At 40.8% G+C, this 1,153,433-nt stretch overlaps 29 protein-coding genes and 2 pseudogenes across 39 annotated transcripts in view; 15 read left to right on the top strand and 16 right to left on the bottom strand.

Annotated features, from left to right (window-relative positions):
- Positions 1-17,209: 17,209 nt before the first annotated feature.
- On the top strand, positions 17,210-29,232 carry LOC135702568 (uncharacterized; annotated as a pseudogene).
- A 14,698-nt stretch (positions 29,233-43,930) lies between these two features.
- Positions 43,931-50,966, bottom strand: LOC135702413 (uncharacterized). The gene is made up of 9 exons (XM_065223451.1): positions 50,897-50,966; positions 47,960-48,243; positions 46,063-46,208; positions 45,904-45,994; positions 45,656-45,841; positions 44,741-44,902; positions 44,562-44,679; positions 44,377-44,495; positions 43,931-44,212 (listed from the first exon to the last, which is right to left on the bottom strand). The coding sequence occupies exons 1-9, from the start codon at positions 50,964-50,966 to the stop codon at positions 43,931-43,933; spliced, it is 1,458 nt and encodes a 485-aa protein (XP_065079523.1).
- A 3,621-nt stretch (positions 50,967-54,587) lies between these two features.
- On the bottom strand, positions 54,588-55,561 carry LOC135702550 (uncharacterized). The gene is made up of 2 exons (XM_065223622.1): positions 54,864-55,561; positions 54,588-54,797 (listed from the first exon to the last, which is right to left on the bottom strand). The coding sequence occupies exons 1-2, from the start codon at positions 55,559-55,561 to the stop codon at positions 54,590-54,592; spliced, it is 906 nt and encodes a 301-aa protein (XP_065079694.1). The 3' UTR covers positions 54,588-54,589.
- A 17,953-nt stretch (positions 55,562-73,514) lies between these two features.
- On the bottom strand, positions 73,515-75,782 carry LOC135702569 (uncharacterized). Its single transcript, XM_065223628.1, has one exon. It carries the CDS (start codon positions 75,780-75,782, stop codon positions 73,515-73,517), a length of 2,268 nt encoding a protein of 755 aa, XP_065079700.1.
- A 10,433-nt stretch (positions 75,783-86,215) lies between these two features.
- LOC135702570 (uncharacterized) lies at positions 86,216-92,302 on the bottom strand. The gene has a single exon (XM_065223629.1). The coding sequence runs from the start codon at positions 92,300-92,302 to the stop codon at positions 86,216-86,218; it is 6,087 nt and encodes a 2,028-aa protein (XP_065079701.1).
- Positions 92,303-100,220: 7,918 nt separating this feature from the next.
- On the bottom strand, positions 100,221-102,823 carry LOC135702414 (U3 small nucleolar RNA-associated protein 14 homolog A). Its single transcript, XM_065223452.1, has 2 exons — positions 101,473-102,823; positions 100,221-101,405 (listed from the first exon to the last, which is right to left on the bottom strand). Exons 1-2 carry the CDS (start codon positions 102,721-102,723, stop codon positions 100,305-100,307), a joined length of 2,352 nt encoding a protein of 783 aa, XP_065079524.1. The 5' UTR covers positions 102,724-102,823; the 3' UTR covers positions 100,221-100,304.
- Positions 102,824-103,778: 955 nt separating this feature from the next.
- On the bottom strand, positions 103,779-105,459 carry LOC135702572 (uncharacterized). The gene is made up of 2 exons (XM_065223631.1): positions 105,090-105,459; positions 103,779-105,028 (listed from the first exon to the last, which is right to left on the bottom strand). Exons 1-2 carry the CDS (start codon positions 105,457-105,459, stop codon positions 103,779-103,781), a joined length of 1,620 nt encoding a protein of 539 aa, XP_065079703.1.
- A 33,009-nt stretch (positions 105,460-138,468) lies between these two features.
- On the top strand, positions 138,469-153,118 carry Miox (Myo-inositol oxygenase). Its single transcript, XM_065223576.1, has 5 exons — positions 138,469-138,677; positions 149,681-149,852; positions 150,379-150,724; positions 150,796-151,026; positions 152,950-153,118. Exons 1-5 carry the CDS (start codon positions 138,657-138,659, stop codon positions 153,056-153,058), a joined length of 879 nt encoding a protein of 292 aa, XP_065079648.1. The 5' UTR covers positions 138,469-138,656; the 3' UTR covers positions 153,059-153,118.
- Positions 153,119-158,344: 5,226 nt separating this feature from the next.
- On the bottom strand, positions 158,345-163,057 carry su(w[a]) (suppressor of white-apricot). The gene is made up of 5 exons (XM_065223527.1): positions 162,423-163,057; positions 161,265-161,437; positions 160,485-160,874; positions 159,395-160,427; positions 158,345-159,303 (listed from the first exon to the last, which is right to left on the bottom strand). The coding sequence occupies exons 1-5, from the start codon at positions 162,749-162,751 to the stop codon at positions 158,409-158,411; spliced, it is 2,820 nt and encodes a 939-aa protein (XP_065079599.1). The 5' UTR covers positions 162,752-163,057; the 3' UTR covers positions 158,345-158,408.
- A 311-nt stretch (positions 163,058-163,368) lies between these two features.
- Positions 163,369-194,374, top strand: LOC135702477 (uncharacterized protein CG7065-like). Of its 3 annotated transcripts, XM_065223520.1 has the most exons (7): positions 163,369-163,437; positions 186,039-186,555; positions 186,949-187,210; positions 187,268-187,518; positions 187,580-188,007; positions 188,102-188,182; positions 191,404-194,374. In XM_065223520.1, exons 2-7 carry the CDS (start codon positions 186,496-186,498, stop codon positions 194,231-194,233), a joined length of 3,912 nt encoding a protein of 1,303 aa, XP_065079592.1. In that variant the 5' UTR covers positions 163,369-163,437; positions 186,039-186,495; the 3' UTR covers positions 194,234-194,374. The 3 variants fall into 3 exon arrangements, with proteins under 3 accessions (XP_065079592.1, XP_065079594.1, XP_065079593.1); XM_065223522.1 differs by lacking the exon at positions 188,102-188,182; XM_065223521.1 differs by lacking the exon at positions 163,369-163,437 and having other exon boundaries at positions 185,895-186,555.
- Positions 194,375-201,880: 7,506 nt separating this feature from the next.
- On the top strand, positions 201,881-720,875 carry LOC135702476 (uncharacterized). Of its 2 annotated transcripts, XM_065223519.1 has the most exons (9): positions 201,881-201,945; positions 213,741-214,811; positions 373,911-374,058; positions 478,880-479,147; positions 549,569-549,733; positions 549,808-550,947; positions 551,027-551,248; positions 551,313-552,637; positions 553,988-556,851. In XM_065223519.1, exons 5-9 carry the CDS (start codon positions 549,682-549,684, stop codon positions 555,845-555,847), a joined length of 4,599 nt encoding a protein of 1,532 aa, XP_065079591.1. In that variant the 5' UTR covers positions 201,881-201,945; positions 213,741-214,811; positions 373,911-374,058; positions 478,880-479,147; positions 549,569-549,681; the 3' UTR covers positions 555,848-556,851. The 2 variants fall into 2 exon arrangements, with proteins under 2 accessions (XP_065079591.1, XP_065079590.1); XM_065223518.1 differs by lacking the exons at positions 201,881-201,945; positions 213,741-214,811; positions 373,911-374,058; positions 478,880-479,147 and adding exons at positions 530,140-530,232; positions 720,863-720,875 and having other exon boundaries at positions 553,988-555,843.
- LOC135702573 (uncharacterized protein ZMO1243-like) lies at positions 311,698-332,040 on the bottom strand. Its single transcript, XM_065223632.1, has 2 exons — positions 331,830-332,040; positions 311,698-311,882 (listed from the first exon to the last, which is right to left on the bottom strand). The coding sequence occupies exons 1-2, from the start codon at positions 332,038-332,040 to the stop codon at positions 311,698-311,700; spliced, it is 396 nt and encodes a 131-aa protein (XP_065079704.1).
- On the bottom strand, positions 436,998-437,906 carry LOC135702574 (uncharacterized). Its single transcript, XM_065223633.1, has one exon. The coding sequence runs from the start codon at positions 437,904-437,906 to the stop codon at positions 436,998-437,000; it is 909 nt and encodes a 302-aa protein (XP_065079705.1).
- Positions 592,677-594,353, top strand: LOC135702415 (putative serine protease K12H4.7). The gene is made up of 2 exons (XM_065223453.1): positions 592,677-593,135; positions 593,209-594,353. Exons 1-2 carry the CDS (start codon positions 592,729-592,731, stop codon positions 594,293-594,295), a joined length of 1,494 nt encoding a protein of 497 aa, XP_065079525.1. The 5' UTR covers positions 592,677-592,728; the 3' UTR covers positions 594,296-594,353.
- LOC135702416 (putative serine protease K12H4.7) lies at positions 594,663-596,317 on the top strand. The gene is made up of 2 exons (XM_065223454.1): positions 594,663-595,110; positions 595,167-596,317. The coding sequence occupies exons 1-2, from the start codon at positions 594,704-594,706 to the stop codon at positions 596,260-596,262; spliced, it is 1,503 nt and encodes a 500-aa protein (XP_065079526.1). The 5' UTR covers positions 594,663-594,703; the 3' UTR covers positions 596,263-596,317.
- LOC135702418 (putative serine protease K12H4.7) lies at positions 631,749-633,358 on the top strand. Its single transcript, XM_065223455.1, has 2 exons — positions 631,749-632,132; positions 632,194-633,358. Exons 1-2 carry the CDS (start codon positions 631,825-631,827, stop codon positions 633,293-633,295), a joined length of 1,410 nt encoding a protein of 469 aa, XP_065079527.1. The 5' UTR covers positions 631,749-631,824; the 3' UTR covers positions 633,296-633,358.
- Positions 637,696-644,120, bottom strand: LOC135702497 (putative serine protease F56F10.1). Its single transcript, XM_065223567.1, has 4 exons — positions 644,025-644,120; positions 638,996-639,423; positions 638,467-638,937; positions 637,696-638,399 (listed from the first exon to the last, which is right to left on the bottom strand). The coding sequence occupies exons 2-4, from the start codon at positions 639,415-639,417 to the stop codon at positions 637,751-637,753; spliced, it is 1,542 nt and encodes a 513-aa protein (XP_065079639.1). The 5' UTR covers positions 639,418-639,423; positions 644,025-644,120; the 3' UTR covers positions 637,696-637,750.
- LOC135702419 (katanin p60 ATPase-containing subunit A-like 2) lies at positions 657,198-659,553 on the top strand. The gene is made up of 4 exons (XM_065223456.1): positions 657,198-657,262; positions 657,323-657,894; positions 657,958-658,685; positions 659,397-659,553. The coding sequence occupies exons 1-4, from the start codon at positions 657,251-657,253 to the stop codon at positions 659,543-659,545; spliced, it is 1,461 nt and encodes a 486-aa protein (XP_065079528.1). The 5' UTR covers positions 657,198-657,250; the 3' UTR covers positions 659,546-659,553.
- On the bottom strand, positions 659,599-660,839 carry Smn (survival motor neuron). Its single transcript, XM_065223457.1, has 2 exons — positions 660,701-660,839; positions 659,599-660,629 (listed from the first exon to the last, which is right to left on the bottom strand). Exons 1-2 carry the CDS (start codon positions 660,722-660,724, stop codon positions 659,802-659,804), a joined length of 852 nt encoding a protein of 283 aa, XP_065079529.1. The 5' UTR covers positions 660,725-660,839; the 3' UTR covers positions 659,599-659,801.
- On the top strand, positions 673,400-760,008 carry LOC135702475 (uncharacterized). The gene is made up of 5 exons (XM_065223517.1): positions 673,400-674,295; positions 753,986-755,792; positions 755,854-758,908; positions 759,081-759,226; positions 759,297-760,008. Exons 1-5 carry the CDS (start codon positions 674,270-674,272, stop codon positions 759,696-759,698), a joined length of 5,436 nt encoding a protein of 1,811 aa, XP_065079589.1. The 5' UTR covers positions 673,400-674,269; the 3' UTR covers positions 759,699-760,008.
- Positions 760,009-780,468: 20,460 nt separating this feature from the next.
- On the bottom strand, positions 780,469-781,609 carry LOC135702507 (uncharacterized). The gene is made up of 4 exons (XM_065223577.1): positions 781,397-781,609; positions 781,094-781,338; positions 780,923-781,033; positions 780,469-780,866 (listed from the first exon to the last, which is right to left on the bottom strand). The coding sequence occupies exons 1-4, from the start codon at positions 781,550-781,552 to the stop codon at positions 780,731-780,733; spliced, it is 648 nt and encodes a 215-aa protein (XP_065079649.1). The 5' UTR covers positions 781,553-781,609; the 3' UTR covers positions 780,469-780,730.
- An 8,850-nt stretch (positions 781,610-790,459) lies between these two features.
- LOC135702575 (uncharacterized) lies at positions 790,460-852,638 on the top strand. Its single transcript, XM_065223634.1, has 4 exons — positions 790,460-790,739; positions 790,809-790,954; positions 791,012-791,122; positions 852,344-852,638. The coding sequence occupies exons 1-4, from the start codon at positions 790,479-790,481 to the stop codon at positions 852,636-852,638; spliced, it is 813 nt and encodes a 270-aa protein (XP_065079706.1). The 5' UTR covers positions 790,460-790,478.
- LOC135702552 (uncharacterized) lies at positions 809,737-810,683 on the bottom strand (annotated as a pseudogene).
- On the top strand, positions 812,244-813,167 carry LOC135702553 (uncharacterized). Its single transcript, XM_065223623.1, has 2 exons — positions 812,244-812,893; positions 812,957-813,167. Exons 1-2 carry the CDS (start codon positions 812,244-812,246, stop codon positions 813,165-813,167), a joined length of 861 nt encoding a protein of 286 aa, XP_065079695.1.
- LOC135702500 (tubulin beta chain-like) lies at positions 835,913-837,342 on the top strand. The gene is made up of 2 exons (XM_065223571.1): positions 835,913-836,381; positions 836,440-837,342. The coding sequence occupies exons 1-2, from the start codon at positions 835,946-835,948 to the stop codon at positions 837,339-837,341; spliced, it is 1,338 nt and encodes a 445-aa protein (XP_065079643.1). The 5' UTR covers positions 835,913-835,945; the 3' UTR covers position 837,342.
- On the bottom strand, positions 850,224-850,992 carry LOC135702509 (uncharacterized). Its single transcript, XM_065223581.1, has 4 exons — positions 850,917-850,992; positions 850,615-850,853; positions 850,434-850,544; positions 850,224-850,365 (listed from the first exon to the last, which is right to left on the bottom strand). The coding sequence occupies exons 1-4, from the start codon at positions 850,986-850,988 to the stop codon at positions 850,224-850,226; spliced, it is 564 nt and encodes a 187-aa protein (XP_065079653.1). The 5' UTR covers positions 850,989-850,992.
- A 172-nt stretch (positions 852,639-852,810) lies between the features above and the next one.
- Positions 852,811-854,054, bottom strand: LOC135702421 (nanos homolog 2-like). The gene is made up of 3 exons (XM_065223459.1): positions 853,669-854,054; positions 853,500-853,604; positions 852,811-853,101 (listed from the first exon to the last, which is right to left on the bottom strand). Exons 1-3 carry the CDS (start codon positions 854,049-854,051, stop codon positions 853,032-853,034), a joined length of 558 nt encoding a protein of 185 aa, XP_065079531.1. The 5' UTR covers positions 854,052-854,054; the 3' UTR covers positions 852,811-853,031.
- A 6,245-nt stretch (positions 854,055-860,299) lies between these two features.
- On the bottom strand, positions 860,300-861,729 carry LOC135702422 (tubulin beta chain-like). The gene is made up of 2 exons (XM_065223460.1): positions 861,261-861,729; positions 860,300-861,202 (listed from the first exon to the last, which is right to left on the bottom strand). The coding sequence occupies exons 1-2, from the start codon at positions 861,694-861,696 to the stop codon at positions 860,301-860,303; spliced, it is 1,338 nt and encodes a 445-aa protein (XP_065079532.1). The 5' UTR covers positions 861,697-861,729; the 3' UTR covers position 860,300.
- Positions 861,730-865,948: 4,219 nt separating this feature from the next.
- LOC135702467 (heat shock protein 60A-like) lies at positions 865,949-871,728 on the top strand. The gene is made up of 3 exons (XM_065223500.1): positions 865,949-866,121; positions 869,386-869,551; positions 869,624-871,728. Exons 2-3 carry the CDS (start codon positions 869,387-869,389, stop codon positions 871,184-871,186), a joined length of 1,728 nt encoding a protein of 575 aa, XP_065079572.1. The 5' UTR covers positions 865,949-866,121; position 869,386; the 3' UTR covers positions 871,187-871,728.
- On the top strand, positions 866,140-867,200 carry Pdrg1 (Pdrg1 prefoldin-like subunit). The gene has a single exon (XM_065223501.1). It carries the CDS (start codon positions 866,673-866,675, stop codon positions 867,081-867,083), a length of 411 nt encoding a protein of 136 aa, XP_065079573.1. The 5' UTR covers positions 866,140-866,672; the 3' UTR covers positions 867,084-867,200.
- A 20,220-nt stretch (positions 871,729-891,948) lies between the features above and the next one.
- Positions 891,949-1,153,433, top strand: part of LOC135702474 (unconventional myosin-IXb-like) — a 286,641-nt gene continuing 25,156 nt past the window's right edge. The window contains exons 1-14 of one of the 8 annotated variants that reach the window (XM_065223513.1): positions 891,949-893,129; positions 945,462-946,586; positions 1,028,352-1,028,462; positions 1,036,991-1,037,112; positions 1,061,319-1,061,455; positions 1,061,538-1,061,773; positions 1,120,932-1,121,885; positions 1,121,956-1,122,098; positions 1,122,154-1,122,289; positions 1,122,353-1,122,618; positions 1,122,927-1,122,974; positions 1,134,360-1,134,821; positions 1,151,218-1,151,407; positions 1,151,474-1,151,557. In XM_065223513.1, the coding sequence (XP_065079585.1) occupies positions 946,539-946,586; positions 1,028,352-1,028,462; positions 1,036,991-1,037,112; positions 1,061,319-1,061,455; positions 1,061,538-1,061,773; positions 1,120,932-1,121,885; positions 1,121,956-1,122,098; positions 1,122,154-1,122,289; positions 1,122,353-1,122,618; positions 1,122,927-1,122,974; positions 1,134,360-1,134,821; positions 1,151,218-1,151,407; positions 1,151,474-1,151,557 (2,937 nt within the window). In that variant the 5' untranslated portion in view covers positions 891,949-893,129; positions 945,462-946,538. Of the gene's footprint in view, positions 893,130-945,461; positions 946,587-1,018,011; positions 1,018,360-1,028,351; positions 1,028,463-1,036,990; positions 1,037,113-1,061,318; positions 1,061,456-1,061,537; positions 1,061,774-1,120,931; positions 1,121,886-1,121,955; positions 1,122,099-1,122,153; positions 1,122,290-1,122,352; positions 1,122,619-1,122,926; positions 1,122,975-1,134,359; positions 1,134,822-1,151,217; positions 1,151,408-1,151,473; positions 1,151,558-1,153,433 lie in introns of those variants that run through there. The other 7 variants (XM_065223514.1, XM_065223508.1, XM_065223515.1 and 4 more) reach the window with 7 other exon arrangements.

Genomic DNA, 1,153,433 nt, shown 5'->3' on the forward strand with positions numbered 1-1,153,433 from the left:
AGAGTGAATTCCAAAATCAAAATAGGAGCAACATTCTACACACACACACCTTTAAAATGAGGGGTGTTCAGGTTTTTTAAATGCAAAATTGAAAAAAAAAAACGTCAGGTTTATATTGATTAAATTTTGACCGTATCACCCTTTATGCGATATGCGATAAGCTTGAAATGCGAAGAAGAAGAAGAAGAAGAAGAAGAAGAAAGTTTAGCAGTTTAGGAGAATTGCACGAGTATACAAGCGCAATGATGTGAAAAAAAAATTGAATTTCTGTCCACCAGCCAAAAGGCCTTGGCTCCCTGAACAACTTTGCCGAAGACAGTAACATTCTATTTGGTCAGGATCTCGTGATATTTTATATGTGAAAATTTCACGTGTATACTAGCGTAAATTCTTAACTATTGTTTTCCAAGCAATAGGCTTTGACCTCCTGAACAACTTTGTCCAAGGCAGTAACTTTCTATCTGGTCAGGATCTCACAACAAACCACGTGCGAGAATTGCACGTGTATTCTAGCGCTACGTAGTGAGGAAATTTTGAACTACTGTCCACTAGCGAAATCTACCTGATCAGAATCTCGAGATATTTTACATGCGAGAATTTCACGTGTATACTAACGCCACGTAGTGTGAAAATTCTGAACTGTTGTGCACCAAGCAATAGGCATTCACTTCATGAACAACTTTTTTCGAATACAGTAATTTTCTACCTGTTCAGAATCTCGACCTATAGCATGCGCGATAATTGTATACGTTTACTAGCGCCACGTGGTGAGAAAATTCTTGGCTACTGTCCACCAGCCAAAAACTCTTGACCCCCTGAACAAGTTTGCCGAAAACAGTAACTTTCTATCTGCTCAGGATCTCGAGCTATTGTATATGCGGGAATTGCATGTGTATACTAGCACCGAGTAGTGAGAAAATTATGACTTCCTGAACAACTTTGCCAAAGACATTTACTCTCTATCTGGTCAGGATCTAGTGATGTATTGTGACAATCGACTAGCTCAGGGCTACTATCCAGGGTCGGCTGCCACTTGCTAAGGGAGGACTCACAACTGATTCAATCGGACAACAAAGAAGACCAACAACAGGGAGAACAATGACGTTAATCATAAGAATAAAGTGGCACACGAACACACAGAAATAGCTTATCAATTGTTTTTTGACGTAGGACTACGTCTTTGATTTCTATATGGGGGTACACTTTGTGAAAACCTGAAAATGGAAAATGTAACAAATTAAGAAAGATTTTGAACGTTAATAACTCAGCTGCCCCTGGTCCAATTTCAATAATTTTATCACCAATCATAGCATATTTGTCCAAGTAGGCGGGACTTATAATATGAATCGGAAAGCATAAATAGAGGTACCGTCCGTTTTTTCAGAGCCAGGTATTTCAATCTGATATATGCGAAAGGAAATATACAAAAGACTGGGCGATTTATAGGATCCAGTAGAAATTTAAAGATGGTGTATGAAGGTTGCCCCTGGGCGAAAATTGGAACCCTTATGAAAATCGAGATCGATAATTCCCCCAAAATATTTTGCTCGAAAACCAGGGAAAAATGCTTATTTTGTTAAACAAATTTACTTTAGAACATTGAAGTTCTTCGCTGTATTTAATTAAACGAACAAAGGTTAACATAGTGATCTTAGCTTACCAATAACTTTTCCTCTTAACTGGTTTCAAGTGATCTAATCATTTATCAAAACATCGAACCCTCGGCGGAAGGCAAAAGTTTTGAAAAATATGTTTAGTAAGATATAAGGTCAAGTTTATCAAATTATGCAGTTCTCTTGAGTCAGGTCTACCTTAAATATAATTATTCCAAGAATAAAATTCTCAGAAATTTTCTAGAAGTACACTGCAAACAATAAGGATCCACCAAGTGGGTGACATATTATAGGGTCGTTATCCTACCATCGAGTAGATGTACAATTACGCAACTTTCTGGGCATAGTTGAAACGCATCCTTACCGAAGCGATATCACAACCTATTTTTTACTGTGATGGTCTAAAGTAGCGAATATTATCACGCCCGCTAGACAGTGAACGGACACAAATGGCTGGTACGACTATAATTAAATACAAATACTTGAACCTTGATGCTCTTGTTCAGTTTGCTACGCACTTTGGCAGTATCCGATAGTGGCTCCTCCATCACGTTGGGAGAACCACTTGTAATCAGTTGGCGCGTAATATTGTCCTATTGTCTCTGTCCGTGAACAAATGAGCCATTACGTAGAACACGCTTAAGGCCAGACATGGTATCTAATGAGGAATCTATTATCATTTCGGTCATAGGGTAAGGTATGCTAATTGTTTTGATTCGAGCTTTGTGTTGCATTATTTACTCGACTCAATGATGCAAACGATATCTATTGTGATCTAAATAAATCTAAATAATAACATAGCCGCAGAAAACCCTATTCTAAGCATAATCATACGACAAACGATGCATATCTACGTCTATGAAATAATAATGCGTATATGGCCCTGGGATAACACCATAAGAGCTCTCGAACAGACAATAACGTGCTAGTAGACAGAGAGTCTAGTTGGGGAACATGCGTGTGGTTGTTTTATTATAATAGGTGCAAGCAACAGGTAGCCACCCGAGCAAAGCTGGATATCAAAATGAAATCAAAATTTGCCGGTATGATGTAGCTTTTTTGATTATGTTTATGTCACTACTGTTGTTTGTGACGACATCAATCGGCAACTGCTTTCCGTTAGTTGCCAACAGGGGACAGTGCTGTCAACAATGCTATAAATCCCTTTCACCGACTACAAAATACAGTACCTGGCACAGCAAAATGTGTTGGTTCCCTTATTTATGCATTTAGAATAACATTTGAACTCCTCCTTGTTTGCGTACTCTGCACAAAACATACTTTTTAAGCCCCACCCCTAACATGATTTCCCACCGTATTCATGAATGGGGCGAGGGGCTTAGAAAGTATCTTTTATGCCGAATTGCCGAGTATGCAAAAAAGGAGGGAGTTCGGATATTAATGTAAGTGCGTAAATAAGGGTACCAACACATTTTTCCGTGCCAGTGTGTCTGTGAGAGGGAAATTACAAATCGTGTCATCAAAGTATATGGCATGTTGAGAGATTGAACTCGTGAGCATCATTCGCTGCCAGACTGTTGAGCAGTTCAGTCGATTTGAATTCTCTCTAGTTTCGTTCGTTCGTTCGCAAGTCGAATTAGCTCCGCGTTGTATAGTGACGCTCTCGCTGACCCAGCCATGGGTAAGAAATCGCGCGGTAACGCGAGTGCCGGTTTACCGGGAAAACAGACTCTCCCAGGAGACGGCGCGACCACCGAGCCAGCTAAGAAGAAGCAGAAGAAAACCCCATTGCCCGTCCCGACAGGCGTTGCGGACCCGCAGCCGGGGCCTCCCGGAACTAAACGACCCAGACCTGAAGACATCAGCGCCACCGCATCGGCAGCAAAAAAGCTGCTGAGCAACAATCCGTTCTCCGCCCTGCAGAACGGAGCCCAGCCGCAGTCGGACCCTGAGACGGTGCCTAAAAAAGTTAAGTTGCCACCCTTCTATGTGAAGGGCTTCCCTCCCGGGCTATGGGAGCAGCTGGATTTCTACATTAAGCAGGGCCTTCGCTGCATCATTCAACGGTGCACGGAAGGCTACAAACTGATGGTCTCGGCCGAAAATCACTACAACGCAGTCCAGGCCCTCTTGGACAGGATGAAGCTGGAGTACTTCTCCCACGACGTCGAGGCCACCAAGCCGCTGAAAGTGGTGCTGCGCGGGCTCCACGACATGGACACCACCACCTTAATGGACGAGATTAAGGCGAACGGCCTCAAGCCGGTCGAAATCCACAAGATGACCCGCAGCAAGGCCATCAAGTATCGTGACCAGCTCTACTTGGTCCATCTGCAGAAGAACTCCACAACCGTGAAGGATCTCCATACGACACGCACACTGTTCCACATCGTAGTGAAGTGGGAGCGGTATAAGCCAACCCACCGTGGCGTCACTCAGTGCTCGAACTGCCTATTGTTCGGGCACGGCACCAGGAACTGCCGCATGGCCAGCCGCTGCATCAAATGCGGCAAAAACCACAAGATCGACGACTGCGACAGCATCGAGGAAGCCGCTCCCACATGCGCCAACTGCGGTGCTGCCCACAAGGCCACGAGTAAGGCCTGTCCGAAGCGGGCCGAATACGCCGAGATCCGGAAGAAGGCCTCGTCCAACAACCAGCCCGGTCGCAAGAAGGTCCCGGAAAACAACGCGCAGAACTTTCCTCCGTTATCACCGGTCCAACCACGGCCAATTCCAGTGTTGGCGCCGCTCCCGCTCAACCAACAGTTGGCTGCTGCCCAGTCGGCTGCCGCTGCAGTACCCAGTCAAGCCTCCGGCCCATCGACGGATCCCCCTGCTCCGGGATTGGCCGGTACAACCGGTGAAGCTACAGACGATTCTCCGCTGTCAACGGATGAGATCGTCACACTGTTGGCCCAGGCCATCATCATCAAGCGCACCTGCGCAACAAGAACACAACAGCTCCAAGCTATCATCTCCTTCGTCGCTAATTATGGACCGTGAACCCATAAAGATCGCCAACTGGAACGCTCGCTCCGTAGGGGCGAAAAACATTGAGCTTGCAGACTTCCTCCGCAAGCACGACATCGACGTGGGCCTTCTCACCGAGACCCACCTCAAGACCGGTGACAGCTTCTGGCTGCCCGACCACAGCATTGTCCGGCTTGATCGCACCAGCTCCAGGGGGGGCGGTGTCGCGGTCATCATCAAGAAAGGCATCAAGTACTGCACCCTACCCCACTACCGCACTTCCATCATCGAGGCCGTCGGCGTTGAGGTGGAAACATCGACCGGAAACGTCCGGTTCATCGTTGTCTACTGCCCCCGGCAATGTACCGTTAGCAATGGTACAGCACAGCAGTTCAAGAACGACCTTGCCATCATAACCCGCACCAATGCCTGCTTCGTAATCGGAGGGGACCTGAACGCCCGGCACGAGGCCTGGCGGAACTACCAGCAGAACCAAAACGGCCGCCTGCTATTCGACCATTCCCAGCATGGTCTTTATTCCGTCTGGTTTCCGGACGAACCAACCTTCACATCACCGGCGGGCAACCCATCGACGCTGGACCTGTTCTTGGCAAACACCAGATTAGCCAAGCCGGTTGCCGTCAACGACCTGAGTTCGGACCACCAACCGGTGCTGACCGAGCTGGGCTACAACGTGGCCCCTGCACCGTGCCAGCGGAAGGACTACCATCGAGTCAACTGGGTCCAGTTTCGACGCGTGGTCGACCGCCACATCGACGACAACCCACCACTCGACACAGTGGAGGACATCGACCGGGCTCTGGAGGGTCTCCATCAAGCCATATCCGTGGCTGACGAAGAGTGCGTTCGACGAGTTCCTGTGAGGGGTAAGTTTCAAGCAATTGATTCCCACACCAAACTCTTGATTCGGCTCAGAAATGTTCGTAGACGCCAGTTTCAGCGGACTGGGGATCTGCAGCGTAAATACGAAATGGTCGATCTGAATCGGCAGATCGCTTCCAGAATGGTCTCAATCCGGAACGAGAGTTTCGGGCGGCTCGTTCAGAACCTGGACGACCGTTCCAGACCATTCTGGAAGGTTGCCAAGGTGCTGAAGTCTCACCCCAAGCCCATTCCACCACTTAGAGTCAATGACGAACGGCTTATCACCAACGAAGAGAAGGCCAATGCAATTGGGGAGCACATTGCCCAATCGCATTTGCTTGGCTCTACAATCCCAAGTCCACTCGAGAACCAGGTTGTGCAGTGCGTCCAGACGTTAGATACCTCCCCTTGTGCCGTCCCTCCAGAAGAACGGATTACAGAGGAACAAATTTGCTCAGCGCTGAAATATAGCAAAAACATGAAGGCTCCCGGGTTTGACGGAATATTCAACCTAGCGTTGAAAAATCTCAGCCCGAGGGTCCACTCGCTGCTGGCTGCCATCCTCAACAGATGCTTGGAGCTGCACTACTTTCCAAGCATCTGGAAGGTGGCAAAAATCATCCCGATCCGCAAACCTGGGAAAGACCCTTCACTACCGTCAAGCTACAGACCGATTAGCCTGCTCTCAGCGCTGAGCAAGCTGTTCGAAAAATTGATCCTCAGCCGACTAAACAAGTTTGTGGAGGAACATGACATTCTTCTTCCGGAACAGTTCGGGTTCCGCAAGGGGCATTCCACCAATCATCAGCTAGTGCGGGTGATGAATAACATCCGAAGTAACAAAGATGTATCCAAGTCCACAGCCATGGCCTTGTTAGACGTCGAAAAGGCGTTTGACAATGTCTGGCACGACGGACTTATATACAAGCTTTGTAACTCCAACTTTCCACCATACCTTGTGAAAATCACCCGTAACTATCTCCAGCAAAGGTCGTTCAGGGTGTCGTTGAATAGTTCCCTTTCGGGACAATTTCCGATCCCAGCAGGTGTTCCGCAAGGGAGTCTGCTGGGACCACTGCTTTACAGCATCTACACGTCGGACATCCCTCCTCTAGGAGACGGTTGCGTGTTCTTCCTGTTCGCAGATGACACCGCGATAGCCGTCAAGGGTAGGATGCCTCGTGAAATTACGAACAAGCTCCAACGATGCCTTGACACCTTTACTGATTATGCCACCACGTGGAAAATCAAAATCAACGCCTCGAAAACCCAAGCGATCATGTTCCTTCACAGACAATCACCAAAACTTAAACCGTCTCCCTCCTGTACCGTAATAATGGATGGTACAAGGGTCGAGTGGTCCACTGATGTTACTTATCTCGGGATGTTGTTCGATGAGAAGCTCCTGTTCCGCTCGCACATAGAGAAAACCCTAGTTAAGTGCTCCGCCTTGGTTAGGTGTTTGTATCCGCTCATTTGCCGCAGATCCCGCCTCTCAAGGCAAAACAAACTGGCTGTTTACAAACAGATCATAGCCCCCGCGATCTTCTATGCCGCCCCGGTGTGGGAATCGTGCGCTCAGACCCACAGGAACAAAATCCAGGTTGCACAGAATAGAGTGTTGAGGATGATCCTAGATCGTCCATTCGACACAAGAATAGCAGACCTCCATCAAGAGGCAGAAATTCCCAAAGTAGATTCCAAAATTGATGATATGACAACTAAATTTATTCAAAAATGCAATCTTTCTGAACATGCTTTAATAAGCAATTTGTACATAGTAGGTTAAGTGTATATAGTAGAGTAGGTTAGTTTTAAGCTGTAAATAGTAGTATTAAGTAGTTTCTCTTCAAATTCTAAAAACAAAACAAACCAATCCCACCAAGGTGGTCGACCGTGTACTAAGTCTAGGACTAATCCTGTAAAACAAATTTTAAATTTTGCCCATACCTAAAGATGAAGAAAGCAATTAAATCACTTAGTAAAAATTTATATGGTAATCGTCCAAGTTAAACTAAAATAAAGATCATTTAAACAACAGAACTCGTGAGCAGTCATGGATCGCTTCTTTGGATCGGTTTCCTTACTTTTTATTATTAGAATGGTAACATAAAATCCAGTTGAATTTTCAGTTAACCCATCGTAGAGCGCTCTCAAGTGTACTTTCAGTGAAAACACAGAGTGTTTCTCTGTGGTGTGGGAATTTTGATAGGGAGATAATTTAACTAGCACTAAACTATCTATTTTAGGTTGGGTTAACTTAAAATTCAGTTGGATTTAACTTAAGCATTCTATATTAAAAAGTAATGAACAAGTCCCAATGAATTTTCTCTCTCAAATTTGATTTTTTATTTTTTTGCTCTCTGGTGACAGGTAGTAAAGAGGGTAGAAAATGTACGAGAATTAACTTTTTTTTATTCTCTCTTGTTTAAGAATAATTACCAAGAAAAAAAAGGACGGCAAAGTCCATGAATGATTTCTTTAGGTTGTTTAGGTTAACGTTTTTTTGACCTGAATATACATCAAAAGTGTATTATTTCCAATATTACAAATATCTATATGGGGAGTTTTATTACTTACTACAAATGCGTGAAAATAGCCATGACTAAATGATTCATTGAAATCAACATGAATTTTCATTATGAGCGGAACATTAAAATTCAGTATCGATTTGATTTCATTTTGATAACCGCCTTTGGTCGGGCAATGACCACTTCTCCTGTAATCTAATGAAACGGTTATGGCCATTATAAGGGGCAAACATCCAGGAATAAGCTATTGGCTTCATTTGTTCTAACAGTTGCTACTTGCTACAGCAATGGATTGTAGCAGAATGGCACTAATTGATATTAAATACGGGTGATAGCAATTCTCACCTCGATGAACTTCAGAAATATCTGTTCGGCTGCATGAATGAGAAACTATTCAAGAAACATATGCATAATCGGTGCCTTCCGACAGACATTAGCGTAGATTGTAATAGATAGGAATAATAATGTATTCGTATCTGTTCACTTGGGAACTCATTAGGTAATGCTTTAACAAGTTTGGGGTTTAATAAGGGTGGGATTTGTCAAAGACTTTTAGTTTATTAATTTATTTGACAAGGCTCAATTGAATTCACTTAACCGAGCCGAAGATTCTTGTTCACTATGCAAAACATCTTAAAACTATTGGTTTGTATTCGGCCGTAAACACAACGACAATATAGGCGGAACGGTGGACTGGGAGTTACGGACAGCACAAGGTTCACCACCGGGTACCAACTCCAGTGCAGGGTAGGCAGGGATAATCCAAACAATTCACGTACTGCTGCTATTAACTACACCCAACCGGTGGATGTAAGATTCGCTTACAATTATGTGGGATTCATCATCAGAGGATGTAAGTGGAGACCGCATGAACCGAGGATGCGATATACCTAGCTGCGGTCCGATGTAAGAAAATTGGAGACCGAAAAATGTGGAGTGTATTAGTGAGTGAAATTAATTATGTCGAAAAAAATAGAAAAAAAGGTCGCCGACTGGACTCGAACCACGGACGTTGCGACTATCAGACCTGTGCTTTCTCCACTGCTCTCTCCATGCTTCTGAATATGGATTGCCTAAAAGCAAACATCAAGCGCTCATTTTCTCGCATGCTCGACTTCGTATGCTTTTTTCTGCTGGAGAGATTCGAGACAAGTGTGTGCGTCGTTCTACAATGTTCTACAATGTGCGTCGTTCTACAAGCTTACTGGTATAGTCGAAAGCGTAGATGGAACATGAAATAAAAAAAGACAAAAAACCATTACATCGCCTGCATGGTCAATTTCTAACATTCGTTGCGATGTTCATGAACAGAGGATGATAGGAACTGAAACTAACATTCATTGTAATAGATTTTTGGTTTGCGTGTAGTTATTATTTATTCTATTCTTTAATTCTTTGTTTTTCTCATGTTTGACTTCCAATTTTATTCTGAACATCCTCGGTTTAGGGGTCCCATATTTATACCAAGTTTGGCTTCCTTCGAGAACATTCGAAACAAGCCTGTTACTAACGACGTTGTTACTGTTGCTAACCTAACAATGTTGTTTGCTAGTTGTTGTTCCTAAAGACGTTGCTGACTTGGATCGCTTTAGGAAGTGTTAGTCTCTTACAACTATAGTCAAAAGGTACAACACAATAAACACTTTATTTTCCGCTATCCAAAAAGCCTCCTCCATCAGAACGTATGGCAGTATCGCCAACAGGAAGTAAAGTGCAGCAATGGACGCAAAACATGGTAAGCACTCACACACTCATCACTAAACGGTTGTTTTCCAAAGTCGACGACGCATCGACCGAAAGAACTGCTGATGAAGAACAACCCAAGTAACAATTGCATGTTTAAGTAACATATTTGTGGCAATGGAGTTCAGCTACTACTTGAATAACTGCTGTTTAATTTTCGTCCAGAACTTATGTTCATCTTTTATTCACCCAATTTTCGAGAATTTGTTCATCTTTAAACATCCCACTTAGATAATCTAAACAATTCATAAGCCTTAGTAGACATCTTCTTCGTAACATTTGTTCAATATATATAGTAACAGATCAACATTAACACATTGCAAGGACGATACATTTATTAATATTAAGTAGCAAGATTTGACCAGCACCATTGAATCCTCAGCCGCGTGTCTTTCCATCCTGTAATTGATTATATCACCCCCAAAAATCCTCTATATAAGCTAAATGCTCCATGTTGAATTATAGCAGGGTTGCTGCTTGAATACAGCAATATGTTGATTCTATTTATAGCATTGCTTATTAATAAGCAACATTATAGCTTAATAACACCTTCTAGATATTGTTATTCAGCTTATTTATTTATATGACTGAACATCAACAGGCGTTATTTGCCCCAATGATGTAACTTAAACTAAACATGAAAAGTACTAAAACAAAACATCAATAAGTACATAGATAGTCATCTCGTAAAAAAAAAAAAGGAACATTACTAAACAAACTAAACTGATCTAGAAAAAAACGAACTAAACCTCCGGCGAAGCAGGTGGCGAGTCAGGTCAAAATCAAACAGTGTGGAAACCCTGTTGAAGAGTCTCTGTAAACCACCGATTGCGCCGAACATGCTATAATTAGTTCGCTGTATGGGCAGGCGCAGCATTGAATTATTCCGTAGGGTTCGGGGTTGAACATTGATGTCAATTTGCTCAAGGAGGACAGGGCAATCGGTGCGTCCTTGCAAAATATCCGCAATTAGCATGTTACCGGTTCAATGCTCGGCACAATATTCATGTCCAAGGACAAGTTATACTTAAAAGATAAGGGACACAGTTTTGTTTATCACAGTAAATTTCCATTAGGAGTAATCAAATATTTAAAAATACTTAATTTATTTATTGTTCTTGCTCGGCTCGATATATTTCTTTCAAATGTACAGTAGTTTTAAGTTACTATTTCATGTGTTCTATTTCCTTCACGGGGTTTGTTTTCTATGTGTATTAAAAAAAACAGTCTGTTAAATTATATTATACAATTTGAAACACATATAAGGCAGACTTGAAAACATATATATACATTGCTGGACTCCCGTGGTCATAACCTGAAGAACCGGCTACACAACACATAATGAAATACCTAACCCTAAATTAAAAAAAACCATATAACTAGTCACCCAGCACTCCTTAATTGAATCATGTAAGTCTATGCATGTAGACAAAATAAGAACCAAAAACAAAAGATAAAAAAAAAGAACAATCTCGTAAACACACATAATAAAAGTGGTGTACGGTTTACTAGATTGCTATTACTGTAAATGATAAAAAAGACGGCAAAGACCGCACTAAACCATTTACCCTACAAAAAAGTACTAAAAACTATTGAATGCTGCTTCATGGGAATAAATGTTGAGACATCTCACATCTCACCATGGCAAACAATGCGTCTTCGTAGTTCCGGAGATATGTCAAAGGAGATGGAGGAGGAGAGAGAGGAAAGGACGAGGAGTGGAGCATCTAGGAGGTTGAGAGGAGATGAATTGTAGAGAACCGGACAGTTGAGCTTGGTCCGTCGAAACGAGCAGAAGTGCGCAAAAGAAAAACACTCTACCAGCTATCGGGTGTTCAAGTGACAGTGGTTGGTTGAAGGTCACGAGTCAACCTTGGTGAAGTAACCACGAAGTCAGTGAAGTGTGATACCGGGGTACTATTACGGCCCCTAGCCTGGAGGATACAGCGTGGAAGACTACGATCGTGTGACTGTACTGATCGGGGCGTAAACCTCGGCGTGTCCAGATCATTCGCTGCAAGTCCGGCGTGTTCGAACCCCTCTTCGGTGATTAGTGTGGGGAATATCCACGGAATTCCCCCCTGGAACGTCATCCGGAGGGTTACTGTTGGACATCATTCCAGGACGGACCACAAGTAAGCCCCTGCTCAACACCCTACGGTGCCGGTGGTCAACGAGCCCCAACCGCTACTTCGTTGGACCACACGCGACGTGGAAGCTAGAACGGACGTTTTGGAGGTTAGGGCCCATTAAGGTCCGGCGGGTCCGCCCCCGCTTATTGGGCTCCTGACCTATGAGTTCACTTCCCGTCGGCGGGCACACGACGAACCCTCTCAAGATCACCCCGGACAGAAGAAGCACCGGGCGTAGTCACAAGCGGTAACCAGAAACTGCCCGGAGACCACGTTTTGGCATGTAACCTGCATTCAACAAAGGTATGAGTTTTCCCTTCCTCCTCCTCCTCGCATGCAACGGACCAAAGGGCCCCATCGGATGCAGCAACGGCCGCAACGAGCTCACCCTCCAACCTATGTATCTTGTTGGAATAAAATTTAAGAATGTTTAAGTGAAATTTCTATTTGTAACTTTATTTCTATTTTCCGAGCCTAAGGATGACTTGTCTTTGTTCTGCTTTATTGTGTCTTTGTCTGCTTTGTTTCTGAGTCCTCCTTGAGCAAGCCAGCCGACCCTGAGTGGATAAACCACGGGCTAGACGTGAATTACAAGCAATGCCCTTGCTGTATCTCTTCGGACCGACAGGCGCTCCAGATGGATCAGTTGCAAACGACTTTCGTAGCTAGGCAATCGGAAGGGATCCGTCCACGGCAGTTTACGTAGCGCATATCTCAGGAACCGTCGCTGAACAGACTCAACTCTTTCGACACCGTTGTTGTAGTGAGGAGTCCAGACAACCGAGCAGTACTCTAATATGGAGCGAGACAAGGAGCAGTACAACGATTTAAGGCAGTAGATATCCGTGAAGTCTTTGGCAATCCTGAAGATAAACCCTAGAATTCTGGAAGCTTTGTCGATGGCGTGCGAGATGTGCTGCTTGAAAGAGAGTTTTGTATCCAGAATCACGCCTAGGTCCTTAATTTGGCTGACGCGCTCAATTTCAGTGCCTAACCAAACATACTTGAACATAATAGCAACCGGTGAACACTCGTGTTTATTTCAGTTACCATGGAGACGTAATTTGTGATTAGCCCCGGTCCCTTTCAAATTGTATCATTATTTATGAACGGCCTTATATTTGAAATGACGTTTCACATTCATCTAGTGATGTCCGATTTTCATTCGAATAATCGTTTAATCGATTAACGAACCGAAAAGTAAACTATTTATAATCGGTTGGATCATGCCGATATAAGCATTAACATCTCCACAGGATCATCACCGATCGTTTCAAACATGTGCTGCACTCTCATTCGTGGAAAAATGGCAGCACAGCGAACAAAAAATAATCGATTAGTTGTTAATCGAGTAATTAAAAAATGGGACATCTGTGATTTTGGTGTGATTGTTTTGATAAAAATGAGCGCAAAATTTCATCTATTCCGAGGGGGCAGCAAAACCACAAAATTACCTTGAATACGGGGGGTTCTCATTGGATGAAAGGGACCGTGAAAGAAGACACTAAAATAGAAAGGTTTTCTTCCGACAGTTTCATCTTAGTATTCATCTTTGATAATAGTCTCTTTCTTGCGCGAAAAAGAGATAACCGAGCATTTGGACGGGTTAACCTCCATACGATTCAGAATACACCAATCAGCAAAAGCATTCAGCTGACGTTGAAGGAAGCAACAGTCTTCAATTGAGTGAATTCGGAGGTAGAGTTTAAGGTCATCTGCGTAAGATAATCGTGGTCTCTCAATTACCAGATTCACGTCGTTGAAATAAATCAGGAAAATCAGCGGTCCCAGGTGACTACCCTGGGGTATGCCGGATGTGGCAGTGAACGTACGGGACTGGTGATCACCAATGACAGCAGTGAGATAGCGATCGGTGAGGTACGACTGAAACCATTGCAAAAGGCAGCTGTGGATACCAAGCCTGTCCAGTTTAGCGATTGATATGCGGTGATTCAATTTATGGAAGGCAGCAGATAAGTCTGTATAAATGACATCCGTCTGAGCACGATCTGACATACTGTTAGAGATGTAGGAAGTAAGGCACAGCAAGTTAGTGGCAGTGGAGCGACCAGCCATGAAACCATGTCGATACTAATATACGGCTTACAGTGAGCGAGTAACGGTTTAATAACAACGAGTTGGAACAATTTAGCAACAGCGCTAAGCGAAGTAATGCCACGGTAGTTGCCAACGTCCTGTTTGTTGTCTTTTTTATGTACTGGAAACATGTGCACTAGCTTCCAACAGGATGGGAAAACTCCGACGTCCACAGACCGTTGAAAAACGTGCAGCAGTGGAGACAACAAACTGTCCAAGCAAAGATGAATACTAAGATGAAACTGTCGGAAGAAAAACTTTCTATTTTAGTGTCCTCTTTCACGGTCCCTTTCATCCATTGAATACCCCTCGTATTCAAGGTAATTTTGTGGTTTTGCTGCCCCTCGGTAGAGAAGAAATTTTGCGTTCATTTTTATCAAAACAAACACACCAAAATCAGAGGTGTCCCATTTTTTAATTACTCGATTAACAAACTAATCGATTTCTTTTTGTTCGCTGTGCTACCATTTTTCCACCAATGAGAGTGCAACACATGTTTGAAACGATCGGTGATGATCCTCTGGAGAAGTTAATGCTTATATCGGCATGATATAACCGATTGCAAATATTTTACTTTTCGGTTCGTTAATCGATTAATCGATAATTCGAATGAAAATCGGCCATCACTAGATGAATGTGAAACGTCATTTCAAATATATGGACCGTATATAAATAATGATACAATTTGAAAGGGGCCGGGGCTCATCACAAATTACGTCCACACGGTAACTGAAATAAACACGAGTGTTCACCGGTTGGTTCAAGTGCGTTTTGAGGAACGCCGATGGAATTCCGTCAGGACCCGGATTGTACGACGACTTGAGTTTTGAGGAAGCCCTCAAAAACATCTTGGGATTGATGTCAATTCTGCTCACGGTTTGACCAGAGAGTGGTACGTAACTGGCAGCCAGTCGGGCATGGTCGTCACTCAGTTTCTCGTCCGTGAAGACACTAGCAATTTTTTCAGAGAACAGCTGACAGATATCTTGCGTAGATGAGGCCACGTTACCATTATGTGTCATAGACGACGGCAGACCAGCTTCATGGCGTTGTTCGTTGACAAACTTCCAAAACTGCTTGGGACGTGACTTAAGCTTTCTCTGCAATCCACGTCGATACTGAAGAAAGCACCGTTTCGCAACTCGTTTGTATGCGTGATTGATCCTGACATAGTCACGTTGAAAGGATAGTGTGCGGTGCTTGGTGAACTTCCTAAGAGCGGCTCTCTTTCTGGATTTCAGTCGACGAAATTCGCTCGTATGCCATGGTGGATGGGTCGTATGATGATGAATGTTTTTCGGAACGTGTCTGTCAATGATATATGCCAAGACATTGGAAATAGTTTGAGCGGCGGATTCAATGTCAACGGCATCCAATAAGTCGTCCCAATCTAAATTGGAGAGTAACTCGGCGATACTAGAGTCGGTGTATAATGAGTCACGCCAAGAGAAAAACAGTTGAACTCGCATCACGGTTTCCGAAGGATTCCCTTTCTTTTCACTTGGCAACAGAGGACTTCTACATAAACTTTAAATGACTTCTAGCGAGAACCAAAAATAACGGCTGTAGTGAATCATAATATCAGTGATTTTGTCAAATTATCTTATCAAAAAATAGTAGAAATTCTCATTACTGATCAAAACCAAACGTATCCCATGACCATTTAATGCTCGCTGCGTGTTTATGATGATTTCTTCAATTTTATTTTATATTTCACTGCAATACCTTTCGTAGACCTTTCATAGCATCGTAATGTTTATTTACTTTGCACGATAGGTAGCCGATTTGACAGTTCAATAGGTAGACTTGGCTTCACTCTTGGCGTGACTCATTATACACCGACTCTAGGCGATACTACCATGGTCGGCGTTGCGAAAATCGTAGGAAACGGTGGCAGGTGAAATATTAAAATCATGCATCAGCTTAGTACTTAACGTCACCAGTAGCGGCGGGTGGTGACGATCCAGTCTCACCAGAGGAGTGGGCGCCTCGCATAAGAAAGGAGCCATGTCCTGGGCGCTTACAAAACAAAGATCCAAACTGCGGTTGTTCTGGTTAATAACATGGTTGATTTGAGAAAGAGTGGCAGAGCTGTAATTGTCCAGAAGGAGCGAAGCGTAGGAATGGATGACAGAGTGATCCATGTCAGGATAGAGGAAGCCGTTGCGAGTTTTTTTTCATGAAATCCCCGGGAGATTGAAGTCACCAAACACAATAACTTCATCGGTTGCTTTGGCGGTATCCAGAACAGATAAAACCGATTGGCAATAGGTTTCGATGAGGTCACGCTCCCGTATACGGTCGGGAAGAAAGTAAACCGCACAGAGAAACAAGGTACGATCGCCCAAATTAATCGACGTCCACACCTGCTCTAAGCATGTCCAAGCATTATTTTCTAGTAACCTCGCTCTAAACCTAGAATTTATAGCCACTAAAACACCTCCACCTTTAACTTTCCGACTATTAGCAGCATTCCTATCGCAACGGAAAACTTCATAATCGTCGCCGAACACCTGACGAGAGAGCGTGCGTGAATCCAACCATGTCTCCGTGAGAATAATGATGTCGTAGCAAAGATCCGAGGTAGCTACGCGAAAATCGTCGACATCACAGTTGATACCACCGACGTTCTGATAATACAGCAGCAAGTCTGAAGGAGCAGGTATAGTTTCAATACGTCCTAGAGTCTGAGCAACTTGCGAAGGATGCCTTGATGGTACAGGCGAATATTGGCTGGAAGCAATGAGCGGATCAGGAGTCGTTGAATCGATAACAGAAGTTGACTTGCCTATGCTGTCGAGTTGGAAGACCCCTGCACTACTCCCACACGCAGGGCCGGGACGACTGCTGAACGCTGGCTGGAATGGCTCGACTATGGTGGGAGGTACAAGGGCTTCCATGAGGCCAACTTCGGTGCGTCCCAGTGTCCGGTTGAATTGTGATGGCTGATGAGGTAGGGCTGTCGGAAATTGGCTGCAAGCGATGAACGAATCAGGAATCATCGAGTACATTAAATTATCGTACTTGCCTTTGACGTTGAGTTGCAAGACCCCTGCACTACTCCCACACGCAGGGCCGGGACGACTGCTGAGTGCTGGCTGGAATGGCTCGACTGCGGTCGGAAGTACAAGGGCTTCCATGAGGCCAACTTCGGTGCGTCCCAGTGTACAGCTGCCTAACTGTGGCTGATAAGAAAAGCCAAATGAAATTTGCTGGACTGGCAAAGAGTTTGGATGAAGTTCGGTAGAGACAAGTGAAACATGTGTCAAAGAAGATGGCAATGACGACACCGGCCATTCAGGAACAGGTTGGTTGACGAGCTCTGTGCAGCGATGGGATTTGTCACTTATTATGTCATGGCGTTGTCTTGGTGATCCGGGTAATTGGGTGACTCCATGCTGGGGGATAAATTGGCATTTGGCATTCCAAAAATTTGTAACATTCCTGTTGTTCTTGAATCACGGAATAGTATTCCCTTTGGCCACGTTGCAGTCGAAAGAGCCTTTGCTTTCAGCTCAGGACTCATACCGAGTTTGAACAAAATGAATGACAGACTGCTGACATTCTTACCATTGGCGACTAGTCTGAATGTCTCAACGTCATTTATTCCTAACCTCTGCATCGCCAGTTCACGTACTTGCTCCACTGTGACGTCACGAGAAATACGCGAAAGGTAGAGCCAAAACTTCTGCCTTGGAGGTGGTACAGCAAAAGTGCCGATAGATGGAGATATTGAGCTTGCAGTTCCAAACATCAAATCCTGTTGACGGCGTTCAGCAGCTTCAGGTTTACGGAACAATCGTCAGCTTCGCAAAGACCCAGCGGTATTCGTATTACGAGTTGATGATTTTGGTGTAAGTGCACTGGAATTGATCAAAGCGGTGAAGTTCAGACGAAGTTCACTTTTGAGTTCATTCATGATTTCCGACTTAATTCTTTGAACGATCTCATTATGATCGTCAAGGACATGTTCTTGCCCAGCCTCATAAGCGCCTCGAATGGGATTACGGAAACGTATGTCATCCATTAATTTGGTACATCTCATCGTTAACAGCTGAAGTGATATTGACGCATTTGAGGTTAAATTCCACCTTGCAGAAGCCGCTGCATGAAATGGAATCGTCAATGACATCACTAGCACAGGAGTGGCAAGTAGAAGTCATTTTCAGGATTGAAGTAATTCTCAGGATTTGATGCGATTGCCAAAGCAGCCCTACTACACAGTTTAAAGTAATGCGCCTAGAGTAGTATGCAACAACAGAGCAGGTAAGCTTGACGGCGAAAGTGCAATACAACGGTAGAATCCAGGCGATAGCCATGCGCCAAAATGTTTGCAACAGTTTTACCTCGAGCTCAACAAAAGCTCGCAAGCTTCAAAATTTTGCTGGTAGATGGCGCTTCGGAAAAAAATCGCGTGGCGTTTACTTAGGAAAGTTAGAGTCGGTGTATAATGAGTCACGCCAAGAGTGAAGCCAAGTCTACCTATTGAACTGTCAAACCGGCTACCTATCGTGCAAAGTAAATAAACATTACGATGCTATGAAAGGTCCACGAAAGGTATTGCAATAAAATATAAAATATTATCAAAGAAATGAGCATAAACACGCAGTGAGCGTTAAATTGTAATGGGATACGCTCGGTATTGATTAGTAATGTGAATTTCTACAATTTTTTGTTAAGATAATTTGACAAAATCACTGATAGAATGATTTACTACAGCCGCAATATTTTTTCTCTCGCTAGAAGTCATTTGAAGTTGTTGTAGAAGTCCTCTGTTGCCAAGTGAAAAGAATGAGAATCGTTCGAAAACCGTGATGCGAGTTCAACTGTTTTTCTCTTGGCGTGACTCATTATACACCGACTCTAAGGAAAGTGTTTGTAAACAATGTTCAAAATGCTTCATGTATTATCAAGCCCAACAAAAACTGTACTGATATTTATTGGATTTTACTACGAGCACCAACGACATCATTCAAGGGCATGTTGAACAGAAGATGAATAAAAATTTTAACAATTTTTTTCAGTACTATCTGGTTGCACTGCACTGTTTTCTAATTTGACATTTCTAGATAGATCTGGAATTAGGGCGTAACAGCCTTTGTAAACAATAACTTCTATCGATGATTTCTAGGAACTCAAGACACGTCCACGCAAACCAACATAATCGTCGGGTAGGGGAAGTCTTCTCCTACCCGATGGTGTTGTTTTTTTTTATCCATTTCGTTTATTTGGAAGGCTCAATCGCGTTAGCTTTACGGAGCCGATAATTCATTGTTCACTGTTTGTAGCAAAATTCACTTAATTCTATGTCTAGTAGGAGTTGGGCCGATTACTCGCGGCTTACTCGAGGTTAGAGGGGTACGTTGTTGAAGGATAGGATCAGGGGAGGAGCTTGGGGTAGGGTTTCGTTGTCTCATCAGAGCGTTGTCGCCAGTATGAATAGTAGTGCTGTTCTAGCTTCGTCTGGAGTTCGACCGGCTATGGTGACCAGTGGGCGACGATGAGACTCATCGAGACGGGGGGACAAGACAAACAAAAACTAATAAAGAGAGACAAAAGACAAAGGAATTAAATTCTTATACTAGACATTTGAAGAAACACATAAACGGACTGCATATAGCAGACATCGCGAGTTGCCAACAAGTCTCTGATAGGAACATAGGGTTGTCTTCCTTGGGCCTCGAGGGTATTCAAAAGTCGCTCTCTGGCGGCGTCATTATCCGTACATTGCCAAACTGCGTGTTCGATGTCATCGTAACCGTTTCCACACTGACAGATGTTGCTGTCCACGAGGTTTATTCTATTGAGATGAGCATCTAGCGAGTAGTGGTTGGACATAAGTCTACTCATCACCCGAATGAAGTCACGACTTAAGCCCAAGCCTTTAAACCACGCTCTCGAAGAAACATTAGGAATAATTGAATGTAACCACCGTCCAAGATTTCCAGTGTCCCAATCGGTTTGCCAACTCGAAAGGGTACTCTGACGCACTAAATGGTAAAATTCATCGTGTGAAATTTGCCTGTCATATAATTCGCCTTCCTGCGCGCCCACCTTTGCGAGAGAGTCCGCCTTCTCATTGCCTGGGATTGAGCAATGTGAGGGGACCCATACAAAGGTAATCATATATGATCTTTCGACCAGTACACTCATCTGCTCCCTTACCTTTGAAAGGAAATAAGATGAGTGCCTACCTTGTTTCATCGACCGAATAGCCTCAATCGAACTGAGACTATCCGTGAAGATGAAGTAATGGTCTGTGGGCATATTGGAAATCATCCCCAATGCGAAGTTGATTGCTGCCAGCTCAGCAACAAAAACGGAACAAGGTTCCTGAAGTTTGCGGAAGACGCTAGAGTTTTCATTGAAGACACCGAAGCCAGTGGATCCATTGAGACGGGACCCGTCTGTAAAATATCTTTTCATGCAATTGACTTGTTGGTACTTTTCAGTAAAAATACGCGGAATAATAATAGGTCGAAGTTGATCGGGAATCCCATGAGTTGCTTGTTTCATGGTCAGATCATATTCAATTGAGGAACTGCGATTGGTGAAGTGAACACGGTCTGGAGTATAACAAGGAAGACACATATCCGACGATATGTAGTGGTGGTAGATTCTCATAAATCGAGATTGTGTGTTCAGCCCAAGAATTTCTTCAAAATTTGCAATTATAAGTGTGTTCGTCACTCCGCATTTGATTAGTATTCTGAGAGAGAGCTCCCAGAAACGGTTCTGGAGGGGTGTTACTCCTGCCAGAACCTCGAGACTCATGTTATGCGTTGAGTGCATACAGCCAAGGGCAATACGCACACAACGATATTGAATACGTTCCAATTTTATTAGGTGACTTTTTCTTGCCGAGAGAAAGCAGAAAGAGCCGTACTCTAGAACAGAGAGAATAGTTGTTTTATAAAGCGTTATGAGGTCTCCCGGATGAGCACCCCACCATGTGCCGCAAATTGAACGGAGAAAGTTGATCCTCTGCTGACATTTTTGCTTCAAATACGTAATATGGGTATTCCAAGTGCACTTTGAATCAAACCAGACCCCAAGGTACTTGAAAGACAATGATTGGGTAATGTTTCTGCCCAAAAGATTAAGCTGCATTTGGGCTGGGTACCGCTTTCGAGTAAACACTACCAGTTCAGTTTTCTGCGGCGAGAATTCGATCCCTAGATTCATAGCCCAAGAAGACAAGTTATCTAAGGAATTTTGCAATGGTCCTTGCAAGTCCACGGCATGTGGACCTCTTACGGAAACCACACCGTCATCTGCAAGTTGTCTTAGCGTGCATTGTTCTGCCAAACAGTTGTCGATATCTTTGACATAAAAGTTATAAAGAAGAGGGCTGAGACATGAGCCTTGGGGCAGACCCATGTAGCTAATTCTGGAAGTTGTCAGTTGTCCAAGGGAAAAGTTCATTTGCTTTTCTGACAACAAATTGTACAAGAAATTATTTAAAATTCCAGGAAGTCCACATCTGTGCAGATTGTCTGACAGAATTTCAATGGAAACTGAATCAAAAGCCCCCTTAATGTCCAAGAATACTGAAGCCAATTGCTCCTTGTGTGCAAAGGCCAGTTGAATATCTGTGGAAAGCAGCGCTAGACAATCGTTTGTTCCTTTGCTCTTGCGGAACCCAAACTGTGTATTTGATAGCAAGTTATTTGATTCGACCCAGTGATCGAGTCTCCGAAGGATCATTTTCTCCAACAATTTCCTAATGCACGAAAGCATAGCAATCGGACGGTATGAGTTATGGTCAGACGCTGATTTGCCAGGTTTTTTAATGGCTATTACTTTGACCTGTCTCCATTCAGGCGGTACAATGTTGTTTTCTAGCAAGGAATTGAATAAATCTAGCAAGCGTCTTTTAGCGATATCTGGGAGATTTTTCAGAAGATTGAATTTAATCATATCGCTTCCCGGTGAGGAGTTGTTCGATGAAAGAAGAGCCATAGAGAAATCCAGCATTGAGAATGGTCTATCCAGAGAGCCGCCGCTAGGAGACGCTTCTCGAAGAATATTTTGTGCTGGAACTGAGTCCGGACAGACCTTTTTAGCGAAATCGAATATCCATCGGTTGGAGTATTCTTCACTCTCATTGAAAGATGAGCGGTTACGCATGTTGCGAGCCACCCTCCACAAGGTGTTCATTGAGGTTTCTTGTGAGAGTCCCTCGACGAAATTGCGCCAATAACCGCGTTTTTTTGCTTTGATTAATTGTTTCAGCTTTGTCTCAAGCTTTGAATATTCCTCGAAGTAAGTGGAGGTTTTGTGTCTACGAAAAGCTTTGAAAGCATCAGATTTTTCTACATACAATTTTGTGCATTCTTCGTCCCAACCAGGTGTGGCTGGTCTCCTTTTAAAGGGTGCACTTGGAACTTTTCTTTTTTGTGCTTCCAGTGAGCTTTTGTAAATCAAATCGGCTAGGAATCGATATTCTTCCAATGGTGGAAGCGCATCTATTGATTCGACACCGATTGTCACCGCCGTTGCATATTTCTGCCAGTCGATGTTCCTTGTAAGATCAAATGGAACCCGAGATGGTTCTGCAGAGTGAGGGCCACACTTAATTGAAATGATGATTGGCAAATGATCGCTACCATGGGGATCATTGATAACCTTCCACTGACAATCCAATGATAGCGATCTTGAACACAAAGATAGGTCGAGTCGGCTTTCTCGAGCCGGAGGATTTGCTATACGTGTCGCTTCACCAGTGTTCAAAATAGTCAAATTGAAATCGTCACATAAATCGTAAAAAATAGCCGCTCTATTGTCGTCATATAGATCGCCCCACCCAGTACCATGGGAGTTCATATCACCCAGAATTAATACTGGGGATGGAAGAATCGAAACTAGATTCCAGAGTTGACTACGGCTAATGGAGGTTCTTGGTGGAACGTATACTGAAGCTATGCAAAGATCTTTGTTCTTCACATTTATTTGGCAAGCGACGATTTCGACGCCTGATAGAGCAGGAAGGGAAATTTTGTAGAAAGGGTAGCACTTTTTGATCCCTAAAAGTACTCCTCCATAAGAATCGTCTCTATCCAGGCGAATAATGTTAAAATCGTGGAAGTTGAGTTCTTTATCGGAAGAAAGCCATGTTTCACAGAGAGCAAATATATCACAATCAGAATTGTGAAGTAAAAATTTGAACGAGTCTAGTTTAGGCACTAGACTACGGCAGTTCCACTGTAGCACAGTGATCATATCTTCAACCTCGTTCGACGAATTATCCATCGAAAGATATGATTGATGCAAGGAGGGGCCATGAAACAGTCAATTGCTTAAGATATGATTCTAACGTTGGAAGCAAGGCAGAAACTAAGCTTCTTAGAGGGTCTTGTATGTTGAACATGTTTAATATGAATTCCACAATGTCCGAAAAAGCTAGCAAACCTCGTTCGGACTTGGATTTCTTTTGAGAAGTTTGAGGAGCAGCTTTTTTATTTCTTTTATCTTTGTTGGGCAATGGCGGAAAATTCTTGCTGCATCCAGGGATTGGATCAGCAGGAGCCTTCGGTTTTGTTTTTTCATCCCCATTACCCTGGGAATTTGGCAATCTTCTGGAGGTGATTTTAGTTTTCTTACGGCGCACTTTCGGGGAGGGGCATTTTCTTTTTGAGGATCCGTCCATTTTTGAAGGTGCGTGTACCACCGTAGAATCACCTTCATCGGATGAGTCAGAGTCCGATTCTTCAGAGGATAAAATCGAAAATTGGTTTGCATCTTGGACGGCTGATGCAGCCTTCACCATTTGAGCATAAGTCTGCTTGGAGCGTCCAGAGATTGAACGCTGCACTTTATCGGAGTGCTGCTTGTACATGGGGCACTCCTGCAAGGGGTGAGGATTCTCGCCACAGTAAGCGCATTTTACTGATTCTTTGTGGCAAGAATCCTCTTTGTGGTTTTCACCACATTTGCCACAACGAGTTTTGTTGCCGCAATGGCTGGCCGAGTGTCCCAGCCTTTTGCAGTTGGTACAATTATATACCCTCTGTACAAACAGCCGCACCGGAAAAAAAGCACCATCAATTTTAACAAAGTTTGGGAGAACTGAACCTGCGAAAGTCACCCGGAACGAGTCTGAATGTTTATAAACTTTTTTACCGTCTAGCAAAGATGCTGAATGCAGTTGCCTTACATCCAGTATCTTCACTAGCGCGGTAGCGAATGTCGAGTTTTTAAAAGTTCCCGAGGCATGTTTCAAGTCCTCGACAGTCAGACTCGCGTCGGAGACCACGCCTTCTATCTCCACATCTCGAGAAGGGATGTAGATGTTATACTCAACACTAAAAAGCTCGTGTTCAGCAATTTTATTTGCCACATCATAAGTCGGTGCTTCTACACGCAGTTTGTTGAATCTTTCTTTGTGTACCGAGATTCCCGGATACTTACGCAGCAAATCTCTCGTAATGTCGAGAGTTTTCAAAGGTTTATTTTTGGGCCGAAAAAAGACAACCCATGGTCCTTTCGAAGACGGTTCATAGTATCTGGTTCGCGTAACGTAGGCATCGGAAGATGCCATAAGTGTTGCGCAAAAGCGGTGCGCAACCACTTAAGAAGGAAAAAAAATTTAAAACCTTCACTAATTAATTAATTTTAATTACTAGTAATTAAATTTTTTGCCCGACGTACGAACAAATCAAAAAGAAAAAAAAATCGAAAAAAAAAAAAAAAAAAAAAACTTATATCTACTTGCAAAAAGTTGTCTCACTATGACCCATACTCCCCTACCAGGGGTGAGAGACAGAGTCACGCGCCACGAGGCAAAATTAAACTACAATAGGGAGGCAATGGACTTGCAAAATGTATTGTCTAATACTTATGCCGGTTGTAAACAACCTATCAGCCGGTGCAGCTAGATCGTCCGTTTGCTGCTGCTGGTGGTGATGGTTGGTGTTGGTGGGTCGGCACGATGATGATACGATGAAATGATGGGCTCGCCGTTACCTCCGGTTATGGATTACCGGGATGAGTTAAAGATGGATGGCAACTCCAAGGGGCTCGGCCCATGGAATTCCACTTCCTCTGTTGCACACTGGTCACTTGGGGCACCCAATGGGGGGTGAAAAAACCGCTCGGGCGGAAAAAAAACACCGAAAAAACTAGATGCCGCGCGACTGAGACCGGGACGTTGTTAACCGACTGAGTGCTCAACTAGGAATGATGGTGTTGTTGATTTACGTTGGCAAGCCTTAACTTTCTACAAATCATCAAAAGAAATCATTATTTACAAAAGCTGTTACGCCCTAATTCCAGCTCTATCTAGAATTTTCACTTTTCAGCATCACTTCAGAGACAGGTTTGCGCAAGATGTGTTCGCCTAAAAGCGCGTGAAAAATCGGAATGTTTTGTGTGGTGTAGAGAACTGCTGGCCAAAAAAAAAATGAACCAAAACGAAGGTAAATACTTTTAAAATAAACAAAAGACCCACTGTAATTAGTTATTCTAGGTGACTACTTTGTAGCCGTTCAAACAAAGAAAGCCGGAAAACCTGTCTTAACCGTTGTTCCACATCAGTGGGTGACTTACGGGTTCCTTATATGGCCGGGCAAACACGCAAATGTTCTCCGGAAGAAAGCCACTAGTCAACCACACAGTTCATGCAGCAAGATTCCATGCACTGTGAAAAGGCGTTATAAACCGACGTTTGCTGAAGCGGAACTAGAAGCAGCCGACCTTTCAGGCCAATCAACAGAAGCCTCCGATGCAGCACCCAGAACTAAACAGAAGAAAACTAATCAGTTGAAGCTGTCGAAAAATCGCTTTGATTTCAATTATTTGGTTGAAGGTAAATATTTGTTAGAATTTTATTTATTTCATGTGACTTACTCTACAATTTCATTTTTGGAAATGGTGGGTCTCGTAATGCTATCAATCGGTCTCCTCGACAACCTGCACCAGACGTACTGACAAATCAAATTATAGTTGACGTAGTACAATCCCAAGAAATGGTCTTTTGTCATCCGGATCTAAGCTTGGTGGTGCCAACATCGCAAAATCATGCGATTCATGATGCACAGCAGCTTCCGCAATTGTTATATCAAACGGTTGGCAATCCCTCTTCTGTCGACAACTTGAATTTTACTATTCAATCACCTCCAAAATCTCTTCAGGATATTGCTCCGATTACTGATGGCGTAGATTCATCAGCAAGAGACTACGTAATTATTCAGGACGTAAGCTTTAACGAATATTTTCTTGCTCTAAAAGAACAGTTACAAGAGCCACATGTGAAAAGGCCATACAAGCTTTTTGTAAACAAACCTTTGTAGGCCCTCTTCTCACCAACCGAGGGTCACCCACGCAAACTAACAACATCATCGGGAAGGAGAAACCTTCCCCTATCCGGCGATGTTAATGGTTTGCGTTGGTGTCATATGGGTGGCGAGAAAAGGGCATAAGAATGTTTGTTTACAAAAAGCTTTAAGGCCCTTTTCACATGTTGTTCTTGAGTTATGTAAATTTGTATGAAATAGTAATTTTTAGAGCTCTTTGTTGTTGACGGTTTATGAGCGAAGCATTAATTATGAACAAATTATTAGTAAATGATTTTTTATTTATTTTTTAGCCTGCTATTGATGGAAACAAGATTGTTGAATACATTTCGAAGATAATCGATAGTGCATGTGAAAAGGTGATCGAGACAGTAGTAACCTCAAAGGTCGGTTCAATGTTGGCAGGATTGAAAGGTGACATGGACGTGAAGTTAGCTGCAGCGCTGCGGATGCAAACTATAAGCCAGCACGTAGAAGACGACTTTACATTTTCTCCTGTATCCTCCATCCTGGGAATTCAAGCACTTAAGATGAAAACTTTGCGAGAAGATTGGTAAGTACTCTTAATAATGATATGAGTTATTTGTTTACTGAATCTAATATTGCCATGCTATTATTTTAGGCTCTTCATATGAAGAAGATCGTGGGCTACACCCGAGGCTACACCCCTGATAATTGCAACGGACTGAATGTGTGCTATTCATTGATCGATATTTTTTTTTTGATCGTGACCTTATGCTCCATTGCTCGTGGAGTGGAGGAAGTCGAGGTCCAGCACCCAAATTTGCCATGAAATCCTGTTCCACCATTCTGAACACATTCTTCGAGATAGTGTATAGTGTTAATATTACATTTTCTAGAAGCTTGATGGAGCATTTCTTCAAGCAAATTACTCGCAATTCAAAAAGTCGTTGCAAGACAAAAGGTTTGCGACAGCCAACAGTCCATCGTAGAGGAAAGAAAGTGGCTAGCAAAGTTCAAGGTATGTAACCAGTTGGTTACAATCAACCCGGGGGCAACTTAACAAGTCCAGTACATTTCCAGTGTACTCCGAAAATTTGGTGCTGGTGGTTCTGTCAAACTCACAAATTTCAGAAGTGTTATCTGAATAGGGCGAATGCAGATATGTAAATAAAGTAAATAAAATACTGAACATAAAAACAGATAGCCTCATCTGTTTCTTGAAACTTCAAGTTGGTGGGGAACAATGTTAATTAAACGGACGGGTGTAACAAAAGACAATCACTGAAATTTATTCGTTTTAGAAGCTCATTATGAATATCTTTTGTTGAGAGACGCTTATTTTAATTTATTTTATTTATTTCTTCATGTTTGAATGAATATACGAAATGTTAGTGTTCACACAGCAAACCTGCTACTCACCGCGAATAAGAATCAATTTTGTATTTTTTTTTTTCACCCCTCAATAGAAAGATGGGGAAGTAAACTGTTTTTAATAATACGGCTTTTTATTGCAAGTCTTCACCGCACAAGTATGCTCAGAAACATTATTCTCAAGACTGATAATATTCAAGAGCAAAATATAATAGAATCAACCAATGTGTTTTTATTTCTATTTGATTATATAAGTAAAACTTCCATCAATCGGTTCCAATTTGTTTGGATTTATTTCATTTCACCACGAAAATCATAAATCGCTCTTTTCACATGGCATTCTTGCTTGTTGCTTGACATCCACACATGGTGAAACAAAAAGTTGCCTTCCCATAGAGAAATACCATTGTCCCTTTGTTTACGTTGTGTGGCGACATCTACTATTTGCAAGTGGGTACGTGAAACTAAGATTATCTGTCACCTTGCCGGGGAGTTGGTTACAATCCGTGGATTTTCGTTTGTATGAGTTGTTGTTGTTTGGAACATTCACGTATTTTAATATCAACGACAGAAGGCAACACACAGCAGCGAGAGGGTTAGTACCGCTGCAAAAACACTCGAACGATACTAAAGGGAGGACAATCGTAGTCTTAAGCTAAAAATGGAGAATGATCAGCAAAAGGCATGCGAGTGGCCATGTTCTAAAAGAAATAACATTCTAATTGGCAGAAGTAATCCGGCGTCCGTGTAGACCGGTATCGTGAAGTGTAGTGCATATATAATACAACCCCCCCCCCCCCCCTTGTGGGGTTTGGGCTGGAAAGCCTACCTCCGTTCAGGACCTCTTGTGCTTTTGTACAACATGTACACCTCGTACCGTAAGCAAAACGGTTTTACACGGCTCGGCTCGGAAGTCAAGATGGCTTCCGAGCCTAATAGTAAATGATCCTCGATCGTCCGTCAGGGACGATTCCCTCAGGCCGGTGGCCTTAATTGCCAAGGAGGGTCCCGTCTCGGCTCGACCAAGGTGGCCATGCCACGGTCAGCCGATTTTGTCAACGACGGAAGACGCCTGCCAGCGAAACGAGCCAGCAACGCCTGCTGAGCCGTATGTGGCTGATGAACGCCACCAGATCCGCCATTCTCCCAAAGCGGCAACAACACTGTCTGTAGCCCGCGCCGCAAGTTTCCAGCCACACGGTAGTGCAGGAGCAGCCGTGTGGGCCAACGCCAGCGTCGCGACGCCGAAGGAGAATCTGCTGCAACAGTGAGTACCGTACCGTTTATAAACTCTCGCATACACGCCACATATATGTGAAAACCCACACCCACACGCCACAGAATAGGGCAAATAAATGTGTTATAAAATGTGAATATTCCTGTGTGTTTCATACTTTGTCCGCGTAGCCCCTCCGAATACCCAGTAACATGCCGGCCCTGCGACACAGTTCAGGGGTCTCATGCTACTAAGCTAGTTACCCGGGAGTGTCTGGTCATACCATAGTCACAGGTATGACACTATATTTTTAGTTTATAAAAAATACTTATAAGAGCCTATACTTCTACAATCTTTTTTCTAGCTAATGAAAACAACGGTCACCAGAACAGAGAAGAACGATCGGAGCCTTCAGCAGCTCTGAAACAGAACGTGAGGGAAGTGAAGATCTAGGTGAAGGCTACTCAGGGGAACAGCAGGAAAGTGAGAAATTTCTTGGATTTCCTTAGAGCTTTTCGGTTTCATGACGTTTTAGAACGCAGCATCGGTTGTTAAAAATGTTTATGTTTTTTTAAACACGTGTACTCATTTTTTTACTTTCTTTTCGAGTTTACCCAGTTTCTAACACCCCAATGGGTCTGGGTCCAATCCCAGCCGAGGTCGGTGGGATTTTTCTGAGCCAGCCGTTGGTCCCAGCCCATGTGTGTTGTTGAATGGGTGCGATATCCTACGCAGGTGTGGAAGCTGCCTTCCTGCACATTCGATTGCCGTCAATGGATGGCAATCGATGTCCGTCGGTGATTGGCACTAGATTGCGGAACAGAGACCGACGTTAAATAAAGGAAAGAAGAAGAGTTTAACCAAAGAGTAAATTTGATTGTAATTACTAAGGTTTTAACATCCTTTCGATTGATTTAATGGAGTGGTCTGTCAAGATCTGTCTGTAGTCTCTGTACAACTTTTTCTAGCATAATCAATGAATGCTGGTTACAATAATTTTTATTTGAATGATTCACTCGTCTATGCATGTTGATGTTTACTTAAATGTATGCAGCAATGGTACGAAAACAAAATATCCGTCTTTATAACTAATTACGACATACTTACAAACTATATCAGTTGAAAAGTACAGTTTTGGTTTTTTCAGCAAAGAGATATTTATTTTATAAATGTATAGATTTGGATCAAAATGTCATTTTTGTCATTGTATGATGCATTAACCAACATTACAATTTCATTCTGTTTGGCCAAGAACCATGAGTTTTCAAATGAATTATTAAGTATAAATCCATCATGAATTGTAACTTCGACATTCTTACCATGTCTGGATATAGCTGGGACTACATTCGTGGTTTCACTTGCTCCAAGCAGTTGTTTCCTTGTCGGACGTACCTTTTAACACAGACAAACAGACATAACGCTCGCAAGTTGTTCATCGAACAAGCATTTAACGGTCGATTTAAAAGTGTCTTAGTTGGTAGTACTGCCACCTGTGGCGCGCATAGTCAATTCCCTTGTGTTTGACGTTTACATACTACCTCCATCTGTTTAGCGTACTACCCACCGCAGTGTACTCAACAGATGGCGGCAACGATGTTTTACAATGAGAAATATTCAATCAGTTATGTATGTTTGTCTGTGCTTTTAAGTTGAGAAAGATAATTCTCAAATAGATATGCTGAAATAGAATAGAAGGACCCAAACCTACGGACATCATTAACGATGTGCTCCAAATTATGTATGTTACTGGTTATATACTCTTGACCATGAATCCAAAGTTACCATCTTTCCAATCAGTAAGGAGACGCTACATCAATCCAAGGTCTAACAGGTGAAGAGAGTCAGCAACCACAAAGTCTTGAATCATGTCTAGCTTAGGAATTCTTAACAGAGGGGATATTTGGTTAGTGTGATGTTGACCATATTTCTTTTGCCGAAACTTTTCATCTATGCTGAGAGGGTAACGCAGCGATGGAAACATGGTGCGTGAAACGTAGGAATATTCTCCGTGAAGCGTACACTTAAGACATCCGTTTTTCCCATTAAAATTCACCCTGAAAATATTCTAATTTAGTTAGGTAGATATGACGCATTACAAAAATACGGTGTATGAATAGTTTACCTTTTACAAATGCACGAGCAGGGGAGTCACTATCAGGCATCTCAATCTAATTTAATAGTGCGATAATTAATTATGCATCCCTTTTCCAAAAGAAAATCTGTGTTTTTGTTCAAAAAAATCTTTTCATTTTTGTTTTTGTCCAGAAAATCTGTGATGATGATATTGGGAGTCGAGTTTCGAACGCCTTTGGATACGGTTGTGTCTTAAGTTTCTTCTCTGTTTTGTGCGTGCATTATCTTTCATAGTTTTCGGCTGCATTTGCCGGATTAGCGCTGGCACTCTGCCTCCCGGACGGTTATACATGTGTGAGTGGTGGTTTTCTCGCTTTCCGAGAAGTTTTAGAATTGAGAAAGAAAACATGATTCATCATGTTTGCAAGCAACAGAAGATTTGACGCTATCTGCGTTGATTGATTTTTTCTCCCGGTCCAGAAATTTGTGGCATCGCGAGCGATAATTTTAATTTTATTTTATTTACGCGGTGATAATGTTGGTTCACTCGCAACTATTTTTGAAAAAAATTAAGTGTTTTCGAACGAAAGTGTACCAAAAGTGCTTCTGAACGTGTTTCGTAGTTAGGTGTGGTGAAATTCGTGCATTCCCGGTTGATTGTGGAAATCTGTATCACAAAATTGCCCACCGATTCCTTTTTTTTTGCCGTTCGACGACGACGGGTGTGCTTTCGCGAGAGTGATGTTTATTTGATCCGTTTCTTTGCACGGGTGTTTTTTTTTTTGTAACTAGCGTAAGTGTGCCTGCGATTTGCATTGAGTGTCGGAGATTGTAAGTACACTCAAGTCTTTTTTTACACGGGGGATACGTACCGCGTAAAAAAAAACCGTGTAAAAAAAAACCGCGTTGTTTCAAAAAACCGCGTAAAAAAAAACCGCGTTGTTTCAAAAAACCGTGTAAAAAAAAACCGCGTTGTTTCAAAAAACCGTGTAAAAAAAAACCGCGTTGTTTCAAAAAACCGTGTAAAAAAAAACCGCGTTGTTTCAAAAAACCGTGTAAAAAAAGACCATGTGTTTCACAAAACCGTGTGATAAACCCGTGTTATTTCAAAATTCATCATAACAAAAAAAACTGAGCAGTGTGCATGGAATTTTATTCGGTACTTGTAAGTCATGATCACCTAGAACATATTCGTTCATGATAAAGTTCTTCTGGAGGTAAAGACCTTCCGAATGCTTTGATCACACCATTACGGAATTTTCTCTCATTTGTAAATCCTAACCATCTTGAAAGCAGCTGGCTTCCACAAAGCCAGACAATGAACCAGGTTTGTGTTGGAATTCAGCCATTTCCACTCTTGCATGGTATAATCTAGACGTGTAGAGGCCGGTAATCGATGATTCATGCCATATTGAAATCCAAGATGGCGGCTTCCGGTTTTGTGAAAAACTGTCAAATAGCCAACGATATGGATATTTTCGGAACCGAGACGACATGCAGAGGCCGGAAATCGATGATTCATGCCATTTTGGAATCCAAGATGGCGGCTTCCGGTTTTGTGAAAAACTGTCAAATAGCCAACGATATGGATATTTTCGGAACGGGAACGACGTGTAGAGGCCGGAAATCGATGATTCACGCAATTTTGGAATCCAAAATGGTGGCTTCCGGTTTGTGAATGTTTCAAAAAAATGTTATGCAACAAATTTTAATTAATTTTTTTTTCGATGATCTGTAATTAATCTTCTTACATTTACAAGAACTTCATAAATTCAATGTTGAACAACATGTGATACCAGTGACTTGGTTGTGGAATACATGTAGCACTAGAGGTTGTACAGGTACAAGTGGTAATGGCCTGCCGAGATTTGCTCAGCCGAGTTCGGTAGAAAAAAAAACTAATTGTGTGGATAGTACTTAACATAACAGGAACTGGGGTTGAAGTTGTCGCTGACCGAATAGTCAAAGTTATGAAACACAGTGAACGAAGAATCCTTGTCACTGAAATCGATGTTTAGCCAATAAGACATCATGGACACTGCCACTACCAGTGCACGGTATGTACTGAAGTAGACCCTTTAAATTAAACTTCAATTTAAATTCCACTGTTTGACATGGTCAAAAAAAAATGTGGTATACATGTATGTTCTGCAAAACCATTTCATCCATTACTAATTGAAAGAGTCGGCTCAACATTATCAAGGCGCCCTATACACTGGAGTCGCTTTTTACGCGGGTGATACGTCCCGCGTAAAAAAAAAACCGCGTAAATTCCGGAATCCGCGTAAAAAAAACCGCGTAAATTCCGGAATCCGCGTAAAAAAAACCGCGTAAATTCCGAAATCCGCGTAAAAAAAAACCGGGTAAAAAAAAAGTGTAAGAAAAAACCGCGTAAAAAGCGATATACCGCGTCAATTCTGAAATCCGCGTAAAAAAAAAACCAAAATCCGCGTAAAAAAAACCGCGTAAATTCCGGAATCCGCGTAAATTCCGAAATCCGCGTAAAAAAAAACCGCGTAAAAAAAACCGTGTAAAAAAAAACCGCGTAAAAAGCGACTCCAGTGTAGTTTGACGGCAGTGGCATTTCAATAGCGATTTACGGGGTAACCTATTTCATCAAGCGGAATATTATTTGGCAGAATATCCCATTTCGCGTAATGTCCTATCTTGCAGAAATTTTATCCTTATACCGCAAAATAGGATTCTGCAAATCGGAATTGCGCCAAAGAGAACTTCGCGAAATAATTCTTTTCGCAAACATACGACTCCGAGTAAATTTTTCAATTTGTTGGTTTTTTTTCACACTATAGAGTTTTATAATTTGATTTATACTGATACATGTGCCCTGATTCATCTATTCTTTTTGCAAGCAATGAATAAATTATAAGTTTTTTTTTCAGAAATGAGCGCTGGTATCAGTGCACAGTGGTACAGAGTGCAGATTTAGGTGTAATGATATGTTTTGAGCCTGAAATTGAAACTTTAGACTAAAAGTCTCTTCTACAAAGTTGTTCCTTATAGTTAGGCCCTCATTTTTATGGCAATGAATTCTAGGGTGGTTCTTATTATCAATCAAATCAAAAATCTAACTTTTTTGTTTGAATAAATTAAGGTATACATTCTTCGGCAAAGTTATAGCTGAGCTAATTTTAAGCAACTTTGTTGGAAATAACTTTTTTGTATCTCTTAAATTGGCCGATATAGAGCTATTTTCTTGAATTGAGTTAGGGTGGCTCTTAAAAAAACAGTTTTTTGCTCTATTTATCTTATTTCGAATTTCTCAGCAAAGGAGTCTTGAGATAACTTTTAGATCTAAAAAAGGCGCAAATTTTTAATGCACAAAACTTGTCAATATCTTTCGCCGATCAAGAGTTATTGACGTTTGTATACTAAAAATATGCACTTTTCAAATGTTCATATCTTTGGTTGGGGCAAACAAAAAAAAAGTTTTTTTGCAGCATTTGAAAGGGCGTATGTTATTCTCAATAATATGAAAAAAATAAAGGTATGTTATTTTTTAAACTCGTATAAAATCAATTTGAATTTATACATATTTTTTACTATATTTGAGTATATCTTTTTTATTAGAAGAGATACAGGCAACAAATTAAGCTATAAAACATTTGTCTTAAAGAGTTTTAAAAGTCTCTAGAATATAATTTACATGAGAATTTTCAAATAAAAAAGTTATTGCTAAAAATCTATTTTTTCCAGGAACACCCTAAGTCAACTCCGAAAAATCACTCTGAAATGAGAACGTTAAGAGATAGAAAAAAAAATTTCTCGACAAAGTTGCTTGCAAGTAACTTAACTACAACTTTTTTGAACAACACATGTTTATATTTTGTAAAACAAAAAAGTTAGTTTTAAAAATTTCCTAATTTGAGGACCACCCTGACGTTTGCAAACACCAAAAGAAGGGAATTTTTAAGAACAAAAACTTCTTCCAAGACACTAAATGTTCAAATATTGAAATAAATGTATTAGCACATTTTATATAAATTTGTCATTAGAGTGGTCCTATGAAATCCATCTTTTTTATTTGAAATTTATCATGAAAGTCATCTTCTAGAGACTTTTGAAACTCTTTAAGACGAATGTTTTATAGCTGAATTTGTTGCCTGTATCTCTTCTAATAAAAAAGATATACTCAAATATAGTAAAAAATATGAATAAATTCAAATTGATTTTATACGAGTTTTAAAAATAACATACCTCCAATTTTTTTCATATTATTGAAAATAACATACGCTCTTTCAAATGCTGCAAAAAAACTTTTTTTTTTGTTTGCGCCCAACAGAGATATTAACATTTTAAAAGTGCATACTTTTAGTATAAAAACGTCAATAACTCTTGATCGGCGAAAGATATTGACAAGCTTTGCGCATTAAAAATTTGCGCCTTTTTAAGATCTAAAAGTTATCTGTAGGCATCTTTGCTGAGAAATTCGAAATAAGATAAATAGAGCAAAAAAACTGTATTTTTAAGAGCAACCCTAACTCAATTCAAGAAAATAGCTCTGAATCGGCCAATTTAAGAGATACAAAAAAGTTATTTTCTACAAAGTTGCTTGAAATTAGCTCAGCTATAACTTTGCCGAAGAATGTATACCTTAATTTATTCAAACAAAAAAGTTATATTTTTGATTTTAATGATAATAAGAACCACCCTAGAATTCATTGTCATAAAAATAAGGGCCTAACTTTAAAAAACAACTTTGTAGAAGAGACTTTTAGTCTAAAGTTCCAATTTCAGGCTCAAAACATATCATTACACCTAAATCTGCATTCTGGACCACTGTGCAGTGGACTAAAAATGCTTCGCACTAATGGCATGGTTCCTCTGTCGAAGAGCATTACCGCAATAATATACTGGTTAGCATTGACTGACGGGGTATGCTTTAATTTCATCATTTGCTTGTATTAAGTATCGATAAGTCTTAGTTATGTAAATAAGATTTAAGTCTGTCAGGTTTCCGACTAGAGTTACTTTGGCAGTGGCAGTGTCCATGATGTCTTATTGGCTAAACATCGATTTCAGTGACAAGGATTCTTCGTTCACTGTGTTTCATGACTTTGACTATTCGGTCAGCGACAACTTCAACCCCAGTTCCTGTTATGTTAAGTACTATCCACACACTAAGTTTTTTTTTCTACCGAGCTCGGCTGAGCAAATCTCGGCAGGCCATTACCACTTGTACCTGTATAACCTCTAGTGCTACATGCATTCCACAACCAAGTCACTGGTATCACATGTTGTTCAACATTTAATTTATGAAGTTCTTGTAAATGTAAGAAGATTAATTACAGATTATCGAAAAAAAAAGTTAATTAAAATTTGTTGCATAACATTTTTTTGAAACATTCACAAACCGGAAGCCACCATTTTGGATTCCAAAATTGCGTGAATCATACATTTCTGGCCTGTACACGTCGTTCCCGTTCCGAAAATATCCATATTGTTGGCTATTTGACAGTTTTTCACAAAACCGGAAGCCGCCATCTTGGATTCCAAAATGGCATGAATCATCGATTTCCGGCCTCTACGCGTCGTTCCCGTTCCAAAAATATCCATATTGTTGGCTATTTGACAGTTTTTCACAAAACCGGAAGCCGCCATCTTGGATTCCAAAATGGCATGAATCATCGATTTCCGGCCTCTACGCGTTGTTCCCGTTCCAAAAATATCCATATGGTTGGCTATTTGACAGTTTTTCACAAAACCGGAAGCCGCCATCTTGGATTCCAAAATGGCATGAATCATCGATTTCCGGCCTCTACGCGTCGTTCCCGTTCCGAAAATATCCATATCGTTGGCTATTTGACAGTTTTTCACAAAACCGGAAGCCGCCATCTTGAATTACAAAATGGCATGAATAATCCATTTCTGGCCTCTGCATGTCATCTCGGTTCCAAAAATATCCTTATTGTTGGCTATTTGACAGTTTTTCACAAAACCGGAAACCGCCATTTTGGATTCCAAAATGGCATGAATCATCGATTTCCAGCCTCTGGATGTCGTCTCGGTTCCTAAAATATCCATATTGTTGGTTATTTGACAGTTTTTCACAAAACCGGAAGCCGCCATCTTGTATTCCAAAATGGCATGAATCATCGATTTCCGGCCTCTACGCGTCGTTCCCGTTCCGAAAATATCCATATTGTTGGCTATTTGACAGTTTTTCACAAAACCGGAAGCCGCCATCTTGGATTCCAAAATGGCATGAATCATCGATTTCCGGCCTCTACGCGTCGTTCCCGTTCCAAAAATATCCATATTGTTGGCTATTTGACAGTTTTTCACAAAACCGGAAGCCGCCATCTTGGATTCCAAAATGGCATGAATCATCGATTTCCGGCCTCTACGCGTCGTTCCCGTTCCAAAAATATCCATATGGTTGGCTATTTGACAGTTTTTCACAAAACCGGAAGCCGCCATCTTGGATTCCAAAATGGCATGAATCATCGATTTCCGGCCTCTACGCGTCGTTCCCGTTCCAAAAATATCCATATTGTTGGCTATTTGACAGTTTTTCACAAAACCGGAAGCCGCCATCTTGGATTCCAAAATGGCATGAATCATCGATTTCCGGCCTCTACGCGTCGTTCCCGTTCCAAAAATATCCATATTGTTGGCTATTTGACAGTTTTTCACAAAACCGGAAGCCGCCATCTTGGATTCCAAAATGGCATGAATCATCGATTTCCGGCCTCTACGCGTCGTTCCCGTTCCAAAAATATCCATATTGTTGGCTATTTGACAGTTTTTCACAAAACCGGAAGCCGCCATCTTGGATTCCAAAATGGCATGAATCATCGATTTCCGGCCTCTACACGTCGTTCCCGTTCCGAAAATATGTATGTACTCATGTTGTCCGGTGAATCCACTCGATGTACACTTCCAAGTTTGTTTTTTTGGCTAAGTCCATTCCTCAGAAAACACTTAGAATGTTTTGGCTCTTTAACCGCGTTATTTCAAAAAACCGTGTAAAAAAAAACCGCGTTATTTCAAAAAACCGCGTAAAAAAAAACCGCGTTATTTCGAAAATCGTCGTAAAAAAAACCGTGTAAAAAAAAACCGCGTAAAAAAAAACCGTGTAAAAAAAGACTTCAGTGTAATCTGAAGGATGCCTCGCTGGATACGCCCGAGACTGGACGGGCAGTCCTAATAAAAAATAACCATAAACGAACGATAACCCAAATAATTGAACTTTTCCACTAATGGTTTGGAAGATACCCAGAACACGTCGTTAAGCAAAATAACCATAACAATTTTATTAGGGAGTAGCTGGTGGCCGTGAACGGTTCCTGGGGAAAGCACTAGATGCGACCGTCCTCCCAGATGAACATGGCAATACAGGAAGTATTGGTATTGGAAGGTAATTGCCGTCGTAGTCGTAGGCAGTACCGTTAGTATATTTAAAATTAACCACCAACCGCTGAAAATATGAATTATCGCGTATTTCTGTTGTTCATTACATACCAAGTAAAATTCGAGAACGTAATTTTATTTGAATAGCTTGTTTAACCAGGTCTTAAACAATCTTCACGTCGGTCATAGCTTGTTATGATTGCCTGAACCATGCGCAAAGAGAAAATCGAAACATTTAACGTCGCGTGAAAATAGATCTTAATGAAGGCCTCTTTCATAGCTTTTAGTTTTAGGATTTCAAAGATCGTCGGTTGCAGTGGCTTGCTCACTGAGCAGAAAAACGCGGTCCCAGATCCTTTCATATTAAAAAGGTATGCTTAGATCACTTGTTTATCGTGTATTTCGTAAAACTTTTCGTTGTCGTCGGTGCCGGGTCTGAATAGTCATAAAAACTTGAGTAACGCTATAATGTGATATGAGGGGCTCGGTGGCCTTAGCACAACCGGTTTTGCTTACTGAGCAGAACATCATGAGTCTAATCTCAAGCCATCCACATTGAAGATTCGTCAATCGTTTTATTTGTTAACATGACTACATGGTAATAACAGCAACTCGATGATTAAAAAGGAGCTCGTCTGCCTAGTGGCAATCGTTTTTGCTTACTGAGCAGAAGACCGTGGGTTCAATCCCAAGCTCCTTCGCGTTATATGATTGTTAGGACATCAATTCAGCTTATCGTTTACCAAAACGAACCCTGCTGCAAACCCATCCCTATTACCCAATATCCCAGTGATTCCTCGTGGAAGTGCAGAGGTGTTCTCGGCTTCCATCAAAGCGAGTGTCACGTCAACACATTCCTACCCCTTCCTTTCTTGACCTGTGTTCGGGCGCGGCCGGCGCTGGTATTGCCTAGTTTGAGATCATCAGTTTTTACACATTGAGGATGATTGCTAGTCCCAAGCATCGTCTATTGGTTCTCTGTGTAATTACAGCTGGTCTGGCAATAACAGAGTAGCAACCGTGGGCGGTCAATCATGCTCATGCTCATGCTCATCCCTTTTCCAAAATTGGTAAAAGTTCGTCTACAAATGGTGTTAAGAACTCATTCACACTCGACGGTTTACTTGATATTTTGAACTTTTGTATATTGGCAATCCATCTACATTGATTGTTTAAACTTATTGATATATTTTCATCCACGTTAGCAAACCATTTATCTAAGCAGGCTTTAAGACCATGATGCCAATATTTGCCTCCAGCCATGTCAATACACAGCTTACCAGTAGCTTGTGGAGTTTCAAGTACGGTCCTGGGATCGAGTGGCAAATGTACATCTTTGTATTCCAGTTTTAGTAGTTTCAACAAGCCTCTCAAAGCTTGATGGGTAATATTGTGCTGAACTGCCCATGTCTTTAGAGCATCTCGGAAATGGTCGTTCTGCTGTTCAAGTTCTGCATTATTTTCCAATCTATTTCAATGCCTGCTGCAAACGTAACATTCTGGCTGTTTAATTCGATGGAACTCATTTCGTCATCAGTAGATATTGAACCTTCAGAGCTTCCAGCATTGTGAGGTTCCATCTCGGAATCTTAAATAAATATATAGAATACTTCCATATATATGTAATAAACAACTATAATTGCAAGCTTGATTGAATTATTCATACTTGAATCTGTTGATTGAATGTCCTGTTCGTTTAATGGGACCACAGCAGATGTAGCTTTTCTTTTTACACTTGAGGAGAGTTCCTTGAAAAGTTGCTCATATTTTTCGCGTTTCTTTTTGGATGCGCAGTGAAACGATCCACTTTTCTTGTATTTTTTACATATTATGGACTATAATAATCCAAAACATTAGAATGCACTGAATTCGATTCAAGCAGTAACATTTATCCAGCATTGATTTATGTTGAAGTCGCATTATTGAGACAGTCAGTATATTTGGGAGATCATTATTCAGTGTTTGAATGACATTCGGTTTGGCTCACGATTTGTTTCGATGAGTAATGATGTAAGGCATAACTATTCTTCAATTCAACATCAGGTTTAGTTAGCAAAGCTTTATAAACGATGTCGCGTTACACTAATAAACTGTATTTCAGCTAAATGTTGAGCATTGTTGGAAAAGTTATATTTCTCGAAGTTCACCAAGGGAAAAGTTCGCGAGTCATAGTGAGTTTTCGCGAACTTTTCCATCACTGATGTTGAGCTAGTTAAATCTAGTTGAATAAAAGTACTCCGGACACATTTATACAGCATTTGAATTATTTTATTTAACTCACGGTTTTATTTGCTCAATAGTAATGTAAAGCATAGCTTTTATTCAATTCAGTATTAGGTTTAGTTAGTAAAGCTATATAAACGGTGTCGCAATAGATTAATAAACTGTTGTTCAACCTATTGTTGAGCTAATTAAATTTATTCAAATAAAAAGGTTGTAAATGCTTTTACTAAGCATGCAATTTACCAAATGGAAATGTTTGAATAAATGTGAAAATGTCAATTGATAATAAGGTTAGCTCAAAGTTATAACGGCGCCGGTGGTGTAGTGGTAAGCGTGATTACCTCTCACCCCAGCAGGCCTGGGTTCAATCCCAGTCGGCGCCGCCGGGATATTCTGAGGCATAACATCTCTGATCACGCCTTCCTTCGGATGGGAAGTAAAGCCGTTGGTCCCCGGTTCATGAGTTGATGGGTCGATAGGTAGGGTCCAGGTATGGGAGCTGCCTTCCTGGCACGTCGGTAGCATTGGTGCTCAGCACGGAAAACAAGATCGACGGAAAAAAACAAACCAAAGGAAGCTCAAAGTTCAGCAAGATTTCTTATTAAGCTATGAAAGCAGTATGTAATTCAGCTTTTATAAAGCATGTATGTTTATTTACAGCTTTGATTTGTCTGTTAGGAATGCTGCCAAGTAAACAGACGATCACGTGGCATACATCGAGAGTGGTCTGCTTCTGTCGACAGCCTAGCAATCACGCTTACCACTACACCACCGGAGCCGCTTTTTTTTATCAAAGGTGACTTCTAAATTTATTTACCTAATTTATTTACTACGTAGCATTACGTCAGATTGTTGAGGAAAAACGTCCTCTTTTAGTTTTCATTTACTCATTTATGTCAAAGAATCAGTTCAATTCAACCTTCGTACCAACGAAGTTATTGATGGCAACTGGTTCTTGGGCATTACAGTTGTACGTGGCATGAAGATGGGTAATTTTGGTGTTTTGTATCATTCTCCCAGTTCTAGTGACCAGCGTTTTGTTGAAGTTTTAGAGAACTGGCTTGAGACATTCCTTGATTCTAGTAAATTAAATATATTGGCTGGTGATATTAATATTAATTGGCGTGATAACCATAATTCGAATCATTTGAAGCGTTTAGCTAAGTTTTTTTTAAATTTAAAGCAAACGGTAAATGAGTATACGCGTATTTCCAGGCACAGTAGAACTTTAATTGACCACGTTTATTCCAATTTTGATTCCATTTGTTCAGTTACGGATACTGATTTGAAAATAACCGATCATGAGACCTCAGTGATTAATGTCTTAGACCATGTTAACGATAACGATAATTTTGTAAAATTGAAGTGCTGGAGGAAATATTCGAAACAAGCTGTTTCGAATCTTGTTGAGAGAAGCCTGGATTTTCCATTTGCGGCCGGTAACTTAGGTGAATCTACAGCTGTTCTTAATAACGCTTTGAAAACGTGTACCAATCAACTAGTTGAGCAAAAGTTTGTTTCTTTGAAAAACTCGAACAGCTGGTACAATTTGGATCTTTTGCGTCTTAAACGGAAAAGGGACAAAGGTACAAAAAGTTTTGTAGATCAAATAATGACAATCATTGGAATAGGTACACAATCGCGCGTAATAAGTATTCACAATCGATAAAGAAAACTCGTTGTGAATATGTACAAAGGAAGATTGATCAGCATCAAAACAACAGCAAAGAGTTATGGAAAATTTTGAAATCTTTATTAAAACCTAGTGATTGCAAACCGCGGTCCATAACTTTTAATGGCACATTAGAACAGTCAGAACAAGTAATTGCATCTAAGTTTAATGATTATTTTGTTGAAAGTGTTTCATTGATTAATCAATCCATTGAATTGGTCGATGAACCTGACGAAATAAAACAGCCAGTTAATAGTAGTTGTAGATTTGAAGTTTTTCACCCAATTACATTAGATGAACTTAGAGTTATTTGTTTTTCATTAGGAAAATCGGCTGGAGTAGATAATGTTAATGCTAGAGTTATTCAAGATTGCTTTCATGTCATTGGCCACATCTTGCTGGACCTTATTAATGAATCATTACAAACTGGACATGTGCCACAAATTTGGAAGGAATCCTTAGTGGTCCCTATTCAAAAAGTTGCTGGAACGATTAAAGCCGAAGAGTTTCGTCCCATCAACATGGCGCACACATTAGAGAAAATTTTAGAACTTGTTGTTAAAGGCCAGCTGTTGGAGTATTTGAATAGCAACTCTTCGTTGATACCAGAACAATCGGGATATCGGGAAGGTCATTCTTGTGAAACTGCGTTGAATTTGGTGTTAGCAAAGTATTTTTCAGATAAATCTTATTATTGCAGGTAACCTTTGGGGTCATTCAAACAATCGCATCGTTCAAGATTTTTATGAATTAAAATAAATTTAGCGAGGGTTCACTTTTACCCCTTACTCCCCTATAAAGTGTGCCCCGTATTCCCCTAATATCTCATGAAATGTTGTTTAAAGACATAGTTTTCTAAAACCATGCATAAAGTGCTTATGTTTTACGAAAAATAGAGCTGTGAAAAAACATTTCCTCCAAAAAGTAGGGGAAAATGGGGTAAATGGTCCAAAACACATACCTACAAGGCTCTCCGGTCTATGGGACCACGTGCAATCGATTCCCCGGACGATTTCATTTCGGAAAAGTCGTTTTTCATGGCCGGAATTCAGCGTGCTGTTGAGATATTGAATTTTTGGGTAATTTTGGACTGATTTTTGCCCCTAGTGCAGTGGGGGTTAGAGGGAATACAGACACACACATCAGTAATCATGTCGATTATTATTTTTTTTTTCTTTGGTTTGTTTTTTCCGTCGATCTTGTTTTCCGTGCTGAGCACCAATGCTACCGACGTGCCAGGAAGGCAGCTCTCACACCTGGACCCTACCTATCGACCCATCAACTCATGAACCGGGGACCAACGGCTTTACTTCCCATCCGAAGGAAGGCGTGATCAGAGATGTTATGCCTCAGAACATCCCGGCGGCGCCGACTGGGATTGAACCCGGCCTGCTGGGGTGAGAGGTAATCACGCTTACCACTACACACTTAGTTTATTTCACCGAGGCCGGCAAAATAAATTGCCGAGAATCCAACAGCCGAAATTTCGTTAAAAATTTCGGTAAAAGTATAGAATACCGAACGCTTGGTAATTATCAGTTTTATTCGACTGTCAAATTTTACCGAGAACATCGGTATTTGTATACCGAGCGTTCAGCTTTTTTTTACCGAAATACCTCAAAACAAGAATAAATCTTTTACCAATCCTTCGGCAAACCGTTCAAGGAAAGATTTAGCGTTTGCCGACTATCGTCGAAATTTCAACTTAAATTAATTTGATTATTCAGAATAGCATTAATAATAATACCAAATTAGTGGAAATTCTGTAAACAAGTTTTTATTCCAATTATTAGCGCAACAACACATTATTACTCACTCTTCGAGTGATCTAACAAATTTTTCACCAGTCGTAGAAATATTGTCTACAGAGAAAATAATTGCTCTGAAAAATATAAAAAACTGTTTATCACTCGGTGCACATGCCGTCCCGAATACGTCGAAAGCCTTGCAAAACACGCTGAATGCATGGACGATGTTACCACCTAGCGGTATATTGATACTGTTCCATGAAATAAAGCATTCTCCCTCGGTCATGGGACTTCCTCTTACAATTATAACAGGAACTTTGTAGTCGATGGGTAGTGGGTCATCCAACTGAAATACAAAAAATAAACATTATAATTGAGAAACCAACTTATTTTAATCAGGGGAATTGTTCAGGTCTGCAGATGCATAAAAGAAAAAGTGGGTCTATTGTGAAAAAAAGTAGGCGGGATGAATAGAAAGGCAGTTTCTTTTAATTGTCTATTGCTATTTACCTTAATCCAATTGAGTAGTCGCTTCAATGGGTTGTCCTTGGCAGAATCTTCGTCGCGCACACGTTTTGAGCCTCGAGTAGGGTTTTTAGCTCGGATAATAGCTAGCGCTCTCAAGAAATCTGTAGTACGAAATTATGTTAAATGAGATTTTATGAAAATTGGTACAATATTACCCTCGACATTACCGTTAGATATTTCCCTGAACATGTGTTGGTAGGTTTTAAGCACTTTTGCTTGCCAGACATTCCATTGTTCTGCAAAATCCACGGTTTGGTTTCGCATTCTTTTGAAATCATATTCAACCTATAACAAATATTGCTACTATTTATACTGACGTTTTAGTGCATTAAGTGGTCATACTTACTAATTCACCCTCGAATGCCGAACTAACGGGAAATTCTTCGAGAAAAGAGTGGAAGTCATGATTTTCACGATACTGTGACCGATACTCGAATGTAGATGTCCATAACTGGTTAATCCTGCTTCTGTTTTCGGAAATCGGGACAATAAATTTAAGTTCTTCCACCTGAAACAATCAAAATTACCGAATTTTAATGGTTAATATTACTAATATTTTTTTGTTTTCGAGCAGTGTAATACAGTAATCAAATCTACAAGTTCGAAAGTAAAAGGAGCATACAAGCTTTTTGTACACAAACCTTTGTAGGCCTTTTTCTCACCAACCGAAGGTTGCCCACGTAAACCAACATCATCGGTTCGGGGAAAATTTTCTCTACCCGTTGATGTTGATGGTTTGCGTGGGTTTCATGTGGGTGACGAGAATAGGGCATAAGAAGAATTGTTTACAAAAAGCTTGTATGCCCTTTTCACATGTTGTTCTTTAATACAAGCTTTTTGTAAACAAACCTTTACAGGTCCTTTTCTCGCCAACCGAAGGTCGCCCACGCATAGCATCAACATCAATGGGTGGGAAACTTTCCTCTTTTCATATATTTCTCTGAATTAGACCCTATTTCTAGCTCAATCTAGATTTTACTATCTAATCAAAGTCCTCGATTGAGCTGAAATAAGGGCGTAAATGTTTTTGTAAATATGTAATAGCTTCTCACGAAAATTTCTGAGAATTCAAAACTCAGCCACGCAGATCAGGTAGGGACGACTTCTCCTACACAATGGTTGTGTTGGTGTCCGTGGATGTGTTATGAATTCCCAGAAATCTTTGAAAGAAGTCATAGTTTACAAAGCCAGTTACGCCCTTCTTCCAGGTATATCTAGAACTTATCGTTGATAAAACTTATCAATAAAATAAATCATTTACCATAGCAAAAAGATCAATTTCTGGCACTTGAACAACTGGAAGTTTGACATGCATCCCTTCGTCGACTTTGGTTAACCTTCTGCGGAACACCCGCGCTTTAGCTCGCTTCGCTAGGTACTCCAAATGGTAGTGAATTTTACCAGCATGTTTTCCATCACCACGTCCGTTAATATAAAACCACAATGCCTAAAATAGTATTCAACGGTTTTAGTTGCCTCTTCAAAATTATAGTAACTCTTAAAAATTACATGTGGTACGTCCGAAACTGACGAAGCCAAAATGGGATACGATTGAACCAATGACTTTGCAACAATATTCTTGTAAAATGTAGAGGCACGCCTAGAACGAAAATTAAAAATCGATTGAAATGTTCCATGCGATGATAATTGTTATTATGATGTACTTACACTTCGTAGTTAGACTTCAAAAATCCGCAAAGTAGGTGTGTTATTCGTTTTATTGTTTTGTCATTGGGTTTTTTGTTCTCTTGGAGAAGTTGCATCAAAGCTCTTCCTTCGGCTGACCTCTCCAAAATAATGTTAATATCAATTTCCTAGGAAAATAACGAAACGTATGAAGAACTGATTTTGAAAACTTTCATTTTATAATATAAACAATATAATTTTTGACGTCTTTCATTTGCTCACGTTCATGGAGATCAATTAAAAATTGAGTAAGATTTCATTTATTTTTCCAACAATAATGGAGATTTTCAAAAATGAATTTTAATTTTACTCGAAAATTGGGTGTGCTTGATTCAAAAACATCATAAGTACCCAATGTTGTGCACCGTGTACACATTTTTGAGTAGTCTTTTAACAAAAACGAGATAATTTCTGCTTAATTTTAAATTAATTCGGACGACTGTTTATACGCTTCAATATTTCAATTTAGATGACATGATACACATTTATGAGTACTGTGTAATTTCAGTGTTGCTTTCAGAAAACAAATCACGCGGAACACGCGAAAATGGCCTGTCAGTGTTGATAGATTTTCTTCATCGATTTTTTCTTTCACGAATAACGCTACTACAAAATTTGTTCTGACATCGGTTTGTTTACAAAATCAGATAGGACCTTTTGAAATGTTCGTCTAGAGGCTACTTAGCAATGTTTTCATTGTTTTCGTTACTAACACAAAGAAGAACCACGTTGACCTAAAGCCCTACAGTAAAAGTATGGACGACTGACACCACAAAACTGAAAAAAGCTGTTCCAATCGAGCAAAGCGGTGCATTTTGACGGTTCGATTGGAACAACTTTTGACAGACGTCCATACTTTTACTGTAGGGCTTTACGTTGACCTGGAGCTCGAAGTGGGACGTGGTAAAACCTTAAAGCACTCTACTAGACGGCTTTAGGTAAAACTAAAGCACTCTAGTAAAAGTGTGGACGACTGTCACCACAAAACTGAAAAAAAGTTGTTCCAATCGAGCAAAGCAGTGCATTTTGACGGTTCGATTGGAACAACTTTTGACAGTCGTCTATACTTTTACTAGAGGGCTTTAGGTGAAACTGGTAAACCAAGAAGAAAGTCGACGAAGAGAATCGATAAACGAAGATTGGATCATTTCTAGCGTTTAGAATTATAAGGGCCTAACTGCGATGATCGATTCTCTTCATCGATTTTCTCTTCGCATTACCACAGTTAAGTGAACAATTTTTACGAAATTATTATAATACAGTGAAGTGAAGAGATGTATTAGCAAGCAAAAGCAACATAAAACGCACCGAGAAATGTTACTCCAGTCTATTTATTAATCAAAGAGAAAATCGATTAGAAAATCGATCATCGCAGTTTGGCCCTTATGATTCTGAACGCCAGATTTAAAATGTTACGTGAGAAATGTCCGTTTTTCAAAAACAAAAATGTAAATATTGTTGGCCTATGCATCAAAGAATCAAAATGGCATTGTAATCGATAAAGTGATTTAATTTGTATCGGTTGTTTTTCCCTCAAGAGGTCCGAAATAATCTCACAGGTTGATTTTGTGTGGACCGGCACGGCAAGTACGGCTGATTGCTCGTCGGTCTGATGAAAACATTTTCATCAGATTTTACGATACCTTCGATGTCCTTATGGAAAACGACACCCTCGACTGTGCTTATTCAGGTAAAGTTTTAGATTAGTAAAGATTCATATATTGTGTGAACTATATCACTTAAGTGCAGTGTGCTATTTTTTTTTAATGAAATGTTTTAATAAACAGTGAAATTATCTGATGATGGCTTTGATTAGGAAAGCACACAAGACAATGCTTTTTACTGTGAATATACGAAATGAAAGGATATGTGATCATACCTGCTCCATGGTGATTCCAGTGTAAGGGTTTGTTTCGCTGTTAGATCCTTGAGGTGCATTATCTCCATTATTTCCATCGGAATCAGACTCTATTGGCTCTTCAGTGGTGTTAACTGTATCTTCTTCGGTGTGCTCCAAGTACTCTTCTTCTATTATGTGTTCAGTCGAAGTGGATTTTTGAATTTTAAGGATGATTTTGATGAGCTTCGTAGACAACTTTAGACGTATGAAGTCTGTATCGTCCAAGGACATGAACAATTCAGGTTCGTTAATTTCTTCGTCGTCTGGAATGAAAATGATGAATAAATTTAAAGTAAGAGCAGCTATTTCTGTGAAGCAATATTACTCAGATATACTCAGTAATCCTGACAATAGAAACGACGGGATATAAATTTGGTTTGGCTATTATACGGTGTCCAGAAAGCAAACGTGGTGTGTTGATGAATTTCTGTATTTTGAAGCAGTCTATCTTCCTCCAAAAGCTCCACTTCATATGCTTCGTAGAAATCATTGTACCCAGTTGTTTCACAAATTTTCATCAGAAAATTAATGCAATTGTTCACAATAACTATTTCGCGAATGACAGCAAATATCGGATACAACATGTTGTTGTGATTTTTTATAGAGACAATCAAATTTGATCGAAATTCGATTCCATTGATCGATACAATCTTCGGTGTGAAAACGAACTCCTCTTGACTTTCATGTAGAAAAAGGCTGCTGAGAGTTTCATTGCGATGTATTAACTTGCCAGTTGTGTAATGAATTTTATCTGTAAAAGGATTGTCAATAATGTCCAATACCATGCTAAATCCTTGACGCTTTGCCAAACTTTTGCAAATATTCTTAAAATTCCGGCATGTAGCAGACTGACTTTTGCATGGCTTATTTTTTTGTTCAAATGGAAAGCAATTGAACTGCTTCATGCTGCCGCTCTTTCGAATGCAGTACGGATAATGTTCTAGATGATGACTTTTTTTGATTCGTTGATCAAATTTCGTGTAAAATGAATGTTGAAATGAGCTTATATGATCTTCTAGTTCAGCGAGCAAATAATCCGACACGACTGGGGAGCTCAGAATCCTTACAATATTAATCATCCGTCCGATTAAGGACATATACTGGCAATCCGCTGGAACCAAGTGCCCGAAAAGGAACGGAAATGATCGAAGATGTAGAAGATTTTGAGTAGCCGTCTGTTTCAGTTTACAGGCTTTTGGTCTGTTCAGCATTTCCTCCGTGAAGTTTGCTGAGGGTTTGTTTTTCTTGTCAACATATCCATAAGCATATGTATTAATGCGGTAATTAATGTAAGATACATCGATTTTAATGTCTTTGCTTTTGAAGTAAAAACTCAAAACTAATTGTATCGTCAAGGGTACAATTCCTTCCGCAATGTCGTGCATCACGTCCAGTGCATAATTTTCACAGACATGAAAATTTTCCAATTCATTCAGTATGCATCCTTGGGGATGCAGGCCGCAATCTGATGTTGAAATTTCCCCGTTTTCCAACTGCGTTATCTTAGTATCGTACCATTGCTTTGTACGGATGGGATGCTGGAAATGAGGATCTTCTTTGAATAAAGGCCGTGAAATCGTACAAATTCTACAAAAAAAGTTGGCCCCCGGTCCAAGCAAATTGAAGACTTCGTGAACAGCTAACGTGTCACCACAAAACACCGCCAAGGTAGCTCTGAGGACAAACTTTTCTGAATTGTAGTATACCGTAACCCCTTTTTCAAGCTTTTTTAAGTCGGAAATTAATGGTTGTAATATTTTGTTGTACCCGTGCTTCTTCGCATCTACTGATGTACAGTAGAGCGTTGGGAAGATGCTTTTTGGAGAGCTATTATACTTGTCCGGAAAGTTTTGAACTTTGAACGCAAAACAGGACACTTTGTTGATGCCTGCTCTGCTACTCAACGCGTTTCCTACTTCTAAATCGTCCTGATAAATACTCAGTCTGATTGAGTTTGGATGTTCTTGAAAATAGGCACTCGTTTTATATAATTCGCCAGTACAATAAGATCCATATTCTTTTATTCCGCCAATAGTTCGCTGCTCATTTTCAGATTCCTCTAACAATTTACGGTTTGCTGGGTTTCTGAAGATTAACTCCAAAGTTTTGATAATAGGAATATACGAAAAAGTTTCATTCACTCTAACTTTTTTGTGCACTCCTTGGACATGGCGCACATCTTCGCGATAAGCAAGCATTTTCTCTTCGGGCTGCGGAATGCTAACAACTGTTCTCTCCAAAAATTGTATCCGTTTCGGATGAGTTGTTACGTCAATTACGTCAGTAAATTGAAATTCGTTGAGAAAATCTACAGCAATTTTCTCCTTCATATGTACATTCTTTTTCTTTAAAAAAGAAACAGTAATATTCCTCAGACGTTCCGTTGCCATTGCGATCAAACTTTCGCACAATTTTATGACTTCTGAAACTTTTGTCTGAGGTAAGGCAACATCGCCGGCAAGTCGACAAATTCCTAAACCAGCAGTTCTCTTTATTTGCTCCATAGTTATATCGTCTTCGATGAAAATTTCACTATCTTCTTCATGGGCCTTATTTGCTGAGGAATTCTCTGCGGGTGGATTTGGCTGTGATTCTAACCTAGCTTTTTTTAAAGGAAGATTGAACTCAATATTGAGGGGGGGGCGTTCAGGGGAGCAATGATTTCATCTGGTATCGCTGGATGTTCTTGAATAATGTGCCGTTTGAGAGATGTGAAGGGAGCATATCTCATGTTACACTTTGAAAAAGTGCAGTCATATGAAATCATGTCTGCATTAAAATGATTTTCTTTGAGGTGAAAATTTATATGGCGGTGTAGCCCATCAGCGTGCCCCGGAACTAGTTGCTTGCAAAAAAAGCAGCGTAAGCCATTTCCTATCTGTATAATCGAAAAAAAAATAAAGATTTAGTACTTACAGAATAGTTGACGCAGTTTTTCGCTTACAGCTTCTCCTTCACCATGGATTTGCCGCAATATTTCCTGCATTTCTCACTTTATTTAATTACACGCACTATAAGCAAGCCTATAAGCACGCACCAGACGACTTACTCTCTGACAAAATGGCTGACAATGAATGTGCACCACTGACAGATATTTACTCTTATTTTCAATTGCCGAGGTTCGTCACTTTATATTACCGAAGTCGGTGAAGCAAGATTTTAACGAAATTCATGGTAAACAACATTACCGAACTTCAGTAAATACTTTCATATAACCAAAATTCGTTAACTGTATATACCGATATTCAGTAAAAACATGTTTTCTAACGAGAAATCAGCAAAAATCGTGTTTTACCGATTTAGTTCAGCAATCTGTTTTACCGAGATAAAAATATAAGATTAAGTGTGTACACCACCGGCGCCGTAATGTCGATTATTGATTTCAGTGAAAATTCTATTTTAGGAGCAGTAATGCTACCCAACTAAAAATCATAAAATTTTCGTTACACACTTCATCTAGCTCGGTAAAATCTCCAAAAGCCGATTTCCTCGGCATTTACTTTTGCTGATATCTACGCAAAATATCTGTTTGTTAGCTGAGATTTCAGCAAAATGTTATTTGATAGCTGAGTCTCGGCAATTGTTTTACTGAGTCTCAGCAATATAAATTGCAGAACTACTCGGCTGTTGGAATCTCGGCGAAAAAATTTAAGTGTGTAGAATTATGTTGGCTGGACATGCGTTTATAGGTACATACTGTGTCCCTTATTCACAGAAAAAAATCTGAATTTTAACTATCGCGTAAAATTTCCTTCGTTTAATTTTGAGATTGCACAGCATCAGCAAGAAGACTCGCTGAGGAAAAGGTAGCCCGGGAGTATAAGGAATATCTGGACAACAAGCATACACTCTAAAAAATCTTCACATCCGATTTACGTGAATTTCACGTACCTGATCTGTATTCAGAAAATCTCAAATGTTACGTGATTTTAGTAACTTTGACCTGCATTGCATGTCATGTCCACTAAAAATGGTGGTAAAATCGACCGCATATTCACGTAAACAGATTTCGTGTATTTGTGTTTGTGTGTTTGGGACTTCGATATTTCCGAAAAACGGGATTTACGTGATTTTCAGGTACACAAACAAAATCAATATGGCGTCACCGAGCGTGGTGCATTTTTTTGCATTTTTTTACTGATATCTCAGCAAAATTTATGTTTGTTAGCCGAGATTTCGGCCAAATTCCCGTTTGTTAACTGAATCTCGGCAAATTTTTCACTGAGATCCAGCAAAATAGATTGCCGAGCTGCTCGGTGGTGCCCATCTCGGCAAAAAAATCTAAGTGTGTGGAAGAGCACTTCAATGATTCAAAATTTTCCAGCAGCTTGCTGCAAATATTGGACGGTAATTTTTTTGATTTATAATTGTATGCCGCATTTTTCTAGTTTTATAATTTCAGACGGTGGCATCAGCATTTTGAGTCTGCAAACCTCGCTGCAAACAGTTGTTAAAATTTTGTCAGAAATAAAAAAGACTCATACACGTTTCTACCACAACAATCAATTAGTCATTAATTTACAATTTTATGAGTAGTTATAAGCATTAATTTCAACACGTGGATTTTATATCCGCCCGATAAAATTGCATAATATTGACTGCTTTTATATATACGTTCCATTATTATCATTCAAAATTCACGTACAAATTACGTGAAAAGCATTTTAAACAAAACGGAATGTCACGTAAAAGTTACCAGTTGTCCAGTAGTTTTCACCCCGATTTCACGTACGCAGTATGTGGAAATCAGGTCTTATTTACCTGACTAATCACGTAGATAATCGAAGCTGGATTTTGATCGGCTACGTGTAATTCCGGTAAAAGTTACGTGAAAAATAGGGAGGACGAAAACCACCTATGTTTTCACGTAAATCGGACGTGAAGATTTTTCAGAGTGTAAGAGTCTGAAGAACCCGTGTGAGCGAAAAAAGGATCAAGCTGGAGCTCTAACTTCTCTCGTTGTCGGATTGAAGAATGGGCGCAAACAACAATCTCTATACCCTTAGAGATAGCTCAGGAACAAGCCCGTGAACAAGACGGTTTGCAAGAACTACAACGGCAAGAACAGTGGCGTCAAGAGCAGCTTCTGCAACAACAACAGCAGGAAAAGCAAATATTTAGAGCCGGAGATGAACCAGCGTCAGAATATTTAGATCCACACCGCAAGAGAGCACGATGCGGACTGTCATTGGAACTTTTGTCGTAGATTCACCACAACTAGTGGAGGACGAGTCATCGAAAAATGTACATAATTTAATCACCATGTAATATTTTGCTAACAAAATCTAGGTTGAAAGCGATAGATTGATGGATACAAATTATAAGCATATCGGTTATTTATTTGTTATTGAATAAATTGTATTAGGCCGACCCACCCTTTTTCCATCAAAATATGTTTCGATGTTCTTGTTGCTGATTGTGTTTTCCATTATCCTCCAATCAGTCGAATAAAAACCGAAAGAGCAGATTTCGTTATCGGCACACATCAGATAAAAATTCTATACCATTTGAAATACATGTGCATTCCTTTTTAGACAATTAGGGTTATTGCAACAGTTCCATGAAATTCCATGCTCCACGAATGAACTTCCTTCAAAACAACAACCCTAGCTCAACAATAAATAATAAACTTAAAACCCCCCCATTTCAGCAGCGAAGTTGAACGTTCACATTTGTACACACCCGTGTACCCGATCTGCTGTATGGATGATTCACCGGCTGAGTAGATTTACCGATAAACTGCGCGTTGCTTATCTAAGATATGCACGACGATGACGACAACGAGCGACATACAGGTAGATATTTACCTGCAGTACAGAACACAGTCAATCGGGTTTGCCGCGCTTCATTAGTCTCCAATCGCGACACTTTGGCCGGAATTGCGGCACACGAACCACGAACATCCATCTCCCGGTGTTGAAGCGTGATATTGTTGTGAAACATATATACTCTGGAGAATGACACTTTGCGGTCGGTGACAAAACTCGAAAGATAGTGTAGTGATAGTGGTTCGTGCGACTGGGATTAGGCTCGTGCTGGTGTACTGCTGGTTTTTGGCGATTGTATTGAATTGGAAGTCTCGTACCGCTGTTCACTCAGAAATCAAGATGGGATGTTGCTGTAGCAGTTGTAAGTATCGGTGATTTTCTACGATAGGGGGGATTAGCAATGTATCCAAAATTTTCCGCATGATATCAGCTGACACAGGTTGGCGAAATCATTGATAAGTGAGGGTTGGAATCAATCGATGGCACTGGCGATAAGAAGCCATTGCTGGGACCAGTCGAAAACAAAATTAGAAGTCATGATTATGAAGCGTGACCCAACTTCAAAGGCATTTTCCTCTGTGCTGTGTAATCTGAGACTGCGAATAGTTTCCAATGAAGTCGAGTTAAATGCGTCATCCGTGAGAAGAACTCGTTTTGTGAGCAGAGTTGTAACCCTAATGGGATGCTTCGATTTGTAAAATTACAAAGTGATTCATCATACTAAATCTCATCTGGGTTGTGAAAATTCTTTAAAAAACCGTCATCATCGCAGTGTCAGCTTATTACTACTATATGCTCATCAGAGTAATTGAAACAAATGAAAACAAACCCTTGCACGATTCTATTTCATAAACGATCTCATCACTTTATCGTGGGCCACCGTCAGGGTGTTCGTCACTGGATCATGCACACCGGTAAACACATCTAGGATCGAATTCCGGCACTCGTGAAACACCACGTGGCACGGGGCACCTTCCCTGCCTAGCTCCTCTGCTCGATAATACTCGTTATCACTATGCTCCGAAAGTGGATCCTCGGTGGTTGTTGGCCTAAAACAAAAATGTTTCAAACTGATTATTCACCCGATATCGCCACAATCACTCAAGCATTCTCACGTGAACATTATGTGCAAAAGCTCCGCAAATACCCCGCCCGTGTGGGTAAACTGCGCGCTCGCTGCCTCGCAAATACTCCGGAGAACGCATTCCCGTCCTCCGGAACCGTAGACTTCGCCCATTTTCTCCAACGCCTTGTACGTGGTCCAGCGCGAACTGTCCGCATTGTACCCCTCGGTCGGGGGATCCATACTAATCGGTAAATTCATCTTATTCATTTCCCGGTATATCTTCTCCTCATCCTCGTCCAGCCAGTAGTTATCGTCTCCGTCTTCGAAGTAGTCATCTTCATCACTTGCCTGATCCCCGGTTGGCAGCGATTCAGTGTCGATTCGTACATCCTTTGCCTCGTAGGCCTCGTAGTGATCCAGCGAAGTCGTGGTGACGGCCTCCCGTTTTTCGAAAGACCTTCTAGTGTCGTTCCACCCTTCGATGTTCACAGGCTGCAGTTGAGCTACCGTTGTCGGAAGAAAGTAATATGCTTTCAAAACCCATCCCGTGGTAACGGAGTTGGGAGTTCCCAGCGGGATACCGATGCCGCTGACAAACTGATGGCGAGTGGGCGACGTTTTCGGGACGACCAAAAATGGTTTCCCGTGGAACATAAACCGTCCTTCTTCCTTTCCACCGTCTTCACTTGCGAGAACAACTGCCAACAGAAGAAGCCCAACTAGGCGGAATTTACTGTTCCAAAGCATGCTTTAGCGCTTGGGACGACGGATGCTGCGACACTGATTAAGATGTTTCAGTTTAGTGATCTGAATTAATCTGTCCGGGGGAAAAGGTGCTAACGAAGTTAGCATTAATTAAACAGACTACGATGCATGTCGATAGCTGCTGTAGGCATCAGAGAACATTGCTAGCGTTCAGATTCATTAGGGCCTAACTGAAACGATTGATTCCCTCCTTTATCGGTACCAAATTGGTACTGTTCTTCTTCTTCTTGTTCGCATTTCAAGCTTATTGCTTAGCGCATATTAGCTTATTGCGTGCTCTGGGAATCGAACCCGCCGCCTCCGGCTTGGTAATACCGTGCCTTAATTGACTAGGCTATGAGGCCCCTAACTTGGTACTGTTAGCTGTAGTAATTCAGAGAAAAAAAATCGGTCATCTCAGATAGGTCCTTTTGATTCTGAACGCTGGAAATATTGCTTAGATCAGACTTTCGCCAACCTAGATTTAGATTTTTGGAACAATCTCAGCAGGTCAATAACTGTGTCAAATTTGTTCTAATTGATTGTGCGTTTCGTGTTATAACCCATCGGGAACCGTAAGATTCTCCAGGACTGACTGGTTAGAGTGGTTCAACTTATCGATTTTGCTCTACCAAGCTTAATCGATTTCAAATCAAATCCTGGTAACTCTCGCAAAATTTGAGCTCATTTGGATTCGAACCCATACTGCAGTGGCTCTTTGATTTTTATAGCATGAGCATGAGCATGAATGACCGCTTACGGTTGCTACTCTGTTATTGCCAGATCATCTGTAATTACACAGAGAACCAATAGACGATGCTTGGGACTAGCAATCATCCTCAATGTGTTAAACATGGTGATCTCAAACTAGGCAATACCATCGCTGGCCGCACCCGAACACAGGTCAAGAAAGGAATGGGAAGGATTGTGTTGACATGATACTCGCTTTGATGGAAGCCGAGAACACCTCTGCACTTCCACGAGGAATCACTGGGATGTTGGATAAGAGGGTTGGGTTTGCAGCAGGGTTCGTTTTGGTAAACGATAAGCTGAATTGATGTCCTAACGATCATATAACGCGAAGGAGCTTGGGACTAAACCCACGGTATTCTGCTCAGTAAGCAAAAACGTGTGCCACTAGGCAGACGAGCACCTTTTTAATCACCGAGTTGCTGTTATTACCATGTAGTCATATTAACAAATAAAACGATTGACGAATCTTGAATGTGGATGGGCCTGAGATTAGACTCATGATGTTCTGCTCAGTAAGCAAAAACGGTTGCTCTAAGGCCACCGAGCCCCTCATATCACATAATACCGTTGCTCAAATTTGTGTATCCATTCAAACCCGGAGCCAACGACAACAAAGAGTTTCGCAAAATACACGATACACAAGCGATTTTACCATAAATCTCTTTGATATGTAAGGACCTGGGACCGCGTTTTTCTGCTCAGTAAGCAGGCCACTGTAGCCGACGATCTTTCAAATCCGAAAACTAAAAACTACGAAAAAGTACTTAGGCCTAGACTTAGGCCTTCATTAAGTTCCACTTTCACGCGACGTTCAATGACAGGGTCCTATCCAGGATTACATCTGAAAAATCCAAATCTGGCCAACGCCCACCTCAAACTTAAACCTGTTCTAATCCACCTGAAATGACTAACGAATGGAAGACTGTGACTACCCAGCCTTCAGTGATGGAAAAGTTCGCAAAAAATCACTATGACTCGCGAACTTTTCCCTTGGAGAACTTCGTGAAATATCGCGAACCTTTCCAACACTGCCAGCCATGCAATAGTCTCATTCCGTGCCTTATGGCATATTGATGATTCTATTGCGCTCATCTTTTGGCACCACCCAGGGGAGACTTGGTTCTGTACCCAATGCTTAACTTATCTCCATTCCACTCAGCTACTCCCAATTTCTTGTGATATAGTGGGCGGAATATTATTATATGAGACAATTTAATGCAGACGTCTTTCCAAATTTGGCAGATCGACAGGTAATCGGTGAGTTACCACGATAGTTGCTATTCAACAACTCGAAAACGTCCCATCGTCAACGCCTGCTATGAGAATTTCCCATTGCAGACGCCAACGAAATGACGTCATCGAGCTATCGATCAACTACCCTGGTTATCGCCTGGTACCTTATAGCACGATGCTAGGAAGCGAACCGGAAGAATCGGAGGGGTTCCTCTCCCCCTGATATTTTTTACACTACATTCTAATCCTAAAAACATGCCTACACGAATAAAATCTACTAAGAAAATAACAAATTTAAATATTTACAAATAAAGCAGTGGTGAGTATGTTGCCGAGCATGCGACCAAAACAAAAACAAATCATAACAGAAAATGCACACGCTCGTTGCAAACACGTTAAAAGGGTGGGTTATTAATTGTCACCCTAGACGAGGGTTACACTGCAAATCGATCATGTCCGGCTGCAGTGATAAGTTTTTTTTTAAAATAAACTGGAATAACTTCCGAAGAGAACTCTTGCACTGTTCTCCAAAAGCTTCTGATTTCCAGAGGATATAATTCGCTGCACTTGATGTTGCAGGACATTTTCAACAGTTTTGTACATATTCAATTATTTCGAAGTGTCGATGTGCCACGATGCGATTTTAGGATCAGTTTGCGTTATTGTTCGTCGAGCAGTTCAAAGCCTAAGAGGAAGAGGATACAATACGGGGACGAAAACGAACTACTTTTCTGTCAAACGCGAACCAGCTCGTGATTGGCCGATTTGAAGTGCGTATGAAAGAGATAGAGATAGAGGTAAAAGAGTAAGAAGCCAGTTGTCTCCTCTTCCTCTTAGTTCAAAACGTATAATATGGCGCCAATCGCCACCGTGGTCACCACTACACAAATTAAAACGTACCACGTGTACTTTTTCATGCAATGCATTATCAGCATTCACACACTTTCGAGCATTTTTCAACGCATTAGGTTTCGAAGTGCATTTTCAACGCATTAGTTTTGAAAGTACATTTTCAAACGCATTGAGAAGCATTTTTATCAATACGCATTTTGGATTCAGTAAATTTCATAGTGATCTGCCCCTCGATTGAACCATAAAATTGATTCTTAAATTTTTCAAAATTGTCTGCGAAGGCTGATTTAAGTGAGCCTGGCTCGAGAAAGTGCCGATTTTCCAAAGGTTACCCAGTTTAATGTCCTCAGGGTTCGGGTTGATTAATTTATGAATTAAAAATGACTCACCCACATAGCAATCCCCTGTCAAGGACTGCTCGGTAAAGTGGTTCCCACGTCATGGCAAATGTCCGAATTAAAAAAAACCAACCTTTTCGGCACCTTTCCTTGGCATTTATGTCTTTGCGCTCTGATTGTGACTGATTGGCTCGGGAGCGTTCGAAGAGGGTAGACAACAATCACTCACTGAAATTGTGTGAAGGACTTGAAAAGCCATTGAAAGCATTCCATTTGATTTAATTATCAATCCTGACAGCAGTGCTCGGGAATTGATCCGATAGCACGGATATTTTTATGTTTCATGATTGCAGTCGTAGGAAAAAAAACTGCATTCGACAATTATTTCCACATGAGCTGTTGCCAACGAGCGGATGCATTAATCGTCGGTTTCATGCAACACTGGCACAAATCAAATTTAAAATAGACGCATTAATATTTTTCTGGAGACGTCATGCCTGGATTGAAATGTTGTGTCAATCCACCGCTAGAGGAATGTACGGCTTTTGAAAATAAAAAAGTTTGTGGTTAGAGTTTAAGGTGATAAAAAATTAAATTATATGGATAAAACGAAAAAATGCGGAAATGGATGTAATGTCGGCCTAAATGCCCCTAATTTGGGCCCATACATAAATTCAGCAATCGACGCGTTCATCTAGTTAAAATTGATAGATAGTAGATTTTCAGCGATGGGCCCAATCTTAGATCCATAGGCCAGCATTAGAGCAATTTCCCCCATATTTTGAGTTGTGCCAGTGTCGCATGAAACCGGCGTCGAAAAATGTATGCGCGTTGGTTGAATGCGTGCGCCCATCAATTTAAAACAATGGACATTGAATTGGCATTGGAAGGATAAATCCAGCAAAATCCCAATGCCTTTTTTTTGCGTATGGAGTAATATATTTCACGCATTTCTATAAATATTACACTGGGCAACAGAAGAGTTTGATTTTAAATAATGCTGGAGGCTTAAACATTTAGTTTGTTCATGGAAAGTCTTGCGGCTGGGAGACGACTTTGGATTTTCTCAATATTGATTTTGCAAAATCGAACAGAGTTGTACTGTAATTTGTTTGTTTGTGTAGTTTTTTTATTTGGGTGTGCGAGATGAATGCTTTCTCGCTTCTGGGTTTCCATAAAATAATAAACCATTTGTTCCCTGAATTACTAAGCATTACAATGCAGATTTTCACAGTATGCAACTTTAATATTGATTGAAATTATTGTAGTAAAAAATGTTGGTTTTGGTTGTGATTTGTATTTGCGGGAGACTTTTAAAGTACACACAAAAAATAATCATTTCTAAAATTAAAAAAACCATTGGTCAAATTAAAAGTTTTCGTTGGTTCTTTTTGGTAGAAAGTCCGAAGCATTCAGAATAAAAATGTGTAGCCTGTCAAATCAAAAGTTAAGCCCCTCGTTAATTTTAAAAGTTGAAGCTTTCGAATCAAAATGTAGAACTGTCAAATGAAAAACCAATGCTTTTAAAATAAAGTACAAAATGTTTCAAATAAAAAAGGTTTTTTTTTATCATGACAATATATGGTTTATCTCAAATTTGAAATATTATCAGGTTAATAGTTTTCAAGATTAAAGACAAATACCCTTACTCATATTTGTACCATTTATAAAAATTGTCTTTATTCATATACTTTGTATAGAAAATGAAAATACATCATTGTTTTTGGAACCAGTGCAGATTTCGTCCGAGTCCTAGGATTCAAATGCCATCAACACCGATGAAAGAACACCACCTGCCACTGGAAACGACCACCACCCGAACTAGATCACTAACGGTCCAGGATAATTCATACATCATTGTGTTGTTGTTCAGCCGCTCTACATCCACATACCATCGGCTGTCAGATTCCGGAATGATGGGTTTGGTGCAATGTTACGGGGTTTTTTGCGCGGATTGTATTTTCTTCCAAGAGAGACGCTTTACACTGTTACGGGATTTGTTGGCCGATGATGACAGTGATGTATACGGTGACAAGCAGGAACCACCCGACGGAAACGCTTGTTTGCCAATAGTTAGCGGGCTGATCAATGTAGCTACAATGTTAAAATAAATTTAATCGATCCTAAGAAAAACAAAAATCCAACTCACCTATCATTCGCTGTTGTAGCGGTGGAATCACAATCAAGTACCACCACCGGAGGTATCTATCAAATAGTGATTCCACGCATTTGATTTCCGTAGAACGATTTGTTTTCCTCGTCTCGTCAACTCAAATTTGGCGGTAAATTAAGTGGAGTTCAGTGCTGCCAAAAACTTTACTATGAAGAGGTATTTTTGATAGCTGAACAACTTTTATTTAAAAAAATGTACTTTTAAAATTACAAGTCAGAAATGAAAGAAACACTTTCAAACCAAAGATATAACTTTCATTTTGAAAATTTTCACAGTTAAAACTACGAAATTTAGAAAACTTTTATTTTGAAATTGCATTATTTTTATAGCAACAATTTTAGTTATTTGTGTGTAAGTATGGTAAATGTGTATAATATGGTGCAGCCACAAGGTTGTATGGTTGTGGTTTTAGCCAAGCAACAATACATACATACGTATATGAGATCAACGAGCTTGCGCTTGGGATGCTCCGCTAACTGCTGTCCACAAAAAACATCAAATATCTTCAAAAGGAAACAAGACACGAACTGGGTATCCAAAACAAAGTTGGGAGGGGGGGGGGGGGGGTGTAAAGTTGGGTTTGTTGCGTGGCATTCTACGACCTCTTTGGTTGTTTGTGTGCTTGCTAGCTGTACTGGGGTTTCACGAGGGTTCCCCGTGGGCAGCGTTGCCAGTATTCCAGATTTATCTGGATTTTCCAGATTTTTAGTCGTCTTGCCAGATACACAGGCAGACCACGTATATTTCCAGTTTTTTTTAAATATTTTCCACATTTTCCCAGATTTTTTAAACTTGTTGCTTTAAAAATATCACTGCAATTCATCTACCCTCTAATAAAAAAATAAAAAGCCAAACTTGTTACTTTAATTATTAAAGGTCATCAACGTTGGACATTATTGGAATTTTAAGGTAATTCTGAAAATAGTTCACAGTTAAGTGTGAGGCGAATCCGTTGTGAAATCAAAGGAGAATTTCAAGCTACTTCTGAGTAGAATTACAACCATCTTTGTGGGCTTCGGGGTAGTGCCATAGAGGTAACTCTAAGACCACTGGGTCCCGAAGAAAATCATTATTATTTTTGGCTCACTCAGTACCAGAACAACGGTCCCAAGCAGTCCCAAGCTATTTCACTCACCCCTGCATGTTCTGCATGAATCCACACACCCCTGATGTTATCTGTCAAACTTTCATAGCGAATCAAAACAAATTCCCTAAATCGAACGATCATTGGATAATGAAATTGTTGAGTGTACTTGTAATAGAGATTAGTGACGTTTAACGCACGCACACTAGCGGGAGCAACGCCGTGTAAAGTTGTTTATTATTTTCCTCTGGCTAACCTAAAAAAAATATGAAAGTAGATCTGTCAAAATGCGTTTGACATCGATTTGTTATGTATTTTCCTCGGATATTCACTAACTCACTGTCACATATCACACCAATACAACCGGACGTGAAAATCTCTATTCTACCGTCTATCCGAGAGTCGGCGCTTAAATGTAGCGGCAGAAGCGTTGAAGTCGAACAGTAAATACATCTGGTTGAAGCTAGCTGACATGAAATGGATGGCACCATGCTGACCATATAAAGCATTGCGGGACTCGAGCAGTGGATCGTCTTTTTTCTAGAGTTTCAAAACCCAGCAGTCTGCAGCGGTCCTCGTACTGTGGCAGATTGAGCGGATCTCGCCATGGAAGATCACGAAGGGCGTACCTTACAAATTTCCTTTGGATCGCTTCGATCCTAGAAATCCACGCTGATTGATACGGGCACCAAACTACAGCATTTGATTCCAGTATCGACCGTACCAGAGCACAATATAACGAACGAAGGCGTTGTAATGTAAACGGAAGGTTAGCGCAGAATCAAGGATAACTCCTAAATCCCGTACTTGATAAACACGCTCAAGAGGCTGCTGGGCGATGTTGTAGTCATGTATGATTGGCTTCTGTTTTCTGTGGAACGAGATAACGTTGCATTTGTGAATGCTTAGCGTAAGCCTATTTCTGGAGCACCACTCAGCGAAACGGTATATTAATTGCTGTAATGCGACACAGTCCTGAAGACATTTCACCACCATGTAAATTTTGACGTCATGTAAGTTGCGGCTTCCCTGCCAGCCTATAGCTGGCAGGGGTACTTCCCCCAAGGACGTTCGGATTTGGGTGAAACAAAACATCAAAAAGAAATGCAATTTTAGACGTCTATTCGCTACTTATCTTCTCCTCGCTGTTGCTGCTGCTGTTCGGTGGGGCCCTTCGACGACGGTATGGCGGCGGTTCTGCTGCTACAAAGCACGGACTGTGCTGAGCGGTTTGCTTCTAGCAGCTGTCCTTGACACTTAGCGAGGGGGATGAGCGGGGCTCGTCTGTTGGAACCCCCCCGGCGACGTTGGTGACGAATCACCGGATTGCCTACTCGCCGCAGGCAACCCCGGCAGACACCGCAGTGTTTTCTGCCCAGGCGAACTCACCTCTGGGACTGCCTGCTTCGTCCTGCCTGACGGTTAACTGCGGTGGCGAGACTGGCTCTATTGGCTGAGCCACCGCAGTCAGGACGGTGGGTGTTTACCGGATCCTTTTTGGTTAGCCAAGGAAGCGAATAGTTCCTGCTTCCCACAATGGCGATCCGGCACCCTTTTCACTACACTATTTTTCGCAGCCACGAGGCCGGCTTTCACTCGCGGTACACAAAAGTGGTCGTACTTGAACTCGCGACGCAATTGGAAAAACTTCCCAATAGGAGATGAGCTAGCTCGGGACCCAAATCTCTGGAAAATCGTCTCCGAACAAGAAAACACACGCTCACTCCACCATGGCTCGAATTGTTCTCTTTGGTTCTTTCACAACGTCACAAAACAAAAACAAAACCGCTATGTTGCTTTTTTATGATTTCTCCTTCTTTGCAGTGGGAGGAGCTTTTGGGACCTAACTTTATTTTGGACGCGATACAATCTAAAACAATATTTTTTTCCCTATCTAGCTAAACTAACAACATAAAAAACCGATTAAAATAACGTGCAAAATTTACAAATTAAAAGGAATAGTGGTGAATATATCGCCGGCCGTGCAATGTAAACAAAAACAAAGCATAACAAACACGGCACACGCTCGTGTGAAACACGACTAAATTACACTCGGTGGCAAAACTACACAAAACGGGATAAATTGTAACACGCAGGTTACAGTCATCAGCATAGAATAAGCGGCAGCCAGGGGGCAGTGCTTTACATAACTCATTGATGAAAATTGAGAACAGCAGGGGACCCAGGTTGCTCCTCTGTGGCACACCTGATATGTTGGTGAACGGTGCAGAACATTCTAGTCCAATCTTCACAATGAATCTCCGGTCCGTAAGATATGATCTAAACCAGCAGGTCAAGTTTTAAGAAACACCAAGTCATTCAAGTCGTTCAAGCAAAATCTCATGATCAACTCGGTCAAAAGCAAATTTTAGGTCGGTATACACTGCATCAACTTGTGTGCCAAGATCCATTTTACGCAAGCAAAATGAAGTGAACTGGACGAGGTTCGTAGATGCCGATCTCTTGGGATAGAATCCGTGTTGATCTGAAGAAATATAATTCCTGCAGGAGGTGAACAGCATGTCGTTGATTATGATCTCAAAAATCTTCGAGCAAGCGCACAGTTCTCAATGTTACGCTTATAGCTCTTTTTGTGAACTGGAAACATAATGGAAGTTTTCCAGCTGGAGGGAAATTTACGCTCACGCAAGGAAATGTTGATCAGTTGAGTCAGAGGGTTAATCATATTTAGCATCACAACATCTCTTCAAGATACATGACGAAATACCATCATGGCCAGGTGATGTGAAGTATTTCAATTTATCGATGGCAGATTTAACCTGTTGGAGAGAAATCTGAAAATTTCCCAATGAACAGACGTTGCGTGGCTTGTCTTTGCAAGCATTTTCGACTTGAGCTGGAGATGATGTAGAACCATTGAAGGCACCCTTTAAGTGATTAGCGAATTGCTCGCACTCATCAGATGAGGTACTGGTGAAATGATTGCCCAAAACATTTCAACAGGTAATCCATTATCCTTCCGCTTGGAGTTGACGAATTTCCAAAAATTCCTTGGGTTTCTCCTAAGATTGTCTTACATACGTAGAGTGTAGCCTTTGTTTAAGAAGCAATTGTATGTCCGATATCTGTTACTAGCTCGATTGAATACCTGCTTAGCGAATGGGCAACGAGATCTGCAGTATTTCCGAAGTGCTCTCGATCTCAGCTGCTTCTAATGTCGCAGATGTGCATTTCCCCAAGCTGGCTTCGGGCTAGAGCTTTTTGACGTTTAATCGGCGCACACTACTGCACCATTTAAATCGAACGAGTGCGAGCAAGACGAAAACAGATTAGTGGGAAAACAAACCGTCCATTTATTCATGTGTGCTAGATAGAGAAAAACGACTAAAAGTCAAAAAGGTCAAGGCCTACGCAAAGGAACATGATCAGCAATGATGTTATGCATAATCCGAGTGAAGCGATCAATTGTCTGTTGTTTAGTGTGAAATATTCAGTCTGTGCAACCTCTGGTTGAAGACGGTGTCAATTGTCTTGTCAACTCTGATAACAATTCGCCTCGACACCAGTCCCGAAGCGACGTTTCTTCACACACATTTTGACAGTTCCTTATGGGGTTTTGCGTTGGAGTGAGAGAATAAGAAAAAGTCCACCATGTTTCACACATAGACTGACAGTTACATATGAGATTTCTCCATAGGAGTAAAGAGTTACAGAGCTCTCGTCAACGCCAATTGCATGGAGATTTTGTCAATAAAGGAAATACAATCCGGAAGAGAAATCATAGAAAATTCTTATGATGAAACTTAAGGAGTATGCTGGTACGAATCGTGAGACTTATTTCAATGGAATTCTGTTCAATGTTTCTATGGAGAAAAATTTTAATAAAATTTTAAGCGCAAATTTCTGGGACTCTTTCAAAACCATTTTGGCAAAGTACTTGAGTACTTAGGTAATACTGAAAATGATTTCAAAACCATTCTGACCTTACCTACAAAGCAATTCAAAGGGAATTATCGGAGAAGAGTGTGACGGTCTTTCTGAAGAGTGTACCAAGGAAATAGCTAAGAATATTTTAAGAATTTCATAGAGACATAAAATTGAGCCAATTCTTTTTGAATTATTACCAATTTGAGGGAGTTGTGGAATTGAAGAGTGATTTATAAGAGATTTCAAGGGGTAATGTCTAAGACTAGATGGTCCCGAAATAACGTGTTCAACTTGGCTCAGCTCTGGTACTCTCTTCGGTCCCAAGCTAATCGATTCACCCCTCGAAACATAGGAAAAACCAATAACCCCTCAATTTATCTGTCAAACTTTCTTAGCGAATCAAAACAAACATTGCGTAGTGCTAGAATTTTGACTAGAATGGGATACGTTAATCGTTTGCTTGGGACCAATAGGCTAGTCAAGTGGTGAGCCAATTTAAAATCGTTAGTTTCGTATTGATTGTTGGTAATGCTAAAGTGAACCCTACACGATTGCTTTTATTGACAATAATCGTATTGTCAATACATGCTATATTGACGTCAATATATCGAGATTGACAATATTTATGAATTCACATCATCAATATTATTGTCAATAATTCCCCTTCGCGTCAATATATTGATGCGTGTGGGGTTTGCTTAAGGCTGTGTTCCATTTGGTGAATTTTCACTTAAATTTGACAGATGGAAAATTTTCAAATAGACCTGCTATTCGAGCAGATTTATTTCTGACGGATCAGGATTCAATTTTGACCAACACCGGGTCTATTTTTTTTGCCATCGGAAGCCACCAATCCAAACACCATAACGCTAGCAGGTTGCTTGGTCAGATACACGTTCTTGTGCTCGTCTGCCACGTCTTTTACCGGAAGAGAGCTAACATACCGGTCGGTTCTGGAATTTGATGCGGGATCGACGGTAAACATGCTCTCGTCGGTGAACAGGATTACTGGATATTTTTTTTCGCTTAAGGAAGTTCAAGATTTTCTTGCATCGTTCGACTCGTAGCTCCCGGATGCGGTTGGTAATCATGTGAGTTTTTTTCCGTGCCCTCGACTTCGCCCCGCAATCTTCCTTGACGATCTTCCGTGCCGTAAAGTCACTGATCCCGTGTTCCTTTGCCATTTTCCTTATTGAACGCACTGGATTCACCCGAATCTTCCTTTTGATATCAGGGATAACCCTCGGAACCCGAGCTGACCTCGGACGACCTGTGGTCACCTTCGCGGATAGTTGTCCTTTCTTTTCTCGGTCTAAACCCCATTTGACGGTCCACCGGGACACTTCCACGGCGATTGAAATGTCTTTTTGCGACATTTGCGCGTGGGGCAAATCACGAATACGCGGCCACTTCGTCATGGTGCAACTGTCAAACTTAGTAAATCATTTTCTTTTAAACACAGCCTACTACGGTATGAGGTTACGTGCATGCAAAGAAAACCAAGGCATTGTATGCACAGGTGAAACGGGAACCTTAATTGTACGATGGTGCAAATATTATCACGCATACGGTAACTCAATTTTTGAAATCCTGCGTAATGGGCACACCCTGTCAATAGTTTTCAACTTTTGGATCATTTTAGCAATGCTAACAAGTTATTTGCTTTGTATAATTCATTTAAACATTCTAGTACTGTTAATAAATTCCAGATGATCATACTGACCTATTTTTACGGGAGATTGGCACATCACTTTGGCATTATGTTAAAAAGAGGATTTTTCGGAGCCTTCCAGATTTTTCCAGATTTTATATTTTACCTGCTCCAGATTTTTCTGAAAATTACCTGGCAACGGTGCCCGTGGGTGACTGGAGCCCGTTCTGCAGCATGTACGCTTCTAGTTGAGCCTTCATTTCCATCAATGACATTCGCAGAACCGTGTTGTTTATCTGTGACATAAAGGTCTTTTTCGTTTAATTCTACTTTAATGTAATATAAATTTTTAATTTCTGATCTAATCAGAAACAGAAAATGAAGCTCCCACATCAGGGGGGTACTGCCGCTCATTATATTCAATCAAAATCGTGCAATTATTGAATTATAGCTAGCGAGCTTTAATCTATTTATTTTTAGGTGATAGGTGTCTAGATATTCCGAGCGATGTTAAATTTTACCTATTTGAGTACAGCAGGACATAAAACGAACATAATTTGCGCATCGGCTTAAAGTGAATACATTAAGGGGGTATTCCCGATCTTTTTTTTTCAAAAAATCAAATTTTTTTTTTCACGTTTTTTTGTACTTTAGACTATATACTTTCATCCCCCCAAGCCGTTTTCCGATCAGCGAATTCGGTGTCCAGGCATAGCTGACTAATGGTAAGAACCCCCAAATGGTTTCAACTAAAGTCAAAACTTTAAACGCGTTTTTCTCGAAACCACATTTTTTTTATCGGGCGTAGATTTTCTCAGAAACTATAAGAGATATTGACTTGAATCTTTGCGCATTTTGTTCCTCATTAAATTCTTTGGAGCTTCTCCCACTTTCAGCCAAAAATATTAACATTTAACATTGTTTGAAGCACCTTAAAGCTGCAAAAAAGCGGGCTAAAAATCGCCTGTTTTTTCATATGGCCGCCATTTTAATAATTTGCAAGATTTTTTGCTGCCAACGGGAGAAGCTCCAGAGAATCTTATGCAGATTATTAATTTCATCACGAAATCTGTTTCAGATGAAGCCGTTCCAGAGAAAAGTCTTCGCCCGTCCAGGCGTTTGCGGCGAACAGGGGTCTGTTTGCCGCCATTTTGTGACGTCAATAATGTCTTTTTTTATGTCGAAAAAAATTTATTTGTAAACTTTAATGTTCAATAAACAAGAATCCCAAAGAGTTAGGCGCATTACTATTCATTTTCCTTGAAAAAAATTAATTGAAAAACAGGCCGAAAAAAGGCAAAAGATTGGGAATACCCCCTTAAATTAAATTTTTATTGCATTTTGTTTGAATCGGAGTCGGAGCTGGAGCTGGACGCGGAGTCGATGTAGATCCGCCTCCACAGTCATGGAACATTTCGGATGGATGAATTGCATCGAGATGGTGCATGCGGTGAACATTGCAATGATATGCAAAAATGCTTCAATATAAAAGGAGGGACAACTGCTTCCCCTTGCCCCCCCCCCCCCCACCCCGTATTCACGCTAGTGATTGCATGAAGGAATAATGGATTGCGTTGTATTTTTAAGCATATTGGAAACACAAAAAATCATTGAGAATATCCAAGTAGGCTTTTACCACCGACGAATTTGCCCCCGGAGCGTTGCAATTTATTTCACTGAAATAGAGTTTGTAGAATCGATTATTTAATGTAGTCCAGTAAAATTGATCCACCAAAAATTACGCTTCCCCGAAAATAATCACTTGTCTGGTACATTGCGATTGCGATTAGATTCTTACGGCACTCTTGAACGCATAATTAATTTGATCGAAAATCTCTCCATCTTTTCCATTACAGCTGACTCGCAGGATATTACACCGGTGCCACCGAGGCCTGGACAGCCGGAGGATTCCCCATCCGGTGTGCCGTACGGGCTGAATGACGGCGGTGGAAGCGATCAAAGCGCAACCGGTTACAGCGTGAACGGATGATAATTGCGGGTGGCGGGTGCCGCGTGGACGCGCGGTTTGCATTTGCTCGGAACGGTTGGATGGAATTTTCATTTACTTTTACAATACATCGTTTGCAATAACGTGACATCAGTTTGTGACAGTTTCGCAGGAAAATGCTGAGCATGCTGACGTTCGTTGAAAGAAAGCCTTATGGGAAAAAAGTTGACGGGTACGGAGAAGTTGGTACAAATCTATACGACAGAGTTAAAGACGTTAAAGTTGTATGGACGATTTACAGAATTTGTAACGAATCACCGCAAATGCAAATTCACGCGTTAGATTTATGAGTTCCACACCGAGTGAGGAAAATTCCATTTTCAGTCCGAAACATTGTGTAGATCCCGGCACCTAGTCAAGGAGCAGCAGATTTAGATGGAAACGAAAGATAAGGACATTTTCCCAGCAATCCAAGTTTGCATCACTAATATACAAATTGGAGCCAGCGAAGAGCATCGTAGTTGGTCGATTGTTACAGGAGCGTGAAAACATAACATTGTAGGGGTCGGTTCCGAACTTAGGACATATGCATATAAATTGGAAAACACGATATGAAGCGGACGCAAAGAGGATGATTCTCCTCATGAACGCATACAAGGACAAACGATGGAAAGTTTCGCTTCCACATGATTTACCGATCTTCACTGCCGATAGATGTCGACAGGCAGGCTTCCGGATTAATCAGTGTAAGAGTGAGGGATAAACATTGAAAAGACGGCAGTTTCCACCATAGTAGGTAGATTCCATGCAAATTTGCTACGGAACATTTGCATTTAGCAGAGTGAAGCCAGCCGACCGACACCGGGCAAATTGGCTTCTTCAGTTGCAAAGTTTGAATGAGATTTCTCCAGGGGTATCAATCTGGAAATTTGTTTAATTCTTGATGGGAATCGTTATTACTTCGGTGCTCGAACTCAATGTTGGCGGCTTTCGGGCTTGATTCTCGGCTTATACCTTTACTTTGCGGGGGATTCTAATGAAAATCGTTGAGGAACTCTCTGTGTAATGGTTATGCTGAAAGTGTCTGACCAAAAAGAGAATTCATATTTCAATCTGCCATTTTTAAAAACCTTTACGCTCGTTTGGCAAGTTGAGATCATAAAAAGTGATGTCCACAAAGAATATTCCCAGAGATGACGCTGTTTACTTGGTGGGAATTGTTGAAATCCTCGTTGAAATCAGTATGGAAGAAGAGAAAAAATCAATTATTTCCAATAATTACAACCAGTAACACTGGCGTGCACAGGGTGGGGCAAGGTGGGGCAATTGCCCTTCCTTTTATAAATAAGATTACTATTTCTAGATTTATAAAATTATGATTTAAAATAACTTGATTTTTTGATAACTTGATTTGAAGGTAAAATAACTTCATTTCATAATAAAAGGGCACTGAAAACTTTTTATTGCGTCAATTCCTTTGAGATGGTGCCTGAAAATTGCTCAACAAAAGTGCATGAAGGGACAAATTTAACTCAAATTTTTTGGTCAAAAAATTGCACCACAGTGGTGCATACAAAAATTCCTGGTGTATTTTTTTTTTCAAGCTGGTTCATGGAGGGTTTAAAGAAAAAGCTAAATTTAAGGTTGAAAAAATTTATCTTCGCCATGGTAAATCGAAGAAAAAGCTTTTTATTTAATATTTCTGGTGTAAAAATATCTTCAAGGTGGTGCATGGAGGGACTAAACAAAATGAAAATTGGAAAATTGAATAACGCTAAAAATTTGGAGGTGTACATTTAACTGAAAATCTCTGATGGAAAGTTCGCTACACTGTAGTTGTGGCGATTGCAACGAAGGAGACAATTTTTCCGATTTTCTGAACGTTGTATTTCTAGTGATAACGTTAAAAAATTCCTAACGAATGAAAATTTAAATGTACAGTAGTATAAGTTTTTGTTTCTGTTGTACATAGTAATTTTAGATTATTCTTAGACGATAATTAGGTAAGTTTACAGGTTTGTGTATAAAGAGACTTACGTTTAGTGTCCCTTTTTGTGTTTAGTTGTTCGATCGGTGATGGGATCACTGTAAATTAGATTCCTAGGTTAGGTTATGAATAACAAATTTTCAACAAATTTAGGTTACAATTATGAAATTTTACCTGCTTTCAATTTGCTTTGTGTCTGTTTTAAATATGCGTGAAAGTCCCGTAGATTCCCGAGTAGCAGCTATATAATAAGTGATTCTAGGTTTAGTTTAGTTTTATAAATAAATTTTCTTCATCATCACTGCATAAACTAACCTACGCTTACAACCGTACTATTTTACCGTACTATTAGTTCTAGTTCACTTTTATTACCAAATGCATTATATTCACTAATTTAAATAGGATAAGCAAATTTTAATTAATTTTCACTAGCAATAAGTAGGAATTATATCGAATTTAAATAAATACATTTTCTTCGATTACGGCCTTTCTTTTGATCTGTGCCTGTCTGTCTGTCTGTCTGCCTGGCGTTTTGTCACAGTGACTCACCGATAGTGGGGTACGTCAGAGCGGACAATGTATTAACATTTTAAGGTACGTACCATCGCTGCAGTTGGATGTGTGGTGCGGCGCAACGAGTTGTTGCGACACTCCCCCCAGTACTTCGACGTCATTGGTCCGACGTACTTACGGTTGCACCGACGTCCAACACTGCGATTTTCACGGCTGGTCTCTCTAGAACTCCAGTCGCTGTCTGCACCAGAGCACGACGGACCTGTCCATCCTTGGACCGGATTGCATGGACCACCCGACCTTTCGGCCAGCAGTTCCTCGGCAGCGTTTCGTCCACGACGACGACAATGTCTTCCTCCCCGACTGGTTTGACGCGATGATACCACTTCGTCCTACGCGTGAGGGTTGGCAGATATTCAGTGACCCAGCGTCGCCAAAATCTGTTTGCGTAGACCTGCGACATCTTCCAGGTGTGCTTCAGCGTGTAGTTACAGTCATCGAATGCGATCGGGGGCTTTGAACCGTCTGATGACCCGAGTAAGAAATGATTCGGGGTAAGCGGTGAAGACAGCTCATCGTCTAGCGGTAATTCAGTTAACGGCCGAGAATTGACGATTAGTTCGATTTCGGCTAACATGTTCTTTAGTAGCTCATCAGTTGGTGTGCGTGTGAGTTGGAGGTGCTTCAGGGCCTTCTTTACAGATTGTACGAGGCGTTCCCAGGCTCCGCCGAAGTGTGGAGAAGCAGGTGGGTTGAATGACCATTTGGTGTCAGTGGTAACAAAATGTTCCATCAGCTTGTCCTGGTTAACTTGCTGCAGCGTTTCCTTTAGTTCTCGACTGGCTCCGATGAAGTAGGTGCCGCGATCGCTAACTATTTCCAGAGGGGTACCTCTCCTGGCGATGAAGTTTCGGATGGCGAGGATGCACGAATCTGTTGTGAGGCTGTGGGCAACCTCGAGATGTATTGCTCGCACAGTGAGGCAGGTGATCAATACACCCCATCTTTTTTCGGTTCTCCGACCGATGACTACGGACATTGGACCGAAATAGTCGATACCGACATAGGAGAAGGGACGACAGAATGCTTTCAGACGCGTGGGGGGTAGAACGGCTATTTCTGGGGCTATTGGTTTTGCCTGGCGATTCTTACAGTGCTGACATTGTAATCGCACACGATTGTATGTCGATCGTAGCTGAGGTACGTAGAATCTACGTCTGATTTGGTTGAGCGTAGTCTGGTGGTTCATGTGACAGAACTGCTGGTGAATACTGGCTATAATAAGGTCTGTAACTGGATGACGCTTTGGCAACAGTATCGGGCGCTTCGTACACTCGTCCACACTTTCGCAAGCGTCTATGCGGCCCTTCATTCGTAGCAGTCCACTTTCATCCAGAAACGGACCCAGTCCATACAGTGGACTACTTCTAGATAATGCGTTCTTCCATGGCTCTGGATTTGGTTTCATCAACAGGGCTATTTCCGCGGTGAACTCAGCATTTTGCACTGACTTCAGAATCAACAGTTCCGCCACTCTCAGCTCCTCTGAGTTAGCGGACCGGTGACAATAGGCTCCTTCGATAGTCTTTTGCGTAGATTCGATGGATATCGCTTTACGAAGGCCACATGGCGCAGCAAACGTTTCCATCTGGAAAAGTCTTCCCACCTGAACAGTGCACGTTCGACGGAGTGGTGTAGTACATGCGGACGCTTTTCTTCCGCGGTGCTATCGAATCTCGACATAGCAACTGGCCATTGCTCTCTCAATCCCCAGAGGAATTCAGGACCACGGTACCAACGACTTGCAGGTGAAAGATCCGGTAGCCTCTGCCATTTCGTGGCATCGTCAGCAACATTCAGCTTTGATGGGATCCAGTTCCATTCTTTTGGTTCTGTCAATTCCAACATCTCGCTTATTCGCACCGCTACGAATTGGCTATATTTGCGGTGATCTGAGTTCAGCCAGCAAAGAACGTCGCGTGAATCTGACCAAAAGAAACGTTCTGTAGGTTTCAGCTTTTGTGACTCTAGAATGTCGTTCGCCAAGCGGGCTCCGATTACGGCTGCCTGAAGTTCTAGTCTGGGAATTGACTCGAATCGCAATGGAGCTACCCGTGTCTTCGCGCCGACGAGCGCACATTCCACTACGCCATCTTCTTCAAATCGCAGGTAGGCAACTGCAGCAAACCCGTTTTCAGATGCATCCACGAGCACATGGAGCTGAATCACATTCCGTTCGCCTGTGCTCGTCTTCATCCGGTAACATCTAGGCACGCTGACAGTCTCCACTTGCGGAAGAACTCGTAACCACGTCTGCCATTTCTCCCACTGCTCGTTCTTGATAGGATCGTCCCAATTAACACCGCTACGCCAAATTTCCTGAAGTAGTATTTTCAGGAACATTAGGAAGTGCGCCAGTAGTCCCAGAGGGTCGTAGATCATCATCAGTGTACTTAGGATCTGCCTTTTTGTTGGTACGATGAGACCCTGAAGTAACTCGGCGTTAATCCTTGACGATAATTTGAAGGCAAACGTATCGGTAGCAGTGCACCACCACAAGCCAAGGACTTTTTCCGTTCCCATCTCGCTCGGCATACTAAGGCTTTTCTCTCCTGGCATTGCTTCTAGTTCTCGCAGCACTCGACTTGAGTTCGACAACCAATTCCGTATTTCGAACCCTGCCTGTGCGTGAACAAACTGGACATCTTTCGCTAGCTTTATCGCCTCTTGTTCCGTCTCGACACTAGAGAGCATATCATCAACGTAATGTTGTTTCACTATCGCTTCAGCTGCCCTTGGAAACTGATCCTGGAACCGTTGCGCATTGTGGTTCTTTACATACTGCGCACAGCTTGGTGAACACGTTGCTCCGAATGCCATTACTTTCATCACATAAACATCTGGACTACGGTTTAGTTCTCCGTTCCGCCATAGGAATCTTAGGCATTGTTGATCGAGCCAGTTCATCAACACCTGAAGGAACATTTCTCGAATGTCACCCGTAATGGCAATTCGGTATTCCCGGAAACGGTGAAGGACGGATACAAGACAAGTGAGTAGATCCGGTCCAGTAAGCAGGTATGAATTCAGCGATACTCCCGCTACCTTTGCGGTGGCGTCCCAAACAATACGCATCTTCCCCGGTTTATTTGGGTTAACCACAGGAAATATTGGGAGGTACCAGACGCGTGTGAATTTCTCGGCGAGTTGGCTATCTGTCAGCTTCTCGATGTACCCGATTCGCTCGTAATCCCGTATTTTCTCCTTCAATGCTTCAGCTAGTTTAGGGTCACGTTGCATTCTCTTTTCTAAGCAAATCAGACGTCTCATCGCCATCGGCTTGCTGTCCGGCAGTCGAACATCATCGTACCGCCAAAGTAATCCTGTTTCATACCGCCTTTCCTTCACTTGGGTCATGGACTTCAGCAACTGTTCCGCTCGTTCATCGTCTTTCGATAAAAGTGGTTTCACAGGGCTCGTTACTCCAATACTGTCCAGTGAAAAGTAAGCTTTAACCGCATTATGGAACTCTGCGTCACTCCGCTCGCAACATGGGCACACGTGGAAGCTGTGATGTGCTGTGAAGTTCGTCGCTGGTTGGGATCCTAAAGAGCAAGGTCCGAACACTATCCAGCCCAAGCGTGATCTTGTAGCGATCGGTTCCTCCTTAGGTCCTTCCCTGCTGTCCAGCGCATGACCCAAGCGGTAGTTATCCATTCCAATGAGCATCAGCGGTCGGACGTTGCGATAGGCATCAACCGGCAGGCCTTCCAAATAGTGATAGTTCCGCGCTAATTCTTCCATCGCAAGTGTTTGCCACGGTAGAGCTAAATCATCCACGGTGTGAACTTTTGGAATCCAGTGCGTATTCGCATCATGCACTCCAGAAATCTCTAACGCAAGCATCACGGAGTCCATTTCCTGGCGTTGATGATCTGCTGTCCAGCTCAGGGATACGATTCACCTTCAAGATCCAGTCCCCTAAGCAAACTGTGTTCCATCAACGTCACCAATGAACCGTCGTCCAAAAAGGCAAATACGCGTACAGACTTTCCTCGTCCGTGAAGGAGCACTGGATCGTATCGGAAGAGAACCTTGTTAATATTGCTGTTACAGGTTTCGGTCGTTGTTTCTGCACCGGTCTGTGGAATCGGCGTTCGAGGATTCTCCGTTCGCTGGTATCTGGAATCATCGTGCAGCAGCCGATTATACATGTATGCACAACCATTCCTTCCGCAAGCTTGCTTTACCACACACGCTCCGAAATGCTTCGTCAAACACTTCCGGCACAATTTGTTCTGCTTCAGCGCTTCCCATCGTGCTCCGACGTCCAGTTCTTGAAACTTCTTACACGATCCTACACTGCTGCATCTTCCCTGGCAGATAATGCACTGCTTGTTGACTGGCTTTGGAGTAGCCCTCTGAAGATCCACTGAGCTTGATGATGCTGGACTGTAGCTAGATGCTGAACTATGGCTTGACTCGACATGCACATGTACTTCCTCCTTTCGACCACGCTTCTCAGGTTTACCAATGTACGTGCCGATCGTCGACGGAACCGTTACAACGCATGCTGCTTCCACGAGCGTACCCAACCATGTACTGAAGTCCGATAATGTGACCGCTGTCAGTGTTTGACGATGCCTTGCCCAGTCGAGCTTCACAGTTGGTGGCAGTCTCTCAACAAGTTCTTGCAGGAGTGCCACGTTACATAGATGCTCGTTCAATCCACAGGCTACGATCGTCGCGCACATATTCTGGACTGCAACACCAAAATCGATCAGAGTTCCTAACTTCTCCGTCTTCGGTGCTGGCATTTCCCGAATCTTGCAGACTAGCGAGTGGACGATTACTTCTGGCCGGCCAAACAACGTACGTAGCGTGTTGATAACGCCTTCGAGCCCTGCTGGATACAACAAACGACTCCGCACTGCTTCAAGAGCTTTCCCCCTCAAGCTACGCTGGAGGCGAAGTAGGTTTTCCTCCTCACTGAAACCGCACATTCTGGTGGTACTCTCATAAGTGGCGATGAATAAAGGCCACTCTTCCGGGTGGCCCGAGAAAGTGGGTAGTTCCTTAGCCACTGCGTGCCGCGCGGCGAGTTGACTCCTGCTGAGTTCATGAGTCTCGTTAAAGTCATCATTCCTTGTTCGGACCGGCTCTCTTACGCTGGTTTCCATCACCCTCAAACGTTCTGCAAGCCGCTTCGTTTCGATGTCCTGCTTTCTTGCCAGCTCTTCAAGCTGCCTTTCCATCCGCTCGAACGCTTTGCACATGTCACCAGCTGCAAGATGTTCACCTCCCAGCGTTGTTGAATTTGCATTCGGTACAGGAACACCGGTTGGAACATTCAACTCATCTCGAATTTGCTGTTCTCTTTTCTCCAAACGATGCTGGAATTGGTACTGCAAATCTTCAATCGTATGCTGCATCTCGCGATCCTTTTCTTGAAGTAATTTCTCGTACGCCTGCTGCTGATTATAGAACCTAACCCGCATCTGATCCATTCTTTTTTGGAACTCCTTGAGTTGATCGCTCTGCTTTTGTTTGCTCTCCGACGTTTGATCCTCTCCACTCGATACAGGTTCCGTGATGATGATCGATGGGTTCTGGACTGCACTTTTAGCTTCACATGCTGAACAGCTCCAATCCTTCTCCACGATTCCTTCATCAACTCCCACGCACTTGAAGTGGTACCATAGACCACAGTCGTCACAGCAGACCATCCGGCTATTGTCCGCATCTTCACACACTACACAACTCACACCCGGCTTGGGACCTTTTCTCCGATGCACTCTCGGCATATTTCAAACAGCTTCCCCGATCGCAATTAAACGAACTTTTTAAGAATGTGGCGATTGCAACGAAGGAGACAATTTTTCCGATTTTCTGAACGTTGTATTTCTAGTGATAACGTTAAAAAATTCCTAACGAATGAAAATTTAAATGTACAGTAGTATAAGTTTTTGTTTCTGTTGTACATAGTAATTTTAGATTATTCTTAGACGATAATTAGGTAAGTTTACTGGTTTGTGTATAAAGAGACTTACGTTTAGTGTCCCTTTATGTCCAAAATTGATGATATGACAACTAAATTTATTCAAAAATGCAATCTTTCTGAACATGCTTTAATAAGCAATTTGTACATAGTAGGTTAAGTGTATATAGTAGAGTAGGTTAGTTTTAAGCTGTAAATAGTAGTATTAAGTAGTTTCTCTTCAAATTCTAAAAACAAAACAAACCAATCCCACCAAGGTGGTCGACCGTGTACTAAGTCTAGGACTAATTCTGTAAAACAAATTTTGAATTTTGCCCATACCTAAAGATGAAGAAAGCAATTAAATCACTTAGTAAAAAAAATTTATATGGTAATCGTCCAAGTTAAACTGAAATAAAGATCATTTAAACTGTCCCTTTATGTGTTTAGTTGTTCGATCGGTGATGGGATCACTGTAAATTAGATTCCTAGGTTAGGTTATGAATAACAAATTTTCAACAAATTTAGGTTACAATTATGAAATTTTACCTGCTTTCAATTTGCTTTGTGTCTGTTTTAAATATGCGTGAAAGTCCCGTAGATTCCCGAGTAGCAGCTATATAATAAGTGATTCTAGGTTTAGTTTAGTTTTATAAATAAATTTTCTGCATCATCACTGCATAAACTAACCTACGCTTACAACCGTACTATTTCACCGTACTATTAGTTCTAGTTCACTTTTATTACCAAATGCATTATATTCACTAATTTAAATAGGATAAGCAAATTTTAATTAATTTTCACTAGCAATAAGTAGGAATTATATCGAATTTAAATAAATACATTTTCTTCGATTACGGCCTTTCTTTTGATCTGTGCCTGTCTGTCTGTCTGTCTGCCTGGCGTTTTGTCACAGTGACTCACCGATAGTGGGGTACGTCAGAGCGGATAATGTATTAACATTTTAAGGTACGTACCATCGCTGCAGTTGGATGTGTGGTGCGGCGCAACGAGGTGCTTGCGACAGTAGTGAATGTAGAAGCTAGATTTATTCATTTTTCTGGAGCATAATTTGCATCGTTCTGATGAATGCAAGCTTAATTAAAAATTAATGGTGGAAAATTTGCAGCATTCTGGAGCATGAAGAGGCTAAACCTGAAAATTGCACCACAAAGATACATGGTGAAACAAACTTCACTGTCAATTTTTGGTGCACCGTTCTGGTGAATGGAGGAACATGCTTTATTGGAAATTTCTGGTGCAAAATTTTCATCGCTCTGGTAAACAAAATGAACGAAATCTGGTGGCAATCTAAAGGCACAAGCTTTATTTAAAATTAAGCTATATTGAAAATTTCTGGTGGAAAATCTGCACCGTTCTGGTGAACGGAAGGGCAAGCTTTTTGGAAAAATGTTGGTCTTAAATTTGCATCCTTATGCTGAATAGATAAACAAGGTGTAAAGTTTGCACCATTCTGATGATTGGACGGAAGCTGCTTTACTAAAAATTTATGATGAAAAATCTGAAAATAGGGGCAAGCTTTACTTGGTGAAAAACCTGAAACACTCTGATGACAGGATAAGCAAGCTAAATTGAAAATGTCTGGTGGAAAATGGAAAAAGGAAATCTCCACTAATCAGAAGATTGGAGAAGCGATTTGTATTGAACATTACCGGTTAAAAATTTGCATCGTTCTGATCAATTTAAATTTTCTGGTGTAAAATTTTATGGGAGCAAGTTTGTATTGAAAATTTCTGGTGTAAGATTTGCAACAATCTGCTGCATGGAGAGGCAAGCTGAATTGAAAATTCCTGATGTAAAAATTGCACAGTTCTGGTGAATGGAGGGGCAAGCTTTATTGAATATTTCTGGTAGAAAAACTACAGCGTTTTGGTGAATGGGCGGGCAACTTAAACTTGACTTACGAGGAGAACCTCAAGGGTATAGAATTCTGTTGACAGTTCTAAAAGAAAAGATTTCTGGGGATAATTCCATGAAAATTCTGCGAATAATTTATATTGAATCCTGCAGATAGTTCCAAGATAATTTCGAAAATAATACCGAGAGAGTCAAATTTTGAATGAAATTCCAAAGGGATGTTGAGAAAAATTTCAAGGGAATTCCGAGGATCATTTCAAACTCATTCTGGGAAGAAATTCTGGAAGATGCAGAGAAAATTCTTATAAAACTTTATGGGAATGTCAGTTCCAAGGTGTTATGAGAAAAAAAATCTAAAATGTTCCGAGAAGAACCTCAAGGATGTTGAATTCTTATGACAGTTCCAAAATATGTGTAGGGAAAATTCAAAAAAAAATCTGCGGATAATTTCTAGTACATCTTGCAGATAGTTCCAAGATAATTTTGAAAAGAATACCGAGAAAATCAAATTCTGAGGGAAATTCCAAAGGGTTTTTTAGCAAAATTTCAAGTTGGAGGATAATTAATAGATCATTCAGTTCTAAGGTTTTGTTAGGAAAAATCATGAAGAGTTCTAAATATAAGAGAGAGAGAGAGAGAGAGAGAGAGAGAGAGAGAGAGAGAGAGAGAGAGAGAGAGAGAGAGAGAGAGAGAGAGAGAGAGAGAGAGAGAGAGAGAGAGAGAGAGAGAGAGAGAGAGAGAGAGAGAGAGAGAGAGAGAGAGAGAGAGAGAGAGAGAGAGAGAGAGAGAGAGAGAGAGAGAGAGAGAGAGAGAGAGAGAGAGAGAGAGAGAGAGAGAGAGAGAGAGAGAGAGAGAGAGAGAGAGAGAGAGAGAGAGAGAGAGAGAGAGAAGAGAGAGAGAGTACATTTTGATTTCGCAACCATCGTCCGAAGCGAAACAAAACAGTCATCCCACGAGCAGTCTTTGTGCGAAAATGTTCTGTCGCTGGCAGTTCAGAAATATCACAACATGTTTGCGCAGGGTGTCGACTCAATGAAGAAAACCAAATTCCCTGATATTCCCTGATTTTCCAGTAATTTAAAAAGAAAATCCAGGTACGATGTCTCAATGGTTAAGTCAACACGACCTCATCAGTTATTACTTTCCTCAGATATGTACTACCCAACAAACAATTCTAGCTGCAGACTAGCCTATACAGGCACACAATTTTTGGCTGTTGGGTGTGCTTTCTGGACATTTTTTATGAAATACCACATGGACCTCTAACCCATGAAGACTGGTCCAGTACAATCTCAAATTGAATAAAACGTTCGATACATTTTATAGGATGCAAAAAAGACAGTAATCGCGTATTGCCAAAAATGCATTTTTCTAAATTAATAAATTGTAAGCGCCAGATTCAATTCATGATTAATAGTGATGTGTGGAGGAACCAGCAACCATCTCGATATCAATCTACAAACAAGGCTTCCTGCAGCAAATTTGCTCGATTAACTTCATGATATGAGAAGAGGTCCTTGGCATGGCGATTTTCTCACCCTTAGAAGCAGTTTTGAAAATATTCACCATCAATTTTTCGTGAAATATCGTGAACTTTTTCAATCAACGCTAGGGGCAAAAATTTACACAGTTCTCCTACATCTTGCATATGAAACACTTGTCTTTAATCCCTTTGTAATGTTCTCCCTTGAGTAAAATTTGAGACCCAGCTGCAATACGCTTAGCAATACGCTAATTCACGAGCAGATTCCTATGGTGGGAAATCGTAAAAACAACGGCTTTCACCTCTAAAATTCAGTAGCTTAATTTCATCGCAATTGAAATACCACATCAAGCATTGAGCAGCCTCAAACTCGCAACTATCCTCAAACTACACCGAGTAATTAATTTGTTTGAACTAGCAAAGTTTGTCAAACTTCTGTGATTAAGAAATTTCAATTAAATTCCCTGAGATTCCCTGATTTTCCAGGTCCAAAAATGAATTCCCTGATATTCCCTGATTTTCCAGGTTTTCCAGGTAGTCGACACCATGTTGCGGCTAGCCAGTTTGTTTTTGTGTGTCTTCACTATGGTCATTACAAAAAGTATCAAATGTTAGGGAAACAATTAAAAAAAAAGTAAGAGATTTGACGTAGGATAACGTGCTCGGTATCAATATTTGGCGACTGTGTTAGGGAAACCACTTTTGCAGGCAATCAGAGATAATTTTGATCACCATTGCAATAGTTGGAAATTTGTGTAATTTTCAGTAGTGACCTATTGAAAATTGATAAAGTATTCGTTTTAGCACTTTGTAGAAAACTTTCAAATCGATTGGCTTACTTAGAATTAAAATCCACCCGCTATTGACAGAGTTATAAGTGGTCCAAATCTGACCACTATTCGTAACGCGGTCGATTTTGGTTTTTTTTTTAGTTTCACCCCCAATATGTTGCCAAAAGACGTATTCCTACGTCAAAACCAGTACTCGTGCTACCTTTGTTTTCCTCTGTTCGGGACCTAACACTACTGCGACCAGTAAATTGATCTATTGTAGTTTATCCCGTGTCCTTAGTTTAGTGCATGTCGTATTACTCCATCACTATTGAGAAATGATGAAGTATTATTCGATTTTTTTACAGTTGCCACTCTTGCATTTATTGCAAGGATCCGACTCTAATTGAAAGGTCCCGCTATTTATACCCTTCGGAATGTTGAAACACCCTCCAAAGGCGCGCCCCTTTGTCAGTCAAAATTGGATTCCTTAGCAACAAAATTAAGGTATGATACCGATAATGACCATGCATCAGAACCCTAGTCTTAACCACTTCAAACTAGGGAACAATGATTAGAAGATTAGGAATCACATAGATGAAGACAACTAACTCATTTTTTTTCCTTGTTTCAAGATCATCCTCGGTAGACAAAGCCGAGTCTTGTCACTATCAACAAGGCATAAAAAGTAACAAGGACTAAGATGTGTTCCTTGGATTACTGAAAAATCCTGTTCCCTTAGTTTGAAGTAGTCAGGACTAGGAATCGGTGGTAGATCTTACATCCCGTAACGTACCACGAAAAGGTGATCTACCCACGTTACGGGGCTAGTGCTACCATTGTACCTGACACTGCAAAACATGTCTGATACCTTTATAAATGCATTTAGATTAACATTCGAAGTCCCTCAACAATTATTTTCTAAGCCTTCTCCCTCCATTCACAAAAATGGCGTAAATCCTGTTAGGGACGGGGCCTAGAAAGTATTGTTTGTGCAGAATATTCAAACAAGGAGGGGCTTCGGATGTTAATCTAAATGAGATACCAGACATGTTTTGCAGTGTTAGATTCTCTGCCGCAGATTAGATTCTCTGTTGAGCAGTAAAGTCGACGTTTTTCTCTCGCTCGTTGTGTTCGTTCGATTGCGTTATTTCTCGATAACTTTTTCAAAGGGACGTATCAGCTTTTGTAAACAATGCATTTGATCGTCGATTTGGCGTAACTGGTAGCTCGCACACGCTTACTAACACCACTATCAGGTAGGGGAAATATTCCCCTATCAGATGGTAGTGTTCAGTGTTAGCATGCGTGGGCGAGCTACCAGTTACGCCAAATCGACGATCAAATGCATTGTTTACAAAAGCTGATACGTCCCTTTGAAAAAGTTATCGAGATTTAGCTTATTCTCGAATTGAGTAGTGACGCTCTCGCTGACCCAGCCATGGGTAAAAAATCTCGCGAAAGCTGAAAATCCCGGGAAACATTCTAGGCCTGAAGACAATAGTGACAGTGCGACAGCTGCGAATAAGCTGTTTGACAACAATCGGTTCTCCGTTCTGAAGGACGGTTCAGAGCCGGTGACGGAAACAACAGGGCCGCCGAAGAAGCACAGAATGCCACCCTTCTACGCGAAAGGCTTCCGTCGTGGGCTGTGGGAAAAAAATAAAATTCTACATCACGAAGGGCATCCGGTACACCATCCAGCTGTGCACGGAAGGGATTCAAACTGATGGTTCCGGCGTTGAACCATTACAAAGTGGTTCAGACCATGCTAGACAACGCACAGGTGGAGTACTTCTCCCACGACACCGGGCCTGTTAACTCGCTCAAGTTGGTCCTGCGAGGAGTAAACGACATGGACACAGGCGTCCCCTTGGAAGAGCTGGTGGCAAGTACCGCGACCAGCTATACCTGATCCACCTTGAGAAGATTTCAACAAGTTTGAAGGACCCCCAGGGCATCCGGCTTCCGGAAGAAAGTATCGACGAGAAACCAGCCCGGCCACGAGAAGGTGCCGGAAATGAATGACCAGAACATCCCACCGGTTCCACGACGACCGATTACAGTGCTGCCACCGCTGCCACTCAATCAACGATTGGCTGCTGCTAGTGCCGCTGCTACTGCTGCGGCGTCCGCCACCGCTCAAGTTCAAACTGTCGGAGCTCCTGCAAACTCTGGTCAACAGGCGACTGCTGCTTCACAGCCACTGGATCCCCCCACATCCCCTGGGTTAAACTGGCGTCAGGATGGACCGTCCCTATCACACCATCAAGAACAAATCCGACCAGCTCCAAGCTGTGGCTATCTTCGTGCTCAGTTATGGACAGTGAGCTCATCAAAATCGCAAACAGGAATGCTTGTTCGCTCAAGAGCAAAATTATCGAGTTCGTTGACTTCCTCAAGGAACATATCCAGCTTTCCATGCTCGGTAATGGCGGCCTGTTTGTATGAATAAATGTATCCTTCACTGCGCTTTTTGATACTAACTGGAGGGAGTATGTTGTTCCATTTTCTTCTGTTCCTGGGAGAGGGAAAGGGAAGGGGTTGAAATTCGAACATCCAGATAGTGTCAAAAAGCACAGTGAAGGATACATTTATTCATACAAACAGGCCGCCATTACCGAGCATGGAAAGCTGGATAGCATCGCCATCATCACCGAAACTCACCAAAAACGGAGATGAACGCATTTCTTCCTGGAATCGGGCTCGTGAGACTGGATCGGACAAGCTCTGGGGGCGGTGAAGTGGCCATCGCTATCAGGAACAACATCTGCTGCCCGCTGCTACCCAGTTTCCAGCTGAAAATTGGGAAGTCTTCACACCTGTCGGCGCCGTCGTCATCATTGTGGCTACTACCATAGAGGTAACTCTAAGACCAGAAGGTCCCGAAGAAACGAGCTCAACTTTTTGGCTCAGCTCTGGTACTATCTTCGGTCCCAAGCTAATCGATTCACCCCTCGAAACATAGGAAAATCCACTAACCCCTCATTTTATCTGTCAAATTTTCATAGCGAATCAAAACAAACATTGTGCACGCAGAAAAAAATATTTATACGTAATAATAAGAATTTCATTTTGTTTTGGCTGCAACATGAAATCATTATTATTTCAACAATCCAGTATCTTTGTTTTTAAAAACCCATGGATTGTTAAATCAAAAAGAAAATCTTTTCGAATTTACAAGAGCTTTCATGGTTTTGACGTAAGCTGTCAAATTTGGCAGCTGGGTCAACAAAAAATATTGTTGGTAACAGCCGAAATGAATCAAATTCTATAAACTTTATTCACCAACCAATGTATTTCAGCGAATGAAAGTTATAAAATTCCTGTGGAATACTCAGTTAAGTTAGGCTAATTTAGGATAATTTTCATGTAATGCTTACATTTAGTGATTCTCGCTGTATGGCAATATAATCGCTTGAGAGATCCAACAACTCTCGTAGGTTTAGGAAATCTGTAGGTTTAAGTTTAGTTTACTAATGTGTGCCTTGGCTCTAGATATAAAGTCTCACCTATCAACGGTAACAGAGCAGCCGAATTTGCTGGTAGTTATAAGTAATCGTTTAGCCGTAGGTACCTAGTTAGATGTTTGTGTTTAGGATCATGTTTTAGGTTTAAATTCTTTTTACCTCACCTTTTTCCGGGCCACATATAACTTATTCAGAAGGCAAGTAGAAGTTCTAGTGGTTCATCGATACCTTAATAATAGCACATAATAGGTTAAGAATCTTCCTGTCATACTATTTCATATTCTCACCTCTAGATTAAGAATCAATAATTTGCAACTAATATTTAGCACTCAAGTTCACTAGGTTTAGTTCACTAGGTTTAGTTCACTAGGTTTAAGCAGTAGATTTAGTGTATATAATAAGTATATATATAAGTAGTTTTAATTTTCGCAATTGGCAGGGCAATTTCACTTTTGTTTTGTCTTCTTTCCATAGTTTGATTTGTTTACATCCTGACCACTTTTTCCTCTCACCGCGTGACAATCCCTCGTATAGCGATGGGTGTGGTTGCACTCACTCGTCAGTGGCGTAGATCAGCGGTGGGAGTACACACATCTGGAGCGGGCGTAACCAACACTCCCCCCGGAATACGCGAAGACTCCTCCTAAAGCGTATTCGTCTCAAACGCCTACGTCGAGTACAGCCAAAGACACCGCTGGTCGTTCGTAGATACCCCCCGATGCGGTTTGCACGGTAGCCCACCTTACCTGACCATCTGGAGCCGGACACGTGGCAATCACTCGGCCTTTTGGCCAGCAGTTTCGTGGTAGCTTCGGATCCACAATGATTACCAGATCTCCAACTGTGATCGGCTTCACCGGTGTGAACCACTTAGTCCTACGGGTAATTGTAGGCAGGTAGTCCTGAACCCACTGCTTCCAGAACGCGTCCACTATCACCTGCGGCTGCTTCCAGCTGTTCCTAAGCAGGATAGGGCTATCGTCCAGAGGAGCCCACGATCTCAGGCCGTTGGTGGATCCCAAGAGAAAGTGATTGGGCGTCAAAACCGGGAAATTGTCACCATCGCTTGGTACGTTGGTCAGAGGACGGGAGTTGACAATATTCTCGATCTCCACCAACGTGTTCTCCAGTACTTCGGGAGTCGGGATTCTGCTCGTTTGCATTCGTCCGAGGTTCTGCTTGACACTCCGAATCAAACGCTCCCATGCTCCACCCATGTGAGGCGTGACGGGAGGGTTGAAAGACCACTCAGTGTGGCTGGAGGTGAACTCCTTCGCTAGCGCATCATGGTCGAGTTTTTCTGTAGCACTCTGTAACTCCTTACTTGCAGCTCGGAAATTGGTCCCACGGTCGCTATAGATCGCAGCAGGTATACCCCTTCTAGCCATGATGTTCCGAATGGCCATTACACAGGAATCGGTGGTCAGTGAGTGAGCGATCTGCAGATGGATGGCGCGAGTGGTTAAGCAAGTGGCGAGAACCCCCCACCGTTTCTCGGTACGTCTTCCAACCGATACCATCATCGGACCGAAGTAGTCCACTCCCGTGTGAGTGAAGGGACGAGTGAAGGCGGCCAGGCGAGCTGGAGGAAGGTCAGCCATTGCTGGTGGCTGCGGCTTGGCGCGGAGGATTTTACATTGTTGACAGTCTTTCCGGATCTGATGGTACGCTGCTTTCAGGCGAGGAATACGGTAGCGTTGCAGTATCTCGTTCACCACCGTCTCGTGGTTTTGATGATTGAATCTATCGTGTACTGCAGAGATGATGAGGCGAGTAACAGGATGATCCCGGGGAAGAATCACCGGTTCGGCTGCATCTCGATCGATAAATATACAGGCCTTCGTTCGACCTTTGACACGCAGCACATCATTTTCATCCAGAAAGGCACACCACTGGTAGAGCAGGCTTGATCTGGGAACCGTTTTTGCTGGATCCTTCAACAGACGGTTCTTCATGAGGATAGCTGCCTCTTCTGCGAAAGTGGTAGATTGAGCCTGGCGAAACAGATGATTTTCTGCATCGATAAAGTCCTGTCTTTTCAGCGGTCCCGACACTCGCGGTCGGCCGTAGCAGCAACGTTTCAGGTTGTTGATATAACGCAGTACGTAGGCCGTTACGCGTAGCAGGTCGGTCCACCTCGAGAAATCCGGTGGATGAATTGCTGGATCACTAGATTGAGTGTGCAGAAGCAGATGCGGTCGTAAATCCTCCTCGGTAGTTCTTCCAGGAAACGGATTCACAGGCCAATCTTCTTCTTTGAGGAGAAGGAACTCCGGTCCACGGAACCAGTGGCTGTCACTTGACAAGTTGGGGGCTCTTTTCCATTTCGTTCCTTCGTCAGCAACGTTGTGTTTCGTCGGCACCCATCGCCACTCGATGATATCCGTAGTCTCGAGGATTTCGCTGACACGGAATGCCACGAACTGGCTGTACCGCCTGTGATCTGAACGCAGCCAACAGAGTACATCCTTGGAGTCTGTCCAGAACGTTCGCTGGCTGACGTTGATAGAGAGTGATTTCGAAATGGTATCCGCAAAACGCACACCGATGATTGCCGCTTGCAGTTCGGAACGAGGAATCGACAGAAACTTGAGCGGCGCAACTCTTGTTTTGGCACCAACTAGTGCGCATTCGACGGTATCGCCGTTGTCGAATCGTAGGTACACCGTCGCAGCAAACCCGTTCTCGCTTGCATCAACAAATGTATGCATTTGCACTACGGTACTTGATCCACCAGGTGTTTGCACTCGATAGCAGCGTGGTATTTCAACGTTTGCTATCTGCGGAAAGATCGCTAACCATGCCAACCACTTGTCGTGCTGCGAATCCTCGATCGGGTCATCCCAACCAACCGGCGTTCGCCAGATCTCCTGGAGCAACGTCTTCAAGAACATTAACACGTGCGCGATGAGTCCCAATGGATCGAATACCATCATTAGAGTGCGTAGAACTTCCCTTTTGGTTGGCCGACGGTTTCCTGATATGAGCTCCTCATCGTATCGCGCGGAGACCTTGTAGGTGAAGCAGTCCTTTGAGGTATCCCACCACATGCCAAGAACTTTCTCGGTGATGCTTTCTTCGCCGATGTCGAGGTTTTTCTCCTTCGTCGTTTCCTCACTCACCGCCGCCAAGACGCTACGCGAGTTCGATATCCAGTTCCGCATCTCAAAACCGGCCGATGCGTGAATCCTTTTCACGTCCTGTACAAGCTGAATTGCTTCCTCTGCGGACTCCACGCTCACAAGCATATCATCCACATAGTGCCGTTTGACAATTGCATTGACAGCTTCCGGATGATCCCGCTCGAACTGCATAGCGTTACTATTTTTCACATATTGTGCAGTACTTGGTGAGCAACAAGCACCGAAAGTCATCACCTGCACTACGTAGACACTCGGCTCCGTCGCTTGGTCGTCGTCCTTCCAGAAGAAACGTAGGCAATGCTGGTCATTTTCTCGCATCTTCACCTGGTGAAACATCTCACGAATGTCACCAGAAACTGCCACCCGAAACTCTCGGAATTGTACCAGCACGGAAAGAAGAGACGTCAGCTGGTCAGGGCCCTTGAGCAGGACAGAATTGAGCGATACTCCATGGACGGTGGCTGCTGCATCCCACACAAGTCTCATCTTGCTCGGCTTATTCGGGTTAACGACCGGGAAAATTGGGAGGTACCACACTTGGGATCGTGGTGTTTGCAGCTCTTCCACTGTCAACTTCCTTACGTAGCCTTTCCTTACGTGGTCGTCGATCTTCGCCTTCAGCGCCTCGGCTAGCACGGGATCTTTCGTCATACGATTATCCAAGCATCTCCACCGCTTCAGCGCCATTGGTTGACTGTCCGGAAGTCGGACATTATCGTACTTCCAAAGGAGGCCGGATTCGTAACGATCAGCTGTACGACGAGTGAGAGTTTCTAGAAGCATTTGTGCCCGTTGATCCTGATGCGAGACTAGCAACTTGTCCGGTTTTACGACTCCAAGGCTGTCGAGCGAGAAATGAGATTTCACAATTTTATGTAGGTCCTCGTCCGGATCTCGGTTGCACTCGCACGTTTGCACGCTATGGTAGTTCACATACCGCGTAGCTTCCTCCTTGCCGGCACAATTTCCAAAGACCATCCACCCTAGGCGCGTCTTCACTGCTATGGGCTCGTGGTCCTTACCTTCCCGACTCTTGATGGCATGGCCAAGTCTAGCGTGGTCCAGACCGATGAGAATACGAGGACTGACGTTGTGGTACGACTCGAGTGGCAACCCTGCCAAATACGGGTACTTCCTCTGGATCTCCGCAAGCAGCAACGTTTGCGGACGAATTTGCAGAGAGGACATCGTGTAGACACCTGACAGCTCGTACTTCTTCGAACTGTACACGCCGGAAATTTGCAGGTTGATCTGCTGCGACTGGTTCTCCATCTTCTGCGTTCCGCCGGTCCACTTCAAGCACAGGGATTTCGTCGGTCCCTGCACACCCAACTCATCGGACAGGCTCTGTTCTATTAGTGTGAGCTCAGACCCATCATCTACAAACGCGTAGGTGCGTATCGTCTTCGTTGGCCCATACAGCATAACCGGAACGATTCTAAACAAGATCTCCGATTGACCTTGGTGAACGTTGCAGCTATGATCCGTCCTTCTCGTCTCTGGTTGGGTGCTGTTGGGTGTTGCTGCCATCGGCGTTGGCGATCTCGGAGCTTCGTGTTTCTGCGTGTTATGAAGCAGAGGATGATGAAGAAACTCGCATCCGTTCTTTCCACACGGTTTGGACTGCTTACATGATCCGTTATGCTTTCGCAGGCATTTCCGGCATAGCTTACACTCCTTCACGGTTGCCCACTTGGAATCGTAGCTGAACTCCTCGAACCTCTTGCACTTCGCTACGGACGGACACGTTCCTTTGCACACTGCACACTGCTCCTTGGATGCAGCACCGGAAGGTTTCGTCTTGGTCGATGGTTCGGCAAGATCTGCTCTCGTGGATTCCGACTCGGAATGGAAATTCAGAAAGCCATCCTTTTTGTTTTCTCGACCTCGCTTCTCGCTGCTACTGTTGCTGATCATAACTGCACTGGCATCCTCCGCCGTCGTGTACAGCCACGCACTGAAATCGATTAAGGTTGGATTCGGCCTTCCACGAGAGTATTTGGCCCAGTCCATCTTGAGAGTTGACGGAAGCCTCTCCACTAGCTCGTACCTTAGCGATGAGTTATACACGAAATCGCTAACTTCACACACCTGGATCGTGGCGACAAGATTCTCCACCATAAGCGCGAAGTTTACGACTGTCTCCAGCTTCTCCATGTTTGGTAGTGGTAGTGCACGAACCTTTCGGATTATTGCGTGAACAATGGCCTCCGGTCTTCCGTAGAGCATTTTCAACGTCGACATCACTCCTACTACGTTTGATGGATGGAGCAGTCGACACCTCACTGCCTCCAGTGCCTTTCCCTTCAAGCACTTTCGCAATCGAAGCATGTTCTCTTCGTTTGAGAACCCACACATTTGGGTCGAGGAGTTGAATATAGAAAAGAAAAGTGGCCAGTCTTCTGAACTTCCGTTGAACTCTGGTAAATCCTTGGAAACTGCTTGGCGTGCCGCGAGTTGACTTCGATTCAGGATACACACCGTCTCGTCGTTGAAGGTCACCGCAGGTTGCGCTGCAGGAGGTGGTCGACGAACTGGAGTTGAACGCTGTCCAGGAAAAAACTCGTTGCCGTCTGCCAATGTGCCTGGATTCATCGAAGGGATGTTTGATGACCGAAATACGGTGGAATTGGGATGATGTGTATATGTACGCTGCAATGGCTGACCTGGTTGGTCCGGACGAATCGATGGTTGGTAATTGTGCTGAGCGAGAATCGGAATTTGGTTTTCCTGTGGCCTCCTCGAGATGTTCGATGCATGACCGTTAATCTCCTCTTCTACTAAACCGGAATCGTTCTCCACACCATGGCGTTCGGTTTCATCTACCCATTCCTGGATCTTCGACATCCTTTCCAAGTCGCTGGCGATCGTTGACGTTTCGCTACCGTAATCCTTCAGGATCTCGAACCTTCTCTCCAGAAACTTCTTCTCCAGCTCGAACTGTTCATTGAGCTTTTGCAACTCTAACTCCCTTATCCTTCTTGCTTCACTCCTAGCTGAACTTGCCTTACTCTTCGTTCGAATTGCACCAGTATCATTTTTTGTCTCGACTGGCCATTGCTGCTGCTCATTCGACGTGTTGGAAACCATCTGGTTTGTGGTGGTACTGGTGGGGGGATTAATCGCTGTTGGTGTTGAATCCTTTGCGGTATTGCATAGGGGACAGATCCAACTAACGTTCGCGATGTCATCCGTAACTTCCACACATTCGTAGTGGAACCACTGCTTGCAACCATCACCATCACACTGCACCATATGATCACTATCACGCTCACTACACAAGTGACAATGGAAACCTTGTTTCCTTCGAACAACGCGCATCGGATTTCGTCTCGCGTCGGACACGGTCGGAATTGACATTGGCATTTTACCGGCAGCATCGAACTTCTGCGTTTTTTGATTCGCTCCGGTACTACGAGATGGATGTACCGATTGAGCATTAACTAGGCTAGAGGTTACCTGCGTTTTACTGGGAAGGGATACTACACCATCGAGGACGGTCGTGGCTACCACTGCTACGCCACTAGCGATACCTGCTGCTACATCGTCCGCCGTCGGTACTACGGTGATTACCCGTTCAGATTCGGTGGATTTCTTCGACATCTCGGGATCGATATTATAAATGAATTTTATAAAATGTTGGTAACAGCCGAAATGAATCAAATTCTATAAACTTTATTCACCAACCAATGTATTTCAGCGAATGAAAGTTATAAAATTCCTGTGGAATACTCAGTTAAGTTAGGCTAATTTAGGATAATTTTCATGTAATGCTTACATTTAGTGATTCTCGCTGTATGGCAATATAATCGCTTGAGAGATCCAACAACTCTCGTAGGTTTAGGAAATCTGTAGGTTTAAGTTTAGTTTACTAATGTGTGCCTTGGCTCTAGATATAAAGTCTCACCTATCAACGGTAACAGAGCAGCCGAATTTGCTGGTAGTTATAAGTAATCGTTTAGCCGTAGGTACCTAGTTAGATGTTTGTGTTTAGGATCATGTTTTAGGTTTAAATTCTTTTTACCTCACCTTTTTCCGGGCCACATATAACTTATTCAGAAGGCAAGTAGAAGTTCTAGTGGTTCATCGATACCTTAATAATAGCACATAATAGGTTAAGAATCTTCCTGTCATACTATTTCATATTCTCACCTCTAGATTAAGAATCAATAATTTGCAACTAATATTTAGCACTCAAGTTCACTAGGTTTAGTTCACTAGGTTTAGTTCACTAGGTTTAAGCAGTAGATTTAGTGTATATAATAAGTATATATATAAGTAGTTTTAATTTTCGCAATTGGCAGGGCAATTTCACTTTTGTTTTGTCTTCTTTCCATAGTTTGATTTGTTTACATCCTGACCACTTTTTCCTCTCACCGCGTGACAATCCCTCGTATAGCGATGGGTGTGGTTGCACTCACTCGTCAGTGGCGTAGATCAGCGGTGGGAGTACACACATCTGGAGCGGGCGTAACCAACAAATATGTTTGTTTTTAAAAGAGATTTCTTGTTGATTCAACCATATTTATTTTATTAAGCCTAAAATTATACGCAGTAGAAATAAAAATATGTTTTTTGATTCAATTTTTAATAATTTGCGATTATTTTTATGTTTTGTTTTCGATTTGTTACCAACAGAATTACAATTGAATAAAAATAAAACTTTTTCTGAGGCATAAAATCTCTCTGGTTCATGAGTTGATGGGTCGATAGGTAGGGTCCAGGTATGGGAGCGGCCTTCCTGGCGTCGGGAGCATTGGTACTCAGTACTGAAAATAAGATCGACGGAAAAAATCAAGGAAAAAAAGAAAAACTGTTTATATTTTGCAACTGCAGCATACTTACTTACCTCTAGAGCTGAATCAAACGAGAAATGTTTTGTTATTGTTTACATTTTTTTTCCGGGTTTTCACGAGGGAATGGTTGGTAGTTATTTTTGCATTCATGGCCCGGGGAATAGACACAACAAATAAATGTTAATTTTTTTTTTATCTAGTTCGTTTATTTGTAAGGCTCAATCGCGTTAGCTTTACGGAGCCGATAATTCATTGTTCTTTGTTTGTAACAAAATTCACTTAATTCTATGTCTAGTAGGAGTTGGGCCGGATACTCGCGGCTTAATCGAGGTTAGAGGGGTACATTGTCGAAGGATAGGAAAAGGGGGGGGGAGCTTGGGAGTAGGGTATCGTTGCCTCATCAGAGCGTTGTCGCCAGTGTGAACGGTAGTGTGGTTCTAGATTCGTCTGGAGTTCGACCGGCTATGGTGACCAGTGGGCGACGATGAGGCTCATCGAGACGGGGGACAAGACAAACAAAAACTAATAAAGAGATACAAAAGACAAACGAATTAAATTCTTATACTAGACATTTGCAGAAACAAAATGTTAAATTAAAATTAACTATTGTTGGCTTGATAAAAGAATATTATTATTATTTATCTTTATTAGGGAGGCTTTCAGCCTTGGGCTGGTTCGCATCCATAAAAGAATATTGTTATTTTTACAATAGTTGCAGTTGAAGAGTGGCTTATGAAAACAAAAAGAATCTTATTTTGAATTTATTTGAATGAATATTATCGAAACAATAAAATGCAATATAATTTCAACCGGAATTGTTTGTTTAAATACAAATAAAGTTTTTTTTTGGTTCAATGCAAACAATTTTCTGTCCGTGTGTAGTACTAGAATTTCGACTAGAATGGGGTACGTTAATCGATTTGCTTGGAAAGTAACAAAAGTCCTCAAAACCTAAACCGAGGCCAATTGCACCGCTGGTTCCACTGAATTGTCCCGACGGTTCATTGATTCACCTGATAACACCTGAAGGGAGAGAAGGCTGTCGCGATAGGTCAACATTTCGTCAGCTCCCACAATCACGGACAAAACATCACAAGCCCTCACGAAGCTGAGGTTGCTCAAATTGTAACCAATCTCCACCATGTTCCTAACATCTTTCCCGAGGAATCCGAGATCATGGCTGATGAACTATTGTATTATAACAAAACTTCCAAACACAGGCTCAGGTTTCGACAACATTAGGTTAAGCAACTAGGTTAAGTAGGGAATTTCTAGGATTGTTGACTGCAAAGTCCTCTGTTAACAACTAACGGAAAGCAGTTTATTTGTAATTTCCGTCAGATGTCGCCACAAGCAAGACAGTGCAATAATTATGCCTTTTTTGACAGAAAGCACTCTTGTGCGTGTGCCTCTAGAGAAATGTCGGTGGATAAAAATAACACAAACATGTCTTGCATAAACTCAGCATATCACGTGTGGGAAGACGGTTAAACTTGACACGCAATAATGTGCTAGGAAACCTCCCGCATAAACGCGAACCATAACTTGACCTTACCGATAGTAATTATAAATTGTTTATAATCCCTCCTAAACTTTAACTGAAATGATTATGGAACTTTACATGAACGTTTGTGTGATAAAGTTTTAACCTTATGTATTATTGTTTTTTGAAAGCGGACCTCACAAATAATGGGTTGTTAGAAACCATTACCATTCAAAATTCTTGTTTTCTCCATACATTTTCGAAAAGAGAACTATATTAGAACGTTTTTACTTATGGTTTGAGAACATTAATGGTTATGGTTATGATAGTCAGTAAGGTCCATTAATGGTTTTGTATTATCGCTCAAATTTACGTGGAATATATCGTGAATTGGTAATCAGTAATTTACAGGCAACCAATTCGCGATATATTCCACATAAAGTTGATCGATGTTACAAAACTATTCATGGACCTTACTGACTACCATAACCATAACCATTAATGTTCTCAAACCATAAGTTAAAAGGTTCTAATATAGTCCTCCTCCCGAAAATATATGGAGGAAACAAGAATTTTGAATGGTAATGGTTCTTAACAACTCATTATTTGTAAGGTCCGCTTCCAAAAAACCATAATACATAAGGTTAAAACTTTATCATTAAACGTTCTTCTAAAGTTCCATAACAATTTCAGTTGAAGTTTAGCAGGGATGATAAACAATTTTTAACCATTTTTGGTAAGGTCAATTTATGGTTCGCGTTTATGCGGGTTGCTCCTTGATGCGCAGGAATCGCCAATGGAAACTTTTACCAACTTGGTATCAATTCTTGTGACTGTATCAGACCTTTAAGGTGATACTCTAAGGAAGCCTTAGCGTGAAACTTTAAAGGCACAAATGTCAGCTTCCACAAAACATACAAATTTGAAATTGCTACTCCTTGTTTGCTATGCTACTACAAACAAAGAGTAGCAATTTCAAATTTGTATGTTTTGTGGAAGCTGACATTTGTGCTTTAGAAGTTTCACGCTAAGGCTTCCTTAGAGTATCAACTTAAGAACATTATTTATTATCTTCATGCTTTGCATGATTGGCTCTTCACGTGGTAGCAAAAGTTTGGCACGGAATATGCTTTCGTTTAGTTGACTGAGCTTCTTATAACTATTTAACGTGTTCCGAAGCATTACGTCCGTATCTACGAATTTCTTTGTGTGTGTCCCCGACAATAGCATCAGTCAGGAGAATCATTGGGGAGGATCAATTACTGCTGTTGCTTTCTGAAGAAAAAAACTCCCACGTGAAGACGGCAGACAAACGACGGATGACCTGTGCTATTTTCGTATCATTGAATAGCACAGGATAATTCGAACCAGACTAGGGTAAGTAAACATGCACACATGACGTAGGATATGAGGGGGTTAGGGTGCCGGGGTGTTTTTGAAGTCGCTATCGGCTATGTATTAAGCATATGCACGTTATCTTTTTTTTTTTAATTTCTGAAGGATTGAATGGTGACAGGAAATGGTTGATATTGTCTTATTTCCCTTCAAACTGCAATAACAAGAAATCAAACGCAAGCATTTTCAGTAAAACTTCGTGCCGAGCTGCGGTACGTCAAACGGGGTACCATCAACCGGTGGAAACCTGGGTATTGCGAACTCTGTCGATTTTATTTTTCAAGTGAGCAAGAAAACATCTTGAAAATCTTTCGAAGCTTCAAATTGTTTTGCTGAAACAGCTCACAAAATCGTATATACATGCTGTCAAATGAACTCTTGGCTCCTTCTTCTCTGCTCCACAAATAACGTATTCATGGTGTTGGGAGTGCACCTGCCACAAAGCTCACATGACTCTTATAAAGTTTGATTAAATTCTTGTTTCAGCAATTTGTAACCCAGTTTTGGCATTATTATAAATATCAAATAAAAACACTTTTATTCGAGCATCACGTTCGATGATTTACATTATCCGCCTACTAAGGTTGATGTTTCGACAGTTTCATAATTATAATTATTAATTTGTTTTCAGTAGCTGGCAATACCTTTACTTGTGGTTCAAACAGTAACTACCTACATGACTTCTGAGCTCTTTTGAATGTTTGGCTCCCGTTTGACAGTTCGACTTGGCTCCCAGATTACAAGCATTTTGAGTTAGTTCGCAGTACTCAGGTGGAAACTAACGATTTTAAATTGGCTCAACATTGGTCCCAAGCAAATCGATTAACGTACCCCATTATAGTCGAAATTCTAGTACTACACTATGTTTGTTTTGATTCGCTATGAAGGTTTGACAGATAAAATGAGAGGTTCGTGGATTTTCCTATGTTTCGAGGGGTGTATCGATTAACTTGGAACCGAAGATAGTACCAGAGCTGAGCCAAAAAGTTGAGCACGTTTCTTCGGGACCTACTTGTCTTAGAGTTACCTCTATGGTATTACCATAGAGGTAACTCTAAGACCACTGGGTCCCGAAGAAAATCATTATTATTTTTGGCTCACTCAGTACCAGAACAACGGTCCCAAGCAGTCCCAAGCTATTTCACTCACCCCTGCATGTTCTGCATGAATCCACACACCCCTGATGTTATCTGTCAAACTTTCATAGCGAATCAAAACAAACATAGTGTAGTAATAGAATTTCAACTAGAATGGGGTACGCCATAGAAGCAACAAAAAAACTAACGATTTTAAATTGGCTCACCACTTTAGTAGCCTATTGGTCCCAAGCAAACGATTAACGTACCCTATTCTAGTTGAAATTCTATTACTACACTATGTTTGTTTTGATTCGCTATGAAAGTTTGACAGATAACATCAGGGGTGTGTGGATTCATGCAGAACATGCAGGGGTAAGTGAAATAGCTTGGGACTGCTTGGGACCGTTGTTCTGGTACTGAGTGAGCCAAAAATAATAATGATTTTCTTCGGGACCCAGTGGTCTTAGAGTTACCTCTATGATAGAAGTACTTGGGACCAATAGGCTACTCAAGCAGTGAATCAATTTAAAATCGTTAGTTTCCACCCCCTGGTATTACCATAGAGGTAACTCTAAGACCAGAAGGTCCCGAAGAAACGAGCTCAACTTTTTGGCTCAGCTCTGGTACTATCTTCGGTCCCAAGCTAATCGATGCACCCCTCGAAACATAGGAAAATCCACGAACCCCTAATTTTATCTGTCAAACTTTCACAGCGAATCAAAACAAACATAGTGTAGTACTAGAATTTCGACTAGAATGGGATGCGTTAATCGATTTACTTGGGACCAATAGACTAGTCAAATAGTGAGCCAATTTAAAATTGTTAGTTTCCACCGGTTGGTATTACCAACAATCAATACGAAACTAACGATTTTAAATTGGCTCACCACTTTAGTAGCCTATTGGTCCCAAGCAAACGATTAACGTACCCTATTCTAGTTGAAATTATATTACTACACTATGTTTGTTTTGATTCGCTATGAAAGTATGACAGATAACATCAGGGGTGTGTGGATTCATGGAGAACATGCAGGGGTGAGTGAAATAGCTTGGGACTGCTTGGGACCGTTGTTCTGGTACTGAGTGAGCCAAAAATAATAATGATTTTCTTCGGGACCCAGTGGTCTTAGAGTTACCTCTATGGTATTACCATAGAGGTAACTTGGTATTACCATAGAGGTAACTCTAAGACCACTGGGTCCCGAAGAAAATCATTATTATTTTTGGCTCACTCAGTACCAGAACAACGGTCCCAAGCAGTCCCAAGCTATTTCACTCACCCCTGCATGTTCTGCATGAATCCACACACCCCTGATGTTATCTGTCAAACTTTCATAGCGAATCAAAACAAACATAGTGTCTGTGCCATAAAAAGGGAGAAAAACATAGTGTAGTAATAGAATTTCAACTAGAATAGGGTACCCCAACTAACAATTTTAGCTGCAGATTAGCTTATACAGCCAAAAATTGGCTTATACAGCTAATATTTGCCTGTATAAGCTAGTCTGCAGCTAAAATTGTTTGTTGGGACGTTAATCGTTTGCTTGGGACCAATAGGCTACTAAAGTGGTGAGCCAATTTAAAATCGTTAGTTTCGTATTGATATTGCATAAATTTTACCGAACAGTTCAGCTGTTCAGATTTCGGTAAAAATTACCGACGCCGGCGATAATTTCTAAGAGTGAAAGTCAAAATGCACTGCTTTGCTCGATTGGGACAACTTTTTTTTCAGTTTTGTGGTGACAGTCGTCCATACTTTTACCACCGACAAACCGACATGAATGACCATAGCAAAAACAATAAATTTTCTAACCAAAGCACACTACTGACATAGAGGTAACTCTAAGACTAGTAGGTCCCGAAGAAACGTGCTCAACTTTTTGGCTCAGCTCTGGTACTATCTTCGGTCCCAAGCTAATCGATTCACCCCTCGAAACATAGGAAAAACCAATAACCCCTCATTTTATCTGTCAAACTTTCATAGCGAATCAAAACAAACATTGCGTAGTACTAGAATTTCGACTAGAATGGGATACGTTAATCGTTTGCTTGGGACCAATAGGCTATTCAAGTAGTGAGCCAATTTAAAATCGTTAGTTTCGTATTGATTGTTGCTACTGACATGTGGCTCCGTGTTCGCGGGAAATATTTAGCTAAGCCATAAACCCGCATGCACAAGTTATGAATTGGTTCGTGTCTGATCTAATCTGGACAAATTATTTTGATCTAGATCAAAAAATCCTATGGTTTTGACAGTTCGGATCACTGCACATTTAAATCGGTCGTTTATGATTTTCGGGCATAAGTCAGAATTAAGTGTCATGTCGGTTTGTCGGTGCTTTTACTAAATTGCTTTTTAGGTCAGTCAACTACACAGCCTTCTGTGATCGCTGAATTCATTCATGCTACAAGCACAGAACAGAAAGAGAAGTGCAAACAAATCGGTGAATCAAAAAGTGGTTCGTTTTTCTGCTCAACAAGCGATGTGTTGTGGTAGCATTCCACACGGGCTTTCTACGTGCACTCACACTATCATAGCATGCTGCCTATCCTAACTGCAGGCAGAAGATGCCTTCTACCGCTAGGTGCGCTAGTGTTCGCAAATGACAAGTGGAGCCACTTTCTGATCCGAAGTTCCACTACTGTGCTACAAGCCACAATGCGCCTCCATTTGGAAAAATTAAAAATTAAAATGCATGCTTCTTGCTGAAGGAGCAGCTTGGTACCTACTTCAAGGCAAGCTTCTGTGCAATGACATTGTACATACCTAAGTTAATTATTTTTTAAGAACTTTATTACTCCATGTATCATAATAAAACGTAAATGAAAATAGACTTTCAACAACACAGGCACTACTTTTGCTCCTGTTGGCTCAGCTCATTCTGCTCCAGGAATTCCTCGTACTTCTTCACGGCTTTGTTGTACTGCTTGCCTCCAACTTGGAAGCTCTTATTCACGTCCTGCAGCAAAATGTCCTTCTTCATCGGTTCGATAATGGCTCCCATCTTGGTCACCACCCGCGGCTCAACCAACGTCAAATGGGCCGTTTCCGGAAGGAACGTCCTACCCAGGGGTGCCCTCATCGAGGCTTCGTAATCCTTCACGCTCACAAACGGGAACGGCAGTTCGTTGACCAAATGCGAGGTAAGCTTCTTGCTCACAGCGTCCTCGTTGAGGATGACCCGGTCCTGGTTGTCGTCCCGCCGCGGGAACACCGGCGGTGCCTTGAACATCTTCCGGCGAGTTTTCTGCGCTTTTCGCTCGTTGATTCCGGAACCGCCCCATGAACCCCAACCCGGCAGGAAAAGGACCAACTCTTTGGGTTTGGTTCGATCGCGTTCGTCTTGCTTTTCCCGCTCGAAATCGGCAACGATGTCGTCGTCCTCGAACGCTTCCGCTATGGTGAGCTTTTGACTGTGCTCAGGATCTTCGTCATCTGACAATTCGCCACCGGTGGTTAAATCCGGAATGGCATTCAACATGTGCTTCGGCTTCATCTGAACGAACTGCTTCGGATTGATGGTGATTTCCGACGATGATGTAGCAGTAGCGGAATCTTGTAGCTTGTCTTCTGTGAAGAATTTCGCCATGTGCGGAATTCTACTGTCGTCTTTTTGATTTCCGGCAGTCTCATCCAGTGCAATGTCTGCATCGGCAAGGGTAACCTTCTTTTTGAATGCTAGATTGGATTTGCCTTTATCCTCGGCTTTCCGTTTGTTCTGGCTATTTTTTGGGCGCCTTAATACAATCTTCTGAGCTGCGGACAATTTTTGAACATTTGCCAGTTTTTGCTGCACCTTTTGCTGAAGAAGTTCCTGGGCATCATCAAAAATTTCCTCTAGGTTCAGTTCCTGGCGATTACTTTTCTTCTTCTTTTTCGATGGCTTCTCTTCGGAAACGCACTGGTCTTCCTCTTCCCAAGCAGAAGTTGAAATTGCCTTCGATTTTATGACCTGAAAGTGTGCAAAATTCAAACAAGTTAAGAAAAAAATGTAACCGCAACCTGCTTTTGTAAAGTACCTTTTTCTTGAACATTTCCAGCTGGCGTTCGTCTTCAGAATCCTCTCCTTCCTCTGCTTCTCTTTCGTCGTGCTCTGACCGCACTTCTATTTCCTCATCCTGAATTTGTTTTTTAATCTCCTCCACCTTATTTCTCTGCTCCCAGTACTTGCGATAGCCACTGGTAAACTCTCGATTCCCTTCCTCCTCGTGATCTCCCTTCTTCCTGACCCAAGGGTTATCCTCATCATCATCATCCGGTTCCACCACTTCTTCCTCCCCAGACTCGGAAGACTCGTCTTCTGCCAACCGCTTCGCCATCAGTTCCTTCCCTATCGACAACTGTTCTTCAATTTCCTGCCTCACATTCATGTCGTACTTTGCCCTAATCTGCATATTCTTCGCCCACGATCCGGTATTCTTATGTCTCAATGAGGCTCTCTCTTGATATCTCTGCTTCTCGATCAACTCCAACTGCTTCAACGCCGCCTCCGGATCCGTCTTCTGCAGCTCCTCAAACTGTTTGATCTGATTCCGAATCTTCTCTCGCTTCATCAGTTTGTGAAACTTTTTGCTCTTGATCTTATTCATCCTTCTACCTTTCGAAATCTTGTACGCCTCCCTCATCTTCTGCCGGGCAGCTTCCTTCCGCTTCTGCCTCAACTCCTCCAGCGTCAGTGCGTACTGATCTTGCTCCACTTCCTCCACCTCCTCTTTCTGGTACTTGCTATCCAGCTCTTCCATCGCCTTCATTAGATCCGATTTGACCCGGTATTGAGACAGCTTCTGCGGTGCTTCATTTGCCAGATCAACCTTTCCGTACTGCAACGGAAAAACCGTTTGGGGTGCAGCATCGCCTGCCGTCACCACCGGTTCCCACAGATCCAAGTTTTTCTGCGTTTTCCCGTACAGAGTATCCCGCTCAATTCGATCCGCCACCGGTTTCTCCAGCGGCTTTCGTAATGTTTTCTTCTTGTCTTTAACCTGAACTAACTCCTTCCCTAGGGTCGTTTTCTTACCGGATTTCTTCAGAATTCCCAGCAGATCGTCCAACTTGACTGCCGCTTTCGGTTTGGCACTGTCATTCTCGCTGAACTGCGCCTTGACCAGGTGGAACTCCGACTTCCTATTGATCGGCTCGGTGCGGGACACCTTCTGGACATCTTGCGTCCGAACGATGCTATTGATTCCGGCCAGCAGTTTCTGATGGGCTATCGGATCCACGCGATCGGATTCGTCGTCGGACATTGTGTGATCGACGGTGGCTACCATTTTTTGGTGGCACAATAACAGATTTTCACGAAAATATTACGATTTCAACAGCACAGCACGTGCAACGCGTGCCAGACGAATGGAAAACAACATGCACGATTATTTACAACTTTTGACAGTTCGCTTTGATTGGTCGGAAAGTGAACATATACGCACACACGTGTGTTTTGTTTACAAGTTTTTTTTTGCTTCTTTTGAACCGGTTCATATGAACCAGGTGGCATTTTTAAGTCTAAAAACAGTCGAGGCACAAAACGAAAACCCCTTCTTTGAATAAGCTGCGTTCGAGGCTGTGTAGGGTAAATGACCCAATAGTGGAGGAGCTAAGCACAACAAAGTCATATATTTTGTTTTTTTGACAAAATGAAATGAATATTGTTGATGTTTTCTATCATTTTCTATTCAAATGGATACTCTTTTATCATTTTTCAACATAAAACATGATTATTGAAAGATTTTGGGGATGTAATTGTCAATAAAATATTGGATGTTTTTGTTCCTATAGTTGCGATAGTGTACCTATAGTTGCGCATGGGTGTTCCTATAGTTGCGGTAAATAATAAAGTGTTAAAATTATGGTACTTTCAGATATTGATCAAAAAGTTTAATTCCGTGTTAATGCTAGCACAGGATAAGAATCGTTGTCTTAAACAATGTCTTAAAGGGAATGTTTAAATATTACGTAATACTCTAAGGGAGGGGGAGGAGGTCTGCCAAAATGTTACGGTCCATACACAAATTTAAGGCTTCCCATACACAATTTGTTACGAAGGGGGGGGGTGTAAACAATTTACAATTTAGCGTTATATAATATTTGAAGGAACCCTTTGTAAATCGTTGGAACATTGCACTAAACTGGACTAAACGAATTAAGATATAGTTATCGGTACATAATTCCAGAGCTGTGGTCCAGAGCTCGTTGTTGGAAGTTGGTTCTGGTTCGAATGGGAAAGAATCGTTTTGTTGAACCTCAAATGATTTCTCAAGAGGATTTTGAAGACCAACTGTAAATAGTAAACAAAAATATATCACAATTAGATTTTAATAAAGATATATCAAACAGTACCTGGCTGATCTTGGATTTGCTCCTGCGTGGAAGTAGATTGGTTAACATCAGCATACTCGAAAAGGTGATTTGAGGACTTAGCTTCCGATAAGGTGAATGATAGAGAGGAGTGATACGGTTTAATGAGTTTCTCGTAAAGGTTTCTGATAACAACCTCGTCATCACTCAGTTCTTCGCAGCTCGTTATCTTATTCAGACGTTTTTCTCCAATGTCCTCCAAGGCGAGCTCAATGGTCTTGAATAGAATGACGTATGAGTCCATAATATACGAAGAAAGTGTGCTGTTATTCTCGACAATTTGTAATTCTTCGTGCTCGGGGGATGTTACATTAGGAGGGTTCAGCTCCTGAGATACATTCGGATTAGGTGCAGGCGTAGTGGACTTTGCAATGCACTTGCTGTAGTCAATGCTGTCGGGATCAAACGGCTGTAGTCCACAAGCTTTGAATCCATTTATAATGCTGTTTGCCACGATTCCACGCTTCATAGCCTCCTGGAGAACCACCGCGAAGTGGTTTAATGTGAACATTTCTCCGTTGTTCCTGTCCTGCCACTCGGAAACTGCTGCCTTCCAAGCGTTTTTTAATGGTTTGAAAATTGCCACATCAGCAGGTTGTGTAATTCTTGTGGAATTAGGATATAATACTATAAGTATTATTCCTAAATCAAGACACAAATCAGCCACATCTGCTGCCATGTGTGACGAATGTCCGTCAACAAAATATATAACCGGAAAAGTTACTCCTTTCTTCAAAAGAAAAGGATAAAAAACCTTCCGAACGTACAATTCAAAATTGGAGGCATCCATCCATCCCTTAGCGCTTTTTCCAATGCCCCAGTCCGGTGGAAAAGTCCGCAACAAGTCTGCACGAATTCTTTGCATTGGCAAGATGATATTAGGTGGCACAATAGAGCCGTCCGCACCAAAACTGAACATCACGGTTATGTTCGTGTGACTACTGGCGTGTTCGACTTCGTAAACATTGTGGCTCCCACGAGCAGCCAGCACTGCTTTGGTTTTGGGGTGCAGGAAGAAAGAAGTCTCGTCACCGTTGTAAACCCTCGATCCATCCTGAAGGATTTCCAAAAGACCTCGTTCTTCCAGATATGACGTCACTTGAGCAAACCAGCCACGAATGTCGGACTCGGAAACCTTAGCGCTAGCTGCGGAAACTGCTTCTGGTGTTCGCAACGTGACGGTTTTGTGTCTCTTGAGGAAACTGTTGAACCATTTACGACCTTAAATTGCAATTACATACTTGTTAAACTGGAACAACATCACGAATACAACACAACTTACCGGGAGCATTATTCCGAAAGGGATTTGGCCGCGAGGTAGAATCAAAGAAGGATTTGATTTTCGAATACAATGTATTTTTCACGACAGGAAAACCTTTTCGTTGCATGTCTTTAATCCAGTCCACAAGCTTTGCCTCCTCCTCTTCCGACAGCACTGTTTGAGGGCCTTTTCGTGTCTTCTTGCTCCATTTATCACTGAGCCGGAACCGGATGGTGGATTCAGGAATGCCAAAAGATAGCGAAGCGCCGTAAATAGTTTCTTTCCCGTTTTTAATGCTGAGAATGCATTGCCTCACAGCGTTCTCGTCGTACTTCCGACGCTTCCGGATCGTTTTTTTCTTTTCCGGTTCACGCTTCTCATCAGATGCCATTCTGAAAAGATATAGATATTTCAGTACCTATACACAATAATTACAATAAAATCACTCACTTTCACAACTTAGATAACTCAGAACTGCAAAAATATAATAATTGATACGCACCGCAAATGAATGGAAGGTAAACAAACGCTGAAGAAGTGACGAGCAACTTTGACACTTATTCAACGTTGCACTGCAATATCATGAAGAACAGGTACGGCAATGCTAATCAATCGTCTCCTTCATTCTCCCGCTGTTCTTACGTAAGGATGAGTGTGACGTCAAACTCGTCGTTACGTTAGAACAGTGGGAGCAAGAAAGTGATGAAACATTTGGATGTTGAGACCTGTTTTCTATTACATTGCAGCCGGAGGCGCAGAAAATAACACAACTACAGGAACGCAGAGTATTTGGTGTTCCAATAGTGGAGGCATACATTTTTAGATAATATTATCAATAATGTGCATATTTCACGGTTTTATTTAATTCCTACGATAGTTTATCATGTGAATGGACATAGTTCTTGCAAATATGTGGAATAGTTTTATAATAATGGCTTAAAATGTTGTGAGAAAATGTAGCGAATACATTAGTGAACAGTTTGGCTATGGCATATCAAAATAGTATTTTTTAAATAACGTGTGTTTTTTTTTTGTAATCCGGTAATTGTAGCAACATACGTAAATATGTTTGATTTATGTTTTATTCATTATTAAGTTAGAGTAATTCAATTTTAGGTAATCAAATTAATTGATTTTTATGCGGTATCGCAACTATTGGTACTACCGCAACTATAGGAGCATTTACCCTAGTAGGAGTAAGAGGGAGGCACCTCGGGGGGCACTGAAGCACTGACGATCCGAATTCCTGTAAAAATATGAACAAAACCGTGTTACGGTTACCGTTTTATATTGTATTTGTTTATTTGTTATGGTTGCATCAACAGACTAGAAATAGTCCCAATGATGTGTTGTAAAAAAAGTACAGATTATACAGACGACATACATATACTACAGTTACAAACGAAAATAACTAGGAAAGCATTGTCAAGTTACTAAAAATTTATAAGTCTTAAATTTTACACTTCTTAGTACATGGAGAACAAATTCGTTAAGTTCAGATAACAATCCTAACATGGAGAACAAATTCGTTAAGTTCAGATAACAATCCTAATAGTTACTTTCACATGGAAAAATATTGTTGTTTGAAAGAAACCTATAGTTATTCCAACATTAATTTGACCGTCAACTCAATCATATCTACCTAAAAGATTCAACTGTTCATCTTATACTCAATTCAACTATAACTTTTATCAATCATAACAACCGTCAAATGTAATTTATTCATATAATTTGGTTTCAAGTGATCATCATAAATCCACATACTTTTAACTTGTGATGCGTAGAGCAGGCGAAAAGATAGCTGGCTCTCACGCAGATGAACACGGTTCAAATCTAAGTTGAATGTTCTTGTTCACTTTTTTATGATTTTGCAGTTGTGTTTTTGAGATCGACTTTATTTAATATGTCGATAATGAAGAGCAGTTCGTTTAATAAACATTGTAAAATTTTGCTTTTCTATCAATAGTTTTCTTGAATCAACTAAAGCATTGTTGTATTTTGAAGTTTGACGTTTGTTCATCTACTGAAAAATATAGTTGAGCCAACCGAGGAGCCAACTATGGACTATAGTTGTTGCCCTCTATATATAGTCAAATCAACTATAGTTTCGGGTTATCTCTAAAACAATTGAACAATATAGTTTTTTTGACCGGAAAAATAATTGCGTCTGCTATAATTTGTTCTCCGTGTAACGGCGACGTTCCCATTAATTTTTACACAAGTTTCTGGTGGAAGTTGGACGTCTGTTCTCTGTTTTAGCACAGCCTCTAAAAAAAGTGATAACTGCTCAAAGATCGATGTTTCGAATTAAATGCCAACACCGAGGCTAGCTTCAACCGGTGAACACTCGTGTTTGTTTCAGTTACCGTGGGGACGTAATTTGTGATAAGCCTCGGTCCTTTTCAAATTGTATCATTATTTATGTACGGTCCTTTTATTTGAAATGGCGTTTCACATTCATCTAGTGATGGCCGATTTTCATTTGAATAATCGATTAATCGATAAACGAACCGAAAAGTGAAATATTTGTAATCGGTTATGTCATGCCGATATAAGCATTAACTTCTCCAAAGGATCATCACCGATCGTTTCAAACATGTGCTGCACTCTTATTGGTGGAAAAATGACAGCACAGCGAACAAAAAATAATCGATTAGTTGTTAATCGAGTAATTGAAAAAATGGGACATCTCTGATTTTGGTGTGATTGTTTTGATAAAAAAGAGCGCAAAATTTCATCTCTACCAAGGGGGCAGCATAACCACAAAATTACCTTGCATTCGTTGGATGAAAGGGACTGTGAAAGAGGACACTAATAGCAACAATAACGATTTTAAATTGGCTCACTACTTGACTAGCCTATTGGTCCCAAGCAAATCGATTACGTACCCCATTCTAGTCAAAATTCTAGTACTGCACTATGTTTGTTTTGATTCGCTATGAAAGTTTGACAGATAAAATGAGGGGTTAGTGGAATTTCCTATGTTTCGAGGGGTGAATCGATTTGCTTGGGACCGAAGATAGTACCAGAGCTGAGCCAAAAAGTTGAGCACGTTTCTTCGGGACCTACTAGCATAGAGGTAACTCTAAGACCACTGGGTCCCGAAGAAAATCATTATTATTTTTGGCTCACTCAGTACCAGAACAACGGTCCCAAGCAGTCCCAAGCTATTTCACTCACCCCTGCATGTTCTGCATGAATCCACACACCCCTGATGTTATCTGTCAAACTTTCATAGCGAATCAAAACAAACATAGTGTAGTAATAGAATTTCAACTAGAATAGGGTACGTTAATCGTTTGCTTGGGACCAATAGGCTACTAAAGTGGTGAGCCAATTTAAAATCGTTAGTTTCGTATTGATTGTTGCTACTAGTCTTAGAGTTACCTCTATGCTAATAGCGAATTTGTTTATTATTCAGTTCCAACCTGGATCGGGTATCAAGATCGACTCTGCTTGCTTCCTGACAAACGTCAATTTGATCGTTTGTTTTTAAAACCTTCCTCAGGTTAAGGTTCGCACTGACAAAAAGTTCGGTTTTGCACTGGGTTGGAACTGGTTCCAACCCCGATAATAAACAAATTCGCTATAAAATAGAAAGTTTTTCTTCCGAATGTTTCATCTTAGTATTCTTCTTTGGTTTCATCTTACTATTCTTCTTTGCTAACACTGTCGGTGTACTAATGAAAGTCAAATTTCAAACTGAAATAATCTCGGAATCGATTATCTTATCGATTTGATATGTTCAGATGAATTATTTGAAAAAATCAATGCGCAGTTGGTGAGAAGGGAGGGAGGCTTATTACACCCCCTCACTTATATCACAGAGAACAGACGTCCAAGTTCGGTCAGAAACTTGTGTAAAGTTAAGTTTCCTCTATAAATTTATCACTTTCGACCAATTTGGCGCTAGTATCGATAAATTATTTGTTGAAAATTGCCACTTGGCGCTACCCGCACTAAGTGTCTAGTGTAAGTTTTGCAACGCCAACGCCATCATGTTGTCAAAGAGGGTTTTTAAGTGGGGAATTCGCCGTTAGTGGCGCTTAAGTTGAATAGGAATCTTTACACAAGTTTTTAGAGGAATTTTGTTCGAGTCTCAATTTATGTTAAAGTTAAATTTATGAATCATGTTTTGATACGACAGTGTTAACAGCATTCTTCTTTGGGTTAACTGCTGTAAGTACCCAGACAAAAACAACCTTAATTTTTTTAATTAAATCGACATTGAGCATTTTAAGGGCCTAACTGCGATTCTCTTAATCGATATTCTCTTTAAAACGCTACAGCTAAGCACAGAGAACAGACGTCCAACTTTCACCAGAAACTTGTGTAAAGATAAGTGGGAACGTCGCCGGTACGTAGCGCTAGCATCTCCTGATTTCTTCTATAAATTTTCCACTTTCGACCATTTTGGCGCTAGTATCGATAAATTTTCGGTTGAAAATTACCACTCCGCGCTACCGACACTTAGTGTCTAGTGTAAGTTATGCAACGCCAGCGCCATCATGTTGTCAAAGAGGGTTTTTAAGTAGGGAAGTCGGCGTTGGCGGCGCTTAAGTCGAATAGCAATCTTTACACAAGTTTTTACAAAAAAATAGTTCGAGTCTCAACGTCTGTTCTCTGTGATCTAAGGGAAACAATTTTCTTAAATGTGTCCAAGACAGGTGCTGTAACAGGTTGTATTGGCTATCAAAAGCAGCAGTAAACGCACCGATAAATGTTAATCCAAGCAACTTATTAACCAAAGAGTAATTTGGGGAAGAAAATCGATCACTCTTACGCATGCTCACTGTCGATGAACAATAAAATACAATACATTCTATTTTAGACAAGTAGGATCTCTAGGGGTATTGAAGTAAATGCATATCTGTAATCGGCATGTCAAATGGGCCCTCCCTTAGCTCAGTCGGTAAAGACGCAACTACAAAGCAAGGCCATGCTGGCCAGGAGGTCTAGGAATTTCTCTGGTTGGAAAGTTTCTCGACCTTCCTGGGCATTGAGTAAGATCATATAGAGGTAACTCTAAGACCAGAAGGTCCCGAAGAAACGTGCCCAACTTTTTGGCTCAGCTCTGGTAGTCTCTTCGGTCCCAAGCTAATCGATGTACCCCTCGAAACATTGGAAAATACACGCACCCCCCAGTTTATCAGTCAAACTTTTAGCGAATCAAAACAAACATTGTGTAGTACTAGAATTTTGACTAGAATGGGGTACGTTAATCGATTTGCTTGGGACCAACAGGCTAGTCAAGTAGTGAGCCAAATTAAAATTGTTAGTTTCCACCGGTTGGTAATACCGTTCCTTTACTGACTACACTGAACGAATTTGACATATTCCTGTTATGTGGAAGTCTAATAAATTTGCGCTATAAGATAATCCATTGAAAATGATATGATTGAAAATGTGTCAGGTAAATTCTATATGAATATCTGATACATTTACAATGCTGATAATTTGGTAACTTTTATATGATCGTCATATGATAAATGAAAATCGATCAAATTATAATAATTAACTGAAATGGATTTGAAACCCATAAGCATAAGCTATACTTTTCACCACAATATAATATATGTGTCATAAATCAATCGAAGTAAAGTTTATGTGAAAATAACATGAAATTTACTTCTTCTTTTGACACATATATTTAATCGATTTCTAAAAATAAATTCGAAAAATAAACATCAGGCAGTGGGAGCTTTCAAAGTTGTGCCTTTTTTTTATTGTAGCTGATTTGGGATTTGATCAAGATCTGTTGAGGTGTGATGCTTTCGGTGTCTGTGCTCGATTCCACTGGGCCACGGCTGACTTCAAGATTGAGCTCGTTCAAATAGCATGAAGTAAGAACAGCTCTCCCGACATGGAATGTAGTGCAACTTTATGCTCGTTTTGCTAGAGTGAAGACAAATAGCACTGACAAATTTATGTTCCGTTTCGGTGGTGTGGTTTGTTCAAATCTTTCTTAATGCACCTGTGTGCAATAAATCAACGACTAAATTTTATGATTTGATAGAACTGGCTCATGAAGTTCGAATACTACTTAGGGCTGGAATCTGAATTAGCCGTGTAGAAGGCTTACAATTAGAATCATAGCAAAGTAAATATTACAGTAGAATCATTTTTTTTTTTCAATCTCAATACATTCTTTTCTGGAACCAATTATCATATGAAACAATAACAAACAAAGATTATTCAATACAGTATCATTGTTGTTAGTATTATTTAGTTCAACTAATCATTTTAATGAGTGTACGTTAACATCGTTGAAAATTGTTTCAATAATTTATAAAGAACAATCATGTAAGTATTTTATTGGGAGCGATATTCATCCCAGAAAAAACATGCAAAAACAAATGCTTGCTGTTGGATTTCTTAAAAGGCATTTCTATATGACTAGATCTGTTTACAATCTTTAAACGTCAAAAATCAAAGCAAGCTATTACAATGAGATATACATGTTTTCCTATATTGCAAAGTTAAATGACAGTCCAATAGTTTCTACATGTCTATTTACACGCGACATATCAACAAACGTCAAAAATCAGTAAAAGCAACTCCAATAAAATATACATGATTATCTTATAAGATATATATTTAAGTGAGCAATATTCATCATGAAAACAGGTATATTTTACTGAATTTTCTCATAGTGCAAACTTATATGATTTTCCATTAGTTTCTAGATGTCTGTTCCCACCCATGACATATCAACAGTTTTTCACCATGAAATATATCAGACAATATTCATATACTTCTTACCTTCGCTAACCACGTTCGAAGCAAAGTATTATCAAGTACTAAGTATGTGAAATTACGATAGAAATCATTCCATATCGCAGTCATAGTTTTTAAGTGATAATCCAATGGAATCTATCAATCATCACATAGAATGAATAAATCTGCTGACATTGCTATGTTATAGGATGGATCCAATAAACGGTACATGTCGATTTGTTTCAGTGTAGGCTATGGGCCCCTACGGACAGTATGGAGGCATCTCTAATGATATGTGATCGGCCCCTAGAGCCTTGTTGGATGTCATGCTTCGGATAACTGCTTTTATACACGACCCAAATAACGATTTTGATTTTGAGGAGGTTTCCCAACAAACAATTTTAGCTGCAGCTTAGCTTATACAGGCAAAAATTAGCTGCAAAAGGCATATTTTGGCTGTATAAGCAAATCTGCAGCTAAAATTGTTTGTTGGGTTTATAAAGTAATTAATTAATTAATTTATCTTTATTAGGGAGGCTTTCAGTCTGGGGCTGGTTCGCCTCCATATATTGGTTTATAAAGTATAGAATGGATATGAAGACCATAATAAAACCAGAAATTATGCGGGGAGTGATAGTTTGGTTGCCGAAACTTGAAGAAGTCGGTCGAAGTACTCAAACAAGCTGAAGTCGTTAAGCAACTGTCTACTCGCATTCAACCTTACTTCACTCAGACGTCGTGGAGTACCAGTTGACGATTGTTTTTAAAATTTCGGAAGAGCAATCACGATTTGCAAATCGTTAAATAGGAGAAATGGATGTAATGTCGGAAATGGATGTAAGTGCCCCAAATTTGGGCCCATACATAAATTCAGCAATCGACTGAATTTTCAATATCTACCAAAAATATCCATAAGTACCGTCCAATGACGCGTTCATCTAGATATAATTGATAAATAGCATATTTTTAGCGATGGGCCGAATCTTAGATCCATAGGCCAACATTAGAGCCATTTCCCTTGATTAGTTTCCTTAGCTAGCCGCAGACACCAAAAATACAGACCAATTCTGACTCGGAAGCAGTATTCTTCAACCAGAACAATCTTGCTCGAACTCAACTGATTGATAGTAGACGCAGTCACTGGTGGAGAAGCAGCTAGCGATCATAGCCCGAGACGATCTCGTGCGCAAATGATTTTGGATTTTCACGTGCCAGACATTAGGGTGATCCGAAAGATTCTAATTCTACTGCTGGCGTCTTACGATTTTCAACACAATACCACCGACAAACCGACATTAAACTTAAACCTAACTTTTTTTTGTTCAAAAATCTACAACAGCTGGATTAAAATGTGCAGCGATCCCATTTGTCAAAACCATAAAAAAAATTGTCTAGATAACAATAAAAAAATTCCTTGATTTGTTTTCCGTAATGAGTACCAATGCTACCGACACCACGAAGGCAGCTCCGATACCTGGATCCTACCTATCGACCTGTGGACCGGGGACCAACGGCTTTACTTCCTTTGCGAAGGATCAGAGATTTTATGCCTCAGAAAATCCCGGCGGCGCCGATTGGGATTAAGCCCAGGCCCTTTGAGGTGAGAGGCAATCACGCTTACCACCGGCGTCGCTTAGATAAAAATAACTTATCTCATTAAACGTAAACGTATTCCGCGAACACAGAGACAGATGTGCTTTTGAGCATGGTAATTTTCATGGTCATTCATGTCAGTTTGTCGGTGCCAATACCGCCCTAATCCAGTGCTGCGGGCATTTGCTACAGTGTCCGGTACTGCGCAGGTCATTGCATAAATCAAACGCCGCCGGCTATAATAGCTCATTATCATGCTCACATTCTCGAGTGATTGTAACGAGCGGTTGGACACTTTAGCGAGAGAGTCCCTCGAGCTGATATCAGTACATGGTGATGTGAAAGTTATGTACATTGAAATTCAGTGGGCAGCGATTGCGATCGTGGGGTGTGCGCGCGGAAGATCGCGACGCAAGGATCATGACCCAAAGACGTACTTATATACGGACGGGATTACGGGATGAGTCAGCTCATCCCGGGGTTCAGCTTTAATCTCCCGAACTTTTCGCTTTATTGGTGTTGGCGATAATGTAATGAGACTTTAATTGTTTCATAATTGGATCGTTAGTGACGGTTGAATTTTTTCTGCTCATGTTCATGTAGGTATGTTTACTATTTTGTGGTTAGCGTCACAGCCAGTGACGTGAATGTAGTCTAGAATCGCATGTGTTGCGTTGACGTTAATTCGACAGATAATCCATGGGTTCCTGGATGAAAAAATACCATAAGTCAAGAGCAAATTTTCATTACATCGAAAGTAACATTCGCACCGATCCGAGAAAAATAAAGTTTGGTTTTGATGACCGAAAAGTTATTCCTATTTCCAATTGAACACATATAATCTCATAGTGATAGATATGTTTAACATATTAAGCAGGGCTTTAATCATGCAAAGCAGATATTAGTTTTTGAGTCAAAAGTTATTATACGTCGTGTGGTGGCCCCTTAATGTTGCTTATTGCTGGAGGTGAGGTTCACATTTCTTGTTATGGTAAATTTATCTTAATAAGAGTTAAAAAAAATTCAACATTTGAATTTAAAATTAAAAAGATTTAGAATTTCAACATTTAAAATTCACATTTGAAATTTCATAATTAAAAAATAGGAGGAGGGGGGGGGGGCGGTATTGTGAAATTGGGGCCAAATTTGCGTAACATAATTAATGGACCTTCCCTTAGTGTCTAGTGTTGTTGTGCACCGCCAGCGCCATCAGGTTGTCAAAGAGGGTTTTTAGGTGGGGAAGTCGCCGTTTGGCTGGCAAATGACTGGGATAATGCGTACCACCGGTACTTCGCGTCTTGAAGGTTTTAAAATAGACCCGTCACGCAAGTGAAAGTGGTCCTTAGCCTCTTGCCCAGTAACTCCTATCCCTTCCTCCCCGCGGCGCCGGCTAGGGTACGAGTAACCTTAGGGAAGATCGGGTAACCAACCCCAGTGGGAACTTTGGTCGTATGCTGACAGGGAAGGGGGAGCTGCATTCCCGAGCGTCTGTTCTCCATGTACGAAATGCTTCTACCCGAAAGCTATACCCAAGATGGCAGTCCTATCACGGCGGATAGGAGACCTTAGGCCATCCACTTACTGTCTCCGAAACCTTCAAATTGTTACAGAAACCCATAGTGAAAGATTACGAACTGATTTTATGGCGCTAAACAACGGACAAGAATTGGAACATGGAATGTACTGAAGCTTGCCCAACAGGGTAAACTGGCACAACTCGCCAGTGAGGCCCGCCGTATGAAGCTAGAAATCCTGGGATTTAGTGAAGTCCGCTAGCCGAACTTTGAAGAATCCAAGCTGCCTTCGGGACATGTACTTTTACATTCTGGTATGCGAGGTGAAAACGCTCCGCGACATCGTGGAGTTGGCTTTCTACTTAGCGCCCAAGCACAGGCTGCGCTCATCAAGCGGGAACCTATCAATGAGAAAATAATCGTTGCCAGATTCAGAACACGGGTCCGAAACCATACCATAATCCAATGTTATGTCCCAACCGATGCTGCCGAATTGCAGGACAAAGAGAACTTTTACAGTCAACTGAATGCTGTCGGGGATAAGACTCCAAGAGGTGATATCAAGATCTACACAGGCGACTCCAATGCGAAGATCGGCTCCGACAACACGGACTATGAGCGCATTATGGGACGCCATGGTCTTGGAGATATGAGCGAGAACGGCGAGCTGCTTGCAGAGTTTTGTGGCAACCAGAGCTGGTAAATATCACGGCCGTCATGTGAGAATGAGAAAACAGGTCCTCTCACTATCACGAGACAAAACTACCTATCATTAGCTTTCTTGTCATTTCCCAATGATCAAGCACTCATGAGAATAATTATATTGCGGTTTTTAACATCTACATTGCTAACTGATTTAGATTAATGCAAGCAAGTAACCGTATGTAATCGGTAGAGTGAATATATTATTACGATTATCTCGGTACAAGCAACAATCAATACGAAACTAACGATTTTAAATTGGCTCACCACTTTAGTAGCCTATTGGTCCCAAGCAAACGATTAACGTACCCTATTCTAGTTGAAATTCTATTACTACACTATGTTTGTTTTGATTCGCTATGAAAGTTTGACAGATAACATCAGGGGTGTGTGGATTCATGCAGAACATGCAGGGGTGAGTGAAATAGCTTGGGACTGCTTGGGACCGTTGTTCTGGTACTGAGTGAGCCAAAAATAATAATGATTTTCTTCGGGACCCAGTGGTCTTAGAGTTACCTCTATGGTACAAGTAACTTTAAAAGCAATAAATGAGCTACCCAAGTAACAATTTCCAGTTGAAGAAACGCTTTCGTTTTGATTTTGTTCAGCTGCAAGTTGAATAATAATTGCACAATGTGTTAACCACAACTTTTATAAAACCCTTGTTTACACTGGTTTGGAGAACCTATACAACTGCAACACAAAGGTGTTGTCTAACGTATTCAGTAAAACGTTTATCCAAAATCAATTTCTTGTTGAAGAAACGCTTCCATTGTGATTTTATTCAACTGCATGCTGAATAATAACTGTACAATTTGTTTATTACAACTTCTGTAAAACTCTTGTTTACACTGGTTTGGAGAACCTGTTCAACTACAGCATTATATGTATACGCGGTATAGGAATAGAAGCAACTTTTATACAACGTTTATAGATACATATTAAACTCAAGCTTTATTATTTTGGTGAAAGCTCTTATACAACGTTTGTAGACACTTCTTGACAGCTGCTTTGAAATTTAGTAGAGAGTAAACCTGAGAGGCGTTTGTTGCACTCTTTTATGACTCCTAAATAATCATTGTACAGCAAGCGGTGAAAAGCGTTTATAGCACTTTTCAATGACTCCTTAACAACCGGATAGAAGCAACTTTTATACAACGTTTATAGATACATATTAAACTCAAGCTTTATTATTTTGGTGAAAGCTCATATACAACGTTTGTAGACACTTCTTGACAGCTGCTTTGAAATTTAGTAGAGAGTAAACCTGAGAGGCGTTTGTTGCACTCTTTTATGACTCCTAAATAATCATTGTACAGCAAGCGGTGAAAAGCGTTTATAGCACTTTTCAATGACTCCTTAACAACCGGATAGAAGCAACTTTTATACAACGTTTATAGATACAAATTTAAACTCAAGCTTTATTGTTTTGGTGAAAGTTCTAATACAACGTTTGTAGACACCTCCTAACAGCTGCTTCGAAATGTATTAGAGATTGAACCTGAGAGGCGTTTGTTACACTCTTTTATGACTCCTAAATAATTGCTATACAGCAAGCGGTGAAAAGCGTTTATAGCACTTTTTAATGACTCCTTAATAACCGTTGTGTAAGTACTCACAATATTAACAGATTAAAATTAGTTTAACAATTGTCGTGGTACGCCAAAATAATTGCTTGTACAGTTTTTATTAATTTAATTTATTTGTGCACATTGAAAAAATATGTAATTATGCCATAATTCACATTCTGTGATCATGGAGGAAGTAGTAACAAGCATCTGTTTAATCTTTGATTGATATTCTTTCAATTAATCTCTCTAATCATTAATTGAGAGAATTTATCTAGAAATGTTATCGTTGATTATATGATATATGTCTTAAATTAATGTTTGCATTTATTAATAACACCTATATATAATTTACCTCTACTCCACCAAAGGTTTCTCGAAGCAAGATTCGAACTCATGATCCCGGATTGCCAGCCGCTTCTGTTTCCATCTGCTCTATTCTTGAATACATATTTTGATCATATGAGAGAAGTATATCAAGCTCATCTTGAGTAACTTCTCTTGCAGTCGAATAATCATTGCCTTATGGTTATATAAACATGCCTATCACTTGTGCTATTTTTAGCAACAAAATTGTGGTTGGTCGAACGTAAACAATAATTTAAGAGTGCTCCAAGCAGTTTTTGAAGCTTTTAACCAAATGGCAATACAACTACATTCTTGTACAACTCTGGAAGCTATTATTCAACGTTTGATCAACTCAGGTGTTGTATAAGAGCTCCCAATGGTTTGTTTTGATGCGTTTATTTCACGTTCTATATAGCTCTTGTCAATCAGTTTAACAAAGGTGCTATAAAAGTTATCGTAGGTCTTATAAAGCATATAGTTAAACCGAACGTAAACAATCATTTAAGAGTGCTCCAAGCAGCTTTTGAAGCGTTTAACCAAAAAGGCAATACAACTACATTCTTGTACAACTCTGGAAGCTATAATTCAACCTTTGATCAACTCAGGTGTTTTATAAGAGCTCCCAATGGTTTGTTTTGATGCGTTTATTCCACATCCTATATGGCTCCTGTCAAACAGTTTAACCGAACGTAAACAATCATTTAAGAGTGCTCCAAGCAGCTTTTGAAGCGTTTAACCAAAAAGGCAATACAACTACATTCTTGTTCAACTCTGGAAGCTATTATTCAACGTTTGATCAACTCAGGTGTTTTATAAGAGCTCTCAATTGTTTGTTGGGTAGTAATTACGACGATCACAACACTGTCACGTTTTGTCATGACGAAAAGTTCGATGAGATTTTGAAGTAAATCTCTATCATCGTTTTCTCATCCGATGATAGTGACAGAAGTATCTCTGTAAATATCGCGTGAGATCTTTCATTGAAAATGACATTTGCCAGCCCTGGTGGCAACACCGACATGGTGATCGGGGCCCAACAAACAATTTAAGTTGATGAATAGTTGAATAAGCCAATTTTTAGCTGAATAAGCTTATTTTTGCCTGAATAAGCTCTTATACAACATTCAATGTTTGTTGGGGGGTTCGCTTTTCCCCCATCGCCCAGTGCATAAAGTCACATGGGTCTCCCGTGATTGATTCACAGAGAACCGAATCGACCACATCTGCCTCAGCCGAAAATGGAGACAGAGCCTTCTTGATGTTCGGAATAAACGCAGCGCTGACATCGCGTCTGACCATCATCTCCTGGTCGGTGAGATCCGCCTACGCATTACGCGGGTTCAACGGCGGGAGGAGAGATTCGGGTGGCGATTCAACACACGCCGACTGGAAGACCCAGCAGTGAAAAGATCGTTCGTCGAAGAACTCGAGGCTCGCGCAGCCAATATTCCGGAAGGCGGCAGCGTAGAAGAACAGTGGACGAGCATCAAGAATGCCTTAATTGAATCAAGCGAGAACAACCTGGGTGAGCTGCGCACTCAGAGGAAGGAGTGGATCACCGATGAAACCTGGAGAAAGATCGAGGAGCGGAGAGAAGCAAAAGCCACGATAGAGCGAACAAGGACCCGAGGAGCCAAGAACGAGGCCCGTCAGCGGTATTCGGCTCTAGAGAGGAAAGTTAACCGTCCCTGTATACGGGACAAGCGAGCGTGGGTGGACTCCCTGGCTGATGAAGGGGAGAAAGCCGCAGCAACTGGCGATATCCGCCTCCTCTATGATGTTTCATGACGCCTGCGCGGGGCAAGGATGAACCCAAGGATGCCTGTGAAAGACGCGACTGGACAGTTGCTCACCGACCCCACTGACCAGTTGAAACGTTGGTTTGAGCACTTTGAACAACTTCTCGAAGTTTCAACGGTCAACCAACCATCAACATCCTGGCATGATCCGCCAAGGGTGAGCCACGTTACTCGCGTCAACACTGAAGCTCCATCATTGCAGGAGATAGAAGCAGCCATCCGAAGTATGAAGTCCAACAAAGCCCCGGGGGTCGATCGCATATCAGCAGAGATGCTCAAAGCTGACCCCATGCTATCCTCACAAATGTTGCATCAACTATTCGTCAATATCTGGGACACCGCGACTTTTCCGGCCGACTGGATGCAGGGCGTCTTGGTAAAAGTCCCCAAGAAGGGGGATCCAACTGTATGCGACAACTGGCGAGGCATCATGTTACATGATGTTACTGTATATTGTTCTCAAAGTTCTGTGTAAAGTTATCCTCAATCGGATACAGGAGAAGATCGACGCGACTCTCCGACGACAGCAGGCAGGATTCCGTGCTGGAAGATCCATATTGTCACGCTCCGCATCATCTTGGAGGAGATCAATGAGTTCCAAGAGTCTCGTACTTCACGCAGAAAAAACTATCGTAGAAACAAAAATATTTGAGGTAAATTTAAACGTAAACTCAGTTTGTTCTGGCCAAAAAAATAAATTAGGTTGATTTCAAACGTATTCCATGTTTGAAGTCATGTGAAACCAATGTTTAAAATAAAAATAATGTTATGTTTATTTTAAAAATATTCGTGTTGAAAACAAATGTTTTTGTTTTTGTTTGGTTTGACAGCTATGCGAACAAAAATAAATATTTTTATTTTAAACATGCTTCATATGTTTAAAATAAACATACATCTTTTGAAATTATTTTAATAGTTGAGTGCAGGGTAAAGCAAGATAAAACGGATTGCAAAGAGAAAAAAAAAACAAGATCTTCGGGCAGGGCATCTAAATTCCTGCTCTTTCACCCTTCGATTAAGGGTAACCTGTGGGTATTGGGGTCCTGGGCCGGGATGCGGGGACACGTCGGAGTGGGTATCCGGGGGTTTCCAGTTCAGTGGAACCGGTAAAAATTTATTATATTAGCGTCGTTTTGTTGTTCTGCCACTAGTCCTCATATCGGTTTTTTTTATACATTCGGTGTCGGAGGAGGATCCGGATTTTCGTTGTTCTTTCGAAGTTACGTGTGGAGGATTCTGTGGGGTTCCGCCGGTTTTGTCGAGCTGGTTTCCGGATCCATCTTCGGTTTTGCTACTTTCGGGCCGTTTTTTGTTGTGTTGAGCAAAGGTGGGGCAACTTTTCCGAATGTTACAAGAAGTAAATAAAAAGGCATGACAGGTATTCATTCACTACACACAAAGAATTATCGTTGATACAATCAAAAAACACAATAATTAAAAGTTTACGTTGGATCTTTTTGGTAGAGTCTTTTGCATTCAAAACAAAAGTCAGCCAACTGTCAATTCAAAAGTTAGAAGCACCCTATTTTTAAAAGTAGAAACTTTCAAACCGAATTGTACTACTGTCAGTTTTTAATTTAAAAGCAGTTTGTTTCTAATCTACTACATACTTTTGGCAGGAAAGTGTTATATAGTTAAAAAGATATGGTCTATTTTGCATCTACATCAAAAATGTTTTTAACATGAAAACTTTTACTTTTAGATGAAATACTTCGACAGTGAGCATGCATAAGGGCCTATACGCGATGATCGATTCTCTTCGTCGATTTTCTCTTTTGTTAATAACTCGCTAGATTTAACGTTTCTCGGTGCGTTTGCTGTTGCTTTTGATAGCCAATACAACCTGTTACTACTCTGCATTGATCAAATTCTTGTAAATTGTTTCGCTTAGCTGTAGCAATGCAAAGAGAAAATCGATGAAGAGAATCGATCATCGCGTATTCGCCCTTATGAATGCTCACTGTCGACTTAAATCTTTTAAATAGAAAGGTTATGTATATTCAAAATAAATGTTTATAATATCAAGCAAAAAGTATAGCAGTATGAAAATGAAAAGTTTTCTCAAATATCACTTTTAAAATGAATGTTTTTTAAATCTTTCATTTTAAAAATGGGATATTATTGATATCACTATTCTTGTTTTCAAAATAAATGTTTATTGATCTTAAAAAGTTTAGCTGAGCCCAGGACGTGAATAAGAATATACAAGCCAAATATCCAGTCCAATCCTGAACAGTTCTTTTTTATCCTTACACGACCCTCACAAGCTTTTTTTTTTGCATGATCGTTTTCATAGTGATAGAAAAGCAATGTTTGGATTTGGACTGGATGATTGATTTGTATAATCTTAGAGTTACACCTCTTGTCCTATTTGCTGTATCTAACATAACTTTTTTGTGTATCAAAACACACGTATGCAAATCAGCATTGTTGAGAATTAAAGAAATATCTTACAATAAGGGACCATTCTGTTGGTTTGCATGTGTTTAAAGACTCAAGAATTTTGCTAGTCATTGTTGATAAAGGCAAATAGGAAATAATGTGAGAATACCTGATTTATTAAACGGATAGTATGGAAAATACAATGCAGGTTTTGTACCTAGTTTGAAACAATGCCTTCATTTTGAATCAAGTTTGAATGATATATTAATGACTGTAATAATAAGCCTGAAAAATGCGTTTCAATGCTGTGGCCCAGCGCGACTGGCTCATTTCCGAAAACGAGCTTGTTCGCAGCACCAACACCCATTTTGCAGGCTAAGTATGCAGGCTTTTTACAATGAACTCAAAATGGAAGCACGGTTTCAAAATGGGTACAGAGTCCTTAATGATAATTAATTGTCAAACATGGTTTATTTGAAGATATTCAAGATTTATTACATTCATATTCTGTACTAATGATGGTAACACTAAATGGAAATATTTTTTCAACCTAACGTAGCATTTCCCTTTATTCAGAAAATATAAATGTATCTGAGGGCCATCAAAACAGTCAGGCTCCAGAACTACGTAATGATCTGTTTTTTTTCTATTTCATATGATACATAGTGTCTATCGTACCCTATAACCTCATATTCAATCCCAATTACATGAATTTTTTCTTTGCCAAATATAAGGTCATGAATTTCGTACAGTTTAACATTCTGCTTATTCGTAATGCTTAAAAAGTATTCGCGTTTGTACAGCCCGGTGGCAGGCTCGTAGGCAACATTGTATACGGTGACAGCGGGCCCAGTACAGAAAAACAAACGATTTGGGCCCCGGACATGCTGCCTACTGTCAAACATACAATGATTTTCTGTTCATTAAGATTTAGATTAAGTTTTTTAGAGTAATGAAGATCGGACCAGTGAACTTCCATAAGACAACAATATTCAAGGTGTGGCTTAAAAAACTGATTATTATACAAATTATTGGAAAATATCAACGAAGCTTTAACAGCGATTGTATGTAAGATATTTCTCCTAGTTTTTACGCTTCGTGCAACAGTTTTGTGTTGCTGGTGCTCTTCCTCGAATTTAAAACGGGGGAGGTAGCTCATCGATTCTTCCGGTTCGCCTCCTAGCATCGTGCTATAAGGTACCAGGCGATAACCAGGGTAGTTGATCGATAGCTCGATGACGACATTTCGTTGGCGTCTGCAATGGGAAATTCTCATAGCAGGCGTTGACGATGGGACGTTGTCGAGTTGTGGAATAGCAACTGGTAACTCACCGATTACCTGTCGATCTGTCAAATTTGGAAAGACGTCTGCATTGAATTGTCTCATATAATAATATTCCGCCCACTATATCACAAGAAATTGCGAGTAGCTGAGTGGAATGGAGATAAGTTAAGCATTGAGTACAGGACCAAGTCTCCCCTGGGTGGTGCCAGAAGATGAGCGCAATAGAATCATCAAGTTGCCATAAGGCACGGAATGAGACTATTGCATGGCTGGGTAGTCAAAGTCTTCCATTCGTTAGTCATTTCAGGTGGATTAGAACAGGTTTAGGTTTAGGGTGGGCGTTGGTCAGATTTGGATTTTTCAGATATAATCCTAAATAGGACCTAGATTATTTAATACACTAGTAACCTCAACTTCTGCCACAATGTTTCATTGTGACTAATCAACACTCAATGGGTAAAATATCAAATTTGCGGTAAAAAAAAAAAAGGGAACTTGGAGTGTAGAGCGCACTGCCCACTGAACGATTCTGAAGCCTGACCAAGTGAGTGGGTTACGGGTTTATTTGATTGTACGTCATTTCCAAGTTATATATAGATACATTCATACCATTGGCATTTTGTATTTGAGATAAGACAGAGACAGGATGCGGAGGGCCCGCTTAGGGGGAGCGTAACCCATGTTATGGCTTCCATTTATTAAATAGTTCAGATAGGCTGGAAATGATAGGTTCAGGGTGAGAAAATGTACCATAGGGTACCCGTTCACTGATCAAAATTAGATTCAAATCGTCAGGCCCTGCCCTGGAATAATGGGATTGACGATGATTGGTCAAGTTTCATTTTGCATTTGCATATAATTGTATGTTTAGGTTTGCTTTTGTAATTGTAAGATAGATAGTTTGGCTCAATTAAAACATTGAGTTGTATAAACTTGACGAATCATACCTCTAAAATAGTAGTAGTTACAGTGCCGCATTATCTAACAACCACTGCCTGCAACTAATGTTGGAGGGGTCAGCAGGGCTGATTACAGATCAAAACTAACATAACTCTAACACTGAAATGATCCCGAAACTAACGCTCATTCATTGCACTTTGAGTCATCAAGTAGTTTTATTTATTTTCCTACTAATCTATCTACACACTTAGTTTTTTCTACCGAGCTCGGCTGTGCGGGTCTCGGCGGGGAGGGTTCCGCTGAGATCTCGGCGGGAGTGACATTTGATTGAGGTCTCGGATAATGCCTTTTCTAATAATCTGCCTACGTTTCTTTTCTTAGTTATCTACTTTATCCCCTTTTTTGTCTGAAAGTCACTCTAATAAAGAAAAAATAAATAAATGTATCCCCTTTTTATTTTTCTGCTCTTCTTTCCTCTTCTCTTCTTTTGTTTTGTTTGTTTACATATAACTAATACTAATATCTCCTTGTTTTCTCTCTAATTTGTCTACTATGTCCCACCATCACGATGAGAGATGAGCTACCGTACATGGTACACGCTCATATACACTCCCAAAATAGTATGCCGCAAGTAAGTATATCACAGGGGTAACTACAGATCCAGAAACAAAAACCGATAACGCTGAATATAATGAGCTGTGGTGATTTATATGACTATATAATATTATTTATTTATACTAACCTAAACACAACGTGGGGTGACCCAAATCCAAACGATCACTAACCAAAATAATAGACTTATCTTTTTTTCAGCAGGTGTAATTTCGTATAGTTCTGTTTCTCTCTTTTCAGCAAAACAACAACACAAAAACCTCTATAACTCTTCTCCATTCTTTTAATCTCCTACTATCCCCTATAAATGTATCGGAAACTAGTGGGACTGTCTGTGCAAACAGAAACAGGCCTGCTAGTGGAAGAAGGTCGTTATGCTATACGGTCTAGCATAGGCCTACGGCCAGGTTTCAGTAGGTACACACTCGCTTAACGGCAGATTAGTTTACAGTGGTCGACCACGGTGTGTGCTGATAAATTACAAAATTACAATTACATCATTATTTCATACATCAGCTTGAATTACGTTGATCAATATTACATTTTTTTTGCTGTGCACTACACCACCGGAGCCAGCAAAGATCAACAATCCATCGTTGCTTATGCCTTTGTTGTCGTTTGGAACCAGTTTTGCGAGGTAGGCGACGATTGTGCGTATTTCTCGCGTAACTTTTGAAAAGGGCCTATTTATAGCCTGAACAATACGTAAAGAGCAAATTGAAACATTGAACGTCGCGTGAAAGTGGAACTTAATGAAGACCTAAGTACTTTTTCGTAGTTTTTAGTTTTCGGATTTGAAAGATCGTCGGTTACAGTGGCCTGCTTACTGAGCAGAAAAATGCGGTCCCAGGTCCTTACATATCAAAGAAATTTATGGTAAAATCGCTTGTGTATCGTGTATTTTGCGAAACTCGTTGTTGTCGTTGATTCCGGGTTTGAATGAATACAAAAATTTGAGCAACGGTATTATGTGATATGAGGGGCTCGGTGGCCTTAGAGCAACCGTTTTTGCTTACTGAGCAGAACATCATGAGTCTAATCTCAGGCCCATCCACATTCAAGATTCGTTAATCGTTTTATTTGTTAATATGACTACATGGTAATAACAGCAACTCGGTGATTAAAAAGGTGCTCGTCTGCCTAGTGGCAAACGTTTTTGCTTACTGAGCAGAAGACCGTGGGTTAGTCCCAAGCTCCTTCGCGTTATATGATCGTTAGGACATCAATTCAGCTTATCGTTTACCAAAACGAACCCTGCTGCAAACCCAACCCTCTTATCCAACATCACAGTGATTCCTCGTGGAAGTGCAGAGGTGTTCTCGGCTTCCATCAAAGCGAGTGTCATGTCAACACAATCCTTCCCATTCCTTTCTTGACCTGTGTTCGGGCGCGGCCGGCGCTGGTATTGCCTAATTTAAGATCACCAGTTTTTACACATTGAGGATGATTGCTAGTCCCAAGCATCGTCTATTGGTTCTCTGTGTAATTACAGCTGATCTGGCAACCGTGGGCGGTCAATCAAGCTCAAGCAAGCTCAAGCTCAAGCTGGTGCTCTTCCTCGAATTTAAAACACTTCATAAATCGAACAGGACCACTCTTTCTAATAACATCGTGACAATGCAAAAGTAAATGAAACTTTGGTTTTAGCTTAGATTCTGGAAACAGTTCTAAGTAATTACTGTGATGATCTTTAATTTCGTTTTGTAGCGTTGCGAGAGAATCGTTATCAAAACTTGGCAAGAGAACTAAATCAACTATTTTAACAAGGGAACACAAAAAGTCCCATACGGGGTTGTTTGCTGGTATCACGTCTCCAATAATTAACGGACAAAAATGTATGAAGCTCATCATTTGTCTAGAAGACATCTTGAAATTGCATTATTTTATGTTATTCATGGTAATTGGTTATGAAAGGTACTTCAGCTCTGTTTCACCTAACTTAAACATTTGTTTTCTGTAGTTTATCGTTTCAAGGCTTATATTTAGCGTGTTGATCTAATGTCCGAAAACTTTGACTAAATCGTATTTGAAAACACCTGATGAAAACAAATCATGCATGAGATCAACTCCTGCATTCTGCGTTACATGGAAATGTCTTAAAATATGGAAAACAGATTCACGCTTAGTTCAAACTTCTTGAGCATCCTTCTTGAGGTGGTTGATATTGTGTGGACTCCGACCAGCAGCGCAGTTTTGATCGAAATCGAATTTTTTCTCCAGTCCTGCTGGGACTAAATACGTCAACCACGTCGTCCTTCGAGAGTAATTTAAGAACCTCGTATGTCAAGCCTCTTTCTGAAAAAAAAAGTAACAAAAAATATATAAACTACTGGGAAAATTATGACATGGATCTTTTTGCTATTTGCTGAAGGAAGTGTTACCTAAAGCTACAACAAATTTAAACAGCACTTTTCAGTGCTCAATATACCTGTAAATTATCTACCTTTTTCGAATCTTATTTCCATTCAAAGTGTTTTTATGTTACTTCATACGCGTAGTTAGCGATTTTCAGAGTGTGTGTGTGTGTGAGTACAATCCATCGCCCTCTGTACCGGCAGAGTTTTTATGGAAGAAACTTATCTGCATTTTCTGTATGTCGAATGTGCAAATATTTTTAGCCCTGGAGATGGAAGGTGACAGCTCTATCGTACATCAAACGACCCATTTCAAGAATGCCTGTTTCTGCACGTACATTCTGAGGTCATTTTCTGATACAATAAGCCCCGCAAAAATACACAAGTGTATTCTCACTTCCAGAAGAAAAAAAACTTTTTATTCTGGCACGTATTTAGTTATAATATGATTGGGATATATGTGTAGAATAAAATAAAAAGCAAGTTTACTTATCTGGTTGTTCCAATGTGATGAGTGAGTCTCCATCGTACCTTGATGTTCACGTCTCCTTTCCCGTTTCCTTGCTATAAATGTAAATTTGTTTTATGCATCTAAATTACCTTTGTTGTGATACATCCTTCAACGAAAACAAATTTTATTGTATTCCCCTGCTTTTCTGGGAGGACATTCGCGTCCCATGTCACTGGTCATCTTTAGCTCACCCAGCACTTGGAATGTGCACTCCGTCGGTGTTATATGCAAATTGCAAAAGAAAGAAAGAAAGAAATACATACAACCGGGATTAGTTTCAAGAAGTGATTATTTTCATCGGATTCCCCAACTAACCATATTATCGCAAAGTGAGTATATACAAAGCTTTATTGCGACTATATGGTTACTTGGGTACCCATAGGCCATCAGAATGGTTCATCGGTTGCAAATTCAGGCATTTTTTTTTTAAATTATGCGTTATGTTTCTTAATGTTTTGAGTGTATCCTATTTTAGTTCAAAATTATACCTTCACTACCCAAACAGCATTGTACACCTTATGAAAGTTTCAAAACCTTCTTTAAGTTTAAATACTGGTGTAAACAACTCTTACAAAGTCAAAGTTGCTGCTTGGGTATTGCAACTACGGGTAATCATTGAAAGTACTTGCATTTTGCTCAGGCACTTTTGAGCAAACTGTAACCACCTTCTCATACTCGAAATGTGCCTCGACCAATCTGGCACAACGATGCCCTATACGCTCTCTGACCAAAGCGCAGGGCAGTTAGCGATTTTCAGAGTTGGTTGGAAATGCTAACATGAAGCTTTAGTGTGATAATTTATTAGCTAGAGAATGATCTTTTAGAAGAGGGTAGGTGGATAGTTCCGTTAGAGTACGGCAGTATGAAAATTGAATAGAAGTTGAAAATGAGCGAAGGGCCATTAATGCGACAGTTTTTAAAGATAGACGCACATATTTTGCCTAACCCGTACGATGTACGCGGAGACTTGAAGTATGTCTCCAAGTCTACAGGCAAAAAATGTGCGTCCCTCTTTTGCTCATAAACTGACTGCGGCTGTGGAATAGAACTATCCACCTACCCTCTTCTAAAAGATCATTCTCTAGCTAATAAATTATCACACTAAAGCTTCATGTTAGCATTTCCAACCAACTCTGAAAATCGCTAACTTCGCGTATGAAGTAACATAAAAACACTTTGAATGTAACAACTCTAGGCGGAAGTAACCGTCAACAATGCTGATGATGGTACAGCACGCAACAACCACCCTACTGCCTTCTCTCTGAGATGACCAAGTTGGTCATGACGAGAGGAGCAACACAATAGTTGGGTAAAGAAGAATTGCATTATAACACACCATTGACTGGAAATGCTCTCGCAACGTGGGGCTTTAGGTAGTGATAAAAACGTCGCTAGAACTATTCCACAGCCGCAGTCAGTTTATGAGCAAAAGAGGGACGCACATTTTTTGCCTGTAGACTTGGAGACATACTTTAAGTCTCCGCGTACATCGTGCGGGTTAGGCAAAAGATGTGCGTCTATCTTTAAAAACTGTCGCATTAATGGCCCTTCGCTCATTTTCAACTTCTATTCAATTTTCATACTGCCGTACTCTAACGGAACTATCCACCAACCCTCTTCTAAAAGATCATTCTCTATCTAATAAATTATCACACTAAAGCTTCATGTTAGCATTTCCAACCAACTCTGAATCTTATTTATTATTTTATTTAGTGTAAAATAGCAAAAATAATAGAATAACGCGAGTTTGTTTGTTTGTTTGTTTATTAAGGACATTTTACATCTCCGCGATGCATTCATGTCCGTTCGATTTGATGTTTGGTGTATTGTGTATGGTGTGCAAGTGTTTTTGTTAGTGTAAGTGCTACAATTCAGTTGCTTCTCTCTTCTTTTCTTCTTTGCTTCCAACAATTACTTTTCTCCTTCGCTTCACTTCATACTACTCTCCTACTTCGCTTTTCTTCACGAATTTCTTCATCTTTCTACCATCTTTACCTGTGTAATTTGTTATTCTACAGTTCTTTTAATTTGTTATTCTAGTCTTCTACTTCGTGTTGCTTAATATTTCTTTCACCTGTGCAATTTGTTATTCTAAAGTTCTTGTAATTTGTTATTCTAGAGTTTTTTGTACAAATCCGTTTCATGTAGGAAATTAAGCATTCGTGTTGTTCTTTCTTCCGTGTTGTCCAGAGCTTCACGTAGACTGGTGCTGATGTCATTTTTCCTTCTCTCTTCGTCGTATTTCCTGCACTCAAGAATGATGTGCTTTACATCCAACACCGTGCCACAACATTCACACACCGGTGGGGCTTCCTTCTTCAGAAGAAACGTGTGGGTTAGTCGCGTATGGCCGATTCTCAGACGTGTAAGCATACGCTGGTCGGCTGAACTTCCTCGTTCTGTCCATCTGTGCGTGTCGAATTTCACCTCCCTCAGCTTCGATTCTGTTGTGCTAAACCACTGCCTATTCCTTTGACCACGTATCGCATGTTTCACCGCTTTTATCGCATCCTCGCTTGGAATCGGTACGTCGATGGCTGGTTGTCTTCTAGCCTCATTGGCTAGTCGGTCAGCTTCAGAGTTTCCCCTGATGCTGGCGTGTCCAGGGATCCAGCAGAAACGGATGATTTTGCTTTGCACGATTCTCTCTACTTCCTGCACCCAAGGGTGCCGGGAAGTTCCAGCCTCCAAAGCCAGTAGGAAGCTTGCGGAGTCCGTGAGAATAACCAACTCATTTTGAACATTAGGGATGGTGGCGGCCTTTTTAATAGCGTAGGCCTCCGCAGAGAAAACACTACATTCGTTCGGAAGACTGTAGGTCCTAGATAGCCCTTTGTAGAAGAATGCAGCTCCTACCGTGTCTTCACACTTGGAGCCGTCCGTGTAGACGATGGTTGAACTATGGAAGCGAGTCTCCAGTAATTGTCGAAGAACTGGACGAACTTTCTCCGGTGGGTCTCCAGCGCGTATGCTTCTTTTCACATCCCACACTATCGTCGGTTTTCGTGCGTGCCACAAGCGATTGCTCTGCCTCACGAGTGAACCGACAGCAGGAAGCGTTGAACCGGTTAATTCTTGGAGGCGATTTGAAGCGCGTGTAATCAGAGGTAGGGTGCTGCTGTTTGGATTCTTTGTGAGCATTCGGATGGCAATGTGTACTGTGGTCTGTGCTGCTAGCAGTTCGAAGGGTAGAGTCCCAGCTTCGGCCATCACCGAGTTAATCGGGCTCGTCACGAATGCTCCGGAAGCGAAGCGAACCATTTTGTTGTAGGCAGGAGCGAGAGTCTGCAAGGTTGCTGGCCCTCCTCGACTAACAAGTCCAATCCCGTAGAGCAGCTTCGCAGTAACTATGGCTGACCCAACTTGCAGCAGAGAGGTCTGATTACCACGTGGAAGTTTTGCACCGATCATCTGTAACCGAGATTCGCATGCTTTCTTAACCATATTGCAGTGAGGTTTGAAGGATAACGTTCGGTCCATGGTTACACCTAAAATCCTCAGCCGGTTGGTCTTTGGCACGGGAGTTCCCTCGATAGAGATATCTCGCACGGGATCCCGTCGTGCGTTCGGACTGCAGTAGAAGACATGGGACTTTGTTGCCGACACAGTGAAACCAACGCTTTTCGTCCATTTGTTGATGGCTTTGACGGCAGCCTGTAATTTTCGGTGTAAGCCTTCAGTTTTAGCACCTCGCACTGCTAAGAGGATATCTTCCGCGTACAAAAGAATGAAGACTCCGTTGGGCACTACTCGGAAGATGGGCTGCATCGCGATGAGGAACAGCGTCACTGACAGGACAGAGCCCTGCGGAACTCCGTTTTCCAACGGATACTGGCGAGACATATGCCCCCCAATGGATACCTGGATCGTTCGCTCCGAGAGGAAACTTTTCATCATGTTCAGCATCCGACCACGTATTCTCCATGACCTCAGAGTGCGGATTATGCCGCGCCGCCAGGTGGTGTCGTAAGCCTTCGACAGGTCCAGGGATGCTATCAGACAGTGCTCGTCTGTGCTTGGAAGCGTTCGCTCGAGCTCGGAAAAGTACGTGTCGGTGCCTCGCCCGGCACGGAAAGCGTGCTGTCGTTTGTCGAGTCGCCCGCTCGACTCTAGCTCGGTGATCAGTCGTCGATTTATGATGCGTTCAAGCAGCTTCGCCATGCAGCTGGTGAGCGAGATTGGACGGAACGCAGCGGGTCCGGTATCGAGGCAGTTTGGCTTCGGAATGGGCACCACGATTGCATTTCGCCAGCTGGTGGGAAACTCTCCATTACGCCAGATCCGGTTGAGCAGCTCTAGCAGTGTCATCTTCACGGACAAAGGTAGACGTCGAAGCATTGGGTACCCTATCATGCAATCAGAAATGATGCGTCGAAAAAAACGTATTTGAATTTATGGAAATGTATCAAGATCTTCAACCGTTTTCGAATTTTAGTTACAATATCTTTCTGTGCTTCGCAACAAGTACTCCACCCCACCTCTCCTAATGACCCAATTTTATCAAAGGAGTGGCGAAGTGGCACGTAACCCTTTACCGATATAGTAAAAAGCATTTAATTTTTCATAATATGGTGCCACGCCATCTCTTCAGAGCCCATTTCATCCATACCGTGGGCACAGCTAAAGAAATATAAAAAAAATCAATGTTTTTTTAATCACTTCTTGATTAAACTTTTAAAAAAGCTGCGTGTCACTATTTGACATATCAAAGAAAAGGAACAAAAAATGTAAGAATGGTCAAGTCGAATTTATTAAAAAAAAAATAATGGAAAAAATAGCTTTTGATATTTTTTATGCACTATTGTTCTTAATGTGACGCAAAATGTTCCCAATTCAAATGTTATGAAAAATGTACATAACATTATAATATTTAATTAATGAGTTGGGTCGGAACATATTTGAACCAATTCGTAGACATCCATCAATCAATCAAGTCTTGCCATGTTCAACTTGCATTCTGGTTTTTCGAGAATATGTGAGAAGGTTTGCATTGTCCATGAAAGAACTATTTAATCATATCAATTCATGCCCCGTAACGTGGGTAGATCACCTTTTCGTGGTACGTTACGGGATGTAAGATCTACCACCGATTCCTAGTCCTGACTACTTCAAACTAAGGGAACAGGATTTTTCAGTAATCCAAGGAACACATCTTAGTCCTTGTTACTTTTTATGCCTTGTTGATAGTGACAAGACTCGGCTTTGTCTACCGAGGATGATCTTGAAACAAGGAAAAAAATGAGTTAGTTGTCTTCATCTATGTGATTCCTAATCTTCTAATCGTTGTTCCCTAGTTTGAAGTGGTTAAGACTAGGGTTCTGATGCATGGTCATTATCGGTGTCATACCTTAATTTTGTTGCTAAGGAATCCAATTTTGACTGACAAAGGGGCGCTCCTTTGGAGGGTGTTTCAACACTCTGAAGGGTATAAATAGCGGGACCTTTCAATTAGAGTCGGATCCTTGCGATAAATGCAAAAGTGGCAACAGTAAAAAAAATCGAATACTTCATCATTTCTCAATAGTGATGGAGTAATACGACATGCACTAAACTAAGGACACGGGATATACTACAATAGATCAATTTACTGGTCGCAGTAGTGTTAGGTCCCGAACAGAGGAAAAAAAAATAAATATCAATTCATACTACTATTGAATCTTAAAAATAGTAATGTGTTGTCAAGAAGATTAAAAACAGTTTTTCGTGACGAATGTAAGAGTTTAGTGTTAATGAATAAGTGTGAATGACACTGATGAAGACTGCACATTGTAGTCGAAATACGTATTTATCATGGATACCAAAATGAATTAAGTGGAATTAAATGCAAAATAACCTTTTTTTATGCTGTTTTATTTAAGCATTTCGCTAACATCCCAATTTAATTACTTCTTCTTCTTCTTCTTCTTCTTCTTTTCCTTTATTTAACGTCGATCTCTGTTCCGCATTCTAGTGCCAATCACCGACGGACATCGATTGCCATCCATTGACGGGCAACCGAATGTGCAGGAAAGCAGCTTCCACACTTGCGTAGGATATCGCACCCATTCACAACACACATGGGCCGGGACCAACGGCTTTACTTCCCTTCCGAAGGAAGACGTGACCAGAGATTTTTATGCCTCAGAAAAATCCCACCGACCTAGGCTGGGATTGAACCCAGACCTATTGGGGTGTTAGAAAGTAGTCACGCTTACCACTACACCACCGGCGCCGGCAATTTCATTACTTCAAAATAAGTACCGGTTATTGGGATTCCCTAATAAAAATAACCATAAAAAAGAGCTTAACGACGTGTTCGGCGTATCATCCAAACCATTTGTGGGAAAGTTTACCCATCCGGGATACAATTCGTTTATGATGTTTATTTATTAGGGTTGTTGGGAGTAATTTCGTGAAACACTTGTCTGTGTGCGAGCATAATACAGAAGTGAGTCAAGTTTGTAATTGCGTCTACTATGGTGCATCCACGGCATGAATTAATAAAGTTGAAAACAGCTTTAGATATTAATTTGCCATCAAATTCTAAAAGGTACATTATGTGCTAAACCCTATATTGCAATACAAAAATGTAAATACAACAAACAATACAGGCATAGAAATTGACTGTTCCCCTATGTAATACGTGTTTTAAGGACATTGATATAAGTGAAAAAAAGATAGATTACCTTTCAACAATACGTTTATACTAGGAGCCAGTTTCCATTCAATCGCCAAGATCTGTTTTAGAGGAGAACCAGTAGATGGATCCGTTGACATCTCAGACGTTCTGGGATAGAAGTTACTCGGAACGGTTCCTGGAGCTACAGAACTGATTAATGTTGCCACAGCCTCATGCGGCCCCGATCGGTGAAATGACTCAGGAGCTGCCACGGCCGTTTCAGTGTCCGGTGTGGATACGTTTTGTTCAGCTGTAGAAGATAAAATAACAACATTTAAAACAATATACAAAGAGAAATAGAAATCTATCCAAATTTCTAGAAGAGGTGTTGCAAAGTTTAATATGTCTTGATCGGTTTTTATTTTGGATTTTTGGCTTACCACGGATATGCAAAACAAACATTCAAGCGTAACTATTCAAATCGACGTAACTGATTTTGTAAACAATCACTTCAATCGACGATTTGTCTTAACTGCTAACTCACCCACGTAAACACCATCATCAGGTGGGGGAATCTCTCTCCTACTATCTGGTGTTGTTAGTTTCTGTGAGTGAGCTGGCAGTTGCCACAAATCGTCGATTGAAGTGATTGTTTACGAAATCAGATACGTTGATTTGCATAGTTATTCTTGAATATCAATAGAAATTGGATTTTTTTTTCATCATGTTTTAACTTTATGTAAATACTCGGCCAATGAGATCAACTCAAATTTGAGTTTTGTGCACTCAAATTCGCCAATATGCCGTTAACTCATAGACTGAGATAGTTTTCCGGTATTTTCCTCAAAAATCTGCTCAAATGTGAGAAAAATCGTTGAAAATTTTACAGTCTAGGTGTACAAAAATAACTTGCTACTTACCTTTCGGTATGGGCTCGGACCCTATTTGAGTTTGTTGTTTGATAATAACAGGATCTGATGGTCGGAGTCCGGATGGCGTGTCATCTACTGTGAAGTAAAAAAAATAATAAGAAAAAAAATGAGGTTATGCCTTTTTTGTCAATGGCTGCTTTGTCTTAAAGGTTATGTCAGTTATTCTTTTTATGTTCTAAGTTCAAAATTATTTATTAATATTACTCACCAACTAATGTATCGAAGCTTGGATCATCCTCCTTAAGGGGTTCCTCTTCGTCCCCGAAATCTTCAGAGATATCGGAATCATCTAGAGATTCCAAAATTTCATCCTCTTCCTCCTCACCTACATCTTCTTCTTCTTCCGCTTCCTCTTAATACATCTCAACGTCCAGAAATTCTGGCTGAGGTATCATGTTTATTTTCACTTCTACTCTTAATCTAGCACTGAATGTATATTTACTATGAGTCACCAAACGAACAGCGGCAACATTTAAAACATCCGAAACGCGAAAACATCCGAAAAGCGAAAACATCCAGTTTTAATATCGACGGGCACGAAATACAACCACTACACAGGACAGGCGACTTGTGAATGTGAGCCAACGGAGACCAAAACGACTTGCTTGTATTGTTACAGCACTGGGCACTGTGAGTTGTTTGTCCCTTTTATTCCTATGCTGTTCTTATGAGCCAGCTAATGTGATGTCATACACTGCATATCAAATAAGAATCAGAGGAACGAAAGAGACAACGAATTCCATACGGTCAAACCCGAAATATGTGATATTGAGGTTGTGTTGTACGATTTGACAGTTCTACAATTTTCACGTTAAAAGAAAACACTTTTAAATCGACAAAAGAACCGATGAAAAAACACTGTTAAATCAAACAAATCACTTTCATACTAAAAATTTTCACTTTTATTTCAATAAAAACAAACCACTTCTAAAAACAAAAGTGTAAAATAGAACAATTTTTATATTTTGTTTGAAAGAAAAATCAAGAATAAAATTAAAAAAGGCATCGGTGAAATTAAAAGTTAGAAAGCGGTTAGCTTTTAAATCGAAAGTTTGTCAACTGTCAGTTTAAAAGTTGCCCGCTCATGACTTTTAAAAGTTTAAACTTTCAAAATAAATTGTTCTACTGTCAAATTAAAAGCGTGGCATGGTTGAACTTAAAAGCGTATTATTCTTAATTCAAAACAAACTTTTGACCTGAATGTACGGTATACTTTAAATGACAATAATTGTTATTTTTAATCCAAAATTAAATATTTTTATTTCAAAAGTAGTATATATTCAATAAAGTAACATCCTTTTAATTAAAAATTACAAATTCATTTATTTCTCTATTTTTTATTCAAAATTTGATATCATTGTCTGGTTCCACACTGCATATTCGTCGGATTGGATAGGCAGTTTTTTTTAGACAGCAGGCTGGTATGGATCGACATGTTTCACTTGAGATCCTTGTAGTACTGATTGAGGGCACTTCTCTCGGCGTCCGTCAGCTAAACCTGCTAGGGCCTTCTCTAACATCTTGCACCACTGTAGGCAACGAAATGTCTCCGATAGACAGTGCATGATTGATGCTCGTGGCCTACTGCCGATTCGCCACTGCCTGAGGATGCCATTTTCCGTAAATTCCTGGTGCAAGCGTGTTTCTCATCCTACAATTTCAAAAGCAATCAATCAATAAATATTATTTGTTCCACGGAATAGAATTTCAAATTACCGGATTGATTCGCCCGGAAAAGGATCAACGTTCGCCGGATTCCCTTTGTGAGTATTAACGACTAAATTCTCGGCTAAATTAATGATACCTGCGTATAAGCAATCATCATGGGTCAGTGGTTCAATAATGCAAATTATCTGATCTCCAAAATTACTTACGGTGTATTAAATTTTTTATTGCTCTCCCAAACTACAATGTCAAGCAACTGCAACTGAAATGAAAAAAATCTCTTTTCCGGCCGTATGGCACACTCCGCCAGAGCAGAAGTACATGGGTTCTAATTTGCAATCAGTTACAGAGTTACAGACCAAATCAAGACACTTTCTAGGACAAGTTAAAAAAAAACTGAAGTTTATGTAGCTCCCGTTTTGCACGTTTTTCTTTTTGTTTGCTCACGCTATCCTAAAACTACCCAGAAATGGGTAGAAATCAACACATGAAAAGTAATTTTGACAGTTAAACAATTTTCAATTTGAAAATACGCTTTTAAAACTACAAGTTAAAATTAAAACAATCACTTTTGGATTAAAAACAACCTTGTTGTATCAAACATTTTCGTAGTTAGAATAACGATATTTTTGATACTTTTAAATTGAAAGCTTAATATTGTTACCGATACAGTTTTTGTTTTTTGTGTGCAGTTGCGTGCTTGTTGATTTTTGTCTACGAAAATCAAGCATGATCTTGAGTGTTAGTGAGATTTGATTTTTTTTATATTTTCCCAGCACTGGCAGTATCTAAAAATTCTCCATTGTACGTTACGTAGTATTAAAACGATCCCATTATAATATTTATGTTAGGGTTACGGGATGTAACCTAGGCCTAGCCCCTTTACTCGGCCTATCAAGCAAAAAATTATTTGTTCAGCAATTAATCCAAATGTTGATGAAACAAAAAGTTCACTGCTCATTTAAAATGGTCATCTGCAAACGAATCATTAAATGATTTAAATTCAACAAAAAGCGTTCTAAAACCCGAAAAACTTGAAACTTGAAATGATGCGCAATTTGTGCTTCGTTCAGTTTTTGCCTGTGCTTTGCAACGCCATCTTCTCTCGCTGTAAAAACATCAACAAGTTTTTCGGGTTTTAGAACGCTTTTCGTTGAATTTACTTAGTGAAATTACTATTCAGGAACTATTTTTGAGGGGCCTAACATGGGGACATCGAGATCAAAGTCCATTGTGCTCAGAAAGCAAAGCTCTTTCAGATGATGTATAATGATCGATATATTTTTCAAAATTAAAGAACTCAATTGGTGCAGAAATAATAATTATTTGTTGACATATGATTAAAATCGTAATTGATGGCTACCCTATATTGTATAATTTATTTCATTCATGGACCAATCACGAAGTCACCAATCAGTAGATTAGGCAGTCATTTCTTATCAGGTTGATCAATGCAATCTGATTTACATCTCTATTTTTGTCTTAATTCTTCCTGCTCAGTAGCGTTTGGGCTGGGCACGTTGATAGGAAACGTGAACAAATAAACAATCTAGCTCGGAGGGACGGCAAATTTCGCTCGTCGCACTACTCCACATATTCAGATTACATTATGATTACCACGAGACTCCTCATTATCAACCGCTGCCACCACGTGGCTTCGGATGATGCAGAACTATCATGTTATATAGAAGCGTCCACCGTTACAACCGTACACCTCCGTACACCAATTCAAACCGAGATAAGAGGAAAGGAGCGAGAGAAAGGAAGACCAATACAATGCTTCCTTTTGCGAGGATTTGATTACGCTCGGACTCTCTTTATCACTCATCACTCATTTTTTTCATTTTTTGAACGCGCGCTCGCTCATAAATCAAGTCGAGCGCGCACGCGTTTCTTATAAAAGCAAGGATGAGACGGGCTCCAACGAACATAGCTAGTCGTGATTTTGAATTCGAAGGAGTAGCAAGTGCAGCAAGTTGACCTTTCCATTTTTGTTTTTGTCTGCTCGGAGTGATTGACGTGAAATAGGCCAAAGTTATCAGGATTCATTGACCGATTTTTGTTGTTATTGATAAAAGTGAGAGTTTCCAAGTACGAAGGAGATCAACATGAGGATTATTGTGGAAGAGGTTGGTTGAGAATAGATGTAGTGAAAGACTAATCGTGATAGCAAAGAAATGTGAACTGAACAGAAGTTTTCTAATATACAAAAGTGGTAAATGTAACTCATTTTGTTATAAAAAAAACTGGGTACTTCTGAGTACCGTAAACCCATGGTAATCTGAATCGTGCATATTAACGGGATTCACTTTCAATTTGAACTTCTAGTAACGCTATGACCATAAAAAAGCGAGTTTCTGGTAGCCTTATTTGCTGTTTTATTTTGATTCTGCGTTTCGTTTCGAATCGTCCCATTTCACTTTACTTCATTCCATGTGCTAAATGACGTTTGAACATTTGTTTAGTTTGCACGCCGTACAAATTAGCGGGGTTCAAACTTAAGTGTGCAGATTGAGAACGGTCAGATTACCGGAGGCCCACGGTAGATATATTTTATTTTGCAAGCCAATAGAAAACTGCTTGAAAATTTTCTCAAGTTTTGCTCTTTCTTGAATCATGGAATCTATGCTGGCTTTTATACTTTCATCACTTTTTGTTTGGTTATTGTCTTTGAGATTAAAATTAAGAATTTATTAACTGCATTTGTTGCTTCTGAATGTTTGGCTCCCGCTTGACAGTTCACACAGGCTCCCAAGTGACAAGCACATTGAGTCCGCAGTACCCAGATCAAAATGCATACCGTGGACCCCCGGTAATCTGAACGACACTTCGTGCATATTAACGGGATTCAATTTTAATTTGAGCTTCTAGTATCGCTATGACCATAAAAAAAGCGAGTTACTGGTAACCTTATTTGCTGTTTATTTTGATTCTGCGTTCCGTTTGGCATCGTTCTATTTCACTTAACGCCTTTCCAAGTGATAAATGACGTTTGAGCAACTTTTGTTTTGGCCGGCGCGTACAGATTATCGGAGTTCAAACCGAGGTTCAAACTAAAGTGTGGTCAGAGTAAAAACGGTCAAATTACCGGGGGTCCACGGTAGATTTGATTGAGATTTCTACCGTTTGTCTGTCGCTATTCTGTTAACTAAAAAGAGGCAGGGTCAAGAACAGGGTATTGAATCTCAGTAGCTACGCACCCGGATACAGGAATCGACTTATTAATCACATAGTCGAGGTGTTTTGGGACGACTTTTTACCAAAAATGTTGGAAAAATTCGGCTATCTCCCCTATTTTGTGAGTCCTTATGTCACCAAAGGCCGGCGCACAATAGATACTTTTTCGGGGTTTTTTACAGATGACTGTCAAAAAACCTGAAAACGTATCTATTGTGGGCCGGCCTTAAGGCTGTTTCCCGTTTGGTGAATTTTCACTTAAATTTGACAGATGGAAAATTTTCAAATAAACCTGCTATTCCAGCAGACTTATTTCTGACAGCCCAGGAATCATTTTTTTTAAAAATCTTCTCGAAAATCGGTCGATCAATAAAAGAGGGATTTTCGAACACCTTAATTTATTTTCGAAATGTCAAATTTAAGTGAAAATTTACCAAATGGAACACAGACTAAGGCTGTTTTCCATTTGGTGAATTTTCGCTTCAATTTGACATTTCGAAAATAAATTATAATGTTGGAAAATCCCTCTGTTGTTGATCGTTCGATTTTCAAAAAGGTGTTTGTCAAAATTGATTCCTGGTGTGTCCGAAATAAATCTGGCACAATAGACCTTTTTGACGTTTAATCGTCTCTCTCTATCTAGCACACATGGATGAATGCACGGTTTGTTTTCCCACTAATCTGTTTCCCTCTTGCTCGCACTCGTTCGATTTAAATCGTGCAGTAGTGTGCACCGATTAAACGTCAAAAAGCTCTATAGCAGGTTTATTTGAAAATTTCCCATCTGTCAAATGTATGGCTGTGCGTTACATTTGGTGAATTTTCACGCTAATTTGACGCTTCAAAAATAAATTGAGATGTTCGAAAATCCGTCTTTTGTTGATCGGCCGATTTTGAAGAAGACTAAATATTGATTCCTTGTCTATAGAAATAAGTCTGCTGGAATAACACACGGCCAATGAGATCAACCCAAACTCGAGTTAAGTTTACTCATAAATCGCGATTTTCCTGAGTTTAACCAGGACAAAAATCCCGAATATGACGAAAGTCAAGATTGGATTCTCTCTGTCTATTGGTGCTACCCCTAATAAAAATTGTATGGTTAATTTGCTTAACGACGTGTTCTGGGTATTATTGGTATTATCCAAACCATTTGTGGAATAGTTCAATGATTTGGGTTATCGTTCGTTTATGGTTATTTTTTATTAGGGACTCCTATACTGAGTAAAATTTTCGTCAATTTTCCTCATTTTCCGCATCCTTGTGCCACTTTTTCTCGAGTGAGTGATCTCAAATCGATCCGTGCACTCGTCTGGATCAAAGAAATGGTACTACATTGGGAAGATCCAGCATAGGAAACACGATAAAGCTGGCTAATTACAGATCATTTGGGTGGGACCCTTCCTTTTTCTTTGTTTACATTATAGTTCAATCAGTATTTATAAAACCTTCACCAAATAAGGTCCTAAAAATTAAATTGAGGAGCTCGGTTAGCTTGATGGCTGCTGCTTTTGCTTACTGAGTAGAAGATCAAGGGTTTACTCCCAAGCTTCTCCAAAACTAAACAATTACTACAGCCGCAGTGCCTGCTACCATCCAACTCCGTAGCATCTATAGGGGCTTCGGTGAGTCGCTGACCTCCCGTTAAGGCTCTGAACCATTTGGCGATTTTTTTAAACTTTTGGTTTAAAGTTTAACCAAAAGTTAAAATAATCCACCAAATGGTTCAGAGCCTAAGTAGATGTTACATAAACAATATCCTTCATTTTCTCGTAACGGACAAGATTGGTGTGGCCGGCAATGGTAAGTGTCATGTTTTTCCTCTTATATACTTTGATTGGAGAGCTATCCAGCTTTCCATGCTCGGTAATGGCGGCCTGTTTGTATGAATAAATGTATCCTTCACTGTGCTTTTTGACACTATCTGGATGTTCGGGTTTTAACCCTCCCTTTCCCTCTCCCAGGAACAGAAGAAAATGAAACAACATACGCCCTCCAGTTAGTGTCAAAAAGCACAGCGAAGGATACATATATGCATACAAACAGGCCGCTATTACCGAGCTTGGAAAGCTGGATTCACTTCCAAATAGTTTTCCTTAAGCAATCAGAATAAGAACATTGAAGTAGATACATGACAATTTCCAGTATACAATCTACGAATAACTCCATTGCAAACGCAACGCAACGCTTTCAAAATGCTTAAACAATGTTTCATCTATAAACATTGCTTATGCTTGATACTCTTTCGACTAGTGCTTCCATTTTCTCGTCGTTTTTGGCTATCGCGAAACAGCTGATGGCTTATCCTGGTAATTTCAGGGAATCGGGAAATACTCTTAGCCAGTGACCAAAATAATAATAATTTTTCAACTTCCTGAAGTTTATTTAATTTTTCCTTGGAAGATTTTTTAGGATTCCTCCCATCCGCCTTCTCCCGCCAGTTTTTTGCAACTTCCTCCGGAGTATTGTACTCAGGGCTTGAAAGGGGATCGCATATCGACTGTGACTGCGTGATCGCGTACGTTTTCTGCATTCAATGTGCAAAGCAAGCACGTTGGTTTGACTGGCAAAATGGCGCAGTCGTTCTGCCTTTTGTCGATTGCTTGTGTGCTGTTTGCTGCAGCAGCTCGGTGGAAGCCGATTTTTCAATTCATTCATTCTCCCGCGTATCGTGCATGTTGAAAGTTGAAGCTGCAGAATGACCGGGAGTATGCTGCGTATTTTGTTTTCATTTCTCTTTTCCAATGGTGAGCTATGCTGTACGAGTCTCTCGATAGACGCGGTAGGAAATATTTTATATTCACCGCTATAACTCGGCTGTTTTCAAACAAATCGATCTAATTTTTAATATTTAAAGTCTCTGGTTGCTATTACGGCCAAATTTGACCGATTTTGAATCTTTTGGCACCATAGGATTCAGAAATTTGTGTTCTTTCTGGACATTGCCAACAATGTCCATTTGGAATAGTCTGGTTCTAAGAAATCCGGATTGTTTCAGAACTAAGCATTTTCTTGCCTTTTGCTAGAATTTTGAAGGAATCGATATCAAAGTAGAATCTCCTTCAAGAAACAATTTCAGCTTACTTGAGGACCAGTTTAAGGTTTCTCCCCGGAACGGCCATTCCGGCGCAGGTTCCCGTAGGGCCTCTAGTGGCCATAGAAGTGTTTGGGAAGAAACCGCTACAATATGGGTATCAAAATTCATGAATTTACAGCAGGAGACTGTTTATCATAATTTTGTGATCATCCGATGGATTGTCCCGGAGTTGGTGCCCGTAGGGCCTCTAGTGGCCATAGAAGTGTTTGGAAAGAAACCCCTGCAATGATTTTGCAGATTTTGCTGCACCTCCACCAAAGCAGGTCCGTCAAGATTATTCTTTTGCGTTTGAGTTTGACCTGACTGGTTTGTAATTTCATACTACAATAGCTCTTCGAGGTTTATATGGCAATTACAAGGAAAAAAAAAAGATTTTGATTTATTTTCTTCGTTTTAGCCTTTTTCCAAAATGATATACGGGTATGCCTACTATCTTTTCTTATGTAAAATTTGGAGACTACTTTTTGATAGAACTTTCTCAAATTTTCTCGTAATAATTTCCTTATAAAAATTAAAGAGCAGTATGAGATCGCAACCAAATGGGTTCAAATTTCTGAAGAATACTCAAAAATTGTAATCAATTGAGCAGGGTAGAGCAAAATCTATATTTTTAAACACCCTTGTATGGTTAGTCGTGGATTTGCTAAATATAATTTATGAACATTTTCTGTCTGTTGTTTAGGCAAACCAGCAATCTCTAGCGTAAAAAATGTATCGAATTTGAGGGAAAAAACGGTAAAGAATTCGAACTGGGGTCATTTCTTTATTATCTTACAGGTTTGTGCTAATAAAGGGTGGTTAGTGAAATGTTACGTTTATTTCCTTTGCGAGTGGGCTAAAGGGTATCAGAGTATCAAAATTTAATAAAATGTTGCCCTTGGGTAGAGTTTATATTAGATGGAAGGAAAAAATAGAGTTTATCTCAGCGAATTTCAGTTCAACTTTTCGAGGTTTTCAGAACATCACATGCTATAAGAGTACATAGCTTGAGAACGAATGATCTTAGAAACAAGGTTGTAGGGTGAAGCACTACTTCGGAATATTGGAAAAATTTCTGTTATACGCATCACAAGTTTAATTAAAAAAGCTGAAGTGAGGTATGCTGCAATGGAACCGCACCTTATATTTATAATTAAGAGTGATACTATCTGCTCACCGCTTTTTCTGCGCTTTCCTTCAATCAATTGGAAAACAGCGGAGACAGGAAAAACAGCGATGAAATAGTGGTGACCACTAGCACAACACCATCCAATTTGTTGAGGGACTACGGTTGAACAAAAATATATTTCTTACCAAGGGTTCTTATGACGATTTGGTCTTCATTCTCAAATTGCACGTTAATCCCCAAAATATGACGAGCATGTCGCGATGCAGAGTCGATCTTCAGTGAAATTAACTTTCCTCTCATCTCTGAATTCTATCAGCATCGATGTTAATGTATTTCTTGGTTTTCCCCGATGAAAAACTGGTACCTAACGCACTAGCTAGCGCGTCAAGAATCGCACGCATTTTGGGCCAGTCAATCGAAGACAAAGGCATATTCCTCACAGCCACAAGCTTCACGCACGAATCGACAATGATTTGTTCATTAATAGCCACGGACGTTTTTTTTTTCATTTTCTTCGATTTTGCTTCCACTTCCTCACCCTCCTTAAAAAAAACTCTTTCCTTGGCCTACGCGAAATGTGTACTGCGAAAATTACGCACAAAATTTCCCGCATCAAAATTCTTCTGGAAATATTTACAACTTTCATCACCACTCAACCTACACCACACACCCACGTAATTTTGCACAACGAAATCCTTCGCCAAATCACGAAACTTCCTCTTGCCTGCGATTTTCTTTCCAATTTCAACCAGTTTCTTATTAAAAACCACACTGCTAAGTTTGCAAATAACGGCGCCGGTGGTGTAGTGGTAAGCGTAATTACCTCTCACCCCAGCAGGCCTGGGTTCAATCCTATGGTGTGAACAGACCCTTCTTACTTATTCAAGTTTATTTATTTTATTGTCATTATCAGTGACCAAGCCCCCCACCCCCGTGTCATCCAGTGACGCTACGCCACTGCCTGGGGGTACCCGGAATATATCCGGGTGTAGTCTATTTGGTGAGGCTACCAATCACCTTATCAATTCATATTCAAGCAACTTCCCCGGGGTACCCGGAACATGTCCAAGTGTGTCCAATGTGGTCTGGAACACTTAACACGACTTGCATTGATCTTATTTTTGAATTCTGTAGTAATTTGATGTGTCGCATGATGGTTTTAATACGTTTTCCGTTAAATCCAGCGTGAAGGCCCATATTCACCGGATCTTATTCCGGCCATATCTCCGGAACCGGTCCACCGATTCCAAAACCGTTCAATAGGACCCCAAGACCTATCATTTGACGCCGAGTTTGTCCAAATCGGTTGAGCGATTGCTGAGAAACGTGAGCGCATTCATTTCGTTACATACACACACACATACACACATACACACATACACACGTACACACACACACACAGACATGTTCCGATCTCGTCGAGCTGAGTCGAATGGTATATGACACTCGGCCCTCCGGGCCTCGGATCGATAGTCGGTTTTTCAAGTGATATCTATACCCTTTTTGTAAGAAGGGTAAAAAAAAAGTTTGCAAACACTACCTGCGGTAGAGGTGACTGCCGTAGAACTGATTTTTTTTGCAGTCATTCACTACAGCAAACGACAAAGGGAACTTGACCGAAATGAAAATGTGGAAAAAAATCAAAACGAAACAGAGTGACTAAACGAGAGAGGATTTTTTACGAGAGGGAGCAAATACTGATTTTTCTACCTATTCGTTACGCTGTGCATTTGGAATTATGAATGCGAAAAGTAGCGTGGAGCAACGGATGGTATACGAAGTACCGCACACAAAGGACAGCTTGAAATTGAATGAATGGTTATGTTGACTGCTCATGAAAAAAAGGACAGACAGAAGCCCTGATTGTACTAACTTTCCATAGAAGATTCTTCCGATTTCCAGCGAAAATTTCATTTGACATCCCCCAGAAATCTCTTGCTTCTGGAATTCATTTCCCACATTCTACTAGAAGTTTCTTTCGAATGTTCCATAAACCCTCTGGCTTTTGCTGGAAGACGCTTCCGACCTTCTCCAGAAGTTTCATCCAAGCTACCTTAGGAAGTTTCTTCCGTCTTCTCCAAGGAGTTGTTTTAAAACTTCTACCGGACGTAGCAATCGATTTATCCAAGAAGTTTCTTTCGTCTTCCTCTGGAAGTTTCTCCATAAGCTTCCTCCGATGTTTTTTTTTTATTGACTTGTATTGGAAGGTTTTATCGAGCTTCTTCAAGCCTCCCATGGAAATTACTACTCCTGGAATTTCATTCGGTTTCTGAACTCCAGAAATCCTCTGGATGTTTCATTTCATTTTTTTTTTCCGAAAGCTTCTTTAAGTTTTCCCCAGAAGTTTCCCAATATTGTCTTGGAAGTCATCCGGATGTTTACCGACTTTTCTTTGAATTTTCCTCAAATTTCCTCCAGAACTAGGGAGACGACACATCTTATTCTCAATCCTATGCTACACGTAAATCTCACGGTAGCTAATCAATCTAAGAGAAACTTTTTTTTCATTTCACGCATCTAAATCAATGTCCTTCCATCGCATTCCATCATCTGCTGGAAATCTACAGAATCTTCATCAATCTTCTTACCATCTACTCATCGCGAGCGCATCTAACGACAGCAAAACAAAATCTTCCCTGCATTTTCGATAGAGTCGTCCACTTCGCTCCAGTAAAGCTGTTTTCTTCTTTATCTGGAAGACTTTTTGGCTTCCTTCATAAGCCAATTCAAACATTCCCCGAAAATTTCTTCCTGAAACGTAAATTTTCCGTTCTTAGTTCAAAAGTTTAGTTTAGTAGCCCATCCTCCAGCAGGCATAAAACCTCAACATCTTTTATTAAATTACAAAAAAAGTTCAACGATATTTTCACATGACACGAGACATCTCCAGTGAGTTTGCACTCTTTTAAGGATATGAGGTTATGAAAGCTTTTTCTAATATTTATACAGATAGGCAGTAAGGTATTTTCTAAGGACGATTGTCGGTGTACAGTTCAACAGATGAAGGGGACAGTTGCTAGTGAACGGAACGTGGACTGCGATGAATCGGCCAGACGTCGAAGGTATATGATGCCAAGCTAAGGATGTCGTAGTGAAGCAGGGCCGGTGGGAGCGTCGAATCAGCTAGACATTGGAAGCTTAGGATATCATGCTGACAGAGAGTTGGTGATCAATCAGACCGAAGGGCAGATGATGGCCGCTGGGAGCGTTGGAACAGCTAAACGTCAGGAACGAAGGATGCCAAGCTAACATTGCGGATCTGGAACCATTTGTTGTACAAACAATTAGGGGCGCAGTATCACTGACGGCTTCCGCCAAACATATACCAGTCAAAATTACCTGATAGAGAACTGGTGATCAACCAGACCGAAGATGATGGCCGCTTGGAGTGTCGACTCAGTTACATGGATTCCATGCTATCAATGTTGCCAAAAGAGGTTGATATTCAAACCGATCGAAGGACAGATGAGGGCTGGTGGGAGTGTCGACTCCACTGACAGAGAACTGGCGTGCAACCAGACCCAATATGATGGCCGCTAGGAGCATCGAATCAGTCGGGGGGCGTAGAATGCCATGCTATCAATGATGCTGACAGAGAGCTGATGTTCAAACCGATCGAACGGCAGATGAGGGCCGGTGGGAGCGTCGACTCCACGAGACGTCGAAATCGTAGGATGCCATAGATGCCAAGTTAGCGATGTCACCGAGAAGCAGATATTGCGAATCTGGAACTATTTGTTTCACGAACCATTAGGGGCGTTGTATCACCAACCGGTGGAAACTAACGATTTTAAATTGGCTCACTACTTGACTAACCTATTGGTCCCAAGCAAATCGATTAACGTACCCCATTCTAGTTGAAATTCTAGTACTACACTGTTTGTTTTGATTCGCTATGAAAGTTTGACAGATGAAATGAGGGGTTCGTGAATTTTCCTATGTTTCGAGAGGTGCATCGATTAGCTTGAGACCGAAGAGGGTACCAGAGCTGAGCCAAAATGTTGAGCACGTTTCTTCGGGACCTTCTGGTCTTAGAGTTACCTCTATGGTATCACTGGCGGCTTCAGCCAAACATATACCAGTCTAAGTTACCTGTCAGAGACCTGGTGATCAACCAGACCGAAGATGATGGCCGCTTGGAGTGTCGACTCAGTTACATGTCGGGGCGTAGGATGCCATGCTATCAATGTTGCTGACAGAGAGCTGATGTTCAACCCGATCGAAGGACAGATGAGGGCCGGTGGGAGCATCGACTCCACTAGACGTCGAAATCCTAGGATACCTTGGATCCCAAGCTGACAGAGATCTGGTGTTGAACCAGACCAAAGGACAGATGAAGGCAGCTGGGAGCGTTGACTCAGATAGACATCGGAAGCGTAGGATCATAGAGGTAACTCTTAGACTAGAAGGTCCCGAAACAACGTGCTCAACTTTTTGGCTCAGCTCTGGTACTATCTTCGGTCCCAAGCTATTCGATTCACCCCTCGAAACATAGGAAAACCCAATAACCCCTCATTTTATCTGTCAATTTTTCATAGCGAATCAAAACAAACATAACGTAGTACTAGAATTTCGACTAGAATGGGGTACGTCGTTTGTTTGGGACCAATAGGCTAGTCAAGTAGTGAGCCAATTTAAAATCGTTAATTTCGTCACAGGCAAACAGACGTAACACTTCATTGTGTATCTTCGTTCACGCATTTAACGGTTGATTTGAATATTATCAGTTCCGCGAACTACTCGCTGCAGCGCTGGCATCGGATCACTTTGACGTTTCTATACATTCTATAGAACTTTTATGCAATATTGTTTGCGAGTTAGCGAGCAATCTTGTTTTCCGCGATAAGCCAGAGAGATGTCGTTACTGAGGTCCTATGTTTTAAGATACTATGTTTTCAAGAAAAACTTTTTCAAAGTGTTACGTCTGTTTGTCTGTGGTCTCGTATTGATTGTTGGTAGGACGCCAAACCATCAATCGTGTGGATCTGGAACCATTTGTTGGACAAACCATTAGGGGCGCAGTATCACTGGCGGCTTTGGCCAGACATATACCAGTTTTAGTTAACTGGCAGAGAACTGATGTTCAACCAGGCCGAAGGCAAGATATGACCGCTGGCAATTTACGTCAACGTAGATAGTGGGAGATACGAAGCTTTAGATGTCGTTTGATGTTCGCCTTGAACAAATCGATGGATTACTGTTGGGATCTCGTTGTACCGTATACAAACATGGTAACCAAACCGTTTTTTTCCGAGTTCTGAATGCTACCGTTGAATCTACTGGATCTTTCTGAGAGGTTCATTGTGGCTGTCATGTTGTGATGTGTAGCTGGATTAGGTTACAATGTTATGCATGTGTGTTATTGTCTGCAACACTTGAAGTCCTCGAATGGGTAAAAGCGAATTCTGCAGATCATTGTACAGCTGTTCCGTTGGGTAAAGGTGCGGTTTTTTAAAGATGACTTTCAAGCAACGGTTTTGTAGTACCTGAAGTTCTCGTAGCATGGACATGCTTGCGGTTCCCCATAAACCCTCTAAATATTGTAGTAGAAGTAGATTCCCAACACACAATTTTTGCTGCAGAACAGTTTATACAATTGGCTTATACAGCTAATTGTTGCTTGAAAAAGATGTTTTGCTCCTAAAATTGCTTGAAGGGTTAAGCTGTCACATGCACCATGACTCCTCAAAAGCCACTCAAATCAACGCCGAGCGACCAAACCTAAACCCAGTATAACTCCTTCTTTCAAGCATCCCAACGTTTTGGACGTTTCCGAACTGCTCCGACCGGAGAAGACCTTCGCCGACAAGGATGTGTCCAAGTTCCGCGACTACACGGTGGACGACAATGATCCGCTCAAAGAGCGCGTTCGCAGGACCTACAAGCTGATGCATACCCATCAAACGGTCGACTTCGTCAAAGGTAAGTACCTATCTAGTAAGTGCGCAAGTGTGTCGTAAATCCGACACTCCGAGCTGATAGCTTCCCATCGTAAATCAATCAGAAATTTCCATTAGATTGCAAATTATTCGTGTAAACGGCTCTCGAACAACTTAATGACGCTCTTTACGACCCCCGTGGAGGATTGTTTGAAAAGTCGCGCTCAGAGGTTATCAGTCAATCGCCGATCCGTCCAAGCCCATCGAATCGAGTCAATAACGGCACGTACGGTGGTTCTGTTGTTCGACCTGTTATCGAAGGCTGTAATTCAGCATCACATCTCTTCGACAAAGTAGAAATTCCAATATAGATCCACGTGATAACGGTTGCAGTTTTTTTTCAAACTACGCGCAATTTCAAACTCAAAACAAAATAACATTCTGCGTAGATAACGCATAAGTACACACCTTCATCGTTGGAGCTTATCGCTTCGATAAGATTCCAACGTGAAATAGGTCACAAAACTAAAACAAAAACACGCTCAACCTTCCATATCACATTATTCTAGGTCGTCATGAAGAGTGGCTGAAGTTCGATCACCTCAAGGTCAACATCCGGGATGCGCTGGAAAAGTTGAACGACCTGGTCGACGAATCCGATCCGGACACGGACCTGCCGAACATTGTGCATGCCTTCCAGACGGCGGAACGTGCCCGAGAAGAGTACCCGGAATGGGACTGGTTGCACCTGACGGGTCTGATTCACGACCTCGGCAAGGTTATGGCATTCTACGGCGAACCACAGTGGGCCGTCGTGGGAGATACCTTTCCGGTGGGGTGCGAATGGGGGCCGAGCATTGTTTACCGGGAGGACAGCTTCGTCGATAATGTCGATGGAACGAACCCAAAGTACAAGTAAGATCTACGAGTGTTCATTACGGCTGGGTAGAATTTAATAAGCCTTTTCTTTTTCGCAAAAATTCCAGTACCAAGTGCGGAATGTACAAGCCAAAGTGTGGACTGGAAAACCTGACCATGTCGTGGGGCCACGACGAGTACCTCTACCGGGTGCTGAAGCACAACAAGAGCACGCTGCCGAAACAGGCACTGTACATGATCCGTTATCACTCTTTCTATCCTTGGCATTCGGGTGGAGATTATGGCCACCTCACCCTGGAGAAGGACGAGAAAATCAAGAACTGGGTGCTGTTGTTCAAGTGAGTATAGTTAATGAATTCCGGAACCAATCAAACGATTGTAATTGTAATTGTAATTGTTCAGTGCATAGGCTGTGCCTTCCGCTAAGAAGGCTTATCTAGGGACCAACCCCCTAGTCTATACACCTACTGTCCTTCCCGTTGCACTCGTCAGCTCGTGCGATACTCTAGACACACATGGGTGGTCGTATCCGGGTCCTCCCCTGGGTAGGCTCGTGTCCGTCCAGGTTCTGGTACATTAACTTATCTATATGCATGGTAATTATACTTTTAAAACTCACCTTTTGATTATAATGTCGAAAATGCTGAAACTAAATAAAGGTTAGCGATCCATATAAGGTGTGTGCTGCGACGGAGTAGTAATTGAAGGAAATGAGGTTCTGATGTGAAGTATAGGTAATTCTAAAATAGGTAAATCAATTAATCATTAGCTGCAAACAGTTACTAATAAATGGGTACGATAAATCACTCATCAATGAGTATTGCCACTCCCACTGACAAATGGGCATAACCTTAATCATAAATGGATATTCGATTCCTACCGTGTATTTAAAGTAAAGTTAGGATCTTATCAAGCAAGCACACACCTTTTACGATTCTTATCCTACTTACGGTTTCCTGCACATACAACTTTTCCTGGATACAAGCTTCGTCCAGTATACATTGGCTGTCTCCAACCGGCATGATCCTTTCTGTCTGCTTCCTCTTGCCGGTGCAAGTTTAATTCTTCTTTTCTTGTTCGTTTCTGGTTTCTGGTCGTGTTCCCATTTGTCCTCAGGCAGTTAATATTAGTACATGATAGGAAGAAAGAAAGAAATAGAACAAGTTAAGTGTGAGCCGCATGCATTGGTTACTTATTTGGGTCATGGTGTTGTCTTCCCTATTTATTTGCCCTAGTCGCTCTCATATCGAACGTTTAACTCTGGATCAACAATAGAAAAGGGCCCATCAGCATTTGTAAACAAACCGCTCCAAAGCCCCCCACTCACAAAGCGAAGGCCACCCACGCAAACCAACACCATCATCGGATAGGGAAAACTTCCACCTACACGAAGACGGTGTTGGTCTGCGTGAGCAGCCCCCGATCTGTGAGGAATGGGCTTTGGACGGTTTGCCCACAAAAACCGATGGGCCCCCTTCCATTGTTGATCCAGAACTCACCCCCTTCCCTCACACTATTATGGTCGGAAAAGAGAACCCATATTTAGGAATCTATCGCGAACTGCGATGCAGAAGATATTAATAGCAAACTAATCTGGAACTGGTCTAAGACATATGACCCAGTGAGCATTGACACCTCACACTGTTGTGAATGAGCACGGACGCGAGATTTACTAGAGTATTAAATGCAAAACGCAAATTCAAAATAAAACTTGACAAGACATCGTCAATCCCCTTATTCTTGGGCAGGGTCTGACGATGTGAATCTGATTTTGATCAGTGAACGGGCCCCATATGGTACATTTTCTCACTATGAACCTGTCATTTCCAGCCTATCTGAACTATTTAATAAATGGAAACCATAACATGGGTTACGCTTCCCCTAAGCGGGCCCTCCGCATCCTATCTCTGTCTTATCTCAAATGCCAATGGTTTGAATGTATCAATATATACATTGGAAATGACGTTCAATCAAATAAACCCATACCCCACTCACTTGGCCAGGCTTCAGAATCGTCCAGTGGGCAGTGCGCTCTACACTCCAAGTTCCCTTTATTTCAAATTCACCCTAAATTTGATATTTTACCCCTTTGAGTGTTGATTAATCACAATGAAACATTGTGACAGAGCACGGACTTGAGGTTACTAGAGTATTAAATAATCTAGGTCCTATTTAGGATTATATCTGAAAAATCCAAATTTGGCCAACGCCCACCAATTCCGGAACCAATCAAACGATGTTTAAAAATAACTATTTTGCAGCCGGTATGATTTGTATACCAAGAGTACGACGAAGCCGGATATTGATGCCCTGTGGCCCTACTATCAAGGATTGATCGATAAGTATTGTCCGGGAGAACTGGAGTGGTGAGAAGTGTTTGGAAAGATGCATCTTATTGATTATTGTTATTGGAAACCGATCTGTACTCAATTAGCGTAAGTGTACGGTTATTATCTTGTTATATTGATAAATTAGACTCTAAGTTGACAGTCCTACATTTAAGATAACACGGAAGAATTTTTATTTGAACAAAAAAAACATTGCTGTGAACGGCTTATTATGTATCTACTTACTATGGTATCAAAAAATATATGAGCAAAATACTACATCCCAACTATCCGTTCTGAAGAATTCCTTTCCCCTTCACCGTCAACCTTCCTTTCTAGATTGACCAATGTTTCTCAATCGACTTGAACTGGGAACAATGGGGTGGGTTGAGATCTGTTGGAACAAATTAGGCCCCGTTGAAGCTTATAAATTTGATCTGGCCAGAACATGACGGTGCCCTTGTGAGAACGGGTGAATGTTAATAAACGCTACTGGAGACATTCCTTTTCGTAAATTCCGTGATGAACCCTTCATTCTTCTGACCTCAAACGAAGTGTGTGGTTTTACATTTCAATTGGTTAGCCTTTGGCTCTTCAACTTTGTTCTAGTTAATTGGTTATTCTAATGTGATGATTGCATTTAGCGTTAATTTACAGGATACCCTTTTAAGGGCTTGTTTCCGTTTGAATTTAAAAATTTGATAACCTACCTACTTGAGCACAGAAACATACCAAGCTAGATAGGTTTGATCGCAGACAGGCGACTCTGAACCTTTCCAGCGTGGACGTCTTTCGCTCCTCGAGTGTTTGAAGACCGGCCAGGCTCAGAATTACGAGTTCGTGGTGAACTGTTAAGGATCTTTCTGAGGATCTTGTTTTGGATGCTCTGAAGCTTTAGGTAGTGGCACTTAGCACAACTCTCCCAGATTGGCATACCATACTCAATGCATACCAGCAGAATGATTTGCTTGTGGACAGCAAGCTTGTTTTTGAGGGACAGGGTGGACTCTGTTTATCAGAGGGTAGAGCGACCTGATCAAGATGTTACACTTGGTGGATGTCTTGTCCACATGGGATCGAAATAGCAATTTGCTATCGAGGGTGAGACCAAGGTAGACTTCTTCACTCGACCATTCAATGGGAGTGCTATCAAGGTGGATCTTGACGTTAGCAGGCGGAACAAGCCGAGGTGGAAACAGAATGGTTTGTGTTTTAGCTGCATTGATACAAATCTTCCAGCTCTTAAAATAGTCGGACAAAACATCCAGGCCTGATTGTAGTTTACTCGCCTGAGCATAGATCACTCAACCCTTATAGATGATGGAGGCACAGACAAACAGACATAACTCTCGCTAGTTGTTCATCGAACAAGCATTTAAAGGTCAATTTAAAAGTGTCGTAATTGGTAGTACCTGTGGCGCGCATAGTCATTTCCCTTGAGTTTGACGTTTACACACTACCGCCATCTGTTCAGCGTACTACCCACCACAGTGTACTCAACAGATGGCGGCAATGTTTCAGCGACGATGTTTTACAGTAAGAAATATTCAATTAGTTATGTCTGTTTGTCTGTGATGGAGGTGTCATCTGCGAACATTGACTGACATGAAAATGTTGAATAGGATAGGCCCAAGCAGGTTACCCTGAGGGACCCCTGAATCAACGTTGAACGTATTAGAGGGGACATTGTTCGTAGACCTGGAATGATCTGCCCGACAAGTAGTTTTTGATGATCTTCACGAGGTAGATCGGAAAGTTGTATCGATGCAGCTTGTACACTAGACCATCATGCCAGACATTGTCGAACGCCTTCTCGACGTCCAACAATGCCATGGCAGATGTATTGGAAACGGACTTGTTCCGCTTGATGATGTTAGTAGCGCGTGCGAGTTGGTGGATGGTAGAGTGGCCTTTCCTAAACGCGAATAGCTTCGAGATGGAGGACAAGAGGCTGATGGGGCGATAATTTTTTGGCACTGGTGGGATCTTTGCCAGGCTTGTGTATTGGAATCACTTTGGCTAACTTCCAGCATGCAGGGAAAAAGCCAAGCTCCAAACATTTGTTGAAGATAACGGTAAGATGGTTGAAGAAGTCAATACTCAAGTTTTTCAACTCTATGTTGACTACACCATCCCTACCCGCGGCCTTCATGTTTTTAGTGCATCCAATAGCTGCTATCACCTCATCAGCCGATATTCTACTAACATCATGCACTACTACGGGGGTGTCAGCGACGATAGACATTGCCTCCAGTACGGCAGGCTCATGGGGGCTCACCATAGTTTGACCAAGATTATGTGAAAACACAAAATGTTGGCCAAGAGCAATGGCCTTTTCAACTGGGGTTATGAGTAGTTTCTGGTCAACAGAGGAAAGCGGAGGGATCGGTCTGGACTTATTTTTCAAAATTTTGGTCATCTTCCAAAATGGTTTTGCACAATCTGAGAGAGAGAGAGCAAAGTCGTTATTTCTGAGTTCCACCATCCTGGCCTGGATAATTTTGGTTAGCCTTTTGACATTGGTCTTCAAATGGGGCAGCCCGGAGCGCTGGAACTGCCTACGAATGGTGTTACGGAGCCTGATAAGATCTTTGGTTGGCACGGGATATCGCCTCTTCGATGGCTTGCAGACACTGATCGACTTCTTCGAACGACTCCGGTAGGACGTCGTAATCGATTGCTCACACAGCGCTGATACTGCTGCCAGTTGACACGATGGTAATTTCGCCGGGAAACTTGAAACCTATTGGCCGAGGAACCTACTTCGGTCACCACCGAATAGTGGTCCAAGCTCAGTTCCTGATAGGCGATAGGTTGATAGATGTTATCGCCGATGTTGCTGGTGAAGATGTCGATGGTGGCATGAGCGCCGGATCGACTCAACCGGGTGGGAGTGTCCGGACACAGAATGTTGTAGTGGGCTTCCTGCAGATCGTTGTACAAGATTGTGCCGTTCTGGTTTCGCCGACTATTGCCCCAGGCTTGATGCTTGGCGTTCACGTCACCAGCGATGATGAAATTTTGCCGCCGTCGTGTTAGCTTGATGATGTCTCTTCGGAGGTCTACGGCCGAGCCGTCCCTAATGTTGGTTTGCTTGGGGGCAGTAGACCGCGATGATGGTGATTGGACCAAGCGATGTGCTCACCTCAACCCCAATGGCTTCGAAGGTTTTCAGCTGGAAGCTTGGTAGTAGCTGGCAGCTGATGTTCCGTCTCGCAGCGGTGGCCACTGCCCCTCCCCCGGAGCTGGTGCGGTCAAGCCTTACGAGCCGAAAGTCGGGAAGTAAGACGTTCAGCTCGGGCTTCAAGTGAGTCTCGGTGTTGACGGCTATGTCGATGTGCCGTTCGTTGAGAAAATCAACAAACTCGATGGTTTTGCTCTTCAAGGAGAAGGCATTCCAATTTACGATCTTGATGGCTTCACGGTCCATACTTAGTGACAAGGGACAGGGCATCATGTAGCTGTTCAGATCGAGTCTTGCAGGTGCGCATGATGATGATGACCTCGGCCACGAGCGTCACAAGTTCCTCCGAGGTTAACGGAGAATCATCGCCAGGCTCACATGAGACAACACCAGCGTATGATAAACCAGGTACGGTGGATGAACCTGGAATTTGCTGGGCCGCAGCAGCAGCGAGACTGTTGGGAACCATTTGTATACTCGCAGGATTGGCTTGTTGGTTGTTGAGTGGAAGCGGGGCTAGGTTCGGAACATGTCGACGGGGCTGGATAGCTGGGTACTGGACTTCCGTGAGTACAGGAGGCGAACGATGATTACGGAGGCGACCGAGCTGGTTGTTGATTGTAGCCTTCCGACGGATATTAATGAACTCCACTCGCTTGGGACATCCGCGATTGGAGGCTTGGTGGTTTCCACCGCAGTTGACACACGTTGGCTCGATGTCATCATCTTGCTCACAGGACGTAGTTGAGTGACTTCCAGCACACTTGCCGCAGTTTGTCTTCATATGGCAGTTTTTGGTGCCATGGCTATAGAAGAGGCAGTTCATACACTGCGTTACATCACGATGTTGAGGTTTGTATTGCTTCCAATTGATGATGACCTGAAACAGGTCCCGGATTTCAGATCTCAGAGCCGCAAGACTGGTGGATTCCTTCGTGAAGGTCACCAGGAACAACTGGTCACGGAAGCTGGTGTTGTGGTTGAAACGCCGGTTCATGGGGTACACTGCCTCAGGCTTGAGCCCAAGCCGAACGCAACGCTCGATGGCAACGTTGTTGTCCTTCAGGAAACATCCTATTTGTTTGTACTCCTCCAGGCTGGAGCACATGATTTTGGTACCGATGCTGCAAAGCTTGAAGCGAGGCAGCAGCTTGTGTTTTGCCAGTTCGGCACCCAGCTTGGCAACATCCTTCACCGGGGTGAAAAGCGGGGGAATCCACTATCTTCTTGCAATGGGAACGGCGTCACCACCGGGAGTACTGCATATTGGTTGGCTTGCCGTACCCGTTTTCCGGCGTCATTCTGCGACACGCTGGGCTTGATTAGCACCATCTTTGAAGGGCTCACTGCTGTCTCATTGGCACGTTTACGCACCATTTGTTTCGTGTTTGCAAGTTCAAGTAAACTTGCCAGGACGCGAGGAGGTGGCGACACTTCCATGGCCCAACGCGACCGCACAAAACGAAACAAAATCGAAACGATAACTCGAGCGAAAATACAGACTGAACAGCTCAACAGTCGAGCAAAGAATCTCTACCTGTATTTAGCTGATGAAGGTGAATGAATAGAAAAAAAGCTACACCGTGAACATCTGCAGCAAACAATGTCGAGGTCGACACGTCCAACGTGCAACGCTGAATGATTATGCGGCTTTGGCTTGTGTTGTTAGGGGCCAACTTTCTGATGACTGTGTTAGGGGTGTGACACATTGCGGTCGAAGAAAATGTATGAGAAATTTTATGATTCTATATTTCTTAATTTTTAGCTATTTAAATATTTAACATTTATAATGTGTGACATACCACACACATGTTTATAAAACTGCCTAATCGATCGAGATACAAATCATCAAAATCCATTGATTATTGGACAAGTTATTAATATTTAAAGTCTAACCAATTTTCGTTGCATTACCCCGGATTGGCACCCTTCCCGAAAGACGTAGTCGTACGTCATAAACTGATTCTTTTAGATGTTTGATTTCCAATGTTTTTAGAAAAATCAAACGTTTTTTTATTCGGAGCAGCTTACCGCTCCCGTAAGTACAAATAGAAATACACTTTTACAACCTACCTTAAAACCGGTAGATCGGCGACCAGTCAACCAACAACGGAGATGTGATATGAAATAATTCCCCATCCATGGACTTAAATTTATACGTTTACTATTAACATTATTCACACTAGCCAAAAAAAAAAACAAACTATTTTTAGTCAGATTCCCACTCACTCTTCTCCCTGTGCTCCTTCCGGTGGTGCCTCGAGGAAATCGAGGATGATCGCGACGATTTGCTGCGTTTGTGGCTCTTCTTTTTGCTCTTCTTCTTCTTCATTTTTTTCGTATCCTTCTCCACCGGGGACCTACTTCTCGACCTCCTCAGGCTTTTCGATCTACTTCTGCTGCGCTTGCGTTTCGACTTCGACCGACTTTTACTGGGCGTTCTGCTGCGACTTCTGCTGTCAGACTTTTTCTTCTTGGATTTCTTACTTTTGCTCTTATGTTTATGCTTTCGCTTCTTCTGTTTGCTGCTGCTCGAAACCGATTTGGATCTGGTTCGCGATCGGGATGGTCTATCTCCGCCGTTATCTTCCGCCACGAAAACCACATCGTCATCGGCACTGCTAGGTGCCGCACTGTCGCTACCGGATGGAACCGAATGTACCGACAGGTCCGAACTATCGTTGCTGCCATCTTCTTCGGCTGCTTCTTCGTCGCCGTCGTCGTTGTCGGAGAATTGGGTTTTCAACTGCTCAAGACCGTTCTTAGCAGCGGCGGTGGAGGCGGAGGCGGTTGATGGTGGCAGTTCCGGTGTTGGCGGTGTGGCTTCCCGCGCTTCCTTCTTGGCCGGAGGGGGCTCGTCGCAAGCGCTATCCGGCCTGGAAGGTTCGTTTTTGGTGATCAAACTGAGGAACATGCTGGCTTTCTTCTTTCGCTCTAACTGCAGTTGCTTTTCCTTCGCGATCGACGCCAACCTTTCCCGAGCCGCAACTGCCAGCTTGTCTTTGATCCGATCCTCCAGACGTTTCTGATCCTTGGAACCAGCGTCGACGGCGCCGTCTGGGCTGGTGCTGACAGGTTTGCAGTCTTCCAAGGGCGGAGTGGTACTGTTAGGGAAAGAAGCGTGATAAAGGTTTTAGGTTGCTACCGAGTGCCAGTCGACAATGATAAGCACAACAGTTTTTGGTATGGACTTACCTTTTCAATTCCTCAACCGGTTGCACCAGCACTGGCGAAGCGGTAGGTGGAGTAGTAGTGTCTTCCTCCACTGGGGTCATCTCCTTCTCCACCGATTTCTCCTTAATCTGAGGAGGATCTTCGCTGGCATGTACTGGCGATTTGCTTTTCTCCTTCTCCTGTTCCTTCACCACCGGCTCTGCCTCTTCCTCATCCCCACCCAGTTCTTGCATCACGTTCGATTTCAACGCAACACTGGCGTCATCTTTGCTCTTGATCGAAAAACACACCGCTCCACCCGGTTTGTTGGCCTGGATCTGCGACTGCGGTGCCGGCACCGGAACCGGCGCCGTGTTAACAGTCTTAATTCCGATGCTAGGCGTTTCCACCACCGTTCCGTTCTCTATTTCTCTGGTTATGGTAACCTTTTCCGGACTCTTGGGTACCTCTTCGAACGGGTTGATTAGATACCGCACCCGAAAAGCGTAGAAAGGATAGAACTCGTGATCTTTCCGAAGGAACAGGAACCGAGGATCATTTTTCGTTCGCAAAGCTTCCTCGAAACTGTACCCGTTCTTGGCCACATACGTGGCGGTCTTTTCGATGACGTGTTGGAAAATTTCCGGCGGAAGAGCACCACCAAAGGTGATTTCCCTCTTCTCTATTTCCGGTTCCGGTTTTTTGTCTTTCTTCTCCTCTTCGTCGCTTCCACTCTCCTCGCTGTCAGAATCGTATTGCACAAGCCCCGCCAGGCCGGTGGAAACCTTCTTCACTTCGACGGTTTTTCCCTCCTGAACTATCTCGACCTCGGTCTTCGACGACGTCATCTGGGTGGGATTCAGTGGAACGGTAGGAGATTCTGGACTCGATGCACCGGAAGAATCTTTCGTCGGAATCGGAGCACCAGTGATTTTACTGATCAGCTGCGTATAGGCGCAATCGATCGACGGCTTGTACTTGATGGCTGGAACGATCACTTTCGGTTTCTCTGGGGAAGCTTCGGCGGCCGTCAAAGAAGCTTCCGCAGCTTCAGCTCCCTCGGTGCCGTTTGCATCTGTGAAAAAAATCAATATTAGAAATTTGTTCCTTCGCAAGTTTAGTCAACACAAACCTTCTTCCGGGACATCCTCCGGGTACTGGTTGGTCTTGATTGCCATCAGCACGTGCCGATAGTACCGATACAGCCGCCCTCCGGGACATAGGAAATCGAACTGCGGATTGGCGGCCTGTTTGGCCCGGAGCAGGATCTCCATTTGCGAGTCCTGCGAGGCGATAAATCTGGCAGTCTTTTCAATGATGGCATGCTCCTTCATCGTTTCCGGTCGGTCCAGATCGGTCGGGATTTCAAAGTTGACCGGCGCGACGAACGGTGGATCGGAACTGTTTTCGTCGTCGGGTGCTGCGGGTTCCGGACCGACGATGGTTGCCCCCGCCGATGGTGGGGCATCGTAGTCGAAAGCGATTTCGGCACCGCTGGCAGCTTGCCGTTTGGCTGCTTCCTCTGGATTATGGAGAAACAAAATGGAAATGGTTGCGGGTCAGAGGGAAGTTTCACTAGGAGGAGTCGGTATGATTTTTATAAAGTTTTGAATGCCTAATAGACATGAATGAACGGGAACGTTTCGCAGATTCAGACACCCTAATTATCATTTAAAAAAGCAACATCCTGCTAGATCCTTGCACGATTTCAGCAATTATCGTAATTTTTGTTTGTGGATCTTCCGAGATCACGTACTTTAAATTCGAAGCATAAATGTTGCACTAGAAACAGAAATCTAAATCCGAATCATCGGTACCATCGTTTTTGTTGAACGCAGGATCAATGTAAAATCACACGACTTCTTCGACATGGGTGATGTGCTTTGTTTTCGATCCTACTAATTAAACTCACCCTGTTCGATCTCCTCCTCGACCTCGTTGATGTAGAGGCTGTGGTAGCGTTCCTCTTCGCATAGCTGCTCGGCACGTTGCTCGGCCGGCGAAAGGCAATCCAGCCGGTTCCCGTAGCCTCCGAGCGGGGGTTCGTGCTGCGACAGGTCATGCAGTGCTCCCCGGGCGTCGTATCTACGCCGGTGACGGATGGCAAGAGAACGGACAAAGAGAGAGAAGAAAGGAAAAAGAAAACAAAGCAAAGATTAGACCGGTCGATAGAAGCGAACGGGCTGCGCGTTTGGTGGTTCAGCGTGCTTGGGGGCGAGCTGAAAGAAAGACTACTCCGGCTGGATGATGGGGTTGGCCCCGGAGTGTTGAGTTTTGAGCATCAATAGCGCGCGAAAAAAGTGGAGGCACCCCTTCATCCAGCCGGGTTTTTCTCTGGTCGAAAACGAAAAATTATAAACATGTTGTAAAAATAGTAAATCTAATTACCACTTATACATACCACAGCCGCGCTGGAGTCGGAACGGTTTATAGTGAGAATATCTGAGCTAAAAAAAGAGAGGCCCTGCTTTTTGGTTTGCTTCTTTGGTTTGAAATGCTTCGTTTATCTGTATCGGGTTTTGGTTTGATTTTTTTTTAGATAAACAACTGAGTTAGTTGCATTTGTGTGGATGACGAGTGCTTCCAAGTGCACCTTTTTGGGTCGGTCACTTGCACTCCGAGCTGTTTTCGCTTATCTAAATAGCAGAAGAAAAGCTACTCTTGTACTGTTATCAAGCGTGATCCGCGGCTGGAGAGCTAAATACAGAGAAACGTACAACGCATAACGATTTGTCCCGCCCAATCTAGGACGGATTTCGGATAAACGATTGCTACTGGAAGGGGCTCGAATGTTTGCTTTCAATCTAAACGGAGTTAAATTTTGCCAGACTTCTGACGCAAAGCTTTTAGACAAAATATAGATTAGGACATTCGAGCCTCGTTCTCTCTGCAACCTGTAGACTACAAATGCTACGTCTCTCAATCTCTCTCAGTTGCGCTAAAAACAATGATTACATAAATTGCTGCTAGGTAGGAAGGCTTAATAATCGTTCAATTAAGTGGCATTGGAAAGTTTTTTTTTGTTTGTTTGTTTGTTTTTGATTTGGCGGAAAGAAAAGAAATTATTAACCTGTCAATCTTCAACTGATTGTCGCCCATCCACGGGATCAGATGCCGGCCCTGATCGATGAAGCGAGCCTTCTCGTCGTCTCGGAAAACCTTGCACGAATAGCCAAACACCAGCAGGTCGGCAAAGTTGTCATGGTGCTGGTAAGAGGGATGATGCGGGTTGAAGTGTGCTCCGACCATCCCGCCCGGTTTGCGCAGGATCCCCGACTCGCCGTTGATCATTCCTCCGGTGCCGCTGCTTCCGGAACTCATGCCGGCAGCGCCACTCTGTTCTCTAGCTCCCAAGCCACTTCTCAAAGCAATGTTCGCTGACCACCGGTTATCGTTCATGGTTCATGGTAGTAGTTCCAAAAGTTCAGTTCCAGCTGAACGCTCGCTCTCTCGTCCGTACCACCTAACACCAAAACACAGCCTCCAGACAAAAAATTCTCGTTTTGGAGGTTAGCTTTCTGCTCTTAAACTATTGCACGAAAATCGCACCGGAATTCACTGCCCCAGGAAAACCTTTACTTTCTTCTGCGGAAGCACAACTTGCTTCGCCAGATGGAACCACTTTTGCACGAAAAACTATCAATTTTACCCAGAAAAAATAGATTTTCCTTCCGATTTGCAAGGAATTTTCACTTTTTTCGCACTTTGATGCCTTTTTTTTTATTGGATATAAGAAAAAATGGCAGAAGCCAAAGTTTGAAAGGTCCAATAAGAACCGATTCGGCGTTGAATTGCACCACCTGGGGCCATACTTGAACCGTTTCGAGAGTGCGGGGGTGTTTTTGTTTTTCGTTGGTTTTTTTGTTGTGTTTCTCATTCGCCGGTTTGATGCGTTTTGTTTTATGATTGACATTCGCGAGACCATCACGCGAGTTCGACCCTGTGCTGACATGACGCTCATGATACAGAACTGTCACAAGGTGAAAGCTGTCAAATTTTTGCACTTCGCGTTGGTTTCTGTTTGAAGGTGATTCGCTGATTGCAGTTTTAAGTGAAATTTTACCGAATAAATCGCTCTGAATCAGGTAATTTATTGCTTATTTTGGAGATTAGTGGTTATTTTTTAGAATAAGTGTGGAATTAGCGTTTAATTCGTGGATTTTCCGACGGAAACGGTCGATTGAAAGTACGTCCTCACGAGAGGTGATTTTCTGTAATGGCGGTCTTTGTGTTTTTGTGGCACAACAAAAAGATAGCACTAGCGCTATGCACGTTGGTGCTGCTGTGAAGCCTTGAGGAACAAGGAAATCAGAGCAAGACCAAAGTTTTCAGCAAGCTGAACAATAACTTATTGTAATTTATTTTGGCAAACGAAATCCTGGTGGATGAACTTTTTCTTAGGACAAGGAATGTTATTGTTTGTGAAAATATTCGAGAGGGCTTGGATAGTAAATACGTTCACTGCATTTTTATGCCATGTTAAGTTCAAGTCGTTCTCAACCTGAATTGGTTCTAGGATAACAAAGTTGTTTTTGCTATATTATCAAGTAATAATGTTGACGAGTCTGCAAGTTGTATTCCCGGAATTTATCAAGGATTGATTGACCCTCGCGAAAACCAGCCGTGCCCTTCATCCATTTGTCGTAAGCACTTACAAATCACCCACATTTCTTGTATTTATCTAAATGTCTGGAACTGCATCATTTCGATCTTCTCAACAATACTGGCTAAACATTTAAACCTTCTCTTCCACAATCAATAAAACCGAACAGTGGATTAGGTCCTAAGTAACATTGACAGATTATCTTCGTCGATTTTCTCTTTGGGAGGATGCATAAATGACGTAACATTTTAGGGTGACCAGCCATGTAGAAAAAACACGATACAAGCCGGCTGTGCCTTTTTTGGTGTTGAAGCGTTGAGGAACCTTCAGCTCGTCCGCGAGATCATAGACCAGTTTCGAAAACTCCTCCTTGGTAAGTGGCATACGTCTATTCGACAAATCCGTGACGTGATGCGCAAGCTGCTCCTCGTATTCAGTTGAAAACGTCTTCTTGAATCCACCGGCTTTGTGATCCAGAACGATATCCTTACCGGTTCTGAGCTAGCTGCTTGCGGGAACTGATGACCTTGACCAATGTCCAAATAATACTCTTTAACAAATTTTTGATGACCCTGAAAAGGACCGTTTTGTAGTGATGGTTGAGTAATTCTGAGCTGGGTGTTCAACACGGATGAGGCTGTCGAGCTGTATGTCGTTTGAAGCGAGGGTGACACGCTTGGCATAGATGACCCGCAGCGACTCACGAAGAGCTACTGATTCCGATCCATAGCATAGCGGTGCAGCTTCTTCCTCCTTTGATGGTTGCTTATGTGGGCTCTGCAGCTCGCTGCTTGCGGGCAGCCTTTCGTTGTTTCTGGAGAACAATTTTCAACGCCACACGCCGAAAGCACTGCTACTGCTGCAACTAATTTCGACGACCCAACACCACCACACAGTAGTGTGGTCGTTGGGAGCGTGTTGTTCTGAGTATGGCGATGAGTGTGTAAAATATTACGCAACTCCATCCTCCCTATTCGCACTCGCCCGAGGATCGAAGGCGAATGCCACTTCAACTTGTTTCGTCTACTTACTACTCTCTGACGACTGTGCTGGGGAAGCAGCATATGCATGTAGATAATTGTTGGATTTGTTAGTTAGTTCGACGCTTTTGGACAATGTTGGAAAGTTGCCAGTTTTTAATAGTTTTTTTTGTTGAAAATCAACATTCTGAAGCATTGTTATCGATGCGTAGCCATATTTTTGATCGATTGGTGATAAAATTATTGAAATTGGACCAGGGGCAGCTGAGTTATTAACGTTCAAAATCTTTCTTAATTTGTTACATGTTCCATTTTCGGTTTTCACAAAGTGTACCCCCACATAGAAATCAAAGACGTAGTCCTACGTCAAAAACTTAAATTCTGTATTATATCTAGAAACACTGGAATAAGAGACCAGCGGAGAAAAAAAACATGAATTTGGCAACAAGAAAAACATCAAAGCAATGGCATCACTTGCATTTGTAACTGCTTGCTAGTGACTTCGCAAATGAACCGACGAGCGAGTTCATGAGTGATTGTTAAACGATTTAATTGAAGCAAACCATTTGTAAACATTGCAGATTGGAACCGCTTTTGACAGTTCGATTGGAATCATAACAGTGTCTCCGCTGGTCTCTTATTCCAGTGTTTCTAATGTTGACAACTTTATTGTCCGAGCATAGAGGACAGTATGGTGTCCGGCCATGGAGGACACACAATAGTACATGTACAGAAATATTGCACCTTTAAATTTAGGAAATATTCGCGAGTAAACTTCCGCGAAATTTTCTCGTTTCTTTTTTCTTTAAAGGCTAAAACTTTTGACAGCTCTCATTTGTTTACCTTTGCTGACCGTGACGTCATAATTTGTACACGTAAAAACATACAGCTTACTATTGTTTCATCATGTCCAAATCTTATTATCACTCTTTGTTTATGGAATATCACTAGTGTCCGGCCATAGAGGCACTCCTCTGCCAAGAAGGAGGGTTGCTGAAGTCACCACCATTGGTGATGTCAGAACTGTATACTACAGTTTTTATGCTATGTTTATATTTGCATTGACGACACGTATGCGTTAAAAAATCTTATGTGAATAATCATTAATGAAATTTGAATTTTTCATGATGAGCTTGCCTAATTTACAAATTAATATAATACATATTTCATTCCTACATGTACGCGCTTGTTGAAAATTTATCACGATTATTTAGCCACGCAACAAATCATACATATATGTGGACGGAGCATAATTTCGCAATGTTTGCATCAGCTGTCTTAGATTGACAGATAATCGAGCCAAAGAACCAACAACTTTGGCTTCAAGCAAAATACTGGTTAGAGTTATTTCCCACGCCAGTTTGAAAAACCCCGTTTCGAGATAAACGCGTTTAAAGATAAAATTGGTCTCTCAGCGCGCCGGTACATGTTTTAGGCAATCGCTTCGTAAAGCGGTATATTCTGGCGGACTTGGAGTCTTTTCTAAATTAAAGTTCATTTTAAGCCAAAAAAAAAATACATTTTTTTGAAAAATCAAAGTGTACTCTCCCCTTAACGTACAGTATGTAGTCAATTATTTTAAAATTTGGTAAAATAATAATGTACACATTTTGGAAATGCGAATACGGGAAGTGCATCAGCGCATCATTATTGAAATTTGCTTCAGTTAAGTCGACAGACAGACATGGGACAGAGATCGATTAGGATCACAGCGGGAGTTCCACAAGGCTCCATACTTGGTCTAACGCTCTGGAACGGGATGTACAACGGCGTGCTAACACTGAAGCTGCCCAAATGAGTGGAGATCGTTGAATTTGCGGACGACGTCGTCTTGACGGTAACAGGCGAGACGCTGGAAGAGGTGGAAGTGTTGGCGACTGAGGTGATCGACATGATTAGCTACTGGATGCAAGAAGCGAAGCTGCAGATAGCCCACCACAAAACGGAAGTGCTATTGGCCAGTAACTGTAAAGTGGTACAACGGGCAGATATCACCGTCAGGGGCACGCCATAACCTCAAAGCGTGTGTTGAAATACCTGGGAGTGATGATCGATGACCGGCTAAACTTAAACAGCCACGTCGAATATGCCTGTGAGAAGGCTGTATACGTTGATGTTTTCACTCACTCACGTAAAGTTCTGCCGGAATCTTTGGAGAAACAATAACACCTTTATGCTGCCATCTTTCTCACGGAAGTGAGTGTATAAACAGACAAACAGTGAACAGTCAACTCTCTCACTCTCTCGTGCTGTGTCTAACAATCTCTCCAGTGGTGCCAGGATAAATCTCCGAGGAGACAAGCAGATATTCACCCCAGAGAATGATATCTCTCGCACCCGAGTGATTCTCCCCAGAGAATTTTCAACCCTGGCCATGAGTACATACCGCTGTCTTCGAGTTGCGCTAACAGGGGCTCCTTCCAATCCCACTGGAATCGACGCTTTGTCATCCAAGAAAAAAAAAAACAGAGTATTCGGAGAAGCGTCCTGAAAACCAACCAATTTAATATCTGGAATGTGTCATGTAACTTCAAAACTTACCAGCCATATCTTTCATAAACTGAAACTGTTTAGCTCCATAGTGCTGGTCCACATGGTCCAAACTTCACGTCAAATCGTCCGTAATAGCGTTTTGAAACTCGCGAATGACTGTTTCTCGGATCGAATTGCAGACGAAAATATTCGTAAGATGGAATACAATTGGACCTCGATTCAGGGAACATTTCTCCCATTTTCGTCTCGCATTTGGACATTAAATCACGCATTGATACGCATAGTGGTGAGATCCATGTCGTTTCACCGTATAGTCGTTATTAGCAAGGACCTCCGATACAGCAGCCCAGAAGTTCGAAAACTTTTCCGATTTTGCTGCCTGCGCGTGTTGCTCGAGATGTACCGCTTCCGAAACCGGAAACCCTTTCCGCAGTAGAAAATTCGAATCCATTCCTACTGTCCTGTATATCCTCCTGAGGGAGCTCTTCATCATCTGTAAAGAAAGTTTAAAAATGAAGTCTCGCAAGTTGTAAATGATCCTCTTAAGACCTACCTGTTATAGCAGTTATGATTTCGCTGACTTTACCATGTGTCCAATGGACAACGTCTCCGTATGTATGTGCCAATCGATTAGTTTTGTCAGACAAAACTCGCTCGGTAATGTCCCGTTCGACTCGAGCTATGATAGAAGCTGAAGCTGATTCGTTGTCATCCTGAGTAGTTCTTCACACAAATGTTGCATTTGGTTTGAAATACCTGTAAACTTGAACAGGAAAACCGAAAACCAGCCGAATTTCCTCTGAACAGACTCGATCCTCGCTATCCAAACTGTTTCATATGGACACCATACTACTACACCAAATTCCAAGACCGATCGCACTAGAAAACAATATAGAGCTGTCAGGCAGGTAGGATCTCGAAAGTCATCAGAGATCTTAAAGATGAATCCGAGTTGCCTGTTGGCTTTGGCTATGATATCCGTGTAATGTAGCTTAAATGTCAAAGCAGAATCAAGTGTAATTCCTAGATCACGAACGTTGTCCACACGCTGCAGAGGTTGGTTATCGATCGTATAATTGAATGCAATAGGTTTTAGCTTGCGATGGAAAGTGATGATATTGCATTTTTGAACACTCAACGTGAGAAAATTCCTAGAGCACCACTCTTCGAAACTATCGAGCAGGTGCTGCAACCGCAGGCAGTCAGTGAAGCATCGCACAACCACGTACATCTTGACATCGTCTGCATAGAATGACCGGCAGCCAGTTGGAAGTATCAAACCGATTTCGTTAATGAATATGGAGAATAGCAGCGGTCCTAAATTGCTGCCTTGAGGAACGCCTGAGTTGTTTGTAAAATATTCCGATTGATCAGACCCGATTTTCACACAAAGCTCTCGATTGGTAAGATACGATTCAAACCAACGAGTGAGTCCATGAGAAACACCAAGCTTCTCGAGTTTGGCATTTAGAATGACATGATCAACCCGGTCGAAAGCAGCCTTGAGATCCGTGTATACGACGTCCACCTGTGTCCCTGCCTCCATATTCCGTAGGCATAGGGAAATGAAAGGTGCAAGGTTTGATGAGACCGAATGTTTGGGGTGGAAACCATGTTGGTCAGGAGAAATGTAGTTTCTACAGCTGGCAAATAAAGCGTCGTTGATGATTATCTCGAATACTTTCGAGCAGGCACAAAGCGAAGTAATTCCTCGGTAATTCTCCACATTTTGTTTGTCTCCTTTCTTGAAAATCGGGAACATGAACGAAGATTTCCAACGAGAGGGAAATACACCTTGTTGTAACGAAATATTGAACAGCTTTGAAAGCGGAGAGGAAAGCTCTGTTGAGCATCTTTTGAGTATGGACGATGGAATGCCGTCAGGCTCAACAGCGTTCGAGAATTTCAGCTTCTGGATGGCAGAGTCGACGAGGTCCAATGTGACCGTGAAAATATCAAAGCTGAACGCGGGGAGTATGGGAGTATCTCTGATCCCTTCAGCAACTTAGCTTAACGATGCCGTTGAATCGTTGAAAACACTCTGGAAATGCTCAGCCAGGAGGTTACATTTCTCTAAAGAAGTGTTGGCTCTTTTATCGCTTAGATGAATCTCAACCGGTAGCCCATCCTCTTTCCTTTTTGTCTTCACAAACGTCCAGAATAGCTTAGGATTACGCCGGAGATTGGTCTGCATACGTCTTGAGTACTTCTTGTATAGAAAACGGTTGTACATTCGGTAGCAATTACTTGCTAACGAAAATAATCGCTTGGTGAATGGATTACGGGACTGGCTGTATTTTCGCTTCAAGTGTTTTAATCGAGCATTGGACCATGCAGGTTTTGGAGCAGGTCTCCTCAGAGGCACACAATCCATTATTAATCGGCTAACAACTTCGTCGAAATAGTTAACGGCTTCATCAATGGACGAACACAAGTCAAGCGACTACCAATCTGCCTGGGCCAGTGAGTGATTCAATGCGACGTAGTCAGTTCTACGAAAGTCCAGGCTTTGTACATCAACGATGTTCTCATAGAGAACAGGAACTGATCGATTGATGAATGCTTCCAACGCTGGATGATCGGCGTCTAGATGTATCAGAGGCTCGGATGCCTCAGCGACACTGCACTCTAGTGCGGCGGCTTCGTTCACCAACACAAGATCAAGCAGCTGAGAATTTCGTTTGGTACAGAATTAATTTGCATTAAACCATGCAGGCTAAAACCAAAGATGAATACTAAGATGAAACTGTCGGAAGAAAAACTTTCTATGTTAGTGTTCTTTTTCACGGTCCCTTTCATCCATTGAATACCCCTCGTATTCAAGGTAATTTTGTGGTTTTGCTGCCCCCTCGGTAGAGATGAAATTTTGCGCTCATTTTTATCAAAACAAACACACCAAAATCAGAGGTGTCCCATTTTTTAATTACTCGATTAACAACTAATCGTTTTTTTTTTTGTTCGCTGTGCTGCCATTTTTCCACTAATGAGAGTGCAGTACATGTTTGAAACGATCGGTGATGATCCTCTGGAAAAGTTAATGCTTATATCGGCATGATATAACCGATTGCAAATATTTTACTTTTCGGTTCGTTAATCGATTAAACGATAATTCGAATGAAAATCGGCCATCACTAGATGAATGTGAAACGTCATTTCAAATATATGGACCGTACATAAATAATGATACAATTTGAAAGGGACCGGGGCTCATCACAAATTACGTCCACACGGTAACTGAAATAAACACGAGTGTTCACCGGTTGCTAAAACCACCCAAAAGAGCACAGCAGGAAGCAGGCATGTACGACCGAAGAAAGTCAATGGTTGGATGATCATTCGCGGAAATATTCCAAACAAGCCCAGACTGGTTATAGTCGCCAAATAGCAGAGCTAGATCGTTGTGATGTAATCGGGACAATACAGCACCAATGGAACTGATATGGTTCTCAACGCAGCTCAAATTAGATTTACGGTCAGGAGGAAGGGGAGGAAGGTACATAACGCCGATGCTTATCATGTTGTGTGACGTCGTAATCTTCACCCATAACTGCTCAAGAGAAGTACTAACCGTTAGTTGGTTAATCGAGTAATTAAAAAATGGGACATCTCTGATTTTGGTGTGATTGTTATGATAAAAAAAAGTGCGCAAAATTTCATCTCAATCGAGGGGGCACCAAAACCACAAAATTACCTTGCATACGGGGGGTATTCATTGGATGAAAGAGACCGTGAAAGAGGACACTAAAATAGAAAGTTTTTCTTCTGACAGTTCTGGTTGTGAACGATTTAGGTAGTATTTTTAGGTGACTATTTAGCTTTTAGCACAACTTTGCTTCTACGAATCCACAAAAGAAATTGAATTGGAGGCGGATTCTGGTTCGGAATTACAGGCTGCTATTTTGAGGAACCTATCGTCATAAAGTTAAAAATTACATTTAGGTATTAGTCAACAGATGTGGATAGTAAGTTTTGAGTAAGTTAAACAGGGTACACGACGTTAGGCATACGGTCGTTAGGCATAATGTACGATAGGCATAATGGACGTTAGGCATAATCCACCCGATGAATTCCAGACGGACGATAATGGGGACCGTCTATTGATTGCTGACATCGGTGACAATAATGAAAGAGCCTTAAAACTTGCGACGTCTTGGACAGGCAAAGTAATGGGTTACAGATGGTACATTTGCCACAGTTTCTTGTTTGTTTCGGCATCTCGTCACTATTCATGGAAGTATCGCTCCCCACCTCAGCAGACGGTTCCGCTAGTTTTCATTCCAATGACAACAAAAACAGAATCGTTGTATCGAAAAGTATGGCAGGAAATCCTGGAAGCAGCAGGTATGTTTTTTTGGTATTGAATGAATAACCACAGAATTCACCATTCTTCATTTCATGAGCTGCTCTTTGGGGAAAATCTTTTCTTCTTTGACAATTGCAATATGTGTGTAAGAATATATTACAACAAATGTGTGATTTTTTTTTATTTCTAGATGCGATTGATTTCAAGATATAGTTCAAAATTATGTTGAGTTTTCATTTCCAGATTACTTAACCGCTATCGCTACTAATCCTGGATCTTATTAAATATGTAGCTACGATATGATAAATACGGATTCCAAACTGTGCTTAGTAAATAAACTATGTTTGTTCAACTTACATAAGCATTGTTTATCATGCTCGAAACAGGTTTCTAGAGTTGCACAGCAGCAAGGTATTTTATGCCTAACGTATATTATGCGTAATGACTTTATGCCTAACGTCCGTATGCCTAATGGGGTACACTCAGTTAAACATGTTATCACAGACAAACAGACATAACACTCGCAATCGAATTCTTCGCAAATAAGGTTCCAGTTCGGAATGTGCTCGCATTTGTCATTGTGGCGCAACTGAAGCGTTAAGCAAGTCAACACATTTTGATACAGTTACACACTTTATCTAGCTCGGTTAAATACAGATATAAATTCCCTCAACACTTTTCAGTTGCTTCACAGCGACATAAATGTGAAAAAGCTTCGGCGCACACTGCTTTGTTCACTCTTTTGTCCACCTCAAATATTGACAAGCGTTCCCAGCGGTCAAGAGTTCATGAATAATCAACAAAGTATTATAATACACTAGCAACCAACAATCTGATGCTATCGTAATTTTCAGCAACGTCAGGAATCCATTGAATATTAGATTCGAAAAGCTGCACGTTGGTCGTTCCGCTTAAAGTGTAATATTACGATGTACACGGAATTTGACAACAAATCATTTTAATGAGTGTAATATTGTATCCACTTTTATACCATCAATGAGTTCAATACATCATCATGAATAATATTGATTGATACATATTGTATTTGCTTGCAGTGTACATATTAAAGTGATGGGCGGTGGAAGAAAGGTTCCAGCAAAATAAAAATCACGCAAAACAAACAAAACAAATCCCTTAAAAATAGACTGAGCTTCTGACCTACGGGTCATTTCTGCTTAATTCAATCAATACTGAACTCTTCGTAGAACCGGCATCACTGACTTGCATTTGTTTTGTTTTTATTCAACAAATCTAACCCGTTGACAAAACGAGGGAAAAGCAATGCTTTGGAATGTGCAAGATAGAGGGTGCTAGTGTGCATACAAAATACGCTTGACGATATTTTGTGAAGCATTTTCTTCTAAGAGTTACGTCTGTTTGTCTGTGATGTTATGGTATGAACTTTTGCTACTTATTTTTTTTTTAGTTAATTATTCTTGAACGCAGGAGATGAGGAGGAGATTAGGAAGAAATATAATCATTAGGTAAAAACACGCATAAACACTAACACACGCAGTGAAAAATACTTCCACGGATACTTTCAATCAGGGCGTCACAATATCAGCTTCAATCGAGCAAATCGATGCGACGAAGATACTGCTGGCTTTCTTTTTCTGTTAAAGTCGAACAGCTCCGCAGAATTCTAGAACCTCAGTCGGCGTGCACAAACAAATGTTCAATCGCTTGTCTCTCTTTCTCCCGTCGCTCCATTGGTCTTCCTTTCAAGCTTCTGTGAAACGGATGAGCGAAAGAGCGCTCGACTTTGATAGTTTTCTCTTTCATGAAACAAATCAACAGAGGTTTCATGACGTATGTGACGGAAAATGAAATTACATATTTAAAGTATTTCTCACGTGAAAACACTTGAAGATGACGCGTAATATGTTTAATTTATCTTCCATCCACATATTTATCTAAAAAAAAATAACGAAAACGGGACATAACGCATTTTAAACAAATTGAAAGAGCGGTGATAGAGTGTTCGTGAAAGGGGATTGAAAGCCATAATGAGGTTTCGTTTAACTAGAAAATCGACGTTACTTACATTGAAAGCGATGAGCAAAGCAACGACGAGAAAATCCACAGCTCGCGTTTCCTTCTAAGCGTGCTTCTTTTTCATTATCATTTCTTGCTGATAGTCTAGCTAGGCGTTATAGAAATAAAGCGTTGAACACGTTTGTATGAGAGAAACAAAACTCAAGTTCACTTTAGAGCTTCGAAAATGTAGAGCCCTGCTTTCAATACTGTCATTGACAAGAACATATACATTGAGAAAACACCTATAATGACAATGGCAACTGACAAACGTAAAGACATCAACAAAGACAATGGCACTGACTGACACTGATTCTCAAAAAACTTCAAGAAGATCATGATTAAGAAGGTATTGCAAAACATGGTCCTCGTTACTGTCCAACTTTTACTACTTGAAACACTATTCCTCCCTATCCGGCATCTTAAGCAGGATTCACTTGATCCCTGTGATTATTATTCTGTGGTGCCAAATCTACCTTTGTGCTGTATGGACAGTGATGTTTCACTGGAGCACTGGCCCTATGATCCCCTTCTGTGCTTGAAAATAAAAATGAAAATAAACTATCCTCAGAATACAATTTTCTTGGAATTTTCTTTGGAATTACCTTAAAAAACTCTTTTGAAATACACCTAAGAAGAATTAGGTGCAGTATAATTTTTCATAAAAACGAAAACCAGAAATTAAATTTATTGCATGGTAATTCGTTCTATGCACCCTATTTTTTATTGGGATTTGGATGTTAATCATCTTCAAGTTGATTTGCACTTAAAATTAAAATGCATAAATGTTTTAAAATAATTTTCCCGAAAAGCTATGCAGCTTTTATTTATTAGAACCTCATCTTGCGTTTTATTATGTTCACTAAATAGTCAGAATGTATACTACCAAGAGAACATTAATAAACTGAAGATGATACATTTTTATTTGCTTAATTATTTCTTCAAAATGTTCCAACGATACTCCCTTAGTTCAGTCGGTAAAGGTGCTGCTACGAAGCAAGGGGTTCTATTTCCGTCCGGTCCAATTATTTATCGACTTCCTTGGGTATAAAGGGTGTCCACGATGAAATTGCCACACACAAAATTGATTCGCAAAATTCGAGTTTTCATCCGATTGCCATCAAATTTTCAGGGATTGAGAAATAACTATTAAACTTCATTTTACCATTTTACTCGTATTTTATTTACAGTCCATACGCAAATGCCCGCACCTTGGCCTTAACCCCGGCCATAAGATTCTGCACAACCTGTGAATCAACCGTTTTTTGCATGTAAACCCATACTTTCTTCAGTTCCTCGACTGTCTTCACTACCTTAGGTCGTTTAAGAAGGTGCTGCTTCATAATCGCCCAGTACTTCTCGATGGGGCGGAGCTCCGCAGTGTTGGGAGGGTTGAACATTTTCGGCACGAAATTGACCTTATTGTCCGCATACCACTTCAGCACGTCCTTGGAGTAGTGGCATGAGGCCAAATCCGGCCAGAAGATTGTTGGGACGTTGTGGGCCTTCAGGAGAGGAAGCAGCCGCTTCTGGAGGCACTCTTTTATGTACACCTGTCCGTTCATCGTGTCCTGGGCAGGGCTTCTGTCTGTCCTTTTTTTCATGCGCAGTCAACATAACCATTCATTCAATTTCATGTAGTCTTTTGTGTGCGGTACTTCGTATACCATCCGTTGCTCCACGCTACTTTTCGCATTCATACTTCCAAATGCACAGCTTTACGAATAGGTAGAAAAATCAGTTCTTGCTCCCTCTCGTAAAAAATCCTCTCTCGTTTAGTCACTCTGCTTCGTTTTGATTTTTTTTTCACATTTTCATTTCGGTCAAGTTCCCTTTGTCGTTTGCTGTAGTGAATGACTGCAAAAAAAATCAGTTCTACGGCAGTCACCTCTAGCGCAGATAGTGTTATATGTTATATTTGCAAACTTAGCAGTGTTGTTTTTAATAAGAAACTGGTTGAAATTGGAAAGAAAAATCGCAGGCAAGAGGAAGTTTCGTGATTAGGCGAAGGATTTCGTAGTGCAAAATTACGTGGGTGTGTGGTGTAGGTTGAGTGGTGATGAAAGTTGTAAATATTTCCAGAAGAATTTTGATGCGGGAAATTTTGTGCGTAATTTTCGCAGTACACATTTTGCGTTGGCCAAGGAAAGGGTTTATTTTTAAGGAAGGTGAGGAAGTGGAAGCAAAATCGAAGAAAATGAATAACGTCCGTGGCTATTGTCGATTCATTGAGGAATATGCCTTTGTCTTCGATTGACTGGCCCGAAATGCGTGCGATTCTTGACACGCTAGCTAGTGCGTTAGGTACCAGTTTTTCATCGGGGAAAACCAAGAAATACATTAACATCGATGCTGAGAAAATTCAGAAAAACATTCCACATGAGATGAGAGGACAATTAATTTCACTGAAGATCGACTCTGCATCGCGACATGGTCGTCATATTTTGGGGATTAACGTGCAATTTGAGAATGAAGACCAAATCGTCATAAGAACCCTTGATAAGATATATATTTTTGTTCAACCGTAGTGCCTCAACAAATTGGATGGTGTTGTGCTAGTGGTCACCACTATTTCATCGCTGTTTTTCAATTGATTGAAGGAAAGCGAAGAAAAAGCGGTGAGCAGATAGTATCACTCTTAATTTATTCATCATTTAAATCTAAGGTGCGGTTCCATTGCAGCATACCTCACTTCACTTCGGCAAACCCCCAAAAATCAGTCTTCCGACAGCGCCATACACACAGCTTTTTTAATTAAACTTCTGAGCAAATCATTTCTTACATTTATATATTTTGGATATCGCTGTTTGTCTTCATTATTTTTGACGAGTATAACGGAAACTTTTACAATATTCCGAAGTAGTGCTTCACTCTACAACCTTGTTTCTAAGAGCATTCGTTCTTAAGCTATGTACTCTTATAGCAAGTGATGTTCTGAAAACCTCGAAAAGTTGAACTGTAATTCGCTGAGATAAACTCTATTTTTTCCTTCCATCTAATATAAACTCTACCCAAGGGCAACATTTTATTAAATTTTGATACTCTGATACCCTTTAGCCCACTCGCAAATAAAATAAACGTAACATTTCCCTAACCACCCTTTATTAGGACAAACCTGTAAGATAATAAAGAAATGACCCCAGTTCGAATGCTTTACCGTTTTTTCCCTCAAATTCGATACATTTTTTACGCTAGAGATTGCTAGGTTGCTAAAACAACAGGCTGAAAATGTTCATAAATTATCTTTAGCATATCCATGACTTACCTCTATACAAGGGTGTTAAAAAATATAGATTTTGCTCTACCCTGCTCAATCGATTATAATTTCTGACTATTCTCCAGAAATTTGGACCCATTTGGTTGCGATCTTATACTTCTCTTTGATTTTTATAAGGAAATTATTACGAGAAAATTTGAGAAAGTTCTTTCAAAAAGTGGTCTCCAAATTTTACATAAGAAAAGATAGTATGCATACCCGTATATCATTTTGGAAAAAGGCTAAAACGAAGAAAATAAAACAAAATATTTTTTTTCCCTTGTAATTGCCATTTAAACCTCGAAAGGCTATTGTGGTATGAAATAACAAGCAAATTACAACTCAAACGCAAAAGAATAATCTGGACGGACCTACTTTGGCGGAGGTGGAGCAAAATCTGAAAAATCATTGCAGGGGTTTCTTTCCAAACACTTCTATGGCCACTAGAGGCCCTACGGGAACCAACTCCGGGACAATCCATCGGATGATCACAAAATTATGATAAACAGTCTCCTGCTGTAAATTCATGAATTTTGATACCCATATTGTAGGGGTTTCTTCCAAAACTCTTCCATGGCCACTAGAGGCCCTACGGGAACCTGCGCCGGAATGGCCGTTCCGGGGAGAAACCTTAAACTGGTCCTCAAGTAAGCTGAAATTGTTTCTTGAAGGAGATTCTACTTTGATATCGATTCCTTCAATATTCTAGCGAGAGGCAAGAAAATGCTTAGTTATGGAACATTATACAAGAAATCCGGATTTCTGGGAACCAGACTATTCCGAATGGACATTGTTGGCAATGTCCAGAAAGAAGACAAGTTTCTGAATCCTATGGTGCCAAAAGATTCAAAATCGATCAAATTTGGCCGTAGTAGCAAGTATTTCAATTTGTGGAAGTACCTTGTCGAGCTCCTAAAGGTGTTTTTTTTTGTCGATCACATAACGGTTAATTACTTGGCTACAAAACCGTTGCTGATAATACCTTCTTTTATCAAACTGTGATTTGAAAATAGCTGGAAATTAATATTTATGGCCATGCAAAGATAAAATCGACAAAGAGAATCTGTCAATGTTACAAAGGATCTGATTCATTGTTCGGCTCGGTAGGAAGAAAGAAGTCGATTTCATTTTTGTACGTAAAAAGTATTAACCAGAGACTTCAAATATTAAAAATTAGATCGATTGGTTTGAAAACAGCCGAGTTATAGCGGTGAATATAACATATTTCCTACCGCGTTTATCGGGAGACTCGTACAGCATAGCTCACCATTGGAAAAGAGAAATGAAAACAAAATACGCAGAGTACTCCCGGTCATTCTGCAGCTTCAACTTTCAACATGCACGATAAGCGGGAGAATGAATGAATTGAAAAATCGGCTTCCACCGAGTTGCTGCGGCAAACACCACACAAGCAATCGACAAAAGGCAGAACGACTGCACCATTTTGCCAGTCAAACCGCCGTGCTTGCTTCGCACATTGAATGCAGAAAACGTACGCGATCACGCAGTCACAGTCGATATGCGATCCCCTTTCAAGCCCTGGTCCTGGGTCACGAAAGGTGCACTCCGCTTCCCGCACGTGCAGATGGCTTGCCAAACCAGGAATTTCTTCGCAAATTTGGACATCTTCTGAGTGCGGACATGCTCCGGAACGCTGAACTTATCCTTGGCCGTGAAAAACAGGTTGCCGGGGATCTGTTTGAAGTCGGCCTTCACATATGTTTCGTCGTCCATGATGCAGCATTCAACTTTCGTCAGCATGTTGAGGTACAACTTCCTGGCACGGGTTTTGGCGGAATTGTTCTGCTTCTCGTCGCGATTAGGGGCCTTTTGTACCTTGAACGTTCGAAGCCCAGCCTTAGTTTTGGCCTTCTGGACAAAACTTCGGCTTAGGTGCAGCTTCTTAGCCACATCCCTAACGGAGGCGTTCGGATTTCGGTTGAAGGCCCCAACTACGCGGTTGTGATTTTTGGTGTTGTACGGAATACTTTTTCCTTCACTTCTGGGCTTCCGATCGGTGGTCAACCGTTCCTCGAACCGCTTAATCACTCGCGACACCGTGGAATTCGCGATTCCCAACGTTTTAGCGATGGAACGATGCGAGAGATCCTTGTTCTCGTGATGAATGCGCAAGATTTTATCACGCACGAGCTGTTCTTTCGACTCCATTTCCGCGAGTTTTGATCACAGGACTCGGATAATCTCACTGTTTGGTCATACCTCCGGAACCGAATCGACATTGAATTCGATAGAGTTCTATGGGAGTAAGAATATAAATTAAATTGGATCAAATCGGTTCAGCTAGTTTCCAAATCAAACTGGTCAGTGCGAAAAACAGTCAGGTTCAATGAGTCATTTTCATATGAATATGAACTGCCATCTGCCTCATCATTCACTGCCTCGTGAGAGTCTGAATGATTGGGAAGTAAACGAGTCACTGACAGCAGAGCACTCGGTCAGTAGCTCAGTCAGCACGCTTATAGAAATTTTCACGCCTGATTGTATTGGTGCGCTGTGTGAAACTGTGATAGTGAAAATCCGAGGAAAATACTTAACAAACCGCTGTCAATCTCATTAGGACTGATCGAAAAACATACATTTTCAGGTTATCCCGAGGAACATAATAAACAACTTTACACGGCGATAGACCCCCGTTAGTGTGCGTGCGTTAAACGTCGCTAGTCTCTATTCTTCCTTGATGGTACCCAATCTTTGTTTTGAATGACTGAACGTACATGAGTGACTGAATATTTTCGTTGGCTCTTTCATTGCCTCGTCTTTTACTGCTTTGTGCAAACGATCTGGACAGAGCAATGAATTGAATAGTGCAGTGCTTTCACACCCAGCCTAAGAGCACCCGCACCGGTGCGTTGCTATTCGGGCTACTAGTTTGACAACTTTAGCCGTTGCTATTTTAGTAAGCAACTAGTTTCCGCACCGGTCGTTCGACTTTCGCACCGGTAGTTGATAAACTTTTTGTCGAACTTTGAGCTAAAATTGATCACAGAGCTTCGTGATTGTTTTTTTTCGACAATATTGATATACCTAACAACAAAGACTGAAGATTGAAGGTTGAGATCCAATTACAGATTCAGGCACTCAATAACCGGTCCTCCGGAAGATCCGAAACATCCAGGGCAATTTAATAGATTTCAGGAAAATTTACTTCAGTGAAGATCAAGAGCTTCAGGGCAGGTTCCATTAAATTCAAGAATATTACAATAAATTTACTGTAGTTACCAACACATCAGTTAAGCTTAAAGTCCTTTGGACAGTGCTGCAAAATCTCGACAATACACGGCGATTTTGACAATTCTGCTTTGGTCATTCTTTTGAGCTAACAGTCATAGTCAAGGCAAACCATGTCAATTGTCAATGAAAATGCTGTCAGTGACGAACATGTTTAGATTTTTATATTAACTAAATTTGTAACGAAATTAAATGACTTGAGCAACACAATGGGGGTTATTCTGAGAGTCGAAGTGACTTTTGTCACTAGTGAAGTGAGAAAAGTCACGTCGTGGTGACGTGACTCTCTGTGCAAATCAAATGGAGAGTCACGTCACCACGACGTGACTTTTCTCACTTCACTAGTGACAAAAGTCACTTCGACTCTCGGAATAACCCCCAATTACATGGAGCCGTTAATGTGAACAAGCATCTGCGGCCTGAACTACTTGGATAACAATAATGTGACACAGGATGTACGAAATTACGCTTTTTGTTACCAGGTGAATCTTTGTCATTGACGAAAAAATGAATGAGATTTTGACGAAGGTTATTTTGAGGATCAAGTCTGTCAGTGACTATGTGACGAACAATTTTGTCAATATCGCGCGGAAGACTGTCAATGACAATGACAAATCTCAACACTGCCTATGGGTAAGTTACGTGAACTCCGGGTAAGTTCTGAAAATTGTAGGACAGTTCCATGTATATCCAAACTGTGAGAGCTTCACCCAAGTAACAATTCTGGTTTTATGAGGGTTCTGTAGTGTATTTAGACTTGTAGAATGCTATAAAACCTGAATAAAACTTGCAATGTTGCTTGGGCAGGGACGTTCCTTGAGCTTCAGGTTAGTTTCGAGAACTTTATGGCAGTTCCATTTATTTCAGTAAAATAGAGGGAACTATCAAGACAATTTAAGGGTAGTCCAAAAACTTCAGGGAATGAATTTAAAAAAATTAAAAAAGCTACGCAGAAGTTCCAAGTTTAAAGGGAAGATCCTCTGGGCAGTTCCACTAATTTCTGGATAATTCCAGGAAGATCATCAGGAGCATAGCGAGAACATTAGGCAAGTTCCGGAAGGAAACATTAGAGATCTTCACGAGAGTCTGAGGAATGAAAGGAAATACTGAGAATTTCAGGGAAGCGTTAGGAATTTCAAAGTGGATCCAATAGCTTCAGGAAACATCAGGAACTTTTATGAAAATCTATCAAATTCAGGGATATCCAGACAACTTTAGGAAAACCAAAAGAATTTCATATATGTGGAAATGTGGAGATAACTTGAAGAAAATTGACATTCCAAGTACCGTAAAACGGGGTAACATTGATAGTTTTTTAAAGTATATTCTAAATAATATTTACAGCAATGAATGTTCTTTTCAAATTTTATATTTTTAAAACAAGTACTGAGGATCCAAGAGTCAGTTCGTCAGTAATATGTTTAAAGAAAATTAAAGCATTTGTACTATTTTTTTAGTTTTGTGACCGAACTTCAGTTTTTTTATTTGGGGTTATTTTGATAATGCTCGATGAATATAGAAAAATATGGTTGAGGCTCAAACAATTTAGTTCTTTGAATATGAAACTTTGAATGAGTATATAATCAGAAAACATCATAAGCCATAAGAATATCACATTGAATTTGTGATGGATATATCGGAAATACATTTCATAAGTGATGGTTTGAGTGCTTTTTCAAACAGGCGAAAAACACGAAAATTGTTTTTTAATATGTTTGTAAAATATGTCACACATACAATATCAACGGAAATACTCTAAGCTACAATATGGAACCAACGTTTCTAATTTGGAAAAAAAAGCGCAACGAGTAAATTTAATCTTTACATTATACTATCAAAGTTACCCGCATTATCAAAGATACCCCGTTTTACGGTATCTCAAAGAAGTGAGACTATAGAGTTTTAGAGAATTTCAGAGATATTAACGGTACTTCCAATAACTTCATAACTTCGAGAAATTCAAGAATGTTCAAACATTGAGGGAAGTTAAAGGTTTGTAAGGGTATGTTCCTATGAATTCCGGTCAATTCGATAAACTTCGAGAATGTTTTTAAGAAGATTCGAAAATTTTAAGGAAGTTCAGAAAACGTAATAAAACTTCTGAAATATTTCGGGAACTTCAATGAACATTAAAGGTTTTAAAGACAGTTCTATTTAGTTCAGGGTAGTACCAAGAACTTCAATAGAATTGAGAGAACTTCAGGAATGCTTCGAGAGCATTAGACAGATCCAGAGAAACTAAGGGCAGTTCAACTAATTTCAAGAAAGTTGAAGCAATGTTTAAGAAGTAGGATGTAAATAATGCACTATGAACTAAATCCACCCAAATTTTCATTAAATTCTACCCAACGGTTAAAAAGTTAGAGCAATTTCATAGTGTGGCAATTTCATCGTGGACACCCTTTAGGATTGTACAGGCATAGCAAAGCAAACATCTGATATGCTATAAGCAATAAGCTTGAAATGCCATGTAGTAGTAGGGACGTTGCGATACTGCTGATATCAGTAAAGTATCGATACTTTTATTTCGATACAAAGTAATTAAGTATCGATACTTGACAATCGATACTTCTCCAATATCGATACTTTTATCGTGGTATCGCGGTATCGGTATCGAATCGGATGGAAAAACAAGTAACTTGATTTCGGTATATGCGTAAGTTGTGATAAGCGTGTAGACGCATATTTTTTACACTGGGGCTATTAAATGACTGACAGTTCAAAGAAACGCTGGCAACACCAGAAATGCGTTGACGTTGACGGCACCGTTGCTTCTCGCGCGTATTGACAGTTCTTTTAGGAGGACATGAAGTCAGCGCTGTATCAGCAGGCTAGGATACATATGGTCAGCATGGCAACTTCTGTTCCATGCGAGCGACTCTTTTCAAAGGCTGGATCTATAATTACTGAGACCAGAAACCGATTGTCAGCAAAATATTTACAGAAACTAATATTTCTAGCAAGCGTCGATGATACTGAATGGTTCAATTAGTTGGTTTAAATGCTTTTGTTTTTAATAAAATGATACAAACTGTTCGTTATTGATCTTAAACATGGACTTTCAATTTAAATTCAATCACATTGCTTTTTTATCAAATGATTCGATACTTAAAAGTATCGATACTTTGTTTCGATAGTATCGCAAATATCAGTATCAGTTATTCGATACTAGTATCGAATCAAGTATCGATACTTTTAAGTATCGCAACGTCCCTATGTAGTAGTAATACAAATTGTATTTATAGCAATGAAAACAGTTTTTTTTCTGACGTGAATTAGTATTTGAAGTCGCGGATTTGTTTTGAGAAATCGCGTAACAGCCCTGCCAATGAGATCAACACAAATTTGAGTTCAATTAACTCAAACTGCAAAAAGTGCAGGAACTTAGCGATGAGTTACTTTGCCTGGTTTTTCAGGGAAAAATCCCGAATATGAGTATTGGGATTCTCTCAGTCTATTGGTAGGGTTAACTACCCCATTTCCGGCCTATTAAGCACAACCCGCACTTTGTCTTTCTTAATCTAGCGTAGTTTAGCACTAAACGGAATGTTATTATTACTGATGGCTTCCAAATTTATTTACCTTTCCGTACGTATCGTAAGATTTGCTAAAGAGAAACCAATCGTTGAGATATCGTCAAAAGTCTAACACTGCTTCTTGACGCCAAACTCGGCCTACGGATTCTAAACTCGGCCTAACGCATTGAAACGCCATCGAAACGCCAGTGAATTCACTTCGACCTATCGGAGAAAGATAAAAAATTGATTCGGTCGGAGCGCTTCTTTTGTTTTTGGGAATAATGGGTGCAAACCTTCATACAACGCGTTCTCATTGACTTCGTTCGGTAGTTTATTAACTAAAGTATCGTACCAAACGCATAATTGACTTGTTAACCCTGAAATCATGGATTTATTTGAAGTTTTCTGCTCGATAGACCCAAAATGGGCGATTAGGCCGAAGTAGTTCTCTACCCTACTACTCCTAGACAGAGTAAAATTTTCGTCAATTTTTCTCATTTTTTTTTCAGGGAAACATAAAGCAAATTTACACATCGCTGAGTTCCTGTACTTTTTGCGATTATGAGTAAACTGAACTCATAGTGTTAAGTACTCTATTCTGAAGTCTGTGAAAGGGAATGTAGATGCCGTAGAAGAAAACTGCCAATGTAACACTCATCATTTATAGCATTAAGAAAAATCATCCAATGTAACATATCCGAAGTACAACTTTACTAGTCAAAACATTTTATGTGATTTTTTTTATATTGTAGCACGTAATTCAAAATGAAAGTGCGATTTTACCATTCTAAGGTAAGCTCATATGTTCAGACTACGGAGTTATAACACCGACGAAGTTATAATATGTTACAAGGCTACCGTGATGACGTTTTCCTTTTCGATAATTATTATAGCACCATTGTAACATCAGTGCTAACATTTGAAAACGGCACAAAAGCCATTTGTAAACAAATGGTTTGTGGGCCCTTTACTCACTACTTGAAGTACACCCACGCGACACAACAGCAACATCGGGTAGGGGAAATTTTCCCCTTCATGACGATGCTGTTGGTTTGCGTGGGCGTTCTTCGGGTAGCGAGTAAAGGGCCCACAAACCATTTGTTTACAAATGGCTTTTGCGCCGTTTTCAAATGTTAGCACTGACATGTTACAGCTCTGTAGTCTGAACAAGGCATTAGAGTGTGAAAGAGTATTCAGATCACTCATAATAGAGCTTTTTGACGTTTAACCGGCGCACACTACTGCACAATTGAAATCGAACGAGTGCGAGCAAGAGAGAAACAGATTAGTGGGAAAACAAACCGTTCATTCATCCATGTGTGCTAGATAGAGGAAGACGTTTAAACGTCAAAAAGGTCTATAGAGTGAAACACGTCTTTAGCAGTTCATCAGGTACAACGCGAAATGTAGACAAAGTTAGAATTTCATGAACAACGAAAGAACACCATCGACTGAAAGTTAAGTCACGCTACTTGCTAATCACTGTCGAAACATCTAATCACCAGAGAAACACTACATTATCAAATTCTGCGCCCATGGTTTAGTTAGCAGGTAACATTTTTTGTATCACCATACAGCGGGCGTTATTTTGATCAAGATATGTATACACAGGTGATGCAGCTTCGACCGAGTGAGGGGATTGTAGGTAGAGTGGGAAGGAAAAGTGCAGTCAATGACTTAAATATGTGTAAACATGCACGAGTTCTGATTGTTTCGTGTCTGCTGACGAATCTCGCTAAAGTTTTATAAGAAAACTGTGGAATTGTAGTCAAAAAGCACAATCAAAGCTTATAGTGGAAGTTGTTCAAAATCAAACTCATTCGAGAGGAGTTCAAAACCCCAACATGGCAGCATCACACCTATCGAAACACACTTTGGTTCTGATTTACAATTTAAATATCATCTAAATCCAAAATATCCTTTAAATTTAAGTTATATAACTTCTGTCTTTTATATGAAATCCATGTTCGTCTATGTAAGTTTGATTGCATATTTAAGTGTACTCCGAAATTTCTGATGTGCCTACCTCATTGAATGAATTCACGTTTGCTCCGTCAGTTGAGGTGAGTTAAGTAGTTTCCTAGCTATAGGGTGTTTTGCTGAGCTATGGTAAGTATGCATACAGTCGGTGGGAGCCTTTGAACAGCCTGTTAAACCTTAACAAGTGTACAATTTAATATCTACAATAAAGCAAACAAACTATTCCACCTTATAACAGTTTACCATTCTTTTTACTTCTATTCCCTACAGATAATTTGAAAAAAACAATATCTGAAAATCCACCCGTGTACGCTCATTGATTGATTGAACAACCATTATAAACAATACAAAAAACATTCCAAAACTAACAGTCAAACGTCGCAGTCTCGCACTCAAGTCTCAAGATCCAGTGCGCCTGTGTGAAAAGTGTGTGTGTGTGTTATTCGCCGGTGGGGTACCTTTGGTCGTTGCTAAACTATCGGTTCAGAACCCGACTGCTATCCGGTTCTGGTCCGCACTAGAGTTAGCACAGTTTGCGTATCCCCCCGCTGCCATCCCTCCGCTGCTCAGTATAACGAGAAGTGAGTTTCGAAAGTGAAGTGCCAAGGAACAGTGTTCTGGTGCCGCCGCATGTGAAGGACCAATACAAGAGGAACGCACCCCTTCAAATTGGTTGACGGTAGGAGATACAAGCAGTGCTGCCATCTGGTGTTGCTGGTGAGGAATAATGGATGAGGATTGCAATCCCTTTGATATCAACGATGGAAAAAATCAAGCGAGAAGCAAGGTAATTATCGTTCAAATAACTGAGTTTTGATCACATCGATCACGCATTTTCTTTCTTTTGTTTGCATATTTTGAGAAACGGAAGCCGGCGGCTGACGGTGGATGGTAAGTCCCCGAGTCGGGGAGGTGCGGATGGCGCTCATCTTAATGTGGAAAAAAAATAAGAATAGTGACGGTTTATTTTTTGTTGCGTTCATAGGTGAAAATGTTCGGTGGTTCTCTGTTACCTTTGTCAACGAAAATTCTGCAGTGAGTTCGAAGCGTGATAAGTGGAACAGTGCAGTGAAAAGAAGTGATTAGATAGATATGTCTGCAATTGTGACGGGATTATTTGGTGCAGTGTAGGAAGCTATTTCTAACCAGAACTTCTTTCTTCTTCCGTTCCTTTTCGCAGACTGAGCTTGATGTCGAGAAGCATCTACTCGGTACAACGGTCAAGCTTTCCGATGGCACGAACGGGCGGGTCTTCAGCCGTAATGGACGAAACAAGGAAAACCTTCTCATCTACTCATGCCACCTCTGTGGGGTGGCCAATCTGTCGGGAGAGCGCATCCTGCAGACGCATATCGCTGGTAGGAAGCATCAAACCCGATTGAACATGCCGATGATTGATGCCGATCAGTTCCGTAGCGCATCGACCCCGAAGGTCGCCAAGGGTAAGCTCCCATTTTTGTCTGGTTGAAGCGTCTAATTTATCAGTCTGTTTGTGTTAGTTCAAATGCATATTGCACCTGGTGAGCCGGTTCCACCCGGTATGGAGAATGAAGTGAAACCCGTGGCGGAACTTCAGGCCACTATCGATCGATTCAAGGATGGACCGATGGTGGGGCTGGAGTACATCATGGAGCTTAGCACCCCAGGGTCGAAGGAACCAAGCTACCACTGCGTGCTGTGCGATAAGAAAGGTGACCCGCGAACCATTGTGGTTCATATCACTAGCTATATTCATCGTATGAAGTTTTTGGTAGGTTGCAATTGTTAGTCTTTTGTCGGAATTAGATTGATCAGGGTTCTTTTACCCGTAGGAAAAACATTACCCAACCGTGATCAACGAGCTGGCACCGTACCGTGGACAACGAGGTGGCACCAAGGAGATCATCAATCGCGCAATCCAAACCGTTTGCGAAGCGATCGAAGACCATCACGGTCGGTTGACGCCGAACGTGCACGATAGTGCGGATTATGCTCGTAACAAGATGAAGTACCTGCAGGAGGTACTCTTCGACAAGCACTTTGACGAACGTACGGGACCGAAGTTTGTCGAAGTGATCGACAAGAAGATGCTGCAGGAACAGATGGCCGTAGCGAATGGCACCTTGGTAGCTGAATTGACACGGGATCCCTCGCCGCCGGTTGTCCAAGCTCCGCAGAAGAAGACACGCCCAGCACGAGCCGACCGCAAGAGCCTGGACTCGATATCCAGCATGGACTCGGTGCAGAGCATTTCGTCCGAGTGAGTATTGGTGTTCAATAGTTTGAAAACCTGTTCCGGACTTGCTGGACGTTTACGATTTGCTTACAATGGACATGCTTTACCCTTGTTCCAGACATGACGGAACCTCTTTTTCGACTCGCCGGAAGCACGCTCCGGCCTCGTTGGAAGCTCGTTCCGGATCAACTAGAATGTTGTATGTATACTGAAATATTGTTCCGGACTTGTCCGGAACTTGTGCTGGATTTAATTTTTGTTCTGTACTCGATAAAACCTCGCTTTCAACTTGTCGGAATTTCATTTTTGCCCGTTCACAATCTTACCATGCGTTACATTTGTTTGAAATTTGTTCTAGATTTATCAGAAGCTTATTCCGGGCTTACTGATATCTTGAACATAGAAATACTGCTCTAGGCATGGTCAGGCCGATGCATCAATTTGGACTTCCAGACTTGCCGAGGCCATGTTCTGAACTTGCCGAAGCTTCATTCTAGGCTTGTTCGAAACAATACGGGTCGGACTTTCCGGAACCTCATTCCAGAGTTCGGAGTTTCGTTCCAAAATTGATATTTCAGACAGTGCGGAATGTCGTTTCGCTCTTTCCAGAATGTATCTGTTTCTAGTTCCGGACATACTGGAATGCCGTTCCGGAATTAACAAAACCACTTTCTGGATCTGACGAGATCTCGTTCTGGACTTGCTGGAATTTTGTTGTGGGCTTACCAGAACGTTTTTTCCGGAACATGGATTTGAAGATACCTCGTGCCGTATTTGTCTGAATCTGGTTTCGGACTTGAAGAAGGATCCACCGGCTTGTCCCGGACTTGCTAAAACCGTATTTCAGATTTGGATTAATCATTTTTTTTATCAAGTTCGTTTATTTGGAAGGCTCAATCGCGTTACCTTTACGGAGCCGATAATTCAATGTTGATTGTTTAAACAAAATTCACTTCTTTGGTTTATTCTTATTTTGAACTGAACGGAACCTGTCCTAATCCTACCTACTAATATGCAGGAAGTACGTTTTAGACTTTTAAAACATGTGGGCACTTGTAAGCTTAAATGGAAGGGAAAGGAAGTTATAGTTTAACCCATCCTCTACTCCAGCCCAGAAACTTGAGGCAAATATAAAAATGTCTTTTTTATACAAAATGTGGGTAAGTACAGAATGCAATTAAATTGGAGCGATGTTTGCTATGCACCACTTTTCGTTCAATCCTATTGTATAAAAATTATCGATGAAAAATTCGTGAAATCGTGAAGATTTTGGAATGACGATTTTCTGTATTTAAATCATTGTAACAAGCACGTCGTGGAATTATGTAAGTCGAATAAATTTCGATTATGAACTTCGGTAAATCTAAAAAAAAATATCCATAAAGTCTTAACTAGATTTACCAATTCCCTCCAAAAGTTTCTTCCGATTTCTCCGGAAGTTTTTTTTTTCAACTTATTCAAGAAATATTTCACCCAGCTGCTCCAGGAAGTATCACTCGACTTCTCCAGATTTTTTTCCAACTGTCTCCGATTTCTTCTGACTTCTGTCACGAGTTTCTTCTATCAACATCCAAAAGTTTCTTCTGATTCCCGTTAAAAGGTTCTCCAGACAACCTCCGGATTTTTTTTGACTTACTCCGGAAGATTCTTTCAACTTATCCTGATTTTTTTTGTATTCCTCTGAAAGTATCATAAAACTTGTCCCGAAATTTTGTACTGAGGTGCCTTGGAATTTTCCTCTCAACTAACTCCCATCTTTCCGCGGGAGCTTGTTCCAGTTTTATTAGGATGTTGTTATATGACTTCCACTGGAAGGTTCTTTTTACTTCGTTTGTAAGATTCTTCTGACTTCCACCGGAAGATTCTTGTTTATTCTGGTATTGTTTTCCAGACTTGCTCTGAAAGTTTCTTCTGGCTGACATCGGACAATTCTAACGGTTTCTCCTGGAAGTTCCTTCCGAGTTCTCCCAGAAGTCCTGCTGAAGTTTCTTCCGACTTTCCCCGGAAATTTCTTCCGTTTTGGATGGTTGAATGAATTCTCTGGAAGTTCTTAGCTACCTCGCCAAAAAGCTTCCGTCAGCTTCCACTGGAAATTTCCTTAAATTTATTGGTAATTCTTCACAGAGTAAAATTCCCAGGAATAGTATTATTCCGACAAAAATATATTTGGTTTTTGGTGAAATTTCCGGAAATTGATTCCCAGGATAGTATTTCAATAAAACAAAGATTTTTTTTAACTCGGCATCCGACTGGGATTTATCATCAAACATTTCGGAACTTGAAAAATACCTTTTGCATGTACCGGAAACCACAACTTTATTTCAAATAAGCCGAATCGTTCTACACTTGTTAGATAATCGTTCCGGACTTGAACAAGCCTCATTCTGGATCTTCCGGATTGCGGTCACCTCGTTTCGAACTTACCGGAAGCTCATTTCGATTTCACATTTTTTGGAACCTCATTCAGGACTTGCCGGAATCTAGTAGCAGGTTTGCTGGAACCTTGTTCCGAAACTTCTACTTGTTGCAGACAGTGGCGTCGCCTTAACCTCAATCTACCTGTGCACCAACTCTCAAAACATAAACAATTATCAAAATATTGCTTGCAATGGATAGATATCGAGTTAATTAGAAGATTAAGTGTATTTTTCAACCGATTCGACTATGAATATGGCATTAAATCTGTTTTTGAAAGTTGGTGCACAGGTAAAAAGTGAGGTTACGCGACGCCACTGGTTGCAGATTTACCGTAGCCTAATCCCGAAAGTTGGAATCTCACCCCACACTCGTCATAGCGTTCCTGATTTGTCGAAAACGCATTCCCTTTTGATTGAATCTTGAAGGAACTTGCTCTAAACTAGCCAACTTCGTTCCAGACTTGCGGAAACTTCATTCCAGACCCGCGACCGGAACTTTGTTTTTGACTTAGCGGAACCTCGTTCCAGACTTACCGGAACCACGTTCTGGACTTGATGAATCCTTGTTGTTCCGAACTTACCAGAACTATGTTTCGGACTTTTCCCATATTTGCCCGAATATTATTTTGGAGTTGTCACCTCGAATTAAAACAAAAATCTGCCGCCTATGTTTACCGAAACTCATGTCCACGACTTCTTCGAACCTCAGTTTGCTTGTATGAAAGCAGTCGTTTCGACTTGGTCCCACTTTAAAAACCCTATCCCTCATATCGAATTCCTGTTCAGATCTTAACGAAATTTAGCGGAAGCTTCATTCCGGTTTACCGGGCCCTCGTTTTGAACTTTTCGGGATCTGCTAGACCCTTTTGCATACTCAATGGAATCTACTTCTCTTTCCGGACAGCTGGAACCTTAATTCCAACGATCCAAACCTTCATCCCGCTTCAAAGTTGACTCAATATCACTAATGAAATCACCGTTGCATTTTTTTTCCACCCCACAGCGACACGAATGGAAACGCCCGCTCCGGAGTTCCACGTACTCTTTCCAACCGACCTTCCGGCCCGGGAGGTAGCACCGCAAACCCTCGCTCTCGTCCGGCGCATTACTCACCGCCGCGGGATCGTCGCCCCGCTAGAAGTCCCGAATGGCGCCGAAGTCCGGCCCGTCGAAGCCCGAACCGGCGCCGTGCTCCGGTGCCATTCCGACGCAGTCCGGATCGTGGACGTTTCGGTCGTCACAGCCGCAGTCCACCACCGCGACGCCGATCCCGTAGTCCTCCGGCACGGAAGCGTGGATCGCGTAGCCCGGTGAGACGTCGCAGCCCCATAGGTCGGCATGATCGATCTCCGATGCGGTTCGGTGGCGACAGGAAGTCCCGGTCGCCGGAACCGGAGAAACGCAAAGCCCTGCCGACGCCGAAACAGCTGGCATTGCAAGCTTCGGAGATTGCTCACGAGCGCTACAAGTGGGAAAAGTATCGCTGCTCGTTGGAGATTGCCGTTGCCCAGCTGGAAAAAGCCTTCAAAGAGCATGAAAAAAATCCGGAGAAACATCCAATGTACCCGGAAGAGTGGAAAAAGTTCTGGAACCGACGGTACAAGGAACTTCAAGCGGAAAAGAAGGATCCATCGAAGCATGACTTCAAACCGGAGTGGATCGGCTTTTGGACGAAGCGGATGAAGGAGCTGCATGATGAGGATATTGACAAGAAAAAAGCGGAAATCAAGAAAAAGCTAAACCTGCCCGACGAGGAATCCGAGAAAATCAAGGAACTGAGGGAGCAGTATACCGTGAAGGTGAGCAAGAAGAAGCGTTCGGTAGAGCCGATCGAGTCGAGTGATGATGATAAAATTAGTGTGAAGTCAAAGACATCAGCTAGGCCGAAGAATGTCCGTGTCAAAAGATCGAGGAGTCCGATCAGTGCGGATGATTTTGAAGAGAGATCACGTCATAGCAGCAGCAGACATTACAGTAGAGACCGTGATCGCGAACGGGAGAGGGCTCATTACAAAATGGCTTCTTATTTGCAAGAACAACAAGATTACGACGAATGGGCTAGAAGCTATTATGGTCCGAATAAGACTGTCTTTGTACGTACCGAGTTCGACGCAGAAGACACCAGTCCACTCAATTTCGTTGCTGTTTGTCGCCTGTTGACTGCCTTGGAGGAATACCTAGGTAGTTTAGGTCCTAAGGTGATCGATCTGCTTTCGAAGGCACTGGCTCTAGAGAAAGTTAAAGCCAATTCGGCAGATGAGTTGCTGCTAAACGAAGATAATTGTATGTTCCTGGAAACGGTGAAAGAGAAGCTCAAAGGTCATTTGATGGCGGATATGGTAGAACCGCAAAAGATCCCTCCGGTTAAGAAAGCGATCAAGAACATTGCCAGCTTAATTCACGAAGCGTCCAAGAAGGAAAAGAAAGAACCGGAGTCAGACCGCACGTCATGTTCCGTGGCGGTTGCGACGGCAGCGGCTGGTGGAATTGACAAAGCTGCCATTGCACAGAAGTTGGCCGCTGCTTTGGTGGCGCAAGGCAAGACCGACTTTACCAGCGAAGAACTGGAGGAGTTGATCAATGTGTACGTTGCCATGGCGGAAGCTTCCAAGGAAAAGGATAAGCCCGTAACGACTAGCAGCTTCCTCAACGAAGTCATTCCAGCCAAGAGTGAGCCTGAGAAAAGACCGGAAAGCTCGTCTCGTCGTTCAGAAGAAGCTCCAGACGATGGAAACGCATTAGAAGGCTTGACGGATTCGGATTTGCAGACTTTGCTCCAGAACTTCAAAGATCTCTCCAACGAGGAACAATTGCATTTAATTTCCCATCTCAAGAAGCTTGAGAAAACCGATCCAGTGCGGGTGGAGAAATTGAGGAGGTACGTCAACTTAGATGACAAACCATCGAGTAGTCGGGCACGGGATGAGTACTACGATGATGAGGGAGATCGAAACTACGGTGACGACAATCAGCATTACAATGATGATGATGGTGGTGGTGGTGACAATTTCGATGACGATAGGCAGGACTACAACAATGGAGCAAATCAGACTAGCAAACCGGGCAACCCAATCAAGCCGCTAGTGTCTGGAAGCTATGGCGGAGACTCGCCGGATCCGTACGCTAAAAAGAAGCTGATCGATTCGGAAGATGAAGACGACTACAGCTACGATGATGTGGTTCGAGCCGCTTCCAAGAATGTAATCGTTCCGCCAACGAACAGCAACAGCAACAGCATGCAAGGGCCAACCCATCGGGCTGACTTCACCAGCGATAACTACGATGGTAATTCCAACTTTTCTCGGGCAAGTAACGAGCACGGTACCCAAATGGATACTCAAAACATCATCGCAAACTTGATGGGTTCCCTGCCTGGGAAGTCCTCCTCTGCGCAGAGTCAAGGCAACTACAGCAATCCTATCTCTACTATTGGTCAATCGGAAAACCCACGTCCGAATCCAAACTTCTACGACAGCTCGAATCCTTCGTACGGCAGCAATCCGTACACTGGAGGAGGAGGTGGCGGTCCGAACCAACCGCCCGGTGGTCCCCCCGGTGGACCTTACATGAACCAGCAAAACCGCCCGCAATTCGCTCCAATCCAGACGGCCAACACCAGCGTCAACAGTATGCCCTACTACTACCAACAGCAGATGCGTGCTCAGCAACCACAGATGAATCCACGGATGCCCCAACAACAGATGAATAATTTCGCTGGAGGCCCACCGCCACCTCGACCGCCGATGCAGAACACTTTCCCCTGGCAGCAGAATTCCGGCCAACGACAACCGAGCGCAGCTGAACCGTACCAGTACGGAAACAACTACTACTAGGGGAAAGACAAGGATTCCGGTGACTTTACATTGAATTGTATGTAGAATTAGGCACTATATCGCTTGAAGGTAAATATTTTAAGATGAACAGATTATGTTCCAGCTGAAATGAGAACTAAAGGACATCCTCCCTCACTATTATTATAGTTGTATGGAAAAGAGTTTTGGGTTTACTGAGATATCACACTCCCTCTTATATTATCAGGATATTGGATTTGGGCTTCACCATCACTGTTCGAACGAAAATCTTCCTCGTCAACAGGAAACAGAAAGCATTCAGTAAGGTAAGTGTCTCTTGTTGTGCAATTGGTGAAGTGAAAATCATTTTTTTTTATAAGCGATTGTACAATCTTGGACTACAGTTTGGATGCAGATATCCAGTGATGGAAAAGTTCATCAAATTCCCTATGACTCGCGAACTTTTCCCTTGGTGAACTTCGTGAAATATCGCGAACTTTTCCAACACTGCAGATATCAATCTGGCAATTCAGTGTGAAATAGTTGGGGTTGGAAGTAATAACGGTTTCAGTAGATGGTTAAAGTGAGAGTTTAATACATATATCGTAATATCGCAATAGAAACGATGCACGTCACCCATGTTAATAGTAAAATTTAAAAAAAAATCCAAACACCTCCTTACTATCTCGGACCTTATGCATAAGGCCAACGGAGTACAGTGGCATCTATAAATAGCTTTTCAGGCTTCCATACCTTATGTGTTCAGCACGAACTTCAACCACGCAACTTCGAAGTCGTAGCACTGCAGGAACTTTCCTGGACGGGACAAAAGGTATGGAAAAGCGGGCATCGAGCGGCTCCTTTCTATCAGAGCTGTGACACCAACGAGCTGGGAACCGACTTTGTAGTGCTGGGTAAGATGCGCCAACGCGTGATTGGTTTACAGCCGATCAACGCGAGGATGTGCAAGTTGAGGTTTAAAGGCCGTTTCTTCAACTACAACATCATCAACGTGCACTGCCCACACGAAGGGAGACCCGACGACGAGAAAGAAGCGTTCTATGCGCAGCTGGAGCAGGTGTACGATGGCTGTTCGCAACGGGACGTCAAAATCGTCATTGGCGACGTGAATGTTCAGGTAGGACGGAAGGCAATGTATATACCGGCAATAGGACCAAACAGCCTGCATGTCGTATCGAACGACAACGGCCAACGATCCGTAAACTTTGCAGCCTCTCGGGGAATGGTAGTTCGAAGTACCTTTTTCCCCGCAAGGATATCCACAAAGCCACCTGGAGATCACCTGACCAACACACAGAAAACCAAATCGATCACGTTCTAATCGACGGGAAATTCTTCTCCGACAATATCACGTACCGCAGTGCGAATATAGATTCGGGCCACTACCTAGTTGCAGTATGCATGCGCTCAAAACTCTCGACGGTGCATAACATCCGTCGAAGTCGAACGCCGCGACCCAACATTGAGCAACTACGGGACGCCGGAGTTGCCCAGGACTACGCGCAGCAGCTGTAAGTTGCACTACCCACGGAAGAGCAGCTTGGCGCAGCTTCTCTTGAAGATGACTGGAGGGACATCCGCTCCGCCATAGGTAGTACTGCTGCAGCGGCACTAGGTACTGCAGTCCCGGACCGAAGAAATGACTGGTTTGACGGCGAATGCAAACTGTTAGTAGAGGAGAAGAACGCAGCACGGGGGAGAATGCTGCAACACCGCACGAAATTGAATGTGGAGCGATATAGACAAGCGCGGAACAGACAAAACTCGGTTTTCCGAAGGAAGAAGCGTCAGCTGGAAGACCGAGATCGCGAGGTGATGGAAAACCTGTACCGCGTAAACGACACACGGAAGTTCTACGAGAACCTAAATAGTTCGCGCAAAGGCTACGTGCCGCAAGCCGATATGTGCAAGGACTTGGACGGTAATCTTCTCACGAACGAGTGTGAGGTGATTGAGAGGTGGAAGCAGTACTATCAACAATCAATACGAAACTAACGATTTTAAATTGGCTCACTTCTTGACTAGCCTATTGGTCCCAAGCAAATCGACTGACGTACCCCATTCTAGTATGAATTCCAGTACTACACTATGTTTGTTTTGATTCGCTATCAAAGTTTGACAGATAAAATGAGGGGTTAGTGGATTTTCCTATGTTTCGAGGGGTGAATCGACTAGCTTGGGACCGAAGATAGTATCAGAACTGAGTCAAAAAGTTGAGCTCGTTTCTTCGGGACCTTCTGGTCTTAGAGTTACCTCTATGGTACTATGACGAGCACCTCAACGGTGAAGCAGCAGAAAAACGAAGGTGGCACGGCTACATACCTTGGAGCACACGCAGAAGACGATAGGCTACCGGCCCCTGATCTTCAAGAAGTTGAGGAGGAGATCGGTCGGCTGAAGAGCAACAAAGCAACTGGTGTAGATCAACTGCCAAGTGAGCTATTAAAATATGGTGGTGAAGCACTGGCTAGAGCGCTGCACTGGGTAATTGCTAAGATTTGGGAGGAGGAGATATTACCGGAGGAGTGGATGGAAGGTGTCGTATGCCCAATCTACAAAAAGGGCGACAAGTTGGATTGCTGCAACTACCACGCGATCCCAAATTCTATGCCGCCGCCTGTCACCATTTGCAAGAGAGTTCGTGGGGCAATACCAGGTGGGGTTCATGGGTGCCCGCGCTACCACGGACCAAATTTTCGCGATTCGGCAGGTTCTGCAGAAATGCCGCGAATACAACGTGCCCACACATCATTTGTTCATCGATTTCAAATCCGCATACGACACAATCGGTCGAAATCAGATATGGTAGATTATGCATGAGTACGGATTTACGGATAAACTGACACGATTCGTGCGTTGCGAATGATGTGCGTTGTTGGAGTATCGGGGAAACTCTCGAGTCCCTTTGAATCTCGACGGGGGTTACGGCAAGGTGATGGACTTTCGTGTCTGCTATTCAACATCGCGTTAGAAGGTGTGATCAGAAGAGCAGGGATAGACACGAGTGGCACGATCTTCAGGAAGTCCATCCAGATTCTTGGTTTCGCCGATTACATCGACATCATGGCATGGAACTTTGAGACGATGGCAAAAACGTACATCAGACTGAAGCTAGGCGGTTTGGACTTTCCATCAACGCATCAAAGACAAAATACATGAAAGGAAGAGGTTCTAGGGAAGACAATGTTAGCCTCCCATCCCGAGTTCAGATTGACGGTGACGAAATCGAGGTGGTCGATGAGTTCGTGTATTTAGGCTCACTGGTGACCGCCGAAAATGATACCAGCAGAGAAATTCAAAGACGCATTATGGCAGGGAATCGTGCCTACTTTGGACTCCGGAGGACGCTCCGGTAGAATAAAATTCGCCGCCGCACGAAGTTGACTGTCTACAAGACGCCGTGGTCCTCTACGGCCACGAAACCTGGACTATGCTCGTGGAGGACCAACGCGCCCGCCCTTGGTGTTTTCGAACGCATGGTATTGCATACCATCTACGGTGGAGTGCAGATGAATGACGGAACGTGCATGAGGCGAATGAACCACGAATTGCACCAGCTGCCATCCATCAATGCAAAAATTGAGTGACTACGATGGGCTGGGCACGTCGTAAGAATGCCACACGACGACCCAGTGAAAATGGTTCTCGAAAGCGACCCAACAGGAACAAGAAGAGGCGCGCAGCGGGCAAGGTGGATCGACCAAGTGGAAGGCAACCTGCGGACCCTTCGCAGACTACGAGGCTGGCGAAGTTTGGCCATGGATCGAGTAGAGTGGAGACGACTTCTTCGGACAGCAGAGGACAACAAGGCCTTAGCCTGATTGGTGAGGTAAGTATGGTATTTGTAGTTAAGATACTTAAACAAAATCTCTGATATGATGATTTACTGTAGCCGCTAATTTGTTTTCTTACTAAAAGTAATTTGAAGTTGATGTAGAAGTCCTGTGTTGCCAAATAAAAGGGAAGTAAATCTTTCGAAAACTGTGATGCGAGTTCTACTATTTTTATCTTGATGTGACTTATACACAGACTCTAGCTAAGAGAAGAGGTGACAATACGGGGGCGAAAATGAACCACTTTTCTGTCAAACGTGAACCAGCTCCTGATTGGTCGGTTTCATGTGTGTAAGATAAAGATAGAGATAGAGATAGAAATAAAAGAAGAAGAAGCCAATTGTCACCTCTTCCTCTTAGGACTCTAGTATTTTGAAACTAATATTCTGCCCCACAACAACTAAGCAGCACGAGACTCCTTGAACTGAGTCTCAGAGTCGGCGCACTACTGGGAAAACTGGAGGGGCTACGAGGACTAAAAGGTACTCAAGCTTTCAAATGAACTGAAACACAGCGCGGATCAACTTAAACGCTGTATTTTTTTTTCAGTTAAGGATAGTGTGGATTGTGTGGTGTTGTGATCGATTTTCTGGCACATATCCTTGACGACGATGGTGACTACGACGACTGCAGTCCAGCGCGCGCCCCCTGCGGTTCCAGAATGATTCTGTCGATGGCGGACGATGAAAGGCCGATCTTGTCGGCAAGATGGTGGTACCACCGCTCGATGAAACTCCGGTAATGGCGGGGCTGGTATAGCGGTTTGTGGAGATGCACAGGCACTTCCTTCAGACGAAGCCGGTCAACGACGACCGAGAAGGCAAATCCTCCTTGGCGTTCAGGGCCTTCAGCCCGAGAACGACGTCCTTTACGTTTAGGTAAAGGTAACTAAATTCCACCTAGACCGTAGCGTGCAATGACGGTCCTTGACTCGCCAACCAGATAGCGATTTGAATGGTTGAAAAAAGTCCTAGCGAGGAGGTTACATCCATTAGTGCCGTTCTTAGACCAATTTCGAGGAAGTCTTAGACTTTACCTGAATCAGCTGAATTGGTGATTTATACTTCACCTTGATTCACTACTTGCTCTTAGTATTCTGTTAAAATATACTCCACATGCACAGCAAAAAAAAATGTAATATCGATCAATGTAATTCAAGCTGATGTATGAAATAATGATGTAATAGCAAAAAGCAGATATAATATTACATCAATGGATGTAATTTTGTTCGCAAAATCGATGTACATCGTACAACGTTATATTTCACAACCGATGGATTGACCTGGTTGCAGCAGTTTGGATGTAATATTCAACAACTTTTTTTTTGTGCAGACACTTCTGGTCTACACGCTCGCCTGATATAAAGTGAACGATGGCCGTGCCGTTCTTTAAGCATCGCAGAACCCTTCAGCTCATCACCCGTGACTCCGTGTCACCATTTTGCCGCGGCCATGCACGCCTTATTCAGCGTGGCTGTATCGTCTGCCTAGTGGGTGTGGGCGCAAGTGTTATACAACTTTAGTTGAATGTGGTTGAATGCTCGATCACATGGTGCATATTTAAAACATTGTATTGGACCTTTGTAACAGAACGGTTACAATTTTCTAGAAATCCTAAGTGATGAGTGGAGAGATATTAACATTTTGAGCCTAATGAATTGTCAAAATCCGAGCTTCCTATTTCCTAATTCCTATTAGAATTTTCGAATGGTTTCTTATCCCTACTAGATTATATTTGAGAGTATTGTAATCAAATAGAAATTCAATCACATTTATTTTTCGTGTGCTTCTCAAATTCAACCCGAGATTCTAACTCTATTGATTAATTGTTGGTTAATTAATGGCACCAAGAAATGTGTAACATATTGCGATGCTCTCAATTATTATTTAGCCCGTAAATCGAATCGAAAAGAAAGTCACATGAAATGCTAGCTTTTAGCAAGGGTTGCAAGATAATTCTAGATAGAGCTGGAATTAGGGCGTAACAGCTTCTGTAAACAATGATTTCTCTCGATGATTTCTAGAAAGTCAAGGCTCGTCCACGCAAATCAACATCACCGTCGGATAGGAGAAGACTTCCCCTATCTGATGGTTATGTTGGTTTGCGTGGGCGTGCCGTGAATTCCTAGAAATCATCGAGCGAAGTCATTGTTTACAGAAGCTGTTACGCCTAATTCCAGCTCTATCTAGAATTAACATACAAAAAACCCTGCAGCCGAATTGTATTTTGATTTCTCTACTCATCGCTCCCTTTGAGTATTTTTAGTATTTACTACTCGAATTGTGGTAAACTAGAACATTACTCGAATTGTAGTAAACTAGAACTTTGCTCGAATTGTAGTAAACTAGAACGAGCGAAGCCCCCAGCATAGCATATTGAATATTATCCCTTGAACATTTTTATTCGCCCACAATTGATATATTTACCCCTTTATTTCGAACGCTTCAAGCTCCGTTCCGACTAGGCGGGCACTTCGGTACTGTTGCGCAAAACTCACCCACACCATTACGGATTCTGGCGAGCTTTCGCATCGTTTTGCACACGCACTTCTCGAACTTCGATCGACCGACGACCAACCGTGCACCGTAAACTTCGGCCGAGACTTCGGATCGGTCACCTGCGGGCTTCGATTGTGTTGGTAAATCATTGATGTGTAGCTGTTGTTTGCGTACGTGTGTAGCGAGCGGTCGTTCAGCACACTTCGTGTCGATTCTTTCGGGTCTCTTCTACTTGTCTCCAGTGATGCCACATAACAGATTTCATTTCATTATTCAGATTTTTCTCATTATTTTGATCGAATCGATCATCGCAGTTAGGCTCTTATGATTTAGAACGCAAGAAATATTACGGTATTATCATCGATAATCTTGAATGGACTTCACTCAAAAAATTTATCACATATCTAATGGATGAAATACATGTGAATTTCACATAGCTTTCCTACACGGATAGAAATCTCCTTATACTTTTTGGCAAATTTCTATTGCTGATTATTCATAAAATATATAAGTCAACTAATAAGCTGACGCCTTGCACAAAGTTAATGAAGATCATGTGTCAAATGAAATGTATAAGCGGTCACACATACCTTTTATGCATTCTTATAGGACCTATGTGGTTTGTCTTATGGAATGCATAAGGCTGATGTTTTGGCAAAAATGTATAAGTGAAACACTTAGATAAAATAATTGATTTTCGTTTCGTGTATGATCACATAGCAGCAAATCCCGCCACAAAATCACATGAATATTACGGGGCCGATGAAATTCATGTGAAAAATCACCTAAAGTTAATGTGATCGCATAAATTTTATGTGAAATTCAGATGAATTCCATTGAATTTGATTATGGATGAAAATCATGTGCGTTTCCAATGGAAGCTACATGAAAACTATTTTCGGTGTTATGTTGTTCTGACTTGTACGATGGTTAATTCAAGATTTTTTTTTCGGTGAAAATACATGTTTGAAATTAGCAAAAAATATATTCGGCAACACTGCTTGTCTTGTGCTGTGTAGAGCGAGCTGCAGTAAAAGCTCTATCCAAAGTTTTTCATTCAGTTTTCTTTCAACCGTCGTCGTTCGAGGTTATTGCGATTCGGAGTCTGTTTTGAATTCGTGGAACCCGTGCGTCCGATTGTTTTTGTGCCGATTTTGGGTTCTTGTTGTTCCTGGAAGTTTGGACATTTCTGCGATTGGACGATAAGACCATTGTTGTGAATCCCGTAGTGACATTGTAATTTTTCCGAACAATTTTCGTCAGTGCGTGCTCGTCTGGATTGGAAAATTTCTTCGTGAGAAAGTTGCTTGTATCGAATCTAGACAAAAAAAAAACACTGTTTGGTGTTGTGTTGAAAATTCATGTGTACTAGGTTGAACTAAAGCCGAGTTTGTTTACGCAGGTGAATATCAATTTTAGAAGAAAAAAATGTTTTCAGTGAAATAAAAAAACGTTGCATGTTTAAAACAATACAAGTTTGACAGTGAATCCGATGTGAATGACAGCTGATGTTTTGGATTTCGCTTGACAAACGCAAGGTGGTTGACATACATAAGAACGGACTGGAGATGATGATGACGATCATCATCATTCGCATGCATATTAAAAGCGTATTATTGTGCTTATGCCTCTGAATGAATAGGTTGCGCATGTTTGGATTTGGTTGCGAGAGGCTTGCTTGAATACATGCATTATGAGTGAATAGAGTTGTGACAAAACATCGATCAAGTGAATGCCTGTGCAATGGAAATTACCTATAATAGAAATTTTCTAAGAATATGTAATAAAAGAGCGGTAACTGTGATGAGGGCAGTGTTTTAAAAATGAACGCTATTGCAGAAGACTATTTTGATTGTTAGGTGATTTGAAATATAGCCTGGGTTTGGGTTTCAGATAGGTGAGACGGGAGACGGTCGGTTCGTTTCCCGATCCGGTATAGAAAATCTCTCGTGTTGGAAAATGTGTCGTCTTCCTGGCCATCGAGTATGATCCAGCTTGCCACACAATATACAAATTCAGGCATTGACTGGCATAGAAATCTTTCAAATAATAACTGTGAAAGGGCTTCACAAAACACTAAAGCTACGATTTCTACATTTTCTTTGAATGTGACAGACTTTTTAAGCATTTCTGTATGGTGTTTTCACAGTTAAGGGCAGAGAAAACTCGGTAGGCCGTGATCACATTGACACATCTGCTAATTTGACAGATTGATGGTTTACAGTGAACGGAAGAGCGATTAAAGTTTATAGAATTTGTTTCCAATTTAAGTCATAGAATATCGGTAAGTGTAATGTTCGATAATTACGCTTGGCAGTTTTTGGCTCACTTTTGTTCTTACAACCAAATGCTTTCTGATCCAAATCGAACACTGAAAATAAAAACGTAAACAAACTGCCGAATGCTAAAATATATGCGACGGGGCAAATTCTGCAGAACAGTTGCCGAAACAGACAAATTTGTCTGTATAGTCACCAGGAATTTGTCAACAGACCATAAACACACTGTTCCAGATAATCTGTACGCTTTGGCTGTACACAGTTCAACAGTCGCAGATATTTTGACTGTCTGCAAACAACTGTTGATCGATTACATTTGAAGCCAGATAAACTGTGCCGATTTGTAAAAAGAAACTGGCTAATCAGATGACTGGTTTGAAATCGCCAGGTAGTAATGTTGTTTTTAATGTTCATATAAAAAACAACAACAACAGTAACACAATTATACGGAAAGTCGTGACCCTATAGCTTGGTAATAAGCAGATCAGCAGAGAATACTAAAGAAGACTAATGATTTGGTATGCATTGGGCAGCATTTTAAGTATACTTTCAACTGTAATCAATCTGGTGTGCCCAATTTTGCCCAACTTCGAGCTATTGACCTTGGAAATAGTGCTAACTTTGGATCAAAACCTGGAATATCTTAAGAAATATTGAAGATAGGGACTTGCTTCCCAAGAAAAAAATGGCGGATTCTAAAAAAAAAACAAACATTTGTTGTGTAGAAGATTGACAGATAAAATGAGGGATTCGTGGATTTTCCTATGTTTCGAGGGGTGCATCGATTAGCTTGGGACCGAAGATAGTACCAGAGCTGAGCTCGTTTCTTCGGGACCTTCTGGTCTTAGAGTTACCTCTATGGTAAAATCCCTAAGGTGTTGGAGAACAAGTTGGCTTTGAAGAAACAGTGGATAAAAGTATCAAAAGAAGTCGGCCCGAAACCTTATGAGTAGTGTCAATTTCCTTGAATTCCTGCAAATTTCCTATTAATTGTCTTTAAATTTTGCAACGATTTTTTGAAAAATATTACGAATTAGATTCCTTCCATATTTCCTTGCAGCTCTCCTCAAAATTTCTCTCTGATCAATTAAGGAGAGGCTCTCATTGAAAATTTAAAAAAAATAATCGATTTTTGTTATTGAATTTTTAGAAAGGTAATATTGTGTTGAAAGGGTTTTTCGATCCGCGCACAAGAAAAGTTTCTACAGGCCATTGTTCGAAGCGGCGTCCCGGTCGGCATGGGACTGTTGTTAAAACTTTAAACGCGTTTATCTCGAAACATGATTTTTCAAAACTGCGTACAATCTCATTTGAAAACGGTTCAACTTAACGACTTCTACGATCCTGAGGTACCAGGCTGTACGCAGTTCGACAATTCCAAGCGTACACTACCTTACTCAAAACGTGACCACGGTCGCCAAATTTGGAAATAAAGACGAAGTTCAAAGCTTTTTGAATTTCAAAACCGCGTCCTTCTATGTTTGTTCATTGGCCCACAAAATAGCAAATCGATTTAAAAAAATTATACCCGATAAAATAATGGGTTGGGACATTTTTTTTTGCGAAAAAAATTTCAGACTCCTAAAACCCCTTCAAATCTTAATTAGAGCCGTATTTACGGAAATAAATCGATTTAAAGATTTGACACCTAAAAACTCTAAAAATCTTGATTAAAGCCGTATTTACGGAGATAAATCGATTTAAAGATTTTTATACCCGCCAGCCTGAAAATGATGGGTTGGGACATTTTTTCGTGGAAAAAATTTCTGACTCCTAGAAACCTTCCAAATCTCGATTAGAGCCGTATTTACGGAGATAAATCGATTTAAAGATTTTTGACACCTAAAAACCCTCCAAATCTCGATTAGAGCCGTATTTATGGTGATAAATCGATTTAAAGATTTTTATATCCGCTAGGCTGAAAATAATGGGTTGGGACATTTTTTTACGAAAAACAATTTCTGACACCTAAAAACCCTCCAAATCTCGATTAGAGCCGTATTTACGGAGATAAATCGATTTAAAGATTTTTATACCCGCCAGTCTGAAAATGATGGGTTGGGACATTTTTTTTGCGGAAAAAATTCAGACTCCTAAAATCCCTCCCGACGGCCTGACATTTTTTTTTTTTGAAAATCGAAATACTTGTTTGTTGGCCATTTGAATGAGAACCTCCCCTTAATCGATCTACATTTTATAAATTTTTAGCCGCAGGTTTCGAGATTGTAGTAATTTCATTATTAACAGTCATAATACCGATCCTGCAAAATGCGTGGCGATGATGTGAACAAACTTGCTTTTCGACAACGGGACAATCTTGATGTCACAGTATCGACACGCATCTAGCAAGTTCGGTATTATGACAGTTAAGTTTGCCTTACGATTAATTCACTTTGAATTGAATCCTCTTAATGCTTGAAATTCCTTCCGATTTGCTTTACAGCTCCCCAGAGTTCTACTCATAATTCCTAACATCTCTACAGAACTACCTTAGAAATCACCTCTAGTTCTACTTACTATTTACTTTAAATATTTTTCAAAATTACCTGAAATTTCTAGCCAAATTCCATTGAAAATTCCCACAGAAATCCAACTCATTTGGCATTCTCATCTTAATTCTCTAGCCAATACGTTGAAGTTTCAGAATCCTAAAATGTTGTCGTAGTCCAAGAGCTCTTTCTTTTTGACGTAGGACTACGTCTATAATTTCTTTAAAAAATATCCCAATCACGGACGTAACGACAAAGCGCAAATCGAACACATGAGCGAGCTCAATATTGGGTTGACCGCTCACCATTTCACCAATCAAAGGAAGGGAGGAGAAAAGCAGCGGTAATAAAAATGCTTGCCAAATCGTTTTCTTCGTCATTTACTTTCGAGAAACGGACGGATAAAGGTACGATTTGTTGGTCTGATTCGAGCGGACTGCTCGATAATTTTGTCGGATGTAATGTTCGGATGCGTTTACACGTTTTCGACATGATGATAAGATTTGACGTTTGATTTGTCGAACGAAGCTGGTTTGTGTTTAATTTTCATTAGACTCATTCAGCAAAATAGCCGTAAGAGAGGTGAAAATATTAATTTTTTGGCGTAGGACTACGTCTGTGATTTCTATATGGGGGTACACTTTGTGAAACCGAAAATGGAACATGTAACAAAATTATGAAAGATTTTGAACGCTAATACTCAGCTGCCTCATGACTAATTTAAATAATTTTATCACCAATCGATCAGATATATTTCGACGCATCTTTAAGACTATCGTTTTTTCAAAATGTCACTGTTGAAAATTTTCCCGAATGGGCAACTGTTCCTTTGATATTTAAAATTATTACCGATTGTCTGCGAAAAGCGATTTCCCTAACACAGAATTCAAAGTTGAATTCCATCCGGTGTCAACAAACGGTGTTTATTTAATCACCACGTGGTGAGGGGTGGTGTTCTCCAGTACACAACGAAAGGCTGCATGCAAGCAGCGAGCTGTAGCCCACATGAGCATCCATAGAAGGAGGAAGAGCACCGCTATTGATCGGATTCAGTAGCTCTTCGTGAGTTGCTGTGGGCCATCTATGTCTAGCACGTCATACTAAAGAGCTACATAAAGCTCCTGCTGCAGTTAACAAATAAAATTTATTATATAAGACCATGTAGTCCTACGTCACCATTGCGTACAATTCCATAGGGCTGTCCCTTGTAGTTTTTTTTTTCTAAAATTTCACGGATTTGAACGGCTAAAGAATGCTTGATTTGTGTTTTGAAGATATTCGGCATGATGACAGTAAACCGATTTCCTAGCTGATTTCACTATTTAATATTGTCCTGTGTTGATTTGACTGATTTTTATTTTCCAGTGTGATTGACAGAAAGATGTCGTAATGGCTTTGATCATGGCATGGTCAACAAAACAGTGTTTATATAATACGTAGCATGTATTATATAAGAATAAGTATGCCAAACAGAAGGCTGAGAGCCTACTAAGAATGTTTTAGAGCTTCAGAGAGGTTCGGAGATCTACGGAGACATTTTTTGAGCTTCAGGATAGTTCGTAGATCTTGAGAACAGAACTACAAAACTTCCGAAAACTCTACAGAAATTAAATGAAATTGTCGGAAATTCAGAAAAATTCACAATGTAGATCTTCATAAAGAAAGAAATTTTCAAAACTTCAAGCAAGCTAAAATATTTTCAGATCAATTTGTAAAACTATAAGGGGCATTTTGCAAATCTTCAGGGAAATTCGCAGAACTTCAGACAAGTCCAAGATTCTACAAAGAAATGCAAAGAATTTCACAGAAGTTTGGAGATCTACTGAAAAATTATTGAACATCATAAAAGTTCGTACATCTTCAAAACAAAGCTACAGAGCTTTAAAAAAAATTAAAGAACTTCTGAAATAATAACAAGAATGGTCATAGATCTTCAGATAAATTTGAAGACCTTCAAGAAAGTGTGCAGATTTACTAATACATTTTTAGAATCTCAGAAATTTTAATGGATCTTCAGTGATATTTGCAGAACTTCAGGGAAGTTCGGCGATTTTAAATAAAATATTTATACGATTTCAGGGAAATCTGTAGATCTTGAGAGAAACATTTAAAACTTCAAAGCTCGACTATTTCCTATTTTGGAGAACTTTAGGCAATTTAGAAGAACTTCAGGGAAATTTTCATATGTCCAGGGTAGCCCGAGAGCCTACAGAGGAATTTACAAAACTTCAGACAAGTTTGCAGATCTACTGAGAAATTTATTGAGCCTCAAGGTAGTAGGTAGATCTTGAGATTAAAACTTCGGAGCTTCAGACACCTTTACAGAACTTAAACGTGTGTCGAAATTAAAATCGAGTAGATTTTTCATTATGGCGGCGATTTTGAATCAGGTAGTCTAAACGGACCTTAAGCGTCGGACATGACGTACATATGAGTGGAACAGCACGTATTGCACCAATACGAAGACGACGACGAATGCACCCACATCGACCGGAGAAAAGCTTTCACTCAATAGGCAGCATTACTGGGCCGCCGTCATCCGGTTGGCATCGACTTGCACTGGTGTGAAAGAGCCAAGTAGCGCTAGTTGTTCTTTCACAACTATCCAATTCAATGCTGGTCGGAGCACGTCTTGGTCTGGTGTGAATGCTGCCATATACTTGCAACCAGGAACGCTCCAGTCCGTAGTATGTGTCATGAGATCCACCGCTGTGGGCCATCATCGTTAAGTGCGTTGTGCGTTACAGCGTCACCATCATCGGCGTCGTGACGCAATGTCATCTATGTACCAGGTCCGGGCGAGTGGATTTTGGTTTTCAGGGCCACCAATTCAAATACGGAAGGAGTTAGGATAATAGATCTTCGAATAATTAAAAGAACTGAGAGCAAACACGTTTGTTCCGACCACTCACGGATTTTGCGCTACATATTCCAGACCATCCTTACTGATATATGTTAGTAGAAATATCAACAATCAATACGAAACTAACGATTTTAAATTTGCTGACTACTTGACTAGCCTATTGGTCCCAAGCAAACGATTAACGTACCCCATTCTAGTCGAAATTCTAGTACTACGCAATGTTTGTTTTGATTCGCTATGAAAGTTTGACAGATAAAATGAGGGATTATTGGTTTTTCCTATGTTTCGAGGGGTGAATCGATTAGCTTGGGACCGAAGAGAGTACCAGAGCTGAGCCAAAAAGTTGAGTACGTTATTTCGGGACCTTCTAGTCTTAGAGTTACCTCTATGAATGTACCATCAGTGAAAACCATCAAATGTTCCCCCACTTCATATCTGTCATATCTCGGAATTGACAACCAACGGGTGGAAACTAACGATTTTAAATTGGCTCACTACTTGACTAGCCTATTGGTCCCAAGCAAACGATTAACGTACCCAGTTCTAGTCGAAATTCTAGTACTACACTATATTTGTTTTGATTCGCTATGAAAGTTTGACAGATAAAATGAGGGGTTCGTGGATTTTCCTATGTTTCGAGGGGTGAATCGATTAGCTTGGGACCGAAGATAGTACCAGAGCTGAGCCAAAAAGTTGAGCACGTTTCTTCGGGAACTACTAGTCTTAGAGTTACCTCTATGGTAATATCATCAGTCAGAATTAAATGACACAAAGAAACTTTTAAAATTACAGGTATCAATAATCACTATGTTTTCATCAGCTGCACGGTAGCCGTCCCTAAACGATCAAAAGGACACCAGAAAAAAAAAACTACAAGGGACAGCGCGGTGATTGAATGAACACCGGTTGGTGAGACCGGATGCATTTCAACTTTGAAATCTGTGTTAGGGAAATCACTTATCGCAGGCAATCGGTGATAATATTAACTATCATAGCAACAGTTGCACATTCGTGCATTTTTCAATAGCAACATTTTTAAAAATGATAAAGTCTTAAATTGCGTAGGAATATGAGATGATGCGTAGGAATATTTCTGATCGATTGGTGATAAAATTATTGAGATTGGTTTAGGGGCAGCTGAGTTATTAACGTTCAAAATCTTTCATAATTTTGTTACATGTTCCATTTTTGGTTTTCACAAAGTGTATCCCTATATAAAGAAATCACAGACGTAGTCCTACGTCAAAAAAATAACGGCTCATCCCACCATTTGAAAAACAATTGGCCGTTTTCACGGCCAACAATTTAAAAATGGAAGAGATAAGATAATAGATTATCGATCAATTAAAAAACCTAAATGCTCAACATATTTGTTCCGTCCACTAGCGGTCCTACGTCAAGCTTCCGTTCGTGCCCCTAGGCACAGACCGTTCTACTTTTATCTGAGATCTTTAAAAAAAATAGGCCATATTTGATGTCAAAGTTGAAGAATGTAAAATACTGGCCTTGCTTCAAAATACTTCAAATTTTCTTAGTGAAAATATTGACAAAAAAAAAACCATAGTCAGAGAATTCAAATTTTACTCTGTGAATTACGTAGTTTCTAAATAGAATTTGGCGGGGAGTTCCTCCGGTTTTCAGCATTTAAACTACTGAATTGCATCAATTCCTGAAACCAATCATAGCTTTGATATTCACCCATATTCTTGTTTTCGTTCGAACCGTATTTTCCATACAAAAAAACTTTTTTTTTGTAGGGATAATACGGTTCGAACAAAAACGAGAATATGGGTGTTTATCTTTTTACCATATTTAGCTGTTTTTATAAAACCGCAGTGGCGTCGCCTCCACATGTGCAACCTGTGCACGACACAGGTGTAAATGATTTAAAGAAAAGCGCTTAGATTTGTATAGATTTCATGGTCACATTATAGCTATACTTCTTTACTCCAGACCACAAGTGACCATGAATACACTATTTTATAATGTGGCTCAATTAAATCTTCGACCTTGGTTTGCTTCACAAAGGATTGAATTCAGTTCGGATAGTCTGCCTAATCCCTAATGCATTGATTTCTTAGCATGTCGATATCACTCCCATGACAAAACTCGTTAAATATTGCACCTAAAAGCGAGGTTTTTTGGGAGGCGGTGGTAAGTTTGTGAATGGTCAAATGCCTGATGTAAGCCAAGCAGACCTTCTATCACTGCTTGAAACATACCACAAATTTTCCGCAATACATGGCGGTTTGCACCACTAGTTGTAATTAAAACTTTCAGCAGTCACGCGTCAAACGGGAGCAACACGGAAACAGCAGTCTGGTACGCTTTGGACTAGAGGTGGGCAAAATAGCTCGTCTGGCTGAGCGGATCAGACCCGTCCAGCTGATTAAAGGGAGTCGATTATTTTGAACAGCTCTTCAGTTCACCTTTAAATTATAGAAATTTTTACACACATTTCAAACGCGATGATATGATCGACATCGTGTTACACGATGTTACGCCTTTTCTCTAGCTATGTAATCCAGTCAGATTTTATTTCTGATGTTAATTCTTCAGCAGATTTGCTCTCACTATTCTCGGCTTCAGCTCCAGATCATTAGCTCAGATCTGGAGATGGGCTCCCAAGCTGTTCTTTAAACCCGATTCATTCAAGTCAACTGATGACCCGTGGTTCGTTTTTTGGAACCACAGCTCATCAGCTCACTGATATCATAAGTCTAATAGTGTATTCAGATCTGAGCGTGCATTAGCAGAGCGGAGCAGAATTTGTGTTGGAATGAGAGAGACAACTAGTACTTCTCTCCCTCTCGTACATTCGCAAAATCTCGCCCCGCGCGTGAAATATCGCTTAGGACGGAATCCACCTTGATTCTCCAGCACAATTGCTTCCACTATTCTCGGCCTCAGCTCAGATCTAGAGATGGACTCCCGAGGTGTTCTATAGACCCAGCTCACTAAAGTCAGCTGATGATCCGCGGTTCATTTTTAGGAACCGCAGCTCATCAGCTCACTGATATCATAAGTCTAATGGTGTATTCAGATCAGAGCGTGCATTAGCGAAGCGGAGCTCTCTCTATTCTCGGCTTCAGCTCTAGATCATCAGCTCAGATCCGGATGCGGAGCTGAATCGTGAAGAATCGAGAGAGAAAAAGATCCGAAGCGCTGGACGGGTCCGACAGCTGTTCCTAAAAAAAGTGAACCGCGGATCATCAGCTCACTTTAGTGAATCGGCTCATTAGAACAGCTCGGGAGTGGATCGCCCATCTCTACTTTAGACGTTATCATAAAGGGTGATACGGTCAAAATTTGGTCAATATCAACTTGACGTATTTCTTTCAATTTTGCATTTAAAAAACCTGAACACCCCTCATTTTGAAGGTGTGTGTGTGTAGAATGTTGCTCCTATTTTGATTTTGGAATTCACTCTTCAGTTGTCAAAATGCCGTCCAAGCAAGAAGAGCAGCGTATCAAAATTTTGCTCGCGCATCGCGAAAATCCGAGCTACTCGCACGCAAAGTTGGCAAAATCGCTAAAAGTTGCCAAATCAACCGTTACAAATGTAATTAAAGTGTTTGGGGAACGTTTGTCGACAGCCAGGAAGTCTGGATCGGGGGGAAATCGAAAACCGGAAGCCGCTGAGACGACAAAGAGAGTTGCCGGTAGTTTCAAGCGAAACCTTAACCTCTCTCTCCGAGATGCCGCAAATAAGCTGGGTGTATCGTCTACAACCGTGCATCGAGCCAAAAAACGAGCCGAACTATCGACTTACAAGAAGGTAGTGACTCCAAATCGCGATGATAAACAAAATACGACGGCCAAAGCGCGATCCCGGAGGCTGTACACGACGATGCTGACGAAGTTTGACTGCGTGGTAATGGACGACGAAACCTACGTCAAAGCCGACTACAAGCAGCTTCCGGGACAGGAGTTTTATACGGCAAAAGGAAGGGGAAAGGTAGCAGATGTTTTCAAGCACATGAAACTGTCAAAGTTCGCAAAGAAATATCTGGTTTGGCAAGCCATCTGTACCTGTGGCTTGAAAAGCAGCATTTTCATAGCTTCCGAGACTGTCAACCAAGAAATTTACGTGAAAGAGTGTTTGAATAAACGTCTGCTGCCTTTCCTGAAGAAACACGGTTGTTCCGTACTGTTTTGGCCGGATTTGGCATCTTGCCATTACGGTAAAAAGGCCATGGAGTGGTACGCCGCCAACAACGTGCAGATGGTTCCCAAGGACAAGAACCCTCCCAACACGCCAGAGCTCCGCCCAATTGAGAAATACTGGGCTATTGTCAAGAGGAACCTAAAGAAGACCAAAAAAACTGCTAAGGGCGAGCAGCAGTTCAAGACAAACTGGCTTTCTGCGGCGAAGAAGGTGGACAAGGTGGCTGTACAAAATCTGATGGCAGGGGTCAAGCGTAAGGCCCGGCAATTCGGATTTGGAAAAGCGGAAGCCTAACTGAATATTTTTCCTGAATTTTATACTAATTGAACTTAAAAAAGAAATTTAATTTGATTTTTTAAATAAACGATTTCACCGATTTACACGCGTTTTCCCTTGACCAAATTTTGACCGTATCACCCTTTACTTGCAGACCAGTTTGAATGTGTGAGTTTAAATTAGAAGAAAATTTGTGATGTATGGGCGTGCATTTCTGGCTGTGCACTTGGATATCTGATTGCAGCAAAGAGTAAATCTCTCAATTACCGATGGTTGCGTCGAAACTTATGAGCTTCCCCTGTTTTTTAATTCTGATAGTGTTGTTCTGATGAATAAAGAGTTGATTAATTCAAGTTTGCTACTCAGGGGACTCCATGAAATTTCTCTAGATTTTGACACTGTTTTGTATCAAAAAACGTTTTCGGAAGTGTTTGAGGGATATTCTTCATTACACTTCAGTCGAAAGAGTTAGCCTTGTATGATAAAAACGAGAATTAGTTAAGTTTTGCAATTCCTCCTACTTCGGTTAGCGTGAAAAGGGCCATACAAGTTTTGTTTACACAAGATAATAGGCCCTTCAAATGTTACGCTAGGTAATGAATAATATAATAATTGAGAATATGTCCCTCGAATTCATGGAGCATTGAAAAATAAAACAAAAACTAATATGTGGTGGTAAGCTATAACGAACAAAGTTTGGTGCACAAGTAAACAAATGAGGCACGCGACGCCTCTGTAAAACCGGGGAAAATATGCTCGGCACCGGGCATTTTATTTCTTAAATTCAGTGGCCACCCTGGTAAAGGTATTGCCGATGCCATCATTTCAACCAACCACAGAAAGTGCTGAATTCTGGAATGAAATCTGAGGAAATTCTGGTTTAGTTCTAAGAAAAATTTTGAGAAATTTCCTAAGAAATTAAGCGAAAAGTTTCAATTAAATTCAAATGTAATTCAGCATAAGAAACATGCGAGAAATTCAAGATTCCGGATTTGGAAATCTTGGGAAGAATTTTGAGACTGATTCTCCTTCACCTTCATTATACTACATTTCAACTTCAATATGCAATACTCCCTATCAACTGCAGGCGCTAATCCAATTATTTCCTCTCACCTTCCGCAGATCCCCGAACGATCCTGTTAATCACTTTGATCCGTTTTCACCACCGCGAGCGCCAGTCTCTGCAAGTGAGCGAGCAAAACTGGTCAAAAGTGAGTCCAAGCGAAGACGACGTCGCCGAAATTAAACAGAGTTAAATTTTCGAAACGATACTTAAAAATCCAGTTCCAGTGCGGCGAAGAAGGTGGTTGCGTGCCGGTAGTGTCAGTGTGTTATGCGAAGTCCCTGCAGCAAATCACCTCTGCTTTATAATAAAAAATATATAGTTGAGAGACCGAAATTCGCCGCCACCGAGGAAGAAGAAAGATAGCAACATTAACAAAGAAAATAAAAAAGAGTTTATTATTATTGCCAGCAATAATTTCCAAAGCCAGATCTACGTCTTGTTCTTGCTGAGAGAGTGTGCTGTTTGATTTCTCGCCCGGCCGAACAGGGGAAGAGTGATTAAAAAGTAATCTCCATCGTCGGATTGGAACAGGGAAGATCGAGTTTGCGAAAATCAAAAAAATCAGTGCTTTGGTTGATGTTCCTGGTGCCGGAAGCGAAGCGGGCGCAGGGGTTGTCCCAAAACGGTTCCAAAATAGCATTATAATATTGGAGAGGAAAAAAAGTTTAATAATAGAGTGTGAGTGTTTGTTGGAGATTTGAAGTCGCGGTCAGGAGAAAGAAGGAACCGCAAGTGGATCAAGTCTATACCTTACATACCAACCATACGTACGTACATAAATGGAGTGTTGTTTGTGATTTTTTTTTTCGGTGTGTGTTTTAGTAGCGAAGGTTGAATTTCGACGTTTCTGCTGTTTCTTCAAGTTTGACAGAGTTTGTGATTTTGGAGACTGTGGAAAGTGGAAACTGCTGCTGCTGCTGCTGCTGGTGGAACGAGTTTTCGTGTCGTGGTTTGGATTTTAGTGTTTTTTTTTATGATTCGGTACTGTGCCTGAATTTGGCGCTCCTGGAACAAACAACACACTTGAGAGTTGATGCGTTTGTACTGAAGGTGCAACTGCCGAAGGGGATTGTGGTTGCTGCTGTTGGAGAAAGACGTTTTTCGCGGAACAGAAGTCGTTGCTACAGGTGAGTGCGGGTTTTTTTTACGGTTGGAATCACGATGAAGGGCATTCAGCCCGGGGGAACCTGTTTTGGGAAAAGTGGGATACTAATAATTACCAGAAAGTTGGAAATTGTACGGCGTAGCAATTCTACTGAATCCATATATTTTAAAATTAGTTCAACTTTTGTCTCGCAGCGATGGATATCGTTAAAAATTGCCTCAGCAGATTTCATCGAATAATGATATGGAATGACAGGAATTAAGTCGGTTCAAATCGAACAGTTATCGAGAGATGTCTGTCAAACTTAAATCTGCTTCACTCTGCTTGAAACTCTGAACAGAATAATGCTTTGAAATAGTTTCGTTCCTTCGTACTTCTTTTGGTGATCGATGAGTTCAAAATAGAAAAAAGATGATTGGATGAGAGATCTAGAATAACCGTAACAGAGATATCAGTTTACGCAAAAATGTGTAATATTTCAACCTCTAAAAGTAAGCGGAAGATAATTTAAAAGTTTGAGCCGTAAAACTAAAATTTTCTGGCATACCTTACTGCCACTCTTCTCATGTCCTTCCCATAGCGAAAATCAGCAAGCCGAGAAAATCGCGTTTTAACATTAAGTTTGCTTCGTACCATTGCTTCTTATGTGATGAGATAATCAATTTGACTGTCTTTCCTAAAACGAAATTCAGAACCAAGTTGTTGAATTTATACAGTGTTCGCTTTTGTTGTGGGTAGTCGCAGGTAGTCGATGACTACTTAGCTCCAAACCGAAAAAAAGTTTACAAAATACGTAAACTTATATTTCGGTAAAATTTTACAGAAATCTGTAAAATAGTCTTAGTGTGTAGCAAAACGATATAGTGGTTCTCAGAAATTCGTAACAATTGGCAGTTTTGTTCCTTATCAAAAAATATTAGACCCGTATTTTTTTTTATTTTCTCATTAGGGTGACCATTTTCCTGTTAGGGTGGTCCAAAAAATCGATTTTTTCTATTTTTTCCAAAAATGGAATTTTTTTTAAAAATCATAACTTTTGAAACATTGAAGCGATTTTAATGATCAAAATATCAAATGAAAGGTTATTAAAAATACTTTTCAAAAGAAATATATATTTGAAATTGGTGTTTTGTATAGAAGAACTTTGATTGTATTTGTTTCTTATGGTTTTCATGGTTTGTAGACAATGGGCGTAACATGTTTTTATATATTTTTTTGAAAGTTTAGGCTTTTCTACACAACATATCAAAAAATCAGCGATGTATTTTTCTTCGTTTTTGAGTTATGATTTTTTTGAAATTATCATGTTTAGAAATTTTGCTCCAATACGACTAGATTACCCTGCGTCTGCATTGGTACATAGCTGACATAGTCACATAATCCATATTTTCTGCTTCTGCTTTTATAGGCTTGTTTATTCAAAGTGAATACTTCACCAAGTAAATAGCTACCTATACAGAGCACATGCTAAAATCATACGGAAAACTTGGTAGGTAAGGTTCGTAGGTACAATGCATGGTGGTATATTTAAGGATAAACTTAGAAGTGAAATAATCAGTAAGGAAACAAAAGCTCTGTTAATCCAAAGATATTATGTACAGCCAGTGTTTTATAAACGATGAATTTTAAGTGTTTTTGTTGTTGTTGTGCTTTAAAGATAAATCTTACCCAAGCTCTTCAAGTTCATGCGGTGAAGAAAAAAGTGAAATTAGATGGCAGTTCCTTCATATGCAGAAATTGCTGCCTCAAACTGTATAAACCCGCACCGGAAGAGCCCACCGCTGGACCATCCGGAGTTCCTGCTGTCAACAGCCAAGGTGAATATTGTATTTTAAAAATGTATTTACATTGGTAGCCATGAGTCAAACGAGCATGACGTCACATTATAGCATTCTGTGCAACTTTGTAACGTCAGGCTCGAATGTAGTATAGTGTTTACAGTAATGTCAAATATGTTTTTTTAACTTCATTTTCAGAGTCACTAGAAGCACCCAGTTTACAATCGATCAGAAGTACTGACAGTGTACCTACTACTAACGATGATGAAATCATTCAGCAACTCAAGGAAAAGTTTCTAGAAACTCATGATAATAATGAGAAGTATCGCATTCTCACGACTTTGCCTAGAAGCTGGTCAGCATATAAAATAACGAAGGAATTCGGTGTTTCTCAATATATGGCGGATCGGACCAAAACACTACAGGAGGACAAGGGGATAATGACGACACCAGGAAGAAAGCTGAGCAGGGCGTCTTTAGCAGAAAAAACTTTATCACTCATGTGTGATTTCTATACCAGTGACGAAATAATCCGAGCCTGTCCAGGAAAACGCGACATGTCTAAAGTAACTTGAAAGTAACGGAATGTATAATAATATGTGATTTTTCTGAAAACTTTTCATTTGTTGTACAAGACGCTGTACAAGGATTTCATTGGGCAAACGCACAGTGCCTTATACATCCATTTGCTATTTATTATAGAGATGATCATACTAAAGATTTAATGTTTACTAGTTTCACTGCAATCGCGGAGTTTACCAAGCACAACCATGTTTCAGTTCGATTATTCGTAGTTAATTGTGTAAATTTCATCAAGAGTAAGATACCCAGCCTTAAGAAAATTCACTTTTTCTCAGATGGATCAGGCAGTCAGTACAAAAATAAGATGACAACTTTTAATTTGTGCCACATGAAAAAGGATTTTGGTATAGATGCGGAGTGGAACTTGTTCGGCACATGCCACGGTAAAGTTCCATGTGATGCTTTGGGAGGAGTCTTGAAACGAAATGCTGCTAAAGCAAGTTTGCAGGGGCATCTCATTACAACTGCTAAAGAGCTTTATACATTTTTCAGCCGCAGATCATAAAGCGATGGAAAGAAAACTTAAAACCCGTTATAATCGTGTCAAACAAATTTCCGGAACACAGTCATATCATAGTTTTAGGCCAGAAAATGAAAATTATATTATTGTGAAACGATTCTCGTTCTCAGAAGAAGAACATTCTGTGAAACTTTGAAAGTATCTTTAAGCATGTTTTATGTCTACAATAAAAAAAAAAATAAAAAAAATAATGAATTTTATTTCAAACCAGCCATGTGCATAGTTGGAAACCATAAAATTGTCTTATCAAAGCATTGATTCTAGTCCAAATATACGTTTTTTAAGACATGGCAGTCAGTTTTAAAGAATCAGCTTTACAATCAAATCCATTGAATGTTGCAGTTTAACACTTACTTAATTTCTCACTTTAATAATTTGACTTTAATTTGAGGAATGAAAGGAAATGCTGGGAATTTCCGTGAAGCTCCATAAATAAACTGTGGGAACATAAGGGAAGTTGAAACGCTGACAATATGGGGAACTTACTGGAAGCTTTAAGAACCTCACAGCTGTTCTTTCAGCATCCAAACATTTTCAGGAAGTTTTATGAAGTTCCTAGAATGTCAGAGAACTTCACAAGTGTCAAGCGAACCTGAAAAATATAGGTATTGTGCAAATTTTTGAGAAGTTATAAGCACCTTAGAAAAGCTAGATCTAGAGATCTTTGGGGAATTTCAGAACTTAAGAGCAGTTAACGTAACTTTAGTCCAGACTTTTGGAGCAGTTTAAAGATGTATAATCGTAAATTTAGAACAATTCAGGATAGTTCCATAATGTGCTGAAGAAAAAAAATCGCGAACACTTAAGATGTTCCGAGAATTTTCGGGAAGTACAGAGACCTTCAGAGAATTTATGAAAACTTCAGAAATATTTCAAGAACTTCACAGAAGTCCAGAGAATTTCAGGGAAATTTAAAGGTGTTTACGGGAATTAATTTTTTTTTGACGATCAGAACCGAGATCTTCAATATAATTGAGAGCTTTAGGGGAGCTTCGAGAACATCAAGAAAGATCAGAAAATCAAAGGGCAGTTCAAATAATTTCAAGGAAATTGTAAAAACCGTAAAAAGTTTCGAGAAACCCAGGGAATTTTCGGAAACTTCAGCAAAGCTCCGAGAGAATTTCTGGAACGTGATAATAATTATATGAATATCCGGAAAACGTGAGAGTTTTTTAAGGGTGTTACATCATGGAGATTGCAAGAACTTAAAAAAATTGCGAAAATTTAGCTAAGATGATAAGAGAACATCAACAAAGTTCAGTGGCGTCGCCTTTACCTCAATCTACCTGTGCACCAACTCTCAAAACATAAACAATTATCAACATATTGCTTGCAATGGATAGATATCGAGTTAACTAGAAGATTAAGTGTGTTTTTCAACCGATTCGAGTATGAATATGGCATTAAATCTGTTTTTGAAAGTTTGTGCACAGGTAAAAAGTGAGGTTACGCGACGCCATTGACAAAGTTCCATTAATTAATGCAAAATGTGAGAATTTTAGCAAGCAGCGATATCTTCAAGAAATTCCAGAGAACTTCTAATTTATTTCGTTATTTTGAGATAGTTTCATGATATTCAGCGAAGTTCCGAGTGCCTCGAGGACGATCAGATAGCTTCAGAATAATTCCATTAACTTAAGAAAATTTGCAGCGACTTACAGGGAGTTCCGTGGAATTATGGGGTATTCCAAGAATTCTACGATTGATCCGAAAACGTCAGAAGCGTCAGGGAATATATATCAGAAAATTTGCCGGATTATTAATCAAATTTAAAGAACTTCAGGTGGGCATAGATAAGTTCAGGAAAAATCAGTGAGCGTTTATAATGGTTATAATACTTAAGGAAAATTGTCGAAACTTCAAGGCACATCCATTTATTTCAGTAAAGTCGCTGGTTCTTAAAAACTACTGATAAATTCAGGGCAGACTAGAGAACTTCAAAGAAATTCATTAATCGTTTTTGCAATACAGTCTAGACTATTGAAGAAGTTTTAAATTAGTGTCGATAATTTAAGGGCTGTTCCATGAACTTCAGAAAAATCTTGAGAACTTCAGTGAAAATCATAGAACTATATTAACTATTTCGTTCTAATTCCATGAACATTTCGGGAGCACAAAAGTTCAAAAAATTCAGAAAAACTTCGAATACTTTACAGAAAGACAGTGGTCTTCAGAAACATTTCGAGAACTTATTAGAAATCTATGGAGCTTAAGAGGCCTCATAGCCTAGTAAGTAAAGGCACGGTATAACCAAGCCGGAGGCGGCGGGTTCGATTCACGGTCCGGTCGAGGGAATCTTTCGGGGTGGAAATTTTCTCGACTTCCCTGGGCATATAGAGTATCATTGTGCTTGCCACACAATATACGAATTCATGCATTGGTATTGGCATCGAAAGCTCTCAGTTAATAACTGTGGAAGTGCATTTAGAACACTAAGTTGAGAGCACGCAATAAGCTAATATGCGCTAAGCAATAAGCTTGAAATGCGAATAAGAAGAAGAAGAAGAGCTTAAGAGGAGATCCGCGAACTTTTTTTATGAACATCTCAGTTAAAAGGGCAATTGAGGCATACGTTCAGAAGTTCACTGAAGCTTAAACATTTTTAGGACCGTTCAATTAGATTCAGCGCAGTACAACAAGGTGCATGAAAACTGCAAAAACTTTAGAATTTTCCTCGGAATTATCTTGAAGTTCTCCACAATATGAACCCTTTGGAAAGATTCTCCGAATATTCATTGAAATTCTTTCTTCAAATCTACAGGAAATACTTCAAGTCTCCTCATCCATTAATGTATAAGTTAGGTAAAAAAGTGTGCATTTGACTAGTACACTGGAGTCGCTTTTTACGCGGTTTTTTTTTTACACGGTTTTTTTTTACGCGGTTTTTTTTTACGCGGATTTCGGAATTTACGCGGTTTTTTTTTACGCGGATTCCGGAATTTACGCGGTTTTTTTTTACGCGGATTTTGGTTTTTTTTTACGCGGATTTCAGAATTTACGCGGTATATCGCTTTTTACGCGGTTTTTTCTTCCACGGTTTTTTTTTACTCGGTTTTTTTTTACGCGGATTTCGGAATTTACGCGGTTTTTTTTACGCGGATTCCGGAATTTACGCGGTTTTTTTTTACGCGGGACGTATCACCCGCGTAAAAAGCGACTCCAGTGTACTGTCGCATTAATGGCCTTTCGCTCATTTTCAACTACTATTCCATTTTCATACTTCCATACTCTAGCGGAACTATCAACCTACCCTGTTCAGACCTTTCTCTAGCTAATAAATTATCATACTAAAGCTTCATGTTAGATATCATTTCCAGGCAATTCTGAAAATCGTAAACTTCACGTATGATAAAACATAAATACACGTTGATTGTTCAATGGAGGGTTTTTTGAATTTCGCGCCAGTCGAGATTGTCCAAAATCCCAGTCAAAATACTCCGTAATCCGTGTTGAAATTGCCCAGAACCCCAGTTACCATGGCCTGGATGTACAGTCGGGATTGTTCAGTATCCCTGCCGAGATTTTCCGAAATACTTATCGTAATTCTTCGAAATCTCTTCACGAGTGTCTGAAGTTCCAGTTGGAATTGTCTGAGATCCTCAGTCAGGATGTTCTGGCATGCCGACCGGTACTGTTCCAGGACTTATCAGTGGGGCCTTTGCTGATCAATTTGCCAAGGTGTCGGCAAACAGCAATCACAGTGATGAGTTCCTGCGTGTAAAGTCATTGGCTGAGGGGGAGTACCGCTACTCCCGGGACAGGCAGTGTAGTCTTGTTAAAGACTACAACAGGGTATTCGAACTTGAAGAGCTCAACTGGGCCCTGCGCTGCGGCATTGGTAAGGCTGCGGGCCCTGACGACATTAGGTATCCCTTGCTTAGGAGATTACCTCTTGTCGGCATGCTGCATGGGAAAAGCACTCGAGCGGATGGTTAACCGTCGTCTGTCAACTGAGCTGGAGAGGCAAGGACGACTCCACCCACAGCAACACGCATTTCGATGCGGCTATGGATCGGAGACGTTCTTCTCTGAGCTCGGTCATTCGCCAGTCGAGATTGTCCAAAATCCCAGTCAAAATACTCCGTAATCCGTGTTGAAATTGTCCAGAACCCCAGTTACCATGGCCTGAATGTACAGTCGGGATTTTTCAGTATGCCGAGATTCCCCGGAATCCCAGTCATAATTTTCCGAAATACTTATCGTAATTCTTCGAAATCTCTTCACGAGTGTCTGAAGTTCCAGTTGGAATTGTCTGATATCCTCAGTCAGGATGTTCTGGCATGCCGACCGGTACTGTTTCAGTCGATATTCCTCGAAATACCTGTTGAGATTCTCTGGAGAACCCCGGTTCAAACTCGAAGAACCCAAACTGCGATCCAAAAAATCGCAGTTAGAATGCGGAGAATCCCATTATTGGGATCTGAAGAAATCTGATTGATAGAGATATGCACTCTGTAATGCCTCTCGGGATTGATATATGAAAACTGTTAAGAAGCTGTAGCAGTTAGACTTCTGTTTTGAAGGGCTTTGTATCGAGCTATTCGGCTTTAAATCAAAACACCAACCAATCTATATGCAATTTAAAAAAAAAAATGCACATATTAAAACGACGATAGAGTCTTTGAAAGCCTTTGTTTCAATCTCGTTTGTATTCGTTCATAAAGGAAGTGGGTAGCCGATTGGTAGTGACTCTAAGAAACGGACGAAAAGAAACCCAAACCAAAGCCAACAGCAGACGGAAATAATACTATAATGGATAAATAAATCTCGCTAAATGAACCTACCAATTGCGTTCGTTCGTTCGCATAGTGCCTGATCGAGCGGACAGTGTTGCCAGCGCCACATGATCCCTTGTCCCTTGTCCGTACGCGAACGTATGAGATCATCACGAGGACTACAATAGACCGGCGCGCGCGGGGTCATAAAAGTGACGAAGATGACTGCATGCTAATTCGTTGATTACAATCTTGAGCCGGGCGATCGAACAGGTTTCTCGATGATAGATACAAAAAATAACAACACAACACACCTGTGTTTGGCAATTCATCGCAGGTGCGGATGAGCTTTCGTCATTTGCGAGAAAAGAGACTGTCTTAAATTGAAATCAGAACGATTCAAAAACCGTTAGCAATCGAACCGATGCCAATTGGTGAGTTACTTTTATTTGGCTGTCGCCTCTATCCGCAGCACCACTACCCTTAAGTGACAGTTTGATGAATTTCAAATTTTTCAAAACGTTACGAAATCTGGACCTACCTTAAAGCTAATTAGAGTTTGTTTTTTTTTTTTTCACAATGAGCCCTCAAATTAGCTTTCCCACTCTAACTGCAGAAAACGAACGTGGCACGCCGCTCCGGTCGCTACCGTCTTGGAGAAGTAAGAGGAGGTGGATCAGTGTCGTAAATTATGCAAATTTCTGCATAAATCACCTGACTTGAATTCCCACTCTAGGAGCCGCAGCCAACAACACTTTAGCAGCCAGCCAAACACGAGATTGGAATCTTTAACATTTTTGTTTATTTCACTTCACGCGAAACGTCCTCCATCACCAATCTTTGTCGCCACTAATGCAAATTACCAAACCCACCGGCGATCTGGTTGCTCGGTTGGATGATGATCCCACTCGATCTTGCCCGACGACGACGCCGGATGAAGGAATTTGGAGCGAGAAAATCATCAGCATCATCTCGGTGGGAACACCGGAGACAACAATGCCCGGTTCAGTTACACAATGTTACAGATTTTTGTAAACAATCCAAATTAGCTGTGCGCTGATAAGAGAGTGTCGCTTTCACCGGTTTTGAATAGAAGGTAATTATGATCGCGATTGCTTGGACAGATTTTAGTTCATAAAGTCCGTCGTCGTCGTTGCGCAAGTTTTGAAAGTGCACTCATGGAATGACATAACCTCCAAAAAAGCTCGGTCGTGTGCTATGGGACAGAATTATGAATGAGTGGCAAATGAATCGTGCGTCGTCGGATGCGATCAGCGCGATTTATGCAACTTCCCTGATGATGTTGAAGGACGATGCCCACCAGAAGCTGGCCGGATCGTGATCGCGTGACTAAAAGGCTTACTGCAAGTGGTTGTTGCTAATTGTGGTATTGCTGAGGGGATTAGATCATATCCTTGCATTGCCTCGAGATCTCTTTGTTAGTAAGTAGAACTCTGCATTTGTCGGAATCTTGCTGTTTATAGAATCGTTCAGCCATTCTCCATAGTAAAACGATATAGTGGATCTCTGTAAAAATTGGTAGTTTTTGTTCCTTATCGCAAAATATTAGACCCGTATTTTTTTAATTGTGTCATTAGGGTGACCATTTCCATGGTAGGGTGATCCAAAACATAGATTTTTTCAAAAATGACTTTTTTTTTATTCATAACTAGCTGAGTGTACCCGGCCTCGCTTGGGATTCAATATTAGCTTGAGTTTATGCGCCAATTAAAAAAAGCATGCATTACTGTATGTAGCCCCCCACCCCCTCTTATCCAAGGGGCTACCTCCTATGACTTCCACATGCCAAATTTGAATCCATTTGATTGATTAGTCCTCTGTTTCATTTGTATGGGAGCTCCCCTGCGTAGGTTGCAGCTTGATGATCCTTCTAGGGCCGATAGATTGAGGGAGTTTCAGCTTGCTCGATCTAAATCTAGAAGCGGGATAGATGGTCTGCTTTCACCGCGGACATATCGGAAACCACTAGCTTTGGTGAGCTATGGCGAAAGGTAAAGTCTGTCGGTGGTAAGATCAGACATGTTGAGAGGGTGATCAAGTTGAATGGTGATTACACGAAAGACCCAGGACTTATCAGTGGGGCCTTTGCTGATCAATTTGCCAAGGTGTCGGCAAACAGCAATCACAGTGATGAGTTCCTGCGTGTAAAGTCATTGGCTGAGGGGGAGTACCGCTACTCCCGTGACAGGCAGTGTAGTCTTGTTAAAGACTACAACAGGGTATTCGAACTTGAATAGCTCAACTGGGCCCTGCGCCGCGGCATTGGTAAGGCTGCGGGCCCTGACAACATTGGGTATCCCTTGCTTAGGAGATTACCTCTTGTCGGCCGATTGGCTCTTCTTGGACACTATGAACGAAGTCTGGCTTTCTGGCCAGATACCGGACGAGTGGAAAGAAGGGTTGGTTATTCCTATTCCCAAACCTGGGAAGGATAAAACCCTAACAGATGGTTATCGACCGATAACCTTGCTGAGCTGCATGGGAAAAACACTCGAGCGGATGGTTAACCGTCGTCTGTCAACTGAGCTGGAGAGGCAAGCACGAATCCACCCACAGAAACACACATTTCCATGCTGCTATTACTGCTTTTAACTACGTAGAAAACTTTCTACAGAACCGTAGGTTCCGAGTATTGAACGCTGGTGCAACCTCTTCCTCGAGGTTGCTGGAGAATGGCATCCCGCAAGGGTCTGTCCTCTCGGTTACACTGTTTCTCATTGCGGTGAACTCAGTGTTTGAACGCATTCCCAAGGAAGTATACATTATTGTATACGCCGATGATATTACCCTTATCGTGTTAGGTAAATACGATAGGGTGGTTAGGCACAAGATGCAGGATGTAGTGCGGTCTGTCGTTGACTGGGCAGATGGTGTTGGGTTTATGATTTCCCACGAGAAGTCCAAACTGCTGCACGTCTGATTTGGTCATCATCACAGACCGAACCTGCCATATGTTAGTATCGGTGAGCATGCGGTCAAGGCCGTACGCGAGATGAAACTGCTTGGTCCTATTTGTTAAGCACGCCAAGTTGGTGAAGGATAACGTCAACAACAAGTTGAATATCCTTCGGACCCTAAATGGTCGCTTCTCTGAAGCCTCTCGTAGTACATTGACCAAGGTTGCTAGGGCTCTGGTTGTCCCTAGTATCCTTTACGGGGCCGAACTGTGGAGCAGGGGTGGTGTCTCCCTGCTCAAGATTCTGGAACCTCAGTACAATGAGGCGTACAGAATTTGTAGCGGAGCGCTGAGGTCTTTACCGATAGCTTCTCTGTTGGTGGAGAAGGGAAAGGTTCCTTTGGTGAATGTTGTCACCGAAGACATGGCCACCAAGGCGCTGAGGCTCCTAGAAAGGGATCCCATTCTCAATGACAGGCCCACGGTTGCAAGGGCGAGAGAATGGTGGAGCAACTTGACGGGAGTAGATTTTCCCACGTTAGCCCAGCGAGCTAGGCTATGGCAACGGGCATGGGACGCTACTGCCCCGAAAATTGATTGGAGCTCTGATGTGGCGAAAGCTGCATTTAGAGAGGTCGCTGCCTCATACGAGGGAAGGCCAAAGCTATTTACGGACGGTTCATTAATCCAAGAGGAAGTTGGTTATGGGGTGTCTGGGGAGGACGTAAGCCGCTGCGGCCGGTTACCCAGTCTCTGTGGTATCTTCTCAGCTTAGGCCTATGCTCTCCTGCAAGCTTGTAGGCTAGCAAATGGGTCTCAGGCCGTTGTATTTTCTGACTCTGCGAGTTGTCTCTCTGCCCATAGGCAGGTTGGACACCCGTGGCTGTTAGAGGTGCAGCGGTACGCTAACATAACCTTTGTATGGGAACCTGGGCACGCAGGTATACCAGGGAATGAGGCTGCTGATAAATAAGCTAACCAGGGTCGTCTTGCTCAGCTAGAGGCCACTCCGGTGCCCTATAGTGACGCTAACCGGTGAAGAAGACCTCGCGATACGCATGGAATATGTCTTGGCATAACAACCGTGATGCATTCCTGCGTAGAATCAAGAATACTACACAACAGTGGAAGGATGCACCTAATTCTTGAGATCAGAAAGTTCTGACTCGGCTGAGGATTGGCTCACTCATGGACTTCGTTTTAGCGGCAGTGAAGCCTACTGCCAGGGATGCGGTGCGGTTTTAGATGTAAATCATCTATTGGTGGAGTGCCCGGCAAGAGCACAATTGAGGGAAGACATGGGTGTCGTTGGTTCAATCCGAGAGGTATTGTTCAACGACAGGAGTACAGAACAATCTGTACTCAACTTTCTGCGGGCGGTTGACTTATACGATATGATATAAGCATGAGTTAGTTGAAGTGGCATTGGAAAGAAAATGACTGGTATAGTCATGCCACTTCATTCGACAAAAGGCAGTCTTTAAGGTCCTAAAGACCATGGTGTGTGAGGGAGGACGACCGACCTAATGGGGGACGATGATGAAACAGCTGCAGTTTGAAACCCGTCTCGAATGAACTAAATTCTCCTCTTGCAGGGGAACAGTTTAAAGAGACGTTAATAAACTTAGCCTTAGCCCCCCTTAAAGAGAGGGGAGGGGTCTCGAACCATCATAGGAAACTTTCCTGGCCCCAAAAACCCCAGCATACAAATTTTCACGCCGATCGGTTCAGTAGTTTCCGAGTCTATAAGGGTCAGACATACAGACAGACAGAAATTAATTTATATATATATATATATATAGATTTTTGAACCGGGTAAGTTTTCCTTGATTTGTTTTCCGTGCTGAGCACCAATGCTACCGCCGCCAGGAAGGCCAGGCAGCTCCTACACCTGGACCCTACTTATCGACCCTTCAACTCATGAACCGGGGACTAACGGCTTTACTTCCCTTCCGAAGGAAGGCGTGATCAGAGATGTTATGCCTCAGAACATCCAGGCGGCGCCGACTGGGATTAAACCCAGGCCTGCTGGGGTGAGAGGTAATCACGCATACCACTACACCACCGGCGCCGCTTCATTGTAGTTTCATGGACTTGGGGAAAATTTTGTGAACTTGGAATATCAGAAAACTTTCGGTAAGTTCAGAGAGCTTATGAAAATTTCTGATAACTTCAGGGCAGTTCCATCCGGAAAATAGTGGAAATTTGAGAGATGACCCAAACATTTCGGGAAAATTTTGAGAACTTAAGGGGAAGTTCACCGCTCTGGAAAAATAATTACGTTTTTATATTTCTAAGGAAAATTCATGTGCAAAAACATTTTTTTATAAGTTATCATGGCATAAAGTTGGACTCAATAAACCAGAAAACATCGACCTTTCGATTTTGTTTAGGGTCCAATTTTGTTTCCTGGTGAAATGGAAAAAATATTTTTACAGTTAAATTTTCTCAGAAATCTAAGAAAAAGACTGATTATCATGGGTTTTTGATAATTTTCCCCAATATTTTTAGAAAATAAAAACGCGCAGATTTTTTTTTTGTCGGTAACTTCCCCTCAGGAAAAAGTTTGGAAACTTCAGGTCCGTTTGATCTATTTCAGAAATAGGTGATCTAAGAACAAAGTCTACAACATTTTTAAAAAAGGTTTTAAGTTTCTCCCCCCGTCAGGAAAATTTGGGGTAAAGTTTTAAGAACCTGTGGAAATTTTTTTAAAGCTCCATGAACTTTCGAAGAAGTTCTGAGAATTTTATAAAAAATCATTGAATTTAAAGGATGTTCCGAAAACTTCAGGGTAGTTAATTCCAAAGATTTCAGGAAAACTTCGAGAACTTCAGCAGAAATCAAAAAGGTTCATGGCAGTGGCATTCAGCAAAATTGAAGGAACTTTACTGAATTTACCAAAACTGCAGTTGAGATTGAAGATCACGAGGGAAGTTACATAACTTTGAGCAATTGTGAGACCTCAGGGAATTTCCATGGCTATCAGAAAAAAATGTGGAAGCTTCAGAGCGATTCCAGACGAATTCGCAAATCCATTAATTTTCGTATTTTTTTATTGGGCTGAAAATTTTCAAAAACGTTCGTCATGATTAAAAATGCATTATCAGATCGCCATTTCAAAACGAGCCTTATTTTTGAAAAGCGTCTATTAAAAAAATGTTGAGCTTATCATCAAAAAAAATGTTACTCGAAAACTGTTTGTCCAATCGGGTTGGTACCTTCGGCAATGTTGCAGGCCACATCTGGAACAATTTAAAAAAAATTGCACTCTAAACCAAATTTCACTATTTTTTTAAAATTTAAATAAAACATTTAAAAAATGTTTTTTTCTCAAAAATTGATTGTAGGGGAAATGGCTCTAATGTTGGCCTATGGATCTTAGATTGGGTATATCGCTAAAAATCCGCTATTTATACATTTTATCCAGATGAACGTGTCATTGGGACGGTACTAATGGATATTTTTGGTCGCTATTGAAAATTTATTCGATTTCTGAATTTATGTATGGGCCCAATTTAGGGACATAAAGACCAACATAACATCCATTCTATGTATTTCTTTATTTTTTATATGTTTTAGGAGACAATGAATGCCCTAATGCACTGCCTGAGGCTAAAAATCTCTTTAATAAAGAATAAAAAAAAAAAACTTCAGAATAGAATGAAGAAATGAAGGACAAACAAGTTATAATTTTAAAAAAACTTATGTTTTTGAAAAAATAACCAAATTTAGTTCAATTATTTTTTGTTTATTGAAAGGACATCAAATTTACAATGAAAAATAGCTTGCATAAATTTTGCTAAATGCACCGTTTTCGAGATATAGCGGTTTGAACGTAGTTTTTTTTTAAATTTAGGTATTTTCCGGCCATTTGCGAATGTATTTTGCGGTTCTCCAGTTCCAACAATATTTGTTTTCGTAGCAGCTCATAAATTGTGATTTTTTTGAGTGGTGACCGATGTTGCTTGTTCAGTAGAAAATTATGGGTTCAATCTCAAGCTCCTTCACATAATAGAGCTTTAATGTGAATCGGATTTATACTCTATATGAGATAAAGCGTATTGAAATACGGTTGGAGGAACGAGTGCGTAAAGGAAATAATATTCGAGTTTGAGGAAAGACGTGTTGATTGGAAATCTATAACAAACCCTTCTCAAGAGTGTTAACGTAGTAAGAACAAGTTGAACAGGAACTTGGTCGTAATTGTTAGTGAAATAAGGAGCTCGGTTACCTTGTGGTGACCGATTTTGCTTGCTGAGCAGAAAATCATGGATTCAATCTCAAGCTCCTTCATATTATAGAGTTATACTTTATATCGGCTTTCTTTTATAATATGATGTAAAGCGTAAAGAAATTCGGTTGAAGTAATATTGGAGTTTTAGGAAAGACATGTAGATCGGAAAAAAAATCCAATTCTTCTCAAGAGCAGTTGTTGTTGTCGTCGGTGAGGTCACCGCCGTTATAAAAAGTTGAACTGGAACTTGATCGTAATTGTTTTGTGAAATAAGAAGCTAGGTGGCCTAGTTAGGGGCGACCGATTTTGCCTACTGAACAGAAAACCGTGGGTTCAAACCCAAGCTCATTCGCGCTATGGAATCGTTAAGACATCAATTAAGCATATCGTTTACCAAAACGAATCATGCTGCAATCCCAACCCTTTTTTCCAACATCCCCGTGATTTATCGTGGAAGTGCAGAGGTGTTCTCGGCTTTCATTAAAGCGAGTATTACGTCAACATATTCCTACCCAATCCTTTCTTGACCAACATTCGGACGTGACCAGCGCTGGTATTGCCTAGTTTTAGATCACCAGTATTTACACATTGAGGATGATTGCTAGTCCGAAGCAACGTCTATTTGTTCTCTATGTAATTTCAGCTGATCTTGCAATAACGGAGCTGCATCCATGGGTGGTCAATCATGCTCATGCTAAGTTAAAGAACGTGAAAAATTTGCCGAGCCCCAAAATTTTCATACAAATGGTGTCAAAACGAATTGGTTTCATTGCATTATTAGGAAAGGCATTCGGTGTTGTCACCAATCTCTTCGCAGCTTCACACGAAATTTCGTAAATGCTTCATTTCTTGGATGAGATGTCTAAATAAGCGATTTAAATGAATTGTTGAAATAAATTTCCGGGAAATTTGAAAGGCACTTCCAGAGCAAGTTGGACACTATGCGACACTACACTTTACCAAAATTTCACCAAAGATGACTGGGTAAAGTGTAGTGTCGTATAGTGTCCCATGTTAAAATCAAACTCAATGAACCATACAGGAAGCTGCTTCAAGCTTATCGTGACAAACGGTAGACTGTTTAACCCTTGAAAAAGGCCACAATAAACGGCCGAAACGTCGGGAAATGCAAAACTAACTGTTTGGATTACCCTAGACTGAGAAAGCCGTCGGAAGTATCTCCCGATCAAAAGTGATGAAACTTCCAGGAACGTTGGAACAAAACTGTCGAAAGAAGTCTTAATAAATTACCAGGGGTATTTTGAAGAATCTTACGGGGAAAGCCGACTTATTAAAATTAAGTGGTTACAACAATTTACTGCTTCACCAAAAGCTGTTAGGAGAACATGCTGATGAAGACCTATCAAAAGCTGGTCACTGGATAAAAGTGTTACAGTCGTCGTCACCGTCACTAAATCGATGATGCCATAACACGACCAAGGTTAGTGGTTTTTTGTGATATGAGGGGTTCGGTGGCCTAATGTCGACCGTTTTTGCTTACTGAGCAGAAGATCGTGAGTTAAATCATGGTGACCAGCAAATAACGAGTAACAATTTTTCGATTTACTCTTTTGTTTGTGTGTTATACATTTAAATTAGGCATTCAACCGAATGCAATTGAGCCATAACGAGTCACAAAGTTAAATGGGTTATTTATTTCATAGAACTTGAGTTTGTTTCAAAGTCCAAAATCCAAAATTTACCTCTTAACTACTTCGTTGCTATTCAAATTCCTCTAAAACGAGTTTAAGGTTCTTTCTAATATTCCCTTGAAAATTTATGACAGTCTCAAGGTGTCGACTACCTAGAAAAACCTTGAAAATCAGGGAATCCCCATGTCCTGGAAACTGAGGGAATCGCAGGGAACTTTCCTTAAATACAGGAAAATATTTCTCAGTCCTTTCAATAGCTGCTGTACAAACTTTACTGGTCTCAATAATCCTGTAAGAAAGTGATTTATTTATATTTTTAATATTCTAAAAAGATTTACAATGATTCGTGCTCATGAATTTTTTTTTTATAATTTTATATTAAGTTAAAACCAAGTTGATCGGATCTTGGACTTGGGAACAGCCTAATTAAGATCGTTTACATTTATAAAGAATCATCCAAATTTAAGAGGGTTCAATATATTGCAGTGGTTTGACAAACTTAACTCTCAGAGTAACAAGGCTGAAAACTGCTGGTCGATGCTGTGACTTAAGACGATTGTCCTGTGTTACCGAGAAGCGAGTTTGATCACAACATCTGAGAGTCAATAGACCAGCGTTGTTTATAAAATCGTTGAAATTTGTCTGATTTTAAAATCATGTTATGATCAAAGTTGTGCTTCAAAAAGATCCAAGGCTTAATCGCACAGAATTTCAATTGTTTAAAAATTTCGGAAAATTTAAACGAATTTGCAAACAAACTGTTCCCTTGTAGAGTAATTTTAAGAAAGTTAAACTCAAGATTAGTGTGGTTTATAGATCTGTAAATTACAGACTGGTTTCAGCTACGTGCATTGACAAAAAACCTTAATATTTTGGCTTGTATTATGCTTATAAAAAACTTTAATTATTTTCTAAAAACACTATTCGTAAAAGCGGGAATTTTTTTGAATTATTGACAAGGAAATCCGGAAAAGAAACTGCAATTTTAAATGGAAATTCACTTGGCCACCCTGTATAAGAGTAACGAGCTACAGAGTCGTCGTCAACGCGAAAAGCTTTATGTTACCAGCCTTGAAGGATCGTCTGTCGTAATGGATTGTTGTGATGTAAGGAGCTTGGTGACCTAGTAGTTACTGTTTTTGCTTACTGGGAAGAATGTAGTGAGTTCAATCGTAGGTTCCTTCGCATAGAAGTCTGAACATCGTAGTAAATGAACACTGATAGACCTCGGTCGCGTTTAAATATGACGTATGCTTTTTCTGGGTTCAAAAACAGTTGGTCACCGTAGTGTGTTGTGATTTAAGGGGCTTGTTGTCCTGCTGGAGACTGTTTTTGCTTACTGAGCTGAAGATCGTGGGTTATATTTCAGGCCGCTTTACATTAGTGAATTTCATCACTTTCCAAAAGAAGATTCAGATCTAATTGACTCTTCCCACTAACAACCATTAATTTGGATCCAAGTGCAATTCTTGTCAATCACTACGGAGTAGCAACTAGAGAATGTACGGTCATCTAAGCCCAAGCATAGCCAGATTCGATTTTTTCAAAACCTCGCATTGAAATCGCACTGATGTCTCGTTCAAAAGTTCGAAACCGGAAAACAGTCTTGCTGAAGAAATGTTGAACCTTGGACATTCGTCGAGACACTTGCTGGATTCGTTGATATTAAATGGTTAGATTTTCCTTTTGCGATTGCTGAATAAATAGGCTCAAGCTTATTTATCAGATTACCTTCGTTTTGTTTCAATTTGAGCTCTGCAGAAGCCTCACACGTTGCGTTTCAAGGTTCACTCGAAATACGTTGGGTTTTCGCAAAAACTCATTATAGATGGTTTATGAGTTCGTTGATTTCCTGCTGTGTTGATTTCTAGCCCAGAAGACGTGGCTCAAAAGAAACCCAGCTTAACATTCCAGTATGACTCACTTCAATAAAAAATAAAACCAACACATCCGTTGGTATTCCGTCAAATCCGCTGCATATATGAATTTTCACGAATTATGAATCAAACCGGACCGCATCCTTCTCGGAAAGCAACCGTTATTCTTCACCGGCAACAAATCACACCGTCAGAGATTTGACCTTGTACCGGCGACCGGAACTGCATCGTCGCCATTCAACATTTATCAATTCACATTATCACTTAACTACTTAGCACTCTCGACGTCGTCACCGTCGTCAGCATCGTCATCATCACCCTCTCTATCTGTTGCTTAGTCATTCCCCATGCTTCGGATGTCCAGTGTAACCTGTGACAGCCCCGTTCAATCCTCATCTACATATGCAACCTGTTGCAAGCCAATTGCTCATCATTGCTGCCCGGTAGAGTCAGTGGCACCACCGCAGTGTAATACGTCTGGTTGCATAACGAAGCACCACCCGGGCTTGGCAGGGGCAGTAATTTGACATGAGCGATAAAAAAAACCAAAACCGCAAACGACGACGACTCTACGTTGCGACTACAAAACAGAGTCTTGAACGTTGTGTCGATCGTGGGGCTGATGCTAACGATACTGATGCTGAAGGCGGGCGGCCAGATTTGCAACACGCATGTCCAAGTAGCATTAGCATTGCGAAAGCACTACATCTGCAGTGTTTCGGTAACTGTTGCTACTTACGCAGTCTACCGTCGCACTTCCAACGGCCTGACCCCCCCACCTTGTCGTTGTCGATTTTTCGGCTGCGCTTCAAATTGGAATTTCAGATGAGATTTCCGGTTGACGGAAGATAGCATAACGCTGTCGTCACGCGTCGAGGAGAAAAACGACACGTCTTCTGATTTAATCCACAGCTAATTTCTTGGACTCGGACAAGGTGTTGACCTTCGCTTTCCGGTTTGCCGAGCACCGACGATCGAGGATTCGAAAAAGAAAAAAAAACATCCTCACGGTGGTAAGGTGGATGGAACTTCTGCGCTTCTGGTGCATAAAGATGTGCCAGGTGATGTACCGGGTGACCTTGGCATTCGTGGCTTCGCTTCAGGGTTGGTCTTGAAAATTGTGCACCGTAGCTAATCACTAATCCGCTGTATCGGTGATGGGCTTGCAGCGGGGTGTTGGGGGTCGAGAAGGTGGGTTTGAAAACTAACTAACCGGCAGTCTCGGTTTTGAAAGTCTAAATCGAAATTTGGGATGCTTAAGAATTGTACAGCTACAACATATACCCAAGTATTCCATAAGCATTAAATTAACATCTAACATGATTGTGGGCATTTGATTAGCATTTATTCTTCCATTTCCTAACTATCTACATTCGCACTGGTAGGGTGCCAATGAATGTATGGGAAAAAGTGACCATCGAATTTTACAAACGCACGAATTACAAAATGTTGATTGGCTCGAAAAAAGACGCTATGCTAAAGTTTAGGCTCAATCGGACAACATTTACGGTGCCGTAGACTGGTCAAAGTTTGAACTTTTTCATCTGAAAAATCTCAATCTCAATGTTACACTTTTCATAAATTTATAGTCCCACAGTTTTCTTATTGGAATATTTATAACATCTGGATTAACTTAACCATTTCTTCGGAATTTTTCTCTGAATATCTTTGAAATTTTCTCTACGGTTTCCTAAGGATCATTCCAAAATGTCTTCAGAGTGACTTTCAGAATTACCCTCCATAATCTTATGATTCACTCCGATATTCTCCAGCAATTCTCGGTTACTTTTTCGAAGGGACGTATCAGCTTTTGTAAGCAATGCATTTGATCGTCGATTTGGCGTATCTAGTAGCTCGCCCACGCATACTAACACTAGATAGTAATCGAAAAAGTAATCGAGAATTATTTCCATAACAGATTCAGAATTCTGGGCAGAACACTTTAGGAAATCCCTTTAGCACACTCTTAAAATTCTCTTTACAATTAACTCTCGTCAGAATTTACTTCAATTCATCTCCTTAATTTTCGTTGAAATTCATGTGGAATATTCTTCCGAAATTTATGGGTTTGTCGTTTTGATTTTAGAACGCATTCTTCCAGAATTTCCTAGGAATTTACTTCAGAATGTAAAGGGTACTTTCTTGTGTGAATTTCTCTGAAATTCTTCTCAAATTACCGTAATAGAACATCCACAAATAACGTAGCATTTGATGGGGGGAGGGAGGGGAGTTGTACCAGAAGTTGTGAACGGCCATGTGGGTGTTCAAAATTGGTCCAAAAAATACTACGTCATTTATGGATGGTCCCTTACGTGAATCTCTTGGCATTTTCTTGCAATTCATTTGAAAGTTTCCTTTGAATTTTCTTGGAAATTTCTTTGGAAATAAGCTCAAAATTATCTGAAAATTCACTTATTTGAAACCCTCTAGGATATTCTCTTTAAAATTTTATGAATTCTCTTAGAAATACCTTGAAACTAGCTTTAAATTCGGCAAATATATAGCTTTATTCAGAATAAGATTCCTTTTGAATTATTATTGATGTTGGAGAGTTCCTCAGAATTATTCTCTTTTAAATCTTCGATTGATCGAGTTAATGATTAACATTTAAAATATTTTCAACCGCAGGTGATCATTTTAAGGCTTGGTGTCAAGATGGTAGCCATATCATCATTAAGTTTATCGTAGGTTTAATTCACTTAGAATTATTCTCTTAGAATGCTGTCATTCCTTCTCATTTGCTGTAGAATACCCTGCATTCAAAACTGTCTTGAAATTCTGGATTTCGCCTTAAGTTCTCCTTTAAATTTGTTTGAAATGTTTCTCAAAATTACCTGGAACTTCTAGTCAAATGCCTTTGGAAATATCCCCAGAATTACTTTTAAGGAAACATCCATAAATGACGTAGCATTTGAAGGAGAAGAGGGTATCAGAAGTTGTGATCGGCCATGTATAATGTATAGCATAATACTCTACGAGGGGAGAGAGGGGTGGTCTAAAATTGGTCAAACATATGCTATGTCATTTATGGATGGTCCCTTAAAATTATTCTTCTACAATTCTCCTCAAACCTCATTTGACATTCTCCATTCTCTATGCAATGCTTCAAGGTGTTAAGATCCTAAAATGTTTTTCAAATCCAAGAGAAAAGATTGTTTTAAATTAGAGATCTTGAAAATTTCGCCGTATTTGAAATTTTTCATTTTCCAAAGTCTAATATTTTGAAAAGTTCAATTACTAATGACCTATTCGGATCAGTGTTTAGTTTGGTCCAACACAAATTAAACCTCTGAAAATGGGTTGAAGCGTTTTTGTGTAAATGCAAGAACGGCAAAAAGTTAAGAGATATATTTCTGAATACTTGTAGGTCTAGTTCCTTATTGTGTGCTTTAGAGCCGGATAAATTCAGACATTAAGCTATCCAATGAAAATCTAGAATTCCAGGGCTGGTAGCGAATCACGTTTTAGTGTCCGGGTCATTTTTTTCAAGCCGGTCACTAAAAACTCTCTTTTTTTAAGGCCAAGTCATTAAAGTCACTTTTTCTTGTAATCAGTCACTATGTTCAACTTTTTTTAGAGTGAATTTATATCAAGATTGATCATTCTTTGCTTTGTGACGTTTAATCGTCTTTCTCTATCTACAGGGTGTCTATTCATTTTTCTAAATAAAACTACCTGAGTTTTCCAGGTTTTTTCAAGAACTTTAATGGATAAATTCCAGGCTTATAATAAGAAAGTTATTTTGAAAATGCGTTCAAAATATGCTTTTTTGGAAGATCAAAAAGAATAGTTATTAACCCAAACGTTTTTGAGACATGGCAATCAGTTTTAAAAGCACAGCTTTACAATCAAATCCATTGAATGTTTAAGTTTAGCACTTACTTAATTTCTCACTTTAATAAAGTAAAAAAAAAAACGTACTTAATTTGAGTAAGTGCCTGAATTAAGGAAAACAAATAAATGATTTATTTCAAGCTCGTAATTAACTTTATGAAAGATTAGAGATCTTCATTGCAGTCCCATTAACTTCACAAGAATTGTAGGAACTTTGAAGAAGTTCTGAGGAATGAAAGATAATGCTAAGATTTGCAGTGCTCCATAAACAATCTGCGGGAACATAAGGGAAGTTAACAAACTGAAATTATGGGGAACATTGCTTCAAAGTGTTAAAATCCTGAAATGTCTAATATCTTGAAAAGTTCAATTACTAATGACCCATTCGGCTCAGCAGCGGCTTTTTTAAAATATTTAACCCTTTATATGAAACCGCAAAAAATATGATGGGCACCCGGTAAAAACCGGGGATAATACTTCTTAAATTCAATGGGAATCCTACAACTAGGGACAATGAACCAAGTTTGTGCTGGAATTCGGCCATTTTGACTCATGCCTAATTTTCCAACATGACGTATTCGATATTTTTCAATAAATCATAGCACGAAAACGGCTAATCTAATCGAAATGACGACTGAGACAAAGTTGTAGGAAACTGAATTCCCTTGTCAGAAAAAATACAGACGAAAAAAAGTCTTCAATGTTTGTTGATAAAAAATAAAACTGTTAAATGCTTCAATAACAAAAAAAAAAACTGTATCATTAAGATTTTTAAACTAATGTTTATTTCAAAGTTTATCATAAATGCTAACTGTTTTTTCACAATATGAGTCCAATATTTGAATTTTCCCGTAAATCCAGATCATAACCAAATTCACTCAAATTTTGCCCAGTCGTTGGGGACCTCAATGCACATCGAAAGAGCAGTGGGGAAGCATAGGGTTGCGATCCACCATATTAACTTGACCGTGCACCCTAATGAAAAATATGGTCGCTTAGCAAATGCTAGTAACGGTTTCATATGATATACAAGAAGATTGGAGTAAATTGTGAACATTGTTTTAAACCAACTTATCAATATTCCATAACCCGGATCCGACTCACGAAAAAAATCTAAATCCCAGAAAGTCGATCTTTGTACCCTGCCCTTGGCTAGTTTTTTTAACCTGGACGTTGGTGGGCGGGCCTAATCTTATGCTTCATATTGGAGCGTTGGAGACGGTTGGTTTAGGTCCGGTATCGTTGGCTCATGCCGTGACAGAATAGTGTCATGAGCATGCGATGAGGATTACTGAGCTTCCCCTCTCTGATGAACCATTGCATAAGAGAACCAAAGTTCTAGCCTGAAGTGATAGTATCACACTTGTTACTCCTTTAGTTGAAAGACGCGTTGTAGTACGCTTACGTATAGGCACTGATGTTGGGTGCGATACTTGTTTTGCCGCAAATCACTCTTATTTTATTTATTTTTACGCAGATAGATTTATTTGGGTTTGCAAGGGAATTATACTATTGAAATATTTCAGAAAGTGCCCAACAGTGCTCCTTCTACTTGCGTGACAAGCTTTCGTTGTTGTTTTCATTGAGATATTACTCAGGGAACAATGTTAAACACCATTTTTGTACATGGTATTGCAACTAACCTTATATGTGCTTCATTTGGATTTGGGATAAGTGTTTGAACTATGGCTCGGGATTTCCACTGTGGCGTTCTTCTATTGTGACATACTCATACGTATTTTTGTGGTGCGACATAGTGGAAGCGTGTGAGCATAGTTGGAGCATATACCCTATGTAATTTAAAAATCAGCTAGGTAACTGACTTCAAAATGAAGCATTTTAGTCACATGAAGGTGTTACCTGGGACGAACTAATATATATTAAATATAGGTCAAAGTCAAAAACAACTTGAAACACGTTAAATTTTAGATTACATTCACAAGTGCAGGTACTTAAGCGGAAGCTCACCGGCCCAAAAATAAAAAAATATTTTCGGTACGTTTTTATTTTTCTAAAAATATTGGGAAAAATTATCAAAAATCCAAGAAAATCAGTTTCTTCCTTAGATTTTTGTCAAAAATTACATGCAAAAAAAATTTTTCTATCCCATCATGAAAAAAAATTAGACTCTCAGAAAAACCGAAAAGTTGATGTTTTGTGGTTTTTTGAGTCCAACTTTATGCCATAATGACTTATAAAACATGTTTTTGCACGTGATTTTTCTTTAAAAAAATTAGAAAAAATGTGATTTTTTTAGATTTTTGATACTTTTTTTCAATATTTTTAGAAAAATCAAAACGTAATTTTTTTTTTCGGAGCGGTCTGCTTCCCATTAATAAAGCATGGTAGGTAGATTAGAGAATTCAATTATTTATTAAATTAGACTAGAGATATCATAATCATCAAACGAACTTACATAAGAAAATTTAGACAGCCTAGTAGCATTAAGTGGATTAACAGAAGAGTTAGGATGCGGAGGGTCCGCTTAGGGAGGCAACTAGCCTTTAAAGCAACTGGCAATTAGCCTTTTCATGTATTGTCTGTTTATTTTGATTATTGCTTTAAAATATCAATTTGGTATATATGTGAAAGGATGAATCAGTGGGAGATAGATTTTCGGTTTTTTTACATTTAGCATCACTATGTGTTTGGAGGCGAACCAATGTTTAGTTTGGTCTAACAAAAATTTAACCTCTGAAAATGGGTTGAAGCGTTTTTGTGTAAATGCAAGAACGGCAAATAGTTAAGAGATATATTTCTGAATACTTGTAGTTCTAGTTCCTTATTGTGTGCTTAAGAGCCGGATAAATTCAGACATTAAGCTATCCAACGAAAATTAGGATCCTACTTGGATGGACGAATTTTTTATTGCTTGAAGTAGCAGATTATGATTAAATATTGAACTCAGAGGCATATGGATCAAAAAAATTTATTTTGTGGAAGCACAACTCTGAATATCAAAATTTCGATTATGCTGATGCAAAGAAAGGGGGGAGGCAATCCCAAGTATTTAACAAGCCTGCTTAATATAAATCCGACTAATAATGTGCCAAAGCCCTGTAATAGTCGTATGTTGTTAGCTTTATACAGCAAAATCAATCCTAATTAGCGGGCTTATAGGTTACCTCCCAAGGAACAATCTGGGTTTTGTGAGGGTTTTGTAGGCCATGATTTTGACTTGTAAAGTGCTTGAAAACCTCAATAAAACTTTCAATGTTACTTGGACTAGGATACGTGCTTGTGGACGATTTCCCACCGGAGGTATCCCGTTGCGATCAAGCGTTTGGTTAAACGTGTCATCCATAACAAATGTTCAACGGAGATGGGGAATATATTTTATAACGGGAGATTAAAGACAAGTGTTTCATATGCGAAAATATCCCTAACCTATCCAGAAACAATCAGGAAAATAACATGTCAAGGAGAGGAAATGGAGTAAATTGAGGAAATAACGGGGATCATGAACTTGTTGAACACTTTCTGGCGATCAAGCTAGTGAGGAAAATGCATATTGTTGGGATTAAACCGATCGCTTTATGATAACTTTATCTTTAAGTTCTTGCAGATTAAAATAAAGCAAGCTGATTGATATAAAAACGATTGCAGTTTCATCCACACATCATTATCACTCAAAGTAACACCCCGGCTAGTGCTTTAACTGATTATCTGGCTCATAACATGTTTTGAACTTGTAAATGTACACAGATAAAAATTCTGAATTTTCATAGTGATGTAAACATTCATTAACGTAAATTTGTATTTCATTTCACCCAACCGAGCAACTTGTAAACAATGTTGTTTACAACAGTGGGCTTTTGTAAACAATATTTGCTACATTGCATGAAATGTCTCAGAACTTTACATGATATATAATGTAAAATTATATGATATGTGACGCTCCATTTATGTGCATCATACTAAACAGAAATTTACACTACTTTTTCGAACTGTGTAGAAAAATGTTAATGATTTTCTATATCTGGAATTGCCCTGAAAACGACTCTAAAATCAAGGAATATCAGGGAATTTAGTTTTCTTCGTTGCAATACTCTAAACTTCTACAACTTTGGAAGAATTTCTAAGAAGTTCTTTGCACTTAAAAAAAACTCAGCGCTATTAAGTTTTGCAATGTTTCTCGAAATACTCGCAGCGTTGACAGAATTCTATTCCTAGAATTATTCCTGTTCGCTTCGCTGCACTCCTGCAAAATTCTCTGAACTTTTTAAGGTTTTCAATTTCTGTGAAATTTTTTGAAGTTCTAGTTTCCTGAATTTTCACGAAATTTCCTGATCTATTTTTAGTTCATTAAACTAAATAATTAATGAAGTTTTGCGAATTAACACTCCGAACACGATGCTTCCGGTAAAATGTGTATCGGCAAACTTGCAACGTTTGGAAAATCGTAGCTCAGACGTTTTTTGACGAATTTCTATTGGCGCCATTACTACAGACTTTGAAGATGTTTCCGGTCTCAATAGATTTAAAATCTATCATTTGCAAACATTACCAATTTGCCGTTACAGATTTTACCGGAGTGTTAAACAGAATTCCCTTATCTTCAACAAGGTTTCACAAACTTTTATGAGGATCTCAATTCATAGACCTACAAGAAGCATCGTAGAACTTATGAAAACTGCGTTGAAGTTCTGAAAACATTTCTATATGTAGCAATTTAGAAAATTTAGCTATGTTTATAAATGCTCAGCAAACTTTGTAGAAGTTCATTAAACTTCATAGAATTTCAGCGAAATTCAGTTGAACCTGAATCTTCAGATAATTTTGAAGAACTTAGCAAGTTTTGAAGAAGTTCAGCACAAATTGTAGAACTGCGTCAAATATTGTGAAAAATTTGCGAACTTTAAAGAAATTCAGCGAATTTAGTAGAAAATCACTATGCTGAAGATCAATGAGTTTTCTTTTAGGGACTGTTAAGTTAATATAAAGGACAGCACAACATGTCTATAGATTTTTCATTGTATTCGTATTGTTTTATCGGGCCCTAAATTTTTCTATGCGATCCTCTTTAAGGTGAAGCATACCGCTCCGAAAAAAAAATTAAATTCCGATTTTTCTAAAATTATTGGGAAAAGATAATATAAATATAAATATAACATTTTTTCGTATTTTTTAAAGAAAATTCACGTGCAAAAATATGTTTTGTAATTTATCATGGCATAAAGTTGGACTCAAAAAACCACAAAACATCAACTTTTTGGTTTTGCTGAGAGTCCAATATTTTTTTCATGATGAGATAGAAAAACTATATTTACATGTAAGAATCTAAGGAAGAAACTGATTTTCTTAGATTTTTGATATTGATATTTTCGTGCCGAAAATATTTTTTTTATTTTCGGGGCGGTAGTCTTCCCCTTAAACATTAACGTAGAACCCTTAAGGTAAAAAATCTTGTATTTTACACTTGTCAGATCACTTTATTAGAACCAGCGACAGCGGCGCCGGTGGTGTAGTGGTAAGCGTGATTGCATCTCACCTCAGCAGGCCTGGGTTCAATCCCAGTCGGCGCCGCCGGGATGTTCTGAGGTATAACATCTCTGATCACGCCTTCCTTCGGAAGGGAAGTAAAGCCGTTGGTCCCCGGTTCATGAGTTGATGGGTCGATAGGGTTCAGGTGTGGGAGCTGCCTCCCTGGCATCGGTAGCATTGGTGCTCAGCACGGAAAACAAGGTCGACGGAAAACAAAAAAGAACCAGCGAATCCAAACACATAAAGCAACCAACGATACAGACAAAGCGGTTGCTACGAATACCATGACAAACTCGCTCTGTAGCATAGCTCGATCGGAGTGGTAGAAGGATAATGATATATTCCTTGCCTGCTTTGTTGCAATATACACGGATGAGGAGGACAAAGCTTGATCTGAATCGAGTAAAAACATAACAAAACAATTCCCATTAACACACGTGTATCATCTTCGGCTTTACTTCGTGTAGCAGTTTGCCAACAATTTGCTCGTTTCCTACTACCACCCCGGGTGAGCTGTGTCGCACGGGCTGCTTGTCATGAAAAAAAGGAAGAAGATTATATCCAGAGATGCAAAATATCATGACACTCACTCGACACTCGTTAACGCATCAACCGACTATCGCTGACAGAACGTTTTGTCAAGCAGTGAGAGGTAGAGCCATGGCAAACAACAATCACGAGTAATGATCGCTGCTCACAAGCAAAACGTAACACTCGCTGCTGATGATGTAAAGCATAACGAAAACATTGAAGACTTCTGCAGTACGATGATGAGAAAAAGGGAATCGACAGAAGAAAATGAAAACAATGCCTACGCATTCCAAGTTCGACTTGGCACGCGTGACTGTGTGAGTTACAAACAAAGCTGGCAAAATTAAACGGAAGCAGTTGGTCTCACTCACCAACACACTCACATAAGCATGCAAAGCAGCAACTGCTTCAAAACGAGCACAAATGATGTGTCCTGATTGTCGGGAATGACCAGATCGGTGAAGGATCAACACCGAAGAAGACATTCATCAGTTGCTTTTTACTTCTTTCGTCAACTTGATGGATGGTCATGGAGAGTGCTTAGACAAGCACATTGATAGGAATGTACCAAGCGTTACTACCATCAGCTGTTTGACGATCGTGATTGTGATAGGTCGCAACTCTGATTATAGGGTTACGGTATGTAATGTGGGTCTAGTCCTTTCATTCGGCCTATCACGCAAATAAATAATTAATTAAGGAATATTACACAAAAAATAAGGAAAATATTGATCACTGATGGTTGATAAATGTGTACCACACACAAATCAATTTATATCACAACATTTCAATACATTTTCAGCTCTCGTAAGTAATAAAACTGGTTGAGAATATCACAATGTTCGGAGTTTTTAGCCGCCATGACTTATAAGGTTAAGATGGGAAGGTTGACTGACGATCATCAAATGGCCTGATTATGGCATTTATTGATTGGAATTACCTGATAATACACACTAGACGTAAAACTTACAGTTGCTGTTTGAATATTTTATGTTTATTTTAATTGTTTAACAACGTTTTCACAAGTAAAACATGGACCCAACTTTAGGGACACATTTCTTTTCTATGTTCCTAACTATGGCCCATGAAATTCATTTGACAGCATATAGCAATAAGAGTAACGTCAACAATGTTGTTTTGCATTTGGATGATAAGGAACGAACAGGAAGGGAGATTTTTTCTGCCAAACCTGTATAATGAACATCACAATGTTCTGATTTAGATATTCTGCGGTCAAAAGACGATAAGCGAAATTTTTAATTTTTAAATTGAGTGATTTAATGTAGTTTTCGTAAAATTTTCTCTAAGAAATGTTTTGAGGAATGAAGAGCATTAAGTTAACAGTGATAGTGATAAAAAAAAATACATCAGAAAACGTTACCAAGAGCGTTTTTTTGAGGATCAAACAAGATAGGACGAAGTTGCATCCATAAATAGACCCAATTTGGGGACAATAGACCCATATTACATACATTTCCCTCGTGAGTTATTGTCTTAAAAAAAGTAAGTTTTTCAACTTTTCGTGGTTTCTGATAGCAAACGACATGATAAGCATATCTAAGCATACCATTTAGCAGTAGAATATCGTTTGCAGGTAAATTCATTGATGAGTTATGATTAAAAACGTAATCGATGGCTGCATATTAGACCGAGGTTAGGGACGTATACCCTATCATTATTGCTTTTCACTTCTGAAATAGCGTTTTCATTCGGTTCGTTGATCGCTTGTCATTTTGTCATTTGGAAATATTTTTGATTCCTTGATTAGAACACAGTATGATAAAAAGTGTAATAACAGATTTAATAGTCAGAACTTAATTTATTTTAAGTATTTCAAATGTGTATATTCAATTAAATTAAACATAATAGCTTCGACTCACCGTATTAGGAAGAATCACAATTTTTGTTAATTTCTGAAGTTGTAAACGTTGAAACAAAAAATCTCACGTCACCTTTAAAATAGACCAATCTACATTGATCGAATCTCTTCATCGACTCTCTCTTTCGTTAATAACTCGGCTCCAAAAACACGGTCAGCTGTTCTTATTGTCCAATACGCTTGATAATACATTCCTTTAACTTGCTATATAGAAAAACTAGCACGCAATATGAATGCAGCAAAGTTATTAACGAAAGAGTTATGTTATGTTATGTTATCACAACACTTTTGTAACAGGTGTAGTGTAGGGTATTGAACCTATTCCCGAAGAGCATATGTGAATTTACACCAGGCATAGCTCATATGTGAATTTACTCCAGGCATAGCTGATGGACAGCCCCAAAGGAATCTCTCACCTTTCCATCGTTCTAAAGAAGAAAAAAAAAGTTGATGCATTGCACATGCCACATTATTCGAGTTTTATAGATATCATTTGCGAAATCAAAACCGGCGCAAAGCTTCCGAAATCAAGCGAATAACCGATTCTCGACCGATTGCCCACCCATTAGCGTTCCCGAAAGTTCAGACGAGTTCAAGTTCCTGCGAACCATTTCGCGCACCAACTACGGCGGCGGCGGCAGCTCCGGTCCACGATGATGGTGGAAAACGTAAGACAGAAAAAAAAACAAAGATGGTAGGTGGGTTGGTGGTGAAGAAGAGCTAAAACTTGAGTTGCAAGCAAGCAGTGAACTTTGGAACTCCTTCAAGTGGCAAAAACTTGTTGGAACGAAGCGCATATAGGAGCAGAAATCCAGCGAAGCAAACATACGAAAAATCCGACTCACGGTAAGCGACGAACCCGTCGTCGTTAAGTACTTCGTTGAGCGTTGACCTTCGGAAGGACATGCAAATCCACCAACATCTCAGCTTCGGTGGTATTTCGGGTCATGTGAAATTTTGGGTACCGACCGAAAATCGGTGTCACACGACGACGTCAATCATGATAATTTCCCGTGGCACATTTCTGATGATCATACGGACAACAAGAGATGCTAATTTCTTCTCGCAGATGCGTCCGATGAAGTAAATGGCTGTTGTTTGATCTGCTGGAATGTGGCAAACCGAAAAATCGCTGGAAAGGTTATTTTTAATATTAACACGTTGTTGGTTGTGCTCCGAGTTGCTGCGAATAAATAAGCAACAGTTATCGTCGTGGCCGCAGTCGTCTTCATATATCGCGGGATAGCTTAATTGAACAAGTTCCTTGAAAGTAAATGTCGTAAACAGACGGTTTATTTATACTACATGCACGCAAAAACAGCAAACAGGTTGCTGATAAATGCTAAAAACCTTTTACTTCGCGGTGCAGTCTTGTGAGAACTTGGGGTTCGTCGGATGGCGATCATCGTGGTCTGAGCGGAAACGAAAGCTATTTGACTAGGTCACGATTTGTTGACACCATCGACCGCTACAGGGAATATTCGGGAAAGGGGCTCACAATCTTTGATCTTCGATTGACACCACCACCACCACCACGATCACCGGGTTACCGTTATGATGGGCGTTGGATTTTTCTTTTGTATATTCGATTTGTCATCGCGTCGCGTTCAAAGTGAGCAACGACATCGTCGGGTGCTTAACGGGAATTTCGGATGATTGGGAGAATGATTGAGTATGGAGTGGTACGAAGGGGTTTTTCGAGGTTTATCTGTTAAAATTTTCGAATGGTCTGCGATCGATTGAATGTTTAGAACGCGTAACACACGAGGAAAGAGGCTCCTTCTATGTGGGAAACAAGAATACCACAGCGAAGAGGGGAAACATCCACCCTTCTATCTACGAAATGGTATACAGACAGCTGACTAACGTGCTAGCTATTCAAATTGCTTCAATGCAGCTCCCCGAACTGAATCAGAGTTAATGAACACATCCAAAGTCAGCTGATCAGCCCTGAAACTGGCAGATCCTCGTCAAAGATCAAAGATCTGCGAAGTTCACGGAATATATCTGCAGTTCAGAACTTCTTTGTAGTTCGTGGGAATTCCAGCAAATTCTAAAGGAATTCAGTGAAATTCATAGAAGCTCAGAAAAGTTAATTGTAGTTTGCTCATTCCCAAACGGAGCTGTTTTGCAAATTATGATAGTAGTATTGATACGTCTGAGATACGAGTGTCGATTCAGGTGCGTGATTTACCATCGGATCTTGATCTGTGAATAACTCAGAAGAAATATGGCAAACTTAAAAGGACATCATACGGAGAGATTCCAAGTGGAGACGAACCTCTGCTTGTATACAAATGTGCCGAAGCGAAAGAGAAAGAGTATATCTCCACCAGAAGCATCTGTGCAAGATCGAATAATCGAATCTCGTAGAAGACTAGGTGAAATAGAATTCTCATAAATTCCGTTCATAGATACCTTGAGTACCTGAAAGATCACAACGACACGGCTTTTGAACACACTCAATGTGCCAGACGATAACCTACACTACACAATGGATAATTATCCCCTGAAAGTACCTACCCGATTCCAACATCACTCTACTTGCATTAGCGAACACACCCAAGGGGGGCGAACCGAAATCAATACCCGGAATCGATTTCCTAATCCTCGCTACCGTCAATCGGGGTCACCCTCCTCCTTGTAATCGATCCAAGGCGGCATCATTAGCTCAACTATGTGTCCCTCTCCCTTATGTCTCTCTTCCTCCATTTGTAATCCGATCGCAGCCTAAAACGCATCCAATTAAGCTGCATTCACCGAGTTTTCGGAATAGAAAATAATACACACAAGGAAACACCAACAACCACGACGACGATGATGACCTATAGCCGTAGGGCATAGCACTCGAAGCACAACAAAGTATAAAGTGGAAGCACTTTCGCGACTCGGCTGCAACTATGTAAGATCTGTGGAACCCGTTGATGGTGTATACGAAGGGCCGACCATGAATGGAGAGAATATCTTATCGAGTCGAGAAGTCTGCGATCATCATCATCATCATCATAACGATCGTATAGGATCTAACTTACTGATATCTATAGGTAGGTACAGCATGATTGAAGAAAGTGGCGCTGGAATAGGACAGCGAAGTGCAATTTTTCTGTAGAAGAATGCGAAACCGAGCGTGAGTTCCGGATTAGGGACTCCAATGCAGTGAGGCCCTCCGATACGACAACGACGACCGTCATCTAGATTTGTTGCATGCATGAGGATCGAAATAGTTTTGCTCCCGGTAGAGAAGGTGAAATCGGCCAGAAATTCCACTCTCACATGCTTTTGCGAGCTGAGGGAACCGTACCGTGGGGTTGGCTTTGATCGTTCAGTCGGCGAGCCTGGTCGACTTCCCAAACTATCTTCGCTTCACGGTAGAACAAGCTTTTGAACCGCGCAGGCGAATGGAAGCTGCACGATCCACGGGGCCGTGTTCTCATTACGACGACGATGACGGTGCTGGCGCGGTATAGGGACAGGTTTGCCTCTTTTCTCTTGGAGAAGGGAACTCGAACAGCCAAAGCCGACAACGGCACGGAGGGACATTCAGCAGCTTTAGCAAGTGAATTTTTGCTTTCGCGCTCTGCCGCGGTGATACCTTTTAAGATTGTCCGATATCTCTCTGGTGCGGGGGACGGCGGAGAGGTGCCTTCATTGAGATGAAACGAGCTGAAGGAGGCATCGGGACAACTTTATGGGCTTTGCTTGCTGTAAATGGATACATGTGGTGCCTCCGCTGACTGGCTGGGTCGCGTGAATCTGTGACGGAGCAGGTTTTGTAGGTCTGGTTGCGTTGTGATGAGATTTTTTGAAGGTTGTACCGGGAAGGCTGGAATGGCAACTTTCAGTTTTTTCTTCCTCTGTATTTATTTAATTTCGTTATAGTTTCTGCTTTGCGGCTGGCTAGTTTTTTTTTTTTTTTAATTTCTTGTTAAAAGGTGTGTTTTTTTTAGTTTGAAAAGCACAATCATGAGACACCTGTTTACAGATATTGGAGAAACTTCATGGTGAATTTCTAAATAGCAGTTCTGTGAAGCGTTCCAAGTCCTTGAAGAAGTCTAATTTTCTAGAAGCTTTGCTGATCATTCGGAAGCAATTTTAAAGTGTTAGAATTTCTCGAAAATCGGCAGTATGCCTCAAATAAAAAGGTTTTTCGATGATTTTGGGCCTTCAGCTCCCACTGCGTGTTGGCTAGACTGGCCCACATTTATATGGGGAACCCCTAGATTTGTGCCATTAGGTGAAAAAACCACTCTCTGAAAATTTTAGCTCATTCCGATGTAACATGAGCTGGTGCTTTTGATTTCAAATTTATATGGAGATATTGGTTGAAATGTATGGAGAAATAATATTTCTTCACTCTTTCGTGCATAGAACTGGTTCAGCAAACTTGATTAGGCTCAGAATTTCAGCACATGTAGCTCAAACTATAAGGAACAACTTTGCTCAAGACAGCATCACGTTTCAATTTAGTATTATGGAGATATTAAGTAATTATGCACATTCTGCTCGTATATTGCAACGTATCAACTAGATTACCACTAAAAATAAAAGTTCATAGTTTCCACAGGCCAACATCCAGCCTCGTGTCTTTAGATGCGATAACCACTCTCTGAATGTTTCAGCTTTTTTTACGCTACACGGGCTGGCGCTTTTGGTTTAATGTTCATATAGGAGATTTGGTTGAAATTTTCATATTCAAAATGCTCATATACATTCAAAAGCGAATACCTTAATAAAACTAACTGGATTTATGATGCAATCTTCGGCAAAGTTGTTACTTATGAACTGAAATACAAGTTTCGAAAATCTAAATCAAATCGAGAATAATGAAACTTTTTTATGATCGATAGGAGTGCCCTTTCTTCATGTATTTTATCCAAATTCCCCATACAAAACTCAAACTAAAAGCGCCAGCTCATCCTACAACAAAATCTAGAACTTTTATTTTTGTGGGCCAGTCTAGTGTTGGCACAGTAACTGAGATCCTGAAGGTTGATAAAAATTCATGTCCTCCTACGCTAAACGTTGTTGTTAGTTGTAGCAAAATTTAACCTACAAATGAGTATGTGTGTCGTCCCTTAATAGATGTTAAACCGAATTGCGTCTGACGTATATTGTTTCATTTGCTTGATCCATAGGGTGTCTACTACCTTGATAACCTGGAAATACCTGGAAAACCTGCAATTTTCAGAAATTTTAGATATTCTCAATTGTTAAAAATTACAGTAGCATATATTAAAGTACACCAAGGATCCTTCTCAAGCTTTTCAAAACATTTTACCTTCCTCGTATACACTTTTGATTTGTTGATTTGATCTCTGTCAATTTGTTATTTGATAAAAACTAGCATCTTCAACAGAGTAAAATCTTTGGTTTTTTAATTAAGTAGGTTCCGATTCTACACATTGTAGTTTCATTTTCATACCTGCGATCTTGACATTTTTATCTAGGGGATGAGTACTTAAGGGGGTTAGGTTTTGATAAGTTCTTTAGTGGAAATGGCACTGATGAAGACTGCTCATTGTAGTCGATACCAAAATTAATTAAGTGGAATTAAATGGAATATAACCCTCTTTTGCTGTTTTATTTAAATCATTCCGCTAACAACCCAATCTCATTACTTAACTTCAGCAAATTTTAAACTGAGACAAATTATTAAAACCATGGTGCTAATAAAATCAGATTTGGAGAAATTTTCAAGAATCCGGAACGCAAATAAAAATATTAAAGACGTCGAGAATTGAATGTTTTCCAAGAAGCCAGGTGAAAAACGGGCCTCGCAAAAGTTTCTCAGTTTATGAATGTTAATTAATTACTTTTATGAGACTTTCGAAGAAACTCTAGGAATAATTTCCCGTCTTATTGTTTTTAAAATTTAACCACTCAACAATATTTCAAATTGATTTTTGTCGATTCAATTTCAGATGTAAAGTTCATGGACCTAAAGTCACTTTTTCTTGTAATCAGTCACTATTTTCAACTTTTTTAGCGTGAATTTATTTCAAGATTTAGCATTCTTTGCTTTGTGACGTTTAATCGTCACTCTCTATCCACAGGATGACTACTCATTTTTCGAAATCAAATTCCAGGTTTTTCCAGACCTTTAACGGATAAATTCAAGGCATATAATAAGAAAGCTATTTTTAATATGCGTTCAAAATATACTTTTTTGTGGAAGATCAAAAACAAAAGTAACTAACCAAAACGTTTCTAAGATATGGCAATCAGTTTTAAAGAAACAACTTTATAATCAAATCCATTGAATGTTGAACTTAGCCCTTACTTAATTTCTCACTTTAATAAAGTAAAAAAAAAAACCTACTTAATTTTAGTACGTCCAAGATCTAAAAAATTCAATGTCTTGAAGTTTCGTATTCCATGTAAAAGTTCAAGATATTTGAAATTTTCAAAGTGCCTGAAATAAGGAAAACAAATAAATGATTTATTTCAAGTTCATAATTAACTTTATGAAAGATTAGAGACCTTCATGGCAGTCCCATTAACTTCACAAAAATTGTAGGAACTTTGAAGAAGTTCTGAGGAATGAAAGGAAATGCTGAGAATTTTAGTAAAGCTTCATACACAAACTACGATAACATAAAGGAAGTTAGCACACTGAAATTATGTGGAGCTTTAAGATCCTCAAATCGGTTCTTTTAACATCCGAAAATTTTCAGGAACTTTTATGAAGCTCATAGAATTCCAGAGCACATCACAGGTGTTAAGCGAACTTGAGAAATATAGAAACCTTGATGAGTATTGTGCAATTTTTTAAGAAATTCTAAGCACCTCAGAAAAGCTAGATCTAGAGATCTTTGGGGAATTTCAGATCTTAAGAGCAGTTTCCATGACTTTAGTTCAGACTTTTTGGAGCAGTTTAAATATCTATAATCGTAAATTTAGAAAATTTGAGAACCCTTCCGAGAATTTCTGGGATGTACAGAGACCATCAAAGAATTTTTGAAAACTTCAGAAATATTTCAGGAACTTCACAGAAGTCCAAAGAATTTCAGGGAAATTTATCTTCAATAGAATTGAGAGCTTTAGGGCAGCTTCGAGAACATCAATACAGATCAGAGAATCAAAGGGCAGTTCAAATAATTTCAAGAAAATTGTAGAAACCTTAAGGAAGTTCCGGAAACTTCAGCAAAGCTCCGAAAGAACTTCTGGAACGTGATAAAAATTAAATGAACATCCGGAAAACGTGAGAGTATTTTAAGGGTGTTATATCATGGAGATATCAAGAACTCTAAAAAATGCAAAAATTTTGCTAAGTTGATTAGAGAATATCAACAAAGTTCCATTAATCTAAAAAATGCGAGAACTTTTAGCAAGCAGCGATAAATATCTTCAAGAAAGTCCAGAGAACTTAGAATTTAGATAGTTTCATTCAGATTCAGCAAACTTCCGAGTACTTCGAGATCGATCAGATAGCTTCAGAAAAATCCCATTAACTTAAGCAAATTTGCAGCGACAAACATGGAATTCCGTGGAATTATGGGGTATTCCAACGTTTGGGAATTTTTAATATATATATACACAGCAATTCCATAGAAAAAAGTTATAGTGAGTCTCAGAATTTCATGAAAATTGGTATAGTTCTTCCTTATCAAAAAATATTTGACACGTATTTTTTTTATTCCGCCATTAGGGTGACCATTTCCGTGTTAGGGTGGTCCGAAAAATCTATTTTTTTCAAACATGCCTTTTTTCAAAAATTTATAACATCTGAACCTTTAACCAATTAATTTTAGTAAAATTGCAGGTTCTTAATATACTGATCAATTCAGGGCTATCTAGAGAACTTAAAAGAAATTCAATAATCGTTTAGGTAGTTTTAATAACACCAGGAAAGTTTAGACTATTTAAGAAGTTTAAGTTAGTGTCGAGAAGTTTCATGAACTTCAGGAAAATCATGATTCTAATTCCATAAAAACTGCGGGAGCAGAAAAGTTCCAGAAATTTTGAAAAGCTTTTAAAACTTGGTCTTGGACAGTGGTCTTCAGAAATATTTCGAGAACTTCATATAAATGTATGGAGCTTAAGAGGAGATCCGCAAGCTTCAGGAATTTTTATGAACACATTTTGTTAGTGTTCATTAAAATTCCTGAAGTTTGCGGATCTCCTCTTAAGCTCCATAAATTTATATGAAGTTCTCGAAATGTTTCTAAAGACCACTGTCCAAGACCAAGTTTTCAAAGTTTGAAATAAGTTTAGTAAGCTCCGAAAATTAAAGGATTTTCAGGGAGAAGTCGGCCATTACTTCAAGAAAATTAGTGGAAAATTTAAAGCAGTTCCCAGATTTTCATATAACTCCAGAGACGTTAAAAATTTAATTGAGGTCTTCGCATAAGTTCAGACGTTCACTGAAGCTTAAACATTTTAAGCACGGTACAATTAAATTCAACGCAGTACAACAAGCTTCCTGAGAACTGCAAAAACATTAGAGCAGTTGGGAGAATTTCAGAAAAGAACAGAGAATCTTAGAGCAGTTCCGTTAACATAAAGTTTAAAGAATTTAGAGAACTCCAGCGAATTGATAAACATTTAGAAGAGATTCTTGATCGTTAGAAAAATTAGGGAAACTTTAGGAACTTCTATAAAGTTCAGGGAAGTTTAAGAATTTGATGAGTAGTCTTGTGAGCATCAGGCTAGTTTCTCAAACTACAAAAGAACTTCAAGGCAGATTCATTAACGTCAGGAAAAAATTGGGAAGTTCTCAGAATAGTCCGTTCCCTATTCCATTCCATATTCAATGGAAATTTCGATGAGGGTTTCTTCCGAATTCAATTTTCTTTTAGTTTTCCTCGAAATTACCTTGAAATTCTCCACAATAAGACACCATTTGGAAAAATTAACAGAATATTCATTGAATTCATTTCAGATTTCCTTTTGAATCTCACTGTTTCCATTGGAATTCTACTCACGTTGAAAGTCTCCTAAGAATTCATTGCCATTTCTACTCACAAATTCTTTAGATTTCTTCTCATAATTTGTGTGACAAACTCTCCTCAATTTATTTTCCAAATTCCTTTGCTACGAATTGGTTTTCTCCGACAAACTTTATGAAATTATCCTCAGAATGCCCTTGGAATTTTCCTTTGAAGTTCACAGGAGTTGTGCTCGTCAGAAATTCCTAAGAGTTTTCAATAAAATTTTCTTTTAATTCAATTCAGGGTCACTTTTTGTCACTATTTTCACAAATATAAGTCACTATTTAGTCACTGTTTTCATCAACATGGTCACTAAAATCACTATTTTTGACAGTGATGGCTACCAACCCTGCTCTTGGAGTAGTTAAAAGAATTTCTTTCTAATTTTTTTACAATTGATTTTGATGGAGCTCTGTGATGAATCTTTCGCACTAGGGTTGAAATTTTCCCAAGAACGCTCCTGTTTCTTGTTGAATTCTCATCATAATTCTCTTGAAATTCTTTTTAAAATTAATCTGTCATTTTCCTCACATTCCTCATACAAATCTCTTCAGAATCACGTAGGAATTGTCCTTAAAGCTTAAGAACTTGCATTCTATTCCACAGAAATCCCTCCAAATTTATCTAACAATTTCTAAGAACTTCATGTTAGAATATTTCTGCAATTCTGCTCAGAACTTCCTTCGAAAATTATGTTAGATTCCTCCTCAATATTTATTTGAATTCAACACTTTAAATTTTACTAATAATTCCAGGGTTTTTCCACAAGATTCTATAGATTGTTATGTAATTTTTGTATAACCCTTAAAATGCTTCCCAGTCTCAGAACCTTGACAATTATGACTCCACGACGCATAAGTATGATATTTTTTTCAAATCTGCGATCTTGAAAATTTTGCATAACTACTGTAATTATTTTTTCTCCAGATCTTGCATCACAAAGGTTGTTATTAATCAAAAATTTTGAAGAAAAGTTCTAGTTTTATACACACAAATGTCAAAACCCCAGAATCTTCGGAATCTTCTTAAAACATTGTTTGACGTTGTCTACGTGTTAAAGGGAAGGTACTGGGGGTAAATTGAAAATCTAAAATTACGACCGCAGGTAGCAGCAGTAGGATGGCAGCGGTTCCTGTCAAGCGCGCAGCGTTCGAGTTTTACACCTAGAACCTTGCGCGTTGTTCCCGTCGAGATCACTGGCTGCTGGCAGCGCCGTTGCCTTGATGGCGCAAGCGCTCCGAAGTGAATCAACCTCCTTGTCTGAGTGATAGCGATCCCGCGTTCTACAAATCCCGTTTACATTTTCGAAATGCCTTCAGCTTTTAAACAACGCATTTTATCGTAGGTTTGGCGTAGCTGATAGCTCGCCCACACATATTAACACCACTATATCAGGTAGGGGAAAATTTCCCCTATCTGATGGTAGCATGCGTTGGTGGGTGAGCTACCAGTTACGCCAAATCGACGATCAAATGCGTTTACAAAAGCTGATACGTCCCTCCGAAAATTGATCGGCTTTCAAACAGAACTCAGCTACGGTTGCTAAAATTTAACTTCTAGTCGGTCATAAATAACCACGCTCGGATAGCAGGGTTATTCGATAGCTCATCTGTCACTTTTAATCACGATTTAAATTTAACTCGCCAATTGGGCCACAGCCTTGGAAGTAAAATAGGGCAGCATCCATAAACAACGTAGAATTTTTTTGACCAATCAATCAAATAAATAAAAAAATGATTTCCCTACACAGATTACAGATTTCTGTACCAAGCACTGAAATTATCAGACGTTTATGCTTTTAGATTAGCTATGTACGTCCATGTAAAATTATGCTATAGAACGTTTTATAAAATCCCTATTTTTTTGCTAATGGGGGCGAGACATAGCAAACCGTTCGATTGTATAATTCCAAATAGACCAATGTAACATATCCAGCATTTTGAGAAAATCGAATTTGAAGTACGACAGATTACTATTTTAACTGTTAAGAAACAATACATTTTGAAATACTATTTTTTAATGTAGTCATAATAATAACGTTGAAAATTCAGTAGAAACGGTGAAATCACAATTTTACTTTGAATTTCATGCTACAATATAGAAAAAAAATAGCACATAGGACGTTTTGACTAGTCAAGTTGTACATCGGACATGTTACATTAGACGATTTTTTTCAATGACAAAATCAATGAGTGCTACATTGGACGTTTTGTTCCACATGATTCTAGATTCCCTTTCACAGATTTCAGAGTAGAGTACCTAACTTTAGATTGGCGTCGCCATTAGAGAATGAGCACCAATCATGTTAAGTAGTCCAAATGACGGAAGTAACAATCGTGTACCCATAATTTCAAACTGTACATTGGACAATTTTTGACCTATGATTATCTTAAATAAATGAAAGTAAATTTGGATGGGTATTTTTGTGTCACATACAATGATAGAAGAAAAATAGTTTGCATTGCTTAACTCGATTTGTTTACAGGACGTAAGACCTGTGACGCGAGAATTCTCCAAGTAGGAGGAAGTTACAATGCTATTCTCTTAGCATAAATAGAGGTACCATCGATATGATCGATTTTCTCTTTGCATTGCTACAGCTAATCGAAACAATTCAAGCTGAACATTGCATTATGCCCTAAGTAACATTGACCGATTCTCTTCGTCGACTTTCTCCTTGTATCCCCTCGGCCATGTAAAGACATTCCCAGGTATTTTCAGTCAGGGGACCTCATAGCCTAGTCAGTAAAGGCACGGTATTACCAAGCCAGAGGCGGCGGGTTCAATTCCCGGTATGGTCGAGGGAATTATTCGGGTTGTAAATTTTCTCGACCTCCCTGGGCATAGAGTATCAGTGTGCTTCACACAATATACAAATTCATGCATTGGTATTGGCATCGAAAGCTCTCAATTAATAACTGTGGAAGTGAATTTAGAACACTAAGTTGAGAGCACGCAATAAGCTAATATGCACTAAGCAATACAAAAGCTCTATACATCAATTTGTGGAATGCTGTTGATGAAAAAATGTAGAGGAAAATGAATGCATGAAATGAATGTTAATGATTTTCCATGCCTGGTTACATCAACAATATCCTTCCTTTCCCCGTAACGGTGAAGATGGGCATGGCTGGCAATGGTAATTGTGATCAGTGCTGAGATTTGTCATTGTCCTTGACAGGCTTTCGCGCGATATTGACAAAATTGTTCGTCACATAGTCACTGACAGACTTCGTTAAAATCTCATTAATTTTTTCGTCAATGACAAAGATTCACCTGGTAAGAAAAAGTGTAATTTCGTACATTATGTGTCACATTATTGTTATCCAAGCAGTTCAGAACGTAGATGATTGTTCACATTAACGGCTCCGTGTAATTGTGATGCTCAAGTCATTTAATTTCGGTACAAATTTTGTTAATATAAAAATCTACACATGTTCGTCACTGACATTGACAAATGACATGGTTTGCCTTGACTGCGACTGTTGTGATGCTTTTCCTGTGCTGAATTCTAATTGGAGAGCTATTTATTCCTAAATAGTTTTCCTTAAGCAATTAGAATATGAAAGTTAAAGTAGATACATGACAGTTGCCAGTATGCAACCTACGAATACTACTGACTCCTATAGTTTCATATCAAATTATCACCCACCGTTCTCAGTTGTAACAAAACAACACCTATCGTGCAACGAGTTTCATTTGAAATGTACTGACCCCCCATAGAAAGCTATTGAATAAATTTCAGATTCACTGATTCGTCCTTGAGAAATCGAGGAAAATGTCACCGCAGTTATTTACATCCCCGTCTCTTCCCATTTTAAGAATCACTGAACCACCTTCAACCTGCGGTAGCAGCTTGATGTTTTGACACTTTATTCTTTTACGACTCATTTATGGTCACCGCTTCAGCTAGCTTGATACCCTTGAGCAGACACTCTGATAAGCAGGTCCAATTTTAAACCGACGATATAATTACGTCCCACTGTGCGACATAAGTGCCACATTACTAATTTATTGCCCTATCACTCTCCAATCTATTCCAGGTAAGCAAATCAACCTCAACCGCTCAAACGGTACATCGATTTCCGGGGCAACTAGTCGCTGCATTAGAACCTGACGCCCACGCGTCTCTGGTGCAAACCTCCGGTACCATGTGCTCGAGAAGTTTGTTTTGTGTCAACCGCAGTTCAACTTTCTCGCCGCGCACACAGCTGCATCAACCTACAGCACACGTTCTATCTACAGGCATCCGCCAGACGACAACCTGAAACCAAGCCATATCTGCTGAGCTAGGCCTGCATCAACAACGACGGCAGCCTTCTGTTTGTGCACGGCCAGCATTCTGGCTACGCTGTTGGCGCGCAGTCAGGTCAGCAAAACAAGTGCAGCAAACCGTCTGACCAGAACCGGACCGAACCAAGGTTGATTCGAATCGCTGACTCGCCAAGTCGAGCTGCTGGGAGTCGCGTTAAAAGTCAGAACAAAGAAACTGCCAATGCAAATCGGATGCAGTGCGAATGGACTTCTGCTTTCTTGGTTCGAAGATATTGATTAGATGTTGCCTGAATATCGGATGACGCCAAGTAAGGTGCGTGATAATATCGTACAAACACGAAATTATGCAACGCACGTGTCGCGCACTCCTGCACAGACACACGTTGACCGGGTTGCGTGCGTATAACATTACAAAGTAGTCAAAGTACTAAGTTTCTCAGCTCCGTAACTACCTGTAGCCTGTAGGTATCGTAAACAGAGCTCTGTGAAGTTACGTGTCCATCCATACCCCTCGGATAGAAGGGAGGTATTGAATTTCCCTAGATCGACACAATTCCAACGGTTCCATACCCCGATCAACCCCTCTGATATCGTTTATGGATAAATGTGCAGATAGACAGGTTCGAGATTCGAAACTCAGTCGTGTAACGCCAACGCAACTGGCATGCCATCGGGCAGCGGCGGGTGGTATCAAATTTGCTATGCCCTCTGTGCTCTGTGCTTTATTATAATACGGACTGGGACGGTATTTCTTCAAATCGTGACGGAATCAGGCGATGATGATGTTGATGACGGTCGATCGGCGGGTGTGTGTTGAAAGTGCGCGCACGCTCTGTGTGTGATCGATCGTGATTCGGAGCTTTATAGGCATTGCTAGGGGTTCGGAGGCATGAACGGCAGAAATACTGTGCGAATGAGCGTTTTCGGTTTGTCGAAGGGTCCCTCTGCCTGATGCTGATGATGATGGTCTGCTGCTGCTGCTGCTGCTGCTGAGGTAACACGACAAGTGTGATAGAATGTAAATTGAAACCGGTCGTGGTGCGAGGCGATGGGGGCCTTACTCGGGTGGAAATCGGACGGAGAATGGTGGATCAAATTTGAAAGTGATTATGGGTTTGGAATTTAGATTTGAAGCTGGAAATTCGAATTGAATGTTTTGATTTGGTTTTTCGTGGATATCGAATGCATGTTTTTCAAGAACAGTCAGGGAATGTAGACCTGTCGATTGCTTTTTTTTTATTTGATCAAAAAGATCACGTCATCTCTAGACGGTCGGGTATGGCGAATGTTGTTGGTTGAAAATGAAAAATCGGCACTTAACATTAGGAACATTGAACCTTTTTCTGAAATTCGAATTCTTACAGGAAATAATATGCCTGCCAGTAATTAAAATATTTAGTTATTTTCTCTCTCTTTAATAAGGAAAGCTAAGATAAGATAAGTTATTTTTTCTTTCATCGGATTCAACGTGAACTGTTGAAATCCATGATCCTGAAAACTGTAGGGTTAACTTCTGGACATTGATTTAAAAAAAATCTGAATTCTGAAATTCCACGGCAAAACGGAAATTTACGTTGCTTCAGCATACTTTCCTGGAGACGTGGGAGATGTACCGCCACCAGAGGTTGCACATTTCCAGAACAACATGTGAAAAGGGCATACAAGCTTTTTGTAAACAAACCTTCTTATGCCCTTTTCTCGCCACCAATATGACACCAACGCAAACCTTTAACATCACCGGGTAGGGGACACTTTCCCCTTCCCGATGATATTGCTGGTTTGCGTGGGCGACCCTCGGTTGGTGAGAAAAGGGCCTACAAATGTTTGTTTACAAAAAGCTTGTATGCCCTTTTCACATGTTGTTCTGGATTTTGTGTCTTACTGCAAGAAACAAAATAAAGCATTCATAGCTGGATGGGACGCAAATGCCCATCATACAGTGTGGTCCAGTTCAGACATCAACAGCAGAGGTGAGTGCCTTTTAGACTTTATCTCAAAACATGAAATAGATATATGTAATAAGGGGGATGATCCAACTTATACAATTAGGCAAGAAGTTCTTGACTTAACACTATGTAGTCCAACGATTTCTGACAAAATCAAGAATTGGCACGTATCGGATGAAGTATCTTTGTCCGATCATAAACAAATTACGTTTGATTATGAAGTTAATAAACAAATCATTGAAACTATAAGAGATCCCAGGAAAACTAACTGGGAGCAATACAACTCAAAGCTTATAGTTGGAGTCAATAACTTGAGAGGATGTTCAAAAACATGCAAGGAACTTGAGAAAAATTCTCATCAGCTTTCAAGCTTAATCCAGCAAGTTTATTACGACAGCTGTCCTGCAAAGGTGGAATAAAACCTTAGAGAAACTTCGGACGAAAACCCGGAAGCTATTTAACCGGGCGAAAATAACAAGACAATGGGATCAATACAGGGAAGCCCTCACATGTTATAATAAGGAAATCCGAAGATCAAAAAGGAAGGACTGGAGGCATACATGTGAAAACATTGAAAATACTCCAGTTGCTGCCAGATTGCAAAAAGTCCTTTCAAAAGATCATTCAAATGGCTTAGGAACTCTTAAAAATGAAGATGGCACTTTAACTAAGTCTGTGGAAGAAACACTAGAAACAATGATGAAAACACACTTTCCATGTTCAATTACCAACATAAATGAAGACCAAAATACACGTGCAGCGCAAACTGGCTCTGAAAAAATCAGGACGGAAGTTCAGACACCAATGAATGAATCGACTGGGTTAGAGATTGCCAGGAAAGACGCTCGTAATCTGGCCAATAGAATTTTTACAGAAAAACGAGTCGAATGGGCGATTGATTCTTTTGCTCCTTTCAAAGCACCAGGTAGGGACGGAATTTTTCCAGTACTACTTCAGAAAGGAAAAGAAACTTTGACACCCATTCTAACAGGCTTGTTTAGAGCAAGCTTAAGATTAAGTTATATTCCGATAACTTGGCGTCAAGTAAAGGTTATATTTATTCCGAAGGCTAATAAAAAGGATAAAACTTCTTCTAAATCCTTCAGGCCGATCAGTGCTAAAAATAATGGAGAAAATAATAGATCAGCATATAAAATCAACGTACTTGATTACAATTCCTTTGAGTAAATATCAGTTTGCATATCAGGCTGGTAAATCAACACGCTTGTTACAAAACTAGAAAAATCTTTTGAATCAAAAGAAATGTCACTAGCAGCATTCATTGATATTGAAGGAGCATTTGATAATGCATCTTATAACTCCATGAAAAACAATATGTTGAAGCGTGGATTCGACAAAAGCATCGTTAAGTGGATTAATGAGATGCTTTCTAAAAGAGAAATCTCAGCAAATCTTGGAAGCTCATCCATAACAGTTAGAGCTGTAAAAGGGTGTCCTCAAGGAGGTGTGCTTTCACCTCTTTTATGGTCTTTAATTGTTGACGAACTTCTCAAAAACTTAGAAGCAAAGGGCTTCGAGATAATTGGCTTTGCTGATGACATAGTCATAATAGTACGAGGAAAATTTGATAATATCATTTCAAATAGAATGCAAACTGCTTTAAATTATGTTTCGTCGTGGTGCGCTAAAGAAGGGTTGAATATAAACCCTTCTCAGACCACTATTGTACCGTTCACACGGAAAAGGAAATTTTCTATAAATAACTTAAAATTGAAAGAAACCTATTTAGAACTTTCACGAACAGTCAAGTATCTGGGAGTCATTCTTGACAGTAAACTTAACTGGAATTCACATATAGAGCAGGTTGTTAATAATTATTGCCTTATCCTTGCTCTTTGGATAAGTAAAAAAACATTTGGTAGGAAATGGGGCCTAAAACCAAAAATGATCCACTGGATTTATTTGACGATTGTAAGACCCAGAATATCCTACGCATCATTAGTTTGGTGGCCGGAAAATAATGAAAAATAGGCTCAGAAGAAGCTGGGGAGACTGCAAAGAAGATTGAACAACCGTGTGGGAGCAGGGGTAACTGGTCCAGGGATTGATATCTCAATATCCATGGGTTACTGGCCAACCGTGTTCCAAGCAGAAATTCAAGCAATTCTTGAATGCTCTGTAATATGCTTGCGCAGGAATTATAAACATTCGAATATCTGCATTATGTCTGATAGTCAAGCAGCACTAAATGCTTTAAAATCAGCAACATGCAATTCCAAACTCGTATGGGAATGTGCAATGTCACTTCAGAAATTGGCTTGTCAAAACCAAGTAAACTTATATTGGGTTCCTGGCCACTGTGGAATTGAAGGGAATGAAAAAGCCGATACGTTAGCCAGTGGAGTTTCTACTTGTTCTCTTAAAATGGAGATCCAGAAATGGAAAAAAAAATGAAAGTGGAGACCAATTGGAACAACACTTCCATTGCAAGGCAGTCGAAACGGTTCATAATTCCGAACATTTCAATGACTAGCTAAATTCTTGAATTATCAAAGAAAGATCTCAGTGTCTATACTGGTTTGATAACAGGACATTGTCCATGTAAATATCATTTGAAGCTAATAGGAAAACTTCAAGAGGATATGTGTCGATTCTGTGGTATAGAAAAGGAAGACTCTGAACACCTGCTATGCTCTTGTGCAGCAATCTTCAATAAAAGGCGTATTTTTCTGGGTAAGGGGCTGGCAGAATCCTTTGATATTTGGAATGCATTCGAAATGTAATACCTGGCTGGGAAAATGCTTTTGGTCAGTCTATGTCGATCGCTTCACAAAATAGTGATACAACATAACTGATAAAGCAGTATAAAAACGGGGAATATCACAATAGATCAAAGTACCCAACATGAAAAAAAAGGGTTAACTACCCCATTTGCGGCTTATTAGGCAAAACTCGCACTTAGTATTACTTAATCTAGCGTAGTTTAGCACCAAACGGAATGTTATTATTACTGATGGCTTCCCAATTTATTTACCTTTCCGTACATACCGTAAGATTTGAAAAAGAGAAACAAATTGTTGAGATACTGTTAAAAGTCTAACACTGCTCCTTGACGCCAAACTCGGCCTACGAATTCTAAACTCGGCCTAACGCATTGAAACGGCAGTGAATTCACTTCGGCCATTTGTATTTGAGAATATTGGGTGCAAACATTCATATCTCGCCTCATTGACTTCGTTCGGTAGCAAGTATCGTACCAAACGCATAATTTATGGAAATCATGGAATTATTTGATGTCTTCTGCTTGATAGGCCCAACATGGGCGCTTAGGCCGAAGTAGTTCTCTACCCTATCTTGAAAAAAAAAAAAACATTCATTTGAATCTAGAATATTTCTTCAAGTCAAGTCAAGAGAGTTAAATTTTCCTTGATCGCGGGCATTTTTTTTCCCCTAAAGCTGAGATCTCAAAATAGTTGGAATGTTACAGAGTTTTCAAAAATTGATGAAATCCAAGATCGTAATAATGTTCGAAAGTACCAGAATCAAATTTAAGTCTGAGACAAAATAAATTCTCTTCAGAAAACTTCTGAAATTTGCTCATAAGTTTTCATTGAATTCTTAACTATTTGCCCTAGAACTAGCTTGATCTTCTCTACATAATTCTTTTGAAAATTCTGATGTAGTATTCCTCAGAGTCCCACCACATATCGTTTAGAATACATAAGTCTAGAATTATCATCAGAATTTCCTTGAAATCAGAATTCGAAGTCTGCTTCTCCTGAAAACTTCCTTGAAATTCTCCACAAAACTCCCTTGAATCACTCCTAGAAAGTAACCGATGTTTTTTTTTAAATTTGGGCCTTATTACGAGTGTCACTTCTCGGTGAAAACGGTGAAGTGATTGCCGTGTAAATCAAAAGGGAATCACTTCACCGTGAGTGATAATTTGTCACTTCACCGTGAAGTGACATCGGTAATATGGGCCTTTGTTTAGCTTTTATTTTTAATTCCCTTGAAACCCTCATTGCGGATGTCACTTTACGGTGAAAACGGAAGTGATTCCCATTTGATTTGTACGGCAATCTTATTCTGAATATCACTTCCTTATCACCGTGTAATGACATCCGTAATACGGCTCATTATTCCCTCAATTTTGACCTCAGAATTCCCGTGGAATTCGACAGAATTCCCATAGACTTCGTATCCCTTGGAATTCTTCTCGCTATCCGCTTGGAATTTTCCTCAACTCTAGTTTCAATTCTTCTTGAATTTCCTTTAGAATACTCTTTAAAATCTCCACAGAATTCAGTTTCTTTCGATTTTTACTCGGAATTCCCAAAGATCTCTTCTCAAGATTCTCTTGAAATTTTCTTCAGCATTTCTTTGTAACCAGGCTTTGAATTTTATTAAAAATTCCTCAAAACTTCCTTGAGTATTCCAAGGGGTGAGACAGCTTTACTCTGAGTTCCGTTTTTGCTGCGAGTAGCTCGCGAGTAACTCAATGTACTTCAAAATTAAATCGACGGTCATCGATTTACTGTCTGTTTACTCTTCGGCTTACTCCGATTACCGTCTTCACATCGACAGTGAGAATGCATAAGGGCGTATACGAGATGATCGATTCTCTTCATCGATTTTCCCTTTGCATTGCTTTGCAGCTAACCGAAACGATTTTCTAGAATTTGTTCAGTGCAGAGTTGTAACAGGTTGTATTGGCTATCAATAGCAACAGCAAACGTTAATTATCTTTTTTTTCTTTTTTGGTTTGTTTTTTCCGTCGATCTTGTTTTCCGTGCTGAGCACCAATGCTACCGACGTGCCAGGGAGGCAGCTCCCACACCTGGACCCTACCTATCGACCCATCAACTCATGAACCGGGGACCAACGGCTTTACTTCCCATCCGAAGGAAGGCGTGATCAGAGATGTTATGCCTCAGAACATCCCGGCGGCGCCGACTGGGATTGAACCCAGGCCTGCTGGGGTGAGAGGTAATCACGCTTACCACTACACCACCGGCGCCGTTAAAACGTTAATTATGGCGAGTTATTAACAAAAGCGAAAATCGACGAAGAGAATCGTTTATCGAGTTTACGCCCTTATGCATGCTCACTGTCGATATATTAGGCGTCAGTCTTGTTTGTAAACAAAATAAAATTCTCGCGTCACTTTTCAATAGGTCCTTTCTGCATTGATCGATTCTCTTCATCGACTTTATCGGCCGTGTTAAGATATTTCCGGATATTTTGGACACCCAGATCGATGGGAAGACGCAACAATCTAGCATCTAATACGACAAAGACGACAGGAAATGTTTTTGTAGCCGAGTTATTTACGAAAGAGAGATTCGATGAAGAGAATTGAGAATTGAGAGAATGTAGATTGGTCTATTTGAAATCGAAGTAGGTAACCTGACACGACGAGATCGGGATGGTCAGCATCTAGACTGATCAGTGGCCGGTAATGCGAAATCATTTGCCAGGACAAGATCTAGCGAACGTCCGTTTCGGTTGGGAAAAGTGTTTACTTGACTAAACCCGTGTAAGTTAAATCTGCAATAGCAGTAGGTCGGTAAAGCGCTTGGTTGTAGTGCGGGAGATCGGGGACTCAATCGAGACCTAACGATCATGCTCACGGATGATCGTGCATTCGGCAGGTAGACAGCGCCAATGCTGTGAATGTTTTGTGGAAATTCCACGACAATCCAGATCTGTTTTAGCAGACTGGAAATGGGCGAGGTACGTAGGTAGCTGGTTAGTCTAGTTGAGACAGCCGTCAGAACGCCTCCACCGCGCGATTTTTGACTGTGCACTGTGACTTTCGGTCACTTGAAGACGGAATAAAGTGATCCGAAGTTGCGATGAATTGATCCGGTAATTCAGTCTCGTTTCCGTCAGTATGATTAAATCATATTCAACCTCCGCAACAGCTAAGAAAAACGAGTAGATGTTAGTCCTCAGCCCACGCACATTTTGATTTTTTTTTAATTCGTAGGGCATTCGAGGAGCGATCCCGGGAGCTGGAAACCGAAGCAACTCTGAAATGGCTCATGATTAGGAGCTGTCTTGCCCCTTGGAGTATTCCATAGAAATCCATTGGATTTATCATCAACATTTTCTTGAAATTGTCCTTAGAATTCCCTAGGATTTAACTTATAAAATATTCTCAAAATTATACTACCTTGAAATTCTTCTCGCAATTTTCTTGAAGTTATCTTCGGAATGCTCTGAAGAATCTTACCAGAACTTGTGCAGATTTTACCTTCGAATTTCTTCGGATTCACCCTCAAAACTCCTTTGAAAATAAACTCAGACTTCGATCCCTTTGGAATTCCCATGAAAACTCCATTTGAATTTTTTTCGGATGTTACTTGGAGTATTTCCTTGAAAACATCCTTATAATTCCCTCAATTTTGACCTCAGAACTCCCTACGATTGACTGAAAACTCCGTTGAAATTCTCCCCAGAATTCCCTTGAATTACTCCTAGAAAATAATGGATGATGGATATTTTTGGTCAGAATCTCCTTGAAACTCTTCTCATTGTTCCCTTAAATTTGACCTCAGAATTCCCGTAGATTCATCCTTCCTTTCAGAATTCCTTTGATATTCTCAGGTTTCGATTCCCTTGGAATTCTGATCGCAATCCGCTTGGAATTTTCCTCAGAACTCAAGAGATGCACCGGTAGAACTCAACATCGCTTGACCAGCCACTTCCAATTAATCATTTTTTCAAGCTTCTGCATTCATGTTCCATCAGATGTCACTACTGTTGTTTGCGGTAACATATATTGGAAACTACACACAATCTGTTTTCCGTTAATTGTTCACAGAGGACACTGCAGTGCAAAACATGTCTGGTACCTCTATATATGCATTAAGATTAATATTCGAAGTCCCTCCCTTTTTACACATTCTGCACACAAAATAGCCGATTTTTATGAATGGGGCGGAGCTTAAAGTATCTTTTGCGCAGAATGTTTGAAAAAGGAAGGACTTCAAATGTTAATCTAAATGCATATATAGAGGTACCAGACATGTTTTGTAGTGACAGGCACTTCATTTTGTAATCTATGAAAGGGAAATCACAAATCGAGTGTTATCAAAATACATGGCATGTTGAGAGATCGAGTTCGTGAGAGCAAATTTTCTCTCTCAAATTTGAAGTTGTTGGCTCTCTGGGGACTGGTAGTAAAACCGGTAAAACTGTATGGGGAAAAATCGTTTTTATTTAATTGTAGCTTGATTAACAATAATTTCCGGGAAAAAAGTGAACGACAAAATCAATCTTAAGATTGCCGTTCACTTTTTTGAAAAAAAAAAACAAAAGCGAATTATTCCCACTTCAATCAATTTCTATGTGGGGATTTTCATCACTTCTACCAGCGGAACAGCGCCATCTCTGTGGAAAATGGTCGAACGAAATGATTAATTGCGCTAGCTTGAACAGATCGTTTTCAATAATGCCAGTTGCTACAAGCTTGCCTTCTGCGTTGAAAATCTCACTGCTGCTTGATTGGAACGCCATCTTGAAGCCTTTCTTGACAGTCTGGACTACCGACAGCAGGTTTGTCGATAGATTCGGTAGGAACTGCACGTCGTGAACAGGAATTCCATCTCCATGCTTCTGGCACACATATGCTTCGATTTTCATCGTTTGACAGCTACAACTATCCCATTTAACTTACGTATGTCCTTGAGGAGCTCCAGATCCCTTCTCCCTTACCGGGTTGCTCCTTGTTTCTTGACCTTGAATCATCGACAGTACTGTACAAAACGCATCGGCTTTCTTGTTGCCTTGATTTTCCGGACAAAACTTCGCTATGAGGCAAATTTACTGTACTTCCGACACTTTGGACCCTTTGACTGTGATCGGATTCATCTCTTGTTTCCAGTTGCTAGGGGGAACTTCCGTTTCTTCTCTAAACTTACCCTACGCAACGAATGCTGTTTTTTCACTTGGCAACGACTCTTCCTGCAGCAAAATGGTCTTCATCGAATCACCCGTTATAGCCATCCTAGAATTCTTGAGAGCCATGACCATTGGATGATACCTCTCCAGGAGTTCGGCCAGTAGAAGGATACCAACAAACCGCTCCGCTATTAGACATCCAATCTTGTTCAACTGGTGACACATCTAAATCATCCTGCTGGCATAAGCTTCCATAGTTCCGCACGATTTCAGGTCGGTCCTTATCAGCTTGTAAAGCAAACCAACTTCCCGCGTCAAGCCTCGAACGTTTGGTGAGCTTCATCCAAGCCTCTCGAGCTGTAGTTGCGTCACAAACATGGTAGTACTTCACCGGTTCCAAGAACCTTCCTGTCCTTAACGGGTTCCAACGTTCCGTCTTGTTTTCTCTTGGGCCCGATTGTTTACCATAAGTCTTCGAGATAGGTTTGGACGGCAAATTTCCAAGTGGTCCCGAGATTCGTACCATTCGCCATTTAAACCGATTTTTCTGGACCTATAACCTCTTTTAGAAAGTGCTTCAGATACCTTGTGCCTCAACCTACACTGAGGCAAAAGAACGTGAGAATCCCATAAGAACCACTTATGAATTTTATCCACAAGAAATGCGTATGAATTTAATTGATTTGCCTTATGTTGACAATACAATAATTAGACGGAGCAGACTGGAACCGAACCATGAACGTTGAGATTACAGTAGGCCCGTATGCTGACCAGTCGTCTGTCAACGCTTGGTATGGTGAAAAGTGAAGAAGAAGGCTTTGAAAAGCTGACAAGCGCTTGTGGAAGATCAAAAGCTGGCATTCCCAAATTAGCTCCCAAGCTGTAAATACCACATTTGGAACCTAATAAACGTTAGTTGTGGTTGCTTTATGTGATGAACTAGCCTACGGCTAAAAATCACAAAAATAAAGAAAAAAGAAAGAAGAGTTGTGGTTGCTGCGACTGTGTCTTTGCCTGGTTACAATAGGTTATGCCGATCGGTCCGAATTATGAAGATGGATGCATTAGAAGTATCTTCTGTACTGACGGGAGAAGCTCCAGCTGATACTGAAGCTCGCTCGAAATTGGATCAAACGGACATGAAGGTCAAGTCTATACTTGTGGGATTTGTTGCGGATGAAATCCTTGAAGTTGTCCGACAAAAATGTGTCTGAAATGTGGAAAGCTCTGGAAGAAAACTTTGCGAAGCGATCTGTTTTAACAGCTGATAGTAGTAACGCTTGGTACATTCTTATCAATGTGCTCGTCGAAGCTCTCTCCATGACCATCAAGTTGACTAAAGAAGTAAAAAGCAACTGGTGAATGTCGTCTTCGGTTGTGATCCATCACCAATCTGGTCATTCCCGACAATCACGACACTCATCTGTGCTCGTTTTGAAGCAGTTGCTGCTTTGCTTGCTTATGTGAGCGTGTTGGTGAGTGAGCCCAACAGCTTCCGCTTAATGTTGCCTGCTTTGTTTGTAACTCACACAGTCGTTTCGCTTTTTCTCATGATCGTACTGCACAAGTCTTCACTGTTTTCGTTGTGCTTTTCATCATCAGCAGCGAGTGTAACATTTTGCTTGTGAGCAGCGACCATTAGTGGTGATTGTTGTTTGCCATGGCTCTACCTCTCACTGCGTGACAAAACGTTCTGTCAGCGATATTCGGTTGATGTGTAGACGAGTGTCACGTGAGAGTCATGATATTTTGCAACACTGGTTTTAAGTCAAGCGTTGCTCAGAAAGCAATTGACGCGGCTACGCAAGAAGAAAGGAATATCCATGTGAGCTCATTTCAATACGTTCGATGACCTTGTCCGGCAACTGAAGTCCGCTGGAGCTAAAATGGAAGAAGGTGGTTTGGTAGCGCAATTATTCTTAACTTTACCCGATAGTTACGATCCCTTGCTAACGGCACTCGAGAATCTGGCCTGCTGCAAACGTCGTTATATGGTCTCAAGCAAGCCATCCTAATGCTAGAACGAGAAGTTAAATCATATATTGTTAACGCTTGGAATTGAGAGATCGCAGCATGACTATTGATCATGGGAGTGCAAATGAAGACGGTCGAAAAAGTGAAGAGACAGTTATCGCAGTTCTTCAAGATGACGGATCGTGGCGAATTACAACATTTTCTCGGAATGAAAATCGTATACGAGAGAATATCGGGAAAAATGCACTTATCGCAAGAAGCGAGAATTGAGAAGGTCTTGAAGAAACTCAATATGAATTATTGCAACCCAACAAAAACAGTGAGCCAGGAATCGTTGATGAACCATACAGTGAAGGTCTGGACAGCCTAATGTATATTATAATGTCGACCCGACCGGACATTTGTTTACCGGTAGGATATCTCGGAGGATTTCAGCAGCAACCAGAACAACCACATTGGACTGCTTTGAAACGAGTGGTGAGGCACATAAAAGGCAAAAGAATATGTTTTTGGAATATTTGGAACCATTAGTTGGAATTTGAGTGGATTCTTATTCCAGGAAACACAGTCTCGTGGTCAAGCAAGAAGCAAACGACGGTGGCCACCTCATCCAGTGAAGTTGAATACATAGCATTGAGCGTTGGTGTGGCAGAATAAATTTGGCCTGGGTGTGAAGATATCAAAATCTGTGACTATCTATGAAGACAACCGTGGCTGTATAGGGATGGCCCAAAACCTGGAGTGCAAACGAGCAAAACACATGACCACATTGTAGCGGGACGTGGAGAATGCCTTTATTGAAACAAGCGAGAACAACCTGGGTGAGCTGCGCACTCAGTGGAAGGAGTGGATCATCGATGAAACCTGGAGGAAGATCGAGGAGCGGAGAGAAGCAAAAGCCGCGATAGAGCGAGCAAGGACCCGAGGAGCCAAGAACGAGGCCCATCAGCGGTATTCGGCTCTAGAGAGGGAAGTTAAGCGCTGCTGTATACGGGACAAGCGAGCGTGGGTGGACACCCTGGCACCGCGACTTTTCCGGCCGACTGGATCTTGGTAAAAGTCCCCAAGAAGGGGGATCCAACTGTATGCGACAACTGGCGAGGCATCATGTTTCTGTGTATTGTTCTCAAAGTTCTGTGTAAAGTTATCCTCAATCGGATATAGGAGAAGATCGATGCGACTCTCCGACGACAGCAGGCAGGATTCCGTGTTGGAAGATCCTGTGTGGACCATATTGTCACGCTCCGCATCATCTTGGAGCAGGTCAATGAGTTCCAAGAGTCCCTGTACTTGGTATTCATTGACAACGAAAAAGCTTTCGACCGACTAAACCACGAAAACTTGTGGGGCGCTCTGAGACGCAAGGGAGTCCCTGATAAGATCGTCAACCTCATCGAAGCGCAGTACAAGGCTTTCTCATGCAGAGTGTTGCACAACGGAGCTTTGTCTGACCCGATTCGGGTAATCGCGGGTGTGAGGCAAGGATGTATATTATCACCGCTACTGTTTCTCATCGTAATCGACGAGATTATGGTTGGAGCCGTTGACCGTGTACCGAACCGTGGGTTGCTGTGGCAGCCTATTACCATGGAGCATCTCAACGACTTCGCTTTGGCTAATGATGTTGCGTTATTAGCACAAAGGCGCTCTGACATGCAGAGTAAGCTCGACGACCTTGTTGAACGCTCCTCTGAAGCAGGTCTAACCATCAACGTCAACAAGACCAAATCGTTGGGTGTCAAACGGAAAACCGTTCCAAGTTCACGGTAGCTGGGCAGGCAGTGGAGAAAGTCGAAAGCTTCCAATATCTTGGCAGCCAGATAGCGACATAGGTGCACGGATTAAGAAGGCGCAGGCTCCTTTTGCCAGTTTGCGAAATGTATGGAGAGCGAATCAGATCAGTTGACGCACCAAAATCCGAATTTTTAACTCGAACGTGAAGTCTGTGCTGTTATACGCCAGTGAAACATGGTGTGTATCAGCGGAGAACACTCAGAAGCTGCAGGTGTTTATCAACCGATGCCTGCGGTACATAATTCGTGCCTGGTGGCCCCACCATTGGATCTCAAATTCCGAGCTTCATCGTTTGTGCCATCAGAAGCGGATAGAGACAAAAATTCGTGAACGGAAGTGGAGGTGGGTCGGCCACACACTACGACGGAGCGGAAACGAAATCTGCAAGCAAGCACTGGACTGGAATCCAGAAGGACATCGCAGCAGAGGCAGACCCAGAGACTCGTGGCGGCGGAGCCTAAACAGTGAAATTAAGAACGTTGACCGAAATTTGACTTGGGCACAGATCAAGGCCAAAGCTAGTAATCGCTCAGGATGGACATCTTTCACAAAGGCCCTTTGCACCCCTGGAGGTGCGCAGGATCGGTAAGAAAAGTGTACGGGTGGAACTTGTTAGGACAGACGAACAATTGGCAGCTATTTTCACGAAAGCTTTGGACGTTGGAAGATTCGAAAATCTACGCCGGACTATTGGACTCCACAATCGAGAGGGGTTGAAGCAGTAGGCTTTGAAAAGCGGACAAGCGCTTGTGGAAGATCAAACGTTGGCATTTCCAAGCTGTAACGACCTCATTTAGAACCTAAGAAACGTTAGTTGTAGTTGTTACGACTGTGTCTTTGCCAGTCTGCCCATCCACCTAGTCCAATGAAAAGGTTAAAGGCGTATTAGAGCTACCTCATGTTAGACGATAGTCAGTCATAAGTCACGCTTATTAAATTTATATGTGTCGTTCATAAGCCGAGCCTTATACAATTCTTAAGTTCATTTGCCTCAGTGTAGTTTGAACTTCGGGAAAATTTTAAAATACAGATACAGATAAACTACAGAGATCTAATAGGTCAGTTCCAGAGATCCTGAAGAGGTCGGTTATGACCAGTCTAGTAGACTTGTGAGACATATCCAGAAGTCTTATGGTTTTCAGAGAAGTCAAGTTTAAAAGGTTTCTTGTAACACCCGTTCCATGAAGTCTTTGTAACATCCAAAGTAATGATCGTTTTTTTAAATGCTCAAAGGTTCGTTGATCGAAAAAAACCTGCTCGTAAATGAGTGGGTAGTGCAACAATACAGCAAACAATTACAACCAAACTGACGTTTGTATGAGAGATGCATAGTGGTACACAGGATTCCCGTTCGTCACTCTTTGTTGCTCTCTGTATGTTGTAAGTCATCGTTTGTTTGGAGAAGTTTTGGCCCATCATCGTGTGTGAAGAAGTGCGGCTGCCTCTTGGCTTGCATTACGTAGGCATGTAGCAATTCAGATGCGGAAAGAAGCACACTGGCAGATGAGGCGATCCCATCCATCACCCTGCGCTGGTCAGTGCACGGTGGGGCTAAGCCGGTCGTAATTGATTTTTTTTCATGAGTTATTATTTTTATAATATTTTTTTCAGATTCGCAGATAGACTTTCAGCCTCAAATGCAATATTTCAAGATAATCCTTCAAGAATTTAATTTTGAGCATAGCGGTAAAGATGGAAATTCGTTGAATCACACATCGATCTTCCAAGAAATTCAATAAATATGACAAGTTAATGTCAGTGGCATCATTGTTTCTCATCCTTAACGATGAAAACTAACATTCTATTTAATAACACTATCTAAAATTAGTTATAAGCTTTGTTGACCTAAGTTGTTATATTGCCCCGTAACGTGGGTAGATCGCCTTTTCGTGGTACGTTACGGGATGTAAGATCTACCACCGATTCCTAGTCTTGACTACTTTAAACTAGGGGAACAGGATTTTTCAGTAATCCAAGGAACACATCTTAGTCCTTGTTACTTTTTATTCCTTGTTGATAGTGATAAGACTCGGCTTTGACCACCGAGGATGATCTTGAAACAAGGAAAAATTAGTTAGTTAGTCTTCACCTATGTGATTCCTAAGCTTCTATTCGTTGTTCCCTGGTTTGAAGTGATTAAGACTAGGGTTTTGATGCATGGTCATTACCGGTGTCAGTTCTTAATTTTGTTGCTAAGGAATCCAATTTTGACTGACAAAGGGCGCGCCCCTTGTAGGGTGCTCTCACTCTTCAATGGGTATAGCGGGACCTTTCAATTAGAGTCGGATCCTTGCGATAAATGCAAGACTGACAACTGTAAAAAAATCGAATACTTCATCATTTCTCAATAGTGATGGAGTAATACGACATGCACTAAACTAAGAACTACAATAGATCAAATTACTGGTCGCAGTGGTGTAATGTCCCGAACAGAGAAAAAAAAGTTGTACTATTACTAAATCACAATTTTACAAAACCTTTCTAAATATCTGGACCACATTTTGCTCAAGTTTGTGCTTGATTATTTTCATAAAGATTGATTTTTTCGGTTATGTTTAGAAGCCACCCTAGGCTATAGATTTTGTCTTTACCCAAAAATATTTAAATAATTAAAAGAAAAACTGGGTTTTCCCGGGTCATTGTCTACCCAGAAAAAGATGCCTTTATTGTTTATGACGTAACAACACGATATTTTCAATAAATTCCTTATGATTATTAAATTTTTAAGAACCACCCCAGAACGTTAAATTGTTCGATACATTATTTTGAATGCAAACTGTGGATTCAGGAGCCTTAAATTTCTTAAAAAGTCTGTAGGTTAAGACTTTAAACAAAATTTGTTGCTACGACAGGTTTTTGTATGGAGTCACCCCACTGTGCAGTGGCATTTTTGCATTCATTTAGCCCTTCTGTGATGGGCAGGTTGCCGTAAAACATTTTGTCGCAGAAGTAGGTTCCGACCTAGTTTGTGCAGATATCTATAAATTGGATATCGATTGAACAAAAGCTTTGATCTACCCTAAAAGTGAAAATCTCTACTCGGAAAGTATTTCGCCGACGACCTTCTCACGGTTGGTTCGAGTTCACTGAGTGGAATGACCTTTCCGGACCAGCGTTTTACGACTAAATAGCTACACTGCCCGGTACTGTTACTACACATCAAGGCAACGCAACGAACGGTCCGCGGGAGTGGAATACGTTACGTTTTTTTTTCTCCTCTTCCACACCCCTGGGCTGCTCTTCGACAACCGAAACGAATTAACTTGTGCTGAACAAATGTATAATTTACTCCAAATCCGATTACGCTCGGCGATTAGCGTGAAATGGACAAAATGCGTCTCTGGTCCGTCGGCCGCCCGGCGTCCATCGCTCACCACCGGAATTGCATAGTAGGAAAAGGTAAACAACAAACATTAGGCTGGTTTTAAGTAGTTGGAGCCATTTCTCGCGGCTTGAGTTCATTATACAACCGGCTTCAGGAATTTACGATCTTCCAGAACTTTTGATTTCAAACTACCCCTGTGCTGCCATTCCCCATACAAATAAAATGCTAAATTTATTCATCACATAAAGCGTTCAAATCGTGTGTTCCTCCGCAAATCCCGCGGGTCGTAAATTTGAAATTCCATTCAGCTGTGTTCCCAGCTCGGGGTTGGAACTCGGGGTCCGGCCTGGTCCACAACCCACAGTGCCTCGATCGATGAAGATATTTTGCATTCGTCTGACTGTGTGCATGCATATGCAAATATGGCAATCAACGTAGCACAATCGAGTTTTGTGCCAACGATCAACTGGAGAGTGTAGGAAGGAATGCTGCGAACATCCAGAGGCAAGAAATGGCGACAACGACTCGCTGTCCTTGGCAAGGACGCACACGCTATTGCGCACTTGTTCCTTCGGGCCCGAGGGAAGATCGGAATCAGCTACTTTTTTTTATGTAGGTGCAGCCTAGCGCTCTGGTTCTGGACAAGGAAGGCAGCAGCAAGATCGGAAGCTTGCGGCTTTTGTTTTCTCTAGGTTGTTTATTTACTTACTGACATGTATTGATGGGTTTCAGTTTCGTTACTGCATTGGTAAAAGATAGTTTCTTGTTTGTTCAAATGATTATTTCTTGCAGTTTGCTGTTTTTATAACTATTGTACGGGCCTAGTTGTTATTGGCATTTTAATTAGCATCTATAAAAATGGAATGCCAATGGCGCATAAGTTTGATGTAGTTAATGGCTTTTTTTTGCATGCCCCATGTTTGAAAGCGTTCGCAATAACATTCAGCAAATCATTCTTGATGTGCTGCTTCCTGATGTGAAACTATTTCGCGTTGTAAACAATTTGTTTCCGTATTTCATCAATGCCTGCCCTGGAGTTCCTGAAGAACGGTTTCCTTTCACACCTTGACAAAAGGAATAACAACCATCACTCACACCCTTTATGAAACCTCTCCAAGCACCACGTTCAAGAATGGCAAGTAGAGTGATGCAAAATTTGAAATTTTCGCTCCACAGCACTTAAACGATTCCAAATCGGATCTGACTAACCTCTCAAAATTTGAACCCATTTGGTGAGAAACTGAGATGGCACAAACCATTTGAAGTTTGTATGGGAATTCCTATTGTAAAACCAAGATTTTTGTTCATGTCTATCTAATAATTCACCATATCGGTCTGCTTCAAAAACTTTCAACTGTACTTGCAGGAATTTTTCCCAGCTACAACTTTGCTGCAGACCACATTTTGATTAAATGCAAGGATCGAAAGTTATCAATGGTTCAATGCGCTGATGTCTTATGATCATGCTCAATCAACTGCTCAGCAGGCAACATTGGTGTTTCTGAGGCGTTGAATAGGACACAAAAATTATGGCTACTATGTCACACTGCAAAATACAGTGTTGCCTACAGAGCAGCTGCTTGATCATGTCATAAGTTTACCAATCTCTTAACTAATTAATAACTTTTTCCTGTCTCGTTTTACAAAGAAACGATCTTGAGCAAAGTTGAAGCTGAGAAAATTTTCTATAAGAATGGCTATCGAACTGTTTCGCAGCTCAATATGGAAAAAGACTAGAAGGCAATGAACAAAAAGTTGAGATTTCCCATAGTAATTTACATTTAAACTTCAAATGGTTTGTGCGAAGTCTGTTTTTAACCAAATGAGTTGTAACTTTGGGAGGCTAATCAGGACCCGATTTGAAACCATTTAAGCACTGTGGAGCGAAAAAGTCAAATTTTGCATCAGTCTAATGGCCAGTGGTGGCGGGTTAGAGGTCACATCTCACCAATTTACTTAAACCAAAATTTTAAGACAATTTTGATGCAATTCACATCAAAATTGTCTTAAAATTTTGGTTTAAGTAAATTGTAAAGAGAATTCAAGTGATTCAAAATAATGGCAGTGTCTGTTTTTATCATTTACAATCACATGCAAGGAGTAGTGCTTCAACCCAGTGCAGATGAATTCCGTTAATTTTGAATATCTTCGCTGTCACGTAGGAGCGGAACGAACAAGTGAGTTCATTACCCATACATCAACGAATGCGCGTTTGTTTATTATTCACCAGTACTTGATTATCCATCCCAAAATTGTCAAAATAATCAATTTCATTTTGGGCAAAATGATTATTTTGAATATTGTCGACCCCAGAGCCTAAAACCTCGATACTATCATCAATTCAGCATGAAGCAACAATTTTCCATCGATCTGTGTGTAGAAACCAACACAACACGTTTTACAGCGCTATCTTTATGTAAAATGAAAATAATCATTTTGTAATTGATCCCTAAAATCATCCCCACCAAGATGAAGACGAATATTAATATTGACAACAACACAGACAATAATGAAGATCCAGCCACGTGTGGACAAAAACAAATTCAAGAACAACATGTGAAAAGGGCATACAAGCTTTTTGTAAACAACCTTCGTATGCCCTTTTCTCACCACCCATATGACACCAACGCAAACCATCAACATCACCGGGAAGGGGAAACTTTCCCCTTTCCGATGATGTTGTTGGTTTGCGTAGGCGACCCTCGGTTGGCGAGAAAAGGGCTTACAAAGGTTTGTTTACAAAAAGCTTGTATGCCCTTTTCACATGCGGCTCTTGAAATGTTAATTTCGATACTCAGAGGTTGCCTTGATCAAGAGAATCTTTTGACGTAGGACTACGCCTTTAATTTCTATAGAGTTCTCTACCACCGCTAGTATTAGTGAAAGTTTCACTAATACATGCATTTACTGGTTGAAAATAAAAAAATAAAACAAACCGCTGTCAAGTCGAACACTTTGACAGCTGATTTCGTGGTTGAAAATAATAAACAAATCTTTTTTACACGGCTACGCTAGCTAGGTTGTATTAGTGAGATCTTGCGTCGAGAAGTCAATACAGGGGGTCACATTAAGGTGGAAGCCAGGCTGAAAAATTCCACTACATACAAGCTTAATTTTTGCGAGTGTCTGTGTGTTTGAGAATCACTACTGTAATCACCCCATTTTGCAACGATTCCGACTCTCAGTGAAAGTTGGAAATACCATAAACAAAATCATAAAACACTTACCTTGTCATACAGCTCACATGAATCTAGGTTTTTACATTATTATAATAAAAAAAAACTGCCCGTTGCAATTCAGGTGCACTGTCATTTTGTTTTGCGTTCCCTACACACACTGTCTCAAAGCACTGCACAAACACACTAAAAAAATGCAATGTTAAGTTTCATTGCCTACTTTATTATGCTTCCCAACACTTTCTAACCTTATACACTGCTTTACGAGCTGGCTCTATGGCCCAACTATCAATAAATCGCGAGAAAATCCGCGGCTACGAGCAAAAAAATCGCGGAAAACTACGTCAAACGAACAACGGGAAAACACGGGAACGTCAATTGTTTCCCCTGGCGCCGTACTATTATTTTCCTGATGTGGTATTTATTCTCACATTCTTGAACGATGCAACATGTTGACGTCATCATCATTGTCAAACAATGGTGATAATGGTGGAAAGACACACACTACCAGTCCTGTTTTGTTGGCACAGTCTCAGAGGGTGTGTTTGTGTTTAATTTCAGTTGGGCTAATTCACAAGGTTGCTAGCATAATTTTAAACATCACTACAAAAATGAATGTAGCATAAGAACCTCGTCAAAATTGCAACAAATATGGTTTATAATGCATAAATAACGTAAAATTACAATTGAGTATTTTGACAATCTTTTGTAATTTTTGAAGATGACACTTTTATTAAATGCTAAAATACGAATGTTCAAAGTTTATTATTAAGCATTCTTATGTATATTTTTTATCATACAATCATGTTTTCAAAGCGGGGTAAATGCGTGTTTGATGGTCTCTGTATTGATAGTTGTTTATTTATTTGGGTCGATAGAAAACTTTCTGAACACATTTTATGGACGGATTAGCTGCAATCTCACAAATTTTCAAAACAAAGAGCTAATATTACCTGAAATTCAAATACTCAACAAACTTAATGCTAGTTATTTTCTTTTATTCTATAATAATACATATCAAAGTCGTCGAAAGACGTTTATTAAAATTGCAGGTTCTTCCGGACTTCGGATCCACAACTTCTAGATGTGGCAGCTGAAAACATTAAACACCAGGTTATGCTATGGTGTTCGATGTATCTTTACTAGTATTAATATGCTTATTTCTATTATTACAAGAAATTTCAACTCCCTGATTTTTTTCTAACAAATCCGAGAAATAAGAAAACAAATCCGAAAAATAAGAAAATCCTAGAGTATCCTCCCCCATAAACCCTTACGTAATAAGTGAACGACCTCTTACATGTGTCAGCTTGTCTTGAATCTGAACATATGGCATGCCATATGAATTCTGGGGCGATTTCTGAGGCTGATTCCAAGAGAATCCTAAAGAATTCGAAAGAAATTACAAGAAGAATTCCAATAGATATGCGGATACAAGCGCTCAAAGGAATTGTGAGAAGAGTTTCAAGGGTATTATGGGATGGATTTTTGGTTCAAGAATTCTGAGGAAACACCATGGGAACTCTAAAGAGAATACAATTTTGGGTTCAAGATCATTCAGAGCAGAAATTTAAGACATTTCTGAGGTGAATTGCTTGCGAATTCTAAGGAGAATTCAAATAGATGAGTGATCCTAAAAAAGTTGTTTAGAACATTGCGGATGATCTATTTAACCCTATGACCTAATTTAATCCTATTTTACCTAGTAGCTTCATTGGCTTATACATTAGTTTACATGTATGTCGCACAACCAGTAAAATTTACAAAACTCCAGGAAAATATGGAAAATTTAAAATTGATGGTTTTTTATTCATCATGTAAAATGTAAAAAAATATTCAAATCGATTTAGGGGAAATGGATGTAATGTTGGCCTAAATGCCCCTAATTTGGGCCCATACATAAATTCAGCAATCGACTAAACTTTCAATAGCGACCAAAAATATCCATAAGTACCGTCCCAATGACGCGTTCATCTAGATAAAATTGATAAATAGCAGATTTTTAGCGATGGGCCCAATCTTAGATCCATAGGCCACCATTAGAGCCATTTCCCCTATTTAGAGGAATTTATGAAATGTAATTTTAGGTTTCATGACAAAAAATAGAGTTTTTTTCAATATCAACCCGTATTTGAAATTCTGAGTAACCATATTTATTATTTATAACTCACTAAAGGGTGTCCACGATGAAATTACCACACACAAAATTGATTCGCAAAATTCGAGTTTTCATCCGATTGCCATCAAATTTTCAGGGATTAAGAAATAACTATTAAACTTCATTTTACCATTTTATTCGTATTTTATTTACAGTCCATACGCAAATGCCCGCACCTTGGCCTTAACCCCGATGCCGTCAATTACTTCAGGCAAACTATTTGCGATATCATGGCTGAATTTGTTCCTCTTTCACGACCTGCGCCGAAGCCCGCATGGTCTAATGGTCACCTGCGTCGATTGAAACGGTACAGGGCCAAAGCGTTACGAAGATACTGCCGAAATCGTTCATACATCACGAAGCAAGAGTTCAACCGTAGCAGTAATAATTATAGGAAATACAACCGATACTTGTACCGCCGATATGTGCTCCGTACACAGGCATCCCTTCGCAGGAACCCAAAGCGTTTCTGGTCGTTTGTTAACTCAAAAAAGAACGAAGTCGGTTTGCCTTTATCAGTTCATCTCGGTGAACAATCCGCCAGCTCTGAAACAGAAAAGTGTCGTCTCTTCGCTCAACATTTCATGAGTTCTTTTAATGATATGTCGGCATCACCTAACCTAGTTGGAATAGCAACCCGCGATACTCCAAGAGATGCGTTTGATTTTCGTTCATTCCAAATCGATGAGCATACTGTTGAATTGGCTATTCAAAGGTTGAAACTCTCGTATGCTGTTGGTTCGGATGGGATTCCCTCGTCCGTCCTAAAGCTGTGCTCTGAATCGCTACTCACTCCCTTGGCAAAGTTGTTCAACTTGTCTTTGCAGGAGTGCAAATTTCCTGAGGCATGGAAATTTTCGTACATGTTCCCAGTGCACAAAAAAGGTGACAAAAGGAATGTCCAGAACTACAGAGGGATCACATCGTTATGCTGCTGTTCCAAAGTGTTCGAGATTATCATCAACGAGGCACTTTTCAGTTCCTGCAAAAACTACATTTCCACGGCTCAGCATGGATTCTATCCAAAGCGGTCAGTTACGACAAACTTGACTGAATTCGTGTCACTTTGCGTTCGGACCATGGATTCTGGTGGACAAGTCGACGCCGTTTACACTGATCTGAAGGCTGCATTTGATCGAGTTGACCACTGCATATTACTGGGCAAACTTGAAAAACTTGGCGTTTCTGACTCCATGATTTCATGGTTCACGTCTTATCTCACAGACCGCTCGCTCTGCGTTAAGATTGGCGCCTCGCAATCTGAAGTATTCACGAACATCTCCGGTGTTCCACAAGGAAGTAATCTGGGACCGCTTTTGTTTTCGTTGTTTATCAATGAGCTTTCTCGTCTACTGCCACCTGGATGCCGACTATTCTACGCCGACGACGTTAAAATGTACATGATCATCAATAGCATCGCTGATTGTGAGGATTTGCAACAGATTGTGGATCGTATGCAAAGCTGGTGCTCCCGTAACTACTTGACGCTTAGCATCAATAAGTGCAATGTGATATCCTTCTACCGTAAGAAGAAACCGATCAGATTTGATTATTCCATCTCCGGCCAGATTTTGGAGAGAGTTAGTCAAGTCAGAGACTTAGGAGTTACTCTTGACTGTGCATTGACGTTCAAGCCCCATTACAATGACGTCCTGAACAAAGCCAACAGACAGCTTGGTTTTATATTCAAAATCTCCGAAGACTTTCGTGACCCGCTGTGCCTGCGGGCATTGTATTGTTCATTGGTCCGCTCTATTTTGGAGTTCAGTGCTGTCGTTTGGTGCCCTTATCAGGCCTGCTGGATTGCAAGGTTTGAGAGTGTACAAAGGAAGTTTGTTCGTTACGCGCTACGTCATCTACCCTGGCGTGATGCATCTAACTTGCCTTCATACGGGGACCGCTGCCGCCTGCTTGGGATTGATACCCTGGAAACAAGACGACGTAATGCTCAAGCTGTCTTTGCCGCTAAGATTATTATCGGTGAAATTGACTCCCCACAACTACTTCGGCAGCTCTACTTCTACGCACCTGAGAGAGTAATGAGACAACGTAACTTCGTTCATCTTGCGACTCGTAACCGACAGTATGGGATGAATGAGCCTATCCGCGCCGTGGCTAATGCGTTTAATGATGCTTATGCTTGCTTCGATTTTAATGTACCGTTAACTGTTTTTATCAGAAGAATGTCCTGAATGTATAGATTGACTAAGCATCCTTTTAAACTTAGATTATTCATTAAGACAACCAAAAGTCAGATGAATTAAGATTATAATAAATAAATAAATAAGATTCTGCACAACCTGTGAATCAACCGTTTTTTGTATGTAAACCCATACTTTCTTCAGTTCCTCGACTGTCTTCACTACCTTAGGTCGTTTAAGAAGGTGCTGCTTCATAATCGCCCAGTACTTCTCAATGGGGCGGAGCTCCGGAGTGTTGGGAGGGTTGAACATTTTCGGCACGAAATTGACCTTATTGTCCGCATACCACTTCAGCACGTCCTTGGAGTAGTGGCATGAGGCCAAATCCGGCCAGAAGATTGTTGGGACGTTGTGGGCCTTCAGGAGAGGAAGCATCTGGAGGCACTCTTTTATGTACACCTGTCCGTTCATCGTGTTCTGGGTCACGAAAGGTGCACTCCGCTTCCCGCACGTGCAGATGGCTTGCCAAACCAGGAATTTCTTCGCAAATTTGGACATCTTCTGAGTGCGGACATGCTCCGGAACGCTGAACTTATCCTTGGCCGTGAAAAACAGGTTGCCGGGGATCTGTTTGAAGTCGGCCTTCACATATGTTTCGTCGTCCATGATGCAGCATTCAACTTTCGTCAGCATGTTGAGGTACAACTTCCTGGCACGGGTTTTGGCGGACTTGTTCTGCTTCTCGTCGCGATTAGGGGCCTTTTGTACCTTGAACGTTCGAAGCCCAGCCTTAGTTTTGGCCTTCTGGACAAAACTTCGGCTTAGGTGCAGCTTCTTAGCCACATCCCTAACGGAGGCGTTCGGATTTCGGTTGAAGGCCCCAACTACGCGGTTGTGATTTTTGGTGTTGTACGGAATACTTTTTCCTTCACTTCTGGGCTTCCGATCGGTGGTCAACCGTTCCTCGAACCGCTTAATCACTCGCGACACCGTGGAATTCGCGATTCCCAACGTTTTAGCGATGGAACGATGCGAGAGATCCTTGTTCTCGTGATGAATGCGCAAGATTTTATCACGCACGAGCTGTTCTTTCGACTCCATTTCCGCGAGTTTTGATCACAGGACTTTAAAACTTGCAGGATGTAAATAATGCACTATGAACTAAATCCACCCAAATTTTCATTAAATTCTACCCAACGGTTAAAAAGTTAGAGCAATTTCATGGTGTGGCAATTTCATCGTGGACGCCCTTTATTTGGTCACTATTTCCGTAATTTTAGTCACTAAAGTCACTTTAGTATAGTATACTATAGTATACTATTATATCGCATCAGAACTACCAGCCCTGCAATCAGTATTGTCACCGTGAAATTCTTTTTAATCTGTTGCTGACTGACAAAAATCTGTAAAATAATGTTAATTAATTCTGTAATATGATCTTATTGCGGATCATCGAAAATATACTTTGAGTTCATTTGAAGTTCAGAAATTGTTTGTTCATAGTTTAGAATCTTTAAGAATGACTTATGTTTGCTTTCTAAAGAATTAATATATTTAAAAGACCTCGAAATCCTTAGTCTTGATTTTTTTTTTGAGTGACAATACAAAAAGTCAAGTCCCAACAGTGAGAGACAAACTTTAAAAAAATTTAATGAATAAACTATCACATTTTCGTAAAACATTAATTTTTTAAATCTGAGATTTCGAAAATCTTTGTCAGGTAATTTGTTTTTTTTTGCTCAACAATTTTAGAAAATGAAAAATAAGCATTTTTTTTCTTTTTCTCAAATTCTTATAATCACAACAAATTTCAATTTTATCCAATTATTTGGCACATTAAAAGGATTTTAAATCCGCTAGCTGTTGCTTGAACCTATATACCTAAGTGTACTCAGTATTTTCGCTTTTGATTATTGTTTAAATTATCAGAGACGCAAAATTCAGCTCCGAAACAATTTAGGAAATAATTCCAATATAATTTAAAGTGCATTTTAACGAGAGTTCTGAGAAGAATTCTATGATGATTGGATGAGGATTCTAGGTCCAATTCGAATAAGAACTCAAAATTAGTTCTGATATTTTTCTTAAGGAACTCTGATTAAAATTGATGATGGTCTCTGCGGATAGTTCTAAAAGAATTCTGGGGTAAATCAAGATACTTCTAAGAGAATTCTGAAGAGTTCGAAATAAATTCCGAGAAGAATTCCAGTGGAATCGAATTTTGAGGGTTCAATCTAAAAGTAATTCTAAGAAGAGTTTCAAAGTTATTTTTGAGAAGGATTTATGTTTTGAGAATTCTGAGGAAATACTATGAGAATTCTAAGGAGAATACGAATTGAATTTTCAATTGAATGCAGGGGATTATTCTGGGCAGAAATTTATTAAATTTCTGAGGTTAATCGCATGGAAATTCTAAGGAATTTCTAAGTGAATTTAACGATGAGATGCTTAACGTCAAATATCAGACTTAAAGTGGAGATTTTATACGATAAATGAGGAGATTAAATTATAGAGCTGATAGTACGGCAGTGTGAAAACTGTATATAGAAAGTAGAAAGCGAGCAAAGGACAATTTTGAGGAAGTTACGAATCGGGTAGTTGTTTACGTCAGATGGCGACTTGAGTGTGAAACAATCGATAGAACTGTTTCCGCACATTGGCGGTACATGAGCAAATCGGCGATCATCCCTTTTGCGAGTGGTGACAGGGGGAAACACCCCTCACAATCCCTCATAAACGGATGAGCTTGGCAAAAGAGACGCTCTACCTGATTCGTACCTTCCTCAAAATTGTCCTTTGTTCGCTTTCTACTTTCTATATACACATTTCACACTGCCATACTATAACGGAACTATCAACTCTTTACTTCCATCTCCTTATCTATCGTATAAAATGTCCACTTAAATTCTGAGATTTCCAACTACGAAAATAATCTAGTTCCAAGAATGCAATATTATTTTTGTAAAAGTTTGCCTCTAAATTTAAGAGAAGGGGAATTATTCTAAAAAAGTGTTTGAGATCATTCTGAAGAAATTCTGTGAAAATTTCTTAGCGAATTATCAAAGGTATCTACCTAAATATATCAATATAGGGTATACGTCCCTAACCTCGGTCTAATATGCAGCCCCTGATTACGTTTTTAATCATAACTCATCAATGAATTTACCTGCAAACGATATTCTACTGCTAAATGGTATGCTTAGATATGCTTATCATGTCGTTTGCTATCAGAAACCACGAAAAGTTGAAAAACTTACTTTTTTTAAGACAATAACTCACGAGGGAAATGTATGTAATATGGGTCTATTGTCCCCAAATTGGGTCTATTTATGGATGCAACTTCGTCCTATCTTGTTTGATCCTCAAAAAAACGCTCTTGGTAACGTTTTCTGATGTATTTTTTTTTATCACTATCACTGTTAACTTAATGCTCTTCATTCCTCAAAACATTTCTTAGAGAAAATTTTACGAAAACTACATTAAATCACTCAATTTAAAAATTAAAAATTAAAAATTTCGCTTATCGTCTTTTGACCGCAGAATATCTAAATCAGAACATTGTGATGTTCATTATACAGGTTTGGCAGAAAAAATCTCCCTTCCTGTTCGTTCCTTATCATCCAAATGCAAAACAACATTGTTGACGTTACTCTTATTGCTATATGCTGTCAAATGAATTTCATGGGCCATAGTTAGGAACATAGAAAAGAAATGTGTCCCTAAAGTTGGGTCCATGTTTTACTTGTGAAAACGTTGTTAAACAATTAAAATAAACATAAAATATTCAAACAGCAACTGTAAGTTTTACGTCTAGTGTGTATTATCAGGTAATTCCAATCAATAAATGCCATAATCAGGCCATTTGATGATCGTCAGTCAACCTTCCCATCTTAACCTTATAAGTCATGGCGGCTAAAAACTCCGAACATTGTGATATTCTCAACCAGTTTTATTACTTACGAGAGCTGAAAATGTATTGAAATGTTGTGATATAAATTGATTTGTGTGTGGTACACATTTATCAACCATCAGTGATCAATATTTTCCTTATTTTTTGTGTAATATTCCTTAATTAATTATTTATTTGCGTGATAGGCCGAATGAAAGGACTAGACCCACATTACATACCGTAACCCTATACTATATATATTATGGAATATATTGACAGTGAGCATGCATAAGGGCGTAAACGCGATGATCGATTCTCTTCGTCGATTTTCTCGCTTACCGCTACACCATCAGTACGGAAAACAAGATCGATGGAAAACAAATCAAGAAAAAAAAAGAGCTTAGACAATTGTATTCCAAAGTTAAATTTAAAATATCTAAAACCCTCAGGTCTCAAATGAAAGGTAAATTGTTTGGTAAATTCGTATTACCGAGACAACCCATTACAGGGAAACAGTGACAACATCTATGAGTTCATCTGGTAGTAAATTTATGCTTAGGGTAGAGGAGGAAATTGTTTACAGGAGAGTTCTGATGAGATAATTCTGAGAAGAATTCCAAGATGACAGAGTTCCATGGTTAGTTGGAAAGCTATATGAGGGAATTCTGAGGGATATCGTAAGAGATCTGTGAAGAGAATAATGGAGCAAAATTTACGCGAGTCCCTGCGGGAATGATTGAGAATTGGAGGAGAATTGTAATCAGAGTTGCGACCAATCACAATCACGATCGTCAAACAGCTAATGGTAGTAATGCTTGGTACATTCCTATCAATGTGCTTGTCGAAGCACTCTCCATGATCATCCATCAAGTTGCCGAAAGAAGTAAAAAACAACTGGTGTATGTCGTCTTCGGTGGTGATCCATCACTGATCTGGTCATTCTCGACAATCACGGCACTCATCCGTGCTGCTTTGCTTGCTTATGTGAGTGTGTTGGTGAGTGAGCCCAATAGCTTCCATTTAATTTTTCCAGCTTTGTTTGTAACTCACACAGCGACCATTACTGGTGATTGTTGTTTGCCATGGCTCTACCTCTCACTGCGTGACAAAACGTTCTGTCAGCGATAGTCGGTTGATGCGTTGACGAGTGTCGCTTGAGTGTCATGATATTTTGCATCACTGATTGTAATTAACAAGAACATAAAAAATGGGATGGTTCAGAGGGAATTATTAAGAAAGCTCCAAGAAAACATGTGAAGAGTGATACAATGAAATTACCTTTAAGATAATTCAGCAAAAATCAATAAAATAAAAATAAAAAATCTCTATAACTTTGGCGCTTTAAATACTTGTTTTTCGACACTCTGAGATTGAGACTTCTGAGATTGCAAACTAAAAAGTTTTTGCGAGAATGAGAAAAACAAATTTCAAGATTCTGAGACAAACAAAAAAATAATCAATTTCAAATATTTTTTTAAAGATTGCGAACTAAAAAAGAGGATAAGCGATCTGGAAAATTAGAATTCTAACCGTAAATTGAGAATTTATAACCTTGCCACTTGTTTTCATCAATTAGGCAAAGGGCGTTGGTCAAACACAGCAAACACTCAGTAAGCGAATAAAATGTCCAACCCGAAAGATTTGCTAGACCGGAACAGGAATCGAACCAGTTACCGTGACTTAACTGACTAGACTACCTGAGACCTCTCATGATTCATCATACATTTTGTTGTGCAGCCTATAACAAATTTGAGTCAACCAATCTCTCAACTATGCTTTTAATCTCATCCAACCTTCTTCTCATTTGCTGATCAAAACAAACATCTAACCAGTCCCTATAGAAGCATATCAGTTTATAATTTCCATATTTTCAAAGTCAACCCCACCAGCAATCAGCAGCACCGGTGAACCTGTTTGTCAAGTGATAAAGCACTACAGTTAATGTACAGGTGAGAGTTTCCGAAGAACACTTAACCGCATTTTAGGATTTCCTATTCCCAGCTTCCAGAAAAGCGCCGTCGCGATATCACTTCGTCATCGGATGGAGGAAGGTCGTAAAACATGGAATATTAATACTCGGCTCCGCTTAATCGATGGGAGTGGATGAGCTTTCCTTTCATTCACTTTACACACACACACACCCGCCCTACAAGTGGCACATAGTCACCGAAGATTGCCAGTTCAATTTGCATATGTAAGTAGGTACGACCAACGGGCATGCATGTTTATGAAAATAAAAGACTTCACGACTCCGCTCAGGGAGCAACACGGTGGAACTGCCGAGTTGACACATTTCTTATTCCTGTTACCTGAAATTTCTCTCCCGTTTTCACTCTCGTTGCTTCGGATCGGGTGGCCATTACCGGGGAACTTCATGATCATGTTGTTGCTGATTTCGCTTCCCGAGCGAGTTTTGGAGTTGAAGTTGGTTTCCAATGGGAATAGAGCAGGTTTCCCGCTTTGGGTGACTTGGTCTATGGTCCACCCATGTCCCGACTGCTGACGATAAAAATGAAAGTCAAACGGAATGATGTTGGCAGGTTGCGATGATTGAGGCAGTTATGGAATAGCATTCGGTCAGCGGGTAAAGAAATCGAAAGGGGAGTCCCTGTTGTCGAGATTTTCAGTTCTGATGGTTTTTGGGTTTCTTTGGAATCCTTCGGGGATGCTCTTGAACATTTCCTGGCCGAATTGTGAAAATTGTTAAAACCTTCATAAGATTCATGATTCATAATTAAAGGCAGAAGTATTTCTAATTAGGTTCGATAAATTTTACAAAACTATTTTAAAAATCTTCCCACGACCACAGTTTGGAATCAGGTACCTTCTTCAACACAATTTTATTTATTTTTTCAAAATAAAAGCATAGATTTTCCTCATACTTTACAGAAAACAAAACTAGATTAGATTTCTGATCGATGGAAACATGTTTTTTGAGAATTTAGAATTGATGAAATGGTATCAAAACCAGTTGTTTTTTCATCTCCAGAGACCTTGATGATTCTACCCAAAGCCTTGGACGCCTATGTCTATTATGTCTTACGAGTTGAGATTGAAGGTATTATTAGTCATCTTCAGACACCTTAGGGCTAGCAGCCCGGGGCTGAAAGTCTCCTTCATAAAGATATATAAAAAAAACCTTAGGGTTAATTTCAGAGATCTTCTCTTTACCATGGAATTTTTCATGGTATAATCATGTAATTTTATATCTATTTATAAATCTATTTGAATTCTCGTTCTGTTGGAATTATTCTTAAAATTCACAAGCTATTCACCTCACGATCCCCATAGAATTGCACTGTCACGTAGCGAGTTGTTTCACAACCTTTATGAAATTATTCTAAGAATTATTTAAGCGTTTATTTCAAAACATTCGTTCGTATTCCCACCAGCTGTTTGGAATTCAACTGCTTAGGACATTCTGTGAATTATCTTGGAATCCTAGTCAAATTTCCGGTAGGATGTTTATCAGAATTTTTTAACTATTCTTCTCAGCATATTTCTTGGACTAACACTTTAGTTCCATTTCAATGCTCTTTAAAAATTCAATAAGTTTTCTCCTCAGAATTCTAAAGAATTTCTTTCTAAATTGCTGGATCCCTGAACATTCTTCCGAACTGCAGAGCGTTGAAAATTTCCCTGTCCAAAATAATGATTTTTTTTTAATCTGGGTTCTTGTAAATTTTTAAAAATCCCCTATTTTAAATAAATTGATTTTTCTTTTCTTAATCTAAGATCTTGAAATCTAGGTTAACAAATAAAAAAAATGTCTAACTCTCGGAGTCTTGGAAATTTATTTTAATAAAGCTTTCAACACTTCTGACAATCCCTTCGAATTCTGAATTCCATAGGACTTATTTTTAGATTTTTTATTTTTTTTTTTAATCAAAACTCCGTTGAATTGGTTTTCAAGATTTTCTCTGAATTTGTAAGAAATAATTCTGCATTTCGTTGGAATTTTCAAAAATAACAAAACATTCATCAAATTATTAGAACCCTAAACATTTGTCAAGGCCTTACATGGCCTTAGCCAGGCACCATACTATTTTTTGGTTCAAATCTGGGATATTGTATTTTTTTTTTTCAAAATCTCACATTTCAAGTCACAAATCTCGAAATAAATGTCATATTCTAAGACCACGTCATAGTCTCAGAATCTAGGAAATGTTCTTACATTATATTTTGTCACGACTTCTGGTAATACACATCACGATGTGTTGAAAGTTTGCCTTGCTTCGAAATCTTTGAATCACGTTCCCGATTTTTGAAACAATGCATTAATTTAAAGTTTCTTTTTTATGCATTTTCGAAAAATTCAAAAGCAGTTTAAGATTGCAAAAAGCTCGTTTCATTCAATTTCTTTTGCTATCATCCAAGTTCCAAGAACGTCAAAAAAGATCCGAAAACTTCATAGTAGTTCCAATAATGTCAAGATCGTCTGGAGAGTTTCAGGGAAGTTAAATGATTTCAGAAAAATGTCTAGAATTTCTGTGGAGATTAGAGACATTCAAGGTAAATCCACTGAGCTTACGAAAATTGGAGGAACTTTTTAAGGCGTTTCCAAAACATCAAGGAAGCTTAAAGAGCTTTAGGCAAGTTATCTGAAATTCTGGTTAATTCTGAGGAAACTTCTGGGAAACACCTGAGCGACTATTTCTGGGAAGTACCAAAAACTGCAAAAAAGTTACTTCAAAGAAGTTTAGACTTCTTAAGGAAAGATACCTGAACATCGAAGAAGTTCTGAGAGCTTCAGGGCAGTTCCATGACCATCAAAAACATTGAGGAAGTTTCGCGAAGGGAAATTATTGGAAACAATTAAGATGTTTTGAGTGTTTAATAAAAAGATCCAAGAACGTCAAAGAAGATCCGAAAACTTCAGAGTAGTTCCAATAATTTCAAGATTGTCTGGAGAGGTAGATAAAGAGTAAGTTCCACAGATTTCAGAAAAATGTCTAGAATTTATGAAGAAGATAAGAGACCTTCAAGGCAGTTTCACTGAGTTTACGAAAATTGCAGGAACTTTCCAAAGTTTCCATAACATCAAGGAAACGTTAAGATCTTTAGGCAAGTTACGTGAACTTCTGGATGATTCTGAAAACTTCAGTACAGTTCCGTGAGTATCAGACAACTTGTAGAAACTTCTGGGAAATATCTTAGCGAGAACTTGTGGGAAGTTCCAAAAACTGCAAAAAAGTTTAGATATCTTAAGGAAAGTTACGTGATCATCGTGGCAATTCTGAGTGCTTCAGGGCAGTTCCAGTGAGTTTACGAAAATTTCAGGAACATTACAGAAGTTTCCAAAACATCAAGGAAGCTTAAAGATATTAAGGCAAGCTACGTGAACTTCAGGATAATTCTGACAACTTCAGTACAGTTCTGTGAATATCAGAAAACTTGTGGAAACTTCTGGGAAATAGCTGAGCGAGAACTTGTGGGAAGTTCCAAAAACTGCAAACATGTTACTTAACTTCAAAAAAGTTTTGATATCTTAAGAAAAGTTACGTGATCATCGAGGCAATTCTGAGAGCTTCAGGGCAGTTCCATGACCATCATAAACATTGGAGAAGTTTCGAGTACTTTATGATAGTTCTATTTAATTCATCGTAATTATCGGGAACAATTAAGAAGTTTTGAGTGTTCAATAAAAGATCCAAGATCGTCAAAGAAGATCCGAAAACTTCAGAGTAGTTCCAATAATTTCAAGATTGTCTGGAGAGTTTCAGAGAAGATAAACGATCTTAAAGGGTAAGTTCCATAGATTTCAGAAAATGTCTAGAATTTATGTGATGATTAGAGACCTTCAAGGCAGTTTCACTGAGTTTACGAGAATTGCAAGAACTTTTTAAGGCGTTTCCAAAACATCAAGGAAGCTTAAAGATCTTTAGGCAAGTTACGTGAACTTCTGGATAATTCTGAGATCTTCAGTACAGTTACATGATTATAAGACATTTTGTGGAAACTTCTGGGAAACATCTGAGCGACTACTTCTGGGAAGTAATTAATTAATTAATTTATCTTTATTAGGGAGGCTTTCAGCCTTGGGCTGGTTCGCCTCCACCATTCTGGGAAGTACCAAAAACTGCAAAAAAGTTACTTCAAAGAAGTTTAGACTTCTTAAGGAAAGATACCTGAACATCGAGGCAGTTCTGAGAGCTTCAGGGCAGTTCCATGACCGTCAAATACATTGAGGATGTTTCGCGAAGGGAAATTATTGGAAACAATTAAGAAGTTTTGAGCGTTTAATAAAAAGATCCAAGAACGTCAAAGAAGATCCGAAAACTTCAGAGTAGTTCCAATAATTTCAAGATTGTCTGAAGAGTTTCAGAGAAGATTAAAGATCTTAAAGGGTAAGTTCCATAGATTTCAGAAAAATGTCTAGAATTTATGAAGAAGATAAGAGACCTTCCAGTTAGTTTCACTGAGTTTACGAAAATTGCAGGAACTTTTCAAAAGTTTCCATAACATCAACGAAACTTAAAGATCTTTAGGCAAGTTACGTGAACTTCTGGATAATTCTGAAATCTTCAATACAGTTCCGTGAGTATCAGAAAACTTGTAGAAACTTCTGTGAAATATCTTAGCGAGAACTTGTGGGAAGTTCCAAAAACTGCAATAAAGTTTAGATATCTTAAGGAAAGTTACGTGATCATCGTGGCAATTCTGAGAGCTTCAGGGCAGTTTCACTGAGTTTACGACATCAAGGAAGCTTAAAGATATTGAGGCAGGATATTTCTGAGTACAGTTATGTGAATATCAGAAAACTGCAAACATGTTACTTAACTTCAAAGAAATTAAGATATCTTAAGGTAAGTTACGTGCAGATCGAGGCAGTTCTGAAAGCTTCAGGGCAGATCCATGACCATCCTAAACATTGGGGAATTTCGAGAACTAGTCATAATTAATTCAGTAAAAATATAGAGAACAATTAAGAAGTTTTGAGTGTTTAATCAAAGATCCAAGTACGTCAAAGAACATCCGAAAACTTCGGAGTAGTTCTTAGAAGTTCAAGATCATCTGGAGAGTTTCAGAAAAAAGTTAAATGACCTTAAAGGGTAAGTTCCATAGCTTTCAGAAAAATGTCCAGAATTTCTGTAATGATTAGAGACCTCCAAGGCAGTGAGTTTATGAAAATTGCAGGATCTTTACAGAAGTTTGCAAAACATCGAGGAAGCTCAAAGATTTTTAGCCAAGTTACGTGAACTTCTGGATAATTCTGAGAGCTTCAGTACAGTTTCGCGAACATCAGAAAAAAAAATTTAGAAACTTAAGCGAGTAATTCTGGTAAGTTCCTTAAACGGCAAAACAGATTAGAGAACTGCAGGGCAGTCAAACTAACTTCACGAAAATTTAAGGAACTATAAAAAAAAACTTCCAAAAAATGAAAGGAAGTTCCGAGAATTTCTGAGATGTTTCTTGAACAGAATGCGGGAACATAAAGAAAGTTCTCAGAACATTTGGAAAGGTTTTGGGCTCTTCTTGGAAGCTTCAAGAACTTCATGGTAGTTACATTAGCTTCAAGAAATTTGCAGAAAAGGGACATTGGTAGAACTTTCAGGATGTCACTAAAAATTCAGAGTCGTCCAGAGAACTTGAGGAGTATTTTCGGAAAATCCAGACTTTTTTAAGTTTAATAATCTGTAATGGCATGTTTCGAAAAAATATCTGGTAAGTTCTAAGCATTTCAGGAAAATTTCGATGAGGGCAGTTTTCCGATAATTTTCATTTATTTAAGAGCTTCAGAGAATTTGTGAGAACTTCAGAAAATCTCCAAGAAAAACAGAGAAGATCAGCAAACCTCAGGGTAGTTCAATGGAAATACAGAACCTCCAAAGAAGTGCTAAGTAACTCAGGAAATTTCCTAAAACTTTAGCAATGTTTCGAGAGTTCAAAATTGCGGAATATTCGGGTGAGTTTCATAAACATCAGGAAAATGCTCATACTTTTTAAGGGAAGTTCCGATAACTTCATGGCAGTTTTGAGAACTTCAGAAAAATTGTGGGAATTTCCGAGAAGATCAGAGAACTTTAAGACAGTCCCATAAATTTTAGATAAAAAAAAATCGAGCATAATTTTTAAGATTTCCTACGATCTTGAGGAAAGTCCAAAAAACTTCAGAGAAGTTTAGGTATTTTTAGACATTTTCTTTTTCTTCAGGAAAGGTCCGTATACTTCGAGCATGATCGAAATATTCCAGAGCTCGCCAATTCCTACGGTTTTCGGGTCAATATGACCCAAATCGCACTTTCTAAGCTTCATCACTTTCAACGGTTACCATTTATGGCTCTCAAATTTTGTGACTTTTAATCTTTTATCGAAAATCAAATTTCTCCGTTTTGGCCATAATTTTTGGACGTTTCTGAAGGACTCTAAAAAAAGTTTTAAAGGTGTTCGGCTCATATTGACCCGGATTTGACCCACGATTTTGGAGGCATTTTCTTACCAAATTTCAAATGTTTTACACCCAAACTAATCTTTAGGGCTTAAATTTTGTGATGAATGATCAAGGTTTGAGCCACGGGTGTGTTTTTCAAAAGGCTCAATAATTTGTAACTTGCAATCAGAATGTACACCACTGCTCATGTGTACTGCCCAGGAAAACTCAGGCTATCCGGTGACTACGGTTTATGATCCGATGGATCCGGAACGGGTTCCCGAGGCACCGTAAATGTGGTCAATTTGTAACTTTCATAGAACCAATTCGTGCGACACTTCAAAATTCGCAGAATTTCATGGAGAATTTATCAGAGACTATGTTTAATGTCTAATTTAGCATTGACCACCTGTTGGTCCCGGAACAGGTTCCGGAGGCACCGTAGATGTGGCCAGTTTATCATTTTCATAGATCCAATTCGTGCGACACGTCAAAATGCGCAGAATTTCAAGAAGAATTCATCAGTGGTCATGTCAACATGTCCGGGGTAACATTGGCCATTCAGTGGTCTCGGAACAGATTCCGGGAGCCCTAGAAAGGTGGCTAATTTTTAATTTTCATAGGACCAAGTCGTGCGACACCTAAAAATTTGCAGAACTTCATGGAGAATTCATCAGAGACTATCAACCATCTAAAGTAGCGGCGCCGATGCTGTAGTGGTAAGCGTAATTACCTCTCACCCCAGCAGGCCTGGTTTCAATCCCAGTAGGCGCCGCCGGGATGTTCTGAGACATAACATCTCTGATCATGCCTTCCTTCTGAAAGGAAGTAAAGCCGTTGGTCCCCCGTTCATGAGTTGATGGATAGATAGCCCAAGCAACAATTTTTGTTTTATTTAAGTTTTATAGCAGTTGATATAACCAAATTGTAAAACCTTCACTGACGACCACATTGCTTTAACAATCTCCTGAGAACCGCAATACAGCCATGTCATGGCCAATTGGCCCAGTTTTAATGCAGTCATTAAAACTTGATTTGCGAACTACTTTAGGAGCATAGGATTTATGTCAGTTTTATCACACTCTAGACGTGATTGTTAAAAATGAAAACATAAAACCTCCTCCAGGTCAGAAAGTTTTAACAGCCTTCTAATGACTACCATAAAACTATATTACAACCGCATAAATCGCTCCTGAAGAAGTTGATAAAACATGATACGCAAAACATTTTGACAACTTTGAAGGTTTTAAGTTGGGGTTTTTGGAAGATAGTTAATATTGAGAAATATTTTATTGTGGTTTTATTCTTTCGATGTTTGATGAGAAATCATGATCCTTGTCAGTTGGTAATAATGGCTGATATTATTGTACATTGAAAATAAGACGACTTTATTATAATTTTAAACCAATCTGTATATGCTTCACAGCATGCCGTGCAATATTTATGGTGATTATTATACCAAATAGGAGCATAAATTTAGTGCGCCATATGAATACTAAAATATAGGGATATTTTTAATTTGTCTGCATTAGCACCATGCATTAAAGAGTCATTCAAAGATTATCTATTTAGTACAAAACTGTTACTACTGTTGAGCAATAACCAGTCACATATTATTTAATTATACATAGATGTATGAAAGTGTTTTATTGCCTATCAATTAAAGCGTAATTATTCATACTGTGTGAAATTTGTTCATACGGCGACATTTTTTTTCGTTATAACTTGCTACTCCTTAAAAATACCTCAATATAACATATTCTCCTAGATTGGAATTCTATAGCATAACATAAACCTAATGGTTGTATCTTAGCATTTCGTAGTCCAAATTGAGAGCGTTAAGTTATATTTAAGCTATATAACTAGCTTGCTGGTTTTATTCGGTACAGCGAATCAAAACAAAACAAAAACCATGACCACCTGTCAAAAAGTCAACATTCCAAGCGATCCTCCTATTTTCGCTTGTAATCAAAATGTAAGAAATGCTTATTGGATCCACTAAAAGCTTTTTCAATACAAGGTTTAAAGTCGTGATGTCAATACTGGCCATCTCCAAACGGATTTAGTGAAACTGTCGGCGTTGCTTTAAGAAGGGTTCGTGGATCTTTCGGAAGTGTATCGGAAAGCCGCTTGTTCAATATTTTTAAGAGCTCCTTCACCGCACTGTGCCTTATGTAGGGATCGTATAACTGTAGTTCCTCCAGGAGTTTCATATTGTCGATCGTGTCATCTTCATCGTGTTCAGAAGCACTGAAGGAGTTTTCATTTCATATATCTGAATAGATTTGTTTTTTATAATGACAAAAAATTTCAGAGTATTTTTTGTTGTAGCAGTATATTTCTTATCTGTGAATCTTAGGCCTCTGATAAAGATGATAGTTGTAATGAAGCTTTAATGAAGGTCTAAGACTGCTTCAAGTTTTATATCGGTCATAAAAAGTGTACCATAAAACATAATTGTATGTTTTGTTTTGGTTTTATTCTTCAGTTATAAGTAGTGATGCAGAACCACCTTACAGCTACCGTTAAAACTATGAAGTCTGAGTTTTAATTTAGTAGTCATAAAACAGTTTTATAGACGACTTGACGGCCTGATTTTATGACAAGCACACAAAATCGTAATACAACCACAGGCTGGAAGGGATGCTATGATAAAACAATGATAAAATAAGAATAAATCTTCCAAGCATTTAGATTGTTACTTGGGAGGTAGGATCCAGGTGTGGGAGCTGCCTCCCTGGCGTCGGTAGCATTGGTGCTCAACACGGAAAACAAGGTCGACGAAAAACAAATCAAGGAAAAGAAAAAAAAAACTATCTTAAGTAACATTGGCCATCCAGGGGTCTCGGAGCAGGTTCCGGGAACCCTGGAAAGGCTGCCAATTTATAATTTTCATAGGACCAAAATGCTGCCAAATTTCAGAATTTTGTATTGCTTAGGAAATCAGTAAATAAATATTGCTGAAAACATTGTTGATTTTCATTAAAATATTGTCATTATTTTGCTGGAACGTTTGCTGATCTTTAAAGTCTAAAATCAGCAAAATTTGTAGGCCACTTGCCACAATTTTATGCAAAGATTTAAATATTGTGTGTGAACTACGTCAACTGTCTTAAACAGTCGCACGAATTGGTTCTATGCAAATTATAAACTGGTCACATTTACGGTGCCTCCGGAAGCTTATTCTTCCTTTTGGAATGCAATGCAGATGAATTTTACGACACCTATTGTGAAAAACAACAATATCCAAACCTTAATCATTCCGATACCGATTCTGAGTGGTCAATTCCTCCTAGATCCTAGATGTTCTAGATGTATGGCCGGATTCACAAAATTCAAAGCTCTAAAGATTAGATTGGGTGCAAAGCATTAGAAATTTGGTAAGAAAATGCCTCCGAAATCGTTGGGTCAAATCCGGGTCATCCCGAACTTCTTAAATGTATCTTTTTGACGTAGGATTACATATTTCGGCATCATATTGGGGGTGTAGAAAATAAAATAAAACAAAATCGACCACGTTACGAAAAGTGGTCAGGTTTTGACCACTTATAACTCTGTCAATAGCGGATGGCTTTTAATTCTAAACTAGCCAATCGATTCGAAATTTGTCTAAAAATCTGCTAAAAAGAATCCTTTATCAGTTTCCAATAGGTCACTCTTGAAAATTACTTAAATATCCAATTGTTGCAATGGTGATCAAAATTATCACCAATGCCTGCGAAAAGCGCTTTCCCTAACACAGATTTCATAATCAAATTCCATCCGGTCTCGCCGAACGGTGCTTATTCAATCACCGCGTGTGGTGGTATCCGGTCGGTCGTCATCATCAGCAGCAGCAGCAGCAGTGCTTTCGGTGCGTGGCGTTGTACATTTTTCTCCAGTACACAACGAAAGGCTCCCCGCAAGCTGCTAACTATCAAGGCTGCCCTCAAAAGCCCTCGATTCACCGAAGAAGGAGGAACAAGCCACACCGCTACTGATCGGATTCAGTTGCTCGACGTGAGTCTTTGCCAAGCGCGTCACCTCCGTTCTAAACAACATGCAGCTCGCCAGCCTCATCCGTGTTGAACACCCTAATAGCTCAGCATTACTCAACCATCACGACAAAACGGTTCTTTTCATGACCATCATAAATTATTGTTTTTATTGAACTTTCGTTCGCATTGCTGCCAGCCACATCACCCCCAAAGCTCGTTGTTAATGTACCTAGCAACTAAACGTTTGTGGTTAAGCAAACCCCACACGTATCAATATATTGACGCGAAGGGGAATTATTGACAATGATATTGATGATGTGAATACAGAAATATTGTCAATACCGATGTATTGACGTCAATATAGAATGTATTGACAATAAGATTATTGTCAATAAAAGTAACTGTGTAGGGTCCACTTTAAATGCGAAACAGTATTGATGAAGCGGTACATAAAAATTCTCGCAATGACCAAATACCACATGACCTTGTCAATTAATCAAAAACACTTCGAATTAAGGTAAGGTTTTCTCCATGACGCTAGAAAAAGCAAAAAAAAATCGTATTTATATGATTGATCGCGAATGAAAAATTTTAGCAAGAAATTCCTCCAAACAATTTTTGCTTTTTTATTATCTATTGAATAAACCAAAAATTCCGTGCGTTTTGTGCGCAAAAATTCGTAACTTTGTCATCAGAAAACGAGGCGTTTCCGTGATGGGATAAGGGGTTTCCCTAACACAGTCGCCGAATATTGATACCGAGTACGTAATCCTACGTCAAATCTATGGTCGTGGCTTGGATACAATCTTTTACTTTTTTGAATACCGTTAACTTCAGGAAAGTTGCAAAAAGATATCAAGATGTATCAAGAAATCATGACAAATACCGAAAATGCGAGGAAAATAGCAGGATCATTGGGGAAATTCCATTAATATCAGGGAAATTTCCAAAAAATTAAGGAAGTTCCGAGAACTTCTTGTCAATTTAGGAAACTTCAGGGAAGGTCTTGGAACCCAACAAACAATTCAAGCTTCAGATACAACTAAAAATACTTGTTTGTTAGGAAGATGAGGGAAGTTTAAAAATTCCAAAAGATGTTCCGTGAGAGATGAACCTGCAGTTCAATAAACATCAGAACTTTTTAAATGTTCTGATAAATTCAACGAAGCATCTAGTCTTTTGTTAGACTCTAATTCTGATAAATACAAAAATCTTAACCAATCGAAAACTTCAGTGGAAATCTTAAAATTGTATTAATTACTTCAGGAGTTAGGAAAACAACAGTAACCTTAAAAAAATTCTGGAATTTTTTGGGTAGTACATAGAACTCTAAGTGAAATTTATAAAATTTTAACCAGCTGCGCAAGCAAGGTGCTGGAACGCATGGTCAATCGTCGACTTCGCGCTGCATTGGAGGAAAATGGATACCTTGATCACCGGCAGCACGCCTTCCGGGCAGGAAAGGGAACCTCCACGTATTTCGCTTCGCTGGGAGAACTGTTAAAGGGCCACCACGCGTCTCCTTGGATATCTCCAAGGCCTTTAACAGAACATGGACGCCGTTAGTACTTCAAGAGCTCATCACCTGAGGATTCAAGGGAAATATCCTTTCTTTTATCCGAGGCTGTCTGGCAAGACGGTCGTTTAAAGTCACCGTGGGGAACACCTAGTCTTCTTCTTTCCCGGAGGAAACAGGGGTGCCTCAAGGCTCGGTTATCGCGGTGACGATTTTCCTGATAGCGATGAACCGGATCTTTAATCGTTTGCCACTCAACATACACACTCTCGTCTATGTGGATGACGTGCTAATTGTGGCCACCGGCCGCACCATCGCAAGGACCCGCATCCAAGCACAAGCAGCTGTATCGGCAGTTGCCAAATAGGCGGCCTCAGCCGGGTTCCAACTCTCAGCAGCAAAGAGTATCCGCTGTCACGTCTGCGCTTCCGGTCACCGAGTCGGCGGTGCTTCTATCAAGATCGGGGATCAACCGATCCCCCTGAAAAAACGATACGCATCTTGGGCGTTCTAGTTGATCGACACTTAACCCTCACGCAACACTTCCAGAGCGTTAAGGATAGCTGCAAGACCCGCATAAACCTGATCAAAACAATCTCCATGCCATGCATGTAGCCAAGGCAGTTATTTACAGCCGTCTACTCTACGGTCTGGAGCTCACCGCAATGGCCAAGGACAAACTGTTGCAAGTCCTTACACCGGCTTACAACGGCTACATCCAGGTAGCTTCAGGTCTCCTGCCCTCGACGCCGGTCGACACAGCCTGCGCTGAAGTCGGGGTACTTCCTTTCCGGGTTCGAATCGAAAGCGGCTGCCTACTTGGCAAAAACATCGGGAAACGAATGGATCTATCTCCTCAAGGAGGGGAATAGAATCCTCCGTACAGCAGCCAATACTGACTTCCCCCCAATAGCCAAGAGCCACTGGCTGGGAGGAAAAAGTTGGCAATCGAGACCGTTAAACATCGAAAGCCGATTTAAGGACCAGTTTAGGGCAGGAGACAACTCGGCGGCGCTCAGACATTCCGTCTCGGCGATGCTAAACTCCGGGTATCAGAGAAGTTTAGAAAACTTTAGAAAAATTTCAGGAGACAGCTGCAGTACCAAAATCATCAGGAGAAGTTTAGAGCTTCAGGAGCAGAAGTTTCGCAATACTTCAGGAAGTTCCAAGAATTTCACAAAAAATACGGAAACTTCTGGCAATATCCCAGCAAACAATTGGAAAATTGAGGAAATTTCAAGGAAGTTTAAAGATTTTAAAGGAAGCTCTGTGAGCATCAAACTTTCGAAAACATCTGGAACATTGCAGGAGCATCTAGGAAGATCAAAGATCATCAAGGCAGTTCCATTAACTTTAGGGAAACTGTGGAAACTTTTAAGAAATACTGAAGAGATCAGAGAAGACTGGAGAATTTAAGGGAAGTCCAGAGACCTTCAGGAATTTCCAAAGTCTAAAGAAATTGACGGAAGAGTAGGAACCCTAATGAAAGCTACGTGAAGTTCAAGGCATTTTCGATAACTTCAGGAAAATTAAGGGATCTTACGTGTATACATGTAGTTATACATTATTTTATTACAATTATGGGTGCTTTTGATTGGGATCACTAAGATTTGTGGTAGGCAGGGGGCGGAATTCATGAAAAATTAGTAAGTAACTAGCTCTAAATATACCATGACTGCACTCTCTCAGACATTTCTTCGGACTTATCCACTGCTTCCACTGGAAATTTCTCTTAACTTATTAAAGGTTCTACACACAGTAAATTTCCCGCGGATGTAGAGTTGTAGAAACAATACCTTTGTCTTGTAACGGTTGCAAGACTTTGAAACCCTAAAGACCAAAACAAAGGCGGTTTTGAAAACGTTTCATTAGTTCTCCATTCGTCGTCGTCGGCTGCAACCTGGAACCACAATCAAAAAAAAAAAAATAGAGGAGGCGCTTTTCGGCATTTACCGGTTGATTGAATAATAATGAGGCACATTACCGGCGCGTTGGAGAGCTGATCGTTGTCGATTTTCGTCCCATTCAATCTTACCACATTGTCGGTATTCACTGCGGTAAGATTGAATGGGACCGATCGGACAGTAACTAATTGTTTAATTTCAAGTGTAACCTTGTGCCGGCGGTGTGAAAAGAGAACAAGGGAAACCCAGACACACATCACATGAGTGTCTTTCGTTGACAGGTTTTTACCGGCGGAAACATTAGCGCCACTCTGCCTGTCGAGAGACAGGTGAGCAAAGTTTCATGGCTGAGATGTTGCAAGGTTTTCGAATGGGTGGGAGGAACATAGGGACATTACTTTCCCATGCAGCTTATTATCTTAGAAATTTCTGGTTCTCACTAGAATAGAGCGGAAAATCCCAGTAAGGCACAACGCTAATATAAATTAGACCAAATAATGTAATTGTATTGAACTACAAATCCATCGTTTATTGCGCAACCTGACTGCTTTATCACCATGTATCGGAGTTACGCAATTGCACCCAACTAACCGGGGCCCAACCGTTACCTGAAGTCAGTTACACCGAATCCGTTCAAACGTAGCCCGCAGCTGAAACTCAAAGCTGACAGAAACCTAGAATGTTCTCATTAATCTCCCTTCGAGTTTCTAGCCATGCAGTGCTTCTATCCATTGCCCGGAGTCAGTCCGGCTACAACCAGACTGTAGCAACAAAAACTAAACCAACTACACGTACGTACCTACCGCTTCGGGGAATGGATAAACTGACAGTAATCCGATCAGTGACTTTTCGCAAATGTCTAATTGATTCGTTCCCTTGGTGGGTTTTGCTCCCAATGAGCAAAACTTCCAAACAGGTTCTCCCGGCCACTGCAACCTTCGTGCTAGGAAAATCTGCAATCCTCGAACATCATCCCCCCATGTAGGAGATCGAGAGAACATGTAATTTTCACACGCGATCCCCATCAATAATAGCCGGTAAACAACTTGTTAGCAACCTGCAATAAATACTGCGGCCATTTTTCGCAACTTCAGCGCGAAAATGGTTGGCGATCTAACAACAAATACCTGTTTTCGATCTCCTCCAGTCTGCTCCTGCGGCGATCCGGCTGCAAATAGCCCGCTCGAACCGGTCCCACCGTTTGCCGACCGGCTTGGCGATCAGTAGTGGTTCAATAAATTCGCACCCGTTGAACATCTTCGATCGATTGAAATTTGTAATGAACCATTTAGATTTCTGCTCCGATCAACCAACCCACCAGGAGATCAGAGGTTTTACTTTCATGCTGAAAAACGAACCGGCCGTCAATTGGTCACATGCACCCACGGGCTCTGCAAGTTAGTACCTAACTAGTAGAAGAAATTCTTCCATGGAAATTATGCAATCTCCGTCGGTCTTAAATCGCGACCCATGATGACTGCCTTACATGCGATCGTCTCAAATGCATACGACGACGTGCGGCCAAATCTTCGCTAGATCGCTGCTGCATTGCCTTGGTCTGTCTATGATCCACATCCACACCGGAGCAGGCACCTAATGGCTCTCTGCTCTGCTGCTGTTGCTTGCTGCAGTAGTGAAGGGTTAACGACTTTTGCTGCTGGCTGGTGCCACCGATGGATATGCTGTAGCGATCAGTGTGGCAGATATTTAAGGTAATTTGATCGTCGCCGTCGTCGTTCGGTTGATCGTTCGCTGCTGTCATTCCGCTAGAAGCATTTCCAGGTCATTTAGCAAAAAATAAAAATTAAGTTTTAGACTCGACCTTCTCCGATTTGCATGGAACTTTGAATAATTGTTTGTTATGGTCAGTCATACACATTTGAGCTAGAATTCGGCCATTTTGAATCGCGCAAAAATCTTCAATATGACGTATTCAATATTTTCAAACAAATCATAACTCGAAAACGTTACTTCCAATCAAAGTGACTTTCTGATACAAAGTTGTAAGAACAAATATTTGCTTTAAAGGGAAAATACACACGGTAATTTTTTTTTAATAACTTTGGGTAAAAGCTTCATAAAAGTGTTCGAAAATTAAATAACAAAAAAATGACCCACCTCAATATTTTTTGAATATTTTTAATTTATAAGCTTATAAAAAATGCTATATTTTTTGTCGAAATGCCACCTAAATCAAAGTTGTAGGAAAAAATATTTTCAGCAACAATATACACGGTAAAATAAATTAAGTAATTTTGGGCAAAAATTAAAAAAAAAGTTTAAAATTAAATAACACAAAATGAGCGTCTTCAATAATGTTTGAGTATTACATAGCAAAACTTATTGTGATGTTTTCAAATTAAACACTTAAAACTAAAAAACAAATTTCATAGAACAACAGCTTTTGGTAAATTTTTTAAACTGTTGACGTAGGACTACGTCTTTAATTTTTATATGGGGGTACACTTTGTGAAAACCGATAATGGAACATGTAACTAATTATGAAAGAACGTTAATAACTCAGCTGCCCGTGGACCAATTTCAATAATTTTATCACTAATCGATTAGTAATATTTCTACACATCTGTTAAATCTAAGACTTTATCATTTTTCAAAATGTCACTATTGAAAATTGCAAGCATGTGCAACTGTTGCTTTGAGAATTAAAATTATCACCGTTTGCCTGCAAAAGGCGATTTCCCTAACACAGATTTCAAAGTTGAATTCCATACGGTTTCACAAAACGGTGTTTATTCAATCACCGCGTAGTGAGTGGTGGTGTTGTCCAGTACACAACGAAAGGCTCCCCGCAAGCAGCTAGCTACCGAGGCTGGCCTCAATCGCTGATCAGATTCAGTTCCAATCACCGTGTGCGGTGGTGTCCGGTCGTCGGCATCAGCAGCAGCAGTGTTATCGGCGCGTGGTGTTGAACATTGTTCTCCAATACACAACGAAAGGCTGCCTGCAAGCAGTGAGCTGCAGCCCACATGAGCATCCATAGAAGGAGGAAGAAGCCACACCGCTACTGATAGGAATCAGTAGCTCTTCGTGAGTCACTGTGGGCCATCTATGCCAAGCGCGTCACGCTCATTCCAAACAACATACAGCTCACCAGCCTCATCTGTGTTTAACACCCTAATAGCTCAGCGTTACTAAACCATAACCACCATCAATTTGTAAAAGAGTATTTTTGGACATTTGTCAAGGTCATCAATCGGATGTCAGTTCTCATATCCAGATAGAGCTGGAGTTAGGGCGTAACAGCTTTTGTAAACAATGACTTCTTTCGATGATGTCTTGAAATTTAAGGCTTGTCTACGCAAATCAACATCACCATTATGTAGGGTAATACTTCCTCCACCCGACGGTAATGTTAGTTTGCGTGGGCTTGTCTTGAATTCCTAAAAATCATCGAGAGAAGTCATTGTTTGCAAAAGCTGTTACGCATAATTCCAGCTCTATCTAGATATGTTTAAATCTAACATACCATGTACTTTAAGCAACATCAATCATTTTTCAAAATGTCACTATAGAAAATTTAATGGATGTGGAACTGTTGCTATGATAATTAAAATTATCACCGATTGCATGCGAAAAGCGATTTCCCTAACACAGATTTCATTGTTGAATTCCAACCGGTCTCACCAAACGGTGTTTATTCAATCACCGCGTGGTTAGTGATGGTGTTCTCCAGTACACAACGAAAGGCTGCCTGCAAGCAGCGAGTTGCAGCCCACATGAGCATCCATAGAAAGAGGAAGAAGTCGCACCGCTATTGATAGGAATCAGTAGCTCTTCGTGAGTCGCTGTGGGCCATCTATGCCAAGCGCGTCATACTAAAGAGTATAAACAGAGAGAACCCCGCGCAAGTTCCAATTCCTACACAAAATACAAGCTCCTGCTGCAGTTAACGAATAAGATTGATTATATAAGACCACGTAGACCTACGTCACCATTGCGTACAACCCCATAGGGTTGTCCCTTGTAGTTTTTTGTTTATAATTTGTTTGTGTGAATTTTTCCACAGAAATCGATTTTGGAAGTCTTAAAAATGGTTTTCAGTGCAAAATTTCACAAAAAAAGAGTCATAGGGGAAATGGCTCTAATGTTGGCCTATGGATCTAACATTGGGCCCATCGCTAAAAATCTGCTATTGATCAATTTTATCTAGATGGATATTTTTGGTTGCTATTGAAAATTTAGTCGATTGCTGAATTTATGTATGGGCCCAAATTAGGGACACTTAGGCCGACATAACATACATTTCTCCTATCAATATATTTAAAAAATTGTCCAAAAGTCAACGATTTTGGTTAATGTCAGGGTGGCCAGCAAACCGGGAAAACCAGGAATACCGGGAAATATCCGGGAATTTAAAAAGCAACCGGGAAAATCAGGAAAAACCCGGGAATTCGGCAAGAGAACCGGGAAAAATAAATTAACCATAATTTAACAAATTTTTACACCAGAATTTCGGAATAAACCATTAAAACAGAGTGATTTTCTTCTGAGGCATAAAAATCTCTGGTCACGTCTTCCTTCGGAAGGGAAGTAAAGCCGTTGGTCCCGGCCCATGTGTGTTGTGAATGGGTGCGATATCCTACGCAGGTGTGGAAGCTGCCTTCCTGCACATTCGGTTGCCGTCAATGGATGGCAATCGATACTAGATTGCGGAACAGAGACCGACGTTAAATAAGTGATATTTTACCAAATGAATGTCTTGCTCTATTTGCTGCATAAATTTTTCAGTTTCCCGTTTTATTGTTTTAGAATTTAATCACTCAGCAATATTGAAAATTGGTTTTTGTCGTTTCAATTTCAGATGTAAAGTGCATGGTCCTTAAAAGAATATATTGAAGATGCTGGACTTTGGAAACAAATATTTGCAAAAACCAAAACTGAATTATTCTTTTCCGGGGTTTTAATTTTTCGTTGTTCAGAAGAATTAACTTGTAATTCTACTCTGAATTATCTTGAAATTATTCTGAAAAAAAAACAGAAAACACTCCGCGGAATAATTACCGTTGAATTCTTTTTGGAATTTCCTTGCAACCCCTTCTAAAAATTTAATTGAAATCTTTCTTAGAATTCCCTTGAGTCTATCCGGAGGCTTTGATTCCTTTGAAAATCTATTAAAAAAATTATTTTAACTATGTTCAAAATAGCAGAAATCTTTCGCAATTTTATTTAGAAACCCCTTGGAGTATTTTAAAGAATTTTTTGTTGGAGTTCTGTGATGAATCTTTCGTACTAGGGTTGAAATTATTGCCAGACCACTCTTAGAAATCTGTTTACTATTCTAATACAAATGTCGTCAAAATCACATAGGAATTTTCCGCAAAGTTTTGTTTTTCACAACTCCTTTTTAAATCTTCTAAAATTACCTAACAATTTAATTTAGAACTTGCGTTCTTCTCCAGGCCTTAGCCTGATTGGTGAGGTAAGTAAGTTCTTCTCCAAATTAATCGATCAATTTCTAAGAATTTCATATCAGAATAATTCTGGAATTCTGCTCAGAACTTCTCCTTCGAAAACTGTGTGGGAATCCTTCGCAATATTTGTTTGAAATCAGCACTTTGAATTCTTTTAAATTTTACTAGAAACTCCAGGGTTTGTCCACTAGAGTCTACAGATTGTTCTGTAATTTGTTATAACCCTTAAAATGCTTCCAAGTCTCAGAGCGTGACAATTATGACTCCACGACTAATAAGTATGGAGCTGTCCATAAACTACGTAGACAGTTTAGGGGGGGGGGGGGGTTGGAAACGTAGTTAATGAACAGCCCCTATGATATTTTTGTTAATCAAATCTGTGTTCTTGAATTTTTTTCAAAATCTCACATTGTAATTATTTTTTCTACAAATCGTGCATCACGAAGATTGTTATTTATCAAAAATTTCTTTAAATCTAATTTCAGACTCTACACAAATTTTAAAGCTCCAGAATCTTGGGAATCTTCTTAAGTCAAATTTTTTTTCTCTTCAGTAAATTCTTTTCAGCACGTTCTTAAAAATGCGTTCAATTTCATTTTCAATTTTCAATCGGGAATTTCTTAAGATTTGAACCGGGAAAAAACCGGGAATTTCAAAATAAAAATTCACTGGCCACCCGTAATGTGTATGTGTCCAGCTTGAAAATATTCAAAAAATATTCTAGAGCGTAATTTTATGTTATTTAAGTTTTAAACAGTTTTTTTTTAAGATTTTCTACCCAAAACTGCTTGAAATATTTTACCGTATATATTTTTGCTGAAGAGGAATTATTTGTTCCTACAACTTTGTATCAGTCGTCATTGCGACTGGAGGTGATGTTTTCAAGCTATGATTTGTTGCAAAATATTAAATACGCCATTTTGAAGTTTTGTGCGAGATTCAAAATGGATGCATTTTTTGTTATGTTTTTATTTTATTTCCATGAAAATTTGCAAAAACGTTCCTTTTGTCCAAAAGTGCCATTTTCCATCTTCAAATCGCTATTTGGAATCAAGCCTTATTTTTGAAAAGGGCCTTTAGAAACTTTTAAGCTAATCTTCAGAAAACTGTTAATCGAAAATGGTTTATCCGATCGGTTTGGTGCCTTGGGCAATGTTGTAGGTAATGACTGGGACTATTTGGAAAAATATGTAGACTCAAAATCAAAAATGCACCATATAAAAATAAAAGTTTAAAATTATTTTTTATTAATTTCAAATAGAGTTGCGAACTTGTGGTTGCTTAAAATTTGAAATGTCAGTAAAGTCCTGTTCGAGCAACAAAGACCTGCTTTTAACGAATTCAACCTAATTGGAGATGGGAATGCATCCATTTACGCCGTATGCGTTAAAAGCAATTAATAAAAAGATAAATTACGATTACATGACAAATTAGATCGACTCAAAGTTGAGATTAGTTCACTCATATTCTTGAAAATAGAGTTAACTCATAGGTTGAGTAAAACTTTCCGATAGTTCACAGGAATTTGTTTTCTAATATGAGCAACACCTCGATGTACATATGAAATTAATATACCTCTAGAATGAGTAAATTTTTCGTCGATTTTTGTCATATTTGAAAAGATTTATGAGGCTCGGACAATTTTACTCAGTCTACAAGTAAACTACGTTTTCTAGAGTTTGAGTTATTTAAACTAAAATTTGAGTCGATCTTATATGCCATGTAGTGTGGAAATTCGTTAGTTAGTTTGTACTGGTCCTTTTGCACGCCAGCAGCGCGGGAAAGAGCACATCTTATTGAGAGATTCAACTCTCCACCACCTAAATATGGAGAAATCGGCAATCAAAATAGCAATTTTTAAGCTTATTAATACGATTCTAAACACTTCATGCTCAAAAAGTGTTGATGAATCAGGATCAGAGTTGCTAAAACGATTCAGAGGGGAAGGAATATCGAAATAAAGATCATCGAGAAATTGAGAGTACTGTACTGCACGAAGAATTGGCGTTAAACACTAACTTTGTTGTAACGATTTTACAAATACAGTTTTAAAATAAGATACATCAAGCAACATATTCATTACATTTTGCAAAATAATTACACGCCTGGGGGAGAAAAACTTGGCTAAATATAACACAATTTGCTGATACCAACCATTTTGCCTTTCTCGTACACCACAGGTGTACCGAAAGGCTATGATATCACTTGAAAAACACAATTTCGTTCCAAGGATAAACGAATGGCGGCATATACCAATAGACTCATCTCAACGGGATTGGAAAATGTGTCGGAATTATGGCTCCGAAGATATGAACAAAAATGTGAATTCCAGATTCCACTGAGGAATTCGCAAAAGATTGGCATATCAAAAACTCATCATGCGACATCTCAAAACACATTAGAATTTTACTATAAGTTCAATGGTGGACATATTCAGACCCAATGATCACAATGGCCTCTTTCAGATGTACCGTATCCCCAGGAAGTGGACATATTCTGACATGCGCCGAAATGCGTCGTGCGATACCTCAAACCACACGGAACTCAACATAATGATATTATATTGATTTTCCTTAACCTACCTTAGCTTACCTGATCCTTTGGAAAAGTTCGTTATGGGATTTCCTCTCGGGTTCCCTTTGATTTTTCTTGATTTTTCCCACATTTTTACGACTCTTATTCAGGTACAAAACGGCGAAAATGGCTGCTTTGTTCCGCACTAAAACTGCATCCGGGTGAAGACAACAAGTCAAGAAGACTGGCAACACTTCCATTTCCGCCGCACAAAGGTAAATGTTTTGAACGAATTCGATAGCAAAGATTACATTCTCAGAAGAAAGGTTTGTGTATTTGCTCTTTTTTCTATGCGTTGCTTCTACCTTCACTCAAGCGCAGTGCTATTGTATCTGTCGCTTGGATTCTGGCAAAGCTGCCAGTCTTCTTGATATGATGTCTTCGATCCGGGGATGGGTGTTCTCGAATAAAAAGATGAAATAGAATGGAAACACACGGTCCGTTTCATTCACTTTTCCAGTGACAGTGACTATAGACAGTCAAGTTATAGACCGGCCAACGTGAGTTGACGTATCCAAATAAATCGTATTGAAAATGTTCGTTTTGGATACAACATGACAGTACATTGACACACGGTAAGAAAACAGTACCGAACGGCCAGTTCACTTTTACTTTTGACTAGTTTGTCTTTTTATCTTCTTATGATGTTGTCAAAAACGGAGGAGCAAAACCACCCAGTAAAGTGTGGAAACTCAACGTTGAGTATAATCATATTTACCTACTTATAAATATCTGTGAAAAAACAAAAAAGTCTGTAAATGTCTGTTACGAAAAAAATGTCAGTGAAAAAAATAAAAGTAGGGGAAACAGCCCTATTGTTGCGGTATGTTAGCAGCGTTAGAAGCCTATTGTTGTGTATGGAGGTCTCCATACACAAGAGATGAACTAGCCTATGGCTAAAAATCTCTCAAATAAAGGAAAAAAAAGGTCTCCATACACAACAATAGGCTTCTAAAGCTGCTAACGTACCGCAACAATAAGGCTGTTTCCCGTATGTAAATTTACAGACATGTCTGTAAATCTGGCATTTCTGGTTGGCACATTCCTGAGTTGAACTGAAATCCTGAGGGTTGATAAAAATCCATTTCCGTAAAGCAAAATATTACCACCAAATAGGTATGTGCGTTTCTTGATAGCTGTTACATCTAATTGTGCCTGACAAAATGTAACCTTCGAGTAGATTGGTGCTTCTGCTCGACCCAGCTGTGTCCAACAAAAACCAATCCTTTGAGTGCATTGGAGCGCCTTTGAGTAAATGCAAGCAGGGTGCCTTCCATTCATTTTGACTAAAAAAATGTTTTATGAAATTATAGAATAATAGGATATCATGATGATGTTTTGTATGTGTAAGTAATAAGAAAAGATTGTAAAGTTTGTGTTTCACACATCAAACCTGCAAATTTAGCTTTTACAGAGTCACAATGAGCGTTTTTCTGATCGCCTCTTCGCAAAGAGTGAAGAGCGAAGAGTGGGTGAGATAAATTACAAAATCGCTTATTGCGACTCTCATGTAGCAAAATTGGCTGGTATTATGTGTATTACACAAACTTAACAATCTTTTCTTGTTGTTTACATAATCAAAATATTTTCATTATGTCTTATTATTCCATAATTTCTTAAAACATTTTTTTAGTCAAAATGGATTACGTCTGGATTACGAATGTCGCAGCTTCCTGGCGGTCGAAAGACGCTCCCCGAACACTTTTAAAACGTTTGTCACGGTCGATTTGGCCGCATCCTGCAATTTTGCCACCTTGGCGTGTGAGAACGTCGGATTCTCTTGCTGCGCGAGCAAAATTTTGACAAGCTGCTCCTCTTGCTTGGACGTCATTTTGAAAACTGGAGAGCAAACGGTGAAAACTCATCATATCAACCATTGTATAATCACTCAACTTCCAAAATGCAGCATTTCAGGTATTTTTTATGCATTTTTAACAGAAAAACACCAATTTGAAGTTGACCAGTTTGTGCGCGTTCCAGACTTTAAATCGAGGTAACAAACGGATCATTAACTTGCTGAAACTTTAAGCAATTAAACAAGCCTTTTATCGATTTATATCGAGATGCTTGCAGTTTCCTTCACACCACGTTTAAAATTTGTGAATTTAGAAAAATGCGGTACCTTCCCATTTTTGGCAACACGCAATTTCTATATTTTTTGCAATCTATAAAATGTATCGAACTCAACTTGAGACCACTCTTCACGAGTTAGAGGTCCACAGGGTATTTCATGAATAAATATCCAGAAAGCACTAGTCCATATCTGAGTAAAGTAATAGATGATGAGGTCGTGTTGCTTTCATCATTGATTGCCACCCTGATACACCTAGGTTGGATAATTTTGATCATATCATTATCAAAAGGATATTATTAACAATCAATACGAAACTAACGATTTTAAATTTGCTCACTACTTGACTAGCCTATTGGTCCCAAGCAAACGATTAACGTACCTCATTCTAGTCAAAATTCTAGTACTACACAATGTTTGTTTTGATTCGCTATGAAAGTTTGACAGATAAAATTAGGGCTTAGTAGATTTTCCTATGTTTCGAGGGGTGAATCGTTTAGCTTGGGACCGAAGACAGTACCAGCGCTGAGCCAAAAAGTTGAGCACGTATCTTCGGGACCTTCTAGTCTTAGAGTTACCTCTATGATATTTTCATTTAAAAAATTCGGATTTTTCGGAAAAAAAAATTCTTGGAACTGGACAATCGAAAAATCATAACTTTTTTGTCCATCATTTTTCCATCATGACCTATAGTGCAATATATGACATTTTTTATCCCCTAAAACCTATCAAAATATTTAAAAAATAAAAATAAACTGTATTGGAGAAAAATTACTTTTAAGGTTTCATTTTCATATCGTGCTATTTTTTTAGAGTGTACATATTTGTTTCAAATAGCCTCTGCTATTACCTACAACATTGCCCAAGACGCCAAACCGATCGGAGAAACCATTTTCGAGCAACAGTTTCCCGAAGATAAGCCCAATGTTTTCTATAGGCCCTTTTTAATAAATAAGACTTGATTCAAAATTGCGATTTTAAGATGGAAAATGGCATTGTTGGGCAAAACAAACGTTTCTGCAAATTTTCATCCAAATAAAAAAAATATACAAGAATAAATGGATTTGCGAATTAGCTCGTTAACCAAATCGGAGAAGGTCGCATCGGTTCGATTCGTCATTTGGTGTGGAACTGCTCCTAGAGTCCTAAAGTGTTGCTGATTTGCCACCTCAAAGCTTTTTTTAATGGGAACAAACCGCACACGCATTCCGCATCGAACGTTCGACTGTTTCGGTCTAGTGTTGCCTGCACTCCGTTATCAGTACTAGTTTTTTTTCCCTATTGAGGTTTTTTTTTCAATCCGCTTTCACACTGAGTGGTGTTATAGTATACACAAGTGTAGTGAGCATCGCGGAATTGCATTTGCCGCACAACCGTTCGAGAAAGGAAGCATTCATTTCCGGCCGAGTCCGGCAGATGAGCTGTTCATCTTTAGCCAACAAATTTCATCGCATCACGCCACTGCAACATCAAGGTCATCGAGTTCACCAGCCGGCGAGCCAGCCGGTGCTTTGTTGAAAACACTCGAGGGCAACAATAGAACGATCATCACCATCCTCACATCAGTAGATCATCGTCATCAGCCACACTCCGTGCGCTTGTGTGGAGAGTTAAGTAACAAACGGTTATCTCCCGTTCTCCGCAACCTGATTAATCTCCATACAGCGTTGATTAACTTTTCTGACACCTTTTTGTTTTTTCCTGAAAAAGTTTTCCTTTTTTTCTTTTTCACTTTGGTTTTTTTTTTGCTATTAATTTTTGCTGATTAATCTCCTTATAGTGTTGATTAACTTTTCTGACACCTTTTTGGTTTTCCTGAAAAAGTTTTCATTTTTTTTTTCTTTTTTTTTCACTTACTGTTTTTTTTTGCAGTCTGATTAATCGCCCTATAGTGTTGATTAACTTTCCTGGCACATTTTTTTTTGCTTTGTTGGATTAAGTATTATTTTTACCGTATATTTCTAGATAAGTTTTTTTCTTATATATATATATATATATATTTTTTTTTATTATTATTTTTTTTTATTTATTTTTTTTTTGTTTTCCTTACGCATATTTTTTTTTTCTTGTTTATGTCGAAATCTGTTGCGGAGGTACGTAAGACCCCGCAATGGATGAAACAAATGATGGCGGGGGTATTTCGCTAGCAGATATCTCCGATGATGAGTCTGTTGAATCTCCATCATTCGAAAATCTGCTTCTCACTGAAGAGAAAATGGATACCTCAGGGGACTCTACTTCGGACCCCAAAACGAGCACTGGAGCTTACCCAAAGGTGATGTCTAAACAACAGCCTCCTGCACCCCCTGCCCCCCCTTCTCCACCATCGCCCCCTCGTCCACCTGTTCCCCCTACTCCAACCGATCCCTTAAAAATTTCTGCGACCCCCCGCCATAAAGCTTACCCAAGTGGCTCAAAAGGTCCGTGGGTTGTTTTTTTCCGGCCCAAACAAAAACCTTTGAATATTTCTCGGATTTCGAAGGATCTGACAAAACATTTTTCGGCCGTAACCGATATATTTAAGGTGACGCCAAACAAACTGCGCGTTACCGTTGATGACCTGAAACAGGCAAACCGGATTGTTGCCTATGAGCTTTTTACGATGGAATATCGAGTCTACATCCCCAGTTGCGACGTAGAAATCGAAGGAGTGGTCACCGAAGCGAGTCTAACTCGCGAAGATTTCCTTCATGCCGAATCCTTCGGTATTTTTAAAAACCGTGCCCTTCCGAAAGTGAAGATTCTGGATTGCATCCAAATGCAATCAGTGTCTCTCATTGGCACGAAAAAAACGTACTCTCTGTCAGACTCGTTCCGTGTGACCTTTTCAGGATCGGCGCTACCTGACTACGTCGTAATTGGGAAGGTTCGACTGCCTGTACGCTTGTTTGTACCGCGGGTAATGAACTGCTCAAAATGCAAGCAACTTGGTCACACCGCTGACTTCTGCTCCAACAAACCGAGCTGCGATCAATGCGGCGAGCTGCATGCAGATGGTCCTTGCCGGGCTACCCCAAAATGTGTTTACTGCAAGGATACTCTGCATGCTTTGGTTGATTGCCCGAAGTACAAACAGCAGGGAGAAAAACTTAAGCGGTCTTTGCAAGCTCGCTCCAAGAGGTCACTTGCAGAACTCTTAAAAAACACCGCTTCATCTTCCCAAACCACCCCAAAAACCAAAAACACATACTCCATTTTGCCAGATGATGATCAGGGCTCTGACTCAGAGGTTGGTGAAGGTAGTCCCTTTGTGTTTAAAGGCAACACGAGAAAGCGATTAAAAAAAAACGTCACTCAAAATCCGCGTAAGACCTCTCGTATGGACTACCAACCTACCTTGACAAATTTAAGAGGTAGCGGAAATGTACCGAAACCCCCACCACCGGGATTTAAATCTTGTAATTTTAACAAGGACTTTCCGCCACTTCCGGGATCATCTAAAACCCCAGATATCCCAGTTTTTCAGTCAGAAAAACAGCTGAATAATCAGCAAGAACATGATGCCATGTTCACGTTTTCTGGAATTGTGGAGAGCATCTTCGATATATTCAACGTCTCTGACTCAACTCGGAACATTATTAATTTAGTGCTTCCATTCGTGAAAACTCTTTTGAAGCAACTAGCTTCTAGGTGGTCCTTCCTTGCATCGATCATATCCTTTGATGGATAATTTTCCGAATGAGGTCGGGGATATGATCTCTGTTCTTCAGTGGAACTGTAGAAGTCTTATACCGAAACTTGACACATTCAAATTTTTAGTTCACAACTCACTTTGTGATGCATTTGCTCTTTGTGAAACATGGCTTTCTTCAGACACCGATCTCCCTTTCCACGATTTTAACATTATTCGCCTTGATCGAGCAGATTCGTATGGAGGGGTGCTTCTCGGGATTAATAAGCTCCATTCCTTTCATAGAATCGATCTGCCTTCCGTGACAGGCATTGAAGTTGTCGCATGTCAGGTAAATATTCGAGGTAAAAGCCTCAGTATTGCCTCAGTATATCTTCCTCCAAGAACTGCGATTTTTCGCCAAGGTCTCTCAGATATCTGCTCAGCTTTATCTGAGCCTCGGTTGATATTAGGAGATTTTAACTCCCACGGTACAGGCTGGGGGGAACTGTACGATGACAACCGCTCAACCCTGATATACGACCTTTGCGATAACTTCAATATGACAATTCTAAACACTGGGGAAGTAACACGAGTGGCCAAACCTCCAGCAAGAGAAAGTAGATTAGACCTCTCCCTCAGTTCGAGTTCACTATCGTTGGATTGCTCGTGGAAAGTAATTCAAGATCCCTACGGTAGTGACCACTTGCCAATCAAAATTTCTATTACCAATGGTTCATCTTCCACTCGCTCGGTTGACATCGCGTACGACCTCACGAAAAACATCGACTGGCAAAAATTTGCGTCCGCGGTTCTCGGTGGTACTGATTCGGTTGAGATACTCCCTCCGCTGGATGAGTACTCCTTTTTATCGCGACTTATCGTTGACTGCGCTCTTCAAGCACAGACGAAACGCGTTCCGGGTGTTTTCGTTCGCAAACGACCTCTCACTCCGTGGTGGGATAAGGATTGCACCGACGCGAACAGCGAGAAGTCCGCCGCGTTTAAACGCTTCCGCAAACACGGTAAGGTCGAGGATTTCGAGCGGTACACCGACCTCGAGAAAACTTTTAAGAGCTTGATTAAAGCCAAAAAACGCGGTTACTGGCGTCGGTTCGTCGATGGTTTGTCGAGAGAGACTTCCATGAGAACACTCTGGAATGTCGGCAGGAGAATGCGCAACGCGTCATCACCGGTCAACGAAGACAAGGAGTACTCAGACAGTTGGATATTCAGCTTCGCGCAGAAAGTTTGCCCGGATTCGGTGTCGGTTCAAACCAACGTTCGTGATAGTCCGTCGGGTAGTAACGAAATAGATTCTCCGTTTTCGATGGTGGAATTCTCACTTGCTCTCCTCTCATGTAACAACTCAGCTCCAGGAATGGATAGAATCAAGTTCAACTTGCTCAAAAATCTCCCAGACGTCGCGAAGAGACGCTTGTTGAACTTATTCAATCAATTTCTGGAGCACAACATTGTTCCGGATGACTGGAGGCAAGTAAGAGTTATCGCCATTCGAAAACCCGGTAAACCCGCGTCGGATTATAACTCGTACCGTCCCATCGCGATGCTGTCCTGTATACGGAAATTGTTGGAGAAAATGATTCTTTTTCGTCTAGACCAATGGGTCGAGTCGAATGGTTTACTTTCAGATACGCAATTTGGATTTCGGAGAGGCAAAGGAACGAGCGACTGTCTTGCGTTGCTTTCAACTGAAATTCAACTGGCCTATGCGCAAAAACAGCAAATGGGTTCAGTTTTCTTGGACATTAAGGGGGCTTTTGATTCTGTTTGTATCGATGTCCTTTCGGATAAACTCCACGATAGTGGGCTTTCACCAATTATGAACAACTATTTGAGCAACTTGTTGTCTGAGAAATATATGAGCTTTTCTCATGGAAACTCGACAACTTCACGAATTAGTTACATGGGTCTCCCCCAGGGCTCATGTTTAAGCCCCCTTCTTTATAATTTTTACGTTAAAGACATTGATGGTTGTCTTGATGAAAATTGCTCGCTAAGGCAGCTTGCAGATGACGGCGTTGTGTCCGTTATAGGGCCAAGTGCACCGGACCTGCAAGGACCATTGCAAGATACCTTAGACAATTTGTCTACTTGGGCTATGAAGCTGGGTATCGAATTCTCTCCGGAGAAAACTGAGTTGGTTGTTTTTTCTAGGAAGCATCATCCTGCACAGTTACAGCTTCAACTAAAGGGTAGAACAATCACTCAAAGTATATCTTTCAAGTATTTAGGTGTCTGGTTCGATTCCAAATGCACATGGGGAAAACATATTGCGTATCTAAAACAAAAATGCCAACAAAGAATCAATTTTCTTCGTACAATTACCGGAACTTGGTGGGGAGCACACCCGGAAGATCTTATCAGGTTGTATCGAACAACCATCTTGTCGGTTCTAGAGTACGGAAGCTTCTGCTTTCAATCCGCGGCAAAAACACACATTCTGAAGCTACCACGGGTTCAATACCGTTGCCTCCGAATCGCGCTTGGCTGTATGCACTCGACGCATACGATGAGCCTCGAAATACTCGCGGGTGTTCTCCCACTGACAGATCGTTTCGCTGAGCTGTCTTTCCGGTTCCTCATCCGTTGTGAAGTATTGAATCCTTTGGTAATAGAACACTTTGAGAAGCTGCTCGACCAAAATCCTCAAACAAGATTCATGAGTTTGTACTATGAGTACATGACGCTGGAGGTTGGTCCTTCTTCATTAATCTCCAATCGTGATTGCTTCCAAGCCTTCTATAGTTCCTCTGTAAATTTTGATCTGACCATGATGCAAGAAATCCATGGAATACCAGATCACCATCGGTCGATGGTTGTTCCCTCAATTTTTGCAATCAAGTACCACCATGTAAGTAACGATAAAAGATTTTTCACAGATGGGTCAACCATAAATGCTTCCACTGGATTTGGTGTATTTAATCAATTTCATAGCGCCTCCTATAAACTGCAGAAACCATGCTCCGTATACGTTGCGGAACTCGCAGCTATATTTTACGCAGTAGAGCGAATTGCCTCACTACCTTCTGACCATTATTTCATTTTTACGGATAGTCTTAGCTCATTGGAGGCTATTCGTTCAATGAGGCCGATGAAGCACTCCTCGTATTTCCTGCCTGAAATACGATCTAAACTGAGTGCTTTATCTAACTGCTCCTATACTATCACCTTAGCTTGGGTCCCATCTCATTGCTCAATTCCGGGTAATGAGAAAGCGGACTCATTGGCTAAGGTGGGCGCTATGGAAGGCGATATTTTTGAGCGACAAATCGCCTTCAACGAATTTTTCTCCATTGCTCGCCAGCAAGTCCTCATCAGTTGGCAACAAAAATGGAATGATGGTGAATTGGGAAGATGGTTACATTCTATTCTCCCACAGGTGTCGAACAAACCATGGTTCAAAGGGTTGGACATGAGCCGCGACTTTATACGCGTTATATCAAGGCTTATGTCCAATCACTGCTCGTTAGACTCGCACTTCTATCGAATTGGGCTCTCAGGCAGCAATTTATGTGCGTGTGGCAGTGGTTATCACGATATCGAGCATGTTGTTTGGCCGTGTACCTTACACCGTGTTGCCAGATCTGAGTTATCCACATCCCTCAGGGCCCGAGGAAAACAACCCGCGATACCCGTTAGAGATGTCTTGGCGAGCCGAGACCTTGACTATTTGAATTTAATTTATGTGTTTTTAAAACGGATAGATTTGAGGATTTAGAAGTTAGTGTCATCTTGTGTTCTCCCAAGTTGTTAGCTACCCATCGGTGTACCCCCATGTTTGTCTTTTTCATCAGAGTGTCGCCTAGTTCGAGATCAAGAGCACATTGCTCTCCAAACCTTGTGTTCACAATCCCTACCCTGCCATCCATTTGTTACAATTTGTTACCCCTAACCTCGAGATAGCCGCGAGTAATCGGCCCCCGCTTTACTAACGTTAGTTTTAAGTAATTTTGTTATCTAAACAATGAATATCGGCTCCGCAAAGCTACAGCAAATGAGCCTGGAAAAATAAACGAATTATTAAAAAAAAAAAAAAAAAACCGCACACGCGCGATGTAATTTTTTTTCGTCTTTCGAATGGGTTATAGTTCAAGGTCGTTGAGCGGCGGGAGAGCGCCTCAGGCTTACTAGAGGTGGTTACTCAACAGCGGTTTGCATACGTTCTAATTGATCTAGCTGTGAGATATGTATCGTAAAATTTTATGGGGCTTTGTTGCACCATATTCGATGTCACTTGAAAGTGAGTCGTGATGTGTCGGGATGCAGTTGGAATTTGAGGTATTTACTGACAGGCCTGCACCGTTGTAAAATATAGCTAAAAATGATAAACTTCACCGATGTCGATGAAAAGGCCGAATGGACAAATGCAGCGATTGCTCTATTTGAAAACGGCAGTCTAATAAACGTTCACGAAAAGAAGGGAAAACTCCCATAACATAATGCGAGATTACCAATAAATGTACTGGCTCAGGAGCAATAAACTATTTAAAATGAGCAACAGACCAGTAGAAAGTAGCAATTGAAAATTAAAAAGCTGCTATAGAAAATATTTGATAATCTTATGTTTTAGCAATCAAAATTTTTTAATTGAATAAGGGGGAGAGGTAGCTCATCGATTCTTCCGGTTCGCCTCCTTTCATCGTGCTATACCAGGTACCAGACCATAACCAGGGTAGTTGATCGATAGCTCGATGACGTCATTTCGTTGACGTCAGCAATGGGAAATTCTCATAGCAGGCGTTGACGATGGGAAGTTGTCGAGTTGTTGAATAGCAACTATCGTGGTAACTCACCGATTACCTGTCGATCTGCCAAATTTGGAAAGACGTCTGCATTGAATTGTCTCATATAATAATATTCCGCCCACTATATCACAAGAAATTGCGAGTAGCTGAGTGGAATGGAGATAAGTTAAGCATTGGGTACAGGACCAAGTCTCCCCTGGGTGGTGCCAAAAGATGAGCGCAATAGAATCATCAAGTTGCCATAAGGCACGGAATGAGACTATTGCATGGCTGGGTAGTAAAAGTCTTCCATTCGTTAGTCATTTCAGGTGAATTAGAACAGGTTTAGGTGGGCATTGGCCAGATTTGGATTTTTCAGATGTAATCCTGGATAGGACCCTGTCATTGAACGTCGCGTGAAAGTGGAACTTAATGAAGGCCTAAGTACTTTTTCGTAGTTTTTAGTTTTCGGATTTGAAAGATCGTCGGTTATAGTGGCCTGCTTACTGAGCAGAGAAACGCGGTTCCAGGTCCTTACATATCAAAGAGATTTATGGTAAAATCGCTTGTGTATCGTGTATTTTGCGAAACTCGTTGTTGTCGTTGGTTCCGGGTTTGAATGGATACACAAATTTGAGCAACGGTATTATGTGATATGAGGGGCTCGGTGGCCTTAGAGCAACCGTTTTTGCTTACTGAGCAGAACATCATGAGTCTAATCTCAGGCCCATCCACATTCAAGATTCGTCAATCGTTTTATTTGTTAATATGACTACATGGTAATAACAGCAACTCGGTGATTAAAAAGGTGCTCGTCTGCCTAGTGGCAAACTTTTTGCTTACTGAGCAGAAGACCGTGGGTTTAGTCCCAAACTCCTTCGCGTTATATGATCGTTAGGACATCAATTCAGCTTATCGTTTACCAAAACGAACCCTGCTGCAAACCCAACCCTCTTATCCAACATCCCAGTGATTCCTCGTGGAAGTGCAGAGGTGTTCTCGGCTTCCATAAAAGCGAGTGTCATGTCAACACAATCCTTCCCATTCCTTTCTTGACCTGTGTTCGGGCGCGGCTGGTGCTGGTATTGCCTAATTTAAGATCACCAGTTTTTACACATTGAGGATGATTGCTAGTCCCAAGCATCGTCTATTGGTTCTATGTGTAATTACAGCTAATCTGGCAGTAACAGAGTAGCAACCGTGGGCGGTCAATCAAGCTCAAGCTCAAAATTTTTTAATTGAATAAATAATTGAAGAAATTCTAATTAAAAATCTAAAACTAAAAAAATTAAAACCTTAATCTAATCTATGGTTGCTTCCACTCACTTACTATAAAAATATGTTTTTCGGAATTTTTGAATGATTAGATGTTATAATGATATTTTGTATTTGTTAGTTACAGGAAGAGGTTAAAAGGCAAGTGTTTGACACATAAAACCAATCAAATTCGCTTTCAGATAGTCACAATCTACGATTTTTCGACTCGCGAGCAGTCACTCTGAGTGAACGCTCACGAATCATTTTGCTGATTGTGACACTCTGAAAGCAAAATTGACTGCTTTTATGTGTCAAACACATACTTTACAGCCTCTACTTTCAACTTTGAAGTTCAAAATATCATTAAAAAAATTTATTGCTAGAGAGTGGAAGCCACCCTGATCTAATCCAAAAATAAAAAATAAAATTAAATGAGCACTAAGAAGATTTCGTGCTAGAATTTATTGACGAATAGCATTGACGCCATTTTGAAAAAAAACTACAACATCCAAAATGGCAGAAGTTTGAGTTTTTTTTTAATTCGTCATTTGGCGTGGAACTTTTTTTTTTTTTTTTTTTTGTCTTTATTTTAGAGATTTTTAGCCTGAGGCTAGTTCATCTCTTCGGCGTGGAACTGCTCGTGCCTCTAAAATGCAATGTTCGAACTAGAAAGTTGTAACGTATTATTAGCTGTTAAAAGGATATAACATTGTTCTTAGCGGCGCCGGTGGTGTAGTGGTAAGCGTGATTACCTCTCACCCCAGCAGGCCTGGGTTCAATCCCAGTCGGCGCCGCCGGAATGTTCTGAGGCATAACATCTCTGATCACGCCTTCCTTCGGAAGGGAAGTAAAGCCGTTGGTCCCCGGTTCATTGATAGGTTGATGGGTCGATAGGTAGGCGGTAGGGTCCAGGTGTGGGAGCTGCCTCCCTGGCGTCGGTAGCATTGGTGCTCAGCACGGAAAACAAGATCGACGGAAAACAAATCAAGGGAAAAAAAAACATTGTTCTGTATCACGAAATTCGCTAATAAAACATCATAGCTCTTTATACTAAACATTACATCAAATTCAACTAGTTTTCATAATGCATTTGGAGGTTTACGTTTATTGGTGTTCTGCTCTTATTTGTATTAGAAATTCCGGACGTTTGTTCTTAGAGCCAAATTCATCACCAGCGCTTAAGCCTTAAGCCAGGTTTCCCAACCAGTGGTCCGCGGCCGACAGGGGGGCCGTGAGGTTTTTTCAAGGGACCGCGAGGGTCTTGGTTTGCTTGGTCTAAAAAAATATGCCAAAAGTGACAATATCTTGGCTAAAATCAAAACATTTTTTGAATCGGGTGGCTTACAGTGGGAAAAAGTAAGTGGAGTTAATATCGATGGCGCTCTAGCAATGCTTGGTAACAAATCAAGATTTCAGAAAGAGATTATAGAGCTTGCTCCATACACCACAGGTTTCCGATATGCCCTCGTCAGCAAGAGCAAGACTCTGCTGGAACTAATGTGAAAAGTACTTGATTCTGTCATCAAAATTGTTAATTACGTCAAATCTGGAGCTCTGAACACTCGTTTATTCAAAGAACTCTGCAAGCAAATTAATTCAGATCACGTGGTTCTTCTTTTCTACACTGTTGCTCGCTGGTTGTCCAAAGGCAATGTTTTAAACCGTGCTTTTGAATTTAAGGAAGAAATCAAAATGTTCTTGGAAGTTCAAGGCAAAAATGATTTCATTGCTAATTTTAGTGTGGAAAGTTGGCATAAGCGTCTCGCTTGTTCAATAAATTTTTAGGCATCAAAATTCGCTGGACTTGAAAATACGGGGCCAGTAAACTTTTTTTTACGTAGGACTACGTCTGTGATTTCTATATGACGGTACACTTTGTGAAAATCAAAAATGTAACATGTAACAAAATTGTGAAAGATTTTGAACGTTAATAACTCAGCTGCCCCTGGACCAATTTCAATAATTGTATCACCAATCGATCAGAAATATTGATATCACCAATTACCTGTGAAAAGCGATTTCCCTAACACAGATTTCAAAGTTGAATTCCATCCGGTCTCACAATCACCGCGTGGTGAGTGGGTGTTCTCGAGTACACAACGAAAGGCTCCCGGCAAGCAGGTAGCTATCAAGGTTGGCCTCAACCGCTGGTCGGATTCAGTTCCAATCACCGTGTGTGGTGGTGTCTGGTCGTCGGCATCAGCAGCAGCGCTTTCGACGCGTGGCGTTGAACATTGTTCTCCAGTACACAACGAAAGACTGCCTGCAAGCAGCGAGCTGCAGCCCACATGGCCATCCATAGAAGGAGGAAGAATTGCTATTGATCGGAATCAGTCGCTCTACGTGAGTTGCTGTGGGCCATCTATGCCAAGCGCGTCATACTAAAGGGTATAAACAGAGAGAACCGCGCTCAAATTCCTATTCCTAAACAAAACAGAAGCTCCTGCTGCAGTTAACAAATAAGATTTATCATATAAGACCACGTAGTCCTACGTCACCATTGCGTAAAACCCCATAGGGCTGTCCCTAGTAGTTTTTTAATACTTTATTAATGAGATTTTTAGCCGATGGGTAGTTCATCTCATTCACTCCCAAGACGATCTTCAAGCAGTCAAGCAAAACTGGTCCCGAAGGGTTAGTATTGGAAATGTTGCCGTGTTCCATAGACTCTGATGTATGACTGACAAAAGAGCGAACGAGCTAAAATCGGATCTTTAATCAGAAATTATTGCTCATTTTCACTCACTGGATTATCAATGTGAGCTGAGTTTCCCTGAGCTGATACAAGAAGTCCGCAATCCGTTTTCTTCCTCAATGGATGTGGAAGTCTTGATGAAGCACAGGATGAAAATTTGGACCTGAGAAATGATTCCTTATCTCATGGTTTTTTCCGTGAAAAATATTTGAACCAGTGGTTCTGGCATGCCATGTCGTATATCAAAGTCTCCAAGCAGACATTGAAGATCCTTGTCCCATTTGCATCTTTATAACGAGAGTACGAGAGCAGATTTTCAAACAGATTGAACGTTGACGAAGATATGAGATTGGCATTATCACAAACGCAGCATTGTAACTAGATTTGAGATCTACAACATCGAGTTGTTGGCTGTTGTTAACATAGTATTTTGAAATGAAACGAATAACTTACAGATCAAATGAATGGTTTTTATTCGTCTCAGCGTAATTTATACAAGGTACTTTTCAGTGGGCCGCGGAACATCCAATTGTTCACAAAGGGGGTCGCCGAGCTGAAAAGGTTGCGAACCACTGAAATAAGAAATTGACCCTTACACTCTTAGACTACGACATTTTTTCGAGGATCGTGATTCCTAGATTATGAAAATAAAAGGGATTTAATGTCGGCCTAAACTCCCCTAATTTGGGCCCAATTAATTAGCAATCGACTAAATTTCCAATAGCGATCCAAAATATCCATTAGTACCGTCCTAATGACGCGTTCATCTAGATAAAATTGATAAATAGAAGATTTTTAGTGGATCTTAGATCCATAGGCCAACATTAGAGCCATTTCCCCTTCTGTCAGCAAAGTAGGGGATGAAGGGGTATAACGATCATAAGCACCACCGGTTTAAGCACCTCTTTGGGTGCTCATTTTTTTTCCATTAATTTATTTGATAAGGCTCAACCGCATTAACTTTACTGAGCCGAGGATTCTTGGTCGCTATACAATACATCTTAAAAATATAGTCAAAAGGTATAACACAATAAACACTTTATCTTCCGCTATCCAAAAAGCCTCCTCCATCAGAACTGGAGCCGCTTCCAGTGGTTTCATTGTATGGCAGTTACGCCATCGTGGGGCAAAGCGCTTTCATTGCATCAATGGACGCAAAACGTGGTCACAAACTTATCACGAAACGGTGGCTTCCCAAAGTCGACGACGCCTCGACCGAAAGAACTGCTGATGAAAAACAATGAGGAGGACCACACAATGGTTGCTGCCGAGAAAACAGACGATCGCGTGGCACACATCGAGAGTGGCCTGCTTTTGTCGACAGCCAAGTGAACACTGGGTGCTCATTATGTCCCTTATTATCCTATCTATAGAAAACTGTAACTTTTCTCAAATCGAATCAAAATTCAGTTATTGAATTTCAAATGTTAAATGTTTTGATAGTGTTAAAAATTAATGTGAATTTCCTACCTCGAGTTGAAGAACTTTCTCCAGCGTCCAAACGCAAATACCTTTGGCTTCTTTTATGTTGGTCCGATAACATTGAGCTCTCTCTCTCTCTGCAGCTGTCTTGGGTATCTTCTTATTTTCCAGTTGCTTTTGGATTTTTTCGTTGTTCCGCCAGAACAGCTCGTAAATAAAACGTTCTCACACGGCCCGCGTAGCCTCTCCGAATACCCAGTGACATGCCGGCCCTACGACACAGTTCAGGGGTCTCATGCTACTGAGCTAGTTACCCGGGAGTGTTTGGTCATGCCATAGTCACAATATCGATCTGCGTATTCGTAACTGTTGATCAACCGGTTCCGAATGTTTTCAAGATTCTGGAATTAACATGAGAGAAACCGGACTAATCCCGGAGTTCTGAAATTTGGAAAAATCTCAAGGCGATAATGAATCTGGGCAGTGCGTTGGGAAAATATCAAAAATTCAAATCTCACCAATGCCCAAGATCACAACAGCTGCGGTTGATTTTGCAAGCTGTGATATCGCAGCTCGGAATATCAAGCTAGCAAAACTCACCAGCTGCAAATCTCAACTAACTGTGATGAGATTGAGTTTCATGATTTTTGCTTTACTTCCGAATGCAACCGAAACTTCCACATCGGCTGGCAGCAGTCACTTCGTGTCTGCCATCGGTGAAGAGTAAAAAGAGCTAGCAAACTATACTTTCTCTTTCTAAGAAAACGATGTGTAACGTAATCATTTCTGTGTCGAGTCAAGTCTCCACTTGAATTTTGCACGTTGTGAATAGTCTCGCAATATCAAAGGAGCTTGTAAAATCAATATCAATATCGTATGAGAGCGGAAAAATATCATTTGATTGATGATTTTGCCAACACTGAATCTGGACCAGTGTTCGGAAAATCATTCTCAAATCTCATTTATTGAGCCTCCCTGCGAGAATAAACTCACGTGTGAATGCGGCAAACAAAATTCACGCTTGAAATTCTCATGCATATTCACGCACTCACACTCACAACGCCGAAAAATCATTCCAGCTTTAAACGCATAAAAACCACTCAAACGTCAATTGATATCATGCCTATGCATGTTGTGTAAGTTTTCCAACTCCTGATGCACAAGCAATAGTAATAACAATGAATAACGCCAAAATATAAAGCAATGAATTTTTTAAACTGAAAACTCATCGGTGATTTTTGCGACGTTGAATTTTGCAAGGCAAAACTCATAGGCGCATAAACTCATGCATGAGATTTGAGTTTTTAAGTTTTTCCGAACACTGCGGGCATTGGTTTTTTTTTATCATTTAAGTTCCAGGATCTGAAATAGTTTTGAAAGAATTTTGGATCCGAATTTTTTTCCACAACTTTGGGATTTTTTCTTTTTAAATCTAAGGCTTAGAGCAATTCCTGAAATCACGTTCTCAGATATTTTTGCAAGACAAGAAAATCATCAAAATTCTTCAATTTTTGGGAATTTTGGAAAATCTATGATTTTAAAATAGATCAAAATCATTTAAACTTAGCTGCTTTTTTCAAAACTCTCTTTATCTCAGCAATCTATATAAAATATAGTCTGAAAAATGTTGTCCACGAAAAGCTTCACGGTGTAGGAAAATCGCAAGGAAATTCAGGAAAAAACCATAGTAATCACAATTTTGGCAATGACTTTTTCAAAAGTCTGCATTAGCCATAATTTTTTACACAGGGACATTTTTTGGTATTTAAATGTTAATCACTTTTTTGGATTTATTTTTATCATTGTGCTAGCGGCGCCGGAGGTGTAGTGGTAAGCGTGATTGCCTCTCACTTCGAAAGGCCTGGTTTCAAGCCCAGTCGGCGCCGCTGGGTTTTTCTGAGGTATAAAATCTCTGATCACGCGTTCCTTCGGAAGGAAAGTAAAGCCGTTGGTCCCTGTTCCATGAGTTGATGGGTCGATAGGTAGGGTCCATGTGTGGGAGCTACCTCCCTGACGTCAGTAGCATTGGTACTCAATACGGAAAACAAATTAAGGAATAAATAAATTGTATTGTGCTGGTTGCTTTGAAAATTTGATATTTAAAACTCATCAACAGTAAGGACAATATATCTTGAGCATCAGAAGATTGGCTAAAATAAATGAAAATAATTTCCCGATGAAATTTTTTACCTAAAATAAATGGTTTAGGCACCTAAACTCGCCTTTTGGACCATTGTGTGCATTGCGTTTCAATTTCGCTCCGTGATTTTAATGTGGTAACCTGTAGTTGCCCTGAGGCAAATAAACTTAAGAATTTCATAAGGCTCGACTTTCAGCGTGACTTATGAATGGTTTTCGTCTTACGCCATTTTATTTTCCTAATCGTTGAAAGAAGAGTGGTCAACACACAGGCCTCGTAATCTCAACGTCCATTGTTCGGTTCTAGTCTGCTGCGTTTTATTATTTTTTGTCAACATTATATTTCATAAGGCAAGGTGGATTTTTTTATCTATAATCGGTTGCTGATCTGGCCATTTTCATTCCAGTAATCAAAGGATTACATGTTAGTGCTTGTTACTTTTTATGACTTGATAATAGTGACAATATTCGGGTAGTGACCACCGCCGTTATGCATTTATATAGGTAGGATATTGTATATTTCAAATCAAAAATATTTTTATGTTCATAGAGTTTACATAATCCTTTTCCCTTTGTCCCCTTTGTCCTTCTCCTTTTCCTTTCCCTCTTCTCTTTTCAGAAAGGCTAGGACAAGAGTTAGTGCTCATGTCCCAACCGTCAGAAGAAAATGGAGCATCACTTAACCTTGTAACGAGGTTACAAAAGTATCCCACCTATCCTTTATATAATCTGGCATCACTTATTTTAAAAAACCGTTCTTGGTCACTGAGTTCAGTTGCGGTTGGTAACTCACGGCAGATCTGTCAAACAGATTAAAAATGGGAGTTTGTTTAGCCCACCGGAAAAATACGTCCGAGTCCGAGCCGAACCAACGAATGCCCGGGTATTGTAGCTCCCTAGAGGGTAGAGCCATGATTGTTCCAGATGTGTTCTTGAAAAGCTTTCCAACCACGAGACAGTGAACAAGGTGAACATAGGACATAGTAGATCAATAGTAAGGTGGCAAGTAGGGAAGGTATAAGTTAACGAATAAAATTAACGGTCAGACAGTGAGACATACCAGGCAGTTAAAGTGACGTAAAAAGCATACACGGAGGTTTGTAACATTTAATGTGAAGTTAGACAAGGACAGTAACAGTGATATTAATTACAGAGCGATATATATACATATAACTTCAGGAATACTAGCACCTTCGTTGTTTAGTGTACCACCATACTCCAGGTAATAACAGTCAGTAAAAAACACATAATATGTAACACTAACACGCTAAAATTCGCTTGAAGGAAAATCCTTCAAACGAAGGTCCTACCCTTAGGCCGTAAAACCCTACCGTCTACCCTCGGTGGACAGTTGGGTGTTGCACGTGTCGACTTCCGACGTGCAACCCCGCTCGACAGCGCTCTGTCGGCATAGCTGGTCGAATCCCGTCGTGCACGAGCCTAAAACCCTGCCACCTCGTTGTCACCGCGCCAAGTCGGCATATTTAGAAAAAAAAAAGCTCCCCGCTGCGAGCCATCCATCGACTAACATCAGTCTCGCCATCTTGTGCTATCCCACAAATAATAGCAAGTTGAAAAGGTATTTGCTACACCTACCTGTCACCATCATCGCAGACACCAACCAACATGCAACAACGCGCGCAACGAACATCACCCAGCAACATTGAACAGTGCCATATCCAGTAAGTGAAGCCCACTAACCCTAGCTAGGAAGCAATAAATAAATGTTGAAACGAATTCGTTAATTTAAACTGCATGTCCTTAGTAAACCGCGGAATCTGTGTAGTGCGAGGCTGGATTTGAGACACATTTGGAACAAATAGTTTTTTTTCCGTTAGTAGATCCCTGTAGGTAATGTGGGGAAAACCATCATAGGAAACCCCGCTTGCCGATGATTTTGTCTTCTCCCTGTAGGTAATTTATTCGTTTGTTGGGTTCAGTGCAATTCTTGCCGCCATTTGTAGGATTTTTGATAAACCTGCCCTGAGGTCTCTAGCCGGAACGGGATTCGGTTTCTGAGAACTTGCCCCTTCACGGTAACCTAGTGTTACCTGGCGCTTAAGTGAAGGCCGTGATTTTCCTCTTTCGCTAAAACACTCCCGACCCGTTACATTTTGGCGCCCAACTAACGGTATTTTTGATCGAATGGAGTTGAAGTTATTGAAAATTTTAAATTTTGTACAGTAGTTTCTTGAATTAATTTCTAGGTGTAAGTTTGCTGTAGATTTAAGTCTGAATTATGAAAATTGAATTGAATTAGTTAAGTTGAATTGAATTGATTTTGTTGTGAATTTTGATTGAGTTGGTTAGCCTCAGTGCCTAAATTTCGTTCTTAAATTTAAAAACTATTCTATATACATTTATTTGATAAAGAATATTACTAGAATTGTAGCAAGTCGAAGCTTCTTAAAGAATTTTGAACTTAGCAATCTAAAATTTGTTCACATTACATACGTATCGTAGAACGTTGAGCAGCAGTAGTTACCTAAAACGAAATAGAATATTAAAATTAAAATGAGCAATCAATCATCAAACATATTCATGTACTTCGTAAACCCTAGTGACTTACTGAATGACGAAGTCGAATATGAACTAAAATTACGATGTTTACCAGTCGACGGATCTTTACAAGGAAAAAGGCAGAGATTGAAAAAAGCGATGTTAGATGAAATTAAAAGACCAAAAGTATTAGTATCAAAAAAATCTATCCACCAAGAGTACCCAGTCAGTGTTCACTCGGCTGTCGACAAAAGCAGGCCACTCTCGATGTGTGCTACGCGATCGTCTGTTTACTCGGCAGCAACCATTGTGTGGTCCTCCTCATTGTTCTTCATCAGCAGTTCTTTCGGTCGATGCGTCGTCGACTTTGGAAAGCAACCGTTTCGTGATGAGTGTGTGAGTGCTGACCACATTTTGCGTCCATTGCTGCAATGGACGCGCTCTGACCCTCGTTGGCGTACAACAATTTGCCATACAATGAAACTACTGGAAGCGGCTCCAGTTTTGATGGAGAAGGCTTTTTGGATAGCGGAAGATAAAGTGTTTATTGTGTTGTACCTTTTGACTATAGCTTTAAGATGTATTGTATAGTGACCAAGAATCCTCGGCTCTGTTAAGTTAATTCGGTTGAGCCTTATCAAATAAATTAATAAACATAAAGAGTACCCAGTCGTATCACAAAAAGTGCAAGATTTAAGACATATTTTAGAAACCTGTTGTCCGGAACCGAAACACATTTCAAGGTTACGTCATTGTAGAGCCAGAATTATTAGGACCAACGTAATAACAAGAGAACAACAGCGGGTAAGAAACGAACTGATTGCGGAAATAGAGGGTTTATTAGATCGATATGGAAATCCAGACGACAGAAGAAGCAGCCTCCCTCCAACCAGCTTGAGACTTAGTTGCTCACAGGGTGGGGTACAAGGATTGGAGGAAAGAGTAGATCGTGACCCGAACCTGAATTTCCCAGAACCATTTCCAAGCTTTTCTGAACAAGAATGGTTGGAAACCGCTACGGGACCAATACCACGTCACTCAGAAAACGCTGATGAATGGCCGAGAATTCAAAATTCTCGAAGGGAGGACTACCCATTACTTCAGCGTCGTAATTCGCAGACGAATTGGAACGAGCAGGCGCAAGTGGTAGATCAGTGGAAAACAGAAATAAATCGCTACATCCAAGAAACACTATCGTCCCAGATGACCATGATGATGGAACAACTAAGACAGTTTTCAGTTCAACATCTGCAACAAACTCAACCACCGGGTCCCGCATCCAGCCCTAAACAACCACCTGTACCAGCGACGCCACCAACACCAGGGCGTACACCGAGACCCTTACCTTCTCCGAGACCAATACCTTCACCGAGACCAGCACCACTACCCTCACCACCAATACCGCCACCGTCACCACCATTGCCACCACCGTCACCACCACTACCACCACCACCACCGCTTACTCCACCACCCCCACATCCAGGTCCCAACCTAAGACTACAGCGTGGCCCATACGCCAATTCTGTAGCATCGCACGTGTCATCCATTGACAACATGTTCATGCCACGTCCTTCGAGGCAAAGTACGGAATATCGCTATAGACACACCGTGCCCATAAGTAAATGGAGAATCAACTTCGGAGGAGATACAAGAGGACCAACGGTGACCCAATTCATAAACCGTGTTGAAATTTTGGCTAGGAACAACAACGTGACAGACGAAGAACTACTAAGCCAAGCAAACTTCTTGTTTAGGGAAAATTCAGAAGCAGAAGAATGGTACTATACATTCTGCCATAAGTTCACTAACTGGACCAATTTTAAGTACCAGCTCCGTTTAAGATTTGAACAACCAAACAAGGATGGAGTAATAGAGAGGCAAATTTTGGATCGTAGGCAATTTCCAAATGAAACCTTCAATGCATTTGTGGGAACTATAGAGAAATTAGCCCAACAACTGACAAAACCGATGACTGAAAGCAGAAAACTGGAAATTCTCATGGCGAATATGAGAACCGCGTATAAACCGTTCCTAACGTTCTATAGAATTCAAAGGATTGACGATTTAATAATGGTGTGCCATGGACTGGACAAGTCAATGTACCAGAATTACACGAGCGGAAACCGAAATCGTCATCACCAAGTTAACTACTTAGAAGACACTGAGGGGGATGAAGTGGATGAATCTGAAGAGCAAGAGGCAGAACTGAATGCCATCAATCGAAACGTACCTAGGAAACCCCAGGAGAAACCAAAGGAGACCTCATCCCAACGGAATACAGGAGCTATACCTAAAGAAAACAGGGACGATGAGAGCAATATTCTTTGCTGGAATTGCCGCCAATTCGGCCACTTTTGGAGGAACTGTGAGAGACCGAAGAAAGTATTCTGCCACTTTTGTGGATACATGAATACGATTACTTCTAACTGCCCAAATAATCACATGTTCGCCAACCAGCAGCAAAAAAACGATTCAGCAGAGAGATCGTAGGAAGCAATCTTTCTGGAAATCCAGCAAAGCCTTCCAATCAAGGAGAATCAGAACCTCCGATCCAAACAGAAACGCCTACTTTGCATCACATTAACATTCGACCTAATAGATGTCCGCAAATTAAAGTTAACGTTCTAGGAACAACTATAACTGCCTTGTTAGATTCAGGAGCGAGCGCTACAATTATAAATTCGAGAGAGATTGTCCAAAAACATAAATTTAGGGTACACCCGATAAAAATCAGCATAAAAACAGCAGATGAAACTGCATACGCCTGTGAGGGTATCGTAATGATTCCTTACACGTTTCAGGGGAATACAAACGTAGTACCTACGTTATTAGTTCCTCAAATTTCTAGGACTCTAATACTCGGGATTGATTTTTGGAAGGCATTTAATATAACTCCAGCAATAGTTAGTACAGAATCAGTAAGAAGATTGGAATTTGATGAGTCAGCTCAGAGTGATCAATTAAACGTAATAGAAACCTATTTTGAAGAGCAGGAAGACATTGTATTCACCATAGAATCAGTAGAACCCCGAATAATTCAGGAACTGAATCCAGACGAAGACACTAGCCTTGAACTTCCGTCTATCGAACCACCCGTGAATGAAGATCTCAGTAACATCACTACCGAGCACGAACTATCTGGAAAAGAGAGGACAACATTAGAAAAAATATTAGAGGTGCTCAAAAATACAGATGGAAAATTAGGACGAACGAATTTAATGGTGCATAAAATCGAAATAGTACCAGGAGCTCAACCAAAAAAACCACCACAATATCGATGCTCCCCACACATACAAAAGGAGATGGATAAGGAGATTCACAGAATGATAGAATTGGACGTCATCGAGGAATCTGAGTCAGAATGGTGCAACCCTTTACTACCTGTGAAAAAGCATCTGGCGAGTGGCGTATTTGTCTTGACTGTAGACGAGTCAACGAAGTAACGAAAAACGAGGCATACCCATTTCCGGACATGATGGGAATTCTAGGTCGAATTGAAAAATCTAATTATTTCTCAGTCATAGATCTATCGAAAGCCTACTGGCAAATACCACTCCACCAAGACAGCAGAGATTATACTTCGTTTAGGGCCGGTAAAAACCTATACAGGTTTAAAGTTATGCCTTTTGGACTGAAAGGTGCACCGATTACACAAACAAAGCTGATGAATAGAGTTTTAGGGTTTGATCTCGAACCGTACGTTTACGTCTATTTAGACGACATAATCATAACGTCTAAAACTCTTGAAGAGCACTTTAGGCTGCTCAAAATAGTTGCAGAGAGACTTAGAAAAGCGGGGTTAACTATAAGCCTAGAAAAATCAAAGTTCTGTCAGAAACAAATAAGTTACCTTGGCTATACTTTGTCAAACCAAGGACTCGCGATCGACAGCACTAAAATTCAACCCATTCTAGACTATGCGACTCCCAAGACCCCTAAGGACATCAGAAGGTTTATTGGAATGGTCAGTTTCTACAAACAATTTGTGGAAAAGTTCAGCGATTTGACTGCACCTATTACTGACCTTTTAAAAAAAGGAAAAGGAAAACTAATATGGACACAACAGGCAGAAGAAGCATTTCTAAGAATTAAATCTACACTTACCTCGTCGAAAGTACTAGCGAATCCGGATTTCACGCTTCCGTTCATTATTGAGTCCGACGCGTCGGACGTAGCTGTTGGAGCTGTTTTGGTGCAAATCCAGGAAGGGATTCGTCGCCCGATTGCCTTTTTCTCCAGGAAATTATCGACCTCACAGAAGAAATATGCGCCCACGGAAAAAGAGTGCCTGGGTGTCCTCATGGCCATAGAGAAATTTCGACACTTCGTGGAGGGCTCCAAGTTTACGGTCATCACGGACGCGCAAAGTCTCATCTGGCTCAGTAGAATCAGTGCCGAGGGTGGGTCAGCGAAGCTCATACGATGGGCCCTAAAATTACAGCAGTACGACTTTAATTTGCAGTACCGGAAGGGTTCACTGAATATAACTGCGGATGCATTATCCAGATCGATTGACAACATCACAATCAAAGACATTGACTATGACGATCTAAAAGATAGCATCTTGAAAAACAGTATCAAATTCAAGGAATTTAAGGTTGTTAACGGAAAAATCTACAAATACGTCTCTTCAAAACTAGGTGATTCCAATTATGAATGGAAGTACATACCTCAGGTTCAGGAACGAATCCATTTGCTTCAGGAAGCTCATGATACAGCACATTTTGGTCAGTTTAAGACACTGAGAAAGCTACAGGAGCGATATTACTGGCCTCAAATGCAGGATGACGTCCGGAAGTACTGCCTCGGGTGTGACGTCTGCAAGCGCATCAAATACCCAAATTCGAATCGGCAACCACTGATGGGACGGCAAAAGTTGGCATCATTGCCTTGGCAGGTTGTTTCCGTGGATTTTGTTGGTCCTTTTCCTCGATCCATAAACGGAAACACCATGTTGCTAGTTGTTACGGACTGGTTTTCGAAGTTTGTGATTATTCAACCTCTGAGGGAAGCCAAAACTACTCCGATGGTTGCTTTCCTAGAAAATATGATATTTTTATTATTTGGTGTACCAGAGGTAATAATATCGGATAATGGGGTTCAGTTCAAGTCAAAGGAGTTCGAACGACTCCTAAAAAAGTACCATGTAAACCATTGGAGGAACGCGAATTATCATCCAGCGAATAACCCAACTGAAAGGGTAAATAGGGTGATAGTAGCAACAATTCGAGCCCACTTGAACGGAGATCACCGAGAGTGGGATAAGGAAATTCAAAAAGTTGCGATGTCCATCCGAACAGCTGTGCACGAATCGACGAATTTCACCCCATATTTTGTGAACTATGGTAGAAATTACATAAGCTCTGGCGAAGAATACCGCAAAATACGCGAAGCAGGAAACGATGACGAATACGAGCCAGCCGCAATCAATGAAAATCTAAAACAGGTGTTCGAAACGGTAAAAGAAAATCTAAAAAAAGCATACACCAGGTACGCAAAACATTATAATCTACGGTCTAACAAAGATGCACCACTATACGATGTTGGGGAAATTGTAATGAAGAAAAATTTCTTCCTTTCAAATAAACTTAAGAAATTCTCGGCTAAGCTGGCAGATACTTATGCCCCTGCTAGAGTGATAGGAAGAATAGGAAATTCATGTTATGATTTAGAGGATCTAAATGGAAATAAGTTGGGAGTGTTTCATTCATCTGATCTTCAGAAGAAGTGAAAACACGTAAATAATGTTTTCTCAAGCTATGTCGGTTGTCTTAGTACACCGTAACTACGGATTCGTTCCACGAAAATACAAACTATTGGATTCGGTAATACCACTGGGTGAAATTGTCTCTAATAACGATCTAACTACGAGCAATTGGCACTTTGAGTGAATATTTATCCTCCAAAACACCCAGATTGATAACCTAATTTGTGTACAGCTAAGGAATATATTCGGTGAAGATATTTTCCGCCTTTTGCATCTCAGCCCGCTTAACTACCCTGGCCCGGAGCTTGCGTAGTCAAGCTAAGAAGGGAATGTACGACAGAAATCAGTGGGAGTCTGCGGAGGTACAGACATCAGGTTGAGATGTTGAAAACATCTTCACAAGAAATATGTAACAAGGTTGATAAACACGAAAACACCCCGCACTGGTCAATGGTTCACTAGAATATTTCGCATGTTAACCCAACAGCCATGATCTGAGTTTTTATGTTGGAGCATACTTGTAGATAATGTAAATAGTAGGTTAAATCTCATCCTCGGCCATACTTTGTCAGGAATTTCATTGTAAAATTTGAGTAAAAGGAACAGTATGGCATATATTGTAGATAGTAGGTTAAGGAATTTAGTTTTCACATGGTTTTCTTGGAATTTCGTTGCACTCAGAACACCATATCTGAAGAGGAAAACTCATTGAGGCAGTACATTTTCCTACCTTTTTGTAAGATTTTTCCACTAATTTTCACGGAAAAACTCGCGTTTGACTTCCAATTTCCCGACGTGAATGCAAATAGTGTAAGAGTCAGACAACGGAAATAGGTGAAGATTGTTATGACAGTGAGAAATGTCACCGCAGAGCTTTTTAGATTTAAAGTAGAGTCCGTTTACTGGGTCCACCTATTTGACAGTCAATCGATAAGAGTCGACCAATAGATGTCGACCGATTGTCGGTACAACTGAATACACACAAGAAAATAATTAATTGAATTTTGGCCAATTTTAAGAAGAATTTCAATGGAATTCTGAAGAGAGCTGCATGGGAGTTCCGACAAGAATTCACAGAGCGCTATGAGGATAATTCTGATTTCTATTAATTGAAAGTACTCCAAGTTTGTTGTACGGATAATTCCAAAGTAGTTCGGAGTAGATATCCAGGTTAATTCTGTGGACAACTCGATGAAAATTTTGAGGATAGTTCCAAAAGAATTCCAAAGAGTATTACATGAAAACGTGGAAGTGTTCCAAGGAATTTAAAGGATAGGTTCAAATTAATTGAAAAAAATCAAATAGATTTTTTTTATAATGCGTTTATTTTTCCAGGCTCATTTGCTGTAGCTTTGTGGAGCCGATATTCATTGTTTAGATCACAAAATTCTTAAAACTAAGGTTAGTAAAGCGGAGGCCGATAACTGACGGCTATCTCGAGGTTAGGGGTAACAAATGGATGGCAGGGTAGGGATTGAGAAAATTGGATTCGGAAACAATTTCTCGGGTAGTTCTGAGAAACGTTCCAAAGAGCCTATTTTTATTCCACTCACTGTAAATAATAACGTTGTCTTTTAAATTGACTATCAAATTCCTAACTAGTCTTCCTTTTTTTCTCCTTACAGGTATGACACTAACACATTCGATTGCGGATAGAATTCTTTGGATTTGTGCAAAACATTCACTTCCCAGTTTACACATACGTAGAGCATTATTGGACCATGGTATGCAAGAAAATCACCCTTATAACACAATCACCCATAAAACCCCAAAGGATTTACAACTCGTAGGAATTATGTAAAACAGCAACAATGACCAAACGCAGCTCGCAGTAACACAACTTGGTGCTGCTCTCGAGCCACGATCAGCAGCCATACCGATGAAAAGTGATCCATTTCGAACAGTGAAGCATAACATACCGAATGCACCACCCTGACTGGGAACCCACCACACAACTACGCGGAACGCACAATTACCCCCTCGTCCGTCCGTCTGTGCCTAACAAAAAAAAAGAAGCATTTTTCGCCTATATAGGTACTATTCAAAACAAGTGTAAACTGTCGATTTTCCGGCTTGTTTTCTGGCTGCTTTCCAATTATGTACTCAAACAACCGTACACAGAGTAGAGTTACAACTCGCGTCTTGTGGTGGACATGCGGATGTCTACTTCGCCTACAGTCGCGGATTCAAATTATGCTTTATTTTCCCGAGAAATTAATGATCTTCGTGTGTGCTGGTGGTGACCGTTTCTGGACTTTTACTTTTTGGGATTTTCGCGCTCTTTGTCTAGGTATTTTTTTTTTTCGGCAAACACGAAACAATTGACCAGTGGCGGCGACGGCGGCAGCGGCGATTAAGCCTAATCGTCGTTGAATATGAAACTGTACGCAGCTGTTGTTTGTTGTTGGCGAAGAAAATTTGGTCCAAAAGCACGCGATTATATCAGACGAGCAAATTAGGCGAATTTTCACACGTGCTATGCGCCGAGCACCCAGCGGCGGTAAGTTATGCAATGTAGGGAAATGGCAATTTTTTTTTGGTCAAAATGATTCGATGATGCATGTTTCGGCATTAGCTCATTAAAGTCGATGAAAGACGTGCCGCGCCTGCCGTGCCGTTTGATTTGCGATTAATACCTACGGAGGCGATTAGATTGATTGCGGTTCGTTATGGGGCGCGATGCAAATTTGTTTTGTGGGTTGCAATACGGTTGGATTTTTGCCTCGTGAATGCTGAACTCCATCGTTGATGTCATCGGAAGTTGATATGTGTAGAATGTGGGTCGGCCAGAGGTGGAAATGGAACCCGACAGGACATCGCAGCAAAGGCAGACACTGGAAAAATCGAATTTATTTTCTAAATATCTCGAAAATGGCTGCATTTAGAAAGATAATAATCTTGGGCATTTCAAGCTGAACATTGCATTAGGTCCCAAGTAACATTGACCGATTCTCTTCGTCGACATTCTCTTTGCATCCCCACGGCCATGTAAAGACATTCCTAGGTATTTTCAGCACACAGATCGATAAAAGAAGCTTTTATCTAGCATCTAATACGACAAACACATCAAGAAACGGTTCTATGCTCAAGTTATTAACGAAAGAGAAAGTCGACGAAGAGAGTCGATCAATGTTACTTAGGACCTAATGCAATGTTCAGCTTGGTTTTTGTTCGAAATTACACCACAAATCGTTATAAGTGGCTAAAATTGATACTTTACATGTGAAAGCACAGACAAAATCCATGAAAAGTTAAGAGAAACTTAACAATTAATAAATTTTGGCACCATCTCAGAATTGATATTTCAATTTTTTCAATAATTTAGATTGATGTTTTTATGAATTAAAAAGAAACTATATTTTTTTCAAAGTATATTTTTTCACGTTTTAAAAACAATTCTCTATAACGCGTCCTTAGACACCATTGCGATACAATCAATTGTTTTTTAGATGCGTTTTTTCAAACATAGTGCTCATGAAAATACATACGCCCTTTTTAAATATGAAGCTTAATTCGAAATTGTCTAAATATCTATGAAAGATTCTTATTCCCCCGTCGTAAACAGGTTGTTTTCAATTGTTGGACGAGACTGAGATTGCATAGAAATTCTACGGGGAATTTATGTGAATTCTTAGAAAATGATTAGTATTCGAATTGATTCTAAGGACGGATTTCGTGAATTTTTTAAGTGTTCTGCTGAGAATTTCTAGACTGTTATCAAGAAATTTTCCATGGACAGAGAAAATTTCAAATTTTAGAAGAATTCTGAACAATCAAATAAAATCCAGTAATGTGCCGCAGTCAGAGGCTGTAAATGCCACCGAAATTATATGGGGAAAAATGTCACGACATTTTCCACGTCAAATGACAAATCGGAAGAACTGGAACTTCTCCGATTTGCATGATACGTTGCATAATTATTTGTTATGGGCAATGATCCCCATAATGCAGGGTGTCGACTACCTGAAAAAAACTGGACAATCAAGGATTCTCATGGAATTTCTTAATAAATCAGGAAAATGTTTCTTAATCCTCTCTGAAAAGTATTACTGATCTCGCTAGTCTCGTGTATCTAATATAATATCTAATCTAATACAAACGCAACCAGTAAGAGAAAGCATTCTGGGAAATGATTAAGTTAGCTAACACCTAATCATTTTACTTGGCAACATTGATGTTTGCAGCATCAAAACGGCCAGGCCTACTGCGTTGCATAATTGCCTCAAAGATGATTCTGTGAAATGCAACCCTCACAAAGTCAGAATTGCTGCTTGGGTATTGCAACTACGGCTAATCATCGAAAGTAATTGCATTTTGCTCAGGCACTTTTGAGCAAACTGCAATCACTCTCTCATACTCGCAATGTGTCACGACCAATGTGACACAACGACGCCCTTACGCTATCTGATTAAAGCTAGTCTCATGTAATTTAATGACTCGTGTAGTTTGAGGTTGTTTGTAAATTAATCAAATATAAATATAATAGAATTGTGAGCTTGTGGGTGCTCAAATAAATTATTTTAATTTTATTACTATAAGAACTGTCAGAATCCTAAGAATTTACACGCTGTATTAGTATTCGTGAGATTCTGCTTGGAGAACTTAATTTAGATGATTTTGGGTCTAGATGATCACTAAAAATCCAACTCTAGGTTGGCACGTACCTGAGTAGAAGAATCCACTTACATCATTATATAGAGTTATAAATTGTTGGTTGTGACAAAATTTATCCTCCAAGTGGATTAGTATTTGTTGGGCTCATCAAAAATTAAACCTCTGAATGGGTTGGAACGTCTTTGTATAAATGCTAGAATGGTAAAGAGTTAACAGTTAAGGGTTATATTTCTGAATGCTTCCTCATTGTGCGCTTAATAGTCGGATAGGTTCAAACATTAAGCTATCCAATGAAAGTGTGTTTGTGTATTATAATCGCCCTACCAAAAAACGATCCCTGCGTGTGCGTGCAACCTTTCCCCACCCACATCCAACATCCCAGTGATTTCTCGTGGAAGCGCAGAGGATTTCTCGGTTTCCTTCACAGCGAGTACCACGTCAACACATTCCTTCCCATTCCCTAGTTGACCTGCATTCGGACACGGCTGGCGCTGGTATTGCTAAATATTAGATCTCCAGTTCTTACACATTGAGGATGAATGTTAGTCTAGGGTTACCATATGGTATCCTAAAGGAGGACATGTCCTCCTTTTTCAATAATTTTTCTACATCCTCCTTTTGCCCGAAAATGTCCTCTTTTTAAATAATTGCATTTTTTCCCGTTACATATTTATAAATTATTTTCAAGAGCGTTGTTTGCTGAGAATATTTGTTTAATTATGTCGCAACCTCAGCTTGTATAGCAAATGCCATTCAATAGTGGGATCAGGAATATACTACAGCTGTCAACCCCCCTACATTTAGGCTGTGGTTCATTTGGTGAATTTTCACTTAAATTTGACACATGAAATTTTATTAAATAAACCTGCTATTCTACCAGACTTATTTCTGACAGATCAGTGATAAATTTTGACCAACAATTCCTCGAAATTCGGATGATCAACAACAGAGAGAATTTCTAACATTATAATTTAGTTTCGAAGTAACAAATTTAAGTGAAAATTCACCAAATTTCGATTAGGTTTTCGAAGGGACGTATCAGCTTTTGTAAACAATGCATTTGATCGTCGATTTGGCGTAACTGGTAGTTCGCCTACGGATACTAACACTACCATCAAATAGGGAAAAAATTCATCTACTTGATAGTGGTGTTAGAGCCTTAGACTGTGTTACAATTTAGGAATTTTCATGTAATGTTGAAATTTCGAAAATATGTAATAATGTTCAAAAATTCCTCTCGTGTTTTTGGCCGATTTTCGAGCAGTTTTTTGTCAAAATGGATTGCTTGTCTGTCAAAAATAAGTCTGATGAAATACCAGGGTTATTTGAAAATTTCGCATCTTTAAAAATTTAAGTGAAAATTCACCAAATGAAACACAGCAATCCAACATGTGCTTGATTTTGAAGGCTCAAACGCAATGTGGGCGGAAGAGGAACGGAAACGGAAAGTTTGACAGTTGTCACAAATGCCTTTAAGATGCCTAACCGAAGTCGATTCGATTCTAACTAGTTTTCATTCCGACAAGACAAGTAGGCTTACTCAGATCGGGCTTTTCCGCTGCCGCTGCCGTTCCGCTTCCGCTGTCATTGCGCTTGGGCCTTGACGCTCTGGTTCTAGGGGATTTCAGGTATTGGTTTAGAGTTTTATGCTGAATCAATGGTAAAATTGACAGGTTGCTTAGATGTTCTTTTTCATGTTGGTTCCAATCAGCGATGGCATGTATCCTGATTTTTGAACATCTTAAAAGTTGGGACGGTTTAAGGCTGTAAAGCTGTAGTTTTCATGCAGAATAGCTGGATTAGATCATTTTCTAGTATTAAAAATAAATTATGAAGGCTATTTTGATGCATTTTTCAGATGAATTGAATTGATAACGACTACAAGTTATGAACAATCTCAATTGATAAAAATTAATTGTCCTCCTTAAATGTCGAGAAAAGGAAACATTGTCCTCCTTTACCTCTAAACCTAAAACGAAATGTCCTCCTTTTCAAGTTTTTGATATGGTATCCCTATGTTAGTCCCAAACATCATCTGTTGGTTCTCTGTGTAATTGCAGCTGATCTTGGTAATAACAGAGCAGCAACCGTGGGCGGTCAATCTGATTTTTTTTTATTAAATTTGGTGGGTAATTAAAGTATTTGTTGAAATTAATAGTGTATTTAAAGTATTTAATAGAGTAATGGCAGGATTTTAAATATTTGATCAGCAGGCTGTGTGATATTGACAGACTAGTGCGTGCCCCTCGCTTTACGATTTTATTTTTGATTCCAAAAGATTAAAAGCTGGTCCATGAGCTCGAAATGATTGATTGTTTGGTATTTTTCTGTATTGAAAAACATTTGGTCGATTTTTTGGCGTTTTTATGAAACTTGATGGAACATAGAAAAATTGTTAAAATTCTGAATTAATTTTTCTTTAGATTCATGTGCTAGAATGTTTAAGAAATTACAGTCTAAGAAAGAGCTTACATTTGAATTCGAAGAATATATGCTAACAATCTGTATCAAAGATATTTATTTTGTTATTACAAAATCTTGAAAACATATGGGTATGAGATCTGAAAACTATTTTCGTTTTAACAGAATTTTAAGAATTGTTTATTGACATATATTATGAACTACAGCCAGATTTTTAAAAATTATAAGTCCTTGAACTTAATTTTGGTACCTATGTCAGTGATTTAATTGATGATTGAATATAGAAGATCTGAAAAAAAATCTAGTTACAAAATTCATGGAATTATATAACTCGCAGGATTATCTAACATGAGAATTTTCTTAAGTTTGATATCCTTAAAATCATTATTAGATTATGAGATTAGAGTAAGCCTTGCCTTAATAGGTCATATTATTTGACGAAGTGGAAATGTATCCAACAGGATAATTAAATAACAAATAGCCTTGACGTATTATGATTGAATAGCAGTACCGGAAGCGAACCAGCCCCAGGCTGAAAGCCTCCTTAATAAAGAAAACTGAACTGAACTGAATAGCAGTTCAAGAGTTTATATTTAACCGTATAACCGATTTCTTGCAATCACAGTAAGTAATACCACCATCGGACAGAGAAGACAATCTCCAATCTATTGGTAATGTTGAATGGAATGATTGAGCTTTTGTTTGCGAGAAATCTACGATCAAAAAGAGAAGGGTCGACTGCGGATAATCGAGTCCTAGAAGTTATCTTAAGAAAACTCTTGAAATTTGCTCTGCAATTCTTCTCGAATTTCTAATAATTATAGCATAATCACTCTGATTCTTTTGGAATTTTCCGCAGCATTTTATTATTATTCCTACACAACGTCGATGGAATTATTCCTTAATTTTATTTGAAATCTGCTCAGAAATTCCTCAAAATATGCTTCAGAACCTTCATGGAATTCCACTTTTTGTTTCCATGAAATTCTCATACGAATTGCATTAGAATATTACATGAAATTCTTCCTAAAAGTTCTCTTGGAAATCTCATCAGAATACACCTTAAACTTAATATGGATTTATTCTCAGAACTTCCATAGAATTCTTCTCATAATTCTTCAGAGATTACAGCTAGAACTAACGTGGAATTTTCTTCAGGATTCTTTTAAAATTCTCCCAAAAATTCGCCTGTAACTCTCTTCACAACTTCTAGCAATTATTTCTAGGCATTCAATTAGTTTTATCGTTTTCTCTGGTGGAATCTTCGATCTCTCGTTGAATTTCTCCTCAGAAATCAATTGGAATGCTCTCATAATTCGCTTGAAATTATTCTCACATTTGCTTAGTAATTATGTTTAAATAAACATTAGAATTTTGTTCTCACTTTGGAATTCTACTAAAAAATTAAATCGCATTTGAATTCTTCTCAGGATTACATAGGAATTATTCTCCCTCAAAAGGTCCTCGGAATTACCTTGAAAGCATCAAGCATTCCATTGAAGTTCTCCTTAAAACTCAAGTGTAATTCCAGTCAGAACTTTCTTAGAATACTCCATAGAATTCCCTTAAAATTCACAATGTCACGAAATTTCAGAATCATGAATATTTTCATCAAGCCCGTGAATCATGAAAATTTTCTAAGATCAATTATATTTGTAAACATATGGGATCTTGGAAAACATTTCATCATACAAAATCTGAATCTTCATTCCAGAATCTTGAAAATTTCTTCCAGCTTGGATTAGGCAGAGATTGAACATTTTCTGCAGCCCTTTAAAACTTCCTTTTTTTAGAATCTGAGGAATCTGACTCATGTTTTAAATATAACCGTTTTGAAGATTCTTCAAACAATCAAGTATTCAAAATTTGAATCGGATCTCAATTAATTATTTTTCAAAATGTCTAAAACAATTTCAAACTTTATTCCTTCTGTTTTCAAAATTTGTGTTCATGGCGTATCGTTAACGCACATAAAAAATGTAGATTCTAGAAGGTACCTAAAATAATTAAATGTTTCAAGATTCTTGAACTTCCGAAATTAAAAAAAAAAATCTGGAAATTTATGACTGTAGCATTCTCTCGGCATGCCTCTTTTCTGATATGATATGATATCAATATAAAAAATACACATATATTGAAAGCCCGCTCTCCACACTCCCACTTGATCAGAAGCGGTGAGTACTCAAGTTTGATTTGCTTTAGGATTGATTTTGGTGTGAGTTAAGGTTCAATTTACTTTGATGCTTTTTGGAAAATTTCAAAAGCAGTTTTTTCCGACGCATTATTTTAGATTGCAAAAAGCTCGCACTATTCGATTCCATTTGATATTTTACACAAAATGACGTGAGCTTTTTTGCAATCTAAAATAATGCGTTGAAAAAAACTGCTTTTGAATTTTTGAAAAATGCATCAAAGTAAATTGAACCTTAAAGGTACAGATCCTTTTTCCCAACGACACCAGAAAAATGTTCTGATGTGAAGGATGGATTCTGGGTATTCAATATGGCCGCCAGTTATCATGGTTTTGAAGCTTCTTAGATTTTAAAATCAAAATCACAGAATGCAGAAGCACCTCTGCCTTTGACATATCGAGTTATAGAATAAAAATAACACTACATAGAACGTTCACCAAGGGAGGCATCGTTGCCCCGTAACGTGGGTAGATCACCTTTTCGTGGTACGTTACGGGATGTAAGAGCTACTACCGATTCCTAGTCCCGACTACTTCAAACTAGGGGAGCAGGATTTTTCAGTAATCAAAGAAACACATCTTAGTCCTTGTTACTTTTTATGCCTTGTTGATAGTGACAAAACTCGGCTTTGTCCACCGAGGATGATCATGAAACGAGGAAAAATGAGTTAGTTAGTCTTCATCTATGTGATTCCTAATCTTCTATTCGTTGATCTCTAGTTTGAAGTGGTTAAGACTAGGGTTCTGATGCATGGTCATTATCGGTGTCATTCCATAATTTTGTTGCTAAGGAATCCAATGTTGACTGCCAAAGGGGCGCGCCTTTGGAAGGTATTCCAACACTCCGAAGAGTATAAATAGCGGGACCTTTCAATTAGAGTCGGATCCTTGCGATAAATGCAAGAATGACAACTGTAAAAAAAATCGAATACTTCATCATTTCTCAATAGTGATGGAGTAATACGACATGCACTAAACTAAGGACAAATTACTGGTCGCAGTGGTGTTAGGTCCCGAACAGAGGAAAACAAAAGGGAGGCATCGACTTGTGAAACTGTCGATTGATGGAGCGTACGATGCATGTAAAAATAAAGGGACCACCGAATCCATCGAGTTATAGAAAATATCGAGTTATGGAATATTGAGTTGTGGAGAGTTTACTGTATCTCAAAATGTTTTCGACTGATTTATGATTTTTTTTTCACATAAAAAGCTTATACAAAATGCAAACTTTTGGAATGCTTAAAACCATGGGTACTTGTTTTCTGAGTAGGAATTACAAAAATGCACGTTTTAACAAAAAAATATTTCAGTTCTTAAAATTAAAAAAAATAATTTACTTGAAATTACTGCAAACATTTTTTTTATATTTTCCCAAAAAAACATTATTAATCTCTATAACTTTGTCTGCCATAATTTGACACAATAAAAAATTACCGAATTTCAGCAAAAATGTGGTCGAGTTTTTCCGAATCGTCATTTGGTGTGAAACTACTCTATTTTTTCACTTACAGTCTTCTACAATATTTATAGTTCTGTAATTTATCTTCAAAAACCCATTTCTAATCCAAATTTAGAATCTTAGTTTACAGCCTGCTAGTTACGTAAATTTTACCTGACCACTTCCAATTGTGTAAAACTACCAGAATAACAAATATGCCCGAACGACCTCTTTAACAAATTCCAGTCCCCATAGCATGTCCGATGGAATAAAAAAGAAATTAATCATACTTAAAATTCACTTCAGATCTGCCACCACCGGGCGAAATTGCATCCAAATGTGCACAAATTATCCTCCTGTGATCGGAGCGGGTACTTGCACACCGTCGCGCTTGTTTGGTATGCACACACCAGCCAGTGGGTGCTTGCGACTGGTGCGCAGTTTCATAAAATTTATTACCCGTTAAACTATTTCTAAATTGAATGCAGTCCAGCTACCAACAACAACAACAAAAAAAAAGTGCATTAACATGGTGCACATTCCGAGGTTTGGATTTCAAAGTTGGCCGTTTTTGCGCTTGGATGGTGAATTTGGTCGCCGCCGATTGTGCATAATCACCGCATACACACACAAATACATAGTTTGAGGTTAGGGTTGAGACTTAAAAAAAAAAAGAAGGAACACGATGCAGGTGTTGAATCGCGCACACCGGGCGCATTATTGTCGCGTTCCAATTAAGTTGGCTTTTCGCGCGTTCCAGCTGATTTGACGGAAATTCATAACTGGCTCTGATTAGCCCAGCACGGCAGGCATAATAATGCGGTAAGCGTCGCGTAATCGCTCGTGAAAGTTATGCGCGCTCCCAGAAGTGGTTGTACCGATCGATCGCACGGATTGGTTTGTCATTATGCGGCATATTGTTGCTTTTTGTTTTCGTCTAGCAAATAGAGGAGGAAATTATGCAAATCCGTTTTAGACAAAAACAGACTTTTGCCGCAAGCGAACGCTCCACGGCCGGCCTTCGGGTAAATCAATTAGCCGACCAAGGTTCTGTGAACAATTGGTGCCAGCGCACAAGATTCGAATGCAGATAGGCTGCTACCCGATCGGTGGCTTAGAATGTGTACTACCGCTGTGGTTCAGTACGCTAACGAACTTCCAATCAATTACGAACTAGGTCTCCGTGCAAGCGGAACATGTTCTAGTATCAGAAGCATTCCGACGAAGAATGCAAAGCCAGCAGACTGGTTTAGTTGGGGGACAAGTTCTTCCAGTTCACCTGTAGGCTTCCTAGGGGGGTTACAGAAACGAACTATTTTTCTTAGAGTTAGGAGTATTAGGGCAATTGAAAATGATAAATTATCAAACTCGTAAAATGTTGTTATGTCTGGACAGTTGATGGTCAGCTTCGAGGTTCGTCGCTTGAGATGGAATCTTTCGATTTCAGATTTCTAAGACTTAGTTGCCTACTACATTTTTTAGTAATGGTTCAATGCAGTAGATCAACATTTTGCAATCTGTGGGTCGCAACCTACAGGGGAGGGTCGCGTGCTGCCTATAGACGTTGATCAGACGTTTTAAAATGTTTTATGATAATTGATCTGAATTTAAAATTATGATGGGATAATCAAAATCGATACTGGCTGTGTTGGTGTTAGATTAGATTAGATTAGATTAGATTAGATTAGATTAGATGATGATGGGATAATCAAAATCGAGCTAGCTTACATGGTGACCAGCAAATGCCGATTAGCAAACTCCCAGGTTTTTCCCGTTTTATTCCCGGAATTTTAGCAAATGTTTCCGGTATGTATGTAAAGATCGAAGTAGGCCGCGCTGCGAAAATGACGTGTTTTTGTTTTGCTTTTTTAAAAGTGTTAATTTGAAAGTACAGAAGTGATGTTGAAAAGTGCATTAAGTGAAAATTTTCATATTATTATCCGTTGCATGTGGTGCCGACTGTTCTAACCTAAGCGTAGTTTTTCTCAGCTAAGTTTATTTACCTTTTCGTTCCTCTTTCCTCGATAGGAAATATCCATCTAATTCAAGACGATCATTTCTAAACTTACTAAACACGCGTCAATCAAGTATTGCACTACTGCTTGATTGAAAGTTTCATTACATTATCAATGGTGTATATTTGCATCGATAATGTATTAGAGCGGGGCTTATCCTGTTTGAAAATAGCTTCGGAATGCTTGCGTTCTTGAAATGGGATATTGTAGCTGCGGTGAGCTGTCGCCTTCTAACTTACGGCTTCAAGATTCTTGCATTCATAAAAAATGATTGCAGGCATATTTTATCCATTATGCCACTGCCAGACAGTGGGAGTTAGGCCAAGGGCGAATCTAAAATTCCACTTACTATTAATAACCTTTTACACATGAGAACCGCCTATCGATCAGAATGAATTGTGCATATGTTTAGGATCAACAAACATTTTCAGGCGCAAAGGAGCAACAGGATCGAGCTGATAACGTTTCTTAATTCCAAAATCTGAAGACTGTTTTGAAAAATATGTGTACGTAATGGGCAGCAACAACGGACATATAAACTACTTACAGCTTCTATTTATTAAATGCTTGATATAGCGATTGCCAGCAACGCCGGCTGGGCGTATTCTATGGCTTACCTTCCCTACTAACAAAAATCCACCCTTCCCGTGACACTTATGAGGGGTCGTAGAGTTCTCTGCATCACTATTAAGTAAGTGTCGGACTAACATTCCTCCCCTTTCCCCACCAGATGCAAAGACGTGGCCAGGACAGCTCTGGTCTGTTGGAGGGAGACCCATCCTTTATATAAGAGGTAGTAATTAATCACAAATTACTATCTAACAGCAACTGATGAAGGTGGGTCTCCTTATTAACAACAGTTTGGAGCTCATACCACCTACGACATTTAAGAGATGAACTAGCCTCAGGCTAAAAATCTCTATAATAAAGAAAAAAAAAAAAAAAAAAAAAAAAAAAAAAACCTACGACATTGTGCAACCTGGTTTATGCTATGCTATGCTATGTTTCCGGTATGTATGTAGAAACATTTAAATTACCCATAAATCTGAATGCTATTGAGTAGAAGAGGCCACCAGTGCTGGCATGCATGAGCTTGAGCATGAATGACCGCCCACCGTTGCTACTCTGTTATTACCAGATCAGTTGTAATTACACAGAGAACCAATAGACGATGATTGGGTGATCTCAACCTGGGCAATACCACCGCCGGCCGCGCCCGAACGCAGGTCAAGAAAGGAATGAGTAGGAATGTGTTGACGTGACACTCGCTTTGATGGAAGCCGAGAAATCCTCTGCACTTCCACTAGGAATCACTGGGATGTTGCGTAAAAGGGTAGGGTTTGCAGCAGGGTTCGTTTTGGTAAACGATAAGCTGAATTGATTCTCTAACGATATGGAGAGGTTACTGTATAAATAATTAAAAAGGAATGATCTCACCCAAATAACCAAGTGGAGCTGCACCAACAGCAACAGGCCTCCTCCTAGACATTCTTCGGCCCATCACAGGTATCTCCTTATGTGTTAATTATAATTGTAGACGGTCTGCTTGACATCAACACGAACCTGTCAGAGCTTTGGTAGAAGCTGCATGAAATATGACCATGAGCATGAATGACCGCCCGCGTCCGCTACTCCGTTACTGTCAGATCAGCTGTAATTATACAGAGAACCAACAGATGATGCTTGGGACTAGCATTCATTCTCAATGTGTAAAAACTGGTGACCCCATACTTTTAAACAGCAATACTAGCGCCGGCCGCGTCCGAATGCAGGTCAATTAAGGAATGGGTAGGAATATGTTGACGTGAAAACTCGTGTTGTACGAAACCGAAGAATAGGGTTTTTGATCTAATTTCCGTCCTACTAAGGACATCCCGTCCTACTAAGGACATCCCGCAAACAGCGCAGATAGCGACATAGCTTCTGATGCTTGCAAACATCACGTTTTCTTTCTCGATTCTAAAACTTCCCGGAAAGCGAGAAAACCACCAATCACACACGTATAACCGTTCGGGAGGCAGACTGCCAGCGCTGATCAGGCAAATGCAGCCGAAAACTATGAAAGCGAACGCACGCACAAAACAGAGAGCAAACTTAAAACACAACCGTTCCCGAAGGGGTTCGAAACAGCACTCAGAAGAGGCCACCAGTGCTGTCGTGGTAAATTAAGAGCTGGTTACTGATTCATATGTGCACCCGACCATCTCTATTCCATGCGCTCCCTTTAAGAAGCGACTATAATGTAATTTGGGAATTTAGCTCTCTCTAAATAAAACTAGGGTACGGGTAAAATTTGTCTGCAATCAGCTCGCCATAAAAAGCGGTGCCGGTGGTGTAGTGGTATGCGTGATTTCCCCTCACCCCAAAGGGCCTGGGTTCAATCCCAGGCGGCGCCGCCGGGATTTTCTGAGGTATAAAATTACTGATCACGCCTTCCTTCGGAGGGGAAGTAACGCCGTTGGTCCCCGGTCTATATGAGTTTCATGGGTCGATAGGTAGGGTCCAGGTGTGGGTGCTGCCTCCCTGGCGTCGGTAGCATTGGTACTCAGTACGGAAAACAAATCAAAGAAAAAAACAGCTATGAAACTAAAAACTACCAATTTAAAATCTGCGATGCTTTATGTCAGACGTTTCACTCTTAAGAATTGGCCTTTCTCAGGGGAGATAAAGTTATGCCGTTCCAGGTCAAATAGAATAAAACATAAAATTTTTGACTCGACCTTCTCCGATTTGCATGAAACTTTGCATAATTGTGTATTATGGGCAATCATTCACATTTTTGCCATTTTGGATCTTGTATTTTTTTTTGACATTGCCATTTTTCAATAAGTTAAATGTTGAACCATCAAGTTATGGAGGATATCGAGTTACGGTAAATTTGAAAGGGAAATGTGGTTTGAGTACACTGAATTTCCACCGAGTTCAAGAGAATATCCTGTTAGTGAGAAGGAGAGTTGACTGTATTTGAAATGTGATCTGATTTTAGCGTAAAGCATTCATTGATTCATACAATTTACTGCTCCCGAATACTTATGATCAATTGTTCTTTCAGCAAGGTTATTATCTTCGTATCGACTTATATTACTATTGTAATCTTTAAATCTTAGTGTCTGATGCAAATCTTCAGGAGATGTCCAGTTTTGATGAGCTCAAACTTTTGAATTTGGTAGCAGCAACTGTCGTCACACACGTGATATCTAACCCTTTGTCTGTGTCTAACCCCAGACAATTTTTAAAAACTTGATTATTAATTAAAACGTTTTTTTTTTCTTTATCAGTTTTGCATGTCTTCTTCATGTGCTGCCTTTTAGAAATATTTCGAATTTTATTTAATACACGTTTTGAAGGGTTTTCAAAATGAACTAAGCTTCATTTTTTAGGTGCAGACAAAAAGTTAAGAGAAGTGCTAATTGGTCTTGCCATTATCAATGAGTATTTTCACGATATGCGACGGCAGAAGCTTCAAAACTTGGAGATTGGTAATCAGAAAGTGGTGAACCAGGTGATGAGCACACCTTAATATCGTGCACAGTGTTGGAAAAATATCAAAAAAATCAAATCTCATCAATGCCCAAGATCACGCTTGATTTTCGTCGACAAAAATCAACAAGCAAACCGCAGTTGATTTTGCAAGTTGTGATATCGCAGCTGCGAATATCAAGCTAACAAAACTCACCAGCTGCTGCAAATCTCACCAAACTGTGGTGACATTGAGTTTCATGATTTTTGCTTTACACCCGAATACAACCGAAGCTTCCATAACGGCTGGCAGCAGTCCCTTCGTGTCTTCCATCGGTGGAGAGTAAAAAGAGATAGCAAACTATACTTTCTCTTTCTAAGAAAACGATGTGAAACGGAAACATTTTTGTGTCGAGTCAGCTCTCAGCTTGATTTTTGCACGTCGTGAATAGTCTAGCAATATCACAGGAGCTTGTAAAATCAATATCAATCATGATATTTTGTTCCAATATCACGCGTGATATTGAGAGCGTATGAGAGCGGAAAAATATTATTTGATTGATGATTTTGCGCCACTGATCGTACATGTGAGCTGAGATTTTTGTGATATGTTACTTGGTACACGGCTTTTCTAGTGTTGTTGAATTGTCCTGTGTCATAGATTCTATAATCATGAAACCATCAAAACAGATATTTAATTTGGACGACGTATACGACCATGCTGAAAGAGACATCAGACTCGGTGGAATCTCAGGCTATTTTGACCACATTACTATAGTTACCAATGTAACTCGGTATCCACCCTAACATGTTGAACATTGATTTGTCGATTTAGAGAGAGTTCACTGTAATAAGATTTATATGTTTACTCCTCTTTCAGTATCTCTCGTTATCTCTCTTTATCTATCATTCTCTCTCATTCTCATACACAAGCTGCATCTAGCACTGAAAGGATGCTGATTATAATATGTAGATCAATATGTAAGCGTTAGGCCATTTGTGCGCTCATCGTTATGCCATATACCTCAAGAACTAGTGAAGATATCGCAAAACGGACAAAATTTTCATTCTTTCAGGTCACAAAATCATACTTATAGATGCATATGCTTCATTTGAAAAAGTTCATCGTTCGATATTTTGGACATAAACCTCTTAAACCTATAAGTTAAAAGTTAACGAAAAAAGTTCAATTTTTCATATGTTGCTTAAACAGCCCCAATCATCATTTTCCACATGGGAAAACATGTCCCCGAACGATTTTTAAAAATAAGCTCCACCCTAATGGTAAAGGCATAGAAAGCTCCCAGTTAAAATGTGGGAGTTCTTCAAGGAACACTAGGCTGAGAGCAGGCAAAAACCTACTATGCTACACCCAAGTAACATTTCTCGTTTTATAAGGGTTCTGTAGACCATGATTTAGACTGGTAGAATGCTATAAAACCTCGATAAAACTTGCAATGCTGCAATTAGCTTGAAATGTTATGTAGTAGTAATACATATTTGAAGCGGCGGATTTCTTTTGAGAAAATTTTGAAAACAGCCCTGCATTTTAGAGCAAACGTGATATAACACATGCTACATGCTACTTCAAATGTATTGGTCAAACAAATAGAGCTTCATACTTCCCGAAGAAAGTATCCAGCTAAGTAGACAAACAAAAAAGTTGTGACCTAAAGTGGGTGTCCGTTTGATGAAGTGAACAGTCCTTAAAATAATCCCAAGAATTCCTCTACGATTCTCCTCAATATATTTGGTATTCTGATAAAAAAAATCAATGCTTCAACGTGTCAGAAGCCTAAAATGTCCAAGAGCCATGAATCATGATTTTTATAAAATCTGCGATCTTTAAAATATGCCATATTTCAAGTAAGAAAAGTTAAAAAAAATGTTGCGAACTGGCCTAGCCTCAAAATTTTCAAAGTTTTCTCATGTCATCTTCAAACAATTTCTTAGTCCGAAAATTCAAATGTTATTATGTAGGTCTCATTGTTTTTTGAAAGAGTTTCTATGCTCAAGCTTTCAATTTGGCCTAGTGCCCTTTGAATAATGTACATGTAATTTAGATAAATTTTAAAATTTTGAAATTTTTTAAAACATCTCAACTTTTGGGCTTCAAATATTGGATTCAGAACGGCCATCCCGTTGTGGTTACATCACATCATTGCTAATAATGTATATATCTAAATCTTTTCCGGTAAGGTTTTGATCTAATTTCCGTACTACTAAGCACAACCCACGCTTTACCTCTCTTTCGAGAACGGGTTTTAACAAAAAATTAAATGTTTCTATCATAGACGACTTCTAAATTTATTCTTTCCATAAGTATCGTTTAATTTGATAAAGAGCAACACATTGTTGAGATATTGTTCAAAATGTAACATTGCTTCTAGATTCCAAATTCGTCCTACGAGTTTAAATTTCGTCCAAACGCATTTAAACGCCATTGGAAGGTAGCAAAAGCGAGTTCACTAGGAGCGCTTCTTTTGTTTTGAGAACAATGAGTGTAAATATTCACACAATACGCTCTGATAGGCTTTGTGATGTAGCTACTAACTAATGAACTAATGCACCGCACAGTGGAGATTTTGGCAGCAAAAAGGCTTGAAATTGTCTGCTGCTCAAACCACACATTGTAAGATATGACTTCCTTTGGGAAAAATGTCAAGAATTTTATTCTGCATATTTTCAATCGGCGCACACGGTGATAAGTGCATGTGTGGAGCCTATTTTGCCTAAAAATCCCGTATTTTCTGTAGGTCTGTCCCATTATGATGCTTCACTGATTCAAATAGTCAGTACCTTTTATCAGAAATAGCCAATTTGTCTTCTAGTAGTCAGCTTGTGCCTTTTAAAAACTATTGATAACATTTATAGGAGAGCATGGGGTCAAATAAGTCAAATTTTGTAATAAAATATAATAGTTTTCCGAATTTAAACTCAATACATAAAAAAAAGAGATGCTCAGAAAGTGATGCTCAGATGCTCAGATAGTCTAAAGGACAAAACTGATTCAAATGCATGTTTTGAGCGTATTTTGCCCCGGTATCTCATATCAAAACAATTAACTTTTTTTGAAAGATTTCTGATGACTGACCAGTTTCTGCCGCTGAAATGCTAACACGAGATTTAGGTTTTCTTGAGGTTAAAAGGAATCCAAGCATCAAATGTGCTTGTTTTCATACTGTGTACGGACAAATTAATACATCTAGATAAACATTTCAAAAGGTCCTATCTACGTTGATCGATTCTCTTCATCGACTTTCTCTTTCGTCAATAACTCCGCTGCAAAACCTTTCCCTGTTGTATTTGATGTTTTGGATGCTAGATAAGAACCTCCTTTATCAAACTATGTGGTAGAATTAGCGCGAAATCTGTTTGCATAGTAGTGGTTATGCAAAGAGAAAGTCGATGAAGAGAATCGATCAAAGCAGATAGGACCATTTGAAATGTTCATCGAGACATGTTTAGCGCCTGATTTACCCCAAAATCCTCTATCAGTTGAGTGAATTTAAACTGGTTTATTGGTTTAATTAGACAATAAATTTCTTTGGAAAATTCCAAATATACCATTTAGAGTCCAGTAAGTGAGCTTTGATTAACTAATGGAAACATTTATAGGAGAATGTGGGGGTCAAATAAGCCATGTGTCAAATACACAAGTTTGCTCATTTTGAATGGCATATTAAAAAGTAAATATGTACGCTGTACAAAATACTCAGTAAATTGGTTGCAATAGTCTAAAAGACCAAAATTAGGCATGTTTAAGTATAATCCTTGTTTTGCACCGGTCCCCTTGTTACTCGATTTATTCATTAAATTACTTAAATTGTAAGCCTTTTTTTAATGACGACCATTCTTTTTAATTTGGTTCGAAAATTTAACAAGTCAACATTACGGCCGTTTTACTAGTGCAGACACCAGCCATTTTATATGTTTACAGGTCTACTGATTTTGGTTGTGGTTTGTGTAGGTATGAGACCGACAACTAGTACTTTTCAGTCTCTTTTTCTTAACAACGCAAATCTAGCCCGCGAACGCCAAGCACTCTCAAGTCTGTACAGTTTTAATCGTGCATAGGGGTAAGCGGGGCATAATGAGCATCTCGCACTCCAGTTCCGAACTTCTAATTGTTCAAATTAAATTAATTGGTAGTAGGTTCAATATCATCATTGCAATGATTATTGAGCAATGAATTTGATTCAAACCATAAGAAAACTAAGGCTAAAGCACAGGAAGCTCACTATGCCCCACCTGTTCACTATGCCCTTCCTTCCCCTACACGTATGCTCAAATAGATGTGTCAGCTATGCTTCAAATTATAAAAGTGTATGTGATGTCAGCATTGTTTACATCTATGCCGCTGAAAATTTACAAACTTCTGTTAATGTTAATGATTTATTAGCGAGATTTTTAGCCTTTGGCTGGTTCATCTCGAATAATCATGAAGTGATTTATATGCTCTGCCAATCAAAAATGGTTGTCACTGAGCTGTGATAACCATCTTTGGTTGGCAGTCTAAACATATTGCTAAACATAGTACTAATTTGATTGACTATTGCAATCAATTTACTGAGTATTTTGTATTTTGTTTGACCCCACATTCTCCTTTAAATGTTTCCAATAGTTAATCAAAGCTCACTTACTGGCTTCTAAATGGTATATTTGGAAATTTCCAATGAAATTTATTGTCTATTCAAGCCAATAAACCAGTTTAAATTCTTTCAATTGATAGAGGATTTTGGGGTAAATCAGGCGCTAAACATGTATTAATTTGTCCGTACACAGTATGAAAACAAGCACATTTGATGCTTGGATTCCTTTTAACCTCAAGAAAACCTAAATCTCGTGTTAGCATTTCAGCGGCAGAAACTGGTCAGTCATCAAAAATCTTTCAAAAAAATTTAATTGTTTTGATATGAGATACCGGGGCAAAATACGCTCAAAACATGCATTTTAATCAGTTTTGTCCTTAGACTATTGTAATACACTTTCTGGGCATCTCTTTTTTTATTTTTTAGTATTGAGTTTAAATTCGGAAAACTTTTATATTTTATAACAAAATCTGGCTTATTTGACCCCATGCTCTCCTATAAATGTTATCACTAGTTTTTAAAAGGCACAAACTGACTACTAGAAGACAAATTGGCTATTTCTGATAAAAGCTACTGACTATTTGAATCAGTGAAGTATCATAATGGGACAGACCTACAGAAAATACGGGATTTTGAGGCAAAATAGGCTCCACACATGCACTTATTACCGCGTGCGCCGATTGAAAATATGCAGAATAAAATTCTTGACATTTTTCTCAAAGGAAGTCATATGTTACAATGTGTGGTTTGAGCGGCAGACATTTTCAAGCCTTTTTGCTACCAAAATCCCCACTGTGCACCGGTACAAACGTATTACTGGTTTGTGCACGGTGAAATCATTGATTATACTGATGTTTTCTGATCGATAGAACGGAAATGGACGATAACGATGAAGTAGCGCTCTACCCTACCATGGAGTCAACAAAGTAAATGTGAAAGAAGAGCTGCAAAATGGAGCACACGTGATACGACAATGGAGTGATGCTGAAAATACCCAAAGATGGGCACTGCCTATTTTCCGCACTAGTGTAACGGTTTTATAAGACGCAACTAGGAACTCAAGATCATCATATAGATACAAAGCAATGCTGGAATTGGGAGGGACCATCAGGGTGAAGCGATTTGGACGGGGAGAGTGGGAATGTTAACACCCTGTTGATAACATTTCGTGGATAAAGGGCGGGCTTCTCCCCACTCATTGGGGTTTGTGTGATCATGTTGCTGGAAGGAGATTCTTTACTGTCCCGTAGATGCGTATAGGTGACTCATATAGCTACATGTTGAGGGCAATCAGAGGTTATTAAGCTTGATCAAGACAAACAGAGAACAGAGCCCGCTGCTACCGGACTTAGTTTCCGTGCTACAATGGGTGGTAGACCACTTTCATGCATTATAATCATCATTACAGTAATTGGATTATGGATCATATTTAAAAAAAAATCAAAATTCTGATGATGGGGAAGGAGTTTCTTTGCGGTTTGCATTTACCATTTATTTTGTATCCACGTATTTAGCTAATACAAATCATGCTGGTATTCCTTTTCTTACCATATTTTGCTATTGATATGACACCAGGAAAAATATGTTGGACACCTGGGAAAACAATGGGAATTTAATTTCTCAAATTCAGTGACCACCCTGACATTGTTTAAAGCAAATCCCAGCGTTTAAAGTTCTGTGACTTGATGTGGTATTTCTTAAGGATGTTTCGGATCTTCCGAAAAGCTAATAGGGCTCGTCATAATATATAATATAATATTGGTCGTCTTGAGTTCGGATATAGTAAATAATTTTCATTGAACTAATTTTTATTTGTTCATATTGATAAAAACAAATATAATTAAACTATTTCGTGTTTAGATTTTACCTATGATTTGATTTTACGCTCATTTCAGAAACGAAAATTTGCGTATAATCGAGGTATTCCTGTATTGGGGACGCATTGGCTGGCATTAGAATCATCCAACCTATTTGCAAATCCTAGAAATGAACTTCAAATAATAATATATTAAATCATGAGCAAGCGTTAGCATATCGTATCTCTGAAAACAGCCCAAAACTGTAATGAAACTCTTATCCACAGAGCAACAAAGCGCTGGTTTTGATCAAATTGAAACTGAATATTCACCATCCAGAACTGAGTTTCTGAATCCGACAGTCTCTTTCTTGCTCGAAAAAGAGATACACAGCTAAAAAAAAGTAGTGTAAATTTCCGTTACTATGATGCACATAAATGGAGCGTCATATATCATACAAGTTTAGATTATAGATCGTGTAAATTTATAAGACATGTCATGCAATATTCCATATATTGTATGCAACTGTCCACTTTTGTTTGCAGCATTTCTTGGAAGCTGCTAGTTTACGTGAAAAAGGAAGTTTACATGTATGAATGTTTGCATGCATGGATGTTTACATCGCCAGTAAAATTCAGAATTTTTTGGTGTGTACACTCTTCCCCGAAGAGCGCGAGTAATACGTACCGCGTGAATCGAATTCGCGTAAATGGAGTACACGTAGCATATGGGATTTGACCTAATAGGGACCAGCATGGAATATCTCGCAATCCTTGACATATACAAGGTTACTATCTTCGGCAAAGTTGTTCACTGGATCAAGGTCTAAAGGTTGGTGGACAGAAGTTCGCAATTTTCTCACAACGCGGCGCTAGTGTGCATGAATGTGACGCCCTTGTTTTTGTGATATCTTGAATTTGTGATATCGCTGTTTGTACGAAATTTAAAAATGAAGATCTTGGTCCACTGAACAACTTTGCCGAAGAAAGCAACTTCCTAGATGGCAAGGATTTCAAGATATCACAAAAACAATGAAATCCTTAATTCATGCAAACTAGCGCCGCGTAGTTTTTTTTTATCTCGTTCGTTTACTTTTAAGGCTCAATCGCGTTAGCTTTACGGAGCCAATAATGCATTGTTCTTTGTTTGTAACAAAATTCACTTAATTCTATGTCTAGTAGGAGCTGGGCCGAATACTCGCGGCTTACTCGAGGTTAGAGGGGTACATTGTCGAAGGATAGGAAAAGGAGAGGAGCTTGTGTAGGGTTTCGTTGTCTCATTAGAACGATGTCGCCAGTATGAACGGTAGTGTGGTTCTAGATTCGTCTGGATAGCGCCGCGTAGTGAGCTTGAGAAATCCTACTCTTTTTTGTAAGAACGGCTGCTTTACGTACTGGAGCTAAAACGGTTTTATATATAGTCTTCCCCACTTCCCAACTCTAATGAAACTGTTTACGAAAATCTCTTACCATTATGCTAGTTTTGAAGGCATTGCTACATTTTTCTTTATTTATTTATTTTCTATTCAGTACTGCTGTTGTACATACTCCTAAGTATTTAATGCGGTCACTAAGCTTAAATGTTTTTTTTTTTCCATTTAATGTAATTATTTCTGGTTGTTTTACTTTATTGTTGAGAGGGCTCGTCATAATATATAATATAATATTGGTCGTCTTGAGTTCGGATATAGTAAATAATTTTCATTGAACTAATTTTTATTTGTTCATATTGATAAAAACAAATATAATTAAACTATTTCGTGTTTAGATTTTACCTATGATTTGATTTTACGCTCATTTCAGAAACGAAAATTTGCGTATAATCGAGGTATTCCTGTATTGGGGACGCATTGGCTGGCATTAGAATCATCCAACCTATTTGCAAATCCTAGAAATGAACTTCAAATAATAATATATTAAATCATGAGCAAGCGTTAGCAAATCGTATCTCTGAAAACAGCCCAAAACTGTAATGAAACTCTTATCCACAGAGCAACAAAGCGCTGGTTTTGATCAAATTGAAACTGAATATTCACCATCCAGAACTGAGTTTCTGAATCCGGTTTCAGAATCACCAACATGACGAATCCGACAAAGTCACAACTTGTTTGACATCGTGATAAGATTCCGCACCGGACCGAAATAGACAAGGTTGCCTTAAGACACATGTTTCAAGTTTTTTTTTTTTTTTTTTTTCCTTTATTATAGAGATTTTTAGCCTGAGGCTAGTTCATCTCTTAACACATGTTTCAAGGTTACAATGCTAGTTGACCAAATTCAGAAGATTACAAATCGATATTGGACACAATTCCGTATTTCAATCCTTTCATGGCACTATAACGATCAGTATCAATGGCACCCATGTGCTAAGTTTTCAATAGTCGACCGAAGGCACTGGAAAAAGATCCAGGTAATAATTACATAAAAACGAAATAACAAACCTTTAATTACATAGCAAAACCCTCAACATAAACAACAATAATCGTAGAAATTGGGCTTCTTCAACCATCGATCGAAACCGCGCACTCCTCTCCGCTTGAGTGATCACTTCGAGGGCTTGCCTGTTTTCAAGTTCGGCTCGATGAAACTGGGTCAACCCTGTCAATTTTGAACGTTTTTCCTAATTCGTTCAGTACCTTATTTCTTTTCAATGCTGCTGCTGCTGCTGCTGCACAGGTGTCACGGAGCGTTTCTTACGTTGACGATTATGCACAGAACACGGGTGCCGCTTTCAACTTCTCGTTGGAACTGATGGCTCGCAATGCTAAGGCCCTCGACGCCTCCCGTCCAATTGGGCTGCGAAGTCACTTACCACTCTGCTACGGTACCCAAATTGATTGATTCTGTTTTTTTTTTTGTGGACGAAATTTCAATAGAAACCAGTTTCTGTTGTTGCACTTGACCTCTAATCCATCGCTGTTTGGGCGATGACGGCGACGGCGGCGGTGCGAAGTACGTTTTGAAATAATTTGCTGATTGGCAGTTGATGACCGTTGTTCAGCTTGTTGCGAGAAGGGGGCAATTTGCTGGCTTATTGTTTCGAGAGAATCATCCAATCAATCCGGGTTAATTGAAGGGTGTTGGGGTTGCTGATTAAAATCAATAATCAATTCCTAGGTGGTACCGCAGGAAGTGGAATGTAACTAAATTTTCTCAAGAGAGTAAACAATTCATAAAATTAATCCTCGACAATGCGCATCGTTGGAGCTACTAATCTATCTAGAGAGACTGGAAGCTACGATTCCCCGAACCTCTGGGTGATGATCGATCCCATGAAGGTGAGATGAGAACCAGATTATATTTACGGCACCGCAAGATCCACCGAACTGTAAAGAGTTCCGTGATCTTTGGCGTTTGTTTTTGTTTGTCTTTCAAGCGCTTTTTCTTCATCTGCTTCGAGGGAAGCGCGCGCCATCCTCTAATTATGTGCTTCCCGATTTCCGAGATCGTACATCAAACCACACTCGGATCTAGATTAATTGCCGCCGCCTGCGTGGCATTTCCCTCTTCTGAAGTTGAAAGACCGGTGCCCAACCAGTTGAATCGTTTGTCACCAAAAAGCCAAGACAAACGACTTCGGAAAACAATCGCTACCCTGTCTAACCACCACGTAATTGTGCGATCCCTGCTGATTGTCTCACTAGTATTTCTAATGAGAGCTCCCAACCAAATCGGGCCCGCAGCGCAGATTGAAATCTCAATTGCTAGGTAAGACGTCGCCGGCAACGGCAATGTTCTGTTTTTAGCTTCTTCTCCCCGGCGCTGACACATTCTCTATAGATGGTTGTCTTTAGCCATCAATCCATCCTCGTTGTCGAGATACCGGCCGGTTGCAATTACTGTTACTGCCTGCTAGCCGCGGTCGTTCTTCTTCTTCTTTTCCAGTGCATTCAAATGGGACAGTGACGTCTATTAGCGTGAATTATACGTTTTCCTAGTCGATCTCGGCTCGAACTGTTACGGAATGGAAGAGTGGTCGAAAAATGGTGCCACTTCGAGGTTAGAAACCCTGTCAATAACAGTCTTTCATATGGTTTAACTGTGACTTATAAAACAATAAATTGGAACGGAAGGATCTAATTTATCATGATATGGAACTACCACTCATTTTAGCAAGACACCTGTCAGTAGCTGTGGGCTGTCCTCGCTGTTCGACTTGATCAAGCTTAAAAATTCTAATTGTACTCAATATGCCATTGTATGAAGGGCCAAAATCGGATTGGGTGAATCCGTTGGCCACGTTCGCCCACGTGCATCTACGGGATGATTGAGAATCTCCTTCCAACAGTAGAATCATACAACGGATCGAAAAATAAGCCATCCAACAGGAGAATGCCCCTATGAGTGGGGCGAAGAGCCAGCCCTCTATTAACGAAATGTTAAAGACAGGGAGTTGGCATTCCTACTCTCCCCATCCATTTTGCTTCAATTGGGTGGGACAACCCAAAGGGAGGGACATCCCCTTCCCAGCATTTATTGGTTCATATAAGTATATACGGTAACTTGCCTTTGATGATTAAGTAACTTACCTAACTGATAACCATCTGTTTTTTTTTTGTAATTTATTTATTTGTTAAGTACATAGAACTATTTGGGAAATGCACACTCTCAAACAAGCTTTTTAAAAAGTGTAACATTATGTGTTTTAGCAGCAATCAAAAAATGATAATCGTACAAAAATATTTCGAGTATGCATCTCACCATTTGAGTTTCCCTAAAGTACATTACTATTCCTTTCACCAGCTCCTCAAGTTTGTATTACTTTTTTTTTAATTTCCGAAGATGAAGCTTATTCCATTTATTTCAATTTTAATTTTTTTATGACTAAACATCAACAGACGTCATTACGATGTAACCTAAACTAAACATGAAAAGTACTAAAACTAAATACCAATAAGTCAATAGTCATCTCGTAAATAAAGGAACATTGCTAGACAATCTAAACTGATCTAGAAAAAATCGAAATAAACCTCCGGCGAAGCAGCTGGCGAGTCAGGTCAAAGTCAAATAGTGCGGAGACCCTATTGAAGATTCTCTGTAAACCACCGATTGCGCTGAACATGCTATAATTAGTTCGCTATATGGGCAGGCGCAACATTGAATTATAAATTATTCCGTAGGGCTTTGGGTTGAACATTGATGTCAATTTGCTCAAGGAGAACAGGGCAATCGGTGCGTCCTTGCAAAATATCCGGAATTAGCAATGCCCTTGCTGTATCTCTTCGGACCAGATAGATCAGTTGCAAACGACTAGGCAATCGAAAGAGATCCCGCCACGGCAGTTTACGTAGCGCATATCTCAGGAACCTTCGCTGAACAGACTCAACTCTTTTGACACCGTTGTAGTGAGGAATCCAAACAACCGAGCAGTATTCTAATATGAAGCGAGACAAGAAGCAGTACAACGATTCAAGGCAGTAGATATCCGTGAAGTCTTTGGAAATCCTGAAGATAAACCGTACACAGATAAATATTCTGAACTTTAATTGTGATGTAAACATTCATTCACGTAGGCTTGTATTTCATTTCACGCAACCAAGCAACTTGCAAACAATGTTGTTTACAAAGAAGGGCTTTTGTATGCAATATTTGCTACATTGCATGAAATGTGTCAGAACTTTACATGATATATAATGTAAACGTATATGATATGTGACGCTCCATGCACATATCATATTTAACAGAAATTTGCACTACTTTTTCGAACTGTGTAGAATTCTGGAAGCTTTGTCGACGGCATACGAGATGTGCTGCTTGAAAGAGAAAATCATACCTAGGGAAGAGTCCAGAATCATACCTAGGTCCTTAATTTGGCTGACGCGCTCAATTTCAGTGCAGGACAAAACATACGTGAACATAATAGTCTCTTTCTTGCTCGAAAAAGAGATACACAGCTAAAAAAAAGTAGTGTAAATTTCTGTTACTATGATGCACATAAATGGAGCGTCATATATCATACAAGTTTAGATTATAGATCGTGTAAATTTATAAGACATGTCATGCAATATTCCATATATTGTATGCAACTGTCCACTTTTGTTTGCAGCATTTCTTGGAAGCTGCTAGTTTACGTGAAAAAGGAAGTTTACATGTATGAATGTTTGCATGCATGGATGTTTACATCGCCAGTAAAATTCAGAATTTTTGGTGTGTACACTCTTCCCCCGAAGAGCGCGAGTAATACGTACCGCGTGAATCGAATTCGCGTAAATGGAGTACACGTAGCATATGGGATTTGACCTAATAGGGACCAGCATGGAATATCTCGCAATCCTTGACATATACAAGGTTACTATCTTCGGCAAAGTTGTTCACTGGATCAAGACCTAAAGGTTGTTGGATAGAAGTTCGCAATTTTCTCACAACGCGGCGCTAGTGTGCATGAATGTGACGCCCTTGTTTTTGTGATATCTTGAAATCTTTGTCATCTAGAAAGTTGGTTTTTTGGGCGAAGTTGTTCAGTGGATCAAAACCTTATGAATTTGTGATATCGCTGTTTGTACGAAATTTAAAAATGAAGATCTTGGTCCACTGAACAACTTTGCCCAAGAAAGCAACTTCCTAGATGGCAAGGATTTCAAGATATCACAAAAACAATGAAATCCTTAATTCATGCAAACTAGCGCCGCGTAGTTTTTTTTTATCTCGTTCGTTTACTTTTAAGGCTCAATCGCGTTAGCTTTACGGAGCCAATAATGCATTGTTCTTTGTTTGTAACAAAATTCACTTAATTCTATGTCTAGTAGGAGCTGGGCCGAATACTCGCGGCTTACTCGAGGTTAGAGGGGTACATTGTCGAAGGATAGGAAAAGGAGAGGAGCTTGGGGATAGGGTTTCGTTGTCTCATCAGAGCGATGTCGCCAGTATGAACGGTAGTGTGGTTCTAGATTCGTCTGGATAGCGCCGCGTAGTGAGCTTGAGAAATCCTACTCTTTTTTTTGTAAGAACGGCTGCTTTACGTACTGGAGCTAAAACTGTTTTATATATAGTCTTCCCCAATTCCCAACTCTGATGAAACTGTTTACGAAAATCTCTTACCATTAGGCTAGTTTTCAAGGCATTGCCACATTTTTCTTTATTTATTAATTATCTATTCAGTACTGCTGTTGTACATACTCCTAAGTATTTAATGCGGTCACTAAGCTTAAATGTTTTTTTTCCATTTAATGTAATTATTTCTGGTTGTTTTACTTTATTGTTGAGATATCTAAACACAATCTTGCTTTTATCATAATGTATGCAATCCTTCTTCCTGCAACTCTTGTGTGAGGATTTTCAATACTGCCTCCATCTCTCTTAAGATCCTAGCAATAATCAATAAGTCATCAGCAACCGTCAGAATCAGAGGAAGCACTAAACAGTCAAAGTCTAAAAGTTTTGATTCACGAATTTCTTTCGAAACATTGGTTCAAAACTTCCTGCATCAAATAATTACATAACAGTAGTGAAAGAAGGCATTGCAATTCTCAAAATACCCTAGTCATTTCGCCTTTAACGCACATAAGAATTCTATCCACTAATCTTGAGGGAACATCTAAGCCTAGAAGAATATCCTTAAGAGTCTGAACCTTAACTGTATCGAAGTCTTTTCTTATATCTAGTGCTAAGACTATCAGGTCGTAACCGCTATTCCAAAGCTCTTCCATTAGACCACCCGCACCAAATGCGTAGCTAAAGCCTTTTTAGCAACCTCCACCATAACGCAGCAACCGCACCGGGGGTTGCTATTGAAGTGCGGGAAATAACAATCTGCCTCTCGGTGAACAGTGGGTTATCAAATTTGGTAACGCGATAGCGACCAACTCAAGCGTTACTATTTATGAAATGTCATTATTTTTCATTTGAAAATTGTTAAAAATAACTTGCAATGAGGATATATGAATAAGTTTGAATCACGGACTAGGGCCAGCGAAGCGGTAAAACTAGTCAATTTGTAAAAAAGAATCTATAGCTCCGTGATTTTTTAATTTGGATTTGCAACCAGGATGTGCACTCTGGTGACTCCTCGAGTGTCATTAGAATTAGAACTGCCTTAGGAGTTCTTTTTTGATAACTCCAAACGAAGGTCTTTGGATTCCCTCCATTAAGCCCGACCTTGTTTTATCAGAATTAACCATTTAGTTAAGCTTCTACATTCTACATTGTTTGCGGTGACATCTATCGGAAATTACGCATAATCTGTGCAAAACATGTCTGGTACCTCTATATATGCATTTGGATTAACATCAAAAGTCCTTCCTTTTTTACAAATTCTGCACAAAAAATACTTTGTAAGCCTCGCCCCTAACAGCATTTCCCGTCGTTTTATGAATGGAGTGGAGCTAAGAAAGTATATTTTGTTCAGAATATGTAAAAAGGGCGGGACTTCCGATGTTACTTAATCTAAATGAATATATAGAGGCATCAGACATGTTTTGCAGTATCAGGTACGGTATTTTGTAGTATGTGATAGGGAAATCACAATTCGAGTGTCGTCAAAATACATGGCATGTTGAGAGATTGAGGTCAGGATAGAGAATTTTCTTTCTCAAATTAAATGTTTTTGGTTCTCTGGGGACTGATAGTAAAGTGGGTACAAAATGTACGAGGAAAACTGGGTATTGCGAACTCTGTCGATTTAATTTTTCAAGGAGCATGAAAACATCTTGAAAATCTTTCGAAGATTCAAATTGTTTTGCTGAAACAGCTCACGAAATCGTATATACATGCTGTCAAATGAACTCTTGGCTCCTCCTTCTCTGCTCCACAAATAACGTATACATGGTGTTAGGAGTGGACCTGCCCACAAAGCTCACATGACTCTTATAAAGTTTGATTAAATTCTTGTTTCAGCAATTCGTAACCCAGTTTTGGCATTATTATAAATATCGAATAAAAACACTTATTCGAGCAGCACGTTCGATGATTTACATTATCCGCCTACTAAGGTTGATGTTTGGACAGTTTCATAATTATAATTATTAATTTGTTTTCAGTAGGTGGCAATACCTTTATTTGTGGTTCAAACAGTAACTATCCACATAACTTCTGAGCTCTTTTGAATGTTTGGCTCCCGTTTGACAGTTCGGCTCGGCTTCCAGATGACATGCATTTTGAGTTAGTTCGCAGTACTCAGTGGGAAAAGCGTTTTTTATTTCATTGTAGCTTGTTTAACAAAAAAGTAGTAGCTTGTTCCAGAACAAAAAGCTTAACGACAAAGTCAGTGAATGATTTCTTTTGGTTGTTGTCAACTTTTTTGACCTTATTATGCATCAAATGCGTATTATTTCCACTTTTCCAAATTTGCATGTGGGAATTTTATTGCCTACTACCAATGGAACAGCGCCATCTGTTAGAAAAAAAACTAGACTAAATGGTTCATTAAGACAATCCTATTCAGAGTTACATTTTCCTCGTGTGTGCAAAAAGGTGCTGCCGAGACTCTCAACAAACCGTCTCCCGTCGCAACGAAAACAACATGTGACGAGCGAGAAAGAGACACGCGAGAATAAGATACGAGCGAGAAACAAATGCGACACCCAAAAATCCTGGCGTGCGCGAGGCTCGCGCTGATCTCATGTGCCTCATCTCATGTGCTATGATTAATGCTAGAACTGCAGAGCTCGAAGTTCTGGAAGGTGTAGGTAAGCGAAATACAGGCTGTTGAAACTTGGTTGCTTTGACCGACATTTCATTTGCGTTTGCACAAACCATTCCTATTTTAGAGGAAAGGTAGCATATATTTGCAGTGCTTAAATTCTTGAAATCCTCTAATAGCAAAAGCCATTAATTTGCCGGTCAATTAGAATATTCGTTGTTTATTTTTTCCGGTTCAACACTTAACTGCACTTGCATGACTAACATCTTTTGACACGTTATTTTCAAAATATAGAATGGACAAAACTTCTACAAAAAGTGTATCGGTATTGATTAGTACGGGGATTTGACCGTTGCAAGACGTTCACACATTTTCAACGTAACACAACTGGTATACATTGTTAGATGGGATGTTACGTATTTTGAATAGATTATATCGGAATACTACGAATGCAGCAATGTTATGATAATTCAATGGGTGGAAGAATTTTTTGCAGAACTTTTTTTTTCTTGCACACTTAGAAAAATTCATGTAAATTTAGGTGCTCTGAGACTGACATATACGAGCGTCAATTTTGACATAAAATTAAGTCATATTGGAAGCAAAATTCAGCTCAATCAAACTTACTTTTCGTCGGGTAACAAACTTTCAGTCTCGGAGCACTTAAATTTACACGACATGTTTGTTTACGTCTCATCCTTTATGTCAAAGATAGATTCCGTCATGTGTAAAATTAGGTATTTCTAAGTGTGTGGCGTATTACCTTTACGCTTTCACTTGTACTTTTTTACCATTACTTTAAAAATGTTCAGATTTTTTTAATGTGCCTCATGTGATCGAGCATTCAGATAAATTCTATAACAGAAGCGGTGACCCACTGGGTGATGGCGCGGTCTATGCTAAATAGCTGCAGCAAAATAGTGACATGAGCGGGCATCGTTGGCTTTAACTCAGATAAGCGTGTAAAAATGCTGATCTTTTAAAACTTCCTGGCTACCTAGGGAGCATAAAGGGCGAACACGAAATTATTGCGACACATTCAACAGGGCATAACTTTTTTACCATTGGGTAAAAATCAACCAAATTTTGCACACTTTCTCATTGATGTGTATTGTGTACATGCTGTCAATCTCGAAGTCGTGTTTTTCGATTCAACGAAAATGGAGGTGAACCAACGCGAGTTGAGAGAACAAATTCTTTCCAAACACCTGGAATTTCCTGACCTGTCGCACCGGCAGTTGGGAAAAATGTTGAACATTCACCATTCAACCGTCTCCAGAGTGTTGAAGCGGTTCCAGGAGCGGTTGACGTTGGACCACGGCAAAGGAGCTGGAAGAAAACCGGGACCGGAGAACAAAAAGACGGAGGGAAAGGTGAAGCGGATGATTAAAGCAAATCCCAACGTCTCAAGCCGTGATTTGGCTAAAAAGATCGGCATGTCGCAGAGCTACGTCCAGAATGCAAAGAAGAGAGCTGGACTACATACATACAAGGTACAGAACTTCCCAAACCGCGATGAGCGGCAACAATCGACGGCTAAAACTCGGGCACGGAAGCTCTACGAGAAGATGCTGACAAAATATGGCTGCTGTGTGATGGACGACGAAACGTATATAAAAGCTGATTTTAAGCAAATTCCGGGGTTGGAGTTTTTCACCGGCAAGAGCAAGTTCGATGTGGACGACAAATTTAAGAAGAAGAAAATGTCGAAGTTCGCCTCCAAATATCTCATTTGACAGGCCATCTGCTCTTGCGGACTGAGGAGTGAGCCTTTCGTGACAAAGGGCACAGTAAATGGCGAGATCTACAAATCTGAGTGCCTCGAGAAGCGCCTTTTGCCGTTCTTGCAGCAGCACGACGAAGCTCCGCTATTTTGGCCAGATTTGACATCATGCCACTATTCTAAAAGTGTCCTGGAGTGGTATGAGGCCAATTCTGTCCATTTTGTTCCAAAGGACATGAATCCGCCAAACTGTCCGGAGCTGCGCCCGGTGGAGCAGTACTGGGCAATAATGAAGCGGGAACTTCGGAAGAGCAAGAAGACAGTCAAAGACGAGAAGGACATATTAGGAAAATGGAAAAAAAAACTGAGAAACTGGTACCGGATGACACTGTAAAGACTTTGATGGAGGGCATCAAGCGAAAATGCGTTCAATTTTACACTCAAGGCTCCATCGATTAACTTTTCTTTTGATTTTTTAAGTAAATATATGTATAAAACTACCCTAAAATTTTGGTTTGATTCTAAACATTATAAGAAAATTGGCATGACATTTTCGGTGTCGCAATAGTTTCGTGTTCGCCCTTTATTTGAAAGAATATCCTGTTACTTATGCAACGTTTCCTGAACATACTGTACTTCTATGAAGTTATACGCAGTTCCTCGAATTATTATGCACTCCACAAAACTTCATCAAAACTTGCTTCACGTCTACGTTTCTCGTTGAATTTCCGCAAAGTTCGACGCACGAAATTTCCTGAATTTGTGCGGAATTCTCTGAACTATTTCAAGTCCATGAGGTTTCATCAAAGCGCTGAAGTTATAAAAAAGGTCCCTGAATAATAAAGAGGTTACCTGCCAATAAAACAATAAACTTCTACGAAGATACCTAAACTTGTATAAAGTTCCGACTTCTACGAAGTTTTCTGAACTTTTCCATGATCTCAGAACTTCAAATAATTTCACTAAATTTAGCTCATGATTCATCTGACATATGTTGGTCTTAATGCATAAAACAAAATATAATAATAATACCAAAGAAACATTCAAAATCAGGACAGTGTCACAAAGACAAAGAAACATTCAAATCAGGACAGTTAAAGGCACATTAGAGTCAAACGAAGCATAAGTGTTACTAATCACATTAGCGACAGTATGAATAGCCTCATTCAGCCCATACAGTCAATTACGAGCTGCGAGGTGTATGAAGTGTCGTTGTCTTATAACTTTTTCAGGTACATAGAAGAAGTGAGTTACCGAAGCAGCTCGATGAAACTCTACGAATTTCACTGAAGTTTGGTGAGCTTCTACAAAGTTAGCTGAACTTTAAAGAAAAATCTGCACTTCAAGAAAGTTTCCTGAACTTTCAAAAAGTTCCCTGAAGTACCACGAAGTTTCTTGAAGAACTACAAAATTCCTTGCAGCTCGGATAGCAGTTCGTACCCTGGTGTAGTGGCTGTAGGTGCATTGTCAGACAGCACCAGCAAATCAACAGAGGAAGTGGTAGAGGTGCTGCATGAAGAGGTGGTGATAATGGACGTGCCCTCAGGAGGCCGATAAAGCATGCAAAAACGAACGTCAACATCCTCGGCAGAAAGGGTTTGCGGGTCTGTCGAGATTCGATGCGTTGTAAGCACAAAAAAAAATATAGGAAATCGATTTAGATCTCCATTGTAATATTTGTTTAGTCCTTCGGCTCCGCAGAGCTTTCAAAGATATTGAGCCTACTAAATAAACATTTTGGAAAACATGGTTTTCGATTCAGATACTGACCGTTGAGTGTGACAAATATGTCGGATTCATCCCAAAGTTTACAATCCAGTTTTCTTATTTCTCATGCTTTTTGTCTAAATATATTTGAACAGTTCTCAAATTTAAGTACATGTTTGAATTAACTAGTGATGTCGGATACAGCTTGAAAGGCTGAAAATACTGATGGATGAAGTCACACGAATCAATTTCAACAACGAAGTTTTTTTAAAGGGCCCTCCGAACTATTGGTTCTCTGCCAGCTGCAAAATACCTATCAATTTGATCCACCAAGATCAATCCAATCCAAATTAAGCTGATCAATATCCCAAAATTTAAGCTAATTTGGTGGCGAACTGATTCTGCACTGGCTCTTTGAAGTTTATATGGGAATTATTATAAGAAAAGTGTATGTTTTGTCCTCATCGTTCTAGCCCTGCACCAAAATGATTTACGGAAAAGTTGTCCATCAGAGCCCCCCCCCCCCCCACAGCTACAACTTTGTTCAAAACCACTTTTTAATTGAATGTCAAGAAAATTAGTTATTAATTAATTTCCAAGTTAATAACTTGCTGGTAGGATTAATCGGCTGTTTTCAGGGCAACACTGCATCTTGCCCTTATGACATAATAGCCCCGATTTTTTGTCCTATTATTCCAATGTTGTCTGCTGAGTTATTAATTATCCTAACGTTCAATTTTCCAATTCCCACATAAACTTCAAAGGGCCAAGTGCAGTATGAGTTCGCATCTTAATGAGAACAAATTTTGTGAGAATGATCAGGAGCTGATTTGAAATCGTTTGAACTTGGTGGAGCTAAATCAATATTTTAATATTTTGAACCATGAAAATTCCATGCGCATGGATCGGTAACAAATAACCCCGCTGGTAATTGGTTCTTAATCGTTTAACTCATCTTCCGCTTGAAATACTTCGATAAAACCACAATCTCTCAACCCTCAAAAACTGAATACCAACTGATTGAAATCAATCAGTTGTACCAGCAACACGAGAATGTGAGAGGACTACAACAGTTCTCTGCTGTTTTTTTTTATCACCAACCAGCCACTTTTAGCATGCACGCAGGACGTAGGTACGCTGCCGATCTCCCTAGAGCTCGCCGAGCTTAGCTCATAAGACACAGCGCATGTGACACGAATGAGGCACGTAGGAACAAAAAAGAAACGCGAAATAATACGTCTTGAAATGTACCAGGTACCTACGATCTTATAGAAAGCGTATCTCTATCACGCGGGATGGATGCACGTGTACATTAACTCTGATCCTATTTTATAATTCTGCAATCCTTTTCCCTAGTCTAAAAATAGTTCCTTTATCAGATAATTGTTTTGAGCTCATCGTACCACGCCATTCAAGATCAATGGCCTTACATAAGGATCGTCCGAATTCATCCAACATATTTCCTTACGTCACTGCATCAACACAACGCCCCTTCAGCCTTTCATTGCACTTCGTCAACATAATTCAGATGCTCCTCAGTTCAGATCCCAACAACAGAAAACAAACATTTCAATAATTTCTGCATCAGCTCCAAATAGCAGTGGTTGTACCTTTGCACAACACCCACTTTGAATTCAATAAAATTTGGTGCAATAAAATTAAAAAAACTCTTAGGAGTATGTTGAAAATCAATAAAATGTAACACACACATACACGCACACCTCTTCTTGTGCTGTCTCACCACTGCACAAGTGCACGTCAAACGAATCAAGCCAAATGGGTGGAAACATGTCGAAAACGAGCTGTGAAGCACACATTCATCATTGTGTTTCTGGTGATTTATTGCTGGTTTGTAACCTTTTTGTTATGTTTAGTGCTCGCATACATCTACTTTGGACTACGCCTCCTCAATTGTGGTTTGATGATCTGCAGAAAATGCTCGAAATAAAGATATATCATTTTGAAATTTGCTACCCATTTCCAGATCTCTCGGAGAAGGTGCAAAACAGTACGCAATTCAGGAAGTCGTTGGTGCCCGTTAGATTTCCATTATAATTGTTCGTAACCACCCCCCGACCCCCCTATAAGTTGTAAGACAGTGCGCAACCTTTCAGCATAATTTCTATCCATGTAGATCCCAATAAAACTCATTCCACTCTTCTTTCTATGTTTGTTTTATTGCAGCTCGTTTCGTGAATCCCTAAATGGATTAACGCCGTTATTAGTCGGGGGCGCAATAACCGCTGCCATCATCATCATCATCATCAACAACAACATCAACATCAATACCGTCAACATTGCCGGGCGGTCACTTCGAGAAGGTGTGAAAGAGGTGAGTTGTTTGGGTCCGCGCTGTACCGGTCGGGGTAGCAAATTTGGCGTATATTTTGATCTAGCTACCCGGAGAAAAATATTCCAAAATGCCGTTAAGTTGGGAAATAATTTCTTGTTTTTAAGAATTTCTAATTGAAATCTATTTTACCAAAGGAATGAAAGTGAAAGACTTTTCAAATTTAAATACCGGCAACTCTCCACAACTCGATGGTAAACATTAATTTCATGGCTACTGCGATGATGATTTCGCATGGGATTGTTGTTCTTTAACTCATTTTTTTTCTAATTTTGATCTTGAGTAATTATAAATGAATCCCATTTATTTTCAATGTATCATCTTATTTTCGTTGAAGTTGCAAAAACAAATTCAAATAAACATCGTCGGTGTCATGCTATACTGTCACAAGTCGAAATTTTTCATTTTTGGAATTTTGTTGGTAAATGACGGCAAATTGTGAGAAGTTTCATTCCACAGAAATCCATTTTGAAATTTATGAAAAATCAAAAGCTATAGGTGCTTTGCTACTTTTGCAAAAAGCCAAACAAAATATATCATCAAAGGCACATTTCGAGTTGTGCCCATGTTGCTCATATAAATATGCATTTTTGTTATCCTTTAGCATATTTTCTTCATGCTCACAACTTGAACAAAATAAACCCCTTTTTGCATGATAAAGGGGCACAACTCAAAATATTTTCAATAATAGTAGTAAACATCGTTGGATTGTTGGTTTTTTGATAGAATTATTAAAATGAATAAAACACACCGGCAACTTGAAAGTTATCATGAAAATGCACCAGGCTTGTTGTAGCCAAATGTTCAAATACTGATTGTGAAAATTCGCAGATTTTGAGCTGTGCCAGTATTGCACGAAACCGACGATAAATGTTTTTGTTCGGGTTGCAGGCCCTGTATGGAACGTGCCACAACTCCTTTGTTCCAAATAGAACCGCCTGAATGCAAACACTTCTTCAGAATTTCCATCTACACCTGGGCCTGGCTGACGTAATCGCACACACAACGGATTAACGAATTCCATGCCCGAACGGAGTTCTAAATATGAACATCACTTCCTGCCATTGAATTGCTAGAACACAGTGCAGTGGCTCCAATAGTTTTGTTTTCTTCTTCTCACTCAATTTAGAGACCCCCTTTCTCGCGTAGCATATGAAAAGGGCTGACTAAGACCACTATCGGATATGGTATTGATGGTTTGCGTGGGCGTACTTCGATTCGCGGGAAACGAACCTTACGAATTTTGTTTTTCAAAAGCTGATAGTCCCTTTTCAAATGTTACGTTTTGTTATTATACCTGTGCGGGCAACAACCGCACCGTCGGGATCTGATAGCTTTGTTTCCGATAATTTCATTTTGGTCACACATCACCGATTAAACTCCGTCCTTCCTTCGATCCATTCTGATTCACGATTCAAATCCACATAGCAGCGATTGAGAGTCGTACCACAGCTGATTGTAGTGCCTAGTGGTGGTTCGATTTGCGGTTCCCTTCTTCTAACATGGAGACAACATAACTGTATTGTATGTGGTTGCGAGCGCATTCACGCGATAATATTTCATTAAATCGAAACGGTTTGTTTGGTTTTTCAATTTTCCGTTGACCCAGCTCCCGTCCGTCTAGTCGGTCGTCATTGGACGAAGAGAGTGGATTATGAAAACAGTATATGCTAAAACAATAGCAAATGTTTGCAGTTTTCATTCCCCTTGGCATAAAATCTCTTGGAATGGAAAATATTTGCCAGAAAATCAAAAGGTGGCTCTGAACTGCCTGATATTGCACCGTACTGTCAGTTTTGCCTTTTCCTAGCGAAAGGTAAAGAGGAAAGTGAATTTGCTTAGCGTGCCGCTTTCTGTGACAGTAGTGCTTTGCGTAAATATTGGACAATCGCGACACGTGGAGCGGGGTTTTCAATTGAACAAACAGGGTTGTTTATTGCAAAGCGGATGCTCTGTAGGGATTGCTATTATTTTCTGCAATACAAACATCTACTTGAACTAAATTAACTAGATATATTACAGACTGGAATGCGGGACAGCAGCCATGAGTGAAGCTTTGGGAAATGTTCATAAGGAGGCATGACTTCCAGTTTTGACGTAGAACTACGTCTGTGATTTCTATATGGGTTTCTTTGTGAAAACCTAAAATGGAATATGTAACGAAATTATGAAAGATTTTGATCGTTAATAACTCAGCTGCCCCTGAACCAATTTCAATAATTTTACCTCCAATCGATCAGAAATATGTTTACGCATCCATAGAAATGTTTTCAATTGTTGATTTTCAACAAAAAAAAAAAAGTGGTAAATGCCAAGCTTTGTCCAAAAGCGTCGAAATAACTAACAAATCCACCAATTACGTACATGCACATGCTGCTTCCCCAACACATTCACCAGCTAATCGTTTCTGGACGAAACAGAAATAACATCACCCCTCTGCTTCTAAGCCCCTTAATTCAGTCGTCGTCATAGCAATGAAAACTTGCATCGCACCGCTTTTGGTTCTTGGGTTTCACTTGTTGGTTGCAATTCTGTTGTTCAAAATTACACTTTTTTCTAGGAATGCCTAAAAGTCCAATTATTCGATTAACGATTAATCGTAAAGATTTTTCTAGTTATTCGATTAAATATTTATCAAATTTTCAATTATTCCATCGCGTAACCGACATCCCTTTTTTTCTACTCGTTTGATTAAGCGCAGTAAAATAGTAGTAGTAGTAGTAGTAAAATTATGTTTATTTCTGTTGATTATGATAGTACATTAGACTGATGCAAAATTTGAAATTTTCGCTCCACAGTGTTCAAACGGTTTCAAATCGGGTCCTGATTAGCCTCCGAAAGTTTAAACTCATTTGATAAGAAACTGACTTGGCACAAACCATTTGAAGTTTATATGGAAATCACTATGGGAAAACAAAACTTTTTTTTCATTGCCTTCTACTCTTTTTACATATTGTGCTGTTAACAAAATCCATTGCTATTCTTATGGGAAATTTTATCAGCTACAACTTTGCAGAAAATCACTTTTCAGCCAAACGTCAAATTAAATAGTTATTAATTGTTTAAGAGATTGATAATCTTATGGCAAGATTAAGCAACTGTATTGTGGGCAACACGGGGGACTGTTTAGGACCATCCCAAGGATTTTTTTCTGGATCCTTTGGAGTTTAAGGTGATGGCATTTGGCGCAACTCTCCCAGATTGGCATCCCGTATTCTATTACGGGAAGGATGATTTGTTTGTAGACAGCAAGCTTATTTTTTTAGAGATAAAGAAGACCTCTTGTTGATGAGTGGATACAGTGATCTTATCAAGATGTTACACTTGGTTTTGGTTTTGTCAACGTGCTCCCTGAAAATCAGCTTGCTGTCTAGTGTTAAGCCGAGGTAGACTAACTCTTTCGACCATTCCACCACTGTGCCGTTCAGGCAGATCTTATTATTCACCGAAGGAACAAGTCTGGGAGATTTAGAGTGTGGAAATATGATGACCTAGGTCTTTGCCGCGTTGATATGGATCTTCCAGCTGTTGAAATATTCAGACAGGACGTCCAGGCCTCTCTGAAGTTTGGCAGTCAGAGCTCCGATGACCCTACCTTTGTAGACAATGGATGTGTCATCTGCGGACAGAGACAACGATCCACCATCAGGAAGAGCCGGCATATCGGAGGTGAACAGGTTGAATAGGATGGGGCCAAGGATGCTTCCTTGTGGAATCCCGGCACCGATGTTGAAAGCATCCGATGTGATGCTATTCATGGAGACTCGGAACGTCCTGTTCGATAGGTAGTTGTTAATTATCTTCACTAGGAAGATTGGAAGACCGTACTGCTGCAATTTGAACACAAGGTCATCATGCCATACATTGTCAAATGCTTTTTCAACGTCCAACAACGCCATGGCAGATGTTTTCGAAACAGCGGCCACGCTGGTGGACGGTCGAACGACCTTTCCGAAAACCAAACTGTTCCTCGAGTAAGATGTTGTTTTGTTCGGCAGATGTTAGGAACCGGTGGTAGACTGCTCTTTCGAACAGTTTTGATAACCCTGAGAGAAGGCTGATTGGTCGATAACTTGAAGGAGAGGACGGATCCTTCCCAGGGTTCCAGATGGGTATGACTTTAGCTGACTTCCAACACGAGGGGAAGTAACCAAGTCTGAGGCACTGATTAAAAATCAGTGCCAGATGGTTGTAGAATCTGGAACTCAAGAGTTTGAGTTCCAGATTCAGGATGTTGTCGAAACCTGGGGCCTTTATGTTTTTAGATGATTTGATAAAGGCCAACAGTTCGTCAGCCGTAATCTCAGATTCCTCTGGAGAAATGTTAGGAATCTGATGAAGATTGGTTGCATTTTCAGCAACCTCAGCTTCGTGAGGGTTGACGATGTTTTGTCCGAGATTATGTGAGCTGACGAAGTGTTGACCTATCGCGGCAGCCTTCTCTTCAGGAGTTATCAGATGAACCACTGGGTCACCGGGACTATCCAGTGGGGTCAGTGGTGGAATGGGTCTTCGCTTATTTTTAAAGATTTTCGTTAGTTTCCAGAAGGGCTTTGCACAATCTGGGAGAGAGCGGATCTTGTTAGCAAAATCTTGATTTCTGAGGTCCACCATCCTGGCTTGGATGGTTTTTGTAAGACGATTGCAATGGGTCTTCAAGACACGTAAACCAGAACGCTGGTATTGCCTTCGGATGGAGTTACGGAGTCTTATAAGGTCTTTGGTAGATCTGTCAAGGTTCAGAGTATTGCTCATCTGCCTGGATACTGGCACGTGTTGTTCCCTGGCCCGGGATATCGCCTCCTCGATGGAACGCAGACACCAGTCAACGTCTTCGGGCGTCTCCGGAAGGACACCGTAGTCGACAGTGGAGTCGACACAGTGTTGGAACTGCTCCCAGCTGAAACGACGGTAGTTGCGTCGGGAAGCTTGGAATCGGTTGACGGATGAGCCTACTTCGGCCACCACCGGATAGTGGTCCGAACTCAGCTCCTGATGGGTCACAGGTAGCGAGATGTTGTCTCCCATGTTGCTGATGAAGATGTCTATCGTGGAGTGAACGCCAGACCGGCTCAACCGGGTGGGACAGTCCGGCGCTTGTATGGTGTAGCGAGCCTCTTGCAGGTAGTCGTTCAGGATGGTGCCGTTTTGGTTGCGTCGACTGTTGCCCCAAGCGTCGAGTGATGTCTTTCCGCAGGTCTGCTGCCGACCCGTCCCTGATGGTGACTTGCTTGGGACAGTAGGCCGCAATGATGGTAATAGGGCCGACAGGAGTGGAGACTTTCACACCCACCGTTTCGATCATCTTCAGCTGGAAACTCGGTAGCAGTCGACAGCCAATATTTCTCCCTAATGCGATAGCCACTCCTCCTCCGCAGGAGCTGGTCCGGTCTAGCCGTACGAGCCGAAAATCGGGGAGGGGAACATTTATCTCCGGCTTCAGGTGTGTTTCGGTGATGACAGCGATGTGTATGCTATGTTCATTGAGGAAATCAACGAACTCAATGATTTTGCTCTTGAGCGAGCAAGCGTTCCAGTTGGCTATTTTGATGGCTTCACGGTACATACTTTTGCATGAGGGTCATAACTGCACGAAGCTGTTCAGGTAGTGTCTTTGTGGTGCGCATGATTATGATCACCTCAGTCACGAGGATCACTAGTTCGTTGCTTGTGAGTGGAGAATTTTCTTCTGACTCACCTGGCACAGCACGGGCGTACGATAATCCCGGGGCAGTAGAGCCAGGAGTGAGGCGATGCTGAACTGAACGGTGGCTGTGACCCGGTTGATCTGATGTTAGATTCGCAACGGGGGGGGGGATGGAGGTTCTGGTTTAGTGGAAGCGGTGCTAGGTTCGGCACCATACGACGAGCCGGAAGTGCAGGAAACGTGTCCTTGTTGACAATAGGAGCACACGATTATTGCGGTGGCGACCAGGTTGGTTCCTCGTGGAAGCCTGTTGTCGGATCTGGATGAAGGTCGCTCGCTTGGGACATCTTTTATCGCTACCCAGATGGTTGGAATCACAGTTCACGAACTTAGGTTCAGCTTCTTCTTCCTTCTTGCAGGCGGTAGTATTGTGAGCCCCAGCACATTTGCCACAACGAGCCTTCATGTGACAATTCTTCGTACCGTGCCCAAATACCAGACTTATTAGTGCGATACTGCTCCCACTGAATCACGATGTTGAACAGCGCGCGAATCTGCCGCAGAGAAGCCACACTGGTGGAGTCCTTTTCGAAGTGCACCAGGTACAACTGGTCCCGGAATGCACTGGTTTCATCACGTCTCGCAATGGGAAAAATGTTGATTGGTTGCAGATGAAGGTGCTCCAATTCCGCTTGAATCTCCGCAACAGAGAGATTTGGAAGACCACGGATCACCATTTTCAGTGGTTTTCTTCCAGGGATGTCGTGAGTGTAGAACTCAAACCGTTTCAGCTGAAGAAAAGTGCCAACAGCGTTGTAGTCCGCCAGCGTCGAGCACAAGATTTTGATCCCCGTGCTGCACAGCTTGAACAGCGGATGAATTTGATTTTTAGCCAACTCGAGTTCCTTCGTCGAGGTGAACAGTGGGGGCACTTTTTCCCGTTTCTCAACTGGATCTATATCTGCTTCTTCGGGGAGTGCCGAGAACGGATTACTCTCAAGCAACCTTTCCGTGTGGTTACTGGCACCAGCTTGCTTGCGAGGCCTCTTCGGGGCATCTTGATCGAATGCTTTTGTTTTTTTTTTCAACAGGTGAGTGGAGGCATTTAATTGTTGCTCCACTACCGCCGATTTAGCGACTGCCACAAGAGAGGCAAGAACTGACGACACGTTGCTAGCCAAAGTGAAAACTCTCGACGGGTACCACGACCAAGCGACCGACTTAAAACACCGAACTACTCGAGAGAGCGAGCGAAAAGAGAGCCGGACTGTACAGCTTGATGGTCAAGCAGAGAAAATAAATAAAAGTACTAATTTATCTGAACAGGCATAGAGAAGAACCATGACGTGAAACAGGATCATAAATTCGCCGAAAAAAGTGTTAAGCGACTTTCTGCTAAAGGCTAAGATTTACCAACTAAAGGAGTTTAACGAGAAAAACTAAAAAGGGGAGGAGCTTTAGCAGGGGTGGATACTGATATTCTGCGGCCTTCCAACCTATCGCAGACACCAGTTCAACCCCTGTCCAGCAGCAGACGGACCGAGACTCTTGCGAGTGCCCAATCATTGAACCGAAGAATATGGGATCTTCCATAGACTTTAAGCCTGCACTACCATCAGCCCTTTTCAGGCCACCAAGATTTTCCAAACAGCGGCGCCGGTGGTGTAGGGGTAAGCGTGATTACCTCTCACCTCAGCAGGCCTGGGTTCAATCCCAGTCGGCGCCGCCGGGATGTTCTGAGGCATAACATCTCTGATGTTAGAGTTAAATTGCTGAACGTGTCCCAACTAAAATTCTTATCAAAAAGTTTTTTTCAGGGCAATCATAGTCATACTAAGAGGGTATAAACAGAGAGAACCCCGCTCAAATTCCTATTCCTACACAAAATACAAGCTCTTGCTGCAGTTAAAAAATTACATTTATTATATAAGACCACGTAGTCCTACGTCACCATTGCGTACAACCCCATAGGGCTGTTCCTTGTAGTTTATTTTAAAAAAACCATTCGCGTTACGGCATTTTCATAATCTTAAAAATATTTATAAGTTCTAACGGTTTCATTGGTTCAAAGATGGGCAAAATTATGTCTGCCACCTCCGACCCCTAGACAATATACTGCGATGACCCGATTTTGCCACCCCCTTTCTAAAAATCTGTTTCTAATGTTCTACGGAACCCATGCGCTTTTTCAGTGGTCGTATTGCTCCAAAGTAGAAGAAACCTTGTTTATTTGATTGTTCTGGGCAATCATTCACATTTGCGCTGAAATTCGCTGGTTCGACTACAATGTGCAGTCTTCATCAGTGTAATTCCCACTAAAGGCTTATCAAAACCTAACCCCCTTAAGTACTCATCCCCTAGGTATGGTCATCCTCTAGGTGAAAATGAAACTACAACATGTAGAATCGGAACCTACCTAACTAATAACTTAAGATTACTGCTAACAACTCAATTTCATTACTACATTATCATGGCTATCAAGCCTTTGCGCAGCATTGTTGACGGCTACTCCCGCCTTGAGTTGTTATGTATGCTATTACAAAGTGTTTTTTAAGTGTGCAAATGTTCACCATAATGATTTCTTTTGTTATAATTAACAGTAAGCAACACGTTTTTTGCCTTCATATATGTACAAGTACATACTTGGAAAAATCTTCATGAAAACAGCAAAACGTAACAAAACATTGAGGTACATTTTTTGAAAATTTATTAAGCATCCCCTTGGATCCCCCTATGAATTGTATATGAAACAGTAAGGTATAAGTTGCTGAATGAAATGATGTTGTCATTAGCTGCTAATACCTGCTAACCTGAAAGGTACACCCCCTTAAAGATAGTGTAAACAAATTGTAAAAACTGGCGTAAATCCTTTAAACAAAGAGATAGCGATTTACTGTCTTCTGCAACTTTGTAGAATATTTAATAAACGAGAAAATTCAAAGAAAAAAGTTAAGATGAAAAAACGTTTTTTAAGGGGGTACTACCGTTTGTAGTCCATTTTCACCCTATAACTTCGTCCACTTGAGAGATAGAAAGTTTAAACCTTGGACAAAGTTTCTTAAAAAGACACCATCTTCAATGTTTCCAAAGGTGTTCATCAAATTTAACTAGACATAAAAAAGTTATTTTTTTTTATCTGAGTGTATACCCTCTTTAACCAAAAATTTTCACTACTTAAATAAAGTACTTAAAAAATAAAGAAACATTCTACAAGACAACAAAAAGCTATACTCAATAGTTTCGTCGCAAATAGCCATGTCCCACTTTTTTAGAATTCGTCCCACTGTGGGTCGGTGGGATTTTTCTGAGGCATAAAAATCTCTGGTCACGTCTTCCTTCGGAAGGGAAGTAAAGTCGTTGGTCCCGGCCCATGTGTGTTGAATTTGAATGGGTGCGATATCCTACGCAGGTGTGGAAGCTGCCTTCCTGCACATCCGATTGCCGTCAATGGATGAACAGAGACCGACGTTAAATAAAGGAATGACCCAGAGATTTGACCTTTGGCCCATTCCAACCTTTTAAGCATTCGACCTTTTGTCCATTTTGGGCCTTTTAATTTCATCCGAACTTCGGTCCCTTCGAAAATTACGTACGTTTCGACCGATTGTTCCTTTGAATTTTATTCGGTCTTTTGTCCATTCGACCTTTTGTCTTTCAACCTTTTGTCCTACAACCTTTAAACGTCAATTTGTCGAAACTCTTAGGTCGCCCACGCAAACTAACTCCACCATCATGTTGGGGAAACTTTATTTAATATACCTGATGGTGGTGTTAGTTTACGTTCGCAAGGTAAGAGTCTTGACAAATTGATGTTTGGATCTTTGTTTACAAAACCAGATACAACCTCTTGAAAAATCATTCTTCAATTTATCTTAAAACTTTTCCATTTAAGTGTCAAAACTATCGACATCTAAAGGGTGTCCACGATGAAATTGCCACACTATGAAATTGCTCTAACTTTTTAACCATTGGGTAGAATTTAATGAAAATTTGGGTGGATTTAGTTCATAGTGCATTATTTACATCCTGCAAGTTTTAAAGTCCTGTGATCAAAACTCGCGGAAATGGAGTCGAAAGAACAGCTCGTGCGTGATAAAATCTTGCGCATTCATCACGAGAACAAGGATCTCTCGCATCGTTCCATCGCTAAAACGTTGGAAATCGCGAATTCCACGGTGTCGCGAGTGATTAAGCGGTTCGAGGAACGGTTGACCACCGATCGGAAGCCCAGAAGTGAAGGAAAAAGTATTCCGTACAACACCAAAAATCACAACCGTGTAGTTGGGGCCTTCAACCGAAATCCGAACGCCTCCGTTAGGGATGTGGCTAAGAAGCTGCACCTAAAGCCGAAGTTTTGTCCAGAAGGCCAAAACTAAGGCTGGGCTTCGAACGTTCAAGGTACAAAAGGCCCCTAATCGCGACGAGAAGCAGAACAAGTCCGCCAAAACCCGTGCCAGGAAGTTGTACCTCAACATGCTGACGAAAGTTGAATGCTGCATCATGGACGACGAAACATATGTGAAGGCCGACTTCAAACAGATCCCCGGCAACCTGTTTTTCACGGCCAAGGATAAGTTCAGCGTTCCGGAGCATGTCCGCACTCAGAAGATGTCCAAATTTGCGAAGAAATTAAAAGAGTGCCTCCAGAAGCGGCTGCTTCCTCTCCTGAAGGCCCACAACGTCCCAACAATCTTCTGGCCGGATTTGGCCTCATGCCACTACTCCAAGGACGTGCTGAAGTGGTATGCGGACAATAAGGTCAATTTCGTGCCGAAAATGTTCAACCCTCCCAACACTCCGGAGCTCCGCCCCATCGAGAAGTACTGGGCGATTATAAAGCAGCACCTTCTTAAACGACCTAAGGTAGTGATGACAGTCGAGGAACTGAAGAAAGTATGGGTTTACATGCAAAAAACGGTTGATTCACAGGTTGTGCAGAATCTTATGGCCGGGGTTAAGGCCAAGGTGCGGGCATTTGCGTATGGACTGTAAATAAAATACGAGTAAAATGGTAAAATGAAGTTTAATAGTTATTTCTCAATCCCTGAAAATTTGATGGCAATCGGATGGAAACTCGAATTTTGCGAATCAATTTTGTGTGTGGCAATTTCATCGTGGACACCCTTTATTAGGGAAGATCCAGAAATGGCCAGGGTGACCAGTCATGTAGAAAAATACGCTACAAGTTGGTACTTCATCAAACGTAAACAAACGTTAAACGTTTGTTTACGTTTCAGGAAGCACCAATTTTGGTTCCCCTTCCCTTTGTAGCGTATTTTTCTACATGGCTGTTCACCCTAAGATACTACGTCATATCTGGACCTTCCTTTACTAAATTCAACCGGTTCCGTTTTACCATAGATAGGTTTTTTTATTAACCCGGGAAAAAAGTGCTGGGAAGAACCGGGAATAACGGAGACTTGCAAGTGAGATGTAAATGGGTTATTTTGAGTTGCTATACATTTCGAATATTTAAATCGCATTTGAAATGAAATTTGTCACGATTTCAAATATATGCTTGCCTGAAATGTTGCTGAATGTAGAGTCGTTTATTTTTTTTTTTCAAAATAACCTTTCCCAATTGGAGGTAATTTCGTTTTTACTGAATCAATTTGGCCTTTTAAGGCGGCAATCATATTACCATACACCAAGCCGATGTTCTGTCCACAATTAAACGGATAATTATTTCACACATCACGAACGGTTGCGTCTCCTCCCATTTGCGCTTCACGTGACTTACTATTGACGCATACCATCATGCGAATAAATTTCGACTGTCATTTGTCTGAATTTGGTCAATCATCATTATCATAATGGCGCCAATCAATTTGCATGCTCAGTTTCGACCAGTTTGACATGGAGTGAAAAAAACAAAACTAGAGTGAGTATAATTTCGCACGAATTTCAAATTAGAAAATTTCGTGACGAAAAAACCGGTTGCAAGAGTAAAGTAGCCTGTTGTTAAAAAAACGACTACAGCAACTGGACTTAAGTGTGAGACGCTCTACTACGGTCGAAAGACAGCGGTAACTAACTGACTAAACCATTTGAGCAATTAAGATCCACTTTTTTAGCGTTTAACGTGGACGACACCCAGAGCGCCATTATACGCGGCTGACGATGTGTACAAAAGCTAATAGGCATCATCTTCATCCTCATCATCATCATAATAAAAATCATCGACATCGTAAAAGACCCAGCAGTGGACTTCGTCTTTCTGGTTACTCCTTTGAATAAAATCACGATGTAATTTTTTTTAGCGGGTGCTTTTCACAAACAATAGACCTAACCAACTAGTTGGTTCTTGCTTAAGAACGGGTTCTCCTATTAGACAAGAGAGTAATTGCTCCACTTACAACAAAATGGTTGTCATTGAATTTCAAACTACATCATTTAATTCTCGTCAAACCGTCAAGACACCCGAGACCAGGTCGATGCTCTCAAAAAAAAAAAAAAAAAGAAGACCCGCCAAGCTCTCATCAATTGGGAAACCGCTGGTAAACGCCCCTCTAACGAGTAGGTCAACATTTGGCATGCATAAGCGCCAAAGTGGAAAATTGCACGGCGGCGATCGCAGCAATTCGATTAGCCGAAAAATGCAACACCGGTCGTCGTCGGTCCGGCAACTGCGAGATGATTTTATATCTACCTATCTATCGGTCAATGAATCGATGCAGTCAGACACGAATCGCTCGCTTGATCAATCATAAAATGAAGCGATTGGCGGTGGGCACATGCGCGCGGCGGCCAGGTGAAATCAAGCTGAATGCAGTTTTACGTCACTCGGAGGCAATCCGAGCTGACGGCGGCGTCCGTTGATTGGTTGGATGATTTTAATAGATTACGACCGCTGTTGATGTTGGTGCTGCAGTTGTGGGTGCATTATTTGCAAAAAAGTGATTACGACATCCGAATGCTGATTGCGGAAAATGAAGGGGTACTGCGGTTTGAAATTGTCCTTATGAACTTGCTGATCTCAGTGTGATGAAGTTCAATGAAGGAGAAATTGGTGTTTAACATCTGCCGCTGGTAGGTTGTGTCTTTAAATTCGCAGCGATAGGCAGTTCTTCTAATTAACAGTTGCAATTTTGCGCCGCAGCTGAGCTAGTGATCTTGAAGCACTACCCCGGTTGTTGATTGAGAGCTTGTCCTGTGCCTGTGGGAAAGGAATTTGCAGTCCCCGGCACTGTATGCTAAGCCTCTTCTGACTAGGCAAACGGAAGGCCCCTTTTCGATTAGTGGGCAACCCTGAATCTAAGGATTATGAAGTTCAGCACGGTTCGGCTTAGCTAAAGAAAGTTTTTCAGCTATTGAACTAGCAAGATTTTGCTGAATTTTTGGCATACAATAAAGAAAGTTCATAAGATATGCAAAGTCTTGAAAAGTTTGCATGAATTGCTCTGGAAGCTCAAAGAACTATTGGTTAAATTTCACGCAATAAACTTTTAAGTGAACCTTCTAGGAAAACATATGGAGCTTCAAAAAATATCTACAGGACATTTCAAAAATCTAATGAACTTCTGTAACAAGATAACAACCATGCAACAGAACTTCGATGGCAAATAAGACTTTCACAGCTCTCTCTTAGCTTTCGAGAACACGTAGCTGTGTGTTTTTCAGTGTGGATCACGCGATATTCTGTTATTCGATAGCAACTATTGTTGCGGTGGTTGCTCATTGTCTGAAGTTCGTTCGCTTTTGCCGTTGGAAGCAAGCAACTGGATACGTCCGTTGAAATAAAGCTGATGATTAGATTCAGCTTCGCACATGGCAGTGTGAAACCATCAACCGCCTGCGGGGGTCACCGTTCAATACGTGAGAGTGATGTGGAGTGCGACGTTCCTGTGTATTTGGGACTCAGCATGTACACAGGTGTACGGGGTGTATTTATAGATGTAAAAAGAAGATTCCAAGTCGCTGTATTTCCTCACTCGAAAGGGAAACATATTCAATAAAGGAAACACAAATGTGTGTTTTCTTTGTAGGCGGAGGGGAATCGAATGAATTCCTGTACCAAGCGGAAGGATCGGAAGCAGTCAATACAACACCAAACGAAAGAAGGAAATCAACAACGGATTGAAGAAGAAGAAGAAGGCAATACCAGTATTTACTCTGGTGTAGAGAATGGACGCCAAATGTGGAAGGGTTGAGGTTCTGGAGGAAGAGGTGGTGCTGATGGATGTGACGTCCCCATCCGCCGATAAGAACAGTTGATGCTCTGAAACAACAGAATGATGCAAATTTCTTCCAAAAATTCGGTATAGTGGACTATACAGAGAAGGAGTGGATAAAGGAAGAAGAGCAGGCCAAGTGGTGGATTTGAGGGAAAAACAATTGGATCAAGCATGGCAGAAAGCGGACGCTAAGCTCCTGCCAGGAAGAGATAGACTGTCGCTACAGGAAGTTGTAAAGAAGACAACGAAAGACTGTGCAGTCATTTTGGTGCAGACTACACAAGACTAGAACACGACACTGAGGCAAATAGACTTAAGAATTTCATAAGACTCAACTTATGAACGACAAATATGAATTTCATAAGTGCGACTTATGAAAGATTTTCGTCTAACACAACGTAGCCCTGATACGCCTTTAGCCATTCCAGATTCTTAAGCGTTGATAGACGAGTGGTCATCACACGAGCTCCGTAATCTCAACGTCCATGGTTCGATTCCAGTCTGCTCCAATTTATTATTTTTTTGTCAACATTATTTTTATAAGGCTAATCAATGAAATTCACACTGATTTCTTGTGGCTAAAATTCATAAGTATTTCTTATGGAATTCTTACGTTCTTTTGCCTGCGTGGACGATTCGAGCACGAAAATAAATTGAGACTGACACTTTTATGAGCAGATTTAGACCTTTTTATACCGCTGAAAACAATCTTAGCTATGAACATGATATACCACAGGTACCCTTAAGTCTTCTAGGTACCTTCTATCATTATGTACGTATGATATTTAAGATTTTACCCGAAATAATTACTAGATACAGTGCTAGTTTTATCCCGGACCACTGCTCCGAATTTTTTGGAAATAATGTTCAAAATTTTCACTAAGGACTCCGTTCAAAATTCCTTGAAACTAGCTTCAAATTCTGCAAACATTTTATTTAATTATATTCAGAATTAAGTTCACTATCGACTGATTCACTTCTAAGAGATTTTCAGCCATAGGTGATCATTATGGGTAGGCTCAGAATTGTATCCGTATCATTATTAAGTTTATGGAAGTTCCGTAAGTGACCTCAGAATTTCTGAAGAGAGTGAATTGTAGAGGAGTTCATTTGGCATTCTCATCAAAATCTCCAGATTCTGCAATAGGTCAAATCCCAAAAAAATTTATCTCTGTTCAAGATTTACGTTTTTTGTTCAATGTGATATCTTGGAAAAAACGCCATATTTAAAACATTTTTTTTAAGTCTGAAAGCTCGAAAAGTTCTCAAGAATGTGCCTTCACATTTTCTCATGTAACTCGGCTTAAATTTTTTAATAGAGCGTCAATGATTCCGATACTTTGTTGTTGAGATAAGATGGAGCCATCCGTTTCTTGTATGCAGATCTTGAATCACGAACCTTTTACGTCGGTGAAGATTGTGATCGGGATTGAACTGTTTTCTGTAAGGTTCACGTTCGGAGAATTTTCAAACTAAGCGTGCGTTTTTTCTAATGCACTATGGCTAGAAAGTCATCTCATTTGTTTTGAAGAAATTGAGTTCTGCAAACTAATTATTGGCATATGGAATGAATTCAAGTAGTACTGCAAGCTTGATATTTCGGATATTGGTTTTCCCAAATATCGAAATAATTCTCAGGATTTTATTGCAATGATGAATGACCACCAACTGCTAAATATAGTTAAAAATGCGTGAAATTGCTAAATTGTTCAGAAGGCCAAGAGCGTCTGAAAGAGAGTCAATTTTGTTCGAAATTCAGCCGCTGCATGACGGTAGTGTGCATTTAGCATTTTTGGATTTGTTTTATCCCATAATCCCGACCACCTAGAAAGTTCTAGTCTTCACCAAAGTAGTTCAGAAAACCAAAGGAAGGTGAACCTTGGTTCGGGTTTCTGTCACTACGTTGTGCTAGTGTGCATATACAATTGATTGCGAACTTTCTGAAATGATTAAAACTTTTCTGAAGTGATTCAGAGCTTGCGGAAGTGATTTCAATCTTATATCAGTACTTCCGGAGCATTTCCAAACTTTTCTGAAACTATTCACTACTATCTGAAGTGATTTCAAACTTTTCTAAATGATTCAGTTCTTTCCGAAATGATTCAGTACTTGCGGAAGTGATAACAAACTTTTTTTTTGAATAATTCAATTCTTTCCCAAGTGATTCCAAAATTTCTAAAGCAATTCCGAAGTGATTCCGAACTTTTATGAAGTGATTCAGTACTTTTTAAGTGATTCCAAACTTGTGTGAAGCGATTCACTACTTTTCTGATATTATTTCGAATTTTTCTGAAATGATTCAGCACTTTCTGAGGTGATTTAGTAATTGCAGAAGTGATTCAGTACTTGCAGAAGTCATTTCAAACTTTTATGATCTGATTAAGTACTTTCCGGAGTAATTACGAAATTGTATGAAGTGATTCAGTACCTTCCGAAGTGATTTCGAACTTTTATGAGGTGATTTAGAACTTTCCGAAGTGATTCCAAACTTGTATGAAGCGATTTAGTACTTTTCGAAGTGTTTCCTAAGTGAATTGATTGACTGAAGTGATTCAGTAATTGTAGTTATTCAGTTCTTTCTGAAGTCATTCCAAACTCTTCTTAAATTATTCAGTGCTTTCCAAAGTTAATCAGTACTTGCGGAAGTGATAACAAACTTTTTTTTTCCAAATAATTCAATTCTTTCCAAAGTGATTCCAAAATTTCTAAAGTAATTCAGTACTTTCCGAAGTGATTTCGAACTTTTATGAGGTGATTTAGAACTTTCCGAAGTGATTCCAAACTTGTGTGAAGCGATTTAGTACTTTTCGAGAGTGTTTCCGAAGTGAATTGATTGACTGAAGTGATTCAGTAATTGCAGAAGTGATTCAGTGCTTGCAGAAGTGATTTAAATCTTACAATAATTGAGTCAGTACTTCTGGAGCATTTCCAAACTTTTCTGAAACTATTCAGTACTATCTGAAGTGATTCCAAACTTGTCTTAAATGATTCAGTTTTTTTTCCGAAATGATTCAGTATTTGCGGAAGTGATAACAAACTTTTTTGGAATAATTCAATTTTTTCCCAAGTGATTCCAAAATTTATAAAGTAATCTGGTGCTTTCCGAAGTGATTCCGAACTTTTATGAAGTGATTCAGTACTTTTTAAGTGATTCCAAACTTGTGTGAAGCGATTCACTTCTTTTCAAAGTGTTTACGATTTTTTTCTGAAGAGATGAAGGACTTTCTGAAATGATTTCGAATTTTTCTGAGGTGATTCAGTAATTGCAGAAGTGATTTCAAACTTTTATGATCTGATTAAGTACTTTCCGGAGTAATTACGAAATTGTATGAAGTGATTCAGTACCTTCCGAAGTGATTCCGAACTTTTCTGTAGTTATTCAGTTCTTTCTGAAGTCATTCCAAACTCTTCTTAAATTATTCAGTGCTTTCCAAAGTTAATCAGTACTTGCGGAAGTGATAACAAACTTTTTTTTCCAAATAATTCAATTCTTTCCAAAGTGATTCCAAAATTTCTAAAGTAATTCAGTACTTTCCGAAGTGATTCCGAACTTGTATGAAGTGATTTAGAACTTTTTAAAGTGATTCCAAACTTGTGTGAAGCGATTCACTACTTTTCAAAGTGTTTCCATTTTTTTTCTGAAGAGATTAAGGACTTTCTGAAATGATTTCGAATTTTTCTGAAATAATTCAGTACTTTCTGACGTGATTCAGTGCTTGCAGAAGAGATTTCAAACTTTTATGATCTGATTAAGTACTTTCCGGAGTAATTACGATTTTGAACTTTTCTGAAGTTATTCAGTACTTTTTGAAGTCATAGCAAACTCTTCTTAAATTATTCCAAAGTTCAGCAGTACTTGCGGAAGTGATAACAAACTTTTTTTTTAAATAATACAATTCTTTCAAAAGTGATTCCAAAATTCTAAAGGAATTCAGTACTTGTGTGAAGCGATTTAGAACTTTTCAAATTTTTCAGAAGAGATTAAGAACTTTCTGAAATAATTTCGAATTTTTCTAAAATGATTCAGTACTTTCTGAAGTGATTCAGTAATTGCAGAAGTGGTTAAGTGCTTGCAGAAGTTATTTCAAAATTTTATGATCTGATTAAGTACTTTCCGGAGTGATTACGAAATTGTATGAAGTGATTCAGTACCTTTCTAAGTGATTCCGAACTTTTCTGAAGTTATTCAGTTCTTTCTGAAGCCATTCCAAACTCTTCTTAAACTATTCAGTGCTTTTCAAAGTTAGGCAGTACTTGCGGAAGTGATAATAAACTCTTTTTTTTCAAATAATTCAATTCTTTCCAAAGTAATTCCATAATTTATAAAGAAATTCAGTACTTTCCGAAGTGATTTCGAACTGTTCTGAAGCTATTCAGATCTTTTTGGAGTGATTCCAAACTTTTATTAAGTGATGCATTTCTATTCGAAGTGAATCAGTATTTGCGGAAGTGATTTCAAGCTCTGCAGACAATTCTGAAATAAATCCAATCTTTTCCGACGTAGTTCAATACTTTCCAAAGTGGCTCCGAACATTAACACAGAGATTCAGTACATACTTTCAGAAGTGATTCTAAATTTTGCTGAATCGAAACTGAGTCAGAACTCTTTTGAAGTGAAGCAGTGCTTTCCGAAATGATTGAAATCTTTTCTAAAGTGATGCAGTACTTTATGAAGTTATTCCAAACTATCAAAAAGTGATGCAGTACTTTCCTGAAGTGATTCAGTTCTTTGCTGCAATACTTTTCTAAGCGATTCCATACTTATGACTAGTAGTGTTTTCAAGTGATTCCTAACTTTTCAAGTCTGGTTCTCTTCATATTCAAGTGATTCCAAACTGTTCAGTTAGAATTCACTTCATATTCAAATGATTCCAAGCTTTTCAGGTGTGATTCACTTAATATTCAAATTTTTCAGTTTGAATTTACTTCATTTTAAAGTGATTCCAAATGTTCCAGGTTTAATCCACTTCACATTTCCAGTGGATCTAAACTGTTCAGATCTGGCTCACTTCATATTCAAGTGATTCCAAGCTTTTCAGGTCTGATTTGCTTCATATTCAAGTGATTTCAAACTTTTGAGTTTGAATTCACATCATATTCAAGTGAAGTTTTCAGTTTGAATTCACTTAATTTTCAAGTCATTCCAAATGTTTCAGGTCTGATCCATTTCACATTTCAAGTGGATCTAAACTGTTCAGATCTGGTTCACTTCATATTCAAGTGATTCCAAGCTTTTCAGGTCTGCTTTACTTCATATTCAAGTGAATTAAAACTTTTCAGGCCTGATGCACTTAATTTTCAAGTGATTCCAAAATTTTCAGGTCTGATGCACTTTATTTTCAAGTGATTCAAAAATGTTCTGGACTGATTCTCTTCATATTCAAGTGATTAAAAACTTCTCAGTTCCGATATATTTCACATTTTTGCAAGCACACTAGCGCCACTTAGTGACATAATTCAGAAACGAACTAAGCATTACCCGCTCAGCCATGACCTTCTGAGCAATTTTGCTGAAAACTCAAACTTTCTAGGTCGTCGCGATCACGAGATAAAATAAATCCAAAAATGCTCAATTCGACATGCACACTAACGCCTAGTGCCACGTAGTGTCGTAATGCCGAACCAAACTTTCCACCTTCCGGACGCCCTAGGTCTTCTGAATAACTTTGCTCAAGGCAGTACCTTTGCAGATAATCAAGATTTCGAGAAATAGGTTATGCTGTACTTTTTAGGAGGTGATGCAATATTCAAATGAGTGGTGCAATACTTTTCCAAGAGATTCCACACTTATGACTGGTAGTGTACCTATTGTTATTTCATGTGTGCTAGCATTTGAAAATTGATGTCAAATCATAAGTGCACCCCACACGACAGAAGTCTCGTCAATATTAACTCGCGCAACACGAAAAATCAAGCTGAACATTGCATTAGGTCCTAAGTAACATTGATCGATTCTCTTTGTCGACTTTCTCTTTCGTTAATAACTTGAGCACATAACCGTTTCTTGTTGTGTTTGTCGAATTAGATGCTAGATAAAACCTTCTTGTATCGATCTGTGTACTGAAAATACCTGGGAATGTCTTTACATGGCCATGGGGATACAAAGAGAAAGTCGATGAAATGGACCTATCCTCGCTGATCGATTCTCTTCATCGACTTTCTTTTTGGTTTACCACGGCAACATAAACGAATTTCTCGCTAAGCTCGCAGCACAGTTCGACAGAAGATGATGTTAGCTTGCGCCTGAATCAAAAATGGGAAATTCATTTGCAGTCGGCTTATTCGCGAAAGACCAAATCGATGAAGAGAATCGATCAACAATGATAGGCCCATTTCCTGAACATTGCATTAAGTCCTAAGTAAATTGACAGATTCTCTTCATCGACTTTCTCTTCGTATCCCCATGGCCATGTAAAGACATTCCCAGTTATTTTCAGTACACAGATCGATAAAAGAAGGTTTTATCTAGCATCTAATTCGACAAACACAACAAGAAACGGTTATGTGCTCAAGTTATTAACGAAAGAGAAAGTCGACGAAGAGAATCGATCAATGTTACTTAGGACCTAATGCAATGTTCAGCTTGATTTCTCGTGTTGCGCGAGATTTCCTTCATTGTGTTCATGTCAATATTATCAACAATATGTTTGGGGGGTCATCAATACAGAGTCGCTCCTCAGTAACATTGTTGTAGCTGCTGGTATATTCCGAGTCAAATCACAACCACATTGACAAAAGGTGCCTAAGAACAGGCTGTTGTTGTCAAATAGAAGGGGGAAACCAGGGAAAATATTGGATCATGAAATCAAACTGTTTTGATTTTCCATCAATTTACTCATCAATATATTCGTCGTCAATATTTGCATCAATTTGATTGTCTATTATTTTGAGTATTCAAGCTGAACATTGCATTAGGTCCTAAGTAAAATTGACAGATTCTCTTCGTCGATTTTCTCTTTGTATTCCCACGGCAATGTAAATATATTCTCAGGTATTTTCGGCACACAGATCGACAAAAGAAACTTTTATCTAGCATCTAATACGACAAACACAACAAGAAACAGTTATGTGCTCAAGCTATTAACGAAAGAGATAGTCGACGAAGAGAATCGATCAATGTTACTTAGGACCTAATGCAATGTTTAGCTTGTATTGACAATATTTTTGCCCGTTTGGTGATTGCATCATTGGCCCCAAGGATGGTTAAGGCGGCCCTGAGTGGCACCCTGCACTTTGAAGTTTTTTGGCTAGATTCAAAATGGCTGAATTTTAGCTCAAATCTTGATAACATTTCAAAAGGTTCTATCTTTATTGATTGCTTCTCTTCGTATACTTTTTCTTTTTCTTAGCTGCTGAGTTATAAAGCTAAACCTTTCCCTGTTGTATTTGACGTTTTGGACGCTAGATACGAACCTCATCTATCAAAATATGTGGTAAAAATAGCGTGAAATATGTTTGCATAGCAGTGACTATCAAAAGAGAAAGTCGACGAAGAGAATCGATCAAAGCAGATAGGATGTTTTGAAATGTTCATCAAGAAATGAGAATGACTGACCATAACAAATATTTGGTCGTGGATTTAATTTAGCATCTGGCATTCGTGCCACTACGGTATCGTAGAAGCTTATTTCACGATAAAGAAATATCCCGTTACGCAAACTTCTAAATGACCTAACCGTCACATTTTTCACATGGTCCCAAATGTGTCATCACTAGTTACTCACGCATTAGTTGCGAACCGATTAACCGAAAGGCAGCTCAAAACACTCAACTTATCTCGCCGAGCTGATGACGCAGTGGTGTCCATTTCCGGTTTCCGGTGTCCGACAAAATGTACCCCCCCAGGGCATCGACAATGTTGGGTTGGGGTACCCACCCAGCAGCCGCACGAAGGCCGCAACTAACCGGTGATGATGGCTCTTTTTCCCAATGCACATCTATATTACAGGCTCAACCAAAGATAGACACCGAAAAAGAGAGCGAGATAACCGACTCAACACGAGATCACTTCTTGTTAATTCCGACCGCCGTGGCCTAATGATCCGTTGTTGCCGGAAGAATTGAAACCGCAAAAAAAAAAAAATAGATGAAAAAAATACAGATCGTGATGTAGTATGGGTGATGCTGCGATTACGAAATCTTTCGATAACCATAACTTCCCTGGTGTATCATTGTGCAAGTGGAACAGATGATGTATTGAGAGTGCCCCGAGCGGCTGCGAATTGAACTGAGCAAAACCGATAGAAAAATATGACGTTATGAGTCCTAACAAAATTAAAAGTTTGAGCCAGCCTGCCAGAGGATGTCACAAGTGTTACATTTGTGTCTGGAGGCTTCACGGAGGTCTAGGCAAAGGCCGAAATATATGAGCAACGTAAAATTTCATGACGGTTGTCTCCTTCCCTTCGGGCGCTTTGGTGTGTCTGTGTAGCGATAAAAGAGGCCTGAGAAACTCCGGTGTGTCATTTCCGTACCTACTCGAGACCGAATTGGATTCACTTTCCATCGAGAGCGTGTGTTCGGTTCGGTCATCGCTGGAATGATGAATGATAGCTGTGATTTTCGGACGACGGCCTTTCACCGATATTTCGTTTCCAATCGAACATATGTTACTCAACACCCAAATCTAAGGCATCGTAGGTGGTTTGGGCACCGATGTCCATATGCCAAAAACATATGCCTTTAACAGTTATTTCACCCGGGGTACCGAACCGAGCGATGAAAGCTTCATCTTAATCGTTTTGTTGTTTTGATGTGTGTGCTTTTATCTCCCGGCTCTCGAACCTAGGTGAACCCCTCCAACACAGCAATACGAATACAATTATCCATGTTCGGAGATTTGTGTACTTGAACTTGGCAAACCTTCTCGCTCACTCGGTGGTGCGCCCCCCGTCAGCACCCAGCCTACGAGAGATGCAGCCGGCAATTACCGTTTTCGCACGACCTAGGCCGCTGCTAGATCATGTTCAGCGCCATGATCGCAGCACATTGTAGATCGTGTATTTGAGTTGCACGCTGCACTGTGGGTGGTTTTACGGCGAGCGGAGGTTTAAATTGAATGGCTCTGAATTCGGCGTTCTGTTTCCGAGATACTGCAAAATTAAGTTTAGGATTTGTGTGTCACATGAAAGGGGTATACATTTTTTTTTACTCTGGTGAATTCAGAGATGGGTGTCTGACAAAAATCTTTGTTTTGAAAAAATTAGTATCGTTGAAACACTTACCAAAACTAAAGCTTAGGTTCTATGTGGCATAGGGTCCTTGTTTTTTTTGCCTAAATCAGGTCCAAATAATATAAAAATAGCCCACAAATTAATAGAAAAATTACCTTCGATAGAACTTTTTGGAACTATTTAGCCTAAAATGAAATAGGAGCACCTACGTTACCGTCGTGTTTTCCAGGAAATTTCTGATATAAGAACTTGTGAGAACTTCAACCATTTATTTTGAAGCATAGCGTAAATGACGGTTTCGGCATCCATTGACTGTTTGTGGCAACCAAAATTTAAACGTTAATTTTACTGTATTTACTCGCACTTCGCTAAAAACGAATTTTGCCAGGTTTTTCTTGAAATAAAACATGCGCACTACAAAATGTGGCACAAATTTATCTGGTTTATCGATACTTCTATATTTCTTTAAAATCATTTGGATTTTTTGCTATCGGAAACAAAAGTCGATCGATGATCATGAATTCAGTCGATTTTTGGTATGTTTGAAATCGATTAAAACAAAATCCATTATTCGAACCAAAAGAATCGATCTTTCCAGAATCAATTCAAACTCTATACTAGTCCTGACAGCCAGAGGAAAATCTAGCATCACTTGAAGTTTTCATACTAGAGCTCCCAACAACCTGCCCGATGTTCCTAAATTATCTTGTCCCTTAAATGCCGTTTTGAAACATATAGCCCGATTTTGTCAACTCTCTTTTTGAAAATCCATTCTAATGTTCTACGAAACCCATGCGCTGTTTCAGTGATCTTATTGCACCAAAGTATACCTTAAATATCCATCTTGCGTCTCGCATCTGCGTTTTGAGGATTCGTGGCAAATTCTTCAACTACAGCCTGATCAACATCTACGCACCGACTAACGATAAATCCGATGACGTGAAGGACGCGTTTTATGAAAGCCTGGATAAAACCTATGATGAGTGCCCTAAACACGACGTGAAGATTGTCATCGGAAATGCAAACGCGCAGGTCGGAAGAGAGGAATTCTTTCGCCCAATCATTGGAACAGAGAGCCTTCACTCTGCAACGAATGATAATGGCCTGAAGCTGATAAACTTCGCTGCTGCCTGTGATATGGCCATCAATAGCACCCACTTTGCACGCAAGGATATCCGAAAGCACACCTGGAGACACCCTTATGGCGAAACTTGCTCCCAGATCGACCACGTGTTGGTGGATGGTGGGCATTTCTCGGATGTTGCAGATGTCAGGACCTTCTCCTAATATCGACTCGGATCACTACCTCGTTGTCGCGAAAATTCGAGCGCGTCTATCGACCGTTACGAGTTCGAGAAACCGGAGATCGATGCGTTTCAACATCCAGCGTTTGACAGTAGATGGTGTTGCTACAGAGTACCACCAGAAGCTGAATGAGCGGATAGCGGAAATCAACGTGAACGAGAATCTCAACAATCTGTGGGAAGCTGTCCACGGAGCGGTGAGCACAACAACACGAGAGGTGATAGGTACAGCTCAGAGGCGCCCCCGGAACGGGTGGTTTGACAAGGAGTGCCAGCGAGTGACAAAGGAGAAGAACGTCGCCAGAAGCCGGATGTTGGTGTCTGGTACCCGCCAGAACAGAGAGCGGTACAGGGTAGCAAGGTCAGCCGAGAAACGAACCCATCGCAGGAAAAAAAGGCAGTACGAGGAACGCGTTATTGCTGAGGCGCAAGAAAGTATGAAGCAGAATGATATGCGAAGGTTTTACGCAACTGTCAATGGCGTGAGAAGTAAGACAGCGCCGTCTCCCGCCATGTGCTATGACCGTGAAGGTAATCTGCTGACAGATAAAACGAAGGTGGCTGCCAGGTGGAAGGACTACTTCGAGACGTTGCTGAACGGAGAGAACGAGAGAGCATCTACAAACAGAACACACATCGACGACGATGGTCAAGCTGTGGAACCACCAACGCTGCGGGGAAGGACGAGCTCCCGGCCGAACTTCTCAAACACGGAAGTGAGCAGCTGCACCAGATGATCCACCATATACTGCTCAAGATATGGGAGGAGGAAGAATTGCCCGCTAGTTGGTTGGATGGTCTCGTTTGTCCCCTCTACAAAAAGGGACACAGACTGGAGTGCGCCAATTACAAAGGAATCACGCCTCTGAATTCGGCGTACAAAATATTATCACGTGTTCTGTTCAACTGATTGAGACCGCTTGAAGAATCCTTCGTCGGCGAATACCAGGCTGGTTTTCGTGAGGGTCGATCAACGGCGGATCAAATGTTTACCCTGCGTCAAACCCTTGAGAAGTACCGGGAATACAACTTGCAGACTCATCATCTGTTCATAGATTTCAAGGCAGCGTACGATTCAGTAAAGAGAAACGAGCTATGGCAGATAATGCAAGAAAACGGTTTTCCGACGAAACTAATTAGGCTGATTCGTGCAACGCTGGATGGTTCGAAATCATGTGTACGGGTTGCAGACGAGATTTCGGCCTCGTTCGTGACCTTAGATGGGTTGAAGCAGGGAGATGCTCTTTCGTACTTGCTATTCAACATCGCCCTCGAAGGAGCGATTAGGAGAGCTGGCGTGCAGAGGAACGGTACCATCATCACAAAGTCGCACATGCTCCTTGGTTTTGCAGACGACATCGACATCATCGGAATCGACCGTAGAGCAGTGGAAGAGGCGTTGTTACCCGCGAGGTGAAAAGGCGTATTGCAGCCGCGAACAGGGCTTTCTACGGGTTGCGTAGCCAGCTGAAGTTCCGCAGCTTGCGTACGAAAACGAAATTCGCGCTGTACAAGACGTTGATTCTGCCGGTAGCCCTTTATGGCCACGAATCGTGGGCATTGAAAGAGGCCGATCGGAGAGCTTTCGGTGTCTTCGAGCGTAAAGTGCTGCGAACAATACTCGGCGGTAAACTGGAAAATGGCATCTGGCGGCGTCGCATGAATCACGAGTTGTACCAAGTATATAACGGCATGGATATTGTGAAGCTTATAAAACACGGCAGGCTACAGTGGGCTGGGCATGTGGCACGAATGTCGGAAGAGTGTCAAGTTTATCATAGTTTTACAGCCTATTCACACTGTTTATATAACAAGCACGGCATAGCGTAAGTGGCGCTTGTTCGTCGCGAATTTTGGCATCCAAATACTTCTCGCGTAACATTTGAAAAAGGCCTATAAACTTTTGCATACAGAACTTGAAGTCACAGAAAATTTGCAGAACTTTCCACACAATTGCTGAACTTTCCTGGAGTTCTTAAAAAAAATTTGTAAGTTTCAGAACTTTCCAGAAGTTCGCTAAAAATTACTGAAATTCGCAGTATATGATTACTTTTGTTCTGTAAATTTGGAAGAATTTATTCAAGTTTAAAAAGTTTTGTAAATGCAGGTGAATTTGTGGGAACTCTGTTGACATTTTGGTAACACTTTTTGAGTCCTCGTTGCTCCAATGAAGCTTTCGAAATGTCCCTAAAATTCCGGGGATTTTAGAAGTTTTAAATTTTTTCCTAAAATTATTGAAGCTTACGGCATGAAGTTTTCTGAAGTTAATGGAAGAACTGAGATGAACTTTCCTCAAGTTCTGGGAAGAACTACCCGCAAGTTCTAGGGAGAAATTCGCTCAAATTCTGCGAGGAACTTCCCTCATGTTCTGGGAAGAACATTCTTAAAATTTTGGGAAGCATTTTTCCTATGTGTGGAGCTTTTCTGAAGTTCTGCGATGAACAGCACACTTGATGTAAAACGGTTGAAGCAACTTGTATGTGACTTATTTTAGTCACAATCAAGTTACTGCAAGATCCTACCACAGCTTTGTGCTGCTTCGATTTCTGAAGCTCTGAGAAGAACGTCTCTATAGTTTTGAGCAGAACCTCCCTCAAGTTTTGAGAAGAAATTCCCTCAAGTTCTGGCATGAGCTACCCTTAAGTACTGGGATGAACTTTCCTAAAGTTCTGGGAAGAACACCCCTCTGAAGTCGTGGGAATTGTTTTCTAAAGTTCTACGGGGATTTTAGAAGTATTATAATTTCTCCTAAAATTATTGAAACTTTCCTAAAACTCTGGGAAAAACTTCCCTAAACTCGGAAGTTCATGAAAGAATTTTCGTAGAGCTCGTGGATGAACTTGCCAGAAATTCAGAAAAGTTCATCCTTCAGTATTGGGAAAAAGTTTTTTTGGAGTTCTGAGATGAACTTCCCTCAAGTTTTGGGAAGAAGACGAACCAGCCCAGGGCTTAAAGTCTCCTTAATAAAGATAAAGATAAAAAAAAGTTTTGGGAAGAAATTCCTTCACGTTCTGCGAGGAACTCCCAATCTCAATTTCTGGGCAGAACATTCTTAAAATTTTGGGAAGAATTTTTCCGAAGTTTTGTGAGGAACCGTTCTGCGAAGAAGTTTCCCTAGCAGCACACTTGGTGTAAAACGGTTGAAGCAACTTGTATGTCTTATTTTAGTCACACTCAAGTTGCAGCAAGATCCTACCACAGCTTTGTGCTGCTTGGGTTTCTGAAGTTCTGAGAAGAATCTCTCTCAAGCTTTGAGAAGAAATTCCATCAAGCTCTGGGATGAGCTTCCCTTATTATCTCTGAAGTCATGGGATTTTTTTCCTAAACTTCTAGGAAGTACTTCCTAAACTTTCTCTGAAGAATCATCTTAAGTTCTGGGTAAAACTTCCATAAAATTCTGAAAAGAATATCCCTCAAATCGCTTGAATTTTTTTTTAAACTTCCCTGGAAGAACTTTACGGAAGTTCATGGAAGAATTTTTCTAGAGTTCGTGGATGAACTTGTCAAAATTTCAGAAAAGTTCAATCCTGAAGTATTAGGAAGAAATTCCCTGGAGTTCTTAGATAAACTTTCCTCAAGTTCGAGGAAGAACTTCCCTCAAGTTCTGGGAAGAAATTCCCTGCAGTTCCGAAATGAACTCCTCTCAAGTTCGGGGAAGAGCTCAGCTTAAGTTCTGGGAAGATGTCTCCCCTGGGAAGAACATTTTTAAATGTGGGAAGAATTTTTCCGATCTTTTGTAAAAACTTTTCTAAAGTTCTACGAAGAAGTTTCCCTAGCAGCACACTTGGTGTAAAAAGATTGAGGCAACTTGTATGTGACTTATTTTAGTCACAATCAAGTTGCTGCAAGATCCAACCACAGCTTTGTGCTGTTTGGTCTTCTTAAGTTCTGAAAAGATTATCCCTCAACTTTTCGGAAGTTCATGGAAGGATTTTTTCTAGAGTTCGTGAATGAACTTGCCAGAACTTCAGAAAAAGTCAAACTCAGATGTATTGGGAAGTAGTTCCCTGGAGTTCTTAGATGAACTTTCCTCAAGTTCGAGGAAGAACTTCCCTCAAGTTTTGAGAAGAAATTCCTTCAAGTTCAGGGATGAACTTCCCTTATGTTCTGGTAAGAACATCACTGAAGTCATGGGATTTTTTTTCCAAAGTTCTAGGAAGTACTTCCTAAAAGTTCTCTGAAGAATTCCCTTAAGTTCTGGGTAAAACTTCCCTAAAGTTCTGAAAAGAACATCCCTGAAGTCGTGTGATTTTTTGTTTTGAAAGTTCTACGGGGATTTTAGAAGTTTTAGAATTGATCCTAAAATTATTGGAACTTTCCTAAAGTTCTAGGAAGAACTTCCCTGAAGTTATTGGAAGAACTTTTTGGAAGTTCATGAAATAATTTTTCTAGAGTTCGTAGATGAACTTGCCAGAACTTCAGAAAAGTTCAATCCTGAAGTATTGGGAAGAAGTTCCCTGGATTTCTTAGATGAACTTCCCTTGGTAAACAAATTCCGATCTTTTGTAAAGAACTTTTCTTAAGTTCTACGAAGAAGTTTCCCGAGCAGCACACTTGGTATAAAACGATTGAGGCAACTTGTATGTGACTTATTTTAGTCACAATAAAGTTGCTGCAAGATCATACCACAGCTTTGCGCTGTTTAGGTTTGTGAAGTTCTAAGAGTTTTGAGAATACCTTCCCGCAAGTTTTGAGAAGAAATTCCCTTAAGTTCTAGGATGAGCTTCCCTCAAGTTCTGAGAAGAACATCCCTGAAGTCGTGGGATATTTTGGTGGGAAGTGCTTCCTTAAAGTTCTCTGAAGAATTTCTTTAAAGTTCTGGGAAGAACTCTTTCTCAAGTTCTGGATAGAACTTCCCTGGAATTGTGGGAAGTAGTTCCCAAAACATGTAGGAACTTCCCTAAATCACTGAGCTAAACATCCCTTAAGTTCAAGGATGAAATTCCCTAAAGTTCTGGAAAGAAGTTCCATGAAGTTTAAAGAAAAATTTCCCTTAAGTTCTGGTAGTATTTAACTGGAGATCGAAGTAAAACTTGTCTGAAATTCCATTAAGAACTTCCCTGTAGGTCTGGGTAGAACTTCGCTAAAGTTCTGGGAAGAACTTCCTTAAATAAATTAGACGATTTTTTTTTAAGTTCTGGGCAAACTTCCCTAAAGCTCTTCGGAGAACTTTTCTATAATTTTGAAAAGAATGTTCCTAAAGTTCATGGATTATTTTTGGCGAACTTTGCTGCAGTTCCGGACAGAACTTTCCTGGAGCTCTGGAAAGAGCATTTATGATTTTTGGGGAGGAACTTCCCTTAAGTTTTGGAAAGATCATCTCTTAAGTTCTGGATAAAACTTTCCTCAAGCTTTTGCAAGAACTTTCCTATAGTTTTGGAAAGATTATCCCTAAAGTTCATGAAAAATTTTCCCTGAAGTTTTTTTTTGTAAACTTTACTGCCGAAATAACATCCCTCAAGTTTTGGGAAGAACATCTCTGAAGTTCTGGATAGAACTTACCTAAAGTTATGGGAAGAACATCTCTGAAGTTCTGGGTAAAACTTCCCTTGGAGGTCTGGAAAGAACTTTTCTGTAGTTCTGAGAAGTATTTTTCTAAAGTTTTGGAAGGACATCCCTTATCTTCTGGGAAGAACTTCTTTGAATTTTTGGGAAGAGCTTTCCTGAAATTTTGTGAAGAACTTCTTTGAATTTTTGGGAAGAGCTTTCCTGAAGTTTTGTGAAGAATTTCTTTGATATTCAAAGAAGAACATCGCTGGAGTTCTGGGAAGAATTTTCCTTGAGTTCTGGGAAAATCTTTTCTGAAATTTTGGGAACAACTTGCCTCAAGTTGTGGATAGAACTTTAATAGTGTTCTGGGAAGAGTTTTCCCGAAGTTTATTGCAGGATATAGTTTTTAGGTTAGGTTTTATTCTGAAGATCTCCAACTGTTCAGGAATTCAAAAAGCGTCTCTCAGATAATCACCCATGATAGCAGTATAATCAAAAATTATTTCAAAAAGCTGCAGATGAAATCCTCGGGATATTTTTTCAAGTTTTCAGGTTTATCATGGCTATCAGGTTTATCATTAATTCGGAAGATCTTCAACTATTCAATTATTAAAAACAAGTCTCTCTGATTTTCACTCATGATATTAGGATTATCAGAAATTATTTGAAAATACCTCCCTCCCTACCTACCTGAAGTCCTCAGGTTTTTTTTCGTGCGGTATTATTGTAGACATTTTTTTTAAGTTCGCAGACTTTCCTGTTATTTGCAGAGATTTCCATAAGTTTGCAGAATTTTCCCTCGTGGAAGCAAACTTTACTAAAGTTCTAAGAATTTTCATGAAGTTCGCCGCCTTTACTGAAGTTGGCACAATATTTTTGAAATTCGCTGAATTTTCCAGGAATTTACACAGACTTTCATGAATCATGTTAAAAAAAAAATCCTGAAATGTGCAGAATTTTTGTAAAGTTTGCAGAACTGTATAAAATTTGCTGAACTTTAATGAAATTCGCAGAATTTTCCTGGATTTCTTGTAAATTTTCTCAACTTTTCAAAATTTGTTGAAATTTTCTGAAGTTCGCAGAATTTTCCTGAAGCTCACCAACTTCACTGAAATTGACAGAATACTTTTGAAGTTAGCAGAATTTCCCATAAATTCGCAGACTTCGTATAGGTTCGCAAATTTCCGTGAAGCTCGCAGGCATCTATAATTTAGTTCAATTTTCCAAAGTTTTATAAGGTTTGCTGATTTCCTTGTAGTTTCCAGACTTCCATGAGGTTCGCAGATTTTTCCTGAAATTCACTGAATAATACGCAGTTCAAATGGAAAGGTTCCTAAGGAAAAGAGGCCCACAGTAATCAAATTCACGTGAGAAGTGTGGTGCGTTGTAAAAACGTTTTCAAACATTCAAAATGTTTTTATGTTACTTCATACGTGAAGTTTGCGATTTTCAGAGTTGGACGGAAATGCTATCTAACGTGAAGCATTAGTGTGATAATTTATTAGTTTGAGAATGGTCTTAGAAGAGGGAACTATCTACCTACCCCCTTCTAAGACCATTATCTAGCTAATAAATTATCACACTAAAGCTTCATGTCAGATAGCATTTCCAACCAACTCTGAGAGTTTTCAAACAGTTTTGGACAATTTTAGCGATACTAAAAAATATATTCGAACCAATCAGCTCCCCTCACACAGCACCGACAAGCTGCACGATAGTTAGGTATGACTAATTTTTATTCCATAACACTCTTATTTTTGTTAAGTTAGCACGCTGGCCATTCCCTCCAATCAGCCCAAAAGTCAAGCTCAAGCACTGTTTGATCGAACGTGTTTGTTTTATCTATTATTTTAAGAGCACACCACCATCGCGATAGCAAAAGCTTGACTTACCACTCCACCTGAACTGTACTGTACATCACAAGCGGTCGAGGTCATACCGGAAAACAACATTGAATTTGAGAGCAGTACACAGAGCACAATTGTAAGCTTCGATCACCGTTACACAAAAACCTAACCGAAAAACTCTATAATTATAATCAAATTATCACACGCCAGGCCTGGAGCTAGCACAAAACGCGACCGTACCGATTGGCTCCTCACACCTTCCTCCATAATTTGGGTGCTTCATTTGGATAAAAATAAAGTTGTTGCATAACCGCCCGTCAGTTTGATCCACAAACACACAATCACAAATATGAGCTAGTGTAAAAATAGATAAAGGTTTTGATGTCGTTCAAATGGCTTGAAATTTGTATGGAGATTATTTCGAATTACTCCGGTAGATTTTTGAATTTCACTACTATCGCTCTATCTTTGATTCAAGTTGCCAGAATGCTGTCAATAATTTATGTGTGGCTGCGCGGACCAAGCCTGGCGATATTATGAGCCTAATTATGTAAGTCGAGTCGAGCGTCACTTCCTCCGTCATTTCTGACTTGATCCATAGTGGACGAATCTTACTTTCCATCACCTCCATAAATGCTGCCAAAATATTCTAAACCGTAGGCAAATCCATCTGCAATTTATCGTTTTCGGTAATTGCAGTCAGCTTTGGTCCGGGAGTTAGAAGGTGATAGCTATATTGCAGATCCAGCAACCCATTTCAGAATGACTGAAGAGTCACGCCCATTCCGAGGTAACTTTCACTCACAATAAGCCCCGCATGTATGCATCATCGTTATGAAATGGATATTGGTATTAAATACATACATACTTGAAATGTTTAATTTGTAAAGAATAATTGGACAGGTTTCACCATATTCCGCAGTTCCGCCACCGTTGATTTTTCTTTAATCCCTTGTACTCTTTCTCTCTAACGTTTTATATTTCTCCAGTCAGAATTACTACTAGTGTCCCAAAAGTCTCCAATGTTATTGCTGATGTGTTCCACGACACTTCGACGCAAGTCCATTATCTTGAGTTCCTAGATTCTTATAAAACTGTAACACCAGCGCGGAGAATAGATCAGTTATCGCTCAGCTTCTGAGACGTGCAGACGTTTTTCTCGATTGCGCTTATCACTAGTGAAGCATTTACGTTTTGGATACCCTTCTATCCGCTGCGCCGCGTCGCGTGCAAAAGTGTTTCGCGATGAGGCGAGAAAACACTTTTAAGACTGACTATTCGCAGTTCTCCGTCAAGCCGTCGGTCGAAAAACTCTATGATTTTTGTCGTTCGGTTCTCGGTCTAAATAGAGAAGACATTAAAAGACTTCAGTGTCACAGAGCTGGAGCATGTGCCTTCGTTAAAGTCAGTGACTTGACGCTGGCACAAAAAGTCGTTGACGAACATGACGGGAAGCATGAAGTGGAGTGTGAGGGGAAGAAACACAAGCTTCGGATCACGTTGGAAGATGGTAGTGTTGAAGTGCGGGTTTACGACCTTCCCGAATATGTGTCTGAAGAGAAAGTCTTAACGGCGCCGGTGGTGTAGTGGTAAGCGTGATTATCTCTCACCCCAGCAGGCCTGGGTTCAATCCCAGTCGGCGCCGCCGGGATGTTCTGAGGCATAACATCTCTGATCACGCCTTCCTTCGGATGGGAAGTAAAGCCGTTGGTCCCCGGTTCATGAGTTGATGGGTCGATAGGTAGGGTCCAGGTGTGGGAGCTGCCTTCCTGGCACGTCGGTAGCATTGGTGCTCAGCACGGAAAACAAGATCAACGGAAAAAAAACCAAAGGTAAGAGAAAGTCTTTAGTTTCCTAAGTGCGTTCGGGGAAGTGATCTCAGTTCACGAGGTATCGTGGGGTGAGAGCAAAGAATGTGAAGGCATACCGCTCGGCATATGGTCTGCTCGTATGCTAGTGAAGCGAAAAATTGACTCGTGGGTCACCGTCGATGGGGAGCAAGCGTTCGTTGTTTACGGCGATTTCAATTGCGTGCTTCGAACAAATGATTCTAGCAGCCCAAACACTAGTCCCGCCCTCAAAACAGCCGTCCAGCAACTGCAGCTCTACGACGTATGGGAAAAACTGTGTCCGCGTGATCCAGGTTTCACGTACGTCTGCCGTAACGCACAGTCGCGACTCGATCGCATTTACGTCAGCAGTGGTTTGCGCGATCACCTGCGAGCAGCACATGCACACGTCTGCTCATTTACCGACCACAAAGCGCTGGTACTCCGACTTTGCCTCCCCCATCTTGGTCAAGAGCATGGCCGTGGGTTTTGGTCCCTTCGGCCCTATCTTCTGAGTGACGAGAACGTTGCCGAGTTCCAATACATGTGGCAATATTGGACCCGGCAGCGCGGAAACTATGGCTCCTGGATCGAATGGTGGATTTTGTTCGCTAAGCCCAAGATCAAAAGCTTTTTCAAGTGGAAATCTCGAGCCGTCTTCGATGAATTCCACAGTGAACATCAGTATCTCTACCAGCGAGCTTCGGCTAACCTACGACGGGTACTACCAGCACCCTGAAATGATAACCAACCGGTTGAAAGGTGAAATGCTAGCGCTTCAACGGAGATTTTCCAGGGAGAACCCATGTCAATATTCCAATAAGGGGAGAGGCGAAGGAAGAGAACCGTCATCACGCAGCTGCAGACAAAGCAAAACGAAACGGTAGCAGAGCCACGAGCGATCGAGACGCACATGATGGACTACTTCTCGACGCTGTACTCGGAGGAGGAAACAGAAGAGAATGATAACAGTTTCTTCTGCGAGAGTGTTATCCCACCCAACGACCCATCGAATGAAGCCTGCACGGACGATATTACGACGGCAGAAATCTGGTCTGCAATAACAGCGAGCGCCCCACGAAAATCTCCCGGGTGCGATGGTATTCCGAGAGAGTTCTACCACCGCATGTTCGACGTCATCCACCGAGAGTTGAATCTGTTGCTGAATGAGGCACTCAGCGGTAATCTTCCTCCAGCGTTTGTCGATGGCTTTGATCTCGATCACGCTTTCGATCGGGTCCGGCACTCTTTTCTCTTCGAAACCATGCGCTCGCTCGGTTTCAACCAGGATCTCATCGCTCTACTCTCGCGAATCGCCAGCCGGTCCACCTCTCGGCTGTTGATCAACGCTCTGTACGGCAAGGAGAGTGTGCGGGAATGATCTGCTGGTGGCGTATGCGGACGACATCAGTGTGATCGTCACATCGACCAGGCAAATCGATGAGATAAATACGCTGTTCACTCGTTTCGAGAGAGCTGCTGGCGCAAAATTAAATTTGCGGAAAACTGTTGCCGTCGATGTTGGCCTTTGCGAAGGCAACATAATCAACACTCAGTGGCTACAAACAGTCAATGTAGTTAAAATTCTGGGTGTTGTTTTCGCAAATTCAATACGACTAATGACAACGATGCCGGCGCCGGTGGTGTAGTGGTAAGCGTGACTGCTTTCTAACACCCCGATGGGTCTGGGTTCAATCCCCAGCCGAGGTCGGTGGGATTTTTCTGAGGCATAAAAATCTCTGGTCACGTCTTCCTTCGGAAGGGAAGTAAAGCCGTTGGTCCCGGCCCATGTGTGTGTTGAATTGAATGGGTGCGATATCCTACGCAGGTGTGGAAGCTGCCTTCCTTGCACATTCGATTGCCGTCAATGATTGGCACTAGATTGCGGAACAGAGACCGACGTTAAATAAAGGAAAGAAGAAGATAATGACAACGATGAACTGGAATGCGCTAGTGGGGAAGTTCGCGCAACAAATGTGGCTGCATTCTCTGCGCACGCTGACGCTGCACCAAAGGGTCATCATGCTCAACACGTTCGAAACGTCCAGGATATGGTACCTCGCGTCCATACTACCGCCGTTGGGAGTGCATACGGCAAAAATAACATCAGCAATGGGTACGTTCCTCTGGAGAGGGACTGTCGCCCGTGTCTCAATGATGCAGCTGGCACGCAGCAGAGAGAATGGAGGCCTGAAGCTGCAATTACCAGCTCTGAAATTTAAGTCACTCGCAATCAACCGACACCTGCAAGAGATCGAATCCCTTCCTTTTTATAGATCCCTTCTTTTCCACGATAATCCCCGCCCAGCCATCTCAATAGATCTTCCCGACCTTAGACAAATCCTATCAAACTTATCCCAAATTCCCCACCAAATCCAACAGAACCCCTCCACCGATCAAATTCACCAGCACTTCGTCCAGCAAACTGAGCTACCAAGGGTGAGACGTAACAGTCCGCAAGTGACTGGTCACGCTCATGGCGAAACATTGCATCGAGGCAACTTACTTCAGCGCAGAAGACGAAGCTTTACTTGTTGGTGAACGAGAAGATAGAGCATCGCAAACTGCTATTCGTGATGCGGCGAGTAGATGACGAAAACTGTACGCATTGTGGCAACCGTACAGCAGAAACTCTCTCCCACAAATTTTGCGCTTGTGCTCGCGTCGGCCCGGCTTGGACGGTTCTTCAACAGAGAATAGCAGTCATCTTGGGTGGATGGAGGCGACTCGAGGTCGAAGACTTGCTAAGACTAAGACCTGCCCTATTAGGAATAAACGGCAGACATAGAGTGGCAATTCTGAATTTGTTTATTACATATATCTGCTTCGTTAACGATTGTAACGGTAGAATTGATATAGCTGGTTTGAACTTTCATCTTGATGTAGCAAATTGTCGGTAAAACAAAAAAACTTTGTATGCTAAACTGACAAATAAAACTTCACTTTTACAAAAAAAAATAGACAGTGTCCATATCCGGCTATTTTCTTAACGAGCATTACTCCATTGTCGTATCGCATGTGCTCCATTTTGCTGCTCTCCTTTCAGTTTTATTTGGTTGACTCGTTGGTACCGGAAAAGAGATAGATTTATACATTATTATCAATGCTGTGATATAACCACAACGAGATGGCCGTTCAGAAAACAGTACCAATATTTCGTCATATCGTATCTTCAATTGATCTTCGCAAGCACCACATTTAATTCAGGCTCTTTGGAACTACATGTGGTGTAATATAAAACGCACCTATTAAAGTGAATTGCACATAACAATGTCCAGTGCTATCACTTACTCACACATGAAATCTGCCTCGACTAACCTGGTAGAACGCGCCCTAACGCTCACTGAACTGGAGGGCAGGGTTGAGGTTTTAAAGCATTCTACAAAGCCTAAATCATAATCTACAAACCCTCTTAAAACCAAAGTGGTTTAATGGGATGGACGATACTATAGGACCATCATAAAATTTACGTGCTATTTTGAGCATGGTAAGCAATAATAATTAACTTTTACGGGTGTCCGAAATGGTACAGATTTCGTTGCTTTACGGTACCGCATTTAGAAAAAAAAAAGTAATTTAAATTTATATCTCATACGTAATTTCGAGCTTATACAAATTTATAAGATCTTGGACGTAGACGAAAGTGAAATATCCCGATCCTGAGATGCAAAGCACTACACTTCCATCGAAATAAGTTGATTGTGGCTGGAATAAGTTGCACACAAGTAACCACAATTGTCCAGTGACAAGTGTGCTGGTAGGGATAAATTTTGAATATTGTGGACTTCACTCGAATATAGATCATATATTATAAATCAGAATCTCAGACGTGAACGAATTTTTGAAATCTTTGTTTTTGAAAATTTAGCATGATCCCGATTTTGGAAACTTTTATTAAAATTTTGGACAACACTTCCTTAATCATGCGTGGATAAATTTTTGGTTCACGGGCTCTTTCATCCAAAATCATTCTTCATACATTTCTCCCACTATGCTCTCACTAAACGGCGGCATTCAGCGCTCTATAGGGGGATCGGTGGCGGTCGTTTGAAAGATACAACCGATATGCAAAAAATACAACCAACTTGTAGAAAAATGTTTCAATGCTCTCTATTTCAGCTATTCCTTCTCCGACCTCCCATCCAAAGTCAAGCAATTTACCTTCTCCCTCACAATGTCTACAACCTCCACCGAATCGATTGTTTATGTTGTGGCGACCGTGTCCCGTTCCCCACCACTGCTGCTGCTGCCTGCAACCCCCTTTTCCCAGTGCTGCCATTATGCGACCATAATAAAATGCAGAATATTTTAGCTCTCATTTTTTCCAATTGAAAGACGGTGCTTTTACCGACCACCACAATTCCCTCCACGACCTCGCATCGTAGTTATCCGCACAAATTCTGTTGCACATGTGCAAAATGCTCTTTCCCTCACTCCCCCTGTTTTTTTTTGCTTCCATCAATGGTATGTTTTCCACCCCCGCATGGTTCCCAGCAGCTGCGTCGACCGTGGAGCTCTTTCAATCGGAGATCATAGCCGCAAGATTGGTCGCAAATTACGAATCGCGCGTTCGACCAGAGTTCAGTGGCTTCTTCCACATATCGATGAATGCATTTTCCGAATCCTCCCCCCTCCCCAGACTGCGTACGCGTGTCTGTCTTTATGTGAACCATGTGAGAGGCACACGCAAAATCGCAATTTTCGCTATTCTGCGCGGTTGCAATCGAGCTCGATATAAGGAGAGATCAATTTGAGGAGCGACGTTGAAGCTCCTTTTTTTACTGCCCCGCTGAATGCCAGCTGATTGCTTCTCACGAGCCCCTTCAATACCTCATCCCCGCGTGGTGTGCCCTGTTCAGTTGAGCCATGTACCTATAGGCGCGCTTTGCCTTTAAATAAGGCAACGGATGGGCGCGCGAGAAGCAGCTCAACAGCAGAGCACCCTCCAGAGATAAAGTTCATTATCTCATAACGAAAGTGAAACGGGCAAAACTATTTTCGGTAGGCCCGTGCACCGTCGGGTAATGAATGAATGAATGATTCGATTCCACAAACGTGGATTGCGCGAACAAGTTGGGAGCAATTTGATGAACGGGGTTTTGGAAGGAAATCGAATTTGAATACCGTTTTCGGCGAGGTTGCCTTTTGTGTCCGTTCAAGTTGGATGGAGTGAAGCCTTTGTGATTGGCAAAATGGATAAAACTTTAAGCGTTTTGAATGATGTTGAACTTCATTATGTTTGATTGTCTGCTGAGCTTTATTGATTTGATGGTCTCATCTAGCCAAAAATGATTGTTTATCTGTGTCTTTTGTGTATGCAACATTGTCTTTGATATACTTAGTATTTAGTACCTGATTGGCGAGTAGGCATGGAAACTACTAAGATTGATTGGATACATCTGCCTTTACTTACTTCGGTATCCTGAGCACCTTTAGTGGTGCATTTGGCCAACGTGAAAGACCTCTATCCTGAGCGGCTGCTTGCTTTTGCTTTGAGAGATGACCATGAATCCACATTTTGCATTCAAAATAATGTATTAAAAACACCAATATTTTTATTATGGTTTTTTATTGCAAATATCATGTAAAGCTCAGGGCTGGTAGCGAGTCACTTTTTAGTGACTTGGTCACTTTTTTTCAAGCCAGTCACTAAAAAGCCTCTTTTTTAAAGGCCAAGTCACTAAAGTCACTTTTTTTTTAAAGTGAGTTGTTGACAGTTGTTGTTATTCACATCGTCGTGATTGTGCGCTGCTAAATTTGTCGATTTTTTATCACACGGGCTATCGTTATTCGTTTTTTTCCGTTCGGTATACCTGTAATATTGTACTGGTTGTTAGTGGAAAGTGCAGTTCGTTGCGATAATCGTCTAATTAGAGCATATTTTGTGTTGTGAAAACAGTGAAAAAATTATCCAATCAGACATATTGTAGTGTATACTGTCTAGCATTGGGCGATCTTGAGAAGCCAATTCCTCTTTGCGTATTAGAGCATCTCCACCGCTGTTTCTAAATCACTTTTGGAAACTGAGTCAGCATGACTTCCGCCTGTGACCAATGCGCTAAACCAGTTAAAGGCGATGAAGAATCCGTCTCCTGCATGGCTTTTTTGCGACAGGATGATTCACCTAAAGTGCGGGTGCAGTTTCGAACGCCTTTGGATACGGTTGTGTTTTAAGTTTGTTCTCTGTTTTGTGCGTGCGTTCGCTCTCATAGTTTTCGGCTGCAATTGCCGGATTATCGTTGGCGCTCTGCCTCCCGGACGTTTATACGTGTGTGATTGGTAGTTTCTCGCTTTCCGGGAAGTTTTAGAATAGAGAAAGAAAACGTGGTTCAACATGTTTGCAAGCATCAGAAGACATGTCGCGATCTGCGTTATTTGATTTTCTCCCGGACCAGAAATTAGTGTCATCGCGAGTGATAATTTTTAATTTCAGTTTATTTACGCGCTGCAAGGTGCGTGAAAGAGCTCGGCACAATCGGTGTTGATGTTGGAAAATGTACCAAAAGTGCTTCTGAACGTGTTTCGAAGTTGGGTGTGGTGAAATTCGTGAATTCGCGGTTTATGTTCAGTGAAAATTCCGTGTCACAAAATTGCTCACCGAGTTTCCTTTTTTTTGCCGTTCGACGACGACGGGTTTGCGAGAGAAAAATAAGCATCGGGAATTTGCTCCCGGATGTATTGATTTGGTGAGTACGTTCCAGTTGAAAATTGTTCTTATGCATATCTCGATTGCATTTTCGAGGGGACGTTCGGAGAGCTTTAAGATTTAGGCGTCGTTGCATTTGCGGGCAGATGAGTTGGTCGCCGGTAAGGGCCAGTAAGTGCTGCCAGCAGATGAATCAAGAGGTATTTGAAACAAAATTGATAAGAAATGTCCATTCAAATCGATTTAATACAGTTGAACAAATTTCAAAACTATATACGTGCCAGATTTGAAAGTAATATTTTTTTAATCTGGAAGTGTGTTTATGATACCATTATCCATTTGATAAAGGTAGAGTGAACATGCGGGGCTTATTGTAAGTAAAAGTGACCTCGGAGTGGTCGTGAATTTCCAACCTGCTTAAATTTAAGGGTAATAAAAAGCAGTTTTCTTTCATAATAACACTGCCGGACAGTGGGTGTTAGATTGTACACACACACACACACACAAGTCACTAAAGTCACTTTTTCTTGTAATCAATTTCCAACTTTTTTAGCGCTAATTTATTTCAATATTGATCATTCTTTGCTTTGTGACGTTTAATCGTCTTTCTCTATCTACAGGGTGTCTACTCATATTTCTAAATAAAATTACCTGAGTTTTCTAGAACTCTAACGGATAAATTCCAGGCTTATAATAAGAAAGCAGTTTTTTCTAAATGCGTTAAAAATATGCTTTTGACGTAGGACTACGTCTGTGATTTCTATATGGGGATACACTTTGTGAAAACCGGAAATCGAACATGTAACAAAATTATGAAAGATTTTGAACGTCAATAACTCAGCTGCCCCTGGATCAATTTCAATAAATTAATCACCAATCGATTAGAAATATTTCTACGCATCTGTTGAATTTAATATTTATCATTCTTCAAAATGTCACTACTGAAAACTGCACGAATGTACAACTGTTGCTATGATAGTTAAAATTATCACCGATTGCCTGCGAAAATCGATTTCCCTAACACAGATTTCAAAGTTGAGTTCCATTCGGTCTCACCAAATGGTGTTTATTCAATCATCCCGTGGTAAGTGGTGGTGTTCTCCAGTATACAACGAAAGGCTCCCCGCAAGCAGCTAGCTACCGCTGATCGGATTCACTTCCAATCACCGTGTGTGGTGGTGTCCGGTCGTCGGCATCAGCAGCAGCAGTGCTTTCGGCGCGTGGCGTTGAACATTGTTCTCCAGTACACAACGAAAGGCTGCCTGCAAGCAGCGAGCTGCAGCCCACATGAGCATCCATAGAAGGAGGAAGAAGCCGCACCGCTATTGATCGGAATCAGTAGCTCTTCGTGAGTCGCTGTGGGCCATCTATGTCAAGCGCGTCATACTAAATAGTATAAACAGAGAGAACCCCGCTCAAATTCCTATTCCTACACCAAACACAAGCTCCTGCTGCAGTTAACAAATAAGATTTATTATATAAGACCACGTAGTCCTACGTTACCATTGCGTACAACCCCATAGGGCTGTCCCTTGTAGTTTATTTTTTGTAGATCAAAAACAACAGCAATTTACCTAAACGTTTTTAAGACATGGCAATCAGTTTTAAAGAAACAGCTTTAGAATCAAATCCATTGAATGATGAAGTTTAACATTGACTTCATTTTTCACTTTATAAAGTTAAAAAAAAAACTTACTGAATTTGAGTAAGTACACGATCTAAAATTATTCAATATCTTGAAGTTTTGCATTCCATGTGCAAGTTCAAGATATTGAAAATTTTCAATGTGCCAGAATCAAGGAAAAAAATAAATGATTTATTTCAAGTTCGTAATTGATTTTAGATTAGAGATCTTCAATGCAGTCCCATTAACATCACAACAATTGTAGAACCTTGGGAGAAGTTCTGAGTAATGATAAGAAATGCTGAGAATTTCAGTGAGCTCTATAAACAAACTACAGGAACATAAGGGAAGTTAACATGCAGAAAATATGGAGAACTTACTGGAAGCTGTAAGAACCTCAAAGCGGATCTTTTAGCATCCGAAAATTTTTAGGAACTTTTATGAAGTTCCTTGAATTTCAGAGAACTTCACAGGTGTCACGCGAACTTGAGAAATATAGAGAACATGAGGGGTATTGTGCAAATTTTTGAGAAGTTCTAAGTACCTCAGAAAAGCTAGATCTAGAGATCTTTGGGGAATTTCAGTTTCCGTAGACTTTTCGAGCAGTTTAAAGTCCTTTAATCGTAAATTTAGAAAAATTTAGGATAGTTCCATGATGCGCTGAAAAAAATTGAGAAGCCTTAAGATGTTCCGATTCAGGGGTGTACAAAGACCTTCAGAGAATTATGCAAACTTCAGAAATATTTCAGGAACTTCACAGAAGTCCACAGAATTTCAGGGAAATTTAAAGGTGTTTACGGGAATTGCATTTATTTTCGAGCAGAACTGAGATCCTCAATATACTTTAGAGCTTTAGGAAAATTTGGAGAACATCAAGACATCTAAGAATCAAAGGGCAGTTTAAATAATTTCAAGGAAATTGTAGAAACCTAAAAGTAGTTTCGAGGAATTCAGGGAATTTCCGGAAACTTCAGCAAAGCTCCGAAAAAATTTCTGGAACGTAGTATTCTAAGGGTGTTATATCATGGAGATTTCAAGAACTTAAAAAAATGCGAAAATTTAGCTTATTTGATTAGAAAACGTCAACTAAGTTCCATTAATTAAAAAAAAAATGCGAGAACTTTTAGCAAGCTTCAAGGAAATCCAGAGAACTTTTAATACATTTAGATATTTTTAGATGGTTTCATGATATTCAGCGAATTTCCGTGTACTTCGAGGATGATCAGATAGCTTCAGAATAATTCCATTAACTTAAGCAAATTTGAAGCGACTGACCTTCTGAAAGCAAAATTGACAAATTTTATATGTCACACACAAACTTTACCTCCTCTTCTTGCATCTTACAAATAAAAGTTATCATACTAGTATCTCGTTGTTTCATAAATGCGAAAAATAGCATTTGAGCTGTAATGAGCAATTGCAAGCCTGCAGCAAAGTCTGGACTATTGAAAAAGTTTTAAATTAGTACCAATTATTTAAGGAAAGTTTCATGAAATTCTGAAAATTCTTGAGAACTTCAGTGAAAATCATAGAACTATATTAATTATTTCGTTCTAATTCCATGAAAATTGCGGGAGCACAAAAGTTTCAGAAATTTAGCAACACTTCGAAATCTTCACAGAAGGATAGTGATCTTCAGAAACATTTCGAGAACTTCATAGAAATCTATGGAGCTTAAGAGGAGATCCGCGAACTTCAGGAATTTGTATGAACATTCGCGGGAGCATTTGGAAGAAGTTTAGTAAGCTTCGAATTTCAGAAGGAGGTCAGTTCCATTAGTTTCAGAAAATTAGTGAAAATTTCCCTTGAGTTTAGAAGTTCAGTGAAGCTTAAACATTTTTTAGGAAGGTTCAATTCAATTTAGCACAGTACAACAAGCTTCATGAAAACTGCAAAAACCTTAGCGAAGTTTTGAGAATTTCAGAATGGAACAGAGAACCTCAGAGCAGTTCCGTTAACATGAGAGAAGTCACATAAATGTTAAAGAAGTTTAGAGGACTTCAGCGAATTGTTAACCTTTTGAAGAGATCAATGACCGTTAAAAATTGAAGAAACTTTAGGAAGTCCTATAAAGTTCAGGGAAGTTTAAGAATTTAATGAGTAGTATTGTGAGCATCAGGTTAGTTTCTCAAACAGAAAAGAACTGCAAAGCAGTTTCATTAACTTCTGGAAAAAATTTAGGAACTTTCAAGTAGTTCTGAAGACCTCAGAATCAGAAAATATCAAAAAATCAAATCTCACCAACCCCCAAGATCACGCTTGATTTTCGTAGACAAAAATCAACAAACAAACAACTGCGGTTGATTTCGCAAGCTGCGATTTCGCAGTTCGGAATATCAAGCTAACAAAACTCACCAATTGCAAATCTCACCAAACTGTGGTGAGATTGAGTTTCATGATTTTTGCTTTACACCCGAATGCAACCGAAACTTCCATAACGGCTTGCAGCAGACCCTTCGCGTCTGCCATCGGTGAAGATTAAATAGAGATAGCAAACTATGCTTTCTCTTTCTAAGAAAACGATGTGCAACGGAATCATTTTTGTGTCGAGTCAACTCCCAGCTTGATGTTTGCACATTGTGAATAGTCTCGCAAAGTCAAAGGAGCTTGTAAAATCAATATCAAGCATGATATTTTGTTCCAATATCACGTGTGATATTGCGAGCCCATGAGAGCGGAAAAATATCAGTGGATTTCTGATTTTGCCAACACTGCTCAGAATAGTCCATTCTGATTTCAACAATTTTAAACATTAGGGATACGTTTCATAAGCGCCTGTATTTTGTTGCAATATACGAACAAAATGCATACACTGTTCCCCCGAAGATCGTGAGTAATACGTACCGCGTTAATCGAATTCGCGTAAATGGAGTACACGTAGCATATGGGATTTGACCTAATAGGGACCAACATGGAATATCTCGCGATCCAGGACATATAGAAGGTTACTGTCTTCGGCAAAGTTGTTCAGTGGATCAAGACCTAAAGGTGGACAGAAGTTCGGAATTCGCTAACTACGTGGCGCTAGTGAACTTGAATTTGTGATTTCCTATAACTTGAAATCCTTGCCATCTAGAAAGTTGCTGTCTTGGGGAAGTTGTTCAGTGGATCAAGACTTATTGGTTGGTGGACAGAAGTTCTGAATTTTCTCACTACGTGGCGATAGGATTTCAAGATATAACATAAACTAGGGAATCAAAAATTAAAGCACACCATCACCGCGTAGTGAGAAAATTACGGACTTTTTTCCTCCAATCATTAGTTCTTGATCCAATCATCAACTTCGCCAAAAGCAGCAACTTTCTAGATGGCAAGGATTTCAAGTTCGCCGAAGACAGAAATATTCTAGATGGCAAGGATTTGAAGATATCACATAAAAAAGGAAATCACAAATTCAAGCACACTAGTGCCGCGTAGTGAGAAAATTCCAAACATATGTACATCAATCATTAAATCTTGATCCACTGAACAACTTCGCTAAAGACAGCAACATTCTAGGTGGCAAGGATTTAAAGATACAACACGAACTAGGAAATCACAAATTCAAGCACACTAGCGCCTCATAGTGAGAAAATTTAAAACTTCTGTCCACAAATAATTAGGTCTTGATTCACTGAACAACTTCACCGATGACAACAACTTTCTAGATGGCAAGGATTTCAAGATATGACATAAAAAAGGAAATTACTAATACATGCAAACTACCGTCGCGTAGTGAAAAAATTCAGAACTTCTGTCCACGAACCTTTAGGTCGTGATCCACTGAACAACTTTGCCGAAGACAGTAACCTTCTATATGTCCTGGATTGCGAGATATTTCATGTTGGTCCCTATTAGGTCAAATCCCATAAGCTACGTGTACTCCATTTACGCGATTCCCTCGCGTAAAAGGAATCATTCGAGACCAACGTAATTGGAATTCGTGTAGACCGAGTTCGCGTTTTTCGGGGGGAGAGTGAATATAAATTTAAAAATTATTATATCCATAATACCATCTTGAATCGTGATGCTGTCTTCAGCAAAGTTGTTCCTTATAGTTTAAGCTACGTGTGCTGAAATTCTGAGCTTAATCGAGTTTGCTGAACCAGTTCTATGTACGAAAGAGTGTAGGAATGTTATTTCTCCATACATTTCAACCAATAAATTTTTATTCATAAGCGCCAGCTCGTGTTACAACCGACTGAGCTGAAAATTTCAGAGAGTGGTTTTCTCACCTAATGACACAAATCTGGGGGATGGGCCCGTTTAAAAAAATATAGAAAAATCTCCCCGAATTGCTCTCGCAACGTGGGGCTTTAGGTAGTGATGAAAACGTCGCTAGAACTATTCCACAGCCGCAGTCAGTTTATGACCAAAAGAGGGACGCGTACATCGTACGGGTTAGGCAAAAGATGTGCGTCTATCTTCAAAAATTGTCGCATTAACGGCCCTTCGCTCATTTTCAACTTCTATTCAATTTTCATACTGCCGTACTCTAACGGAACTATCCACCTACTCTCTTCTAAAAGATCATTCTCTAGCTAATAAATTATCACACTAAAGCTTCATGTTAGCATTTCCAACCAACTCTGAAAATCGCTAACTTCGCGTATGAAGTAACATAAAAACACTTTGAATGTCTCTATGAGAGTTTTTACTAGAACTCCCAAGAGTGAAGAACATTTCAGGATTCGTGAAAAACACCAAGGGATGCTAATTTTGAGGGTACAAATCTAAAATAATTCTGCGAAAATCTATAAGGAAATTGCTAGGATAAATAAAAGCGCATTTCGAACGGAATTTCTTGAGAATTTTAATGAGAATTCCATGCAATTTCCAGAAGAATTTAGAGTCCAAGAACTCCAAGATAATTTTGACCAAAATTTGAAGACAATTATCGGTCATTTTAGAATACAAGATTTCGATTGACTTCCCGAACTTCGTTTCTATAATGCAAGATCTTTTTAGGTTAACCTTCATATCTGACACATTAAGTCAATCGAACAAAACTCCATATCTCCAATAACTCCGCAAGGTTTCATTCGAATGAAAGACAGTGAAAACAAAAGTCTTGAGATTTCGGCTGGAAGCCCTCACGTGAACAAAACGAAAAATAAAAGCCATCAACAACTTTCTTCCGCGTGACATTCGACTATCACCACTCTGCAGCTGGTGAGAGTCGAAAATCACCATATTCTACAGAGCCCTTCCCCTACATAATATGCGGGTAGTACCTTTCGAACGCACACGCACGTGTAGGCGAATATTAATTATGGAAAATTGATGTAAACACCATGTTTCAACCCGTCGAGCTACAACACAAGCAAATACCAACAACTGGTAGCCCAGATCGCAAAAAAAAGAAGAGTCAATTACACTTGCCCCTGCCTCCGTGGGTTCCCTTTACTTTCCTTAGCCCACCAGATCAACTGCGAAAATGCCTCAACAACAACACATATTCGACTGATAATAATGTATGCTTCAGAGCGGCCGGCATCTCGCTCCAGGTCACACACGGTCATTGAATCTAACTCAGATTTGAGTTCCGTTCTCTCAAATTTACAAAAACGTGTCACTCATAAACTGAGTTAATTTTTACTCAAATTTGAGTAAAATTTTACTAAGTCGTTTTTGAGAATTTGAGTGAACGCACTACTCAAATATGAGTTAGATTCAATGGCCGTGCAGTTGATAAGGGAAAACAGGAAACGAGAAAAGGTAAAAGTCGTCCCCAAGCCCTGACTCATGTGTGCTGGCATGATGGCATGATGGCATGAAGAGTCGTGCCACGACTCATCTATATTCATAATCATAATTGGATTTTTACTTTTGTTCGAACACCAACGAACGATCAAGCCTAGTACCTTTACCTACTGTTCGCCGTTGACCTAGTCAGTGAAGCAAGTTTCTCAGTCTTCTCAGTCAAAGCTCCCTCGCCTCGGCGATGATTCGTTGTTTTGCTTCGTTCGACGAGCACACGATGCAAGATCGTCCGTGATCAACACTCAGCTGAGGCGATCGGTTCGGCTCGGGTGGGCGCACGGCGGAAGAAAATTGCGTATGTTCGCTGGAAACACTTACTACTACCTACAGCAGGTTCCGACGATCGGCTAATTTGCGAACTGATAGCAAAAGTGCATCCCGCAACATGACTACTTACATCCCCCCAGCCCGCGGAAAGCACACACGGCGTGCTAGGCATAGCTGCTAATTATTTTTTATTAACTGGATTTAGGTTACGGAAAATTGTTCTCAGTCGACGCCGCTGCTGTCTCACACGGTCGCCGTCGGTTGGGTGTTTTTAGGTTGGCGTCGCCGTAGAGCTGGCAGCTACACGTCGCGATTGGGTGTTTGGAATTTGCGCGGACTGTTTTCACGGCTGATCGCGCACCTTCAGGGGGTGGTGCCGATCGGTGCGGGGGAAGCAGGTATTATTAGCAGTGGAGTTAAACATCGGATGCGTTCGCAGTACCTACCTATTTGTTAGACATCAATTTGGCCGGGAAATTGACTGTGGGGAGTGGGCCAACTTCAACAACGGTTATGATTTTAATGTAGGTACCTACATATACGCAGGTGTGCATGCTGTGTTAAGTTCACAATACTCTGATACTGATGGTTGTTTGAATGCAAAAATCGATTAGTGTTTCATGGTGATGGAAGGTACAGCGAATGGAATGGTATCGAGTTAATTTTAAACCGTAGTTAGGTTGTGATCGGCTCATCGAAATATCATTATGGGTTACTTGCAATGAAGGCTTTATCTCCATTGCTTTGCATTCACGGAAACAGTTCAAACGTGGATAGCAGTGTTAGTAGCTAATGCATTTTTTACTAGGATAATACAAACATGGTTTGCGTTTGAATGCTGAGAAACATATGTTTAGATTTTTGTAGTAACCAAATCTAGGACTAACTAGGAAATCGGATTGTGTGCTGGTACCAGAGCTGGCAAATATCGTGGCTGTCATGTGAGAGTGAGAAAACAGATCATCTCCATGTCACAAGATAAAACTAGCTATCATGAGCTTTTGTGTCACTCTTCAATGAACAAGTTCTCGGGAAATTAATTCTTATATATTATTAAAAACAACATTTCTAACTGATTATAGCTTAATTTAGACAAGCAACAGTATGTAATCGATAAAATGAATATATTTTTTTGATTTCCACCGTTTAAAGTCTGGTTCACTTAGAATCCAGACACTTTATTTATTCTATAGCAGCGCCTAAAATGGCTGAATTTCAGCTAAAATGGCGGAATTTCAGTTAAAATGTGAATCATTGCCCATAACAAACAATTATGCATAGTTTTATGCAAATCTAGCAATTTTAAAATATGCTCCATCAAAGCAGGGAATTGATCAATACAACCTGAATTTACCCACCTATGGTAAGATCTGACTCTTTCTACTAAATAAAATGTTGAGCCACTTCTTAGGTAGTATCCTAAACAAGCCCAAGTGTTGGCCAATGTGGTCCTGTGATCTTAATATGACGAACAATGTGTTAGAGTGTCGCATGATGGTTTTTTGTCGTAGTTAGGAACTGGGCACTTCCTCGGGGGTACTTGAAACACATCCGAATGCGGCCAATGTGGTCCTGGAGTCCAGGGCTGGCAAATGTCATTTTCAATGAAAGATCTCGCGCGATATTTACCGAGATACTTCTGTCACTATCATTGGATGAGAAAACGATGAAAGAGATTTTCTTCAAAATCTCATCGAATTTTTTGTCATGATAGAACGTGACAGTGTTGTGATCATCGTAATTACTAGCTCATTTCGCCGTACGATGTACGGGCTAGGCAAAAATGTGCGTCTATCTTGTAAACTGTCGCTTTAATGGCCCTTCGCTCATTTTCAACTTCTATTCAATTTTCATACTGCCGTACTCTAACGGAACTATCCACCTACACTCTTCTAAAGATCGTTCTCTAGCTAATAAATCATCACACTAAAGCTTCATGTTAGCATTTCCAACCAACTCTTCCGTTGTTTGTTTAAATTCATCTAAATCAGTTAGAAATGTTGATGTCAAAACCGCATAAGAATTATTTTCATGAGTGCTTGATTATTGAAAAATGACAAGAAAGCTAATGGTAGGTAGTTTCGTCTCGTGATAGTTAGAGGACCTGTTTTCTCATCGTCACATGACGGCCGTGATATTTACCAGTTCTAATATAATATGCAACGCATCAAATATGGGTTTTGGTTCTAGTCAGTGCGCAAAACAGTCAGGTTCATTGAGTCATTTTGATATGAATATGAGCTGCCATCTGCCTCATCATTCACTGCCTCGTGAGAGTCTGAATGATTGAGAGGTAAACGAGTCACTGACAGCCGAGCACTCAGTCAGTAGCTCAGTCAACACGTTTATTCTGCCGTGATGGTACTCAATATTTGTTTTGAATGACTGAGCGTACATTTTCTATGGAAAAATTACTCAATTACATGCTGTGTGAGTGAAGGCAAGCGGTGTGCGTCGCCTGCTCGTGAGTGACTGAATGTTTTTGTTGGCTCTTTCATTGCCTCGTCCTTTACCGTTTGGTACAAACGGTCTGCACAGAGCAATGGATTAAATAACGCAGTGCTTTCACATGTGTGATCAATGTGGTCTTGGGTACTAGTTGATAGCCACAATGAACTTATTTTTGATTTCTCATGTGATTTGAGGTGCTGCATGATGGGGTTTGGCCAAGTCAGAAACTGGCCTCTTATCAGGAGGGTACCCGGAACAAAGCCGGATGATCACCAATGAACTTTTTGTTTATTTCTCATGTGATTTGAGGTGTCGCATCATGGGTTCATGGGAATCATGAGAATGTTTTAATAACAGTATTCTTTTCAGAATTCCTTCAAAACATATGTGTGGATCTCTCTGGGGTTGCTTTGAAATTTTCTTAATAACAATCCAGAAATTCTATGCAGAACACTCCTGACAAAAATCATGTAATTCATCCTAAGATTTTTTAATGATTTTTCCAATAATTCACTAAGCTTCCTTTCATAATTCTATTTCAAATTCGCTTGAATTCCCATGTAATTCTTCGGTGCATGGGTCAATAATATTGACATTATTTGACAAGTCTCGACGTTTGATTATCAAAAACAAAATGCATGGAGAAAAGAGACCAACTGCTGTCATGATTACCTGAGATTTTCCAAATAATTTAAACATTATTGTTCTATGAACCGAAGAATTCAGCTCAGAAAAGTCCTAAAACTCTGGTCAGACTAGTGAGGGACTAGGATGGGAGATAAGCGGGCTAACTGATTTTGAGTCAAACGAACTGTCACAGCCAAAGTCAATCGAGCAGAGCGCCTTTTCAGTTTCCATTGGCAGTGTTAGCAGAAACCACTTAGGCGTAGGCTGCCGAGGAAGTTTGTTTTGAATTCGCTCCTTTCTTATTCTAGACTCCCAGTAGTTCAGACTTATATATATTCTGGTTGAAATGCCCTTATAATTATCCTCGGAATTCCCTTTTATTTACCCTTGTACCACATGAAACTATTTTTAGAATTTCTTTGAAATTTGCCCTATAATGATTTGGAACTATCCTCAGCATTCAATACCTTCGGAATTTCCGTGAAATTGACATCAGCATTCTCTAGAAATTCTTCTCCGATCTTATTTGGAATATGCATTAAAAATTGACCAGGAATCCTTTTCACAATCGTCATGCAACTTCTTCAGAACAACCAAAAAATCCACTCTGAACTCTCTCCTTAAAATCTATTTAGAACTCTTCTTACAACTCTTGAAACTCTACCTACAATTGACTTTGGGTTTCCTGTTCTAGTAAATTCTCTTGGAGTTTTTTTTTAGACTACAAGGGATTGTACCACATGGCGTTGTACGCAATGGTGACGTAGGGCTATGTAGTCTTATATAATAAATGTTATTTGTTAACTGCAGCAGGAGCTTGTGTTTTGTGTAGGAATAGGAATTTAAGCGGGGTTCTCTCTGTTTATACTCTTTAGTATGACGCGCTTGGCATAGATGGCCCACAGTGACTCACAAAGAACTACTGATTCCGATCAATAGCGGTGCGGCTTCTTCCTCCTTCTAAGGATGCTCATGTGGGCTGAAGCTTGCTGCTTGCAGGCAGCCTTTCGTTGTGTACTGAAGAACACCACCACTCTCCACGCGGTGCTTGAATAAACAACGTTTGGTGAGACCGGATGAAATTCAACTTTGAAATCTGTGTTAGGGAAATCGCTTTTCGCAGGCAATCGGTGATAATTTTAACTATCATAGCAACAGTTGCACATTCGTACAATTTTCAATAGTGACATTTTGAAAAATGATAAAGTCTTAAATTCAACAGATGCGTAGACATATTTCTAATCGGTTGGTGATAAAATTATTGGAATTGGTCCAGGAGCAGCTGAGTTATTAACGTTCAAAATCTTTCATAATTTTGTTACATGTTCCATTTTCGGTTTTCACAAAGTGTACCCCATATAGAAATCACAGACGTAGTCCTACGTCAAAACTCCCTTGGAATTTTCTTCGAAATACTTTGGTGTTATCCCTAATTGTATGTGTATTCCCTCTAACCCCCACTGGCCGGCAGTGTTAAAATGGAAGAACTATCTCTACAATGTCGCATTTATGGTCATTGTAGACAGCTTTAGTCCGGCTCTTCTTCGCATTCATTGGGGCTCGATTTCTGACCAATTGACTGATCAAGTTGTTGGAAGGAGATTCTTATGAGTAGACCACTATCATCTTCATCATCATCATCATCATCATTGTAGACAGCTTTAGTCCGGGAGTTAGACGGTGATAGCTCTATTGCAGATCCAGCAACCCATTTCAGAATGTCTGAAATGTCACGCCCATTCCGAGGTTACTTTCATTTACAATAAGTCCCGCATGTATGTATTACCTGTATCAATTGGATATAAGTATTACACACACACATACTTCCAGTTTCAAAATGTTCTTTTGAATCCTGGCACGTAATTAGTTTATGTTTTTTTTCAGTTGTTAAAAGTATTTGGACTAGTCTCACCATGTTAAGTTCATCCTCCAATCCATGGGCTCCGTAGTTTTGATTTTCTCTATGTTTTGCATTTCATTTCGTGATTCACCTTTCTCGTAATACTTCCTTCAACGAACACAAATTGTCTTGCATTGCCATGGTCATCTGGGAGAAGGTTCATATCTAGTGCTTTCCCCAGGAACCGTTCGTGGCCACCAGATACCAGCCGTCCAGTCTTGGGCGTATCCAGCGAGGCATCTTTCAGATTGCTCACAATCTCCGACACCGGCGAGAGACCAGTAGTCGAGCACTTTTGCAAGCGGAAAACTTGCTGATTCATGGCTACGTCGGCCACCGAATCACCACCAAGACTCGCGATAGACATATTATCAGCTCATTCCCGAACTAATTCACCAACTGGACCGGTTTCAAACTCGTCCACGGTGACGAATCTCTTAATAGAACTACACGCCGAAAGTGTGACATTCGAACTCGGAGAACCGGGGTCCCGGGAGGCAATGAAAACCTACAGGGTGCGTGACGAATTTTTGCAGTAAATTTCAAATAGTAATTTCTCATGCTTGTGCATCATGATTTAGATATATTTGGCAGCACTGGATAGCTTATACTGTTAGGTGTAAGATTTAAACAAACAATGTAGAGTAAACGTAAAGATGTCGAAACAAGAGAGCAATCTATCAGCCGTTGTCGCTTTGTTGCGCGCCGGAGTATGCATGAAAGAAATAATTCGGTCGGTAAATGTGTCTGAAAGAACAGTGTATAATATTAAAAAAGGCTTGGGAAAGTGATAAAACGGAGCACCTGCTCATACTGCTAATAAAGCACAGAAATGGCTTACGGAAAATATTTCGTAAATTTGGGAGGAAGAAATTTGGCCCCCAAGCAATCCCGATTTCAATCCGTTGGATACCAATAGAACCCCTCACACCACACTTAAGTCGCTAAAAGCTAAAATCAAGGCAGTGATGACATCTATGGATCGAAACATTTTAAAACGTGCATACTGCAGTTTCCGGAAGCGTCTAACTACAGTCGTCGAAAGGGAAGGCAATTTTTTTGAATAAATTTACTTACAACTTCCATTTGTTGCGAAAGAAAATAAATCGCACAAAATTCATTGCTTGAATAACTAACTGGTGTATTTTTTCTCAAATATGCCATTTACTGCAAAAATTCGTCACGCACCCTGTACACCAAACAATGGAACTGAAACTGCGTCGTAGATTTTGGAGGTTAGATTTAAGGTCAACCGAGTCACTCAAGGCAAACACAGAAAAAACACACATAGTATCACTAAAAGCAAAAAATGTTTAATTCACTGACGAAAAATACGCAGCAAAAGAAAAACTCGTCAATTTTCAAGTGCGGCCTACTACGATCTCTTCACTTTGGTGTTATCCCTAATTTTCATCAAAATTCTCTGAATAATTCCTCAAAGTGACTATATTCTAAACATCTAGCCAAGTTCAATCAAAGTGTTTTGTTACTTCATTCGTGAAGTTTACGAATTTTTACGAGAGTTGTGAGAAAGTGCTATACTAATATCAACATGAAGCTATAGTACGATAAGGGGCTGCTCATAAACTACGTAGACTCTTTAGGGGGGGAATTGACAAATTTCTTCGGACGATTGTCTACGCGGGAGGAGGGGGGGGGGGTCTGAAACCTCTTAAAATCGGTCTACGTAGTTAATGAACAGCCCAAGGTGTAAGTCACTCAGCACATTATGCCGAAATTAGATTCGGCACAGCTTGGGCACATTCATCGGCACACCTTCAGTACAATGTCGTATGCACTGGTTTAAATAAAATTAGAGCTTTGCTGGACAACACTGTCATTGAAGTTGTTCACATCATTACGTACTGTTTGACTGTATATTCAGGAACATCCTCTAATTGAATATACCAGAGGAACTCAGACCAGCAGTTCACTTATAGATCTAAATACGAAATGTAGGTTCTAGAGTGGGTTCAAGAGAAAGAGTCAATTAATCAGACCCCATTAGTAGCCTTAACTCAAATAATGCTGCAACTCACACAAAACAAACCACAGACGTCATATTCTTCATCCTATGATCACAAAACATCAAAATTTTGCCACCCGCCACACATTCAAGGTGTCAGAAATACCGGGTTGCCGGGATGGGTATTTTACAAACAATCGCAACTTGCTCTATGACTGGCATAATCGGCACACCTGCGGCACACTGACAAAAAAGATGACCCAAGATTGGTGTGTGAAGTGACAGCCTTGGAACATCCCCTAACTTACTAGCTGGAAAAAAGTTCTCAAGAGGATAAATTTTGCCTGTGGATTTGGGGACATACCTCAAAACCTCTCACCCATCAAGTGTGAGCTAGGTAAAGGAGTGGCGCAGTATTGCCGCATTAATGGCCCTTCGCTCAATTTAAACTTCTGTTCAATTTTCACACTGTCGTATTCTAACTTTCTCTAGCTAATAAATTATCGCACTTCATGTTGATATTAGTAGAGGTTTTTCTCCCAATGTTGCCAAGTCTAAAGGGTCTTTATTTTTTTTTTCAGTATCCAGTATATTTTTTTTTCTTTAGAGAGGATGAAGTTTATTTTTTCCCAAATTGTCTTGGAAATTTTCGGACATATACCGGTTTTCCCCTGAGATTTCTGATTCTCGACTTTTTTCACTGAGTTTCCCTATTTCCCGGTTCACTGATCAGTCTTAATTTGTAAATAAATACAGCAAATTTATTTAGTTTTTTAGAACCTTGAGTTTCAGTTTATCAATTATTTTGATCATGATTTTTTGACTTAGGACTACGTCTGTGATTTCTATATGGCGGTACACTTTGTGAAAACCGAAAATTGAAAATGTCACGAAATTATGAAAGATGTTGAACGTTAATAACTCAGCTGCCCCTGGCCCAATTTCAATAATTTTGTCACCAATCGATCAGAAATATTTCTACGCATCGATAGCTTCGAACCGTTGATTTTCAACATGAATCTATTGAAAAAGTGGTAAATGTCAAGCATTGTCCAAAAGCGTCGAAATAACTAAAAAATCCACCAATTACGTACAGTGTATCTCAAAATTGATCGTACAGCTGTATTTAAATTTTGGCAGCTGACTCAGCATACATTTATTAATTATTGTCTCAGTGTTAGGAATATTTGGTTGATTGTACAAAAAGTTAGAGCAATTTAAGGAAAACGCAATTTTTCTTGAAAACCCTTATTTTTTTAAATAAAATGATCATAACTTCTTTGAAATTTTGCTCATTTTTAGTCGAATCGAAGCATTTACTAAAATAAATCTTACTTCATACAGGCTCTTCCAATAAAGACCAAAACTATAGCAATACATCAATAAACATCCTTTCAACCACCAGCCACAATTTAAAAAAAAATATATCTATTCACCATGTTTCAAAAAATTATCCTCTAGGGTGTACGATCAATTTTGAGATACACTGTACATGCATATGCAGACCGGTTCGATTTGCTGATCCAGCTGCCTACACGTCATCATCATCTTCCAAAGGCTTTAAGCCTGTACTATCATCGGCCCTTTTCACTGCCACCAAGATTTTGCAAAAGAGTTAAACTCCTGAACATGTCCCAACTAAAATTCATATCAAAAGGTTCTTTTCAGGGCAATCATAGTCATACTTAAGAGTGTAAAGCCAAAAAAAAAACCTTTTCGAATTACAAACCCGGTTCAACCTTCACGTATGGATTCAGCAAGGTCCATTCTAAAACATACAAGCCTATTTTTCAAAGATATGGCATCAATTTGGCAGAACCGAAAAACCAAATTTCTATGAAAATACGTATGGATTCAGCAATTCGGTAAAATCCACTCCTATTTTTCAAAGGAAGGAGCCGAAATTTAACTTGGCTAAACAAGAAACCCAAATTTCTATAAAATTACGTACTTTTGAGAATTCAAACCCAGTTTGCTAAAAAATTGTGCATGCTTTAAAAAATTTACCATCACGTATTGATTCAGCAAAGTTCATTCTATAAAATTCAGGCCTATTTTTCAAAGATAGAAGCCAAAATTCAGTTCGGAAAAACAGAAAATTAATTTTCTGTGAAAATACCTTCTTTTGTGAATATTAACCAGGTTCGTCCTTCCGGTATTCAGCAAGTTCCATTTTATAAAATCCAAGCACAAATTTCAAAAGATTGAACCGAAATCCAACCTGGCTTCAAAAAAATCTACCATCACGTATGAACTCACAAAGGTCTATTCTAAAACATCCAAGCCTGTTTTTCAAAGGACGGAACCAAAATCCAACATGGCTGATCAAGAAATCCAAATTTCTATAAAAATACGTACTTTCTGTGGATATAAACCCAGTTTTCTCAACAATTGTGCTTACTTAAAAAAAATCAACCATCAGGTATGAACACACGAAAGTCCATTCTTTAAAATCTCAGCCTAATTTTCAAAGGATGTGAATCTCACAAGAACGAGGAAGGGATCTAAGGGAGCGGAATCTACGTTAAAAGTTAGGTAAATCACTTCAGGAAAGCTCAGACTAACATTCAATATAATTCAATCACTCAACAGAAAAGTTTGGACTCCCTAAGGAAGGTTTTGAACCACTTCAGAAAAGGTTGGACACCATTTGGAAAATTTAAGCTAAAAAAATTGTCGGTTCACTTCGGAAAACTTTCTACACTTTCACTAAGCAAGATTGTGTCCTTGCCAAATGCCAAAGCAGTTAACAAAAATCTGGAGCTCACTTAGGAAAATGTCAACCCCGCTCTGACAAGTTTGGTTTCAGTTTGGAAAAAGTTGAATCAATGCAGGAAACCTTGGATTCATTTAGGAAAAGGATTAATCAGCTAATGTTGCATCACTTCAGAAAAAGCGAAACTAATTATTTAAAGCTTGGATTCGGTATATGTTGAATCACTTCAGGAAAGCTTTGACAACTTAAAAAAGGATTGAATAACATAACAGAAAAGTTTAGACTCAGTTTGAAAAATATTAATGACTTATTCGAAAGTTTGAACTCTCTTAAAAAAAAGTTCAGCCTCAGTTTTGAATCTGCTTTGAAAAGTGTCACCTCAGTTAGGAATTCCCTGAATCGTTTCTGATTTGGTCTCACTTCTAAAAATTTTGAACCAATTTTGAAAAGATTGGATTTAGCTCGGAATTTGTTGAATCACTGTAGAAAAGAAGTAAATCATTAACTATCATTGCAGAAGGTTTGTAAGTTAAGAAATTTAGATCGAATGCAAAAATCTGGCGACTACGGTGGGCTGGGCACATCGTAATAATGTCGGATAACGACCCACTGAAAATGGTTCTTGGTAGTGATCCGACTGGAACAAGACGAAGATGTGCGCAACGAACAAGAGGGATCGACCTAGTGAGTTGCCAAACAAGATTAGGAATGATGTTTGATGAAATCCGTTTTCAACAACTGACACCGGCTGATCCGATTTCAAGGACCTGTCATGCCGTGCTGGTCAAGTACCAATTTATGTGAAAATTCTTTAAAAGAACAAGGTGATACAACAACAACAACAACAATATAATAAAATCTAGCAAAGTGAGTATCCATACCCAAATGAATTTGCGTAAAATAAATATACACTGAAGGTTTTATTTTATTTTCTCCTTGGTGATATTCCAAAATTTTTTAGGGGGGGGGGGGGGGGGGGGTGTCAAAAGAAAAACTTGATATTTGTTCCGGCCTTAGTTAAACAGTGTTATGTTACGGTTTTTGTGTGTGTATAAAATATCTTATGTTTGTTATTTTCTTTTCATTTCAGGTACATCCTATGTTGCTAAGTTAACGGTAAATATTCTAAGGAACAACATTTCATTATACGGATAAATGTCAGAATTGTTAAAATTAAAAAAAAATCAGTTCTATACTAGGTTTAAACTTAACTTGTAGGGTGAATTTTGAAATATCCGTATCGACTTTTCTTAACAAATATTCAAACTTCAATTTGTCGAAACTCTTAGCTCGCTCATGCAATCTAACACCACCATAATGTTCGGGAAACTTTACCCTACATGATGGTGGTGTTGGTTTGCGTTGGCGAGCTAAGAGTTTCCACAAGTTTACTTTTGAAAATTTACTCTAGACTTAACACGTTTTGGCTTTGATATGGAGAAAATGGTTATTTAGTAGCAGATAAACGTCAAATTGTCACGCAAAAGCTGTTGCAATTATTGGCACTAATTCTATTACTAAGCTAAAAAAAACGGCATGCTCATGAGTCTTCTACTTGTAGTTTCTATGCTACCGTTTTGCACTCGGTAGCGATTTTTTTTCAAATTCTTTCAGTTTATCGCCTGTTTCGTAGGACTGCTGTCAGTTCCAGAGTCTGCGTGCAGAGCCACTTTTGTTTTCATCGATTTGTTTTCCGTCGATCTTGTTTTCGGTACTGAGTACCAATGCTACCAACGCCAGGGAGGCAGCTCTCACAGCTGGACCCTACCTATCGACCCACGAACTCATGGACCGAGGACCAACAACTTTACTGCCCTTCCTAAGGAAGGCGTGATCAAAGATTTCATGCCTCAGAAAATCCCAACGGTGCCGACTGGGATTGAACCCAGGCCCTTCGGAGTGAAGCAGAGTCACTTGTTTGGAAGAATTTGCAATCTTTCAGAAATCTGTTAGCAACTTACGGAGAGCTATTTTGTATCTGTGGAACTCGTTGAAAAACAAATCTTTAGTTTAGACTGTCATGCAAATAAGAATTTCTATCATGTCGAATCAGAATTTATTTACATTATTTTGAAGATTAGCTTCTGAACCCTAGCTATTGTGAGATTAGAATTGACAGCACACGGTAATCCATTCATTATGTTTAGCTTAATTCATATCATTTTAGAGCTATTTATTACCACCTACATCTTACCAATCAAGCTATTTAACCGTTTATCTTCCACAAAGCCCTCAAATATTTCATTCGCCAAATCGTCTTGCGCAATCGCTTGAATATGCGACGCAAATCGTTCAGGTAAACTACCGGAGCAAATTCCCCCTTCCTTATCCATGTATTGCGCTCTCAGTCCACCCTCGCCCGGGTGCGTCGACACAATCGCACTCCCTCGATCGCACCGTGCACAGATCGTGTCGTGATCGGCCAGTAACAGCACTTAACCGGGGCACGGCTCGACCACCGAGCTGTTAAATGTGCGTGCCTAATTCGATTACACGATCATTGTTCCGCTTTTGGGTGAGTGTGCGATACTTATCTCGGGTGGGTGGGTTGCGCGGGTGCAATAAAGTCTCACAGCGCGTTGACAATTCGCATTTCTCTCTGTATTGAGCCGTTGAACAGGTTTCATGGATTAAAATGATTTGATTTTTTTCCTTCGCGATTATCGCTACAATACCGATCGGTCGGTCACCTGTACCGGTGACGATGCCGATGGAAACGGAATTAATTCATTCCACTTTAAGGCGCACGGATTTTCCCCTGACGGTTGTTGGGTCTTTTCAACTTCTTTCATTTTCCTAAAGGAGGTGGAGAATGTCGTTCCCACACACGTGACGTGAGATAGGGCCGGTGCCGAAGAAAATCTTTTCTTTTTTTTTACTTTTTCGATTGTCTGCACTGCGCTATTGTCCGATTGAATGGGCTGGAGATTAATATATAAGGCATTGAAAGACATAAAAGTAATTTACCGACAGACAAAGCATACCATTCCATAGAGCATTATTACGTTTGGTTACCTGACGAAAATGGTGAAAAAGTTGCGGTTTTGGCACTATTGATTGAAGGTTGTTGCACGAGAATTTTCAGTTGCTTGTTCTGAGCTTACAAAATATTTCAAAATCAAAACAGATTAGTCAACGCACGTACCTGGAGTATACGGTGTACCAGGAGCTTTGTAAATTGCAAAATGTCTTTTAAAACGCCAAAATAACCAAAATGTAAAATTCTAAAACAGCCCAGAAATTTAGGAAAATTAACACTGAAAAATGATAAATGGTTAAAACATAAATATTCTAGGATTATGAATTAAAATAAGAAATGGAAATGAAACTACGCATACGCAAGCCAATCCAAAAGCGCTCTTCTTAAACGATTACATTATGAGGTATGATATATGACCTATTAGATGGAAATTAAACCATCACTCATTTAAAATACGGGAAATGGATGTCGGCCTAAATCCCCTAATTTGGGCCCATGCATAAATTTAGCAATCGACTAAATTTTTAATAGCTACCAAAAAATATCCATTAGTACCGTCCCATCTAGATAAAATTTAGTACCGTCCCATCTAGATAAAATTTAGTACCGTCCCATCTAGATAAATCTTTATAAAATCTTAAAAACAGTATTTTTAACCTTGTTTGTATATCGGTACCATTTTCGAAAATCGGTATATCTAGCAAAACGGGTCGTGACCCATGTAGTGAGAAAAGCCGTTTCCGTTGACACGTGTGACATGACTCGGCGCGCCATCCCAATAACCCAATAACTGAGAGGTCTCTTGTTTTACCAACCGAAACAAATTCCACACTCACGTTGCTTCTAATATCTGCTAGTCAGTGTAGTGTGCTACCGTGAAAAATTACCCGCTAAACGTCCCGCTCCAGATTGTCAATAAGCGTGTCGAACCTGTTGCTGTGGCAGTCAGTTGTTGATCCCCAGGCAAGCGACCGAGTGAAAGAAAAAAAAAAGTCAGGTCGTGACGTTCCGATCAACAGCCACCTGTTGGTACGTACATACTTAAGAGCATGCGAGACAGTAGCCGTGGAGCTGACACAATCGTCGCGCTAATAATTATATGCTTTCCCATCCGGAGAAACGGATCGAAAGTCAAAAGTAAAGCGGCTGAAAACGAGGCAGCAAAAGCAGATCAATAATCAGCTGGAGGTTGATCCGAGAATAAAAACACCTGATGACAAATGACGCCTCAAACTCTTACTTCTTGACGCTTTCTCGGACGGACATTGACTGAAATACGATCTCTGGCGGACGAAGTGATGTGCAAATTTCGCTTGCTCCAAATTGCTCCCCAATAATGGATTCCAGCAGCGCGCAGAGGTGTGATGGCAAATTTAGAGAAACCTCCCTCCTAAATCCTAAATCGACTACGACTGGAAGAGAAAGAGATCATGATTATTATTAAGTTCAGCACAGTCAGAATTGAAATAACGGTTTGTGACGTGATCTCTCTAGGCGCGGCGGCGATGGTGTCAAAATATTGAAAAGAATTCCTGGAAGCAATCGCCTGCTCGTGCCATCGATCCCCATCTTCGTCGATCGGGTTGACCTTGATTGGCTTCTTCGATGCAAAACACCAGGAGAAGGAGGAGCAGGTCGTTTATCACCTACTAAACTCTTCGCATCTTCGATGTGACCGCCGAGAGAGAGAGAGCCAGTAGGCCATCGTGACCCTTCTTTACGGGAATATCACCGTTGTTGGTTGGCTTGGCAGTTTACGAAACGAACGAATGGCGTTCCAAAGGGTTCCTCGAGGACAGGCGAACGAAAGAGATCGATTTAAGAAACATGCGGTTCAAAAGAAACGACCCTCGCTGGAATGTTCGTCGGCGAAAAACCGGTTCGCGTTGAACTCCTTTTACCCGGGGGTTGCTGTTTTTTTCTTCTGTAGCTCGCTTCGTCGTCGTACTTTGGACCTTTACCAATTGGGAATGAACTTCTTGGAGCCCGTGAGGTCAGGGCACTTGTTGCGAGATTTAGCTTCGAAAGAAAAATTGCCTTCAATGATGTGGATGGAGTTAATCGGGTCAAATGATGCCAAATTCTTGAAAAGTAGACCATCTGATAGTTACGTTGAGATACGTTGCATAAGTAATCGGTCAGTTTTGCTCTAAATTGGTCAAATTTTAGGGTCTTTTTCTGACTATTGTGTATAACTTCATCGATGTATTTATTTTTACACTCATTGAAATTAAGGTGAAATTCCTTTTTTTAACGTTCCGTTGCAGAAACTGGATAATTCTTGTGACCTGGCAATATCGGACAATGATCACCAATACCATTCTGTGACGGAAAATGTTCTGAAGATGGAACGATTTCACAAGAATAATCCTTTTTTCTCGGGAATGAATAGAGAGAAATCTTGAATAAATAAAGACTGGACTCGGAAAAAATGAGAAACACAAAAATGATCACCAAAAATTTCATTTTAAATCGGATAGTTCTCAAATGTTCAGGGATTAAATAACTATATATTAGCTATGTTTTGGCATAATTTATTTATTGAATTTCCTCCCCCAAGCTGAATGCTCGTACACTTCTCTTAACACTGCTCATGAGATCTTGGGCGAGGCTTTGCCCATCTTCCTTACACAATTTCTCCCAGTTTTTCTTCAAAGCTTCATCGGTTTTGAATGTTTTTCCGCTTTTCTTCAACTTCTTCTTCATTATCGCCCAAAACTTTTCGATCGGACGAAGTTCTGGAGTATTTGGCGGGTTCACCTCCTTCGGGACCACATTAACGCCCTTCGCTTCGTACCAATCCATTACAGGCTTGGCGTAATGGCACGAAGCGAGATCCGGCCAGAACAGCGTGGGACCACGGTGAGAGCGGAGGAAGGGCAGCAAGCGCTTCTGCAAGCATTCCTCTCGATAAATCTGCCCGTTTATGGTGCCGGTTGTAACGAACGGCTTGCTGTACCGTCCGCACTCGCAGATCGCCTGCCACAACAGGTACTTCTTCGCGAATTTGTCAATCTTTCTCTTCCGGAACTTTTCCGGAACCTCCATGCGGGATGAACCGACAAAAAACTCGAGGCCGGGGATTTGTTTGGTGTCCGCCTTGATGTATATCTCGTCGTCCATGACGAGACAGCCTGGCTTGACCAGCCACTCACGGTACAGATTCCTCGCACGCAATTTGGCCACCGTGTTTTGCTTGTCAGTCCGGTTTGGCGCCTTCCTGATCTTAAAAACACGTAGCCCAGCCCGCTTCATGGTCTGCTGGACGAACCACTTCGGCGAATTGACCTTTTTGGCCACGTCTCGGGTGGAAAGGTTCGGGTTATTCTTAAAGTACTGCCTTATCTTCCGCGCCTTCTCTGGGTATTCCGTTTTTGGTTTTCGGCCGCTTCCAGCGCGCCGCTCGATGGTCTTCGTCTCATGGAACATCTTCACAACGCGGGACATGGTGGAATGGTGGATTCCAAGCCTTTTGCCAATCCATCTGTGCGACTGACCAGGATTATCGATCACCGCGCCCAAGATTTGCTGGTGTAGCTCTTCTTGTTTCGAATGCATCTTGAAAACTACTTGAAAATTTTGCACACATATACATAACACTCTAAACTAGTATTACCTAAAATTTCATTAATTTTTACAAACGCGATAAAAAGTTACACCCAAAACAAACGCATTTTTTCCGAGTCCAGTCTTTAGTCAAATCGACGTATGTACACTTGTAAACAATGGCTTCAAACGTCAACTGATAGCTCGGCAACGTGAAATTTTCCCCTTCCTGAAGGTGGGGATATATAGGGGCGTGTTCCCTTCACTTGCACTGAAATACTGCGATACTGGAATCCGTACACCCATAAAACGACTTGGAAACCGTCCAAACTGTATAAAATGTAAATATTCTGCATTTGGCAACATGACCTCGAGATATTCCCCAGGTAAACAGATTCAAGTCCCACACGATACCCACGGACAAACTGACATCTATAATCATCATTCCTCACACATAAAAAAAAACCAGCCAATTCTAACAGCTGCTCAATTATTATGATTAAATTTTCTTCCATCTCATTTCCTGATGTTTTAATAACCACTCTTGATCATTAATGTCAATCAGTCATTTTCCGAGTAAAGCACTGCACTATCTATCGTGATCGCGATATCTTTTTTTAAGAATACCTCTTTCCCAGGCACCCTGAGCTGCAAGGAGAATTACTCCCTGCACTGCGTACTGTTGATCTCATTCACATTTGCATAGGATTATATACCGCGAAACGAACCCCTCCCCCCTCCTGCATGACTGGTAATTTCACTACTCTCGTTCGCGATCACGACATCTATTCTATCCAAAAATACACAACCAATCAAAATATCACGTGTGATCGAGGTCATACCGGACATCAAAAGGGAATGCGAAAGCACACATCTCTCTTGTTACCAAGCATACCTATCACTGCAGAAAGGGGTGGCACACTTGTTCTTAGATCTCCTTTTCAGTGTCTCTTTGAATAGAAGGAGACTCCAAGCCAATCAGCTGACATCGATGAAATGACAAGACTGTTTCAACGCCATTGTTATAACTTGACAACTATTATCAACTACGCATGACATGCGCTGCTTGTGGAGAGTTGCGAATCAAGATTTACTCCCAGATGATAAACAATTCAAGCTTTTGGAATATTTAATTTGTCAATATGCATTGGTTGTCTGTCAGAAATAAGTCTGACTTATTGAAAATTTACCGATCTTTAAAATGAAAGTGAAGATTCTGCAATGGAACACAGCCAAATTGAATCCAACATGTGTTCGATTTTGACGTTCTATTCAGGTTCTATGGGATTTTAGGTTTTGGTTTAGAGTCCTATGCTGAATCAATGGTAAAATTAACAAGTAGCTTAGATATTCCATTATCATGCTGGTTCCAATCAGCGATGACATGTATCCTGATTTATGTACATGATAAAAGTTGGGATGGTTTTGAGGCTGTAAAGCTGTAGTTTTCATGCAAAACAGCTAGACTAGATCATTTCCAAGTATCAACAATGAATGATGAAGGCTACTATGTTGCATATTTCAGAAGTATAACGAGAAGATGAATTGAATAACGACTACAAGTTATGAACAATCTCACATGAATCTTTGAAAATCATGAATTTTGTGATAGGGGAAATGGATGTAAGGTCGGCCTGAATGCCCCTAATTTGGGCCCATACATAAATTCAGCAATCGACTAAACTTTCAATAGTGACCAAAAATATCCATTAGTACCGTCCCAATGACGCGTTCATCTAGATAAAATTGATAAATAGCAGATTTTTAGCGATGTGCCCAATCTTAGATTCATAGGCCAACATTAGAGCCATTTCCCCTAGCGCACATATTATTAAAAAGTTTCATAAAAACTCATTGTTCTCCTTTAATGTTAAGAAAAGCAAACATTGTCCTCCTTTATCTCCAAACCTCAAATGAAATGTTCTTCAAGCCAAGCGAAGATGGAAAGTCAACAACAAATGAAGTCAGAGCAAGAAAGCGATAAATCTCCATTTCCAACCTAAATCATTTGCATTCTAGAGCGTGAGTATTACGAAATTGTTGCTGTATTCAATAATAATGTATTATTCAGATAAATTCTATTACAAAACATTGCCAAATTTATCAAATTTATTGCTAAATGTCTCGTCTTGCTTCTAGTACAAGCCTTGCAATGTTGTTCAATAAACTTTAAAGACTTCATAATTTTCCAAAATTTCACTGTTGAAATTGCACGAATGTGCAATTGATGCTATGATAATTAAAATTATCACCGATTGCCTGCGAAAAGCGATTTCCCTAACACAGATTTCAAAGTTGATTACATCCGGTCTCACCAAACGGTGTTTATTCAATCACCGCGTTGAGAGTGGTGGTGTTCTCTAGTACACAACGAAAAGCTCCCCGCAAGCAGCTAGCTATCAAGGCTGTCCTCAACCGCTGATCGGATTCAGTCCAATCACCGTGTGTGGTGGTGTTCGGTCGTCGGCACCAGCAGCGGCAGTGCTTTCGGCGAACATTGTTCTCCAGCACACAACGAAAGCTTGCCTGCAAGCAGTGAGCTTCAGCCCACATCTATGCCAAGCGCGTCACACTCATTCTATCGGAGACCTGTCCGACCGATTTGGTTTCGACCTCCACACGACCTTCACCAGAAAACGTACCTCCTTCTTGAACGAATCGTCCTTTGCTTCCTTGATCCTTATCCTTCCTGTCCTTATCCTTCCTGTATCCTTGTCATCGGCAGATCCTTCTTCACATGCAGCAATCAAACACACTCTTCACACAATACACGAATTTATTTAAGCTTAACAAACGACACTACATTATTTATTCACTCGTACATTTATTCTTAAGGCTAACAGTAAACAATTAAAAAAACGATAACAAGGGTTTGCCCCTTGTCACTGATCGCGACGACGGATCTATTTCTACTAACTATTCTCCCAGTTTTCTACACTCTCCTACCGATGACCATCAGACTGCCCGCATAGTAGTGGTAGAATTCCGGGAGCCCGTGTGAACCGGTGCACTACCACAACCGTAGCTACCACAGTAGTACACAACCGTTAAAATCGCTCGTGGAGTCCCTGAAATGCGGTGAGTGTGCTTGTTGCTGGCTGCATCCGTTGATTTGGTAATTATGTAACTCTCAGACATCCTTACCCACCCTGAAGTGTCCGGGAGACTTCTGAAAATAAAGAAAAAAAAAAAAACAACCTCTCTCGATGCACTGGATGGAATCTATCGAATTTGTCCCTATTCTTCCTCGTCTCTCATTGGTAATAAACATAACTTTGCTACTGGTCGCTTCAATGAACCGGTTGACGTTCGCACTGTAACGACTCTAGTGACTCCATCCACACCTGGGTGCAGCTCCTGGATACGGCCCATCTTCCATTGTATAGGTGGTTGATTAGGATCCACGATGACAACAAGTTTGCCGATCTTAATTTCTACTGCTGGCTTCCAATGTTTTGAGCTTGAAGTTGTGCGAGGTATTCATGACGCCATCGTTTCCAAAAATCCTGGAGTTGTCGCTGCACAAGCTGGAATTGAGTTAGTCTATTCAACTTGATGTTACCGAGATCTGGTTCTGGTAGGGCTTGAAGTGGTCCACCAACTATGAAGTGTGCTGGCGTTAGTGGCTCTACATCCATAGGATCATCGGAGAGAGCCATCAATGGCCTCGAATTGAGGCATCCTTCCACCTGAGTCAACAAAGTGATGAAGTCTTCGTGTACCACTGGATTACCACCGAGAACTCTTAATAGGTGAAACTTTGCTGACCGCACCGCTGCCTCCCACAGCCCGCCGAAGTGTGGTGCACTTGGAGGGTTGAAATGCCAATATATTCCATCATTAGCGCATTCCTTGGAAACCGTCTCACGGTGTGTTTTATTTTTCAGCAACGCAAACAACTCCTGAATCTGGTTTCGCGCTCCTATGAAATTGGTACCGTTGTCCGAATAAACGTCTGTGCAACGCCCTCGACGCGCAAAGAATCTTCGTAAGGCTTGCATGAACCGTTCCGTCGACATATCCGACACCAGCTCCATATGGACGGCTTTCGTGGCCATACACACGAAAAGTGCAACGTATGCCTTGGTTGGTTTTCGTCCTCGACCGGCTCGCAGGTATATAGGGCCGAAATAATCGACGCCGGTCTTCGAAAACGGCCTCGAAACGTTGACTCGAGCAGCTGGTAGCTCCCCCATTTGCTGCTGAATGATCGAAGGTTTTGCCCGAAAGCACCGCTGGCATTGATGGACGATCTTCCTCGCTAGATTTCTGCCTCCAAGTGGCCAGTATCGTTGTCGAACGGTACCTAAGAGTAATTGCACCCCAGCGTGAAGGTATTGCTGATGATAGTGGCAAATTACCAGCTCCGTGAACTTGTGCCTAGCTGGAAGAACAATCAGGTGCTTTGTTTGCTGCGATTCCTCGGAGTGAGCCAGTCTTCCACCGACCCGTAGGATGCCGTTTTCATCAATTTGTGGGTTGAACCACCGCAACGGAGAATTACGACCCACTGATACACCAGACGACAGCTTTCGGATCTCGTCCGAGAACGATTCCGCTTGAACTGACAGAATGATCGACCGTTCCGCGTGATGCAACTCGTTTGTTGTTAGACATCCTGATAGTTTTTCTGTTTCAGGGCACCGCAAGTTGTTCAGGAAGCGCAACCAGTATGCGGTCATCCGAATCAATTTCGTAAATGTGGAAAATTTTGATAAATAATCCGAAATGAACCCAGATTTCTTCGACGAAACACAAACCATCGCATTGCGTCGTCTCTCCAAATCCTTCTCAGTTGGGTTTTCTGCCGCCTTCGGCCATTCTTCCGGCGAATCCTTCAACCAGGTAGGCCCATGCCACCACAGATCGTTTTCTAGAATGTTGTTGGGCAAAATTCCACGGGATATTAGATCAGCAGGGTTCGTAGTTCCCGGAACATGCCTCCATTGTCTCCGTTCAGTCAGTCCTTGAATTTTCGCAACTCTATTGGCAACGAAAGTTGTCCATGTTCCTGCTGGTGACCTGATCCAGTGGAGTACGCAAGTTGAATCTGTCCAGAAATGAGCGCTACCTTCTACCTTCAGCGATTCTGCTACCTTTTCCCAGAGTTGGGCTGCCAGGAGTGCGCCACACAGCTCCAACCGTGGTAGAGATTGAACCTTGAGCGGTGCTACCTTTGATTTCGAAGTCAAAAGGTGCACCGAAACCGTACCATTTTGTTCTTGACTCCGAACATAGATTGTCACACCATAAGCGACAATAGAGGCATCCGAAAAGCAGTGGAATTCTACGGATACCGAACCTGGAGCAACCACACACCTTGGAATCCGTACATCGTTGAGCGAAGGGATTTGCTCGTGGAATGTTCGCCATTCCTTACCCACCGTCTCGGGCAGTGGGTCATCCCATTGTAGATTGTGGCCTTGTTCGTTCTTTAAGCACCAGAGCCGCTGCATGAAGATCTTTGCCGCTGTGATCGTTGCACCAAGCAGGCCCAGCGGGTCGAAAAGTCTTGCGATGAAAGCCAACACTTGTCGCTTCGTGAGGATTTGGAATGGCGTGAGTGGCGGAATGGTAAATTTGAACCGGAAGCAGTCTACGTTAGGAAGCCAAGTTAAACCTAATGCGTCTATTTGTCTCCTCAATTCGATCGCCGCTTCAACGTTGTCTGCTCCAGATATAACATCGTCCATGTAAACGTCTTCTTCGACCGTAAGTGCCGCTAATGGAAACTGCTTTCGTTCGTCGTTCGCTAGTTGTTGCAACGCACGAGTGGCCAGATACGGCGCGGACTTCGTACCATATGTCACCGTTAGTAACTCGTACGCCACTATCTTTTCATCAGGTGCTGTCCAGAGTATGCATTGAAGCGGTGTGTCATCCAGACTCGTCCAGAACTGTCGATACATCTTTTCGACGTCTGCTACGACCATCACCTGACGAACTCGACTACGCAGAACGATTGACCTTAAGTCTTGTTGAACTATTGGTCCAGCATACAGCGCATCGTTTAGGGATATTCCTGAAGATGTTTTGCAAGATGCGTCGAATACCACCCTCACCTTGGTCGTGGTACTAGACTCTTTGATAACGGGGTGATGTGGCAGAAAACACCGTTTAACTGTATGCTCTTCGCTGTCGTCCAATCTTCGCATGTGACCGAGCTCGAGGTATTCGGCCATGAAATCACAATACTGCTTCTGTAGACTTGGATCCCTTGCCAATCTTCGTTCCACAGCTCGCAACCGTCTTAATGCGATGTCTCGGGATTCACCCAGTTCCACCAAAACTTCGTTGTTCTTGGGGAGGGCTACTGTGTATCGCCCGTCGGATTCCCGCCTAACTGTACGCTGGAACTGCTCCTCACAGTGAGCTTCTTCAGGAGAGTATTTGTTGACGGCTCCTACTTCCTCGCAGGACCAAAACCGTGCCATTATCTCCTCGAGATTATCCGATACTGCCATGTTACAGACGTACTTAGTACCTTGGCTGGATGAAGTGACTTCGCCTGACACTATCCACCCAAAAACCGATTCTGTTAGTACTGGTAGGTCCTTGCCCAGCTGTATCTCCCTTCCAGACGGGAAGTAGCTGAAGAAGGCTTGGATGCCCAGAACCAAGTCAATCTTCCTTGACCGGAAGAACTCCGGATCCGCCAGTTCGATTTCTACCGGTATGTTCCATCCATTTGCCTGAACTGTAGATGTTGGCAGACAAGCTGTAACCTTCGGTAGGACGACAAATTCCATCGATCGAGAGTACGATGAAATCCGAGATCTGACGACAGCCTTGACTTTTCGAGTTGCCTTCGTGTTCGACTGTCCGATACCAAGAATCGATATGTTGGCCTTCTGACTGGAGACATTCATCAAATGGCACAGTTTTTCAGAGATGAAGTTACACTCGGACCCTGAGTCCAACAGTGCACGTGCTAGATAGCGAGAACCTTGATCGTCCTCGATCGCAACGACAGCTGTAGCCAGAAGAACCTGCGATAAGAGACACTGTGCCGCGTTTGAAGAAGTAGATTCAACCGCTGAGGCATTCGCTGCCTTGGAGTTTGCAACACTGTCGTCCTGCTTAGCGCCTTCACCCGGTTTCGTTCTTCCGGATGATCCTTGGTTGCTGGAACTTACTTCTCCCTTGTAGCATAGCAACGAATGGTGCCGACCCTTACAATGCCGACAGGAAAACTTTGATGAACACTCTCGAGCAAGATGACCACGTTTGAGGCAATTACGGCAGAGCGATTGCGTACGTATGAGGGATTCCTTACTGGTCAGTGACATCTTCAAGAAGGCTGGACAAGTATGCAGTCCATGAATCTCCGCGCAAGAAGGACACTTAGCGTTGTTTCCTTGTACGGCATTATGGCTGACCCTTGTAGAGAACGGCTTTCTTTTTAGTTGTTGGAACTGTTCAACCTTCGCTTCCACCTTCGCAGGTAAGGCTTCAAGAATCTGCATTCTGCGTTGAAGAAACTCCTGCAGATCCTTTAGGGTGTCTTGCTGCTTCGTAGACGAATGTTCTTCCCACCCTCGTCGTGTGGCAGGATCGAGGCGAGTGCTCAGCAGCTCTACCAGCAACAAATCTTTATAATCGGCTGGTTCGATGATTTGGTCTAACGTCCGAATCACACGGTCGAAACCATCCACCAATTTATGGAGATCCGTGATAGATTCCTTGCTAAGCGAAGGCAGCTTGATGAGCGCTTGAACTTGCTTCTTCTTCAAAAGTTTGTTGTTGTTGTAACGTTTTAGCAACGTGTCCCAAGCAACTTGATAATTGTCTTTCGTGATCCTTAGCGGATCAATCAGTGCCTTAGCCTCGCCTGCTAAGCACCCTTTGAGGTAATGAAGTTTCTCTACATCAGGTAGATCGGGTTTTTCGTGAATCAGAGATGTGTAGAGGTCTCTAAAACTCAACCAATCGTCGATACTACCATCAAAGGATTGCAACTGGATTTGAGGTAGACGAACATGATCCATTACGCCATGTAGAGTGGCATCTGCAGTCCGCACTGTTTGGTTTGACGAAGACCCTTCCTGCAATCCGTCAACCTTTTCAACCAGAAACGATTTCGCATCGTAGTAACGATTTTCAATCTCCAACTGCTCCCTTTGACTACCATCTTGCTCTGCATATTCCTCATGCGCTTGGATGTCCCAGATTGTTTCGCTAATTTGCACCCACAGTATATCTAACCGCTCAATACGAACATTAATTTGATTGGCAGAGGTTCCCTCTTTGAAATTCTTAACATACTGACAAATATTGCTTAATGATAATTTGAGCCCTTTGAGTTTGGATGTTAAAACCTTCAGGGATTCGGCATTCCTGGTTACTGGTTTTGTTGCCATATTTGCTGTCGTCACAGTACAGGAACTCGACCGAATGTCAGTTGATGAACAGGTTACTCCACTGTGTGAAGAAACAGTGGCACCTCCGAAGCCAAACAGCAAATCCAAATCGACACACCTCCAACGTTCGATCAGTAACCTCAGATTCAGATTCAAACCAATGAAATGCGAGGGGGTGAAGAAGCGAATGTAGTATACAAAATTGAAACTTCGGCTAGACATATACTGCTCAGCTCACCTATGAAACAGTAGCATGTAGCCGCAGCCGAGCTCAAAAGGCATCAAAATCGTCTCTTATGTTTGTATGCAGCGAGTAGTACAGTACGAAATCGTCTCGAAAGTTCAAATCCAGTACAGCGGAGAAAAAATGACCAATGTAGTTTCACAAATAAGCCTGCCCCGGTAGGACATATACTTTGCCTCACCTAGAGCACTAAAGATGGTGCTGACGAATTAGCTTCAGTCCGAAAACCACAGTGAAACCTCAGGGATTGCGTCCATAAATGAGTTGACTCGAAACAGTCCAATGTGCATCGAAAGGGTAATAATTTATTGGTGTGGTATCCAAATCCAGCTTCGGCTGGGCATATACTTATAAGAGTAATTATTCTATTTACCTGACCGCAAATGGCCGCTGCAATGCCCGAGCTCGAAGCAATCGTGGTGTCCTCCGTCGTCGCAAATGAATCGTAGTTGTGTCGTCGTTGCAGGTCCAACCGAATCGCATTGGATTGCATGCACCATGCACCGATCGAAGGAAGCGTTGTGAATCGATTCTTCGCAAACCGATTCACCAATGCCAATGTAGTGTCCGTCGATAGTAGGTCCTGGAATGGTAGTAGAAAACGCTCTGGTTATTCTACAATCCTGATGAACAACCGATGTAGCCTTCGAAGTCCGTTTTCCCACTCGCTGATGAAGGTTGATGTAGCTGATGTCTTCACAGAAGAGGACGATGGCGGATAGATTGGGCGCGATTCAAAAGGACTATTGATGAGCAAGACGATGGCTGCTGACTCCTTTTCATGCAATCGGAATGGCCACAGGATCTATTCATGCACCGATGAGATGGCGACTGTTCCATTCAGGGCACTATGGAATGGCGCGAATGCTTTGTCCCAGGTTGGCCTTTTGATGGACGTTTATTGGCGCCGAGATCGTCGAGATTCAGTCCGCAGGTAGTGGAGATCCGGTTCGAAGGACCAGCTTATATCGGAGACCTGTCCGACCGATTTGGTTTCGACCTCCACACGACCTTCACCAGAAAACGTACCTCCTTCTTGAACGAATCGTCCTTTGCTTCCTTGATCCTTATCCTTCCTGTCCTTATCCTTCCTGTATCCTTGTCATCGGCAGATCCTTCTTCACATGCAGCAATCAAACACACTCTTCACACAATACACGAATTTATTTAAGCTTAACAAACGACACTACATTATTTATTCACTCGTACATTTATTCTTAAGGCTAACAGTAAACAATTAAAAAAACGATAACAAGGGTTTGCCCCTTGTCACTGATCGCGACGACGGATCTATTTCTACTAACTATTCTCCCAGTTTTCTACACTCTCCTACCGATGACCATCAGACTGCCCGCATAGTAGTGGTAGAATTCCGGGAGCCCGTGTGAACCGGTGCACTACCACAACCGTAGTTACCACAGTAGTACACAACCGTTAAAATCGCTCGTGGAGTCCCTGAAATGCGGTGAGTGTGCTTGTTGCTGGCTGCATCCGTTGATTTGGTAATTATGTAACTCTCAGACACATTCCAATCAACATGTACCTCACCAGCCTCATATGTGTTTAACACCCTAATGGCTCAGCATTACTCAACCGTCACGGATGTCAGTTCCCATATCAAGATAGAGCTGGAATTAGGAAAGAAGTCATTGTTTACAAAAGCTATTACGCCTAATTCCAGCTCTATCAAGATATGTTTGAATCTAACATACCATGTTCTTGAAGGCAATATTGGGGTGCAATTTTAAATTCCAAAGTCGGTCGCGGCATGAAAGTGGTCTTATTTTGATCCAGAGATGATGGATTTTAATTCTTAATACGCCAATCGATACGAATTTTTCTACGATTCTATTAAAATTAAGACTTTATGATTTTTCAAAATGTCACTATTGAAAATTGCACGAATGTGTAACTGTTGCTATTAAAATTAAAATTATCACCGATTGCCTGCGAAAAGCGATTTCTCTAACACAGATTTCAAAGTTGATTTCCATTCCGTCTCACCTAACGGTGTTTATTCAATCACCGCGTGGTGAGTGGTGTTCTCCAGTACACAACGAAAGGCTGCTTGCAAGCAGCAAGCTGAAGCTCACATGAGCATCTATAGAAGGAGGAAGAAGCCGCACCGCTATTGATCGGAATCAGTAGCTCTTCGTGAGTTGCTGTGGACCATGTATGTCAAGCGCGTCATACTAAAGAGTATAAACAGAGCACCCCGCTCAAATTCCTATTCCTACATAAATCACGAATGATTCAAGAGTGTTAAGTGCTATAATTAAAAAATAAATATCTGATCTCTAGAAATTTTGGAAAACCTAATAAACCAAACCAAATATATTATGGGGCTTTTCGAAGTTTTACTCATTCTATCATCAAGTCCAATCATAAACACTATTAATAATTTTAAGTCTCCGTGAAGTACAACATGCTTAAAAATTCTGAGTAGACGTCGTACAAGGTTTCGATTTACCTGTAAGATATCTCCAGGATAATTTGGAGAATAATAAATATTTTGATAACACATCGTCGTATTCTACAAAACGTGATTTGGCTTATAGAACTTCAAGACCTTATCTCCAAGAAGATTTGAAGAATGTTTAATAATGCATTTCTCCTGCTCAGGCCTTTTGTATTGATCCATGCTTTTCCAACATAACAAGACAAAATTAAGGATCATTTTTTTTCAGTGAGACTCTTGGATTTTATACAAACTCATGATTCCATGAGATTTTGGAGACCTAGATCATCAACATGTTAATGTAAATCTCATCTTAATTTTTTTGCTAGAAAGTCAGGGCTGTTTGCAGTTCACTTTTTAGGGGATTTTACCGATCAAACTTATAATGAGGTTCAACTCGTGCTGTGTCACTGAAAATTTCCCGTTTAAAGAGTTTTCGTAGACCGGGATCTTAATTATTTAGTAAGCATTAAACCTTAAGAACTGTTCGAAGTCTCAGAATTTTAAAAGCGATATGCCCAATCTTGAACGGAGCCTGAGCATATTTTCAGTCCTTGAATTACCTATAAATATAATTTATACATTTCTTTTCTTGATTTGATATCTTTGGAATTTTTATTGAGAATTTCTTTAGAATCATCCCAAATTGTCTGCAAAAATGCTTTCACCTTGATTACACTGAATAATTTTATTATTCTCAGGCATTCAATTTTTGTACCTAAGAATTATCAAATTTCTCTGTATACCACTTGTTGGATTACCTGAACCGCGGATAGCTCTGGAGAGGGAATGACGGTGAATCAATCCTTTCGTCCGACCATTTTCCACAGAGATGGCGCTGTTCCGATTCAGGTCGAAAAAAGTAAACGACAACCTAAAGAAATTAGTCAGGGACTTTGTCGTTCAGTTTTTTCTCGGAAACTACTGTTAAACAAGCTACAATTGAATAAAAACGATTTTCCCCAAACAGTTTTACATGCTTTACTACCAGTCTCCAGAGAGCAAAACAAATCAAATTTGAGAGAGAAAATTTGCTCACACTACTTCAATTTCTCAACATGACATGTATTTTGATGACACTCTATTTGGGATTTCCCTCTCACAGACTACAAAATAGAGTACTTGACACTGCAAAACATGTCTGGTACCTCTATATATGTATTTTGATTAACATCCGAAGTTCCTCTTGGAATTCCGTAAAGATTCTTTTAAGATTATTTCAAAAATCCTCAATTGGAATTTCTTTGCATTTCTCTTTTTAATTCCGATTCTCAATTGGGAATAGCTTCTTTTGACTTTACTACATATTAAATACGGTATTCTTTAGGGTCAAAAGTTCAGCGAAATAATAATCTAAGCTTCAAGTAAGGATTTGGGTTTTATCATGCGATAAAACTTGTGATGGTACTTTACCATATTTAGCTGTTTCAATTAAACCTGGAAAACTAGGTTAGACATCCGGAAAAAAAAGGTATTTAAATTCGTAAAGAGAGTGACCAAAGTGCAAAAAAATATATGATACAATTTAATTTTTTTCATTGTTTACGATCAAGAGATATCACCAATTTTCTGAGGGCTGAAAAAAATAAACTCTAGTTATGATATATAGGTTTTTGTTTTATTTAGTCATCTTGAAAGTTTTCCAAGCCTAAGATATTACAAAAAGGTGTAGGAAACTTTCCGAATGCTAGAGATTTTTTCAAAGACTTGAATTTTGATGAATCTTTGCAGTAGAACTCCATCAAATTGTATTTTCTACAAGTCTGGAATCAACAAATTTCCAAGCCCAGATTTTAGAAAAATCTTATGTCTCAAATCATAAAATATTTTCTACATTTTATAAACATTAAAATTTTTCTAGGAATGTGAACTTACATTTTTTATATCGTAAATTATTTTAGACTTTCTTAATTTGTTTGTATTATAGATCGCGAATTACTAAGTCCCGGCATTAAACAAAAAAATGTCCAATATCTCTAAAATGTATACCAGAATCTTACAACTTTTTTCAAGATCGAGATTTATCAAAAATCCAAACTCACGTGAAATTTCCTTTCTCTTTCCAGAATAATGATAACTATTCTTAAACTACGATCTGTTTATTTTTTTAAGTTTTATAGTAGTTTCTATAGTCGAGTTCTTTAAAATTACTTGTCTTGAAATTGGAAATTTTTTCTAGACTTTGAACATTTTTCCCTGCGCCTCAATTTTTCTCAATTTCAAGATTTCATTTTAAACTTCTATGTTCAATCTTTCTCATAACCAATACGCGATCTGAATCTAAATTCAACTTATTAAATGGTTGGTTTCCAAAAAATAGAGGCAGCAAAATGAGTACTGTGTAAGGAAATGGAGGTTAGAAATTAACCTATAGATTGATTATCCAATTAATACTGATTTTACGATGACAAATTTATGGGAAACTTCAACCATTTGTTTAAAGAAGCTTGAAAAATGCTCATGGTGGTTTATGTATAAACCTATAATATTTCTCAAAGCAGGTCGCATTCAACGCATCCATATCTTTCATATCTTTCCGATCAATAAATGGAAAAACCGAGAATTGAAAAATTGGATTTGAATGGACACCCTGGAGAAGGTCGAGTTAAAATTTTTATTTTTTTTATCCTATTTGGAATTGAACTGGTCTCATGCAGGCATGGAAAATCATTTACATTTATTTCATGCATTCATTTACATTCATTTGCCTCTAACTTTTTCCATCAACAGTATTTCACAAAATGATGAATAGAGCTTTTGTAGGTTTTGTTATTAGCTACAACTTTTGTCCATAACTCAAATCTGTATCTCTTATGCATCACGAACTAGAGCGAGCAGAACTTGTTACTGTTCTATTTTACATTCACTGAAAAACAGTAGTGGCTTCTGTTCGCTCTGGTTCGTCATGCATAAGAGTTACGGATTTGAGTTGTTAACAAAAGTTGTAGTTAATAACAAAGCCCACAAAAACTCAATACAGTATTTTGCGGAATTCTGTTGTTGAAAAAAAAGTTAGGGACAAATGAATGTAAATGAATGCACGAAATGAATGCAAATGATTTTCCATGCCTGGTCTCATGCAACATTTCAATAATTATTGCATGATATTGCCCGTTGGGGTTGTTCAAAATTGTATACCGGGTCACACATTTTAGCTCCCCTTTTTCCATCAACATTATAGACCCCCCCCCCTATTCATAATAACGGCGGGAAATCCTGTTACAGGCGAGGCTTAGAAAGTATTTTTTGTGTATGAAAAAAGGAGGGACTTCGGATGTTAATCTAAATGCATCAAGACATGCTTTGCAGTGTCAGGTACTACTCTATTTTGTAGTCTGTGAAAGGGATTTGCAGGATTTTTGACTGCACTGTCCTCTGTGAAGAACTAACGGGAAACAGTTTATGCTATAGTGAAAGATCAGCAACCTCTAGCTACTCTCCATCGTTGTTTTTTCCTCTGTTCGAGACATAACACCAATGTGACCAGTAATTTGATCTATTGTAGTATATTCCGTGTCCTTAGTTTAGTGCATGTCGTATTACTCCATCACTATTGAGAAATAATGAAGTATTCAGCTTTGATACAGTTGTCGTTCTTGCCTTCATCGCAAGGAATCGATTCTAATTGAAAGGTGATGGTTAAGACATCAGCCGAACGAGAATCCAAACACCGACATCGACCGACGATGTCTACAACATCGATATCACCCTTAAAGAACTCCTGTGGGCCCTTGACAAAGGACGAGGTGCCTCGACAGATCCCGACTTAATTAGGTATCCGTTACTCCAACGTTTGCCACTGCCGGCATCCCTATCCTAAAACCGCACTGCCACGACTCCGGACCTGATGCCTTCCGTGCAATCTCGCTCACCATTTGCATTTGGGGTAGCTGTTTGAGTGGATTCGCAATCGTCGATTGACCACCGAACTAGAGTCGAGTGGACTCTAGGACTACAGGCCGCGGCAATGATACATATTGTGCCGAGTTGGAATCATCGCTGCCAACCCACGATGAACACTGCCTGATAGCCTCCTTGGACCTGTCGAAGGCATACTGTACCACCTGGCGATACACAGCAAAAAAAATAATTTTGATATCACATCAAAGTGGATGCACTACAATCATGTCGAAAATTTCATGTAATTTTTATGACCACATAAATAAACAAATGCAGTAAAAGCAGCGTAATGTCAGTTCATGCATTGTATTAATGATAATTTTGTCCTTTTTAGCAAGTAATATTACACCATATTTTCGACATGATTGTAGTGCATCCACTTTGACGTGATATCAAAATTATTTTTTTTGCTGTGTACGAAGTTCTGCGCACACTGAAATCATGGCAATTACGTGGTCGAATGATGAACATGCTGCAAAGTTTTATTTCGGAAAGGACGTTCCAGGAGTCTCACATCGAAGAAAATAGAGTACCACAGGGTTCTGTCCTATTAGTGACGCTATTTCTCGTCGCGATGCAGCCTATCTTCCGGATAATACCGAGAGGAGTACGCGGATGACATCGGCAAAACATGAAGGGCTACATCGTTAACTACAGGCCGCCGTCAAAGCTGTCGACAAGTGGGCGAAAAGCGTTGGATTCACAATATCAGCTACAAAGTCGTACAGCTTTTATTGCAGTCCGAATGCACGTCGAGAACCTCCGCGTAACATCGTAATAGACCAAGTCTCCATCCCGAAGACAAACCGTTTAAGAGTCCTGGGTATAACCTTTGACCGAACTCTGAGCTTCAAACCTCACTGTCAAATGGTGAAGAAATCGTGCGAACCTCGGTTAGGAATCCTTCAGTTGATTCAGTGGCGTCGCGTCCACATGTGCAACCTGTGCACGACACAGGTGTAAATAATTTAAAAAAATGCGTTTAGATTTTTATAGATTTTAATGGTCACAATATAGCTGTACTTCTTTACTCCAGACCACAAGTGACCATGAATACACTACACAGGGTTAAATTCAGTTCGGATGGTCTGCCTAATCCCTAATGCATTGGTTTCTAAGCGTGTCAATAACACTACCATGACAAAACTCGTTAAATAGTGCACCTAAAAGCGACCTTTTTTGGGTGGCGAGTGGCAAGTTTGTGAATGGTCAAATGCCTGATGTAAGCCAAGCAGACCTTCTATCACCTCTTGAAACATACCACAAAGTTTCCACAATACATGGCGGTTTGCACCACTGGTTGTAATTGAAGCTTTCAGCAGTTACGAGTCAAACGGGAGCAACACGGAAACAGCAGTTTGGTACGCTTTGGACGTGTATCATACTTGCAGACCGGTTTGAATGTGTGAGTTTAAATTAGAAGAACATTTGTGATGTATGGGTGCCCAAAGTGTGCATTTCTCGCTGTGCACTTGGATATCTGATTGCAGACAAAGAGAGTAATGGAGAAAGAGAGCGCAAAAGCCGCTCTCACTCTCTTGTCAGTTGTGAATCTCTCAATTACCAATAGTTGCGCCGGTGCGCCTGTCAAAACTTATGAGCTTCCCCTGGTTTATTCTGATAGTGTTGTTCTGATGAATAAAGAGTTGATTAATTCAAGTTTGATACCCAGGGGACTGTGAATTTTCTCTAGATTTTGACACTGTTTTGTATCAAAAAATGTTTTCGGAACTGTTTGACGGATATTCTTTATTACACTTCAGTCGAAAAGTTAGCATTGTGATAAAAACGAGAATTCAAGCTGAACATTGTATTAGGTCCTAAGTAACATTGACAGATTATCTCCGTCGACTTTCTCTTTGTATATCCACGGCCATGTAAAGACATTCCCAGGTAGTTTCAGCACACCAATCGATAAAAGAAGCTTTTATCTAGCATCTAATACGACAAACACAACAAGAAATGGTTATGTGCTCAAGTTATTAACGAAATAGAAAGTCGACGAAGAGAATCGATCAATATTACTTAGAACCTAATGCAATGTTCAGCTGGAATTAGTTAAGTTTTGCAATTCCTCCTATTTCGGTTAGCGCGAAAAGGACCATACATGTTTTGTTTATACATGATGATAGGCCCTTAAAATGTTACGTTAGGTAGTGATTACCCAAGTAACAGTGCAAGCTTTAAAGAGGTTTTATAGCATTCTACGAACCTAAATCGTAGTCTACAGAACCCTCATAAAACCAAAATTGTTACTTGGGTAATATAGTAATGGAGAATATGTCCCTTGAATTCATGGAGCATTGACAAATAAAACAAAAACTAATATGTGGTGGAATACTATAACGAACAAAGCTTGGTGCACAGGTAAACAAATGAGGCACGCGACGCCTCTGAAATGATTGGTGCCAAACTTCCTCATGGCGATCGAAAATTGCTATTGCAGCGATCGCCCGTGGCACACACGAAAACCATCGATCCTGTGGGACGTCAAAAAACGTATACAAGCCGGCGAGAAAGTCCGCCCGGTAGTGCAACAACTACTGTCGACCCGCTTTCACCGATCAACCGTCGTCTAACGGACGAATCAGTAATTCTTACGGACTCTGCAAGCTGTCTCCGGGCCTTAGAAGCGGGAACATCAAAGCACCCGCGGATTCAGGAAGTGGAGTATACAGCACAAAACGAATCCGTCCGTTTCTGCTGGATATCTGGATACACCGGCATCCACGGAAACAACGAAGCTGATCGGTTAGCAAATATGGTGAACACACAACCTCCCATTGGTGTACCAATCCCAGGCGATGATGCGGTGAGAATGGGAATGGTGATGCAAAGACTACGGCAACGATGGAACGCCCAATGGTTCGCGTCCAGAGACTTCAAGCTGAGAGAGGTCAAAGGCGACAGATAACGGGGCAAGGAAGAAAGGAATAATGTGAAGAAGAAAAAGATGTAACATGATGAAGATCAAAGAAGGTGAACTAAGCTGGAGAATATTGATACGGTCATGTAAAGAAGGTGAAGCTAATGAAGAACACAAAGCGGATAGTGAATGGAAGAATAAGGAGAAGCAACGTGAATTGTGCAGAAGTAGAAAAGAAGATGAAGCGAATAATTTGGATGAAGGTGGAACGAAAACGAAGCGGAAGACGACGAAGAAGATCAGATAGCAGAAGAAGTAAAGAAGATATAAGAAGATGACGCAGCCAATTCAGCAAAACTTTGAGATGAAGAAGACCCGTCAACAGGATGTCAAGATAAGCGAATTGAAAAAAATAGTGATCACAATGCATGCGTGTAAATGTCAATAATAATAATAAAAGTTTATGCGTAATTTCCGATAGATGTTACCACAAATAACAGCAGTGACATCTGATGAAAAATTAATGTTACGTTACGTTTATTTTAAAATGAAATATATTCATGGTTAAGAATTGTACATGTAGGCAAAATAGAAAAGTTTCCGTGTCAAACGAAAAATGCCCCCGGCGCTGAATAAAAACTGCCACGTCGGCTTCCGCTGAATCCGACAAAGTAAACAAAGGAAAAAGTTCTCAAAGGAGCAGATAGTTTTAGTGCACCGACAAGCTCGCGTGCGTTCGCTAGTCCGTGCGATAGATAGCAGACCATACTGTAAAAAAGTAGCTGCCAGGACGGAAAAGTGCGAAAAGTAGTTAATCGGTCTGGGTGAAAACGAAAAGCTTCCTGCGCGGTGTCACAGCGGATCTGACCGGCTCCAGATTGGCATTGCAGCTGCAGATACGGCTGATACCAGCAGATCGTGGTGCTAACGGAGAACTCACTCAAGCAGCTGGATTTGATCCTGCATAGACGCACACGAGAAAATCACACGGTGCGGAAGAGATCGAGCGGAGTGAATTCACGGTGCAGCATCCAAGGACACGAAACGCACTGCCGAGGTGCTGAAGTAAATCGTTCCAGTTTCGAACGAACCCCATACCAAGAAAGGCCTTCGAAAGAATGCTTCGGAGGACAGTTGGCTCTAGCTGAGGGTAGGATACGGAGGCGGTTACGAACGACTACCGACGTGGTCGAGACGGTGCTCTCTGGTGGAATCGAGACGGGGTGCGGATAGAAGCCGGCTACATATTGGAACGAGCGTCGACGTATAACGTCGTGGTGAAGTTCCGCACGTCCGTTGTTCGGACGACAATCGCGTGGTGGTGTGCGAAGACACAGCGGATCACACGAGAGAACCAGTGCGTGTCCAAACGTCGTGACCGTGACCGCAGGTGCACCCCAATGACGTTTATATAAGGTCTGGGCCAAAGGGCTTATTGGTGTTTGTGAAATGTGCAAATGTTTAGTGGTGTTCGTATTTTATTGCAATGTTTATCTTTTTACACGAAACAGCTGTTGGAAGTGACGTATTTCTATCTGTTCTCAGTATGTTGGCAGTGACGTATTTCTATCTGTTCGCAGATGTTCAGCAATGTTTACAACATTTTTCTTCTAACACCAGCAAGCTGCCTGTTGGTCCAGACCATATATAAATGTCATTGGGTGCACCCATCAGCGACAGCAGCAGCAGAAGGTGAATGATGGGCCCATCATGAGTACAGATTATTGTTAATTAGAAGAGGAAGAGAAAAGGTAGAGATATTATGTCGTCGGAGACGAGCCAGCCAACGGCTGAAAGTCTCCTTAAAAAAGATATATAAAAAAAGAGATATTATGAGGAATTAGGAGGCATGGATGGGTTTTGTTGCTCGTAAATAAACAATTTGTTATGAACTACTAAATTTTGGTCTAATTGTCAATTCTGCTGGGTTAGTCGGTCTAACTGAGGTTTTTCACTTCCCTATAAGTTCGAGATATTACAAACAGCAGTGACATCTGATGCAAAATTAATGCAAAAGCTTGACTAAATGGTTGATTTGTACTGAAGCTACCAACAACTATGCGCAATTTGAAAGTTTGGTTGTGGTCTGGATTTGCACTAAAATTGCAAAGTTCGGACAATTTTCATTTGCTTGCCAAAAATAGTATTTATTTGGTAGGCTCAATGTCTCTTGGAACTAAACGGAGTCGACAACCATTGTTTTTATTATAATCATTGAGTTCTTGATTTTTCTTCTCCAAATTTCTCCTTCTTTGGCATCGCTTCGTATGCCGCTAGATCCGCCTTATGTTTCTGTGGTTGCTGCCACTACGTAGAATACTTATCTGATAACTAAATGGCACCATAAATTTAATAACTTTGTGTACATAACTTTAATCAGTATGCGGTATTTGATACAGTTAATCATCAAGAACAATCATCTTTGCCAACAATAGGCCATAGACAAGGTAATCAGCTCTGCACACTGTGCCCAAACATATCACGGCACGCTAGGGCTCAAATTGACAAGAATCACACAGAATATATTATAAACCGGTTTCACTGTTTTTGCTGACGACAGTCGCTGATCTTCGCTTCAGGATGAATTTAATAAATCTATCGGACTAGACGATCGTATCCCGGGATTAGAAGTCAAACCTATAGGACTTTGCACGGATCTCTCCTGCAGCCAGTACTTCGTCTAATTCTCTGCAAGAGTTGTTAAAGTGTGGTGATAAATAGCAGCACCGAGATCATAACCAGCAATAGCAATAACTTGATCACCCTCAGGGTCACCAACTTTTGCAACCATCGTGATTGCAACAATTGCCTGCCATTTCCGGTAGCAACAATATCGAAAATCACGGATTACATGGGTCAGTTCCTCGGGTGAGCGTTCTTCATAGCCACTTGTAGCTCACCCTGTTTAAGTAATCGGGGTTCGTTTAATAAATATTATGATATTGTGCAGTTTTCGACACGATAGGCTTTCTTTAAACATTGTTTCATGTTTTATTCGCCTAACAATACAGGTATACCTCAATATAAAGTAACTGTTACTTTTGACTTTCATCGTCGATATCTCACAAATAACAATTAAATTATTCAAATTATCATGAAATGGAGGATTGTCTCATATTTTCGATGGTGTTATTACATTGCTTGATTTAATGATTGTTAGCTAGAAATCTGCGATGGAAGTCAAAAATGACAGTTACGTTACATCAAGGTATACCTGAATACATTTCAACAACCTAAACCCGATCCTTAGCACCTTCGAACCTTCCCCTTGGCATATCACAGAATCACATTCGACACCTCGAGGAAATCGATAAACCTTTTTTTTTCAAAATCCCCACTAATCTTAATGTAGCCGTTCTCCACTTGCAGCCGATTGAACAATTCCACCTCCACCTCGCAGTTGTTATCGTTGTTGTACGGTTCCATAGTCAAAGCCACGGATGAAGAACCACATCCAGCTTTCCGGAATCCGTCCGACGGGGTATAGCTAAGGAACCGGCATGCACCAGCGCTACGATCAGTCTTCTTGGAACAGATTTGGTTTGGTTTGCATATTCTGGTGAAATCGTCCTGCAGCAGTGATGTTAGGCTGCATGCATAAATTTATTTTTATCACGCTTCGTTTTCTTGCACAATCACAAATAAACAATCACAAAAGTCATTTAATCTTCAAGGTTGCCAAACTCATGTGATACTAGATTGACACGCTTTGGCACAGCGTTTGGCATAGCTTTCGACACAGCGAAAACTATCGGCACAGATTGAGGTGTGCAGAGTTGATTCCCCCTTGGCCATAGAAGTGAGTTGCAGTTGGGATCTAAAGTGACGAGCAGTTGAACTTTAAGTAACTTGAATGTAAAACTTATATTTATATTATACTAAAATTAAATCTATCTACCTTAAATCTAGATCTTAGCCTAAGTGTTGATATTTGTAATTTGTTGTCTAGAATCGTACTATTTCGGAGATAAATGCTTTGGGGATACCGAATTTGCCACAACAGTTCTACATAATTTTTCCAATGTTAATCTCAAGTGTGGGTCCCGTTGTTCACGTTTCACGTGAAATTTTCCTAAATCCTGGAGCAAACACAGATTTCTACCAAATCCCTTCAAATTCGGCATTGGTTTTGGGGGAGAATACAAATCGAAAGCCCTTCGATTCGAAAAAAAAACCCTTTTTTTTGTAAGACTAACTACTAACTGACATGTCTGGTAGTTTGAGCTTGATATTCCAACTAACGTGATCAAAATTCTCCAACTCCAACTCAATGACTCCAATGATTCAAGAAAAAGCCAAACACAACACAATTATGTAGGCTAACGACCATTTCCCCCTCTATTCGACGACCGTATCCTCCTGCGCATTCATCCAAGAGAGCACATTCCAGCGGCAGCCTCTTGGAATACATCCAACCAACATTCCAATGTCAAACACTCTCCAGCCAGCGAAAAACGAGAGGAAACAAGCAACAACACCATCCAGCAGCGCAGCATAAATGCGATTATGATCGATCGTTTCTTCCCGCCTTTCTGCCCCTCGCTATCGCGCATAGGTAGGCAAAGTGGGACCGATGAAAGTGGTCGCGTCGCATAGCGGCCAGTCCTAGCATAGTTCCGCCGAGTGGGCAAAAACGCCGGCAAGGTGTGTCCAATTGGGAAGTCTTGAAGCATTCGAACTCGTTCACCTCTCTTTCTCTTGGGAAGGAGGAGTACCGAAAGAGAAATGACGGATGTCCCTTTTTTGCCCACCTTCCTCAATTGTGGTGGGCTGAATCAGTGATCCGTGAGCAGGCGAGGGGCAGGTTTCCAGTAATTACTGATTTTTCAATAGGTCATCCAGCTGCTGTTAGGATGGAAGTACTTGTTCATCAGTTGCAGTCGACTTGCGCTGCGGAAATGACCGGCGATCATATGTGCTATGTACAGTGTGCACTTTGCATAATAAATTGGGTTAACAAGGTTGTTATGCGAAACCTCCGCTGGGAAGTCGATGCTGCTGCCGGTCTTGTTCCTCCTATGCCTTTCAACTGGTGCTTGCTGGCTGCTTGAAAGCAAAGTCAATAAGCGACAATTTGCAGCAGCAGCAGCAGCTTCCCAGCCTTTAGGGGGAGGGTCCAAAACGAGCGTGCTGCGGTGGACAACGACATGGTCACGATTTCCGAAGTGGAGAATCGATTAGACCCGTGAGCAAAAGGGGGCTTAATAAATAAATTGGATACTGGCACTCGGCAGCGGAACCACGCGCTCGCGGGTCTTGATGTGGTAAAGTGTTCTGAAGTCGGTGCAGACAGAGCCGGGCATGTGAGGATTAGTGCACTTAGAAGACTACCTCCATCGAGTCGAATCTACGGCATACAGATGGTCAATAGTTCTGCAGTATTAGGAAAGAAGAAAAATACCTTGTGCAACTTGTGCTCCGGCTATTGCCATAATTTTTGTTATGACTTCTTCGGACAGCTTATGCCGATTTCTTAGGTTTCAAACAAACGCTGCTGATGGAGGGCAGCCTTTATGCGGACTGTACCCCTTCAATAAACTTCATTAGTGCAATCGAATGTTATTAAATGCAAGCTTTTTTTTTGCTGTTCAATTTCATACTCCATGCCAATCAGAGGAAAATGCATGCTAACCTATGTTGCCGTCCGACCATCAGTGTTGTGCTAGATAGCTGAGAGGTTTTCATTTTCTTCTGCATGGCGCGGTGATAATCTTGCAACTTTGTAGCTAATAGCAGTCGTGAACTCAATGTACGGGTTCGCTTGCAAAAGATGAACCTGGGAATGTTGTGCAAATAGTAGAGATTAGTGTAAGGGTCTTGTGCTTGTGGTGGATGGAGGGATCATCTCAGTATTGGTAGAACTTGTCTTTGTCAACTGTTCTAATGAACCTATCAAGTTTGATTTAGGAAATAATTTCCTACGATGGACCCTCTAGCTATTATCATGGCCGGATTGCTGTTCAGAAACTGAACCAGAAAAATCGGAAAAAGAGTTAAGGGTTCTCTTCAAAGCACGACCGCATTGTTGACGTAGAACTATGAGATTATTTGTACTGCTTCATTCAATAATATAAATATATTATTAATTTATAACAAAGTAACTGGTTTAGAAATTTAATTACAAAATTAACAATGCATTTTTTTTAATTAGTCGGTTGATAACATAAATCCTAAAATTAAGATTCAATTTTTAAAATTCCAAAATCAGTTCCTTTATTATTCATAATTATGTTCCAAACATGTTCACTCAACTTTCTGAAACTTACTAATGTTAGTCATGGCAAAACAACTTTAGAAATCAAAGTGCACCTGACATCACAAATCTTTGTGTTGCAGAACTATGGCTCTCAACTAAAACTTATTTAAGTTAACTTAAACTTGATTCTTAAATTCAGTGCTCAATAAAAAATCTATAAAATAGCGAACGTTGTTATTGAATAAATGGAATGACAATTTGATTGTTTCATCGAAGCATATTAAATACCCAATAGAATGGATGAAACCCCATATAGACAACATATAGTTCTAGTTCATAACTTTCATTATTCTGTGTTCTCTTTTCTTTCGAGAAAGATTGCTATTCACCCATATTCTTGTTTTCGTTTGGACCATAAAAATGTGTTTATATGGTTGAAACGAACACAATTGACAAAAAATATTGTACTTTGTGTTGCTGAAGACAGATGCAAAATTCCAGTTGAAACGTAATGATAAAATTTGGATTGGTTGTATTCATCTCAAAAACTTTTTCAAAGACGGTAACATTCTATGTAGCAGGTAGTCAAGTTAAACCAAGCAATCTTAGTACATAACTGCCAACGTATATGAGAATTCTGATCTGAGCTGTCCAGTATACAATAGGTCTTATTCATCTGAATAACTTTACTAAAGACAGCACCCTGTCAGGGAGTCACTTTTACTCATTCGTATGGAGAAATTTCTAAAATCAAAGGTTATTCACTCTCTGGGTTAGTGCCGTAATCAGTGTACAACGCTACTTCTTTACAGCTCACGGCAGTCAAACAATGACTGCAGTCAAATTTTCTACGTTTCCTTTTCTTAGGCATTTAGATCAGCATTATAAGCCCCACCTTTTTTCTGTATTTTGCTGATGTAGGTCAATGAATAGAAGAAAGCAAAGAAAAAAAAATGACATTGATTATTGAGTGGTACCGGCTCATCTCTCGATAGTCATAGCAAGCGAGCAGGTTGATTGCAGCTAAAAGCTTTGATCAATTTTCAATATTTAACCATTGATATAACTATACTTAAGATTATTAACTATAATCTTTATTCCAAAAAATCTTACATTCAATCTGAATAAAATGGTGTAACTAAAATTGAATTTCATTCATAAATCACAATGAAACCTGACACTATTCTGGCACATAATTTTTTTGATGTACACCCTAGTATAGTCCACAATCAACGGAATTGAACTTTTGTTTTACTTAATTGAAGGTTGTTTAACAATACTTTCCAGGAAAAACTGAGCGTCAAAGTCCATATTTTTTTTAACTTGTCCTTATAGAGGGGTGGGCGTTTCGTAATTTGAAATAATGTTCAGCACGACGGCAGAGAGAGAGGGAGAAAATCACCTCTTGCTCCTGCTTGCCACGCCGTCTGAAGCGGAAATGAGCAGAAGCACGATGCTGTTTTATAACTTTTCAGGTTCAAGCAGAACGGTGTGCAACCAAGTGGTACTCGATTATGATGACTGGGTTTGAAGAAAACGTTTAGTTCATGAAAACAGTGATAAAATTAACATTTGTACTTTTTTCAAAAGTTTTGTATGGACAATTGGAGTAGTATTTAGAGTAATTGGTCGTAGAGTAATTTCCTATCGATTGGTGTATTTGGATTATAATTTCATTTATAAATGAGAAAGTTACAAGCGCTCAAAACCTAACACTATTTCACCATACACATTTTTTTGATTTGCACCCCAGTATAGTCCACAAAGACGTAGTTATACGTAAAAAATCTTGCGAATTCAGTTAATGGTACATGGGTAGTGTGCGAGCAGGCGATCAGATTGGTCGCATTTTTTATTAATCCAAAACTCCGTGCGCATTCATTTAATTGAATTTGTTTTGCTCTCGAGTTGATGGTGCAGAGGTATGCTTGGTAAGAAAGGAAATGGGTTTGCATTCCTCCCTTAGCCTCCCTTGGCTCAGTCGGTAAAGGCGCAGCTATAAAGCAAGACCATGCTGGAGGTGGTTGGGTTCGATACCCAGTCCGGTCTTGTATTTTTTTTCGGTATGATTGTACTTGTTATACAATTATTCTAATGCGAAAATGGTACAGGCATCGAAAGCTTTCAATTAATAATTGTGGAAGTAATTCAAGAACACTAAATTGAGAGCACGGAATAAGCTAATATGCGATATGCAATAAGCTTGAAATGCGAAGAAGAAAGGTATTTGACTTAATAACTGTAACTGTCTTTAAAAAGTTGTTCTTGGTTGGATTTCAATGGCCTAGTAGCGACTGTTTTTACTAACTGAGCAGAAGACCGCGGGTTAAATCCCAGGCTTCTACCTATTATATTTTTTTGTATAAGAGGACTTGGTCAGAACTGTGCTGTAAAAAGTGGTATTCTGCACTATTAATACACTTTTAAACCAACTGATAAGTGAGCTTAAGATGTACAATAGATCGAGTGTGGACTTGGATACAGCCTTGTTACTTCGGATGTTATTCATCACCCGTATTAGCTGATGATTTGTGGAGTGCCTCTTCCTGAACCCGAACTGTTCCGGTAGGAGAATGTTGTGTTCCTCGACAAACTTGGGCAAACGATTGAGAATAAGTTTCTCGAACAATTTGCTCAGCGCTGAAAGAAGGCTGATTGGTCTGTAGCTTGAAGGCAATGTTGGACCCCTTCCGGGTTTGCGGATTGGTATGATTTTTGTTACCTTCCAAATGCTTGGAAAGTAGTGCAGTTCCAAGCATCTGTTGAAGATAGCGGGTAGAAGAGACTGCACTTTCATGCTAAGTCTCTTCAAGATCAAGTTGAATATTCCGTCGAACCCGGGGCCTTCATGTTTTTAGTGCATTTCAGCGCTGAGCAAATCTGTTCCACTGTGATTCTATCCTCCGGAGGGATAGCACAAGGGGAGGAATCAAGGTTGAGTACGCATTGCTCAACCTGAACTTCGAGCGGACTTTGGATGTTGGAGCCAAGCAAGTGCGATTTGGCAATATTCTCACCAATTGCATTTGCTTTCTCCTGACGGGTGATTATGAGCCGATCGTCATCATATTCATCTTTGAGTGGTGGAATGGGTTTTTGGTTAGGACCTTGGCAACTTTCCAGAATTGTCTGGAGCGGTCGTCCAGATTCTGGACGAGCCGCCCGAAACTTTCGTTCCGGAGTGAGACCATTCTGGAAGCAATCTCCTTATTCAGATCGGCCATTTCACGCTTCCTCGCTAGATCTCCGGTTCTTTGGAACTGGCGTCTACGAACATTTCTCAGTCGAATCAAAAGTTGGGTGTGGGAATCAATGGCAATAAACTTACCCCTCACAGGAACTCGTCGGACGCACTCCTCGTAAGCCACGGTTATGGCTTGGTGGAGTCCCTCAAACGCTCGGTGGATATCCTCCACGGTGTCAAGCGGCGGGTTGTCGATGATGTGTCTGTCTACCGCACGTCCAAACTGGGCCCAGTTTACGCGGTGGTAGTCCTTGTGCAGACTTGGAGCAGGGGCCACGTTGTAGCCCAGTTCAGCCACCATCGCACCGGTTGGTGGTCGGAGCTTAAATCGTTGATTGCCACCGGCTTGGATAGCCCGAAGTTCGTCAAGAAGAAATCCAGCGTGGAAGGGCTTCCCGCAGGAGAGATGAATGTCCGTTCATCCGGAAATTGCACTGTATACAGTCCATGCTGCGAGTGGTTGAATAGTAGGCTACCGTTCTGGTTCCGTTGGTAGTTGCGCCATGCTTCGTGACGAGCATTCATATCGCCCCCAACAATGAATCCGGAGCTCGTGCGAGTCATAGCGGTGAGGTCGTTCTTGAATTTCATCCCTAAACCGTTTCTGGCAGCACACTGGCGAGGACAATACACGGCTATGAACCGGACATTTCCGGTTGGCAATTCCACCTCCACACTAAAGGCCTCGATGATAGAAGTGCGGATGCGGGGCAGGGTGTGAAACAAGATCCCCTTCTTGATGATGACCGCAACACCACCCCCTGGAGTCGGTGCGATCAAGTTGGATAATGTTGTTATCAGGCAACCAAAAGCTGTCGCCGGATTTGAGATGGGTCTTTGTTAGGAGGCCCACGTCGGTATTGTGCTTGCGGAGGAAGTCAGCGAGGTTGAACTTTTTAGCTCGTACAGTGACGATAGTTAATGGTTTAGACGCCATACTGAATGATAAACTTACCGAGCACTTGGATCTGTTTGGGCTTGTTGCGGCACTGACGAAGTGCGCTGGTAATGTCGATGAAAATCTTCATCAGCTCATCCGCAGACAAGAGCTCGGGATTGTCGTTTTGTGCTAGTGGTCGTTTGCAGAATCCAGGGGGATGGAGAGCTTTGTCCAGCTGAGGGACCAGACGTTTCTTTACAGGGGCCGGATTGCACCCGTGGATTTGCTTGACCGTGCTGCGTAGCATGAAGAGGCGGGAAGTCCTCCACCCTGAATGCCGGAGAGTTTTCCTTCTTTTGTCCCGGTTGATTTCTTGTGGACACCTTGAAATCCTCGCGTTTGGGGCACTTTTTTTTCGATGATTGCCACCACAGTTGGCGCATTTAATCTCTTCCGCCTCATCGACGACACACTCAGAGGTAACGTGGTTTTGTGTGCATTTGCCACACCGCGACTTGATGTGACAGTTTCGGGTGCCGTGCCCGAAATTCAGGCAACGCTGGCTCTGGGTGACGTCGTGACGGCCACTACAGTACGGCTCCCTTCCCACAATGATGGAGTTGATGGAGCGGATAGCCTTCAACGCATTCAGCGTCACTGTTCCCTTCTGAAAGTGTACCAGGAAAAGACAATCCGGGTATTTTTTCGTGTTCTCGTTCCTTCGCGTAATCCGGTAGACGGCAGTTGGGACCAGCTTGTACTGGTCCTTGATTTGATCCAAGATGAACTTTGGATCGTAGCTCGGTAGACCTCGGATGACCACCTTGAAGGGCTTCTCACCGGGTATATCGTGGGTGATGAATTTCGCCTTGGAATCCTTCAGATGATTTACGGCCAGGTTGTATTCCGCTCTTGTGTGGAGCATCACCTTGGTGCCAATTCAACAGAGTTTGTACTCAGCTTTGACGCCCCATCGACGTGAAGCTAGCGATGAGCGTGTTGAGGGATGCATTTTATACCACCAGCGGTGGTAGCTTCACTTTTGTAGCACTCTGGGTGGAATTTTCGCCTTCATTGGCGACACCGAATTCACCGATGTCACTGACGTTCGTCGCGGTAATATCATCGTGACTCGCACCATCGGACTGGCGGTTACTCCTCCTCCTCTTACTTTGCTTGTTCGTTGCCGCTGGCTGGGCGTTTGTTCCATCGGTAGGTAGAGTGGCGAACCTATTTAAAATAGGTACACCACCCGAGCTTCCTTCACCGGGATCTTCAATCCGTTGTTTCTCGATTTCGTCCCATGGTGGGACACACTCTCACACACACATACACACACGAGATGACCGGACAACTTCCGACGTGAAAACTTGGAAAACGTTTAAAAGAAAACTGTTCGTATCTTTAACTAATGGTCTCTACTCGATTCTCAGATGGAACCATGAATATGTGCTCAGCTGAGATCGATTAGCGAGGCACCACGTCAGATGACGAATTACCGAATTGATTGTATATGGATGTATACGGGGGATTATTTTCTGTGTATAAGGTAAGGAATATGAATTCGAAATTTTGAAACCGAAGCCTGCGAGTGATGGTTAAATACGCAGTATTTACATCCATCCATTCATTCTTGGAATTAAATCGTTAATCGATCCGTCACCAACACGACCAAATGTGCATTTCCCATTATCAGTCTCACATTAATGCTCCAATTATCACATTCCAATAGCCGGCCGTCACACTGCAAACACCCATCCACTCCTACACACTCGCTCAATGGCTCATCGGCGCACTGCTTGAAGCTCAAGTGCGTGACACACTTGCTGAATCGTTTTTTTTTGCCATCACCATCAAACAAACACACTCATCAATGCAGTGAAATCGTCGATGATCGATCACATTCAAAACGAGACTTCGCATGTCAACAGCGATGAGCACAATCGAATCCAACTGGCTCCAACCCATTCGGTATGACTTACACCCCTCACCCTCACCTCGGTGGCAGACAGAATCCATTCAAGACGTCATATTTGCTGTCACAATTGCCACCCAGCTTGATCAGGTAAGCCGACTGTTGGTGTGAATTTGCATATTTGGCTCATAATCATTGAACTAGATAGGCATCAGTGCGTCGTGCTCTTGAGTCGATTGCAATTCCAAAATTTACCAACACAGTCTAGATCGTCAACAAATGGATCCGTTTGTTGATTTAATATGGTAATCTCAAGTACTTGATATTCCTATCGGTCGATGGGGGTGCATGGGTCGTTGAAATCCTGAGGGGTAACCAACGTGCCCATAGCAATAGGCAGTTAAGACCTCTGGGTGTGGGCTCCAAGATTCAGCTTCAGAACACCTCGTACAGGTGGCCTACGCACATCTCGTATGTGCTCCGACATTCGCCTTCTCCAAGGTCAATTAAGTCTAACTGAACATTACGGCAAGAATGTCATAAATAAATCATAACCTCAAAGCAAATGGTTACCCTGCACTGCTCCCGTATCCCCATCGCACACATCATGGTCGGGGTATGGTAGCTGAAATTAAAGCATAACGAAGCTCAATGTGCGACGACGCTCGTCAAGATAAAAGCAGCTCGACGCAGAAAATTTCAATCTGAAGCACGTGCTTGCCGGTGCATGGAAGCGTGGTTTTATTTATGGACGGCCAGATTGGAGATAGATCAGCGGCGTGATACAGCGGCAATTCGACAGATGAAACCAAACAAGCGAACGTTTTGTTTTGGACGATGGTCTTCTGGACGACCAACAGCATTGGAAAGAAATATGGCGCCAACTCTCCTCCTAATCAGATCGTAATGGACACGCGGTTTCTGCAATAAACATGGACAGAAATTGGATTGCGTGTACGTGTATGGAGATCTAACGTGACAGATTGGAGGAGGTTTTGTTTGACCCAGTTGCTGATCTTGGCCGAACGATTAGTGAAACGGTCAAGTTTGCGGTTGGAAGACGATTCGAGGACAGCGATTTGAGTGGCAAACTCGAATGATCTCTGGATTCTTAGTCCTCGCCAAGATTGCAAGACAATAGATAATCTGTTCATCTTTATGAATAGAGAGAGGCTGTCGATCGAAATTCTCAGGTGCAAGCACGGATTGGTTCCTCATTGTGGCTGGCACTACACCAATTCATCACGATCTTTTTTCCGAAATATTTATCAGCAACTTAGCATTGTTCGGTGTCCACTTATGCAGATCAAATACGCCGCCTTCCAGTAGATCTAGCCACTGCGATTGAGCTTGAGCAGCATCGCTCAAACCGTCGAACCCGGCTAACGCATTATCTATACAAAAACTATTCTTCACTAATGTCAGCCGACAGAGGGTACTTGTCACCTTCGTCGATTGCTAATTGCAGAAGTGCCCGCTGATCATAAACACATAATGTTTAATTATAGAATTTTTCATTGAACAGTTTAGAGATCCAAGAAAATCTAATTGGGATAGTTACTACTCCAAACTGTTGAACGATGATTTCATGCTGGTGGATAGTATTTCTTCCACTGAGCAGCTCGAGTTTACTTCGTTGATATTTATAGCTAACATTACAACAGCTTTTGAAAAAAGTTGTTCACTGAAGTGGAAAACCCAAGCAACACACAAGATCTTTAACAGTTTATATAACCTTTGTATTACTAGCCCAAGTAACAATCCAGTAACCATTTAGCATCCACTCTGATTTATGATGGTTTTATAACGACAATGAACAATCCAATTAGTTTAAATATAGCATTTCAAAGTGTAAAACATTCCTGCTTAGTAATTCAGCTTTTTAATGTTGTAAAAACCTTTTATAGTCTTGCAAGAAAGTCAAAAACTGTCTTGTTTTAAAAATAAATTTAAAACAGTTATCAATCCCTCCTTAAAACTTTTCTGTAATTCAAGCATAAACGTCATTAGCAATTGTTTATTAATGTCTTGATAAAATACTTTATAAACGTGTTCTATCATTATAAAAGCAACCATAAAATCATTTGGTTTTGCATTAGAGCAAAAAGCATTTATTGTTGCTTTTTAGGCTTTTTAAAGTGCATCATTAACTCCCCAATTACTCTGTTTACAAATTGAGCTTAAAAGATGGTTCCTCATAATTAATAAATGCCAATTTTATGACAAGGAAATCTCATAGAATAGACGAAGTAGGATGAAAAATTCAAGTCGATTTCAGAAAAATTTACTTCCTTAGAAGAATCAGCACACCATCAACGACAGACCATCTGGCGGAGAAGAGTAAACTGAGCGGTGCCATAAAACATTGTCGAAAGTTAAAACACATACCAGCCTTCTCCAGATCTTGCGAAGTATCAACCGACAGCAAACCACTGAAACTGTTCGTGAGCGGAGATTAGCTGGTTTCCGATCCATAGCAGCGATTTTAGAATCAAATCTTTGAAAATTTCATTCAAACGTACATCCCTGCATCGTTGGATGGTGCACTTCTGTAACCATCCGGAAGAAGGGGATCTTTTTCGGGAACGATTGCACTTCCAGCTGTTCGACATGCGAAATGTTGTAAAACAGTATCGCAAACTATCTGAGTAACTGCTTCCAATCCATCGGGAGAAAACCGCCTGGAAGAATCCTGGATCTCACAGCGCAACTATCGAAAGATAAACAAACTTTGACGTTTAACTTTTTGCAGGCAACTTTGCCTCCATAAATGCTGCCATAAATCGGAACGGGTTAGGATCAAGCAAAATGGCTTTAGATAAATACAATTCAGCCTGCAAGTTTTCTTCATAAAAGCCATTTTAAACCCTTATTAATTTGTCAAGGAATTCTTGAAAGCAAAACAACTTTTTCACAAATGACCCATGAAAATCAACTTTTATGCCACCGCCATGTTACAATTAGATTGCTTGTTTTTTACAATCTTCGATTTTCAATCAATATTTTCTTAGATAAAACTATATTTTGGTAAATTTAGCAATCAGCAAACATTTAAATGCGAAAATAATAAAAAGAAAGTCTCGGCCAAGCTCGATCTGAAGAATATATTTATTTTTTTCTATGTTAAATAATTAGTCAAATCGACGTTTTACGAGGGTGGACTTAATTTTTTCGATGTTTTCACGTACATTTCACATAAAATTTAATACGGCACTTAAAACTAGGCCACTTAATGAGAACTATTGTAATAAATTTGGATATTCAACAAGATTTTTATACCATCAGTTTCTATTTTCATTATTTTGATAAGATCGGATTCATAAATCCTTTTCTATCTTGATTTATGCTTTCCTAGTGGATTCAGCATGCGGCTAGGGGAAATGGCTCGGAAAGGGTTTTTATTGTTGCTAAATAGCTTTTATTGTAGCTTTCAAATGGTTATCAATGCGTTCGTCATACAACCTTTTGCAGTAGATCAATCTTGAAGAGCTTCGAGAATACACCCTTCAGAACCTTCTCCAGGGTGGGCCAACTAGACATATTCTAGTCTTAATGAGGTTTTGGTGGATGCATTAATGACAAAATAGCCTTGACCAGGGTTTTATGAATGTTGTTTTATAGTTGCTTTGTAGTATTTCATAAAACTTAAAATGTTACTGGGGAGTTTTGGTTGTAATGAAGTTTACTAAGCATAACGCCATGAATATGTGAATACAATTGAATAAAACATTACATTTTTCACCCACTTTATACTACTAGTTCCCAGAGAGCCAACAAATTCAAATTTGAGAGAGAAAATTCTCTCCCACGAGCTCAATCTCTCAGCATGCCATGTATTTTGATGACACACGATTTATGATTTCCCACGCACAGACTTCGGAATAGAGTACCTGGCACTGCAAGAGTTGTTGGTACCCTTATTTATGCACTTAGATTAACATTCGAAGTCCCCTCTTTTCTGCATAAAGTTACTTTCTAAGCCCCGACCCATTCATAAAAATGGCGCGAAATCCTGTTAGGGGCGGAGCAAAGAAAGTATTTTTTGTGCTAAGTTTGCAAAAAGGAGGGTCTGAGGTTGCTGACACATTTTGCAATGTCTTACTTACTTAACCAATCAGGGTAAGGCTTTCTTGTCATCTGCTGTCCGAAGAAGTCGTCTCCACTCTACTCGATCCATGGCCACACTTCGCCAGCCTAGCAGTCTGCGAAGGGTCCGCAGGTCGCCTTCTACTTGATCGATCCACCTTGCCCGCTGCGCGCCTCTTCTTCTTGTTCCTGTTGGGTCGCTCGAGAACCATTTTTACTGGGTCGTCGTCCGGCACCCTTACGACGTGCCCAGCCCACCGTAGTCGCCCAATTTTTGCAATGTGGACGATGGACGGATTTCGGTTGTTGGGTGAGTTGCAGGGAATCGGTTGAAATTGAAGTGATTCTGGGCTGGTGGTTAAGTGGAGGTGGCCACGGACAGCTGTGGAGCGTGGGGGTTTCTCGGTGGTGCTGATTGGGGATGGCATAGTGTGGCGGGGGTTAGTGGAATGGGGGTCGAAAAAAAGGGTTTTTCTTTTACGCATGCCGTAGCAGTGTGAAACGTGATAGGACAAGTTTTGGGATGTCAAAGCATTGAACCTGAAGAGTGAGTGAGAAGTTAATTTGGAAAGAACGAAAAAAGACAACAGCTAAGCATCACAATTATCATCTGCAGTGTCAGTATAACAGTGGTTTCTGGTTCGGCGCTGGGACGGGACTTGACAATCGGGTAGCGATCAGGGGCGGGATGTGCTACCAAATCGGCCTTCTGAAAATCCATCAATGAGATGGAACTATGTAAGGTTCAGTGAATTTCTCATCTCTTTCGTTCTCCCGCTGTTTAAACGGTTAAAGGAGTGTGACGTCAAACTCCGTCATCCATTTAATCAGCCGGAGAACGAAAGAGACGATAAATTTACTGGGCCTAACCTGTTTACGCTCATTGATGGTACGCTCATAAACAAACCATCGTTGCTTACGGCTTTGTTGTCGTTTGGGAACCAGTTATGCGAGGTAGGCGACGATTGTTTGTATTTGACAGTCATCTCCCCCAGGCAGGGTTACCAAAACTTCAGATAATTCTGTATTTCTACAGATTTTTCAGAGTTTTTAAAACCAAGAATCTGTATTCACAGATTACAGATTTTTAGGATTTAAACAGATTACACAGATTTTTAAAATATGATCAAATATAAAAAAAAATCAAACTTGAGATGTTAAAAAAAAAACATTTTTTTCACTCATTTTACCAACACCAACTTGTACATCTAAGCATGCTTTTTTTTGCGGAAATAAAAAGGAGAATGAGCACTGTCAGAGGTACTCTTTTTTACCAAACCATAATCAATTTATGATACATATATTGTTATCAGAAAAATGGCTCAATCCCTTTTCAAAGGAAATTTTTAAATTCACAGATCACAGATATCATCACAGATTTTCTGGACAAAAACTCAGATGAAAAGATTTTTTGGGCGAAAACACAGATTTACTTTTGGCAACCCCAGGTGGCTCGATATGAGCCACTTTGCTGTCAAATCCGAGCCAGTTTCTGATTGGTCGATTTGACAGTAGCAATCGTGGAATAAAAAGGACAGAGGGATCGCATAAATCTGGCTGGCAGTGATGCCGGAATCAATGTTGACGTCAATGGTGTTGTTAATTGTTTATATTTCCGAAAGGAAAGTTTAAAAATCGAGTGCACTGCGTGTCTTAAGCGATGGATATTGTGGTTTGTTTATGATTGTTTTTATTGTGTTGAGCAAAAATGATGTACAAACTGCTAGACTGCGGTAGAAACTCCGAATAAAATCCAAATTAAAATAGAAACAAATATTTTAAATTCCTGACATCATTGGTCAACTCCGTCAAACACCATGCACAACTTTCCGAAGGGCATTCTGGAAGAACATTAAGAAGAGTGAGAAGCTCGATTGTCAAGTCCCGTCCCGGGTTCGGCGTAGCACCGCGTTTTGTTTTTGGTTTCGTTTCGGTTCGGTTCGGTTAGTCAAGTGTTGATTGAATTTGGTGGTGTTGGTGGGCACGGTAGATTCTAGAAATCGGAGATCAATCGAAGGTTACTGAAGGTTGAATGATTTGGCTTGTGTGTGTGTGTGTGTGAGAGAGGGGGAAGTTGATTAGAACCAAGAACGTGAAGAGTTCGCGAGAAGTGAGTGGAAGCGGATCAAAGGAAGCGTTGGGTTTCAGTAGTGCTGTCATCGTCCTTATTGTCAGTGGAACGGTGGTTCTTGATTCGGTGCGATGCAGTGTTTTTGTGTCGATTGCGGATAGAGATAGTAATATAAAAAATCAAGTTGTCGTCATCATTCGTTGGTACAGGTGACATTACTGTAAATCATATATTTTAAATCTTTATATTATATCCTGAGTGGAGGGAGGGGTAGCCTAAGGGAATCAAAGGATTTGTTGACTGGATGGGGGTTCGTGGATTTGCCAGTCCCTTGTCACGTGATTACAGATGCCCATCTGGCCGTTTTGTCTTCCAAAGGTCTTCAATGAAGCAGATTCACCCTGCTGCAACAAACCATCAGATAGAACTTTACAACCGGTAAAGTATCTGCAAACATCCCATCACGTTCCAGTTGAAGATTGTTCTTATACGTTTTTCGTTTTCATTTTCGAGGGGACGTGTCTGCTTTTGCGGACAGTGCGTTTGATAGTCGGTTTGGTGTGGCTGGAGGATTTATTTTCATCGTTTCTAATTTGCCAGACGGATGACCTCGATCGCGTGAGGCATATTGCTCGGTTGTTATGGTTAGGTGCCTATGAATAATGCATTATGATTTTTTTTTCATAATGAGAGAGAGAAGGATTAGTAATTTCCATTTAATTCCACTACCTTATTTGCTTATCCTTGACAGATACGCGTATTTCGTCTACAATGTGCAGACTTCTTAAGTGTCTTGTACTAATACTCGACTGAAGAAAAACATGGCATTTACCGAATATATATTAACACAAGTAAAAGTGCCTTGCTTTTAAGTGAAAAATGTACTTGTGTGTGTGTTAATATATATTGGATAAATGCGATGTTTTTCTTCAGTCGAGTATTTGTACAAGACACTGAAGAAGTCTGCTTATTGTAGACGAAATACTCATATCTGTCAAGGATAAGCAAATATCCTCCCTTTGGCTAGTTTTTAACCTGGAAGTTGGTGGGCGGGCCTAATCTTATGCTTCATAGTGGAGCGTTGGAGACGGTTGGTTTAAGTCCGGCATCGTTGGCTCATGCCGTGACAGAATAGCGTCATGAGTATGCGATGAGGATTACTGAGCTTCCCCTCTCTGATGAACCATTGCATGAGAGAACCAAAGTTCTAGCCTGAAGTGATAGTATCACACTTGTTACTCCTTTGTTTGAAAGCCGCGTTGTAGTACGCTTACGTATAGGCACTGACGTTGGGTGCGATACTGGCGGGTTTTTCCGCAAATCACTCCTATTTTATTTGTCTGTTTATTGTCTGTTTATTTTGATGGTTGCTTTAAAATATCAATTTGGTATATATGTGAAAGGATGAATCAGTGGGAGATGGATTTTCGGTTTCTTTACATTTTACATCACAAATCTAGTACTATGTGTCATTTCCTCAAAACCCTCGAATAACCGACCTTTTCAATCCCTTCCTTTTCCCACGGCGTTCAAGTGGTCCGCATAGACTATTCAGCCGTTACCCTTCCTTTATCCTCGGCTTTGGATTGACTTGCGCTCCCATTGCCCCACCAAACGCTGCAAAATGAAAATGAAAATGAAATCTGTCAAGGGTAAGCAAATAAGGTAGTGGAATTAAATGGAAATTACTAATCCTTCTCTCTCTCATTATTCAGGTATTCCACTAAGACGCCCACATTCATCAGGATTTTTTTCATGTTGAAGCATGATTCGTTAAGAAAATAAATGTCACGATCGAATATGCAAGCTTGGCACTTGACCGCCCTAATAAAAAATACCATACCTGAACGATAACCCAAATGATTGAACTATTACACAAATAACCATACAAATTTTACCACAAACAAACCATGCACAAAATAACCATACAAATTTTACCACAAACAAACCATGCACAAAATAACCATACAAATTTTATTAGGGCGATTAGTTTTTGATGTGTTATTAGGTGTGTCCTTAACACGATCATGAGGGCCTGACGGTAGTCACGGCGGGTTGTGTTTGCTTATGTGGTTTGGTGGTTTTGATGCGGTAGTTTGACGCATAATCGGGGTGGTCCGGTGAAATATGAAGAAGATGGGCCTCATTACGGGTGTCACTACACGGTGATAAGGAAGTGATACTCAAAATAAGAGCCGTGAGTGCCGTACAAATAAAAAATCACTTCACTGTGACGACAAGTGACAAGTTTTCACCGTGAAGTGACATCCGTAATAAATCCCGATAACAGTCGTTTTAAAATGCAATAGAGTTCGGTTGAGACAGCTTAAAAGATGTGCCATATTTGTACGCTGGTAAAATCATCGTGTCAGTCGTAGTTTACTTTGTGAAGTAAGGGGTACGGTAGACAAAAAAAAATTGTGAAAGGTTTATGGATTCTGTTCTATCTTACGTAAGGACCAAATCGAAACGACGAACGTAAAAGTAGAATTCAATGAAGGCATAAGCGCTTTTTTGTCTCCAGGTTTAAAAGATCATCGTTCGTAGAGACTTATTCTTACGTAAAGGGCACCGCCGTCGGGTTTGATTTTAAATAAATCCCAAGTCCGGTCATATTAGGGAGACTAATAGTAACATCGCTTAATTATCGTATGCTTGGATGATGTGAAATGAGAAGCTTGGTGGCCTTAGAGCGACCATTTTTGCTTACTGAGTAGAACATCATGAGTTTAAGCTCAAGCCTCTCTACATTCAAGATTCGTTAATCGCTTTATTTGTTAATGTGTATACATTGGAATAACCACAAATCGATCATTGGTGTGTTGTAATAAAAGGAGCTCGTTTGCCTAGTGGCAAACGTTTTTACTTACTGAGCAGAATATAGTGGGTTGAATTCCAAGCTCTTTTGCGTTATATGATCGTTAGGATATCAATTCAGTTTATCGTTTACCACTGGGCTGCAATCCCAACCTTCTTACCCAATATCCCAGTGATTCCTCGTGGAAGTGCAGAGGTGTTCTCGGCTTCCATCAAAGCGAGTGTTGCGTCAACACATTCCTATCCATTCATTTCTTGACCTGCGTTCGGGCGCTGCCAGCGCTGGTATTGCCTGGTTTTAGATCATCAGTTTTTACATATTGAGGATGATTGTTACACTCTTATCTTATCTTCAGCCGAGTGGTTCTGAAATTTATTTTGCTGAGACTCAGTAAAAGAATTCCCGAGACTCAGCTAACAAACAGATATTTTGCAGAGATATCAGGAAAAGTAAATGCCGAGGTAATCGGCTGTTGGAGATTTTACCGAGCTGGATTAAGTGTGTAGTCCCAAGCATCGTTTATTGGTTATATGTGCAATCACAGAATTTTGCCAGTTATTTTTGAAAAACTGTTGGCAACTCTGGCTATACCTCTTGCTGCCCCTCAGCGGTAGACGGATTTATCCAGCATCTCCTTCTCCCTGGCAGCTATCTTCTCTGCCGATTGATGCAGAATAGAATTATCGGTTCTGTTGACATCTTTGAAAGAACCGCCCAAGTAATCAAAAGTTCTGATAAAAGGCTATTTGTGGCTTAAGCAGCTTGGTTGAAGGTGGTCTATAGAATTCTAAGTAGCCTCATTTTTAAGTCGTTATAAGAGCTTGGAAGTTCCGGTACTATAATTGAAGAGCATTCTAAGCAGCTTCTGGCGCAACTTGAACGGCATTTTTAGAAAATAAGTTAAAAAAGGTTTTTGTCCTTTATATTTAGTTGGCACTTTTAAGAAAGTCAGGTCTTTTTGAAAGCTGATTAAGTCTAGTTCTTCGGCATGCGAGCCCCAGCACGAACCGCTACGTCATCTGGGATATATTAAAGTGCACTGTTGTCCCGTCTACGGTTGGAGTTTTCAGTGCCAGCTGACTGACTTAAATGCGAAACACAACACCTTGATGAATTTTAAATTGGTGTTTGCCCGGTTGGTATTCCAACATACTTGTGGAGCAGTGGTTCGTAGATCGCATGTCGAATACGCGGGATCGAATCTAAGAAATTGCTCTTTATTTTTATTTTATGTTTGGATGGAATATTGTTGCACTGCATAAATATAAGAATTATAATTTATTTGAGCCACTGATCACTTCACATTTACGTACATTAATTTTTGATCCTAAGACTTGTACGGATTGCTTCATGTGGGCTATGACGGACCTTTTTAGAAACTTTGAAATTGCTAGAAGTTCCGTAGGGAACTTTTAAGATACTTTAAAGTTGCTGAGAAGTTCAGCTGTAGTAACTTTATTCGAACTTTATTGAACTTGAAGGTTCTGTCGGAACTTGATTTGAACTTTATAGAACTTTAAAGTGAGTTTTATCGTTGGCGGAACTTTTGGTTATTTGGGCGGATGATCCTTTTCTGGTGAATGAAGCGTTCATAGACATAGACTCAGCACATTTTGACTGTTATTATTTTTAGTTTAGCTTTGATAATTCTGTTGTTATTATTTGGTTATTAAATCAACCGGACGTTTGCTTTCTTTGTCGATACACAGATTAAAATTCACCACAAAATTAATGCATTTTTTTACCCATGAAAATTTGCAATACTGCTCGAATAATCTCATTAAATATTAATTTTACCCCGATTCAAACCAGATTTTTCCTTTTTTTTCCTTCCAGAACATTAACCATCATTTCCCACGGAACGATGAACATTGGTACGCCGGCAGACAAATTTGTGCGATAGTCCCTGCCTGTTGATAGCAAGTCTTAAAATCTACCAAAATAAAAATTCGACACCGTGAATCAACGAACCGACGAATGGTATAAAGCTAAGGTGATTCCGCTGGACGGAGACAACCATCATCATCATCATCGTCGTCGTCGTTGAAGTTTTTAATGAATCGAGTTACCACCAACCGAGCGAGTGACCCATCTTCCACACTTGGTAAGCAAACATTCCTCCTCAAAAGCATACACTTGTCGGACGATTGTTGTTGTTGCTGTTGGGGCTTGACCGTAGCGTGTAGAGTTTATCACAGGATGGAGTACCACCTCTCGTAATTTGTAATTGTTTTGCTAAGATTTCGTTTTACGAGCGATTATGAGTCTTTTTTTATAGCCTCGGAGTTGATGCAATCTGATGACTCTGTTGTAAATTTTAAATTTGCTGGGGTAATACACCTAGCGGTGTGGCTGAGGATCATCCAATTTGTAGTCGATGTCAATACTTTTCTAAAAAAAAACAATCAAATGATATTCCCCTTGAACCAAGCAGCTGATTAATGCAACTTGAAACACGGCGAAGCTTCTGAGTTACCTACCAGGCTACTTGAACGACTCGTAAAGAAACGGAGCTAAGGTCAGCATCGCCCTCCACTTGTTCTCGTTATAAAGATGTCTCCTCGACCGTTCGTTGACAACGGAACAAAGAACTCCGATCGCGATGTCATCCGAGCAATAATTTAAAAATAAAAAATAAAACAGCACCATAAATTAATCCGGCTACAACGATCGAGTAATCTGCAGCGAAACGACCTTTGGGTTGGGTTGATTATTGTTGTAAGTATTTTTATGGATTCCACCTGATTTAAAATGCGCAGTCGGCTCACAGAAAGTGGTTACCCACCTACCAACCACCTTGCGTGTGATTGATTAAGGTGGATTCGAAGAAGTAGAGGATGTTTGCGTGAGTGTAGTTTGTGGTGGGTAATTACAATTTGGTTTACAATGCCAAGTTCACGTGATGCGTCACCGACTGCGTCGGATTGAAACGGCAACTCGGGTGAGCTTTACAGGGTCTGATGGATACCTACTCCGGAATGTTTGCTGCAATTCGATTGCAGGGAACGGTCTGAACATGGGTTGAAAATGAAGTTCACTTGTGGATCGCAAATTAGAATGCGTAAGTCACGAACGAGTGTTCTAACGTGTAACACGATGTTTTTACAACTTTGTTGACTTAATTTGGGTCATCAACACTTCAAAGTTTTATAGAATAGATAAGCTGGTTATTTGCAATAGAAGCAAGCTCATCGTTTCACCCCTAGTTGTAAATTGACGTATTTTTCATATCCGAGTAGTTCCACGCCAACTGACGGATCGATTATATTTTCCTCTCTCCAAATTCCATTAAACTTCGCATAATTGTTCACTACGAGCAATGAACCAAATTGATGCCGGTGTTCAGCCATTTTGACTCACGCTAATGTTTCAAAATGGCGTATTCGATACTTTTAAATAAATCATAGCAAGAAAATGGCTCTCTAATAGATTTGACGTGTGAGACAAACTTGTACACGGCCAATGAGATCAACTCAAATTTAAGTTCAGTTTACTTATAATCGCAAAAGTGCGATGAGTAAATTTGCCTCATGTTGAAATTCTAAAAAATCTGCTGAAAAATGAGTCAAATTGCTAAAAGCTTCATAGCAATTCCATGCATATAAGGAAAATTTCGGAATCTTCAGGAACCTTCAATAAATTCCAATAATTTAGGGAAAGTCCAAAATCTTCACGGAAAAAAAAGGAAAAACAATCTAAACTTCAAAGAACATCCTTGAATTTCGCGGAAGTCCATAGAACTTTAGGGGATTTTTGTGATTTTTATGTCAGTTTCAACAATTACCGGGCAATCCCAGGAACATGAGCAGGAGAATAACGAGAACTTCAGATAATTTCCGTGAATACCATGAATGATAAGTGACCTTCGGGGAAGTCTCATAAACTTCACAAACATTGTAGGAAGTTCTGAGGAATGGAAGGAAGTTCTGAGAATTTTAGGGTTTCATGAACAAACTGCGGGAACATCAGGGATATTCTGAAAACTTTTCGAACATTTTGGGATGTTCAGAGAAGCTTCATGAACTTCATGGCAATTCCATGAACTTCAGGAAAACTGCAGGAGCTTTAAAAAAGCTTTAAGACTATCAAGCATATCCAGAGCATTTTAGGGAAGTCAAGAAAACTTCATAAAAGTATTTTAAAGAAGTTCCAAATAGTTTAGAGAACCTTGGTCTAGGGAGCTTAAGGGATTGTCAGAGATCATAAGGGTGTACGTTCACACACGTCCAAAAAATGAAAGATCCAATACATTCAAGACAGATTCATTAACGTCTGGAAAATTTCAATAATCCTTAAGAGGTTCCGTGAATTTCAGGAATGTCCAGAAAATTCCAGAAAACATCAGTAATATTTCGGGTACTTCACAGGAGTTCAGAGCACTTCAGGAAAGTCTAAAGGTACCATACGACGAACTTTAGGAGCATTCTGAGAACTTCAGGGAAGGTACATCTGGACAGATCAGTGAACCTAATTTCAAGGGAATTGCTGCAAGTTTGAAGGAGTTCCGGAAATTGTGTAAACCTCCGCAAAGTTCCGAGGGCGTCAGGGAAATTTCGGAAACGATTGAGAAGTTATCAGAACATTTTACGGGATGCTCCGAGATTTCCATGGCAATTTCGAGACATTGAAAAAAATGGGAGCTTCAGCGAAGATGACAGTTCCACTAATTTCAAGAAAATTACGAGAACTTTCAAAAATGTTGCCAAATCTTCACGAAAGCTTAGAGAACCTCAAAGAATATTAGAGATTTTAAGGTAGTTTCATTATGTTTGAGGAAGTTTAGAGTATTTCGAGGATGCACCGAGAACTACAGAGCAGTCCCATTAAGTTCAGAAAAAAAAATGTAGGACATTTCAAGAATTTTTAAGCAATTATTATATGCCGAGAATTTCAGAAATCTTCCGGAAACTTCAGGAACATTGTATGGTCGTCAAGATAATTGTGTGAATATCAGGAAAATTGTCGGAACATTAGAACACATAGGCAACTTTAAAGAAGTACCAAAAACTTCAGATAAGTCAAAAAAAGAGACATACTCTTATTTTGCCGTTAGATTTTCTAACAGGCACCAACGGGTTTGTCCAGTCACTTTAGCATTCCTCAATGACATCCATGTCCTTGAATCTCTGGATTTCCGCGTCGATCTCTTCCTGAATCCCAGGTGCACATCGATACATCACTTGGTTTTTTGGTTTTCGCCTCTTCTTTGAGCACGACTTCATGCTGGATTAAATGCGTCCGGCCAAGCTTCTTGCTGCTGGTTAACTCAAAATTTTTCATCACCTGTACCAAGTCCTGTCGTTCCTCGTCCGTCAAATTGTGCTTGACTTCAACAGTATCCACCGTAGGCTCCTGTGTTTCCTCCGGGATGTCGAAGGTTGGAACGTCCAGCATCGTATCGTTCCCTGATGACGGAATTTTGGGAAGTTCTCCTATCGGTTCCAGGGTGAAAGCTATGAACTCGTCCGTGTCATTAAATTGACCTATCTGATCTGGTCTGTTACCTAGGTCTGCCATCGATGTAATACCAAAATTACATCCTAGAATAGGTTTCGAGATCTTTGATCTCACACGTGTCCCTATCGTCTTGTCTGAATTTTAATGGTATGAATGCGGTCGATAGGGCCAAAATGTGGTGTTGTTTCGGAATCTTTGTTGTCTTCTGGAATGTTCGGGTTCCCTGACGTACATCCCCTTAATTGTTTCCCTGGTTCTGCCTACCTCGTCCGAAGGTCCGTTCCGCGCATTTCTGACATGAACGGATTGTTTGTCCTACTTTGCCGCAACCGTAGCAGAAGATTACTCGTGGCTCCTTACAATCCCACCAGTTGTGACCAACCTTCCTGCAGTTCCAGCATACGTTCCCTTGCAAATGTCCAGTTTGTTTTTGATTCGTCGTTGTTTGTATTCCTCCTCATCATCGGTTGGTTTCGTTGGCTTGCTCTCTGACCTCCCACGTTCGGAAGATGTACTTTCTACCTGATGAATATTCCGTTGATTTCGAGGCTCCGTATTCCTTATCTCTGGGTATGGCTGGAAGCTGGTATCAGCCGCCTCAATCCGGTGATTAAGTTTGATTAGATGTTCCAAGTCTCGTATTAGAATAATGGAGGTTTTTGAGCGATAATGGGGGCGCATATTGTCCCAGACAACTTCGAACTTCCGTCGTTTCGAAAGCGGTTTTGAGAGCATTTTGTTAAGCCGTTCTATTTCCGATACAAATGCACTTAAAGATTCACCTCTGTGTTGTTTCCGCTCGTGTATCCGTTGTCGAATTCCTTGATCCTGATTTGGTTTCCCGAACCGAAACCTGATTTTCTCCTCGAAGTCATCCCAATCCTCTAATTCGTCCACGTATGTAAAGAATCAGTCCGAAGCCTGACCTTCCAGAATTCAAGTGTATGTCTCGAAGTAAACTCCGCTGAGAAACTACTTCTCGTTCTGCTATCTTCTTCAACTTGGATGGATTGCTATCTTCTTCAATTTTCTATGGATTCTGTTCTGTTGTCCCCGGAAAAGGAGAGCTTCCAGTGCTCAATCCTTCGAAACTGTCGAAAATCTCTGCTGTTCCTTCCACGGTATCTGTCCGATCCGCTGGTTCTATCGTTACTGGGACTCCTACCCTCGTTGCTTCGTCGATCGTTGGCCTGCCTTCTGTTACGATGCCAGTCACGCTGCCGATCGTCGATCCCACGGTCGGATTCGTCTGAGTACGATCTAGGTCCCTTATTGACTTTACTACTTCTTCCTTGTCCTTTGCCACTATGCCTCCCTCTATCCGAGTCACTGCTGTCGGAATCTGTGGTTTGTGACTTTTCTTTAGCTGATAGTCTGTTGGCTGGTTTCGTTCGTTCTGTCATCCCACGATCCTTACACGTGTTCTTTTGGTCGTCCTTGGCTCTAAGATTCCCCAATCGCTGCAGTGTGTGTGGTTGGCTGTTTGTCTTTCCCCTTCGATTCCTTCTTGTTGTGGATTGGTCGTGTAGGTGGTAGTTTAGGTTTTGCTCCAGTCTTACTTGAGTCCTTGGGGAAAGTAAAACTTGTCTGAATTCAGCTCGCCATAAAACTACCTGAGACGTAGTTCTCGGAACTGTGCTGAAGTTCACGTAACTACCCTAAAAATCCGTAAATATTTGAGAATTTCTCTAGACTTGCTCGAAGTGCTAATAATTCCCTTACATTCTCTGGACTTCCATGTAGTTCACTGGAAGTTTAAAAGCAGTGATGCAAAATATCATGACACTCACGTGACACTCGTCTACGCGTTAACCGACTTTCGCTGACAGAACGGTTTGTCACGCAGTGAGAGGTAGAGCCATGGCAAACAACAATGACCAGTAATGGTCGCTGCTCATAAGCAAAACGTTACACTCGCTGCTGATGATGAAAAACACAACGAAAACAGTGTTCTTCGTCATATGCCCTAATCTGCTGTATTCCTCCATGAACTGATGGTACTGTTCTCGCACACCAACATCCCTCGCCAATCTACGTTCTGTGCCTTGAAGCCGCCGGAATGAGATGTCCCGTGACTCGCCCAACCTGGAAATTGCGTCTTCATCTTTCGGCAACGAAACGGAGTATCGACCCATCGGATTCCCTGCGAACCGACTTTCGGAAAATGTCCTCACATTTACTTTCCTCCAACGAAAGAACCTTGGAACTGCCAATCTTTTCACTAGCCAAGACCGTGCGACTAGCTCCTCTAATCCTTGTGTAGTTGCCGTACTACAAGTGATGCCTAAGCCTTGACTTGGACTTGTGAGACCTCCGCAGACCACCCAACCGAAGACTGATTCGTTAAGTGTCGGCAATTGATCTCCGAGGGGAATTCTTCGACCAGTTTCGAAGAAATCGAAAAAGGATTCGATGCCCAACACCATGTCCACTAGAGTGATGCAAAATTTGAAATTTTCGCTCCACAATACTTAAACGATTGCAAATCGGATCCTGAATAACTTCTCAAAATTTGAACCCATTTGGTGAGAAACTGAGATGACACAAACCATTTGAAGTTTGTATGGGAATTACTATGGTAAAACCAAGATTTTTGTTCATGTCTATCTAATAATTCACCATATCGGTCTGCTTCTAAATCTTTCAACTGTACTTGTAGGAAATTTTCCCAGCTACAACTTTGCTGAAGACCACTTTTTGATTAAATGAAAGGATCGTTCAATGGTTCAATGCGCTGATGTCTTATGATCATGCTCAATCAACTGCTCAGCAGGCAACATTGGTGTTTTTGGGGCGTTGAATAGGACTCAAAAATCAGGGCTACTATGTCACACTGCAAAATACAGTGTTGCCTACAGAGCAGCTGCTTGATCTTGTCATAAGTTTACCAATCTCTTAAATAATTAATAACTTTTTCCTGTCTCGTTTTACATAGAAACGATCTTCAGCAAAGTTGTAGCTGAGAAAATTTTCTATAAGAATGGCTGTCGAACTGTTTCGCAGCTCAATATGGAAAAAGACTAGAAGGCAATGAACAAAAAGTTGAGATTTCCCATAGTAATTTACATGTAAACTTCAAATGGCTTGTGAGAAGTCTGTTTCTAACCAAATGAGTTGTAACTTTGGGAGGCTAGTCAGGACCCGATTTGAAACCATTTAAGCACTGTGGAGCGAAAAAGTCAAATTTTGCATCAGTCTAATGTCTACTGAGCTTGGATTGAAAAAGGTGGGATCCGCCAGGATGATCCCGTTAGGCACCGTCCAGCCATGTGTATTCACCTTCGCCGTAGGTATGTTCTGCGAGAAAGCCGTAGCTCGCGAACGAACCATCGCGGTTATCTGGTACTTAACTTTTGTAGCCGCGTGACCAATACCGTGCTCCGAGATATCTACTTTCTCTCGATGTGTCCTGAGCCGTTGACTCAACCGTTCAGCGATGAAGTTACTCTCAGAGCCGGAATCCAATAGAGCACGAACCGGGCACTGACTACACTCATCATCTTCCACGATAACGACCGCAGTAGCCAGCAAAACCTTGGAGGAGAACTGTTGAGTGGACCCAGAGACTGTTATTTCGGTGGCTGCCATGTTGACCACCTGGGAGGATGTAGAAGTGGATGATTCACCAGATTCCGTTTGAGGAGAATGATTGTGGTTTCCAGCAACAGCAGCGACCTTCGGCGATCCATCCTTCTGCGGTTTGAAGCATACCTGTAAGATGACGACCAGTGCTGTAAATTCTCAAAATCATTTGAACATTTTTGATGAAAATGAGAAAAGTAGCTATTCGCTATCAAAGGGGACCTCCTCCGAATGGGTGATATCAGTTGCTTAGTCATTTGACGAAGGCATGGATCATTCTCATTTGAGAAACGCTATATATCATTCGATTGAGTGTAACCTACACACAAACGGAGCTCTGGTCGACATTCCGGCGAAAAAGCTAAGCCAACCCGACACCAACCTGACTTCTATCAAACCCCAACCCGATGTTGACCCGACATTGACCCGACATAAACCCAAAATTGACCCGACATTAACACGACATTGGGTCGACATCGACCTTAAATTAGCCTTACATTGATCCGACATCGGGTCGACTTGTCTGTTCGGGACAATTTTCCTGGATTTCTTCCATACTCCACTGTCGTATATCAAATGATACTGAGTGACTCAATTGACAGTGACAATGAGCTTCGAATGAGAAAGGGGCTCTTCAAATTATGGTCATGTGAGAATTCGTTTACACAGAATTGATTGAATGGTTGTAGTGGTTCATCTTCAATCGAATGATATGAAAATTTACAGCACTGATGACGACCCTTGCGACTACGACAGAAGTATTTTGACGGACAATCTCTTGCCAGATGGCCCGATCTGAAGCAGTTTCTGCATAGGGAGTTCTCTTTCTCGCACCGACAACCGTTGGAAGACCCAAACGATTGTACAGAACCGTAGCTGGCCTTCACAAACAGACGATTTCTGTCTCAACAGTTGTTGTACTTGATAAGAAGTCTTGGAATCCGAAGCCTTTGTTGGTAATGACTCCAGAATCCGGATGTACGAAATCCGGGAGATCTTCTAACGTGTCTTGATCCTTGGTCGAGGAATGTTCCTCCCAACCTCGGTGAGTTCCCGGATCCAGCCGGTTTGTGAGCAGATTTACGAGCAACAGGTCCTTGTAATCCTCAGGCTTGATCACCTCGTCCAAATTCTGCACGACTCTCTCGATACCATCAGTCAGAGTATGCAGATTCGTTACCGATTCCTTGGATAATGTTGTCAAATTGAATAAAGCTTGTACCTGTCGCTTTTTCAATTACTTGCTGTTGTCATAACGCTTCAACAGCATGTCCCACGCAATTTGGTATTTTTTCTTCGTAATCTTCAAGGAATCAATCAGGCTCTTTGATTCTCCCTGAAGGCATCCCTTGAGATAGTGGAACTTTTCCACTTTCGGCAAGTCCGTCTTCCGATGTACAAGTGAAGTGAAAACTTGTAGCTTGATTTGAGGCAAACGCACATGATCAAGGGTACCATGACCGTGTGTCAACGACTCATTTGTTCGTATGGATTGTTCAACTTCCTCCGGACCTTGCAGTTCCTTGGCCCTATCCATCAAGAACGCCTTACAATAGTAGTTCTTATCACTATACGCTAACCTAGCCTTATCGAACGCCTGATCCTCATCCTCAAAGTCACCATGAGCTTGAACATCGATTAGAATCTCGCCATACCTTCCCCACAACTCATCAATCCTATTCAAGCGAACGTTGACCTGACTTGCAGTAGTTGTCGACCGGTAACCATCCACGAATCTCCAGATGTCGTCCAAAGATGTCTGGATGTTCTTAAGCTGGACCATCAACAGCTTGAGAGCTGGCGGCTTCTTGTCACGGGTCGGCATTGTTGATATGTGTCACTCAAACCGGCAAATAGAAGAATTGGGTGGTGTAGTAGAGATCCGATAGCCCAAGGCTTCGGCTGGCATACACTGTTGAAGCCTACCTGAGAGAACAGAACGATATCCTGCGACCTGCTACACCTGAGGAAAGAGGAGGAAAGAATCAACTGTAGTATCCCAAACCTGGCTTCGGCGGACATATACTGTTGTAGCTCACCTATGAGAACAAACAGCAACTGCTAACTCGATTCCAAACAGCTCGCTGTGTCCGATTTCCAAAGCGAAAGTCCACACGTTCAACTTGTCAGCAAAACAGTTCAGATTGGGATCCAAAGAAGAGGGAGGAATGCATGTAGTATCCAAAGTAAAGCTTCGGTAGAACATATACTGTTCAAACTAACCTGTGGACCCAGTAACGGCACCAATTAAATCCCAAAACGACCAGAAAAAAAAACGTCCAAAAGCGTCCAAAATTCGCAGCAGAATGAGTCCATTGTTCTGATAACGAACAGTTTTTTGCTCAGGGATTGCGTTGTAAATGATTTGAAGGGGATTCGAAATTCATTTAAAATGCGTATATTATCTGAGGTCCCGCTTCCGAGACATATACATTCTTGTCTCTCACCACAGAAAATGAATCGAAGATGGCCGCGCTCGAGTGACCGTGATTCTCTTCAACAAATGGAATTAGGATGGCGTTTGTCTTCGTGGTTCTACCAATTCCAGCTCCAGGAATGTCGGTCGGGATGACAAACCAACAACTCGTCTTCAAACAGCGTCTTTCCGTATCGGTAGATATTATAGGGTGGATGCAAATAAATACGTCGAAATGTGGGCGTTAGTATCGCGTAGACACTAGCAAACGCTGGACATATACTGATCTATATATTTACCTGGAGAAGTAAATCCGGTGCTGGATCAGTTGTCCAAACCTACGAACGATCCATACGTCGAGACCGATTACCGATGTCCAACACTCCTGGCATACGCATGCAAATCCTGTGGGAACAATCCAACCAATGGATGTCCAAAACGAAGCCACTATGTCCTCTTGAATAGTGAGGGTAGAGAATGGATCACTTATCCTTGGATGTCCTTTGTGCCGTAATGTAGTGATGGCGCGGTGTTAATTATTCGCGCGTATGGTGGCCGTACCTCCAAATGTTCGCGGGGTGGAAATGGCGAATAACCTATCAATATCTTTAATAATCTTCGCACTCGGTGGTTGGATTGCCTTTTTTTTAACTGTGCGAGACAGGTCATCATACAACCGTGATCGCTCCCTTGCGATGTTCTTCTTCGGTCCCACTCTCGATTAATCTGCACATCTGCTAGCTGCTGATCGTGTGGAACAATGACGATGGAAGAATCAGTTTCTGCAGCCTATTGTAGCGGACCTACAGCTGATACAGGGTTATAGTTCGATGGGATGGGATTGATTATACTCGTAAACACGATAGTTTACAGAGTAAATTTTCAAAATTTCTTTCGGTGTTAACATAAAAAGAAAAAGATCCGAACTCCAGGCGTTTTGGAAAACCAAATAAACCAAACCACGAAGGTTTACCCATTCTATCATTAAGTCGAATCATCGTATACTTGGTTGAGTCTGCAGAACTTCAAGATCAGATATCCGGGATGATTTGGATTATCGAACAATTTTTAACACATACTAATATGTTCGAAAATTATGAGTGGACATCGACCAAGATTTCGATTAATCTGTATAATATCTCCAGGACATAATATCCCAAGTAACCACCAAGCCCGCTAACTACCCGATAATCGCCCTTTTTCCGATATAAGGTAAATATAGGGTTTTCAAACTTTATATCAATCGTATAGCAGCCTTATATACCAAAAAGGGCGATTTTCGGGCTTGTTGGTTACTTGGGATGTTCGTAACACATCTCTGTATTCCACAAAATGTTATTTGGCTTATAGAACTGCACGATCTAAACTCCAGGAAGAATTGATGAACTTTTAATACTGCGTTTCCGACATACCAAAACAAGATTTAGGCTCATTTTTGCAGTGAGATTCTTTGATTTTTTACGAATTCATGATACCATTATATTTTGGAGATCTAGATCATCATAATATTAATGTAAATCTCAACTCATATTTTGTTCTACAAAGTAGACGTATTGTAGATCAATTCTGTTCAAAAAATTAAATGATTATCTCTAAACGGTTTAACGGTTTAAGGTAAGGGTGATGTTTGAGTGATTAATTATTAAATAACCGGGAAAACCGAAATTGGATTTCAATGGACGGACACCCTGAGTACTGTTAAATTATATCCCTGAATGCAATCCAAGTTCAGCTCATTTCAGAACACGCAACAACCTCTAAAGCACGCAGCCCACTACAATCGTGCAAGTCTGAGTGTGATATCGAATGTTTTGCGATCTTGATTCGTGTAGAACTTCGAGAACACTCGCATCAAACGGAAGTAACATTACTGAAACATCAGCCGTCAAGGCCTACCAACCCGTCAGAGATAACAAGATTGCACCACCTGAAATGAGCTTCGCAGATTGTAGCTCATCAAAAGCTACATAAACAAACAAACGAAAAAAAAACATCTTACAGGTCACACACACACACTTACGTGTACCGTTGTTTTTGTTTTTCATTTTTTTTTTTGCGAGCCTACTGACATGTTGTCGACGTATGAACATAACGTTGAATGTTGTGCAAATAGCTTCTTCAACAGGTTTTCTCGCTCACTCTCAATATTCATTCATTTTGCAGCTCATTTTCCTTTAAGTGAACGATGCTGCTACACAACACAGCACAGTCAACCCGTTTATAAACGTAAAAGATAAAGAGATCTGATGTTAATGAAGATATGCAAGAGCATCTCCGACGCGGAGCAACACCAGCTGGGCATGGTCTGCTCCACCGTTCGAGTACCGACCTATCATCGTTGGGATGCAATTAAAACAACAGTAAAAATTTGCATCTTCGTTCGTACGCAGAAGTGCCTAATGAGAGCCAGACCCCGTTTGTGGTCCCTCGCTTTACGTGAAGATAAGCCCTTAATGGTTATCTCGTTGGGAAAGGGTTAGAGATAGCCCTGCGAATGGTACGGCGGCCAGTTCAAGAACGAAGCTCTGGCCCCCTGACACGCATTGAAATTGGTTCTTACCGTTCGGTTCTCATGAGATGCAGTCGGGGAGAAAATTAAGGTATATGCACAACTACTCCGAGCGCGACTCGGTAAACAACGCTGAACAACGAGGACAGACGACGACGACGACAACCGACTCTGTTAGGCAAATATGTAATTTGCCTCTGTTTCAACAACTACCATTCAGTCCAACCTGGCGATAACGGTTGTTTGGTGTTTGTTTCGGTTTTTGCAACGACCTGAATTCGCCATAGTCGTTGACTTTATTAAAAAATTCTTAATCTCCCAAGGCACGTAAAATTGGCCCTTCCGCGACAAAACAGAGAAAAAATTTGGCCTACCGATTGCATCACCCCTTTTGGGTAGCCTTTGAACATTATTATCTCACACTTCTTTATGGACAACACAACACATTACAGTCCGTCGGTCAGTCGGTGTGCGCGGTGTCCGAAAATTCCTTGGGAATCGCCTGATTTGGCTCACTTGTCACGCGCTGCGCTCTGTTATGAACCAATTAAAATTCCGCCAGTGTTTACAAAAGCAACAGCAACCACAACCAAGAACGGCCATTGCCAATCGCTGATCAACACGCGTGGTGATGATTGGGTGCGGGTGGGCAGCTAACCCCCCCCCCCCAGAAACGTCAATAGCCTTTGAACGCCCCAGCTGTGTGTTTGTGTGTTGTTGCATTATCTTTGCGGGAGCCGGTTGGAGCAGCCAGCCAGTGCTCTCATCACCATGCATCTCACTACAGTTTAGTTATTTAGTAGTGCGGTGAGAGCGTGCGGTAATTGAAAGTAAAACTAATTCATTTCGGATTCACATTGTTACAGACAGAGAGGAAAACAGTGTAAAAACGCACCGGTAATGCTCGCGTTAGGTTGATTCCCAAGAAGCACTTATCGATGGGAAAGAGCAGTCAGTGTACTCGTGTACTTGGTGGTTGCTTGGAAATTGTGAGTACACATCGGTGTGTGTAAATGAAAACATGTGGTTGTTGTTTGTGATTGCCTTTACAAGATGAATTACATTGTTTTTTTTTAATTTGACGTAAATTTGGAAAACTAAAGCTATATCGACCCATGACATCCCAATCATCAGAAATTGGTCGGAATGTAGCGGACATATTCTACGTGACGTTACAACAGGTTTTTGCCTGTTTTTTGACAGTGTTTGTACTGTAATTGAAAATAAATGATATGTAAATTTCTTATAAGAATTGATCGAGAATCTTAAGTACCTCAAAACGTTATGGTGAATAGTCGTTGAGTAGTGTAGTTGAGAAGTGTGAAACGTTGTTACGTCACGTAACATAGTCGTTCACCATATCGTTGTAAGCTACTCAAATCATAAACTATTGATCATTTCTTATAGGAAAGTTATCACATTATCAAAATCAGCAATAATTTTTGGGGGTTAGCTTTCATTTAGTTCAGTTACAGTACAAAAACTGTCATTAAATGATTGAAAAAATATTGCGTGTGAACAGAATAAATTTTTTTTTAACTCTTTATTTGTTTCAAATTCAAAATAAATTACATTTCATTTTAACCTAAGTGCTCCAGTTACTACAGTAACTTACCAGCCTTAATTGTTACGATATACATCTAAGTATTTTTACATTGTTCCTGTCTTGGCAATTCACATTTTTTGTATAGACCTTAATTTTTTTTTTGTATGGCTCGTCACAGTTTTCCAAACCCCCTTCCCCCCTCCCCCTAAATGTGTGACATAATTAATGGACGACCCCTAACAATTGATATCGAAAAACTAAAAACTAAAACTAAATCTTATCTAAGTATAAAGAGAATTAATCGTTGCAATTAAGGATTGCAACGATTTTTGCCTGAAATTATTAATTATTTTGTTGGACATTTGTTCTTAAGTCTCAACATTCAAAATTCTACGTACCTCAGTAGTACTGTACCAGGGAGGCAACTTCAAAATCATCTTCAGAACTTTGTTCTGAATCCTTTGAAGTGCTTTTTTCCTGGTAGTGCAACAACAAGACCATATTGGCACAGCGTAAAGCATGGCCGGTCTAAGAACTTGTTTAAATATTAGAAGTTTATTCGTCAGGCAAAGTTTGGATTTCCTGTTTATAAGAGGATACAAACATTTTATATATTTGTTACATTTGGCTTGAATGCCCTCAATGTGATCTTTAAACGTTAATTTTTGGTCAAGTATTAATCCAAGATATTTCACTTGGTTTGACCAGGAAATTGGAACTCCGTTCATAGTGACCATGTGACTACTACTAGGTTTCAAAAAGGAAGCTCTAGGCTTATGTGGAAATATTATAAGTTGAGTTTTGGAAGCGTTGGGAGAAATCTTCCATTTTTGTAAATAAGAAGAGAAAATATCTAAACTTTTCTGCAGTCTGCTGCAAATAACACGAAGACTTCTTCCTTTAGCGGAAATGCCTGTGTCGTCAGCAATCAAAGATTTGTGGCAACCCTGAGGCAAATCAGGGAGGTCCGAAGTGAAAATGTTATACAATATAGGCCCAAGAATGCTACCCTGAGGAACTCCTGCACTAACAGGTAGTCTATTGGATTTGGAATTTCTGTTAGTTAAATAATTCTGAACTAATTTCATAATATAAAGTGGAAAATTAAGCTTTTTCAATTTAGCAATCAAACCTTCATGCCAAACACTGTCGAATGCTTTTTCTATGTCTAGAAGAGCAACTCCAGTTGAGTGGCCTTCAGATTTGTTTGAACGAATTGAATTGGTAACTCTTAAGAGTTGATGAGTAGTTGAATGCCCATGGCGAAATCCAAACTGCTCATCTTCAAAAATTGAGTTCGTATTGATGTGAAGCATCATTCTATTTAAAATTATCTTTTCAAAAAGTTTACTTATTGAAGAAAGCAAACTTATTGGGCGGTAGCTAGAAGCTTCAGCTGGATTTTTATCCGGCTTCAAAATTGGAACAACTTTTGCATTTTTCCATTTATCAGGAAAGTATGCCAAATGGAAACATCTGTTAAATAATTTTACCAAGGTAGACAAGGTACTCCCTGGGAGTTTTTTGATGAGGATATAGAAAATTCCATCATCACCTGGAGCTTTCATATTTTGAAACTTTTTAGTTATAGACCTTACTTCGTCCAAATCAGTCCCCCAGGAATCATCAAAAATATTTTCCCGGGAGAAAATATTCAGATAATCCCGAGCAACCTGATTCTCAATAGGACTAGCAAGACCCAAACTGAAATTATGGGAACTCTCGAATTGCTTAGCAAGTTTCTGAGCTTTTTCCAAATTTGTGATCAAAATTTTACCACCTTCTTTAAGCGCTGGAATATGCTTTTGAGGTTTTTCAAATTTTCTGTGAGTGTCCAGGTTTTGGAACTCGGGTCTAATTTAGAAATATTATTTTCAAAAGTTTTGTTCCTCAGGGCGGAGAGTCGTTTTTAAATTTGTTTTTGCAAATCCCGCCAGATAACTTTCATGGCAAGATCGCGTGTTCTTTGATATTGTCTCCTACGGACATTTTTAAGACGGATCAAGAGCTGAAGATCGTCGTCTATTATAATTGAATCGAATTTAACCTCGCATTTTGGTACTGAGGCAGCTCTTGCTTCAACTATAGAAGTAGTCAGAGATTCAAGAGCATAATTAATTTCATCTTTGGTTTGCAAAGGAATGTTTGGATCGAAGTTATATTCCATAAATGTTCGATATTGCTCCCAATCAGCTCTATGGTAATTGAGAGTAGAGCTGTTGGGATTACAAATTATTTCTTGGGATATTTCAAAAGTTACTGGAAGGTGATCCAGAACCGAAGTCAGCATGGGTAACCAATTGGCTACAAAGTTGACATGAATCAATTAAGACCAAATCAATAGTGGAGGGATTTCTTGCAGCAAAACATCATGTTGGGCTGTTTGGATATTGAATAGTGTAATAACCTGCAGAACAATCATCATCAAACAGAATATTACCATTGGAATTGCTTTGAGCATTATTCCATGAGGTATATTTAGGTTTTTTCTATAGAAAAAAAATGGTTACATACCGAAGTATGGAACATCGAGATATGGAGAGTTGACTGTATTTCAAGAATATCATAGAAATTCAATCCAGAACTTAATTTCTTCTCCCTAGAAATCCCGTGGAATTGATCTCAGAAATTCTTAGAACTTCATCTCAGAATTATATTGGAATTCTACTCTGAACTCTTTACAATTTTTCCAAGTTTTTGTAGATATTCTCCTGAGCATTTTATAATCAACACTAAAATTCTATATTTTCCTTAAATTGAATTCACGTCAGAATTCTATGGAATAATTTTTAACCTGTTTGAAACCTGTTAATTCTTCCAAGTCCCGGAGCCTTGGCCTACGCATTGGAATGGCAAATAGACAGCTATAAACGTAAGTTGTCCAAATTTTGTTTCAACAGAAACTCCCAAAGTTTCAAAAACTTTGGTTTCAAATGAAGAAAGAATTTTATGTTTGATTCATCTATGAACAATGATGGCAACGCCACCACAGGGTCCATCAAGACGATCATTTCTATAAATTAAATAATTTGAGTCCTTTTTAACCTTATGGTCAGGTTTAAGGAACGTTTCAGTAAAAACGGCAATATGCACTTTATGAACTCTTAAAAAGTTAAATAGCTCGTCTTCATTATCTTTAAGATATAGAGCATTCCAATTGAAAATATTTAATGCTTTAAAATCCATTACTGAATTTTAAAGTCATGACAATATTATTAGCAAATTTTACTCCAGTTTGAATAGCATCAAAAATAGCATATCAGAAATCATGTCAATTAATGAATTCTGTAAAAATTCCATTTTAGGGGCAGTAATGCTTCCTAAGTCAAAATTGTCAAAATTTCCGTTAGAACGTTGGTTAGTATATTGATTTCTACCCGGTGCAATAGCAGCATAGGTAGCTCCATTAACTCGCTGAACATTGTTAGCAGCAAGGGGAGTAGGTACAGATGAAAAATTTGAAGCAGGGGTGATATTTGTACCTACGGGTACGAATGTAGAATTTGTTCCTCACTGACCGTTGTTAACAGCAGAGGAATTTGTACCTAGCGTTTCCGACCTGTCACTTTGAACGAGATTGTAGGATCGCTGTGCGAGTCTTACATTCCCAAAAATTGGATTTGTGGTTTTCACCACAATTTGAACATTTAAATTTCTAAGGATCTTCCTTCACAGGACAGTCGTTCTTTGCGTGAGAGGAATCACCACAATTAATGCATTTAGCTGGCATGTAGCAATTTTTAGCTCCGTGACCCCATCCCTGGCACTTACGGCACTGAGTGAGGTTTTGGATATTTCCTCCAGTCTTCCTGAAGTGTTCCCACTTCACTCGGACATGGAGCATAAGGCTAGCTTTTTCTAAGGCCTTAAGGTTGTTTAGTTCACTAGACTTGAAGTGAACTAAATAAAAATCATTAGAAATCCCGTTGCGCGAAACGCCAGGACGGGATTTCATTTGCATTTTGATTACTTGGAGTGGCAGAACTCCAAGTAATTTTGCCAGTTCATCTTTGATCTGATCCAGGGATTCACCACTGGGCAGTCCTTTCATGACAACCTTGAACACACGTTCAGTTTTGGTGTCGTAAGTAAAAAATTTGTGCTGCTTCTCAGTAAGATACTTGAGAAGACATTTAAATCCATCCAAGGTTTCAGCCAATACACGGCATTCACCCCGACGTCCAATTTGTAGAGAAAACTTAACTTTCACGAAATTCAAAAGTTTCATGCGAAGAGCATGGAAATCGGAAGTGGTTATCACAATAGGGGTAATCTTTTCCTTTTGGCATTAAGCCTGGAAAGTTTACTAGAATTTTTCTTGTATGATGGATCATTCTCATCATCCGTGAGCAAATCAAATTGATTACTCAAATTAATTTCATCATAAGGGGGGTCAAGAGTTTGCCCCTTTCTTATGCGTTTAGGCGCAATTTACTATAAGATTACTATAAGAATCTGAAGAATCGAAGAGGAATTTTCCAAATCGATATCCAAGAAGGATTACCTCGGGTAGGGTCCAAACAAGGATCGAAGAGGAATAAGAGTTGAACAAGGTAGAAATTTTTTACAGGTTGAGCACTGAAAAGTGCTGTTTAAATTTGTTGTAGTTTTAGGTAGTACTAACGATCCTTCAAATAAAAAGCAAATAGATCCGCACGGCAAGAGAGCACGATGCGGGCTGAACAGAATAAATATGATTTGTTGGTTCTGGTGGCAATATTTTTGCCAATATGGGTTACAGTAAAATATTGAAGATGCCGGCACAACTGAAAATTTCCCGGGATTTAATTCCTTCACGTTTTTAAATCAAAATTACCATGCAATTCTTCTCAGGACTCGCATGGCATTAATCCCAGAATTATCGTGGGGTTCTGCTCAGAATAATAATGGCATTTTTGAAAACTACCAGAAAGCTCTTCTCGTAATACCTTGGAATTACCTTTGAAATTCTTTTGAAACTATCCAAGAATTTCCACAGAATCTCCTGAAAATATTTCAAAACTCTCCTGAAAATTCGATCCCTTTGAAATTTTTCCTAAAATTTTCTTTGAACTCTAGTCAAAACTCTCCTCAGAAATCCTTCGAACTGCTGTTCAGAAATCCTTACGAAATCTCTTCATAAATCCCATGGAATTATCCCTTTGAATTTTCATGGAAACTCCCCAAAATATTGTTTTTAATTTTCCTCCAATTTTTTGTTTTGGATAAACCTCAAAATACGATGCTTTTGGTATTTTTCTAGGATTTCACTCGAATTCTGTTCCCATAAATTATGTTTATAATTCTCTTGGGGTTCACCTAGGAATTATTCTTGAGTTTCTCCTCACAACTCCCTTGGAACTACAGTCAAGTTTCCATACCTCGATATTGAAGGGACCAACGAGATATGGAAAGATCGAGATACAGAGCAAGATTAACCTACTAGACCGTTTACAAAGACCGTTGGAAAAAGTAGTGTAAATTTCTGTTTAACTGACATAATCCCAAGCCATCGAAACTTCCTCAAAGTACCAAGCCTGCAAAATGCGTATCGATTCATAGTTGACATGGCTGGTTCTCAGCAATGCGATGACCCATGGTTATGATTCAGCCACCAATCGAAAGATATGGCTATTTTATTTTATTTTGAATAGATAGAAACCCAATTGGACCTGTAGTTGGCCAGCCGGAACGGAAAAAAAACCCGGAAAAGTCCCGAGCAAAATGCGTGTCGATTCATGTTGACATGACTGGTTCTCGGCAATTTGGTTACCACATCTTAAGATTGAGCCACTACTTGAAAGGTATGACTATCTACTTTCAAACGGAACAGACAAGGAACCGATTGGAGTTGTGGGTGACCAATCGGAACGATAAAACCCGTGAAAGGTGGCTCTGTGGAAATTCGGATTCACCGGGAAAATTGTCATTTCCTGAGAGCAGACCTAGAGATCCGCGATTTTTTTTTCCTAAATTGCATACAATCATGAGCATAGAAGAAATATACCATCACCACATCTATTTTGCAACCAAGTGGCCAGAAAACGGTCCTCTGAATATCCGGAATCACCGGGAAATTAGTCAATTCCAGAAAGTAGACCTAGAGATCCGCGATTTTTTTTAACTTGCATCATTTGCATAGAGGAAATACGACATCAACATATCGATTCTGCTATCGGGTGGCCAGAATACGGTCCTCTGGATATCCGGAATCACCGGGAAAAGAGTCAATTCTTAAAAGTAGACCTGGAGATCCGTGCTTTTTTAGAAAATGTGAAGAAACCTTAGTTGAGAATATACATCTCAGTGACATATTGATTTGGTCCCCCGGTGGCCATTAAAAGCCTTTCTGGATATCCGGATTCACAGGGAAAACGGTAAATTCTTAAAAGCAGTCCTAGAGATCCGCGATTTTTTCATAAATTGCATACAACCATGAACATAGAGGAAATATACCATCACCACATCTATTTTGTAACCAAGTGGCCAGAAAACGGTCCTCTGGATATCCGGAATCACCGGGAAATTAGTCAATTCCAGAAAGTAGACCTAGAGATCCGCGATTTTTTGTAACTTGCGTATAATCATTAGCATAGAGGAAATACGACATCTACATATCGATTCTGCTACCGAGTGGCCAGAATACGGTCCTCTGGATATCCGGAATCACCGGGAAAAGAGTCAATTCTTAAAAGTAGACCTGGAGATCCGTGCTTTTTTAGAAAATTTGAAGAAACCTTAGTTGAGAATATACATCTCAGTGACATATTGATTTGGTCCCCCGGCGGCCATTAAAAGCCTTTCTGGATATCCGGATTCACCAGGAAAACGGTCAATTCTTAAAAGTAGTCCTAGAGCTGCGCGATTTTTTCTAATTTGCATACAATCATGAGAATAGAGAAAATATACCATCACAATATCAATTCTATAACCAAGTGGTCAGAAAACCGGTGCTCTGGATATCCGGAATCACCGAGAAAATCGTCACTTCCAGAAAGTAGACCTAGAGATCCGCGATGTTTTCTAAGTTGCATACAATCATTAGCTATGAGGAGATATACCATCACCATATCGATTTTGCAAACAAATGACCAGAAAACGGTCCTCTGAATATCCGGAATCACCGGGAAAATAGTCAAATCCTGAAAGTAGACCTAGAGATCCGCGATTTTTTCTAACTTGCATATAATCATTAGCATAGAGGAAATACGACATCAACATATCGATTCTGCTATCGGGTGGTTAGAATACGGTCCTCTGGATATCAGAAATCACCTTGAAAATGGTCAGTTCTTAAAAGTAGACCTAGAGATCCGTGATTTCTTAGAAAATGTGAAGAATCCATAGTTGAGAAGATATATCTCAGTGCCATATTAATTTGGTCCCCCGGTGGCCATTAAACGCCCTTCTGGGTATCCAGATTCACCAGGAAAATTGTCTATTCTTAAAAGAAGTCTTAGAGATTCGCGAGTTTTTCTAAATTGCATACAATCTTGAGCATAGATGAAATATGCTTTCACCATATCGATTCTGTCACCGAGGGGTCTCTGGATATCCGGAATATCTGAGAAAACGGTCAATTTCTGAAAGTAGACCTAGATATTCGCGATTTTTTTTTTCTAAATTGCATACAATCATGAGCAAAGAGAATATATGCCATATCCATATCTATTCTGCTAATGGATAGCTAGAAGCAGATTGGCAAGTGAACCAGGAAAACCGGGAAAAAGTCGGGAATTTATGTTCACCAGGAAAAACCGGGAAAAAACCAGGAATTTCATAAGTCCACCAGGAAAATAATCTTGTTTGTATAATTTAAATAGGTTTTAAATTTTATGTATGTCAAAGTTTCTTTTTAAAATCAGATCAAAACTAACCATTTTGTTCAAGCTAAATCTTTCACACAAGTAAACATTTATGAACAAAATTTACCCTGAGAATTTAGTAAATATGTTTTGTATTTATTTTAAATTTAATTTTTTTCTCGGATCAATTGCATGTATGATTTGTGCTTAATTGATAGCAGACTTAAGCAGTGCCGACACGTAACTACTTTGTAGTACCTGTTCAACATGTTCAATAAAAAAGTTCTATTTCTAAAAACTTCAGATAAGGTCTTCGAACTTTATGCAAGTTCTACAAAATTCGGGAAAGTCTTACAAGTTTCAGGAAAATCCTGTGAACTACTGTGATGACCTACGACGGTCAGAAAATCTCTCTGAACCTCCAGAGAAGTTCTACAAATTTCAGATAAGTCTTACGAACTTCAGGGAAGTCCTTAAATCTTTGGGGAATAACTACGAATTTTACAGAATTTTCTACAGATTTAATATAACTTCTACGACAATTAGGCATTGCTTAAAACTTAAGGATAATCCTATGACACTTATGGATTTTTTCCGAGCTTCAGAGAAGTCTTCAATACTCTTGGGAAGTCCTCTGAACTTAACATAGTTCTCCAAGCTCAAAGAAGTTCTTAGAACTTCCGATAAGTCGATTGAACTACAGGTAGTCCTACGAAATTCATGGGGGCTCTCCAAACTTCAGGGAATTTCCATGAAATTAAACTTTTGGAAAACCCTTCGATATTTGAATTTTAAAAACTCTGAACTTCAGGGAAGTCTTAAGATCTTAAAAAAAAGTCCTTCGAACTTCGGGGAAGTCCCATGAAATTCAGGCAATACAAACTTCACTGAACCCTTCAGGAAAGACCTTAACGCTTCAGGGAAGTTCTAAGAAGTTTAGGGAGTTTCTATAAACTTCTGCAATCAGTCTTTTTAATAATAAGAGTTATTAAACCAGCGTTTTTGCGGCACACGACAATCATAAACCTTCGGACGTCTTTTTAGCAAACCCAGTTTGTTTTGTAGGAATATGCTTTAAGCTGTAAATTTAATTTTAATTAGTTTTAAGTGTAAAGTAGAATATATAGAAATCTTACATTGTTTAGTCCAATTTTAATTTGTTTATCGTGTTGCAACTTCTTGTGTATATCCTCGATTATTGTCTATTAATTTAATACAATATTTAGTTCCATGTATGTAATTCAATTTCGTATACTTACAATTGTGTGTACTTCAAATGTTAGTTTAATGTAATTTGTTCTATTAATCACTGACTACAAATTTTTCCAATAATATGCTTCTTTTTCATCTTTCTTTTAACCTACCATCTACCAATGACATTCCAACGCTGTCAACTTGACGTTTAATAGCTTCCCCATGGAAACTGTAGTGAACGTTTGCAGACAGTTCAGACGGACAGCTTTCCAAGGTTGTTATGATTCGCGAGGTGTTCAAGCGTTGTTTATGAAATCTTTTAATCATATGATTTTGAAATCATGTTGTAATCAAAATTCCGCTAAATAAGATCCTTAATCGTTGGCAATTTGCGGAAAATTTAAACAAACTAGAAATCCGTAAAATTGTTAGAAGCAAAGGTTTGTTTAAAGAGTCCTCATTCATATCACACTTCGCAATTTCACCTTGAGATAAACTAGCCCGTTGGCTAAAAATCTCAATAATAAAGTTAAAAAAATCGCTGTTTCAAATACAGAAATCTCAAGATTTAGGGGTTTATAGATCTCTAATTTTCAGACATTAGATAGGGCTCTGCGCTAGTCCGTCGTATCTCAGCTTTTCTTCGTCAAACACCCCTAACATCGTTCTTTTTACGGGTTATCGCAAATGTTTCAGTGTCAATCGTAATGAATCTTATAAGCAAAGATGTTTTTGCAAAAACATGAGTGAAAACGCTTTGCTATTATAGTTTTAGCACATAGAACAGAAATAGTCGCCATGATACGACAAAGTGGTGTGGCTCCCTACTAGCTTCTTTACAGCTAACAATCACGTGCATTCACAAGAACCTTAATACCTATTTTGGTTTGTGAAATGTTTTGCAAAAAACGTGAATTTTGAAAAATCTTTGAAGCTCGCTAGTTTTAGTATTTGTTCAAAAAATGAGAAACATCGTTGAGTTTTTGGTAGGATTAATTCACTCTGGCTTATCCTCCGAATACCCTTAGAATGCTGAAACTCCTTCTCACTTTCTTTCAAATTCCCTGAATTTAAAACTACCATGGAAATCACGATTTCGCCTTAAGTTCTCCTTAAAATTGTCTTGAAATTCTTATCAGATTTTGAGATAATCCTCCGAATCTCTTAAGCATTATTCTTCTAAAATTCTCCTCAAACTTCGCTTGACATTTTCTTCAAAATTCAAAGTGTATGCATTCAAAAATGTTGTCCAAATTCAAGAGTAAAGAGTTTTGACGCAGGACTACGTCTGTGATTTCTATATGGGGGTACACTTTGTGAAAACCGAAAATTGAACATGTTGCGAAATCATGATAGATTTTGAACGTTAATAATTTTATCACCAATCGATCAGAAATATTTCTACACACTGATAGCAATGCTTCAAAAAAAGTGAAAAAGCGGTAAATGTCAAGTATTGTACAAAAGCGAATAACTAACAAATCCACCAATTACGTACATGCATATACTGCTTCCCCAACACAGTCATCAGAGAATCGTTTCTAGACATGTCGATGTAGCATTGCTGCTTCCCCAACACTGTTATCAGAGAGTCGTTAGTTGACGAAACAAGTCGAAGTGACATTCGCCTCCGATCTTCGGGCGTGTGCGGATGCAATTGCGTAACATTTTGCACACTCATCGTCATATTCAGAACCACACGCCCCCCAACCACCACACAGAATGCTCTCCAGAGTTGTAATCTTGTAACCAAACTTGGAAGCAGGGGTGCAAGTGATTTTGATCGATTCTTTTCATCGACTATCTGTTTCGTTAATAACTCGACGGCAAACATATTCATTGATACGTTTGTTGTTCTGGATGATAGAAAAGCTTTCACCCCTCTGCTTCTAAGTCGCTTCATTCAGTCGTCATCATAGCAATGAAAACTAGCATCGCACCGTTTTTGGTTCTTGGGTTACACTTGCTGGTTGCAATTCTGCTGTTCGACATTTTCGAAGGACCGCCAAAAACATGAAATTACACTATTTTCTAGGGATGCTTAAATTTTACAATTATTCGATAAACGATTAATCGTTAAGATTTCTCCAGTTATTCGATTAAATATTTATCAAATTTTCAATGATTCGAGCACGTAACTGACATCCCTTCTTATTTCTAAAGTACTAATTTATCTGAACAGACATGACGTGAAACAGGATCATAAATTCGCCGAAAAAAGTGTTAAGCGTCTTTCTGCTAAAGGCTAAGATTTACCAACTTGTTGATAGAAGGAGTTTAACGAGAAAAACTAAAAAGGGAAGCAGGTTTAGCAGGGTGGACACTGATATTCTGCGGCGTACCAACCTGTCGCAGACCCCAGTTCAACCCCTGTTCAGCAGCAGAATGGCGAGTGCCCAATCATTGAACCGAAGAATATGGGATGGTCTGGTCCGATTTGCTGATCCAGCTGCCTACCCGTTATCATCATCTTCCAAAGGCCGTAGAATATCAGTGTCCACCCAGCTAAACCTCCTTCCCTTTTTAGTTTTTCTCGTTAAACTCCTGCACTACCATCGACTCTCTTCAGGGCCACCAAGATTTTCAAAAAGAGTTACATTTATGAACATGTCCCAACTAAAAATCATATCAAAAGGTTCTTTTCAGGGCAATCAGTAAAGAGTATAAACCGAGCGAACCCCGCTCAAATGCCTATTCCTACACAAAACACAAGCTCCTGCTCGAGTTAAAAAATAATATTTATTATATAAGACCACGTAGTCCTACGTCACCATTGCGTACAACCCCATAAGGGCTGTCCCTTGTAGTTTTTATACCAGAGATCTTGAAAATTACGCAAACTTAATGGCAGTTTTTCAGTTTCAGTTACAAATAAAACAAGAAGAGGAGAACCTAGAGATTGATTCAAATCCACCTCCAGCCAACTCAAGCAACGACTATCGCAAATAAGCAAGATATGCAGTTTCGTTTTTCAAGGTTTAATTCAAGTGGCATCCGCCTTCTCGGCTCGGCACTACACACAATGCAAGTCAATTATTAAATTCAATCACATCTACACCTTGAATGGAACCTCCATAGCTACCTACCGACTAGTGCGGATCCTCGTAATCATCACCGTCGTTATTCAATTGTTTGCACGAATTTCCTATTTGCACGGGAAATAATTTAGCTCTAGATCTGTTGAAAGCGCTCAGCCAAATCCGAGTGCATCTAGGAGCTTGTGGAATTGGATTATGGTTAGCAGAGCTGATTGTTTCATTGTATGCGTTTCATAACTGCTACATTTTGAACGAATTGACTACTGATTGACAGACAAACAGCATTCCATCACACGTCGGCGTCGCCGTCGTCATAATCATATCTCTGTGATCGATTAGCAGGGGCGAGGGCTTTACAACAATATTATCAATTCTCCAAGCGGGTTGATGGCCAATTGGAATCGATTGCACGTTTCTCCCTGATTGAGTATTCCAAATAGTACGTGAAAACATTCGTCGAGATTTTTGTCAATTTCCCCAAGCCCATTCAGGAGACACCATGTACTCATACTGAATGGAGCTGCAATCTGTCGTTGAATGTCGAAAGTAATAATTTATCGTTAATTGTCAAGCCCGTAATTGGACGGGGTAGGATTTTAATTAAACCACCCCGCTGCGATGAGAAATGGCTCCCCTTTCATACACGTACCCAGCATCCAACGGTTTCAGTAGGTCTGAGAAAAAGTCAAATTACAGTCATCGGACCGTACTGAGCCGTAATTACCTTTAGAAGGGTGGACACGAGAGCACCACCAGCTGTGAGAAATTATGTCATCCTAATGAATTGAATTAACAGCTCCGTTGGTGCATTATTCGCTACATAGCGAACGTTTCGCGACAATTGTCAGCGCTGTGCCATTTTGCTAAATCGTGGAAAACAATTTATCATTCGTAATTGATTTTCGGTTTTGCTTTGTTGGACCGTTAACCAGACAATCATGTGGCTCATAATTCGGTTACTCCTTTTGTTAGTCCATCAACTTCATTGTTGGAACTTGACTTTTCGACCGTTTTTCCTTTATCTTCCTGCTTGCCGAAGTGTGTAAGGAGGATTGGCAAAATGTGTAAATATTTATCTACTTTTAAGTGCGCCAAATTTGAAGCCAAATATTCCGCGCCCATCGACGCGGATATTGTGCTTTGCTCGAGGCGTTCATGCCGGTTCCAGTTTTGGAGCGGCTGGTCATTGACAAGTTGACTTTGGCTTCGGACGGAGGACGTTGGTGTCGTGCTCGTCGTGGTCTTTTAAGTCGCAGGAACGCCCACTCTGGCGAGTGGAAGCATTGACTGTAGACATGGATGGCGGACGGAGGTGCGTTCCGCTCTATTGAAAATCGTATTTGTTTACAAACAGTGCGGAGTGAAGTTCAAGTTCAGCTGTTGGATAATTGAAGCTTGGAACAATGTCCAACCCCTGCACTAGATGCATTTGACACCAATATGCAAGTATGGTTGAGAAATTTGGTAGGAAATTCAAAAACTTAATCATTCTATCATGAAGAATAATTGTTGCAGAAATGGATTTCTTTTTTTTCAGAAAACCTCGATGAAAGGGATCGAGCCCTGTTCCCGCTTGTTTGGCTGCCAAATTCCATTTCCGCTTGAAATCCTTCAGGCCAGTTGCAGTTCCATCCAGTATTCCTCAATTGGCCTTATTTTCGGATTATTGGCCGGATTCTTCACCTTGGGAACAACTGTGATGCCATTTTCGCTGTACCAGTGTTGGGTGAAATTTGAGTCGTGGCAGCTTACCAAGTCCTACCGGAATAGGTAATCCACCTCATGCTGCTCCAGAAAAGGCAGTAGGCTCTTCCGTGGGCACTCCTCCTGGTAAATTTGCAGGTTCATGGTCCCAGAAGTAACGAAAGTTTCGCTTTTCAGCCCACAACTGTAGATTGCTTGCCAGACAAGGAACTTTTTGGGGAATTTGGACTTCTTTTCACTCTTCCGGTCTGGCACTCTTCCGCTCAACCGATGTCAATGGGTCAGTCAATGAACTTATCTTAACAACCGATGGCTACTGTGATTCTATACACTCTATAGCTTGATTCAGTGAAATTTTGAAGCAACTCTTTGAAAAAAACAATACTTGAAGAACTCGGTATTCCATTTGAAACGAAGTTCTCTAGATTTATAATTGAATAGCACTGAATTTGAACTTAAAGTTTCTACTTAGTCCGCCGTATTCGAGACGAAGTTGACCACCTCAAGCATGCTTCCAAACCAAGCCTCGAAGTTCTCAAAAAAATAAATAATAATGACTGGCTGAAAGATTTATTGACAAACAGAATGAATTTAAGGAACATGCGTGCAGGGGGTGATAGGGATATGAATAAATATCTTCAGTATGAAAACATTTGAAGAATTGGAAAACAATGTTTCAGGGTCAGTATTAAAAAGTTAATCCGAGTAAGAGTTAACCGCCATTAAATAATCTTAGTAAGTGAGTTTCCCCATTTAGGGGAAAGGGATGTAATGCCCCTAATTTGGACCCACTCATAAATTCAGCAATCGACTAAATTTTCAATCGCAACCAACAATATCCATTAGTACCGTCCCAATGACGCGTTCATCTAGATAAGATTGATAAATAGCAGATTTTTAGCGATGGGTTCAATCTAAGATCCATAGGCCAACATTAGAGCCATTTCTCCTTTTTAAAAAAGAGACGCAAGAAAAAGAAAAAAAAATATGTTTTTTTACTTTTGTTTATTTAAAATGAAACATCTGAGGAACTACGTAACTTACTTTTTGTCGTTCAGTATTTCTTACGTAAAAAAGGATGGAAAGCACCATCCAAAATTAGAATACATTCATTTGGAGAAAAATGTATTTAAAGCTTTTAAAACGTGAATTAAAAATATTTGGCAACACTGTACAAACATAATAACTTCAGATTTAAGCAGCTAATGCTATCTATAGCTTCAATCGTTCCAGAGATATTAGCAAAAGAAAGTAGTGTTTACGTGAAAATAACGAAACATAGAAAATGCTCCCTTGAACCAAGGAGTGCTTCGATCGGCTCAATAAATTTCAAGTTGGTCCAAAATAAGTGTCTCCTCCAAATTTGGTCCATATCGGAAGAGGCCAATTTCAGTTGCCTCGGACACTGGGCGCGGAAGGACCAGTTCAAACGACAATGTTTTGATCCAGTGGCATCGCCCTAACCTCAATCTACCTGTTCATACTTACCTTACCAATCAGGCTAAGGCCTTGTTGTCCTCTGCTGTCCGAAGAAGTCGTCTCCATTCTTCTCGATCTATGGTCACACTCCGCCAGCCTTGTAGTCTGCGAAGGGTCCGCAGGTTGCCTTCCACTTGGTCGATCCACCTTGCCCGCTGCGCGCCTCTTCTTGTTCCTGTTGGGTCGCTTTCGAGAACCATTTTGACTGGGTCGTCGTGTGGCATTCTTACGACGTGCCCAGCCCATCGTAGTCACCCAATTTTTGCATTGATCGATGGTTCTCCCAGCAGCTGGTGCAATACGTGGTTCATTCGCCTCCTCCACGTTCCGTCATTCATCTGCACTCCACCGTAGATGGTACGCAACACGTTCCGTTCGAAAACACCAATGGCGGGCGCGTTGGTCCTCCACGAGCATTGTCCAGGTCTCGTGGCCGTAGAGGACCACCGGTCCAATCAGCGTCTTGTAGATAATCAAATTCGTGCGGCGGTGAAGTTTATTGGACCGGAGCGTCCTCTGGAGTCCAAAGTAGGCACGATTCCCTGCCATAATGCGTCTTTGAATTTCTCTGCTGGTATCATTTTCAGCGGTCACCAGTGAGCCCAAATACACGAACTCGTCAACCACCTCGATTTCGTCACCGTCAATCTGAACTCGGGGTGGGAGGCTAACATTATCTTCTCTAGAACCTCTTCCTCTCATGTATTTTATCTTCGATGGCAAGTTCAATCCGCCTAGCTTCAGCCTTCAGTCTGATGTACGTTTCCGCCATCGTCTCAAAGTTCCGTTCCATGATGTCGATATCATCGGCGAAGCCAAGAAGCTGGATGAACTTCCTGAAGATCGTGCCACTCGTGTCTATCCCAGCTCTTCTGATCACACCTTCCAACGCGATGTTGGATAGCAGACACGAAAGTCCATCACCTTGCCGTAACCCCCTACGAGATTCAAAGGGACTCGAGAGTGTCCCCGATATTCGAACAACGTACATCACTCGATCCATCGTCGCCTTGACCAATCGCGTCAGTTTATCGGGAAATCCGTACAATAATCTGCCATAGCTGATATCGATCGATTGTGTCGTATGCGGATTTGAAATCGATGAACAAATGATGTGTGGGCACGTTATATTCGCGGAACCTGCCGAATCGCGAAAATTTGGTCCGTGGTAGCGCGGGCACCCATGAATCCCGCCTGGTATTGCCCCACGAACTCTCTAGCAAATGGTAACACGCGGCGGCATAGAATTTGCGAGAGTACCTTGTAGGCGGCGCTCAGCAGTGTGATCGCGCGGTAGTTGCAGCAATCCAACTTTTGTAGATTGGACATACGACACTAAATCCACACGGCAAATCTTGGCAAATCTTGGCAATTACCCAGTGCAGTGCTCTAGCCAGTGCTTCATCACGGTATTTTAATAGCTCACTTGGTAGTTGATCTACACCAGTGTTGCTTTGTTGTTCTTCAGTCGACCGATCTACTCCTCAACTTCTTGAAGATCATCTTCTGCGCGTGCTCCAAGGTCTGTTGCCGTGCCACCTTCGTTTTCTACTACATCACCGTTGAGGTGCTCGTCATTCCACCTCTCAATCACATCATACTCCTTCGTGAGAAGGTTACCGTCCAAGTCCTTGCACATATCGGCCTTTGCGCGAACCATTTAGCTTCTCGCAGAACTTCCGTGAGTCGTTTGCGCGGTACAGATTTTCCATCGCCTCGCGATCTCGGTCTTCCAGCTAACGCTTCTTCCTTTGGAAAACTGAATTTAGTCTATTTCACGCTTGTCTGTATCGCTCCACAGTAAATCTCGTGCGGTGTTGCAGCATTCTCGTGCTGGATTCTTCTCCTCTACTAACAATTTGCATTCGCCATCAAACCAGTCATTTCTTCGGTCCGGGATCGCAGTACCTAGTGCCGCTGCAGCAGTACTACCTATGGCGGAACGGATGTCCCTCCAGTCATCTTCAAGAGTAGCTGCGCCAAGCTGCTCTTCCTTGGGTAGTACAACTTCCAGCTGCTGCGCGTAATCCAGGGCAACTCTGGCGTCCCGTAATTGCTCAATGTTGGGTCGCGGCGTTCGACTTCGACGGGTGTTATGCACCGTCGAGAATTTTGAGCGAATGCCTACTGCAACTAGGTAGTGGTCCGAATCTATGATAATGTCGGAGAAGAATTTCCCATCGACTAGAACGTGATCGATTTGGTTTTCTGTGTGTTGGTCAGGTGATCTCCAGGTGGCTTTGTGGATATCCTTGCGGGGGAAAAAGGTACTTCGAACTACCATACCCCGAGAGACTGCAAAGTTCACGCATCGTTTTCCGTTGTCGTTCGATACGGCATGTAGGCTGTTTGGCCCGATTGCTGGTCTGTAAATTGCCACCTTGAGCGTTCATGTCGCACGCTATGTCTGAAGGTACTTTTTTTGCAACATTCATGTACCTCAGATTTTCCTTGACAGGATGTTAGTATTGATCCTAACAATCAAGTCTGTGATGGTTTTAAAATATTTCATCTTGGGTTTTTTGAAGTTTACAAAGCCGATTATGAAGGCATATATGGACTATTGACGATACAAAACTATTACGAATTGAACAAATGCAGTTAAACAAGGTTCAAATGATGATTGCATTAATCTAAATGGCATTAAAGAGCTCTCTTTGACTCTCAAGTAAGATCCGTATTGATTATGTCGACTTTGACCAAAATCAATTAATATTTTTGGCTAGAACAACTTCTTTTTTAATTTCTCTTCCCTCATAAGAGCAAAAGGGATAGAAACGAGCAGGACAGCCTGAGGCAGCCACGTAATCGTAGTAGGCATTGATTATCGTCCTGTTTCGAGTGTTTTTGTTTTTATTTGAGGTATCGTGTAGAAAATCTGGAAAAAATTAAAAAAAAAACTGCATGAAGAAAATAGAGAGTTCGCTTGTTGTGCTTCGAAAAAGCGACTCTGTAAAAAAAAATCAAGCCGCTTTAGTAGCGACGATCGTTGAAAGATTTTTACTGGAGTTCAATAAAGGAGATAGTAGGTATCCGAACGTTTTGTGTCCCGTACTCAGCAGGTGGTGAAGTTAAATTTGCTTGGATTTAAAAATATATATATATATATATATATGTTTGACTTAATGAGGAATGAAACTCACATGAAGTTTGCCCAGTGAGTTTAGGTAGTCCTAACCTTGAATTACTACAGAATTGCTAGAGCTTCATTGCAATTCCTATATTTTAAATAAGGAAACATTCAGGAAGGTTCAGCGACTTTCTAGGAAATTCTGCGATCTATAGGGAACTTAAGTGAATTTTAGGAAAGTTCGGCAAACTTTAAATAAGTTTCTCCAAAGAAGCAGAGAAATTCAACAACTTTCAGAGAAGTTCATTGAACTTCAGGAAAGACTTCAGGAAAATTCTTCAAACTTTAAAGGTGTGCGTCGCTCTCCAGATCTGCCAAGTTCAGGGACATTTTGTGAGCTTCAGAGGAGTTGAATGTCCTCCTGGTAAGTTCTACGAACTTCAAGAGAGTTCTGTGAACTATAGAAACATTATATGAATTTCAATGATGTTCTGCAAACAGTTCTTTAAACGTGAGGAAATTTTTGCAAACTTTAGGATGGTCTGTGAACCACAGGGAAAATTTAATAACATTAGGAAGTAGTACTATGAATTTTAAAAAATATCTGAGAATTTCAGGGAAAAAAATCAAGAACATCAAAGAAAATCATGAAAGTTTGAAGAATATCATCGAAGTTCAACGAAATCATGGAAAAACTTATGAACAGGGATTTGAATTTGAATGTAACTTCTATAAGCTGTATCATCGGGTCGTTGGTGGAACAACTCCCACTCCATGTCTTAGAAAACTGGTAAAATAGTGAGAATTTGTTGCGATATCTCTTTCTCTTTTACGCTTCCTTTATGAAATGTGATCGAGGGCATGAGCAGGGTGGAAGGGCGTAAAAATGAGAGTTTATCACCTAAAAAATTCGTAAGTACGGCTCACGCATGTTACATTGCCGTTTCCGGTATAAAAAAGGAGCAGTTTATGAAAATTGAGGTTCACAAATATCCAGAAGAAAGATGTTAACAATAAGTTCAAACCAAACTCGACAGTCAAAGTTGTGCGGGTGTGTAGATATTTGTAAGAAAAAAACACCACAGAAAAAAAGGAATTCATAAAAAATTACAAATTACGTCAGACGCAGGTTTCTCCTGAGAAACGTCATGCATATAGTGAACACCGAAAACTTCAGAATCTCTCCAAATTGGCAGATGAAAGTAAGCATCACTGCATTAGATAGTTAGCCGGCAAAAAACTAGCCTAGGTTAGTTTTTCAAACGTAAACAGGAAGACCAATGGGTTTAAATTTGAAACAGTCAGGAAAAAAATCTAAGATTTCTCACGAAGATTTACTCAGCTTTAAGAAAGATCTTAATCTGAGTGTTAATAAGGTTAGTATGTAACAGTTATCTTTATAACTTCATATTTTACATGACTTTAAACTATACTTTTGTTATATTTCAGACGCTAAAATTGGCTAAATGTATGAGACATACCGGCCGTCAAACTATCCAGCCCGGCCTCAAATCAGCTATGAGGAAAGACAACACGACCAAGAATGATCCCAATAACGCTACCGCAAATGCGACTCAGCATACGGAATTTGGATTCGCTGGTCGCCATTGTAGGTGCTTGATAAACGCCATTGCCCGATTGATAATCGTGCAGTTTTTGAAGGATAAAATTTTAATCATCAGCTAATGAAAAACAACACATCACTGATTTTTCGATATGTTGTGTAAAAAAGCCTAAATTTTTTAAGAAAAATATCAAAACACCCTCTATCTACAAACCATGAAAACCATAATAAACGAATACAATCAATGTTTTCAAATATAAAATCCCTATTTTTTAATATCATTATAACTCATCATTACAAGAACTTTTAATAACCTTTCATTTGATATTTTGATCTTTTTTGGCCCAGTTGTTCAAAAGTTATAAATTTTATGAAAAAAGTCATTTTTCAAAAAAATAAAAAATAAACGATTTTTTGGACTACCCTAACGTTGAAATAGTCACCCTAATGACAAAATAAAAAAAAAATTGCGATAATCGCAAAACTATATCGTTTTGCAATGGAATGGCTCAATAATAGTAAATTTAGAGACTAAACCATTGTTTAATTATTTTATTGATTTAAACATTCTGACATTGTTACGATATCTGACGGTACCGAAGAGCGAATCTTACTGTAGCATTGAAACTTAGTGTTTTGACAACTTTAATCCCCTTTTGAATCATTTTCAGCTGAATTTGTTTCGATCCGTAACAGTTTTGTATAATCAATAGTCCGTATACGCCTTTGTTAACAGCTAAGTAAACTTCAAAACACTTTTTCTCAAAAAACCCAAGATGAAATATTTTAAAACCTTCGCAGATTTGATTGTTAGGATCAATACTAACTTCCTGTGAAGATAAAACTGAGGTACACGAATGTTGCAAAAAAAGGGCCTTCAGATATAGCGTGTGTCGCCGATGACGATTTTGACATCCTGTTGCGAACAGCCGTCGTACACCTGCTCCAGCTGCGCATAGAACGCTTCTTTCTCGCCGTCAGGTCTCCCTTCGTGTGGGCTGTGCACGTTGATGATGCTGTAGTTCAAGCGTTGGTGTATCTTACCCAACACTACAAAGCCGGTTCCCAGCTCGTTGGTGGTGCCACAGCTCTGGTAGAAAGTAGCCGCTCGATGCCCGCTTTTCCATACCTTTTGTCCTGTCCAGCAAAGTTCCTGCAGTGCTACGACTTCGAAGTTGCGTGGTTGAAGTTCGGCATAGATTAACCAATCGCAGCCCGGGAAGCCGAGCGATTTGCAGTTCCATGTTCCGAGTTTCCAACCGCAGTCCTTATTTCCCGGCGTAGGTCTGTGCCGATTGTTCCGATTCGTATTTCTTTGTTCGGCTAGAAGCAACGCATAGCAAAATAAGCAAATACGCAAATCTCTTTTCTGAGGTTGGAATCGATGCTACCAAATTCGTTTGAAGAATTTACTTTTAAGCGGTAAATGACGCGATCGTTGCGGTCGATTGAGAAAACGGAATAGTAATAGTGGGAGATTCGTGGAACTAATAGTATTTAAATTGAACGTTAAATTCGGGTACGACGATTGAGGAGCAAGAGTTGCGTCTATTCGTCTGTGCAAAAAGTAAACGTTATTATCGAGCCATTTCGAAAAATCCAATTCACTTTTCTTTAAGCTCCGAATCTAATATTTTCGAAATTATATTGAAATATTTATTAAATGCTGGGGCGAATTTAAAAGAAATTAAAGTGTATATTCCAAAGAAATTCTGAGGAGGATATCAAACAAAATCAGGGAAAACATTCTAAGAGAGTTCTGATCAGAATTCCACGATAGTTTTGAGATAAAGTCAGAAATTCTGAAATGAATTCCAAGGAATCCTGTGGAGAAAATTTGGATGTTCTGAATAGTAGTCCCAGGTGATTCAGTGGAGAATTTATGGGAATCTTGAGGCAGAATTGTGATCAGAGTTCAAAAACAATTATAATCAGAATTTAAAGGGTGTTCTGAGGGCAATTTTAAAGGAACACTGGGAAAGATTCAGAAAAGAACTTCATGGGAATTCCGAGAAAAACATCAAGGGAATCGTACTCTGAGGATAATTCCAAAAAAATGGAGGAGAAAAAGTGAATGGAAAATTCAGAAAAGAATTAAAAGGGATTTCTGAGGAAAGTTTTGAGTTCAAAGACAATTTTCAGAAGATTTTTTTCTCATAAAAAAAGGATTCCAAGGAAATACTTATCAGTGTTTCAAAGGAATTTCAAGGTACTAAGATAGTTTTTTCAGAGAATTTTCTGGTAAGCTTAAGGAGAATTTCGTAATAATTCTGAATGAAGCCTGGTTAAAAGAAATCTGGACGCAGGTTTCAATGGGTCGTCACGTCCCTAGTGATCCAACATTTTGTTTACTATACTGGTAAAATTTCACAACTTTCAATAAGAAAATAAATTCTGCACAAATACCAGGAGAATCCCTCTCCTTTTTTATCAATTTATTTGATAAGGCTCAACCGAATTAACTTTACAGAGCCGAGGATTCTTGTTCACTATACAATATATTTTAAAACGATAGTCAAAAGGTACAACCAGGCATGGAAAATCATTTACATTCATTTTGTGCATTCATTTACATTCATTTGCCCCTAACTTTTTGCATCAACCGGATTCCGCAAAATGATGTAAGGAGTTTTTGTAGGTTTTGTTATTAGCTACAACTTAGTCAACAACTCAAATTCGTGTCTCTTATGCATGACGAACCAGAGCGAACAGAATCCACTACTGTTTTTCAGTGAATGTATTTTACATTCACTGAAAAACAGTAACAAGTTCTGCTCGCTCTAATTCGTGATGCATAAGAGATACAGATTTTAGTTACGGGCAAAAGTTGTAGCTAATAACAAAACCTACTAAAGCTCTAAACATCGTTTAGCGGAATGCTGTTGATGAAAACAGTCAGAGGCAAATGAATGTAAATGAATGAATGAAATGAATGTAAATGATTTTCCATGCCTGGGTACAACACAATAAACATTTTATCTTCCGCTATCCAATAAGCCTCCTCCACCAGAACGGGAGCCGCTTCCAGTGGTTTCATTGTATGGCAGATTCGCCAACGAGGGTCAGAGCGCTTCCATTGCAGCAATGGATGCAACACGTGGGCAGCACTCACACATTCATCACGAAACGGTTGCTGTTGATGAGGAACAATGAGGAGGACGACATAATGGTTGCTGCCGAGTAGACAGACGATCGCGTGACACACGTTGAGAGCGGTCTGCTTCTGTCGACAGCCGAGTGAACACTCAAATCCCTCTACTTACGATTTAAAAGTTGTGTATTTGGATCACTAGGGGCACGATGGTGCATTAAAACCTGCGTCCAGATTTACTTTCAACCAGGCTTTAGGCAATATTGAATTTTTTTAGTTGTCTCTTCGCAATGTAGAATGAATGTCAAACAAAGTAAAACAAATGTTCTTGTACGCTAAACATTCGCTAACTGAAATGGACTATGAATATTTTGAAAATATCAAGTTACCGTGGCCAAATGTCGACCACTCTCAACAACATTTGAACCTGCGACTTAGTTTTGACAATTATCAAAAAAGGGCTCCGATTTTTAGTGTATACACTTTTCCTTTAATTGCAAATGCTGTTTCACAAATGATAGCGAATTCTAGAGTTTAATTTGGAAATGGGTCTAATGGTGGCTTATGGATCAAAAGATTGGGTCCATCGATAAAAATTTCCTGTCCTATATTTTTTTCTAAGAACAATGCGTCATCCGAACAATACAAATGGACATTTTTATTTGCTATTGAAAAATTGTCAAAAATTACTTTCCTTAGAAATGAATGTATGGGACCAATATTAGGGACACTTAGGTCGATATTAGAGACGATTCTCCCATCTAATTCTCGGGTTTTTCCCGGCTATTTTCCGATTTTCGCAATTTGCTGGCCACCCCGAATTCTATACTAAAGCTTATGATTAAATGTTTGACTATATTTGAATTGCAACTGAATTTATATTTTGAATTTCCAGGTTTTTTTTTAAATCGGTTACTTAACTAATTTTCCTAAAGTTTTTGGAACTTCTCAAGAGTTCTCAAAATGTTCCAGATGTTATCAATCAGACTTAAAGATTCTGACTTAATATTTCTGAAATTCTCGGAACTTCCCCGAACTTTACGTAACTTATGTAAAAATATTTAAGCATTTCTGAATTTCTGTTGACTTTTAGATGCTCTCTAGATTTCCCAGAAATTCATTCCTGAAGTTCTCCTAGACATTTTCTGGACTTTTTATGTGATATATTATTTATTTAGGCCTTGCAATACATAACATTTTCAAGATATTTAAAAAATATCAATCTTCTTGACTCAAAATTAAATCCAGCTCGCCTACATCGATTCTATTATTAATATTCACATTAACAAAGTAAATGAACGTTTTAAAAATATAATTTCTTATCGCTGTTGTCATGTTACCCACAAGCCGTACAATCGTCGAAGCTCAGCCTCTGCCAGCCGCCGAGCGTCGTCGTCAATTTTCGCTGGATGTGTGCCCAACCTGCAGCAACTCGAGGGCACTCGCAAAACTTATGTTGCAAAGTCTCGATTCCTACCGCACAGTGCTGACAGTTTGGGTCGTTTGCATGGCCGATGACGTTTATCAGTCTACGGTGCTCCGTCTTCTCGTTCACTAGCAGGTAGAGATCAGTCCGCTGGCTCGTCGATAGCCTGCTCGACGATATGTTAATCCAAATCTTTTTCCAATTGATGCCTGATCGGATGGTATGCTCTTGCTGTCCCATCCCCACCTCGCTTTTTAACCAACACAATAGTGCCATCGGCGAATTCAAATGGGAGTTCATTCGTCATAGCTTAATTAATAACGAAGTAGAGCTCTCGATAGATGGCGTCGAAGGTTCGTAGGTAGAACTCTACCGGCAAACCATCGATCCCTGGTGATTTACGTTTTTGCGACGTTCGGATGGAGTTTTTCAACTCGTCAATGCTGATCTCTGCCATTAGAGCTGCGTTGGCTTCGTCGTTCTCGGGTGCGGCTCTCTCAGTTCCGAACATTTCTTCCCCCCACCTGCCTCGTCTCTTCCGCCGCATACAGGTCCCTGAAGTATCGAAACATGTGTTGCTCGATCTCCAGAGAGCCTTGTACTTTCATAAAATCCCTGGAACTGTCTTGATGTTCTGTGATCTCCCCTTCAATGCTAACGGAATTTCCCATAAAGCATGAGCATGATTGACCGCCCACGGTTGCTACTCTGTTATTGCCAGACCAGCTGTAATTACACAGAGAACCAATAGACGATGCTTGGGACTAGCAATCATCCTCAATGTGTAAACACTGGTAATCTCAAAGGTAGGAATGTGTTGACGTGACACTCGCTTTGATGGAAGCCGAGAACGCCTCTGCACTTCCACGAGGAATCATTGGGATATTGGGTAATATGGTTGGGTTTGCAGCAGGGTTCGGTTTGGTAAACGATAAGCTGAATTGATGTCCTAATAATCATATAACGCGGAGGAGCTTGGGATTGAACCCACGGTCTTCTGCAAAAACGTTTGCCACTAGGCAGACGAATTCCCTTTTAATCATCGAGTTGCTGTTATTACCATGTAGTCATGTTAGCAAATAAAACGATTGACGAATCTTGAATGTGGATGGGCTTGATATTAGACTCATGATGTTCTGCTCAGTAAGCAAAACCGGTTGTTCTAAGGCCACCGAGCCCCTCATATCGCATTATAGCGTTACTCAAGTTTTTATAACTATTCAAACCCTGCACCGACGACAACGAAAAGTTTTACAAAATACACGATAAACACGCGATCTTACCATACATTTTTAATATGAAAGGACCTGGGACCGCGTTTTTCTGCTCAGTAAGCAAGCCACTGCAACCAACGATCTTTGAAATCCTTAAACTAAAAGCTACGAAAGAGGTCTTCATTAAGATCCACTTTCACGCGACGTTAAATGTTTCGATGGTTCAGGCAATCATAACAAGCTATGACCGACGTGACGATTGTTTAAGACCTGGTTGAGCAAGCTATTCAAATGAAATTACGTTCTCGAATTTCACTTGGCATGTAATGAACAACAGAAATACGCGATAATTCATATTTTCAGCGGTTGGTGGTTAATTTTAAATATACTAACGGTACTGCCTACGACTACGACGGCGATTACGACAACGACAACAGCAAATTTGTAACTTGCTATTTGTCTAGGATAAACACCTTTGCCTGGCATCTCCACTGGTTCCTCATGTCCGCTATCTGCCACTGCTTGCAAAATATCTAATAGCAATTACCTTTGTTGTAATACTTCCTGTATTGCCATGGTCATCTGGGAGGAGGGTCGCATCTAGTGCTTTCCCCAGGAACCGTTCACGGCCACCAGATACTGCCCGTCCATTCTTGGGCGTATCCAGCGAGGCATCCTTCAGATTACTTACAATCTCCGACACTCAATGCAAATCGCAGGCACACTTACGATAGTTAAAAAAAACACACACCCCGTGCAAAGAAACGGATCAAATAAACGTCATTCTCGCGAAAGCACACCCGTCGTCCTGCTAACGAAATTTCCCATAAAATCTTCAAACTTTTTTGAAATACCGTAGATTTTCCTGAAGTTTCCAAAATTTACTATATGTTCTCGGAACTTCTCATGAGTTCCTGAGATTTTCCTAGTATTCATGAATCTCTGATATTCTCTGTTTCTGGAATTATCGGAACTTATTTGAAGTTCTCTGGACTTCGGTGACGTTTTCTAATCTTTTCTGAAGCTTTCTTAACTTCTTTGGCGTTCTTTTTTGGACATCCCTGATCTCAGAACTTCTCTAAGGTTGATGTTGCTGAAATTCTAAATCAAAATAATGTATGCGGTTCCAAGATTGTAACACTTTATTGAAATTCATGGAGCTGCCCCGAATTTTTCGGAACTAATTCTGCAAGATCTTTAAGCTACCCTCAAAGAATAGATATAGACGTTCCTCTCTTCTTTCTTCAACATCTCTAAACTTTCCTAAACTTTATTGGAACTGGTTTAATGTCCCAGAAATCATCCTGAAATTTATGGACCCTTCAAAACTTCAAATCCTATTTAATACTTTTTGTAGACTTTCCGGATAACTGTGAAGCGTTGGACGAGATCAGATAATCAAATTTTCAATTATTAAAATTGTTGGAAAGCTTAAAAGTCAAAAATTGTGTGTTACCATAATCTGACCCTCACTGTACCATGAAACAAAAGTCTGACAGTATGTAATTTTCAAAAATTACAAACTGATGTTTTTCAACTTTTAGTGTTACCAAATCATTATTTATTTATTAAATATACCAGACCTGCTGTTCGATTGCGTCAAAATGGCACTGCAATATCAGACTCAGTTATCATCCTATACGTCAAGAGTGAAGATGAGATCATCTCCGTCAACCGACAGCCCTCCAATCAGTAACTGTTGCTGCTGTTGAACGAACCGTGACCTTCGCGTTGTTGCTTTATGCTTTGTCGGAAAGATCTCTGTTATCATACCTGTTGTCGGACCTACAGCTTATACTTCCTTGAATTTATCACAGTTTTGTCTTTTCCTTTGTTTATACCGTGTGCCCCCCCAGTTCGGAACGGAACAAAAACACCTGATGAGTATGATCATCTGTTGTTATGCTCCCTTCCCCATCCCTTCCACCTGAGAGGTTCCAACCGTTTGAATCAGAGATCACGAACCACGATGACGTTGATCAGCTGAGGTATCCACACAATTATCTTGCATATGCCTTGCACGGTGTGCAATTTTCTACCTCCTGCCTACGGTTGTTCGTTCTCTATAGAAGAATTTGCCCCAGGAAAGCGGGTAGAAGTTTTGCATGACGTATGCTCGTGTGGTTGTTGTTCAGTCATTTAACCGAAAAGTCCACCGCAAATAAATAAGCTGCTGCTGTTGATGCATGCCCACGGGGTCTAGTCTGAAGCAGCCCGTTTTTACCCACGCTGTGCAGTCGAGCATGTGTTGGGGGAGATGAAAAAAAAAGGTTTACATGCTTGAATTATAAAGAGATGCACTACATGAGATGAGGTTGGGTTTTGTTTTGATTTGAGTGTTGCGAAACATTCGCAGGTCAAGATTTTAAACATTCGTACTGATCACCTGTCACACACCCAACAAGACGCTGGGTATGGAGAACGTAACTATTCTAGTTTCTTACGTATATGTGTGGAGGGATGATTGAGCAAGCAAATTGCAATGAGATGGGATCTGCTTCCTGGTATTGTGTTGGTCAGCATCCGGAGAATACATACGAAAACCAAACCCAACGGCCAGCACATCAAGTGTTGTTGTTACGAGAAGTATAATGATTGTAAACGACAGACTTGTAGAGCGCAAGTAACTTTTCCCAGAATCTACATTTTCGTACAGAAACCTTACAAGATGATTAAAATACTTTTTTGAAGTCTTTCGATGATCATGGCACAGAATCTGTATATGCGGTGATTGATTATAGGTTTGTAAAAAGAGATGCACTTAAATAATATACAAAACATTAAAGGGAATCTTGTATGCTTCGGTTGGGTGCAGACATTTGGTTAGCTGCTTCACAACCGTGCCAGATTAGTTTCATGGATTATTTCTGTAAAGAAAGACATGCAAACAAACTCTCGAAGGAAATTGCATAAATTTTCCCACGAATGTGTTACTCACACCTACCTGGAGTAAGAGTGTTTGTAAATAAAAGGTAGCCTCGATAAAAATAAAAACAAAATAATGACCTACACAACGACAAGTTCCGTGACGCTATCGGGATGTTTTTATTTCCTAAGAACAAGAAGTAAAGATAAGCTTCCTTGAGACGCAATTTCTACGAGACGTTTTCTGCGCGTTGCTCAATGCAACGAAATGATTTGCGCTACATTATTTCATCATTATTGCGATTTTTTTTGTAAATCATAACTAAGACCCGGATTTAGTTTACACAATATTATTGTTTTAAATGTGTTTGAAGATAAAATAAAAATTTGTTAATGACTATGCCATCACTGTTTGCTACAAACAGATGCAATCATCCAAACAGCAAGCAGCCCGTAAAAAAAGAACCGTAGAGGTACAATGAAATGTATTGTAACCGTACAATAGAGTTTATGGTATTTACAATAAATCGTATTCTCCGCAACGATAAAATAACAATAGAATGTATTGTTTCTACAATATAATCAATGGTAAATGGGGGACTATACAATAGATTAAGGGGGTCGTTATGTATCTTAACCATACGAAAAATCACTATTTCCCGAACAAACTTGAACCATTTACCATTAATTGTATTGTTGTTCTATTGTTGAAAACTCTTACTATATGGGACGTATTATACATCTATTGTAATAACAATATGTTAAAACTTCGTGTACTATATACACACAATAAGATCGATTGTTGGCAATAGATTTACTTGTAACTGTATTTTATTTTATGGTAATTGTATGGTTATTTTTTTCCGGGAGAGACAAGAAAACTATTTGAGCTGAAATTTTCATAGCTCGCATTAGCTTCTACTTGTAGAAAAAATATCATGTCAATCTGACGTTTGTTGTTAGGGATAGAGCGATTTCCCCGTTTTACTTAACAACGATCCTTTCGAGCGGTTTTGCACGATGCATTGTTGTTTATTAATTTGTTTGATAAGGCTCACACGAATAAACTTTACAGAGCCGAGGATTCTTGGTAGCTATACAATACATCTTAAAACCAGTGCTGTGCATTATCATAACGGTTATTGTACCTTGACGGTCATCCTCCTATAACCGTCACATATAAAAAATGATGGTCAACTAGCATATCACTTGGAAATACCTTTACCTCACTAGACCGTCTTTATCAAAGCCATCCATGACAGTTAGATTAAATGACAAGGAGAGAGTAGCAAAATCATTCACTCACTGATCATCTCTGTTGAACATTTATAAGTGGGAAGTGAGAATAATGCTACCTCATTTTCCTGTTCTTGCTAAAAGTTGTTAAGTTAAGAACATACGAAACATTTTGAAGAAAACGGTTCAAATATGTGGGTCCTGTTACGTTACAATGTAGAAAAATATCCGTTTATCTTCAAAAAAAATTTTACTTGCCACTACCACTTTTTTATGTTCCATCGGCAATATCAATTCTCTCATACGTACGCGTCATTGTGTACGATGCTTAATAAATCTCAAAACTGACACAACTCACAATTAACAAGCTCACGAGAATTAAATAATGTCAAAACAAATAACTTTTCAACATGGTTACGTTTCGTGCGAAAAGTGAAGCGAAAAATCTAAGATTTTTTAATTGCTCCGAAAATATGCAAGGACCATCATGGAACTGGAGCTGGACCTTTGACAAAATCAGTGCGAAACCGAACTTTTTGTCAGTGCGAAACTCAACCTGAGCTGGGTTTTAAAAGCAAACGAACAAACTGACGTTTGTCAGAAAATAGGCAGATCCAATCTTGATACCCGATCCAGGTTGCAACTGAATAATAAACGAATTTGCTATTAATTTTAGCGATGATTTATTGAAATACACTGCGTTTCCTTACGGAATTCAGAAGTAACGATTTGAAGATTTCTTTGTTGATGGATACCAATGGTTGCTTTGATTGTTGAAACCTCAAGTGAAGAAAATGTGTATTTATAATGCACCGTGCAATAATTCAATACCAACAATTGCAAAGGCCTCAACTCCATTTTGTAAACAAACCTTGCAAAGCCATTTTGTCGCGAACCGAAGTCCGCCAACGCAAACGAACAAAATTAACAGGTAGGTAGAATTCTCCTCTTCTCGATTGTGATTAAGGTTTGTGAATGTAGGTTTCGTTTCGCGAGAAAATGGCGTTACAAGGTCTGTTTACAAAATGGAGTTGAGGCTTTTTCAATTGTTGGTCTTGAATTGTGTAAGCATTAAAGAGGGATGGGGTGCTTGCAATTTTCTAACGATATCTTTACTAAAAAGGGACATATCTTAAGGATAAGGAAATCAAATGCAAAATCCTGTAGGATATTAATAAGAGTGGAGGAGCAATTGATTTAGGATAAGATATTAATAAGAGTGGAGGAGCGAAATGATTTTACAAAGTCTTACATTGGGAGAGGGCGAGTTGAAATATTCCGAAAAACTGCTAACGTTATTGTATGACCCTTGAATTTGATGCTTGTCAACTTTTTTTCTGAAATAATCCTGAACTGTGGTAAACCAAGCAAATATTGTATTGAGATATACAATGACTTGTTCAACAGTTCATCGTTTGATTACTCAGCAATAGCACCTCTAGCTACAATTCATATTTAACGGGGAATTGCTATTTACGCAAGGCTTTTTTTTTACGGATCCCTTGATACTTGGGCCTGGTAATGTGGATACGGTATGCGGTCAGCATCCTTATTATTCGAGCTCAAGCGTCACGGTATCCGGAAAAATAAATAGCTGCAAAATCTCTATCCATGAATCAGCATTCTTGACTGCAGGTAGTACGTGTTCATGCAGAAATGAATTCTCGCAATAATAATTTCTGGTAAGACTTTTTCCTTGATACATCCCAACTATCGCCTTATCTGTATTTTTCCTCGGTGATATGATGGTACCACATGATAGATGTTAGTGATATTGCGAATGAGTGAGAAAAGCAAAAACCGTTATCTCACGGTTGTTGTATCATAATGGTGAGTAGTTTTACGGAGAGAGGGTTCTCAGTTGTGTTGATTATTAACCGTAGGAATCTCTTTTGTCAATCTAAAGGCTGTCAGTACCGTGATGCAACTCAGCACTGCTTAAAACTATAGTCAAAAGGTACAACACAATAAACACTTTATCGTCCTCTATCCAAAAAGCCTCCTCCATCAGAACTGGAGCCGCTTCCAGTGGTTTCATTGTATGGCAGTTACGCCAACGGGGGTCAGAGCGCTTCCAAAACGTGGTCAGCACTCACACACTCATCACTAAATGGATGCTTTCCAAAGTCGACGACGCATCGACCGAAAGAACTGCTGATGACGAACAATGAGGAGGTTGGTTGCGGTTGCGGCCGAGAAAACAGACGATCGCGTGGCACACATCGAGCGTGGCCTGCTTTTGTCGACAGCCGAGTGAACACTCATTGCACGATGCATAAACAGTCAAATTTGAATTGAAACCACAAAGTTGTGAGCTTTGAATAGCAAATAAGAAGCATAGAGTTTTGTTCTCCTATCTTTTGGACATTCAATGCAACAATTAAAACTTAATTTTGGTTAATTTTGAAAATCGACTTTTGGGCCAGTTAGATTAGAAGAAATACCCCTCTGTACGACGTTTGCAAATAGAATATATTTTTTTTAATTAAGAAAAAGAGGGATGCGTGCCTGTTCAGATCTTAATTTGACCTAAAAGTAGTATGTTTCAATTATTGTGGTTAAAATAGCAGAAGGTCGATTGCACGTGCAGTGATCACTTGGCGCGTAATGACCCATATTCTTTAATTAAAAAGCAAGAGGTTGTATCCAAGACACGACCGTAGATTTGACTTAGGATTACGAAAGGTAGTTTTGATGTCACAGCAAAAGTATAGTAAATATTAAATTGATTTCTTAACTCGTTATCAGTGAAGTAAGTAAGTTGAAATTCGGAAGCAATTTGAGAGTTCTGTTTTTGAGGTGCTCTGTCGATGTCCATGTAAAGGGTGTCCACGATGAAATTGAAACACTATGAAATTGCTCTAACTTTTTAACCGTTGGGTAGAATTTAATGAAAATTTGGGTGGATTTAGTTCATAGTGCATTATTTACATCCTGCATGTTTTAAAGTCCTGTGATCAAAACTCGCGGAAATGGAGTCGAAAGAACAGCTCGTGCGTGATAAAATCTTGCGCATTCATCACGAGAACAAGGATCTCTCGCATCGTTCCATCGCTAAAACGTTGGGAATCGCGAATTCCACGGTGTCGCGAGTGATTAAGCGGTTCGAGGAACGGTTGACCACCGATCGGAAGCCCAGAAGTGAAGGAAAAAGTATTCCGTACAACACCAAAAATCACAACCGCGTAGTTGGGGCCTTCAACCGAAATCCGAACGCCTCCGTTAGGGATGTGGCTAAGAAGCTGCACCTAAGCCGAAGTTTTGTCCAGAAGGCCAAAACTAAGGCTGGGCTTCGAACGTTCAAGGTACAAAAGGCCCCTAATCGCGACGAGAAGCAGAACAAGTCCGCCAAAACCCGTGCCAGGAAGTTGTACCTCAACATGCTGACGAAAGTTGAATGCTGCATCATGGACGACGAAACATATGTGAAGGCCGACTTCAAACAGATCCCCGGCAACCTGTTTTTCACGGCCAAGGATAAGTTCAGCGTTCCGGAGCATGTCCGCACTCAGAAGATGTCCAAATTTGCGAAGAAATTCCTGGTTTGGCAAGCCATCTGCACGTGCGGGAAGCGGAGTGCACCTTTCGTGACCCAGGACACGATGAACGGACAGGTGTACATAAAAGAGTGCCTCCAGAAGCGGCTGCTTCCTCTCCTGAAGGCCCACAACGTCCCAACAATCTTCTGGCCGGATTTGTCCTCATGCCACTACTCCAAGGACGTGCTGAAGTGGTATGCGGACAATAAGGTCAATTTCGTGCCGAAAATGTTCAACCCTCCCAACACTCCGGAGCTCCGCTCCATCGAGAAGTGCTGGGCGATTATGAAGCAGCACCTTCTTAAACGACCTAAGGTAGTGAAGACAGTCGAGGAACTGAAGAAAGTATGGGTTTACATGCAAAAACCGGTTGATTCACAGGTTGTGCAGAATCTTATGGCCGGGGTTAAGGCCAAGGTGCGGGCATTTGCGTATGGACTGTAAATAAAATACGAGTAAAATGGTTAAATGAAGTTTAATAGTTATTTCTCAATCCCTGAAAATTTGATGGCAATCGGATGAAAACTCGAATTTTGCGAATCAATTTTGTGTGTGGCAATTTCATCGTGGACACCCTTTAGTACAAGCCAATCCTGGACGATATGTCTTGGATACAAGCTCTTACTCTTTAGTTAACTCTTTTATCAGTCATTTGTGGTCGTGAAAAGGACCGATGGGTTGGAAGCTTGGAAGCCAGTTCAGAACAATGCTGTGGAATTTTTTCCATCAATCGCAGAATCTGAGCATACCGGACGGTACTTACGTTTATGCTTTCTATTAAAAGAATATTTTTTTGCAACAATTCTCTTAATAGGAGGGGCTTAAACTTTGCATCAAAAGGCATATCGATAGGTACCGTCCGGCTTGCTCAGTGCTTGGCATCAATATTCGGCGACTGTGTTAGGGAAACCACTTTTCCCATCACGGAAACGCCTCGTTTTCTGATGACAAAATTACGCATTTTCGCGCACAAAACACACGTAATTTTTATAAAAATTATACATAATACATAATAAAAAAAAGCGTAATTTCTTGCTAAATTGTTTTCAATCGCGAGATATTCGTGTTTTTTTTTGCTTTTTCTAGCGTTCTGGAGAAACGTTACGTGTTTCTGGTTAATTGACATGGTCATGTGGTATTCGGTCGTGGCGAGATTTTCTATGTACCACTTCAATACTTGACGCATTTGACCACAAAACTTTGGTTGCTGGGTATATTATCAAAGAGGGGTGAAAAAATAATTATTTATGGTGGTCCTGAAAAGAATCGTTTTGTCGTGATGGTTTAGTAATGCTGAGCTATTAGGGTATTCAACACGGATTAGGCTGACGAGCTGTATGTTGGGTGACGCGCTCGGCATAGATGGCCAACAGCGCCTCACGACGAGCAACTGATCAGTAGCGGTGTAACTTCTTCTTCCTTCTTCAGAGATTGGATCACTCAGTGGGCTGCAGTTCGAACGTCCGAGCAGCCTTTCGTCGTGTGGAGAACAATCTACAGCCACGTGCCATCGTTCGGTGAGACCGAAGTGAATTCGTTTTGAAAACTGTGTTAGAGAAAGCGCTTTTCGCAGTCAATCGGTGATAATTTTCATTTTTATAGCAACAGTTGCACATTTGTGCACTTTTCAATAGCGACCTTTTGAAAATTGATGAATTGTTGATTTTAGCAGATTCGTAGATGACATTCCAATCGATTGGCTTGTAAATAATTAATATCCATCTGCTATGGACAGAGCTATAAGTGGTCGAATCCTGACCCCTTTTCGTAACGCAGTCGATTTTGGTTGTTTGAAATTGCACACCCAATATGTTGCCGAAAGACGTAATCCTACGTCAAAAATTGTTAAACTTATATGATTTTAAAGGATTCAGTATTTTTACCGCGTTTTAGAATAAGCTGAAAAAGTTGGTAAAAATTCAAATGACCTTTATCCGTAAGGAATCACCAATTTCTATCATCAAATGTGGTTAATCGAACTAAGTCTATTTCACCAACAGTTCCGTAATTTTAAAACCCAGTAAAATGTTACTGACTGGATTAATGTGGAATCATAAGCTTTAAAATCAAATGTTATTCTTCTTATTCTTCTTCTTCTTCTTCTTCGCATTTCCAGCTTATTGCTTATCGCAATATTAGCTCATTGCGTGCTCTCTACTTAGTGTTCTTGATACACTTTCACAGAGCTTTCGATGCCTATACCATTTTTGCATTATTATACTTGTGTGACAAGTGAAATCATACTCTATACTACTTCCCAGGGAAGTCTAGAAATTTTTCAACCCGAAAAATTCTTGGATCGGACCGGGAATCGAACTCAGCCACCTAGCAGCGCCTTTACCGACTGACCTAAGGGAGTATTGAATGTATCATTCTTAATTCTTCTTCTTTTTCAATTGGACTTCTCTTTGGACCGATCGTGGTTAGTCCACCAAATCCAAGGAAGCCACAAGTCAAATGAAACCAAACAGCAGGCAATCAAGGAGCAGTTCATCAAAATCAATCGTAAGAAAATCTCTTTTACGACAACCCGCACTGCTCCTAAATTGCCATCCTTTGGTGGGTGCGGCGTGTGAATTTGATTTGAATTGCGCACGCTAACCGGATGAGTGATTTCTGATCACAGCCCATACTGCTAGCCCGGCTACCGTTCGTTGGCCAAAATCACCGTGTAATCATGGTCAGGCTACTCCTAACTATAGCTCCGAAATAAAGATACCTACTCTTCCACCTCGTCACCGCCGCCATCAAAAAGCCTTTTTCCACCCACCAGCATCGGGCGGCTTCCATCCAATAGGCGAAATCCGAATCAAGCAAAAATGCACTACCGGCCCAAGATTTGATTTATCGTTTGATTGTTAGTTTTCAATTTAATATCTCTATTATATCGACGATCGCTTTCTCTCTTTGTTGTGGCAGCAGCAGGGGGTTGTTGTCGAAAAATGGGCAAACTGCTGCCCTGCCGGCTGCGAACAGCATAAGATGATGCACTTGTTTTGTTCATTGCTTCTCTTGGCACCTTTAAATCATAGACATACACCCAGACGAATCGCACTGTTCCGTCCGGCGATTATGATAATCCACAGCGGCAAATAATTGTTAAATGAAGAGAACAGAGAAGAGAGAGAAAAAACTTTCTCAACGCCGTCTTGGAGAGATGCATCTCCGCGTGCGGAGATTGCGCAACGTTTGACGATTAAAATTTGGTCATCTGCAAACAATACAACACGTTTGACCGCACCAGACAAATATGGGTGAGATTGTGTAAGTCGCGCGATGCATTGTATGCTTACTCGGAAGCTGCAGTTTTGAATAGTCCCACGAAGGGCAGAATGTCGCCTTAATAATAAGGAAACACTTCAATGCGCATTAACACGTTTTGCGCTGGCTGCTGATACACAACAGTTATTAGCAGATCGCAGGTGATGTCAATTGGTACCATCTTCGAAGGATAGCTAGTTGATACTTAACTACCAATATCTAGTAGTACAGTCAATTCTCCATATGTCGATGTTCTATATCTTGATATGTGACCACTTTCTTCTTTATGTCGATGGTTATCTCTGTCCCTTCAAATGGTCTAGTAGGCTTTTCTTGTTCTATATCTCGATCTCTCCATATCTCGATGGTCCCTTCAATGTCGAGATATAGAGAGTTGGCTGTACTACGTTAATAAAGCGGTTTGGTATTGGACACAGTCCCTAATATTGTTTCGGGATAGCGGAGATCCAGCCAGACCCACCTACATCCACGAAAAAAATTCTATATGCGCCTAAGCATATGTATACAATCAAGTAATTGTTCCAGCATGTAAACAACCACACCAAGCCATAAATACATTAGGCGTTAGTATCTTTCATTGTTTTGTCTGTAAATATGTGGTTCTAACGAGAAATTAAATTGTAGTTCTTACAACAAACTGTACAAGCGACTTTTTAAAGAATCAACTTAATTTGCACGATGAACTATCAGCAAATTCATACACAGAATCTGTGTATACATCACAGAATCTTACATTACAGAATCTGTACCTACGGTGATGGATTGCACATTTCGCTCATTTTTTCTTTTAAAAAGCTTTTCCCGAATCACGTTCGAACGATTCCGCTCGCACGACAACCGCCGGCTCTACCCTAATTACTCCCGCGCACTGATGTGGCTCGGGGCTGTCTGTGTTTACCTTCACAAGTCGATTCTGAGACAGTTGTGTCTATAGGAGCACGGTGGTGCCTCTTCTAACACTCTACCGACTACCCTTGTATCATTATTATCAGCCACGCAAACACGACTTTTGTTTTAGTTCGCTTTTATCGCTCCGCCAGTTGATAGTAGGTCCGACGTAAGTTCTACAGCAACCTGCCTGTGTCCAGCGAATTAACGCCAATAAATCGCCGGTGTGGGCGGACACGTTCTTTTGGGCCTCAAGCTCAAGGTTTCCAATCCGTCTCCGGCTACTTTATTCCGATTCTAATCACGTAGGTGCGTGCGTGTGTGTGTGCAACCAACCCTGACTGTGAACTGAACTTTATTTTTGTTATGTCAAAGTGACATTGAAACCTGGGTTGCATATAAGCAGTGCCTGATTTGTGCTCTATCACGTGTTCCTGTGATTGCCATCATCGTTGAAAAGATAATACGCGTTTTCGAGTGTTCTACGGTGTTCGTGTGAAATTTTCCTCGGATTTCCCATTCTTATCAAGTGCAATGTTGTATTCACCCAAGTGAGGGCAGCTTCGATGAGATGGGGTTAAAGTCGTCGTCGTCGATCGAGCGATAGTCCTAGTATGCCGTGGAATGGAATTTAATCTAAATTACCAGAGTAGGCCGTTGTTAAGGAGGTTGGCGGTGGGGAATGGTAGTGCTGGTATTTGTTTTCGTTATCGTAAAGCTCGTTTCTTGCGTTCAAGTGTTTGTGTCAGTGGCGCAGTGCGAGTCGATAAACAACTGAAAATTGTGGAAGAAATATGTGCTGATAAGATTACGCTACCTCGAAAACAGGTGACCCGATGGAAGGGGTGAAATGTTCATACTGATGCATTCTATAAGAAAAATCTTATGTGCATTAGTCATTGACGATTTGCAACTCTGTTGGTGACGTTACGAAAGTGAAGAAGAATTTGGATAATCACTTCAGATAAGGATAACATCATCAGTTAAATTTGGTGACGGAGAAATGAATCATAAAAATTAAATGTTTTCCTAAAAGCGTTAATCAGCTGTTCTTTGCGTGCGTGGTGGAACTATCTTGCAAGTCAACAGATCAAAATATTTATGGTTGTATCTTACTACTCATTTCAGTATAAACTGCTATCAGGAAACAAAACCCGAGCTAAGGCGGATATCAACATATTATCAAAATGATAACAAATTATGTTTTTGAAATCATGTGGATAACATATTTTGATATTCTTTTTTTAAATTTAGGTTGAATTCATAGTTTGGTTTTATTTTCATATTTCTTAAAAATATCATTGAAAACAAAATTTGATATTTGATAAAAAAGAGCATGTAGATTTATCACTGAAACCTATTTTTAAATGTTTTACTTTTTTTTAAGTCAAAATAAACTTGTTATCTAATAAACACTAGTCGTTACAAAATAATGCAGTGCAGTGACGATATAAAACAAGCAGCTTGCTGCTCTTTAGTAAACAACACAAAGATAATTTTGATTTTTATAGTTCTTTTAAACATTTATTTATTATTGTTGATATTAATCTACCTGCGAATTGAATCGATAAAAAATTGACTTCGTCCTGTTCCTCTTTAATTCTTATACTGATACATTGTCGTATATTGTTATTTAACTTTCGTAGGCTTAGTAGATTTCTTAGCTCATATTTAAACATGTTGGCTTAAATCTTATCAAATATTAGTTCTCTCCCAACAAAATAAATATCGTCCTTCATGTCTGTTTAAATATCTTCGATGCGTAGGAATTGAATACCGTAGCAATTTTGAATATCGCAAATTTAATAGAAATATTTAAATAGTAACACATGTTGTTGTTGTTTTTTTTCTGTCATAGTAATAATAACAAATTGATTATGCATCAAGGGGTATTCAACTCTGCACACCTTAATTTGTACCGAGTGATTAAGCTGTACATGTACCGAGCGTGTCTATCAGGGTCAATCAAAGCATGACTATCAAGGTGTCAATATTCCATGAGTTTGGCAACCCTGAAAGTTATGACTTGTGATTGTGTTTACATGCTCAATTTCTCAGATGGATCATGGCAAGCATTATCATTGAAACGTTAGCGGAATGGGAGGTGGAGGAGTAACTGGAAGGTGTTCAAGCAAATTCAACGCATCAATAAAATTCTGTCTCGATTATCCTTTAAACTGTTGATTCCTTGCAGGTTTACAGGAGCTAAGGAGAAACCCGATCGATGATGAATGAAATTTCTGTTTATTAAATCCTCCCCGTCCAAGAACTCAGAACTCGAACGGGCGAGAGTTCAATCCAACCATAGGAGTATCTTCGTCAAATCAGTTTTAAACCATCTGATCGACTCAGAAGTGCGGCATATCGTATCGCTGATTATGATGCCTTCTACAACCTCCTAATTACACACCACCAACCGTTCAAGTCTACTTAGCAGTTGTGGTTCCTACTGCAATGTACCACCGATTAAAACTATCAAACCACTGGTGGCGGTACTACCAACTACGATACTTTTAAATTTACCGTTAAATGCTTGTTCGATGACCAACTTTCCAGAGTTATGTCTGTTTGTCTGTGGTTTACTCATCAAGCGTCTAAAGCTTATCAATAATGTTTCTTAAGTTTCTTAAGTAGAACTCTGAAATTAACCCAGACTTAGCCCTTAAGGTCTCTTCAAGTGACTCTGAAGACCCCTATACTTATCCCGTAAGGCTTTTCAGCTCAATCCATACGACCTCTGGAGTTGACTGCTAAGGTATTTGCAGCTAACCCATAAGACCTATGAAGTTAATCTAAGAAATATCTGGAGTTAACTTTTAAGGTATCTATTTAGAACTCATAGGACCTCTAGGCTTGCCTTAAACAACCTTAGGCATATGAAACATTTAATTTAGTATATCCCAGATTTAAAATCGAGCAACTCGAGAAAATCGCGTACAACAGAATCCACTGTTACTAATTAAAATCCTGTCCCCTTGATATGACCATGGTCGATTTAGAGCCGGCAAACACATCTTTTCTAATGCAGTAAAACAATTAAATCTAAAAAAAAAAAAAATTTCAAAGTCTCAGACAGTGATGGCATAATCCTCTTTTTTCGCTCTCAAGGGCTCCCAATATCACGCGTGATATTGAAATAAAATATCAAGCATGACATTGATTTTACAACCTCCTTTGATATTGCCAGACTATTCGCAACATGTACAACATGTAGCTACGAGTTGACGCTACACAAAAATGATTCCGTTGCACATCGTTTACTTACCGTATGCGTGATAATGTTTGCACTAGAGATGGGCGATCAGATCCAGATCCGTTCAAAAGATCCGGATCAGCGCGGAGAATGAATGATCCACCGTTTTGTTTTTTATGAGAACCGACTCAGCGGTTCAGTAGAGTTCACTACTCTTTTTCTCTATGTTCTTGGATAGGAAGGATTGAAAACGAGCAGTCAAACATGATTCGGATCTCTCTCTCACTCGCTCTTACATGTTGCTTTGCTTCTATTCGTCTTCCCACATTTGACAACTCTCGTCAGGTAACCCAGCGGAAACCCGCTGTTGTACCCAATGGTTTTTGATGATACGTTTGAGACGAAGAATATTTTTTAACAAACACTTTTTACAATTTAGATAAAAAATTAATATAAATCGAATATTGGTGTATGTTTTCTAACAGTATTTTTTTTCGTTGAACGGATTTCAAATAATTTGGATTTTAGATGTGGAGGCAAATATAGCATTCTTCACATTATTTGAAATCTGATGATGCCGGTGTTACAACGAAATCCAAACGTTTATTATAACGCCCGCTGGGGTTGCAGAAGTTCATTTGCTGTTTTGCTGATTACTGCTGTCAAAATTTTGTTGTTGTGAGTGTGGGCTTTAAGCAAAACAAAATCCTCCAGCTGGAAGACAAAATTACGTCTATTTTCGTAATCTGTGAGTAACTAATTTGAATCATTGGTCATCAATTAAATCTTTACAAACAATTATGTATTCTAGGAACTAATTGCATAATGTCTGCTCAAGGAAAAGCTTCGAGTGAAATTTGGTATCATTTCACGAAGGAGGAGGGCAAAGGTAAATGCCGGCACTATTCTGCTTTGATAGCAACAGCCGGTGGTTCGACCGGAAACCTAAAAAGGCATCTTAGAGGCAAACATCCGACGATTCAGTTTTCGAGTGCAGATAGTCCTGAACCACCAGCAACATATGAAGAGATTTCAAATCCTGCAGCTGTAAGTACAGGCAAACCCAAGGATGATTTGGATCAATCTCCGGAATCAAGTTCGGCTCCAGTTTCCGCTCGATCTACCTCTCAAACAACAATGTCGAAATTTGTTGACATCGTCAAGCCAATGTCGGTGCAAAAAAGCAGGATTTTCGACACACAACTGATGAAAATGATATGTAAGGAATACCACCCGTTTTCAATAGTCGAAGATGATGAGTTTCGTAAATTTGTGAAAATGTTGTGCCCATCATACAAGTTGCCAAGCAGAAAGGCGTTAACAAACAGCTTACTCCCAACCGTTTACGATGAACTGTTGGCTAAAGTTATGAATGATCTGTCGGCTGCTTCGGCTGTTTGTCTAACTTGCGATGGATGGACCAACTCAAACAATGTCGGATTTTATGCTTTAACCGCTCATTTTTTTGGTCAGAATTCACGGCTCCAATCTTACTTGTTGGAGTGTTCCGAGTTCAGTGATAGACATGCTGGAGAAAACATTTCTGTTTGGATCACGAATGTCTTGAAAAAGTTTTCAATTCGGAACAAAATTATTGCTTTGGTTACTGATAATGCCGCTAATATGAAGACAGCTGCATCAAAATTGAACATTATTCATCTGTCATGTTTTGCTCACTCCCTCAATTTTATTGTTCAACTCAGCATTGCAAACTCCATCCAGCTGGTGGTAGATAAATGCAAGTACATCGTACAGTATTTCAAAAAAAGCAGTTCTGCGCTGGCTAAGCTTCACGAGATGCAAGGAAAACTTGGCATGAAAGAGCTGAAACTAAAGCAAGACGTTGCCACTAGATGGAACTCCACTTACGATATGTTGCAACGGCTTCTTATTAACAAAGAAGCTGTTGTATCAACCTTGGCATTGCTGGAATCGAAGCTTCGTTTGGAAACACGTGAGTGGGATTTAATTGAAAGAGCTGTCAAGATTTTGGAGATTTTTATGCCGTTACGGAGGAAATTTCAGCTGACAAAAATGTTTCACTGTCGAAAACTGCAGTCCTAGTCCGAATCATGAGCCAACAAGTTAAACAAAATTTGGAAAAAGAGTCATCATCACCAGGGATAGTGCGGAAGTTGGGACAGGAACTTCTTGATGGATTAGCCAAGCGGTTTTGTGGCAGGGAAACCAACGAGTTGGTGGGCCTGGCAGTTTTATTGGACCCCAGATTCAAGAAGCAAGTATTCAGCGAAGATTCGAACTATAATGAGGCGTATCAATCATTAATTGAGAAGATTGGACAAGCTGATCCTGGCAATTCAGATCAGCAGCACGAGCATATTGAAGGATACAACGAGAAACTATGTCGATCCATAGTTTGGGAGGAATTTGATGCAAAAGTCAATGAATTACAAAGCACCAAGGATCCGTCTGCATCGGCAATCGCCGAAATCGACAAATATTTGGTAGAACCAAGGATCCCCTGGAGGGGTGGGAGGCAAAAAAAATTGCTTTATCCAAGGCTGTAAAGGGTGATACGGTCAAAATTTGGTCAAGGGAAAACGCGTGTAAATCGGTGAAATCGTTTATTTAAAAAATCAAATTAAATTTCTTTTTCAAGTTCAATTAGTATAAAATTCAGGAAAAATATTCAGTTAGGCTTCCGCTTTTCCAAATCCGAATTGCCGGGCCTTACGCTTGACCCCTGCCATCAGATTTTGTACAGCCACCTTGTCCTCCTTCTTCGCCGCAGAAAGCCAGTTTGCCTTGAACTGCTGCTCGCCCTTAGCAGTTTTTTTGGTCTTCTTTAGGTTCCGCTTGACAATAGCCCAGTATTTCTCAATTGGGCGGAGCTCTGGCGTGTTGGGAGGGTTCTTGTCCTTGGGAACCACCTGCACGTTGTTGGCGGCGTACCACTCCATGGCCTTTTTACCGTAATGGCAAGATGCCAAATCCGGCCAAAACAGTACGGAACAACCGTGTTTCTTCAGGAAAGGCAGCAGACGTTTATTCAAACACTCTTTCATGTAAATTTCTTGGTTGACAGTCCCGGAAGCTATGAAAATGCTGCTTTTCAAGCCACAGGTACAGATGGCTTGCCAAACCAGATATTTCTTTGCGAACTTTGACAGTTTCATGTGCTTGAAAACATCTGCTACCTTTCCCCTTCCTTTTGCCGTATAAAACTCCTGTCCCGGAAGCTGCTTGTAGTCGGCTTTGACGTAGGTTTCGTCGTCCATTACCACGCAGTCAAACTTCGTCAGCATCGTCGTGTACAGCCTCCGGGATCGCGCTTTGGCCGTCGTATTTTGTTTATCATCGCGATGCACAGTGGCCGGAGGCCGGACGAAACCCAAATTTTTTTTTTTGTTATTTTGAGTATTTTATAATTTTCCAAGCTTTCTTACACTTTGAATAACGTTGTCGCAAAGTTTCATGACTATTGGATGTTATTTTGAATTTTGACAGCACTTTGAAGGCTGCGGTGTCAACAAATTTTAATGATTTTTGGTTCAAAAACTACATTTTTAAGGCTCACTTCAAATGGCTGTTACTCTTCCAATTTTAAACCGATTTGAGCACAACAAGTTTCATTTTGAAGTTTGATGGATAAACTTATTGTTCCATTCAAACCCATCCGTTTAGATTACTCTAAACTATGGAAAATGTTGATAATGTATGGTTAGTGGTATGATGAAACCTTATTTTTTTTGCAAATTCGTACTGTACAATCTTCTGAAACAGTCCGAAAAGGTCACATGATATACATTCTATAGGAAATTTCCTCAACTTTTTGAATTTATGCATCCCGACTTGCCCCTAGTTGCCCCAAGGGGTTAAAAACATATTTTAACCCTGTAACACCCAAGCCTGCTTTTTGGCAAGGTACGCTTAAACTGCTGGGACCAAACATATTGAATTTTCTACCAAATGGTGTGCACATGGTTAGAAAGATACATTGTTTATCTATCATTTCCATAAACATTTCAAGATAATCCGATGCAAAACCTTTCTGCTAAGTTATGATGAAAACAAATATTCGATGATTTTCTGAAAAATTATTATTTTTCAGATTTTGTCTGTAAAAAGTAAATTTTAATTTACCAGAATTCGCTCATTAATTCTAGACGCAACTGGCAAAATTTGGTGAAAACCTGTGCTATAGTATGCAAGAAATTAAAAAAAAACAAATCTTTTTTTACGAAAACTGCTCTAGACCAGCCGAATTGATCTAGATCAAAAAAAATATGTCAATTGTTCATATTTTCATGAAGGCCTATCGAAAGAAATTATATAGAATCAAATAAAAAATTTGGACATACGAGAGTTAATATAAAATGACCGGTATGGAGGACCATGGTGATTAGAAATTCAGAAGTAAATAGACATGTTACAAAAGGATTGGGAAGGGTATCCATTCAGTTTATATGTTTTTTATCGATTTTTTTTTCAAAAGTGGTTCATTTTGGTTTCAGTTAAGCTAATTTTATTAAGAAAAATAATGGTGTCTTAAAAATACTACTTTCACTCTTAGTCTTTTATAACACTAGCATTATCCTTACTACTTAATCGTCATCTTCATCAAAGATCAACAAATCTTGCACTTCCTTTGGGAAATCACTTTTCGGTTTCGGCTTGTTGTGTCGGAAACTGGATACAACTGGATCTGATGCAACCAACAATCCATGAAAGATGTCAATTATTGTCCGTTCACGGGATCCTTTCCAAGAATGGCTTTCACGCATTCGACGAATCTCCTTGTTCATGCTTTCTTGGGCCTCTTCAGAGAGCATACCGATTGGAATTGAAGATTGGTCGATAATTTCACTTCCATGAATCAGTAATTTATGAACTGTTGTTGGCATGTGATACCAACTATACAGTTTTACGTAGTGGTGAGCTGTTTCCGTCGCGTATGACTTGAATTTTGAAACATCAATGCTCTCACCACTAGAAATCGCTGTTAGTAAAGTCCGAAATCGCAGTATCAAATCCAAATCAATTCCTGTAATCTCCGAAGATACTTGTGCATTGGCGAAGAATCGTCTAGCCGTATTACCATTGTTGCTGGTGCCAAATCCTGAACGCGGTTTGTCGATGTGTAAACCCAGTCTATTGAAGAATTCATCTTGTATGCGCTTTTTGGCACGGTTGAATTGTTCGATATGAGAAGTTTTCACCCATTTGCAGAAACTGAGCCGATAAGCGATATGCAACAGGCACTCAAAACATCTTATCCAGCAATGTAGACTGCTTAGACCCAGATCTAAGAATTGAGTAACAGGCTTTTTCAACATTTTGTCAATTTCGTTGAATTCCGCTGACGTTGATTTACACAAGTAGCATCTTTGGGCGGATGTTGTGTGTGTTACGGCATTGATGGTTTTACCATCTACCATACTCATGATAAGCTCGAATGTGACACTGAATTCTGTGTCGTTAATTGTTAAAACAAACGGGTGCAACTTTGCGATTTCGGTATTCATCCGATCATATTCTTGACGGGTTGTGTCACTAGTTTCCTTAGCTAATTGTATTGAAACTGGTCGACAGTATCGGGTTGACGATGGATAACAGTTTTCCCAAATTACATTTACCCCTTCAACCAATTTCAATGGAACAAGAGATGTCAAGATAACATTAGCGTCTGAGCTACCAGCTTTTTCAAATTTTTGATTGTACTCAGTTAAAGTTGTACCATCCATTCCCCATTTTAGGATAAGACGTAAATCTTTATGACTCCAATTCATATAGTCTGACTCTACAAGATTGATTAATCTTGATGTAGTGTGGTTCAGAAGCTCTTGCAATTCAATTTCGCAATGTACTTCTGAAGAATTGAAATATTGGTTCGAAGGATAACACTTCTTTTTAGCGGCAGTGATTTTGTCATACGATGGGTAGATGTTTTTCGCTGGTTCTCTCACGATATTATAGCTACGCTTTGATAACTTTGCATCGATAAAAATAGCTAATGCTTGTTCATCAGACAACGTTTGTGAAGTGACACCAGTCTTCAGAATATTTGCAATGTCCCTCTGACCTTCAGACCGCAAAACGACTTCCGTAGCAAACCGCAACTCACCTATGAAAAGTATGAAATAGATATCTTCAAATATTAATATAATGATGGTGGAGTAAAATGAACCTACTAGAGCTACATGTTCGCCGCAAATCTTCAGTTTTGCGACGCTTGACTCGGTTGCAGTTATCGTCAAACTCCTTTGAAGGACGACCACCTTTATTTCTACCTTCCTCTGATGTTGATGAGCTAGGTCCAGAAAGCACAAGAAAATCTTCGAGCCATTCAGCGTTTGCTTTTAAGAAGCGTTCCTTCATCCGTTTTGCGTTGTTCCATCGACGCAAGAACTCTCGATAGAAGATTGAAATATGTTCCTTACATTCTTCATCAATATTTCCAGCATATGTTGCAATGTAGTTAGTAATTGCAGTACGCTTTTCTTCCGAATCCGGTATAGCATAGACCGCTTCCAGTATGTTTTTTCTTTTTAAGAACATTTCTAATTTAATAAAAAACAATCATTAAATGTAAATAATACATTTTTTCAATATAAGATCAATTACCTTTTGGTTTAGAACACATTTTACGACTGCTTGTTTTACTATTTTTTTTTTCAATTCCTGCCGGATAAAGTTCACCGGAAACTTCCAGTATCAAAGTCAACACATTTAAACTTTTTAAACTACTCTGGTATTCGGTTGACGTTTGAACAAGCTTCTAGGAACATCCGCATTTTACATAAGAGCAGCACAGTACTTTCTTATGAAATATTTCAGTGTCATACTGAATACCCGAGTAAAACATCTGAAAGAATGTAAATTTTAGTTTATATTGAATATGGAAACAAAGTCCAAATATCGTGTAACGCGAAACATTTAATTTGGTATGGGACGATCCACAAATGACGTAGCATTTTAGAGGGGAGGGGGTTTCAGAAGTTGTGACCAGCCGTGTATTAGGTATGGAAAAATACGCTACGAGGGGGGAGGGGGGACCTAAAATTGATCAAAAATATGCAACGTCATTTGTGTATCTTCCCTATGGAAACTGAAATGTTTCGCTTTACGTAATGTTTAAACGGCCCCTATATTTGATTATTTAAATTATTACCGGATTCGATGACAAGATTAAATGAACTTAAAAATATCATGTGTTGAAATAACTCAATAAATTATCAGTCATTAAATTTATTCTGATCCGAAAGATTATTTCGCACTTTAGGGGGATTAGTTTGCATTTTTATTGGTTGTTGACTTCAAAAATGAACTCAGCACCCAAAAATTAACATAATATGTCATTTTCAGCCAGTTTCATTGACATTTTAGGTTTCGTCCGACTTTTGTTCGCAGTGCCGCCACTGTGCGATGTGGAGTCACAACCTTCTTGTAAGTCGATAGTCCGGCTCGTTTTTTGGCTCGATGCACGGTTGTAGACGATACACCCAGCTTATTTGCGGCATCTTGGAGAGAGAGGTTGGGTTTCGCTTGAAACTACCGGCAACTCTCTTTGTCGTCTCAGCGGCTTCCGGTTTTCGATTTCCCCCCGATCCAGACTTCCTGGCTGTCGACAAACGTTCCCCAAACACTTTAATTACATTTGTAACGGTTGATTTGGCAACTTTTAGCGATTTTGCCAACTTTGCGTGCGAGTAGCTCGGATTTTCGCGATGCGCGAGCAAAATTTTGATACGCTGCTCTTCTTGCTTGGACGGCTTTTTGACAACTGAAGAGTGAATTCCAAAATCAAAATAGGAGCAACATTCTACACACACACACACCTTCAAAATGAGGGGTGTTCAGGTTTTTTAAATGCAAAATTAAAAGAAATACGTCAAGTTGATATTGACCAAATTTTGACCGTATCACCCTTTATGGTGTAATGCAAGAGCGGCTTTGTATTCCGGCGACGTCTGTTCCTTGCGAACGAATTTTCTCAAAAGCTGGACAGATTTGTTCCGACAGAACAAGCCGGCTTTCTCCGAAGAACATTTCCAAAATTTTGTTCATGAACCATAATTACTAACGGAAGCGTTTGTAGATGCGAATCATTAGAGAAATAATAAAAGGATAATTGATGACAATAAGTTGTAAATGAATTTTCTGTGCTCAAGGTAGAATCTTCGAATTTAAAATGCACTAGGTGTAAGTGATCCGATGATCCGATCAACTGATCCGGATCACCTTTGTGAATGATCTGGTTCTGAACCGTTCACCTAATTGATCCGGTTTGCCCATCTCTAATTTGCACCATCGTACAAATAAGGTTCATGTTTCACCTGTGCATACAATACCTTGGTTTTCTTTGCATGCACGTAACCTATAGCTCATACCGTAGTAGGCTGTGTATAGAAGAAAATGATTTACTTAGTTTGACAGTTGCACCATGACGAAGTGGCAGCGTATTCGTGATTTGTCCCACGCGCAAATGTCACAAAAAGACATTTCAATCGCCGTGGGAGTGTCCCGGTGGACCGTCAAAAGGGTTTTAGACCGAGAAAAGAAAGGACAACTATCTGCGAAGGTGGCCACAGGTCGTCCGAGGTCAGCTCGGGTTCCGAGGGTTATGTGGGCGAAGGACATGTGGCCGCCATCCAGCCCGGATCTTAATCCGCTGGATTACTCAATATGGCGTGTCATGAAGGCCAAGGCCTGTTCTAAACGCCACCCGTGTACAGCAAGCCTCAGACAAACATTGACCCGAACCTGGAGAGAAATGGATCCAGACTACATTATTAGAACCTGCCGTGCATTCCGGAAGCGTGTGGAGGCCATAATTGCAGCAAGTGGAAACTCGATAGATGATTAACATAGTTTAAGACTCTGAGAAACATCCCCCCTTTGAATAAATAAAAAAACTCAAAAACGAATTTTTGAGAATTTTTTTAATTTTGACATTGCTCAATGGTGCAAACATTATCACGCATACGGTAGAAAGAGAAAGCATAGTTTGCTATCTCTATTTACTATTCACAGATGGCAGACCCGAAGCTACTGCTACCAGCAGTGACGGAAGATTCGGTTTCGTGTTCGGGTGTACAGCAAAATCTTGAAGCTCAAGCTCACCACACTTCGATGAGAATTGTAGCTGGTGAGTTTTGTTAGCATGATATCAGAGCTACCATATCACAGCTTGTTAAAATCATCCGCTGTTCTTTGCATGTTGATTATTGTTTACGATGCTCAAATGAGATTATGCTCATTGGTGAGATTTGATCTTTTGTTATTTTCCCAACACTGGGTCCAGAATTCAGATATTTTTAAGGCCGAAATCACAAAAGGTTTTCAAGATTGCAGAATTGTTTTAGATTTTCAGAAGAATCGTGATAACTATTGGGTTCAGCGGCGCCGGTGGTGTAGTCGTAAGCGTGATTACCTCTCACAGTTCAAACCCAGTCGGCGCCGCCGGGATGTTCTGAGGCATAACATCTCTGATCACACCTTCCTTCGGATGGGGAGTATAGCCATTGGTCCCCGGTTCATGAGTTGATGGGTAGGGTCCAGGTGTGGGAGCTGCCTCCCTGGCATCGGTAGCATTGGTACTCAGCACAGAAAACAAGATCGACGGAAAACATTGGGTTCAGTGATGGAAAAATCATTTGCAAAATTATAATATTTTGCTCTCATACGCTCTTAATATCACGCATGATTCTGAAAGAAAATACCACGCTTGATATTAATTTTAAAAACAACTCTTCACATGTTAAATTGCAGCTGATAGTTAACTCGATGATAAAAAAAAACATTCCGTTGCACATAGTTTTGTTTAGAAAGAGATAGCATAGTTTGCTACCTCTCTTTACTGTTCACCCATCCGACACGAAGTTACTACTGCCAGCGGTGATGAAAGTTTCGGGTCACGTTCGGGTGTAAAGCAAAAACCTTGAAACTCAAACCCACCACACAGTTTGGTGCCAATCGTAGCTGGTGAGTTTTGTTCGCTTGATTGATTTGAGATCTTGATTTTTTTTTTTTATATATTTTCTCAACACTGATGAATGCGAAGAGTTCCAGTGATATCGAACTCTGTGGATAGTTCTTAAAGAACTCTGAAACAAATTTCAAAGGAATGGAAATCTGAAAAAAAAAGTTTAGCACGTTTCTTGGGAACCTTCTGGTCTTAGAGTTACCTCTATGCACTATTGTTGCTGCTACTGATTACGACCGACCGGAAACCACCACACACGGAGATTGAATAAACACCGTTCGGCGAGACCGGATGGAATTCGATTTTGAAATCTTTGTTAGGGAAAGCACTTTTTGCAGGCAATCACCATTGCAACAGTTGGACATTTGTGTAATTTTCAATAGTGACCTATTGAAAATTAATAAAGTGTAGAAACATTTCCAATCGATTGGCTTGTTTAGAATTAACATCCATCCGCTATTGACAGAGTTCTAAGAGGTCAAAGTCGGACCACTTTTCGTAACGGGGTCGATTTTTTTTTTGAAATTGCACTCCCAATATGTTACCGAAAGACGTAATGCTACGTCAAAATGTAAGAGTCTCTACGGCTTTTTTAAATATGGTCACCTTCGGGTTATTCGTAAATTGTTCGGGGATTGCGATTCGAGCTCGTGACTTTGGCCATTTCGCTGAGGTCGTCCTCTTCATGGGATTTCTGGCAGCGTTTCGAGGGAATTCTAATGAGAATCCGAAGGGAATCCTTATTACAATTCACACTGAACAGATGTCCACAGCCATTTAAAGGAGAGTTCTAAGAACATTTGTCCTTGACACTCGCGGGAAATGGACTGTAACGAAAGAGTTTCGGTTTCAGTGGAATAGAATTTCTTCGGACCGAATCAAAAGAACGCGTGTTAATGATTCAACAGACAATTTTACTCTGAACTAATAATCGGTTACATGTGTGGCTGTGTATAAGAAAAAAATGTATGATGGTTTCTGTATTCTTCGTAGGTTGTCTTAATGCCAGAGGAGCGTTTAAGTACCAACATCCTCCGGGGCGTTGAAATTGGCAATTTCAATACATCAGCTACACAGGATTTTCGTCCTCTTCGTTGTCTAGTGGCAATAGACAGACCTTCTTAACGGCTCTCCTAGTGGTGCCGTGCCCGGTTCGCAAACTCGCCACGCGTGTGTGCCCATCCTTGCCCGGATGCAATTCGATTATGCGGGCGAGAGCCCACTTCAGCGGCGGTGCGTTTTCATCAACGATAACGACCATCGCTCCAACGTTGAATTCGGTGACTTTCATATCTCGCTGGCGTTTCTGTAGTTCGGGTAGGTAATCGTTCATCCATATGGTATGGCTTGGAATTCCCTCCCTATTATGAAGTGAGCCGGTGTGATAGCAGTCAGATCATTCGGATCATCAGAAGCAGGTGTGAGAGGGCGGAAGTTCAAAATAGCTTCTACCTGGGTAAGGACGGTAGACAGCGCCTCGAACGTCAATCGATTTTCAGCGAGAATCAACTTCAAGTGCGATTTCACTGATTTAACTCCCGCCTCCCAGATCCCACCGAAATGTGGGCTACGTGGAAGAATGAACGACCATTCGATGTCCCTTGGTACACAGTATTCATTCACAGCACGCGTGTGCTGCTCACTGCGGAATAATTCGGCTAGGCGATTCATTTCATTTTTAGCGCCTTCGAAATTAGTCGCGTTATCGGAGTATAATTTCTGTACGAGGCCACGACGACTAACAAAGCGCTGGAGCGCAGCCATGAAGGATTCCGAACTTAGGTCCTAAACCGCTTCAAGATGGAGAGCCCGAGTTGCCATGCAAACAAATAAACAAACGTAACCCTTAGTGGTCGTCGGGTTCCTTGCAGTTGCACTTAATCGAAGGTTGAATGGGGCCCGCAAAATCCAATCCCGTGTGTGAGAACACTGGAGAAGGCTGGACGCGGTAATCCGGAAGCTCTCCCATCAGTTGAGTTGATTTCTTTGGCCTCATCCGAAAGCATGGTATGCAGTGGTGTACCACCTGCCGGATGACGTTCTTCGCCTTGAGTGGTCAATACCAGTGATGGAAAAGTTCATCAAAGTTCCCTATGACTCGCGAACTTTTCCCTTGGTGAACTTCGTGAAATATCGTGAACTTTTCCAACACTGGTCAATACTGTTGCCGGACGACCCCAAGAAGACTGCACTGACCGAGATGCATATTGGCGCGATGTAGATGACGTATCAGCGTGACGGTGAGCGGATGTTTCTCGGGAAATAGTGCTGGATGTCGGTGTTCGTACGGTACAATCAACAATCAATACGAAACTAACGATTTTAAATTGGCTCACTACTTGACTAGCCTATTGGTCCCAAGAAAACGATTAACGTATCCCATTCTAGTCGAAATTCTAGTACTACGCAATGTTTATTTTGATTCGCTATGAAAGTTTGACAGGTAAAATGAGGGGTTATTGGTTTTTCCTATGTTTCGAGGGGTGAATCGATTAGCTTGGGACCGAAGATAGTACAAGAGCTGAGCCAAAAAGTTGAGCACATTTCTTCGGGACCTTCTGGTCTTAGAGTTACCTCTATGGTACAATTGCGTTCCTTAAGCGTCATCCAACACGCAGTACTCCGTCGTTCGCATCGATGAATGGATTCAAATTTTGAAACGTAATTCTGCATTCTTTATTACCTTTAATCGCTTGTAGCTCCTCTTGAAAAGCTTCGATTTGAACCATTCGGATGATCAAAACTGCTGCTCGATGCATTTCCGAAACTGTGGGCAATCCTCTAGTAATCTGCTTTCGACCGAATCACATATGCCATCGACCGTTGAATTATAGTATACCGACTGATTCTGTCGAATGTCGGTAGCCTGGACGGCCCGCGTGTCGTTACAAGTACTGTTCTCCGAAGTTCTGGTATTTCATCTTGCGATAGCGGTAGTGGTTGCTCGAGATACAGTTGTGCGCTATGGACCCTAGGCGGTCCATGCCACCAAAGCTTGCATCCTGGAAGATCCGATGGCGACACGCCACGAGATATCAGATCAGCAGGATTTTCCTTCGAAGGTATGTACTGCCAAATAAAACCTTCAGTCAGCTGCTGGATTTGCCTGACTCGGTTTCCAACAAATACAGTCAGTGAGTCCGAAGATTTCTGTAGCCAACAAAGGACTATCTGTGAATCCGACCATAATGCGACAGAACTGAAAACAGCTTCACAGTGACTTGAGACAGCAACAGGGCTGCTAGTAGTTCTGCTTTGGGCGTTGTAATTTCTTTCTGTTTGTTCTTCTTTCTTGGGAGAATCCGTGACTTGCTGCACACTATATTCATCATCACTGTTCCATCGTTTCGTACCGTGCGAGCATACAGACTGGCGCCGTATGCCAAGTCTGATGCATCCGCAAACCCGCAAAGTTCGTAACTACAGGCTTCGTCGCAATGAATCCATCTTGCAATCTTCACGTTGTTCAAGCTGGATAGTTGTTCACGATAGTCCGTCCACAACTTCGCAAATGCATGCGGAACCGGTTGGTCCCACTCCATGTTTAAAGCCTCAACGGGTCGAAGATTTTAGCGATCTGACTGAGAATGTGTCTGACTCAGGGTAGACCGCAAAACAAAATGTGAAACTGTCTTCTTTAGGGTTCCAGGAAATACCCGTTATGTCCACACAGCTCTCTAGCTGCTCCTCGGAAACAGTAGCCAGCAGTATCTCTGAATTCGAACCGAATGTATGCACTTCGAAGCCTCCTCGCCCTAGCAAGCCGATAATTTGATTCTTGAGTTCCATCGCCTCCGCCAACATATTGGCACCTGTAAGTACGTCGTCAATGTAGAAGGATTTTCTGACCGCCTTGGCAGCGATCGGGTACTCTTCCCTCTCGTCTTCAGCGAGCTGGCGAAGCGCCATTGTTGCCAAGAACGGTGATGAAGCAAGTCCGTACGTAATGGTTCGTAGATTGTAGACACGAATCGTCTCGCTTGGATCTTCGCGCCAGAACATACTTTGGTAACGGATGTCGTCGTCGTGCATTCTCACCTGCCGATACATTCTCGAGGCGTCTGCAGTGAAGACGAATTTGTACGAACGAAAGTCCAGCAAAATCGAAATTATATCATTCTGCACCGTTGGACCCACCATTTGGGTCTGGTTGATGCTAATTCCAGTGTCGGTCGGTGCTGAACCATCGAACACTACGCGAAGTCGAGTGGTTGTACTGTTTGGTTTCAAAACGTAATGATGAGGCAAATAGTACACAGATTGAGGATCGACGGTGTCACCAGCTTCGTCCACTGACATGCATCTCGTATTCTCTCAGGAAGGAAATGTACTGCGCCTTTACATCCGGTTTGCTGTCCAATCGCTTCTCCAGAGCGAGGAATCGTTTTTCTGCCATGGTCCTGGAATCGCCCAACTGGTCTTTCAACTCGTTGAATGGTAGTCGGACGACGTACCTTCCATCGTCGGTACGCTTGTGTGTGTCCATACAAAGTTCGTCAGATGCCGTGGTCTTCTCATCCATGTCACCACACGATTCAATCTGCCAGAATCTTCGCACTATTTCGTTGAGATTTTCTTCAGCAGTAACGAAGAACGATTGCAGTTTCTCTGGAACCTTGCTTGGGATCGGACCGCTCAACACCCAGCCGAATTGGGTATCTTGAAGAACTGCAATAGTGTGAGGAATCTTCATGCGATCTGTCTTCAACATTTCGAAAAATACTTCTGCTCCCAGCAGCATGTCCACTCGATCAGGGATACTGAAATTCGGGTATCATACCGATCAGACAGGCTCGCCTTCTTGAAGCTTTCACATTTCCACAGTTCGTGACTCGCAGAACAATGCGGACATGCATCGGCTGTGATGACTAAGGAACTTGCACGTACACGTAATTGTAGAATTCCACGGATATTCTGCGGAGAATGCCAATTCAAGGTAAATTTTGGGGATGATTTAAAGGGATTTGAATTCTGATGATAATTCCAAAGAATTCTAAGGAAAATTCCTAGAAAATTCTGAGCAGGTGGAATTCCTAATATTTGTGAGGAATATTTCAAGAAATTTTTGGAAGAATTCCAAGGAAATTTTGCGGACCATGCCAATTCAAGATACATTTTGGGGCTGATTTTTACGGTAATCTTATAATATTTCCAATACCATTTAAAAGAGAGTTCCAAGTGAAATTTTAGGAATTTTGGGAGCATTAAGGAACTTTGGAACGGTATTTTTAAGAGAATGCAAAAGCAATCCTGAGGACAGTTCCAAGGATAATCCAAGCAGAATGTCAAAGGAATCGATTTTTAAGGATAATTAAAACTCAGAGAAAAATTATAATAGAATTCTGAGGATAAGTTCAACAGATTCTCTCTGAGGTATGTTACAAGAAATTTTCCAAGCAAATACTGAGCAGAATTCTATACTAATTTTCAAGAGAATACTGAGGATATTTCCAAAGAAAGTCTGGGGGATTTCTGATAAGATTTCTTAGGGGATTTCAACATGAATCCTGAGAGTATAGTTTTGGGGAGAATTCCAATGGAAATTTTACGAAGAGTCTTAAGGGAATTCCGAGAAAAAATCCAAGCGAATTGCGAAATCAATCCCTAGAGAATTTCAAAAGAAATCTGTGGTCAGATCCGAGGGAACTCCGCAAGACGAAGCCATTTGTAAACCTACGTGCAAAGTAATAATTGAGCGCATCATCATGTTTTGCACAACTCTTGGGCCCGTTAATCAACCAGCAAAAATAAATAAATCGACAGAGTTGGGATATAACTTTCGATTCCAAAAATTAGTTGGATTTAAGAACCACACTAGTGGTTCTGTCTGGTCGTGATCAGCAGCAGCAGTGCTTTCGGTGCTTGGCTTTGTACACAACGGTACACAACGAAAGGTTCCCCGCAAACAGCTAGATATCAAGGTTGACCTCAAAAGCCCTCGATTCACCGAAGAAGGAGGAAGAAGCCGCACCGCTACTGATAGGATTCAGTTGCTCGTCGTGAGCCGCTGTGGGCCATCTATGTTAAGCGCGTCACCCTCGTTACAAACAACATACAGCTCGCCAGCCTCAAAAGGGTTCTTTTCAGGACCACCATAAATTATTGTTATTTAAGAGTAAATTTTCATTGAACGTTCGCTCGCCTTGCTGCTCGTTGATAATGTACCCAGCAACCAAACGTTTCATACCCACGGAAGAAATTTCGATCGCAAATATGTTTCATACCCAAGTAAGAAATTTTGGGCTTATGAGAGTTCTGTAGACCATGGTTTAGACTTGTAGCATGCTTTAAAACCACTACAAAACATGCAATGTTACTTCCCAAGCAACAATTTTAGTTTTAAGATGGTTTGTAGACCATGATTTAGGCTTGTAGTTGGGGGCGAACCCGGCGTAGAGGTTAAGATCATCCAGTAAACATTCATGAAATGTGAACTAATCAGATGTAACTAGCTACGAAGTTTGATAATGTCTAATTGCGTCCTGTTTTTATCTCCTTCCAGAATTCCACTAAGCGACAAAACTATGTAAACAAAGGAAGACAACCAACGGATAAATCCCCAAGTAATCAGCATCCTTACCCTGCTGCATATGCTCTGAATCACTACACACCAAAATGAATGGCTTATCCACATTGAACCGGTTGCTCGGCAAACGGAATAAAGATGGTAAGAAAATCACTCCTTCTGCTCCTGTGTCGTTGGAAATCGCTACTAATTCAATTTTTCACCCACACCCACAGTATCCAAATCCACTTCGAACCTCAGCCGGTCGACAACCAACCTGGACAGCTCTAGTCAGTACAACAAGATTGTCCCGCTGGCCGCCATGACCAATGCCCCGTTCGAACAGACCTTCCGTATCACGGTCCTGCTTCCGCGGGAGCAACTATACGTGACCCGAATCGGCGCCAAGACGCGCCTGTCCGTCCTTATGGACATGGTGTGCAGCGATAAGCAGCTGGATGTGCAAAAGTACCTCTTCCGGCATCCGGCAGACTTTCATCAAGGTTTCGATCTGGATCTGACCATCGGCGAAGTAGGCCTCAATGAAATCCGGTTGATATCGAAGAAAGAACTGGAAAACCTGCAGAACAATGAGTACCGGTTGAGCACTAGCGACATCTTCCGGTTACATCAGAAGAACATCCGAGAAAATTCGGTTTCTTCGTCGGATCTGAGTCGAACGTCTCGGATTGCGCTCAAGACTACTAGTCCGTACAGTTCAACGAATTCTCTCAATTCGATGGACTCTTCCGGGTTGAGTTCCAGCTCCCGGGGTGGTTTGAATGGTAATAACCACCACCCACCGGTGGCTCCAACACGAAAAAAACGAATGGCTCCGCGGCCACCCAGTCAGAACTCCATCCCGGAAAAAGCTCCACTGGAAATCAACAAAGATGATCACATCTTCAAAGAACCTCAGCTTCCGCCTTACTCGCGGAAGAACTTTCACGTGTCTTCTCCTAATCTCTACAACGGGGACCTAAAGCCGGCGGATACTGCAATCAACAACAACAACAACAATGATTACAACGGCCCGTCCGAAACGAACGGTAATGGCCATCATGTAGAAACGGTCGAAGAAATGAACAATCTGATCAACACCAAAACGTCGTACAGCACGCTGAAGAATCGTCCCACGTCAATGTACATCATTCGGGAACCGGCCGACGTGGAGGACCATAATGACGACCAACACCACCACCAGAACAATGATGATAACCTACAGCGTGCGTCGCTTCATGACACCGGTAGCAGTATGCAAGAGATCGTAAACCACTCCCGCACCTCGTCCAATTCATCCGAGGTCAAAGATCCTCGTGATTTTCAGGAAGGTCCGCAAATCATCCCCACCCCTCGGAAGCGGCTCAATTCGAACGGTTCGAATTGAATGTGGCTCTGTCCGGGCGAGATCGGTCAGGAGTTTTGCTAACTTTTTCCCTTATCTCTTTTCCACAGCTAAGAAATCGAAAGCTCCGGCACCGGCTCCGCCTCCACGGGGTGTATCGCTGGGATCGAAACGGGACGTTTCGGAACCGACGATTGTGCCGACACCATCGCCGAGGGCACCGGTTCGTGCCGCAGCTGGCGACGGCGTCCCAGTCCGGGATGGGGAGACGATCATTTCCGAATCGGATTCCAACTTTAGTGAGACGGATTCCGAGATGCAGAAGAATAGAGGTCCTTCATCGCACCTTCACTTTCAAAGAATCATTAACCTTATCACGAATTTCCCCTCTTACAGAAACTGTCAACCAAATGAACGCAGTCAACAGCACCCACCAGCCGGCGGCAGGCACCACCACCAGCACCAGCCCCCCGGCCGTTACTCCACCGCTCCAATCACAACAGAACGTATCGAAAGTTATGCTCAATGTGGATCAACCATCTTCGCTGAGCTCAACCGAGCCGCCGCAGTCGCTTTCCCCGGAAGCCGAACGCAAACCCTCGAGCGGAGCCTCCTCCGTATCGATCAAAATCGTCAATGACAGTTCTTCCCTCCCGAATGGCCATTCGAAACCTTCCACCCCGATCATTTCCAAAGTGCACATCGTCCCGGGCACGCAAAGTGAGGAAACCACGGATCGACGTCATTCCAACGGAGACAACAGCTCCGACGAGGACATTAAGATCTACAACATCGAGTCCGGAAAGGAGATGCGAATTCCGGACAAGAAGGAGATTCGATCGCCCAGTCCGGAAGAGGAGGAACAGTGGACCTATACGCTTCCGGCGCCACCCAAGTTTGCCGATTCATCGATCAAATCGGGAGAATACGACGAGAAGCAGAGGTACTTTGAGCTGCAGTCGACGTTCGTCGACAATACGACGATCGTGACGGATCGGATGACGATCCGTTCGGATGAGACGGAGCAGATCCGACCGATTATCAGGGAAAAGGTTCTGATGGATGAAAGTCTAGAGGAGAAGTGTTCGTCGCCGACGGAGACGTTGGTGGAGAGTGAAGGCGGCAACAGTAGTGTGACTACGGGAGAGATTATGATCAATTCGGATATTGAGGATGGATATCGCGGCGGCAGTGAGCTGCGGCAATCGATGATCCAGACGCTGGAGAAACGGAGGGAGAAACTGAAGGAAAGTGAGCTGCAGGATCTGAAGGAATCGATCGAAGGGGTGGTTGTCGAACGGAGGAAGGAACAGGTGGAGGAGCTGGAGGTGGTGAACGAGAGTGATATTATGAAATGTGCCAAATTGAATGAGGAAACGGTGGTTGATGATTACACGATGGTTGTCAAGAGGAGCAGCGTGGTTAGTGTCACGCGGTCCCAGTCGGTGATTGAGGGTAGGAGACTGTCGGTGGAGAGATTGCCGACCGAGAGCAGAAAGAACGAGGTGATCAGCGAGCTTAGTCAGGTTATAAAGGAGGAGCACGGTTTGAGAGGTGTGCTGAATGGGAAGAGGCTGCAGGAGGAAGAGGAGGAGATTCCCGGAGCGAATAAGAACAGTTTGAGCAACTTTAAGATATCCAGCTACAGCGGCGGCACCGGGGAGAACAAGGAGAATTGGCACGACAAGCAAGGAGAAATGGTTAACGGACAGGACGAGAAGGTAGGTGTTATGTTGCTGACGATGGTAACTTCCTATTTCGATGGTTTACACTAGTGGCTATAATCGACGACAACGAGACTGGAAACTTTACCAAAATTCAAGTTGGCATCCCTAGAAAATTTTACAATTCATACAAACTTTCCATCATTTCGATGTTTTCTGCTCAGTAAGCAAAAATGGTCACCTTATTGGTCACTGAGCTCCTTACTTTAAAAAACATTAACATCAGTAAACCTCCGTTGTTGATGTGGTCGTTCAAGTCTTTTGTAATTACAGAGGAGCTTGGGAATGAACCCATGATGTTCTGTCCAGTAAATGAATGTGATCATTCAACTCTTTTCCAATTACAATGTATCTAGAAGGCCTCTGCGCTTATCCTATCAGTTTCCTGGTTTAGTATTTGAAGGACTGTGGCTGTCCATACGTGGTCAGTTTAAGGTGCAGAGGGGAATGTGTCCACGATCCATACCTTTTATTTTAATAATTTGTATACATGATTGTAGGCCATCTAAACAGGCCTCAATTCCTGAAGGCCTGCTCATGATGGCATTGGCGTATAACCGCAGGTCAGTCCCATCTGTAAAAAACTCAAAAAGGAGACAACGGCATTCAAAGATATTACAAGTTTTCTCATTTTACACTTACTTTGGAGGGTTAATTTGGAAAATAAACGTGCAATGTGATACAATGCATCTATGTTTAGTAAAAAACGTTGGATAAAACATCGTGAAATTTTTATTTTATGACCAAAATCTAAGTGGGAATGAGATAACCGCAAGTCAGTCACAATGCCAATGGAGATACCATGGTCCCATAGAATGACATTGAATGTTTTTTGGAATCGTTCCGCTGGTTCCGGAAATATGGCCGGAACATATTCCGGCGAGTAAGGGTCCAAACCCACCATGCGATAAATCAATTCACATTAGAATTCGGAAGTAAGATCAATAAGAGTCATAATGAATAATCAGCACCATGTTGGCCTCACCCGGACATGTTCCGGGAACTCCCGGGGACGCGGTAAAACCCTTTAAAATCAAAATCCATCATGCGACACATCAAATCGCATGAGAATTCAGAGCCATAACCATTGGATGTCATATTGAGGATCGTAAGAACTATATTGGCCACATCCGGACATGTTTCGGATATCCTAGGAGAAGTGGACAGAATCTGTCTTGAGTCAAATCTCATTATGCGATATGTTGGCTATCATTCTTAATTCAATAGAAGCAAGCCTAAAAACATAGCTGTGACGTTGTTTTATAGATTACTAGCTGAGTGTGCCCAGCCTTGCTTGGGATTCAATATTAGTCAAACAACCTAACCCCGTCTCTTCCCCAATTTCAGCCCGAATCGGCCCCTGCATCGCCGCAAAAGTCCGACAGCGAGGAGGAAAGCAACGTCATTGTGCGGCGCAAAATCTCCGCCGATTCGATCCTGCGCGGCAGCAAGTTGAGCAGCGATGAGGACGAATCGTGCTCGGCCCGGTTCGGCAACAAAAACCACCAAGGTCCGGTCAAGCGACGCAGCCTTACTGTGCTGAACAAATCGCCGAAGAACATCAACCGCTCGGATAGCTTCCACTCGACCCGTTCCGATTACATCCAGTCGCTACAGTCCGGCGCCAACGGGCTGAGGATGACTCCACGCAGTACGTCCTACATTTCGCTGATCGGGGCGCAGAAGTTTGAGAACCGGTTTGCCCAGAGCAACCGGAGGAAATCGACCAGCGAGATGAGCATCTGCGATTCGCCGTCACTGCAGAGCTTGGAAGTTATAAAGAACATTTTGAACAGTTCCCGGAATAATTTGTCGACGGAGAAGAAGGAGCTGCAGGAGGAGCTGCCGATGGCGGCGATCAAGCGTAATAGTTTCACCGACATTTCTACGTTGGTTCAGTACAAGACCGAAGTAGTCAGGAGCAACAATCTGGTCAGACGGGAGAGTATGGTTGAGAAGAAGATTGAGGAGGTTGAGAGCAAGAATTCGTTCGAAGAAGAGAAGGAGCAGAAACCGGCGATGGAGAAGATCGAGACGGTGATCGCCAGCAAGATGGAAGATTCGGTAAGTATGAAGATTACCGATAGTGCGAAGGTCATGAACGATAGATTGGTTGATGTATCAAATGAGTCAAAGAGCGATGATGAGAAGCTGCAGAATAGACAACTGTCCGCAGCGGTTGCTAAGCAACCGCAAACTACAGTGGTGAACATTACCACCACAAGCACGACAGTCGCCAATAGTGGTGTGAGCGTTACTGTAAACGCTGAACAGAGCGACACTGCTGCTGGCAAACGCTGGACGTATCAAGGTCCTCCAACGATCAACTTCACAACCTGGAGTGAACGTCCGAAGATTGACGTTTCGATCAAATCCGACCGCGATTACCGATTCGGCGGAAGCTCCACCCTCCCTCGAGGCTATAGGAATGTAAATAATACCACCAAAATCAGCCTTAATTCCACACCAGCGCCATCTGTGGAGACAGAGAACGGTATCGATCAACCCGATTCCCGTGAACACGTGCCATTGAACAACGGTGAACCGCAATCGCTTCCGGAGGTCGATACGAACCCACAGGAGCCGGTTTCGATCTCCAGTTCCGATCGTCTACCAATCGTTCGAGCTGTCGAGTACAAGAAGAATGTTGTTCCACCTCCGGTAGCTCAGAAACCCCTGGAGAAGCCGTACTTCTACGACACCTACTCACGGAATCCGGCCACCATAAATCGACTTAGCTTTGGCTACAACAAATTCCAACCCGTTGTCCGAGGTTTCAAGCCCATGAATGTGACAGATTCCCCCTCGAAGCCACGCCCCGTTTCGATGATCGAGTCCTCCAATATCTCGACCGCCATTTTGAAAACCACTCCCACCAGAGTAGAGAAACCGGTCGCCGAAGCCCCGTCGCTCCCATTTGGTCAGAACACCCTTCGTCGAACGGGGCTTAAGGACAAAATTCTTGCTCAATCCATCCCGGAACTGTCAAAACCGATCGCTGCGGAACCAACGGTTGCGGCTATCAAAGTGGCTAGCGTGACGGCACCTACACCACCGCCACCTCCGGTGGCCCCGAAACTTACCACTCCGGTCGTGCGGGGTGCCATCGTCAAGAAACCGCTTACGGCACCCGAAGTGGACCCCCGCACTGCCCTGCTGGACGCCATCCGGAACTTCAGCAAGGATAAACTGCGCGTCGAGCAGTAATCGCGGAGTGAGCTTACCTTGCACTAATTTCCTTTCTTCGCTACGCTGGCGCCTACGTTGTCGTCGGCGTCGCTTGCTTTGTAGTTAGTCGTTATTAATTTATTACTTTGTTATATTCTTTTTTAACTCTATCCCTTCTTTTTACCCCTTTCTTTATGTATCAAAACTGTTGTTTTACTGATGCTTTATCATCCTTTAATAAAATTACCCCATTTTAATTTGTTTTATCCAAACAAAAATCGTTTAACCACAAATGCACACGCAACACTGCGAGTTAGAGCTAAAATACAAGCAAACGAGTTAATTAATACGGGACCAAAGGTTACATGGTGTTTTGATTTAAGCAACAACAACAAAAAAAAAATAAGCAATTTTAGCAAAAGGATTCACGTAAACAACAAGCACAATATGGAAAGGAAGCAACATGGTAAGATTTTAGTTTTCGTTTTAATTTTCCTTCGGTAGGAACTACCGTTGAGGGTAGACTTAACCCGCCATCTGTCTAACAGATGTTTAACGTTAAAAACTATAAACTGAAATAACGTGCACGTTCCAATGATTACACAGAAACGCAGATGAAAAGAAAAACAAACACACATACACACACACAACCACATATTCACACTCGGGTATTAATCATTAATTCTGTTAACATTTTCTATTGATTGTTTACTGGTAAGCTTAGATTTCCCTTTCGTACTACATATCCGAATAAGCGGGTTTACATTAGATATGAGGGTCATCACAATCAAGACAGCAAGAAAGAAAGTAAAAGCGGATCATTCCATTTGAGCAATCCTATGTGAAATGAAAAGTAATCATCAGTCATTAACAGTTAGGTTGTATAATTCTGATATAATATATTACATACTGATAGTGTTTAACTATAATGTTCTACTCGATAGTAACATGAAGAAGCAGGCAGCCTTAATCCGGATGTTGAAGCAAATGTGTAAATTTTTTAACGATAGAAATATTTGGAATAAATTGATATTATACTAATATTCGGTGGTGTGTTGGCCAATCATCATTCGGAAGTATGTAGAGAAATGTCCGGTTATCAGCATTCGCAAACTGTTTGATCTCTGTAGCGTAAACGGTAGCTAAATTACTTCTCTAACGTAGCCGGCTATAGACTTCCTGTTCTCAGTGAAGGTGTGTGTGTGTCGATCAGCTACCGAACAATTTGTTTCAGTGTGATGTTCCGTATCATTTGAAGAGTTCTGCGACCTCTCATCAATCAACAAAGGTCAAACACAAGTGATGGTACTGAATTTTTGTTTGATAATAACTAACCACAGCGGACAGGTTATGCAGCGGAGAACTACTGACGGAAGAACCAAGGAATCGACCGGAAAGACTTTTTCGGTAACCGCGTAATAAATGGTTAAAAGCGAACGATACGTTTACTAACCTTATTCACGGACGTTTTACAATGGAATGAAAATATATTGCTTTACTCTCTTGCTCTCGCCTCTCTTGCTGCCGCCCATAGATATGGGGACAGATGTAGTACTTTCTACACTCCTCCTCGACATCTTCAGCGGCTGCTGCTTCCGGTCAAACCAATTGTTGGGCGGTAAAAACGAATCTTTTGAATCCGTGAATTTTATTCCGGCAGATTGATCGAAATGGAAAAAAAAAATACAAATTCCTGAGAACATTGGACAATGTTATGTTTCGTGCACAAATATAAATATTGCATTACACTTACTTTTGGTGATTCGTTCCGCAGTAATTAGTTTGCATAGAGCAAGATATTATGGTTATAAGTTAAGGTTTTCTTCAGCTGTAGGTAGCTATTAGATGTATATATAGATATGTTTAGTTATAAGTTCACTAATTTTCCAGCTAGTTCTCACCTTAGATAAGTTCAAAGTATTATAAGTTAATCAAGATACTGTAGTCTAGTTCAATCGACACGTTAGATAGTGATAGTATTTAAGTTTAACAGTATAAATTAGGTAGATTAAGGTAACACCACTTGCGAGTAGAATTAATTTTACTTTTTACTTCCTCGATTCAGCTATTGTTCTGGCTTGTTTACATATTTTACCCGTCGACCGCTTGACTTTCATACGATCGACGATCCTCTGACCAACGCACGGGTGTGGTCGCGTTGAGGTGTATGCGTCCGTCACAGTGGTAGCGGTGGGGCTGCTGGGGCTCGTCGGGCCATTGGACGTGGCGGGATTAACACTCCCTCCCGGAATGCGCCGGATGGTCGTCCTGAGGCGTATCCTTGCAGACGCCTACATCTAGCACGGCGAGCTTCACGGCTGGACGCTCATAGATACCACTAATGGTCCGGACGGTTGCGCACCTCACTTGGCCGTCGGCTCCTGGCTTCGTTGCTATTACGCGTCCCTTTAACCAGCAGTTTCGCTGAAAGTTCGGGTCCACGATGACGACGATGTCGCAAGCTCGTCGACGTATTCGCAACTCTGGGCGAGGCGATAGAGAAAGTTCTCGGCCCTGTATAATTCCTGTTGCGTCAACGGTCCACCGGTTCGCTGTTTCGTCTTGACCATCTGCTTTGAGTTGCATATGTACCGGAACACGTACGCTGTACTCCGTAGTATCGTTGTCCACTTGGAGAAGTTTTGTGCTTCAACAATTGATTCGGCCGTGGAGACGTGCGTTAATAAGTGCGCACGCAGTTCCACATCCGTCATTCCACATCGCAGGCCAGACGGCCATTCTGCTTTAGACTGCCTCAGGAATTCCGGTCCTTGAAACCAGCGGCTGGAGGCGGTGAGATCAGGATGGCGGGTCCATTTGGTTCCTTCGTCGGCCACGTTCAGCTTCGTGGGAACCCATCGCCACTCCTTCACATCATTCGTTTCCAGTAGGTCCCCGCATACCGCGACTCGAAACTCCCGGAACTGAATCAAGACTAACAGTAGAGACATCAATTGATCGGGTCCTTTCAGTAAAACCGAGTTCAAGGAGATTCCTTGGACGGTAGCTGCTGCATCCCAAACCAACCTCAATTTTCCTGGTTTGTTGGGATTATAGACCGGAAACACTGGCAGATACCACTCACGCGGTTGACGATGCCTCAGTTCATCTCCGCTCAGTTTCCGGACATACCCTTTCTGGACGTACTCGGCCATTTTTGCACGTAGTGCCTCCGCCAATCCTTCGTCCTTCTTCATCCGCCGCTCTAAACACTCCCATCTCCTGAGAGCCATAGCTTTACTATCGGGAAGCCGCACTGCGTCATACTTCCAAAGAAGGCCTGATTCATAGCGGCCGTCCTTGGGTAGTGTCACCACTTCCAGAATGTCCATAGCACGCTGGTCGTCTACGGAGAGCGGTAACTTGTCAGGCTTAGAGATGCCCATGCTATCGAGAGTGAAGTAGTTTTTCATTGCTGCATGGAGACTTTCGTCAGAACCTTCGTTGCACTCGCACGCTTGTACAGCGTGGTAGTTTACATGATTTCCGAGATGATTGGACGAACAGCTCCCGTACACGATCCATCCTAGACGGGTTTTGACGGAAATCGGTTCGGATGGTTTTCCTTCGCGACTCTTGAACGCATGCCCAAGTTGCGCGTTATCCAGTCCAATCAGGATTCGCGGACTTACTTCAGTGTAGGAATCGAAGGGGATCCCAGTGAGATGACTATACTGACTCTGTATTTCCGAAGCTATCAGGGTTTGTGGCCGGAGTTTCAGCTCATGTATAGTCCGAACATCCACCAGTTTGTACTTTTGGGATGTATTTCTCACAGAAGAGATGACCACCTCTACCTTTTGAGATTCGTTCTCCATTCTTCTGCTACCACCTGTCCATTTCAAACAGAGTGCTTTGTTTGGTCCTTGTAACCCAAGCTCCTGTGCAAGAGAATGCTCCATGAGGGTTAGCTCGGACCCATCATCGATGAAAGCGTACGTCTGCATCATCTTCGATGGACCGTGGAGCACAACTGGAACAATCCGGAATAGCACGTCGTTTGAGTGCGCTTGATGAACGTTACAACTGGTGTTCGTAGCAGCTTCCACCCGGGAGCCGTTTCTGGAGGCTTCGGTTCTCTCGGAGTGAAGCAAAGGGTGGTGCAGGTAGGTACATTCTCTAACGCCACATTTGCTTTGCTGTCTGCAGGTGCCGTTGTGTTTGCGAAGACTCGTAGCTCAGCTCGACGAACCTTTTGCACTTAGCAAGTGACGGACAAGAACCTTTGCATACAAGGCATTCCTTTGGAGAATCTCTCGATTGGGTACGCGTATCTTTAGCTGGAGCTGCAGAGAATCCGGATCGATCGTTGCTAGTTTCGGTGTGAACGTTGATGAATCCATCTTTCTTGTTGACTCGACTTCGTGGAGCGTTGATGGACGTCTGCATGACTGTGCTTGCATCCTCCGCCATGGAGTATAACCAGGTACTGAAGTCCACGAGATTTGTGGCTGGATTGCCTCTAGTGTATTTCGCCCAGTCCAGCTTCAGCATCGACGGTAATCGATCTACCAACTCGAGCTTGAGTGAGGCGTTGTACACGAAGTCCTGTACCCCACAGGCTTCTATCGTTGCTACTAAATTTTCGACAGTGAGCGCAAAGTTGACCAGACTCTCTAGACGATCGATCTCCGGGGGTGGTACTGAACGAATTTTCCTTATCGCTGCTTGAACGATCGCTTCTGGCCTGCCGTAGAGCATCTTCAGTGTTGTAAGGACACCATACACGTTGGAAGGATGTAGCAACCGACATCTTACAGCATCCAGTGCCTTTCCTTTTAGGCACTTACGTAGACGAAGCATGTTCTCTTCATTGGAAAAGCCACACATCTGTGTTGATGAGGTGTACATCGAGAAGAAAAGTGGCCAGTCCTCGGGGTTTCCATAGAATTCAGGCAAGTCCTTAGATACTGCTTGTCTGGCGGCCATCTGGCTTCGGTTGAGGATACATATGGTCTCCTCGACAGGAATTGGTTCAGGTTCCATTGCCGTGAGCGTTGGACCGGTCACTGATGGTCGAGGGGGAAACTGCGGTCTTAACATGGATGCCGGGAACGTAGAGTAACGCTGAGAGGTAGGATCCGTTGGACGAAGCCGCGTCTGTGGCGTAGAACGTTGTTCGGGAGCGAAATCTGGTATGGTGTTACGCCGCCCTCCTTGCGAACGATGTTGCTGTCCTACTTGTCGTTGGTCGACCACCACTGACTGATCGGCGAGTCCAGGTGGAAACCTCGGTTCTTCCGAAAGATTCTCTTCTTCGACTCCAGAGTCTTGAACTACTCCGCCGCGTTCCGTATCTTTGATCCATTGCGAAACTTTAGACATTTTCTCGAGATCCTCGTTGTCCAAATCCGTCTCACTGTCATCTTCCACCTCTTCCAAAATTCTGTACTTTTCTTCCAGGAACTTTTGTTCCAGCTTCCTCTGCTCCTCGAGTTTCTGCAGCTTCAAGTCAATTTTCCGCTGTTCACTCCGTTTGCTGCTTTTCTTTCCGCTTGATTTCGCATCGCCAGAGTCCTTTGGGGTTGGATTAGCAGCCTGCACTACTGCTTGGACGTCTTCCGCTGGGGTTGATTGTTGGACTTCGCTCTGCCCTACTGGACACACTGGGCAGTTCCAACTAACTTCTGCTATTCCTTCAGTAACTTCCACGCAGCAGAAGTGGAACCATCTCTCGCAACCATCACACTGCACCATTCTACTAATATCACTTTCTGCACACAACTCACAGCTATTGAACCGATATGCCCGCGCATGACGTACCGGATTGCGTCTGACAACGTCCTTTCCGTGTAGATTGGAAAGGACAGATTTAACTTTAGGGTTGACAGTCGAAGCCGATTGCTTCGGAACTGCTCCTTTCTTCATGGCATACACTTTATTTGCAACAACGTCATCATTTACCTCCCTGGGCTTTGGCAAAACCTTGAGGTAGTTTAATTAGGCTACCAGGTCCCAGGGCTGATCTGGATCTTTACCACATTGGAAAGATGCACACTAGTGTTGCCAGATCAGTGTTGATGCTTACCAAAAGTGCATTTGAACCCGCTTATAAAAGTATATTAATAGATTAATCATCACCGTACATTGTTTATTGCTCTGATTAAGCACAGCATTTGATATTTTAGTAGGAATGCCGGATTTAATCGCAATGGAAATCAATCCTTTATTGAATTGGATTTATTTCTATGGATATGCACGTTTGGAAAGTATCATCACAAAGATTCTGCATTCGGTCTACTGCTTGTGGACGGGAAGCGTTGTGTTTGTTTTTTTGTTTTTTTTTTTATTTATTTATAGAGTCAATTCTTAGAAATACGAAGCGAAAGACAAATCAAGCATTAAGCACAAGACCTTCAAGAAAACTAACAACACGAAGTCTGGAAATGGCAATGTTTCATTCAAAACGTCAAGTATTTCAAGAATATCGGGTGAGACCAATCTAATTATTTAATCTTATTTTTGTGTAGTAGGATATTCAATAGAACCGCACCGGGTTATTATGAAGTCCTCCCCTTGGCTAGTTTTTAACCTGGACGTTGGTGGGCGGGCCTAATATAATGCTTCATAGTGGAGCGTTGGAGATGGTTGGTTTAGGTCCGGCATCGTTGGCTCATGCCGTGGCGGAGTGGCGTCATGAGCATGCGATGAGGATTACTGAGCTTCCCCTCTCTGATGAACCATTGCACGAGAGAACGAAAGTTCTAGTCTGAAGCGATATTATAACACCTGTACTCCTTTTTTTAAGAGCTGCGTCGTGCTACGCTTACGTATAGGCACTGACGTTGGGTGTGATACTGGCTGGTTTTTTCCGCATATCACCCTTATTTTATTTATTTTTATACAGATGGGTTTGTACGGGAGTTGTACTATTGAGGTATTTTAGAGGGTGTCCAACGGTGCTCCTTCTACTTGCGTGACAAGCTTTCATTGTTGTTTTCATTGAAGTATTACTCAGAAAACAATGTTAAACATCATTTTTGTACATGGTATTGTAACTAATCTTATATGTGCTTCATTTTGATTTGGGATAAGTGTTTGAACTGTGGTTCGGGATTTCCACTGTGGCGTACTTCTATTGTGACATACCCATACGTATTTTTGTGGTGCGACATAGTGGAAACGTGTGAGCGTAGTTGGAGCATATACCCTATGTAAGTTAAAAATCAGCTAGGAAACTAACTTCAGAGTGAAGAATTTTAGTCACTTGGGACGAACTGATATATAATAAGTATAGGTCAAAGTCAAAAACAACTTGAAACACGTTAAATTTTGGATAGTATGCACAAGTGCAGGTACTTAATAAAGCATGGGTTATGGTTGATTGGGTGGATTAGAGATTTAAATTATTTATTAAATTAGGCTAATGAGATATCATAATCATCAAACGAAAATTTAGACAGCCTAATGGCATTAAGTAGATTGAAAAAGGAGTTAGGATGCGAGGGTCCGCTTAGGGAGGCAACTAGGCTTTTCATATATTGTCTGTTTATTTTGATGGTTGCTTTAAAATATCAATTTGGTATATATGTGAAAGGATGAATCAGTGGGAGATGGATTTTCGGTTTCTTTACATTTTGCAGCACAAATCTAGTACTAGGTGTCATTTCCTCAAAACACCCAATTACCGACCTCTTCAATCCCTTCCTTTTCCCATGGCGTTCAAGTGGTCCGCATAGACTATTCAGCCATTACCCTTCCTTTATCCTTGGCTTTGGATTGACTTGCGCTCCCATTGCCCCACCAAACGCTGCAAAATGAAAATGAAAACAACGTCATCATTTACCTGGGGGGTAGGAGGGGGATTTCCTGTCCTTACCGGATCAGCCGAGACTACTGCTGCAGTGCGCAATGCGCTGGCTACCTGGTTCGTCAAACCCACTGCATCGCACGTCGCGACCGCTGCAGCATTCGGTGCACTCGCATGGGGCTGTTGATAGGAGCAACTGCAGTTGTGTTGACTAAAGGGTGTCCACGATGAAATTGCCACACACAAAATTGATTCGCAAAATTCGAGTTTTCATCCGATTGCCATCAAATTTTCAGGGATTGAGAAATAACTATTAAACTTCATTTTACCATTTTACTCGTATTTTATTTACAGTCCATACGCAAATGCTCGCACCTTGGCCTTAACCCCGGCCATAAGATTCTGCACAACCTGTGAATCAACCGTTTTTTGCATGTAAACCCATACTTTCTTCAGTTCCTCGACTGTCTTCACTACCTTAGGTCGTTTAAGAAGGTGCTGCTTCATAATCGCCCAGTACTTCTCGATGGGGCGGAGCTCCGGAGTGTTGGGAGGGTTGAACATTTTCGGCACGAAATTGACCTTATTGTCCGCATACCACTTCAGCACGTCCTTGGAGTAGTGGCATGAGGCCAAATCCGGCCAGAAGATTGTTGGGACGTTGTGGGCCTTCAGGAGAGGAAGCAGCCGCTTCTGGAGGCACTCTTTTATGTACACCTGTCCGTTCATCGTGTCCTGGGTCACGAAAGGTGCACTCCGCTTCCCGCACGTGCAGATGGCTTGCCAAACCAGGAATTTCTTCGCAAATTTGGACATCTTCTGAGTGCGGACATGCTCCGGAACGCTGAACTTATCCTTGGCCGTGAAAAACAGGTTGCCGGGGATCTGTTTGAAGTCGGCCTTCACATATGTTTCGTCGTCCATGATGCAGCATTCAACTTTCGTCAGCATGTTGAGGTACAACTTCCTGGCACGGGTTTTGGCGGACTTGTTCTGCTTCTCGTCGCGATTAGGGGCCTTTTGTACCTTGAACGTTCGAAGCCCAGCCTTAGTTTTGGCCTTCTGGACAAAACTTCGGCTTAGGTGCAGCTTCTTAGCCACATCCCTAACGGAGGCGTTCGGATTTCGGTTGAAGGCCCCAACTACGCGGTTGTGATTTTTGGTGTTGTACGGAATACTTTTTCCTTCACTTCTGGGCTTCCGATCGGTGGTCAACCGTTCCTCGAACCGCTTAACCACTCGCGACACCGTGGAATTCGCGATTCCCAACGTTTTAGCGATGGAACGATGCGAGAGATCCTTGTTCTCGTGATGAATGCGCAAGATTTTATCACGCACGAGCTGTTCTTTCGACTCCATTTCCGCGAGTTTTGATCACAGGACTTTAAAACTTGCAGGATGTAAATAATGCACTATGAACTAAATCCACCCAAATTTTCATTAAATTCTACCCAACGGTTAAAAAGTTAGAGCAATTTCATAGTGTGGCAATTTCATCGTGGACACCCTTTATTGGGTCGGCTATGCCAGACGAGGTCCTCGCTGACGAATAAATCGCGCTCGCTCCGTCTTCCCGACGATCAGTGAGCGTAATTCTAGCGAGGTCGCCTTTGGCCGATCCAGACTTCGATCCCTTGCCAGACATCGTAAAGTTTGCCACAAAAGAATTTGTAAGATGTTGGGCGGTAAAAACGAATCTTTTGAATCCGTGAATTTTATTCCGGCAGATTGATCGAAATGAAAAAAAAATACAAATTCCTGAGAACATTGGACAATGTTATGTTTCGTGCACAAATATAAATATTGCATTACACTTACTTTTGGTGATTCGTTCCGCAGTAATTAGTTTGCATAGAGCAAGATATTATGGTTATAAGTTAAGGTTTTCTTCAGCTGTAGGTAGCTATTAGATGTATATATAGATATGTTTAGTTATAAGTTCACTAATTTTCCAGCTAGTTCTCACCTTAGATAAGTTCAAAGTATTATAAGTTAATCAAGATACTGTAGTCTAGTTCAATCGACACGTTAGATAGTGATAGTATTTAAGTTTAACAGTATAAATTAGGTAGATTAAGGTAACACCACTTGCGAGTAGAATTAATTTTACTTTTTACTTCCTCGATTCAGCTATTGTTCTGGCTGGTTTACATATTTTACCCGTCGACCGCTTGACTTTCATACGATCGACGATCCTCTGACCAACACACGGGTGTGGTCGCGTTGAGGTGTATGCGTCCGTCACAGTGGTAGCGGTGGGGCTGCTGGGGCTCGTCGGGCCATTGGACGTGGCGGGATTAACACCAATCATCGCTGAGAATTGCTGCTGCTTCACGTATCCCAAGGGCTTGGTTAAGATATCGGCGACCATAGATTCGGATGGACAATAACGAATGGCCACCAAACCTTTCTCCGACAAATCTTTCGCGAAGAACATCCGCGTATCGATATGCTTTGAGCGCCTTAATGTACGGTCTATCGATACAAATTCGATGCAGCTGACGTTGTCCTCGAACACGACGGTAGGATCATCCTGCTTCATCCCGAAATCTTCGAGTAGTTTTCGAAGCCACAGTAGTTCTTTGCAGGCCTCAGATAAGGCGATGTATTCGGCTTCCATACTGGACAATGACACGCTAGTTTGCTTGCGGCTTGCCCAGCAAATAGTTGCACTGCCGAGTTGGAACACATAACTGGTATTGGATTTACGGTCTGCTGTGTCACTACTCCAGTCAGCGTCACTGTATCCAACTAGCTTGAAGGGTTCATCGATGTTGCATGACAGCTTGAGCTTATAGTCGATCGTTTTCACGAGGTATCGGACCACCCTCTTTAACTCCAACCAATCCACTTCAGTCGGTTCGCTTATTCTTCGACTAAGAATCGACACGCTGGCCGACACATCTGGGCGAGTGTTGACGACCACGTAAAGCAACGCTCCAATCAAGCAATGGTAGTGTTTATTGTCGGGTAATGCTTTGCTTCCTTCACGGCTTCGGTAATACCCCACATCTAACGGAATTTTTGATCCTTTCGCACGATCCAACCCAAAACGACAGGCAATTTTCGAAATATAACTTTGCTGGTCCAGCGCAAAGAACCCTTCATCATCTCGGCTCACACGAATTCCCAGAAAGTAGCTGATCTCTCCAAGCGACGACAATTTCACTTTCTTCTTCAGGTCACGCTCGACATGATCGATCTCCTCCTCAATTTCACTCGCAACGATTATATCATCGACGTAGATCAACAGGTAAATCAGCTTTCCGGAAACATATTTAGTGAACAGACAAGGATCAGCCCGTGATTGCTTGAATCCGATTTCTCCAAGAATGGCACAAATTGTTTCGTTCCACACCTTTGCACCTTGCTTCAATCAGTACAAGCTCCTTTGTAGTCGGCAAACCAGCCTTTGGGTTGCTGCATGTACAGCTCCTCCTTCAGTTGGTCATGCAAATATGCACATTTGACGTCAAGATGGCGAACTTTCATCTGTTTCTTGCCAGCAACTGTCAACAGGGTTTTCAGTGTGGTTTGAGTAGCGAGCAGTGGGAGCAAATACGGCATCGTAGTCAACACCAAATTGCTGAGAGAAACCCTGTGCGACTAGTCGGGCTTTGAACTTGCTGATGTTCCCAGTGCTATCTTCCTTCTTCTTGAACACCCATTTGCTGCCTATAGCCCTACACCCGGCCGGTAATTCAACTAGAGTCCACGTTTCATTTTGCGCCAAGGAATCATACTCTTCTTGCATGGCTGCTTGCCACAAATCGCTTTCCGAACCTTTAACCGCTTCTTCATAGGACGACGGGTCTCCTTCGATGACCATCGCCACATCGACGATGTAATCCTTGAGCCGCTGCGGACGTACACCTCTGGTTGACCGCTTTTCACGACGCTGCATCCCATCACTAGCTTCATCCACTAATTCTTCATCCTCCCATAGAACTCGTCTTCAGATTCATCGCGGTGTTCAGACTCTTGTTGCTCCTTGTGTTCGCTAGGTTGTTGCTGAGGTAGCTCCTCGTGCCCAGTTGACTCCTGAGATGAACTTCCGTTGATTGCTATATCCGTCCATCTAAAGTCCCCATAGCTCACCGTTGATTCGCCTTCTTCCGGTTCTAATCCTCGGGAACCATTTCGCTGCTCGATGAATTGAGCATCACGGCTTATTGTGATTCTATCTGTCTCAGGATCCAAGAACCGATATGCTTTTCGGTCTTCGCAATAGCCAACGAAAATTAGCTGTCGTGCCTTGGAGTCAAAGTTGGTCCTTTTGACGTCTGAGATGTGGACGTACGCAGGACTACCGAATATGCGGAAATGGCTTAGCACAGGTAGTTTCCTAAACCATCTCTCGTACGGTGTGCTGTTGACGGCACGCGAAGGGAGCCAATACTTTTTCGGAAGATTAGCGTCGAGTAGCATGCACGTTTCCATCTCCTGCAGCGTGCGATTCTTGCACTCCGCAACGCCATTCTGCTGCGGGGAATATACTGCGGTATACTGTACCTGTATGCCCTCTTTCTCGTAGAACGTTCGAAGCTCGTTGTTGACGTATTCGCCTCCTCCATCTGATCTGATGACGCAAGGAATCCGCCCGAACCGAGTTTTGACGTGGGCTACACAGCAAAAAAATAATTTTGATATCACATCAAAGTGGATGCACTACAATCATGTCGAAAATTTCATGTAATTTTTATGACCACATAAATAAACAAATGCAGTAAAAGCAGCGTAATGTCAGTTCATGTATTGTATTAATGATAATTTTGTCCTTTTTAGCAAGTAATATTACACCATATTTTCGACATGATTGTAGTGCATCCACTTTGACGTGATATCAAAATTATTTTTTTGCTGTGTACATACCGCTTAATGCAACTAGCCACATCCGACTTCTGTTGTAATAGGCAAACCACGGTGTAACGGCTGAAGTCATCGATCAACGTCATCAGGTACCGACATCCTCCTGGAGTGACATACGACATTGGTCCACAGACATCAGTATGAACCAGGTCAAGGATTCGGCTTGCTCTGCTATTAGAAATATTGGGGAATGGGCAACGAGGAAGCTTACCTTCTAAACAGTGTTCGCAAACCTGTCTCAATCCACAGTCCTGCAACTTGAATCCTTCTCCATAGCCGCCCGTTTTCAGGCAATCAAGTACCGCCGGATCCCTGTGACCGAACCGCCTATGGCAAATATGTTGGCAGTTTTTCTGATGATTGACCTCCTTACTCAGCTTCGCGAACTCTACTGTCTTCAGCACAAATAAGCTGCTATAAATTTCGCCGAACGCCAACTTCGCACCAGTTTCACTCACTATCGAACAGCTAGATCCCACGAAATTCACCGAAAATCCCTGTTGGGTCAGTTTTCGCACGGATATCAATCCACTGTCCAAAACTGGTATGTAAAGTACTTCCGTGAGCTTCACTTCCACAACGTTTCCATCTCCATCTACACATTTCACTAGGCCTTCACCCATTCCATGGGACTTTGACACTGAACCGTCTGCTAACACCTCTTCAATACACTTGCTTTCGTCCAGTTCCGTAAAGAAAGCACGATTGTTTGTCATATGACACGAACAGCCGCTATCAATGTACCAACAGTCCTTCCGACGGCCGCTACCGATCGTAAAACATATCGGATTGTTCTTTTCAGCAGCCTGTTTTGCGTTCACGTCATCTTTCTTCACTTTCACCTTGTCTGCCTTTCCACTTCTAGATTCGTATTCATTTTTCTTCTGCTACAAAGCAAGACAATCTTTTCGGAAGTGGCCAGGTTTCTGGCAGTAAAAACATACTTTTTTGCTCCTGCTGTCCCTTCGATTGAAGTTTCATGACCTTTTCACTAGAATCCGCAAAGCGTTCCGACCGCCGTTGGTATTCATCTAGTACCTTTTGCTTCACGAGTGCCATTGTCAAATCCTTCTCAGGTCAGCTTTCAAGTGCCGTCACTAGACCACTATACGACTCCGGAAAGCTTCTAAGCAACATAGCAATTTTCAACGAATCTTCTAGTGCTTGACCCACACACGCTAGGCGGTCAAACAACTCTTCAAGGACAAACAAATGCTTTTCAGCATCTGCACCTTCCGCCAAATTTAAACTACAAATTTTCTTTAACAAAGACACACGCGAGGTCATGGTTGTTTTCTCGTGGTAACTTTTCAACTGATTCCACACTTTTGATCACTTTTCGTCCACGCTTCCGTACCTGGATTCGTCGGTGTACCGATAATCACATTCCACAGTTCTTCTCTTTTCAGCAACATTTTGATTCGGGTCTTCCATACCGAGTAATTTTGGTTGTTCAAACGGGGAAACATATCAAGAGCAAATTTTCATTACGTCGAATGTAACAAAGGTAAACAAAGTCGAGCTATCAGTGTCAATCGATTCTCCTGCTATTACACTATATACTGTCCGAATATAGGATCAAATCCCATTTTTAAATTTATTTACCAGTCAAATTGCTTTTTGACGTAATCACCTTCCGATCAAAATAGTTTTCGATGTTACTTAAGTCACCCGATTTCTATGGAGATGCCGTTTGACTTAAGTAACAGCGCTGAGAAACCCGTGAAAAGTGTACTTTCGTCGTTTCGCTTTCTCTTTATTAAAGTGAATAAATCGAACTGTTTGTTGCTAAGATGATTTCGGTGGTCCTAAAATGATGAATGGGCTGCACGTAAGGAGACGTAACTGATAATTCTCCCGAATATCCTGGTAAATACACATTGACTTAAGTAACAATAGGGGCCACCAAACGACAAATAATAACTTTTGACTCAAAAACCAGTGTTTTATAGCATGAAAGCTAGCGATTTGCATTTGTATGATTAAAACCCTGCTAAATATGTTAAACATTGCTATCACTATGAGATTATATGTGTTTACTTGGAAATAGGAATAACTTTTCGGTCATCAAAACAAAACTTTATTTTTCTCGGATTGGTGCGAATGTTACTTACGACATAATGAAAATTTGCTCTTGATATATGTATTTTTCAGTCATATTTCTCAGCTCTTCTCGTTGCTATTCGAAACAGATCACAACGCGAAACCACAGACAAACAGACGTAACTCTTTGAAAAACTTGTTCTTGAAAACATAGTATCTCAAAACCTCAGTAACGACATCTCTCTGGCTTCTCGCGGAAAACAAGCTTGCTCGCTAACTCGTAAACTTTTTTTGTTTTTTTTTTTTTTTTTTTTTTTTTAACACTCTTGGGTTATTCGTGACTTGTCCGGGGGTGAGATTTGAACTCGTGACTTTGGCGTGAGAGGTATGGATGCTAACCACTACGCCGGGGTCGCCCCCAAACTCGTAAACAATATTGCATAAAAGTTCTATAGAATGTATAGAAACGTCAAAGTGATCCGATGCCAGCGCTGCGGCGAGTAGTTCGCGGAACTGATAATATTCAAATCAACCGTTAAATGCATGAACGAAGATACACAATGAAGAGTTACGTCTGTTTGTCTGTGGCGAAACGATATTACTTTCAACAAAACAAAACAACAACACTGTTTGTTTACACCGTCTACCGAACCGTTCAACACACCCGGTTTTGGTTTTTGTTTTGATTCCGCACCGAATAGATACTTCTCACAACAACACACAAGCTTCTTGAGCAAAAATCGTATTTTTCGAGCAGTTATGCTCCCGGTGAGTGATCTACACAACACTCATACACCAGAGATCAGAAACATAGAATCATACCAACAATCAATACAAAACTAACGATTTTAAATTGGCTCACTACTTGACTAGCCTATTGGTCCCAAGCAAACGATTAACGTATCCCATTCTAGTCGAAATTCTAGTACTACGCAATGTTTGTTTTGATTTGCTATGAAAGTTTGACAGATAAAATGAGGGTTTATTGGTTTTTCCTATGTTTCGAGGGGTGAATCGATTAGCTTGGGACCGAAGATAGTACCAGAGCTGAGCCAAAAAGTTGAGCACGTTATTTCGGGACCTTCTGGTCTTAGAGTTACCTCTATGATCATACTGAGCTACGATACGAATGTGACACTACTACGCAAACAACCTCGCCCTGGCTCTCGCCTCTCTTGCTGCCGCCCATAGATATGGGGACAGATGTAGTACCATCCATCAGAACCTTGATCCGAACCTTTTCTTATTTCCAAGCTCAGTCAGGCCTGTGATGTGAGGTGACGCTCTGTCACTGTCACTAGGTAACACCAACAATCAATACGAAACTAACGATTTCAAATTGGCTCACTACTTGACTAGCCTATTGGTCCCAAGCAAACGATTAACGTACCCCATTCTAGTCGAAATTCTAGTACTACGCAATGTTTGTTTTGATTAGCTATGAAAGTTTGACAGATAAAATGAGGGGGTATTGGTTTTTCTTATGTTTCGAGGGGTGAATCGATTAGCTTGGGACCGAAGAGAGTACCAGAGCTGAGCCAAAAAGTTGAGCACGTTATTTCGGGACCTTCTGGTCTTAGAGTTACCTCTATGGTAACACCGTTGAACCAACAATCAATACGAAACTAACGATTTTAAATTGGCTCACCACTTTAGTAGCCTATTGGTCCCAAGCAAACGATTAACGTACCCTACTCTAGTTGAAATTCTATTACTACACTATGTTTGTTTTGATTCGCCATGAAAGTTTGACAGATAACATCAGGGGTGTGTGGATTCATGCAGAACATGCAGGGGTGAGTGAAATAGCTTGGGACTGCTTGGGACCGTTGTTCTGGTACTGAGTGAGCCAAAAATATAATGATTTTCTTCGGGACCCAGTGGTCTTAGAGTTACCTCTATGGTTGAACCAACCGGTGGAAACTAACGACTTTAAATTGGTTCACTACTTGACTAGCCTATTGGTCCCAAGCAAATCATTAACGTACCCCATTCCAGTCGAAATTCTAGTACTACACTATGTTTGTTTTGATTCGCAATGAAAGTTTGACAGATAAAATGATGGGTTCGTGGATTTTCCTTTGTTTCGAGGGGTGCATCAATCAGCTTGGGACCGAAGAGAGTACTAGAGCTGAGCCAAAAATTTGAACACGTTTCTTCGGGACCTTTCAGCATAGAGGAAACTCTAAGACTAGAAGGTCCCGAAGAAACGTGCTCAACTTTTTGGCTCAGCTCTGGTACTAGCTAATCGATTCACCCCTCGAAACATAGGAAAATCCACTAACCCCTCATTTTATCTGTCAAACTTTCATAGCTAATCAAAACAAACATTGTGTAGTACTAGAATTTCGACTAGTATGGGGTACGTTAATCGTTTGCTTGGGACCAATAGGCTAGCCAATTTAAAATCGTTAGTTTCGTATTGATTGTTGCTTCTAGTCTTAGAGTTACCTCTATGCTAGTACTGTTAAATTCGTAATCAATTCACCTAGCGAATATTTTCTGCAGCAGTTTAATCAATATCGATTGTAGTTAGAACCGTTTCATCTACATGAATTATTCAAGACGTATGCTGCCGGTGGACGCATAAATGTCCCATGATCTATAGGGTTTCATATGCACATCGGACAATTATGCTTCCAGCGGCAGCAACGCAAGACAATCTACGGTGCAACCCAAAACTATTCTAGTCGTTTGTTAAGACAAAAATAAATGAGGAAGGGCTAACGGTTGAAATTCAACAAGACGACAGAAATCCCAGCACTTCTCTAGAGAAATGCAATCTTCTGGCTGAGCATTTCAGTAATGCTTTCAACGGTTCTATAACATTCCCCAGAAAACCATTCCCCAGAATTCCATTCCCCAGAAAAACATTCCCTAGAATGTACCATTCCCCAGAATGTACCATTCCCCAGAAAAGATGATGAAGTTAGTAATTTTCACTTTTCTTTTTTTTTACTATTGATAATACACTATGTTTACTTTTATGGAACTATGTATTTATCAATTCCAAACCATTTTTATCTCTTTATAGAATGACAACCTTCAAGTTTTCGAGCACTTCGTTCATCATTTAATAAGTCAAAGGGTCTGTGGGATACAATCTAACGCATAGAGATTGCTGACGTTTATCGTACGTAGTGTGCGTCACGTATACGTATACGCAAAATGTTTTCATCGGGAAAAAAAAACTTCATAGCGGAAAATTTTCCAGATGAAAACAAATCACTTACACAATCATACCATAGAGGTAACTCTAAGACCACTGGGTCCCGAAGAAAATCATTATTATTTTTGGCTCACTCAGTACCAGAACAACGGTCCCAAGCAGTCCCAAGCTATTTCACTCACCCCTGCATGTTCTGCATGAATCCACACACCCCTGATGTTATCTGTCAAACTTTCATAGCGAATCAAAACAAACATAGTGTAGTAATAGAATTTCAACTAGAATAGGGTACGTTAATCGTTTGCTTGGGACCAATAGGCTACTAAAGTGGTGAGCCAATTTAAAATCGTTAGTTTCGTATTGATTGTTGATCATACTTTAGCAATCTCTATTGCAGCTATAATCCGTTCTCCTACCCCTCGTTGTTATGTCAAACGTATGAATGAACAGAAGTATGCACTTAGCAACGGAACGTGATTGTCATCATCGCCCGTAAAAAAAAGTACCCTAGAGGTACAATGAAATGTATTGTAACCATACAATAGAATTTATTGTATTCACAATAAATCGTACTGTCTACAACAATAAAATAACCATAGAATTTATTATTTCCACAATAGAATCTATGGTAAATGGGGAAATCTACAATAGAACAAGGGGGTTGTTATGTATCTTAACCATACGAAAAATCCCTTTTTTCAGAACAAACTTGAGCCATTTACCGTAAATTGTAATGTTGTTCTATTGTTGAAAATCCTTACAATATGGGACGTATTTTACATCTATTGTAATAACTATATGTTAAAATTTATTGTACAATATACGTAAAATAAGATAGATTGTTGATAATAGATTTCGTTGTAACTGTATTTTATTTTATGGTAATTGTATGGTTATTTTTTTCCGGGCGGCGGGTAAAATACACGACTGGCAGAAACCAGAGGACTCTCCCCTTTTCCGCTGCTAGCCGTCGTTCGTGTAGGTCGTGCCTCCTGCGCTGAGTGATTCTCGTGGAGACTGGAATTCGGAATTCCACAGTGGCGATCCTGCCAGTGATTTTATTCATATCGTATTGCAATTTTGCAGAAAAGAACCTGAGAAAAAAACAATATCGAGAATCACCTAACTCAGCAGGAACAAAAGAAAACTTATCGAAGTGAAAGTGAGAAGAAAGTGTAAAACTAGTGCGTAGTTAAGTGAAAAGTCAGCGAGTAGCCGATCATCGCACAGAGGGAGGCCATCTTTTTTCTTTATCCTGAACAACTGCTGATTTTTTGTTATTGGAGGTAAGAAAAAAAAAACGTACAAAAAAAAGAACACGAAACATGGAAACAATCATCAGAGAAGGGCATTTTGGATTCCTTTTCCGATCGCTCAATAAGAATGATCCGGAACGGACATCTTACTATTCCGGATGGTAGATTAAAGATGATCCGGGACGGACATCTCACTTTACTCTGAAGCGAGAGTAAAGATGCTCCGTAAAGATGTTTCATGACGAACATTTTACGATGCCGGAGCGTGTGCAAAGATGATTCGAACGAATATCTTTTAGGTAATTGTGGATTTCCACCTGGACGGCAAAATAATTTTTAATATTTGACACGAAGACTTGGTAGCAATTTACGTTGGTCAGATCGGGTCTCAACTTAGCTGCTCTCACGATACCCTGCAGTTCATTTCCGATGGAAAAGAATAGTAATTGCGATCTTTGAACGGGATTGTTTGCGTTGCTAAGCGTTGCTGCAATCTCAAAATTTTCAATGTAGCTGTTCCACTCTTCCCACAACTTGTTGGCTGGAACTCCACTGGGGAAAGGCTTCATGTTGTCCCAGCGAATGCTTGTTGAAGCGCCGCCCAATGGACTAGCAAGCCCAACGGATGTGTTCCAAGTTTGGTCGGTGTCATGGAAAGAGGGTGTGCTTGTGCGAGTGTTTGTGTGAAAAAAATTTATTGTTTGCGAGAGGTCGGCAAGTACTTTCTCCATCTTTTGAAGACGTTCACTCGTGTCAAGACTGTCCACACCGTTGCAAGGGTTCGCAGTGTCGGTAGGCGTGTTAGCGTTGTTTTGCATGGATGTGGTCCTGCGGTTTTCTTGTATAGAATTTACCATATCGGTTGTCGGGTCATCGGGTTCACTGGTGGAGCTAAACTCAAAACTCTCCTTGCTGCACTCATCATTGCCTTCACTGTCGGAAACATCGGTGTCGGTTGTCTCGTCAGCTTCAGTGGTATCGTTCGGATGTTCTTGTACGCTTTCCTCGCTTGCTTCATCACTTGCCTCATCGTCACTGGAATGTCGTACATTTTTATCTCCGTTCTCCATTTCCGCAATGTTTCCCACGCAGAATGCTTTCCGTGAAATATCTAAAACAAACAAACCACCATCAGATGAAATGAAAGTAACGTCACAACTGATTTTTATAATGACTGTGGGGCGTACAAATTCCTTCAATAAAAGGACACTTCGTCTCGCGTGCGGACACTTCGTCTCGCTATTTACGTGATAAGATAATATAACTTTTGCGGACATCCCGTCTCGCTCAAAGTCTTCGTCGTTCTAATTTTGATTTTTTTTTCATGCGGACATCCCGTCTCGCTATAGCCAACTTGAGCCTCTTCACAAACTATCTTTTGCGGACATCCCGTCTCGCTGTCGGCATTTCAAAAGCGGACATCCTGTCTCGCTGCCGGTATTTCAAAGGCGGACATCCCGTCTCGCTTCCGGTAAGTCAAAGGCGGACATCCCGTCTCGCTGTCACCGTTTCTGTAGCCTAGGGCTACTTTATGCTCTTTCAGAGCATGCCGTCTTGCTCTACAACGAAGCCTTGGTGGCACGTTACCTCAAACTACTTTTCTCACATACGTTTTCCTGGGGGATTCCCTTTCTTTTTTTAATATCCGAACGTTCCGAAATTTAAAGAATAAAATTTAAAATCTTAACCTTTTTAATTAAAAACTCTCCTGGCAGGATTGCCAATGTGGATTTCCACCTGGTTCAAAGGAGAATCCCCCAACGCTGTAGCTTGCAGCTAAATTGTTACTTACCTCTTCGAGCTCCTGGGAAAGAAAGGCCACGAGTTCTGGGTTTTCAAATATACGAAGCATAGCCTACTTAGATTAAATCGACATAGAGTGTTCGTCGACTTTAGCTCCGTATACATTTCTACCGAATCATTAATACAGCTCATTTCACACTTTCTTAAGCTCATGACTGTATACCGCACAGTAATGATGATCCGGGGCGGACATCTTACCATTTCGGGAAGTGGATTAGAAGTGATCCGGGACGGAAATCTTGATTTACTTTGAAGCACGAGTAACGATGTTCCGGGACGGATATACCATAGAGGTAACTCTAAGACCACTGGGTCCCGAAGAAAATCATTATTATTTTTGGCTCACTCAGTACCAGAACAACGGTCCCAAGCAGTCCCAAGCTATTTCACTCACCCCTGCATGTTCTGCATGAATCCACACACCCCTGATGTTATCTGTCAAACTTTCATAGCGAATCAAAACAAACATAGTGTAGTAATAGAATTTCAACTAGAATAGGGTACGTTAATCGTTTGCTTGGGACCAATAGGCTACTAAAGTGGTGAGCCAATTTAAAATCGTTAGTTTCGTATTGATTGTTGGATATACTAAGTTTGCCGAACGTGGATTCAAGATGGTCCGGGACGGGCATATTAGATCACGGAATATTGATGATCCGGGACGGACATCTTACATGATCCGGGACGGACATCTTACCATTTCGGGAAGTGGATTAGAGATGATCCGGGACGGAAATCTTGATTTACTATGAAGCACGAGTAACGATGTTCCGGGACGGACATACTAGGTTTGCCGAACGTGGATTCAAGATGGTCCGGGACGGGCATATTGGATCACGGAATAATGATGATCCGGGATGGACATCTTACTTTCTGGTTCGATAATCAAAGATAAGGTAAGGTAAGGAAATTCACACTATTTGAAATGGTCTCTAGACTCGACTTTGGATCTTTAAATGGATGTAAGCTAAGCGATCACTCGAAAAATTGAGAAATCGAAATAATCCCAGTTTACCTAAGAGATAAAACGTACACTGACCATACAACGGAGTTAATTCCCAATAGCCGAACTTATAGTGACTTTTTTTTTTGCTTTTGAAAACAAAAAACAACACTAACGAAGAAAAATAGCAATGTGCTAACTAAAGCTATGCTAGTTTGTGCCAAATATTTGCATCTTAGTTTTGAAGATTATTAAACATCATCCGCTGCTGAAGAGAGACTCACAGTATTGGAGAGGACAATAGCAGACCTAGCGCAAGCGATCTTGAGAAAATCAGGGGAAAAGTCGACAGGTGAGTCATCGTCTGCTAAGGACTCAACCCTCACAGAATCTTGGGGCGGGTTAAGTGGTCTGACGCCAGCAACCGAAGCTTCGTCGACACTCCGTCTCGAAAGTATCCCGGCTTTTCCGACGGACATTCCTGCAAGCGGAATGTGGGAGACATTCAGTCGCTTCATTGAAAAGTTCGAGATTGCCATCTCTCTAAATAACATCACGGAGCCTGCCCGACAAGCTAAGCTGCTCTGCCTCGCAATCGGGGACGATCTACAGTCCATCGTTCGTGCAGCAGTACTTCGACCAAGTCTTCAAGAAGAAGATTGCTATCGTAGAATGGTTGCCAATATCTCCGGGTACTTCCGTTCTATGACGGACACGGCTGCCGAACACGAACAATTTTCGAATATGAAGCAAGAACCAGGTGAATCCAGGTACAGTGTCGAAGATCAAACCCGGTTCGTAAGATCCCAGCTACTCAAGGGTATGGTCAATCGTGAACTTGCAAAAACCGCACGTACCTTTGGCCACGATGCGGCATGCGAAGCGTTCGATGCCGAAATGAAAGTTGAAACACCTGGAGCCCAGCCACGCAATCACCGCCGGTTCGACAGCCAATGGAAAAGGAAACCAGACAGGAACAAGAACACCAACATCCGAGCATTCAAGAGGCCTAAAGATGCAGAGAAGCGTACGCTAAGCAAGCGTGAGCGATGCTCGCGCTGCGATCGACTTGCACATCGCGGAGGAGAATGTCCAGCCAACCAGCCATCAATAAAGATTGTCGACGGTGTGGACGTCGGAGCTATTTCGCGATTACTTGCCGTTCGAAGGAAGTAAATCAGACGGAGGAACAAAACCAGCCCAAGGTGGAGGCTGACGATGCACAGGTATGAACCATTGCTTTGCTTATATTACTTACATACAGAGAAAAGAAGAATCCACTATAAATACTCTTTTGATTCCCATGACCATTGAAAATGATTTTGTTTATTTTCTTTCAAGCAAGCGTTCATCATAAATCCATATTAAATTTTCTTGTATAGGGTAGAAATCTACTTCAGCATATCTTCGCTTTTTTTCGAACAGAAAACATTAAATATATAATGTATGATTTTGCCGTGAGCGTTTGGTACGAAACTTTAATTCAAAAGCTACAATACGAAGTCTATAACAATTCATTGTATGAACATTGGAAATCATCGTAGTGAACCTTATTTGAACGTTTATATAAAACATACATTTGACACACAAACATCAGTTAACTTTGCAATAACACTCGGTAGGTTCACAAGTATCATATTCCAAATAGAATCGAATTTATTGATTTTAGTTTTAATGGTTTAAAGGAAAAGACAGGAAATTAATATTCGCTTTGTCCTGGTTACAACTCATTCACAGCATATTCATTCTCTAATATTGGAAGACGTACTGGTCATGTGCAGATTAAATTCATCTAATCCAATAGAATTCCTCATCGATTCGGGAGCAGACGATAACGTAATCGGCGGGCAAGACTGGGACCAACTGCAACAGGAGGGTAAAATGGGATTAATAAATATCACAACAACCGCGACTTTAAAAGCTTACGCTTCAAATCTGCCCATGGACATCAATTGTAAATTCAATTCAAATATAGTTGTAGTGGGAAGTGATCAATCACCTTTCCTAGCAGAATTCGTAGTAGTCGCAAATCGTCGCCGTTCATTACTAGGTCGGGTGACGTCAAGCGACATGGGTCTACTGAAAATCGGATCATCGATAAACTTTTGTGAAAAAACGTGAGAACTTGCCACCTTTCCAAAAATGCCGGGTGTTAAGGCCAGGTTCAGTGGTATTTACATTTTAGTCTTGGTAGAATATCGATCCTGGTTCTTGATCGCGTGCTCGGTTAAATCAATCAGTTTTGAAAACACGCGTAGAGTATTGGAAGAGGTATTCAATAGAGAAGGGTTCCCGGTCAATATCAGAACAGGAAACGGTCCACCATTTAACGGAGATGATTTTAAGGTATACTGTACTGAGCGCGGTATCAACAATATATTTTCTACTCCCCTGTTTCCGCAACAAAACGGACTTGTTGAAAACTATATGAAGTTGATAAATAAAGCGATGGCTACTGCTGTATCCTTTGGAACCAACTATGACGTAGAACTGCAGGCAGCTGTAGAGCACAAATTCAGTAACCAAAGTGCCACCTGAAGAAATGATGTCCGGAAGGAAAATAAGGCGGGCGCTACCCCTCATCAATCCTGGAAAGGCGGACCACAATGACGAATTAATTAATGCGAGAGATCGGAAAGCCAAATTAAGCGCCGTGGTGCGTGGGAGTGCCAAGTCATGCCAGAGGACACAGTGATCGTGGAACGACAAATTCGTTTGAAAGGTGATAGTCGGTTCGACTCAAAAAGATATACTGTTATGGAACAAAAGAAGGGAGCTCTCGTGCTCACGAGCGAGGATGGCCAACTTTTGAAGCGCCATGTGTCTCAGACCCGGAAGGATCATCAATGGCGAACCTCAGACTCAAGCATGAATCTAAATAATGGCAAAGAAGAAGCTCAGCCCCGTCCTTCCAGCGACAAGAAAGTACCGGCGTATCTAAGGGATTACGTGCGCCTAGTCGAGGAAGAGAAAGAGACCTATACGGAGTAGTTCAAGTAGAGCTTCCAACAAATACAACCCTTTACCATACTAGCATCTAGCTTGAGAGCAACTCCTTTTGCCTGTTTCCTGAGTGTGCAAGGGGCCTTTTTTACTGTTTGTATTTTGATCTAACTTGTCAAAAACTGTCGAAAATAAAACGTTCTAGTAATTTTTATAGCTTACTATTATGTCATTATTGCCAATTGGACCGGAAAAACGTTTTTTGATAATATTTTCAATCATCCATTTGAGAGGATACATTTTTTTTTAGAGAAGGAGTGGGATGTGGGATACACCCTAACGCATTGCAGCTATAATCCGTTCTCCTACCCCTCGTTGTTATGTCAAACGTATGAATGAACAGAAGGATGCACTTAGCAACGGAACGTGATTGTCATCATCGGCGGGTAAAATACACGACTGGCAGAAACTAAAGAGCCTGAATTTATAAAGAGACGACATCTTATCCATTTGACAGGTCTTCTGCTCGATTGGAATGACTTTTACTATGACTTTGACAGATAATCGATTGTTCCAATTTTGACATGTCGCCTCTTTATAAATTCAGACTCTTTAGCAGAAACCAGAGGACTCTCCCCTTTTCCGCTGCTAGCCGTCGTTCGTGTAGGTCGTGCCTCCTGCGCTGAGTGATTCTCGTGGAAACTGGAATTCGGAATTCCAAAGGGTCTATTATGCAATCCAATTCAACCAGTCGGAAACTGTTTAACCTTATCGAAGAATTGTTCGACCAATCGAAGAATTTCTCGTAATGGATTAAAAAATCGGTGCATGGAACGTTGAACTACCGATTACAAATTTATAACATTATTCCACTCGTTATTATCCCAAATGATCATTACCCCGAATTCCTTGCGAAAAGCTATTGATTATATATTTTCCTTATATATTAAAAGAAGGGAATATTCCCTTCTTTATCATACATCAAAAGAATTAATTATTTTCCCTTTTATATATTCAAAGAAGGGAATATTCCCTTCTTTATCGTTTATCTAAAGAATTAATTGTTTCCTTTTCTTATATTTTTGAAGAAGGGAATATTCTCTTCTTTATCAATTTAACGAATTAATGATGTTCTCTTCTATATATTCAAATAAGGGAATATTCCCTTCTTTATCGTATATCCAAATAATTAATTCTTTCATTTTGTTATATTTTCAAAGAAGGGAATATTCCCTTCTTTTTCATATTATTTACATATTTAAAGTAGGGAATATTTCATTCTTTATCGTATATCCAAAGAATTAATGATTTCTTTTTCTTAAATTTTCAAAGAACAGAATATTCCCATCTTCATCATATATATATTTTTTTTTATTATAGTCACTTTAACACTCTTGGGTCATTCGTGACTTGTCCGGGGGTGAGATTTGAACTCGTGACTTTGGCGTGAGAGGTATGGATGTTAACCACTACGCCGGGGTCGCCCCCATCTTTATTATATATTTAACGAATTAACCATGTTCTCTTTCATATATTAAAATATGGGAATATTCCCATCTTTATCGTTTATCCAAAGAATTAATTATTTCCTTTTCTTATATTTTCAAAGAAGGGAACATGCCCTTCTTTATCATATATTTAACGAATTAATTATGTTCTCTTTCATATATTAAAAGAAGAGCATATTCCCATCTTTATCGTTTATTCAAATAATTAATTATTTCCTTTTCTTATACAGTCAGCGCTCAACTTCCGAGCTGAACAGATGTATTTTTGCTACAGTTCTGTGGAAGTCGAACACAAGCTAATTACCAGTGCCAACTGTGTTTTTTTTTTTCGCTTTCTGCGCATCGCTGAGCCGTTACGTGTCGCTGCGCGTCCAAACGACTTCGCGATGGGCCGTCGAGAAAACACCTTTCGCATAGATTTTGCGAACGTGCCGAAGAAACCGGACAATGCCAAAGTTCACAAATTCTGTGCGACCATATTGGGTCTGAAGCAAGGTGAAGTGCTACGGATTCAGAACAGCAGAACCCTCGGAGTTTCTTTCGTGAAAGTCGTCGACCTAGCGTTGGCGCAACGAATCTGTGAGGAACACGACAACAAACACGAAATTACGGTCGACGGGAAAAAAATATCCGTTGAAAATCACACTGGAGGAGGGAGCAGTGGAGGTGAGGCTCTACGATTTATCCGAGGACGTGTCGGATCAAAAAATCACTGATTTTCTAGGAAGATACGGTGACGTAATCGCAATACGAGAACAACGATGCGGAACCGATATCGATTTTCCTGGCATTTCGACCGGCGTTCGTGTAGCAAAAATGACGGTGAAACGAAACATCGAGTCGTGGGTCACGATCGACGGCGAAGTGACGAATGTATCGTATTTCGGGCAGCTACAAACATGCCGACACTGCCGCGAATACATGCACATCGGGGCTACTTGCGTGCAAAATAAAAAACTGCTCGTACAAAAATCATACGCCGATGCCGCAAAGCAGACGCCGTCGCAAAAAACGAGTCCAGTCGACTATAGTGCGAACCAAAGCAACACAAACTCAAACCAAACCGCTCCCAATGCGAACCTAACTAAAATGACCTCGAACCAAGCTTCCCGGCCTCGGTTCGAACCTATCTCGGCCAAAGCTGTTACCATGCCACCACCGAAACAAATTCCCCAACGTCAACAACAGAAGCTGTTACCACCAGTTCTGACCGAACAGAATTTCCCCACGTTAGCCCCTACCTCGGCTTCGATTCCCCCATCGGACAGCGGGTCGTTGACTCCTTATACAAGTCAACAACCCCCCGCTAGCGGCGGAGTGGATCGCAAAACTGCTAGTGGTAAGTCCGATGGAAACGAAACAGATTCGTCTGTAGGGTCATCCAGCTCCAGAAGACACCTCCGCACTCGACCACCAGGCAAGAAGCCCCGCGTGGATGACGACTGCGACGACAAGCGAGATGGGAGTAACCAACCGTCCTAATGGCTGAGTTCTCCAGTTACAACCTCGCCACCATCAACATCAACAATATTACGAACGCAACGAAGATTGACGCTCTTCGAACCTTTGTACGAACACTGGAGCTGGATATCGTTTTCCTCCAGGAGGTGGAGAATGAGCAACTCTCTATCCCTGGCTTCAACGTTATCTGCAATGTGGACCAAGCAAGGCGGGGAACGGCAATCGCGCTGAAAGACCACATACAATTCTCGCATGTGGAGAAGAGCCTGGATGGTCGTCTCATCGCTTTGAGGGTGCAAAACACGACGCTCTGCAACGTATATGCGCCATCGGGGACAGTTGTTCGTGCGGAAAGAGAAAGATTTTTCAACGGCACGATCGCGTACTACCTTCGATACAACACTCAAAACGTCATCCTCGCTGGAGAATTTAACCATAGAGGTAACTCTAAGACCACTGGGTCCCGAAGAAAATCATTATATTTTTGGCTCACTCAGTACCAGAACAACGGTCCCAAGCAGTCCCAAGCTATTTCACTCACCCCTGCATGTTCTGCATGAATCCACACACCCCTGATGTTATCTGTCAAACTTTCATAGCGAATCAAAACAAGCATAGTGTAGTAATAGAATTTCAACTAGAATAGGGTACGTTAATCGTTTGCTTGGGACCAATAGGCTACTAAAGTGGTGAGCCAATTTAAAATCGTTAGTTTCGTATTGATTGTTGTTTTAACTGCGTGCTACGTCCGAGTGACTCAACGAGTTCCAACACAAGCCCGGCTCTCCAAGCGACCGTACGGCAGCTACAGCTTCACGATCTGTGGCTGAAATTGTACCCCACAACCCCCGCACCCACGTAAAGTGTGATACGGTCAAAATTTGGTCAATATCAACTTGACGTATTTGTTTCAATTTTGCATTTAAAAAACCTGAACACCCCTCATTTTGAAGGTGTGTGTGTGTAGAATGTTGCTCCTATTTTGATTTTGGAATTCACTCTTCAGTTGTCAAAATGCCGTCCAAGCAAGAAGAGCAGCGTATCAAAATTTTGCTCGCGCATCGCGAAAATCCGAGCTACTCGCACGCAAAGTTGGCAAAATCGCTAAAAGTTGCCAAATCAACCGTTACAAATGTAATTAAAGTGTTTGGGGAACGTTTGTCGACAGCCAGGAAGTCTGGATCGGGGGGAAATCGAAAACCGGAAGCCGCTGAGACGACAAAGAGAGTTGCCGGTAGTTTCAAGCGAAACCCTAACCTCTCTCTCCGAGATGCCGCAAATAAGCTGGGTGTATCGTCTACAACCGTGCATCGAGCCAAAAAACGAGCCGGACTATCGACTTACAAGAAGGTAGTGACTCCAAATCGCGATGATAAACAAAATACGACGGCCAAAGCGCGATCCCGGAGGCTGTACACGACGATGCTGACGAAGTTTGACTGCGTGGTAATGGACGACGAAACCTACGTCAAAGCCGACTACAAGCAGCTTCCGGGACAGGAGTTTTATACGGCAAAAGGAAGGGGAAAGGTAGCAGATGTTTTCAAGCACATGAAACTGTCAAAGTTCGCAAAGAAATATCTGGTTTGGCAAGCCATCTGTACCTGTGGCTTGAAAAGCAGCATTTTCATAGCTTCCGGGACTGTCAACCAAGAAATGTACGTGAAAGAGTGTTTGAATAAACGTCTGCTGCCTTTCCTGAAGAAACACGGTTGTTCCGTATTGTTTTGGCCGGATTTGGCATCTTGCCATTACGGTAAAAAGGCCATGGAGTGGTACGCTGCCAACAACGTGCAGGTGGTTCCCAAGGACAAGAACCCTCCCAACACGCCAGAGCTCCGCCCAATTGAGAAATACTGGGCTATTGTCAAGCGGAACCTAAAGAAGACCAAAAAAACTGCTAAGGGCGAGCAGCAGTTCAAGGCAAACTGGCTTTCTGCGGCGAAGAAGGTGGACAAGGTGGCTGTACAAAATCTGATGGCAGGGGTCAAGCGTAAGGCCTGGCACTCGGATTTGGAAAAGCGGAAGCCTAACTGAATATTTTTCCTGAATTTTATACTAATTGAACTTGAAAAAGAAATTTAATTTGATTTTTTAATCAAACGATTTCACCGATTTACACGCGTTTTCCCTTGACCAAATTTTGACCGTATCACCCTTTACATCACACACAATGCGGCATCCAGGCTCGACCGCATGTATGTCAGCGCTGGGCTTTGCGAGCATCTGCGGAGTGCTGCCACGCACGTATGATTATTCACGGATCACAAAGCGCTAACAGCGCGCATTTGCCTTCCCCACCTTGGCCGCGAACAAGGACGCGGTTACTGGTCCCTCCGCCCTCACCTCTTAACCGCCGAAAACTTAGAGGAATTCCAAGTGCGATGGCAGTTTTGGACCCGCCAACGGAGAAATTTCCCCAGCTGGTTGACATGGTGGCTCTCATGCGCGAAGCCAAAAATAAAATCCTTTTTCCAATGGAAGTCAAGTGAAGTTTTCAGGACTTTCAACGCAGAACAACAACGGCTCTACGAGCAATTACGACTAGCATATGATGGCTATTACCAGAATCCCACCATGCTGGTGACCATCAACCGCGTAAAAGCACAAATGCTCACGTTGCAGCGGCAGTTTGCGCAAAACTTCATCCGCATCAACGAGACGTTTATAGCCGGCGAGAGCATATCCACTTTCCAAGTTGGGTGATAGACGACGTAAAAAAACAACCATAACAGGACTGCAGAACGAACGAGGAGAGCAAATACAAGGCACTCTGGAGATCGAGCAACACATGTTTCGATACTTCAGGGACCTGTATGCGGCGGAAGAGACGAGGCAGTTGGGGGAAGAAATCTCGCCTAACTTTTCAAAAGGTCCTAAGTAACAAATGTAAACAAATCGAGTTTATAAATGTACATTGTAACATTTGTACCTAAGAACATTATGCACACACACACATTCAGATTAATGTCAATTGAATTGAGAAAATTCTAAATTAGCAAAACGTCTGAAGTCCAACTTTGCATTAACGATGATTCACTGTTACATAAGACGTTTGACTATGTTCATCAAGACAAACGTCTGAAGTATCAGAAAAACCAAAACAGTGCAGATCTGTACTTCGGTCCTTTGTGTTTATACGAGTAAAACGTCTAAAATATTCAAACAAACCAAAACAATGTGATTTTGCACATCGGAATTTTCATGTCAAGCATTTTTCTACTATTTCCGCGTGGGGGGGGGGGGGTTGACAATTATCCACGGGCCATACAAATTTACCGAAAAGCAGTCTACGTAGTTAATGAACAGCCCCTAAAATAACACTGTTATCAAATAAAAAGCAGCTCACGCGACTACCAACGATCGACCAAAACAATCTGTGGGCAGTATTGCGATATACCGTTAAAAAAAAAAGTTGATGCATTGTCCAATACTCATATTGTTCGTTTAACTCGTAGAACTTAAATTATGCACTCATAATGCTTAAAAACAAAAAAATAGTGTTGAAAACATAAATGACCTATGTAACTGTGATTATAACAAAACGTCCTATATAACATGTCCAATGTACACCTGACAAGAGCAAAATGTCCTATGTAACATTTTTTCACGTTTTCATAGAAAAAAATGTATGAAACGGGTAGATTATGATTTCAATTTCAATTTTACTATCGCATTTTACTATTAAAGGTCTTAAAAATGTCAAAACTTGATTTGGTTTAGAATAGTATCAAAAAAGATTTTGTCAATCTTCAACCTCGTTTTTCTCGAAAAGAGTGAAATGTTAGATAGGACCTTTTGAAAAGTTAGGCGAGAAATGTTCAAAACTGAGAGAGCCGTACCCGAGAACGACGAAGCCAACGCAACTCTAATGGCAGAGATCAGCATTGACGAGTTGAAAAACTCCATCCGAACGTCGCAAAAACGTAAATCACCGGGGATCGATGGTTTGCCGGTAGAGTTCTACCTACGAACTTTCGACGTCATCTATCGAGAGCTCTACTTCGTTATTAATGAAGCTATGACGAATGAGCTCCCATCTGAATTCGCCGATGGCACTATTGTGTTGGTTAAAAAGCGAGGTGGGGATGGGACAGCAAGAGCATACCGTCCGATCAGCCTGCTCAACGTCGATTTTAAAATCCTCTCCCGCGTGATGAAGGCCCGCCTGGAACGAGTACTGCGGATCCATCGAGTCCTGAGCGACTCTCAAAAATGCGCAAATACCGACCGTTCTATTTTCCAAGCTACACTCTCGCTCAAATATCGTATTGCGCAGCTAATCGCGAGGAAGCAGAAGGGGAAGTTGATCCACGCGTTCGATCGGGTCTCTCATGAGTTACTGAATCGGACCTTGCTCTCTCTGGGCTTCGACCAGGGTTTCGTCTGTTGGCTCTCTCGAGTCGCTGCTGCCTCTTTATCACGGCTGCTAGTGAATGGGTGCCTCTCAGAGCCGTTCCGTATAGAACGGTCCGTACATCAAGGATACCCGATGTCGATGCTGCTGTTCGTGCTCTATCTTCATCCCTTCCTCACACGGGTGGAGCGTGTATGCGCTGGTGACCTTTGTGTTGCGTATGCTGATGACATCACGGTGATTGCCACCTCAAAACACACGATCGACCGTATTTATCAGCTGTTTGGTAGCTTCGAGATCGTATCCGGGGCAAAGCTAAATCGACTGAAAACAGTGGCGATCGATGTTGGTTTTATCAATGGAGATCCACTGACGATACCAGGGCTGCAGACAAAGGAGAATGTCAAGGTACTGGGCGTTATTTTCACCAACTCAGTGCGACTGATGGTTAAACTAAATTGGGACTCTTTAGTATCGAGGATCTCGCAACTCATATGGTTGCATAACATGCGCTCCCTTTCCCTGCAGCAGAAAGTGCTACTGCTGAACATCTTCATTACAGCGAAGGTGTGGTACCTCTCGTCTGTTATTCCACCGCAATGTGCTCACACGGCGAAGCTGACATCAACGATGGGGATTTTCCTTTTTTCGTGGGCTACCCGCACGAGTCCCAATGCAGCAGTTGGCGCGCAGCAGAGAGCAGGGTGGATTGAAACTGCAACTGCCAGCGATCAAATGCAAAGCACTTCTAGTCAATCGTCACCTGCAGGAGATCGTTTCCCTTCCCTATTATCAGTCCCTTCTCGCCCAAAATATTCCTCCCCCCGCCGATCTTCCTTGCCTAAAACTTCTCTCACAGCAAATTCCCTTATTTCCACACCACATCCAACAAAACCCCTCCAGCGATCAAATCCATCGTTTCTACTTGGAACAAACTGAGCTACCCAGAGTGGAACGAAACCATCCAGGCATCAATTGGAAAAAGATCTGGATGAACATATCATCGAGAAGGCTATCGTCGAGGCAGCGTACTGATCTCTACCTGCTAGTGAACGAGAAGACGGAGCACCGTAGACTGATGAACGTCATCGGCCGTGCAAACGACCCAAACTGTCAGCACTGTGCGGTAGGAATCGAGACTTTACAACATAAGTTTTGCGAATGCCCTCGAGTTGCTGCAGCTTGGGCACACATCCAGCGAAAATTGACGACGACGCTCGGCGGCTGGCAGAGGCTGAGCTTCGACGATCTTGTACGGCCAATCTTGGGTAACATGACAACAGCGAGAAGAAATTATATTTTAAAAACGTTCATTAAGTACATCAACTTTGTCAATGTGAATATTAATAATAGAATCGATGTAGACGAGCTTGATTTCATTTTGACTCTAGAAGATTGATATATTTTTTAAATATCTTGAATATATTATTTATTGCAAGACCTAAATAAACAATATTTTACAAAAAAAAAGAAAAAAAAACGCCATTAAGAAGTTTTTCTATTCTTTTTATATACGCGAAAGAAGATTCCAGGAGTGACTATAATAAACAAAAATAGTTAATCTAATACATGGCATACTTTTCTGGGGAATGTTCATTCTGAGGAATGGTTCATTCTGGGGAATGAGATTCTGGGGAATGGTTTTCTGGGGAATGTTATAGAACCCTTTCAACGATTCAACGGTAGCATTAGTCCAAGTTGGCGAAGGAGTCATCTGCCAACCAGAAGGTACTCTGCAGAGCTTTCCACCGTTATCGAAGCGGTTCAATATTCCGTTACGGCAGGGTGAATCTCCAACGCATTGGGAAATCTTCGTACATGCTCCCGATCTCCAAGATAGACGACCAGAGTGAAAGGTGGACAATTTCCGTGGGATTACAGTACATTGTGCCTGCTCTAAAGTATTCAAGATCATCATCATCAAATATTAAGCTTCATTCTCATTGGAATAAAAGCGGATTGGGCAGTGGAAGAGGGACTGAACCTATACGACCCGCCCACAAGAAACGGACGGTGGATGAAATTTTCACCAGCTGCCAGTAAAATGCTCCCCGACAAAATCAAACCCAGAACTCGAACGGCCGAAATTTCCCTTCCACCCTAGAAACAACATACTCGAAACAGTTCTGATCGACTCAGAACTATGCAACTTCGATGACATCACCCAAGCCTATCGTATCGCAGATTGTGATGTCTTCTACCATCACCCAATTACACACGTTCAAGACTATCAATTTCACGATCCTTTGCAGATGTTATACCTTCCACATGGTACCTCAAATCAAAACCAACGGTTAATGTACCACCAGTGAATACCATCAAATGACCCCCCACTTCATATCTGTCATATCTCGGGAATGGTGCACGATCCAGAAAAACTTCGCATCTGCAGTTCAACCATAGAGGTAACCCTAAGACCAGCAGGTCCCGAAGAAACGTGCTCAACTTTTTGGCTCAGCTCTGGTACTCTCTTCGGTCCCAAGCTAATCGATTCACCCCTCGAAACATAGGAAAAACCAATAACCCCTCATTTTATCTGTCAAACTTTCATAGCTAATCAAAACAAACATTGCGTAGTACTAGAATTTCGACTAGAATGGGATACGTTAATCGTTTGCTTGGGACCAATAGGTTAGTCAAGTAGTGAGCCAATTTAAAATCGTTAGTTTCGTATTGATTGTTGTTATAACTGATTGATTGGCAGGCCACCCATCGCATCGCACCGGATCCTTTTGAGACGAACTAGTGCAACAGAAGAGTGCAGATTGGATCGTTGATGATGGGGTGTACTCACGGAATAGAATGTAATTGCATTTTTGATTGCATTGATCTGTTCCTATAAATCCTATACTGTTTTGCTAAGGCAATCTTCCAGACCTGACGAAATATTTGTGGTTAATGCGTATCGACATCCCCCAATAAGTACTGAGACTTGTATGGACGTCCCTGTAAAATCCTGTGGATTTCCCATCGAAATCCATACCAATTGAAACCAATGACTGGCAAGGATACCTAAGGTAAAACGTAGGAGAAACGATACAATTTTCAACCCCGAATACCCTTGGCAAGACTGGGATTTAAACTTGGCCGAAATACAAAACCCATCACCCACACCCCCTATGATCGAGGGGGTGACTCCATCTACGAATCAGGAAAGATTGTGTTTTGATGTGGCTAGCTGCATGCACGCTGAGTAGATATAAAGAATATTGATGACGATTCTGAAGATAACCTGCAAAAAGATGATGCTCGATGCAAGTAGATGATTTTTTGAGCCTCTAGAATTGAGATTTAGATGTGTCGCTCCCCTCGCTTATGATGTGGTTTTTTTTTTCTTTATCGTTCGTTCTGCATAACAACCTTGTAAAACAAAACAAACATCCTTCGCAGCTCGCACAAAATTGTCGTCATTCAGAGCATTTTTGTCCATTCAGTTCGCCGATCGCATTCCGCACCGTACCGTCGTATTGGACGATCTTACAGGCATTTGACCAACCATTGCTGGAGGGAACCCATTTTGACCATCTTGACTGTCGTATCGACAATCTCGACCGACCATAGTATGGAAGAACTCTGTTGACGTGAAGCTATTCTGGACGAAACCTCGAGCCGCTGGTATTTTCACTACGAATCGGATGTGATAAACTTAGTTTCATGGAACAAACAGACAGGTGCAGGAAATACTCACAGCATTTTTCCTTGGAATCCAAACCCGATGTGAAGTCCAATGGAGTAAACAAAGAAAAACGTCAACTCTCGACAATAATGCCATTTTATATTATGTTGATTGTATCCTACTTGCCAACGTTTGTCCTAAAGAGCCGAATAGTGTGCCATGCTGTGTTTCGGCACAGTGTGCAGAGTTGATTACCCCTTGGTTTAGCGTGCACTTTCAACAATAACAAACGTCGATTTTCGAAGGTGTGTGTCTACGAAATCTTTCTCCATTTTTGGTTTTGGAATTTTGCATTCTGTTTTTAAGATGGCTACCAAACAAAAGAACCAGCATTTTAAAATTCTGCACGTGCATTCGTTAAATTAAAATCTTTCTTTGTGAACGCTGATTTCAACAGCTTTCTGGCGAAGAATTTTATACTGCAACTGGAAGAGATTTAAACACCATGCTTCAGAATCCATTAAATGGATGAAACGTGGAAATCTCTTACCGTACGTTTCCTAGTTTGAAGTTGTCAGGACTTGGGTTCGGTGGTAGACCTTATACCAGTTACGCACCACGAAAAGGTGATCTACCAGCGTTACTGGTTACACTGTGATTCCTTTGGAGGCTTTTTCAAAAACTTGAAAGTCTTCCGAAGGCTCTTGAAGTACCCAATAAGTTCGAAATTCTCGATCTCGAAGTCCGACGCAAATGATATCTATCAGCTCTGCTCAACGTAAACAGTGGTAATTCGGTGCTTCTTCCGACCGAATGGAATCACATGAAGGTCATTCAGGAAAGTCCACTATTAATATGGCAAAATAATTGCATCACTGGAAACACGCTATTAAACGTTATCAACCAGTAGCCTGCTTGCGCGGATCGATCCAGCCTAATCTTGGTCAGTAGGTAGCTTATCTCAAGCGTACTGTGGCCAAGCAGGAACCTTGTAAAGTCATTCCACCAAATATGCCACTCGATCCGATAACGGCAACTGCTTGTTGTTCCCAGATGTAGACTGGCTGATTAGAAACTCACTGTTTATGATCCATTGAATTCCTCTGATTTATCGTAAAGCGATGCTATTTCCTGTCGGGTAACCGAATTGAGCCAAATTAGTTTTCGACGAACCGTCGAAGTTGGAAGATACGTTCTCAATCATGGCGAACAAACTGGTGCTGGTGGCCCTGTTGGCGCTGGCCGCTGTGGCCGTTGCCCAAAGGAAGCCCATCAATGTCGATCCCGTCGTAGAGAAGATGCTGGATGTGTTCCCAATGCCAGATATCCCCGAAGGATACAAATCGTCCAATGCACGCACGATTGGCTATAAGTTCCGCACCCGTCTGGATCACTTCAATCCTCAAAACCGCGCCACTTTCGAGTTTGAATACTACTCCAACGATGCGCACTACAGTCCTGGAGGCCCTATCTTCATCGTCGTCGGTGGAAGCTTCCCCCTGAATTCGTACTTCATTGAACATGGACACTTCCACGACATTGCCAGTTACGAGCATGCGTGGTTGTTCTCCAATGAGCACCGATTCTATGGACACAGCATCCCTACTCCGTAAGTTTATTTTGAATTTAGATTTTAGGACAGATTGGGTTCTAACACTTGGGATGTGATTTTTTGTCTCTAGTGATCTCGAGGTCGAGAATCTCCGTTACCTGACTGTCGAACAGGCAATGGTTGACTTGGCCGAATGGGTTCATCACCTGCGTCATAATGTGGTTCGCGATGATAATGCTCGAGTCATTTTGCTGGGATGGGGCTATTCTGGAGCGATTGCCACGTGGATGCGTCAACGGTATCCTCATCTGGTTGATGGTGCCTGGATTTCCAGCGGACAAGTCGAGGCCCGCTTCAACTTCAAAGAGTACGCAATGGAAATCGGTGAACTGATCCGCGAGCACGGATCGAATGAATGCTACAGCCAAATCTGGAGGGCTTTCCGCACGGCGGAGAATCTCTTGGATGTTGGATTGAATACTACGGTCACGGAGCTATTCAACACCTGCGAACCAATCGATACGGATACTATGCTGGATGTTGAGACTTTCTTCTTCCACGTCAAGACTGCCTTGCAATCGGCAATCCTAGACGACCTGGACACAGAATCAACCACAAAACTGTGCGAGAAATTGTACAACAGTACGGAAACCACCGATCTTCACATAATTGGCGCTTGGGTTCAGGAGCACTACGACTACCTAAATTGCATGCCATTTGACTTTGATGCTGCCGTAAGAACCCTGAAATACACCGATAACGAGTACCCGGAAAATTCCGTCTATGGTCTACGCGCACGCACCTATCAACTTTGCACGGAGTTTGGTTGGTTCCTGACTGCGGATTCCCCGGATCAGCCTTTCGGCTATCGCGTCACCCAGTACTTCTTCTTGAACATCTGCAAAGCCGTGTTCGGCGAATGGCTCACCAGTGAAGTGGTTGTCGATGGAGTCCACTTGACCAACATGCACTTCGGTGGTCAAAACCCCCGGATCTCCAATGTACTGTTTACCAACGGAGGTTACGATCCCTCTCGCGATGTTTCGATCACTGAGTATTACCAGGCAGGGTCCAGCGCCATGGTTATTCCGGGTTACTTTCACACTGAGGATCTGTACTCGATCAGTGGCTACGACTCACCCGCCATGCTCGAAGCCAAACACTATGTACAGCTGTTCATCGAGAGCTGGCTTTTTGAACCGATTGTTCCAGTTTAAGCAAATCATTAGAACAGAGTTATCTTGACATGGTCACTAGTTAGTTGTAATTTGGTAATACAAGACACAAATACAAAGATAATTATTAAAGTATCACCCTGTTTGCTTCCAATACTTCGAAACCTTTTGAAAAATTCCTGGTAAATCCCACAAACCTCCGTTATCTACAGTCTCGATTACGGCGCTATTACGCAATCAAAAAAAAACGGTAAATCATTCAACAATCCTATTATCAGTACAGCTGTCAGACTGGTTCGATACGATCCCCCGATTAGATCATATTTACGACCCCAGAAATCCCTGAAACTCTACGCCATCTGTAACCCTAGCTAACCTTATGACTTCAACCAATCCATTGTGCCAGTCTTTGACGAATCGTCGAAGGAATCGCACTCCTTTCTAAAAAAGATGGCGAACCGACTTATTCTGGTCACCTTGTTGGCATTGGCCGCGATGGCCCTTGCTGAGAAGAAACCTCTCCGAGTTTCTCCAATCGTGGAGAAGATGTTGGAGTCATATCCGATTCCACACGTTCCCGAGGGATACAAATCGACCAACCCTCACACCATCGGATACAAGTTCCGCACCCGCGTCGATCATTTCAACCCGCAGAATCGCGATACCTTCGAATTTGAGTATTATTCCAACGATGAGTTCTACAAACCGGGAGGCCCAATCTTCATCTTCGTCGGTGGAAACTGGCCGCTGGAGCAATACTACATCGAACACGGACACTTCCACGACATTGCCAGCTACGAAAATGCTTGGATGATTACCAACGAGCACCGATACTACGGACACAGCTTCCCCGTTTCGTAAGATTTTAAACTTCATCCTCCATACATCACTGCTAACTTCCTTTTCTACACAGCGATCTCTCGGTCGAAAATCTCCAGTTCCTGACTGTAGAACAGGCAATGGTTGATTTAGCCGAATTGATCTATCACGTGCGTCACAACGTCGTACGTGACGACAACGCTCGCGTCATCCTGCTCGGAACTGGCTATGCTGGAGCCATTGCCACGTGGATGCGTCAACGCTACCCGCATCTGGTTGAAGGTGCTTGGGTTTCCAGTGGACAGGTTGAAGCTCGCTTCAACTTCAAAGAGTACGCCAAGGAGATCGGTGAGGTGATTCGTGACTTCGGCTCGAATGAATGCTACAGCCAAATCTGGCGCGCTTTCCGCACGGCCGAAAACCTGATGGATGCTGGCTTGACAACCACCGTTACCGACATGTTCAACACCTGCGAACCGGTCGATACAGATACCATGCTCGACGTGGAAACCTTCTTCTACAATATCAAGGAAGCTATCCAACGCGCCATCCTGTCCGAACAGAACACAGAATCAACGAAATATCTCTGCGAACAGTTGAACAACAGCACCGAAGTAACTGACTTGCAAACGATCGCCAACTGGATAGAAGACTTCTACTCGTACCTGGACTGCATGCCATTCGATTTCGATACTACCGTCGCAGCTCACAAGTTCGAAAACATCGGCTATCCAGAAAACGCCATCTTGGGAATTCGTCAGCGTGTTTATCAGTTCTGTACCGAGTTCGGATGGTTCCTGACCGCGGACTCTGCTGACCAACCCTTCGGCTATCGTGTTACCATGTACTTCTACCTGAACTTCTGCAAGTCCGTGTTCGGCGATTGGGTTACTAGCGAGGTGGTTGCCGACGGTGTCCACCTGACCAATATGCACTTTGGTGGACAGAATCCCCGTATCTCCAACGTTCTGTTTACCAATGGTGGACTGGATCCGGTGCGGGATGTCAGTATCACCGAGTACTACCAGCCGGCTTCTGGTGCCATCGTTATTCCGGGATACTTCAACAGCCCGGATCTGAACTCGATCAGCGGTTACAATTCACCCGAACTGCTCGAGGCTAAGCATCAGATCCAAAAGTACATCGAACTGTGGGTCTGGCAGAGGATGGTTCCATATAAGGGACAGTAAATTTAAACTGTTGGATGTTAAAGAATTTATAATACACGTGCTAATGGAGCTGGTCGAGGTTATGAAGGTGTTTTCTTATATATAAAAAAAGGGAATTTCTTATCAAGAATTGATCTTTCAGGGGACCAGGTCAACATTTCTGTCCGGCATCGCTGTACTCTAGAGTTATTTCGACGCATACTGTAATTGAAACTCTCAGGGGGAACGACGCATCCTCCTCCATTCTCATCCCATCATTACTGATGGCTCCTTGAAGGTTTTCACGTCACGAGCAGCTGCAAACATACCGAACAGCAGTGCTTCTGTGTTCCGATGAGTGCCTACTCATTATCGCATCGCTTTCCCTCTCCGGGTAGCTTCTCTCATAAGGGCCCATGCATTAATTATGTCACGCTAAATCGAGCAAAAAATTACCCCCTCCCCCCCCCCCCCCATATCGTGACGTTTTTCCTATACCTAATGCATTGCTTGTCACAAAATTTTAGATCCCTCCTCCCCCTTAGAGCGTGACATAATATATGCATCAACCCTAAGGCAAGACTTCGGTAAGGTTCGGTGAGCTTCGGAGACGATTTCTCGCGAATAAAAGCTTGCATTGTTAATTTGGAGCGGTAGGCCTTTATTTGCGAGAAATCGACGGATAAAGCCATTGATTACAAATGCAATTACGCCCTATTGAAATGTTGGCACTGAGTTAGTGTTCCTTTCCAACTTTCTCACTCGTTTCCAACGAATATCCTGGCAAATACTCTGAGTGCTAGTCGATCCGTATCCAGCCTATTCTAGTGAGTACAGTATGACCCATAAAAAAATGCGACATGGGACATTTTTTCCAATTAAATGTGATTCCTTCTAAACTGCTGATTGAAACAAATATATTTTTGCTTTTTTTTTTTTTTTTATCTAGTTCGTTTATTTGGGAGGCTCAATCGCGTTAGCTTTACGGAGCCGATAATTCATTGTTCACTGTGTGTAACAAAATTCACTTAATTCTATGTCTAGTAGGAGTTGGGCCGATTACTCGCGGCTTACTCGAGGTTAGAAGGGTACATTTTCGAAGGATAGGATCAGGGGAGGAGCTTGGGGTAGGGTTTCGTTGTCTCATCAGAGCGTTGTCGCCAGTATGAACGGTAGTGCTGTTCTAGCTTCGTCCGGAGTTCGACCGGCTATGGTGGGTGACCAGTGGGCGACGATGAGACTCATCGAGACGGGGGGACAAGACAAACAAAAACTAATAAAGAGAGACAAAAGACAAAAGGAATTAAATTCTTATACTAGACATTTGAAGAAAAACATAAACGGACTGCATATAGCAGAGATCACGGGTTGCCAACACGTCTCTGATAGGAACATAGGGTTGTCTTCCTTGGGCCTCGAGGGTATTCAAAAGTCGCTCTCTGGCGGCGTCATTATCCGTACATTGCCAAACTGCGTGTTCGATGTCATCGTAACCGTTTCCACACCGACAGATGTTGCTGTCCACGAGGTTTATTCTATTGAGATGAGCATCTAGCGAGTAGTGGTTGGACATAAGTCTACTCATCACGCGAATGAAGTCACGACTTAAGCCCAAGCCTTTAAACCACGCTCTCGAAGAAACATTAGGAATAATTGAATGTAACCACCGTCCAAGATTTCCAGTGTCCCAATCGGTTTGCCAACTCGAAAAGGTACTCTGACGCACTAAATGGTAAAATTCATCGTGTGAAATTTGCCTGTCATACAATTCGTCTTCCTGCGCGCCCACCTTTGCGAGAGAGTCCGCCTTCTCATTGCCTGGGATTGAGCAATGTGAGGGGACCCATACAAAGGTAATCATATATGATCTTTCGACCAGCACACACATCTGCTTCCTTACCTTTGAAAGGAAATAAGATGAGTGCCTACCTTGTTTCATCGACCGAATAGCCTCAATCGAACTGAGACTATCCGAGAAGATGAAGTAATGGTCTGTGGGCATATTGGAAATCATCCCCAATGCGAAGTTGATTGCTGCCAGCTCAGCAACAAAAACGGAACAAGGTTCCTGAAGTTTGCGGAAGGCGCTAGAGTTTTCATTGAAGACACCGAAGCCAGTGGATCCATTGAGACGGAACCCGTCTGTAAAATATCTTTTCATGCAATTGACTTGTTGGTACTTTTCAGTAAAAATACGTGGGATAATAATAGGTCGAAGTTGATCGGGAATCCCATGAGTTGCTTGTTTCATGGTCAGATCATATTCAATTGAGGAACTGCGATTGGTGAAGTGAACACGGTCTGGAGTATAACAAGGAAGACACATATCTGATGATATGTAGTGGTGGTAGATTCTCATAAATCGAGATTGTGTGTTCAACCCAAGAATTTCTTCAAAATTAGCAATTATAAGTGTGTTTGTCACTCCGCATTTGATTAGTATTCTGAGAGAGAGCTCCCAGAAACGGTTCTGGAGGGGTGTTACTCCTGCCAGAACCTCGAGACTCATGTTATGCGTTGAGTGCATACAGCCTAGAGCAATACGCAGACAACGATATTGAATTCGTTCCAATTTTATTAGGTGACTTTTTCTTGCCGAGAGAAAGCAGAAAGAGCCGTACTCTAGAACAGAGAGAATTGTTGTTTTATAAAGCGTTATGAGGTCTCCCGGATGAGCACCCCACCATGTGCCGCAAATTGAACGGAGAAAGTTGATCCTCTGCTGACATTTTTGCTTCAAATACGTAATATGGGCATTCCAAGTGCACTTTGAATCAAACCAGACCCCAAGGTACTTGAAAGACAATGATTGAGTAATGTTTCTGCCCAAAAGATTAAGATGCATTTGGGCTGGGTACCGCTTTCGAGTAAACACTACCAGTTCAGTTTTCTGCGGCGAGAATTCGATCCCTAGATTCATAGCCCAAGAAGACAAGTTATCTAAGGAATTTTGCAATGGTCCTTGCAAGTCCACGGCATGTGGACCTCTTACGGAAACCACACCGTCATCTGCAAGTTGTCTTAGCGTGCATTGTTCTGCCAAACAGTTGTCGATATCTTTGACGTAAAAGTTATAAAGAAGAGGGCTGAGACATGAGCCTTGGGGCAGGCCCATGTAGCTAATTCTGGAAGTTGTCAGTTGTCCAAGGGAAAAGTTCATTTGCTTTTCTGACAACAAATTGTACAAGAAATTATTTAAAATTCCAGAAAGTCCACATCTGTGCAGATTGTCTGACAGAATTTCAATGGAAACTGAATCAAAAGCCCCCTTAATGTCCAAGAATACTGAAGCCAATTGCTCCTTGTGTGCAAAGGCCAGTTGAATATCTGTGGAAAGCAGCGCTAGACAATCGTTTGTTCCTTTGCTCTTGCGGAACCCAAATTGTGTATTTGATAGCAAGTTATTTGATTCGACCCAGTGATCGAGTCTCCGAAGGATCATTTTCTCCAACAATTTCCTAATGCACGAAAGCATAGCAATCGGACGGTATGAGTTATGGTCAGACGCTGATTTGCCAGGTTTTTTAATGGCTATTACTTTGACCTGTCTCCATTCAGGCGGTACAATGTTGTTTTCTAGCAAGGAATTGAATAAATCTAGCAAGCGTCTTTTAGCGATATCTGGGAGATTTTTCAGAAGATTGAATTTAATCATATCGCTTCCCGGTGAGGAGTTGTTCGATGAAAGAAGAGCCATAGAGAAATCCAGCATTGAGAATGGTCTATCCAGAGAGCCGCCGCTAGGAGACGCTTCTCGAAGAATATTTTGTGCTGGAACTGAGTCCGGACAGACCTTTTTAGCGAAATCGAATATCCATCGGTTGGAGTATTCTTCACTCTCATTGAAAGATGAGCGGTTACGCATGTTGCGAGCCACCCTCCACAAGGTGTTCATTGAGGTTTCTCGTGAGAGTCCCTCGACGAAATTGCGCCAATAACCGCGTTTTTTTGCTTTGATTAATTGTTTCAGCTTTGTCTCAAGCTTTGAATATTCCTCGAAGTAAGTGGAGGTTTTGTGTCTACGAAAAGCTTTGAAAGCATCAGATTTTTCTACATACAATTTTGTGCATTCTTCGTCCCAACCAGGTGTGGCTGGTCTCCTTTTAAAGGGTGCACTTGGAACTTTTCTTTTTTGTGCTTCCAGTGAGCTTTTGTAAATCAAATCGGCTAGGAATCGATATTCTTCCAATGGTGGAAGCGCATCTATTGATTCGACACCGATTGTCACCGCCGTTGCATATTTCTGCCAGTCGATGTTCCTTGTAAGATCAAATGGAACCCGAGATGGTTCTGCAGAGTGAGGGCCACACTTTATTGAAATGATAATTGGCAAATGATCGCTACCATGGGGATCATTGATAACCTTCCACTGACAATCCAATGATAGCGATCTTGAACACAAAGATAGGTCGAGTCGGCTTTCTCGAGCCGGAGGTTTTGCTATACGTGTCGCTTCACCAGTGTTCAAAATAGTCAAATTGAAATCGTCACATAAATCGTAAAAAATAGCCGCTCTATTGTCGTCATATAGATCGCCCCACCCAGTACCATGGGAGTTCATATCACCCAGAATTAATACTGGGGATGGAAGAATCGAAACTAGATTCCAGAGTTGACTACGACTAATGGAGGTTCTTGGTGGAACGTATACTGAAGCTATGCAAAGATCTTTGTTCTTCACATTTATTTGGCAAGCAACGATTTCGACGCCGGATAGAGCAGGAAGGGAAATTTTGTAGAAAGGGTAGCACTTTTTGATCCCTAAAAGTACTCCTCCATAAGAATCGTCTCTATCCAGGCGTATAATGTTAAAATCGTGGAAGTTGAGTTCTTTATCGGAAGAAAGCCATGTTTCACAGAGAGCAAATATATCACAATCAGAATTGTGAAGTAAAAATTTGAACGAGTCTAGTTTAGGCACTAGACTACGGCAGTTCCACTGTAGCACAGTGATCATATCTTCAACCTCGTTCGACGAATTATCCATCGAAAGATATGATTGATGCAAGGAGGGGCCATGAAACAGTCAATTGCTTAAGATATGATTCTAACGTTGGAAGCAAGGCAGAAACTAAGCTTCTTAGAGGGTCTTGTATGTTGAACATGTTTAATATGAATTCCACAATGTCCGAAAAAGCTAGCAAACCTCGTTCGGACTTGGATTTCTTTTGAGAAGTTTGAGGAGCAGCTTTTTTATTTTTTTTATCTTTGTTGGGCAATGGCGGAAAATTCTTGCTGCATCCAGGGATTGGATCAACAGGAGCCTTCGGTTTTGTTTTTTCATCCCCATTACCCTGGGAATTTGGCAATCGTCTGGAGGTGACTTTAGTTTTCTTACGGCGCACTTTCGGGGAGGGGCATTTTCTTTTTGAGGAACCGTCTATTTTTGAAGGTGCGTGTACCACCGTAGAATCACCTTCATCGGATGAGTCAGAGTCCGATTCTTCAACTGACAAAACCGAAAATTGGTTTGCATCTTGGACGGCTGATGCAGCCTTCAACATTTGAGCATATGTCTGCTTGGAGCGTCCAGAGATTGAACGCTGCACTTTATCGGAGTGCTGTTTGTACATCGGGCACTCCTGCAAGGGGTGAGGATTCTCGCCACAGTAAGCGCATTTTACTGATTCTTTGTGGCAAGAATCCTCTTTGTGGTTTTCACCACATTTGCCACAACGAGTTTTGTTGCCGCAATGGCTGGCCGAGTGTCCCAGCCTTTTGCAGTTGGTACAATTATATACCCTCTGTACAAACAACCGCACCGGAAAAAAAGCACCATCAATTTTAACAAAGTTTGGGAGAACTGAACCTGCGAAAGTCACCCGGAACGAGTCTGAATGTTTATAAACTTTTTTACCGTCTAGCAAAGATGCTGAATGCAGTTGCCTTACATCCAGTATCTTCACTAGCGCGGTAGCGAATGTCGAGTTTTTAAAAGTTCCCGAGGCATGTTTCAAGTCCTCGACAGTCAGACTCGCGTCGGAGACCACGCCTTCTATCTCCACATCTCGAGAAGGGATGTAGATGTTGTACTCAACACTAAACAACTCGTGATCAGCAATTTTATTTGCCACATCATAAGTCGGTGCTTCTACACGCAGTTTGTTGAATCTTTCTTTGTGTACCAAGATTCCCGGATACTTACGCAGCAAATCTCTCGTTATGTCGAGAGTTTTCAAAGGTTTATTTTTGGGCCGAAAAAAGACAACCCATGGTCCTTTCGAAGACGGTTCATAGTATCTGGTTCGCGTAACGTAGGCATCGGAAGATGCCATAAGTGTTGCGCAAAAGCGGTGCGCAACCACTTAAGAAGGAAAAAAAATAAAACCTTCACTAATTAATTAATTTTAATTACTAGTAATTAAATTTTTTGCCCGACGTACGAACAAATCAAAAAGAAAAAAAAAAAATCGAAACAAAAAAAAAACTTATATCTACTTGCAAAAAGTTGTCTCACTATGACCCATACTCCCCTACCAGGGGTGAGAGACAGAGTCACGCGCCACGAGGCAAAATTAAACTACAATAGGGAGGCAATGGACTTGCAAAATGTATTGTCTAATACTTATGCCGGTTGTAAACAACCTATCAGCCGTTGCAGCTAGATGGTCCGTTTGCTGCTGCTGGTGGTGATGATTGGTGTTGGTGGGTCGGCACGATGATGAAAAAATGGCTTGACGACCGGATGGATTACCGGGGTGGATTAAAGCTGGATGGCAACTCCAAGGGGCTCGGCCCATGGAATTCCACTTCCTCTGTTGCACACTGGTCACTTGGGGCACCCAATGGGGGGGTGAAAAAACCGCTCGGGCGGAAAAAACACCGAAAAAAATTAGATGCCGCGCGACTGAGACCGGGACGTTGTTAACCGACTGAGTGTTCAACTAGGAATGTGTATATTTTTGCTCTCCCATGTTTATTTGACATGTTTTGAATACATTTATTCAATGTGTCCTCCCTGGTTCTTGATCACCTGCTCCAGGCGGGGTCGAAATCTGGAACACACGGTCGTAATATATGACGCTGGCATCGAGTTCCATGCCTTGCGAATGGATGACTTGAGCGAATCCACACTGGGATGGGGGGTTTCACAGGCCTTAGCCTGAACATAGGCCCATATTGAATTATCCAATGGATTCAAGTCCGGGCTGCTGGGGGGCCAAAGCTCCTTCGACCAAAAATTCAGGTTCTCGGTGAGCCAAGCTTGGGTCCTGTTAGAAGTATGGCAGGGCGCTCCATCCTGCTGGAAAACGACTAATTGGTCTTCTCCAAACTTGACCTTAATCCATGGCATCAGATGGTCCTTCAAAATGCCGATGTAGACCTCCGTATTCACTTTTAGACCCTCTTTGATGAATACCGGAGGCATTTTCAAGCCGTTGGACGCGACTGCTCCGAAAACCATAACTCCTGCAGGATTCTTGGTGGTAAACTTAAATTTTATGTTCTCAGGAACCTCCTCGATCTTCTTCGGCGAAATAAACCGGTCAGTGCGCGTGTTGGACACCGGATCGATGTTGAAAAGTTTTTCGTCAGAGAACACGATTATTGGTTTTTTCTTCTTCAAGATGGAGAGAAGCCGCTTAGATCTCTCAAGCCGCAGTCCCTTAATCCGGTTCGTTATCAGGTGGCGCTTCACTCTAGCCCTAGACGAAGCCTTCAAGTCATCTTTGACCAACCGTTGCATCGAGGTGTTGGAGAGATTGGCTTGTTTTGCCAATTTCCGGATCGATCTTACCGGATTCACCGTTATTTTTCTTTTGACCGATCTGATGACCCCTGGAGTGCGTGCCGATCGCGGACGTCCACTTCCTGGCTTCCGTGGATGTGGTCCAGCAAGGAGAGAACGTTTAATTCGATGAACAGTGGACCGGTGGCATCCTACGATCTTTGTTATCTCTTTCACTGACTTTTGGGCGAGAAGCAAACTGGTAACAATTTCTTTTGCGTACATTGCATTAAATTGTGCCTCTCATGATCTTACTTATGTAGTTTGAGGTAGCCTGTTTAATAATAATAGCTAGTTTTAGGCAACAGTTTACTCGTAATTCACATTAATTTTAGTTTCTTACCGAATACGAAATTGGCCAGGAGATCCTAGGGAGATCCTTCGCTATTCTAACCTACGCCGTAGTTGGTAGATTTCCCTGTTAACGTAATGTAATTATGTTAAGCTCTAGCTGTAAGTGTATGTTGAATTTAGTACATTCCATATTATAAACCATGGCTCACTTAGTAATGGAACAAACTCTTTTGCTTATTACAACGCTCCTAGTGGACGTTTTCAGAAGCTTTTGACGTTCATTTGTTGGGAACAACAATAACAATAACAGTGTATTTTTTCAGTTCATAAAACGCTCTTGTTTTGGAGACAGTGACCATGCAAGAGGAGCGTAGAAAAAAAAAATCGTGCGCAGTCACCTGGAAAATCCATTGTGGTCCGCTTCCAAGCTGACTAAAGTGTAGAATTTTCATAGAAACACCATACGAAGCGTGCCTAAAACGTACAGGGGAACCTTGACCGTCGAATCGGAAGCCCCAAAGTAGGCAACCAAATCGATCACTCAAGCAGAATACCGTAGCTAGAACCCGTGCTCAAAAGCTGAATGACAACCTGCAGACCAAGTCCGGTGGGTATATACGTAGGAATCCCCTTTTTAGCGTAAGCGTTAGCGTTAGCGTTGTTATGATATACTTCGTAGATTGGATACTAGCGACACTCACGTCTCTTCTGAAATTCTCAGTTAGACTACTTTCAGGAATAATGCTGGGGAGTAAACATTGGTTCCAAGAGTAACAGAAGCATGAATGTCGCTATTCCTGTCCACGCCCATCTTTACCATAACTAGGGATAAGGAAGGAAATGTTGATGTAGTACTTACTTAACGTCAACTTACCACCGACTTAGCGACACCCTCGTAAGTGCTACGGAGTTGGAGGGTTGGGAAGGGTATTCGATTAGGATTCACCTCAAGTTGGCGATGCAACCAAAAGTATGTATTGTTTATTTGTTGTTTATTTAATCTCTCGATAACCGGCTATCGAAAGAACATATTCATTTTGTTTAGTGATCATGAATTTTAAGAGTCATGACGGAGCGGAGAGCTTGGGATTAAACCCATGATTGTCTGCTCAGTAAGCAAAAACGCTCCCTCCAGGGTCATCGAGTATCTCATAATCCACAGCGCTTCGCGTCAAAGTACGAATATATGGATGAACTATCTATTATTGAATAACTATTATTTGTAGGAGGGTGCAATCAGCAACTCTTACGAACTACCCTATGCGGAGAGAGCGGTGAGTGAGTGAAAGATCTGGCATCATCGGGCAACACTTTTTCGCTTGCTGCCTAACCCCACCGACTGCAGAGTAAAAGTTCTTTATCACTATATTTTTCATTCCTGTATCGACCGTGCTAAAGTGAAGTTCATTAAACGATACTTTTGTTTGTAAACGCGCTTTGTGTTCTTTTTATCCGAAGAAACGTGTTTTTCCACTGTTATCCACCCTTTCCCACAGGTTATGGGCCCAGTGGATGATTGGAAAATCGAGAAAGTTCCTCATGAAACGCAGATCATTCGGTACGGTTTTGCACGGTTTAGTGTTCCGGTCGGTATTTGCTGTGAACCGTTGGTGATTGCAAGATGGCAGACATGTCGAAGCTCGCTTTTATACGGCTGAATAACGGTAACTGGCAGTCGTGGAATTTCCGATGATGCTAATTCGGGACGAACTTTGGTATGTGATCACCAAACCGAAACCGGAGGAGCCAGACGAAGACTGAGAGCGTGATGATCAGCGTGCTATTGCGACAATTGGTTTGTGTTTAGAAGAGTCGCAATACAGTCTCGTCAAGAAGAAGGACAGTGCTAAAGATGTGTGGGACTCGCTTAAAGCGTACCACGAAAAACCGAACATGTCGTCGCGAGTGTCGCTTTTAAAAAGATTGTGTTCGATTAACTTAATCGACGGCGGTGACATGGAGCTGCATCTAGTCGCTCTAGATGAGCTGTTCGAACGTCTCGAAAACGTCGGGCAGAAGCTTGACGAATTGCTGAAAGTGGCAATGATTTTACGTAGCTTGCCCGATTCGTTTGATAGCCTTGTGATGGCTTTAGAAAGCCGAGTGGATGCGGACATTACACTCGATCTCGTAAAATCGAAACTGTTGGACGCGCATCAACGGCATGTAGATCGGTCAAACGGTAAAAGTGCGGGCGAGAAGGCTATGAAATCGAACACAAAGTGCGACGACGAGAAAAAGTGTTTCTTTTGCAAGAAACCAGAACATTTCAAAAAGAACTGCCGGAAGTTTTTGGAATGGCAAAAGAACAATGGAATTGTTTTTAAGTCGGACGGTAAATCTGCCCCCCAGAAAGCGAAACAAGTTCAAAAATCTAGGGAACCGTTATGTTTTATCGCGGGGCATACAGTGAAGAATGCCTGGATTATGGACAGCGGCGCGTCATGTCACATGACCAGTGATAGGAGTTTTTTCACCTCTTTGACGGAACGTGTTGGAACAGATGTTGTGCTTGCTGACGGCAACAAAACCAAATCGGCTGATTCGGGTGACGGAGTGATTCGCGGTATCGATGGTGATGGAAAACCGGTCGAAATTCGCATTACCGATGTGCTTTTCGTTCCGGGATTAGACGGGAGTTTGCTATCGGTAGGAAAGATGGCAAGTAAAGGTTTCGAAGTGCGTTTCACAAATGACGGTTGTAATGTTGTGAACAGTTCGGATGTTGTTGCGGTGGGTGACTTTTTCGGAAATTTGTACAAATTTAAAGTACTGGAACGCGCGATGCAGTCAGTAAGTGTCTGCCATAGTGAGAAGTGTCGGCATTTGTGGCATTGGCGGTTTGGCCACCGGGACATAGACGCTGTGAATAAAATGAACAAAGAGAACCTCGGAAGTGGCATTAATGTGACGGAATGTGGAAGAGAAGAGGTATGTGAAACGTGCCATGAAGGGAAACTCACCCGGAAGCCTTTCCCTAGTGTTGTGGATAGAAAATCGAAGAAAATCTTGGATCTAGTCCACACCGACCTGTGCGGGCCTTTCAACAACATCACACCGAGCGGTAATGGGTATTTTATGAGTCTGATAGACGATCATAGCCGATTTACCGTCCTCTACTTGCTGAGGGAGAAAACGGAAGCCAAGGGGAAGGTAAAAGACTACGTTCGGTTCTGCCAGAACTACTTCGGTAGGAAACCGAAGATCATCCGATCAGACGGCGGCGGTGAGTACATAAACAAAGATTTGCAACATTTCTATTCCTTGGAGGGCATTATCAGTCAATGCACCACCGCATACTCGCCTCAGTCTAATGAAGTGGCGGAGCGAAAGAACCGCTTGCTCCAAGAGATGGCTTCCTGCATGCTTTTGGACGCTGGCATGGAGAAAAGGTACTGGGGCGAAGCAGTTCGTACGGCAGCTTATTTACAGAACAGGCTTCCCTCCCGAGTTATCGACGGTACACCATATGAAAGGTGGTACGGCCAGAAGCCAGTGTTGGATCATCTGCGTGTTTTCGGAAGCGATGCTTACGTCCATGTACCACAAGTGAAGCGAGGCAAGCTGGACCCCAGGGCCAGAAAGCTGACTCTTGTCGGGTACGCTGAGGATCGGAAGGGGTACCGATTCCTGGATCGTGCCACAGATACGATCACACTAAGTAGAGATGCAAGCTTCATAGAATGCAGCAACGGTTCGTCGCAAGTGGAACTAATCGAGAATCAGAAGAAGCCCGGACGTAGCAAGGATGAATCGACAGAATCGACGCCGACATCGAGTGACGACGAGTGGTCCGATGCGAGTGAGAATGGGAAAATCAAAAGGTTCGATGGAGCTGAAGTGATTCAGGAGGAGCAGAATACCGAGGAATCGAAGAAACAGTTGCCGTACAGGAAGACACGAGGTACAATGCCTACTAAACTAACGGACTATGTGGTTGGCGTTGCCATGTGTTCGGTGCAAGAACTTGCTACATTCCGTGAAGCCATGGAGTCACCAGAGAAGCAGTTTTGGATGCATGCTATGGACGATGAGATGAAGTCACACGGCAAGAACGGCACGTGAGAACTTGTGGAAGCGCCACCGAATCGGAAGATTATCGGAAGTCGGTGGGTCTTCAAGGTTAAGCAGAACGAGAGAGGTGACATTGTAAAGTATAAGGCGCAAGTTGTAGCCCAAGGCTATGCTCAGAAATCCGGTGTCGACTACGATCAGATCTACGCTCCTGTGGTTAGTCACACAACTATGCGGACGCTGCTTGCCGTGGCGGGTAAGAACAAGTTCGTTCTGAGGTACTTTGATATCAAAACTGCATACTTGTACGGAAATATAGAGGAGGAAGTCTACATGAGGCAACCGCCTGGTTTTGAAGCGCGAGGCAAGGAAAATCTCATATGCAGACTGAGAAGGAGTATCTACGGATTAAAGCAGTCCGCTCGCTGCTGGAGTGAGAAGCTCTCGGAGGTACTAACGAAGCTAGGATTCTAGCGAACCTAAACTTACCAGTGCCTGTTCTACAAGGTGATGCCAGGAGGCAAGACAATTTACATGCTAGTATATGTTGACGACTTACTGGTTGCGGCGTCAGATCAGTCAATGATTGACGAAGTCTACCGTGGATTGCAGCAATTTTTCGATATCTCTGATCTCGGGAAAGCTCGTCATTTTCTGGGGATGGAGATAGATCAAGAAGATGGTTTCTATTCGATCAGTCTGTGCAGTTACATCGAGAAAATGATTTCAAAATTTGGAATGACAGATGCGAAAACGTGTTGGATACCCTCAAGATACGGAAACCAGTGAACCATTGCAGGATGGACATAAGTACCGAAGCTTAGTAGGTGCTATATTGTACGTCGCTGTTACTGCTCGTCCCGACATAGCCAACACGGTTGGGATTCTCGGCAGGAAAGTAAGCTGTCCCACCGAATTAGCCTGGACTGCAGCTAAGAGGATTTTGAGGTTCCTGAAGGCAACGCGAAAATGGAAGCTTGTGTTGGGTCCGTCTCTGACAGCTGGAGGTGCTGACTCGGGCCTTGTAGCATACTCTGATGCTGACTGGGCCGGTGACGTGTCCACTAGGAAGTCAACAACTGGCTGTGTGATCTTCTTCAACGGCGGTGCAGTTAACTGGATCAGTAGAAAGCAGAACTCGGCGACCCTGTCCTCAATGGAGGCGGAATACTGTGCATTAAGCGAAACTTGCCAAGAACTTCTGTGGATACGCAGGCTACTGAAAGACTTCAACGAAGAACAGGATCATCCAACAACTGTTTTCGAGGATAATCAGAGCTGCTTGAGCTTTGTCAGCTCAGACCGATTGAGTAAGCGATCCAAACAACCGGCAAACCCCAAACCCCTTGGTGCAAACAAGCATCTTATGTTTTCGGAAATGCTGGGACTCATGGATTGAAGAGTTGAAGATTGAGGAGGAGTGTAGGAGTGTGCAATCAGCAACTCTTACGAACTACCCTATGCGGAGAGAGCGGTGAGTGAGTGAAAGATCTGGCATCATCGGGCAACACTTTTTCGCTTGCTGCCTAACCCCACCGACTGCAGAGTAAAAGTTCTTTTGTATCACTATATTTTTCATTCCTATATCGACCGTGCTAAAGTGAAGTTCATTAAACGATACTTTTGTTTGTAACCGCGCTTTGTGTTCTTTTTATCCGAAGAAACGTGTTTTCCCACTGTTATCCACCCTCTCCCACATTATTTACGTAATTACATGAAAGAAATAAAATATAAACTACAAACAAAACGTGACTACTAAAATCTCAAAAAGATATTCTCACAAATATATTTCACGCAACCAGGAATCTCAAAACCATTAGACCCTATAATGATACTCTGCACATGTTAGACACAAGAAGAGGCCAAAAGCAAGCGTCCGACTCACAAAACCAGCCAAATCCACTTGCAGTCACAATCAACGGTTCTACGAATCGCGAGCGCTCATGAATCATAAAACCACAGACAAACAGACATAACACATTGAATATTTCTCACTGTAAAACATCGTCGCTAAAACATTACCGCCATCTGTTGAGTACACTGTGGTGGGTAGTACGCTGAACAGATGGCAGTAGTGTGTAAACGTCAAACGCAAGGGAACTAACTACGCGCGAAACAGGTGGTGGTACTACCAACTACGATTCTTTTAAATTTACCGTTAAATGCTTGTTCGATGAACAACTTGCGAGTGTTACGTCTGTTTGTCTGTGATAAAACCGTTGACTGCGACACTCTGAAAGCGAAATTGACAGGCTCTATGCGTCGAACACCCGCCCTCCAATCTCCTCCCGCATCCAACAACACAAATTTCCACTACAACATCTAACGAATAAAACTCCAGGGCTGTAACAAGATTTTCTAAATTTGATACGTGAAATTCTTAAAAGAGATCCGCGACTTCAAACACTAAACCGCGACAAAAAAAAATGTTTTCATTGCCTAAAAATAGTATTTTTATGCTACTACATGACATTTCAAGCTGCTCTCAACTTAGTGTTCTTTGAAGTACCTTCACATTTTAATTGAGAGCTTTCTATGCCTGTACCATCCTATGCCCAAAGAAGTAGAGAAATTTTCCAACCCGAAAAATTAATAGACGAACTCATTCGCCTCCAGCATGCACACTAAGATTATTTTACCGATATCTCAACAGCTGAACGTTCGGTGATTTTTCACAGATTTTCTGTGATTTTTCGCAGATATTCGTTGAAAAATTACAGGAAAACTGTAAAAAATCACCGAACTGTTTACCGAACGTTCAGCTGTTGAGATTTCGGTAAAATTTCATAGATTTCGGTAAAATAATCTTAGCGTGTGAACTTGCTTTGTAGCTGCGCCTTTACCGACTGAGCTAAAGGAGTATCGTTTGTAACATTTGAAAAAAAAAATTAAAAATAACAACTTATCATCTTCAGCTATTCATGTATAGCTTGAGCTTGAGCTTGATTGACCGCCCACGGTTGCTACTCTGTTATTGCCAGATCAGCTGTAATTACACAGAGAACCAATAGACGATGCTTGGGACTAGCAATCATCCTCAATGTGTAAAAACTGGTGATCTTAAATTAGGCAATACCAGCGCCGGCCGCGCCCGAACACAGGTCAAGAAAGGAATGGGAAGGATTGTGTTGACATGACACTCGCTTTGATGGAAGCCGAGAACACCTCTGCACTTCCACGAGGAATCACTGGGATGTTGGATAAGAGGATTGGGTTTGCAGCAGGGTTCGTTTTGGTAAACGATAAGCTGAATTGATTTCCTAACGATCATATAACGCGAAGGAGCTTGGGACTAAACCCACGGTCTTCTGCTCAGTAAGCAAAAACGTTTGCCACTAGGCAGACGAGCACCTTTTTAATCACCGAGTTGCTGTTATTACCATGTAGTCATATTAACGAATAAAACGATTGACGAATCTTGAATGTGGATGGGCCTGAGATTAGACTCATGATGTTCTGCTCAGTAAGCAAAAACGGTTGCTCTAAGGCCACCGAGCCCCTCATATCACATAATACCGTTGCTCAAATTTTTGTATCCATTCAAACCCGGAACCAACGACAACAACGAGTTTCGCAAAATACACGATACACAAGCGATTTTACCATAAATCTCTTTGATATGTAAGGACCTGGGACCGCGTTTTTCTGCTCAGTAAGCAGGCCACTGTAACCGACGATCTTTCAAATCCGAAAACTAAAAACTATGAAAAAGTACTTAGGCCTTCATTAAATTCCACTTTCACGCGACGTTCAATGTTTCAATTTGCTCTTTACGTATTGTTCAGGCTATAAATAGGTCCTTCTCAAAAGTTACGCGAGAAATACGCACAATCGTCGCCTACCTCGCAAAACTGGTTCCAAACGACAACAAAGGCATAAGCAACGATGGATTGTTGAACTTTGCTGGCTCCGGTGGTGTAGTGCACAGCAAAAAAAATGTAATATCGATCAACGTAAAGGGCGAACACGAAATTATTGCGACACATTCAACAGGGCATAACTTTTTTACCATTGGGTAAAAATCAACCAAATTTTGCACACTTTCTCATTGATGTGTATTGTGTACATGCTGTCAAACTCGAAGTCGTGTTTTTCGATTCAACGAAAATGGAGGTGAACCAACGCGAGTTGAGAGAACAAATTCTTTCCAAACACCTGGAATTTCCTGACCTGTCGCACCGGCAGTTGGGAAAAATGTTGAACATTCACCATTCAACCGTCTCCAGAGTGTTGAAGCGGTTCCAGGAGCGGTTGACGTTGGACCACGGCAAAGGAGTTGGAAGAAAACCGGGACCGGAGAACAAAAAGACGGAGGGAAAGGTGAAGCGGATGATTAAAGCAAATCCCAACGTCTCAAGCCGTGATTTGGCTAAAAAGATCGGCATGTCGCAGAGCTACGTCCAGAATGCAAAGAACAGAGCTGGACTACATACATACAAGGTACAGCCTCAAACCGCGATGAGCGGCAACAATCGACGGCTAAAACTCGGGCACGGAAGCTCTACGAGAAGATGCTGACAAAATATGGCTGCTGTGTGATGGACGACGAAACGTATATAAAAGCCGATTTTAAGCAAATTCCGGGGTTGGAGTTTTTCACCGGCAAGAGCAAGTTCGATGTGGACGACAAATTTAAGAAGAAGAAAATGTCGAAGTTCGCCTCCAAATATCTCATTTGACAGGCCATCTGCTCTTGCGGACTGAGGAGTGAGCCTTTCGTGACAAAGGGCACAGTAAATGGCGAGATCTACAAATCTGAGTGCCTCGAGAAGCGCCTTTTGCCGTTCTTGCAGCAGCACGACGAAGCTCCGCTATTTTGGCCAGATTTGGCATCATGCCACTATTCTAAAAGTGTCCTGGAGTGGTATGAGGCCAATTCTGTCCATTTTGTTCCAAAGGACATGAATCCGCCAAACTGTCCGGAGCTGCGCCCGGTGGAGCAGTACTGGGCAATAATGAAGCGGGAACTTCGGAAGAGCAAGAAGACATGTTAAGAAAATGGAAAAAAAAACTGAGAAACTGGTACCGGATGACACTGTAAAGACTTTGATGGAGGGCATCAAGCGAAAATGCGTTCAATTTTACACTCAAGGCTCCACCGATTAACTTTTCTTTTGATTTTTGAAGTAAATATATGTATAAAACTACCCTAAAATTTTGGTTTGATTCTAAACATTATAAGAAAATTGGCATGACATTTTCGGTGTCGCAATAATTTCGTGTTCGCCCTTTATTAAATAATCTAGGTCTTATTTAGGATTATATCTGAAAAATCCAAACCTCTTCTAATCCACCTGAAATGACTAACGAATGGAAGACTTTGACTACCCAGCCATGCAATAGTCTCATTCCGTGCCTTATGGCAACTTGATGATTCTATTGCGCTCATCTTCTGGCACCACCCAGGGGAGACTTGGTCCTGTACCCAATGCTTAAGTTATCTCCATTCCACTCAGCTACTCGCAATTTCTTGTGATATAGTGGGCGGAATATCATTATATGAGACAATTCAATGCAGACGTCTTTCCAAATTTGGCAGATCGACAGGTAATCGGTGAGTTACCACGATAGTTGCTATTCAACAACTCGCAACGTCCCATCGTCAACGCCTGCTATGAGAATTTCCCATTGCAGACGCCAACGAAATGATGTCATCGATAATTTTTACACTATATTCTAATCTTAAAAACATGCCTACAGGAATAAAATCTACGATGAAAATAACAAATTTAAATATTTACAAATAAAGCAGTGGTGAGTATGTTGCCGAGCGTGCGACCAAAACAAAAACAAATCATAACAGACAAGGCACACGCTCATGGCAAACACGTTAAAAGGGTGGGTTATTAATTGTCACCCTAGACGAGGGTTACATATCTGTAGTATCGAAATATCGATATGGAAATCCTAGAACATTTGGCATATACGAAATTAGGTTGGCATGATCCACATAGGCACTGCACATTTGTTTGGACATATTTTGATACTTCAGATATTGAATTAGTCTTGGGTGATCTAGTAGAAAAATAATCTGATCTCCAGAATGATTTCAGAACCTATAACATCTTGTATACGTAGCAAAAGGTTCTCAAAAGAATTAATCGTTTGAGGCATACTGAAGCATTAAGAAGGTGATATGTGTCACTATAGGAAATCATCATCGTTGAAAATATAAAGAAATTAAACATAACCCTTTGCTTCAGTACCGTCAACCTCCATGTCCATGGGGAGAGTATACGTAGGAATCCCCTTTTTAGACCCAAAAATAGCGAGTAGCGGCTTATGGTCTGTCTCGAGGATGAATTTTCGACCGAATAACATTCGATGAAAACGGGTTACAGCGAATACGATAGCCAATCCTTCCTTCTCGATCTGACTGTAGTTAGTTTCGGCTGTCGTTAGACTACGGGACACGTGATAAATGGCTTTAATAGTCCAGTCGGGAAGCTGGTGAGCGATTCGTGCTCCCAGTCCAAATGCAGATGCGTCCGCCGAAACAATGATACCCAACATGGGATTGTAGTGGGTCAGCAGTAACGGTGACTGAAGAATCTCTTGAAAACGCTCGAACGATGCTTGACACGCTGGTGACCATTTAAATTTTACTCCAGCCTTCAGCAGCTGATCCATTGGATGTCGTAGAGTGCGCATCTCTTTGCCGTATTTGCCGTAATAGTTTACGGCACCCAAGTAGGAGCGAAGCGTCGAAACATCGTGTGGTGGAGGCATGCTGACGATCGAAGCAATTTTCTCGGGATCCGGCCTGATTCCGTTGCCATCCAGGATTTGTCAAAGGATACTTGACCTGCTGCATGCCAAAGCTACACTTTTCGATGCGTACGGTGAACCCATACCAAAGATGAATACTAAGATGAAACTGTCGGAAGAAAAACTTTCAATTTTAGTGACGGTGCTGGGAATTATCCCTCCAGCGGACACACGCCACGAAAACAGCACTCCAACTTCTCGTTTTCACTTAAAGGACGGGGCAAAAAACGCGTCGATTTCCTACCGTGGCTCGTAACTTTCTTCCTCCTGTACTAGCTGACAATCACGGACAATACAACAACCGCCATCGTTCTCCTGCAACCGCGCTCGAATGTTGTGCTGCTTATGTTTTTCGCCTTATTTTGCAGCGGGAGGAGAAACGGGACCTAACTTTATTCTACACGCGAGACAATTTTAAACGATAATTTTTACACTATATTCTAATCTTAAAAACATGCCTACAGGAATAAAATCTACGATGAAAATAACAAATTTAAATATTTACAAATAAAGCAGTGGTGAGTATGTTGCCGAGCGTGCGACCAAAACAAAAACAAATCATAACAGACAAGGCACACGCTCATGGCAAACACGTTAAAAGGGTGGGTTATTAATTGTCACCCTAGACGAGGGTTACATATCTGTAGTATCGAAATATCGATATGGAAATCCTAGAACATTTGGCATATACGAAATTAGGTTGGCATGATCCACATAGGCACTGCACATTTGTTTGGACATATTTTGATACTTCAGATATTGAATTAGTCTTGGGTGATCTAGTAGAAAAATAATCTGATCTCCAGAATGATTTCAGAACCTATAACATCTTGTATACGTAGCAAAAGGTTCTCAAAAGAATTAATCGTTTGAGGCATACTGAAGCATTAAGAAGGTGATATGTGTCACTATAGGAAATCATCATCGTTGAAAATATAAAGAAATTAAACATAACCCTTTGCTTCAGTACCGTCAACCTCCATGTCCATGGGGAGAGTATACGTAGGAATCCCCTTTTTAGACCCAAAAATAGCGAGTAGCGGCTTATGGTCTGTCTCGAGGATGAATTTTCGACCGAATAACATTCGATGAAAACGGGTTACAGCGAATACGATAGCCAATCCTTCCTTCTCGATCTGACTGTAGTTAGTTTCGGCTGTCGTTAGACTACGGGACACGTGATAAATGGCTTTAATAGTCCAGTCGGGAAGCTGGTGAGCGATTCGTGCTCCCAGTCCAAATGCAGATGCGTCCGCCGAAACAATGATACCCAACATGGGATTGTAGTGGGTCAGCAGTAACGGTGACTGAAGAATCTCTTGAAAACGCTCGAACGATGCTTGACACGCTGGTGACCATTTAAATTTTACTCCAGCCTTCAGCAGCTGATCCATTGGATGTCGTAGAGTGCGCATCTCTTTGCCGTATTTGCCGTAATAGTTTACGGCACCCAAGTAGGAGCGAAGCGTCGAAACATCGTGTGGTGGAGGCATGCTGACGATCGAAGCAATTTTCTCGGGATCCGGCCTGATTCCGTTGCCATCCAGGATTTGTCAAAGGATACTTGACCTGCTGCATGCCAAAGCTACACTTTTCGATGCGTACGGTGAACCCATACCAAAGATGAATACTAAGATGAAACTGTCGGAAGAAAAACTTTCAATTTTAGTGTCCTCTTTCACGGTCCCTTTCATCCAATGAATACCCCCAGTATACAAGGTAATTTAGTGGTTTTGCTGCTCCCTCGGCAGAGATGAAATTTTGCGCGCTTTTTTTATCAAAACAATCACACCAAAATTAGAGGTGTCCCATTTTTTAATTACTCGATTAACAACTAAGTGCAAAACTTGTTTGAAACGATCGGTAATGATCCTCTGAAGAAGTTAATGCTTATATCGGCATTATATAACCGATTACAAATATTATACTGTTCGGTTCGTTAATCGATTAATCGATTATTCGAATGAAAATCGGCCATCACTAGATGAATGTGAAACGTCATTTCAAATATAAGGACCGTACATAAATAATGAAACAATTTGAAAGGGACCGGGGCTAATCACAAATTACGTCCCCACCAGAGCTGGTAAATATCACGGCCATCATGTGACGATGAGAAAACAGGTTCTCTCACTATCACGAGACGAAACTACCTATCATTAACTTTCTTGTCATTTTTCAATGATCAAGCACTCATGAGCAGGCATGGAAAATCATTTGCATTCATTTCGTGCATTCATGTACATTCATTTGCCCCTAATTTTTTTCATCAACAGAATTCCGCAAAATGATGTATGGAGCTTTTGTAGGTTTTATTATTAGCTACAACTTTTGGAAAAAACTCAAAACCGTATCTGTTATGCATGATGAACCACAGCAAACAGAATCCACTACTGTTTTTCAGTGAATGTATTTTACATTCACTGAAAAATAGTAACGAGTTCTGCCCGCTCTTATTCGTGATGCATAAGAGATACAGATTTGAGTTACTGCCAAAAGTTGTAGTTAATAATAAAACCTACAAAAGCTCGATACATCATTTTGCGGAATTCTGTTGATGAAAAAAGTTAGGGGCAAATGAATGTAAATGAATGCATGAAATGAATGTAAATGATTTTCCATGCCTGCTCATGAGAATAATTCTTATGCGGTTTTGACATCTACATTTCTAACTAATTTAGATGAATTTAAGCAAACTACCGTATGTAATCGGTAGAGTGGATATATTATTAAGATTTCCTCGGTACAAGTAACTTTAATAGTATTAAATGAGCTAGTAATTACGATGATCACAACACTGTCACGTTCTGTCATGACGAAAAATTCGATGAGATTTTGAAGAAAATCTCTAGAATTGTTTTCTCATCCAATGATAGTGACAGAAGTATCTCTGTAAATATCGCGTGAGATCTTTCATTTCCAGCCCTGGTCCCCACGGTAACTGAAATAAACACGAGTGTTCACCGGTTGCCCATACTCCTTGAGCCGCGCAAGAGTTAGCTGCAGATTGATTGTGCTGATGCTTTTCTTCATTACGGCCCCCGACCAATATGTCCATCAGCTGTTGAAAGGCACCCGGCGCTGACTTGATACCGGGTGACAAGCGCGTAAATTGAAAGAGGCCTTTGTGGGTGTTTATGGTTAGTAGCGGTTGGCTGGCTTGATCCACCTTTACCTGCAGGTACGCGTCGGACAAGTCAATGTGACTGAAAATCCGACAGTTGGCCATCTTCGCAAAAATATCCTCGGGCAAAGGCAATGGATACTGGTTTGGCTCCAGAACGCTATTTAGACCAGTCGAAAAGTCGGCGCAGATAAGAACGGTTCCATTTGGCTTCCGCACCGCGACAATCGGTGCCGCCCAGTCGCTGAAATCCACTTTCATCTGGATGCCAAGGTTTCTCCTCCTCCACAACATGCTTCATGAAGTAAGCCACCGGTCGTTTTGGTCTGAACACCGGCTTGGGGTTACCTTTGAGGACCTGTTCGACGGTAGTCTTGTTGCACAGACCTATCTCACTGGAGAACACCTCAGGAAACTGCGCTTGAAGGGTCGCTACACGTTGATTTGCTTGTGTAGTCACTTGATTCCAGTACGACGCTATCGGGTGGGCCCACAATCCGAACAAGTCCATCCAGTCTATGCCTAGAATGTCGAGATGAACGTTAGGAGATGCAACGAAAAACTTACCTTCCCGTATGATGCCGTTGAGGGTAATATTGCACTCCAATTCCGCGACCAGTTCAAGCGGTTCCCTTGATGCTGTTTTAGCGCTGCAAATTGCTGGTTTTACTTTTGGCCGACCGATTCTAGTCCACGATCGGTGCGAAATTATTAAGATGTCGGAACCTGTGTCCAACTGAAGACGAAGCGGAACGTTGTTGAGTTGGATTTCGACGAATTTCCGCCGCTGACCGATGCTTCGGACGGTTACTATCTTCGACAACGGCTGTCGCTTTTTCTTCTTGTTATCCGAGCGATTGACAGCGTTCACGGATAGAAATCTCCTTATACCTTTTGGCAAATTTCTATTGCTGATTATTCATAAAATGTATAAGTCAACTAATAAGCAGACGCCTTGCAAAAAATTAATGAAGCTCATGTGTCAAATGAAATGTATAAGCAGTCACACATACCTCACGGTGCCCGTACTTTCCACATTTGTTGCGCCTGGGATCTCGGAACCGGCAATCCTTATTGTAGTGCATGCCCCCTAGACTGCCAATGAATGTATAGAAAAATTTGACCATCAAATTTCGCTAACAAACCATATACAAAATGTTTATTGCCTCGAAAAATGACCCTATGCAAAATTTGAGCTCAATCGGACATGATTTAGGGGTGGCGCAAACGCGTCAAAGTTTGACTTTTTTCACTCTCGAAAATCTCCCAAGGGGGGGGGGGGGTACATGAAATTTCGGAAATCAAAAAAAAAAAAAAATTTGCCAAATGTCTTAAAAATGCATGAAACCTCGATATTTAGTGTTATCTCGAAATTTTTTTTTTTTTCAAAAATCGACTTTTTGGGAATTTTTTTCATGAGTTCTATATGGAATATAGAAGATTGATGAGTCGGCTTCTAAAACTGTTCACAATTGTCTCCAACCTGCTTATATATCGAATTAAACCACCATTTAGGATCTAATACGAAATAATTCACTAGGGTGGTCCAATTATTCTTCATTAGGGTGGTCCAAAAATCAAAATAGGTATGTAAAAACCATTACTTTTTACCATAAAGTATCTGAAAATATCATCATGTTGTGTTTTGGAATTTTAAAGAATCCAAACTTCAAAACATTTGATGATATTACTATTTAGTATCTGAGACCACGTAAAATAGTTTAGTTTACAGTACAATCTGACGAAAGTACAATGACTTTTTAACATATCCACCTAATACGGGACAACCCTTTATATGTGTTTCTTTTAAATTCCTACCCTATAGAGGTGCCAAAAAAGTACCCGCATAAAGCATATTGTTTATCTGGCTTCCTTTTGGGTATTAATTAAAAACCACACACTAACAGTGTTCTCCTACAGGCAAGCAACGGTCTCAAGTACTTATTTCTACGTAAACTTTTCGACAGTGAGCATGCATAAGGGCGTAAACGCGATGATCGATTCTCTTCGTCGATTTTCTCTTTTGTTAATAACTCGAAATATTTAACGTTTCTCGGTGCGTTTGCTGTTGCTTTTGATAGCCAATACAACCTGTTACTACTCTGCATTGAATAAATTCTAGAAAATTGTTTCGCTTAGCTGTAGCAATGCAAAGAGAAAATCGATGAAGAGAATCGATCATCGCGTATTCGCCCTTATGCATGCTCACTGTCGTTTTCTACTTTGGCTTTTTCTACCTATGCTTTAGTATAAAAAAGGATGCGATCTGAGGATGTATGATCAATCAGTAGTGCGTTTGAAGAAGTCAACAAGCAGAGAACTGATAGAGAATAGTACGACAGTTTGTTAAAAATGGTTGACATTTGGCTAGTTGGAGAATATCTCCCGTCGTTCGGCCATTCTGTTAACTTGCCGACGTATAGTGGAGTTTTTCGTAAATATATGTGCTATTTTTCACAGGTATTGAAGCCTTATTAAAATGCAAACTTAGAATGGCTAAGAAAGACGTCGAAAAAAGGAACACATTTCATGGATCATTGCGGAGTTTGTTTGATATCGGGAAGAATTTTAAGGCAAAAACCCGTGAAGAAAAGCAGGCGATGCAATATTTGCAAAAACAGCGGGAACAAGCTCATCTTGAAGAAGAAACTGAGGTTCTCCCTACCAATGAAACCATTTCGTGTAGCGATTTTGAGGAAGAAGGGTCAAGCCAAAGACCGGATCAAATTTGTAGTGCAACCTCAATTGAAACATCATCACAAAACGACAGCCAGGCTGGGTCAGTGTACTCGCCTAGTACACCCGAAAGAGCTTCTCCAAAAACAGGTAAGTTGTGATGTTTTACTAATGTTTTTTTTTTTCTTTTAGATTATACACCTATTACCATCCATATTAATATATTTTGAACGTTCTAGGTTCTCCAAAACCAGATTTGACACGTAAATCGCAACTGATACGAGTTGTTACAGTTAAAGTAGCTGCTGCATTGGACCGCTGTAAAGTGAGTGATCGAAATGCTGTGTTTCTAATATCATCGATCGCTAAAGCTTTAGGGCACGATGTTTCATCATTATTGTTGAACAAGGAATCTGTCAGAATCGCCAGAGCAGGAATTCGCTTACAAATGCAACATGGTTTAAAAGCGTCGTTTAAGCCAGATATAAATTTAACAGTACATTGGGATTCTAAGCTGCTACCTAACATATTACCATCCAAAGCTCTACCAAAAACCGAGCGCTTGGCCATAGTTGTATCAGGCGAAGGCATTAGCAAATTATTATCTGTTCCACCCATCGAAAACTCTACGGGGGCACAACAAGCAGAAGAGGTGTACAATGCAGTCGTCGAATGGGGGCTTGCGGACAGGTATGATCTTAAATCTTGTATGTTCACCTCAGAATTCTGACTATTTTATCGTTTGTTTTCAGAATTATGTTTACATCTTTTGATACTACTGCATCAAACACCGGTAGAAAAAAAGGTGCGTGTCAGTTTGTTTAAGAGTCAGCTTATAGGCCTCCCTTGTAGACACCACATATATGAACTGCTATTTGGCAAAGCTTTTAAAATTCTGAAATTTGAAACGTCAAAGTCTCCAAATGCTGAGATTTTTAAGGAATTCCAATCAAAATGGCACATTTTGGAAAAGACTTCATACCACTCAGGTATGGATCATGATTTTTTTTTAAATAGCTATTTCGGAAATAGAAAGATTGGCGTTATTGGAGTTTTATGAAAAACAAATTAGAGAGCAACACCACCGTGGTGATTACCGAGAGGTTCTACAACTTGCCATTTTATATTTGGGTGGAAAAATCGATGAAAAATTACAAATAAGAGCTCCTGGTGCGTTCCACAATGCAAGGTGGATGGCCAAAATCAATTTGAAAATGTTTATTCTTTGGCATGAATTTGCTTTACCAGATAACTTTCAACTAGATTTTGTGTGTTCATTGTAAAAATTTATTTGAAAAGTTGGTTTCTTTCTCCGTGTGCTGCGATGGCACCCAACAACGATCTGAACCTGTTAAAATATTGAAGGAATATAAAACTGTTGATGAAGACGTTGCGAAAGCAGTACATAAAGGAATTTTAACTCACTTGCAATATTTGGACAACATCAGATAAGGCTATCGGACTATGTCTGTTCGACGAAAATGTAGACCTCCAGGTTAAGAAAAAGGTCATCGAAGCCTTACTTCTATCAGGTAAATGCTTTAAGTGATACATTTGCATTTAATTTTCTAATGATTTTTTTATTACAGATACTCATAAAAACATTACAGCCAGATCCATTGTTGAATCCAACGATATTTCAACGATTGAACTACACTCGTTTGTACAAGGCAGCAGTGGTATTGAAAACTTATTCAAAGCTCTCCAAATTCCAAAGTCGTTGCTGAATGTCGATATGGAGCAGTGGAGTAGTTCCATCGAGTTTAAAAATGCCAAAAGACGGGTTCAATGTTTGGAAGTAGTTAATGATAATGCAGAGCATGGTATAGCATTGATTAAAACATACAATTCAAAACTATCAACGGATGAAGATCAAAAGCAGTGCATTTTACAATTAGTTGAAGATCATCGAAAAAATTATAAGAGTACCAGGAAATTTGATTTGGTGTAGCTAATAAGGAAATATATAGCAAAGTATAAAACAAGTATTTTTTCATCTTTTCAGGTAAATGTTCCTCTTGTGTAAAACTCATGATTCCCAAAAAGAAAACAGATTAACGCAATTCAAGATATTTTTACAATTGATTTTAGGAATTTCTGATGAAAAGTTGTGGTTTTTCATATATTTTTGAATTTTTGGACCACCCTAATGAAGAATAATTGGACCACCCTAGTGGATTATGTCGTATTAGATCCTAAATGGTGGTTTAATTCGATATATAAGCAGGTTGGAGACAATTGTGAACAGTTTTAGAAGCCGACTCACCAATCTTCTATATTCCATATACAGGGTGCGTGACGAATTTTTGCAGTAAATGGCATATTTGAGAAAAAATACACCAGTTAGTTATTCTAGCAATGAATTTTGTGCGATTTATTTTCTTTCGCAACATATGGAAGTTGTAAGTAAATTTATTCAAAAAAATTGCCTTCCCTTTCGACGACTGTAGTTAGACGCTTCCGAAAACTGCAGTATGCACGTTTTAAAATGTTTCGATCCATAGATGTCATCACTGCCTTGCTTTTAGGTTTTAGCGACTTAAGTGTGGTGTGAGGGGTTCTATTGGTATCCCGTTGGACGACGCCCTATACAAAATAATCCAACGGATTATTATGGGGACTGCTTGGGGGCCAAATTTCTTCCTCCCAAATTTACGAAATATTTTCCGTAAGCCATTTCTGTGCTTTATTAGCAGTATGAGCAGGTGCTCCGTCTTATCACTTTCCCAAGCCTTTTTTAATATTATACACTGTTCTTTCAGACACATTTACCGACCGAATTATTTCTTTCATGCATACTCCGGCGCGCAACAAAGCGACGACGGCTGACAGATTGCTCTCTTGTTTCGACATCTTTACGTTTACTCAACATTGTTTGTTTAAATCTTACACCTAACAGTATAAGCTATCCAGTGCTGCCAAATATATCTAAATCTTGATGCACAAGCATGAGAAATTACTATTTGAAATTTACTGCAAAAATTCGTCACGCACCCTGTAGAACTCATGAAAAAAATTCTAAATTCTAGAAAGTCGATTTTTGAAAAAAAATTTTTTTTCGAGATAACACCAAATCTCGACGTTTCATGCATTTTTAAGACATTTGGCATCAAAAATTTTTTTTTTGATTTCCAAAATTTCATGTACCCAAACACCCCCCCCCCCTTTGAAGATTTTCGAGAGTGAAAAAAGTCAAACTTTGACGTGTTGCGCCACCCCTAAATCATGTCCGATTGAGCTCAAATTTTGCATAGGGTCATTTTTCGAGGCAATAAACATTTTGTATATGGTTTGTTAGCGAAATTAAAAATTACCATTTTCGCTGGCAGTCATGCCCCCGCATGACCAGCAGGGTGTCTTGGGTTGTTCCCGGTTGTTGCTGCAATCCGAAGGCGACTGACGCTTCGACGTTGTTCGTTTGGGGTACGCGTCAGCTTTCACCGTTGAAGAACAACTTTCAACCATCACTGTGTCCTGCTTCAGGTTGACCAAGCTGTTACACTGTTCCACAATCTGCTGCAGGGTCAGGTCCGCCGATTCATTGATGTTGTTGATGAGGCGCATCCGAATCTCCGCCTCTTGCTTGAATTTAGGGCCACACACGTAAATGAGGCACTTACACTGTTCCTCTGTCAACTCCGATAATTTGTAGAGGCGCAGGTTTTGTTTACCTTGCAGGAGTAGGCCAGTGTAGGGTTCTTGGTGAAATACATTCATAATTTTAAGCAAGCACACCTTATACATTAATCTTGTGAGAGTCTTGAAATCGCTAGACCTGCGAATACGGATCCTTGGTGATGGAGGGCTGATTGGATGGGAGGGTGAAGAAGACTGCGAGGGAGAAAGGAGTTGGAAATTATCTGGGAAAGAAAGGATTAGTTTTGTCTGCGGAATCGAGAAGTTTGAGAAGGCAAAACCCTATATTCTGGCGACGAGGATTAAGCGGATGATTGAAAGTAAGTATAACTAAAAAAAAAGTAATTCAAATACTTCTATTTTGCGAAATTTTGAGTATGGAAAGAGGGCTGAGGCTGGATCGCATGCGGAAAGTTGTTCTTTGAAAAAAGATGGTGGACACGTGCATTAGAACGACTGTTTCAAGTAGAAAAAAAAAAAACAAATTTTTTCTGCGTTCATCTGGCATGAGAAGAGGATTTGATTGTGGCGGGTTGCCGGTCGATGGCCAGAGCCAGAATGGCTTGATGTGTTTGACCGTGGCGGGTTGCCGGTCGAGGTTAAATGTGCTTTGACCGTGGCGGGTGGCCGGTCGAAGACCTGATTGGCTAAATGTGTTATGACCGTGGCGGGTTGCCGGTTGATGGCCTTAATGGCTGGATGTGATTTGACTGTGGCGGGTTTTCCGACCAAAGTGTGAGTAGTTATGGTAAATGTTCATGGGAAGCGGGAATGATGATGAAACTTCGAGTAGAGATACAGTAGACGTTTTTTTTAATATTTGCAGATGGATGAAAGTCGTGCTTTACCCATGTTCAAATGCGAGCAGATCGAGAGTGGAAGGCTAGCTAAGGAATGACAAGAGTGGAAAGGCGCTTTAGAATGCTATTTTGATTCATACCAAATCACAGATCAAAAGTTAATGCGTGCTAAAATGCTTCATTTGGGTGGACCTCAGTTGCAGAAAGTTTTCAGGAGTCTCGAAGGAACTGAAGATTTTCCTGTCGTCTTGTGCATAAAACCGTGGTACAGTAAAGCAGTGGAACGACTGGATGCGTTTTTTAAGCCGCGTAGACAGGACGTTCTAGAGAGACATAAACTCCGAAACATGAAGCAGGGCATTAACGAACGATTCTCACAGTTCATCCTACGCTTACGTCAGCAGCTCGCCGATTGTGGACTGGAGAAGTTTTCTCAAGAAGTACGTGCAGCAGTTGAAGAGATGATGTTAACTGATGTCATCGTGGAAGGGTGTTTGTCGCAAGAGCTTCGACGTAGAATCTTGCAGAAGGATCAGTCTCTCGCCGACATCGAAGCCTTGGGAGCATCGCTGGAGAGTGTTCGGTCTCAAGAGAAGGAAATAAGTGCCGGATCATCGCGCCTGGAACCAGGATCATTTGAAGTACGTAAAATTCAGAAATTTGACTCAAACAAACTGGCTGGAAACAAGGAACGGATTCTCGGTAGATTCCACGACAACGCGATTTTTAAAGGAGGTAATTCAACGATCTGTTTTTCCTGTGGCCAGCGGGGACACATATCGAAGGACTTGTCTTGCCCGGCAAAAGGGAAAATGTGTCGCCGCTGTGAGCGGCCTGGTCATTTTGAGAAAGTGTGCCGGAAACGTCCAAGAGAGTACAGATCTTCAAATCATACTGGTAAAGTCCAAACAATTGACTCAGTCCCGGAGGGAGAAAGTATTGCTGTCAATAAAACTGAACCGTCATCGGAGACACAGGATAAGAAGGTGTACTATACGTTTCATCTCGGAAACAGTTGCAACGTGATTGACTGTGCTATCGGTGGCGTAGAAATGAAAATGTTCGTCGATTCTGGGTCCGACGCTAATCTGATCACTGCAGATTCCTGGAAAATGTTGAAATCCAAAAATGTTGTCGTGCAACATAGCCAGAAGGGCAGTAGTAAAATATTGAAGGCTTATGGCAGCCAAAATCCATTGAAAATCCTGGGAATCTTCATTGCCATCATTGTCGTTGGTGGACGAAAGGTTCAGGCCGAATTTTTCGTTGTTGTTAACGGCCAACGAAACCTTCTTGGAGACACAACGTCGAAAGAACTTGGTGTCCTCAAAGTCGGGTTGGACATTAACCGTATTGCTTATGAAAACCACCTGAATTTTGTAGTTTTCCCAAAGATTAAGGACGTTCTGATTCATATTCAGATGGATCCGGAAGCTGTTCCGATTTTCCAACCACTTCGTCGTATTCCTATTCCACTTGAGGATGCCGTGAATAAGAAATTGGATGATCTATTAGAAAAAGACATCATTGAGAAGAAGACCGGGCCGGCAACTTGGGTTTCCCCCTTGGTCGTGGCGAACAAGGCTAATGGTGAAATCAGGCTATGTGTTGACCTCCGTCGGGTAAATCAAGCAGTAATCCGCGAGCGACATCCGATGCCAGTAATAGAAGACATATTGACTAAAGTTGGCAGAGGTAGTATATGGAGTACTCTTGACGTCAAAGATGCTTTTTTCTTATTGGAATTGGATGAAGCCTCCAGAGACATCGTGCGAACAAGGTATAAATTTTTCGATGATTTCTTTATTTTATTTTTTTTATTGAATTTAAATAAATTTTCTACGATACTAAGGTTTAAACATGTTATTTTTTGTGTTTTGTTTTTTTTTATAATTTGTAATATTGTAGATACTTCAACGGTTCGAAGACAGAGGCGTCTTATTAAATTGGAACAAGTGCAAATTTCGAGTAACTGAGTTCGATTTTCTGGGATACAGAATATCTCATAGAGGAATTCAACCTTCTGTTGCAAAGATGGATGCGCTTTCAAATTTTCGCCGACCCGTTAATGATAGCGAAGTAAGAAGCTTCTTAGGTCTTGCTAACTACATGGGGAAGTTTATACCCAACTTGGCTACCTTGGACGAACCACTTCGAAATTTAACTCAGAAGGGTATCAAGTTTCAATAGGGTGAGAAAGAAGAGAAAGCGTTCGAAGAGATTAAAATGCATCTCTCCAAAGCAGGCAGTCTGGGATTTTATAAGCCTGAAGAAGATACATCCGTTGTTGCAGATGCCAGCCCATACGCACTGGGAGCGGTTCTTATACAAACAAACAAACTTGGAGAGTCCCGGGTTATTTGTTTCGCCTCGAAATCGCTAACAGATACCGAGCGCAGATATTGCCAAACGGAAAAAGAGGCATTAGCGCTTGTTTGGAGTGTTGAACGTTTTCAAACCTACTTGATCGGAAGGGAGTTCAATTTACTAACTGACTGTAAGGCGCTGACGTTCCTGTTCTCGCATACCTCACGTCCTTGTGCCCGTATCGAACGATGGGTGCTGCGCTTGCAGGGTTTTCGGTATACCGTGATGTTCATCTCTGGTAAAGAGAATCTTGCCGATGTTGTCTCCCGACTTTCCACAGAAGTGGCAAGACCATTTGATGAGGCGGAAGAGTTAACAATCAGTGAGATCGCTATCGCTACTGTTACGATAGCAGCTCTAAAATGGGACGAGATTGCGGAAGCTAGTAGGCTGGATCCAGAAATCCAGCAAGTGGTTGACTCTCTGGAGTCTGGAATAGTTGACGAACTTCCGTTATCTTTCCGAATGATTCACAATGAGCTCTGCCAGGTGAATAATGTCCTGTTGAGAATTGACCGCATTATTGTGCCTCAAAATCTCCAGAGACGAATTCTTGAACTTGCACATGAAGGACATCCAGGAGTAAGGATAATGAAAGGACATTTGAGATCATGCGTATGGTGGCCTAAGATCGACCAACATGTGGAGAAATTTGTACGAAATTGTCGCGGGTGCTCGTTGGTAGCGGCTCCGAATCCCCCAGAACCAATGACTAGAAAGGAACTTCCATCACGGCCATGGGAGCAAATTGCTATTGATTTTCTAGGCCCTCTGCCGGAAGGTGAAAATCTGTTAGTTTGTGTAGACTACTACAACAGATACGTGGAGGTCGTCGAGATGACAGATATTTCAACCAAAGCAACCATCGATGAACTTCTGATCGTTTTCTCCCGGTATGGAGTACCGCTATCATTGCGCGCAGATAACGGTCCACAACTGTGTTCGGATGAATTTAAAATGTTCTGCGATGAATATGGAATCCAGCTGGTAAACACAATCCCGTATTGGCCTCAAATGAACGGGGAAGTTGAACGACAAAACCGGTCAATATTGAAACGACTGAAAATAGCGCAGGAGCTTGGTCAAGATTGGCGCAAAGAATTACGTCAGTACCTGCTTATGTATCATGCCGCTAACCACACAACTACTGGGAAGCCACCATCCGAGTTGATGTTTGGGCGTCGCCTACGAACAAAGCTTCCTAGTGTACCATCAGTGGAAATTGAAGACGGAGAGATAAGGGATCGGGACAGAGTCGAGAAAGAGAAGGGAAAGCAATATGCTGACATCAGAAGGAAAGCAAAACCAAGTGAAATTCAAGTTGGTGATCAGGTTTTAGTTAAGCAGGCTAGAAAGAAAAACAAACTCAGTACTGATTTTTCACCAGAGCAGTTTGAGGTAGTCCAGAAAAAAGGAACAGACGTTAGATTGCTGTCATCTTCCAGTGGAAAACAAATCAGAAGAAGCGCAGCACATCTTAAAGTCATTCCAAGTGATCTTGTTTTACATTCTGATGCAGATGAAGATTCAGCCCCATCAATTGAAGAAACTGTACCTATTAAGGAGAAGGAAACCCATTGTGAAGATGTAAGTACTGATGAAACGGAAGGACCTACAAGATCTAAGAGAGCTAGAACAAAATCGAAGCTCTTAAAGGACTATGTAACTTATTGATAAGGATGTTTTATGCGATTCTATTTAAAGAAAGGGTGGGGTGTAGGGTTCTTGGTGAAATACATTCATAATTTTAAGCAAGCACACCTTATACATTAATCTTGTGAGAGTCTTGAAATCGCTAGACCTGCGAATACGGATCCTTGGTGATGGAGGGCTGATTGGATGGGAGGGTGAAGAAGACTGCGAGGGAGAAAGGAGTTGGAAATTATCTGGGAAAGAAAGGATTAGTTTTGTCTGCGGAATCGAGAAGTTTGAGAAGGCAAAACCCTATAGCCAGGTAATCATCGCTGTCCTCCTTGGTGGTCTGCAAGCAGTTGTATCAACAATCAATACGAAACTAACGATTTTAAATTGGCTCACTACTTGACTAGCCTATTGGTCCCAAGCAAACGATTAACGTACCCCATTCTAGTCTAAATTCTAGTACTACGCAATGTTTGTTTGACAGATAAAATGAGGGGTTATTGGTTTTTCCTATGTTTCGAGGGGTGAATCCATTAGCTTGGGACCGAAGAGAGTACCAGAGCTGAGCCAAAAAGTTGAGCACGTTATTTCGGGACCTTCTAGTCTTAGAGTTACCTCTATGGTTGTATCGCCACCGGAACGTTGACACTGTGGCACCGAACAACGACTTTAATTTTTCCACCGTAGCAGCAAAGGTAAACTCTCGAGCGAGCTTCGGAAGAATGAAGCTGTTGTACCGCTCATGATCGGGTGGGCTTAATTTCCGCAGGAGTAGTCGCACTTTTGCAGCGTCATCCAGCTTGCCGGCATCTTTTTCAAAGAGGTCGACGTAGCGGGAAAACCATGCATCAAATGTGTGCCCATCGTCTTTGTCGTAGATGAACTCCGCCATGTTGCTAGAGAGGGAGTCCAGCACCGATTCGTCGCGGGATAGGTTGTTCACGGCGAGCTGAGTAGTGGCCAACTGCTGGGAGATTTGCCGCATCAATGCCTGCTGATTGTTCAGGATCTGCACCACGGCCTCTGTAATGTTGGTCGGCTGTGGCTCCACCATCGCTACCAAACTTTATCCCCGGTCTTCTAATCCGCGAAAACACCGGTCAAACGCGCAATTTTCCGCACGAAAACTCCTACACCTCGTCGCCACTGTTGCGATATAGGTTTGTATTGAGTGTACGCGCGCAATTCACGAACACTTAGGACCAAATGTAATGTTCAGCTTGATTTGAGCTAACAGTCATCGTCAAGGCAAGCCATGTCAGTGACAATGCTGTCAGTGACGGACATGTGCAGATTTTTTAGGACCTAAATTTGTAACGAAATTAAATTATTTGAGCAAAATAATTACAGGGAGCCGTTTAACAAGCATCTACGACCTGAACTGCTTGGATAACAATAATGTGACACAGAATACACGAAATTAAACGTCTTGTTACCAGGTGAAGCTTTGTCACTGACGAAAAAATGAATGAGATTTCTTTGAGTATCAAGTTTATCAGTGACTAAGTGATGAACAATTTTGTCAATATCGCGCGAAAGTCTGTCAATGACAATGACAAATCTCAACACTGATAAGCAGACGCCTGCAAAAAAAAAATTAAAAAAATCACACGCTAGCGAATCAATCTACGCAACATCTTTTTTCATTTCTCACATCTACTTGCATCGTGCCAATCTTCTTTCTATCTACTAAGCGTGCGCGCAGCTAACCACAGCAAGACAAAATCTTTCCTGCATCTTAGATAGTCACCTCCCTCGGTTATGGGTTATGTTTGCTAAAATTCAGCCATTTTGGATCTTGTAAAATTTTCTAAATGGCAGCCTCGACATTTTCCAAAAAACCGTAGCAACGTACCAAAAAACGGCATTGTTGTTCGAAATGACGTTTGAGATCAAGTTGTAGATTTATCTGGGTCTTTCTGGGAAAAATAAACAAAAACTGTTTGCCAAACTTGTCAAAGTTGGATGGTGAGCAGCATGAACGAAGCATACATTTTGTTGTTGCACTAATGGAAGTGAAGTCCACGTATAGTAATATTCCTAAAAATTCATCTCGTATCCGATAAGCACGTGCTGACCACTGCTGATAGCCAAACGTACGTATTTGTCAAAGTCCCCTACCAAGTGATTATCTTGGCAAGATTAGGACCACAAAACAGGTGTTGATTTATGTAATAATCCTGAGAATGTTGCTATACATCTATAGTGACATAATGTTGATTTCTTGCATAGCCCATTTGAATAGTACGATTGGGCACTACTGAAATTCTGCGTAACGATTCTTTTTCTTTAGGATGTAACAATTCTAATCATCCAACAATTGAGTGCTGTACGTATATTTATAGCAGCAGATAAATTAAGTCATCTACACCTAATCTCAACGGTTTGTTAGATATTGAACCCAGAGGGTCCCCTGATACCCCCGTATCAGGATGAGATTACTGCCAGCGCGCACGCTGAAGCTATAAAAGCATGTCACCTTGCTCGGGTCACCATTTCGTGCGGTTCTGGTAATCGTACTGTCACACCAAGAGTAGTCGAAAGTTCAGTTCATCATGATCACGAGGGCAGTTGTCTTACTGGCCGGCTTACTAGCCGTGGCCAGTGGAATGGTTCGCGAAGCATGGTTCGAGACCAGCGTCGACCACTTCAACCCACGCAATCAGGATAAGTTCGACATGCGGTACTATTCCAACGATGAACACGCCTACGCCAAAGGACCGATCTTCGTTATCGTTGGATCGAACGGACCCATTGAAACCCGTTATCTGAGCGAGGGTCTGTTCTACGACATCGCCTACCTGGAAGGAGCTTACATCTTCGCCAACGAGCACCGTTACTTCGGCCACAGTTTGCCAGTTGCGTAAGTATTCGAGATTGTGTGTGGAGTTTATGAAAGACTAATTCATGGACTGACTTTACAGTGATGCCACTTCGGAGAAAATGGATTTCCTGACCGTCGATCAGGCTCTGGCTGATTTGGCTGCCTGGATCCACCACCTGAAACATGATGTCGTTGGCAACCCCGATGCCAAAGTCATTCTGATGGGCTACGGTTATGGTGGTAGCTTGGCCACTTGGTTCCATCAACAGTTCCCGCATTTGACCAACGGTGTTTGGGCATCCAGTGGCCCCATGGAAGCTGAATTTGACCTGGCCGGTTACATGGAATCTCTGGGAGAGACCATTGGCGAATTTGGTGGACGTGACTGCTATGGTACCATCTTCTCCGGTTTCCGCGTTGTTCAGAACATGATCACTTTGGATCGCACCGATCTGCTGACCGAGCTGTTTGACCTGTGTTCGGCTGTAGACACTGACAATCGCCTAGATACTACTGCCTTCCTGTTGGGACTTCAACGCGACATCGAAGATGAAATAATGCACCTTCGCCACACGCAATCGACTACCGAGATGTGCGAAGTTATCGAAAATACTGACGATGATATCGAAAACAGTCTTCTTGCCCTGAGCAATTGGTTCCTACGTGAGCACCAATTTGAGGAATGCGTCGATCTTGGCTTCAATCACTTCATGGCTCCCTACTTGGAAACTGATTTCGATGCAGACTATCTGCAGAAAGGATACCGCCAGCGTCTGTATCTGCAGTGCACCGCAACTGGATTCTTTGCCACTACCGAATCGTTCTACCAACCCTTCGGCGATCAGATCGATAATGACTTCTACGTAGAAGTGTGCCGTCACGCTTTCGGAGACTGGATCAACGAAGAAATCATCCGCAATCAGGTCGATCGTACGAATGTTCGCTTCGGTGGTAAGCAACCGGAGGTCGTCAATGTCCACTTTACCCACGGAGACATCGATCCGATGATGGTGACCGGAATCGTGGAAGATTTGAACAAAGAAGCAGTGGCCACCGTGGTGCCGAATGCGTTCCACGCTCCGGATCTGGAGTCGATCGACTATATGTACGACTCGCCCGAGCTTATCGCTGCCAAGGAAACCACTCGTAATCTGATCGATTCGTGGATCTTCTTGGATTTCGATCCAATCCATGAGGTTTAGTTTTTTTAAGATTATAATGTTTGGTCATTCGTTAAATAAACGTGTGTTTAAGATTTCTTAATGGGACTGTTATATGTATAATAACCCGGTTTTACGAATATAATGCAACGGATTTTTGTGAAATGCTCCAAGGAGATTCTTTAGAACTGATGATTTGAAAGTTTAGACGGAAAATGTGCACTGTTCTCAACAGGTGGCGAAGGTTTAAATGAAATCCTGAGGTGCACTCCTTGAACATCTACAAAGTTCCATTATCCTTGCTTCATAACTTCCACGAAGTTTCATCAACTTCTTCCAAGTTCCATAATTATTGTTTTGCCGTTCTCTTAATTCGACCAAGATCTCAGGACATGCATGACCTTCTTCAAATTTCAGGAAAGCTTGTGAATCTGGGTGAAATTCTCTGAACTTCTACGAAAATCGCTGAGCTTCAAGCTTCTCAGAATTCCTATGAAGTTTACTGCACTTCTTCAAAGTTCCCTAAACTTTTTAGAATTTCGTTGATTGTTAAAAAAGTTAAAAAAGTCTAAGTTTAAAAAATCCCTGAACTTCAACGAAGTTACATGAATTTCTACAAAAATCGCTAAATTTCTCGCTAATTTTTATCAATGTTAAATGCAGTTCTACAATGTCCTCTGATTTTCCTCGAAACTCGCCAAAGATTTACAAAATTGTCTAATGTTCTATGAAGTTCATTGAGCTTCTATGAAGTTCATTGAGCTTCTATAAAGTTTACAAAGTTAGCTGAACATCTATAAAATTTTCTGCACTTCTAGAAAGTTCCCAGTTCATTGAAATGTTAACGAAGTTTTCAAAAGTTCTACGATATTTCTTGAAGATCTATGAAGTTGCTTGAAATTCTATAACGTTTCCTTTGCTTTTAATAAGTTCTCCGAGCTTCTACAAAGTTCTCTGAAGTTAAATGATGATCTCTTAACTTTTACGAATTGTCCTTATTGAAAGGTCTCTGAACTTTTGGGAAGACCCAGCTTTATAAATCCGAAATATTGAACACCTTCCGTGGGATTTCCACAGCAACTTCAAGGAACTTCCTTAGGAGAAGTTTGAGGAGCTCCCAGAAGAAGTTTGAGGAGCTCCCAGAAGAAGTTTGAGATGCTTCCAGAGGAAGTTTGAGAAGCTTCTGGAGGAAATTTTCGAGAAAGTTTGAGAAACTTTCTGAGAAATGGTCGTGAAACTTCTGGAAGATGTTCGAGGTACTTCGGGGGTAAGTTCAAGGAACTTCCAACAAAAGTTCAACAAACCTCCAGTAGAAGTTCAATGAACTTCCATCAGAAGTTTAATTAGCAGAAGCTTGAACTTCCAGAACAGGTACGTGGAATTACCAGGGAAACTTCAAAGAACTTCTCCGGGAGATTGTTGCTTAAATCTCCCGGAGAAGTTCCAGAAGAAGTTTCAGGAATTTCCAGAGGAAGTTTGAGAAGCTTCCCCGAGAGATTCTACGAACTTTCAGAGGAAGATTGAGGGACTTCTGGCAGTAGTTGGAAGAGCTTCCAGAGGAAGTTTGAGAAGCTTCTAGAAGAACTTCCCTCAGAAGTTTAAGAAACCTCTAGCAGAAACTTGAACTTTCAGAGCAACTTCAAGGGACAGGAGATTGGAGGAACTTCCAGCAGACGTTTGAGGAATTTCCAAAAGAAGTTTGTGAAGCTTCCAGAGGAAGTCCGAAAATCTACCAGAGAAAGTTAGAGGAGCTTTCAGGGAGATTTTAATAACTTTCCGAGGAAGTTTTAGGGGCTTCAAGCAGAAATTTTAGGAGCTCCCAGAGGAAGTTTGAAGAGCTGCTAGAGAAACTTTTCGAGAAAGTTTGAATAACTTCCCGAAAAATGTTCGAGAAACTTCTGGCAAGTAAGTTCAAGGAACTTCCAGCAGACGTTCAACGAACCTCCAGTAGAAGTTCAATGAACTTCACAATTGACATTCAATCAATCTTCAGTAGAAGATTAATCAATCTCCTGTATAAGTTCAATGAACTTCAATGAGAAGTTCAGGAACCCTTTAGGAATTGCTCGAACTTCCAGAGGATGACCGGGGAGTTTCCAGGGCAACTTCAAGGAACTTCCCCGGGAGATTCGAGGAACATCATGGAAGAATTTCCAGAGGAAGGTTGAGAAGCATCAAGAGGAGTTTCGAGAATCTTCCAAAGAAAGATTGAGGAACTTCCTGCAGAAGGTTGAAGAGCTTCCAGAGGAACTGTCCGAGAATGTTTGAGGAACTTCTCGAGAAAGTTCGAAAAACTTTTTGAAGAAGTTCAGGTACTTGCAGCATAAGCTCAAGGAACTTCCAACAGACGTTCAACAAACTTCCAGTAGAAGTTCATTGAAGTTCAAGAAACCTTAAGCAGAAGCTCGAACATTCAGAGGAGGATCGTGGAATTTCCAGGGCAACTTCAAGGAATTTTTCTGAGAGTTTTGAGGAACTTCCAGCAGAAGTTTGAGGAATTTCTAGAAGAAGTTTGAGAAGCTTCCAGAGGATGTGCGAGAAGCTTCTAGGCGATCTTTTCGAGAAAGTTTGAGAAGCTTCTGGAAGATGTACAAGGTACTTCGGGGGTAAGTTCAAGTAACTTCCACATTCGTAGTCTTTTTTTTTTGCCGTGATTGGCACCACCGACTAGCTCGGCATTTTATTTTACTGGATCTCAGTGAAAAACTTGCCGAGATTCAGCTAAAAACCGGGAGTTTTGCTGAGATCTCAGCGGTCTACTGTGCCAATCTCGGCAAAAAATCTAAGCGTGGCAGCTTCCAACAGACGTTCACGAACGTCCAGAAAATCAAGACACCTCTAGCAGAAGCTCGAACTTCAGAGAGGAGGATCGTGGAATTTACTTCAAGGAACTTCCAGAGGTAGTTTGAGGGACTTCCAGCAGAAATTTGAGTAGCTTCCAGAGTAAGGTTGAGAAGCTTCTTGAGGAGCTTTTCGAGAAAGATTGAGGAACTTCCCGATACAGTTCGAGAAACTTCTGGAAGAAGTTCGAGGTACTTCGTAAACGACACCAGGAGTTCAAGAAACCTCTAGCAGAAGCTAGAACATTCAGAGGAGGATTGTGAAATTTCCAGAGCAACTTCTAGGAACTTCCCCGGAAGATTCGAGGAACCCAGAGGAAGTTTGAGAAACGTCCAGAGGAGGTTCGAGGATCTTGCAGAGAAAGTTCAAAGAGATTTCCCGGAAGTTCTAGAAGCTTCCAGAGAAGGTTCGAGGGACTTGCATCAGAAGTTTGAGGAGCTTCTTCAGTAAATTCGAGGATCTTTCAGTGAAAGTTCGAGGAACCTGCAGAGAAAGTTCAAAGAACTTTCCGATGAAGTATGAGGAGCATCCAGAGGAATTTTGAAGAACTTCCCGAGAATGATCGAGGAATTCCTCTAGAAAGTTCGAGGTAACTCGGGGGTAAGGTCAAGGACCTTCAATCAAGTTCAACGATCTTTCAACTAACATTCAAAGAACTTCCAGCTGTAGTTCAAGAAACCTTTAGCGGAAGCTCGAACTTCAAGAAGAGCTTCCATAGCAACTTTGAAGAGCTTCCTGAGAAAGTTTGAGGAACTTGCAGAGAATTTTTGAGGAACTTCAAGCGGAAGCTCGAGGTACTTCGGGAGTAAGTACAATTAGTAAGTCAGTAAGGTAGTTCGATGATCTTCCAGCATAAGTTTAAGGAACTTCCAAATGAAGTTAAATTAAATTTTAGCAGAAGTTCAATGTACACAGAAAAAAAAATATCAATTTGAATCATCGCGTAAAGGCTCTCCTCGTTTAATTTTGAACTATAGTTAGTATAAACAACGAAATTTGTTAGCAAGCTTGTATACAACAATCCCGATTTATGCTATATTGCGAATACATTTTAATGAAATATAGTGTACATTTACGCCAAATCTAGCATTAATTACGTGTGCACAACATATCGCTGAAATTAACATGAATATGTCAAACGGTGTACTTCAAGCAAAAATGCAGAAATGCAAGATATATTTAGAAGGGGTTTGAGAAACTTCCAGTGGGATTCGAGGTACTTCAGAGGGTCATTCGAGGACCTTCCAGCATAAGTTCAAGTTATTCCCAATGAAGTCACAGTACGAAGTTTATAATATCTTTAGCAGAAGCTGGATGAATTTCCAGGGGAGCTTTAGGGAATTTCCTGAGGAAGTTTGACGACCATCCTCGGCAAATGCGAGGAGCTTCCAGCGGAATTTTTAAGGGAACTTCCGGCAGAAGTTCGAAAAAATTTCCGGATGAAGTTTGAGGAGTTTCCAGGGGGCTCAGAGGGGTCTCGTGGATTTTTCCAGGGAATATTGTCATATCTGGAACTTTCCCTGCTCAAGAAACTATTCTTAAAATGGTTTCTGAAAAATCATCAGAAGGGATCAATTCTCAATCCACAAATAAAATAAATATCAATATCGTAATCGTGCCTTATTTATTATCTCTCGACGTAACACACATTCTCAATTAATTCTCCGCAACGAGCTCCTCCGACTTGGCCATCTTCCTCGGGTTGCCCGGGTACAGATAGGTGGCCATGAGACCCTTCACACGAAGCTTAACTTGCCTCAGTTCTTCGGAATCATTCTCCGAAATGGCCGGCAAATCTGAACCGCTGAGCTCCCTGGGGATCACATCAGCCAAAGCGAACGCATTCCGATCCTGGGTGATGCTGATCTTACGCCACGGATCCGCGGCACCGTTGGTGAAGTGTACTTCCGTGATTCTGGGGCTGTTGCCGCCGAAACGATTGTTGGCGCGCTGCGTAGCATAGTAGATCGATTCAAAGCTAATCCAATCGCCGAAGATCATACGGCACATTTCCGAGTACAGTTCCAAGTTGACACGGTTACCGAATGGCTGGTTGTCCGAATCCGTTGTGAAGAACCATCCAAATTCATTGCACTCTTGGTACATCCACTGGCGAGCACCCATCAGGACGAGCGAACTATTCCAGTCCGTCTCGCTGAATAATTCCACTGCCGTGTCGACGTCCGTCACAACGCAGCCAATATCCTCGGCAAATTTCGTGTTGAACCAGTTGGCAAAGGCGTCCAAGGCAGTTGGCATATCTCCTACGGTGATGTCTTCGCAGACTTCAGCAAAAGCAGCAATACTAGAAATAATGAAAAAAGGACCTTGCTCATAACCTCACTTCGCAAAGAAACAAATTACCAACTCACTCTCTGTTGCGCAGAGTGTACATCTCGATGGAAGTCATCAAAATGGAGAAGAAGTACTGAACTTGCAAACGGTTTTCCACATCGATTGGCGTACAGATGTTGAGCTTCTCGTACAGCAGATCTCCCAAGCCAGAATCCAGCAAGTTCTGCATAACGTGGAATGCAACGAAGATGTCGTTGTAGCACTCCTGGCTTCCGTAGGTGATCAGTGATTGTCCCCATGCTTCGGAGAATTCCTGGAAGTCCATAACGGCATTGGTCCATGCACTGGAAGACCAAGCCGCATCGGCCAAATGTGGATAACGGACGCGGAACCAGGTGGCTAATGAACCTCCGAACTCGGAACCAGAAACCATCACACGGGCGTTCTCATTCTTGAGAACTTCTTGCTTCAGATAACGAACGAACTCGGCAAGATCGGCCAGGATCTGATCAGTGTTCAAAAAGCGTAGGTTTTCCGTGCTCGAGTCCCTAGAAACATCATCAATCAATCAATTAGCCTCTCTAACCACCAAAACAGTAATCTTACTCCGTAACCCAGCTTTGGCCGTAGAACCGAGATTCAAAAGCGTAGACGGCACCGTTCATCTCCCGTCCCATGTCGTAGATCAAGGACGATTCGTCCACCATCGAGGTCCGGATTGGTTGATTTCCGCCGAGGAAAATCAGAATCGGCCCCCCTGGAAGGTAGTAATCGGTGACCGCAAAGTACCGCAACGTCCACTCGGCTGTGTTCTGCGAGTTGAAGTGATCGACACGGGTCGTGAAGAAGTTCTCGATCACGATCCGTTTGTTCGGCTCGGCGGCAGTTTCAACAGATGGGGCGGGTGCTGAACGCTTCGTTAAGACCTGCTGCATGAGCATACGGCTCAGTTCCTTGTTGGGAGTCCGGGGAACACCGGCGGAGGCCATGGCCACCAGGGCCAGTGAAACGAGAACGATCGCCTGCATGTTGGGCTGTTTTGGGATGGGATGACGACGATATTGGTCAATTTCGCGGTAATCGGATTTTTAGAAGTGATAAAGGTAATCATGGGTGGAAGCATGTTTATGGCTGATTATTTTCGTTATTGCTACATTACGTGGGCAATTCGGTGATGGAGTGAATTGGTGCCCATGTGATAAGAGGTTTATTTGAGGAGATTACCGAGTTAATCTCACAAGTGTTATGAAAGAGCTTCCTGTTGAGAGGTTTTCTTGGACGTTCGGGAATGAGCATTTGTTTGCAATGCGTGATCTAATCTGGGACAAGTGTGAATCAACAGTGAAGATAAAAGCAAAACAGTCGGTTCCATCGTGCATGTTCTAAGGGATCATGCTTAAATGGGGTAGGCTTTTATGGTGGGACTACAAGGGGAGGGAACGGGGCTAAATTGGTCACATGCTAGGTCATTTAAGTATTGAATCTTGAATATTTGATCGTTCAGCAGCCATGATTTCTGTCAAGAGTTTATCAATAAATTTCCCGTACAAAAAGCTTTTTTAATGGGACATTCGAAAAAAAAAGTACGGTAGTTGATACACTGATAAGAAAAATCGTATACTCTTGACTGGACCAAAAAATAATGTGGTTCGCTTGCATACAGACTGTCCGGGATAAAAATAGACAAATTGGTAAACTGTTGAAGGGGTTGTTCATAAACTACGTAGACCTGAAAGGATTTAGACCTCCCTCCGCCTTTTTCCGACATTTTTTGGAGTTTGTATGGACTGTAGACAATCAAAAATCTCCCTCCCGCTATGGTTTATGAACATCGCCTAACTGAATAATACCAAAATTGGATCAGTACTAAAGTCCACAGTACACTTTTAGTTAGTGTCACCACTGTGTTATGAGTTTAACCAATCCGTATCTCGTAAAAGTTAACCAGTTCACTTATCCAGCTTTTTACGCTCGCCATAATGTTGCTGAGGGGTGATTCATCTTTGACATTAGACACTTACCATTTTTTATGGCACAGTTGTAGAAAGCTATGATTTATTGAATTGTTTTAAAATGTGACAGGTTAAAAATGAACAATTCAACATTTCAGACCAAGGAAAAAGTCCTACGGGATCAGGACCAATCCAGGAATATCAGGACTACCAGAAGAAGCTCGAACTACACAAGGAATATCCCATGTTTTTCAGAAGGATGATTTGGAGAATTGATTCGAAGCTTACAACGCATGGAAGTTGAGTCAGATTTGGGAAGCACAAAGCTGGACGAGGCCATTGCCCGCCAGAAGCGAACACTTGGACCAACAATCAATACGAAACTAACGATTTTAAATTGGCTCACTACTTGACTAGCCTATTGGTCCCAAGCAAAACGATTAACGTACCCCATTCTAGTCGAAATTCTAGTACTACACAATGTTTGTTTTGATTTGCTATGAAAGTTTGACAGATAAAATGAGGGGTTGTTGGATTTTCCTATGTTTCGAGGGGTGAATCGATTAGCTTGGGACCGAAGAGAGTACCAGAGCTGAGTCAAAAAGTTGAGCACATTTCTTCGAGACCTACTAGCAACAATCAATACGAAACTAACGATTTTAAATTGGCTCACCACTTTAGTAGCCTATTGGTCCCAAGCAAACGATTAACGTACCCTATTCTAGTTGAAATTCTATTACTACACTATGTTTGTTTTGATTCGCTATGAAAGTTTGACAGATAACATCAGGGGTGTGTGGATTCATGCAGAACATGCAGGGGTGAGTGAAATAGCTTGGGACTGCTTGGGACCGTTGTTCTGGTACTGAGTGAGCCAAAAATAATAATGATTTTCTTCGGGACCCAGTGGTCTTAGAGTTACCTCTATGCCTACTAGTCTTAGAGTTACCTCTATGCTTCTAGTCTTAGAGTTACCTCTATGGTCAAAGTGCAAAAAATTTTCTTCAATCATGGCCATCTTGATCTTAACTATGATGGTAATCTTCATAACATAATATGTCACATAATCAAAACTCATATTACTCATAAACTGAATAAAACTTTCCTCGCTTTTCCTCAAAGATCAGTTCTAATATGAGGAAAATCGACGCAAATGTAGTATACTAACAGACTGAGTGACCATTCCCGATTTTCCTCATATTCGTTAAGTTTTTACTAAATTTTAAATTTTACACATATTTAAAAAAAAGTTTCAGTGTACCAAAATTGATAAAAGTTTGGATTTCGGTTCCATTTTCAATGCAGATTACGAATATGCTTTTACTTCAATACCCTTAATCAACCCAGGCTCTTTAGGGGTATTGAGGTGATTACATATTCGTAATCTGTATTTCAAATGGAATCAAAATCCAAAATTTCATCAATTTTGGAGCACTGGAACTATTATAACCATAGAGGTAACTCTAAGACCAGAAGGTCCTGAAGAAACGAGCTCAACTTTTTGGATCAGCTCTGGTACTATCTTCGGTCCCAAGCTAATCGATTCACCCCTTGAAACATAGGAAAATCCATTAACCCCTCATATTATCTGCCAAACTTGCATAGCGAATCAAAACAAACATAGTGTAGTACTGGAATTTATACTAGAATGGGATACGTTAATCGTTTTGCTTGGGACCAATAGGCTAGTCAAGTAGTGAGCCAATTTAAAATCGTTAGTTTCGTATTGATTGTTGTTATAACTAAGTGTGACTACATTAGCGAAAATCACCATCTTAGCGCCCCTCGGTGGGCGTTTGTATGGAAGCAAGCACTCAATTTGTTAGTTTTGTGTCAAACAGTGCAATGGTTATATCAACAATCAATACGAAACTAACGATTTTAAATTGGCTCACCACTTTAGTAGCCTATTGGTCCCAAGCAAACGATTAACGTACCCTATTCTAGTTGAAATTCTATTACTACACTATGTTTGTTTTGATTCGCTATGAAAGTTTGACAGATAACATCAGGGGTGTGTGGATTCATGCAGAACATGCAGGGGTGAGTGAAATAGCTTGGGACTGCTTGGGACCGTTGTTCTGGTACTGAGTGAGCCAAAAATAATAATGATTTTCTTCGGGACCCAGTGGTCTTAGAGTTACCTCTATGGTTATATTTTGCTTTAAATCTTGATTTAAATATCGAGATGGAAGTAAACGAGATCGAAAAAAAAATATCGTTTCAAAATTAATGAACCCAATTGACATGATTTGCCTAGCTTGAGTGGATGATGAAAGCTGTTTTGTCAATATCGCCGTGTATGGTCGATATTTTGCAGCACTGCTTGGGAGGCCTGGAGTCGGAGGATGCTTGCCTTTATTTTAAACATTTTTTTTTTTCAGTATGGACCGAGGGGAGCGACACATCTAAATCTCAAGTTTAGATGGTCAACAAATCTCACACTAGCGAATCAATCTTCGAACAATCTTCTTTCATTTGTCGCATCTACTTGCATCGCTCATCAATTTTTTGCAGGAAATCTTCAGAATCGTCATCAATCTTCTTTCTATCTACTCAGCGTGCGTGCAGCTAGCCACAGCAAAATACAATCTTTTTTGCATCGTAGATAGAGTCGTCCCCCTCGGTATGGACCCCCTTAAATGTCGACTGAAATCGATATCGGACATCATTTTGGAAACCAAGATGATGATTTCGATTCACAGAAAATCGTCAGATATCTTACAATACAAGCATTTTGAAACAACTAGGAACACGAGTATAGATCAAAAATCGATACCTCTGGTCATTTTGGAATACAACCAACCGGTGGAAACTAACGATTTTAAATTGGCTCACTACTTGATTAGCCTATTGGTCCCAAGCAAACGATTAACGTACCCCATTCTAGTCGAAATTCTAGTACTACACAATATTTGTTTTGTTTCGCTATGAAAGTTTGACAGATAAAATGAGGGGTTAGTGGATTTTCCTATGCTTCGAGGGGTGAATCAATTAGCTGGGGAGCGAAGAGAGTACCAGAGCTGAGACAAAAAGTTGAGCACGTTTCTTTGGGACCTTCTGGTCTTAGAGTTACCTCCATGATACAACCATAGAGGTAAATCTAAGACCAGAAGGTCCCTTAAGAAACGTGCTCAACTTTTTGGCTCAACTCTGGTACTATCTCCGGTCCCAAGCTAATCGATGCACCCCTCGAAACATAGGAAAATCCACGAACCCCTCATTTTATCTGTCAAACTTTCATAGCGAATCAAAACAAATATAGTGTAGTACTGGAATATATACTAGAATGGGGTAGGTTAATCGATTTGCTTGGGACCAATAGGCTAGTCAAGTAGTGAGCCAATCTAAAATCGTTAGTTTCGAATTGATTGTTGGTATTACAACTATAAATTACAGAACATTTGGTGATACACCGCCAGTTTGATATTTGTGGGTCTCTTGAAATCAAACATTTCCCACTATTGCACTCGCGTGGTGTCCTTTAATTTGTTTAAAAGAGTTCCAATCAATCCGACATATTTGCGCAAATAATCGATAACTTCAGGAATGCTGGCCGGTGTTTAGGGATGCAAAGGTCTTCACAAACACTACTCGCAGCAAACTGCCACAACAAGATAGTTTTAAATCGATTAAAATCTGCTTACACTTCACTATTAACTGACTCACTGTAATAACCCTACCTGTCGTACACTAATGGTAATCCTAGAATAAGTCCACTACCGAGCAAATCGGTATAATAACTCAGCTATGCACGTTCCTTTCAGTTCCGTTTTATACGAGTCCATCCGAAATCGTACTTATCTTCCTGAAAATATACAATCAGTCCAATTCCGATTTATAACTATCTGGGGCATCAATTTGAGTAGATTAGAAGTAGGAAGAAGAAGCCCAGGGTTTGCAGCGGACAGCATGACCGATGAAACTGTCTAAATATGTCCGAGAGCTTATCGGAAATACAATTCCTAATATTTATTTGGCTATTTCGGGGTAATATAATGACCGGTTGATTGGACTATATGGTCAAACGGCGACGGCTCTTCAAATAAGAGCATAACAGACAACCCGCTCGGTTATGCAGTTTCATGTGGGCAATCAGCTGATGATAGGCATTCATTTGAACCTGAAGGAAATCAATATCAGTGCTGCAAAATATCAATATCGATACCTACAAAATGCTGAATTTTACTACCGAAGTAACAATTTAAGTTTTATGAAATGTTACAAAGCAACTGTAAAAAAACATTAATAAAACCCTGGTCAAGGCTATTTTGTCATTAATGCATCCACCAAAACCTCATTAAGACTAGAATATGTCTAGTCTCCCTGGAGAAGGTTCTGAGGGGTGCACAGTGGTGCAAAAGGCCAAATCCATGAACTTTTCTCATTAGCATCTTTCACAGAGGTGTTTTCAAAAGGGTGTTTTAGAAGAGTTTTTTTTTATAAATGTGAATGAATGAAGTTAAGTTTTAGTTCGGAACTTCACCGCAGGTGGCGCTGCAGAGTCTAAATTTTTAGTTTGACTATATAGAGATAAGAAGACTTCGAGGGGGGCGACTCTATCTTCGATGCAGAAACGATTTTGTTTTGCTGTGCTTAGCTGCACGTACGATGAGTAGATTTTAAGAAGATTGATGAAGATCTTGAAGATTTCCTGCAAAAAGATGGAAGTCGATGCGAGTAGATGGATTTAGATGCTTAAAATGGCAAGAAGATTTTTCGTAGATTTATTCGCTGGCGTGAGATTTTTTGAGCATCTATGATTGAGATTTAGATGTGTCGCTCCCCTCGGAAGACTTGAGCTAAGTTGTCGGTTGCTTCATAACTAAAAACTTTGTAGACGACGCCATGTCTCTATCTGCTTGCGATTTTGAGTTATGAAGCGTTTTTTATAGAAGGGCCTCACAAATCCGTTTTTTGTAAATATTTCCGAAATTATTTGTTTTAGATGACTATAATGTTGTGCAACTTTTTAATAGTCACGAAAATACACAACTTTACTGAAGACAAAAAGGTTCTATCTGCAAAACAGAACATGTTATAGGCAATATCAGCTCAAAAATAGCCAAATTTCAAGCATCCACAAACTTAAAAGAAGCAAAAAGGGGCAGACGACTCATCAATATGATGAAACTATAGTGAAAATACTATCATTTCATCCAGGGGGAATGACACTCATTTGGATGTATTTTTTCAGTCTAGTAATTCCTTGGGATTTTCGGGGAAAAATATAATTGATGGGATTTTTTTGAGTGTGTCGTGATGACGAAAATACCCAAGCAACAATTTTTGTTTTATTTAAGTTTTATAGCAGTTGATATAACCAAATTATAAAACCTTCACTGACGACCACATTGCTTTAACAATCTCCTGAGAACCGCAATACAGCCATGTCATGGCCAATTGGCCCAGTTTTAATGCAGTAATTAAAACTTGATATGCGAACTACTTTAGGAGCATAGGATTTATGTCAGTTTTATCACACTCTAGACGTGATTGTTAAAAATGAAAACATAAAACCTCCTCCAGGTCAGAAAGTTTTAACAGCCTTCTAATGACTACCATAAAACTATATTACAACCACATAAATCGCTCCTGAAGAAGTTGATAAAACATGATACGCAAAACATTTTGACAACTTTGAAGGTTTTAAATTGGGGTTTTTGGATGATAGTTAATATTGAGAAATATTTTATTGTGGTTTTATTGTTTCGATGTTTGATGTGAAATCATGATCCTTGTCAGTTGGTAATAATGGCTGATATTATTGTACATTGAAAATAAGACGACTTTATTATAATTTTAAACCAATCTGTATATGCTTCACAGCATGCCGTGCAATATTTATCGTGATTATTATACCAAATAGGAGCATAAATTTAGTGCGCCATATGAATACTAAAATATAGGGATATTTTTAATTTGTCTGCATTAGCACCATGCATTAAAGAGTCATTCAAAGATTATCTATTTAGTACAAAACTGTTACTACTGTTGAGCAATAACCAGTCACATATTATTTAATTATACATAGATGTATGAAAGTGTTTTATTGCCTATCAATTAAAGCGTAATTATTCATACTGTGTGAAATTTGTTCATACGGCGACATTTTTTTTTCGTTATAACTTGCTACTCCTTAAAAATACCTTAATATAACATATTCTCCTAGATTGGAATTCTATAGCATAACATAAACCTAATGGTTGTATCTTAGCATTTCGTAGTCCAAATTGAGAGCGTTAAGTTATATTTAAGCTATATAACTAGCTTGCTGGTTTTATTCGGTACAGCGAATCAAAACAAAACAAAAACCATGACCACCTGTCAAAAAGTCAACATTCCAAGCGATCCTCCTATTTTCGCTTGTAATCAAGATGTAAGAAATGCTTATTGGATCCACTAAAAGCTTTTTCAATACAAGGTTTAAAGCCGTGATGTCAATACTGGCCATCTCCAAACGGATTTAGTGAAACTGTCGGCGTTGCTTTAAGAAGGGTTCGTGGATCTTTCGGAAGTGTATCGGAAAGCCGCTTGTTCAATATTTTTAAGAGCTCCTTCACTGCACTGTGCCTTATGTAGGGATCGTATAACTGTAGTTCCTCCAGGAGTTTCATATTGTCGATCGTCTCATCTTCATCGTGTTCAGAAGCACTGAAGGGGTTTTCATTTCATATATCTGAATAGATTTGTTTTTTATAATGACAAAAAATTTCAGAGTATTTTTTGTTGTAGCAGTATATTTCTTATCTGTGAATCTTAGGCCTCTGATAAAGATGATAGTTGTAATGAAGCTTTAATGAAGGTCTAAGACTGCTTCAAGTTTTATATCGGTCATAAAAAGTGTACCATAAACCATAATTGTATGTTTTGTTTTGGTTTTATTCTTCAGTTATAAGTAGTGATGCAGAACCACCTTACAGCTACCGTTAAAACTATGAAGTCTGAGTTTTAATTTAGTAGTCATAAAACAGTTTTATAATAATACAACCACAGGCTGGAAGGGATGCTATTATAAAACAATGATAAAATAAGAATAAATCTTCCAAGCATTTAGATTGTTACTTGGGTAGAGCAGGGATAGAAAAAATTAATGGGAATAGATCAGGCAATTAATGTGATGTGAGGGGTGTTAAAAATTTCAGAGGGATACGAGTCTGAACGCGAAGAGGATAGGTGTAAAAAGAAGAAAAATTTGCTGCAATGAAGCGTTCATGAATTACGTAACGCTTATAGGGGGAGAGGGTGTCACCTATATCGTTACGAATTATACATAGAGGAGGAATAGTAAAGCTTTGCGTTACGTAACAAAGAGAACATTTTGTTTTTTTTTTCGTTTCTTGATGTAAAGTTTGAAAATACAGATCTTTTTTGACGTTTTTGGTACAACAACGAAGGCTGTCATCACTAAATCTTGCTTTGCAAAATGGATCTGTTTTAATTTTATAAATTGTGATTTTTGCTATCCTTTAACTTTTGAAAAGCAGGTACTCGATGGTACGCTGATTCTTTGTTTTTGTTTTGAATATTAATAATATAATTAATTACCTAAAAATAAAAAAAAAATACAAAACGAAATCAAAAATTAATTAAATGGAAAGGCGGGGGGGGGGGGATTATAGAGCGTTACGTAATAAATAGAGAGGGGTCATTTTCAGTGTATCGTTTTGTTCCAAACGGGGGGGGGTCAAAAATAGTGATTTTTAGCAAAACGGAATTAATGGACACCGCTCGGGACACCGCCCAACTATAATAACCAAAGCTCACAGCTCAAGTGCAGAAAACGGTTCCACACCGAATAGGTCGAAACTGCAAACTAGGAGGAACGGGTGATGGCGTTTGATTACAAGGTTCCGGTTAATATTCCCAGCTGTATTTGGACGGGAACTTGATTCGCAATATTCTCGCACAGAAATACATCAGCCGGTGGGTGTCTTACTTCACCATTAGCTATTTCTTATCCGAACCCTTGACCAGCAGCAGAGACGATTAAAACTTTGGCCGAGTGGAAAAAATGACCTGAATTCCTTTTCCACCTGCTTGTCGTAGGGGGTTTCATTGGTAAGGCTTTTCCCGGGGCTAGAATCAGCAGTTCGACCGAAATCAACAGTTGCTTCGCGCCTGTTCGGCAACTTCCATGCTACAACACACAGAGACCCGGGCTCTTATCCGTCGAATTCGATCGGTTTGAGTCCGGGATGCTAGAGATGAACTAGCCTAAGGCTAAAAATCTCTTTAATAAAGCTTTAAAAAAAAATCCTCCGTGATGCACTTGATGTTTTTTGCCCCCGAAACCGATTATAGACGAGTGGTCCGTCATCTTTTTTTTTGTTTTCGCACCGATTTTTTACCGGCATGGCCAGCTGACATACGTGGTGTTTGTTGTGGAGAGTGTTGTAAACTGACAGTGAGTATGGCAGATTGCTTCGCGGTCGACCTGAAAACTTCGAGAAACTCCACGGCTTGCTTGACAATTTGTGTGCATGCAGAAGGGATAAGTTGGGAATAGAAAGAATAGATAGGATGGATTGAAATTTTGTGCACGTTGAAAATTATATGAGAGGTTTGGGTAAAAATGGGATAATCCTGAAGTGTCGTTCCCCAGGGGGGACGACACTCATTCAGATGAATTTTATTTTACCATGCTTGCCTGTAAAAGTAATGTAATTGAAGAGAGTTTTTTGAGTTTGTCGTCTTAACGAAAATAGAGTAAGAATAAAAAAAAATACATGAGATTCCTAATGGGATTGCATTGGATGCGAGCGTGCTTTAAATTGTCATGGGGATGCGTGCAACTGAAATGAAACAGTACGATAGAAAAACATCGAAGTAGCCACTTTAGTCAATGCTAAGTGAAAAATAATGTTTGGATGGTGACAGCTGGACTACAAAAGCCCTCAACTGATAGAATGTATCGATTCCACGACGAAACTGCAAAAACCTTTAATTCTAAACACGCAAACGAAATTTGTGAAAACCAGCAGAAGCGGCAGCATCGCGGATTCGTGTAGCCGTTACCGAGGCTGGAAACCTCGGTCCCGTCACGACACTGTGATAAAAATTCTACCCTGAATTTGAACTCATAAAAGTGACTTGGAGTGACAGTCTAAAATCTCTTAGAGCGCTTTTTAAAACTACCTTTAATACCATCTGAAATAACTTGTTATCCCTGACATTCATTCTAAAATCTACTCAAAATTCCAAAAAAGTTTAGTCTGGTTCAAAAATTTTAAAACTTTTCAAAGCCCCAATTTTTTTTTCTGTAAAATAAATTAAGTAATTTTTTCCCGATTTGTCATTGAAATTCCCGGCTTTTTCCCAATTTCCCGGTTCACTGGTCATCCTGCTCATCCCACAACTGTCCAATAATATTCGATCGACTCTCCACAAATGAGAGAGCGAGATGTATCGTCGGATTCGTGCAATACTGGCACCACTCAAAATCTGTGAAGTTTCACATTCAACGTTTGAAAATTTGGGGTTCAGTTTCAATTTTTGATTCTTTTGATTTCCATTGGGCTGAATAGAGTGTGTTTCATTAATTCTTTCAAATTCAGATTAAAAAATAAACAGTTTAACGATTTTCACTGCTTCTTATTTCAGATGTTCTCATTTGTCATTTTTTTTATCTCCTCTATGACGCGCTTGATGTATTTGCGAACCAGCCTAAGGCTGAAAGCCTCCTAAATAAAGCTAAATTAATTAATTGATGTATTTGCGCCCGCGACGAGTGGTCCGTCATCTATTTTAATTTAAGCTCCCACGGGAATCCAATCAAGAAATCACTTCATCCTTGGAATTCAGCATAGATATACGTGGTGGTTACCTTCGTACTATTCATTCCTTCACGTTTCAACCGGTGAACACTCGTGTTTATTTCAATTACCATGGAGACGTAATTTGTGATTAGCCCCGGTCCCTTTCAAATTGTATCATTATTTATGAACGGCCTTATATTTGAAATGACGTTTCACATTCATCTAGTGATGTCCGATTTTCATTCGAATAATCGTTTAATCGATTAACGAACCGAAAAGTAAACTATTTATAATCGGTTAGATCATGCCGATATAAGCATTAACATCTCCACAGGATCATCACCGATCGTTTCAAACATGTGCTGCACTCTCATTGGTGGAAAAATGGCAGCACAGCGAACAAAAAATAATCGATTAGTTGTTAATCGAGTAATTAAAAAATGGGACATCTCTGATTTTGGTGAGATAGTTTTGATAAAAATGAGCGCAAAATTTCATCTCTTCCGAGGGGGCAGCAAAACCACAAAATTACCTTGAATACGGGGGGTTCTCATTGGATGAAAGGGACCGTGAAAGAAGACACTAAAATAGAAAGTTTTTCTTCCGACAGTTTCATCTTAGTATTCATCATTGTTTCAACTTTGATCATTTCCACCAGCTTCGCCAGGACAATCGCCGCCTTGAACGACTCAACGCATATCAAATTTTTTTAACACCATGTTTATTATGGAGATCGTTGAAAACTGACAGTGCTTAGCGATCGACCTGAAAACTGCTGACGTGCTGTCAAATCAGCGTACTGATTAAATTTAACTCAGCAAATGGTTCACAGCCTAAGTTGGGAATAGAAAGAATAGATAGGATGGATTGAAATTTTGTGCACGTTGAAAATGTTAGGAGTTATTTGGGTAAAAATGAGATAATCCTGAAGTGCCGTCCCCCCTGTACATTGGTCTATTTTTTATTTAATTTTAGTAAAATGAGACATCAATTTCAATCAACGATTTCCATGACAGTCGTAAATATATCATGGATGAATATATTCACATGCTTAACTCTTTGTCTGTACCTTGGGATCAATTTGACCCCAGGCCACTTTGATAGGCTGTAACTTTTTTATTTGTCGATGGATTTTTCTAATTCTTTCGCGACTAGGCGCGTCCTTCGAAGCTCTGTAATACTTGATTACTTAAAGAAACTTGAAAAAATATTTGTTGGAAAACATTTATTGAAATACTTACGTTGTCTGTACCTTGGGGTCAATTTGGCCCCAAATTCAAATTGCCGTATCTTAACGCATTTTCAATTTCAATTTTAAATGTTTTGCATAGGTAATTTAGTGGACTTCCCGTTACAATTATCAAATTTTTTTTAGGGCTGGATATGTCGGGGGGAGGGGTCACTGCAAAAATATACCCATGAAATGGCATATTTGCAAGTTGTCCAGATGGACAAGACCTATCGTCAGGAAAAGAGTTTAGTTCAGAATTCACTCACTAGGCATCGCTAGAGTGACACTCATTGGCATTGATTGCCTTAACTTAATATATGGACTAGATAGAAGGCTTCCGTCTTAGGTAAAGTTGTTTTGATGGACTAGACCTATCTTCAGGACTAGAGTTTAGTTCAGAATTCACTCACCAGGCAGCGCTAGTGTGAAATCAATTATGTATTGTTTACCTTAACTTAACACACGGCCTAGATAGAAAGTAATTCAGATGGAAAAGATCTCTCCTAAGGTAAAAAGTTTAGTTCAAATGCACTCACCAGGCAGCGCTAGTGCGTGACAGTCATTTTAAATTGTTTGCCCTAACTTAACGATTAGACAAGATAGAATGTTCCCGTCTTCGGCAAAGTTGTTCATATGGACAAGACCTATCTTATGGTAAATAATTCAGATCAAAGTTAACTCACCAGCGCCGCCGCCAGTGTGGCATTATTTTTTTCATTTTTGCCCTAACTTAACATATGGATTAGATAGAAGGTTCCCGTCTTCGGTAAAGTTGTTCAGATGAACTGGACCTATCTTCAGAATTAGAGTTTAGTTCAGAAAACACTAACCAAGTTGCACCAGTGTGATATTAATTTCAAACTGTTTTCCTAACCTAACACATGGACTAAATAGATGGTTTCCGTATTCAGGAAATTTGTTCAGATGAACAAGACCTATTTTGTGGTAAAAAATTTCGGCACAGGATTCACTCACCAGGTGGTGTTCGTGTGACATTAATTTAGAATGTTTTGCCCTAACTTAAGATCTTAACTAGATTGAAAGCTCCCAACTTAGGCAAAGTTGTTCAGATAGACTAAACATATTCTATGGTAAACAGTTTAGCTAAGAATTTACTCATCAGTTTTCACTGTTGCTTCACATTGTTTCGAGTTTTTTGGTTTCACTGGACAGCTTGCCTAGATGAAAGTTATTTGATTTCGACCAAGTTTTTAAGATGAACTAAAACAATTATATGGTAATCCTCATAGTTTGGAATTCATTTCCCAGGGATCACTAAAGCGTCATTTTGTTTAGATTTTTTGCATTAATTTTATATTAAAGTAATAAGAATATCGCTCTCTTCAGCAATTTTGGTAAGATGAAAAAAATAATATATTAGTTGCCAACTCTGTACAGAGGAGTCCTGACATCCAAATTTAGAAATAAATATGCAATTCAATTTAAGCTTTTGTTTATTTGAAAATATATTCTTTAAAATAAGACAGATATGTACCAGTCACTATTGTTCATCAACTAATCATCACTCTCTTCACTTGGCTTTTCAATGCAGGCTTGGCAAATCGAATACATATGATCATTACAAACATATTTGTGACATGCCGTACATTGCGTGGAAACTTTCTTGTCGCTGGACCGTGGACATATTAAACATCGGGAACGTTTACAGGTACTCTCTTCTTCTTCTGTTGGTGATACACTCACTAGGGTATATCCCATTTGACGAATAGCATCTGCTACATCACCGAAAATTTTTGAAGACTTCGCTATTGCTCTTCAATTAAAGGATGAACCAACTCCTTTCCCAATTTCTTACGTTTTGTAGAATAATTATCAGCATTCGGAAATTTAAAAAAAAGTAAAGAATATAAGCAGCAATACATGCTACGTCCATCATATTGAAGAACGCAGTCATGGACCATCTATTTGATTTTCTCCGACAGGTGTACGTTGAAACAAGTTTGTCCATATTGTCTACTCCACCTTTAGTCTTGTTGTAGTCCAATATTATTGTCGGCTTGTTTATCTGTGTCACATCCGTTTCATTTGTGTGATGCATTGTGGACAGTAAAATCACGTTAAGTAAAATTGAGAAAAAAAAATACCCCCCCCCCTCTTCCTTCTTTCGTCACGTTTTCCCTATACCTAATGCATTGCTTGTTACAAAATCATACCCCCCCCCTCTCCCTTAGAGCGTGACATAATATATGCATCCCCGCTTATCTTGGAGTTCAATAAAAAGCTGGTCATCAGGAAAGGAGTAGCTGATTGTATTTCACATAAGAATATATAGCAAGCTTACCCGTAAATCATTATTGAACAATGCTAGGACTATGAGAACTAAAAGATCACTTTTCCCATAGTAATTCCCATATAAACTTCCAAGGGACAGTGCAGTATGAGATGGGGAGATGTAACACTAGCCGGCAGTGTTGTTATGGAAGAACTCTCTCTACAATGTCGCATTTATGGTCATTGTAGACAGCTTTAGTCCGGGAGTTAGAAAGTGATAGCTCTATTGCAGATCCAGCAACCCATTTCAGAATGTCTGGAGAGTCACGCCCATTCTGAGGTTACTTTCACTGACAATAAGCCCCGCATGTATGTATTACCTCTATCAATAGGATATTAGTATTACACACACACTTCCAGTTTCAACATGTTCTATTGAACATGGCACGTATTTAGTTTATTTATATTTTTTAATTGTGAAAGGTATTTGGAATGGTCTCACCATATTAATTTGATTCTCCAATCCATGGGTTCCGTAATTTTGATTTTCTTCAAGCTTTGCATCTCATTTCGTGATGCACCTTTGTCGTACTACTTCCTTTAACGAATACTAATTTTCTTGCATTGTCATGGTCATCTGGGAGGAGGTTCGCGTGTAGTGCTTTCCCCAGGAACAGTTCGCGGCCATCAACTGCCACCCAGGCATCTTTCATATTGCTCGCAATCAACGACACCGGCGAGAGACCAGCAGCCGTGCACTTTTGCAAGCGGAAAACTTGCTGATTCCCGGCAACGTCGGCCTCCGAATCACCACCAAAACTCACGACGGACACCTTATCAACACGTTCCCGGGCTAATTCACCAACTAGACCGATCTCTCAATAGAACTACACGCCGAAAGTGTAGCATCCGAACTCTGAGAACCGGGCTCCTGGGAGGCAATGAAAATCGACATCGAACAATGGAACTGAATCTGCGTTGTTATATTTTGAAGGTTAGATTCAAGGATCCAACCGAGCCACTCAAGGCAAACACAGGCAAAACACGATATATCACTAAATGATAACTTTATGAACAGTTGAAACTAAATTTCAGCACACAAATTAACAAATGTAATGCCAAAATTTGTTTTTCTTGAGGCAACGCACTATGGGCAAAAATGGGTCCAAAATTACCCAAAATTCAATATCTCAACAGCACGCTGAATTCCGGCCATGAAAAACAATTTTTCCGAAGGGAAATTGTTAGATGAATCGATTGCACGTGGTCCCATAGACCGGAGAGCCTTGTAGGTATGTGTTTTGGACCATTTTACCCCATTTTCCCCTACTTTTTGGAGGAAATGTTTTTTTCACAGCTCTATTTTTCGTAAAACATAAGCACTTTATGCATGGTTTTAGAATACTATGTCTTTAAACAACAATTCATGAGATATTAGGGGAATACGGGGTACACTTTATAGGGGAGTAAGGGGTAAAAGTGAACCCTCGCTAAATTTATTTTAATTCATAAAAATGTTGAACGATGCGATTGTTTGAATGAACCCAAAGGTTGCCTGCAATAATAAGATTTTTTTTTTAAATTTTAAGGTTAATTGGGGTTAAATAAGTTTAAATTTACTGCTATCTGTTTTAAAAGAGTTTTCACTTTTTTTGTCTGTATGCAGCAAAACGATATAGTGGTTCTCAGAATTTTGTAAAAATTGGTAGTTTTGTTCCTAATCGCTACATATTAGACCCTTATTTTTTATTTTGTCATAAGGGTGACTATTTATATATTAGAGCGGTAAAAAAAAAAAAAAAATTCGATTTTTTTCAAAAATTTATAACTTTTGAACTGTTTGGCCGATGGCGGAACTCAAAATACCTAATGAAAGTTAATTAGAAGTATTTTTAAGAAAAAAATATTAAGATATTAAAATAAAAGGATTTTGTATTAAAAAACATTGATTGTTTTTTTCTCACTTTTACCCCTTACTCCCCTATAAAGTGTACCCCGTATTCCCCTAATATATCATGAACTGTTGTTTAATGACATAGTATTCTAAAACCATGCATAAAGTGCTTATGTTTTACGAAAAATAGAGCTGTGAAAAAACATTTCCTCCAAAAAGTAGGGGAAAATGGGGTAAAATGGTCCAAAACACATACCTACAAGGCTCTCCGGTCTATGGGACTACGTGCAATCGATTCCCCGGACGATTTCTCTTCGGAAAAGTCGTTTTTCATGGCCGGAATTCAGCGTGCTGTTGAGATATTGAATTTTGGGTAATTTTGGACCCATTTTTGCCCATAGTGCAACGATTGACACAGTTGGAGCAAAAACCAAGAGCAAATTTTCATTATGTCGTAAGTAACATTCGCACCAATCCGAGAAAAATAAAGTTTTGTTTTGATGACCGAAAAGTTATTCCTATTTTCAATTAAACTCGTATAATCTCATAGTGATAGCAATGTTTAACATATATAGCAGGGTTCTAATCATACAAATGCAATTCGCTAGCTTTCATGTTAAAAAATACTGGTTTTTAAGTCAAAAGCTATTATACGTCGTTTGGTGGCCCCTATTGTTACTTAAGTCAAAGTGTATTTACCAGGATATTCGGGAGAATTATCAATTACGTCTCCTTACGTGCAGCCCATTCATCATTTTAGGACCACCGAAATCATCTTAGCAACAAACAGTTCGATTTATTCACTTTAATAATGAGAAAGCGAAACGACGAACGTACACTTTTCACGGGTTTCTCAGCGCTGCTACTTGAGTCAAACGGCATCTCCATAGAAATCGGGTGACTTAAGTAACATCGAAAACTATTTTGATCGGAAGGTGATTACGTCAAAAAGCAATTTGACTGGTAAATAAATTTAAAAATGGGATGTGATCCTATATTCGGACAGAATATAGTGTAATAGCAGGAGCATCGATTGACACTGATAGCTCGACTTTGTTTACCTTTGTTACTTTCGACGTAATGAAAATTTGCTCTTGAAACGATATTTTGAACCACCCTAATAAACGGAGAAGAATATCGGCAACCGACTTACCACCCTTAACTAACTACCCTTAGGCCGTTCGCAATGCTGAGTTTCAAAATTGTTTTAAACTACTCGTCAATTCTATAATTTGAAACTGTCAAAAATAAAACTGCAACACGATCAGCGCAACGCACAGTTCTAAAAGATGTTTGTAATCATCAAGTTCCATAAACTTTACTGTTTTCTATGAAGTTCATAGAGTTGTTTGTGAAGCTCTTCGAAACATCTTTAAATACATACAAAGAAATTTGAAACAGACTTCCATTCGTGTTTCAAACTCGCTCAGAAATAAAACAGAATAGTCGAGCAGTTGCAAATCTGGTGCAAAATAGTGCTCGAATAATGAAACTGCAACTCAGCATTGCGAGAGGTGCGTTTCTGTTCTAGTTTCAAATTGAAACAATCCTTATAAAATACAACAGCATTGCGAACGGCCTTAAAATGCCACGTTGCCAGTAAACAAAGTTGACCGTTGCTATACGCGGTATCCATGTCTACGGCCATGCGAAGCACGTGCTTCCTTTATAGGTACTCTTTGGAAGGGGACATGCAAACAAGCAATTTCGTTCAAAGTTTGTTTATGTCGTACCAAGAAGGCCAGTTTCAGAGGAAGGTTCCTTTGATTGGTTGTCATTTATTTTTAGGAAATCATGTCTTTTGAGGTAAAATTCAATTGGAAATAATTCACTTTACATGCATAAACATTTCCTAAATAATTCCAGCAAGACAAACGTTCCCTGTACGAGCGCCGCCGTAACATTCTCTACCTTGTTTCGCACTATTTTTCCATCATGGGTCTCAACCAATCCCGCCAAGCACTGCTGGACGAAACACACCTAACGGAAGAATTCGAAGTCTGCGACAACATCGATCTGGACACAATCTACCAGGAGTACTGCAGCTACTATTCGCTCAAATTTGGCAAGCAGCCCCGAATTATCAAGAAAAACGAAGCTTACTCGCTGCAACCGCCTCCCGCCTTACCCCAACGCAAGCAATCAGCCTATAAGAAACGAGTACATCCAACGGTGAAACCACAACCACTGTCCCCACGTGGCGAACCGGAACCGGAATGTGAGGTTAAAAATCTAGGCAACAACCTTACGGTGTCCCAATTGGTCAATCCCAATCTAGCCTCTCCTAGTAAGACTAAAAATAATTCCGGGGCCACGGCCAAACTCCATGAAAATGACACATCCAATTCCGCAGTACTGGTTCCCAATCTGAGACCGTTCATTAGATTGCATGAAAACTTCACCAGCGAATGGAAGGAGCTGGCTGATGCGGTTTGCAGGTAACGTCCTTAAAAACAACCACACACCCATTTCAGATTTCACATTCGTTTTTTTTTGGTCAGGGACCTCATCAAGAAAGACCTCCAGCAGCGTTGGCATCAAGTGAAAGGCCTGGACCTGCCGATCAAACTGCTAAAGGAAAGTGTCATCACCCCACTGCAATTCCCAGATCTCTTCGTAGGCCTTACCAAACCGTGGCGTTGCATCTTGCTTCACGGCCCACCCGGAACCGGAAAAACCATGCTAGCTCGTACACTGTGTTCGGAAAGCCTCGATTCCATCACGTTCTTCAATGCTACTGCCAGTACGTTGATTTCGAAATGGCGCGGCGAATCCGAGAAGCTCATTCGAGTGCTGTACGATGTGGCACGGTTCTACGCTCCATCGATCATATTCATCGACGAGTTCGATGGCCTAGCGTCCCGGAGGGACTCGATCGGAGAGCATGAAGCTTCCAAACGGTTCAAAAATGAATTCCTAGCGCTGATTGATGGGTTGGATAGTGGGTCGGACGAGGAGCGCGTGTTTCTGCTGGGGAGTACCAATATTCCGTGGGACATTGATCCGGCATTTCTGAGACGATTCGAGAAGAAGATACTGATCGATGTTCCCGACGGGGAAGGAAGGAAGGCGATAATACACGATCTGCTGCCGGTAGCGACCGGTTGGGATCAGAAGCAGATGGGTGAGTTGGTTGCTCGGACGGAGAACTTCACCGGAGATGAAATTCGGATCGCGTGCAAGGAGGCTTCCATGATGATGATACGGGACAGGATCGAGAAAAATAGTGGTGAGTTGTGAGGCATTGCGTAATCCTACGTTATTATAAGATTACTCAAATTGATGCAGACGCATAATTGATTTCCACGATGGAAATAAAGGGTCTGTCCATATATCACGTTGAGGGTTTAGGTGGGGAGAATGGGTTGCCGAGTGCACATGGATCATATAAATTTGTGTAGATACCATGAAGGCACATTTGACGCAGGTCCAAACTGAACGCACTTTTGGACTATACACGACAAGTGTTTCAAATAATTAACCAGTGAATTGCAGTGAACTCTCCACAACTTGATATTTCTTTACTTCTTTATTTTGAGGGAAAAGCCCATCATTTCAGTATCAACAGATATTCCTGCAGTGTATCCGCGGAATAATTCTTGCACCGGGAGTCCGCCTTAGAGCGTGACATAATATATGCATCACCCCTAATTATTGTTATTTGCAACATAAACTGGACTAGCAAACCCCAAAAGAGCCAATACCATGATAAAAGTGCACCTTTAGTTCGAATCGCCTTGATGTCTTTACCGTTCTTATTTCTTGGTTCATTAGGCTGGAATAAGTGCGCCGATGGTAGCGGAGACTATTCGACGCAAACGCGTATTTAAAAATTCACTCTACCAAAAACAACCAAACAGTGAACAATGCGTCCTCTGAGTTCAGTTCCATCCCGAAGCGAAAGTTTTCAAACATTTTCGGAAATTTAATTTCATTCCAGGGCCCAATGGAAAGTCGTGCTCTAAACCGTTTCCCGAAGAAGTTCAACACCATCAGCTTTTGACTGCTCTGCAACAGATTCAACCTGCCTCGCTTCCGCTGATTGAAAAACACCGCGACTGGAACCGGAAGTATGGAAATCAAGCGTAATGGTGAAAAGAAAAACATTAATGAAGTAATGGAATTGAATAAACATCACATTTTCCTGCATTTATATATATTCGTCTCCTCTACTTTTGAAACAAAAGACTGGCTTTACTTCCAAAAAAACAGATCTCTTATTCATAAAAGAAAAAAAAAATTCACTTCCAGTTCAACTCCTTACAGAAAATCCCTACGATGCTAGGTCATTTAAATCAAAAAAGCATAGAGAAACTTATGAGATAGATAATCAAAGCAATACTTCCTAGGACGGCCGCGCTCGCTTCTGAGACATTTTCTGCCCGTGGTAGAGTCCCGTGTAGTAACCGCTCATGTACCAGGACATGAGCATGGCGGACAAATTTTCCGACTCCAGATCGTCATCGTCTTCCAGCATTGGTGGCATCGGTGGCGGAGGTGGAACCATGAACGAAGCCCCCATTCCGGCATGGAAACCCGAAGAAGCCGCCTTCGATGGACCCGCTTTCGGCACCCGGAAGTTGGGATCGAAATTGATCCGGATTTTGTTGGCTTTATCCGTTAGCTTATGTTCGTCGTCGCTTATGTCCATTCGGTGTGTGTCCTCTTCTGCTGCAAGCTCGGCAGCATCTTCACGCTGCTTGCGGCGTGCTTTGCGTCCCCACGACGGTACCAGATCCTCCATGGTGACAGTCTGTTCATTGTTGTAGCCAACGTACCGAATCAGAGCATCGCCGGATTTGTCGACCGCCAAGATTTTGGCCTCATAATCGACGCCGTCGTCATACGTGGCGCGGCAGTAATCTGCGACCTGATACGAAGGTTTATTTCCCGTTTCACACGCACCCTTTTCTGCCGAGGAATTTTCAACCCCGGATGACTCTCCTTCCGCTTCTTGCTTTACTTGATCCGATGTGGACGCTTGTGACTGCTGCTGCTGATCCTGTGACCCCGCCTTAGACGCTTTAGCCATCATCTTTTTGTTGGTCTTCATGGCCAGCCTTTTGGCGACTTCCTCTCTTACCATAGCGAGCGACTCATCGTAATTCCGAATAATAAGTGTATCGTCCCAAATATCATCGGTCGATTGTTCGCCTTCCGAGCTGCTGGATGACTGTAGGCGACGAAGAAAAAAAAAAGGTGGAAAATCTGAAAAATAAGCAAATTAAACAAACAGCCACTTACCGCCTTACTGCGAGAAGGATTCATACTGTGGCAGCTTGAGGTGTGATTTTCGAGGGCAGGATGTTGAATTCACCGGAAAATGTCGGAGAAAACGTTTCGAATTTTTCCGCACAACGAACAATCCTGCTACTTTAGCTGACAGAGAGTGCAAACAATACACTCGTCAGTCGCATAGCATCAGGGGTGCCAGATCTTTTTCCGAAAAAAATATCGAGAGCTTCACAATGTGATCATAAATAATTCTCGTCAAAATAAATAACTAATTCAAGTCTATTGGCAAATCAAAGTCGGTACTCGTGGAGAATAGATGAACTATGATAGTGATGATGGTTTCAAAATTTTACGCTGTGAGGTATACGAGTTCAATCTTATAATGTTTACATTTTGCAAATGGAGCATTTTATTCAAATCTGGTTAATGCTACGCTAGTACACAGCAAAAAAAAAATTAATATCGATCAATGTAATTCAAGCTGATGTATGAAATAATGATATAATAGCAGATGTACACAGAAAAAAAAGTTGTTGAATATTACATCGAAACTGCTGCAACCAGGTCAATCCATCGGTTGAGTAATATCACATTGTACGATGTCCATCGATTTTGCGAACAAAATTACATCCATTGATGTAATATTGCATCTGCTTTTTGCTATTACATCATTATTTCATACATCAGCTTGAATTACGTTGATCGATATTACATTTTTTTTGCTGTGTAGCAGATACAATGAAAAAAGCAGATACAATATTACATCAATGGATGTAATTTTGTTCGCAAAATCGATGTACATCGTACAACGTTATATCACACAACCGATGGATTGACCTGGTTGCAGCAGTTTGGATGTAATAATCAACAACTTTTTTTTTCTGTGTAGAAAACTTAAGGACTTTTCTTAATATACATAAAATATAGAAAAAATAATTTCTTTTCAGATTTTTATGTGTAGACATAGATAGAATCGAGGATATTGTTGTTTATTGTTGTTTTACATCAACAGGCTGGATGAAGCCCCAATGATTTTAACCTAACCGAGGATAGAACATAGACCGAATCTAGTAAACATAAACACTAAAAAGATAGAATACACTTATAGCTGATTTCCAATGCATTAATGCATAAAAATACACTTTTATTTTTCTAATACACAGAAAATTACATATATTCAAAAAGTGCAAAATAATACATTATTACGCAAAATACACGTTTATTCGATAAAAAATAATTCAATACGTTCGTCTGAACTGAAAATACACAATTGAATCGCCCCTTGGTTTACACCTCCGGTGAAGTGAAAATCTGACAGATACGCTCTTTCTCGAAACTTCAACTTTTCGCTTAAGGCCTGTATAGAGATCGAAGCAAAGTGAAAATCTTATACAAAATCGAGGGGGGCGTCACATCTAAATCTCAATTATGGATGCTCGAGAAAATCTCACAATAGCAAACCAATCTACTAAAAATCTTCTTTCATTTCTCGCATCTACTTTCATCGTGCATCATCTTTTTGTAGGAAATCTTCAGAATCGTCATAAATATTCTTTCTATCTACTCAGTGTGCGCGCACCCTAATAAAAAATAACCATAAACGAACGACAACCCAAATCATTGAACTATTCCACAAATGGTTTGGATGATACCCAGAACACGTCGTTAAGCAAATTAACCATACAATTTTTATTAGGGCAGCTAACCACAATAAAACAAAATCGTTTCCACATCGTAGATAGAGTCATCCCCCTCGTACAAAATACTAAATTTTTCACCAGCGTGAAAAACGCAATTGGCAAATTTTTCACTTCGCTTTGAACTGTAAACAGATACGATCCTGCGAAATATAATGTTGTGGATCGCATCTTTTTCGCTTACGTTTATTTTTTTTTCACGCATGCAGCGCTCACGAAAAGCGCAGCAAAGAAGCAAAAAGTTGACGTTTCGAGAGAGAGTATCTGTCAGATTTTCACTTCACCGGAGGTCTAAACTGATCGATTTCGTTTCACATGAACTGTAAACTGCGAAAAAAGGAAACTGAAAAATGTTCCACAAACACTTTTTCACAACCTTTCTCGCTAGCGAAATTTCATTAGTTTTCGCGTGCTTCAAATTTCGTTTCGCTTCGATCTGTATACTAGGCTGTATCTGTTCACAGTTCAAAGCGAAGCGAAATATTTGCCAATTGCGTTTTTCACGCAGGTGAAAAATGTAGTAGTTTGTATGAGATTTTCGCTTCACTTCGATCTCTATACAGGCCTTTACAGTTCAAAGCGAAGTGAAGAATTTGCCAATAGCGTTTTTCACGCAGTTGAAAAATTAAGTATTTTGTATGAGGTTTTCGCTTCGCTTCGATCTATATACAGGCCTTAATAAACAAATACCATAAACGAACTGTATCCTGGATGGGTAAACTTTCCCACAAACGGTTTGGATTATACCCCGAACAAGTCGCTAATCTTTTTTTTTATGTTTTTTTTTATTAGGGTTGTAAATTAAACAAAATCTGAAATTTTAATCCACCAGATAAAATTAAAAATAGTACCGCAATGCCTGATTTAACTGGACATACTGGCAACGCTGCCACACACGCATCCATCAGGAACAGCACTGAAAAAGCAAAACAGAATGGGGTGCGTTCGCAGAGACCACAGTGCCACAGTGGCCAAAGTATGGTGAGGTACAACTTGAAATGTAATCAACATTTCGACTCAATTGAGTTGTTGTGAGTTACTGATAATGAAAACTAAAATTTGGTGTGTGCTCTATATACACACACACACCAAATTTTAGTATTCATTATCAGTAACCGGATTATAATCAGCAACAAAAAAGCTTTGCTGAAAAACAGCAAACGATATTTTTACCAAAAAATTCAGCTAACATAAACGGTTTGCTGGACACCCAGTAAAGAGCTGTCAATCTGTTAGCGTCACAGTCGCAAGTATTTGCATTCGTACGATTCGTACAAACCACCGAAGAGGAGGAGATAAACAAAACTACAAACATATACACGGTGTTTCGCGAAAACCCATTAATGGGTATAAAAACACCCATTTTCGCTAAAAGTGCCCCTCCTCATTTAATGGGTAAACTATGGTTTACTCATTAATGGGTAAATGAGGGATCTGTCAATAAATGGGTGTTTTTTTACCCATCTTCTTGAATTGTGTTTTTCGTAAAATGGGTAAAAAAATACCCATTTCTTCAAATGGAGGATGCTGGTCCTCGTTGATATAAAAAAAAACTTTCTAATATTTACATTGAGAATAAATGCATTTGTAGCGAAAAAAAATATAACACGAGATATTATAATACCACATTGGATAAAACTGTATAGACTTATCCGTAAGTCTCTCCAATGTTTCGGAATCTAACCTTTTCCAGAGATCGTTCATTTTTGCTAAAAAAAGCGGACAGAAACTTTTTGCATTCCCAATGGTCGGTGACGGAATGAGACGATAAAATTTCCAAGTGTTTTTTCACCCATTAGTGGGTAGAAAATATACCCATTATGCAATCGTGAACTGATTCTTTAAATGGGTATTTTTTCACCCATTTTATGATTTCCAAATTCCCCCATTTTTTGACAGCTGCATACATGGTTTGAAAATGGGTATTTTTTTACCCATAAATGGGTTTTCACGAAACACCGTGTAGACTTCTCTGACGCTTGTGAATTGCACAAGTATTACTGCAGAACTTTGGGTAAATTCAAAGGTTTTCTTGCACTAATACTTATAATTTACCCCGAGTTCCGCACTAATAATTGTGCATTTTACAAACGTCAGAGAAGTCTATACAATTATGTTGGTAATACCATAGAGGTAATTCTAAGACCAGAAGGTCCCGCAGAAACGAGCTCAACTTTTTGGCTCAGCTCTGGTACTATCTTTGGTCCCAAGCGAGGGGGACGACACATCTAAGGCCACGGCCAGGGTAGACGCGACGCGACGCGACCAATTCAAAATAATTTTATTATTTATTATTATTCCTTGCGTGAGTCGCATCGCGTCGCGTGTCGCGTCTACCTTGGCCGCGGCCTAAATCTCAATTCTAGGTGCTCAACAAATCTCACACTAGCTAATCAATATTCGAAAAATCTTCTTTAATTTCTCGTATCTACTTGCATCGTGCATCATCTTTTTGCAAGAAATCTTCAGAATCGTCATAAATCTTCTTACTATCTACTCAGCGTGCGCGCAGCTAACCACAGCAAAAAACAGTTTTTCCTTCATCGTAGATAGAGTCGCCCCCCTCGGTCCCAAGCTAATCGATGCACGTGAAATACACTACACGTTGATTTCTAGTGTTTCAAACATTCAAATTAATAGAGAAAGATTATCGACATTTAAGTGTACAGCACATTGAATCACACTTCAGACGGATTTGAAGTGTTTTGCATTTCAATGCGATGTGGATTGCTTGTTGTGCAAGGTAAAAACCGTGGCCCAGTGAGATCGAACGAAGACAACGGCAGCAGCACACCCCAACAGTCCAGGATCAATTCCCAATTCAGGCCCATAAAAAGACATGTGTAAGCTCTGCCTTCTGGCAGCTTTGTTTATATATTTGTCGATTCAATTTTGGGGTCGGTATAGTAGAATATTGTACAATATGATTTGCAAAGCTATTGTGACTCCAAGTGCGGATAGACAATTCGAAAAAAAAATAGTGTTGAGGCATGGTTCAAAGCATAAGATTCACACAGGAAATGGATGTGTTTCACAATAAGTGCTCAATTAAGTGTGAAACACATGATGATGACGTGTGGAATTTAACGGTTAGAAAAAAAATACCCAAAATTGAGTTCCTTTCACTCTACACGTGGCTTCCGTGGGGCTAGGAAAAATTAAGTTAAAGAATAAAACTCAATTTTGAGTAATCCTGATCAAGAATCCATTGAGTGAAAATTACCTAACGATCAATCAAAAGGAATTGTAAAAATTTAGAATAATTGTCCTTTATTTAGAAAGAACATCAATGATGGCATCAAATCAAATATGGCAAAAAAAGTAGAAGCAACAATCAATACGAAACTAACGATTCTAAATTGGCTCACTACTTGACTAGCCTATTGGTCCCAAGCAAACCATTAACGTACCCCATTCTAGTCGAAATTATAGTACTACGCAATGTTTGTTTTGATTCGCTATGAAAGTTTGACAGATAAAATGAGGGGTTATTGATTTTTCCTATGTTTCGAGGGGTGAATCGATTAGCTTGGGACCGAAGAGAGTACCAGAGCTGAGCCAAAAAGTTGAGCACGTTATTTCGGCACCTTCTAGTCTTAGAGTTACCTCTATGGTAGAAGGGTCTGTGCCTAGGGGCACGAACGGAAGCTTGACGTAGGACCGCTAGTGGACGGAATAAATGTGAAGAGCATTTAGTTCTTTTAATTGATCAATTATCCATTATCTCAACTCTTTCCGTTTTTGAATTGTAGGCGTACCAAATTTGTAGTATTTTTTTTTTCAAAGGGAAAGTTGATTAAGAGAATCAATCAAAATCACTTGCACCCCTGCTTCCAAGTTTGGTTACAAGATTACAACTCTGGAGAGCATTGTGTGGTCGTTGGGGGCTTGTGGTTCTGAATATGGACAAACAAGCACAGATAAATTCTATTCCAACTCTTTACTGAAGCTTGATGGCCTCGAAAAGGGCCGTTTTATTGAAGAGGACATCCATGGCCACTTACACTTGGCGTGTTTAGTGTAGGTGACAGCATCAAGGACCTCATTTTCCAGGAACACCTTCAGCACACCTCGTAGATCAGACCGGAGATACGTTTGACACCACCACGGCGAGCCAGAAGACCGATGGCGGTTATCTCGAAGAACTTTGCGATGACGCTTGGCGCCTCCTTTACCAGACCTTTTCTTCCTTTGCCACGACCAGTCAATTGTTGCTTGTTAGGTGTGAAGGAGTGGACTAGCCACCACTTTCCTACTGCCGCTGCTGTTCTCCACGCCGTCCGAAGCGAAAATGAGCTAATGCTTTAGTTTAAATGATCTTTATTTCAGTTCAACTTGGATGATTACCATATACATTTGTCTAAGTGATTTAATTGCTTTCTTCATCTTTAGGTATGGGCAAAATTCAAAATTTGTTTTACAGAATTAGTCCTAGACTTAGTACACAGTCGACCACCTTGGTGGGATTGGTTCGTTTTGTTTTTAGAATTTGAAGAGAAACGACTTAATACCAACAATCAATACGAAACTAACGATTTTAAATTGGCTCACCACTTTAGTAGCCTATTGGTCCCAAGCAAACGATTAACGTACCCTATTCTAGTCGATATTCTACTACTACGCAATGTTTGTTTTGATTCGCTATGAAAGTTTGACAGATAAAATGAGGGGTTATTGGTTTTTCCTATGTTTCGAGGGGTGATTCGACAAGCTTGGGACCGAAGATAGTACCAGAGGTGAGCCAAAAAGTTGAGCACGTTTCTTCGGGACCTACTTGTCTTAGAGTTACCTCTATGTTAATACTACCATAGAGGTAACTCTAAGACCACTGGGTCCCGAAGAAAATCATTATTATTTTTGGCTCACTCAGTACCAGAACAACGGTCCCAAGCAGTCCCAAGCTATTTCACTCACCCCTGCATGTTCTGCATGAATCCACACACCCCTGATGTTATCTGTCAAACTTTCATAGCGAATCAAAACAAACATAGTGTAGTAATAGAATTTCAACTAGAATAGGGTACGTTAATCGTTTGCTTGGGACCAATAGGCTACTAAAGTGGTGAGCCAATTTAAAATCGTTAGTTTCGTATTGATTGTTGATACTACTATTTACAGCTTAAAACTAACCTACTCTACTATATACACTTAACCTACTATGTACAAATTGCTTATTAAAGCATGTTCAGAAAGATTGCATTTTTGGATAAATTTGGTTGTCATATCCTCAATTTTGGAATCTACTTTGGGAATTTCTGCCTCTAGGATCATCCTCAACACTCACATCCTCGCGCACGATTCCCACACCGGGCGGCATAGAAGATCGCGGGGGCTATGATCTGTTTGTAGACAGCCAGTTTGTTTTGCCTTGAGAGGCGGGATCTATGGCAAATGAGCGGATACAAACACCTAACCAAGGCGGAGCACTTAACTCTATGTGCGAGCGGAACAGGAGCTTCTCATCGAACAACATCCCGAGATAAGTAACATCAGCGGACCACTCGACCCTTGTACCACAGACAAACAGACGTAACTCTTTGAAGAAGTTTTTCTTGAAAAAATAGTATCTCAAAATATAGGACCTCAGTAGCGACATCTTTCAGGCTTCTCGCGGAAAACAAGCTTGCTCGCTAACTCGCAAACAATATTGCATAAAAGTTCTATAGAATGTATAGAAACGTCAAAGTGATCCGATGCCAGCGCTGCGGCGAGTAGTTCGCGGAACTGATAATATTCAAATCAACCGTTAAATGCGTGAACGAAGATACACAATGAAGAGTTACGTCTGTTTGTCTGTGCTTGTACCATCCATTATTACGGTACAGGAGGGAGACGGTTTAAGTTTTGGCGATTGTCTGTGAAGGAACATGATCGCTTGGGTTTTCGAGGCGTTGATTTTGATTTTCCACGTGGTGGCATAATCAGTAAAGGTGTCAAGGCATCGTTGGAGCTTGTTCGTAATTTCACGAGGCATCCTACCCTTGACGGCTATCGCGGTGTCATCTGCGAACAGGAAGAACACGCAACCGTCTCCTAGAGGAGGGATGTCCGACGTGTAGATGCTGTAAAGCAGTGCTCCCAGCAGACTCCCTTGCGGAACATCTGCTGGGATCGGAAATTGTCCCGAAAGGGAACTATTCAACGACACCCTGAACGACCTTTGCTGGAGGTAGTTACGGGTGATTTTCACAAGGTATGGTGGAAAGTTAGAGTTACAAAGCTTGTATATAAGTCCGTCGTGCCAGACATTGTCAAACGCCTTTTCGACGTCTAACAAAGCCATGGCTGTGGACTTGGATACAGCTTTGTTACTTCGGATGTTATTCATCACCCGCACTAGCTGATGATTGGTGGAATGCCCCTTGCGGAACCCGAACTGTTCCGGAAGAAGAATGTCATGTTCCTCCACAAACTTGTTTAGTCGGCTGAGGATCAATTTTTCGAACAGCTTGCTCAGCGCTGAGTGCAGGCTAATCGGTCTGTAGCTTGACGGTAGTGAAGGGTCTTTCCCAGGTTTGCGGATCGGGATGATTTTTGCCACCTTCCAGATGCTTGGAAAGTAGTGCAGCTCCAGGCACCTGTTGAGGATGGCAGCCAGCAGCGAGTGCACCCTCGCGCTGAGATTTTTCAACTCTAGGTTGAATATTCCGTCAAACCCGGGAGCCTTCATGTTCTTACTGTGTTTCAGCGCTGAGCAAATTTGTTCCTCTGTAATCCGTTCTTCTGGAGGGACGGCACAAGGGGAGGCATCTAACGTCTGGACGCACTGCGCAACCTGGTTCTCGAGTGGACTTGGGATTTTGGATCCAAGCAAATGCGACTGGGCAAGGTGCTCCCCAATCGCATTGGCTTTCTCTTCGTTGGTAATACGCCGTTCGTCATTGACTCTAAGAGGTGGAATGGGCTTGGGGTGAGACTTCAGCACCTTGGCAACCTTCCAGAATGGTCTGGAACGGTCGTCCAGGTTCTGAACGAGCCGCCCGAAACTCTCGTTCCGGATTGAGACCATTCTGGAAGCGATCTGCCGATTCAGATCGACCATTTCGTATTTACGCTGCAGATCCCCAGTCCGCTGGAACTGGCGTCTACGAACATTTCTGAGCCGAATCAAGAGTTTGGTGTGGGAATCAATTGCTTGAAACTTACCCCTCACAGTAACTCGTCGAACGCACTCTTTGTCAGCCACGGATATGGCTTGATGGAGACCCTCCAGGACCCGGTCGATGTCCTCCACTGTGTCGAGCGGTGGGTTGTCGACGATGTGGCGGTCGACCACGCGCCGAAACTGGACCCAGTTGACTCGATGGTAGTCCTTCCACAGGCACTGTGCAGGGGCCACGTTGCAGCCCAGCTCGGTCAGCACCGGTTGGTGGTCCGAACTCAGGTCGTTGACGGCAACCGGCTTGGCTAATCCAGTGTTTGCCAAGAACAGGTCCAGCGTCGATAGGTTGCCCGCCGGTGATGTGAAGGTTGGTTCGTCCGGAAACCAGACGGAATAGAGACCATGCTGGGAATGGTCGAATAGCAGGCGGCCGTTCTGGTTCTGCTGGTAGTTTCGCCAGGCCTCGTGCCGGGCGTTCAGGTCCCCTCCGATTACGAAGCGGGCATTGGTGCGGGTTATGATGGCAAGGTCGTTCTTGAACTGATGTGCTGTACCATTGCTAACGGTATATTGCCGGGGGCAGTAGGCGGCGATGAACCGGTCTTTTCCGGTCGATGTTTCCACCTCTACGCCGACGGCCTCGATGATGGAAGTGCGGTAGTGGGGTAGGGTGCAGTACTTGATGCCTTTCTTGATGATGACCGCGACACCGCCCCCCTGGAGCTGGTGCGATCAAGCCGGACAATGCTGTGGTCGGGCAGCCAGAGGCTGTCACCGGTCTTGAGGTGGGTCTCGGTGAGAAGGCCCACGTCGATGTCGTGCTTGCGGAGGAAGTCTGCAAGCTCAATGTTTTTCGCCCCTACGGAGCGAGCGTTCCAGTTGGCGATCTTTATGGCTTCACGGTCCATAATTAGCGACGAAGGAGATGATAGCTTGGAGCTGTTGTGTTCTTGTAGCGCAGGTGCCTGGGGATGGCCTGGGCCAGCAGTGTGACGATCTCATCCGTTGACAGCGGAGAATCGTCGGATGCTTCGCCGGTTGTACCGGCCAATCCCGGAGCAGGGGGATCCATCGATGGGCTGGAGGCTTGACCGGGTACTGCAGCGGCAGCCGACTGCGCAGCAGCCAACTGTTGGTTGAGCGGGAGCGGCGCCAACACTGGAATTGGCCGTGGTTGGACCGGTGATAACGGAGGAAAGTTCTGCGCGTTGTTTTCCGGAACCATCTTGCGACCGGGCTGGTTGTTGGACGAGGCCTTCTTCCGGATCTCGGCGTATTCGGCCCGCTTCGGACAGGCCTTACTCGTGGCCTTGTGGGCTGCACCGCAGTTGGCGCATGTGGGAGCGGCTTCCTCGATGCTGTCGCAGTCGTCGATCTTGTGGTTTTTGCCGCATTTGATGCAGCGGCTGGCCATGCGGCAGTTCCTGGTGCCGTGCCCGAACAATAGGCAGTTCGAGCACTAAGTGACGCCACGGTGGGTCGGCTTATACCACTCCCACTTCACTACGATGTGGAACAGTGTGCGTGTCATCTGGAGATCCTTCACGGTTGTGGAGTTCTTCTGCAGATGGACCAGGTAGAGCTGGTCACGATACTTGATGGCCTTGCTGCGGGTCATCTTGTGGATTTTGACCGGCTTGAGGCCGTTCGCCTTAATTTCGTCCATTAAGGTGGTGGTGTCCATGTCGTGGAGCCCGCGCAGCACCACTTTCAGCGGCTTGGTGGCCTCGACGTCGTGGGAGAAGTACTCCAGCTTCATCCTGCCCAAGAGGGCCTGGACTGCGTTGTAGTGATTTTCGGCCGAGACCATCAGTTTGTAGCCTTCCGTGCACCGTTGAATGGTGCAACGAAGGCCCTCCTTAATGTAGTAATCCAGCTTTTCCCATAGCCCGGGAGGGAAGCCCTTCACATAGAAGGGTGGCAACTTCACTTTTTTCGGCACCGTCTCAGGGTCCGACTGCGGCTGGGCTCCGTTCTGCAGGGCGGAGAACGGATTGTTGTTCAGCAGCTTTTTTGCTGCCGATGCGGTGGCACTGCTGTCTTCAGTTCTGGGTCGTTTAGTTCCGGGAGGCCCCGGCTGCGGGTCCGCAACGCCCGTCGGGACGGGCAATGGTGTTTTCTTCTGCTTCTTCTGGGCAGGCTCGGTGGTCGCGCCGTCTCCTGGGAGAGGCTGTTTTCCCGGTAAACCGGCACTCGCGTTACCGCGCGATTTCTTACCCATGGCTGGGTCAGCGAGAGCGTCACTACACAACGCGGAGCTAATTCGATTTGCGAACGAACGAACGAACGAAACGAGAGAGAATAAAAATCGACTGAACTGTGAGCTAATGCCATACAGCAGCGCTCTTTTATATCTTTTCAGGTTAAAGCAGAATGATGTGCAACCAAGTGGTATAAAAGCTACAAAGACTCCTCCCATTATGAGTAGTTTGCTATCAAGTAGCGACACTGGCTCTTTTCCTTTTGCGTACACGGCGAGTGTGCAAAATATTACGCAATTCCATCCTCCCTATTCGCACGCGCCCGAGCATCGAAGGCGAATGCCACTTCGACTTGTTTCGTCTACTTACTACTCTCTGGCGACTGTGCTGGGGAAGCAGCATATGCATGTAGGTAATTGGTGGATTTGTTAGTTAATTCGACGCTATTGGACAATGCTGGACATTTATCAATTTTTCAATAGTTTCTTGTTGAAAATCAACATTCGAAAGCATTGTTATCGATACGTAGTCAAATTTCTGATCGATTGGTGATAAAATTATTTAAATTGAACCAGGGGCAGCTGAGTTATTAACGTTCAAAATCTTTCTTAATTTGTTACATGTTCCATTTTCGGTTTAAACAAAGTGTGCCCCCATATAGAAATCAAAAACGTAGTCCTACGTCAAAAAATCAAAATGCATGCACAGATTTCTTAAAGACACACATCATGAAAGATCGTCACCTATTTCTCTACTACGATTATCTTAAAATAAGTGCCACACCGTAAGTACATACAGTGAACTCTCTACAACTCGATATTTAAGGGACCATCGAGTTATAGATTTATCGAGTTATAAAACAACAATCCCATACAAAATAACGATCCCATTAGCCATGAAATTAATTTTTACTATTATTCTATAACTCAATATCGAGTTAGTGGACATCGAGTTGTGGAGAGAGGACTGTATTTCCTTATTTTTTAAAAACCTGTTCAAATCGACTGTAATTCTTTCCAACCTTCATTGTTCTCGTTTCCGTCTCTACATATCTCGTAAGCTTGCTTCCACTTCCACTCGCTGGTTATTCCCCCATTTAGACCACGTTTCGGCTACCTAACTGTCTCATTAAACGTGAACAATTCATAGAATGAGGATAATAAGACATAAATACTACCTAACTAAACCTAACTATTCGAAACGCTCGCTGCATGCGTGCGTGAGGAAGAGGACAGCATCTCATGCATCCGACTGGGTCATATTGAAAAAGAGAGCAAGAACTCCCCAAAGCCGGTGGGAAAAATGGATGTAATTAAATATTTCAAATTTCCGAAATATTTAACTCTACATCGCTGACCTTTCTTTCTCTCGCTGTACACATCAACGATGCCATGTAACCAAAACGACCATCACGATGTAAGTGAGTACGGTGAGAGTCAAAATAAACCTCGGAAAGAATGGACCGATAGGTAGGCAAGGTAGGTTGGATGATGGATGGAAAGAATAATAGAAAACCCCGCGCGCAGGTGGAACAAACGGCGGACGCGACTCTTCTCAGTTCGACTACGTCGGTTAGGCAGGCAGCAGGAGCAGCGGATTCAGTGCAACAAAACAACACCGAACCGAACCACCATTCGCGTTTTGACAGCTGACGGTTACGGACGTCTGTTGCTGCGCCGTCGCCGACGAAGACGACGCTTGTGTAAAACGCTGCAGAAACCATAACAACGACGCAAGTTGCGAAAACACGTGCTTCACCAGCGGCACCACCGCGATTGCCGTGCCGCCGTAAACAAAAGTGTTCATTATTGGTGATTGTAAAACGAAGTTTTGAAAGCTGTTAGTTTTGTGTGAACAATGGAACTTGAATCGTGAAGAATACTATTGTCTCTACACATTATTGGTTGAGTGCAGTGAGAGTGACTCTTAAATCAGTCGCGATTGATTCCCCAATCCCACAAACGGATGATTAATTTAATGCCGTTTTGATAGAGCGAGTCAAGGCATATCTGGCATACCTACAATTTGCTATCATTATCCGATCATCAGTTACACGATCGCGTTGTACTGAGCTTCAAAAGGGGTAGTGTGGTTGGATATTATTACTTTCGATGGAAGAGTGCTTGCCGTGTGATATATAAATTCGGAAGACGAGTGTGAGTGATTTGCTAAAAAAATAAATAAATATAAAGCTATTTTCGATATAGTGACGAAATAGCATCATATGAAGTGATAAAAAAAACGGATAGTGAAAAGATGGAATCGGTGGTTGCAATCCCTTGATTATGTCGATTTTTACGGTGATTTGTTGATTATTTTTCGGGGAGTATGGAGAAGCAAAAACTCGCTGAAATTGACGACGGACAACTTGGGCATTGTGTTAGGCTAGCGGTAGCATAGTGCAGCAGAAGAAGTGTGAAATTGTTGTAAGCCTCTGGTCGGTAGCAAACAACAGGTGATTTATTGTTATTGTTGCGGTAATCCATCGGCATCTGGGCCGGATTGTGTGTTGCTAACGGATATTGGTGGGTTTGAGGCAGTAGCAGCAGCAGCAGCAGCAGCAACAGCAACCACCACCATGGGACTCTTCGGATGGATCAAAAAGTAAGTGCAGAATGTTTATGTTATTCGCATTGTTCTATGGTATAGGTATCTACAGTTGGTTGATTTACGTGCTTTGAGGATGGTTTTATTCTACCTATGGGGGTAGAAAATTGAACAGAATTTATGCCCGGTTTACATTAGTGCTGGTTCATAATGCTGATTGGCCATATTTGATGTAAATCAGCCACGTTTGTGACAGAAATTGATGCGCCAATGTCAATCAGCTGCGAAAAGCTGGTTATATCACGCTGATAACCATTATTGCGAGCGACAAGCCCAGCAGCAGTATTTAATCAGCACAAGTGTAAACCGGGCTTTAACAATTTTTTGGTGAAATTCTGATGGGTATTTCCCATCCGAACACATGTTTTGTCGATGTTTAAATGGGTACAAGGTTAAACCATATCTACGCTTACAGTATGCATTGGCAATACTTTGAAGCAGTTAAAAGAAATATATTGAAAGGCTGTTTACATTAAATTCAACAGGACAGTACCGTAATCTTGGGTTAATTGATGAATTAATATAAATAAATTTTTACGTTTAACGAAATTGACAAACTTATGGTATTAATAACAGCAGCGATGAGGTCTCTTTCGTTCTGCATGATTTTTTTTCCTCTGTTCGGGACCTAACACTACTGTGACCAGTAAATTGATCTATCGTCCTTAGTTTAGTGCATGTCGTATTACTCCATCAGTATTGAGAAATTCGAGTATTCGATTTTTTTTACAGTTGCCACTCTTGCAGTTATCGCAAGGATCCGACTCTAATTGAAAGGTCCCGCTATTTATACCCTTCGGAGTGTTGAAACACCCTCCAAAGGCGCGCCCTTATGTCAGTCAAAATTGGATTCCTTGGCAACAAAATTAAGGTATGACACCGGTGACACATGCATCAGAACCCTAGTCTTAACCACTTCAAACTAGGGAACAACGAGTAGAAGATTAGGAATCACATAGATGAAGACAACTAACTCATTTTTTTCCTTGTTTCAAGATCATCCTCGGTAGACAAAGCCGAGTCTTGTCACTACCAACAAGGCATAAAAAGTAACAAGGACTAAGATGTGTTCCTTGGATTACTGAAAAATCCTGTTCCCTTAGTTACGGGGCTTCTGCATGATTACTTATCATATTACCTTGAGTGTTTTGTTTATTTTCAGAAGATTTTTGAAATATCAAATTTGAAAACATCGATATGGGGTGAAATTGATCAACCCCTCAAATGACTTTCGAGTATATTTCTAGTAAAAGTTCTTATAAAATGTGGGTTCCCTGAAACCGAATCAGATGTTAAAATTCTTGTGCGAAGAGTATTTTCAACAGAAATTACTAAATATATTTCTTAACACTCCGAATACGGTGGGTAAAACTTTACGCCCGACTACGAAGCCTCTGAAAAGCGTGTAACGGAGAGTTTGCAATGGAATAGCTTAGCCATTTCTTGATGATATTCAAAAATTGTGGTGCCTCTAGAATTCCTACGATCGGTAGATTACTTTGATCGCAAGAAGATTACAGTACAGTACAGATAGAGTACAGTCATGGTTCCTATATATGGATTCTGGGACAACGGAACGGTCCTCGAAAGATCCGGAACATCAGTAAAAGTGGTCAATCCACGAACCTGATCCTAGAGTTCCGTCTTTTTTTTTCGAAAACATTAGGAACATATATAGAATTTGGGGTCGTAACATTAACATGAACCCGAATGACCATGGGAGCGTCCTCCGGAAGAACCGTAAAAGTGGTCCATCCTCCGCGGTTTTTTCGAAAACACTTCAAACTGAGATATATGATATAAACATGAACTTGGATGGTCATTGGACTGTCCTCCAAAAGATCCGGATCATCCGTAAATTGGTAAATCTGTGAAACTGATCCTCGAGCTCTGAAGTTCCTTTTTAAACACTTGGAACTGTGATGTAAGAAAGAATTTTGGGTCGTGATATAAACATGGAACCAGATGGCCATGGAACCGTCTTCTGGAAGATCCTGAACATCATGGTTCTAAATTCTCAATAAAACGATCTGCGTAGTTTATGGATAGACCCAAAGCAACTGTCAGTCTATCAGCCGGCTTCATAAACGCGATTAGAGGAAACATTCATCTACCTGATGTGATGTTAGGCACTATCTACATTCCTCAAGAGTAGTTTTTAAGTGCTTTTAAACCCCATCCTTAGAGGTACACAACACTCATCCATACAAATCTAGATAAACATTTTAACAGGTCCTATCTGCTTTGATCGATTCTCTTATTCTTTCACTATTCTTAACGCGGTCTACAAAGTGCTTTCCCAGATCATCTTTCGCCGTTTATCGCCGCTAGCAAGCAGATTTGTGGGAAGTTATCAAGCCGGTTTTGTGGTCGGGCGATCGATAGCGGACCAAATCTTTACGTTGCGGCAGATCCTCCAAAAGTGTCGTGAATATCAAGTCCCTACGCATCACCTATTCATCTATTTCAAGGCCGCTTATGATACTATTGACCGTGAAGAGCTATGGAAGATTATAGACGAGAACGGTTTTCCCGGGAAGCTGACCAGACTGATCAGGGCTACGATGGATGGTGTACAGTGCTGCGTGAAGAAATCGGGTGCGTTATCGCACTCGTTTGAAACTCGCAAAGGTCCTCGACAAGGCGATGGTCTTTTCTGTCTCCTGTCCAACATTGCTATAGAAGGTGTTATGAAACGTGCGGGGCACGATCTTCAATAACTCCAGTCAGTTCATCTGCTTCGCTGACGACGTGGACATTGTCGGAAGAACGTTTCAGGCCATGGCGGAGCAGTACACCAGGCTGAAATGTGAAGCAGAGAAGGTTGGATTAAAGGTGAATACGCCGAAGACAAAGTATCTGTTAGCTGGAGGAACCGAGCGGGATAGGGCTCGCATAGGCAGAAGCGTAACAATCGACGGAGATGAGTTCGAGGTGGTGGATGAATTTGTGTACCTCGGATCATTGGTGACGTCGGATAACAACTGCAGCAGAGAAATTCGTCGGCGTATTATTGCCGGAAGTCGTGCTTACTACGGACTTCACAAGACCCTGAGGTCGGGTAAACTTCAGCTCCGTACTAAAAGTACCATGTACAAGACGCTGATAAGACCGGTAGTCCTCTACGGGCACGATACGTGGACGATGCTCGAGGAGGACCTGCAAGCACTGGGTGTTTTCGAACGATCAGTGCTTAGGACCATCTTTGGCGAGTATGTGAGAACGGCGTATGAAGGCGAAGGATGAAGCACGAGCTCGCGAAACTCTATGGCGAACCATGTCTCCAAAAAGTTGCGAAAGCTGGTCGGGTACGATGGTACGTTTTAAGAATGCCATGAATTTCTATGGAAAAATGCCTCAATTCTAGATAAACGTTTCAAAAGGTCCTATCTGCATTGATCGATTCTCTTCATCGACTTTCTCTTTCGTTGATAACTCAGCTGCAAAACCTTTGCATGTTGAATTCAACTGACTTGAACGTGAATTGAACGTGTAAACCATGCCATTCAACTGACTTGATCAACTCACTTGAATTAAAAAAAGTTGAACCAGGCTCAACTTTTCAAGCCAATTGAATTCAACTGAGTTGATCATTTGACTTGCCTAGTCTTAACCAGCTTTAAGGTGGGTTTAGATAGGGCAAGTCAATTGATCAAGTCAGTTGAATTCAACTGACTTGAACGCGACTTGAACGTGTAAACCATGCCATTCAACTGACTTGCTCAATTTACTTGAATTGAAAAAAGTTGAACCAGGCTCAACTTTTCAAGCCAATTGAATTCAACTGAGTTGATCATTTCACTTGCCTAGTCTAAACCTAGCTTTATCGTTTGGTACATACGGTCTGGCGTCTGGATAGAGCAATGAATTGAATAGAGCAGTGTTTTCACACTGCTCTGGTTTCCATCCTGGGTGGCTGGCTTACTTTGACCCAATTCCTATCGACTAGCTTGACGTTCTTGTTGAAGCTCTTCTCTCAGCTTCACTGACATAACTGCTACCTCTGCTGCGATATCTTGCCTGGTTCTAATAAAGCATTTGCGTTCGTTTCCGCCCCTCTATAGACTATCGTCGATTCGCCTTCACTTCTTCTTCTTCTTCGCATTTCAAGCTTATTGCATATCGCATATTAGCTTATTGCGTGCTCTCACCTTAGTGTTCTAGATGCACTTCCACAGTTATTTAATTGAGAGCTTTCGATGCCTGTACCATTTTTGCATTGGTATAATTGTGTGGCAAGTCCAATCATACTTCTATGCCCAGGGAAGTCGAGAAATTTTCCAACCCGAAAAATTCCCAGACCGGACCGGGAATTGAACCCAGCCACCTCCAGCATGGTCTTGCTTTGTAGCTGCGCCTTTACCGACTGAGCTAAGGGAGGCCGCCTTCACTTATGTTTCTGAATTTATGTTCATATCGACTTCGGACCTGCCGGGTCTAGTTCAGCTATATTGTGCCATATATATTTGGTACATCTTAATTCGACTTTTAGGTGGACTTATGACTCTATGATTGTTGTTTTGATTGATGATGATGATGATGATCTGTTATTAATTGTTTGAGCTATTGGTCATATTTTATCGAGTAGAAGTGATTTGACATGTCGCTTGTTATAGTTAAGATAAATAACAAATTTACCCATTTAGAACCATAATCCTGAATATCTGGCACCTGTTCTACGGTGGCCATATGGCTCTATCGTTGTTGTTTTAGTGCCATTGGTCATATTTCGACGAGTAGATGTGATTTGATATGTCACTTGATATGATACCGAAAGATAGCGAAATTTACCATCCGGAATATCCGGAACCAGTTCTACGGAGCCCAAATGGGTCTATGGTTTTTGTTTTCAGGTCATATTTCGTCGAATATATGTGATTTGATATGTCGTTTGATGTGGTTATGAGAGATAGCAAATTTCACCTTGTGGAACCATGATCCGGAATATCTAGAACTGGTTCTATGGTGACCATGTGGCTCTGTGGTTGTTGTTTTAAGTATCATAGGTCATATTTCGGCGAGTAGATGTGATTTAATATACCACTTGATATGGTTATGAGACATATCAAATATGACCATATGGAACCATAATTTGGAATATCCGAAACCGGTTCTACGGTCCCCATATGGCTCTATGGTTATCATTTTGAGTGCCATTGGTTATATTTCATCGAGTTGACGTGATTTAAGGGAGCGTTACATTTTGCCCAAGGTCATTTCACCGAAGGTCATTTCGCCGAAGAGCAAGCCATTTTCTATTGTTTTGAACTTTTCTGAAAGTTCAGTAAACTTTGAAATCAGTCTCGAAAAAAGATTAAGAGGGTTCGATTTTTTCAACCTGGCAAGCTACTAAAATGTAATGCTTTCTTCTTTCGAACATGAGCAGTTCTTTCGAGTTGTACTGATTTCAGAAATTTTTAAATAATCAGTATTTTTGATTTATAGTAATGCTTCTTTCTTTTAAACAAAGCTGTTCTTTCGAGTTGTACTGATTTCGGAAATTTTTAAACAATCAATGTATTACATTTTTAGAAATGTATTAAATGTACAAACAACGTATTACATTTTAGAAATGACCCATTCGGTGAATTGACCCATTCAGCAAAATATTCTTCAGCGAAACGGCACAGCCCCATGATTTGATATGTCGCATGACATGGTTATGGAAAATAATAAATTTTACCATATGGATCCATAATCCAGAACATCCGGAACTGATTCCATGGTACGCATGTGATCTTACGATTGTTCTCTATCTTTTCCGGGAGTTTCACGAAAAAAATGTTGTCGCAATGATAAGTAAGATAGGGGAAATGGCTCTAATGTAGGCGTAGGCATCTAAGATTGGGCCCATCGCTAAAAATCTGCTGTTTATCAATTTTACCTAGATGAACGCGTCATTGGGACGGTACTAATGGATATTTTGGTCGCTATTGAAAATTTAGTCGATTACTGAATTTATGTATGGGCCCAAATTAGGGACATTAAGGCCGACATAACATCCATTTCCCCTATATGATAAACATTGGTGCCAACACATTCTAGAATATATAACAAAGAGGGAGGGGCATGGGGGAGAATGCCACCAAACAGATGTAAGAACCACTCACCGGACTGATGCTAAAAAAATCAATGTAATCCGCCATGACATCTGTGGGATACAAATTTCTAAAAATAAAAAGTTTTACCCGGGCTTTTACAGGTTAGTAAAAACAAAAGATAAGTGTTCCTACTTTTCAAAATGTTAACGAAAATAAATAACCGAGATAGAAAATTAAAACCCGTCCATTTTTGTTAAGTAACGTCGAACACATCATATCAAGAAGACTGACAACTTTGCCAGAATCCAAGCGATAGATACAGTAGCGCTGCGCTTGAGTGAAGGTGGAAGCATCGCATAGAAAAATGAGCAAACCTTTCTTCAGAGGTTGTAATCTTTGCTATCAAATTCGTTCGAAGCATTTACCTTTGCGCGGCAGATGACGCGATTGTGTCGGTCTCATAGCGGTCGTATGAGAAAATGGAAGAGTTGCCAGTCTTCTTGATATGTTGTCTTCGGTAACGTTAAGCTTTACTCCCCGCTCCCCTATGTAACAATTCGCAACAATTTGGTGACCCCCACCCCCCTATAAGCGTTACGTAATTTATGGGCGCCGTCTTAACATAGCATAATACCAAGTTGTACAATATCTTAGGTGGTACGAATACAAAACTATTTTTAAGGGGAAGATCAACGCATCGAAAAAAACGTTTTATATTTTCTAAAAATATTAGAAAAAATATCAAAAATGTGTAAAAAAAATATCTATAGATTTGTTTGTTTGTTTTCAAAACAGTCACTACATAAAAAATCTGATTTTTCTAGCGAAAATCGGTTATTGCAAGCATGTTGGAGATGCTTATCTTTAAATATCAGACTTAAAGTGGTCATTTTATACGATAGATGAGGAGATGAAAATATAAAGTTGATAGTTCCGTTATAGTACGGCAGTGTGAAAATTGTATATAGAGAGTAGAAAACGAGCAAAGGACAATTTGTAGGAAGGTACGAATCGGGTTGATCATGCCATTTACCAAACTCATCAGTTGATGAGGGATGGTGAGGGATGCCCCCCCCCCCCTAATAATCTAAATATTAATTTTCATTGCTGGGATGCTTGTTTACCCGCCGTGAAGTTTTACAATTTTCTCCATGTAGTTGCTATTCTGTCTGTTTCCGAGCTTTCCGATAGGGCAGAAATTCAACCCGTTCCCCTCCATCTTGCATAAGAAGCACTCGTCTTTAATCCCATTGTTAAATATATCTCATGTGCATAGTGTTTTCTGGGGCCTTAGCTCAGTCGGTAAAGGTGCAGCTACAAAGCAAGACCATGCTGAAGGTGGCTGGTTTCAATTCCCGGTCCGGTCTAGGAATTTTTCGGGTTGGAAAATTTCACGACTTCTTGATTCTACTAATGTAAAAATGGTACTGGCATCGAAAGCTCTCAATCAATAATTGTGGAAGTTCAGAACACTAAGTTGAGAGCACGCAATAAGCTAATATGCGATAAACAATAAGCTTGAAATGCGAAGAAGAAGAAAATTTCCACCCCGGTGATATTGTTTTCAATCAGAACAAGCTGAAAATGTAACATTTTCCAGCCGGACGGTAACTAATCTAAAGCAAATGCACTAAAACTATGACATCATCATCGCTTCATCATGATAATAAAAGCCACGGTGTGTTCCACATCCGCTGCCAGCGTCGTCGTCGTCGTCTTCTCCCACCAACGTTGCCGTTCCGCCGCGTGCTCACTCAGAGCTGATTCAACCCGCGCGGGAGAACGCCATGCAAGCTTCATTCACAAGACCAGCGCCACAGTTAATTTAAATTTCCACTACATTTCCCATTACGGTTCCTCTCTCCTGTTGACCTGGTTGAGTTTTTTTTCATATGTTTATCATTTCGCGCCCCGTCGCCCCATTTTGAGCTATGAGCTGGCCGTCTGTTTGTTCGTGGTTGCCGCCAGCGAACCATATTGCACGCACCTTCCTGCCCACCACAGCAGTATGGCAGAATTCCTCATGCAGCAATGACCATCTCTATTGTAATCCAGCTGTTCTACATTGAATTCGGTATACTGTTACAAGACCAAACAACGATACATGTACCTACTTGTCATTGTACACACATCCATGTAGCTATATAGTATATGTGTGTATATGCAACCTCTATTGTCAGTCATCGCTATGGTTACTAGGTGGGTCATTTCCCCCTTGATAAACGTCAACCGTGTGCATGGCGGGCGTTATTATTAGCATCATAATGCACAATGAAATGCACATGGCTTTGAGTTCTTCTGGACAGGTGTGCGAGGTAGGTCTTGGTCCGCACGGTTGATGCGCCACAATCACCATCTGCTGTCATCGAGTGATTTTCCATGCCTGTGGGAGTGTCACGCATGACCGCCCCTCGAATGCATGAACGAGCAAGTTCTGCACGCCGCTGGCGGATGACAACCACAATCGTTCTGAAGCAAAGCAGACCACCAGTAGTAGCGCGTCTTAATACCCTTTCCGAGTTCAAGGACTTGCTTTGTTCTAGGGGCATAGCAAATCCGATTTAATGTTTTATGCGGTTCTTCAACTTGCCAAAATTAACTTCAACGCTTGCTCGGTTTCCTCGCATTAACATTGCAAATATAAATATATACACGTCAAATAGTATGTCACGAAAATGACAACTCAAGAAGTGATAATGAAGATTGCACTTCTCTTGGAAATAATTAAATAATTTGGGATATGCCAAAAACAACTCTCATCAAGCATAATTTACAGCTCTTTCACGCAATTCACTCACCTGTTTGTTCCTCTTGTGTTCTTTATATCGCAGACCTGGTGCCTACCTACTGTAACAGCAGGTACAATAAAACATTGTCGATTATCCGCTCTGAAGGCTCTGAACCGTGGTTCCTTTCAGATTCTCCATGTTCCTATTACATACCTGTGACCATTTGCGAAGGCGTGCCGAGATTCATCATCCGATCTACCTCTCTTTCGTCTTCCACGGAAGTTGACTTTTGACGAAACAAGTTGCGGTGGCAACCATTACCACCCCACACACCGCACCTAGCCAAGCCGATTCGGTTGGCGGTCTGGAATGTCTTCTACGGTAGATTTAGCTTCTTTGTTCTTGACGATTGTACCATTCATCGGTGCACGGTTTAGGTTCTTTTGTGCAATGAGAAATTTCACTCCCATTAGACACGCGGCACTTAGAAGCAATTCTGTTGAATGGCGTTGTTTTTCCTCCTTACTTCTGGTGGCAGTGGTGCTAATTTTATAGATTCTATCAGATTGTATATTGTTGGTAACAGGTGCGCAAACAATTGTTGATTGTTGGTAGCTAAAGTCGGTGTGAGACGGATTATGAGCATCACAGAGGTGCTTTACTATGTTGCGCATGGTAACGGTTCACAGTTGAACTTCTTTCGATTTCACATGATGAATTGTTTCCAACGCAAGCACCCATTTGTAGTGGTAAAGAACATCGAAAAACATGGTTGCCTTGGGAACTGGGAACACTATGTAATTTGTTAGAAGTTATCTATACCGTAATGCAGTAGTGCAAAACCGTACACCAAATAAGTTATGTTGAGCTATCAACGACTAGAACATGTTGGACCCAATGTGATCTAAATCGTTGGTAAACAAACTTGTAGCTAGGGTAAGTGTGTCAGTTTTTGACCCTAGTGGTTCCCTAAATTTTATTCATTCTTCACCCAATTTAATTCAATGCTAGGCTAGAACATAGATTATGCCATATATGTAGCAAATAACGCTATGAAAATTTATTTTAGTTTTGAGCTAGTCACTAGGGCCAAAAACTGAAACACTAAAGCCATAACTGGCATACTAACCATACGCAAAAATGAAAACTATATTAGGTATTACACGGAGATGAAAAACTACCCAAAATTAAGTACTTTTCCCTCAATTCCGGGGCTCAGCCCAATATTGGAGTAAATCGCATATAGTAGCTTCCATTTAACACCAGCAAAAAAAAACTTGCTCTTAAGTATATTCTACCCAAAATTAAGTTTAATTCACGTAAATTTGAGAATATGCCATTTACACAAAAGTAACTTATTGGGCTGAACTATATCGTTGGGTCGAATCTCTCGTTCCTTTGTTGACAACAATAAAGAGTGCAAGTGAGAGGCTAAACTCAATATGAAGTAAAAATAACTCAAATTATGGGTAGTATTATTTCTCCGTGTAGATGTGTTCCCGTGCTTGCTTATTTTACTTTTGCTGTAAGTTGCTGTAAGAAAATAGTACAGGAATACCCGCTTTGCGCGGTGGGTCTTTCAACCAACTGAGCTGACTTGTTTTTTTTTTTTTTTGTATATTAATTTATTTGATATGGCTCAACCGAATTAACTTAACAGAGCCGAGGATTCATGGTCACTATACAATACATCTTAAAGCTATAGTCAAAAGGTACAACACAATAAACACTTTATCTTCCGTTATCCAAAAAGCCTCCTCCATCAGAACTGGAGCCGCTTCCAGTAGTTTCATTGTATGGCAAATTGTTGTACGCCAACGAGGGTCAGAGCGCGTCCATTGCAGCAATGGACGCAAAACGTGGTCAGCACTCACACACTCATCACGAAACGGTTGCTTTCCAAAGTCGACGACGCATCGACCGAAAGAACTGCTGATGAAGAACAATGAGGAGGACCACACAATGGTTGCTGCCGAGTAAACAGACGATCGCGTAGCACACATCGAGAGTGGCCTGCTTTTGTCGACAGCCGAGTGAACACTGAGCTGAGCTGACTTGTTGTGAGTGTCAAATTTGTGGTTGGCCCTAATTACATACAAAAAATCAATTGGTTCAGACATTGCTGAGAAATGGCGGTGGGTATACCGGTATACGGCACCACCTATCGTGCAAATCGGGGGTTCCTGTATTATTTTCTTACAGCAACTTACAGTAAAAGCAAAAAAGCAAGTACGGGAACAAACTATAGTTGATATATTCATAGTCTGGCGGATAGAATTTCGATCTATCAAAAAGCGGAACCAATTCAATATATTCCTAGGGGCATCCCACTCTAAACTTTGTATTTTTCGCATTATACTCAGAAAGTTCTTACTGCTATCTAAGATACCTGCAAATACTTAAAAATACTTAAGACATATTTAGCGCTAGTTTGTTACCTCCGTTGCTAGACAGATTTCTTTCGATTGTTTACCCGGTGTCATCCAGGAATTTGTGTGTGCGTATTTAGAAAAATCAACTTTTATTTTTTTAATTTATTCCTTTTTTGTAGGAATCGAGAAGAAGACCATTTTGAATCAAAGAAAAATAACATTGCCAAACCGATTCACCTGTCATTCAAAGGAAGAATAAGGAACTTTTAGGAAAGTTACTGTGGAAGAAAATGCGTGTGGAAGCAAATTCCATGAGCAAATGTTTCTATCCCAAAACCATGTCTCCATAAAGATGGATTTTTCGTCAATTAGGTTCTTGACCGTTGGACGATAACTTCAGGCCTTTACGCTGATTGAAGGCCGCAAAGCCACATCTCCTAGATTGCCGTTGAATGAGAAGAGAATCACATTTCCTCGGATTTGGAACCTTCGATGCTCTCCTGCTTAAGACTTATTAGGATAGAGAGCTACTTCGGCCTAATCGCCCATTTTGGGCCTATTTAGCAGAAAACATCAAATCAAACCATGATTACGGCGTTAACAAGTCAATTATGCGTTTGGTACGATACTTCTGTTGCAAATCTACCGAACGAAGTCAATAAGAAAGTGTGATATGAATGTTTGCACCCATTATTCTCAAAAAACAAAAGAGTGAATTCAATTGCGTTTGAATGGCGTTTCAATGCGTTAGGCCGAGTTTAAAATCCGAATGCCAAGTTTGGGGTCAAGAAGCAGTGTTTGATTTTTTACAATATCTCAACAATGTGTTTCTCTTTATCAAATCTTACGATACGTACGGAAAGTTCAATAAATTTGGAAGGCATCTGCAGTGAGAACATTCCATTTTGTGAAGAAAAAAATCATGATAAAAATAGAGGTAAAGGGCGGGTTGTGCTTACTAGGCCCAAAATAAGATCTAAGCCCTATTAAGGCTGGACATAATCAAATCAACATATTCGCTCCGTGTTAATCTCGGAACCGTTCTCTAATTGATTCTATCATTCATCAGAAACGGCTAAAACTTTAATTTGGACTGTTTGGGGAATGGTTTGAAATAAATTCATACATTTTAACTTAGGATTATTTTACATGAAATTGTTACAAATAAGTAACGTTTTGGAACTAAATCGTTTTATTTGGTATATCAATCGTTTGTTATAAATTATAATTTCAGAACAGATTAATATTTTTCTTATCCTTACTTTTCTTATCCGTACTTAAAGTGAGAAATTCATGTTGATTTCACATAAAGCCTTCGGTTGCTATCAGGATACTCGCTCAACCAGTCCATCATAACTCATCTTTACCGACGTAAATTTATCAAAACGCGGTACGATACGACCACCAGTGGCTTTTGCATTTAGTTCAACTTCGAGCCCACCAGCACAACGAATTGCTGGTAGTTATGCTTCATTGTTCTCTGGCAAATAACCAGCGTAGTCCTAGCATCCTTGGCCAGCTTAAAGTCAAGAATTTCATAATCATGCAGCTTGCGATAGTTCTTAGCCGAATTGACATTCAACATACGCTTTTATTTTGGCAGTTCAGTTTGAAATTTAGTTACGAGTTCGGACGACAACGGCACCATTAACCTCCAGCTAAGCAATCTAATTCAAAAGTTTGATATCGTACTAAACAGCCAGTTCGAAATCATAAATAATTCGCTATCCCTGCTCCAACTGGTTCGCTGAAAGTAAAATGTTTTTGATGAACTATTTCATAACTAGAATTAAAATACTTACTTATAAACATTGGATTTAACTACTTCATTTAATTTAAAACATATTAAAACTAGTATAAATATGCTTTAATACGTGATTATAAGTAATACATTGACGGAATATACAACAACAAACAACTACATTAGTAACCGGTCACTACGATTAAAAAATCCAAATCTTAAAATACTTAAGAATACTTATCAGATACTTCGAAATACTTAATTGATACTAGAGCTATAGTTTAGAGTGGGATGCCCCTAGATATATTCCAACAATTTTTTTTTTTAATATTTCAACAATTGAAAAGGTACTATCAACTATAATAAACAAACCGTTAATTATTATTTCCTCGCTAACCGAACGAAAATTACCGGCATCATCGGATAGGGAAAACTCTCCCCAAACTAAAGATGGTGTTAGTTTGCGTAGGCGAGCCTTGAGTCACGAGAAAAGGATTTCCGAAGTTTTGTTCGCAATAGCTGATGTGCTCTTTTCTGTTGTTGTTCGTGATTTGCTCGATTGGTTCCGCTATTTGACAGCTCAATTGGTTCCCGAGATTCTATCCGCCAGACTATGAATATAGCGACTATAGAACAAACTAGAGTTAATCTCTCACACTTATTTTTTTTGTCGAAGCTCGAAAAAAAAACTAGTAGTAAGTACCGTATCAAATACTCACAAATGGGTAATGTTTTTACTCGTTTAATGGGTACCCTAATAAAAATAACCATAAAAGATAGCTTAACGACGTGTTCGGGGTATCATCCAAACCATTTGTGGGATAGTTTACCCATCCGGGATACAGTTCGTTTATGGTATTTGTTTATTAGGGTAGTCCCATTCTCCCTCGAAAATGCTTACTTTGTAGTCAATATCGAGTATTTTATAGTCATTATTGGGTATTTTGGTTATCGTGTGTGACGCGAAAGTGACGTTTGGATGCTGAGTCTCGGAAAATTCTTCGCTGAATCTCAGCAAACAACCAGGGGATGGATATGGCTGTCATATCGCTTAAGTTTGCAGCGTACCTAACATCTGCAACGTTGTCAGCGGTACCATGATATGTTTTGTTGTTTTGATGTTGAGTACGTGTATTCAGCTATATGTCAAACCCCTGCAAACAACGTCATGTTGACAAATGCACAACGTTGATCGGATTCATGTTGTTCCTTTGCCTAAACTTCTTCCCTTTGAAGCTCTCTGCTAGCGCCTTGCAAACATGTTCAGATGTCCGAGTAGAACTCAGCAGGTGAACCACGACGTGCAATGAAACGGCACACTGCCATGATGCGTGATTCCGTCGATAAACTGTGTACGACCTTCAAGTGCACGGCTCGGATGGTGAGGCAGGTAAATAGGGCTACCCATCTTTTCGCCTGACTTCAGCTTGGCGATTTCGAAACGTTTACGCATTTCGTTGGTGACGGTCTCTCGGTTGGGTGGCGGAAACGGTGGTGGTACCAGTCTGTAAGAGGTGATGCATAGAAGGGGGAGGGAGAGTTTAAGATTGTGTGACAAGCAATGCATTAGGTATAGGTATTTTTTCCTGAATTTAGCGTGACATAATTAATGCATAGAGATGAACCAGACTAAGGCTGAAAGTCTCGTTAATAAAGGGAAAAAAAATAATGCATCGCCCCTAAGGAGAAACTTGCCTGGGAAGGATGTCGGGGTACTTAGCTTCGGTTGGTGAAAAGGATACAGCACCGAATCGACCTCGCATCCGAAGTATTCCCACTCTTTGAGATACGTCCAATTCTTGTAGATCGAACTCGACTTGGCAACACGATCGTTTCGCGCTTTGGGAGACGCTTTTGTCCCAGAAAGGATGGTGATTTTTTTCTGGGAAGGCTTCAGCTTGGGCTACCTTCCATAGTGCTTCCTTTGATCGTTTTAATTCATGCTGACCAATGACGTCCAGTTCCAGCTTGGATCCACATCTTTTACGCCGCAGGTTGTTGATGAATCGGGCATGAAATCCATCGAAGATCTTCTTTAGTTGTAGTGGCCTGGGGTTGTTTAGACCAGCATTCCTCAGGTTGGTGAAGAAACGCCGGACCACAAAACCACGGATTAGTTTGTAGAAAGTTGAGTCCATTCTTCCACTTGGTAGCTAAGTCAGCAGTGTTCATTTTGTAGGGAACCAATCGTAACTCACGTGCGCCAGGTGCTGTGAGAATTTGTTGTCACGTCTTTCGTTTGCGATGGAAGCCGATAATACGCTACGGAAGCGTAAGCAGAATCACTGGCGTCGACGAATAGATGGAGCTCTAGCTGATCGTAATTTTCCGGAAATGGCATTTGAAAGTAGCACCGAGGGATTCCAGCTAGGGAAAGTAACAAATTCACTGTAGCCAATGATCGTACAGTTAGACATTCACCACGTCATCTCAATCGATTCCTGTTACCCAGATGTCCTGCACCAACACCTTTCCATGCACTAGGAAATACGATACAAAGCCCATTGGATCGAACAAACTTATGACGACTTTCAGAACTTCGCGTTTTGTTGGGATGTGGCCTTCGTTGAGGATTGGCTGCAAGTTCACCTATACCTTTGCAAGGATTGGTTGCGCATTTCAAAGGTATAGGTGGAGACGTCTTCTTTGGGAATCCATCTCATACCGAGCACAGATTCGATTGTTTCCGCACGTACAAGAGAGAGAGATTTGCATCCGCTTCTCAATTCCCCACAGCACTCATTCTTAATTGGATAGGAAATTCCGTATTTCGAATCCACCTTTCGACTGGGCAAGTTTCACTTCGTTTACCAATTCGACTGCTTTGTGGATCGACCTAAGGCTGTCCAAGTAGTCATCCACGTACTTATAGTCCTTGATGGCGGAAGCTGCACGGGGATCTTGCTGAGCGAATTCTTAAGCGTTCAAGTTCTTCATGAACTGTGCTGAAGCTGGATAACAAGTGGAACCGAACATAGTAACGATGGCGTAGATTTGCAAAGGTTGGCTAGTTTTTTAAGACTTTATTAGCTAAATGGAACAATGGTTGACCAGGGCTGTTGCGGAATACAAATATCTGCGCTCTGCGATCATTAGCTTTGAGCTCCGGATGCAGCAACCGGAAATAAGCGAAAAACACTCAAGACTTTTGGCAGAAAAGTGAGGAAGTCCGAGCTTTTCAAAAGGTGTGAGTTGAACGAAATCGCATCGACTTTCGCAGCCGTGATGTTCACCGTGTGGTATCGTCGAGGAATCTTCTTGCTCTCCTGTCATCCTCCGATTCTAGTTTTCTGATATAGTGGAGACTCCACAGTTTTCCATCGTGAAGAAATCCCTCAGTTGTTCGTTCAGCAGGTAGTCCGGATCGGGCGCAGCAGCAGTGTGGAAGTTGACTGAAGCCCTTGGTGCTGATTGCTTTGACGAACACCCATATATTCCCCAGCCGAGAACTCCAAGGTGAAGATTGTATAGTCCGATCAATAACTTTGGTTGGACTAGATCGTGATCCTCTAGTGGTAGGCCTTTGAGGTAAGGGAATCGTTGGCTCATGGTACTTCGGGCGTTGAGAAGGTAGAACCAGACAGCTCACTGTACGAGCCTGGCGGAGATCGTAACGAGCACTATTGTTTTTTCCCCGCTATCTCAAGGTTGATTTGTTGAGTTATGCTTTTCTCCTTTCCGTATAAAACTACCGGTAGAATCCGGAATAGTGGTTCAGCTTCGTTAGATTAGGTTCGACGAAATGTTCACGGAATGCGATGACGAGGCGGGATTGGAATTGGAGTGGAAGAGTGTATGATGTTTCAAACGGCACCCTCCTACACACTTAGAAATAACTACTTTTACACGAAACGTAATCCATATTGGATGTAAACCATGGAACGTAAACAAACGAAAAGAACGTTTGATTGAATTGATATTCTTGTTTCTTTCAACTGATTCTTATGTCAAAAGGGCCGCTTACATGTGTCGGTCTAAGGGAACCGAAATTTACATGAATTTTTCGTAGTGTTTATTCCACACCCTTTCCATGACTTGCACGGACATTTTCCGTGGTTGTTCAAGCACGTCCTGTCCGTTACGAGTTTCCATCGTTCCTCCGTACCTAGCTGTTTTAATTTTACACGTTTGGCTATCTTACGGTCTTCATGACCACTTGATCCGCATGTTCTAACTGATTTACATAGATTTCCGATCGCGCTGAGCTGCTTGAAGCAGGAAATTTGTTTGAAATAGTGGATATGGACCATAGCCTTCTCCTTTGCCCGCTGATTCTCATTTTTCGGGACTTTCTGATACCCTGGAAGCTTGAAGCTCAGTTCACTGGCTGCCCTTACCAATCTTTCCATGAACTCCCCAAATGTCAGAACAGTTACTCGAAGTCGTTGGCTTTTGAATGTAGCCCAATCCATCCTCATGAGTCCAGGAAATGTTTTATCAGTTCCTACATGAGCATCGGGTTCGAAAGATGGTCTACCGTATGCGTAATAATGTTTGCACCATCGTACAAATAAGGTTCCCGTTTCACCTATGCATACAATGCCTTGGTTTTCATTGCATGCACGTAACCTATAGCTCATACCGTAGTAGTTGGTAGTAGGCTGTGTATAAAAGATTTTTTTTTACTTAGTTTGACAGTTACACCATGACGAAGTGGCAGCGTATTTGTGATTTGTCCCAAACGCAAATGTCGCAAAAAGACATTTCAATCGTCGTGGGAGTGTGGTGGACCGTCAAAAGGGTTTTAGACCGAGAAAAGAAAGGACAACTACCCGCGAAGGTGGCCACAGGTCGTCCGAGGTCAGCTCGGGTTCCGAGGGTCATCGCTGCTATCAAAAGGAAGATTCGGGTGAATCCAGTGCGTTCAATAAGGAAAATGGCAAAGGAACACGGGATCAGTGACTTTACGGCACGGAAGATCGTAAAGGAAGATTGCGGGGCGAAGTCGAGGGCACGGAAAAAAACTCACATGATTACCAACCGCATCCGGGAGCTACGAGTCGAACGATGCAAGAAAATCTTGAATTTCCTTAAGCGAAAAAATCCGGTAATCCTGTTCACTGACGAGAGCATGTTTACCGTCGATCCCGTGTCAAATTCCAGAACCGACCGGTATATTAGTTCTCTTCCGGTAAAAGACGTGGCCGACGAGCACAAGAACGTGTATCTGACCAAGCATGCTGCTAGCGTAATGGTGTTTGGATTGGTGGCTTCCGATGGCAAAAAATGGACGCTGTGTTCATTCCAGAAGGCGACAAGGTCAACACGGAGGTCTACATCGGGATTTTAAGTAAGTATGTTCTTCCGTGAATCAAAGAACAGTACGGTCCGAAGCCAAATGTTGTATTTCAACAAGATGGGGCTTCGTGCCACACCTCGAACCGCACTCAGAAAGGGTTGCAGGAACATTTTCCGTTCTGTTCGTGTTTATATTTTTTTTTCTTAAAATTTAAAACATAATTAAGTTGCACATTTTTGCGAATTTTCGAAATAGAAAACTATGTACATATATACAACATTTTTGTTCTTTGTTGTTAGTCGAATGTAAGTCGCGATGCCGAGAAACTAAATGTATTATCCATGATTGATTATAAAATAACAAACAATTCATTATCAGACACCTTCATTCAAATTCGAAAATGTGACATCGTGGTGAATTAATTCATAAGTAAGGCATAACAAAGAAAGCCTGAGTGCCACTGATAAGCCACCATGGAAGCGGCAACCCATGGCCGACAACGCCGACCGGAAGATTTGCATTATTCCGCTTCCGCAACATTAAAACGAAAATGGTGACCTTCGCGAACTTGATTCGATTTCGCTCAGCTTGCGGACAATCTGCTCGCGCGCGCGTACGTAGATGTAATGCGCGCGCACTGACGCGAAAATAGTGAAATCGAACAAAAAAAAACACCCGCTGCTGTGCCTGCGCAGTTACAAAAAAAGGTTTTTCGTATTTTCCTACAATACGCAAAAATCGAATTTGATGGGCCACCCCCCAATCACCGCAGCACTTCACACAGTCGGCGATGATGGATGGATGGATGGATGGATGGTTGCTTGGATGCGGTGTGCCTGACGGAACGCTGAAAGTGAATGCGGAAAGTACCAAACAGTGGCGGCAATAGATGGCGCTGCTGGGCGAATTATTACATTTATTCAATTACGACAATGCCAGTACAAAGAGAGCCATGTGACGACGGAGTGCGGAGCGGGGTGCTACGCGTCTTGAACCCCATCTGAGTGCGCACACGGAGTAGTTTATTTTAGCTTGAATAATAGCTACTCTAGGTCATACAGAAGACAGACGGTAGTAGAGGCAGGCGGAACGGAAAGTGAAATGGATTTTTTGTGCTTTTGATTGCTTCAATTCAAATTTTCGGGTACTTTTCGGAAGCGCGGAGGTACTCTTCTCATCTACATATTTTTGGACCTTGTTCGCTACGACGACGCTTGATGACGAACGTTGACGGCGATGGGTGAAACTTTTACTTTTTTTCTCGGTTTTCCGTTCCGCGAGGTAATTCTTTGAATCGGTTTTGCGTTTTCGAGGGCATTTTGCGTGGCTTTTCTTCTTGAAGGGATCATAAACAGTCGGTGTGTGATGTACCAGCGATGATTGGGAGCATAATTACTGTTTTTGCTACATGAACCGAAAACTCCAATATTGGTGGTCTATGAGCGCCGGAGCCGGACTGAATACGAACAAACACGGACAACGAATGTGGGCATTTTGGGTGATGTGTGAGCCTGTAAGTAAGAGTCAGCGCCGCCGGAGATTGCGTGATGAAGTAATTAATAGGTTCGGGGCAGCATCTATACCGCTTAAGTAACTCGGCAACCAGTCAAGAACATCACGGGGAATCATCACTTTCGGTGTGCACATCAGAAACTAGACCTAGAGGTATGCACATGTATGTAGGCACTGAACGTCGAGCGGGGTCGGAGAGGTTACGATCTAATGGGGGAGACCTATAATCACGAAGTTTCTGGGCAGTCGAAAATATGTAGGCCTTCCTTCGACTTGGCTGGAAAGTTGACGTGAAGGTTTCCGTCGAAATTATATAATTCTGATGTGTGATGGACAACAACGCGGTAAATAGTCTTGGTCTCCATTTGGTCATTTCCAGTTGGATGGCTGTGTCTGTGTGGATCAAACGAAACTAGTCGTGACTTCAAGGTGCTCAAGATTTTATTCAAAAACGTGGAAATGAATTCAACTACTTAAGGTGGAAGAGTTACCAAATGCTTTATACAACATTATTATGAAATTGAAATCACACTCATTAAAGTACAGGTATGTCAAATATATCAATAGCTGTTGTTGACCTATAATTAATCATGTTCCCATGCCTCTGCGTTAATTTTCCTTCAGATGTCTCTGCTGTTTTTATTGGTGACATCTATCAGAAATTACGCATACAATTAGTTCCGTTAATTGTTAACAGAGGGCAGTGTGGTCAAAACATGTATGGTACCACTATATAAGCATTTATATTAACATCCGAAGTTTCGAAGCCTCGCCCCTAACATGATTTTCCCCATTTTTATTAATGGGGTGGAGCAGAAAGTATATTGTGTGCAGAAATATGTAAAAACTTCAAGGGACAGCCCTATGGGGTTGTACGCAATGGTGATCGTCAAAATTGGTCGTCAAAAAAAATCGTTTCTTTCAGTCAAAATTCATATCACAAAACTCTTCTTATGTTTCTGTTGGTAGTTCAATTCATATATTTAAAGGAAAAAATGTTCGTTTATTCTTTTGGTTTGCCGAATCCGAACTGCCGTGCCTTCCGCTTAACCCCTTCCATTAAATTTTGCACAGTGGTCCTTATTATCGACCTTATTCGCCGCCAAACGCCAGATAAATTTAAACTGCTGCTCGTTTTCCATGGATTTATTAGTTTTTTTTTTAGATTCCGTTTGACCAAGGCCCAATTCCGTTCGATAGAGCGGAGTTCTGGGCTGTTGGGAGGGTTGTAGTCTTTTGGGTACCACAACCACGTTGTTCGCATCGTACCACTCGATTGCCTATTTCCCATAGTGGCAGCTCAGAACAGCACAGGTCTATTATGTTGCTTTAGGAATGGTAACAGCCGCTTTTGTAGGCACTCCTGGACGTAGATCTCTTGATTGATGGTTTCCGTAGTAATGAAAATGCCGCTTTTTAGACCACACGTGTATATGGCCTGCCTGCGGTATAAAACTCCTGCCCCGGAAGCTGCTTGAAATCCGCATTCACATAAGTTTCGTCGTCCATGACGACACAGCCGAACTTTGTGAACAGATTCGTATACAGCTTTCGGGACCGTTGCTTTGCCGACGTGTTTTGTTTGTAATCTTGGTTCGCCACCTACACCTTCTTAAACGTCGTCAACACGGCTCGTTTCTTGGCCCGCTGCACAATAGTATGGGAGACATTGAGCTTGCCAGCGACGTCCCGGATGGAGAGGTTAGGATTCCGCTTATATTTCAAGCTGAACATTGCATTAGGTCCTAAGTAACATTGTCAGATTCTCTTCGTCAACTTTCTCTTTGTATCCCCACGGGCATGTAAAGACATTCCCTGGTATTTTCAGCACACAAATTGATCAAAGAAGCTTTTATCTAGCATCTAATACGACAAACACACCAAGAAGCGGTTATGTGCTCAAGTTATTAACGAAAGAGAAAGTCGACGAAGAGAATCGATCAATGTTACTTAGGACCTAATGCAATGTTCAGCTTGATTTCACCGCCACCTTCTTCGTCGTCGCTGCCAAGTCCGGTTTACGATTGCCTCCGCTTCCTGGCTTCCTGGCGGTCGACAGCCGCTCCCCGAACACTTTTAAAACATTTGTCACGATCGATTTGGCCACATCCAGCAATTTTGCCAGCTTGGCGTGTGAGAACGTCGGATTCTCTTGCTACGCGAGCAAAATTTTGACACGCTGCTCCTCTTGCTTGGACGTCATTTTGAAAACTGGAGAGCAAACGGTGAAAACTCATCATAGCAACCATTGTATATACACTCAACTTCCAAATGCAGCATTTCAGGTTTTTATGCATTTTAAACAGAAATACACCAGTCAACTTCAAACCAATTTTTGCGCTTTCCAGACTTTAGCTTCTTTCATCGATCTGTGTGCGAAAAGAGCTTGGAATGTCTTAACATGGCCGTAAGGATGCAAAGAGAAAGTCGACGAAGAGAATCTGTCATGTTACTAAGGATCTAATGCAATGTTCAGCTTGAATTCATTGGAGCCCAGCCAACATATTGGTTCGCATCTAAGAGGAAGAGGTGACAATTGGCTTCTTCCTCTTTTATTTCTATCTCTATCTCTATCTTTATCTATCTTACGCACATGAAATCGGCCAATCAGAAGCTGGTTCACGTTTGACAGAAAAGTGGTTCATTTTCACCCCCGAATTGTCACCTCTTCTCTTAGGATCGCATAATTCCAGATATACACAGTGATATACAAATCAAACAAGTCTGATATGATGCACAGATTTGCTACATACGTACCAAAGTGGAGACCATATACATACATACTGGCTTTCCAATAACAATTTTGCCGATTTCCGAAAAATAAAACGTTTCCTGCAACTAGTGTTCATAACTCTACCTTAGTTTGAGTGTTCACAATTGAAGAAGCAGACCACTCTCAATGTGTGTCACGCGATCGTCTGTTTACTCGGCAGCAACCATTGTGTGGTCCTCCTTATTGTTCTTCGTCAGCCGTTCTTTCGGTCGATGCGTCGTCGACTTTGGAAAGCAACCGTTTCGTTATGAGTGTGTGAGTGATGACCACATTTTGCTCTGACCCTCGTTGGCGAATCTGCCATACAATGAAACCACTGGAAGCGGCTCCCGTTCTGGTGGAGGAGGCGTATTGGATAGCGGAAGATAAAATTCCAGTAACCAGTACTGAATCCACTACACCATATAAGCACTTACAAGTACGGATTATATCAGCGATAAATTATGCGCTTCGAAAAGCCTACATGGACTTGGAAAGATTTTGATGTTCATGAAAAGCTTCAGATTATGTTAACAATTGGATCTTGAGTCGGTTTAGATACTACGGAATAACCAAACATGGGGATCCCAGCGTCTCTTTAATAAAGTAACATAGCCTAACCTCCATGCACATCCTATGACAATCATATCTGTTAATTAATGGAGTGAGAGGCAGTCACGCTTACCACTACACCACCGGAGCCGCTAAAGTTAGGTTTTGAATATCATTTAATTTGAGGATCATCATAATGTTTACAACCACCAAAAGAAGCAACTTTTTAAGCTTTCTGGAATTCCTTGAACTTCATTAAGTTTCTCAAAATTGTGCTTAAACTTGCCCGAAAGTCTGGACATTCTGGAACTCTGGAGTGTGACAGTCTTAAGATCTCTGAGCAACCCTGATAATATCTAGATATTTCGTGCCTGAGGTTATTGGAACTTCTTTAAAGATTCAAAAATTTTCCTCTAGTTTTCTGAACTTCCCTGAAGTTTTTTTTTTGACTATCCTGAAGCTCTCTTTATATCTTTCAAGATCTAATAACGTCTAAAATGTTCCTGCAGTTTCTCGAAGGTTGCATGAAATGCCCAAAATTATGCAGAACTTTCAGTCCGCATCGTGCTCTCTTGCCGTGCGGATCTATTTGCTTTTTGCTTAAGGAAGTGTTACTACTACCTAAAGCTACAACAAATTTAAACAGCACTTTTCAGTGCTCAACCTGTACAAATTTTCTACCTTTTTTAACTCCTCTTATTCCTCTTCGATCCTTGTTTGGACCCTACCCGAGGTAATCCTTCTTGGATATCGATTTGGAAAATTCCTCTTCGATCCTTCAGATTCTTATAGTAATCTGCTTGGAAGTCGATTTGGATAAAAAATTTACTGCCGCCATGGCGCCTAAACGCAAAAGAAAGGGGCAAACTCTTGACCCCCCTTCTGAAGAAATTAATTTGAGTAATCAATTTGATTTGCTCACGGATGATGAGAATGATCCATCATCCAAGAAAAATTCTAGTAAACTTTCCCGGCTTAATGCCAAGAAGGAAAAGATTCCCCCTATTGTGATAACCACTACCGATTTCCATGCTCTTCGCATGGAACTTTTGAATTTCGTGAAAGTTAAGTTTTCACTACAAATTGGACGTCGGGGTGAATGCCGTGTATTGGCTGAAACCTTGGATGGATTTAAATGTCTTCTCAAGTATCTTACTGAGAAGAAGCACAAATTTTTTACTTACGACACCAAAACTGAACGTGTGTTCAAGGTTGTCATGAAAGGACTGCCCAGTGGTGAATCCCTGGATCAGATCAAAGATGAACTGGTAAAATTACTTGGAGTTGTGCCACTCCAAGTAATCAAAATGAAAATGAAATCCCGTCCTGGCGATTCGCGCAACGGGATTTCTAATGATTTTTATTTAGTTCACTTCAAGTCTAGTGAACTAAACAACCTTAAGGCCTTAGAAAAAGCTAGCCTTATGCTCCATGTCCGAGTGAAGTGGGAACACTTCAGGAAGACTGGAGGAAATTTCCAAAACCTCACTCAGTGCCGTAAGTGCCAGGGATGGGGTCACGGAACTAAAAATTGCTACATGCCAGCTAAATGCATGAATTGTGGTGATTCCTCTCACGCAAAGGACGACTGTCCTGTGAAGGAAGATCCTAAGAAATTTAAATGTTCAAATTGTGGTGAAAACCACAAATCCAATTTTTGGGAATGTAAGACTCGCAAAGCGATCCTACAATCTCGTTCTAACCGACAGGTAGGAAACGCTCCACGTTTCCGACCAGGTACAAATTCCTCTGCTGTTAACAACGGTCAGCGAGGAACAAATTCTACATTCGTACCCGTAGGTACAAATATCACCCCTGCTTCAAATGTTTCATCTGTACCTACTCCCCTCGCTGCTAACAATGTTCAGCGAGTTAATGGAGCTACCTATGCTGCTATTGCAGCCGGTAGAAATCAAAATACTAACCAACGTTCTAACGGAAATTTTGACAATTTTGACTTAGGAAGCATTACTGCCCCCAAAATGGAATTTTTACAGAATTCATTAATTGACATGATTTCTGATATGCTTAAATCTAACTCCATGTTTGATGCTATTCAAACCGGAGTAAAATTTGCTAATAATATTGTCATGACTTTAAAATTCAGTAATGGATTTTAAAGCATTAAACATTTTAAATTGGAATGCTCGATCTCTTAAAGATAATGAAGACGAGCTATTTAATTTTTTGAGAGTTCATAACGTGCATATTGCCGTTATAACTGAAACGTTCCTTAAACCTGGCCATAAGGTTAAGAAGGACGCAAATTACTTGATTTATAGAAATGATCGTCTTGATGGACCCTGTGGTGGCGTTGCCATCATTATTCATAGACGAATCAAGCATAAAATTCTTTCTTCATTTGAAACCAAAGTTTTTGAAACTTTGGGAGTTTCTGTTGAAACAAAATTTGGACAACTTACGTTTATAGCTGCCTATTTGCCATTCCAATGCGTAGGCCAGCAAAAGAATTTTCTCAAGGGTGACCTCCAGAAACTTACCCGTCATAGGTCTAAATTCTTCATTATTGGTGATTTTAATGCAAAACACCGCTCATGGAATAATGCTCAAAGCAATTCCAATGGTAATATTCTGTTTGATGATTGTTCTGCAGGTTATTACACTATTCAATATCCAAACAGCCCAACATGCTTTTCTTCTGCAAGAAATCCCTCAACTATTGATTTGGTCTTAACTGATTCATGTCATCTTTGTAGCCAATTGGTTACCCATGCTGACTTCGGTTCTGATCACTTTCCAGTAACTTTTGAAATATCCCAAGAAATAATTTCCAATCCCAACAGCTTTACTTTCAATTACCATAGAGCTGATTGGGAGCAGTATCGAACATTTATGGAATATAACTTCGATCCAAACATTCCTTTGCAAACCAAAGATGAAATTAATTATGCTCTTGAATCTCTGACTACTTCTATAGTTGAAGCAAGAGCTGCCTCAGTACCAAAATGCGAGGTTAAATTCGATTCAATTATAATAGACGATGATCTTCAGCTCTTGATCCGTCTTAAAAATGTCCGTAGGAGACAATTTCAAAGAACACGCGATCCTGCCATGAAAGTTATCTGGCGGGATTTGCAAAAACAAATTAAAAAGCGATTCTCTGCCCTGAGGAACAAAACTTTTGAAAATAATGTTTCTAAATTAGACCCGAGTTCCAAACCCTTTTGGAAACTCACAAAAATTTTGAAAAAACCTCAAAAGCCAATTCCAGCGCTTAAAGAAGGTGGTAAAATTTTGATCACAAATTTGGAAAAAGCTCAGAAACTTGCTAAGCAATTCGAGAGTTCCCATAATTTCAGTTTGGGTCTTACTAGTCCTATTGAGAATCAGGTTGCTGGGGATTTTCTGAATATTTTCTCTCGGGAAAATATTTTTGATGATTCCTGGGGGACTGATTTGGACGAAGTAAGGTCTATAACTAAAAAGTTTCAAAATATGAAAGCTCCAGGTGATGATGGAATTTTCTATATCCTCATCAAAAAACTCCCAGAGAGTACCTTGTCTTTCTTGGTAAAATTATTTAACAGATGTTTCCATTTGGCATACTTTCCTGTTAAATGGAAAAATGCAAAAGTTGTTCCAATTTTGAAGCCGGATAAAAATCCAGCTGAAGCTTCTAGCTACCGTCCAATAAGTTTGCTTTCTTCAATAAGTAAACTTTTTGAAAAAATAATTTTGAATAGAATGATGCTTCACATCAATACGAACTCAATTTTTGCAGATGAGCAGTTTGGATTTCGCCATGGGCATTCAACTACTCATCAACTCTTGAGAGTTACCAATTTAATTCGTTCAAACAAATCTGAAGGCCACTCAACTGGAGTTGCTCTTCTAGACATAGAAAAAGCATTCGACAGTGTTTGGCATGAAGGTTTGATTGCTAAATCGAAAAAGTTTAATTTTCCACTTTACATTATGAAATTAGTTCAAAATTATTTAACTGACAGAACTCTGCAGGTAAATTATCAAAATTCCAAATCTAATCGACTACCTGTTAGAGCAGGAGTTCCTCAGGGTAGCATTCTTGGGCCTATATTGTATAACATTTTCACTTCGGACCTCCCTGATTTGCCTCAGGGTTGCCACAAATCTTTGTTCGCTGATGACACAGGCATTTCCGCTAAAGGAAGAAGTCTTCGTGTTATTTGCAGCAGATTGCAGAAAAGTTTAGATATTTTCTCTTCTTATTTACAAAAATGGAAGATTTCTCCCAACGCTTCCAAAACTCAACTTATAATATTTCCACATAAGCCTAGAGCTTCGTTTTTGAAACCTAGTAGTAGTCACATAGTCACTATGAACGGAGTTCCAATTTCCTGGTCAAACCAAGTGAAATATCTTGGATTAATACTTGACCAAAAATTAACTTTTAAAGATCACATTGAGGGCATTCAAGCCAAATGTAACAAATATATAAAATGTTTGTATCCTCTTATAAACAGGAAATCCAAACTTTGCCTGACGAATAAACTTCTAATATTTAAACAAGTTTTTAGACCGGCCATGCTTTACGCTGTGCCAATATGGTCTAGTTGCTGCACTACCAGGAAAAAAGCACTTCAAAGGATTCAGAACAAAATTCTGAAAATGATTTTGAAGTTGCCTCCCTGGTACAGTACAACCGAAGTACATAGAATTTCGAATGTTGAGACTTTAGAACAAATGTCCAACAAAATAATTAATAATTTCAGGCAAAAGTCGTTGCAATCCTCAATTGCAACGATTAATTCCCTTTATACTTAGATAAGATTTAGTTTTAGTTTTTAGTTTTAAGATATCAATTGTTATACTGACATGCAGGTTAAAAAACCTGTTTAAAATACTGAATTGCCAAGACATGAACAATGTAAAAACACTTAGATATATATCATAACAATTAAGGCTGGTACGTTACTGTAGTAACTGGAGCACCTAGGTTAAAATGAAATGTAATTTATTTTGAATTTGGAACAAATAGAGTTAAAAAAAAAAAAAAAAAAAAAAAAAAAAAAAAATGCAGAACTTTCCTTACTATCTCGCCGTCTGTCCATGAAACGTCTTCAAAATTCTCGGTATTTCCATGCATTCCTCAGAACTTCTTCAAAATCTCTATAATTGTGTTGACCGGCCTGAAGTTGTGTTTTATATTTCATGGAGTTCTCGCTACTCTTCTGATGATGTTCCTGGATTTGTCATGGAATTAATAAAACTGCCATCGTTCAATTCGCCCTACGGAGATTAACTTGGAGTGATCGGCTTAGGTTGGCTCCCTACGAACATAGATGTCGATTGAACGGATGTTTGAATTCGATATTCTAAGTAACCGGATTGACTGCCCTGATGTTTTGCAACACGCAAACTTTTCGGTCCAGCATGACGCTCCCGCCAACGTTCGTTATTACGGGCTGCTAAAAATCGCTCCGTGTTCAGACAAATCTACTTAAAACATGTAATTTGTTGAATGATGCCGAACTTTTTTACTTCAAACTAATTTGACATAGTTTTAAAACTAGAATAAGACAGCTAACATAGTTATTTAAGTGATTCACAGTCTGTGCAGTATTGCTGAAGACGTCATAATTTTTTGGAACTTCTTGGAGGTTCTCGCAGAATTCACCCATGACTTTCTGAATTGTCAAAACTACCGGAAGTTACGTAACATCCCATAAGATCTTTAAACTCATTTGAAGTTTTTGCAACAGAAGCTCCTGAAGTTTTTGCCATTTACCTGATTTTAATAGAACTGCTCTGAAGCTCTGGATCTTCACTGAAGTTCTCGAAACTTTCCTGAAATCTATGGGTCTGCCCTGATTTTATCGGAACCTACCCTAAAGATCTAAAAAGTTTCATGTTGTTCTGAACCTTCAGGACGATCTTGATGTTTTCAAAATTTCCTTTAAATTATTGGAATTTTCTTAAATTCTAAGGTTTTTTTTCTTTGATTTATTTTCCGTTGATCTTATTTTCCGTACTGAGTACCAATGCTACCGACGCCAGGAAGGCAGCTCTCACACCTGACCCTACATATATCGACCCATCAACTCATGAACCGGGTACCAACGGCTTTACTTCCCGAAGGAAGGCGTGATCAGAGATGTTATGCCTCAGAAAATTCCGGCGGCGCCGACTGGAATTGAAACCAGGCCTTTTGATGTGGGAGGCAATCACGCTTACCACTAGACCATCGGCGCTGCTTGTTCTTAGACCTTCCTGAAGGTTCTCGCAATGGAACTATCATAACTTTTCAAAAATTCATGGAACTTAATTTATTTTCCCGAAATTTTTCTGACGTTTTTGGGACTCTTAATTTTTCTTGGATCATCTGTTAAGTTCCTGCAATTATTATGAAATAAATCAAATGCACCTGAAGTTCTCAGACTTTACCTGAAGTTGTTGGAAATTCCGTTAAGTTTTCCAAACTTCCCGGATATTAATGAAACTGCCTTCAAATTCTCAGAACTTTTCCGAAGCGCTCAGAATTTGCCTAAGGATTTTTCATGTCTTTGTTTACATAGTAGGGAAAATGGATGTAATGTCGGCCTAAATGCCCATAATTTGGGCCCATAAATTTTCAATAGTGACCAAAAATATCCATTAGTACCGTCCCAATGACGCGTTCATCTAGATAAAATTGATAAATAGAAGATTTTTAGCGATGGGCCCAATCTTAGATCCATATGCCAACATTAGAGCCGTTTCCCCTATCTAGTATTCAGTTACGGGTATTACGTATTATCGATAAAGAAGATCCGTTTGACGTTGCTTACCGATGTCGTTATATGTCAAAGTCGGCTGATTTTGATTGGCGTTGACGGCGACTCTGTAGCTCTTTACTCCTATGAGAAAATCTATGTACTATAGTTTATCTAGATGAAAGGATATATCCTTTCACACCACCGAAAATTCCTATAAGAAACTGTCTATATTTGCTGGAAGAGCAAATTTTTCGACGGTGCCGTCAACGCCAATTGTCACTAACACTTTCGAAGATCAGGCTTGCTTACTTTGATACTACTTCGAGAGTGTGATCGATTCGCCGTACTTCGTAGTGATCTGGAACTTTTAGATCTAGCGTCACTACTGGACCCTGCAGCTATCGCTTCCAGCGGGTTCTGCCCGTTGGCAACTCACCGCCACGCTTCTACTTACGAGATTTCCTGCTTCTATCGAGCGTGACGAAATCTCGGCCGTTCTCCTTCGCTTCCGATTTGCTGCTTGAAACAAAGGGTCACTTGTTCGACCGCTCTTGTTCGTCGGTCATCTCATCGTCGCTCGATTCATGTTCCGAAGCTTTTTCAGCGTCAGCGGGCTTGTCCACGATTTTTGCTTCTCGTTCCTCCAACACCTCTACGATGGAATCCTCTGAATCCTGGATCTGCTTCGGGTTGGACACCCCGGCCGAGGTTCCGTTTGTCAACGAAACTAACCTGGCGATCGACAGCTCCAAATTGCTACTGTGTTTGAACCGCTCCCTGAACGGCTCCAGCATAGGTGTCCTTACAAGGTGGGCCCTCCTCTTCCTTTCGACTCGCATCAGCTGTGGCATCATTATTTCTGCTTTCTGCTTCGCTTCCAAATCCTTTCTTGATTCCTACTGTGCGTTGTTCTGAGGACATTTCACTTTCAGATGCCTTTCCTGCTTACACAAAAAAAAACACTTCTGTCTCAGTCTCTCGTAGTAGATTCTCCCTCGACGGTTGAGGAAATGGATGGTTGATGGAATTTCCTTTTTGATGCCCATATACACCCCACGGACACCGTAGAAGAGATCTACCTCCAATTCCGCCGGGAACTTCTCGCGAATCATGCGTTTTACGGTTCCATACTTTCCGTATATCAACGATACATCAATATCGAATATTTCCGGGTGCAGATCGAAGATCCTCACGTAGCGGATACATCCTTCAGCAACTGACATACGAACTTTCACGGATTGCCCATTAGAGTAGTGGAACGTATGAACCTCGGGGTTGTGCAGGAGAGCCTCCTTCATCACCCTTTCATCGGAAATTTTACAGCCTGTTTCCATGCCCGCTTTGTCCGCATCAAACCCTTTGTCAAATCGACCAATTTCCACAACGGTGGCCCCAGGGACTGCATCCCGGAAACTGGAAATTCAGTGTATTCTTGACGATTCCACGGGACATCTTTTTGCTTTCCTTTTCCTTACAAAAGTAGCCGATTAGGGCTGACAAGGAAACAAAACATGAACGGTAGATGTACCTACCTATATAACTCACTTTCAGAGCGCCGATTGAACCTGGATCGATTGGTGAACTGTTTGGTAAAGGGCGATGGCATAGTAGTACTCAATTGTTGTTCTTGGCGAAGGTGGAAGCGGTGTTCATCCGTTGCATACAGATGATTGAGATTCTGGCAAATGATTGAAAGAACATTTATATACTAATGTTTTCATCATTTTGTGAGCTATTACGATATATTTACCAAATTATTGAATTTAGTTGTACCAACAATCAATACGAAACTAACGATTTTAAATTCGCTCACTACTTGACTAGCCTATTGGTCCCAAGCAAACGATTAACGTACCCCATTCTAGTCGATATTCTAGTACTACGCAATGTTTGTTTTGATTCGCTATGAAAGTTTGACAGATAAAATGAGGGGTTATTGGTTTTTCCTATGTTTCGAGGGGTGAATCGATTAGCTTGGGACCGAAGAGAGTACCAGAGCTGAGCCAAAAAGTTGAGCACGTTATTTCGGGACCTTCTAGTCTTAGAGTTACCTCTATGGTTGTACCAACAATCAATACGAAACTAACGATTTTAAATTGGATCACCACTTTAGTAGCCTATTGGTCCCAAGCAAACGATTAACGTACCCTATTCTAGTCGAAATTGTAGTACTACACTATGTTTGTTTTGATTCGCTATGAAAGTTTGACAGATAACATCAGGGGTGTGTGGATTCATGCAGAACATGCAGGGGTGAGTGAAATAGCTTGGGACTGCTTGGGACCGTTGTTCTGGTACTGAGTGAGCCAAAAATAATAATGATTTTCTTCGGGACCCAGTGGTCTTAGAGTTACCTCTATGGTTGTACCATGGAAGTAACTCTAAGACTAGTAGGTCCCGAAGAAACATGCTCAAATTTTTGACTCAGCTCTGGTACTATCTTCGGTCCCAAGCTAATCGATGTACCCCTCGAAACATAGGAAAATCCACGAGCCCCTCATTTTATCTGTCAAACTTTCATAGCGAATCAAAACAAACATTGGATAGTAATAGAATTTAGACTAGAATGGGGTACGTTAATCGATTTGCTTGGGACCAATAGGCTAGTCAAGTAGTGAGCCAATTTAAAATCGTTTGTTTCCACCGGTTGGTTGTACTGTGGAATGATTAATCGGTAATTGTCGCAGTGATAATAATGTTGATCTGTAAAGAACCGTTTTGTCGTGATGGTTGAGTAATGCTGAGCTATTAGGGTGTTCAACACAGTTGAAACTGGCGAGCTGTATGTTGTTTGGAACGAGGGTGACGCGCTTGGCATAGATGGCCCACAGTGACTCACGAAGAGCTACTGAATCTGATCAGTAGCGGTGCGGCTTCTTCCTCCTTCTTCGGTGAATGGACGCTCATGTGGGTTGCTGGTCGCTGGTTGCTGGGAGTCTTTCGTTGTGTACTGGAGAACAATGTTCGCGCCGAAAGCACTGCTGCTGATGACGACCGACCGGACAACACCACACACGGTGATTGGTTGGTTGGTTGGTTGTCTTGATTAAGGAGATTTTCAGCCAGACGCTGGTTCCACGGTGATTGAATAAGCACCGTTCGGCGAGACCGGATAGAATTCGATTTTGAAATCTGTGTTAGGGAAAGCGCTTTTTGCTTGCAATCGGTGATAATTTTGATCACCATTGCAACAGTTGGACATTTGTGTCATTTTCAATAGTGACCTAGAAGATTAGAAGATTTTCTTATAAAAAAAAGGACTGCGTCTACCCAGAGCCCAGTATAGAACTGTCAGTTGTGTGCAAGTACTGGTCTAAATTAAACAGGAAAAACAACAGTTGGACATTCCGGGTAAACCCCTTGGCCGTTTTACCAGTCGTGAACCAGAGATCTGATACACAGTGTTTTTTTTTATTAATTGGAAACTGAGTACTAAGACACACGACGGGTAGATTTGTAGACAAATTTCCAATTGATTAGTTTAGTCCAAGTGGTCAAAACCTGACCACGTTTCGTAATATGGTCGAATTTGGTTTTTTTTTTTTAAATTGCACCCCCAATACGTTGCCGATAGACGTAATCCTACGTAAAAAAAAAACAAATCGGATTTGGGAGCTGGTTACTCATGGAGTAACCATAAGTAACCACCATGACAATCCAAGAAGAAGCAAGCAACCTTTTAAAAACACATCTTAGTAGGTCACCTAAATTTATAAATGTAGGCATCATTTATGGGAACATAAGTAGCCGTAATGTTGCAAGCTAGTTAGCGAACCCCAGAAGAACTCCGAACCGGCGGGGTCGCAATCAGCGCCGGCAAGTGCTACCCATCCAATCGGTGTCTGTCTATGAAAAATGATAAATAAACAGTAATAAAAAGAAACCCAACAGACCAACACCCCTCAACCACCTGTTCCGCAGCGAATCAACCTCCATCACGCCTGCGCAACCACCTAGTTTGCCATTGCCGCAACGTTCTACACATTTTTCCGTTTTCCCTCGCGAAGCATTTTACTGAACGGTTCGATCCGAATCATTAAAATATCATACACCCCTGATCATCTTTTCTTCATTCATTATGATCATTTCCATAACCTGATTCACAGTCTAAATACGCTACTCTACTATATCTATACTGGGGTGGCGTGGCGTACTAACAACGTGGTTGTCTGCTATTATTATTTTTTCCGATTCCAACAAAATTCTTCACCCATCATCCTCGCCCAAGACGAAGAAGCTCCCTTTCGCGATCTCCATATGCTTTTCCAGCGCGCGCTTTTCACAATCGACAGTAGTTTTGCTGCCACAATTCCCCCCATGCCCCACCCCCACACACACATACCCAGTACGTCTAGTATGGAAATGTGAGATATGAAAAAATAACAGACCGATAAGCGCCAGGTCCGGAAAGCGGCTCGACGCGGAGATATAAATTTGAGGCAACAAAAAATGTTTATTGATCAACTATGTATTTAAGAGTGCGCACCGCGTTCGAATCGAACCGATAAGTGAAGTGCAGGCGTCTGGTCTTTCGAAAACCACCAAGGCATATTATTAATAGTTTTTATGTGCGGTTTTCTCCAACTGTTTTCAGCCACTCGCAGACATCAAATCAAAAGTATCAATTTATAATACATTTTCGCACTAATTAGTCGCTTTAGTACGCGGTGGAGAAGGGAAACTGATGGCTGATGGCGAAAAATAAGCGATAAGCGGAAAGGTTTTCCATCAGCTTCCCACCGATTTCGTCTTTCCGGCGACGTGGAAGATGAAAAGCGAAATCGAACATCACATACTACAGAGGAGGGGCGTGCGGATTTTTTTATGAGAGAAACCGACAATGGACGTTTAGCAATGACAATGAACGCGGCGAGGAAATTAAATACACCTGAAAGTCCACCGAACCGCACCGGTAGGATTGCCATGTATTTTATCGATCAATTGAACAGTGAACTGATTGTTTCAAATGTTTATTTTTTTTGGCTTTGGAGACCTTTATCGTATCCATTCTTTGCTTGAAATAAAGCAATTATAGATCCATTAGTCTTAAACCGTTACATCGGTCTTCCTAAACAGTTACTTAAACCCACGAAACACTTACAACTAGCCATTGGAAAAATTGAGCTAATCGTTCTCGATCTTGCTGCGAGCGAGAACCGCGAGATTTACCAAGAAGAACAACCTGACTGGACATCACCTTGCTATTAATTTCAAAAACCAAGCAATTAACTGCACAAACTGAAACCCCTCTCCAGTCCGATCCCTGCTTGTCCACCCACAAAAAAAACCTGCATCACACTACAAATAGCGCAAACTTTTGTGCAATAAAAGCGTCAAATAACGGAAACTGGCTCTCTCGCTCGGCTGAGCCAAAACTAAAAATCGCCGGCAAATTGCGATGAGCAAAACTAATTTACGTCACGATCATAAATTTCGTAATGAATAAAAACCGAACCGCTGGCTGCCTGACCGGGTGAGCATGATTTACTGCAGAGCACTGGCACCAGCCCGAAAGCCCTGGAAGCCTAGAAACCGAGGTGCAAAAAAAAAACCATAATGTAGAACATATTGGTTTGTTTTTTGTTTTCGTTTCTACTCAATCTCGTCGTTGCACGACTATGGGTGATGATGGCCACACATTCCAAAAGCACCGTTCACTTACATGCAGGTCGTTGGCAACCTACGGGACCCTGGAGCCCTGCACGACAGGCACTACGATTTAATTACACTTTTTTTTTCTCGCGAACTCGCATAAGCTCGTAGGTTGAAAACGAGCTTAGTTCTCATCACTGGCACCATTAGCTTCGACGCTTAAGTCCAAATTCATTCATACAATACTGGAAGTGACTGGGAAATTTCACTGGGTAGCCTAGGTTTAACCTTCAACAGCTCAGTAAGACTTGCAAAGGAAATTTGTTTTAATGTCTTCTCTGTACTGCTGGCGCTGCTGTTTACATGAGCATATACCATAATAGAGGGTTTTTTATTTTTGTTTTGTACTCAACCGTTTCAGTTCCAATTAAAGAACTAAACAGCGTTTGACAGAATTCGGCTATAGAAGTACAAAAATGAAGAATTTTTTGGAATGAAATATTTTTTGTGATGAAAATTATTCTGGAATTTTGATCCTTATATTTTCAGTTTCAACAGACGCGTATATAATATGTTATAGAATTACATCATACAATTACATACATATCATATGATACGTATCTGTCATGAATACAAAATGCGAAGTGGTAGTAGAAAATAATCACCTTTATTGACGTAGAACTATGTCCTTGTGAACTATACTGGGGTGCAAATTAAAAAAAAAGTTTGCCGAAGTAGTGTTAGATTTTGAACGCATGTAACTATGTTATTTATAGATGAAATTAAAATCCAAATTCGCCAATCGATCGGTAATAACAACACAAATCTAATAAAATAAATACTTTTCCAATTTTTCAAAACAATTTAAAAAAATGTACAACTGATAATTTTATCGCTGTTTTCATGATATAAATGTATTCCCCAAACCCAGTCGTCATAATCGAGGACCACTTGGTTGCACATCGTTCTGCTTGAACCTGAAAAGTTATAAAACAGCACTGCTGAAAAATCCTTTTCCCCTAGTTTGAAGAGATTACAACCAGACCCAGTAGACCAAGTGGGTCGAAGAGACGAGCAATTTGCGACAGCGCGATTCGCTTGGTGAGAGGAGAATCAGACGAGTCTGCCGGAAGCTCGATGCGGTATTTTAGCTGATCCCAATGAAGACCCAAAGATTTTCTGGTGCGAGGCCATCCAGAACAGTTTCTTCGTTGGATGCCCACTTACGAAATTGGAATCCGACCTTAGCAAGGAGTGCTTCCAGTTGCTGACAGAGTTCGATTGCTTCTTCGACGCTTTTTGCTCCCGAGAAAAGGTCGTCTACGTAAAAGTCCTTATGTAGAATCTCAATTGCTTCAGCGAAACTCTCTTGCTCGTCATCTGCCAGTTGCAGGAGAACTCGAGTAGCGAGAAAAGGTGCGCTTGCAGTGCCGTATGTGACTGTTAGGAGCTCGTAGGTACCTAATGGTAGGTCCGGCGATGGCGTCCAAACGATTCGTAGAAACGGAGTGTCACGCTCATCTACGAGAACTTGCCGGTACGTTTGCTTTGCGTCAGCGGGTATCATGACTCGGCGGATTCTGGAGCGCATGATAACTGAACGGATGTCTTGCTGAACGGTTGGGCCTACCATGAGTGCGTCGTTAAGCGATGGTCCTTCCGAAGTCTTGCATGACGCATCGAATACCACTCGCAGCTTCGTGGTAGTACTCTCTTCTCGAACCACAGCGTGGTGAGGCATGTGATAACATGGAGATGGAGGTGCTTGGTAGTCGAACACTTGCTTCATGTGGCCCAGAAACTCATCCATGAAAGCACGATATTGCTTAGCAAGGTCTGAGCTACGACCAAGACGACCTTCCAGCATTCGAAAACGACGAGCAGCAGTGCGATGGTTGTCGCCAAGTTGCTTGATGACGTCATCCTTCACTGGCAAGCGAACGATGTATGTTCTTTCAGAATTGCGCCTAACCGTGCGTCGAAAGTGTTCTTCGCAAGCGGTTTCTTCGACGGAGTTTAAATTTTTGGGATGCTACCCGAGCAAAGCTGGAGATCAAATTGAAACGAAAATTTGCTGTTATGATGTAACTAATTTTGAATACTCCACTTGATCTCATTTTGGTTGACTTAACGGTTAACACAGCAAAAATGAGAGCAAAATTTTACACTGTTGAATCAAACGGAAAACTAATCTTGCTTTCAATGAAATCAATTTGATTACTAATTTTGCATTCATAATGTTTAACTGAATACGGGCGTGGCGTAAATGGTTAGTATCCATGCTTCTCACGCTGAAAGAGTTAAGCTCAAATCTCACCCCGGCCAAGTCATGAATGACCTTAAATGTGTTAAACAAAACAAATAAACAATAATCGATAGTTCAACGACAGATAAACTTGAATTAAATTTTAAACAAGACGTTAACAGCAAAACTTCAAGTTAAGTTGCTTTCATTTAAAAAGTTTTGACTGCATAATGAAAGCACAATATGATACCAGACTTATGTCGCGACAGTTGAAATCAAAATGAGTTTTTATTATGATAGGAACTGCAAACATTAATATCGATTTGATTTCATTTTGTTAACCGACTTTGCTCTGGGTAATCAGTACCCGATGTGGAACCGTTTGAGCGAACAATGGAAATTTTGCATCGGTCTAGTCTTTTTCCTGCCCTCTTTATAAAGAGGGTAAAAATAGTGTATTGATTGAAATGTCGGTGTTTCAAAATATCGGAACGTCCCCTGCAGGAAGTTGGAATTCTGAATCATATCGTGATTGCTAGATCTTGGAGATCGTTTCATATCGATAGCCCTTGTTTAAAGAAAAATCAACAAAATTTTCTCAAAATCTTCAAGATATTATGTAACGGATAATAATCCAACCATCCAGCAATAGAAAAATAATGGTAACAACATGGATTGACCACAATATATGACATCATCATCATCATCGCAGCAAAACTACCGGTGTTGTACACCTTTAGACCCATATATGCAGATGGAAGTGGATATGCAGAGGAAAACACAAACATTATCCACTCGGATGCTAATGGTCCCCGGTATGATCATCGCCACATCGAGTGGGGCGCCCACTAGTATAGATGTGAGCATATGAGCCGCGATGAATGCAGAGAGAAGGAGATTGCGAATTAAATTTGTGCTTCAATCGTTGCTGTTGTTGTTGTCCGGGCTGGCAAATGCACAGATCCGCGGTTGGTTTCAAATGTCATCTCGTTAGCAACTTCCTCTTCTTGACCAATATCGTTGAATTTTTGCAGGCCACTGCAAACTGCTGAGGAAAACATTGTAACATGAGTTAGTACACGATGAAGGAAAAGCTGTTGGAAAGATCTTAATTAGAGGAATTCCTTGACGGAAAGTCAAGCCCACCACACTCGCTAGGTGTTCCTCGGGAGGTGAAAGGCGGAGGGGGTCGAATCGGATGGGTAACTTTTTCGATGGTTATCAAACTGGAAGTAAACCGCAATGCAACAGCAGCGGTCAACCATGCGGTTAAAAATCGAGCTCTTTTTTCCTGTGTCTGGGTTCACATGATGCGACCCTCGCTATACCACTGTGTCAGTCAGCGAGATTGGTGTGGTTCGGTAGAGCTTCGCACTCTCAGTCTCACTCTCTCTCTCTTTCACTCTCTCTGTTTTTCTGTGCGGCTTCTTGTTAATTCTGCGGGATGTCTGTGACGGTTAATTGTGTTGTAAACTGCAAAAGTTGATGCAATAGCAACAATCGGAGGGAAACATTAACTATCAACATGCGCACACACCTCGCAGCGATCTGTGCGGCGTTGGGCTAAGCTCATTTGCAAATTAAGCCTGCTTACTCGTGTGATACACAGTCAGTCAGCGTCAGACAGTGGTTATCTGGAGTAAATGGAAGAGGAAATACGCCGGAAAAGTGTCGGTGACGTGAGTCGGAGATCGGTGGTAATAGATAAGACTTAATTGTGGCCTAACGAGGATGACGATTGTTCCATTTTACGTGACAGGTGAAAAAGAGGGTAATTTATTTTTAGCACTGCATTTTGTTATGATTTGTGTTTCTATCTAAAAACAACTCGAATTTAAAAGGTCGCACATAATCTCAAAGGGGTATAGGAATTTCGTCTTAACGACATGACTGGATTAGAAAGCTTGAAGCAATTTCAAGAACGTTTAAGCATCCTAAATTCCAACGTAAAGACTCAATTTGAATGGAAAAATGATTGTAATTTAGTCATGTCCGTCTTAACCACCTTTTGGGCCCCTGGTCTATTTTTTATTGCTATGATTTGAATTCAAGTTTTTGAAATTCTAGCACACATGAAATAAAAATAAGTAGGGCTTCGATCTAATTTTGTACCTACTAAGCACAACCCGCCCTTTGCCTTCTATTTTTCGAGTGGATTTTTTTCACAAAATGGAATGTTTTCACTGCAGATAATTTCTAACCGTAAGATTAGCTAAAGAGAAACAAATTGTTGAGATATTGATAAAAATCTAACAATGCTTCTTGACCCCAAACTCGGACTACGGATTTTAAATTAGGCCTAATGCATTGAAACGCCATTCTAACGCCATTGAATTCATCTCGGCCTATCGGATGAAGATAAAAATTGATTCGGTCGGAGCGCTTCGTTAGTTTTTGAGAAAAATGGGTGCAACGATTCATATTACGCGTTCTCATTGACTTCGTTTGGTAGCTTTAGAACTAAAGTATCGTACCAAACGCATAATTGACTTTTTAACTCTGAAACAATGGATTTATTTGATGTTTTCTGCACGATAGGTCCCTACTTGCGGTAATCCATTTCGTTTTTTTTCTTCCAACCTTCTTTTATTTTAACACTCATTTAAACTGAACACACTAAAATCTGTTCGAGACTCCACATACTTGCGAATTTGTTAATAAAACTGTTGATATCAATTTGTATCAATATTTCGTACTTAAAGTTCCGAGGCGTATACGTCGTGAATCACATCGCTCAACAGTACTCAACACTCCAGCAAGCGGAAGTACGTGCCCACTTTCATCAACAGCGGGCCAACTAAGCTGCAGCTGGACACGGCAAGCGACATCACGGTAATTTCAAAGCAAACCTGGAACTGTCTGGGCAAACCTACGATCAAGACGCCGATGGGTGAGTTCCAGTGCGAAGGGAGCATCTACGGCAAAATTGCTCAAGGAAGATGTTTCGTCACAACACCGGCTGCCAACCTCAACCTACTAGGCATCGACTGGATCGAACTGTTCAAGCTGTGGTCAGTTCCCATCGATACGGTCTGCAATCAAGTGAAGACGAAATCGATCGATCAGCAAGTTCGTAAATTCCAAGCGAAGCACGTGGACGTTTCTAACGATTCATTGGGACACTGCAAGAAAATGAAAGTAAAGCTTTTTTTCTGAAACCCAAACGGCCAGTTCCCTTCAATACAATTCCATTGATCGATGCCGAACTCACACGGTTGGAAATGCTGAACATCATCGAGCCAGACGACTTCTCCGAATGGGCTGCTCCTATCGTGGTGGTACGAAAGTCGAACGGCCGAGTTCGCATCTGTGCGGATTACTCGACAGGACTCAACGAGGCATTGGTGCCTAACCATTATCCACGTCCTAAACCGGAGGAAATTTTCGCTCAACTCAATGGCGGCACCGTTTTCAGTATAATCGACCTTTCCGATGCGTATCTGCAGCTCGAGGTTGATGACGATTCCAAGAAGTTACTAACGATCAACGCTCATCGTAGCTTGTTCCGGTTCAATCGCCTTGCTCCAGGAGTGAAGTCAGCACCGGGAACGTTCCAACGCCTGGAGGATGGAATGATTGCGGACATACCTGGCGTTCGCGCTTTCATCGACGATGCCATCGTGTTCGGAAAGGACATGCAGTAGCGTGCAGCCTCACCCAATCAGCTTTTCCAACGACTCTTCTTCTTCTTCTTCTTCTTCTTTTTTTTTTTTCATTCCTTTATTTAACGTATGTTCCGCAATTTAGTGCCAATCACCCAATGACGTATATAGAAGGTCTGGTGCAACGTGGTATTTGCTTGTGTTAGTAACGAAAAAACGAAAACTTTCCTGGGCTACCATGTGGCGACGTCAAGTCAGCAAAATATTAGAAAGCTTAAATGAAGCCTAAGATATTTTTGTGGAAAAAGATCTTTAAATTATGTTATCAGTAAAAGCCAATTTACGTTACGTTATTTTGGTTCTCTAAATTTTTTGTTATTAAAGGGTGATACGGTCAAAATTTGGTCAAGGGAAAACGCGTGTAAATCGGTGAAATCGTTTATTTAAAAAATCAAATTAAATTTCTTTTTCAAGTTCAATTAGTATAAAATTCAGGAAAAATATTCAGTTAAGCTTCCGCTTTTCCAAATCCGAATTGCCGGGCCTTACGCTTGACCCCTGCCATCAGATTTTGTACAGCCACCTTGTCCACCTTCTTCGCCGCAGAAAGCCAGTTTGCCTTGAACTGCTGCTCGCCCTTAGCAGTTTTTTGGTCTTCTTTAGGTTCCGCTTGACAATAGCCCAGTATTTCTCAATTGGGCGGAGCTCTGGCGTGTTGGGAGGGTTCTTGTCCTTGGGAACCACCTGCACGTTGTTGGCGGCGTACCACTCCATGGCCTTTTTACCGTAATGGCAAGATGCCAAATCCGGCCAAAACAGTACGGAACAACCGTGTTTCTTCAGAAAAGGCAGCAGACGTTTATTCAAACACTCTTTCACGTAAATTTCTTGGTTGACAGTCCCGGAAGCTATGAAAATGCTGCTTTTCAAGCCACAGGTACAGATGGCTTGCCAAACCAGATATTTCTTTGCGAACTTTGACAGTTTCATGTGCTTGAAAACATCTGCTACCTTTCCCCTTCCTTTTGCCGTATAAAACTCCTGTCCCGGAAGCTGCTTGTAGTCGGCTTTGACGTAGGTTTCGTCGTCCATTACCACGCAGTCAAACTTCGTCAGCATCGTCGTGTACAGCCTCCGGGATCGCGCTTTGGCCGTTGTATTTTGTTTATCATCGCGATTTGGAGTCACTACCTTCTTGTAAGTCGATAGTCCGGCTCGTTTTTTGGCTCGATGCACGGTTGTAGACGATACACCCAGCTTATTTGCGGCATCTCGGAGAGAGAGGTTAGGGTTTCGCTTGAAACTACCGGCAACTCTCTTTGTCGTCTCAGCGGCTTCCGGTTTTCGATTTCCCCCCGATCCAGACTTCCTGGCTGTCGACAAACGTTCCCCAAACACTTTAATTACATTTGTAACGGTTGATTTGGCAACTTTTAGCGATTTTGCCAACTTTGCGTGCGAGTAGCTCGGATTTTCGCGATGCGCGAGCAAAATTTTGATACGCTGCTCTTCTTGCTTGGACGGCATTTTGACAACTGAAGAGTGAATTCCAAAATCAAAATAGGAACAACATTCTACACACACACACCTTCAAAATGAGGGGTGTTCAGGTTTTTTAAATGCAAAATTGAAAGAAATACGTCAAGTTGATATTGACCAAATTTTGACCGTATCACCCTTTACACCTGGTATTAAATAGTTATTTGCGTGCAGACTCTTCTTTGATTTAAATAACGGGTTCGATTTGGTTTTGCAACTGAACTTCGGTGTACTCAACAGTATTGATTGTTGGAATTCCTACTATAGTTCCTATTAAAGTTTTCTTGTATCGGCTGGAGAATGTCTGCATTTTGTTTTTGTGGTAGCTTGAATGGACTGATATAGTTTTTAATCTGAAAAGTGTGTTCTAAATTATAACTCATTGCATAAAGTTGAAATTTAAATATGTTGAACATACCTACGGCTAAATGAAAAAAAAATTGAATGAACACTCGTTAGTTAATAATGTGATTCAATTTCCTGCTATTCTGTCTAGAGCTGCGTGTCGATCATTAATATACTCTTTATTTGTTTAGTTTTTTTTTCGGCTTGGGTTCTTCTTTGGCTCAAATTTATGCTTGTGGGTTTTCTTTTCCTCCAATTGTTTTTTAATGCTTTACTCGAATATTAATCCGATTATTGACATACCTTTTGATTACTTTCTCAGGAACTCCAGGGAATTTCTTCTGCATAAGCGTAATAGAACGCTTTTGTACACCCTTTGGGTTTCGAAAACCGACTTATACGGTAAAAAAAGGTCCGATTTTATTATGTTTGTGATCAAAATAGGAGTTCATTTGATTGCACACATTGTTCCACGACTCAGTGGGCTGCAAAAGACCACCGTAAGATAGATCCAGAACATAATATTCGGAACACACTTCTTCATCTGCTTCTTATTCTAATGCATGGGTACAATTAGCCAGATCAGGAAATTCTTTTAAAAGTCCTCATGTCCTCTTCTTCTAAAGTACGCTCTCTGGGGATAAATTGCCACGGTTCAACATCGTCGTCTTCGTAAATACAATCTGTCGTTCCAGCATTTCCAATGGAATCTTTCTGCTTTCCTGTATATTTTTGCCATAACAAATTCTTCATAAAGAATCACAGAACAATATGTGTATTCTGATTTTGCTTTAATTGTGGAAAAAAATTTAACTCGACAATTACAAACATTGAAAACGGCTTTGCATCCCTCACAGCAAGTTATTGACAATAACAGACGTGACGTCACCACTTTTCACATCGTTCGCAGCAAGTATAAGCAACACGATGCCACACGAGTACTGTTTTGAATGTTGTCATTGCACGAATACCAATGTATCATCTCCTCCTCACCTGTAATACCGCACACAGGGCTGACAAATGTCATTTTCAATGAAAGATCTCACGCGATATTTACAGAGATACTTCTGTCACTATCATTGGATGAGAAAACGATGAAAGAGATTTTCTTCAAAATCTCATCGAATTTTTTGTCATGACAGAACGTGACAGTGTTGTGATCATCGTAATTACTAGCTCATTTAATGCTATTAAAGTTACTTGTACCGAGGAAATCTTAATAATATATTCTCTCTACCGATTACATACGGTTGTTTGCTTGAATTCATCTAAATCAGTTAGAAATGTTGATGTCAAAACCGCTAAAAAATTAATTCTTATGAGTGCTTGATCATTGAAAAATGTCAAGAAAGCTAATGATAGGTAGTTTCGTCTCGTGATAGTGAGAGGACCTGTTTTCTCATCGTCACATGACGGCCATGATATTTACCAGCTCTGATCGCACATCGCCAGTCACCGACTGACATTCCATTGACGGAAATCGAACGTGCAGGAAAGCAGCTTCCATACGAGCGAACGATATCTCACCCATTTAACACACATGGGCCGAGACCAACGGAGATTTTTATACCTCAGAAAAATCCCACCGACCTCGGCTGGGATTGAACCCAGAAGCCATTGGGATGAGAAAGCAGTCACGCTTACCATTACACCACCGGCGCCGGCTCCAACGACTAAAGAAGTATGGTTTCCACGTTAAAGTTGAGAAGTGCCGTTTCTATCAAACACAACTCTGCTACTTGGACGCACATCCGTCCGATCCCGGAAGATTTGTGCGCAACTTACACGAATTGCGTTATCCGATGAACCAACTACTGAAGAAAGAAACAAAGTGGCGATGGACTTCCGAGGTTCAGAAGGCTTTCGACCAGTTCAAGGCAACACTTCAATCAAATTTACTCCTGACGCATTACGATCCCAAACTGCCTAAAGTTCTGTCCAGTTAGAATCCGGAATCACTTATTGTGTTGCAGCGGAACGGAAAGTGACCGCTGCAAGAATTATTTTACAGCGGTTTGTTTACCTAGGCGCGGTGTTTCGTGCAGTGAGTCAAAAATTATTCCAGATGGAAGCCGAGAGGAGAGAAAAAATTCTGCACACCCACGTTGATAATCCAACGTGGTCCGCAATAAAAATCGCAAAAACGTTGAAAATCGTCAAATCAACCGTGAATGATGTGCTCAAACGTTTCAGGGAGCGAAAGAGCGTGGATCGAGTGCCTCAAGGTAAGCGTCGTAGCGGAACATATGACCGCAAGCTGAACCAGAAGGTGTTGAGAACCGTCAGAGCAAACCCTGGACTATCAGATAATGAAATCGCTCAAAAATACGCTGTTGCTCGCAGTACCGTTCAAAGAATTCGTTTGTGAGCAGGATATCGTTCTTATCGAGCCAGCAAGCAACCAAACAGAACGTTGAAGCAAAGTTTCGTCTCCAAAACTCGAGCTCGGAAATTTTATCAGGAGGTTTTGACGAAGTACCAAGGATGCCTACTCATCGACGATGAAATCTACGTCAAAATGGATTTCGGACAGCTTCCTGGCCAAAAATTCTACATGGCGACGGCACGAAGAGATGTTCCTGCGAAGTTTAAGTGGCTTTTTAATGGACAAATTTGCCAAAAAACTGATGATTTGGCAAGGGATATGCAGCTGCGGAGCAAAGACCAAAGTGTTCGTGACGAATAAGACGATGGACTCGAAGCTGTACAAGGAAGAATGCCTCAACAACAGCATACTACCTTTCATTAAAGCCCATAAAGGTCCCGTGAAGTTCTGGCCAGATTTGGCGAGTTGCCACTACAGCCGGGAAGTCATCCAGTGGTACCGCGATAATAGCGTAGATTTCATCGATAAAAACATTAATCCACTCAACTGCCCGCAGTTCCGGCTCATCGAGAGATTTTGGGCAATAATGAAGCGGAAGCTTAAGAAAAGTGGAAAAACGGCTCGAGACGCGATTCAGATGACCAAAATGTGGAACAAATGTGCCAAGGAAGTTGACTCCGTAGGTGTGCAGCCTTTGATGGGAGGAATAAAGAAGAAAGTGCGAATTTTTATTAGAAACGAAGAGAAATGATTTGTATTGATATTTTTTTTCCTAAAGGTACAGTGAATTACCTTTGTTTTGATGTATTAACCTTATTTGTACGTCAATCCGTTACCGAGATACAGATGATTTTATTATTCCGGATTCTAAATGGACATAGCTTTATCATCGTGGCAGCAGACGCATCAAATACTGGGATAGGTGCCGTCATCTTTCATCAGTTTTCCAATAGCAAAATGACGGCTGTGCAACACGCTTCAAGAGCGCTTGCACCCGCGGAACACAATTATGGACAACCTGCAAATTAGACACTTGCGTTAGTTTATGCGGTGACGACAAATATTTGCTCGGACGCCATTTCACGCTGCTGACCGACCACAAGCCACTACTGTCCATCTTCGGTTCTAAGAAGGGCATACCGCTACACACTGAGAACAGGCTGCAACGCTGGGCTCTTACAATGCTTAACTACGACTTCGAGATTCAGCATGTACCTACGAACGATTTCGGATGTGCAGATTTGTTGTCCCGGCTGATCAACCAAACCAACTAGAGGAAGAGTTTGTAATCGCAGCACTCACCCTGGAAGAAGATTTATCAAGTACTCTTCCCGACACAATAGAAAAGGTTCCAGTTGCTTTTGTAGCACTACAGAAGGCTACATCTACATACGACGATGTTGAAGTTTTGTTTACTGGCCTGGTATCGATAACGAAATTAAGGATTACGTCAAACACTGCACACCGTGTTCAACTGCTGGCAGGACACCAACCAAGACGACTTTGGAATCGTGGCCCATTCCTTCTAAACCATGGTCCAGGATTCACATTGACTACGCAGGTCCAGTAGATAGAATCTACTTCCTGGTTATGGTAGACCCCTACTTCAAATGGCCTGATGTGCACGCAACCAAATCAAAATCCACAATCAAGCTGCTGAATCAATCCTTCACAACGTTCGACGTTCCAGAGGTAATCGTGTCTCACAACGACACCCAGTTTTCAAGTCATGAATTTCAAGATTTTTGCACCAATCAAGGGATCCGCCATATTTGCATTGCTCGTGGACTCATTGAAGAGAAGCCTCCGGAAAATTAGTTCCGGAAGTGAAACGCTTGAGGAAGCACTAAACACTTTCCTGCAAGTAATCGCTCTACACCAAATGGTAATCTGGATGGCAAATCCCCAGCAGAGATGATGTTTAGAAGACCACCTCGTACCATATCATCCATGTTCAAACCGACCAAACATGGCATATCCAGAAACAGGAACAAATCGAATGACGCTTTCAACCAAAATCACGGCGCAGTCCTGAGAGACTCGTGTTCTAGAAAGCAGTCCAACAGTTCATCCGACACCGCTTTCGATATTCTTCGATGGGTTCGGACTAACAACTCCAATAGTGGTTCCAACTTGCGAAATACCTCAAGAGGATCCTACAGTTCCACATGACGAAGCACTGCAGTTTGAAGAACCATTTCCGAACAATCCAGATCCAATCCAATCCAATGCAACCTGACGGATGACTTGTCGGAAACAGGAACCAATGACAACTGAAGTTGAAGAACCAGTCCAAACGGTTACACCAATCCTAAAAAGAGGTCGACGTATGATCCAACTTCCGGCCCGGTTCATGCCTTATTGTATGATGAAATCTTAAGGTGAAAGTTAATGCTTTTCCGTTGAAACTGACTCCACTGACCCGTTTAAACCACACCCAAATTCAAAATGCACCAATACCAAAAAGCATTGCAAATAAGCAAAATGGGAAGTAAATTTTGACCATATTAGTAAATACATTACCCTAGTAACATTGCAAGTTTTATCGAGGTTTTAAAGCATTCTACAAGTCTAAATCATGGTCTACAGAACCCTCATAAAACCACAATTGTTACTAGGGTACTATTATATTGTATGATTTTAATAATTCTACTACTGAAATGACAACTTCAATTCCAAGATTCCAAGTTCAGAGAAGGCCTGCCGAAGGACAGGGAAATCTTACTGAAGTTCAGGGAAGTCTTACCGTATTTAAGGGAAGGCCTGCCAAACATCAGGGAAGTCCTGATGAAGTGCAGGTAAGTCCTGCCGTAAGATCTGCCGAATTTCAGAGAAGTATTGCCAAAGTTCAGGGAAGTCATGAAGAAGTTGAGGAAAGTCCTTCGAAAGTTCAGTGAAGGCCTGCAGATGTTCAGGGAAGTCCTGTTGACCTTCAGGGAAACATTGCTGAAGTTCAGGAAAGTCCTACTGAAGTTCAGGGAAGTCCTACTGAAGTTCAAAGAAGTTGTCGAAGTTCAGGGAAGTTCTGCCGAAGTTCAGGGAAGTTTTGCCGAACTTCTGAAAAAGTTCAGGGAAGACCTCCTGAACCTCAGGGAAGTCCTGACGAAGCTCAGGGATTATTTTCCGAAGTTCAGGGAAGTTCTGCCGAAGTTCACAGTAGTTTTGCCGAGCTTCAGGTAAGTCCTACCAATATTCAGGGAAGGCCTGTTAAACTTCGGGAAAGTCCTGCCGTAGTTCACGAAAGTCCTGCCGTAGTTCACGAAAGTCCTGCCGTAGTTCACGAAAGTCCTGCCGTAGTTCACGAAAGTCCTGCCGTAGTTCAGGAAAGTTCAGGGAAGTTCTGTGATTTCAATTCTTGGAAATCAGGGAAAGCCTACCAAAGTTCAGAGAAGGCCTGCCAAACCTCAGGGAAGCCCTGATGAAGCTCAGGGAACTCCTGCCGAAGTTCAGGGAAGACTTACCGAACCTCAGGGAAGTCCTGACGAAGTTCAATGAAGTCCTACCGAAAGTTCTGCCCAATTTCAAGGGAAGTCCTGCCGAGGTTCAGGAAAGTCCTGCCGAAGTTCAGGGAAATGTTGGATCCCAGCAATAATTGGACACGCAATCCAATCAGAGTAACCTTTTAATTAAATATTTGTCACCTGAAGATTCATTCCGAATTACACTTCCAATAAAGATAGACTTGATACAACCACTCAAGATCATTTTATTCCGGAAGTACCGGACATAACAACCAGCAACTCAATTTTTTTTTTCACTCATTTTAATCTATCTTGAGCAGCTGGTGGTCATCAGTGAAATAAATATTCTGATGATTATTTCCACATTTGGAAAACCAATTTCTCAAACAGCATTTTTTGTTTCATCTATCACAGCCTTGTTGCTCATGATTTGGACTTATAGAATGCTTAAAAACCTTAATAAAGCTACTACTTGGGTTCAGTCAATATGTCAATAAGTACCCAACAAACAATTTTAGCTGCAGATTAGCTTATACAGCCAAAATTTGCCTTATGCAGCTAATTTTTGCCTGTATAAGCTAAGCTGCAGCTAAAATTGTTTGTTGGGTAGTCTGTACAACTCATCTTCTTCTGGATTCAGCCAGTGCATTGGAAAAAAACACAAACAACAGTTCAAAAATTCACTGCACGTAAACATTATAGAAAACAGTTAGTCCAACTAGATATTGCTAACAATAATAATAGTGTATTGAATAATCTTTACTGTCCCCCATAGGATAAGGAGTTCCTGAAAAGAATGTATTAACACTATGCCTCCGGTAAAATGTGTAACGGGGAATTGGCAGTGTTTGAAAAATCATTGCTCAGCAATTAATCAAGAGATTTGAAATCAATTGATACCGAATACATTTTTAAAGTATGTAGTTTTAAACTGCGCCAATAGATTTGAAATTTGTCAATAAATGGCTGAGCTATGATTTTTCAAACATTGCAAGTTTGCCGTTACACATTTTACCGGAGACATCGTGTTAAGATTGAAATAAATCAATTCTACTCCAATATTTACTTTGCTAAGATTCTAATTGTAAGCCTTTTTCACGTTTGAAACAATCGTTCATTTACTTCGTTTTAAACAACGTATCTCAAAAAGTATTGATTAATCTGAAATTGTTTCGAGTTGTAGAAAATTGCTGTTAAAATGGGGAAAACGCACTGAAAAAATAACAATGATATTTAAATTAATAAAAAAAACTTCAATCCAAAAAATATTATTATTTTGTATTTATTTTTCTATGAAAAATGAAGTCAATTAGAAACTTTTGAAATTAATTATGAGAAATTCGTGAAATTTTCCAACCATACAGGTTACAACTTTATCAACTTATGTGTTTAATAATAACCTATATCAAATCAAAAATAGAAGAAAAAGAATTGTTTTGTATAAATTTGAATAACTTCTAGTGACTTTAATGTAATGTCAAACTATTGTGTTCTTCGACATTGCAAAGAGACTAGTTCCACGCCAATTAGCAAAAAAAATAAAAAAAAAGGTTACTCGACCTTGTCTGATTTACATGAAAATCGGCTTTTTTGGATCTTATATTTCCAAAATGGAGTCTTTAGCATTTTTCAATAAATTGTAGCACGTAAACGTCAATTTTGATCAAAATGACGTCTGAAACAAAGTTGCTGAGAAAAGTAAAATCTTTCTGAATAAAAATTCCAAAAATAGTGATAAAATTCAAATATCTCAAAAAGTATATCTTAAATTTTTATAGTTTTTTTAAAGCTCATCAAAAATGCAAGCCTTTGGAATATTTAAAACCATCCTTCTCAAAATTCCGCAGGAATTCCCGGAATAATTCGTAAATAAAATCTGGTAAAAAAAAAACCCTAGAAAGTTATTATATTTTGGGATTTCAGATTTCAGTGCAAGATTGATAAAAAAAAACATTTTCATTTGTATTTTTTCTAAATCTAGGATCACGAAGATTTGTATAAGTCTCAAATCTCGAAAAATAAAATTAAGACTCTAAACAAAGCTTTAAAAGCATGAGGTCTATTGTTTTTGAATATATCAAGTAACTCATTCAGATGAATATACTTTAAACTTAAAAAAAAAATCCTGTAGATTTAACCACAAATAATTTCAAAATGTTGCACGTTGTCTCGAATTTAAAAATTACAAGGAACAGCCCTATGGGGTTGTACGCAATGGTGACGAAGGACTTCGTGGTCTTATATAATAAATGTTATTTGTTAACTGCAGCAGGAGCTTCGGTCAGCTACTGTATGGACGAAAGCAACAATTAAGGGCATATCAGCTGAAGTTCATCCTCTCTTACGGTTATGTCGAAAAAAAAATTATTTTTCGAAGGCTAGAAAACCATGCTCCACCCATTTTGGGTATTTTATCATACACTTCATCTGCTGTGCCTTTCTACACTAAATTATGCGTTGTTTAGAAACAGCCGGTAAAATATCAATTTCCACTCAGCTAAAGCTCCTCCCCTTTTTAGTGTTTCTCGTTAAACTCCTTCTCTCAACAAGCAAAATTAAATAAAGGCAAATCTTAGCCTTTAGCAGAAATACGCTTAACACTTTTTTCGGCGAATTTATGATCCTGTTCCACGTCATGTCTGTTCAGATAAATTAGTACTTTTATTTATTTCCTTTACTGCGCTAAATCAAGCGAGTAGAAATAAGAAGGGATGTCGGTTACGCGCTCGAATAATTGAAATTTCGGTAAATTTCGGTACCTAAATAGTTAATCGAATAGCAGGAAAAATCTTTGCGATTAATCGTTAATCGAATAATTTGACTTTTAGGCATCCCTAGAAAATAGTGTAATTACAAGTTTTTTGGTGGTCCTTCGAAAATGTCGAACAGCAGAATTGCAACCAGCAAGTGTAACCCAAGAACCAAAGGCGATGCGATGCTAGTTTTCATTGCTATGACGACGACTGAATTAAGGGGCTTAGAAGCAGAGGGGTGAAAGTGTATCCTGTTCATCGATTTCCTCTTTTGATGACCATGGCTTCACTAACCTATTTCGCACTATTTCTGCTATGCTCTTCTATCATCCAGCACAACAAACGTATCAATGAATATGTTTGCCGTCGAGTTATTAACAAAACAGAAAGTCGATGAAGAGAATCGATCAAAATCACTTGCACCACTGCTTCCAAGTTTGGTTACAAGATTACAACTCTGGAGAGCATTTTGTGTGGTTTTTGGGGGCGTGTGGCTCTGAATATGGCGATGAGTGTGCAAAATGTTACGCAATTGCATCCTCCCTATTCGCACACACCCGAAGATCGGAGGCGAATGCCACCTACATAGACTTGTTTCTTTTACTTGCGACTCTCTGATGACAGTGTTCAGGAAGCAGCAATGCTACATCGACATGTTTCGTCTAGAAACGATTCTCTGATGACTGTGTTGGGGAAGCAGCTTATGCATGTACGTAATTGGTGGATTTGTTAGTTATTTCGACACTTTTGGACAATGCTTGACATTTACTACTTATGCAATAGTTTTTTTGTCGATGCGTAGAAATATTTCTGATCGATTGGTGATAAAATTATTGAAATTGGTCCAGGGGCAGCTGAGTTATTAACGTTCAAAATCTTTCATAATTTCGCTACATGTTCCATTTTCGGTTTTCATAAAGTGTAGAAATCACAGACGTAGTCCTACGTAAAAAAATGTGATCATTGACCACTTTCGTTTGTAATTAAATATTAAAAACCAAATTTTTTTTCGATTTGTACCGGAAAAACCTAGGGGCAAGTCAGCTGTACTCCGAGTTAATATTTTATAATTATTTATTATAATAGTTTATAATTACTAAAAATTATCAAAGCAATCTTGTGTCAATAAGTGAAAACACAGTGAATAAACATCGACTGCAATCCAACGAAAGCTTGTGATGAGGTTTCGGAGTCGATTCCGATGATGGTGGATGATACTGTGCCTATCGTAGTGTACCGTTGGTGGTTGGCTGGTATTGCAGTTTCGTGGCTATATGGAACTGTTTCCGATGCTCACGTGCTTCCTTTTGACTACGTCAGTAGTTGACAACAAGACTGCGCTTTGTCGAACCGATAAAGGGGAACCCCTTAGCGATTACTGGCGTGGGATATGCATCGCAGAACCCTTCAACCCAACACCCTGACTCCGTGTTACGATTTCGCTAAGATCTAAGATTTTCATTCTATATGTGTGTTATGAATTGAGTTGATACAAGTATTGCACCAAGGAGAGGATGAGTTACTTATTCCTGAAGAATGGAATCCTTGATCGTACAATTTCTTTGAATAATTTAGTAATAATATTATTACCAGAATGCCAGTTTCTTGTTTTCATTAAATCCTAGCGAATGCTTGCTTATTGCAAATATCAACTACAGCAAATTTCTTATTGCAATTTATTTAATGTATAAAGTACAATGTGCAGTTGCAATAATAATATAATATTGAATATAACATGTAACTCTGAAACTACAACATTGCAGCATTGAATTCTGTCACTTCCCCAGTAAAAATCTTTGGAATATTTTGAGAGCCATGATTATTTCAGTCGAGATCCAGGCAAACCAAATGTCTTCCAGTAAATATTCATAAATGTCCAACTTATTTTTAATCTGAAAAAGGTATGAAACAATTAAACAATTAGAATCGATAGGCGATGGGCTAGATCACTTGACAACATTTCGGAGGACAAACAGTTACGTAATTTGAGGATGATGTTCCGATATGAAACGCGGTTAGATGATATTGCTGTTTGACAACTCGGGAAAGAGAACAGCATAAAAGGTTAAAAAACATGGTTACTGAGTCTGCTTGTATTGAATTTTGAGCAACTCGAGTTACTCGGAGTAACTCAAAATTAACTCCGTTCTAGCTCATGATCAAAAGCTGTCTTGCCCCTAGGGAAAAACCGGGAAAAAAAAACTGTCGTCATTTTAAAATGAAAATTTGCTGGCCACCCTGATTATGATCTTGAACTGAATTCTAGAATTGATCGGTTCTGCTATGCTCCATCCTTCACAACCCGCGTCGTCATGTCGCAAACAATCAAGTAAACTACCGTCCGTCAATATACGAGCACGGTTCGCACAAATACGATTAGTGAAAAAAATGTTAGCGAATCCAAGCAGCAAGGAAAAAAGTGAAACTTACTTTTCACTCTCGCGAAACAGATTACCTCCTAGATTCATGTCGGAGAGCCATGACAACGAGACGATCAGACCTCCAGTTAGTTCGCTTTGCTTGTGCTTCGCTAGGTGTGTAATACATAAATTAAACTCCGCGCTCACAAGATAGATTTACTCGAGCAGATTCAACTCAAACATTGACTATTTAGCACTTGGTCAGCATACTGTGCCGCCACATGCACTCCGTCTTAAATGAGTTGATATAGGCGGAGAGGAGAGAACTCGAATGTGGTAGCTCAAGCGATGAGCTTCATAAATAAAGAAAAGGAAAACTGCGACCGGCCGCTAAATGGCCTCGCTGATGGTCATGTTTTCGGACAAGCGCATCCCAACTACATCATCATCGTCATCACTATTCATCTCTCGGGTGCGGCTGCACGAATTTCGATTCCGTAGGGCGGTTTCGAGGGCGGAGATTTTGTTACGAGCGTCATATTTAATCCGAAAATGTTATAAATTTTAATCCGCGTCCGCTTAAAACAAGACTGCTCGGGGGTGCAGAGGGATGGGACGGTATATGCACTAGTAACTGAATGTGGTGCAGCTTTAATAAGTGCGAAATGAAATTTCAAAAGTTGAGCTAAATGGACGCAAACGGACAACAACAAGGGCTTATTTGTGGAAAAGAGCTTTCATTCAATTTATAATTTTCAGGCGCACCCCTTATGATCATCATCACCATCGAGCGCGCAATGGGAAGTGGATGGGCATTAGTTTCGAGTCTACTATACACTTTCGGTTGATGGAGTTCCCATAATGCACGTGATGGGTTTGGAAAAACGTGATCATCACATGGATGATGATTTTTGACGGACAAATAGAGGCCCTAAGTAGCATCTCAGCCAACGTTTGCCGAATGCATTAGACTAAAAAGCGGACCGCGTTCCCATTGTGGGTATCGTGATCAAATTTGCTCATGTGAACTATTGTTGGGGGCCCGCAACAGGAACTTCCCCGCCTTGTACTAAATGTCTAATTGAGGCTCATCTTCTTCGGCCTTACGCAACCTGACGGTACTGTGTGAACTTTGACGCAAACAAGTTTTTTTGGTGCACTACATTTCACTAACCCATATTTCGTAACCAGCCGACGATTTTGGTGGGAAAGGAATACGTCCACGTGTTTTAGACTAACTTTAAATAAGTATTTTATATCCAAATCGAAATTCTACACAGCAACGATTGACCTCCAAAAACATAATTCTTTTGTCGATCCATCTTTCCGGATGTACGATCCCGTTTGTTCAGCTTTCCGACAAGAATTCACCATCAATGGCCACGCACAAAAAGCATTCTTTCCCATTGATCCACTGCTGGCTGTGTGGGATCATACGTATAACCAAACCCGTCCCCGGACGATGGCAATTCGTTCCAAATTGCCCCACTAACACCGGACAAAGAACAAAGGTCAGCCACATGTAGGTACGTGAACAACAGAAAGGCACGCCAAAACCCAATCAATCAACGATGGTGGGCGATCAAATTTCCGTTCCGTTCGATAAATAATGGTTCTGGTACGGTTTGCGTTCTTTCCTTTCCGCCGCACCATGGCGTGGCTTGCACTTCAGAGCACCGAAAAAAAATAGACTTGAAAACTTCGACCGTGGTGATCAAGTGGTGCTTGGAGCATGCATGGGAAATGTAATTGCAGTCGAGAAGCGTTTATTCAATTAGGTCTCCAAAACATTGAAACCGGTCAGTCCAACCGGCCAAGCAGCCGGCACAGGTTGTAAAGTGGGTTCTTATTGAGGCGGTGTTCAAGGTTCTCGAAATTCTTGGTGGAGAACAACAACAACAACAATGTTGAACGGATTTCCGGATTCCAGTTTGGTTGGAAGCTTCTTTTCTGAAGAGGTGCATACCGAGAGATTTGTTGCATGTCTTTAAGAAGCCATTCAAAACGATAAGATGATATCATAGAGGCAAGTCAACCAGGAAAACCTGGAAAACCGGGAAAAAGTCGTGTAAGTGATGTTGGTATATGTGTGTGTGTGCGTGTGTGTTTTTTTGCAAGGAGGATACCTTTAAAAAGGCCATCATGCCACTGCTTGCTTGTTGGCTGACCGGGCGCACGGTCACGGTGACACGGTGTGTGGGATCCTTACCGCACTAAAACCTCCTTGGACGCCTTGCCCTATTCCCCCGGGACCACTTGTCGTATTACTTCGGAGGGGGCTGTGCATTACGCACATCACTTTACCTCAGCTAACTGGCGCTTCTAGTTCGCTGATCGTCTCTTCAGTGTGTGAGCCATTTAACTCCCAGCCTCGTGTTCTACTCAGAACCCCTAGCCTACTCCGACGGAGAGTTCCCCGGCGATGGAATTTATCCCGTTACTTTTCCGTGTGTGAGCCATTTAGCTCCCAGCGTTGCCGCGTTCTACTCGGTTAACCCCCGGCGGTGGATACAGCCTACTCCGACGGAGAGTTCCCCGGCGGTGGAAGTTCTCCCGGCTCCGTCTGTCACTTCGCACTTGTGTGAGCACATTACTACTTTCTAGCATTCGCTGCAGCGCTGACATGATCTTCGTTAATGCTCTGCTGACGACATTAAAGGTTCCCTCTTCTCGACACATTTCTTCGACGACATTCTCCGCGCTAAGGGCGAGCATATCCTCTCGCACAGCATCAAATCTAGGAAGACCACGTGCTCTGGTGATACTTCCACATTCCCACACTCCGGACAGAAGGGTGACGTTGTGTGTCCAAACCGATACAGGTATTTACTTCCTGAAGCAGCCATGACCAGCCATGAACTGCGTCAAGTGGAAGTTGACTTCTCCATCCTTCCTGTTCATACAAAAAAAAAATAGGTTGAAAGAATCGGTGTCCATCTACATCCCACTCCTGCTGCCTATTTAGCCATCGACACCGTTCACACCACTTTTCGTACTCCTCTGGTTTCTCTCCTCATAGAGCACTCGTAGTCCTTTGCCAGGGTGATGCCCGTTGGGATCATACCGGCGATAACACATACTGTCTCCGTCGAAATGGTTATGTACGCACTCACGACTCGCATGACCATGAGCTGGAACCTACTGCTACTATTACTGGTTCTGCTTCACTTTCAGCACTTCAATCCAGGCTGGACCTCCGTACCTTAGTATCGATGAGGACACACTAGCCAGAAGACGCCTCTTGCTGCTACTTGGACCAGAGTTATTCGGCAGGATTCTGGCTATCGCGTTGATGGCCTTCGCCGCCTTCTCGCACGTATATTCGACGTGGCTGTTGAAGTTCAGCCGGTCGTCGATCATCACTCCCAGATACTTCATCAAGTGCCTCGTAACAATGGAATGCTCTCTGACGGTGATTTCTGCCCGCTGTACTGTTTTACAGTTTCTGACCAACATCACTTCTGTTTTGTTGTGGGCTATCCGCAGCTTCGCTTCTGGCATCCAGTTACCAATCATATCTATCGCCTCGGCCGACAACATTTTCACTTCTTCCAGTGTCTTGCCTGTTACCGTCACGACGACATCGTCCGCAAAGCCAACGATCTCGACTCCTTCTGGTAGCTTGAGTGTCAGCATGCCGTTGTACATCGCGTTCCACAGCGTGGAACCTAGAATGGAGCCTTGAGGAACTCCCGCCGTGATCCTAAGCGATTTCTGACTCGTGTCTGTCTCGTAGACCAGGACCCTGTTCTGGAAGTAACTACTTGGAATCCTGCAGAGGTAGTATGGAACCCTCATTCTATGGAGCGCTTAGGCGACGGCCTTCCAGCTGGCGCTATTGAATGCATTTTTCACATCAATCGTAATCACGGCGCAGTATCGATCTCCTCTCCGCTTCTGTTTGGAAGCTTTCTCGGCTCTGTCAACCGCTGTCCGAATTGCATCCACCGTCGATCTCCCTTTCCGGAATCCGAACTACCTCTCCGACAATCCGTGTTCACTCTCTGTACATTTCGTCAGCCTGTTCAGGATGATCCTCTCTAAGAGCTTTCCGACAGTATCCAGCAAGCATATTGGCCTATACGATGCAGGATCCCCCGGCGATTTTCCAGGCTTTGGCAACAGCACTTGTTTTTGAACCTTCCACCTATCAGGGAACTGACCTTCGTTCAGACATTTCTGCAGCACCATCCTGAAAATGTACGGGAACGTCTCAATCACCGCCTTCAACGCCGCGTTGGGAATTCCATCCGGGCCGGGAGCTTTCTTCACCTTCAACCCTTTCGCTGCTGCTAGGAGTTTCTCGTTGGAGACTTTTTCAACGTTGTCTCCATCTTCCTCGTCGTATGGTGTAGGTGGCCAGGTCGTTGGATCATGCTGTGGGAAAAGTCCCTCCACGATGACTTTAAGCTTGTTTGGGCACATTTCAACCGGCATCGTTGGACTTCTGATCTTCACTATTGCAACGGGTTGGCATCGGCGTCTCGGCACAGCTCCTTGAAACTGTTTGACTTGCCCAGCTTTACCTTTCGTGCTAGTGCAGTCCTGGCCGCTCGGAACACAAACCCTGCGCTCCTCTCTGTCTGCTTCAGTTCTTGCTCTCTGAACGCGCCTGCTGGCTAGCAGACAACTAGAACGGAGGGTGCTAATTTCCGCGTTACACCAGCAAGCTGGACGCCGCCTGTTCATTGGCTCCAGTTTTCTCGGCATAGTTGTGTCACATGCTCTTGCTAACGATTCGGTAAACTCGTTCGCGCTTAGGCCCGGGACGCTGCTGTCTACCCTTAGAGCTTCGATGAAGAGATCCTTATTGAATGCCTTCCGCTCGCTTACTTTCGTCCTCCGCATTTCCACCGGTGTCCGTTCGCCGAAACTGTACCGGAACGCCTGATGGTCACTATAGGTGTACTCTTCGCACACTCTCCAGTTCATACTTGCCACTAGTGACGTTCTGCAGAAACTGACGTCGATAATGGATTCCCTACCATTTTTGCGGAAGATGCTGTTGGTTCCCAAGTTGGCTAGACTGACGTTCAACTTTGCCAGAACTTCCAGTAGGCTATACTCTCTTGTGCGTAGGTACATCTGCTCCCACTATCATTGAAATCTCCTACGATGGTGACTGATCTCCGTACAATGAGCTCTCCAGTGAGCCCATCTCGCATCTGGTGGAACTCCTCCATTGCCCATCTCGGGGGTGCCTAGCAACTACATACACAGATTCCATTGATTTTGGCGATCATGAAACCTTCGTATGAGCCCGCCACCACTTACTGAATGGGATACCTGCCCATGACTTGTATGGCCACCATTCCTGCTCTATCCGCCACCCAGTTGCCATTATCGAGAGGGACTCGATATGGTTCTCCAATGTATGCAACGTCGCACTTTGTTTCCGTTGTCGAATGCCACAACAATTGCTGTACTGTGTTGCAATGATTGAGATTTATTTGGGTTGACTCCATTATTGTTGGCCCACCATCGCCTTATTGAACTCTCGGCACCTGAAACTTCCCGTCACATGGCCGTTTCTGTACTCCTTTTGCAGAGCATGCCACTCGGTTGCTTCGTACAGTCTTTTGCAACGTGTCCTTCTCTCCGCTTTTCCTGCACAGATCACATCTGTCAGGGCCTTTGCAGTGTCTCGTCTGGTGACCGAAGCCAATGCACTTGAAGCATCTCTCCATTTTCTTAGACACCCGAGGAATAGCTTTCAACGGGCACACTGACCACCCAACCAACAATCAATACGAAACTAACGATTTTAAATTGGCTCACCACTTTAGTAGCCTATTGGTCCCAAGCAAACGATTAACGTACCCTATTCTAGTTGAAATTCTATTACTACACTATGTTTGTTTTGATTCGCTATGAAAGTTTGACAGATAACATCAGGGGTGTGTGGATTCATGCAGAACATGCAGGGGTGAGTGAAATAGCTTGGGACTGCTTGGGACCGTTGTTCTGGTACTGAGTGAGCCAAAAATAATAATGATTTTCTTCGAGACCCAGTGGTCTTAGAGTTAACTCTATGACCCAACCTTGATTCGACCTGTCTTCAGCAGCTCGTTAGCTGCGTCCGAAGAAAATCGTATCGACGCCGTCTGCGTGCCACCATACGCCTTCCTCAACCGAATTGCCATCGGTACGTCTCCCAGGTTGCATTGCACCTTCAGCGCACTTTCCAACTCGTCTTCCGTTGTGATCTCGTCCAGATCCTTGCACTCGACCACTGACTCCTGGGATAAAGCTCTAACGTTCGCCGTCTCGCCAAGACTTTTTTCGCTGAGCTCCTTAAAAGCTGCGCTCTTAACCGTAGGGTTCCTTTTCAGCTGGAATAGCATCTCGCCTTTCTGGGTTCGCCTGGTTTTCACCACGTTCTTGCCTAGTTGTTTCAACTCTAGATCCTTTATCTCTTTCCGGAGGAGTGCTACGTAGGACGTTTAGTCTTTTGCCTCAACAACCATAACGTCGCCCTTGCTTCTCTCCCTACGAGGCCTAGACTTCTCTTTGTTCTTCATGTCTTCCTTCTTCTTCTCTTCCTTCTTCCTCACTACATCTTCCTTCTGTTTTTTTTTCTTCCTCTCCTTCTGGTTCTCGACTTTTTTGGGCTCCTCCTCATCTCCTGGCGAGTCCCTATCTCTTTTTTCAGGACGTCAATTTGTGGGTCCCTTCGGCGTCTCGTGTGCTTTAGCCAGCCTTATGCTCAACCATGCCCTCCAGCAGAGCATTTTCGGCTCTTTTTCTCCATTCTTTGTATTCCCGAACTGCCACTGTTATGCCGGATTTGATACCGGTTACAAGTTGCTTGATTTCTTTGTGTACGTTGTTTTAGCAGCAATCAATACGAAACTAACGATTTTAAATTGGCTCACCACTTTAGTAGCCTATTGGTCCCAAGCAAACGATTAACGTACCCTATTCTAGTTGAAATTCTATTACTACACTATGTTTGTTTTGATTCGCTATGAAAGTTTGACAGATAACATCAGGGGTGTGTGGATTCATACAGAACATGCAGGGGTGAGTGAAATAGCTTGGGACTGCTTGGGACCGTTGTTCTGGTACTGAGTGAGCCAAAAATAATAATGATTTTCTTCGGGACCCAGTGGTCTTAGAGTTACCTCTATGGTTTTAGTGCATTATGAAAACATAGAGGACATCGATCTTCCTCCTGACCTCCGTCATTTTGGTTCTCCCAAGCTGCAGTTCTTGAGATGTGCTACTGCTGGATATCGGTGTAAATATCTGGCTAAGCCCAACGCCTGGCTGCTCTTCTTGGAAACCATGGGGTCTTTGCTGCTCACCTTGGGGCTTACTGCTGCTACTGGAACTCGCTGTGGTCACCAGGTTCTACACTGGAGATCTCTGCAACATCCCGCTCCTGGCGAACACGTTCGCCCCTCCTTGCCGGGACGGGGCAACCGCACTATTAGCCCACTCGCCATTTCAAGAAGGTGTTATCCTTCTTAACTCAGGGAGCAGAATAGCACGACTGTCAGCCCTGTGGCGTGGTATCCAATCCATTGTGCCGTTTCGTGTCCATTATTCCATGCCGTCTCCAGTATGCCGTAATCAGGATCTTACTGGCGTCGTTCCCAATGTGCCGGTTGGCACTCCTGCGGGTTGACGAAGCATTTCCTCTATCGCCGTGCCATTATTACCGCGCACGCGTTGCACCCCTTCACTTTGCTATTGTCGGAAGGACAACACCGCGGGGAGGTGTGAGGTAGGAACTTGTAAGGACCATAGCTAGGTCTTGAAAAGGCCTCAACTTCAATTTGTAAACAAACGTTATAAGGCCATTTTCTCGCGAACCGAAACCTACATTCGCAAACCTAACACACAATCGGGTTGAGGAGAATTTCCCCTACCTGTTCATTTTGTTGGTTTGTGTTGGCGGACTTTGGTTTACGAGAAAATGGCCTTAAAATGCTTGTTTACAAAATGGAGTTGAGGCCATTTCAATTGTTGGTCTTTAAATGTCAGCTTCCACAAAACATATAATTCTGAAATTTATTCTCTCTGTTTGTTGTAGCGCAGCAACCAAGGAGTAGCAATTTCATGTTTGACGTTTAACGTTTAAGTGCTTTACAGGAAGTTGAAATTTTCCCCTACACCATGTAGTAAATGTAGTAAGTAGTGGGGAGTTAGTTTGCTTGGGCGAGCTATCAGTTTCGATGAATTGACGTTTGAAGTCTTGTTTACAAAAACACTTACGCCGATTTGATTAATTACTCGAGAAAAACTGAAACTAGATTTGACTGTGGACATTAAACTTATCTACTTACTTCTTATGGACGAATTCAGGACTCTATTCAACAGGCCTCTGCAAGCTTAACCCGTAAAGTACCAGGATGAACGAATTTTTGTCAACAAACTCGTATCCTTATGCAGTATGATTCATTTGCCTCAAATATGACTTTGGCCTAAAGAAGCGGATTATAAGATCCCCCCTTATCGTATCGTATTGCGGAATCTATGAAATGAAATTCCGGAATCCCGGAACCGATGCCAATGTGACCATATGCCAAAGAAATTACCACAAATAATCTTTATTGACCTTATCTTATCATGTTAACATGATTTGTTATTTAACATGATTATTATACCGCGAATGTTACTGTGGGGTATAAAACCGGATTCCACGGATTTCCCGGAACCGATGCCAATGTGTCCATATGTCATCAGATACACTCTAACCTGATTTCAGTGATCATAGTTTGTCATTTTGGCATAATATGATATCATAACCTCAATGAAATTATATTCCAACAAACCGTTCGCCGGAATTCACAGATCCGCGTTCCGGAACCGATGCCAAACTGGCCAAAATCATCTGAAATCATCTTCATTCACTTGATTCTACCTATTCGACATGATTTGACATGCCACAAGATACTTTTGCCTGAGATATTACTATGTCCTACAGAATCGATTTCCAGGACTTCGGGTATCGATAATATCGTAGCCATACGTTATGGAAATATCTAAATTCAGTCTTACTAATCATATTTCATCTATATGTTAACATTTGCTGCACCAATTTTAAACATTTGGTCAAACTGGTTAAAAAAGTACAAAAAACACAGACATATTTGCATCTCCCAAGAACGAGGGGGATTCTAAGGCGGTGGTACCTACGACAACTATTTCCCTTGAATAAAAACCAAAGTTTATGAAAATCGAATGAGGCATTGCTGAGAACGAGTTTGTTCTTCCTAGTACTTTACGGGCTAAAGAAGAGGACCCCCTGTTTTAATTTTTGATGTATCTCAGCGGAAAAATCAAAACTTGATGCGGTTTTTGCACAGACTCACAGGGACATATATTATGTAACTTTATAAATACTCTACAGCAGCGTTTCTCAACACATGGGTCCCAATCAAGGTTGCAAATACTCATTTCAGCTAAAACAATGTTTTTTTTAATTATGAAATAATTAGATGCCATGATCATATTTTGAATTGGTAGGATACAAAAAGAGGTTGCAAAGAATGTGTTTGACATATTAAACCTGTTTATTTCACTTCATGAGAGTCACATCAGCGATTTTTCACACACTCACTCACTCACTCAGCGATCAGCAAATCGCTGATTGTGACTCATAGAAAGCAAAATTTACAGGTTTTATGTTTCAAACGCATACTTTGTAACCTCTTCTTGTAAGTTACAAGCAAAACCTGCCATCATACCATCTTTTGGTTTTATTATTCCAAAAAACATTAATTTAACTGAAATGAGTATTTGCAACCTGGGTTCCAACGTCGCGGAAATTCAGACAGCTGAAAGAAAAAATTAAAAAAAATATTGACTGTGCTAATTTAGGCTCTGAACGATGGAAAGTTATTGATTAACCCTGCTATCTGAGCATGGTTATTTCTGACAGACAAGAGGTTAAATTTTGACATCCGTGGCCCGAAAACCGGTCGATCGACAGCACAGGGATTTTCGAACATAGAAAATAACTTTCGAAATGTGACTTTTAACCACGAGTTAAATTTAACTTGGCAAATGGTTCACAGCCTTAGACGTAATAGCGGAATCTTACCTTCTTGGCAGAATTGGTTGATTGGGTGACCTAATTTAGCTCAGTCAGTAAAGGTGCAGCTATCAAGCAAGACCATGCTGGAGGTGGCTGGGCTCGATTTCCATCTGGTCTAGGAATTTTTCGGGTTGGAAAATGTCTCGACTTCCCTGGACGTAAAGTATAATCATAGACTAACACAAAGACCAGGAAGTCCAATTTTTTGGCGCAGGAGGTACCAGACCTTCGGTCCCAAGCTAATTGAAGCACCCCTCGAAAATCTACTAACCCCTCATTAAACTCTGTCAAATTTTTAAGACTTATCAAAACAAACACGAGAATGCGGTACGCTTATTGATGTACTTAGGACCAAAGGCCTGTATTTTAATGAGCCAATTTATAATCATTAGTTTCGTATGGATGGTTGGTGGCCTCACAATTATACTAATTCAAAAATTGTACCGGCGAGATCGAAAAACTGTCTTCCCATGTCTTCTCGGCTTCTTTTCAAGTTGAAAAGCGGAGAGGGAGGGCACCCCGATGACTGCGCGCTCTCACACACTCCTTCACTTGAGAAATAGTTAAAAACAAAAGTGATTTAATTAACTACACACCTTGATTTTTTCATTAACAGTGCACTGATACATATATTGCCCCGCGAACGCAATAAGTCACCACGGGTCACTCACTTTCGAAGCACCCCATAAATCACTCATTTCACGCACCTTGGCTTGCCGTATAAATATGGCCCGGATGAGGACCATTATCTGTCGGAGAATCAAAACGATCCGCATAAATTGGCATTTTGCCGCAGGCACTCATCCGTCGGTAGCGCATCTAGTGGCAAGGGTTGCGAGAGGCGTCATCTGAAAGATTAAGCAGCTATGATAGCTACCCCCGGTCTCGGGATTAATGGAGAGAAAATGGCTCTCTAATTGGGAAAATTAATTTAGTCTTTGATGAAACCTTTCCCATTCGATGACTTGCCTTTGACTATAGGCGTAAAGGTATTGATTTGGTGTAAATTGCTGCTTATTGCTCCCGCCTACTTAGCCGTATTATCAAATTTTCACCTCTCTGGCGATCTTCGAGAGGGCGGTTTGACGGACGGGTTAACCTTTCCCAACACTTGCACCAATAGAAAACGATTCAATTGCTCCGCATTTTCGCATACCTAACAGTACTGGAAAGCAGTGTACTACAATTAAAATCTGTAATTAAATTTTTCACCTACTTTTTCTGCAAACCATCGCGGGTGGTTTGAAACGAAGCAACTACAAACATTCTTCAGCTCTTCAACTGGCCGTCTGGTTCGCCTACCTACTAAGCATGGGCTGGCAACGGACGACTGACGAGCGCGCGGGAAAATAGCTCCCATTCTCTTTCGCCCGCAAAAATGCGCGGAGAATCAAAACAAAGCCAGCAAAACTCTCCCAATCCCATCCCATCCATCGCTATCGCAAACATCGCATCCATCGGTCGGAAGTGCGGCATGGCATACCGGAGCCGATAAGTGTTTGCCAAACTATTAAGATTAATAGGCTCATCTTTTTTATGGGTTCCTCCTCTGTTTTCTGGTTCACACTCGTTGTGTATTTATTTACCTTCGAATTCGAAGAGATGTAGGTATACAGCCGAGCGGATCGGGAATTGAAGAACAAAAGCGCCAGGCGGACGAATAAATAAGCATGAGAGCAAAGTGTTAATCTAATAAAAGTCCGTTATTGCACAGTTTTCGATCCGATTGGGGCTTTGCCTCCAAATGAAAGAGAAACAGCAACTCAATCGCTTGTTCCCATCGAGTACAATGAGCTCCAACAGGTGTGTTTGTGTGCGTTGGTTAGCTGAAGCAAATATGAGGAAAATCCGTGGAAATCATCGAAAAGATCGATTTTGTAATACAATTCTGGGACGATGACGACAACGACGACTGTCCATTTGGGGTTTCCCGGTTTCTCGTTCTCTTTTTCGACGTATTTGCACTCATTCACTGGGGGATCGTATTTCGATCGATGTTGATTCCAGATTGGACCACATACAATCTCGATTCAGAAAGACAGGGGGACTTGTTCAGCAACCTGGTCGTCTGTGGAAATTGGATGGATGTTGATTAAACGCATTACACGAAATAGGAGAAATGGCTCTCATATTGGCCTACGGATTCAAAGATATTCATTTAAGTTAGTTTATTTCCATATCGATTTTAACGCCATGAAGACACATGACTACACTGAAACCTCCGTTTACGAAGCCTTTTTTTTACGCAGTATTCAATTTACGTCCCTCCGGGACCGGAAATCGATGTTTGACGCCATTTTGAAATCCAAGATGGTGGCTTCCGGTTACAAAAAAATTCTGTGAAAACTCCATAATCTGGGTATTTTTGAAATCGTAGTGACATGTAAGAACCGGAAATTCACACCAGACGCCATTTTGAAATCCAAGATGGCGGTATCCGGTTTATGAAAAACTGGAAAATACTGTCAACACTCCACAATATGGATATTTTTGGAATTAGGGTGACGTGTAGGAACTGGAAATCTATGTTGAAATCCAAGATAGCAGCGTCCAGTTACAGAAAAACTGGAAAATACTGTCAAAAACCTCACAATATGGGTATTTTTGGAATCAGGGTGACGTGTAGGAACTGGAAATCTATGTTTGACGGCATTTTGAAATCCAAGATGGCGGCATCTGGTTAGAAAATCCTGAAAAATAATGTCAAATACCCCACAATATAGGTATCTACGAACTGGAAATCTATATTTGACGCCATTTTTAAATCCAAGATGGCAGCGTCCAGTTTCAGTAAAACTGTAAAATACTGTCAATACCCCACAATATGGGTGTTTTTGGAATCAGGGTGACGTGTACTAACTGGAAATCTATGTCTGACGCCATTTTGAAATCCAAGATGACAGCATCCGGTTCATGAAAAACTGGAAATACTTTCAATACCCAACAATATGGGTATTTTGGAAATCGGGATGACGTGTACGAAGTGGAATTCGATATCTGAAACCATTTTTAAATCCAAGATGGCGGCATCTGGTTCGTAAATGAAGGTTCCAGTGTATTCTAGAACTGAAAGGGATACCATGCGTCTCCATAAACATAATGAACACAGCCAAAAATATGTAATATACGTGACATTCATGCTGATGTATGAAATATTGATGTAATACAGCCCAAGAAACAATTTAACAGCCTTTTGGCTTTCAATCTTATTTATTGTGGTTTTTTTTTTAATCTAGTTCGTTTATTTGGAAGGCTCAATCGCGTTAGCTTTACGGAGCCGATAATTCATTGTTCACTGTGTGTAACAAAATTCACTTAATTCTATGTCTAGTAGGAGTTGGGCCGATTACTCGCGGCTTACTCGAGGTTAGAAGGGTACATTTTCGAAGGATAGGATCAGGGGAGGAGCTTGGGGTAGGGTTTCGTTGTCTCATCAGAGCGTTGTCGCCAGTATGAACGGTAGTGCTGTTCTAGCTTCGTCCGGAGTTCGACCGGCTATGGTGGGTGACCAGTGGGCGACGATGAGACTCAGGGGGACAAGACAAACAAAAAGTAATAAATAGAGACAAAAGACAAAAGGAATAAAATTATACTAGACATTTGAAGAAAAACATAAACGGACTGCATATAGCAGAGATCACGGGTTGCCAACACGTCTCTGATAGGAACATAGGGTTGTCTTCCTTGGGCCTCGAGGGTATTCAAAAGTCGCTCTCTGGCGGCGTCATTATCCGTACATTGCCAAACTGCGTGTTCGATGTCATCGTAACCGTTTCCACACCGACAGATGTTGCTGTCCACGAGGTTTATTCTATTGAGATGAGCATCTAGCGAGTAGTGGTTGGACATAAGTCTACTCATCACGCGAATGAAGTCACGACCTAAGCCCAAGCCTTTAAACCACGCTCTCGAAGAAACATTAGGAATAATTGAATGTAACCACCGTCCAAGATTTCCAGTGTCCCAATCGGTTTGCCAACTCGAAAAGGTACTCTGACGCACTAAATGGTAAAATTCATCGTGTGAAATTTGCCTGTCATACAATTCGCCTTCCTGCGCGCCCACCCTTGCGAGAGAGTCCGCCTTCTCATTGCCTGGGATTGAGCAATGTGAGGGGACCCATACAAAGGTAATCATATATGATCTTTCGACCAGCACACACATCTGCTCCCTTACCTTTGAAAGGAAATAAGATGAGTGCCTACCTTGTTTCATCGACCGAATAGCCTCAATCGAACTGAGACTATCCGAGAAGATGAAGTAATGGTCTGCGGGCATGTTGGAAATCATCCCCAATGCGAAGTTGATTGCTGCCAGCTCAGCAACAAAAACGGAACAAGGTTCCTGAAGTTTGCGGAAGGCGCTAGAGTTTTCATTGAAGACACCGAAGCCAGTGGATCCATTGAGACGGGACCCGTCTGTAAAATATCTTTTCATGCAATTGACTTGTTGGTACTTTTCAGTAAAAATACACGGAATAATAATAGGTCGAAGTTGATCGGGAATCCCATGAGTTGCTTGTTTCATGGTCAGATCATATTCAATTGAGGAACTGCGATTGGTGAAGTCAACACGGTCTGGAGTATATCAAGGAAGACACATATCTGATGATATGTAGTGGTGGTAGATTCTCATAAATCGAGATTGTGTGTTCAGCCCAAGAATTTCTTCAAAATTAGCAATTATAAGTGTGTTCGTCACTCCGCATTTGATTAGTATTCTGAGAGAGAGCTCCCAGAAACGGTTCTGGAGGGGTGTTACTCCTGCCAGAACCTCGAGACTCATGTTATGCGTTGAGTGCATACAGCCAAGAGCAATACGCAGACAACGATATTGAATTCGTTCCAATTTTATTAGGTGACATTTTCTTGCCGAGAGAAAGCAGAAAGAGCCGTACTCTAGAACAGAGAGAATAGTTGTTTTATTAAGCGTTATGAGGTCTCCCGGATGAGCACCCCACCATGTGCCGCAAATTGAACGGAGAAAGTTGATCCTCTGCTGACATTTTTGCTTCAAATACGTAATATGTGTATTCCAAGTGCACTTTGAATCAAACCAGACCCCAAGGTACTTGAAAGACAATGATTGGGTAATGTTTCTGCCCAAAAGTTTAAGCTGCATTTGGGCTGGGTACCGCTTTCGAGTAAACACTACCAGTTCAGTTTTCTGCGGCGAGAATTCGATCCCTAGATTCATAGCCCAAGAAGACAAGTTATCTAAGGAATTTTGCAATGGTCCTTGCAAGTCCACGGCATGTGGACCTCTTACGGAAACCACACCGTCATCTGCAAGTTGTCTTAGCGTGCATTGTTCTGCCAAACAGTTGTCGATATCTTTGACATAAAAATTATAAAGAAGAGGGCTGAGACATGAGCCTTGGGACAGGCCCATGTAGCTAATTCTGGAAGTTGTCAGTTGTCCAAGGGAAAAGTTCATTTGCTTTTCTGACAACAAATTGTACAAGAAATTATTTAAAATTCCGGAAAGTCCACATCTGACAGAATTTCAATGGAAACTGAATCAAAAGCCCCCTTAATGTCCAAGAATACTGAAGCCAATTGCTCCTTGTGCGCAAAGGCCAGTTGAATATCTGTGGAAAGCAGCGCTAGACAATCGTTTGTTCCTTTGCTCTTGCGGAACCCAAACTGTGTTTTTGATAGCAAGTTAATTGCTTCGACCCACTGATCGAGTCTCCGAAGGATCATTTTCTCCAACAATTTCCTAATGCACGAAAGCATCGCAATCGGACGGTATGAGTTATGGTCAGACGCTGATTTGCCAGGTTTTTTAATGGCTATTACTTTGACCTGTCTCCATTCAGGCGGTACAATGTTGTTTTCTAGCAAGGAATTGAATAAATCTAGCAAGCGTCTTTTAGCGATATCTGGGAGATTTTTCAGAAGATTGAATTTAATCATATCGCTTCCCGGTGAGGAGTTGTTCGATGAAAGAAGAGCCATAGAGAAATCCAGCATTGTGAATGGTCTATCCAGAGAGCCGCCGCTAGGAGACGCTTCTCGAAGAAAATTTTGTACTGGAACTGAGTCCGGACAGACCTTTTTAGCGAAATCGAATATCCATCGGTTGGAGTATTCTTCACTCTCATTGAAAGATGAGCGGTTACGCATGTTGCGAGCCACCCTCCACAAGGTGTTCATTGAGGTTTCTCGTGAGAGTCCCTCGACGAAATTGCGCCAATAACCGCGTTTTTTTGCTTTGATTAATTGTTTCAGCTTTGTCTCAAGCTTTGAATATTCCTCGAAGTAAGTGGAGGTTTTGTGTCTACGAAAAGCTTTGAAAGCATCAGATTTTTCTACATACAATTTTGTGCATTCTTCGTCCCAACCAGGTGTGGCTGGTCTCCTTTTAAATGGTGCACTTGGAACTTTTCTTTTTTGTGCTTCCAGTGAGCTTTTGTAAATCAAATCGGCTAGGAATCGATATTCTTCCAATGGTGGAAGCGCATCTATTGATTCGACACCGATTGTCACCGCCGTTGCATATTTCTGCCAGTCATTATTTGTGGTTTTATAACGGCAATAAGCAATCTTTTTAGTTTAAATACAAAATTTGAAAGTGCAAAACATTCTTAATTAGTAATTCAGCTTTAAGCTGTTTTAAAAACCTTTTAAAGCCTGACGAGAAAAACTGAACATTTTTGGTTTTAAAAATGAATTAAATGCAGCACTCAATCCCTTTATAAAACTGTTCAGTAAATCAATTGGTATTTATTTTATTGATGTCACGACAAAATACTCCATAAAGGTGTTTTATCATTATAACAGCAATTATGAAACCGTTCGGTTTCAAACGGGATCAAAAAGCATGTATTGATGCGTTTTGGTGTCAATGAAGTGTATCACAAAACCTCCCACTGTTTACAAATAAAACTAAAAAGATGGATCCGCCTAGAGACAGAGAAAAACATAATCGAGTGGGGCTTTCAAACGCAGAGTCACAAGGAAATGCCAAAGAATGATCAAGTAATAATTGTAGCAATGCTGTCGACGAAAGATAAAAGGAATCCAATTCCAGAACTTTCTAGGTCGACAACAACAGAGCAGCCGACTGAGAGGAGCGAAGTGAATGTGGTTTACGAATTACTGGAAGCCGTCAAATTAGACGCTTAAAATTGATGGAAATACACAGCATATTGTCAATGGCAGCATTCTTCAGAAATAACATTGCGATGATTATCCGAATAGCATCAGTGCCAAACTGGGACTGCGGAAAACTGCTGACAGGAAACTTCAGAAGCTGTCCGTCAGCTGGAAATTGGCTGCCTTCCGAACCATAGCAACGATTTAATTCGGTGAAAAGGTTAATTGTTATCAAAATTCCAAGCAAGCGCACATAACCTTCATCGCATCATCCGGAAGAACGAAAACTTTTCGAGAACGTTTGAGCTTCCACCTGTTCCAAGTTACGTAGATATACTTCCTGAGTAACTGCTTCCAATAGATGAATTGCCCTTATCAAGGATGTGACGCAACCAACGCTGGAGTAGAACATCGTTGCAATGATCGCACAACAAAAATATCGAAAGATATTCAAATTTTGACGTTAAACTTTTTCCAGGCAACTTTGCCACCATTAATGGCTGTAAATAAAAACAATTCAGTCTTCAAATTAACTTCATAAAAGCCGCATTTAAATATTTTGCATTTGTTAGCAATTTCATGATAGCAAAACAGGTTTTTCACAAATGGCTTATGGAAAATTAATGTTTATGCTATCGCCACATTGTTATTATTCCATTTGCTTTTCTACAATGTTCGTTTTTCAAGATGTTTTTCCTTTAAAATAACTTTATTCTCATCATTTCATCAATGAGCAATAATAGAGATTACGAAAATCATCAAATAGTCTCGGCTGGGAGCAATTATTAACACAACAAATAACGTTTTCCGAAGTCGGACATATTTTTTTCCATCTTTCGAAGCACATTTTAGATTAGATTTAATCTGCCACCTAAAAATAGACCACAATATGAGTATCGATAATTTTAGAAAGATCCGAAACATCCGTAAAAGTGGTCAATTCATGAATCTGATCCTAGAGCTCAGCGAATTTTTTGAAATCACTCCTAGACGTCTTATCAGAATGAATTCAAAGTTGTGACTGAAATATGGACACTGGAGACCACGGTATGGCCCTCCGGAAGATCTGGAACATCCGTAAAAGTGGTAAATTCATGAAACTGATCCTAGAGCTCCGTGTTTTTTTTTTCGAAACCACTCATAAACGTCTTATCAGAATGAATTCGGAGTTGTGATCCAATTATGGACCCTGGACGCCACAGTATGATCCTCCGGATGATCCGGAAGATCAGTGAAAGTGGTCAATTCATGGATCTGATCCTAGAGCTCAGCGGATTTTTTGAAATCACTCCTATACGTCTTATCAGAATGAATTCGAAGTTGTGACTGGAATATGGACACTAGAGACCACGGTATGGTCCAACAGAAGATCCGAAAGATCCATGAAAGTGGTAAATTCATGAAGCTGATCCTAGAGCTCCGCAAATTTTTCGAAATAACTCATAGACGACTTATCAGAATGCATTTGGAGTTGTGACTAGAATATGCATCCAGGGGACCACGGGGTGGTCCACTGGAAGATCCGAAACATCCGTTAAAGTGGTCAAGATTCCTATAGTACGGTTAATAGGGACCGCACTATAGGAAACGGTATTAACGAATACACATATCTTATGGGACAAACTCTTATTGTAGGGTAATTTGAAAAGATAACTTCCTGGTTTCTTCTGAAAAGTTATTAACAAGATAGATGGCCACCTTTTGGGAAAACTTTGCATCCGGAAAGTCACAAGTTTGGTCCGCAGGAAGACCCGAAACATCCGTAAAAGTGGTCATTTCATGAAACTGATCCTAGCGCACAGCGTTTTTTTTTTCGAAACCACTCATAAACGTCTTATCATAATGAATTCGGAGTTGTGACCGAAATCTGAAAGCTGGGGACCACGGTATGGTCCATCAAAAGATCCGGAACATTCGTAAAAGTGGTAAATCAATTGAACTGATCTTAGAGCTCCGTGTTTTTTTTTTTTTTTTTTTTTTTTTTTTTTTTTTTTTTTTTTTTTTTTTTTAACTCTTTATTTGTTCCAAATTCAAAATAAATTACATTTCATTTTAACCTAGGTGCTCCAGTTACTGCAGTAACGTACCAGCCTTAATTGTTATGATATATATCTAAGTGTTTTTACATTGTTCATGTCTTGGCAATTCAGTATTTTAAACAGGTTTTTTAACCTGCATGTCAGTATAACAATTGATATCTTAAAACTAAAAACTAAAACTAAATCTTATCTAAGTATAAAGGGAATTAATCGTTGCAATTGAGGATTGCAACGATTTTTGCCTGAAATTATTCATTATTTTGTTGGACATTTGTGCTAAAGTCTCAACATTCGAAATTCTATGTACTTCGGTTGTACTGTACCAGGGAGGCAACTTCAAAATCATTTTCAGAATTTTGTTCTGAATCCTTTGAAGTGCTTTTTTCCTGGTAGTGCAGCAACTAGACCATATTGGCACAGCGTAAAGCATGGCCGGTCTAAAAACTTGTTTAAATATTAGAAGTTTATTCGTCAGGCAAAGTTTGGATTTCCTGTTTATAAGAGGATACAAACATTTTATATATTTGTTACATTTGGCTTGAATGCCCTCAATGTGATCTTTAAAAGTTAATTTTTGGTCAAGTATTAATCCAAGATATTTCACTTGGTTTGACCAGGAAATTGGAACTCCGTTCATAGTGACTATGTGACTACTACTAGGTTTCAAAAACGAAGCTCTAGGCTTATGTGGAAATATTATAAGTTGAGTTTTGGAAGCGTTGGGAGAAATCTTCCATTTTTGTAAATAAGAAGAGAAAATATCTAAACTTTTCTGCAGTCTGCTGCAAATAACACGAAGACTTCTTCCTTTAGCGGAAATGCCTGTGTCATCAGCGAACAAAGATTTGTGGCAACCCTGAGGCAAATCAGGGAGGTCCGAAGTGAAAATGTTATACAATATAGGCCCAAGAATGCTACCCTGAGGAACTCCTGCCCTAACAGGTAGTCGATTAGATTTGGAATTTTGATAATTTACTTGAAGAGTTCTGTCAGTTAAATAATTTTGAACTAATTTCATAATATAAAGTGGAAAATTAAACTTTTTCAATTTAGCAATCAAACCTTCATGCCAAACACTGTCGAATGCTTTTTCTATGTCTAGAAGAGCAACTCCAGTTGAGTGGCCTTCAAATTTGTTTGAACGAATTAAATTGTTAACTCTTAAGAGTTGATGAGTAGTTGAATGCCCATGGCGAAATCCAAACTGCTCATCTGCAAAAATTGAGTTCGTATTGATGTGAAGCATCATTCTATTCAAAATTATCTTTTCAAAAAGTTTACTTATTGAAGAAAGCAAACTTATTGGACGGTAGCTAGAAGCTTCAGCTGGATTTTTATCCGGCTTCAAAATTGGAACAACTTTTGCATTTTTCCATTTATCAGGAAAGTATGCCAAATGGAAACATCTGTTAAATAATTTTACCAAGAAAGACAAGGTACTCTCTGGGAGTTTTTTGATGAGGATATAGAAAATTCCATCATCACCTGGAGCTTTCATATTTTGAAAATTTTTAGTTATAGACCTTACTTCGTCCAAATCAGTCCCCCAGGAATCATCAAAAATATTTTCCCGAGAGAAAATATTCAGAAAATCCCGAGCAACCTGATTCTCAATAGGACTAGTAAGACCCAAACTGAAATTATGGGAACTCTCGAATTGCTTAGCAAGTTTCTGAGCTTTTTCCAAATTTGTGATCAAAATTTTACCACCTTCTTTAAGCGCTGGAATAGGCTTTTGAGGTTTTTTCAAAATTTTTGTGAGTTTCCAAAAGGGTTTGGAACTCGGGTCTAATTTAGAAATATTATTTTCAAAAGTTTTGTTCCTCAGGGCAGAGAATCGCTTTTTAATTTGTTTTTGCAAATCCCGCCAGATAACTTTCATGGCAGGATCGCGTGTTCTTTGATATTGTCTCCTACGGACATTTTTAAGACGGATCAAGAGCTGAAGATCATCGTCTATTATAATTGAATCGAATTTAACCTCGCATTTTGGTACTGAGGCAGCTCTTGCTTCAACTATAGAAGTAGTCAGAGATTCAAGAGCATAATTAATTTCATCTTTGGTTTGCAAAGGAATGTTTGGATCGAAGTTATATTCCATAAATGTTTGATACTGCTCCCAATCAGCTCTATGGTAATTGAAAGTAGAGCTGTTGGGATTGCAAATTATTTCTTGGGATATTTCAAAAGTTACTGGAAGGTGATCAGAACCGAAGTCAGCATGGGTAACCAATTGGCTACAAAGTTGACATGAATCAGTTAAGACCAAATCAATAGTGGAGGGATTTCTTGCAGAAGAAAAGCATGTTGGGCTGTTTGGATATTGAATAGTGTAATAACCTGCAGAACAATCATCAAACAGAATATTACCATTGGAATTGCTTTGAGCATTATTCCATGAGCGGTGTTTTGCATTAAAATCACCAATAATGAAGAATTTAGACCTATGACGGGTAAGTTTCTGGAGGTCACCCTTGAGAAAATTCTTTTGCTGGCCTACGCATTGGAATGGCAGCTATAAACGTAAGTTGTCCAAATTTTGTTTCAACAGAAACTCCCAAAGTTTCAAAAACTTTGGTTTCAAATGAAGAAAGAATTTTATGTTTGATTCGTCTATGAATAATGATGGCAACGCCACCACAGGGTCCATCAAGACGATCATTTCTATAAATCAAGTAATTTGCGTCCTTCTTAACCTTATGGGCAGGTTTAAGGAACGTTTCAGTTATAACGGCAATATGCACGTTATGAACTCTCAAAAAGTTAAAAAGCTCGTCTTCATTATCTTTAAGAGATCGAGCATTCCAATTTACAATATTTAATGCTTTAAAATCCATTACTGAATTTTAAAGTCATGACAATATTATTAGCAAATTTTACTCCAGTTTGAATAGCATCAAACATGGAGTTAGATTTAAGCATATCAGAAATCATGTCAATTAATGAATTCTGTAAAAATTCCATTTTAGGAGCAGTAATGCTTCCTAAGTCAAAATTGTCAAAATTTCCGTTAGAACGTTGGTTAGTATTTTGATTTCTACCCGCTGCAATAGCAGCATAGGTAGCTCCATTAACTCGCTGAACATTGTTAGCAGCGAGGGGAGTAGGTACAGATGAAGCATTTGAAGCAGGGGAGATATTTGTACCTACGGGTACGAATGTAGAATTTGTTCCTCGCTGACCGTTGTTAACAGCAGAGGAATTTGTACCTGTTCGGAAACGTGGAGCGTTTCCTACCTGACGGTTAGAACGAGATTGTAGGATCGCTTTGCGAGTCTTACATTCCCAAAAATTGGATTTGTGGTTTTCACCACAATTTGAACATTTAAATTTCTTAGGATCTTCCTTCACAGGACAGTCGTCCTTTGCGTGAGAGGAATCACCACAATTCATGCATTTAGCTGGCATGTAGCAATTTTTAGTTCCGTGACCCCATCCCTGGCACTTACGGCACTGGGTGAGGTTTTGGAAATTTCCTCCAGTCTTCCTGAAGTGTTCCCACTTCACTCGGACATGGAGCATAAGGCTAGCTTTTTCTAAGGCCTTAAGGTTGTTTAGTTCACTTGACTTGAAGTGAACTAAATAAAAATCATTAGAAATCCCGTTGCGCGAATCGCCAGGACGGGATTTCATTTTCATTTTGATTACTTGGAGTTGCACAACTCCAAGTAATTTTGCCAGTTCATCTTTGATCTGATCCAGGGATTCACCACTGGGCAGTCCTTTCATGACAACCTTGAACACACGTTCAGTTTTGGTGTCGTAAGTAAAAAATTTGTGCTTCTTCTCAGTAAGATACTTGAGAAGACATTTAAATCCGTCCAAGGTTTCAGCCAATACACGGCATTCACCCCGACGTCCAATTTGTAGTGAAAACTTAACTTTCACGAAATTCAAAAGTTCCATGCGAAGAGCATGGAAATCGGTAGTGGTTATCACAATAGGGGGAATCTTTTCCTTCTTGGCATTAAGCCGGGAAAGTTTACTAGAATTTTTCTTGGATGATGGATCATTCTCATCATCCGTGAGCAAATCAAATTGATTACTCAAATTAATTTCATCAGAAGGGGGGTCAATAGTTTGCCCCTTTCTTTTGCGTTTAGGCGCCATGGCGGCAGTAAATTTTTATCCAGTTCGACTTCCAAGCAGATTACTATAAGAATCTGAAGGATCGAAGAGGAATTTTCCAAATCGATATCCAAGAAGGATTACCTCGGGTAGGGTCCAAACAAGGATCGAAGAGGAATAAGAGTTGAAAAAGGTAGAAAATTTTTACAGGTTGAGCACTGAAAAGTGCTGTTTAAATTTGTTGTAGCTTTAGGTAGTAGTAACACTTCCTTCAGCAAAAAGCAAATAGATCCGCACGGCAAGAGAGCACGATGCGGACTGATAGAGCTCCGTGTTGGTTTCAAAATCACTCAAAGACGCCTGATCAGAATTAATTCAGAGTTGTGACCGGAATTCGGACTCTGGGGACTCTGAGATGATGCACCGAAAGATCCGGAACATCCGTAAAAATGGATGCCGTGCAATCAGTGTTTGGTGCGAATTAGCTCAAATCCCTTCTGGCGTCGATAGCAGTGGTATCAACACGGTGAATGATAACGACCCAAATTTGAGTTTAGTTCACTCATAATCGCCAAAAGTACAGGAACTCAGCTATGAGTAAATTTTCCTCATGTTTTCCTGTGGAAAACCTCAAAAATCTGCCGGAAAATGAGGATATTGACGAAAATTTTATTCAGTCTACACACTTAGACATTTTTACAGAAATCTGTAAAATTTTACCGAAATCTCAACAGCTGAACGTTCGGTAAATAGTTTCGCAGATTTCCTGTAATTTTTCACAAATATCTGTGAATTTTTCACAGATATCTGTAAATAATTACAGGAAAACTGTAACATTGTTTACCGAACGTTCAGCTGTTGAGATTTCGGGAAAATTTTACAGAAATCTGTAAAATAATCTTAGTGTGTAGGAGTAGTACCAATGTACTGAGTGAATCCAATCTTTACTTTTCTCATATTGCGGATTTTTTTTTCCTGGAAAAACCTGGAAAAACCTTGGAAAGCATGAGGAAAATTTACTCATCGCACTTTTTAGAATTTATGAGTAAACTTAATTCAAATTTGGGTCGTTCTCATTCGCCGTGCAGTACAGAAAACAAATCAAGGAAAAAAATAAGTGTGTAGAGTGACCACCCCTTGACACACACACTTCAAGCTAGTTTTGATCCATTAAACAGTGAGATAATCCAAAGTTATATATGCCAAAAGAAGCCGCTAACGTATGCCCTACCATAATAAATCATTATGATGAAGTGTATTAAACCATAGCGAGTAGTTCTCCTGAAAATCATCGTTTTCGTTTCGGATAAACTGCAACACACCGCACAATTTGGCACAAATGATAGCGCTCGAAAAACTCACTCAACCCTAATCCAATTAGCCTTAAAAACCCCTGATTGGCTGTAATAATTTTACATAAAACCTCAAACCATAAGCCTCCATCTCCACACTCAATCCAGACTGTAAACACCGCAACTCGTACTCGAATCAATTTTTCCGCATCGACCACACCACCAGTCGGTCGACTGACCAACCGTCCGACAGAGATATCTTTTCCGCACCCAACGAATAATTTGATTAAAATATCTAGCCCGAACAAAAGACTTAAACGCCGCACCGCGCCTACCGCCGACTTCGTAACTAACAAGCGACGAACCCCTCGACTAAATCCACAACCGGCAGGAGTGCGCTCACTAATCGATTGACGCCGTCGTCGTCGTCGTTATCCGATATGTATTACATACCTCAAGCCGGTTGGTGGCAGTGTGATTTTTGTCGCGGCGATCGCGAAAATGGATCGCGTGCTATCGCGAAAATGAAGCTTGTGCTCTTTCGATGCTCCTGCTCGAGTCTCGCTCATGGCACGCAACCTAACGCTTTGAGCGAAAATCGACAGCGCATAATCCAATTAGGAGTGGCCATTTACCCAAAACTTAAAACACGACATCCAAAGGCCATCGAATTGCCAATCGACTGCTAGTAGGTTTCGCAGCTAGTAGAGGTTTTGAGCAATGTTGCAATTAGGTACCTACGTCTTCGGTAGCAGGCATAGGAAAGTGTGAAAACGCCCGGCATTTTTCGTCCACTTTCTCAAGTGAAGAGAAAATGCGCCGAGAGAATTCCTTGGGATGCCATTCATTGTGTTTTGAGTTTAAATCACTTCGCGTATTCTGGGAGTTATAAATAGCTGACCTACCAAAGAAGGCGTGGAAAGCTGAGTGGAGCGTTTTCACATGCCTACTTTAATTCGACAATCGAGAGGAAAATTATCACACATATGTCTTCTCTCTTGGCTGGTTTCTCGTGTGGGCCTTCGACTGAAACGAAACGCGGTGATGTATGGGGGGAAACAACATGGATCAAGAAACAATGACATACCAACCTGTGACAGTGACCAGGTCGCTCTTGTCAATTCCGCTTCCAGTTGCAATTGCGCGCTCGGGGGAAAACTTTCTTCATCTAACTCAATCAAGCAGGGAAAACAACTAGATCTAGTAGACGTGCGTGTTTGTTGTTTTCCCTTCCATCGACTGCCTTCAAATGTCTGACGAAAATTTCCCATTCTTTCATCATTCCAGGGATACAAACCAGCATCGACGACGAGAGAGTGCACCACCTGCTGCAAGTAACATAACCTCTTCCTCTTCCACCACCACCAACGGTGCCAGTGCGGCACGTGACGAAGCTTACGTTGAGGCGCTGAACAAATTCAATCAATGGCGGGCTAAGCAGAGACTGGAACGGATCAGTGAGGGTTGCCCGCTAAGATCAGGTACCGAACAACGGATCCCGAGCGTGATCGTAGAAGAGAAGGAATCCGACGGAGGAGCTCAGAGTGACTTCAGCTCAGACGTTGCAATCAACAGTGACGAACGCCGTACCTTGAACCGAAAGTTAGAGCTACCAAAGAGTCCCAGATATAGCAGACACCGACAAGACGCAGCAGCTCCCAAGAAACCCAAGAGATCGGTTGAATTCTACAGGAATATCAATAGAATTCCTGAAAACGGAGAGCCCAGCCTGAACAATGGAAAGAACAACAACATGGCCGACAGATATTCTCTACCGGCTGTGATGCCACCCACGACTCGCAAAAATAAACCTAGGCTGTCCAAATCCAACAACAACAACACGATCTACGAAAATGAGGTAGAAGAATTCGAACAGATGCATGTACAGGACAACCTGGGCGAAACCTATGCAGTGCAAAGTCCTCCAAGCCGATTCTTTAAGGAAAATTCCAGTCCCTACCTAAACACCAGCACCACACGCAAAACCAATCCAACTATCGTGGATGCCACGCCAAAGAAACAGGTCAACCTACTTCAAAAACGGTGCCGTAGCTTCAAGGACAAACCGGCCCCTCAACCTCCGGTGCCCCTATCGGATCCCCCGAATTCGCACAAGAAGCAACACAATCGCACCCACGAAAGCGACACCGAATCACCATTTGCCGGATCCTACCGCAAGTACGAAATCAACTCATCATCCATCTACGACGAACACGTCATCTCCTCACGAGCCTACCGTGGCGAAATGAAACCTCTGAATTCATCCGTCCAGAGCCCAGCCATCAAGGAACGCCGCAAATCTCCATCCTATCAAACCATCGTCAACAAACATGGTGACCTGGTCGACTACGCGCTTCCCTTCAGCGATGCAAACGATACCCACTCGGAGCTGAATTCCACCAAGAACGGAGACCTCCTCAACGATATCCGAGCTTGCGAAGAAGTGATCAACGAGAACTTCCGTTTTCTGAACAGTGACATTCAACCTTCTTCCCTGCTAATCGACGACTCCACCGGCATGATCACGGAACCGATCAGCGTTCTCAAGGAGCGAGCCCCACAAATCGTCACCGATCTGGACAGGTCCATCATTAAGGAGGAACCGGAGCTCGGTTGCCATTTGGACGAAGTTGACCTGGTAATCCATGAGCCGCAAGATATCCTTCTGGAACTGGATTCACTGGAAAAGTGGAGCAAAAGCATCCAGATATCGGACGATTTTCTACAGAAACAGTTTGCCGAGAAGAACATGCTGGAGTTCTTCCAGCAAGCGTCCAGCCATCTGCTAATCTGCTGGCCCAAGGAAGTCCACTACCGGGTGGGAACGCTACGCAGCAGTTTTACGGCACCGCTGGAATTCTCATGTGGAATGTTCCGCAACGCACCGGTAGCTCTAAGAAAATACTCACTCAACTTCGATCGTAATTTGTACTTTGCCGAGGAAGCTTGCAAGAAGGACTTCGAGATCCTTAACCACATAAAACACTACGCAATCGCTTCGCTGATGGCCATCTGTTTCGACTCGGGCCTAAACCAAGCCACACTGGTGCTAGAACCATTCGATTTTACCCTCTTTGACTACATTCATAAAATGGTAAGTTCAACCAAATCCTTCACAGTACACTCAATTTAACCTACCCTCAATCTTATTTCAGAACAAGCGCCTTTCGCTACTGCACGCCATCACGGTTGTCCAGCAGATATCATCAGCCGTATCCTTCCTGCAGGAGTGTGGATACATCCACTCAAACATCTCCAGCGGATGCATCATGATGCGCAAGTACCCATACACCGCCAAGCTAACTTCGTTCGAACTCACCACCGAAGCTTCCGACACGATTCGAAAGGAAATCGAGAATCGCTACGGCAGCACTTCGTCCTCGCGCAACTCCATGACATCTTCGCAGAATGAAGAGCTGAAGAAAATCACCACCTACTCGCGGTTGATCAAAAACGATGAACAGTTTCTGCGGGATAAGTATCGGAAGCTGTCCAAAGAGATTTCCGACAACAGGAAGGGACAGATCGGTTCCATAGGTGACAACAGCGCGTACGATTGCCGAGCCAGCCGCTACTTGCCGTATTGCAAAGAATACCGGGAGAAGTTCTCCCTTTTCTACTACGTAGCACCGGAACTGCTCGTACCCAAGTCCAACTTTGTCTTCCCCACCAAAAGTACGGACGTTTATTCGTTAACTCTACTGCTTTGGGAAATTCTCAATGGCTACGTGCCATTTGTGGTGTACAGTCGACAGGAACTGGAAAAACTCCAAGTCTCGGCAAATTTGCAGTTGCCGATGTTCGAAAAGGAACGGTGCGATCGCTTCCGGCACGTTTTCGAAACTGGCCTAGCTGATCTCAGCGGTCGCCAAATTAGCGTTACCGACATTCTGGATGCACTGGACTGTATTCTACTGGAACAAGGCTTGGACAAAACTACACACATGAATGGCTTCTCCGAAGACTACGAAGACCAGATGAACTCCTCGGAGATCCGGAAGAAAAATGAATTGAACGATATACGCAAGCAGAACGTTCCGGAAAAAACCGACAAAATTTACTTCCAATCTAACAACGGATGCGTCAACGTAGAGAACAACAAGAAAATGAGCCGGGAATCAACCCTGGTAGATATTGATGAACCTGTTCCTGAGCGGACGAAGCAGCAGCCGAAGAAGCCGGCTCGGAAGATCAACAAGGTGAAAATGCAGAAGGACTCCTCAGGTGACCCCAAGTCAACCAAGAAATCGCCCCTCAGTTCAGGCTTATCCAATTCGGCCATCTACCAAACGATTTTCGACTTCAACAACAAGTTCTTATCGCCCCGGTCATCGAAACAAGTCATCTACGAGCGAACCAGTACGGTCAAAAAGCCCAAGAGTTCACTGCGGTTGAACAAGGTCGCAGCTAAGGAGCTGTTCGAACCGATCAACAGTTTCGACAAAACAGACAGTACCCAAAAACGAAGCAGTGGAGACTCCAAGGAAAATACAACACTACGAGTGCAAGCCCCGGAAGTGATTGGACCTTTGGAAGTCTACACCAAAGAAAGTCCAGCAAAGTTGAACATCAATACCGGTAAGGAGAAATTCCTTAAAGAAATGTACGTGGATAAAACTCCCGAATGCGTCCGTACAAACGAAATTCAACCGGTAGAGACATCCAAGTCCTGTGACAGTTCTCCGGGAACCAAGCGCAAAAACTACTCTCGACTGTCCAACTCACTGCGTTTCACGATCGGAGACTTCACGCTGCCGGATACTCCTATCGCTCGGAAGAACAAAATACGTAAACACGCTTGGCTTTCCGATCAGAAGTTGGTGCTTACCGACGATAACACCTCCACACCAGTGACTCCACAGGGCAAACGAACATGCGTATTCTTCAACGATCTTGGCTCCCGTATCAGTCGGGACGGCCGTTCCGGTGGAGGGCTTCGCAGCAATCCACTAAATTTGAACATTTCTTCATCGATGCAGGAGATCAAACCGCAGAGAGTCAACATCAGTGTAAACATCATCAAAAGTTCAGACCTGAGTGGGAAATTGAAAGCTCACAGCCAAGAGTTCAACAAAACAGCCCCAGCGATTGTGGACATTGATATCGATGATGAATCAGAGGTTCACGAAACGAGCAAGAAGGCCGAATCAACCGATAACATATTTGAGGGTTCCCGTTGGAAGAAGGAAAAGGAGATTTGCGAACGATCGCTACTTCATTATTCGGCGGACAACCTCGACGACGAAGATGAATCTGACACATCAGATAAGGTCATAACAGCGCATTTGACGTCAGTTCGTGATGCGGTCCGTAAAATTGAAACAACCTTCGAGCATACTGGGTTTGACTACAGCCCGAATAGAAAACAGGAATCGGCTAAGAAACCCTCAGACGATAAGCAAATTTGCGACGAATCGGTGGTTGTAGAGGAGAACCTCCTAGTGCCGACAAAGGTTCTCGAACTGGAGAGAACCATCGAACAGCTGCCCCCGATTGAAGATCCCAACAATACGGTTACTCGGCTGGATGTAGTTCTTACAAACAACACTCTGAACAAGAAGGAGGAACTACTCCAACAACATCCACAACAGCAAGCTCAACCGAGACTTCCACTGCCAGATGCGTCCGTGTTCAACCCGAACTCCCAGCTGTTCATGCGTCGCAAAGCGACCAGCAGCGGTAGCGTAATCCAGCGAACTGTATACCGAGAAAGCATTGTTTCCAGCACAGACCTATCTGGTTTAGATGGCATCAACTCCTCGCAAACGTCCAGCACCACTCCGCTACCTCCAGGCAGTGCTCGGAAGAAGAAGCTAACGACTCGCGTGACCGTAAACATGCGAAAGATCTCCCGCCGGGCGTCGGATATCGGAGGAAGTCCAGCTTCATCGCGACCCAGTTCGCTGAATTTGGAAGAGGATCTACCTTCGTCCGGCTGTCTAACTCCGACTAACGCCGCCACTGCACCGATTCGACATTCCTGTGGAAATGAGTTGTTGAAGGCATTTGCTACGCTGAGGATGGTACCCAGCAGTGAGGATGTAGGTGGATCCAGGTGTTCCAGCCGTAATGACGATCGGAGGAGTTTGTGTACCCCAGTGAAGGCACACTCGGGAGGTGCTGGTGGCACTGGTGCTAATCGTAACGCCGTGGAACGATTCATTTGCTGCAACTGCGGAAGCTCGATGGTACCCGCCGATAGTCTGAATGGTGAGTATAGTTTGTAGGAGATGGGAGGATATTTTAGGGACATTAAGAAGAATCTCGAGATCTTCCAGAGAAGTAGGTAAATGTAAAATTTCAAAGGAATGTTGGCGAACTATCTGAAATTATTTTGTAAAGCATTGATGTCAAGTTTATCGACTTCTAATTTTCTTCGCAGTGCCCTCCGGAAGTCGCATCGGAATGTCAGCCGCATTTAGTGAGTTAAATTTTCCTCGCGAAAGTTTAGCTTCAATGTTCGAGGACAACTTGGGACTTATCTCGCAGCAGCAGCAGCTACCCCGTGGAACTCTAACAACAATTCCAGTAAGATCTGTCTGACCACTATTCTCGAATTCATGCATTACTGATCATTTGAAAAATAAAACAATTTCAGAACGCCAAATCCACCGAGGACCTGTACATTGACGACGACTTCTATCAGGGGCTGAACCTGGGTGCCAACATGGAACTGGTGGAGTTTATCGACGATGGACACTATTTGGACGAGTTTGGGTACGACATCTACGCAACGGAGGAAATTTACGACGATTCGGAAGAAGTGTATGAAGAGGGCCACGATGGTAACGGCGGCGGTGAAGCGAAAGCTCTGCTAGCCCTGATTGATGCAGATGATACCGGGCCAGCACCGGCTGAGGAGCAGTTCCTGAACAAGTGTGCCGACATGAACTCGAGCAATGTCGAAGCTTTGGGATCGGTGTTCTCTCCAACTCTGACTGCCGAGGAGACCAGGCAGGATCAAGAAAAGCCATCAGATAGGGACAGCTGGGATCAGTAAAGTATGCGATATTTGACGACATTGGCGATATATTTTTTTAAAAAGATTTTCAAAATCGTATTGACCGAATGTATGGTATGGAAATGAATTATTTAGGCATTAGGATGGATATTGTGAATTTATCTTGAAATTGAGATAGTATTTATATCGAGCAGTATTTAGACCAAGAAACAGATGACGCAATATAGAACTAATAGACAAGGTGATACATGTTTTTAAAATGAAAACCTCTTCAAGTAAAACTCTAAGATTATCAGGATATGTTCTTAATAAGATACCAAATATTTAAAAGAAAAAAATTGCAATTGTATTTATGAACCTGAAATAAATCATATCAGATATAACTGCAGTGCATTTTGATGACAAGTTAAAGGGACCTCCATTGAAAGCCCTGAAGAACCGTTTAGCGCACCATACCGGAAGATAGCGATTTACTCTAATGACGGTAAGCTTCAACTCGGATTAACTTTTAATACCGGCCCTGATTGAAGGATCTGCTAAATGTTTGTTAAGGATCGTATTGATCAACATCGACGTCGACAGCAAAACAGCCCGACATTCTGCCTGTCATGTCTGTTGAGGATGTCTCTAATTACTATGCTGCCTTGAAGTTTTTCTTGCAAAGTCTTGCCTGTAGTAACGGAAGTGTTTATTTATGCCCTCGGCTGCTTCCTCCGAAAGCTGACCAATTGCTAAAATTGCGTTTTTTATCACTTCTGCACCATGCACAAGGATCATGTGCAGAGTCGGTGACATAGGGTACCACCCATAGAGATGCACATAAAGCTGTGTGTTTCAAATGCATACCCTGGATACTTTTCAGGGTCAATGTTTTTGCTCCTTGATTTGTTTTCCGTCGATCTTGTTTTCCGTGCTAAGCACGAAGAGACAAGCCAAATATTTCGAGTCCATGGTCCAGAGCATGATGACCGTCATGATACAGACGCAACAGAAGGTACAGCATCCAGAGCTGCCATACAGACCCCCATACGGATCGTCCTCGAGCCAACCGTCGTCCTGCCTGCAGCCCCATCAATACCTCCGCGGATCCCCCCGGAGAAAGTTCAGCCCGTGTCACAGAAAGTTCCCGAAAGAGCAGACGATTTCATCACCGTCTTAAGTGATGGCTCGATCTCGCCGGTATCCAGCAGCGATACCAGAAACAGCCAAAACCTAAAAACCAGCCGTAAACAAGATACATCCATGCCATCAACTCCCGCTACATCCATTGAACAGCCCTCAACACCGCAATCATCGATGTGACCCATCAACCAGCTAGACCCTCCCGGTCGCCCCCTCGCATAGCCCAAGCTCCCAAAATCCAAAGATCTACTCTCGCCCGTACCTCGCCAGTCTCTCCGGAAAAAGCCACGCAAATGAAGGAAAAGTGGAAGTACTACGTTATCCACTGACTACTTTCAATGGCACCTCGACCCTCGCTATTCATCTTGACAACTCTAATGGCCACCTCAACACCTCCACCAACTGCCAGCCACCTCCAACCGTGTCTGTGTGTGTGTCCTCGGGTAGCCGGGGCACCGTTGAACCGGAAGCTATACTCCAACCAGAATCTTCGGACACCCCTCGGCGCCCGAGCCAACCAGTCGAAGTAATGAGTGCTTCGGGCATGCATAACGTCATAACCTCACTGGAACTGCCGGACTACCTCCGCGGACGAAGAAACAAAAGAAGAGCCCAGCGATAGCCCCCTTAGTTGGGGCCCCGTCGGTGCAGACGCCATTCCACCACCGGAACACAGGGCGGAAACGGACGAAGAGGGAGTCAAGTCTGCTTTAAGTATCGGGACGGACAAGGGCTCACCGACCCATTCCCCGAAGGACTTCGAGGGACTCGAACACGCTGCTATAACAACGACCGAAGCTGCCAAACCCAGTACGCCACCAGGTAATACCTCTTCTCTCTCTCTCTGTTGGGTCATCCCTGCCCTCGGTCGGTGGAACGTCTACATCTGCCCTTGGTCGGGCCCTGTCTCATTCAGCATACAACATCAATCTGCCAGCTGGCTCCAACCATCACGATGGATCGGACATCTACGATAGAGATCTGCCCGTCGACCAGAGTGGCAGTCACCGCCGCGATGACACTAGCTCCACAATCACGGCGCGCTCGTACCCCACTCCTTCACTGCCCAAGCCAGTAAACTTCATCCTGCAGTGGAACATTAACGGGTTCCTGAACCGCATTGGTGATCTAGAGCTCCTTAGCCACGATGATCCCCCTGGGTCATCGCACTCCAGGAAACCAACAAAATGACAACAAACCAAATGAACCGCTCTCTAGGCGGTAAGTATACGTGGACAGCAAAACGGGGAAACAACTTCCGGCACTCCGTGGCCATCGGGGTTTTGAAGACGATACCTTTCCAGGTTGTCGATATGGACTCCGAGCTTCTTATGCTTGGTGTCCAACTAGCGGCACCGGTGAACATTTCCGTCGCATGTGCATACCTGCCATGCGGACGGCTGCCAAACCTGCACGATCAACTCAGCGAAGCCATAGCTAAACTACCGATATTTTCGAGAAGGAAGACATGGTGATTCTGAATGACGGTGTGCCCACGTACTTTAACGGGCGGCACACTTCTGCCATCGACGTCTCAGCTGTCAACCGCTGCTTTGCTGGCATAACCCAGTGGAGCGCGAACACGGATCTCTATGGCAGTGTTACCACCTCATCAAAGTTCAACTTTCGACCGCCACCTTCCCGATGGCAACAAGGAGGCCCCGATGGTGCTACGAACAAGCGGACTGGGATAGCTATGGTGAAGCCTTTCAGTCCTTGTTACTACAGCGTAATCCAAACACCATTGAAGACTTTTCAGAAGTGGTATACGAAGCGGCAACAGCAACCATCCCAAAGACCAGCAGCGTTCAGGGGCGAAAAGCGCTACGCTGGTGGAATAAAGATACGAGGAAAGCCGTTAAAGCCCGGCGTAAAGCACTACGCCGTGTAAAGCTCGGTGTAAAGCACCTTCCTATATGATGCTGCACGCTGACGTCACGAGTGAACGCAATGAACCCGCATTCATCAGTTTGACATCCAGTGGTGGTTTGTTTACCTATGCTTTTTAGGCAATTCAAGTGGATTTTAGGTTTTAAATATGAAGAACTAAAACATATGATATCCGACTATGTTCCTTTAAAAAATATTCCACTCCAAAAAATCTAAAAAAACATTTAATAAATTTTTTAAATATTTTCTAAGTCCATGTAAACAAACCACTGCCAGATGTCAAAAAATGTGAGGTTAAACCGACGGTGCACCTCCCTATCGGACATCCCGATCGCGAGGACGCTCTCCGTCACTACCGTGAGTTGTACAATCAATGCCGGCAAGAAATCCATGTCGCCAAACGAACCAGCTGGATGGACTTTCTGGAAGGAATGAATTCGTCACAGTCTTCGGTCGACTTTGTGGACAACGATGCCATATATACAGACTTCTGTACACGAAAAAAGTGGTCGCCCTTTTTTAATTGTATCCAAAAAAATATCAAATGAAGTATTTCCTGAAGCTAGAATTGATGCAATAACTAGTTAATATTTGTAACTATTTTTATATCTAATGTGATTAGAAAAATCGTTATTACAATTAAAGTTACAAGGGTTCAAAAAAGATAGTGTCCACCTTTATCGTGTACAAAAGCACAAACGATGTGACAGACGGAGCGCTCGAAAACTTTGGTGACTAACCTGCTATTGCAATTTTTCAGTGTACCACATGGCAACACCACTACTACTGGATTGTACCACATGGCAACACTACTACTAGCACAAACGAAGTGACAGACGACTTTCTCCGAAGAAATTAATTAAAATAATGTGGTTCTCTGTAATAGAATTTTAGTCCACCTTCCGCCCCTCACCGCCAGGTTCGCTAGTATTTTTGCTTTGAATTAATTCAAGTTGGTTTTGTGTGCAATGATCTGGCAACCCTCGTTCTCGCTCGCGTTGACGTGGAGCTGTTTTCTCACTCATCGAAGGAAATTTTGATTAGAGTGAGAAAGTAAGGAACAATCAGCGCGGGAACCGTGTGCGTTACTGTAGGTGCGGCAGAAGGAATGTTGACAACTCTTTCGTTCTCACGGTGTTCTTACGCATGATCCAACGTTACGTCACACTAGATTATGCATAAGAACGTCGTGATAATGAAAGTGCTAACTTGTTTCCTTCTGCCTCACCACAGCATTTGCGATTCTCCGTCGGTTTCAGGTGCATTCTTTGTGTCATTGCTGGCGTTTATCTTACGCACACTACGTCACGTATACGTATACGCAAAATGTTTTCATCGGGATCATACTTTAGCAATCTCCACCAGTCCAAACCGTCCAAACACTAGAAGTTTTGGAAGGTTCTCCCTCAGTACCTGAAAGCAGCGTGATACCAGCTGACATTCGCTTAATGTGGGTAGTGAAATCCGGAACATTTTCTCACTTTTGAGCATCAACGTCAACCAGGTTTCGAATCGCATTCCCACTTGAGGTGGCACCGTTGGCAGTAATCCACTGCGCCGTGGGAAAGACCTGACTAGTGCTGGAAAATTCACCGTCTAAGGAAGGTCACCATTAAAATTAAATCAACCTAATTTTCTTCGCTGTAACGTATTTCGGATCAGACTCGCTGGTGGACCGTTTTCGTGGGACGGTTTTCGACCCGAAAAGCTACAATTTGAACAGTTTTTCAAAAGATTTCTGGCAGGCGTCTTGGGACGCACGATCTCCTGTCCCACCGAGGCATCCGTTAGCGTGTCCGTGTCGGAATGGATGAACTCTTTGATCGACAGCAATTCTACCATCGATTTTCGGCACTGCTTTTTTGGTTAAATTCACACGATAGTTGAAATCGAACACGGTCGACGATCCGGCGGAGGATGCTTCGTCTTCATTGTCCGAAGAAGTCAACGATTTGATACGACCGGTTTGGCTCGAAGCAATTTTTCGACGGAAGTTCCTCGAAGTTTTCGACGGAAGTTCCTCGTGGCAGTGGAATACGAGGTGGAATATAAATGCCACGCTGCTGCATCTGCTGACTAAAGTCGTCCTTGTTGTTGCACAAAGGGCACTTGAAAAAGTACCCCGCCGATTGGGCAAACTGTGCCATGCAGCTCCGATGGAACCAGACATTCTGACAGCACGAATCGATTCCAGCTTCCTGTACGGTCCCATCTCATCGTAGCAAATCCCACAGGCTTCGGTCCCGGATTATTTCACCTTACCCACCAGCGCTACGTGCTTATCGCACCACGACTGGAACGTATCCACGTAATGCGACAGGCACTCATTCTGCATCCCACAAAGCGTCTGAAATGAACGGAAGCACTTTTTCGTGCAACACTAAACGTTCGCATACCGTTCCTTGGGGCCGATGCATTAATTATGTCACGCTAAATCGAAGAGAAATTTACCCCCCCCCCCCTATCGTGACGTTTTTCCTATACCTAATGCATTGCTTGTCACAAAATCTTAGACCCCCCCCCCCCCTCAGCTTCCTCATTTCTGATGTCCTCCTCCATGAATCCGAAGATTCCCTCCTCGTCTTCAGGTAACAAGGTACACGTAGCAGGTATAATGACTAGTTTTGCCACGTATAGTAGACCAGTCCAGAATAGTGCATCGTACCGTAATCATGCTCAAACACTTGACATACAGCATCTCTAGCCGTAATAAATTAAAAAAAAATCAGTTTCATCCGATCCTCCTACATTCTCACCTCCAGCACGTCGATCGCCTCTTTGATTCCATGGATCTCGGCATGATTTTGGAGTAAATTTTCCTCCTTTAGATCGCCCTCGTCGAGAGCTTCCGGTTCCGCTACGGAGTAACCTCGGGAGTAACGAATGCATACCGAGGATGGCCGCAAAAAAAATTATAATAAAATAACGAAATTACAATGAATTTTACGGTTGAATTTTGGGCACATTAAAAATTTATTATTAAATTATTGGAAAGGAGAAATAATAAATTTCGTTTTTAACGATACAATTATCAATGAAAATTAATTTGATGAGATCAAATTTGTTCGACAAAAATCAATATTTTTATTGTTAAGATGCTTAGCTTAACAAGCCCCCTTTTTTATTGTACATTTCTCATATACCATGATTTTCGTTGTGATTTTATGGTAGGGGTAAGAGGGGCATAGTGAACAAGTGGGGCATAGTGAGCATCCCATGCCTCAGCTTCGTCTTCCGGCCGTTCGGAACAAATTGGTTGGTGGTAGCCTTATACATTTTATGAATAATCAGCAATGGAAATTTGCCAAAAGGTATAAGGGGATTTTTATCAGTGCTGGCATCGGTAGCATTGGTGCTCAGTACGGAAAACCAGATCGACGAAAAACAAATCAAAGGAAAAAAAAAAGAAATGAGATTAACAGAACTTTATCTGTACAAGTTCAGAAAAAGTTTCATATTTTTGAATTTCCTGCAGAGTTTTAAACTTTTTTTTCGAACAGTCCGCAATTCAAAAACCCAGTAAAACATTACTAACTGGATTAATGTGTATATGTTATGTGCAGCTTATCTGCTGTAATATTCAACAACTTTTTTTTTACTGTTTCACTAATAAAAAACTACCATACATGAACGAAAACCCAAATAATAAAACTATTCAACAAATGGTTTGGATGATACCCCGAACACGTCGTTAAGCAAAATAACCATACAAATTTTATTAGGGTTGGTTTTCAATTTCAGATTGAATTCCAATTTCCCATTTGCATCAACGTAAAAACTTGCCGCAGCTTGTTAACCGAGCTTGTGCTGCATAGGTGGAAGAGATTACTCCGTTGAAAACTTCATCTGCATGATAACTGGAAAGTTTGATAACTGGTACTTGTCGATGACGATGATCTCGTCTAATCAACCAATTCGACAGGGACATCCACTACCCGCACCCGTACCGGAAAATGTTTTGAATGATGAATAAGAAGAGGCTGAGCAGTCGAGGCAGCAAGAGACATCAAATCCTATGTCCGGATCGATTCGTACAGAAGTTTCAATGCGCCGCCTGTTCGGAAAGGATTCCCCGTGACATGAGCGAGCGTCACTACGCGAAGCATGCCGGCCATACATATCGGGTTGATATCGATCCAGTGATCGATCTGTACGACGAAACTACTGCCACGGCGATTGTAATCCGCTCCATGAAAGTGCAGCGGCAAGTGACGATCTACTGCGACAAATGCAACGTGCCTAAGAAATCGGCTTTCAGATTAGTATTCCACCGGTTGGTTTGGCAAACACGACCAGTACTCGCACTGTCTGGTTCTGCAGAATAATAAGAAGAAGCTGGAGCAGACAAAACTGATATCCGGCAGCTTGGGTGGATCCTTCCAGTTCCGCTACGGAGGAGTGAATGTATACCAGCATACCGAGTATGGCCGGGTTCTGTTTGGCGTCTAACAACGATGTCTATGTCTTCTCGGTCGCGAATGACTGTGACTTAGGCTTCTAGCACGGACTGAAGAAATCTGTACCAACAATTGCAACAAGCGCGAGTCATTGACAGCTCAACATCGTTTACTTGTAAGCAAATGTTAACCCGATGTGTTCATCCCTAATCATTTTGGCCTATGGTCTTTCATTATACAAAAGAAGCGATATAATGACATGCTGTTTGACAACAGGCTCTCCCTTTCAATTTTCGTTCGAGAAAAAGAGATAACAGGCGGTACCCCCTAGTTTAATCTAGTACATATGAGTAGATAGTGTTGCCGTGAGGTACACTCGAAAATTGTAAATGTAAGTGCGTCAAATCAAATTTCGAGCCGCTCCGTCTGTCACTTCGTTTGTGCTACTAGATTGAACTAGCATTTTAACCGAATGTACTAGAATGTTTTAGTTCTATCTCTTTCACTCTACTCAAAACTGAAATGCATAAAAAAATTACAAAATGATACGCACTCTTTACACACTGTCAAAGAATCATTGTACACAAAATCAACTTTGTTCAAATCAAAACAAAAAAAACTAACCCATCTGGTGGATGATGGCACAAGCTTCCAAGAAAATTCTATTACAGTGAACCACATTATTTTAATGGATTTCTTCGCCAGTAAGTCGTCTGTCACTTCGTTTGTGACAAAAGTGTGTGTATCTGGCATCGATGATTGTGGAGAAAAACAATGATCACCTTATGATATACACTGAACCAAATTGTCCAAACATCAATGTATGATTATTGCTTCACTTGAGCCCCATACGGATTATTTTTCTATTTGTGAAAGATTATCATTATCTGATTCAGCTCTCAAAGCACAGAAGAACTGAATAGCATTAATTCTAAAACAGGATGATTTTCGTTCTGCACGCTGTAAACCATTAGCATGATTATCATCCATTCTTAGGAAGACTTGAAATGAACAAACCGTATGATTAACATTGAGAAAGATACGGACTCGTCATACAGTTTCAAAATAAATTGTCATGCAACGTTTAAATGAAATATAAGTGCAATCTGAATGAAAAATATATGGAAGCAGAAAGCTTATTTTACTGTTTAAAAATTGTGATCATAACGAAATATATCTCTTCTAAATTGTTGGAACTGTTAATTAATGTTGTAAATGAAACACTTCTGTTTTATAAGCTGAACAATTGTTTTATTCATTTATGATAAAACAACCACACTAAATGCTGCACTGGGCCGGCCTCGCCCCTGGCGTCCCCATCGAACAGTGGATTCGCCGGTTCGGACTCGTCATCCACGGAATCGAACCCAATCACGTTCTGTAGGAACTTGTGCAATTTAGGATGTTGGCTCGGGTTGTTTGTGGCCTCAAAAAGCAGTTTGAAAATGTTGTCCCAAAATCTGCTAAACGAGCTCATCAGCTGGTTGGTCTTGAAGATATCACTGGAAGATAAATTTGTTTTGTTAGAATCGTTTTGATTGAAACAAAGGACCTCCCTCCCAGTAACTTACTGAAGTCTAGGAATTTGAATCAACCAGCGGATGTTGTTTTGATTACACGTTTCTGTCGATGGCCACTTGGCCAGTTTGTAAAACTCCACTCGTTCGGCGACTTGTCGTTGTCCAAAATCTGCTGGAACGAGCTCATCAGCTGGTTGGTCTTGAAGATATCACTGGAAGATAAATTTGTTTTGTTAGAATCGTATTGCTTGAAACAAAGGACCTCCCTCCCAGTAACTTACTGAAGTCTAGGAATTTGAATCAACCAGCGGATGTTGTTTTGATTACACGTTTCTGTCTATGGCCACTTGGCCAGTTTGTAAAACTCCACTCGTTCGATGACTTGCCGTAGTACGAAAGACGCAGTTCGGCGTTTTGGTACTTGCTTTCCTCAAAGTCGCTGACCACCTCCTCGAGGGGGGGCTGGATCGCGAACAATCCACGGGCACTGAAGCATTCGAATCAAACGGGAACGGAACGAGTAGATATTTTTTTGCCACATGAATCCGAAAACTTTTTTCTCGTTCGCTTTTTGGTGACACTCCCCGTGGTATGCGAAAAAACTGTGTACTGCTATTCGAGAGAGACGCAACAAACTGCGAAAAAATGGTAAGGCCAAAACGCAATGGGAGACTGAAACGACAAGAAAATGAATCGTATGACAGTTGTTGTATGATTTTCGTTATGGGGTTCACTTGGATGATTTTAGTTCATTTCTGTTCTTGAATTCATTTATTGTTAATACCTTTCAAAATTTGAACGGTGTGGTGATCTATAATCTGAGTCTTTATATATACTGCACGCATTATACTAGTGTGAGTGTCGTCACTCTCTATGGGGAGAATATAGCTACCATCCAATGGGCCACTCGTCATTCCATTGTACGGACTTCGCTACATTGGACGTACATACTCGGCATCACACGTGGCGACGAGGAAAAAAAAAAAAAGTGGAAGTTTTGCGGATATAATTTTGTGAATTTAAATTTCAATGTTCTAAAGTGGTAATTATTTCAAGAATAGCAGGTGATTATTTCAGTGGAATATGAAATGTGTGATATAGCTTAGAAAAGTGATTCGCTTCAAATCGCAATCAAATACGCCGTAGTCCGCCATCTTGGAATCGGTCAGAAAAAAAAAATGGTGATGGAAAAAATTAATTAATGAATGTACTACGTTTATGTTAATTTCGTGATCTTTAATGCAACGGTAAAAAAAAAAAAATAAGTGTTTTGCATGAGGCAAAATTTATTAAATGTGAATCTGTATAAGAATGGTTCAAGGTCATCTTGCTGCTTGCGTGGAAAGAACACGCCATAATAAAATGGTGGTAAACAGTGGTGGTGTTGATAGAAGAAACTAGAGAAAGTGAGAGATAGACCCCGATACCCCAGTGTCGGAAGAAATGCAAAAGATGTACCCATACGTGTGATTAGAGAAATGTTATTCATGTGTGTTAGTGTTAATGTAGAGAAGACTACTAGCTGGAATTCTTCCATCTGGCGTTGCGTTGAAATTGGAGTAAGCCCGCAAAGGATGTCTTGACTGCAAATTTTGATGCGTTAGGAGAGGGGTAAGGTATTTTAACTGATGCTAACGGACAACTAAGGTATGTAACTTTAATTTTCTCAACGACCAGTTCTCATTACTATTCAACAGTGAAATAAAAAGAAATGATATGACTATCTCGTGTAGTCTTATTAGAATTTTATTTAATAATGTCCAATTAGAGATGGTCTTGTTCCATTCACACCATTCATGTTGAACAGCTGAGCGATGGATGTGTGAGACTTTATAATTGTCAATGATTCATTTCCATTGCCAAACGTGTGTTAGTGCTGGAATAGCTGAATAGTATTGGTTGGAATGTACTCGAATTTGTTGGTCATGCAGAAAAAAAAAGAATTACTTTGGAAATGAGCCGAATTTGAGCAGATTTTGAAAACTTGCATACACTGACTACAACAAACACCGATAAAAGAATGGTAAGCAGTGGGGAAAAAAATCATAGTTTTTCTTTCGATATCAAACACTGAATCATAGCCTTGTTTCTGTTGGAAGCTCTAGTTAGATTGTGTAGTCAACGGTTTTGGTTGATAATTTGAAAAAAATAATGCTCGAATAAACTGACTCATATGTGATGGTAGCTGCGGTTAGAGCATGGATCTGACTTGGCATGTGATTAAATTCACGAGAGTGCATCAGGCACTGTGATTAAATTCATGAGAGTGCATTAGGCACTGTGATTAAATTCACGAGAGTGCATCGGCACTGTGATTAAATTCACGAGAGTGCATCAGGCACTGTGATTAAATTCACGGAGAGCGTTATCAACGCTATGATTACATTCACTATTGAAATCGATGGTGAAATCACTGATTACAATCTGTGATAGACGTTTGCGTGATTAAGTTATTGTAGTTAATGTTGTGTTTATTGGTGATGGGTATTTTTATTGTTATGTACTGGACAAGGCCTGTGAAATTTTAAGGACTACGGTGTGTTTGAAGCAACGTGATTTGAAATAAATTTCTGAAAAAAAATTAAGTTATGAAAGAAAAAAAAAAACAATCATTTTGCCAATCAATCAGTTTGTGCGACCATGTGGTCGAAGGCGGTGAACAATAAATAAATAAATAATTTTTTTGTACTAGGCCATCATGGAAAACGACGAACCGATTATTCAGACAATGTCTTTCTTCAGCCCAGCGTCATATAATTTACCACAGTTTAAGTACTCCCACTTACCGGCAACTGAAGTGAGGAGTGCTTGGACATCATGGATAAGGTGGTTTGAAAATGTCATGACGGCCACAAACATTTTGGATGGCCACAGTCGTAAGGCTCAAATGCTGGCCATGGGTGGCATTGAGCTTCAGTCAGTGTTTTATGGAATTCCTGGAGCAGACGTTGATGGCTTGGATGGAAGTGACCCGTATGTGACAGCTAAAGATAAGCTTTCAGAGCATTTCGCACCAAAGCACCATGATAGTTTTGAGCGGTTCCAATTCTGGACTATGAAACCAGAAAAGGATGAGCCCATAGAGAAGTTTCTGCTCAGAGTACAGCAAAAAGCAGAGAAATGCTCGTTTGGCAAAACGGAGCATGAATGTCGTCAAACAGCCATAATTGATAAAATTATTCAAAATGCTTCTGATGAATTGCGTCGTAAGTTGCTGGAAAAAGACAATTTAACTTTGGACGTCTGTTCAAAAATCGTCAATGCTTATCAGTCTGTCATCTACCAAGCTGATCAAATGAAACCTAAGTTCAACCATCCGGCAGAAATCAATCGTTTGTTTGTACGGAAGCCAGAAGACTCCGGGCTACCCGCATATAAAGATAGGTGTTATCGTTGTGGACGGTTCAGGCATGTGACACCAAAGAAGTGTCCTGCCATTGACAGGAAGTGTCATCGATGTGGAAATGTAGGTCACTTTCAATCGATGTGCAAACAGAATGCGAGGAATGTAAGAATACTATTCAGTTTTGTAGAGTTAGATCCTAATGATTTATTGTAATTTCCTTAAATATTTTATATTGTATAGTCATCAGAGACACATAAGCGAAGATTTTCGCCCATGCATTCTGGGCAGGCGGCTCAGAGCAAACGATTTAAGAGCGTTATGAATGTAGAGCTGGCAGATGAAACAGGTGAACCAGAAGAATTTTCCGTTTACAAAATTGACAACGAAAATGATGAACTCCTGAAATGTCGCGTCGGAGGAGTCAGCATAGAAATGCTTATTGATTCTGGATCTACGTTCAATTTGATAGACGACAGAACATGGGAGCTCATGAAGCTAAGTAAGGCTAACTATTATTCTGAAAGGTTTGATAGTTCCAAAAAGTTCTTGGCCTATGGCAGAGTACCTTTGGACCTGTTAACTGTCTTTGATGCAGTTATCGAAGTACGTGATGGAAATAAAACCATTTCCACCAATACAACCTTCTATGTGATTCAGGGAGGCCAACAAGCGTTGCTGGGTAAGATAACAGCTCGAGAACTTGGTCTTTTGCGTGTTGGTCTACCTAGTTCCTTTAAAGATGACGTTAACCAAGTAAAACCGGTAGAATTATTCCCTAAAATCAGAGATTTTCAACTAATCCTGCCTATTAATCGACATGTGACACCAGTTATTCAGCCTCTAAGACGTTGTCCAATTCCCCTACTGGACCAAGTAAAAAGCAAACTGGATGAACTACTAGCGATGGGTATAATCGAACGTGTAACGAAACCGTCATCTTGGGTGTCACCACTGGTTCCCATTCTCAAAGACAATGGGGAATTACGTCTATGCGTTGACATGAGACGCGCCAATCAAGCAATTCAGCGACTAAATCATCCGCTCCCGGTGTTCGAAAATATCCTTCCAAAGTTCAATGGTGCCACCATTTTCACTACGTTAGATATCAAGCAAGCATTCCATCAAGTCGAGCTGGCAGAAGAAAGTCGAGAGATAACAACGTTTGTGACTAATTGGGGACTTTACCGATATACAAGACTACTATTTGGAGTCAACTATGCTCCAGAATTCTTTCAAAATTTAATGGAAAGCATATTGTCGAACTGCCCGAATACAGTTGTCTTCATTGATGACATTCTGATCTGGGGAACCTCCGAAGAAGACCACGACGACGCTGTAAGGAAAACTCTTTCAGTCCTGAAAGAACATGGGATGTTGCTCAACATGCAGAAATGTAGGTTCAAGCAAAAAGAAATTACATTTCTTGGACACAAGCTCTCAGAAAAAGGCGTTCTTCCAACCGATTCCAAAGTTCGGTCTATTCTTCAATGTCGAGCACCACGGAGTAAAGAAGAATTGAGAAGTTTTCTTGGACTCGTTACTTACGTTTCCCGCTTCATCCCAAACCTGGCAACGGAAAACCATCCTCTAAGAGAATTGCTCAAGAATTCGACACCGTTCGAATGGAATTCTCTTCACCAACGTTCGTTTGACGCAATAAAGCAAAACATGGGAAATTTGCAAAATTTGGGGTATTATGACCCTAAGGACCAGACAATTCTTGTTACTGATGCATCGGGTGTTGGTCTTGGAGCAGTATTGATACAGGTATTTTTATTTAATTATTATTATTACTTCAGTAAAAGGATTTTTATCCTCGAATTTTGAAATTTGATACAGGTGAAGAATAGCAAGCCTCGCGTGATAAGCTATGCTTCTCGAAGTCTCTCAATGACTGAACAACGCTATCCACCTATTGAGAAAGAAGCTCTGGGAATAGTATGGGCTGTAGAGAGGTTTAAAGTTTATCTACTCGGAATTTCATTTACTCTGGAGACAGATCACCGTCCATTGGAAGTTCTATTCACAGTAAAATCTCGTCCAACTGCAAGAATAGAACGATGGATGCTGCGGTTGCAGTCGTTCAACTTTACTGTCGTCTACAGGAAAGGCTCGTCGAACATTGCAGATTCGCTGTCACGACTATCATCTCACGTTGAAGATAATTGGCTGGAAGAGTCAGAGATTTACATTCGTCGTATGGTAGCTTCAACATTGGCTACGCTTTTGGATGACTCGACGAATGGGGATTTTGATGAAGACACGGAAATTTTCATACGGACTATTCAAGAGACGGCTGCTATGGATATTGCGGAAGTTGTAGAAGCAAGTGCAAAGGACGAAGAACTGCAAGCGGTTAAAAGAGCAGTCATGGATGACAATTGGGCATCAGAACTGGTGAAGCCGTATGCAGCATTTCGCCATGAACTCTCATTCGTGAACGGACTAATTATGCGAGGATCAAAGTTGGTGATTCCTTCCTCTTTGCGCAACAGAATGCTTGTATTAGCACATGAGGGCCACCCAGGTCAAACGATAATGAAAAGAAGACTAAGGGATCGTTGCTGGTGGCCAAAAATGGATCAGGAAGCTGCAAAAACTTGCGATAGCTGTGAGGGATGTCGCTTGGTGCAAGTTTCGGACCCACCAGAACCAATGCAACGACGATCGTTGCCTGACAAGCCATGGGTGGATATCGCTATCGATTTCTTGGGACCCCTACCCTCTGGTGAGCATATTTTAGTGGTTATTGACTACTACAGCAGATACTTATGTTTGGAGATTATGTCTAGCATCACTGCTAAAGAAACCATCAAACGGCTGGCCAGAATATTTAGCACTTGGGGAGTACCTCGCACTATAACGCTCGACAACGCAAAACAGTTTGTGTCTACTGAGTTTGAGGATTTTTGTTCTACAAAGAGAATTCATTTAAACCATACCTCGCCATACTGGCCACAGGCCAATGGCGAAGTGGAGCGACAAAATCGGTCTCTATTGAAACGCTTAAAAATAGCAAATGCCCTATACGGAGACTGGAAAGCTGAAATGAGTCAATACCTAGAAATGTACAATAACACATCACATTCAACAACGGGCAAAGCTCCAAGTGAGCTTCTACAAAACCGGAAGTTGAGATTAAAATTTCCAGACGCAGATGATCTAAGCACTGCCATTTCGTCATCTGAACATTCGGACAAGGATGCAGTTCACAAAATGAAAGGAAAGGAAGGAGAAGATGCTAAAAGAAAAGCAAGAATCAATAATATCGGCAAAGGCGATTTGGTTCTCATGAAAAATCTCCACCCGACGAACAAGCTGTCTACCAACTTCCTTGCAGAGAAATTCGTAGTTGAAGAGCGTAATGGTTCAAAGGTAAGAGTTCGTTCCATGGATAGTGGTAAATGCTACGAGAGAAACGTAACTCATTTGAAGAAGTTCTCTGGTCATTCTGATAAGAATGACACTGATGAAGAAACTGATCAACAGGCCGTTCCCCTGCCGACCCCTGACATCGAAAAACGTCGTTACTCTAACCGTGTTCGCAAACTACCAACTCGATACAACCCTTAGGTAATGTATACATGATGTAAGTTAAGTTGGTGAGCCTTACGAGGAAGGTAAGACAAATTTGACAATAAACCATATGTTTCTAAACACCAAACATTTACTAACAGTCTTAGAAAGGAAAGGGGATGTGGTGATCTATAATCTGAGTCTTTATATATACTGCACGCATTATACTAGTGTGAGTGTCGTCACTCTCTATGGGGAGAATATAGCTACCATCCAATGGGCCACTCGTCATTCCATTGTACGGACTTCGCTACATTGGACGTACATACTCGGCATCACAAACGGTACTTCATTAAGTGGTTGATGTTATTTCCTTTTATGATATGTATGATGAATCATCCCATTTAATGTCAATTATCAGTCAATCGGGTATCTCATATTATTTTCGATGTTAAAGAAATCGGATAGCTCTGAATGATTAATCATGCAATGACGACATGGTAAATTCGCTCAGTGTAGATACTCCTTGGTTACCACACCCGTCCGAACCCCCTAGTAGCTGCCGATCCCTCGAGCAGTGCAAGTGGCTGTCATTTTCAAAACAGCTATTCTCCGATCGAACCGCGACCGACGCGAGTGTGTTTTTATCACGTTCCAAGTTTTTATTTTGTTTTCAATAAAGTTTACTTATTCTGTAATCGCGTGTGTTCTCTCCTTTTCACATCCGATTTCATACGCTGATTAACCGTGACTCGCCGTCAGACTTATGGAGGCAAGTCAATGCCCTCAGTGGGAAACGGCGCATGACACCGCTCCACGCACAGATTAACGGTGAAGCGCTTTGCCGATCTCGCAGCCATCGAGAAGTACGAATTCAAGCGGAAAGCTAAGCCTTCAACGTCATCTATTGCAAGTTTCACTGTTTCTTCTGACGCTGGGAACTCGGACATCAACCTGGCTTTCTACTGGCAGGAATTGCAGCATGCCCTCCGTTGCAGCAACGGAAAGTCGGCGGGTCCCGACGAAATCGGGTACCCTCCGCTCAAGAGATTACCAATGCCAGGTCAGCTACGAAAAGCCAGTGAAACAACCCGTGAAGTTAGCAAGTTCCGGCCAATAGCCTTGACATGCTGTATTGCCAAGGTCCTGGAGTGAATGGTCAACAGGAGGCTAAAGCATTTCCTTGAAGCCAAAAACCTGCTAGACCATCGACCGCACGCCTTCCGTCAAGGGTACGGAACGTCAACTTATTTCGCAACATTAGGGGAGGTCCTCAAGAGTGCCAACGATAGCGGTCTCCATCCCGAGATCGTCTCACTGGATATATCGAAGGCCTTCAACAGGACGTGGACGGCCCTCGTCTTAGAGCAACTTGTCAACTGGGGGCTGTGTGGACCCATGGTCCACTTCTTTAAAAATTTCCTGGTCGATCGTTCTTTCAGAGTCGCAGTTGCCAACACGAGGTCCCAGCTTTTCAGAGAAGAGACGGGCGTCCCACAAGGTTCAGTTATCGCCATTACCCTCTTCCTTGCGGCCATTAACGGAGTTTTCAAAGGACTGCCGAAAAATGTTTACATTTTCGTGTATGCTGACGATGTACTTATCGTAACTACCGGCCCAACAGCTGCACGTAACAGGATCAAGGCCCAGGCAGCGCTGTAGCCAGGTGGGCCAGCACGGTAGGTTTCCAGCTTTCGGCCACCAAAAGCGTTAGGTGCCACGTGTGTCCATCTCGGCACCGTGTCGGCGGGCCACCTATGAAAGTTCAAAGCCAGGCCATACCACTGAAGAAGACGGTCCGTATTCGAGCAGCACTTTAAGGCGATCAAGCAAGTCTGCCGCAGTAGGTTCAACTTGATCCGCAGCATCTCTCGTTGCCTGTATTGTTAGTCTTTTACTGGAATCTGTTTTAATTGCTTCTATTTGAGTACATGTGAATTGTAAGCCAACTCCGTAACAAAATGTGCAGGTAGAACCCCCCCTCTGGGGCACCCTATTTTATAGAGACGAACTAGCCAAGGGCTAAAAATCTCTCTAATAAAGACAAAAAAAATCAATTACCGCGTACCAGGCACAGAAAAGATACAATATTCCGAAAACGACACTTCACACAAAAATTAAGGGAAGCCAGGGCAAGATTTTTTTTAATCTTTATTTGAGAGATTTTTAGCCGAAGGCTAATTCATCTCTAGCCAGGGCAAAAAAAATATGGATGTGAAATAGTGTTGAGTGTTGATTTGAAGAACCAGCTTGGGTTTGTATGTGCGCTGCTTCTGGCAGTCCCAAGACGACCAAAAAGATCTTGGAAGCTGCATAGGACCTAGCGTCACTAGTTGGGAGTAAATTTAAAGGAGGGATTCCATCGTCAGGTTGACTGAAAGGATAAGCATTAAACATCTTCAAAATTGCGTGCTACAGTATGCAATTCATTCTTTTCTTGTAGTGTAATTCCATTATCTAATTTTGTATTTTGAAGTCTGAGATAAGATTCAAATCGCAATAAATTGTTCCTTTTGTTATAAAAATGTCTCTTGCGGTATAGCTTTATGGACCGGCATCCAGCAATACTCTGGGAAATCATCTGCTGGGCTAACAATCGAACGAATCAAAGGGTATTTTGATTACTTGTACACGCAAACCAAAAATCTATTACAATGAATGTTAGTTCCGTTTCCTATCATCCTCTGTTCATGAACATCGCAATGAATGTTAGAAATTGACCATGCAGGCGTTGTAATGGTTTTTTGTCTTTTTTATTTCGTGTTCTGTCTACGCTTTCGACTATACCAGTAAGCTTGTAGAACGACGCACATTGTACAACATTGTAGAACGACGCACACACTTGCCTCGAATCTCTCCAGCAGAAAAAGCATACGAAGTCGAGTATGCGAGAAAATGAGCGCTTCGTGTTTGCTTTTAGGCTATCCATATTCAGAAGCATGGAGAGAGCAGTGGAGAAATCACAGGTCTGATAATCGCAACGTTCGTGGTACGAGTCCAGTCGCGGCAATCTGTTTCCTATTTTTTCGACATTAACTAATTTCACTCACTACTCAATACACTCTACATTTTTCGGTCTCCAATTTTCTTGCATTGGACCACAGGTATATATATATCACATCCTCGGTTCATGCGGTCTCCACTAACATCCTCTGATGATGAATCCCACATAATTGTAGGTGAATCTTACATGCCCCGGTTGGGTGGGTGTACAGTTCGGAAATGCAAACATTCTTAACCTCCTAGACCAACCATCGTCTTGGAGGAATATGGACGAAACAAATTTAGTAATGAATCCAAGTCCAAAAAAAGTGGGTCTTGAAACCAAAAAAATCGTTAAAATATTTGAAAATTGAAAACGCTGAAAGAATCAGTCGCCCTTCGTGCCTGTGCGTGAATTAACTTGAAATAAAATGTTAACAAACTAAAAATTGATAACTGAAACTTATTTCCGAAAAAAAAGAACTTGCTGTCGGTACAGTTGGAAACTGAAAAACCCCACTATCGACAATTAATTTTACTCTCATTATGTACATTATACAAAGTGTCTGGACCAGTGCACTGTAAACCCGAGCAAAGTCGGTTAACAAAATTAAAGCAAATCGATATTAAACTTTGCAGTTCCTATCATAATGAAAACTCATTTTGATTTAAATTGTCGCGACAGAAGTCTGATATCATAGTGTGCTTTCATTATGCAGTCAAGGCTTTTTAAATGAAAGCAACTTAATTTGATGTTTTGCTGTTAACGTCTTGCTTAAAATTTAAATTAAGTTCATCTGTTTATTTGTTTTGTTTAACACATTTTAGGTCATTCGTGACTTGCCCGGGGTGAGATTTGAGCTCAAGTCTTCCAGCGGGAGAAGCATGAATGCTAACCATTTTTGCCAGGCTCGTATTCAATTATACATTATTAATGCAAAATCAGTAATCAAATTGATCTAATTGAAAGCAGTATTAGTTTTCCGTTTGATTCGACATTGTAAAATGTTGCTCTCATTTTTGCTGTGTTAACCGTTAAGTCAACCAAAATGATATCAACTGGAGTATTCAAAATAAGTTACATCATAACAGCAAATTTTGATTTCAATTTGATCTCCAGCTTTGCTCGGGAAGCGCATCATTGTGCCAATACAGCGCACTACTTCCGAACAGTGATGGTAAATATCATGTCCGTAATGTGAGAATGACAAAACAGGTCCTCCCTAGTAGCACGCTTGTCACAATCAATTGTAGAAACTTATATACGACTTATTTCAGTCATAAACAAGTTGCTGTAACTTATTGTGATGAAAATGTGCTACTCGGGCTATCACTATCATAAGACGAAACTATATGTCATGACTCATGAGCATTCCTGTCATTTTTCAATGACAAAGATCTCATTCTCATATTTTTTGGAAACGCAGCTAGCCACAGCAAAACACAATCTTTTTTGCATCGTAGATAGAGTCGTCCCCCTTGGTAAATTAACTCATTATTACATTTTTAACAACACTGTCACGTTTTGTTATGGCAAAAAAAAAATCGACGAAAATTTAGCGAAAATTTCTGTCACTGTATTTTCGTCTTATGATAGTGACAGAGCCTCCTCTGTAAATATCGCGTGGATTTTGTCATTGACAATGATATTTTCCAGCACTGACTTCCGTCCGACTCTATGTATAAAGTATAGAACGAGAGTAAAATCGATTGTCGCTAGTGGGTTTTCCGGTTTTCAACTGTACCGATAATAGGTATGTGCTTTTTCATTCAATAAGTTGGTGTCTTTGGTGCACTTATTGTTTGTTTCATACGGAAAAAGTTCGTAGCTTTCAAGACGATACAACGTAAAAGCGCACTTTTATTAACGATTATGCCCTTTTGATGAGTCCAATTTCAACTGCAAAATACAATATTTTATAGCAAATTAAACGTCCATCCAGTATTCGGTACATTACGGTTTATATTTAACATTTATTAATCAAAGTTGCCGTCTGTCCTTTGACATTGGATTACGTTCACATGCATCAAAGTTACCGATGTTTGTCGTACTTTTAACACCGATGATAGCTGTTTGAAGCTTACCAGCATTATATGTTATATATCTTGAAAGCGTTTGCCTTATTGATTATTCCTGGTAAAATCTATGTAAACATTGCATTATTTGATAGGTTAAAATGATGCTTAAGTATGAATTTGCAGCGACGCGTCATTGCCTAGAATCACTCCTCTTTTAAAGCTTCACATTTGCCGTGTACGAAACGCAAACAAGCCCGCTGTTTTCCGAACCAATATGCCTCAAATTAGTACACTTATCACATCCAGCAGACTCTTGGGACAGTGCCTCCAATATCGGCTGCAGTCGTGTTTATGTCCCATTTTCTCCGCCCGGTAAAACTCTGGTGGCAAATGTTCATCCTTTGAGTGCGATGGCCTGAAATAGGTTTAATCAATATTTGTCGTCGTGATCGTAAGTCGGTATGTACTTACGTTAGCAATATATGAATCAGATCCCCCAAGACTCCGTTATGTTCGCACAGCGGGGTATCCGAAGCTTCGCAAATCGCTCGCAGAATGCATCGTTTTCCATTGAAGCCAAGCCTGAAACGGTTTTACTGTAAAGAATTCGGCGAATCTATCGTTGCACAAACCGAAACTCACCTCTTCATATTGACCTCGATCGATCGGTAGATTTTCTTTCTGGTATAAGTTGCCGTTCGCTTCACCTCACTGAGCTGCCTTCCTGAATTCCTTTTGGTTTGAATGTCAGGTGATTCGACCCGTTTCAGAACTCCTTGAGTATAATCTGTTGCATCCGATGGCATGTTGTAGTTCATTTCGAAATTGTACGACACAAAGATGTTTCTGTTTGGAATGATCAGCGGAACCGATAAGGCAGCTAGAATCTACAAATTACTCCAAATGATCTATGATTACTTTACACAACCTATCATATCAACTTACTCCTGTAGCGCTGTTGTAGGTGTAGACGATTCGCTTCTCACGATGTAGAATCTTCGTGGCTGTTGCATTTTGACTTGCGTGCTCCACAGATTTACTAGTTTGGCAATCTTGTAACAAACTTAATAAAGCTATCAAAATATGGACGGCCAACCACATTTTCGCCTTTCATGCTGAAACACCTGCTTTAAGTCACGCCGTTTCACGCTCAAATGAACGAACTCTGCGAACGGAAATGATCTATATTTTACGATATCACGATATCGTGTTCTTACAACTATGCATCGTTTGCTAGCTTGTTACCATCGTCGCTCAGTCATCGGTAGCTGTGTTCGATGTCTTGACCAATTGTTGATTTGATACTCGTTAGCAAATTAACACCTCAGAAATGAACTGGACAAACAAATCAACTCTCTGCAGGTGTTTGTAGGTCCAGTTGTTTGGTTGATTGTAATATAGATATTTTAGATTTTGTAGTCGACATTCAAAAAAATAATATATGAATATCACAACATTTTTGCAAAAGTATTTATTTTAGAAACGGAAAGAGAGAAAACTCTTCGGTAAGAATTAAAGCTACTAAGTGCATGAAATATTTTTTTCACATAAAGGCTATTTATTGTGTATGCAGAAAACCGAAAAATGTTGATTTTATCAAAATGTGAACTGGCAATTTTTTAATGCAACGCCCCATCAATTTTTTTTTTCTGTTTTCTCTTCCAAAATCGATATATTTGATAAATAATTACAAATTCCATACATTATTTTTTCGGTTAACTTTTTGCCCAGGTGGCGCCATGCTGTCAGTAGTGGTTGAGATCAAAACTGACAGCATACAGTGATCCATTCACTACCCGTGGTGTACGGCCAATGTGGATAACTCAGAAAGAGAGTCACTTCTACTCAGTTGTATGAGAAATTTCTAAAAACTGCAATTACTCAGCGCTGAATTCCTGCAGTTTTTAGAAAGTATCCATACAACTGAGTAGAAGTGACCCTCTCTTTGAGTTATTCGCATTGGCCGTGCAGACGGTGTGAACCGGCATGACAATTTGATGCACGGCGAATGAGAACGACCCAAATTTGAGTTTAGTTCACTCATAATCGCCAAAAGTGCAGGAACTCAGCGATGAGTAAAATTTGTCTCATGGTTTTCAACCTAAAAAATCTGCCGGAAAATGAGGAAATTGACGAAAATTTTATTCAGTCTCGGAGTAGTACCAATAGACTGAGTGAATCCAATCTTTACTTTTCTCAAATTCGGGAATTTTTCCCTGGAAAATCCTGGGAAAACCTGGGAAAACATGAGGCAAATTTACTCATCGCTGAGTTCCTGCACTTTTGGCGATTATGAGTGAACTAAACTCAAATATGGATGTTAAGCATACGGACGTTAGGCATACGGACGATAGGCATAATGTCCGATAGGCATAATGTCCGATAGGCATAATGGGCGTTAGGCATAATGGGCGTTAGGCATAATGGACGTTAGGCATAATGGACGTTAGGCATAATCCGATGAATTCCAGACGGACGATAATGGGGACCTTCTATTGATTGCTGACATCGGTGACAATAATGAAAGAGCATTAAAACTTGCGACGTCTTGGACAGGCAAAGTAATGGATTACAGATGGTACGTTTGCCACAGTTCCTTGTTTGTTTCGGCAACTCGTCACTGTTCATGGAAGTATCGCTCCCTCACATCAGCAGACGGTTCCGCTAATTTTCATTCAACAGACAACAAAAACATAATCATTGTATCGAAAAGTATGGGAGTAAATCCTGGAAGCAGCAGGTATTTTTTGTTATTTAATGAAAAACCACAGAATTCACCATTCTTCATTTCATGAGCTGTTTTTTGGCATCATCTTTTATTCAACTTAGCTGTTTTATTGTTATTGAATGAAAAATCACTGAATTCGCCGTATTTTATTTCATGAGCTGTTCTTTGAGGAAAACCTTTTCTTCTTTAACAATTGCAATATGTTTTTAAGAATATATTACAACAAATGTGTGCTTTTTTTCTAGATGCGATTGATTTCAAGATATAGTTCAAAACTATGCTGAGTTTTCATTGCCAGATTAACCGCTATCGCTACTAGCCTTGGATCTAAGTAAATATCTAGCTACTTCACTTATGGTATTATACATAATGGACTCCAAACTGTGGTTATTAAATAAACTATGTTTGTATAACTTGTATCATCTTTTATTCAACGCCAATGTTGCTGATTGATGAGCCAAGCCGCGATTTGAAACCGACAATAATCTCCACGGGAGAGAACTACAAACCAAAACTGTCTCTGTTCATCAGTCACCTACCGCTTCAAGAGAAGAGCGAAAGAGTGCCCTTTACGTTTACGCCTTTTTCCGTTCATTCTATGAAATGCACAAATCCAAGCCGATACCGAGAAAACTCGGGCACTGAGTGAGTGCCGCTCGAGTTTCAGCTGGCTTGTATCACTGATTGACTGAGTCCATGGTTGAGCAAGATTTTATTGGTTATTATGTACGGATACGGAGACACGGCAAACAGAGAGAAAGAGAGTTTTTTTTTTCTCCTGCCTGCCGCAGTCCGCGTTCTGTTTCATTGGTGAAGCTTATTGTTTTTATTCTTACTGATGCAGATTTTGCTGTCTTCACCCACTAAGCAATGCTCACCTAAATTTTGCTGCGGGAGGCGAAATATTTTGCAACAAATGGACGGTTTTGCGCTAACGAGGCATCTTGAGGGCAGTGAGGGAAAGATATACACTTTCTGTTTTAATCCAAAAAATAGTGTCGCATAAAATTAAATGTACTAAATTTAGTGCTTTTGCTCACGAAGTGCTTTGTTTTTGATTTATGAAATGTTGCCCACAGGTAGAGTTTATAGTTACCGGAAATCCTTATATGCCAAGATGCAAATCAGGGTTAGAGATTGTTTTTGGATTTAAAAACAATAATAATTAAATAGGGGCTTTTCATTAACTACATAGACTATTTGGGGGTTCTACACAGTTTAATGTTTTTAGTGCATATTTTTATTGGAAATTGTATGAGCTGTGGACATTTGCCATATCTCTTGTCCCATAGATAACTACAGTAGTCTGGGGGCAAATTGATCACCGGGGTGAAATTGATCACTATGGGATGTGTTTTTGGTTAGCTTATAGCATATTTTTGGTGGTAGATATAAAGACAATTCTGATAGCATTTCATCGTGAGACTCCAATAACTGCTTTGACGAGTTTTTCAAAACAAACATGTTTTTCTGCATAAATTTCAGATTTATGGAAAAGATGTTAAAAACCATCAAATTTCATCACTCAAACAAGTAGTCATAGTACAATAGAGATTGATGCCATTAACTTGAATGCGGTATTGTTTGTTAAAGAAAATGTCTATGAATGAGAGCTATGGAAAAAAAAGTATGACAAAGTATTAAAAATATTGAGAAATCAACGACCTCGTGTATCATTTATTTATATTTTATTTCGTTATGGTTATTTTGCGGCGAATAATGAATAAAAACGGCTGGATTTTGCATTTCGTATGAAAAAAAGACTGTCTGCTTTTTTATGTAATGCTGTGTTGGTTTTCCGAAAATAGATTTTTTTTTATAATAATTGAACATCATAAAATATGAATATTGAAATTCCCAAATATGTTTTTCTCCAATTTTTGTACTAAGGCACCGTTATAATTGATTCACTCGAACATCAAGATCAAACAATACTTGCATACTTTATTTACCTGGTTTGTTTAAAGTCCACTGCTTGAAATTCAACCTTACATAGAGCAAGAATGCCACTCCTACATTAATAAACAAGTTAAAAAAATCGTGCATCCGGCATAAATGTGGAATTTTAATCTCCGAAAGTTTGTTTAAAAATAGTTTTCATTTCGGTGGCACTCTTGTTCTATCTGGCCCTATATTCCCCGCCCCTATGTAATAATAAGTAACGAAAAATCACCCTTTCCCCACAAACGTCACTTAATTTGTAATGCAAATCACAATAGATTATTTTATATTTCTTTTTCAGCTTTAAAAATAATCGTTTCCGTACTTATTCAAATGAATAATTTCAACATTCTCATTCTCATCCATGCATTGTGCGTTTATTTCAAAAATGTGGCGACCCCGACGTGACACTGAATCTATTTTCAGGTTCAACAGTCGCCCCTTTGCACGCTTACTAATAAGTTCGACAGTGAGCATGCATAAGGGCCTAAACGCGATGATCGATTCTCTTCGTCGATTTTCTCTTTTGTTAATAACTCACTAGATTTAACGTTTCTGGGTGCGTTTGCTGTTGCTTTTGATAGCCAATACAACCTGTTACTATTCTGCATTAAACAAATTCTAGAAAATTGTTTCGCTTAGCTGTAGCAATACAAAGAGAAAATCGATGAAGAGAATCGATTATCGCGTATTCGCCCTCATGCATGCTCACTGTCGAGTTGTTTTATTTCTATTGCCCCTTTATCAACGTACCCAGGTATAACGGTTATACGGTCGAAAATCTTCAAGAGGGTTTTCTTTTAGTAAGAAATAAATCACTTACCGCGTATCAGGCACAGAAAAGGTACAATATTCCGAAAACGACACTTCACGCAAAAATTAAGGGAAGCCACGGCAAGAAATATGGAAGGGAAATAGTGTTGAGTGTTGATTTGGAGAACCAGCTAGCGGATTGGGTTTGTATGTGCGCTGCTTCTGGCAGTCCCAAGACGGGCAAAAAGATCTTGGAAGCTGCTAAAGACCTTGCGTCACTAGTTGGGCGTCAATTTAAAGGAGGAATTCCATCGTCAGGTTGGTTGAAAGGGTAACCACCGATTTCCGAACTACCACGAAAGCGCTGAAAGAATCTTTTAATATGAATTTACATTAAGCACTTCACATACACCTTCTGTGTGTGAATTAACTTGAAATAAAATGTTAACAAACTAAAAATTGCTAACTAAAACTTATTTCCGAAAAAAAACTCCTAGTAAAAAAAAAACTATTAAACCGGAATTAAGTTCTGATATTCTGTCATTTTAAGCCCCTAAATTCCCCGGAGGCACCCAGAACAGGCCCGGAAGTGGCCAATGTGGTCCAAGGCACTCAATTTTGTTATTGATCTTGTTATCGAATTTGGAAGTAATGTGAAGTGTCGCATGATAGGTTTTATTCCTTCCATGTCAAAATTAGGTCCATGTTCCATATACCCTGGAACTCGTTCCGGCCATATCTCTGGAACCAGTTGACCGATTCCAAAAATATTCAATAGCTTACAATGGGACCACAATACCTATACTGCCGTTATACGCATAAGAGTCCCACTGTGCATAAGGATTGCATAGAACATGGGACAGTTATGCGTATAACGGCAGTATAGTTTGACGTTAAAAAATTTCCAAATCGGGTCAATGATTCCCGAGAAAATGAGCCCTGATGAATAGCCAATGCGTGGAAAGTGAACTTTTTTTTAAAAACGAAGTTAAACACAAATTTCTTGATTTTTTTAAATAGCAAATTTATAAAAACTGTATAATAAGAGTTTTTTCATGATACCAATAAGCTCTAAACAAAGTTTTTGAACAAATATGGGCTAAACCAGCATTTGCAAAAATAGGTCCAACCATCATCATTTTTTAGGTCCAACCAAGATCAGTATAGGTCCAACCAACATCATAATTCTTTGCTGAATAAAAACGTTTTATAAAATCATTTGTTCATAATATTTAACTTTTTATGTTATTATTAGAAACAAGAAAGATAGATCTTTCCCCTAATCACGCATTTTTCATAATTATATGTTGAATTCATAAAAAAAAATACGACATGAATATATATGAACATGACGACGTGTGAAACCGGCCTAAATAGGTCCAACCATCATCAGTTACCCTACTGAGTTTTCATTGATGCGAAAATTTGCAACATGTGTGTGTGTGTGTGTGTGTGTGTGTGTGTGTGTGTGTGTGTGTACAATCTAACCCCCACTGTCCGGCAGTGTTATTATGGAAGAAAACTGCTTTTTATTACCCTTAAATTAAAGCAGGTTTAGTCCGGGAGTTAGAAAGTGTTAGCTCTATTGCAGCTCCAGTGACCCATTTCAGAATGCCTGGTAATTCACGACCACTCCGAGGTCACTTTTACTAACAATAAGCCCCGCATGTTCACTCTACCTTTATCAAATGGATAATGGTATCATAAACACACTTCCAGATTCAAAAATATTATTTCCAAATCTGGCACGTATATAGTTTTGAAATTTATTCAAATGTATTAAATCGATTTGAATGGACATTTCTTACCAATTTGGTTTCGAATACCTCTTGATTCATCTGCTGGCAGCACTTACTGGCCCTTACCGGCGACCAACCCTTACTCAAATGCTTCAACTTCCCGGATGGCGGCCCGCTTGATTCAATCCATCTTGATGACCTTCTGTTTGCCTATCAGATTCTTCCACTTTTCGTCCTTCAGATACAAATCCGGAATAAGATCCTTTTTTTTTTACACAATCAATTTTAGAGTTTTTTTAATCATTCAAATTGATAAAAACCATAAAAACACAGAGACTTTTTTTTTAGCAAAATCAAAACACGTCATTTCAATCGCGCGGCCTACTTCGATCACTTGATGCGAAAATTTGCAACATTGATTAAAAATAGTACAAGTATTATTAAGCATGCAGCTGAATAAAATCATTAAGAAGTCGTTTCTTCAACGATTGGTTTTTGCGTATAACATTGACTCTGCCTACCATAAGCCGCAAATTGAACGAAGAAAGTTGATCCTCTGGTGGCATTTTTGCTTCAAATACGTAATGTGCACTTTGGATCAAACCAGACGCCAAAGTATTTGGAAGACAATGATTGGGTAATGTTTCTGCCCAAAAGATTAAGCTATAGTTGGGCTGAGTACCGGTTTCGAGTAAACACTACCAGTTCAGTTTTCTGCGGCGAGAATTCAATCCCTAGATTCCTAGCACAAGAAGACAAGTTATCTAGGGATCTTAACAATAGTCCTTGCAAGTCTACGGCGTTCAATTGCATTGGTGCTCTTACGGAAAACACACCGTCACCGTTCTGCCAAACAATTGTCGTTATTGCCTTGTTGAGACATGAGTCTTCGAGCAGGCCTATGTAACTAATTCTGGAAGATGAGCCAAATAGCAAACAAATAAATAATGTTTGACTCGACCTTCTCCGGTTAGCATGAAAGTTTGGATTTACCTATGTTTTGATTGGCTTGGACGGAAGAGAGTACCAGAGCTGAGCCAAAAAGTTGAGCACGTTTCTTCGGGACCTTCAGGTCTTAGAGTTACCTGTATGCTACTACCGAGGGGTTTCTACCAAGCTTGTAAGGTGATCGGTAATCAACAATTACAACAAATTATTAAAATAATTAGTGAATTTTGAATTGCTTAGTAATTTCAATGTAATAAAAATAATTGTGGGTAGTTTATGGGTAATTTCAATAATTCTTACTTCTTGGAAAATAATTTAGCAATTTTAAAAATAATAAATAGCAACAGTAACAGTATAAACAGTAATTTAAGTAGTTTCATAAATATTTGTACTCTGGAATTATCATATTCTTTATTATTCTATGTAAATTTTATGATTTTAGTTGCTTCAGGTATACTTTATTATTAAATTAGTGGAAATCAAACTAAGATATTAAATCCTGATGAATTTGGGCGTCTTAGTGGAATACCTGTATAATGAGAGAGAGAAGGATTAGTAATTTCCATTTAATTCCACTACCTTATTTGCTTATCCTTGACAAATACGCGTATTTCGTCTACAATGTGCAGACTTCTTCAGTGTCTTGTACTAATACTCGACTCAACTCGACTAGTACAAGACACTGAAGAAGTCTGCACATTGTAGACGAAATACGCGTATCTGTCAAGGATAAGCAAATAAGGTAGTGGAATTAAATGGAAATTAATAATCCTTCTTTCTCTCCTTATAAGATATTAAAAATGAAAATCTGAAGAAAAAAAAAATAAGGGGCCACATTATGCAACCCTCGATGCAACCAAATCAAAGCGACTTTTTTATATTAGAGGCGATCCATTTATTATGTCACGCTAAATTGAGGAAAAATTATCTGAGATGGTCGGGTTTTCAAGATTCGTCATTTGGCGTGGAACTGCTCAGTTGTCAGTTGTCCTAGGCTAAAGTACATTTGCTTTTATGGCAACAGACTGCACAAGAAATTATTTAAAATTCCTGGAAGTGCACATCTGTGCATTGATTGTCTGACAGAATTTAAATGGAAACTACATCAAAAGCCCCCTTAATGTCCAGGAATACTGAAACCAATTGCTCCTTTTGCGCAAAGGCCAGTTGAATATCTGTGGAAAGCAGCACTAGGCAATCGCTTGTTCCTTTGCCGTTGCGGAACCAAAACTGTAGCAAGTCGATGATTCTAAGGATCATTTTCTCCAACAATTTCCTTATGCATGAAAGCATAGCTATCGGGCGGTATGAGTTATGGTCAGGCCACAGGCAGGCAGACGAAACTCTTTAACTAAATCTGCCTTGAAAATATCGTCATGGAACTCACTAACGACATCTCGTGAGCTATTTCGGAAAGAAGCATGCTTGCGAAGTCTCAAACAATGTTGCATACAAGTTCGATAGAACGTATACAAACGTCAAAGTGATCCGATGCCAACGCTATGGCGGGGCATTCGCGAAACTAATAATATTAAAATTGTCTGTGGTCAGAAGCTGGTTTGCCAGGCTTTTGAATGGCTATTACAGGCAGTACAATGCTGTTTTCTACCCATATCATTTATCCTATTTTATTAGTTTTTGCTCATCTCTGACACGGCACAATTCATACAACGACACGTGCCACTTCTTCTGCAGTACTATACGCCCGACCGTTCCTGCTATACATTTTAAAGTTATTTGCTTATCAAATTATCGATCCTAAAATAGGGAAGTGCGACCATTAGAAGTTAGGGTGTGAAAACAACACGTCAGATATTTGGGGAGTGCGTTTCTTATATCGCAACTTACGGTACAATGGCGATCGAACCACGCGTCGGTCATACCGTATGTGAGGTCAGACCTGTAGAGACCAGTCGCCATGAAGTACCACTTCTGTCGCGTTGCCTTGGTGCTGTTGCAGATCATCTTCGCCGAAGCACTATCTAGTGAGGATGTCATAGAAAGGCATAAACGAACGCTACTGTTGACGACGGATTCGGCTACCGGAATACTGGCGGCTATTGCAATTCCAGTGGACAAGCAAAAACCTGCCGGTGTGGATATATTTTGCTCGTACAATTTCGAGATGAACTACGGAATGACGCAGCTAGCATCGGATTGGACGGATCCGTTCAAGAGGGTGCGATCGATACGGATTGAAATTAAGGAAGCTAATGCTCTAAGGTAGTTTCTCTCGTGGTCGTTCTAGTTTCGAGTGGAACAGACGGAAAATGGACTCGCAGACAGCGGAGCTGGTGGTGGTGAGAGAAGAAAGCGACAGTCGCTGGGATTTCGGCAAACCGATGGCATTACTCGGAGAAGGATGTACCACGTCATAGAGGAACAGCTGTGGGCGTGAGTTGGATCGTATTTAGGTGGGTCCCATTTGAGCTAAAATTCTCCCAATTTCAGTTCAGGATATGATGGAAGAAAATGTTTGTTGAGGGCTGTTTGTGAGGCATCCAGTGTGGGCTTGCATAAACACAATGGTGTTCTTGGTGACTTGATTCAACTAATATTAAGGTAAGATAGCTTGAAAACCAGGATCACTATAAACGCCAATCTTCGAACGCTTAAATCGTCAAAATTGCCTTAACACAGAGTGTCCGTAGAGTCTATTTCAGAAAAGGAAACATCTTTTACAAACTTTCCATAGAACATAAGTTAACAATCTAAAACTTTACTTTTTCGGTTATTAGATTTTTTAACATTTTTTTTTTTTTTTATTTTGCAAAAAATTGTGATTTTTTTTTTCAGTGTGAATTTTTTTTTCTGAAAATGCAGCCCAGTTTCCAACAGCTTTGTTTGATCATATCACTCGTTTTCATGTTATGATTATTAAAAAATATCGAATACTCCATTTTGAAAAATAAGACTAGAGCCAAAATGACCGAATTCCGGCACAAACTTGGTTCATTGCCCCTAGTGAACAATATGCGAATGGAATGGAATTCGGAGAAGGAAAAAATAAAACCTAATCATCAGTTATCGTGGAACTGCTAAATAACAGCCTTAAAAACGCCAAAATAATCTTATGGTTATCGTTTGAATCGCCAAAACTGGCCTTAGAAATGACAAACTGACGTAAAACCGCCAAACTGGTGTTCAAAATGACTGAAATGACATGGGGTATAAATCTCAAACACTACATTAAAAACACAAAAGGCCCTTGAAATCGACAAAATGGCCTTTGAAAGACTCGTTGGGGAAATGTCACCAGCGATTCCCATTCTGACTTCAGCTCTCTATCTTGCTTGACCCGTCCGTGTACCGATGCATGTAGTTGGGGTACGTTCCGGTCAGCTCTGCTACCGATCTCCTAAGGGCTACGGAATTGTTTGTTATCTCCGTACCAGTGAATCTTGGCCACTGTGTGGAGCTCTGCGGTGGCGATTGTACGAATAACTCTGTCCCCCTCGCTGAGGTGGTGGCAGATTCTATCGTTTCCGGCGGTATTTGCTGAAAATGCAGTAACTTTGTTGGCAATGGCTGCATAGATACGGTACCGGAAAGAGAGAGTGCCGGCTTCGACACAGCTTGCATCGGCTGGCGTCGAGACGAGGCTACCGGAGATGATGAGCGTGTAGCTATTGTAAAACGGAGCGAGTGTTTGTATTGGCTTGTCAACGATGGCGCGGGCAACACGAAAACGTATTTCTCTGTTGTTGGAGCGACAGCTGGCCTTGACCCCTTGAAGGTGCTGGTCAAAACTCAGTGACCGGTCAATGACAACCCCCAGCAGTTTCACAGTTTTCTTCAGTGGGATAACTTGTTCACCGATCTTTATGGAAGGTCCGCAGAACCCGATGACGGTAGCGCTCTTTCCAGCAGACAGCTGAAAACCTTTTGAAGTGGCCCATCTGGCCACGGTGGAAACCCCTGCTTGGGCCCTAATCTTCGTTCGTCCCGGAGTCTGACCTGTGGCTACGATTAGCACGTCGTCTGCGTACACGAAGATGTAGATGTTCGCTGGTAACCGCTCGAAAACACTGTTCATGGCTACTGAACCTTGAGGAACGCCAGTTTCCTCGCAGAAAGTGCGGGATTTGGTATTACCTACCAAGACTCGGAAGGATCTGCCAGTCGGGAAATTTCGGACGAAATGGATGATATGGCCGCTAAAACCCCAGCTGACGAGTTGTTTCAGTACCGAGGGCGGACGGTTGAAAGCTTTCGCAATGTCCATGGAAACCAACTCCGTATGGAGACCGTTATCCTTTGTGTCCCTGAGGAGCTCACCAAACGTCGCAAAATACGTGGATTTACCGTTGTCATGGGTTATTTTCTTTGTAAAATCAGCCATGATAGCGGCCATTTGTGGCTTCAATTGATCTTGTCCTTAAGAGAAAACAGGAAAGTTAGTCACGCATCACGGACATTTCGGAATCCAAGATTGCAGCGCTATAATTAAGATGATATCAAAGGGGATGATGCATATATTACGACACGCTCTAAGGGGTAGGGGGGTCCAAGATTTTGTGACAAGCAATGCGTTTCGGTCTCCACTTTAAAGATCCTAATACAATAAAATCACTTTACGTTGCTTATGTGAGGTCAATATTAGAATATTGTAGCGTTGTTTGGTCACCTTATATGAAAAAGCATGAAGAACGAATAGAGTCAATTCAAAAGCAGTTTATTTTATATGCACTACGTAAGTTAGTTTTCCGGGTTTTCCTCTCCCGTCATATGAAGCACGTTGCTTGTTGATCAGTGTTCAAACATTGAAAGAACCTCGGGATTACGCAAAGATTTCTTCATTAAACAATAAAATTTCGCAACGCATTGACTCTAGCTGATCTATTGTCAAATTTGTATGTACCTTCCGACAATTACGCAATCGACACTTGTTCGCAGTCGGACCAATTACGCTAAATTTGGACCGGTAAATCAGATGATGCCTGTTTATAATCATCATTGTGAAATGATTGACCTAAATATGCCCTCAACAGAATTAAAAATATATTTCAGAACCCTGCGAAGTCATGGAACATTAGTCCTAATGTTAATATGTAGTCTACGATTTGATTGATTGACGAATAAATAAATAAATAAATAAATAAAATAAATTAATTATAGAAAAAAAAACGTCACGATAGGGGGAGCCTCCTCGATTTAACGTGACATAATTAATGCATGGGCCCAAGATGGCAATCCCAAGTGACTTGCACTGTCGAATTAATAGCCCTTCGCTCATTTTCAACTTCTATTTAATTTTCATACTGCCATACTCTCGAGGGGGGCGACACATCTAAATCTCAAGTCTAGATGCTCAACAAATCTCACACTAGCGAATAAATCTTCGGAAAAATATTCTTTTATTTCTCGCATCTACTTGCATCGCGCATCATCTTTTTGCAGGAAATCTTCAGAATCGTCGTCAATCTTCTTTCTATCTACTCAGCGTGCGCGCAGCTAGCGACAGCAAAACACAATATTTCCAGCATCGTAGATAGAGTCGTCCCCCTCGCATACTCTAACGGAACTATCTACCTACCCTCTTCTAAGACCATTCTCTAGCTAATAAATTGTCATACTGAAGCTTCAGATCGGACGCGTTGCGGCAAAGTGACAGCTAAATCTATTGTCTAACTGTCAAATTTACGTCAACGCAACGCAAACGGATCTAATGTGGGTGGCCCTTGAGAATCCCAAGGGGGACGACTCTATCTACGATGCAGAAAAGATTGTGTTTTGCTGTGGCTAGCTGCGCACACGCTAAGTAGATAGAAAGAAGATTGATGACGATTCTGAGGATTTCCTGCAACAAGATGATGCGCGATACAAGTAGATGCGAGAAATGAAATAAGATTTTTGGAAGATTGATTCGCTAGTGTGAAATTTGTTGAGCATCTAGACTTGAAATTTAGATGTGTCGCCCCCTTCGGAGAATTCCAACCCCAAGTTCCCAAATTGTCATCTGGAATGCCCCTAAGAATGTTAGCCCACTTAGTGAAAGGTTTTCGTTAGTTGGGCTGAGCTGCTGTCAAAGCTGAAAATTGCTTGCGAATACATCGATTGTCTCACTGCGTCCTAGCAAGAAGAACGGTCGACTTGTTTCGCGCTCCGTTAATTTGGAAGTTTTCTCGCTATTATCTGACGTAAATAATTAGTTTTTTCTCGCTTAGTGATTCCTGGCATAATTCCCGATAAATTTATCAAAAAGTGAGTTTTTTTCTGAGAAGAAAGTGTGTTTTCGGCATCATCGGAAGGAAAATTGTTTTTGCGATTGCTAATTCGCCAACCATTTTGCGCACCATCGGTGCGTGGTCACGCATACCTGTGCACACGGATCATCGTCATCGAGTGTCAGCATCTGCCTCCACATTCAAACCGCTCATCCATCTCGTGTGTTCAGCTGAGTGCCGAGCTTCATACAAGCACACACCAACGAAGACCGCCCGCACACGCGGATCGAAGATCATCAAAGCTGCGCGTCGCTCCGCTGCTGCTGTGTAAACGCTCGGTGGTAGTAGTATAGGATTATCAGATAAGTTTTTGTTCTTGTTTCTTTCTTTCTCCCATCAGTTAAATTTTAAGTTTGTGTTTCTGTGTTTGTATTTTTTTTTTCTCGTGTATTGTGTCCGAGTAATTTTGATTATCGTTGCAGTGGTAGAGCGTTTTTCGCTCCCACTAGTACGGCAAAATGGACATTTTGTCGGAAGACGAAATGGACGTTTTGTCGGAAGATGACACCACTTTGCCACGCGATAGCAAGAAGGGTCGAAAACGTCTGTCATCCCAGAAATCAGATGATGCCATCCCTGCTTCGTCATCTCAGTCTGGTAATGGACAGGGACAGATAAGCCCCCGATCGCGAGCCTACCCAGAAGACTCGACTGGCCCATGGGTTGTTTACTTTCAGCCCAAAAAGAAACCTTTGAATGTAATGCAAATTACTAATGATCTGACGAAGCGGTTCTCGGCCGTGACCGAAATCTCGAAGGTGAGGTACAATAAACTTCGCGTTGTCGTCTCTAACCTGAAACAAGCTAACGAGATTGCTGCCTCCCAGCTCTTTACACTCGAGTATAGAGTGTACATCCCAGCTCGTAATGTGGAGATCGAAGGTGTGGTCACCGAAGCGAGTCTGACCCCCGAGATCTTGGCGAAGCAAGCGGTTGGCCGTTTCAAGAACCCCTTGTACATAACACAGGATGTCAGCCCTTCGCAGCATAATCCCTATCGTGTTTGCTTCTCCGACTTCGACAGTTCTGTTCATTTTGATTTATCAATGACGCAAGAGATTCGCGGAATCCCAGAGCATCATCGTTCCATGATTGCTCCGTCAATTTACGCTGCAAAGTTTGGCCACGTTGATTCCGCAAGATCGTTCTTCACAGATGGATCACTAATAGAGGCGTCCGCTGGTTTTGGTATTTATAACGAATTTCATAGCGCCTCTCGAATGCTTCAAGCTCCTTGTTCCGTATATGTTGCTGAGCTGGCGGCAATACATTGTACGCTAGAAACGATCGCCTCACTTGCACCAGATCATTATTTTATTTTTACGGATAGTCTCAGTTCTGTCGAGGCTATTTGCTCCATGAGGCCGGTAAAGCACTCCTCGTATTTTCTCATGAAAATACGAGAGCTCCTAAGTGCTTTATCTTTAAGATCTTTTGTCATCAACTTTGCATGGGTCCCATCTCATATCTCGATTCCGGGCAATGAGAAGGCGGACTCGCTTGCAAAGGTGGGCGCTATGGAAGGCGATATTTACGATCGACAAATCGCCTACGACGAATTTTTCTTCATTTATCGTCAACAGTCCCTCGCCAGCTGGCAAAATAAATGCAGTGAAGGGAGTTTGGGACGATGGTTATATTCAATCATCCCTAAGGTGTCGAAGTGTCCTTGGTTCAAGGGGTTGGATGTGGGTCGAGACTTCATTCGTATGATGTCTCGCCTCATGTCCAATCACTACTCGTCAAACGCTCACTTGTTCCGTGTTGAGCTGCGGGACAGTAATCTCTGTGAATGTGGACAAGGTTACCAGGACGCAGATCACATTATTTGGTCATGTGCTGAGCACCGTGGAGTCAGATCCGAGTTGTACGATTCCCTTCGGGCTCGAGGTAGACAACCTAATGTTCCAGTTCGGGATATTTTGGCTAGACGCGATCTGGAGTTTATGCAACTCATATATGTTTTCTTGAAGAATATTAACCATAGATTGTAAGTTTGATTAACCTTGTGTTTAGTTTGTGTTTTGTATGTGTGTGTGCATTTTTTTTTGTAGATTTGTTTCTGTAATAATTGTATAATTACAGAGTTGATATAACGTCGATAGGATTAAGTATTTGTTTTAGAAATAGTGAAATTTTTGAATCATAAATCATATTCCAAATCTCCTTTTCCCTCTCCCGATCCAAACAATTGTCATCCACTAACCTCGAGAAGACCGCGAGTAATCGGTTCCAATCCTTTAATTTTAGATTTAAGGCATTTATAATGTATAAAGAAAATGATAACTTGGCTCTGTAAAGTTTATTCGAATGAGCCTGTACAAATAAAGTAATTAACAAAAAAAAAAAAACATCGATTGTCTATTATCATCAAAATCGTTTAGCAACTATTCAAATTGTTCATCCATGAGCCCCTCGAAAATAAATCTGCAATTTCAGAAATGATGTTTGACTTCGATTTAGGTGGGCTACAGCCCAACTAACGGGAGCCCAACTAAAACGTAGCCCACTCAAAGATAGCCCAACGAGCGAAATTCGACTGTATTGGCACAAATGTTTGTTGTATTGGGCTGTTAGTGAAACATTGTCAAAAAATGTTTTCTTATGCGTGGGAACAATATGAGGGACACTTAGGCCAACATTAGGGACATTAACCCTATATGGATTCATCACTCACTCGCTTTGCGCATGTTCTCTTTTTTTTTCGCGGAGCATTTCCAGGCCAAATATCATAAATAAGGAATTTTAGACTCGACCTTCTCCGATTTGCTTGATGTAAGAAACGGCTTACCAGGGCCCGATTTAACCCCGGGCGGCCTCGAGTTACGGTACTTCATCCTTTGTTCTTTCGGATTAGGGTAAAACAACAAAAAACAATAAGGAAGCAATTTTAGACGTCTATTAACTACTTAGCTTTGTCCTCATCCTCGCTGATGCTGCTGCTGTTCGGTGGAGTCCTGCGCTGACGGTGTGGCGGCAGTTCTGACGAACTGTGCAGAGCGGTTTTCTTCTGCTTCACGTTTGGTTGACACTTAGCGGGAGGAGCAGAGCGACGTTGGTTACGAATCACCGGATTGCCTACTCGCCATAGGCAACCCCGGCAGACACCGCTAGGTTTCTGCTCAGTTACTCAGCTCTCATACTGCCTGCTTCGTCCTGCTTGACGATTAAATGCGGTGGCGAGTGGCTGAGCCACTGAAGTCAGGACGGCGGGTGTTTACCGCATCCTTTGTGATTAGCTGAGAAAGCGAATAACTCCTTAGTGTTAGCTTCCCACAATGGCAATCCGGCACCGTTTTCATAAACTTTCATGGCCGGCTGGCACTTCGGTCCTGCGGACTGGCACTCGCGAAGCGATTGTGAATTCTTCCCAATTGACCACTTTTCAAGCAGTTTTGGCGTGACTTTCTACCAGCGATTTCACAAAACTAGACCAACTAATTTCTATTTTTTATGAAACGCACAAATGTTGGCTACTTTTCTCGAGGTTCTAGAAGAAAAAATCTCAAAATAATGTTTTATTTCAAAGTTCAAGTGGTAGTAAACGTCATTTTAACTGCTCGAATGTAGTGGTTAATTGGATATGAGCTAATTCGGGACACAAAACTATGCTAAATCGTTTCCGTGGGTCTACTTGTTATTTGGTTCTTTTATGGTTTCGCCTTCTTTACAGCGGGAGAAGAACCTAGACCTAACTTTATTCAAGACGCGGAACAATAGCACAGAGAACAGACATCCAAACTTAAGCAAATTGTTCGAAAAGTAAGTGTAAGAATTCAAATTAAAATACGTTAGAAACACTAGCGCCGCCATACGGAATGTTGCGACTCGAGTTATCACTTTTTGGGATTAATGAGTAAACTGAACTAAAATTTGGGTTGATCTTATTAACCGTGTATCCAAATGAACTGTCAAATTAGTTCAAAAGAAACAAGACAACACAACGGAATTCAATCGAGTTTCTGCGAAATAATAATCATATAATATAAAATAAAAAAAAAAATAAAAATAATCGAATAAAAAACTAAGTTTCCTGTAGATAACAGGGCTAGTAACGGCTAGCTCAGGGTTACTCTTAATCCTGGGTCGGCTTCCCACGTACTTCAGGCAGACTCTTGGGTAACAAAGCGGACAACCAACCAAACCAATCATGACTAGAAGAGGACTCGCATGCAAACCTAAGGCTCTATAGTATTGAAGATTTTTTTTCCTTTGGTTTGTTTTTTCCGTCGATCTTGTTTTCCGTGCTGAGCACCAATGCTACCGACGTTCCAGGAAGGCAGCTCCCACACCTGGACCCTACCTATCGACCCATCAACTCATGAACCGGGGACCAGAGATGTTATGCCTCAGAACATCCCGGCGGCGCCGACTGGGATTGAACCCAGGCCTGCGCTGGGGTGAGAGGTAATCACGCTTACCATTACACCACCGGCGCCGTTAGTATTAAAGAATAAACGTCACAAATTTATTTTAACATTTTATTTAAGACATATGAGAGGCGAGGGAAGGAGGGACTTTTAGTGAGAGGGTATCGGTGCGGCCGTTCAGCCCGTTCAGCCCGTTGGTGGGGCCCTTCACATGCTTGAGTGCGAGAGAGAGAGTGTTTCTGCTGACATACCTGATCCGGCTTGCTTGTTGGAGGGGTGCTCACGGAATGTGGGGAAAACATCGGTTCCAAGCACTGGCAAGCGGGGGCGAACCCGCCGGTACTCACCAGGCTGGTAACCTCCTTGGTGTCCGTTCCTCCGCTCCACGACCATGTGTAACCACAGAAATGGCGAAAGGGACCCAGCTGGCTACCTGCACTTGGGGTTGAATCCGAACTGATGACCAGAAGGGCGTCTATTCCAGGAAAAGGAGGCTTGCTTGACCTTAACCAAGGTCCTGTCCGTCGATGGTGAGGCTCTTCGAGGTTGGAGTTCCCACGTGGTACACTCAAAGGAACGTCAACACCAACCAAGGGCAATCTTGATCTCGACTTCTCCGATCGATCTGCTTTCCGTCTGGGAGATACGGTTCAGCCACGGTCCAGATAGTCCCACGTGGTCTTTTTCGGCCAGACAAAGTTCCGGCTTCACTGGCTCTTCCAACAAGTTGCTTCGGCCGACAAAGGCTTGCGACTACACTGGCACTTCCCGCGTGGCAAAACTTCAGCCCAATCTGGGCTTGGCACTACTCTTCCGGCTCCACTAACCTGGCTCGGCCGTCACGACCCGTTGGCCTTTTTCCGGACACTCCCAGGTCAATAGACTCCGATCACACCACCCGGACGTTTGGTTTTTTTCCACTAATCAAACTTCTCAAAAAGCGTCTACTTCGTTTGATCGTCGCGTACTTTCTCCCGACCTGCGCTTTTCCTAGGCCATATATCCTTCTTTCTTTCACTCTCTCCCTCTTTCTCTCTCACTCTCTCGTTGATAGGCGGAAATAGACAAACGTTCCCATTTCGCCCGTTGGAGATGTAAACAAACTGTGCTTTGCGTTTGCGCACAGTGGGTTGATTAGTAGTGTTTTTTGGTTTAAAATTTAGTGCGGACTTTGCCGTCTTTTGTTTTTATTTACAGGGAGCACAAAAGACAAATGACGCAAGCGCGGTTTATGCTTGTCCAATGGCTTATTTTTTTATACTTAATGCTTATGACCGAGGGGGGCGACACATCTAAATCTCAATTCTAGATGCTCAAAAAATCTCACACTAGCGAATAAATCATCGAAAAATCTTCTTTCATTTCTCGCATCTACTTGCATCGCGCATCATCTTTTTGCAGGAAATCTTCAATATCGTGATAAATCTTCTTTCTATCTACTCAGCGTACGCGCAGCTAGCCACAGCAAAACACAATATTTCCTGCATCGTAGATAGAGTCGTCCCCCTCGCTTATGACTACATGCGAAGCCTTACAAATAATTATATACATTTGCTGATCAACTAATTAACTGGGTTTAAATATTTATGTTAAATATAAATTAACAAACAAAAACAAGATAAACTGGCTAAAAGAATATAATACTAAACACAGAAGCTTAACTAACCGATGAGCCTACCTTAAAGTTTTGAATTTATAACTAAACTAGCTACCTACAGTTAAATATCATATTCACAAAAACTGTACATAGTCAATCGACTTCAAAGCCATTGTTGGCGGTGATTGACCGGTAACAATATACAACCGTTTTCGTTCAAATTTTAACTGTGCATAGTCAGGAGTAAAACTGACTTTTCTTAAGTTCACTGGCGGCGTATCTTCAAATGATTCAGTGAGGGTGTGAACTCCAATTGGGTTCTTTAATAGTATTGAGGTAAATGCATATTCGTAATCTGCATTAAAAATGTAACCCAAACCCAAAATTTCATCAATGTTGGTACACTGGAACTATTCTAAATAAGTACGTTTACATTTGCCTTATTAACGCCCCTTCGGTGTCACTTTGTATTGTAACGAGCTTGTCAGTTTAGTACCAAACAGTGAAGTTATTATTTTGCTTTAAATCTTGATTTAAAAATCGAGATGCAAGTGTGTGGGTTCGAAAAAATATCGCTCTGCTCAGGAAACGAAGCTCTTTCAGATGATATACAAAAACCTATATATTTTTCAAAATTAAAGAACCCAATTAGCATAGAATGGGGCACGTAAATCGATTTGCTTGGACCAATCGGCTGTTCAAGTAGTGAACCAATTTTGAATCGTTAGTTGCCATCGGTTGGTTGAACTTTCATAGCGAATCAAAACAAACATAGTGTAGTACTAGAATTTCAAGTAGAATGGGGTACGTTAATCGATTTGCTTGGGACCAATAGGCTACTGTGTTACCTGACTTATAACGAATATACGTTGTATACGAGTACCCCGAATACAACGTATAGTTCGTCTAATTTTACATGGCAAATGCTATGCAAAATTAGACGAGTCATACGTTGTATTCGGGGTACTCGTATACAACGTATATTCGTTATAAGTCAGGTAACACAGTAGTCAAATAGTGAGCCAATTTAAAATCGTTAGTATCCACCGGTTGGTAAAATCCAGTAGTAGCATAGAGGTAACTCTAAGACCACTGGGTCCCGAAGAAAATCATTATTATTTTTGGCTCACTCAGTACCAGAACAACGGTCCCAAGCAGTCCTAAGCTATTTCACTCACCCCTGCATGTTCTGCATGAATCCACACACCCCTGATGTTATCTGTCAAACTTTCATAGCGAATCAAAACAAACAAAGTGTAGTAATAGAATTTCAACTAGAATAGGGTACGTTAATCGTTTGCTTGGGACCAATAGGCTACTAAAGTGGTGAGCCAATTTAAAATCGTTAGTTTCGTATTGATTGTTGGTAGTAGTGTTGCCATGTGGTACACTTAAAAAAATGCAATAGCAGGTTCGTCATCAAAGTTTTCGAGCCGCTTCGTTTATGCCAATACCAACAATCAATACGAAACTAACGATTTTAAATTGGCTCACCACTTTAGTAGCCTATTGGTCCCAAGCAAACGATTAACGTACCCTATTCTAGTTGAAATTCTATTACTACACTATGTTTGTTTTGATTCGCTATGAAAGTTTGACAGATAACATCAGGGGTGTGTGGATTCATGCAGAACATGCAGGGGTGAGTGAAATAGCTTGGGACTGCTTGGGACCGTTGTTCTGGTACTGAGTGAGCCAAAAATAATAATGATTTTCTTCGGGACCCAGTGGTCTTAGAGTTACCTCTATGCCAATACCCCGTACAGACTATGGCCAACCGGTGGAAACTAACGATTTTAAACTGGCTCACACTGGACTAGCCTATCGATCCCAAGTACATCGATTAACGTACCCAATTCCTGTAAAAATTCTAGTACTACACTATGTTTGTTTTGATTTGTTATGAAAGTTTGACAGATAAAATGAGGGGTTCGTGAATTTTCCTATGTTTCGAGGGGTGCATCGATTAGCTTGGGACCGAAGAGAGTACCAGAGCTGAGCCAAAAAGTTGAGCACGTTTCTTCGGGACCTTCTGGTCTTAGAGTTACCTCTATGCTATGGCCAACAATCAATACGAAACTAACGATTTTAAATTGGCTCACCACTTTAGTAGCCTATTGGTCCCAAGCAAACGATTAACGTACCCTATTCTAGTTGAAATTCTATTACTACACTATGTTTGTTTTGATTCGCTATGAAAGTTTGACAGATAACATCAGGGGTGTGTGGATTCATGCAGAACATGCAGGGGTGAGTGAAATAGCTTGGGACTGCTTGGGACCGTTGTTCTGGTACTGAGTGAGCCAAAAATAATAATGATTTTCTTCGGGACCCAGTGGTCTTAGAGTTACCTCTATGCTATGGCCATAGAGGCAACTCTAAGACTAGAAGGTCCCGAAATAACGTGCTCAACTTTTTGGCTCAGCTCTGGTACTCTCAAGTTACCGTGTAGTGGAAAATTCCATACGAATTGCGCACAAGTAAACTCGATGTGACCACACCATTAAGAAGCTGACTTTTTTTTTCTCTTCCAGTCCCTCCCAATCGATGGATGAACAATTACCGCGAGAATTCTACAAGGCTGAAACACTGGGAATGTATAATGGATGTAGAAAGTATAGGAAGTATTGCCCCATTAATGTATTAGATTTAATATCAAACAAAATATAATTGAAAAATATAGCGCATTACTAAAAATAGTTTTTTAATTTACCGACATCCTAAACAAATTCAATTTTCACCTATACGGTATTCCTCCACATGACGTTACTGAAAATATACACTTCCAGCGCACAGTTGTGGTTGTTCCCTCATAGGCCATTAACTGAAAAATTTATTTTTCATAATGCACAGGGTGTCATCATTATTTAATACCCCGTTCACATTACAGCCTATATCACGTAATATAGGCTGTCTTGCAATGAGTACTCATACATTTAATTTCCAGTGAATATTAGATGTATGAGTGTTTATTGCAAGACAGCGTATATCACATGATATACGCTGTAATGTGAACGGGGTATTAACAACAATCAATACGAAACTAACGATTTTAAATTGGCTCACCACTTTAGTAGCCTATTGGTCCCAAGCAAACGATTAACGTACCCTATTCTAGTTGAAATTCTATTACTACACTATGTTTGTTTTGATTCGCTATGAAAGTTTGACAGATAACATCAGGGGTGTGTGGATTCATGTAGAACATGCAGGGGTGAGTGAAATAGCTTGGGACTGCTTGGGACCGTTGTTCTGGTACTGAGTGAGCCAAAAATAATAATGATTTTCTTCGGGACCCAGTAAAGGGTGTCCACGATGAAATTGCCACACCATGAAATTGCTCTAACTTTTTAACCGTTGGGTAGAATTTAATGAAAATTTGGGTGGATTTAGTTCATAGTGCATTATTTACATCCTGCAAGTTTTAAAGTCCTGTGATCAAAACTCGCGGAAATGGAGTCAAAAGAACAGCTCGTGCGTGATAAAATCTTGCGCATTCATCACGAGAACAAGGATCTCTCGCATCGTTCCATCGCTAAAACGTTGGGAATCGCGAATTCCACGGTGTCGCGAGTGATTAAGCGGTTCGAGGAACGGTTGACCACCGATCGGAAGCCCAGAAGTGAAGGAAAAAGTATTCCGTACAACACCAAAAATCACAACCGCGTAGTTGGGGCCTTCAACCGAAATCCGAACACCTCCGTTAGGGATGTGGCTAAGAAGCTGCACCTAAGCCGAAGTTTTGTCCAGAAGGCCAAAACTAAGGCTGGGCTTCGAACGTTCAAGGTACAAAAGGCCCCTAATCGCGACGAGCAGCAGAACAAGTCCGCCAAAACCCGTGCCAGGAAGTTGTACCTCAACATGCTGACGAAAGTTGAATGCTGCATCATGGACGACGAAACATATGTGAAGGCCGACTTCAAACAGATCCCCGGCAACCTGTTTTTCACGGCCAAGGATAAGTTCAGCGTTCCGGAGCATGTCCGCACTCAGAAGATGTCCAAATTTGCGAAGAAATTCCTGGTTTGGCAAGCCATCTGCACGTGCGGGAAGCGGAGTGCACCTTTCGTGACCCAGGACACGATGAACGGACAGGTGTACATAAAAGAGTGTCTCCACAACGTCCCAACAATCTTCTGGCCGGATTTGGCCTCATGCCACTACTCCAAGGACGTGCTGAAGTGGTATGCGGACAATAAGGTCAATTTCGTGCCGAAAATGTTCAACCCTCCCAACACTCCGGAGCTCCGCCCCATCGAGAAGTACTGGGCGATTATGAAGCAGCACCTTCTTAAACGACCTAAGGTAGTGAAGACAGTCGAGGAACTGAAGAAAGTATGGGTTTACATGCAAAAAACGGTTGATTCACAGGTTGTGCAGAATCTTATGGCCGGGGTTAAGGCCAAGGTGCGGGCATTTGCGTATGGACTGTAAATAAAATACGAGTAAAATGGTAAAATGAAGTTTAATAGTTATTTCTCAATCCCTGAAAATTTGATGGCAATCGGATGAAAACTCGAATTTTGCGAATCAATTTTGTGTGTGGCAATTTCATCGTGGACACCCTTTAGTCTTAGAGTTACCTCTATGGTATTAAGTAAATGTTGGACTAACATACATTTCCTATCCCTACCAGTTGTAAGGACGTGGCCAGGACAATGCTTAACTGTTGGAGCGGGATATGTCTTTATCTGGGAGATAGTAATTATTTCCTACTTACTATCTGTCCAGTAATAGATATCCGTCTTGCTCTTAATAGTTTTGAATTCGTACCACCTACGATATTGTGCAGCTTCTTTGATGCTAATGGTAATGCTAATGCGATGCTAACAATTGAAGTTATGCGGAAGCTAGTAAAAAAATACAGATTTGACACGCTAGTAGATATAGAACTTAACACACATTTGACTAATTTGTATAGAGCTATTTGCTACAATACAACGGGGTTTACTATGGATTTATTCAAGCAACGTTTCTTTAAAAATGCGGCAGTGTTCCCAAAAATACCGTGCGTGCAAGCTACAATAGATTTGTAAACCGATTACGTTAAGTTCTAAATGAAAACCACTAGGGATTGGACTTGACTTGTTTGTATAATGTGTCACTTTCAAATGGAATATATATTTTTAAATTTGGATGATTAGTTTTGCTGTAAATTAGATTTATTTTAGTGACACCCCCAAATTTTGAACAGATTTTTTCGAAATTAGATCGTATGTGAGTGTGATTCAAATTTGCATCTGAATTTGGTAAATCTAATGAACCACTTTTTGAGTCTCAGATACCCAGTCAGTTTGGACGCGTTTTTAATTCGCTCCTAGCTACGCTCAGGGTTACAACTTCTTAGATCGACTCAAAATTGATGAAGTTAGGGGCAGAGACGATGTTTCATAAGAAACGCACGAGGAAAAGCGTAGCAAATATTCCCAACAAACAATTCAAAGTCACAAATAAGCATACATATTGAATAAATGCTGTATAACAGTGCACAATGCTGAATAAAACAGGATGTCGAATTATGTGCTGAAAAAAGCTCATTGAAATCGAGATTGAGATCGATAGATGCGCCTTTATTTCGCTGTTTGCTCTGATATGATTACTTTACTTATTAAAAGCTATGTAAACGTTGATTCAATTCCAGAAGTTTGAGGAAGAAGTTTTATTAGACGTCTTATAAATGCATATTAGATTGCATTGCTTTACAATATTGCTGTATAAAGGTGAATACAGTCAGCAAAATAGCTTTGTAAATGCTTTATAAACGACGTAGGGGAATATACGTATTCTCGGCAACCTAAGCAGCGACCATCTTTCTAAAGGCTTTTTCTCTAAGGAACGCATACATATACAGTATTGGTGTGTTTACAATCTTTTGCTGCCAGCTGCTCTAACAATTCCTGTCGAAAGAATTGTCAAAAACCGTTTTGAAACACTTTTACAAAGCTCCAATCTTCTCTAGTGAGAGCGACTATTGTGGGCAACATCTTTTTATTCGGCAACCTTTCTATTTGAGCTGCGTGTTAAACTGCTGTGTTTTCAGCGGCAACTCGAAATCAGCAGCATTTTATAGTGCGTGTGTTTCATTTCAAGAAAACCCTGCTAGATTGCTTTTTCTCAGTGGTAAAAATATAATCAATTTGAAGCTGAAAGCCTAAAGAATCGTTTTAATGCATTCAGCGAAGTGTTTTCGTAAGAAAATCCAGTGTAATTAGCGTTTCAATTTGGGTTGCCGGAAATAGTCTGTCATGCCGAAGCCGTCATTTCCCCTATTAGATTCATTATTCCACAACACTGGTTCATTCTAACAGCAAGACGAAATCAGTAGAGTAGTGGTTACCGTTGCCACTTTCCAAGTAGAAGGTCAATCCCAAGCTCAACCCTTTTTTATGTGTGTTCTAAATCGTAATCATCGATCATATCACTCACGACAACAAATTCATTGATTTAGTTTAATAAAAAAAAAATTGGAGAGGTGAAGAGGTAGAATTTGTCTCATGTCATGGTCTCAAACAACGATGAATGAATTAATGATTCCTTCTGGACCTTGGGACTATCGGGAGTGCAGATAGGTATTCAGTTTCAAGCAAGCTTTTATTGAATATTGAACAGCTCATATGATGTATTCTAGGATAGCTCAGATGGCAAGGCAAGCGGCTGGTGATCGGGAAGGTACATGGTTCGAAACCCATGCAACAGACATGTATATGTATGTAATAAATTTTCAATATCTGTGTGGTACGTGCTTCGTCAGAAATAATGAAAACAATCATTAGAGAAAAGACAACTCCGTTAATTATTTTCAGGCGATTATCCTGTAGTTAAATAATCGTTTAAAAAATGTATAATATTGTCTATTTATTTTTTTACTTCACATGATAATCATTGCTGATAATCGCTGTTTAAAGGAAGCAAAAATGCAACAATGCTGAATAATAAAAAAAAATGATCTAATAAGCTCTGTTACATCTCATGGAAGTCGAATAAAAGCTTCTCGACATACCTAAACCAACACCATGTTGTGGTTGAATAAATTCTCCAGATTTGTGTGAACAAAGCCTGAACAGAAGTGATATTTAAAATTGTACAAGTATTTTTAAGCAATCAGTTTAAAAATAATATCGTCAAGAAGTCGTTTCTTCAATAAGCGATTGTTTGTTGGGTTGAGATTTATGATGAAATTGAATATTTGCGAATTGAATAACTATTATTAAGTTTCTGTTTGAAAAGTATAGAACATCAATCAAGTCAGGCCTTTTATAATCTTTTACATCATCATAAATTTCATTCTCTATTCCCTCGTTCAAATCCGCAACCACTCCAAAAACAGGAACTGCACCCGGATTTGCTAATAGTTTTCCGCTATCCGATGCCACGTATAAATCAAATTCATAGCTGAAATATTATACATCAGTTTAAAATCGAGAATCCATAACGGCGGATTCAAATGTGCAGCGATCCTATCTGTCAAAAACATAGAAAGTGTTATCTAGATAAAAATAATTTTCCCGGAATAGATTAGACACGAACCAACTCATACATTTTGTATGCGTGTTCGTGGCTAGGATACACATTTTTCGCGAACACGGCGGCAGATGTCAGTTTTGTGCTTTGATCAGAAATTTTATGGTACTTTGTATGGTTATTCATGTCGGTTGTGGTTTTATTACAGGTGGGCAGGAGCTCACAGTCTTGCAGTGTTGGTGAGTTCTTTGCCGTTAATGTTCACGAAAAGATCACTATTTTGCCATACAGAAATTCAAAACAATTTTTTTTTTGCGGATTTGGACAGTTTTTGACCGGTTTCATACGACCGGAAGGTGTATGCTGGTCACAAATGCCGCTCCAAACCGATTTCATACGCAATTAATCAACATTTGATGTGAATTTCGCTAATAAACACGAGCAAAACCGAGAGCAAATCTTGCCATAACAAAATTGGCATAGTTCATTTTAGCAAGAAACTAACACTTCTTCCTTGTGCGCCACCTTTGATGAAGCTTCTAGGTCTCTGGTTAGGGATTTGCGTTCAACAGCGAAACGAAACGAAATTTTGTATTGCATTCTATAGAAACTTTCACAATTTAGATTACTCATAATTCACATAAAGTGCAGGAACTCAGCGATGAATAAATTTGCCTCATGTTTATCCAAGTTTTTCTAGGTTTTTCTGGATTTGTCCAGGAACAAATTCCCGAATATTACAAAAGTAAAGATTGGATTTACTCAGCCTATTGGTACTACTCATAGACTGAGTAAAATATTCGTCAAACTTCCTCAGTTTCCGGCAGATTTTGATCACGGCGAATGAGAACGACCCAAATTTGAGTTTAGTTCACTGATAATCGCCAAAAGTACAGGAACTCAGCGATGAGAAAATTTGTCTCATTGTTTCCTGTGGAAAACCTAAAAAATCTGCCGGAAAATGAGGAAATTGACGAAAATTTTATTCAGTCTCGGAGTAGTACCAATAGACTGAGTGAATCCAATCTTTACTTTTCTCAAATTCGGGAATTTTTCCCAGGAAAAACCTGGGAAAACATGAGACAAATTTTACTCATCGCTGAGTTCCTGCACTTCTGGCGATTATGAGTGAACTAAACTCAAATTTGAGTCGTTCTCATTCGCCGTGTGCGTTTCATAAAAAAATATAAATTATTTGGTCCAGTTTTGTGAAATCGCTGGTAGAAAGGGTAGAAAGTCACGCCAAAACTGCTTGACAAAGTGGACAATTTGCGATATTCGAGAAAGTTGTTCCGCATAGTTTTCCCAGTCTAAGCCTGAGGTTTGGTCAAAATTGAGTATTTTTTTAATTTTTGACTAGCAAATGTTTGACTAACAAGCTTTAAATTTCTGCTGCAAATCCAGATCCCAACTAATTTGGCACAGCTGTTGGGGACTTCAATACAAATCAAAAGAGCAGTGGGGAGCAGGGTTGTTGTGATCCGCCATACAAACTCCACCCATGCATGCTAAATAGCCATTCTATTTCATAAACAATTGCATCACTTTATCAGGGCGTTCGTCGATGGATCATGCACACCGGTAAACACATCTAGGATCGAATTCTGGCACTCGTGAAACACCACGTGGCACGGGGCACCTTCCCTGCCAAGCTGCTCCGCTCGGTAATACTCGTTGTCACCGTGGTCCAAAAGTGGCTCCATTGTGGTCGATGGCCTAAAAGATTACATTTCATGTTACTCATCCTTCATCCATCCAGAATGCAACGAGTGCAAAGTCACCACCACCAAGTCTTACGTGAAAATAATATGCAAAAGCTCCGCAAACACACCTCCCGTGTGGGTGAACTGCGCGCTTGCTGCTTCGCAAATACTTCGAAGCACGCATGCCCGTCCTCCGGAACCGTAGCTTTCACCGATATGCTCCAACGACTTGTACGTAGCCCACCGCGACCCTTCTGCATTGTATCCCTCAGATGGCTCAGCTTCCGCACTAGCTGGAGGTAGCATCTCATTGACTTCCTGGAATGTTTTCTCTTCTTCCTCATCTAGCCAATAGTCATCGTCACCGTCCTCGATGTAGTCATCTTGTTCACTTTCCTCCGGTAGTGGTTCCACGTCAATTTGTACATCCTTAGCCGTATAACCTTCGTAGTGAGCCAGTGGAGTTGTGGTAACTGCCTCCCGTTTCTCAATGGACCGTCTACTATCGTTCCAACCCGCCCAATTGAGAGGCTTTAGTTCGTCAACCGTAGTCGGAAGAAAGTACTGAGCCTTGAGCACCCATCCCGATGTAACGGCTTCGGGAGATCCTAGCGGGATACCGATACCACAAATCAGCTGATGACGAGTAGGGGACGTAGGAGGGACGATTAAAAACCTTGCTTCGTTACTTTCAGCCGATGCACTAGCGAGGACAATTTCCAATAGAAGAAGCCCAAACGGATGATAGTTCTTACAACGTGGCATGTTTTGGTGCCAACGACGGATGCAACAACACTGCCAGAGATTCGAAGACGACAGATGTTCCAGTGAGTTGGATTGTAGGAATGAGGTGCAAGCAAAACGGGAACAACTGGTGAACTGCCTCGAGTAAGGGCGGTAGCCGGCATTGAAGGGGTTGAATTAGCATCAATTAGAGCGGCTTCGAAGGATGGGAGAAACGGGAGAGCAGTAGAGAATAGTAGAAGTGTCAATACTATGTACACTTTCTTCTACCTAGATTTGGATATGTTGGGGTCGATAAGTAAAAACTGTGTCAAATATTCTTAACGGTACAGGCGTGTGTAGTTTGTCAATGATTTAAATTACAAATAGATTCGGTTTTCACTAAAAAAAAAAGCACTAGAACTCTTTTCTTTTGTGCCGCAGTTGACGGTTGACTATTTATACCACTCCAATGTTTGGTTTGAAGTTTAAGTAGGTATTTCAGTACAATGACGCACATCAAATCTGTCAATTATGCTTTCAGAAGGTCACACTTATAACGAATTCGTTTATTATTCAGTTCCAACCTGGATCGGGTATCAAGATTGCTTGTTTTCTGAAAAACGTCAGTTTGATCGTTTGTTTTTAAAACCCAGCTCAGGTTGAGGTTCGCTCTGACAAAAAGTTCGGTTTCGCACTGGTTCCAACCCCGATAATAAACTAATTCGCTATTAGTAATTTTAGCTGTAATGAGCAATCGCGATGAGTGAGCGCTCATCGTTATAGCTAATTGCTAATTGTGACACTCTGAAAGCGAAATTGACAGGTTTTATGTGTCATACACAAACTATACCCGCTTATAGTATACCTTCTTTTCCTGCATCTTGCAAAATAAAAAAATATCGTTATAATATCTCATAGTTGCATAGTTCCGAATAATAACATTTTAGCAATGAGCAATAGCAAGCCTGAATTAAGGTAGTGGATTCAATTGGAAATTTCCAATCCTTCTCCATTCTTTATTTCAAAAGTGTTAGTATTATAAATGGGGTTAGTTTTAAGTACTAAAGTACTAATTACTGCCTCTTTTGACTTATTACAAATATATTATATTAACAATATCATCCACTCTTTCGCTTAGCTGGCGAACCGAATTTTTAGCGATGAAAGCGCATCTACGGACAAAAAGGCTACCACTGTATTTGTTTATCTTCACGAGGGGTAAGCCAAAGAAAAATGTGTATAATATTTTAAATGTATGTATTTCAGCATATTATTAAATTTGATATCAACAGTGACACGTCGAGATATCTAGTTCTTGTCTTGCATTGATGGGACGATATCCATAAATATTATTGACATTACTTTAGAGTATTGACAATATTTTTACTCGGGTGGTGTTCGCATTAGACCTGCGACAAGACTCATGTTGAGGTGGATCCCCAAAAATCCCCAAGAGAAGGTGGGAATTATGAAAGCAAATAACCGCTTTTTTCGACCCTCGAAAGTAGCGTAGTCCCATTTCCAATGAACCACCACCGTGTTAGTTGTAATTCACAGCGAAGCCAGTTAAATACTAACCTCTCACCGAACCACCGAAAAATGGCACAAACGATAAACTTTAGCTCCATAGAGCTTCTGCTAATCCACATATTCCTCATAACCGGACAGGTTCGATCGTACGCGTATCCATGGTTAATATTTCCGCCAACGGCTCCCACCCGCCATCAGCTCATTACTGGTATCGGTATCCCACTGGGAACTCCCGAGTCCGTCATCACTGGATGGGTAGTCAAGGCACAATACTTCCTGCCGACCAGCACCGACGATCTGAAACCTATTCTTTGGGACGGCTGGAACAACAGCCGAAGATCGATCGAGAAGCGAGAAGCTGTTACCGTCACACCGCTACCGGAGCACTACGAAGCGTACACGGCAAGGGAGGTAAAGATTGATACGGAACCATTGCCAGATGACGATGACAACTTTGAGGATGCCGACGACGACTATTGGATGAAAATGGTAGAGGATGTCAACAAGCAGTCTCCGCCTGTTGAAGCAGATCCCATAGTAGCCGAAGGATACAATCAGGAAAAATCGCGCTGGACGACGTACAAAGCCTTGGAGCAGATCGGAGCAATCTACGGTTCCGGAGGTCGGGAATGTGTTTTGCGGAGCATCTGTGAAGCAGCAAGTGCAGAGTTTACCCATACCGGTGGAGTATTTGCCGAATTGCTTCATATAATGTTCACGTAAGTTCCTAGTGCTTTTTTTTCCAAAGTAGTCGAAATAACTGAAATTCTTCAATAATGCAGGCCATCATCCACGACGGAGCCCCTTTCGGACCACAGTGACAACGAATATTACCGAGCGGAACAACTAGGCAGGGAAGGTGCCCCGTGCCATATGATATTTCACGAATGTCAAAATACGATCTTAGATGTGTTTACCGGTGTGCATGAACCAGCGACGGACGCTTTGACCGTGGCTCATAAGAAGCTAATGATGCCGTTTATGAACCAATAAAACACTTCAATTCAATTTATATTCATGTTATAACCTACACAGCTAAAAAAATCAGAATATTACTGGTGATGTAAACATCCATGCATGCAAACATTCATGCATGTAAACTTCCTTTTCACGTAAACTAGCAGCTTGCAAGAAATATGGCAAACAATGGTGGACAGCTGCATACAATATATGGTATATTGCATGACATGTTTCATAAATTTACACGATTTATAATATAAACTTGCATGATATATGACGCTCCATTTATGTGCATCATAGTAACGGAAATTTACACTACTTTTTTTAGCAGTGTAGGTGCTCCAGCTACTACACTAACTTCCCTAATAAAAATTGTATGGTTAATTTGCTTATCGACGTGTTCTGGGTATCATCCAAACCATTTATGGAATAGTTCAATGATTTGGGTTATCGTTCGTGTATGGTTATTTTTTATTAGGGTTATCAGCCTTAATTGTTATGATATATATCTAAGTGTGTTTACATTGTTTCTACCTTAGCATTTCAGTATTTTAAACGGGTGTTCTATACCTGCGTGCATCGTTGTCATGCACAGTTGTACCAGTTGTACCAACAATCAATACGAAACTAACGATTTTAAATTGGCTCACTACTTGACTAGCCTATTGGTCCCAAGCAAAACGATTAACGTACCCCATTCTAGTCGAAATTCTAGTACTACACAATGTTTGTTTTTATTTGCTATGAAAGTTTGACAGATAAAATAAGGGGTCAGTGGATTTTTCTATGTTTCGAGGGGTGAATCGACTAGCTTGGGACCAGGCTTCCAAATAGTACAGCCAACAATCAATACGAAACTAACGATTTTAAATTGGCTCACCACTTTAGTAGCCTATTGGTCCCAAGCAAACGATTAACGTACCCTATTCTAGTTGAAATTCTATTACTACACTATGTTTGTTTTGATTCGCTATGAAAGTTTGACAGATAACATCAGGGGTGTGTGGATTCATGCAGAACATGCAGGGGTGAGTGAAATAGCTTGGGACTGCTTGGGACCGTTGTTCTGGTACTGAGTGAGCCAAAAATAATAATGATTTTCTTCGGGACCTACTAGTCTTAGAGTTACCTCTATGGTACAGCCTCCTCGCGACAGTTGGTTTATACCTGAATTGACTGTTGCTTTGTGTGCTTTACTGCCGCTTGCTACCGTACGTTCAGATCTGAATTCGAAGTGTATTGGCAACAGCGCACGCACGAACGAATGAAAGCTGTATTAGAACAGTCGCATCTATACCCGCTTTGCTAAAATCATCGTGCTTGGAACGTAGTGAACCGAATGGGCTGTATTTATACAATTCTTTATGACCAGGTTCTCAATGTTTCTGTCGTCATAACAGCCTTCACAAATCGACGACATCCCTCAGTTTACCCAAGTGGCTGTCACGAGACATTATATACAATTGATATACGGCAGTGGAGTATGGAAGAAACCCAGAAGAATGATCCCGAACAGATATGTCGGCCCGATGTCGGATCAATGTAAGGTCAATTTATGGTCGACGTCGGCCAAATGTCGGGTCGATGTCGGGTCAATTTTGCATTTATGTCGGGTCAATGTCGGGCCAACATCGGGTTGGGGTTTGGTAGAAGTCAGGTTGGTGTCGGGTAGGCTTATATTTTTCGCCGGAGACCGCGCGTTTTTAAAAAAATATCGGATGAAAATTTTGCAATGGGCAGCACGAACGTGATAGCAACACCGAACGAGCTCCGGCGCCACACTGGTAGCACAAACGAAGTGACAGACGGAGCGGCTCGAAAACTTTGGTGACTAACCTGCTATTTCAATTTTTCAGTGTACCACATGGCAACACCACTACTACTGGATTGTACCACATGGCAACACTACTACTGGATTGTACTAGCATTTTCACCAAATGTATTAGAATGTTTTGGTTCTATCTCTTTCACTCTACTCAAAACTGAAATGCATAAAAAAATGACAAAATGATACGCACTCTTTGCACACTGTCAAAGAATCATGTATATAATTGATGCTATTGGCTTTGACGGCGAATCTATATAGCTCTTTACTCCTATGGTAAAATCCATAAGCAAACGTCAGACTGTGCTTGAAATTTACTTCCAAAAACGAAGAGGTTCGCAAGTGGTGCTACAATTTATGTTTCCCGAGTGTTCACTCGGCTGTCGACAAAAGCAGGCCACTCTCGATGTGTGCTACGCGATCGTCTGTTTTCTCGGCAGCAACCATTGTGTGGTCCTCCTCATTGTTCTTCATCAGCAGTTCTTTCGGTCGATGCGTCGTCGACTTTGGAAAGCAACCGTTTCGTGATGAGTGTGTGAGTGCTGACCACGTTTTGCGTCCATTGCTGCAATGGACGCGCTCTGACCCTCGTTGGCGTACAACAATTTGCCATATAATGAAACCACTGGAAGCGGCTCCAGTTCTGATGGAGGAGGCTTTTTGGATAGCGGAAGATAAAGTGTTTATTGTGTTGTACCTTTTGACTATAGTTTTAAGATCTATTGTATAGTGACCAAGAATCCTCGGCTCTGTAAAGTTAATTCGGTTGAGCCTTATCAAATAAATTAATAAACAAAAAAAAAAAATTTATGTTTCCCAACAGCGAACTTCCTGTTTTGTCGGCTTTTCCTCGAGTAAATAGTTCTTGGCGCAGGATCAAAATTTCTATCCCATTTTTTGCGGTTTTCGTCCTTTGATCCCCGAAGGAGTTCCTGCAGAGCGGTTGATGATAATAATTATTAATTATTAATTGTGAAAGGGAGCTTCCTCCGTTTTGTTGTTTTTATGCTGCAGTTGAAAGTTATCGGTGTATTTATTTTGGCTTGATGACCATCAACGTATCGGAGTGTCGTAATCTACGAGTAGCAAGCTACGAACACCTCCCGATCCATGTCGATAAGCCAATGCTAATGTTCCACCCAAGCCACATACGCACCCAAGCCGAGCATCGTCATCGATAGGGCCAAAGGACCACTCCTACAAATAAGGTTAATGTTCCGTTCCACCTACACTGCGGCAACCGCAACCGACATGACAAGACGTGCCCTTATAATGACCTGTGTTGCCGAAGTAATTGATACCAAACATCGTTATCGAAGATTAAGGAAAGAACCGACGACGATGTTCTAATTAACAGTCAATAAAATTAAAGTGCCAGTCGGAAGCAGCACGTTGTGTATCGCTCGAACAATAACTCCGCAGGTGAAAGACGTTGTCAAATTTACTTCGATTTTTGACCCGGCCTCGAAGCTACCGTTTCCGTGTCGATACCGATCGGTCGTTAGAGTCTAAAGCTAGCCCATTAGTTTCTATCCCACAGCTCGTTCTCTACCAGGAGAACGGGACGGACCACGACGACGGGGAGAAACCACATTCGGACCGACCACTGATACACATGTTCGCCATTGCCACTCTGATGTTGCTGCTGCCGGTTATTTTGCTAATAAATCAAGCTGAACATTGCATTAGGTCCTAAGTAACATTGATCGATTATCTTCGTCGACTTTCTCTTTCGTAAATAACTTTATCACATAACCGTTTATTGATGTGTTTGTCGTATTAGATGCTAGACAAAAGCTTCTTTTATCGATCTGTGTGCTAAAAATACCGGGGAATGTCTTTACATGGCCGTGGTGATGCAAAGAAAAATTCAACGAAGAGAATCTGTCAATGTTACTTAGGACATAATGCAATGTTCAGCTTGAAATCACTAATTCAATTACACAAACCCACTTCATCTGGCCCGTTTCAATCGGATGGTGGGGGAATGGGGGTTGAATGCGAGAGGCTCCCAAACATACAAACTTTGCTCTTTCATTATCACGATGTTCTTATGCATAATCTAGTGTGACGTAACGTTGGACCATGCGTAAGAACACCGTGAGAACAAAGGAGTCGACTACATTCTTTCTGCCGCACCTATAGTACCGCACACGGTTCCCGCGCTGAATGTTCCTTACTTTCTCACTCTAATCAAAATTTCCTTCGATTAGTGAGAAAACAGCACACCGTCAACGCGAGTTGTCAGATCATTGCACACAAAACCAACTTGAATTAATTCAAATCAAAAATACTAGCGAACCTGGCGGTGACCGGCGGAAAGTGGTCTAAAATTCTATTACAGAGAACCACATTATTTTAATTAATTTCTTCGGAGAAAGTCGTCTGTAACTTCGTTTGTGCTTTTTACCATGTAAGCCATAGTCTGTACGGGGTATAATAGCAAAATTTTATTACATTTCCATATAATGAGAATATGTTATTTGGCCATTTCAGAGTACATGCCAGTAGGGATACAAAGAGAAAATCGACGAATCTGTCAATGTAACTTAGGACCAAATGCATTGTTCAGCTTGAAATTGAGCTAAAAAATGTTGGGAGAATGATCAGGACTTAAAATAAGAATCGATTGAGCTTGATGAAGCAAAATCGATATTTTGAATCACCCTAATACGTAATTATATCTTCCATCTATCTTTGGTTTTGTTGTACCTGTATACTGCCGTTATACGCATAAGATTCTCACGGCGCATAAGAATTGCATAGAACATGGGACAGTTATGCGTATAACGGCAGTATGCTAATGAAAATTCATGTGTAACCACTCATACTATTCATTTGACTAATAAATTTCATGTGTACTTTTGAGTGGATTCTGTTTATGTGTGGACACATGAAAATCATGTGGAATTTTACAAGTAAATTCTCCAATAAAAAATTAAAGGGTTGTGTCCTAGACACGACCGCAGTATGACGTAGAACCACACAAAATTGATGTTTTTCATGCATTTTTGAATATTATACTTTATCTTAAAATTTTCAAGTATTTCAATGTTTCCGTTATGGTTGACTCAAAACAATTTACACATTTTTCTTGACAAATATCCATGTGAAATTCCACATGATTTTCATTTGACCACACATAAACAGAATCCACTCAGAAGTACACATGAAATTTACACGCAAATGAATAGTATGTGTGGTCACGCATGGTTTTTATATGTACATATATTAAGTATGTGGCCGACACATAGATATTGATTTGTTGATCACGTTGCAACAACTCATGTGTGGGACACATAAAAACAATATTTGAAATTTTGTTAGTGTTCAATGTTGGTTCAAGTATTTTTCCTGGAATGTAATAAATTATGAAAGTTCAAATGTATGGTCCTAAACAAGCCGTTACATATTTTGGCGTAGACACTGCAATTAAGTTTTAAAATCAACTCTTTTAATTTTATTTGTGTTTTGGTGTGGGAAGAAATTAAGGGAAAAACTTCCGTTTTTACTAATAATTGTGATTTAAAATTTATTATTATATTAATATATAATAGAGATCGTCAAATTCTATGTCTTTTTCAGATTACTGTTGAGGGGGGTTAGGAGAGGTTGTTGATGGGGGGAGGGTAGGAAAGGTTGTTTATGGGGAAGGGGGGTAGGAAAGGTTGTTGATGAATGTGGTGAGGAGGGGTAGGAGAGGTTGTTGAGGGGGGAAGATTGTTGTGAAGGGGGGAGAGGGAGGGGTTAATGTGAAAGGGGGAGGGGGTTTACATATATTGCATTTCCTCATTGTGGTCACACCGTGATCCACCTTAAGCCGCTGATTTAGTCCTGCTTACTGCTGCTAGGACCAAGTGCCACGCCGTCCGAAGCGACAATCAGCAAAAGCATGACAGCAGCGCTGTTTTATATCTTTTCAGGTTCAGAACCTAATAGGATTTCCCGCAGTTTTTTATGAATGGGGCGGAGCAGAAAGTTTCTTTTGTGCAGAATATGTAAAATAGGATGGACTTTGGATGTTAATATAATTGCATATATAGAGGCACCAGATATGTTTTACCGTCACGATGATCAGTCATTCTCTGCTTGAACGTCAAGCAGTACAGTTCGGTCTTTGCTCGCTCTGTCGAGTTGTTCTACAGTTTCTAGTTTGTTCCAAACATTCGCAGTTAAATCGCGTCGTCAGTAGTGTCGGTCGCTTCGTGTGATGGGAAGACAGCGCTCCCGGAGCAGGCTCCGAGAGAAAACGGAGAAGAAGAACAGTGGTGAGTGTAGCACGAGTGTACCTATTTCAAATAGGTACGCTACTCTTCCCACCGATGTTGGAAATACCACCACCGCTACGGTGAAGCGATCCAAGAAGAGGAAGAAAAACCAAGGCCAGTCCGATGGTGCAAGTGGACGTGATGACGTCACAGCAACGAACGCCAGCGACATCGGTAATTTCGGCGACGCCATCGACAACGAAAATTCTGCCGGCCCGAGTGCGGCAAAAGTGAAGCTACCTCCGTTGGTAGTGAAAAATGCTCATCTTAATGAGCTCATCGCGGATCTAGCGACGCTGGGCGTTAAAGCCGAATACAAGTTGGGCAGAGTCGGCACCAAGGTGGTGCTCCGTACCAAAGCGGAGTATGACTTGGTCGTCGCCCACCTGAGGACTTCCAAGGTGGAATTCTTCACCCACGACATTCCCGGTGAGAAACCATTCAAGGTCGTCATCAGGGGCCTACCAAACTTCGACCCGAAGTTTATCGAAGCTGAAATCAGGGACCGGTACAAGCTGGCCCCAAGTGCCGTCTATCGGATGACAAGAAGAGACGAGAATGTGAAGGCGTATCCGGATAGCCTTTTCCTGGTACACTTCCAGAAGGGAACGGTGACACTCAACGCGCTGAAAGCCATCCGCTCCATCAATTGCATCATCGTCCGCTGGGAGCCATACCAACAATCAATACGAAACTAACGATTTTAAATTGGCTCACCACTTTAGTAGCCTATTGGTCCCAAGCAAACGATTAACGTACCCTATTCTAGTTGAAATTCTATTACTACACTATGTTTGTTTTGATTCGCTATGAAAGTTTGACAGATAACATCAGGGGTGTGTGGATTCATGCAGAACATGCAGGGGTGAGTGTAATAGCTTGGGACTGCTTGGGACCGTTGTTCTGGTACTGAGTGAGCCAAAAATAATAATGATTTTCTTCGGGACCCAGTGGTCTTAGAGTTACCTCTATGGCCATACCGTGGCGGCCATCGCGATGTGACTCAGTGCCAACGGTGTCTGAACTTTGGACACGGCACCCGCAACTGCAACATTAAGCCACGCTGCGGCAATTGCGCTCAAGACCACGCCACTTCCGACTGCCCTGCGGATGGAGCTGTGGTGTTAAAATGCGCCAACTGTGGTGGTGCTCACCAAGGTTCCGACAGACAGTGCTCCAAACGCGAGGACTTCAAACGGATCCGAAAACAGGCGGCAGCTAACAGCCAACCAGGACGCAAGAAGGACAAAGTCCCGGCATTTCGGACGGAGGATTTCCCGCCTCTTCGTGCTCCTCAGCAAAGGCAAGCGAATTCGCGGGTGCATTCCGTTCAAGCAACTTCTGGTGATTCTGCTGGCCAAAGCTCTCCATCCCCCCCTGGATTCTGGAGACAACCACCAGCGCAAAACAACAACCCCGATCTGTTTTCAGCGGATGAACTGATGGAAATTTTCGTCAACATGACCGGTGCTCTACGTAAGTGCCGCAATAAGCCCGAACAGATCCAAGTGCTCGGTAAGTTCATCATCCAGTATGGTGTCTAAACCGCTAACCATCGCTACCTGGAACGCTTGCTCTGTAAGAGCAAAACATATTGAGCTTGCCGACTTCCTCCGCAAGCATAGCATCGACGTGGTTCTTCTAACTGAGACCCACCTAAAGTCCGGTGACAGCTTCTGGTTGCCTGATCACAACATTATCCGGCTTGATCGCACCAGCACCAGTGGTGTAGCGGTCATCGTCAGAAAGGGAATCAAGTTTTGCACTCTGCCCCACATCCGCACTTCTATCATCGAGGCCATTAGTGTGGAGGTGGAATCACCAACTGGAAACGTCCGGTTCATCGCTGTTTACTGCCCACGCAAGTGTACCGCAAGCAACGGATTAGGAATCCAATTCAAGAAGGACCTGACCGCCATCACCCGTACTAGCTCCCGATTCATCGTTGGGGGCGACCTGAACGCCCGCCATGAAGCTTGGCGGAACTACCAGAGGAACCGGAACGGATGTCTATTGTTCGACCACGCACAACATGGATTGTATACTGTGCAATTTCCGGACGAACCAACTTTCATCTCTCCGGCGGGAAATCCCTCCACGCTGGACTTTTTCCTGTCAAACATCGGACTATCCAAGCCGGAGGCGCACAACGATCTCAGCTCCGACCACCAACCGGTGGTGACTGAAGTCGGTGTCAACGTGGTTCCTGCTAGAAGCTGCCTGCGTAAAGACTACCATCATGTCAACTGGGTGCAGTACGGACGAATGGTGGACAGCAACATCGATGAAAATCCACTGCTCAACACCGTAGATGACATCGACCGGACGTTGGAAGGACTCCAACAGGCCATATCCATGGCTGACGAGGCATACGTTCGACAAGTTCCTGTGAGGGGTAAGTTTGTTGCTATTGATTCCCACACCCAATTACTGATTCGGTTGAGAAATGTTCGTAGACGCCAGTTTCAGAGGACTGGAGACCTGGGTAAAAAACGTGAAATGGCCGATCTGAATAGGCAGATTGCTTCCAGAATGGACTCACTCCGAAATGAAAGTTTCGGGCGTGTTGTCCAGAATCTGGATGACCGCTCCAGACCATTCTGGAAGGTAGCCAAGGTCCTGAAAAATCATCCCAAACCCGTTCCACCTCTCAAAGTCGAAAATGATGACGATCGGCTTTTAATCACCCCACAGGAGAAAGCAAATGCGATCGGCGAGCATGTAGCTTCATCGCATTTGCTTGGCTCGACTATCCAAAGTCCGCTCGATGATCAGGTTGCGCAATGCGTTCAAAACCTAGATACCTCCCCTTGTGTCGTGCCTCCGGCGGATATGATTACGGTACAACAGATTTGCTCAGCGCTGAAATGCACCAAGAACATGAAGGCTCCCGGGTTTGACGGTATATTCAACTTGATCTTGAAGAGACTCAGCATGAAAGTGCAGTCTCTTCTAACCGCTATCTTCAACAGATGTTTGGAACTGCACTACTTTCCAAGCATCTGGAAAATAGCAAAAATCATACCAATCCGCAAACCCGGTAAGGATCCAACATTGTCTTCAAGCTACAGACCAATCAGCCTCCTTTCAGCGCTGAGCAAATTGTTCGAGAAACTCATTATCAATCGTTTGCTCAAGTTTGTGGAGGAAAATAACATTCTCCTTCCGGAACAGTTTGGATTCAGAAAGGGCCACTCTACCAATCACCAGCTAGTACGGGTGATGAATAACATCCGAAGTAACAAAGCCGTATCCAAGTCCACAGCCATGGCCTTGTTAGACGTTGAAAAGGCGTTTGACAATGTTTGGCATGACGGACTTGTGTACAAGCTTTCTAACTTCAACTTCCCATTACATCTGGTTAAAATCACCCGTAACTACCTTCAGCAAAGGTCGTTTAAGGTATCGTTGAATGGTTGTCTTTCAGACACGTTTTCCATCCCAGCAGGAGTCCCGCAAGGCAGTCTGCTGGGCCCCTTGCTTTACAGCATTTACACTTCCGACATTCCTCCCCTTGGAGACGGTTGCGTGTTTTTCCTGTTCGCAGATGATACCGCAATAGCCGTCAAAGGAAGGATGCCTCGCGAAATAACGAACAAACTTCAACGATGCCTTAACGCCTTTGCTGATTATGCCACCACGTGGAAAATCAAAATCAATGCCTCCAAAACACAAGCGATCATGTTCCTCCATCGGCAATCGCCCAAACTAAAACCGGCGCCTTCTTGTACTGTAATTATGGATGGCACAAGGGTTGAGTGGTCCGCCGAAGTAACCTATCTCGGGATGTTGTTCGATGAAAAGCTCCTCTTCCGTTCGCATGTGGAGAAAACCGTAATCAAGTGTTCTGCCTTGGTTAGGTGTCTGTATCCGCTGATTTGCCGCAGATCCCGCCTCTCAAGGGTGAACAAACTGGCCGTCTACAAACAAATCATAGCACCTGCGATCCTCTACGCAGCTCCGGTGTGGGAATCATGTGCACAGACTCGCAGGAACAAAATCCAGGTCGCTCAGAATAGAGTGCTGAGGATGGTTCTTGATCGTCCTTTCGACACTAGAATAACAAATTTACATGAACAGGCAGGCATTGCCAAAATAGATTCCAAAATTAACGGAATTAAGACTAAATTTGCACAAAAATGTAATTTATCAGAACATGCTTTGATAAGCAATTTGTATATAGTAGGTTAGGTGTATATAGTAGTTGTAGGTTAGTTGTAGTTGTAAATAGTAGTTATAAGTAGTCTCCTTTTTTCCAATTCAAATCAAACCAATCCCACCAAGGTGGTCATACTTTAAAATAGGCCTGATAGGACTAGTAACTGTAAATAATAATTAAAATCTCAAATGAACTAAAGTTGAAAAGACGCATCTGTGTCACTTGAAAAAAAATTCATCAATGTAAACCACACAAACACAAGAAATAAAGATCTTTTTTTTTTTAAGTTTTTTAAGTTGTTTTACCGTCAGTTGTGTGTAATTCACCAACTGAATGCATCAAACATGTCATTCAAGCAATTTATTGTTCAAATTTGAAAGTTTCGGTGAGGGAAGAAATTAAGGGAAAAACTTGGTTTTTACTAATGATAGTGGTTTGTTTAAAATTTATTTCCCGGAAAAAAGGGATCGTCAAAGTCTCTCTCGCTTTCGGGTTATTGTTGGGGGGGGGGGGGGGTGGATTAAGAGAGGTAGTTGAGGGGGGGGGGGCGAGAGGTTGTTTATGGGGGGGGGGGGGCGAGTGGTTGTTTAGGGGGGGCGAGGGATTGTTATGAAGGGGGGAGGGGGTACATATATTGCTTTTCCTGATTGTGGTCACGTCGTGATCCACCTTAAGCCGCTGATATGTGTATGTTTCCTATTAAGCAATATTTTTTTTTGAAAATGTTGGCTCTGCATGTAAAAAATTAATTGTTCATTGTTTTGCTTAAAATTTATATCTCGAAAAAAAAATGATCGTCATACATAGTCCATGTTTTTTTCGGGTTATTGTAAAGGGGGTGGGGAAGGGGTTGGTAAGGGGGAGGGGAGGGGGTTGTTAAGCGGGAGGGAGTTTTGCATGCACGTTTTTACAAGTATCATTCATCATTGTGGTGGACACGCCGTGATCCAACTTTAACCGCTGACCTAGTCCTGCTTGATGCAGGACCTAGCGCCACGCCGTCCGAAGCGGTAATGAGCAGTGGCAGTTTTAGTTTTAGTTTAAATGATCTTTATTTTAGTTTAACTTGGACGATTACCATATAAATTTTTACTAAGTGATTTAATTGCTTTCTTCATCTTTAGGTATGGGCAAAATTCAAAATTTGTTTTACAGAATTAGTCCTAGACTTAGTACACGGTCGACCACCTTGGTGGGATTGGTTTGTTTTGTTTTTAGAATTTGAAGAGAAACTACTTAATACTACTATTTACAGCTTAAAACTAACCTACTCTACTATATACACTTAACCTACTATGTACAAATTGCTTATTAAAGCATGTTCAGAAAGATTGCATTTTTGAATAAATTTAGTTGTCATATCATCAATTTTGGAATCTACTTTGGGAATTTCTGCCTCTTGATGGAGGTCTGCTATTCTTGTGTCGAATGGACGATCTAGGATCATCCTCAACACTCTATTCTGTGCAACCTGGATTTTGTTCCTGTGGGTCTGAGCGCACGATTCCCACACCGGGGCGGCATAGAAGATCGCGGGGGCTATGATCTGTTTGTAAACAGCCAGTTTGTTTTGCCTTGAGAGGCGGGATCTGCGGCAAATGAGCGGATACAAACACCTAACCAAGGCGGAGCACTTAACTAGGGTTTTCTCTATGTGCGAGCGGAACAGGAGCTTCTCATCGAACAACATCCCGAGATAAGTAACATCAGTGGACCACTCGACCCTTGTACCATCCATTATTACGGTACAGGAGGGAGACGGTTTAAGTTTTAATGATTGTCTGTGAAGGAACATGATCGCTTGGGTTTTCGAGGCGTTGATTTTGATTTTCCACGTGGTGGCATAATCAGTAAAGGTGTCAAGGCATCGTTGGAGCTTGTTCGTAATTTCACGAGGCATCCTACCCTTGACAGCTATCGCGGTGTCATCTGCAAACAGAAAGAACACGCAACCGTCTCCTAGAGGAGGGATGTCCGACGTGTAGATGCTGTAAAGCAGTGGTCCCAGCAGACTCCCTTGCGGAACACCTGCTGGGATCGGAAATTGTCCCGAAAGGGAACTATTCAACGACACCCTGAACGACCTTTGCTGGAGATAGTTACGGGTGATTTTCACAAGGTATGGTGGAAAGTTGGAGTTACAAAGCTTGTATATAAGTCCGTCGTGCCAGACATTGTCAAACGCCTTTTCGACGTCTAACAAGGCCATGGCTGTGGACTTGGATACAGCTTTGTTACTTCGGATGTTATTCATCACCCGCACTAGCTGATGATTGGTGGAATGCCCCTTGCGGAACCCGAACTGTTCCGGAAGAAGAATGTCATGTTCCTCCACAAACTTGTTTAGTCGGCTGAGGATCAATTTTTCGAACAGCTTGCTCAGCGCTGAGAGCAGGCTAATCGGTCTGTAGCTTGACGGTAGTGAAGGGTCTTTCCCAGGTTTGCGGATCGGGATGATTTTTGCCACCTTCCAGATGCTTGGAAAGTAGTGCAGCTCCAAGCATCTGTTGAGGATGGCAGCCAGCAGCGAGTGCACCCTCGCGCTGAGATTTTTCAACTCTAGGTTGAATATTCCGTCAAACCCGGGAGCCTTCATGTTCGTACTGTGTTTCAGCGCTGAGCAAATTTGTTCCTCTGTAATCCGTTCTTCTGGAGGGACGGCACAAGGGGAGGCATCTAACTTCTGGACGCACTGCACAACCTGGTTCTCGAGTGGACTTGGGATTGTAGAGCCAAGCAAATGCGACTGGGCAATGTGCTCCCCAATTGCATTGGCCTTCTCTTCGTTGGTGATAAGCCGTTCGTCATTGACTCTAAGTGGTGGAATGGGCTTGGGGTGAGACTTCAGCACCTTGGCAACCTTCCAGAATGGTCTGGAACGGTCGTCCAGGTTCTGAACGAGCCGCCCGAAACTCTCGTTCCGGATTGAGACCATTCTGGAAGCGATCTGCCGATTCAGATCGACCATTTCGTATTTACGCTGCAGATCCCCAGTCCGCTGAAACTGGCGTCTACGAACATTTCTGAGCCGAATCAAGAGTTTGGTGTGGGAATCAATTGCTTGAAACTTACCCCTCACAGGAACTCGTCGAACGCACTCTTCGTCAGCCACGGATATGGCTTGATGGAGACCCTCCAGGGCCCGGTCGATGTCATCCACTGTGTCGAGCGGTGGGTTGTCGTCGATGTGGCGGTCGACCACGCGTCGAAACTGGACCCAGTTGACTCGATGGTAGTCCTTCCGCTGGCACGGTGCAGGGGCCACGTTGTAGCCCAGCTCGGTCAGCACCGGTTGGTGGTCCGAACTCAGGTCGTTGACGGCAACCGGCTTGGCTAATCTGGTGTTTGCCAAGAACAGGTCCAGCGTCGATGGGTTGCCCGTCGGTGATGTGAAGGTTGGTTCGTCCGGAAACCAGACGGAATAGAGACCATGCTGGGAATGGTCGAATAGCAGGCGGCCGTTCTGGTTCTGCTGGTAGTTCCGCCAGGCCTCGTGCCGGGCGTTCAGGTCCCCTCCGATTACAAAGCGGGCATTGGTGTGGGTTATGATGGCAAGGTCGTTCTTGAACTGCTGTGCTGTACCATTGCTAACGGTACATTGCCGGGGGCAGTAGGCGGCGATGAACCGGACGTTTCCGGTCGATGTTTCCACCTCTACGCCAACGGCCTCGATGATGGAAGTGCGGTAGTGGGGTAGGGTGCAGTACTTGATGCCTTTCTTGATGATGACCGCGACACCGCCCCCCCTGGAGCTGGTGCGATCAAGCCGGACAATGCTGTGGTCGGGCAGCCAGAAGCTGTCACCGGTCTTGAGGTGAGTCTCGGTGAGAAGGCCCACGTCGATGTCGTGCTTGCAGAGGAAGTCTGCAAGCTCAATGTTTTTCGCCCCTACGGAGCGAGCGTTCCAGTTGGCGATCTTTATGGGTTCACGGTCCATAATTAGCGACGAAGGAGATGATAGCTTGGAGCTGTTGTGTTCTTGTTGCGCAGGTGCGCTTGATGATGATGGCCTGGGCCAACAGTGTGACGATCTCATCCGTTGACAGCGGAGAATCGTCTGTAGCTTCACCGGTTGTACCGGCCAATCCCGGAGCAGGGGGATCCGTCGATGGCCCGGAGGCTTGACCGGGTACTGCAGCGGCAGCCAACTGTTGGTTGAGCGGGAGCGGCGGCAACACTGGAATTGGCCGTGATTGGACCGGTGATAACGGAGGAAAGTTCTGCGCGTTGTTTTCTGGAACCTTCTTGCGACCGGGCTGGCTGTTGGACGAGGCCTTCTTCCGGATCTCGGCGTATTCGGCCCGCTTCGGACAGGCCTTACTCGTGGCCTTGTGGGCGGCACCGCAGTTGGCGCATGTGGGAGTGGCTTCCTCGATGCTGTCGCAGTTGTCGATCTTGTGGTTTTTGCCGCATTTGATGCAGCGGCTGGCCATGCGGCAATTCCTGGTGCCGTGCCCGAACAATAGGCAGTTCGAGCACTGAGTGACGCCACGGTGGGTGGGTTTATACCGCTCCCACTTCACTACGATGTGGAACAGTGTGCGTGTCGTCTGGAGATCCTTCACGGTTGTGGAGTTCTTCTCCAGATGGACCAGGTAGAGCTGGTCACGATACTTGATGGCCTTGCTGCGGGTCATCTTGTGGACTTCGACCGGCTTGAGGCCGTTCGCCTTAATCTCGTCCATTAAGGTGGTGGTGTCCATGTCGTGGAGCCCGCGCAGCACCACTTTCAGCGGCTTGGTGGCCTCGATGTCGTGGGAGAAGTACTCCAGCTTCATTCTGTCCAAGAGGGCCTGAACTGCGTTGAAGTGTTTTTCGGCCGGGACCATCAGTTTGTAGCCTTCCGTGCACCGTTGAATGGTGCAGCGAAGGCCCTGCTTAATGTAGAAATCCAGCTGCTCCCATAGCCCGGGAGGGAAGCCCTTCACATAGAAGGGTGGCAACTTAACTTTTTTCGGCACCGTCTCAGGGTCCGACTGCGGCTGCGCTCCGTTCTGCAGGGCGGAGAACGGATTGTTGCTCAGCAGCTTTTTTGCTGCTGATACGGTGGCGCTGCTGTCTTCAGGTCTGGGTCGTTTAGTTCCGGGAGGCCCCGGCTGCGGGTCCGCAACGCCTGTCGGGATGGGCAATGGGGTTTTCTTCTGCTTCTTCTGGGCTGGCTCGGTGGTCGCGCCGTCTCCTGGGAGAGTCTGTTTTCCCGGTAAACCGGCACTCGCGTTACCGCGCGATTTCTTACCCATGGCTGGGTCAGCGAGAGCGTCACTACACAACGCGGAGCTAATTCGACTTGCGAACGAACGAACGAAACTATGAGCAGTGGCATGAGAGCAGGGCTCATTTATATCTTTTCAGGTTCAAGCAGAATGATGTGCAACCAAGTGGTATTCGTTTTCGTTTATGATGACTGGGTTTGGGAAAAAGGCTTGTTTCATGAAATCAGTGATAAAATTATTATTTGTACATTTTCAATAGTTTAATTACAGAAAAAATGGAAAAATATTTATTTCAACCGGTTCGTAATGTAATATCCTATCGATTGGCGTGTTTGGATTTTAATTTCATCTATAAATGACAAAGTTACAAGCGTTCAAAACCTAACACTCCTTCACCACACATATTTTTTGACTTGCACCCCAGTATAGTCGACAAAGACGTAGTTCTACGTCAAAATGTGTCGAATTTTATGAGTTTAGTTTACGAAAACTCGAATTTTTCATCTTAGCATAAACTTTTTAAAAACTTAAGTGAAGCCTGTTTGTAAAAGACCTCCGAACAAACTGTTAAAACATAGTGTTTTATTTAGCATAGGCTTCATCAATATTAAAAAGTACTTTAGCTGAACTTGAAGTTTTGGCCCGGCCATTTTAAGATTAACATTAGGTGGACACTTATAAATTTTGAAAAAATGGTTAATAGATATCCAAAACTCTCTCCTTCGTATGGACAATGCTTCCTATCTGAATCTATTGATTCAATCAATCTGCTATTGTACATGTTAAATAATACACTATTATCACAAACGAAGTGACAGACGGAGCGGCTCGAAATTTGATTTGACGCACTTACATTTTCAATTTTCGAGTGTACCTCACGGCAACACTATCTACTCATATGTACTAGATTAAACTAGGGGGTACCGCCTGTTATCTCTTTTTCTCTAACGAAAATTGAAAGGGAGAGCCTGTTGTCAAACAGCATGTCATTATATCGCTTCTTTTGTATAATGAAAGACCATAGGCCAAAATGATTAGGGATGAACACATCGGGTTAACATTTGCTTACAAGTAAACGATGTTGAGCTGTCAATGACTCGCGCTTGTTGCAATTGTTGCTACAGATTTCTTCAGTCCGTGCTAGAAGCCTAAGTCACAGTCATTCGCGACCGAGAAGACATAGACATCGTTGTTGGACGCCAAACAGAACCCGGCCATACTCGGTATGCTGGTATACATTCACTCCTCCGTAGCGGAACTGGAAGGATCCACCCAAGCTGCCGGATATCAGTTTTGTTTGCTCCAGCTTCTTCTTATTATTCTGCAGAACCAGACAGTGCGAGTACTGGTCGTGTTTGCCAAACCAACCGGTGGAATACTAATCTGAAAGCCGATTTCTTAGGCACGTTGCATTTGTCGCAGTAGATCGTCACTTGCTGCTGCACTTTCATGGAGCGGATTACAATCGCCGTGGCAGTAGTTTCGTCGTACAGATCGATCACTGGATCGATATCAACCCGATAGGTATGGCCGGCATGCTTCGCGTAGTGACGCTCGCTCATGTCACGGGGAATCCTTTCCGAACAGGCGGCGCATTGAAACTTCTGTACGAATCGATCGGGACATAGGATTTGATGTCACGCTTTTGTCTCTTGCTGCCTCGACTGCTCAGCCTCTACTTATTCATCATTCAAAACATTTTCCGGTACGGGTGCGGGTAGTGGATGTCCCTGTCGAATTGGTTGATTAGACGAGATCATCGTCATCGACAAGTACCAGTTATCAAACTTTCCAGCTATCATGCAGATGAAGTTTTCAACGGAGTAATCTCTTCCACCTATGCAGCACAAGCTCGGTTAACAAGCTGTGGCAAGTTTTTACGTCGATGCAAATGGGAAATTGGAATTCAATCTGAAATTGAAAACCAACCCTAATAAAATTGTTATGGTTATTTTGCTTAACGACGTGTTCGGGGTATCATCCAAACCATTTGTTGAATAGTTTTATTATTTGGGTTTTCGTTCATGTATGGTAGTTTTTATTAGGGAAACAGTAAAAAAAAAGTTGTTGAATATTACAGCAGATAAGCTGCACATAACATATACACATTAATCCAGTCAGTAATGTTTTACTGGGTTTTTGAATTGCGGACTGTTCGAAAAAAGTTTAAAACTCTGCAGGAAATTCAAAAATATGAAACTTTTTCTGAACTTGTACAGATAAAGTTCTGTTAATCTCATTTCTTTTTTTTTCCTTTGATTTGTTTTTCGTCGATCTGGTTTTCCGTACTGAGCACCAATGCTACCGATGCCAGCACTGATAAAAATCCCCTTATACATTTTGGCAAATTTCCATTGCTGATTATTCATAAAATGTATAAGGCTACCACCAACCAATTTGTTCCGAACGGCCGGAAGACCAAGCTGAGGCATGGGATGCTCACTATGCCCCACTTGTTCACTATGCCCCTCTTACCCCTACCATAAAATCACAACGAAAATCATGGTATATGAGAAATGTACAATAAAAAAGGGGGCTTCCCAACAAACAATTCACAGTCACAAATAAGCATACACATTGAATAAATGCTGTATAACAGTGTACAATGCTGAATAAAACAAGATGTCGAATTATGTGCTGAAAAAAGCTCATTGAGATCGATAGATGCGCCTTTATTCCGCCGTTTGCTCTGATATGATTAATTTACTTATTAAAAGCTTTATAAACGTTGACTGTCTTCCTGATTCAAAACCAGAAGTTTGATCTAATAACGAACTGAACAAGTGTAATTTTCACATATATTGTCGCTTTAATTCGACTGTTTTCAATTGCTTTAATAAAATGCTTTAGACGTCTTATAAATGTTTTCTAGCTCCATTATTAGATTTCATTGCATTGCTTTACAATATTGCTGTATAAAGGTGAATACAGTCAGCAAAATAGCTCTTATACCCCTATGCGTCCATGTTTTAGTTGAATGCTTTGTAAATGCTTTATAAACGACGTATTAGATTCATTATTCCACATCACTGCCCAAAAACAATTAAGAGTCGCAAATAAGCATATAGATTGAATAAATGCTTTATAACAGTGTACAATGCTGAATAAAACGGGTTGTCAAATTATGTGCTCAGAAAATCTCATTGAGATCGATAGATGCGCCTTTATTTTGCTGATTGCTCTGATTTGATTAATATACTTATTAAAATCTATACAAACGATGACTGTCTTCCTGATTCAACACCAGAAGTTTGATTCAATAACATACTGAATAAGAGTAATTTGCACATACATTGACGCTTTAATCCGACTGTTTCAATTGATTTAATAACATGCTTTATTATACGTCTAATAATTGTTTTCTAGCTCCATTATTAGATTTCATTGCATTGCTTAACAATATTGCTGAATAAAGGTGAATACAGTCAGCATAATAGCTCTTATACCACTATGCGTCCATGTTTTAATTGCATGCTTTATAAATGCTTTGCAAACGGCGTATTTATTCATTATTCCACAACAGTTCTTCAGGCTAACAACAAAACGAAATTGGTAGCATAGTGGTTACCGTTTCCGCTTTCCAAGTAGAAGGTCGCGAGTTCAATCCCAGCCTCAACCCTTTTTTTTTATTTATGTTCTACTCCTAATTAATTTAAATCCTAATCATAAATCGTATCACTCACGACAACCAATTCATAGATCTATAGAAAAGAATAGCATCCTTTCCATCGAAATTAGAGAGATGTAGAGGTAACGTTGGTCTAATGTTAAACAACTATGAATGAATTAATCATTCTCACATCTCCTTGAATTAGCTAGAGTTACGGCTGGAAGTTGCTTTTATTGCTTATTTAGCTGCTCATATGATGTATTCTAGGATAGCTCAGATGGCAAGACAAGCGGCTGGTGATCGGAAGGTCATGGTTCGAATCCCATTTAACGACATGTGTGTGTATGTATGTATGTATGTTTTAAATTCGACAGAAATAATGACACAACAATCATTAACGAAAACAACCCTGCTCGTGCCGTTCTTATTTTCGGATTAATTATCCCGTAGTTGATTAATCGTTTAATAAATGTATAATGATGTAATAATTAAACATTATTTCACATGAGAATCAAGCGTCTATATACACCTTTATACCATCGTTGTTTAAGGAAGTACAGAGGGTCTAATAAACGCTGAATAATCAAAAATTTGATCGAATAAGCTCTGTTACAACTTTTGTAAGTCGAATAAAAGCTTCTCGACATACCTTATTCAACACCAAATATTTCGATGTTGTGGTTGAATAAATTCTCCAGATTTGTGTGAACAAAGCCTGAACAGAAGTTATTATTAAAAATAGTACAAGTATTATTAAGCATGAAGTGGAATAAAATCGTCAAGAAGTCGTTTCTTCAATAGGCAATTGTTTGTTGGGTTGTTAAGCTAAGCATCTTAAAAATAAAATAAAATGATTTTTGTCGAACAAATTTGATCTCATCAAATTAATTTTCATTGATAATTGTATCGTTAAAAACGAAATTTATTATTCCTCCTTTCCAATAATTTAATAATAAATTTTTAATGTGCCCAAAATTCAACCGTAAAATTCATTGTAATTTCGTTATTTTATTATAATTTTTTTTGCGTCCATCCTCGGTATGCATTCGTTACTCCGTAGCGGAACCGGAAGCTCTCGACGAGGGCGATCTAAAGGAGGAAAATTTACTCCAAAATCATGCCGAGATCCATCGAATCAAAGAGACGATCGACGTGCTGGAGGTGAGAATGAAGGAGGATCGGATGAAACTGATTTTTTTTTTAATTTATTACGGCTAGAGATGCTGTATGTCAAGCGTTTGAGCATGATTGCGGTACGATGCACTATTCTGGACTGGTCTACTATACGTGGCAAAACTAGTCATTATACTGAAGACGAGGAGGGAATCTTCGGATTCATGGAGGAGGACATCGGACATCAGAAATGAGGAAGCTCGTATGCGAGGACAAAAGTGTTACATCTGCAAGGGTTGATGCATATATTATGTCACGCTCTAGGGGGGGGGGGGGGGGTCTAAGATTTTGTGACAAGCAATGCATTAGGTATAGGAAAAACGTCACGATAGGGGGGGGGGTGTGTAAATTTCTCTTCGATTTAGCGTGACAAAATTAATGCATGGGCCCCAAGGAACGGTATGCGAACGTTTTGTGTTGCACGAAGAAGTGCTTCCGTTCATTTCAGACGCTTTGTGGGGTGCAGAATGAGTGCCTGTCGCATTACGTGGATACGTTCCAGTCGTGGGTAAGGTGAAATAATCTGGGACCGAAGCCTGTGGGATTTGCTACGATGAGATGGGACCGTACAGGAAGCTGGAATCGATTCGTGCTGTCAGAATGTCTGGTTCCATCGGAGCTGCATGGCACAGTTTGCCCAATCGGCGGGGTACTTTTTCAAGTGCCCTTTGTGCAACAACAAGGACGACTTTAGTCAGCAGATGCAGCAGCGTGGCATTTATATTCCACTGCCACGAGGAACTTCCGTCGAAAACTTCGAGGAACTTCCGTCGAAAAATTGCTTCGAGCCAAACCGGTCGTATCAAATCGTTGACTTCTTCGGACAATGAAGACGAAGCATCCTCCGCCGGATCGTCGACCGTGTTCGATTTCAACTATCGTGTGAATTTAACCAAAAAAGCAGTGCCGAAAATCGATGGTAGAATTGCAGTCGATCAAAGAGTTCATCCGTTCCGACACGGACACGCTAACGGATGCCTCGGTGGGACAGGAGATCGTGCGTCCCAAGACGCCTGCCAGAAATCTTTTGAAAATCTGTTCAAATTGTAGCTTTTCGGGTCGAAAACCGTCCCACGAAAACGGTCCACCAGCGAGTCTGATCCGGAGTACGTTACAGCGAAGAAAATTAGGTTGATTTAATTTTAATGGTGACCTTCCTTAGACGGTGAATTTTCCAGTACTAGTCAGGTCTTTCCCACGGCGCAGTGGATTACTGCCAACGGTGCCACCTCAAGTGGGAATGCGATTCGAAACCGAGTTGACGTTGATGCTCAAAAGTGAGAAAATGTTCCGGATTTCACTACCCACACAGATTAGTGGGAAAACAAACCGTCCGTTCATCCATGTGTGCTAGATAGAGAAAGATGATGAAACGTCAAAAAGGTCTATGCACCTGAAACCGACGGAGAATCGCAAGTGCTGTGGTGAGGCAGAAGGAAACAAGTTAGCACTTTCATTATCACGACGTTCTTATGCATAATCTAGTGTGACGTAACGTTGGATCATACGTAAGAACACCGTGAGAACGAAAGAGTTGTCAACATTCCTTCTGCCGCACCTACAGTAACGCACACGGTTCCCGCACGGATTGTTCCTTACTTTCTCACTCTAATCAAAATTTCCTTCGATGAGTGAGAAAACAGCACCACGTCTATGCGAGCGAGAACGAGGGTTGCCAGATCATTGCACACAAAACCAACTTGAATTAATTCAAAGCAAAAATACTAGCGAACCTGGCGGTGAAGGGCGCAAGGTGGACTAAAATTCTATTACAGAGAACCACATTATTTTAATTAATTTCTTCGGAGAAAGTCGTCTGTCACTTCGTTTGTGCTATTATAATCAGCTGACCCTGGCGCCAATGCCATTAAATTCCTGCCTACAGCATGCAACATGCAATGTATGTGTCTAGGTCAGTCTATGACCTAAAATATCAGTGTCAACATTTCAAAGGGGCGTAATTGCTTTTGTAAACAATGACTTTAGCCGTCAATTTCTCGCGAATGATATCTTACCTCTCCAAAAATACAATGCTAGCTGGTAGAGGAAACATTCCTCTACCTGGTGGTGTTATTATTTTTCATGAGTGAGCTTTTATTTGCGAGAAATCTATGGCTAAAGCCATTGTTTACAAGTGCAATTACGCCCCTTTGAAATGTTGGCACTGATATGTGTAATGCATCTGTCGATATGCAACATGCATTTTAATTCATCTGTAGCACCTGGATTCTACATTCCGCCGATCGGTATTTTTGAAAATTCATTGTTCTACAACATAAGTATTAATTATTATTTTCTTCCATAATTTGGCACATTTCATCCACTATTCACTGGATCACTTCTACCCATGTGACGAGTGAATCACGATATCACACATGTTGAGCGGTAGAAAAAACTGCTCTATTGATTTATCATAGTGTGTCATGCAAAGCAACCGTATCCTTGAGCAACTGAAAGAAAATTTTTCACTTCAATTTTTACAACCAAGAACCGCGGACGTAGGAGTTTAAAACATCTCCACATTCAAGAATCGAAACTTTTGCGCCAGTAGAACAAAGACAGAATGCGTGAAATCGTGCATATCCAGGCCGGGCAGTGTGGCAACCAGATCGGGGCCAAGTTCTGGGAGGTAATTTCCGACGAGCATGGAATCGATGCGACCGGTGCGTACTGCGGGGACAGCGATCTGCAGCTGGAGCGAATCAACGTGTACTACAACGAGGCCACCGGAGGAAGGTACGTCCCTCGTGCGGTTCTGGTCGATCTAGAGCCGGGAACAATGGATTCCGTTCGAGCCGGCCCATTTGGGCAACTGTTTCGACCGGATAACTTTGTTTTCGGGCAATCCGGTGCCGGTAGCAACTGGGCCAAAGGACACTACACCGAGGGTGCCGAACTGGTCGATTCCGTGATGGATATAGTCCGTAAGGAATGCGAGGGTTGCGATTGTCTGCAGGGATTTCAGCTCACACATTCGCTCGGCGGCGGAACTGGTTCAGGTAATTTTCGAATCTATTAAGTTAGGAGCTTCATCAGGAAACATGTTTCTCCTTATAGGCATGGGCACGCTGCTGATCTCGAAAATTCGTGAAGAATATCCCGACCGTATCATGAACACATTCTCTGTCGTTCCCTCGCCTAAAGTGTCCGACACCGTCGTAGAACCATACAACGCTACGTTAAGTGTCCATCAGCTGGTTGAAAACACCGACGAATCGTTCTGCATTGACAACGAAGCCCTGTACGATATTTGCTTCCGAACGTTGAAGCTTACCACTCCTACATACGGTGATTTGAATCATCTGGTCTCGGCGACGATGTCTGGTGTTACTACGTGTTTGCGCTTTCCGGGTCAGCTGAATGCAGATCTCCGCAAATTGGCAGTCAATATGGTTCCATTCCCACGGCTACACTTCTTCATGACTGGGTTTGCCCCGCTGACGTCTCGAGGATCGCAACAGTATCGTGCGCTGTCCGTCCCGGAACTGACACAGCAGATGTTCGACGCTAAAAATATGATGGCTGCCTGCGATCCTCGACATGGTCGATATCTAACGGTCGCGGCCATCTTCCGAGGACGAATGTCCATGAAGGAGGTCGACGAACAGATGTTGAACGTGCAGAACAAAAACAGCAGCTACTTCGTGGAATGGATTCCCAGTAACGTGAAGACAGCCGTTTGCGATATACCGCCACGTGGCTTGAAGATGTCGTCAACCTTCATCGGTAACTCGACAGCTATTCAGGAAATTTTCAAACGGATCGCCGAACAATTCACGGCCATGTTCCGGAGGAAGGCCTTCCTGCACTGGTACACCGGTGAGGGCATGGACGAGATGGAGTTCACCGAAGCCGAGAGCAACATGAACGACCTGGTGTCGGAGTATCAGCAGTACCAGGAAGCCACGGCCGACGAGGAAGGAGAGTTTGACGAAGAAGAGGAAGGTGCCGATGAATAATAACATACCGATACGGTTGAAATTAGTCATACTGTGAATTGATGCAAGCTCTTATTGTAATAAAATCTGGTTATTAAAAAATTAATTCATTTCTTCATAATACTTACAAGCATCTCGTCTATTTTTGGAAAGTATTGCGCATACAAAAACTTGAATTAATTTAACTGTAACTGTATGGTGAGATTTAACCCTTCCCCTATTAATTGAAATTTCGACAAAAGTATGATGTGATTGTGATAGATTAATTCTCATGTGATTTGAAGCATCGTATAATGGGTTTTGACCCTAGTCAGAAAGTGGCCACTTCTCCGGGGGTTTTGGCTGAAAATATCCCTTATAAAGATAACCAATTAACTGACCACTTCCGCGGTGGAACTCGGATACGGCCAGTGTGGCACTTCAAATTCTACTTAAAATTCTCCTCACGATTCCCTTCAAATTTTCCTCAGAATCATCTAGAAATTCAAAGAGATCAACTAGTCGCAGTCGAATACATTCGACGGACATAATTGTAGGAACAGGTAGAAACTGACGATTTAAATGAACAGCTCCTAATACATTATTTTTTAGGTTAGCCTTCTTAGAGCAACCGTACCAATGAGTAAATAAGGCACATTTACCAACCTCTACCATAACGCTACTTGCGTACCGGGGGTTGCTATTCAGGTGGAGGAAATAGCAACCCACACCTTGGGAAGTAGTGAGTTCATAAATTTAGCAACTCGGTAGCAACGCATCAAACGGTTGCTATTTTGATAAAACGTCAAAAGTTGACGCCGATGTGGAAAACGGTCACTTAAATTATGACTCTGATAGCAACGACCGGTGTGGAGAGGAGTGATTAAGTCAAAATGGAAACGCTGTGCGTAAGTAAAATAGTGCCGCAAATGGCAACGACTGGTACGGTTGCTCTTAGAAGAATACTAAGAAGAATGCCCCCTCGGTAGGCTAAAGCCCTACAGTAAAAGCACAGACAAACAGACATAACTCATTGAATATTGTTCAATATGAAACATCGTCGCTAAAACATTACCGCCATCTGTTGAGTATACTGTGATGGGTAGTACACTGAACAGATGGCGGTAGTGTGTAAACGTCAAACGCAAGGGTTATCTCGAGGGTTATTGACTATGCGCGCCACAGCATGCAGCACATGTTTGAAACTATGGGTGATGATCATACGGAGAAGTTAATGCTTATATCACAAACGAAGTGACAGACGGAGCGGCTCGAAAACTTTGGTGACTAACCTGCTACATATTTCAATTTTTCAGTTTACCACATGGCAACACCACTACTACTGGATTGTACCACATGGCAACACTACTACTAGATTGAACTAGCATTTTCACCAAATGTACTAGAATGTTTTGGTTCTATCTCTTTCACTCTACTCAAAACTGAAATGCATAAAAAAATGACAAAATGATACGCACTCTTTGCACACTGTCAAAGAATCATTGTACACAAAATCAACTTTGTTCAAATCAAAACAAAAAAACTAACCCATCTGGTGGATGATGGCACAAGCTTCCAAGAAAATTCTATTACAGTGAACCACATTATTTAAATGGATTTCTTTGCCAGTTAGTCGTCTGTCACTTCGTTTGTGCTGGTAGTGTAGTAGCAGTCTTACGACACACAAACAAAATTTCAAAGACAGCAGCAACGAATCGGCAGTTCGACAAACTGCTTGTTGTATGTACGAGGAACGTTACGAATAACCATCCGAGGCTGTCATAGCCGAACGAACAAAATACATGACTGAGAACGAGCTGTCGTGTACTGCACAAGACGGCAACGTTGCATGTCGTATAACCATAGAGGTAACTCTAAGACCACTGGGTCCCGAAGAAAATCATTATTATTTTTGGCTCACTCAGTACCAGAACAACGGTCCCAAGCAGTCCCAAGCTATTTCACTCACCCCTGCATGTTCTGCATGAATCCACACACCCCTGATGTTATCTGTCAAACTTTCATAGCGAATCAAAACAAACATAGTGTAGTAATAGAATTTCAACTAGAATAGGGTACGTTAATCGTTTGCTTGGGACCAATAGGCTACTAAAGTGGTGAGCCAATTTAAAATCGTTAGTTTCGTAGACCAGGCTATATTCGGCTATGATTCGATTTTTTAGTGATGGAAAGGAAAAACAATATAAGTTTAACAATATTTATTACAAAACATCATAGAAAATACATTAACATCTAATCTGTTTGTGATGAATACTTAAGCTTACAAAAGTAAATTTCATTATTACAGTGGATTTGAATGTATTTATGAATGGTTTCGTCAAGTTTTATCATATACATAATATCATTTGAGCATGATTTTTCAAAAATGTCTTCTTCAATAGATACAGCGTCGATACCTTTAAACAAAAAGTAGTAATCACACTCATCTGCTAGAATTTTGTGGATCTCGCCAAGGTGATATTGATTATCGGAATCAAAAGCAAAAAAAGAGTCATTGTTTGGCTTTTCAATGTTTTTAAATTGTTTGACTTTTGGTTTGAAGAGGAAACCATTGTGATTTAAAAATGATATTTCTTCAAAAACAAGTTTATCGTTATATTTATTCACGATACTGTTAGGAATTGTGAATTTTAGGTTTTTGGATGGGATAACCGTTTTTCCCGTGAAAGTGTTTTCACAAAAATCACGTACCTTAGACTGTATATTCCAGTATTTTTCTAAATGAAACCTCGTGTGTGCCATAGTGCAACGGTTTGCAATCTGTATAAGTGGTTCATTTGGTCCTTTAACGAATTTTTTTAGCATACCATTGATGTCTTTATAGAAAAATAAGGAAAACGCCCATAGAGGCCCAAAGTCTCTACAGCACTCGACTATGTGCATGAGCAAATGGACATTATAGTTCATTTCATCTAAACTGTACAAAACCTCAAAGTCTTTAACGAATTTGTGTAATTTCAGCTCACAAGAATCCAATGTTTCATTGTTTATATTGTTTTGTAATAACTCTGTTATGGAAGTGACCAAAATTCTATAATGTTCATAATATTTAATTGGCAAAAGATGTTTTAAACAAACAGAGCTATAATGCAAAAACCATTGAAGCCATTCATTTGCTTTCCACGAGCACCGTTCAGATATTTTCCGCGCTGATCTGGACGCTTCAGTAAAAGGACTTATAGTGATTAAAGCTTCATCAATGAGCTTTATTTTAGTCTTAATATAGTACGGTGTGTTTGGCTTCTCAAACCAAATTTGCACAGCTGCTTTACTACGCCTAACAAAACGCCATGCATAAAATCAACAGGACATTGTTTTACAACGTCGAAAGACGTAATTAGTATCAAGGGAGATACACCTTTGACTCCACTTATCGGAATTCCCCTTGAACTGCTGACTGCCATCGCTTTTAGGGTGTCCGTATAGTTACGTAGTTTTACTCCTTCCAGGAACCCATATTTGACTTGACTACCGGAAGCATGATGGCCTGGGTGCAAACAATAGCTACACGCATTATACCCATTGAACTGTTTGAAATTTTGAAGCTTACTTCGTGCTAAGGTATCTACGCAACAAGCAACAGTCCTCACAGATGAAATAAACGTAGTTCCAATATGCAAACCTTCCAGAAACATTGTTTTCAGGGTCAAAATAAATGGTTTAAAAACACATCCATATCTGGTTCACTGCAATGCATCCACAATCCTCCGATTAGAGCGTTTTTACGTAGAAAGCGCAAGTGAGGTGGAAGCTCGTTGATTACAGCTATAATAGGCCACAATGAACGCTTGTTGTTGGAATTGAACACTTTTACACCATCGGTATTAAAATTTAGTGAAACGCTGTTCAATGACAATTCCCTTTTTGAAACTGCCGCGTTAACTATATCCGTTATGACTGTCTTTTGTTGAGCTTCTTGGACATATTGTTGAATTTTTAACCAATTTTTTTTTTTCAGTATATCACGCAAATTCGATTTGAAGTCAAACATAATAAAATAGAAGTTCCTCCTACTTTTACAGTTAGTACATGCCATGTGCTCAACACCAATGTAAAGTCCACAGTCTTCACATACAAAATGTTTTTCGTATTGATTTGGGGAAAAGAAATCATGGAATTTTCTGTACGTTTCCGGTAGAGTTTTGAACCCAATTATTAGATTCAACATTTTGAGGAGATCCACGAGAGCAGCATTCGTAAAGTTATGTCTCATGAATAAATTCATAAGCATAACCATGATCTCAAGTCTGGTAATAGCCAAATTAGAATGTACAGGTGATTGCATATATTCGTTCTCCTTTAATAAGAAAAAAAATATGTAATCAATTATCCCAAGTTTCAGTTCAATCTGTCGAACCATCGAAAAATCCTCCTCGACGTCATAATAGCTTGTATTATCACATTCATCGTCGTTAATTTGGTCAGAATCATTTATGGCTTCGTCGTTATCTTGGTCGTTATTTTCTCTCATTCCTTCATCCAGACTTACACTTTTAACTTGGCTTTTTGTATTGTCGTTTTTTATCATTTCACTTGATAATGTTTTTTCCATTGCTACTAGTTCGTCATGAGCGGCTATGTTTCCAAATGTCTCCTCGTTGGATGCATGGTGTTCTACGGCGTCCTAAATACATATATATGTTTGTATTTGATAATATCAAGTTATGTGTCGTTTGACTAAGAATTACCGATTTCACAAAATTTGAACACAATACAATATCATCTGTAGCAGGAACTTCATCACAGACAATTGATGCGGGAAGTTGGAGAATATCTGGGGAATCTTAAGAGGATGTCAAGTTCTTCTGCAATCCAAAATTTTCTTTACGTAAGTTGAAAACCAACATGATGTATCATACAATTACCTTTTTTGATCTTTTTGCAACCGGAGCACTTTTATTCAAACCAAAAAGTTTACTCATTCGAGGAGCACGGGAACGCTTCATTTTTTCGATTTAATTTCGACTTTAACCAAATCAAAACAAAGCCTGAGTTTTCGTTGCTACAAAATAATATTGATAAACGTTCAAACCATTTACCTTTCTATATAATAAAATTCGAAACCATTGGTCATATATTTTCTCTAACGATACAAAATTTTACACTAACTTTATCGTGAACAGTTACACACGAGGTTACACACTCACAGAAATCAGCCTCGTGATTAGTAAATATTCATACCGTCAAACTTTAAATGAAAGATATTAAATGTGGTTTAACCATACAAACAATACTTTGGATATCCTCGTAGAGCTACGTATTTTACTCAATTTATAGGTAACCCAGTATTAGCGTGTATTGGCTTGAAACATCTTTGCTTTTGCGACGCCATTCCCCATTTTTTGACGTAGGACTACGTCTTTGATTTCTATATGGGGGTACACTTAGTGAAAACCGAAAATGGAACATGTAACAAATTAAGAAAGATTTTGAACGTTAATAACTCAGCTGCCCCTGGTCCAATTTCAACAATTTTATCACCAATCGATCAGAAATATGGCTACGCATCGATAACAATGCTTTCGAATGTTGATTTTCAGCAAGAAACTATTGAAAAACCGGTAAATGTCAAGCATTGTCCAAAAGTGTCGAATTAACTAACAAATCCACCAATTACCGACATGCATATGCTGCTTCCCCAGCACAGTCGTCAGAGAGTAGTAAGTAGACGAAACAAGTCGAAGTGGCATTCGCCTCCGATCTTCGGGCGCTTGCGAATAGGGAGGATGGAATTTCGTAATATTTTACGTTTTGAAGTGACAGAGATGCACTCTGTTTGGTTTCGGAGGTTAAATCATCACCAACTTTGGCAACAAAAAGGCTGTTTTAAGGGCCACCAAGCTTATTACAGTAAAGAGTAGGAATAGAATTCATCTGCCTGTTTGTCCATATTCAGAACCAACGACCACACAAAATGCTCATGTAATCAAACTGGAAGCAGGGGTACAAATTATTTTGATCAACCTTGATCAACTTTGAATCGCCACGGCCGGATATATTCGATGGAAGAAGCAACAATCTAGCATCTAATTTGACGAAGACGGCAGGAAACATTTGTGCTTCCACACCTGGACCCTACCAATCGACCCATCAACTCAACCGGTGATCAACGGCTTTACTTCCCGAAGGAAGGCGTGATCAGAGATGTTATGCCTTAGAACATGCCGGTGGCGCCGACTGAGATTGGACCCAGGCCTGCTGGGGTGAGAGGTAATCATGCTAATCACCGGCGCCGATATCACGGCGAATGAGAACGACCCAAATTTGAGTTTAGTTATCTCAGAAATAAGAAATAAAGTGTAGGAACTCAGCGATGAGTAAATTTGCGAATTTGAGAAAAGTAAAGATTGGATTCACTCAGTCTATTGGTACTACTCCGAGACTAAATGAAATTTTCGTCAATTTCCTCATTTTCTGGCAGATTTTTTAAGTTTTCCACAGGAAACCATGAGACAAATTTCTCATCGCTGAGTTCCTACACTTTTGGCGATTATGAGTGAACTAAACTCAAATTTGGGTCGTTCTCATTCGCCGTGTACGCAAAAGGAAAAGAGTCAGTGTCGCTACATGATAGCAAACTACTCATAATGGGAGGAGTCTTTGTAGTTTTTATACCACTTGGTTGAACATCATTCTGCTCTAACCTGAAAAGATATAAAAGAGCGCTGCTTTATGGCATTAGCTCATTTTCGTTTCGGACGGCGTGGTGAACAGCAATAGCAGCAGTAGGAAGGTGGTGGCTAGTCCACTCCATCACACCTAACAAGCAACAATTGAGGAAAACGTCTGGTAAAGGAGGCGCAAAGTTCTTCGAGATAACCGCCATCGGTCGTCTGGCTCGCCGTGGTGGTGTCAAACGCCCTTTTCAGGGCCATCAAGCTTACATCAGTAAAGAGTTGAAATAGAATTTATCTGTGCTTGTTTGTCCATATTCAGAACGACAAGCCCCCAACGACCACACAAAATGCTCTCCAGAGTTGTAATCTTGTAACCAAACTTGGAAGCAGGGGTGCAAGTAATTTTGATTGATTCTCTTAATCAACTTTCTCTTTGAAAAAGATTACTACAAATTTGGTACGCCTACAATTAAAAAGCGGAAAAAGTTGGGAGAATAGATAATTGATCAATTAAAAGAACTAAATGCTCTTCACATTTAAGCCGTCCACTAGCGGTCCTACGTCAAGCTTCCGTTCGTGCCCCTAGGCACAGACCCTTCTACTGTTTGTTCCAGAAGCTCACCGAAAGAGGAAGACTCGCTGCAAGATGCCGCCGAAACCAGCGCCGAAAAAGAAATGTGATCGCGTTAAAAAGCTGAATCAGCGTAAGTATAATTTAATTTCTACTCATTCTACCGGTAACAACACAAGTACTGGACCAAGTATTGAACGAAGACGAACACTTTTTTCTTTTCTCTTACAGGTGAATCGCGTCCAAATTCATCAGAAAATGTGGATCCAAATGCTCGTTCAGCGCATTCGCTGAATTCGGTAATGATACAGGAAGAGGTGAGTTGTGAAGATTGTTTACAATGAATATTGATTCTGCAGACAATTTCGAAGCAATCGCGGACCTCTAGATTGTGATTCATTAATTCTCGCTTAAAAATTGAAAAGGGCCATTAATTTTTTTTAAGCAAACATTTGTAGGCCAGTTACTCGCTGACTGAAGTACGCCACGCAAACCAACAACATTATCGGGAGGGGTAGAGTTTCTCCTAGGAGCTGTTCACATATTACTTAACACTCTAAGGGGGGAGGGTCTGCCAAACTGTTACGGTCCATACAAGCATTTTAGAGTTCCCATACAAAATTTGTTACGTATGGGGAGAGGGGTCGAAATTTGTTAGCGTTAAGTAATATTTGAACGAGCCCCTACCCGATGGTGTCGTTGGTTTGCATGGGCGTACTTCGGTTGGCAAGTGAAGGGCCTACAAATGTTTTTTTACAAAAAAAATGTTGGCCCTTTTCAATTCTTAAGCGAAAGTTGACCTATCCGGATTAGACAAGATTTAATGGTGTTAAACATTTAGTAATACCAATCTGTTTTCTTTCTTTTCAGCTGAAAAAGCTTCTCGCTAGTCAAGGAGAGCATCTTACCCAGGCGGGATACACTTTTGTTTCGGCAAATGATCCCCAAATCAACGATTCCCCAGATCCAGAATCGCAAGATCCGCTTGCTTCATCTACGATGGCGTTTGAGGGAGCATCAGTTGGATGACATTCACGAATAAGAGGATAACCAAGTTAAACTGAAGGACGATACGCAAAAACAAATCCCGGATGTCACAATGCAAGATTCAGCTTTAAATCTGTCCATGCATGCATCGCCAAAAGTAAGCACCAATGCAACGCCGGCGCCTGAAGTCGCTTGCAGAGTGACCGACCAGGAAGAAATGGAGGTGTTGCTTTTGCAACCTACGCATGACGGTGCAAGTGTTCCCCCACTTGTGGCAGATGCCTTGGCAGGCCCTTCTAGAGCTGTTGTTCCATGTTCTACAAATGCCGAAAGATCCCAAATCATATTGGTGAACATTGTGGAACATGATCCTGTCCCGGATGGTGAAGTTTTGACAAACAAATTGTGCGCCACATGCTTGCCACTAGCTGACCAAATGATTCAAGAGGCTAACAAGAAGGTTAAGGACACAGCCAAAGAAGTCAAAAGGCTTCGCAAAAGGGCAGAAGAGGCTGAGCGAGCTAAAGTTCAGTCCGACGATCTGGCTCTATCTCTGTCACGAGAGTTACAGGATCTCAAGGAACAACAGAAGATTCCATCAGTAAGTATCGAAATGTAAAAATTTATATCATTATTTAGAACTTTTATCCAAAAACATAATTATTATTTATTCCAGATGAGATTCACAACGGAACCGGAAATAGAAATATCTTATGAGAAGATTGTGGAGATCAATGATGAATCGTCAACCGACAGTCTGTTTGTAGCCAATTTGGCTATATTTTTCTTCGGAACCGAAAGGCTGAAACGTATGAGCTGTACCGGCAAACCGACACCACGTTTCATAAATCTACAGAACCCTGATGGTTCGTTGATGTACCCCGCCAGGGAGCAAATCGACCCAAAGATTTTTAAGTTTATTCACGGTAACTTTTGTTTGGAGTCCATAAGGTGAAGGAAGTATCGTTTGTTGCAAATGAGCATTTCGTTCGAAAATTCATCGCCCAAAAAATAAGCAACATGAATAAGGCCGATGCAAAACGCCTCCAAGTTAAACCACAAGAAACTCTTCAATAGAAGCAGCAACTCTCGACTACACCATTGTTATGACCTTACTTACTATTCCTTTCACTGCATTACTTTGTTAAAAGCGAAGTAGGGTACAGAAACCCTGAATATTGTTGAGATTCATACTTTTTGCATTTCATACTTTATGCTACTTTAAACTAACGAAAACAAATCTAAAAAGTGCAAAATATTTTGTTCAAACGAGGTTAAGGGTACTGAAACCCACATTACTGTTAAGTTTCGTTCTGTTTTGTTAAATAAAACATCAATTTTTAAAATTATATCTATTTTTTTTATTATCCAGAGCTGAGAGAATAAAAAAAAACTTAAAAGAACATTACAATGTATGGTTAGACCATTTTATAAAACCATTCATTTACTCTATTATCAATCTTCTAGATTTAATTGTTCAACTTCAAAAATAAATTAAAATGAATGGTTCAAAATTCCTTTTAAAATCACATACGAACATTAAACACAATGGTTATAAGCAGCTCTTTTCAGAACATTGAATGAATGGTTCAAGAAAGGTTCGCTGAAAAAATATGTATGAAAATTCTTCATTTTCAGTATGGTAATTATACTTAACAGCCTATTGATTTTATGGTTGACTCTCTTAAAACGATTTATGATATGGTTAAAATCATATTATCTATTGTTGGGTTATAGTTTGTAAACCATTGATGATATGGTAACCTGGTGGAAGATAAACCATTCGTAGTATTGTTCAAGTATGTTTAGATTCTATGCGGGTAGTCGTCTGTCACTTCGTTTGTGCTGGTACTCTCTTCTGTCCCAAGCTAATCGATTCACCCCTTGCGTAGTACTAGAATTTCGACTAGAATGGGGTACGTTAATCGTTTGCTTGGGACCAATAGGCTAGTCAAGTAGTGAGCCAATTTAAAATCGTTAGTTTCGAATTGATTGTTGGTATTACCCATACCCGCCCATACCCCATTCTAGTCGAAATTCTAGTTCTACACCTCGTTCTACACTATGTTTGTTTTGATTCGCTATGAAAGTTTGACAGATAAAATGAGGGATTAGTGGATTTTCCTATGTTTCGAGGGGTGAATCGATTAGCTTGGGACCGAAGATAGTACCAGAGCTGAGCCAAAAAGTTTAGCCCGTTTCTTCGGGACCTACTAGCATAGAGGTAACTCTAAGACCACTGGGTCCCGAAGAAAATCATTATTATTTTTGGCTCACTCAGTACCAGAACAACGGTCCCAAGCAGTCCCAAGCTATTTCACTCACCCCTGCATGTTCTGCATGAATCCACACACCCCTGATGTTATCTGTCAAACTTTCATAGCGAATCAAAACAAACATAGTGTAGTAATAGAATTTCAACTAGAATAGGGTACGTTAATCGTTTGCTTGGGACCAATAGGCTACTAAAGTGGTGAGCCAATTTAAAATCGTTAGTTTCGTATTGATTGTTGCTACTAGTCTTAGAGTTACCTCTATGATGCAACTTTATACCCCAAAGCCTCGCCCAAAGCAAACCTCTTCGTTCATGTCGGACTGTATGGGTTCTGTCTCTTTTCTTTCGTCAACGAACCAAATTTAAAATGACATATAAAAAAGAGCATCATAATCTATCGATGTCCGACGCCATTTTGGTAGCTTCCGGTTAAAAAAAGGGAAATATTCAGGGGAAGCATGTCGAAGAGGTTTGCTTTGGGGTATAAAGTTGTGTTGAGCTCAGAGCCGACAGTGTCAGCTGTCGTACCATAGAGGTAACTCGTAGGTAGGTCCTCGGGTAGGTCGTACTTTGTCACAGGGAACAGTATGAGTGACATAGGACTAGAGCAGAGAATCGTGACTAAATTGATTCTTGATTTTAGCGTGATGATCTTGTCGTGCGACAAGAAATTGTTGTTTGACGAGAATTTTTCAGAATGTTCACGGCGAATGAGAACGACCCAAATTTTAGTTTAGTTCAGGAGGAGTACAGGAACTCAGCGATAAGTAATGTATCGATCTCGGTTGATCCCCTTAAGAAGATTCGGGAACTTTAGAGACCTTTAGAGAAGTAGGGAAAATGGATGTAATGTAATAATTTAGGCCCATACAAAAATTCAGCGATCGACTAAATTTTCAATAGCGACCAAAAATATCCATTAGTACCGTCCCAATGACGCGTTCATCTAGATAAAATTGATAAATAGCAGATTTTTATCGATGGGCCCAATCTTAGATTCATAGGCCAACATTAGAGCCATTTCCCCTATATAGTTTGTTTAGTAGTTCCATTATATTTTGTTTCATCATTAACAATTTCATTAATTTAAGGAAAATTGCTGGAACTTTCAAGGAGTTCCAAGGAATTATGGAATATTCCGAGAATTTCAAGAATGATGCTATGCTTCAGGAACAATGCGGGGCAATTTTGTTATTATGATGAAAATTTACGAAACATTAGAAACATTGAAGAACTTCAGGAAATATTCAAACCCTCTAACCCTCTGGGAAATCCAAAGAAGTTCAGAAAAACTAACTTCCGTAAAATTGCGCTAAGTCTAGAGGATGTCTAGAGAGCTTAAGGGAAGCTCGGAGCTCTTTCGGGCAATTCCAATTGGAGGGTTTCTTCCGGTAATTTTGCTACTGTTTGTATTTTTATTTAAAAATCCTTGAAGCCTTCAATATCCATATCAAGAACATGTGAAAGGGCATACAAGCTTTTTGTGAACAAACATTCTTATGCCCTTTTCTCGCCACCCATATGACACCAACGCAAACCATCAACATCACCGGATAGGGGAAGGTGTCCCCTTCCCGATGATGCTGTTAGTTTGCGTGGGCGACCCTCGGTTGGCGAGAAGAGGGCCTAGGTTTGTTTACAAAAAGCTTACATGCCCTTTTCACATGTGGCTCTTGATATGTGGTTTAAAGTGAGTGATAGTGATCTTTGTCAATTAAATCTGTTTTGCTTCGAATTCAGGACTTCATTAAAGTAATAGACTTCGTTTTTTTTCCTTGATTTGTTTTCCGTCGATCTTGTTTTCCGTGCTGAGCACCAATGCTACCGACGCCAGGGAGGCAACTGCCACACCTGAACCCTACCTATAGACTTATCAACTCATGAACCGGGGACCAACGGCTTCACTTCCCGTGATCAGAGATGTTATTCCTCAGAACATCCCGGCGGCGCCGACTAGGATTGAACCCAGGCCTGCTGGGGTGAGAGAGAGGTAATCACGCTTACCACTACACCACTGGCGTCGCTAATAATAGAGTTCGTGAGCTCCCGAATTCGCTGCAAAACAGGACACAGCTTTTTTTTTTATCTATCACTCCCAATCACATTAAACCAAACTATGATGTTTAAGGCATTTTAGATTCGATTTTACATTTGATTTTAAACGAGGTGACAATTGTCACTTCACCATCACTTCACTGCAGTGCAGTGTCACCTTTTTTTTTTTTAAATTCTTTATTTAAGAGATTTTTAGCCTTAGGCTAGTTCATCTCTAAGCAGTGTCACCTCACCTTTCACGCACAATAGGCCACATATATAATTTAAAAATATACAATTTTTAGAAAACTAGAGACTGAACGTCAATAAAAGCTCAAGGTCGATTTGAACCGGTGAAAATTCACGTTGGAATGTAAATAGATCAGTTCTTTTAATAAAACAATTTTATTTAATAACGCTTAAGCATATGTAACTACTGTGACTAGATCAAATATCCCAATCGGACAGTAGTTTCTATATTGCGCACAGTTTTCCATATATCCATCGCTTTCCGCCTGATAGTACGACCGGGGAATGTCCTCGTCCTCAGAAGCAGAAGGGCTATAAAAGCAAAAAATAATGTTCAAGGCAAATCAATTCATTAATATGCATTATTAGACTGTCCACACCTGAAAACAATATGTGCAATGTCCCCGAGCACTCCATTGTGATGATTTAATGGCAGTTCATACGTTTCACAAATTGCCTTATGAATACAGGCAGTCCCATTGTAGCCGTACCTACCAAAGAACAGTTGCGAATTTTTCCCAGTGATTCAACAAATATTAAAAATAAAAATAAATTACTTACAAATCCATTCGTTCCGCCAGCAGCTCGTACACGAACCTCCGGCTGAATTTACTCGCATCCGCGATGCTACGCTTCCGACGCACTGCATCGGCGATGTTGTACCGGGAACTCTTGAACAGGTCGTACCACAACCGAAACTGCGTTGCACTAGTCGGCAGGGCATAGTTCATTTCGAAATTGTGCGACAGAAAGATAGTCCTGCCGGGAATTTCCAGCGGGATGGCAATCGCTATTAGGAACTGGAAAATTAATTGCATAATTAAAAAACGGAACTGATTAAGTGCTAGATTAGAGCAGCTTACCCCATTGGATGCTCCCGTGGGAAAATGCACTGCCGAACGTTGCGAACGTTGCAGCAATTCAGGATTCGACATGCTGATTAGGAATGTGATTACTAGAAGCACGTGGATGGTATTCAACATGATTGGCTGCCTTGAAATGCACAACTAATGACGCAAGTTTTCCTTCTTTTGTTCAACATGGCCCAGCCATGTGTAACGGAAGCAATTTGCTGCAACCTGCTTTGCATGCGCGAAAGGTGTGAAATTCTGCACTGCAAACGTTCTGATTGATTCCCCTACTAGGGTTGCAAGTCTATGCTGCTCAAATTGAACGATTTAGAGTCTTTGAACTGCAGTAAGAACAGTCAGGAGCATAATCAACCTATTTACTTAGTTAGTCTAGTTAGCATTAGCACGAACTGGAGTAGAACAGGCTGAACTCAGAGACTAACGACTACCCGCAGTGCCATTCGAATAACCATTCCTTCAGCATGAAATTCTTCCAAGTCATTCTTATAATAGCTTCAATGTTACCATCAGTACTACTAGACAACAATTCCACCGAGCCATCCGCATCGCGTCGGAGACGAGCCCTCATATTCCCGCGGGGCAATCCGACCCGTCACCAGTTGGTAGCCGGATTAGGCATTCCGGTGGACGTCGTTCTAGAGTCCATTACTGTCGGTTACGTCTTCAAGGCGGTTTACTTTCTTCCCTGGAACTCATCGCACTGGATTCCGCAGTTCCTAAGGCGAGACGAAGATCTGCTCTTTGAACCACCACAGTTACAGCAGCGGAGGAACTTTGTAGAAGTGGAACCCGAGCCGCAACGAAACCGGGCGGAGGAATCGACTGAAGATGAAAACTGGGCCGGGATATCACGATGGCAGGTCTACCGCATGCTGGAAGCTATGGCCGAACAGTAAGTTAGATGCTTGTTTAGTTGAAAATTTACGAAAAATTAACCCATATTTTCAAGTCAATTAAAAACAGTTCTGGAAGGCAAAATGGATCTAATGTTGGCATATGGATCAAAAGATTGGGCCTATCGATACAAAACATCTGTTTGCTAGTGAAAAATTTACAAAAAAAATGTATGGTAAGGGGCCAACGAGATATATTTGAAAATACTATCTAAAATATTTTGATATATTCAGCCAAGGAAGCCTAGGTATTCTGCACCGCGAGTGAGGTGAGCTGATTCTCCATTTGATTTTCACGGATGATTTCCTCACTAGTGAGTCACTCGCGGCGCAGAATAGGCGTCAAGATGTCCTGCCCTTGGTATGGGCAACTTTTGACACCATTTTGAACAGACCACATGGAAGGACCAATCGGAGATTTTATTTAATGACTCGTTTGCCCAGAAGAAGTCCTGATGGCTTCGGGTTGCTTACTACATTACAGAAACTAATTGAAAGCACACAGTAATTACGAGTCCTCCACAGGAAAGGCTATAACGGTCGCAGCTGTCTGCTGCGGACGATTTGCGAAGCGGCAGAAGCGAAATTTTCCCACTCGAGCGGAGTGCTAGGTGAACTGCTGCACATCCTGTTTACCCCTTCAACGACCGACGAATCGACAGCCGAAGAGCTGGACCCAAACCACGAGGAATACAAACGAGCAGAAACCTTAGCCTACCGGAATAGCCCCCGCCGACGGTTTGCTGGAAGTTCGGTTTGTTCGGATATGTACGCCGAGTGCCCATTTTCGTTGTTGGATCTTTTCTCAGGAATACTATGAAGTTCGACATTTGGGTACAATGCAATCCAATAAATTTATATTATGTTTGAAACTTTACAAAAGTTACTTTTACTCGTAAGTTATTTCTTAGAATCAGTCGTTAGAAGTAGTAGTATTAATTATATTAACTTCAAGCATCTCTTAACGCTAACGGTTAGTAGTTCGTTACAGATTAGGTAAAAAATCGTATCAAAAGTAATTTTAGAGTTCAGCGAACAACACTCCTTTAGGTAAAAATCCTATCAAATGTTGTGTAAATGGTGTTAGTAGCAAAAATTGTACAATCAAGTTCAATAAGTTAAGATGCAATAAATAAATAAATACAATAAATAACATGAAAGTGGTACCAACAGGGCACCACAAAAAGGGATGCGTTTCTTGAGTCGCGCGCATTTAGATTCGGTTCTGGCGATTGATCATCTTGAGGACGCTGGTTCCCGTTTGATTATCCGGACAGTACGCGCTATAAGATACAGAAAAGATGAAAACAACGGTTAGGATCTGCACTCGAGCATGCGAAGACTAGCTGTAACGAACTAAAAACCGTTGATTAGAGTATCAGCCATCGGAGGTGTTAATCCAACAACGAAAAATTATTATGAGCTGAAATTCATAAAACACAACTAGGTGCTGGTTCAAATTCAAGATCAAATTCATATATTTGAGGTAGCATAATAAAAAAGGTTAGGCTGAATGTCCAAAACAGCAACGATTTTTCATAATATTCAAAACAGTAGACCCTTAACCGAAATATACGACCAAAATTAATTCGTAGCATCATCATTCCTTACACACCTAAACCGGGATCCCATGATGTAGATCCCTTTCCGCGTCAGCTTACTCTCCTACCCAACTACTTACATGGTATGGCCCTGCTTGCCACAGCACTGGCAGACGCATTCGCGCAGAATCGGACAGGTAACTTCCCCGTTCGGTCCCTTCAGGTTGTGGGACAGATAGATCTCCCTATAACGTAATTAACTTCTAATTAGCTTCAAAACCTTCGCCCGAACAAAAGCCCCAACCTTACCTTCCTTCCTTGTTGTTCTTGCACAGGCTGCAATAATTGCCAGCCTTCTTCAGAATCTCCCATTGATCGCGCCAGTTCTCCTTGTCATGCTTGTTTCCGTTCTTCCTACCGGATCTCTCGAGCGACGATCCACCGCGCATTTGACTCTCTCCAAGAACCACGCGTCCACCATGCACTTGTTCCGGTTCCGGCTTCTTTTGCAGCTTCCCTGCAGCAGCACCAATCAGCGTCAGGTACTCCCCGTACGGATCGTTTTCGTCGTTTTCTCCGGCATTCCACACCAGCCGGTTGGTCAACTTGGAACGGACCAACGAGCCCTGGGTGTTGGCTCCGTTCTTGATGGCTGCCGTAATCATCTCCAGCGTTTCCTGACTGACCGACATTTTATGCTTCTTCAAGAACAATGTCGTTTCACGTGCACTACTTCTAGATTCCGATTCGAACGATGTGAACTCCCGGACGAACTGCAGAAGAATGAGATCTTACGAACGTGGGTAATGAATGAAATTGTATGATTCATTCATAAAAATGCGCGCCAAATTAGTTTCATTCGCATTCTTCGAACGAGGGAGTTTAAATTCCAGTCAGCTGATTTCGCGGGTATTTAAATGTCCCCCACAAACAGAAACGTGAACGCGCAACTGAATGCTGGAAGGTGGAGCCCACGATTCGCTGAAATTCCTGGAACGAAACTACGAATGTTCAAACGGATGAAACACGCGGAAACACGACTGATTTTGTTTGCAGCGGCACGAACACTGATGACGCAATAAATTCTGGAGTCCTTTTTGATTGGGTCGTATGTAACATTTTTGTCAATTAGCGAAACGAGGTGTTTTGTTTTGGTGAACAAAACATTGTTTCTACTTTCAATGAAATAGATAATTCCTTCAAAATTCACATTTACTAACATCTCAGCAGTGCTTCTATCGACTGAGTAAGGTATTGATATTCATCAATATTATACGACCTTTTGTATGCCGTAGTGTTACATTCGATTATAAAGGTAACTCTAATAGCGAATTCGTTTATTATTCAGTTCCAACCTGGATCGGGTATCAAGATTGGGTCTGCTTGTTTTCTGACAAACGTCAGTTTGCTCGTTTGTTTTTAAAACCTAGCTCAGGTTGCGCTGATGTATGCAATTTGATGTAATAGCAAAAAGCAGATACAATATTACATCAATGGATGTAATTTTGTTCGAAAAATCGATGTACATCGTACAACGTTATATTACACAACCGATGGATTGACCTGGTTGCAGCAGTTTGGATGTAATATTCAACAACTTTTTTTTCTGTGTGGTACTCTCTTCGGTCTCAAGCTAATCGACGCACCCCTCGAAACATAGGAAAATCAACTAATCCCTAATTTTATCTGTCAAACTTTCATAGCGAATCAAAACAAACATAGTGTAGTACTAGATTTTCGACTAGAATGGGGCAACCGGAGGAAACTAACGACTTTAAATTGGCTCACTACTTGACTAGCCTATTGGCTCGCCTATTGGTCCCAAGCGAATCTATTAACTTACCCCATTCTAGTCGAAATTCTAGTACTACGCAATGTTTGTTTTGATTCGCTATGAAAGTTTGACAGATAAAATGAGGGGTTATTGGTTTTTCCTATGTTTCGAGGGGTGAATCGATTACCTTGGGACCGAAGAGAGTACCAGAGCTGAGCCAAAAAGTTGAGCACGTTATTTCGGGACCGTCTAGTCTTAGAGTTACCTCTATGATAATACTAGAGCTGAGCCAAAAAGTTGAGCACGTTTCTTTGGGACTTCCTCGTCTTAGGGCTATTGGGCTATTAGAGCTGTTGAAATCTCAGCGAAAACATTTAAGTGTGTTTGTGGTTAACCCAAAGCATGAAGCTGCTCTATCTTTGGAGCTTATCATAGATAGGGAATACACAAGCACAGACATCCTTACTTGTGTACCCCTGAATCAATCAAGAAGTTCGTCCGTTAAATCAGAGAGTCGTGCCGTATTTCGCTTATGATGCAGGAGAAAAAATCTATCCCTATCTACCCAGGCTGGTTTGGTTGGACTCCACCGAGGACTCCACATCAGAATCTCAGCCATTCCCTCCTCAGCTCGTTGATAGATGATTTTTTGCCGCAAAACTGTGTTGTACATCGGCCACACTTATTGTTCGAAGTATTCTTTAGATTTGGCTTGCACATGCAATACATCCAAAGGCTTTTTTTTCCCTTTGAACTCACGTTCATGTGCTTTGATGAAGAAGTCGATCCAAAGACCAGGGCTGGCAAATGTCATTTTCAATGAAAGATTTCATGCGATATTTACAAAGATTCTTCTGTCACTATCATCGGATGAAAAAACGATGACAGAGATTTTCTTCAAAATCTCCTTGATCTTTTTTTCGTAATGACAGAACGTGACGATGTTGTGGTCATCATGACTACTACCCTAATAAAAATAACCATAAACGAACGATAACCCAAATCATTGAACTATTCCACAAATGGTTTGGATGATACCCAGAACACGTCGTTAAGCAAATTAACCATACAATTTTTATTAGGGTATCTCATTTATTGCTATTAAAGTTGTTTGTACCGGGGAAATCTTGAAAATATATTCACTCTACCGATTACATACGGTTGATTGCTTAAATTCATCTACATTAGTTAGAAATTTTGATGTCAAAACCACATAAGAATTATTCTCGTGAGTGCTTGATCATTGAAAATGGCAAGAAACCTCATAAAGTCGATGTAGAATCCGTATAACTTGAAAATTGATAGAAAATTAGCTAAATAGAGCCTGAAATAGAGATAATTTCATCATATTGATTGTTGTTTACCTCCTTTGTTGGCTACAAAGATGTTTATGACTTTGATTTTCATGCGACAAACGTCATTTTTCTTTCGTTTGCGAAAATTGGGCAGTGTTACCTGAACCTTGGAACATATTTTTTTTTTGTCAATTTTCCCATTGAAATATATTTTTAACTAACCAAGGAATTGATAGTTTTTATTTTCGAAAAAATATTCCGTTATTATAAGAGCATTAGGACTATTTATAGCATAGAGATTGCTAAAGTATGATTGTGTAAGTGATTTGTTTTCATCGGGAAAATTTTCCGCTATGAAGTTTTTTTTCCCGATGAAAACATTTTGCGTATACGTATACGTGACGCACACTACGTACGACAAACGTCAGCAATCTCTATAGAGGTAACTCTAAGACCCAAAGGTCCCGAAGAAACGAGCTCAACTTTTTGGCTCAGCTCTGGTACTATCTTCGGTCCCAAGCTAGTCGATTCACCCCTCGAAACATATAAAAATCCACTAACCCTTCATTTTATCTGTCAAACTTTCATAGCAAATCAAAACAAACATTCTGTAGTACTAGAATTTCGACTATAATGGGGTACGTTAATCGTTTTGCTTGGGATCAATAGGCTAGTCAAGTAGTGAGCCAATTTAAAATCGTTAGTTTCGTATTGATTGTTATTTATAGTCTGTTGATGAAAACATAGTAAATAAACAAATATATGTGCTATTTGTTTTTAAATTAACCTCGTATGTTTATAAATATCTAAAAAAAAAAACATGTCATATTTTTCAACACAATAAAATCGACCGCAACACTACTTGCAGGCAGTGTGATGTAGCTAGAAGCGCACTTAGTGTATTTGGATCCTGATGAATGTGGGCGTCTTAGTGGAATACCCTCGGGAATACCTGTATATAATGAGAGAGAGAAGGATTCGTAATTTCCATGTAATTCCACTATCTTATTTCAGGCATAACATTTGATAACGGCACAAAAGCATTTGTAAACAAACTTTCTAAGGCCCTTTACACGCGAACCAAAGTACGCCCACGCAAACCAAAAACATCATCGGATAGGGGCAACTATCACCTTTTCGAAACTGGTATTTGTTTGCGTGGGCGTACTTTGGTTCGCGTGTAAAGGGCCGTAGAAAGTTTGTTTACAAATGCTTTTGTGCCGTTATCAAATGTTATGCCTGATTTGGTTATCTTTGGCTGATGCGCGTATTTCGTCTACAATGTGCAGTCTTCTTCAGTCTCTTGTACCAATACTCACTCGATTATTGGTATTTGGATGTTTCAATGCAAAGTGCAATATTAGGATCAACACTCAAAATATTATCGTCAAATTAAATGGATCATTTTAGATGGCTGAGTTTTGAACCCACCACAGCTTTCATTTGGCGCTACTGTATACGGACGAACCAATGTAAAATACTGTGGTAGCCACAGTACGGTGCTGTCAAAACCTCAGCATCTTCAATGATCCATTGTAAAGTAATAAAACAAGTGTATCTTTAAATACTGCCAAAAATTTATTCATACCAATGAAAAAGTACGATTAATTCATTGCAATAATCACTAATGATTGCAGACATCCTCAAAAAAGAAAACCTCAACATCAAAATATACGGGAGTCTGAGGAAAAGCAGAAAAACCATGTTCGACCGTTTGGCTTGATATTGATCAATTTTTTTCTTGATAACCATTAAAGCAACAATCAATACGAAACTAACGATTTTAAATTGGCTCACCACTTTAGTAGCCTATTGGTCCCAAGCAAACGATTAACGTACCCTATTCTAGTTGAAATTCTATTACTACACTATGTTTGTTTTGATTTGCTATGAAAGTTTGACAGACAACATCAGGGGTGTGTGGATTCATGCAGAACATGCAGGGGTGAGTGAAATAGCTTGGGACTGCTTGGGACCGTTGTTCTGGTACTGAGTGAGCCAAAAATAATAATGATTTTCTTCGGGACCCAGTGGTCTTAGAGTTACCTCTATGGTTATACGACATGCAACGTTGCCGTCTTGTGCAGTACACGACAGCTCGTTCTCAGTCATGTATTTTGTTCGTTCGGCTATGACAGCCTCGGATGGTTATTCGTAACGTTCCTCGTACATACAACAAGCAGTTTGTCGAACTGCCGATTCGTTGCTGCTGTCTTTGAAATTTTGTTTGTGTGTCGTAAGACTGCTACTACACTACCAGCACAAACGAAGTGACAGACGACTAACTGGCAAAGAAATCCATTTAAATAATGTGGTTCACTGTAATAGAATTTTCTTGGAAGCTTGTGCCATCATCCACCAGATGGGTTAGTTTTTTTGTTTTGATTTGAACAAAGTTGATTTTGTGTACAATGATTCTTTGACAGTGTGCAAAGAGTGCGTATCATTTTGTCATTTTTTTATGCATTTCAGTTTTGAGTAGAGTGAAAGAGATAGAACCAAAACATTCTAGTACATTTGGTGAAAATGCTAGTTCAATCTAGTAGTAGTGTTGCCATGTGGTACAATCCAGTAGTAGTGGTGTTGCCATGTGGTAAACTGAAAAATTGAAATATGTAGCAGGTTAGTCACCAAAGTTTTCGAGCCGCTCCGTCTGTCACTTCGTTTGTGATATAAGCATTAACTTCTCCGTATGATCATCACCCATAGTTTCAAACATGTGCTGCATGCTGTGGCGCGCATAGTCAATAACCCTCGAGATAACCCTTGCGTTTGACGTTTACACACTACCGCCATCTGTTCAGTGTACTACCCATCACAGTATACTCAACAGATGGCGGTAATGTTTTAGCGACGATGTTTCATATTGAACAATATTCAATGAGTTATGTCTGTTTGTCTGTGCTTTTACTGTAGGGCTTTAGCCTACCGAGGGGGCATTCTTCTTAGTATTCTTCTAAGAGCAACCGTACCAGTCGTTGCCATTTGCGGCACTATTTTACTTACGCACAGCGTTTCCATTTTGGCTTAATCACTCCTCTCCACACCGGTCGTTGCTATCAGAGTCATAATTTAAGTGACCGTTTTCCACATCGGCGTCAACTTTTGACGTTTTATCAAAATAGCAACCGTTTGATGCGTTGCTACCGAGTTGCTAAATTTATGAACTCACTACTTCCCAAGGTGTGGGTTGCTATTTCCTCCACCTGAATAGCAACCCCCGGTACGCAAGTAGCGTTATGGTAGAGGTTGGTAAATGTGCCTTATTTACTCATTGGTACGGTTGCTCTAAGAAGGCTAACCTAAAAAATAATGTATTAGGAGCTGTTCATTTAAATCGTCAGTTTCTACCTGTTCCTACAATTATGTCCGTCGAATGTATTCGACTGCGACTAGTTGATCTCTTTGAATTTCTAGATGATTCTGAGGAAAATTTGAAGGGAATCGTGAGGAGAATTTTAAGTAGAATTTGAAGTGCCACACTGGCCGTATCCGAGTTCCACCGCGGAAGTGGTCAGTTAATTGGTTATCTTTATAAGGGATATTTTCAGCCAAAACCCCCGGAGAAGTGGCCACTTTCTGACTAGGGTCAAAACCCATTATACGATGCTTCAAATCACATGAGAATTAATCTATCACAATCACATCATACTTTTGTCGAAATTTCAATTAATAGGGGAAGGGTTAAATCTCACCATACAGTTACAGTTAAATTAATTCAAGTTTTTGTATGCGCAATACTTTCCAAAAATAGACGAGATGCTTGTAAGTATTATGAAGAAATGAATTAATTTTTTAATAACCAGATTTTATTACAATAAGAGCTTGCATCAATTCACAGTATGACTAATTTCAACCGTATCGGTATGTTATTATTCATCGGCACCTTCCTCTTCTTCGTCAAACTCTCCTTCCTCGTCGGCCGTGGCTTCCTGGTACTGCTGATACTCCGACACCAGGTCGTTCATGTTGCTCTCGGCTTCGGTGAACTCCATCTCGTCCATGCCCTCACCGGTGTACCAGTGCAGGAAGGCCTTCCTCCGGAACATGGCCGTGAATTGTTCGGCGATCCGTTTGAAAATTTCCTGAATAGCTGTCGAGTTACCGATGAAGGTTGACGACATCTTCAAGCCACGTGGCGGTATATCGCAAACGGCTGTCTTCACGTTACTGGGAATCCATTCCACGAAGTAGCTGCTGTTTTTGTTCTGCACGTTCAACATCTGTTCGTCGACCTCCTTCATGGACATTCGTCCTCGGAAGATGGCCGCGACCGTTAGATATCGACCATGTCGAGGATCGCAGGCAGCCATCATATTTTTAGCGTCGAACATCTGCTGTGTCAGTTCCGGGACGGACAGCGCACGATACTGTTGCGATCCTCGAGACGTCAGCGGGGCAAACCCAGTCATGAAGAAGTGTAGCCGTGGGAATGGAACCATATTGACTGCCAATTTGCGGAGATCTGCATTCAGCTGACCCGGAAAGCGCAAACACGTAGTAACACCAGACATCGTCGCCGAGACCAGATGATTCAAATCACCGTATGTAGGAGTGGTAAGCTTCAACGTTCGGAAGCAAATATCGTACAGGGCTTCGTTGTCAATGCAGAACGATTCGTCGGTGTTTTCAACCAGCTGATGGACACTTAACGTAGCGTTGTATGGTTCTACGACGGTGTCGGACACTTTAGGCGAGGGAACGACAGAGAATGTGTTCATGATACGGTCGGGATATTCTTCACGAATTTTCGAGATCAGCAGCGTGCCCATGCCTATAAGGAGAAACATGTTTCCTGATGAAGCTCCTAACTTAATAGATTCGAAAATTACCTGAACCAGTTCCGCCGCCGAGCGAATGTGTGAGCTGAAATCCCTGCAGACAATCGCAACCCTCGCATTCCTTACGGACTATATCCATCACGGAATCGACCAGTTCGGCACCCTCGGTGTAGTGTCCTTTGGCCCAGTTGCTACCGGCACCGGATTGCCCGAAAACAAAGTTATCCGGTCGAAACAGTTGCCCAAATGGGCCGGCTCGAACGGAATCCATTGTTCCCGGCTCTAGATCGACCAGAACCGCACGAGGGACGTACCTTCCTCCGGTGGCCTCGTTGTAGTACACGTTGATTCGCTCCAGCTGCAGATCGCTGTCCCCGCAGTACGCACCGGTCGCATCGATTCCATGCTCGTCGGAAATTACCTCCCAGAACTTGGCCCCGATCTGGTTGCCACACTGCCCGGCCTGGATATGCACGATTTCACGCATTCTGTCTTTGTTCTACTGGCGCAAAAGTTTCGATTCTTGAATGTGGAGATGTTTTAAACTCCTACGTCCGCGGTTCTTGGTTGTAAAAATTGAAGTGAAAAATTTTCTTTCAGTTGCTCAAGGATACGGTTGCTTTGCATGACACACTATGATAAATCAATAGAGCAGTTTTTTCTACCGCTCAACATGTGTGATATCGTGATTCACTCGTCACATGGGTAGAAGTGATCCAGTGAATAGTGGATGAAATGTGCCAAATTATGGAAGAAAATAATAATTAATACTTATGTTGTAGAACAATGAATTTTCAAAAATACCGATCGGCGGAATGTAGAATCCAGGTGCTACAGATGAATTAAAATGCATGTTGCATATCGACAGATGCATTACACATATCAGTGCCAACATTTCAAAGGGGCGTAATTGCACTTGTAAACAATGGCTTTAGCCATAGATTTCTCGCAAATAAAAGCTCACTCATGAAAAATAATAACACCACCAGGTAGAGGAATGTTTCCTCTACCAGCTAGCATTGTATTTTTGGAGAGGTAAGATATCATTCGCGAGAAATTGACGGCTAAAGTCATTGTTTACAAAAGCAATTACGCCCCTTTGAAATGTTGACACTGATATTTTAGGTCATAGACTGACCTAGACACATACATTGCATGTTGCATGCTGTAGGCAGGAATTTAATGGCATTGGCGCCAGGGTCAGCTGATTATAATAGCACAAACGAAGTGACAGACGACTTTCTCCGAAGAAATTAATTAAAATAATGTGGTTCTCTGTAATAGAATTTTAGTCCACCTTGCGCCCTTCACCGCCAGGTTCGCTAGTATTTTTGCTTTGAATTAATTCAAGTTGGTTTTGTGTGCAATGATCTGGCAACCCTCGTTCTCGCTCGCATAGACGTGGTGCTGTTTTCTCACTCATCGAAGGAAATTTTGATTAGAGTGAGAAAGTAAGGAACAATCCGAATCTCAGCCATTCCCTCCTCAGCTCGTTGATAGATGATTTTTTGCCGCAAAACTGTGTTGTACATCGGCCACACTTATTGTTCGAAGTATTCTTTAGATTTGGCTTGCACATGCAATACATCCAAAGGCTTTTTTTTCCCTTTGAACTCACGTTCATGTGCTTTGATGAAGAAGTCGATCCAAAGACCAGGGCTGGCAAATGTCATTTTCAATGAAAGATTTCATGCGATATTTACAAAGATTCTTCTGTCACTATCATCGGATGAAAAAACGATGACAGAGATTTTCTTCAAAATCTCCTTGATCTTTTTTTCGTAATGACAGAACGTGACGATGTTGTGGTCATCATGACTACTACCCTAATAAAAATAACCATAAACGAACGATAACCCAAATCATTGAACTATTCCACAAATGGTTTGGATGATACCCAGAACACGTCGTTAAGCAAATTAACCATACAATTTTTATTAGGGTATCTCATTTATTGCTATTAAAGTTGTTTGTACCGGGGAAATCTTGAAAATATATTCACTCTACCGATTACATACGGTTGATTGCTTAAATTCATCTACATTAGTTAGAAATTTTGATGTCAAAACCACATAAGAATTATTCTCGTGAGTGCTTGATCATTGAAAATGGCAAGAAACCTCATAAAGTCGATGTAGAATCCGTATAACTTGAAAATTGATAGAAAATTAGCTAAATAGAGCCTGAAATAGAGATAATTTCATCATATTGATTGTTGTTTACCTCCTTTGTTGGCTACAAAGATGTTTATGACTTTGATTTTCATGCGACAAACGTCATTTTTCTTTCGTTTGCGAAAATTGGGCAGTGTTACCTGAACCTTGGAACATATTTTTTTTTGTCAATTTTCCCATTGAAATATATTTTTAACTAACCAAGGAATTGATAGTTTTTATTTTCGAAAAAATATTCCGTTATTATAAGAGCATTAGGACTATTTATAGCATAGAGATTGCTAAAGTATGATTGTGTAAGTGATTTGTTTTCATCGGGAAAATTTTCCGCTATGAAGTTTTTTTTCCCGATGAAAACATTTTGCGTATACGTATACGTGACGCACACTACGTACGACAAACGTCAGCAATCTCTATAGAGGTAACTCTAAGACCCAAAGGTCCCGAAGAAACGAGCTCAACTTTTTGGCTCAGCTCTGGTACTATCTTCGGTCCCAAGCTAGTCGATTCACCCCTCGAAACATATAAAAATCCACTAACCCTTCATTTTATCTGTCAAACTTTCATAGCAAATCAAAACAAACATTCTGTAGTACTAGAATTTCGACTATAATGGGGTACGTTAATCGTTTTGCTTGGGATCAATAGGCTAGTCAAGTAGTGAGCCAATTTAAAATCGTTAGTTTCGTATTGATTGTTATTTATAGTCTGTTGATGAAAACATAGTAAATAAACAAATATATGTGCTATTTGTTTTTAAATTAACCTCGTATGTTTATAAATATCTAAAAAAAAAAACATGTCATATTTTTCAACACAATAAAATCGACCGCAACACTACTTGCAGGCAGTGTGATGTAGCTAGAAGCGCACTTAGTGTATTTGGATCCTGATGAATGTGGGCGTCTTAGTGGAATACCCTCGGGAATACCTGTATATAATGAGAGAGAGAAGGATTCGTAATTTCCATGTAATTCCACTATCTTATTTCAGGCATAACATTTGATAACGGCACAAAAGCATTTGTAAACAAACTTTCTAAGGCCCTTTACACGCGAACCAAAGTACGCCCACGCAAACCAAAAACATCATCGGATAGGGGCAACTATCACCTTTTCGAAACTGGTATTTGTTTGCGTGGGCGTACTTTGGTTCGCGTGTAAAGGGCCGTAGAAAGTTTGTTTACAAATGCTTTTGTGCCGTTATCAAATGTTATGCCTGATTTGGTTATCTTTGGCTGATGCGCGTATTTCGTCTACAATGTGCAGTCTTCTTCAGTCTCTTGTACCAATACTCACTCGATTATTGGTATTTGGATGTTTCAATGCAAAGTGCAATATTAGGATCAACACTCAAAATATTATCGTCAAATTAAATTGTAAAGTAATAAAACAAGTGTATCTTTAAATACTGCCAAACATTTATTCATACCAATGAAAAAGTACGATTAATTCATTGCAATAATCACTAATGATTGCAGACATCCTCAAAAAAGAAAACCTCAACATCAAAATATACGGGAGTCTGAGGAAAAGCAGAAAAACCATGTTCGACCGTTTGGCTTGATATTGATCAATTTTTTTCTTGATAACCATTAAAGCAACAATCAATACGAAACTAACGATTTTAAATTGGCTCACCACTTTAGTAGCCTATTGGTCCCAAGCAAACGATTAACGTACCCTATTCTAGTTGAAATTCTATTACTACACTATGTTTGTTTTGATTTGCTATGAAAGTTTGACAGACAACATCAGGGGTGTGTGGATTCATGCAGAACATGCAGGGGTGAGTGAAATAGCTTGGGACTGCTTGGGACCGTTGTTCTGGTACTGAGTGAGCCAAAAATAATAATGATTTTCTTCGGGACCCAGTGGTCTTAGAGTTACCTCTATGATTAAAGCCTATTTCGAACATTACAAAATATATTGGCTCCTTCAAGCGAGCATTCAAGCAATTGTAATCGAATAATGGGAAAGTCACGAACGAGTTCTCATTTTTGCTCTGGAAAAAAGGCGCCAATATGTGAGTGGTGTTAAAAGTATGCAAACAAAGACAAGAAAATGTATATTTTTAAGCAAAATAACTTGAACATCGACTCCGCAGGGGACTGTTTTCAGTGTAGAACCAGAACCGCATTAAAAGAATATAATTACAGCTTACAGCGGCACAGTGCAGTCGGTGTAATGGCTCGACACCACTCCCCGAAAAATACACCGACACTTTCTACACCGAAAATAGTTTTCATGTAGTTGCCATTGGAAATGCACATGATTTTCATCCATAATCAAATTCAATGGAATTCATCTGAATTTCACATAAAATTTATGCTATCACATTAACTTTATGTGATTTTTCACATGAATTTCCTCGGCCTCATAATATTCATGTGATTTTGTGATGGGATTTGCTGCTATGTGATCATAGGAAAGCTATGTGAAATTCACATGGATTTCATCCATTAGATATGTGATAAATTTTTTGAGTGTAGAACGTCACTCCCGATGAAAAGTCAACAAAAAGTCTGCTTTCTGTCATCCTTCCAGATTCCATTCATTCATCGTTCTACTACCAGTGAGTCCGGTAAGCACTACAAGATTGCTCGAACAGCAAAAACGTGTCTCAGAAGTTTTGTGTAATCCATCAGTGTGAGTGGAGTGCTGCGAAGTACCAATAGTGATTTCCCAACACGGTTCCAGATTTATCCACACCGGAAGTGATTGCTAGACATTGATCAGGTGAGCGAGGGATTATTTTTGAGGGGAAGGAAGGTTCCGCAGTGGAATACCGAGATTGAGGTTGCGTAGAAAAAAAGTCAGCCTTGGGAATTGTTGGTGAGCCGTGAAAGTTAGGTTATGTTCCAGAAGATTCACTGCTCGTATTGGTTTGATTTGCTGGTGAGCTTGTCTCCCTTGCCAACAGGAGAAGGAAGCCAAGGTGGAAGATGATCACAGGATGACGACGATGATAAGGAATCAATTCGATTAAACGATCAATGAAAAGTAGGTTTTGTGAACTGAAATTGCGTTTGCGAGGTTCGTGATTGATTTTCTAGAAGTATTTTGTGTCTCCAACTGGAAGCCGCATAGAGAGCGGTTGTTACGTAACGAAACATGTAACATTGGAAGATGATGATGAAATTCGACAAAAGACAAAATTTGAATGAAACTTCGTACCTTATCGACATGACCACACGCAGCAGAGAGCTAATCCTGATCTTCCGTCTGTCTTTTTCGGTTTTGGATTTCGCTACGGGTTGCAGCCGGTCAACCGAGTCTGCTGAGCCAGGATGTCAGCCACCACTAGCACCCAGAAAATGACCGAGATCCTGCGGGACACGGAACGGGTTGCGGATCAGGTGCTGATGCGCAAGCAGGAGCTGATTGCCCTGGACAAGCGGCGACAGGAAACCCGGGAAGCGATTCGAATCATTCGGAAAAATTTCCCACAGCCAGATTCGAAAGTTTGGATCACGGTCGGTTCCATGCTGCTGAAGCAGAAGCAACCGAAGGCACTGGAACTGCTGGAGAAGGACGCCGAACAGATAGAGAAGGAGATCGGCAAGATTAGAACCGAACAGAAGGTGTTGGTCGGCCGGCAACGAGATCTGGAACACGACAGCCCGCTGCGGGGATTCGATCTGAAGCCGATGAGTGCGGCGGAAATTTCTGCCATCCGGGCAAATTTTCCTAGATTTTAGTTCTCTCTGGGAAGTGGGACAAGCGGTCTCAATCTATTGTATTCTACTTCGTTTTAGCAGTATAAGTCTTTTAAGTTCTTGTGACATTCATTAGGTAATAAATAGAGTTGGGCGTAAGCTTTTGGTGAATGAAATAATCAATTACGGATTATCGATTAAGGGAACATTTTTCGACTACTTGTTGGTAATCATCTTCTAGGGAGGAACTTCGATGACTTCTCGGGAATGATTTTTTTTTGGCAATGGTACAGTATCACACAGGTCCACTAACAATAAGTCATAGGAATAAAAGAGTACTCGCTACGGAAGAGAAGCACGGCAAAGGAAACAAATGATACGCCCGCAGTTCTTCTTCCACATTAGCTGCTGACAGTTTTCGTTGGAGGCCACTATAGGGGACGGTATAGATTTTCGGGACCATTCACCCACCTTCCGTTGTTTCTCCACTTGATTAGCGCAGACGTGTTGCTCTTCGAAGGCACCCAGCGCCATTTAATTGGATTCGTGAGGCTTAGTATTTCTCCGATCCGATAGGCCACGAACTGGTTGTACTTCCTGTGGCCGGATCAAATCCAGAAAAGTATCGTTGCAGAATCAATGTGTATCACCAGACGTTTCACCGTCGCACCGACGAGCAACGGACAGCCTGGCACCAAGTACCGCAGCTAGAAGCTCCATTCTATGGATCGACATGTACTGCAGAGTGGCTACCTTGGACTTCGTCGACACCAGTACGACTCTTGGTTGTCGATTCACCAGAATCTGGAAATACGCGACGCACCCGTAAGCATCTTCACTTGCGTCCGCAAACACGTGAAGCCCAAGATTCTGGTAATCAGACGGCTTTGCACCGAGGAAATAACAACGAAGAATTGTCATTGCCTGCACTAGTAGCAACAGCGCGATCCAATCTAACCACTTCCTTGCCGATTTCTCGTCCATAGTCTCATCCCATGGACATCCGTTCCGGCAGGGGTCTTGGATTAAATTTTTTTTTTTTTTCTGAAAACAACTCAACTCAACAGGATTCCTTTGGAAAGCAGCATTGGTCAAAAACGATTGCAAGACATCGTGCAAATCGGTGGCGAACACGAAAACGTCGTTAGCTGTGTTCCACGACATCCTCAGAACTCTTTCCATGCCATCGGTCTTGTCGCAAAGGAGTTGGATCATTTAGTCATCCGTTTGCTCATCGAAGTGCTGTAGAAACTCTAGGCTGTTGGAAACTCATTTTCAAAGCGTGAACCCCGACTTAGAGTGGATGAATGCGACCTCGCTTGCCCGCTTGATGGTCTCGCCTACCGTGAATGTTGAATCCAGGTAATCGGCGACAAATTAGTGATTGTCGTCTATTGCCTCAACAGTATCAGGAAAGTGATCGGCAAACTTCTTCGCGTTTCAGTTTTTTTTATGTACTGGATTTTTTTTATGTACTGGACAGAACACGGCGAGCAGGTTGAGCCGAAGGTGGCAACATCCATGATGTAAATCACTGGACGGCCGACTCAACGACCGTGTGGGGGAACTTCAGAGTAATTGACCACTTTGTCAAGCAGTTTTGGCGTGACTTTCTACCAGCGATTTCATAAAACTGGACCAACTAATTTCTATTTTTTTATGAGACGAACAAATGTTGGCTCCTTTTCTTGTGGTTCTAGAAGAATAAATCTCAAAATGTTTTACTTCAAAGTTCGAGTGGTAGTAAACGTCATTTTAACTGCTCGAATGAAGTGTCAATTCACGAACACTGAGCGCTGAGATCCTGCAGTTTTTAGAAATTTCTCCGTACCTCTGAGTAGAAGTGACTCTCTCTCCCTAAGTTATTCTCTCAGTGGCCGTATTAAAAGAAAGACAGGGAATTTAAGATAAGCTCTGGAACCTTTAAATAATATTAGATAACGTCGGATAAGTTGGAAATTTTTGATCGACATTTAGGGAACCTCTGCAAAGTTCAGCAAAACCAAGATAATTAGTGGAAAACTAAAAGGAATAAAGGGGTGATGTTCTTGGAAACTCATAAAACATCAGAGAATATCATTGAAGGTTCAGAGAAGGTATAAAAATTTCAAAGAGTGTTAGTGAACTTCTTCGGAGAAGTTATGAAAGTTTACAAAAATTTCCGTTAATTTCAAATAGCCTCAGGGAACTGCATTGTAATCTAGGGAAGCTAAGAATGAAGCCTTCCCTGAGGCTTTCAGAGGAAATTCAGAGCAGTAAGGAACCTAAGAAGGTTTTTGACCAGACCGAGAATTAAACCCAAGAAATCAATAACTAAAACCATCGTTCTTTTCCCCCATTCCAGAATGTTCCGCCTACCGACAGTGTTGCGTTGCGCCGCCGCTCGCCAGGTTGCCGCCGGCTACCGTGGCTACGCCAAGGATGTCCGCTTCGGACCGGAGGTTCGCGCCCTGATGCTGCAGGGTGTTGACGTGTTGGCCGATGCCGTGGCCGTCACGATGGGACCTAAGGTATGTACCCCTTACAAACCCCCCCCCCCCCCATCCTCCCGAACTTACCACTAAAATGCCTTCCACCCACAGGGTCGCAACGTAATCCTGGAGCAGAGCTGGGGCTCGCCCAAGATCACCAAGGACGGTGTCACCGTGGCCAAGGGAATCGAACTGAAGTGCAAGTTCCAGAACATTGGCGCCCGTCTGGTGCAGGATGTGGCCAACAACACCAACGAGGAAGCCGGCGACGGAACCACCACGGCTACCGTCCTGGCCCGGAGCATTGCCAAGGAAGGGTTCGAAAAGATCTCCAAGGGTGCCAACCCGGTGGAGATCCGACGCGGTGTGATGCTGGCCGTCGATGCCGTCAAGGTCCACCTGAAGAGCATGTCCCGTGCCGTCACCTCGCCGGAAGAAATTGCCCAGGTGGCCACCATCTCGGCCAACGGAGACCATGCCATCGGTGATCTGATCAGTGAGGCGATGAAGCGTGTCGGAAAGGACGGTGTCATCACCGTCAAGGATGGCAAAACCCTGCACGACGAACTGGAGGTCATCGAGGGAATGAAGTTCGACCGTGGATACATTTCGCCGTACTTCATCAACTCCAGCAAGGGAGCCAAGGTTGAGTTCCAGGATGCACTGGTGCTGTTCTCGGAGAAGAAGATCTCCACCGTCCAGTCGATCATTCCAGCTCTGGAGCTGGCCAACACGGCTCGCAAGCCACTCATCATCATCGCCGAGGATGTTGATGGAGAAGCTCTGAGCACGCTGGTCGTGAATAGGCTGAAGATTGGTCTGCAGGTAGCCGCCGTGAAGGCCCCTGGATTCGGTGACAACAGGAAGAGCACCCTGTCCGATATGGCCATCAGCACCGGTGGTGTCATTTTCGGCGATGATGCCAACCTGGTTAAGTTGGAGGATGTGCAGTTGTCGGATTTGGGACAGGTCGGAGAGATCAGCATCACCAAGGATGACTGTATGCTGCTGAAGGGCAAGGGCGATTCCAAGCTTGTTGAAGCTCGCGTCGAACAGATCCGCGACCAGATTTCCGAAACGACTTCCGAGTACGAGAAGGAAAAGCTGCAAGAACGTCTCGCTCGGCTGTCGTCCGGCGTTGGCGTTCTGAAAATCGGTGGTTCCAGCGAGGTGGAAGTCAACGAGAAGAAGGATCGTGTCAACGATGCCCTGTGCGCTACTCGCGCCGCTGTTGAAGAAGGTATCGTTCCCGGAGGTGGCACTGCTCTGCTGCGTTGCATCAAGGCCTTGGATAACCTGACGGGATCCAACGATGATCAGAAGGCAGGCATTGAAATTGTGCGCAGAGCGCTGCATCAACCATGCACCCAAATTGCCAAGAACGCCGGAGTCGATGGCTCGGTCGTCGTTGCCAAGATTCTCGACCAACAGGGTGACTTTGGCTATGATGCCCTGAACGGTGAGTACGTCAACATGATCGAGAAGGGAATCATCGATCCGACCAAGGTCGTCCGAACGGCTCTTACCGATGCCGCCGGAGTTGCCTCGCTGCTGTCCACCGCCGAATGTGTCGTGACGGAGGAACCCAAGCCCGAAGGTGCCGCTGGCGGCATGCCAGGCATGGGCGGCATGGGTGGAATGGGCGGTATGGGAGGCATGGGTGGAATGATGTAAATGCCGTACTACCTCCACAACCCTTCTAAAATAAGCAAATGTTAAGACTCGTTTAACCGTTAAGAGAAACTTTGAAACACAACTCAGAAGATGAAGCTACTTGGAAGGATGTTCCTCAAAAAACCTAGCAAGTTAAACCCAATGGAAAATCCTCTCATCTACCTTCGTCCGATTGTGTTCAAATGAAGCATTTAAGACACGTCAGACTCGTTCAATCTTCTCTCGCATTTTAAAAGCATACACCGTATGAGGAAGACCCGTTATATAGTAGTTATTAAAAACAAGCGTCAATCTTCCCGCAGATCCTTCTTCCTACCGTGCACCTATCAGTAACCACGAGCTATCGAGCGAGCGCGATTGTGATTAGACTGTGTGCGGTTCAACGTTCTGATCGATGCAAGGATAGGTATTCATGTGGTCGCGGAAGTTGTTTTAAATTAAAACAACCCAACGCAGGCACAGCAAGCAAACCCGAGCATACACATACTGTACAAGCAGAGGAAAATCACACGGAACGATTATCATTTGTGTAATTTGTCCTCACCCTCCCTTAGTATCCCTTAGATGTTTAAGTTCTCCCTTCTTCCGTCTGGATTGCTGATAGCATACTATTCTCAATCATCTTTTCCTTTTCGAATAATGATTGCCTATTCGCTAGTATGTTCCATTTATAATTAATAGTCAAACAGTAGCTGTATAGATTTTTTTGTTTGTGGAAGGATTATCTCTTAATATTTTTGGTTAGACAAACTGATTAGTGATTGCCTACACTTAGGAAGGTTTTTGTGTTAAGGGAAATAAACAGAATCGTACTTCTAGCAAAACAAATAACTTTCGAAATGTGCGTACTTCTCTGAACGTGTGTAGTTCGTTTTCGGTACCGAATATCTAGCAAAAGAACACACATTATTCCGATTATCACTGCTGCTAAGATCTGGTTGCAAGTGGATGCATTGTAAAAGTGAAATTCGCACAGGAGTAAAACAAAAACCAAAACTGATCAATCGATTAACTAAAAGAGAATATATACAAATTTTTATACAAAGGAACTGGACCTGAGTGATTATTTCAGATGACATCCTCTACTGCTATCATTCTGCAAAAAAAAAAACACAAATTTAACCCTTTCGGGCCCGCGTGGTCTTATGTGGGTGTGGGTGTCAATTCAATCTCTCGATTTGTTTTCCGTACTGAGCACCAATGCTACCGACGTCAGGGAGGCAGCTCCCACCCTGAACCCTACCTATCCGACCCATCAACTCATGGACCGAGGACCAACGGCTTTACTTTCCTTCCGAAGGAAGGTGTGGATCAGAGATTTTATGCCTCAGAAAATCCCGACGGCGCCGATTGGGATTGAACCAAGGCCCATTGGCTTGAGAGTAGCAATCACGCTTACCACTACACCACCGGCGCCGCTGAGTGTGGGTGTCAACTATACAGGAAAAATATGAAAACACCAGCTGCTTATAGCCAAACTCAAAGGCCGAGATCTCCAAAACCTTATGAAGTTATTATGTTAACGAACACAGCGACGATATCTTTAGCCATGTTAATTCAACCCACTTTGACAATTATAGATGAAACATGTTCTAAGTACTCCAAATTGTCCAGAAGTTCAGACTATTTGATCTACTGGATCAACGAAGGCTTGCGCGATGTCCTCATTGACAACACCTGACCAAACATGTTCATTTAGTTTTTGCGCATCTCTTATAATATGGGCCTTATTACGGGTGTCACTACACGGTGATAAGGAAGTGATATTGAGAATAAGAGCCGTGATTGCCGTACAAATCAAATGGGAATCACTTCACCGTGACGACAAGTGACATATATTTTGATGTATATAAAATGCTCAAGGTTCTCCAAATTATCCTGGAGTTCAGATCAAATGATCTACCAGATCAACTCCAGACAGGTTCATCGAGATTATGCACATCATATACGTTTTAATTCTATACGGTGTATACGGCTATTGAAAACCCGTGATGTGGTCTACTCTCGTGCAGATAAGGGAAACGCCGTGGTGATTATGGACAGGGAGGATTATGACTCACGCGTCCATGATATGATTAGCTCCGGTCCGTACGAAGAATGCAAATTTAAGAATGGCAAGTCTAAAGATCCTCAATGCAATGATCGAGGAATCAAATTTTGCACGGCACAATGTAGCGCATCTGATGGGAGAAGATAAGTTTGTAAGAAAGTTCAACGTCCCCAATCCGATGGTGGCATCGCTATACTGCCCATAAAAGCATAACTGTCCCATATGAATAGGAAATCAAGCAAAGATGGGACAATTATGCGAGTATCGGCAGTATATTGTCTACCGAAGATCCACAAAAATCCGGTTGGAATGAGACCCATTTCGTCAAATATCCGCACACCCACCGAGAAAATGGCAGCGTGGCTAGTAGATGAAATGAAGAACTGAACTACCCCGTAACGCATGGAAAAAGTGTTAAAAATTCGGTAGATTTGGTTGAGCAGCTAGAAGGGTTCAAGTTGAGACGAGGTGAGATTTTGGTATCGTTTGATGTTGCAGCACTATTCCGACGCTTTAAGAAGCCTGCGTCAACATCTAGAACGCAGTCGAGCGCCACACAATCACATCCAGGCTCACCTGCTTGTGGCTGAGCAGTGATGGCATAATTCTGACTCAAATGATTTTGTTTCGCTCTCAAGGGCTCCCAATATCACGCATGATATTGGAATAAAATATCAAGCATGATATTGTTTTTACAAGCTCCTTTGATATTGCGAGACTATTCAGAACATGTAAAATTGCAGCCACGAGTTGACTTACCACAAAAATGATTCCTTTGCACATCGTTTTCTTAGAAAGAGAAAGCATAGTTTGCTATCTTTCTTTACGCTTCACAGATGGCAGACACGAAGTTACTGCTGCCAGCAGTGATTGAAGTTTCGTTTCGTGTTCGGATGTACAGCAAAAATCTTGAAGCTCAAACTCAACACAGTTTGGTGAGAATTGTAGCCGGGGAGTTTTGTTAGCATGATATCATAGCAACCGTATCACAGCTTGAAATATCATCTGCTGTTGTTTGCGTGTTTAGTTTTTGGTCTACGATACTCAAATGAGATTATGCACATTGGTGATATTAGATCTTTTGATATTTTCACAACACTGTGGCTGAGGTATGCATGAACCAGAATTTTTTCACTTTTAGAGGGAAATTTTACAAACAAACGTTTGGTCTAAGCATGGGCAGCAAACTTTCGCCTCTCCTGGCGAACATCTTCATGAGTGACTTTGAAGCCGATGCTGAAAAACACAAGTTTTTCCCACGTTTTTGGAGGCGCTATGTAGATGATGTTTTTGTACCAGTGAAAGAACGCTACTTAGAACAAACTGTAAGTCTACTTAACTCCCGGCACAGTTCAATAAAATTCACGGTAGAAAACGAGGTGGATGGGAAACTGCCCTTTCTGGATCTAATGATAACCAGAAAGGAGGACGACACCCTGAAATTTGGTATTTATCGCAAACAGACGTCCACCGATCGCTACATTACTTCCGATTCCAACCACTTTGGAGCTCAAAAGCAAGCCGCTTTTCACTCCATGGCACACCGTGTTTACAATGTACCCATGGAGGATGACGAGTTTGCAGAGGAAAGAATTCGTATCTACAAAGCGGCTGAAGTGAATGGGTACGAAAAGGAGTTCGTGGACAAAATTCTCCGAAAACACAAACGAAAGAAGCACCGACAAAATATAACCACACTAGAACCAATGGGAGAAGAAGTAAAAAGAATCAGTCTGCCGTTCTATCCCAAAATTACGAATCCAATCAAATCCACACTCAAGCGACAAGGACTACAGGTAGTACACAAGAGCGACAACACTTTGCGTGACCTGTTGTGTAATTTGAAAGATAAAGTTCCGCCGGATGAACAGTCTGGAATTTATCAAATTCCATGCAAGGATTGTCCTTCAGTCTATATTGGACAAACGCGCCGCAAAGTAAAGGTCCGCCTAAAGGAACATAAACATGCTGTAGACAACAGAAAATCAAATGAATCAGCTGTGGCAGTGCACACAATTAGCTTAAACCATAACATTGACTGAAAAGGTGCAAAACTCATTAAATCCGTCAGAAAAACTACACATCTAAACGCCTGGGAATCATCATTTATCACCAATGCTGCTGAACCATTAATGAATGAAGATGAACCCCCCATTATATCCTGCCTTTTCAACCTGACAAATCTGAGAATCCAGTAGCTTCTCTTCTCTTCTTTTTTGGACGTGTACGGAACAACGTATGAACATCCAAGTAATCAGTCGGACATTGTCCCGTAGATGGGCAGCATCACGCCCGAAACCGGTCGACAGTAAGGTAAATTTTAATTTATTTTAAAGTTGTAAGAACGATAAGTGTTGTGTCTTGTCTCGCGTCGCGTCTTGTGAATGACGGTGTAGCAATTTCTCCAAATTGTCTTACTATTTGATCTACTGGATCACTCAAGGCCTGCACGAAGTCCTCAGTGACGACACATGTCCAAACAAGTTTATAGAGCTTTTGTGCCTCACTTATTTTCTATTTTGATGGGTGGTAAACGGCTGGACAATGCGTACCATTGATACTTCGCGTATCTGCAGGTATAAAATATGGGGCTCCCTTAGCTCAGTCGGTAAAGGCGCAGCTACAAAGCAAGACCAGGCTGGAGGTGGCTGGGTTCAATTCCCGGTCCGGTCTAGGAATTTTTCGGGTTGGAAAATTTCTCGACTTCCCTGGGCATAGAAGTATGATTAGACTTGCCACACAATTATACTAATGCAAAAATGGTACAGGCATCGAAAGCTCTCAATTAATAACTGTGGAAGTGCATCTAGAACACTAAGTTGAGAGCACGCAATAAGCTAATATGCGATATGCAATAAGCTTGAAATGTGAAGAAGAAGCAGAAGGTATAAAATATACTAGCGGTCCTCAGCCTCTTGTCCAGTAACTCATATCCCTACCTCCCTGCGGTGCCGGCTGGGGTACGAGTAACCATAGGGAAGATCGGGTAACAAACCCCTGTGGGACCTTGGTCGGATGCTGACAGGGAAGGGAGGACTCCTCTCTCCGGAGAGTGCAATCTTCGAGCGTCTGTTCACCATGGAGGTGCGGCTCAAAACGGCGGACCGGAACAATCGGCATAGACCCAACCAACGGAAACGGATTACCGATTGGAAACTCGGAACATGGAACTGCAAGTCTCAATTTCTTGGGAAGTACCCGCATTCTTTCCGATGAGTACGCAACTGAGTACGTGCAATGCCTCGACGCAGCGTTGTCGGATGAGGGAGAGCTCACCGAAGCCCCTCTTGAGGACTGCTGGAGCAACGTGAAAGCAGCCATTAACAGCGCTGCTGAAGGCGCCGTTGGGTTCGTGGAGCGGAATCGACGAAGAGTGTCAGACGGTTTTGGACGAGAAGAACGCAGCGCGGGCGGCGATGCTGCAGTAAGGAACCCGTCATAATCTTCTTTCTTTTATTTAACGTCGGTCTCTGTTCCGTAATCTAGTGCCAATCACCGACGGACATCGATTGCCATCCATTGACGGCAATCGAATGTGCAGGAAGGCAGCTTCCACACCTGCGTAGGATATCGCACCCATTCAAACACACTCGGGCCGGGACCAACGGGTTTACTTCCCTTCCGAAGGAAGACGTGACCAGAGATTTTTATGCTTCAGAAAAATCCCACCGACCTCGACTGCGATTGAACCCACACCTATTGGGGTGTTAGAAAGCAGTCACGCTTACCACTAAATAATGTGGAGCGATATAAACAGAAGCGAAGACAGCAAACCCATCTTTTCCGGGATAAGAAGCGTCGCCTGGAAGAGCTGGAGTGCGAAGAAATGGAGCAGCTGTATCGTTCTCAAGAAACACGCAAGTTCTACAAGAAACTCAAATATGTCGGGATAAGGAAGGGGGTATCTTAACGGACGAACGTGAGGTGATTGAAAGGTGGAAGCAGCACTACGATGAACATCTGAATGGCGCAGAGGCGGAGGACCAAGGCCGCAGGAGGAATGGCTTCGTCGGTACAGCGAATGAAGGGGACATGCCAGCTCCCACGATAGCTGAAGTTAAGGATGCTATCCGACAGCTTAAGAACAACAAAGCAGCTGGGAAAGATGGTATCGGAGCGGAACTTATCAAAAGTTGGCCACTTGTCTGCACCGACTGATAGACAGGATCTGGGATACAGAACAGCTACCGGAGGAGTGGAAAGAGGGAGTAATATCAACAATCAATACGAAACTAACGATTTTTTTTATATATAATGCGTTTATTTTTCCAGGCTCATTTGCTGTAGCTTTGCGGAGTCAATATTCATTGATTAGATTACAAAATTACTTAAAACTAACGTTAGTAAAGCGGGGGCCGATTACTCGCGGCTATCTCGAGGTTAGGGGTAACAAATTGTTACAAATGGATGGCAGGGTAGGGATTGTGAACACAAGGTTCGGAGAGCAATGTGCTCTTGATCTCGAACTAAGCGACACTCTGATGAAAAAGACAAACATGGGGGTACACCGATGGGCAGCTAACAACTTGGGAGAACACAAGATGACACTAACTACTAAATCCTCAGATCTATCCGTTTTAAAAACACATAAATTAAATTCAAATAGTCGAGATCTCGGCTCGCCAAAATGTCTCTAACGGGTATCGCGGATTGTTTTCCTCGGGCCCTGAGGGATGTGGATAACTGGATCTGGCAACACGGTGTAAGGTACATGACCAAACAACATGCTCGATATCGTGATAACCACTGCCACACGCACATAAATTGCTACCTGAGAGCCCAATTCGATAGAAGTGCGAGTCTAACGAGCAGTGATTGGACATAAGCCTTGATACAACGCGTATAAAGTCGCGGCTCATGTCCAACCCTTTGAACCACGGTTTGTTCGACACCTGTGGGAGAATAGAATGTAACCATCTTCCAAAATCACCATTCCATTTTTGTTGCCAATTGATTAGGACTTGCTGACGAGCAATGGAGAAAAATTCGTTGCGATTTGTCGCTCAAAAATATCGCCTTCCATAGCGCCCACCTTAGCCAACGAGTCCGCTTTCTCATTACCCGGAATTGAGCAATGAGATGGGACCGAAGCTAAGATGATAGTATAGGAGCAGTTAGATAAAGCACTCGGTTTAGATCGTATTTCTGGCAGGAAATACGAGGAGTGCTTCATCGGCCTCATTGAACGAATAGCCTCCAATTAGCTAAGACTATTCGTAAAAATGAAATAATGGTCAGAAGGTAGTGAGGCAATTCGCTCTACTGCGTAAAATATAGCTGCGAGTTCCGCAACGTATACTGAGCATGGTTTCTGCAGTTTATAAGAGGCGCTATGAAATTGATCCAGTGGAAGCATTTATGGTTGACCCATCTGTGAAAAATCTTTTATCGTTACTTACATGGTGGTACCAACAATCAATACGAAACTAACGATTTTAAATTGGCTCACTAAGAGAAGGTCCCGAAGAAACGAGCTCAACTTTTTGGCTCAGCTCTGGTACTATCTTCGGTCCCAAGCTAATCGATTCACCCCTCGAAACAGAGGAAAATCCACGAACCTCTCATTTTATCTGTCAAACTTTCATAGCGAATCAAAACAAACATAGTGTAGTATTGAAATTTATACTAGAATAAGGTACGTTAGTCGATTTGCTTGGGACCAATAGGCTAGTCAAGAAGTGAGCCAATTTAAAATCGTTAGTTTCGTATTGATTGTTGCCATTCTAGTCGAAATTCTAGTACTACGCAATGTTTGTTTTGATTCGCTATGAAAGTTTGACAGATAAAATGAAGGGTTATTGGTTGTCTACGTAGTTTATGAACAGTCCCTTATCTCGCTCATTTCGCATTAATAAGCTTCTGTTACCAAGGCTGTTACGCACTAATGAATAATCGTTACTGATTTGTGGGCCACAACTACTCAAAATGTTTTTTTTTAATTTAATAAATGATTTAAGGCATTTTTCTTAAAAATTGGTGAAATTCTACTCATTATTGCATTGTTTTGTGATTCGAGCTCGTATTGAAATAGAAAATGATAAATTTACGCATTTTGTTCGAATTCAACATTTTGATTGTACATATTTTCGAAATTTTCGTGCAAATGATGAATTATCGTGTATTTTTATTATTTGTCGAATATTTTTGTATTTTTCCTAATGTAGTATTCTCCGTTTTTTTTTTTTTTTTTTTAGTAATGCCGAGAGATGATGAATTTTTGTGTATTTTTTTCATTCACGTATTTTCGATTCATTCTCAAGAGCAGTGAATTGAGGGGTAGGTCACTCCGCACACCAATATTGGGTCAACATTTTTCTCAGTGTTCCGCAGGTTTGCCGATTGGCACGGTAGTGCCGGTCATAGAGCAAGCTTTCTAAAATACTAGTATTACGGTATTTTTGGCAACCCGGTATTTCTGATAGATTGAATGTTTACATGTTAAACTTTCCACGGGATGGTTTGTTTGAGAAGAGCGCGTCAAATTAATTGCAACTGTTCACGGAACCGAATTTTGTTTATTTAAATAAAAAATTAAAATGTTCATTCTATAAACATATGAATAATTCAAAGTAAATTAAAAACATTTTTGCAACAAAAATATATATGTTTGAATTAAAGTCAAAAGCATGTTTATTTCAACAATATAAAATTTGGGTAAACATTTTTAGCGTGCTCTGCATTTTTTCCTTCTTGTTTACATTCGGAAAAAAAAATTCCCCAGCTTTGCCAATCAACTGAAAACGGCCCGCAACAAAACCGAAGTCATGGATGCGGAAACCCACATAGGTAAGTGTCTTAACAAAGGGAAACGTAAATCCGAAATGAATTTTGAATATATTCCGGATCCTCCAGACCCCCTACCCCCCCTGATAAAGTAATTTCTTCCTGTTTGCTCTCTCCTGCCACAAGCAGATCCGAAACATCCTCATCATTTGCACCTGCCTTGTGTTCTTGCTCTTTCCGTAATTGCTCCAACTTCTGCCGCTCATTTTCCATTCGCTTCGAAACTTCAGCAAGCTTTATCATATTCACACAATCCTGACTCGACTGATTAATTTCTTGGATCAACTTCTTACTAAAATCAGTGCTGCATTCATCCTCCTTCCTTACCGAACTCAACGGTTTCTCATCATCCTCATATTCTTCCGATTCCTGCATTTCGAATCCTACATTGCAATCAAACTGAATTGGGGATCTTCCTGCAGATCGTTTTTTTTTCATCTCTTGGCAATCAATTTTTCCATTCAAATTCTAATATAATTTAAAATTAAGTATGTTTCTTTCAAATATAAGAAGCATGTTTGAAATAAACATATTTATTTTTGTTCGCATAGTTGTCAAACCAAACAAAAATATTCACGTTTATTTTCAACACGAATATTTTTAAAATAAACGTAACATTATTTTTATTTTAAACATTGATATTACATGACTTCAAACATGGAATACGTTTGAAATAAACCTTGTTTATTTTTGTGGCCAGAATAAACTGAGTTTTCGTTCGACTTACCTCAAATATTTTTGTTTCAACGATAAATTTTTCTGCGTGTTGAAGTAAAAGCAACTATCTCAAATGACAGTACACATTTCCGGCTGGCACTCCAGTCCATTGTCCAGTTACAACTTCAACATTTTTGACACCACGTAACGGCGATCCCAAGCAACATTGCAAGTTTTATCGAGGTTTTATAGCATTCTACAAGCTTAAATCATGCTCTACAGAACCCTTATAAAACCAGAAATGTTACTTGGGGATGTTCCCACTTATCTTTACACAAGTTTCTGACCGAAGTTGGACGTCTGTTCTCTGTGTATAAGCTACATTCAAATTCTTGCCCATGACGCCATATTTAGAATATGTTAAACACTGCCGCCATCTACATATCGGTTCGCGTCATATCGTGAGCAAAGACACGAATGCACGTAAAGGTTATATCAATAATATTACCAACAATCAATACGAAACTAACGATTTTAAATTGGCTCACCACTTTAGTAGCCTATTGGTCCCAAGCAAATCGACTAACGTACCTTATTCTAGTATAAATTTCAATACTACACTATGTTTGTTTTGATTCGCTATGAAAGTTTGACAGATAAAATGAGGGGTTCGTGGATTTTTCTCTGTTTCGAGGGGTGAATCGATTAGCTTGGGACCGAAGAGAGTACTTGCGTGTATCGTACAGTGGTTGTGTGAGTGATTGCTTCACCTCGGTAATCCAGCTCATTGTGCAAAGAGTGCGTATCATTTTGTCATTTTTTTATGCATTTCAGTTTTGAGTAGAGTGAAAGAGATAGAACCAAAACATTCAAGTACATTTGGTGAAAATGCTAGTTCAATCTAGTAGTAGTGTTGCCATGTGGTACAATCCAGTAGTAGTGGTGTTGCCATGAGGTACACTGAAAAATTGCAATAGCAGGTTAGTCACCAAAGTTTTCGAGCCGCTCCGTCTGTCACTTTGTTTGTGATACACAGCAAAAAAAGTTGTTGAATATTACATCCAAACTGCTGCAACCAGGTCATTCCATCGATTGTGTTATATTACATTGCATGATGTACTTATAAATCGCGAACAAATGTACATCCATAGATGTAATATTGTATATGCTTTTTGCTATTACATCAATATTTCGTACATCAGCATGGATTGCGTTGATCGGTATTACTTTTTTTTGTGCTGTGTATTACCATAGAGGTAACTCTTAGACCAGAAGGTCCCGAAGAAACGTGTTCAACTTTTTGGCTCAGCTCTGGTACCAACAATCAATACGAAACTAACGATTTTAAATTGGCTCACTACTTGACTAGCCTATTGGTCCCAAGCAAACGATTAACGTATCCCTTTCTAGTCGAAATTCTAGTACAACGCAATGTTTGTTTTGATTCGCCTTGAAAGTTTAACAGATAAAATGAGGGGTTATTGGTTTTTCCTATGTTTCGAGGGGTGAATCGATTAGCTTGGGACCGAAGAGGACAAATTGCACCATTATTGATATTTTGAATTAAAAGTGAATTTTGCCATACATTCTCAAGTCGACGACGATTAAAGGCTGCTCGCCCTCTGGCTGTGCTGTCAAAGCAGCATGAAGCAACTAATTTGCAACAGTGCTTTCGAACCGTAGCATAAAGTAAGAGCATTCGGGCCCCTCGATTTCATTCATGCTCTCCGATGTGATAACCGCCACTTGGGTTCCCTGCGACGTTTATAAACCGAACACACGCACACTTCCAAACTGCCTGGTTGCTGAGGTTGAGTTTGTCGAGAGAAACCGAAAATGTTATGAATGGAAAATAATCGGGCTCGGCTCGGCATCTCACCGTCGATGTTCGTTCGCATGTATTGGATAATCGGTGCGAGTTCCATATGCGCGCTACGGGAAAGTATGCAGAATGAGCAAATTTTAGTATTTTTACCGACTACGCAGCACAAAACAGAATTAGCCGATCATTCTCTTATCTTGAAATATCGCCTAATTAAGCAGGTTCGATTTAAAAAATTAACCTCATTTCATGTGTCATCATCGATAAATTTTCCTTTAAATCTTAACAACGTTGAGAGCAACACGTATCCGATTTGACAACGCGAGAAGGGAGTGGAACAAACAGTGAAATTTGCTTGCTCACGGTTTTCATGGTGAGCGAATTTTCTCATTGTTGATCTCACTTTTCCACCAGCGAATAAGCGATACAAAAATAATGTTTAATCTTTAACGATGAATACAGATGAGAGCGCTGTGTGTCTAGTTTTACGAGAGAGAAATAATTGCAAGAACTGAGATACCAATACTTTATCATTGAATGGACTTTACCCGACTAAAAAATACTAAATGAGCAATATTGGGGGTTGTCATGTTTCTCGGTGTATAAATACATAACACGTGAATCATGCTAAATTTAGCCTATTGAGGTAGTGTGACCATTAAATTTGACCTTCGTATCTATCAAATTTCGAGTTTAGACATTTACATTATAAACGCATTAAAATCCGTCAATATTTCTCATTTCGCATACAAATTTTGATTTGCAAAACATCGCTCATGAAAGAAAATAGATCTGATAACATACTTAAAGAGTTTGTTCGAACGATCTTAATAAATTGTGGAATAGTTCCATACGTCCCATTCGATTATTAAGGTTCACACCAATCAATTACCTTATCACAAAGGGTCAGTACACGATTTAAAGCACGTTTTTAAACAATTACGTATGTATAGAGTCGATAAGTATCAAGAAGTATACTATATCAGCAGCCCGTTGTATATTTACAAGCCGATGACTATAGCAAATAAGATAATGTATGATGGGAGTTCCTTTATCGGAACATTGCTTACTGCCATTTGTTATCGATTTCTTCGAAGATTTATTTTATTGCAACTGTTCGATAATTTTGAATCTGGGAATCGAACACTTTATGTTGACATTGACCGAATACGTTAGGTGCACAGATTAAGGCTCTGAACCATTTGGTGGATTATTTAAGGCTCTGAACCATTTGGGGAATTATTTTAACTTTTGATTAAAATTTGACAGATGGAAAGTTATCGATAACCATTTTCGAACATAAGAAATAACTTTCGAAATGTCACTTTTAACCACGAGCCTTCAAGAATACTGCTGCTGTGCAGCACTCAGATCGGCCAAGTTTCCTTTTCCGTATGTCGCAGTGCGATGAAGATTTGATCCACGGAGAGTACAGCAAATATTAGACGCTGGTGAGGACCATCGGGAAGGGTGCGTTCAAAGTTCATACTGAAGGAGGAGCTAGTGCCGCAATTTATAATTAAGACTGAAGAGAAACGGGAAATTTCGATGGAAATGTACATGTTGCCACACGTGAAGCATCGGACCATTGTCATGTTCGATTCGTTACCTCTCACCCCAGCAGGCCTGGGTTCAATCCCAGTTGGCGCCGCCGGGATGTGAAGATGACGATGAGCCAAGGGGTTGGTCACTCTACACAGTGTGCCAAAATCAAACTTGGGCACACCCGGGCGCAGTCATTCGCGTTGTTTGGCACCCATGGTTACAATTTTTATGATCTTTAAAGCTACTGGCAACACTGAACTTTTTCTGCGCCTGCGGGGTGTGCATGTGTTGAAATTTGTTATTGATGTTGCCACAATACAATACAATTTTTACAAACCATAACCGTGAATCTCCATCAAGTCCCGCCAGTGATTCTCCAAAATCGAATTGAATTCCACAAAGTGCAGTCAGCGCACATCCTATTGCCTGTCCGAAGAAGTAGGTACATGAAAAAATCAGGGTAATCGCTTGCATAGAAACACCACTCAATCAATCACAACATTACCAGCTCCAGCTCCGTTATTAAAGTCGTTACTCAGACTCCCGTGACCGGAGAAAAGTACGTCCTACGAGTGGTTCTGATCAACCTTGAGCCGGGAACTATGGATGGTGCCCGCTTAATGTGAGTTAAGGTAATTAAGTTGAGGTAATCTTCCTTCCGGAATCTCCAGCAGCAAATCTACTTTCAGTGGCTTGCCATAAGATGTTCCCAAACGACTGTATCCAATATGGTGCGCGATCCGTTGCTGAACGAATTTAAAGCTTTCCTTAGCGAGAACATGCGACCCGTTGGGAAATGCCAGTGGAAAATCAACCCCTTCACATTGTCCGTATCCTTTACCGTCCTCAAACTCTTCCGGAAATCGCCCAACTAACGCTCAATATAATTTAACACCTTGGATTTCACCTTCACCTCGCTTAGTATCTCTTCGACCTGCAGCCGGAACAGATTCGAGTGGTAGAAATATTCCGTTTCCTTCAACCGATTGATTTCCTCTACCGTCAGCGGTTTGTACAGCTGCTTCATGGCTTTGATGTCGACATCTTCCAATGCTCCGCTTGCGGTAGTAAGGGTGAGTTGAAGGCTCCGGTGAAATTATCTGTTGCGGATAACAAAAAGTTATTTGTGTCAATAGTAAAATTTTGACACATCCGCAGAAATAGAACCAGTTACTTTAGAGATCATAAAAATTATGTACCATGGGTGCCAATGAGTGTGCCATGATGTGCCCTACTGTGTTTTTGGCATGCTATGCTGAGTGACCTAGCCCTTGGCTGTACCAGAAGGAGTTTTTCGTCGTTTCACGGGGCGTGAGCTATGGTAAGCCATGTAACACCTTTATATTAAATTGGCCCTCTCAGAGGCTGACCTCACTCAAAAATATAAAATTTGTAATTCTTTGATGATGATGGGGTTTCGTTCGCAGATAGCTTTTACGCCTAAAGTCCGAGTTTAAGTTTGATAGGGCCCATGCATTAATTATGTCACGCTAAATCGAGCATAAAATTACCCCCTTCCCCCTATGGTGACGTTTTTCCTATACCTAATGCATTGCTTGTCACAAAATCTTAGACCCCCCCTCCCCCCTTAGAGCGTGATTTAATATATGCAACCAACAATCAATACGAAACTAACGATTTTAAATTGGCTCACTACTTGACTAGCCTATTGGTCCCAAGCAAACGATTAACGTACCCCATTCTAGTCGAAATTCTAGTACTACACAATGTTTGTTTTGATTCGCTATGGAAGTTTGACAGATAAAATGAGGGGTTAGTGGACTTTGCTATGTTTCGAGGGGTGAATCGATTAGCTTGGGATCGGAGATAGTACCAGAGCTGAGCCAAAAAGTTGAGGACGTTTATTCGGAACCTTCTGGTCTTAGAGTTACCTCTATGGTTTTATTGAGTCTTTGGGAAAAATTGAGTCCCGTGTACCCTAAAACATGTTATTCAAAAAATTCCCTAAGAGCCAATAAGGGCTCTAACGAGTTGAAACTCTGACTGTAGGCAAACAAACTATCTAGAAACGAAATCATATCGTTTGATTAGAGGCTAGAAATTGGAATTTTGAGTGAGGTCCGCCTTTAAAATAAAGGTACCATAGCTCGGCCCGTATTCAACCGATTTTTGATCCTAGCATGTACACAATTCAACGCGTAATTAGCTTTGCTATCGACACTCTCAATACGTCAAGCCAGCTGGTCATCCAAATGTTCGATGGGCAATCAAAGGGAGAAAAAAGTTTCTTCAAAATTACTATCCACACGTCGAAGGTTCTAACTCCAGAACGATAAAATCATAGAGGTAACTCTAAGACCACTGGGTCCCGAAGAAAATCGTTATTATTTTTGGCTCACTCAGTACCAGAACAACGGTCCCAAGCAGTCCCAAGCTATTTCACTCACCCCTGCATGTTCTGCATGAATCCACACACCCCTGATGTTATCTGTCAAACTTTCATAGCGAATCAAAACAAACATAGTGTAGTAATAGAATTTCAACTAGAATAGGGTACGTTAATCGTTTGCTTGGGACCAATAGGCTACTAAAGTGGTGAGCCAATTTAAAATCGTTAGTTTCGTATTCATTGTTGATAAAATCGTGTATAGCCACGAGAATTACAACATTACATTCACTGACACACACGCGTCTCCGTGTTGCTCCTAAAAGTTTCTTTAATTTGCCTAATTTTTCCGTCCGGTCGCGACTTAATCTACTGAAAACGGGTAGCACACGTTCCGGTGAATCCGACGAACCTAGAATTAGGTCAGAAATCGTGAAAATTCGAAGATAATTGTTGAATCTCTTCCCGGTCGCGTCTCGGTCGGCGCGAGTAAGTTTTTCACCTTCAAGCCGCCATCTTTAAACTCAACATACATACGTAGCAAGATAGCCACCGCCGGGGCATTTTGCTGTACGACGTTGGGAATCTGCAGCCACCGTCGGGGCTCCCAACTGTTCGGGCTGGTTGTGCCACCGTCGGGGCTCCCAACTGTTCGGGCTGGTTGTGCCACCGTCGGGGCACCCAGCTGCTAAACGAAAATTCATGAAAACGCAAACTCATCCAGAAGTGCGCGAAGCAAAGCTACCATCGTCGGGGCATCTTACTGTTTCGTAGTTAGGGAATTGCGACCACCGCCGGGGCCCCTAACTGACTGCTGCTGGTTGAATCATGCCTCCGCCGGGGCTCCCAGCTCATCTGTGACTTCCTAGTGACTGTTTCCTCTGTCACTTGCTGTGACTTGCTGCTCCAATGCAGCACTAATATGTGAACTCCGTTGAAGTTGTCGTTTGGTAGTGCTAATATCATCATGAGTGATGAAGATATCTGTGGTAGCTGTGGCCGTGAAAATCCACCCACGAGCAAGAAGAGAAAAGGAAAGGCGAAGCAAGGAAGCAAGAAAACGGATAACATCAGTTGGATAAGCTGTGACAGTTGCCTGAAATGGTTTCACACAACTTGCGTCCTAATCAGCGATCTAGTTTCACCTGAACTCAAAATCATCTGTGAGACTTGCAGCATGCGAGGAAACCTAATCCCTAAGCAACAACAGCATCAACAGGATTCGACACCAGCACCGGACAATGACGCTCACGAACGTCTGGTGAAGCTAATCGAAGAACTGTCGGCAGAAATGCTCAAGCTGCGTGAGGAGGTGGAAGTTTTACGGTCCTGGTGTAAGAAGCAAGTTGAACGTCTTCAGAATCGTGTGCTCGAGGTCGACAGAACATACGACCAGCAGTCTGCACAAATCAAGTTTCTCGAAACCATCGAACAGAAGATCGAAGCGATTGAATCGGGAGCCGAGCTTGCTGTCGTATCCTCGCAAAATGTCAACAGTTACAGAGTCGCTGTTAATAAAGTTCCCTACCCGATGAGAACCTCGGAGCCATTGTGAGGAGAATTTTCGACTTCCTAGGTGTGCCTCACATCATGGCGAATGTTGTCAGGTATTTACGTCTACCAGTTAGATCTTCAAAATGGTCGAATCGTTCGCTCACACCCACAATTGTCATCGTGTTCGACGGAAACGAAGCCAGGAATGCAAAATTGGGGATGCAAAATTGTGTATGCTGGATGATTATCTTCCGCCAGACTATCGGTTCACTCTGAACGAAGTCCTGTCTCTCACAACTTTCCGAATACGGAACCTTGCTCTGAGACTTAAACACAAAAAGTCATCAGCTCTGTGTTTATTCGAAATGACACAGTTTCCGTTCGTCTCATTGATCAATCCGAATACACGCTAATCAACGATATCAATCAACTCATGGAACTCACTGGCTCGACAACAGAAGGTGAAAATTCATCGTTGTTCTTCGACGCACAGTCCTTAGTTTCTTCGCTTGGATTAACACCTTAACTGCACTACCATTTCGACGACTTTAATTCCACCAGATGACTACCTACACAAAACAACTTCGTATAGGACATCTCAACCATGGTGGGTATATAAATGGTGATACAGCTTTGTCACTATATAGGTGAGGAGGTCGCGGGGGGTGGGGGGGGGGGTAATGCCGTTTTAGAGCAAATTGTAAACAAACTCGGTCGCTGTCCCATACAAAAATCCAACATGGCTGAATCATGAATTTGACACATTAGAACACCTATATGTAGTCACCTTGATCTCAACGTTCGCAGACATATTGATGGTGTCAAGTTAATGCTCGACCGTGACCAATACCATTTCTTCTGCGTAACTGAGACTAAACTGAGACAATCCTCACCCGCTGGACCTATTCGGATTCCCGCCTACAACTTTATTAATCATTCGCTTTCGTCCGGACGTGGTAGGAGTACCAAGACGTGTGGAGGGGCAGGAATTTATGTTAAGAAGGGTATCAAGGCGGTGCCGATTTTGAAATCAACTTTCGACCAAACCATTCCTATGAACCAACGGCTTGAATTTCTCTCCATTTCCGATCACGAAGCTGTGTATCTGATCGCTGACGTGCGCATATCTGAAGCTCCACCTCGTCGTATGAAAGTACGGAATCTCGGTAGGATAGATCCCCTACGGCTGCAAGTTGATTTCCAGGCAAAGGACCTACAGCACATCTACCAAGAAGAAGACATCGACATCAAAACACAACTTCTCACTAGCGAACTTGATTCGCTTTTGAACCAGCATGCTCCGGAGCGGATAATAAGTGTTCGTAACAAACGCACGCCATGGATAACGAACGAAATCCAAGCTGCAATCACCTTACGGGACCTAGCATATTCTCTCTATGTGCGAAATCCGAATCGTGTCAGAGGAGATGCTCAATGACGAGACTACATCTCCAAAAAGAGTAGGGCCGGCACCCTAATTGGTGCTGCTAAGAAACGGTATGCTGATTCGCAGTTTGGCATGGATCTTCCTGCTAAGCAGCTGTGGTGCAACCTGAGGAGAGAGGGCATACATAACAATGCAAAGAAGAATGCGGCCATGGATGAATTTGATGCTGACCAACTAAATCAGTTCTTTGCTGAAGGCCATCACATGTTACAGCATAGGGCTGTACCTTCGCAAGCGAACGCAGAATCCGATCGACCACCCGCAAATGTGGCCGACGGCCAATTCCAGTTCAGGCGCACTAACGTCAACGAAGTCACCAGGAAAATTTACGAGATTGGGACCAACGCGAAGGGGATGGATGAAATCCCCATCTCATTCATCAAGCTGCTCTGCCCGTTTATCCTCCCCCTCCTGACTCATCTGTTCAATGCGATTATCGATGCTCAAACTTTCCCCTCCGTCTGGAAAAAGGCCATCGTTACCCCGATATCGAAATCATCGAACCCTGCTTCACCGAAGGACTTCAGGCCCATTAGTGTCCTACCTGCGGTGTCTAAGGTACTGTAGAAGATTCTACTGTCGCAAATAACGGATCATCTCGATGTATCCACACCCGCTCTTCTTGCCAAACACCAGTCAGGATACAGGAAAAACCACAGTACCACGACTGCTCTAGTCAAGGTTTCTCACGATATCCTCAACAACTTTGACGATAACAGGTGCACAGTAATGGTTCTTGTCGACTTTTCGTTGGCATTCAACTGTGTCAGGCATGGTCTACTTGAAACGAAGCTGAGGAGGGAATTCGGGTTTTCAAACTCCGCGTGTAATTTGATTTCATTTTTCCTAGCGCAGCGAAGCCAGGTTGTAGACCTGGGTGGTACTCCCTCGAATCCCCGGAATCTCACCGACGGTACGCCACAAGGATCCTGTCTGAACGCCCTGCTGTTTAGCCTATACATCAACAGCCTGCCTGGTGTGCTAAAATGCGAGTATCACCTCTATGCGGACTACCTCAAAATCTACATATCAGGCCCCGCAAGCGAAATTAACAGGCTCGTCGAAGCAGTCAACCAGGATCTCCTCGCTATCGAACGTTGGGCCACTGAGAATCGACTGTTTCCCAACCCTAAGAAGACGCAAGCTATAGTCTTTTGTAGAGATGGGGCCATAATCCCTCAAAATGACATCCGCTTCTGTGATGAAACCATTACTTTGTTGAACAAAGTTACCAACCTTGGTCTCATTATGGACTCTAACCTAAAATGGACCGACCAGATAAACGAAGTCACCAAAAAGATCTACAATACTCTTCGTACGTTCAGGCGCTTCCGTGGAGTGCTTTCCAGACAGATTCGTATGAAGCTCGTCCAAGCTGTTGTGATGCCGTTCTTCGCATACTGCGACGTCGTGTACTACCCAGGACTGTCCACCGCGCTCAAGGCTCAGTTGCATCGATGCTTCAAGTCGTCGGTGAGGTTCGTGTATGGTATCCGAGGGCGAGACACGACCAGAGAAGTGCGACACACCATACTCGGATGCGATCTGCCGGAAAACTACCACCGTCGTATCTGCTGCTTCATGTACGGGGCCTACCATGGAAGCCTCCCAGAGTACATCACGCAGTATACACCTAAAGGTCGGAACGAGCGAGCTAGATCCTTTGTCCTACTGCATCACACCACAAGTTCCCGAAAAAGTGTTCTAATATTCGGAGCGTCCACCTGGAACGCACTACCACTGTTGCTACCACTAGCTACAACTTGCCTACGAGGCAGCAACGGACTCTCACGTCGCTTAAAGCGGCGCTCCACAGAGCTGATTAATTCTCTAGGCTAATACCAATAGTAGCTGTCGATTTAAGAAATGTCAAATGTTTAGACTTAGACTTTAATTTCAGTCTTAACTCCCCACTAAACTGATTCAAAATGGTTACTTCCTTGACCTGATTTATGGTTCTGTAACTGACAGGTTTTCGTTATGCTATCAATAAATTACAAATTACCAAGGTATATGAACCATGCATTGAGAGTAGCGAGCTTTCCCCGTAGTTGGCCGATACCTGATATGCACATGCAGCTAGCAGATGTTCGGGGAAAGGTAGAGCCAAAAATGTTGGTGCAAGCAGTATGTTAAATCTTGAAAATGCTTGCCAGAGAGTCAGATAGGCCAAAGTTATAATAAAAAGTTTTTCCTCGGGATCACAAACGATCTTCGGCTGTCGTCGCGTACGCGGCCAAGCCATCAGGAAAGTGCCGAGCCGACTTGTTACTCCCTCACCGCACACACTAGTAGGCAGTATGCATATTTTACCCGTCCCATTGCACCAACACAGTCGAACAGCATAAATCTGCTCCATGGAAAACAGAGCTATGTTCCATCTCGCAAGAAGTATTGGTGAGGATGATCGAGGCTGAGATGTGGCAAAAACCTGCACAGAGAAGTGAGAATAATCAATGGATTTTCTTTCGGACGACATGAGTGAGCCGTTTTGCTCGCATTGTATTTACCTTACTACCAGTACGGGAGGCGAGATATTTACGGAGACGATGAGATTCCTCCGATGATGGTCTTGGTCTTGGTCTCGCGACGTCGCCGTCCGTCGTCGTGTCATTCGTCGTCGTCGTCAGCCAAAGCCAACACACAGCCCGCTGCAAACGGAGAAGCAGTTTTTAGTGTAGTTGCGTCAAAAAAATCCACCATACCAAAGTGAGAAAAGAAAAGGACTTCCTGAAGAACATTTTATGCGAATTGTTATTTTGGATTAGACTGCGGTGGCCCGCCAGGGTAGGTCAAGTGAGTGAAGTGTTGATAGAAGTTTACAAGTGGAAAATCGGGACACGGAATTGTGCTTGAAAAAATCGGAACTCCATCACGGATCGGAGCTGGATTTCTGCGAAATTTTCTGTGAGCCACACTCTCGGGAGTGATCACACAATCCAATCTCCATCATCATCGTCGTCGTCGTTGTTGAGTTGAATATTAAATCGAGCGAGCCTCGGCTGGCAGTGGAATTGATTCCCTCGGAAAAGAGGCAGTAACAGAGTGTCGTTCCGTTCGGTCGTCGTCGCCGTGCCGGAGGTTAGTTTTTTTTTTCCCCAGCAGTAGTGCAAAGAGTGTTTCTGTGACGGAATTTTGTGCTTACTTCCGGTGAAGGAATCCGACATTGTGCAGTGCTGTGGACCCGTGCGATTTTACGTGGGCTAACAGCACCGAAGGCGGTCGTGATTTTCGCCGTCGACATTTTGACATCCACACATTCTCGTTTTGTGCGGAGGCCTGGTGCTGCTGCTGGTGGAGTGTGTAAATATGCCTGGATAGAAGAGGAGGAGAAGCAGCAAGAATATACTGTGTAGAAACAACGACAGGCAGCAGCTCCGAGTGAAGATGGCTGGAATTTTTCTGCCATCGTCGCGGAATTGACCGTAAACCGGCGCACAGGGACACGGTCAACGTTGTGCCAAGGTGCATATTGTTTTTTTTCTGTTGGTTTCCGGTTACTTTTTGAATGGCTACTCCACTTTGGATCCAATAATTTCATATAGGAAAAATAGGCTACATGTCAAAATTGCACAAGTAGAGTATAATAAGAAGAAGCAAAAAAAAATGAGAGGAAAGTGAGCAGATAGAGGAAAGTACCTGTGTGTGTGTGTGAAGCTGTGAAAGTGATTCCAGAAATCTGTGTGTTGTACGTCGTCGTCGTAACTTGGAGGAGAGCCAAGCAAGAGCAACAGCAGGCAGCCTTTGGTGGTGGCTCTTTTTATCTATATGACTGCAAACAAGCGAACCTACTTGGCGGTAGGTACCCAAACCCATATTACTGATAGGATCGACCAGAAATACCAGAAAATGATTATTGTTGCCTTGGAGGACTGGCAGACGGGGGACCATCCTGTAGGATGGTCATGAGACTTTGAGATTTCGTTCATGAGGCGAAGATCGCATCTTTTAAAAAGCCTTGTCTTTTAAATGGCAATATGATACACATATATAAGGCCGCATGAATAAATTGAATTTGGGGGCAAGATGGCCCCAAGATGACAATAATTATTTTTATAATCCTACGGAAGCTTCAAGGATTGATCTATAATCCTATGATTGAAGAACAATCATACACACTTGTTTAAGTTCGATTATAATTTTAAAAGAAAATTTCAATTTTTCAGGCACAATTTTCTACTTATGGGGTAAGATGGTCAGCAAAAAAAGAACCAATATAATCGTAGACATAAATAGCCTTTTTGTTGAATATAAGGCTACTACCGTAATGTCGCTATTAGTGAAGTAATTTTTTTTTTCAAGATTCATTAAAATTACGCAATCTTTCAACAAGTTCCATTCATTTGCTTCTATTGTGACATAACCATACGTATTTTTGTGGTGCGACATAGTGGAAACGTGTGAGCGTAGTTGAAGCATATATCCTATGTAATTTAAAAATCAGCTAGGAAACTAATTTCAAAGTGAAGCATTTTAGTCACTTGAAGATGTCACTTGGGCCGAACTAATATATATTAAATATAGGTCAAAGTCAAAAACAACTTGAAACACGTCACAAGTGCAGGTACTTAATAAAGCATGGTAGGTAGATTAGAGATTTCAATTATTTATTAAATTAGACTAGAGATATCATAATCATCAAACGAACTTAAATAAGAAAATTTAGACAGCCTAGTAGCATTAAGTGGATTAACAGAAGAGTTAGAATGCGGAGGGTCCGCTTAGGGAGGCAACTAGCCTTTAAAGCAACTGGCAACTAGTCTTTTCATGTATTGTCTGTTTATTTTGATTATTGCTTTAAAATATCAATTTGGTATGTATGTGAAAGAATGAATCAGTGGGAGATGGATTTTCGGTTTCTTTACATTTAGCATCACTATGTGTCATTTCCTCAAAACCCCCCAATAACCGGCCTCTTCAATCCCTTCCTTTTCCCATGGCGTTCAAGTGGTCCGCATACACTATTCAGCCATTACCCGTCCTTTATCCTCGGCTTTGGATTGACTTGCACTCCCATTGCCCACCAAACGCTGCAAAATGAAAATGAAAACCTTTCCTCACAAATTTCTTTGACATTGATTGACATTGAAGTGATTTTCAGCCGTAGTTAATCATTAGGGGTAGTGGCAGAATTGTAGCCATATCATCATTAAGTTTACCGTACAGTTCACTTAAATTCTTTTCTGAATTCCTTAAAATGTTCCCTGAAATTCTTTGAGGTTTGTTGTGGAAATCCTTGGGATTCTTCTCATAATCCCCATAATAGTCTCTTCAGAACTGCTTAGAGTTTATTGTTGGTTCTACTTTAAATTTTACTGAAATACTTTTAAAAATAACGTCGAACCTCTACTTATGAAAAATTGGAATCCTCGAAACTCATTTGGCAATCTGATTCAAATTTTCTAGATAACTCTTCAAAGTGTCAGAATCCTCAAATTTTGTCCAAGTTTGAGAGTCATGATTTTACTTTTAAATCTGAGGTCTCAAAAATTACGCCACGTTTGTTATTTTGAAAAGTTAAAGAATGTCATAAACTGGCTTAACTTAAAATCTGGAAAATTTTCTCAAATAATCTTCGTAAAATTTCTTAGTCGGTGTACTCAAATGTTCTTCAGGTTAGTTGTGTCATTGTATTATATAATAATTTTTAAGTTAAATCTGTCACTTTATAACATTCAGTTCATTAACCCACTCGGCCCAGTAGCGACCGGCCTTGTGCCCTCTAGGTTTAGATTGATCATGAAACGTGTTCTATCTTTCAGAAGCATTTGAATTTTTCTAGGACCGTGTGTTCAAAAGATCGAAAATTATTCCAGGTCGCACAATTTTCTTAATTTGATTGTCTTACAGATCTTGAATGTTTAAGGCCTTGCATTCAATAAAGAATGGTCCACTATTACCAGAATACATCCCAGAATTTTACTAGCAAAATTTCAAGATCGAGATTTTACGGCCTAGATGCATGCAAAATTGTTTATGTCCTTGATCTTATCATCTCGAAAAATATTCCGCGTTCCAGAAGAATTAGATTTTTCTTATATTGCGATCTAGAAAGGCTGCCTAGGTCCCATAGCTATTAAAATTTTTTAATGTTTGAGTTTTTAAAGATGTTTCTGCATCTGAAATCTTCAAAACTGTTTGTCCTTAAACTGTCAAAATTTGTCTGAATCCGAGACTTTTTCGTTTTTCAACAATTCACGATCTGAATCGAAAAACAACTTACTTGAGAGTTTCAAAAATATTCGACTTAAAATGAATTTTTGGTGAACATTTTTGTCAGTTGCATTTTTTTTTCGAGTACAGTCTTTATTAAAAAGATTGTAATCACAGCAATCGAACTTCAAGCTATTTAAAAAAAATTTAACCAGTAAAAAATTCAATATCCTAAATGAAAAGGAATGTTCAATATCCTGAATTTTCAATGTTTTGTATAATCCTGGACTTCGAAGAAAGACACTGCTCCCAGAGTTTCTAGATTATAAAACGTATTCAACATTCTAAACTAAAACATTTATGGTGTAACTTTTGATATCCTAGGTTTTTTGAAAAATCGAGATCTCGGAATTGAAAAAATATCCGGGCATAGAAAAAATATCCGGGCACAAATTTTCAATATTCATAAACATTGAAAAAAAAAAAAATCGAATCGACCCAGAAAAAACTTAATAAACTGTTTTAGATCTAGAAGTTGAATTCTCGAATAACTTAATCAATTTACTTTAAAATCTTTAGATAATAGATATTGACCATTTTGATCAGACATATTTGAATCAAATGTAAAGACTGTACTCGAAAAAAGTGAGACACATTGATTAGTTTGTAACTTTTAAGCGTGTGGGAAAACATTGGTGAAATTTTGATTGAAACTAGCTAAGAGTGTGATGTTTAAGCTGGCAGAATTTTAAGGGGCTATCGAGATGGCATCGGAGCAAGAGCCACATCCGCCAAAAAATCTTGTGCGCCGTCGTGGAAAATCCGACTGCGTCCATCATTCTATAATTTCCCGGGTGGTTAAGCCTAATAAAATTTGTATGGTTATTTTGCTTAACAACTTGTTCAGGGTATCATCCAAACCATTTGTGAAATAGTTCAATCATTTGGGTTATCGTTCGGGTTTGGTATTTTTTTTATTAGAGTAGTCATTCAAGGAGACCCAGACGACCCAGTGGCGGGTAGGCTGCGGCAGAAAACCGAAGACAGCTGACCCGGTGAAGGTCAGGAAAGTATTGAGTCTGTTCAAGCGTCGATCTGGTTTGTCCAAAAAACGATGAAACGTGCCGGCATCCACGTCTACAAGGTCCGGAAGGCACCGAAGCGAAACGACAAACAAAACCCGAGCCAGGAAGCTGTACCGGAAGTGGAAATATTTGGAATCTTAGAACCAAAAAATAATAGACAACGGATTTGCCAGTATCCAAAGGTTTTTTTTTTTGTGGAACACCTGAAGCCGTTTATTTGAATGTCATTGACTTAGCTCACTCGGTTAAGCCACAGCTATAAAGCAAAGCCATGCTGAAGCTTGCTGGGTTCGATTTCCAGTCCTGTTTATGAATTTTTCGTTGAAGTTGAAAACCGGCGTAAAGTACCAGAGGGAACGTAACACAGCCAAAAACAAGTGGCGATAAATATTTCGCCCAGTAGATATGATTTGATGATGTGTCGTAATTCCTGGATCATCAGAAACCTATTGTAAGGTGTCAATTAGCTCTAATCATGTTTCCGCTGCCATCAAACAAAAGTATCCGAACTAGTTTTACGATGGTCATATTTTTTTTCTTGTTATTATTAATTTATTTGATAAGGCTCAACCGAATTAACTTTACAGAGCCGAGGATTCTTGTTCACTATAAAATACATCTTAAAACTATAGTCAAAAGGTACAACACAATAAACATTTTATCTCCCGCTGTCCAATAGGCCTCCTCCATCAGAACGGGAGCCGCTTCCAGTGGTTTCATTCTATAGCAGATTCGCCAACGAGGGTCAGAGCGCTTCCATTGCAGTAATGGACGCAAAACGTGATCAGTACTCACACATTCATCACGAAACGGTTGCTTTCTAAAGTCGACGACGCATCGACTGAAAGAACTGCTGATGAAGAACAATGAGGAGAACCACACAATGGTTGCTGTCGAGTAAACAGACGATCGCGTGACACACATTGAGAGTGGTCTGCTTCTGTCGACAGCCGAGTGAACACTGACGATGGATAATGTTTTGAATGTCATTGTTCATATCTCATGAAGATGTGATTTGATAGTTCACCTGTCTTAACCATGACATTTCGACCATATGGAACAACAATCCGGAATATCCAGAGCAGCTTCTAAAGTGGCTATGAGAGATAGTTTGACTATGTGGAACCATCATCTAGAATATGGAACTGGTTCTACGGTAACCATATGGTTTCATGGTTGTTGTTTTGAGTGTCATTGGTCATATTTTGCTGAGTAGATTTAATATATCGCTTGATATGGCTATGAGCAGTGGCGTCCCGTAACTTCACTTTTTACCTGTGCATCAACTTTCAAAATCAGATTTAGTGCCATATTCATGCACGAATCGGTTGAAAAATACACTTAAGCTTCTAATTTACTCGATATCTATCCATTGCAAGTAATATTTTGATAATTCAGTGCCAACATTTCAAAGGGGCGTAATTGCTTGTGTAAACAATGACTTTAGCCGTAAATTTTTTCGCAAATTAAATCTTACCTCTCCAAAATTACAATGCTAACTGGTAGAGGAAACATTCCTCTACCTGCTGGTGTCATTATTTTTCATGAGCGAGCTTTTATTCGTGAGAAATCGACGGCTAAAACCGTTGTTTACAAATGCAATTACGCCCTTTTGAAATGTTGGCACTGAATTGTTTATGTTTTCGGAGTTGGTGCACAGGTAGATTGAGGTTAAGGAAACACCACTGGTTATGAGAGGTATCAAATTTGACTATGTGGAACCATAATCTGGAACATCCAGAACCGGTTTTATGGTGGCCATATGTCTCTATGGTTATCACTTTGAAAGCCATTGGTCATATTTCATCGAGTAGATGTGATTTGATATGTCGCATCATATGGTCATCAGAGATGATAAATTTGACCATATAAATCAATAATCCGGAGCTGATGGTAGGAATGTGGTTTTAAGATTGTTCTCTATCATTACCGAGAGTTCCACGAAAAAAAAAATGTTCTCGCAATGATAAGTAAGATATATGATAAAGATTTGAAAAAAAGTTAAGGGTTGTGTTCAAAGCACGACCGCATTGTTGACGGAGATTATTTTGCTATTCCATTTAATAATGTATAAATGACAAAAAAAATGGTTTATAAATTTAATTGAAAATTCGAACCCCTAGATATTTTTTACGGATGTCCCTTGGAACTTTAATTAGAATTCACTTGAAATTATCTTTCCAATCCCCTCAAAATTCAATACTCTCGGAATTTGTTTGAACTTCTCATAAGAACTCTCTTTACATTCTTCTCGAAATTTATTAAGAATATTCATTGAAAATTAACCTGTAATCCTCTTTACAATCGTCATGTAATTTCACACAGAACCACCTAATAATTCTACTTTGAACTTAAACAAATGACTTGGCGTTGTAGTCAAAACTCTATAAAAATCCTTCCAAAACTGCATTGGAATTTGTATCTTACATACCTTATTATCTCTAGAACTTATTCTAAAATTTCCTCTAAATTCCTTTAGAATTTTCATCAAAATTATCGAATAAGTTCTTCAAAGGGATTGTATCCGGAAAATCTAGTAGTTGAGAAGATTATTATTTTCCAAAGAGAGGACGAAGTATATTTTTTCCCGGTTCATCGTCGAAATTCACGGACTTCAAGGTGATTTAGAATTTCCAGCTTTTTCCTGATCTGTGTCCAGTATACATACAATAAGTCTTATCCATCTGAATAACATTACTACACCCAACCGGGGGATGTAAGATTCTCTTACAATTATGTGGGATTCATCATCAGAGGATGTTAGTGGAGACCGCATGAACCGAGGATGCGATATACCTAGCCCCGTGAAAATTGGAGACCGAAAAATGTAGAGTGTATAAGTGAGGTAAATTAGTTATGTCGAAAAAGATTGGAAACAGATTGCCGACTGGACTCGAACCACGAACGTTGCGATTATCAGACCTGTGCTTTTCCCACTGCTCTCTCCATGCTTCTGAATATCGCCTAAAAGCAAACATGAAGCGCTCATTTTCTCGCATACTCGACTTCGTATGCTTTTTCTGTTGGAGAGATTCGAGGCAAGTGTGTGCGTCGTTCTACAATGGTCTACAATGTGCGTCGTTCTACAAGCTTACTTGTATAGTCGAGAGCGTAGATAGAACACGAAATAAAAAAGACAAAAAACCATTACATCGCCTGCATGGTCAATTTCTAACATTTGTTGCGATGTTCATGAACAGAGGATGATAGGAAACGGAACTAACATTCATTGTAATAGTTTTTTGGTTTGCGTGTAGGGATAGCAATCTCCAATCTAGTCGAAACACAGAAAACGAAACTAACTCAGAGAGTGAGTAACTTTTGCTCATTCGTTGGTCACTCAGCGCATGAGTAGCCTACGTAAAAGTGACTCACTCTCTGAATAAGATCCGTTTTCAGTGAATGTAGACTGCTTAAGCAAGCCTTTTGAATCAAATGTTACTAGCGCTGCATGGTGAGTGCATTCCGAACTTCATGATTGGCCTATGCGATAGGTATTGTCCATCCGAATAACTTCACTGAATACAGGAACCTGCTTTCTGGCCGAGCTGTCAAGCCTAACACATGAAATTTGATGCAAATTGCACACTGAGCTTGACTATCCAATATCCAATTTCTAGTCGAGGTGGCAAGCTAAATATATTGAAAACGAATATTACTCAGAGAATGAGTCTCTTTTACTTATTCGTATGGGGATTTTTTTAAATCGTACGTTACTCATGCCTCACAACTGCCCCTCCTGATGTAGGTGAATGAATAGAAAAAAAAATGCTACGATGTCCACGCTGCAGCGAACAAGTTCGAGGTCGACCCGTCCAACGTGCAACGCTGAATGATTAGGACGGCTTCGGCTTGTGTTGTTAGGGACCAACTTTCTGATGGCTGTGTTAGGGGTGAGCACCGTGCGGTCGAAGAAAATGTATGAGAAATTTTAATGTTTCCATATTTCTTAATTTTTAGCTATTTAAATATTTAACATTTATAATGTGTGACATACCACACAAATCTTATAGAACTGCCAAATCGATCAACATACAAATCATCAAAATCCATTGATTGTTCGCCAAGCTATTAGCATTTAAAGTCTGACCAATTTTCGTTGCATTTCCCTTGATTGGCACCCTTCCCGAAAGACGATACCGAAATGATCCATCGTAAAAGTGCACTTTTATAAGCGTTTCCGCACTTCTGATCGCACTTATAATGTGCGCAATGTGCAATATTGAAGGTGAATTAACATGAGCGATATTTGCGTTGGTATGAGAGAGAGAGACAAAAGTGCTAGAAAATCCGCGAGAAATCGACGTTTAAAGTCATTGCCTTCATTTCACTCATTAGCCCTTTTTACAAGTTCTTCGAGATTTCTACTCAGTTACTGTTACCAGTTTCTTATTTTGAATTATTATGAAGCTATATCAATATGAATATGGTTCACATAGTTTAAAATCCGTCTATTAAATTCAAATTTCCTTTTCCACGATCACAGAGCTTACACGGTGCGGTGCCACAATCTGTGTCTGGGTAGCGACAATTTTGCCCTGCTGCAAGCCTCGCTTATATGGTATAGTGGTGGCGCTTATTGCTGCTGCCAGTGGTCAGTTCGGTGGATGGATGACTACACTGGAACGTCTTCCTTCTCGGTCCGAACCTTGTCCACATGGCAAAATGTTTGTTGAATTGGTTGGGTATGGCGCATTGAATGGACGGTGGCACCTCTCTATTGCCCAATGTGTGAAAGAAAGCAGTATGAAAATAATACTCCCAACAATAAGAAACTGGAAAAGTGGGAATATGCAAACGTAACCATCATCAGAGCAGAGCTTGCGTCGCAGGGTAGGTAGGTAGTGTGTGCTATGGATGGACACCAGACGTGTGCAGTGTTTTTTAATCGCGCACTTGTAGGTGCAATGAATGCATATATATGCATGCATACGGTCAAGCCAGTTAGTTGCGATATGTCAATAATAACAATAACAACAACAACAACACTAATAACAATAATAGCATTGATGACAGTGTCTTGCTTCAGCTCTCGCTCTTTTTCTGTATAGGAATAGGAGTTGTTGCTGCCGCTAGGTGTTGGTTCTTTCACGCTTTTTGTCGCTCTAGTGTGAGTGTGTTTTGCATGTCCAACATGCCACACGGACGGCGACGATGACGACCCATTGCCATTCTGATCCAAGTGCTCCACGACCATCAGGTCCAGCCAGGCGGGTCGGGTTTAACTGGACAATGCAAATGAGTGGTGGAACCCAAACTCACCCGGTGTGGAACTTTTTTTCATTGCGTTTCCGATTAACTTTTGTATCCACAGTATCTTGTTTCAAGAAGGTAATAAAGCCTACAGTCTCATTTGCTGTGTAGGAAATGTATGTGGAGGTATTTTACCCGAGCCAAGATCAACATGACACACACGCATATTATCAATGGGTCTTTTTGTCTTCCATCAGAAGAGCCCACAATTATTGACGATGATGATGATGATGATGATGGTTACACGCATACATCCGCAGTAATCTGGTTGTGTATGGTGAAAAGATTGTGAGCAGAGAGAGAGAGAGAGAGAGAGCAACCTGATGCGGAGGTTGTTTTCTCCCCTGGTCCGTCGTCTTTGGAAATGAATGGAATGGATATTGGTAGGACCGCCGCGATTTGACACTTCATTAGTTTTGCGTCGATTCAGGCAAAAGTGCTTCAATGTTACTTGAAATGTCTCTTTAAACGCATTACTTTATCAATAATGTTTATTGGAAGGATGTCTGTTTTCAAAACTAATAATATAATTTCATTGGAAAAAGGAAAAACTATCAATTTGTAATTTCGGATGAAAGAAAATTAAAATTTAAGCAATTACAGTAGCATTTTGGGCATGTTCCGTTTTTAGCAACACAATTAAAAATCTGGAAAATTTATGCGTAAGCCCAGTAGTATTATATATCAGCCATTCCATAGCAAAACGATATAGTGGTTCTAGGGTGACCATTTTCATGTTAGGGTGGTCAAAAAATTCGTTTGTTTTTCAAAAATAGCTTTCAAAGACTACCATAGGTCGTGACCATTTTACAATCTATATCGTTTTGCTATGGAATGACTGAATATAACCCGCCATATGCCTTCAGCTGAGCACTACTGAATTAAATTACCGGTGCATCAACTTAAAAACCGTGATACCTTACAATAATTACATTCAAATCGATTGCAAAAATGACAGAATCTTCTAGTTTTGCTGATATGTATCCATTGCAAGTAATATTTTAAGCTTTGTGACCGTTTGAGAACTGGTGCACAGCTAGATTGAGGTTAGGGCGACGCAAAGAACAGAAGACCTAAATCCGCGAACACAGATAATTCAAGTCGTCAATTATGTCTAGGCCTGGCTTCAAAGTCTCACTCCCTCTAGTGTATGGAAGTAATTAAAGTAACTTATTAATCTATTGAAAACCTGGCTGTTATCAGAATGCTAGAAATCCAATTTCGAGGCAGTTTAAGTCTAATCCGCAATTCCGACCTTCACCAGCAGTTTATGGCTTTCATCGACGAGTATCTCGACCTCGGACACATGCAGCGCAACATGCAACACTATTACCTTTCACATCACGCTGTGATACGCGCGGAAAGCACGACGACGAAGTTTTCGTCGACCCTCGTGACTGCCGAGTCCAACTCATCGTCTGGAAACCGTCAGCGAACCATCCGATGGAGACAAACGAACTCGGGTACTGATCCAACTTGCCGACGATGAAGGTCATCGTTTTCTGCTTGTAGTCAAAGCTCTCAAGAAAGATGTCTACATTGACGATCTCTTCTCCGGCGGAAGCAACGCAGCAGAAGTCATTGAACTCCTAGCACAAGCCGTTTTTCAACTACGCAAGTGGGTTTCAAACGATGAGGCATTACTCGAAGGAATTCTACCGTGCACTCAAGACTTCCGTAGAACTCGATCGAGACCAGGTCATCAAAACTCTCGGGCTACATTGGGAACCAGCCTCAGATTGCCTTCGCTACAAAATCGACCTACCATCCGAATCAGTAGACCAGCCTATTACTAAAAGGATCGCTCTTTCGCTCATTGCCCGTCTCTACGACCCGCTCGGATTAGTGGGACCTGTCGTAACTGCTGCCAAGGTCTTCATGCAAAACTTGTGGATGCTAAAGAACGACTGTGGGTCATCGTGGAGTTGGGACAAGAATTTACCGATAGAATATCAAACCCCGTGAACCAACTACCAGGCGCAGCTACCAAGATTCAACGAACTCCGCATCGACCGCTGTATCCTGCTACCCAAACCAGAAACCAATTCGCCTACGGAGCCTGTGCCTTATATCAGGTCAACCGACGCCTCTGGAATGGTAAAGGTTGCTCTTCTCACTGCCAAATCGGGCGTGGAACCTTCTCAAAAGGCAATCAATTCCATGACTCTAGCTCTGTGGAGCACTTCTAGCAGCGCAACTCTACGAGAAGGGGAAAACATCACTTCAGCTCAACGCGAAATGCTATTTATGGCTCGACAGCACGGTTGTACTATGCTGGCTCAACGCATCTCCATCTGCTTGGAACACTTTCGTGGCCAACTGATCCTCCAATATCCAACTTTCCACTCAACACTGCTCGTGGAATCATATTGCTGGGCTAGAGAACCCCGCGGACTGCATTTCTCGCGGAATAGCTGTCAATGCTGTCATCGACTTCGCAAGGACCTTAATGGCTTCGACAACCCCAAGATTGCTGGCCAATAGCCAACACACGATCAACCTTCTGTGGCGTTGGAAGAAGCACGTCGAATCTGCTCGTCGAAAAATTCTTCGACTACTAACGTTTTTTGCGCGTGGTAGCATATTGCCTTCGTTTTCTCCAAAGCTGTCGAAAACAATCCAGTCGCTCTGATGAGACAACGAAACCCTACCCCCAAGCTCCTCTCCTTTTCCTATCCTTCGACAATGTACCTCACTAACCTCGAGTAAGCCGCGAGTATTCGGCCCAACTCCTACTAGACATAGAATTAAATCAATTTTGTTACAAACAAAGAACAATGAATTATCGGCTCCGTAAAGCTAACGTGATTGAACCTTAAAAATAAACGAACTAGATAAAAAAACAATCCAGCGATCGAGCGAAATCTACCCTGCTTAAAAGAGAGGAGTTGCTATGTAGACTCGTAAAGTTTACTCATCTGATTAGTCCAACAACAAGCCTTCAGCAAAGAGTGGAAACAGCTTCAACAGTCAGGACTAATATCAACGAAGTCTCGCCTCAAGTGGTTCCATCCATTCATCTCGTCCGAACAGCTGATTTGGATCGGTGGCAGATTGGGAAATGCATCGCAACCGTATGACAGCAAGCATCAAAATCCTTCTGCCATCATCGCATACACTCTGGTTGCTTTTGGTCCGCGGCTATCACGAACGACATCTCCACAATTGCTCCTCAATGTTCTTCGACAGCGGTACTGAATCATAGGGGCCAGAAACTATAGGGGCCAAGCGTGTGGTCCACAGCTGCGTCACTTGCTTCCGAGCACGCCCTCAACTGTCGGAGCAGATTATGGCCGAGTTTCCTGCGTCAAGAACTACTGCGAGTCGAACCTTCACCTTCAAGAGAGTCGATTATTGGGGACCGATCCAGCTCAAGCCTATACATCGCCGTACTGCACATGGGAAATCCTACTGCTGTTTTCGTTTGCTTCTCCACGAAAGCGGTACACTTGGAGCTGGTAGCACACTGAAATTCATTCAAGCGCTTCGTTGGTTCGTATCTCGCTGTGGACTTTGTTCGGATCTGCACAGCGTTAACGGTCGAAACTTTGTCGGAGCGATCAATGAACTCCAAGATATCGTAAGCAGCAAGGATCATCGCAACGCTATCACTCAGGAGTGCAATCAGCAAGGGCTGGCATTTCAATCCCCCGAGGGCATCTCACTTCGGTGGCTTATGGGAAGCCTCAATACATTCAGCGCAAAAGCACTTCATTCGTGTCTTTGGGAAGCATACTCTTGCGTTCGACGACATGGAAACATTGCAATGCTAGATCGAATGCTGCCTGAACTCGCGATCAATTATTGCACTGAGCGATCATACCACTGACCACAGGAATTGTGGAAGAGGCGGCACCTGGAGTACCTTTCCACATATTGCAACCACGTAGCAAATGCGGCAATCAACCTGTTCAGTTGCAGCAAGACCAGCTCGTCATTCTTCGCAACGAGAACACCGCTCCGATGCACTGGCCGACGGCAATAATTCATCAGACTCATTCCGGTCCCGATGGCGCTATCCGGGTAGTCACCGTTCAAACATCAACTGGTCGTTACATCCGTCTGGTATCAAAAATCTATCTCTTGCCAGCAGTGTTGTGGTTGTGGGGAGTCGCGGGTAGTCGACGACTACTTAGTACCAGTCCAAAAGAAAATTGATTATTTTCCTCAGGAAAAGCGCAAAGGAATATGGATTACGAGAAGCGAAGTCAAAGTTTACTTGGAAAATTGCAATCAAATTTTACTTGCGCAATCGAATTTGGAACGAGAAGCGAAGTCAAATTTTGGAATACGAGAAGTGAAGTCAAATTTTACTTGGAAAATTGCAATCGAATTTGGAATACGAGAAGAGAACACAAATTTTACTTGGAAAAGCGCCAACGAATTTAGATCACGAGAAGCAAAGTCAAATTTTACTTGGAAAATTGCAAATGAATTTGGATTAGGAGAAGCGAAGTCAAATTTTACTTGGAAAAGCGCAATCGAATTTGGTTTATGAGAAGAGAACTCCACTTTTACTTGGAAAAGCGCCAACGAATTTGGATATTTTACTTGGAAAGGCGCAATCGAATTTGGCTTACGAGAAGTGAAGTCAAATTTTACTTGGAAAATTGCAATCGAATTTGGATTACGAGAAGAGAACTCAAATTTTTCTTGGAAAAGCACCAACGAATTTGGATATTTTATTTGAAAAGCGCAATCAAATTTGGCTTACGAGAAGCGAAGTCAAATTTTACTATGAAAGCGCAATCGAATTTGGATTACGAGAAAAGAACTCAAATTTTACTTGGAAAAGCGCAATCGAATATGGCTTACGAGAAGCGAAGTCAAATTTTTCTTTGAAAAGCGCAATCGAATTTGGTTTATGAGAAGAGAACTCAACTTTTACTTGGAAAAGCGCCAACGAATTTGGATATTTTACTTGGAAAAGCGCAATCGAATTTGGCTTTCGAGAAGTGAAGTCAAATTTTACTTTGAAAAGCTCAATCGAATTTGGTTTATGAGAAGAGAACTCAACTTTTACTTGGAAAATTGCAATCGAATTTGGATTACGAGAAGAGAACTCAAATTTTTCTTGGAAAAGCGCCGACGAATTTGGATATTTTACTTGAAAAGCGCAATCGAATTTGGCTTACGAGAAGCGAAGTCAAATTTTACTTGGAAAAGCGCAATCGAATTTGGATTACGAGAAAAGAACTCAAATTTTACTTGGAAAAGCGCAATCGAATTTGGCTTACGAGAAGCGAAGTCAAATTTTACTTGGAATAACGCCAACGAATTTGGATATTTTACTTGGAAAAGCGCAATCGAATTTGGATTACGAGAAGTGAAGCCAAATTTTACTTGGAAAATTGAAATCGAATTTGGATTACGAGAAGAGAACTCAAATTTTACTTGGAAAAACGCCTACGAATTTGGATATTTTACTTGGAAAAGCGCAATCGAATTTAGCTAACGAGAAGTGAAGTCAAATTTTACTTGGAAAATTGCAATCGAATTTGGATTACGAGAAGAGAAGTCAAATTTTACTTTGAAAAGCACCAACGAATTTGGATATTTTATTTGAAAAGCGCAATCAAATTGGCTTACGAGAAGCGAAGTCAAATTTGACTTGGAAAAGCGCAATCAAATTTGGCTTACGAGAAGCGAAGTCAAATTTTACTTCGCAACGCGCAATCGAATTTGGATTACGAGAAGTGGAATCAAATTTTAGTTGGAAAAGCGTAATCGAATTTGGATTACGAGAAGCGAAGTCAACTTTTACTTGGAAAAGCGCAATCGAATTTGGATTACGAGAAGTGAAGCCAAATTTTACTTAGAAAATTGAAATCGAATTTGGATTACGAGAAGTGAACTTAAATTTTACTTGGAAAACCGCCAACGACTTTGGATATTTTACTTGGAAAAGCGCAATCGATTTTGGCTTACGAGAAGTGAAGTCAAATTTTACTTGGAAAAGCGCAAACGAATTTGGATTACGAGAAGCGAAGTTAAATTTTACTTGGAAAATTGAAATCGAATTTGGATTACGAGAAAAGAACTCACATTTTACTTGGAGAAGCGCCAACGAATTTGGATATTTTACTTGGAAAAGCGCAATCGAATGTGGCTTAGAAGTGAACTTAAATTTTACTTGGAGAAGCGCAATCGAATTTGGACTACGAGGAGCGAAGTCTAATTTTACTTGGAAAAGCGCAAACGAATTTGGTTTACGAGAAGGGAAATCAAATTGAAAAAATTGAAGTTTGAGAAACACTGATCTATCGTTATCAAAATATGTACTCTCATAAAAGATAGTTTAAAGCCCTTCATCCGTACCGTAACCTTAATGATTAAAACAGGTACTTCGAGCAAGGGATTCGTTGTTTATGGCCAGCCTTGTGCGTACAAAGTATCATAAACATTGTTGCACATCGATCCCAATATTGACGTCCTCCTGTTTGTTCATCCCGTACACAACTCCGGCAAATCACGAGTGCCCATCTTGCTAAGCTTCCGGCTGCCCATCTTGTTCGTGCTGAGTTGATGCGCAAATTTTACGACTACAGTTCACGCAATAGCCGAAGAATTTTATCTACTTTCATCGCAGGCCTAGCGGGCACCCAGCACAGACGCATAACAACCGTACTAATTGACAGCTTGTTTATCTTTTGTATCCGACCCGCAGCCAACTGAGCTAAGCTGCCGTGCGTGTTTTGATGCTCGCTCATCGGAACCGTTGAGAATTTCTGATAGATTTAGGAACTCTTCCCTGCGCGGTGTGTCTGCGGGGGCGATGGATCAATTCTTTTTATAGCACGTCTTCAAAGTGCGCTCGGATGAGGTGAAAAGTGTTTCACATTATTTTCCGCGCGATTCGAAAGCGATAATTTAGACGCCACCCCACCCCGGTCTGGCAACCCTGCCGTTGATTCGAAAACACTAGTGGGGTGATTTAGAAGTACTCGTACCAAGCCTGGTTCCATTGAAGTGGAAGCGCTGCGGCTTACAATTTGTAACAGTTTTAAAAGCGGGTTTATAATTGGTAATTGAATGGAAGTTTATTGCTATTACTAGTCAGTACCCGAGATCTTGCTCTTTCTCGCTCTCTCGCACTACTGGTGGTACTATCTCCACCGTGCATCAACAAACTTTCGGATGATCGGTGAGCGGTCGGTACATATTGGTTGATTATAGAGCGAATTGCGCTGCACAAAATATCGAAGGAAAAAAGACCTACTGAAGGAAATAAAACGTGCTCATATTAGTAGACTGTGGTGAAATGAAGTTTTATACACAGACCTGGTGAGTTTTTTTTTTTGTTATTGCTGCTCGAACTGGGTGACTACACACCACCAGACGGTAGGCACAGATTTTGAACCCGACCTGATTTTCTTTTTTATTTGCTTCTTCATGTATGGTTGATTTCACTGCCGGTGTGATCATTCATTCATCAAGTTGGGTTCGCATTCGGTTGGGATTGAAGATGCAAAAAGTTTAATTTAAACTGAGTGTCCCAACAAACTGGGAATTTGACGTCATTCTTCTTCTTGGCTTTTACTCGAGCTTACACCTACTCTCAATTTAGTGTTCCACAGTTATTACTTGAGAAATTTTCTATGCCAACCAATGCATAAATTTGTATATTGCAGGGAATAACTGGGAATTTAATTGGAAGCTTGCAATATTTTGTTGTAGGGGAAATGGCTCTAATGTTGGCCTATGGATCTAAAATTGGGCCCATCGCTAAAAATCTGCTATTTATCAATTTTATCTAGATGAACGCGTCATTGGGACAGTACTAATGGATATTTTGGTCACTATTGCAAATTTAGTCGAATGAATTGCTGAAATTATGCTGAAATATTGCTGAAATGCTGAATTTATGTATAGGCTCAAATACTTTTCTATAGTACAGCATACCAAAAATTAAGTCTGAGATCTAAAAAAAATAGCAATATCCCAGAGTCTGGCAGTTTGAATATTGATGATAAATTTAGAACCTTTATAACTTTTCATGCCACAAATTTAAGAGAATGTCCCCATTTCTGAGTTATTGAATACTCGTCCATAGAGGAATTTTCTCACATACCCTACTGTTCTGAAATGTGTAGCTCTATGATCATCAGCGTTGCCAAATTGTGTTAAACCTTATCGATATCAAAGGTATTAAAAAATCGGTATTTATTATTTAATTAATTTTACATTTTTGCCGTTATTGAAAGCGAAAATTTTAACGACTTGAGGCGGGACTTGAGGGGAATTGCTTTGTTTAACGGCTTTCTCAGTCTTAAAACAATCTTTAATTTTTTTTAAATTATCGTTGTCCTCAAGTGGTGATCAAAATTGTGACCAAGTAGTTTTTTTTTCAATTAAATATCATTAAATGAAACCAAACTATGGAAAATCAGCCACAACAACGACTAAACTTTTGACAATAACGTCAAACAATATATTCCCTTGAAAAAGGCCACAACCGATGGCCGACATGTCGGGCAGATTACATCGTAGTCGTTGCAGTGTTTAATTCCGGAAGAAAACTCCGGGAAATGTTTGAATTAGCTTCTGAACGAAGCTGAAAAAGTAGAAGGGTCTGTGCCTAAGGGCACGAACGGAAGCTTGACGTAGGACCGCTAGTGGACGGAATAAATATGAAGAGCATTAAGTTCTTTTAATTGATCAAATATCTATTATCTCAACTCTTTCCGTTTTTTAATTGTAGGCGTACCAAATTTGTAGTAATCTTTCTCAAAGAGAAAGTTGATAACGAGAATCAATCAAAATCACTTGCACCTCTGCTTCCAAGTTTGTGTGGTCGTTGGGGGCTTGTGGTTCTGAATATGGACAAACAAGCACAGATAAATTCTATTCCAACTCTTTACTGATGTAAGCTTGATGGCCCTGAAAAGGGCCGTTTTATTGAAGAGGACATCCATGGCCACTTACGCTTGGCGTGTTTAGTGTAGGTGACAGCTTCACGGACCTCATTTTCAAGGAACACCTTCAGACCGGAGATACGCCAGACACCGCCACGGCGAGCCAGACGACGGATGGTGGTTATCTAGAAGAATTTGCGATGACTATTGGCACCTCCTTTGCCACGACCAGTCAATTGTTGCTTGTGGGTTATAGCAGAGTGGACTATCCACCACCTTCCTACTGCTGCTATTGCTGACCACGCCGTCCGAAGCGCAAATGAGCTGATACCAGACAGCAGCGCTGCTTTATATCTTTTCAGGTTAAAGCAGAATGATGTGCAACCAAGTGGTATAAAAGCTACAAAGACTCCTCCCATTATGAGTAGTTTGCTATCAAGTAGCGACACTGGCTATTTTCTTTAAGCGTACACGGCGAATGAGAACGAACCAAATTTGAGTTTAGTTAACTCATAATCGCCAAAAGTGTAGGAACTCAGCGATGAGTAAATTTGTCTCATGGTTTCCTGTGGAAAACCTAAAAAATCTGCCAGAAAACGAGGAAATTGACGAAAATTTTATTCAGTCTCGGAGTAGTACCAATAGACTGAGTGAATCCAATCTTTACTTTTCTCAAATTCGGGAATTTTTCCCTGGTAAATCCTGGAAACACCTGGGAAAACATGAGGCAAATTTACACATCGCTGAGTTCCTGCACTTTATTTCTTATTTCTGAGATAACTAAACTCAAATTTGGGTCGTTCTCATTCGCCGTGATAGATATCGGCGCCGGTGGTTAGCGGAATTAACATCTCTGGGAGCTGCCACCCTGGCGTCGGTAGCATTGGAGCTCAGTACGGAAAACAAATCTCGCGTAACTTTTCAATAGGTCCTATCTACATTGATCAATTCTCTTCATCGACACTCTCTTTCGTAAATAACTCGGCTTCACAAAATTTGAGTTAATGTTTCCTGCCGTCTTCGTCGAATTAGATGCTAGATTGTTGCTTCTTCCATCGAAAATATCCAGCCGTGGCGATTCAAAGTTGATCAAGGTTGATCAAAATAATTTGTACCCCTGCTTCCAGTTTGATTACACGAGCATTTTGTGCGATCGTTGGTTCTGAATATGGACAAACAGGCAGATGAATTCTATTCCTACTCTTTACTGTAATAAGCTTGGTGGCCCTGAAAAGAGCCGTTTTGTTGCCAAAGATGATTTAACCTTCGAAACCAAACAGAGTGTGTCTCTGTCACTTCAAAAACGTAGATGACATCCATGGCCGCTTACGCTTGGCGTGTTTAGTGTAGGTTACAGCATCACGGATCTCATTTTTCAGGAACACCTTCAGCACACCTCGTAAATCAAGCCGGAGATACGTCAGACACCGCCACGGCGAAGCAGACAACGCATGGTGGTTATCTTGAAGAATTTGCGTTTGGTTCTGAATATGGCGATGAGTGTGCAAAATATTACGCAATTCCATCCTCCCTATTCGCACGCACCCGAGGATCGGAGGCGAATGCCACTTCGACTTGTTTCGTCTACTTACTACTCTCTGACGACTGTGCTGGGGAAGCAGCATATGCATGTAATTGGTGGATTTGTTAGTTAATTCAACGCTTTTGGACAATACTGGACATTTACCAGCTTTTCAATAGTTTCTTGTTGAAAATCAACATTCGGAAGCATTGTTAACGATGCGTAGCCATATTTATGATCGATTGGTGATAAAAATTATTGAAATTGAACCATGAGCAGTTGAGTTATTAACGTTCAAAATCTTTCTTAATTTGTTACATGTTCCATTTTCGGTTTTCACAAAGTGTACCCCCATATAGAAATCAAAGACGTAGTCCTACGTCAAAAACATCCAGCTCTCCTGGAAAATTCCGGAAGAAAACTCCGGGAAATGTTTGAATTAGCTTCTGAACGAAGCTGAAAAAATATCCAGCTCTCCTGGATAAAGTTCGAGGAAAGTTCTAAGAAAAGTTGGAAAAACATCCGGAAAACTTCGAAGACACGAACTGAGAAACTTGTAGCGAAAATTTAAATAAACTTTCGGAAAAAAAATCGGATGTCACATCCAAAGGAAGCCAGAAAAGTTTCCAGGGAAAGCCAGAAAAAGCTCGGAAAACCCATCCAATAGAACAAAAAAACCTTTGGCTTATGGTCAAACCTTTAGAAGAAGACGAATGAAATTTCTGGAAGAATTAATTGAACTTCCTGGAGAAGATGAAAGAAACTTCCTGGAGACGCTGCCAGAAACTTCCTTAGGTAGATTGGAAGAAACATCGGACGGAAGTGTCGACGAACAGTCGAAAGAAACAAGGACATAATTCATAAAACATCCCTGAAGACTCCGTAATTTCCCTGAAGTATTCGGAACATTTCTGAAATGCACTTAGGAATATTCCATAATTCCTCCAAATTCCTTAAAAGTTCTTGTAATTTTCCTGAAATTAGGGGCTGTTTTGGAGTTCTTTGGTCATCCTCGAAGCGCTCGGAATTTCCCTGATTATAATGAGAATACCGGAATATCTCTAATCATCTTTGAAGGTCTCTGGACTTTCTTGAAGATTACGAAATCTCTTAAGTGCTCTCACAATTTTCTTGAATTTATTGTAACATCAGCATTAAAGTTCTGTGATCTTCCCGATTTTTTAAAAAAAATTTAAAGTTATCGACATTGCCATTAAAAAAGCATACAACTTTCCATAAAATGTTCTCACAATGTTCTAATGTTCATGTAACTTCCCTTACGTTACGGACATTGCTAAAGTTTTCGGAAATTGCCTCATTGAAGTTAATTGATCTGTCCTGATGTTCTCTGAGCTTCACTAAAGTTCCTGAAATCCATTAAATTTCCCAGAAGTTCTTTGGACTTGTGAAGTTTCCAAAATATTTATGATGTTTCCTTAAGTTCACTGGAGTTTGCTGGACTTTTCTGAAATTTCCGGGTTTACGAATTTTAACAGTAGTTAATGAAACTGTCTTTGATTTATCGAAACTTACACAAAATTCTGGACTTTTCTGAAGTTTCAGAACTTCTTAAATGTTCCTGCAGCTAGTGTGGATCCCCAATAAAAATCTGATAGCATCCTTGAGGTTTCGGGAAAGTTGAAAAAACAGACAGCAGATGATGAAACAATCATTCGAGTGAAGGCTGAAAAAGCTTCCAATGTAAGGTGGAAGAAAATTCCAGGGAAAGTTGGATGAAACTTCAGGAATTTTGAAATGAATAAAAACTTTCGGAAGTTAAATTATATTTAAAAAATATTTCTCGATTTCCTAGGAATTACCGGAAAGAGCCATCGACTATTTTTTTATTGATGCAAACATTAGTCGATAGAGTATCAAGCATAAGGCATCTTTAGAGATGATTGTTTAGAATTTTGAAGGCTCAAAAAATATGAGGTATTCAAAAAGATACAAGTCTCTCACAAAAATTTTCTCCGAAATTCGAGCGCGAGCAATAATAACTTTGATTGTATAAAAACAATTTGTATAAATCGGTACAAAAGCTCAAAAATTGATATTCTGATGAACCTTATCTGTGTATCGGTATCTAGTTCGGAAATCGCTGATGACCATAAACAGTTTTTTAAGACCAGGATCTTGAAATTGGTTCTCAATCGAAATCTGAGAATTTGAAAAAAAATATTTTATTGCTTCTTAGGAACTAATCATTGCAAATTTGTCAAACTCTATAGAATTACTTTTACTTTCAGGATTTTCGTCAATAATCTTGTGATTCTATAAAGTATTCCCTAGAAATTCTCTCAATAACAGCTCCAAATTCAGCGCAGAGAAGTTTAAGAATTTCTTTCAAGAAATTCTCTAAATTCAATCTTTATTTATCTTCGCCTTCTTAAAAATTCTACGAGCATTTGTTTGATTTCTCCCCATAATTCTTTAGAAATCGCTTGGAATATTCCTCGGAATTCTTTTGGTATGCCATTTAGAATTTCCTTGGATTTCACCTTAGAATTCTACTCGAAATACCCTTAACAGGATCTATAGAAATTATCTTGTAGTTCTCTGCTAACACTCCTTGGTATTCCCTTGAAAATTTCTACTCATGATTCCTTTGAGCATGTTTCCTCAAAAATTTTTACACTCCTGGAAACTCTTTGAAATTCCCTCAAAAATCTTATAAATTCTCTTAGGAATTCTATCGAAGCTTGAAACTAGCATGAAATTTTGCAAAGAATAAAGAGTGTATTCGATAAAAATTGAACACCGAAAATCTTCTGTTACTTTTGAACCGTATGAGTAAATTTGAGTAAATCTTATTCATAGTATATTTTTACATCTGTCAAGTTTCATAGTTGATCATACAGTAGATCCAGTCGTCGAAATAAGAATTTGTCCATGAAAAAACTACAAGGGACAGCCCTATGGGGTTTTTTCCTTGATTTGTTTTTCCGTCGATCTTGTTTTCCGTGCTGAGCACCAATACTACCGACGCCAGCGAGGGAGCTCCACACCTGGACCCTACCTATCGACCCATCAACTCATGAACCGGGGACCAACGGCTTTACTTCCCTTCCGAAGGAAAGCGTGATCAGAGATGTTATGCCTCAGAACATCCCGGCGGCGCCGACTGTGATTGAACCCAGGCCTGCTGGGGTTAGAGATAATCACGCTTACCACTACACCACCGGGGCCGTTTGCCCTATGGGGTTGTACGCAATGGTGACGTATGACTACGTGGTCTTATATAATAAATCTTATTTGTTAACAGCAGACACAAGTTTTTTGTGTAGGAATAGGTATAGCTTCTCTCTGTTTACACTCTTTACTATAACGCGCTTGACATAGATGACGAAGAGCTACTGATCCCGATCAATAGCGGTGCGGCTCTTCCTCCTTCTATGGATGCTCATGTCGGCTGCAGCTCGCTGTTTGCAGGCAGCTTTTCGTTGTCTACTGGAGAACAATGGTCAACACCACGCGCCAAAAGCACTGCTGTTGCTGCTGATGCCGACGACCGGACACCACCACATATGGTGATTGGAACTGTATCCGATCAGCGATTGCGGACAGCCTTGATAGCTAGCTGCTTGCGAGGAGCCTTTCGTTGTGTATTGGAGAACACCACCACTCATCTCGTAGTGATTGAATTAAAACCGTTTGGTTAGACCGGATGGAATTCAATTTTGAAATCTGTGTTAGGGAAATCACTTTTCGCAGGCAATAGGTGATAATTTTAACATTCGTGCAATTTTCAGTATGGACATTGTGATGCGTAGAAATATTTCTGATCGATTGTTGATACAATTATTGAAATCGATCCAGGGGCAGCTGAGTTATTAACGTTCAAAATCTTTCATAATGTTGTTACATGTTCCATTTTCGGTTTTCACAAAGTTTACCCCCATATAGAAATCACAGACGTAGTCCTACGTCAAAAATTTGTGCATTTACAATCAAAATCCAAAGGCGTCCCACCGATAGATCGCTAAAAAGCTTGGAATTGCAAATACTATACAATTGTGTCTTGTGTGGTAAGAACTTTCAAGGAGCGTCTGAGTGCCCCAAAGAAGCAAGGGAGTGGTCCAATGTACAGGAAAGTGGTGCAGAACCGACCAAACATGTCAATTCGAGATGTCGCTAAAAAATCCAAGATGTCAGTCGGTTTTGTGCAACCAGATGAAGCGTTCTGGGTTATATGTTTACAAGGTGCAACAATTCCCAAACCGGAATGAAAAGCAAAACATCACTACGAAAACCCGCGCCCGGAAACTTTACACGAAGTTGCTCACCAAATCGTGTTGCATCGTGACTTACGTCCAAATTCCGTCAACTTTCTGGGCAAGAATATTACGTTGCCAAGTCTAAGTTCGATATTCCGGAGGATGCTCGAAAGAAGAAATCATCGAAATTTGCAAAGAAGTTCCTGATCTGGCAGGCGATTTCCGGATGTGGTGACATAAGCTCTTCCTTCATCACTTCCGGAACGATCAACGGTACGATTTACACGGAAAAGTGCCTTAAGAAGCGTCTCTTGCCATTCATAAGGATGAAGGATCAACTCTGTTTTGGCCTGCCACTACGCTCGAAACGTGTTGGAGTGGTACCGAGCCAACGGAGTCAATTTTGTCCCTGAAATGACCGATGTAAGGGAGCGAACGTAAAACACCACTTGCGAAGTCTGAACTGAAACTGAATCAATAGCCTCTCTGTATTTCGTATTTATGTTTTCGATCGGTTCTCACCAGAAGTGTACAATATGTTATGATAGTGTGTCTGTGAGTGACTGACAGCACACTGCAAATGTAGAATACTCAATACTAGCTATATACTACAGTCCCAAAAGATATGAACCCCCCAAATTCACCGGAACTTTGAACCCAATTGAAAAATTCTAGGCAATTATGAAGACGGAACTTCGCAAACATCCCAAAACTATTGAAACAGAGCTGGAGTTGAAGAAAATTTGAGTAAAAACCACAAAAACACTGTGATAATCGGTTGTAACTATGTAAATCATAACTCATTAGTAGTTTTTCATTCCCTGAAATTTCAAGAAAAACCGATAATCGGTTTAATTTGGGTGAGGAAAGATATGTGTGCCATTTTTAACGAATACACCCTTTAGTTTGAGCTATTTTAATATTTAGATTTCCATGAAATTATCATCCATAATTCCTTACAGCTCTCCTCAAAATTTCTTGGATTGAATTCAGGGTGTCGACTACCTGGAAAATCAGGGAATCGCAGGGAATTCCATTTATAACCTGGGATTTCAGGGAATTTTCTTTCCCAATCCTTATTCACAACTGCATTACAAACTCTAATGATATCACCAATCAAAGAAAGTGAATCAATGTTTTTTTAGATGGCTTAGGCCATTCGCAATGCTTTTGTGTTTTATATGGACTGTTTCAATTTGAAACTAGAACAATAACGCACCCCTCGCAATGCTTAGTTGCAGTTTCATTATTCGACTACTAGTTTGCACCATATTTACAACTACTCCACTACCTGAGTACCTGAGTACCTGATGGGCAACGACTCGTTGAATTCAAATCTGCGCCGAACGAAGTAACCGTCTCCGTTGGTCTCGGTCCTGAGCCAATTGCTTCCAGTCGCCTTGGACGTTCAAGGACCTAATGTCCTCATCAACTGCACAAAGCCAACACGTGCGTGGCCTACTCCGAAGCCGACGTCCTCTTCCGGGTTCCCTGCTGAATATTGACTTCGCTTGACGCTCTTCCGGCATTCGTGCCACATGCCCAGCCCACTGTAGCCTGCCGTGTTTTATAAGCTTCACAATATCCATGCCGTTATATACTTGGTACAACTCGTGATTCATGCGACGCCGCCAGATTCTATTTTCCAGTTTACCGCCGCGTATTGTTCGCAGCACTTTACGCTCGAAGACACCGAAAGCTCTCCGATCGGCCTCTTTCAATGCCCACGATTCATGGCCATAAAGGGCTACCGGCAGAATCAACGTCTTGAACAGCGCGAATTTCGTTTTCGTACGCAAGCTGCGGGACTTCAGCTGGCTACGCAATCCGTAGAAAGCCCTATTCGCGGCAGCAAAACGCCTTTTCATCTCGCGGGTAACATCGCACGTCACTGAAGTACCAAGATAAACAAATTCGTCCACAACTTCAATTTTTTCGCCATCTAGCACCACTTCACTATCAACACCACTATTGCTCCCACGCTTTCTACCGGCGACCATGTACTTCGTTTTGGTAGAATTTATCGTGAGACCAGTCCTCGCTGTCTCCCTCTTAAAAGGCGCGAACGCCTCTTTCACTGCTCTACGGTCGATTCCGATGATGTCGATGTCGTCCGCAAAACCAAGGAGCATGTGCGACTTTGTGATGATGGTACCGTTCCTCTGCTCCTTCGAGGGCGATGTTGAATAGCAAGTTCGAAAGAGCATCTCCCTGCTACAACCCATCTAAGGTCACGAACGAGACCGAAATCTCGTCTGCAACCCGTACACATGATTTCGAACCATCCAGCGTTGCACGAATCAGCCTAATTAGTTTCGTCGAAAAACCGTTTTCTTGCATTATCTGCCATAGCTCGTTTCTCTTTACTGAATCGTACGTTGCCTTAAAATCTATGAACAGATGATGAGTCTGCAAGTTGTATTCCCGGAACTTCTCAAGGGTTTGACGCAGGGTAAACATTTGATTCGTTACTGATCGATCCTCACGAAAACCAGCCTGGTATTCGCCGACGAAGGATTCCTCAAGCGGTCTCAATCTGTTGAACAGAACACGTGATAATATTTTGTACGCCGAATTCAGAAGCGTGATTCCTCTGTAATTTACGCACTCCAGTCTGTGTCTCTTTTTGTAGAGGGGACAAACGAGACCATCCAACCAACTAGCGGGCAATTCTTCCTCCTCCCATATCTTGAGCAGTATACGGTGGATCATCTGGTGCAGCTGCTCACTTCCGTGTTTGAGAAGTTTGGCCGGGAGCTCGTCCTTCCCCGCAGCCTTACTGTTTTTCAGCTCTCGTATCGCCTTTTTCACCTCTTCTAGCGTTGGTGGTTCCACAGCTTGACCATCGTCGTCGATGTGTGTTCTGTTTGTAGATGCTCCCTCGTTCTCTCCGTTCAGCAACGTCTCGAAGTACTCCTTCCACCTGGCAGCCACCTTCGTTTTATCTGTCAGCAGATTACCTTCACGGTCATAGCACATGGGGGGAGACGGCGCTGTCTTGCTCCTCACGCCATTAACAGTTGCGTAAAACCTTCGCATATCATTCTGCTCCATACTTTCTTGCACCTCAGCAATAACGCGTTCCTCGTACCGCCTTTTTTTCCTGCGATGGGTTCGTTTCTCGGATGACCTTGCTACCCTGTACCGCTCTCTGTTCTGACTGGTACCAGACACCAACATCCGGCTTCTGGTGACGTTCTCCTCCTCTGTCACTCGCTGGCACTCCTCGTCAAACCACCCGTTCCGGGGGCGCCTCTGAGCTGTACCTATCACCTCTTGTGCTGTTGTGCTCACCGCTCCGTGGACAGCTTCCCACAGATTGTTGAGATTCTCGTTCACGTTGATTTCCGCTATCCGCTCATTCAGCTTCTGGTGGTACTCTGCAGCGACACCATCTACTGTCAAACGCTGGATGTTGAAACGCATCGATCTCCGGTTTCTCGAACTCGTAACGGTCGATAGACGCGCTCGAATTTTCGCAACAACGAGGTAGTGATCCGAGTCGATATTAGGACCCCTGAGGTCCTGACATCTACAACATCCGAGAAATGCCGACCATCCACCAACACGTGGTCGATCTGGGAGCAAGTTTCGCCATAAGGGTGTCTCCAGGTGTGCTTTCGGATATCCTTGCGTGCAAAGTGGGTGCTACTGATGGCCATATTACGAGCAGCAGCGAATTTTATCAGCTTCAGGCCATTATCATTCGTTGCAGAGTGAAGGCTCTCTGTTCCAATGATTGGGCGAAAGAATTCCTCTCTTCCGACCTGCGCGTTTGCATCTCCGATGACAATCTTCACGTCGTGTTTAGGACACTCATCATAGGTTTTATCCAGGCTTTCATAAAACGCGTCCTTCACGTCATCGGATTTATCGTTAGTCGGTGCGTAGATGTTTTTTATATATCTTTATTAAGGAGACTTTCAGCCCTGGGCTGGTTCGTCTCCGTGCGTAGATGTTGATCAGGCTGTAATTGACCACTTTGTCAAGCAGTTTTGGCGTGACCTTCTACCAGCGATTTCACAACACTGGACCAACTAATTCCTATTTTTTGTGAAACGGCACACATGTTGGCTACTTTTCTCGAGGTTCTAGAAGAAAAAATCTTAAAATAATGTTTCATTTCAAAGTTCGAGTAAACGTCATTTTATCTGCTCGAATGAAGTGGTTAATTGAAGAATTTGCCACGAACCCTCAAAACGCAGATGCGCTCGCTAACCGGTTTCCACCGCATAACCCGCTTCATATGTTTCCCAATCACTACGAAACCAACTCCGTGTTCTGTTCTATCGCCACCGCTGTAGTAGATATGGTATTTGAACCATGTGTTGGCGATAGGATCTACCGCCCTGAATTCACGTTCTCCAGATGTAAGCCACCGTACTTCTTGAATAGCAGCCACACTCACATTCACCTTTAGCAGTTCACGGGCCAGAAGGCCCACTCGTCCAGGTTCATTTAACGTTCTGACATTCCAAGAACGGGGGCGACCCCAGCGTAGTGGTTAGCATCCATACCTCTCACGCCAAAGTCACGAGTTCAAATCTCACCCCCGGACAAGTCACGAATGACCCAAGAGCGTTAAAGTGACTATAATAAAAAAAAAATAAAAAAAAACATTCCAAAAACCGAGTTTCCATTCATTGTCCTTATTTCGTTGCCGTTGGGTCAGTTGCCGAAAATTCCGTTCGTTTTTTCTTCTTCTTACTTCATTTTTCTGAGTACTTTTATAATTCAGTATGCTACCGTACCAGGGTCGCGATACCTACATCGTGTTAATGGGGCTGCCATCTTAGGTTTAGTTGACACGATTCAACATTTCTTGTTTCAGCCGCTGGATGCCAACTGCTCGACTATTCTGTTTCATTTATGAGCAGTTTTGAAACTCGAATGGAACTCTGTTTCAAATTTCTATGGATGCATTTGTGGAGCTTCTAATCTGACAGATGGCAGATGGCCAGGGGAAAACGAGGTGACGAAACGAAATCTCATTCGGTTATTGTTAGGAGTCGACTAATTGATTGAGCTAATTTTTCCAAATATATTCAGGTGATTAGAGATCTATAAAAACTTCTCTGGATATTTTTCAATACTTCTGGTTCATCAATTATTCTGAAGATCTTCTAGTGTCCAATCATTCAAATCTTTATTATTTTATGATGCCAGGTTGCTCACAAATTATTCCGAAGGCCATCAGGTGATCAGAGATCTTCATTAAATCCTCAAATTTTGAAGGCATCCAACAATTCAAAATGCGTCTCTCAGATTTTCTTTTACGTGACTCAGAAATTATACCAAAGATCATCAGGTGATCAGAACTGATCAGATCAGCTCTCCAAAAAAATATTTGGATTTTTTTTTTCAATACTTCTGGATGATCAACTATTATTCTGAATTTCTTTAACTGTCCATCATTCAAATGACGTCTCTTAGAGATTCATTCATGATACCAGGAGTATCAGAAATTATCCTAAAGGCCTTCAGGTGCTCATAGGTTTTCAAAATCTTCTTATGATATTTTTTCAATACTCCAGGATGATCAAGTTTCATTCTGAAGATCTTGAACTGTCCAACAATTCAAACCCGTCTCTCAGAGATTCTCTCATGATATAAGCTGTCTCAGAAATTATTGCAAAGACCTTTTAAAACTGTGCGTTACGTTGATCGTGTTGCAGTTTCATTTTTGACTGCTTCAAGTTTTAGAACTGTCGAGTAGTTTGAAACAATTCTGTAACTCAGCATTGTGAACGGCCTTAAACTTGATCGATTTAAATCCACGAAAAAGTTCTTGGACTCGAAGCATTTGTTAAAGATCCATGGACCACTTCTTCAAGGTTTTGGATCGTATGTCTGTTTCAAGGATTCGTACATATTTATTTTTTTCCTTGATTTGTTTTCCGTCGATCTTGTTTCTCGTGCTGAGCACCAATGCTACCGACGCCAGGGAGGCAGCTCCCATACTTGGACCCTACCTATCGACCCTTCGACTCATGAACCGGGGACCAACGGCTTTACTTACCTTCTGAAGGAAGGCGTGATCAGAGATGTTATGTCTTAGAACATCCCGGCGGCATCGACTGGGATTGAACCCAGGCCTGCTGAGGTGAGAGGTAATCACGCTTACCACTACACCACCAACGCCGCTAACCACAGCTGAATAAACTCCCCGTAGAATGTCATATTGCATGACATATTTTACATAATTGCTTTGGAGAAATATGCGTTTGAAAACACTCCCCATTTTCGTTCTTCTTCTGCTTCTTATTATTATTATTCTTCACATTTTAAGCTTATTGCTTATCGCATATTAGCTTATTGCGTGCTCTCAACTTAGTGTTCTAAGTACACTTCCACAGTTATTAATTAAGAGTTTTTGATACCTGTGCCGTTTTTGCATTAATATGATTGTATGGCAAGTACAATCATACTCTATGCCCAGGGAAGTCGAGAAATTTTCCAATCCGGAAAATTCCTAGACCGGACTGGAAATAACTACCCAGCTACCTCCAGCATGATCTTGCTTTATAGCTGCGCCTTCACCGACTCAGCTAAGGGAGGTTACAAACATAATTTTCTCTAATGTACAAATGGTGGCTTATGGAATGGTGAATTATTCAAGTGAAGACACCACCATTCGGAACGTAATTCAATTGCTGTGACAAATTATTATCGATCCGTGTAGTTAGCTACAGGTCCCCAGTCGGCTCGGCATCTCGGAGGACACGTGCTTCATCTTACCGGACCACACCAGCCAGAAGCCGTACGTGTGGCTCGTACCGCTTCAATTACCGACTAGGCCAATAGATGTACCTACATCGATCATAGCAGAGCAGCGGTTGGCGGCAATCCAAACGAAATTCAACAAGCTGCCAGACAGACCGATATAAACGAAGAGAAAGCCACGCTGTTGAACATCTGTCGAGGGTACTGCTGTGTTCGGTTACTAGTCGAAGCACTATCGGTCAACACTCTGATAAAATTGAATCAAGTGCAGTTCTTTGTGTTCTTTCGTTGTCCAATACTTTAGTTTTCTAGAAGCTTCACCTTGTCTGCGAAAGCTCAGCCGTCACATGGATGATGTTTGTAGTATGTTGCGCGTATCCCCTTTAGTAGATGAACATTTTAAAAATAAAAACCGATTATTTGAAATATGCGACGACGACGACGACGAAGATGACGGTCGGTTTCGGTTGCGGTGTTGTTGTTTTCCTTCAACCACATTTTCCATTAACCCCCGAATCGTATTTCATTTTGGACGGGGAAAACATTTCTACGCATCACCTCGCCGGTTCCTCATGCTTTGATGGGGCAGCCTGGGGTCCTGTGTCCTCTATTATTGTTTCTATTATTGGTCATTGCACATACCAAACAACAAGTAGGTTCACTGCAGCAAAATATCTGCGTTCTTTTGGGAGATGGTCCTCCCCCTCCCGGTCCGTAAAGCGCAAAGAATAGACGCAAACCCATCAAAACTGGCCATTTCGGTCAGAAGACCCGCTAAAACTCGACACCTACGGCAGCTGTTGGACATTAATGAGACAACAGTGCGTGTGTGTTTACTGCCAAAAATACTCCCTCCACTTACTCTCTCTCTCTCTCTCTTTCTCTCTCTCTCGACTGGCTGTCCTCGAAGACACGGCGCACAGTAATGATCATCAACATCGCATGGGACGTCGCGATCATTTTTCAAATCTTGCGTCCATCGACGACGGCCACGAAAAAACGGCTGCTGCTACCCAGTAGTGCTTTCAGCAATTTTATTACACGCCGAACGATCATCATCACCCAAACGGATTTGGCAATTGACTCGGCCTCAGACTAAGAGGGAAGGAACACGTAAAAAGTGTGGTAAAAGTAGCGGTCGTCGGAAGGCTAGTCAACGTGTTAACTGTTTTAAAATGCTTCACGTCCAACAACGCAACGCACGGCTGCTGTCGTCTTCACGTCACATGTCAAAAGTATCGTCCGTCCGCACTCAGCGGAGAATCGGTTAAGCATTGCTGCTGCTACCAATCCGCGCCGACGCCGCTCATCATGTGACATACTTTCTCCGGTTTTGGACTTTAACCAACCAGCTGCGGGGCGTACGTGGGAAATTTTCCTAATATGCTGCGGCGTGGTCGAATGGTAGCCGTCGAGACCGTTGCTTCTTTGAAAAAAAATATTCCAGCAGAGTGTCATGGTAAATATTACCTAGAAAATCCTGGAATTTACAAGGATCCATGTGGATGTTGGGTGTTGATCTTGATTAAACAATCGTAAAACTGATATCTCGTAATCGGATCCTTTTTTCATGTTCTGTATATCCAAAACGATTTCAAAGAGAAGCTGTACTGTGTGCCACTTCTGCAAAGAACAACTATTGCGATAATTGGGTAGCAAAACATCAAATTCTGATAGCTGATATAGTACAACTTCAAAGGTGCAATTTTATTGAGGTTTTATGTGGCGATTAACAAATTTAGGATATAGCGTAGTGCTTACATTTCAGTGTTAATTGGTTTAAATTTAGATGCCAATTATCTAATCAATCTATGATTTGAGCTATCGGTTAATCAAGTTAGTTAAAAATTTTATATGTTATATATTTAGGCTTACGTATTTATGAAATGTTGATCTAAAACACTACCGTAGCTCAAACTTACATATGCAAATCAAGTGAAAGTAGTAAATTACTGCCAAATAATTTAATTATACTTCGTATCTAATTTTGAACGTGGTTAAGTGAAAGTACTGCTCTTCTCACAACATACACTTTCAATTGCAAAGGTTGACACTCCTGTCATTCAGCTACGTCGAGGGAGCGCCCGCTCACACAATCGCCCGGTGACGACCCAGTCGAGAAGGAAGAAGTTGAGTGCAGGAGAAACTCTCACATAAGAAACGTCAAAAAACAAGAAGCAGAAGAAGAAGAACTAACATTCTGGACCTTGAAACATTTTGGAGGCTCTGGAAGAATTTTCTGGAAAGTGGCAATGTAAAATTTTGTATAGCGAATTCTGATGAGAATTCCTAACGATTTCTAAGACGAATAGAAATAATTCCCTTGATAACTCCTAAAATATTCTGAGAGTTATTCAAAGGAATTTTGGAGAGACTTCCAGAATGATCCTTATAAGAATGCGAACAAGTTGAAATGGGTCGTTCTCGGGGGAATCTAAACTTACATTTTTACATTTTTCAGCAAAATGACGTATAGTATTGATGTCAAATTAGGCACTCGAACGTGGCCGACGCTGGTATTGCCTAGTTCTAGATCACCAGTATTTACACATTGAGGATGATTGCTAATCCCAAGTTGTTCTCTGTGTAATTACAGCTGATCTGGAAATACCGGAGTTGCATCCTCGGGCGGTCAATCATGCTCATGCTTATACGTTCATTGGCACCCTAGTGTACTTTACCAGTAAAATTCAGTTTCTGCGTAGGACAGTTTGTAGATTTTAGGACGTCTCATTAACATTGTTTTAAACGATGCATATACCTATGTACCTGGCTGGATGTCTTACGACAGGGAGAACGACATGTTAGGCTTCACAGAAGAAAAATCTGAATTTTACTGGCGATGTAAGCAATATGAACGGTTGCATACAATTTATGGAATATCTCATGACATGTCTTATAAATTTACGCGATCTTCAAAATAAACTTGTATGATATATGGGAAATGGCTGTAATGTTGGCCTAAGTGCAATCGACTAAATTTTCAATAGTAAGATGCATGATAGTGGTTTACCACCCATTGTAGCACGGAAACTAAGTCAGACAGCAGTGGGCTCTCTTCTCTGTTTGTCTTGATCAAGCTTAATAACCTCTGATTGTCCTCAACATGTCGCTGTATGAAGGGCCAAAAACGGATTGGGTAGATCGATAGGCAAAGTCGCCTATACGCATCTACGGAACAAGAGAATCTCCTTCCAGCAACTTGATCAGTCAATTGATCAAAAAGACAAGCCCCCAAACAGGAAGATGCCCCAATGAGTGGGGAGAAGAGCCCGCCCTTTATCCACGAAATGTTATCAACAGGGAGTCGGCATTCCTCTTTCCGTCCAAATCGCTTCAATCGGGTGCCCTGTTGGACCGTCCCTTCCCTTTTATTTATGTATTTCAATGTATATACGAGTTGATTGTTATGATTAATGTGATACTTATCATGACAGAAACCAATTTTGAATCGTAGACCATGTCGTTCAACAATCCACTCGTTCCGAGACGGGGCTCTGTGATAAAGCCATCTTCTTCGTCATGTTCGCTCGTCACCCGGAATGCATGCAAATGAAAAAGAGATGCAACCAGGATTAGTTTTTTTGTTTTTTGTTTATTGTATTTTTTTTTTTTTTGCAATAGTTTTTGTTACACATTCTCTGTCTTATCCTTTTTTCTTCCAGTGTTTATAATTTCCTTTTCCTCTGTCGATACACCATCTGAAATTTCGCTATCCTCATTCTTATAAATTTCTTCCAATTTCTTTTTTAAATTTTCTTTTTCCTTAGCTAGTTCTTCCCATTCTTCTATATCAAGTTCTTCATATCTATCAAAGTCCTGATTTAATGATTTCCTCCAAGTAAGGCTTGGTCTACCCTCTTTTTTCTTGTTGAATTTGAATGTTCCTTAGAATAATTTTTTCGTAGTTTGCTAGTGCCACCCTATTTTTCTTTGTTAATACCGCTATCTTAGTTCCGTAATAACGCTGGCGCCAAAACTGTATTATATATAAGCTTTCCTAATTCCCAGCTCGGATGAAATCTTGTACAAAAATCTACTACTAATCTTGAAGTTTTCAAAGCGTTTATAGATCTATGTCTATTGGTTAATTTCCTGCTTAGGGTTGCTGTCAGACAAACTCCTAAATACTTAATATATTCACTTACTTTAAAAGCAGTTCCATTAAGCATTAATTCGTTGGGCTGTACTGCTGTGTCATTTGGGTATCTGACTAAAATTTGACTTTTCTCCCTATTGATTTTAAGACCTACTTTGGATAGCTCCTCTTCTAGTACTTTAAGAATATTCTCTAACTTATTCATACTTCTTGCTATTATTAATATGTCATCGGCAAATGCTAAAATTATCGGCAGTTTTAAGCAATCTACATCTATCAATTCTAATTCAGGAATATCTCTTGCAACGTTTTTAAGAACATCTTGTATTAAATAATTAAAAAGTTGAGGTGACAGGGAACATCCTTGTTCAATTCCCTTACCTCTTTTGAACTCTTGGGAAAATTGGTTTTGTCATAAAACTCTAGTGAGTTCATCCTTAACACATAATAACACCCTGTCAACTAATCTAGATGGAACATTTAAATTAAGTAAAACTTCTCTTAAACTCTTCACATTTACTGTATCAAATGCCTTACTGATATCCAACGCTAAAACAATTAGATCGTTTCCTGCATTCCAATATTCTTCCATGACTCGCCTAGCAATGAATATATGATCATCTGTTGATCTACTTCTTGTAAATGCTGCTTGATGGAACCCTGGATCTTCTGTGAGTTTTCGAAGCTGGTTACCTATCCATTTAGCATATACTTTATAAGCCCTATTACAAAGAGATATTCTACGAAAATGATCGGCTTCTGAAGCTCCTGCCTTTTTTGGAATGGGAATTTGCGTCGATTTGTTCCAGTCTTTGGGCATTATGTTTTCTACATATACCAACTTCATCATTTCAACTAGCTCTTCTATCGTGCTCTGATCTGCATTTTTAAGATATTCTAAATAAACTCGGTCTGGCCCTGGCATTTTTGATTATAAATCTCATTTCATCTAAGGTAGGAGGGTTTGGTAACGGAACGTAATCGTGTTCATTACAAAAATCTATTTCTGGCCCTTGACAATCCTTCAAAATATTATCCCATACTCGTGTACTAATTGTTGATGCCTTGTTGTTCTTCTGTTTTCTGAAGTTTTTTAGATAACTGTATGTTTTTCTTATTCTTATTCCTACGTCAAAATCGTTTAACTGTTTGAAGAATTACATAATTTCCTTTTCCTTATGGTCTTTTATAGCTTGAGCTAACTCTTGTTTGCGATTACCTAATTTGTATTTATAGTTCTGCATGTCAGGATATTTCTTGGAAAATCTCAAAGCATCTCTTGAATTATTAATATATTTTTTTTTCAGGCTTTATTAAAGAGATTTTTAGCCTTAGGCTAGTTCATCTCTAAAAAATATTAAAAGCTTTTCTCCGCTTTGGTGTACTTGGGATTTTACTTACTCTTAATATGCTAAAAGCAGCTATTTTCATCTTTTCAATCGACTAAATTTTCAAAAGCGACCAAAAATATCCATTAGTACCGTCCCAATGACGCGTTCATCTAGATAAAATTGATAAATAGCAGATTTTTAGCGATGGACCCCATGTTAGATCCATAGGCCAACATTAGAGCCATTTCCCCTATGACGCTCCATTTATGTGCATCACAGTAACCTAAATGTGGTGCAAAGGGTCAACGCTTTTGCTTTGATCTGAGTCCAGGTCAAATTCGTACCGATTTAAATTTTGATTTCCTTGTTGAGGCTCCGCCGCCCTGGGTCTGCCTCTGTTGCGATGTCCTGCCGGGTTCTAACCCAGCTCTTGCGTGCATATTTTGTTCAGATATGGACTTTCTAAATGTAAGATTCTATTACAGATTTGCATGAAAAGTATGCAGAATATGCAATGTTTCGTAACATGAACAGATTCTGTAATGTGTTGTCTGTCGTAACATGAACAGATTCTGATTTTGTGCCTGAATGAAGGAAAACATTAAATGATTTATTTCAAGTTCGTAATTAACTTTATGATAGATTAGAGATCTTCATTGCAGTCCCATTAACTTCACAACATTCGTAGGAACTTTGGAGAAGTTCTGAGTAATGAAAGGAAATGCTGAGAATTTTAGTAAAGTTCCATAAACAAACTACGTCCAAGTAACATTGCAAGTTTTATAGAGGTTTTATAGCATTCTACAAGTCTGAATCGTGGTCTACAGAACCCTCATAAAACCAAAATTGTTACTTGGTCGTTAACATAATGGAAGTTCACACTGAAATTATGGGGAGCTTACTGGAAGCTTTAAGATCCTCAAATCGGTTGTTTTAACATTCGAAAATTTCCAGGAACTTTTATGAAGCTCATAGAATTTCAAAGCACATCACAGGTGTTAAACGAGAAATATAGAAACTTTGAGGGGTATTGTGCATTTTTTAAGAAGTTCTAAGCACCTCAGAAAAGCTAGATCTAGAGATCTTTGGGGAATTTCAGATCTTAAGAGCATTTCCCATGACTTTAGTTCAGGCTTTTTGGAGCCGTTTAAATATTTATAATCGTAAATTTAGAAAAATTGAGAACCCTTTTAGGGATGTACAGAGACCATTAAAGGGTTTATGAAAACTTCAGAAATATTACAGGAACTTTACAGAAGTCCAAAGAATTTCAAGGAAATTTATCTTCAATAGAATTGAGAGCTTAAGAATCAAAGGGCAGTTCAAATAATTTCAAGAAAATTGTAGAAACCTTAAGGAAGTTCCGGAAACTTCAGCAAAGCTCCGATAGAACTTCTGGAACGCGATAAAAATTATATAAACATCCGGAAAACGTGAGAGTATTTTAAGAGTGTTATATCATGTAGATATCAAGAACTTTATTAAGATGAGAGAATATCAACGAAGTTCCATTAATCTAAAAAAATGTGAGCAGCAGCAAGCAGCGATAAATATCTTCAAGAAACTCCAAGGAACTTAGAATTTAGATAGTTTCAATCAGTTTCAGCGAAGTTCCGAGTACTTCGAGGACGATCAGATAGCTTCAGAATAATCCCATTAACTTAAGCAAAATTTTGGGGTATTCCAAGAATTCTATTATTGATCCAAAAACGTCAGGGAATTTTGAATATATATATCAGAAAATTTACCGGATTATTAAACAAATTTAGAGAACTTCAGGTAAGCATAGTTCAGGGAAAATAAGTGAGCGTTTTTAAAGGTTATAATACTCAAGGAAAATTGTAGAAACTTCAAGGCAAATCAATTAATTTCAGTAAAATGGCAGGTTCTTAAAATATACTGATCAATTCAGGGCTGTCTAGAGAACTTTAAAGAAATTCAATAATCGTTTAGGTACTTTTAATAACACCAGGAAAGTCTAGACTATTGAAGAAGTTTTAAATTAGTGTCGATAGTTAAATGGAAGTTTCATGGACTTCAAAAAATCATGAGAACTTCAGTGGAAATCATAAAACTTTATTATTTATTTCGTTCTCATTCCAACTGCGAAAGCACAAATGTTCCAGAAATTTTGAAAAACTTCGAAAACTTCACAGAAGGACAGTGGTCTTCAGAAACATTTCGAGAACTTCATATAAATCTATGGAGCTTAAGAGGAGATCCGCGAACTTCAGGAATTTTTATGAACATTAGCAAAATGCGGGAGCATTTGGAAGAAAAATTGGAGGAATTTCAGGGAGAGGTCAGCCCTTGTTTCAGAAAATTAGTGGGAAATTTAAAGCAGTTCCCAGACTTTCATGTAACTTCAAAGACGTTAAAAATTTAATTGAGGTATTCGCATACGTTCAGAAGTTCACTGAAGCTTAAACATTTTAAGGACGGTACAATTAAATTCAGCGCAGTACAACAAGCTTCATGAGAACTGCAAAAACGTTAGAGCAGGTTTGAGAATTTCAGAAACAGAGAACCTCAGAGCAGTTCCGTTAACATAAGAGAAGTCACATAAAGTTTAAAGAATTTAGAGAACTACAGCGAATTGTTAAACCTTTAGAAAAGATTCATGATCGTTAGAAAAAAATAAGGAAACTTCAGGAAGTCCTATAAAGTTCAGGCAAGTTTAAGAATTTGATGAGTAGTATTGTGAGCATCAGGCTAGTTTCTCAAACTGCAGCAGAACTTCAAGGCAGATTCATTAACTTCAGGAAAATTTTGGGAAGTTCTCAAAATAGTCCATTCTATATTCAATGGAAATTTCGATGAGGGTTTCCTCCGAATTCAATTTTCTTTTAGTTTTCCTCGAAATAACCTTGAAATTCTCCACAATAAGACACCCTTTGGAAAGATTATCAGAATATTCATTGAATTCATTTCAGATTTCCTTTTGAATCTCACTGTTTCCCTTGGAATTCTACTCACATTGAAAGTCTCCTAAGAATTCATTGACATTTCTACTTACAACTTCCTTAAATTTCTTCTCATAATTTGTTTGGTAAACTCTCCTGAATTTAATTTTCGAATTCCTTTGAAGATGTCATGGAGTTATTCTCAGATTTAATTGTGATCCTTCTTTTAGTATTTAAAAAGATTCCAAGGACTTATGCTATGAATTTGTTTTCTCCCACAAACTTTATGAAGTTATCCTCAGAATGCCCTTGGAATTGTCGTATGAAGTTCACAGGAGTTGTGCCTCAGAAATTCCTAAGAGTTTTCAATAAAATTGACGTTTAAATCAATTCAGGGTCACTTTTTTACAACTATAAGTCACTACTCACTTTGACCTCATCGTCCCGGAATGGAAATATGTGTAAACCAGAACACAGTTTTTTAGCCCTTATACGATGAAACCGTCGCTGCAAATAACCTATCTTATCTCAAGCATATCAAATCTCCTTCTAAGCTTCCCCGTTTCCTCAGTTTTTGCAACGGAAGTGCATCTAGCTTTATTTCAATGAGAAAGAAAGCGTGCTCAAGTTGAGAAAAGACGTACAATTTAAATAAACAACCCAAAGCAAAAAAATACATCGAAAAAAAAAATAAGACCAACAAAACATCAAAAACAACAACCACATCCACTATCAGCGAGAGTAGTTGAAGCAAAGCAAAAATCAAACTACCAATACCCGTGCTTCTGCTGCTGTTGTTGTTGTTGATTCTTTTCTCTTGGCTGCGCCTATCCTTCCTTCCGTCCTCCTCCTCCCATATCTATTGGGGCTGAACGTGAAAAGAGAGTGAAAACATTTGGAGCAAAACGTCTGGATCGGGGTCACATGTATCTATGGGTATAGGAATGTGTGTGTGTATGTAATGCAGGGAAAAGCGAGCTCCCAAAGATCCAAATTCGAAACCGCGAGGCAATAATTTGTAACGAACGTCTCCGCTCAGAAATAGTGCAGTTGCAATCAAGGAAGAAGGATTCTGTTGTTTCAACCGTTTTTGGTAACACAACAAAAAATCTGTGATTTATGAATTCCGTCCAAACCGAACCAAGGTCGAGCGTGCAATTCGTGGGAAACGATATATATTTTAACTGACACCCGCTGAGTGCCCTGGGTTGAAGTTGTTGACGCTGCTGCTGCTGCTGCTTGCGGTTGCAACCAGCAGTTCATCAACTTTTTACCTTCAACGAGAAGAAGCTTCAAAACCCAGGACCACCGTCGATGAGTCATCATCGTTGCGTCTTCACATCTCACATTCAGCATGCAGACGCCTCCTCCTCCTCCTCCTCCGCTCTACTGCATCGTCATCATCACCGCATCATTGCATGGGACCTCTTATTTCGTTTTCCTTTTCTCATATGTCTGTGTCGGTTGGGTCTCTACTTCCTTTCCCATTTCAGTCTGCCTCAGTATTTACTTCTTTTTGGTCCGTTTTGTTTTACTTCTTTTCTCTGCGGTTTGTCGGATGATGTTGACGAGACTCCCCCAACTTCCTCCGTGTATCTTTCCAGTTTGGTATGGTTCTTGAATGTTTTTAGGAAAGGAATTGCGTTTGGTTTATGGAAGAGATTCTGTTTTCGGAAGGTCCCAATCGATCTAAAGATGTCTTACAAGATAGCTCACCGCTCCGAAAAAAATAATTACGTTTTGATTTTTCTAAAAATATTGGAAAAAGATATCAAAATTCTAAGAAAATCACATATTTTTTAATTTTTCAAAGAAAATTCACGTGCAAAAACATTTTTTATAAGTCATTATGGCATAAAGTTGGACTCAAAAAACCACAAAACATCGACTTTTCGGTTTTGCTGAGAGTCCAATTTTTTTTTTCATGATGAGATAGAAAAAAATTTTACATGTAATTTTTGACAAAAATCTAAGGAACAAACTGATTTGCTTTGATTTTTGATATTTTTTCCCAATATTTTTAAAGAAATAAAAATGTACCGAAAATATTTTTTTTATTTTCGGGCCGGTAAGCTTCCCCTTAAGAAGGTTATTGAGCCTTCCATAAACCTTCATGAAAAGTACCGCTTTAAATTCTTAAAGTTTAAACCAAAGCCCACAATGCTCTGCTAGGGGGATTGCTGCGCCTGTTTCTCCCCCACTGCAGTTGGCCATTTTCTAATAATTTCCAGTCGCGTTTCGTGTTTCCCTGCATGTGCTTCACAGTTCATAAACAGACCATCACTCCATGCCACAGCCGCAGCAGCAGCAGCTGGTGCTGCTGAAGGACCGTACGTACAGGCAGAGCGCCATATTTAGCGTTTGCAGTCAGCAGATGATCCCCACACTCATGTTTGAAGAGTTGGAACGTTGGAGAGTTGGCATTGAAAGTATATGAAAACCATTTAGCTGTCGTCGCTCACAGATGACTGTGGTTCGCTTGATCCACGCAAAAGAAGACCTAGAAACTTCATCATCTCGTGAATCGCTTCCAGCACCCTTTGAAGAACTGTTTCGCGCTGAGTCTAAGACATAACTCAATCATTCTTTGAATAATCGTACACAGTAGTACCCCCTAAGCAAAGTGAAAGAGATATCGATTTGGGACGCGATCGATCGGCACGTTCCAAAACCACTCCAAATCTAGGCTAAAATCCATCAAAGAGTAGTAGCTACCGACCAACCAACCAACCAACAGTCCAACCGATATGATAGAGCACATTTTGCCGGCCGCCCATCAGTTTTGCGTACTGAACTGACCTATATGCGAATATACATACCTACTTTCGACCGCGTTGTTGAGTGTAGAGAGCGAACACCGAACATGAAAAGAAACATTGAAGTTGCTTCCTCTTTACCATTTTTTTTTGCTGCTACCATACATTTCGATTTAAAGAAAAAGCACAATCATGAGATTGCGTGTGTATATGTATGTGCTCTACTGCAAGACAACTGTGTAGGATCTATTTTGATGCGCTTTGTTTCTGCAATATGGAGAGTGGAAAATATCACTAAACGGATTAAACAGCCACCGGTCGATAAAGGATAGATGTAGGACAGACGAACAGACATAACACTCCGCATGTCGTCCATCGTTACTCAAACGATTGATTTAAATGTTTACTAGTTGGTAATGTGGCCACCGGTGGCGTGCATAGTCAGCTGCCATGGAGTTAAACGTTTGAATACCATCACACATACTGTATGAAAAATTCATGTAAATTTCTGCGATACATAGCGTACACGGTATTAACGCTAGATTTAATGTAATTTTATACGATATTTCATGTAAATTTATTGTGCCTAAATTTGCATGGCATAAATCTGTAATATTGTACACAAGCTTGTAAGAAATTTCGACGTTTATGCCAACTTTAGCTCAAAATTTAACGACAGGAAATTACGCGACAGCTAAAAAAAAATTCTTTCTGTAAAGTGTAGTCGATAGATGGCGATAGTGTTATTTCAAAGTCAACATATTTAGTCTTCGAATTCGATTAAGAAAAATAAAAAAAAAAAGCATTTTTCGTTGAATTTAATTCATTTTGTTAAAAATCTGAATAATACACTTACCGGTGATACGTGCCTTTCTCGTGTAATATTATCAGGGTGAGAAGAAAGTCTGGAATCGAGAATCACCGAAAAAAATTGTTGGAAAAGTCGGGAATGCCTTTGTTAAATTGAAAATCCAGAAACATATTTTTTTTGTCCTAAATTTTCAACTGTTCACACTGTTCTGCGTAGTTTTTAAACAATGTATAATGAAATTCCTCTCCGCTAATGTAAACCTCTATAATGTAGTTATTTTCAGTCCAGAAAGTGTCGGATTACCACGTTTAACACGTATTTGAATACATTGTGCATTCAAATTTCGTATTTATGCTTTGCACTTTAGTAGTGCTCCATACTAAAGAGCTGAATTCAAAAATGTAGTCAAGAAAAATCTCAGTACGATAGTTTTCAAAACACAACAAAACAAATAAATTTCACTTGAAAAAAAAAATTGACGTAGAACTATGTCTTTCTTTACTATACTGGGGGTCACATTACAAAATCGAAAATGAGGCATGTAACGAAAATGGGGGAAGTTTTCAAACGCATATTTCCCAAAACCATTAATGGGAAATATGTCATGCAATATGTTATTCAACGGAGAATTTATCCAGCAATTTTTTGGTGTATAGTACAAATTGTGGAAATAGTTAAATAATTAAGAAATTTAACGAACAAAATAGGAATTTTTCGCGAACTATTCAGAAGAGCGGACGGATGAGATGAATCTATATACTCTCGCACGGACATCACTTTCCTGTTTGCTGCGCAAATTTGCCTTCCACAGCGCTTTCTGGCAAAACGGTCGATCTGATCGGAGCTCGGTGAAAACTGATTACACCATGATAGTGCAAGAAGAAGAGCAGCCGAAATGTTCACCAACAAAAGCGTCTGCCAAATCACTTCCACCATCAGTTGGTACCAGATAGTAATCCTATATATAGAGATTCGCGGAAGCGCCCATTTTGAGCCAATCGAGCAGCGAGAACTGTGAAACTGTGAGCCAAACGAGCATTCTGATAAGAAAATATTTAGAGAATTTCTTATCGAGTTGAAAAGTATTGTGTAAGCATATATGTATTATAGCAGTAAAATGTGTATGACATATGAGAGTTTATGCATAATTAACAATTATATAATACATTGTGAATTGATATTTTTTTTATAGATTTTTCAGTCCGGATAATATTGGTGATTGCATCTGCAACAGGACAGTTCCAAAAATTCAAAAAGTGTGATAAAATGCACGATTCCCTCCTTGTCTCTGGAGCACTTATTGCTTCCTTATTATAAGGAATAGGTGCACTGAAGACACCAAGACGATTAGAAGAAAATTCGCACTTTTATCAAGTGAAAACGCAAACCTTCAAATGTTGCTGTATTCGTAAATATTGGAAACGCAAATAGTAACGTCATTGTAATCCAGTTAATAACACCGACGAACTCATAACATAGGGAGCAATGCTGATGTTCACGTTATGTTCGTTAAATTTACCACGCAGTCTGGGCTGAGAGTACATCCTTTTTTCGATGTAAATACACTTAAAAAACTTAACACCAATTTTTTTTTAAAGATCGAAAAAATCGAAAGAAAAAATAAATTTTTGGATTTTTTCGTGGAAAAAGAATCGATCCAAGAACGCCCAATCCTAAATCAAGCTGGTCGGAGCTAGCAGATAACGTTAGAGTAGAGGGAAAGGAGGACCAGCGGAAAGGGATCGTTGCGTTGGTAAGAAAGAGGCAACTATAGCTAGTTAAATCTCTCCTACCACCGCAAATTATTGTCCGGACACTGCACAGTGTAGTGAGAAGAGCTCTTCGTCGTTCCAAAATGCTTCTGTCAAATCGCATCCACTATCAATCCCCGCTCGACAGTGGAGCAGAGCAAGCTCGGTGATAACACTTAACAGGGGGAGAGCCAGACAGTCGAGTTAGTCAAAGCTATAAGACTTCCCTCAGAGTGACCAGGGTGTCAGTGAATCGGGAAATCGGGAAAAAGCCGGGAATTTTAAGTCACCGGGAAAAACCCGTGAATTTCGATGACAAATCGTGAAAATATGTACTTCGCCCTTTCGTCAAGAAAAATAAGAAAAATGTCAAGACATTTATAAAAACAATTCCAATGCAACTTTGAACAGATTTCAGAATGAATTCTAAAGATGAACTGTAAGAGAGTTTGGACTAAAACTCCAAGTAAATTATGTGATTTCAGAGATATTTTTTAAGTAGCTCTGTGGAAAAATGCATGGCGATTGTAAAAAATACCAAGGGAATCGAATTTTGAGAATAAAATTCAAAAGGAATTATGCGAAGAGTTTTAAGGAAATTCCGAGGATAACTTCAAGGGCATCTCGAATAGAATTTCAATATAATTTCAAGGTGAGATCAAAGTGAATTAGGGCCCATGCATTAATTATGTCACGCTAAATCGAGCAAAAAATTACCCCCTCCCCCTCTATCGTGATCCTATACATAATGCATTGCTTGTCACAAAATCTTAGACCCCCCCCCTCCCCCCTTAGAGCGTGACATAATATATGCATCAACCTTTATCAGAATAATTTAAATGCGAACTTCAAGATTATTCTGGAAGGATGTTTCAGTATTCAAAAAAGTTTAAAATTTGAGGTGCGGCTTCTTCCTCTTTCTATGGATGCTCATGTCGGCTGCAGCTCATAGCTTGCAGGCACCCTTTCGTTGTGTACTGGAGAACACCACCACTCACCACGCGGTGATTGAATAAACACCGTTTGGTGAGACCGGATGGAATTCAACTTTGAAATCTGTGTTACAGAAATCGCTTTTCACAGGCAATCGGTGATAATTTTAATTATCATAGCAACAGTTGCACATTCATGCAATTTTCAATAGTGACAATTTGAAAAATAATAAAGTCTTAATTTTAACTGATTCGTAGGAAAAATTCCTATCGATTGGCGTGTTAAGAATTAAAATCCATCATCGCTGGATCAAAATCAGACCACTTTCATGCCGCGACCAACTTTGGTTTTTTTAAATTGCACCCCCAATGTTGCCTTAAAATACATGGTATGTTAGATTTAAACATATCTAGGTAGAGCTAGAATTAGGCGTAACAGCTTTTGTAAACAATGACTTCTCTCGACGATTTTTAGAAATTCAAGGCAAGCCCACGCAAACCAACATTGCCGTCGGGGAAAGTCACCCTACCTGATGGTGATGTTGATCTGCGTGGGCGAGCCTTGACTTTCAAGACATCATCGAAAGAAGTCTTTGTTTACAAAAGCTGTTAAACCCTAATTCCAACTCTATCTTGATATGGGAACTGACATCCGATTGATGACCTTGACAGATGTCCAGAAAATACTCTTTATTTATGGTGGACGGTTTTGTCGTAATGGTTGAGTAGTGCTGAGCTATTAGGGTGTTAAACACAGATGAGGCTGGTGAGATATATGTTGTTTGGAATGAGGGTGACGCGCTTGGCATAGATGGCCCACAGTGACTCAAGAAGAGCTACTGATTCCGATCAATAGCGGTACGGCCTCTTCCTCCTTCTATGGATGCTCATGTGGGCTGCAAGTCGCTGCTTGCAGGCAGCCTTTCGTTGTGTACTGGAGAACAATGTTCAACGCCACGCGCCGGAAGCACTGCTGCTGCTGCTGATGCCGACGACCGGACTCCACCACCGGACACGGTGATTGGAACTGAATCAGCGGTTGAGGGCAGCCTTGATAGCTAGCTGCCTACGGGGAGCCTTTCGTTGCGTACTGAAGAGCACCACCACTCACCCAAGGTGATTGAATAAACACCGTTTGCTGAGACCGAATGGAATTCAACTGTGAAATCTGTGTTAGGGAAATCGCTTTTCGCAGGCAGCCGGTGATAATTTTAACTATCATAGAAACAGTTGCACACTCGTGCAATTTTCAATAGTGACATTTTAAAATGGTAAATGCGTCGACATATTTCTGATCGATTGGTGATAAAATTATTGAAATTGGACCAGGGGCAGCTGAGTTATTAACGCTCAAAGTCTTTCATAATTTTGTTACATGTTCCATTTTCGGTTTTCACAAAGTGTACTTCCATATAAAAATCACAGACGTAGTCCCTACGTCAAAATCCAAAAATTTCTTTAACTATTTGTTTGTATTACTTCTGCGTGAAGTTAACACGATTTACATAGTTGAAGATTTTCTTCTTCTTATTCTTCTTCTTCGAATTTCAAGCTTATTGAATATCGCATATTAGCTTATTGGGTGCTCTCAACTTAGTGTTCTAGATGCACTTCCACATGTATTAATTGAGAGCTTTCGATGCCTGTACCATTTTTGCATTAGTATAATTTGTGTGGCAAGTACAATCATTCTCTATTTGCCCAGGGAAGCCGAGAAATTTTTCCTAGACCAGACCGGGAATCGAACCCAGCCACCTCCAGCATGGTCTTGCTTTGTAGCTGAGCCTTTACCAACTGAGCTAAGCAAGGTCCCGCTCGCAAAAAGAGATGATCACTGACCTGCTCATTAGACTGATGCAAAATTTGAAATTTTCACTGCTGTCATTTTTAAAAGCATAGTGATGTGGTGAATTTTTAGATAGATATGAACAAAAACATAAGTTTTCCCATATAAACTTGAAATGGTTTGTGCCAAGTCAGTTTCTTACTAATGTAGTTAAAATTTTGGGAGGCTAAGCAGGATCCAATTTGGAACCGTTTAAGCACTGTGGAGCGAAAATTTCAAATTTTGCATCAGTCTACTGCTCATGTACCGACGATGTGTTTGAAACAGTTCTATCGATTGTACCGCACTCAAGTTGTTATCTGAAGGGAGGCATCCAGTCGTAGGTTTGGAATACAGATAACAACTTGAGTGCGGTACAATCGATAGAACTGTTTCAAACACATCGTCGGTACATGAGCAAGTGGTGATCATCTCTTTTTTTCAGTGGTGGCGGTGGGAGGAGGGATACCCCCCACCATCCCTCTCCAACGGGGGAGTTTGGTATAGAGAGATGATCAACCCGATTTGTACCTTCCTAAAAGTTGTCCTTGCTCGCTTTCTACTCTCTATATACAATTTTCACACTGCAGTGTGTATTATAAACTCTATACTTTCATCTTCTCATCCATCGTATACAAATTTCCACTTCAGTCTGTTATTTGAAATTAGCATCTTCAACTATGTAAAACCAAAAACTTTGCTGTTTTCTGACATTAATGGTAGGCTTGGCACCTTAACCTAAGCGCATTCAAAAACTGCTTATAGGTCGTTTTCTAAAAAATAAATGTAACTTATGCGGTTTCTAAAATAAATGATTCACTTGTTTTCACTTCATTCATATAAACAGTGAAAACAATAATCCGAAAGTAAGAATAAAACTCGCAATACCTTCTGATTCTAATGAGTCCAAAAGTGCCCTAATTGTAACTCCAATTTAGATGTAAATTGAAACTTAACAATTGGCTGCACCGAAATAGATTTAGGTGAAATTTTGTTAATTTTCCATGTCCACAGTTGCTAGTTCTGTTGTTTTTTTTATCCTCTCAGCAACTACGCTCTTACATGTAAAACTGGTAGTAGGGCACGACGGAGTAAGATGGCCACCCTAAGCTTAAAGTAAACTATAATCAAAACCATAGTTCGCGATAAATTAAGTGAATATTGAAATTTAGACTGCAGAGCAGATATTCCGAGGTTTCACGTTCTATGCTACAGAAACGGCAAATATCGCTCTGAACCCGACCAATGTTCTTCAAATGATATCTACTCGGAGAGTGCCCAGTTACTAGGCCAGTGTATATACTAAGAGCCCGTTTATTGAGCTCCAAGAGCTTTTTGGTATGTGTTACATTTGGAGTTATAAATCTTTTCGACTGGTTGCACTTCGTGACGGCCATCCAGTTGGCCATCACCCTTTGTTCTTCCCAGCGTTTGAGTTCCATTTTTACCGTACAGTTTGATATTCCACAGTATGGTTCTGGGCCAATGAACGGTGAATTGGAACCTAATTTTGCGAGATCGTATTCCCTTAAATGCCACAGTGTCCAGGAACCCAATATAAGTTTACAGAGTTCTGGTTGCACAGCTGTCGCAACAAGAGAATACATTCCCAGACAATCTTTGATGTACATTTGTAAACACGAAGCGCTTTTAGTGCTGCTTAACTGTCAGAAAAAATACAGACTTCCATATCCGACCGCAACATTTCACATACGTTGAAGGGAGTGTCATAATTGTCCTCTGGTTTCATCCAGTCTCCATTCATACTCATCACTGGCCCTCTTTGGAAGTATTGTAAAATGCTTAGGTGATCAACCAGGTCACCAGGTATGACTTTTTTTAGACCTTTTGAGCCTTAAAGCACTTCTTTCCGCTTCTAGTTGCACGTATTCATGCAAGGGCAGTAGATTGAGAATTGCATCTAACGCTTTTGATGGGGTGCTGCGCATCGCACCCGTTATAGCAATGCATGCTAGACGTTGTAGTTTTGCCAGCTTCCTCGGTGCGGTAGCCACTTTCGTTTTTGGCCACCACACTAACGAAGCATAAGTTACTTTTGGACGGAAAAGAAATCCACATTGTCATTGTTCGTTTCAAACCCCATTTTCTATCAACAGTTTTGGAGCATAACCACAGGGCACTAGTTGCTTTGTTGATCACAGAATCAATCTGAGCATTCCAATTCAACTTGGCATCCAATATAACTCCTAGGTATTTGACCTGTTCACTAAGATGAATCTGTTCTCCTCCATGCTTGAACTCCTTAAGGTTGAACTGCCTCTTTCTAGTAACAGGAACTTTTGACGGAATAATGTTTAGGCCCCCCTTAATACACCAAGATTTGGTAAACTTTAGAGCTTGTTACATTCTTTCTGAAATGATAACGTCAAACTTTCCTCTAACTACGATGACTATATCATCCGCAAAGCCCACAACTTCGAAACCATTCGCCTCTAGGCTTCTTAGAAGATCATCTACAACTAAAGACCACATTAGTGGTGAGAGGACTCCTCCTTGAGGACAGCCTTTCGTTGCCTTTACTGTTATAGATGAGCTTCCCAGCCCAGAAGTGACTTTTCTTTTTTCAAGAGTATGAATCCAGTTGACGATGTGCGTGTCGAAGTTCCTTTTCTTCATGGCGTCTACCATAGAAGAATAGGATGCGTGGTCAAAAGCTCCTTCAATATCCAAGAAAGAACAAAGTGCGATTTCTTTAACTGAAAGTGATTTTTCGATTTTAGTTACCAAAGTATGGAGGGCAGTAACTGTTGATTTTCCAGATTGATACGCAAACTGAAAATTAAACATTGGATGCGTTAACATGTAAGTTGAATTGATGAAGGCATTCAACACCTTTTCCATAATCTTCAGTAAAATTGATGAGAGACTAATTAGGCCTAAATGCTTTTGGCTGCGTTTTATCACGCCTCCCGTTTTTCACTATGAATAAAACTCTTACCAATCTCCATTTTGATGGAATGTACCCTAATAAACGGGTACCATACTCTAACGATTTCATAGATGGTACGACTATCCCACATAAAGTTGGGATGATATCCCGAATTGGTGGTTAGGTTCTTATGGTTATTGTTTATGCGGGTAGTTTAATCTTAAACTCGTCTTATAAATCTTAGTTAGAGACGAAATCAGCATTGCTTCTGAAAAGATCTCACAGCATTCTCCACTCCGGCAATTGTGAAATTTCATCAGCTATATCTGGTATGGTGTTTTCTGTTCTCTGAAACACTGGCGAGGTCTCTATAGAACATATTTCACCAACAGAATCAGAAATATCTGATTTCACATACAATAGCGAACCTGGAAAATGTGTTTCGATCATTAAATTTAAAGTTTCAGAGGGAGATTTGGTAAAACCTCCATCATTACATTTAAGATTACCAAGTTCAATCGTATGGTTTTTTGCAAGAGTTTTCTATAATCTCGCGACTATAGGAGTACTGTTTATATTTTCACACATTTGAATCCAAGATCGCCTCTTAAATTTCCGTATTTCATTATTATATTCAGACAGGGTTTTCTTATCTTGAGTCCAATCAGAAGTGATTTTCGCCTTATTGAACATCTTACGTGAAACTTTCCGAAGGCGTTCCAATTTCAAATTCCACCACGGCACATCCCTGTTAGAAGACTACCGTTTGATAGGACAGCTACTGTTGTAGGAATTTATAATTCTTTCGTTTACCTTTTCAGAAAATGATTCCAATTGTTGGATAGAATCAATCTTTACACCGTTGGTAATTATATCTGAATCTAAGCACTGTGCATATTGATCCCAGTTTGTTTTTCTTAGGATCTCTAAAAGCAGAAGGTGGTAAATCACCTCCACTCCATTCAAACATAATGTGTTTATGATCAGAAAGTGAGATTTCATCTGACACACGGCAATTTCGAATCTTCTCAGAAATTGCAGTGTTGCAAAATGTCAAGTCTAAAACTTCCTGTCTAATGGCATTTGAACAAGTAGGTTCATTTCCTTTGTTGCATATGTCTATATTATAAGATGAGAGAAATTCCAAAAGGCACTCACCTCGACTGTTGATGTCCGTACTACCTCACACGGTATGATGCGCATTTGCATCTCAGCCAATGATGAACGACTTGTTGTATTCTCTGCAATATTGGACTAATGAGGCGATCTCAGGAGGAGGTACCTCAGGAGCATCACCAGGAAAATAAGCCGAAGCAACTACAATCTCGGTTTTTCCCTTGGTGGTTGGTACCTCAACCATGACTGCGACGATGGCCCGTTTGATGAATTCTGTAATAGGGTAGCATTTCAATGTTTTATTAACCAGAATAGCAGTTCTAGGTGAAGTCTGCTTTTCGTCATAGTATAACGAACCGTTCGATTGATCACCAATTGTTGAGATGTTGTTAAAAATCTAACACTTCTTGATGTTAATTCCGTCCAAACACATTGAAACGTTGGACAGTGATCCTGAAGCCGTTTGATACATTTGAAAATTTTGTATTATTCAGTGAAAATCGTTTAAAACTTTTCAACAAAATGAAGCCTCCCTTAGCTCAGTCGGTTATGGCGCAGCTACAAAGCAAGACCATGCTGAAGGTGGCTGCTTTAGATTCCCGGTCCGGTCTAGGAATATTTCGGGTTGGAAAATTTCTCGACTTCCCTGGGCATAGAGTATGATTGTACCACACAATTATAATAATGCAAAAATGGTACAGGCATCGAATGCTCTCAATTAATAACTGTAGAAGTATATCAAGAACACTAAGTTTGAGAGCACGCAATAAGCTTGAAATGCGAAGAAGAAGAAGAAAAAGAAGAAGAAGAAGTGGTAAAACGTGCGCCTAAAATATATATAAAAAAGTGTATTTTACGAGAAATGAGTGTATAGAAAGTTACTCCTGAAAAACGATTTTTTAGGGACCACCCTATGTTACTTATTAAAAATCAGTATAAATCGTGAACCATTAGATATAGAAGATTGTTTCCATTACACTGGTCTATCTCCGATGACTAAAAAGTTGATATTTTAATCTCATCAACTGTATGGTCCACCCTAATGTCTTGTACATATAAAGATTGACCAAAATAAATGCAAAAACTTTCCCCAAGACACTATGTACCTAAAACTATTAATTTATACACAAACAATTTATGTTTCTGGACCACTGTGCAATGGATGCAAATTAAAGTCTGGTCCACTTAGAATCCGGACACTTTATTTATTCTATAGCAGCGCCTCTAGTGGTCGGCCACTAGATTCTGCTTCATCGTCCTGTTTGGTTACTTGGAGGCACGGAATGAAGGTAACCTGCTAGCAGACGGATCCTCCGGACAGTACTCTGGCTGGCATCATATTTTTTGGTGACATGATCGACCTACCAGTTCAGCTGCCGTTACTGAATCTCGGCAGTTTTTACCGAGTTTTGCACAGCCTAGCTCCCGGCAAACATATTTTGCCGAGATCTCAGCAAATGTGACGTTTGGTTGCTCAATATTGGAAATGTCATGTTTGCTGAGATCTCAGTAAAATATAATGCCGAACTGTTGGCTGTGCAAATCTCGACAAAAAAAGGAGAGTGTAGTACAACTGTTATAATAATGCAAGTATCGAGACGAAACTTTCACCTCTGAAACACGTGTACTTTCGAAACTAATCGCTGTCTAGCGGCGCTGCTATAGAATAAATCAAGTGTCCGGATTCTAAGTGGACCGGACTTTAGTTATGATGATCGAGTGTCATAGTCACAAGGAGGAAGAAGAACCGTGTCAGTAAATCATATCATAATGGATTACGTCGATTACTTAATGTGTGATGTTCGATAAAACGGAGCTGATATTCGATTAATCGAATCGAAATTGAACATCACTAAATTTTGTTAAAATCAATAAATATTAACAGATTTATTTTTTATCTCATTTCAGGGATTAATCGCCATCTGGATCATGTAGAATACAGTGCAACCGCAGCAACAGTGTGCATAAAAGAAAACCTTAAATCCCGGCATCAACGACTGAAGTGTGTGACCTCATTCGATTGTCTTCTGAATTTCCCTGTAAAGTGTTGATAAATGGTCAAAAGAAAAAGAGAAGAAGAATTATTAGAAAAATACGGTTTACACAATAGAAGAGTCAATCAAGTCACGAAAACGAAATACCCAAAGTAAGTAGGTGAGAATACCACCGAATGCCGAAAGTGGCAAAGAAGAAAGGATAAACACAGACATCATCTGTCTGGGGCTTGGGGCAGGCAGGCAGGCAGCAGCAGAATTTGGATACCGTCTGTTGAGGAGAAGTGAAAAATGTAATCAAAAGCAAAGCGGCAATCAACAAGAAGTCTCGAAGTCGAAGTATGTCGATGGAAAGAATGTGTAAATAATGCTGAAATATTGGTTGCTGCCAGCGCAACAACAACAAGAGAGCCAAATTTGTACGTATGTGTGTGTGTTTGTGTGCGCGCGCGCGAGTGTATCTGGCTCTAGCAGCTGTTGTTACGCGCCAGGGGGAGCCACTTAATCTTGGGCTTTAATCGCGGGAAATATGCAAAAAATGCCAATCTAACCCAAATAGTTGAAGGTTGTCCTGTGCAGAGAGTGAGTGTCTGTTTGTCAGTGTACGTGCATGTATTGTAAATGCTGAATCTCAGCGAAGGAGCGAAGAATAAATCTCCCGCTAGAATAGTTTCGTCCCAGCGGAGCAGAGGTGAAGGGAAGTGAAGTGCATGCGAAGAAACCCAAATACACCGAATGCCAAACCGTACCGAAGGTGTCACCGCAGCAACATAAGGGCTTAGCGGGCCATATCCAGTGGTTCTGATGTTGCACGTGGCCCAAAACGGTGGAACCAGTGTGCCAGAATGACTGGAACCTGGTTCGTGGCTGATTGGCTGGAAACAACTGAAACGGATTTATTAACAGCAGCAGCAGTTACTACCACCGGTGGTGTCAACGCCACTGGACAACTATTTCAACGTCGACAAGAACAACAACAGCAGCAGCAACAATGCAGTCTCAGGATGCGATAGGCGACTGTTCTCGTTACATCTTGCAGGTGAGTGAGCCGAGATTAGATTTATTTTATCTGTCAGAGTCGAGTTGTTGGAATTTGATTAGCTGGAATGAAGTATATGCAGCTTTATAACTGGGCCATAAATGTCGTGGGTGCACGAGATTGCGGGGTCTCTTGACAGTGCAGTCCCTGCACCTGCAGAGGCAATCTCGGAGATGTTTGGTGTTGATAAGTTCGTTCTGATGGCTGCTGCTACGGAAAAGGTCGATCTCAAGACGAGACGGAGGAATTCCGTCTTGTTTTTTTGGATGTTGATAAATCATATTCATTATATTTGTTAAAACCTAATTTGAATTCATAATGTGACCAGAACTGAATGAGGGTTGACTGGTTAGTGATGGTTTCAGTTTTCTTTAGAGTTCTTCGGGGGAATCGCTTGATTTCTGTTGCGTGGGATACCGTTAGTAACATTACTTTATGTTGTTGTGTGATATACTGCATTCCTAGAAATTTCACTTAAAACTCGGGAAATATTACAAACTGTATACCTGACCAGCGAAAGGCTGAAAGTCTTTTTAATAAAGAAAACTAGCTAGCTAACTAACAAAGTGTATAAAATCGCAAATGTTCAATAATCAGGATATCCGAGATCTGCACTGTAAACACGAATCTCTAAATAGTTCTTTGCAAAATGTCTGGTGAGATACCAAGTTTCTGCGATTTTTTGGCAGTGTCGAGTCTTCTTTGACAGTTCTTATTTATTTCATTGAAATGATCTTTGAAGGTGAGGTGTCCGTACGCTCAAGCCGGTTTTGATCAGGTTGCGAAGTTGAGGAACATAGGAGCACACTTTCGCACCGTTAGATGGAACCCTACAGAGCTGGTCCATCAACGTAGGATTGCGTTCGGGACCACCGTTTGGTTCTTCCTCCGATGTCATTACCGTACATGAAAACATAGATCTGTTTCGATTGGCTCCGAGGTATCCACATCTGTTTCTTCCGGGAACCGCGGCGAGCGGTACTTTCCTATACATGCGGTACCGAAGGAAGGTCCTCAGAACTGGAGAATGTGCCAATATATACTCCACTTCATTAGCTAAACTTGGAATATATGCCAGTGCTGTGTCCGGAACGGAATGCGTGTTGGAAATGGTCAATGTAACCACTGTTCTCCAAGTAGAATACGACTCTACGATTGACCATCCTCTCCATTAGTTTGCCGATACAGCAGGTCAAAGCAATCTTTAGTTTCTCGGTCAGAAGCAGTCTGTTTCTAAATTGGAACGACTAGGCTATGCCTTCAGTCGTCCGGCATGGAGGTCGGACAAGTTGTTTGCGGAGAGCGCTAGCTCCAATTCCTTACTTTAATCTGGGAATCATTTTCCGAGAACCTGGATGTCGCGTTGAAACGTTCTTCTTGTGACGAAAGCGTTTGTCGTATTCGTCGAGCGTCGATAGGCATGTTTGTCATGTTCAACATGCGAAAATATAGGTGATTAGTTAGCATTTCCACTATAGAACTCAGTTATGACAAAAACGCAAATGGGACCGACTTACAATGAGCGGCAGTACACTGCCCGGATGTCGGATAATCAAGCTATTTAACCGCATGGCTATTTCGCGAGACTTGCATCTGCCGCTTAGTGTGTTGATCCTACTCCATAAGTCGCTGGCCTTCTCTGATCGGCGTTGATACCCAACTCGATATTTCGTTTCACCCTTTAGTTGACCAGTGCTTGTTCCTTCATACGGTCATCCGGAGTGAGTCATTAAGCCTTGGTTTCAGGAGACCACCACCGGGGTGAATTAGCTCCCGGGTTGCGATTAGTTTGCGGGATGGCCGACATATCCGCGTAAGGTGAATGGACTTAACGCAATCCTGAATCCCGTTCGGATGAGAATTTTACAGACTCCTGGTAAAGAGTGCAGTCGGCCTGGTTATACTTCCATCGCGGTCTATGTGGGATCTCCTGTGGTCTGTTTTTGAAACATATTGATATGCAATTTGGGATACACCCGAATGCAAGAATACAGTTGAGTCTTGTGGGAGAAAATACATTGCGATGTATCCCAGGCTACTATTGTAGAAACTCGTGATGGGCCACCCACATTAGGTCCGGAGCTGACGCGTTGCGGCGGGGTGACAGCTAAATCGATTGTCTAACTGTCAAATTTGCGTCAACGCAACGCAAACGGGTCTAATGTGGGTGGTTCTTAACTGATAGATCTTGGGCGGAATGCTTCGGAGAACATAGGGCGCACGCTCGATTCAGTTTGGGATACATTATTGACTGCTTTCGAAAACGTAATTTCATTTGAATAGATTGTTTAATCAGGGCTTAAACAATCGTCACGTTGGTCATAGGTTGTTATGATAACCTAAACAATGCGTAAAGAGCAAATCGATAAATTGAACGTCGTTTGAAATCGGAACTTAATGAAGGCCCAAGTACTTTTTCGTAGCTTTTAGTTTTCGAATTTGAAAGATCGTCGGTTGCAGTGGCTTGCTTACTGAGCAGAAAAACGTGGTTCCAGGTCCTTTCATATTAAAGAGATGTATGGTGAAATCGCTTGTTTATCGTGTATTTTGCGAAACTTGTCGTCATCGGTGCCAGGTTTGAATGGTCACAACAACTCGAGTAACGGTATGATGTGATACGAGGGGTTCGGTGCCCTTAGAGCGACCGCTTTTGCTTACTGAGCAGAACATCATGAGTCTAATCTCAAGCCCATCCACATTCAAGATTCGTGAATCGTTGTATTTGATAATATGACTACATTGTCATAACAGCTACTCGATAATTAAAACAAAGCTCGTTTGCCTAGTGGCAAACGTTTTTGCTTGCTGAGCAGAAGACCGTGGTTTCAATTCCAAGCTCCTGCACGTTATATGATCGATAGAACATCAATTCAGCTTATCGTTTACCAAAACGAACCCTGCTGCAAACCTTACCCTCTTACCCAATATCCCAGTGATTCCTCGTGGAATTGCAGAGGTGTTCTCCCCTAATAAAAAAAATACCATAACCGAACGATAACCCAAATCATTGAACTATTCCACAAATGGTTTGGATAATACTTCAAACACGTCGTTAAGCAAATCAACCATACAATTTTTATTAGGGTCGGCTTCCATCAAAGTGAGTGTCACATTCCTACCCATTTCTTTCTTGACCTGCTGATCGGGCAATAACAGAGTAGCAACCGTGGGCTGTCAATCATGCTCATGCTCATATTGATATACAATTTGGGATGCAACGGCAATTCGAAGATTTTATGAAAGGAGGAATTCCCCCAAATGTTTGAGGACATTTTTGAACAGAGATTTTGAGAACTGTAAGGTGCATTTTTGGAAATTTTAAGGAGGGAGGAATACTCCTTCTTTAACATCCCCGAACTGCCCTTGAAGTTTCTGAAACTGTAATTGAAAAAAAAAACATATATTCCGTCTAAATTCTTCAGAAAAAGCTGCTGTTCTTCTTTTTTGCTCCCTAAATAACTCAATAACTGCGGTTCTTTAGGATGGTTCTTTCAGATGCTTCTAGATATGCTTTTTTTGGAAGCTTCCGTTAGAAGCTTCCTTTAGATGCTTCCTCTGGAAGTTTCCCTTTAGGTGATTCCTTTCTAAGCCTCTTTTAGAAGCTTCCTTTAGGAGCTTACTTTAGGAGCTTCTTTTAGACGCTTCCTTTAGAGGCTTCCCTTTAGAAGCTTCCTTTAGAGGCTTCCTTTAGAAGTTTCCATCAGAAGCTTCGCTTTAGAAGATTCCTTTAGAAGCTTTCTTTAGAAGCCTCTTTTAGAAGCTTCCTTCAGGAGTTTCCTTTGGAAGCTTCTTTTTGAAAATTCCTTTAAAAGCTTGTTTTTGAAACTTCTTTTTTGAAGCTTTCTTTAGAAGTTTCCTTTATAAGCTTCCTTTAGAAGTTTCACTAGAAGCTTATATTATTCCTTTAGAAGCGTATATTAGTAGCTTCCTTTAGAAGCTTATATTAGATCCTTCCTTTAAAAGCTTTTGTTACAAGCCTTTTTTTGAAGCTTCCGTTAGAAACTTACCTTAAGAAGATTCCTTTAGAAGCTTCCGTTAGAAGCCTCTTTTAAAAGCTTCCTTTAGATGCTTCTTTTAGGAGATTCTTTTAGAAGCTTCCCTTAAAAGCTGCCTTTAGAAGCTTCCCTTAGGAGCTCCTTTTAGAAGCTTCCTTTGGGAGCTTCTTTTTGAAAATTACTTTAAAAGCTTGCTTTTGAAACTTCTCTTTGAAGCTTCCTTTAGAAGCTTCTTTTATACGATTCTTTTAGACACTTCCTTTAAAAGCTTTCTTTAGGAGTTTCATTAGAAGCTTATATTAGAAGCTTCCTTTAGAAGCTTACATTATAAACTTTCTTTTAGAAGCTTATATTAGGCGCTGGTGGTGTAGTGGTAAGCGTGATTACCTCTCACCCCAGTAGGCCTGGGCTCAATCCCAGTCGGCGCCGCCGGGATGTTCTGAGGCATAACATCTCTGATCACGCCTTCCTTCGGAAGGGAAGTAAAGCCGTTGGTCACCGGTTCATGAGTTGATGGGTCGATAGGTAGGGTCCAGGTGTGGGAGCTGCCTTCCTGGCGTCGGTAGCATTGGTGCTCAGCACGGAAAACAAGATCGACGGAAAACAAATCAAGAAAAAAAAGCTTATATTAGAAGCTTCTTTTAAAAGCTTCTATTACAAGCTTTCTTTAGAAGCTACCTTTAGAGGATTCCTTTAGAAGCTTCCGTTAGGAGCCTCTTTTGGAAGCTTCCTTTAGATGCTTCCTTTAGGAGCTTCTTTCAGAAGCTTCCCTTAAAAGCTTAGCAGCTTCCTTTAGAAGCTTCTTTTTGAAGCTTTCTTTATGAGCTTCCTTAAGGAGCTTATTTTTTAAACTATTTTGAAGCTTCCTTTAAAAGCTTATTTTAGACGCTTCCATTAGAAGCTTTCCTTTCACTATAAGCTTGGAGGGACGTAGCGACGGGCAAACGTCTAAGAGATGCTATGATAAAACCTTTAGAAGATTCCTTCAGAAGGTTCTTTAGGATGGTTCTTTCAGATGGTTCTAGATATGCTTCTTTTGGAAGCTTCCGTTAAAAGCTTCCTTTAGATGCTTCTCTTAGAAGTTTCACTTTAGATTATTCCTTTCGAATCCTATTTTAGAAGCTTCCATTATGAGCTTCCTTTAGGAGCTTCTTTTAGACGCTTCCTTTAGAAGCTTACTTTAGATGCTTTATTTAAAAGCTTCCTTTTGAAGCTTCCCATTAGAACCATCCTTCAGATGCTTCCTATAGAATCTTCCTTTACATGCTTCCTATAGAAGCTTCCTTTAGAAGTTACCATTCGAAGCTTCGCTTTAGAAGATTCCTTTAGAAGCTTCCTTTATATGCTTCCTTTAGATGCTTCCTTTAGAAGCTTCTCTTAAGAAGCCTCTTGTAGAAGCTTCCTTCAAGAGTTTCCTTCCGAAGCTTCTTTTTGAAAACTCCTTTAAAAGCTTGTTTTTGAAACTTCTTTTTGATGCTTTCTTTAGAAGTTTCATTAGAAGCTTATATTAGAAGCTTCCATTAGAAGCTTCCGTTAGAAGCTTTCCTTTAGAAGATTCCATTAGAAGCTTCCGTTAGAAGCCTCTTTTGAAAGCATCCTTTAGATGCTTCCTTTAGGAGCTTCTTTTAAGCTTCCCTTAAAAGCTTCCCTTAGAAGCTATTACCAACTTGTTTTAGAAGCTTCTTTTTGGGAGCTTCTTTTTGAAAAATGCTTTAAAAGCTTGTTTTTGAAACTTCTCTTTGAAGCTTTCTTTAGAAACTTCCTTTAGAAGCTTCCTTTCGCAGCTTCCTTAAGAAGGTTTCTTTAGAAGTTTCATAAGAAGCTTATAATAGAAGCTTACTTTAGAAGCTTATATTAGAAGCTTCCTTTTGAAGCTTCCTTTAAAAGCTTCTAGTACAAGCTTATACTTAAGCCACTTACGTTAGAAGCTTACCTTTAGAGGATTCCTTTATAAGCTTCCGTTAGAAGCTTCCTTTAGATGCTTCCTTTAGAAGCTTCTTTGAGAAGCTTCCCTTCTAATATTCCGTTAGAAGCTTCCCTTAGAAGCTAAGAAAGCAGCTTCCTTTAGAAGCTTTCTTTAGGAGCTTCTTTTTGAAACTTTTTTTAAGCTTCCTTTAAAAGCTTATTTTAGACGCTTCCATTAGATGCTTTCCTTTAGAAGATTCCTCTAGAAGTTTCCTTTAGAATTTTGATCATAAGCTTATATTAGAAGCTTACTTTAGAAGCTTATATTAGAAGCATACTTTAGAAGCTTCCGTTGGAAATTATTTTTCAACATTGGTTCGACACCAGTGTTTGCAAAACCATCAATCAAATGATATTTTTTCACTCTCATACGCGCGACATAAGAAAAAAAATCATGCTTGATATTGATTTTACAAGCTCCTTTGATATCTCGGGACTATTCACTACATGTAAAATGAAGCTGAGAGTTGCCTCGACACAAAAAAGATTCCGTTGCACATCGTTCTCTTAGGAAGAGAAAGTATAATATTATCCCGTTATCTCTCTTTACTCTTTACCGATGGCAGGCACGAATCTACTGCTGCCAGCAGTGGCAGTAGTTTCGGGTCGCGTTCGAATATAAAGCAAACATCATGAAACTCAAACTCACCACGGTTTGGTTAGAATTATAGCCGGTGAGTTTTGTTAGCTTGATATTCGTAGCTACAGTTTATAATACTAAGATAATAATCAAACGTGATCTTAGGCACTGGTGAGATTTGATTTTTTGCTATTTTCCAAACACTGTTCGACATCCTGAGATTCGAAGTTTCGAAAATTTCAAAGTTATGTTTTTCAGGAAGCAGGAGTATGGAATGGTAGTTTCAAGAATTTCGAGCTGCAATTTGTTTCCTTCACCATCGAGACTACAGGAAGAAATCCCACTCCAGCAATTACCAAATAGAAGACTTCCGAGCAGAATTTTTGAAAATATCCAGAAATTCTCCAGATCGAATTCTAGATGAACGGTACTCGAAGACATGTTATGGGTGTGCTCAGAAGATCTAAGAATCCCAAAAGCTATTGGCGATGAAGCTAATCTAGAAAATTTGCAATGGAAGGGGACAGTTCAGAGAGCATTCAGATCTACTTGAAAAGGTTATAAATACTTAATAGAAACGTTTGAAAAGCACTTATCGAGATTTGGGAGTAAGTTCAGAGATTTCAGATACTGAGACAGGTTCAAAGAATGGCCAAAAAAAACCTCCATGTCCCAAAGCAAATCTGGACAACGATGGTAACTCTCGTTTAACCAAGGGCTGATTCATCTCCAGAACAATTCAGAAATTTAACCGTTATTTGCGCTACGGGGTTCCCTGGTACCCAGCTCCCATTTGAATAATAGGTGTAGATATAAAAACAAACAAACAAAAAAACCTGTGGTAAACAAATAACGGGACATTTTTGAATAATTGAAAGGCAGTTCGGGAATCTTATGTGAACTTTAATTAGAACACGCAAAACAAAACTTTATTACATTGAATGTTAGTTGCATTTCCTATCATCCTCCACAGCGAATACCGCAGCGATGTTATGATTCTTTATTTTTTTTTACTTCGTATTCTGTCTACGTTTCCGGCTCTCCCAGCAAGCATTTGCCACGATTCTCTCCTATTCCCGTTCAGCAGAAAAAGCCTACGAAATCGAGTGTGAGAGGAAATGAGCACTTCTTATTCGCTGTCAGCCTATCCATGCAGTGAAACATGGAGAGATCAGTGGAGAAAGCACAGGTCTGATAATCACAACGCTCGTGGTTCGAGCCCAGTCGGTAACCTTTTTTAAATTTGTTTCGACATGAAACATTTCACTCACTAATGCACTCCACATTTTTCTTTTTCCATTTTCTCATCCTGAGATGATGAATCTCTCATTATTAAAAGCAAATCTTACATCCCCTGGTTGGAGATAGAAAACATAAGAAACTTCAAGATGAGTTCGATGAAAGAGTGTGGAGAGTCATTTCAATGGGGAATTTTTTTAGTAAACACTTGCAGGAACTTTCAAGAACGGAAAAAATCGAGGAAAATAATGAATCACCAAACAGAAGTTTTTGAAACTTTGAGATGGAATTCATAGCCTGACGTTCAATGTTTGGCCATTTCCAGCTGTTGTCTATGGATTGATTTCCGTTGAGTGATCAATTCAGGAAATGAATGAAAGTATGTTACAAAACTAGCAACAACAAAACTGACTGCCCATATCTCAGTCAGCTTGCATCGCACATGTAGGTATCCTTCAACCTCGTCAAGCGATGCGTCAGTCGATCTTGACCTTTATCACCAAGTGGCTGGAACATTGGCATACCTCTTCCAGCGCCGCTGCAGCACACGTGAATCAATCACGACATACAACACACAATCGTCAAGGGTTTGGTCAGTTCCCTGCAAACCGCTCACACAATCGGCACTGATTATTGTGCGCTCCTGAACTGCCCAGGGGCCGAGATTCTTTATCTCCTTTATACCGTTTCTGTTTTGTTTAAGGTTGGTATTTACTGCACACACCTCTCGATATTGATTATTATGTAAACATAGCTGGGCTGCACCCAAGAGTGGTGGCCATAAGTAGCTAATGACACTGCCATCACCAGCACCAGGGTTTATGGCTATTTAGTTTTGCAGTGCACTTCCACTGCAGAATGAGATGGGAAGGTGTGAAGTTTCGCAGGACAGTAATTTGCACATGCACGGTTTCCAACAACACCTAAACAACAACAAGGTCGGGGAAATACTGACCTTCGATACGTGCAGGAAATGGCACTGAATGGGATTATATGAGCGAAAATGTATTGGATTACCAAGCAGAATAAATGGTGAGATTTGTTCTGTATTTATTCGCGCTTATCAGATAGCAAGATCTTGTACAATGTCTGATTTCATTTGACAAATGATAAATTGAGCTTGGTGTAAAAGGTACAAATCAAATGTTGATGCCTATCTGCCGTTGTTGCTTGACCTGTTTTTCAGTGACGAAGCAAGTGTTCTGTCTGATAAGGTTTTACCTTTATGTAAGCATTGTATTCCTTACTACAATCGGTTACAACTCTGACAAGGTTTTTGTTTGCTGTGGAGCTATTGCTGTTTGATAAGACCAAAAGGGGAACACTCTTGGAGAATGCGATGCAACTTTCCATTTGAACTCTTATCAGTAAGTATGTTTATGGCAACGGGAAAGGAACTGACTGCGATAAAACATGTCTACATACACGTCATGATGCGTGCCTTGTGCTGAACCGAGTTCATGGGTGCACCGAATTTGGAGTATGGTGTCATTTTTTGGACGAATTCTGAAAGATTTTTTGATAACATCATCCAATTGTGAGCACGACTGATTTACCGCAGGCATCACCGTTTTCAGTCGTAAAGCAGAAACAAGTCGGCAGAACTTGGAAAAATTAGATTGGATGTCGTGTTTAAGGACTTTGGAAGCAGGACCTGGAATTACTTGGTATTACCGTTCCTTGAATGACTAGGCTATCTGGATGCCCAACATGCATGTCCAGGATACTATTGCAGGGTGGCAACACTTGCAAATTAACTAAATGAAAGCGAATCGATATTAATGTTTGCAGTTCATATCATAATGAAAACTCATTTTGATTTCAATTGTCGTGACATAAGTGTGATATCATATTGTGCCTTAAGGCTCAAATGTCAATAATTCAAACGTTTGCTTGTATTTGTTTTCTACTTTGATGGTATTGGTGTTATCGAGAATATCATAAATCACGAAAAATTAATACAACTACACCAAACATATTTTATCAAATTTTGATGGGTGAGTAGTATTGAAATCATGCTGCTTAATAGGAAAAGTTATTTAAATATTTAAATCCTACTTTCTAAGCTAAACTATCAATTTTTCAATCAGCCGTATGAATAAAACGAGTTTACTGTACTTTATCCTGCTTTTCTTACGGAGCGAGTAAAGTAAACTCTTTTATTCATATGACCAAATCACACCATTAGTGAGATTCTCCGATTCTCTGTAATTAATTCTCCAGAAATACTTTGGAAATTCGCTAGTATCCTCCTTAGAGTACTTTGGAAATTTAAATACTGAGATTTTCCAAAATTCCTCCATGGATTTTCCTAAATTCCAATTAAGATTAATCTCCTCAATTCCTCGTAGAATTCATCGCAATTCATTGTTAGTTAGAATTACCGCTTTGTATCAAAATTTTCTCTTCCTGAGCCGGCCTCCATTTCCAGTAACAATTACTTAACGCGTTGCGTGGACGTAACAAGTTCAACGCCTTCTAGACTCCTGACGTACCATGCTAGCCAACCAGGACGCATTGTAGAAAGTTTATTGGAAGCCCCCAGTTCCTCTAACACAGTCGTGCACGTCCCTGCCTGCGTTCATCACAGTCGTCCTGGACCTGAGCTTAGATGTGGGCTGGGGGTCTTCCAACCTCCTATGACAGGCAAGTACACACTCAACCATTCAAATTCGATACCTGATGCCGATCGAACTTTCAGCACTTTGAATGCCGCTGTGCCAACTCCATCTCGAAACTCGGAACGCATCGTAGAAAGCCTCATGGAAGTCCCCAATCCCTCCGCCTCAGTCCTGCCACTTGCTGTCTCCGCGCATCATCGTCGTTCCGGGCCTGTGGTCGGATGTGGAGAGGGGATCTTCCACCCAACTTATTTTGGCGAGTATTCTTCCGATCTTGACATTGGTCAGCTACTTCCTGTCGTTCCTGTGATTTCCAGGAAGAACCAAAGCCCGCTGACATGCCGTTTGCAGAACACCGAGACCCTCAATCACAACGACCAATTCTCCGTTTCAAGCCGAACATCAGCCGCCATTTCATCTAGCCTGGGACGCACGTCACAAAGCAGTATGGAAGCCCTGGACCCACCTAGCTCAGCTGCGCCCACTACTGGTTCCAGTCCTGGTCAGTTCACATGCCCCCACCATCTAAGTCGTCCCGGCCCTGAGTCTAGTGCTGGGGACAGGGCTTTCCAAGCTGCCATCCACGGCAAGTACCCTTATTCTTTCGACGTTGCCCTGCCTGATGCTGCCTCCACTTCCAGATTGCAGCCCGCTGTTCCATGCGTCCCAGCATCTCAAATTCTGCTATACTACCAGAACGTCGGTGGCATGAACAGCTCACTCGCCGAATACCAGCTAGCATGCAGCGACGCATGCTACGACATATACGCCTTCTCGGAAACTTGGCTGAAAAACAACACTTTGTCAAAGCAGTTGTTTAACGATACATATTCCGTCTACCGTCAAGATCGATCAACCTCTCAACAGCAACAAGACCTCCGGTGGTGGAGTCCTTCTGGCCATTCGCTCCTGCTTCGTATCTCGCTTACTGAAACCTCCTGAAGATTCGACGGTTGAGCATCTGTGGGTTGCAATTTCAACTCAAAGTGGTACAATCTATATCTGCGTGATATACGTTCCTCCCGACCGCGTTAACGACCACAGCCTGATTGAGAAGCATGCACTTTCGCTGGATTGGATTGTCTCTCAAATGGATGCCAGGGACAGCATCGTCATCTTGGGCGATTTCAACCTTGGCACTGTATCGTGGCTTAGCGATGCTCACGGCTTCTTCTTTCCTGACAATTCCCGTTCATCGTTCAGACCGGCTTCTCTCTCCTTGCTTGACGCGTATTCAACCGCAAGGCTTCAGCAAGTGAATGGCGTTCTGAATGCAAACAACCGTTTGCTCGATGTGTGCTTTGTCGGGGAGGATTTGGGACAAAGCTGCTCTGTTACCCATGCTCCGGCACCGCTCGTCAAAAACTGCAGACATCATTCACCTCTACTGTTGACGCTTGCAATCGATCCTGAGAAACGCTTCCAAGACCACGCCGAAACCGTCTTCTACAACTTTCACAAAGAAGACTTCGAGCGAATGAATAACTTTCTCGCTAATGTGGATTGGAATGCGACACTAGATTCCGGGGATGCGAATATGGCTGCCTCGACCATGTGTGGTATCATATTCTACGCTATCGATCAGTTTGTGCCTAAAAAACTACGGTGTAAACCTGCCAAACCCGCCTGGTCGAACTCTGATCTTAAGCATCTGAAAAAGGTGAAAAGGGCTGCACTGAGGAAACACAGTAAATATCACACAGATTCTACGAAGGCTAATTACGTCCGCGCCAACAACGAGTACAGAGATCTCAATGCAAGCTTGTACAACGCACATCAGTCTCACTTGCAGAGTCGTCTCAAAGCTAATCCTAAGGAATTCTGGCGATATGTGAACGAGCAACGGAAAGAAACGGGATTGCCGTCCAATATGACTGATGGCGTTACTGATGCCAACTCCGTCGCAGATATCGCCAATATGTTTCGCACACAATTCAGCAGCATTTTTTCAGACGAAGTTCTTGATGCTCAGGAAATTGCTGCTGCCACGAGTAATGTCCCTCGTACGTCGGTGTTTGGTTCTCCATTCACCATCCACAGCGACATGGTGATTTCAGCCGGGAAACAGTTGAAAACATCAACAGGATCTGGTCCAGATGGCATTCCCTCAATAGTACTGAAACGTTGCTTATACACTCTTTCAGAGCCCTTAGCTAAGGTCTTCAACTTGTCAATGACCTCCGGAGTTTTTCCAGAATGTTGGAAGGATTCGTTTGTTTTCCCTGTTCACAAAAAAGGATGCAAGCAGACTGTCGCCAATTACCGCGGAAAAGCTGCATTGAGTGCTATCTCCAAACTATTCGAGCTAATTGTCCTGGAAAAGTTGGTTCAAGACTGCTCGTACAGTATTTCTCAGGATCAACACGGCTTCATGCCTAAGCGCTCGACGACGACTAATCTAACTGTTTTTACATCGTTCATTATTCGTGAGATTGAACGTGGCCATCAAGTTGACGCCATATACACCGACCTCTCTGCAGCTTTCGATAGAGTGAACCATGAAATTACCATCTCTAAATATGACAAAATGGGTGTTCATGGGAGTCTACTTACCTGGCTTCGCTCCTATCTGACTGGCAGATCTATGTCTGTTAAGATCGGTGACTACGCTTCTCCACCCTTCATTGTTACATCTGGTGTTCCTCAAGGCAGCCACCTGGGGCCATTGCTTTTCCTGTTGTATATGAACGACGTGAACTTGATCCTCAAATGCCTTAAACTCTCGTACGCCGACGACATGAAGCTCTACTACGTAATAAAAGGGCCTCAAGACGCTCATTTCCTCCACCAAGAACTTGAAGTCTTTGATGATTGGTGCCGGATAAACAGGATGTCTTTAAATGTGTCCAAGTGCTCGGTCATCTCCTTTGGCCGTAAACGGGCGATGCATTTCCACGATTACACCTTAAGAGGAATAAGCTTGAAACACGAATCGACTGTCAAGGACTTGGGAGTCATGCTCGATTGCAAACTAACGTTCAAGGATCACATTGCTTATGTTGTATCTAAAGCTTCATCGCAGCTAGGATTTTTATTCCGTTTCGCCAAAAGCTTCAAGGACGTGTATTGCCTGAAGGCTTTATACTGTTCCCTGGTTCGACCTATACTGGAATACTCTGCCGTTGTTTGGTCGCCATTCTATCAGAATGCCATCCATAGAATTGAAGCTGTTCAGCGAAAATTTATTCGCTTTGCGTTGCGACACCTTCGTTGGCGCGACCCGCGTAACTTGCCGAGCTATGAAAGTCGCTGTAACCTCATCGACCTGGAGCTCTTGGAAGGAAGGCGTAATGTGGCGAAGGCTTGTTTCGTTGCGGATCTTCTGCAAGGGAACGTCGACTGCTCCACACTTCTCAGTCTTCTTGACATCAACACTCAACGACGGGACCTCCGGCTGCATGCGTTCTTCAACAACCGGCGTTCGAGGACCAACTATGGCGTACACGAACCAATGTTGAGTATGTGCCGCGTTTTCAATAGTTGTTATTATGTGTTCGATTTTAATGTGTCCCGCGAGAAAAATAAGCGTAGCTTTAAGAGATGTTTGCGTTAATTTTGTGTTTGAAGCAGTTTTGATGTTTAGATATAGAAAATTGTCATTAGGGTAACTATTTTATCTGTTGACAAGTAGAAATAAATACTATTATACACCGCAATTCTTTGGAATCTTCCTTGGAGTTATTTGGATGTCCTGTCTGTTTGAGAATGACACTTGGAATTCTCTAAAATCCCTCATAGATTCTACACCAGAACCACAATGGAGATTCATTTCTAGAATTGTTCTTGAAATGCTGGACATACAAAATAATTTCTTGCTGCTGGTTGATGAAGTATTCAAGATTTATAAATACAATTTGTGACTTGATTGGCTTGTGACACTCTGGAAGCGAAACTGACGGAATTTAAAATTATAATTATAATATCTCATAGTTTCATAATTTTAAAAAGTAGCATTTTAGCTGCAATGAACATTTTCAAGCCTGACTTGAGTATTCCAAATAAGTTACATCATAACAGCAAATGTTGATGGCAATTTGATCTCCAGCTTTGCTCGGGAAGTCAACCGGGAACAAAGTTGGAATAATTTCTGAATTTCAAGTAGGTGGCACAAGTGTTAATAAATCCGATGTCATCGTTTATAAATTTAAGCATATCAAAACTAATCATTTCGTTCGAACTAAAGCTTTTACCCAACAGCAAATTTACAGCAAGACGAAAAAAATATTATTTTGTATTCATCGTTTTTGTTATTTTCCGAATCAATTTGACGGCGATGATTCGGTGACGATAGCGAGGTGATTCTTTTCTTTCCTTTATTTAACGTCGGTCTCTGTTCCGCAATCTAGTGCCAATCACCGACGGACATCGATTGCCATCCATTGACGGCAATCGAATGTGCAGGAAGGCAGCTTCCACACCTGCGTAGGACATCGCACCCATTCAACACACATGGGCCGGGACCAACGGCTTTACTTCCCTTCCGAAGGAAGACGTGACCAGAGATTTTTATGCCTCAGAAAAATCCCACCGACCTCGACTGGGATTGAACCCAGACCCATTGGGGTGTTAGAAAGCAGTCACGCTTACCACTACACCACCGGCGCCGGCAGCGAGGTGATTCGTTGATCACAGAATAAAGCAAACATTGACAGCTGAGTATGTCGTAACAGGTAGCTTGGTAGAACGAATCAATCATTTGCTTGCTATCATTACACACAATTGTGATATTGGTATTGATACGAAGATAAGTATATACAATGATTAAGCAAATTAAATTAATCCAAATGGGTAGAAACTGAACCTCATTCGCCGATTCAATCTATATTTTCGCGTTTGCACTCGTTGCGAACATTTTTCATATTCCTTCAGTTTCTCGCCTGTTTCGTTCAACTACTGTCAGTTCGGATCAGAGATGCCAGATTTTTATTTCGGAAGTCTGCGAAAAATGTCTGTGAATTTCAGAAATGTCTGTAATTGGGCTGCATAAAATTAGCAGAAGTTATGCGTGGAGGGGGGAAATCATCTTTTGTTTCGAAATAGTTTGGGAAATTTGAAATTTCAGTAAAAGTCGTGTGATCAGAGATGTTATGCCTCAGAACATCCCGGCGGCGCTGACTGGGATTGAACCCAGGCCTGCTCACGCTTACCACGCTTACCACTACACCACCGGCGCCGCTGTGTGTATACTTCTAGAATGAGTACATTTTTCGTCGATTTTCGATAAATTCAAAAAGATTTATGAGGCTCGAAAAATTTTACAATGTCTACAAGTAAACTACGTTTTCTAGAGTTTGAGAAATTCAAAGATAAATTTGAGTCGATCTTATATGCCATTTCGTGTGGAAATCCGTTAGTACTGGTCCTTTTGCACGCCAGGAGTGGGGGAACGTGCACATCTTAGTGAGAGATTCTGCTTTCCACCACCTAAACTGCCTTTAATCGCAAGTCAGTCCCATCTGTAAAAAACTGGAAATGAGAAAACGGCGTTCAAAGATTTTACAAGTTTTCTGATTTGACACTTATTTTGTAGGAATGAATTTAAAAATAAACATACAATGTGATAAAATGCTTCTATTTTTACCAAAACATATTGGAATAATATCGTGAAATTTTTATTTTATTGCCAAAATCTGAGTGGGACTGAAATTTAACGTCAATGATAAAAATAACCGCAAGCCAGTTACAATTTCATGGCAATGCTGCATTAGTATTGAACAGTAGAAATATACCATGGTCCCATAGAACGTTATTGAATATTTCTGGATTTGTTCCGCTGGTTCCAGAGCAATGGCCGGAACATATTCCGGTAAGTATGGGTCTTCATCAGACCAAAGCTTTTCATAAACGTGTCAAACCCACCATGCGATGTAAATGAGAATTCAAAAATAAGATCAATAAGAGCCATGATGAGTGACCAGCACCATGTTGGCCACACCCAGACATGTTCCGGGTATCCCCGGGGAAGTGGTAAATCCTTTTTATATCAAAATCCATCAAGCGATTCATCAAATCTCATGAGAATTCAAAGCCATATCCATTGGCGGTCAAACTGAGTATCGTAAGAACTATATTGGCCACATCCGGACATGTTCCAGATACCCTAGGGGAAGTGGACAAAATCTGTCTTGAGACAAATCTCATGCTGCGATGTGTTGTCTAATATTTCTAGCATATTTTTTTTAATGGGACTGACTTGCGGTTACTTTTCGCTATGGGACAATTTGGCTTGGTATTGTTTTTCATTTTTCTTGAACAAACCACCTTTTTTCAATTGCAGATCTCAAAAAACATAGAAAAATTAACTGAATAATGATGCTAACTTAAAATGGATGAAAATGTAGTTGGGACTGACTTGCGATTACCGGCAGAAATATGGAGAAATTGACAATCAAAAGAGCAATTTATAAGCATATTAAGGTGAATCGCTGTGACATCCTTATTCTCGGAACCGCTTTGAAACTTTAAGTACACACATATCAGCTTCTACAACAAGTGTAACGTTCAAATTGTTACTCCACGTTTGCTGCACTGCAGCATACATGAAGTAGCAATATCAGGTGAAATGGGGCACCGATCTCCGAGATTTGTGTAATTGAACATTCGAAGTGGAAGTGCATGTAAAGCCTACGTGGCGGCCATTTGTGGACTCTAAAAAGAAATCACCTTAATACAATTCTAAACACTTCGTGCTCAAAAAGTGTTGATAAATCAGGATCAGGGTTGCTGAGTCGATTCGGATAGGAAGGAATATCGAAATAAATATCATCGAGAAATGGAGAGTACATACTGTACAACGAAGCCAAGTACGATGAATTGGCGCTAAACACTAACACTTCTGTAACGATTTTACAAACACTGTTTTGAAATAAGATATATCAAGCAACATATTCATTACGTTTTGCAAAATAATTACACACTTGAGGGAGAAAAACTTGGCTAAATATAACACAAATTGCTTTTTTTTTTTTTTTTTTTTCCTTTGGTTTGTTTTTTCCGTCGATCTTGTTTTCCGTGCTGAGCACCAATGCTACCGACGTGCCAGGAGGGCAGCTCCCACACCTGGATCCTACCTATCGACCCATCAACTCATGAACCGGGGACCAACGGCTTTACTTCCCATCCGAAGGAAGGCGTGATTAGAGATGTTATGCCTCAGAACATCCCGGCGGCGCCGACTGGGATTGAACCCAGGCCTGCTGGGGTGAGAGGTAATCACGCTTACCACTACACCACCGGCGCCGTTACACAAATTGCTGATACTAACCTTTTTGCCTTTCTCGAACAGCTATGATATAACTTGAAAAACACAATTTCGTTCCAAGACCCGGAGAGACGAATGGCATATACCAATAGACTCATCTCAACAGGATCGGAAAATGTTTCTGTATTTGTGTATGTATGTATTTATGTAAGTTTGTATGAGTGTAACTCACTCAATTTTCACAGAATTGGCTGAACCAATGTGAGTGGAACATGTTCCAGAAGATGTGTTTCAGATCCCCATAGATCGCTACTGATTTATTTTTTGATCGGAATTATAGTTCCTAAGACATGAACAAAAATGTGAATTCCAGATCCAAGTGGGGAATTCGCAAAAGATTGATATATGGGGCATTCCAGCTCAAGTGGATACTCCACCGGTGGTCGATGTCACCAATTTGAGCCAAACTTGGCCAAAACGCTTATTTTGGCATTTTGATCAAACGCCTTTTTTGATTTTGCTTTGAAGTGTCTAGATCCCTCTCGGCTACAACCCTGGATTTTCGAGATTTAAAAAAAAAATATCTTTCAGAAGAGATCACTCCACATCCAAATAACCTATTCGTGATCTTAGAAGCAGCTGTCATTCACGACTGAAATTTTATATGTTTTCTGCTAATCTATCCGAATTCATCATACTTCTAAAGCACAACGTTTTGGCTGTATCCCATAGGAACATATTTTTCACTTTTAGGACCACAATTCAGTTATAGACAGAAGTAAATAAAAGGGCTAGTTATGATTTCATATAATGAGAATCCTGCCTAGAACATCTGAAAAATAACATAACAATATTATTGTGCCATCGGCGTGAAGTAATTCAATAAAAAAATTTAAACAGCTTTGATTTTCCACCAGAAAACCTCAAAACTACCACTCACTCATCTGGTCATATCTCAAAAACTATTTGTTCAAATCGTTTGCCCTTAGAAATACATCAAGTAGAAGAGTTTTCCAAAGTGTGGTGAAATTAGGCATTTTTAACAATTTTGATACCTGCCGGTAATCAGTCTGTTTACTGTAGTTACTATAGCAAAAACAAAATGTGAGTGCACTTATGTGAATCTACATTAAAAAAAAACCTTTAAATTGACGTTCTATGATCACAAATAGCTTATTTGGTTGTGGAGTAATCTCTTCTGAAAGTTGATTTTTTTTTAAATCTCGAAAATCCAGGGCTGTAGCCCAGAAAGATCTAGGCACTTACGAGTAAAATCAAAAAAAGGCATTTGTTTAGAGAGCCAAAATAAGCATTTTGACCAAGTTTGGCTTAAATCGGTGACAACGACCACAACTTTTTTTTTTAATTCTGTACCCACTTGAGCTGTAATGACCCATATTAAAAACTCATCATGCGACACCTCAAATCACATTAGAATTTTACTATAAGATCAATGATCACAATGTCCTCTTTAAAAGGTGAGATTCCAACAGCCGAGTAGTTCTGCAATTTATTTTGCTAAGCTTCAGTAAAACAATTGCCGAGACTCAGCTAACAAATAACATTTTGCTGAGATATCAGCTAACAAACAGATATTTTGCAGAGATATCACCAAAAATAAATGCCGAGGTAATCGGCTGTTGAAGATTTTAGCGAGCTAGATTAAGTGTGTAAAACAGTGTAACCAAATAAACTTTAAAATTTTACCTCGATTACAAAAGTCTGTAAATATCTGTGAAAAAATTTAAAATGTCTGAAAATTTCTGTAAAGAAAAAAATATCTGTGAAAAAAAAAAGTCTGTAAATTCACAGATATGTCTGTAAATCTGGCATCTCTGGTTCGGCTATCTTGCAGCATAAAAGCATGACTATTTTACATCTTGTTCGAGTTACAGGATGGCCAAGGAACCGGGAAAACCTGGAAAATCAGCAAAACCCCGGGAACTTGATGGGAGAATCACAGTGGCGTTTCCTTAACCTCAATCTATCTGTGCACCAACTCTCAAAACATAAACAATTATCAAAATATTGTTTGCAATGGATAGATATTGAGTAAACTAGAAGATTTTATTTTAAAACCGATTCGAGTATGAATGTGGCATTAAATCTGGTTTTGAAAGTTGGTGCACAGGTAAAAAGTGAGGTTACCTCACTGGAGAATCAAATGTCACTTCACCATCGCGTCACTGTCACCTCACCTCACACGCCACGCAGAATAGGTCTGACGATCACCTCAACTATAAGTTGGTTTTTTGACGTAGACTACGTCTTACGGAAAGGTACTGGGGGTAAATCGAAAATCTAAAATTGCGACCGTCACGAAAAGGTGTTAGGTTTTAAGGGCTTATAACTTTGTCATTTATAGATGGAATTGAAATCCAAATACACCAACCGATAGAAAATAACTCTCACAATCTGCTATAATAAATGCTTTTCAATTTTCCATAAAAAAAAACCGTTGAAAAGTGTACAAATAAAAAATGATCCATGAAATAAACATTCTTCCCAAACCCAGTCGTCATTATCGAGTACCATTTGGTTGCACATCGTTCTGCTTGAATCGGAAAAGTTATAAAACAGTGCTGCTGTCATGTCTTATCTCATTTTCGCTTCGAACGGCAGCAGCAGTAAGGCAGCGGTTCCTGTCGAGATCACTGGCTGCTGGCAACGAGCCCTGTCAAGGCGATGGCACAAGCAATCCGAAGTGGATCAACCTCGCCTAAGTGATACCGATCCCGCGTTCTAAAACTCTCGATAACTTTTTTGAAGGGACTGTTGAAGCTGTTATAAACTACGCATTTTATCATCGGTTTGGCGTCACTGATAGCTCGCCCACGCATACAAACACCACTCTCAGGTAGGGGGAAATTCATATCTCTGACTAAAAACTGGTTCACACACTTGGAAATAACTAATTTTACACGAGACGTAATTCATACTGGACGTAAATCATGGAAGGTAAACAAACATTTCATGTAAAATTAAGTGTTCTCAAACCGAAACATAAGCGATAACGTTGGATTGAATTGATTTTCTCGTTTCTTTCAAATGAACCTGTGTGTGTGTGTGTGTACAATCTAACCCCCACTGTCCGGCAGTGTCATTATGGAAGAAAACTGCTTTTTATAACCCTTAAATTAAAGCAGGTTTAGTCCGGGAGTTAGAAGGTGTTAGCTCTATTGCAGCTCCAGTGACCCATTTCAGAATGCCTGGTAATTCACGACTACTCCGAGGTCACTTTTACTTACAATAAGCCCCGCATGTTCACTCTACCTTTATCAAATGGATAATGGTATCATAAACACACTTCCAGATTCAAAAAATATTATTTCCAAATCTGGCACGTATATAGTTTTGAAATTTGTTCAACTGTATTAAATCAATTTGACTGGACATTTCTTATCAATTTTGTTTCGAATACCTCTTGATTCATCTGCTGGCAGCACTTACTGGCCCTTACTGGCGACCAACTCATCTGCCCGCAAATGCAATCGAGATATGTATAAGAACAATCTTCAACTGAAACGTACTCACCAAATCAATACATCCGGGAGCAAATTCCCGATGCTTATTTTTCTCTCGCAAACCCGTCGTCGTCGAACGGCAAAAAAAGGACACTCGGTGAGCAATTTTGTGACACGGAATTTTCACTGAACATAAACCGCGAATTCACGAATTTCACCACACCCAACTGCGAAACACGTTCAGAAGCACTTTTGGTACAATTTCGATCAATTTCTTTCGAAAACACAACAAAAAAAGTTACAAGCGAGCCAAAATCAACACCGATTGTGCCGCGCTCTTTCACGCACCTTGCAGCGCGTAAATAAACTGAAATTAAAAATTATTAGATTCAAAAAATATTATTTCCAAATCTGGCACGTATATAGTTTTGAAATTTGTTCAACTGTATTAAATCGATTTGACTGGACATTTCTTATCAATTTTGTTTCGAATACCTCTTGATTCATCTGCTGGCAGCACTTACTGGCCCTTACCGGTGACCAACTCATCTGCCCGCAAATGCAATCGAGATATGTATAAGAACAATCTTCAACTGAAACGTACTCACCAAATCAATACATCCGGGAGCAACTTCCCGATGCTTATTTTTCTCTCGCAAACCCGTCGTCGTCGAACGGCAAAAAAAGGACACTCGGTGAGCAATTTTGTGACACGGAATTTTCACTGAACATAAACCGCGAATTCACGAATTTCACCACACCCAACTGCGAAACACGTTCAGAAGCACTTTTGGTACAATTTCGATCAATTTCTTTCGAAAACACAACAAAAAAAGTTACAAGCGAGCCAAAATCAACACCGATTGTGCCGCGCTCTTTCACGCACCTTGCAGCGCGTAAATAAACTGAAATTAAAAATTATCACTCGTGATGCCACTAACTTCTGGTCTGGGAGAAAATCAAACAACGCAGATCGCGACATCTCTTCTGATGCTTGCAAACATGTTGAATCACGTTTTCTTTCTCTATTCTAAAACTTCCCGGAAAGCGAGAAAACTACCAATCACACACGTATAAACGTCCGGGAGGCAGAGCGCCAGCGATAATTCGGCAATTGCAGCCGAAAACTATGAGAGAGAACGCACGCACAAAACAGAGAACAAACTTAAAACACAACCGTATCCAAAGGCATTCGAAACTGCACCCGCACTTTGAGTGAATCATCCTGTCGCAAAAAAGCCATGCAGGATACGGATTCTTCATCGCCTTTAACTGGTTTAGCGCATTGGTCACAGGCCGAAGTCATGCTGACTCAGTTTCCAAAAGTGATTTAGAAACAGCTGTGGAGATGCTCTAATACGCAAAGAGGAATTGGATTCTCAAGATCGCCCAATGCTAGACAGTATACACTACAATATGACTGATTGGATAACTTTTTCACTGTTTTCACAACACAAAATATGCTCTAATTAGACGATTGTCGCAACGAACTGCACTTTCCACTAACAACCAGTACAATATTACAGGTATACCGAACGGAAAAAAATGAATAACGATAGCCCGTGTGATAAAAAATCGACAAATTTAGCAGCGCACAATCACGACGATGTGAATAACAACAACTCTTCAAATAAAAAAAAAAAATGATCCTTATGTCAAAAGGACCACTTACAGGGAATCGTAATGTATATGACTTTTTCGTAGTTTGCAATTAGTAATAAATTTGTAATTTAATCAATCTCATAACAGTGTTCCATTGTAAATTTCGGGTTAATAAAACGTAACTTCAAACTGCTCAAATTATTAGATTATTCCAGAATTTAGTTATGTTTAAGCATATTTTTATGGAATAGGAAAAACTGTTTTTCAAAAACATCAATCGCTGTTTTTCAAAAACATGATTCGAATGAAACTAGTGTTTATTTATAGTCACTTTAACGATCTTGGGTCATTCGTGACTTGTCTAGGGGTGAGATACGAACTCGTGACTTTAGCGTGTTATTTGTATTTGTAGATGAAAAGAGTCTGTTTCTACACCTAAATCGTTGAAGGTGTGCTAGCAATGACATAAGATTTTCTTAGGCATAATGAAAACCATGATATGTCCGGAAAATACAGGGCTGGTAGCAGGTCACTTTTTAGTGACTTGGTCACTATTTTGAAGCCAGTCACTAAAAAGTCACTTTTTACACCAAAAAGTCACTAAAGTCATTATTTCGCTACTTAAAATATAGTGAAATTTAAAAATACCAACAAAATGTTTAAATTGAGTACTTGGCACTACGAAAGTCTACAGTAGTTTTAACAAAATATACATATCTGTTAAAAATTCAAAATTTTAACTAGGGTGACCAGTAGACTGATGCAAATTTTGACATTTTCGCTCCACAATGCTCAAACGGTTCCAAATCGGGTCCTGATTAGTCTCCCAAAATTTGAACTCATTCGATAAGAAACTGACTTGGCACAAACCATTTGAAGTTTATATGGGAATTACTATAGGAAAACCAAATGTTTCGTTCATATCCATCTAACAATTTACCATTTCGTTCTTCTTTAAAAAATAATAACTGAGCTCGTAGCAAATTGTCCCAGCTACAACTTTGTTCAAAACCACTTTTCAATATAATGTAAGCATAAAAAGTTATGAATAATTCAAGCCACTAATGTCTTATGAATATGCTCAATCAACTGTTCAGCAGGCAACATTGGTGTTTCTGGCGCTTGGAATAGAGCACAAAAATCATGGCTACTATGTCACACTGCAAGATACAGTGTTGCTCACAAAACATCTGCTTGATCATGCCATAAGATTATCAATCTCTTAAGCAATTAATAACTATTTTATTTGACGTTTGGCTCAACAACTATATTCTGCTAAGTTGAAGCTGAGAAAATTTTCCATAATTATAGTTTTTGAATTTTTGAACAGTGCAATATGGAAAAAGGTAAGAAGACAATGAACAAAAGGTTTGGATTTCCTATAGTAATGTCCATATAAACTTCAAAAGGTTTGTGCCAAGTCAGTTTCTTATCAAATGAATTCAAATTTTTGCAATGCCTTTAATTGCGATTAAAAATCGGGGAAAATATACCTCCTTTACCAGAAAATAAATTGTAAGCCTTGGAAACGTTCTAAAGGTATTTGCCAATGATAGATTTTCAAAAGTCTTTCAAGGATAATAAGAACTTTTAAAAATCCAAAGTAAATTTAAGAGAATTTGAAACGATTCTAGGGATGACACCAAGATATATCAGAGAAGGGAAATTAAGTGCCGATTTCTTCATCTACGCTGAAATCTTAAGCCAGGTTTACCTACATAGTTAAACTTGGCTTAACACATACGAGCGTCGGTTTTGATTATTGTTTAAACTATTAGAGACGCAAAATTCAGCTCCGAAACAATTTTGGAAATAATTCCAATATAATTGAGAGTGAATTCTAACGAGAGTTCTGAGAAGAATGATTGGATGCGGATTCTATGTCCAATTCTAATAAGAATTCAAAATTAGTTTTAAAATTTTGGTTAAGGGAGCTCTGATGAAAATTCCATGAAAATCCCGTGAACTTCAAAGATGGTCTCTACGGATAGTTCTAAAAGAATTCTGGGGTGATTTATGAAGATACTTCCAAGCGAATTTTTAAGAGTTCAAAATAAATTCCGAGAATAATTGAGATCGAATCGAATTTTGAGGGTTCAATCTCAAAGGAATTCTGAGAAGATTTTCAAAGTTATTCTGTGATGGATTTTTGTTTCGAGAATTCTGAGGAAATACTATGGGAATTCTAAGGAGAATACGAATTGAATTTCCAATTGAATGCAGGGGAGAAGTCCAGGATTATTCTAAGCATAAATTTATGAAATTTCTGAGGTCAATTGCAAGGAAATTCTAAAGAGAATTCAAATAAATTTAAAATGGATTTATGGAAGGAGCCTTCAGGGAGTTCCAAGAAGAATCAATAAAAACTAAAATAATCTACTTTAACTAATCATGTGTAAATTTAACGATTTACATAGTCGGAGATGCTTAACGTCAAATACCAGACTTAAAGTAAATATCTCATACGATAGATGAGGAGATTAAATTATAGAGTTGATAGTTCCGTTATAGTACAACAGTGTGAAAGTTGTATATACAAAGTAGAAAGCGAGCAAAGGACAATTTTGAGGAAGGTACGAATCGGGTAGTTGGTTACGTCAGATGGCGCACATCGGAGGTACATGAGCAAATCGGCGAGCATCCCTTTTGCCAGTGGTGGCAGGGGGAAACACCCCTCACCATCCTTCATTGCGGATGAGCTTGGTAAAGGAGATGCTCTACCCGTTTCTTACCTTCCTCAAAATTGTCCTTTGTTCGCTTTCTACTTTCTATATACAAATTTCACACTGCCGGAACTATCAACTCTTTACTGTCATCTCCTCATCTATCGTATAAAATGTCCACTTTAATTCTGATATTTGATGTTAAGCATTTCCAACTACGAAAATAATCTATTTCCAAGATTTTTGTTGAATGTTCTGCAAAGAATTTCAAGAATGTAATATTATTTTTGTAAAAGCTTATTTTCCTCTAAGTTCTTGAGATCATTCTGAAGAAATTCTGTAAAAAGTTTTTAGCGAATTATCAAAGTTATCTACCTAGATATATCAAAATTTCAAAGATTTCGAACGCAGAATCAAATTCAAGATCATAAAAAAATGGGAATTACGATTTGTTAGTCATCATGTATAACGTAAGCAAAAGTAAATTATTCAAATCACTTCAAATGCTCTTCACAGGAGATTCCATTGTGAGATTCGATTAAATTAGAGGAATTTGTGAAATTTGATTTTAAGTTAAAATCATGACATAAAAAGTTTATTTCAATATCAAACCGTATTTGAATTTCTAAGTAACCATAAAAATGGTTACTTATTTGGTATTTAGAAGTCACTATTTGGTCTCAATTTCCGTCATTTTAGTCACTAAAGTCACTACTATTATATCGCATCAGCACTACCAGCCCTGAAAATATATATATTTTCTTAAGAAAATGCAGAATTTTTATGATGATCCAGTTTTTTACAGTTTTTTTGGCGGAATTTGTCCAGTTATTTTTGGAAAACTGTTAAATTTGGAAATTTGGAAACCGACTTAAATTTAATTCGTGGTCAAACGTTACATTTCGAAAATTATTGTCAATGTTAGAAAATCCCGATGATTTCGATTGATCAGGTTCAGTTCTGTTTGAAACTCAGCCACGGTTGCCAGAATTTAACTTCTAGTCGGTCAGAAATAACTACACTCGGATAGCAGGGTTATTCGATAACTTTCCATTTGTCACTTTTAAACACGAGATAAATTTAACTCGCCGATTTGGAAGTAAAATAAGGGACCATCCATAAATGATGCAGCATTTTTGACCAATTAACCCCCCTTCCCCCTCGTAGCGACTTTTTCTCTATCTATGTAATACCAACTTCTGAAACCCCACTCCCCCTCAACTGCTACGTTATTTATGCATGTTCCCTAAGTGATTATTGAGAAATTCGGCAACAGTGAAAATCAGTGCAATGTCTCCACATTTATGTTCATATTTTAATATTCAGGTGCTTCCTCAGAATGCAATAAAAAATCACACACAAAACGGGTTGGACATTTATGCAGGGCTGGTAGCAGGTCACTTTTTAGTGACTTGGTCACTATTTTCAAGCCAGTCACTAAAAAGTCACTTTTTTCATCAAAAGGTCACTAAAGTCCCTCCCCTTGGCTAGTTTTTTAACCTGGACGTTGGTGGGCGGGCCTAATCTTATGCTTCATAGTGTAGCGTTGGAGACGGTAGGTTTAGGTCCGGCGTCGTTGGCTCATGCCGTGACAGAATAGCGTCATGAGCATGCGATGAGGATTACTGAGCTTCCCCTCTCTGATGAACCATCGCATAAGAGAACCAAAGTTCTAGCCTGAAGTGATAGTATCACACTTGTTACTCCTTTATTTGAAAGCCGCGTTGTAGTACGCTTACGTATAGGCACTGACGTTGGGTGCGATACTGGCGGGTTTTGCCGCAAATCACTCTTATTTTATTTATTTTTACGCAGATAGATTTATTTGGGTTTGCAAGGGAATTATACTATTAAAATATTTCAGAAAGGGCCCAACAGTGCTCCTTCTACTTGCGTGACTAGCTTTCGTTGTTGTTTTCATTGAGGTGTTACTCAGGGAACAATGTTAAACACCGTTTTTGTACATGGTATTGCAGCGATTAGCTTCATTTTGATTTGGGATAAGTGTTTGAACTATGGCTCGGGACTTCCACTGTGGCGTGCTTCTATTGTGACATAACCATACGTATTTTCTGGTGCGACATGGTGGAAACGTGTGAGCGTAGTTGAAGCATATACCCTATGTAATTTAAAAATCAACTAGGAAACTAACTTCAAAGTGAAGCATTTTAGTCACTTGAAGGTGTCACCTGGGACGAACTAATATATATTAAATATAGGTCAAAGTCAGAAACAACTTGAAACACGTTAAATTTTAGATTACATTCACAAGTACAGGTAAAGCATGGTAGGTAGATTAGAGATTTCAATTATTTTTTAAATTAGACTAGAGATATCATAATCATCAAACGAACTTAAATAAGAAAATTTAGACAGTCTAGTAGCATTAAGTGGATTAACAGAAGAGTTAGGATGCGGAGGGTCCGCTTAAGGAGGCAACTAGCCTTTAAAGCAACTGCCAACTAGCCTTTTCATGTATTGTCTGTTTATTTTGATTATTGCTTTAAAATATCAATTTGGTATATATGTGAAAGGATAAATCAGTGGGAGATGGATTTTCGGTTTCTTTACATTTAGCATCACTATGTGTCATTTCCTCAAAACCCCCCAATAACCGGCCTCTTCAATCCCTTCCTTTTCCCATGGCGTTCAAGTGGTCCGCATAGACTATTCAGCCATTACCCGTCCTTAATCCTCGGCTTTGGATTGACTTGCGCTCCCATTGCCCCACCAAACGCTGCAAAATGAAAATGAAAATGAAATGAAAAGGTCACTAAAGTCACTATTCTTTAAAATTTAGTAACTAAAGTCACTTTTTTACGACCAATGTTTAGAGTAATAAAATTTACATTAAAAACTCACATCAAATCTCAGATTAATTTGGTAACAAATGTGTGTTAGAAAGATCCATTAAAAATCCGTATGTTAATTCTGTCGGACAAGAAAAGTTGCGAACAGACGGAAATGTTAACTGTTCAATTGTTGTTGACGAAATCTCTAATATTTTGATTTTTTTTGATCTCGAAATGGTTATAGACCTATCACAATATGTCAGAGGTTTCGAAAAAAGTTCTAGACCCAATAGCGTGGTTATTTTCCTTCGAGATCTTGCATGTTTTCCAAGTCTAAAATGTCAAAAAATAGTCTAGGAATGTGTTCAAGCTCTCGACATTTTTTTCTAAGGTAAGAAATTTGAATAATCTCTGACACCCGGTAGCTTTAGCATTTGTCCAAACTCCGAGAAAAAATCATGTCAAAAAATCTGGAGTTTGTTTTTAAGTCCATTAAATTGTATTGCATTTTAATTGTAATCCAGTACTACGAAAACAAATTTCCAGGTCCAGGTTTTATAAAACAAAATATGTCCATGATCATAACATATTTTCTATAGTTTTAGATACTAATTTCAAATAACAGACGAAAGTGATAATTTTTATATGATTGATGAGGAGATGAAAGTATAGAATTGATAGTTCCGTTTACTAAACATATAGTCTGATTACTAAACATATAGTCAAAGTCAAAATATTTTCTATGTTTCAGAAGCATTTAAATTGTTCAAGGACTGTCAACTTACATTCTATAAGCATAGCATAGCATAGCATATCCCGCATAAACGCGAACCATAAATTGACCTTACCTAAAATGGTTAAAAATTGTTTATAATCCCTGCTAAACTTTAACTGAAATGGTTATGGAACTTTACATGAACGTTTAATGATAAAGTTTCAACCTTATGTATTATGGTTTTTTGGAACTGGACCTTACAAATAATGGGTTGTTAAGAACCATTACCGTTCCAAATTCTTGTTTTTTCCATACATTTTCGGAAAGAGAACTATATTAGAACCTTTTAACTTATGGTTTGAGAACTTTAATGGTAATGGTTATGGTAGTCAGTAAGGTCCACGAATGGTTTTGTAACATCGATCAACTTTATGTGGAATATATCGCGAATTGGTTGCCTGTAATTTACTGATTACCAATTCACGATATATTCCACGTAAAGTTGAGCGATAATACAAAACCATTAATGGACCTTACTGACTACCATAACCATTACCATTAATGTTCTCAAATCATAAGTAAAAACGTTCTTATATAGTTCTCTTTCTGAAAATGTATGGAGAAAACAAGAATTTGGAATGGTAATGGTTCTTAACAACCCATTATTTGTAAGGTCTAGTTCCAAAAAACCATAATACATAAGGTTGAAACTTTATCATTAAACGTTCATGTAAAGTTCCATAACCATTTCAGTTAAAGTTTAGCAGGGATTATAAACAATTTTTAACCATTTTAGGTAAGGTCAATTTATGGTTCGCGTTTATGCGGGATGCGATTGTACAAATCGTGGGTGGCTATATAATGGTCAACTAATACGTTTTGCAGAAAATATCGAGTGTTGACGCAGAAAATATCACTTGGGATTAGTGATTTTCCCCACACGAAAATAAAATCTACTGTCATAAAATCTGTCAACTTACATTCTATAAGTACAAAATATACAAAATTATTTCAGGCCTTACAATTTTCTCAATTTGGTTGTCTTAGAGATCTCGAATTTTTAAGTCCAGCAAAAAAAAATGGTCCAAAACTCTAAAATGAAACCCTAAATCCCTAATTTTTTCTCGATCGAGATTTTAAGTCCTAAACGCATTCAAATTTAGTTTTATTTCCGTGACCTTTCCATCTGGGATAATTTTCTTCGTTCCATAATACTGAGATGTTTTTTTAAACTGCGATCTACAAAAGTTGTCTAGGTCCCACAGTTATGAATTTGTTGCTATGTGTTACATAAGATTCTCTTCTTGGAAGGAATGGAGACGACCAGTGCGCTATAGTGGCTACAAAGAGGAGAACGATTTTTTTATTAAGATACTAATCGCTAATCGCATCAATTCATCTATATCCTAGATATTTAAAATTGAATGTCCTAAAATTGTCCATATTTATCTAAATCTTTGAATTTGAACATTTTTCTCACCAATGTGTGATTTGGATCTAATATCAACTTAGTAAAAAGTTTGTTTAAAAAAATTGCTTATTCAATTTATGCTTATTTTTTTAGGAAAAAATTTATGGGATCCTTAAACCGTTTGTTTTATTTTTTAGAAACATGAAAAATGCGCATGATGGGTTTGTGAGTTTATAAATTTTCTCGAAGTGGCAATCGCAATCAACGGAAGATTGAAACCATATCTCTCTGATCAATAATTGGTCACTTTTTTTTATTGTTTAATAGTCACTATTTGGTCACTATTTTCGTTATTTTAGTCACTAAAGTCACTACTATTAAATCACATACTCACTACCAGCCCTGTTTATGCGAAATTTCGTAATTGGTCGTGAAACAGAAAATTTTAGCGTGAAATCCCTCCATTGAATTCTCGGCACCTCTTTTATCTACCAATTGAATTAAAAAATATTAAATATTAATTTTTAGATTTCGTAAGTTTCGTGATCGCACATTCATAATTTTGAATGGTGTTTCTGTACCAAGCACCGAAATCATAAGACGGTATCTCTATCTATGCTTTTAGATTAGCTATGTCATTCCATAATACTGGGAAAATTATGCTATAGAACGGTTGATAAATTCCCGTTTTTTTTGCTGATGGGGGCGAAGCATAGCAACAGAAAATGCACCGAGAAATTGACAGTGAGTCGATTTTCTATTTCAATTCCTACAGCTAAGGGAAGCAATTTTCAGAAATTTGTCCAATACAGTGCTGTAACAGGTTGTATTGGTATCATATGCACAGGCAACGATTTAGAATGTCTGAGATATTGTTTCCTGTGTAAAAATTATGTAAAAAAGTGAACATGCAAATATTTTACCAAAAGTTCTTGTGTTCATGGTGTTAAGTATTATAAAAGTTTGCATTTTTAAGAGATTCTTTAAAAAAAATGTCTTTGTCTCAGCTGTCATTTCGAAATAATGTTTTCGTGCCACAATTTATTGAAAAAAGCAAAGACACTATTTCGAAGAAAAAAAACTACAAGATCCAAAATGATCGATTTTCTGTAAAATGTTAATGATTGCTAATCACACACAATATTGTAAAAAAAAAAAAAATGAAAATCGGAGAAGATCGAGTGGAATTGCTCAATTAGTTGCAATTTTCTTATGAATTTTAATTGCTCAATTGCAGAAATAAGTGTTTAGCTGTTTATATGAAACCGGGAAAAATATGTTAGGCATCTGGGAAACCTGGGCCACCCTACCCATGATTGTTTTTTCCTCTCTGTTTTAAGAAGCTCTTTGATGTGTCACTGCCTAACTAAACAAACAAGTTGAAATAAAACGACTCAAATTCGCCTCTACTTGCATCCGAGCATCACAAAAATGCATCAGAGAATTCCACTAGATGTTGCCATGCTATCTCTATTCTTACAGAGCCTCCAACTTGACGTCCTCGACTTTGCATAATTCTCGTGAGAATAAAAATCCAACTACGAGCACACATTTGCAAACGACCTCAAACACCAACTGCACATCTCTTACAACTGTACTGCAACTACGTATCGATGATTACTAACCCTCTCTTCATGCCTCACGATAAAGTACCGCTTCCTGTGTCAGGAAGCAATAACAACGCAATAATGATCTATGACGAATTGCCTCAATCGCAGAAAGCTGACTAATTCCACTAATGCATCACGATTAGTAACCGGGTGGCTTGAGCTAGAGCTAGGCGGCTAGTTAACTTGCCCGGAGGCAATCTCACCTCTGCGCCCCACTAGAGGTTTCACTGCTCTGTGATATGAATGAGGATCACTCGCTAACTTAACAGTCCAATAAAGGCACGCGAGTCAAGCAGCCAGGCCAGGCAGGCAGGAGCGTAATTACAAAAAAGTGAGTAAAAATAATCAACTCTCACCTCGGAATCGCTCACCGTCGCCGCCGCCGCACCGTGGCAATTAAAATGATTCGCTTCAACGGAAACCGGCACACGCTCCATCAAGCGCAAGTTCTCTGCCGATGGTTTCTTCAATATGTCGTGTGTAAGTGAGGATCCTGCTCGACGATTTAGACACACTAGCAGCGGCGAGATTGGCGCGGGAGTTCACTTTGACGGTAGGCGGGTTCGATTTGGATGCATGTGACAACAGCAGAATAAATCGTGGTTAATGGAGAAAAATTTCCTATACGGTTAAAATTGGTGGTCCATAATGGGAATTTAGCAGGAATGGTGCAAGATCATTTTAAGATATTCGAGAGTTTGACAATTAAAAAAAAAAAATTTACCCAAAATTACTAAAACAAATTTACCGTGTATATTTTTCCCAGAAATACTCGCCCACATTTCGCTCAGAAGTCTAATAAAATAATTATTTAAAAATATGCAATTTGAGTAATTTAATTTTTTTTTAATTTTGATTTTGTTTAGTAAATAATAAAATAATTTTTTACAGTGTATATTTTTGTTTGCTGTTTTGTTGTAAATTCAATGTGTGTTAATATTAACACTACTTCAAAGATATTCTATAACTGTAGGTAGTTTTTTGGAAAATAGTACTTTTTTAAAAAATTCATAACTTTTGTGTTTATGAATTACCCTTCAACTACACATTATCGGTCAGTAACACTTTATCTAAACAGGGTGGCCAGCAAACCGGGAATTTGAAAAATAACCGGGAAAAATCCGGGAATTCAATGAGAAAACCGGAAAAAATAAATTAACCACACCATATGAATAAATTTTCACCCCAGAATTTCAGAATTAACTATAAAGCAGAGTGATTTTTTACCAAATGAATTTTTTTTTCCTTTATTAGAGAGATTTTTAGCCTAAGGCTAGTTCATCTCTTTTAAAAATTACAAAAAAGAATTGGGACCTCAAAAGGAGGATCCCAATCTTGGCAAGTGTGCATTTAGCTTAATTATATAAAATATTGTAAAAACACTACCAAAAGGGCCAACGAATTCAAAAGCACAAACAGAAAACACTCAAATGTTGTAAAAGAGATTCGCCTCCTTCAGGAAGGCGATGAGGGCGTCTGCTGCCGGGGACTCGTCGCCAAGCAGACTTCGTATGCTGGTTCCCTCCAGACCGAAGGCAACCCGAAGGTCCTCGAGCTCCACACAGTTGATGAGGATGTGTTCTACGGAGGCTGGCACTCCGCAGGTTTCGCAGGTTCTCCGGAACGGTGTTCCTCCGAAATTATGGGAGGCCCTGCTATGCCCGGTGCGCAGCCTGGACACCACTTGCTGCTCCTTGAGGCTCGGTCGATCCTTCCAGGGATCGGTGGTCGCCTTGATTTTTCGTAGTTGGTGAGTTCGATTGTTCCTCCACTCGTTGTCCCACGCTCTCCGAACCGTCCGCTTGATCCATTTCTTGATGTCCTGGAACGGAACATTGTCAGTGAACCTGGGTCCGATGGGGCCTGAGCCGGCGAGGTGGTCGGCGATCACGTTCCCCTGGATGCCACAGTGCCCGGGTACCCACATGTATACGGTGTTGGGCGGCGCATGCGTTACCGTCCCTTGTATCCACGGATGCTTTGGTGCTTCATCGGTTAGGGCCATTATTGCGCTTTGTGAGTCGGTAACGATGAGGATCGGCCGATTGGCCGGAAGGGTGGCTGCGTGAAAGACGGCCGCTGCCTCAGCGGAAAACACCGAGCACTGGGCCGGAAGTGAATTGCTGACGACCAAACTATCTCCTGAAACCCCCATTCCCACTCCGCTGCTGGAGAGCGAGCCATCGGTGTACCTGATTTCGTGATCTTGATAGTGCGCCCCGAGAGTTTCGACGACTGTCCGGCGCAAAGCCAGTGAGTTGTCTCCTGCCCTGAAGCGGTCCTTGATTCGGCTGTCGATTCTGATCTGATGTGATTGCCAACTTTTGTCTCCGTGCCAGTGGACCCTGGCCACTGAAGGGAGATCTACGTCGGCGACCGTGCGGAGGAGTCGGTTCGCCTCGTCGAGGAGAAAGATCCTGCTGTTTCCCGACGTTTTAGCGAGGAAGGCAGCGGCTTTGGTAGCGGTAGCTGCGGTGTAGACGAGCCGAAAAGGCAGAATACCGGCTTCAACGCACGCGGCGTCGGCCGGGGTAGGAGACCGGAGACTGTTCTTACGTATCCGTTGTAGACCGGTTCCAAGATTTGGACGGCTTTCTCGGCGGCAAGGCACGTTAGTTCTACGCCGTACAATAGGCGACAGTCGATGATGGCTCGGGCTACTCGGAAGCGGATTTCACGGTTGTTGGATCGGTGGGGGCGGGAGATGGTCTTCATCAGGTTGGATCGACTACGACAGTCCTTCTTCACCTGTTGGAAATGCGACTCGAGGGATAGGTTCCGATCGAGGAGCACTCCCAGGACCCTTATTGTGTTTTTGGTCGGTATCGCTGTTTGATCATGATGGGCTGTCCGTTGTTCCGATGCCGGGTGGTGCATATATGGCAGCGCACGCTCTTGCCAGCGGAAAGCTGGAACCCAACGAAGTCAGCCCATCTGACCACCGAGGAGACTGCCGCTTGCGCCCTTAATTTCGTCCTCTGCAGGGTGGGGCCCACCGTTACAATGAGGACGTCATCCGCGTAGACGAAAATATATATGTTCTTGGGTAGCTTGTCGAAGACCCCGTTCATGGCCACCAGGAAGAGGGTGACTGCGATCACCGAACCCTGTGGTACTCCGGTTTCTTCGCTGAACCTTCTGGATTGGACGTTTCCGACCGACACCCGAAAAGATCGGTCGGTGAGAAAGTTTCGGACGAAGTGTAGGATGCGTCCTTTTAGTCCCCATTCGGCTAACTTCTTCATTACTGCTGGTGTCCACGTTCTGTTGAATGCTTTGGAGATGTCCAGCGAGACGATCTCCGTATGATGGCCTTGGTCCTGTGCCTCCTTCAGGACTTCTCCAAGAGTGGCGAAGTAGGTGGAGGTACCGTACCCTTGCCTGAAGGCGTGCTGTCGATGGTCAAGCAGTCCCTTAGACTCCAGGTATTGCTTGTCCTTCTGTTGACCATCCGCTCCAAGACTTTGGCCATGCAGCAGGTCAGCGCGATGGGGCGGAATCCTGTGACGTCCTTGGTCCCTATATTTGTTTTGGGGATCGGGATCACGAGACTTTCCCTCCATTTGTCCGGGTATTCTTCGTTGGTCCATAGCTGGTTGTAGAGTTCGAGCAATTGTGTTTTCCCTTCGAGCGGTAGATGCTTCAGCAGTGGGTATCCGATTTCATCCGGTCCGGCCGAGTTTCCGTTGCTCCGGCTAAGAGCGAACGAGAATTCTTCCCAGGAGAATGGTTGGTTGATCGGTAGGTCGTCGTTGTCTGTGGGAATTCCGAAAGTGGGCACCGAGGACAGCGAAGGACTGACTCGTCGTTGGAAACTTTCGCTGTACTCCGCGATTCCTGATAGTTTGGCGAAGTATTTTCCTTACCAAATGAATGTCTTCCTCTATTTGCTGCATAATTTTCTTCAGATTCCCGCCTTATTATTTTGCCATTCAATTTCAGATGTAAAGTGAATGGGTCTTAAAACAAAATATTGAAAATGCTGGACTTAAGAAGCGAATTTTTATACAAACTGGAACTGAACTATGCTTTTCCCGGGTTTTAATTTTATTAAAAATTCTCATGATATGAATTTCAGAATGAGCTTGGAATTCTGCTCTGAATTATTATAGAATTCTTCTAAAATTAACCATAAAACACTCTGCGTAATAATTACCGTTGAAGTCTTTTAGGAATTTCCTTGAAACCCCTTCTAAGAAATTGTTTGGAATCCGTCTTAGAATTCCCTTGAACCTATTCGGAGTCTTTGATTTCATTGAAATCCTTTAAAAAAAATCTTTTAACTCTATTCAAAACAGCATAAATCTTTCAAAATTTGGTATCATTTAGAAACCCCTTGGAGTATTTTAAAGATTTTTTTTTGCAATAAATTTTGTTGGAGCTTTTTGATGAAACTTTCACACTAGGGTTGAAATTATCGCCCGAACACTCTTAGAACTCTGTGTCTCGTTGAATTCTCATCATTTAATTTAATTTAGAACTTGCAATCTTCTCCACAGAAATCCCTCCAAATTCTTCTAACAATGTCTAAGGACTGCATGTCAGAATAATTCTGGAGTTCTGCTTAAAACTTCTCCTTCGAAAACTATGTGGGAATCCTCCTCAATATTTTTTTGAAATCAATGCTTTGAATACTTTTAAATTTTATTGAAAATTCCAGGGTTTGTCCGCAAGATTTTATCGACTGTTCTGTAATTTGTTTTAACCCTTAAAATGCTTTCAAGTCTCAGAGTCTTGACAATTAATAAATATGATTTTTTTTCAAATCTGTGATCTTTTTAATTTTTTAAACTCTCACATTTTAACTATTTTTTCTCCAAATCTTGCATCACGAAAATTGTTATTAATCCCAAATTTTGAAGAAAAGTTTTATTTTCAGACTCTACACAAATTTCAAAGCCCCAGAATCTTGGGAATCTATCTTTTAAGTAAATAATCTTTCAGTATTTTTTTTTTTTCAAATGTTGGTCTATTGGTCGTGGGTATTAAATTTCATGAACCATGTTTAGTTTCACGTTGAGCGAGCTCAATTTCAGTAGGTTTCACATTTTTTTTCGTGTTTAACTTTGTACATCAGCGCGAGTACTGAAAGGTTAATGTTTATGTTTTTTTATTAGAGAGAATTTTAGCCGTTGGCTAGTTCATCTCTAAATCTTATGTTAGTATAGACAATGGAGAAAATACACATTTTCTTTATCCGATATTACTATCAATTTGCTCTAATTCTCATTTGTGTCAAGTTCATTTTTTTAATTAAATCTCTTATTATTCACAATTCTGTCTTATAATCTATTCATCCAGATAGCATTTGGCCTAGTGACCTTAATCTCTGTAACTCAATACATTTTAGGGCTTTGAAATCATAAGATGTATCGAGCATAAAAAGTGGTAGATATCGATTTATCAAAGTATCTCGAAAGATCAATAAATTGTTTTGAATACATTAAGTGACTCATAGAGTTGAATTTTTGCTATAGCTTTAGAAAACACTTTCTGTCATTTGGCTCTTATTTTTACCACAAATATTCCCTGAAAATTTACAGCAGTTTTTTGTTGAATTTTAAAAAACCGGGAAATTTGTAAGATTTGAACGGGGAAAACCTGGAGAAACCGGGAATTGAAAAATGAAACAAAAGTTACTGGCTGTCTAAACTACAATATAAATTTAAAAAAATATACAATTTGATTAATTTTAATTTTTTTTAATAATTTAGATTTTTTTTTGGTAATAATAAAATAATTTTTTACAGTGTAGACGCCGAAGACACCATCTCGATCAAACAAATCGTTCGTGAGATATATGTTTTCTATTGATGTGTATCATTTTTGCATAAGCCCTTTTCAAGTGTTGATCGTGTACAAAACTAGGGAACCAAATATGTAAATGGCATGTTGGACAAAAACAAACAACTGTGTAAAATAACAAGTAATTCTAAAAAAATATCGATCCGAAACGATTTGTGAATCTGTGTGGAACTACTCAGTCTTTGACCTGACTAATCCTCTCTAATGTTTGGCCGGAAATGTAAAAATCAAATATTGTCGGGTTTTGTTTGCGGTGAAATAATATCGATATCACATTGCACTTGTTGATGCTGAGCGTCAAGAAATTACGGGAGCACCAACTCTGCATACGATCCACAAAAGAATGTTGAGGCCTACTCGGTCAAATGCAGCCTTGAGATCAGTGAAGCCCGTGTCGATTTGTCCGCCAGCGTCCATTGTCCGAACGCAGAGCGACACGAATTCGGTCAAATTGGTTGTAAGTGACGGCTTAGGGTAGAATCCATGCTAAGCCGTGGAGATGTAATTTTTACAAGAGCTGAAGAGCGCCTCATTGATGATGATCTCGAATACTTTGGAGCAGCAACATAGTGATGTGATTCCTCTGTAATTCTGGACATTCCTTTTATCACCTTTCTTGTGGACGGGGAACATATACGAAAATTTCCACGCCTCAGGAAATTTACTCTCCTGTAGTGACAGATTAAATAACTTCACCAAGAGCAACGACTCCGAACACAGCTTCAAAACTGACGTAGGAATGCCGTCTGGCCCGGCAGCAAACGAGAGTTTCAACTTTGAAGAGCTAGATTGACGGTATGTTCACTGATGTGAACTGGACGGAGCTCAAATGCATTTGTTGGAGAATCGCTTATAGCAATCGTGACTTGATTCGGTGAACGAACTCATGAAATGTTGAACAAAAAGGCGGCATTTATTCGGTTCAGATTCAGCGGTTTGCTCACCGAGATGAGCTGACAATGGCAAACCGGCTTCGTTCTTTTTAGAGTTTACAAACGACCAGAAACGCTTTGGATTTCTGCAAAGAGATGATTGCGTACGGAAGACATATCATCGATACAGGAATCTGTTGCATTTCCTATAGTCGTTACTTGTACGGTTGAACTCCTGCTTCGTAATGTAGGAATGATTTTGGCAATATCTTCGTAGCGATTTAGCTCTATACCGTTTCAATAGACGCAAGTGACCGTTAGACCACGGCCATGACGTTAGACGTTCAGCCATGATATCCCAAATCATTTGATTGAAATATTCAACGGCATCGGCACATCCAGCTAATTCTAATGGTCGCCAATCGATACCGGAAATAGCAGCACTAATCGCAACATTATCGGCTCGACGAAGAACCAGTGTACGATTATTTTCGGAACAATCCTCAAAAACGATTGGCACTGGGAGGTTCATCAGGACGTCTAAAGCAGGGTGGTATGCATCAAGAAAGATCAGAGGTTCAATGGCTTCCGAAACGGTGCATGCCAGAGTTGCAGCTTCGTTAGACAGAACAAGGTCTAGAAAGCGAGCGTTCCTATTCAATACACCATTGATCTGCGTGAGGCCATGTAAAGCGAAACGCCTAACCCACAGCTGTTCAAGAGCATCGGAAACAGGTGTCGGATCGATATAGCTGTTCCAACGAGATGAAACAGCGATTAGGACACCTCCACCACGGGTTTTTGCACTGTTGGAGGCATTACGGTCGGTGCGATAAACCGAAAAGGCATTTCCGGGCGGGAGCACTGTATAAACGGTCATCGAGCCATGTCTCCGTCAATACAATGACATCATAATCGCACTCGCTAGCGGACGAATCTACCTTGATCCGTAGTCCTCGAACATTCTGGTAGTATATGCGCAGGAGATGAGCTACGTTTACATCGAACAGACATCAGGAAGAGGCAATCCAACATTAACGTGGTAGTTGCCTACTAGAGCAGGTTGGAAGACCCTCTCTCTACATCCAACAACAGGTCTGGGACGACTGTGAAGAGCGTAGGCAGTGGTATTCAGGACCGTTTCGGAGAGATCGAGGGCTTTCCACGAATGCGTCGCGGAAATCCAGTGTTTGAAGCATCCTCAGCGTGTTCAGAATGAAGTTCAATGTGACAGGTACAGTGCGCAGTGGCAGAACAAATAGTACAACTGTGGGGTGAAACATCTTCAGGCAGGGAACACACATTATTACATTGATACTTGCTTTGATGAGCAAGCTCTTCTCGCACTCCCGACACAGGGCCAGGACGACTTGGACTACATTGATGAGGAAACGGCTCGACTGTGCTAGGTGGATTAGAGGCTTCCGTGTTGCTTTCTAACGTGCGTCCCGGAGATTCGCTTTGGACTGCTGGATCGTCAGAGTTCAGTGACATAGGGACCAGCGTGGTAGTTTCTGAAATGCGTTCAGGTGCAACCAGAGCGACCACATTGGCTGGCGTAGAAGCACTGGTAAGGGAAATATCATCAGGAGAGACGTGGCTGAGTGAATTTTGCGAGTACTTGCCTTGTATTGAAGACTGGAAGACCCCTTTCACACTTCCACACACAGGGCCGGGATGACTCCGATGGCTGCAACAAGCGATCGGCGCGACTGTGGTGGACGGATCAGGGTCTTCCATATTACCTTCTACAATGTATCCCGGAAGCGAAGAAACAGCGATAGGTGATCTTAAGGAGTATCTGTATCTGACCCATTCGATGATTCTGGAGATGCGAGCGCCTGCGCGTTTTTTGCACGGTTGTCTACGAACTCCCTGAACAGGATTCCTTCCGGCCACGAGTCAGGATTAAGGGCGGCTTCCCAATGTACAACATTGATGCCGACTTTGAATGAAATGTAGTTGAATGAGTTTAGGAGTTTTGGTATTCTGCACGAAAGTCTTGCTCACATGCAACTTTTTAGCCACACTGAGGCGTTCGGTTTCCGTTTAAAGGCCCCAACCACGCGTTTGTGATCGTGCTCGTTAACCAGACGGCTTTTTTTTGCGGATCTTCGCTTACGATCAACAGTCAGACGTTCTTCGAACCGTTTTATGATACCAGACACGCGATTCTCAACTTTTTTTTCCCCCGATGGCACGATGCGACATTCTCAAAGTAATCGCACAAAACTTTTTCGCGCACGCACTGCTCTTTCGTCGCCATTTTGAAAACTTTTGCGCGCCTGATTAAATCAACTCACATAGTGTAAACAATACAAATTAAACGATTGGACAAGTAATTCTCTTGGGTGGTTACATTCCATTATTCCAAATGTTTCTTCGAGAGCGTGGTTCAAAGGTCTGGATGTAAGTTGGGGCTTCATTCGTGTGATGTCAAGACTTATGTCCAACCACTACTCGCTAGACGCACATCTCTACAGAATAAACCGCGTTGACAGCAATATATGTAGGTGCAGAACCGGTTATGATGACATCGATCACGTAGTTTTGCATTGTCCGGCTAATGACGCCTCCAGAGCATGACTGTTGGATACCCTAGTGGCCAGAGGTAGACAACTCTTCCGTGAAGTAAGAGATGTATTGGGAACCCGTGATCTTCCCTACATGCAGGCGATCTACGAATTCCTTTGTTTGTCTGATGTTAGAGTTTGATGTGACCATCCCCTCCTTTCCACACATTTTCCAGCCATTGTGTCCCAGTCTTATTATCCTCCTGTTTCTGTGCTAGTTGCCCCTGCCCAGCCAGCATTTGATCAACCGCTAGAGAGTAGTATCTGAAGGTGGCTTCAGAAACCTGTTTCCTACCTAGCTCTTTTCAATAGAAATTGTTACCCATTAACCTCGAGCTCGCCACGAGTAATTGGTACCCAATACTAACCTATATTACTGCTGTTTAAAATGTTAATTCAAAAATTACGGATTTTTGGCTCCGCAAAGTGTCACACACGACTGAGCCTAGTAAATAAACGAACTAGTTAAACAAAACTATTGGTGACTATGGGCGCTGGAGGGTTGAACAAAGTTGCTTTAAATTAGTTCAGCTACAACTTTTCCGAAGCCTTTATTTCTGCAAATATATAGGGCAAATGGATGTAATGTCGGCCTAAATGCCCCTAATTTGGGCCCATACATAAATTCAGCAGTCGACTAAATTTTCAATAGCGACCAAAAATATCCATCAGTACCGTCCCAATGACGCGTTCATCTAGGTAAAATTGATAAATAGCAGATTTTTAGCGATGGGCCCAATCTTAGATCAATAGGCCAACATTAGATCCATTTCCCCTATATATTTTTTGTTTCAGTGGTAAAAAAAACACCCTTTTTGATTTACACCAACATCAGGGCTAACTGTAAGGAACAACTATGTTTAAATTTTAGGCTCTAAATGCATCTTTCCTGCTAAATTCCCATTCTGAACCACTGTGTTTTAATACAGCAAACAAATCCGTTAATCGTATTAAAGTCGGAAATTTTCCTTCTTTTACGATTCATCTTACATTCTATGCGATGTTCAAAATTCCGGTACTCGCTTCTGAATATAGTAAGCATAGATAAATTGTTTCTGGATCAGTCTATAGCCAATTCGCACCACTACTGTGGGTAATCATCATCGAACTCCCTTGTTGTTGTCTAATTTTCTTCTTTTTCGATTTCCCTTCGACTCACTCCATTCGCTCAGCTGATAACGATAATCGATAAGGGAGCGCCTATCGCGATGATAATAGCGAATAACAACAACAACAACACTCTGTGTTAGAGAGAGAGAGAGAGATAGAGAGTACCTTAGAAGTCTTGAGCCGAATGCTGTTGGGTAGTCTCCGGTTGGCCGCATAGACCATGCCAGGTGCGCAGGTGCATTGTCAAGTTGGGAAACGGCGATATATGACGCGCGCGTTCTCGTCGACTCTTCATTTCGTTGTTCAGAGTGTTGTTGTCGTTGTCGCCGTTGCGATTAATGGCACACAGGTGGGCGCGTGTCTCACCCCTTGAGAAAAGCTAAGTCGTCGTCGTCGCGAGTGGAAACTAGTGTATGCAGCACTACTTCTATTGCTGTTTAGTGTGGTCGATTGAGTTGTTTTGCATCGTACCAGCACCGGTGCCGCCATCAGGGGAATTGTCACATGTACGGCCGGTCATGGCACGGTGCGGATAGGTTAGGAATTTGACACGACGACGGTGGTATTTGACGGGGAACGTGAAATTTTTGACCATGTGCTGTTGCTCGAATGTTGGGAATTTGAAACCGCTTGGCTTCAATATCAGTTGAATCCAAAAATATATTTTAACATATTTCGCAGTCATCCCTACTAGAGTTGATTATTGCATTCGCTAGAACAAGAGTAGTAATGGTGCTGCATACCATAGCGAAGGCGGCGGGGTTCTAGGCAGTGCTGATAAAAAATCATTTCATCTACATTCAACTTAGCTGAAATTTAAGACAACCTTTAACAGATAGACCAACTTCCTGCAAGAATTAGAATTTTCACATAACAGCATTCCCTTGATCAAGGTAACCTCTGCAGCTAATCTCAACGTTATTTTGTTCAGCATTTTCTAGCCTACTGCTACAAATACAATTCATAGGGGGATCCAATGGGACACATAATGAATTTTCTAAAAAGTACCTCAATGTTTTGTTACGTTTTGCTGTTTTCATGACCATTTTTCCAAGCGTTTTTATAAGAGTGGGTTTCCCACTCCTCTTTCAATGCTTATCTGATTCCCAAAATCTGGGCAAAATTTGAACGAGTTTGGTTATAATTTCGATTTGCGTTAGAATACCCTCCCCTTGGCTAGTTTTTTAACCTGGACGTTGGTGGGCGGGCCTAATCTTATGCTTCATAGTGGAGCGTTGGAGACGGTTGGTTTAGGTCCGGCATTGTTGGCTCATGCCGTGACAGAATAGCGTCATGAGCATGCGATGAGGATTACTGAGCTTCCCCTCTCCGATTAATCATTGCATAAGAGAACCAAAGTTCTAGCCTGAAGTGATAGTATCACACTTGTTACTCCTTTATTTGAAAACCGCGTTGTAGTACGCTTACGTATAGGCACTGACGTTGGGTGCGATACTGGCGGGTTTTGCCGCAAATCACTCTTATTTTATTTATTTTTACGCAGATAGATTTATTTGGGTTTGCAAGGGAATTATACTATTGAAAAATTTCAGAAAGTGCCCAACAGTGCTCCTTCTACTTGCGTGACAAGCTTTCGTTGTTGTTTTCATTGAGGTATTACTCAGGGAACAATGTTAAACGCCATTTTTGTACATGGTATTGCAACTAATCTTATATGTGCTTCATTTTGATTTGGGATAAGTGTTTGAACTATGGCTCGGGATTTCCACTGTGACGTGCTTCTATTGTGACATAACCATACGTATTTTTGTGGTGCGACATAGTGGAAACGTGTGAGCGTAGTTGAAGCTACCCTATGTAATTTAAAAATCAGCTAGAAAACTAACTTCATAGTGAAGCATTTTAGTCACTTGAAGGTGTCACCTGGAACGAACTAATATATATTAAATATAGGTCAAAGTCAAAAACAACTTGAAACACGTTAAATTTTAGATTACATTTACAAGTGCAGGTACTTAATAAAGCATGGTAGGTAGATTAGAGATTTCAATTATTTATTAAATTAGACTAGAAATATCATAATCATCAAACGAACATAAATAAGAAAATTTAGACAGCCTAGTAGTATTAAGTGGATTAACAGAAGAGTTAGGATGCGGAGGGTCCGCTTAGGGAGGCAACTAGCCTTTAAAGCAACTGGCAACTAGCCTTTTCATGTATTGTTTGTTTATTTTGATTATTGCTTTAAAATATCAATTTGGTATATATGTGAAAGGATGAATCAGTGGGAGATGGATTTTAGGTTTCTTTACATTTAGCATCGCTATGTGTCATTTCCTCAAAACCCCCCAATAACCGGCCTCTTCAATCCCTTCCTTTTCCCATGGCATTCAAGTGGTCCGCATAGACTATTCAGCCATTACCCGTCCTTTATCCTCGGCTTTGGATTGACTTGCGCTCCCATTGCCCCACCAAACGCTGCAAAATGAAAATGAAAATGAAAATTTCGATTTGCGTTAGAATTTTAAATTTTGTATGGCAAACGGAACGATCCTATTCATTTGCTTACCAATAAACCAAATATTGTTCAAATTTCACCAAAACTCAGACTTAGATTGAGAATACTATCTATACCAAACTATTTTGTCGAAGCTACAACCCACTCTAATGTACTTACTTGGAAAAATTGTCACGGTAACAAAACATTGAGGTACTAGGGGAAACGGCTCTCATGTTGGCCTATGGATCTAAGATTGGGCCCATCGCTAAAAATCTGTTATTCATCAATTTTATCTAGATGAACGCGTCGTTGGGACGGTACTTATGGATATTTTTATCGCTATCGAAAATTTAGTCAATAACTGAATTTATGCATGGGCCCAAATTAGGGACATTTAGGCCGACATTACATCCATTTCCCCTATATTAGAAAATTCATTAGGCATCCCCTCCCAAGTAGCTTTTCTTGTTTGGTTGCACTCTATTAGTGGTTTTGAGATCAATTTGATAAGGTTTATAAAGCATAGTTGAGAATTACAATAAAGCTGTCTTAAAACCTTTTTTAAGAAAGCCCCATACTCTACAAATGGTTCTCATAGCTTCTTTAAGAGTAATCTAGTATTCAACCAGTTTTATTACGCTTTGGTGAAAATCAGTTATAAATCCATTTTAATTTTTATTGCTTCAAAGCAACCGCCATAAATTAGCTTGTTCTTGTTCTGTTCCGCTGAAACTTTTTTTTTCATATGGAAATCTTTAGCTGTAAAAATAGGTTTGAGCGTTGGTGTCAAGATCACCATGCAATCAATTTTGTTTCATGGCGACATTAGTAAAAATCTTAAGGACTTTTTAGAAGTTCCAAAATATATGCGCTTGAAATATTATCGTATATATTGGGATAATATGAGCGTTAAATAACTACTTACTTACTTAAGGGTCCTGTGCACCACCAGCGGTGCAAAGGGCCAACGTGAAAGACTTCCATCCTGGGCGGCTGCTCGCTTTTGCCTTGACCTGGGCCCAGGTCAGATTTCTATCGACTTGCTTAATTTCCTTATTGAGGCTCCGCCGCCATGAGCCCCTGGGTCTGCCTCTGCTGCGATGTCCTGCTGGATTCCAATCCAGCGCTTGCTTGCAGATTTCGTTTCCGCCCCGTCGAAGTGTGTGGCCGATCCACCTCCACTTTCGCTCTCGAATTTCTGTTGCTATCGGCTTCTGATGACATCGACGATGGAGCTCGGCATTCGAGATCCAGTTGTGAGGCCACCAGGCACGAATTATATACCGCAGGCATCGGTTGATAAAGACATGCAGCTTTTGAGTGTTCTCCGCTGATACACACCACGTCTCGCTGGCGTATAACAACACAGATTTCACGTTCGAGTTGAAAATTCGGATTTTGGTGCGTTGACTTATCTGGTTGGATCTCCATACGTTTCGTAAACTCGCAAAGGCAGCCCTAGACTTCTTGATTCGTGCACCTATGTCGCTCTTGGTCCCGCCGTCCGACGCTATTTGGCTGCCAAGATATTGGAAACTTTCGACCTTCTCCACTGCTTGCCCCGCTACCGTAAACTTGGAAAGGTTGCCCGTGTTGATATCCAACGATTTGGTCTTGTTGACGTTGATGGTGAGACCCGCCGCAGACGAGCGTTCGGCTAGGTCATTGAGCTTACTCTGCATATCAGAGCGCCGTTGTGCTAGTAGAGCAACATCATCAGCCACATCGAAGTCGTTGAGTTGCTCCATGGTGATAGGCTGCCAAAGCAGCCCATGGTTCGGTACACGGTCAATTGCACCTACCATGATCTCGTCGATAACGATGAGAAACAGTAGCGGTGATAGTATACACCCTTGTCTCACACCAGCGACTACCCGGATAGGGTCGGACAAGGCTCCGTTATGCAGAACTCTGCACTTGAAAGCCTCATACTGCGCTTCGATGAGGTTGACGATTTTATCCGGGACTCCCTTGCGTCTCAGGGCGCCCCACAGATTCTCGTGATTGAGACGGTCGAAAGCTTTTTCGTAGTCAATGAATATCAAATAAAGGGACTCTTGGAATTCATTCACCTGCTCCAGGATGATGCGGAGCGTGACAATATGGTCCACACAAGATCTTCCGGCACGGAATCCTGCCTGTTGCCGTCGGAGAGTCGCGTCGATCTTCTCCTGTATCCGATTCAGGATAACTTTGCACAGAACTTTGAGAACAATACACAGTAACATGATGCCTCGCCAATTGTCGCACACAGTCAGATCCCCTTCTTTGGGACCTTCACTAAGATGCCCTGCATCCAGTCGGCCGGAAAAGTCGCGGTGTCCCAGATATTACAGAATAGTTGATGCAACATTTGTGCGGATAGCATGGGGTCAGCTTTGAGCATCTCTGCTGATATGCGATCGACCCCTGGAGCCTTGTTGGATTTCATGCTTCGGATAGCTGCTTCAATCTCCTGCAGTGATGGGGCCTCGGAATTGACGCGAGTGATGCGCCGCACCCTAGGCGGATCATGCCGAGATGTTGATGACTGGTTGGCCGTCGAAACTTGAAGAAGTTGTTCGAAGTGCTCAAACCAGCGTTTCAGCTGGTCAGTGGGGTCGGTAAGCAATTGTCCAGTCGTGTCCTTCACTGGCATCCTCGGGTTCATCCTTGCTCCACTCAGGCGTCGTGAGATATCGTAGAGGAGGCGTATATCGCCAGTGTTTGCGGCTTTCTCCCCTTCGTCGGCCAGGGAGTTCACCCACGCTCGCTTGTCCCGTCTGCAAGAGCGCTTGACTTCCTTCTCTAGAGCCGAGTACCGTTGACGGGCTTCGTTCTTGACTCCTCTGGTTCTCGCCCGCTCTATCGCGGCTTTTGCTTCTCTACGCTCCTCAATCTTCCGCCAGGTTTCATCTGTGATCCACTCTTTGCTCTGGGTACGCAGCTCACCCAAGTTGTTCTCGCTTGTTTCTATAATGGCAGTCTTGATGGCCGTCCATTGTTCTTCTACGCTGCCACCTTCTGGAACGTCCGCAGCTCGAGTCTCAAGTTCTTCAACGAAAGACCTTTTTTACCGCTGGATCTTCAAGTCGGCGTGTGTTGAACCGCCGCCCGAGTCTCTCCTCCCGTCGCTGGATCCGCGCCATGCGTAGGCGGATTTCACCGATTAGAAAGTGATGGTCAGACGCGATGTCGGCGCTGCGTTTATTCCGGACATCAAGAAGGCTCCGTCTCCATTTTCGGCTGATGCAGATGTGGTCGATCTGATTCTCGGTATGTCCATCACGGGAAACCCACGTGACTTTGTGCACTGACCGATGGGGGAAGAGCGAGCCCCCGATCACCATGTCGTTATTGCCACAAAATTCTGCAAACAGCTCACCGTTTTCGCTCATTTCGCCGAGACCATGGCGTCCCATGACACGCTCATAGTCCGTGTTGTCGGAGCCGATCTTCGCATTGAAGTCGCCAGTGTAGATCTTGATGTCACCCTTTGGAACCTTATCCACGACGGCATTCAGTTGACTGTAAAAATTCTCCTTGTCCTGTAGCTCGGCAGCATCGGTTGGCGCATAACATTGGATTATGGTAAGGTTACGAACCCGTGTTCTAAATCTGGCCTTAAATAAATGCGCCTCCAAAATAATTCTTGATAACAAAAAAGATTGTTTAAGAAATCAAATGAATTTTTATAGAAAATAGATCTCAATAAATAAATTCATACCAATGCACACTGGAAATCATTTCGGATCTCTAATGTAGCCATTATTTTATTGAAATTTCTTGGATTTTATTCCAAGGCTAATGGCATTTTCATAATGACAATATGGCGATGGAGGATTTACGAAAAGAAATTACATTTTCGGCGATAAACCTGATTCCTCTGCATCTTGTATTTATTTACAAAGCGACGCGTTAACATTTTTGGGCTCGTAATACTAGAGGGGGTGGAGGAGGAATGTTTTACCACTTTGGTGCCAGTATTGTCCATTCACAAGTTCTATAAGGTCCACTGCTAGGGTAGTTTTAATCGATGGTCTAGGATCCTTTGACTTCAATGCTGATTGTTGAATTGTTGTGACCATCCACGACAGTAAATCTGATAAGAGACGCAAGTTGGCGTAGGTATCATCCTCCGACTCCAGATAATTATATATTTCCTCTTCATTAGTCATTTTTGGTGTAGCAATGTGTCCATTCGAAGTGAAGATGGTTCAGAATGGTGAGGAGGCACACTCTTTACAGCTTCCTTTGCTACATCCGCAGAAGGTTTGCAGCTGACTGTTGCTCCGCTTGGAAGTACCGGAAAGTTTTGATTCTTTTCTATGTTGTAAAAATAATCAAGTTGCAACTGAATGCTTATAATTGTTTTAAAATAACTGTTTCATGGCCAACAATCATAAAACCTTTCATAAGTGAAAATAGCATAAGCATCAGTTGGTTTTTTATAAGCTTTCCATGACTTGCATTGTATATGACCGTCATAAAGCTGTAGGCAATGGTTGCAGTTGCAATAAAATCTTTATAAATTTTGAATATAGCCAAGCAGCTCTAGATTTGTTACTTGGGCCTTAGATCCCCCTATGAATTGTATATGTAACAGTATGACATAAGTTGCTGAACGAAATTACGTTGAGTTTTGCTGCTAATCCCTGCTAACCTGCAAGATACACCCTTTTAAAGTTAGTGTTGAAAAATTATAAATACGTATGCAGGGTGGCCAGTCAACCGGGAAAACCGGGAATACCGGGAAATATCCGGGAATATGAAAAGTAACCGGGAAAACCGGGAAAAACCCGGAAATTCAATGGAAGAACCGGGAAAAATAAATTACCCATACCAGAAGAACAAATTTTTACACCAGAATTTTAGAATTAACCATTAAAACAGAGTGATTCTTTACCAAATGAATGTCTTGCTCGTTTTGCTGCATAATTTACTCCAGTTTCCCGTCTAATTGTTTTTAGAATTAAATCACTCAGCAAAATTACAATTTGAATTTTGTCGTTTCAATTTCAGATGTAAAGTGCATGGGCCTTAAAAGAAAGTTTTGAAGATGCTGGACTTTGGACCCAAATATTTGTAAAATCCTAAGCCGAACTATTCTTTCCTTGGTTTTAATTTTTCGTTATTCAAAATTCTCATGACATGAATTCCAGAATTAACTTGAAATTCTTGTCTGAATTATCATGAAATTCTTCTGAAATTAACAAGTAAATACTGCGCGTAAAACTACCGTTGAATTCTGTTTTGGAATTTCCTTGAAAACCCTTCGAAGAACTTGATTGGAATCCTTGAACGGAGACTTTGATTCCTTTGAAATTCTTTTCAAAATGTTATTTTAACTCTATTCAAAACAGCATAAATCTTTTGAAGTTCTATTTAGAACCCCCTTGGAGTATTTTAAAGAAATTCTGTCTAATTACACTAAATTACAAATAAAAGTAAACAAAATGAACTTCAATGTTTGATCTACGATTCTTATGTAAAATCGTGCGCTGAATCCAAAAATGTAGTCAAATGAAACTGAAAACTGAAAAAAGCGCCCATCATCAGCCAGAGTCAGTCAGAGCGAGAAAAGTCCCCATCATGGCCTGTTTGGTAATGGGCCTTGGTGTGTGGACTTCTCTTTTTTTTTGCCCAAGTACACACGGCGGCAACAGTCAAAATAGTCAATAGCCAATAGATTTGAAGAAAAAATCTCAGTATGATAGTTTTCTAGATACAACTAAAAAATAAAATTTCACTTAAAATTAAATTTCACTTTGTAAAACACAAATATCTCCGGCTGTAATTAAGCTATATCAATTATTTGAATGCCAAATTAAAGGTGAGATTTTTTCTCTCGATCAGCTGAACTTCATTTGTCAGAGAGATTAGGGGCATTGTTGGTAATTAATAGTTTGATTTTTTTTTACGTTTTGCATATTTCCAAGAAAATTTGATTTCAGGAAAGTTTTTAATCAAGGTAAATACAAATGTTTGTAGTGGTTGTGCCAACAATACCACTAATCTCACTGAAAAATAGTATGGAGTTGATCGAAAGTAAATTTTCTAACTTTTAAACTAGTGTTATTACATGGCGTCTACTACCTGGAAAAACCTGGAAAACCGGGAATTTACAGGAAATTTTATTTTTTCTGGAAAAACCTGGAATATTCAGGGAATTTTGGTTCCACTCAGGGAATTTTCCAATTATCACTTAATTCGTAATTCAAAAGAACTTTTTCGTTCAGTTTCTCGAAACATTTCTTAAGGACACTGAACTTGACAAGCATCTGACGGCTAAGACAACGTGTGCGTACGAGACAAGTTCATTTTGAGTCTTGTCACGCTCGCTCTTCGCTGATTTGTATGTGGAGGATCAAAATCGTCGTAAAAAGGAAACAGCCGAAAAAGAGAGACTGGCAACCGTCAAAAGGAAGCATACGAAGCATGTATTGTATAAGAATAAGCATGCCAGACAGCAGCAGGTCTGAGACCCAACATAGAATTTGAGCTTCAGAGAGGGTCGGAGATCTACTGAGAAATTTGTTGAGCTTCAGGGTAGTTCGTAGATCTTGAGAACAGAACTACAAACAAATTAAAAGTTATTAACAGAAATTCATAAAAACAAAATCACAAGAGAGGTCGTAGATCTTCAGATAAATGTTCAAAGAAATTTTCAAAACTTCAAGCAAGCAAAAATAATTTCAAATCAATTTGTAAAACTATAAGCAAAATTTTGCAAATCTTCAGGGAAATTCGCATAACTTCAGACAAGTCCAAGAATCTGCAGTGAAATATAAAGTATTTCACAGAAGTTTATAGATCCTCGAAACATTATTCAACATCAGGAAAGTTCGTAGATCTTCAGAACAAAGCTACAGAACTTTGAAAAAAATCACAGGACTCCTGAAAAAATCACAAGAATCTCAGAAATGTTAATGGATCTTCAGTAAAAATTGCAGAACTTCAGGGAAGTTCGGCGATTTAAAAAAAATATTTACACGATTTCAGGAAAATTTGTAGATCTTGAGAGAGACATTTAAAACTTCAAAAAAGCTCAAATATTCTCAGATAAATTTTGACAACTTTAGGTATGAAGAGCTTTGAGTGGGTTGGTATATTTCCTTTTAATTCCGTTATAATTGCTTATCTTTTGACAGATACGCGTATTTCGTCTACTACTTGCAGACTTCATCAGTGCCAAGTACTCAACACCACTGAATCCATCTTTAATCTACGAGTTATATACTAATCAATAGGTACTAAAAATCAGCAGGTATCCACTGCCATGTCAAAATTTACCTAAACAGGTACCTAAATTCAGTCTCCAACAGGTAGAGGCATGCTACGATGTGTTGTTTTAGGTAGCATGCTAAAGAGTCTCGAGTATCCGTTTCCTTGATCTCTATTAAGCAATGTTGATGGATTATGTTTAAATATTTCTAGACTTTCGGCTACGTCTAGTTTCCAAGGTGAAGATACAGATACATATCCTGCGGTAAATTTTGACATGGCAGTGGATACCTGCTGATTTTTAGTACCTATTGATTAGTATATAACTCGTAGATTAAAGATGGATTCAGTGGTGTTGAGTACTTGGCACTGATGAAGTCTGCAAGTAGTAGACGAAATACGCGTATCTGTCAAAAGATAAGCAATTATAACGGAATTAAAAGGAAATATACCAACCCACTCAAAGCTCTTCATAAAGGGATTCCGTTAAGAGGTTCGACAAATTTAAAGGATTAACTTTAGGTAATCTTCAAGGAAATTTTCAAATCTTCAGGGTAACCCTAGAGGAATTTACAAAACATCAGAGAAGTTTGCAGATCTACTGAGAAATTTATTGAGCCTCAAGTTTTTTTTGTAGATCTTGGGAATAGAGCTACGGAGCTTAAGACAACTTTACAGAACTTTAAAGATATTTGCAGGAATTTGACAGAAAGTTTCTCAGTTTCACACAAATGTGAGATTTTCAGAAAAATTCGTTAAATGTCACAAAAGCACCTCAATTTCAAAAACAAATCGCAGCGAAGTACAAAAGTACAATATTTTGCAGAACTCCATGGAAGTCGGAAATAGATAGATCTAAAGAACTTCAGAGAAGTCCGTAGACCTTAAGAGAAGGCTGTAGAACGTCAGAGAGTTCGTACGTTTTTAGAAAAATTTGCAAAACTTCAGCAAAACTCACAGATCTTCGGGAAAGTTCGCCGATCTTTAGATCAAGAATCCACAAAGAAATTTAAAGAACTTTAGAAAAGTTCGGAGATCTACTGTGAAATTTATTGAACTTCAGGCCAGTTCATAGATCTTTAGAGCAGAAATACAGTACTTCAGAAAACTTTACAGAATTTGAAATGAATTTTAGGAACTTCAGAAAAGTTCAGAGGGTAGGTCGTAAATCTACTCAAAAATTAGCAGATGTTTAAATAAAATTTCAGAATTTTACTGCGGTTCTTAGATTTTGAAAGACATTTACAGATCTTCAGGTAAGTTCGCTGATCTTTAGAGATATTTGCACAGCTTCAGAAGAATTAGAAAAAACTTCAGAATACTTCCTAAAACTTCCGGAAAGCTCAAAAATTTCTAGATAATCTTTTAATTCTTTAGAAAATTGTATAGATGTTCAGAGGTATTTGCAGATATTCATTGAATCATGAAAATCTGCAGAGAAAATTACAGAACTTTCGAGAAGTTTGTAGATTATTTGAAATTTTGTGAACATCAGAGATTATTGTTGATCTTCAAGGATCTTAAATCTTCAGGGATTCAGGAACTTTGTAGATTTTTAGGAAAATTTGCAGAACTTCTGAAGAACACACAGAACTTCAAAGAAATCTGTAGAACTACCGAGACATTTGCAGATTGTCAGGAGAGATCGTTGATCTTTAAAGAAATTTTACCGGAGAACAGAAACAAAACTTCAGGGACGTCAGAAGGTTTGAAGACCTTGCAGAATTGAGTTGTTAACAGAAATTTTCAGAACTCAAGGGATCATGTATATCTAGTGAGAACTTTTCCCACTAGCTTGTCTAAAGTTGGTATCGACATCCTGGCGAAGTTTTGAAATCCATTTTCATCTTCATATCGCAGCTCTTGATGGACAAGATAAGCCAAATCCCTGCCGGTGTTCCTCCTGAGCAACCATTTCCTACTCCACAAAGTTCACCTTCTCTTTCTTAATTTATTTAAAATAATAAAAGCAAATACGTCTGCCGAAACTAGAGCAATTTTCCGGTAATTCATGATGGAAGTATTTACTTTTGATTCCTGATACAGTTTTGTTTTAAAATCTAAATTGACAGTTCTTTCGACATGTGCAAGCAGTGTGAACACCAGCAAACAGGGGGGTTCGATAAAATAATAATGTGTATAATTTGTATGCACCTGGAATGTTTTTCATCCGACCTGGAAAAACCTGGTAAACTCAGGGAATTTGATTCCTTGGATTGAGTAGACACCCTGTATTAGCATTTTTGCAATGCATTTTGTTGCAGCTCTGTCATGAATATTTCGCACTAGGGTTGAAATTAACGCCAGAACACTCTTAGAACTCTGTGTCTTGTTGAATTTTCATCATAATTATCTTGGAATTCTTCTTAAAATTCATCTATCATTTTCCTCACGATCCTCATACAAATCTCCTCAGGATCATATTATAATTCCTAATTCAGAAATTTAATATAATTCTGGAATTCTGCGCTCCTTTGAAAATTATGTGGGTTCCTCAATATTTGTTTGAAATCAACACTTTGAATATTTTAAAGTTTTGTATACATTAAGCGACTCATAGAGTTGAATTTATACTTTCAGCTTTTAAAAATACTTTCTGTAATTCTGCTTTTACTTTTCCCGCAAATTACCTCCGAAAATTTACAGTTCGACACGTTTTTAAAAATGCGTACAATTTCGTTTTTAGTTGAATATTAACAACCGGGAAATTTGAACCGGGAAAACACCGGGAATTTCAAAATGAAAATTCACTGGCCACCCTGATACCGTATGTAAACACGTAACTTTTGAAACAATTTCCAGGCCCTTATTGTTAAGATCAATCAAGCGCTTTGGAATTACGAGTACTGCATATAAATGGTTTGAAAGCTATTTGTCTGACAGAACTCAACGGACTGTTTTTTTATGATTATGTTTCCAATCCCGTGGGGAATAACCTTGGAGTGCCCCAGGGAAGTGTATTAGGCCCCCTGTTATTTATTATGTATATTAATGACTTGCGACGTGTTTTACGATTTTGCGACAATAATCTTTTTGCAGATGATACTGTGTTATTCATTGCAGCTAATGATTTAGATGATGCCGTTTTACACTTGAATGAAGATTTGCGAAGATGGTTGCAGTATAAGCAGTTGAAATTGAATACAAGTAAAACTAAATTTCTGGTAATTTGGAATCGAGTAAATGAGAACGTCTCTGTTGTAATTGATGATGAGACTATTAATCGCGTTCGGGAGATTAAATATCTTGGCGTGAAAACTCTCACATTGACAATGTCATCAAGAAAATTGCCAAGAAGTATGGAATTCTATGTCGACTGAAAAACGATTTAACTATTGCCAGTAAACTACAGCTATACAAATCAATCATCTCTCCTCATCTTGACTTTTGCCCTTCCATTTTATTTCTGGCCAATGTAACACAAATATCGAGATTACAGCGCTTGCAGAATAAAATAATGCGTTTGATTTTGAGATGTAATAGATTAACTTCCTCAACTTTGATGCTAGACGCCTTAAAATGGTTGTCGGTGAAGCAAAGAATTGTATATTTGACTATAGTGTTCATTTTTAAAGTAGTTAACGGTTTGCTGCCTCGATATTTGTGTGATCGATTTGAAAGAGAAAGTGACTTTCATAGATACCCGAGCAGTAACGAATATCTCTATACCTTAAATTGGTATGGATGAGCCTAACATAAGAGGTAAAATACCAAAAAATAATACCAAAAAAATGTTCCCACAATACAAGTCCAATACCAAATTATGATAATGCAATACCAAAACAATACCACCCAGGTATGTTTTTGGTATTCAAATATCAATTTTTGGTATTTACAAAGTATTTTCTATGTAATTTTTTCGTATTATTCTTTGGTATTTTACCTCTTATGTCATGCTGGTCAATAGCAAATTTTGGAATCAGATCAGAATTAGGTATTCATTAGTTATTTTCTCCTGCTCGGGTATAATACTAGAAACGCGGTTGAAATAAGAACACCACATTTCTTGACTTGTGCTTCACAGAATTCATTATTTTTTAAAGGAATAAATGTTTTCAATTCGATGCCTAGACATATCAAACGTTCAGCAACACTTACAGAATTTAAAAGACACTGCATTTCACACGTTAAAACTGTCTTTTGAACAGTTATCCAGTGATTTTTTTATGAATTGACAAATTATGTATCTTGACGAAGTTATCTCTAACGGATTATTTTATATGGATAGCTGTCATAACGACTTTTTTTAATAATTATTGTAGCAGTGCAAAACCTATTTCTGTTCGCCACGATGGTGATGATGGATTTTTAATATTTGATTTAATAGTAGATTAATTAAAAAAAAGGTAGTCTACAAAGGTTTGAGCCTCACGCGCGTATTACGGATATAGAGGACTAAATTTAACATTTGATAAAAAAAAATGCAATTTTGTAGCTTATTTGGAAGATACCTTGAGTTAGTAGTAAGTTTTCTGGCAAATGTTGGGGGTTTGTGAGCATTCCTGACAGTGCTGAAAATTATGATAGCATCAGATTGTGGGGTTGCTAGTGTAATAGGATGCTTTGTTGATTGTTCACTAACTCTTGATTGCTTGTAATACTTATGAATATTTTAGGTGGACAAAAAGGCGAACTAGCGGCGCCGGTGGTGTAGTGGTAAGCGGGATTGCCTCTCACCCCAGCAGGCCTGGGTTCAATCCCAGTCGGGATGTTCTGAGGCATAACATCTCTGATCACGCCTTCCTTCGGAAGGGAAGTAAAGCCGTTGGTCCCCGGTTCATGAGTTGATGGGTCGATAGGTAGGGTCCAGGTGTGGGAGCTGCCTTCCTGGCGTCGGTAGCATTGGTGCTCAGCACGGAAAACAAGATCGACAGAAAATAAATCAAGGAAAAAAAAGGCGAACTAAGAGGTGGACGCCTGAGCTTTTCCACATTTATATCGCTGTGAAGCAACTGTAAACTCTAGAGGGAATTTATATCTGTAACTGAAACCAGTTCGATTTTGTTTGCTAACCTGGTTAAAATGTCATATTTAATTATCTTAAAGATAAATCGTTCAGCTCAAACCTTTGTAGGGGTAAGAGGTGGGACCATCATCATTATCATCATCAAATCCTTTACATGAAGAGATAGTGATTTGCTTCATTGAGCAAAAATGTGCATTTTCACAGCACTTACAACTTTGTAGAGCATTGAAAAATTTGAAAAATTCAAACTAAAAAGTTTTGGTAAAAAAAAAAGGTTTTTAAGGGGGTACTAGCGTTAGTACTCTATTTTCACCCTACAACTTCGTCCACTTGAGAGATGTCTTCGACAAAGTTTCTAATGACTTCATCTACAATGTTTCCATAGATGTTCATCAATTTCAACAAGACATAAAAAGTAATTTTTTTGTTCTTAGTGTATACCCCCCTTAATCAAAAATGTTACTTCTGAATTAAAGTTCTCAAAAAATGAAGAAACATTCTAAATGACATGAAATCACACTATTTTTGATTTCGTCCCATTGTGCGCTGTGGGTTCAACTTCCAGTCCTGTGAAGGATTTTTTTCGGGTTTAAAAAATTTGCCGTCTAGGCAAGTTGAGAGTGAGCGTAAAGTTACAATTCAGGCGTAAGAGCTAAGAAGAAATAACTTCATTAAACATATTTTTTTAAATACTATTTGGGCAGCGAAAATGCTTCTCAAGCTACACACTTAGAAATAACTAATTTTACACGTGACGGAATCCATCTTTGACATAAAAGATGAGAAGTAAACAAACATATCATGTAATATTAAGTGCTCCGAGACTGAAAAGTTCCTTGCTCGACGAAAAGTACGTTGGATTGAGCTATATTTCGCGTCTGTTATGACGCAAATTTATGTCAAAATTGACGCTCGTATATGTCACTCTCAGAGCACCTAAATTTACATGATTTTTTCTAAGTGTGTACGATTGTCAGTGCTTCCTATTTATTTAAGCCTCGATCACACAGCATTATCATCATCTACTCTGCTTCTCACTAGATACCACTCCGACCCCCTTCTTTGTCTGCCGATCTCTCCACATCCTTGGTACGCCTAGCTATGTAAATTTTTGCCAAGCCAGTTTCAATTAATAATATTTATGACACACACCATCGGCACCATCGTTTCGTCGCTAGATCTCCGCCTCGTCTCTTCCCAGCTCTTGCTCCTCTAACGATTGCATTCGATCTGTTGCCATCGCCACCATCGAAGATCGATCCCCGCTGTGCTCCCTTTTCCTTTCGATGCAACCCATGCTATTATTTTTGACAATTAGTAAACCAATCTTCTTATGTGCTGCAGCAGACCAGAGAGGGTAGCAGCGTCAATGATGGTCGCCCAGACCACTCTGCTGGTATGACGTGATAAGAATTTCCGGACTGATTAATCACACGCACATGCTGCTTCCAGTCGTCACCACAGCCGTTGTGCTACTCACCATCGACCATAGTCCACAATCTGACCCTACATTCTTCGCGAATCTCGTTGGCGGGATCGTTCGGAAGCGCGCTCAGCACAACAAGCATAGAGACTAAACAGATAGAGAGAGAGAGAAGGCGAGTGTATTGTAGGTGGGTGGAAAGGATTCCATCATCAACACCGCAGGGGCTGCACTGTGTACTGAGTGTGTTTTAATTCTGGTAGGAATCAGTACATATCGCGCACCACGAGATATCGGATTCAATTTCACGCGCACGGGAATCGTGATATCCCTCAAGGTTTCAGTATCGAATCGTCCGTCGTCGCTAGGTGAGCGCGCGCGCCGCTCCGAATCGAAGGGAACTCGCGATCCCGGCTCGCTATCTATCTACTAGCAAGGAAGTTTGAAGGTACAACTACAGGGCGAATATCACCGTGATAGAATCTCCCAAGTCAACGGAAAAGCGTGACACACCACACTCTGGGAACAGGGCAGACAAGTGTTCAACATTGTTAGTCTACCGGTACTAGTGTTTAATTGATTTGATTTGATTTGATCGGCACCATCGTCGGTACTGTTCCGGTGAAGGGAAAATGAGTCACGTTCGTGTGTCAGCCGACGGCAATGCGCCCGGTGGGATTTATGTGTAACGGAATGAAGCAAAAAAAAAATGAAACACTGAATACAATCAGCACTGATCTGATTGCTGGTGAACGTCGGGTGCTGAAGCGTCGTCGTGGACGACGACCGACAACGATATGTTTGTGCTGGCTTGCGGTTTCAAGTGTCATTCTGTATTTTTGGATTGAGATTTTCCAAAAGACTGGCGTGATTTCGTAAAGAACCGGAATTTCTATGGGCGTGCAGAGTGGAGGAAGCGTTACTAAATTAATGCCGAAAAAAAAAAGTGCTCATCGAAACGTGTGATGTGTGAAGGTTGAACGCAGTGATGCTCAGCAATAATTTGTGACTTTGTTCGACGGTTATTCCAACAAATGTGTCATCCAACGGTGGAATGTGTGTTGATTTATTGATGTGAGCTGGGCGAATTTCTAGAATATTATTTAGTAAGGCAGCTCTTGGTTTTGGTGAAACAATATGTTGGCTCTTGCTTGTTCGTCAGTACTCACAATCCTGCATAATTAAGGAAAGATTGTTGCTTCCGACAAGACATGGGAAAAGGCCCAAGTAACATTTTCCATTTTATGAAAAACTACAAGGCTGCTATAAAACAACATTCATAAAACCCTGGTCAAGACGGCTTTGCCTTTATTACAGCCACCAAAACCTCATTAAGACTAGATTCTGTCTAGTTGGCCGAAGAAGGTTTTGAAGGGAATATTTTCGAGGCACTTCAAGATTGATTTGCTGCAAAAACGTTATACGACGAAAGCATTGAAAGCCATTTGAAATGCTTATCAAAACTACAATAAAAGCCATTTATCATCAATACTTGTGCCATGTGCCTTTGACGCTTGCTCTAACCGCACTGAAAATAAAGCATCAATCAAGATAAAAAGGGATACTTAAATATCATCAGATCTTGCCAAATTCATTGTTCAAAAATGAATCTCTCAAAAATCTTCTTGAATTTCCTCATCTAATGTGGAACCATTACCAAAATTATCAAAACAGTTCTCATTTTGTGGTCTAGTTTTAGGTGACAGATTAAATCTTATGTGAAACGTGCTTCGAAAGATCGAAAAAAAAAAATAAGTCCGCCTTCGGAAATCGTTGATTTTACTTATTACTTTTAATTTAGGCAACAACGTATACTTTGACTATATGTTTATTATATTACTTATGCGTGAAGTCAACGATTTACATAGTTGAAGATGCTAATTTCAAATAACAGACTAAAGTGGTAATTTTCATACGATAGATGAGGAGTATATTTTATTAGTATATTACTAACTAAATATATAGTCAAAGTACATACCATCAATTACTGTAATTGGTCGAAAGGTACAGTAGCAGCACCTACCCTACCCGTGTCCCCTCGAGATCGTCAAGTCGACGATGACAGGAGCACATACCGTGGTAGAGGTAACAATATCTGCAATTTCAAAACCTACAACTGGATGCCTTTCTTCAGATAACAACTGGAGTGCGGTAAAAATCGGTAGAACTGTTTCAAACACATCGTTGGTACATGAGCGGGTCGGCGATCATCTCTTTTTGCCAGTGGTGGCGGGGGGGGGGGGACACCCCTCATCATCCCTCTCCAACGGGGGAGTTTGGAAAAGAGAGATGATAAAACTGATTTGTACCTTCCTAAAAGTTGTCTAGCTCGCTTTCTACTTCTATATGCAATTTTCACACTGCCGTACTCTAAACGGAACTATCAATTCTATACTTTCATCTCCTCATCTATCGTATAAAAATTACCACTTTAGTCTGTTATTTGAAATTAGCATCTTCAACTATGTAAACAACGTTATGTTTTATATCAATCATTGCGTCCAGTCGAGATAGTTTAATGATTTTCGGAAACTCTATTACTGCTTATTGATGAATTTATGAGATTAAAGTTATTTTCATGGAAAAACATCTTGAAAAACGAAGATAGTAGAAAAAACAAATGTAATAATAGCAATATGGCGGTGGCATAAAAATTGATTTTCCATAGGCCAATTGTGAAAAAACTATTTTGCTTTCATGAAATCGCTAACAAATACAAAACGTTTTAATTTGGCTTTAATGAAGATAATTTGCAGGCTGAATTGTATTTATCTGCGGCCATTTTGCAAGATCCTATTCCGTTTAGTTTTATGACGGCATTAATGGTGCCTAAAAAAAGTTAAACGTCAAAATTTGTTTACATTTCTACTCCTGCGTTGGATCAACAAGTTGCGTGGCATCGATAAGGGCGATTATCATCCATTGGAAGCAGTTAATCAGGAAGTGTATTTGCATAACTTGGAACAGGAACAGCTCAATCGTTCCCAAAAAGTTTCCCTTCTCCCGGATGATGCGAGGAAGTTAATGTGCGCTTGCTTGGATTTTTTGGAACAGTTGATCCTTTCGCCGAATAAAACCGCTGCTATGGTTCGGAAGGCCGTCAGTTTCCAGCTTCTGAAGTTTCCTGCCAGCAGTTTTCCGCAGTCCCAGTTTGGCACTGATGCATGTTTTTCGCTTCATCATCGAAATGCAATTTCTGGAGAAGGTTGGTCTGTGTTTATTCAGATCGTGTCGCAAACGTCATTGACAATATTTTGGGTATTCCCATCAATTTTAAGCGTCTAATTTGACGGCTTCCAGTGCTTCGTGAATCGCATTCACTCACTCTTCTCAGTCGGCTGTTCTGTCATTGTTGACCGGTTCAGTCAGAGCTGCTGGGCCTCCCACAAAGTTCTGGAATTGGAGTCCTTTTCCTTTCCGTCGACAGCATCGCTACAATTATTCCTCCTACTATCGCTAGTACACTGGAGTCGCTTTTTACGCGGGTGATACGTCCCGCGTAAAAAAAACCGCATAAATTCCGGAATCCGCGTAAAAAAAACCGCGTAAAAAAACCGTTTAAATAAAAACCGCGTTAAAAGCGAATCCAGTGTATTATTATTCGGCTATCCTTTGGCATTTCCTTGTGATTCTTCGTTTAAAAGCTCCAATCGATTTATTTTTTCTCTGTCTCTAAGCGGGTCCATATTTTTAGCTTATTGACACCAAAAAGCTGCAATATATGCTTTTTGTTCCCCTTTGAAACCGAACGGTTTTATAATGATAAAATACCTTTATGGAGTATTTTGTCGTGGCATCAATACAAAAAATACCGAGCAGGTTTATGATATGATTGAACAGTTTTATACAGGGATAGAGTGCTACTTTAAACTCATTTTTAAAACCAAACCCGTTTTGACTTTATCGTCAGGCTTTAAAAGGTTTTAAAAACAGCATAATGCTGAATGTGTAGCACTTTTAAATGCTGTAAAAAAGATTGCTTATTGCCATTTTAAAGCAACAATAAATCAGTGTGAAAGCCAAAAGGCTGCTATATTGTTACTTGGGGGCTTTAACGTCATAAGCTTCTGGGTCCACTTCTGCAGTGATTGAGCCCTTTTTAAGTTTGTGGTTAACCCACGTTATGTTCTTGAATTTCGATTGATTTCGGCTTCTGATTACATCGGCGGTAGAGCACAGCATTCGAGATCCTTTTGTGATGCCACCATTCATTTGAGTATTTGCTCTTGTAGTTTTCCGGTAACATTCCGCATCGTAGCTTTCGAAAAATTGTGATGCCTTGTAAATACGCTAAGAATTCTCCAGAAGTGTTGATTATTACAATAAATTGCGGAGAGAATGCTAGGTAAATTGGCTGTTATCCCAAACTGGACTATTGGAAAAATCAATGTACCCGAGAAGACCCAACTGTGATTTTTGGTACACTAGTACTTCATATCATGATTGATCAAACAGCGTTGATTTTGGGCTGCCAGAAACTGCCATTTTCAGAGCAATTTTAACTGCAAAAATGATAAAATTTTCCTTTAACAATCTAGATAGAGCTGGAATGAGGGCGTAACAGCTTTTGTAAACAATGACTTCTATTGATGATTTGTAGAAAGCCAAGACTCGCCCACGCAAACCAACATAACTATCGGGTAAGGGAAGGCTTACACTTGTGAGCGTGCCTTGAATTCCTACAAATCATTGAGAGAAGTCATTGTTTACAAAAGTTGTTACGCCCTAATCCCTGCTCTATCTAGGAATATCTTTTTGTGTGCCGTGGAACGACATGAACGACACTTTGTGCATATTATAGGAGATCATTTATAATTTGAAGCAGGGTTGCTTCCACTCACTTGCTATAAAACAATGTTTTTCGGAATTATAAACAGTTAGATGCTATTATGATATTTTGTACTTGTAAGTTTAAAGAAGAGGTGGCAAAGTATGTGTTTGACACATGCTACCTGCAACATGATCAATTTCGCTTTCAGAGTGTCATAATCAGCGATTTTATATTTCGAGAGCGTTCACTCAGAGTGAGCGCTCGCGAGTCGTAAAATCGCTGATTGTGACTATCTTAAAGCGAATTTGACAGGTTTAATGTGTCAAAGACTTTCATTTCAACCTTTTCTTGTATCTAACAAGTACAACATATCATTATAACATCTAATGATTCCAATATTCCGAAAATCATTTTTATAGCAAGTGAGTGGAAGAACCCTGATTTGAAGTTCTAGTAATCTTATGACAATCAGAAAAGGGAGTTTCTGATAGCCTTATTTGCTGTTTTGTTTTAATTCTTAGTTCGTTTCACATCTTTCCATTTCGCTTTTCTCCATTCCATCTGCTAAATGTCGTTTGGGCACTAATTTCAGGACTGGTAGCGAGTCACTTTTTAGTGACTTGGTCACTTTTTTCAAGTCAGTCACTAAAAAGTCTCTTTTTTTAAGGCAAAGTCACGTGAATTTATTTCAAGATTGATTATTCTTTTCGTTGTGACGTTTAATCGTCTTTCTCTATATACAGGATGTCTACTCATTTTTCTGGTTAAAATTACCTGAGTTGTCCAAGTAAGTAAGTCCAAGATCTAAAAATATTCAATGTCTTGAAGTTTTGTATTCCATGTACAAGTTCAAGATATTGAAAATATTCAAAGTGCCAGAATTAAGTAAAAAAAATAATTGATTTATTTCATTTTCGTAATTAACTTTATGAAAGAATAGAGATCTTCATTGTAGTCCCATTAACTCTACAACAATTGTAGGACCTTTGGAGAAGGAATGCAGAGAATTTCAGTGAAGCTCTATAAACATACTGCAGGAACATAAGGGAAGTTACCACGCTGAAAATATGGGAAACTTACTGGAAGCTGTAAGAACCTCAAAGCGGTTCTTTTAGCATCCGAGATCTTTTATGAAGTTCCTAGAATTTCAGAGAACTTAACTGGTGTCAAACGAACTTGAGAAATTGAAGAAAACTTGAGGGGTATTGTGCAAATTTTTAAGAAGTTTTAAGCACCTCAGAAAAGCTGGATCTAGAAATCTTTGGGGAATTTCAGATCTTAAGAGCAGTTCCCGTAACTATAGTCTAGACATATGGAGCAGTTTAATAATTTTTTTTTTTCCTTTGGTTTGTTTTTTCCGTCGATCTTGTTTTCCGGGCTGAGCACCAATGCTACCGACGTGCCAGGAAGGCAGCTCCCACACCTGGACCCTATCTATCGACCCATCAACTCATGAACCGGGGACCAACGGCTTTACTTCTCATCCGAAGGAAGGCGTGATCGCATAGATGTTATGCCTCAGAACATCCCGGCGGCGCCAACTGGGATTGAACCCAGGCCTGTTGGGGTGAGAGGTAATCACGCTTACCACTACACCACCGGCGCCGTTCAGTTTAAAATCTATAATCGTAAATTTAGATACATTCAAGATAGTTCCATAATGTACTGAAAAACAAATCGAGAACCCTTAATATGCTCCGCGAATTTCAGAAAAGTACAGAGACTTTCAGAGAATTTATGAAAACTTCCGAAATATTTCAGAAACTTCACAGAAGTCCAGAGAATTTCTGGGAAATTTGAAGGTGTTTACGGGAATTCTATTTATTTCCGAGATCTTCAATAGAGCTAAGAGCTTTATCGAAGCTTCGAGAACATTAAGACCTGTCTTGAATCAAAGGACAGTTAAAATAATTTTAAGGAAACCTTAAAGAAGTTTCGAGAAACTCAGTGAATTTTCGAAAACTTCAGCAAAGCTCCGAGAAAATTCCTGAAACGTGATACAAATTTTATGAACATCCGGAAAACGTAAGAGTATTTTAAGGTTGTTATATAATGAAGATTTGAAGAACTTAAAAAAAGCGAAAATTTTGGCAAGCAGCGATATCTTCAAGAAATTCCAGAGAACTAAATTAAGATATTTTTAGATAGTTTAATGATATTCAGTGACGTTCCGAGTACTTCGAGGACGATCAGATAGCTTCAGAATAATCAGAAATTTAAAAAGCTTCTGAAATCACAGAAGGACAGTGGTCTTCAGAAACATTACTTCATAGAAATCTATGGAGCTTAAGATGAGATCCGCGAACTTCAGGAAATTTTATGAACATTAGCAAAATGCGGGAGCATTTGAAAGAAATTTAGTAAGCTCCGAAAATTTGACGAATTTCAGGGGGAAGTTAATGGGGAAAATTAGTGGGGAATTTAAAGCAGTTCCCAGATTTTCAGATAACTTCAGAGACGTTAAAAAATTATGTGAGGTCTTCGCATAAGTTCAGAAGCTCACTGAAGCATTTTTAGGACGATTTAATTAAATTCAGCGCAGTACAACAAGCTTCATGAGAACTGCAAAAACTTTAGAGAAATTTTGAGAATTTCAGGAAAGAACAGAGAACCTCAGAGCAGTTCCGTCAACACTAGAGAAGTCACATAAATTTTAAAGTAGTTTAGAGAACTTCAGAGAATTTTTAAACCTTTAAAGAAGATCCATGATTGTTAGAAAAATTAAGGAAACTTTAGGAAGTCCTATAAAGTTCAGAATTTGAGGAGAAGTATTGTGAGTATCAGGCTAGTTCATCAAACTACAAAAGAACTTCAAGGCAGTTTCATTAACTTCAGGAAAAATTTGAGAATTTTCAAGTGGTTCTGAAGACCTCAAAATAGTCCATTCCAAATTCAACGGAGATTCCCCAAAATCTCGATGAAGCTATCTTCAGAATTAAATTTTTGTTTAGTTTTCCTCGGAATTACATTGAAATTCTCCACAATTAGAAATTCTTTGGAAAGATTATCCGAGTATTCATTGAATTCATTTCAGATTTGCTTTTCAATCTCACTTCTTCCCTTGGAATTCTACTCACATTGAAAGTCTCCTAACAATTCATTGGCATTCCCTCATAATTTGTTTGGAAAACTCCCCTGAATTCCTTTGAAGATGTTCTGGAGTTATTCTCACAATTAATTGTAATCCTCCTTTTAGTATTTTCATACAATTTCCTAGGACTTGTGCTCCGTATTCATTTTTTCCACAAACTTTATGAAATAATCCTCAAAATGCGTTTAGAATTCTCCGGTGAAGTTCATAAGAGTTGTGCTCCTCAGAAATTCCGAAGATTTTTCATTGAAATTTACTTTTAACTCAATTCAGGGTTTCTTTTAATTCTATTCAAAACTAAGGCTTCACATGAAATCTAAAATTCCTCAGAACTACCTCGAAAGCCGATTGCATTTGATGTTTTTCTGAATGATTTTTTTTCCATAGCTCTCTTGGAACTCCAGATTCTTGAAAATTTCTTGACGTATTATAGCTGCTAAGTCCAGAGAATCTTTCGCTTTAAAGGTTCATATCTTATTTTTTTTTAAATCTTTATTAAGGCGACTTTCAGCCCAGGGCTGGTTCGTCTCCAAAGGTTCATATCGTACATAAGTGTTTATGAGATAATAATTAAATAAGTCTAAAACATCAATCATTTATTTGATGCGCCATCTCTTAGGTCACTTTTTAGTCACTATTTTTACAACTATAAGTCACTATTTGGTCACTTATTTATTCATCATGGTTACTAAAATCACTATTTCTGACAACAGTGATCGCTACCAGCCCTGTAATTTGCACGGCATGGCAGTTTACCGGTCTGTCCAATGTGAGACATTATCATGTTTTTTTTTTTATTTCCAATATGAACATAGCATTTTTCGTTGTCAAATCATAAACGAATCGTATAAATGCGAGTAATTGCCATATATACCGGATATTCTAGGTTCTCCAAACCGTCCTGGAGTTCAGTTGATTTGTTCTACTATATCATCCAAGACTGCAATAATGTCTGTAGTATCGAAATATGTCCACACAGATTCAAAGTGTCTATGTGAATTGTACCCGACCTATTGCTACGTATACAAGATGTTATGGGTTCTGAAATCATTCTGGAGATCAGATTATTTTTCTACTAGATCACCCAAGACTAATTCAATATCTGTAGTATCGAAATATGCCCAAACAAATTTGCAGTGTCTATGTGGATCATGCCAACCTATTTCCGTGTATGCCGTGTATGCCAAATCAATATTTCGATACTACAGATATTATCCTAGTTTTTGTTGATCTAGTGAAACAAATCATCTGAACTGCAGGACGATTTGGAGAACCTAGATCATCTGGTATACGTGAAAATAATTAAACATTATCCATATAGAGACTATGAATCCAAACAATATGAATCCTGATGAATGTGGGCGTCTTAGTGGAATACCTGTATAATGAGAGAGAGAAGGATTAGTAATTTCCATTTAATTCCACTACCTTATTTGCTTATCCTTGACAGATACGCATATTTTGTCTAAAATGTGCAGACTTCTTCAGTGTCTTGTACTCAGTCGAGTATTAGTACAAGACACTGAAGAAGTCTGCACATTGTAGACGGTTTGAATCGGTCAAAAATTGAGAAAACTAGAGCTTAACTTTCAAGAAAATTTGCATTTCAAATGAAAATGCAATTTTTTTTAAAATAATGTTTCATCAAATCTAGGCCGGTATTATTCAATAGAATCTCATAATGTAAGGGTGTTACATAATTACTCAGAATTTATACTATACGTAAATAACTGAACATTGTTATTTTTGATTTTTTTTTTAAGTTTACAAACGATACTCCTTTAGCTCAGTCGGTAAAGACGCAGCTACAAAGCAGGTCCCTGCTGGAGGCGACTGAGTTCGATTCCCGTCCGGTCTATTAATTTTTGGGGTTGGAAAATTGAGGATAGGATAGTACAGGCATAGAAAGCTCTCAAGTAAAATGTGAAAGTTGAAGTACTAAGTACTAGAACACTAAGTTGAGAGCAGGCAAAAATCTAATATGCTATAAGCAAAAAGCTTGAAATACCATGTAGTAGTATACAAATGGTATTTTTAGGCAATGAAAACAGTTTTTTTTGTCGCGGATTAGTATTTGAAGTCGTGGATTTATTTTGAGAAATCGCGGATTTCGCGGATCAAATTTAGAAAATCTTGTAACAGCCCTGCATTTGGTTTGACATTTCAATTGATTAGCCATTGGCTCTTCATCTTTGTTCTAGTTAATTGGTTATTCTAATGTGATGATTGCGTTTATGCGCTAATTTACAGAATACCCTTTATGGGATTGTATTGGATTGAATTAAAAAATTTGACAACCTTGAGCACACACACTACGAAGAAGACATGTAAATTTCAGTACCCTGAGACCGACACATGCAAGCGGCCCTTCTGACATAAGAATCAGTTGAAAAGGACGAGAAAATCAATTCAATCAAACGCACTTATCGTCGAGTTGCATATGTTTCAGTTTCAGGACACTTAATTTTACATGCCATGTTTGTTAACGTTCCATGATTAACGTCAAAGCTGAATTACGTCTCGTGTAAAAATAATAATTTCTTAGTGTGCAGGAACCTGCCTAACTACTTAAACTACCCAAGTAACATTGCAAGTTTTATGGAGGTTTTAAAGCATGCTACAAGTCTAAATCATGGTCTACAGAACCCTTATACAACCGAAATTGTTACTTGGGTAGGTTGCCAAATCACGAACGATCTGGTGGTTTGATCGCAGACAGGCGACTCTGAACCTTTCCAGCGTGGAAATCTTTCGCTCCTCGAGACCGGCCACGTGGTGAATCTCAGAATTACGAGTTCGCGGTGGACTGTTAAGGATCATTCTGAGGATCTTGTTTTGGATCCTCTGAAGCTTTAGATGGTGGTACTTAGTACAACTCTCCCAGATTGGCATACCATACTCAATAGCCGGCAGAATGATCTGCTTGTGGACAGCAAGCTTGTTTTTGAGGGACAGGGTGGACTTCCTGTTTATCAGAGGGTAGAGCGACCTGATCAAGATGTTACACTTGGTGGATGCCTTGTCCACATGGGATCGGAATAGCAATTTGCTATCGAGGGTGAAACCAAGGTAGACTACTTAACTCGATCATTTAATAGGAGTGCTATCAACATGGACCTTGACGTTAACAGACGGAACAAGTCGAGGTGAATTCGAGTGTGGAAACAGAATGGTTTGTGTTTTAGTTGCATTGATACAAATCTTCCAGCTCTTGAAATAGTCGGACAGAACATCCAGGCCTGATTGTAGTTTACTCGCCAGAGCACGGATCACTCGACCCTTATAGATGATGGAGGTGTCATCTGCGTTTAACCGGTGCACACTAATGAATCACTTAAATTGAAAGAGTTCGAGCAAGAGGGAAACAGATTAGTGGGAAAATACACCATCCATTCATCTCTGTGTGCTAGATAGAGAAAGACGAACCATCGAATTAATCGGTACAAAAGGATCGATCTTTTCATAATAATGCTGAATTACCGTAATGCACCGAATACTGGACGGTCGGTTAACCCAGACATTTAAACTATAATTAAAAATTACGTCTACTTTGCAAGATAACTAATATGTGTGATTCAGATCGATACTAAAACACTGTGACAAAATTTACGAGCTTTTTTGAGCATAGTAGGAAGTGATAATAAACTTTTAAACGTGTCGGGATTTATGGGCTAAGTATCTGGATTTCGAGTCTTTACGGTATATTTTGAAAATTGAAATTAATTATCAAAAGTAACATGTTTCAAGTTTCATTTACTCGTGTTTTTAGAGGGATTAATAATTAACAATAAGAGATAATAAGGAATATTGTTTTTCCTTTGGTTTGTTTTCCGTCGATCTTGTTTTCCGTACTGAGCATCAAAGCTACCGACGCCAGGAAGGCAGCTTCCACACCTGGACCCTACCTATCGACCCATCAACTCATGGACTGGGGACCAACGGCTTTACTGCCCTTCCGAAGGATGTTATGCCTCAGAACATCCCGGTGGCGCCGACTGTTATAAGAAATATGTTGCTCACATAAAACCTATCAATTTTATAATAAAAGAGCAAAAAATGGTTATCTTCCATTTAATTCCACTTAATTAATTTTCCTACCCATAACAGATACGTATTTCGACTACAATGTGTGGTCTTCATCAGTGTCATTCCCACTAAAGACTTACCAAAAACCTAACCCCCTTAAGTACTCATTCCTTATTGGAGATTTGAATAGATTTTTTTTTCCTTTACTTTACTTAAATCTTTGATTATTATTAGTGAGGTAGGTACCGATTCTACACGTTGTAGTTTCATTTGTATACTTGTGATTTTGACATTTTTACCTAGGAGATGAGTACTTAAGGGGGTTAGGTTTTTGATAAGTCTTTAGCGGGAATAACACTGATAAAGACTGCACATTGTAGTCGAAATACGATCAAAAAGATCGATCCAAGATCGATCCGAGATCGCCCAATCCTAGTGAAAACTAATTCAAGAAACTTTGCTGACGACGTCAACTGAATTGGATGCAATCCCAGAAGTTTATTATTTTTTCCTGCTAGATTTCATTCCTGGCCCACTGTGCAATGTCTCACGAAGGTCATGGAAATGTATTAAACATTGCTTACAGATGCAAACAATGTTCACTTTTCATTTTTTATTTGTTATGCTCTTACCTTACTCGTACGGTTACAACAAAAATCTACAACCTAAGTGAAAAGTTTGACCACTTTCCCGACAAAAAAAATCTCCTTGAGTGTATTCTCAACCTATAAATTCACCCAAACAGAATAAATTCGCCCAGTTCAGCTGCACATGATGCAATATAAACACACAATGGCTTCGTATCATGTGCCTTATCACTAGATCGACTGCCGTCGTCACCAGCAGCGCTGTCGGTTTGCCGTCGGACGAGAAGGATATGACGAGACGACGACTACGACGACAACAGCGATGACGACTCGATGATCGAAGTAACCAACACCCACCAGCAGCAACAACTAGAAGAACAAAGTGCACGGTGTTTGGATATGGATGGATCATGGAAGTGAGACAATAACAAGAAGAGAGTGAACAAACGAAACAAAAAAAAATGCCTAACGCACTCGATGCCAATAACGGAAAAATAATACGATGTGATATTGGAAGCAAAGCGCACCAGAAGAAGCAGGAAAAACAGATAATCAAGGAATAGAAGTGAATAAGTAGAAGAAGAAGGTAGAAAAAAATCTCGCGAAATGTTGTGTGTGTAAAATTATACGAGTTTACATTCATACAAGAACGCGAAGAAGGAAAGGCAAGTTCAAGAAGGTATGCGTGAATAGCATGCACCGCGCGTCGCGTCTTGCTCGTCGTGGTGGTGTGTCCAATGATGCTCCAAGAGCTCAAGAAGTGGTGAACCAACGAGCGAACAAAAGTGCGAAGGAGGAAACAAGAAGCAACATCGGCTTAGCGGGGGAAGTGGCGTGCGATAAGAGGGAAACCAAAATAGATATGGCGTGCTGTGGCGTTCGGTGTAGCAGGAGCGGGGTTGGGGCCAGTGGCGGCAACAAGACGAGTGCCAGTGCCAGTGCTGCTGATAATCGTGGGAGCGCCAGACGGGGCAAGTTGCTCTACTACGATGATTTCGTCACGCTGGACTCGACGGTCATGATAAAGGTAAAGACGGCGACGCGAAATGGTTGGGGGGAGAAATTGTGTTGGTGGTCTAATGGTTGCGATTCGTTTTTGTGGCTTTTGTGGTTCTTTTCCGAAGAAATACATGTGCACAGTTAGTGGTGAGAAAACCGAATTAATCAAAGTTTTTCAATGATGCTGGAGAAAAAAAAGCGTTGAAATGGATTAGGAGAATGCATTTTTTCATTTCCGAAATTCACCAGAAGGTCTCCGGAGACCTTCAACAACGCAGCTGGAGAGCACATTGCTTGAAGGATTTCATTTTTAAGGGAATTAAAAAATCCAAAACATTTCACAACTCTGAAGATTCTTGATCCTAATCCTCCTCATTCTTCAACGCCATCAACGTGTGTTTTTTTTTTCTTGACGTAGAAATGAAGAAGAAATTATTTAATTTATTCAAATATTCCCCAGAGCTGATACAGAGCCAAAGCCGGTCGGTCACACGCTGATTAGGGACGACCTGCCTGTTGTTGCCTGCCGTGCCGAACGTCAAAACTCGTAATATTCCACCTATTCTCTGGTGGTGCCGAATGGTTGTCGAATAATCGTTTTTCAATATTTCACATAAATATATTATCCCCCGAAAGATTTACACAGCTGTGATCGATCCCAAAACGGATCCTAGCTCGCAAGCGACAAAGTGACGTAGGAAGAAGTATTGGCTAGAGTAGGAGTTAAAATCGTAATCGGTTTCTACAACCTTGCTACATCCCTGAAATAAAAAAAAAACAGCAGATAAATAGCAATAACAATAAGAAAATTATATCCAAATCTATTATCGACTAGCGAAACACGATCGCCGACTAACGATGATTGAAACCGCGCCTATGCTAAGGGGGGGGGGGGAGCTTGTCTCGGGAACAGCGATTCTTGACTGCGGCTGGCTATGTGATTGCGATCGATCTCGACCCGCGAATACTCGAGAATATTTACATATACCGCTCATTTATGTTTGTCATTTGACTAATTTAAATATTTTGGCTCCGATGGTGTGTCGCGCAAAATCCGGCAGCGACAAAATTGGCGCGCGTTTTGTGCGTTTCTCGGCGGCGTTCGGTTGTTGTTGTCTTTTTTTTTTTTTTTTGATACATCGCACATCTTTTTGACATTCCATAGGCTGATCGTGTGCAATTTGAAATGTTCTTCCCGGTTTGAGTGGAGTATGTGAAGATGATGAATCCAATTAGTGAAGACTGGCGAGGATTGAACTGGACTTGGATAAAACAATTCGGAAGCAAATCAAGACAGTATGGGGCTAACTAGAACGTCGAGGAAATTCTTTCAAAAGATGTTCGTTAGGCTTGAGAGTATCTTCCCATGACCGAAGCTGGAGCAGAGTTGCAGAGTTGCTCAGTAGACTGTGCAATGCTAATTCGGTAAATCGTAGAGGTCAAGAGCTGGGGTGTGTGTAAAAGAGAATTGGACGTGGCGATGGAAGCACGTTTTGTCTGGCAAATTTGTTGAACTGTTAATTAAACATTTAGTCAAGCTTCTGCATTAATTTTCCATCGGATGTCACTGCTGTTGTTTGCGGTGACATCTATCGGGAATTACACGTAAACTGCTTTTTGTTAGTTGTTCACAGAGGACAGTGCAGTCAACTCGTATCGTATTGAGTTTTTTTTATAATATGTTTTACATATTTTACAAATATCTGAAAAGGCCATTTTCTTGTTTTTCGTCTGATTGAAAAGGCACTCAAACAATCACTTATTAAGTGTATTTCCGATATAGTAATCACAAATTTAATGTTGTCTTCTTATGATGTTTCTGATTATATACTCATTCAAAGTTTCATATTTCTTGTGCTAAATTGTTTGAGATTTACGCATGTTTTTCTACATTCATCGAGTATTATCAAAGTAGGGTAATTCGTCCTTTTATGGAGGAACTAAGCGCAGTTTTTTTTATTTCAATGGTATGTTTCGAAGCTCAAAGTTATTTTTGATGTATTTTGCTAGGTGAGTTACTAAAATTGTCTTAAATCTAGAGAATAGTGACGAATTAAGTTCCGTTTTGAGTGCTTATATATTTATGTTTTAATGAAAAGCAATGCTACCTCTTAGCGAAGACATCATATCAAGAAGACTGGCAACTTTGCCAGAATCCAAGCGACAGATACAGTAGCGCTGCACTTGAGCGAAGGTGGAAACAACGCTTAGATAAATAAGCAAATACGCAAACCTTTCTTCTGAGGATGTAATCTTTGCTATCAAATTCGTTCGAAGCATTTACCTTTGAACGGCAGATGACGCGATTCTACCTGCCTCATAGCGGTCATACGAGAAAATGGAAGAGTTGCCAGTCTTCTTGATATGTTGTTTTCGCTCTTAGTTATATAGTTGCGGTATTTTGTCCTTGCGGTATAGGAATGAAGCATATTTTTATCAATGCAATATGAATACAGTGTCGTAAAAATGTAAAGAAACTGTAGTCATGTTTTCTCCAATCAGTTGGATTGAATCAGTAACATTGGACTAAATAATAGGTAACTTAAACTGTATTTAAATCAATATCAAGAAAAATTCACGAGAAGTTCTCTAAACAGATTAAAGTAGTCTACGTCAACCATGTGGTCGTGTCTTTTACACAATCACACCATTTTTTTGTTTAACGAAACGATGCTCTTGGAATATGATGCACATTATGCAAAAAATCAGCACTCAAGTAATTCGCGCTTACCTTCTGACGAAAATAAGTAAAGATGTCCCATATGATCCCAATCAACAATATCGAATGTACTCCGTAATTTAACAACAAAAAACCAGCTAGGATTCAGATTTACTATCGAAGCTCATACATAGCGTTGTTGACTGACTGGCGCTCTTATCAGTAGTTGTTCTGACGTCGTAAATATTTCTCACGCGATTGATGGGAGCATAACATACAGTCGTTCGCTGTACAGTGGCGCCGACATCGTCGGAGCTAATCAAGATGCCTAGCAGATCAAAATTGTGAACGTCTGTTCGAGAATTTTTCGAGTTAGTGGGATGGACAATTTTCCGGATCATATTCTTAGAGATATTATTGATTTTCCCAATTTACTAAACATCACGATGTTTAGAGTTTCATTCACACATCGCTATCAATCATAGTTACATAGCGCTCGCATTGAAGTTCCCCCCGATGTTGCTGCAAGGGTTTGTGGATCAAAACCAACCATTTTCCAGCTACCGTATGTCAACGAAGCTTACTAATACAAACATTGCACTATGGGCAAAAATGGGTCCAAAATTACCCAAAATTCAATATCTCAACAGCACGCTGAATTCCGGCCATGAAAAACGACTTTTCCGAAGGGAAATCGTCCGGGGAATCGATTGCACGTTGTCTCATAGACCGGAGAGCCTTGTAGGTATGTGTTTTGGACCATTTTACCCCATATTCCCCTAATTTTTGGAGGAAATGTTTTTTTACAGCTCTATTTTTCGTAAAACATAAGCACTTTATGCATGGTTTTAGAATACTATGTCTTTAAACAACAGCTCATGAGATATTAGGAGAATACGGTGTACACTTTATAGGGGAGTAAGGGGTAGACGTGAAAATACAATCAATGTTTTTTTAATACAAAATATACATTTTTTTTAATATCATAATATATTTTTCTGAAAAATACTTTTAATTAACTTTCATTTGGTATTTTGAGATCTGTCATCGGCCAAACAGTTCAAAAGTTATAAATTTTTGAAAAAAATCGAAAAAAACCAAATTTTTTTTTTGACCTCCTTGAAATATAAATAGTTACCCTAATGACAAATTAAAAAATATAGGTCTAATATGTTGCAATAAGGAACAAAACTACAAATTTTTACAAAATTCTGAGAACCACTATATCGTTTTGCTGTATACAGACAAAAAAAAATGAAAATTTTATTAAAACAGATAGCAGTAAATTAAAACTTACTTAACCCCAATTAACCTTAAAATTTCGAAAAAAAAATCTTATTATTGCAGGCAACCTTTGGGGTGATTCAAACAATCGCATCGTTCAACATTTTTATGAATTAAAATAAATTTAGCGAGGGTTCACTTTTACCCCTTACTCCCCTATAAAGTGTACCCCATATTCCCCTAATATCTCATGAACTGTTGTTTAAAGACATAGTATTCTAAAACCATGCTGCTTATGTTTTACGAAAAATAGAGCTGTTAAAAAACATTTCCTCCAAAAAGTAGGGTAAAATGGGGTAAAATGATCCAAAACGCATACCTACAAGGCTCTCCGGTCTATGGGACAACGTGCAATTGATTTCCCGGACAATTTCCCTTCGAAAAAGTCGTGTTTGATGGCCGGAATTCAGCGTGCTGTTGAGATATTGAATTTTGGGTAATTTTGGACCCATTTTTGCCCAGAGTGCATTGGTCCTTCGAACCGGATACTACGTTGGCACGGAGGGATTCGGATTGCTATTTGGATCGACACGGCTATGGAGCCGTAAGATTGTGAATAACCAGCCATTGGGAACAATCGACATTGTCTTGGAAGCGCCATCGATAGGCAATTATTCGCCAAAATACGCAATTACGATTGTGACACCTGTATTTATCTCTTATGCTACTGACGACTGAGTACCACCAACAACATGCCTAGGACGAAGGAGGTACATATCCAGCAAGGACTTTGTTGGATTCAGGATTCGAATGTAATTTCATGACTGAACGCCTATGCCAACGGTTGAAAATCAAACGGAGTTGTTCGGATGTAACAGTTCTTGGCATAGGTCAGGCCAACTCGCAAGTCAAGTACAAGGTTAAGGCATCCATCAAATCTAGAACATCGGAATTCACCCTTGGTAGTAGAAGAAATTCCGATGTTCTAGATTTGATGGATGCCTTTACCTTGTACTTGACTTATCAAGTGCTAGGACAGAAGGCGCTTCGACATCAGGAACCGTATCATCAAATCTAGCATCGCACTGTACATCATCAGTACTTCTCGCAACAGCAGACTGAACGCCTATGCCAATGGTTGAAAGTCAAACGGAGTCGTTCGGATGTAACAGGCATAGATCAGGCCAACTCGCAAGTCAAGTACAAGGTGAAGGCATCCATCAAATCTAGAACATCGGAATTCACCCTTGGTAGTAGAAGAAATTCCATACTACGTGTGAATTCCGATGTTCTAGATTTGATGGATGCCTTAACCTTGTACTTGACTTGCGAGTAAAGGCTCTCAGCTCGTTACCGGGGAAGGTGACGGAATACATTCACATTCACATTCGCAAACAGTCAAAGGGAAGCCAGTACCAATGGTCTCTCGTACAAGTCATGCCGCTGTACAATCGTCAGGGGGCGATGTGTAGCTTGTTCCGAAACACACTTACTCCATCAGTGCTCATCGTTTCAACGGATGTCGAGTTCGGCCCGCGACAAATTGATTCGGAATCATTCCCTGTGTCGGAATTGCCTGAAACGAGGTCATCAAGGTTCAAAATGCGCTTCAAGATTTGTTTGTCTACATTGTAAGGGTAAACACTCAATATGGTCTGCTTTCGCTCTGATAAGGATAGAGGCAAGGATTCAGAGATCAAGGGGTCTACTGAACGCAGTTCTACTAAATTTGGCAACGATAAGGAAAAAAGTGCTAGGACAGAAGGCGCTTCGACATAAGGAACCGTATCATCAAATGTAGCATCGCACTGTACATCATCAGTACTTCTCGCAACAGCAGTCGTCTTAGTGGAGGATGACGAAGGAGGTACATATTCAGCAAGGGCTCTGTTGGATTCAGGACCCGAATGTAATTTCATGATTGAACGCCTATGCCAACGGTTAAAAGTCAAACGGAGTAGTTCGGATGTAACAGTTCTTGACATAGATCAGGCCAACTCGCAAGCCATGTACAAATCTAGAACATCGGAATTCACAGGTAGTATGGAATTTCTTCTACTACCAAGGGTGACTTTCAATCTACCTACTTCAACGATCGCCATCAACAACTGGAGTATACCTGATGGTATCTAATTAGCTGATCCAACTTCAACAACAATTCTTGGAATTCAACATTTTTTCGAGTTCCAACGGAAAGATTCATTTGGAAAGATTCAGATGATCGGCCGAACTTAATGGAATCTGTATTTGGTTGGATTGTCTGTGGCAACATCGATAAAGAAATGAGGAATCCGAAAATATCGTGTAGCGTGGCCACTACGGTCGACCAGGAAGAGTTACTCTCCAGAATCTGGTCCTGTGAGAAGATAGGGTCTCCCAAAAACTATTCACCGAAGGAACATCGTTGCGAGTAGCAATTTGCATTTTCAGTGAGTAGAGGATCGGATGGCAGATATACGGTGTCACTTCCCAAAAATGGTGCCATCCTCTCGAAAATCGGAGAGTCAAGAGACATCGCAATGAAACGGCTTCAAGGGTTGGAGAACAGACTGGCCAAGGATGCAGATTTCAGCAGTATCATGCATTTTTGAAGAAGTACCTCGAGCTAGGTCACATGCGCAAGGTGGAAAGTAATCTACAAGAAATAGAAGAAGGATTTCGTTGTTACTTACCTCATCATCCTGTGGTCAAGCAATCCAGTACCACAACGAAGGTCAGAGTGGTATTTGATGCTTCTTGTAAAACCTCAACTTGAATCTCCTTGAACGATGCTCTGTTGGTGGGGCCAACAATTCAAGAGGACCTTCGTTCGATAGTCATACGTGGTCGAACAAGGCTGATCGTGATGGTATCAGACGTTGAAAAGATGTTTCGGCAGATCTGGATGTGCGCTCTCGATATTCGGCTGCAAAGTATCCTGTGGGGAAGAAGTCCTATCGGAGAAGTGGAAGTATACGAACTTACCACTGTAACGTATGGGACTAAACCTGTACCATATTTGGCGACAAAATCTCTTCAGCAACTATCTTCCGACGAGCAAAAACGTCATCCACTAGCAGCTAAGGTGATGGACGAAGACGTTAGAGGCCGCAGAATTACGAAAACAACTGGATGCTTTACTGGAAAGTGGTGGATTCCAATTACGCAAGTGGGCGTAAAATTGTCCAGCAGTTCTGCAAGGCATACCAGTAGAACGGTTGGCGTTGGCAAAGGACGAAGAGGTTGAGCTAGGTCCTGATCCATCGATAAGGACACTGGGACTTGTGTGGCGTCCAGGAACCGACGTCCTGAAGTTTCAGTTCCACATCAATTCTCTAGATTCATCTGAACTGATGACAAAGCGGAAGGTTCTATCCGTGATAGCTACGCTAATCGATCCGTTAGGAATTATTGGTGCTGTGACAACGACAGCAAAGGTTTATATACAACGGCTATAGCAATGCTTGATTGGAACGCAACTTTACCGCATCCTATCATGGAAGAATGGCGAAAGTTCCACTGAAAGTTACCATACTAGAATGAGATAACGGTTCCTCGATGCGTAGTTATTCCAAAGGCGATCACAACTGAACTGCATCTTTGCTCGGACGCATCACACAAGGCCTACGGTGCATGTGCGTACATCACCCAAGCAACACACATCCATCAAAATAGGTTGCTGCAACTTGATTGTGACTGAAATAAGGTGCATACAAGTAACAACCACTATTAAGTGACAAGTGTGTTGCTAGGGCAGAAGTTACGATTCAGGTGTAAACTATCGTGTTGCTTTGCTGACGTCAAAATCAATGGTCTCACCCCTAAAAACACAGTCAATTACCAGATTGGAACTTTGTGGAGCGCTACTGGCATCACAGCTTTCGGAGAAAGTGTTACAGTCTCTCAAGCAGGACATGAAAGTATTCTTCTGGGTGGATTCTACCTGCGTGCTACGATGGCTAGAATCAACACCTTCAACGTGGACTACATTTGTTGCGATTCGTGTAGCGAACGTTCAAAACTCGAAGTTAAGGACCAGAATACCAAACATTGGTCCTTCGAGCCGGATACTACGCTGGCACGGAGGGATTTGGATTGCTATTTGGATCGACACGGCTATGGCGCCGTAAGATTGTGAATTACCAGCCATTGTAAACAATCGACATTGTCTTCGAAGCGCCATCGATAGGCTATCATTCGCCAAAATACGCCACCACTTTTTGGAAACACCGTCTTCTATCAAGCCTACTGGGCAAGGAGCCACTTCACCGTTTGGAAGGTTAGTAGAAAGATCTACACGTATATGTCCAGTCGAATCTAGGATCACAGTTCTAACACCGCCTTACCTTTTACACACGGCTCTCGATCATCTATGAGTGGTTCGCTGAAAGGTTTCACCCATTGACGATCCATTCATCAACTGCATTATTGATTCAGTGTTGGACTTTCTTACATTAAACTAGGCACTAGCCCTGGTTTTCCAGTGTGCTACTTGGGAGGGTTTGCACAGAGTAATTCTATTCAGCTAACATCACATCTAGAGTAAGGACAGAAACTTTCGAGTTAAATCTTGATGGCCTCCAGATTGAATTCATAACTAGAGATTTGCATAATAAGTATAGAAGACTTCCAATTTAAGAACAAACTATATTTTTCGTGAGTTCATGGATGGATCCACCTAGAGATCCATTAACATATAAAGCAAATTAAATGATCGAAATCTGGAAACATCCTGAGAAATGTCAATTCTAAATGCTTGGGAAACCCAAAAGGCAAGTTCTGAAACTTTTCAATACTTTGAGACCAGAGATCATTCATAGCAATGATATGCTCAGAAGGTTTTCTAAATAGTCCAGATAAGTCCAGATAATAGTTTAAAGTTATCTGTGAGTAGCACAAAACAATAAAATACTAATTTCCGTCGGAACACCTGGCGCTATACATTGCCACCAAAATGTATTACCTGTCCCTTGATTATTGACACATGAGAGAACTCACGGGCCTATGCAGCTACTCGTAGACCTAGATTTAACTCCTACGTCGTCTACAAGCTTGCATTGAACCATTGTCCCACATATGAACCGAACAATCCACTCAACTTTAGAACCGTAATTGATTTATGGAGCAATTGCAAAACTCTAGGTACTGACCACTCGCTGGAAAATTGTCCTATAAATCATTTCACATTACGCAAATCACTGCGATCAAAACAAGTTCATTTCCGCTAATGTTACGAAACTCAGCATTAGCCGTACCGTCGCAGTCATCGTCGTGGTGCACTCCGTTTGAATCCAATCCGAGTTGAGAGCTGCCTGCAGTAAACTAAACCTGACCATATCGCATCGGACTCTCGGGCCAGGGGTTGGAGATCGTGTGAATTTAACACCGCACACCACCACCCACCCCTTCCTCATACACGCACCTTGGCGACTGTCGACTGTGGTGGTGCTGCTGCTGCTGCTGCTGCAAGCCTTTCTTCGATCATTCATCTACGTTGCATACGGTGCGCCGTGACTGTGTGACAGTCAGCTGGTCGCTCGTCGGTGATTGTTGCGGCGACTCTTCCAGCATCCGTCGGCAGCTACGGCAACAACAACAACAACAACAACAAGTTGTAGCACTTTCATTTTTGTTTTTCTCACTGTGGTCGTCGTTTGAGCGCCGCGCCGCGTGCCAAGAAAAACGTATCTAGGTGTACTAGGACGCGAGCGAGCAGAGGAGGGTAATTGCAAAATAGCGACCGGAAATTCAAACTATTTATTGATTACGACTTGAGTGACTGACTGTCGCGAGCTCGCGGTTTTCCAGTGTGCTTCTCACAATGCGTACTGACGACGACGCCGCGGCGGTGAGAAATTAGACTTTTATCGAAGGATGATCGCGGTTACGACAAGAGGAAGGTCGATGACTTGCCGCCGTTGAAGGTTTTGTGATCGTTTGATTTATTGCATCGTCGCTCGCTGAATGAAGGGGGTTTTATGGCGAATTTTTACAAGATTTTCACTTTTGTCACGGTGCAAAGTACTGTGATGGTAATCGTTTCGATGGGAATTGGAAAAGCTGTATATTTTTGATTGAAATATTTTTAACTAAGGCATTGAAATTTAATGGTGATATGAAAAGTATTTCATAGGTTTTCGTTATTCTTCTATTTACAGGTGTACGTGGGGGCGCTTTCACTACACTATGAAGCGCTCAGTGTGGAAGCCTCCAAGCAGACCACGGCGGAGGAGATCGTTTCCTGCATTGTCGAACGGTTGGGGCTGACGGTAAGGTTCTTGCTGGTTAAACTCAAAACTGAGTTCCCATAAAAAAAAATCTACAAGTTTTGGCCACTATTTCTCATTGTTCCCTTTGACATCAAATGGTAGTTAGCTGAGCTCCCTAGATCTTTATAGCAGAATACTCTATAGGTATTTTCATCAGAAACATCCTTAAATTATCTCTACAATGCTCTTCAAATTTCATCCATTAAGTACATCATGTTAAATTGAGGAATAATTAACCTCTCGACCCTTTCGTCATATTTTCCTTACCTTACACACTAAGATTATTTTACCGAAATCTGTGAAATTTTACCGAAATCTCAACAGCTGAACGTTCGGTAAACAGTTCGGTGATTTTTCACAGATTTTCTGTGATTTTTCACAGATATTCGTTGAAAAATTACAGCCGTTGAGATTTCGGTAAAATTTCACAGATTTCGGTAAAATAATCTTAGTGTGTATAAAGACTACCTGGGAAAACCTGGAACATCAGGGAATATCAGGGAATTTGTTTTTGGACCTGGAAAATCAGCGAATCTCTGGGAATTTCATTCAAATTCAAGGAAAATATTTCTTAATCACAATCTTATTAAAAAGTATGACTGATTTCGCAAATTTCAAACTACCTAGTAACTCGATGTAGTTTGAGGATGGTTATTCATTTCAAATTTTAATTAGAGTTGCGAACTTGTAGTTGCTCAATGCTTGTTGTTGCATTTTTGCAAGTTGAGCAAAAATTAATCCAATAAAAGGGTATTTTGATAATTTTGAACCTAATACAAATTCAGGCACCACTGGGTGTTGACACATTCCTGAGTTGAACTGAGATTGATTGAGTTGTTGCAAAATTTATCCCCCGAATGGGTATGTGCGTCTCTTAATAGATGTTACACCTAATTGCATCTGACAAAATTTAAACTTAGAGTAGATTCCTGCGTCTGCTCGATTCAGCTGTGTCCAACAAAAACCAATCCTTGCATTGGAGCGCCTTTGAGTAAATACATGAATGGTACAGAGTTAACAGAAGAGGATGATTTAGTTCTGATTACTTGTAGTTCTCCTTATTGTGTTCTTAATAGCGATCAATTGTTTTTTTTTCACACTCTGCTAACAGATTATGGGCCCTTAGCAACGTGTAAGTTTTTTCCTGGAGAAGTTTCTAGAAGTTCAAGACCGCAGCCAAACCTGCAATAGAATGGATCTGAAGAATTCTACGAAGCTGAACAACGCAAATTATGAAGCATGGAAGCTTCGCACCGAAGCGCTGCTGATCCGGGAAGGTTTGTGGACCTACATCAAGAACAACCCACCGGCAGCTGGAGAAGGTCAAGCGGCGGCGGGTGCCTCGGCGGTGTAGCTGGAAGGCGATGAAAAGGCCCGTGCAACGATTCTGCTACTGCTGGAGGAAAATCAGTTTGGCGTGATTCGAGTGGCGAAGGAAGCGTGGGTGGCGTTGGCCATGCATCATCAAAAGGCAACGTTGTCCACTAGGGTTTCGTTACTACTCGGAAAAAAATCCGTTCCCAAAAACGGGAACGGACCGTGAACTAAAAATCACGGCCAGCTATCCAGAACAAAATTTTCTCAAATATACACCGTGAACTATGGTTCACGGCTGTGGTTCACGAATATGGGAACTCTTTTTTTCCCGTGTACAACGGATGTGCGAAACCCCATACACGGAAGGTGAAGATATGGACGATTACCTCACGAAGATGGAAGTCCTGTACACGAAGCTGTGCAGCGCAGGAAAGGACCTGGGAGAGGATACCATGGTGGCCTTTATCTTGCGAGGATTCTCGAAATCATTCAACGCATTGACGACTGCCCTCGAAACACGTACGGATAATGCCTTGACGCTGAACCTGATCCGGGAGAAGCTACTGGACGAGGTAAGCAAGCAAAATCGTAACGCAACCGGAGGGACGACATTGAAAGCGGCGGGACGAAAGCCGATTGTGTGTCATTTCTGCAAGAAGCCTGGCCACAAACAACTGGACTGCAAGAAGCTAAAGAGAGAGCAAGCTCGAGAGCAATTCGGATCGAAGAAACAAAATGCGAAGACCGCGTGGGATGTAATGGATGTTCTGCTGAAAAAGAAGCTTGTTACCGGCATTAAAGTTGCAGATTGCGGAATACGTGAAGGTTGCAAATGATGTGTGAAAGGAAAGCAGGCTCGAACTCCCTTCCCCAAGACCTCCGAGAAGAAGACCTCCACACCATTAGACCTCATCCACTTGGACGTGTATGGACCACTGGAGACACCCTCTGTGAGTGGATATCGCTATTTTGTATCTTTAGTAGACGATATGTGCTGTAGAGGAAATATATATATGTGCTTAGTAGACGATATGTGTCTATGTGCTGAACAAAAAGCGAAGCAAACTCCAGGATAAGTCGAAGGAAATGACGTTCGTCGGCTATTCCAGTAACCACAAGGCCTACAAATTCATTGATATGGCCACTAACAAGCTGATCATCAGTCGAGACGTTCGTTTCTTTGAGGAGGAGTTGGTCCAGCCCGGTAACGACGTTCCTAATCTGGAGGAGGAGTCGTACGAGGAAATTCTACAGCCGTTACCTCCTATGGCTGAAGCACATCAAGAAGTGCCGGATCCAAACGATCCAGACATTGACGAAGAAAATGGCGATAGAAGGTCGGACGTAACCGACACGGACTTCGATTCTTGCGACGAGTCCCTTCATGAAGATTTGGATGAAACCATCCTACGAAGATCAGAGCGGTCTAACAAAGGTGTCGCCCCACAACGGTACCATGAAGCAAGTAACATGGCAGCAGCTACTGAACCGAGGACGTACATATTAAGAAGCAGTAAGCGGACAAGAGAGTGAACCGTGGATAGCTGCGAGGGAAGAAGAGATCCAGTCCCTTCAAGATAACTCGACATGGACAGTTGAGGCCCTTCCAGATGGACGAAAGGCGGTTGGCTGCAAATGGCTGTACAAGCGGAAATTGGACGAGCATAGAAACGTGACACGCTACAAGGCGAGACTGGTCGCACAAGGTTTTAGTCAGAAGTTCGGCACTGACTACGACCAGGTGTTCGCTCCGGTGGCAAAACAGGTAACATTTCGTTCTTTGCTAACCATTGCCACCCGTCGTCAACTTCTAGTGAAACACGTCGATGTCAAGATGGCCTACCTGTATGGGACGCTTACCGTGGCCGTATACATGCGTCAACCGAAAGGATACGAGATTGGGAATCCCGCAGAATTTTGCCATTTGAAGAAAAGCCTCTACGGTCTGAAGCAATCCGGCCGAATTTGGAACCAGACGATTGACGATTGCTTCAAGAAGCTGGGATTACTACAACCAACTGCTCATGCGTGCCTATACGTAAGAACCAAGGGTGAGAAGCAAGCGTTCACCCTTCTGTACGTCGACGATATGCTCATCGTGTGTGAGACCGAGGCGGAATATGAAGCGATCCTGAAAGCATTATCGAGGAAGTTCAAAACCACTTCCCATGGCGATGGGCGGCAGTACCTGGGCATAAAGGTGGAGCGGGAAAATCATGGAAGGTTTCTGCTCAACCAACAGTGCTACATCCAGCGGCTGGCGTCGCGATTCGGACTCGAAACGGCAAAGCCATCACTTATCCCGATGGAGCCCGGCTATCTTCAAGCAAAGGAGGAGGAGTCCAGCAAGCTACCAAACAATACTTCGTACTCCAGTTTGATTGGTGGTTTGCTCTACATAGCGATCAATACGAGGCCAGATGTAGCGATCAGCGTTTCGTTACTTGGGCGAAAGGTGAGTGCCCCAAATGCAGCAGATTGGACTGAAGCAAAGCGCACTATGCGGCATCTCCTAGGGACAAAGCATTTTAGATTGCATTTGGGCGGCAAGAATGTTGAACTGAAGGCTTGAGCGGATGCAGATTGGGCAGGCGATCATCGGGACCTTAAATCCAATAGCGGTTTTCTGATTATGTTCGGTGGAGGTGCGATCAGTTGGGCAGCAAGGAAGCAAACCTGCGTTTCCCTATCTTCAACGGAGGCTGAGTTTATTGCTGATGCAGAGCCATGTCAAGAACTTCTCTGGATTCGAAAGCTGATGAAGGATTTCCACGAGCCGGAAACTCAAATCTACTACTCGAGGACAACCAGAGTGCCATCCAAACACGTTGACATCAAGTTCCAGTTCACCAAGGATCTTGTTCAACAAGTTAAGCTGTCCGTGATCTACTGTCCAACGGAGCATATGGTTGCGGACATGCTCACCAAACCATTGAACAAACTCAAGATATCAAAACATCGAACAGCGGCTGGTGTGCTACCTGTTCAGTTCGAGGAGGAGTGTTGAGATAACGAACAATCACAGCAACCAGCTGAAACCTAAACCTATCAAAGTAGCCTGTAAAGAACGATTAATAAAAAAATATTCATTCCACTGTTACAATCCTTAGCGATCAGTTGTTTTTTTTTCACGCTCTGCTAACAGGTATTGCTTGGATGATTTTTTTTTATTGCATGGAGTAGCACTTTTATAGTTGAATAATGATCCTGAAACTTAGACATGCATTGCCTTGACAGCCTAGAATACTAAATAAAGCCACTCTATGCTTTATTAAGTTTTCTAGGTCTTCATTTTAAACCTGGTTAGCTCGGAATATTCTATTGTGATGTTGCTGCTATTGTAATTATCAAGTCCATAGGCACATTATTTCGCCTTTTGACTACCAGTATTCCTAAGTTCTGATGAGGCTCGTATAAGGCAAGAAGGGCCATTTTCGGCTTATTAGTTGCTTGGGTTGAGATGAAATTAACTTACATATTTTTGGAGGTGAAAGTGCTGTTTCTACGATTACCAATCGGAGGAATCTGGTCTCGAATAAGTTTTTGATTAGGCGTATTATCCGGACTCATTTTCGTGCGGATCTCAAAATGTGCTGAAGGGGAAATATAATGGAATTAAAGACAATTGTTGCATAAGTAAGATGTAGGAGAACTTAGTGAATGTCTGCCCCTAGCGTTGAGTTCAGAAACAGTCAGAAAAAACTTTGAAGGGTGAAAAAATAGCCATGCCAAATATGTCTTCTCGTATCATGGAGTAAATCGAGGTAAGAAACGGATCATAAACTTGCTGATTAGCGGCGCCGGTGGTGTAGTGGTAAGCGTGATTACCTCTCACCCCATCAGGCCTAGGTTCAATCCCAGTCGACGCCGCCGGGATGTTCTGAGGCATAACATCTCTGATCACGCCTTCCTTCGGATGGGAGGTAACGCCGTTGGTCCTCGGTTCATGAGTCGTCGATAGGTAGGGTCCAGGTGCGGGAGCTGCCTCCCTGGCGTCGGTAGCATTGGTGCTCAGCACGGAAAACAAGATCGACGGAAAACAAATCAAGGAAAAAAATAAACTTGCTGAAAACTTTAAGCGGTGATACTCTAAGGAAGCCTTAGCGTGAAACTTTAAAGGCACAAATGTCAGCTTCCATAAAACATACAAATTTGAAATTGCTACTCCTTGTTTGCTGTGCTAGTACAAACAGAGAGTAGCAATTTCAAATTTGTATGTTTTATGAAAGGTGACATTTGTGCCTTTGAAGTTTCACGCTAAGGCTTCCTTAGAGTATCACCTTAAGCAAGCTTTTTTTGTAGATGTATATCGAGATGCTTCAATTATATGCGGTGTGAGTCGCCTGTTCGTGAGTGACTGAATGTTTTTGTTGACTCTTTCATTGCCTCGTCCTTTACCGTTTGGTACAAACGGTCTGCACAGAGCAATGGATTGAATAGTGCAGTGCTTGCACACTCAGCCTAAGCAGTCAATAACTTAACGCTCTGGAGCTGGTAGATCTATTAATCGAAACTCCAGGATAATTTGGAGATCCTTGAGCATCTTATATACCCCAAAATGTATTATTAATTATGCACAAAAATTCTATGAACATGTTTGGGTAGGTAAGGACATCGCACAGACCTTGGTTGATCCAGTAGATCAAATAGGCTGAACTCCTGGACAATTTGGAGAGCCTAAAGCATCTTATAAACATAGAATTTAAACTTAAATGATTTGCATCATCTCTATGAACCTGTTTGCAGTTGTTTCGTAACTAAGGGTATTGTATCAGTCATTTATGATCTGGTAGATAATTTGATCTGAACTCCAGGACTGTTTTGAGAACCTTGAGCATTTTATATGCCTCAAAATAGATTGTAAGTGATGCGCAAATACTCTATGAACATCTTTGTGCAGACATCGTCACTGAAGGAATCATGCAGGCCTTGGTTGATCCAGTAGATCAAATAGTTTGAACTTCAGGGCACTTTGGAGAACCTAGAACATCTTATACACATAGAATTAAAACGTAAATGATGTGCATAATCTCAATGAACCTGCTAGGAATTGTTACGTTACTAAGGGTCTAGTATCAGTCATGGTTGATCTGGTAGATCATTTGATCTGAACTCCAGGGTAGTTCAAAGATCCTTGAGCATTTTATATACTTAAAAATGTATTATAAGTGATGCGAAAAAAGTTTATGAACATGTTTGGGTAGGTGTTAGCACTGAGGATATCGTGCAGGTCTTTGTTGATCCAGTAAATCAAATAGGCTAAACTCCTGAACAATTTGGAGAACCTAGAACGTCTTATACACGTGGAACTGAAACCTAAATGATGTGCATAATCTCTATGAACCTGTTTGGAGTTGTTTCGTAACTAATGAATCTGACTTGAGACGAACCAGCCAATGACTAAAAATCTTTTCAATAAAATAAATAGTTTGATCTGAACTCCAGGATAATTTGGAGAACCTTGAACATCTTATAAACATCCAAATAGATTAAAAGTGATGCGCAAAAACTCTATGAACATGTTTGGGCAAGTGTCGTCACTGAGGGAATTGTGTAGGCCTTGGTTGATCCAGTAGATCAAATAGTCTGAACCAGTGGCGTCCCGTAACGTCACTTTTTACCTGTGCACTAACTTTCAAAACCAGATTTAATATCATATTCATATGTTGTGCAAATCTCTCTGTTTTGAGTTGTTTCGCAACTAAGGGCATTGTATCAGTCATCGATGATCTGGTAGATCATTTGATCTGAACTCCAGGATAATTTGGAGAACGTTGAGCGTCTTATATCATATCAAAATGTAAGTGATGCGTAAAAACTCAATGAACATGTTTGGGTAGGTGTCGTCACTGAGGGCAGCGCGCAGGCCTTGGTTGATCCAGAAGATCAAATAGTCCGAACTCCTGGACAATTTGGAGTATTTAGAACATGTTGCATCCAAGAAAATTCATCTAGAATTGTTAAATTGGGTTGAATTAATATGGCAGTGCATGATCCGTTGCTAAAGATATCGTCGCTGTCCAGATTAAAGTCTGTGTTCGTCAACATAATAACTTCATAAGGTTTTGGAGATCTAGGCCTTTGAGTATTGCTATAAACTTCTGCTTTCATATTTTTCCTGTATAGTTGACACCCACAACTACAACTTTGCTGAAAGTATGTAGCTATCTATTACTTTTCATTTCATGCAACTAATCATAGAAATCAGAAAATACAGTTATGACACCCCGGGCTCGGAAGAGTTAATCATCCAACTTGATGATGAATTGAGTTAAAAATTTAAGCATTTTTAATTCAGAAATATATTGATTACTATAGTAACAAATTATGATAATGCAAACTGTGCATTTATCTGTGTATTTATTTTTTTATAAATATAGTTTATTATGTTTCTTCGGTCAAGAATCTAGAATGAAAAGAACTATCGACGTAAGGATGAAACAATTTACTAATTCTACTTAGAATATACTTTAAAGTTTGTACATGTTCAACTTTTAATAGTTTTGATTATAAATCTGTTGAAGTCCTGGAAAAATCTGGAAAACTCAGGGACATTATTGGACAAAATGTGGCCACAGTGGTCGATGAACCAGAGAAAATAGATGCTGTTACAATTACAATTATACTAGTGACAGAGAGGGAGCTGGATCGGACTGGTGTTTTTAGACGATTCACAAGACCGTCGTAGATGAGGTCGGACGATGACTGAAAAGTAATCAGGACAATGACTAAGAGGGAGCTGGACGCGATTTGCTGGATAAGTTGAATGATGCGTTTTGCTTGAATCGAGCGAGAGGAGTCGAACGAACACCCTGTGGTCCATATCCGGTAGCCTCCGTCTGGTTCACCACACGAACAGGAAAACCTATGGTCTATTTGTTGATTATAACGTGAAATTTCCAACCGGAGGGTTCATAAATCGTTCCTCAGCGTATTACAAATTTCCACGAACTGTTTCCAACAGCACTCATATTTTCACCGTGTTGCAGAAACTGTTTGTGCGGCTTTCAGTCTCGGCCAACACCTGAACCCACAATGTAAACAAATTACTAATAGCCATCCCATATGAACATTGTTTCTTCACTCTGTTTTTTTTTGCGCCTACAACTACTACCCTACATTTCCTTACCCCCAATTTCATCTTGTCGTACTCGGTTGGAAAAGATGTTTTTCGTTACCCTCACAAACTGTTTTCTCCTTTTCCCCAACAGGGCAACAACTATGAGCTGGCCGAGGTGGCCGGTGAGTGCAAGGAACGGCGACTATCGCCCCACGAGAAACCCGTCTCCGTGATGCTGCTGTGGCCGATGCATTCGGAGAAAGATTTTCATAGGTACGTATATTTGCCCGCTCTCTACTAGCTAGCTAATAACTAAAAGGGGGAAGCCAATCATCATCAACGCCGCCTCCGCCGCCACCACCACCATCACCACCACTATACCGTCATTTTATATGCCTCATACCTATAGCCCGAAGCGTGCAGGTAATTTCATGGTGTGAGATTGCAATTTCTCTTTTTTTGTTGTGGCAACACTGCTATGCATTTGTTTGGTGTTTTTTTTTTCTCTGGAAAAGCCATTAGACATCTATATATAACTGCAATAAAAGTCACATAATTAGATACGCGTTCAGTGGCAGGAGGATCCACCAAAAAGTTATTTTTAAAATTTCAGTAAAATCGGATGATGGGCTCCTGAGATACCGTCTTTTTCCAAGATAAAATCAAATTTCCCAGTGGTAAATACGTTCATTGGTAAATTTTAAGAACCGTCTATAAATTCCAATTCGCAATTTCCATCGAATGAATCATCCGTCGCCGCCGCCGCCGGCGATGTTGGTGGTCATGGCAGTGAGCCAACCGTGTCTAGGCAGCACTTCTTTTGGATCGTGCCGTCGATCATTTCCCCTAGATTACGTCCAGGTTGCACACGGCTGCTGAGTGACAGCTGTTTGCGAACGATCGTCCGTTCCTAAATCCCGAACGAAATATAGGCTGCTCTAAAAAAAAAACTAGAAATCCCCATCAACACAAAGTGGCCGAAAAACAAACAACCAATTTGTTTTGCCGTCGTTGTAGAATTTTTCAACATGCTTCCATCGTGCAGGAAGTATGATTCGGTCAAGCTCATCCAAGATATGGGCGGATGAAGATTTAGCAGCTATCAGGTGTATTTAGCAACACACATGGTACAGCTTAGTCCATGTGTGAAGATGAAAGGCCACCGTTTCGGTGCGGTGGCCTCGATCAACACTCTCATTAGCGAACGAGCGCAGGCCCCCCCGTGTAACATCAAATTCAACTGACCTAAGCAGATGTAACGTGATTTAGCCGGGAAGAATCCGCTCGAGAAGTAGGAAAGTTTAGCAGGTTTAAATATAGAAACAAACGGCTCTCCAACTGTTTACAATATCAGGATTCACAATTTTTATTGGCCTAGACGGGCGCTTTTTTAAGGTTGATTTTCGGATATTCATACTGTTTACCCTGTGTCCGCCAAACTGCGCGGGAAATGGATTGATCACTTGTCGTGGGCGGACGAAGATCTGCTGAAAGCTGTAGTAAAGAGTTGCTACATTAATGATTACAACAACTGTATTAACTGGAGTACCTTTGGCGTGCACTGTAAAATGCTTCGCACGCATCTCGGCATTGGCTAAACAACGGTAGATATTTTAATTCGTGAGATTCTCCTTTTTCTTCTTCAACCCGGACAGGAGTAGTGATACTTGGGCAAACGTCAAGAAGACCAGTCCCATAAGGAATCTATCTCCGTTTATCGACGATTGTGATGTATTCCGGATAGGTGGTCGTATAGGTGCTTCACCATATGCTACGTACGTCGCAAAATATCCAGTGATCTTGCCGAAAAGTCATCGCATCACCGAGTTACTGATCGATCGGTATCACAGAATGCAATGTCATCAATATGGAGAGACCATGGTCAATGAGATCCGTCAGAAGTTTCACATCTCTAATCTGCGCACGGAAGTTCAGAAAATAGCACGGCGATGCCAATGGTGCCGCGTGTACAAGGCCCAACCAAAAGTTCCTCGGATGGCTCCGACACCGTGTGACACCTTTCGTTCGTCCGTTTTCCCTGGTCGGCATCGGTTATTTCGGACCATGTTTGATCAAGATTGGTCGAAGTCAGGTGAAACTATGGGTCGTGTTCTATACATGCCTCACCATTAGAGCGGTACATCTCGAAGTCGCAGCGTCTCTGTCAGCGGAATCGTGCAAGCTCACTCTACGGCGGTTCATCGCATCAATAAAATTAATAGCTCCATTTGATAACCGCTATAAGATCGTCTTACAGCTTAGTGGACCACTCTTGATAAAGTTTATAAAGCATGTTTGAGAATCACAATAAAGCTGTCTTAAAACCTTTTGTCAGAAAGCCTCATACTCTACAAAAGGTTCTCATAGCCTCTTTAAGAGTAATATTGTATTCAAGCAGTCTTATTACGCTTTTGTGAAAATCAGTTATAAATCCAATTTAATTTATATTTGCTTCAAAGCAACCGCCATATATTAGCTTGTTGTTGTTCTGTTCTGCTGAAACTTTTTTTTTCCATATGGAAATCTTTAGCGATAAAAGTAGGTTTGAGTGTTGGTGTCAAGATCACCATGTAATCAATTTTGTTTCATGACGACATTAGTGAAAATCTTAAAGGAAATATATGGCTTTTTAGAAGTTCCAAAACATATGCGCTTGAAATTTTATCGTGTATATTGGGATAATATGAGCGTTAAATAAATGCGCCTCCAAAATAATTCAAGTTAACAAAAAATATTGTTTCAGAAATCAAATTAATTTGACGGAATCATCTTAATTTTACAGAAAATAGATCTCAATAAATAAATTCATACCAATGCACACTGATTCAGTGGTCCAAATGTCATAATTAGGTGATCAAAATGTGTGTTTTTTAAAGTTCTAAAAGTGCTCTGAAGAATAGTTTTCTCTAAATACAAAGCAAAAAAGGTTATGGTCAAAAAACTGTATTTTCATGAATCACCCTAACCTTCTAGTTGTTTCAGTTCGTACAATACATAGATGATGAGATAAAAATTTGACGTCTTCGACAAAGTTGCTTAGTTTTGCATCCTCTACAACTTTGAAGAAGTAAAAAAAGTTCCCAAAAATTTCTTTGAAGAGTTAGATTTTTGAAGTCACTCTAAAACTGAATCACCCTAATGACTGATCAAATGAAAAGATGCGCTTTTTCATTACCAACAATTCTTTCGAAGACATCAAAACGCTACAACCAGTAGATTTTGCGGAAAACCCAATTTCCATGTATTTTTCCGCTCTGGACCACTGTGCACTGGAAATCATTTCGGATATCTAATTTAGCCATTATTTTATTGAAATTTCCAAGGCTAATGGCATTTTCATAATGACAATATGGCGACAGAGGACAGCAGGCAAGAAAAACACCAAGCGCAATTTCTTAAAATGTCTAATGCTTACATTACACACTGGGTCAGGAATGCCACCTAGCGGAGCAGAATTAATAACTCCGAAACGAAGCATTTCCACGACTTGGTGCCTTCGGCAAAGTTTCTTATCATAATAAGGACCATCTATTGACATAAAACAGATTAACAACTTTGCCAAAGTCGTCAAGTCTTTAAAACGCCATTTCAATGCATTAAAAAAAGTTATAGAAAAAAATGTTCCACTAAAATGAAGAAATCTAAAAAAAACCAAAATATACCTCTCTTAAATTTTAATATTTTGTTTATTGAGTATTGCTTAATTTTTGCCGAACATGTCAGATTGCGGATTTTTGCGCTTTGGGAGATTTTAAAGTTCAAAAATTGTTCGTTTTTTCAACAATATCTTTGAAATTTGAAGCTTAATCCAATATGTTTCTTCACAAAAGTTATTTATTTAATGCATTTGCATAAGAGAAAAATACAACATTATATGGTTGTAAGCAAAAAACCGAAACAGAAAGAAAAAACCATATTTTCGACATTTTTTTTTAACTCTATATAACTTGGAACCAGTAGGCTGTGGAAATTTCACGTCTTTGAAAGAGCTGTTCATTTTGTCAAGATAAACAACTTTGCCGAAGACATCAAGTCTCCAAAACGTCAGAGAAAGAAGTTAGATTGTGACGCCATCTTTGAGGAAGAGTTTTGAACTATTTGTTTATGTCAATAGATGGTCCTTATTATGTTGAGAAACTTTGCCGAAGACACCAAGTCGCGGAAATGCTTCGTTTCGGAGTTATTAATTTTGCTCCGCTAGGTTGCATTCCTGGCCCAGTGCCAGTGTGCATTGAATGAAAGCAGAACAGAAAAGCATAATGCATGATTTTATTACGAGCACTGTTTTCTTTTTACAAGAGCAATTCAATTTTTTTTTATTTGAGGGCAAATGTATATTCCTATTTTACGGGTGCAACCGATGAATTTTACAAACATTTGGAAAAGTTTTGAATGGTACATTAACTTTTATGAAAAGTTATGCGTGATTTCAACTTTTTTGTCCTAGAACTGTCACCATTCCATGTATTTCGACCAATGGAATGGTCGCTTGTGACATCCGCAGCTTGTGACATCCGCAGAAAATGCAGCGGCATTTTTTTTCTTGGTTGGAGTTATTCGCGTTTGCGGCTGACTGTAGCAAATAAACGGGCTCATGCTAACAATCTTGTTGATTTTCTTTGCGCTCCGCTTGGAAATACCGGAAAGTTTTGATTCTTTTCTATGTTCTAGAAATAAACCGCACTTTTACACTTCTGACAAGTTGCAACTGAATGCTTATAATTGTTTTAAAATAACTGTTTCATGGCCAACTAGCTTTATTGCGCTTACTTATATAGCAATATAAGGATTTATTTTTGGGTTTTATAAGGGCAATTAATATTGCTTTTTTTTATACTTCAAGGCAATCATAAAACCTTTAATAAGTGAAAATAGCATAAGCATCAGTTGGTTTTTTTATAAGCTTAATAGGGGTTTTGTAGATAGCTATAAAATGTTCCATGACTTGCATTGTATATGACCGTCATAAAGCTGTAGGTAATGGTTGCAGCTGCAATAAAACCTTTAAAATTTTGAATATAGCCAAGCAGGTCTAGATTTGTTACTTGGGCGGAGACCTGTGATGAAGCTTGCAGTCTTCGATATCATGGATCGAAGTAAAGCTGGAGGATCGGAGCAGCTTTACGGGTCGGGGAATGTTGGCGGAAGCGTAACGAGCGTCACTACACCCGTTACTAATTTCCATAGGGAATTGAGGTTTCCCGAATCCAGTAGATGAAAGGGATAGCTGTGAACTCGATAGGTCATGAGTAGATTCATGGGCACTGTCAAGGGGAATGATTGAGCGAAATAGAAAGGAAAATACAGTTGGATTGTGCGACTCACTACGTTGTTTATATTTAAATGCTTATCCTCTTAAAATCGTAAGTAAATTATGCCACATGCCTTATGCACTAAAGGGTTTGGTGAAGCATTTTCATTACGGTGATAGGTACTATGGTTACCGCGCCAGTGTTCGCGTCGCACCTCTTCACTTTGCTATGGCCGGACTGGCAACATTGCCTAGTATAAGGTATATTAATGTATTTAGTCAATACAAATCTAGGAACTTTCAATGTTAACCGCAAGCAAGCCGCGAGAATTCAGCCCAACTCCTACAAGACCCAGAATTGAGAAATTTTTGTTAAGGAACAATGAATTATCGGCTCCGTAAAGCTAACGAGATTGAGGCTTCCTACCAAAAGAACTACCAGGGTTCATTCAGCGAATTTCAGACTTGCATTCAAAAGTTCCTTCAGGTTTAGTCCAGCCTTGGTAAATCTGGGTCTTTCGGATAAATTCATAGCTTTTCCATAATAAATCCAACGAAGCTTCAGGGGCCAGTCCGGAAGTCGTACTGATTTCTGCGGATTTATGAGTCAGGACGAGTTTAAATGGTCACCTGTGTAAGCTTAGAAAGGCTCAAGGGCGCATGTAGAGGCAGAGAGTTACCAACGTTAATTCAGAGAAACATATAAAGAAATCCAAACTCCAATGAGTACAAAGTCAAGATTGGAAGTCCCCGAAAGCCAGCTGGCTCACCGGCAGCGTTGCCAGTATTCCAGATCTATCTGAATTTTCCAGATTTTCAGTCGTCTTGCCAGATAACCAGACGCATCGCGTTTATTTCCAGAATTTTTATGTATGTTCCAGATTTCCCCAACTTTTTTAAATGGTGTTAATCGGCTATAACTTTTAGAATTATAAATATATCACCATCTTTGGCATTGGAGCCACACAGACTGAATTATCGGGACTTAATTCTATTATTTAAAACTAGTTTACTAATATTAAAATCAAAAGCATCACACATTTCAAGACCAACAGGCCTTTTATAAACAAACCTTGTCAGGCCATTTTCTCGTGAAACGAAACCTACATTAGCGGTGCCGGTAGCGTAGTGGGAAGCGTGATTACCTCTCACCCCAGCAGGCCTGTGTTCAATACCAGTCGGCGTGGCCGTGATGTTCTGAGGCATAACATCTCTAATCACGCCTTCCTTCGGAAGTAAAGCCGTTGGTCCCCGGTTCATGAGTTGATGGGTCGATAGGAGGGGTCCAGGTGTGGGAGCTGCCTCCTTGGCGTTGGTGCTCAGCACGGAAAAGAAGATCGACGGAAAACAAATCAAGGGAAAAAAGAAACCTACATTCTCAAACCTAAAACACTGCTTGCAGGCAGCCTTTCGTTGTGTACTGAAGAACAATGTTCAACGCCACGTGCCGATAGCACTGCTGCTGCTGCAGCTGATGCCAAACACCGGACACCACCACACACGGTGATTGGAACTGAATCCGATCAGCGGTTGAGGCCAGCCTTGGTTGCTAGCTGCTTGCAGGCAGCCTTTCGTTGTGTACTGGAGAACACCACCACTAACCACGCGGTGATTGAATAAACACCGTTTGTGGTGAGACCGGATGGAATTCAACTCTGAAAACTGTGTTAGGGAAATCGGTTTTCGCAGGCAAACTGTTTAATTATCAAAGCAACAGTTGCACATTCGTGCAATTTTCAATAGTGACATTTTGAAAAATGATAAAGTCTTAAATTTAACAGATGCGTAACAATATACCTGATCGATTGGTGATAAAATTATTGAAATAGGTCCAGGGCAGCTGAGTTATTAACGTTAAAAAACTTTCATAATTATGTTACATGTTCCATTTTCGTTTTTCACATATAGAAATCACAGACGTAGTCCTACGTCAAAAAAACGAAAATAAGAGGTTCTAAGTGGCTCCCTTGTGGAACTCCCGATGGTATATCAAACACATCGAATCTGGCATCATGAACCTTAACGAAGGCCTTGCTTGATTTTAACCAGCGAACGACCCACGGTGGAATACCAAGGCGGCTCAGCTTTGCGATGGCAAGGTCATGAGGGACTTTGTCGAAAGCCTTAGAGAAGTCAATGTAAACGGTGTCTACTTGCTGACGCTTTTCTATGCTACCAATAAGTGTGCTGGTTAAGGACATCAAGTTGGAGATCATCGAGAGCTTTTCCATGAATCCATGCTGGAACTACGAGTTTATAGATTGCACGGCTGGATACAACTTGTCATGCAGAAGACTTTCGAGAACTTTGGTCAAACAATTAAGGATCGAGATAGGTCGGTTGGTTTCTACGCTGTGACTTGAAGATCGGTGCAAGCTTCCAGGAATCCGGAAAAACGCCATCCAGGAACGATTGAAGATAGACATAACAGGTGTGTCCAACGATGCTGCACAATTCTTGATGAAAGACGGTGGAATACGATCCGGAATTGGGCCTTGCGATGCATCCACCGAGCTTTGAAAATAACGTTATGGCTGAAGTTAAGCTACTGCAGATGAACGATGCTGCTGTGGAGGAGTTTGATCGAGTTCGAAAACGCTTCGGAAGAAATCAGCGAGGAGGTTTGCAGAAGTGGCATCGGTGGAGGAGCTTCGATTACAGTAGGCCGGACGTCTGCCGGAATACCAGCTGATCTTTTGCGAGAGTTTACGAAAGACCAGAACGACGAAGGGTTTCCTTTGAAGCCACTCTGGAGGTTATCGAAATACTCACGAAAGTGAGATTCATGCAAACTGTTGTACTCGGCTGCTGCAAGCTGCGCACAATACTTGTTTTCATCAGTCCTGAAGCGAAAGGAACGTTTACCGTACGAAAACGGTTGCTGACTCCACCAAGGTTGTTGCAAATACATAGAAGGTCTAAGAGCCTTTAACGGAACAGTATCATATGATAAATATTGTCATAGACTACGGACACGGCGGCAACAGTCAAGTGGTTGCACCCAATCCAACGAAATCACACCGTGCGAAATCGTACTCTCTGCGTGCTGCTGGATACAACGACGAACGGATATCAACTTTCAAAACTAACGGCTTATTATGGCGATCAACTTTCAAAATGGAAGGTGGTGATTCAAACAGCTGAATAGCATCTGAATCACTGGTTCTCGTCAGAAAAGTTTACCATTCGCTAGTAGAAGAGCTATTTGTTACGGTTGGCTCTAATTGCTGTTCGACAGACCAGGATCTGCGTTCAGCATCGGCTTCTAAAAATGCCGGGTCCTTGTATCATCCTCAATAAACTCCCGAAATTCGATTCCTTGTGGCCAAGATAAAGGATCCATAGCTTTCGACATTATTTTCGAGACTGACTCCCACCTTGTAAACATTTTTCGAGCAATACAATACACAGTCGAAACTTATTCATGAAAAAATTAAATGTTCAGCACTTTGATGATTTTTCATAGTTCATCTACGATTAAACCTTGGAGCATTTCCACGCCAAATAGCAAACCGGTTGGACATGATTGTTTTCGATTTGAGTGAAATTTAGCTCATATGTAGGTTAATACCGAAGACAACATATCAAGAAGACTGACAACTCTTCAATTTTCTCATACACCGCTATAAGACAGATACAATCGCGTCATCTGCCGCTCAAAAGTAAATGCTTTGAACGAATTTTATAGCAAAGATTACATCCTCAGAAGAAAGGTTTGTGTATTTGCTCATTTTCTATGCGTTGCTTTCACCTTTGCTCAAGCGCAGCGCCACGGTATCTTTCGCTAGGATTCTGGCAAAGTTGCCAGTCTTCTTGATATGATGTCTTTGTTAATACTCACACACTTAGAAATTTTTACAGAAATCTGTAAAATTTTACCGAAATCTCAACAGCTTAACGTTCGGTAAACAGTTTCACAGATTTCATGTACTTTTTCACAAATATCTGTGATTTTTTCACAGGTATCTGTAAAAAATTGCAGGAAAACTGTAAAACTGTTTACCGAACGTTCAGCTGTTGAGATTTCGGTAAAATTTTACAGATTTCTGTAAAAGTTCTAAGTGTGCAGTAGAATTTTTTACAGAAATCTGTAAAATTTTACCGAAATCTCAACAGCTGAACGCATTTTTATTTAAATATGATTATTCTTCTCAAGAGTAACTTTTTAACACGACGTATCTAAAAATGGGTTTTATTAAAATAATAATAATACTAAATTTACAACGACTTATCTGAATGTTCATGTTCATTAAGTTCGAATACAAATTTTCATCGTTGTGTAGGTGTGCACCATGTGCAGTCTTTGTATTGGTATTGGTGTCAGCTTTAGTCTCGTATATAGGCAAACCGAAGCGCACGGTGTCAATTTGCTGTCATTTGTTGTTTGTTGAAGGAGTACCGCGACGTCGAAGTAAAGTTGTTTGCGAGTGGTGAGTGACACGGCGACATATTTCGGCGATTGAAATCCCACGGGGTGAAGCGGAATTTCATCTATACCACCATCCGTCGGTACCAGGAAACGGGCTCGGCCAAGGACCGTGCGAGATCCGGGCGGCCGCGTTCGGCGAGGACGCCAGCAGCCATGAAGGTGGTGAGGGAGCGGGTTCGTCGAAAAATGAACCGCTCGATCCGGAAGACCGCTGCTGACCTGGATGTGTCGATTGGGACTGCCCACGCCATCATGACGAAGGACCTGGGATACAAGCCGTACAACAAACGCAAGGTTCACGGGGCAACGGAGGCTACAACGAAGAAGAGGCTGGACAGAGTCAAACTGATACTTTTGCGGAGTTCGTGTTTTCTGATGAGAAACTCTTTGTCTTGCAACAGCCGCATAATGTCCAACATGATCGGCTGCGGGCACCGACGTTGGCCAGCATCCCCGCGTCGCCAATAAACAATTTGGGGGGGGGGGGGGCGTTTCCAGGCGTGGGAAGCTCCCACTGGTGTTTATCGAGAAAAACGTGAAAATCAACGCCGCGTACTATAAGACCAAGGTTCTGGAGAAGGTTGTGGCTCTGGCACTTCGGGACCTCTACGGGAAGGATCATTACGTCTTTCAACAGGACGGCGCACCGGCCCACACGGCGAATATCGTCCAAGCGCGGTGTCGGGAGAATTTGACTGATTTTCTCGATAAGACTTTGTGGCTTCCTAGCACTAGGGGACTTAATCCCCTGGACTTTTATGTATGGTCGTACATGCTGGCCAAGCAGAGCGAGCATCAAGTGAGCACTATGAACAAATTTAAGAAAGAAGCTCATTTCCAAGATCTGGGACGAGATGCCAATGGACCAGGTGCGTGCCGCGTGCGATTCTTTTGAGAAACGTCTCAAGCTCCCAGCTAATATGTCGTAAAGGTTCTTAATCAACATTGCTTCAATAAAAATTTACTCAGAAGCTTTAAAAATCCCTCGAAGATGACTTCCGTGTTCTCATTTGAAAGTTCTAGGACTGCTTTCCTGTTTAATTCCCTTCCTGGACCAATGTGCATGGTGGATGAAGATGTCACCGAAATTTCTACAGCCGAACTTAATGCAGTTATGTAAGAATTTTGCTGTGTTTTTATCAACATCAAGTTCTAGAAAAATAATGAAACAATGTGTCCTCCCTAACCGGATCACTTATCGATTGCCTCTACAATAATTTCCACTTCCCACAGTTTTCGCCCAAACAAAAAAAAAACACGGAACCAAATCTTCCGATTACGCTTTACGCTCTATTTCCTCCAGTTGTCGTCGCTGGTCCACGCAATTCCGGCCAGTGTAGAGCAAACGTATCCACTACAGATTCGGTTTATTTTTAGCTGACTGCAGGTAACAGGATACATACCTACCTACTCGAAACAGGTAAACCGCACATACACACACACACATAAGTGCTTCGCAATCATCATCTAATTATAGCGAAAGCTTTCCCTTCGACTCCATCGTTCAGATTTATCCTCCACGCCTAGCTCAACTACAGGTACATCTCCTCTATCTAGGTTCAAACACGTGAGAGATCGCGAAACCTTTCATCTGGTTTTGTTTTGTTCGCGAGCATCTTGTATGCAAATCTTTCGCTCGCCATCCATTAGGCGCCGACTTCAAAGTTCCATTCGCTTTATGATGCTGATGATGCATGTTTTGGAAGTAGTCATACCCATTCTTCTCAATCTATTTCCAACATTTCTCTCAAATTTTCTCCTGAAAAGCAGGGGTGGTATTTGGATGGAGAGGGGCAGTTAGAATCTGACGGCGCCAAAAATAGAAAACCCCCCTCTTCTCGCACGTTATTCCGCCACGGAGTTGTGATCCACTTTGGTTGGTATCTCGCGAAAGGTACCAAACCAGCATATATTTTGGGGCCGGATGTGTGGGAGAGCAATAATTGTTTCAAGGCGACTGACTGAAATCGTCTTTAATTACTATTCATCGGAATCGTCGTACGTTGTTGCGCCGTCGTCGTTAGGGCGTTATGTGATGGTTATGCGTTCTCTGCGAATTCTGATGAATTGGTGTTTGTTTGTGCAACTGTTCTGTTGTGACATTTTCGAGAGTTGAATGACACAAAGATTTTTGATTAAAATAGAACCATATAATTAATATACAGGCAAGATTCCTATAGCGCGGATTCGTTCTTGCCGGATTCCTATAGTACGGTTGCCGCTGGATTCTTATAGTACGGTCGATCCGACCTTAACGAAGGGGGGTGATGCATATATTATGTCACGCTCTAAGGGGTTGGGGGGGTTGGTTAAGGATTTTGTGACAAGCAATGCATTAGGTATAGGAAAAACGCAACGGACGGAGGAAGGGGGGGGGGGTAATTTTTCCTCAATTTAGCGTGACATAATTAATACATCACCCCTTGGGTGACATTGATTGCACGCCAATTTGAAGAAATAACTTCCTGATGTAGGGAACCTTTTGGGAAGAGTCAGTTTCCTGTAGGTCACAAGTCTGGTCCTGTGGAAGATCCGAAACATCCGTAAAGTGTTTTCACTCTCGTTTATTTTTTTCGAAACCTCTCGTTTATTTTTTTTTTCATCGATCTTGATTTCCGTACTGAGTGCCAATGATACCGACGCCAGAGAGGCAGCTCCCACACCTGGACCCTACCTATTGATCCATCAAGTCATGGACCGGGGATCAACGGCTTTACTTCCCTTCCGAAGGAAGGCGTGATCAGAGATGTTATGCCTCAGAAAATCCCGGCGGTGCCGACTGGAATTGAACCCAGGCCTTTTGGAATGAGAGGCAATCACACTTACCACTATGCGCCGCTTGGCGTAGACGTCTTATGAGAATGAATTTGGAGTTGTAACCAAAGTATGGACTCTGGTCCATGAAACTGATCATAGAGTTCCGTGGTTTTTACGAAACCATTCATAGACGTCTCATCATAATTAATTCGGAGCTGTGACCCACATACGGACTCTGGGGACTACGGGATGGTTCACTGGAACATCCGGATCATCCGTAAAAGTGGTCAATTTATGAAACTTATCCTAGAGCTCCGCGGTTTTTTCAAAACCTCTCATAGACGTCTAATCAAAATGTATTCAGAGTTGTGACCGGTATATGAACTTTGGAAACCACGAGATGGTCCACCGATAGATCCGGAACATCCGTAAAATTGGTCAGTTTATGAAACTGATCCTAGTGCTCCGTGGATTTTTCGAAACCTTTTGAAAACTTCTTATCAGAATGGATTCAGAGTTGTGACCGGAATATGAACGCACGGGACAACCGGATGGTACTCTGAAAGATCCGGAACATCCGTAAAAGTGGTCAATTAATGTAAACATTTTCAAAACCTTTCGTAGACGTCTTATCAGAATGAATTCAGAGTTGTGGACGCTGGGGACCACGTAATGGTTCACCGACAGATCCGGAACATCCGTAAAAGTGGGCAATTCATTAATCTGATTATAGAACTCGTAAATTGGTAACTGGTTTCGTAAAAACCACACGAAACCACTCATTGACGTTTTATTAAAATGAATTCGGAGTTGTGATCAAAATATGAACCCAGGGGATCACGGAATGGACCTCTGGAAGATTTGGAACATCCTTAAAATGTAGTTGAAGATGCTAATTTCAAATAACAGACTGAAGTGGTAATTTTTATACGATAGATGGAGTAGATGAAAGCATAGAGTTGATAGTTCCGTTGGAGTACGGCAGTGTGAAGATTGCATATAGATATTAGAATAGCGAGCTAGAACAACTTTTAAGGAAGGTACAAATCGGTTTTTTCATCTCTCTTTACCAAACTCCCCCTTTGGAGAGGGATGGTGAGGGGTGCCCCCCCCCGCCACCACTGGCAAAAAGAGATGAAAACCGACCCGCTCAAGTACCAACTGTGTGTTTGAAACAGTTCTACCGATTTTTACCGCACTTCAGTTGTTATTTGAAGGAAGGCATCCAGTCGTAGGTTTGGAAATTGCAACTATTGTTTACCCCTACCACGATATGTGCTCCTGCCAATGTAAAAAAAAAAAAAAATCCTTAAAATTGTCAATTTTATTTTAACCTAACCTATATGGATCTCAAAGTATATACTGCACCAAGATGATGATTAGTTACTTGACGAGAAATATTGACTACACAATCTTTTAAATGCAGAATATTAAGAAGCACGTTTACAGTCAATAGGAAGGTAGTTATAAAATTACAGCACGTAGACAAAACAAGTTTTTTAATACCGTAAAACGGGGTATCTTTGATAATGCGGGTAACTTTGATAGTATAATATAAAGAATACATTTATTCGCTGTGCCTTTTCCAAATAAGAAACATTGGTTCCATATTGTAGCTTAGGGTATTTACGTTGATATGGTAAATATTTTTATATAGTATGCGTTATATTATATTAAAAATATTAAAAAACCATTTTCGTGTTTTTCGCCTTTTTGAAAAAGCAATCAAACCATCACTTATGAAATGTATTTCCGATACAGCCATCACAAATTCAATGTTGTATTCTTATTGCTTATGAAGTTTTCTGATTATATACTCCTTCAAAGTTTCATATTTAAAAAACTAAATTGTTTGAATTTCACTCATTTTTTTCTACATTCATCGAGCATTATCAAAGTAACCCCAAATCAAAATACTGAAGTTCGGTCACAAAACTACAAAAAAATTCAAATGCTTTAATTTTCGTTCAACATATTACTAACGAATTAAATCTTGGATCCTCAGTACTTGTTTTAAAAATACAAAATTTGAAAAACATTCAGTGCTGTAAAAAATATTTAGGATATACTTTAAAAAACTAGCTATGTTACCCCGTTTTACGGTACGTCTATTCTATTCCTAAAAACCATCAAATTCATAGACCGAGAGGATCTCAAAGAAACAAAAACATTTTGTAAATACATTGTATATATAAGGAACAACTTTGTAGAAGAGACTTTTAGTCTAAAGTTTCAATTTCAGACTCAACACATATCCTTTCACCTAAATCTGCATTCTGGACCACTGTACAATGGTGCCTCGGTTAAAATGTTGTATGTTTGTAAACACATTCTTATTCTTTGGTGGTCCTCAAATGTAACCCCTTGAATTCTAGTGTTATATTCTGTAATATGCTCGCTAAATGCTCGTTTTAATTTGTTTATCTTGCAGCGAGAAACGGAAGAATATAAAACATCTGCGTAGTTTTTAAGAGGGAGAAGTAATTTTTAGACTAATTTGATATTGAAATTGATATTGGTGTTGGGTCTTTTAGTAAAACCAAAGAATGAAAGCTGAAGATGATAATTGTCTACCACTCATTGTAGCATGGAAACTAAGTCCGATAGCAGTGGGCGCTCCCCACTGTTTGATTTGATCAAGCTTAATAACCTCTAATTGTCCTCTACATCTCACTGTATGAAGGGCCAAAAACGGGTTTTTTTTTTGGATTGATAGGTAAATACACTACATACTCCATGGTATGATAGAGAATCTCCTTCTAGCCCCTTGATCATACAATTGGTCAAAAAACGAACCGTCCAGCAGAAGGATACCCCAATGAGTGTGGAGAAGAACCCGTCCTTTTCCCATGAGATGTCAACAACAGGGAGTTGACAATTTCACTCTCCTCATCCAAATCGCTTCAATGGTCCCTGAAGGCGAACCAGCCTAAGGCTGAAAGCCTCCTAAATAAAGCTAATTAATTCAATGGTCCCTCCCAATCCCAGCATTGTTTTGTATATATGAGCAATAATAAAAATTAGAAACGATCTGACCAACGCTGTTTCTTCACCCTTCTGTCTTTCTTTGCATCACTGCGTAGTCTTTCTTTGCATCACTGCTAGTCGCTTCTAGTCTCCCATGTTATTTCTGATGTGTTCTACGATATTTCGACGTCCATTATCTTTGTATGACGATCTTGAGTGCCTAGTTGCGTCTTATAAAACCGTAACATCAATGCGGAAAATAGGGTGCCTCCGGGTATTTTCTTAACAAGCATCACTCCATTTTCGTATCGCATGTGCTCCATTTTGCAGCTTTTATTACACTTTCACAAATCAGCTGAAGTCACTGTTAGGATCAACAAAAGATTCAATTAATGTTTTAGGGAAAGCCGGAGTCTACAGAATCTCTTGCCCAGATTGCAATAAAATCTACATTGGTCAGATGAAAAGGACTTTGGAAACAAGGTTTAAGGAACACATCGCAGAGGTAAAAAAGGCTAACAAAGATATGGATAAAGGACTTCATTATGAATTTAAATCCAAGGTTGCAGAACATATCGTTATAAAGGGGCACAATTTGACTAAGGATAACATTAATATCCTGCGGACTGTATCTTCGCCTTGGAAACTAGACGTAGCTGAAAGTTTAGAAATATTTAAACATAATCCATCAGCATTGCTTAATAGAGATCAAGGAAACGGATACTCGAGACTCTTTAGCATGCTACCTAAAACAACACATCGTAGCATACCTCTACCTGTTGGAGACTGAATTTAGGTACCTGGTTAGGTAAATTTTGACATGGCAGTGGATACCTGCTGATTTTTAGTACCTATTGATTAGTATATAACTCGTAGATAAAAGATGGATTCTTCAGTGGTGTTGAGTACTTGGCACTGATGAAGTCTGCAAGTAGTAGACGAAATACGCGTATCTGTCAAAAGATAAGCAATTATAACGGAATTAAAAGGAAATAAACCAACCCACTAAGCTCTCCAGGAAAATTTAAATGTAACACGATTTATATGCAACGTTACGTTCGTGAATGGCAATTTTAGTTTACGTGGTAGTGTTTTGATTCTCGAGAATTTGGTGTTTACAGCCTGGGAGCAAGATAGCTGTAAATATATTTGTAGCGAGTAAATTTGAGTTACTCATATTTACTTAAAAATGATCAAAGTAGTCTCGATTTTTTAATCAAAGAAAATATCGACAGTGAGCATTCATAAGGGCGAATACGCGATGATCGATTCTCTTCATCGATTTTCTCTTTACATTGCTACAGCTAAGCGAAACAATTTTCAAGAATTTGTTCAATGCAGAGTAGTAACAGGTTGTATTGGCTATCAAAAGCAACAGCAAACGCACCGAGACGTTAAATCTAGCGAGTTATTAACAAAAGAGAAAATCGACGAAGAGAATCGATCATCGCGTATAGGCCCTTATGCATGCTCACTGTCGATATCGTCTGACAGCATATTTCGTTTGAAGCATCTGTTCGCCCATTTGAAAGATCTAATCGCTCGTTTAACAAATCGAATTGTGGACGATTGTGGTGGTTTGACTGCACGACGGTTTTACGAGGCTTGTCGTTCGTGTATGACTTGGATGCCTTTCAGGCGCTTTTCCTCGTTGTTAAGGATTGACATCGCCTAGGACGATACAGGAGTGACGGGAGTGACCTGTTCCAAAAGGGGAATGCTCCTTTTCGGTTACCTGGGGTACAACCTGAGCTTTATACGTCCTTCGTGGTCAATAGAATTGGTCCTTGACTGCTGATTGTGGTATATTATGTAGCTACTGATTATAGGCCAGATTAGGTCAGCTCTAACCAGCTTCGTGGAGTTTGTTAAGGTTCAACAATTAAATTTGTATTCTTCTTATTTTTGAAATATTCTTCAATCATCATCATTAGTATACACATACATTCACACATTATTAATACAAAAATTTAACACATGTATTTCATGATTTTAGAACGAAAACTTCCCGGCTTCCCGGCACATTCACTGTATTTACTTACTTGTGTTCTTACACACAATCGAATACACGAAACTCAAAACAACTGTTTCTCAAAACTCTTGGTGAACAAAATTGAACTCTAAGAAAACCACTTCAACTTTAGCGCTTTGCCAGCAATCGTAAATGTATCATTGAAAAAGCGTTGCCAGATGTATTGCCTGTAGCAATGAATTAAAGTTTATTAAAACAAGCAATTGTGAAGTTTGACTCATTAACATGGGTGACTGGATGTATTTAATGGTGAATAAATATCGAAGGATATTTCAAAAAGAAGAAGTAAACAAATTATTTACTCTTTGTGGAACCTTAACATTAATAATCATGTCATGGTCAACAACCATAAACAGTGCCGTACCGTTTTTGGAAACACGGCCTCATATGTTTATTTCTTCAATTTTGTCCCCAGAGCACAACATTTCATGAAATATCAAGCGTCTAATCTCTGAAGAATGATCGAGTAATGCTATAAATCGAATGGAGCTGGTTGCATTTATAGACAGCATAACATGCAAAAATCATCTGTTACCAATAATGGGAAGGCACTGTATTCTTATCTTTTCGAAAATCGTGCAGCCTGTATGTACTGTATTATTTTTATATATTTGTGTAAATAACGTTTTCATTGAGTTTCTGGAAGTTTAAAAAAAACGTGAACTATATTTCTCTAAGAATTGAATTTATTGAATTAATTTAGCCTAATCCGGACCTATCGAACCACCTCAAAAGTCCCTACACAGAAATTCCAAGAAAGCACGTCAACTTACTTTGCTTGACAGTATCGGTTTCAACATTATTTTCATTATAACAATCATGTTGCTATGTGTATATAAGATATTGAGCAACGTGAGTTACTCAGAGTTACTCAAAATTAACTCCGGTTTTACTCATGATCGAAAACTGTCTTGCCCCCAGTTTACAGCCATTGCTTACGTTGGGTGGTGTTGGTCCAGAAAGATTTCCAAGCTACCGTGTGTGAATGAATGGACATGTTGAAAGGCAACAGGAGAATACGAAAACATCACCAAGGGATAATCCATAAACGGAGTAATTAGTGCTTTTACTAGTTTTTCCCTCGTACATTCTAAGTCAGAAATATAGAAAGCACATTTTTGTGACTGAGTTTGAGTAACCCAAGTTTAAAAAAAAAACAATCTCTCAAAATGTGGAATGGTCCTATAGTCCATTAAATGCATTGTTGTGTATCATAATATTGAATGGAAGCACCGTGCATCAACAGGGTGGCCAGCGAACAGGGAAAACCGGGAAAAAGTCGGTAATTTGACGGGAGATCCGGGAAAAATCAATAGACCAACAAAAATTGAAAGTTGAATAATGCTTGAGTTGAATAATGCTTGAGTTTAATCAAACAGATATGTTCTTCAGCTCGAAAATGGTTTATTCGGCTCTTAATGATCTTAAACCTTTGAAATTATTTGACCTTTCGTAAAACTCTCCTCAGAAATCCTTTGCAATTCTGTGCTGAATTTTCGTGAAACTTACTTAAGAATTTATTTTTTTCAGCATTTTTCTTTATTTACGTTAGAAGATGATTCCTTCGGCATTTTTCTCGGATCTTGCTTAAAATTGTCTTCTGAATCTTCCTCAGAACTCCTTGAAATTATTATCAGAAAACTCTTTAAATTTTGTTTATATTTCTTTTTAAATTCTCCTTAAAATTCACCTGATATTATCCTCGCAATCCGCATACAATTCTCTTCAGAATCACATGGGAATTCTCCTTGAAGCTCAACTCCCTTGTAATTCTTCGGGACTTCATCCTAGAATTAATTTAGGATTCTTGTCAGAGCTCGGTTGAATTTTTATCAAGTTCTTCTCAGAATTTTGAATTTTTTAAATTCTATTAAAAATTCTTTTTAGAACCCTGTACATTTGTCCAAGACCACACAATTTTCCAGCGACTGTATTTTTCCAAATCTGGTCTCTTGAAAATTTTCAAAATCCCACGTTTTGACTATTTTTGTCAGTTTCAGTTGTTGGTAAAAAAACAATCATGTTTTTTTTGTTCTAAATCTAGGATAGATTTCCATAAGTCTATCTGAAAATAAATGACTAATAAATGGAATATTCTAAGACTCTAAACACACGTCAAAGCCTCAAAGAAATTAAAATTAAAAAAAAAATTGCTCTTGATAGGAGATTTTTAAAACAATTTCTTAATATAATCTCTCTCTCTCCCTCTCAAATTCGGTATAATGAACCATCCAACCCGATAGCGTTCGGCTATGTGACCTTAAAAAATCCATGACTCTGCTACTTTGTATATTCTAGCGCTTTACAATCATAAGAGAGGACTCGAGTCTAAAAAAGTTATTCGAATTGATTCTAAGTACCTCGAAAATAACATGATATTGCAATCATTATTTTTTCTAAATATTAAAAACCAAGAATATTTTGAGATTTGAACCGATTAGATCTAATTTTGGGTCTACTAAGCACAACCCGTCCTTTGCCTCTATTTTTCGAACGGATTTTTTTTTCTCAAAATGGAATGTTCTCACTGTAGATGCCTTCCAAATTTATTTAACTTTCCGTACGCATCGTAAAATTTGATAAAGAGTAACACATTGTTGAGATACTGTTAAAAAACTAACACTGCTTCTTGACCCCAAACTTGGCCTAAACGCATTGAAACGCAATTGAATTCACTTCGGTCTATCGGATGTTTTTGAAAATAATGGGTGCAAACATTCATATCACACGTTCTTATTGACTTCGTTCGGTAGATTTTGAACAGAAGTATCGTACCAGACGCATAATTGACTTGTTAACGCCGAAATCATGATTTTATTTGATGTTTTCTGCTCGATAGGCCCAGCATGGGCTATTAGGCCGAAATAGCTCTCTACCCTACCTCGAAAATAACGTAATATTGCAATCATTATTTTTTACTAATTATTGAAACCGGGAATATTTTGAGATTTGAACCAGGAAAAAAAACAGGGAATTTTAAAATGAAAATTCACTGACCACCCTGCATCAATCAAAGGCCGTGCGTGCTCTCTCCGAATGCATTTATTTATTTATTTATTTATTTAATTGATTCCATCAACAGGCTTCAATAAGTCCCAATGATGTTAAGTAATACAAAAAACAACATGATTGTCTGTGCTTAAAACTTAAACATTACACTGCTATTCACGGTTACATGTGCCCGAAAATATCGAGGTGAAACTACGGCGAAGCGTCTGACGTGGTACGTGAAAATCGAACACTGAGGCAACTCTGTTGAAAACTCGCTGCAGTCCGTTTATTGCTCCATTCATTCCGTAGTTCGTGCGACGAAAGGGAAGTCTCAGCATAAGACTGTTTCTTAGTGCACGTGGTCGTACATTCAAATCGATTTTTTCGAGGATAGTAGGACAATCGATTCTCCCTTGCAATGTATCGGCAGCAAGTAAAGCCCTTGCAGCGTCTCTTCGGGTCGAAAGAGTTTCCAAACCAATCAGCTGACATCGGCTTTCATAGCTAGGCAAACGGAAAGGATCTCTCCAAGGCAATCGCCGAAGGGCGAAGCGTAAGAATCGGTGCTGGACTGATTCGACTCTTTCAACACAATTGTTGTAGCTTGGATTCCAAACTGCTGAGCAATATTCAAGGACTGATCGGACCAGTGAGGAGTACAATGACTTCAGGCAATAAATATCAGTAAAGTTTTTGGTTATTCTAAAGATAAAGCCTAGTGTTCTGAAAACTTTATCAACGACATACGAAATATGCTGCATATATGTGAGTTGCGAATCCAAAATGACTCCCAAATCCTTCACGTGGCTCACTCGTTCAATTGCTGAACCCAATAGGTTGTAGTTGAAGATGATTGGTTCTTTTATCCGAGAAAAGGAGATTACTGAGCATTTCGCCGGGTTAACTTCCATTCGGTTCAAGGTGCACCAGTCAGCAAAAGCATGAAGCTGGCGTTGAAGAAAGTGACAGTCGGCAATGGAACGAATCCGAAGGTAGATTTTTAGATCGTCAGCATACGATAGTCGAGGTCCGTCAAGCACATAATTCACATCGTTGAAGTAGAGCAGGAAGATCAAAGGTCCAAGGTGGCTACCCTGGGGTATCCCCGATGTAGCAGGATAAGTATCAGATCGGTAATCGCCTATGGCAACCATCAGTTGGCGACCGGTTACATACGATCGAAACCATTGTAATAGGTTACCATTGATCCCAAGTCTGTCTAGTTTAGCAATAGCAATAGCATGGTTTAGCTTATCGAACGCTGCTGACAGATCGGTATAAATCACATCCGTTTGAGCTCGGTCAACCATGCTATCAGTTACATAAGATGTGAGGCATAGCAGATTGGTGGTGGTGGAACGACCTGACATGAAGCCATGCTGATCATCACTCAAAACATGCTTGCAGTGAGAAAGTAGCGGTTCCATTATGACTAGTTCAAAAAGCTTCGATACGGTGCTCAGTGAGGTAATTCCACGATAGTTGTTGACATCTCGTTTGTTTCCTTTTTTGTGAACAGGAAACATGTGAGCAAACTTCCAGCAAGAAGGAAAAAATACCACAGCGAAGCGATAATTGGAACACGTGACAGAGCGGAGTCAATAGACTATCGATATTCTTCTTGAGAAAAACGGACGGGATTCCATCGGGTCCAGGGTTGCAAGAAGATTTCAGCTTGGAAGCAGCTCTTAAAATAGTGATATCGTTGATGTCGATGCCATTTAATGTATCGCCGTGCATTGGAACGTTGCTTGCTGCGAGGTTAACATATTCGTCAGATAGGCTCTCGTCAGTGAAAACATCGGCAAATTTGAGAGAGAAGAGTCGGCAAATCTCCTGATTTGTGGATCCCACTTCGCCATTGAACACCATGGACGATGGAAGACCGGATTCCTTTCGCTGCTCGTTTACATAGTTCCAAAAGGATTTCGGATGTGATCTCATCCTGCGCTGAATTCCCTGCTGATATCGCGAATAGCTTTGGCGACTGATCCGTTTGAATTGATGGTTTAGTCGAACATAATAGCATTTTAATTGGAACGTACGGTACTTGGTGTATTTGCGTAGTGCAGCTCTTTTAGTAGATTTCAGTCTACGGAGCTCCTTAGTCTGCCATGGATGATGAGCTGTTTTCTGGTGACTTATCTTCGGGACATGTCTGTCGATAGTATACGCCAAAATGTGTGAAAACGTTCTTGCGGCTACCTCAACATCGTGATGATCGAGGATGTTTTCCCAGTCCAAGCTGGAGAGCAAGTCTGAGATGCTGCGGTAATCTGCTTTTCGAAAATCGTAGGAAACAGCAACGGGCGTTTCGTCGAAATCGTGAAGTAGCTTGCTCTCCACAGTCACAATCAAAGGAAGGTGATGTGGAGTTGGTTTCACTAGTGGAGCGGGTGCACAGGAGATGAATGGAGCGACATCCTGAGAACTGACGAAACAAAGGTCCAAGCTGCGGTTGTTCTCGTTGACTACATGATTGATTTGCGATAACGTAGACGTACTGTAGCTATCAAGAAGCATAGTGGCTCCACAATGGAACACTTATCGTTCTGGATCCGGATACAGAAACATGCATAACGAAGCTCTATATTTACGCTTTCACCGAGTCCATTCCGAAGTTCAAAATGTTGTTTGGTGAGCAGAGCCGATGTAAATTACGCCTCGCTCAAGAACGAACCCCGCATCACTCATCGTGATGCGTGTTTGTGGAAGTCAAGCTTGAGCTCATATTGATGCTCTTTTGCGCTCTTTGGATTTGATATTATTGCTCTTTATATGTGAGAGATAGATGAACTAGCTCACGATGAATTAGCATCTATACGGCATAATCTGAGTTCAAGGAGTTTAGGCAAGCCTGCATTTTACACAGAAAACCATTCTTGATGATCAATTTTTTTAAATTTCAATATTTTTTTGTGAAAAAATCTGTCTGAAAGTCATTTGATTTGTGCTATTTGGCTTACTACTATGCTATCGTCGGTCGAAGTTGTTCGCTGTGATGTAAGAGGCTCGGTGGCCTAATAGCAACTGTTTTTGCTTACTGAAAATAAATGTTTTAAAGCAATGGTTTTTTTTTTGTAAAAACATTTTTTTTTATATTTTAACGAAAAGTGCAACCTTGGGCTGCAAACAACATATGTGCAAAGTTTCGTTTAAATCGGAAAGGGTCAGTTCAAAAGTAGCATAATTTTTAGCATTGTGGGCTGGAAATCCTCAATTATTATATTCATTCAGGCTGCAACTACATTTCTTGTAAGAATCATATTCAGACGATTTAGCTTATGAGAAATTTTTAAGATCAAACATATTTCTCGTGCGGAACAGCTTGAACCTGAACCCCTCTAAGATCCGATTCAATTTCCAGATCTGCCACAGGTAACAATTTATCCCAAATCATTGCAAATATTTTCAAATTTGCATTAAAATATTTGCGTAAACAACAACGCCCTTTCTTCGACCTTAATTGCCAATCATTCGGTTGGAAAGCCGCAAATGCATCGCTTATCGATTTTCCATAGAACAAATTTGCCGGGAAATTCAAATTCCCACTTAATGACCGCAACATCCCGGACATCATAAACGGATTTCGCTCAGAGCGCCCCCGGGTCTCGGTGGCGGTGGTGGTCGTAAATTCCTGCTGCCATCCACAAAACTAAAATAAACATATTCCCCATTACCGCCGAACGCGTGCACGCGATTCGATCCAGCAAACTATACTTTCATTCATGTGTCGAACCATCATCATCATCATCACACCACACCACACTGCCACACTGCACTGTAGTGTACTGCTGCTGATGGAATCAGTTTTAGTACCGTTAACCCCGCCGCCATCGTTCCTCCTTCTTCCAATGTTGGCGTCTTGCAGACCGAAATAGAATCACAGGTTAAACAGATTGTAAGAATTCGGAATTCTATCTTTGCCTAATTGAAAGTGGGCAGGTGGTGACTGTGGTGGGCGTCGGCGCCCACATGAAGAAAGAATGCTATTTTCAACCCTAGGGAACTATACCATCGCACTTATTCAGGTTTCTCTTTCCCCTTTGCAGATTTTATTTACGTGAAAGACAAAGCGATGTTCCTTGGCTAGATAATTACGGACTGGATCCACAGATACTAAGAGACTTTATACCATTTCTACTTCAGAAAGAAAATAGAGAATATCCTGATTTGTGCCAATTGCCAGGTAAGAGACCGAACGTTCGTAATTACGCAGTGCAAATGATGTAAATTTATAACGTCGTATTTTTTGTTACTCGCATCAACAGACCTCAATGAGGCGACGCTGCTGGAAAACCTGCGGCAGCGCTTTGAGGCTGGCCACATCTACACCTACGTCGGGAGTATCCTGATAGCGGTCAACCCGTTCAAGTTCCATCCCATCTACAATCCCAAGTATGTGCGGCTGTATCAGAACCAACGGATCGGGCCGATCCTGCCGCCGCACATCTTTGCCATCGCCGATAACGCTTACTACAATATGCTGAAGGAGAAACGGAATCAGGTGAGTTGTTTGAAAATTAAACTGCAGGGGGTATTGGAGCAGAAATGGGTGTATTGTTGCAATCACCAACCGTCGAAACGGGTCAATCGTAATTTACAATCTCACTGGAGAAGAGTACACATCTTCCGGTGCTCGTGGTTGACAGAGTGTGTAAAGTTGGCCGTCCTCCTTCTCCTATGTATTGTTGTAGCTGTGTGATTATGCCAGAAACAGGATGAAAATGAGACAACTCTTGTGAACTGACATACGTAAAATAAACGGAAACGAATGGTCAGTGGGTGTATTTTCGCTTATCGCAGGAGTGGGATGAAAACAAAGCAGAAAGTTATGTTTTTCCAATTACAGTATAGCAGAACTATGACTATGTTACATGCCTATGATTATGGAGGGGAGTCACGTTGGTAAGTTTAAAAAAATATCTCAACTGTTCAACGGTAATGGCCTACTTGTTTGTTGAGCAGCGAAATAAACGTTGGGAAACATTTGATATAACGATTGACTATTTTTAAATAGGGTTGAAGCATTGAGATGGCAGAATTGTTCTAGTCTTTGCCTCTAGAAGAAACCATAAATTTGGCGAATCGAAATAAGGGGTGGTTCAAACTATCGCTCAAATCTATTTCAAATCATGTCCTGATAATTCTCTTATAGTTTGAGCTCATTTGGATGCGAACCTCATACTGCACGCATACTGGCCTACGCATTCTGCTAGAGTTCGAGTATAGTTGAAAACCATGCTGATGCTTGCTGCTAATTTTCATTGTTGTATAATAGCTCATTTTGCTATTGGTTTGATCTTCTGCAGCTCAAAAAAAAATGCTGTTGGTTTGATATTTCAACAACTAGTTTTGTTATTATTCAGTTATGATCCCAGAGGTTTTCATCTATTATTTTCGATATTTTAACTCTTATGTCAATCAAACTAATAACAAATTGAGATGATCTGATATTCTTTTTTTTTAAGATACTCTCATCTACTCGCGTTATAGTTTGTGAGCGTGAGGATAATCAGAGTGTTGAACAACTCTCAACTCAATTCAATTTCAACTTCAAAGGAACTTGACATCAGAGCGGTTCCCAGCCAACTGACGAATCGATTTTATTTTTCCTATCCGATTTCCATAAACATCGCATAACCGTTCACTAGAGGCAATGATCCAAGATTGGCCGTCCGCATCGTGCTCTCTTGCCGTGCGGATCTATGTGCTTTTTGCTGAAGGAAGCGTACTACTACCTAAAGCTACAACAAATTTAAACAGCACTTTTCAGTGCACAACCTGTAAAATTTCTACCTTGTTCAACTCTTATTCCTCTTCGATCCTTGTTTGGACCCTACCCGAGGTAATCCTTCTTGGATATCGATTTGGAAAATTCCTCTTCGATCCTTCAGATTCTTAAAGTAATCTGCTTTACAGTCGATTTTGATAAAAATTTACTGCCACCATGGCGCCTAAGCGCAAGAAAGGGGCAAACTCTTGATCCCCTTTCTGATGAAATTAATTTGAGTAATCAATTTGATGTGCTCACGGATGATGAGAATGATCCATCATCCAAGAAAAATTCTGGTAAACTTTCCCGGCTTAATGCCAAGAAGGAAAAGATTCCCCTATTGTGATAACCAGGCATGGAAACTCATTTACATTCATTTCATGCATTCATTTACATTCATTTGCCTCTAACTTTTTTCATCAACAGCAGTCCGCAAAATGATGTACAATGCTTTTGTAGGTTTTGTTATTAGCTACAACTTTTGCTCATAACTTAAATCTGTATCTCTTATGCATCACTAACTAGAGCGGGCAGAACTTGATACTGTTTTTCAGTGAATGTAAAATACATTCACTGAAAAACAGTAGTGACTTCTGTTCGCTCTGGTTCGTCATGCATAATAGATACGGATTTGAGTTATTAACAAACGTTGTAGCTAATAACAAAGCCTATAATAACTCCACACATCATTTTGCGGAATTCTGTTGATGAAAAAAGTTAGGGTCAAATGAATGTAAATGAATGCACGAAATGAATGCAAATGATTTTTCATGCCTGGTGATAACCACTTCCGATTTCCATGCTCTTCGCATGGAACTTTTGAACTTCGTGAAAGTTAAGTTTTCACTACAAATTGGACATCGGGGTGAATACCGTGTATTGGCTGAAACCTTGGACGGATTTAAATGTCTTCTCAAGTATCTTACTGAGAAGCAGCACAATTTTTTTACTTATGACACCAAAACTGAACGTGTGTTCAAGGTTGTCATGAAAGGACTGCCCAGTGGTGAATCACTGCATCCGATCAAATATGAACTGGCAAAATTACTTGGAGTTGTGTCACTCCAAGTAATCAAAATGAAAATGAAATCTCGTCCTGGCGATTCGTGAAGCGGGATTTCTAATGATTTTTATTTAGTTCACTTCAAGTCTAGTGAACTGAACAACCTTAAGGCCTTAGAAAAAGCTAGCCTTATGTTCCATGTCCGAGTGAAGTGGGAACACTTCAAGGAAAACTGAAGGAAATTTCCAAAACCTCACCCAGTGCCGTAAGTGCCAGGGATGGGGTCACGTAACTAAAAATTGCGACATGCCAGCTAAATGCACGATTTGCGGTGATTCCTCTCACGCAAAGGACGACTGTCCTGTGAAGAAAGATCCTAAGAAATTTAAATGTTCAAATTGTAGTGAAAACCACAAATCCAATTTTTGGGAATGTAAGACTCGCAAAGCGATCCTACAATCTCGTTCTAAGCTACAGGTAGTAAACGCTCCACGTTTCCGAACAGGTACAAATTCCTCTGCTGTTAACAACGGTCAGCGAGGAACAAATTCTACATTCTTACCCATAGGTGCAAATATCACCCCTGCTTCAAATTTTTCATCTATACCTACTCCCCTCGCTGCTAACAATGTTCAGCGAGTTAATGGACCTACCTATGCTGCTATTGCAGCGGGTAGAAATCAAAATACTAACCAACGTAATTCTAACGGAAATTTTGACAATTTTGACTTAGGAAGCATTACTGCCCCTAAAATGGAATTTTTACAGAAATCATTAATTGACATGATTGACATGATGCTATTCAAACTGGAGTAAAATTTGCAAACAATATTGTCATGACTTTAAAATTCAGTAATGGATTTTAAAGCATTAAATATTTTAAATTGGAATGCTCGATCTCTTAAAGATTTTTTTTTATTATAGTCACTTTAACACTCTTGGGTTATTCGTGAGTTGTCCGAGGGTGAGATTTGAACTCGTGACTTTGGCGTGAGAGGTATGGATGTTAACCACTACGCCGAGGTCGCCCCCTCTTAAAGATAATGAAGACGAGCTATTTAACTTTTTGAGAGTTCATAACGTGCATATTGCCGTTATAACAGAAACGTTCCTTAAACCTGACCTTAAGGTTAAGAAGGACGCAAATTATTTCTTTATGTTCGTCTTGATGGACCCTGTGGTGGCGTTGCCATCATAGTTCATAGGCGAATCAAACATAAAATTCTTTCTTCATTTGAAACCAAAGTTTTTGAAACTTTGGGAGTTTCTGTTGAAACAAAATTTGAACAACTTACGTTTATTGCTGCCTATTTGCCATTCCAATGCGTAGGCAAGCAAATGATTGTTCTCAAGGGTGACCTTCAGAAACTTACCCGTCATAGGTCTAAATTCTACATTGTTGGTGATTTTAATGCAAAACACCGCTCATGGAATAATGCTCAAAGCAATTCCAATGGTAAAGTTGTGTTTGATGATTGTTCGGCAGGTTATTACACTATTCAATATCCAAACAGCCCAACATGCTTTTCTTCTGCAAGAAATCCCTCAACTGATTTGGTCTTAACTGATTCATGTCGACTTTGTATCCAATTGGTTACTCATGCTGATTTCGGTTCTGGATCACCTTCCAGTAACTTTTGAAATATCCCAAGAAATAATTTCTAATCCCAACAGCTCTACTTTCGATTACCATAGAGCTGATTGGGAGCAATATCGAACATTTATGGAATATAACTTCGATCCAAACATTCCTTTGCAAACCAAAGATGAAATTAATTATGCTCTTGAATCTCTGACTACTTCTATAGTTGAAGCAAGAGCTGCCTCAGTACCAAAATTCGAAATTAAATTCGATTCAATTATAATAGACGACGATCTTCAGCTCTTGATCCGTCTTAAAAATGTCCGTAGGCGACAATATCAAAGAACACGCGATCCTGCCATGAAAGTTATCTGGCGGGATTTGCAAAAACAAATTAAAAAACGATTCTCTACCCTGAGGAACAAATCTTTTGAAAATAATGTTTCTAAATTAGACCCAAGTTCCAAACCCTTTTGAAAACTCACAAATATTTTGAAAAAAACCTCAAAAGCCTATTCCATCGCTTAAAGAAGATGGTAAAATTTTGATCACAAATTTGGAAAAATCTACTTGCTAAGCAATTCGAGAGTTCCCAAAATTTGGGTCTTACTAGTCCTATTGAGAATCAGGTTGCTCGGGATTATCTGAATATTTTCTCTCGGGAAAATATTTTTGATGATTCCTGGGTGACTGATGTGGACGAAGTAAGGTCTATAACTAAAAAGTTTCATAATATTAAAGCTCCAGGTGATGATGAAATTTTCTATATGCTCATCAAAAAACTCCCAGAGAGTACCTTGTCTTTCTTGGTAAAATTATTTAACAGATTTTTCCATTTGGCATACTTTCCTGATAAATGGAAAAATGCAAAAGTTGTTCCAATTTTGAAGCCGGATAAAAATTCAGCTGAAGCTTCTAGCTTCCGTCCGATAAGTTTGCTTTCTTCAATAAGTAAACTTTTTGAAAAGATAATTTTGAATAGAATGATGCTTCACATCAATGCGAGCTCAATTTTTGCAGATGAGCAGTTTGGATTTCGCCATGGGCATTCAACTACTCATCAACTCTTAAGAGTTACCAATTTAATTCGTTCAAACAAATCTGAAGGCCACTCAACTGGAGTTGCTCTTCTAGACATAGAAAAAGCATTCGACAGTGTTTGGCATGAAGGTTTGATTGCTAAATTGAAAAAGTTTAATTTTCCACTCTATATTATGAAATTAGTTCAAAATTATTTAACTGACAGAACTCTGCAGGAAAATTATCAAAATTCCAAATCTAATCGACTACCTGTTAGAGCAGGAGTTCCTCAGAGTAGCATTCTTGGGCCTATATTGTATAACATTTTCACTTCGGACCTCCCTGATTTGCCTCAGGGTTGCCACAAATCTTTGTTCGCTGATGATACATGCATTTCCGCCAAAGGAAGAAGTCTTCGTGTTATTTGCAGCAGACTGCAGAAAAGTTGAAATATTTTCTCTTCTTATTTACATAAATGGAAGATTTCTCCCAACGCTTCCAAAACTCAACTTATAATATTTCCACATAAGCCTAGAGCTTCCTTTTTGAAACCTAGTAGTAGTCACATAGTCACTATGAACGGAGTTCCAATTACCTGGTCAAACCAAGTGAAATATCTTGGATTAATACTTGACCAAAAATTAACTTTTAAAGATCACATTGAGGGCATTCAAGCCAAATGTAACAAATATATAAAATGTTTGTATCCTCTTATAAACAGGAAATCCAAACTTTGCCTGACGAATAAACTTCTAATATTTAAACAAGTTTTTAAACCGGCCATGCTGTACGCTGTGCCAATATGGTCTAGTTGTTGCACTACCAGGAAAAAAGCACTTCAAAGGATTCAGAACAAAGTTCTGAAGATGATTTTGAAGTTGCCTCCCTGGTACAGTACTACCGAAGTACATAGAATTTCGAATGTTGAGACTTTAGAACAAATGTCCAACAAAATAATTAATAATTTCTGGCAAAAATCGTTGCAATCCTCAGTTGCGACGATTAATTCCCTTTATACTTAGATAAGATTTAATCTTAGTTTTTAGTTTTAAGATGTAAATTGTTATACTGACATGCAGGCTTAGAAAAACCTGTTTAAAATACTGAATTGCCAAGGCAGGAACAATGTAGAAACACTTAGATATATATCATAACAATTAAGGCTGGTAAGTTACTGTAGTAACTGGAGCACCTAGGTTAAAATGAAATGTAATTTATTTTGAATTTGGAACAAATAAAGAGTTTAAAAAATCCAAGATTGGCCGGAATTCTGCCATTTTTACTCACGCCCAGGGATGGAAAATCATTTACATTCATTCGTGCATTTGATTACATTCATTTGCCTCTAACTTTTTTCATCAACAGAATACCGTTAAATAATGTATGAAACTTTTGTAGCTTTTGATATTAACTACAACTTTTGTTAATAACTAAAATCTGAATCTCTTATGCATGATGAAATAGAGCTGGCAGAACATGTTATTGTTTTTCAGTGAATGCAATTTACATTCACTGAAAAACAATGGTGGGTTCTTATCGCTCTGATTCATCATGCATAAGAGATACAGATTTGAGTTTTTTACAAAAGACGTAGCTAATATCAAAGCCTACAACAGCTTCCAACACTATTTCACAGAATTCTGTTGATGAAAAAAGTTAGAGGCAAATGAATGTAAATGAATGCACGAAATGAATGTAAATGATTTTCCATCCCTGCTCACGCCTAAATTTTTCAAAATTGGCGTAGTCTATAGTTTTTCAATAAATCAATGTCGAGAACTGTTGAAATTAATTAATTAATTTATTTATTTGTCGTCAATCAGTGTAGACCGTTTTACAATTTTACTTAAACGCTAATTGTTACAATTTTACTTCAAGTACTTGCATAACATTTATATTTTATTATTGATGCCTAGTTAACCTCGTGAAGAAAGTTTTTTAAGCGTACTTTTGTTCATTTTCATTGCGAACTCTCTTCGCTCATCTAAATTAATTAGCATACAACGCGATTCATAAGATGGAAGTGGAAAACTCGTCCAACCCAACTTTCTTAGAGCAAACAACAAGAACTGCTTTTGAATTGATTCAATGCGGTTTACATGTGTATCATGATATGGAGCCCAAACTATGCTACAATATTCGAGAAGAGGCCTCACATCTGCTACGTAAAGTGTTTTGTTTGTGTAGGGATCCTTGAAGTGCAAACTAAAACTTTTAATGAACCCAAGCATGTTGCTTGCTTTGTAGATAATGTTATAGGTAGTGATCAGCAAAAGTTAACTTGGTGTCGAAGATAGCACCTAAGTCTCTGACTTGATAGGATCTTTGGATTGTTTTCTGGCCAAGAATAATTGTGTTGTGTATTACAGCGTGCTTTCTTGTGAACGATATAGAATTGCATTTATTAATATTTAGTTCTAACAAATTTTTCTTACACCATGTGTAAAAAACGTCAATTTCATGTTGAAATATTTGAAGATCAGGTGCTTTAGATATCTCCATGAAAAGTTTCATGTCATCAGCATATATAGACACATGAAGAAATTTAAAAATATGTTCTATATCGTTGACAAATAAAATAAACAGTAATGGACCAAGATGTGAACCTTGTGGCCAGGGCTCTACATTTTCGAAGCTCTAAAATGAACTCGAGTTTTGTTTCTCTCATACAAACGTGTTCAACGCTTCATTTCTATAACGCCTAGCTAGACTATCAGCAAGAAACGAAAATGAAAAAAGAAGCACGCTAAGAAGGAAAGGCTGGCTGTGGATCTTCTGGTCGTTGCTTTGCTCATCGCTTTCAGTGTATGTAACGTCGATTTTCTAGTTAAACGAAACCTCATTATGGCTTTCAATCCCCTTTCACGAACACTCTATCACCGCTCTTTCAATTTGTTTAAAATGCGCTATGTTCCGTTTTCGTTCATTTTTTTTAGATAAATATGTGGATGGAAGATAAATTAAACATATTACGTGTAATCTTCAAGTATTTTCACGTGAGAAATGGTTTAAATATGTTATTTCATTTTCCGTCATATACGTCATGAAACCTCTGTTGATGTGTTTCATGAAAGAGAAAACTATCAAAGTCGAGCTTTTCTTTCGCTCATCCGTTTCACCGAAGCTTGAAAGGAAGACCAATGGAGCGACGGGAGAAAGAGAGACAAGCGATTGAACATTTGTTTGTGCACGCCGACTGAGGTTCTAGAATGCTGCGAAGCTGTTCGACTTTAACAGAAAAAGAAAGCCAGCAGTCTCTTCGTCGCATCCATTTGGTCGATTGAAGCTGATATTGTGACGCCCTGCTTGTGGCACACCAGATGTTACATTAACTATGGTGGAGAGATTTCCTTCAAATCTTACCTTTTGCGTCCGCCTTGATAAGTACGACTCGATCCATTTCAGTAGCCTAGGATTGAAGCCTAATTTGGAAAGCTTAAAAAGCAAGAGTGGTATATTAACCTTTACGCTTTCACTTGTACTTTGTTACCATTACTTTAAAAATATTCAGATTTTTTTTTTATGTGCTTAATGTGATCGAGCATTCAGATAAATTCTATAACAGAAGCGGTGACCCACTGGGTGATGGCGCGGTCTATGCTAAATAGCTGCAGCAAAATAGTGACATGAGCGGGCATCGTTGGCTTTAACTAAGATGAGCGTGTAGACCAGTGCAGTGATATATTTACCATTCCAATTATTAATATCACCAAGTCTACCGACCTTCTGTTCCGTTCCTTCAAATCGCTTTTTGGTTGTCACGGTGAGATCTAGGTGGCTTCTGCTGACCATTGCTCTGCGGGTTTCGATGGCATCGTTTTCGCGTCGATGTCCGTAATCGCTAAGAAGAAATAACCTTTTCGGTTAGATAATGGGCGACCTTGCCTTTGTATACCAACAGTGTCAGAAGGAAGCGCCTGAGTATCGGCACCAATCCCACAAAGTGACCACCAAGCGCCACCATCTCGCAAACCAGAAAGTGGTACAGCCATTGCTACAACCTGCAACAGATCAACCAATCAAATCACCATGTTGCCAGAGTGTATGGTTTAAATTTGGAAAATACCGTGTTGAAAGTTAATCTATATGTACATTTGAAAAATTATGATATTCAAAAACTTAAGCACATTCTTGTCATCATTTTTTTTAGCAACTCGCCAATTCAGATCAGAAGAACATCAGCAAATGCTGATCTTTTAAAACTTCCTGGCTGTCTAGGGAGCATATCTGAAAGAATATCCTGTTACTTATGCAACGTTTCCTGAACATCTACAAAATTTCCTTAAGTTTTAGAAAATTTACTCAAATTTCAAAGTACCTTAAAATTAAACGATGGTTCAAAATCTTCATCTTCAGGAAGTTCATTGAGATTTTTAAAATCTCTGACAAACTGCTATGAAGTTCCTAAACTGAAACGAAGATCCCTGAAGTCTTCTATCTTTACGAAATTCCCTGAACTTTTTCAAAATGCCCTGTACTTCTATGAAGTTATACGCAGTTCCTCGAATTATTACGCAGTACACATAACTTCATCAAAGCTTGCTTCACGTCTACGTTTCTCGTTGATTTTCCGCAAAGTTCGACGCACGAATCTTCCTGAATTTGTGCAGAATTCTCTGAACTATTTCAAGTCCATGAGGTTTTATCAAAGCTCTGAAGTTATAAAAAAATATCCCTGAATAATAAAGAGGTTCCCTGCCATTAAACAATAAACTTCTACGAAGATACCTAAACTTGTATAAAGTTCCCACTTCTACGAAGTTTTCTGAACTTTTCCATGATCTCAGAACTTCAAATAATTTTACTAAATATATTTGAACAGTTCTCAAATTGAAGTACCGTAAAACGGGGTATCTTTGATAATGCGGGTAACTATGATAGTATAATATAAAAATTAAATATACTCGCTGCGCTTTTTCTTAATTAGAAATATTGGTTCCATATTGTAGCTTAGGGTATTTTCTTTGATATCGTATATATTTTTTATATAGTATGTGTTACATATTTTACAAACATATTAAAAAACAATTTTCGTATTTTTCGCCTGTTTGAAAAAGCATTGAACCATCACTGATGAAATGTATTTCCGATATAGCCATCACAAATTCAATGTTGTATTCTTATTGCCTATGATGTTTTCTGATTATATACTCATTGAAAGTTTTATATTTAAAGAACTAAAATGTTTGTGTTTCACGCATTTTTTTCTACATTGATCGAGCATTATCAAAGTAACCCCAAATCAAAATACTGATGTTCGGTCACAAAACAAACAAAAAAAGTAGAAGGGTCTGTGCCTAGGGGCACGAACGGAAGCTTGACGTAGGACCGCTAGTGGACGGAACAAATGTGAACATTTAGTTCTTTGAATTGATCAATCATCAATTATCTTAACTCTTTCCGTTTTTTATTTGTAAACGTATCAAATTTGTAGTATTTATTTCAAAGAGAAAGTTGATGAAGAGAATCCAAGGGACTGTCAACTTGAGTATTTTCGATTCATCTACCCGACTTTAAAAGGTGTATTTTGAATTTTTGTTATTTATGAATTTTTAAGTTTAATGCATTTTGGTATTAAAGTGTATTCAATTCACCCCTCATAGGATTTTCTTCCGAATTATATGAATGGGGCGGGGGCGGAAAGTATCTTTTGTGCAGAATATGTAAAAAAGGAGGGACTTCGAGAGATTGAACTCGTGAGAGCTAATTTTCTCACAAATTTGATTTTATTGGCTTTTGTAGTGATGGTTGAGTAATGATGAGCTGAGCACGAGGAGCTACTGATTCCGATCCTAGCCTAGCGGTGGGACTTCTTCCTCCTTCTCTATGGTTGCTCATAAAGGGCGAACACGAAATTATTGCGACACATTCAACAGGGCATAACTTTTTTACCATTGGGTAAAAATCAACCAAATTTTGCACACTTTCTCATTGATGTGTATTGTGTACATGCTGTCAAACTCGAAGTCGTGTTTTTCGATTCAACGAAAATGGAGGTGAACCAAAGCGAGTTGAGAGAACAAATTCTTTCCAAACACCTGGAGTTTCCTGACCTGTCGCACCGGCAGTTGGGAAAAATGTTGAACATTCATCATTCAACCGTCTCCAGAGTGTTGAAGCGGTTCCAGGAGCGGTTGACGTTGGACCACGGCAAAGGAGCTGGAAGAAAACCGGGACCGGAGAACAAAAAGACGGAGGGAAAGGTGAAGCGGATGATTAAAGCAAATCCCAACGTCTCAAGCCGTGATTTGGCTAAAAAGATCGGCATATCGCAGAGCTACGTCCAGAATGCAAAGAAGAGAGCTGGACTACATACATACAAGGTACAGAACTTCCCAAACCGCGATGAGCGGCAACAATCGACGGCTAAAACTCGGGCACGGAAGCTCTACGAGAAGATGCTGACAAAATATGGCTGCTGTGTGATGGACGACGAAACGTATATAAAAGCCGATTTTAAGCAAATTCCGGGGTTGGAGTTTTTCACCGGCAAGAGCAAGTTCGATGTGGACGAAAAATTTAAGAAGAAGAAAATGTCGAAGTTCGCCTCCAAATATCTCATTTGGCAGGCCATCTGCTCTTGCGGACTGGAGAGTGAGCCTTTCGTGACAAAGGGCACAGTAAATGGCGAGATCTACAAATCTGAGTGCCTCGAGAAGCGCCTTTTGCCGTTCTTGCAGCAGCACGACGAAGCTCCGCTATTTTGGCCAGATTTGGCATCATGCCACTATTCTAAAAGTGTCCTGGAGTGGTATGAGGCCAATTCTGTCCATTTTGTTCCAAAGGACATGAATCCGCCAAACTGTCCGGAGCTGCGCCCGGTGGAGTAGTACTGGGCAATAATGAAGCGGGAACTTCGGAAGAGCAAGAAGACAGTCAAAGACGAGAAGGACATGTTAAGAAAATGGAAAAAAAAACTGAGAAACTGGTACCGGATGACACTGTAAAGACTTTGATGGAGGGCATCAAGCGAAAATGCGTTCAATTTTACACTTAAGGCTCCATCGATTAACTTTTCTTTTGATTTTTGAAGTAAATATATGTATAAAACTACCCTAAAATTTTGGTTTGATTTTAAACATTATAAGAAAATTGGCATTACATTTTCGGTGTCGCAATAATTTCGTGTTCGCCCTTTATGAGCTCCTGCTGCTGCTGCTGAACTGGACACCACCACTTACGGTGATTGAATGAGCACCGTTCAGTGGGACCGCATCGAATTCGATTTTTAAGTCTGTGTTAGGGAATGCGCTGTTTTCAGACATTCGGTGATAATTTTGATCACCATTGCAACAGTTGGACATTTGGTATTTCTCAATAGTGACCTATTGAAAATAAACTAAATGTTCATTTTAGCAGATTGGTAGATAAATTTCCAATCGTTTGGCTTGTTTAGAATTAAAATCTATCTGCTATTGGTCGAAACCTGACCTCTTTTCGTAATGCTGTGCATTTTGGTTTTTTGAAATTGCGTGGATTCTATAGATCCTGTGGAGATCTATCTAGCCCTGATGTAAGTGTTGGTAGAGGGAAAAATGTAAAATTTGCGGGAGACGATGTCTTAACACTCGAAAGCAATTTTGTGAAATAAGAAGTAAAACAAATCCTAGCTAGTTCTGCATGATGATTTTGTTTGATTTTATTTATTTGTAAATGCGCCGGGATATACCAGCTGGTGATTTGTTTATTATGATAACTCCTTACTTGAAAACAGGCAAAAACTCCCAAACAGGCTGCTTTGTCATGGAATACAGTGTGATAATTCAATAATCAATAAATTATCTCAACATTTAGTGGCAAACCATTCATAAATTTTAATGTAAGCGCCGATTGAAACAATCTTTTCGACGTCACTACAAGGGTGATTGATTAAACGAAAGAAACAAATCGTGCGGAATGAAAGCCGAGGAAAAACTAATTGCACTAATATATTTAGGCCTACAATTCCACACCTTTAACAAATTTTTATTTCCTGCCTGAAATACGATCTAAACTGAGTGCTTTATCTAACTGCTCCTATACTATCACCTTAGCTTGGGTCCCATCTCATTGCTCAATTCCGGGTAATGAGAAAGCGGACTCATTGGCTAAGGTGGGCGCTATGGAAGGCGATATTTTTGAGCGACAAATCGCCTTCAACGAATTTTTCTCCATTGCTCGCCAGCAAGTCCTCATCAGTTGGCAACAAAAATGGAATGATGGTGAATTGGGAAGATGGTTACATTCTATTCTCCCACAGGTGTCGAACAAACCATGGTTCAAAGGGTTGGACATGAGCCGCGACTTTATACGCGTTATTTCAAGGCTTATGTCCAATCACTGCTCGTTAGACTCGCACTTCTATCGAATTGGGCTCTCAGGCAGCAATTTATGTGCGTGTGGCAGTGGTTATCACGATATCGAGCATGTTGTTTGGTCGTGTACCTTACACCGTGTTGCCAGATCTGAGTTATCCACATCCCTCAGGGCCCGAGGAAAACAACCCGCGATACCCGTTAGAGATGTCTTGGCGCGCCGAGACCTTGACTATTTGAATTTAATTTATGTGTTTTTAAAACGGATAGATTTGAGGATTTAGAAGTTAGTGTCATCTTGTGTTCTCCCAAGTTGTTAGCTACCCATCGGTGTACCCCCATGTTTGTCTTTTTCATCAGAGTGTCGCCTAGTTCGAGATCAAGAGCACATTGCTCTCCAAACCTTGTGTTCACAATCCCTACCCTGCCATCCATTTGTTACAATTTGTTACCCCTAACCTCGAGATAGCCGCGAGTAATCGGCCCCCGCTTTACTAACGTTAGTTTTAAGTAATTTTGTTATCTAAACAATGAACATCGGCTCCGCAAAGCTACAGCAAATGAGCCTGGAAAAATAAACGAATTATTAAAAAAAAAAAAAAAACAAATTTTTGGTGGCCCTGAAATGACCGTTTTGTAGTGATGGTTGAGTAATTCTGAGCTGGGTGTTCAACACGGATGAGGCTGTCGAGCTGTATGTCGTTTGGAGCAAGGGTGACACGCTTGGCATAGATGACCGACCCGCAGCGACTCACGAAGAGCTACTGATTCCGATCCATAGCATAGCGGTGCAGCTTTTTTTTTATATCTTTATTAAGGAGACTTTCAAGCAAAGGCGCAGCTTCTTCTTCCTTTGATGGTTGCTTATGTGGGCTCTGCAGCTCGCTGCTTGCAGGCAGCCTTTCGTTGTTACTGGAGAACAATTTTCAACGCCACAGGCCGAAAGCACTGCTACTGCTACTGCTGCTACTAATTTCGACAAACGAACACCACCACACAGTGGTGCGGTCGTTGGGAGCGTGTGATTCTGAGTATGGCGATAAGTGTGCAAAATATTACGCAATTCCATCCTCCCTATTCGCACGCACCCGAGGATCGGAGGCGAATGCCACTTCGACTTGTTTCGTCTACTTACTACTCTCTGACGACTGTGCTGGGGAAGCAGCATATGCATGTAGGAAATTGGTGGATTTGTTAGTTAATTCGACGCTCTTGGACAATGCTGGACATTTACCAGTTTTTCAATAGTTTTTTTTTGAAAATTATCGATGCGCAGCCATATTTCTGATCGATTGGTGATAAAATTATTGAAATTGGACCAGGGACAGCTGAGTTATTAACGTTCAAAATCTTTCTTAATTTGTTACATGTTCCATTTTCGGTTTTCACAAAGTGTACCCCCATATAGAAATCAAAGACGTAGTCCTACGTCAAAATGTGCAAATGCTTTAATTTCCGTAAAACAAATTACTAACGAATTAACTCTTGGATTCTCAGTACTTGTTTAAAATATGAAATTTGAAAAATATTCATAGCTGCAAAACATATTTAGAATATACTTTTAAATATGATCAATGTTACCCCGTTTTACGGTACATGTTTGAATTAACTAGTGATGTCAGCTACAGCTTGAAAGGCTGAAAATACTGATGGATGAAGTCACACGAATCAATTTCAACATCGAAGTTTTTAAAGGGCCCTTCGAACTATTGGTTATCTGTCAGCTGCAATCAATTTGATCCACCAAGATCATCCTTCCTTCCTCCTCGCTTTTCAAGCTTATTGCGTATGGCACATTAGCTTATTGCGTGCTCTCAACTTAGTGTTCTAGATGCACTTCCACAGTTATTAATTGAGAGCTTTCGATGCCTGTACCATTTTTGCATTAGTATAATTGTGTGGCAAGTACAATCATACTCTATGCCCAGGGAAGTCGAGAAATTTTCCAACCCGAAAAATGCCTAGACCGGACCGGGAATCGAACCCAGCCACCTCCAGCATGGTCTTGCTTTGTAGCAGTGCCTTTACCGACTGAGCTAAGGAAGGTCCACCAAGATCAATCGGATCCAAATCAGGCTGATCAATATCCCAAAATTTGAGCTAATTTGGTGGCGAACTGATTCTGCATTGGCTCTTTGAAGTTTATATGGGAATTACTATAAGAAAAGTGTGTTTTTTGTCCTCATCGTTCTAGCCCTGCACCATAATGATTTACGGTAAAGTTGTCCATCAGAGCCCCCCCCCCCCTCTTACGTGAAAATTTCCCAGCTACAACTTTGTTCAAAACCACTTTTTAATTGAATGTCAAGAAAATTTGTTATTAATTAATTTCCAAGTTGATAACTTGCTGGTAGGATTAATCGGCTGTTTTCATGGCAACGCTGCATCTTGCCCTTATGACATAATAGCCTCGATTTGTTGTCCTATTATTGAAATATTGTCTGCTGAGTAGTAAATGAACCATGTCAGAAGAACATCATCTTCCTAATCAATTAATAACTAATTATCCTAACTTTCAATTTTACAATTCCCACAAATGCACTTCAAAGGACCAAGTGCAGTATGAGTTCGCATCCTAATGAGAACAAATTTTGTAAGAATGATCAGGAGCTGATTTGAAATCGTTAGAACTTGGTGGAGCTAAATCAATATTTTGAACCATGAAAATTCCATGCGCATGGATCGGTAACAAATAACCCCGCTGGTAATTGGTTCTTAATCGTTTAACTCATCTTCCGCTTGAAATACTTCGATAAAACCACAATCTCTCAACCCTCAAAAACTGAATACCAACTGATTGAAATCAATCAGTTGTACCAGCAACACGAGAATGTGACAGGACTACAACAGTTCTCTGCTGTTTTTTTTTATCACCAACCAGCCACTTTTAGCATGCACGCAGGACGTAGGCACGCTGCCGATCTCCCTGGAGCTCGCCGAGCTTAGCTCATGAGACACAGTACATGTGACACGAATGAGGCACGTAGGAACAAAAAAGAAACGCGAAATAATACGTCTCGAAATGTACCAGGCACCTACGATCTTAAAGAAAGCGTGTCTCTATCACGCGGGATGGATGCACGTGTACATTAACTCTGGTCAAATGCTTTATTAAAATCAGTGTATAGCGTTTCTACATAATTGCCTTTATCCAATGAGTTTAAACAATATGACACAAAATGTATAAAGTTGGTAGCTGTAGATCGTCCTTTAACAAATCCGTGCTGTTTGCTAGTAATTACCGACCTAATCTGTAAGAATACATTGTCATTAAGGGGTTACGCCTACCTGCAAGACCGAAAAAAAGCGAAAGTTTGGATTTTTTTTTTCTCGAAAACGACGCAACATATTGAATATCGGTTTTCTGCCGTTTATTGAACACACATTAAATGGTACATTTATCAGTCGATGCTGTAAAAACGAGGTCCTGGTGCCCCGCACGGCTGCTCCCCGTGGACGATGTTCTAAAAAACGCTTTTTGCGGTGCCAACTGCGGTTTGTGATGTAATCATCTGAAAAAAAACCATGCCAAATCGTTAAGCATGTGTTAAACTAGTCCTTGATCGTTCGGTTTTTAAAAAAAAAATTTTTGACATAATGGCGGCCTTGAAAAGTTGAAGTGCCGATTTTTGATCCTTAAAATTTGTCTTTGATCGGCTGTAAAAAATCGAAATTAAATGATAGACGAAATCCGAACGATCGTGGACTGCACAAAATAGTACTGAACAGAAATCAAAATGAATCGGACGAATCGAATGTATACATTTCGAGAAATTTTTGGCACCGGTTTTGAAAATATGATTCCGAGATAATCGCGTTTAAAGTTTCAAGTTGGGTTTAGTCCACTATAAGTGAATATTTTTGTACGTCGCATAACTTTCACAATTTTAATCGGATCAACTTGATCTTTTGAGGAAATATTCTTGACTTTATATACTTTCGATTAGGACAATAAAAAAAATCGATTTTTTGAAAGTTTGCAGGTAGGCATAACGCTTTAATGATGGATTCGAATAATTTAGGAATGCTTGATAATATAGCAACTCCACGGTAATTTATAATATCAGACTTTTTACCACTTTTAAAAATTTGAATTAAAAATTATTCCTTCCAAATCGGAGGAAGTACACTCGACGCCAAGGATAAATTAAACAGCCAGAACAAAGGCTTTGCTAGCTCCTTCGAAAGTGACTTTAAAAAAATTGGTGGTATACCATCCGGTGCAGCACCTTTTGAAGCATCCAAGGTTTCAAGACCACGTATAATTTCCTTGAGAGTTAAATTATCCACTGCGATGTTCTTCATTGGCTCGGGCAGATACGAAAAATATTGATAATCTCGCTCATTCTCATCATGAATTGTATAAACGTCCTGAAAGAAGTCAGCAAATAAGTTACTAATCTGACTAGGAGTATTGCCCAACCTACTGTCTAATTGCATTTTTGATGGAAAGCTCTTGGATTTTTGCTTTTCTTTAACATAGTTAAAAAAGGATTTTGGGTCTGGCTTACTGTTAGTTTCAATCTTTCTATTGTGTTCTTCATATGCATTTTTTAAATTAAGTTGGTCACAAATAGTAAGATAAAAGGTAAAATTTTCATCATTTTTGTTTCTCTTGTACGCTTTATGAGCTTTCTGCTTTGTTTCTAAGATTTATTATCTGTCTATTGTACCATATTGGTGTTTTTGCATTGACTTTTTTCTTTTGCTTCATGGGCACTGTCTGTTCTAGAATAGATAAATAATAATCTGATATAAATAATCTGATAGAATACATCAACTGCATGTTCTGCATCATGACTACGGATTACTGATGTGGACGAAGTAAGGTCTATAACTAAAAAGTTTCATAATAATAAAGCTCCAGGTGATGATGAAATTTTCTATATCCTCATCAAAAAACTCCCAGAGAGTACCTTGTCTTTCTTGGTAAAATTATTTAACAGATTTTTCCATTTGGCATACTTTCCTGATAAATGGAAAAATGCAAAAGTTGTTCCAATTTTGAAGCCGGATAAAAATCCAGCTGAAGCTTCTAGCTTGATAAGTTTGCTTTCTTCAATAAGTAAACTTTTTGAAAAGATAATTTTGAATAGAATGATGCTTCACATCAATACGAACTCAATTTTTGCAGATGAGCAGTTTGGATTTCGCCATGGGCATTCAACTACTCATCAACTCTTAAGAGTTACCAATTTAATTCGTTCAAACAAATCTGAAGGCCACTCAACTGGAGTTGCTCTTCTAGACATAGAAAAAGCATTCGGCAGTGTTTGGCATGAAGGTTTGATTGCTAAATTGAAAAAGTTTAATTTTCAACTTTATATTATGAAATTAGTTCAAAATTATTTAACTGACAGAACTCTGCAGGTAAATTATCAAAATTCCAAATCTGAACGCCTACCTGTTAGCTGGGGTTCCTCAGGGTAGCATTCTTTTGCCTATATTGTATAACATTTTCACTTCGGACCTCCCTGATTTGCCTCAGGGTTGCCACAAATCTTTGTTCGCTGATGACATAGGCATTTCCGTTAAAGGAAGAAGTCTTCGTGTTATTTGCAGCAGACTGCAGAAAAGTTTAGATATTTTCTCTTCTTATTTACAAAAATGGAATCCCAACGCTTCCAAAAGTCAACATATAATATTTCCACATAAGCCTAGAGCTTCGTTTTTGAAACCTAGTAGTAGTCACATATTTCACTATGAACGGAGTTCCAATTTCCTGGTCAAACCAAGTGAAATATCTTGGATTAATACTTGACCAAAAATTAACTTTTAAAGATCACATTGAGGGCATTCAAGCCAAATGTAACAAATATATAGAATGTTTGTATCCTCTTATAAACAGAAAATCCAAACTTTGCCTGACGAATAAACTTCTAATATTTAAACAAGGTTTTAGAGTGGCCATGCTTTACGCTGTGCCAATATGGTCTAGTTGTTGCACGACTAGGAAAAAAGTACTTCAAAGGATTCAGAAAAAAGTTCTGAAGATGATTTTGAAGTTACCTCCCTGGTACAATACTACCGAGGTACATAGAATTTCGAACGTTGAGACTTTAGAACAAATAATGTCCAACAAAATAATTAATAATTTCTGGCAAAAATCGTTGCAATCCTCAGTTGCAACGATTAATTCCCTCTATAGGAGGAAATGGCTCTAATGTTGGCTTATGGATCTAAGATTGGGCCCATCGCTAAAAATCTGCTATTTATCAATTGTATCTAGATGAACGCGTCATTGGGACGGTACTAATTGATATTTTTGGTTGCTATTGAAAATTTAGTCGATTGCTGAATTTATGTATGGGCCCAAATTAGGGAAACTTAGGCCGACATTACATACATTTCCCCTACTTAGATAAGATTTAGTTTTAGTTTTTATTTTTAAGATTTCAATTGTTATACTGACATGCAGGTTTAAAAAACCTGTTTAAAATACTGAACTGCCAAGGCAGGAACAATGTAAAAACACTTAGATATATATCATAACAATTGAGGCTGGTTAGTTACTGTAGTAACTGGAGCACCTAGGTTAAAATGAAATGTAATTTATTTTGAATTTGGAACAAATAAATAGTTAAAAAAAATCCAAGATTGGCCGGAATTCTGCCATTTTTACTCACGCCCAGGGATGGAAAATCAAATACATTCATTTCGTGCATTCGATTACATTCATTTGCCTCTAACTTTTTTCATCAACAGAATACCGTTAAATAATGTATGAAACTTTTGTATTTAACTACAACTTTTGTTAATAACTAAAATCTGAATCTCTTATGCATGATGAAATAGAGCTGGCAGAACATGTTATTGTTTTTCAGTGAATGCAATTTACATTCACTGAAAAACAATGGTGGGTTCTTATCGCTCTGATTCATCATGCATAAGAGATACAGATTTGAGTTGTTTACATAAGATGTAGCTAATATCAAAGCCTACAACAGCTTCCAACACTATTTCACAGAATTCTGTTGATGAAAAAAGTTAGAGGCAAATGAATGTAAATGAATGCACGAAATGAATGTAAATGATTTTCCATCCCTGCTCACACCTAAATTTTTCAAAATTGGCGTAGTCTATAATTTTTCAATAAATCAATGTCGAGAACTGTTGAAATTTATTTATTTATTTATTTATTTGTCGTCAATCAGTGTAGACCGTTTTACAATTTTACTTAAACGCTAATTGTTACAATTTTACTTCAAATACTTGCATAACATTTATATTTTATTATTGATGCCTAGCTAACCTCGTGGAGAAAGTTTTTTTTAAGCGTACTTTTGTTCATTGTCATTGCGAACTCTCTTCGCTTTTGAGCTCATCTAAATTAATTAGCAAACAACGCGATTCATTAGATGGAAGTGGAAAACTCGTCCAACCCAACTTTCTTAGAGCAAACAACAAGAACTGCTTTTGAACTGATTCAATGCGGTTTACATGTGTATCATGATATGGAGCCCAAACTATGCTACAATATTCGAGAAGAGGCCTCACATCTGCTACGTAAAGTGTTTTGTTTGTGTAGGGATCCTTGAAGTGCAAACTAAAACTTTTAATGAACCCAAGCATGTTGCTTGCTTTGTAGATAATGTTATAGTAGTGATCAGCAAAAGTTAACTTGGTGTCGAGGATAGCACCTAAGTCTCTGACTTGATAGGATCTTTGGATTGTTTTCTGGCCAAGAATAATTGTGTTGTGTATTACAGCGTGCTTTCTTGTGAACGATATAGAATTGCATTTATTAATATTTAGTTCTAACAAATTTTTCTTACACCATGTGTAAAAAACGTCAATTTCATGTTGAAATATTTGAAGATCAGGTGCTTTAGATATCTCCATGAAAAGTTTCATGTCATCAGCATATATAGACACATGAAGAAATTTAAAAATATGTTCTATATCGTTGACAAATAAAATAAACAGTAATGGACCAAGATGTGAACCTTGTGGCCAGGGCTCTACATTTTCGAAGCTCTAAAATGAACTCGAGTTTTGTTTCTCTCATACAAACGTGTTCAACGCTTCATTTTTATAACGCCTAGCTAGACTATCAGCAAGAAACGAAAATGAAAAAAGAAGCACGCTTAGAAGGAAAGGCAGGCTGTGGATCTTCTGGTCGTTGCTTTGCTCATCGCTTTCAGTGTATGTAACGTCGATTTTCTAGTTAAACGAAACCTCATTATGGCTTTCAATCCCCTTTCACGAACACTCTATCACCGCTCTTTCAATTTGTTTAAAATGCGCTATGTTCCGTTTTCGTTCATTTTTTTTAGATAACTATGTGGATGGAAGATAAACTAAACATATTACGTGTAATCTTCAAGTATTTTCACGTGAGAAATGGTTTAAATGTGTTATTTCATTTTCCGTCATATACGTCATGAAACCTCTGTTGATGTGTTTCATGAAAGAGAAAACTATCAAAGTCGAGCGCTCTTTCGCTCATCCGTTTCACCGAAGCTTGAAAGGAAGACCAATGGAGCGACGGGAGAAAGAGAGACAAGCGATTGAACATTTGTTTGTGCACGCCGACTGAGGTTCTATTTAGAATGCTGCGAAGCTGTTCGACTTTAACAGAAAAAGAAAGCCAGCAGTCTCTTCGTCGCATCCATTTGGTCGATTGAAGCTGATATTGTGACGCCCTGCTTGTGGCACACCAGATGTTACATTAACTATGGTGGAGAGATTTCCTTCAAATCTTACCTTTTGCGTCCGCCTTGATAAGTACGACTCGATCCATTTCAGTAGCCTAGGATTGAAGCCTAATTTGGAAAGCTTAAAAAGCAAGAGTGGTATATTAACCTTTACGCTTTCACTTGTACTTTGTTACCATTACTTTAAAAATATTCAGATTTTTTTTTTATGTGCTTAATGTGATCGAGCATTCAGATAAATTCTATAACAGAAGCGGTGACCCACTGGGTGATGGCGCGGTCTATGCTAAATAGCTGCAGCAAAATAGTGACATGAGCGGGCATCGTTGGCTTTAACTCAGATGAGCGTGTAGACCAGTGCAGTGATATATTTACCATTCCAATTATTAATATCACCAAGTCTACCGACCTTCTGTTCCGTTCCTTCAAATCGCTTTTTGGTTGTCACGGTGAGATCTAGGTGGCTTCTGCTGACCATTGCTCTGCGGGTTTCGATGGCATCGTTTTCGCGTCGATGTCCGTAATCGCTAAGAAGAAATAACCTTTTCGGTTAGATAATGGGCGACCTTGCCTTTGTATACCAACAGTGTCAGAAGGAAGCGCCTGAGTATCGGCACCAATCCCACAAAGTGACCACCAAGCGCCACCATCTCGCAAACCAGAAAGTGGTACAGCCATTGCTACAACCTGCAACAGATCAACCAATCAAATCACCATGTTGCCAGAGTGTATGGTTTAAATTTGGAAAATACCGTGTTGAAAGTTAATCTATATGTACATTTGAAAAATTATGATATTCAAAAACTTAAGCACATTCTTGTCATCATTTTTTTTTAGCAACTCGCCAATTCAGATCAGAAGAACATCAGCAAATGCTGATCTTTTAAAACTTCCTGGCTGTCTAGGGAGCATATCTGAAAGAATATCCTGTTACTTATGCAACGTTTCCTGAACATCTACAAAATTTCCTTAAGTTTTAGAAAATTTACTCAAATTTCAAAGTACCTTAAAATTAAACGATGGTTCAAAATCTTCATCTTCAGGAAGTTCATTGAGATTTTTAAAATCTCTGACAAACTGCTATGAAGTTCCTAAACTGAAACGAAGATCCCTGAAGTCTTCTATCTTTACGAAATTCCCTGAACTTTTTCAAAATGCCCTGTACTTCTATGAAGTTAGACGCAGTTCCTCGAATTATTACGCAGTCCACAAAACTTCATCAAAGCTTGCTTCACGTCTACGTTTCTCGTTGATTTTCCGCAAAGTTCGACGCACGAATCTTCCTGAATTTGTGCAGAATTCTCTGAACTATTTCAAGTCCATGAGGTTTCATCAAAGCTCTGAAGTTATAAAAAAAGATCCCTGAATAATAAAGAGGTTCCCTGCCATTAAACAATAAACTTCTATGAAGATACCTAAACTTGTATAAAGTTCCCACTTCTACGAAGTTTTCTGAACTTTTCCATGATCTCAGAACTTCAAATAATTTCACTAAATTTAGCTCATGATTCATCTGACATATGTTGGTCTTAATGCATAAAACAAAATATAATAATAATACCAAAGAAACTTTCAAAATCAGGATAGTGTTCTAGTGAAAACAGTTAACGGAACATTAGAGTCAAACGAAGCATAAGTGTTTCTTATCACATTAGCGACAGTATGAATAGCCTCATTCAGCCCATACTGTCAATTAGCTACTGTCAATTGAGCTGCGATGTGTATGAAGTGTCGTTGTCTTATAACTTTTTCAGGTACGTAGAAGAAGAGTTACCGAAGCAGTTCGAAGAAACTCTACGAAGTTCACTGAAGTTCGGTAAGCTTCTACAAAGTTAGCTGAACTTTAAAAAAAATCTGCACTTCAAGAAAGTTTCCTGAAATTTTAAAAAGTTCCCTGAAGTACCACGAAGTTTCTTGAAGAACTACAAAATTCCTTGCAACTCGGATAGCAGTTCGTACCATGGTGTAGTGTCTGTAGGTGCATTGTCAGACAGCACCAGCAAATCAACAGAGGAAGAGGTTGGTGATAATGGACGTGCCCTCAGGAGGCCGATGAAGCAAACGAACATCAGCATCCTCGGCAGAAAGGGTTTGCGGATCTGTCGAGATTCAATGCGTTGCAAGCACAAAAAATATAGGAAATCGATTTAGATCTCCATTGTAATATTTGTTTAGTCCTTCGGCTACGCAGAGCGTTCAAAGATATTGAGCCTACTAAATAAACATTTTGGAAAACATGGGCATCGATTCAGATACTGACCGTTGAGTGTGACAAATATGTTGACTACTACTTGGGACGAACACACCATGCTTTTTGTCATTGTCACACGAATCAATTTCAACATCGAAGTTTTTAAAGGGCCCTCCGAACTATTGGTTATCTGCCAGCTGCAATCAATTTGATCCACCAAGATCATCCTTCCTTCCTCCTCGCATTTCAAGCTTATTGCGTATGGCACGTTAGCTTATTGCGTGCTCTCAACTTAGTGTTCTAGATGCACTTCCACAGTTATTAATTGAGAGCTTTCGATGCCTGTACCATTTTTGCATTAGTATAATTGTGTGGCAAGTACAATCATACTCTATGCCCAGGGAAGTCGAGAAATTTTCCAACCCGAAAAATGCCTAGACCGGACCGGGAATCGAACCCAGCCACCTCCAGCATGGTCTTGCTTTGTAGCTGTGCCTTTACCGACTGAGCTAAGGGAGGTCCACCAAGATCAATCGGATCCAAATCAGGCTGATCAATATCCCAAAATTTGAGCTAATTTGGTGGCGAACTGATTCTGCATTGGCTCTTTGAAGTTTATATGGGAATTACTATAAGAAAAGTGTATTTTTTGTCCTCATCGTTCTAGCCCTGCACCATAATGATTTACGGTAAAGTTGTCCATCAGAGCCCCCCCCCCCCCTCTTACGTGAAAATTTCCCAGCTACAACTTTGTTCAAAACCACTTTTTAATTGAATGTCAAGAAAATTTGTTATTAATTAATTTCCAAGTTGATAACTTGCTGGTAGGATTAATCGGCTGTTTTCATGGCAACGCTGCATCTTGCCCTTATGACATAATAGCCTCGATTTGTTGTCCTATTATTGAAATATTGTCTGCTGAGTAGTAAATGAACCATGTCAGAAGAACATCATCTTCCTAATCAATTAATAACTAATTATCCTAACTTTCAATTTTACAATTCCCACAAATGCACTTCAAAGGACCAAGTGCAGTATGAGTTCGCATCCTAATGAGAACAAATTTTGTAAGAATGATCAGGAGCTGATTTGAAATCGTTAGAACTTGGTGGAGCTAAATCAATATTTTGAACCATGAAAATTCCATGCGCATGGATCGGTAACAAATAACCCCGCTGGTAATTGGTTCTTAATCGTTTAACTCATTTTCCGCTTGAAATACTTCTATAAAACCACAATCTCTCAACCCTCAAAAACTGAATACCAACTGATTGAAATCAATCAGTTGTACCAGCAACACGAGAATGTGACAGGACTACAACAGTTCTCTGCTGTTTTTTTTTTATCACCAACCAGCCACTTTTAGCATGCACACTGGGGCAGATCAGTGATTTTCTCGGAAAAAATTAATAACTTTTGAACAAAGCATCCAATCAGAATACTGTCTTCGGTAAAGTTGTTTGTATTAGTTAAGCGCTTCTTCTGAATACATTAATTAGTTCGCAACTTGTTCGTAGAGATGGCGAGCGAATCTAACTTTTGAATAAAGCATCCTAGACGTATGGTGTTTTCAACAAAGTTTTTTATCTATTAAAATGAAGGAAAGTTGCAGGAGACATAAAACTTCCATAACCTTTAGTTTCGGAGATATAGGGTGTATTGAAAAATATGATGCCAAAATTCTTATTTGTAATTTTTTTGTATATTTTCATATGTTTGCTCTGGTTTCTGCATTTATTCCAACGAAAACAAACTAGGTGCAAATTTTCATTGCACTATTTGTGGAATTTATAGTGGTTTTAGTGAAATATTCTCGAAAAACATTATATTTTGCCTCTATTTTAGGTAAGTGGGATTCTCGTAGGGGCAGCTAAGGGCAGCTGGACTTTGTCTCTTTTGCTAGCTCATGTCATTGTCTAACATATACCAGAAAACTGAAGACATGATATTCGATGATTTTTTTTAATTTCACCTTTTGTAAACCGTTACAAGTATCTCTACTAATAAGGAAACCTGTCAGTTATGTATAATTTTTATTCGTTAAACTTTTTAAATTGCAGAAGCAGTAATGGTTTAAAGATTAAACTATCACTTAAGTTGAAGTATTTAGAAATCAGTTTTCCTTAATTGTCACTATTTGTTAAATGAATTCGGTGGTTGTAATAATGCCAATACCTCGCTATTTTTTTTTATTAATTGGGCTGAATTTTTCTTCGGTCTTTTTCGCAGACTTGTAATTAATGGATCTGGTTGTAAAAATAGTTTGATGTGCTTGTGTGATCTATTATCTTTACTAAAATTAATTTTGAGACACCACTAAACGAAATGCATGTTGAGCATATGGCATAGAATAAACAACTGTTGAAAATTTACATTGAAGGTGAATCCATTATAGCAACTTTGTGGATTATTGCTCAACACCGGAAATTGATCACTGAACTGAGACGAGAAAAAAATTCACTCTTATGGATACCAGCTACTGAAACATTGACGCACATTAATAATTCTCGATTACTTTTTCGAAGAGATGTATCAGCTTTGTAAACAATGCATTTGATCGTCGGTTTGGCGTAACTGGTAGCTCGCTCACGTATACTAACACTACCATCAGATAGGGGAAAGTTTCTCCTGCATGATAGTGGTGTTAGTATGCGTGAATGAGCTACCAGTTACACCAAACCGACGATCAAATGCATTGTTTACAAAAGCTGATACGTCTCTTCGAAAAAGTAATCGATAATTGTACGTTGTACACGATCATGTTGGCACGGCAGCACACAGCTTGTACGATGATGTCACATATACAACTTTACCTGGGTAATGCAGCTGATTACGTATACATGGTGGAAAGGGACGGATAATCGTGTAGTAAGCAGAGAGTCAAAAGCAGATGATAGCACCAAAAACATGGCCGCCAGCCAGGCCCCTGGTTCGCTGGCAGCTCATAATAAGTAAACAATATCAAAATTCAGCACAGTATTTAAAAATGGTGACATGTCAAAAATTTATATAATGTTATTCATTATGTGAAACAGTTCATTTCAATGTAAAGGATGTTTTTATCGGTATATATATAAAGTGAAATTTAAAAAAATCATCGAATATTATGTCTTCAGTTTTCTGGTATATGTTAGACAATGACATGAGCTAAAAAAAAGACAAAGTCCAGCTGCCCTTAGCTGCTCTTACGAGAATCCCACCCACCTAAAATACAGGCAAAATATCATGTTTTTCGAGAATATTTCACTAAAACCACTATAAATTCCACAAATAGTTCAATGAAAATTCGCACCTAGTTTGTTTTCGTTGGAATAAATGCAGAAACCAGAGCAAACATATGAAAATATACAAAAAAATTACAAATAAGAATTTTGGCATCATATTTTTCAATACACCCTATATCTCCGAAACTAAAGGTTATGGAAGTTTTATGTCTTCTGCAACTTTTCTTCATTTTAATAGATAAAAAACTTTGTTGAAAACACCATACGTCTAGGATGCTTTATTCAAAAGTTAGATTCGCGCGCCATCTCTACGAACAAGTTGCGAACTAATTAATGTATTCAGAAGAAGCGCTTAACTAATACAAACAACTTTACCGAAGACAGTATTCTGATTGGATGCTTTGTTCAAAAGTTATTAATTTTTTCCGAGAAAATCACTGATCTGCCCCAGTGTGGGACGTAGGCACGCTGCCGATCTCCTGGAGCTCGCCGAGATTAGCTCATGAGACACAGTACATGTGACACGAATGAGGCACGTAGGAACAAAAAAGAAACGCGAAATAATACGTCTCGAAATGTACCAGGCACCTACGATCTTAAAGAAAGCGTGTCTCTATCACGCGGGATGGATGCACGTGTACATTAACTCTGGTCAAATGCTGTATTAAAATCAGTGTATAGCGTTTCTACATAATTGCCTTTATCCAATGAGTTTAAACAATATGACACAAAATGTATAAAGTTGGTAGCTGTAGATCGTCCTTTAACAAATCCGTGCTGTTTGCTGGTAATTACCGACCTAATCTGTAAGAATACATTGTCATTAAGGGGTTACGCCTACCTGCAAGACCGAAAAAAAGCGAAAGTTTGGATTTTTTTCTCGAAAACGACGCAACATATTGAAAATTGGTTTTCTGCCGTTTATTGAACACACATGAAATGGTACATTTATCAGTCGATGCTGTAAAAACGAGATCCTGGTGCCCCGCACGGCTGCTCCCCGTGGACGATGTTCTAAAAAACGCTTTTTGCGGTGCCAACTGCGGTTTGTGATGTAATCATCTGAAATAAAAAAAAAACCATGCCAAATCGTTAAGCATGTGTTAAACTAGTCCTTGATCGTTCGGTTTTTTTTTAATGTTTTTTGACAAAATGGCGGCCTTGCAAAGTTGAAGTGTCGATTTTTGATCCTTAAAATTTGTCTTTGATCGGCTGTAAAAAATCGAAATTAAATGATAGACGAAATCCGAACGATCGTGGACTGCACAAAATAGTACTGAACAGAAATCAAAACGAATCGGACGAATCGAATGTATACATTTCGAGAAATTTTTGGCACCGGTTTTGAAAATATGATTCTGAGATAATCGCGTTTAAAGTTTCAAGTTGGGTTTAGTCCACTATAAGTGAATATTTTTGTACGTCGCATAACTTTCACAATTTTAATCGGATCAACTTGATCTTTTGAGGAAATATTCTTGACTTTATATACTTTCGATTAGGACAATAAAAAAAATCGATTTTTTGAAAGTTTGCAGGTCGGCATAACGCTTTAATGATGGATTCGAATAATTTAGGAATGCTTGATAATATAGCAACTCCACGGTAATTTATAATATCAGACTTTTTACCACTTTTAAAAATTTGAATTAAAAATTATTCCTTCCAAATCGGAGGAAGTACACTCGACGCCAAGGATAAATTAAACAGCCAGAACAAAGGCTTTGCTAGCTCCTTCGAAAGTGACTTTAAAAAAATTGGTGGTAAACCATCCGGTGCAGCACCTTTTGAAGCATCCAAGGACCACGTATAATTTCCTTGAGAGTTAAATTATTCACTGCGATGTTCTTCATTGGCTCGGGGAGATACTAAAAATATTAATAATCTCGCTCATTCTCATCATGAATTGTATAAACGTCCTGAAAGAAGTCAGCAAATAAGTTACTAATCTGACTAGGAGTATTGCCCAACCTACTGTCTAATTGCATTTTTGATGGAAAGCTCTTGGATTTTTGCTTTTCTTTAACATAGTTAAAAAAGGATTTTGGGTCTGACTTAATGTTAGTTTCAATCTTTCTATTGTGTTCTTCATATGCATTTTTTAAATTAAGTTGGTCACAAATAGTAAGATAAAAGGTAAAATTTTCATCATTTTTGTTTCTCTTGTACGCTTTATGAGCTTTCTGCTTTGTTTCTAAGATTTATTATCTGTCTATTGTACCATATTGGTGTTTTTGCATTGACTTTTTTCTTTTGCTTCATGGGCACTGTCTGTTCTAGAATAGATAAATAATAATCTGATATAAATAATCTGATAGAATACATCAACTGCATGTTCTGCATCATGACTACGGATTACTGATGTGGACGAAGTAAGGTCTATAACTAAAAAGTTTCATAATAATAAAGCTCCAGGTGATGATGAAATTTTCTATATCCTCATCAAAAAACTCCCAGAGAGTACCTTGTCTTTCTTGGTAAAATTATTTAACAGATTTTTCCATTTGGCATACTTTCCTGATAAATGGAAAAATGCAAAAGTTGTTCCAATTTTGAAGCCGGATAAAAATCCAGCTGAAGCTTCTAGCTTGATAAGTTTGCTTTCTTCAAAAGTAAACTTTTTGAAAAGATAATTTTGAATAGAATGATGCTTCACATCAATACGAACTCAATTTTTGCAGATGAGCAGTTTGGATTTCGCCATGGGCATTCAACTACTCATCAACTCTTAAGAGTTACCAATTTAATTCGTTCAAACAAATCTGAAGGCCACTCAACTGGAGTTGCTCTTCTAGACATAGAAAAAGCATTCGGCAGTGTTTGGCATGAAGGTTTGATTGCTAAATTGAAAAAGTTTAATTTTCAACTTTATATTATGAAATTAGTTCAAAATTATTTAACTGACAGAACTCTGCAGGTAAATTATCAAAATTCCAAATCTGAACGCCTACCTGTTAGCTGGGGTTCCTCAGGGTAGCATTCTTTTGCCTATATTGTATAACATTTTCACTTCGGACCTCCCTGATTTGCCTCAGGGTTGCCACAAATCTTTGTTCGCTGATGACATAGGCATTTCCGTTAAAGGAAGAAGTCTTCGTGTTATTTGCAGCAGACTGCAGAAAAGTTTAGATATTTTCTCTTCTTATTTACAAAAATGGAATCCCAACGCTTCCAAAAGTCAACATATAATATTTCCACATAAGCCTAGAGCTTCGTTTTTGAAACCTAGTAGTAGTCACATATTTCACTATGAACGGAGTTCCAATTTCCTGGTCAAACCAAGTGAAATATCTTGGATTAATACTTGACCAAAAATTAACTTTTAAAGATCACATTGAGGGCATTCAAGCCAAATGTAACAAATATATAGAATGTTTGTATCCTCTTATAAACAGAAAATCCAAACTTTGCCTGACGAATAAACTTCTAATATTTAAACAAGGTTTTAGAGTGGCCATGCTTTACGCTGTGCCAATATGGTCTAGTTGTTGCACGACTAGGAAAAAAGTACTTCAAAGGATTCAGAAAAAAGTTCTGAAGATGATTTTGAAGTTACCTCCCTGGTACAATACTACCGAGGTACATAGAATTTCGAACGTTGAGACTTTAGAACAAATAATGTCCAACAAAATAATTAATAATTTCTGGCAAAAATCGTTGCAATCGTCAGTTGCAACGATTAATTCCCTCTATAGGAGGAAATGGCTCTAATGTTGGCTTATGGATCTAAGATTGGGCCCATCGCTAAAAATCTGCTATTTATCAATTGTATCTAGATGAACGCGTCATTGGGACGGTACTAATTGATATTTTTGGTTGCTATTGAAAATTTAGTCGATTGCTGAATTTATGTATGGGCCCAAATTAGGGAAACTTAGGCCGACATTACATACATTTCCCCTACTTAGATAAGATTTAGTTTTAGTTTTTATTTTTAAGATTTCAATTGTTATACTGACATGCAGGTTTAAAAAACCTGTTTAAAATACTGAACTGCCAAGGCAGGAACAATGTAGAAACACTTAGATATATATCATAACAATTAAGGCTGGTAAGTTACTGTAGTAACTGGAGCACCTAGGTTAAAATGAAATGTAATTTATTTTGAATTTGGAACAAATAAATAGTTAAAAAAAATCCAAGATTGGCCGGAATTCTGCCATTTTTACTCACGCCCAGGGATGGAAAATCAAATACATTCATTTCGTGCATTCGATTACATTCATTTGCCTCTAACTTTTTTCATCAACAGAATACCGTTAAATAATGTATGAAACTTTTGTATTTAACTACAACTTTTGTTAATAACTAAAATCTGAATCTCTTATGCATGATGAAATAGAGCTGGCAGAACATGTTATTGTTTTTCAGTGAATGCAATTTACATTCACTGAAAAACAATGGTGGGTTCTTATCGCTCTGATTCATCATGCATAAGAGATACAGATTTGAGTTGTTTACATAAGATGTAGCTAATATCAAAGCCTACAACAGCTTCCAACACTATTTCACAGAATTCTGTTGATGAAAAAAGTTAGAGGCAAATGAATGTAAATGAATGCACGAAATGAATGTAAATGATTTTCCATCCCTGCTCACACCTAAATTTTTCAAAATTGGCGTAGTCTATAATTTTTCAATAAATCAATGTCGAGAACTGTTGAAATTTATTTATTTATTTATTTATTTGTCGTCAATCAGTGTAGACCGTTTTACAATTTTACTTAAACGCTAATTGTTACAATTTTACTTCAAATACTTGCATAACATTTATATTTTATTATTGATGCCTAGCTAACCTCGTGGAGAAAGTTTTTTTTAAGCGTACTTTTGTTCATTGTCATTGCGAACTCTCTTCGCTTTTGAGCTCATCTAAATTAATTAGCAAACAACGCGATTCATTAGATGGAAGTGGAAAACTCGTCCAACCCAACTTTCTTAGAGCAAATAACAAGAACTGCTTTTGAACTGATTCAATGCGGTTTACATGTGTATCATGATATGGAGCCCAAACTATGCTACAATATTCGAGAAGAGGCCTCACATCTGCTACGTAAAGTGTTTTGATTGTGTAGGGATCCTTGAAGTGCAAACTAAAACTTTTAATGAACCCAAGCATGTTGCTTGCTTTGTAGATAATGTTATAGGTAGTGATCAGCAAAAGTTAACTTGGTGTCGAAGATAGCACCTAAGTCTCTGACTTGATAGGATCTTTGGATTGTTTTCTGGCCAAGAATAATTGTGTTGTGTATTACAGCGTGCTTTCTTGTGAACGATATAGAATTGCATTTATTAATATTTAGTTCTAACAAATTTTTCTTACACCATGTGTAAAAAACGTCAATTTCATGTTGAAATATTTGAAGATCAGGTGCTTTAGATATCTCCATGAAAAGTTTCATGTCATCAGCATATATAGACACATGAAGAAATTTAAAAATATGTTCTATATCGTTGACAAATAAAATAAACAGTAATGGACCAAGATGTGAACCTTGTGGCCAGGGCTCTACATTTTCGAAGCTCTAAAATGAACTCGAGTTTTGTTTCTCTCATACAAACGTGTTCAACGCTTCATTTTTATAACGCCTAGCTAGACTATCAGCAAGAAACGAAAATGAAAAAAGAAGCACGCTTAGAAGGAAAGGCAGGCTGTGGATCTTCTGGTCGTTGCTTTGCTCATCGCTTTCAGTGTATGTAACGTCGATTTTCTAGTTAAACGAAACCTCATTATGGCTTTCAATCCCCTTTCACGAACACTCTATCACCGCTCTTTCAATTTGTTTAAAATGCGCTATGTTCCGTTTTCGTTCATTTTTTTTAGATAAATATGTGGATGGAAGATAAATTAAACATATTACGTGTAATCTTCAAGTATTTTCACGTGAGAAATGGTTTAAATGTGTTATTTCATTTTCCGTCATATACGTCATGAAACCTCTGTTGATATGTTTCATGAAAGAGAAAACTATCAAAGTCGAGCGCTCTTTCGCTCATCCGTTTCACCGAAGCTTGAAAGGAAGACCAATGGAGCGACGGGAGAAAGAGAGCCAAGCGATTGAACATTTGTTTGTGCACGCCGACTGAGGTTCTAGAATGCTGCGAAGCTGTTCGACTTTAACAGAAAAAGAAAGCCAGCAGTCTCTTCGTCGCATCGATTTGGTCGATTGAAGCTGATATTGTGACGCCCTGCTTGTGGCACACCAGATGTTACATTAACTATGGTGGACAGATTTCCTTCAAATCTTACCTTTTGCGTCCGCCTTGATAAGTACGACTCGATTCATTTCAGTAGCCTAGGATTGAAGCCTAATTTGGAAAGCTTAAAAAGCAAGCGTGGTATATCAACTCTGGTCAAATGCTTTATTAAAATCAGTGTATAGCATTTCTACATAATTGCCTTTATCCAATGAGTTTAAACAATATGACACAAAAGGTATCAAGTTGGTAGCTGTAGATGGTCCTTTAACAAATCCGTGCTGTTTGCTAGTAATTACAGACCTAATCTGTAAGAATACATTGTCATTAATGATGGATTCGAATAATTTAGGAATGCTTGATAATATAGCAACTCCACGGTAATTTTTTATATCAGACTTTTTACCACTTTTAAAAATTGGAATTAAAAATTATTCCTTCCAAATCGGAGGAAGTACACTCGACTCCAAGGATAAACTAAACAACCAGAACAAAGGCTTTGCTAGCTCCTTCGAAAGTGACTTTAAAAAAATTGGTGGTAAACCATCCGGTGCAGCACCTTTTGAAGCATCCAAGGTTTCAAGACCACGTATAATTTCCTTGAGAGTTAAATTATCCACTGCGATGTTCTTCATTGGCTCGGGCAGATACGAAAAATATTGATAATCTCGCTCATTCTCATCATGAATTGTATAAACGTCCTGAAAGAAGTCAGCAAATAAGTTACTAATCTGACTAGGAGTATTGCCCAACCTACTGTCTAATTGCATTTTTGATGGAAAGCTCTTGGATTTTTGCTTTTCTTTAACATAGTTAAAAAAGGATTTTGGGTCTGACTTAATGTTAGTTTCAATCTTTCTATTGTGTTCTTCATATGCATTTTTTAAATTAAGTTGGTCACAAATAGTAAGATAAAAGGTAAAATTTTCATCATTTTTGTTTCTCTTGTACGCTTTATGAGCTTTCTGCTTTGTTTCTAAGATTTATTATCTGTCTATTGTACCATATTGGTGTTTTTGCATTGACTTTTTTCTTTTGCTTCATGGGCACTGTCTGTTCTAGAATAGATAAATAATAATCTGATATAAATAATCTGATAGAATACATCAACTGCATGTTCTGCATCATGACGACGGATTACAAGTTGCCAATCTATTCTGTTCAATTTATTTTTGATAGCTCCATAGTCTGCCTTACTGAAATCGAAATAGGGATCTGACAAATTATTATCCACTATTGCGGTTTTTTTTAAGTATCATTATGGAGTATTCAATGGCAGTGTGGAACACTTCATTTTTCCAAAGAGGAGAGGTGACTCTGATACGCAAAAATCATCAATCATGGTAGTAAATAGCAAATCTAAATAGCAATTATTTTGATTTTTTATATGATTTACTTGATTCAATCCAATTTCTGCACATTTGTCAAACAAAGTATGAAGTGTTTCATTTTCCCCCATAATCGTATTCAAAATGGATTCATTTTCGTCATCTACAATAAAATTAGCTGCCCGTTGATTAAAATCTCCGTATATGAGAACGTTTGCTTCAGCCTCGAATTCCGACAAAATACTGCTAGCAAGACCAAAAAATTTTTCAAATGCTTCTTTTTTAACATGTTCTGGTGGAAAATACACAACAGCGAAAATATGAACACGTAATTGATTTGACCCATACATGGTCAAACTCCTTGTTTTTGCAAGATGAAATTTGCTCAGATTCATACTCCACACTAACTGCTATTAACACACCTCCACCGCATTTTTTGTTGGATAATAATTTATCGCGATCATCTCTATAAACATTAAAACGATCACCGAAAACTTCTTCGTTTTTAACACTAGAATCCCAACTTGTTTCTGTTCCTAAAATCACAGGAAAAGTGCAAGCATTAACTTTCTTGTAAATTTCATTCACTTTGGTGGCGCTTCTCATTCTATTAAAATTCTGACAGTAAATGACCAACTCCTTACTTTCATCATTACGATGCAATTCCAAAATGTGTGCTTCAGTACTAGGTGGCATACTAAAAAAGCCATATATTAGCCTTAAATTTAGCAAAAGGTCTAACGTTCTTAATATTTACTTTGATATACCGATGACCTCATCAAGCCTGAGTAGCGATCTTAATTTGATTCCCCTATCAATGTAACGAATTTATCGTGCAAATGAATGACGGTGTACCACAGCACTATCCCCAGCACATTAGTGAACTTATCCTATAATAACTCATACCCTAGAATCTGTACAGAAACCATCGATTCCTATTATTCATCCGAAACAATATATGCCCATGTAGCATCCATTGGACACGCACCCTTCCCTCGTATGGTAGAACGAACTGCTTTACTCATAACGTTCCCGATGGCACTTTTTAACAAGCGCAATTAAATTGAATCATACATTGCTAATTGATCGTACAGTGAGTCCCGTTCGAAGCCGGTCATATAAGCAAAGCATACGACCTGTGGGGACTGCGGGTTCATGGAACAATTAACGTTCCTTTGCAATCACTCATCACAGTCACTCAGCTGACTATGGCCGGTCTAAGTGCATCCCTCGTTCGGTTATTGGTGCCGCTTACATATAGAGTGGGTTGTGACCAGCGTTGCCAGTATTCCAGATTTATCTGGATTTTCCAGATTTTCTATCGTCTTGCCAGATACACAGACAGATCACGTATATTTCCAGATTTTTAAAATATAATCCAGATTTTTCCAGATTTTTAAAATGTGTTGCTTTAAAAATATCACTGCAATTGATGGACCCTATAAACAAAACATAAAAAGTCAAACTGACTTCTTTAATTATTAAAGGCCATCAACGTTTTACATTATTGCAATATCAAACAAGGAATTTAAACACCATGTTGGCAATGACATTTTCTAAAGATTATTGGCTGAAAAAAATCTGAACATTTTTAAAAATATCGGGCGAGGATTTTTTTTATTTGGAGTTTTTGTTTAGATTTTGACTATAATTATTTTTTTTTTAATCCTGGATTAATAAAAATCAAAATTTCAATAAAGAGAAATTTTTCTAATTTTAGAATTTAGAGAAATCGAAAACTGTTCAGGATTGAAAACAATAAATTGAGGAGTTGGTTGGAAATGCTAACATGAAGCTTTTAGTGTGATGATTTATTAGCTAGAGAATGATCTTTAGAAGAGGGTAGGTGGATAGTTCCGTTAGAGTACGGCAGTATGAAAATTGAATAGAAGTTGAAAATGAGCGAAGGGCCATTAAAGCGACAGTTTTCAAGATAGACGCACATTTTTGCCTAGCCCGTACGATGTACGCGGGGACTTGAAGTATGTCTCCAAGTCCACAGGCAAAAATGTGCGTCCCTCTTTTTGCTCATAAACTAACTGCGGCTGTGAAATAGTTCTAGCGACGTTTTCATCACTACCTAAAGCCCCACGCTGCGAGAGCATTTCCAGTCGATGGTGTGTTATAATGCAGTTCTTCTTTACCCAACTATTGTGTTGCTCTCTAGCTAATAAATCATCACACTAAAAGCTTCATGTTAGCATTTCCAACCAACTCTGAAAATCGTTAACTTCGCGTATGAAGTAACATAAAAACACTTTGAATGTAACAACTCAAGGCGGCAGTAGCCGTCAACAATGCTGATGATGGTACAGCACGCAACTACCACCCTACTGCTTTCTCTCTGAGATGATCACGTTGGTCATGACGAGAGGAGCAACACAATAGTTGGGTAAACAAGAACTGCATTATAACACACCATCGACTGGAAATGCTCTCGCAGCGTGGGGCTTTAGGTAGTGATGAAAACGTCGCTAGAACTATTTCACAGCCGCAGTCAGTTTATGAGCAAATAGAGGGACGCACATTTTTGCCTGTGGACTTGGAGACATACTTCAAGTCCCCGCGTACATCGTACGGGCTAGGCAAAAATGTGCGTCATCTTGAAAACTGTCGCTTTAATGGCCCTTCGCTCATTTTCAACTTCTATTCAATTTTCATACTGCCGTACTCTAACGGAACTATCCACCTACCCTCTTCTAAAGATCATTATCTAGCTAATAAATCATCACACTAAAAGCTTCATGTTAGCATTTCCAACCAACTCTGAAAATCGTTAACTTCGCGTATGAAGTAACATAAAAACACTTTGAAAATAAATTGAGCTTTAGAAAATTAGCAAGACTTTTGAATCCAGACAATCACCAGGACTTTAAAGTTTGTTCGTAATATTTTTGAGGATAGTTAATTAGATTTTTGAGGAGAATTTTAAAGGTATTTGATAATTTTTAGCATTTTTTAAAGTACCTGTCAATATTGAGTTACCTTAGCAGTCTGAATCTTTAGAATTCTGAATTGCCCTAGATTTCAGAATTTTAAAGTTATTCTGAAAATAGTTTACAGTGAAGTGTGATAGTGCAGTCTGTGCAACCTCTGTTTGAAGACGGTGTCAATTGTCTTTTAAATTGCAATGGAGATTTTGTGAAGAAAGGAAATAGTTAGAATTCGGAAGAGAAAGCATAGAAAATTCTAAAGATGAAATTTAAGGAGAATGCTGATACGAATCGTGAGAATAATTTCAATGGAATTCTGTCCAATTTTTCTATGGAGATTCATTTTTATAAAATTTTAAGAAATCTTCTGAAATCTGAGAGACTTTCAAGGCCATGTTGGAAAAGTACTGAAGGGGCAAATACTGAAGAAGATTTCAAAACAATTCTGACATTACCTACAAAGCAGTCCAAAGGATAAGTCTGAGAAAAATGTGACGGTCATTCTGAAGAGTGTATCAAGGAAATTATTAAGAATATCCTAAGGGTATTTCAAAGAGAAAAATTGCGACAAAATTATACCAATTCTTGGACATTATTAACAGTTTGAGGGAATTGTGGAATCAGAGAACGTTTGGATATTATCAAGATTAGTTTAGGGGAATCCAGAAAAGAAGTATGATGGAATTCTAGGATATTTCAAATTGAACTCTGAAAAAGGACGAAGATATCCTGTGAAGAGTTCCAAGTAAATTCAGACTAACAAAAAAATTCATGATCTGGGACCCACGAAAATATAAATTTCAGAATTTAGAATCATTTCAGGATCCTGAAACTTCAAAAATGATGCTTTCAGACTTTCATTTTAGTTATATAATAAAATTATTCTTTAGCATAATTTTTTTTGCAATGGTCATGTGAAGCTACCTGTAGTTTAGGTAAACTGTGTGTGAGTACCACGATGTTAGTTGTTGTTCAGCCAGGAGAATTTTAGTTTAAAATAAAATTGCCTACTGGTCTACCGGGTGTTGTGTTTTGTATGATGTCAAAGATTAAATTGCAAGTCTGATCAACCTCAAGGAAATATTAGAATTATTTAAAACTAATAAAATCTTTAAGACATATTCTGGTACTGCATCAAATAGTAGGGACTAAATCGTCTATTAGTTAAAAAAAAATCATCCCATCAAAGTTGCTTGACTCTTTGCTGCTTTAGAATCCTAAAAATATTTTCTGCAGTATTTTACCAAAAATTTAAATCAATTTTGAAATGCTATGTAATGGATGCTTAACATTTTTGGGTACACTGTGTCAGTACTTTTATTAACTTTTAGATGATTTTAGTAATGCTAATAAATTCCAGATAATCAAACTGACCGATTTTTACGAGAGATCGGCACATCAAAAACAGGATTTTTTGGACAATTCCAGATTTTTCCAGATTTTATATTTTAACTGATCCAGATTTTTCTGAAAATGACCTGGCAACGCTGGTTGTGACTATTTGGCATGCAAAATGACGACGCATCTACAACCCAAACTAACCCTTCGGTCGGTTTGGCTACATGACGACGCAGCAGCTCATCATGTGACCCAGTCACTGGTGCACTTTAGACTGGTCCACCGGGAATTTCCTTCAGTGGTTCGATTGCCACCACTTGCTTCCCCGTGCACCAGCCTGTTTGGTCACCCATATAGGGCATTTAAACCCCATCGGCTTCGAAGCCGGTCATCGTCATCTGTTTCACCCGTATTTAGGACGATGTTTGATTCGTTAGTTGGCTTGAGTTGCGAGAATGTAGGTACGTCAAAACAAATTAATTTGAACCGTCGTCGTCGTCGTCGTCGTCGTCGTCGTCGTCGTCGTCGTCGTCGTCGTCGTCGTCGTCGTCGTCGTCGTCGTCGTCGTCGTCGTCGTCGTCGTCGTCGTCGTCGTCGTCGTCGTCGTCGTCGTCGTCGGCGTTGTTTGTTACTTGCATCAATCGGAAAAGAGAGTGAAAGCGTAGTATACTTTGCTAGTCTCCCCGAACCGAGAGTTCACGGCAACAGATTCCGTCATAAGCACGCGTTGCTCCACCCGGATTCCTTTCCACAATCCGTCTCTGGGGGAAATTTTTGAACTTAGACACGATATTTTTTCCGATTCTTTTCCACGACGAGATGTACAGGAATATCTTGAAGGATCGCAAGTCGGGACGGGTGTTGATCATCGCAAATGGTGGCGGCGGGCGTTGTCTTCGCCGTCGGCAGTTCTGCCTTTGTTCTGTCAGTGGCACATATTTATATCTATTAAACGCGATGAATTATGACTGTTTTCTTCTTTTGGCAGAGACCGTCTCACTTCGTTCTGCTATGTATGTGTGCTACGGTGGCCAAATAAAAAAACATGAGCAACAATAGTAAAGACGAACAATAACAAAAATAACCCACCGCACTCAGAGGCTAGGGAAGAGTCGGAGATGATGGGAATCGTTGGACCGATTGAATTGTAGCGAAACCGAATTGTTTTTTTTTTTTCAACCAACACGATGGCGATGGAATGATGACTTCCGACGAGATGTGGGCCACGATTTGAGAGGCGCAAATCTGGAACCGAAATTGGGTACACGTGTCCATGAATTACATATAAATGGAACGAATATCTTCGACTGCATCCCTTTGGCTTGTGGGCCTTGGCGGGGGACTTTTTTTTTGCCGGCCCCTCACTCCACTCAAGTTGGCCACTGAATATTCATTTTGAAGTTCCTGGTTTTCTCGGGTCCAATCTCAAACAGTTCCCGGTTGAAAATATTCAGCACGAAATGGAAGTACATTTTAATTTTTAAAGTAATTTTTGGAAAATTTATCTTCAGTAGCAACACTACAGGAAGCATTTTTTAAAGCAGAATGGATAATTCAACTAAATGATGTAATTTTGTTGAAATTGTTATTTGATTTTTTATGTACGCTGCACAGTAATCACAATTATAATAATAATTATGAATCAGTCATTCCAGCGTGCTAGTCAACTGGAAGTGATCCCTAAGTGAGGAGTGATTGTACAAAAGATTGCAAAAAAGTAAATGTTATATTCGAGATACCGACTTATAAAAATTTATTTATATTTCTGTTTTTTAAGTTCGACGCATCTTATGTTGTCAAAGCCTCAGAATTTATTGAATTGTAGAGTCTTGGATTTTGTGGCATTAAACTAGGAACGCTATCGAACTAAATGATTCATTAGACCATTTTGACGTAGGACTACGTCTGTGATTTCTATATGGGGGTACACTTTGGGAAAACCAAAAATGCAACATGTAACGCAATTATGAAAGATTTTGAACGTTGTTAGATCAGCTTCCCCTGGACCAATTTCAATAATTTTATCACCAATCGATCAAAAATATGTCTACGCATCGATATATCTGTTGATTTTCAACAAGAAACTATTGAAAAAGCGGTAAATGTCAAGAATTGTCCAAAAGCGTCGAAATAACTAACAAATCCACCAATTACGTACATGCATATGCTGCTTCCCCAACACAGTCATCAGAGAATCGTTTCTAGACGAAACATGTCGATGTAGCATTGCTGCTTCCTCAAAACTGTCATCAGAGAGTCGTTAATAGACGAAACAAGTCGAAGTGGCATTCGCCTCCGATCTGTGCAAACAATCGAGTAACATTTTGGACACTCATCGCCATCGCCATATAACGATTATTCCAGCTATTCAATTAAATATTTATCGTATTTTTAATTATTAGAGCGCGTAACCGACATCCCTTCTTATATCTACTCGTTTGATTTAGCGCAGTAGAGAATTTAAATAAAAGTACTAATATATCTGAACAGATATAGAGAAGAACTATGACGTGAAACAGGATCATAAATTCGCCGAAAAAAGTGTTGAGTGTCTTTCTGCTAAAGGCTAAGATTTACCAACTTGTTGAAAGGAGGAGTTTAACGAGAAAAACTAAAAAGGGGAGGAGCTTCAGCTGGGTGGACACTGATATTATGTGGCCTTCCAACCTGTCGCAGACACCAGTTCAACCCCTGTGCAGCAGCAGACGGGCCGAAACTCTTGCGAGTGCCCAATCATTGAACCGAAGAATATGGGATTGTCCGGTCTGATTTGCTGATCTAGCTGCCTACACGCATCATCTTCCAGAGGCTTTAAGCCTGTACTACCATCGGCCCTTTGCAGGGTCATCAAGATTTTCCAAACGAGTTAAATTTCTCAACATAGCCCAACTAAAATTCATATCAAAAGGTTCTTTTCAGGGTGATCATAGTCATACTAAAGAGTATAAACAGAGAGAACCCCGCTCGGTTAATGCTGGGTAATGCGCAATACAGATCCCATTGAGATCACTAGCCTCTTCCCAGCAACTCCTATCCCTACCTCCCCGTGGTACCGGCCGGGAACTGTGAGCAACCTTAGGGAAGATCGGGTAACCAACCCCGGTGGGAACTTTGGTCATAGGCTGACAGGGAAGGGGGGGTTTGCTTCGGCAAGCCTGAGCGTCTGTTCTCCAGGAGGAGCGGCTCACAACAGCGTCTGTTCCCCATGTTAGGGGCGGCTGATCTACGTCCGAGTGCCAGTGAAGGACTCTAAGCACAACTGTGCACCCTGGTCCTCCGGAATGTTAGGGGGTTGGTGTCAGGCCCTACGAGCCAGCCGTAAAAAAAGCATTGCAGCGGAAAATCAGCAACAGAGGAATACGAACCGAGACCAACGGCAACGACCCCAGCGACGAAATAGGACTTGCGATTGGAACCTCGGCACGTGGAACTGTCGATCTCTCAATTTCATCGGGAGCACCCGAATACTCGCCAATCTACTGAAGGACCGCGTATTCGGCATCGTAGCGTTGCAGGAGGTGTGTTGGACAGGATCTATGGTGCGAACCAGGGCGTCACAATATCAGCTTCAATCGACCAAATTGATGCGACGAAGAGACTGCTGGCTTTCTTTTTCTGTTAAAGTCGAACAGCTTCGCAGAATTCTAGAACCTCAGTCGGCGTGCACAAACAAATGTTCAATCGCTTGTCTCTCTTTCTCCCGTCGCTCCATTGGTCTTCCTTTCAAGCTTCGGTGAAACGGATGAGCGAAAGAGCGCTCGACTTTGATAGTTTTTTCTTTCATGAAACACATCAACAGAGGTTTCATGACGTATATGACGGAAAACGAAAAAACAAATTTAAAGCACTTCTCACGTGAAAACACTTGAAGATTACACGTAATATTTTTAATTTATCTTCCATCCATATATTTATCTAAAAAAAATGATCGAAAACGGGACATAACGCATTTTAAACAAATTGAAAGAGCGGTGATAGAGTGTTCATGAAAGGGGATTGAAAGCCATAATGAGGTTTCGTTTAATTAGAAAATCGACGTTAGTTACATTGAAAGCGATGAGCAAAGCAACGACGAGAAGTTCCACAGCCAGCCTGCTTTTTTATTTTCGTTTCTTGCTGATAGTCTAGCTAGGCGTTATAGAAATGAAGCGTCGAACACGTATGTATGAGAGAAACAAAACACGAGTTCATTTTAGAGCTTCGAAAATGTAGAGCCCTGGTGCGAACGTTCAGAGGTAATCATACCATCTACCAGAGTTGCGGCAACACACGCGAGCTGGGCACAGCTTTCATCGTGATGGGCGAAATGCAGAAGCGCGTGATCGGTTGGTGGCCGATCGACGAAAGAATGTGCAGGTTGAGGATCAAGGGCCGATTCTTCAACTTTAGCATAATCAACGTGCACAGCCCTCACTCCGGAAGCACTGATGATGACAAGGACGCATTTACGATCGCTGCCCAAGCCACGACGTCAAGATCATCATAGGAGACCTAAACGCTCAGGTAGGCCAGGAGGAGGAATTCAGACTGACGATTGGAAAGTTCAGCGCCCACCAGCTGACGAACGGGAACGGCCTACGACTCATCGATTTCGCCGCCTCCAAGAACATGGCCATACGTAGCACCTTCTTCCAACACAGCCTCCCCTATCGTTACACCTGGAGATCACCAAAGCAGACGGAATCGCAAATCGACCACGTTCTGATTGATGGACGGCACTTCTCCGACATTATCGACGTCAGTACCTATCGTGGCGCTAACATCGACTCTGGCCACTACCTGGTAATGGTCAAACTGCGCCCAAAACTTTCCGTCATCAACAATGTACGGTACCGACGCCCGCCACGGTACAACCTAGAGCGACTGAAGCAACCGGATGTCCTCTTAGCATACGCGCAGAATCTCGAGGCAGCGTTGCCAGAGGAGGGCGAGCTTGATGTGCCCCCGCTAGAGGACTGCTGGAGTACAGTAAAAGCAGCCATCACCGACGCAGCCGAGAGCACCATCGGGTACGTGGAAAGAAGTCGACGGAATGAATGGTTCGACGAGGAGTGCAGAGCGATTTTGGAGGAGAAGAACGCAGCGCGGGCGGTAATGCTGTAGCATGGAACCCGACAGAACGTGCAACGGTATAAACAGAAGCGGAAACAGCAGACCCGCATCTTTCGGGAGAAAAAAACGCCGCCTGGAAGAAGCGGAGTGCGAGGAAATGGAACTGCTGTGCCGTTCCCAAGAAACACGGAAGTTCTACCAGAAGCTCAACGCATCCCGCAACGGCTTCGTGCCGCGAGCCGAAATGTGCAAGGATAAAGACGGGAGCCTCTTGACGGACGGACGTGAGGTGATTGAAAGGTGGAATGCGCACCTGAATGGCGAGGAGAACGTAGGCACGGGAGACCAGCGCAATGGAGGAAATGACTACGTCAGTGCAGCAGAGGACGGAACTGACCCAACTCCCACGCTGAGGGAAGTTAAGGATTCCATTCAGCAGCTCAAAAACAACAAAGCAGCTGGTAAGGATGGTATCGCAGCCGAACTCATCAAGATGGGCCCAGAAAAGTTGGCCACCTGCCTGCACCGGATGATAGTCAGGATCTGGGAAACAGAACAGCTACCGGAGGAGTGGCAGAAGGGGGTAATCTGCCCCATTCACAAGAAAGGCGACCATTTGGAATGTGAGAACTTCAGAGCGATCACTATTTTGAATGTCGCCTACAAAGTGCTATCCCAGATCATCTTCCGTCGTCTATCACCTAAAATGACCGAGTTCGTGGGAAGTTATCAAGCCGGCTTCATTGACGACCGATCGACAACGGACCAGATCTTCACCGTACGGCAAATCCTCCAGAAATGCCGTGAATACCAGGTCCCAACGCATCATTTGTTCATCGACTTTAAGGCGGCATACGACAGTATCGACCGCACAGAGCTATGGAAAATCATGGACGAGAACGGCCTTCCTGGGAAGCTGATCAGACTGATCAAAGCAACGATGGACGGTGTGCAAAACTGCGTAAGGGTTTCGGGTGAACTATCCAGTTCATTCGAATCTCGCAGGGGACTGCGACAAGGTGACGGACTCTCATGCCTACTCTTCAACATTGCTCTAGAAGGTGTAATGCGACGAGCCGGGCTCAACTGCCGGGGTACGATTTTCACGAAATCCGGTCAATTTGTGTGCTTTGCGGACGACATGGACATTATCGCAAGAACATTTGGAACGGTGGCAGAACTATACACCCGCCTGAAACACGAAGCAGCAAAGGTCGGACTGGTGGTGAGTGCGTCAAAAACAATGTACATGCTAGTAGGCGGAACCGAACATGACAGGATTCGTCTAGGAAGTAATGTCACGATAGACGGGGAAACTTTCGAGGTAGTGGATGAATTCGTTTACCTTGGATCCTTAATGACGGCTGACAACAATGTGAGTCGTGAAATTCGAAGGCGAATCATCAGTGGAAGTCGTGCCGACTACGGGCTCCAGAAGAAACTACGGTCAAAAAAGATTCACCCCCGCACCAAATGTACCATGTACAGAACGCTAATAAGACCGGTGGTCCTCTATGGACACGAGACATGGACTATGCTCGAGGAGGACCTGCAAGCACTCGGAGTTTTCGAGCGACGTGTGCTAAGGACGATCTTCGGCGGTGTACAGGAGAACGGTGAGTGGCGGCGAAGAATGAACCACGAGCTCGCTGCACTCTACGGCGAATCCAGCATCCAGAAGGTGGCCAAAGCCGGAAGGATGCGATGGGCAGGGCAGGTTGCAAGAATGCCGAACAACAACCCTGCATAGTTGGTGTTCGCTACTGATCCGGTTGGCACAAGAAGGCGTGGAGCGCAGAGAGCACGATGGGCGGACCAGGTAGAGCGTGATCTAGCGAGCATTGGTCATGACCGAGGATGGAGAGCGGCAGCTGCAAACTGAGTATTGTGGCGTGCTATTGTTGATTATGTCTTATCTTAAATGTGATGTTGTACAAATAAATGTAAATGTATGTAACCCCGCTCAAATTCTTATTCCTACACAAAAATTTCAAATGCATTCGGCTGAAAATTAATATAATTTTATAGAGTAGCCACGGAAATAACCATGGTCACCGGATACCGGAGATATTCTGGGTTTCCAAAAAGTTTGTCTAACTTGGTTAATTTGTGTTGTGGTTTTCTATAGAATGCCGGTTGAAAATCAATATTTAGTTTTTTCACGGAAAGAAGAGCCATTTCCAAAGCGAATGATACGCCAAGAACTAATATCAGCTTATAATTAACCGAGTTATGGCCATTTCCCTGGAATGCGGTCAGATCTTGTAATCAGGCAAAACATGTCGTGCGACAGCTCTTCCCTCATGATTTTTAATCAATAGGCTTCGATAGACTTTAAATGCATCATTTAAACCGCTCTCGAAACCTCCGGGATGCCCCCGGGGGAACCAGTAGTAGAGGAAAATTGTATTTTTACACCAAAACATGCCGTGCAATAGGTCTTTCTTCATGGTTTTTAATCAATAGGCTTTCGATAGACTTTAAATGGATCATTAACCACATTGGCCGCTCTACAAAGGGATGCGCCCGGGAGAACCTGTAGCAGCAGACAACTGCAAGTTTACACCAAAAAATGCCGTGCGACAGCTTTTTCTTCATGTTTTTTTATGAATAGGTTTTTCATAAACTTTAAATGGAACATTGACCACATTGATCGCTCTTGGAGTCAAAGGATTCCCGTGGGGGAACCTGTAGCAGCGGACAATTTATTTATTTATTTATATGACTGAACATCAACAGGCGTTATTTGCCCCAATGATGTAACTTAAACTTAATATTCAACAGTCGCTCGCCAGCTGGCAAAATAAATGGAGTGAAGGAAGTTTGGGACGATGGCTATTCTCGATCATCCCTAAGGTGTCGAAGAGTCCTTGGTTCAAGGGGTTGGATGTGGGTCGAGACTTCATTCGTCTGATGTCTCGCCTCATGTCCAATCACTATTCGTTAAACGCTCACTTGTTTCGTGTTGGGCTGGGAGACAGCAATCTCTGTGAATGTGGACAAGGTTACCAAGACGCCGATCACATCCTTTGGTCTTGTGCTGAGCATCGTGGAGTCAGATCTGAGCTATGCGATTCCCTTCGGGCTCGAGGTAGACAACCTAATGTTCCAGTTCGGGATATTTTGGCTAGACGTGATCTGGAGTTTATGAAACTCATATATGTTTACTTTAAGAATACTAACCTTAGATTGTAAGTTTGATTAACCTTGTGTTTAGTTTGTGTATTGTGCGTGTAGTTTTTTTTTTTATGTTTGTCTTCAAGATGAATAGAAATAAGTTCATGTTTTAGGATTAATTAAATATTTGTATAATAAATCATATTTCAAACCTCCTTCTCCCTTTCCCCATCCAAAAAATTGTAAATCTCCACTAACCTCGAGACGACCGCGAGTAATCGGTTCAATTCCTTTAACTCTAGATTTAAGACATGAATCATGTATAATGCAAATGATAACTCGGCTCTGTAAAGTTTATTCGATTGAGCCTGTACAAATAAATTAATAAAAAAAAAAAAAAATAAACTTAATATGAAAAGTACTAAAACAAAACATCAATAAGTACATAGATAGTCATCTCGTAAAAAAATGAACATTACTAAACAAACTAAACTGATCTAGAAAAAAACGAGCTAAACCTCCGGCGAAGCAGCTGGCGAGTCAGGTCAAAATCAAACAGTGCGGAGACACTATTGAAGAGTCTCTGTAAACCACCGATTGCACCGAACATGCTATAATTAGTTCGCTGTATGGGCAGGCGCAGCATTGAATTATTCCGTAGGGCTCGGGGTTGAACATTGATGTCAATTTTCTCAAGGAGGACAGGGCAATCGGTGCGTCCTTGCAAAATATCCGCAATTAGCAATGCCCTTGCTGTATCTCTTCAGACCGACAGGCGCTCCAGATGGATCAGTTGCAAACGACTTTCATAGCTAGACAATCGGAAGGAATCCGTCCACGGCAGTTTACGCAGCGCATATCTCAGGAACCGTCGCTGAACAGACTCAACTCTTTCGACACCGTTGTTGTAGTGAGGAGTCCAGACAACCGAGCAGTATTCTAATATGGAGCGAGACAAGGAGCAGTACAACGATTTAAGGCAGTAGATATCCGTGAAGTCTTTGGCAATCCTGAAGATAAACCCTAGAATTCTGGAAGCTTTGTCGATGGCGTGCGAGATGTGCTGCTTGAAAGAGAGTTTTGTATCCAGAATCATGCCTAGGTCCTTAATTTGGCTGACGCGCTCAATTTCAGTGCCTAACAAAACATACTTGAACATAATAGTCTCTTTCTTGCGCGAAAAAGAGATAACCGAGCATTTGGACGGGTTAATCTCCATACGATTCAGAATACTCCAATCAGCAAAAGCATTCAGCTGACGTTGAAGGAAGCAACAGTCTTCAATTGAGTGAATTCGGAGGTAGAGTTTAAGGTCATCTGCGTAAGATAATCGTGGTCCCTCAATTACCAGATTCACGTCGTTGAAATAAATCAGGAAAATCATCGGTCCCAGGTGACTACCCTGGGGTATGCCGGATGTGGCAGAGAACGTACGGGACTGGTGATCACCAATGACAACAGTAACATAGCGATCGATGAGGTACGACTGAAACCATTGCAAAAGGCAGCTGTGGATACCAAGCCTGTCCAGTTTAGCGATTGATATGCGGTGATTCAATTTATCGAAGGCAGCAGATAAGTCAGCATAAATGACATCCGTCTGAGCACGATCCGACATACTGTTAGAGATGTAGGAAGTAAGGCACAGCAAGTTAGTGGCAGTGGAGCGACCAGCCATGAAGCCATGCTGGTCGATACTAATATACGGCTTACAGTGAGCGAGTAACGGTTTAATAACAACGAATTCGAACAATTTAGCAACAGCGCTAAGCGAAGTGATGCCACGGTAGTTGCCAACGTCCTGTTTGTTGTCTTTTTTATGTACTGGAAACATGTGCGCTAGCTTCCAACAGGATGGGAAAACACCGACGTCCACAGACCGTTGAAAAACGTGCAGCAGTGGAGACAACAAACTGTCCAAGTGCGTTTTGAGGAACGTCGATGGAATTCCGTCAGGACCCGGATTGTACGACGACTTGAGTTTCGAGGAAGCCCTGAAAAACATCTCGGGATTGATGTCAATTCTACTCATGGTTTGGCCAGAGAGTGGTACGTAACTGGCAGCCAGTCGGGCATGGTCGTCACTCAGTCTCTCGTCCGTGAAGACACTAGCAAATTTTTCAGAGAACAGCTGACAGATATCTTGCGTAGATGAGGCCACGTTACCATTATGTGTCATAGACGACGGCAGACCAGCTTCATGGCGTTGTTCGTTGACAAACTTCCAAAACTGCTTGGGACGTGACTTAAGCTTTCTCTGCAATCCACGTCGATACTGAAGAAAGCACCGTTTCGCAACTCGTTTGTATGCGTGATTGATCCTGACATAGTCACGTTGAAAGGATAGTGTGCGGTGCTTGCTAAGAGCGGCTCTCTTTCTGGATTTCAGTCGACGAAATTCGCTCGTATGCCATGGTGGATGGGTCGTATGATGATGAATGTTTTTCGGAACGTGTCTGTCAATGATATATGCCTAGACATTTGAAATAGTTTGAGCGGCGGACTCAATGTCAACGGTGTCCAATAAGTCGTCCCAATCTAAATTGGAGAGTAACTCGGCGATACTACCATGGTCGGCGTTGTAAAATCGTAGGAAACGGTGGCAGGTGAAATATTAAAATCATGCATCAGCTTAGTACTTAACGTCACCAGTAGCGGCGGGTGGTGACGATCCAGTCTCACCAGAGGAGTGGGCGCCTCGCATAAGAAAGGAGCCATGTCCTTGGCGCTTACAAAACAAAGATCCAAACTGCGGTTGTTCTGGTTAATAACATGGTTGATTTGAGAAAGAGTGGCTGAGCTGTAATTGTCCAGAAGGAGCGAAGCGTAGGAATGGATGACAGAGTGATCCATGTCAGGATAGAGGAAGCCGTTGCGTGTTTTTTTTTCCATGAAATCCCGGGGAGATTGAAGTCACCAAACACAATAACTTCATCGGTTGCTTTGGCGGTATCCAGAACAGAGAAAACCGATTGGCAATGGGTTTCGATGAGGTCACGCTCCCGTATACGGTCGGGAGGAAAGTAAACCGCACAGATAAACAAGGTACGATCGCCCAAATTAATCGACGTCCACACCTGCTCTAAGCATGTCCAAGCATTATTTTCTAGTAACCTCGCTCTAAACCTAGAATTTATAGCCACTAAAACACCTCCACCTTTAACTTTCCGACTATTAGCAGCATTCCTATCGCAACGGAAAACTTCATAATCGTCGCCGAACACCTGACGAGAGAGCGTGCGTGAATCCAACCATGTCTCCGTGAGAATAATGATGTCGTAGCAAAGATCCGAGGTAGCTACGCGAAAATCGTCGACATCACAGTTGATACCACCGACGTTCTGATAATACAGCAGCAAGTCTGAAGGAGCAGGTATAGTTTCAATACGTCCTAGAATCTGAGCAACTTGCGAATGATGCCTTGATGGTGCAGGCGAATATTGTCTGGAAGCAATGAGCGGATCAGGAGTCGTTGAATCGATAACAGAAGTTGACTTGCCTATGCTGTAGAGTTGGAAGACCCCTGCACTACTCCCACAGGCAGGGCCGGGACGACTGCTGAATGCTGGCTGGAATGGCTCGACTGTGGTGGGAGGTACAAGGGCTTCCATGAGGCCAAATTCGGTGCGTCCCAGTGTACAGCTGCCTAACTGTGGCTGATAAGAAAAGCCAAATGGAATTTGCTGGACTGGCAAAGAGTTTGGATGAAGTTCGGTAGAGACAAGTGAAACATGTGTCAAAGAAGATGGCAATGACGAAACCGGCCATTCAGGAACATGTTGGTTGACGAGCTCTGTGCAGCGATGGGATTTGTCACTTATTATGTCATGGTGTTGTCTTGGTGATCCGGGTAATTGGGTGACTCCATGCTGGGGGATAAATTGGCATTTGGCGTTCGAGAAGGGTTCCAAAAATTTGTAACATTCCTGTTGTCCTTGAACTCACGGACTAGTATTCCCTTTGGCCACGTTGCAGTCGAAAGAGCCTTTGCTTTCAGCTCAGGACTCATACCGAGTTTGAACGAAATGAATGACAGACTGCTGACATTCTTACCATTGGCGACTAGTCTGAATGTCTCAACGTCATTTATTCCTAACCTCTGCCATTTTACACCAAAACATGCCTTGCAAAAGCTCTTTCTTCGTGGTTTTTCATGATTATGCTTTCTATAGGCTTTAATATGGATCAGTGACCACATTGGCCGCTTCCTGAACCACAAGAATGCCCCCCGAGGAACCTGTAGCAGGGGAAAAATCTATTTTTACACCAAAACATACCGCGCGACAGCTCCTTCTTCATGGTTTTTCATGAATTTTTCATCAATTGTCCCTTACTACAGATTAGACGCAGCGCTGCCATTTATACAGATTTATCTGTATTATACAGATTTTTTAATCTTAATACAGACCCGATACAGAATACAGTTTTATCACAGATTTTTAAATTACAATACAGATTTATACAGATTTTTATAAAATGCTTGAGAAAAAAAATCTATATCAAAATAAGTTATCAAGCAGTTCTCACTAATATCAATATATGTTATAATTTTGATATTCTTCGCATATCTTTTAGCTCTCATTTTTGTTCTGTTAGCCATCAACTCCATCAAAATGAAATCAATTTGAGTTATCAGGAATAATGAAAACAACATAATTCTTGTTTTGATTTTGTTCTCACCCTCTGCTCGGGAACCTATCAAATTTCCATCGACAATTAATCATGTTATGGTGTTTTTGACAGCATTCACAACCAGAGGACCAACCGCTTTCGGATGCATATGGAGCTGGTAGTAAACGATTTGAGATTGTATGGGGATTTACAGTATTAATTGAATATTTCCAATATAAGCATGTATGTTAAATACAAGAAAAGTGCCCGAGCACATTAAAATGGTACAAATACAATTAAGTACTCGTAAACATTTTACTTGCATTGAAAATGTATTTCGTAAGAAATTGTGGATTTTCTGATATTCTCCATACTGCAAAAATGATTTTACCAGCACTGGCGGGGCGACATCTCTCGACTTTTCGGTGTAACTACCACACAAATGATGTAATTAATTGTATTCATCTATATTAAAAATATCAAATAGTAATGAACTCGTGCACTTTTTTGCATTTAAAACTGCTTATCGGGAAGATAATGAATAGAAACTAAAATCTCCATACATTTTCAAACGGCTTCATATCACTCTTATAAATAAGTACGGACGATATCACAAATGGCGCAATTATATCCCGTATGGTTAGTACGATAGCCCGAATAGGTGGTTAAGCACTTTTTATGGTTATTTTGTATGCACTGTATTTGTAAAACAACAAAACATGATTAATTAAGAAAAAATCGTCAATACAGAAAATACAGATTTTTTAATAGAGTGGATACAGATTTTTTATAAAACCACCTGGCAGCTCTGGATTAGAGCAACACCATGAAGAAAGCGAGGGGGGCGACTCATCTAAATATCAATTCTAAATGCTCGTAAAATCTCACACTAGCTTTGGACTTACCTGAAGCTTTCGTTCCTCCCCGACAACGTTCCCTAAATTATAAAGAAGTTCTCAGCAATTTCTTATGGTTTGAAACATTCCTGCGATTTTTGGTATTATCTATAACTTCCCGGAAATTTTTGAATGTTTCAACAATAAACTAAAGAAACAGCTTTGCAGATCTCTAATGATCCTTGAAATACTCTGAACATTCCAAAAATAATGAAAGTGCCTTAAAACTTAAAACCTTCTCTCCTTTGCTGAAGTTTTTGGAAATCCCATGAGTTTCTAGTTACGTTAATTGAACTGATGTTCTTGATGCTACATAGAAGTTTTACACTTGAAGATATTCCCAGATCATTTCTGGACTGTTATGTTTCCAAAATATGTATGAAGCTTTCTTAATTACTCAGGAGTTCTCTGAACTTAAGTTTCTCGAAATTTTCATGGAGCTATCCTGAATTTATAGTTTAGAAATTAACCCTTAATGACTCTTTAAACTACCCCAAAAGTCTGGACTTTCCTGGAGTTATTGGGACTGCCCTTAAGATCTACAGTGTATCTCAAAATTGAGCGTACAGATGTCCTTAAATTTTGCGAGAAACATCTGTAAACTAGGCTGTAAAAGCCCAATTGAAAGAAATGCGTGTCTGAATTTTTGGTTGCTCAATCATTTATCAATTATTGGTACAGTATTGGGCTTATTTGTTTGCGTTTATTAAAAATAAGAGCTATTTGAGAAAAACACTTTTTTCTTGAAATACCTTAATATCTTAAAATACAATGAACTAAACTTCATGGAATTTTTCTCATTTTTAGTCATAATAAAGATCATTTATATACCACTATTTTTTTCTAAATTCGTCCGATAGATAAAAAGTTCAAAATCGAGTGTTTTACTGAAATAAATCTAACTTCATACAGGTTCTTCCAATAAATTCCAAAACTATAGCGAAAAATCAATAAATATCTGTTCAACCACCAGCCAAGCTTTAAAAAAATATATCTATTTACATGTTTAAAAAAAAAATCCACTAAGGTGTACGCTCAATTTTGCGATACACTGTATGAGCCTGTCTGCAGATCTCAATAACTAACTTGTCTGATGTTCTTGGGATTCATATTAAGTTCTTTGTACTTCTCTGAAGTTTTCTTAAATTTTTTAAACTCAATTGAAGTCATTTAAAATTTTTAACTTCCGGTAAGCTCCAGCAATTTTCCTGAATTTAATGCAACAGTTCTTGAAATTTTCTAGAAATGTATGGAAAAGCCCTGTGAAGAGTGGAACCTAAAATTTAGGATCTTAAAACTTACCCGTAGTTTTTGAAGTTCCCAGAGCTATCATAAGTTATCAGAAGTCCTTTGTAATTTCAATCCGATTTATGCGGTTTTTTGAGTCCAAGTTTTTGCCATGATGCCTTAGGAAAAACATTTGTACACGTAAATTAAAAAAAATCGAAAGAACTAATGGTCTTAGATTCTTAGTAGTTTTCTATTAATTTTAGAAAAATCAATTCGTACTTCAGTACCGCGGAAAGCTTATTTTTAATGGAACTAACATAGAGTTTTCAGAATTTTCCTGAAAATCTCGAAACTTCATTAAACACCCCGTAATTGTCCTGATTATCATGTCAAATTTCTTGATTCTCGTACGTTTTTCGAAACTTGTCGGTATCGTCGTCGGTGCCGGGTGTGAATGGTTGCAATAACAACGCGATCGTAGATTGTATGATGAGATATGAGGGACTCGGTGGCCATAGAGCGACCGTGTTTGCTTACTGAGCAGAACATCATGAACAGAGTTGCGACCTATCACAATCACGATCGCCAAACAGCTGATGGTAGTAACGCTTTGTACATTCCTATCAATGTGCTCGTCGAAGCTCTCTCCATGACCATCCATCAAGTTGACGAAAGAAGTAAAAAGCAACTGATGAATGTCGTCTTCTGTTGTGATCCATCACCGATCTGGTCATTCCCGACAATCACGACACGCATCTGTGCTCTTTTTGAAGCAGTTGCTGCTTTGCTTGCTTATGTGAGTGTGTTGGTGACTGAGCCCAACAGCTTCCGTTTCATGTTGCCTGCTTTGTTTGTAACTCACACAGTCGCGCCTGCCGAGACGAAGTTGGAATGCACAGGCATTGTTTTCATTTTCTTCTGTCGTTTCGCTTTTTCTCATGATCGTACTGCAGAAGTCTTCACTGTTTTCGTTGTGCTTTTCATCATCAGCAGCGAGTGTAACGTTTTGCTAGTGAGCAGCGACCATTACTGGTGATTGTTGTTTGCCATATCTCTAACTCTAACTGCGTGACAAAACGATCTGTCAGCGATAGTCGGTTGATGCGAAGACGAGTGTCACGTGAGTGTCATGATATTTTGCATCACTGATCATGAGTATAATCTTAGGCCCCCCTTAATCGCTTTATTTGTTAATATGAGTACATGGTAATAACAAAACTTCGTCTCAAGTGGTGTGTCGTAATATAAGGAGCTCCTTTGACTAGTGACAAACGTTTTTGCTTACTGAGCAGAAGACCGTGGGTTCAATCCCAAGTTCTTTCACGGTATAGGATCGTTAGGACGTCAATTCAGCTTATCCTGCAAAATGAATTCTGCTGCAAATCCAACCCTTTTATTCAACATCCCAGTGATTTCTAGTAGCAGTGCTGAGGATTCCTCGGGTTAAACATAAGAGGGTGTTACGTCAACACATTCCTACCCATCATTTACATGACCTGCGTTCGGGCGTTGGTATTTCCTACATTGAGATCAGAATTTTTTATACATTGAGGATGAATGCTAGTACCAAGCATCGTCTATTGGTTCTCCGTGTAATAACGGAGTAGCATCCGCGGGCGGTCAATCATGCTCATGCGTAAGCGTTATTTTCCAGATGATCATGATGCTCTCAAATTCTTTGAAGTTTTCTAGATATTGCTCTTGGCAGGGTGCCTTCCATTCATTTTGACTATAACAATGTTGCATGGAATTATGGGTTCATAAGATAATATGATGATATTTTGTATGTGTAAGTATCAAGAAAATATTGTAAAGTTTGTGTTTGACACATCACACCTGCAAATTTAGCTTTGACAGAGTCACAATGAGCGATTTTCTGATCGCCTCTTCGCGAAGAGTGAAGAGCAAAGAGTGGGTGGGATAAATCACAAAATCGCTTATTGCGATTCTCATGTAGCAAAATTGGTAGGTATTATGTGTGAAACACAAACTTCACAATATTTTCTTATTGCTTACACAAACAAAATATTATCATATTATCTTATTATTCCATAATATCATAAAACATTTGTTTAGTCAAAATGAATGGAAGGCACCCTGGCTCTTGGATCATCTGCAGTTTGTTTTAATTAATCGATAGGCCCTGAACTTTTCTAAAAAATCTGAAGTTTTGAAATTTCCCAAATGTATCCAAGTTTTTTTTCGGATATTCATGGAACTGCACGGAATTTCTCAAAACTTTCCCGATGCTCTCTAACCTGCCCTGAACTTATCAGAACTCAGCCTTAAAGATCTTGAAACTGCCCAGGACTTGAACATCAAAATTTGAAATTAGCTGTAGCATTTTTCTAATGATCACACAGAAAAAAAATTCTGAATTTTAACTATCGCGTAAAATCTCCCTTGGTTTAATTTTGAGCCACACTTGGCATAAACAGCGAAATCGTTTACAAGCTTGCATGCAATAATTTATGTGCGCTATACCTCGCAGAAATTTACATGAATTTTTCGAACGGTGCAGTACCGAAAATATCGGTATTTTCACGTGCCAGTACCGGTATATCGGTAGCAGAAAATCACCCGGTATTACCGGTAAAACCGATACCGCTAATACCGGTACTACAACCCCAATCGTATGATATAATGATTAATCATAAATTTGCAGAATGTACATCCATTAACTGGATCATCAGAAAGCTATTGTAAGGTATCAATTAGCTCCTCTATTCATGTTTCCACTGCCACCATACAAATATCCGAATTAGTTTTACGGTGGTCATATGGATAATGTTTTGAGGTCACTTGCCATAACCATGAGAGACAATGATTTCGACCATATGGAACAACAATCCGGAATATCCAGAGCCGTTTCTAAAGTGGCTATGAGAGATGGTTTGACCATGTGGATCCAGATCATGGTTCCCGGAGTAGATGTGATTTGATATGTCTTTTGATATGGTTATGATATATATCAAACTTAACCACACGGATCCATAATCCGGAATATCCAGAACTGGTTTTATTGTGGCCATTTGGCTCTATGGTTGTAGTTTTGAGCGACATTGGTCATATTTCGTCTAGTAGATGTGATTTGATATGTTATCGGAGTTATCAAATTTTATCATGTAGAACCATAATCCGGAACATCCGGAACCGATTCTACGATGGCCATATGGCTCTATGGATGTCGTGTTGCATGCCATTTATCATATTTCGTCGAGTAGATGTGATTTGATATGTCGCTTGATATGGTTGTGAGAAATATCATATTTGACCATGTGAAAGCATAATCCGGAACACCCGGATCCGGTTTTACGGTAACCATGCTTGTTGTTTTGAATGTCATTGGCCATATTTCGCCGAGTAGATGTGATTTAATATGTTGCTTGATATGGTTATGATAGATAATAAATTTGATCATATGGATCCATAATCCGAAACATCCGGAAGCGATTCCAAGGTAGGCATGGGTTCTTATGACTGCTCTCTATCGTTATCGTTAACTTCAATTTAATCGGCCATGGCTTCTCTGAGATACACATTTTTGAAAATAAAAAGTTTGTCCGGGCTTTTACGGGTAACCTTAAATCATGTATTGCTGTATCTAAAAATCCTCATTATTAGAAAGGTGAAGCTAAATTGATCAGAAGGTCTAGGGCTGTTGGGTGGTGGACAAATAAAATCGGAATTCTACCACTAGGCGGTGCTAGTGGCCAGGCAAATATATCGAACATACAGAATAACTTTCGAAATGTCACTTTTAACCACGAGTTAAATTTAACTCGGCAAATGGTTCACAGCCTGAGTGGTGCGAAGACGGACCTCAAAATCGAACCACTTTCGAGCTGTCAAATCGAACCACTTTTTTATCATTGTGGTTCGTTGAAATAGATAGAAGTATTGTTATCGTCCAAAATAAAAAATAAATATTTTTCAGTAATGTTTTTGATCTTTTTAAAAACGTGATTCGAAACGACTCAAACAATTAAAAATAACAGTATTATGGCGTATTTTGGACCAAAGTAGACTCCTGCGCTGAAAAAAACCCTCCGATTTTTTTTCGCTCAGGAACGACTGTGACTTCGGAGAACGTTCTAAGGAGATTAATGATGATAGGGGAAACGCTCCTATAGTTGCGGTACGTTAGAAGCGTTAGGTTCCTATAGTTGTGTATGGAGTCTGCATACACAACTATAGGAACCTAACGCTTCTAACGTACCGCAACTATAGGAGCGTTTACCCTAGTACAAAAGTTCCAGGAAATTTCAACAGATTTTTCCCGCGACAGAAGAGGTTTCAGTGGATATTTTAGTTGCTGCCAGCGAGGTTCTACGGGGGTTCTATAGAGTTTGTCAGGGAAGGGAAGTCAAATCGTTGCCATTGGAGGTCCCAGGGAATTTCGACAGCACTTCCACTGAATAGGCTTCGCTTTTCGTCGTGTCCATCTTTATAATTGCAAAAGTGAGCAAAACACTTCATTCTGAATTTTATTCCACTCCGTAAAAACTCCAGCTATGAACAATGTCAACAAACAATCACAAAGTCACGAATCGGCTCTGCACAAAAAGCCGTTTGACACTTCTCTCTACCAACCGACGGTGATGAAACGTTTATTTCAACACTACCAACATGAAGAAAATTTCACTTCGCACCACTCAGCTAGTACATATTCAGAACTGCTGCATCTCTATATCCTGATTATATAGAAGGGTGATGTTTTCAGCATAGTTGATCAGGAGGCGTAAGACTACCGGGAGGTGGACATATCAATTCTGAATTCTGTCGCTAGACGGCGCTACTGTGCATGCAAATATTCTGTTCTGCTACACTTCCAGATCCTGATTATATAGACATCATCCTTCTAATCATAATCATAATCTTGAGATACAGCAGTACATACAGAATATTTGTTTGCTCATGTGGCACATCACATGACATATCAAATCACACGAGCTTTCAAACAGTAGATCATTCTAAGATGCATTGAGTATTGCCGATCACATTGACCAGAGATTTACGTATTTGCTCGTTGTTTAGGTTTAGGTTTCTGAGGATGTAGCGTAGATGTTTTAACTGTCCGCTCAAAGTGCATCCGTTTATCAGACAATATCACCACTTGGTAGCAACTATGTTGTCCATATAAACAACTACAATAATTTTAAGAACTCCACCCAACATTGCTAACGCCTTCTATTTCTATCTATTTCATTCGCAGTGTATCGTAATCAGTGGCGAAAGCGGTTCGGGCAAAACCGAGAGCACAAACTTCCTGCTGCACCACCTGACGGCCCTGTCGCAGAAGGGGGCCCACGGGTCCGGCGTGGAGCAGACGATCCTCAGTGCCGGTCCGGTGCTGGAGGCGTTCGGCAATGCCAAAACGGCGCACAACAACAACAGCAGTCGGTTCGGCAAGTTCATCCAGGTGAACTATCGGGAGAATGGGATGGTTCAGGGGGCGGTCGTCCAGAAGTACCTGCTGGAGAAGAGCCGGATAGTGTCCCAGGGGTACTACGAGCGAAACTACCATGTGTTCTACTATCTGCTTTCGGGGGCGACGGAACAGGAACGGGTTGCGTTGCATCTGCTACCGGCGGAGAAGTACCACTATCTGAATGCCAAGAACCTAACGTTGGAAAATTGTGACGAAAAGTATGAATTTTCGCGACTGAAGCAGAGCATGGAGATGGTGGGGTTTTCGGCGGAGAAGCAACGGAGGTTGTTTGCCGTTCTGTCGGCAGTGCTGCTGCTGGGCAATGTGGAGTTCTTTCCGAAGAAATCCACTTACCATCACGACGAAAGTGTACAGGTTCGGAATCCGGAGGTGGTGGGACTGATATCGGAACTGTTGCGGGTCAAACAGGAAACGCTCCTGTCGGCACTGACTTCCAAACGGGTGAAGGCCAGCGGTGAAACGTTGATCATGCAGTACAAACTGCCGGAAGCGATCGCCGCGAGGGATGCGTTGGCGAAGTGTCTGTACGGAGCGCTGTTCGATTGGATCGTGCTGCAGGTGAACCACGCGTTGCTGAACAAGGACCAAACCGTGCACACCGGGCACTCGATCGGGGTGCTGGATATCTTCGGGTTCGAGGATTTTGGGTTGCAGAACAGCTTCGAACAGCTGTGCATCAACTATGCCAACGAACATCTACAGTATTACTTCAACCTGGTAAGTTGGGTGGGGGTGCAGTAGGAGATGCCACTACTAATCGGGGTCGATTTTGATGTATTTTTTTTAGCACGTGTTCAAATACGAACAAAAGGAGTACAAGCGGGAAGGCATCAAATGGACTGATATTGAGTTTTTGGACAACTCAGGATGCCTGCAGCTGTTCGAGTCGAAACCGACGGGTTTGCTCTGCATATTGGATGATTTGTGCAAGTAAGTTCTATTACAATTTGACTACTCGGCGCTGTCTAATTCCTCACTTTCACAGCTTCCCGGGAGCTACCAATGAGACGTTACTGCAAAAGTTCAACAGCGTCCACAAGGAGAACACGTTTTACGAAAAACCTCAGCGAAAGGAGAATGCATTTATCATCAAGCACTACGCCGGAAAGGTGAAATACCAGGTACGTGTCTCTTGGCATTTGTCCAATCTCTCCGATCTTCGTTTAATCGGCTGCCTGTTTTAGGTGGCGGAAATGCGCGAGAAGAATCTGGACCTGATGCGGCAGGACATTGTGAGTGTGTTGAAGAACTCGAGCATGGCGTTCGTGCGGGAACTGGTCGGTGCCGATCCGGTGGCCGTCTTCCGGTGGGCCATCCTGAGAGCATTTTTTCGTGGCTATTTTGCATTTAGATCTGCCGGCACCAAACACCGGAAGGAACGTGCCGATCAGTCCTTCAGCAAGCTCTCCACCAAGAGTCGCTACCGGGCACCGAACGAGAGCATTGTCAGGTGAGTTGAATTGGGTTCCAAGCTTTCGCGCACTCATTTCAAACAGTCGTCGTAATGCCGTCGGTTCCCCGTCTCCTCCTGCGTGTGTGTTTAGTCGTAAATGCACTCCTTTCGCGCTACATGCTACTCATTCCCGTGATGGTAGTGTGTATAGGTATTTCATTTTCCAAGGTGAAGGTTGATGCATTGATCATCTTACATTTCCAAAAAAATATAGCACCACACAAAACGTTACTGCTACAAAAATTCTCTATTGTCTTCTCATCGTCTCTTTTCTCTTTCCACACTGTGCACTGTGCCACGCGTAGCCATCTAGTGACGGTTTCATCAGTGAACCTAACTATTAATCGAATCGCGTAAGTGGGAGCCCCCTCGGCTCTTGTCATCAGTTTGTGAATGTTTTTCGTTTAGAATTGTTTTATCTGTTCTGGTTCTCTTCTCCCTACTACCTATGTGTTGTTGTCGTTTTGCGCGTCCTTTTATTGTGTCTGTTGATGAAGAAGGGCTTTGAACAATGATTGTTCTATGATTTTTTTTTGTTGGTGATTGTGGTTCCTTGTTTATCGCATCGTTCCCTTCCTGTGTAGCTTATGCTTCCTATTTCTGTTTGGAAAAATTTTCGGGACCTCTTCTAGCTTTTAACGAAAGAAAACAACATGTGCGTGTGCAATCACTTCCATCTTTGCTTACTGTGTCATATGGATTGCCTCTTGAACTCTAGACTGTTCTTGTTATGTGTTTGTGATGTCCAAAAAGATGTTGTTTTATTCCCACATCATGCTTATGTTTGGTTTTACATCTATCGATCCTATCCTGATGGTTGGTTTTTGGTTATCAGGAATAGTTGTCGGTGAATTAAAAAGTTTTTTTTACCAAGACGAATAATTTAGGCTCAGTAATCGTACAGCTATGAATCACCCACAATTTTAGATAACTGTTGAAGCTGAATAGTCCCCCTTTATTATGCGCCGCGAGTGAGGTTAGATGACTCGCTATCACTAGTGAGGTGACAAAAGTCACCGCGAGTGAGGTGACTCTTCGAGCAAATCAAATGGGGAGTCACCTCACTCGTAGCGCAGAATAGCCCTCAGTAACTATGAGGTAACTACTGTTGTTCGGATCAGTCGAACTCCAATGCTTCCATAGCACTCTGTCATTTTGGCGGTTAAATTTGCGGCCGACGTCAAATAGCTTCTCATCCGAATAAATCACCACGATGTCTGGGTTATCCGCGAGCCTCTTCTTCAGGATTTTGCTTCTTTCCAGACGCTTCTTGTTTGCTGCTTCTGAGAGAAGTTGACGTTGTTGCAGTTTAGAAGGATAGAAGCCAAGATGCATCGTCATACGCGACACCTGATAGTCCTTGGCCATTTGATTTATAGACCTTACCGGATTCCGACGAATTTTGTTGGCCACCGCCTTTATCAACGCCCGTATCCGAACGGAACGGGGTCTCCTTGACCCAGGTCTTCTTGAAGCTCCTCTTCCATCGTCCAATAGTTTTTTGCATCGCCAGACAAACTTTCGATTCACACCAAGCAGCTTGATTATCTCACCGACCAACTTCTGTGTCTCCAGCTGCTTGAAAACTGCGAGACGTGTCGATTCCCGATCCATATTTCTGTAATATCACAAAACTTTATATCACGCTAATTATGTCTTTACTCTTAAGGCCTGTATAGAGATCGAAGCGAAGCGAAAATCTCATACAAAATACTACATTTTTCATGAGATTTTTCACCTGCGTGAAAAACACAATTGACAAATATTTCCCTTCGCTTTGAACTGTAAACAAATACGATCCAGCGAAATCGAATTTTGTGGATCGCATCTTTTTCGCTCACGTTAACTTTTTTCACATATCTAGAGTAACATTTGAAATGGGCCTATGTCCAAAACGTAAACAAACCAGAAAATGAATTTTAAATTTTGGCCGCCTGTATTCAATTCATATTTAAGAAAATTGAAGTATTTTAGGCATTTATATTGTTCACAATAACAATAGTAACTGTATCTCAGTATACAACATCCAAAATATGCGAAAACCTTTCAAAAATATATGAAAATCGATAACAATATAATTTCATAAATTAATAAGCCTTTTTTGTGAATCTTTCAATGGATTGGCCCTTTTTGTTAAGCCGTTGTGCTTGTCATCAGAAATGGTAGGCCCTTTGCTAAGCCTTTTCGCAACGTCAAATAAATTCAAAACAAATCATCGGCCCTGCCTCAAGCAGTAGGGCCTAGCTTTGGTTTGAAATTTTTCAATCATCGGCCCTTCTATGTCACTAGGCTTATCAATGAAATAAAATAAATGAATGCTTGGCCGTTTTAGCGTGCGGGCCTATTAATGAATCGAAAAATTTCGTTGACCGGCCGTTTCGAAAATCGAGTTATTTTTAATGATTTTTCTCGATTACGCGGAACTTTCCTACACGATTAGTAGCTATCAAGCAGTGCTAAAGAATGGTATAAAAACCCGATTTGTTTACGTTTTGGACATAGGCCCATTTCAAATGTTACTCTAGATATGCAGTGCTCGCGAAAAGAGCAGCAGCTAAGCGAAAAGTTGACGTTTCGAGAAAGAGCGTATCTGTCAGATTTTCACTTCACCGGAGGTGTAAACTGATCGATTTCGTTTCACATGAACTGTAAACTGCGAAAAAACGAAACTGGAAAACGTTCCACACTCATTTTTTCACAACCTTTTTCGCTAGCGAAATTTTATGATTTTTCGCGTGCTTCAAATTTCGTTTCGCTTTGATCTGTATACTACACGGTTAGAAAAAAGTACCCAAAATTAAGTTCTTTTCACTCATCTCGGCACTATAGTGCAGGAACCCAAAAGTAGGTAAAGCGGGTCAAAGTAAATTTCATTTACTTGTGTGCAATTCGTATGGAATTTTCCACTGGCTTTTTAACCAAAAGTAAGTTAGTTGTACCCAAAAGTAGGTAAATATGATTATACTCAACGTTGGGTTCCCACACTTTACTACCCTTGTTGGGTGGTTTTGCTCCTCCGTTTTTGACAACATTAGAAGGAGAAAAGGAGACAAACTAGTCAAAAGTAGGTAAAAGTGAACTTTCCGTTGGGTACTTTTTTCTTACCGTGTAGGCTTTACGTTGAGAATCAGATAGTGCTTGGGTTTGTTTACATTTTTTTGACAGTTCAAACCAAGGGGGCCGTTTGTTTGCATCATCAATCAAGGGGTATTGCCGACTACTTTATCTGTGCCGAAAGCTACACGGCGAATGAGAACGACTCACATTTGAGTTTAGTTCACTCATAATCGCCAAAAGTGCAGGAACTCAGTGATGAGTAAATTTGCCTCATGTTTTCCCAGGATTTTCCAGGGAAAAATTAACGAATTTGAGAAAAGTAAAGATTGGATTCACTCAGTCTATTGGTACTACTCCGAGACTGAATAAAATTTTCGTCAATTTCCTCATTTTCCTGCAGATTTTTTAGGTTTTCCACAGGAAACCATGAGACAAATTTTACTCATCGCTGAGTTCCTGCACTTTTGGCGATTATGAGTGAACTAAACTCAAATTTGAGTTGTTCTCATTCGCCGTGTAGGTCAAGCGTTTTGCTGAACGTTCCGAAGTGTGGCAATCAAGCTATCAGTCTCAGTAATCCATAAATTTGGCAACCCTGCACTTGTGACTTTTGAGATTGTGTGTTTACATTTTCAAGTCAAGGACGGACAAAAGTTTTGATAATATTCAACGAGCTGGTTGCCGGTGATCCGCTTCAAGGAAGTGGCACTCGAAGATTAGCCCCTCCGCGAGAAGGAAAAGGGTGACTCATGGCAGAAGCTGTCCATCCAGAAGAAGACAGTTCTCTACCGTGTGTCATTCTGGCAGACGTTTGCCAAAACCAAGTACCCAACCGGCAGTGGAAGATGAATCTTGTCTGCAATATCATCATGCTACTCGGGCAATGCTACTTCCTGAAAATAGAAAGGACTCAACCTAAAATACCCACCGGCGGTAGTAGTAGCAGCAATAGACCTGCAGTAGCTTCCCAGTGTCAGCAGTTGTGGTTAGGTACTAAATTCGTCTGACTGTTCTCCCTTTGTATGGAGGTCCATGGTTTATCCAAATGTCGGTCCAGAATCTCGATACTGGTTGCAGTCATTTGATGATTACCTCCTCCTTGTATCTGCCTGTTGTTCCTTCATATTTTTTTATCCTTGGTCATGCCGGAATCGCATATTAATCTCCCTGAAACTGCTGCCGGTTCCGATTGCGTTCATTAAGACCGCGATTCAGATTGGCTCTGTTACCTCCAGTGTTACCTTCACAATTCTGTTAGCAGCATCTTTCTTAACCCTCCGTTACTCGCGCCAACTTTTGTAACACGAGTACTCGCGCGTTGTACTTTGTACAACAGTGTGAGTTTTCCATTGCCATTTTGCAGCCGAGCTACCAATCGATAAGAAACCAACGGGTATTTCTTCAAAAACTTGTTTTTAACTAAACAAGCTAGACTTTTATCACAGTTAACCTCCAAAAAAATGCGGATAATAGAGAAAATGTGAATGGAAACCGCATAACCGGTGTCCGTACTACGTGGGATTTGACTTAATTGGTTACAACATGAAAGATCTCGAGATCCTGACCAGATAGAAAGTTACTGTCTCCGGCAAAGTTGTTCTAGAGATCATAACCTTTTTGCTAGTGAAGGGTAGTTCAGAAAATTCTCACTACGTGGCGCTAGTATATACGTGCAATTTTCGCATATGCAATAGCTTGAGATCCTGAGCAGATAGGAAGTTACTGTCTTCGGCAAACTTGTTCAGGGGGTCAAGATTTTTTGGCTGCTGAACAGTAGCCGAGAATTTTCTCACTACGCGGCGCTACTGTACACGTGAAATTCTCATATAAAATATCTCGAGATCCTGACCAGATAGAAAGTTACTGTCTTCGGCAAAGCTGTTCAGGTGATCATAAACTTTTCGCTGGGGAACAGTAGTTCAGAATCTTCTCACTAGGTAGCGCTCGTATACATGTAAAGTTCTCGCATGTGATACATCACTAGATCCTGACCGGCATTGCGGAGTAAATGTCTTTGGCAAAGTTGTTCAGGAAGTCAAGATCTTTTCTTTGGTGGACAGTTGTTCAGAATTTTCTCACTACGCGTGCAATTTTCGCATATACAATAGCTCGAGATCATGAGCAGATAGAAAGTTACTGTCTTAGGCAAACCTGTTCAGGGGGTCAAGATTTTTTGGCTGGTGAACAGTAGCCCAGAATTTTCTCAACACGTAGCGCTAGTAAACGTGTACAATTCTCGCGTATGCTATAGCTCGAGATCCGGAACAGGTAGAAAATTACTGTCTTCGAAAAAGTTGTTCATGAGGTCAATGCCTATTGCTTGGTGCACAATAGTTCAGAATTTTCACACTGTGGCGTTAGTATACGCGCGAAAATCTCACATGTAAAATATCTCGAGATCCTGACCAAATAGAATGTTACTGTCTTGGGCAAAGTTTTTCAGGGGGGCAAGGCCTTTTGGCTGGTGGACAGAAATTCAATTTTTTTTTCACATCATTGCGCTTGTATACACGTGCAATTCTCGCATTAGATATATATTTTTTTTTTTTTTTTTTTAATAAAAGTTTAGTTTTTATTGTCAGTGTTTTTACAATTAGTTTTCTATATCTAGATGAAAATTCAACTCAGCTACATCAATTCTACCGTTACTTCCATTAACAAAGCAGATGTAATTAATAAAAAGTTTAAGAATTTCCACACGTTTCGTATTTCCTATTCCTATTAAGGCAGGTCTCACCAGGTCTTCAAATGTGAGTCGTCTCCATCCATCCAAAATGCCTGTTATCCTCTGCTGCAGGACCGTCCAAGCCGGGCCAACACGAGTGCAGGTGCAGAATTTATGGAGGAGAGTTTCCGCCGTTTGATTGTCACAATGTGTGCAGTTCTCGTCCGCCACACGCTGCATCACAAAAAATAGCTTGCGATGCTCGATCTTCTCATTGACCAGGAGGTACAGTCTCGTCCGCTGCGCTGAAGTGAGCTGCTTCGCCGCAATGTTGCGCCACGTGCGCGGCCAGTTGGTTGTCGGGCTATTACGTTCCACCCTTGGCAGGTCGGTTTGGAGAACGAAATGTTGGTGGATATGATCGGCGGAGGGGTTTTGTTGGATTTGGTGGGGAATTTGGGATAAACTAGATAGGATTATTTTGAGGTCAGGAAGATCTATAGAGATTGCTGGGCGGGGATTTACGTGGAGCAGAAGGGATCTATAATAAGGAAGGGAATCGATCTCACGAAGGTGCCGGTTAATGGCCAACGACTTACATTTTAGTGCTGGTAGATGCAACTTCAGTCCTCCGTCTTCTCTGCTCCGTGCTAGCTGCATCATTGGGACGTGGGCCACCATTCCTCTCCACAGGAAGGTACCCATCGTTGATGTAATTTTCGCCGTGTGCTTGGCAAGGGGCGGCAGTATCGACGACAGGTACCATATCCTGGAGGTGCCGAACGTGTTCAGCATGATGACTCTTTGGTGCAACGTTAGTGTCCGTAGAGAGTGCAACCACATTTGCTGCGCGAACTTCCCTACCTGTGCATCCCAGTTCAACGTCGTCATCAAGCGGATTGAGTTTGCGAAGACAACACCCAGAATTTTGACTACATTCGCTGTTTGCAGCCATGGGGTGATGATCGCGTTGCCTTCGCAAAACCCAATGTCAATGGCAATAGTCTTCCGCAAGTTCAGTTTGGCGCCGGCGGCTAGCTCGAAGCGAGTGAACAGACCATTCATCGCCTCGATTTGCCCGACCGATGTGACGATGACGCTGATATCATCCGCGTAGGCCACTAGCAAATCATTTCCGCACGCTTGCTCGAGTCTGACCACCAGTGGGTGGAGGTACAGCACGAAGAGGTGCATGGACAACGGGTCCCCTTGCCGTACGGAGCGTTGGATTTCGAAAGAGCGAGAGAGATGCCCATTGATGAGCAGCCGTGAGGTTGAGCGATTGGCAATCTGCGCCAGCAGAGCGATGAGATTCTCGTTGAATCCGAGGGAGCGCATGGTCGAGAAGAGAAATGAGTGCCGGACCCGATCGAACGCATGATCGAGATCGTAGCTTATGAGCTTCCCGGCACGGCGATGGTGACGGAGACTGGCGATCCGATCTTTCAGAGCAAGGGTGGCTTGGAAGATGTTTCGCTCGGAGTTAGAGCATTTCTGTCCATCGCTCAGCACGTGGTGGGCTCTCATCACCCGCTCTAGCCTGGTCTTGATAATGCGGGAGAACAGTTTGTAATCGCTGTTGAGCAGCGAGATCGGACGGTAGGATCGTGCCGTGTTGTCTCCTCCTCTCTTTTTAACCAGCACGATAATGCCTTCCACAAATGCGGCGGGAAGATTACCGTTGAGCGCTTCGTTGAGCAGCAGGTTCAGCTCTCGGTGGATAACGTCGAACATGCGGTAATAAAACTCTCGCGGGATGCCGTCGCAGCCGGGAGACTTTCTGGGAGCACTTGTTGTTATTGCCGACAGAATTTCTGCGACCTGCTAAACTGTCATCGGCAAAGTTGTCCAGGAGATCAAAACTTTTTCGTTGGTCGACTTTACATAATTTTCTCACTACGTGGCGCTAGGATATATGTGAAATCTTCGCATATATAATATCTCGAGATCCTGAACAGCTCGAAATTTACTGTATTTGGCAAAGCTGTTAAGGAGATAAAGATCTTTTGGCTGATGAAAAGTAGTTCAGAAACTTCTCAAAACTTGGCGGGAAATTGTCGCATATCAAATATCATAAAATAAAAATACAATTTACAATTTTACATCAGCCTAAGTGGGATAAGACAAATATATTCTGGATTTCTTTTAATGGTGAAGATTTTCATGCAGATTTGTGGGTACATAAATTGGGGTGAGTCTTCCACCAAATGAATGTTTAGAGTCTCCCTTTCATTTTAGGCTAATTTCAAAATGTCTTATCGAGGTGTCTAGACCAAAAAAAAAAAAAAAATCCCTGTATTTACGTGTGCACGGACTAACTCAGAGAGTGAGGCACTTTTGCTCAGTTGAATGGAGGAATTTATAAAACCGTACACTCCCGATTATAAGTATAAAGAGACCCCCAAAAACATGCAAATGTGTTATGTTCATATCTTTGTCTTACGTCCAATTTTCACCCAAAGTTACAATATTTTTCAAAATTTACTCTGAATAATCAGGATTGATTTTCTCAGAATTGAATTGAATAAATATTTGAAATTAAAAGTAATAGTAGAACCCTTATGCTATACCATTCATACCATTCAATTAACCTAAGGAGATCAAAAATTGGACGTAAAATGAGAGAGCTTTGAAGAAAACACATTTGCATGTATTTTGGGGGTGTATTTAAGCTTATGATCGAAAGTGTAGGTTACTCAGCGCTGAGTGAATCACGCTTTTGGAAATTTCTCCAGACAACTGAGTAAAGCAATCTCACGACTGAGATAGTCCTATGGCTCGACTGGCTAACTCGTGCGTATATATTTTATACATTTTACATTACATTACACATTTTAGACGAACTGAGTAGATTTTTTTCGTTTAGATTTAGGATAAGGTGTATGTGATGTGATGTGATGTGAATAGAACCCACCATCAGTGCAAGGATTACCTATGACTGCAGATACTTCACTGGTTGTAAAGTTCTGCCTGATGGTTTGTTGCAGCAGGGTGAAGACCTTTGGAAGACAAACGACAAGATGTACGTCTATCAACACGTGACAAGGGACTGGCAAATCCACGAACCCTTGTCCAGTCTACAAATCCTTTGAAACCCTTATGCTGCCCCCCAAACCCAGCATATAATAATGTTTGATTAATGGAATGTATTCAAAAAAGGGTTATTTAGAGAGAACAATCTTCAAATGGAACGTACTCACCAAATCAATATATCCGGGAGCGCATTCCCGATGCTTAATTTTCTCTAGTCATTTTGATTTAGGATAAGATGTATGTAACCATAATTTCGACGTCACACTTTTACACAGATAACAATTCTGAATTTTAATTGGGATGAAAACATTCATTCACGTAAACTTAAATTTAATGTCACGCAACCGAGCAACTTGTAAACAATGTTGTTTACAAAGATGGGCTTTTGTATACAATATTTGCTACATTGCATGAAATATGTCAAAACATTACATGATATATAATGTAAACTTATATGATATGTGACGCTCCATTTATGTGCATCATATTGAATAGAAATTTACACTACTTTTCGAACTGTGTAGCAGCGTATGAATAGCCGTATAATGAAAGAGATTATAATTCCATATTATCAGGCCTTTTCTTCATGACTTTGTATGTAACTGCACACTTAGATTTTTTTGCCGAGATGGGCACCACCGAGCAGCTCGGTATTTTATTTTGCTGAATCTCAACGAAAAACTTGCCACGTGGTGAGAAAATTCTTAACTACTGTCTACCAGTAGACCCCCTAAACAACTTTGGCGAAGACAGCAACTTTCTAGCTGATCACAATCTCGAGTTGAATATGCGAGAAAAGCACGTATATACTAGCACCGCATAGTGAGAAAATTCTGAATTATTGTCACCAAACAAAAAGATCTTGACTTCCTGAAAAACTTTGCCGAATACATTTACTTTCTATCTTGTCAGTATCTAGAGATATTGTATATGCGAGAATTTTACATGTATAGTAGAGCCGTGAAGTGAGAAAACTCTGAAATACTGTCCACCTGCGAAAAGACCATGACCTCTTGAACAACTATGCCGAAGACAGTAACTTTCTATCTGGTCAGAATCTCGATATATTCCATGTTGTAATCAATTAAGTCAAATCCCACGTAGTATGGTCACAGTTTACGCGGTTTCCATGTACATTTTCCCTATTATCCGCATTTTTAGGTGTTTACTGTTATCAATGTTTAGCTTGTTTAGATCAAAGCCAGTTTTTTGAGGAATACTCGTTGGTTTCAGATCGATTGGTAACTCAGTAACAAAATGACAATAGGAAACTCATGTGTGTTGTACAAAGTACAACAGCGCGAGTAACGGAGGGTTAATGTTGCTGACGTTGCTGTTGCCATCGGTGATACGAACAGTTGCGAAAGAGCGTAAAGAGACCTCCACAGTGAATCGATTCCTTGTCCAGTCCATAAAATGTACGGCTGACTATTTGGTGAACCATCAATCGTACCAGGGTGTTCTGCGGGAGAAACAGCTGCGATTCTAGATACATCTGAAGAATGGTAGGATCGTTCGGCTGCCATGCTCCTTAACCATACAATTGACTCTCGGTCCGGATCCTATGGCCATCGAGTTAATACTTAATTCTAGTTAATTCTGGCCTATTCTGCGGGGCGTGGTGACTCTGACTAGTTTGTTTGGACTTCCCTAAAACTATGGATATCTCTCAAAAGCCGTGTGGACTTGCTGTAGAGGTTCATCCCCCTGAAGGCATAAGGACAAACAGAGTCTCGTCAATTATACAATCTCTTATTATGATTGGGGACAATTTCGCTGGAAAATAGCACTGACAAAAAATCCCTTTCCACCTTACTTTGAAGTAAACTAAGAAGTAAACCTTAGCAACGATTGGCAAAATGTCAACACAAAACTGTGATGCCATTTTATGTTATATTATGTGGCGTACTTGTCATCGTGTGCCATGACGCGCCGATCAGTGTGCCACAATGTGCAGAGTTGATTACCCTTTGTCGTCAATACATATTGAAGGAACAGTGCGGAACAGGGGATTGCATAGTTGACCCACCCTAATGGGCATTTTGTTTCGGGAACTCTATTTTTTTCAGTGCCGATCAAGATCTTTTTTTTCGCAACGATTCCAAAAAAAATTGGAGCTGAAGTTCTGAAAAAAAAGTCGATTTGTATTTATTGAACTGATGAATATAAGCTGCTTATGAAAAAGTGCACTCTTACATAATGCTCACGATCTGTACGTATATGATGTCACGCTAATCTTAGTCTCATCTTTAAATGTATTGTTGAAAATGTATGTTTTGGTCCACTGATGATCAGTTCAATAATAGTAACTTAGTTCCATCATTTTGTGTATTGCAGAAAACCATTCCTAATAAGTCTTTCATATTCCAGTGAATTCATGAAACGCGTGCTTTAGGATTTTCTGTGTTAGTTTTATCGTGAGGAATTCATTCATTTAAAATTTGTAGCGTTTGTATTATCTAGGTACTCAATTACCGTGACATTTCGCAAAACTCTCACGCAAAGCAAAAAACGGGAGCTCATACAAGGGATCGCTTCACTCATCCGATCAGGGAATTGTGTTCACGTGTTGTCTAATGTGGGAAATTTGTTGTGTTACTTTTGTGTGTGTGTATGTTTTTTTTTTCGAGTGATCTTATCTATAGTTACACATTCTCACTATTTCACCGTTCTTATACCTTATATGTGTTTCACTTTGTTTTCTTTATTTTCAACTTATCACCTTCATCACGCTGTCCATACTGTCCGAATTCATTGTACAAAAAAAAATACGACTACTACTACACCGACAACGCACCATCACCAACCACCAAATCACACCATTTCCGACATCTACACCGCTGCTGCTGCTCACCTGTACCGAAATTCGCGATCTCGCTTATCGTTTGTTCCACGTGGCCACAAATGTACCGCGACCGCGTGCCTCTCTCGCTCACCCTCGTCGCAATCCACTATTCTCCACACTATCCGGGGCTCTGAATAGTAAACGAATTAGTAATGCCATGCACGATATCACCTCCAACGCGCTGAACAGCAACAGCAATAGCAACAGCGGGAGTGGCATCACCTACCGGCAGTCACTTGGTCCTGGGACAGTCCAAGCGTTGAACAGCAGCGGCAGCAACAGCAGCAATTACAGTTCGACGGCGGGAACGCCCCGGCGCTCCTGGTCCAGCTATGCGTTCAGCAACAAGAACTTCCCGGACGGTAAGCTTAGCTACGAGTATACCGCAGCATCCGGCCAGCCGAACCAGCAGCAATCCCCTCCGTCCTCTGTATATAGTAGTAGTGCTAGTAGTGGTAAGCAGTTGACAACGAACTCCGGCGGCGGCGCCGGTAAGCAGCTGGGCTACGGCGGGAACCTGTCGTCGTCGTCGCTGGCCGCACGGAACCGCTTCGAGCGATCATCGCAAGACGTGATGGCACGCGCTTCGCAGATTGTGATGTAAGATTTTCTTTAGATTTGATTTTTTACCTTCCATTCAGCATCATTCATCTCGAATCATTTTACACGCTTTCAATTCGCTGCAAAGTCGGCTTACTTCACAACCCTTCCTGCGACATTCATTGTACCTATATCATGAAACGAATCAAATATCGCTTTTCAAATAAATGAGCGGAAGAATATTCGTTTCCCTCTCCTTATGCTAATTGATGTAACCCGCCTGCTTGTTGTGAGCTTCTATTATTTCCTGAATATACTGCCTAAATAGTTCGCCTAACAAATGTTTCAATTGTTTCATGATATGACTATAACAAAACCAAACCGTGTTCCTCGCATGATTGTATAAACTTTGTTTTGAAATATTTATATCTACTAAAAGTGTCGAATTACGAATCTAACTATATTGTACAAAGTGTATCAAACGTAGTAAGAAGATAACGAACATAATTAAAAAAAAAACCTCCAAAAGACTACGATGACGTCAGTTTCACAATGAATATAAATTAAACCATATCAAGTTTCAGTAGATCCCTAGTTTCATAGACTAATTGTAAATTTATAACCAGCTACGATTTCCGAAAGAAGGTTGTCAGCTAAGATTGTACGCGTACAAAGTAATCCGATTTGATATTCGCTATCAACTCCTATCCTAGGAGGCACGTTTCAGATGATGACAAAAATTCTTACAAAAGATGACATGAGGTTACGGGATGTAATGTCAGCCTAGCCCCTCACTTCGACCTATCAAGCAAATAACACATTAATTCAACAATAATACACAATAGTAATGAAAAACTAATACCACCTCTACTGTAAAATTGTAAACTGTAAATTGATTGCCCATTTTTTGGACACATTTTGAGCATTTATTGCTCTTTTTCAAAGGAAAAGTTTAGTGAAATTTACTTTATTTTCGATTCCTAGGCGCCATGATCTTGCCGTATTATTGCACTATCGAAAATCTACTGAGCTGTGGTCACCAAAAAACCTGATAATTTCATGAATTGAAAGGACTTACATTTTTGTCACATGCTAGAATAATATATCAATATCGTACTTTTCACTCTTACTGCTATTATAAAAGATTTAACGCTTTTAGCGCTTTATAACTATGGACCGAACATTAGGGACGTAATTTGGATGCTTGTTCCTAATTATGGCCTACCAACTTTATTTGATAACTTTGTTTTGGTATTTGTGAAACCATTCGCGTTGACGATGACTCTGCAACTGTTCACTCCTAAAGGAAACCCCCATAAGCAAATGTCCAATTTCGTGCGAATCGTTTCTTATCCGAACACTCCACTGAAAAATTCTGTAGGCACAATGTTAACCTTTGCGTGAAAGGAAGGGTCAACACACGCTATTTCTAAACAACCCAAATTTGAGAAGGATCTACTCATATCCGTCAAAAGTACGGTACACCAAGTTTAGACTAACAAGATGACGAGTGGAAAACATCGACCTGAATCTGAACGATGTTGTTCATTTGTCATCTTGCCAGTTGCAACTTTCGGTAGCCCTACTTTTGACGCATATTAGTAGATCCTACTCAATGTTGGGTAGTTTAGAAATAGCGTGCAGTCAATCCTCCCGTCAAAACAAACTTCACGGCAAATGAGACTGACTCATATTTGAGGTACCGTTTGCACAAACTCGCAAAAGCGTAGATCACTCTTAGAATGAGTTATTTTTTTTTCAAATATGATTAAATGTCACTCATATTTGAGCGACATCAAATATATTATATTAACAATATGATCCACTCTTTCGCTTAGCTGGCGAACCGAATTTTCAGCGATGAAAGCACCTCTGTGGCCAAAAAGGCTACCAATGTATTTGTTTATCGTCACGAGGGGTAAACGAAATGAAAATTTGTTTAATATTTCAAATGAATGTATTTCAGCATTTTATTTTATTTGATGACAACAGTGACATGTCAGACATATTTTTAAATAATATACACAATGTAATTAATGAAAATAATTTGACTCTTACTTTTGTAATAAGTGCTATATTCGCACCCCTCGATTGTAATTGAATGATTGTTGGTGACCTTTTTCAACGCTAGATGGTGCGTGAAGTAATATTTTGCGGGTCGCCATTGTAACATTTGGAAAAGGCATGAATGGATCATATTGTTAATATGATATATTTGGCGACATTTAATCATATATGAGTGACATTTAATCATATTTGAGTAAACATTTCCTCATTCTAAGAGTGACTTACACTCTTAGCTACGATTACCGGAAATTATCGGTAAAAAAATATCGGTATTTTTCACCGATAAAAATCGTTACTGTTTACTTTAAATACGCTATTTTTTACTATATATTAGGACATTTTTAACGTTAATTATTGGTACTCCATGATTACCGATCATTTAGGTATGTGCACTTTCTTCGATTATCGGTAATTCTTACCGATATCTAGGTATTGTTTACCGACTTTAAGATATTGTGCATTTGCGAATCTGAGTGATCGGGACTCAAATATGAGTCATATTCATTTACCGTATAGGCCCTTCGAAAAACTATCAAGCATTAGGTCCTAAGTAACATTGTTCGATTCTTCTCGTCCATTTTTTCTTTCGTTAATAACTTGGCTACAAATCCGTTTCTGGTCGTGTTTGCCGTATTAGATGCTAGATAATAGCTTCTTTTATCGAACTATGTGTTGAAAATTGCTGGAAGTGTCTACACATGGCCGTGGGGAAGCAAAGAGGCAATCTACTAAGAGAATCTGTCAATGTTACTTAGGAGCTAATGCATTGTTCGGCTTGCTATAACTTGAATTGTCAGTTCGTTATGTATGTGGTCGTGAGATGATCTATTTGGCTCGTGATTTATGTTATCTGGATCAATGGAAAACACTATCCCTTTCATCCCCATCAGTTCTTACGCGAGAAGTGAAAGTGACGTCAACAATGTGGTTACGTATGAATGGTAAGGAGTGAAAAAGAAGCGTGGTGAGATTTAACAATTTTCAGTCGTGCCTAATCAATATCCAAATAATAAAAATATTTAAGCTAACATGTTCACAGTGAAATATGGACGGCAGCTCAATAATTCCATAAGGAACGTATAACCTATAATTTCCAACATTCGAAAAGGACGCCTGGTCTGTTGTGTCGTTCGTTTGTCAAGGCCCAGTTGCGATGGCTTTACGGAGCCGTAATTAATTAATTTTCATTAAAGCTAAAGTTAGAAGCACAAGCCGATTTATTCGAGGTTAGAGGGTACGAAATTCGAAAATATCACCTGTAAAATAAGGATGGGTCAACTGTATATGGTGGATCACAACCCCCTGCTCCCAACAGCCCTCAGAGACAGGGCCAAATTTGAATAAATTCGGTTACGATCTAGTTTTTTTGTTTTGTAAATTAATTTATTTGTACAGGCTCAATCGAATAAACTTTACAGAGCCAAGTTATCATTTGCGTTATACATTATTAAGGTCTTAAATCTAAAGTTAAAGGAATTGAACCGAATACTCCCGGTCGTCGCCAGGTTAGTGGTGATTTACGACTAAAATATATACGTACCCTAATTAACAAAGCACAAGCAATAAAAAATCTCAAATTGGCCACTAAATACAACAGGGGTGCACCAATAAACAAAACAAAAGTTGCAATAGAAATGAAGAAAAAGGCAATAAACAAATAAAAAGCTTCTTTTAATAATTTGAATGTGAGCGGTGAAAGTGGCAAAAAAGGCAATAGCAAATAGAATACGCTCAATTAAATAAGGATGAATCTCCACTAAATTAGGAAATTTGAGCACTAAATAACTCACCTACGTCACCTGCAGTTGAACATATTTTCCCATAAAAGTAGCAAAATGAGCAATGTTATATTGAATAACCGTGATAAATAAATCTTAAATGTCCCACACAAAGCGCACAGTTATCACTGCTTAAATCCAAATTTGCTGTAAAATCGTGATTATTTCCCCAAAAAGAAAATGAAAATATCTTTTAAAAACTGAAAAAGTTCCAGAAACCAGGAGATAAATGTATACTTGAACATGAGGATGAGCCATCGTAAAATATGAATCGTTCTTAAAGAAAAGAAAATAATTTATGCAGGAAAGTAAAAATGAGCAATTAAAAACGAACACTGCGCAATATAAAATCAAACAAAATTCCAATGATATTCAGGAAATATTCCTTTAAATTGAAAGTTTATGAGCCAATAACTCAGATCAATTTCCATATGGTATTTTCAAGACAGCGATAAGTAGTGATACTGTGTCTTGGCTAACAAAGTCGATGTCGATAAAGAAGATTAACGAATGTGGGTCTCATTGAAAAAGGTATCATTAAACAAAATCAAAAGAGCACTAAAAACAGCTGCTTGAGCAATATATACGTCGCAAAAGAGCACTAGAAAATGCCATTTGAGCAATATCAAGGTAAAAAAAGACACAAAAAGTACAATGAATGTCCCAGGGAAAATTTCAAAAACGCTCAACAAAAAATAAGACATGAGCAAGAAACGTATAAAATCAGCACTTTGAAAAATAAATTGAGCATTTTATAAGCCATGAAGGTCACTAAGAACTAAAACAATATCTTTTGAAAACCTGCAAATCTTCATCGAACCACAGACAAACAGACATAACACTAGTATCACAGACAAACAGACATAACACATTGAATATTTCTCACTGTAAACCATCGTCGCAAAAACAATACCGCCATCTGCTGAGTACACTGTGGTGGGTAGTACGCTGAACAGATGGCGGTAGTGTGTAAACGTCAAACGCAAGGGAATTGCCTATGCGCGCCACAAGTGGCGGTACTACCAACTACGATACTTTTAAATTGACCGTTAAATGCTTGTTCGATGCACAACTTGCGAGTGTTATGTCTGTTTGTCTGTGCTAGTATCTTGTACATCGAACACGCATTTAACGGTCAATTTAAATATGTGTTAGTTTATAGCACCTCCGCCAGTGGCGCCCATAGTTAATTTCCTTGCGTTTGACGTTTACACACTACTGCCATCTGTTAGGCGTGCTAGCCGTGACAGTGTTCTCAACAGATGGTGGTAGTGTTTTAGTGACGATGGTTTACAGTGGAAACTATTCAATGTGTTATGTCTGTTTGTCTGTGATCGAACTATCGCCTCATTTTTTTTTCAACAATCAAACGAAGGGGTTGAATGCAAGATTAAATTAACTATGGGCGCCACCGGCGGAGGTGCTATCAACTAACACATATTTAAATTGACCGTTAAATGCGTGTTCGATGTACAAGATGCGAGTGTTACTTCTGTTTGTCTGTGGTTTTCAAAAGATATTGTTTTCGTTCTTAGTGACCTTCATGGCCTATAAAATGCTCAATTTATTTTTCAAAGTGCTAATTTTATGCGTTTCTTGCTCATTTCTTATTTTTTGTTGAGCGTTTTTGAAATTTTCCCTGGGACATTCATTGTGCTTTTTGTGTCTTTTTTTACCTTGATATTGCTCAAACAGCTGTTTTTAGTGCTCTTTTGATTTTGTTTAATGGTACCTTTTTCAATAAGACCCACATTCGTTAATCTTCTTTATCGACATCGCCTTTGTTAGCCAAGACACAGTATCATTACTTATCACTATCTTGAAAATACCATATGGAAATTGATCTGGGTTATTGGCTCATAAACTTTCAATTTTAAGGAATATTTCCTGAATATCATTGGAATTTTGTTTTATTTTATATTGCGCAGTGTTCGTTTTTAATTGCTCATTTTTACTTTCCTGCATAAATTATTTTCTTTTCTTTAAGAACGATTCATATTTTACGATGGCTCATCCTCATGTTCAAGTATACATTTATCTCCTGGTTTCTGGGACTTTTTCAGTTTTTAAAAGATATTTTCATTTTCTTTTTGGGGAAATAATCACGATTTTACAGCAAATTTGGATTTAAGCAGTGATAACTGTGCGCTTTGTGTGGGACATTTAAGATTTATTTATCACGGTTATTCAATATAACATTGCTCATTTTGCTACTTTTATGGGAAAATATGTTCAACTGCAGGTGACGTAGGTGAGTTATTTAGTGCTCAAATTTCCTAATTTAGTGGAGATTCATCCTTATTTAATTGAGCGTATTCTATTTGCTATTGCCTTTTTTGCCACTTTCACCGCTCACATTCAAATTATTAAAAGAAGCTTTTTATTTGTTTATTGCCTTTTTCTTCATTTCTATTGCAACTTTTGTTTTGTTTATTGGTGCACCCCTTTAGTATTTAGTGGCCAATTTGAGATTTTTTATTGCTCATTTCGCGTTTTTTATTGATGATTAATTGTGCTGCCGTGATTTACAGAGGGAGAAGGGGGTTTGAAATATGATTTACGATACAAATATTTCATTATTGCTAACGATCTAGATTTGCGGAACAGCTTTAAAATTTGTATGTGAAACAAATCAAAACTATTCTTTTGCTTGACAAAATTTCGAAAATTGCTCATATTTCACCAAACCTGAGAAAACTATACAGAACAACCAACCGGTCAGCACTCGTGTTTTTTTTCAGTTATCGTGAGGACGTAATGTGTGTTTAGACCCAGTCCCTTTGAAATTGTCTCATTATTTATGAACGGCCCGTATATTTGAAATGACGTTTCATATTCATCTAGTGATGTGCGATTTTTATTCGAATAATCGATTAATCGATTAACGAACCGAAAAGTAAAATAATTGTAATCGGTTATATCATGCCAAGTAAGCATTAACTTCTCCAGTGGATCATCACAAACACACATTTTGGAAAAATGAAAGCACAGCGAACAGAAACTAATCAATTAGTTGCTAATCGAGTTATTAAAAAATGGGACATCTCTGATTTAGTGAGACACAAGGTAAAATTGTTCAAAATAATAGCAGTACTAATAATTTTTTTATTTCAGCTTAATTTTGAGATTTTAAAATTTTACATTTCTCAAAATTCTAACAATCCCCACCCAATTAACAAATGTACATATTAGTTAAAAATGTTTAAAATATTTGCAGCACGTAAATTTTGAAATAAAAAACTGCTATTATTTTGAACAATTTTACCTGGTTCTCACTTTCCGGCAGGTGCTTCCAAAAATTTAATATTTTGCAATCGTAAAATTGAACATATTTGTTGTTCTTTGGCAAACGTTTCAGCTCAATTGATCAGAAGTTAACAAAGTTACATCATGTCAAAGTTGACAATTTTTTTATGAAAATCGGCATGCGCTGCTTTTTTATCTAACACAGCTGTAAGTCCCAGGTTTGGCAAAAAAATTACGATTCTTTTTTTACAAGCAAATGAGCAATATAGGACCATTTCGCATACATTTCCCCATACAAATGATAACACTATCCCGCAAATCCAGATCATATCATAACCAAATTTGTTTAAATTTGGCACAGTTGTTAGGGCCCTCAATACGAATGGAAAGAGCTGTGGGAGAGTAGTTGGTTGTTAAGTTGACCCACTCTATTGCATACTCTTATACATAGGTATAAAATATATATTCTAACATTTTCTCTTATTTCGTTACAAATATTTTTTTAATTCTGTTGAATTCTCCTCAAAACTTTCATACACTATCCTCAGGGTTGTGAGTTTCGAAACTTCCATGGAATTTGACTCAAAACTACTGCTAATTAACCTCTTCTCGACGCTGTCGAAAATATCAAATTCTCCTTAAGATCAACTTCACAATTCTGTTGAAATTAATGTCAGAATTCCTAAGAAGAACTTGTCAGCATTGCTTTGGAACTCTTGTCAGAATTTATTTCGAGTTGTGAAGTTTTGGATATTTTTTTTTGTAATTATCCCAATAAACAATTTAAGCTGAATAAAAACTGAATAAGCAATTTTTTCAGCTGAAGAAGTATATTTTTGCCTGAATAAGCTCTTATTCAGCATTCAATGTTCTGAATTCTCTTTGAGTTTTTCTCAGCTATTCTTATTGAATTATACTATACATTTCCTCACAACCCCCTTGGATTGCTCTTCAGAATTGCCATTTAAATTGCCCAAGTATTTTCCTGAAGCTTTCCCCACAAAGCCTTTCAACTTCTTTTCAGAATTACTTTCTAGTTTCCTCAGAATTCCATAATAAGCTTTTGATTATGCCAATTCTCATCGAAATTCCAAATTGCAAAAAAAGTGAATGATTGCCCAATTAGACTGATGCAAAATTTGAAATTTTCGCTCCACAGTGCTCAAACGGTTCCAAATCGGGTCGTAGTTGGCCTCGCAAAATGTGAACTCATTTAGTAAGAAACTGACTGGGCAGGAGTTCCACCCAAGTAACATTTCAAATTTTATAGTGGTTTTAAAGCATGCTACAAGTCTAAATCATGGTCTACAGAACCTTCATAAAACCAAAATTGTTACTTGGGCATTTCATAAGCGGTATCGCAACAGTCTCAAAGCTTCCTGAATTTCTTTGAAATTCTCTGTAGCTCTGCGAAGCTTCTTGAATTTATATTGAATTTCTCAATTTACTGAACATCTTAAAAGTCCCTGAAGTATTAAAAAGTCCAACGAAGTTGAAGAAAATTCCCTGAACTTCAAAGAAGTTCTTCGAATTTCTACAAAGTTCGCTAAATTTATCTGAAGTTCCACAATTTTCCACAATGTTTGATGAAGGTCTTCTAAGTTATCCGACCTTCTACAAAACTTGCTGACGTTTTACAAAATGCTCTGAAGTTCGATGAAGTTCACTGAGCTTCTACAAAGTTTGCTATGCTTTCACAAAAATAGCTGAACTTCAATCAAATTTGCTGCACTTCAAGAAAGTTTCCAGAACTTCTGCACAGTTCAATGAATGTCTAAGAAATTTTTGGAACTTTCACGATGTTTCTGGAAGATCTATGAAGTTTTTGAAATTGTACAACATTCTCATTACTTTTAAGAAGTGCTCCGAGCATCTACGAAGTTCTCTGAAATCGAATGTGACTTGTAAGAAGGTCTCTGGGCAGAGATGCAAAATATCATGACACTCGTTCGACACTCGTCAACGCATCAACCGACTATCGCTGACAGAACGTTTTGTCAAGCAGTGAGAGGTAGAGCCATGGCAAACAACAATCACCAGTAATGGTCGCTGATCACAGGCAAAAAGTAACACTCGCTGCTGATGATGTAAAGCATAACGAAAACAGTGAAGACTTCTGCAGTACGATGATGAGAAAAAGGATTAGAAACGACAGAAGAAAATGAAAACAATGCCTACGCATTCCAAGTTCGACTCAACACGCGTGACTGTGTGAGTTACAAACAAATCTGGCAAAATTAAACGGAAGCTGTTGGGCTCACTCACATAAGCAAGCAAAGCAGCAACTGCTTCAAAACGAGCACAAATGAGTGTCGTGATTGTCGGGAATGACCAGATCGGTGATGGATCACCACCGAAGACGACATTCACCAGTTGCTTTTAACTTCTTTCGTCAACTTGATAGATGGTCACAATGTGCATCGACAAGCACATTGATAGGAATGTACTAAGCGTTGCTACCATCAGCTGTTTGACGATCGTGATTGTGATAGGTCGCAACTCTGTCTCTGGGCTTATGGGAAGATTCAGTTTCATAAATCTGAACTATTAAACACCTTTTCCCGTCCAAAAAATTTCAAACGTAGCTGTCGCTGGAGAGCATGCGTTAAGTACGTCACGCGAAATTTATCGAAACTCATCCCCGCCCCCTCCCCTCCTGCTCCCATTCGTCACGTTTTTCCTATACTTAATGAATTGCTTGTCGTGCATTTGTAAACTCCCCTTCCCCTTAGATCGTGACGTACTTGATGGATGCAACCTTAAAGATTTTTTGGAAACACACGTGGTATCTTCGGACTGAATAACTCCCACTTTAAGTCAGAGAAAACAAGACAACTTCCATTTGAGTAACACGCAGAACTGACTGACCCATAATAAAGCTGTCCTGGAACCTAGATTGCTTTTTGGAGCATCGTTCATAACTTTAGAACAAAGAAAGCTAACGTTAAGTCCAATTAATGTTTCGATTAAACAATTTTAAAATAGGTAGATAAATGCTAGTATTCTCCAGCTCAATCTTCAAAAATTTCGCACAATTGAGCCACACTTCGTATTTTCACTGAAGATTCACTAGGGTGCGCACTCGGGTGTACCTTCAGTTAAAACATGGGAGAATACTAGCATTCATATATCTATTGTAAGCAGTACTCTACATTTTCGAAGCTCTGCAATTAACAATTAACGGATCATGTCTATAACACCTAGCTAGACTATTTGCCTCAAACGAAAATGAAGCACGTTTAGAACGAAATGCTGGTTGTGGATTTTCTCGTCGTTCTTTTTTTTTTCAACGAAAGGCTCAGTAAGTGTTACCTCTAGTGTTAGAAGTAGGGCACTCGAGATAGAAATGCAAATGTTGGAGGAGCAAGAGCGGATCAAAGAGCAGAAACTGAAAGAAGAAAAAGAGTTGAAGCAAAAGAAGTTAAAGTTAGAGAAACAATTGAGGGATCGCGAGTTAGAATTAGATGCCAAAAAGTTGACAGAAGATAAAGCTTTCCAGGAGCAACAGCTCGCGGATGAAGAGAAAAGCCGGCGCCGGTGGTGTTGTGGTAAGCGTGACTGCTTTCTAACACCCTAATGGGTCTGGGTTTAATCCCAACCGCAGGGCTGGTAGCAGGTCACTTTTTAGTGACTTGGTCACTATTTTGATGCCAGTCACTAAAAAGTCACTTTTTACACCAAAAAGTCACTAAAGTCACTATTTCCCTAAAAAAAGTCACTAAAGTCACTTTTTCATTACTAAAATAGAGTGAAATTTAAAAATATCAACATTTTAAATTTAGTACCTGGCACTGAGACAGTCTACAGTAGTATTAACAAAGTATACATAGGGTAAATGTTGGCTTCGGCACCCATTGACTGTTTTCGGCAACCAAAATTTAAACGTTAATTTCACTATGTTTTCCCATCAACGCACTTCCCTGAATGTGTCCAAACGATTGTTTAGCCTTTCAGCTTCAATCTGATTATATTTGAACGATCGAGCAATCCAGTAATGCTACATTTTTCTTCAAATAAAGCATACGCACTACAAAATGGGGTTGATTTCGAGTTGCCGATAATAGAACAGCTGGTTAACACGCAGTTCTAATGGGAAGGTTGCCGAAGAAAAAGAGGCTGCCGACAATAGCCACACTCACCTGAGAAGTTTGGAGCGTTGTAAAAACGCTTTCAAAACGTTTTGAAAAATTCTGTCGATTGGAATGGATAGAGAAGCAAGCAGCAGATGAATGTAAACAAACAGACACATCATATATGTGCGTGACGCTGAGAAAATGCTAGTAGAAGTGCAGACGCTGCTTAGATTGACGAGAATACGTAAATTCCCCTATCTATTAAAAAAATGAAAATTTTAACCACGGTGACCAGTGAACCGCAAAACTTTAGAACACCAGGAAAACTATTGGAAAATGCCTTCAATTTCGATTAAAAATAGATAAAATATACCTGGTTTCCCAGAAAATAAATTGTAAACCTTTAAAACTTTCCAGAGGTATTTGTCTGTGATAGATTTTCAAAAGTCTTTCAAGGATGATTAAGAACTTTAAAAAATCCAAAGTAAATTTTAAGAGAATTTTAAAGGATTCTAGGGATGACACCAAGATAAATCAGAGAAGAATACCAAAGTACAGACTACGAAAGTCTCATGTAAAATTAAGTGCTCTGAGGACCGATTTCTTCATCTCCACTTAAATTTTAAGCCAGGTTTACCTATATAGTTTGGTTATAATTCCATTATAATTGAGAGTGCATTTTAACGAGAGTTCTGAGAAGAATTCTATGATGATTGGATGAGGATTCAAGGTCCAATTCTAATAAGAATTGAGGGGATTAGAAGGAAAGGGGTGTAAGTGACTTTAATCAATTCTCCTCATCGACTTTCTCTTTTGATAGTCACAGCTTTATAAACAGATTTTGCGCTATTTCTATTTATTTTGCAGCTGAATTATTAACGAAAGAGAAGGTCGACGAAGAGAATCGATCAAAGTAACTTACATCCCATTCCTTCTAACCCCCTTAATTCAAAATTAGTTCTGAAATTCCAAGAGAATTCCAATGGAATCGAATTTTGAAGGTTCAATCTCAAATGAATTCTGAGAAGAATTTCAAAGTTCGGTCGGATTCTTGTTTTGAGAATTCAAAGGAAATACTATGGGAATTCTAAGGAGAATACGAATCGAATTTCCAATTAAAAGCATGGTCCAAGATTATTCTAAGCAGAAATTTGTGAAATTTCTGAGGTTAATTGTATAGAAATTCTAAGGAGTGTTTGAAATGGATTTATCGAGCCTTCAGGGAGTTCCTAGAAGAATCAATAAAAAAATCGAAAATGGTCTACTTTAACTAATTATGTGTTATTACTTCATGTGTGAATTTAACAATTTACATAGGTGAAAATGGGAATTACTATTTGATATGATAACGTAAGCAAAAGTAAATTATTCAAATCACTTCAAATGCTCTTCACATGAGATTACGTTGTGAGATTTGATTAAATTAGAGGAATTTATGAAAATTTATTTTAATTTCCATGAAATAAAAAGTTTTTTTTTTTCAATATCAAACCGTATTTGAATGGTTTGTTATTTAGTATTACCAAGTCACTATTTGGTCACTATTTCCGTAGTTTTAGTCACTAAAGTCACTACTATTATATCGCATCAGCACAACCAGCTCTGCAGCCGAGGTCGATGGGATTTTTCTGAGCCATAAAAATCTCAGGTCACGTCTTCCTTCGGAAGGGAAGTAAAGCCGTTGGTCCCGGCCCATGTGTGTTTGAATGGGTGCGATATCCTACGCAGGTGTGGAAGCTGCCTTTCTGCACATTCGATTGCCGTCAATGGATGGCAATCGATGTCCGTCGGTGATTGGCACTATATTGCGGAACAGAGACCGACGTTAAATAAAGGACAGGATGAAGAAAAGTTCCGTGAAACCCGAAAAGAAATGAGGCAGCAGTCGCTTGAGAAGAAGAAAAGTCTTGTTCGACAGGTGTCACAGCGCGGTAGTGAAGCTTCGAGCGTTTGTCAAAGTGAGACGGAGAAATCTGTTGAGAAGGTAAAAAGTGGTTGCATAAATCCGGCAAGCAGACAAAAAAATGAAGCTCACGTCAGTAGCCAAGGATTCTCGCTAAGTCCGGACCCAGAAAACCAATCTTCGACGACGTTCCCCGTCCAGTTCCTGACAAAGCTCGGAGAAAAATCCAGCCTAACGAAAAGTCGGACAAGACGGAGACGAGCGACCGAGATATCAACAGTCAACAAGCAGAGAAGGGCTCTACCAGTCATCAGTTAGCAGCTCGTCAAGTGATGGGAAAAGATCTTCCGGTGTTTTCGGGAAATCCGGCGAAGTGGCCTATCTAGATCAGCAACTTCGAAAGGTCAACAGCTACATGTGGATTTTCCCAGGATGAAAATCTGATTCGGTTACAACGCTGCATGAAGAGTTCTACATTGGAAATGGTGCGCAGCAGATTTCTTTCTCCGAATAGCGTTCCTCGTGTTATCAAGACTTTGCAGTCACGCTATGATCGGCCAGAAACTTTGATTAAGGCACTCACCGAGAAAATCCGTCATCTTCCTCCTCCAAGAATGGACAACTTGGAAAGCATAATCGACTTCGGTATGGCGGTTGACAATCTGGTGGAACACCTGAAGAATGCAAACCAATCCATCGCTGCTTCACGATCTTGTAGGAAAGCTTCCTGTCGATTACCGGTTGAAGTTGTCAGCATTCAAGTGTGCCGTAGAGGAAGTGAATCTTGGAACGTTTGGATTGTTCGTGTCTTCGTTGGTGGAGCTAGCGTTCGAAGCGATGGATGACACACCGACTGGAAAGTCAACCAAAGGAGTGCATTCGAGGCCTAAAGATCGAGGTTACGTACAAGCTCATTCAGAGTATCCTCTTCGTCGAACTTCAACCACACCGACAAAGCAGCCGATAAAGATCTGTGCATATTTGCTCAACGCTTTCAATGAAAGTAACGTCGATTTTCGAGTTGAAACGAAATCTCATTATGCGTTATATCCTGTATCCGTTGCTTTTTGCTAGATAAATATTTGTATGGAAGGTAAATTAAACATATTACGTGTAATCTTCAAGTGTTTTTACGTGAGAAATACTTTACATATACAGTGTATCTCAAAATTGAGCGTACAGATGTCGTTAAATTTTAGAAAAACAGCTGTAAAAGATCAATTTAAAGAGATACGTTTCTGAATTTTTGGTTGTTGAACCATCATACATTTATCAATTATTGGTACAGTATTGGGCTTATTTGGTTGCGTTTATTAAAAGTAAGAGCTATTTGAGAAAAACACTTTTTTTCTTGAAATACCTTAATATCTTAAAATACAATGAACTAAACTTCTTGGAATTTTTCTCAGTTTAAGTTATAATAAAGATCAATAATATTCTACTATTTTTTCTTAAATTTGTTGAAAATCGAGCGTTTTACTTAAATAAATCTAACTTCATACAGCTTCTTCCAATAAAGTCCAAAACTATAGCGAAAAGTCAATAACTGTCTCTAATGTTGGCCTATGGATCTAAGATTGGGCCAATCGCTAAAAATCTGCTATTTATCAATTTTATCTAGATGAACGCGTCAAAACATACTAATGGATATTTTTGGTCGCTATTGAAAATTTAGTCGATTGCTGAATTTATGTATGGGCCCAAATTAGGGGCATTTAGGCCGACATATTACCATTTCCGTTATCTGTTTAACCACCAGCCAAGATTTAAAAATATATATTAAAAAAATCCACTAGGGTGTACGCTCAATTTTGCGATACACTGTATATTTTCATTTCCCGTCATATAATCTACGTCATGAAGCCTCGGTTAATGTGTTTCATGAAAGACGACGCTTCACCGAAGTTTGAAAGAAAGACGAATGAAGCGACGGGAGAAAGATAGACAAGCGATTGAAAATTTGTTTGCAGACGCCGACTGAGCTGCTAGATGCTGCGAAGTTGCTCGACTTCAACCGAAAAAGAAAGCAAGCAGTCTCTTTGTCGCATCGGTTTTGTCGATTGAAGCTGATATTGTGACGCCCGGATTGTAAGATGGATTAACTGAAAATACAATTGGACCCAACGTTTGCTTTCTATATTAAAATGTAATGAACAAAGATTGAAAAAGCGATCCATTTCTGACCCTAAATATTACCACACTAGATGCAAAACCCTGGTGACAGAGGATTGATATCTCGAACAGAGTAAAATAACCTTGGTCCATCAAGTTAGGGCGAAAAAATCATTTTAAAGGGTAAGGCAGAGTTTGCTGTACTACACTGGATTCTTGTTTTAATCGATGAATGCATTCGCGTCAAAGGGCAATCGTGTAAATAAATGGAGTTATTTTGAATAAAACTACTTAATTTTCAACAACACTTTTTCATGCGAACGCATCTAATCCAATAAATAAGTCCCTTGCCGGAATCAAAACATACTCGCAAAAAAATCCGTTTCCATGTTTGTGAACGAGAGCCGTGATAATCCCATATCAGTACTCTTTATGGAAAAATAGGCATTGAGGAAATGACAGTTGAAGTTCCATGTATATATTTAAAACAAAATCATAGTAAATTAACGGATAATTTTATCAAGTTAAAATCAGTAGGAACGCAGCTTGCATGGTTTGTTATATCAGCGAAAAATAGTGCTATTCAAAAAGCAGAACTGTAACTTAGCCTCTGGACGATTTAATATCACGATGGGACTGGTATGCGATTACTTTGCTTGATGGGACAAACTGACTTGATGTTGTTTCACATTTTTCATGATTTAAGTCTGTAGTTTATCACGTAATATGAAAGTAGATTTCAATTATTAATGGATAGCGTTATTATCTTAAAATTAACCACAATCCATATGGGACTGATATGCGATTATAAGCAGTATAGTTCACAGTGTATATTTCCTTCTACGCGAGGACCGTAAACTATGGTTCACGGCTACAGTTACTGAATATGGGAACGGTTATTTTTCCAAGTAGCTCTGTAACTGGAAACCAATCCAAACTCAATCGTCCTATGTAATATTTTGAATGCAATATGTATTGAAATGTAATGGTTCGCGTATTCTATTATCTTACCTAACTGGTGCTAAAGTATACAATGTGCTATACGGGGCATTTTAAAATTAAGTTTTATAGAACATAGAGACAGCTTTGTGTGTAACTACCGTACAAATCCTCGTTACGTATCTTCAACTTCTTACTCGTATTTTGAACACTGACGTCATCTTATAGCTGAACTAATCAATTCAACATCCCTAAGCCTATATCAAGCCAGCTATGCTATGTTATTGAACGTACCAAACCTGTCTAACACCATTTATGTTCGATTTCCCCCCATAAAGGAAAAACAAATCCTTTCGGCCCCGGGAGCGACCGAAGAAGGGCTTGAAGAATCTGCAGTCGGTGAAGACGCTCTCCGCCGGGCAGAATCTCTCCAACAACCAAACCGCCATCAAGACTCGCAAGCAACCGCTAACGGTTACGGCTCAGTTCCAAATCTCGCTGATCGCCCTCATGGAGACGCTCAACCAGGTAAGAATGTCGCGATTGCATCCCTTCTATTTCGATATCCATTCACGGCTGTTTTTGTTTTTGCAGGCGAACCCATTCTTCATCCGGTGTATCAAGTCAAACCCGAACAAGATATCGAACCAGTTCGATGAAGCCACCGTCACCAGACAGGTAAGAGTTTGATAGTGCATCTTTTTACGCATCGTAAACAATAAATTGGTCTACATATCGCATGAGGAATTGAATGTGTTACCTAGATTTAAGGTTCGAACGACAGGATCTGAACGTTATATTCATTAAGAAAAATTTTACTAAACGAAATCAGGCGTCGAGTCATAACCCGTTCACATGGATCAATGACATCATCGTCACTCGTTATCCGCAAAATTACTACAAAAGGGCTAATCACAAACACGTCGCTTACGCAAAATTCCGAAATATACAAGAGATCAAAAAGCAGCACCCTATCTCCTCAAGTACTCGTCTTAAGCTAGAACTGCCTTTTGTGATAAGCGCAAAGTCGCACTTTTTGTCACGTATTTTGCCATCTTTGGTTTTGACTCAGCTGTGGAGCTGCAAATCCTGTTCCTGAGCCCAGACATGCAGGGGGTTAACATTACACGATGCAATTACTCTTTCGCTTTACCTGCCGGCTGCCCTCTGCGTCTATTTATGCGAACGATGACAGCGAAGTAAAAACCTGGAGAATTCGCTCCAATACCGAGACATATGATCGGAGACTTTGAGGCTTATACCTAAATGCAGGTAATTTCTTTCTTCCCTTTAGACCCAGAACCTACAACCTACAACAACAAAAAGCATATTGCTACCTTTTGTAGGGGAACATTATTACCATCCAAAAGGTCCCGTTTGTGCCCACCTTTCGATTCTTGCCGATTCTTTCTCAGTATCATTTCTACGTCGGATCAGCTCGGTTCGAATGACGTGTTCGGTTCGCGACTTACGTAACAAGAAGCCGAAATTTCTGGATCATTCGTTATACCTATTTAGTGACATGAAACCGAATCAATGAATGAGAGTGATGTGATGTGGCAAACAAGTGCAAGTGCAGTTACAGTAACTAATACACCTGACAACGTAATGTTTAATGACGAAAAGTGTACCGCCGATCCGGGTGAATATGACCCTCGTCTGTGCTAGAACAGTGTTTGTCTTGGTACTACTGATGGTTGATAGTTTATTGATTGCACTTCTAACTGCCACTGGTTTGATGCTGAAGCTGAAGATGATCCTCACGGTGGGAGTGGTAGGTTCAATACTTTTATTAAAAACTCAAATTTTGCTAGATCCTGTCTAGATAGAGACGCTTGGATTAATTCGTCATTGATTTCAGTTGATAGTTTGTATTTTATTAAGATAGTGAAGTTAATGTTCGTTGGTTTAACACAGTCAAGACACAAAACAAAGGATGTTAGCTGCTTATTCTTATAGATTTTATTCACTCATCCAGCTGCTTTTAACCCCCAGGTACCGTGGGGGAGCCATATTCGACGCAGGTCCAAACTTAACGCACTTTCGTACTACAGGTATACCTCGATATAACGTAACTGTCACTTTTGACTTCCATTGTCGATTTCTCGCAAACGATAATTCATTCAAGCGAATTAATAACACCATCGGACAGATGAGACAATACCCCACCTATTGTTGACGTGGATTTGTATGATTTAATTGATATTTGCGGGATACAAAGTATCATAGAGGTAACTCTGAGACTAGTATGTCCCGAAGAAACAAGCTCAACATTTTGGCTCAGCTCTGGTACTATCTTCGGTCCCAAGCTAATCGATGCACCCCTCGAAACATAGGAAAATCCATGAACCCCCTTCATTTTATCTGTCAAACTTTCATATCTAATCAAAACAAACGTAGTGTAGTACTAGAATTTCGACTAGAATGGGGTACGTTAATCTATTTGCTTGGAACCAATAGGCTAGTCAAGTCGAGGGGGGCGACTCTATCTACGATGCAGGAAAAATTGTGTTTTGCTGTGGTTAGCTAACCAGCTACGCAGCTGCGCGCACGC

The sequence above is a fragment of the Ochlerotatus camptorhynchus genome, unplaced genomic scaffold, assembly GCF_037179485.1.
Source record: "Ochlerotatus camptorhynchus isolate MF236.1 unplaced genomic scaffold, CSIRO-AGI_Acam_v1.1 ptg000193l, whole genome shotgun sequence".
NCBI classification, from domain to species: domain Eukaryota; kingdom Metazoa; phylum Arthropoda; class Insecta; order Diptera; family Culicidae; genus Ochlerotatus; species Ochlerotatus camptorhynchus.

Coding starts and splice junctions, on each gene's coding strand:
- LOC135702413 (XM_065223451.1), bottom strand. CDS start 50,966: ATGCAGGAAATATTGCGGCAAATCCATGGTGAAGGAGAAGCTGTAAGC. Junction 44,903..45,655: donor AAATTGATCTTTTTGCTATG/GTAAATGATTTA, acceptor TGATTGTTTCAG/GTGGAAGAACTTAAATTTAT. Junction 44,496..44,561: donor GTTCAGGGAAATATCTAACG/GTAATGTCGAGG, acceptor TTCGTACTACAG/ATTTCTTGAGAGCGCTAGCT.
- LOC135702550 (XM_065223622.1), bottom strand. CDS start 55,561: ATGCTTTGGAACAGTAAATTCCGCCTAGTTGGGCTTCTTCTGTTGGCA. Junction 54,798..54,863: donor CTTTTGCACATAATGTTCAC/GTGAGAATGCTT, acceptor TTTTTGTTTTAG/GCCAACAACCACCGAGGATC.
- LOC135702569 (XM_065223628.1), bottom strand. CDS start 75,782: ATGGAAGAATTAGCGCGGAACTATCACTATTTGGAAGGCCTGCCGGTT.
- LOC135702570 (XM_065223629.1), bottom strand. CDS start 92,302: ATGTCGAAGAAATCCACCGAATCTGAACGGGTAATCACCGTAGTACCG.
- LOC135702414 (XM_065223452.1), bottom strand. CDS start 102,723: ATGGTAGCCACCGTCGATCACACAATGTCCGACGACGAATCCGATCGC. Junction 101,406..101,472: donor TGGAAATGTTCAAGAAAAAG/GTACTTTACAAA, acceptor GCACACTTTCAG/GTCATAAAATCGAAGGCAAT.
- LOC135702572 (XM_065223631.1), bottom strand. CDS start 105,459: ATGGCATCTGATGAGAAGCGTGAACCGGAAAAGAAAAAAACGATCCGG. Junction 105,029..105,089: donor CTTTCGGAATAATGCTCCCG/GTAAGTTGTGTT, acceptor TTGCAATTTAAG/GTCGTAAATGGTTCAACAGT.
- Miox (XM_065223576.1), top strand. CDS start 138,657: ATGAGGATTATTGTGGAAGAG. Junction 149,853..150,378: donor AACGGTCGACTTCGTCAAAG/GTAAGTACCTAT, acceptor ACATTATTCTAG/GTCGTCATGAAGAGTGGCTG. Junction 151,027..152,949: donor AACTGGGTGCTGTTGTTCAA/GTGAGTATAGTT, acceptor ACTATTTTGCAG/CCGGTATGATTTGTATACCA.
- LOC135702477 (XM_065223520.1), top strand. CDS start 186,496: ATGGATGAGGATTGCAATCCCTTTGATATCAACGATGGAAAAAATCAA. Junction 186,556..186,948: donor AAAATCAAGCGAGAAGCAAG/GTAATTATCGTT, acceptor TCCTTTTCGCAG/ACTGAGCTTGATGTCGAGAA. Junction 188,183..191,403: donor TCCGGATCAACTAGAATGTT/GTATGTATACTG, acceptor TCCACCCCACAG/CGACACGAATGGAAACGCCC.
- LOC135702573 (XM_065223632.1), bottom strand. CDS start 332,040: ATGTTGTCAATGGATGACACGTGCGATGCTACAGAATTGGCGTATGGG. Junction 311,883..331,829: donor AGGTATTGGTCTCGGAGAAG/GTAAGGGTCTCG, acceptor TTTGCTCTCCAG/TTTTCAAAATGACGTCCAAG.
- LOC135702574 (XM_065223633.1), bottom strand. CDS start 437,906: ATGTCCCGCGTTGTGAAGATGTTCCATGAGACGAAGACCATCGAGCGG.
- LOC135702476 (XM_065223518.1), top strand. CDS start 549,682: ATGAATGGCTTATCCACATTGAACCGGTTGCTCGGCAAACGGAATAAA. Junction 549,734..549,807: donor CGGCAAACGGAATAAAGATG/GTAAGAAAATCA, acceptor CCACACCCACAG/TATCCAAATCCACTTCGAAC. Junction 551,249..551,312: donor CGAGATGCAGAAGAATAGAG/GTCCTTCATCGC, acceptor CCCCTCTTACAG/AAACTGTCAACCAAATGAAC.
- LOC135702415 (XM_065223453.1), top strand. CDS start 592,729: ATGGCGAACAAACTGGTGCTGGTGGCCCTGTTGGCGCTGGCCGCTGTG. Junction 593,136..593,208: donor GGACACAGCATCCCTACTCC/GTAAGTTTATTT, acceptor TTTTGTCTCTAG/TGATCTCGAGGTCGAGAATC.
- LOC135702416 (XM_065223454.1), top strand. CDS start 594,704: ATGGCGAACCGACTTATTCTGGTCACCTTGTTGGCATTGGCCGCGATG. Junction 595,111..595,166: donor GGACACAGCTTCCCCGTTTC/GTAAGATTTTAA, acceptor TTTTCTACACAG/CGATCTCTCGGTCGAAAATC.
- LOC135702418 (XM_065223455.1), top strand. CDS start 631,825: ATGATCACGAGGGCAGTTGTCTTACTGGCCGGCTTACTAGCCGTGGCC. Junction 632,133..632,193: donor GGCCACAGTTTGCCAGTTGC/GTAAGTATTCGA, acceptor CTGACTTTACAG/TGATGCCACTTCGGAGAAAA.
- LOC135702497 (XM_065223567.1), bottom strand. CDS start 639,417: ATGCAGGCGATCGTTCTCGTTTCACTGGCCCTGGTGGCCATGGCCTCC. Junction 638,938..638,995: donor GGCCAAAGCTGGGTTACGGA/GTAAGATTACTG, acceptor TGATGTTTCTAG/GGACTCGAGCACGGAAAACC. Junction 638,400..638,466: donor TACACTCTGCGCAACAGAGA/GTGAGTTGGTAA, acceptor CATTATTTCTAG/TATTGCTGCTTTTGCTGAAG.
- LOC135702419 (XM_065223456.1), top strand. Junction 657,895..657,957: donor CTGGCTGATGCGGTTTGCAG/GTAACGTCCTTA, acceptor TTTTTTGGTCAG/GGACCTCATCAAGAAAGACC. Junction 658,686..659,396: donor CAGGATCGAGAAAAATAGTG/GTGAGTTGTGAG, acceptor ATTTCATTCCAG/GGCCCAATGGAAAGTCGTGC.
- Smn (XM_065223457.1), bottom strand. CDS start 660,724: ATGAATCCTTCTCGCAGTAAGGCG. Junction 660,630..660,700: donor ATCCTTCTCGCAGTAAGGCG/GTAAGTGGCTGT, acceptor CGTCGCCTACAG/TCATCCAGCAGCTCGGAAGG.
- LOC135702475 (XM_065223517.1), top strand. CDS start 674,270: ATGGGACTCTTCGGATGGATCAAAAA. Junction 674,296..753,985: donor CTCTTCGGATGGATCAAAAA/GTAAGTGCAGAA, acceptor TCATCATTCCAG/GGATACAAACCAGCATCGAC. Junction 759,227..759,296: donor GAACTCTAACAACAATTCCA/GTAAGATCTGTC, acceptor AAACAATTTCAG/AACGCCAAATCCACCGAGGA.
- LOC135702507 (XM_065223577.1), bottom strand. CDS start 781,552: ATGTGGTTGGCCGTCCATATTTTGATAGCTTTATTAAGTTTGTTACAA. Junction 781,034..781,093: donor ATCGAGGTCAATATGAAGAG/GTGAGTTTCGGT, acceptor AAACCGTTTCAG/GCTTGGCTTCAATGGAAAAC. Junction 780,867..780,922: donor CTGATTCATATATTGCTAAC/GTAAGTACATAC, acceptor AACCTATTTCAG/GCCATCGCACTCAAAGGATG.
- LOC135702575 (XM_065223634.1), top strand. CDS start 790,479: ATGAAGTACCACTTCTGTCGCGTTGCCTTGGTGCTGTTGCAGATCATC. Junction 790,740..790,808: donor GGACGGATCCGTTCAAGAGG/GTGCGATCGATA, acceptor TGGTCGTTCTAG/TTTCGAGTGGAACAGACGGA. Junction 790,955..791,011: donor ATAGAGGAACAGCTGTGGGC/GTGAGTTGGATC, acceptor TCCCAATTTCAG/TTCAGGATATGATGGAAGAA.
- LOC135702553 (XM_065223623.1), top strand. CDS start 812,244: ATGGCACAAACGATAAACTTTAGCTCCATAGAGCTTCTGCTAATCCAC. Junction 812,894..812,956: donor TTGCTTCATATAATGTTCAC/GTAAGTTCCTAG, acceptor TCAATAATGCAG/GCCATCATCCACGACGGAGC.
- LOC135702500 (XM_065223571.1), top strand. CDS start 835,946: ATGCGTGAAATCGTGCATATCCAGGCCGGGCAGTGTGGCAACCAGATC. Junction 836,382..836,439: donor CGGCGGCGGAACTGGTTCAG/GTAATTTTCGAA, acceptor TTCTCCTTATAG/GCATGGGCACGCTGCTGATC.
- LOC135702509 (XM_065223581.1), bottom strand. CDS start 850,988: ATGTCGAATCCTGAATTGCTGCAACGTTCGCAACGTTCGGCAGTGCAT. Junction 850,854..850,916: donor CCACGGGAGCATCCAATGGG/GTAAGCTGCTCT, acceptor TTAATTTTCCAG/TTCCTAATAGCGATTGCCAT. Junction 850,366..850,433: donor ATTGCACATATTGTTTTCAG/GTGTGGACAGTC, acceptor TTGCTTTTATAG/CCCTTCTGCTTCTGAGGACG.
- LOC135702421 (XM_065223459.1), bottom strand. CDS start 854,051: ATGTCGGTCAGTCAGGAAACGCTGGAGATGATTACGGCAGCCATCAAG. Junction 853,605..853,668: donor AAGAACAACAAGGAAGGAAG/GTAAGGTTGGGG, acceptor ATTACGTTATAG/GGAGATCTATCTGTCCCACA. Junction 853,102..853,499: donor GGCAAGCAGGGCCATACCAT/GTAAGTAGTTGG, acceptor TGTATCTTATAG/CGCGTACTGTCCGGATAATC.
- LOC135702422 (XM_065223460.1), bottom strand. CDS start 861,696: ATGCGTGAAATCGTGCATATCCAGGCCGGGCAGTGTGGCAACCAGATC. Junction 861,203..861,260: donor CGGCGGCGGAACTGGTTCAG/GTAATTTTCGAA, acceptor TTCTCCTTATAG/GCATGGGCACGCTGCTGATC.
- Pdrg1 (XM_065223501.1), top strand. CDS start 866,673: ATGTCAGCCACCACTAGCACCCAGAAAATGACCGAGATCCTGCGGGAC.
- LOC135702467 (XM_065223500.1), top strand. CDS start 869,387: ATGTTCCGCCTACCGACAGTGTTGCGTTGCGCCGCCGCTCGCCAGGTT. Junction 869,552..869,623: donor CCGTCACGATGGGACCTAAG/GTATGTACCCCT, acceptor TTCCACCCACAG/GGTCGCAACGTAATCCTGGA.